Source organism: Eleutherodactylus coqui, chromosome 4, assembly GCF_035609145.1.
Source record: "Eleutherodactylus coqui strain aEleCoq1 chromosome 4, aEleCoq1.hap1, whole genome shotgun sequence".
Classification (NCBI taxonomy): domain Eukaryota; kingdom Metazoa; phylum Chordata; class Amphibia; order Anura; family Eleutherodactylidae; genus Eleutherodactylus; species Eleutherodactylus coqui.
Window position 1 is genome coordinate 186,501,187 of NC_089840.1, and position 1,153,433 is coordinate 187,654,619.

A 1,153,433-nucleotide genomic window follows, 5' to 3' on the forward strand; every position below is an offset into this window, starting at 1 on the left:
TGGCCAATTTGTTCATGCACACCATTTTGTTCCGGACCCTTGTTCCAAATAATTATTATGTCATCAATGTATCTCGCATACCACACCATGCGGCCAGCAAAAGGATTGTTGTGATTAAATATAAAGGAATCTTCCCACCAACTCATAAAGAGGTTGGCTATAACCGGAGAAAATTTAGACCCCATCGGGGCTCCAGAAACTTGTAAGAAAAATTGTTGGTCAAAGGAGAAAAAATTATGTGTCAACAAAAATTCCGTAGATAACAAAATAAACTCCTTTAATTCATTGCTATAATTGCTAAAATTTTGTAAATGAAAACGCACTGCTTCTAATGCCGCATGGTGTGGTATGCAAGAATACAAATCTTTGACGTCACACAGGATCCAACATAAATTATCACTCCACTTCATATACTGCAATTTCTGTATTACATGCTTGCTATCCCTTAAAAAACCAGGAGTTCTATATACCAACGGTTGCAGGGATCGGTCCACCCACGAGCTCAATTGCTCACAGGGTGAGCCGATCCCTGCAACTATCGGTCGCAGTGGAGGTGGAAATATTCCCTTATGAATTTTAGGGAGGCCATGGAATAAAGCCATAGTAGGATTTGTGGGAGACAGATATGAAATAATTTTATCATCCAATATGCCAAACTCTTTTCCCCTATGCAATAATCTGTTAAGTTCTTTTAGACAGCCTTGTAGCGGATTAGTATCAATTTTTTTATATATATCAGTATTATTTAATATATTTTTAACAAGATTTGCATAAAGGTCAGAGTCTAGCAGAACTATGTTACCCCCTTTATCAGATTTGCGTATGACTAAGTTCTTGTTATCCATAAATTCTTTCAAGCCAATTTTTTCTTTAGTAGTAAGATTGTCTTTTTTCTTTTTTCTATGCACATTGATTTCTTTTATTTTGAAAAGTTCTTTTTCTATGGCCAGTTGAAAGTCATCCATATATTTTGTTCTGGCATTCAGGGGGTAGAAACTTGGGTTGGGGATATGGAAATTGATCTTATTTACGTTTTTCGTATCACCCGATTCACTTCCACCTTCCTTTTCCAACTCTATTAGATCTTTGGTTGCCAGAATTTCCTTAAAGGTACAGTCCTCAAATTCATTTGTGTATTGATAATTAGACGAGATATCATGTGGACCCGTGTTTATACTCCAATTTTTATCAAAAAAATATCTTTTAACTGTCAAAGATCTGATAAACCTGTTTACATCCAATAGTGTATCAAATAGAGAAAAGTCATTTTCCGGAGAAAAACTCAAACCTTTGTTTAGGAGACATATTTGTTGTTCTGAAATAATAAATGGTGTTAGAACAATAACATTTTTGTTCACATTCTCCGATTCCTGCTGGGATATCTTTTGTTTAAAGTTGCCTCGTTTTTTTGTATTTTCTTTCTCATACTTAAACCGGATACACCTGGTTCTGGACTTGACATGCTACAGCTGGACGAATCTCTTTCTGTAGTGTGTCCTTCAGTGTCGGTTGTGGAAAAAGTGACTTTGTTATATTTTCTTTTTCTATCTCTATTATTGGGTTTTAGTATAGGTCTGAATTCTCCTCTATACATGCGTTTGTTGGTCCAGTTATAAACACTATTTGTATCATAATCTTGTCTGTCCCTTTCCAATTTGTTTCTTTTTATATACATAATATTCTCTTCCATCTTTGTGATGTTATTTTTTAATTTTTTATCCATATGGCACCATTCCTCCGTTTCAACCATTTTCATCAAAGATTCTTCTATACTTTTTATATCAATTTCCAGTTGCTTCAATTTTTCTGCTTCGTATTTTACTATTAATTGCATTAATTTGATGGAACATTCAGATAATATATCATGCCATTTCTCTTTAAACTCGGTGGAATATTCAAATGTAGGTTCTTTTTTCAACCTTAAACCTCTTGGTATCATATTAAGTTGTATATATTTATCCAAACTTTTCATATCCCACCAAATTTTGGTTTCTTTTTTTCTTGCCTTCTCCAACTCAAATAGAAGCTGTTCCACATTACTATTTCTAGGAACATTGCCTGTTGTAGAGCCAAATAGTTCAGCTAATTTGGCCAGTCTTTGGTCTGCTTCTAAATTCATGTTGGTTGGAGAAAAAAAGGGGTTTTCAAAGCACCTCGCTGGAATTTACACAGCGGTATATTAAGCGGAATAATGAAAATAATTTCAAAACTTTGAGGGTAAATAGCACTTCAATGTAAGGTAGAATTAGCCGGTTTATCCATAGGAAAATAAAAAACAAAAGTCCCACCTTATCTTCATGTGCTGCAAGCCTCAGTTCCGCAAGCAAGTATACTCACAAGCTGTTGCCATCCGGCTACTTCTGGCTCTGAATAAACGTAAAACAATCCAATTGCAGGAATACAGCTTATTGTGGAAAAAACTTGCTTTTTATTTTCTTTATGGTGCTTGAATAATACAGAGAACGCGTTTCGGTTATGAAACCTTGTTCACCTCTGACTTACAAAGCCATTATGCAAACCTTAAAAAGGTTTAGTGAAAATAAGTGAATTAAAAACATATGTGCAATTAACCCATGGCAATCTGCTATTTCAATTACCAAAACCTGTCCCTCCTGCAGGAACTTGTCTTGGTTTCTACATATATGCATAGTATATCCAACAATACATAAACACGAACATTTATCTATAATATGCTCCACTTAATAACATGAGATATGAATCAATATGACATCGTTACAGAAGCAAGAAAAAATAATGAATAAAAATAAAAATAAAACAATGAAAAAATGAAAAGGACTTTCCAGCAGCAACACAGAAATTAGACACAGATTGTTAATATGAGGCAATGCGAGTAGCAACATATTGTAATTGAATAACAGTACATTATATGTTATTGGCCAAGTAGGATTATGTTGGGATTAATAACTATTTTTTAATGAACAGTATCCACTGTAACTAATAAATGTATAAAAGGTCTGTTTTATAATTCATTCCTTTCGGGAATCTTCGGGAGGCAAGGGCAGCAGCAGGGCAGGTTGCAAGAGGCAGTGCGGTGGCCAGGGGTAGCGGCAGGGCCAGACCGAATAATCCACCAACTGTTTCCCAAAGCGCACCCTCGCGCCATGCCACCCTGCAGAGGCCAAGGTGCTCTAAGGTCTGGCAGTTTTTCACAGAGACGCCTGACGACCGACGAACAGTGGTGTGCAACCTTTGTCGTGCCAAGATCAGCCGGGGAGCCACCACCACCAGCCTCACCACCACCAGCATGCGCAGACATATGATGGCCAAGCACCCCACAAGGTGGGACGAAGGCCGTTCACCGCCTCCGGTTTGCACCGCTGCCTCTCCCCCTGTGCCCCAACCTGCCACTGAGATACAACCCCCCTCTCAGGACACAGGCACTACCGTCTCCTGGCCTGCACCCACACCCTCACCTCCGCTGTCCTCGGCCCCATCCACCAATGTCTGTCAGCGCACCGTCCAGCCGTCGCTAGCGCAACTGTTGGAGCGCAAGCGCAAGTACGCCACCACGCACCCGCACGCTCAAGCGTTAACCGTCCACATAGCCAAATTTATCAGCCTTGAGATGCTGCCGTATAGGGTTGTGGAAACGGAGTCCTTCAAAACTATGATGGAGGCGGCGGCCCCATGCTACTCAGTTCCCAGTCGCCACTACTTTTCCCGATGTGCCGTCCCAGCCCTGCACGACCACGTCTCCCGCAACATTGTACGCGCCCTCACCAACGCGGTTACTGCCAAGGTCCACTTAACAACGGACACGTGGACAAGCACAGGCGGGCAGGGCCACTACATCTCCCTGACTGCACATTGGGTAAATTTTGTGGAGGCTGGGACAGAGTCAGAGCCTGGGACCGCTCACGTCCTACCCACCCCCAGAATTGCGGGCCCCAGCTCGGTGGTGGTATCTGTGGCGGTGTATGCTTCCTCCACTAAACCACCCTCCTCCTCCTCCTCCGCAACCTCTGTCTCGCAATCAAGATGTGTCAGCAGCAGCAGCACGTTGCCAGCAGTCGGTGTCGAGCGGCGTGGCAGCACAGCGGTGGGCAAGCGTCAGCAGGCCGTGCTGAAACTACTCAGCTTAGGAGATAAGAGGCCCACGAACTGCTGCAGGGTCTGACAGAGCAGACCGACCGCTGGCTTGCGCTGCTGAGCCTCCAACCGGGCATGGTCGTGTGTGACAACGGCCGTAACCTGGTGGCGGCTCTGCAGCTCGGCAGCCTCACGCACGTGCCATGCCTGGCCCACGTCTTTAATTTGGTGGTTCAGCGCTTTCTGAAAAGCTACCCACGCTTGTCAGACCTGCTCGTAAAGGTGCGCCGGCTCTGCGCACATTTCCGCAAGTCCCACACGGACGCTGCCACCCTGCGCACCCTGCAACATCGGTTTAATCTGCCAGTGCACCGACTACTGTGCGACGTGCCCACACGGTGGAACTCTACGCTCCACATGTTGGCCAGGCTCTATGAGCAGCGTAAAGCTATAGTGGAATACTAACTCCAACATGGGCGGCGCAGTGGGAGTCAGCCTCCTCAATTCTTTTCAGAAGAGTGGGCCTGGTTGGCAGACATCTGCCAGGTCCTTGGAAACTTGGAGCAGTCTACCCAGGTGGTGAGCGGCGATGCTGCAATCATTAGCGTCACCATTCCTCTGCTATGCATCTTGAGAAGTTCCCCGCAAAGCATAAAGGCAGATGCTTTGCGCTCGGAAACGGAGGCGGGGGAAGACAGTATAGTCAGTGCACCCTCCTGTCTATATCTCAGCGCGTTCAGGAGGAGGAGGAGGAGCATGAGGAGGATGAGGAGGAGGGGGAAGAGACAGCTTGGCCCACTGCTGACGGTACCCATGCTGCTTGCCTGTCATCCTTTCAGCGTGTATGGCCTGAGGAGGAGGAGGAGGAGGAGGAGGATCCTGAAAGTGATCTTCCTAGTGAAGACAGCCATGTGTTGCGTACAGGTACCCTGGCACACATGGCTGACTTCATGTTAGGATGCCTTTCTCGTGAGCCTCGCGTTACACGCATTCTGGCCACTACGGATTACTGGGTGTACACACTGCTCGACCCACGCTATAAGGAGAACCTTCCCACTCCCATTCCCGAAGAGGAAAGGGGTTCGAGAGTGTTGCTATACCACAGGACCCTGGCGGACAAGCTGATGGTAAAATTCCCATCCGACAGCGCTAGTGGCAGAAGGCGCAGTTCCGAGGGCCAGGTAGCAGGGGAGGTGCGGAGATCGAGCAGCATGTACAGCACAGGCAGTGCAACAGTCTTTAAGGGCCTGGACAGCTTTATGGCTCCACAGCAAGACTGTGTCACCGCTCCCCAGTCAAGGCTGAGTCGGCGGGAGCACTGTAAAAGGATGGTGAGGGAGTACGTAGCCGATCGCACGACCGTCCTCCGTGACGCCTCTGCCACCTACAACTACTGGGTGTCGAAGCTGGACACGTGGCCTGAACTAGCGCTGTATGCCCTGGAGGTGCTTGCTTGTCCTGCGGCTAGCGTCTTGTCGGAGAGGGTGTTTAGTGCGGCTGGGGGAATCATCACAGATAAGCGTACCCGCCTGTCAACCGACAGTGCCGACAGGCTAACACTCATCAAGATGAACAAAGCCTGGATTTCCCCAGACTTCTCTTCTCCACCAGCGGACAGCAGCGATACCTAAGCAATACGTAAGCTGCACCCACGGATGGAAGCATCGTTCTCTCTCACCATCCAAAACGGGGACATTTCTGCTTCATCAATCTGTGTATAATATTCCTCCTCCTCCTCCTGCTCCTCCTCCTGAAACCTCACGTAATCACGCTGAACGGGCAATTTTTCTTAGGCCCACAAGGCTCACTCATATAATTTTTCTAAAAATTTTTTATACGTTTCAATGCTCTTAAAAGCGTTGGAACTTTAACTTGAACCAATTTTTCGTTAAACTGGGCTGCCTGCAGGCCTAGTTACCACTTAAGCCACATTAACCAAAGCAATTAATGGGTTTCACCTGCCATCTTGGTTGGGCATGGCCAATTTTTACTGAGGTACATTAGTACTGTTGGTACACCAATTTTTTTGGGCACTCACCTACAGTGTAATCATAGCAATTTCTATGTTCTTCGCCTGCACTCATGGTACAGAAAGGTGTGTGGGGTTGGCCTACACTTTAGCTACATAAATGTAACTTGGGCCTTGTCTATACTGCAGCTACTGAAATGGAACGAAGACTGCGCTCCCACTATACTGCTGCTTCGGAATTGTTACTGGGGCCTGTCTTGAGTGCTACTATTACTGAAATGGAACGAAGACTGCACTCCCACTATACTGCTGCTTCGGAATTGTTACTGGGGCCTGTCTTGAGTGCTACTATTACTGAAATGGAACTAATACTGTGCTCCCCCTATAATGCTGCTAGTGATATGTTAGTGGGGCCTGTCCTAATGCTACGGCTGAAATGTTACTAATTATGGGCTCTGCCTATACCGCTGCTAATGGTATGTCTCTGGGGTGTGGAAACAGAGGCTTCCCAAAGACATGATGGCGGCGAGGCCATTTCCCACCAACGCTGTTACTGTTAAGGTGCATATAACCACGGACACGTGGAGAGGACCCGTAGTGCCTCAAAAACATCCCCCGCCACGGCCCACTTAATCCTGGCCACATTCCGAAAACCAACAAAATAAAACCGCGCTACTAGGTCCGCAGTCACCACCACATTACCACCAACGCGGTTACTGTTAAGGTACATATTACCAGTCTGACTGGGGCATGCAGTGTGGGCCGAAGCCCACCTGCATTAAGCATGACATTACTACCTCAGCTGTGTTGGGCAATGCAATGGGATATTTTTATGTACCGCCGTTGGCTTCCTGGCACCCACCCATGCTGTGGGTCCACAGGGAATTATAAATGCATCTGTTTCCACTTGTAAAGAACCCCAGTCTGACTGGGGCATGCAGTGTGGGCCGAAGCCCACCTGCATTAAGCACGACATTACTACCTCAGCTGTGTTGGGCAATGCAATGGGATATTTTTATGTACCGCCGGTGGGTTCCAGGGAGCCACCCATGCTGTAGGTGCACATGGAGTTTAACCTACATGTGTCCACTTGTAAAGAACCCCAGTCTGACTGGGGCATGCAGTGTGGGCCGAAGCCCACCTGCATTAAGCACGACATTACTACCTCAGCTGTGTTGGGCAATGCAATGGGATATTTTTATGTACCGCCGGTGGCTTCCTGGCACCCACCCATGCTGTGGGTCCACAGGGACTTCACAATAGGGAGTTGTACCTGCCTGTGTCTATGAATTTAAAAGCCCGGTCTGACTGGGGCATGCAGACACCTTGACAGAATGAATAGTGTGTGGCACATAGGTTCCCCATTGCTATGCCCACGTGTGCAGCTCCTGATGGCGGTGGCACAGGATTATATTTCTCATTGCTTCTGTACAGCATTGTGGGCTATCGCCCCACCCCTTTTAAAGAGGGTCGCTGCCTAGCCGTGCCAACCCTCTGCAGTGTGTGCCTGCAGTTCCTCCTCATGGCAGACGCACTTATAAATAGACATGAGGGTGGTGTGGCATGAGGGCAGCTGAAGGCTGCGCAGGGATAGTTTGGTGTGCGCTGTGGACACTGCGTCGTGCAGGGGGGAGGGGGGTTGGGCAGCATGTAACCCAGGAGAAGTGGCAGCAGAGTGTCATGCAGGCAGTGATTGTGCTTTGTTGTAGGTAGTGTGGTGCTTAGCTAAGGTATGGCATGCTAATGAGGGCTTTTCAGAAGTAAAAATTGTTGGGGGGGGGGGGCCCACTCTTGCCGGTATTGTGGCTTAATAGTGGGACCTGTGAACTTGAGATGCAGCCCAACATGTAGCCCCTCGCCTGCCCTATCCGTTGCTGTGTCGTTCCCATCACTTTCTTGAATTGCCCAGATATTCACACATGGAAACCTTAGCGAGCATCGGCGAAATACAAAAATGCTCGGGTCGCCCATTGACTTCAATGGGGTTCGTTATTCGAAATGAACCCTCGAGCATCGCGAAAATTTTGTCCCGAGTAACGAGCACCCGAGCATTTTGGTGCTCGCTCATCTCTAGTGATTATGTTTTCCGCTTCAGCTGTAACAAATTTAAGGGGTTGAACAAGTTGCACAAAGTTAGATGGAAATGAAAGTTATAATATCTTTAGCATTCTTTTCAAGGAAGTGTCAGTGAACAAGATATCATTGACGGCAATAGTATCAAAAATGTCTGCTGCAACAGATGATGTAGTATTAGTGGCAAGTAAGTCACTCACTACTTCCTTGGACTGCTCCTCTTGTGGAGCCATTCTTTGTCTCTTCTTTGCTGAACTGGCAGAGGGAGAAGAAGCAATGTTTGCCATATGGTTAGAAAGATCATGATGACTTGTATATTGTGAGAATTCCAGCTCCAACTTTGTGGAACTTTCCCTTGGAGTTGTGAGTGTATTCACAAGACTTGGAGAAGAAGTTGAAATACTGGAAGGTTCAGAGCGGTTCCTTCATTTTATACCCTCATAGAATCATAGAATGGTAGAGTTGGAAGGAACCTCCAGGGTCATCGGGTCCAACCCCCTGCTAAGTGCAGGATTCACTAAATTATCCCATACAGATATTTGTTCAACCCATTGTATGAAGAATTCCATTGAAGGAGAACTCACCACCTCCCTTAGTAACCTGTTCCACTCATTGATTACCCTCACTGTCAGAAAGTTTTTTCTAATATCTAATCTGTGTCTCCTCCCTTTCAGTTCCATCCAATTGCTTCTAGTCTTTCCTTGTGCAAATGAGAGTAGGGATGATCCCTCTGCACTGTGAAAGCCCTTTAAATATTTGTAGACCACCTTTAAGTCTCCTCTCAGCCTTCTTTTTTGCAAGCTAAACATTCCCAGATTCTTTAACTGTTCCTCATAGGACATGATTTGCAGACCGACCCCTCACCATCTTGGTAACTCTTCTCTGAACTTGCTCCAGTTTGTCTATGTGCCCAGAACTGGACACAGTATTCCAGATGAGGTCTGACTAAGGAAGAGTAGAGGGGAATAATTACCTAACATGATCTAGACTCTATGCTTCTATTAGATCACGTGAGATAATTATTTTATTTACTTGTTATTTGATGACTCAAATGCGCACTCTGTCGGTTTGGATAGAGCGGAGCTTTCCTGAGAGCTTTTGGCCATTCCATCTTAGTCCCATGCTAGGGACTATGAAAAGTAAAGATTTATAACTTTCTCCTGTCTGGATGTTATCATCTTTACCTTCCATGTCTCTCTGGGCCTCTAGGCAAGTAGGTGAAACATTTGTTTTGCAAGAATTATGAATAGGAGTTGCTGTAATATCCCGGTGTGACAGAAGCTCTGCAGTTATGCAGACATCTGCTTCAGCAGCCAAGCAACACCCAACATTTTTTTTTAACTTTTACATTTTTTGTCATTAAACTTTTTTTTAACTTTTTAGTCCCTCTAGGAGAGCTGAACTTGTGATCATTTGATTACTTCAGTGTTGTCTAATAACTCCTGCCACAGAAAGGGCTTAATTGGCATTCATGCATGGTAGCCCTGAAAGCTTTTACTAGTTGCCAGGTTGAAATGCTAACCCATTTGCACCCTGTGATTGTATCTATCGGGCTAGTTGTTTAGATGGACGATTCCATTTGATCATGGCATCTTAAGAGTTAACAGTCATGATTTGAGCTAACTTCCATCACAGCCACTGCCAGAGGCTGTGAGCTTTTCAAAATATCTGACACCCACCAGGTTTGGAATGGACTCGGATCACAAGTGTTCTTCATTCATCTCTCATGGCTGCATAATGTGTATTTATATTATGTGGTTTGGAAGGAGTTAAGCATAATAAAAAGAATTTGTAGAAAAATGCTTAAATTTAGACACATCAGCAAATTTTTCCTAACTTCAGGGCATCTCACATCATATCAAATAGGTGAATATATTACAAAACTTTCTTTAATTTAGATCTATAATATTCTTATCTGTATTTTAAATTGTTTTTCATACAAAATGAAATTATTGTAAAGGCCATACCTCTCTAGGCTCCTGTGACGGTCCGTTGAATTTGCAATTTCTAGACAGGCTATACCTATGACATTTACATGGCAAAATCGTTGCTCTTAGACTACCAGTCAAACACTTCATTTTTTCCAGCTTTTAATTGATATTTACACAGTTTAATATCTCAAATGAAAGGATATAATAAATAAACTAATTAAGATTAATAAAAATAGGGGATTAACTTTGTTTCACCTTTAGCTGATGTAACAGCTTTACACAATCAAGAGATTATTTGTACAATTGCATTCAAATATTGTTCAAAGATTTCTTCTCAACATTGTTACAGTTGTTCCCACAAATGTGCTGCACTTGTAAGTTGCTTTCCTTTTTAGCTTTCTATGCAGTTCATCCCAAACAAGCTTAATAGGGTTTAAGTCTAGAGACTGTGCAGGCAGTCCCATTTTTGAAGCCTATCAGCTTCTTTTTGTCCTATTAAGTAGCTCTCACATAACCTAAATGTAGCTTTTGAATCATTGTCTTGCTGTAATATGTACTTCTGACTAACTAGGCCGACACCAGAGGGTATTGCATGGTTTATTAAAATGTTGTTGTAGCCCTTTATGCACAATGTGCTAGACACCCTGTGCAAGTTAGCAACACTTGACTCAGCAAAAGAGCCCCAGACATCACATTTCCTCCTCCATGTTTGACAGTTGATGTCACACACTCAGGAACCATCCTTTCACCTACTTGCTGGCATCTAAAAACCTTGTATAATGTACCAAAGATGTCAAATTGTAATTCAGCAGTCCATAAGACCTTCTTCCACTCTTCAGTACTTCATTTGAGGTGCTGCTTGGCCTAGGCAAGTCTTTTTTTTTTATTGTGTAATCATAACAATGGCTTTCTTACTGATACTCTACCTTCAGACCTGCAGATTAATGTGTTCTCTTTACAGTTGAGTTGAAAACATTTTTATTTATTTCTACATTAAGATTTAATGCTATGAGGTGCAGATCATTCAAACTGTAGACTCTCAAAAATGTGTCATCTGATTTTGTAGTGGCCTTTGGTGTGCTAGACCTCTTTCTGTCAGAGTATATTCTAGTTTACAATTGCCCTTTGATAGTATTGGAAACTGTACTGATTGTTACCTTAACAATTTTTCGATACTTCTAAGGATTTTAATTGTCTGTCTTCTTTGGTTTAATTACCCTTTTTTACCATTATAATAGCAATGTGCTCTGTCTCAAAGAGCAAAACTGTCCAAATCCTGCTCTAGGGCATGTTGCAATGTGAGCTGTCCCACCACTGGTTATATGCAAATGCTGAGACACCTGCAGGAATACTTTGCATTCAATTTCAAACCATAATTTGCTTTCTGTGCTAAGAAGCAGCTGTCCTTGCTGTATTCCCTGAAAAAGCGTTTTAGTTAAAAATCATAAGTTCAGACCATTGTTGTGGTTTAGGTTAAAATGCCATAATATTTTAAGGTTTTGAACTTACTTTTGGACCTTTAAACTATTTTATGCTATTTGCTGGACTTGAACTGCGTTAATGTAAAAAACTAGAAAAATCAAGGTGTTCTACTTTTGACCAGTACTGTATATCCCATCTACAGGATAGAGGATAAGCATCTGCTCAGTGGTGGTCAAATAACTGGGATTCCACTGATCCCAAGTGTCCCTGAATGAATGGGGTAATAGTCACATCTATGACCCATCACTCTATTTATTTAAATAGGATTGCAGGAGATAGCCAAGAACTTGTACTCGCCTATCTCCAGCATTCCCACACAGATAAATGGCATGGTAGTATGTATTCATTCATTTAGGGATACTTCGGGACCCCCATGATCATGATCATGGGGGAAGGTACCACTCCATTATTGGTAAACAAGAATAGAAATTGTCATATTTTCAGTGACTAGGGTGCTACAGTATGTGTTCTGTGGGGGTGTGACCACTGGGACCCCACCAATCACAAGAACAGAGGTTCTAGAGTATAAATATTTTTATAGTCCAGTTTGTGTTTCTACAGTGCAATTATTTAAAACATCAGAAAAATTAACAGTACGGAATTTACAGTCCCACTTCCATGTCATTTTCGTTTTTTTTTCTCCCTAACCTTATCAGGAATTTCAACAATGCTTTTTTAAAACATTCAGTACAAACTACCACTTAGGCTACCACTATTGTCGCTGGAAAAAATCTTTATTAATGAAAATCTGACACAACACTTTAAATCCCATGAAGTTCAGTGGAAATTTGCTCTAATTATAATACAGATGTAAAAAAAAATGTAATCCAGCACTGCCCATTTGCTGCAACAAGTTATCTGTACCCCACAAAATCAATTGAAAAGCTATTAAAAAAGATAATTATGCGCCAGTTTGACATGTCAACTTTCAAGTTTAATTTTGCTACATCTGTGCACAGATTAAATTCAAATAGATTACAACAAAAAAATTATAAAGAAAGTGATCAGCATATAAAATATATTTTATTTCTATACTTAAAGGGGTTGTCTCGCGAAATCAAGTGGGGTTATACACTTCTGTATGGCCATATTAATGCACTTTGTAATGTACATCGTGCATTAAATATGAGCCATACAGAAGTTATTCACTTACCTGCTCCGTTGCTAGCATCCACGTCTCCATGGATCCGTCTAAAATCGCCGGCGGCTTGCTTTTTTAGACGCGCTTGCGCAGTCCGTTCTTCTGCTCTGAGCACGAGCCGCTTCAGCGTGCTCGCCGCTACAGCTCTTCTGCGCATGCGCAGTCGAGCTGTAACTTCTCGGGAGCGTGCTGGAGCGGCCACTCTGCTACCATCCTCTGTTAGAGAATGGTGCAGAAACTTGAGCAGCCCAGCAGCCCAGCCGAGAAGCCCAGCCCAGCAGCCCAGCCGAGAAGCCCAGCCCAGCCCTGCCGTGAAGCCGCCCATGTAAGTGAGGGGTCGGGGGTGATGTGTGCGCTGGGGGGCCTGCCGCCGGGCCCCGGAGCCTGCTGCCAGGCCCTGGAGCCTGCCGCCGGGCCCCAGAGCCTTCGTCTGTTTCAGGGGCCTGCCGCCGGGCCCCGGAGCCTGCCGCCGGGCCCCAGAGCCTGCCGCCGGGCCCTGGAGCCTGCCGCCGGGCCCCGGAGCCTTCGTCTGTTGTCAGGGGCCTGCCGCTGGGCCCCGGGGCCTAGCGCGGGGGAGCCGGGGCCTAGCGTCGGTTACCTGCTGCCTGGCGGTGGGTGACTGTGGCCCAAGAGCGTGTGCCGTGGTCGGCGGCCGCGGTGGGTCCGGTCGGCGGCTGCGGGGCGTCTGGTTGTCAGGGAGACAGCTGGTAGCGTCTCGGGAGCGCGCACGTCAGGCTACAGCAAACGACGGGAAAAGAGCCGGCGGCCATCTTTGGGAAACTTTTTATAAGTTGCTGAAACGCTGGAACTGTAAGTAGAAACCGGCTAGAAAAGTCATTTACACGGGTGCTTAGTAATGTATGCTTAATAAGGGGGACTGGGCAAAAAAAAATTTCACTGCTTCCTCGAGACAACCCCTTTAAATTTTAAGCAAACTTGTAAAGAAATGCATGTTATGTCACAGATGTACTTTAAGGGGGTTGTTTAGTGAAGACAACCTTTTTTCAGATGAAGTTGCATGGTAATTGCTGCAAGTTCTGCTTCTCACACCTCCACCAATTTCTTCTGTCTATACCTTTTCCCTACAGTGGCCATTGCTGTGGAAATGTAGTACAACAGGAAGTCATTCATGGTATTAGTGTATCTTGATGCCACCGGAAGCTAGGGGTTTGACAGGGAGAATGCCCCTGTCACACCCCTAGCTCCCGATTGTCTGTCTTAATATAGGTCCTAGCAGCAGCGTGTTCCTTTCATTTAGGCTGGGGTCAGATTCCTGTAGCTGGGAAACATACAGTTCATCGCCCCCAGAGCTTCCAAAGGGCTTGAATGATGAAACAGCATCTCCCCGGACAGCTCTCCACCACTGCCTGCTCCTGCACGCCCATCCCAGCCATCTGCCACAAACTGCTGAGCTCATGAGACTTGCGGTGCCTCCCCGGCGCTCACCGGTCCTGCATGGCCAGTGATTCCATGTCAGCTCTGCAGTGCCACAACAGCCGACCCCCGCCTCTGACCTCATTATTGGCCCTGAATGCACCTGTGAGCCTCAGGACCGGGGAAGAGAGAGATGGATAGCCCTCAAAGTTTTCAGTGCTGCTGAGAGGCCGACGCCGCGGCCGAGGATGGGGGAGAGAGGCGGAGAACCCCACAGCTTGTTGTGCCCTCCTGCCACGTTGACGACCGGGGGAGACAGCCGCACACCCCTGAGCTTCCTCTGCACTGCTGGGAGGCCGACGCCGCACGTGAGCACGAGGTATAGAGAGAGCTGCAGACAGTCCTGTTTCTTCAGCCGTGCTGGGAGGACCTGCAAGGCTGAGGATGGGTATGAGCCAATCACAAACAGGGTGCATGAACCCCCTGTCAAATAGCTGGTATCTTAAATCCACCACTACTTTTGGTGGTGTCAAGATACACTAATACCATCATTCACATACTATAACATGCTGTTCGCTCTGATCTGGTTCCCACAGGGTTGTTCTGAGTAGAGATACCCCTTCTATGACTCCTATATGACCTTTAAAAGTAGTTTCTCGGGCTTCACGTTCTTTGTTTAAATTGTACGATTAAAGGGGTTCTGACACGAATCAGATTCTTATTAGAGATGAGCGAACGTACTTGTTTCGAGTACTTACGCACCCGAGTACCGCCATTTTCGAGTACTTCAGTACTCGGGTGAAAAGAGTCGGGGGGCGCCGGGGGGCGGGGAGAGGTGTGGCGGTGCGGGGGGTAGCAGCGGGGAACAGGGGGGAGCCCTCTCTCTCTCCCTCTCCCCCCCACTCCCCACTGCTACCCCCGTGCCGCCACGGCGCCCCCCGAATTTTTTCGCCCGAGTACGGAAGTACTCGGAAATCGCGGTATTCGGGCGAAAAAGGGGCGTGGCCGAGCACGTTCGCTCATCTCTAATTCTTATGCTTTAGCAGCCATTGTTCCCTGGTCTGCCTAATGGACACAGGGAACCCACGATTAATGGCATGCTAAAGCATAAAAATCTTATACTTACCTTTTTTCCTGTTGTTGTTCTGCAGCAGGATTATCTCCCTGCAGGCTCTTCTTCTTCCTCCGACGATCCGCCCCCCCTTTGGGAATCCAAACATGCGCAGAAAGCAGGTGCCCTCCGACAGGAGTCAGGATAGGCTGCCTCTCCGCTGCGCAAGTGCAGCACTCGGGAGTTCAGCCAGGACGGACGGGCCGCCCACAGCAAGCACTGCTTGTGACGTGCTTGCTGTGGGCGGCCCATCCGTTCACTTTGGAAGTGGCTGACGTACAGAGCAGAGCAGGAAGTCATTTTGACTGCTCCAGCTTTGCTTCTAGAAGCCACAGAAGAAGATGCCCGACGGAGGGGACATGCCTGGCGATTGGTCCTGGCCAGACAAGGTAAGTAAAAAAATTTTTTTTTTTCATTTCAGAACCCCTTTAATGTCCACATAAGCTTTACTGAAAAATATCATGTTAGTATTTATGTACTGACTTCAAAGGGTAGTGTTGTAGGTCATTGCAAGCTATTCCTCTTTATAATATGTTTTTAATAAGAGTTTGTAAAATAAACAAGTCATTAAGTCTGTTAAAGCATGAAGGAGCAAAGTATTTTGTATATGCAAATGTTAATAAGTTTTTTTTTTCTCATAGGAACTACTTGTTTTGTGTTTTAGCTATAATTTAATTTTAATATTAGTTGCCCAGAAAATTCTTAACAAAGTAATAAGAGTTGTGTTAATCAGAATAAGCCTTTTTTTTTTCTCATTAGTTTTTTTTCTTTATTTCTTATTTTGAACAGATTTCCTTGTTTAATAAAACAGCCTATACATTCACATAATTCATGCCACTGGTGATGGATTCATGTTCATGCATTATTTATGCAAATATACAGGAAAGTAAGCCAGGGCCTGTAAATTCACATTCTTTTGTGCTTAATCCTTGAGCCATCTGGTGTTCTGTACTTTGTATTACTTTTTCATATCTATGTGATAAATAATATCATAAAGTCATGATTACTTTCAGTAAACAGCATGGCAGACGCTACTCTACATTCTTTAAATAAAGTTGTATCTAAAAAAGAGTGATTACTCCAATTTAACATGAAGTATAAGCATTTTATTCACCAAATTTAAAATTACATTTAATCAAAATCGGGTTAAACCAATCAACTGTAAGATTTTACCATTGTTAAAGCTCCTTTCTCCCCTTAGAGTTTCTTCATGCTTCAGATCATTGCATAGGTTTTTTGCTCTTGTCTCTCAATTGTACTCAAATGTAAAGTATCTTTAACATTTCTAGAGTATGATTTTTTTGTATTTCTATTATTTCTTACTTCCAGGCAAAGAAAGGAAATTATGCATTCTTATGGGATGTGACAGTAGTTGAGTATGCAGCCCTGACGGATGATGAATGTTCAGTGACTGTTATTGGAAACAGTATTAGTAGCAAAGGCTATGGAATAGCTCTCCAACATGGCAGCCCATACAGAGATATTTTCTCCCAAAGGTAATCGCAGTCTAATAACATTTGTTTTTGGGTCAACTTCTGCTAACCTGTTTCTGACATTAGCATGCATGTTGCACACACTATTTACTAAAGTAAAAGTTGAAGGTCAGTGATTGGAAAAAGTCAGTAAGAATAATGTAGCATCAATATCTGTTCTCAAATAATAAGCAAAGTTTATTAAGAGTGGGACATATATGAAGTGAATAATATGAGCCATGACACTACTGTATATTGAGTTTACTGTTATTCTGCAAAATGTAAAAAATTTTCTTATTCTGTTGAGGGTGGCTTTACACGAGTGTGTGCAGTACATAGGTGCGCAGAAACGTGTGCACCCACATACGTGCACAAACACGTGTGAATGCAGGTCCGTGTGCATTGCCCTCAATGGGGCCGCAGCTGCTGCAGTCTGCACTTCTGCAATCCCATTGAAAGCAATGGGCTGCTGGCAAACACTGCAGGGATTTTCAAGGAAGGGTTTTAAAAAAAGCCCTTCCCTGAAAATCATCCCTAGAATGTGTTAAAAATAAAAAAAAAATTATACTCACCTCTCCTCAGCTGCCGGGGCTCAGGCGTGTCTAGCCTGTCTTCTCCCTGCACTGCTCTGAAGCTCTTTCAACAGGTGGGTATTTAAAATTCCTGCCTGTTGAAAGGGCTGTATCTGATTGGCTGAGTGCTCAGCCAATCACAGGCAGCTCTCAGCCATTCATTAAATGATAGCTGCGTGCTGCCTGTGATTTGTCACAGCACTCAGCCAATCACAGGCAGTGCTTGGTCATTCATTAAATTCTATTCATCATCATTGTTTCATATAGGAAACAAAAAGGCCAGAATACCTTGCAATCTTAACTTTCAAATGTGTAGACTTTGGACACCTGCCGCATATACATAATGTAAGAGATATTTTTTTGCAACCATTAATGGAAGAGCTTTAAGGGTACCTTCACACACTGCAAAATTTGTGCACATAATCCACATAAAAAAAAACACATCAATTATGCTGGAAAACCATAGTGGCCAAATCCACATCTAAATAGTGTGGATTTGGCTGCAGTTTTTGCAGCGGATCTGCTGTGGGACTTAATCCTTTTATTTCAAGGTTTAAATTCCGTAGAATAAATTCACAGCATAGTCATCCATACCATTTTAAAAAATGCTTTGGATTCATTGAGGAAATTTTCTACGTCAAGTGAAGGAAATTTTTGAAATCTCCTCCATTTGCCTTGAGCTGTAAATATTGCTGAATTTCCATTTTGAATCCTTCATGGAAATTCAGTAATATTTCCATCTTGTCTGAAGCTACCCTTAAATTTCTTACTTTTTACTTCTTATAATATCAAGTTTCCAAGTGGAAACTGAATATATTAGGTCTCGTTCAGACGAGCGTGTTTTTAGTGCAATAGGTTTCTATTGAAGCGTTCACATGAGAAAATGTTAGGCTCGCTGAATCAGCACATCTAACAAAGATAGGACATGTGACTGCAAACTTTCATGTCAGATCCGAGATGCGGGCAAAGATAGGACATGTCCTATCTTTGTTGCCTGCTTTCCACAGGCTCCAATGGGAGCCTTGAAAGCACACAGCATGCGCCTCTGATAGTGTGAATGGGCTGCTTTATGGAGCTTGGAGTAGCCCATTCACACAATCTTTCCCGGACTATAGCAGCACTGTTTTCTCCCTGTTTAGGCCTCTTTCAGACAAGCGTGTTTTTAGCGCATAATAGGCGCGCAAAAAGATTGGTTCTATAAGAATAAATGCTTTCCTGTAGAAGCGTTCACATGAACGATTTTTAGATGCACAAAATACTTGCACCTGACAAAAATAGGACATGCAATTGCAACGTGCATCTAAAGGTCCATGCTGAGTGAAAAGATAGGCTCCGAACTATCTTTGGTGCATGTTTTCCATAGACTCCTATGGGAGCTGGAAAACATGTACCATGCACTTCGGATCGTGTGAATGGGCTACTTCACGGAGATTGAATTCACCAGTTCACATGATCTTTAGAGCAGCATAGAAGCAAGCTTTTTGTGCACCTAATCTGTGCTTGACTCAACTAGGCTTTAGCAGCAGAGGAAACAGCACTCATTTGAACGAGGCCTCATGTTGTAATATATTTACTTTGTTTTAATGCATTGTGAAAGTAAGTTTTATGCGGTAACATAATTAAAGTAAATTCAAGAAGTTACATTGGCAAACTGTAGTGGAAACCCAATATTTCTATATTTTGGACTGTGGGCCTTTGGTAGTGGACATTCTGTATAACAAAATGTCATGTTTGTTTTCTATTCGGATACATAGATATATGTTCTTACATCTATGCAATATCTCTACTTCCTGTAATGAAACATCCTTTTCTCAAACTCTGCTGACAAGATGAAATTTAACAGAGACACGCTATATTTTTCCATCTGTTTTGCAACTTTAGAAGTAGGATCAGACAGAGATAACCGCACTTGAGACAAGTACTGCTTTTAGATACCGCAATAATTACCCAAGCAAGTTTACTGGAAACTTATGCAAATAACATGGGAGGTTTGTGTAATTACTAATTCATGATGTAACATCCAATCATATCGAAGGAACCACACGTGGGTCCAAGACAACCCACTCATCTCGTCTACCACTTGATGGTCAATCACAGATGACCGGAGGATGGAAGAATTGCAAGATGCTTATCCAATAATTAAACAATACGTTGTATCTATGTAATCTTTGACCTGCCCAGATGGGCAGATATGTTAAACTCTTTTAAAAGAGGTGCGCGCCCAACATTAAAGCAGAATTGAGGAAGCTTATACATGCTGAACCTGTGTCAGTGTGAAAACTTCTTATGCGCATTATCAATTCAGAATTAATGTGGAAGGGTGTAAACATTCCAAATTGATTAAGTCGTTGGACGCAAAAGGAAATCCACGACAGTTGGTGGCCCGTACGGGGAGTGATCGATAGGTTCCATAGAGCTCGGACAGAAGACACGGACATAGGCAACCTTGGACTTGGCGGGGCCAACAAATCATCACAACACGGTAAGATAAATTAATTATGTATACCTGTGTGGCTGACTCCAGGCTCGCCTATGTGCCGTGTCAAGGCCGATCGATTTGCATTCGCACGACAGGTATTTTTAAGTCTCGATCACTCGATAAGAACCTGTCATAAGATATAAAAGGAATGTTTGCATGCCTGTTGTCTTGAGAGTACTAGTTAATTGGTGACATCAATAGCTGCCTCTAGGGAGGGCCTGTATGGGGTGTTTCCACTCCTGAGGGAGGAGGGAGCCGTCCAGGTGGCCTGTTGCAGAGACTCAGCAGTCCTAAGGCCTGTTTGGAGGGCCCAGGAAAGGGAGAGACTGCCAGAGAAAAGTCTGATATGGGATTTTCGCTCCTGCTAGGTCTGCTTGTAGGGTCCGGGAGAAGGGAGCTGTCAGACACGTATCCTGAGGGGCAGTGAGACTAAGCCAGCCGTACTGGTGCTCTGTCTATTTGTGTGTGTCCACAAATATTTGTTTATCGTTTGAACGTTCATGAGTAGATCCCTCTGTCTGAGGGTAGATTAATAAACTGTGTAGCGACAGAAATGCTAGAGACTCTAGGGCAGGACATACTGTGTCCAGCGTCTGAGGAGACTTCTATAATCAAGAGGCTGCGCGCCCAACATTAAAGCAGAATTGAGGAAGCTTATACATGCTGAACCTGTGTCAGTGTGAAAACTTCTTATGCGCATTATCAATTCAGAATTAATGTGGAAGGGTGTAAACATTCCAAATTGATTAAGTCGTTGGACGCAAAAGGAAATCCACGACAAAACATCTAAGACTGTTTAAGAGGAAAACATGCTTAAGATTTGCAATAATCCATATATATAATAAGTGATAAATGTTTTAGAACAAGTTAATCTTGCTGAGGCCTAATTAGGGTTGCCAAATGATCTAAATGCTAAGAATCAGTGTATGATAACAAACAAATTGACTTTTTATTTCTTATTAACACATTTTTAAATTTTTCTGTATAATAAAAACAAAGGTTTGGTACCGTGTTAGCCAGTAGAGCAAAATGTGATTGTTCCCAGCAAGAGAAACCATGTAATCTTGTAAATATGATACCTTTTAATGGCTATCAAAAATACATGATGTAATAGCGAGCTTGCGAACCTCTCGGGCTCTTCGTCAGGATAAAAAATGGATTAGATCTGAAGAGGTGTGAATATTTATACACACTTATAACATACATACTTATGACAAGGCACACACATGGATGTGATTGGTTTGGTTTGCACTTAAAAGGAATTCTGCAACATAAAACAAACTTTTTTTTGTCTAGGCACTGATAACAGAGTGAACGTTTTATGGTCCCTGAATTACTGTTGGGGGGTGGGGGTTTTCAGGCCAGGAATGCTACAAGAGGTACACAAACATTTTTAACTAGACACTTATAAGGCATTATACGTTTATAGTCCCTGAATTACTGTGGATGTGGGTTTTCACCAGGCCAGCAGTCTTATCTGTGCAATAAATGTCTCACACTTCCCATTCACGCATAAATCCTGGGGAATAATTTAACCCATTGTTCAGCGTGTCAAAGTTGTTATCAATTTATATTCCCAAATTTTACTATGGTTTTGTGACTTAAAACCACCATTCAATATCAAAATTATCATATCCCCTATGTCATGTCCATGGTTAGAAAAGTGCTCGGCCACAGGTAATTCTCTCTTTCTGTGTTTAATCGTGTGGCAATGAGATCTCATCCTCACTTTCAGTCTTTGCCCTCTGACATAAAGACCCCCAACAGGACATTTACTGCACATGATCAGGTACACAACATTGGACATGGAACATGTGAATGTCCCTGGGATCTTATAGTCCTGCTGTGTGTTGGGGATCCGTATTCTGTCCGCAGTCAGTATATGTGAGCAGGTCTTGCAGCTCCTTATATTACAGGGATAAGTTCCTTTTTGTGTGTCAGAGGGTAATGCACTCCTGATTATAAAGTTCCTCAAGTTAGGAGGTTGAGAAACTTTATAATCAGGAGTACATTACCGTCTGACACACAAAAAGGAACTCGTACAGATTTGCATAAACAAGATTAACAGGAATAAACATCTTCCTACAGTAAGTGCCAGGACCATTAACGCTCTCTGCCATACTGTTGCATAAAGAACAACAAAAAAACAAAAACATTACGTGTTGTAATGACTCCGGGGTGGTAATCCCTGGTACATCGTATATAGTTCCATATTTCTGATACCAAACCCTCTAACATATCGTACTTTACATAAAGACAGGTCACAGACAGGAGACAGACTTACAACCCACAAAAGGGAGGGAGAGGAAGCAAAAAGGAGGGGGTCAGGGGAGAGGGGTGTATGATAACTAAATTATGGAGTAATTACCGGTGTTCCTCCGAACTCTGAAACGCTATCTAGTGGTACCAAGTCTTCCTGAATTTCTCATGTAGGCCTTTAAGGGATGCCGTAAGGTCCTCCATCTCCATGATCCGGTTTACTGTATTAAGCCACAGGCCCAAAGTGGGCGGGGCAGCCTGCCTTCAGAGTCTAGGGATACAAGATCTCACCGTGCCCACCAAATTGCACACCACAAATCTTTTTGTACACCCCTAGAGGTATGTCGCTATGATGCAAAAGAAAGCTTTTGAAAGTGAGTGGTCCGTGAACTTTGACGTAATCCACCAGACTTCAGACCAAAAGCTTGCCAATGCCAGACACTCCCAGAACACATGCAACAATGTACCCTGCTCCGTGCCACGTCTCCAGCACAAATGCGAGACTGACGGGAAAATTGTATGTAGGAAGGAGGGCACCCTGTACCACTGCAAGAGGGTCTTAAATCCCAACTCCTAAATCTTGCTAGATATTGATGAGGAGTGCGTGACAGTAATTATTCTTTCCCTTTCTTCAGGAGAAAACGTAATCCCGAGTTCCGTTTCCCCCTTCTGCATATATCCCGGTGGTGGAGCCTTAGATTGTGAATTGAGTATGTTGTATATTCTGGATAATGTGTGCCTTGAGGGTCCCTCTTCATTACAAATGAATTTAAACTGCTGCGGAATAAGTTGGCGCTATACAAATAAAGATTATTATTATTATTATTAATATTATAAACTGTGTTTTAGAGCGCATGAAAGTACTGGGTCGGGCGAATGAGGTGAGAGTGCCATAATTGGATCATCTGCCAAAATGTCAGCGGCGCCCTGTCCATCACCTCTAGTAGTGCATCCGTTGATAGCCATTGGCATCCTGCAGAAAGTGTTCTGCTCGGAACATACCCTCAGAGAACCAGATGCGAAAAGCCCTGTCTTCAATGCCCGGAGGAAAAGCAGGGCTGCCCAAGATTGAGAACATTGGGGATGGCCTCGGGGAGATGTCTATCCTAGGATATATTTTAGCTGCCACTGACAATGTAGGACCGATCGTAGGGTGCCGGACTATCTCCAGGGGTACCTTATCTTGCGTCCAGGGTAGAACTATGAGTGGCACAGGCGTAAGATATTGTTTGATAATAATCCACTGTTTAATTGCTGAGTGTCTGTGCCAGTCTACAACTCGCATTGTGAGCTGCCTGGTAATATCGCGTAAAGTTGGGAAGGCCCATACCCCCTTCGTTTTTTGGTCTAGAGAGTGTGTTCCGTGCAATACGGGTAAGCCTATATGCCCAAATGAATTTGGTCATAAGAGAGTTTAGATGTTGTAAAAACTGATTGGGGATGTGAATGGGAAGAGCCTGGAACAAATACAGCACTCTTGGAAGAATGTTCATCTTAATAATCGCCCCTCTACCAAACCATGTGAATAAACCTTTTGTCCAGGAGCTGAGATCCTGCCTCACCTTGCTCAGACCTGGGAAGTTAGCTGTGTATAAGCCCTCGACCTCTGGTGTCAGTTTGGTGCCTGGGTACTGTACATGGTCCCCTGCCCACAAAAAAGAGAAAGAATCCCTACGCTCGGACACTAGGGCCTGGGGTAGTGATATGTTAAGCACGGCTGATTTGTTATAATTAATTTTTAAGTTCTATAGGGCAGAGAATTGGTTTATTTCTGCTAACAGGTTGGGTAAGAATATTCACAGGTTCAAGATAAAGAACAGAAGATCGTCCGCGTAAGCCGCGATCTTGTGCTCCGTGTCCGCCAGTATGATTCCCTTAACATCTGGATTAGAGCAAATATGTCCGAACAACGGCTCCAAACATAAAACAAAGATCAAGGGTGACAACGGACAGCACTGTCCTGTGTCATTGTTAATCGTAAATGGGGTGGAGAGCTGGCCATTCACCATTACAGAAGCCGTAGGATTAGAGTAAAGGCTTGCGAGCCATGAGAGCATATTCAGCCCCACTCCCATGTGGGTCACAGTGGCAAATATGAAGTCCCAGTCCACTCTGTCAAAAGCTTTGTCTGCGTCTGTGGATAATAAACGAATGGGTATTGAGCTTTTTTTCGCTATGCTAATCAGATTTATGGCTTTTCTTGTATTGTCCCTGGCCTCCCTAAGTGGAACAAAGCCAACCTGATCTTTGTTAATCATTCATTGCAGAAATGGGGAAATTCTATTGGCTAATATTTTGGATAACAATTTCAAATCTGCATCCAGCAAGCAAATAGGGCGGTAACTCTGACATTGCGCTGGGTCCTTCCCTTCTTTTGGGATAACCGTAATGTGAGCTTTTAAGGTGTCTCTAGGCAGTTTGTTCCGGGACGTCATAGCGTTAAAGGCCTGAATGAAGTGGGGAGAGAGAGTCTCTGCATATTTTTTGTAATACTTGAGAGTGAGCCCATCAGGCCCTAGTGCTTTCCCTGTGTTGGAATCTGATATAGCTCCTGCTAACTCCGCCGGTGGGATTGGAGCCTCCATCGCACTTATGGCCTCCTGTGGAAATTTACCTAAATTTGAGTGCTGAAGATAATCCTCCATCGCCGCCTTTCTGGCTATCCTTTCCCGGTCTGGCATGAAGGGGGCCAAGTTGTATAGAGCATGATAGTAGTCACTAAACGCTTCTGCTATCTGTTGGGGAATATATCGCACCTCGCCATTGGCATTTGTTATGTGTGGTACGTATGTCCTGGATCTAGTGGCATGGAGTGCACGGGAAACCGTGCGGCTGGGTTTGTCCCTGAATACCAAAAAGTGACACCTGCATTTTGCCAAATTCGCCTTTACCTGACCTTGACAAAGCGAACAGACTTTCTCCCTGAGCTTGTTCAGCTCCGCCTCCCTATCACTGCCTTGAGAAGTTTTCTGAATAAGTTCTAATCTCTGAAACTGGAAAAGCAGCTCCCGAAGTTGCATGTTATGTTCTTTCTTGATACATGATCCGAGGCTGACACAAAATCCCCAAATGACACAATTGTGAGTTTCCCATATTGTTAGTGGGTCTACATCTGGGGTGTTTTTATGTTCAAAATATTCTTATAGCACCTTGCTTATTTTCTTAGAGGTGTTCGGGTTGCTAATAATGGATTCATTTAAGCGCCAATGCCCTACTCTGCTGTGAATAGATGAGAGCTCTAGGGATATAGTAATCATGGTGTGGTCTGAGAATGTAATGTTGTCTATGTCTGCCAAAGTTAGGATAGACAGAGTCAAATTATGTAGAAGAAAATAATCTATTCTGGAGTATGTGTTATGTGGTGTGGAGAAGAATGTATAGTCATTGGTGGAGGGGTGTAAAATCCTCCATGCATCAACAAGTTGGTATTTGTGAACTGCGGTGCGCAGCTATTGGTAGACTGCTGCTTCCCTTGGAGGTGTCTGTGTGTGGGTCTAATGGGATGTTGAAATCTCCCCCCAGCATCAGGGTGCCCCCTTTGAATTCATCCAAGTCCTCCAGGGTCCTCTCTAAGAAAGTTGCCTGGTTGGAGTTAGGGAGATAAATAGAGATGAGCGAACGCGTTCGTCCGAGCTTGATATTCGTGCGAATATTAGGGTGTTCGGGATGTTCGTTATTCGTAACGAACACCATGCGGTGTTCTGGTTAATTTAACTTTCTTCCCTGAGACGTTAGCGCTTTTTTTTGGCCAATATAAAGACAGGGAAGGCATTACAACTTCCCCCTGCAACGTTTAAGCCCTATACCACCCCCCTGCTGTGAGTGGCTGGGGAGATAAGGTGTCACCCGAGTATTGAAATCTGCCCCTCCCGCGGCTCGCTATGGATGCATTCTGACATGAGTTTAGGGAAAGCGCTATCGTGTTGGAGCTGCTATAGGGAGAGTGTTAGGAGTATTTTAGGTGTCAAGAACCCCAACGGTCCTTCTTAGGGCCATAAATCTTCTCTATATGCGCTCAATGGGGCCGGCGGCAGCAGCGCTGACCCCATTGAGAACATATAGAAGAGAAATCCTTCTTCTCTGGCACAGCTGTAACAGCTGTAGCAGAGAAGAACGATGTTTGCCCATTGAATTCAATGGAGCCGGCAATACAGCAGGTTCCACTGAATGCAATGGGCTGCCGGCGATCGCAGGATGAATGGTCGGAAAGGGGTTAAATATATAACTCCTTTCCTGCAATTCATCCAGAAATGTGTTACACTAAAAATATATACCGGCGTATAAGGCGACCGGGCGTATAAGACGACCCCCCAACTGTCACCTTATACGCCGGTAATACAGTGGAGCAAAGAATAAAAATCATTACTCACTTTTTCAGATGATCTGCGGCGCTCCTGCAGGCTGTCGCTCCTTCCTGGTTCCCGGCAGACTATTCCTTTCTCCACGAAAGGCTTTAAATCCACGCCTCCAGAAACACATGTGCCTTCAGCCAATCACAGCCAATGACAATGATGTCATTGAATGGCTGTGATTGGCTGTGTTTCTGGAGGCGGGGATTTCAAGCCAATCACAGCCATTCAATGACATCATTGTCATTGGCTGTGATTGGCTGTGTTTCTGGAGGCGGGGATTTCAAGCCTTTCGTGCAGAAAGGAATACTCTGCCATGGATTAGGAGGGAGCGACAGCCTGCAGGAGCGCCGCAGATCATCTGAAAAAGTGAGTAATGCTTTTTATTCTTTGCTCCACTGTATTACCGGCGTATAAGGTGACAGTTGGGGGGTCGTCTTATACGCCCCGTCGCCTTATACGCCGGTATATATTTTTAGTGTAACACATTTCTGGATGAATTGCAGGAAAGGGGTTATATATTTAACCCCTTTCCGACCATTCATCGTGCGATCGCGGGCAGCCCATTGCATTCAGTGGAACCTGTTGTTTTTCTGGCTCCATTGAATTCAATGGGCAAACATCGTTCTTCTCTGCTACAGCTGTTACAGCTGTGGCAGAGGAGAACGATCTTTATGCTGACAGTGGGGGGGGGGGCACTCTTGCCGCTATTGTGGCTTAATAGTGGGACCTGTGAACTTGAGATGCAGCCCACCATGTAGCCCCTCGCCTGCCCTATCCGTCACTGTGTCGTTCCCATCACTTTCCTGAATTGCCCAGATTTTCACACATGAAAACCTTAGCGAGCATCGGCGAAATACAAAAATGTTCTGGTCGCCCATTGACTTCAATGGGGTTCGTTGTTCGAAACGAACCCTCGAGCATCACGGGAAGTTCGTTCCGAATAACGAACACCCGAACATTTTGGTGTTCGCTCATCTCTAGAGATAAACCATTGCGAGTGTGACTGGTGTGTCAGCAAGCTTACCCTTAAGGAAGAGATATCTACCTCCTGGACCACTGCACGTCTCCACATGTTCCCACGGTACTGAGTTGGCGATGAGACTAGAGACTCCCTTAGATTTGGATTCGTGGTTTGTGCTGTGGTAGGCGTTTGGGAACATGGCATCTGAGAACCTGGGGTACGCATCTGTATCGAAGTGTGTCTCCTGAACAAAGGCCACCTGAGCTTTTCTTTTCCACTGAAGATGGAGTATGGAGGACCTTTTCTCTGGGATATTCAATCCCTGTGTATTAAGGGAAGTAACCATAATATTGGCAGAGCCAGGTAACCTGTTCAACAAGACTTATTCTAATAGTCGGAAAAAGTGAAGTTATGATACTCCCTGAGTACAAAAAATATACACAGAAAGGGAAGGTGGGAAAGGAGGGGGGGGGGGAGAAAAAAGAGGAGGGAATGGAAGACTCACAGGGACAATGACAGACACTGAAAGCTACCGCTTAAGCACGAACGGAGTCTATGCTAGCTTGACACCAGCAACTATAACCTAATCAGACGGCCTGTTCCCCTAAAACTTGGGGATAAACCAGAGCCCCTGATAGCCTACTTGGGGAAACGTGGAAATGCGTAGGGTCAGCAAGGACACCAACGAACTCGTAGAGTGTGTAGTGAGAGGAAAGAAAAGAGGCGTCTTCTCTTATTCTAAAAATATTAAACAAATAGCTGCATATTTGTTCAGGATATGCGCTTGGCCGCAACTTGCAGGGCCTATTCTGGGAAAAAGGAAAGTGCTTATAACAAAGAGCAATTGCCCGCTTTCTCCCTTGTGAGATAGAGAGGGCAAACAAGTAAGATCCTGCGAGATTAGTCAGTGTCCCGTGCTCATGAAACATTCCAGATGTATCGAAGTCTGAACTGTGGCTGGAGGACTGAAGTCCAACTATGCCCTAGCCCATCATATATTTGGTGGGACCTTGTCCATTGGGACAGTCCAGTCCAGGACCAGAACGGCTGGGACCTCCAGGAATGAAAACGCCCCCTCAAGGTCCACTAGGGATCTGACCGTAAAAAGGTGGCCGCGTCTGGGGAGGATCTGGTAGAAAGGGTGCCCTCTTCTATATGTCGCATCTGCTCTGTGTGCTGCATCCAATAGTGGGCGGATTAGTCTCCAGCTATTGAGGGTCAGCCTTGAGACATAAGGCAGGATTTTAATTTCCACTCCTTTAAAGCTGACTGGGCCCCGTACCCATGCTAGCCACTGGATTTCCTCTTTCTGCCTATAAAAGTGTACGCGGCAAATGACATCCCTCGGGACGTTAGGGTTCCGTGTTCTCCCGCCCATCTAATGATGGACTCTGTCCATTTCTATAGCTCTGTCCTTGGGGCATTGCATCAGCTTGTTAAAGATGGCCGCAACAAACTCATGTAGCGCATCTGGGGGAACATCCTCTGGAATACCTCTTAATTCGAGGTTGTTATCCCTTCCTCTGTTCTCAATGTCATCTAGGTGAAAAGTTAGGTCTCTAAGCTGTTTCTGTTGCCTTTCCACCATAAGGGTTAGTTGTTAAAAGTCCATAGACAACACACACGGGGTCTGTTCTAGTGTGGTAACCCGGTCTGACAGAGTCTGCATAGAGTGATTAACTGCAGAAATAGTCCGCTCATGTTTCTCCTCTATACATTGGAGTTGTGATTCTGAATCCACTTTTTTTTGGCAGTGCACAGACCATGACCCACAGTGCTTGCAGGGTCTGAGAGTCGTCTAATGGCGGTTCTGGCAGCTTGTGATTTAGGGCTTTGCCAGCAGGTGATGGAGCACTGGAGCCTGGAGAAAGTGGCATGTAACTCAGGCTCAAGCTGCAGGGTGGAGGGTAGGAATCATAGTGCCCCCATTTGGTGTACTTATGGGGCCTGGGGGGGACCCTGGTTGGCTGCTGTTCTGCACCCTCCTGCCTGTAATTGCTGCCTTCTTCCAGGCAGCTATTGACCTGGTCTGAAGCCATGTAAGTGCCTTTTCTGGCTGTGCTGCATGCTGGTGTGGTAGGAGAGCCTGGTGCTGCCTCCAGTATATGTGCCTTGTCCCCCGCACTGACCTTGTCAGGGAAGCGTGGAGTCCTGCGCAGGCGTGAGCCCCCCACTTCTCCTCTACTCTGCTGCGCCAGCTCCACGTGGTTCCCTGGCGCCATGTTTGTGGGGAGCTTCTCTGCTGCAGCAGCGACAGCGGCGGCCACGCCGTGAAGATATCGGCACAGCGGGTCCCATTGGCTGGCGGGGGGTCTACCCCCATTTTCCTCCTTTCGTCATTGTCGGGCGGTGAGTAGTGACTGGATGCCAGTGTACTGAGAGATAGCGGCTGCGGAGCCCAGAGCCATGCGTCTTCACTCTCCCATAGCTAGACTACGCCACCCGGTCACACGTTTTTTATACATGCATTCTGGATTTTTTTCCGCATCAGTAGACTCATCTGACTGAGCCCTTATTCTGTGGATCACTATAATTACAGTGATTTCCAACTTATATAATGTAGTTTTTTTATTTTATTTTTTACTATTTTCAAAGACTAAAAACCCATTTAAAAACTTTTTTCTCACCATATTCCTATTCATAACTTTTTAATTTTTCTATAGATGGTGCTGAGTCAGAGCTTTTTTGGCAGGATGACCTGTAGTTTTCATTAATACCATTATGAGCATACTTCTTGATCACTTTTTAATCAATTTTTTTTAAGGCTGTGTGACCAAGAAAACATAATTCTGGCATTGTGTATATTTTAAGGTATTTCATGTTCAGGATAATTAATGGAATAAGTAAATCTAGAATAAATAGAACAAATCCAGAATAAACAGTTCAGAAAAAGACCTCGATCACACGAGCGATTTTTAAGCGCCTTAATGGGTGCTAAAAAAAAAATTGCTGGTCGCATGTCTAAAAATCGTGTGAATGGGCAAAATTTGTAAGTGCAGAAGAGCTTATCTTCATGTGCCTGAAATTCGTCAATTCACTGGAGCAGCTGTGCTTGGAGATTTCCCCAGAGCAGGGAGAGATGTAGTGGACCTATGGGGGATTTCCCCAGAGCAGGGAGAGATGAAGCAGGGCTATGGGTTACTCCCACATAGCTCCACTCTCTCTCTCCCTTGCTATGGGGAAATCCCTCATAGCTCCCCTCTATCTCCCTGCTATGGGGAAATCCTGAGGTATATCCCCAGAGTGCAGAGAGAATAGGCAGGGCTTGGAAGAGTGGGCGGGGCTATATGGATTCTCACAGAGATTCCCTATAGTAAACCATAAAGGGGGCGTTGCACACTCTCAGGGGAAGCCCTAGGGGGAAGCCCTGTAACTCTGCCCCTCTCTCCCTGATATAGGGAATTCCTTTGGGAAGAGAGATGAAGGGAGTCCCCTACTGTCCCCACTGCTAGGCAATTGCTAAGCAGCAGGGCAGGAGGAATACCATGCTGATTACAGCAGGGCATTTAAAAGGTGCTGCCCAGAAGCACTTTTTAAATGTCCAATTGCAAATTCCTGTTAGTCCCCGCGGGGATTAACAGAACCTTTGGGGAGATTCCTTAACCCCGCGGGGCACTAACAGGAGTTTACAGCGGGACATTTAAAATGTGCTTTCTGGGCAGCACCTTTTAAATACCCTGCTGTAAGCAGCGAGGACTCTATTTCCAGCACAGGAGTTTCCATTAACTCTTGCTCCCATAGGAGTCAATGGAAACTCCTGAACTGAGTGCAGCACGGACCTGCGTTTTGGCATTGTAGCCATGCTGTCCTATCTTTGTTAGGTGCGCTACGTTTAGTGCACCTAACTTCTCTCATGTGAGCGCTTCTACAGTAACCCATTGGTTCTTTTTGAAGTGCTCTTTTTGAGCGTGCTTAAAAATCGCTCATGTGACCAAGCCATGAATAATTTTTTATGTTTCTTTTTCTTAATTTTTATTGTTTTGTTATTTTTAATATTTCAAAAATGTATTAAACCTATTTTTTCAAATGCTATTAGTCCCTATAAGTGACTTAAATTTGCAATAGTTTGCCTAACGCCTAATATTTAACATAGCTAACACCCACTGGGTATAGATTGAGTTCGCCTTCTAAGCCTGTGCCATACACGCCCTAGCAAAAGAAGCTGTCCATGTATGCCTTTTGGCAAGAATGGGTTAAAGAGGACATTGTCTTAGCCATTCCACAACCCTCCATTCTCTTTTTTTTCTCCATTCCTTGGTGAATTTACTACCATTTTTGGGTTATTGGCAGTGTCTACTTTCTGTTGAGCTTCAGAATTTTCTTCAATAATGCTCCAGTATAATGAAAAATTATTGTTTTCAATTTAATGATAGTGATGTCCTCAGGACCTTATACAGCAAGGTAGCCCTAAACCATAAACATTTCCTCCATTATTTTTATAGTTGTGTATTTTTCTTTGTCTGTTCAGATTTCTTTGAGGGAGATTAAATATTGTTATGCCAAATTTTTGCCACAAAGAATTTTGGACACATGTATTAATGAAGTGTGCCAAAAATTGTTTGCACAATGCTTGACACCTTTCAAGATTATCTAGAAAAGGGGGCATGATTTTAACAAGTAGTAAAATGAACCAGATTTGTGCAAAATAATGGCAAAATAAAGGTAAACCAATGAATAGAGGTTATAAAGTTTAACAAAGGTGGTTAAAGAAATGCCAGAACTATCACACAACATGAGCTGCACTTATAATTTTGGGCATATTCTGACCACTTGGTTTTAAAATCACAGAGGTGAGAGAAAAAATGTACACAGACGTAACTCACAGCAAAAAAAGCCAAAAGTGCACCATCTAATTAACTGCAGGGCAGGCTCAATCATCATTAGACCCTGATAGAATGCATAGCGCCAAATTGCGATATGAGCAAGCTAAATGTTCAATGCCGACAAGTAAACAGCCACCCAGCTCAACCCAGACCAGATTAGGGGAGGGGTGACTGCTAACGAACATAGTCTGCACATGTGAACTGATACCAAGGATGTCAGCCATAGATAAGTGGGACACAACATACAAGATTACAACCCCTACTGGCAAAGCAATGGATTGCCCTGTATCAACAAAGTGCGCCACACTGGCATTACACCCCAGGCTCACTCAGCATCTATAGCAAACTGCATAAAAAATAAAACACACACTGATAGATGCAGGTGTTAGTCTGCATTTTGGCCAAGGCATATAAGCTGACAGGCCACGGCAAGGTCACCATGCGTCCGTCAGAACCTATGCTATCTCACTATCAATTAATGACAAATGAGAAAGTTATTTTTAAAATCATAAAATCTAATCTTTATTCCAGCCTTTATACATGAGAACTCTACAAAGAACTGGTGACAAGCTGTAGAACATTTTGATAACATCTTATATCCAGTGGTGTTCCCTTAATGTAGGCAGACCTGATGACTACTATAGAGAATGCAGGGTAGGAGGGCTGGGGCCAAATGACTAAACCCTCATTCCCATCACCATAACCAATTTGCTGCAACCTGCTTCAGCTTGTCCACTCATAGATCTCTCACTTAGAATACTGTCAGACCATTCTCAATGCTGAGCAGTCTATGCAGAGGATATCCTGACTCCTGCACAACATGTTCTAGCATGCAGTATGTTCAGAAGATGGAGGATTAGTTAAGATATTCTCTGCATAGAACACCTGGCATCCAGAACGCTCTGACAGTACTGTGAGAGTAGTGATATTACTACTGAGGTCCTTAGGGCATACAATTACTGCTGAGAGCCATAGGGGGCACTATTCCTATATGTGGCAAGAAAGGGAACAGTATTACTGTATGGGGCCATTATGGGGGGCACTCTTGCTAAATAGGGACACAAAGGGAGCATTATTATTAAATGTTGCCACAGAGAGTGCCATTACCAAATCTAAAGAAAAATGAAACAGACATCTCCAATCATAGCAGATATCAATTGTCATCTCTGAAGTAACTGCGCTGTAATCAATTTCACTGTGTAAAGCTTGTATTTACGTATTATGTAGCGGCTATGTTATATAGTGGAATACTAAGGGCTCAGTCAGACCAGTATTTTTTTCCGCATCTATAGATGCGAAAACCCCCAGCTCTATTAGAACCAATGCTTTCCAATGAAAGTGGTCACATGTCTGTTTTTTACAAGAAAATAAAATTCACACCTGCAAAAAATAGGACAGTGTTTTGCGATTCGCACATCACATCACACTGAAGGAATTCCCTGCCACAGCTGTGGCAGGAGATTCCTGCATCCCAATGGGGAGTCCCCTCATCACTTAGCACTGTGACAGTGCTGTCACAGTGTGCATTGATGAGGGGAGAGGAGCACAATGCTATCCCATTGCTCTTAATGGGATGAAGGCAACCTCCACAGTGATGATTTTCGAGGGGGGGGGGGGCTTGAAATATAAGCCCTACCTCAAAAATCATCCCTAGTTGTACAAAAAAAAGTTAATTCACCTAGAAGCGCTGTCCAGCTCTTTTCTCATCCCCACAGTCTTCATTGAAGACAATGCGTGCATAATTTTTTTTTTTTACACTAAAATTCTGTTTTTTCAGGGAAGGGCTTATATGTAAAGCCCTTCCCTGAAAAACAATTCAGGGGTGTCAGCAGACCATTGCCTTCAATGGAGCCGCCAGCAGCAGCCGTGGCTTCATTAAAGGTAATGCACGGACCTGCATTCACCCGTTTTTGCACGTACATGGGTGCACACTTATGTACGCACCTACGGTATGGGCGCACAAAAAGCAGAGCTAAGCTGTATGTAAAGCAGTGGCATTATAACAGTTGTCTTACAGAATGTATATATGTATGTGCATGTGTGTATATATATATATATATATATATATATATATATATATATATATAAAAATATTCAGCAAATATCATACTTAATTCTGAAAATAATAACATATATATATTATTTCCACAATTAGGGTGACTGCCCACTACAGTTCTTTTTCCCTGCAAAATTCGCAGCGTTTTTTTTTTCTCCAGGGGTCTATGGGACTTGTTAATATTAAAATCACATCGCGCAAAATCGTGATTTCGCGGAAAATTGCGTTTTTGCCGCGATGCGTTTTTAACATTAGAAAGCCCCATAGACACCTGGAAAAAAACGCAGCAAATTCGCAAACGCTAGTGGGTAGTCACCCTTAAGTATATTTGCTGAATCTTTTTTGGTTCCACTATGTATTTTTTTTTGCTTAACATTGCTATCTACATAAATGCAGACATTTCAATTTGAAATGTTATCATATCCACTTTTTAAACATTTTTCAAGAAAGCTCTGACCCTGTGCGGCATGCAATAAATTATGTGTATTATATTAAAAGGACATGCAATATTACTATGTCGTTAAGTACTAGGAAAGATCTTAAAAATTAGTCATGGTTTATTTCTGTAGCACAGTCAATTTCATGGTCCACTTATGGAAAGAATTTGCCAATTGTTTGTTTTTTCAATTCACCACTTGTTAAAGTTCTGTTTTTTAACATTTGCATTTTTATTCTGCCTTGGACACATTCTTTTTGGAAATATATTTAAAATGATATTGAAATCCTTAATATTAGTACATATCTGATGTAGTAGTGGAAGATGTTTAAGCAGTGAGAAAAGTACATTGTTGGAACTTTTATAGTAAAGGGTAAGATGAATACACAACCTGATTGATTGAAGGAATATAAAAGAATGCCAAATTGCAGTTTATTATTGCAGGATTGCTTACTAAAAATCCCTTGATCTATATGATTACACATTTCTCCTGCGTCAATGCAAAATGATGATTAACCATTAGAGATGAGCGAGCACCAAAATGCTCGGGTGCTCGTTACTCGGGACGAAATTATCGCGATGCTCGAGGGTTCGTTTCGAGTAACGAACCCCATTGAAGTCAATGGGCGACCAGAGCATTTTTGTATATCACCGATGCTCGCTAAGGTTTTCATTTGTGAAAATCTGGGCAATTCAAGAAAGTGATGGGAACGACACAGCAATGGATAGGGCAGGCGAGGGGCTGCATGTTGGGCTGCATCTCAAGTTCCCAGGTCCCACTATTAAGCCACAATAGCAGCAAGAGTGGGCCCCGCCCCTCCCAACAATTTTTACTTCTGAAAAACCCTCATTAGCAAGGCATACCTTAGCTAAGCACCACACTACCTCCAACCAAGCACAATCACTGCCTGCATGACACTCCGCTGCCACTTCTCCTGGGTTACATGCTGCCCAACCCCCCCCCCCCCGCACGACGCAGTGTCCACAGCGCAGACCAAAGTGTCCCTGCGCAGCCTTCAGCTGCACTCATGCCACACCACCCTCATGTCTATTTATAAGTGCGTCTGCCATGAGGAGGAACCGCAGGCACACACTGCAGAGGGTTGGCACGGCTAGGCAGCGACCCTCTTTAAAAGGGGCGGGGCGATAGCCCACAATGCTGTACAGAAGCAATGAGAAATATAATCCTGTGCCACCGCCATCAGGAGCTGCACACATGGGCATAGCAATGGGGAACCTATGTGCCACACACTATTCATTCTGTCAAGGTGTTTGCATGCCCCAGTCAGACCGCGGTTTTTTATAAATAGTCACAGGCAGGTACAACTCCGCAATGGGAATTCCGTGTGCACCCACAGCATGGGTGGCTCCCTGGAACCCACCGGCTGTACATAAATGTATCCCATTGCAGTGCCCATCGCAGCTGAGGTAACGTCCGATTAAATGCAGGTGGGCTTCGGCCCACACTACATGCCCCAGTCAGACTGGGGTTCTTTAGAAGTAGACACATGCAGTTACAACTCCCTGTGGACCCACAGCATGGGTGGCTCCCTGGAACCCACCGGCGGTACATAAATATATCCCATTGCATTGCCCAACACAGCTGATGTAACGTCAGCTTTAATGCAGGTGGGCAAAAAATTTATTGGATTACACTGTAGGCGAGGGCCCCAAAAAATTGGTGTACCAACAGTACTAATGTACCTCATAAAAATTGCCCATGCCCAACCAAGAGGGCAGGTGAAACCCATTAATCGCTTTGGTTAATGTGGCTTAATTTGTAACTAGGCCTGGAGGCAGCCCAGTTAAAATAAAAATTGGTTCAGGTGAAAGTTTCAACGCTTTAATGAGCATTGAAAGGTATAAAAATTGTTTATAAAAATTATATGACTGAGCCTTGTGGGCCTAAGAAAAATTGCCCGTTCGGCGTGATTACGTCAGATTTCAGGAGGAGGAGCAGGAGGAGGAGGATGAATATTATACACAGATTGATGAAGCTAAAAGGTCCCCGTTTTTGATGGTGATAGAGAACAATGCTTCCATCCGCGGGTGCAGCCTACGTATTGTTTAGGTATCGCTGCTGTCCGCTGATGGAGAAGAGAAGTCTGGGGAAATCCAGGCTTTGTTCATCTTGATGAGTGTAAGCCTGTCGGCACTGTCGGTTGACAGGCGGGTACGCTTATCTGTGATGATTCCCCCAGCCGCACTAAACACCCTCTCTGACAAGACGCTAGCCGCAGGACAAGCAAGCACCTCCAGGGCATACAGCGCGAGTTCAGGCCACGTGTCCAGCTTCGACACCCAGTAGTTGTAGGGGGCAGAGGCGTCACGGAGGACGGTCGTGCGATCGGCTACGTACTCCCTCACCATCCTTTTACAGTGCTCCCGCCGACTCAGCATTGACTGGGGAGCCGTGACACAGTCTTGCTGGGGAGCCAGAAAGCTGTCAAAGGCCTTAGAGAGTGTTCCCCTGCCTGTGCTGTACATGCTGCCTGATCTCTGCGCCTCCCCTGCTACCTGGCCCTCTGAACTGCGCCTTCGGCCACTAGCGCTGTCGGATGGGAATTTTACCATCAGTTTGTCCGCCAGGGTCCTGTGGTATAGCATCACTCTCGAACCCCTTTCCTCTTCGGGTATGAGAGTGGAAAGGTTCTCCTTATACCGTGGGTCGAGCAGTGTGTACACCCAGTAATCCGTAGTGGCCAGAATGCGTGTAACGCGAGGGTCACGAGAAAGGTATCCTAACATGAAGTCAGCCATGTGTGCCAGGGTACCTGTACGCAACACATGGCTGTCCTCACTAGGAAGATCACTTTCAGGATCCTCCTCCTCCTCCTCAGGCCATACACGCTGAAAGGATGACAGGCAAGCAGCATGGGTACCCTCAGCAGTGGGCCAAGCTGTCTCTTCCCCCTCCTCCTCATCCTCCTCATGCTCCTCCTCCTCCTCCTCAACGCGCTGAGATATAGACAGGAGGGTGCTCTGACTATCCAGCGACATACTGTCTTCCCCCGCCTCTGTTTCCGAGCGCAAAGCGTCTGCCTTTATGCTTTGCAGGGAACTTCTCAAGAGACATAGCAGAGGAATGGTGACGTTAATGACTGCAGCATCGCCGCTCACCATCTGGGTAGACTCCTCAAAGTTTCCAAGGACCTGGCAGATGTCTGCCAACCAGGCCCACTCTTCTGTAAAGAATTGAGGAGGCTGACTCCCACTGCGCCGCCCATGTTGGAGTTGGTATTCCACTATAGCTCTACGCTGCTCATAGAGCCTGACCAACAAGTGGAGCGTAGAGTTCCACCATGTGTGCACGTCGCACAGCAGTCGGTGCACTGGCAGATGAAACCGATGTTGCAGGGAGCGCAGGGTGGCAGCGTCCGTGTGGGACTTGCGGAAATGTGCGCAGAGTCGGTGCACCTTTCCGAGCAGGTCTGACAAGCGTGGGTAGCTTTTCAGAAAGCGCTGAACCACCAAATTAAAGACGTGGGCCAGGCATCGGCATGTGCGTGAGGCTGCCGAGCTGCAGAGCCGCCACCAGGTTACGGCCGTTGTCACACACTACCATGCCCGGTTGGAGGCTCAGCGGCGCAAGCCAGCGGTCGGTCTGCTCTGTCAGACCCTGCAGCAGTTCGTGGGCTGTGTGCCTCTTATCTCCTAAGCTGAGTAGTTTCAGCACGGCCTGCTGACGCTTGCCCACCGCTGTGCTGCCACGCCGCTCGACACCGACTGCTGCCGACGTGCTGCTGCTGACACATCTTGATTGCGAGACAGAGGTTGCGGAGGAGGAGGAGGGTGGTTTAGTGGAGGAAGCATACACCGCCGCAGATACCAGCACCGAGCTGGGGCCCGCAATTCTGGGGGTGGGTAGGACGTGAGCGGTCCCAGGCTCTGACTCTGTCCCAGCCTCCGCTAAATTCACCCAATGTGCCATCAGGGAGATATAGTGGCCCTGCCCGCCTGTGCTTGTCCACGTGTCTGTTGTTAAGTGGACCTTGCCAGTAACCGCGTTGGTGAGGGCGCGTACAATGTTGCGGGAGACGTGGTCATGCAGGGCTGGGACGGCACATCGGGAAAAGTAGTGGCGACTGGGAACTGAGTAGCGCGGGGCCGCCGCCGCCATCATACTTTTGAAAGCCTCCGTTTCCACAACCCTATACGGCAGCATCTCCAGGCTGATAAATTTGGCTATGTGCACGTTTAACGCTTGAGAGTGCGGGTGCGCGGCAGCGTACTTGCGCTTGCGCTCCAACACTTGCGCTAGCGACGGCTGGACGGTGCGCTGACAGACATTGGTGGATGGGGCCGAGGACAGCGGAGGTGAGGGTGTGGGTGCAGGCCAGGAGACGGTAGTGCCTGTGCCCTGAGAGGGGGGTTGGATCTCAGTGGCAGGTTGGGGCACAGGGGAAGAGGCAGCGGTGCAAACCGGAGGCGGTGAACGGCCTTCGTCCCACCTTATGGGGTGCTTGGCCATCATATGTCTGCGCATGCTGGTGGTGGTGAGGCTGGTGGTGGTGGCTCCCCGGCTGATCTTGGCGCGACACAGGTTGCACACCACTGTCCGTCGGTCATCTGCACTCTCAGTGAAAAACTGCCAGACCTTTGAGCACCTCGGCCTCTGCAGGGTGGCATGGCGCGAGGGGGCGCTTTGGGAAACAGTTGGTGGATTATTCGGTCTGGCCCTGCCTCTAACCCTGGACACCGCACTGCCTCTTGCAACCTGCCCTGCTGCTGCCCTTGCCTCCCCCTCTGAAGACCTGTCCTCAGTAGGCGTAGCAAACCAGGTGGGGTCAGTCACCTCATCGTCCTGCTGCTCTTCCTCCGAATCCTCTGTGCGCTCCTCCCTCGGACTTACTGCCCTTACTACTACCTCACTGATAGACAACTGTGTCTCATCGTCATCGTCCTCCTCACCCACTGAAAGGTCTTGAGACAGTTGCCGGAAGTCCCCAGCCTCATCCCCAGCATCCCCCGGACCCCGGGAGCTTTCAAAAGTTTGGGCATCGGTCACGACAAACTCCTCCAGTGGGAGAGGATTCGGAACCCCTGCTGCCCATTCTGGGCAGGGGCCCGGGAACAGTTCCTGGGAGTCTGCCTGCTCCTCAGAATGTGTCATTGTAATGAAGTGAGGAGGCTTTGAGGAAGGAGGAGCAGCAGCCAGAGGATTCAGAGTTGCAGCAATGGACGGCGCAGAACTCTGGGTGTATTACCAGTAGTGCAGAAACAGAACGCTGTAATTAAATGTGCCGCTTATTGGCCTGTGGTTGGAGGCTGACTTTGCTTATGGAACGCACAGCAGAGCCAGGAAATAATTTTGCGCAGCCTGCTGTAACACTTGGCTGGCTGCGTATGAATTAGGACAACTACCCCCAGCACAGACCCAGTACACTGAGGATGGTCACAGGCAGCCCAAATAGATTTTTTTTCCCAAATGTTTTTGGAAAGGCCCACTGCCTATATTCAATAAATATGTCTTCTGTCCCTGCCTCACCACTACTGGCCCTGGAGTATGTAAAATAACTGCAGACTGTTGCACTGTGGACTGGAATACAGCGGTGATGTAACAGCCAACACAGAGCCAGGAAATAATTTTGTGCAAGCCTGCTGTAACACTTAGCTGGCTGCGTATGAATTAGGACAACTACCCCCAGCACAGACCCAGTACACTGAGGACGGTCACAGGCAGCCCGAATAGTTTTTTTTCCCAAATGTTTTTGGAAAGGCCCACTGCCTATATTCAATAAATATGTCTTCTGTCCCTGCCTCACCACTACTGGTCCTGGAGTATGTAAAATAACTGCAGACTGTTGCACTGTGGACTGGAATACAGCGGTGATGTAACAGCCAACACAGAGCCAGGAAATAATTTTGCGCAAGCCTGCTGTAACACTTAGCTGGCTGCGTATGAATTAGGACAACTACCCCCAGCACAGACCCAGTACACTGAGGACAGTCACAGGCAGCCCAAGTAGATTTTTTTTCCCAAATGTTTTTGGAAAGGCCCACTGCCTATATTCAATAAATATGTCTTCTGTCCCTGCCTCACCACCACTACTGGCCCTGGACTATGTATAATTACTGCAGGGCGCAATGCTCTGCTCGGCCGATATACAAAAAAAAAAAAAAGTGCAACACTGCAAAAAGCAGCCTCCACACTACTGCACACGGTTAGATGTGGCCCTAAGAAGGACCGTTGGGGTTCTTGAAGCCTAAAATACTCCTAACACTCTCCCTATAGCAACTCCAGCAAGACAGCACTTTCCCTGATCTCTGTCAGAACGCATCTGTGGCGAGCCGCGGGAGGGGCCGATTTATATACTCGGGTGACACCTGATCTCGCCAGCCACTCACTGCAGGGGGGTGGTATAGGGCTTGAACGTCGCAGGGGGAAGTTGTAATGCCTTCCCTGTCTTTCTATTGGCCAGAAAAGCGCGCTAACGTCTCAGAGATGAAAGTGAAAGTAACTCGAACATCGCGTGGTACTCGTCTCGAGTAACGAGCATCTCGAACACGCTAATACTCGAATGAGTATCAAGCTCGGACGAGTACGTTTGCTCATCTCTATTAACCATGCAATACATCATTATGCTGAGTTTTCCAGAGACAGTCTTTCTAGTAGTTTTCTCCTGTAAGGCGAGTTTCACCTGAGTATATTGTAACATATCCATATTACAGATTCACAATACAGTTGTGTTAGAGATGGTATTACAATCGTATAGCCTCAGTGTTTCATTATCTTTTCATCTGTATTTGCCACCATATGTGGTGTGATTGGTTTAATTTTCTACTGGGGAAATGCTGATCTATATATGGAATCAAAAGATCTGCAGATTATTTTTTCTTAACAAAGTATAAATCAGTGATCAATCTAGAAGCTCTATAGTGAAGGAGGAATACATCTGATTAATAAAGTATTGTGACTAAATAAAATATCTATCTTTCAAATTTCCACTTTTAATTAAAATTGAGGATTGATCATAGCAACATAGTGCATGTAGTTCAACCAGTTTCAACCCCCCCTCCCCCCCTGTTAATCTAAAGAAGAGTAAAAAGCCCCAAAAGAGGCAAAAGTCAAAGTCCTGCCTGTGTGCATAACCTTACATTTATCAACATTGAACTTCATGTGCCATTTTTCCACCCAAGCCCTCAGCTTATCTAGCTCCATTTGCAGCCATATATTGTCCTCCTTCTAATTAATTATCTTGTATAATTTTGTATCATCTGCAAATATTGATATTTTACTGTGCAGTCCCTCTATCAGGTCATATATATATATATATATATATATATATATATATATATAGAGAGAGAGAGAGAGAGAGAGAGAGAGAGAGAGCAGAATGGGGCTTAAAACCAAACCCTGTGGTACCCTACTAGCAATTGTGGCCCAATCAGAGTACAAATCATTTATTACCACCGTCTGCTTTCTATCTCAGAAACAGGTTTTTACCCAGTTACACAAGTTTTCACCTAAGTCTTTTAACAAACAAAATGTATACTAGCTTAACATAAATAGACATGCAAATGGTGTATCCTCAATGTCAATACAATTAAACATTTCCATGCCCCGTTACCTGTGGTGACGGTAATGGACTGGCAGCACCCAACTAATTATTCTACGAAACACTATTTTGAATATTTGGATCACATCCTTCATAGTAGTCGCTCCACCCTTCTCTACTCTTCAATAATTATAGGGCACATAGACTTCCTCACTCCAAACATCTGGCAGACCATATATGGAGGGATGTTTTGGCCTGTGTCCATTTCTTTCACATGAAATAGAAATTACTGTAGGCCACAAGGAAAACAAACCCTTTATATTTGCCATATTAATCACGGTCTTTGTACACAGACTTGTCTGTGGCAGCCCTGGCTCAAAGGCGACTACTACTCCTTGTTACTACAACACTTTGGGATCACAAAATCCCATGCAAATGGGAATTCTCTGTATGTCTTCTGATCACCAAAAGCAACACTAACTTTGTTGTCAAATCTTTGAAAGATGGGTCAACCTCCTATGACAATATAATCAAACACCAACATATTTATGGCGAAGTAAAAACAACTTTTTGCTATCTCACCAGGACACAAGAACACTCTTGCAAGAGACCTAAGGGAATATTTTAATCTTAACACATCCCCAGAAGTAAATTACCATGTCTTATGGAATGCACACAAAGTGTATATCAGTGCCCCTTGTTCATAAAGCTGGGATATTATGTGAAAAAAAAAAAATGTTTTTAGAAGAGATGCCTGATAAAATGTAAGTCCTTGAAACGCAAAACAAGCTATCACAAACAAGTAGAACTATTTCAATGTAGACAGACAGTCCAAGCAGATAGTCCAAGCATGCTACTCCAACACAGAGAGAAATTTAAAGAGAATTAAAGCCCAATATTACTCACAAAATAATAAATCTGGGAAACTGTTGGCCTCGCATCTCAAGGTTTAACATCTTAAATCTTGGATCCCATAGCTACTAGGTTAAAATAACAGGAAAACTATAAAACCTAATAGACATAGCAAACAGCTTGAGGAATTACCATTCAACTTAATATAATTGGAAAGATGACCATTCTGTGTTTCCAAGTGCAGTCCATCATATTCAAATGTTCTTAGAAAATATTAATATACCCACCCTTTTTGTATCCCAGAGGGAATCTCTTGACTTTCCAATTATAGTAGTAGAAGTGCTTGAACATATTAAGTCCTTATCCATGGGTAAATCACCAGGCTCAGATGGACTTACAAATGCTTACTATAAAACCTTCAGAGAAATTTGATCTCCATATATGTGTAAAGCCTTTCAGTTAGTGGTCACAGAGGGTACTTTTCCAAAATAAAATTAGCAGGCTTTAATAGTTACCCTTCTAAAAAATTTTCGACCCATCTCATTATTGAACACAGATATAAAAATCTAGACAAAAATATTAGCCCCAGGATTGACATCTTTTTTGCTATAGTTAATCAGGGAAGATCAAGTAGAATTTCTGAAAGGCCGCCAAGCACTGGATAATACAAGAATGATTCTAAACATCACACACTTTATAAAATCTTGGAAAATTCCCAGAGTTCTACTATTTCTAGATACTGAATAGGCGTTTGACTGCATACATTGGTCATATGCATTTGTGGCATTGGACAAAATTGGGCTTTGGTGGGTTCTTTCCTTCAAGCTATATCTGCACTGTATTCAAATCCCTCAGCCTCAATCTTTTTAAATGGAGCCCTGTCAAGGGAACTTAATATCAAGAATGGCACCAGACAAGGCAGTTCATTGTCTCCATTAATATTTATATTATTATTAGAAGCATTAGCCCAGACTTTTAGAGAAAATCCTTCAATTAATTGAATCCAGATAAGAGACCACATACAATAAATATCACTTTACACAGATGATGATATATTGACTTTAAGAGATTCCATACAATATATAGATACTCCATTGCAAGTTATTAAAGTATATGGTAACATCTCTTATTATAAATTAAATGCATAAAATCCTAGCCATTGCCTATGAATATCTCAAAAGATATCTTACACTATCTACAAAATAAGTATTCTTTTGGCTAGTAATGTAAGGGTATTATATATCTGTGCACAACAGTAACAGCTTTACCCACAAATCTACACTAACATAGTTTTGGGCTCTTGCTGAAAGCACTGCAGGAGGAATCTCAAAGACTAAATTTGAGTTATCATGGTTGGGAAGAATGGCTACTTTTAAAATGTTCTTATTGCTGAAACTCCTTTATTTATTTTTCACTCTTCCCATTGCCATGTCAAAATGTTTCTTTATAGCTATGAACAGACTAGTCTCACATTTTGTTTGAGTGCAGTGTAAATCTCACGTAGCTAATAAAATGTTTATAAAAGACAGATGGGTAGGAAGGCTAGACCTCCCAGATATACATGACTAATATCAAGCTATACACGTTTCCCAACTAACTCCATAGTGGAGGTCTGAGATACGGAAGAACTGGGTCCACATAGAGAATTATTTTGCATCTTCTGTCTCAATTAAATTTATATTTGTAATTCCCCTGCGGAACTTGCCCTAACCTTCCTACCTCCCTGCACTGACCCATATATCTTTAAAAGTGTGGAAAATGTTTAACGGCTAAACCCCAGGATGTCCGTCAAAAGGAATACATGTCTTTGAATTTGCTAAAGCATGCTGCTCCCTATTTGAATATTTCCAAATGGCCCTTATCAGGTAACTTTACTTCCGCACAATTAATGCAGGGAAGTCATTCATGCCATATGAAAAGTTAGCATCCCAGCACCAAAATACATAATTTCCTATATACCTATAAACTCTCACTGTTTTAATATGTTTATTTTCCTTTAAAAAAAATCTTAATTTAATCTTAATTTATAAAGGAGTCCAAATTCAAGCAGTCTGTCATCCAGATCATTGTTGTACAAACTCAGTCCACCTTGCTTTTAAAAAATCTGGTTACTCAGCATGTACTGGTTAATTCACGGAAAATCAATAAAGTAAACTTTATTTATGGTTAGTACATACAGTGCAGCAAAGCAAAACAAGTGCAGCAACCTGTCCTTTCCATTAGCATTTTTGTAACCACTATTGCGTACTTGTTTCTTAAACATGTTGCATGGCTTCACTGCATTTAATAAATAATCAAGTTTGACATTTGTATTGTGAAAACAATGAGCATACACTCGGAAGCTGAGCTAGTTCACTAGACAATGACATAACATATGATTTCCCATATGTTGATTTGCCTGACAGAAAGCATGGATTTCTCCTGTCAAATAACATTGACCTTGATGCACTGATAACTTTGAACTTGTACATTGGAATGCATAGATAAGTGGAGTTATATATGATCAAAACTCAATTTGTCATTTTGACTTTCTTTATTTTTATAGTCCTTTGACAATGCATCATTCATATTTCCCATAACACATGTTTAAAAACCCACCTAGCTGTGACATCATGAAAATGATTGAATGAAGAAATATTACAACGATCGGCAAATGAATTATCATACCTACAGAATAACACTTCTTGCATTTCTGTAGCCCTACTTTCTCAAACTGTGGAACAAAAACCCTAAATGGTTTACCATTTAGTACCAACTCCTTCCTGGATTCTGGCACTGTCCTCAAACTGCACTTTAAGGCCTTAGTCACACGGGCGTTTTTTCGCGCGATTTGCGGATCGCATGACGGATGCGCATCCGCAAATCGCGTGACCGGGGCCAAAAAAATCGCCCGAAAAATCTGCTCCTAGCCGCGTTTCATTAGAAACGGGCTGGAGCTGTCCAGCGCATTGAATTCAATGGAGCCGGCAATACAGCCGGCTCTATTGAAAGCAATGCACTGTGGGCGAGCGCAGGATGAATTGTTGGGAAGGGCTTAAATATATAAGCCCTTCCCTGCAATTCATCCAGAAAAGTGTAAAAATAAAAAAAATCTATATACTCACCTTGTCCCGGCAGATGGAGTTCAGAGCGGCCGGCCTGCAGTGGGTGTGAAGGGGGTGTGAGTCAGACTTGCCCTCAATGGGCAAACATCGTTCTTCTCTGCCACAGCTGTTAGAGCTGTGGCAGAGAAGAATGATTTGTCTACTACATGTTCTCAATGGGGTCGGCGCTGCTGCCGCCAGCCCTATTGAGTGCATATAGAGAAGAGAACAGGAATCGCAGATCGCAGATAGGTGCGATCTGCGATTTCTGTTCTATAATTTATCGGACGAGCGCATAAAAAGTGCTCATGTGTCTGATACCATTGCAAAGCAATGGTTTTAAAAAATCGCCGGACGCATGCGCATGCGCAAATCGCCCGAAAAAACGCCCATCTGACTAAGGCCTAAATAAGTGTAGGATAACAGATAATCATAGGCTTAGGGGTACTTTTTTATCCAAATTATTTTTCAGAACATAAATGTAAGCATCACAATGTTGCATACATCGTTATAACTGTAAATATTCTTATAATAAAAGTTGATCAGACATTAGCACAGATGACATAAAGAAAGATTGGAATAAATCAATCAGTATGCAATGTTACATAGAATCATATTACATATTGCCTTTACATTTATATTGAATTATATTTAGTTGTTCTGGATTAAATCTGTTACTGCATAAATTAGCAAATATAAAACAAAATTTGAGTCAACATATAACAATATCAAACTGATACCATAAATTGCTGCCATGGATTCCACTAGGAATTAAAACTATTCAGACTGTTGTTAGATTTTGCATGTATTTTTTCATATGTATAGTAGTCATCTAGTGTCTAGTAAATCTTTGATGTAGGGGGAGAGCATGATTTCCATTTTCTAGCTATGATACGTTTCGCTCTGAACAAGAAATGACATATCTACCTTCGATACCGTCTAGGAATAAGGTTACTTTCCACTAACAAGAGTGCTAACTGTGGGTTAATTTTTATGTAAATCCCCATTATTTTCTGAATGTACCAAAATACATCTTTCCAGAATGTTTGAACATGTGGTCACTCACAGAAAATGTGGTAAAGAGTGCCTTCCTGGCTACAATTTCTCCAGCACTCTCTGCTTATTGCAGGGAAGCTTCTCGCTAGTTGTGGCAGATGTAGCAAAAGGAATTCTTAAATTCTCAACCGCAGCTGTCACACATGACAGCTGCGGTAGAGAATCCTGCTGCCGGCATCCTGTCAATGGCTTTTCAGGGAAGGGCTTCATAAGCCCTTCCCGGAAAAGCCATTTAAAATAGTGCAAAAAATAAAAAAAAAACAATTCTCACCTCTGTTCAGCTGCCGGGGCTCAGCCGCGACTTATAGCGCTGTCCCAGGCTCTGTAGTTCTGAGCTATCAGCAGCCAGGGATTTAAAATCCCCGCCTGCTGATAGCTCAGCAGCGCTACAGAGCCGGGGACAGCGGCAGAAGTCCCCGCTGAGCCCCGGCAGCTGTTAGTGGCTTTGCAGGGAAGGGCTTCATAAGCCCTTCCCTGAAAAGCCTTTTAAAATAGTAAATAAAATAAAAAAGAATAGGTACTCACCTCCCTTCAGCTGCCGGGGCACAGCCGCGTCTTCTCCTGCTGTCCCCTGCACTGTGTCGCTGAACTGCTGATCTATCAGCAGCCGGGGATTTAATAAATGAATGACAGGTGAGAGCTGCCTGTGATTGGCTGAGCACCTCAGCCAATTACATTCAGCTCTTTCAGCAGGCGGGGATTTTAAATGTTTTTAAAATCACTTTTAATTGATTTCCAGGGAAGGGCTTATATGTAAATCCCTTCCCTGAAAAACAATTCAGGTGTGCCACAGACCATTGTCTTCAATGGAGCCGCCGCCAGCAGCAGCGGCTCCATTGAAGTGAATGGCTGCATTTTTTTTTCTTCACCAAAATTTTTCCTTTTCAGTTAAGAGCCTATATGTTAAGCTCTTCCCTGAAAAAGAATTCAGGTGTGCCAGCAGACCATTGTCTTCAATGAAGTCGCCGCCAGCAGCAGCGGCTCCATTGAAGTGCATGGCTGCATTTTTTTTTTTGCACCAAAATTTTTCCTTTTCAGTTAAGAGCCTATATGTTAAGCTCTTCCCTGAAAAACAATTTGGTGGTGCCAGCAGACCGTTGTCTTCAATGGAGCCGCCGGCAGCAGAAGCGGCTCCATTGAAGAGAATGCCTGCATTTTTATTTTTTTTTACACTAAAATCTTTCTTTTTCAGGGAACAGCTTATATGTAAAGTCCTTCCCTGAAAAGGAAATCAGGGAGCCAGCAGGTCATTGTTTTCAATGGAGCCGCCGGCAGCAGCCGTGGCTCCATTGAAAACAATGCGTGCATTCCCTATGGTGCACGCATGTCCTATCTTTGCAGGAACGCACCTGCAAAGTACGGACATGTGCACACACCATAGGGAATGCAGTGTTGTAAACACAAGCGTGTGTTTGTGTGTGCGTATGCACGCACCAAAACACGCTCGTCTGAACGCACCCTTAGGCCTTAGTCACACGGGCGTTTTTTGCCGCGATTTGCGCATGCGCATGCGTCGGCCGATTTTATAAAACCATTGCTTGGCAATGGTATCGGACACATGAGCACTTTTTATACGCTCGTCCGATAAATTATAGAACAGAAATCGCAGATCGCACCTATCTGCGATCTGCGATTCCTGTTCTCTTCTCTATATGCGCTCAATGGGGCCGGCGGCAGCAGCGCCGACCCCATTGAGAACATATAGTAGAAAAATCATTCTTCTCTGCCACAGCTCTAACAGCTGTGACAGAGAAGAACGATGTTTGCCCATTGAATTCAATGGAGCCGGAAATACAGCGCTGAGCCAATCAGAGGCAGCACTCACTCACCCATTCATGAATTCATGAATGGGTGTGAGTGAGAGCTGCCTCTGATTGGTCAGGCTGTGACCAATCAGAGGCAGCTCATTCAGCAGGCGTGGATTTTAAATCCCCAGCTGCTGAATACTAGAGAGAGCAGTTCAGGAGAACTGCCGCCTGCCGCGGCTGAACTCCGTCTGCCGGGACAAGGTGAGTATATATATATTTTTTTATTTTTACACATTTCTGGATGAATTGCAGGGAAGGGCTTATATATTTAAGCCCTTCCCGACAATTCATCCCGCGATCGCCCGCAGTGCATTGCTTTCAATGGAGCCGGCTATATTGCCGGCTCCATTGAATTCAATGCGTTGGACAGCTCCGGCCCGTTTCTATTGAAACGCGGCTATGAGCAGTATTTTCGGGCGTTTTTTCGGCCCCGGTCACGCGATTTGCGGATGCGCATCCGTCATGCGATCCGCAAATCACGGGAAAAAATGCCCTTGTGACTAAGGCCTTAGACAAAGTATGCATTTGATTGGAAAAAGAAATGTAAAGTTAGAGTGTATTTTATAATTCATATATCATAAAGTGCATCCCACTGCATCATTTAGTGGTGCCTACTGATCCTAGCTATGCCTACAAGTCACAGATTGCAATTTCTTATATTGATTGTCAACTATGCAATCAAGGTCAAAATAGGTAAGAAACACAACTGACAAATAATTAGGCTGATTTTTATAGGTCAAACACACAAAAGGGAGAAACAAAAGCAAAATACTCTCTTTGAATGTGGCTCAGTTGCTATTATTGTTGGACAATCCATAAGAAAAAAAGCTTGACTTGACTTTAGGGAAAAAATGTGTTACTGCTTTATTTAGAAGAGTGCCATAAAATCAGGATTACAGAGAACGCGTTTCGAACACTAAACTGAGTTCTTGCTCACCTCAATGTTCCTTATCAGCATTGTTGCTTAAGTAGACAAACTTAACATATCAATTAAAAACAACACCTGGTAGATTAACCACCTCAGCCCTGCTGATTACCGTTTTACAAGCATATGTTCTATAAGAACTACTTTAAAATCTCACATGAACAACATTACACTTATTCCCAATAAAGATAAAAAATGCAGAGCCATACAAAATATTAAAAAATAATTATCAATATATGTATGATAACAAAATGTTAGTTAACGTTTTCCATTATGTTATTTATATTATGTTGTCATTTTATATTTATGTATGATTTTATTAGTCCTAAATTACTGTTGTCCTGTCTTAAAAACCATTTATTTTTTATCAAAATCATGACTCATTTAGTTTCTTTGTTTCATTATTTTATATAACTATTATTGCAAATTATAAGTTGAGCAAAACAACTGTTGTTACAAATAAATAAACCCAAGAAGAACTAGAATCCAATTTGGTTAAAATTACTATATCAATTAATAATTACAATGATATCAAATGGACATTTGATTTTTGGATGCTGCTATCATACTTTATTAGGCCTCGGTCAGATGGGCGATTTTTGGTGCGATCTGCGCATGTGCATGCGATCGCCGTTTTTATAGAACCATTGCTTTGCAATGGTATCGGACACATGAGCGCTTTTTATGCGCTCTTCCGATTTATTATAGAACAGAAATCGCAGATCGCGCCTATCTGCGATCTGTGATTCCTGTTCTTCTCTATATGCGCTCAATGGGGCCGGTGGCAGCAGCGCCGACCCCATTGAGAACATATAGTAGACAAATCATTCTCCTCTGCCACAGCTGTAACAGCTGTGGCAGAGAAGAATGATGTTTGCCCATTGAATTCAATGGAGCCGGCAATACAGCCGGCTCCATTGAAAGCAATGGGCTGCCGGCGATCTCAGGATGAATTTTCGGGAAGGGCTTAAAAATATAAGCCCTTCCCTGAAAATCATCCAAAACTGTGTAAAAAGTTTTTAAAAAAAAATATACTCACCTTGTCCCGGCAGACAGAGTTCAGCCGCGGCCGGCAGTTCTCCTGAACTGCTCTGCATAGTATTCAGCATCCGGGGATTTAAAATCCCCGCCTGCTGAATGAGCTGCCTCTGATTGGTCACAGCCCTCACCAATCAGAGGCAGCTCTCACTCACCCATTCATGAATTCATGAATGACAGCTGAGAACTGCCCCTGATTGGTCCCTGTGCTGAGCCAATCAGAGGCAGCTCATTCAGCAGGCGGGGATTTTAAATCCCCGGCTGCTGAATACTACTCACAGCAGTTCAGGAGAACTGCCGGCCGGACGCGGCTGAACTCCGTCTGCCGGGACAAGGTGAGTATATATATTTTTTTTACTTTTTACACAGTTTTGGATGATTTTAAGGGAAAAGCTTATATTTTTAAGCCCTTCCCGAAAATTCATCCTGAGATCGCCCGCAGCCCATTGCTTTCAATGGAGCCGGCTGTATTGCTGGCTCCCTTGAATTCAATGCGCTGGACAGCGCTGCACTGCTCCGGCCCGTTTCTAATGAAACACGGCTAGGAGCAGATTTTTCGGGCGATTTCTTGGCCCCGGTCACACGATTTGCGGATGCGCATCCGTCATGTGATCCGCAAATCGCGGGAAAAAACGCCCGTGTGACCGAGGCCTTACCGTGCAAAAGATAAAAGTTTTCAATGCGCCTCTCATGCTTTATAAAATTACCTATTAAGGTAGTATTTTGAATAGGACTTACCTGGTGCATGAAGGGTTAATCCGTAGTGTAAGGAGTTAACCCTTCGGCACCTGTTGTCCTGGTCTGCAGTGTCAAGGTTTCTTTTTCTACTTTGGCTGTGTATCCCAGGAGCGGCGTCTCGGGAGCTCCAAGGCTCGTGCTTGCAAGCACGGTTGGCAGGATAAATGTTGTAGTTTCGAATGAAAAAAGATTCCCGCTCAAAGGCACGTGGATCTTTTTTCATTTGAAACTACAACTTTATTACCGTGAATATGGTCAGAAACATAATGAGAGGGGAAAAAAAACCTATTTAATAAATATAAAACAAATCTGTTCTAGTATTAATACCTAATGGTGGTCTGCTTTTTGCCTACTATGTAATCAAGGTCAAAACAGGGAAGAAACACAACGGATAAATTATTAGTCTGATTTATATAGGTCAAACACACAAAAAGGGAGAAACAGAAGCAAAATACTCTCTTTGAATGTGGCTCAGGTGTTATTACTATTGTCTTTAAGTATTGGGTTCCTAGGCTCAAATCCCATGAAAAATAACCTCCACATGGACGTTAAAAAAACTCCATCAAGACATTGCCATTGGATAGGTTTGAACACGCAAATCCAGCACTGAAAAACAGCAGGGCTAACCACTGAGTCACCATATTTGTTGGTTCTGTTCTAGAGAAGGGGAAGAACAAGAATAAGTGGAAATAGAACAGAAACATAAAGATGTTTCTCTAGGTTATCTTTAAACCTTCAACTCCATTACTACAAAATTACAGAGCTAACAACTAAGTCATCACACTAGTATGTTCTGCTCTAGAGGAGGGGAAGAACAAGAATATACACAAAGAAACTAAAAAGACACATCTAGGTGTTGCCCTTGGTAAGTTTCAAACCTACATCTCCAGCACAGCTAACACCTGAGCCACCACATCTGTCCTTTCTGATAAAGAAGAGCAGAAAAGCCAGAAGAATAAAAATAGAAAACATAAAAACAACATCCAGATGTTGCTTTTGAACAGATTTTAACCCAGAACTACAAAACTCCAAGTCAACAGTACTAACAACTGAGCCACCAAACCTTTCCAAACTATTCCAGGAGAGGAGAGGAACAGGAAGAATAAACGCAAAGTAAATATTCAAAATCCAGATGTTGCCCTTGGACTTATTGCTAACAACTGAACCAGCAAACTTCTTCCTTCTGCCTTCTCCAAAGTAGGACAACATTGAGAAGAACAATATTAATAGGCACAGAGAGAGCACACAAACTCCATGCAGATAATAATAATATAATAATAATAATCTTTATTTGTATAGCGCCAACTTATTCCGCAGCGCTTTCAGGCATGGATAAATGCAAAACAATACAACAATTACAATATAAGGTACATTGGGTTAGACACAAATGGGTTGAGGGTGGTACAGGAGGTGCAGGGGTTGGGGAACATAGGCAATAGGAAATTTTATGTACAGATCATTTATCAGAAGGCAAACAGGGTGGAGCACCATAGGGAGGGGCGAGGGACTAGGTCAGGAGATTTGGTATTCTTCCCTGAAGAGGTGCGTTTTTAAGGCACGTCTGAAATTTCGTGCATCGGGAATTGTCCGGATGCCTTGGGGTAGAGCGTTCCAGAGGATGGGTGCTGCTCTGGTGAAGTCCTGTAGGCGAGCATGAGAGGTTCGTATTACAGGGGTGTTTAGTCTGAGTGTGTTAGCCGATCGGAGTGAGCGGGCTGGGTGGTGTACTGACAGGAGGGAGGCAATGTATGGTGGCGCAGCGCCATGCAGAGCTTTGTGAGTGAGGCAGAGGAGTTTAAATTTAGTTCTGCAGTGGATGGGCAGCCAATGCAGCGACTGGCATAATGCAGAGGCGTCTGAATAACGACTGGATAGAAAAATGAGTCTAGCTGCTGCATTTAGTATGGATTGGAGCGGAGCGAGTCTAGTGCGGGGGAGGCCAATGAGTAGCGAGTTGCAGTAGTCAAGCCGGGAGTGGATGAGCGCAACCACGAGCGTCTTTAGCGTGTCCGTGGTTAGGAACGGACGTATTTTAGCAATATTTCTGAGGTGCATGTGGCATGTTTGGGCCAGAGATTGGATATGGGGGGTAAAGGAGAGGTCAGAGTCCAGTGTGACCCTAAGGCATCGGGCATGCCGTCGGGGGGTTATGATGGTGCCAGACAGTGGAATGGAGATGTTGAGGGGAGGTCGGTTAGAAGGTGGAAAGACAAGGAGGTCAGTTTTAGAGAGGTTTAGTTTGAGAAAAAGGGAGGACATAGTGTTAGAGACAGCGGACAGACAGTCGGTGATATTTTGGAGGAATGGTCCAGAGATCTCACGAGAGGAGGTGTATAGTTGGGTGTCGTCAGCATAGAGATGGTATTGGAGGCCGAATCTGTGGATTGTTTGTCCGATTGGGGCAGTATAGATAGAGAAAATAAGGGGACCAAGGACCGAGCCCTGGGGTACCCCGACAGCGAGAGGAAGTGGAGCAGAGATAGAACCAGCAAAGGAAACACTGAAAGAGCGGTCAGAGAGGTAGGAGGAGAACCAGGAGAGAGCAGTATCCTTTAGACCAATAGAGTGGAGCATAGTGAGAAGGAGATTATGGTCGACAGTGTCAAATGCAGCAGACAGGTCAAGGAGGATTAGTAGAGAGTAATCACCTCTCGACTTTGCAGTCATCAGGTCATTTGTTACTTTTGTAAGGGCAGTTTCGGTCGAGTGTAGAGAGCGGAAACCAGACTGGAGGGGGTCGAGGAGTGAGTTGTCAGAGAGAAAGCGAGTAAGCCGAGAGTAGACCAGGCGTTCCAGTAATTTGGAGATAAAGGGGAGGTTTGAGACGGGTCGGTAGTTAGCAGCATTAGTCGGGTCCAGAGTTGGTTTTTTAAGCAGAGGGGATATAATGGAGTGTTTGAATGAGGAGGGAAAAGTGCCAGAGGTTAGGGAGAGGTTGCAGATTGTGGTAAGGTGAGTAATGAGAGCTGGGGAAAGGGAGCGGAGGAGGTGAGAGGGGAGAGGGTCGCTGGCGCAGGTGGTAGGGCGGGCAGTGGAAAGGAGCCTGGAGACTTCTTCCTCTGTCGTTGGTTCTAGCGTAGATAGTGAGTAGGTGCTGGGAGCAGTGCTGATGGAGCTGGGATCAGGGCTAACCATGCAGCTTTCAGAGATTTCTTTTCGAATGTGGTCGATTTTTTCTTTGAAATAGGCAGCTAGTTCTCCAGCAGTCAGGTCTGTCGCAGGGGCCTGTTCCTTGGGGCTGAGGAGGGAGTGAAGGGTCTCAAAGAGTTGTTTGGGGTTGTGGGATAGTGAGGAGACAAGGGAGGTGAAATAGACTTGTTTGGCATGGTGAAGGGCTAGGTTATACATTTTAAGCATGAATTTGAAGTGGAGGAAGTCAGCTGGCAGCTTTGACTTTCTCCACAGCTGCTCGGCGCACCTAGAGCACCGCCGGATGAAGCGCGTTTGGGACGTGAGCCAGGGTTGCCGTGGTCTGCGTTTGACAACTCGCGTCACGGGCGGTGCCACTTCATCCAGGGCACGGCTGAGGGTGGTGTGGTAGTATTCGGCTGCCAGGTTAGGGCAGGGGAGGCGAGAGATGGGCGATAGGGAGGACTGAATAGTTTCAGAAAACTGTTTAGTGTGGACAGACTGGAGGTTCCTAGAGGTTCGATAGATAGGAGGGTCAGGAGAGATGCTAGGGTGCCTGATGGAGAAAGAGAGAAGGTTGTGATCCGAGAGTGGAAGGGGGGAGTTAGTAAAGTGAGAAGCAGAGCAGAGACAGAGGAAAACTAAATCGAGAGTGTTACCATCTCTATGAGTGGGGGAGTCAGAGATTAGCGATAGGCCAAGGGAGGAGGTAAGTGTTAAGAGCCGGGAGGCAGATGAGGAGCTAGAGTCGTTAGTAGGAATGTTGAAATCACCAAGGATGAGGGTTGGGATTTCACAGGATAGGAAGTGGGGGAGCCAGGCAGCAAAGTGGTCTAGGAACAGGCGGGTAGGACCTGGGGGGCGGTAAATAACTGCGACACGCAGAGGCAGTGGGCGGAAGAGTCGCAGGGTGTGGACTTCGAAGGAGTGAAAGGTAAGCGAGGGAGCTGCGGGAATGACCTGGAAGGTACAGTTTGGGGAGAGGATGATGCCTACTCCTCCACCGCGTCTGTCATCCGATCTGGGGGTGTGGGAGAACTGCAGGCCATCATAGGACAATGCAGCGGGGGAGGTAGAATCGGACTGCTGTATCCAGGTTTCCGTGAGGGCGAGCAAGTTCAAGTGTTTAGTGGTGAAAAGGTCATGGATAGTTGGGAGTTTGTTACACGCAGATTGGGAGTTCCATAGGGCGCATTTGAATGGGGCAGGGGGGGGCATTTTGGTAGAGAACAGTACGGGGTGGGCCTGGGTTGGGAGAGATGTCCCCTGCAGTTAGGAGTAGCAGAGTAGCAAGGGTGAGCACGTGGCTAGGGGATTTGTGTGGGTGTCTAAGGTGTTTCTTTGCAGTATTAGGGGGTTGAAGGCGTCTTAGGAAGTTGAACAGTGCATGGGAGCCATACATAGGTGAGGAGAGGAGGGAAGGGCTGATGTGGATGGAGTGTGTTGGGGCTGGGCATTGGAAGAAAGTGTGCAGGCTTGAAAAGAGGATAGTGATGGAGATCAATGCAAAGAGGAGAGCATTTTGCTCCAGGCTTTGGGCAGTTGTGCATGTTACCTGGCTCCTGCACTGTCGAACTGCGCTGTATAACTGCATCATTCTACAGCATCAAACACTTGTTGCTGGACACTTAGTGCTGGGGACATCAGGTGAGGCTGCCTCGGGTGAGGCATGGAGGGTAGAACTGACTTTAAAGTTCTGGCTCCAGGACTTCAGCTGGGAGTGGCTTGTTACATATCACTAGTCAACCAGCTGACCCCACCTTTAGATGGCTAATGAACAAGATGGGGGGGGGGGCTTTATTGCCCTCTTACAAAAACAAACTGTGTCCAGCAACACTAAGATGAGACAGGGAGAAAACTATTTGGGGGAGGTGATGAGGAAAATACATATAGTACAAATAGAGTCAATTCAATTTATATGAAGCAATGGGACATACCATTGCGCACAGCTTATGACAAATTTTAAGGTATCACAGCAGATTCAGTGGAGGGAAGGCGGAGCAATCAAATTCAGATGGAGTGGAGCAATGGATGAGTGAAACATACCATTGCGCACAGCTTATGACAAATTTTAAGGTATCACAGCAGATTCAGTGGAGGGAAGGCGGAGCAATCAAATTCAGATGGAGTGGAGCAATGGATGAGTGAAACATACCATTGCGCACAGCTTATGACAAATTTTAAGGTATCACAGCAGATTCAGTGGAGGGAAGGCGGAGCAATCAAATTCAGATGGAGTGGAGCAATGGATGAGTGAAACATACCATTGCGCACAGCTTATGACAAATTTTAAGGTATCACAGCAGATTCAGTGGAGGGAAGGCGGAGCAATCAAATTCAGATGGAGTGGAGCAATGGATGAGTGAAACATACCATTGCGCACAGCTTATGACAAATTTTAAGGTATTACAGCAGATTCAGTGGAGGGAAGGCGGAGCAATCAAATTCAGATGGAGTGGAGCAATGGATGAGTGAAACATACCATTGCGCACAGCTTATGACAAATTTTAAGGTATCACAGCAGATTCAGTGGAGGGAAGGCGGAGCAATCAAATTCAGATGGAGTGGAGCAATGGATGAGTGAAACATACCATTGCGCACAGCTTATGACAAATTTTAAGGTATCACAGCAGATTCAGTGGAGGGAAGGCGGAGCAATCAAATTCAGATGGAGTGGAGCAATGGATGAGTGAAACATACCATTGCGCACAGCTTATGACAAATTTTAAGGTATCACAGCAGATTCAGTGGAGGGAAGGCGGAGCAATCAAATTCAGATGGAGTGGAGCAATGGATGAGTGAAACATACCATTGCGCACAGATTATGACAAATTTTAAGGTATCACAGCAGATTCAGTGGAGGGAAGGCAGAGCAATCAAATTCAGATGGAGTGGAGCAATGGATGAGTGAAACATACCATTGCGCACAGCTTATGACAAATTTTAAGGTATCACAGCAGATTCAGTGGAGGGAAGGCGGAGCAATCAAATTCAGATGGAGTGGAGCAATGGATGAGTGAAACATACCTGTTGGTGAAAGAGATAATCTGATGTGAACCTAGAACCCCAGTGATACAAGGCAACAGTGCTAGCCACTGAGCTTCTACCTTCTTACCACTTCTGCTTTTGGCTTCTTCAGGAGAACAAGGAGAAAAAAAAGAGAGGGAGAAGGAATGAATATCTATTTTAATTCATCTCTTTCTTCGCTTTCTCCTTCATCTTCTCTTCCTCCTTTGTATACTCTTTTTCTTAATTTTTTTTCCTTTTTTTCTTATCCTTCTTCACTGGAGGAGGAAGAACAGGAAGAACAAGAAACATATTTGTAATACTTCTGCAACTCCTCTGTTTGGAAAGGATCATAGCTTCAAATTTGTCCAGGCGAAATACCTGCATGGACTTTGTATGTTCTCTTTGTGTTTTTCTGTCATTTCCCCCTCCTCCATAGAAAGAAAACCAATCATGCTGGATCAGTTGCTGGCACTTTTACCTAGGTTTAAATAAGTTTAAGAGCAAAAGGTGAATGATTTTTTTTGTTTGCTTTGTGTTTATCCTTCCCATTCTTCTCCTCCTCTAAAGCAGAAAGGCTGTGTTTGGTGGCTCAGTTGACAGGTCTGCTGCCTTGTAGTGTTGAAGTTCTAGCTTCACATCTGTGTAAGGGCAATAACTGGATGGTGCTTTTATGTTTTCTTTGTGTTTATTCTTGTTGTTCTTCTCTGGCATAGCATAGGCAACAGTAGTGGCTCAGTTTTTATTACTGCTGCCTTGCAGTGTTATAGTTGTAGTTTCAAATCTGTCGAAGGGTAACTTGAGGATGTTTTTATTTAACATTCTCTCTGTGTTTATTACTGTTGTTCTTCTCATTTTCTAGAGCAGAGCAAAATAAACTAGTGTAATAGCTCAGTTTTTAGCACCACTGCTTTGCAGTACTGAAATTATAGGTTCAAATCTGACCAAAGTCTCCAGAGCCAAACAGACAAGTGTGGTGCCTCAGTTCTTAGCATTACTGCTTTGCAGTGCTGGACTTGTAGGTTCAAACCTGACCAAGGGTAACATCTGGATGGAGTTTTCCTTGATGGGATTTGAACCTAGGACCAGGGCACAAAAAGGAAACAGTGCTAACAACTGAGCTACATTCATAGAACACTCATTTCTAAAACAAATTTTTAGCAAACTTTCCAACACTTGGTTTTGATAACCGAATCTGATTTTGTAAAAATCAACAAAATGTTATTGCCCAGCCGATCATGATGAGCAACACTAATTATGAATCTAATTATTATCATTTCACAGCTCAGAGTAGATATTGGTAATGAGTTCATATCAGTATTTGACCTATAGACATGCATTTTTTATTAGGGTTTTCCAGTGTGTTGATAAAAAAATGTTTGCTGTCCATGATTTTTGTATAAGTTGTTTAGAAAAAAAGAAAAATTCAGTTTCGTAAACCCTGATGCTACATATGCCAAAATTTTTTTTAAAAAAACCTTACTGCAAACAGCAACACAGCCCATAAGATATCACACCCAAAGATAATAAATAACTGGAAACAATGTAATTAAGTATTCATAAATAAAGTACAGATGAATTTGAAAAGTATTCCATGAAACACGTATCCCATGTATTTCTTATATGATGAAATGGTATTCAATATGGTATTTAGGTTACTTGAACACAAATACTTTCTTCTGTCCAATTTTCAGAAAAAATCGCATCCATTAGAATCAGTGTATACACAAGATTTGTTTTACTCTGAAAGAAATCCCAGCTTGTCCTTTTTCTTGTCTGATTCTCTGACGTGAATAGCACATGTCAATGTGTGTTGTGCAGCACATCGGACAACACATGGACTTTTAGATCACTTGAGTGCAAGAAGGGATCACTTTTAGATCACCTGTTATTTGTACAGCGCCAACTCATTCCGCAGTGCTTTCAGTTGGGTACTCATTTTACTGACCTCAGAAGGATGGAAGGCTGAGTCAAACTTGAACTATGCGGGGATTAAACTTGCAACCTTCAGGTCGTGAGTGAGAGCTTAGGACTGCATACTATTGCCTTAACACTCTGCACCACACAAGAAGCCTTAAAGAGAATACAATAAAGTGTAATAGAAGTTTTAGCAAGTATAAAGTGTTCTTAATAGAGATGAGCGAACGCGTTCGTCCGAGCTTGATATTCGTGCGAATATTAGGGTGTTCGGGATGTTCGTTATTCGTAACGAACACCATGCGGTGTTCTGGTTACTTTCACTTCCTTCCCTGAGACGTTAGCGCGCTTTTCTGGCCAATTGAAAGACAGGGAAGGCATTACAACTTCCCCCTGCAACGTTTAAGCCCTATACCACCCCCCTGCTGTGAGTGGCTGGCGAGATCAGGTGTTCGCCTAATATAAAAGTCGGCCCCTCCCGCGGCTCGCCTCAGATGCGGTGTGAGTTAGATGAGGGACAGTGCTGTTTATACCGGAGCTGCTGTAGGGAAAGAATTGGTAGTTAGTGTAGGCTTCAAGACCCCCCAAAGGTCCTTATTAGGGCCACTGATAGCTGTGTGTTGGCTGCTGTTAGCAGTGGGATTTTTTTTTTTCTCAAAATCGCCTCTGCAGACCGTTGCACCTGGCATTAGGGACAGAAGTGCTGCATAGGCAGGGAGAGTGTTAGGAGTGAGTGTAGCCTTCAAGAACCTCAACGGTCCTTTCTAGGGCCATATTTATCCGTGTGCAGTACTGTCCAGGCTGCTGTTAGCTGTGCTGCATTTTTTTTGGGCTTCTCAAAATCGCCTCTGCAGAGCATTCCACCCTCCATTGATACTGCAGGGAAAGAATTGTATAGGCAGGGCCACAACACAGTTATTATTCATAGAATATACGCAGTGCTGCCTTTTGGTGGGAAAAAACTGAAAACAAATCTATTTGTCCAGCCTCTGTCCGTCCTTACGGGCGGTGGACACGTGTGAGCTGCGTGAAAAACAGTGCTAAATCATACGCACCCAGCTACGCTTTACTGCTGGCTTCGCCATTTGCTTTCCTTAATTGGGAAAAAAAATACCTGCTCTGCCACAGTTATAATAACTCTGCTACCCTCACGTTCTGTGACACATAAGCAGGGACACAGCACAGTTATTAAACTTCTCATGTTCATAGAATATACGCAGTGCTGCCTTTTGGTGGGAAAAAACTGAAAACAAATCTATTTGTCCAGCCTCTGTCCGTCCTTACGGGCGGTGGAGACGTGTGAGCTGCGTGAAGAACAGTGCTAAATCATACGCACCCAGCTACGCTTTACTGCTGGCTTCGCCATTTGCTTTCCTTAATTGGGAAAAAAAATACCTGCTCTGCCACAGTTATAATAACTCTGCTACCCTCACGTTCTGTGACACATAAGCAGGGACACAGCACAGTTATTAAACTTCTCATGTTCATAGAATATACGCAGTGCTGCCTTTTGGTGGGAAAAAACTGAAAACAAATCTATTTGTCCAGCCTCTGTCCGTCCTTACGGGCTGTGGACACGTGTGAGCTGCGTGAAAAACATTGCTAAATCATACGCACCCAGCTACGCTTTACTGCTGGCTTCGCCATTTGCTTTCCTTAATTGGGAAAAAAAATACCTGCTCTGCCACAGTTATAATAACTCTGCTACCCTCACGTTCTGTGACACATAAGCAGGGACACAGCACAGTTATTAAACTTCTCATGTTCATAGAATATACGCAGTGCTGCCTTTTGGTGGGAAAAAACTGAAAACAAATCTATTTGTCCAGCCTCTGTCCGTCCTTACGGGCGGTGGAGACGTGTGAGCTGCGTGAAGAACAGTGCTAAATCATACGCACCCAGCTACGCTTTACTGCTGGCTTCGCCATTTGCTTTCCTTAATTGGGAAAAAAAATACCTGCTCTGCCACAGTTATAATAACTCTGCTACCCTCACGTTCTGTGACACATAAGCAGGGACACAGCACAGTTATTAAACTTCTCATGTTCATAGAATATACGCAGTGCTGCCTTTTGGTGGGAAAAAACTGAAAACAAATCTATTTGTCCAGCCTCTGTCCGTCCTTACGGGCTGTGGACACGTGTGAGCTGCGTGAAAAACATTGCTAAATCATACGCACCCAGCTACGCTTTACTGCTGGCTTCGCCATTTGCTTTCCTTAATTGGGAAAAAAAATACCTGCTCTGCCACAGTTATAATAACTCTGCTACCCTCACGTTCTGTGACACATAAGCAGGGACACAGCACAGTTATTAAACTTCTCATGTTCATAGAATATACGCAGTGCTGCCTTTTGGTGGGAAAAAACTGAAAACAAATCTATTTGTCCAGCCTCTGTCCGTCCTTACGGGCGGTGGAGACGTGTGAGCTGCGTGAAGAACAGTGCTAAATCATACGCACCCAGCTACGCTTTACTGCTGGCTTCGCCATTTGCTTTCCTTAATTGGGAAAAAAATACCTGCTCTGCCACAGTTATAATAACTCTGCTACCCTCACGTTCTGTGACACATAAGCAGGGACACAGCACAGTTATTAAACTTCTCATGTTCATAGAATATACGCAGTGCTGCCTTTTGGTGGGAAAAAACTGAAAACAAATCTATTTGTCCAGCCTCTGTCCGTCCTTACGGGCTGTGGACACGTGTGAGCTGCGTGAAAAACATTGCTAAATCATACGCACCCAGCTACGCTTTACTGCTGGCTTCGCCATTTGCTTTCCTTAATTGGGAAAAAAAATACCTGCTCTGCCACAGTTATAATAACTCTGCTACCCTCACGTTCCGTGACACATAAGCAGGGACACAGCACAGTTATTAAACTTAGATTATTCATTCACTAGAGACAGTGGGGCCTTTCGTTTTCCCAAAAGGGCAAAAATTATATTTGGCCTGCAGTCTTGCGCCAATTTATTTCCTGCCTGTTAAATCAAATCACTGGTAATACAGCATGCTGAGGGGTAGGGGTAGGCCTAGAGGACGTGGACGCGGCCGAGGACGCGGAGGGCCAAGTCAGGGTGTGGGCACAGGCCAAGCTCCTGATCCAGGTGTGTCGCAGCCGACTGCTGCGCGATTAGGAGAGAGGCACGTTTCTGGCGTCCCCACATTCATCGCCCAATTAATGGGTCCACGCGGGAGACGGTTATTAGAAAATGAGCAGTGTGAGCAGGTCCTGTCCTGGATGGCAGAAAGTGCTTCGAGCAACCTATCGTCTACCCGCAGTTCTGCGCCGTCCACTGCTGCCAATCCGAATCCTCTGTCTGCTGCTCCTCCTTCCTCCCAGCCTCCTCACTCCACTACAATAACACCTGCTCAGGAGCGGGAGCACTCCCAGGAACTGTTCTCGGGCCCCTGCTTAGATTGGGCAGCAGCGGTTCCTCTCCCACCAGAGGAGTTTATCGTCACTGATGCCCAACCATTCGAAAGTTCCCGGGGTCCGGGGGAAGAGGCTGGGGACTTCCGCCAACTGTCTCAACAACTTTCTGTGGGTGAGGAGGACGATGACGATCAGACACAGTTGTCTTGCAGTGAGGTAGTAGTAAGGGCAGTAAGTCCCAGGGAGCAGCGCACAGAGGATTCGGAGGAAGAGCAGCAGGACGATGAGGTGACTGACCCCACCTGGTGTGCAACGCTTACTCAGGAGGACAGGTCTTCAGAGGGGGAGTCAAGGGCATCAGCAGGGCAGGTTGCAAGAGGCAGTGCAGTGGCCAGGGGTAGAGGCAGGGCCAGACCGAATAATCCACCAAGTGTTTCCCAAAGCGCCCCCTCGCGCCATGCCACCCTGCGGAGGCCGAGGTGCTCTAAGGTCTGGCAGTTTTTCACAGAGACGCCTGACGACCGACGAACAGTGGTGTGCAACCTTTGTCGCGCAAAGCTCAGCCGGGGAGCCAACACCAACAGCCTCACCACCACCACCATGCGCAGACATATGATGGCCAAGCACCCCGCAAGGTGGGACAAAGGCCGTTCACCGCCTCCGGTTTGCACCCCTGCCTCTCCCCCTGTGCCCCAACCTGCCACTGAGATGCAACCCCCCTCTCAGGACACAGGCACTACCGCCTCATGGCCTGCACCCACACCCTCATCTCCGCTGTCCTCGGCCCCATCCAGCAGTGTAGTTCAGCGCACCGTTCAGCCGTCGCTAGCGCAAGTGTTCGAGCGCAAGCGCAAGTACGCCGCCACGCACCCGCACGCTCAAACGTTAACCATCCGCATCGCAAAATTCATCAGCCTTGAGATGCTGCCGTATAGGGTTGTGGAAACGGAGTCCTTCAAAAGTATCATGGAGGCGGCGGCCCCGCGCTACTCAGTTCCCAGTCGCCACTACTTTTCCCGATGTGCCGTCCCAGCCCTGCACGACCACGTCTCCCGCAACATTGTGCGCACCCTCACCAACTCGGTTACTGCCACGGTCCACTTAACTACGGACACGTGGACAAGCACAGGCGGGCAGGGCCACTACATCTCCCTGACGGCACATTGGGTGAATTTAGTGGAGGCTGGGACAGAGTCAGAGCCTGGGACCGCTCACGTCCTACCCACCCCCAGAATTGCGGGCCCCAGCTCGGTGCTGGTATCTGCGGAGGTGTATGCTTCCTCCACTAAAGCACCCTCCTCCTCCTCCTCCTCCTCTGTCTCACAATCAAGATGTGTTAGCAGCAGCATGTCGCCAGCAGTCGGTGTCGCGCGGTGTGGCAGCACAGCGGTGGGCAAGCGTCAGCAGGCCGTGCTGAAACTACTCAGCTTAGGCGATAAGAGGCACACGGCCCACGAACTGCTGCAGGGTCTGACACAGCAGACCGACCGCTGGCTGGCGCCGCTGAGCCTCCAACCGGGCATGGTCGTGTGTGACAACGGGCGTAACCTGGTGGCGGCTCTGCAGCTCGGCAGCCTCACGCACGTGCCATGCCTGGCCCACGTCTTTAATTTGGTGGTTCAGCGCTTTCTGAAAAGCTACCCACGCTTGTCAGACCTGCTCGTAAAGGCGCGCCGGCTCTGCGCACATTTCCGCAAGTCCCACACGGACGCTGCCACCCTGCGCACCCTGCAACATCACTTTAAGCTGCCAGTGCACCGACTGCTGTGCGACGTGCCCACACGGTGGAACTCTACGCTCCACATGTTGGCCAGGCTCTATGAACAACGTAGAGCTATAGTCGAATACCAACTCCAACATGGGCGGCGCAGTGGGAGTCAGCCTCCTCAATTCCTTTCAGAAGAGTGGGCCTGGTTGGCAGACATCTGCCATGTCCTTGGTAATTTTGAGGAGTCTACCCAGGTGGTGAGCGGCGATGCTACAATCATTAGCGTCACCATTCCTCTGCTATGCATCTTGAGAAATTCCCTGCAAACCATAAAGGCAGCTGCTTTGCGCTCGGAAACGGGGGCGGGGGAAGACAGTATGCCGCTGGATAGTCAGGGCACCCTCCTGTCTATTTCTCAGCGCGTACAGGAGGAGGAGGAGGAGCATGAGGAGGATGAGGAGGAGGGGGAAGAGACAGCTTGGGCCGCTGCTGACGGTACACCGGCTGATTGCCTGTCATCCTTTCAGCGTGTATGGCCTGAGGAGGAGGAGGAGGAGGAGGAGGAGGATCCTGATAGTGATCTTCCTAGTGAAGACAGCCATGTGTTGCGTACAGGTACCCTGGCACACATGGCTGACTTCATGTTAGAATGCCTTTCTCGTGACCCTCGCGTTGCACGCATTCTGGCCACGACGGATTACTGGGTGTACACACTGCTCGATCCACGGTATAAGGAGAACCTGCCCACTCTGATTCCCGAAGAGGAAAGGGGTTCGAGAGTGTTGCTATACCACAGGACCCTTGCGGACAAGCTGATGGTAAAATTCCCAGCCGACAGCGCTAGTGGCAGAAGGCGCAGTTCCGAGGGCCATGTTGCAGGGGATGTGCGTAGATCGAGCAGCATGTACATCCCAGGCAGTGCAACAGTCTTTAAGGGCCTGGCCAGCTTTATGGCTCCCCACCAAGACTGTGTCACCGCTCCCCAGTCACGGCTGAGTCGGCGGGAGCACTGCAAAAGGATGGTGAGGGAGTACGTAGCGGATCGCACGACCATCCTTGGTGACGCCTCTGCCCCCTACAACTACTGGGTGTCGAAGCTGGACACGTGGCCTGAACTAGCCCTGTATGCCCTTGAGGTGCTTGCTTGTCCTGCGGCTAGCGTCTTGTCGGAAAGGGTGTTTAGTGCGGCTGGGGGAATCATCACAGATAAGCGTAGCCGCTTGTCAACCGACAGTGCCGACAGGCTAACACTCATCAAGATGAACAAAGGCTGGATTTCCCCAGACTTCTGTTCTCCACCAGCGGACAGCAGCGATACGTAAGCAATACGTAGGCTGCACCCGCGGATGGAAGCTACGTTCTCTCTCACCATCCAAAACGGGGACATTTCTGCTTCATCAATCTGTGTCTAATGTTCCTCCTCCTCCTCCTCCTGCTCCTCCTCCTGAAACCTCACGTAATCACGCTGAACGGGCAATTTTTCTTAGGGCCACAAGGCTCACTCAAATAATTTTTCAGAACAATTTTTATAAGTTTCAATTAGCTTAAAAGCGTTGGAACTTTAACTTGAACCAATTTTTCGTTACACTGGGCTGCCTCCAGGCCTAGTTACCACTTAAGCCACATTAACCAAAGCGATTCACCTGCCATCTTGGTTGGGCATGGCCAATTTTTACTGAGGTACATTAGTACTGTTGGTACACCAATTTTTTGGGGCCCTCACCTACAGTGTAATCATAGTAATTTCTATGTTCTTCGCCTGCACTCATGGTACAGAAAGGTGTGTGGGGTTGGCCTACACTTTAGCTACATAAATGTCACTTGTGCCTTGGCTATACTAAGGCTACTGAAATGGAACTAAGACTGCGCTCCCGCTATACTGCTGCTTCAGAATTGTTACTGGGGCCTGTCTTGAGTGCTACTATTGCTTACATGGAACGAAGACTGCGCTCCCGCTATACTGCTGCTTCAGAATTGTTACTGGGGCCTGTCTTGAGTGCTACTATTGCTTACATGGAACGAAGACTGCGCTCCCGCTATACTGCTGCTTCAGAATTGTTACTGGGGCCTGTCTTGAGTGCTACTATTGCTTACATGGAACGAAGACTGCGCTCCCGCTATACTGCTGCTTCAGAATTGTTACTGGGGCCTGTCTTGAGTGCTACTATTGCTTACATGGAACGAAGACTGCGCTCCCGCTATACTGCTGCTTCAGAATTGTTACTGGGGCCTGTCTTGAGTGCTACTATTGCTTACATGGAACGAAGACTGCGCTCCCGCTATACTGCTGCTTCAGAATTGTTACTGGGGCCTGTCTTGAGTGCTACTATTGCTTACATGGAACGATGACTGCGCTCCCGCTATACTGCTGCTTCAGAATTGTTACTGGGGCCTGTCTTGAGTGCTACTATTGCTTACATGGAACGAAGACTGCGCTCCCGCTATACTGCTGCTTCAGAATTGTTACTGGGGCCTGTCTTGAGTGCTACTATTGCTTACATGGAACGAAGACTGCGCTCCCGCTATACTGCTGCTTCAGAATTGTTACTGGGGCCTGTCTTGAGTGCTACTATTGCTTACATGGAACGAAGACTGCGCTCCCGCTATACTGCTGCTTCAGAATTGTTACTGGGGCCTGTCTTGAGTGCTACTATTGCTTACATGGAACAGACACGTGGAGAGGACACGTAGTGCCTCAAAAACATCCCCCTCCTCCTCCAACAGGGAAAACATTGTTGGCAAATGCCTTTGCATTGGTTCGTCTGGTGGCAGTCCAAGAATTTCACCTTTACCGACACTACAAGAGAGCCCCCCCACCATCCCCCCGCCACGGCCCACTTAATCCTGGCCACATTCCGAAAACCAACAAAATACAACCGTGGTACTAGGTCCGCAGTCACCACCACATTACCACCAACGCGGTTACTGTTAAGGTGCATATAACCAGTCTGACTGGGGCATGCAGACACCTTGACAGAATGAATAGTGTGTGGCACATAGGTTCCCCATTGCTATGCCCACGTGTGCAGCTCCTGATGGCGGTGGCACAGGATTGTATTTCTCATTGCTTCTGTACAGCATTGTGGGCTATCGCCCCGCCCCTATTAAAGAGGGTCGCTACCTAGCCGTGCCAACCCTGTGCAGTGTGTGCCTGCGGTCCCTCGTCGTGGCAGACGCACTTCTAAATAGACATGAGGGTGGTGTGGCATGAGGGCAGCTGAAGGCTGCGCAGGGACAGTTTGGTGTGCGCTGTGGGGGGGAGGGGGTGCGGTTGGGCAGCATGTAACTCAGGAGAAGTGGCAGTGGAGTGTCATGCAGGCAGTGATTGTGCTTTGTTGGAGGTAGTGTGGTGCTTAGCAAAGGTATGCCATGCTAATGAGCGCTTTTCAGAAGTAAAAGTTGTTGGGAGGGGGGGGGCCCACTCTTGCCGCTATTGTGGCTTAATAGTGGGACCTGTGAACTTAGGATGCAGCCCAACATGTAGCCCCTCGCCTGCCCTATCCGTCACTGTGTCATTCCCATCACTTTCCTGAATTGCCCAGATTTTCACACATGAAAACCTTAGCGAGCATCGGCGAAATACAAAAATGTTCTGGTCGCCCATTGACTTCAATGGGGTTCGTTGTTCGAAACGAACCCTCGAGCATCACGGGAAGTTCGTTACGAATGACGAACACCCGAACATTTTGGTGTTCGCTCATCTCTAGTTCTTAACCATTACACCACACCATGAAACTCATTGTGCTGGCTGAAATGGAATCAATGCAATTTTGAAGACTGGGATAGTAAGATTTCAGTATTATTAGACAGACTATTTGTTTATGGCAACTGCAGTTGTTTTTTTTCTGCATGGCTTTCCTGCCAGTTTTTTGCCTCATGTCTCTTTATTGTGTCATGTAAAAGTTCAAAATATCTCTTAGGTATTGGATTTAACAGTTACAATATGTGTTTATTTCCCCCTTTTGATGTGTCATACATAGGTCAATACCTTCATACTGTATACTTAGGGAATAGCTGTTTTATTCCAAATAAAGATAACGTTTTATTTCCAAAACACAACTAATTAACCAAGTCTCCTAAGGAACATCTGTTATTCTTATCTAATTTACTGTAAATGTATTCTGAACAGTATTTTGTCTCCTTGTTTTATAACATCCTGTATATCATCTATTTGTATTTTTTTTCCAGAATCCTTGAATTTCAAGACACTGGTTATTTAGACGTTTTAAAACAAAAATGGTGGCCACGGATGGGACGATGTGATTTGAACAGTCACAACAATGCACAAACAGATGGCAAAGCATTGAAATTACATAGTTTTGCTGGAGTCTTCTGCATCCTAGCAATTGGATTACTGCTCGCTTGCTTGGTAGCTGCATTGGAGTTATGGTGGAACAGCAACCGTTGTCGACAGGAGTCACCAAAAGAGGTCCATAACTACTATTCTTATTATATAAAAGGTACCTTAGGGACATGCATCATTGGAAGCAATAATCCAATTAGTAGATTTAGTTATGCGATGACAACCTACAGCACTTTCTAATGGGTCACTTGAATAGATATGCAAATATCCCATTACATATATGCACCAATAATGCATATCCCTTCATAGCAAATAGGGCTGTGCGGTGACAGTGACAAATGAAAAGGTATTTGTTTCATGCTTATAACTATAAGCATATTAACATTTCTTTTCCTTGTCTTCAAAATAATAGTGTTTAACACTTTCTGGACTAGTGATTTTCAAATACTCAATTACTCTATGAAGTGCAAAATGAATAATAGAGGCCAAATAGTCATCTAGAGAATCATGTATGACACCAACTCATGGTAATTCTTGTTTTGACTGTAATATGCAGATTTATTAGTTTAATATACACTACAATTGAAATAACCAAAATCTATTATCAGTAGAATCCTAATACCATCATTGCAGATGTTTTGATTTAAAAAAATGTGTTATAATTGAGACTCTAAAGGATTCGACAAAGAAGCAGAGCAAAGCAAAAACTAACAAACTGAAAAAGCAAAGCAATGCTGAATGTTGTCATGCATAAAGCAAACATCAATTTCCATCAATTAAACTTCTTAACAAGCTAACCTTTCAGAGATTTTCTTCGTTCAGCAGCTGTCTCTAAACAAAATACTAACATTCAAATAGAGATAGTGTTTGAGAAGCTTTAACATGTAAAACTACTGTATTGTTTCCCTTTTTATCTAGTGCTCAGAAAATTGTCTATGGTAAGAAAAGGCATAAGTTACGAAAATAACCCTTTCTTACCTATTAAATTCTCCTTGCATCTTCAACACCACCCCTGTGTTTCCTACTAAACCTCCAGAATTGATGCCGTGTACATCATTTGCTGACCGCTCTAGCCAATTGCTGGACTCAGTGGTCATTTGCTGTTCATTTAAGCCCCACTGCTGAGACCAGTAATTGAATGCAGCAGTAATGTGAATTAAGTGGGTGATGTCATAGCAGCAGGGCTATCAGGGATCACCAGAGTGGTAGTGCCTTAGTAGCAGTAGGGATTTAACTGTAAAGTAAGGGTTATATTTTATTTTATGCTCTTTCCTGCTGTAACCAATTTTTAGAAAATTACACAAAACCCATTTAATAATAACTCTTAGAAAATATGTACAAACATCTTTCATACACAATTGCCAGGATGTAAAGTTTTGGATTAAACCCAAACCATTTTGATGATTCAAACTGAATTTCCAATTTATTCCATATTCAACCAATGTTTTTATGACTTGTTGTTATCAGCAACTTCCTATGGCTATTAATGTTGACTGCGTATTATAACAGCATTGTACTAGCAGGTCAAACTGTATAATGACAATGTGGCAGAATAATGATGACTGATATCCGTGACAGCAGATATCACTGCTCATCACTGAGGGATCTATCTCTGTGGTCAGTCAATACTGACATAGTTTTTGAGTAGCTCAGAGAAGGGTTTGTTGCTGGCTTGGACTACAGATTGCCAATGGACTGATCACAGTGGTTTCCCAGACAATTGAAATAAATGGTCTACCTATTGTAACATAATAGACTAACAAATCACAGAGCCTAGGGGGCCCTCTTAGGTTTGTGATCCCCTCTGCCTGTCTCATTTTGATTGGAGAGACAAGTAGAGAAGTTGTGTCAGAGACTTGTTCAACATATTGTTACACAAGAAGGCATTTTTTATATTCTGTATATGAAAATTCTATTCCCATCCTTTCTTGATCACCCTAATGATCACATTGTTATAGAACCATGCTTTGTGCCTTATCTCCATGGCTGATCAGTGACTGATAAGCCAGTAATGTCCTTTGGCCTCAGTCGGGCTGTTGTATGCTGGTATACTTTTTTTGCTGTATAGAATAGTGTAATAAAATACACTAATCTATGTAGAGACATCCAGTAAAAAATGTAAACCACATTTTATATGTTTTTCCCCAATGGGAGTCAATGAGTGATATATGTCCCTATAGGCCAATTCAGTGGCATACTGTATGTTGGAGCCTTTTGTCAGGTGTATGTAGGGCAATAGTATTAATGTATCTGTCTGACTGAAGGCTCACATGATGTGAAGAGAGCCTTAATAAGAGTGGACAGCCAACATTAGCAACGAACAACCTCTTCTTCTTGGAATCACACCAGGAGACCCCACATCCATTAGAAGCTCCTATTACTGCCCGGTTCCAGAATACAACAGAGGCATTTCCAGAATATGTAGCAGCATCATCGTTCAGCAGAGTTACTGTACTCTGAGTGCCTTCCTTCCCTCCACGTCTGGTGAGCACAGGTAACTTTTGGGCCCTCAAATCCTTTTCTTTCTTGCCAATCTCATTAGGAGTATCAGAATGCCTTTCTCTTCAGAATCTGTTTCTCAACAGTCCCCCCAAAACAGAATTTAGTTTAACCTATGTATATTTCTAAGACATATCAAGAGACTCAACAACCTGACCTTTCTCCAGTGGCACATACAGCATTTTGCACTAACACTATATATCTTTTTTAAAAGTTATGGGTCCAAAAACCAATGTACCCCTATATGAATGCCTTGAGGTGTGTAATTTTTTAAATGAGGTCATGCCTCAGGGACTTATAACACCTTGACACTTTAGAGTCTCTGTAATTATGGCATAATGCAGTACATATCACTAAAATAGGCCACAAAGTTTGCATAGTGCTATTTCACTTCTGAGCCCTGCTGGGTCCCAGACAAGAGATGGACAAATGGGAGTTCTTTCTGCAGCTAGTAGAACCCACACAACCATTAAGTGTGACACAATCATTGCAAAACATATTGGCCTTTGAATTGCATAACTAGAAAGTTAGGATTTTTTACTCTACACTATTCACTGTCCATTAATTTCTATTAAACTCGTGTTGGCTTAAAATGCCCACTACACATCTAGATGAATGCCTTGAGGAGTATAGTTTGCAAATGGGATTACTTCTTGGGCTTTTCAAACATGACATGGTGCTCTGTAACATTCCAGCAAAATATGTGCTCCAATGGTGCCCAAAATCCATTCTAAGCCTTACTGCAATTCCAGGTAGCAAATGATGGCCACTTGTTAATTATTGCTGTGATTGTGAGAATGTGCATAACAATATATGGGTTATTTGACTTTGGAGGCACAAGTTCAGTTTTTTAGGCACTGAAGAAGGAGAACTCTAGAAAAATAAAGTTTTTGTTTTGTACCTTTCACAGCACGTTAATTTATGGCAAATGCCCATGAGGTCAAAATACTCACTAAACTACTTCACTAAACTCCTAGATAAATGTCTTGAATGGTGTAGTTTTTCAAAATGAGGTCACTTGTCAGGAGTTTCCATTGCAATATAACTTCTGGGGTTTTATAAATGTGACAAAGTGCATTAAAACCATTTCAGCAATATCTGTGCTCCAAAAGGCAAATGACCCTCTTTTCTTTCTAAATGTTTCCATTGGCTCAGATAGCTGCTTTTGCCCACATATGGAATATTGCTGTGCGTAGATGAAATTGTGAAACAACTTGCAGGGAGCTTTTTTTCCTATGTGCTTTTGTAAAATGAAGAATTTGCAGCTAAAACAATGAATCATAGGAAAAAAGCTTTTGGGGTGTTTCTTATGTTTTGGCTCGTTATTGCCTCTGCACACCTGAGCCGTACCTTAAAAATGTCCTAATATAAAGGGGGGCCCAAAATTCACAAGGCGCTCCTTCAATTCTGTGACCTGTGATTGTGTCAAGAAGAATACTAGGGCCACAGATGGGATCATTCTAAAAGCTACTATGATAATAGACTACAAAAAAGAGTATAATAAATATAGAGCTCTCTTTCTAAGGTAATATCTGCTGAATTACAGAAAAGAATGGATTAAAATTGGAAATTTGCGAAGTGATGTTATTAAATGTTGCTTCCATTTTGCTTCCATTCCTGTGAAGCCTTATGGGTTAGAAAAATTACTAAATGAAGACGACTGTAGTGTTTAAAATGTGGTTATTTGGGGGGGTTGACTATACAGTATGCGTCCCAAAATTACTATGAAATAGATATGATTTCTATTTTTCCTATTTTAAAATATCTATTTTCTGTACAGCATTGACAGAGACATCCCATACAAATACATTTTAACATGACAGAAATTCACACACAAGCCCTTAAATAATTAATAAGAAAAATAATAAAAAAGGAGGGAGAGGCTTTGGAGAGGTAGAAACTAAGGGCCAGTCTGAGAGTCTGTAACCAGTTTGGGTGGGCACAAAATTCTCATCCAGGGAAGAATCCGTGGTCCATGACTTTCACCTAGATTGGTATCTTTTCCTTTCAGAGTATTTCATTCCTAGCCAATTGGAGGTAGGTGTTCACTTTATTCAACACTTTTGATACCTTTAGGCAGGACTTTGATTTCCAATTTGAAAGGATTGAGCATAGAGATGAGCGAGCATACTCGGTAAGGCAATATAGTCGAGAGAGCATCACCTTTTTCGAGTACCTGCTGGCTCGTCCCTGAAGATTTGGGGGGGCTGCGGGGGCGGCGCGGGGCAGTGAGGGGGAGCGGGGAGGAGAGTGAGAGATCCCTCTCTCCCTCCGGATCCCCTCTGCAACCCCCGCCCCCCCCCCCCCCGAATCTTAAGGGACGAGCCAGCAGGTACTCGCAAAAGGCGATGCTCTCTCGAGTATATCGCCTTACCGAGTATGCTCGCTCATCTCTAATTGAGAATCATGTTTCATTTAAGAATTGGCTCAGCAACAGGCTTTCTCTTCCAGGAATTTGTTTAATTTATAGATTCAGAGGGGCAAGTTTTTTAGTTGGTGTCTGACTAAATTGGCCCACAGTTGAGATTAGAATAAATATATCTTGCCACCAGAGCTGTTTAATCCTCTCACATTTCCATAACATTTGGAGCAGATCTCTTCCAAGAAATTGACGAACTCTGTGAATTAATTTGGCACATCCTGGATGACACAAAATAAATAAGTATGTACTCCTGTTTATAGTAGTGAAATTATAAAGGCAACAGGTATTCTGGCATGTCTATATAATGGCTTGGTCTATTTTATTCTGGCAGGTCTATATCATAGCATGACCCCTTTTATTCTTGGAGGGTAGCCCTTGTCTGCCTTTCAAATAAAATAAAATAAAAAAAAACAAATGAAAAGTGAATATTACACACTGATATGGGGATACTAAACAGCCTGATCATCCATTATACTACTCACTCCAATGAGGGAAGCATGCATACACCCTCCTAATTCCTTGTTGACAATGGCAGCAGATAATCCCGTATTGGGGCTTTAGTTTAATATGAAGTACTGTAGTAGATCACATTCACTCACAACTGTTGGTGTGTTGCTTGCCAATATTTGCCAGTATGAGTTGTGCTAGGTGTGATCTGCTGCACACTTCATTATATAGTGTTTTTTTCCTGTCTGTCACCCAGGAATGAAACCAAATAAATCATGAGAAGCAGTGTTTGATTATACTATTTATCTTTTTCACTGAAGTGCTAGCAAAAATTTTGATTTCATCAATTAATGACAAATTTAATGAAAGACTTACATTTTTACCCACTTAGGGCTCGGTCAAACGAGTGTTGTTTACACGCTTCTAAGCAACGTGTAAACCATGCTGCTGTCATCCTTAAAAAGATTGCATGACCGAGCTGTTTCTAGCTCCGTGCAGCAGCCCGGTCACGCATCCGTGGTGCAGGCTGTATGCTTTCACGGCTCCCATAGGAGCTTATGGAAAGCACACTACACCTCTGCGCACCACGGAGCTGACAGGCGAGCCGGCACTCTCTGTCCATTCTTTTTTATAAGCGCAGATTCTACACATCTAAAAAAGGTCTGCGCGAGCACTTTCACAGCAACCTATTGGTTGCTATAGCAGCATGGTTTACACGCTACTGTAGCAACGTGCAACCATGCTCGTCTGACCGAGCCCTGAAAGAACCTATTGGAAACCATGAGCTTCACATACATGCATTTCATAGTGATATTTTTTAAACAAGATTCTGTAGCCCGTGTGAAACAGGCCTAAGGCTACTGAGTTCTGTGTGAGACATAAATTCAAAATCTGCAATAAATTAAACAGTGAAATTTTGGGAGTTTTTTTTTTCAATTTTAGCATGACTGTTAGGGGTTAACAATCCACTGGTCTATTTTATCAAGAAAATACATAATAAAAGCTGTGTTTGATCATTATGCTTCAACATCTTCCTTGAGATTGTATAGCCCTTGATAATACCTCACAAATGTATTAGCTATATCCGGAGGCAATACACTTTCCTGCTATTTTTATTGGTTAAATATTCTATGTGGCTTTTAACTTACTTCTGTTATGCTCTGTCACATAGAGTTTTTTCTACCCTGTCACCCAATTCATATTTTTAACTCGATATTTAAGCCTAGTTTCAGTATATGCTTCTTACGTTTTCATTTGGACATGGACTGAATTCAGATGTCATTTGGGAACCAAATGTTTGCTAAACACCATCGGCTCCTAAAAGCAAGCCTATTTCTTTTCTTTTTTAGGCCAAAAATTATATGTATACAATAGCACCTTATGAGAGCCTTATTAAAAAAAAAATAATGAAAATTGCTTTTAAACTTCTCAGCCTTATAATAGGCTAAATTAACAAGCAAATAAAATATATATGCCTACAAAAAGAAGACAAAGAAAACATTTGATAAACATTATTTGGGTGAACCTAAATTTTCAGCAAATTTCATTTTTTAATGAATAAATAGAAAACATCAAGCAATGTTTACCACTATGATAAAGTACAGGGTATCATTAAAAACGAATCCTTAAAAAATTTAAGTAGAAGAATTCCAAAGCTATTAACACATAAAGTGATACCTGGCCGATGTGAAAATGAGGCTGCGTCTTGAAAAGGAAATGTATCACTTATATATACTGTGTTTCTCCGATAATAAGACCTATCCTGATTTTTGGGGGAGCATTTAAAATATAAGCCATACCCCGAAAATAAGCCCTAGCTACACCACATGAAAAAGAAAAAAACAATACTCATCTAGCAGGCGACGTTCAGGTTCCTTCTGCTAGGCTGCGGGGCTCCTGCACACTTCTGTGCAGTCCTCAATGCCAATGGAGCATCTCTTGCTAGTGACAGGGCTTGAATACCCCGCCTCCAGCAAGCGATTGCTCTGAGTGGTTCAGGAGCACCGCATCAGATCAGAGCTGGCGCTTGATGAACTAATCACAGCCATTTATTGAATGACATCATTGAATCACTGACCACCAGGTGAAAGATTGTCCAAACAAGAAGTATGAACAGCACAATAAGGAGCAATAGTAAAAGTTTACATCCGCATGGATATCACTTTATTTTTCATTGCATAAGCAACAGGCGACGTTTCGACTGCACAGCCACAGTCTTTGTCAAGCTCTTTGACTACGGCTGTGCAGTTGAAACGTCGCCTGTTGGATCCAACCCCGCTTTTTGAACCTGCACACGTTTTTGCCAATATTGGCATACCCTGCCTGAAATCAGGTGCTGCTGTGGAACCCTTTATCTACAGGTGAAAGATTGTGGCTAGCCGCGGAGCCGCCATACACCGCTACAACCGTAAAACTCGGCTGCACGGCATGGATCACTATTGCTTCAGCAAGAGTGCTTCACTGCAGCTTCCAACCTCCTTACCTTTGATCCACAGACCCCTGGAAATACTTGGCTGAGACTGGAATCTTATTAGCCTACTGGGCCCTAGCAGCCAAGCAGCAGTGAACATCCTCTTTAGTCTGCTGTATGGGCTCGGTTACCTGCTCCAGGTGGCTCATCAAGCCCTTAGGTGCTCCGGTGCTAAAAAGAAGCAGCCTGCATGGCCCAGAGGCATTTGTGGTCATTCCATGATGTGAATGCCTTTGCAGCCAAGTGAGGCCTATGAAGCCAAGGCCTACATTTACATTTAGACCTACACAAGTTGCTGCAACAGCACAATCGCATCAGTGAAAGTAGACTCACCACAAGAGGCTGCTGGTTCCTGCCAGGGTACCTGAAGAACAAGGTGAGGGGCCTACTTCAAGAGCTCTGAAGTGTCTCTCTGCTCCAATACCTGTGTCTGAGAGGCAGGGAGGATAGCTTGGGCAGAGAAGCCCTGAGGGGGAGCTTAAGACCTTAAATTACACCCAAGACAAAAGGACCAAGGGCCTTCCTTCCTTCATTTCTTAACAGCAAAGTCTACTTATCCCCATACTGGGTAACAATAGCAAGAAGGGACACCCCGCACACTCATACTGAAATTTCAGACCATTCACACAGACAGTACGATTCTGCAAGTTTAATAGAGTCGACACAGAGCATCCCTGGTTGTGACAAGATAGGATGAAAAAATGATTAAGTAACATTTAAGCAAGCAAACCAAAGACTTCATATGTTAGCTATCAGACCTCACGCATGATGATAATTGGAAGGGACATTAGCAGCGAGCCCACGGACACACCAAAAGCAGGCAAAAGTAAAGCAGAAACGGACAGATATCTAAAAAAAAACATGACTCTACTGCTGCACAAAAAAAAACCAAATTTACACACAAAACCCTCCCAGATCAAGACTTGGAAGACTCAGACATGGAATGTTCCTCGGTCACCTCCAAGCAAAACAAATATCTAGACAGAGGCCCAATTTCATGCTCTTTTATTTAAAAATACTGTCCCACACTTTCTCTCTGGTTTTGAAAGAACTGGCAGACATTAAGACAAATGTCAAACATATTGGTCGCAGAGTCAAAGATCTGGAGAATTCTCATCCAACATCACAGCGCAAACATCCAGACCAATTTACTGGCCCAACAGGCACATCTAAACCAACCGCTGTTAATATTGGAAAACCATGAAAACAGAAGTAGACAGAAAAATATCTGCTTTAGAGATCTTCCAGAAATCACATCAACTAAGGCTCTTAAATCCTCTGCCTCATAAATTTTCCAATCCTTACTAGGGAAGGAGAGAGACAACAAAATAAAAATAGAGTGCATTCATAGAGCTCTTTGGCCAAAACCTTTGCCATTAGATCCATCCCGAGATGTCATCTGTGGCTTGCTAAGCTACATAAACACCATAGCTTTCCCACAAAAGGCTAAGGCCTCATGTCCACGGGGAAAATAATAATTAAAATCCGCAGCGGATCACCCGCGCGCGGATCCGCGCCCCATAGGAATGCATTGACCACCCGCGGGTAGCTAAATACCCGCGGATGGTCAATAAATGTGAATTAGAAAAATCATGGAGCATGAAAAAAAATGGACATGCTCCATTTAGGTGCGGATCACGCTCCGGATGGCCCCATTGATCTCTATGGGGTGCGGGAAATCCGCTGCGGGTGTTAAATGCCATTTATTTGGGTGCGTGAAATCTGCATGCGGATTACAAGTTTGGCTTCTTTTTCAGTGGCCTTGCATTTTTTTTCACGCGCAGATGCAAAAATGCCATCCGCGTGCATACACGCGTGAAAAAAAACGCATCCGCGTGTCATCCGCATGCAATAAAATACTATTTTAAGCTCATCCGCACTGCATCCGCGGCCCAAATCCGCGTTACAAATCCGGAGCAGATTTGATTTTCCCCGTGGACATGAGGCCTAAGGAATATTACTATTCCAGGACATCACCATAGGTACACTTGCCAAAAGGTGCATACCCAAATCCCTGACAGGATTTGTAATCAATGAGGTCTCCCATGAAATGGCTATTCTCATTTGGCTTAGCCACATTTAAGAACAGGTGTAGGTCATCAGATATCCATCAGATCCCAGAAGAACTTAAAAATACTGGGAAGAAGCTAGGAATCCCTCTAATTGATATCCCTTTGTGGATGCAAGTCCAAATCCAACACCAGATCCCACAACTGGAGAGGTCGAAGGACTGGAAACTTAACACCAAATCCAAGACCCCAAAAACATAAATAGATTACTAACTGGAAACTCATTTTTATTTTTCTGTCTAATAATTTGTTTGCCCTCAGCTGGGGCTTCCTCCTGACTGTTTTCCCCCCATAGATCTCAGAGAGGACATTAGACCTTCTCTGGTGACATCCCTACGAACCAAGAGTAGAATGAGACCTCAGCTGATGCAACAACACCGGGGTATGTAAGTTAGGAAAATTCTCTACAGTATGGTCCTGCAGTGTCCTGCTGGGGGGCAACGAATGATTCTAGGCTTACTGGGCTGTCTTACTTCCCATCCACAGTGCACCCACACTCTCAGACCCATCGTCTCATGGGGGGGGGGGGGGGCAGAGGTGATGCAGGTGACAAGACGCAACCATACCTTCAGGACTACTTGCCTTTATATAATTAAGATCTAAATCTATTGTCTTATGGGCTTTGCTATAAGTGCTTATAATCAGTTAGAAAATGTTTACTAAGTTGCTTAGAATGTACACAAAGAAATATACCAAACACTCCTAAAGTCTTGGAGGGCTTGCCAACTCACAATGGTGCGCATCCAACCACCCCCTACATACACAGGTAGGGGGAGAAGCTCTGGGGACTCTTTCAGGTTATTTGGCCTCCTGCTTGGGTATTTCTAATTTCCTCACTCCATCAAAACAAATGGCATATTCTGTAAATACGTTTCTACACAGCGAGAGATACTACCTTACACTCAGGATGACACTGATAGATATCCTGTATAAAAGCAATTCTCATTACATATACCATGGCCACCATTAAATTTACCTTCTTTAATATGAGAGGGATGAGCAGCAGTTGAAAAACGAACCAAACCTTTTCACTTCTGAAGAAGTTCAACTCAGAGGTGTTGTTTCTTCAGGAACCAATTTTCATCATAGCCAGATTCCCAAATTCCCTGCCTTTAATTACAATCAGTGGTTTCACAGCACCCATTCCTCAGCCTCTGGAGGAGTTTCAATAGCTATAGGAGAGAATATCCCTTTCGTCTCTATCAAAAATTGACCCCAATGACATATTTTTCTGAAGGGCTTGATTGCCCATAATAAGGTTTCCTTTGCTAACCTCCTATGCCCCAAGAAAAAACCAGATACATTGGTTATTATGTGTTCTTACCAAATTCATGGATTGTGCAGAGGGCCTGATGGTGGTTAGAGGAGATTTTACTTGATGATTGATCCTTCAAGTGACACCAACTCAGATATTCATTTGATTTCCCAAAAACAGATATGTAGACTTAAAAGATGCATGGAGGATTTTGAATCCAGAAGCAAAAGAGTACATCTACTTCTCGCATAGCCATTCCACTTTCCACAAAATTGAAAACGTATTCATTTCAGGTAAATTTAATCAATCCATCACCAGCAGATGTTGAATCGATTGCAATATCAGATCAGGCGCCGACATCTATGGCAGTGGATTTCATTAGAGCCTTCATTTGAGGTGAATTAATAGCCTTAAGCACCAGGATTAAAAAGCTAAGAGACAAAGAAGTTAACTCCCTTGTAGTAGTGATCTCTAGCTCAGAAATTCTACTTAAAGGAGATGTCTCACGCCGAAACGGGTTTTTTTTTTTTCAATAGCCCCCCCGTTCGGCGCGAGACAAACCCGATGCAGGGATCAAAAAAAAAAAAACGCATAGTACTTACCCGAATCCCCGCGGTCCGGCGTCTTCATACTTACCTTGTGAAGATGGCCGCCGGCATCTTCACCCTCGGTGGACCGCAGGGCTTCTGTGCGGTCCATTGCCGATTCCAGCCTCCTGATTGGCTGGAATCGGCACGTGACGGGGCGGAGCTACACGGAAGCGCTCTCCTGCACGAGCGGCTCCATTGAGGAAAGAAGAAGACCGGACTGCGCAAGCGATTTTAGACGGAACCATGGAGACCAGGACGCTAGCAACGGAGCAGGTAAGTGAAATAACTTCTGTATGGCTCATAATTAATGCACAATGTATATTACAAAGTGCATTAATATGGCCATACAGAAGTATATAACCCCACTTGCTTTCATGAGACATCTCCTTTAAAGATATACTTAGTAGCGAAACCCTCAAAATTTGAAAATTCTGAGAGACAAACTTAAAAACACCCTTAACATAAAAGAATATTTAAAAGCATATTTACCCACCATTACCCCTGTTCACAAACATGCCACACAGTTTACATTATTACTTTTATCTAAGATTTAAGGAATGCCAAAAAGAAGGCAGAAGAGGGTGTGTGTGTGTGTGGGGGGGGGGGTTTAGTGAGTCAAATCTTTTCTGCACAATTGAGCAATAGGGCCTAGGATTTATTCAGTTGTGCCCTAAAATACAATGGGTGTTCCCTCCATTACAGGCCTAGCCTTGCGTCCAGTAAGCAGAGTGTGGATAAAGCATATGTTTGTGAACACAGGACAAACGTGTATTCATTTTGGAGTGAAATTCTACATTTAGATGTCTGCTGTACAAAAAACAGTTTTTAAAATGACACAATTGCCAAAAAAATGAAAATTATAATTTTTTCCTTCCGCTTTGCTTAGATTTATTTAAAAACTGTGGGGTCAAAATATGCAGTACACCTCTAGATGAATTCATTAAGCGGTATAGTTTTTAAAATGGGGTCATTTGTGGAGGTTTCTAGAGATGAGCGAGCACCAAAATGCTCGGGTGCTCGTTACTCGGGACGAAATTATCGCGATGCTCGAGGGTTCGTTTCGAGTAACGAACCCCATTGAAGTCAATGGGCGACCCGAGCATTTTTGTATATCGCCGATGCTCGCTAAGGTTTTCATTTGTGAAAATTTGGGCAATTCAAGAAAGTGATGGGAACGACACAGCAACGGATAGGGCAGGCGAGGGGCTACATGTTGGGCTGCATCTTAAGTTCCCAGGTCCCACTATTAAGCCACAATAGCGGCAAGAGTGGCCCCCCCCCCTCCCAACAACTTTTACTTCTGAAAAGCCCTCATTAGCAATGCATACCTTAGCTAAGCACCACACTACCTCCAACAAAGCACAATCTCTGCCTGCATGACACTCCGCTGCCACTTCTCCTGGGTTACATGCTGCCCACCCCCCCCCCCCCCCCCGCACGACGCCGTGTCCACGGCGCACACCAAAGTGTCCCTGCGCAGCCTTCAGCTGCACTCATGCCACACCACCCTCATGTCTATTTATAAGGGCGTCTGCCATGAGGAGGAACCGCAGGCACACACTGCAGAGGGTTGGCACGGCTAGGCAGCGACCCTCTTTAAAAGGGGCGGGGAGATAGCCCACAATGCTGTACAGAGGCAATGAGAAAGATAATCCTGTTCCACCACCATCAGGAGCTGCACATGTGGGCATAGCAATGGGGAACCTATGTGCCACACACTATTCATTCTGTCAAGGTGTCTGCATGCCCCAGTCAGACCGCGGTTTTTTATAAATAGTCACAGGCAGGTACAACTCCGCAATGGGAATTCCGTGTGCACCCACAGCATGGGTGGCTCCCTGGAACCCACCGGCTGTACATAAATGTATCCCATTGCAGTGCCCATCACAGCTGAGGTATTGTCCGATTAAATGCAGGTGGTCTTCGGCCCACACTGCATGCCCCAGTCAGACTGGGGTTCTTTAGAAGTGTACACATGGAGTTACAACTCCGTGTGGACCCACAGCATGGGTGGGTGCCAGGAACCCACCGGCGGTACATAAATATATCCCATTGCATTGCCCATCACAGCTGAGGTAATGTCATGTTTAATGCAGGTGGTCTTCGGCCCACACTGCATGCCCCAGTCAGACTGGGGTTCTTTAGAAGTGTACACATGGAGTTACAACTCCGTGTGGACCCACAGCATGGGTGGGTGCCAGGAAGCCACCGGCGGTACATAAATATATCCCATTGCATTGCCCATCACAGCTGATGTAACGTCAGCTTTAATGTAGGTGGGCAAAAAATTAATTGGATTACACTGTAGGCGAGGGCCCCAAAAAATTGGTGTACCAACAGTACTAATGTACCTCAGAAAAATTGCCCATGCCCAACCAAGAGGGCAGGTGAAACCCATTAATCGCTTTGGTTAATGTGGCTTAATTGGTAACTAGGCCTGGAGGCAGCCCAGTTAAAATAAAAATTGGTTCAGGTGAAAGTTTCAACGCTTTAATGAGCATTGAAACGTATAAAAATTGTTTACAAAAATTATATGACTGAGCCTTGTGGGCCTAAGAAAAATTGCCCGTTCGGCGTGATTACGTGAGGTTTCAGGAGGAGGAGCAGGAGGAGGAGGATGAATAGAATACACAGATTGATGAAGCAAAAAGGTCCCCGTTTTTGATGGTGACAGAGAACGATGCTTCCATCCGCGGGTGCAGCCTATGTATTGCTTAGGTATCGCTGCTGTCCGCTGGTGGAGAAGAGAAGTCTGGGGAAATCCAGGCTTTGTTAATCTTGATGAGTGTAAGCCTGTCGGCACTGTCGGTTGACAGGCGGGTACGCTTATCCGTGATGATTCCCCCAGCCGCACTAAACACCCTCTCTGACAAGACGCTAGCCGCAGGACAAGCAAGCACCTCCAGGGCATACAGCGCGCGTTCAGGCCACGTGTCCAGCTTCGACACCCAGTAGTTGTAGGCGGCAGAGGCGTCACCGAGGACGGTCGTGCGATCGGCTACGTACTCCCTCACCATCCTTTTACAGTGCTCCCGCCAACTCAGCCTTGACTGGGGAGCGGTGACACAGTCTTGCTGGGGAGCCATAAAGCTGGCAAAGGCCTTGGAGAATGTTCCCCTGACTGCGCTGTACATGCTGCCTGATCTCTGCGCCTCCCCTGCTACCTGGCCCTCGGAACTGCATCTTCTGCCACTAGCGCTGTCGGATGGGAATGTTACCATCAGTTTGTCCGCCAGGGTCCTGTGGTATAGCATCACTCTCGAACCCCTTTCCTCTTCGGGTATGAGAGTGGAAAGGTTCTCCTTATACCGTGGATCGAGCAGTGTGTACACCCAGTAATCCGTAGTGGCCAGAATGCGTGTAACGCGAGGGTCTCGAGAAAGGCATCCTAACATGAAGTCAGCCATGTGTGCCAGGGTACCTGTATGCAACACATGGCTGTCCTCACTAGGAAGATCACTTTCAGGATCCTCCTCCTCCTCCTCCGGCCATACACTCTGAAAGGATGACAGGCAAGCAGCATGGGTACCCTCAGCAGTAGGCCAAGCTGTCTCTTCCCCCTCCTCCTCATGCTCCTCCCCCTCCTCCTCAACGCGCTGAGATATAGACATGAGGGTGCTATGACTATCCAGCAACATACTGTCTTCCCCCGCCTCCGTTTCCGAACGCAAAGCGTCTGCCTTTATGCTTTGCAGGGAACTTCTCAAGAGGCATAGCAGAGGAATGGTGACGCTAATGATTGCAGCATCCCCGCTCACCATCTGGGTAGACTCCTCAAAGTTTCCAAGGACCTGGCAGATGGCTGCCAACCAGGCCCACTCTTCTGTAAAGAATTGAGGAGGCTGACTCCCACTACGCCGCCCATGTTGGAGTTTGTATTCCACTATAGCTCTATGCTGCTCATAGAGTCTGGCCAACATGTGGAGCGTAGAGTTCCACCGTGTGGGCACGTCGCACAGCAGTCGGTGCACTGGCAGATTAAACCGATGTTGCAGGGTCCGCAGGGTGGCAGCGTCCGTCTTGGACTTGCGGAAATGTGCGCTGACCCGGCGCACCTTTCCGAGCAGGTATGACAAGTGTGGGTAGCTTTTCAGAAAGCGCTGAACCACCAAATTAAAGACATGGGCCATGCATGGCACGTGCGTGAGGCTGCCGAGCTGCAGAGCCGCCACCAGGTTACGGCCGTTGTCACACACGACCATGCCCGGTTGGAGGCTCAGAGGCGAAAGCCAGTGGTCGGTCTGCTCTGTCAGACCCTGCAGCAGTTCGTGGGCCGTGTGCCTCTTCTCTCCTAAGCTGAGTAGTTTCAGCACGGCCTGCTGACAATTGCCCACCGCTGTGCTGCCACGCCGCGCGACACCGACTGCTGGCGATGTGCTGCTGCTGCTGACACATCTTGATTGCGAGACAGAGGTTGCGTTGGAGGAGGAGGAGGAGGGTGGTTTAGTGGAGGAAGCATACACCGCCGCAGATACCAGCACCGAGCTGGGGCCCGCAATTCTGGGGGTGGGTAGGACGTGAGCGGTCCCAGGCTCTGACTCTGTCCCAGCCTCCACTAAATTCACCCAATGTGCCGTCAGGGAGATATAGTGGCCCTGCTGGCTGTGCTTGTCCACGTGTCCATTGTTAAGTGGACCTTGGCAGTAACCGCGTTGGTGAGGGCGCGTACAATGTTGCGGGAGACGTGGTCGTGCAGGGCTGGGACGGCACATCGGGAAAAGTAGTGGCGACTGGGAACCGAGTAGCGCGGGGCCGCCGCCGCCATCATGCTTTTGAAAGCCTCCATTTCCACAAGCCTATACGGCAGCATCTCCAGGCTGATCAATTTGGCTATGTGCACGTTTAACGCTTGAGCGTGCGGGTCATGGCGGCGTACTTGCGCTTGCGCTCAAACAGTTGCGCTAGCGACGTCTGGACGCTGCGCTGAGAGACATTGCTGGATGGGGCCGAGGACAGCGGAGGTGAGGGTGTGGGTGCAGGCCGGTAGGCACTTGTGCCTGTGACCTCAGAGGGGGGTTGGATCTCAGTGGCAGGTTGGGGCACAGGGGGAGAGGCAGTGGTGCAAACCGGAGGCGGTGAACGGCCTTCGTCCCACCTTGTGGGGTGCTTGGCCATCATATGCCTGCGCATGCTGGTGGTGGTGGCTCCCCAGCTGATCTTGGAGCGACAAAGGTTGCACACCACTGTTCGTCGGTCGTCAGGCGTCTCTGTGAAAAACTGCCACACCTTAGAGCACCTTGGCCTCTGCAGGGTGGCATGGCACGAGGGGGCGCTTTGGGAAACAGTTGGTGGATTATTCGGTCTGGCCCTGCCTCTACCCCTGGCCACCGCACTGGCTAGGCCTGTGCCCACACCCTGACTTGGGCCTCCGCGTCCTTGCCTGCGTCCACGTCCTCTAGGCCTACCCCTACCCCTCAGCATGCTGTATTACCAGTAGTGCAGAAACAGAACGCTTTAATTAAATGTGCCGCTTATTGGCCTGTGGTTGGAGGCTGACTTCGCTTACGGAACGCACAGCAGAGGCAGGAAAGAATTTTGCGCAAGCCTGCTGTAACACTTAGCTGGCTGCGTATGAATTAGGACAACTACCCCCAGCAGATACCCAGTACACTTGTGGACAGGAATACAGCGGTGATGTAAGAGGCAACACAGAAGCAGGAAAGAATTTTGCGCAAGCCTGCTGTAACAGTTAGCTGGCTGCGTATGAATTAGGACAACTACCCCCAGCAGAGACCCAGTACACTTGTGGACAGGAATACAGCGGTGATGTAAGAGGCAACACAGAGGCAGGAAAGAATTTTGCGCAAGCCTGCTGTAACACTTAGCTGGCTGCGTATGAATTAGGACAACTACCCCCAGCACAGACCCAGTACACTGAGGACGGTCACAGGCAGCCCAAATAGATTTTTTTTCCCAAATGTTTTTGGAAAGGCCCACTGCCCATATACACTAAATATGTCTTCTGTCCCTGCCTCACCACTACTAGCCCTGGACAATGTAAAATTACTGCAGGACGCAATGCTCTGCACGGCCGATATACAAAAAAAAAAAATGTGCAACACTGCAAAAATCAGCCTCCACACTACTACACACGGTTAGATGTGGCCCTAAGAAGGACCGTTGGGGTTCTTGAAGCCTAAAATAACTCCTAACGCTCTCCCTATAGCAGCTCCGGCACCAGCAGCACTGTCCCTGATCTCTGTCAGAATGCATCTGTGGCGAGCCGCGGGAGGGGCCGATTTATATACTCGGGTGACACCTGATCTCGCCAGCCACTCACTGCAGGGGGGTGGTATAGGGCTTGAACGTCGCAGGGGGAAGTTGTAATGCCTTCCCTGTCTTTCTATTGGCCAGAAAAGCGCACTAACGTCTCAGAGATGAAAGTGAAAGTAACTCGAACATCGCGTGGTACTCGTCTCGAGTAACGAGCATCTCGAACACGCTAATACTCGAACGAGTATCAAGCTCGGACGAGTACGTTCGCTCATCTCTAGAGGTTTCCCATTGTTTTAGCTTTTTAAGGGCCTAAAACACCTTCAAGTAAAATTTCTATTCTGAAAGCCACAGGCTGCTCCTTTTAATTTGGGCCCCGTTGTGCATCCAGACATAAGATTAGGGCCATAATGAGTATGTTTCTAAACACAGGACAAACAGGGGTATCCATTTTGGGGTGCTAATCTTCATTTTGATGTACACTGTAGAAAAAAACCTGTCTCTAAAATGGCGTATTTGCAAAAATATGACATTTTATTTGTTCTCCTCTAAATTGCATTAACTCCTGAAAGGAAAATGTGAAGCCAAATTAGTTATGACACCCCTCAGTGAATACATTAAGATATGTATTTTTTTAAAATATGGTCATTTGTGGGGGTATCTATCATTCTGATACCTATAAACCTTTGCAATCTTGGGCTGGTGTTCTTCAAAATGTTAATAATTCATGTTAAATTTTTATGTCTCTTAAATTGTTAAAAAAACTAAAGTTTTTTCAATGTGCTTCTAAAGTAAAGTAAACCGATGCAAATATATATACCATCAAAAATGTGTTCATTATATTTGCACATATTTGATATATTGCAGTGGAAAATTCTCATTCTAATTCTCTTTGAATTTTTCTTTTCTGCTCTTCCACAGTATATTCTCCATTTTTTTTCCACATCTGACACTTGTGCCTGAAGTGTTCAAATCTACTTTGACTGGTTCCTTTTAGTTTCTGCATCTTCCTCTAACTGCTTGAGCAACACATTTCTCACACCTTCAATTTTCTTCAGGTGTGCACTAAGGCCAAGCCTCTGGAATGTCTCTTCTTGCACCAGCTTCTGAGACTCTTGAACCTGGTCTTCCAATTCTACCTGCAGTCTGTTCAGCTTCTCAGGCAGCTTTCCCTGTAATGTTACCTTCAGTAATTTTACTTGTAGTTTTTGAGGTTGCATCTCTACTACATTTCTCTTGCATTCAGACTCATGATTGTCTTCCAATAGTTCTTTCACCTCATAGGTCAGCTCAGTACACTCACTTTTCAAAGTTTCTTTCACCTTTTCAGCTTGCTCTGTTTGGAGAGTTCCCCCATAACTAGAGCATGATTCTGTTTAAGCTTCTGGATTTGAGCTTAATTTTCTTCAACTTCCTCATCCAAACTGATCTGTAGCTGGGACAGCAGTATCTCATGCAGGTCTTCTTGGGCTTCTTTGAAGAACAGTATGTCTTTCAAGACCTTTGCTTGCTTCTTTGCCTGACTACAAGCTGCTTTCTTGATTTCCAGTTTTTCTTTGAGCTCAGTTGTTTGCAACTCCAGTTCAAAATTTCTCTTTCCTAACTGTATTTCCAACTCTGCAACTTGATCCTTCAAACCTGGAGTTTGATTACGTGCATCTGTAGACACTCTCTGTAACTTTCAACATGTCATCTCTAACTCTTGGGTTTTCATTTGCAGTTTCTTAGAGTCCTGTTCATACTGTGCAATCAGCTTCATCTCTAGCTACATTTCTGAGGTCTTATATCTCTTGATAGGCTTTTGAAAAATATCTCTGAAATTTATTTTTCTCACTTCTCAATTCCTTTAAGCCTTGTTCACACTGAATGCTTTTCTGTTCCAGCAACAACTTTTGAAAAGCTTCAGTTTTAGCTACTCTTTTAAGGCGTTCATTCTCCTTTAGGGCAGTTGCACTTTCTGCTTTCACCTGAGATACTTCTTTGAGAGCATCTCTTTCTCTCTGGAGTCTTTCTGTCTACTCCCCTTGAACATTTTATCAGCTTGCCTGATCAAATTTCCACTTTCTTTTACATTCTGGAGCTTAGGGACAACACTAACTACATCGTTTGTCTTATTATAAGCAGCCTTCCTTGCACTTATAGTATTACCTCCCACATGGGCATTGACTGAACGCTCTAGATAAACCTGTTCTGACACTGCCTTCCTTTTGGGAACAGCTCTACACTTTCTAGGTACATCATATATGGAAAAGATTTCACAATCCCCCCACACATATTTCAGGGTTAACTGAAACATTTTTCTGTACCATATAACCATCACTAAAGTCCTTAGACATTTCTGCATTAAATGTCCATTCATATGGGACAGTTTTCAGTAGGATATCCTGCACATAACCCACAGTCTTTTTCATGGTCTGGTTTTTCTCTTTTATTTGAGAAGTCAACCGCCCCATCTGCCTGAAGAACTCCTCCATAGTTCACTCCTCCACAGCAAAGTCAATCTCACAAAAAACAAATATATATGAACAGCAACAAGTCCACCAACTTGCTTTGACAATGTCCTTATCTGGACTTTTTGCTGCTCTCTGTGGCAACTGCACATTCAGCCTCCTGGATCTTTATATGCCTCTGACAGCACTGCTCACAGCTGGCATCCAGTCTACACGCATTGCTCTCTGCAACACTTTGTGCGCTAGTCTGTATTGTGGCAAGGGAGGGTGTTCTTGCCTGCAGATCGCCGACTTCTCTGTCAGTAAATGGGCACCACACATGCAGAAAATGCTCAGGTGATGTGAATTCTCTTTTAATCTGGCACCTGCCAGTATTTATTGCACACCACACAGAAATCTTGTACAGCATACACAGCATACCAATATCCACATTAACTGCACCCCACCTGGATGTGAGTTTAGGGTCACCTTCCTTGTTAAACTCGAGACTTTACAATACAGAATATGAGTCAAAGGTTGCCGTACCTGTCTGACTTTGGCCTTTGCTGGTCCGCCTTTGACCTCCAGCTTGTAGCACCTCAACTCTGCTACACTGTCACTTTCCCTGAGTATGACAGGAACCCAAACTTTTATGTAGCTTCCTACCACACCCATAAGCATTAATCCTCTCATTGCAGTACTGGAAGTCCTGTCTTCAGCCCTCTGCAGGCCCTTCCGTGTACTGCACTCCCACTATATATATATATATATATATATATATATATATATATATATATATCAGTGAGTCTCAAGCCATTGTAGCGCATACAGGCTTGCACTCTGTTTATTACAACTATTACAATTACAAGCATGTATATTGTGACCTGTAATACAGTGCAAAACACGGAACCATGTTATGCACCTCATTGCAGCTCAAAAAGGACTGTTTGAGGTTTCATTTTAATGCTTCTAGGGGAAAACTTAGTTCAAATTGTGAGCATCCTATATGAAAGAAACCTGCATATAGCACCATATTTTAATACAGTGAAATACATGACACATTGGAATGTAATATTATCATATTAATATCAATTTGGTATGGATTCCAAACATGCCCATGCACATACGGTCTTAGAATATTGCAAAACTGTGTTCCTCATTCACATCTAAATATTAAAAAATATACACAAATTTAATTAATTTGAAAAACCTTTACATTTCTAAAAACATTTTGTACTAGAAAATTTACAGAAAGTACATAATATGATATATGTTTAAATGAAGATTGTTCTTAGTGAAACAAACATGAAGTTAACTTCTGAGAAGTGAAAGAGATGTAGAGAGAGAGCAATCACTACTAAAACTAATATAGAGTGGATGGTTAAAAATAGTATTTTTTTCTGACCACAATCATGTACACTATACTTGGGTAGGTTCACAATATTAAAAATAAATTAGTATATTTCATACACGCTCAAGGGGTTAATAGTTAGAAATGATTTGCAGTACTTACTAGGAAGGAGGAGAATAAGGCCTTCCTCTACTTCTCCTTCACCCTCTTATTTTCGTCTTTGCCTCATTTCGATTAGAAGTAGCGGGAGGAGGGAGAAAAAAAAGCTTAGTAGCTCAGTGGCTAACACTATTGCTTTGTAGTACTGGGTTTCTAGGTGCACAGCTAATTATGAACCACATCTGCACAAAGTTTGTATGTTCTCTTTAAGTTTTTTATAATGCTTATTCTTCTCCATATTATCCTCCTCTGGAGAAGGGTGAAGAAAACAGTGGCTCATTTGTCAGCAGTGCTGTTTTGCGGTGCTGGAATACTAGGTTCACCTCTGACCAAGGGCAATATCTGGATGTTGGTTTTATGTTCTCTTATGTTTTTCTTCCTGTCCTCATTCTGTGAAGTCAAAAGGACAAGTGTGGTGATGCAGTTGTTGACACTACTACTTCACGGTGCTGCAGTTGTAGATTTAAATCTGACCATGGAAAAGAGGGATCTTTTTTATGTTCTCTTTATGTTTATCCATCCTGCTCTCCTCCTCCTCTGGAGCAGAACAGACATGTAGGTTGAAATCTGACTAAGTACCTCAGCACTAAAAGGCAAGAGAGCCAAGAACTGAGCCACATTCATGGAAAAGTGAACATACACACACTTTATTGAAGCTGATTTTTACTCCCATTGATTTCAATGGGAGTCACAATCTACCATTCTGATTCACAATAATGTTTATAAAATTGGGTCAAGTACCCAAATATTTCATTAGCACTCAACACTATTTGCCACCAATCAAATTATATTGTTCACTTAATGGTCACTTTTTTAGCATCAACTGTTTTTTGACAATTGGAGGTTCCCTGTATGGAAATTATCCATCTCAAGTCAAGTGAGCAAGGTTTTTGTGGATGACTTTCCTTGAGAATGCACATTATAATGAGAAAACTGAGTAATCTAAGTGACTTCATGAGATTAACTGGGCCAGTTTTTAAATAATTGCTAACCTTGTGGGGTATTCCTTTAAGACAATGTTAAGAGTATATCAAGAATGGTGTGATGAAGAAAAAAAAACATCCAGTGAAAGGGGATCCTGTGATCTAAAAAACTGGTTGGTGAAAGGGGTCAGAGCAGGATGTCAAGTATCATTCTGACAAACAGGAGGTGCATTGTTAAAGGGGTTGTCTCGCGAAAGCAAGTGGGGTTAAGCACTTCTGTATGGCCATATTAATGCACTTTGTAATATACATCGTGCATTAAATATGAGCCATACAGAAGTTATTTGCTTACCTTCCCTGCGCTGGCGTCCCCGTCTCCATGGCTCCGTCTAAGTTCAGCGTCTAATCGCCCGATTAGACGCGCTTGCGCAGAAGGGTCTTCTGCCTTCGGCTCGGTTCGGCAGCAGCGGCGTTCTGGCTCCGCCCCCTTGTACGCATCATCGCGTAGCTCCGCCCCATCACGTGTGCCGATTCCAGCCAATTAATATGGCCATACAGGAGTGCTTAACCCCACTTGCTTTCGCGAGACAACCCATTTAAGGCAATTTCAGTCACATATAATGCTGATGTTCTAACTAATACATCTGAAAACACAGCTCATATTTAATAACCACAATGACACTGAAACTAGTTATCTGTTGTTATAGCCTATCTGTGGTTCAGAGAAGAAGAAAGGCAAGACTTCGGTGGGCAAAAAAATACAAAAACATTGCCTGGTCATATGAATCCAAATTTTGGTTGCACCATGCTTATAGAAGCGGCAGTACGTATTTTGAGCAAGCAGCATAAATCTATGGACCCTTCCTGTCAGTTGTCAACAGTTCAGGCTAGTGGAGGTAGAATAATGGTGTGCGTAATGCTTTCCTGGCATACCTAGAGTCCTCTGATACTTGTGAATTTGCAACTTTTTGCTATTGTATGGTTTGTATTCAGCTTGTATAGTAATAAGTGTCTAGTAAAGGACCAGGGTCCAAGTGAAGTGGGGCTTTTCGAAATCACAGGCAAAATGAACCCTGGACAGGTGTGCATAGTGCTCTCATTTATGCAGCATTTCAGAATAAACAGAATAAAGTTTGACTCAGAACGAAGCTCGAAGTCAAAAAGGTAGCCCATCCTGGCCTTTCCCGACCTGGAGCATGTTGACTGACAGGTATCTCCACTTTTGCGTATAGAGAGATAGAGTGCTGTCAGTCAACAAGCTGTAAATACTGCACATTATTTACAATGCCAAGTATAAGAAATGTAAAAGTATAAGAAATGGGGTTGACATGAGCTACAGCAGTATATCTGAGATTGTTCATAATATAGAGGAGAAAAAAATTATCTCTAACTACAACCAAAACTCTCAGTCCACTAACTAAACTTTCAACGCTGAAGCTCTATTTGCATACCATATTACAACTGTTTGCTTTGATTTAGTGATAATGGCTTTCCTGACCCTTCCCTGTACAACAATGCTACTATCAGACTTGGCAAGAATCTAGCCACATTGCACCATTAACTGAACAATAACATCCTACTGTAGCATCTGGATCCCAGCTTTTCATCCAGCTGGCTCGTGTATCAGCCTTTGCAGCTCACAGTCATCATTAATGATTACTGACAATGTATTTTCCTCTCTACAGTAAGACAGGGTATAACAAATTGGGTTTCACATTTACTAGGTTGAGCACAGTCAGCTGGTAGAGACCTTGTAGGACTTGCTATAAATATAAACAACTGATTTCCGTAGATGACAATGCAAGCTGCTATAAAGTGGACATTTTATATGAAGTGAAAGCTGATATTTTATGTATTTTTAACAGCACAAATGTTTTATGCGGGTGTCATGGCCAATATCAGTGAAGCAGTAATTTTCTGAGTTGATTTCTGCTCTAGCTGAGAAAGCAGCCAGTGGTAACTCGCAATGCTGCTGTTTTACACATACAAGGAAAATGGATCTATCAGAATTATATTAACCAATGTCTATTATAGCATTTAATAACAAATATGTTAACTTTTTACAAAATGTTTTAAACAACGAGGGAAAGTCATTGAAAACATTGCAATATACAAAATTTAGCCAACAGTGTCCTTTTAACTCCTTGATTATGAATTTCTTTGGGCCTTACAGAAGCACAGATAATTATTTTCGCTTTTGTCATCCTCCCATTTCAAAAGCCATAACTTTTATTTTTCAATTAACATAGCCATATGAGGGTTTGTAATTTATATTGTATAAGTTACATTTTATAAACTCTTTCTAAAAGTTTTCTGAAAATTAAAGAACTGTTGTTATTTTCTTTTTACATTTCCATGTATTGTCATTTTATATATTTTTTTAATCTTTTTTCAGTCCTTTTATATCTCTTATTTTCCATGCCTTTTAAGGGCTCGGGCAGACGTGCGTTTTTTGAACGCATTTAGGTTCGTGAAAAAAAATGCAAAACGCATGCATCAAAAATTCATGTGACTGAAGTGGACGGTGCATTTTAAGGCCTCAGTCACACGGGCGCATCAGCACCCGTACACCAGCGCCGATGCGCCCGTGTGACTGACAGAAGACGGCCGTACCTGAAGACGGCCGTCTCTCTCCAGCGATGATCATAGAACATATGACCGGCAATGAAGCCGGTCACATGTTCTTCCTCCAGGGGCTGCAGAGAGACGGCCGTCTTCAGGTACGTCCATCTGCTGGTGTCAGTCACACGGCGCATCGGCACCGGAGCACGGATGCCGATGCGCTCGTGTGACTGAGCCATAAATGTGCACTTGTTGTGCGATCCCACAATGGAAAATTTGCACATAAAGTGAATAAAATTTGCACCTGCAAAACATGCAAATAAAATTCGCATCTGCAAAAAATCGGATAGCATTTTGCAATTTGCACACAATCCTAAAGTTTGCGCATATAGTGCGGCCCCATTGAAAGCAATGGGAGAGGATTGCTATCTGTAAAAGTTGTAGCAGGGGATTCCTTGGATGTGAAACCCCTGGACGCCATCACATCTAGGGGTTTCACCTTGTTGTCAATGGGGCCGGCGGCAGCATCGCTATCTCCTGCTGGGGCTGTGACAGCTGTAGCAGGGGATTCCTTGGAAGTGAAACCCTTGGATGCTGTAACACCCAGGGGTTTCACCTTGTGGTTAATTGGGCCAGCGACAGCAGCGCCGACTCCATTGAAAACATACAGAGAAGATTGCGATCCTTTGGCACAGCTGCGACAGCTGTGGCCAATTATTTTTTTCATTTCCACGGGGAGTTCCCTCATCGCTGAACACTGTGACAGTGCTGTCACAGTGTTCAGCGACAAGGGAACTCCCCACGAGATAAAGAATTCCCCTGCCACAGCTGTCACAACTGTGGCAAACGATTGCAGTATTCTCTGTATGTTGTCAATGGAGTCGGCGCTGCTGCCGCCGGCCGAATTAACCACAAGGTGAAACCCCTGGGTGTTACAGCATCCAAGGGTTTTCCATTCAGGAATCCCCTGTTGCAGTTGTCACAGCCGCAGCAAGGAAAAGCGATGGTACCACACTTTATGTGCAAATTTTGCTATCGTGTGACCGCACAACAAGTGTAAATTTAAAATGCGCTGGGCGATTCGGTCACGCAAAGTTTTGATGCATGCTTTTTTTGTTTTTTTCACACACCTAAATGCGTTAAACGCTTGTCTGACTGAGCCCTTACATTGCATTGCTTAACTTCTTCAAGTGAATCTGTCATCTTGTACGACATTGTTTACAGATAGCATTGTATATACATAGAGCTACTCTACTATTCTAGAGACAACAGCACAATATATATATATATATATATATATATATATATATATATATATATATTACTTTGTCATTTGACTAGTAGCAGCTATCTCAGAATATATACTCAGCAGCACCCTCAAAAGTCCAGCTAGCACTTATTACTTAGGATTCTTCATCAAGTGATAATGGGAATATATATTAAAAAATTTACGGTGTTTCCAAGAAGTTGATTCCTGTATTTGAGTAGCTCAATGTCAGGTTTATGGTGGCGTGAAATGAATTGAATCTTCCACTGAATTTTAATGGTTCATATTGGGAGCTAGTCAAGATGATTGCGATATCACCAATATAGTGGAAGTAGGCCAGTGATCTGATGGAGCAGGAAGCCAATATATAGATATATATAATTTATATATGTATATATTTAGCTGTAAAAGCTATTACATGTTCAGGGCTTAGTCACACGGGCGTTTTTTTGCCCGACTTGCAGATGCGCTTGCTATCTGCATAAATATATACCCAATGCTTTGCAATGGGATCAGTCACATGTCCGTTTTTTATGTGGATGTGCCGAAAATTATGTGACACAATGATTCGCAGAACGCATGTAATTGCGTTCTGCACAAATTGGTGTTCTTGTATGTGCGCTTAATGGGGCCGGTGGCAGCAGCGTCGTCCCCATTGAGAACATATACTAAAGATCGTTCTCCTCTGCCACAGCTGATATGAATGGGTGAGTGAGTGCTGCCTCTGATTGGCTGAGCACTGTGACCAATCAGAGGCAGCCCATTCAGCAGGTGGGGATTTTAAATCCCCACCTGCTGAATACTACAGAAAGCTGGACACGGCTGATCTCTGGCAGCTTCAAAAAGGTGAGTCTATATTTTTTAAAAAAATTTTTGGATGGTTTTCAGGGAAGGGCTTATATTTGAAGCCCTTCCGCGAAAATTAATACATCAATTGCCGGCAGCCCATTGCTTTCAATGGAGCCGACTGTATTGCCGGCTCCATTGAATTCAATGGGAGAACATCGTTCTCCTCTGCCACAGCTGTGGCACAGCTGTGGCAGAGGATAGCGGGCAGCGCTCTTTTTGAGGGTGAAACACCCGTGTGACTGAGCCCTTCGGGCTGATAAACGCTGCTAGCAGCGTTTTTTCAGCCATGACGCTGGCTTCGGTCACGTGATTTTTTCTGTGCATCAGCTTTGCGCACAAAAAAATTGCGCAAAAAAAACACCCGTGTGACTGAGCCCTCAAGATTACTTTATTTCTCTTACTGAGAAAGTCACATTCTGGAGATTGTGGCATGTTTGCCATTATACAGAAAATCCATTAGTTTAGAAAGAGTGTAAGGGCTCTTTTACAATGAACAATAATCATTTTGATTCTCACTGGCTTGTGGGAATTTGAACGATAGTTGACAGTGTAAATATCGGCAGCAACCTAATATCGAAGGATAACTCTTTCATCATTGTTCAGTTTCCGCAGGCATAAAAGTCTGACAATAATCCACCTGTGCAAATAAACGAGCATCACTGTAGGGAACCTACTGAGATAGTTAAAATTTAACTTTTATTAGGTATACTGTATACTTAAAATAATGACCCACTAAAAAAACACACACTAAACAAATAAAATTATTTCATAGAAGACTACCAGTTATATGTTGTTCTATCTATGATGATATAATTGTCCTTTGTTGGACTCTAGTGTAAAGGGGCCGTGTCGAGCTGTTTTTTGGTGATGATGATATATCAGTAACCTGTCATATCAAGCTACGACAGCTCCCCGCACCTGTACTGTGCAGGTCTATCTATTAAAGTGGCTCCAACCCACGAGCAAAAGCACTTGGAGATTGGTATTAGGGATATCTGTGCCAGTATTACAGATATAGGAGGGATCTGAATAAATCAGGTGTTCCCCGAAGGGTGCCTCCTAATAATCTTGTACACTGTACTAATACCTTAGTCAAAGACCAAATTAATTTCTCCAAATTCTGTGCACATATAGCTGGTGAGAAGAATTACAGCGCAGTATTAACTTGATATTTATTTAGGATCTGATGCCAGAAGTTAGCGCTGAAACTATGCTGAAAGGACTATGCTAACTGCAGTTGCACACTTGGTAAATGTGCCCCCCCCCCCCCAGGTGTCACTATCGGTGGGCCAAACAAACAAAGGAATTGCTGTCAAATATAAGGGCAACTATATGATCAGTTGTCTCTATATGACTAATCACAGTTATATCCGTGGTTAGTACATTACTGTCTACCGTGGACGCGTTTCTGCAGCGTTTTTAAAAATGGCTGCTTTATCAGGACAGTATATCAGAAAGAGCAACCTTTATTTTCGGTGCTCACTGATAGTGCTTAGCCAAGCAACCTTGATTTTTTTGTGCTTAGTGATAGTGCAATGATTGGGGCATAAAGCCCGGTATGACCGCTGGGCTCGCCGGCCCAGATAAAACTGACAGACCTGTGCAAATAAGCAGTCATTCCTCTATGAACAACTGCCTGTTTACTGGTAATAGAGGCAAGTGGCCAACACAATCCCTGGCTGCACCTCAATTTACTGAGCAATTATCGCTGGGAGGACTGTCAGCCATTAAAGCTCCCAACAGTAGTACTCAGTCACACGAGCATTTTTTTTGGCACAAATAGCCACACAACAGGATCGCTGCAGACATGTATTAAAATAGCATAAACAGGCAATGTTTCATGTGCAGAAGACCCAAGCTTCATGCGCATGAAAATTGACCATGCCATGGAGCAGCTGTGGTTTTAAAAGCGCAGCTGCTCCAGAAGGGGAGAGAGCAGAAGCCACACAGGGCTGCAGTATTTCCCCATAGCAAGGAGATAGAGGGGAGCTATAGGTTAATCCCCCATAGCTCCGCTCTCTCTCCCGGCTCTGGGGGATTAATCCATAGTCCCGTTCTCTCTCTCCCTGCTCTGGGGACCCCAGAGGGAAAACCCTATAGCACAGAAAGAGTGGGCAGGGCTATAGGGCTTCTCACATAGATTCCCAATAGCAAATATAGAGAGGGTGGGGCTAGAGAGGCATTGCTAAAGAGCGGATCCCTCTAGACCCACTCTTTCCTCACACACTCTAGGGGAAAGCCCTCTAATCCCGCCCCCTTTCTTTCCCCACTATACGGAAATTCCTTTGGGAGAGAGGTAAAAGGAGTAGCCTACTGCCCATCGCTCCTGGGGAATTGCCCACCAGTGTGGCTAGAGGAATTCCCCACTGCTTACAGCAAGACATTTAAATCATGCTGCCCAGAAGCACATTTTCATGTCCCACTGTAAATTCCTGTTAGTCCCAGAAGGAATTAAGGGAACCCACGGGAAGTACCCTCATCCCCACAGGGAATAGCAGGAGTCTAGGCAGCACATTTTAAATGTCCTGCTGTAAGCAGCGAGGAATCTTCGCTTCCTGCACAGGAGTTTTCATAGACTCCTGCTCCTATAGGAGTCAATGGAACCTCCTGCGCAGCTGGCACCAAAGGTAGGACATGTCCTATCTTTGGTGCACATCACAGAGCTACATATGACCTGCAGCATGTCCTATCTTTGTTAGGTGCGCACTGCTTCGCACGCCTAACATTTTCTCATGTGAGCGCCTCTATCTGAACCTATTGGTTCCTATTAGAAGTGCGTTCTAACAATTGCTCTTCTGACCGAGGCCTAAGAATTCATTTAATCTTCAGTGTTGCTGCAAGGAAATGAACCCATGCTGCAGGATTTTGCCACAGATCTATGAACAATAGTCGCAGCAGGACACCCTGAGATTAGTATTTTATTAAGGGACAGAGAATTTGTCCAAAGAAAATATTCCCTTTAATGTTTGATTCATGTTTATTTAATTGCATACTAATATTTTAATTTCATAGAAAAGTACAATAATATATTAATATTTATAATAATTACTTTTATAATGCATTTGTACCTATTGTTCTTATTAGTTTCTCTATTTTACTTAGGATAAGGAAGTCAATTTGGAGCAAGTACACAGACGTATGAACAGCCTTATTGATGAAGATATGGCTCATAAGCAAATCTCTACTGCATCGATTGAAATATCAGCATTGGAGATTGGTGGCATGGCATCAAGTCAAACCTTGGAGTCAGTACGGGAATACCAGAATACACAGCTTTCAGTCACTACCTTTTTACCTGAACAATCTGGTCATGGTGGTGGTAGGACACTTACTTCTGTTTCAAGCAGTAACTTACCCTTGCCCCTTAGCAGCTCAGCCACCATGCCCTCTATACAATGTAAACACAGATCACCAAATGGAGGACTATTTCGTCAAAGCCCTGTGAAAACACCCATGCCAATGTCATTCCAGACCATGCCAGGGGGACCCATTCCAGAAGCCATTGAGCCTTCTCATGGAACATCTATATAGTTAAACAAAACAAAAAAACCTGCAAAGCTTTTTAATACAACTAAAAACTCTTACATTTTTCTTGTATATATCTGTAAATAACAGCAGAATGAAGTGGGTTAAAAGTGTATTTTGAATATTCCCATTTTTTGAAGTCAGTAAAACAAACAAAAATGTATGAATGGCTTTGTAAATTTTGTTCTATCTGAATAAATCAGCAACTTACTTGTGACCCTTCTCAAGTGCCAAAGAAGACCTGTGACTGGGACAGAAGGCCGCCAGCCCTTCAACAAGTGTTTCATTTTGAGTTGAGTTCATTACTTGCTTAGACTATCACATTTTTTCAAATACGGTAGATCTCTATAGTCACTGCGTGGCATTTCATTTTAATATAGGCTGAAAAAAGTTTAGACCAAGCATTAATATACAAAAATACAGATTGTAGCTATGTTTTAAAAAAAATCAAAATGGAAAGTCAGTTAAATTATACCTGAAATATTTCTTCTAACAAGAAGCATCTGGGATTGAATCTCCACAAAAATTTCTAGGTTAAAGCACTGGTTTATTAAATTGTATTTTATGTGTATTGTGCTGTGTGGCCTTTTGATTTAACCTTTACAATTGGCAGGATCTATGATATCTTTGGTGGGAAATGGAGAGGTTAGAGGTGAGAAGAAAAATCTGTTGAGCGAAACCTGTAATCATCTTTTTGTGACACGTACAATAAAAGGTTGGTTTGTACCAATGATTTATAAATGGGAAAAAGTTAGTTGATGGAAAACAGTCTGTACTTCTATGTCTTGAGTCTAAAAGAATTTCCCCAATAGTAAAGAAATCCTGAGTTACTGCATATATTATCTCTGAAAATATAAAGTGTCTATTAATTATTTCCCGTTCTACTGCAGATCTAATAGGCTGTAGTAAAAATAGCTATAATTTGAGGACACTATAAAGAAAAATATGTTTCTAAAAAAATATTTAGTATTTACATTCATTGTGCATTTTTGGATATAACTATTTTACTATACAGTTACAAATTATTTTTTTAATATTTAGAAGCTGACAAACAAATCATAGTTTTGGACTTAGTGATGACCAAGGATGAAATTCTACTAAGATTTTGAGTAGTTATTGTCAAAATTGTAATGATCAATGAAATAATAATGTTATGTTTAACATTAGACTCTTACATTTAAAATATAATGTATCTTCTTTTCAATTATGTCAGTGAGGCATGTAGGTGGAAAAATCAACATTTGGCAAAAATACATTGGTACAATATTGAACAGTGTGAAATGCCAATACTGGCAATTAAAGCAATGTCAATGTTGGCTTTTTACCTATTATTATACTATTATCATCCTAAGAACACAAAATTCTAATGGTCCCTTACACAGTAGACTTTAGTTGTCCAAAATACAAAGTGTATGGACATCTTTAGATTTTTTTATTTTGTTTCGCAGGGAGAAAGACTGTTTTATGGACAATTTACTAGACATGTATTGTGGCCAGTGCCCTAAACTGTATCAGAATAGTCCTAACTGACTACATTATTTAGACTAATCACTCAGCATATGGAGGTATGTCTAGTGTTGGAGTCAATAGACATCAGAAAGCAAAATTATTTATCAATGAGTATTTGGAGGAGAGTTAGTAACAAGGGATGTATATGCCATAACTGGAGTAGATGTCGCTTTCAATTCTAAAAAAGGTTCCTATTATACAGAATTCATCCTATTACTTAAATGTGATTGCTCTAAGGGATTTTTCCTCTTCAACATGTGTGCGTCCTAAGGGCTCAGTCACACGGGTGCATCGGCGCCCGTGTTACTGCAGGAAGGAGACGGTCGTAACTCAAGACGGACGTCTCTCTGCAGGGCCGGGAGAAAGAACATGTGACCGGCTTCATTGCCGGTCATGTGTTCTATCTTCAGCGCTGCAGAGAGACGTCCGTCCTGAGGTACGACCGTCTTCCTCCTGAGGTGAGGGCTCAGTCACACGGGCGCATCGGCGCTTGTGTACGGGTGCCGATGCGCCCGTGTGACTGAGCCCTCAGGGTATTTTTTTGCATTGTACATCTGCATACTTAACACTATTGATGGTATGATACTCATGGAGCTACAGCTACAGTTATACAAAAATGTTTTTGAAAAACAAAATATTTTTTATATAATTAAAATAAGATCCAGTTGCTGACATATCTTCTGCTTAAATATAGGTGCTGTTTAGGGCAATGTTCACTGACAATATACCCCTTACGTCATAAATAAAATAGTTTTCTTCTCAATCTCCAATAAAAAAAGCGGTAACTGTCTATGGAAATGCAATAAGAAATGTATGTAGGGAAGACTGTTTAGCCTTTTTCAGGTAAACTACCCAGTTTCATGACAGGGAGTCAGTGGAAGGGCAATCTTAGGCTATAAATGGGTCACTAGCTAACACATTTTTTTAATACCTAAAATTTTAACTACTTTTTGCTTAATTTGATATCTTTGTTACCCTGTATGCAGCACATTACCGACTGTGAAATTTGCTTTCAGAAATCATGGTACCATAGTATATCACAGTTAAAAGGGGCCTACAGGGTTATCCTTTCCAACCCCCTGCTCAATGCAGGATCACTAAATCATCCTAGAAAGATGCCTGTCCAGCCTCTGCTTGAAGACTTACATTTAAGGAGAACTCACCGCGTCCTGTGGCAACCTGTCCTACGCATTGAGCACCATAACTATCAAAATTTGTTTTTTTTTTCTAATATCTAATCTGTGTTTCCTTCCGTTCAGTTTCATTCCATTACTTTTAGTCCTTACTTGTGCAAATATGATTAGGACTGATCCCTCTGCACTGTGACAGCCCATCAGATATTTGTAGACAGCTATTAAGTCTCTTCTCAGCTTTCTTTTATGCAAGTTAAACATTCCCAGATTATTTAACTGTTCCTCATAGGCAATTATTTGTAGACTACTCACCCTTCTGGTAACTCTACTTTGAACTTGTCCAATTTGTGGTGTACAGAACTAGACACAAAAGTCCAGATGATGTCTGATCAGAAAAGAGTAGATGAGGAAAACTGCTTCACGTGATATAGAACCTATGCCTCTCTTAATGCATACCAGAATTGTTTTTGCCTTTTTTGCTGTAGCATTACACTGTTGACTCAAGCTTATTTAGATCTTTTGGATTCTCTCTCTCTTCTCTAGTGTTAGTGATGATTCCTTTCAGCTTTGTGTCATCAGCAAATTTGATCAGTTTCCCCTCAATTCCCTCATCTAGATCATGTATGCTAAAAAATGCTGAACAATACTGGGCTGGGGCATAGCCTTGTAGTACTACACTTGAGACAATTGGTTGTACAGCCATTTATGACTATTCTTTGCAAACAATCACTAAGCTAGTTGTGAAGCCACCTAACAATCGCCTCATAGATCCCATATGTGGTCATTTATTTTCATAAGGATGTTATGAAATACTTTGTAGAATGATTTGCTGAAGTCAAGATGTACTGTATGTACTGCATTTCCCAGATTAACCCTTTCCAATCCACTGTTTGACCTCTGAAGACATTATGATTTAAGGCTGTACAGCACCGATGTTGGAAGATATCCGTCGGGGCTCTCTTACTGCATATTGCCAGCCTCTTTGCTGTCGGAGCCTATCCAACGTGTCACCTCATGCAGTACTGGCTTTAGCCAGCATAAAACGCCATTGTATAACAGCAGAACAAGAGTAAGCCTCTTAGGAAAACCAGAATACAAATTGGATTGGAAAGGGTAAACACAGTCAGTAATTCTGTCGTAGAAAGAAATTAGTTTAGTCTGGCATGACTTGTTTGTTACAAACCCATACTGGCTCTGGTTAATTGCTCCATTTTCATTCAAGTACTTACATACTTGCTGTTTAATAATTTGCTAAAAGTCAGGCTCACAGACCTGTAATTTCCAGGTTCTACCTTCTTCCCTTCTTTAAAGATAGGGACAAAATTTGCCCTTCACTAATTTTCTGGGACTTCTCCTGGGGTTGTTCCAGAATCTCCAGGAATTTTCCAAAAGATTACAGCAAGTGGTTCAGCAATTTCCTTTGCTATCTCCTTCAGTACATCTTAATTCATCTAGACATGAAGACTTGAATTAATTTATGTTAACTAAGTATTCCTTCACCATCTCTCTATTTGAAGATTGCTTGGATTTGTTTATACCTTCAAGAGCACAATTAAGTAACTTACTGAGAGAAAACACAATGCAAAATTGGAATTTAAAATTTTAGCTTTCTCAACATCATTTTTTGACCAAGTCACCATTTTCTTTCTGTAAAAATCCTAGAGCATCTTTGACTTTTCTTTTGCTTTTGGCATACTCTCAAATCTTTTTATTGTTACTTTTGACCTGTCTTGCAAGCCTGAATTCATTATTAGCTTTAGCTAATCAAAGGATTTGTGTCACACACAAGCAGTTAAATGTAGCCTTTGACAACAGAGGGCTCATCCTTGATTGGTTTCATTCTTTTATCAATAAGGTTTAGAGAACCTGTAAAAGATTTCCAATGCACAAAGGAACTGAATTGTGAGGTATTTGCCCAATCTTCATGAAAAGAGCATTTAGTTGGAAAATACACAACAAACTCTTCTGTTTTGAGAGTCAAACTACAGCACCAGTGATAAGAGACAAGATTGATCCTTAGCATGCTTACGTCTTTTATTATGACATTTAATTTATTAATAGAAATCAAAACTTGTACAGTTTGGATGCTATTGTATCAGTCATTATGAGTTTCTTTGCGGTCATCTACCTTTAATTTTTGTTTTCCATTCTGTATTGAAAAGAGAAAAATAACCTACTCAGACAACATACCTCAAAAAGTTAAATGAACAATTAATTCAGAGGAGTAATTTGAAGTTCCCGGGGCCCGAAGCAAAATCTGAGCCATGTACATTTTACAATACCTGGGTCTACTTTTGGTAACTAAGCTCCTGGTTAAAATAAATACAGTTAGAAACTGGTTTAATCTCCTGTTGTCAGTTGTAGAGTATTTTTTTTATTTGCAATAAGGACTCTCTTTGAAAATCTTGTGTGAAACAGTTAAGGTGTGGCCACACACACAGTTTTTTTCAGGTTTCTTTTTTGTAACCAAAGCCATACGTGGATCCAGCAGGAAGACACGTCACTCCTGTATATTTCCATCTCCTGCATTTCTCCTAAAAAGCTACAAGATAAACTACCACAAAAACAGTAATGTTAAAAAATGCTGGGCATGTGGAATCACCCTCAGCAAACGAAAAAAGAAATTGAAAGGTAATGATCTCAATATATATATATATATATATATATACTTTATTGGAGAGTAATTTTTTGATTATTTATTCAACTAATATTTAATTTTCTTTACTGCTTGTATTGTGCTTTTTAAGGCCTCATTCAGACATGCGTTTCGTTTTTATGTGCGTATGTCACCTGCGTTTGTGATCCGCATCTATATAAAACCAATGCTTTTCAATGGCAGCGGTCATATGACCGATATTTACCTGCACTCGAAAATGTGCAGCGGTAAATATAGGACAGCGGATTTTAAAATGCAGGTAACTGCGGCATCCATCTTTTTTGGATGTGAGGCAGAGGCGATTGATTGAATTAAATAAATGGGTGTGTGCTGCTTCTGATTGGCTGAGCGCAGGGACCAATCACAGGCAGCTCTCAGCTGTCATTCAATAGCTGAGAGCTGCCTCTGATTGGTCACAGTGCTCAGCCAATCACAGGCAGCCCTTTCAGCAGGCGGGGATCTAAAATCCCTGCCTGCTGAAAGCACCTTTAGAGCAGTGCAGGAAGAAGACCCGGCTGGATGCGCCTGAGCCCCGGCAGCTGCAAAGAGGTGAGTGTATATATATATTTTTTAATTTTTACGCATTTTAGAGATGATTTTTAGGGAAGGGCTTATATTTAAAGCCCTTCCCCAAAAATCACTGCAGGGCTTGCCGGCAGCCCATTGCTTTCTTCTGTAGTGCCGGTTCCATTGCATTTAATGGGAGAACATCTCGCTCCTCTGCCACAGCTGTGATAGCTGTGGCAGAGGGTTTCTTCATCTCTGCAGGTAGTCGCATTGTTACTGGACACTGTGACAATGCTGTCACAGTGTTCAGTGACAAGGGTACTCCCTGCGGAGATGAAGAAATCCTCTGTCACAGCTGCAGCAAAGGATCATGATGTTCTCTGTATGTCAATGGAGCCACTGCTATTGCCGCCAGCCCCATTGACCAAAGGTAAAAACCCCTGGATGTGACAGCCGCACACTTTATGTGCACAAAAACGCAGCCAAGTGTGGTTTTTTTTGTATGACGTTCACTTCTGTCATGCAAATTTTTTAATCATGTGTTTTTGTGCACATTAATTAGCATGTTAAAGCGCCCGTCTGACTGAACCCTGAAAAAGCATTCATGCATTTTAGACGTATTTTTCCTGGTGATTTTTAAGTTCCATGAATAAGATTAGAGATGAATGAGCATACTCGCTAAGGATAACTGCTCGATCGAGCATTGTCCTTAGCGAGCATCTCCCCGCTCGGCAGAGAAGGTTCGGGTGCCGGCGGGGGTGACAGGTGAGTTGCGTCAGTGAGCAGGAGGGAGCGGGGGGGAGAGAGAGAGATCTCCCCTCCGTTCCTCCCCGCTCTCCCCCGCCACTCCCCGCCCGCCGCCGACAGCTGAATCTTTGCTCCCGAGCAGGCAGGTACTAGCTAAAGGCAATGCTCGATCGAGCAATTGCCCTTAGCGAGTATGTTCGCTCATCTCTAGATGAGATATATTATGCTAGAGTATATACTAGATTTGCAGTATAAAATTTTCTGAACACATTTCTAGGAAATCAAAGATCATTTTTCTGTATAAGGCCTCAGTCAGAGGAGCGTTGTTCTCGTGCTGCTATAGCAGGCAATAGGTTGCTATGGAAACACTCACATGGATGCTTTGTAGAAGCACAGAATCTACACTTCCAACAAAGTTAGGACAGCGAGTGCTGACTCACATGTGAGCTTTGTGGTGCGCAGAACCATGGAAGCACGCAGCCCGCACCATGGATGTGTGACCGGGCTGCTTTACAGAGCTAGTGGCAGCCCATACACGCAATCTTTTTTAAGCATGTCAGTAGCATTGTTTACACGTTGTTTCGCAGTGCATAAACAATGCTCGACTGACCAAGGCCTTAGGGAAAACACTTACTAATGGGACCGCTTAAAGAAGTTATAATTAACTTGGTATTCTATTATTCATTGACATTCTTACATTTCAAGACACAGTTAACACTCATTAGACTTCATGAATTTTTTGTTTTAATTATGCTTTTAAAAATTTCAGATTGGTTTAGCATTTTTTAATGACTCTTTGTAAATAACTGTTGTAAAAAAAAAAAAGACTTTCCCAAATTTTGTAAAAGGCCCCTGGTGGAAAAGACATATTTTGGTCCACCGCCTAACCACCAATGATTACACACAACATAATATGAGTCTGTATATGACCTTCAATATGGGTGGAAAAGAAAAAACTAAAATTATATTTATTGTGTACTCACTGTAAACATATAATATAATGACGCAAGCACAGAAAAAGCACTGCAAGAAATCCTCATTGGACTATTGTATATTCAGTAAACTGTGCTCTACATCTCCTATTATTAGATGGAAGGAAGAATAATATTCTTATAATGATACTGCTCAGTTGTTAATTCAGGCAGAATTACAGAAGAACAGCAAAATACAGAACTTTAAAAAAACAGGGGTGTACAGGATTGTTATTTTATGAAAAATACAGGTAGTTACTAAAACAAACATGCTAGAAATAGGTACAAGTCCTTTTTAGGATTGGTGAACACTTACAAAGCGCAACTCACATTGGACAGAGCTTATAGACATGCATTAGTGTGTCCTAATTCTCGTCTGTGAAATGGACAGGAACATGGCATGCAATTCGTTTTTTCACATGGACCACCAGTCCACACAAAAAAATGTCAATCTTCATAGTCCCATAGGCTATAATAGGGCCATGTACTGGCTATAAATAAACACCAGCACATGAACCCAAATATGCTAGTTTGCTGGAGGTCTTATGCCCAATGCACATGGATAGATTTTTGCTCTGGAGTTCGCAGCCAGACACCCGCCGCGAATTCCACAGCAATATCTGTCCATAGCATGCAATGTAAAATGATTCTTCCACACACATGATTGAAAATCACTTGCATTTTTCACTCGCAGAGAAAGAAATACAGCATGCTCTATTTTTGTGCGAGACTTGAATGGACGGCTTCCATTGCAGTCAGTGGAAGCCGTCTGTCGTGCAGCAATTCCGAAATGTCAATTTCAAAATCACTGCAGATCCCTGTTCTTGCCAGTGTGACAGCACGTCATTCTCTGCACTACACATGTGCTGTGGTGCACCAGCTATCACATACACATACACATCACATACACATCACATACACATCTGAGACAGGCATGCCAGGGTCATAGACCAGCACAGTGTGCATGCAGCCTTAAGTGCATGTTTTTGTTGGATGGATCCTGATGTTTTTAACAGGATGCTATAACAATATAGTATGCAGCAATTGGTTTATAATCTTTGGTGTCTGTTTTACATCAAGAGAAGTGCATTTTGCTCATATTTTTGGAGAAATCTCAATCTGTTGTTACCCTTTCCAATCCACTGTCTGACGTCTTCCTACATTCTGATTAAAGCTTGTACAGCTCCAAGTCAGAAGACATCGGACAGGGTATTCTTACTGTCTATTGCCAGCCACTCTGCTGTTGGAGCCTCTCTGGTGCACACACAGTGGCTTTAGCCAGCAGATGGCACCGTTGTATAACAGAAAAAAGAGAAAGCCTTTTAGGAAAACTCTCAAATTCTCTTGAAAGCTATTGAATGGAAATGGTTGCAATCTAGTTCAGCTGCTTTCTTGAATGCTAGAAACCCTATAAGCTTCTTCAAGAATAAGGTAGGTGCCTGAAAAAATTATGACCACAGCAATTGCTATTTATACTATTATCCAAACCAAATCAGAAAAATACATTTATTAAGCAATTTGGATACAAGCATTATCAGAAACTAAATTATACATTGCAGAATTACTATCTCTTTGGTATAAATGTAGTACTTCCTAGCAAATGGCCTTTTTGAAAAACTGTGTTTCTTTCCACTAGTGACTTCAGATGTTGACATATATAACCACAGCTACTAGCACAACATGCTCTTATTAGTATGACCTCACTGGCTTGCATAAAGTAACAAGACAAAGGCAATGTTCCACAGATATCAACATATGCTGAATAGAAACTTGGCACATTTTACAATTCAGAGCATTTCTCAAGGGATATAACGTTTACAGATATACTCAATTTTGAACTTAATGCCTATAGGTTCTAGGTACAATTATTGTCAACAGCATGGAAATGCTTTTCGAATCAGTAATAAAAATATTATTCAATATCGATGAAAGAGTAGCTTGGTAATATTTTTACTGGCGCTACCTATTTAAAACAAATGAAAAGTTTTCTTAAAGACTGCATAAAGTATTAAAACTTAACATTATTTGTTTAGGAATGTGTATACTTATTTCCTTGGGCTCCATGGATGATGACCTGAAACAAAGCACTTTCACTGTGACATAAACCAAGTATCAGCAGGTCTAAATTCCACAAGATTGGATATGAGCAAGGGACTTGCATTATACATGAGATAAATGAGTAAAAGAAATTCAGCATACTGATGCAACAATAAGAAATAATACTGTCTTTACATACAGATCATAAGTCAATCTTGTTTGATTAGCATGCTATGTGTTTAATTAAAAGGGTTCTCTAGATTCATATTATGTTTATAAGGCTCCAAATATGGGAAAATATGTGGCTTATCTTGGTTGGTATTCTGTGTGTTTATTGTATAAACCTTGTATTGCTTCAGCTTATCTATACAATGGATCTTTATGGTTGAAATACATGGGATGTTATCTGTGCTTTAAAAAGCTATCTATGGATGGGCACGATTTATGGAGTCACATAAAGTGAACCTTAACTGTCAAATGACTTTCGAAATAAGCTGACATGTATGTACATAACACATAATAGTATTTGTGATCACTACATGACTTCTATCATGCATTTTTTTCTGTGGTTTTGCCCCTTTTGAAGGCTCTATTTCTAATTTGCAGTTTCCTGTGAGCCAAGCATCAGAATGAGCGAAGACTAGCTCGTATAATGTCTCCTATATGCAGCACACATAGAAACAAGGAGATCCTTCTTGCCTAACTTTCTTTGACATATACTCAAAGCAGCAGAAAAAGCATGGAGGACATTATACAGCAGCAATGAGCAATGTAGCAGGGAATCCAACTCTGAGGTAATAAAACACTTACTAGACACTGCAGACGTATCTCTATGTGTCTTTTCATCTCTGTCACTCCCTACCTGCATCCTTCTCCTCCTCTCCATAGATTTCTATATGTTGGAGCTATCACCCAATATCTTGGTGTATAGACTTCTGTGTGCAGTAAATTCAGAGTGAGCGATCAGGAGGGAGGAGGAGAAGAAGTGGCTGATGCAGTATATGGACCGAGGCTTTATTTTCCATTAAAAAAATACAAGCCTTATTATCTTTACTCTTACTATAGATTCATGGAAAAAATAAAGTTTTAAATGCACACTTGCAAATTATACCTACCATAGCAGAGATCCCTGTCATCTCTTGGAGGAACGTGTTATTATAGTTCATGTCATCAAGTGCACTCAGGGTCACTTTATCCATAGAGCAAATGTTGCAGCTGCACCAGGCCCTCCATAATATTGGAGCAGTGAAGAACAGCAGCCAGTCCAGAAGGTAAGAACTCTAAACTACCAGCACTCTTGAAATCATCTGAAAGGGAGAGGTAATTTTACCACTTTACCATTTTCTAATAGAAAAATGGAGAATATGAAAATGTACAAAAAAGGGTAAGATTCACCTGTGATTTCTTTACATGAAAATCTAAACCCTTTTTAAATTTGGAGATCATGTATGCTACCTCATTGTCTAAAAATATTACAGATGGAGCAGAGCAGTTTGGCAGTGTAGCATAAATAAGCATGTCATTTTGTGCAATTTATTTAATCCAACATACATAATACTTCAGGTAAACAAACTGCATAATCTAAATAAATGCAACGTTTGAACAATTTTTTATTGATTTATCATGATACTATCAACGGATAGACCAAACTAATTTGTTTACTATTCAGTACTTAAAAAACCCTTCATGATAGTTTCATTAATGGAAAAATAATCGTCCTGAATCACAAACTGAAATAGTAAGACTGTCTTTGTTGCCTATAGCAGCCAATCACATCTTCATTTTTATTTCTTAAACTGCTCTGGAAAAATGAAAGTTGAGCTCTGATTGGTTGCCATGGGCAACTAGGACAACCTTAGTTTTAGACAGTTTTCATGAATGAGGCCCAATATGCATGATTCACTGAACTGAGATTACTGCTCAATTCACTACATTTTTCCCAGTGTACGAACTTTTGAGAAGGCAATTGGGAAGGCATAAACCCAAACTTTCAATTGGTTATTGCTAAGTTACACTTTGCATGTAAATAATCAAATTTATTGCATGTAAATATTAGAATAATAAGAATGTTTTCGATACAATGCTTATTTTACCAAAATATATGATTTGCAAGTATCTGTCTAATATGAACAGATAATGAGGTTACTATTACTATTAGCTTTAGGTGACCAGAATTGCACAATATCATCAAATGGAAAAGGTGTATTGTATTGCAGGTTAGTATTTTTTTCTATAAATTCAAAATTTCTTTTAAGCATTGTCAATTTTTAGGTACATCTGTAGTATTTCAGGATATTTAAGATCTAAGTAAATTAGGCAGGCAACAATTTTATGTTTTTTAATAATTGATCTTACTAACTACATATTTTCCATATTAAGGTAAAAGATGAGGGCAAACAGATAATATGGGCATGGTGCCTACATGTATACAAACCGTAACTACAGTCTCATGTATATGACACAACTTTAGTTGTATTACACAACAATTTCTGTAACATCTACTATTCTACCAAGAAAAAAAGTTAATTCTCTTTTTTTACTGTAAGGCACAAGAATAGATTGACATAAATTGCTGTACTTACTTGAACTTGTAGGTATTGTATCTCATTATTAACAATTCATGCCTATTTTAGTAAACACTTGGTATAGAAATATTCTTAAAAGCTAAAAGATATAATTGTAAAGATCAAATATTTAAATTGATCTGACAAACTTTAAGAATTCATTTCATTTTAGGAAAAATATTGAAGGATCTTTCTTATAATGATTTAAATGGTTTCACTATTCTATATAAAGGTTATAGGGAAGATGTAAAACTTGAATTTCAAAAGTTGTAATCTGCAGCTGCTATTTGAAGACTTGTAAGGATAGTTTACACAATTAGCTTTTGAATAGAGATTAACATGGATTATGATTTGTAATACATTTCCTTTTGATAAGCATGCAGTAAATGTTATCCCATGATTGATGACCTAGAATAGCTTTTTAAAATACAACAAAACTTTTAAGATGACCACCAAAAATGACATAAAAATGTTTTTCTATTGGAGATATTTTCTCAAAGAAGATGGCCAGTGTTCATAACACATAATGAGACTGAAAATGAGTTCTGTCAGAGGAGATCTTGTCTTGACAAAGGGGGGATTGTCACAAAGAGTTAGTCTTTTGAAGATGTCAAACTGTAACAACACATTATCACAATGTTGAATAGAAGTTTTTGTTTTCTTATTTTTAATTATTGACCAACCTGCAGAAAAAATGTACTTAGGTTTTATTAAACTTTCTTATGTTTTATTTTGTCTGATAGTGCCTTAAAGGGAATGTATCAACTATTTATTTTTTTACTAATTAAAACCTGATAGTGAAACATATTCCATTTTTCTTATCTATTTTTTTTTCTGACTGTATAATTTCTTTATTTTATTGTCTGCACGTGACTGTGGGACTGACATTTTGCCTTTGTTGCAAAGATATGCTTTAAAGTAGCTTGTTAAAATATGGTTTACAACAGCTTCTTTGGACATTCACACAATAAATAGGAGCTGACCCATTGACTTCTGTGGGAAACTATACTAGTCACGATTTGCAACCTGTGCAAAGGTCGTGGTGCAGGAAGAGGGAGTATATAAGCTGTAACCATTACCTATTGTAAATGGTGGATCCTATGTTATCTGTATATAGGTGTTGTCTTTCATTGTAATTCTGCCTGTGATGATAATGAAATGACTGCTAAAAAATTGTCTACAGACAATTATTAGGCTTAGTGATCAGTGTGAAAACTGTACGATATTAGAATTTTTCTAAAATATAGATTTGTGATATTGACAATTTAAAAAAATATGAAAAATGTGTAAAATTATGTTTAATATAACAACTTGATTTATACAGCAGGACATTTTCTGATGACACATTCCCTTTAATGTTATATTGTATCTATTGATTGTCAATGATGTAAATTCTTACCCATTATCATACTCTAGAAAGAAGTATGGATATGATTGTTCTGTTCTATTAATGCAGTTGTCATTGATTGTTTTCAAACTACTTGATATCATTTAAAATAGATCTAGCCAATCAAATCAAATTTATTATATTGGCTTTGCCTTAATTAATTTCAGTTGTATGTTAACTGGTTGTATGTTAATCATCGGATACTATTGACAAATATGTTGGGCTTTTGTAGTGCCAAATTTTAAATGAGATTAGCATGAACAATTCACCATATCATATAGAAAGGTATTTTGTCAAATTAGGTCATTATTATTTAAATATCAGCCAAAAAGTAAAAAACAAAAATAGACCATTCTAAGGTGCAGATGTGTCCACCCTTACCTTAGCTATGATTTGGTTACAGACTGCAATTTATCTGGAAACCAGTTCAACACAATATCACAATATGCTACCAAACCCATCTGCAATTCACATCACAGCCACTGTGTGGCATGAATATAGGAGTGAGATCTCAAGACAGAGTATTAAAAAACCATGTTATTTTGAAAAGTCAGTTATTCGGGTACACACATCTGAATATATTCAGACAAGAGGAAAGGCAAGGCAAGACACATCTGTAAAAAAAAAAAAAAACATGTCCTCCCTGCCAGAAAATAATTAAGCTTATACTCACTTTTACCTACGTTGGGAGCTTCTGTTCTCCCCTGTGACACAATATTTACATGCTGCAGCAGCGTGTGTACAGAATGTTACAGGCTGCTGCAAGCAGTCACAGAGCATATTGCTGAAAAGCTGTGGTCTTTGATAGGCTGCAGCAGCCTGTGACAACTGCAGCTGTAAACACAAACCTAGCACAGAAGACTGAGCTGTGTCATGGGAGATGACGGGACACTAGTAATAAGCTTGTTTATTATTTTTCTAGCATGACAAATGTGTTTTTTTATAATTACAACCCCTTAAACTTGAATGTTTCTTGAATTCTGATTAAATTCTAAAATATTAGTTGATACTTTAGATTGCAGTTTTGTGATGAATAATAAATGTCAGAATTTTCCCTTTATTCAAACTATTATCATATGGTGTCGTCTATTTCCCAGTAAATTAAATTAGGTTTTTATTTGTGGTGACATGAAGAAATATAAAAAAAAATAGATAGGATATATTGTTTTATACATGTTAATAACTTTTACCTACTACATAACTTGTGTTCTATAGAACAGTATATTGTAATATAATTTCCTAGCATGGTTGGACAACTTTGTTTGCTTCCGCTAGTGACTTCAGACATTAATATGGATGTAACTGCAATTAAAGACACAATATGTTCTTATTAGTATAGCCTCACTTGTTTACAGACAGTGACAAGACAAAGAGTTGTTTCAAAGATGTCAACATATGCTATATATAAACTTGGCACAATATGCAAATTCAGAGCACTTTTGCAGCACAAAAAAGTTTACAGATTCAGACAGCTTTGAAGCTATAGTGTCCAAAAGCCATCTTTTCCAAAGCACTGTATGTAAAATCAACATTTTAAGGTTTTATTAATCTGTTAAAGAAAAATATTATATTACATCAATGAAAGTAGTTGAGCTATTTGTTTACTGGATCTTTTTATTTATGTCTATGGACACATTTGAAGACATTTTTGCATTGCCTATAAATTTTGTAGATATTTTCAATAAGTCTTAAAAAAAACCTCTAGTTTGCTTGTCTTGTATAACGTGCATGTCATTCAGTGTCAAATTGTCATACAGCTCTCTGATGTCTCAACCTGCATTCCTTCCACTGGCGTACGGTGAGGGGAAGCAGGGGTCACAACCAGCTGTATATATACTGTATATATATATATAATTATATACAGGATATACACAGGTTACACCAGCATGGGACATACCACTATATATAGGGATATAGGGGGATATACATCCTGTATATAGTGATATGTACCATGTTGGTGTAACCTGTGTATCTCCTGTATATAATTATATATGTGCAGCTGGTATAAGTTATACCAGCTGTTTATATAATTATATACAGGAGATACACAGATTACACCAGCATGGGACATACCACTATATACAGGGACATAGGGGGTATACATCCTGTATATAGTGATATGTACCATGCTGGTGTAGCCTGGAGATCTCCTGTATATAATTATATATGTACAGCTGGTATAAGTTATACTTCTCCTGTATATAATTATATGTACAGCTGGTATAGCCTGGATATATACTGTATATAATTATATATGTACATATAATTATATACATATATATGTATATAATTATATATGTATATAAATATATACCTCTCCTGTATATAATTATATATATATACAGCTGGTATAACCTGGGTATCTCCTGTATATAGTTATATATGTACAGCTGGTGTAACCTGGGTATATACCGTATATGATTATATATGTACAGCTGGTATAACCTGGGTATCTCCTGTATATAATTATCTATGGACAGCTAGTATAAGTTATACCTCTCCTGTATATAATTATATATGTACAGCTGGTATAACCTGGGTATATACTGTATATTTGAACACTTTACACACAACTGAAAAACGCATCAGAAACCTGCATGCAGTTTAAAAAACGCAGGTATTGTTTGAATCCACATGCGTTTTTTAATGGTGCATGCAGTTATAAATGTGGTTTTAATTGTGGTTCAAAAATGCAACAAAATACATGAATACAGTCTTAGGCCGGCTGCACACTACTGGGTCGGATTCTGCATGCGTGAGCCTGCAGCGGAATCCAACGCTGTGCCCCGCTGGCATCCGTGTGTACCTGTAATTTCTTTCTTTTTTCTGTACTGCGGATGGTCCACAAGGCGAGCCATCGGAGGTGCACAGTACAGTTTTTTTTCTTTTAATCACTGACTTTCCAGCACCGTCGCTAGGAGATGACACGGGTGCCTGCGATTTTTCCGCAATTCAGGGCGGGTGGTCACACGGCTTACATTGAGTTCAACGGAGGCCGTCCGTGCAGAATCTGCACTAAAATAGAGCATGCCGTGATTTTTCCTCCGTGAGCGGAAAACCACAATTGCTTTCCGCTCGTGTAGAGGAAAAAAAGCTTTTCCATAGCATGCTACGGGCGGTACATGCTGCGGAATCCGTAGGCGGATGCCTGCTCCATATTCTGCAATGCAAATCCAGCCGTGTGCAGCTGACCTGAGGCTAATTTTACCCGAGTGAGTCTGATATTGGGCCGTGAAACTATGCCCCATATTACACTCGCCAATGTGTGCTGTGCACACGGATGTGAGGGGTTGTTCTGTTAAAACAAGCTCACATCACATCATCATATTGTCGTGTGATGCAGAGAAACAACAAAAAAAATCGCTCGTGTGTATGATCGTATTCAAAAGAATGGGGTTCATATTCATGTGCGATTTGTGCGTCTTGCAATGCACAAATCTCACACAATTTTCGCGGCCATGTGAAAGCCACCTAAGACATTACCAACAGGTTTTTACATTGTCAAGGAAAGGAGTCATGATGAGAAGGCTTACGCCAAGGGGCTAGATCATGTTTGTAAATTAGCACAGTTTAGGTATGGGTACGGGTACAGATGGAGGGGGGGGGGGCAGCTGAACTTTTTCACCCGGGACCCTTAGCCTTTAGGTACGCCCCTGATTCCTTCTCTCTCCTGTCCTGAGCTTAAACCTATTTGATTTGAGCTTTGATAAGTATTTAAGAGAGGAGAGAGAGAAGTTCTATTTAGATGGGCTGACAGCTATGTAAAAATGATTGCACAAATGCTGACGTCACCGCTAAGGTAGTTAGAACTTGTGAAGAGCATTTAGGGTGCCTTTACACGAGTGTGTTTTTGTGCATGCATATGCATGCACAAAAACATGCGTCTATTACATCCAATGCATTCCCTATAGTATGTTCACAAGTCCATGTTTTACAGGCGTGCGTGCATCATAGATATTGCACACATTGCCTTCAATGGAACCACGGCTGCTGCCGGCGACGCCATTGAAGGCAATGGTCTGCCGGCAGCCCTTAATTGTTTTTCAGGGAAGAACCTTTAATATTAGCTCTTCCCTGAAAAACAACCATTTTAGTGTAAATAAAATATATATACTTACCTGTCCGCCATTGCTGTGTCTTACACGTGGATGAAAAACACATCTGCAACATGCAGCAGATGTTTACTTCATCCCCGCGGGGAATAAATAATTCCCTACCGCAGCTGTCACAGATGACAGCTGCAGTAGGGGATCCAGCTGCCAGCACCCTGTAATTGTTTTTCAGGGAAGGGCTTTAAATATAAGCCCTTCTCTGAAAAACAGGCCAAAGTAGTGTTAAAAATAATAAAAACCACATACCCACCTTCCTTCAGCTGCCGGGGCTCAGCCCATCCTCTCTGCGCTGTCCTGACTCTGCAATGCAGTTTTTTCAGCAGGTTGGGAATTAAAATCCCCAGCTGCTGAAAGAGCTGCCTGTGATTGGCTGAGTGTCTCAGCCAATCACAAGCAGTTCTTTTAGCAGACGGGGATTTTAATTCCCCGCCTGCTGAAAGAACTGCATTGCAAAGTCGGGGACAGAGGCTTATATTTAAAGCTCTTCCCTGAAAAACAATTAAGGGGTGCCAGCAGACCGTTGCCTTCAATGGAGCCATCTGCAGCAGCCACGGCTCCATTGAAGCAATGGGCACGGACCTGCATTCACGCGTGCTTGGGCACGTACGTGGGTGCACACTTTTGTGTGCACCTATGTACGGCACATGCACACACTTATGGGAAGCCACCCTCAGACAGGCAGAGTTCACTGCTGAATCGTGGGCTTCTTGCTGGCTTCTCGCTCAGCGCTTCACATTCTATGTGAAGTGCTGAGTAGGAATCATTTACTCTCAGCGAGAATTCCAAGATCCAGTGATGAAGAGTCAATGATAACGATAAGTGAACGAATAATAAAGAATTTCTTTTTGCACTTACATGGGACAATAATTGCTCAATTTCATTCGGTTGAACAAATTTGGAGCAATACGCGTCCCATGTAAATGGCTCTACAGAGGCAGGCTGCCTCTCTGAAGGATGTTCACTCCTGGGAAGATTATCAAATATCTTGGACGTTTTCCACTTGTGAAAAATCTTTCTCACTGTAGAATGATGGATTCTAAATGGTTTGGAAATGGTTTTAGAACCCTTCCTAGATTAATGGGCAGTAACAATTACTTATCTATGATCATTTATTATGTCTTTCTTCCTTGCATTGAAAGAGTTCCATAAACCTTGCAGTAGCTCGGCATGGTATTGCAGGTACAGCTCCTATTGAAGCGAGGAGGAGTTGTGCATTCAATAACATTCAAGGTCACTGGACAATGTATGGGGCTGCCTAATTTTTGCTCCCTACATCTAAACAGTGGCCCAGCAAAAAACGGATTGGTCGAGTTTCCAGATGACTGACCCCCACTGATCAGCTAAGGTGACCTATCCTGAGGATAGAATCCAAGTAAAGAATTAACTTGACATCAGCATCTTCAAGCTTCAATTTGTTAAATACCCAGTACTATACGCCGTGCAATGTTTTGGCTTATCGTAAGTTTTGTTTTTAAAAAAAAGGCTTATAATAAGGTGAAACATTGCAGCATTATACCATTCTATCTATCTATCTATCTATCTATCTATCTATCTATCTATCTATCTATCTATCTATCTATCTATCTATCTATCTAATGTATCTATTTTGGACAGACTTGGGGGGTGGAGGCTGCTGCACAACAGTAGTAACAGTAGGCTTATGCCTATTCAAATGTGCATCCAAATGTAATCATTTCCCCAAAATAGACTCTAATTAAAGCTAAAATAGTTTTTTTTTCAATTTATGTGCTTACCTGTAAAACTTTATGTTGCTATTCTAAGCTGTGAAGTGTGACTCAAAACATATTTTTGTTGCCATTCAAAAGAAATTACTTGTGAATTGTTTTTACACTGGAACCAAGAAAACAATGCTAATTTATATGTTATACATTCAAAACTCCAACAATATGGCTACTATTGAATATATAAATCAAAAGTGTTTCTTGAAGTTTTATATTTGAATAATTATGATTACTTTCTGAAATATCAGTTGATATCTAGATTTTATTTTTGTGATGGATAATAAACAGAGATGAGCGAACGTGTTCTTCCGAGCTTGATATTCGTGCGAATATTAGGGTGTTCGGGATGTTCGTTATTCGTAACGAACACCATGCGGTGTTCTGGTTACTTTCACTTCCTTCCCTGAGACGTTAGCGCGCTTTTCTGGCCAATTGAAAGACAGGGAAGGCATTACAACTTTCCCCTGCGTCGTTTAAGCCCTATACCACCCCCCTGCTGTGAGTGGCTGGGAAGATCAGGTGTCACCCGAACATAAAAGTCGGCCCCTCCCGCGGTTCGCCTCAGATGCCGTGTGAGTTAGATGAGGGACAGTGCTGTTTGTACCGGAGCTGCTGTAGGGAAAGAATTGGTAGTTAGTGTAGGCTTCAAGACCCCCCAAAGGTCCTTATTAGGGCAACTGATAGCTGTGTGTTGGCTGCTGTTAGCAGTGTCAAAAATTTTTTTCCTCAAAATCGGCTCTGCAGAGCGTTGCACCCGGCATTAGGGACAGAAGTGCTGCATAGGCAGGGAGAGTGTTAGGAGTGAGTGTAGCCTTCAAGAACCTCAACGGTCCTTTCTAGGGCCATATTTAACCGTGTGCAGTACTGTCCAGGCTGCTGTTAGCTGTGCTGCATTTTTTTTTGCTTCTCAAAATCGCCTCTGCAGAGCATTGCACCCTCCATTGATACTGCAGGGAAAGAATTGTATAGGCAGGGCCACAACACAGTTATTATTCATTGAATATACGCAGTGCTGCCTTTTGGTGCAAAAAAACGGAAAATAATTCTATTTGTCCTGCCTCTGTCCGTCCTAACGCCGGTGGACACGTGTCGGCTGCGTGTGCAACCTGTAAAAATCAGACGCACCCAGCTACGTTTTACTCCTGGCTTTGCCATTTGCTTTCCTTAATTGGGAAAAAAAATACCTGCTCTGCCACAGTTAATAACTCTGCTACCCTCACGTTCTGTGACACATTAGCAGGAAAACAGCACAGTTATTAAACTTCTCATGTTCATAGAATATACGCAGTGCTGCCTTTTGGTGCCAAAAAACGGAAAATAATTCTATTTGTCCTGCCTCTGTCCGTCCTAACGCCGGTGGACACGTGTCGGCTGCGTGTGCAACCTGTAAAAATCAGACGCACCCAGCTACGTTTTACTCCTGGCTTTGCCATTTGCTTTCCTTAATTGGGAAAAAAAATACCTGCTCTGCCACAGTTAATAACTCTGCTACCCTCACGTTCTGTGACACATTAGCAGGAAAACAGCACAGTTATTAAACTTCTCATGTTCATAGAATATACGCAGTGCTGCCTTTTGGTGCCAAAAAACGGAAAATAATTCTATTTGTCCTGCCTCTGTCCGTCCTAACGCCGGTGGACACGTGTCGGCTGCGTGTGCAACCTGTAAAAATCAGACGCACCCAGCTACGTTTTACTCCTGGCTTTGCCATTTGCTTTCCTTAATTGGGAAAAAAAATACCTGCTCTGCCACAGTTAATAACTCTGCTACCCTCACGTTCTGTGACACATTAGCAGGAAAACAGCACAGTTATTAAACTTCTCATGTTCATAGAATATACGCAGTGCTGCCTTTTGGTGCCAAAAAACGGAAAATAATTCTATTTGTCCTGCCTCTGTCCGTCCTAACGCCGGTGGACACGTGTCGGCTGCGTGTGCAACCTGTAAAAATCAGACGCACCCAGCTACGTTTTACTCCTGGCTTTGCCATTTGCTTTCCTTAATTGGGAAAAAAAATACCTGCTCTGCCACAGTTAATAACTCTGCTACCCTCACGTTCTGTGACACATTAGCAGGAAAACAGCACAGTTATTAAACTTCTCATGTTCATAGAATATACGCAGTGCTGCCTTTTGGTGCCAAAAAACGGAAAATAATTCTATTTGTCCTGCCTCTGTCCGTCCTAACGCCGGTGGACACGTGTCGGCTGCGTGTGCAACCTGTAAAAATCAGACGCACCCAGCTACGTTTTACTCCTGGCTTTGCCATTTGCTTTCCTTAATTGGGAAAAAAAATACCTGCTCTGCCACAGTTAATAACTCTGCTACCCTCACGTTCTGTGACACATTAGCAGGAAAACAGCACAGTTATTAAACTTCTCATGTTCATAGAATATACGCAGTGCTGCCTTTTGGTGCCAAAAAACGGAAAATAATTCTATTTGTCCTGCCTCTGTCCGTCCTAACGCCGGTGGACACGTGTCGGCTGCGTGTGCAACCTGTAAAAATCAGACGCACCCAGCTACGTTTTACTCCTGGCTTTGCCATTTGCTTTCCTTAATTGGGAAAAAAAATACCTGCTCTGCCACAGTTAATAACTCTGCTACCCTCACGTTCTGTGACACATTAGCAGGAAAACAGCACAGTTATTAAACTTCTCATGTTCATAGAATATACGCAGTGCTGCCTTTTGGTGCCAAAAAACGGAAAATAATTCTATTTGTCCTGCCTCTGTCCGTCCTAACGCCGGTGGACACGTGTCGGCTGCGTGTGCAACCTGTAAAAATCAGACACACCCAGCTACGTTTTACTCCTGGCTTTGCCATTTGCTTTCCTTAATTGGGAAAAAAAATACCTGCTCTGCCACAGTTAATAACTCTGCTACCCTCACGTTCTGTGACACATTAGCAGGAAAACAGCACAGTTATTAAACTTCTCATGTTCATAGAATATACGCAGTGCTGCCTTTTGGTGCCAAAAAACGGAAAATAATTCTATTTGTCCTGCCTCTGTCCGTCCTAACGCCGGTGGACACGTGTCGGCTGCGTGTGCAACCTGTAAAAATCAGACGCACCCAGCTACGTTTTACTCCTGGCTTTGCCATTTGCTTTCCTTAATTGGGAAAAAAAATACCTGCTCTGCCACAGTTAATAACTCTGCTACCCTCACGTTCTGTGACACATTAGCAGGAAAACAGCACAGTTATTAAACTTAGATTATACATTCACTAGAGGCAGTGGGGCCTTTCCTTTTCAAAAAAGGGAAAAAATTATATTTGGCCTGCAGTCTTGCGCCAATTTATTAGCTGCCTGTGAAATCAAATCACTGGTAATACAGCATGCTGAGGGGTAGGGGTAGGCCTAGAGGACGTGGACGCGGCCGAGGACGCGGAGGGCCAAGTCAGGGTGTGGGCACAGGCCGAGCTCCTGATCCAGGTGTGTCGCAGCCGACTGCTGCGCGATTAGGAGAGAGGCACGCTTCTGGTGTCCCCACATTCATCGCCCAATTAATGGGTCCACGCGGGAGACGGTTATTAGAAAATGAGCAGTGTGAGCAGGTCCTGTCCTGGATGGCAGAAAGTGCTTCGAGCAACCTATCGTCTACCCGCAGTTCTGCGCCGTCCACTGCTGCAAATCCGAATCCTCTGTCTGCTGCTCCTCCTTCCTCCCAGCCTCCTCACTCCACTACAATGACACCTGCTCAGGAGCGGTAACACTCCCAGGAACTGTTCTCGGGCCCCTGCTTAGATTGGGCAGCAGCGGTTCCTCTCCCACCAGAGGAGTTTATCGTCACTGATGCCCAACCATTCGAAAGTTCCCGGGGTCCGGGGGAAGAGGCTGGGGACTTCCGCCAACTGTCTCAACAACTTTCTGTGGGTGAGGAGGACGATGACGATCAGACACAGTTGTCTTGCAGTGAGGTAGTAGTAAGGGCAGTAAGTCCGAGGGAGCAGCGCACAGAGAATTCGGAGGAAGAGCAGCAGGACGATGAGGTGACTGACCCCACCTGGTGTGCAACGCTTACTCAGGAGGACAGGTCTTCAGAGGGGGAGTCAAGGGCATCAGCAGGGCAGGTTGCAAGAGGCAGTGCGGTGGCCAGGGGTAGAGGCAGGGCCAGACCGAATAATCCACCAAGTGTTTCCCAAAGCGCCCCCTCGCGCCATGCCACCCTGCAGAGGCCGAGGTGCTCTAAGGTCTGGCAGTTTTTCACAGAGACGCCTAACGACCGACGAACAGTGGTGTGCAACCTTTGTTGCGCAAAGCTCAGCCGGGGAGCCAACACCAACAGCCTCACCACCACCACCATGCGCAGACATATGATGGCCAAGCACCCCACAAGGTGGGACGAAGGCCGTTCAGCGCCTCCGGTTTGCACCCCTGCCTCTCCCCCTGTGCCCCAACCTGCCACTGAGATGCAACCCCCCTCTCAGGACACAGGCACTACCGCCTCATGGCCTGCACCCACACCCTCATCTCCGCTGTCCTCGGCCCCATCCAGCAGTGTAGTTCAGCGCACCGTCCAGCCGCCGCTTGCGCAAGTGTTCGAGCGCAAGCGCAAGTACGCCGCCACGCACCCGCACGCTCAAACGTTAACTGTCCGCATCGCAAAATTCATCAGCCTTGAGATGCTGCCGTATAGGGTTGTGGAAACGGAGTCCTTCAAAAGTATCATGGAGGCGGCGGCCCCGCGCTACTCAGTTCCCAGTCGCCACTACTTTTCCCGATGTGCCGTCCCAGCCCTGCACGACCACGTTTCCCGCAACATTGTACGCGCCCTCACCAACGCGGTTACTGCCACGGTCCACTTAACTACGGACACGTGGACAAGCACAGGCGGGCAGGGCCACTACATCTCCCTGACGGCACATTGGGTGAATTTAGTGGAGGCTGGGACAGAGTCAGAGCCTGGGACCGCTCACGTCCTACCGACCCCCAGAATTGCGGGCCCCAGCTCGGTGCTGGTATCTGCGGAGGTGTATGCTTCCTCCACTAAAGCACCCTCCTCCTCCTCCTCCTCCTCCTCTGTCTCGCAATCAAGATGTGTTAGCAGCAGCATGTCGCCAGCAGTCGGTGTCGCGCGGTGTGGCAGCACAGCGGTGGGCAAGCGTCAGCAGGCCGTGCTGAAACTACTCAGCTTAGGCGATAAGAGGCACACAGCCCACGAACTGCTGCAGGGTCTGACACAGCAGACCGACCGCTGGCTTGCGCCGCTGAGCCTCCAACCGGGCATGGTCGTGTGTGACAACGGCCGTAACCTGGTGGCGGCTCTGCAGCTCGGCAGCCTCACGCACGTGCCATGCCTGGCCCACGTCTTTAATTTGGTGGTTCAGCGCTTTCTGAAAAGCTACCCACGTTTGTCAGACCTGCTCGTAAAGGCGCGCCGGCTCTGCGCACATTTCCGCAAGTCCCACACGGAGGCTGCCACCCTGCGCACCCTGCAACATCACTTTAAGCTGCCAGTGCACCGACTGCTGTGCGACGTGCCCACACGGTGGAACTCTACGCTCCACATGTTGGCCAGGCTCTATGAACAGCGTAGAGCTATAGTCGAATACCAACTCCAACATGGGCGACGCAGTGGGAGTCAGCCTCCTCAATTCCTTTCAGAAGAGTGGGCCTGGTTGGCAGACATCTGCCAAGTCCTTGGTAATTTTGAGGAGTCTACCCAGGTGGTGAGCGGCGATGCTACAATCATTAGCGTCACCATTCCTCTGCTATGCATCTTGAGAAATTCCCTGCAAACCATAAAGGCAGCTGCTTTGCGCTCGGAAACGGGGGCGGTGGAAGACAGTATGCTGCTGGATAGTCAGGGCACCCTCCTGTCTATTTCTCAGCGCGTACAGGAGGAGGAGCATGAGGAGGATGAGGAGGAGGGGGAAGAGACAGCTTGGGCCGCTGCTGACGGTACACCGGCTGATTTCCTGTCATCCTTTCAGCGTGTATGGCCTGAGGAGGAGGAGGAGGAGGATCCTGAAAGTGATCTTCCTAGTGAGGACAGCCATGTGTTGCGTACAGGTACCCTGGCACACATGGCTGACTTCATGTTAGGATGCCTTTCTCGTGACCCTCGCGTTGCACGCATTCTGGCCACGACGGATTACTGGGTGTACACACTGCTCGATCCACGGTATAAGGAGAACCTGCCCACTCTGATTCCCGAAGAGGAAAGGGGTTCGAGAGTGTTGCTATACCACAGGACCCTTGCGGACAAGCTGATGGTAAAATTCCCAGCCGACAGCGCTAGTGGCAGAAGGCGCAGTACCGAGGGCAAGGTAGCAGGGGATGTGCGTAGATCGAGCAGCATGTACATCCCAGGCAGTGCAACAGTCTTTAAGGGCCTGGCCAGCTTTATGGCTCCCCACCAAGACTGTGTCACCGCTCCCCAGTCACGGCTGAGTCGGCGGGAGCACTGTAAAAGGATGGTGAGGGAGTACGTAGCGGATCGCACGACCATCCTTGGTGACGCCTCTGCCCCCTACAACTACTGGGTGTCGAAGCTGGACACGTGGCCTGAACTAGCGCTGTATGCCCTGGAGGTGCTTGCTTGTCCTGCGGCTAGCGTCTTGTCGGAAAGGGTGTTTAGTGCGGCTGGGGGAATCATCACAGATAAGCGTAGCCGCTTGTCAACCGACAGTGCCGACAGGCTAACACTCATCAAGATGAACAAAGGCTGGATTTCCCCAGACTTCTGTTCTCCACCAGCGGACAGCAGCGATACGTAAGCAATACGTAGGCTGCACCCGCGGATGGAAGCTACGTTCTCTCTCACCATCCAAAACGGGGACATTTCTGCTTCATCAATCTGTGTCTAATATTCCTCCTCCTCCTCCTGCTCCTCCTCCTGAAACCTCACGTAATCACGCTGAACGGGCAATTTTTCTTAGGGCCACAAGGCTCACTCAAATAATTTTTCTGAACAATTTTTATAAGTTTCAATGCGCTTAAAAGCATTGGAACTTTAACTTGAACCAATTTTTCGTTACACTGGGCTGCCTCCAGGCCTAGTTACCACTTAAGCCACATTAACCAAAGCGATTAATGGGTTTCACCTGCCCTCTTGGCTGGCCATGGCCAATTTTTGGGATGTACATTAGTACTGTTGATACAGCAATTTTTGTGGGCCCTCGCCTACAGTGTAATCAAATTAATTTTTAGCCCACCTGCATTACAGCTGACGTTACCTCAGCTGTGTTGGGCAATGCAATGGGATATTATTTTGTACCGCCGGTGGCTTCCTGGCACCCACCCAGGCAGTGGGTCCACAGGGAGTGTAACCTACATGTGTCCACTTCTAAAGAACCCCAGTCTGACTGGGGCATGCAGTGTGGGCCGAAGCCCACCTGCATTATGCACGACATTACTACCTCAGCTGTGTTGGGCAATGCAATGGGATATTTCTATGTACCGCCGGTGGCTTCCTGGCACCCACCCATGCTGTGGGTCCACAGGGACTTCACAATAGGGAGTTGTACCTGCCTGTGTCTATGAATTAAAAAGCCCGGTCTAACTGGGGCATGCAGACACCTTGACAGAATGAATAGTGTGTGGCACATAGGTTCCCCATTGCTATGCCTACGTGTGCAGCTCCTGATGGCGGTGGCACAGGATTCTATTTCTCATTGCTTCTGTACAGCATTGTGGGCTATCGCCCCGCCCCTTTTAAAGAGGGTTGCTGCCTAGCCGTGCCAACCCTCTGCAGTGTGTGCCTGCGGTTCCTCCTCATGGCAGACGCACTTCTAAATAGACATGAGTGTGGCGTGGCATGAGGGCAGCTGAAGGCTGCGCAGGGACACTTTGGTGTGCGCTGTGGGGGGGAGGGGGGGCGGTTGGTCAGCATGTAACCCAGGAGAAGTGGCAGCGGAGTGTCATCCAGGCAGTGATTGTGCTTTGTTGTAGCTAGTGTGGTGCTTAGCAAAGGTATGCCATGCTAATGAGGGCTTTTCAGAAGTAAAAGTTGTTGGGAGGGGGGGGGGGGCACTCTTGCCGCTATTGTGGCTTAATAGTGGGACCTGTGAACTTGAGATGCAGCCCAACATGTAGCCCCTCGCCTGCCCTATCCGTTTCTGTGTCATTCCCATCACTTTCTTGAATTGCCCAGATTTTCACACATGAAAACCTTAGCGAGCATCGGCGAAATACAAAAATGCTCTGGTCGCCCATTGACTTCAATGGGGTTCGTTGTTCGAAACGAACCCTCGAACATCGCGGGAAGTTCGTTCCGAATAACGAACACCCGAACATTTTGGTGTTCGCTCATCTCTAATAATAAAGGTTTGAATTTTGTAATCTATTAAAAATATTGTTACATGCTTGCATTCTATTTCAATTCTATTTCCAAGTAAATTAGACATTTTTTCTTTCTAACTATCTATATATACAAAGATGAAAGTCCTCACTGACTCATTCACTCGCCACTAATTCTCTAACTTGCCCATTTCATACAAACATGAAATTTGTCAGGAGCACTCTTTAGGTCCTAAATAATAAAAGTACAGGGGTCACAACTCGATTATTCACTGCTAAGTGCCAAAATATTGTCACCCCTATGTAATGTACCTAATCTAATTCTCTAACTTCCCAGCGTCGTACAAGCATGAAATGGCAGGACCATTCTTTAGGTCCTACATAGGAAAAGTAAAGGGGTCACAACTTCATTATTCAATGCGAATTGCAAGAGTATTGGCACCCCTATGTAATGTATCTAATCTAATGCTCTAACTTCCTGGTGTCATACAAAATTATATTTGGCATGAGCATTCTTTAGGTCCTAAATAGGAAAAGTAAAGGGGTTGCAACTCGATTATTCAATGCTAATTGCAAAAGTAAGTGCACCCCTATGTAATGTAACTTCCCAGTGTTGTACACACGTGAAATTTGGCGTGAGCATTCTTTAGGTCCTAAGTGAGGAGAATGGGAGGGATGGTATATTCTGCATAGGGACATCGGCACATACAATCTGGGGAGAATCTAACGGTCCTCTATGTGTATACATATTTTATTCCTCAGGTTCTCAGAAGTAACCACAACTTCATAACATTTTCCATGCCAACAACACGTAAACCGGGTAAAGCCGGGTATATCAGCTAATATATTATAAATGCATTAATTTTTATCTTCTACATAATTTGTGTTTCATAATATATTTATTTTTCATTTTGGGATCCTTTCGTGTCAAAAATATGCCCTACCGACATGTCACATCTATGTATGACAGTATTAAAAATTTGAAAAAGTTATACCTTAAAAATAGTTAAAAACTCTAAAAATATGCTACACTTCCTTATACAAAAAAAAAATTATACCACGGAGTAAGAGAAACTCAGGTGTGTTGTACTTTCTATAGGGAGATGTCTATTCTGTATTGTGAATTAAATAAATCCAAATGCTTTGTCTTAAGAGGGCCAGTTCCTCTGTCATGTGTGGATGACAGTGTTTTCTTAAATTACAGAATTGCACATGCTATAGGACTGTTTAAATTAGTATAATAGTATATTATATCATAGTATGTTATATTAATGTAAAAAAGATACGTAACAAAACTGTCAAACACCTATTTACTATGCCTGATGGTTTGGACATCTGGGCAGACCCTTCTATTCTGTCCAATATCACCTTTCTGTTGTTTCCAGTACTGGAGCTAACTTTGGTGGAACGTGCAAGGTTTAATATGTTCTAGAAGGACATGTGCAGTACTACCTCAATTCTAAAAAAAACCTCCCTCTAACCTCACCTGACATCTAATCCAATTGCACATCTTATATAAACCTCCTTTTGAGCACCAACAGATGCCAGAGTATGAGGCTCCATTCTAGCTGCAGCATTTTTGTAATTTTTTCCTGTGATTGTCTATTCGTATACCTGAGCTTGGCATAAGACTTTGCTTATGAATCTTCACCTTTATTCCAGACCTGGGTCTGTATATTGGCTTTGGAATTTGAGCTTGTGACCTTTTACTAAGGCATTGCTTGACTATTCTTTTGGATTTCAACTCAGCATAGCCTCTTTTATCAGTCTCAAACATGCCACTTGATGTCAGCAATTAGAAGGACATATCCTGTAAGTCGACCAGCAGTTTTGTCCATACTGCCTTGCTGCAGTCCTTTCCAGGCACTAAATATGTATGAATAGGAATCCACTATATCCTACTCGATTTGTAATATCATGACAGGTATATTGGATCCATTCTCATACAAATACTGGTGAATCCCCTATTAACTTAAATGGGATTCTTTAGGGTTGCATCAAAGGCCTAGTTTTTTGATGGCAAGATTACTGCTACAGATTATATTATTTTTACCTTGAAAATGTTGCAAAGTCAGACAGAAAAACCAATGGACTGTGAAACAGCTTGTGCAAATGGAACAAGCTGACTTGATGAGAACCGTCTGGTACTGCTTGAATCCATCAAATGAATGTAAGTTATGAAGTCACAATGCAGATGAGAACAGGGTCTCAGTTAAAGTAAAGAAGTATGGATATACAATACTAAAAGTGTATATTTGCTCTCATTAGCTAGTTTCATTGTTTAGCTTTTACAAGTAGATCTAAACATGGCACATTGAATGAAACACATAACTATGTTATTTTAAATGCATAGAAAAATTGTACGAGTATAAAACTATTTGAAATAATGCAATATATATTTACCCATTATCTTCTCTACTGTTGAAAGCCTCAACCCTACTATATATATAGATAATGATAGCTCTGGTATTTGATAATTTATGGCAATATAGTATACAAATAGTCTAAAAGAATTTTTGAAGAAATTCTGCATATTTTGCAGAGTATTATCTTTGCATTCACACACTTGAGAAAATAGTGCAAGTTTTGTGCGTTGTGAGATGCACAAGACTTATTGAAATTGGTGTATTTACACAGACAACTTTTCTCTCGCAGCGATGCTACTACATTTAAGAATTGTGGCATGTTCTATTTTCGTGCGAGTCTTGTACGAGAATAGAACATGCAATTGTGCGGTCTTCTACATATCTCACAGCACACAAATGTCTGGGTGCTGTGTGACGCAAATCACACCCATGTAAATTTCGGGTGCAACTCACTCACTGTTATTCGACTCTTTGGCCTTACTCACATGACCGTATACGCTTCGCTATTTAGCGGAATCAAAAAAGCACCCAAAAATCGAAACCATTTGAAACACTTCATTCCAATGTATTCTTTCAAATGTACGATTTTTGGGCATGCAAAAAAATTTGTGCCAGAAAAAAAAGCACATCGGGACCGTTTTCAGTCGTTGAATTTATAGGCAGCGTATGTCTTGCCCTATCAACATATGTCTTGCCCTATCTTTTACTGAAATATGCAGGAAGCTCCCATTGACTCCAATGGAAGTGGAAAAAAGGTAGGGGAAGATAATTACAAAGGTACAAAGTTGGGAAAAGAAACAGCTGCCTCTATTTACCCCTTAGTGACCAAGCCTGTTTGCACCTTAATGAGTTTTGGAAATCTGCCCTGTGTCTCTGGCATGGAATAACACCGTAAAGGTTTTGCATATCCCAGTGATTCTGACATTGTTTTTTCGCCACATATTGTACTTCATGTAGGCGCTAAAAATAGACTGATAGAATTTGTGTATATATTTAGTAAATTTGAAAAATTTGAAAAAAACTTCATTTTTTTTTCACATTTTCAACTGCAATATCTCAAATATGTGCAAACATAATCTACATATGTTTGATAAGATATATATTTCCATCTGTTTATTTTATTCTGCATGCACATTGGAAAAACTTTCATTTTTTTAAACCATTTAGGAGATGTACAAATTTAACACTAAGGGCTCGTTCAGATGAGCGTGTTTTGGTGCGTACTTAGGTGCGTACATACGTCCGCACCTAGGTACGAGCAAAAACACGCGGGAACACAGCTGCGTGCTTGTTGTCAATGGAGCCGCGGCTGCTGCCGGCGGCTCCATTGAAAACAATGCTCTGCGGGTCCCCTGCATTCTTTTTCAGGGAAGGGCTTTACATATAAGCCCTTCCCTGAAAAAGAAACCTTTTAATGCAAAACAAAAAAAAACTTACCTATCCGCCGCTGCTGTGACCCCCGTGGGCATGAAGAACACATCTGTCGCATGTGGCAGATGTATCCTTCACCCCCACTAGTTAAAAGAATTTCCTGCTGCTACATCTGCCTCATCTGTGGCAGATGCAGCAAAAGGAATTCTTCAGTTCTCAACCGCAGCTTTCACACATAACAGCTGTGGTAGAGAATCCTGCTGCCGGCATCCTGTCAATGGCTTTTCAGGGAAGGGCATAAGCCCTTCCCTGAAAAGCCATTTAAAATAGTGCAAAAATTAAAAAAAAACAATTCTCATCTCCCTTCAGTTGCCGAGGCTCAGCCGCGACTTCTAGCGCTGTCCCAGGCTCTGTAGTTCTGAGCTATCAGCAGCCAGGGATTTCAAATCCCCAGCTGCTGATAGCTCAGCAGCGCTACAGAGTCGGGGACAGCGGCAGAAGTCCCCGCTGAGCCCCGACAGCTGTTAGTGGCTTTGCAGAGAAGGGCTTCATAAAAAATTACAAAAATAAAAAAAAAATAGGTACTCACTTCCCTTCAGCTGCCAGGGCACAGCCGCGTCTTCTCCTGCTGTCCCCTGCACTGTGTTGCTGAACTGCTGATCTATCACCAGCCGGGGATTTAAAATCCCCGCCTGCTGAAAGAGCTGAATGTAATTGGCTGAGGTGCTCAGCCAATCACAGGCAGCTCTCACCTGTCATTCATTCGGGGAGAGCTGCCTGTGATTGGCTGAGCACCTCAGCCAATCACATTCAACTCCTTCAGCAGGCGGGGATTTTAAATCCCCGGCTGCTGATAGATCAGCAGTTCAGCACCACAGTGCAGGGGACAGCAGGAGAAGACACGGCTGTGCCCCGGCAGCTGAAGGGAGGTGAGTATCTATTTTTTTGTTTTTTAAATCACTTTTAATTCATTTCCAGGGAATGGCTTATATGTAAAGCCCTTCCCTGAAAAAGAATTCAGGTGTGCCAGCAGACCATTGTCTTCAATGGAGCCGCCGGCAGCAGCAGCGGCTCTATTGAAGAGAATGCCTGCATTTTTATTCTTTTTTACACTAAAATCTTTCTTTTTCAGGGAACAGCTTATGTGTAAAGTCCTTCCTTGAAAAGGAATGCAGGGAGGCAGCAGCCCATTGTTTTCAATGGAGCCGCCGGCAGCAGCCGCAGCTCCATTGAAGACAATGCGTGCATTCCCTATGGTGCACGCATGTCCTATCTTTGCAGGCACGCACCTGCAAAATACAGACATGTGCACACACCATAGGGAATGCAGTGTTGTAAATACAAGCGTGTTTTTGTGCGTGCATATGCACGCACCAAAACACGCTCATCTGAACGCACCCTAAGGGCGCCCACCCACTGGCGTTTTTTTTTCCTTTGCGTTTTGCATTTTTTCTCAAGAGCAATTAGTTTTGAATGTGTTCCTGTCCACTGGCGTTTTTTTTTCGGTCCGTTGCGTTTTTTAACATAGGAACTGTCAGTTGCATATGTGTCCTTATTTTTCTCGTAATGCACCCATGAATGTCAATGGAAATGGCGCGAAAAAGCCGCGAAAATGCCGCAAAAAGACCGCAAAAAACGCACGGAAAACGCGCCAAAAACGCGCCGAAAACGCTGCGTTTTTCACGCACGGAAATCGCAAACGCCAGTGGGTGGGCGCCCTAAGGGATATAATTAAAAATATAATTAATAACATTTTGAGGAACACTTTATTTTTCTACACCAAGCCAAGATTGCAATATATTTACTGAGGGGTGTCTGGGGTATTTTGACCACACAGTTTCTTTTCAGAAATTAATGTAATTTAGACAAGAAAAAATAAAATTTCATATTTTTGCAAATATGTAATTTTAAAGACAGGATTTTTTTCTATAATGCACATGAAAATGAGGATTTGCACCTCAAAATGGATACCCCCGTTTGCCCTGTGTTCGTAAACATACCCATTGTGGTCCTAATCTTCTATCCGTACGTACAATGGGGCCCAAACCGAAAGGAGCAGCTGGTGGCTTTCCGAACAGAAACTTTACTTGAAGGCATTTTAGGCCCTATTGCCCCCTTGTAGAGCCCTTGAGCGGCCAAAATGACAGAGAACCCATACAAATGACCCCATTCTGAATACTAGGCTCCTTATCAAATTCATCTAGGGGTGTACTGCGCATTTTGACCCCACAGTTTTTCAATGAGTCAAAGCAAAGCAGAAGTAAAAAAATATGATTTTTGTTTTTTGGCAATTGTGTCATTTTAAAAATATTTTTTTTGTAAGCACATATATGAATAAAGACTTTTACCCCTAAATGCATCCCCCCATTTGTCCCGTGTTCAGAAACATACCCATTATGGCCCTAATCTTCTGTCTGAATGCACAACATGGCCCATACCGAAGGGAGCAACAAACTTTAACTTCTACCTTCAGTAGCCAGGAACAAGGAGATTTTAAATTTCCCAGGCCCTCCACAGTTTCTGTGCTTGTGTTTGCCATTTTGGCAATGGGCACATGTGCCAAAGCTGGAAAAAGGTCCACAGATAGGGATCCTGTCAGGGGACATCGCTGCGGGCCTTAGGTAAGTAATTTCATCTCCCCTCACGGTTCAGATCCATGACGGGAGGTGAAACTTTAGCTTTTTTTTTACTTTTACATGATCACCATTATCCATTAGATAGCTGTGATCATGTGACCAATAACTGCTTACTGTGGCCCCCCATGAGATCTCCAGGCTTTCGGCTACATTTAGCAGCTAGGTGCAGGGAGATTTTAAATTACCCGTCAATCTGCAGCTTTTGCGCATGCACCCGACATTTTGGCAACGTGCTCAGAAGCCGGGGTAAAATCGGCGGATAAATCTGGGGGCCTTAGGTACGTAATTTCATCTCCCCTCATGGATATAATCCATGAGGGGAGATGTAACAAACTTTTTTCTTTTACACTGTTTAAAATTTTTAAATGATTGCTGTTATCCATTGGATAATAGTGATCATGTGACTGGGAACCGCAAACAGCTCACTGCTCTCCGCTACTCATACCAGCAGGGAGCAAGGAGTTTTTAAATTTCTCGGCCTCCCTGGCCTCTGCATGTCCGTGTAACGTAATGACGTCTGGCGCACATGCGCAGACACCGGCGTCAGGTCCTGCAGGACTAGAACACCGGGGGACATCAGAGAAAGATGAGTGTGAGTAGCTCCCCTTATGGATCCGATCCGTACGGGGAGCTGAAACTTTAAATTTTATTTACTTTGTATTGACTTTAATGCGGTCATCGATATCTGGTGGATCGTGTATCCGTGGGAAGAGGGGGGTTCTGCGGCCCGGGATGACAGCTCCAGGATGTCTGCTACCTCTGGTAACCGACAGCATGGAGCTGTCACATCCAGAGCCTGCAGAGTTTTAATCCCCAGAAGAAGCATGTTTTTACGTCCTCGGGGATTAAAGCCTAGCACGTCATAATGTAAAAATGCAATGGGGTGGTCACTAAGGGGTTAAGTATTAGTAGTCATTCTAAAAATTTCTGCCCATCGATGGATTTCCACGATGCAGCATTTTTTTATTTTTTTTTTGCTGATATGCAGAAGCAGCCCGTGTGAATGGCAGGAAATATGCAGCTAAAGTTTGGGACTTGATAACAGCAATTCTTCATTCATGCTATTTGACGGCGCATACGGGCAAATGTAAAAACACATACGGTCGTGTGAAAGAGGCTTTATGCTTATTTTTCCACAACATGTTAGAAATTTGTACAATTGTAAGTGGAATTTTAAATAAACTTGATTGAGCTTTAAAAAGAAGGCAGAGACAATTGAATTGTGTGAAAAGAAATTAAATTGCACATTGACATTTTACAAAGTAAGGCCTTAGTCAGACGGGCGTTTTTTCGCCCGATTTGCGCATGCGTCCGGCGATTTTTTAAAACCATTGCTTTGCAATGGTATCAGACACATGAGCGCTTTTTATGCGCTCGTCCGATAAATTATAGAACAGAAATCGCAGATCGCACCTATCTGCGATTCATGTTCTCTTCTCTATATGCGCTCAATGGGGCCGGTGGCAGCAGCGCCATTGAGCGCATATAGAGAGTCAGACAGAGCCAATCAGAGGCAAGTCTGACTCACACCCCCTTCACACCCACTGCAGGCCGGCCGCTCTGAACTCCGGCTGCCGGGACAAGGTGAGTATATATATATTTTTTATTTTAACACATTTCTGGATGAATTGCAGGGAAGGGCTTATATAGTTAAGCCCTTCCCGACAATTCATCCCACACTCGCCCGCAGCGCATTGCTTTCAATGGAGCCAGCTGTGTTGCCGGCTCAATTGAATGCAATGCGCTGGACAGCTCCGCAGATTTTCGGGCGATTTTCGTGCCCCGGTCACGCGATTTGCGTATGCGCATCCGTCATGCGATCCGCAAATCGCGTGAAAAAACGCCCATCTGACTAAGGCCTAAAACAGAGAACACAGAAAGCTAACATTTTCTATTTTTTATTAGTTTTACTAACCAAAGGAAAACCATTACAATCCTGAAAATTAATATACAAAATATAATATGAGAAAAAACATTCCAGTTAATAAATAAAACTTTTGTAATACTATTTATTGATACTTAACATAAAAAAATATTAACATCATGTTTCTCCTGTGTCCATAAATTCATGTTGTGGCATGGATCTAAAACATATTTTACTCTATTGGTTAGCATGGTCATACATAAAAGGACCAGATACTTCCTTATTGCAGACGAAAAGTAACTATGTGTGGGATAAGCTGCTATTTGGCTTGGTAAAATAGAAACCACATAGTGATTCGTGCAAAAGTGTTGTGCAATTAATAGCATTATACCAAAAATTGGAAGCAAGACACCACACAACTGTAACGTTCTACATGTTACTGCAGTGTTAGAAACAGTAAATACCATAAAACAAAACGTGTTATTATAAATAACAAGTTGACACAATAGCAGAATAGAGATGAGCAAACGTACTCGTCCGAGCTTGATACTCGTTCGAGTATTAGCGTGTTCGAGATGCTCGTTACTCGTGATGAGTACCACGCGATGTTCGAGTTACTTTCACTTTCATCTCTGAGACGTTAGCGCGCTTTTCTGGCCAATAGAAAGACAGGGAAGGCATTACAACTTCCCCTGCGACGTTCAAGCCCTATACCACCCCCCTGCAGTGAGTGGCTGGCGAGATCAGGTGTCACCCGGGTATAAAAATCGGCCCCTCCCGCGGCTCGCCACAGATTTGTTCTGACATAGAGGAGGGAAAGTACTGTTGGTGCCGGAGCTGCTATAGGGAGAGTGTTAGGAGTATTTTTGGCTTCAAGAACCCCAACAGTCCTTCTTAGGGCCACATCTAACCGTGTGCAGTACTGTGGAGGCTGCTTTTTGCAGCGTTGCCCTTTTTTTTTTTGTATATCGGCCGTGCAGAGCATTGCGCCCTGCAGTAATTATACATACTCCAGGGCCAGTAGTGGTGGTGAGGCAGGGACAGAAGACATATATTGTGAGGCAGGGACAGAAGACATATATTGTGAGGCAGGGACAGAAGACATATATTTATTGAATATAGGCAGTAGGCCTTTCCAAAAACATTTGGGAAAAAAAATCTATTTGGGCTGCCTGTGACTATCCTCAGTGTACTGGGTCTGTGCTGGGTGTAGTTGTCCTCCTAATTCATACGCAGCCAGCTAAGTGTTACAGCAGGCTTGCGCAAAATTATTTCCTGGCTCTGTGTTGGCTGTTAAATCACCGCTGTATTCCAGTCCACAGTGCAACAGTCTGCAGTTATTTTACATACTCCAGGGCCAGTAGTGGTGATGCAGGGACAGAAGACATTTATTGAATATAGGCAGTGGGCCTTTGCAAAAACATTTGGGAAAAAAATCTATTTGGGCTGCCTGTGACTGTCCTCAGTGTTCTGGGTCTGTGCTGGGTGTAGTTGTCCTCCTAATCCATACGCAGCCAGCTAAGTGTTACAGCAGGCTTGCGCAAAATTATTTCCTGGCGTTCCGTAAGCGAAGTCAGCCTCCAACCACAGGCCAATAAGCGGCACATTTAATTACAGCGTTCTGTTTCTGCACTACTGGTAATACACCATGCTGAGGGGAAGGGGTAGGCCTAGAGTACGTGGACGCGGGCGAGGACGCGGAGGCCCAAGTCAGGGTGTGGGCACAGGCCGAGCCAGTGCGGTGGCCAGGGGTAGAGGCAGGGCCAGACCGAATAATCCACCAACTGTTTCCCAAAGCGCCCCCTGCGCCATGCCACCCTGCAGAGGTCAAGGTGCTCTACGGTGTGGCAGTTTTTCACAGAGACGCCTGACGACCGACGAACAGTGGTGTGCAACCTTTGTCGCGCCAAGATCAGCTGGGGAGCCACCACCACCAGCATGCGCAGGCATATGATGGCCAAGCACCCCACAAGGTGGGACGAAGGCCGTTCACCGCCTCCGGTTTGCACCACTGCCTCTCCCCCTGTGCCCCAACCTGCCACTGAGATCCAACCTCCCTCTGAGGACACAGGCACTACCGTCTCCTAGCCTGCACCCACACCCTCACCTCCGCTGTCCTCGGCCCCATCCAGCAATGTCTCTCAGCGCAGCGTCCAGACATCGCTAGTGCCACTGTTTGAGCGCGAGCGCAAGTACGCCGCCACGCACCCGCACGCTCAAGCGTTAAACGTGCACATTGCCAAATTGATCAGCCTGGAGATGCTGCCGTATAGGCTTGTGGAAACGGAGGCTTTCAAAAGCATGATGGCGGTTTCTGCCCCGCGCTACTCGGTTCCCAGTCGCCACTACTTTTCCCGATGTGCTGTCCCAGCCCTGCACGACCACGTCTCCCGAAACATTGTACGCACCCTCACCAACGCGGTTACTGCCAAGGTCCACTTAACAACGGACACGTGGACAAGCACAGGCAGGCAGGGCCACTATATCTCCCTGACTGCACATTGGGTGAATTTAGTGGAGGCTGGGACAGAGTCAGAGCCTGTGACCACTCACGTCCTACCCACCCCCAGAATTGCGGGCCCCAGCTCGGTGCTGGTATCTGCGGCGGTGTATGCTTCCTCCACTAAACCACCCTCCTCCTCCTATGCAACCTCTGTCTCGCAATCAAGATGTGTCAGCAGCAGCACGTCGCCAGCAGTCGGTGTCGCGCGGCACGGCAGCACAGCGGTGGGCAAGCGTCAGCAGGCCGTGCTGAAACTACTCAGCTTAGGAGAGAAGAAGCACATGGCCCACGAACTGCTGCAGGGTCTGACAGAGCAGACCGACCGCTGGCTTGCGCCGCTGAGCCTCCAACCGGGCATGGTCGTGTGTGAAAACGGCCGTAACCTGGTGGCGGCTCTGCAGCTCGGCAGCCTCACGCACGTGCCATGCCTGGCCCATGTCTTTAATTTGGTGGTTCAGCGCTTTCTAAAAAGCTACCCATGCTTGTCATACCTGCTCGGAAAGGTGCGCCGGGTCAGCGCACATTTCCGCAACTCCAAGACGGACGCTGCCACCCTGCGGACCCTGCAACATCGGTTTAATCTGCCAGTGCACCGATTGCTGTGCGACGTGCCCACACGGTGGAACTCTACGCTCCACATGTTGGCCAGGCTCTATGAGCAGCATAGAGCTATTGTGAAATACCAACTCCAACATGGGCGGCGTAGTGGGAGTCAGCCTCCTCAATTCTTTACAGAAGAGTGGGCCTGGTTGGCAGACATCTGCCAGGTCCTTGGAGACTTGGAGGAGTCTACCCAGATGGTGAGCGGGGATGCTGCAATCATTAGCGTCACCATTCCTCTGCTATGCCTCTTGAGAAGTTCCCTGCAAAGCATAAAGGCACACGCTTTGCACTCGGAAACGGAGGCATGGGAAGACAGTATGTCGCTGGATAGTAAGAGCACCCTCATGTCTATATCTCAGCGCGTTGAGGAGGAGGAGGAGGGGGAGGAGCATGAGGAGGAGGGGGAAGAGACAGCTTGGCCCACTGCTGACGGTACCCATGCTGCTTGCCTGTCATCCTTTCAGCGTGTATGGCCAGAGGAGGAGGAGGAGGAGGATCCTGAAAGTGATCTTCCTAGTGAGGACAGCCATGTGTTGCGTACAGGTACCCTGGCACACATGGCTGACTTCATGTTAGGATGCTTTTCTCATGACCCTCGCGTTACACGCATTCTGGCCACTACGGATTACTGGGTGTACACACTGCTCGACCCACGGTGTAAGGAGAACCTTTCCACTCTCATTCCCGAAGAGGAAAGGGGTTCCAGAATGATGCTATACCACAGGGCGCTGGTGGACAAACTGATAGTAAACTTCCCATCCGACAGCGCTAGTGTCAGAAGGCGCAGTTCCGAGGGCCAGGTAGCAGGGGAGGCGCAGAGATCAGGCAGCATGTACAGCGCAGGCAGGGGAACATTCTCCAAGGCCTTTGCCAGCTTTCTGGCTCCCCAGCAAGACTGTGTCACCGCTCCCCAGTCAAGGCTGAGTTGGCGGGAGCACTGTAAAAGGATGGTGAGGGAGTACGTAGCCGATCGCACGACCGTCCTCGGTGACGCCTCTGCCCCCTACAACTACTGGGTGTCAAAGCTGGACACGTGGCCTGAACTCACGCTGTATGCCCTGGAGGTGCTTGCTTGTCCTGCGGCTAGTGTCTTGTCAGAGAGGGTGTTTAGTGCGGCTGGGGGAATCATCACGGATAAGCGTACCCGCCTGTCAACCGACAGTGCCGACAGGCTTACACTCATCAAGATGAACAAAGCCTGGATTTCCCCAGACTTCTCTTCTTCACCAGCGGACAGCAGCGATACCTAAGCAATACGTAGGCTGCACCCACGGATGGAAGCATCGTTCTCTATCACCATCAAAAACGGGGACATTTTTGCTTCATCAATCTGTGTATAATATTCATCCTCCTCCTCCTGCTCCTCCTCCTGAAACCTCACATAATCACGCCGAACGGGCAATTTTTCTTAGGCCCACAAGGCTCAGTCATATAATTTTTGTAAACAATTTTTATACGTTTCAATGCTCATTAAAGCGTTGAAACTTTCACCTGAACCAATTTTTATTTTAACTGGGCTGCCTCCTGGCCTAGTTACCAATTAAGCCACATTAACCAAAGCGATTAATGGGTTTCACCTGCCCTCTTGGTTGGGCATGGGCAATTTTTCTGAGGTACATTAGTACTGTTGGTACACCAATTTTTGGGGGCCCTCGCCTACAGTGTAATCCAATTAATTTTTAGCCCACCTGCATTACAGCTGACGTTACATCAGCTGTGTTGGGCACTGCAATGGGATATATTTATGTACCGCCGGTGGGTTCCAGGGAGCCACCCATGCCGTGGGTCCACACGGAGTTGTAACTGCATGTGTTCACTTCTAAAGAACCCCAGTCTGACTGGGGCATGCAGTGTGGGCCAAAGCCCACTTGCATTAAACATGACATTACCTCAGCTGTGCTGGGCAATGCAATGGGATATATTTATGTACCGCCGGTGGCTTCCTGGCACCCACCCATGCTGTGGGTCCACAGGGAGTTGTAAATGCATCTGTGTCCACTTCTAAAGAACCCCAGTCTGACTGGGGCATGCAGTGTGGGCCGAAGCCCACCTGCATTAAACATGACATTACTACCTCAGCTGTGATGGGCAATGCAATGGGATATATTTATGTACCGCCGGTGGCTTCCTGGCACCCACCCATGCTGTGGGTGCACACGGAATTCCCATTGCGGAGTTGTACCTGCCTGTGACTATTTATAAAAAACCGCAGTCTGACTGGGGCATGCAGACACCTTGACAGAATGAATAGTGTGTGGCACATAGGTTCCCCATTGCTATGCCCACGTGTGCAGCTCCTGATGGCAGTGGCACAGGATTATATTTCTCATTGCTTCTGTACAGCATTGTGGGCTATCGCCCCGCTCCTTTTAAAGAGGGTCGCTGCCTAGCCGTGCCAACCCTCTGCAGTGTGTGCCTGCGGTTCCTCCTCATGGCAGATGCACTTATAAATAGACATGAGGGTGGTGTGGCATGAGTGCAGCTGAAAACTGCGCAGAGACACTTTGGTGTGCGCTGTGGACACTGCGTCGTTCGGGGGGGGGGGGGGGGGGGCTGGGCAGCATGTAACCCAGGAGAAGTGGCAGCGGAGTGTCATGCAGGCAGTGATTGTGTTTTGTTGGAGGTAGTGTGGTGCTTAGCTAAGGTATGCATTGCTAATGAGGGCTTTTCAGAAGTAAAAGTTGTTGGGGGGGGCCCACTCTTGCCGCTATTGTGGCTTAATAGTGGGACCTGGGAACTTGAGATGCAGCCCAACATGTAGCCCCTCGCCTGCCCTATCCGTTGCTGTGTCGTTCCCATCACTTTCTTGAATTGCCCAGATTTTCACAAATGAAAACCTTAGCGAGCATCGGCGATATACAAAAATGCTCGGGTCGCCCATTGACTTCAATGGGGTTCGTTACTCGAAACGAACCCTCGAGCATCGCGATAACTTCGTCCCGAGTAACGAGCACCCGAGCATTTTGGTGCTCGCTCATCTCTGTAGCAGAACAATTACGAGTGACTGTATGTTTAGAATTTGTTACATGACATTTTCTTGTGCCTTTTTTGGGCCTCATGGGGAGCAGAGTGCTAAGGCAGTAGAATGCAGTCCTAAGCTCTTGCTCATGACCTGCAGGTTGTGGGTTCAATCCCCACATAGGATGAAAGGTTCACTCAGCCTTATATCCTTCCGAGGTCGGTAAAGTAAGGACCCAGCTTGCTGGGGGGTAATAAACAAATTACCTGAAGGTACTGCGGAATAAGTTGGCGCTATATGAATAACAAGTCCCTTCTCTTCATGTGGGCATTAACATTATTTGAGAATATTGCTAACAATTGCTATGAAGACTTATATGCTGTTTCACACCTATAGACTCTGTTCTTCAAATATTTTGGATATATAACAATGTTTGAGGTTGGATTTGGACGGAGTTTGGATATAAATTGTTAGGAGTGCATTTCTTTCTGTTTGCTTTATGCTGGTATCTGTTATGTCTTATGTTAGGAATGAATGAGCATCTGAATAAAGTTGCAAAAATATGCCTGTCATGTAAAATCACCCTTAGGCCTTAGTCACACGGGCGTTTTTTCCCGCGATTTGCGGATCGCATGACAGATGCGCATCTGTAAATCGCGTGACCGGGCTGAAAAATCGCCCGAAAAAACTGCTTCTAGCCGCGTTTCAATAGAAACGGGCCGGAGCTGTCCAGCGCATTGAATTCAATGGAGCCGGCAATACAGCTGGCTCCATTGAAAGCAATGCGCTGCGGGCGATCTCACGATGAATTTTCAGGAAGGGCTTAAATATATAAGCCCTTCCCTGCAATTCATCCAGAAATGTGTAAAAATAAAAAAAATATATACTCACCTGGTCCTGGCTGACGGAGTTCAGCCGCAGCCGGCGGCAGTTCTCCTGAACTGCTCTGAGTAGTATTCAGCAGCTGGGGATTTAAAATCCCCGCCTGCTGAATTAGCTGCCTCTGATTGGTCACAGCCTCACCAATCAGAGGCAGCTCTCCTTTACCCATTCATGAATTCATGAATGGGTGAGTGAGTGCTGCCTCTGATTGGCTCAGTGCAGGGACCAATCAGGGGCAGCTCTCAGTTGTCATTCAGCTGAATTCATGAATGGGTAAGTGAGAGCTGCCTCTGATTGATCAGGCTGTGATTTTAAATCCCCGGCTGCTGAATACTACTCAGAGCAGTTCAGGAGAACTGCCGCTGGCCGCGGCTGAACTCCGTCTGCCGGGACCAGGTGAGTATATATTTTTTTGTTTTTACACATTTCTGGATGAATTGCAGGGAAGGGCTTATATTTTTAAGCCCTTCCCGAAAATTCATCCCGCGCTCGCCGGCAGCCTATTGCTTTCAATGGAGCCGGCTGTATTGCCGGCTCCATTGAATTCAATGGGCAAACATCATTCTTCTCTGCCACAGCTGTTTCTGCTGTGGCAGAGGAGAATGATTTGTCTACTATGTGTTCTCAATGGGGTCAGCGCTGCTGCCGCCGGCCCCATTGAGCGCATATAGAGAAGAGAACAGGAATCGCAGATCGCAGATAGGTGCGATCTGCGATTTCTGTTCTATAATTTATCGGACGAGCGCATAAAAAGCGCTCATGTGTCCGATACCATTGCAAAGCAATGGTTTTATAAAATCGCTGGACGCATGCGCAAATCGCGCGAAAAATGCCCGTCTGACTGAGCCCTTAATATGTAAAATACATATAGACAGCTGCTCTAGTAATTTAAACTTGAGATTTTTTTTTTTGCAGGCTTCAATGGAACAAAAATTCTGGTTACAGTTTTCTGTCTGGATCCTGTTCTTAATCAGTGCAGAAAACTTTTTGCCCATATCATAAAACATTTTTTGTGTATGAAAGAGCATGGTATGGTATCGTATGGTATGAAAATAATGTAAGGCTTTATTCAAATAGGGGAATTATACACATGTATATGGATGCCGATAGTGAACACAGGTATAATATTACCATCTGAGACCTTAATATCAAGTTTCTTTATTTCAGGAGAAAAAAGGCACAGAGCATTTATAATGACAGTCTTCACCGCTGGATCATGGGCTTCTTGCTCAGCGCTTCACCTTATATGTAAAGTACTGAGCAGGAGGTATTTACATAGTGGTGAGAAGCCCGTGATCCAGCAATGGTTTTTAAGCAAACAAAAATGCCCCTTTTTACACAGGTGAACAGTCGGATAAATGACTGCACGAGCGCTGACGTCATCGCTAAGGTCATAAGCGCTTGTGCAGAGCATTTACACTGACAGACTTCACCGCTAGATCACGAGCTTTTCCCTAACTCTTTGCTTAATGCTTGACATTCTAAGAGAAGCGCTGTGTGGGAAGCATTTACATAGAATGACAAGCCTGCAATCCGGGGATGGTTCTTTAAGTCAGCTTTAAAAACCTATGAACAAAAATTATCGCTCAAATTTGTTAGTTTGAATGAATTTTGAGCAATAATCGTCCCATGTAAAGAGCCCATACATTAAGCGACACCCCTGCAAAGCAATCACAGAAATCCAATAGATTCCCATTGCAGCTAGGGACTAATGGCTCTTGTAAACGTGTGGACAGTCGTTTAGACGACTGCACAAGTGTGATGTCGCCACTAAGGTCGTCAGCACTTGTACAGTGTGTTCAGACAGAAATACTGGATCACTGGGTTCTTGCTGGCTTTTCATTCAGCACTACTTCTGCTATGTGAGGCCCTGAGTGGGGAGCGTTTACATATAATGAGAAGCCAGTGAACCAGCGGTAGTTTTTTTGCTGACTGAACAATTATCACTCAAATTTGTTTGTTTAAATGAATTTTGAGCGATAATCGGTATGTGTACATGTGCCACCTACTGTAGGTCTGCAATCTTTGTAATCCTTTAATCTCTGACAGGTATATATAATAATACACTGCATTGCATGCTTGCTACAGCTTATTTTTAGTTAATCAATCACATCCTAAATTCCCTGTTTGGGACTAATAAATATTTTTTTAAAAAGCTCAATAAAGTGTTCCTAAAAAAAGCAAGTAAAAAAAATTAATTTTCCCATGCAAAACGCTTTTTTAGGCCTTAGTCAGACGGGCGTTTTTTGCCGCGATTTGCGCATGCGCATGCGTCCGGCGATTTTATAAAACCATTGCTTTACAATGGTATCGGACACATGAGCGCTTTTTATGCGCTCGTCCGATAAATTATAGAACAGAAATCGCAGATCGCACCTATCTGCGATCTGCGATTCCTGTTCTCTTCTCTATACGCGCTCAATGGGGCCGGCGGCAGCAGCGACAAATCCTTCTTCTCTGCCACAACTGTAACAGCTGTGGCAGAGAAGAACGATGTTTGCCCCTTGAATTCAATGGAGCCGGCAATACAGCCGCCTCCATTGAAAGCAATGGGCTGCCGGCCAGCGCACGATGAATTGTCGGGAAGGGCTTAAATATATAAGCCCTTCCCTGCAATTCATCCAGAAAAGTGTTAAAATAAAAAATACATACATACTCACCTGCTCCCGGCAGCCAGAGTTCCGTGCGGCCGTACTGCAGTGGGTGTAAAGGGGGTGTGAGTCAGACCTGTCCCCTGATTGGCTCAGCGCTGAGCCAATCAGGGGGCAGGTCTGACTCACACCCTCTTCACACCCACTGCAGGCCGGCCGCGCGGAACTCCGGCTGCCGGGAGCAGGTAAGTATATATATATTCTTTATTTTAACACTTTTCTGGATGAATTGCAGGGAAGGGCTTATATATTTAAGCCCTTCCCGACAATTCATCCCACACTCGCCCGCAGCGCATTGCTTTCAATGAAGCGGGCTGTATTGCCGCTCCATTGAATGCAATGCGCTGGACAGCTCCGGCCCGTTTCTAATGAAACGCGGCTAGGAGCAGATTTTCTGGCGATTTTCGGGCACCGGTCACGCGATTTGCGGATGCGCATCCGTCATGCGATCCGCAAATCGCGCGAAAAAACGCCCGTCTGACTAAGGCCTTATGGAAACAAAATAAAAATATTGAAAAAAATAGTTATGCTGTACAGAAAATTATAGCATAGCATTCACAGTGGTCAAAATTGTAAAATTATCCTATTATTTTTTTCATGATACATGACTGAAAAAAAATCTGTGCCAGTATTGCTGTGTTTTGTTTATCCTCTCAAAAGTAAAATAATGAGTGATAAACTAATTATATTTACCCCATGGTGCCAATGACAACTACAACTCTCCCCAAAAAGCAGGCCCTAATAAAACTCTTAGACCAGTGTCACACGCAGAGAATAGAACCTTTTGATTTCAATGGGTTAGTTCACATGTCTGTATTTTTTCTGCACATTTCAGTCATGCAAAAAAAAACGCAGCATGTTGTATTTTCCTGCATTTTCGCACACTAAAGATCCCCATAGAAGCCAATGGTGGGTATGCAAACACGTGTGCAATATTTTACAAGATGCATTATGCACCATATAATTCCACTGACAAAAGAACACATCTGGAACTCGTTAGAATACTTAGCTATTTAAAACTGTGAATTTTTGTTTACTGTACACAAATGAACATGCTTTGTGGACGCAAAAAGAACACTAAAACATGCTTACGTACATGCAAAAAGGCCTTGTTAATTCCAAAAAAATGCTGCACTCATGAGTGCACATATGTACATGTGACATGCTTCATTGATTGAAAAATAAAAAGTAATGTGACACAATTAAAAAAATTTTTTTAAATGCAAAGGCTGCAAAGCCTTTAGGCATCACAATGGTTGTATCAAGCTAGAGAAAAAGTTTTTATGTTAATATGGTAAATGTGATTAAAGAAGATGAAAAAATGTCACAATTGCTGTTTTTTTATCCTGACTTCCAAAAAAATCTATCTATCTATCTACCTACCTACCTATCTATCTATCTATCTATCTATCTATCTATCTATCTATCTATCTATCTATCTGTGTATATATATATATATGTATATATATGTATGTATATTAGAGATGAGCGAGATGTGCTCGTTGCTCGAGTCGAGCTTTCCGCGATGCTCGATCGTTCGTTTCGAGTAACGAACCCCATTGAAGTCAATGGCCGACTCGAGCATTTTTGTATATGACCGATGCTCGCTAAGGTTTTCATTTGTGCAAATCTGCAAAACCTACGAAAGTGATGAAAACAACACAGAAACGTTTAGGGCAGGTGAGTGGCAACATGCAGGGCTGCATCTCAGGTTCCCAGGTCTCACTATTAAGCCACAATAGCGGCAAGAGTGGGCCCCCCCTAACAATTTTTACTTCGGACAAACCCTCATTAGCAAGGCACACCTTAGCTAAGCACCACACTACCTCCAACCAAGCACAATCACTGCCTGCGGGACACACCGCTGCCTCTGCTCCTGGGTTACATGCTGTCCAACCCGACCCGCGCACGACCCTGCGTCCGCAGCACACACAAAAGTGCCCCTGCGCAGCCCTCAGCTGCCCTCATGCCACACGCTGGCCTCATAGCCACACCACCCTCATGTCTATTTATAAGTGCGTCTGCCATGAGAAGGAACCAGAGGCACACACTGCAGAGGGTTGGCAGGGCCAGGCAGCGACCCTCTTTGAAAGTGTGGGCGATAGCCCACAATGCTCTCGAGAATTGATAATAGATTGACGTTCCATCTTCATTCCAATCCTTTGCCACCTCTGTCAGGAGCTGCAAACGTGGGCATAAAGGGGACTCCGCTGCCAGCCCAGCACTTCTACACATCTCCACAATGCAGCAATACTCGGTGTGGGAAGTATGTGAACGGGCCCTGGGTCAGCCTCTGTCCCAGCAAACACCTTGTATGGCCCAGGGTGCTGTGAGTGACATAGCAATGGGGACTCCATGTGTCCACACACTACTCATTCTGTTTGGGTGTCGGATACCTCATCGACAACGCAAGGGGTAAACCATCTGCACCCTACCCAAGTCTGTCAGTGTTTTGGGGACAGACAGGTACAACTTCGCTATGGCAAGTCTGTGTGCACCCACAGCATGGGTGGCTAGCAGGAACACACAGACGGTACATAAAGAAATCCCATTGCAGTGCCACGGATAGCTGAGGTTACGTGAGAGGGAATACATGTTGGCTGCGGCCCACACGCCATGCCCTAGACATTCTGTTTTTTTTTAGAAGTGCCAGGCAGGTCAACTCCGCTATGGCAAGTCTGTGTGCACCCGCAGCATGAGTGGCTAGCAGGAACACACAGACGGTACAGAAAGAAATCCCATTGCAGTGCCCCAGATAGCTGAGTTTACGGGAGAGGAAATACATGTTGGCTGCGGCCCACACGCCATGCCCGAGGACAGCGGAGGTGAGGGTGTGGGTGCAGGCCGGGAGGCGCTCGTGCCTGTGTCCTGAGAGGGGGGTTGGATCAGAGTGGCAGGTTGGGGCACAGGGAAAGAGGCAATGCTGCGACCTGGAGGCAGTGAACGACCTTTGTCCCACCTCGTGGGGTGCTTGACCATCATATGCCTGCGCATGCTGGTGGTGGTGAGGCTGGTACTGGTGGCTCCCCGGCTGATCTTGGCGCGACACAGTTTGCACACCACTATTCGTCGGTCGTCCGCGCTCTCACTGAAAAACATCCACACCTTTGAAGACCTAGGCCTCTGCAGGGTGGCTTGGCGCGAGGGGGTGGTTTGGGAAAAAGTTTGGGGAGTCTTCGCTCTGGCCCAGCCTCTACCCCTGGCCACCGCACTGCCTCTTCCAACCTGTCCTGCTGCTGCACTTGCCTCCCCCACTGAAGACCAGTCCTCAGTTGGCTTAGCAAACCAGGTGGGGTCAGTCACCTCATCGTCCAGCGGCTCTTCCTTTGAATCCTCTGTGCACTCCTCCCTCGGACTTACTGCCCTTACTACTACCTCACTGATAGACAACTGTGTCTCATCATCATCGACCTCCTCACCCACTGAAAGCTCTTGAGAAAGTTACCAGAAGTCCACAGCCTCATCACCCGGACCCCGGGAACTTTCCAATGGTTGGGCATTGGTCACGACAAACTCCTCAGGTGGGGGAGGAACCATTTTTTCCCAATCAAGGCAGGGGCCTGAGAAGAGTTCCTGACAGTCTGTCTGCTCATCAGAATGTGTCATTTTCATGGAGTGAGAAGGCTGGAAGGAAGGAGGAGCAGCAGCAAGAGGATTCAGAGTTGCAGGAGTGGACGGCGTAGAAGACTGGGTGGTCGATACATTGCTGGATGCATTTTCTGCTATCCACGACAGGACCTGCTCACACTGCTCATTTTGTAAGAAAGGTCTACCACGTGGACCCATAAATTGTGATATGAAGCTGGGAACCCCAGAAACTTGCCTCTCTCCTAATGCCGCAGCAGCCGGCTGCGATTCACCTGGACCAGGAACTCGGCCTGTGCCCACACCCTCACTTGGACCTCACCCGCATCCACGTCCTCTAGGCCTACCCCTACCCCTCACCATGGTGTATTACGAATAGAGCAGACAGAAAACGGTCTGAATAATTATGCAATTAGTAGCGTGCAGTTGGAGGCTGACAGCGGTTATGTTACGCACACTGCAGTCTGCAAAAAATTATACGCTAGGCTGCAAAAAGGCCTAGCTGGGTAATAGTGAGCCACTGCAACTCCCAGCGGCCACGCAGTAAAATGCACACGGTCACAGGTAGCCCTAAGAAGGAGCTTTTTTTCATTTTTTTTTTGAAAAAGCAAACAGCCTAGATAGCATGTATATGTCCTTCCATCTATCAGCGGCTGTGGGCGAACGCTGCGTGTGAAGTTGAGGGGACGCACAGAGCGCTGTAAAAAATTAGGCAATTATTAGCCTGCACTTGGAGGGTCACAGCGGTTATGTAACGCACACTGTAGGCCAAAATGATTATACGCTGGGCTGCAGAAAGTCCTAGCTGGCTAATAGTGAGCCACTGCAACAGTAATGCACACGCTCACAGGTAGCCCTAAGGAGGAGTTTTTTTTCAGATTTTTTAGAAAAAAACAGCAGCCTAGATAGCGTGTATATGTTTTTCCCTCTATCAGCGGCTGTGGGCAAAGGCTGCACGTGAAGTTGACGGGATGCACAGAGCGATGTAAAAAATTAGGCAATTATTGGCCTGCACTTGGAGGGTCACAGCGGTTATGTAAAGCACACTGTAGGCCGAAAAAAATATACGCTGGGCTGCAGAAAGGCCTAGCTGGCTAATAGTGAGCCACTACAACAGTAATGCACACGCTCACAGGTAGCCCAAAGGAGGAGCTTTTATGGGGTACTTGTTGACAGGATTCTACACTACCACTATCCCTGTCTGACCAGTACTGCCCCTATACTCTGTATAATAGACTGCAGGCTGAGAACGCTATAGCTGTAATAGCTTGCACAGCCCGAGATGAAAAAAAAAAAAAAAATTGTGCAAAACTGCTCCCAGCAGCCACAACAGTAATGCACACGGTCAGATGTGGCCCTAAGAAGTACCGTTGGGGTTCTTGCAGACGTAAACAGTAGCCTAACACTCTCCCTATAGCAGAAACAGCACTCTCCCTAATCTCTGCCAGCGCGTGTCTGAGGCGAGCAGTGGGCGGGACTGCTTTATATACTTGGCGGTCACTCGATCTCGCCAGCCACTCACTGCAGGGGGGTGGGATAGGGCTGGAACATTACAGGAGGAAGTTGTAATGCCTTCCCTGCATGTCGATTGGCTAGAAAATGGTGCAAAACATGCAGGGAAGGAAATGGAATTGACTCGAGTACCGCGTGGTACCCTAATACTCGAGCGAGCATCAAGCTCGGACGAGTACATTCGCTCATTTCTAATGTATATATATATTTCCCTCCTCCAAAAACAGATACAGTAAAAATGTGATATAATTTTTAAACTACAGTAATAACATTGCTATTGCTTCTTTTTGTTTTCTTAAAGTTAATTAATTTGTTTAAATATTTGGTTTATAGTTTTGGTGTTTTTGAATGAATCAGAAGTTTCAAAATAGTTTACAAATACTTTGCAATTATATTATTCCATATTTCTGTTGACTGAATCAGATGTAGAGATAGATTATTGTGGGGTTGAAGAAGTAATTCAAATTATGCCGTGAAATATCAGGACCTTTGGTGAATAGGGAGCAAAGTTTTGTGTAATCATTGTTGCAACATTTTCCCTGCAGAACTTTGTCAAGTAAAAATAATTGCAATAGTTAATCTTTTGAGTTGGCCGTTGGTGGTATTTTGCTGAGCTAACCACCACTGAGCTCAGAGTGCATGTGGTGATAAACATTGACTAGTAGGCGCATTGTGTGCTTGTTAAGTAACACGTTGTACACAAATGGTACAACCACAGTCCACTGCTGCATTTTTCTGCATGATACAGTAGAAGTGTTCCCCCCTGAGACCCACAGAAGAACAAAGGCATCAACTGAATATTTGTCTACCTGCATGCAGATTTGGGTGAGAACGTCACGTTGGTCATTGACTTGGCCAAGTCATTCTGCTAAATAAAATTAAAATTGTTCTTGTCATACAGTTGGGTTGAAGAAAGTTCACATTTAAAAGATTGTGCCTTTTTTCTCTACAAGCTCCAGTCCCTGCACTTGCTGTCACAGTATCTTCCACTATTAGATGCTGGGGTAGAGCATCCCATAGTTTGACTACTCTAACTATAAAGAATCATTTACTGTATTGATATATAAAACTACTCTCTTCCATATGGGATGAATATCCCCTATTCAATTGTACTTGTGCCCTTTCTTTCCATTGATCATGCAAATATTTACATGTAATTAAGATAACTTCTAAGGCTCCCTTCTTCAAAGCAAAATGAGCTAGGTTTTTCTAGCCTTTGGTTCTAAAAGATACAACCCAACTAGAGATGAGTGAGCATGCTCATTTAAGCTGATGCTCGAGCGAGCATCGGTCTTTTCAAGTAACTGATTACTCGTCCGAGTACAACGTGGTCACCCCCCCCCCCCCCGCGGACCCTCCCCTCCCCCCCGCATGCTGCTCGGACGAGTAATCAGTTACTCGAAAAGTCCAATGCTTGCTCAAGCATCAGCCTTAAACGAGCGTGCTCGCTCATCTCTAACCCCAACCCATTTAATAATCTAGTAATTAGAGGAACCTCCAGTAAATATATATTTATCATCTATGCTGTACATAAATGACATATGCTTGAAAACTCTTGTATGGGGTTAAACTAACATAGACATATTAATCTATTCATGTACAATATAATTCAAAACATTATTATACACTCGTAAAATGTGATATTGCTTTTTAAAATATACAATTAACATCTTTATGTGCTGTGTTCTAAGAGAAATTTCCCTGTAGTAAAACCTGGTTATTATCCATAAAATTGAGCCAAATGAGTGTATAAAATGGACACGTATAAAATGCCAATTAAAAGAGGTAATCAGAAGAAAGCTAGAAAAAAAAAAACAATTATTAAATAACGGAACGTATCATAATGAAAATTGCAATTTTTCCAGTTCTTTTCATATGACATATTCCTAAAGTTTAACTGTATTAATTAAGTTTATTCACACTGCAAAAAGTGGATTACAATTCATTAATTATTGCTAAATGATGCTAACTTTCTCTTTAGAAATGTAAACTTTTGCATGAACTACATCATGAAAGTCTGATTTTGCTATTGCAAATGGATTTAAACATAAGTATTATTATGAATATTTTTTTTCATTATTCAATGAAGCAAAATAATTTTCCAATTCTATCCGTTTAGTCATATCTGACTCTTTGATACTCTGTATGGCAGTCCTCTCCCTGCTTCCCTATTTTCTATGGCTGCTTTCAGTTGCCTGATGTCCATTCCAGCGTCCTTCCTGATAGGATGTTTTCTTTGTTTCCTTTTACCATTGACCATTGCAAGTAGCATCTCTCTTTCAGTAGGTTTCAGTTTCCCAGTTTATATCTGGATACTTTAATTCCCCCCATAATAATAAACTTAATGTGATTTGCTGCTGTATTTTTATGTCTTAGTAATAGATTTTCAGTAAATTTTATTATTATTGGTGGACTATAGCAAAACCTTATGAGGATATTATTTTTTTCCCTCCATGTATTTCTACCTATAGAAACTCCACATGTTCATCTCCCTCACATATACTGTATTTTCACTTTATATGGGCTTTAAACAGAACTTTACATAAAGTCAAACCCCTCCCTCATTTCGGTTTCTATGATCCCTTCTTTTTTTTTTTTTTAATCATTAACTTTTTATTGAAAATGTGCTTAGGTACATACAATAATATCAATCAAATGCATTTCCGATATGGTGGATTGAGTACATACAGATTTGTGGTTTGAGATAGAAGTATGGAATATACAATAACATCAATCAAATGCATTTCCGATAAGGTGGATTGATTACGTATAGATTTGTGGTTTGAGATAGAAGTATGGAATATACCAGTTAACTAAAGCGCATATCATAATTTTTGTTAACATTAAACAGAACATAGTGGAAAATGGGATATGGATGGGTATGAAGGGAAGGGAAGGGGGGGAGGGTTGATAAGGAGTGGGGGGGGGGGGGTTAGGAGAAAAATCAGGTAGGCGGGGGAGGGGGAGAGGAGAGTGGGGTGTACATTTATTTTAAAGGAAAATCCAAAATGTCAGACCCAAACGGAGTCTCATATTTTTTTTTTTTTATATATAATTGTTAATCAAACGGTTAACATGGGAACATATTTAACCACGGGCTCCACACATCGTAATATAGATGGATATCGTTGTTTCGAAGTGCCAGAATCTTTTCAAACATACTGTGTTCTGTTATTAGTTGGGTCAAATCCGTTAAATTCGGGATTGTAGCTGTTTTCCATCTTCTAGCTATTAGATTTTTGGCTCCCAACAGTATGTGGCCTATGAGCTTTTTAAGAGGCGGATATATTTCTCCTGGGTCCAGCAATAATAAGGCTAGTTTTGGTGTAAATGGAAATTTGATACCTGATAGTTTGTAAATAAGGTTATATGTGTCTGTCCAGAATGAGCTTACCCGAAAAATTATCATAGAATAGTCTGGTTGGGAATTTTTTGTTGGAAGGATTTAGGAATGAGTGTATCAGTTCAGGAAGTTTAAAATTCAAGAGATTTTGAGTACGTAGGAAAGAGGTCACTTGGGTGAACTTATAAAGCTCGCTTTTTGATAGGTGGAATTTCGTTGCGAATGAGTTAAAGGTGTGAAGATCTTTTTCTGAGTATAGGTCAGAGATATATTTTATGTTGCTTTTATTCCATGAATTTAAGTTTAAATTCGGGATAAAATATTCTAAGGTCTCCAAGGGGATGTTTAATAGGTTGTTTCGTGGTTCTTGATTTACACTACGTATTAGGTCTATCCATGCTTCTACCGAGGCTTTCATAGGAGGTGATATAGACAAGGCTTTCAGAGGCTTTGATAAGGAGGGTATATAGGTACCTATTGTGGCTGCTATCAGGAGTGAGCGTAATGTTTTTTGTTTATTTATTTCCTTTTCCATTGAAAACCAGCTGAGATTAGGATTTTGAGTCGTCCATGGAAGTAAGTGGCTTAGTGTGGTGGATTTGTAGTAGGATTCTATATTGGGAAGTCCCAATCCTCCTTGGTTTCTGTTTAAAGTCAGTATAGATAGTGCCATTCTCGGTCTTTTGTTTTGCCAAACAAATTTTGACAATTGTTTTTGGAAGTTATGTAGAGTTTTCTTTGGTATGGGTATAGGGAGTGTACGAAAGTAGTGTAGGATCTTTGGTAGAGTTATCATCTTATATATTGCGACCCTTCCCAGCCAGGATAGTGAGTGAGATTGGTAGTGGTCTAAATCTTTTTGAATTTCAGCTATGAGTTGGGGGAAGTTAGCTTGTATCAGATTTGAAATTAGAAAGGAGAGGTGGATTCCTAGATACGGAATGGTTTTTTGTTGCCATTGGAATGAAAATTCTGTTTGTATAGCTTTTTTTAGATGTTCGTTCAGGTGCATTCCCAGAATTTGGGACTTGCTCGTATTTAGTTTGTAGTATGATATTTGTGCGAATTTGGTTAGAATGTTATAGGTATGTCTGAGTGAATGGAGGGGCTTGGCTAGTATGAGTAAGACATCATCAGCAAACAGACTGATCTTATGTTGTCTATATGCTGCTGGAATACCATGAATGTTTGTTTCGGTTCTTATTTTTTCCGCTAGGGGTTCCATTATCAGTGTGAATAGTAAGGGAGAAAGCGGACACCCTTGTCGGGTGCCATTTGTTATTGGGAAGGAGTTGGAGAGCGTGCCATCTACCAGGACCCTTGCTGATGGTTTGGTATAAAGCGCTTTATTTGCGTTAAAGATGTTGCCTGAAAAACCGAACTTACGGAGGGTAGCAAATGCATATTCCCAATGCAGGCGGTCAAATGCTTTTTCAGCATCAAGAGTGACCAACACTGCCGGGTTTCTGTCTTGTTCAAGTTTGTATAGAAGATTTAGGATTCTTCTAGTTGCATCAGAAGCTTGCCTCCCCTTCGTAAATCCGACTTGGTCGGAGTGAATCAATTCCGGCAGGATTTCTAAGAGTCTTTGTGCTAGGGTTTTGGCGTAGATTTTAATATCGCAATTTAATAGAGAGATGGGTCTAAAGTTGGATGGGGTAGTGGGGTCCTTCCCTGGTTTGGGGATTGTTACAATTGTTGCTTCCAGTGTTTCTTTAGGGAAGGAGCCTTCCATAATTCCCTGATTGAATGCTTGGGCCATATGGGGTGAGAGTAAGGTAGAGAATATCTTATAATAATCATTTGAAAACCCATCGGGTCCGGGGGCTTTGTGTGTCTTGAGAGTTTTAATAGTTTTCATAACTTCAGGGTAGAGTATTGGGGAATTTAAGGAATTCAGGTGGGTTTGAGAAAGAGATGGAAGCTCCATATCTTTCAAGAAGTTTTCAATAGAAGTTGTGGATGGTTGAGGAGTTGACACGTCATTTTTCAAATTGTATAAACTTTCGTAGTATTGTCTAAATGAGTCTACAATCTGAGTGGGGTGGGATATTTTAGATGTTGGTTTCTGAGGGTCTGAGATATAGGGAATTTTGGATTTTTGTATCTTTTTCTTTGTCAATTTGGCTAACATACGGGATGGTTTATTGTTAGAGGCGTAGTATGTGGCTCTAGAGGATCTTAGCTCTTTTTCGTAGTTGTCTATCAAAGTGTTTCTCAAAGATTGTCTCAGATTAAATAGTTGCTTGTGTAGGGAATCGGAAGGGTTTACCCTAATCTGGGATTCTAAGGCAGTTATTTGATTTAACAGTTTGTTAATGAGTTGGGTTTTTTCTTTTTTATGTTGGGCACTTATTTTAATTAAGATTCCCCTAATCACTGCCTTGTGGGCGTTCCAGATAGTTAAGGGAGAAACATCAGTAGTGCAATTGTTTTTAAAATATTCCTTTAGAGCTAATGATATGGTGTTAGCGTATTTGGGGTTTTTCAGTAGGAAAACATTATTTTTCCATCTTATGGGTTGTTGTGGGCTTTCTGATAATGAGATGGTAATCTCAACTGGTGCATGATCAGACCATGTAATTTTTCCTATCTTGACTGCCTTAACCAAGGGAATTGTAGGTTTGTTAACCAGAATTAAGCCTATTCTGGAGAATGACCTGAATCTATGCGAATAAAAGGAAAATTCCTTAGAGGAAGCATTCAGACATCTAAAGGTGTCCAACAGCGATTCTCTATGTAGCCATGGAGCAAGGGGGGGGAGTTGATCTCCGGGGTCCCCTCGTGGAATCTAGTATATTGTCAGGAGTACTGTTAAAGTCACCACATACAATAAGGTTACCCACCTCGCATCTTCTAATCTTTTTGATTATCTTGTTCAGGAAACCTATTTGGCCCTTGTTGGGGGTGTAGAGGTTTACCAACGTAATTGGTTTTTGGTTCAAGAGACCAGTTAATATCAGGTATCTACCTTTTGGGTCTGCCTCCTGATATTTGATGTCAAATTGCACTGTGTCTTTAAAGGCAATCAGTACGCCTGCTTGTTTTTTTGTTGAGGAAGCTAGAAAAATTTTTGGAAATTTTTGTGCATTAATTTTGGGGTAGCTGAAGATGCGAAGTGGGTTTCCTGAATACAGATAATGTCTGCTTTGGAACTCAAGGCTTCTTTCCACAAGGACGACCTCTTGTATGATGAATTTAGTCTGTTGGTATTCAAGGACAGTATTGAAATCGACATTTCGGTGGTTTTGTCAAAATACGAATCTGTGGGGGTTTCCGGGCCAATGAAAGTTGACTTGTTCCGGTTTCCGAAGGTTTTGGTTCAGGACCAGAGACAAGCTTAGGTTAGTTTCTTGCTGTAGATTTGACTTTTTCGAAGGTCTCGGTCTTGTAGCGGGGAGCAGGGTGGGGTGGGGTGGGGGGGGAAATGGGTAAAAACAGTTAAAGTGTTGAAACTGTTGGACGGTTGTGAGTAGGACTGTGAGATAGAGAAACAATAGGAGTGACAAGTTGTCAGACCTGTTTCGTCTAATAAAGGAGGGGGGAACGAAAAGTTCGCCTGTGAGGAAGTCCTCTTTTTCACCCATGTAAATTGAGCCTTAAAAGTAATTCCGGGGTATATTCTTCCCTGCGATCATTCTTTGGTGTATTTTCTTGGGGTTTTGAGATTTCTTTGCATGCGAGGAATGAGAGGTACACCGACTCCCCAAGTTTTTAGAAGTTGGGTCGCATCTTCTGGTTTAAACAAAACATGGGTAGAGCCGTCTTTGTGGATTAGTAGTTTGATGGGAAATCCCCATCTGTAGGAGATATTGGCTTGTCTCAAAGCGGATGTGATCTCTGAGAATTTTCTTCTTTCGGACATGGTGGTTTGAGACAGGTCTGCATATAGACGTATGTCTGAGTAGGGCGACGGGAGTTGTTTTAATTTTCTGGCAGCGGTCATGAGCGCGTCTTTAGTATGGTAAAAATGGATTCGGGCTATTATGTCCCGAGGAGACGTCTCAGCAATATGTTTAGGTCTCGGGAGTCTGTGCGCTCTATCGGTGATAAGATCTTGCAAAGGGGCCTCCGGCAGGAGTGTACGCATTAGTTGGTTTAGATATTTAGGGATTTCTGGCGTTGTTATGGACTCTGGGATGCCGCGAAACTTTATATTATTACGCCTGCTTCTATCTTCTAGGTCTGCCAGTTTTGATCTGAGTTGGGTTACTTCATTCGCCAAGTCATAGTGGGCATCTATGAGGGAATTATGAGATTGGGTGAGTTCGCCCATTTTATTCTCTGTGCGAGCCACTCTTTCTCCAATAGATTCTATTGTGGTTGTGAGAGAAGAGTTGAGGGTGGTAAAGCTAGTGTAAATTGATTCGCTTAAAGCCATCATCATTTTCTTTATAAAGGCTTCAGATGCTGGTTGGCCTGAGGACGGTAGAGCTTTAATATAGTCCTTCATAAATGGAGTGTGAGGTGGTGATTGATTCATATCCTCCTTTCTGGACTTTTGTTTAAGAGGGCTTTCTGATGGTGAGGGAGTGTCATTCTCGAACCCCTTTCCTCTTCGGGAATGAGAGTGCAAAGGCTCTCCTTATACCGTGGATCGAGCAGTGTGTACACCCAGTAATCCGTAGTGGCCAGAATGCGTGTAACGCGAGGGTCACGAGAAAGGCATCCTAACATGAAGTCAGCCATGTGTGCCAGGGTACCTGTACGCAACACATGGCTGTCTTCACTAGGGAGATCACTTTCAGGATCCTCCTCCTCCTCCTCCTCCTCAGGCCATACACGCTGAAAGGATGACAGGCAAGCAGCATGGGTACCGTCAGCAGTGGGCCAAGCTGTCTCTTCCCCCTCCTCCTCATCCTCCTCATGCTCCTCCTCCTCCTCCTGAACGCGCTGAGATATAGACAGGAGGGTGCTCTGACTATCCAGCGACATACTGTCTTCCCCCGGCTCTGTTTCCGAGCGCAAAGCGTCTGCCTTTATGCTTTGCAGGGAACTTCTCAAGATGCATAGCAGAGGAATGGTGACACTAATGATTGCAGCATCGCCGCTCACGATCTGGGTAGACTCCTCAAATTTTCCAAGGACCTGGCAGATGGCTGCCAACCAGGCCCACTCTTCTGTAAATAATTGAGGAGGCTGACTCCCACTGCGCCGCGCAAGTTGGAGTTGGTATTCCACTATAGCCCTACGCTGCTCATAGAGTCTGGCCAACATGTGGAGCGTAGAGTTCCACTGTGTGGGCACGTCGCACAGCAGTCGGTGCACTGGCAGATTAAACCGATGTTGCAGGGTCCGCAGGGTGGCAGCGTGCGTGTGTGATTTGCGGAAATGTGCGCAGAGCTGGCGCACCTTTCCGAGCAGGTATGACAAGTGGGGGTAGCTTTTCAGAAAGCGCTGAACCACCAAATTAAACACATGGGCCAGGCATGGCACGTGCGTGAGGCTGCCGAGCTGCAGAGCCGTCACCAGCTTACGGCCGTTGTCACACATGACCATGCCCAGTTGGAGGCTCAGCGGCGCAAGCCAGCGGTCGGTCTGCTCTGTCAGACCCTGCAGCAGTTCGTGGGCCGTGTGCCTCTTATCTCCTAAGCTGAGTAGTTTCAGCACGGCCTGCTGACGCTTGCCCACCGCTGTGCTGCCACGCCGCGTGACACCGACTGCTGGCGACGTGCTGCTGCTGACACATCTTGATTGCGAGACAGAGGTTGTGTAGGAGGAGGAGCAGGGTGGTTTAGTGGAGGAAGCATACACCACACACGTACCCAGAACGCTGAGGACTGTCAGAGGCAGGCCAAATAGAATGTTTCCCTTTTTTTGGTAAAGAAAAGGCCCACTGCGTATATTCAATCAATAATATATGTCTTCTGGCCCTGCAAATGTGTCACAGAACTGCAGGGTTGCAGAGTTATTAACTACAGCAGAGCGGTGATTTTTCCCAGGCAGGAAAGAAATTGGCGAAAGCCTGCTTTAAACGTAGCTGGCTGCGTATGTTTTTTGTTTACGTTCTGCACCCACCACACACGCACCCAGAACGCTGAGGACTGTCAGAGGCAGGCCAAATAGAATGTTTCCCTTTTTTTTGGTAAAGAAAAGGCCCACTGCGTATATTCAATCAATAATATATGTCTTCTGGCCCTGCAAATGTGTCACAGAACTGCAGGGTTGCAGAGTTATTAACTACAGCAGAGCGGTGATTTTTCCCAGGCAGGAAAGAAATTGGCGCAAGCCTGCTGTTAAACGTAGCTGGCTGCGTATGATTTGTTTACGTTCTGCACCCACCACACACGTACCCAGAACGCTGAGGACTGTCAGAGGCAGGCCAAATAGAATGTTTCCCTTTTTTTTGGTAAAGAAAAGGCCCACTGCGTATATTCAATCAATAATATATGTCTTCTGGCCCTGCCTACACAATTCTGTCCCTGTAGTATTACTGCAGGGCGCAATGCTCTGCACAGCCGATTTAAAAAAAAATAAAAAATGCAACACTGCTAAAAGCAGCCTGCACAGTACTGCACACGGTTAAATGTGTCCCTAAGAAGGACCGTTGGGGTTCTTGAAGCCTACACTCACTCCTAACACTCTCCCTGCCTAACCACCACTTCTGTCCCTGTAGTAATACTGCAGGGCGCAATGCTCTGCACAGCCGATTTTGAAAAAAAAAAAAAAAGGGCAACACTGCTAACAGCAGCCTCCACACGGATAGATGTGGCCCTAAGAAGGACCGTTGGGGTTCTTGAAGCCTACACTCACTACTAACACTCTCCCTACAGCAGCTCCGGCACCAGCAGCACTGTCCCTCAGCTAACTCACAAGGCATCTGAGGCGAGCCGCGGGAGGGGCCGACTTTTATACTCGGGTGACATCTGATCTCCCCAGCCACTCACAGCAGGGGGGTGGTATAGGGCTTGAACGTCACAGGGGGAAGTTGTAATGCCTTCCCTGTCTTTCAATTGGCCAGAAAAGCGCGCTAACGTCTCAGAGAGGAAACTGAAAGTAACCCGAACATCGTGTGGTACTCGTTAAGAGTAACGAGCATCCCGAACACGCTAATATTCGCCCGAGCATCAAGCTCGGACGAGTACGTTCGCTCATCTCTACTCCTAGCTATAGAGATAAGACGATTTAACAATGCAGAGTGAACTGAAGTGATTATTGAGTTATAGCCCATTTAGACGTAACGATTATCGCTAAAAATTCATTCAAACAAATGAATTACAGTGAGAATCGTTTAACGTGAATGCAAAAAAATCGCTCCCTTGTCATTCGCGATTCTTGCAGTGTACATGCAAAAATCGCTCACTTTTCGTTCACAAGTTGTTATTGCTAATTCTCAGTCAACATAAAAAAAGCATTGATGGATCGCTGGCTTCTCATTCTGTGTAAACGCTCCCCTCTCAATGCTTCCAATAAAAGGTGAAGTGCTGAGCAACAAGCCAGCGAGTAGCCCATGATCCAACAGAGAAGTCTGTTAGTTTAAACACTTTGCATAAACGCCCACGACTTTAGCAGCGACGTCACTGCTCGTGCAGTTGTTTAGCTGACCGTTGTTCCATGTAAAAAGGCCATTAAAAGACTAAAAAGGCATACTTACCCCTTTCACTGTGACCTGAAGCTGTAGAAGACTGTAGACATATATGTTCACCTGTATGTTCAATATTAAGAGAAAAAGTGGTCCTATTCAGCTTGAGGCCTTAGTCAGACGGGCGTTTTTTCGTGCGATTTGCGCATGCACATGCGTCCGGCGATTTTATAAAACCATTGCTTTACAATGGTATTGAACACATGAGCGCTTTTTATACGCTCGTCCGATAAATTATAGAACAGAAATCGCAGGTCGCACCTATCTGCGATCTGCGATTCCTGTTCTCTTCTCTATACGCGCTCAATGGGGCCGGCGGCAGCAGCGCCGACCCCATTGAGAACATATAGAAGACAAAGCATTCTCCTCTGCCACAGCTGTAACAGAATGATGTTTGCCCATTGAATTCAATGGAGCCGCCAATACAGCCGGCTCCATTGAAAGCAAGCGTGGGATGAATTGTTGGGAAGGGCTTAAATATATAAGCCCTTCCCTGCAATTCATCCAGAAATGTGTAAAAATAAAAAATATATATATACTCTCCTTGTCTCGGCAGACGGAGTTCAGCGCGGCCGGCTGGCAGTTCTCCTGAACTGCTCTCTGTAGTATTCAGCAGCCGGGGATTTAAAATCCCCGCCTGCTGAATGAACTGCCTCTGATTGGTCACAGCCTGACCAATCAGAGGCAGCTCTCACTCACACCCATTCATGAATTCATGAATGGGTGAGTGAGTGCTGCCTCTGATTGGCTCAGTGCCAATTTAAAAAAAAAAAAAAAAATGCAACACTGCTAACAGCAGCCTGCACAGTACTGCACACGGTTAAATGTGTCCCTAAGAAGGACCGTTGGGGTTCTTCTTTAAATCCCCGGCTGCTGAATACTACAGAGAGCAGTTCAGGAGAACTGCCGGCCGGCCACGCTGAACTCCGTCTGCCGGGACAAGGTGAGTATATATATTTTTTTTATTTTTACACATTTCTGGATGAATTGCAGGGAAGGGCTTATATATTTAACCCCTTCCCGACAATTCATCCCGCGCTCGCCGGCAGCCCATTGCTTTCAATAGAGCCGGCTGTATTGCCGGCTCCATTGAATTCAATGCGCTGGACAGCTCCGGCCCGTTTCTATTGAAACGTGGCTAGGAGCAGTTTTTTCGAGCGATTTTTTGGCCCCGGTCACGCGATTTGCGGATGCGCATCCGTCATGCGATCCGCAAATCACGGCAAAAAACGCCCGTGTGACTAAGGCCTAAAGCTTATTTTCATTGATACTAGCAATAACTAACCCATGAACCCATGTTTTATTTATGCCTCACTTATAACAAATACATGTTCTTTTTTTCTCTAGGACGTGCAGATTTTCTGCAGTAAACATGGCTCAGGAGCCAAGCTCTTTACTTGGTGGTGGGCTAGCAGTCTTTAACTGCTAATGCTGACAACAGGAATGTTCAGAGCTATTGTAGTTTCAATTTCAGGCAGTTAAGCAGTGCTGACAATTAAGGTTAATCATTGCATCTAAGTCCTTACCTGTGGAGGCATCCTTCATTTTGCATCATTCCATCAGTGAACCAAAAATAATTGGAATAAAAAGTTGTTTGCACCTTAAATGGTTTCAATAAAACTACAGCTTGCCATGCAAAAGTAAGTTGTCATAGCGGATAAACCATAGGATTTTCTACTGCCATGCAAGATTACTCCTGCTCAGTTCTCCAATACACAGGTTCTCAACCTAGAGTACATTAACCCTTGGGGGACATATGTCTCAAGTAGGTACTTGTAGTGCTCTTCTAATGGATTGTAATAAACTAAGTAAAATGCCTATTGCGAATATGTGCTTTTTCTACTAACACACGCTGCCTCTTTAAATGCTGACTAACTACTTGGTACCCCCTCCCACCTTGTTCCTAACAGTTTACCCAAGATGGCACATTCTTCATCCAGCAATTACGAGATAAGACCTCAGCTCCTGGAGGAAGAGACCCATATAAGGGCAATAACCAATCAGCTACAGATTTGTACTTCATGACATATTAACTATGAACACTTTCTATAAAATCCAATGCAGCTTGTTTAGAATAAAGAAATTTCATTTAGCTGAACAGCAGGTTTCAGTGTGATTCTTCTGTGCGTGCACAGGCCTTACGCCTTCTAATCAGAAAGGGGGCAGATATTCATCATTCGGTATATTAGTACCAATCTATAACGTTCTCATCCTGTGACTTTTAAAATGTTCAGTACATTGAAATCTCATAACTAGGGGTACTTTAATGTAATTCATTCCAGATTGTTTTTTTCACGATTTTGCATAGTAGCGTGAATGTGTTCTCATTACAAGCAAGCACATTGTATGCTTCTTCATTATTACAGTAAACACCAACTTGTTTTTTTTTTAATGCTGCGATATCGCTGCGTTTTTTTAACGAGATTGTCAATGGGACTTTCTAATGTTAAAAACTAGAGATGAGCGAGCACCAAAATGCTCGGGTGCTCGTTACTCGAGTCAAACTTTCAGTGATGCTCGAGAGTTCGTTTCGAGTAATGAACCCCATTGAAGTCAATGGGCAACTCGAGCATTTTTGTATATCGCCGATGCTCGCTAAGGTTTTCATTTGTGAAAACCTGGGAAATTCAAGAAAGTGATGGGAACGACACAGAAACGGATAGGGCAGGCGAGGGGCTACATGTTGGGCTGCATCTCAAGTTCCCAGGTCCCACTATTAAGCCACAATAGTGGCAAGAGTGAGACCCCCCCCCCCCCCCCCGCACTGTCAGCATAAAGATCATTCTCCTCTGCCACAGCTGTAACAGCTGTGGCAGAGAAGAACGATGTTAGCCCATTGAATTCAATGGAGCCGGCAATACAGCCGGCACCATTGAAAGCAATGGGCTGCCGGCGATCCCGGGATGAATTGTCGGGAAGGGCTTAAATATATAAGCCCTTCCCTGCAATTCATCCAGAAATGTGTAAAAATAAAAAAATATATATACTCACCTGGTCCCGGCAGACGGAGTTCAGTGCGGCCGGCTGCAGTCCTCTTGAACTGCTCTGAACAGCTGTGAGTAGTATTCAGCAGCCGGGGATTTAAAATCCCCGCCTGCTGAATGAGCTGCCTCTGATTGGTCACAGCCTGACCAATCAGAGGCAGATCTCACTCACACACCCATACATGAATTTATGAATGGGTGAGTGACTGCTGCCTCTCATTGGCTCAGCGGGACCAATCAGATTGGTCCCTGCGCTGAGCCAATGAGAGGCAGCAGTCACTCACCCATTCATGAATTCGTGAATGGGTGTGTGAGTGAGATCTGCCTCTGATTGGTCAGGCTGTGACCAATTAGAGGCAGCTCATTCAGCAGGCGGGGATTTTAAATCCCCGGCTGCTGAATACTACTCACAGCTGTTCAGAGCAGTTCAGGAGGACTGCCGCCGGCCGCGCTGATCTCCGTCTGCCGGGACCAGGTGAGTATACATTTTTTTTTATTTTTACACATTTCTGGATGAATTGCAGGGAAGGGCTTATATATTTAAGCCCTTCCCGACAATTCATCCCGCGCTCGCCGGCAGCCCATTGCTTTCAATGGAGCCGGCTGTATTGCCGGCTCCATTGAATTCAGTGGTCAGTGCTCGTTTAATCGAGACGAGTAGCGCGTGGTGCTCGTCTCGAGTAACGAGCATCTCGAGCACCCTAATACTCGAACGAGCATCAAGCTCGGACGAGTATGCTCGCTCATCTCTATTAAAAACGCATTGCAAGTTGGTGCTTTGCAATTTTTGTGCGATGCGCTTTTAACATCAGAAAGTCCCACTGGCAATCACATAAAAAAAAGCAAGTGAGTGTTTACCCTTAATTCGAGTTCAGCAACACAGTTTTGCTGATATATAAAGCACAATGCTGTTACTATTTTGTGAAGAACTGATGCATGATTCCAATAGATATTAGCATTTTAGGGAGTGGGGCTTAGCACCCAGGGAGAGAGGACACAGGACTCTATTGCTCCTGCTATCAGCAAAAGAATTCAAAGCTTTGCTGTCTTGTTTGACCTCAAAAGGCTCCACACTGGGACACCCCAACTCTATGCAACCCAAGTGAGTGTCCTGAGGGCTGCCAAGCTGTGGCGCTAATTTAGGGTTGCCACCTGGTAATCCACCAGCCTGGCCGATATTTTTTCTGCCAGGCCGGTGCCGGTATTTTTTTTTATCGGCCCTATTACAGGCAGGTATTTTCAGAGCCTGCACTGCCCCCTAGTGCCAGTTAACTCTACTCCGGCAGTCCTGACATGAGGGGAAACGCAGACCTGCAGAGCCGACAGCTTCCAGGGCCTCCGATGATGTCATGTCATGTGATACCCTGTGTATCACATGACATGACGGGGGGGGGGGGTAAGTAAATATAGGACTCTGCAGCATTGTGTGTGTGTGTTGCAGCTGTGGTAGTCTGGATAGATGGATGGAGTGAGTGAGTGGAGCTGTGTGTGTTGTGTGGGGGGGTCAGGATAGATGTAGTGGAACTGTGTTTGTGTGATATGTGGGGGTCAGGATGGATGTAGCAGAGCTGAAAGTGTGATGTCTGGGAGTCAGGATTGATGTAGTACAACTGTGTGTGATGTGTGGGGGTCAGGATGGATGTAGTAGGGCTGCGTGTGTGATGTCTGGTGATCAGGATGGATGTAGCAGAGCTGCATGTGTAATGTCTGGGGATCAGGATGGATGTAGTGAAGATGTGTGTGTGTGATGTCTGGGGATCCGGCTGGATGTAGCGAAGCTGTGTATGTGATGTCTGGGGATCAGGATGGATGTAGCGGAACTATGTGTGTGATGTCTGGGGATCAGGATGGATGTAGCAGAGCTGTGTGTGTGATGTCTGGGGATCAGGATGGATGTAGCAAAGCTGTGTGTGATGTGTGGGGATCAGGTTTGATGTAGTAGAGCTCTGTGTGATGTGTGGGGGTCAGGATGGATGTAGTGGAGCTGTGTGTTTGTGTGTTGGAGATGTGTGGTTCTGGATGTATGTAGCGGAGCTGTGAGTGTGTTGCCTGGGTGTCAGGATTGATGTAGTACAGCTGTGTGATGTGTCGGGATCAGGTTGGATGTAGTAGAGCTATGTGTGTGTGATGCCTGGGGATCAGGATGGATGAAGTAGAGTTGTGTTTGTTATGTGTGGGGATCAGGATGGATATAGCGGAGCTGTGTGTGTGTGATGTCTGGGGTTCAGGTTGGATGTAGTGGAACTGTGTGTGTGATGTGTGGGGATCAGGGTGGATGTAGTGGAGCTGTATGTGTAATGTCTGGGGATCAGGATGGATGCAGTGCAGCTGTATGTGTGATGTCTGGGAATCAGCATGGATGTAGCAGGGCTATGTGTGTGATGCCTGGGGATAAGGATGGATGTAGCAGAGCTGCATGTGTGATGTCTGGGGATCAGGATGGATGGAGTAGAGTTGTGTATGTGATGTGTGGGGATCAGGATGGATGTAGCATAGCTGTGTGTGTAATGTGTAGGGATCAGGATGGATGTAGTGAAGCTGTATGTGTGATGTCTGGGGATCAGGATGGATGTAGCAGGTCTGTGCATGTGATGTCTGGGGATCAGGATGGATGTAGTGGAGTTGTGTATGTGATGTCTGGGGATCAGCATGGATGTAGCAGTGCTCTGTGTGTGATGTCTGGGGATCAGTATGGATGTAGCAGTGCTGCATTTGTGATGTCTGGGGATCAGGATGGATGTAGCAGAGCTGTGTGTGTGATGTCTGGGGATCAGCATGGATGTAGCAGAGCTGTGTGTGTGATTTCTGGGGATCAGGATGGATGTAGCAGAGCTGTGTGTGTGTGTGATGTATGGGGATCAGGATGAATGTAGTGGAGCTGTATGTGTGATGTCTACAGATCAGGATGGATGTAGTGAAGCTGTTTGTGTGATGTCTGGAGATCAGGATAGATGTAGCAAAGCTGTGTGTGATGTCTGGGGATCAGGATGGATGTAGTGGAGTTGTGTATGTGATGTCTGGGGATCAGGATGGATGTAGCGGAGTTGTGTGTGTGCGATTTGTGGGGGTCAGGATGGATGCACTCTCAGCATAGAGTCTTTGTTCAGGGGGATAAAAAATGGTCGACTATTAGGCAATCTCACCAGCAAGGACAATGTTATTCCCCCAATTGTAGGAATCTGGGATGCATCCAGGGCTATGGTCACTGACCCTGAGCTCATCAATAATGTATTTGTTGCCTTATATTGCAAATCTGTATACCTCCCAGCTTGTCTACCCTGATGAAGCCCTGAAATCCTACCTTGACACTACTATTTTCCCAACATTACCCCAGCCTAGTGTGACAATGCTGGATGGTGATTTGGAGCAGGAAGAAATTGTGGAGGCTATCCAATCTTTCCCAAATAGGAAATTCCCTGGATCCCAACAGGCTCCTCATGGAATGGTACAAAAAACCCCGTAGAATTTATAGCCGTGAAACTGCCTATGTTATCCAACAGTATCCTTTGGGAGGGGATTCTGCCACCGACTATGTGTGAAGCTTTGATAGTCTTGATTCCCAAACCAGGGAAGGACCCAGGAGACAGTGGCTCCTACCAGCCTATCTCTCTACTCAATAACGATATTAAAATCCTGGCAAAGGTTCTGGCAATGCATATTAATAGGGCCCTTAGTCACATCATACACGCTGATCAGTGAGGATTTATCCCAGGCAAGAGTACAACTATGAATGTCACAAGACTCTTCACTAACCTTGCGCAATCTCATTCCAACCTGGTCTTTATTGATCAGGCTAGGGCCTTTGACTTGGTGGAGTGGAGATATGGAAGTACTGGCTCTTTTTGGGTTTGGGACAACTTTTATTAGATGGTGCAAGTGCTGTATCATTTTCCGGTGGCTCGGTTGTGGATGAACACCAATATATCTAAGCAGTTTTTCCTTGGTAGATGAATGTGTCAGGGCTGTTCTCTGTTTCTAGCCCTCTTCGCTATCGCAATTGAGCCATTTGCAATACAGATTCGAGTGTCAAAGACGGTCACAGGGTTTCAATTGAGAACTTATGAAGAGCAAGTGACATTGTATGCAAATGATACTCTTCTGTTCCTACAAGACCCAGAATCCTCTTTAGCCTCCGTGCTCTCAATTTTTAACATTTACAGAGAGTACTATGGGGAAAGGGTTTGATACCCCTGTGGCATAACTAGCCCTCACTGTCCCTCTGGAGTGGACAGATAGTGTCACCTATTTGGGAATAGTGGTGCAGAGATCTACTGATCATTTTTACTCAGATAATCTTGCTCCACTTTTGGGCAAGAGTCATGGCAATGTGATGGCCTTCCCTCCCATTGACCCTAGTTGGTCGTATAAACCTAATTAAAATGAAGTTATTAACCAAATGTTTGTATATATTTCAGAACACCCCTATCCTGATCCCTAAAACATTCTTTACTATTCTCCGTAAAATACTGCTTTGCATATTATGGTGGGGCTCTACCCCAATCATCAAGTTGGAAACTCTCTGTCTGCCGATGGATGGAGGGGGGTTGGCCCTTCCCCACTTCGACTGGTACTACCTGGCTAGTCAACTGATATGTGTGGAGTGGTGGTTGTCATCTACCGATTATAATCCAGTGGCGGGACTCGAGCCCAAAGTGGTGGGCTCAGAGCACAGTTTGAGAGGCTTATTACTAAGGGGTCTGACTTCGCATGTGGATGCTCTACCTCCGCCCATGTGAGTGACTCTCAAAATCTGGAATGACACCCTTCATTTAATACCTGATGAGGCAACCAAATGGTCTCCTTATACCCCTCTATGGTTTAACCCCAACCTCCCACACTTGCAATGCATGCCTGATATAGTCTTCTGTAAACACAATGGGCTAACTACCCTCTCAGATGTTGTCGAATGTGGCATTTTCTGTATCTGCAACTGCAGGCACATTTCAGCCTCCCTAGTAGCTCCCTTTTTAGGTATTTCCAACTTTTGCACGCCCCCAGAGACCAATTTGAGGGCCTGAGTATCCCCACTGTCTTGACTCGGCTGGAGGAGTTGGCACACATGGCTAATATCCTGAAGCCTCTCTCCTGTTTCTATAGACAACTAACCTGTAGCCTTGCTTCACTGGGAGAAAGGGCTCTTGAAAAATGGGGCTTAGATACACTGGACCTGGACTCCGATGACTGGAGAGACCTTTTGGCAGGCACTGGGCCTCCCTTAATAAGTATTAGAGACAGGCTAATACTATGGGCTTATCTGCTAGTTCAGACTGCGCAAGGTGCTTGATGGATACAGGCACAATTATGCACATGTTCTGGGAGTGTCATGTTTTACAAGCTTATTGGAGGGATGTTCTTGAGTTCATGGAGATGCATCTGGAGCACTACGTATCCTACACCCTGGGGTCTATGTCTGGCCTTGTGGAAGACATTCCGGTCGATGTGGCAACATGCACCCTATACAAACTGCTTTTTTTCTATGCTAAAAAGGTAATATTACTTAATTGGAAACATCCCCCAAAAAACCCTAGGGCTGCCTGGCTACATAGGTTAATAGTGTTGCCCCTCTATATAAATTGACATATATGGCTAGGGGATGCCCTGGCCCTTGCCCTTGGCTAATTTCACCAAGATATGGGGTCAGTGGGTTGACTGCCCCAATACTGCACTGGGCATGTTTGGCTAACTCCTCTTTTACTTTGGGAAACTGAAGGTTTTTTTTCTCTATTGGTTGTTGTGACTCGCAAGGACAATATGTATACATAATATTGATAATGAAGCTGTGGATTTAGTTTGTAATTGTATGTTCTATTTGTTACGATACCCCAGGTTAGGAGTTTTGGTCTCCGTTGTTACAACAGCCAAAGATGTTTAAAATAAAAAAGGGGTATTATATAACATACCCAATAAACGGCCCTTTAAAAAAAAAAAAATTAGCATTTTATGTAAAACAGTAATGACAACTGTTTATAGGCAGTGTATATGCATCAAAGTACTGATTGATTTGTTTTGTAATCAGGTTTATTCCTCAGAAGCCATGAAATTAAGGTAGGTTTTTGTCCTTTATTGCAACTTTCTGATAGTAGCTCAGTCAATATGTTGTACTAGCTAACATTTTCTGAATAGCTAAAGTAGAATGAGAATAGAATGATTGATCAATAACCAAGAAAATAATGTATTCTAAAATATTGCTCATCTATATTACTTTTTTCTAAAATCAATAGTTTTAGCCTTGCACTATTTCCTGATTTTGAGATATAAAAGCTTGCCTTAAGCCTAAATAAATTATAAATACCTAACATATCCAGCACTCATGTTCAGTATGATACACTTCTCTCATGTGCAGAGACTGACAATTGAATTAAGCAAAAGACTATGTTTAGACTAGCTGATATACCCGGCTTTGCCCGAGTTAATTTGGTACTGGTGTTTATCGGGTGTTCACACGGAAAATCTTATGAAGTCGTGGTTACTTTAGAGATAAAGAGGAAAAAAAAATATGTTCACCATTTTGCATGGTACTTTGCGTTACCCAGGAAACACCACGTGGAGGTAACCATGCGACATTTCCTTTATATAAAATATTGAATAATCGAGTTGGGACCCATTAGCTTTTCCTATCTATGACATAATCAATGCTCTTGCGAAATTTCAAGTTTCTATGACATCAGAAAGTGAGAGAATTAGACTACGTATGTAAAATTTGGATGCTAATTCTTTTGCGCTTAGAATTGAATAATCGAGTTGGGACCCCTTAGCTTTTCCTATTTATGACATAACCAATGCTCATGCCTAATTTCAAGTTTCTATGACATTGGGAAGTGAGAGAATTAGATTACGTATGTAAAATTTGGACGCTAATTCTTTTGTGCTTAGAATTGAATAATCGAGTTAGGAATAGAGATGAGCGAGCACCAAAATGCTCGGGTGCTCGTTACTCGAGTCGAACTTTCAGTGATGCTCGAGAGTTCGTTTCGAGTAACGAACCCCATTGAAGTCAATGGGCGACTCGAGCATTTTTGTATATCGGCGATGCTCGCTAAGGTTTTCATTTGTGAAAACCTGGGAAATTCAAGAAAGTGATGGGAACGACACAGAAACGGATAGGGCAGGCGAGGGGCTACATGTTGGGCTGCATCTCAAGTTCCCAGGTCCCACTATTAAGCCACAATAGTGGCAAGAGTGAGACCCCCCCGCTTTGTCAGCATAAAGATCGTTCTCCTCTGCCACAGCTGTAACAGCTGTGGCAGAGAAGAACGATGTTAGCCCATTGAATTTAATGGAGCCGGCCATACAGCCAGCTCCATTGAAAGCAATGTGCTGCCGGCGATCGCGGGATGAATTGTCGGGAAGGGCTTAAATATATAAGTCCTTCCCTGCAATTCATCCAGAAATGTGTAAAAATAAAAAAATATACTCTCCTTGTCCCGGCAGAATGATGTTAGCCCATTGAATTCAATGGAGCCGGCAATACAGCTGGCTCCATTGAAAGAAATGGGCTGCCGGTGATCGCGGGATGAATTGTCGGGAAAGGCTTAAATATATAAGCCCTTCCCTGTAATTCATCCAGAAATGTGTAAAAATAAAAAAAATATATATACTCACCTGGTCCCGGCAATCTGATTCCTGGTCCCGCTGAGCCAATGAGAGGCAGCAGTCACTCACCCATTCATAAATTCATGAATGGGTGTGTGAGTGAGATCTGCCTCTGATTGGTCAGGTTGTGACCAATTAGAGGCAGCTCATTCAGCAGGCGGGGATTTTAAATCCCCGGCTGCTGAATACTACTCACAGCTGTTTAGAGCAGTTCAGGAGGACTGACGCCGGCCGCGCTGAACTCCGTCTGCCGGGACCAGGTGAGTATATATATTTTTTTAATTTTTACACATTTCTGGATGAATTGCAGGGAAGGGCTTATATATTTAAGCCCTTCCTGACAATTCATCCCGCGATCGCCGGCAGCCCATTGCTTTCAATGGAGCCGGCTGTATTGCCGGCTCCATTGAATTGAATGGGCTAACATCGTTCTGCAGGGACAAGCTGAGTATATAGTTTTTTTATTTTTACACATTTCTGGATGAATTGCAGGGAATGGCTTATATATTTAAGCCCTTCCCGACAATTCATCCCGCGATCGCCGGCAGCCCATTGCTTTCAATGGAGCTGGCTGTATTGCCGACTCCATTGAATTCAATGGTCAGTGCTCGTTTAATCGAGACGAGTACCGCGTGGTGCTCGTCTCGAGTAACGAGCATCTCGAGCACCCTAATACTCGAACGAGCATCAAGCTCGGACGAGTATGCTCGCTCATCTTTTTTTTTTTTTTTTTATAATTTATTGGCATTTTTAAATTTTTTAACATACATGTCTTACAGCAGAAGATCGAGTTTTTCCTCGTCCAGACAAGACTTGGAGCATTATTTATACGTTAAAACCATAGAACAGTAAATAGAACATGAAAACAAAACACACAGACTCCCCACCCCTAAGTGTGTTCTCAAGTCTTCCTTTTTAGGCACCTATAAGGTGCTCGAGGGGGGAGGGAGAAGGGGAGACAGATAGGGGAAGAGGGGGGAGGGCAAGGAGTGAGGGAAATATGGGGTGGGGGAACGTAGGATGGGGATTTTAGAGTATGCTTAACTGTAACTCCACTAAATATCTCAGAGTCCTCAGGGTTAATCCTGGGCTCCAGGGTCCGAGTTGGGTACCTTGTCCGGGTTCTCAAGAGCACCAGGCAAAAATATGTCACACCCGGTTATGTCATCGCGGGTGCGACAGACGCCCATTTTGACGAGATATAATTAAAGTTACGGCACATATTCTTCTGCGTTATCGCTAATTAAGTTCTTTATTTATTTAAGAGCTCGCCAGGGGGTCCACATCTGGACATATCCGTCATGCCTTCCTTTCGTCCAGCTTGAGAATTCTTCTAGATTGCAAATCAAATCTACCTTCTCCATCCACTGATAGGGGATTTACAGATAGGGGAGTCTCCTGGAGCCAGAGAAGAGGAATCAGGGCCTTAGTGGCATCTATCATAATAGTAATTAGTTTATTCCTCAGCGGGTGAAAAACTGTGGAAGGCCTCCATAGGAAGACCATGTCTGCTGTAAGTTTCAGGCCTGGAGAGAGGCGTAGCAGTTCACCCTCTACTTCTTTCCAGAAAGGGGGAATGGTAGGGCATTCCTACCAGATGTGCAGATACGAGCCAACTTCTGATTTACATCTCCAGCATCTGTCATGTGGGGCAAGTTTATAGGTGAAGAGCCATTGAGGGGTCTTGTACCAACGTACTAGGAGTTTGTAATGGCTCTCCTGCATTAAAATACAGGTGGAGAGTCCAAAAGCAGTTTTTAGAATTAACTTCACCTCCCTGGGAAAAAGCGATGTGTCTAGCTCTCTTTCCCATGAGACTGGAAACGAGGTTTTGGACACGATTAGGGGGGAAATAAAATTCCTCCGCAAATTAGATATCTAGGCCCGGAAGCTCTTTCTCCTAACATTCTTTCATAGTGGGTTTTGGGTCTTGTGGATTTAAAGGTTTTGAAAAATTTACTTAGGGCGCCAGTTACATGTATTGCTTGCAGAAAAGAGAGCTTATGATTGGGTAGCAGAATCTGGAGAATCTCATCAGGTTTCTTGTGAGCCTGGGCTTGGAGATCACCTACTGTTTCTTTAGGGAATCTTCTCCATATACTTATTGTCGATGGGTCGGGAGTAGAGATGAGCGAGTATACTCGCTAAGGCTACCTACTCGAGCAAGTAGTACCTTAGCTGAGTATCCTCCCACTCGTCTCTAAAGATTCGGGGGCCGGCACGTGTGACAGGTGAGTTGCGGCGGTGAGCAGGGGCAAGCAGGGGGGAGAGAGGGAGAGAGAGATCGCTTACCACTGCCGCTCCTAGGCCGCCGCCGGCCCCCGAATCTTTAGAGACGAGCGGGAGAATACTCGGCTAAGGCACTACTCGCTTGAGTAGTTAGCCTTAGCGAGTATACTTGCTCATCTCTAGTCGAGAGGTATCCCAAGTACACCACAGAAGGCCCGCAGTGGGACTATTGGGGAGGAATCAGGTGCCAGAGAGCTCCTTAGGTCATCGCAGGTCTACTAGGGGCCCCTAAGCAGCAGATTGAAATAAGTTGCTTTGTATTTGAGTTTATCTTGAAACCATAGATCATCTAAGAGATTGACACCATATGATCTCTTCACTAAATGAAACAGCAGAGGGTCTCTAATTGGGTCGATCAACTCCATCCAGTAACTCAATTGTGTAGATTTATAGTAGTCTCTGATGCAGGGTAGGTCTATTCCTGCTTCTGAGCGCCGTTTTATCAATAGGCTGTAGGCCAGCCGAGGTCTCTTTTGTCTCCATACATAGCCGGTAAAGACTCTACGAAGGCTCTCAAAAAATGCTTGGGGCAGTGCGAACAGGATCATACGGATTTTGTATAGGATTGTCGGGAGTACATATGATTTAATTATGTTTTTCCTGCCAAACCAAGATATAAATTGTAGTTCGTATGTATGGAGCATGTCCTTGACTTGTGTTATCAGGGGCCCAAAGTTGAGGGAATACAGGTCTTCTGCTTTTTTGGTGAATTTATTCCCTAGGTAATCCATTACTGAATTAGACCAAGTAAAGGGAGAGCTAGATCTCAGGTGGCTACAGTGGGAGTCCGGCACCAAGATATTAAGGATGATGAATTTGGAGAAATTGATTTTAAAGTTAGACAAGGTGCCAAATTCTTTGAGCAGTGAGGTCAGCTTGGGAATGCTCTTATCTGGGTCGGTAATGACAAATACAATGTCGTCTGCAAAGGCAGCTGTTGAAAGGTCATCTTGGCCAAACTTTGGGCCTTGTATATTTGGGTCTTGTCTGGTGCTCTGTAGAAGGGGTTCTAGTGCGAGAATGAAGAGGGTTGGGGATAATGGACAGCCCTGACGGGTCCCATTACAGATGTTAAATGGGGCAGATAGGACTTCGTTGACTTTCAGCCTGGCATAGGGCTTAGTGTAGAGAGAGAAAATTGCTGCAATAAAGGGTGGAGGGAAGCCAGACATGCGCAGGACCGACTCTATATAGTTCAAGCACACTCTATCGAAGGCTTTCTCGGCGTCAGTACCCACTAGGACCATTGGAACATCATGGGTCTGCGGGTATCTCGCAGCATGTAGTAGTCGAAAACAGTTATCCCGTCCCTCCCTTCACGAAGCCCGATTGCTCACTATTAATTAAAGATGGGATTTATTCTTCTAAGCATTTAGTTAGTAACTTGGCCCACATCTTAACATTGAGATTTATTAATGAAATTGGTCTATAGCTACTACATAATTCTGGATTCTTCCCTTCTTTGTAAATTAGTGTGATGTGTGCTTCTTGTGATTGTTTGGGAAGAGATCCTCCCTGTAGAAGCGCATTGAATAGACCTTTTAGGTGTGGGATCAGGGTTGACTTGAACACCTTATAGTAAGTTAATGACTGGCCATCTGGGCCGGGACTTTTTCCTTGAGCGCAAGAATCAATTATGTTTTCAATTTCTTGGGGAAGATATTGGAGCCATCAGTGAGTTAGCTTCGTCCACTCCTAATTTGGGGAGATTTAGTTTGTTCAGGAATAGGTCAGTCTGGGTCGCAATTAGTTTGGGATCCGTGTGTGGGCTCAGACCCTGAAGATCGTAGAGGGCAGAATAGAACCGATGACATTCCTTTGCAATTTCTGTGGAGTTGAATGTTGTTTCACCTGACTGTGTTTTTATTGAATTAATATGGTTTCTACTGCTGGATTTTTTAATTAGAGCCGATATGAACTTGCTCCCTCTATTTCCGTGGGCATATATCATATGTTTAAGGAATAAATGTTTTTTATTAAATTTGGATTCAAGGCAGTTTCGTAGATCCTGTCTCAGAGAGGTCAGCTTTTTCAGGTTGCTTTTGTTTTGGGAGCATTTAACTACTTGCTCTAGAATTGCTATTTGAAAAATTTTCTTATCAATTTCTTTTTGTAGTTGTTTTTTAATTCTGGTCCTCAGATCAATTAAAAGGCCCCTCACAAATGCCTTATGGGCCTCCTATACCGTCGGGATCTCTATGTCTTCCGTGGTGTTTAATAGGAAATATTCTTGTATTAGCTCGGTGATGCGGGCTCTCTCTTCTTCTGAATCTAGTAGGGAGTCATTAAGGTGCCATATCCATTCCTTTGGTGTTTCCCTGATAGTGGCGGATATCAATGTGTAAGGGGGCATGGTCTGAGATTGTCATAAAGTCTATATCAGCCCTGGTCAGATAGGTCAGGAGGTTCGAGGAGACAAAGAGGTAATCGAGTCTCTGGTAAGTGGAATGGACATTGGAGTAGTAGGTGAAATCTTTGGTGGATGGGTGTACGGACCGCCAGGCATCTACTACATTTAATTTATGGAGGAGGTGACTCAACGCCTTCAATTTCCTCAGCGAGACCTGGGAGCAACCCCCGGAGGAGTCTAGCAAGGGGTTAAGAGTAAAATTCCAATCTCCGCCCACAATAATCTGACCTGTTGCGAACTGCCTAAGCACCTCTAGTTGTTTGATTATCCATGTGACCTGATCGGTATTAGGAGTATAGAGGTTCGCAAGGGTCAATTTGGTATTATTGATAGAGCCTCTAGTTGTTTGATTATCCATGTGACCTGATCGGTATTAGGAGTATAGAGGTTCGCAAGGGTCAATTTGGTATTATTGATAGAGCCTCTGAGGAAAAGAACCCTACCCTCTCCATCTGCATATTGTGCTTCGCATTTGAAGGCGACGGACTTGTTGATCAAGATGGAGACCCCCTTTGAAGCCGACGATGGGTGTGAGTTGTGACACGCTAGGGGAAAGAGTTTACCCGGTAGGGTAAAACACTTGCTCCCTTTAAAGTGTGTTTCTTGTAGGAGAAGAATTTTTGTGCCGTACCTTTTAAGTAGCAGAGAGAGGTTGTGTCTCTTGAGTGGCGAGTTGAGGCCCCAGACATTGAAGGTGGTGATATGTAAGTCTGTCATTGCGGTTCACGGAGAATCAATAGAAGTAGGTCTTTTCTCAGGAGAGAGACGGCTAGTGAAGGAAAAGATAATGCAGTGAAATATGGTTAGAAAGATGTCTGTATGAAGGACTATATGAGGTACCTTTCTATGCTTTAGAAAAGAGGTATAAGGTAGGGAAGGGAGGGAGGGTTAAGGGAAGGAACAAATAGGGAATGAGACAAAATAGGGTACAAAATGGGGCTAAGGTGCACTAATACGTAACCCCAGATGACCTACAGGCCAATAGGCTGTGGGTTAGAATGCCTTGGTCTGGTGAGGTCACGGATAGGCACCAGGGGTTGAAACAAATATAACACTGTCAATAAGGTATTGATTGGAGCAACAAAATAAGCCTCATTGGTATAGGCGCAACCGGAATAATAACGGAATAAACAGTAATCCTTCTATAAGAAAAAGAAGAATAACATCAGTAAAGTTACATCAGCAACTCGTTCGTTTGTTTCAATTAGGTAGGAGTTCACAGTAGGGCATTTACTCTGACTCCAGGGGCCACTTCTTGTTACTTCTTCCCTGTTCTTCTTTTTCTTGCTCTTGGGGGATTTTGCTATGCCTGCTAGTTGCCAGGTTTCAATTGCTGGCAAGTGAGGAAGGCAGGGGGGGCTCTGGGAGAGGCATCCAACAGGGGAGGTCGATTAGATCTGTGCCGAGGTGTTGCCAGCAGCTCTTCATGTCATCAGGCGAGCATATATTGTATCTTTTTTCCTTGTAAGTGAAGCTTATACCAAAAAGGAAAAGCCAGGCATATCTTATGTCCTTCTTTCTCAATGCATCAAGAAAAGGACATAGAAGGCAGCGTTTGGTCAGGGTAGAGGGTGCAAGGTCCTGGAATATTTGAATTGGCGTTCCTCCATAATGCAAGTTCTGGCAGTTTCTAGCTGCACCGAGGATAGCTAAAGAGTCCTGAAAAGAAAGCAGCTTGCAAATAATATCTCTTGGAGGATCAGCGCTTGCTGGAGTAGGACGTAGCGCTCTATGAATTCGCTCGACAGTTATGGTCTCTGCTCTGTCAGGGCTCAGGTTTGAGGCAAAGATTTGCATTGCGACCTTAGGAAGGACGTCTGACGCCAAGGACTCAGGTAATCCCATTATACGAATGTTGCTGCGCCTATTTCTATTTTCAAGGACCTCTTGAAACAAGAGAGCTCTGTTTAAATAGGAGTGATGGTCTTTTAAGGTCTGCGCCATCTCCAATGAGTGGGTGGTAATTGTGGAAGCAGATGTCTCCAGCTCCTCTACTCTTCTCCCCATGCTTCTTACCTCCTCCTTTATTTCCATGAGCTCTGCCAGCACCGGACGCATAGCCCTAGAGAGCAGCTCCTTCATAAACCCTCTGGAGATCCTCTCATTATCTTCTCCTTCTGAGGAAGTCTCATCCTCCCGCTCACCTCCGGTAGCTGCTGCTGTATCTGGCTTGGCACTCTCTTGCCGAACGTATGGGGAGAGCGGGCCACCCGTTCTTTCAGGTATCTCTGCATGTCTGCCTGATTTCTTTTTTGCTGATTTCGCTGTTCTCCGCATCTGCTTGTTGCTGTGATCGGTTCGTGTAAGCGCCGCTGCTCGGGAGCTCTGCTCTCAGACAGCCATTAGTCTCCGCGGTCAGGCTCCGCCCCCAGCTTTTCCTATTTATGACATAATCAATGCCCGTGCCAAATTTCAAGTTTCTATGACATCGGGAAGTGAGAGAATAAGATTATGTACGTAAAATTATGACATTGGAAAGTGAGAGAATTAGATTACGTACATAAAATTTGGACGCTAATTCTTTTGTGCTTAGAATTGAATAATCGAGTTTGGACCCATTATTTTTTCCTATTTATGACATAATCAATGCTCGTGCCAAATTTCAAATTTCTATGACATCGTGAAGTGAGAGAATTAGATAACATATGTAAAATTTGGATGCTAATTCTTTTCCTATTAAATTTTCCTATTTCCTAATTCTTTTGCACTTCAAATTTAATAATTGAGTTGGGACCCATTAACTTTTCCTATTTATGACATAATCAATGCTTGTGCCAAATTTCAAGTTTCTATGACATCCCGAAGTGAGAGAATTAGATTAAATACATAAAATTATGACACCGGGAAGTGAGAGAATTAGATTACATACGTAAAATTTGGACGCTAATTCTTTTGCGCGGATCGGCACATTTCACTGTACTTTTTGCGCATGCAAGACATGTTAATTTGTGTGTGGCAGATGAGCACTCCTCAATTTAAATGGCTATTTAGCCTGCGGAGTTCAAGATGTGTTTTTCATGGAAATGAGCAGGGCATTTCACGCACATTTTCACACCTACCATAGACTTCCCTGGGGACTCTAGGTGTGCAAATGCTCACAAAAATAGAAAGGGCCTTATTTTTTTAAAAAGGAAATGAGAACAAATCCATTAAAATCAGCATGCTTTATTTTTGTGTGCACTGAAGACCCTATAGGAGTCTATGGTGAGGGGGAGTGCAAATGCTCACCCAATAACTGTTTAATTGCACAATACTAGAGATGAGCGAGCACCAAAATGCTCGGGTGCTCGTTACTCAGGACGAAATTTTCGCGATGCTCGAGGGTTCGTTTCGAGTAACGAACCCCATTGAAGTCAATGGGCGACCTGAGCATTTTTGTATATCGCCGATGCTCGCTAAGGTTTTCATTTGTGAAAATCTGGGCAATTCAAGAAAGTGATGGGAACGACACAGCAACGGATAGGGCAGGCGAGGGGCTACATGTTGGGCTGCATCTCATGTTCACAGGTCCCACTATTAAGCCACAATAGCGGCAAGAGTGCCCCCCCTCCCCCGCACTGTCAGCATAAAGATCATTCTCCTCTGTCACAGCTGTAACAGCTGTGGCAGAGAAGAACGATGTTAGCCCATTGAATTCAATGGAGCCGGCAATACAGCCATTCAATGACATCATTGTCATTGACTGTGATTGGCTGAAGGCACGTGTGTTTTCTGGAGGCGGGGATTTAAAGCCCTGCGTCCAGAAAGCAATGCTCTGCCGGGGACCAGGAGGGAGCGACAGCCTGCAGCAGCACCGCAGAACGCCGGGGGAAGTGAGTAATGATTTTTATTCTTTGCTCCGCTGTATTCCCGGCGTATAAGGTGACAGTTGGGGGGTCGTCTTATACGCCCCGTCGCCTTATACGCCGGTATATACGGTATATATTTTTATTGTAACATATTTCTGGATGAATTGCAGGGAAGGGCTTATATATTTAAGCCCTTCCCGACAATTCATCCCGCGCACGCCGGCAGCCCATTGCTTTCAGTGGAACCTGCTGTATTGCCGGCTCCATTGAATTCAATGGGCGAACATCGTTCTTGTCTGCCACAGCTGTTACAGCTGTGGCAGAGAAGAATGATTTGTCTTCTATATGTTCTCAATGGGGTCGGCGCTGCTGCCGCCGGCCCCATTGAGCGCATATAGAGAAGAGAACAGGAATCGCAGATCGCAGATAGGTGCGATCTGCGATTTCTATGGCCTGAGAAGGACCGTTGGGGTTCTTGAAGCCTAAAATCACTCCTAACGCTCTCCCTATAGCAGCTCCGGCACCAACAGCACTTTCCCTGAACTATGTCAGAATGCATCTGAGGCGAGCCGCGGGCCGGCAGATTTTAATACTCGGGTGACACCTAATCTCGCCAGCCACTCACTGCAGGGGGGGTGGTATAGGGCTTGAACGTCGCAGGGGGAAGTTGTAATGCCTTCCCTGTCTTTCTATTGGCCAGAAAAGCGCGCTAACGTCTCAGAGATGAAAGTGAAAGTGACTCGAACATCACGTGGTACTCGTCTCGAGTAACGAGCATCTCGAACACCCTAATACTCGAACGAGTATCAAGCTCGGACGAGTATGCTCGCTCATCTCTACACAATACACTGCGACAATTTCACAGGAATTTGAACATATCTGGTACTAATTAGGCTGCACCTTTTAAATCATACACTTGTGTGATTTCGCTCTGAGGTCTCTTTCATACGACCCTGTGAATTTTTACGTTCAGCCATGTGCACTAAAAAAATTGCAAGAATGAAGAATCTTAAGCCGCATATTTTTTGAATGATAATCATTCAGTGTAAAAGGGCCTTGAAGTGTTTTTATATGAATTTTGTGGAAAAAAATTGGTTTTAAAATATGATGGAAATAGCAGCTATTCATCTGAATGGATGTATTCGCATGGACTTTTTTACTTTGAAGAACAGTTTGAGAATAAAACATTACAGCATGTTCTATTTTTGTCCGATTTTCGGACAGAAATAGTACATGTCAATGTGTGGTGTCTTCCACATTGGAAGCACATGGATGAGATGCCCATGTGCCAGTCTATGCATGCACACGGACTGATAAAAATTTCCACTCGAGTTTTTCTGGCGCAACCATTTACAAGTCTGTGTGCATTTAACCTAACAGCACATTTCATGTTGAAAAAGAGTTTTTATGTTGCTGCACTGAGAGCACCATACCGTTTTTAAAATTTCCAATGTAGCCACATGTGAGCTTGTATTTTGTATTCAGAGAAAACCTCCAGAGGTATGACAGATAATCAGGGGAGGGGTTCAGCAATGTAAAAATGTGTTTTTGCTAAAGTGGCCCTTTAACCAGTTTCTTTTAATATTGTTATAAACAGATTTTGCGGGAAAAAAGTCTGACTTTTGGTAACCAGTCTTTACAAATATACTACATTATCAAAGTAGTTCAGTTCACATCCAGCAAAAAAAGTTAATATTTATAAATAAATAGAGATGAGCGAGCATACTCGTCCGAGCTTGATGCTTGTTTGAGCATTAGGGTGCTCGAGATGCTCGTTACTCGAGACAAGCACCACGTGGTACTCAAGTCAATTCCATTTCCTTCCCCACATGTTTAGCGCCATTTTCTAGCCAATAGACATGTAGGGAAGGCTTTACCACTTCCTCCTGTGATGTGCCAGCCCTATCCCACACCCCTGCAGTGAGTGGCTGGTAAGATCAAGTGACCGCCGAGTAGTTAAAGCGGTCCCGCCTGCGGCTCGCATCAGACACACACTTGGAGAGTATAGAGTCCTCAGTCTGCAGTCTATTTTCAGAGAATATGGAAAGTGCTGCTGAGATAGGGAAAGTGTTAGTGTAGGATCTTGTCTTCAAGAACCCCAACAGTCCTTCTTAGGGCCACATCTGACCGTGTGCATTACTGTTGTGGCTGGCTGGGAGCAGTTTTGCACAATTTTTTTTTTTCATCTCGGGCTGTGCAGTCCATTACAGCTATAGAGTTCTCAGTCTGCAGTCTATTCACAGAGTATAGAAAAAGTGCTGCTGAGATAGGGAAAGTGTTAGTGTAGGATCCTGTCTTCAAGAATCCCAAATGTCCTTCTTAGGGCTACATCTGACCGTGTGCATTTTACTGTGTGGCTGCTGGGAGTTGTAGTGCTTCCATTATACTACTGCGCAGCTTGGCCTGTTTGCAGCCTTCTGTAAAAAAAATTTCTGGCTGGAGTGCGCATTAAAATACCGCTCTCAGCATGAAAGTGTACACAAATAATACCATACTTATTTATACCGGTCTGTGTCTGCAGTGAATTAGACGCACAGCGTAGGGCCACCACGGCCACTTCTACAGGGAAAGTGATATACACTATATAGCCTCTGTCCAAAAAAACCCAAAAGCTCCTTCGTTGGGCTACATCTGACCGTGTGCATTTTACTGGGTGTCTGCTGGGAGTTGTAGTGCTTCCATTATACTACTGCGCAGCTAGGCCTGTTTGCAGCCTTCCGTAAAAAAATATTTCTGGCTGGAGTTTGCGTTAAAATACCGCTCTCAGCGTGAAAGTGTATGCAAATAATTCCATGCTTATTTATACTGGTCTCTGTCTGTAGTGAATTAGATGCACAGCGTAGGGGTCACCACAGCCACTTCTACAGGTAAAAGTGATATACACTATACAGCCTCTGTCCAAAAAAACCCAAAAGCTCCTTCGTTGGGCTACATCTGACCGTGTGCATTTAACTGGGTGGCTGCTGGGAGTTGTAGTGCTTTCATTATGCTACTGCGCAGCTAGGCCTGTTTCCTGCCTTCTGTAATTTTTTTTTTCTGGCTGTAGTTTGCGTTAAAATACCGCTCTCAGCGTGAAAGTCTAGGCAAATAATTCTATATTCATTTATACTGGTCTGTGTCTGCAGTGAATTAGACGCACCACTTCTAGAGGGGAAGTGATATACACTATACAGCCTTTATCCTCTGTCCAAAAAAAACAAAAGCTCCTTCGTTGGCCTAAATCTAACCATGTGCATTTTACTGGATGGCTTCTGGGAATTGTAGTGCTTCCATTATACTACTGCGCAGCTAGGCCTGTTTGAAGCCTTCCGTTATTTTTTTTTTCTGGCTGGAGTTTGCGTTAAAATACCGCTCTCAGCGTGAAAGTGTATGCAAATAATTCCATACTTATTTATACTGGTCTCTGTCTGCAGTGAATTAGACACACAGCGTAGGGTCACCACAGCCACTTCTACAGGGAAAGTGATATACACTATACAGCCTCTGTCCAAAAAAAACAAAAGCTCCTTCGTTGGGCTACATCTGACCGTATGCATTTTACTGGGTGGCTGCTGGGAGTTGCAGTGCTTCCATTATACTACTGCGTAGCTAGGCCTGTTTGCAGCCTTCCATTAAAAAAATTTTCCTCTCTGCAGTTTGCTTTAAAATACCGCTCTCAGCGTGAAAGTGTCCGCAAATAATTCCATACTTATTTATACCAATCTGTATCTGCAGTGAATTAGACGCACAGCGTAGGGCCACCACAGCCACTTCTACAGGGAAAGTGATATACACTATACAGCCTTTGTCCTCTGTCCAAAAAAACAAAAGCTCCTTTGTTGGGCTACATCTGACCGTGTGCATTTTACTGGGTGGCTGCTGGGAGTTGTAGTGCTTCCATTATACTACTGCGCAGCTAGGCCTGTTTGCAGCCTTCCGTTTTTTGTTTTTTTTCTGGCTGGAGTTTGCGTTATAATACCGCTCTCAGCGTGAAAGTGGACGCAAATAAGTCCATACTTATTTATACCGTTCTCTGTCTGCAGTGAGTTAGACAGCGGTATCACCGCTAAACAGTACTGTAATAATACCGGGGCTGCTGCAAAGTATTTCAGCTCAGCCGCTGTGCAGAGCGTCTCACAATACCATTTCCGTTGGTGGGGTTGATATCGCCGCAGTTACCAGCAATATCCACTGGCTTTACAGTGTTCTCCCACTCCACGCAGCCTCTGTAATATACAAGTCTCTGCAAGCAGTAAATTACCCCTAGGTATCAGCGCAAGACATCGGGTTACTTTTTTCCTACTCACAGCATAGAGCCTCCGCTATCTACAAGTCTCTGTGTGCGGTGAATTAAGGCCCAGTTGTCAGTGCTGTACAGTGGGGTAATTTATTTGTCCCCTGCTCTATTCGCCATGATGAGGAGTAGGGGTAAGGGTCAAGGACGTGGACGCAGACGCGGACGTCCAAGTGAGGGTGTGGGCACAGGCCGAGTTCCTGGTCCAGGTAAACCAGAGCTGGCTGCTGCGGGATTAGGAGAGAGGCAAGTTTCTGGAGTCCCCAGCTTCATATCACAATTTATGGGTCCAAGTGATAGACCTTTATTACAAACAGAGCAGTGTGAGCAGGTCCTGTCGTGGATAGCAGAAAATGCATCCAGCAATGTATCGGCCACCCAGTCTTCTACGCAGTCCACTACTCCCGGCTTAGGGACTGCAACTCTGAATCCTCTGGCTGCTGCTCCTCCTTCCTCCCAGCCTCCTCACTCCATGAAAATGACATATTCTGATGAGCAGGCAGACTCCCAGGAACGGTTCTCGGGTCCCTGCCATGAGTGGGAAAAAATGGTTCCTCTCTCACCTGAGGAGTTTGTCGTGACCGATGCCCAACCTTTGGAAATCTCCAGGGGTCCGGGTGATGAGGCTGGGGACTTCCGGCAACTGTCTTATTGGAATGAGGAGGATGATGATGATGAGACACAGTTGCCAATCAGTGAGGTAGTAGTAAGGGCAGTAAGTCCGAGGGGGGAGCGCACAGAGGATTCGGAGGAAGAGCAGCTGGATGCTGAGGTGACTGACCCCACCTGGTTTGCTGAGCCTACTGAGGACAGGGCTTCAGAGGGGGAGGCAAGTGCAGCAGCAGGACAAGTTGGAAGAGGCAGTGGAGTGGCCAGAGGTAGAGGCAGGGCCAGAGCGAAGAATCCCCCAACTGTTTCCCAAAGCACCCCCTCGCGCCAAGCCACCGTGCAGAGGCCTAGGTGTTCAAAGGTGTAGATGTTTTTCAGTGAGAGCGGGGACGACCAACGAACAGTGGTGTGCAACCTATGTAGCACCAAGATCAGCCGGGGAGCGCTCCCACGCTACACGATCCTCAGTCGCCATTTTTTTTCCCGGTGTGCCATCCCAGCCCTACACCAGCACGTCTCCCGCAACATAAATCGTACCCTCACCAACGCGGTTACTGTGAAGGTCCACTTAACCACTAACACGTGGACAAGTACTGGCGAGCAGGGCCACTATATCTCCCTGACGGCACATTGGGTGAATTTGGTGGAGGCTGGGACCGAGTCAGAGCCTGGGACCGCTCACGTCCTACCCACACCCAGAATAGCGGGTCCTACCTCGGAGCGGGTATCTACAGCAGTTTATGCCACCTCCTCTAAACCCTCCCCTCCTACGCAACCTCTACCTCTCAATTAAAAAGTGTGAGCAGCACATCGCCAGCAGTTGGTGTGGTGCGGCAGCACAGCGGTGGGCAAGCGTTAGCAGGCCGTGCTGAAACTACTCAGCTTAGGTGACAAGAGGCACACGGCCCCCAAACTGTTGCAGGGTCTGACAAAGCAGACCAACCTCTGGCTTTCGCCGCTGAGCCTCCAACCACGCATGGTCATGTGTGACAATGGCAATAACCTAGTGGCGACTCTCCAGCTCGGCAGCCTCACACACGTGCCATGCCTGGCCCGCGTCTTCAATCTGGTGGCTCAGCGTTTTTTTAAAAACTACCCTCACTTGTCTGACCTGCTCGCCAAGGTGCGAGTCCACCACGGACGCTGCCACCCTGAGGAAGCTGCAACATCGGTTTAATCTGCCAGAGCACCGGCTGCTGTGCGACGTGCCCACACACTGGAATTCTACGCTGCACATGCTGGCCAGGATCTATGAGCAGCGTAGAGCAATAGTGGAATACCAACTCCAACATGGGCGGCGTAGTGGGAGTCAGCCTCCCCAATTCTTTACCGAGGAGTGGGCCTGGATGGCAGATATCTGCCAGGTCCTCGGAAACTTCGAGGAGTCTACCCAGATGGTGAGTGGCGATGATGCAATCATTAGCATTACCATCCTGCTGCTATGTCTGCTGAGAAGTTCACTGCAAAGCATAAAGGCCGACACTTTGTGGTTGGAACAGGAAACAGGTGATGACAGTATGTCACTTGATAGCCAGACCACCCTCATATCTATATCTCAGCTCGTTTTGGAGGAGGGGGAGGAGCAGGAGGAGGAGGGGGAGGGGGAAGAGACAGCTGGGCCCACTGCAGAGGGTACCCATGCTGCTTGCCTCTCATCTGTTCAGCGTGTATGGGCTGTGGAGGAGGAGGAGGATCCTGAAAGTGATCTTCCTAGTGAGGACAGCCATATCTTGCATACTGGTACCCTGGCACACATAGCTGACTTCATGTTAGGCTGCCTTTTTCCTGACCCTCGAGTTAGACGCATTCTGGCCAACATGGATTACTGTGTGTACACCCTTCTCGACCCACGGTATAAGGAGAACCTTTCCACTCTCATTCCCGAAGAGGAAAGGGGTACGAGAGTGATGCTATACAACAGGGCCCTGGTGGAAAAAGTGATGCTAATCTTCCTATCTGACAGTGCTAGTGGCAGAAGGCACACTTCCGAGGGCTAAGTAGCAGGGAAGGCGCGGAGATCAGGCAGCATGTACAGCGCAGGCAGGGGAACACTCTCCAAGGCCTTTACCAGCTTTATGGCTCCCCAGCAAGACTGTGTCACCACTTCCCAGTCGAGGCTGAGTCGGAAGGAGCACTGTAAAAAGATGGTGAGGGAGTACGTAGCCGATCGTACCACTGTCCTCCATGATGAATCTACTCCATACAACTATTGGGTGTCAAAGCTGGACACGTGGCACGAACTTGCGCTGTATGCCCTGGAGGTGCTGGTTTGCCCTGCCGCTAGCGTCTTGTCAGAGAGGGTGTTTAGTGCAGCTGGGGGAATCATTATGGATAAGCGTACCTGCCTGTCAACTGCCAGTGCCGACATGCTTACACTCATAAAGATGAACAAAGCCTGGATTTCCCTAGACTTCTCTTCTCCACCGGCGGAGAGCAGCAGAACCTAAAGATTCTTTTCAGTGCAACCGTAGAAAAAAGCATTCTCTATCACCGGAAAAAAAGGGGGAATTAGCATTGACAATCTCTCTCGGATATTAGTCCTTCTCCTCCTACTCCTCATCCTGAAACAGCATGTCATCACGCTGAATGACCAATTTTTCTGCTGCCCAAAAGGCTCTGCTTACAATTTTTTTTACAATTTTTCAAAGTTTCAAAAGTATTGATACTTTAACATAAACCAATTTTTTTCACAGGGCTCCCTCCAGGCTCTGTTACAAATTAAGCAACAGCGAGCTGTATCTTTAAAAAATATTTATGGGTTTCACCTGCCCTCTCGGTTGAGCAAATTTTCAGGGGTAGACTTGTACTCTTGGTACACTAATTTTTCTGGCCCTCGCCTATACTGTTATCCTACTAATTTTTCCGGCCTTCGCCTACACTAATGGTACACCAATGTTTCAGGGGTTCACCTATACTCTTGCTACAGAAATTTTACTGGGGTCTGCCTATACTTCTGCTACATAAATATTACTGGGGTCTGCCTATACTTCTGCTACAGAATTGTTACTGGGGTCTGTCTATACTTCTGCCACATAAATGTTACTGGCGTCTGCCTATACTTCTGCTACAGAAATGTTACTGGGGTCTGCCTATACTTCTGCTATGTACAAATGTTGATGAAGTAGTGGAAACAGCAGATCCAGGTGCAAAGCAATGAAGTTTCTTTATTTATTTCTTTCCTTCCAGACAGAAAAACTGATCTCTATGTCAAACCAACTGACCGAAATAATCTTCTTGAGTACACAAGTTTCCATCCTAAAACCACAATTGACTCGCTTCCGTGGAGTCAATTCCTACGGGTTAGGCGAGTCACCAATGATGCATATGTGGAGACACGCCAAACAGAGATGTGTAAAAAATTTCTTGATCGTGGTTATCCCACAAAGCTAGTGACTGAGAAAATGGAACGAGCAAGAGTACTCACGCAGGATGAACTATTAATCTCTAAAGGTAGAAGTAATAAAAATGAACGCATTCCTTTTGTTTCTACTTTTACCACCATAAGTAGACAGGTATCTTCCATTCTACGTAAACATTGGCCATTATTGCAGCTAGCTCCGCAGGCGAATGCATTCCGTGAACGGCCAATCATGTCATATAAACGCTGCACTAGTCTGCTCGACAAATTGGTACGGTCAACTTATGAAAAAACTATCTCTCGGACATCTAGAACCTTTTTATCGGTTGGGACAGGCAGTTATCCATGTTTGGTTTGTTCCAGTTGCTCAAACATGATCAAGGGTAGTCAATTTTTTCATTCACAGACCGGTAAAAGTTTTCATATCAAGGGACGTCACACATGTTCATCGACATATGTCATCTACTTACTCACCTGCCCGTGTGGCCTACAATATGTCGGCCAAACAACACAGGAGGTGAGGAGTAGAATTTCGAGCCACAAGAGCGCGATACGCACCAAAAAATTAGATCAGCCAGTACCACGCCATTTTTATGACAGTGGACACTCGGTATGCCAATTAAAATTCCGCATCATTGATTCTGTACCCGAAACATCTAAGGGGGGTGATAGAACACGAATGTTACTAAGGAAAGAACTATATTGGATTTTTACACTTGATACAATGACCCCAAAGGGTCTAAATCACGAATACGATACCCATATGTTCCTGTAGTTACTCTGCTTTTTCTGCATTGGTTATGCCATTTATATGGATTTTAATTCACTCACTTATTTGTATTTTTATGTCTTCACAGTGCATTTATGATGTCGTTATGGCACTAAAGAAATCTATACTGCATCAGAGTGTTATGCGAACAAATAGCCAATTTTTGTGTATTCTTTATATGCGATTACTGGTGGTAGTCTTGTATGGAGGTTATAGTATCATTTGAATATTGATGAATGCATAATGAGCCACTTTGACATCCATGTGTATTATGAATATCATTACTGGCCTATTAACATGATTATATATGCACGATATGCTATATCTGATTTTTTACCTGATTATCTCATGCCAATTCATGATGCCCTCCAAATATCTATTCTTTTTTCTGGATATTGATATTTAAAAGTTAAAGAATATGCTGTGGTATTTTTTCACATGGAGACCACACCCCTTGGGGAGGAGCCCACACGTGCGGTTATGACACTGCAACTATACAATATATTCTGATGTACAGATATGCGGTATTCTTTTCTGTGCGTTAAAAGTTAAAGAATATGCAATGGTATTTTTCATGTGGAGGCCACACCCCTTGGGGAGGAGCCCACACGTGCGGCTATGACACTGCAACTATACAATATATTCTGATGTATAGATATGCGGTACTCTTTTCTGTGCGTTAAAAGTTAAAGAATATGCTATGGTATTTTTCACGTGGAGGCCACACCCCTTGGGGAGGAGCCCACACATGCGGCTATGACATTGCAACTATATAATGTATTCCGATGTACAGATATGCGGTATTCCTTTTTGTGCGTTATGCACGCAGCAATGCCTCATATACTTGTCTTTGTGTCCACTATAGATGTTGATTTATCTATGTAGGATCACATAGTGGGACTTGGCTGCGCGTCTATGACGCGCCCGATGATGCGGCTCATCTCGGACACGTGACCACGTCTCACTGGCGCGGCTTGATTGCGTCATGGTGATTACTAAGAAACACTGACATTTATGTCTAGTAGTAGCTCTATGGAGCAGGGCGTGAACAGGATATGTGCCCAATGACGCTGCACGCTCCAGTCATGTGACCACGCTATACAGACGGGATGTGATGATGTCACGGTGGACGGGAGGAGACTCATACAGATTCCAGCGAGTAGGAGCCTTGCATAACACGTCTCCATGGCGACATAGCCAAAAGAGGAAGTGGAAGGTTGCTACAACGCTCCACCATAGCTACAAACTCCGCAGCATGTGTGTGCCATAATGACATCAATGAATGCAGGTGAATTTTATCATGTGATCTACTGTGATTGGTTTAATGTGATACCAGACACACTATATATTTGTATGTTGTTCACTTGTTGTCCATACTTGACAAAGACTCTTGTAGTCGAAACGGTGTGTTTTTCTGTCTGGGAGGAAAGAAATAAAGAAACTTCATTGCTTTGCACCTTGATCTGCTGTTTCCACTACTTCATCAACATTTGTACTAAAGAGCGGCTTGGCTTGGATCCCAAGCCCAGTGGGCGTGCAGGATACCTGTTCAAACCATATGGTACTCATATTGTGCTGCTGACAACTTTTTTGCCTTTGTATACTTCTGCTATGGAAATGTTACTGGGGTCTGCTTATACCTTTGCTACAGGAATGTTACAGGGGACTGTCTATACTATGGGTGCACAAAGTCTTCCCATCGCGGTATTTTACCTATCTGGCACAAATACACTGCCTGACTAGGGCATGAATTGTGGACTGAGGCCAACATGTATTTTCTCTCCTGTACCACAGTTATCCGCGGCACTGGTTTGGGCCAAACCAGAGGAGCGATACTGCACTAATGAGACGTTCACAGCTGCACTGGCATCGGAGTCCGCTTCATGCCCGCGATTGCTGAGGGTTTGTGCAGAGGCCTATGTCTTCGGCATAGTGAAAGTCTGCCATGTTTGGGCAATCTGATTTCTTCATGGTTCATGTCTTGGGGTTCCCTGGATTCACCTATGCTGTGGGTGCACACAGACTTCCCAGAGCGGTATTTTACCGTCTGGCACAAAGACACTGACTAACTTGGTTAGGGTGCAGAGTGCAGATGGCTTTCCCCTTTCGTTGTCGATGAGGTATCCGGCACCCAAACAAAATGAGTAGTGTGTGGACACATGCATTCCCCATTGCTATGCACTCGCAGCACCTTGGGCCACACAAGGTGTTTGCTGGGACCGAGCCTGACCCAAGGCCCGCTCACATACTTCCCACACAGACAATAGCGGGTCCTGGTCATGGTTTCTTGGCTTTGTAATGCCACCTCCTCCTCCAGCTTGGGGTCATGGGATCAGCACTGGGCAACATGTATTTTCTCTCGTGTTACCATAGTTATCCACGGCACTGGTTTGAGCCAAACAAGAACAGCGATACTGCACTAATGAGACGTTCCAGCTGCACTAGCATCGGTGTCCGCTTCATGCCCGAGATTGCTGAGGGTTTGTGCAGAGGCCTATGTCCTCGGCGCAGTGAAAGTCTGCAATGTTTGGGCACTCTGATTTCTTCATGGTTCATGTCTTGGGGTTCCTTGGACTCACCTATGCTGTGGGTGCACACTGACTACCCATAGCAGTGTTTTACCTGTCTGGCACAAAGACACTGGCTGACTTGGGTAGGGTGCAGAGTGCAGATGGCTTTCCCCTTGCGTTGTCGATGAGGTATCCGGCACCCAAACAGAATGAGTAGTGTGTGGACACATGGATTCCCCATTGCTATGTCACTCGCGGCACCTTGGGTCACACAAGGTGGAGGCTGGGACCGAGATTGACCCTGGGCCCATTCACGTGCTTCCCACACAGAGTATTGCTGCATTGTGGAGATGTGTAGAAGTGCTGGGCTGGCACCTGAGTCCCCTTTATGCCCACGTTTGCGGCTCCTGACAATTTTGTGACGGAGGTGGCACGAGATTGGAATGATGATCAAATGTCAATTTATCATGGATTCTCAACAGTATTGTGGGCTATCTCCCCCCCCCCTTTTCAAAGAGGGTCGCTGCCTGGCCCTGCCAACCCTCTGCAGTGTGTGCCACCGGTTCCTCTTCATCGCAGACGTACTTAGAAATAGACATGAGGGTGGTGTAGCTATGAAGCGAGCGTGTGGCATGAGGGCAGCTGAAGGCTGCACAGGGACATTTTTGTGTGTGCTGTGGATGCAGGGTCGTGCGGGGGGTTGGGCAGCATGTAACCCAGGAGAAGAGGCAGCGGTGTGACCCGCAGGCAGTGATTGTCCTTGGTTGCAGGTAGTGTGATGCTTAGCTAAGGTGTGCCTTGCTAATAAGGGTTTGTCCGAAGTAAAATATTGTTGGGGGGGCAGACTCTTGTCACCATTGTGGCTTAATAGTGGGACCTGGGAGCCTGAGATGCAGCCCTGCATGCTGCCCCTGCCCTTCCCTATCTGTTTCTGTGGTGTTTCCATGACTTTCAGATGTTTTCCAGAGGTTCACAAGTGAAGACCTATGCAGAGCATCGGTCATATACAAAAATGCTCGAGTCGCCCATTGAATTTAATGGGGTTCGTTACTCGAAATGAGCTTTCGAGCATCGTGGAAAGTTTGACTCGAGCAACAAGCAACCAAGCATTTTGGTGCTCGCTCATCTCTAATGATCACTTTAAGGTCTCAGTCACACGGGCATTTTTTCCCGCGATTTGCGGATCGCATGACGGATGCGCATCCGCAAATCGTGTGACCAGGGTCGCAGCTGTTACAGCTGTGGCAGAGGAGAATGATTTGTCTAGTATATGTTCTCAATGGGGTCGGCGCTGCTGCCGCCGGCCCCGTTGAGCGCATATAGAGAAGAGAACAGGAATCGCAGATCGCAGATAGGTGCGATCTGCGATTTCTGTTCTATAATTTATCGGATGAGCGCATAAAAAGCGCTCGTGTCCGATACCATTGCAAAGCAATGGTTTTATAAAATCGCACATCGCATGCGCATATCGCACGGAAAATCGCCCGTGTGACCGAGGCCTAACAATACAATTACAAAAATAATCTACATAGAATGTTTAACCTAGCGATGAGATCATGTTAAAAATTTTAAACGTACTTTAAAGAGATTATATCAACATGTTTTTTGCAGTCCTCACTGAGAGCACTGTAAGGTAGATACCTGTTACACTTATGACAGTGATATGTAGATCTGTGCAGTAATTTTGAAGAAACTTGAATTTATTTAGTAGCAACCAGACACAGAACTAGTCCTGCATATTCATGAGCTGCAGCCTAGCCACGCCCATCCTACCCCTAGGCAAAGATTGACAGCTCTCTCTTTGCACAGTAAAAGACAGACAGCTATCAATCAATGGCTATAAGGTGTGGTGGATGTAACTTGTTTGCAGCTCATGAATATCCAGGTCAACTTTAAGTAGTCACCTATGAATTTGCTGCTACTGATAAAATGCAAGTTCCTCCAAAACTACTGCACATATACACACACAACAGAGGTATCCCTGTATTCAGTGTGATTGACTCTACTTTATGCTACCATCAGAGAGGGATGCAAAAACATGGTGAACAAATCTCTTTAAGTATCCCTTATAAAAATGTTGTATTGTCTCAGAGGAGACACATGACTCAGGGCGTGTTTTGGTGCGTACTTAGGTGCGGATACGTCCGCACCTAGGTACGAGCAAAAACACGCGTGAACACAGCTGAGTGCTTGTTGTCAATGGAGCCGTGGCTGCTGCCGGCGAGTCCATTGAAAACAATACTCTGCCGGTCTCCTGCATTCTTTTCCAGGGAAGGGCTTTACATATAAGCCCTTCCCTGAAAAAGAAACATTTTAGTGCAAAACAAAAAAAGAATTTAAAAAAACGTACCTCTCCGCCGCTGCTGTGACCCCCGCGGGCATGAAGAACACATCTGCCACATGCGGCAGATGTATCCTTCACCCCCGCTAGTTAAAAGAATTTCCTGCTGCTACAGCTGCCACATCTGTGGCAGATGCAGCAAAAGGAATTCTTCAATTCTCAACCGCAGCTGTCACACATGACAGCTGCGGTCGAGAATCCTGCTGCCGGCATCCTGTCAATGGCTTTTCATCGAAGGGCTTCATAAGCCCTTTCCTGAAAAGCCATTTAAAATAGTGCAAAAAATTTAAAAAAACCAATTCTCACCTCCCTTCAGCTGCCGGGGCTCAGCCGCGACTTCTAGCACTGTCCCAGTGTGAGGGTATATGTATATATTGCCATATGTTTTTTATGCTTTATACCTATATGCAAGTTCTATTCAATTCCAAATAAGAAAAAACTTAATCTGTCACCTTAACATCAGATATTCCAAGGCTTTGCAAGGCTGAGAGAGATGTTTCTAGAAATTCAGAGATGATACCGAACCAGACACGAAGGCCGCGTGTACTTGGCTGTTTTCCCGGAGGCGCCAGTATCAAGATAATGACTGTTATATGATTTTCAGTGTCTCAGGCCGGAAATCCGGACTTCCCATATATGGAGAATGCATGCTTGGCCGTTTTCTTAGAATTGAGTGGGTGATTCTTTGCACTGGAGTTAATTGAATACATGATTTTCTGTACATAAGCCAGAGGCGCCGTAGCAAGATAACGACTGTTTTCACTGTCTCAGGCCGGAAATCCGGACTTCCCATATATGGTTATGAACCCATCACCCATTCCTGGTGATGAGACAAAGGGTATAAGATCTCATGTTATCTGTAATAAAGCAGAGCCATGTCCCGTGTGAGAAACTATACCAGACCTCCGTGTAGTGTCTCTTCTTACCGCCGGCAGCGGGGCAAGTGGGGTGGGCCTGATTGGTGCTGTACTTAGAATTTTACCCTGACAAAATGGCGCCCGAACGTGGGGCGGTAAAACACCGCATTCCACCCGGATCCACGCCGCGGAGAAGCCGTCCTGCTGCAAACCGAGCCTGATCAACTCACAAGAACTCCAGGTAAGACCAGCATATATTTATGTTGTGTTTTACGCTGAGAGTCTTGCAGCAGGACTGACTATCTGTGGTTTGTGACCGGACGGGTTGGGTTAAGAGTTCTACACGGTAACTCGTGTGGGCTCCGGGTTTGCCGTCATGGACCACTGACCGTGATATGCGCACCAATAGGTCACCCAGAAACTAGTCTGTAGTTTATTTGTACTTTGAAGTCCATGGTGTTTTAACGATAGTGAAAGTTGTTTGTTGTATTTAGTCTCACAAGAGAAGGGACCCTCGGTTGTTTTTCCAGTATATAAGGGACTAACAATTTGAAAATTAAGAAGGATGCATGCTGAGAGGGATGCATTTTGTGAGACAGGTTTCATAAGAGAAGGGACCCTCGGTTGTTTTGCCATATATATATATCCCAGGCTGACGATTTGATTTAAGAGGGATGCATTTTGTGAGACAGGTTTCATAAGAGAAGGGACCCTCGGTTGTTTTGCCATATATATATATATATATATCCCAGGCTGACGATTTGATTTAAGAGGGATGCATTTTATGAGACAGGCTTCATAGGGGAAGGGACTCTCGGTTGTTTTGCCTTATATATGGGGCTAACGATTTGATTTCAGAGAGATGCATTTTATGAGGCTGGTTCCATAGAAAAAGGGACCCTCGGTTGTTTTGCCGGTATATAAGGGGCTGACAATTTGAAAATTAAGAGGGATGCATTCTATGGAGCGTGTTATTATTATTGTTGTTGCTGTTCTAATATGCGTAAGATCTTATTAAAGAAGACAGAGCCCCTCAAGGGCTGCCGCCGTGTGGATGAATTTGTAGAATGTAAGAAAACTTATGAAAATGTGTGACATCGACCCGCACGGTAGATTACAAAAATGGTGTCTGGGAGGAGGTCTTTAGGACCAAGAGGTGCCTTGGAAGACCAAGGGTTGCTAGAAAGTGCTGAAGTAACAAGCAAAGGCGAGCAGAAGGTTATAAAACATGTGATTTGTTGGCAAAGAGAGAGTAAAAGGTGTATAATATGTATAATCCATACCAGGTGGATATATATGTGTGTGTGTAATATATATATAATATATATATATATATACTGTATGTGCAAATAGTTAACTGAGCTTGCTTTTAGGGGAGAAGAGTTTTGTTGACATGTAGCTGTAGAGTCTGTGTAAGCTTTTCAAGGTCAAGAAGATAACAAAGCGAGAGAAAATGCAATAACAACCCTGGATAATATCTCTGCTTGCTGTAAAGGAATGAAGGCTTGAAATGAATTTAATTAATTATACTGTCTTAGTAGGCAGGAAATATAGCAATTTCTAAGGTATATTCTTACTTATACAGGGGTTGAAAATGAATGTTGCAAGGTCCCAGCATATGTGTTATTTATGAGTTCAAATGCAGGCAATAGTTAAGCTAAAACAACTTATTCAGTCTGTGTTTCATATTCGTAGAGAGATAACAGTTTGTTTTACAAAGGTGGGGGCTTTCAGACTTGACTCTCAGCTCAGGGTCAAATACAGAGAAAGAGAGACAAGGGGGGGCAGAAAAATACCCACAGATTCTAAAACACTTCAGCGTTTAATATAACATATAATAGCTTCAGTAGATAAGAAAGATAGAATGTCTCAGTCACTCAGCAAACTTTTTTCACATAATTTGTCATAAATAGCGCTCATTCACAATCTCATCTCAATAGAATCATGTACATTATAGCACTCACCTCAATGTTTTTCAACTGATGTATGTATGTTTGTCACACTTTTTTGTCTGTGCATCTGTATGTACTGGTACACCTCCAAGGGGGGTGACGGAGCAGACTTGAGAGCATGGATGGATGAGAGTTAGTGACCCGTGTTCGGGCTGTGGGGAATGTGTGATGCAGGTAATGACTGGGGATAAAAGTCCTCCCCATGCATGGGACTTTGCTTGGTTGAGATGTGGACGTGTAGACTGTACAGCTGAAAATGAGCTGAGAAGAAAGACGCACGGAGCCAATATCGAAGGGGTGGAGCTAGATGATGTAATAGTATGTAATGTTTCATCCCTCTTGCACAAGGGAGGGGTGAGGAGCTTGAGCAGCTAGTAAAGGTTTTTTTTTTTTTTTTTTTTCCTCTCTCAAATTTGATAAGACATTGCAGGCAGGAACAGACTAATAATGAATTTTCTTAAAGGAATATCACATTTCAAATAATAATAGATGTTTTGTAGGTTATTCTGCCCCGATGTAACTCATGTTTCTGTTATTGGTGCTAACATCTTACAGGCCTTATCTGCATCCATCAAATCTTTTTACAATGTTGTACTAACTTGAACCCGGCTACTATTTCTTCCAATTGCGTACCCGGGTTCAAAGGGGGGAGGAGAAGGCATAGGTGATCCAGGTATTGCAAGACAGCCATTTTTTAATTTTTTTTTTTGGAAGCCATTTTTAAATTTTTAAATTTTTTGCAACAAGATTCTGATCTATTTGAAATAGAATACCAGCCTGATTGTCTAGCAGTGATGCAACAAGAAAATTTAAGTTTTAAAAAGTAACTGAAAGCCCTTGTTAATAATGCATATTTTGAGTTGTTTTTTATAGATGGTCCCAGGGTGATTGACGACTCCACACTGGATATGCAGTGGTTACACAACAAGATGTCCTAAAAGCAGAATGCCTCCACATGTCGCAGCACAAGAAGCGGAATTAAAAGCACTCACGGAGGCGTGTAGAGTGGAGAAAGGTAAGACGGCAAACATTTACACTGACTCCCGGTATGCATTTGGCATAGCTCATGATTACGGCCCAACATGGAAGGCCAGACAGTTTTTTACCTCAGCAGGACAGCCAATTGAGAATGATGCAGCGGTGCAGAGTCTCACGGAGGCCCTACTTCTACCTGACAAGGTGGAAAGCTCACACCAATTCCTACACCGGAGAAGCAAGAGGCAATGCCATCACAGGCCACACAGCAAAAGCAGCGGCCCTCAAGCCGTGGAAGAAAAGAAGAATTTGATATGAACTTGGAATTTGACAATAACTTTGGACTTTGATATGAACTTGGACTTTGATAAAAACTTGGACTTTGATAATAACTTTGGACTTTGATATACTAAAGACTTTACAGTTACAAGCCAGCAAGGAAGAAAAGGAAAAATGGACTAAAAAGGGATGGCATATGGTGAACAGTCAACAGCACTTGCCCACCACGGTCCCTGTGCCCCATGATGGCCCAGCTGACGCACGGAAAGACGCACCTCTCAAAGCAGTAATGATGTTGACGCTTGAACGAGGACGGGTGGCTCCTTGGTTTTCTGTAGCTGCTGCATCATTTGTCCAATTTTGCATGATCTTTGCCGTAAGCAACAGGGCAGAAGTAAAATTTGCCACACAACACTTGCCTAGACCACTCTGACCATTTCAGGGATTGCAAATTGGCTACACTCAGCTCCCACTTGTTGGGAAGCATGAATATGTGCTTGTTGTTGTTGATGTCTTTTCAGGTTGGAGAGACCTACTCTGTTACCAAAGTAAATAAGCAGGTAACCGCACAGAAGCTCATGAATGAGGTAATCTGCAGATACGGGGTACCGGAAGTGATTGAGTCAACAAAGGTACACACTTCACAGGTGAAAGAATGCAACACATCATGTCTGCTTTGGGTATATTTCAGGCTTTTCACACACCCTACCATCCGCGGAGTAGTGGGAAAGTAGATACAAAAGGCAATGAAGAAAATGGGTAAATCTTGAATTGAGTGTCTTCCATTAGTTTTTCTTTTTCTTAGGAGGATACATGCCACAGTAGCTGAGCTTGGGGGATGATTTTCTTGTTAATTTTGTCATAGGCCTCCCCAAGGAATTGTCAATAATGCATTGTGCAGTCTCTGCTTTTCTCCCAGGTCCTACAGATGAGTGTCACAATCTGAAACCAGGTGACAGGGTCTATGTAAAAAAGTTTGAGAGAAACCCGGTTTAAAGGTCCCTACCAGATGTTGCTTACCACCCCAAACTTCAGTCAAGCTCGAAGGAAAGCCCACTTGGATCCACACTTCGCACTGAAAGAACTCATGATCCTGCATATCCTTTACATGCTATAATGTGGTACAATTGCTCTAACACACACCTTTGACTACTGTACACTAGCCCCCTGTTTCAGGGATCAGAACAAATTAATACAATCAATAAGACTACACTGAGGGTGAGAATCCAACACCGCATCGTACTAAGAGAGAAGTTGATGCTCCAGGTGGTAACTTTGATCCACACGTATACATAGATGTAATAGGAGTGCCAAGGGGGGTGTGAGATGAATTTAATTCTAGAGATAAGGTTAAAGCAGGTTTTGATTTCTTATTTGCTTTTGTCACTGTTAATAATAATGTAGATTGGATGAATTATATCTATTACAATCAGCAGAGGTTTGTAAACTACACCAGGCATGCTTTACAAGGGTTAGCTGACCAGCTAGGGCCCACTGCATCCATGGCGTTCCAAAATAGAGTGGCCCTGGATATGATTTTAGCAGGAAAAGGTGGAGTATGTAATTTCCTGTATGTGTATTATCCCTTTGATCAAAGAGAGTATGAGTAAGGGACTGGATAATGTGACCAAAATTTCCCTTGTTTGAAAAAGATGAAGAGCCAGTTCCGATAATGCCAACCACGTACGTTACCAGAAGAATAGAGAAATGTACTAGTACTGCACCTGCCCCGGTCTTATAAGATGGACTGTCAGTGGAATTCCCATTTGCCTAGGGATAGTGCAGAAGACCTTAGGTTCCGGCGAGGGCACACCCTGTGGGGTGTTAACTCGTACAGATAGAGGGTATGGATGCCCGGAAATAAGCCCAGGGAATCCATGGCCTCCTTCTGAGGTGAGGTAGGGAATCCCCCCTTTAGGAGTAGGGACTTAAGGGCGCCCACCCACTTGCGATTTTTTTTTCTTTGCGTTTTGCGTTTTTCCTGCAGAGCAATTAGAATTGCATGTACTCCTGTCCACTGGCGTTTTGCGTTGCGCTTTTTAACATAGGAACTGTCAGTTGCATATGGCTCCTTATTTTTCTCCTAATGCACCCATGAAAGTCAATGGAAATTGATGGAAAAGCCGCGAAAACGCGGCAAAAAACGCCGCGGAAAACGCGGGGAAAACGCGGCGTTTTTCACGCACGAAAATCGCAAACGCCAGTGGGTGGGCGCTCTTACGGGCAAGTGGAGAAACCCTGACGCAAGGGAGAGGCGACCGAGGAAGAGTGCAAGGTCTGGTACTTGATCTCCATATTAAGTTTTTTAGGGGGGTTTGTGAGGGTATATGTATATATTGCCATATGTTTTTTATGCTTTATACCTATATGCAAGTTCTATTCAATTCCAAATAAGAAAAACTTAATCTGTCGCCTTAACATCAGATATTCCAAGGCTTTGCAAGGCTGAGAGAGATGTTTCTAGAAATTCAGAGATGATACCGAACCAGACACGAAGGCCGCGTGTACTTGGCTGTTTTCCCGGAGGCGCCAGTATCAAGATAATGACTGTTATATGATTTTCAGTGTCTCAGGCCGGAAATCCGGACTTCCCATATATGGAGAATGCATGCTTGGCCGTTTTCTTAGAATTGAGTGGGTGATTCTTTGCACTGGAGTTAATTGAATACGTGATTTTCTGTACATAAGCCAGAGGCGCCGTAGCAAGATAACGACTGTTTTCACTGTCTCAGGCCGGAAATCCGGACTTCCCATATATGGTTATGAACCCATCACCCATTCCTGGTGATGAGACAAAGGGTATAAGATCTCATGTAATCTGTAATAAAGCAGAGCCATGTCCCGTGTGAGAAACTATACCAGACCTCCGTGTGGTGTCTCTTCTTACCGCCGGCAGCGGGGCAAGTGGGGTGGGCCTGATTGGTGCTGTACTTAGAATTTTACCCTGACACCAGGCTCTGTAGTTCTGAGCTATCAGCAGCCGGGGATTTAAAATCCCTGCCTGCTGGTAGCTCTGATTGTGGTTGGCTGAATTGCTTCAGCCAATCACAATCAGAGCTACCAGCTTGAGGGGATTTTAAATCCCCAGCTGCTGACAGCTCAGCAGCGCTACAGAGCTGGGGACAGCGGCAGAAGTCCCCGCTGAGCCCCGGCAGCTGTTAGTGGCTTTGCAGGGAAGGGCTTCATAAGCCCTTCCCTGAAAAGCCTTTTAAAATAGTAAAAAATAAAAAAAAGGTACTCACCTTCCTTCAGAAAGAGCTGAATGTAATTGGCTGAGGTGCTCAGCCAATCACAGGCAGCTCTCACCTGTCATTCATTCGGGGAGAGCTGCCTGTGATTGGCTGAGCACCTCAGCCAATCACATTCAGCTCTTTCAGCAGGTGGGGATTTTAAATCCCCGGCTGCTGATAGATCAGCAGTTCAGCACCACAGTGCAGGGGACAGCAGGAGAAGACGTGGCTGTGCCCCGGAAGCTGAAAGGAGGTGAGTATCTATTTTTTTTGTTTTTTAAATCACTTTTAATTGATTTCCAGGGAAGGGCTTATATGTAAAGCCCTTCCCTGAAAAACAATTGAGGTGTGCCACAGACCATTGTCTTCAATGGAGCCGCTGCCAGCAGCAGCGGCTCCATTGAAGTAAATGGCTGCATTTTTTTTTTTTTCACCAAAATTTTTCCTTTTCAGTTAAGAGCCTATATGTTAAGCTCTTCCCTGAAAAAGAATTCAGGTGTGCCAGCAGACCATTGTCTTCAATGGAGTCGCCGCCAGCAGCAGCGGCTCCATTGAAGTGAATGGCTGTATTTTTTTTTTACACAAATTTTTCCTTTTCAGTTAAGAGCCTATATGTAAAGCTCTTCCTTGAAAAACAATTTGGTGGTGCCAGCAGACCGTTGTCTTCAATGGAGCCGCCGGCAGCAGAAGTGGCTCCATTGAAGAAAATGCCTGCATTTTTATATTTTTTTACACTAAAATCTTTCTTTTTCAGGGAAGGGCTTATATGTAAAGTCCTTCCCTGAAAAGGAATGCAGGGAGCCAGCAGGTCATTGTTTTCAATAGAGCCGCCGGCAGCAGCCGCGGCTCCATTGAAAACAATGTGTGCATTCCCTATGGTGCACGCATGTCCTATCTTTGCAGGCACGCACCTGCAAAGTACGGACATGTGCACACACCATAGGGTGTACGTATGCACGCACCAAAACACGCTCGTGTGAACCCACCCTGAGATAGTATAAGAGAACAAATGTTGGCTTATTTTAATAATAATCCTTGTAATATTGTTTTCTGTCAAATATCATCATTCTAAAATTGTTTTATGGTAGAAAGAGATAATATACAACATATAATCTGTTAGGGAAATTCAATGTTCCTCAATATGCTGTGAGGCTCCAAATCAGAGGTGGTTATGGAGGCCGCCATGAAAAAGCAGTGACACAGACTGATCTATGTGCAAAGTAATCTACCTTTATTACATATGACACAACTTATATAGTAACATGATGCAGGGCGGGCTTTATGCCTGATAAACTTGTTTTCACATAAACATACATTGTTGCTTGGAGATGTTATCTTAGATTGTACAACTTTTCACATTCCAATATTACATTCCATTGGCAAATTCAGTTAAACAAGATATGCGATTAGTAAATTTTGCTGAGTTGTACAATATGCCCAGAAAATCCTGTTTAGCTGTGTCAAGAAGTAGTAGACAAAATCATATTTAGGCCTGAGACCTTCATCTATACAAAATAAAATCATATTCAGGCCTGAAACCTTCACAAATCCCCATATAAAATTGTTCATCGAAAAAGAGTCCATAAGATGATGGTATGTTTGAGGGTTCTTTTCCACCCATGATAGACTTATCCATTATATTCTTCAATTCTTCCTGCCGGATTAACATCAAGAAGGCTCTTTAAGATGGCTATTTTAACTATATCCTAGGGGCTGCATTTCCAAATTATTGCCTTGTCTTCTCATATTGCAGAACATCTGGAAATTGCAAACACTCAAAATAACAAACATAGTAAAAAGTAATAATAAAGGATGTAATACAAAATTCATAACTTTTCCTGCTGTGGGCGACCAACCTGTAAATACCTCATACCAATGGTGCCCTGTATCCACCCGTATCTTTGTACCTATGCTGATAAGTTCATATGCCACCCAAACCGCCTGTTTCTCCAAATCTACCAATGTAAGATTAATGACTTCTAAATGCTTTTTCATGTGCCCAGTGTTTCTCAAAACACTAATTACCTTCTGAAGTGATATTGTTATATTAGACATCGGTAATATGTCTGGATGCCAATAATATCTGAACATTATTTCAGCATCAGGAAGGAAAGTATATACTTCTGCAAACTAATATAACAGGGACACATTCTGTAAACATCCTGAGAAGGGTGTAGTCAAATTGTACAATGAAGTAGTTTTTTTCTTATTTGTTGCCATACATATATATTGTGGTCCTATTTCTATCATCATGTGATAAGTAATTGGCAACATGGTCCAGTCGCATATACTGACTGAATGTTGTAACAAACATGGCTCATATTGTGCTGTCCCCTGACCACAAACTAAACCATCTAAGGTCTTTTCACAGGTGTCTATTTTATGTGTCTTATCCACCATTACACCTTCAAATTTAGGTAACCAGTATTGTGCTGGGTATAGCGGTGGATCAAATATCACAGGTAAAACTATAAATTTGCACATCAGATCTGTGTTTTTTACCTGGAAATATATCATAGAGCCTGTACTGTCAGGGAAATTCTGTGTGCAGCACCAATCAGGCCCACCCCAAGGCCCCGTTGCCGGCAGTAAAGAAGAAACACCACACACGGAGGTCTGGTATAGTTCCTCACACGGGGAGTAGTTGCGCACTTTATTACAGATTACTTGGGGCTTTATACCCTTGGTCACGTCACTAGGAATGTGTAATGGTCTCATTGGCTCAAATCCACCGTATACCATATATGTGATGTCCGCAGTTCCGCCTGAGGCAGTGTTAGTCATATAGTTAAACAGTTAAACAGTCGTTATCTTGATAAGGCATCTCTGGGAAAACAGCCAAGCACACGATCTTCTCTTGACCTTGCAAAGCCTTGGCATAATATCTGATATGATTTTTAAGGCTACATATTACGTTTTTTGCATTATAGCATTGCATGGAACTTGCATACAGGTATAAAAGCATAAAAAACATATGGCAATATATACATATACCCTCACAACCCCCCCTAAAAACTCAATATGGAGATCAAGCACCAGGCCTCGCACTCTCCCTCGGTCACCTCTCCCTTGCGTCAAAGTTTCTCCACTTCCCTCATGGCCCTACTCCTCAAGGGGGGGGGGGGATCCCTGCCTCAACTCAGAAGGAGGCCATGGATTCCCTGGGCTCATTTTCCGGGCATCCATACCCTCTATCTGTACAAGTTAACACCCCACAGAGTGCGCCCTTGCTGGAACCTATGGTCTTCTGCACTATCCCTGGGCAAATGGGAATTCCACTGACAATCCATCTAAGGAGACCGAGGGAGGTGTAGTACTAGTCCATCTCTCCATGTCTTTGGTAACCTACAGTGGTTGGCATTATCGGAACTGGCTCATCATATTTTTCAAGCAAGGGAAATGTTGGTGTTACATTGTCCAGTCCCTTACTCATACTCTTTTTGATCAAAGGGAAAATACACATACAGGAAATCAGCAGAACTAACAAAACAATGCCCAGGATTATACCAACTTAAATCTGGACTTTCTGCCATCCCCTCAGCCATGAAAAATATTTGTCCCAGGGCTCTGTAACCCCTGAATTCCTTTTAAGTTCTTCCGACAGACTGGTTAATTTTTTAATAGCGACAGTCACTTTACCTCTAGGGCCGGTGTTATTGGGAATGTAGGAGCAGCAAGTTTCACCAATCATCTTACACACTCCACCTTTTTCTGCTAAAACCATATCCAGGGCCCTTTTTGTTTTGGAACCCCATGGATGCAGTGGGCCCTTACTGGTCAGCTAACCCTTGGAAAGCATTCCTGGTGTAGTTTGCAAACCTCTGCTGATTGTAATAGATATAATTTATCCAGTCTACATTCTTGTTAACAGTGACAATAGCAAATAAGGACTCAAAGCCCACCTTAACCTTATCCCCGGCCTTGAATTCATCTGGCACCCCCCCCCCCCCTTGTCACTCCTATTGCATCTATATATACATATGGATCAAAGCTACCACCTGGAACATCAACTTCTCTCTTAGTACGATGCGGTCTTGGATTCTCCCCCTCAGTGTAGTCTTCATATTGCACATTTGATTGTATTAATTTGTTCTGATCCCTGAAACAGGGGGCTAGTGTACAGTAGTCAAAGGTGTATGTGGCTATGTGTGTGTTAAAAGGAACTGTATGACAATGTCAATTCCCCTTCAAATTCCTTGGACCAGGGGTTCCAGTTTCCCTCCCTTCCTGCCCCTGAATGTGGGATGGCCACCTCCACCCAGGCCCCCCACCCTGCCCATAGCATGGAACGGATATGCAGGATCATGAGTTCTGTGCTCCCGGGACCCAGGGCCTTATTGCAGTGTGAAACACCTAGTAGGGACCTTCAAACCGTGTTTCTAGTCCTTCTCTCTCAAACTTTTTCACATACATTTCAGATCATGACCTTCCTCTGTGGGACCTGGGAGAGAAGCAGAGACTGCAGAATGTATTACTGACAATTCCTTGTAGAGGCCTATGACAAAATTAACAAGAGAATCATTCCCCAAGCTCATCTACTGTGGCATGTAACCTCCTGAGGAAAAAAAAAACTAATGGAAGGCACTCAATCCAAGATTTGCCCGTTTCCTCCATTGCCTTTTATATCTTAAATTTCAGGGTACTGTTCATCCTTTCTACTTCCCCCCCTACTCCGTGGACGGTAGGGTGTGTGAAAGGCCTGGGATATACCCAAAACAGACATGATGTGTTGCATTATTGCACCTGTGAAGTGTGTACCTTTGTTTGACTCATCCACTTCCAGTATCCCGTATCTGCAGATTACCTCATTTATGAGCTTCTGTGTGGTTACCTGCTTATTTACTTTGGTAACTGGGTAGGTCTCCAACCTGAAAAGACATCAAGAACAACAAGCACATATTCATACTTCCCAACAAGTGGGAGCTGAATGTAGTCAATTTGCAATCCCTAAATTGGGTATAGTGGCCCCTGCAAGTATTATGTGGCAAATTTACTTCTGCCCTGTTGCCTACGGCATAGATCATGCAAGATTGGACAAATGATGCAGCAGCTACAGAGAACCCAGGAGCCACCCATCCTTGTCCAAGCACCGACATCATTGCTGCTTTGATAGGTGTGTCTTTCCATGCATCAGCTGGGCCAACATGGGGCACAGGGACCGTGGTAGGCAAGTTCTGTTGACTGTTCGCCATATGTCGTCCTGTTCTGTTGCTCCCATTTTTAACCCATTTTTCCTTTTCTTCCTCGCTGGCTTGTAACTGTAAAGTCCTCAGCATATCAAAGTCCAATGTTTTGTCAATGTCTTCTTTTCTTCCACGCCTTGAGGGCCATTACCTTTGATGTGCTTTCTACGATGGCATTGCCTCTGGCTTCTCCAGTGTAGGAATTAGTGTGAGCTCTCCACTTTTTCAGGTAGAAGTAGGGCCTCTATGAGACTCTGCACCGCTGCACCATTCTTAATTGGCTGTCCTGCTGAGGTAATAAACTGTCTGGCTTTCCATATTGGGCCGTAATCATGAGCTATGCCAAATGCTATGTAAATGTTTGCCGTCTTACCTTCTGCCACTGTACACGCCTCAGTGAGGGCCTTCAGTTCCACTTCTTGTGCTGAGACATGCAGAGGCATTCTGCATTTAGGACATCTTGTTGTGTGACCACTGCATATCCGGTGTGGAGTCATCAATCCTCACCCTGGTACCATCTTCAGAAAGCTCACAATATGCATTGTTAACAGGGGGTTTCAGTAACTGTTTTTAAAATTTAATTTTTCTTGTTTCATCAATGCTAGACAATCATGCTGATATTCTATTTCACATAGATCAGAATCTTGTTGCAAAAAAAAATTAAAAATAGCTGATCTGCAATACCTAGATCACTTATGCCTTCCCCTCCCCCCTTTGAACCAGGATACTCAATTAAAAGAAGAGCAGCCGGGTTCAAAGTAGTACAACATTGGAAAAAGATGCTATGACGCATGAAGAGGGCTGAATCTGACAGGCCAGAGATTTAGTGCTTGGGTTGCACTTGTGTGTGTATATTCTGGATCTCATGAGGGGTGAGAACCACTAGGGGGTAGTCCAGAACCATAACCTTGTTCCCTTCGCAGAAGTCATGGACCATGCAGTAGGTGTCCACATGGACACCTCTTTGTGTTTTTTCTTGACTGGAAAAGAAAGGTGTTTGCTGGATGACATATCTTGCGCTAAAACCCATTGAAACCAAGTCTCCCACTTGTCCCCTAACAACATTTCTTGTGGGAAACTAAATGGATACTGTTCGACCCAGGGGTGTGTACCCTGATTTCAAACACATCATTATAGGGGGTACATTCAATTTTCCTATGTCTGTCTTGGAGGTGGCCAACAATTTGTCAGGACCAGCGGAAAACTGAGTTTCTGCAGTGGCTGTCAGGGCAAACACATGAGCTGGATCCACCAAGAGAGCAGTTAGTTTACAAAATTCTTCTGAACTGGCACCTGAGGTCTCAACCTGTACCATCTCACCATCCGGTGAGAATTTGATGGATGCAGATAAGGCTTGTAAGATGCCAGTGCCAATAACAGAGACATAAGTTACATCAGGGCAGAATAATCTACAAACATCTATCCATATTTGAAATGTGATATCCTTTAAGCAAATTCATTATTAATCTGTTCCTGGCTGCAATGTCTCATCAAATTTGAGAAGAAAAAAACTTTTCCTGGCTGCCCAAGATTCTCACCCCTTCTTTGTGGACAAGAGGGATGACCCATTACGTACTTTTACATCATCTAGCTCTTCCCCTTCGATTGTGGCCGTTTGCGTGTTTCTTCATACTTTCATTTAAACTTTACAATCTGCACATCCACATCACAAACAAGTAAAGTCTTATGCAAAGGGGGCAGGAAATTTTTTTATCCCCAGTCAATTTACATTAATCACAGTCTGAACACTGGTCATTAACTCTCATCCATCCATGCAGTCAAGTCTGCCCCATCACCCCATCAAGTCTGCCCCATCAAAAAAAATATGGCAATATATACATATACCCTTGCAGTACAATACTCAGTTGTGCATTCTACACCGTCTATTTTAGGCTGTATCCATGCTCCTTTAGGTATCATATCTTTGAATATATTTCTCCGTAATCTTTTATTATTGGTCATGAGGTCCGACTGCGCTTCGTCTCTCTCATGTAGCATATACATATATTGCAGATTACATTGTGTGTATTTTGTAAAATCACTTACATTTGCAAATAAATTATATTGTAATGCAAAGCTCAAATTAAAAAGAGTTAATACATTTTTATCATAACCGAGCATAAGGTGTTGGTGAAGGAACAAGCAAGGCATCCATTGTGCCTGAACATTTACCAGCTTAGAAACATCCTGTCCTACCCCAGCCATTTATTCTTCATCACCTCTAAATCTATAGAGTTCAAAACCCCTACACGTGTACCATTTCCCCCTAATAGGGTATTATACCATTCTCGTTTTACTTTGGTGCAGGGTTTCATTGCCGGAAAACAAATATTAAAATGCAGAATGGTTTTCTGTCTCTTTGTGGACACATTCATACAGGTATGTGGTATTCTTACCATATTATCATTGCGTACTTTCGGTCTCATATCTAACACTGTTAGATAGTGTCCCCAGACTGTACGATTTGTTATGCTGGTAGCATTTATACATAGTACTGTATATTTATCTGTCAAGTCTATGGTGAAATTAATGGCACCTGTTATGTTTCTTTTACATTCTAGTGACTTCATTACTGTATAATAATCATATTCATGATCTAATTCAGCCATACATCCTTGATCTAGGGAAAAACATTCTATTTTTACCAGACTGTGTACATGTAAACTCATGTTTCTCCCTTCTGCAGTTTGATAGTAGGATCATCCTGTAAACCCTACTATGGGGCTATATAGTGCTCTAATCCCCTTTATAGTACAATTTGCAAGTGCACATTGGGAGTTAGCTGCACACGTAAAGTTATCCTGTGTACGTATTTTTGTGTGAGACTTCCATCCCCAACTACAAGTCATCTGCCCATCTTCCTCTGCCCTCTTTACTATTCTTAACAGTCTTCCAGGGGTTACCGCATAGACTCTTATGTACAGTATCAGTATACCTGATAACACACAAGCTAACCACTTCATTTTTTCTCTGAGTTTTGCACTTTCTTACAATCAGAGACGTGTACCCAGTTAGTTTTGCCTTCCAATTTGACAGAAGTGCTTGCTGTCAATAGCACCTGATATGGACCATCAAACCTGGGCTCCAAAGCCCTCCTTATGTGTCTCTTTGTCACTACCCAATCTCTGGGCTTCAGATCATGCATTCCTTTAAGAGAATTTGGATCTGGAATGGAAGAAAACACTTGGTTGTGTATTGCTTTTAGGTGTGCATTTAATGATATAACATAGTCAGTTAGAGTACCATACTGGGCCCGCAGCAGCTGTGGAAAGTACAGACTCAACCTGGGTGCACACCCAAACAAGATTTTACATGGTGATAACCCAGTCTTTCTGTTAGGCACATATCTGACTGAGAAAAGGGCCAATAGGAGGCACTCAGTCCATGGTTTGCCTGTTTATTTAATTGCTTTCTGTATTTTTAGCTTTAGGGTACCATTCATCCTTTCTACCTTCCCACTACTTTGTGGATGATAAGGGTGTGAAATGCCTGGGAGACACCCAGGGCAGACATGATATGTTGCATTATTTCACCTGTGAAATGTGTACCCCTGTCTGACTCGATTACCTCTGGTACCCCATACCTGCAGATTACCTAATTCATGAGCTTCTTTGCAGTTACCTGTGCGGTTGCCTTGGTAACAGGGTAGGTCTCAACCCAACCTGAAAATATATCAACAACAACAAGCACATATTCATACTTCCCAACATGTGGTTGCTGAATGTAGTCAATTTGCAATCTCTGAAATGGGTAGAGTGGTCTAGGCAAGTGTTTTTGCGGGACCTTTACCTTCTGTCCTGGATTGCTTATGGCACAGATCATGCAAGATTGGAAAAATGATGTAGCAACTACAGAGAACCCAGGGGCCACCCATACTCTCTCAAGCGTCAGTAGCATAGCTGCCTTCGATAGGTCAGTCTTTCCATGGATCAGCTGGGCCATTATGGGGTACAGGGATTGTGGTAGGCAAGTTCTGCTGACTGGTCACCATACGCCATCCTGCTCTGCTGCTCCCATATTAGTCCATTTATCCTTTTCTTCTTTGCTGGCTTGTGAGTGTAATGTCTTTAGTACATCAATGTCCAAAGGTTTATCAATGTCCAAATTATAGTCTCTGACTTGTGCGGTCAGTATCTTCTTTTTTTCTTTCTTCCATGGCTTGAGGGCCGCTGCCTTTGCTGTAAAGTCTGCTAGGGCGTTGCCTTTTGCTTCTGCAGTGTCTGCTATGCTATGAGCTTTCACCTTTAGGATTGCTACTTTGTCTGGTAGGAGTAGGGCTTTCATGAGGTTCGGTACTGCTACACCATTCTTAATGGGTTGTCCTACAGAAGTAAAAAATTGTCTGGCCTTCCATATTGGGCCGTAACCATGAGCTATGCCAAATGCATACTTGGAATCAGTGTAAACATTTGCCGCCTTACCTTCTGCCACTCTACATGCCTCAGTGAGGGTCTTCAGTTCCGCTTCTTGTGCTGAGATATACGGAGGCAGAGCTTCTGCTTTTCGGACTTCATGTTGTGTGACTACTGCATACCCGGTATGGAATCAGCCATCCTCACCTTGGTACTGTGAACCATCTACAAAAAGCTCAAAATGTGCATTGTCAATAGGTGTTTCAGTAACTGATTCAAAACCTGCTGCATCAATTCTAGACAATCATGTTGGTGTTCTGCATCAAATAAATCAGAATCATGCTGTAAAGAATTTAAAAATAACTGATCTGAAGTAACCAGATCCCCCACTCCCCCATTTGAATCGGGATACTCAATTGAAAGAAGAGTAACCGGGTTCAAGGTAGTTCACCGTTGGAAAGAGATGTTAGGGGGCATGAGCAAGGCACATTGCAACCTTATTTGACGAGCTAGAGACAGATGTTTAGGTTGTACTTGAGTGAGTATACTCTGGATGTCATGAGGGGTGAAAACCACTAGGGGGTAGTCCAGGACCAACTCAGAAGACTTGTCAACCATTGCTTGTACTGCTGCCACCGCACGGACACAGGAGGGAACTCCTCGGGCCATCGAATCCAATCTTATGGAGTAATACCCCAGTGGCCGTGGATGTCCTCCATGTTTTTGCGTCAAGACTGCCATTGCATGACCGGAAAGTTCAGTGCAGAAAAGAGTGAAAGGTTAATTGTAATTAGGAATTCCCAGTGCTGGAGAACTGAGAATAAAGAGTTTTAGTGTATGAAAGTTGTCAGTTGCTTCAGGAGTGAGAGAGAAAGGAACACTTGGAAGACAGTCATAGAGTGCTTTCATCAGGGATGAGGCAGAACGGATCCAAGGACGGCAGTATGAGACAAGTCCCACAAAAGGTGCAGAGTTTGGTAGCAGAAGAAGGTACAGAAATGGCTTGAACTGCAGCTTTGCGTTCTTCGGTGAGATGTTTGGTTCCTTGAGCTAGGTAATGGCCTAGAAACGCAACCTTTTGTTTACAAAGCGGTAATTTTTCCTTTGAAGTCTTGCAGCCATTTTCTGCTAAAAATTTTTGAAAAAAAATGAATGCAGATTGACATGTTTTCAGAACAAAGCAGAAGGTCATCAACATATTGCAACAGCACAGTCCCTTCAGGCGGAGTCCAGGCCTGCAAGATAGACTGGAACGCCTAGGTGTACATGTTTGGAGAATTCTACGCACCTTGTGGCAGGACAGTCCAAGCATCATTTTGTTGTCTGTAAAAGGACCAGAGATTCAGACTGTCTCCACTCTGGCTTATTGTCTATGAACTTAGACTTCAGGGGTTCCCATAAACCTTCTGCAAAGGCCATACTAAGTACAGTTTCGCCCATTTCTTCTATGCCCCTATAACCTAGATCTGACCAATGTTGTTGAAGGCAGGCATAGAATTGTTTTACACTCTCATTCTTCTCTTGTATGATATCTGAAAGAGACAAGAAGGATTCTCTCAATTTTTCTTCAGCCCAACGTTCTAGACCAATTATCAATATCTTACCACTTCTTAATTCTCTATGTTTAATTTTATCCCAATCTGTGCCACAATAGTCTTTCACATAATTTAAGATGATATTTCCCACTGCCTCCCCTGTTTTCAACATAATAAGAGGATCCAGATCAGCTGATGTTGCAGAGTATGTGCCTTGTATTTGTGCTATCTGTCTAAAGAAAGGCAAAGGTCTGGTCATGGGGTTTGGGAATTGCTGTATGAGCAACATATGCTCTTGTGACGTCCATGGTCTATATTGGACTTTCTGTGATGTTGCATCATATTGGCTCCTTCCCCCTGTATTACATCTGCTCCTATACCACCCTCTGCTCCCTGCGTTTCCTCCTTGTCCTACTTCTCATGCTTCCACTCACTAGCCTTGGATCTAGTTAGCATAGGCATAACCGGTCTGTGCCGAGGAGCTCCGCAAGCAGTGCAGCTCTCTCTCCACTCCGGGTTTTGTTGTCCACAATGCCAACAGGTCCATCCCTCCTGTCCAATGTTTGACCTTTGAGTGGATGGCTTGGCATAGGGGGAGGAGGAGATGGTTGGAAGTGAGATGAAGGGGGGGATGAAGGTGGAAAAGGGAACTGACCCAGCATCCTGCATCTTCTATATCTCTACTTGCCTTTTTCCAATTATTCAACATTTTCTGTAGTCCACTATCTTTAACCCATCCAGCATGACTTTCTGAAAATCTATCCCAATGCTAGGGGTCTAGTGCCCCTGTTTCCCAATATCCCGCCTGCTTTAACAATTTGTTACAACCTTTACTTACTGCATCCCTGCCTTCTCTTTGTTTCACTATTTCCCTTGCAGTCTTCCATATCTTATCCTCTTTGCCAGCAATATTCCCCATGGATGGGGGTTTATGTATACCAAGAGGCTTATTATTTTTATTCGTTCACATGTAGAGATGAGCGAACATACTCGTCCGAGCTTGATACTCGTTCGAGTATTAGCGTGTTCGAGATGCTCGTTACTAAAGGCGAGCACCACGCGATGTTCGAGTTCCTTTCACTTTCATCTCTGAGACGGTAGCGCGCTTTTCTGGGCAATAGAAAGACAGGGAAGGCATTACAACTTCCCCCTGCAACGTTCAAGCCCTATACCACCCACCTGCAGTGAGTGGCTGGCGAGATCAGGTGTCAGCCGAGTATATAAATATGCCCCTCCCACGGCTTGCCACAGATGCATTCTGACAGAGATCAGGGAAAGTGCTGCTGATGCCGGAGCTGCTATAGGGAGAGCGTTAGGAGTGATTTTAGGCTTCAAGAACCCCAACAGTCCTTCTTAGGGCCACATCTGACCGTGTGCAGTACTGTTGAGGCTGCTTTTTGTATACCGGCCGTGCAGAGCATTGCGTCCAGAGCATTGCGTCCTGCAGTAATTTTACATAGTCCACGGCCAGTAGTGGTGTTGAGGCAGGGACAGTGAAAGACATATTTAGTCTATATACGCAGTGGGCTTTTCCAAAACAATTTGGGAAAAAAAATCTATTTGGGCTGCCTGTGACCGTCCTGACTGTACTGCATCTCTGCTGGGGGTAGTTGTCCTAATTCATACGCAGCCAGCTAAGTGTTACAGCAGGCTTGCGCAAAATTCTTTCCTGCCTCTGCGTTGCCTCTTACATCACCGCTGTCATCCTGTCCAGAGTGAAACAGTCTGCAGTAATTTTACATAGTCCACGGCCAGTAGTGGTGGTGAGGCAGGGACAGTGAAAGACATATCCAGTCTATATACGCAGTGGGCTTTTCCAAAACAATTTGGGAAAAAAAATCTGTTTGGGCTGCCTGTGACCGTCCTGACTGTACTGCGTCTCTGCTGGGGGTAGTTGTCCTAATTCATACGCAGCCAGCTAAGTGTTACAGCAGGCTTGCGCAAAATTCTTTCCTGCCTCTGCTGTGCGTTCCGTAAGCCAAGTCAGCCTCCAACCACAGGCCAATAAGCGGCACATTTAATTACAGCGTTCTGTTTCTGCACTACTGGTAATACAGCATGCTGAGGGGTAGGGGTAGGCCTAGAGGACGTGGACGCGGGCGAGGACGCGGAGGCCCAAGTCAGGGTGTGGGCACAGGCCGAGCTCCTGATCCAGGTGTATCGCAGCTGACTGCTGCGGGATTAGGAGAGAGGCACGTTTCTGGCGTCCCCACATTCATCTCACAATTAATGGGTCCACGCGGTAGACCTTTATTAGAAAATGAGCAGTGTGAGCAGGTCCTGTCGTGGATGGCAGAAAGTGCATCCAGCAATCTATCGACCACCCAGAATTCTGCGCCGTCCACTGCTGCAACTCTGAATCCTCTGGCTGCTGCTCCTCCTTCCTCCCAGCCTCCTCACTCCATTACAATGATACATTCTGAGGAGCAGGCAGACTCCCAGGAACTGTTCCCGGGCCCCTGCCCAGAATGGCCAGCAATGATTCCTCTCCCACCGGAGGAGTTTGTCGTGACCGATGCCCAACCTTTGGAAAGTTCCCGGGGTCTGGGGGATGAGGCTGGGGACTTCCGGCAACTGTCTCAAGAGCTTTCAGTGGGTGAGGAGGACGATGACGATGAGACACAGTTGTCTATCACTCAGGTAGTAGTAATTGGAGTAGGTCCGAGGGAGGAGCGCACAGAGGATTCGGAGGAAGAGCAGCAGGACAATGAGGTGACTGACCCCACCTGGTTTGCTACGCCTAATGAGGACAGGTCTTCAGAGGGGGAGGCAAGTGCAGCAGCAGGGCAGGTTGGAAGAGGCAGTGCGGTGGCCAAGGGTAGAGGCAGGGCCAGACCGAATAATCCACCAACTGTTTCCCAAAGCGCCCCCTAGCGCCATGCCACCCTGCAGAGGCCGAGGTGCTCAAAGGTCTGGCAGTTTTTCACTGAGAGTGCAGACGACCGACGAACAGTGGTGTGCAACCTTTGTCGCGCCAAGATCAGCCGGGGAGCCACCACCACCAGCCTCACCACCACCAGCATGCGCAGACATATGATGGCCAAGCACCCCACAAGGTGGGACGAAGGCCGTTCACCGCCTCCGGTTTGCACCGCTGCCTCTCCCACTGTGCCCCAACCTTCCACTGAGATCCAACCCCCCTCTCAGGACACAGGCACTACCGTCTCCTGCCCTGCACCCACACCCTCACCTCCGCTGTCCTCGGCCCCATTCACCAATGTCTCTCAGCGCACCGTCCAGCCGTCGCTAGCACAAGTGTTGGAGCGCAAGCGCAAGTACGCCGCCACGCACCCGCACGCTCAAGCGTTAAACATGCACATAGCCAAATTTATCAGCCTTGAGATGCTGCCGTATAGGGTTGTGGAAACGGAGGCTTTCAAAGGTATGATGGCGGCTGTGGCCCCGCGCTACTCAGTTCCCGGTCGCCACTACTTTTCCCGATGTGCCGTCCCAGCCCTGCACGACCACGTCTCCCGCAACATTGTACGCGCCCTCACCAATGCGGTTACTGCCAAGGTCCACTTAACAACGGACACGTGGACAAGCACAGGCGGGCAAGGCCACTATATCTCCCTGACGGCACATTGGGTGAATTTAGTGGAGGCTGGGACAGAGTCAGAGCCCCCCCAGAATTGCGGGCCCCAGCTCGGTGGTGGTATCTGCGGGGGTGTATGCTTCCTCCACTAAACCAGCCTCCTCCTCCTCCTACGCAACCTGTGTCTCGCAATCAAGATGTGTCAGCAGCAGCACGTCGCCAGCAGTCGGTGTCGCGCGGCACGGCAGCACAGCGGTGGGCAAGCGTCAGCAGGCCGTGCTGAAACTACTCAGCTTAGGAGAGAAGAGGCACACGGCCCACGAACTGCTGCAGGGTCTGACCGGGCATGACCGACCGCTGGCTTGCGCCGCTGAGCCTCCAACGGGGCATGGTCGTGTGTGACAACGGCCGTAACCTGGTGGCGGCTCGGCAGCTCGGCAGCCTCACGCACGTGCCATGCCTGGCCCACGTCTTTAATTTGGTGGTTCAGCGCTTTCTGAAAAGCTACCCACGCTTGTCAGACCTGCTCGGAAAGGTGCGCCGACTCTGCGCACAATTCCGCAAGTCCCACACGGATGCTGCCACCCTGCGCACCCTGCAACATCGGTTTCATCTGCCAGTGCACCAACTGCTGTGCGACGTGCCCACACGGTGGAACTCTACGCTCCACATGTTGGCCAGGCTCTATGAGCAGCGTAGAGCTATAGTGGAATACCAACTCCAACATGGGCGGCGCAGTGGGAGTCAGCCTCCTCAATTCTTTACAGAAGAGTGGGCCTGGTTGGCAGACATCTGCCAGGTCCTTGGAAACTTTGAGGAGTCTACCCAGATGGTGAGCGGCGATGCTGCAATCATTAGCGTCACTATTCCTCTGCTATGCCTCTTGAGAAGTTCCCTGCAAAGCATAAAGGCAGACGCTTTGCGCTCGGAAACAGAGGCGGGGGAAGACAGTATGTCACTGGATAGTCAGAGCACCCTTCTGTCTATATCTCAGCGCGTTGAGGAGGAGGAGGGGGAGGAGGATGAGGAGGAGGGGGAAGAGAAAGCTTGGCCCACTGCTGAGGGTACCCATGCTGCTTGCCTGTCATCCTTTCAGCGTGTATGGCCTGAGGAGGAGGAGGAGGAGGAGGATCCTGAAAGTGATCTTCCTAGTGAGGACAGCCATGTGTTGCGTACAGGTACCCTGGCACACATGGCTGACTTCACGTTAGGATGCCTTTCTCGTGACCCTCGCGTTACACGCATTCTGGCCATTACTTATTACTGGGTGTACACACCGCTCGACCCACGGTATAAGGAGAACCTTTCCACTTTCATGCCCGAAGAGGAAAGGGGTTCGAGAGTGATGCTATACCACAGGACCCTGGCGGACAAACTGATGGTAAAATTCCCATCCGACAGCGCTAGTGGCCGAAGGCGCAGTTCCGAGGGCCAGGTAGCAGGGGAGGCGTGGAGATCAGGCAGCATGTACAGCACAGGCAGGGGAACACTCTCTAAGGCCTTTGACAGCTTTCTGGCTTCCCAGCAAGACTGTGTCACCGCTCCCCAGTCAAGGCTGAGTCGGCGGGAGCACTGTAAAAGGATGGTGAGCGAGTACGTAGCCGATCGCACGACCATCCTCGGTGACGCCTCTGCCCCTACAACTACTGGGTGTCGAAGCTGGACACGTGGCCTGAACTCGCGCTGTATGCCCTGGAGGTGCTTGCTTGTCCTGCGGCTAGCATCCTGTAAGAGAGGGTGTTTAGTGCGGCTGGGGGAATCATCACAGATAAGCGTACCCGCCTGTCAACCGACAGTGCTGACAGGCTTACACTCATCAGGATGAACAAAGCCTGGATTTCCCCAGACTTCTCTTCTCCACCAGCGGACAGCAGTGATACCTAAACAATACGTAGGCTGCACCCGCGGATGGAAGCATTGTTCTCTATCACCATCAAAAACGTGGACCTTTTAGCTTCATCAATCTGTGTATAATATTCATCCTCCTCCTCCTGCTCCTCCTCCTCCTGAAACCTGACGTAATCACGCCGAATGGGCAATTTTTCTTAGGCCCACAAGGCTCAGTCATATAATTTTTGTAAACAATTTTTATACGTTTCAATGCTCATTAAAGTGTTGAAACTTGCACCTGAACCAATTTTTATTTTAACTAGGCTGCCTCCAGGCCTAGTTACCAATTAAGCCACATTAACCAAAGCGATTAATAGGTTTCACCTGCCCTGTTGGTTGGGCATGGGCAATTATTCTGACGTACATTAGTACTGTTGGTACACCAATTTTTTGGGGCCCTCGCCTACAGTGTAATCCAATTAATTTTTTGCTCACCTGCATTAAAGCTGACATTACATCAGCTGTGCTGGGCACTGCAATGGGATATATTTATGTACCGCCGGTGGGTTCCAGGGAGCCACCCATGCTGTGGGTCCACAGGGAGTTGTAACTGCATGTGTCTACTTCTAAAGAACCCCAGTCTGACTGGGGCATGCAGTGTGGGCCGAAGCCCACCTGCATTAAACATGACATTACCTCAGCTGTGATGGGCAATGCAATGGGATATATTTATGTACCGCCAGTGGCTTCCTGGCACCCACCCATGCTGTGGGTCCACAGGGAGTTGTAACTGCATGTGTCCACTTCTAAAGAACCCCAGTCTGACTGGGGCATGCAGTGTGGGCCGAAGCCCACCTGCATTAAACATGACATTACCTCAGCTGTGCTGGGCACTGCAATGGGATATATTTATGTACCGTCGGTGGGTTCCAGGGAGCTACCCATGCTGTCGGTCCACACGGAGTTGTAACTGCATGTGTCCACTTCTAAAGAACCCCAGTCTGACTGGGGCATGCAGTGTGGGCCGAAGCCCACCTGCATTAAACATGACATTACCTCAGCTGTGATGGGCACTGCAATGGGATATATTTATGTACCGCCGGTGGGTTCCAGGGAGCCACCCATGCTGTGGGTCCACAGGGACTTCACAATAGGGAGTTGTACCTGCCTGTTTCTATGAATTAAAAACCCTGCTCAGGTTGGGGCATGCAGTGTGGGCCGAAGCCCACCTGCATTTAATCTGATGTTAGCTCTGCTGTCCAGGGCACTGCAATGGGATACATTTATGTACAGCCGGTGGGTTCCAGGGAGCCACCCATGCTGTGGGTGCACACGGAATTCCCATTGCGGAGTTGTACCTGCCTGTGACTATTTATAAAAAAACGCGGTCTGACTGGGGCATGCAGACACCTTGACAGAATGAATAGTGTGTGGCACATAGGTTCCCCATTGCTATGCCCACGTGTGCAGCTCCTGATGGCGGTGGCACAGGATTATATTTCTCATTGCTTCTGTACAGCATTGTGGGCTATCGCCTCGCCCCTTTTAAAGAGAGTCGCTGCCTAGCCGTGCCAACCCTCTCCAGTGTGTGCCTGCGGTTCCTCCTCATGGCAGACGCACTTATAAATAGACATGAGGGTGGTGTGGCATGAGGGCAGCTGAAGGCTGCGCAGGGACACTTTGGTGTGCGCTGTGGACACTGGGTCGTGCGGGGGGGGGGGGGTTGGGCAGCATGTAACCCAGGAGAAGTGGCAGCGGAGTGTCATGCAGGCAGTGATAGTGCTTTGTTGGAGGTAGTGTGGTGCTTAGCTAAGGTATGCATTGCTAATGAGGGCTTTTCAGAAGTAAAAATTGTTGGGAGGGGGGGCACTCTTGCCGCTATTGTGGCTTAATAGTGGGACCTGGGAACTTGAGATGCAGCCCAACATGTAGCCCCTTGCCTGCCCTATCCGTTGCTGTGTCGTTCCCATCACTTTCTTGAATTGCCCAGATTTTCACAAATGGAAACCTTAGCGAGCATCGGCGATATACAAAAATGCTCGGGTCGCCCATTGACTTCAATGGGGTTCGTTACTCGAAACGAACCCTCGAGCATCGCGAAAATTTCATCCCGAGTAACGAGCACCCGAGCATTTTGGTGCTCGCTCATCTCTATTCACATGCATAAAACAATCTCCTGGCCATTGAAATATACAAACGGAAACACAGAGGGCCCTGTCCAGAATCGTGGCCTTGTTAGGGACTCCTTTCAGCGTCACTGATCAGGTTCCTGTTAACACGGGACACAGAGATTTATATTTGCACCCCGGAGGTCAGGTTCCGTCAATCAGGTCAGCTCATCTCAATCACTCACTCATGCATAAACAGGCACACATAAAGACAAAAACATTTGCATGTCAGTTCCTTCTTTTAAGTGTCAGTACTTCCTCACCCTGTCTGTAAGTGCCAGTACTTCCCCACCCTGCTTATTTTCCCCCATTTCTACTACTTCTATTATACCTATAAGAGGCTCCCATCAGGGATTTTATCCCCTGAATACTTTAGGCTTCCCTGGTACAACTTATACCATGCCTTTCAGAGATCGGCAAGAGGGTTTCATATTCTGTAAACTGACCATGCAAAGTAACAAATAAAGACAATAACAGTTAAAGAACACCCGCACAGCATATTCAGCCCACCATATGGATTCTTAAAAAGTTTGAAGATTTATAAGAGGCATGCACTTCTTACCCCTCGGACAGGAAAGGAGCAGCCAAGAAGCATGGATAGATTGTGGCAAGATAAAATCTTACCTTACTGTGCAGTTTTTGTCAATCCGTGGTTCCGAGTGGCTCCTTATCCTACCTGGGTCCGGGGGGGGGGGGGGGGGGGCAAGGTGCAGGTGGTCCTCTTGTTCTTTCAAGTCCCACCTTCAGCGCCAATTGTTAGGGAAAATCAATGTTCCGTCAATATGCTGTGAGGCTCCAAATCAGAGGTGGTTATGGCGGCCACCGTGAGAAAGCAGTGACACAGACTGGTCTATGTGCAAAGCAATCTACCTTTATTACATATGTCACAACTTATATAGTAACATGAGACAGGGCAGGCTTTATGCCTGATAAACTTGTTTTCACATAAACATATATTGTTGCTTGGAGATGTTATCTTAGATTGTACAACTTTTCACATTCCAATATTACATTCCATTGGCAATTCCAGTTAAACAAGATATGCGATTAGTAAATTTTGCTGAGTTGTACTGTGTTGTACAATATGCCCAGAAGCTCCTGTTTATCTGTGTCAAGAAGTGGTAGACAATATCATATTTAGGCCTGAGACCTTCACATATACAAAATAAAATCATATTCAGGCCTGAAACCTTCACAAGTCTATACATCATTATACTATAATCTACAGTCCAGAAATGTGGTTCTTAGTACATACAGCAGCCAACCCTAGCCATATCTTTAACCCTTTCCAATCCATTTATTTTTTCTCACTCATTCTCCCCAGCTCCAAATAAATTGGAGCTGGGAGAATGGGTGAGAAAAAATACATTTTCCCTGCACCCTCCTGATCTGACAGAGTTCAGGAGGGTGCAGGGAGGGACCTGCTTACCTGACCGGCGTCTTGTGCATTCTCCTTCTGCCTCCCGGCTCGGCGATCATGTGACCGCTGGGGTCAGGTGACACCTGGCGGTCACATGATCGCCGGGTCGGGAGACAGAAGGAGAATGCACAAGACGCCGGTCAGGTAAGCAGGTCCTTGCACGGTGCAGGCTCCCGGCTCGGCGTTCATGTGACCGCCGGGGGTCAGGTAACACCGGCGGTCACATGATCGCCGGCCGGAATCTATGCATTGCATAGCGCTAATTGAGCGCTATGTAATGTGTAAAGCAGTGGGCAGAAAGGGTTAAAAACCCTTTCTGCCTTCTCCTCGGGGGTCCTCGATGACGACCAGTAAAGGAGTGCATCTGCACCCGATGTGCCTGACGATCGGGTGCAGATCCACTCCTGCACTGCAGTGTCGGGCCTGCCCCGACATCGGAGCTGTGGAGGAAAATGATGATGTCGGGGCAGGCCCGACATTGGACTGGAAAGGGTTAAGGCAATTCCCATTCAGGAATTGACCCAGGACAAACAAACATGTACTCTTCCAACAGATTATGGTGCACAGTGTGATGACTTTAATAGTCAGTTTTTAATAGGCTACAATAAATGGATGTTAGAGCAATTCAGCATTCTGGAAGTAGTACAAAAGTAGTTTTGCTTTTTACTAATAGTAGTGAAACTATAAAGTGAAGTCAATTGATGCATATAAGAAAGCTGGTTTAGTTTTCTCAACTCTGTATGGCTTCATTCAAATTAACATAATTTTCACGCTGCTAGCACTACAAAAAGATTGTGGCTGTAGGAGCTGTAAAGACTGCATGAACAGGCTGCTTCCAGCTACTTGAAGTAGCCCATTCACACAATCCTAGGTGTGAGCTGCATGCTTTTAAAGCTCCCATAGGAGCCTATGAAAAGCACGCAGCAAAAGATTAGACATGTCCTATCTTTTGTGCGCACCACAGAGCTACATGCGACCTGCACTAGCATGTCCTATCTTTGTTAGCTTTTGCACGCCTAATATTCTCTCCTGTGAACGCTTCTATAGGAACCTACTGGTTCCTAATAGAAGCGCATTCTGTGCGTTACTAGCAGTGCAAGATATTACATTCGTGAGAGCTTTGAAGACATATAAAAGTAGATATCTTCTGGTTCATTCACAGGACCACATCTCGAAAAACATTATGGAGAAGGGCATTAGGTGTGTTGCAAGCAGAGGTAAAGCTATTGGTAATATGTTGTCTCCTAGTGAATTTGTAACTCCAACTATATCATGCATGACATGTCTTTCATAAAACATTTGTTTTTGTATGTGGTACAACTCAATTAAATATCTGCAAATTTAGTCATAAAAGTTATGGCTTCCATAGAATTAATGAAAGCAAAGCTTCTGCCATATATAGTTTCATCAATTGTGATTCCCATCAGGTGATGCATTGTGTAGAATTCATTTTGTGTGAATTAATGTATGTGGGTTGTATAGTCAGAAAGTTGAAAACAAGAATTGCAGAGCACATCTCTGGTTTAGAAAAATTACAATCCTATTAGAGATGAGCGAGCATACTCGTCCGAGCTTGATACTTGTTCGAGCATTAGGGTGTTCGAGATGCTCGTTACTCGTAACGAGCACCACACGGTGTTCGGGTTACTTTCATTTTCTTCCCTGAGAAATTTGCACGCTTTTCTGGCCAATAGAAAGACAGGGAAGGCATTACAACTTCCCCCTGCAACGTTCAAGCCCTATACCACCCCCCTGCAGTGAGTGGCTGGTGAGATTAGGTGTCACCCGAGTATTAAAATCTGCCCCTCCCGTGGCTCACCACAGATGCATTCTGACATTAGTTCAGGGAAAGTGGTATCTTGATGGAGCTGCTATAGGGAGAGTGTTAGGAGTATTTTAGGTTTCAAGAACCCCAACGGTCCTTCTTAGGCCATATAAATCGCAGATCGCACCTATGTGCGATCTGCGATTTCTGTTCTCTTCTCTATATGCGCTCAATGGGGCCGGCGGCAGCAGCGCCGACCCCATTGAGAACATATAGAAGGCAAATCATTCTTCTCTGCCACAGCTGTAACAGCTGTGGCAGAGAAGAACGATGTTTGCCCATTGAATTCAATGGAGCCAGCAATACAGCAGGTTCCACTGAAAGCAATGGGCTGCCGGCGTGCGCGGGGATGAATTGTCGGGAAGGGCTTAAATATATAAGCCCTTCCCTGCAATTCATCCAGAAATGTGTTACAATAAAAATATATACCGGCGTATAAGGCGACGGGGCGTATAAGACGACCCCCCAACTGTCACCTTATACGCCGGCAATACAGTGGAGCAAAGAATAAAAATCATTACTCACTTCTTCTGGTGTTCTGCGCCGCTGCTGCAGGCTGTCGCTCCCTCCTGGTTCCCGGCAGAGCATTGCTTTCTCTACGAAGGGCTTTAAATCCCCGCCTCCAGAAACACACGTGCCTTCAGCCAATCACAGCCAATGACAATGATGTCATTGAATGGCTGTGATTGGCTGTGTTTCTGGAGGCGGGGATTTCAAGCCCTGCGTCCAGAAAGCAATGCTCTGCCGTGGACCAGGAGGGAGCGACAGCCTGCAGGAGCACCGCAGAACGTCAGAAGAAGTGAGTAATGATTTTTATTCTTTGCTCCACTGTATTGCCGGCGTATAAGGTGACAGTTGGGGGGTCGTCTTATACGCCCCGTCGCCTTATACGCCGGTATATATTTTTATTGTAACACATTTCTGGATGAACTGCAGGGAAGGGCTTATATATTTAAGACACACATATTCCATATGCAGAAGTCCGGCTATCGTAAAAAAACCTTGCTTTTATTTCAATAACTTTGTGCTCATAACAGACAGAGTACGCGTTTCGGCTCACAGAACCTTGCTCACCTCTAACTAACAAACATTACATAGACCTTTAAAAAGCTTAACATATAATTGGTAAATTAAAAACACATGTAATTAACCCCTGCATTGATTATCTCAAATTGATTACCATGGTCCGTTCCTCCTGCAAGAACTGACACATGTCTATTTGCATATAGAGTATAAAGCATACATTGTAGGACAATAGAAATGAATATCTTAATAAGCATGGTGGAAACTGTAATGAAATGATTGTAATGTAGTTTCCACCATGCTTATTAAGATATTCATTTCTATTGTCCTACAATGTATGCTTTATACTCTATATGCAAATAGACATGTGTCAGTTCTTGCAGGAGGAACGGACCATGGTAATCAATTTGAGATAATCAATGCAGGGGTTAATTACATGTGTTTTTAATTTACCAATTATATGTTAAGCTTTTTAAAGGTCTATGTAATGTTTGTTAGTTAGAGGTGAGCAAGGTTCTGTGAACCGAAACGCGTACTCTGTCTGTTATGAGCACAAAGTTATTGAAATAAAAGCAAGGTTTTTTCACGATAGCCGGACTCCTGAATATGGAATATGTGTGTCTTACTAAAGCCAAAGTAGCCGGATGGCAATGTGAAGGCGTGTGAGTATACCTGCTTACGGGACTAAAGCTGCAGCACAAGGAAGCAAGGTGGGACAGTTTATTTTTTGCTTCTTATATATTTAAGCCCTTCCCGACTATTCATCCAGCGCTGTCCGGCAGCCCATTGCTTTCAGTGGAACCTGCTGTATTGCTGGCTCCATTGAATTCAATGGGCTAACATCGTTCTTCTCTGCCACAGCTGTTACAGCTATGGCAGAGGAGAACGATCTTTACGCTGACAGTGCGGGGGAGGGGCCCACTCTTGCCACTATTGTGGCTTAATAGTGGGACCTGGGAACTTGAGATGCAGCCCAACATGTAGCCCCTCGCCTGCCCTATCCGTTGCTGTGTCGTTCCCATCACTTTCTTGAATTGCCCAGATTTTCACAAACGAAAACCTTAGCGAGCATCGGCGATATACAAAAATGCTCGGGTCGCCCATTGACTTCAATGGGGTTCGTTACTCGAAACGAACCCTCGAGCATTGCGAAAATTTCGTCCCGAGTAACGAGCACCCGAGCATTTTGCTGCTCGCTCATCTCTAAATCCTATACATTAGGAACAGCTAAGCAGTTTGTAAAAAAAATATGCAGGTTCTTGTTTGGGTTACAAGTTTAAGGATATAGAAGGAGTTAATAAACCCAAAAGAGGGGGAGACCTGAAATGTGTGTCAAATTGTGAGGCATTCTGGATTCTGTGTTTCGGTACAAGCTTTTCATCTTGCATGAATCATAAAACTGATCTGTTTTTCGTTTATTAAAAGGAAAATATACTTACATAATTATTTTGGTGGTATATGGTTAAAAAAGAAAAAGAAAGGAAAGAAAAAAAAGAAGGAAAAAGATAATTTACTGGGAGCATTTTTTACTGCTTTCTGATAAAGTTTATTTTTACCCTGTATATTCATTGTTCTTTCCTAAAATGTGAAACCTTACTTTAAAGATCAGGTATAAAAATCTTGTATATACTGAGCACACTATTTTTTTAAATTATCATTATGTATTAGTTTTAGAATTATTGCAGGAAAACATGTCTATTTCCAATATACCGATGCTTAATATTTTAAATATTTCATATTTAAATGCTTAAAATATTAAAATAATTCTGTGATGGCAATGCGTTTATGCATATTATTGGGACAACACAACAAAGAACATTCAAAATGCATTTAACTTGTGCTTCTTGGGGCAGACATGTTTCAATTAGAGTTCACAATAAGACTATCTCTACGGTTTGGCTCAGCAGCTGTGTTGTTCCTCCTTTACAACAATGAGCATATAGTAATTTGGAGAGCTAGGTCTGTGCTACAAGATGTGTAGGCTTGTTGTTGCATGATATTCTAGTGCTTTGTTATTAAATGCAAATGAAATTGATACAGACCAAATATTATGTTAATTGGTAAACACAATATTCATGCTGGCACCTAATTTGTCTATTAGTGTAAATAGTCTGCATTTTGGACTTCTGCCATATCATTTACTCAAAGTTTTTTTTTCTTGGCATATATTAGCTGTATAGAATGTAATCTAATTTACAGTTTCAAAGCTGATATTTTATATTCTCTAAAGCCCTGTTTTCCCAAGTGCATGTTAACTCAGAAGAACTTACAGTGAACAAAGTTTAACTTGGATCATGAATAATAGTACAGAGTAGAGATGAGCGAGCACACTCGTCCGAGCTTGATGCTCGTTCGAGTATTAGGGTACTCGAGATGCTCGTTACTCGAGATGAACACCACTCGATACTCGAGTCAATTGCATTTCCTTCCCCGCATGTTTAGCGCCATTTTCCAATGAATAAACATGCGGGGAAGGCATTACCACTTCCTGCTGTGACGTGCCAGCCCCCCCCCCCCCTCCCCAGTAGTGAGTGGCTGTCGTTGGAGCAAATGCGCAAATACGCCGTTACCCACCCGCATCCACAAGCTGTAAACATGCACATTGTCAAATTAATCAGCCTGGAGATGCTGCCGCACAGCCTTGTGGAAATGGAGGCTTTCAAAAACATGATAGTGGCAGCAATCCCACACTATTCGATCCACAGTCACCACTATTTTTCCCAGTGTGCTGTTCCTGCCCTACACCAGCACGTCTCCCTCAACATAAATCATGCCCTCACCAACGCGGTTACTGAGAAGGTCCACTTAACCATGGACACGTGGACAAGTACTGGTGGGCAGGGCCACTATATCTCCCTGATGGCACATTGGGTGAACTTGGTGGAGGCTGGGACCGAGTCAGAGCCTGGGACCGCTCACAACCTACCCACACCCTGAATAGCGGGTCCTACCTCAGTGCTGGTATCTGTGGCGTTTTATGCCACCTCCTCCAAATCCTCCCTCTCCTCCTCCGCCACCTCTACCTTACAATTAAAAAGTGTGAGCACGTCGTTAGCAGTCAGTAGCGCGCGGCAGCACAGTGGTGGGCAAGCGTCAGCAAGCCGTGCTGAAACTAATCAGCTTAGGTGACAAAAGGCACGTGGCTCCTGAGCTCCTGCAGGGTCAGACAGAGCAGACCGACCTCTGGCTTTCGCCGCTGAGCCTCCAACCGGGCATGGTCATGTGAGACAACGGCCGTAACCTGGTGGCGGTTCTGCAGCCTCACACACTGCCATGCCTGGCCTATGTCCTCAATCTGCTGGTTCAGCTGTTTCTGAAAAACTACCCCTACTTGTCTGACCTTCTTGGCAAGGTGTGCCGCGTCTGCATCTCCACCACGGATGCTGCCACCCTGAGGACCCTGCAATATCTGTTTCAGCTGCCAGAGCACCGACTGCTGTGCGACGTGCCCACACACTGGAATTCTATGCTGCACATGTTGGCCAGGCTGTACGAGCAGCGTAGAGTAATAGTGGAATACCAGCTGCAACATGGGCGGCGGAGTGGTAGTCAGCCTCCGCAATTCTTAACTGAGGAATGGGCATGGATGGCAGATATCTGCCAGGTCCTCGAAAACTTTGAGGAGTCTACCCAGATGGTGGGCGGCGATGCTGCAATCATTAGCGTTACCATCCCGCTGCTTTGCCTGCTGAGAAGTTCGCTGCTAAGCATAAAGGCCGACGCTTTGCGGTTGGAATAGGAGATGGGGGTTGACAGTATGTCGCTTGATAGCCAGTCCACCCTCATGTCTATATCTCAGTGCGTTTTGGAGAAGGAGGAAGAGGGGGAGGGGGTGGAGCAGGAGGGGGAAGAGACAGCTGGCCACACTGCAGAGGGTACCCATGCTGCTTGCCTTTCATCTGTTCAGCGTGTATGGGCTAAAGAGGAAGAGGAGGAGGAGGAGGAGGAAGAGAATCCTGAAAGTCATCTTCCTAGTGAGGACAGCGATCTGGCACACATGGCTGACTACATGTTTAGGCTGCTTTTCCCGTGACCCTCGCGTTAGATGCATTCTGGCCAACACGGATTACTGGGTGTACACCCTTCTCGACCCACGGTATAAGGAGAACCTTTTCACTCTCATTCCGAAGAGAAAAGGGGTTCGAGAGTGATGCAATACCACAGGGCCCTGGTGGACAAACTGATGGTAAACTTCCCATCTGATAGCGCTAGCGGCAGAAGGCACACTTCCGAGGGCCAAGTAGCAGGGGAGGCGCGGAGATTAGGCAGCATGTCCAGCGCAGATAGGGGAACACTCTTCAAGGCCTTTGCCAGCTTTATGGCTCCCCAGCAAGACTGCATCACCACTCCCCAGTCAAGGCTGAGTCGGAGGGAGCACTGTAAAAAGATGGTGAGGGAGTACATAGCCGATTGTACAACCATCCCCCATGATACCTCAGCTCCATACAATTATTGGGTGTCAAAGCTGGACACGTGGCACGAACTTGTGCTGTATGCCCTGGAGGTGCTGGCCTTCCCTGCCGCTAGCGTCTTGTCAGAGATGGTGTTTAGTGCAGCTGGGGGAATCATCACGGACAAGCGTACCTGCCTGTCAACTGCCAGTGCCGACATGCTTACACTCATAAAGATTAACAAAGCCTGGATTTCCCCAGACTTCTCTTCTCCACCAGCAGAGAGCAGCGGAACCTAAAGAATCTTTTCGCTGCAACCGCAGATAAAAGCACTCTTCTGTATCACTAGGATAACGGGGTATTTCTCTTTGTCAATCTGTCTCTGACATTAATCCTCCTCCTGCTACTCCTCCTCCAGAAACAACATGTCATCGAGCTGAACGGCCAATTTTTCTGCGGCCCAAAAGGCTCATCTACATCTACCAAAGATTTTACAATTTCTCTAAGTTTCAAAAGTATTGAGACTGTTACATTAACTAATTGTTTCAACAGGGCAGCCTTCAGGCTGTGTTGCAAATTAAGCTACAGTGAGATGTATTTTTAAAAAAATGTTTGTGGGTTTCACCTGCCCTCTCGGTTGATACATTTTTCAGAGGTACACTTGTACTCTTGGTACACTAATTTTTGGGGCCCACGCCTACACTCTTATCCAAATAATTTTTCCGGTCTTCCTCATCGACGCTCATGGATCCCAATGTTTCTGAGGTTGGCCTATACTATAACTACAGAAATTTTACTGGGGTCAGTCTGTCTGCTTATACTTCTGCTACGAGAAAGTTACATGGGTCTGCCTATACTGCTGCCACTTACATGTTACAGGGGTCTGCCTATACTGCTGAAACTTGAATGTTACAGGGGTCTGCCTATACTTCTGCTACAGAAATGTTACAGGGGTCTGCCTATACTGCTGCTACAGAAATTATACTGAGGTCTGCCTATACTGCTGCTACATAACTGTTACTTGGGTCTTCCTATACTTCTGCCACGTAAATGTTACAGGGGGTCTGCGTATACTTCTGCTACAAAAATGTTACAGGGGTCTGCTTATACTGCAGCAACAGACATGTTACTGGGGTCTGCCTTTACTTTTAGAGAAATGGTACTCTGGTCTGCCTAAACTGGTGCTACAAAAATCTTACAGGGGTCTGCCTATGCTTCTGCTACATAAATGTTTCAGGGGTCTGCTTATACTGCTGCTACAGAAACGTTACTGGGGTCTGCCTATACTGTTACTACAGAAATGTTACTTGGCTCTGTCTATACTGTTACAACAGAAATGTTACTGGGGTCTATCTATACTGTTACTACTAAAATGTTACAAATACTGGGCTCTGCCTGTACTGCTGCTACTGAAATGTTACAGGGGCCTGCATATACTGCTGCTACTGAAATGTTACAGGGGTCTGCCAATACTGCTGCTACAGAAATGTTACAGGGGTCTGCTTATACTGCTGCTACAGAAATGTTATAGGGGTCTGCCTATACTGCTGCTACAGAAACGTTACTGGGGTCTGCCTATACTGTTACTACAGAATTGTTACTCGGCTCTGTATATACTGTTACAACAGAAATGTTACTGGGGTCTGCCTATACTTCTGTTAATGAAATGTTACTGGGGTCTGTCTATACTGTTACTACAGAAATTTTACCGAGGTCTCCCTAGACTTCTTCAACATAACTGTTACTGGGGTCAGCTTATACCTTTGCTACAGGAATATTACAGAGGTCTGTGTATACTATGGGTGCACTAAGTCTTCCCATTGCGGTGTTCTACCTATCTGGCGCGAAAAAAAACCCAGACTGACTAGGGCATGGCGTGTGGGCCGCAGCCAACATGTATTTCCTCTCACGTAACCTCAGCTATCCGGGGCACTGCAATGGAATTTCTTTCTGTACCATCTGTGTGTTTCTGCTAGCCACCCATGCTGCGGGTGCACACAGACTTGCCATAGCGGAGTTGTACCTGCCTGGCATGTTTTAAAGAAACCCAGAATGTCTAGGGCATGTCGTGTGGGCCGCAGCCAACATGTATTTCCTCTCACGTAACCTCAGCTATCCGGGGCACTGCAATGGAATTTCTTTCTGTACCATCTGTGTGTTTCTGCTAGCCACCCATGCTGCGGGTGCACACAGACTTGCCATAGCGGAGTTGTACCTGCCTGGCATGTTTTAAAGAAACCCAGAATGTCTAGGGCATGTCGTGTGGGCCGCAGCCAACATGTATTTCCTCTCACGTAACCTCAGCTATCCGGGGCACTGCAATGGGATTTCTTTCTGTACTGTCTGTGTGTTCCTGCTAGCCACCCATGCTGTGGGTGCACACAGACTTGCCATAGCAGAGTTGTACATGCCTGGCACTTTTTAAAAAACCCAGAATGTCTAGGGCATGTTGTGTGGGCCGCAGCCAACATGTATTTCCTCTCACGTAACCTCAGCTATCCGGGGCACTGCAATGGGATTTCTTTCTGTACCATCTGTGTGTTCCTGCTAGCCACCCATGCTGCGGGTGCACACAGACTTGCCATAGCGAAGTTGTACCTGCCTGGCACTTTTTAAAAACCCCAGAATGTCTAGGGCATGGCGTGTGGGCCGCAGCCAACATGTATTTCCTCTCACGTAATCTCAGCTATCCGAGGCACTGCAATGGGATTTCTTTCTGTACCGTCTGTGTGTTCCTGCTAGCCACCAATGCTGCGGGTGCACACAGACTTGCCATAGCGGAGTTGTACCTGCCTGGCACTTTTAAAGAAACCCAGAATGTCTAGGGCATATCGTGTGGGCCGCAGCCAACATGTATTTCCTCTCACGTAACCTCAGCTATATGGGGCACTGCAATGGGATTTCTTTCTGTACCGTCTGTGTGTTCCTGCTAGCCACCCATGCTGCGGGTGCACACAGACTTGCCATAGCAAAGTTGTACCTGCCTGGCACTTTAAAAAAAAAAAAACAATGTCTAGGGCATGGCGTGTGGGCCGCAGCCAACATGTATTTCCTCTCACGTAATCTCAGCTATCCGAGGCACTGCAATGGGATTTCTTTCTGTACCGTCTGTGTGTTCCTGCTAGCCACCCATGCTGCGTGTGCACACAGACTTGCCATACCGGAGATGTACCTGTCTGTCCCCAAAACACTGACAGACTTGGGTTGGGTGCAGAGTGCAGATGGTTTACCCCTTGCGTTGTTGATGACGTATCCGACACCCAAACAGAATGAGTAGTGTGTGGACATATGGAGTCCCCATTGCTATGTCACTCGCAGCACGTTGAGCCACACAAGGTGTTTGCTGGGACAGAGGCTGACCCAGGGCCCGCTCACATACTTCCCACACCGAGTATTGCTGCATTGTGCAGATGTGTAGAAGTGCTGGGCTGGCAGCGGAGTCCCCTTTATGCTTACGTTTGCAGCTCTTGATGGAGGTGGCAAAGGATTGGAATGAAGATGGAACGTCAATCTATTATCAATTCTCAACAGCATTGTGGGCTATTGCCCCGCCCCCCCTTTCAAAGAGGGTCGCTGCCTGGCCCTGCCAACCCTCTGCAGTGTGTACCTGCGGTTCCTCCTCATTGCAGACGCACTTATAAATAGACATGAGGGTGGTGTGGCTAGTAGGCCAGCGTGTGGCATGAGGGCAGCTGAAGGCTGCGCAGGGGCACTTTTGTGTGCGCTGCGGATGCATGGTCGTGCGGGTGGTTGGGCAGCATGTAACCCAGGAGAAGAGGCAGCGGTGTGTCCCGCAGTCAGTGATTGTGCTTGGTTGGAGCTAGTGAGGTGCTAAGCTAAGGTGTGCCTTGCTAATGAGGGTTTGTCCGAAGTAAAAATTGTTAGGGGGGGGCACTCTTGCTGCTATTGTGGCTTAATAGTGAGACCTGGGAACCTGAGATGCAGCCCTGCATGTTGCCCCTCGCCTGTTCTATCTGTTTCTGTGTCGTTTTCATCACTTTCGTAGGTTTTGCAGATTTGCACAAATGAAAACTTTAGCGAGCATCGGTCATATACAAAAATGCTTGAGTCGCCCATTGACTTCAATGGGGTTCGTCACTCGAAACAAACTCTCGAGCATCGCGGAAAGCTCGACTCGAATAACGAGCCCCCGAGCATTTTGGTGCTCGCTCATCTCTATTTATTATGAGTCTTAAATATTGCAATAAAAAATGGCCTGAAACAGAATTAAAATTAGAGTCAGTTTAAAAAAACAGGAGATAATATACAACATTTATACAACAGAAATTTTGTATATTGGCTAAATAATTTCTGATATGGGAATTAAAACAGAGACAGTTAAATGGATTATATCACCATTTTTATAATCAATTAAAACCAGATAAAGAAACATTTCACTTTTCTAACCTTTTTTTATTTTCTAATTGTAGATTTTTTGTTATTCTATTGTCTATACATGACTATGTGGGCTTTTATCTTGCCTGAGTTACATTTAACAGCATTTAGAGTATTTCGATATATGCTTTCCAGCAGCCTCAATGGGCATTCACACAATGGACAGGAGCTGACTCATTGACTTGTATGGCAGACTGATCTAGGCATGCTCTGTGACGAGTGCAGACGTCATTTTGCAGGGAGGAGAAATAGATAGTCACAGCTTATCACTTATTGTGAATAGTGAACCCTGTGTTGTCTACATATGTGTTACTTTTCAGTGTAATCCTGAATGTGGTGTGAGGCCTTAGTCACACGGGCGCATCGGCACCCGTACACCGGCGCCGATGCGCCTGTCTGACTGTCAGTGAGAAGACGGACGTACCTGCAGACGGCCGTCTCTCTGAAGCGCTGGAGGAAAGAACACATGACCGGCAATGGAGCCGGTCACATGTTCTTTCCTCCAGCGCTGCAGAGAGACGGCCGTCTGCAGGTACGTCCGTCTTCTCACTGACAGTCAGACGGGCGCATCGGCGCCGGTGTACGGGTGCCGATGCGCCCGTGTGACTAAGGCCTCAAGCTGTGTTTGCATTAATCGATTATTGTTCAGAAAATCATTCAAACTAGTGAAACAACGATAATCATTCAGTTAAACACAGGCAATGACACAATGACAAACGAGAATCATTAGGACCTCACTTGTCATTCAGTTTCAGCCAGCGTAAAAATGAGCTTTTTTACTTTTCAGGCAGTTTAAACACTGCTTGTTCAGTGTTTGACATAGGAATGTGAAACACTGAATGACAAGTGAGCAGGAACTGGGTGATTCTCAACATGATTGTGCAGCCAAAAAAGGTAGCCCGAGTACGGGTAAGCTGTTGATGACGCCACTAGCTCATTCACTCAGGCAAATGAGAATAGTTACATGTAAGAGAAGCATAAGGCCTCGGTCACACGGACGTTCTATCCCGTGATTTGCGCATGCGATCCGCGTAGATATAGACCCAATGCTTCGCAATGGGATCGGTCACATGTCCGCTTTTTATGCGGATATGCGATAAATAATAGGACACAACGATACGCAGAACGCACCTATCTGCATTCTGCGATTCGTTGTGTTCTATACATGCGCTCAATGGGGCCGGCGGCAGCAGCTCCGACCCCATTGAGAACATATACTAAAGATCCTTCTCCTCTGCCACAGCTGTAACAGCTGTGGCAGAGAAGAACGATGTTCGCCCATTGAATTCAATGGAGCCGGCAATACAGCCGGCTCCATTGAAAGCAATGGGCTGCCGGCGAGCTCGGGATGAATTTTCGGGAAGGGCTTAAAAATATAAGCCCTTCCCTGAAAACCATCCTAAAATGTGTAAATAAAAAAAAAAGTATACTCACCTTTTTCCTGCAGCCGGAGTTCAGCCGCGTCCGGCCGGCAGTTTTCCTGAACTGCTCTGTGAAGTATTCAGCAGGCGGGGATTTTACAGTGTTAGTGTAGCTTTGTAAGGTATGAGAGACAGAGAGCCTCGGTCACTGCCTCTCAGGGCTTGCTTAGGGGGTACTGGCTGGGATGTAGCAGGCATGTGCTTCGGCTCCATTTGTGGCACACATAGCAGAGCTAGAGAGCTTTCTCACTCACCCCTTCTTGGTAGGAGTCCTCCATTGTGTGATTTGGCATGGATCCTGCGATGTCAGCTATGCTTTCTGTCTGGCTGAAGCGGCTGGGACAGGTATGTTCTGCCTCCTTGCTTGTAGAGGAGATGGCCGGGAAGAAAACTGCACATGATCCTGCAGTCAGAAGGTGTCTGGCACTGCACACCAAGAAGAAGTCAGAGAGCACCTACGGTGGTGCTCTCGAGGTCTTTATTTTTATAAAACTGGTATATAAAGGTCATGGCAGTCACTTAAAGGGGTTGTCCCGCGCCGAAACGGGTTTTTTTTTTTTCAACCCCCCCCCCCGTTCGGCGCGAGACAACCCCGATGCAGGGAAGTAAAGAAAGTTTACCGGAGCGCTTACCTTAATCCCCGCGCTCCGGTGACTTCAATACTTACCGCTGAAGATGGCCGCCGGGATCCTCTGTCTCCGTGGACCGCAGCTCTTCTGTGCGGTCCATTGCCGATTCCAGCCTCCTGATTGGCTGGAATCGGCACGTGACGGGGCGGAGCTACACGGAGCCGCTCTCTGGCACGAGCGGCTCCATAGAAGACAGGAGAAGACCCGGACTGCGCAAGCGCAGCTAATTTGGCCATCGGAGGGCGAAAATTAGTCGGCTCCATGGGAACGAGGACGCTAGCAACGGAGCAGGTAAGTAAAAAACTTTTTATAACTTCTGTATGGCTCATAATTAATGCACAATGTATATTACAAAGTGCATTATTATGGCCATACAGAAGTGTATAGACCCACTTGCTGCCGCGGGACAACCCCTTTAAGCTCCAAATTTCGCTGCTAAGCTGGTGTTTTGTTGCTTAGAAGGCTTGTATAAAGCAGAGCTCAATGTGAGGCTTCTATCTCAGTCTGTAGTAATTCTATGTCTCTGAAGTCTAGCAATGTTTTGAGCTTAAGTCGAATCTGTAATATCTAGAAAGTCTATGTCAAACTCTGCATGTGGCAGAAGAAGAACTAGTTTGGCCCTTATAATAATTTTCTGGCCATGAATGTAAATTAAGAGTCCAAATAGGTGCAGCCAGCAGTAAGTTACAATTTTTTCCTCTGAGTATGTCAAGTAGAGGTTTCAATATGTGTTGTTTCTTAAGAGTCAAATTCTTTTCCTACCTCAAATTTTCCCATATCAGTGGTAAATTGGTTTGTAAACTTGCCAGATAGTTTTTATCATCTTGTTTGGCTGAAGTAGTGTTAGATTTTTTGCTAAACTTATTAATGTAACTTTGTCTGGCTAAAATCTTGAAAAGACTGGCTGTCTCTTTAAAACTAAAGCCCCATTTACACGGGATGAATGCTGTCATACAGGAGTGAGTATCACTGACTCGCCCACAGAGCGGCCAGCAGGGGGCCGGGGTGGCTGGAGGAGATTTCACTCCTTGCTCTCTCCCGCAACTCTTGATACACTTAACATAGCGGCCATTCAGTATTGAATGGCTACTATTTACACTGAATGATCATTGTTCGGGATCATCACTCATCGTTTAGGCTGCATAAAATCCTAAGGTCCGAACTAGGTTTAAAATTGGCAGATTGTTCAAATGTACTAGTGACCAGTGGTATTTAACATTTCCTTAAATCATTGTATGATAGGCTTAGTAGCACATTCTATTTTATATGGAGAAACAGAACTATGTTAGGTTTTTAATGTCTACTAGGTGGAATAGCTAAATAGACTATTTAAGGTGTCAAGTGACTAATCTCCACACAACACCCGCTAACAGCATTCACCATTTGGAACTCCGTGATCGTTCTCTGCTATTGGCTCAAATCTGCAACATATGCAATGTGGAATTCCATTGTCTAGGAATGTCACAGATGAGGCACTTGGGAGGTAGCCCTGAATGTAGCTGCACCTCGACGAGAGTGTGTACACAGTTTCCTGGCCTTTTCCAGCACTGAATGTAAACATGGGTAATTGTTTAGAAATCATTGCACTAACAGATTTATTACATGGGTCAAGCAAGGTATTTTTGTGATATTGCTGAGACAGATTGCTGCCAGCAGGTTGGCCTCATTGTCAGACATAACCTTCCCTGGCTTCAGATTGTGCGAGGTCAGCCACATGTCAGCCTGGGCTTGCAGAGCCATCAACAGCTCTTTGGTCACGTGGCTGCAGGACAATGACTCAGTGTTCTGTTAAGGATATGCAATGCTACTGGCCATGTATGTTAGAGCACTTATGCGTGATCAAGTGCACCCTACCACTGACAGCATTCTACAACATCAGGGACACATTATCATTCAAACATCTCACAAATGTAAATAGAAAGTATGTGAAAATTGTTGGAAGGTGCAGTAATTATTTGAAACATCATATTGTACCACTAGGCCTTAGAATCAACATTTTGACCCTAGTTAAGTTGTGAACCTCAGAGTTCATGAATAAATGGGAGAAAGAATCTACGGATAGTTCATTATGATTTATGTCTCTGCTGCTAGAAGAAGAGAATATAAATCTAGAGCAAAACTTCTGTACTTTAAAAGAATGCATTTATAAAACCTATAAAATCATAGATGAACCAGACTATGACAATGGGGAAAGACCACTTCAAATTAATATTGAAAAATTCACTGCATTTATTAGGGATCACAAGGGAATAAAATTACAAGAGATTATACAGTACTGAGAGAGAAACTACAAGAGACTATACAATATTTATAAAAAAGTGCAACAGTGCCTATATCAAAAATCTTAAATAATTAAATGTTCAAGGGCTGTTTAAACAGTCCCCTGAAGGAGAAAAAGTGTGTCCATTGACATATATACTGGACCCACAACTTTCCTTTTCCCTTTCTGTTTCATCTGCCAGTGCACCGACTGCTGCGCGACGTGCCCACACGGTGGAACTCTACGCTCCACATGTTGGCCAGGCTCTATGAGCAGCATAGAGCTATAGTGGAATACCAACTCCAACATGGGCGGCGCAGTGGGAGTCAGCCTCCTCAATTCTTTACAGAAGAGTGGGCCTGGTTGGCAGACATCTGCCAGGTCCTTGGAAACTTTGAGGAGTCTACCCAGATGGTGAGCGGCGATGCTGCAATCATTAGCGTCACCATTCCTCTGCTATGCCTCTTGAGAAGTTCCCTGCAAAGTATAAAGGCAGACGATTTGCGCTCGGAAACAGAGGCGGGGAAGACAGTATGTCGCTGGATAGTCAGAGCACCCTCCTGTCTATATCTCAGCGCGTTGAAGAGGAGGAGGAGGAGCATGAGGAGGATGAGGAGGAGGGGGAAGAGACAGCTTGGCCCACTGCTGAGGGTACCCATGCTGCTTGCCTGTCATCCTTTCAGCGTGTATGGCCTGAGGAGGAGGAGGATCCTGTAAGTGATCTTCCTAGTGAGGACAGCCATGTGTTGCGTACAGGTACCCTGGCACACATGGCTGACTTCATGTTAGGATGCCTTTCTCGTGACCCTCGCGTTACACGCATTCTGGCCACTACGGATTACTGGGTGTACACATTGCTCGACCCACGGTATAAGGAGAACCTTTCCACTCTCATACCCGAAGAGGAAAGGGGTTCGAGACTGATGCTATACCACAGGACCCTGGCGGACAAACTAATGGTAAAATTGCCATCCGACAGCGCTAGTGGCCGAAGGTGCAGTTCCGAGTGCCAGGTAGCAGGGGAGGCGCAGAGATCAGGCAGCATGTACAGCACAGGCAGGGGAACACTTTCTAAGGCCTTTGACAGCTTTCTGGCTCCCCAGCAAGACTGTGTCACCGCTCCCCAGTCAAGGCTGAGTTGGCGGGAGCACTGTAAAAGGATGGTGAGGGAGTACGTAGCCGATCGCACGACCGTCCTCCGTGACGCCTCTGCCCCCTACAACTACTGGGTGTCGAAGCTGGACACGTGGCCTGAACTCACGCTGTATGCTCTGGAGGTGCTTGCTTGTCCTGTGGCTAGCGTCTTGTCAGAGAGGGTGTTTAGTGCGGCTGGGAGAATCATCACAGATAAGCGTACCCGCCTGTCAACCGACAGTGCCGACAGGCTTACACTCATCAAGATGAACAAAGCCTGGATTTCCCCAAACTTCTCTTCTCCACCAGCGGACAGCAGCGATACCTAAGCAATACGTAGCCTGCACCCGCGGATGGAAGCATTGTTCTCTATCACCATCAAAAATGTGGACCTTTTAGCTTCATCAATCTGTGTATAATATTCATCCTCCTCCTCCTGCTCCTCCTCCTAAAACCTGACGTAATCATGCCGAACGGGCAATTTTTCTGAGGCCCACAAGGCTCAGTCATATAATTTTTGTAAACAATTTTTATACTTTTCAATGCTCATTAAAGCGTTGAAACTTGCACCTGAACCAATTTTTATTTTAACTGGGCTGCCTCCAAGCCTAGTTACAAATTAAGCCACATTAACCAAAGCGATTAATGGGTTTCACCTGCCCTCTTGGTTGGGCATGGGCAATTTTTCTGACGTACATTAGTACTGTTGGTACACCAATTTTTGGGGCCCTCACTTACAGTGTAATCCAATTAATTTTTTGCCCACCTGCATTAAAGCTGACGTTACATCAGCTGTGCTGGGCAGTGCAATGGGATATATTTATGTACCGCCGGTGGCTTCCTCGCACCCACCCATGCTGTCGGTCCACACGGAGTTGTAACTGCATGTGTCCACTTCTAAAGAACCCCAGTCTGACTGGGGCATGCAGTGTGGGCCGAAGCCCACCTGCATTTAATTGGACGTTACCTCAGCTGTGATGGGCACTGCAATGGGATACATTTATGTACAGCCGGTGGGTTCCAGGGAGCCACCCATGCTGTGGGTGCACACGGAATTCCCATTGCGGATTTGTACCTGCCTGTGACTATTTATAAAAAAACACGGTCTGACTGGGGCATGCAGACACCTTGACAGAATGAATAGTGTGTGGCACATAGGTTCCCCATTGCTATGCCCACGTGTGCAGCTCCTGATGGAGGTGGCACAGGATTATATTTCTCATTGCTTCTGTACAGCATTGTGGGCTATCGCCCCACCCCTTTTAAAGAGGGTCGCTGCCTAGCCGTGCCAACCCTCTGCAGTGTGTGCCTGCGGTTCCTCCTCATGGCAGATGCACTTATAAATAGACATGAGGGTGGTGTGGCATGAGTGCAGCTGAAGGCTGCACAGGGACACTTTGGTGTGCGCTGTGGACACTGCGTCGTGCGGGGGGTGGGGGGGGGGGGGGTTGGCAGCATGTAACCCAGGAGAAGTGGCAGCGGAGTGTCATGCAGGCAGTGATTGTGCTTTGTTGGAGGTAGTGTGGTGCTTAGCTAAGGTATGCATTGCTAATGAGGGCTTTTCAGAAGTAAAAGTTGTTGGGAGGGGGGGGGGGGCACTCTTGCCGCTATTGTGGCTTAATAGTGGGACCTGTGAACTTGAGATGCAGCCCAACATGTAGCCCCTCGCCTGCCCTATCCGTTGCTGTGTCGTTCCCATCACTTTCTTGAATTGCCCCGATTTTCACAAATGAAAACCTTAGCGAGCATCGGCGATATACAAAAATGCTCGGGTCGCCCATTGACTTCAATGGGGTTCGTTACTCGAAATGAACCCTCGAGCATCGCAATAATTTCGTCCCGAGTAACGAGCACCCGAGCATTTTGGTGCTCACTCATCTCTAGTCACTACCTATGATTTTATGCTTAATAAAGTCACCTAATTGCGTCGAAATGCATTGCTTTTATCGGTTTACTGGAGGAGGTTTTTCACTCTCTTCCATCCAGATATGTAGTATCCTTTTACTTTGGGTCAATAAATCCTCCTGCAATAATAAGTCAGGCTGAACGTCAATGGGACTTTCTAATGTTAAAAACGCATCGCAAGTTGGTGCTTTGCAATTTTTGCGCGATGTGTTTTTTAACATTGGAAAGTCCCATTGACAATCGCGTGAAAAAAGCGCGCAACAAAAACGCAAGTGGGCGTCCACCCTCAAGAGTGCAGAGGTTTTTTTGGCTGCTGTGGCATTTTTTATTTACATGTAGGTTATTGGATTCAATTGTGTATATTTTCTGTGACTGTGCCTGATTACTCATGTATTTTCCTGTATGTTCTGCAACTCTGAATTTAATTCAATATCTATTCATGTGCAGTTAATCAATTTTACCTAGGCCTAGCATGTTAAATTTGTCTTTGGTGGGACAGGCAAAAGAATTTGGTACATATGCCTTAGAGATTGGGTCATTGATCTTTATAGATTCAAGCAATGCTCCTAGATAAGATGACATATTTTTTTTAAAATAGGGAATTACTAACTGTTTGTGTTTAAATAGAGGGAATTTGTTGGCTAATAAGGTCCCGAGATGACAACACTGATTCAAGCAGGTAGTCTCTTTACTTGCCACTCCTTCCCTTAAGCCTCTCAGGAAAATTCGAGCTATCATGATTCTAAAAACAGTGGTAATCTAAAAGTACATTCATTGTACCTCTATGATGACAGTCCATGAGAAAACTTCAAGTCTGTTCTGAAGACCTCTCCTTCCACTTAATTCAGAGGCTGCACATGAAAATTTGAGTACCCTAGACTTATTTTTTTTGCCTGAAGGTACACATTAATGCTCACCTTTTATTTGTCATTTTCTTTTTCAGTTTACATATCATAACCTTGAAAACCATTTAACACATGATAAATATAAACTGCCTTTAAGAATAATTCCATAAGCAGTACATTATGGTACATTACGATGCATGGAATTTCAAATGTAAATTTTAATTTGCACTTTTGCAATTACAATTTTTCTTTACATTCCAGAAAAAAATGTTAGCGTTACCCAAGACTGAATTTTTTTTTTCAACTTTGACAATTTTTGAAGAACAAATATAGTGAATTTTAGAAGAGTATGCAAGCAGGTATGCATATAAATGATAAAAATACATAAATTACTTCTTTCTGACATAAGAATTGCAGTGCAAGGATGACAATACTTCTAGAAAGACACTTTATTAAAATGTATATTTTAGCCTTACAATATAATGTAATGTAAGGTTGCAGTCAGTAGATTTGTGAGGAAAGTGTGGGTTTTCACTTAGTTTTGCCCTTTCTAAAAATTAGGTTATAAAAAAAATCAAACAATAAATAAACTAATCTTAATAGCTTGCTATGGTAATCTGTCTGCTTTTTTATAATTTGTTTTATTGAAAGATGAATCCAAGGGTGCTAGACAAATTGCACAACCAGTAACACATACCACTGTTCATATGACACAAATGCACAGAAAGAAGTAAAAATAAAAAATAGCATCATATAAAGCGTACAGAGTGCTGCAATCTGAGATAATCATCAAAAACACAAAACTGAAAATGCTCTGGTCTTGAAGGGTTAAATAAAAAGTAACCATCCAGATCAGACTGCTTCACCAGATGTTCAAAGCTGTTTTGCTTATTTATAACAATGCTAAGTCCTGGAGGCTCTATGGAAGCAACTATGGTACAAGAATTTAAAATATGTAGGTGGCAAAGTTGGAAGCTTACTCAGATTAAAGTGGGTTTCTTGAAGGAAACATATGTCTGTGTTTAATTTATGCATTAGAAAGAATAATTGGGACCACATACAGAGATGGAAATCTTAAGTTTAAGTAGGTTAGTAGATGGTGGAAATACAAGAGATTTAGTTGTTCTAATATTCAGTTTCAGAAAGATGATATAATGTTAGAAACAGTGAATAATCACTGTTGTTTGGCAGTAGTGAATGGGTAATGTCTTGGGAAGAGGGCTATAACTGTGTGTCATCAGCATAAACAAGCAACTGAAATACAAATCTGCTGATAGTTTAATCAATGGGGGCTGTGTAGGTTGAAAAAAGTAAAAGTGCTAGTACTGAACCTTGAGGAACCTGGACAGCAAAGAGAACAGGAGAAGAGGTAGAGTTGAATGTACAGTCAGAGAGGTGAGAATAAAACTAAGAGAAGAGTGCCCTTAAGCTTCAACAGAGTGGACTATACTGAGGAGTCAGTTATCTACAGTGTCAAAGGCTGCAGAGAAATACAGAAGAATCAGTAGCGAGCAGTCACTATTGGATTTAGAAGTGATGAGATCATTTGAAGCTTTAGTAAGGGCGGTTTTTGTAGAATGTAGAGTACAACAATTAGATTGTAAGGAGTCAAGAAAAGAGTTTACAAGGAAATACTTAATTATGCAAAAGTAGGCCAAGCATTCCAAGACTATGGGGATGAGTAAAGTGGATATGACAGCGTGTTTGAAAGAAAATGAAAAATATTCCAAAAGGAAGAGAATGAATATTGCAGTGAGGTGGCCATGGAGAGAGACTGGATGAGATGTGAGGGAATAAGGTAACTAATTCAGAGATAGAAGGATGAGAAGAAGAGAGAAGCCCAGAGATTTATTTTGTTATTTGGTCAGATGCTGAGACTAAAGGCCCATTTACATGCTGAGATAATCTTTCAAATGATTGAAAGATTAGCAATCATTTTGCATAAAGTGCTAATGGGGACTAATGTTCATTAGTCCTTTATCAGCTTCGTTTGTGTGCAAACGAGCCTCTGGGAGCTGTTGCAGAACTCAGCAGGTGGTCTGAGCTCTGCAATTAACTCCATTGTTCCGGCATGGGGTGCTAAGAGAATACAATGTAATCTCTAGCTCCTGTGTAAATAACAGCCTGCGGTCTGTTTTCTCTCATGGACTGCAGAGAGAATGCAATGTAATCTCCTGCTCCTGTGGAGAACACAGCATGCAGTCTGAACTATGGATTTTAAGCTCACCTAAAAATCAAGGTTCAGACAAAAAGTGTATGATGGTAGCATTTACACACAACGATTATCACTCAAAAGCCATCATCTTAACAAATTTTGAGCGATAATCTTTATGTGTAAATGGGCCTTAAATCAAAGGAAGTGTGAGAGGGATGAGGATCAAAACAATTTGCAGTCTGTAAAATTTTTAGGTGTGGGATGTTGTCAATTTATCTTTGAAGGAGGTGGCCGGGAATTCAGCCCTGAGATCTGTCATTGGTGGCTGCAATATAGGGCCGAGAAGGGAGTGAAATGCATCAGCAGTCATTTGGAATTATTGGATAGTGAGAAGTGAGTGGGAAAATTTGTTTGTTTGGCATGATGAAGGACAGAGTTGTAAATTCTGAGCATGAACTTGAAATGGAGGAAATATTCGGACATACGTGATTTTCAACGCAGGCATTCAGAACATCTAGGTAATGCTGAAGAAAATATGTTTCAGGTATGTACCAAAGTTGACATGGACTGTGTCAAGAGTGTAGGAGTGTAGAGAGAGCTGCTGTCCAGGAGACTTTTGAGAGGAGACTGTAACGTGATGAGTGTTAATGGCCTGTATTGCCTGTGTGTGCAATAGTTGGGGGGTTTTGCGAAAGATAAAAAATCTTTATAGTAGAGGAAAAGAGGTTGTGGTCAAGAAGCGGGAGACAAGTTTAAGAAGTCAGAGTTTGAACAAAGTCGGAAGAAGACCAAATCGAGTCTATTTTCACATTTGTGTGCAGGACTACTAAATGTGCGTTCACACAAGCATGTTTTTGTGCGTACTTAGGTGCGGATGTATAGGTACAAGCAAAAACACGTGTGAACACAGCTGCGTTCTTGTTGTCAATGGAGATGCGGCTGCTGCCGGCGGCTCCATTGAAAACAATGCTCTATCGGCCCTCTGCATTCTTTTCCAGGGAAGGGCTTTATATATAAGCCCTTCCCTGAAAAAGAAACATTTTAGTGCAAAAAAAAAAGCTTACCTCTCCGCCGCAGATGTTTCCTTCACCCCCGCTAGTTAAAAGAATTTCCTGCTGCTACATCTGCCACATCTGTGGCAGATGCAGCAGAGGAATTCTTCAATTCTCAACCGCAGCTGTCACATATGACAGCTACGGTAGAGAATCCTGCTGCCGGCATCCCGTCAATGGCTTTTCAGGGAAGGGCTTTATTAGCCCTTCCCTGAAAAGCCATTAAAAAGTGTATTAAAAAAATAAATAAATAAATACTCACCTCCCTTCAACTGCCGGGGCTCAGCCGCAACTTCTGGCGCTGTCCCTGGCTCTGTAGTTATGATCACTTCAGCCAATCACAATCAGAACTACTAGCAGGCAGGGATTTTAAATCCCCGGCTGCTGATAGCTCAAAACAGCAGTGCAGAGTCGGGGACAGTGTCAGAAGTCGCCGCTGAGCCCCGGCAGCCGTCAATGGCTTTTTAGGGAAGGGCTTCATAAGCCCTTCCCTGAAAAGCCTTTTAATATGGTGTGACAAAAATAAATCTATACTTACCTGCCGGGGCTCAGACGAGACTTCTGCTGCTGTCCCCGGCTCTGTAGTACTGAGCTATCAGCAGCAGGGCATTTAAAATCCCCTCTCGTACGTCAGTCATTCGGGGAGAGCTGCCTGAGATTGGCTGAGCACCTCAGCCAATCACATTCAGCTCTTTCAGCAGGCGGGGATTTTAAATCCCCGCCTGCTGATAGATCGGCACCACAGTACAGGGGACAGCAGGAGAAGACGCGGCTGTGCCCCGGCAGCTGAAGGGAGCTGAGTATCTATTTTTTTGTTTTTTAAATCACTTTTAATTCATTTGCAGGGAATAGCTTATATGTAAAGCCCTTCCCTGAAAAAGAATTCAAGTGTGCCTGCGGACCATTGTCTTCAATGGAGTCGCCGGCAGCAGCAGCGGCTCCATTGAAGAGAATGCCTGCATTTTTATTCTTTTTTACACTAAAATGTTTCTTTTTCAGGTAAGGGCTTATATTTTTAAGCCCTTCCCGAAAATTCATCCCGCGCTCGCCGGCAGCCCATTGCTTTCAATGGAGCCGGCTGTATTGCCGACTCCATTGAATTCAATGGGCTAACATCGTTCTTCTCTGCACTATTTTAAATGGCTTTTCAGGGAAAGGCTTATGAAGCCCTTCCCTGAAAAGCCATAGACACGATGCCGGCAGCAGGATCCTTTACCGCAGCTGACATGTGTGACAGCTGCGGTGGAGAATTGAAGAATTCCCTTTGCTGCATCTGCCACAGAGTGCAGAGAAAAAAGCAGGTGCAGTTTATTGTATGCATCGTTACGGACGCGACAATACCAAATATGTGGGGTTTTAATTTTTTTTACCTCTTTTTATGCTAATATAAGAAAGAGCACCTAAAAAGGTTTTTTTTTTTTTACATTTTTATTTTTTGTACATTATTTTGTTCTTTCTTTTACACCATTTGGGTCCCTCTGGGGGACTTTTACCATAGCACTGATGATCGCTGTGATAATGCATTGCAGGACTTCTCTTCTGCAATGCCTTAGGGTGCATTCACACGAGCGTATGCGTTAATTCGCACGTACATTCGCGCGTGTGAACGTGCACGCAAAAGTGTGCATGAACAAAGGTCCGTGCTTGTGATGTGCGTGTTCTAAATTGTGAATTTGGCTGTGTGGAGCGCACATAGATGCTCTCCATACCTTGAGCTGTATCAGCATCCCAGCAAATATACACGGCGCCAGTATTTTAGGCATTGATAGTTGTGAGCCACAGGTTTTTTTTGGTGCCCTAGCGAACTTTTGATTACTACGTTTCTTCATTTATACTCCTTTTTTTTTCCTATTCTAAACCTTTGTTTTTTAGCTTTATATAACAGAAAACTTATACAATATATTTGTGGACAAAGTTAAAACAAATTTAAAAAAACAAAAAAAGGAATAATTACAAAAATCCACCTACACTTTATAAAGAAAAAATGCTAGGGAACACCCGCACGCACAATGCACAGTTTTGACCCAGACACTTATAACAGGCTGCACATAAGTTCGCAGATGCACATAGTTTATTTGTGCTTACAACAATACACATCCGGAACACAACATGGAGTGCTTAATGCAAAGGGAAAGACACAAAAGCATTTAGCTTTAGCATAAAAAAAAAAAAAGTTTACATTGCTGTCTATTGGGTCGTTCACTTGGCCGGACTCCCGTGTTGCGTGTCCCATAGAAGCCAATGTAAAGAGCAGCGCAGTACGGACCAAACAGCCACGCATGTCCTTTTTTCATTGCTGCGCGCGTTCGCACGCAGTAAAAACACGCCCATGTGAACACTTTATAGGAACTCCATGGTTTAAATAGGCGCGCAGTTTTCTTCGCGCGTATGTATGCGCGAAAATACGCTCATCTGAACATAGCCTAAGGGTGGGTTCACATGAGCGTGTTTTGGTGCGTACTTAGGTGCGTACATACATTCGCACCTAGGTACGAGCAAAAACACGCGTGAACACAGCTGCGTGCTTGTTGTCAATGAAGCCGTGGCTGGTGCCAATGGCTCCCTTGAAAACAATGCTCTGCCGGCCCCTGCATTCTTTTTCAGGTAAGGGCGGTGACCCACGCGGGCATGAAGAACACATCTGCAGCATGCGGCAGATGTCTCCTTCAACACCGCTAGTTAAAAGAATTCCCTGCTGCTATATCTGCCACATCTGTGGCAGATGCAGCAAAGGGAATTCTTCAATTCTCCACCGCAGCTGTCACACATGTCAGCTGCGGTAAAGGATCCTGCTGCCGGCATCGTGTCTATGGCTTTTCAGGGAAGGGCTTCATAAGCCCTTCCCTGAAAAGCCATTTAAAATAGTGCAGAGAAGAACGATGTTAGCCCATTGAATTCAATGGAGTCGGCAATACAGCCGGCTCCATTGAAAGCAATGGGCTGCCAGCGAGCGCGGGATGAATTTTCGGGAAGGGCTTAAAAATATAAGCCCTTACCTGAAAAAGAAACATTTTAGTGTAAAAAAGAATAAAAATGCAGGCATTCTCTTCAATGGAGCCGCTGCTGCTGCCGGCGACTCCATTGAAGACAATGGTCCGCAGGCACACCTGAATTCTTTTTCAGGGAAGGGCTTTACATATAAGCTATTCCCTGCAAATGAATTAAAAGTGATTTAAAAAACAAAAAAATAGATACTCAGTTCCCTTCAGCTGCCGGGGCACAGCCGCATCTTCTCCTGCTGTCCCCTGCACTGTGGTGCTGAGCTGCTGTCATTCAGCTGAGAGCTGCGCTAAGCCAATCAGAGGCAACACTCACTCACCCATTCATGAATTCATGAATGGGTGTGAGTGAGATCTGCCTCTGATTGGCTCAGCGCTGAGCCAATCAGGGGCATGTCTGACTCACACCCCCTTCACACCCACTGCAGGCCGGCCGCGCTGAACTCTGTCTGCCGGGACAAGGTGAGTATATATATTTTTTTTATTTTTACACACTTCTGGATGAATTGCAGGGAAGGGCTTATATATTTAAGCCCTTCCCGACAATTCATCCCGCGATCGCCGGCAGCCCATTGCTTTCAATGGAGCTGGCTGTATTGCCGGCTCCATTGAATTCAATGGTCAGTGCTTGTTTAATCGAGACGAGTACCGCGTGGTGCTCGTCTCGAGTAACGAGCATCTCGAGCACCCTAATACTCAAACGAGCATCAAGCTCGGACGAGTATGCTCGCTCATCTCTACTCACCTCCCTTCAGCTGCCGGGGCTCAGCCGTGACTTCTGGCGCTGTCCCTGGCTCTGTAGTTCTGAGCTATCAGCAGCAGGGCATTCATTTAAAATCCCCGCCTGCTGGTAGCTCTGATTGTGGTTGGCGGAAGTGCTTCAGGCAATCACAATCAGAGCTACCAGCAGGCGGGGATTTTTAAATCCCCAGCTGCCGATAGCTCAGAAGCGCTGCAGAGCCGGGGACAGCGGCAGAATTCAACGCTGAGCCCCAGCAGCTGTCAATGGCTTTTCAGGGAAGGGCTTCATAAGCCCCTCCCTGAAAAGTAATTAAAAGTAGTGTAAAAAAAAAATTACTTACCTGTCCGCCGCTGCTGTGTCCCCCTCTACCGCAGTTGTCACACATATCAGCTGTGGTAGAGGATTCTGCTGCCGGCAATTGATTTCAGGAAGGGCTTTGAATATAAGCCCTTCACTGAAAATCAAGTAAAAGTGGTTTAAAAAAACAGAAAAATAGATACTCACCTCCCTTCAGCTGCCGGGGCACAGCCGCGTCTTTTCCTGCTGTCCCCTGCACTGTAGTGCTGATCTATCAGCAGACGGGGATTTAAAATCCCCGCTTGCTGAAAGAGCTGACTGTGATTGGCTGAGGTGCTCAGCCAATCTCAGGCAGCTCTCACCTGTCATTTATTCGGCTCCATTGAAGTGAATGGCTGCATTTTTTTTTTTCACACCAAAATTTTTCTTTTTCAGGGAAGAGCCTATATGTAAAGCTCTTCCCTGAAAAACAATTCAGTTGTGCCAGCAGAGCATTGTTTTCAATGGAGCCGCTGGCAGCAGCCGTGGCTCCATTGAGAACAATGCGTGCATTCCCTATGGTGCACGCATGTCCTATCTTTGCAGGCACGCACCTATAAAACACAGACATGTGCACACACCATAGGGAATGCATTGTTGTTAAAACAAGCGTGTTTTTGTGCGTGCGTATGCACGCACAAAAACACGCTCGTGTGAACCCACCCTTATTGCTTATTGCAGCGATCACTGGCAATACAGAACGCCGGTATCTGGCGTCCTGTTGCCATGGCAACCTGCTGGGCTCTCTGCGATTATATTGCAAGAACCCGACAACGTCATGCGCACCCTCTGTGAACCCTTTCCATGCCGGGATTTCCATAGGTCGCGGCAGGGAAGGGGTTAACAGCAGGGGGCGCTGTTGCTGCCGGATAGTGCGAGATCCCTTATGATATCGCGCTATCCCCCAGACGTAAGTTTGCGCCCTTGATCGGGAAAAAACTAGCCCTTATAGAGATATGTTAAAAAAAAATATGATCCAAAAAGGATAAATTAGTGCTGTTGTCTCAATGCTCAAAATAGCTGTGCCACAGAGGAGTTATTAAATTGAAGAATACATATGCTGATGTTCTTCTGTCAAAACCAGCATCTGTTTCATATAATCTATTTTATCTTGGTTTACTACACATTTTAAATGGATTATACAGAATAGAAAAAGGGGTGCAGGTGTCTTTGCAACATGAAGGTAAATAAAAAAAAATGTTTGAAATAATACATTCACAGATGAGACCTTTAGTGCCATGAAATTTGTTCCAGTTATGCTTTGTTTAGCAGCATGAAACACTGAATGTCAGTACCATACAATAGACCAGAGATGTTTCAGCTTGTGAAAAGACACTACAGGAAAGTGAAACACAGGATATTTAAAGGTAGGTTGCCAAGTGCATTGGTTCCTACAGTGGAAAATACTCGTCTTCGCCTGCTACCACAATAGAGTCTATAGACTGTCTAGGAATTTACAGATGATTACAACTCTGGTTACCATCTAATGCTACTGCTAGTATGGGATGATTAAAGGGTCATTAGAAGTATCATTGGAGCAGTAATACAGGCACACAAAAGCACTTATATTATACTGTGTGAAATTAGCCCAAGGGCTCGTTCAGACAAGCGTAGTTTTTGTGCACAAATAGCCATGCAAAACAATCGCCTCTCGCTCCTGCGCAAATTGTGTGAACAGTGTAGAAGGCATGCACTTCATTCGCGCATATTTTGCCTGTTCACAATCGCAGGTGCATGCTGTGTACTATCTAGCTCCCAATAGGAATCAATGGAAGTCCAGCGTAGCACGCACCAAGGATAAGTAATCTTTTCCTAGCAGCACGTACCTTTAGATGCGTGCATAGCACTCGCATGTCCTATCTTTGTTAGGTGCATGCAGTTTCACACCTAACGATCATCCACGTGAACTCTTCGATAGGAATCTGTTGATTTCTTATGTAGAAGCACATTCTGTTCACTGCAAGCAGTGTGGAAATTATGCTCGTTTGAATGAGCCCTTAGGTTGACATGCTACAATTTATTTTTTGCCTGCTGCCACCTATAGGGGGAGTTTATTGCATATGAATGCCACATTATGTTCCTGGGACCTGCGGTTCTGTTGGGTTTGCAGGAGCACAGTGCTGAAGGTATGGTTGATTTGGCTGGCTGATGGTGTGGAGTTCTCAAGTCAGCCAATATGCTGAAGGGTGCCGGTCATTTATTCATTTGCCATTTGTCTTATTTCCTATCAGAACCCTGGTGCTTGGAGTGTTCATTTATGCATGTTCTGCTTTGCTGTTGCTTGCATGCATGAGGTTCTGGGTGGGATTCCCTCATAAGTTTATTGGTAGGAACAGCAACGTATTTAGTGTCTGTTGTATGTGACCATACATTAGATGTGAACTGCCTATTTCAGTTTGCATGTTATAATTCCCTTGGTTTGTGTTTCTGCCAGTTTCCATCTAGGGTCAAGCCAGGCCTCTAGGTTCCAGCGTAGGGCCGTCCTTATTGGGACGATCACCCCACGCGCAGGTTTCCTTTTGGGTTAGTTGCCTTGTTAGAGTAGACCTCAGTTGATTATTTTGCACAGGTGTAGTTTACTTAATTTGTTGCTAGTTTCCTGCTCTGCCTCTCCCCTATCATTTAAAAGCAATGGGTGGGGTGCAATGTGCTTTAGTGTGCTTCCAGAAACTGACTAAAGTGGTTGCTTTTTGTAGGTATACTTTATGTCTTCTGAGAATTAATCACTTGTTTCTGTTTGTTTCTTCAATATTTTTATCTATGCAGTAGATACTGTTAGAGATGAGCGAGCAAGCTCCAATACAGCAGTTACTGGAGCGAGCATCACTCTTCTCGAGTAACTGCTTATTGGTCCAAATGTGCTCGGGGGGAACGTCGGGGGTGAGCGGCAGGCGGAGGAGGGTAGCGTGGGGGGAGAGAGAGAGTTCTCTCTTAATTCCCCCCCACCCTCGCCACCTACCCTGAGCATGCTCACTCGAGTAACTGCTCTATCCGAGTGTGCTCGCTCATCCCTAGATACTGTCCACATGCTTTGTAGCTATTTGATCATATATGTTTCTTTAAGTATATCCTATATTGTTTGGCAGTTAAGTGCTGTTCACCCATGGTAGGTGGTTCACTCAATATACCTATACTGCAGTTTGTTCCTTTAATAGTAAATTCTCATTATATCATGCAATGTTGTTGCGGTTTGCCGGAGTTTGATATCCCTAAGATTTAGATCATGATGTTGTAATGTTTGCTATTTGCATCTTCTTGGCGATTTGTACTATGTGGATTTTCAGGTAATTTTATCAGATTACTGTGTTTTAATATTTATATCATAGGGTTCTTTATGGGGTTGTCAACTTTTATATATGGAGTTTCCACACACCCCCACTCCCCTCTCTGAATGAGAAGTTTATGAGCATATGGTCTTGCCTAGGTGGGTAAAAAGTGGCAACTTTTTAACTATTTCGTTTTTGTTGTTTTTTTCATTCTAGGTCTTCATCAACTGTGTATTTATATTGGATGGAATATGTGTAATTTTCATATTTTGAATATCAAATAACTAGGCTTTTGATGTATGGGTTGTTTAATTTAAATTATATATTGCATGCATATATTTGAACAGTTTACAACTGTTTGTTTCATTGTCTTTTTCATTCTTATTTGTCATTTCTCACTATAATTATTAGATGTCAGTTTTTTACCTTTTGTTTTTTTTCTGTTTTTAATAGCTTGAAAAAGTATATATGAGTCTGAAATGTAAGGTATAATAGAAAAAATCACCCTCTGCTCTGAACTATTACTGAACTGCACACCATTAATGAATAGAGATGAGCGAGCACCAAAATGCTCGGGTGCTCGTTACTCGGGACAAAATTTTCGCGATGCTCGAGGGTTCGTTTCGAGTAACGAACCCCATTGAAGTCAATGGGCGACCCGAGCATTTTTGTATTTCGCCGATGCACGCTAAGGTTTTCATGTGTGAAAATCTGGGCAATTCAAGAAAGTGATGGGAACGACACAGCAACGGATAGGGCAGGCGAGGGGCTACATGTTGGGCTGCATCTCAAGTTCACAGGTCCCACTATTAAGCCACAATACCGGCAAGAGTGCCCCCCCCCCCTCCCAACAACTTTTACTTCTGAAAAGCCCTAATTAGCAATGGATACCTTAGCTAAGCACCACACTACCTCCAACAAAGCACAATCACTGCCTGCATGACACTCCGCTGCCACTTCTCCTGGGTTACATGCTGCCCAACCCCCCCGCACGACCCAGTGTCCACAGCGCACACAAAAGTGTCCCTGCGCAGCCTTCAGCTGCCCTCATGCCACACCACCCTCATGTCTATTTATAAGTGCGTCTGCCATGACGAGGAACCGCAGGCACACACTGCAGAGGGTTGGCACGGCTAGGCAGCGACCCTCTTTAAAAGGGGCGGGGCGATAGCCCACAATTCTGTACAGAAGCAATGAGAAATATAATCCTGTGCCACCGCCATCAGGAGCTGCACACGTGGGCATAGCAATGGGGAACCTATGTGCCACACACTATTCATTCTGTCAAGGTGTCTGCATGCCCCAGTCAGACCGCAGTTTTTAATTCATAGACACAGGCAGGTACAACTCCCTATTGTGAAGTCCCTGTGGACCGACAGCATGGGTGGCTCCCTGGAACCCACCGGCGGTACATAAAAATATCCCATTGCATTGCCCAACACAGCTGAGGTAGTAATGTCGTGCTTAATGCAGGTGGGCTTCGGCCCACACTGCATGCCCCAGTCAGACTGGGGCTCTTTAGAAGTGGAAACAGATGCATTTATAATTCCCTGTGGACCCACAGCATGGGTGGCTCCCTGGAACCCACCAGCGGTACATAAAAATATCCCATTGTATTGCCCAACACAGCTGAGGTAGTAATGTCGTGCTTAATGCAGGTGGGCTTCGGCCCACACTGCATGCCCCAGTCTGACTGGGGTTCTTTAGAAGTGGAAACAGATGCATTTATAATTCTCTGTGGACCCACAGCATGGGTGGGTGCCAGGAAGCCACCGGCGGTACATAAATATATCCCATTGCATTGCCCAACACAGCGGATGTAACGTCAGCTGTAATGCAGGTGGGCTAAAAATTCATTTGATTACACTGTAGGCGAGGGCCCACAAAAATTGCTGTATCAACAGTACTAATGTACATCCAAAAAATTGGCCATGGCCAACCAAGAGGGCAGGTGAAACCCATTAATCGCTTTGGTTAATGTGGCTTAAGTGGTAACTAGGCCTGGAGGCAGCCCAGTTGAACGAAAAATTGGTTCAAGTTAAAGTTCCAACGCTTTTAAGAGCATTGAAACGTATAAAAATTGTTTACAAAAATTATATGACTGAGCCTTGTGGCCCTAAGAAAAATTGCCCGTTCGGCGTGATTACGTGAGGTTTCAGGAGGAGGAGGAATATTATACACAGATTGATGAAGCAGAAATGTCCCCATTTTGGATGGTGAGAGAGAACGATGCTTCCATCCGCGGGTGCAGCCTACGTATTGCTTAGGTATCGCTGCTGTCCGCTGGTGGAGAAGAGAAGTCTGGGGAAATCCAGGCTTTGTTCATCTTGATGAGTGTAAGCCTGTCGGCACTGTCGGTTGACAGGTGGGTACGCTTATCCGTGATGATTCCCCCAGCCACACTAAACACACTCTCTGACAAGACGCTAGCCGCAGGACAAGCAAGCACCTCCAGAGCATACAGCGCGAGTTCAGGCCACGTGTCCAGCTTCGACACCCAGTAGTTGTAGGGGGCAGAGGCGTCACCGAGGACGGTGCTGCAATCGGCTACGTACTCCCTCACCATCCTTTTACAGTGCTCCCGCCAACTCAGCCTTGCTGGGGACCGGTGACACAGTCTTGCTGGGGAGCCATAAAGCTGGCAAAGGCCTTGGAGAATGTTCCCCTGCCTGCGCTGTTCATGCTGCCTGATCTCTGCGCCTCCCCTGCTACCTGGCCCTCGGAACTGCGCCTTCTGCCACTAGCGCTGTCGGATGGGAAGTTTACCATCAGTTTGTCCACCAGCGCCCTGTGGTATAGCATCATTCTCGAACCCCTTTCCTCTTCGGGAATGAGAGTGCAAAGGCTCTCCTTATACCGTGGGTCGAGCAGTGTGTACACCCAGTAATCCGTAGTGGCCAGAATGCGTGTAACGTGAGGGTCACGAGAAAGGCATCCTAACATGAAGTCAGCCATGTGTGCCAGGGTACCTGTACGCAACACATGGCTGTCTTCACTAGGAAGATCACTTTCAGGATCTTCCTCCTCCTCCTCCTCCTCCTCCTCAGGCCATACACGCTGAAAGGATGACAGGCAAGCAGCATGGGTACCGTCAGCAGTGGGCCAAGCTGTCTCTTCCCCCTCCTCCTCATCCTCCTCATGCTCCTCCTCCTCCACCTGAACGCGCTGAGATATAGACAGGAGGGTGCTCTGACTATCCAGCGACATACTGTCTTCCCCCGGCTCTGTTTCCGAGCGCAAAGCGTCTGCCTTTATACTTTGCAGGGAACTTCTCAAGATGCATAGCAGAAGAATGGTGACGCTAATGATTGCAGCATCGCCGCTCACCATCTGGGTAGACTCCTCAAACTTTCCAAGGACCTGGCAGATGGCTGCCAACCAGGGCCACTCTTCTGTAAATAATTGAGGAGGCTGACTCCCACTGCGCCGCGCAAGTTGGAGTTGGTATTCCACTATAGCTCTACTCTGCTCATAGAGTCTGGCCAACATGTGGAGCGTAGAGTTCCACTGTGTGGGCACGTCGCACAGCAGTCGGTGCACTGGCAGATTAAACCGATGTTGCAGGGTCCGCAGGGTGGCAGCGTGCGTGTGTGATTTGCGGAAATGTGCGCAGAGCTGGCGCACCTTTCCGAGCAGGTATGACAAGTGGGGGTAGCTTTTCAGAAAGCGCTGAACCACCAAATTAAACACATGGGCCAGGCATGGCACGTGCGTGAGGCTGCCGAGCTGCAGAGCCGACACCAGCTTACGGCCGTTGTCACACATGACCATGCCCGGTTGGAGGCTCAGCGGCGCAAGCCAGCGGTCGGTCTGCTCTGTCAGACCCTGCAGCAGTTCGTGGGCCGTGTGCCTCTTATCTCCTAAGCTGAGTAGTTTCAGCACGGCCTGTTGACGCTTGCCCACCGCTGTGCTGCCACGCCGCGTGACACCGACTGCTGGCGACGTGCTGCTGCTGACACATCTTGATTGTGAGACAGAGGTTGCGTAGGGGGAGGAGGAGGGTGGTTTAGTGAAGGAAGCATACACCCCCGCAGAACATACCACCACCGAGCTGGGGCACGCAATTCGGGGGGTGGGTAGGACGTGAGCGGTCCCAGGCTCTGACTCTGTCCCAGCCTCCACTAAATTCACCCAATGTGCCGTCAGGGAGATATAGTGGCCCTGCCCGCCTGTGCTTGTCCACGTGTTTATTGTTAAGTGGACCTTGGCAGTAACCGCGTTGGTGAGGGCGCGTACAATGTTGCGGGAGACGTGGTTGTGCAGGCCTGGGACGGCACATCGGGAAAAGTAGTGGCGACTGGGAACCGAGTAGCGCGGGGCCGCCGCCGCCATCATGCTTTTGAAAGCCTCCGTTTCCACAAGCCTATACGGCAGCATCTCTAGGCTGATCAATTTTGCAATGTGCACGTTTAACGCTTGAGCGTGCGTGTGCGTGGCGTCGTACTTGCGCTTGCGCTCAAACTGTGGCGCAAGCGACGTCTGGACGCTACGCTGAGAGACATTGCTGGATGGGGCTGAGGACAGCGGAGGTGAGGGTGTGGGTGCAGGCCAGGAGACGGTAGTGCCTGTGTCCTCAGAGGGGGGTTGGATCTCAGTGGCAGGTTGGGGCACAGGGGGAGAGGCAGTGGTGCAAACCGGAGGCGGTGAACGGGCATCGTCCCACCTTGTGGGGTGCTTGGCCATCATATGCCTGCGCATGCTGTTGGTGGTGCCTCCCCAGCTGATCTTGGCGCAACAAAGGTTGCACACCACTGTTCGTCGGTCGTCAGGCGTCTCTGTGAAAAACTGCCACACCGTAGAGCACCTTGACCTGTGCAGGGTGGCATGGCGCGAGGGGGCGCTTTGGGAAACAGTTGGTGGATTATTCGGTCTGGCCCTGCCTCTACCCCTGACCACCGCACTGGCTCGGCCTGTGCCCACACCTTAACTTGGGCCTCCGCGTCCTTGCCTGCGTCCACGTCCTATAGGCCTACCCCTACCCCTCAGCATGGTGTATTACCAGTGATTTGATTTTCCAGGCAGGAAAGAAATTGGCGCAAGCCTGCTACTAAACGTAGCTGGCTGCGTATGATTTCTGTTTACGTTCTGCACCCACCACACACGCACCCAGAACGCTGAGGACTGTCAGAGGCAGGCCAAATAGAATGTTTCCCTTTTTTGGTAAAGAAAAGGCCCACTGCGTATATTCAATCAATAATATATGTCTTCTGGCCCTGCAAATGTGTCACAGAACTGCAGGGTTGCAGAGTTATTAACTACAGCAGAGCGGTGATTTTTCCCAGGCAGGAAAGAAATTGGCGCAAGCCTGCTGTTAAACGTAGCTGGCTGCGTATGATTTCTGTTTACGTTCTGCACCCACCACACACGCACCCAGAACGCTGAGGACTGTCAGAGGCAGGCCAAATAGAATGTTTCCCTTTTTTTGGTAAAGAAAAGGCCCACTGCGTATATTCAATCAATAATATATGTCTTCTGGCCCTGCCTACACAATTCTGTCCCTGTAGTATTACTGCAGGGCGCAATGCTCTGCACAGCCGATTTAAAAAAAAAAAAAAAAAGCAACACTGCTAACAGCGGCCTGCACAGTACTGCACACGGTTAAATGTGGCCCTAAGAAGGACCGTTGGGGTTCTTGAAGCCTACACTCACTCCTAACACTCTCCCTGCCTAAACACCACTTCTGTCCCTGTAGTATTACTGCAGGGCGCAATGCTCTGCACAGCCGATTTTGAAAAAAAAAAAATGGGCAACACTGCTAACAGCAGCCTCCACACGGATAGATGTGGCCCTAAGAAGGACCGTTGGGGTTCTTGAAGCTTACACTAACTCCTAACACTCTCCCTACAGCAGCTCCGGCACCAGCATCACTGTCCCTCAGCTAACTCACAAGGCATCTGAGGCGAGCCGCGGGAGGGGCCGACTTTTATACTCGGGTGACATCTGATCTCCCCAGCCACTCACAGCAGGGGGGTGGTATAGGGCTTGAACGTCACAGGGGGAAGTTGTAATGCCTTCCCTGTCTTTCAATTGGCCAGAAAAGCGCGCTAACGTCTCAGAGAGGAAACTGAAAGTAACCCGACCATCGCGTGGTACTCGTTAAGAGTAACGAGCATCCCGAACACGCTAATATTCGCCCGAGCATCAAGCTCGGACGAGTACGTTCGCTCATCTCTATTAATGAACTATTTATTTGAAACAAAAAAAAGCTGTTTATAAGTGCACGTAAAATAAGTTAGTGGTGCAACTTATTCCTTGTATAAAATTTCTAAATAGAACCCCCTAGGGCAGTAAGTGTTTAATAGGCTGCACGCAGCAGCTGATATATTTTCTATTTCCAGGTGCAACCTTAAAATAAAATAAAAACATTACAAAAGAATAAGGACTAGAGATGAGCGAACGTACTCGTCCGAGCTTGATATTCGTGCGAATATTAGGGTGTTCGGGATGCTCGTTACTCGTAACGAGTACCACGCGGTGTTCTGGTTACTTTCAGTTTCCTCTCTGAGACGTTAGCGCGCTTTTCTGGCCAATTGAAAGACAGGGAAGGCATTACAACTTCCCCCTGTGACGTTCAAGCCCTATACCACCCCCCTGCTGTGAGTGGCTGGGGCGATCAGATGTCACCCGAGTATAAAAGTCGGCCCCTCCCGCGGCTCGGCTCAGATGCCGTGTGAGTTAGTGAGGGAAAGTGCTGTTCTATTGGAGTTGCTGTAGGGAGAGTGTTTGTAGTGAGTGTAGGCTTCAAGAACCCCAACGGTCCTTCTTAGGGCCACATCTACGTGTGTGCAGGCTGCTGTTAGCAGTGGAAATTTTTTTTTTTTTTCTCAAAATCGGCAGTGCAGAGCATTGCACCCGGTATTAGGGACAGAAGTGGTGCTTAGGCAGGGAGAGTGTTAGGAGTGAGTGTAGCCTTCAAGAACCTCAACGGTCCTTTCTAGGGCCAAATTTAACCGTGTGCAGTACTGTGCTGGCTGCTGTTAGCAGTGTTGCATATTTTTTTTTTTTCAAAAAATCGTCTGTGCAGAGCATTGCACCCTCCATTGATACTACAGGGACAGAATTGTGTAGGCAGGGCCACAACACAGTTATTGTTCATTGAATATCCGCAGTGGGGCCCTCCCTTTGCAAATTTGCGAATTATATTTGGCCTGCCTGTGTCAGTCCTAAGGTCTCCGTGTACGTGTGTGCTGCGTGGAGAACGTACAAAAATCAAACGCAACCAGCTACGGTTTACTGCAGGCTTGCGCCATTGTCTTTCCTGACTGGCAAATACCTGCTCTGCCAGAGTTAATAACTCTGCTACACTAAAGTTGTGTGACACTTTTTCAGGGCCACACCACAGTTATTAAACGTATTGTTCATTGAATATTCGCAGTGGGGCCCCCCCTTTGCAAATTTGCGAAAAAATTATATTTGGCCTGCCTGTGTCAGTCCTAAGGTCTCCGTGTACGTGTGTGCTGCGTGGAGAACGTACAAAAATCAAACGCAACCAGCTACGGTTTACTGCAGGCTTGCGCCATTGTCTTTCCTGACTGGCAAATACCTGCTCTGCCAGAGTTAATAACTCTGCTACACTAAAGTTGTGTGACACTTTTTCAGGGCCACACCACAGTTATTAAACGTATTGTTCATTGAATATCTGCAGTGGGGCCCTTCCTTTGCAAATTTGCGAAAAAATTATATTTGGCCTGCCTGTGTCAGTCCTAAGGTCTCCGTGTACGTGTGTGCTGCGTGGAGAACGTACAAAAATCAAACACAACCAGCTACGGTTTACTGCAGGCTTGCGCCATTGTCTTTCCTGACTGGCAAATACCTGCTCTGCCAGAGTTAATAACTCTGCTACACTAAAGTTGTGTGACACTTTTTCAGGGCCACACCACAGTTATTAAACGTATTGTTCATTGAATATCCGCAGTGGGGCCCTCCCTTTGCAAATTTGCGAAAAAATTATATTTGGCCTGCCTGTGTCAGTCCTAAGGTCTCCGTGTACGTGTGTGCTGCGTGGAGAACGTACAAAAATCAAACGCAACCAGCTACGGTTTACTGCAGGCTTGCGCCATTGTCTTTCCTGACTGGCAAATACCTGCTCTGCCAGAGCTAATAACTCTGCTACACTAAAGTTGTGTGACACTTTTTCAGGGCCACACCACAGTTATTAAACGTATTGTTCATTGAATATCCGCAGTGGGGCCCTCCCTTTGCAAATTTGCGAAAAAATTATATTTGGCCTGCCTGTGTCAGTCCTAAGGTCTCCGTGTACGTGTGTGCTGCGTGGAGAACGTACAAAAATCAAACGCAACCAGCTACGGTTTACTGCAGGCTTGCGCCATTGTCTTTCCTGACTGGCAAATACCTGCTCTGCCAGAGTTAATAACTCTGCTACACTAAAGTTGTGTGACACTTTTTCAGGGCCACACCACAGTTATTAAACGTATTGTTCATTGAATATCCGCAGTGGGGCCTTCCCTTTGCAAAAAAGCGAAAAAATTATATTTGGCCTGCAGGCTTGCGCCAATTTATTTCCTGCCTGGGAAATCAAATCACTGGTAATACAGCATGCTGAGGGGTAGGGGTAGGCCTAGAGGACGTGGACGCAGCCGAGGACGCGGAGGGCCAATTGAGGGTGTGGGCACAGGCCGAGCTCCTGATCCAGGTGTGTCGCAGCCGACTGCTGCGCGATTAGGAGAGAGGCACGTTTCTGGCGTCCCCACATTCATCGACAAATTAATGGGTCCACGCGGGAGACCTTTATTAGAAAATGAGCAGTGTGAGCAGGTCCTGTCCTGGATGGCAGAAAGTGCTTCGAGCAAGCTATCATCCACCCAGAGTTCTGCGCCGTCCAGTGCTGCAAATCCGAATCCTCTGTCTGCTGCTCCTCCTTCCTCCCAGCCTCCTCACTCCACTACAATGACACATGCTCAGGAGCGGGAACACTCCCAGGAACTTTTCTCGGGGCCCTGCTCAGATTGGGCAGCAGTGGTTCCTCTACCACCAGAGGAGTTTATCGTCACTGATGCCCAACCATTGGAAAGTTCCCGGGGTCCGGGGGATGAGGCTGGGGACTTCCGGCAACTGTCTCAAGACCTTTCAGTGGGTGAGGAGGACGATGACGATGAGACACAGTTGTCTTGCAGTGAGGTAGTAGTAAGGGCAGTAAGTCCGAGGGAGCAGCGCACAGAGGATTCGGAGGAAGAGCAGCAGGACGATGAGGTGACTGACCCCACCTGGTGTGCAACGCCTACACAGGACAGGTCTTCAGAGGGGGAGGCACGGGCAGCAGCAGGGCAGGTTGCAAGAGGCAGTGCGGTGGCCAGGGGTAGAGGCAGGGCCAGACCGAATAATCCACCAAGTGTTTCCCAAAGCGCCCCCTCGCGCCATGCCACCCTGCAGAGGCCGAGGTGCTCTAAGGTCTGGCAGCTTTTCACAGAGACGCCTGCCGACCGACGAACAGTGGTGTGCAACCTTTGTCGCGCCAAGATCAGCCGGGGAGCCACCACCAACAGCCTGACCACCACCAGCATGCGCAGACATATGATGGCCAAGCACCCCACAAGGTGGGACGAAGGCCGTTCACCGCCTCCGGTTTGCACCGCTGCCTCTCCCCCTGTGCCCCAACCTGCCACTGAGATACAACCCCCCTCTCAGGACACAGGCACGACCGTCTCATGGCCTGCACCCACACCCTCACCTCCGCTGTCCTCGGCCCAATCCAGCAATGTCTCGCACCGCACCGTCGCTAGCGCAAGTCTTTGAGCGGAAGCGCAAGTACGCCGCCACGCACCCGCACGCTCAATCGTTAACCGTCCACATAGCCAAATTTATCAGCCTTGAGATGCTGCCGTATAGGGTTGTGGAAACGGAGTCCTTCAAAGCTATGATGGCGGCGGCGGCCCCGCGCTACTCAGTTCCCAGTCACCACTACTTTTCCCGATGTGCCGTCCCAGCCCTGCACGACCACGTCTCCCGCAACATTGTACGCGCCCTCACCAATGCGGTTAGTGGCAAGGTCCACTTAACTACGGACACGTGGACAAGCACAGGCGGGCAGGGCCACTACATCTCCCTGACGGCACATTGGGTGAATTTAGTGGAGGCTGGGACAGAGTCAGAGCCTGGGACCGCTCACGTCCTACCCACCCCCAGAATTGCGGGCCCCAGCTCGGTGGTGGTATGTTCGGCGGTGTATGCTTCTTCCACTAAAGCACCCTCCTCCTCCTCCTCCTCAACCTCTGTCTCGCAATCTAGATGTGTCAGCAGCAGCAGGACGTCGCCAGCAGTCGGTGTCGCGCGGCGTGGCAGCACAGCGGTGGGCAAGCGTCAGCAGGCTGTGCTGAAACTACTCAGCTTAGGAGATAGGAGGCACACGGCCCACGAACTGCTGCAGGGTCTGACAGAGCAGACCGACCGTTGGCTTGCGCCGCTGAGCCTCCAACCGGGCATGGTCGTGTGTGACAACGGCCGTAACCTGGTGGCGGCTCTGCAGCTCGGCAGCCTCACGCACGTGCCATGCCTGGCCCACGTCTTTAATTTGGTGGTTCAGTGCTTTCTGAAAAGCTACCCACGCTTGTCAGACCTGCTCGTAAAGGTGCGCCGGCTCTGCGCACATTTCCGCAAGTCCCACACGGACGCTGCCACCCTGCGCACCCTGCAATATCGCTTTAATCTGCCAGTGCACCGACTGCTGTGCGACGTGCCCACACGGTGGAACTCTACGCTCCACATGTTGGCTAGGATCTATGAGCAGCGTAGAGCAATAGTGGAATACCAACTCCAACATGGGCGGCGCAGTGGGAGTCAGCCTCCTCAATTCTTTTCAGAAGAGTGGGCCTGGTTGGCAGACATCTGCCAGGTCCTTCGAAACTTTGAGCAGTCTACCCAGGTGGTGAGCGGCGATGCTGCAATCATTAGCGTCACCATTCCTCTGCTATGCATCTTGAGAACTTCCCTGCAAACCATAAAGGCAGCCGCTTTGCGCTCGGAAACCGAGCCGGGGGAAGACAGTATGTCGCTGGATAGTCAGAGCACCCTCCTGTCTATATCTCAGCGCGTTCAGGAGGAGGAGGAGGAGCATGAGGAGGATGAGGAGGAGGGGGAAGAGACAGCTTGGCCCACTGCTGACCGTACCCATGCTGCTTGCCTGTCATCATTTCAGCGTGTATGGCCTGAGGAGGAGGAGGATCCTGAAAGTGATCTTCCTAGTGCGGACAGCCATGTGTTGCGTACAGGTACCCTGGCACACATGGCTGACTTCATGTTAGGATGCCTTTCTCGTGACCCTCGCATTCAACGCATTCTGGCCACTACGGATTACTGGGTGTACACCCTGCTCGACCCACGCTATAAGGAGAACCTTCCCACTCTCATTCCCGAAGAGGAAAGGGGTTCGAGAGTGTTGCTATACCACAGGACCCTGGCGGACAAGCTGATGGTAAAATTCCCATCCGACAGCGGTAGTGGCAGAAGGCGCAGTTCCGAGGGCCAGGTAGCAGGGGAGGTGCATAGATCGAGCAGCATGTACAGCCCAGGCAGTGCAACAGTCTTTAAGGGCCTGGCCAGCTTTATGGCTCCCCAGCAAGACTGTGTCACAGCTCCCCAGTCAAGGCTGAGTCGGCGGGAGCACTGTAAAAGGATGGTGAGGGAGTACGTAGCCGATCGCACGACCATCCTCGGTGACGCCTCTGCCCCCTACAACTACTGGGTGTCGAAGCTGGACACGTGGCCTGAACTAGCGCTGTATGCCCTGGAGGTGCTTGCTTGTCCTGCGGCTAGCGTCTTGTCGGAGAGGGTGTTTAGTGCGGCTGGGGGAATCATCACAGATAAGCGTACCCGCCTGTCAACCGACAGTGCCGACAGGCTAACACTCATCAAGATGAACAAAGCCTGGATTTCCCCAGACTTCTCTTCTCCACCAGCGGACAGCAGCGATACGTAAGCAATACGTAGGCTGCACCCGCGGATGGAAGCTACGTTCTCTCTCACCATCCAAAATGGGGACATTTCTTCTTCATCAATCTGTGTCTAATATTCCTCCTCCTCCTCCTGCTCCTCCTCCTGAAACCTCACGTAATCACGCTGAACGGGCAATTTTTCTTAGGGCCACAAGGCTCACTCATCTAATTTTTCTAAACAATTTTTATATGTTTCAATGCTCTTAAAAGCGTTGAAACTTTAACTTGAACCAATTTTTCGTTAAACTGGGCTGCCTCCAGGCCTAGTTACCACTTAAGCCACATTAACCAAAGCGATTAATGGGTTTCACCTGCCATCTTGGTTGGGCATGGCCAATTTTTACTGAGGTACATTAGTACTGTTGGTACACCAATTTTTTGGGGCCCTCACCTACAGTGTAATCATAGCAATTTGTATGTTCTTCGCCTGCACTCATGGTACAGAAGTGTGTGTGGGGTTGGCCTACACTTTAGCTACATAAATGTAACTTGGGCCTTGGCTATACTGCAGCTACTGAAATGGAACTAAGACTGCGTGCCCACTATACTGCTGCTTCAGAATTGTTACTGGGGCCTGTCTTGAGTGCTACTATTGCTGACATGGAACGAAGACTGCGCTCCCGCTATACTGCTGCTTCGGAATTGTTACTGGGGCCTGTCTTGAGTGCTACTATTGCTGACATGGAACGAAGACTGCGCTCCCGCTATACTGCTGCTTCGGAATTGTTACTGGGGCCTGTCTTGAGTGCTACTATTGCTGACATGGAACGAAGACTGCGCTCCCGCTATACTGCTGCTTCGGAATTGTTACTGGGGCCTGTCTTGAGTGCTACTATTGCTGACATGGAACGAAGACTGCGCTCCCGCTATAATGCTGCTAGTGATATGTTAGTGGGGCCTGTCCTAATGCTACGGCTGAAATGTTACGAATTATGGGCTCTGCCTATACCGCTGCTAATGGTATGTCTCTGGGGTGTGGAAACAGAGGCTTCCCAAAGACATGATGGCGGCGAGGCCATTTCCCACCAACGCGGTTACTGTTAAGGTGCATATAACCACGGACACGTGGAGAGGACACGTAGTGCCTCAAAAACATCCCCCTCCTCCTCCAACAGGGAAAACATTCTTGGCAAATGCCTTTGCATTGGTTCGTCTGGTGGCAGTCCAAGAATTTCACCTTTACCGACACTACAAGAGAGCCCCCCACCATCCCCCCGCCACGGCCCACTTAATCCTGGCCACATTCCGAAAACCAACAAAATAAAACCGTGCTACTAGGTCCGCAGTCACCACCACATTACCACCAACGCGGTTACTGTTAAGGTGCATATTACCAGTCTGACTGGGGCATGCAGACACCTTGACAGAATGAATAGTGTGTGGTACATAGGTTCCCCATTGCTATGCCCACGTGTGCAGCTCCTGATGGCGGTGGCACAGGATTGGATTTCTCATTGCTTCTGTACAGCATTGTGGGCTATCACCCCGCCCCTTTTAAAGAGGGTCGCTGCCTAGCCGTGCCAACCCCTCTGCAGTGTGTGCCTGCGGTTCCTCCTCATGGCAGACACACTTATAAATAGACATGAGGGTGGTGTGGCATGAGGGCAGCTGAAGGCTGCGCAGGGACACTTTGGTGTGCGCTGTGGGGGGGAGGGGGGGCGGTTGGTCAGCATGTAACCCAGGAGAAGTGGCAGCGGAGTGTCATCCAGGCAGTGATTGTGCTTTGTTGTAGCTAGTGTGGTGCTTAGCAAAGGTATGCCATGCTAATGAGGGCTTTTCAGAAGTAAAAGTTTTTGGGAGGGGGGGGGCCCACTCTTGCCGCTATTGTGGCTTAATAGTGGGACCTGTGAACTTGAGATGCAGCCCAACACGTAGCCCCTCGCCTGCCCTATCCGTTGCTGTGTCGTTCCCATCACTTTCTTGAATTGCCCAGATTTTCACACATGAAAACCTTAGCGAGCATCGACGAAATACAAAAATGCTCGGGTCGCCCATTGACTTCAATGGGGTTCGTTATTCGAAACGAACCCTCGAGCATCGCGAAAAGTTCGTTCCGAGTAACGAGCACCCGAGCATTTTGGTGCTCGCTCATCTCTAATAAGGACCCTTGAAGGGGGCTTGTGAGCTGTTGTACTTTGGCCAAAACACTAACTGGTGCTTCATATGTATTAGTTATTCCATCTGCTGATGTGTGTTGGTGTTACTGACAAATGTTTTGACATTTGTCAGTCATTGTTGGATGTCTGCTAACTTGTCCGTTTATCTGTCTTAGCATTACAGTTCTGTTGTTGTTGGTTGTTTGCACACATGGTCAGTTTATATTGTTAGTGTCCTGCATGTATGAACTTTCCTATCCTCTCTCTTTCCTTTTCCTCCAGCTTTTGGTTGGGTTGCATCTGTCCCCACGGCCTTCACAGATATAGCAATGAATTCATATAGCTCCTTGTGAACTGTATACAGTTGCAAGAAAGAGTAAGTGAATTTTTTGGAATTATTGGAATTTTTGTATTGATTGCTATAAATGTAATCTGCTATCTATGTCAAAGGTATTGACAAATACAATTTAACTAAACTAATAACAAAAACAGTTGTATCGTTCATATTTACTATTGAACACATTGAATAAACATTGACAGAAAATGCAGAAAAGTGAATTACACCTCCATGTTAATGAATAAGGCCAGATTCACACAGCTGCATGCAACCGGCATTAATCTCCACAGACCCTACATATTGCATGTCTTATTTAAGAATAGGATATGCAGCATTTTTTTCCATGGACCATCTGTTCATGTGAAAAAAAACAATTCACATTAATAAACATAAGCTACAATGGGTTCATGTTCAGTTTGTGAGGTACAAAGACAGTGCACAGCCCACAAATATGGCAGATGGAATGGGCCCTTAGGCCAATTGACAGAAGAGGTTTCAATTGAAAAGATGAGATTGAAAGCATGAGATTCACAAGTGCACATACAAAGCCTGATTACTGACAAATCTTCTCAAGAAATATTGGTTAGGTATGAGTCTCTGCCACAATGCAGTTTTTACTGAGGTTTCAAAAATTGTGAGAATTCAGCCTAAAGCCAGTTGCTATTGGGCCTATTACAGGTGCTTTATTGAACTATATTATGGACTGGTGCGCTGGCAAACTCACAGCATCCTAGTGACCATCGGAATGGAGGCATATACAGCTGGAAAGACTACAAAATCATTACTAAAGTCCTGGGTGTACATCAAATTATGGTTAGATAAATGATCTACAAATAGAGAAAATTGGGCTGTTACTATACTTTCCCTAGGAGTGGGTGTCCTGTTACTATCACTCCAAGACAAATGGTCAATTTTGAAAGAGAAAACTCTACAATCTGCTAAAATCTGAGATGATCTGAATATTCCATAGAACCACAGAGCTTTTTGGAAAATGCTAAAGTTATTTACAGACAGAAAAGACAAAATGAAACTTTTTAGTATGACCTCAAGCTGAAGAGACATTGGGTGATGCAACAAGAGAATGACACAAGGCACACAAATAAATCAACTAAAAAATGATTGATAAAGAAGATGATTTATGTTTTAGAATTATCAAGTTAGAGCACTGACCATAACTCTGTTTAGATGCTATTGTATAACTTTCAGAGGGCTATACCAACAGGACACCCCAGAAATAGTGTTGAACTCAAGCACATTTGCAGAAGGAATAGTCCAAATTGTCTTCTGAACATTGTGCAAATCGTATTTGCAGTTACAAGAAACTTTCATTGAGGTAATTGCTGCTAAATGGGATATACAGATTATTAAATTCAAGGTTTTACTTTTTTCACTTGTACTGTCGATTTTTACTTAATGTTCTCAATAAAACATATTAGTGATACAACAGTTTTTGTGCTATTAACTTAGTTTAGTTAGGTTGTATTTGTTTATAATTGTGGCTAAGATAACGATCAGACCACATTTTGTTAGTAATCATTGGAGAAATCCAGGAATCTTCAAAACTTCACTTATTTTTTCTTGCTTTTGTGAAAAATCCATATGCAGAAAGTGTTTCCTAGTGGTACCCAAATTTTGTCCTTTTCTGCTTGACTTCTCATGAATAGCTCAGTGGGAGTTTTCCTTTTGCCCTGCACTTGTCTAGCTTGTCTGGCTACAGCAAAACTACTGTGTAAAAAATCTTCTCATTTTTCCACTGTTCTGCATGTAGTCTAAATGAAACTGCAGGGCCATCTCACACGGAAAAACTTTTCCACATGCCACACTGCATGCTGCTGTAATTTCCGCACCAAAATCCACATGGCTTCTTGCAGACTTTGATGCAATAGCAAATTCTACCGCATCAAAATCCAAACTTGCAGATTTTGGCACAGAATTCACAGCAGATTAAGGGTGCTTTCAGACAAGTGTGTGCGTGTGTGTACATAGGTGCGAACAAAACCATACATCTATTCAAACCATTGGTCCCCTATAGTGTCTTCACATATCCATGAATGGATGAGTGTTGCCTCTGATTGGCTGAGCGCAGGGACCAATCAGAGGCAGCTCTCAGCTGTCATTCAATAGCTGAGAGCTGCCTCTGATTGGTCACAGTGCTCAGACAATCAGAGGCAGTCCATTCAGCAGACGGGGACTTTAAATGACCGAGCCCTTTTGAGCGGATAAACACTGCTAGCAGTGTTTTTCCGTCGTGATGCCCACTTAAGTCACGCAAATTTTTTAACCCATCAGTTATGCGTTCAAAATTTCGTGCATCAAAATGCCTGTGTGACTGAGCCCTAATACAACAAACCTGCACTGCGTAGCACAGACAGAGTGACCTGAATATTCATCATTCTCGGTTTCCAACTTGGGGAAGTACAAGAAGAAGGTGAGCTCTGCCAGGCTCATGGAGCTCATCCCCTCCATTAGGTCCCAAAATGGCACTGGCGGGCAGCTTACTGCGTCAATAGGAAGAAGCCCGACACTTTCTCCAGCTTCTCCCAAGGGGTCCTTATCTCTGTCTTAACCATGAAGCTGAGTGAAACCTATTTCTGAAGACTCCCTCAAAAGCATGTTCTCAGAACTCAGATCTATGTTACAAAAATACATTAATACTGCTTTTCAAACAATACAAGCTGAATTCTCAACATTGGGAGAATGCACCTCACATATTGGAAAAAAGGCAGAATTTTAAACAGCACATAATGAACAATGCTTTGGAAGAGGCCGTTTATGCATTATTTTTAAAAGTGGCAGATCTGGATGATCCATCACATTACAATAATGCGCATTTTCGTGGTATACCAGACACAGTTAAAACTGTGTCTTACTGATTACTGATTATTTTGCTACAGTTTGACTTGTTGCACACCAAATTGACCTCTTAATTAGAGATGAGCGAGCACCAAAATGCTCGGGTGCTCGTTACTCGGGACGAAATTTTCGCGATGCTCGAGGGTTCGTTTCGAGTAACGAACCCCATTGAAGTCAATGGGCGACCCGAGCATTTTTGTATTTCGCCGATGCTCGCTAAGGTTTTCTGGGCAATTCAAGAAAGTGATGGGAACGACACAGCAACGGATAGGGCAGGCGAGGGGCTACATGTTGGGCTGCATCTCAAGTTCACAGGTCCCACTATTAAGCCACAATACCGGCAAGAGTGGGCCCCCCCCCTCCCAACAACTTTTACTTCTGAAAAGCCCTCATTAGCATGGCATACCTTAGCTAAGCACCACACTACCTCCAACAAAGCACAATCACTGCCTGCATGACACTCCGCTGCCACTTCTCCTGGGTTACATGCTGCCCAACCCCCCCCCCCCCCGCACGACAGTGTCCTAAGCGTACACCAAATTGTCCCTGCCGAGCCTTCAACTGCCCTCATGCCACACCACCCTCATGTCTATTTATAAGTGCGTCTGCCACAGGAAAAGCAGGCACACACTGCAGAGGGTTGGCATGGCTAGGCAGCGACCCCCCCATAAAAGGGGCGGGCCGATAGTCCACAATGCTGTACAGAAGCAATGAGAAATCCAATCCTGTGCCACCTCCATCTGGAGCTGCACACGTGGGCATAGCAATGGGGAACCTATGTGCCACACACTATTCATTCTGTCAAGGTGTCTGCATGCCCCAGTCAGACCGCGGTTTTTTAAAAATAGTCACAGGCAGGTACAACTCCGCAATGGGAATTCCGTGTGCACCCACAGCATGGGTGGCTCCCTGGAACCCACCCGCTGTACATAAATGTATCCCATTGCAGTGCCCTGGACAACAGAGCTAACGTCAGATGAAATGCAGGTGGGCTTCGGCCCACACTGCATGCCCCAGTCGGACTGGGGTTCTTTACAAGTGGACAGATGTAGTAACAACTCCCTGTGGACCCACAGCATGGGTAGGTGCCAGGAAGCCACCGGCGGTACATAAAAATATCCCATTGCATTGCCCAACACAGCTGAGGTAGTAATGTCGTGCTTAATGCAGGTGGGCTTCGGCCCACACTGCATGCCCCAGTCAGACTGGTAATATGTACCTTAACAGTAACCTCGTTGGTGGTAATGTGGTGGTGACTGCGGACCTGGTAGCGCGGTTTTATGTAGTTGGTTTTCGGAATGTGGTCAGGATTAAGTGGGCCGTGGCGGGGGGATGGTGGTGGTGCTCTCTTGTTGTGTCGTTAAAGGTGAAATTCTTGGACTGCCACCAGACGGACCAATGCAAAGGTATTTGCCAAGAATGTTTTCATTGTTGGAGGAGGAGGGCGATGTTTTGGAGGCACTATGTGTCCTCTACACGTGTCCGTGGTTATATGCACCTTAACAGTAACAGCGTTGGTGGGAAATGGCCTCGCCGCCATCATGTCTTTGTGAAGCCTTTGTTTCCACACCCCAGTGACATACCATTAGCAGCGGTATAGGCAGAGCCCAGAATTACTAACATTTCAGCGGTAGCATTAGGGACAGGCCCCACTAACATATCACTAGCAGCAGTATAGGGGGAGCGCAGTCTTAGTTCCATTTCAGTAATAGTAGCACTCAAGACAGGCCCCAGTAACATTCCCATAGCAGCAGTTTAGGGAGATAACAGTCTCTTTCACATTTCAGTAGCTGCAGTATAGACAAGGCCCCAGTTACATTTATGTAGCTAAAGTGTAGGCCAACCCCACACACCTTTCTGTACCATGAGTGCAGGCGAAGAACATAGAAATTACTATGATTACACTGTAGGTGAGGGCCCCAAAAAATTGGTGTACCAACAGTAGTAATGTACCTCAGAAAAAATTGGCCATGCCCAACCAAGATGGCAGGTGAATCCCATTAATCGCTTTGGTTAATGTGGCTTAAGTGGTAACTAGGCGTGGAGGCAGCCCAGTTTAACGAAAAATTGGGTCAAGTTAAAGTTTCAACGCTTTTAAGAGCATTGAAACGTATAAAAATTGTTTAGAAAAATTATATGAGTGAGCCTTGTGGCTCTAAGAAAAATTGCCCGTTCTGCGTGATTACGTGAGGTTTCAGGAGGAGGAGCAGGAGGAGGAGGAGGAATATTATACACAGATTGATGAAGCAGAAATGTCCCCGTTTTGGATGGTGAGAGAGAACGATGCTTCCAACCGCGGGTGCAGCCTACGTATTGCTTAGGTATTGCTGCTGTCCGCTGGTGGAGAAGAGAAGTCTGGGGAAATCCAGGCTTTGTTCATCTTGATGAGTGTTAGCCTGTCGGCACTGTCGGTTGACAGGCGGGTACGCTTATCTGTGATGATTCCCCCAGCCGCACTAAACACCCTCTCTGACAAGACGCTAGCCGCAGGACAAGCAAGCACCTCCAGGGCATACAGCGCGAGTTCAGGCCACGTGTCCAGCTTCGACACCCAGTAGTTGTAGGTGGCAGAGGCGTCACGGAGGACGGTCGTGCGATCGGCTACGTACTCCCTCACCATCCTTTTACAGTGCTCCCGCCAACTCAGCCTTGACTGGGGACCGGTGACACAGTCTTGCTGGGGAGCCATAAAGCTGGCAAAGGCCTTGGAGAATGTTCCCCTGCCTGCGTGTACATGCTGCCTGATCTCTGCGCCTCCCCTGCTACCTGGCCCTCGGAACTGCGCCTTCTGCCACTAGCGCTGTCGGATGGGAATTTTACAGAGCTGGCGCACCTTTCCGAGCAGGTATGACAAGTGGGGGTAGCTTTTCAGAAAGCGCTGAACCACCAAATTAAAGACCTGGGCCAGGCATGGCACGTGCGTGAGGCTGCCGAGCTGCAGAGCCGCCACCAGGTTACGGCCGTTGTCACACACGACCATGCCCGGTTGGAGGCTCAGCGTGGGCAAGCCAGCGGTCGGTCTGCTCTGTCAGACCCTGCAGCAGTTCGTGGGCCGTGTGGCTCCTCTCTCCTAAGCTGAGTAGTTTCAGCACGGCCTGCTGACGCTTGCCCACCGCTGTGCTGCCACGCCGCGTGACACCGACTGCTGGCGACGTGCTGCTGCTGCTGACACATCTAGATTGCGAGACAGAGGTTGCGTAGGAGGAGGAGGAGCGTGGTTTAGTGGAGGAAGCATACACCGCTGCAGATACCAGCACCGAGCTGGGGCACGCAATTCTGCGGGTGGGTAGGACGTGAGCGGTCCCAGGCTCTGACTCTGTCCCAGCCTCCACTAAATTCACCCAATGTGCCGTCAGGGAGATATAGTGGCCCTGCCCGCCTGTGCTTGTCCACGTGTCTGTTGTTAAGTGGACCTTGGCAGTAACCGCGTTGGTGAGGGCGCGTACAATGTTGCGGGAGACGTGGTCGTGCAGGCCTGGGACGGCACATTGGGAAAAGTAGTGGCGACTGGGAACCGAGTAGCGCGGGGCCGCCGCCGCCATCATGCTTTTGAAAGCCTCCGTTTCCACAAGCCTATACGGCAGCATCTCTAGGCTGATCAATTTTGCAATGTGCACGTTTAACGCTTGAGCGTGCGGGTGCGTGGCGTCGTACTTGCGCTTGCGCTCAAACTGTGGCGCTAGCGACGTCTGGACGCTACGCTGAGAGACATTGCTGGATGGGGCCGAGGACAGCGGAGGTGAAGGTGTGGGTGCAGGCCAGGAGACGGTACTGCCTGTGTTCTCAGAGGGGGGTTGGATCTCAGTGGCAGGTTGGGGCACAGGGGATAGGCAGTGGTGCAAACCGGAGGCGGTGAACGGGCATCGTCCCACCTTGTGGGGTGCTTGGCCATCATATGCCTGCGCATGCTGTTGGTGGTGCCTCCCCAGCTGATCTTGGCGCGACAAAGGTTGCACACCACTGTTCGTCGGTCGTCAGGCGTCTCTGTGAAAAACTGCCACACCGTAGAGCACCTTGACCTCTGCAGGGTGGCATGGTGCGAGGGGGCGCTTTGGGAACCAGTTGGTGGATTATTCGGTCTGGCCCTGCCTCTACCCCTGGCCACCGCACTGGCTCGGCCTGTGCCCACACCCTGACTTGGGCCTCCACGTCCTCGCCCGCGTCCACGTCCTATAGGCCTACCCCTACCCCTCAGCATGGTGTATTACCAGTGATTTGATTTCCCAGGCAGGAAATACATTGGCGCAAGCCTGCAGGCCAAATAGATTTTTTTCCCTTTTTTTAAAAGGAAAGGCCCACTGCGTATATTCAATCAATAATAAATGTGTTGTGGCCCTGCAAATGTGTCACAGAACTGCAGTGTTGCAGAGTTATTAACTACAGCAGAGCGGTGATTTCCCAGGCAGGAAATAAATTGGCGCAAGCCTGCTGTTAAACGTAGCTGGCTGCGTATGATTTCTTTACGTTCTGCTCCCACCACACACGTACCCAGAACGCTGAGGACTGTCAGAGGCAGGCCAAATACAATGTTTCCCTTTTTTTTTTAAAGGGAAGGCCCACTGACTATATTCAATCAGATAAGAAATGTGTTCCACAAAACTGCAGTGTTATATAAAGTGCAGCAGAGCAGTGATTTTTCCCAGGCAGGAAATAAATTGGCGCAAGCCTGCTGTTAAACGTAGCTGGCTGCGTATGATTTATTTACGTTCTGCACCCACCACACACGTACCCAGAACGCTGAGGACTGTCAGAGGCAGGCCAAATAGAATGTTTCCCTTTTTTTTTTTAAAGGGAAGGCCCACTGACTATATTCAATCAGATAAGAAATGTGTTCCACAGAACTGCAGTGTTATATGAAGTGCAGCAGAGCGGTGATTTTTCCCAGGCAGGAAATAAATTGGCGCAAGCCTGCTGTTAAACGTAGCTGGCTGCGTATGATTTCTTTACGTTCTCCACCCACCACACACGTACCCAGAATGCTGAGGACTGTCAGAGGCAGGCCAAATACAATGTTTCCCTTTTTTTTTTAAAGGGAAGGCCCACTGACTATATTCAATCAGATAAGAAATGTGTTCCACAGAACTGCAGTGTTATATAAAGTGCAGCAGAGCGGTGATTTTTCCCAGGCAGGAAATAAATTGGCGCAAGCCTGCTGTTAAACGTACCTGGCTGCGTATGATTTATTTACGTTCTGCACCCACCACACACGTACCCAGAACGCTGAGGACTGTCAGAGGCAGGCCAAATACAATGTTTCCCTTTTTTTTTTAAAGGGAAGGCCCACTGACTATATTCAATCAGATAAGAAATGTGTTCCACAGAACTGCAGTGTTATATAAAGTGCAGCAGAGCGGTGATTTTTCCCAGGCAGGAAATAAATTGGCGCAAGCCTGCTGTTAAACGTAGCTGGCAGCGTATGATTTATTTACGTTCTGCACCCACCACACACGTTCCCAGAACGCTGAGGACTGTCAGAGGCAGGCCAAATAGAATGTTTCCCTTTTTTTTTAAAGGGAAGGCCCACTGACTATATTCAATCAGATAAGAAATGTGTTCCACAGAACTGCAGTGTTATATAAAGTGCAGCAGAGCGGTGATTTTTCCCAGGCAGGAAATAAATTGGCGCAAGCCTGCTGTTAAACGTAGCTGGCTGCGTATGATTTCTTTACGTTCTCCACCCACCTCACACGTACCCAGAACGCTGAGGACTGTCAGAGGCAGGCCAAATAGAATGTTTCCCTTTTTTTTAAAGAAAAGGCCCACTGACTATATTCAATCAATAATATATGTCTTCTGGCCCTGCCTACACAATTCTGTCCCTGTAGTATTACTGCAGGGCGCAATGCTCTGCACAGCCGATTTTGAAAAAAAAAAAATGCAACACTGCTAACAGCAGCCTGCACAGTACTGCACACGGTTAAATATGGCCCTAAGAAGGACCGTTGGGGTTCTTGAAGCCTACACTCACTCCTAACACTCTCCCTGCCTAACCACCACTTCTGTCCCTGTATAATTACTGCAGGGCGCAATGCTCTGCACGGCCGACATACAAAAAAAAAAAAATGTGCACCACTGCAAAAGGCAGCCTCCACAGTACTGCACACTGTTAGATGTGGCCCTAAGAAGGACCGTTGGGGTTCTTGAAGCCTACACTAACTCCTAACGCTCTCCCTACAGCAGCTCCGGCACCAGCAGCACTGTCCCTCAGTTATCTCACAAGGCATCTGTGGCGAGCCGCGGGAGGGGCCGACTTTTATACTCGGGTGACATCTGATCTCCCCAGCCACTCACAGCAGGGGGGTGGTATAGGGCTGGAACATCACAGGGGGAAGTTGTAATGCCTTCCCTGTCTTTCAATTGGCCTGAAAAGCGCGCTAACGTCTCAGCCAGGAAACTGAAAGTAACCTGAACATCGCGTGGTACTCGTTAAGAGTAACGAGCATCCCGAACACGCTAATATTCGCCCGAGCATCAAGCTCGGACGAGTACGTTCGCTCATCTCTACTCTTAATTGCTAGAGCACACTGCATTCCTAAGCCTAAATCTTTATTTGTGGCAACCCCAAGGGATATCATTGCTTGCTTCCATTTTTACTACTTCAAAGAAAAGTTCCGCCTAACAGCTATTAATGTGAAGGTTGTACCAAGTAAGTTTAAAGATATTGCTCTCTTCACTGAATTATTTACAGCTACTTTAGCAAAATGCCACACATTTGCTAATACTACTTCAAGAATGGGGATTAACCTCATCTCGGAAAGGAGACTAAAGTAACTCATCTTTGAGGCTACAGAAAGAATGGATACAGAAGTGACTATCTTGTTCATACATTTTTGTTTCACTATTTGCAGCTACTCTCACAGAATGCAATTATCTTAAGGTACAGGTCTACAATCTTTGTTACAAGTCATGGATATATTTCCTTCAACCCTTACTATATCTGTGGACATTAGACTGCCTTCCATATAGAACTTAAAGTTAAAACTAGAAATGGCTCAAGTGTTATGTCTGATTTATTGATGTTCCCTCACAACCTCCGCTCCCCCTTCCCCATGCTTTGACATGGTGTTTCAAAGCAATATGTCTAATAATTGTTTGGTAATCTTTTTTGTTATATCTTACTTCTTTGAGTCCATGTTCTTTGCTTACAGTGTACCTGATAACCATGAACTCTGACTTACTAATTATACAAACTACATTTCTAAAACTAATAATGGTGTTCCAAGTTGTATCCCTTAATGTCAAAAGACTTAACAGTCCATTTAAACAATCTATGCTTTGGAAAGAAGCAATTAACTCTCAGGCAGATAGTCTGTGTATTCAATAATTCCATCTTAATCAAGCAGATCTCTTTTGGGTAAAACATACATTTTCCCACACATTCATGCGGTGCCCGCAGTCAATAAGATGAGGGCTGTTATTATTGCTATTAAAAATACTCTAGCATTTATTTTAATCCAATCTCATATTGTTACTCTGGGATTTACGTTATTCTAATCTGAAACATAACTAATGTTATGTACTCCATTAGAGTAATTTATGCCCCTAATAAAAAAACAACTCAATTTTTACTGGGCTTTCTTTAAGAAGTGCACTCTTACTAGCAGGAGATTGTAATGGTATTATGTGGCCAACCTTGAACTTCTCCGCTCCGCACGGAGCAGATGATCCTATGGATCTTTAGCACTTAACTCACAAAGGGCTTTTTGATGTATGGAGAGTACAGCTTCTTCGAGAGAGGAACTATACATTTTTCTTGTACCCCCATAAAACCTTCTCCTGTATAGCAACGTTCCTTACGGATAATATGCTTTATTGTCTTACAGTATCCTCTAAAATTGGAAAAATACATGGTCTGACCTATTTCCCTAACTATTGCCGAAGTATGTAATAAACCACAACTTACTCCCACTCAGATTGAATAATTACTATTTATGGGGAAATATGCACAGCAAAGAACTACAAAGCAGGGAATTATGGTAAATATAGTTTCAAGCTACAAGTCAACAGGGACGTGGTGGCTATCTTGAAAAATAGTAATATGTGTAAACATCAGAAATGGAGGACAGGATGGAAAGGTAATGGCTGCACGATTTTTACCCATAAACAGCTAAGCATAAACATGGTGCAAATAGCTTTCATATTTGGAATTTTTGAAATTTTCTTCAAACCAGAATACCCCTTGAAGTCCTGTAAAATCATGATATGTTCTCGAATATCTAATAGCAAATGGAAGCACTGAGCTGCACAAGCAAAGAGAATAAGACAATGAAGAGCAAATAAAAGTTAAGAACAGCGAGCTCTAAGGCTACTGCAAGTGGCTTCAGAGCATATGTATGTATATATATATATATATATATATATATATATATATATATATATATATACTGCAGCCTTGTAGCTTGCTGTTCTTAACTTCCGTTGTCTCGTTATTGTCAGTGTATAAAGACAAAAATATGGAAACACCGTACAAAATGTATTGTATTTTAATCATTAGCAGTGAGCTGCCCTTTTGACCCCTGCTTGGCTGAGAACTTTCCTGATACATTTGTGTTGACTTCACTTCTTGCCCTGCTCTGGGTGATTTTGGAAGCCAGCTGGTAACAGTAGCTGAGTGTCTCAAAACCCTGACCAATGGAACCTTGTTGCTCAGGCAGATGTTCACTTCTGCCCAGCAGCATATGTCTCATATTACCTCCACTTAAAAATGGTCTCTTACTAATCATAAGTCTGTTCTCTAAATATTAAAGGGCTTGTTCCACATATATCTCCAAAAGAAGCTTCTACCCTCCTCCACCCACAAACACACACTACCTGAGATATTCAGGATTATGGAAACACCAAAACTGTCTGCTTCCATAACTTTCATTCACATTGAGGGGTCCTTAATGTTGTGACTCCCTGGATTTGCACCACATCAAGTATCAACTAGGGAGTGCTAGCACCTGTATGTACTGGCCCCTAATATCAAACAGATCTCTATGGGATTTCACACCAAAAAACTGCATATTTTGCATGCAGTGTGTCACAGATTTAGGGTGGCTTCAGACGAGCGTGTATTTTGTGCATGCATACCCATGCACAAAAACATGCGTCTATTAGCCCCAATGCATTTCCTATGGTGTGTGCATATGTCCATGCTTTACAGATGTGTGCCTGCAAAAATAGGACATGTGTGCACCATAGTAAATGCACGCATTATTTTTAGAGATGAGCGAACACGTTCGGCCCCGCCCCTTTTTCGCCCGAACACCGAACTTTGCGAACACTTCAGTGTTCGGGCGAAAAAGTTCGGGGGCCGCCGTGGCAGCGCGGGGGGGTGCGGCGGGGAGTGGGGGGGAGAGGGAGAGAGAGAGGGCTCCCCCCTGTTCCCCGCTACTGCCGCCCGCGCCGCCGCGCATCTCCCCGCCCCCCGGCGGCACCCGGACCTTTACGCGCGAACACTGCAGTGTTCGGCAAAGCCGGTGTCCGGGTGCGGATGTGTCCGTAATGGACATGTTCGCTCATCTCTAATTATTTTCAATTGAGCCGCGGCTGCTGCCAGTGGCTCCACTGAAAACAATGGTCTGTCGTCACCCCTGCATTGTTTTTCAGGAAAGGGCTTTACATATAAGCTCTTCCCAGAAAAACAAAAATTTTAGTGTAAAAAAAATAAAAAATATAAACTTACCTGACCGCCGCTGCCGTGTAACCCACGAGGATGAAGAACACATCTGCCGCATGCGGCAGATGTTACCTTCGTCCCCGCTAGTAAAACAAATTCCTTGCTGCTACATCTGGCGCATCTGAGCCAATCACATTCAGCTCTTTCAGCAGGCAGGGATTTTAAATTCCCGTCTGCTGATAAATCAGCTCTACAGAGCAGGGGATAGCAGGAGAAGACACGGCTGAGCCCCGGCAGCTGAAGCAAGATGAGTATCTAATTTTTTTTTTTGCTTTTTTACAGCACTTTTACTGGATTTTCAGGGAAGGGCTTATATTTAAAGCCCTTCCCTGAAATCAATTGACGGGGTGCCAGCAGCAGAATCCTCTACTGCAGCTGTAATGTATGACAGCTCCGGTAGAGAGATGTGGCAGATGTAGCAGCAGGGAATTCTTTTTACTAGCGGGGATGAAGGAGACATCTGCTGCATGCGGCAGATGAGTTCTTCATCTTCGGGGGGTAAACACGGCAGCAACAGACAGGTTATTATTTTTTTTTTTTTTTTACAGTAAAATTTTTGTTTTTCAGGGAAGGGCTTATATGTAAAGCCCTTCCCTGAAAAACAATGCAGGGGTGCCCACAGACCATTGTTTTCAATGAAGCCGCCGGCAGCAGCCGCGGCTCCATTGAAAACAATGCACGGACCTGCATTCACGCGTGTTTTTGCATGTACATGGGTGCGCACTTATGTACGAACCCATGTACGCACAAAAACACGCTCGTGTGAAGCCACCCTTGGGGTGCTTTCAGATGAGCGTGTGTGTACATATGTGTGCGCAAAATCACATGTCTATTAAAACCACTGGTTCCCTCTGGTGTGTTCACATATCCGTGTTTTACAGGCATGCAAACGCACTTACCTGCAAAACATAGGACATGCGTACACGATAGGTCCGTGGTGCATGTCAATTTTCCCCAGCGGGTAGTCCCCTTGTCAGTGAACACTGTGACAGCACTGTCACAGTGTTAAGTGACAAGTGGACTCCCCGCGGGGAGTAAAGAATCCTCTGCTACAGCTGTCACAGCTGTCACAGCTGTGGCAGAGGATTTCTTAATCTCCGCGGTGAGTAAAGAACCCCCTGCCACAGCTATCACAGCTGTGGCAGAGCATCGCAATGTTTTCCCATTGCTTTCAATGAGACCGGCGCTTTTGCAGCCCCATTGAAAGCAATAGGCTACTAGCAAGCCCTACAGCGATTTTTGGGGAAGGGCTTTAAATATAAGCCGTTCCTTAAAATTATCTCTAGAATGTCTTAGAAATAAAAAAAATATATACTGACCTCTCTGCAGCTGCTGGGGCTCAGACGCGTTCAGCTGTGTCTTCTCCCTGCACTGCTCTGCATGTCTTTCTAGCCTTCACTCTTTAACAAATGCTGTAGATATTTCACTGATGGAGTAGCATTAAAACACTTGTACTAGGACTGTCCTATCATTAACAGCTACTGGAAAAAAAAATGGAGGTCTCCTTGAGTAAGTTTTGGAGATTCCCCTAGATAGGCACTGTTTCATGCTGCTTCTTCATGTAGAACTATCCAAATTATAGACAGTTGATGAAGCTTTAACTTTTCACATTTTAGTCATTGTAAAATCCCTACTAGCAAAAAATCTGAAGAAAAAAGGTAAATAAAGTAACATCTTGTATAAGTAATAATTGTAAGCTGGAGGGCATACTAGCAAGCATCCATGGGAATTACAAAAAATATCTGGTGGTTTGGGAAAAAAATGGATCAAATCCTTGTTTTATAATTTTTTATAGTTTTAAATACCCGCCTGCTGAATACTTCTCACAGCAGTGCAGGAGAAGAGCCGGTTGGAGTATAGATTTTTTTTTTTTTCAGGGAAGGGCTTATGTTTAAAGCCCTTCCCTGAAAAACATTTACTGGGTGCAAGCTGCATCAGGGAATTCTTTATTCCCCGCAGGGATGAAGAATTCGTTCACTGCATCTGTCACAGATGTGACAGCTGCGGTAGGGAATACTTTATTCCCCACAGGGAAGAAGAATTCCTTTGCTGCATCTGTCACAGATGTGGCAGGTGCTGCAGGGAATTCTTTATTCCCCGTGGGGATAAAGAAAACATCTGCTGCATGAGGCAGATGTGTTTTTCCTCCCCGCGGGGATTTAGAATTTCTTGCTGCATCTGTCACAGATGTGGCAGGTGCAGCATGGAATTCCTTTTCTATGCAGGGATGAAGGAAAGCATGCAGCAGATGTCTTGTTCATCCCAGCGGGGACACGTAGCGGCCACCAGGTAAGTTTTTTTTTGTTTGTTTGTTTGGTTTTTTTTACACTAAAATTGTTGTTTTTTTATATTTTATATTTAAAGCTCTTCCCTGAAAAACAATTACGGGGTGCCGGCAGACCATTGCCTTGTTATAGATGCGTGATTCTGTGTACTCATATGCACACAAAAAAACACGCTAGTCTGAAGCCACCCTTATATTGTGCTTATGTTAACCTTCATTTATTTTATTACATATTTGATTATATATTGATATTTTGCTCAATTAAAATGTGTTTCTAAAAAACTAGCACAAAAATTATATATATACATTTGATATCATAGTAATCGTACTAAGCAATAGAATAAAGTTATCATGTTATTTTTGATGCAGTGTGTATACCTTAGAAACAAGACCTCTCCAAAGTTGATGGAATTGCATTTTTATCATTTCACTCCACTTAGAATTTTCTAAACATTTTCCAGTGCATTAAATAGTACCATTGAAAAATACAACTCGCTCCACAAAAAACAAGCCCTCAGACAGATTTGTTGATGGATAAATAAAAGAGTTATAATGTTTTGAAAGTTGGGAGGAAAAAGTGAAAAGTAAATAAGAGGTTAAGGTATATACCATGGGGAATCTGTTCTTTTGTCTGTCGTAGATGGGTGCACTCCTCTCAAAGCTAATGCTTTGGTACACTAAATAGCAGCATCACACATCATACTACATATTATCCAAGAAAAAATGTAAAGTACTGTATTTTGTACTGTCAGAATTACCAGACTAATGGACACTTGCTCAAAGAAGTTAAAAGAAAAAGAATAAAACTTTGAAAATTAAAATTTCATCTTACAGGGCATTGTATATGCGAGAAAAGAAGAAAAAAAGTTAAAAGTTGTATTAACTGCATGTTTCAACCACTATCTTCTTATAAATAGCATAGCACAGCTCAGTAATATCAAATTCACCCATATGTAAAACTAGTAAATCAGAATTTCAGTTATCTCATAGAGCATTGCACAGTGTCATGAATTATTTTAAATTTTAACACATTGACAATATTTGCTTAAGAGGAATTGAAACAGATTCACTGTTCACTGAAAGATTTTGAAATGGAAAGCTTATGTTAAAGGGGTTGTGACACTATAGCTATAGATGCTGTTACTGGTGCAATGAATTAATAAAGCAAAAGGAACATATCTTTCACCTGACAACATTTTTCTCTTGAGTATTGTATAAACTATAGTTATTTCACCCCAATTTATTTGTCAGCTGAGCTCCCTTGACTTCAATGACAATTCCCCATAGAAAGCAGAGGAAAAATGATGTAGGATGCAGCATACAGTAGGCATACACATATTTTAACTGAATGCTAATATTATGAAAAAGCTGTTCAAATCGTATTTTAAAATGTTCAAAAAACATCTTGACAAGAAAATACTTCAACAGCATTGTGTTAATATGAAAGATGCATATACCTGTCAGTTTAACATTTGCCTTCTGCGTTCTTCAGCAGAGCACTGTCACTTTATTAAACAGCAATATTTCTTTCTTTAAGAAATTTCCTGTATAAACTTTTTCATATCCCACTGCTGTTCCTAAGCAGTCAAGTTCAAAAAGATCAATGGTGTGGTGGTTGCTAAAAGTCTCCAAAAAGTTTATATTTTCTTAATTAGCACTGTTAGGCTATGTTCACATGGGTGAGTGTGATTTTGGTCACTAAAAAACTGACCGATTTCACTGCGGGTGTATGTGTGTTTAACATCAACTTGTAATGGTACCATTTCTACATAACCTACCCCACAAATAACACCCAGAAAAAGGTTACATGACCATCTAGACTCTATTTTATGTTGCTAATTTTGAACAAATTCTTAGAACGCCGACATGTAATGGAGAGAGATTGAAGAAGGAAGAGGAGACTATAGATTTATCCTGTAGTCTTCAAAGGCAATCCATTTTCACAGCCTCTACACAGATTTGAGGAAGCATTCTAACAAATTTGTTGCCTTTGATCACCTGTGCATAACAACTTTCGACAGGCTGCTGGTGGAGTGCCTCCCTGGGCTGACACACCAAAACACTAACATTCACTGATGTATTTCCCCTGATAAATGACTCATTGCTACTCTGAGTTAGTGAACAATGGTCAGACCATGCAAATAGCCTCAGCTCTCCAGGAATAAATCAATCAAACAAAGAAGTAGAAGTGAAGTATTTACTTCACAAGGGTGTCTCCAAAGAGTGTACCCCTAAATCCATGTAGACAGTTAAATCCCCTCAGAAGGTACAAATCCCAGGAAGGAATCCAGCAGAGCGCCCAATAGGCAGCAGACAAAGGTGATTACTGAATATTATTTATTTTATCAATATGACAGAGACAGCTTCAGCCATATAACATGACGCCGTAAAACAATATACATAAAGTTAAGATGCTTGAAAAAGGGTCCTTATGGGGCAGAAATGCATTGCCCATTAACTTTATGTATATTGTTTTATGGCCATACCTCATATTATATGGCCATCGCTGTCTATGCCATATTGATAAAATAAAGGATATTCAATAATCATTAGAGATGAGTGAGTGTACTCGCTAAGGCAAATTACTCGAGCGACTATTGCCATTTTCAAGTACATGCCCGCTCGTGCCAAAAGAATCGGGAGCCGGCGGGATTGAGCGGTGAGTTGCGGGAGTGAGCATGGGGGAGCAGGGGGGAGAGAGAGAGATCCCCCCCATTCCTCCCCACTCTCCCCCAACCCCCCCCACCCCCGACGGCCCCCAAATTTTTTGGCACGAGCAGGCATGTATTCGAAATGATTTGTATGATATTTCATAAATGTCTACCTTGGTAAAAGAAAAAAAAACGCATGGAATAGTACTCAAAACAGCTATGGGCCAGCCAAAAAGATTGTGATTTAAAGGTACACTCACCCAGTACTACAGGAGGGCCAAATTAATGAAATGACCCTTGCATAGCTGGAGGGCAAGAGGATTATTAGAATATCCACAGTACAGATGCAGTTTCTCCTGCTATCAAAGATACCGATCAATAGAGAGGCGGCTGATCACACAAGGGTCTAAAAAGGTTTTGGTATAATTAAAAGGTAAAAAAAACAAACATTAAATCCTATTTCCTTAAAAGTTTGCTGGTTCATTTTGTATTTGATTATAATGGGTTGTAAATAAACTCCTTTAGACTTCACCATGTGTTTGGAATTCTCTGTGAAATGTCCACAACCTTATACCCCAGTCTGGCAAGCTTTCCTGGGAAATAGGGGTGTAGTGTAATGAATTCACTTCCCTGTGAAGTAAATAATGTTCTACTTATCCATCATACAGTTATGAGCTCTGCCTGTTTTTTATTTTTTCTTCTACCCAAATAAAAGGAGCGGATGCTGGAATTTACAGCAGTGCCATGCTGTCCATTTTCTCCTTTCATCATTGAAGCAGGAAAATGCAATAAACGATGCATGCAGTGATATATCATCTTTATTGACTATGTTGAGGTTACTCTGTTCTCCTCCAATTTCTTAGTCACTATTGTGAAAGTTGCTGCACTATTATGACTAGGAGGGTATCCTGTCTTTCTCCCATTAAAAAAAATGCCTGCACAAAGGCTATTTTTTCAATGTAAACAATTTTACTTAAGAAATAAAAAAAAAAAGTAAAACAAACATATATGTATGTAAAAAATTAATAACAAATGGGCAGCCTAGGTTGGAGATCAGGGGGACATGAGTCCCCTGGACCAGTCCCTCAGTGAGCGTTAAGGTCTGTCGGGCTACACGACTTGCTCTGTCTCCACCAATGCTTTTCTCAGACTTTGCAATGCCTTCAGTGACAAACTCATTGCATTGCTTAGCTTTCCAGACTCCCATAGATGAATGTCACAGGCAGAGGCTAGAGGCAGCAGCTGTGACTGCAGCGTGAGTCAGCCATCTCACTCAGTATGCGGGATACAGCATGCTCTATCAAGAGCACCTCACTCCTTGCCTGTTTCTTCTCTTACAGTGTGTACAGGAAACTGGGGAGGGGTCAAGTGCTCTTGATAGAGCGTGCTGCGTTCAGTACACTGAATGTGTTAAAAAAAGATGGAGGTGCTGACATGGAAGTGTGGAAGGCCACGGTTATGTATAGGGGAAACAGAGAAGGTTCACTATTAACTATAGGGAGCCAAAAAGGAGGAAGCCATTTTTATCTAGAGATACTAAAGAGGATGGTTTAGTAGTAACTATAGGGTCCACAGAGAAAGGGTCACTATTACCAAGAGGGGGCCAAAGAGTGTCATTATTACTTAAACAGGGCTATCGGTGCTATACTTACAGTATGAGCTTTTTTTTTTTTTCATGCAAAAGTGTGCAATGGGGCCTGGAATTTATTCAGTTGTGCCCTGAAAACCAGTGGGTGCTTTCTTCATTGTAGGCCTAGCCATAAGTCCTGTAAGCAGAGTTGGGCTACAATGGGGGGTTTTGAACACTGAAGAACTAGTATTATAAAAGTTGGGGTGCATATACCCAGTTTTACCTGCTTAAAACAAAGAAAACTGACAAAAAAGTGACATATTTGTGAAAAAAAAAGAAATGTTATTTCTTTTTCACCTGCTTAATAATAATTTTTGCTAAGAACTTTGAGCTTGATGGCTCTATAATTGTGCAAAGGGGCCTGGGATTTATTCAGTTGTGTCCTAAAAGCCAAAGGGTGTTCCCTTCATTACAAGCCTAGCCATGTGTCCGTTAAGCAGATTTGGGCTGCAATGAGTAATTTTCTAAAAACAGGACAAACAGGGGTATCATTTTGGGGCAAAAGTCTTCATTCATATGTGTGCTGTACAAAAAAACTGTTTTTATAATGCCACAATTGCTAAAAAAATGAAAATTGAAATATTTTCCTTCTGCTTTGCTTAGATTCATTCAAAAACTGTGGGGTAAAAATATGCAATACAACCCTAGATGAATTCATTTCAATTTCTAGTTTTCAAAATGGTGTCATTTGTGGGGGGTTCTCTATCGATTTGTCAGATCTACGTGTGTGCAATTGGGCCTGAAACACCGCCAAGCAAACTTTATGCTCTGAAAGCTGCGCCTTTTGTTTTGGGCCCCATTGTGCATACAGACATAATATTAGGGCCACAATGGGTATGTTTCTAAACACAAGACAAACACTTTGGGGTGCAAGTCTTCATTCATATGTGTACTGTTAAAAAAAATCTGTTTTTAAAATTGCCAAAATTATTTTTTCTGATTTGCTTCATTCAAAACTGTGCGGTCAAAACACTCAGTATACCCCTAGAGAAATTTGTTAAGGGGTCTCGTTTTCAAATTGCAGTCATTTGTGGGGTTCTCTATTGTTTTGGCACCTCAAGGGCTCTACAAGTGTGTTATGGGGCCCAAAACACATTCAAGCAAAATTTCTGTTTAGAAAGCTAGCAGCTGCTCCATTGTGGCCCGAACATTACGTCTGTATGCACAATGGGGCCAAAAATGAAAGGTGGCTTTCAGAACAGAAATTTCACTTGAAGGAGATTTAGGCCCTATTGCACACTTGAGTGACCAAAACAATGGAGAACCCCCACAAAGGACCCCATTTTGAAAACTAGACCCCTTAACAAATTTATCTAGGAGTACGATGACTTTTTTGACTTCACAGTTTTTGAATGAATCTAAGCAAAGCAGAGGGAAAAAAATACGAATTTCATTTTTTTGGTAATTCTGTCATTTTAAAAACAGTTATTTTTGTACAGCACACATATGAATGAAGACTTGCACCACAAAATGGATACCCCTGTTTGTCCTGTGCTCAGAAACATACCCATTGTGGCACTAATATTACGTCTGTATGCACAATGGGGCCCAAAATGAAAGGAGCAACCAGTGGCTTTCAGAACAGAAGTTTCGCTTGAGCGCTCAGTCACACGGGCGTTTTTTCATGCGATTTGCAGATGCGTATACGATCCGCGTGTATATAGACCCAATGCTTTGCAATGGGAGCGGTCATATGCCCGTTTTTTAATCATATGAGCGGAAAATTATATGACACAACGACTCGCAGAATGCGCCTGTCTGCGTTTAAATTGTGCGCACAAACGAATGTACTGCAAATGGCTGTGATTTTTCTTTGGCGAGCACGCCGTACTGTACTCCTCTGCGCGAGTGCATAGTCTTCTAGGAAGTGAATACTTGAATGAAATGGCAAAGGCTGTCGAGGTGGTCGTAATATGGGGGCAACAGGTTTTCTTAACAATTCTGGGCAAATGTGTATTTGAAATGTATAAAATGTTAGCGCCGCTACTTTAGCGCGCAATAGAAGATAAATAGCGTGTCAAAACCTGGCCAAACTGACCTGAGTGTAATTGCTTGAGGATAGTGTTTTAAATTTTTTTGGGGGGGGGGGCTTTTTGAGGGGGAGGGGGGGTATTTAAGAAGTTAAAATGCTCACCGTGCATGTAATCATGCTGCAGCCCACTACAAGGTGTTATAAATTGCTACTGTGATAAGTAAAAATGCTTATTTGTCCCTTTTGCCCCATTTGTTTAACCCAGCAAAAATACATTTACCTCCAACAACATCTTAAGGATAAAAATCACTTATTCATGTTTAAACATACTGGGGTTTCAAAAGGAGAATGGAAGTTCACCTGCAATAGTCGATTAATGTGTTTTTCACCTGATGATGACACTCCCCTTTGGTCAGGATTATGTAAATGCAGTCGATAGCATTCGCCAAAAGATCTGTCCTTCTAAGTTTACACAACTGTTGGCGATTAATTAGGGGTGTATCTTCCCCGCCTCTAGCCCTTATAAAAATCTGCTTGTGGCGTGGGTGAAGTACGGCTGACATTTATTCCACAATGGATAAGCAAGCCTTAATTGCCACAGTTGCGACGCACCCCGCGCTGTGGGACACGCGCACCAGTGCCTATAAGCGCCGCATAGGCAAACACAGGTTATGGTGCGAAATTGCACGGGAGACATTTCACCGGATCTGGCGCGTTTCGAGGGAATGAATTGGCGAAGTGATTAACGGCCTTTAAAACTCATGAGCGACTCGTCCACGGCCAAATTGTTTTTGGGGGTATAAATGTTTTTAAAGGCATCTTTTAGTAGCGATATAAGGGGCCTTAATTTGCACAGTCTATCATACACCGGGTCATTTCTAGGGGGATTTGGGCATTATTGTTGAAATGAAAAACGCATATTTTCATATCTGTGTCGGAGCATTAGTGACGCAAATACGGCGTCGCGTGAACAGCGCTTGTGGACCAATAGGACCGTATTGATGACTTTTTTACAAGTCCCCTTATCAGGACAAGTCCCAAAAATGTTTTTAACTTGGGGACATCTATGGCAGTCCACATTGCTGAATATACCGAAGTGGGGTGCGCAGTAATGTATTGTCCAGCATAGGTATTAGTTTGCTGGACAATTAACTCCAGGACACCATCGGTAATGAATAAATTAAAAAAGTTAAATGGGGTAAACTTTGCAACGTCTAGATTGACGCCTGGAGTCGCTTTAAATTCTGGGATGCGGGGTGAAAATAAACTTGCGGAACTCCACGCTGTGACAGGCGCTACATTACTTGGCCATGCTGCCCCAACTGCTTCCTCAACCTCCATGGCGCTAGAGACAGAGTTGTCACTCTCAAAAAAAACCTCCTCTTCCGACTCACTGGTGGCATCGCTACCAGAATTTGAAGCGAAGAGAAGCGCATACGCTTGCTCAGCGCTGTTGCGCCAACGCTCCATTTTATAAAAAAATGTTTTAATGGAGGTAGACAAAAAAAAATATAACCCCCCAAAAAGCAGACAGGGATATAATGGGGTAGTTAGGGTATGAGGGACGATGATGGCAGGGTGATGACGGGTAATAACGGGGTGGGGGTTTTCTGTTTTTCACTCTATATGGCACACGTTTTTTCTCAGCTATCTTTCTCCTGCCACATATCTCTCTCACTGACAGGAGAGAGATACGCTGGACTAATCGTGTGCCAAACAAATGACATGGGTGGCTGTGATAGGTGTATCACAGCCACCCATGTCAGCAGGGACCAATCACTTTGGTCCCTGCAGGTTACTATGCCAAATGCCACTTTGGCATCGGCTTCTACTGTGCATGCGCTGCCATTTTTTCCAGCACATGCACAGATCAGTGTATTGCCTTGTACTTTAGGGGGGCTTTGGGGGACGTTAGGGGAGCATTTTCATCTCTTCTCATGGATCCAATCCATGAGGGCAGATGAAAATTTCACTTTATTAACTTTTTAAAAACTTTTTTGTGATCGCCGGTATCCACTGGATACCGGCAATCACAGGCCCGGGGAGCGCACTCCGCAGTCCCCGGTGGCATCTCCTTTTAAATTTCCCGGGTGATCCGGGCTTCTGCGCATGCGCCGCCATTTTCACTTTGGTGCGCATGCACAGAACATGGCAGAAGGTCCACTCCAGACCGAATGAGCGGGGAGCAGCGAGCCGTAAGCATTTTCAACCCACCTCCTAGAAGCGTTCCGTGAGGGGAGCTGAAAGTTTAACTTTTATTTACTTTAATGCAATCGCCGGTATCCAGTGGATACCGGCGATTGCGTTATTGGAGGGGGCTCCCAGCAGCCCGGGATGACAGCTCCATGCTGTCGGCTACCCGCGGGCACTGCGGGCATGGAGCTGTCACATCCAGTGCCCACATGGCTTTAATCCCTGCAGGACACATGTTTTTATGTACTAAGGGAATAAAGCCCACTTGGGCAGAACGTAAAAAGGCTATTGACTGGTCACTAAAAGGTTAAAGAAAATTTCTGGGTCATGATAAAAATGGAAAAATTCTAAGATACAAAAAGCAAAATAAGGCTTCATTCAAACAAGCAATTTTTTCACGCTGCTAGCAGCACACAGAATGAGCTTTTAATAGGAACTAATAGGTTCCCATAGAAGCATTCACATGAAAGAATGTTAGGCATGCGAAACGACATGCACCTAACAAAGATAGGACATGCGAGTGCAGGTCACATGTAGCTACTTGGAACGCACAAAAAATAGGACCTGTCCTATCTTTGGTGCGAGCTGCACAGGGCCTTCCATTGACTCCTATGGGAGCTAGAGTTTATGGAAACTCCAGTGCAGGAAAAGAAGATTACTGCCAACCAAGGGAATACCTCGCTGCTTACAGTGGCAAATTTAAAACCTGCTTGTCAGGACAGTGTCCGGGATATGGGGGTCCCTGAGATATCCCGCAACCCCTGTCCCTGCCTACTTGCCCCCCTGGGCTAACCCCCAGGGCGACAACTGGGCGACGGTCCCTACCCTCACTAGGGAAGCGGGACACGGGAGACAAACAGACACTGAGACAAACAACGGTAGAATGGTCAGACAATCCGGGTAGGCAACAAGAGGGTACGCAGTACAGAGGGGTCAGGCAAAAACGTAGTCAAGTCCAAAAGCAGGTGTCAGAAAAGCCGAGGTCACAAGAGCAGTCAGGATAAACGCGGGTGCAGCTGGAGAACCAAACTAACACTGGCAACGCCTGACAGGAAAACACACATATTTAAATGCTGTCAGTGCTCCCGCCCCAGAAGCTGATTGGGGCGGGGAGCCTGACAGCAGCAGGGCTAATCAGGGAGGTGCTGGGGGCACGCCCCCAGTCTTGCAGCACAGACCGTTACTAGGGAAGCCAGCCTGGTAGTCAAGTGACTAGAAGCACCAGCTGCCTCCCTAGCAACCCGGCGGCGACCAGTCTTACAGCGGCCCGGGGAGATCACCAGAACCGGGGCTCCCCTACGCCGCACTCCTGTAGCCCGGGTGGCAGGACCGGTGGTGCGGGCACGGCGGCCCCGAGAGTTACAGGTTCTGACAGTACCCCCCCTTCTACGGGGGGACACCGGACCCCCATGGCCCGGTGCGGGCTTAAGCGGGAAAGCCCTGTGGAATGCCTGGACTAGGCGTGGCGCATGAACGTCCCTGGCAGGGACCCACGTCCTATCCTCAGGGCCAAATCCTCTCCAGTGGACCAGGTACTGCAGCCCACCTCTAACCCGTCGGGCATCCACAAGCCTTTCTACTTCCTACTCCAGTTCCCCCTGTACCAGAGAGGGAGGAGGCGGGTTCTGGGTGGGGAGAACTGGAGTCACATACTTCTTAAGCAAGTTCTTGTGAAAAACCTTGTGGACCTTCCAGGGGTCAGGAAGTGCCAACTTATATGACACCGGGTTGATAACCTGAGAAACCGTAAATGGGCCAATGAACCGGGGAGCAAGTTTCAGGGAGGGAACCTTAAGTCTCAGATTCTTGGATGATAATAAAACCTGCTCCCCGACCACAAAAGGTGCAGAGATAGTACGTCTTTTATTTGCGTATTTACGCAGTTTCTCTTGGGAACCCTGAAGGTTCTTACGAACCTGGGCCCAAACTGTGCACAGTTCTTCAGCGGATATGTCAGCGGCCGGATTGTTCGAGACAAAAGGAGTGGAAAGCGAGAACCGGGGATGAAACCCATAGTTACAAAAAAAAGGTGATAGTTGGGTCGACGAGTTACCATGGTTGTTAATAGCAAATTCGGCGAGAGGTAAGTAGTTGGCCCACTGATACTGGTTATCAGAGACAAACAGTCGCAGATACTGGATAAGTTCTTGATTCATCCGTTCCGTTTGTCCGTTACTCTCGGGATGGAAAGCGGAGGAAAAGGACAAATTAACGTTTAGATTTTTACAGAAGGCTCGCCAGAAGCGAGCGACGAACTGAACCCCTCTATCTGACACAATATCCTCGGGGATCCCATGTAACCGAACAATCTCCTTGATGAACATCTCAGACAAAAGTTTGGCGTTAGGCAACTTGCCAAGCGGAACAAAATGAGACATTTTAGAGAAACGGTCAACTATTACCCAAATGACCGTATTCCCCAGCGAGGATGGCAGATCAGTAATAAAATCCATGGACAAATGGGACCATGGCCTGGACGGAATGGGCAAGGGCAGAAGAGGCCCCTCAGGACGTCTCCTGAGATTCTTCCCCCTTGCGCAAACCGGGCACGCGGACACAAATACCCGTACATCCTTGGCCATGTGCGGCCACCAATAGAGTCTGGCCGCTAACTCCAGAGTACCCCTGATGCCGGGGTGTCCAGCTAGGACTGAAGCATGTGTCTCCTCTAACACTTTCAATCTCAGTGACAACGGGACAAATAATTTACCTTCCGGAAGGGCTTCAGGAGCAGATTGTTGAGCGGCGTGAATGAGAGGTGAAAGGTCGGAGGAGACAGCAGCGAGGACCACCCCAGGGGAGAGAATGTTCTCAGGCTCCGGCTCGGAAGGTTCCGGAGAACCAAAACTCCTAGACAGGGCATCAGCCTTGACATTCTTAGAACCGGGTCTATAGGTAACAATAAAATTGAACCGAGAGAAGAACAAGGCCCAGCGGGCTTGCCGAGCATTTAACCTCTTAGCGGAATCTAGATAGGTGAGGTTTTTATGGTCTGTGAGTACCGTGATCTGGTGATGGGCTCCTTCCAAAAAATGCCTCCACTCTTCGAAAGCCCACTTAATCGCCAGCAATTCCCGGTTGCCTATATCATAGTTCCGTTCGGTGGAAGAAAACTTCCTAGAAAAATAGGCACACGGTCTAAGGTTGGTGAGAGTGGAGGGACCTTGGGACAGTACCGCTCCCACACCAAACTCAGAGGCATCTACCTCCACCACAAAAGGGCTGGACAGATCCGGTTGTACTAGGACAGGTGCAGAAGAGAACGCCGCCTTTAGGGTATCGAAGGCCCTCAGAGCCTCAGAAGACCAGGTCCTCACATCTGCCCCCTTTCTGGTGAGGTCCGTTAGAGGTTTAGCCACCACGGAGAAGTCTTTAATGAATTTGCGATAGTAGTTGGCGAAGCCGAGGAAGCGTTGAAGGGCTTTCAACGACCCTGGCTGGGCCCACTCCGTGATGGCCTTCACCTTTTCAGGATCCATCTGGAAGTCGCATGGCGTGATGATATACCCCAAAAATGATATCTTTTGTACCCCGAAAACACATTTCTCGAGTTTAGCAAACAGCTTGTTATGTCTGAGTCGAGCTAGCACAGTCTGAACGTGAGTATGGTGACTCGGCAAGTCGGAGGAAAAAATCAAAATGTCGTCTAGATATACAACCACGAACACCCCCATGATATCCTGAAACACTGAGTTCATGTACCCCTGAAAAATGGCGGGGGCGTTACACAATCCAAAAGGCATAACTAGGTATTCAAAATGCCCGAGGGGCGTATTGAAGGCGGTTTTCCACTCATCCCCTTCCCGAATGCGGATGAGGTTGTATGCTCCCCTGAGATCAAGTTTGGAAAACCATCGGGCACCAGCGACCTGGTTGAGGAGGTCAGGAATGAGTGGAAGAGCATACTGGTTTCGGACTGTGATTTTATTTAGCTCTCTATAGTCAATACAGGGCCGGAGACCCCCATCCTTCTTCTCAACGAAGAAAAACCCGGCACCCACCGGGGATTCTGAGGGCCGGATGTGCCCCTTGGCCAGACTGTCGTGGATGTAGTCCCTCATGGATTCTCTCTCTGGGACCGTAACGTTATAAATGCGGCCCTTAGGAAGTTTGGCCCCAGGAATCAAGTCTATTTTACAGTCCCATTCCCTATGAGGGGGCAGAGCTTCAGATAATTGTTTGGAGAACACGTCAGAAAACTCGGAGAGGTATTCTGGTAGGGGGCTCCCCTCGCAGGTGGAGATTCCCACCTTCACCGCACAAAGGTGGTTGACACAGCGGGGACCCCACCTTACCAGTTCCAACGTGTCCCAATTTACTACCGGGTTGTGCTCCCGGAGCCAGGGGAGGCCTAGGACGACGTCCACAGACAAATCTCTCATCACTAGAAAGGTGCAGGTTTCCACGTGTAAGGCTCCTATCGTAAACCTTACTTCAGGGGTAACCAGATTAACCACCCCTGCTTGCAATGGAGTGGAGTCCACTCCTGAAACCAGAATCGGAGTCTCTAAACGTAACAAAACTCCGGACAGTTGAGCAACGAAATTAAAGTTAACGAAATTAGCCGCAGCCCCAGAATCAACAAAGGCTTGCCCCGTACGGTGGAAAGCATGAAATTCTAGGGTGCAAGGCACTAACATCTTGGACAACACAGGGAGTACCTTGGCTCCTAGACAGTCCCCCCGACAACTGCCTAGGAGCGGGAGTTCTTCCTGCCGTGGCTTCTTCGCGCAGGTAGCAATGCGGTGACCCGGCTCCCCACAGTAGAAGCAGAGGTTCTTCTTCAGGCGGTGTTCCCGTCGTTGCTTGGGGGTCATGGCTCCCAGCTCCATGGCCTCGGTGGTGGGAGGGTGAAAGGTCGGGTCAGTCGAAGAAGTAGACGTGGGGAGTGGGGTGGTCCGAGCGGCGTGTCTGGCCCTCAAACGTCGGTCGGCTCGAATAGCCAGCGACATGGCTTGCTCCAGAGTTCTAGGCTCTGGGTGGGCCACAAGTAGGTCCTTGAGACCCTCAGACAGGCCGGTCAAAAATAAGTCTTTTAGGGCGGCATCGTTCCACCGGGATTCCGTACAATGTTGACGAAATTGGGAACAGTAGTCCTCCGCCATCTTACAACCCTGGCGCAGGGCCAGAAGTTTGGAGACTGCGTAGCCCGCCCGGTCGGGTTCGTCATAAATTTGACCCAGGGCGGAAAAAAAGGCGTCAAGGGATAGTCGGGCTGGAGAGCCAGCTGGTAGCGAGAAAGCCCAATTTTGGGGCTCTCCCCTCAGGCGGGTAATTACGATTCCCACTTTCTGGTATTCAGTACCAGAGGAGTGGGGGCGGAGATCAAAGTAGAGCTTGCAGCTCTCCCTAAATGCAAAAAACTGATCTCTCTCTCCGGAGAAGCAATCCGGAAGCGTGGCTCGAGGTTCTGACATTGTTCCTGGAGCGGACGGGGGCTGCATGGGGCCTGCAGCTGCCACTTGCTCCCGTGGCTGCAAGCGGGCGGTTAGGTCCTGGGCAAGGGTCGTAAGGACCTGGACCTGGTTCGCTACAGCCGCCACGGCCTCCATCGAGGGGCTCAAAGTCGCCGGGCGGATGCAAGGGTCTGACCTTCGTTCGGCCAGTGTTACTGTCAGGACAGTGTCCGGGATATGGGGGTCCCTGAGATATCCCGCAACCCCTGTCCCTGCCTACTTGCCCCCCTGGGCTAACCCCCAGGGCGACAACTGGGCGACGGTCCCTACCCTCACTAGGGAAGCGGGACACGGGAGACAAACAGACACTGAGACAAACAACGGTAGAATGGTCAGACAATCCGGGTAGGCAACAAGAGGGTACGCAGTACAGAGGGGTCAGGCAAAAACGTAGTCAAGTCCAAAAGCAGGTGTCAGAAAAGCCGAGGTCACAAGAGCAGTCAGGATAAACGCGGGTGCAGCTGGAGAACCAAACTAACACTGGCAACGCCTGACAGGAAAACACACATATTTAAATGCTGTCAGTGCTCCCGCCCCAGAAGCTGATTGGGGCGGGGAGCCTGACAGCAGCAGGGCTAATCAGGGAGGTGCTGGGGGCACGCCCCCAGTCTTGCAGCACAGACCGTTACTAGGGAAGCCAGCCTGGTAGTCAAGTGACTAGAAGCACCAGCTGCCTCCCTAGCAACCCGGCGGCGACCAGTCTTACAGCGGCCCGGGGAGATCACCAGAACCGGGGCTCCCCTACGCCGCACTCCTGTAGCCCGGGTGGCAGGACCGGTGGTGCGGGCACGGCGGCCCCGAGAGTTACAGGTTCTGACACTGCTGTCTAGAATCACATTTTAAATGTCCTATTGTAAACGGCTGTTAGTCCCCGCAGGGATGAGGGGAAGCCCTGAGAGTTCCCTTAATCCCAACAGTGACTAACAGGAATTTAAAACAAGACATTTAAAATGTGCTTCTAGGCAGCATGTTTTAAATACCCTGCTGTATGTAGCAGGATATTCCTCCTCCTCTTTCCCCAAGGGATTTCCCTATAGCAAGGAGAGAATGGCTGTGGGTCTAGAGGGATCTGCCCTCTAGCAACATTCCTCTAGCCCTGCCCCCTCTATATTTGATATGGGGAATCTCTGTAAGAAGCCCTATAGCCCCACCCTCTCTCTCTAGCGCCTCACCTTCTATATTTGGTATGGGAATCTCTATGCTTAGCCTTTTAGCCCTGCCCCTCTCTCTAGCCCCGTCCCCTCTTTGAGCTATGGGGGATTAACCCATAGCAGGGGAAGAGAGAGCGTAGCTATGGGGGATTAGCTCTGCTTTCTCTCTCTACTATGGGAAAATCCCGAAGCCCTGCCGGGCCTCTTCTCTCTCCTCCTGAAACAGCTGAGCTTTTTAAAGCACAGCTGCTCCAGTGAATGGGCAATTTTCATGCGCATGAAGCTTGGGTCTTCTGGGCATGAAACATTGCTTATTCGCGCAATTTTTCCATATGCGAGAAGCAATCTTTTTGTGTGGCTATTTGTGTGTAAAAAATACGTTCGTCTGAATGAGGCCTAAGTCTGTGATAAGATATTTTAGATAAATAGTCTAGTATTGAAGTTTGGCCCATTCGCTTTAATGGAGATGAGCTGCAATCCCAATTTATGGACATGTGTTGCAGTGTATGCGAAAAAAATCAGCTACAATATTTTTAAAGGTGTTGTTTGGGAATATACAGTATTTATTTTAGCTACCTCTCTTATTCATTTAGACAAAGGATGCTTTTTATGTGATGTCTTTTAAAAATATTGAATATTAGACCATTCAACATTGCATAATGTTGTGAGCATACCATATACTACAATTTTATAAAAACTATGTAGTGATAAGGTATAGAATATTCTGTGACAGAAGCATACATTGAATATTCTAGACCTCGATACAAAATCTGTTATATTTCCCCTCAACTACGGAAAATGTACTTTTGCACTGATCTCCTAATTTGAGCAGAGGGATCTTTTGGGCCTAATCAAACACAAGAAACCACGTGCAACTGAAACTTCGGATTTAGCTATAAATTCACCTTTGTTATCAGGGATATTTGGATAGCACACCTGGAGCAAAATAAAAATGGCAGAAAAAGCCCACATTAGCCAGTGAATAACCAAGGGCCCTTTTACAAGGAACAATTATCATTCAGATTCTCGCAGGATTGTTTGAATCTGAATGATATTTGTACAGCGTAAGTGGTGGCAGTGACTGAATTATGAATAATAATTCATTAGATTAAGGGTCATCTTTGAGTTTGAGTAGACATAAAAATCAAAGCACAATCAGCCTGTGTAATCAGGCAATTATTCACCTATGAAAGTCTGCCTGTTTAGGCCTTAGACGGGCGTTGTTAGCCGCGATTTGCGCATGCGTCCGGCGATTTTATAAAACCATTGCTTTGCAATGGTATCGGACACATGAGCGCTTTTTATGCGCTCGTCCGATAAATTATAGAACAGAAATCGCAGATCGCACCTATCTGCGATCTGCGATTCCTGTTCTCTTCTCTGTATGCACACAATGGGGCCGGCGGCAGCAGCGCCGACCCCATTGAGAACATATAGAAGACAAATCATTCTTCTCTGCCACAGCTGTAACAGCTGTGACAGAGAAGAACGATGTTTGCCCATTGAATTCAATGGAGCCGGCAATACAGCCGCTCCGTTGAAAGCAATGGGCTGCCGGCGTGCGCGGGGTGAATTGTCGGGAAGGGCTTAAATATATAAGCCCTTCCCGGCAATTCATCCTAAAATGTGTTAAAATAAAAAAAAATTGTATACTCACCTTTCCGCTGCAGCCGGACTCCAGCCGCGGCCGCTGTCAGTTCTCCTGAACTGCTTCTCGGCACTATTCAGCCGGCGGGGCTTTAAAATCCCCACCTGCTGAATGATCTGCCTCTGATTGGTCACAGCCCTGACCAATCAGAGGCAGGTTTCACTCACACACCCATTCATGAATTCATGAATGGGTGAGTGACTGCTGCCTCTCAGCGCTGAGCCAATCAGGGGCAGGTCTGACTCACATCCATTCATGAATTCATGAATGGGTGTGAGTGAGACATGCCTCTGATTGGCTCAGCGCTGAGCCAATCAGGGGGCAGGTCTGACTCACACCCCCTTCACACCCACTGCAGGACGGCCGCGCGGAGCACCGGCTGCCGGGAGAAGGTGAGTATATATATATTTTTTATTTTTACACATTTTAGGATGAATTGCAGGGAAGGGCTTATATATTTAAGCCCTTCCCGACAATTCATCCCGGGCTCGCCCGCAGCGCATTGCTTTAAATGGAGCCAGCTCTATTGCCGTCTCCATTGAATGCAATGCGCTGGACAGCTCCGGCCCGTTTCTAATGAAACGCGGCTAGGAGCAGATTTTCGGGCGACTTGCGCGCACCGGTCACGCGATTTGCGGATGCGCATCCGTCATGCGATCCGCAAATCGCGTGAAAAAACGCCCGTGTGACTAAGGCCTTACTGTGAATGGAGATTGTCAGCCTTAAGCAATCTCTAGCTCGCTTCACATTCACTGATCAAGCATTGCTCTCCAGTGAAATCACAGGAGCGATAATCTCTGGGACAACAGCTTAAGCACCCAACAATTGTCCTACTTAAAAGAACCCTAAGACCACTTAGGCCTCATACGCATGCAGAATCTGGCCCAGCCAGCAGTGGCATCCGCACATGACTGCTTCTCTTTTCTTCAATCTGTACTGCGAATGGTCTGCATGGCTCACTGTCAGCCATGCACAGTACAGATTTTTTAACTCCTCCTTTTCCTGCGTCATCGCCTAGAGGTGACACAGAATCCGCAAACTTTCCGCTATGTAAGGTCCGGAAGGGCTGCAGATCGGATGGCTTCCGTTGACTTAAATGGAAACTGTGTGCACGGAATCTGTGCAAAAATGGAGAATGCTGTAATTTTTCCTTTGTTAGCAGAAACCGCAATTGGTTTCCTCTTGTGTGCATGAAAAAATCACTTTTCGTTAGCATGCTGTGGACGGTATTTGCTTCAGAATCCGGAGACGGACACAATGCAAATCCGCCGGTGTGCGTGAGGCCTTACTCTGATTTAAAACATTGAAATCTGATTTCTTACTTTAATGTGTGTTTTCACCTAATAAACTGATTAATCTGAAGGTCAAGACAATTTCATAGCCTCTGTCCCTGTGTACCCTACTATCTGTTTTGTGATTACCTAGAAATCAAATATTGTGTAAGTAAATATATAAAAAATACCTTTTGGACTCTTAATTTGAGTTTATAACCTTTAAAAATGGTCTTTGATCTCTTGCTCTACAGTTTTCAACTCTTTGTGGATGGCAGTTGATAGACAAGACCTTATACAAATCCAGTAGGAAATGAAAAAGCGTTTCTGCTAGAAGCTATAAAATAGAGATATTGATAAAGCCTTAACAAAAGACTAGGGATATTAAAGAGAGGTTCATTTCAGGATAGAACTGATGATAAATGGATTCTGGCAAACTATCTCTATGCTATGAGTGGTTGAAGTATGTTTATTGTTTGTTCACATTGATCCCTCAATTTGAGATCATGGACTGTAATTACTCTGAATCATTTACACAATATCGGACATATTCTTCTTTTCTGCATTGCTACATTTTAGGATATTATTTCTTACCAGGCAAAGGTAATATGCTACAAAATCTTTAAATGTCTACATGAAAATCACTTTATAAAAATATGTACAATACATACAGTTGGTTTCAGAAGTATTTCAATAGTGTAACAATTTTCTTAATTAAGGCTATATATATCACCACAATAGTGTTGAAAAAAAACATAAATGTGTAGTTGCTTTAATTCAAGAAGTTACAAAAATTATGCATTAACTGTTTATGAATTACAATTATTTTATACAGTCCCTCCGTTTTCACAAGTTAAAAGAAATTGGACAAATTAAAATAATTATGAAGTTAAATTAGTTAGATGCAGATACTTTGTGGTCAATGGCGTCTTGAAGTATGGAACACATGGAAATTATTAAATGCTGAGCTTCCTCCCTTGAAATGCTCTGCCGGGCCTTTACTACAGTGAGGGGCATCACTAAAGAATCAGGAGCATTGGTGCAAAAGTTTAGCTTGGCGCGCCCAAACCTGTACCTGTAGCCGTACCCATACCTAAACGATGCTGCATGCAACTGAAAATGAATTTACATACATGATCTAGTCCCTAGGCATAAGCTTTCCAAATGATAGCCAAATGACGCTTCAGGTATATTTTGTATGTTTCAAATCTTAAAAATAAAAGTAAATTAAACAGTTAATTCCATTAACAAGCAGAAGTATACAATATATACAAAAATATTTGCAACAAGGCTAGAACACATTTCACTTGTTGGGGTCCCCCAGGGCTCAGTCCTTGGCTCCTTCCTCTTCTCTATCTACACAGGCCCGATAGGACAAACCATCCACAGATTTGGCCTTCAATATCACATCTACAATGACGACACCAACTATACACCTCTTCCTGCTACATCTCAGCACCATTCCTCCAAAATATCACAAGATATTTAGTGGTGCTGTGCCACTGTACATTACTTTGCTCCTGTCCATATAACGCCCAGCTCACACACTCCGATTTGCTAACACATTCAGACTTAATGCCCTTCTAATACAAACCTCACATGCTTGCCTCCAGGACCTCGGACTGGGCGAAAACGTGTGTACGTGGGTAAAAAATTGGCTCAATGATAGAAAGCAGAGGGTGGTAATAAATGGTGCGTACTCTGATTGGACCACAGTCGCTAGTGGGGTTCCACAGGGTTCAGTATTGGGCCCCACTCTGTTCAACATATTTATCAATGACCTGATAGAGGGGCTGCACAGCAAAATATCAATATTTGCAGATGACACAAAATTATACAATATAATTAATGCAACGGAGGACAATGTGCGGCTACAAACGGACCTGGACAAGCTGGGGGCTTGGGCAGAAAAATGGCAAATGAAGTTCAATGTTGAAAAATGTAAGACTATGCACATGGGCAGGAGAAACGGATGTCACCAATATTCACTTAATGGGGTACCACTAGGGAAAAGTGATATGGAAAAGGATCTGGGGGTACTAGTGGATAATAGACTAAACTGGAGTAACCAATGCCAGTCAACTGCTGCAAAGGCAAATAAAGTCTTGGGGTGCATTAAAAGAGGTATAGGGGCAAAGGACGAGAACATCATCCTTCCATTATATAAGGCACTTGTCAGGCCTCACATGGAATACTGCGTACAATTCTGGTCACCGGTGCTCAGGAAAGATGTCACAGTGCTTGAGGGGGTTCAAAGAAGGGCAACCAAACTAATACATGGAATGACGGGACTGGAATACCCAGAGCGGCTATCCAAATTGGGACTATTTACTCTTGAAAAAAGAAGGTTAAGAGGCGACCAAATAACCATGTATAAGTACATGAGGGGACAACACATGGATCTCTCCCGCGATCTGTTTACACCAAGGACCACGACGGTAACAAGAGGACACCCGCTACGATTGGAGGAAAGTAGGTTTCATCACCAACATAGAAGGGGATTCTTTACTGTAAGAGCAGTTAGACTGTGGAACTCTATACCGGAGGAAGTGGTGATGGCAAAATCCATAGAGGAGTTTAAAAGGGGACTTGATGTCTTTCTGGAGAAGAAGAATATTACAGGATATAAATATTAGGTTAAGTGTCAATCCGGGTTTACAGGCAGGTAGGAACTATTAGGGGTTGATCCAGGGAACAGTCTGATTGCCATTAGGGAGTCGGGAAGGAATTTTTTCCCCAAAAGGGCTAATTGGCTTCTGGCCTTGGGGGTTTTTGCCTTCCTCTGGATCAACACAGGAGGATAGACAGGCTGGACTAGATGGACATTGTCTTCATTCAGCCTTACATACTATGTTACTATGTTACCTTTTTAGAGCAACAATGGTCCTCTGGAACGCACTACCCCAATGCACGTAACTTCAGACGCGCTTTAAAAACACACCTCTTCAAAAAAGCATACCAAATATCCTGGTCTAATCCCCCACTCTCTACAACATGCTTCCTGACCCTCCAAATGGCTCCCTAAACTTTTCACTTTGCCTATTGTGTACATCTCCTGCCCTGTACCTCCTTATCACCCCCTCCCTATTTGCAAATACCACATGTAATTGTCATATTGTTTGTGTTTTCCCATGCTTCATCTCCTGCCCCTGTATCTCCTGTATCATCCCGTTTGTTTCCAATTAATTGAATACCATATGAAATTGTCGTATTGTTTGTGTTCCTCCATGCTTTGAAACCGCTGCAGAATAAGTGGCTGCTATAACAAATAAAGATTATTATAATTATCATTTTTTAGAATTAATTTATTAGCATTGCTTATTAAAACTGAACAAGAACAGTGACATCTTAGATGTCAGGCAGACTTCTCTCAGGCCGAGTGGTACTATTTCTCATGAGAATTCTGTAAAATGGCCTTCTCATGGAGAACAGGCGCTGATAGCATCAAGGTTGTATAGTCTTTTTTTATCTCTGCAGTAATGTATGTCTTAGGTCTCAGTCAGACGGGCGTTTTTTCGTGCAATTTGCGCATGCGCATGCGATCTGCGCATATATAGAACCATTGCTTCGCAATGGGATCGGTCACATGGCCGCTTTTTATGCGGATGTCCGATGAATTATAGGACACGAGGAATCGCAGATCTATTGAATGACAGCTGAGAGCTGTCCCTGATTGGTCCCTGCGCTGAACCAATCAGAGGCAGCACTCACTCACCCATTCATGAATTCATGAATGGGTGAGTGAGAGCTGCCTCTGATTGGTGAAGGCTGTGACCAATCAGAGGCAGCCCATTCAGCAGGCGGGGATTTTAAATCCTCGCCTGCTGAATACTACACAGTGCAGTTCAGGAGAACTGCCGACCGGCCGCGGCAGATCTCCGGCTGCAGGGACAAGGTGAGTATATATATATATATTTCTATTTTTATACATTTTAGGATGATTTTCAGGGAAGGGCCTATATTTTTAAGCCCTTCCTGAAAATTCATCCCGTGCTCGCCGGCAGCCCATTGCTTTCAATGGAACTGGCTGTATTGCCGGCTCCATTGAATTTCAATGGGTTGGACAGCACTCCTTTGATCGGGCCCGTTTCGCCGAAAACGCTGCTAGCTGCTGATTTTTCGGCGAATTGTCGGCCCCGGTCAGGCGATTTGCGGATGTGCATCCGTCATGCGATCCACAAATCGTGGCAAAAAACGGTCGTCTGACCGAGGCCTTAAACAATCAAGGCTTTAGAACTAGGTGCACATCTACAAAATTCTTGTTAAAGGAAAGTGACAATAATATGATATGACAGGCAAAAGCATACAAGATGGAAGTTGAATACAAAATGGAAACATGACAAAAAATGGATACCTATTAGAGATGAACGAACCTACTCGTTTCGAGTAATTACTCGATCGAGCACCGCGATTTTCAAGTACTTCCGTACTCGGGTGCAAAGATTTGGGGGGCGCCGGGGGGTGGGGGGAGGCGTGGCGGAGCAGGGGGGGGGGTAGCAGCGGGGAGCCCTCTCTCACTCCCTCTCCCTCCCACTCACCCACGGCACCCCCCGAATCTTTTCGCCCAAGTACGGAAGTACTCGAAAATCGCGGCGCTCGGGCGAAAAAGGGGCGTGGCCGAGTACGCTCGCTCATCTCTAATACCTATTCACTGTTCTAACACAAGCATGACTCATTGCCTGGTCTATGTGAAAATTTATTTGTAGCCCTTAGGGTGTGTTCACACAAGCGTGTTTTGTATCTATATACGCACGCACAAAGACACGCTTCTATTTGCAACAATGCATTCCCTATGATGTGTGCACATGTCCGTACTTTTTAGGTGCGTGCCTGGAAAGATAGGACATGCGTGCACCATAGGGAATGCCCACATTGTGTTCAATGGAGCCACTGCTTTAAAAAAAAAAAAATAGATACTCACCTCCCTTCAGCTGCCGGGGCTCAGCCGTGTCTTCTCCTGCTGTCCCCTGCACTGTGGTGCTGATCTATCAGCAGGCGGGGATTTAAAATCCCCGCCTGCTGAAAAAACTGAATGTTATTGGCTGAGGTTCTCAGCCAATCGCAGGCAGCTCTCCCCGAATGAATGACAGACGAGAGCTGCATGTGATTGGCTGAGCACCTTAGCCAATCACATTCAGCTCTTTCAGCAGGCGGGGATTTTAAATTCAAACCCCTTCCCTAAAATCAATTGCTGGCAGCAGAATCCTCTACCGCAGCTGTCATTTGTGACAGCTGTGGTTGAGAATTGAAGAATTCTCTTTGCTGCATCTAATTACCGGGGGTGAAGGAAACATCTGCCGCATGCGGCAGATGTGTTCTTCATGCCTGCGTGGGTCATGGCAGAGGCAGAGAAGTAAGTTTCTTTTTTGTTTTGCACTAAAATGTTTCTTTTTCAGGGGCTTATATGTAAAGCCATTCCCTGAAAAAGAATGCAGGGGGCCGGCAGAGCATTGTTTTCAATGGAGCCGCCAGCAGCAGCCGTGGCTCCATTGACAACAAGCACGCAGCTGTGTTCATGCGTGTTTTTGCTCGTACCTAGGTGCAGACGTATGTACGCACCTAAGTACGCACAAAAACATGCTCGTGTGAACGCACATGCGCATGCGTCCGGCGATTTTATAAAACCATTGCTTTGCAATGGTATCGGACACATGAGCGTTTTTTATGCGCTCGTCCAATAAATTATAGAACCTATCTGCGATTCCTGTTCTCTTCTCTATATGCGCTCAATGGGGCAGGCGGCAGCAGCGCCGACCCCATTGAGAACATAGAGTAGACAAAATCATTCTCCTCTGCCACAGCTGTAACAGCTGTGGCAGAGAAGAATGATGTTTGCCCATTGAATTCAATGGAGCCGGCAATACAGCCGGCTCCATTGAAAGCAATGGGGTGCTGGCAATCGCACAATGAATTTTCGGGAAGGGCTTAAAAATATAAGCCCTTGCCGAAAAATTCATCCAGAAATGTGTAAAAAAAAAAAAAAAAAGTATACTCACCTTTTTACCTGCAGACGGAGTTCAGCCGCGTCCGGCCGGCAGTTCTCCTGAACTGCTCTGAGTAATATTCAGCAGCCGGGGATTTAAAATCCACACCTGCTGAATCAGCTGCCTCTGATTAGTCACAGCCTCACCAATCAGAGGCAGCTCTCACTTACCCATTCATGAATTCATGAATGGGTGAGTGAGTGCTGCCTCTGATTGGCTCAGCGCAGGGATCAATCAGGGGCAGCTCTCAGCTGTCATTCAGCTGAGAGCTGCCCCTGATTGGTGAGGCTGTGACCAATCAGAGGCAGCTCAATCAGCAGGTGGGGATTTGAAATCCCCGGCTGCTCAATATTACTCAGAGCAGTTTAGGAGAACTGCCGGCCGGTGCGGCTGAACTCCGTCTGCCGGGACAAGGTGAGTATATATATATTTTTTGTTTTTACACATTTCTGGATGAATTTCCGGCAAGGGCTTATATTTTTAAGCCCTTCCCGAAAATTCATTGTGAGATCGCCGGCAGCCTATTGCTTTCAATGGAGCCGGCTGTATTGCCGGCTCCATTGAATTCAATGCGCTGGACAGCTTCGGCCCGTTTCTATTCAAAAGCGGCAAGGAGCATTTTTTTCCGGGCGATTTTTCGTCCCGGTCACGCGATTTGCGGATGCGCATCCATCATGCGATCCGCAAATCGCGGGAAAAAACGCCCGTGTGACTAAAGCCTTAGGCTGTGTTTATGTTTTTGTTGCATTTTTGAACCACAGTTAAAAAACAAAAAAAATCTGCATGCTGTATTCAAAAACCATATGCATTTTTTTAAAAACTGCATACACTATTAAATACCACATGTGCACTAAAACAATACATGCATTTTTAAAGGTTTTCGATGCATTTCTTGAATGTGTAAAAAGTGTGGTCTATATCATGATATACATAACATATACCAGCTGTACATATATAATTATATACAAGAGATACCCAGCTTTTACCAGCATGCTCCGTATTATTATATACATGTTATATAACTTATACCAGCTGAGTGTAATTGTTCTTAGTAAGAGAAACCAAGTAATCTTGTAGATATGATACCTTTTAATGGCTAACAAAAATACATGATGTTATAGTGAGCTTTCAAACCTACGCAGGGTACTTCCTTAGTCATGATGGAATAAATCTACAGACATATTTATATAAAAACATACACACTTGATGATCACATGGGAGGGCACAAACATGGTGAACTTAATTTACACTAAGATAAATACCAGAGACAGAATAACAGGGCACATACATGCTGTGAATAATAGAACTTATATAAGTACCCGGGAAGGATGAGCATAACAGTAAATAATTAGTCCAGTGACAAGGAATGTGGAAGTTTATAGCCTCTAACTTGATGTAAGAGAATCAACAGGTCAGCGTATTAAATCTGCTCTGGGTTTCTCATATCTCATAATCTCCACTGATGGAAACCACCCCTCTGAGATTCATGCCATTTCTGATGGTACCAAAGGCGGTTATAAACTCATGTTCCCAAATTCTTCTGTGACTTTGGAGCTTAAAATTACATTTTTCGTTACACCAGCTGTAAATATATAGTAATATACAGGAGATACACAATTTATATCAGCATGGTCCAAATCGCTATATACAGGGAGAGGCATAACTTATACCAGCTGTGCATATATTACTATATACAGGCGATACCCAGGGTATACCAGCATGGTCCATATTACTATATACTGTACAGGAGATGTACATACATCTCTTGTACATTCGTGGTATATACATCTCCTGTATACAGTGATATGGACCACGCTGGTATACCCCGGGTATCTACTGTATATAATTATATTTGTACAGGTGATATAAATTATAAAATATAACTTATACCAGCTGTACATATATAATTAAATACAGAGGTTAGCCAGGGTATAGCAGCATGGTCAACATCACTATATAGATTTATAACTTATACCAGCTGTATATTTATTATTATATACAGGAGATGCCCAGGTTATACCAGCATGATCCATATCACTATATACATAATTTATTACTTAAACCAGCTGCATATACATAATTATATGCATATACCAATTACACCAGCATGCTTTCCTCTCTCACTATTAGACACTGCTGGCTGGATCAATCCTGTGGCCAGCAGTGCATTGACAGACTGTAGTTGTGTCGAATCGCTACTGCAGTTTCTCCGTAGTTGGAGGACCACAAGCCAGGAAAGACTGCAGTGTTAAATTGGCTGCTGTCTGTCCCAGATAACAATCCCTCACCTTCCTGAGCGCCGTCACCTCCCACAGTATATGGTGGGAGCCTGTGGGCCCCCTAGCTGTGGGGATATATTGCAATTGTGACTGCTAACGGTACACCAGTAAATGCAGCCTTCTCTAGTTGCTGCTTTTTTGTGAATTCTTCTCAGTTTTCAGTTCAGCAAGTAAAAAACATGATCAATTATGTTGAGGTTAGATATCCAGCTTGGCCATAGTAGCAGATTATAATGTAGGTGGCTGCCTGCGGCTTTTGGCAGACTCAGAGCCACCCAAAATGCCTATATTATAATCCAACACAGAGATTGGAAGAGAGCAAAGCCAGCCAAGAAACCATCTTTGAAAGCGCAAGTCATGGATTTAACACCCCTCTCCCTTTCTTTATTTGATTCCCTGGTGCTCTGCTTCTATTTGTGCTGAGTTGCTCTGCTTACAGACTCCTTCTCTCTGATGTTGGGAGGAGTGCTGCCTTTTCCATCTACTGCATGACATTTAGCTCTATGATGCAGGGCCATCAAAGAGTGCCATCATAATGAAAGCCAGAATGCCTTCATCCCTCACATAAATGGACATGAAAGGAAGGCCTGGGATACTAGAAGGCCAAAGCGTTAGGTGCTCCTAGGCAGCTGGGAGAGAGCATGATGTCACTGCCCATATGCTTCTGAATCCAACTGTATATATTGTCATTAAGGTCCTGTATAGAATTATTTTCCCCACCTCTCTTTTTAACCCCTTAATACCACAGAACATACAGTTACATCCTGCAGCTTCAGGGTATGTATGGAGGGGGATCGAGGGTTGATCCCGCTCCATACAATGCAGGTGCCAGCTGTTTCTTACAGCCGACACCAACCGTCAAGGACTCCGATAATCTATGCTGCTCATTGGAGCTGTTAACCTTTTAAATGCCACTGTCATTTGGTGACAGAAAAAAATGTAAAAAAATAAAAATAAAAGCAGCACAGAAAAAAAAACTATAGAAATTTGGTATCGCAGTAATCATACTGACCCATAGAATAAAGTTATCAGGTCATTTTTGTTAAAGTATCTACACCAAAGAAACAAGACGCAACCAAAGATGGCGTATGTTTATTTTTTTCCATTTCACTCGACTTTGAATTTTTTAAACTTCGACTTTATAACTTTTGATGACCATATGGAAATAGTTCATTATTTTTCTTGGCATGCATCTCTGTACATATACTTTTTCATTATTCCAAGTATTTCTTCAGCTATTTTAGAAGCCATATAATACAATTTTCCTGTGCAATATGTAACACAGCTAGAAGAAACAAACTCAAAGTCTGTCACTACATACAATAGCAGCAGTAGCCACACACTGTGAAAAAAGGAGATAACACTGTAAGTGACATGATTTACTTTTCTTGTATATTTTCTGCTTTAGTAACAGACTATTCAGACTAATGGGATATCCCCCTTATGATAAAATTATGATTGGTGGGGATCCAACTTCCTGGACACCTGCCGATCATAAAATGAAGGGACGAAGAGACCTTTAGCTCATTCTCTGCTTATGTAAATAAGAATGGCAGGCAGTTCTGTTGATACTACATAGTGTGTGAATGTGCCAAACATTTTTACTTTATTATAATGACGGACAGATGTTGTAATTTAAACTCTCACTTGTACTGTGCACCACAGAGCTAGTACTAGAAACACTGTGGCTTTGATAATTTTCCAGAACTCGGAGTGCTTGTAATCCACCAGAAAACCAAATAATTGTAATCCAATAATAGTAATCAAATAAGTTGTATCCACCAGGAACATGGATAACTAACTACACTCGGTAACAACTATTTTTTCTTTGTTTTTTTTTGTTTTGTTCTTGGGAATTAAACAATATTTTGCTGTTGCCTAGATGACATATAACTGGCAGTATACTTTTATTGATTCATAACTTTTGCTTTGTACCAAATGAACCAGTATTTTTGCTGGCTTATACTATGCAACATATTACTGCACACATAACACTTACTAGTGATTGATTGCACACAGATGTGTCATAGTTCACGACATATGCATCTGGGCTTTTTTTGCAAACCTGGAGCTGCCTGGAAATCTGAAATACAAATGCAACTAATAACTGCAAAAAGAGGTGCCCTTATGCAGTTATAACTGCTTTCTTGTTGGTCCCTGCCATTATACATCATTATTGCAGTGATATTGGTTCTTACAAAGGCAACAAAGTTTAACTTGATATTTAACACATTATGATAAATTTCTGTGCCACCGTTTTTCTCTTACCATTTCAATTACTTTAAAATGGGTTTATTTGTGTTAAGGTAAGTGAACAATAGCTTTTTAATGACTTATGGCTAGAGATGAGCGAACACCAAAATGTTCGGGTGTTCGTTATTCGTAACGAACTTCCCGTGATGCTCGAGGGTTCGTTTCGAACAACGAACCCCATTGAAGTCAATGGGCGACCAGAACATTTTTGTATTTCGCCGATGCTCGCTAAGGTTTTCATGTGTGAAAATCTGGGCAATTCAGGAAAGTGATGGGAATGGCACAGTGACGGATAGGGCAGGCGAGGGGCTACATGTTGGGCTGCATCTCAAGTTCACAGGTCCCACTATTAAGCCACAATACCGGCAAGAGTGGCCCCCCCCCCCCCTCCCAACAACTTTTACTTCTGAAAAGCCCTCATTAGCATGGCATACCTTTGCTAAGCACCACACTACCTCCAACAAAGCACAATCACTGCCTGCATGACACTCCACTGACACTTCTCCTGGGTTACATGCTGACCAACCGCCCCCCTCCCCCCCACAGCGCACACCAAAGTGTCCCTGGGCAGCCTTCAGCTGCCCTCATGCCACACCACGCTCATGTCTATTTAGAAGTGCGTCTGCCATGACGAGGGACCGCAGGCACACACTGCAGAGGTTGGCACGGCTAGGCAGCGACCCTCTTTAAAAGTGGCGGAGCGATAGCCCACAATGCTGTACAGAAGCAATGAGAAATAGAATCCTGTGCCACCGCCATCAGGAGCTGCACACGTGGGCATAGCAATGGGGAACCTATGTGCCACACACTATTCATTCTGTCAAGGTGTCTGCATGCCCCAGTCAGACCGGGCTTTTTAATTCATAGACACAGGCAGGTACAACTCCCTATTGTGAAGTCCCTGTCGACCCACAGCATGGGTGGCTCCCTGGAACCCACCGGCGGTACACAGAAATATCCCATTGCATTGCCCAACACAGCTGAGGTAGTAATGTCGTGCTTAATGCAGGTGGGCTTCGGCCCACACTGCATGCCCCAGTCAGACTGGGGTTCTTTAGAAGTGTACAGATGTAGTAAAAACTCTGTGTGCACCTACAGCATGGGTGGGTGCCAGGAAGCCACCGGCGGTACATAGAAATATCCCATTGCATTGCCCAACACAGCTGAGGTAGTAATGTTGTGCTTAACCCTTTCCAATCCAATTTGTATATGGTTTTCCTAGGGGGCTTACTCTTTTTCTGCCGTTATACAACGGCGCTATATGCTGGCTAAAGCCAGTACTGCATGAGCTGACACGTAGGATAGGCTCCGACAGCAGAGAGGCTGGCAATATACAGTAAGAGAACCCCGACGGACGTCTACCAACAACGGAGCTGTACAGCCTTAAAACCCTAATGTCTTCACAGGTCACACAGTGGACTGGAAAGGGTTAATGCAGGTGGGTTTCGGCCCACACTGCATGCCCCAGTCAGACTGGGTTTCTTTATAAGTGGAAACAGATGCATTTATAATTCCCTGTGGACCCACTGCCTGGGTGGGTGCCAGGAAGCCAGCGGCGGTACACAGAAATATCCCATTGCATTGCCCAACACAGCTGAGGTAGTAATGTCGTGCGTAATACAGGTGGGCTTCGGCCCACACTGCATGCCCCAGTCAGACTGGGGTTCTTTAGAAGTGTACAGATGTATTAAAAACTCCGTGTGCACCTACAGCATGGGTGGCTCCCTGGAACCCACCGGCGGTACATAAAAATATCCCATTGCATTGCCCAACACAGCTGAGGTAGTAATGTCGTGCGTAATACAGGTGGGCTTCGGCCCACACTGCATGCCCCAGTCAGACTGGGGTTCTTTACAAGTGGACACATGTAGGTTAAACTCCCTGTGGACCCACTGCCTGGGTGGGTGCCAGGAAGCCAGCGGCGGTACACAGAAATATCCCATTGCATTGCCCAACACAGCTGAGGTAGTAATGTCGTGCGTAATACAGGTGGGCTTCGGCCCACACTGCATGCCCCAGTCAGACTGGGGTTCTTTAGAAGTGTACAGATGTATTAAAAACTCCGTGTGCACCTACAGCATGGGTGGCTCCCTGGAACCCACCGGCGGTACATAAAAATATCCCATTGCATTGCCCAACACAGCTGAGGTAACGTCAGCTGTAATGCAGGTGGGCTAAAAATTAATTTGATTACACTGTAGGCGAGGGCCCACAAAAATTGCTGTATCAACAGTACTAATGTACATCCAAAAAATTGGCCATGGCCAGCCAAGAGGGCAGGTGAAACCCATTAATCGCTTTGGTTAATGTGGCTTAAGTGGTAACTAGGCCTGGAGGCAGCCCAGTGTAACGAAAAATTGGTTCAAGTTAAAGTTCCAATGCTTTTAAGCGCATTGAAACTTATAAAAATTGTTCAGAAAAATTATTTGACTGAGCCTTGTGGCCCTAAGAAAAATTGCCCGTTCAGCGTGATTACGTGAGGTTTCAGGAGGAGGAGCAGGAGGAGGAGGAGGAATATTAGACACAGATTGATGAAGCAGAAATGTCCCCGTTTTGGATGGTGAGAGAGAACGTAGCTTCCATCCGCGGGTGCAGCCTACGTATTGCTTACGTATCGCTGCTGTCCGCTGGTGGAGAACAGAAGTCTGGGGAAATCCAGCCTTTGTTCATCTTGATGAGTGTTAGCCTGTCGGCACTGTCGGTTGACAAGCGGCTACGCTTATCTGTGATGATTCCCCCAGCCGCACTAAACACCCTTTCCGACAAGACGCTAGCCGCAGGACAAGCAAGCACCTCCAGGGCATACAGGGCTAGTTCAGGCCACGTGTCCAGCTTCGACACCCAGTAGTTGTAGGGGGCAGAGGCGTCACCAAGGATGGTCGTGCGATCCGCTACGTACTCCCTCACCATCCTTTTACAGTGCTCCCGCCGACTCAGCCGTGACTGGGGAGCGGTGACACAGTCTTGGTGGGGAGCCATAAAGCTGGCCAGGCCCTTAAAGACTGTTGCACTGCCTGGGATGTACATGCTGCTCGATCTACGCACATCCCCTGCTACCTTGCCCTCGGTACTGCGCCTTCTGCCACTAGCGCTGTCGGCTGGGAATTTTACCATCAGCTTGTCCGCAAGGGTCCTGTGGTATAGCAACACTCTCGAACCCCTTTCCTCTTCGGGAATCAGAGTGGGCAGGTTCTCCTTATACCGTGGATCGAGCAGTGTGTACACCCAGTAATCCGTCGTGGCCAGAATGCGTGCAACGCGAGGGTCACGAGAAAGGCATCCTAACATGAAGTCAGCCATGTGTGCCAGGGTACCTGTACGCAACACATGGCTGTCCTCACTAGGAAGATCACTTTCAGGATCCTCCTCCTCCTCCTCCTCCTCCTCCTCCTCAGGCCATACACGCTGAAAGGATGACAGGCAATCAGCCGGTGTACCGTCAGCAGCGGCCCAAGCTGTCTCTTCCCCCTCCTCCTCATCCTCCTCATGCTCCTCCTCCTCCTCCTGTACGCGCTGAGAAATAGACAGGAGGGTGCCCTGACTATCCAGCGGCATACTGTCTTCCCCCGCCCCCGTTTCCGAGCGCAAAGCAGCTGCCTTTATGGTTTGCAGGGAATTTCTCAAGATGCATAGCAGAGGAATGGTGACGCTAATGATTGTAGCATCGCCGCTCACCACCTGGGTAGACTCCTCAAAATTACCAAGGACATGGCAGATGTCTGCCAACCAGGCCCACTCTTCTGAAAGGAATTGAGGAGGCTGACTCCCACTGCGCCGCCCATGTTGGAGTTGGTATTCGACTATAGCTCTCCGTTGTTCATAGAGCCTGGCCAACATGTGGAGCGTAGAGTTCCACCGTGTGGGCACGTCGCACAGCAGTCGGTGCACTGGCAGCTTAAAGTGATGTTGCAGGGTGCGCAGGGTGGCAGCGTCCGTGTGGGACTTGCGGAAATGTGCGCAGAGCCGGCGCGCCTTTACGAGCAGGTCTGACAAGCGTGGGTAGCTTTTCAGAAAGCGCTGAACCACCAAATTAAAGACGTGGGCCAGGCATGGCACGTGCGTGAGGCTGCCGAGCTGCAGAGCCGCCACCAGGTTACGGCCGTTGTCACACACGACCATGCCCGGTTGGAGGCTCAGCGGCGCAAGCCAGCGGTCGGTCTGCTCTGTCAGACCCTGCAGCAGTTCGTGGGCCGTGTGCCTCTTATCGCCTAAGCTGAGTAGTTTCAGCACGGCCTGCTGACGCTTGCCCACCGCTGTGCTGCCACACCGCGCGACACCGACTGCTGGCGACATGCTGCTGCTAACACATCTTGATTGCGAGACAGAGGAGGAGGAGGAGGGTGCTTTAGTGGAGGAAGCATACACCTCCGCAGATACCAGCACCGAGCTGGGGCCCGCAATTCTGGGGGTGGGTGGGACGTGAGCGGTCCCAGGCTCTGACTCTGTCCCAGCCTCCACTAAATTCACCCAATGTGCCGTCAGGGAGATGTAGTGGCCCTGCCCGCCTGTGCTTGTCCACGTGTCCGTAGTTAAGTGGACCGTGGCAGTAACCGCGTTGGTGAGGGCGCGTACAATGTTGCGGGAGACGTGGTCGTGCAGGGCTGGGACGGCACATCGGGAAAAGTAGTGGCGACTGGGAACTGAGTAGCGCGGGGCCGCCGCCTCCATGATACTTTTGAAGGACTCCGTTTCCACAACCCTATACGGCAGCATCTCAAGGCTGATTAATTTTGCGATGCGGACGGTTAACGTTTGAGCGTGCGGGTGCGTGGCGGCGTACTTGCGCTTGCGCTCCAACAGTTGCGCTAGCGACGGCTGGACTGTGCGGTGCGAGACATTGGTGGATGGGGCCGAGGACAGCGGAGGTGAGGGTGTGGGTGCAGGCCATGAGACGGTCGTGCCTGTGTCCTGAGAGGGGGGTTGCATCTCAGTGGCAGGTTGGGGCACAGGGGGAGAGGCAGGGGTGCAAACCGGAGGCGGTGAACGGCCTTCGTCCCACCTTGTGGGGTGCTTGGCCATCATATGCCTGCACATGGTGGTGGTGGTGAGGCTGTTGGTGTTGGCTCCCCGGCTGAGCTTTGCGCAACAAAGGTTGCACACCACTGTTCGTCGGTCGTCAGGCGTCTCTGTGAAAAACTGCCAGACCTTAAGGCACCTTGGCCTCTGCAGGGTGGCATGGCGCGAGGGGGCGCTTTGGGAAACACTTGGTGGATTATTCGGTCTGGCCCTGCCTCTACCCCTGGCCCTGGCCACCGCACTGCCTCTTGCAACCTGCCCTGCTGATGCCCTTGACTCCCCCTCTGAAGACCTGTCCTCCTGAGTAAGCGTTGCACACCAGGTGGGGTCAGTCACCTCATCGTCCTGCTGCTCTTCCTCCGAATCCTCTGTGCGCTGCTCCCTCGGACTTACTGCCCTTACTACTACCTCACTGCAAGACAACTGTGTATGATCGTCATCGTCCTCCTCACCCACAGAAAGTTGTTGAGACAGTTGGCGGAAGTCCCCAGCCTCATCCCCCGGACCCCGGGAACTTTCGAATGGTTGGGCATCAGTGACTATAAACTCCTCTGGTGGGAGAGGAACCGCTGCTGCCCAATCTGAGCAGGGGCCCGAGAACAGTTCCTGGGAGTGTTCCCGCTCCTGAGCAGGTGTCATTGTAGTGGAGTGAGGAGGCTGGGAGGAAGGAGGAGCAGCAGACAGAGGATTTGGATTTGCAGCAGTGGACGGCGCAGAACTGCGTGTTGACGATAGGTTGCTCGAAGCACTTTCTGCCATCCAGGACAGGACCTGCTCACACTGCTCATTTTCTAATAACTGTCTCCCGCGTGGACCCATTAATTGGGCGATGAATGTGGGGACGCCAGAAACGTGCCTCTCTCCTAATCGCGCAGCAGTCGGCTGCGACACACCGGGATCAGGAGCTCGGCCTGTGCCCACACCCTGACTTGGCCCTCCGCGTCCTCGGCCGCGTCCACGTCCTCTAGGCCTACCCCTACCCCTCAGCATGCTGTATTACCAGTGATTTGATTTCACAGGCAGGAAATAAATTGGCGCAAGACTGCAGGCCAAATATAATTTTTTCCCTTTTTGGAAAACGAAAGGCCCCACTGCCTCTAGTGAATGAATAATCTAAGTTTAATAACTGTGCTGTGTCCCTGCTAATGTGTCACAGAACGTGAGGGTAGCAGAGTTATTATAACTCTGGCAGAGCAGGTATTTTTTTTCCCAATTAAGGAAAGCAAATGGCGAAGCCAGCAGTAAAGCGTAGCTGGGTGCGTCTGATTTAGCAATGTTTTTCACGCAGCTCACACGTGTCCACAGGCGTTAGGACGGACAGAGGCTGGACAAATAGATTTGTTTTCAGTTTTTTTCCACCAAAAGGCAGCACTGCGTATATTCAATGAACATGAGAAGTTTAATAACTGTGCTGTGTCCCTGCTTATGTGTCACAGAACGTGAGGGTAGCAGAGTTATTATAACTCTGGCAGAGCAGGTATTTTTTTCCCAATTAAGGAAAGCAAATGGCGAAGCCAGCAGTAAAGCGTAGCTGGGTGCGTATGATTTAGCAATGTTTTTCACGCAGCTCACACGTGTCCACAGGCGTTAGGACGGACAGAGGCTGGACAAATAGATTTGTTTTCAGTTTTTTTCCACCAAAAGGCAGCACTGCGTATATTCAATGAACATGAGAAGTTTAATAACTGTGCTGTGTCCCTGCTTATGTGTCACAGAACGTGAGGGTAGCAGAGTTATTATAACTCTGGCAGAGCAGGTATTTTTTTCCCAATTAAGGAAAGCAAATGGCGAAGCCAGCAGTAAAGCGTAGCTGGGTGCGTATGATTTAGCAATGTTTTTCACGCAGCTCACACGTGTCCACAGGCATTAGGACGGACAGAGGCTGGACAAATAGATTTGTTTTCAGTTTTTTCCCACCAAAAGGCAGCACTGCGTATATTCAATGAACATGAGAAGTTTAATAACTGTGCTGTGTCCCTGCTTATGTGTCACAGAACGTGAGGGTAGCAGAGTTATTATAACTCTGGCAGAGCAGGTATTTTTTTCCCAATTAAGGAAAGCAAATGGCGAAGCCAGCAGTAAAGCGTAGCTGGGTGCGTATGATTTAGCAATGTTTTTCACGCAGCTCACACGTGTCCACAGGCGTTAGGACGGACAGAGGCTGGACAAATAGATTTGTTTTCAGTTTTTTCCCACCAAAAGGCAGCACTGCGTATATTCAATGAACATGAGAAGTTTAATAACTGTGCTGTGTCCCTGCTTATGTGTCACAGAACGTGAGGGTAGCAGAGTTATTATAACTCTGGCAGAGCAGGTATTTTTTTCCCAATTAAGGAAAGCAAATGGCGAAGCCAGCAGTAAAGCGTAGCTGGGTGCGTATGATTTAGCAATGTTTTTCACGCAGCTCACACGTGTCCACCGGCGTTAGGACGGACAGAGGCAGGACAAATAGAATTATTTTCACTTGTTTTACAAGCAAAAGGCAGCACTGCGTATATTCAATGAATAATAACTGTGTTGTGGCCCTGCCTATACAATTCTTTCCCTGCAGTATCAATGGAGGGTGGAATGCTCTGCAGAGGCGATTTTGAGAAGCCCAAAAAAAATGCAGCACAGCTAACAGCAGCCAGCACAGTACTGCACACGGATAAATATGGCCCTAGAAAGGACCGTTGAGGTTCATGAAGGCTACACTCACTCCTAACACTCTCCCTGCCTATGCAGCACTTCTGTCCCTAATGCCAGGTGCAACGCTCTGCAGAGCCGATTTTGAGAAAAAAAAATGCCACTGCTAACAGCAGCCAACACACAGCTATCAGTGGCCCTAATAAGGACCTTTGGGGGGTCTTGAAGCCTACACTAACTACCAATTCTTTCCCTACAGCAGCTCCGGTATAAACAGCACTGTCCCTCATCTAACTCACACCGCATCTGAGGCGAGCCGCGGGAGGGGCCGACTTTTATATTAGGCGAACACCTGATCTCGCCAGCCACTCACAGCAGGGGGGTGGTATAGGGCTTAAACGTTGCAGGGGGAAGTTGTAATGCCTTCCCTGTCTTTCAATTGGCCAGAAAAGCGCGCTAACGTCTCAGGGAAGGAAGTGAAAGTAACCAGAACACCGCATGGTGTTCGTTACGAATAACGAACATCCCGAACACCCTAATATTCGCACGAATATCAAGCTCGGACGAACGCGTTCGCTCATCTCTACTTATGACCCAATTACACATAAAAACTATCGCTCAAAATTGGTTCAAATGAATGAATTTGAGCAATAATTGTTCACTGTGAATGCTATGTGTTTATGGTTGTTTTTTGATGACTTTTAGTCAGCAAAATAAAACTCTTACTAGATTGCTGTTTTTTCTTTATGTGTAAATGCCAGCAGTGACCCAGTGATCCAACGAGAAGCCTTTCAGTCTAAACGCTCTTCATGAACGTTAACGACCTTATCAGTGACATCAGTGCTCATACAATCGTTTTAACGACTGTCGACCCATATAAAAGGCCCACAAGGGATCCTTCATATGGGCATATTTGAATGCGTTTTTGTAATCCCATTGTAAGCTACATGATACTCAAGAATTTTTTGTTTTGTGAATAGCAATACCCATCCCCCAGACACTATTAGTTCTTTCAACTTGGAGTTATACAATGTTATAGAATAGTCCAAATTTTGTCTAAACACATGGCAAAGCTCATTCAGTGGAGAGCCAGAACTTTTTTTTTTTTTTTAAAGGGATTTTATTTAGCCAGGAATTAACAAGCATATAAACACAAATAGCTGGCACCACAGGTGTCAGGTTCAGCAGACAGTACATTGCATGAAAAACAGGGTAGAGGCAATCTTCGCCTGCGTACATACGTATATTTCTTCTTGGCAAGCTATACCTGGCTAGTACTTTTTTATTTCTTTCGTCCCCCCCCCCCTTTAAACTCTAACTTTATCAGTTATTACTGAACAACAGTTTAACCTTTGAATAGATCAATTATGGTCAATCAGGAAAAAAAAGCAAAGACTTAAACTTAGACCCCCCCCCCCCCCCAAAAACCCCTGGCGCGACTCTCTTAAGAAAATTTGTGGGAATAGAGGAGAAAAAAAGAACAGTTTTCTGAGCATTGGGTTTTAACGTAGAAAGCAGATTGAGCAGGTGTCTCTCTTTTTATCCTTCTCTCTCCCTCACTCCCCCCCTACCACAGGCTTGGCTCTCCCGACGCCGTCGCGGGGCAACTCACCCAGCTAAACCAGATCTTGTCGAATTTTTCAGGGCACCCCCTAGCCATGTACGTCAGTTTGTACATTGGGATTTCGGCATTAACGACCGGACCCATGCGCTCCTAGTCGGCCTCCCGGGGTGTTTCCAATTAAGTAGAATCACTTTTTTTGCATAAAAGAGAAGCAGCTTGTACAGTATACGTGTTGCTGCGGACACCGGCAGGTCTCCCACGAGCCCAAAGAGGCACGTTCCAGGATGCATGATCCTCGGTGCCCCTAGATGAATTTCCATGAAGACAAGCACTTCTCTCCAGTATTCCTGTAGGACTGCGCACTCCCAAAACACATGCATGACCGTCCCATCCGCCACCAAACATCGCGGGCACGTTGCAGTAGGGAGCAGGCCCATTGTGCACAACCTGGAGGGGGTATAATATATGCGGTGCAGAAACTTAACTTGGATGAGCTTGTCTCTAGCGCTAACCAGGGGGGGACCAGATCCACCCAATATATCCTCATCCTCCCCTGAAGTCAGGTCAGGGATGTCCTCCTCCCATCTCTGTACGGCCCTCTCGCCTAGCGGGGCCAGGTGTTGCGCTGTATGGGCATAAAAACTCGACAGCGGTTTGACGAGATTGCACATCTGCGCCAGGCTCTCCAGTCGCGTCATGGATAGCGGGATAGACAAACCTCTAAACTGAGCCCTGGCTACTTCTCGCAATTGGTAGTACCTAAAGTAGGAGTTATCGGGCAGGCCGTGGGCAACCCGTAGCTGCATAAAGGTGCAGAACTTGCCCTCGCTGACTATGTCAGAGAGGACATTGACGCCCCGCCGTCTCCAGAAGGCGGACTCTGGGAAGCGCTGGAAGTGTGGCAGTTTGGGGTTATTCCAGAGGGGAGTGTGTGGAGATTGCGCAGTCTCCTCTGCAGTGGACAGTCTAGTGACCCGTTGCCAGACCTCCAGCGTCACCAGCATTAGAGTGGGTAGAGGGCCGACCGAGGATGGTGGGCCGCTCAGTAGCAGCCCCCATAGGTTCTATGCAGGGTCCACCATTCTACATTCCAGGCCCACTGCTGGGTTGCAATTTGACGAACATAGCCACCATCCCGCGTATACCAGTTGGCTGGCCAGATAGTAGTAATAAAAGTGCGGTAGGGCCAGTCCCCCTCCGTTCGACGGGAGGCACAGGGTCTCCAATTTAATCCTGGGTGTAGTGCCCCTCCACAGTATGCGCAGCACAATCCCGCGGAGCTCGGTAAAGAATTTTTTTGGGACTAACATAGGGGAATTATGCAGTATGTACAGGAATTTTGGTAGTAGTTTCATTTTTAGCAGGTTTATTCTGCCCACCAGCATGAGTGGGAGAGAGGCCCAGCGTGTCGCCGCCTCCCCGGCCCAGCCCAGAAGAGGGACCAGGTTGGAGTTGTAAAAGGCGGATAGTTCCGCTGAGACTTTTACTCCCAAGTAGGTGGTCTGGGTTGTCCAACTCAGCGGGGCGGGCAGAGGGAGCTCGGCGGCCGCAGGGTCCACCACCAGTAAATGGGTCTTGTCCCAGTTGACCTTAATGCGAGAGTGTGCGCCGAATGTGCCAAATATAGCCAGAGCTGCATCTAGAGACGCCTCTGGGTCTTGAAGGAAGAGGAGGGTGTCATCTGCATAGAGCGCTATGCGCTCTTCGTAGTTGTTCAGTTTAAATCTAGAGATGAGCGAATGTACTCGTCCGAGCTTGATACTCGTTCGAGTATTAGCGTGTTCGAGATGCTAGTTACTCGTAACGAGTACCACGCGATGTTCGGGTTACTTTCACTTTCCTCTCTGAGACGTTAGCGCGCTTTTCTGGCCAATTGAAAGACAGGGAAGGCATTACAACTTCCCCCTGCGACGTTCAAGCCCTATACCACCCCCCTGCAGTGAGTGGCTGGGGAGATCAGGTGTCACCCGAGTATAAAAATCAGCCCCTCCCGCGGCTCGCCTCAGATGCGTTGTGAGATAGCTGAGGGACAGTGGTATCGTGTTGGAGCTGCTGTAGGGAGAGTGTTAGGAGTTAGTGTAGGCTTCAAGAACCCCAACGGTCCTTCTTAGGGCCACATCTAACCGTGTGCAGTAGTGTGGAGGCTGCTTTTATCAGTGTTGCACTTCTTTTTTTTTTTGGTATATCGGCCGTGCAGAGCATTGCGCCCTGCAGTAATACTCCAGGGAGAGAATTGTGTAGGCAGGGACAGAAGACATATATTATAGATTGAATATACGCAGTGGTCCTTTGGAAAAAAATCTTGAAAAAAAATCTATTTGGCCTGCCTGTCACTGTGCTCAGTGTTCTGGGTCCGTGTGTGCTGGGGGTAGTAGTTCTCCAAATAAATACGCAGCCAGCTAAGTGTTACAGCAGGCTTGCGCCAAATTATTTCCTGGCTCTGAAATCACCGGTCTGTTGCAGTTAATAACAGTGCAACACTGCGGTTCCGTCACACAGTCCAGGGACAGAATTGTGTAGGCAGGGACAGAAGACATATATTATACATTGAATATACGCAGTGGTCCTTTGGAAAAAATCTTGAAAAAAAATCTATTTGGCCTGCCTGTCACTGTGCTCAGTGTTCTGGGTCTGTGTCTGCTGGGGGTAGTAGTTCTCCAAATAAATACGCAGCCAGCTAAGTGTTACAGCAGGCTTGCGCCAAATTATTTCCTGGGGTTCCGTAAACGAAGTCAGCCTCCAACCACAGGCCAATAAGCGGCACATTTAATTACAGCGTTCTGTTTCTGCACTACTGCTAATACACCATGCTGAGGGGTAGGGGTAGGCCTATAGGACGTGGACGCGGGCGAGGACGCGGAGGCCCAAGTCAGGGTGTGGACACAGGCCGAGCCACTGCGGTGGCCAGGGGTAGAGGCAGGCCCAGACCGAATAATCCACCAACTGGTTCCCAAAGTGCCCCCTCGCGCCATGCCACCCTGCAGAGGTCAAGGTGCTCTACGGTGTGGCAGTTTTTCACAGAGACGCCTGACGACCGAAGAACAGTGGTGTGCAACCTTTGTCGCGCCAAGATCAGCTGGGGAGGCACCACCACCAGCATGCGCAGGCATATGATGGCCAAGCACCCCACAAGGTGGGACGATGCCCGTTCACCGCCTCCGGTTTGCACCACTGCCTCTCCCCCTGTGCCCCAACCTGCCACTGAGACCTGCCAACCCCCCTCTGAGGACACAGGCAGTACGGTCTCCTGGCCTGCACCCACACCCTCACCTCCGCTGTCCTCGGCCCCATCCAGCAATGTCTCTCAGCGTAGCGTCCAGACGTCGCTAGCGCCGCAGTTTGAGCGCAAGTACGACGCCACGCACCCGCACGCTCAAGCTTTAAACGTGCACATTGCAAAATTGATCAGCCTAGAGATGCTGCCGTATAGGCTTGTGGAAACGGAGGCTTTCAAAAGCATGATGGCGGCGGCGGCCCCACGCTACTCGGTTCTCAGTCGCCACTACTTTTCCCGATGTGCCGTCCCAGGCCTGCACGACCACGTCTCCCGCAACATTGTACGCGCCCTCACCAACGCGGTTACTGCCAAGGTCCACTTAACAACAGACACGTGGACAAGCACAGGCGGGCAGGGCCACTATATCTCCCTGACGGCACATTGGGTGAATTTAGTGGAGGCTGGGACAGAGTCAGAGCCTGGGACCGCTCACGTCCTACCCACCCCCCGAATTGCGTGCCCCAGCTCGGTGGTGGTATCTGCAGGGGTGTATGCTTCCTCCACTAAACCCTCCTCCTCCTACGCAACCTCTGTCTCGCAATCAAGATGTGTCAGCAGCAGCAGCACGTCGCCAGCAGTCGGTGTCACGCGGCGTGGCAGCACAGCGGTGGGCAAGCGTCAGCAGGCCGTGCTGAAACTACTCAGCTTAGGAGAGAAGAGCCACACGGCCCACGAACTGCTGCAGAGTCTGACAGAGCAGACCGACCGCTGGCTTGCGCTGCTGAGCCTCCAACCGGGCATGGTCGTGTGTGACAACGGCCGTAACCTGGTGGCGGCTCTGCAGCTCGGCAGCCTCACGCACGTGCCCTGCCTGGCCCATGTCTTTAATTTGGTGGTTCAGCGCTTTCTGAAAAGCTACCCCCACTTGTCAGACCTGCTCGGAAAGGTGCGCCAGCTCTGCGCACATTTCCGCAAATCCCACACGCACGCTGCCACCCTGCGGATCCTGCAACATCGGTTTAATCTGCCAGTGCACCGACTGCTGTGCGACGTGCCCACACAGTGGAACTCTACGCTCCACATGTTGGCCAGACTCTATGAGCAGCGTAGAGCTATAGTGGAATACCAACTCCAACTTGCGCGGCGCAGTGGGAGTCAGCCTCCTCAATTATTTACAGAAGAGTGGGCCTGGTTGGCAGCCATCTGCCAGGTCCTTGGAAAATTTGAGGAGTCTACCCAGATGGTGAGTGGGGATGCTGCAATCATTAGCGTCACCATTCCTCTGCTATGCCTCTTGAGAAGTTCCCTGCAAAGCATAAAGGCAGACGCTTTGGAATCAGAAACGGAGGCGGGGGAAGACAGTATGTTGCTGGATAGTCAGAGCAACCTCATGTCTATATCTCAGCGCGTTGAGGAGGAGGGGGAGGAGCATGAAGAGGAGGGGGAAGAGACAGCTTGGCCCACTGCTGAGGGGACAGATGCTGCTTGCCTGTCATCCTTTCAGCGTGTATGGCCAGAGGAGGAGGAGGAGGGGGAGGAGCATGAGGAGGAGGGGGAAGAGACAGCTTGGCCCACTGCTGAGGGTACAGATGCAGCTTGCCTGTCATCCTTTCAGCGTGTATGGCCAGAGGAGGAGGAGGAGGAGGAGGATCCTGAAAGTGATCTTCCGAGTGAGGACAGCCATGTGTTGCGTACAGGTACCCTGGCACACATGGCTGACTTCATGTTAGGATGCCTTTCTCGTGACCCTCGCGTTACACGCATTCTGGCCACTATGGATTACTGGGTGTACACACTGCTCGATCCACGGTATAAGGAGAGCCTTTGCACTCTCATTCCCGAAGAGGAAAGGGGTTCGAGAATGATGCTATACCACAGGGCGCTGGTGGACAAACTGATGGTAAACTTCCCATCCGACAGCGCTAGTGGCAGAAGGCGCATTTCCGCGGCCCAGGTAGCAGGGGAGGCGCAGAGATCAGGCAGCATGTACAGCGCAGGCAGGGGAACACTCTCTAAGGCCTTTGACAGCTTTATGGCTCCCCAGCAAGACTGTGTCACCGGTCCCCAGTCAAGGCTGAGTTGGCGGGAGCACTGTAAAAGGATGGTGAGGGAGTACGTAGCCGATTGCAGCACCGTCCTCGGTGACGCCTCTGCCCCCTACAACTACTGGGTGTTGAAGCTGGACACGTGGCCTGAACTCGCGCTGTATGCCCTGGAGGTGCTTGCTTGTCCTGCGGCTAGCGTCTTGTCAGAGAGGGTGTTTAGTGTGGCTGGGGTAATCATCACGGATAAGCGTACCCACCTGTCAACCGACAGTGCCGACAGGCTTACCCTCATCAAGATGAACAAAGCCTGGATTTCCCCAGACTTCTCTTCTCCACCAGCGGACAGCAGCGATACCTAAGCAATACGTAGGCTGCACCCGCGGATGGAAGCATCGTTCTCTATCACCATCCAAAACAGGGACCTTTTCGCTTCATCTATCTGTGTATAATATTCCTCCTCCTCCTCCTGCTCCTCCTCCTGAAACCTCACATAATCACGCTGAACGGGCAATTTTTCTTAGGCCCACAAGGCTCAGTCATATAATTTTTCTAAACAATTTTTATACGTTTCAATGCTCATTAAAGCGTTGAAACTTTCACCTGAACCAATTTTTATTTTAACTGGGCTGCCTCCAGGCCTAGTTACAAATAAAGCCACATTAACCAAAGCGATTAATGGGTTTCACCTGCCCTCTTGGTTGGGCATGGGCAATTTTTCAGAGGTACATTAGTACTGTTGATACAGCAATTTTTGTGGGCCCTCGCCTACAGTGTAATCAAATTAATTTTTAGCCCACCTGCATTAAAGCTGACAGTACCTCAGCTGTGCTGGGCACTGCAATGGGATATATTTATGTACCGCCAGTGGGTTCCAGGGAGCCACCCATGCTGTCGGTCCACACGAAGTTGTAACTGCATGTGTCCACTTCTAAAGAACCCCAGTCTGACTGGGGCATGCAGTGTGGGCCGAAGCCCACCTGCATTAAGCATGACATTACTACCTCAGCTGTGTTGGGCAATGCAATGGGATATTTTTATGTACCACCGGTGGGTTCCAGGGAGCCACCCATGCTGTGGGTCCACAGGGAATTATAAATGCATCTGTTTCCACTTCTAAAGAACCCCAGCCTGACTGGGGCATGCAGTGTGGGCCGAAGCCCACCTGCATTAAGCATGACATTACTACCTCAGCTGTGTTGGGCAATGCAATGGGATATTTTTATGTACCGCCGGTGGGTTCCAAGGAGCCATCCATGCTGTGGGTGCACACGGAATTCCCATTGCGGAGTTGTACCTGCCTGTGACTATATATAAAAAACCGCGGTCTGACTGGGGCATGCAGACACCTTGACAGAATGAATAGTGTGTGGCACATAGGTTCCCCATTGCTAACTTGGATTTCTCATTGCTTCTGTACAGCATTGTGGGCTATCGCCCCGCCACTTTTAAAGAGGGTCGCTGCCTAGCCGTGCCAACCCTCTGCAGTGTGTGCCTGCTTTTCCTGTGGCAGACGCACTTATAAATAGACATGAGGGTGGCGTGGCATGAGGGCAGCTGAAGGCTGGGCAGGGACAGTTTGGTGTGCGCTGTGGACACTGCGTTGTGCGCGGGGGGGGGGGGGGGGGGTGTATGTAACCCAGGAGAAGTGGCAGCGGAGTGTCATGCAGGCAGTGATTGTGCTTTGTTGGAGGTAGTGTGGTGCTTAGCTAAGGTATGCATTGCTAATGAGGGCTTTTCAGAAGTAAAAGTTGTTGGGGGGGGGGCACTCTTGCTGCTATTGTGGCTTAATAGTGGGACCTGGGAACTTGAGATGCAGCCCAACATGTAGCCCCTCGCCTGCCCTATCCGTTGCTGTGTCGTTCCCATCACTTTGTTGAATTGCCCCGATTTTCACAAATGAAAACCTTAGCGAGCATCGGCGTCGGGTCGCCCATTGACTTCAATGGGGTTCGTTACTCGAAACGAACCCTCGAGCATCGCGGAAAATTCGTCTCGAGTAACGAGCACCCGAGCATTTTGGTGCTCGCTCATCTCTATTTAAATCCCTTCACTGTTGGTGACGTTTGGATTTGGATCGCAAGGGGCTCTATGGTGAGCGCAAACAAGGCGGGGGACAGAGGGCAGCCCTGGCTTGTGCCTCTGCTCAAGGAAAACTGGGCAGAAACATGTATATTAGTTTTAATGTTGGCCACCGGGGAGTCGTATAGGATCTCGATCCATTTATTAAAGATTGGCCCGAATCCGAACCGCCGCATCACCGCCCATAAGTACTTCCACTCTACTGAGTTGAAGGCTTTTGCCTGATCTATAAATACCAAAGTATGCTTCCCGCAATTAGTGTGCTTGTACGACAAGTGATTAAAGAGCCTCCTCAGGTTCATGTCCGTGCTCTTGCCAGGCATGAAGCTGGACTGGTCCGCGTGTATGATCTCTTTCAGTACTGAGTTTATACGCGTCGCCAGAATTTTTGCAATTATTTTTACGTCGTTGTTGAGAAGGGAAATAGGGTGGTAAGAGCCACAGTCCGTGGGGTCTTTCCCGGTTTTGGGGATCATTATTATAAGGGCTTTATGCATTGTGTCCGGTAATGTCCCCTCTCGCAGAATAGAATTATATAGTGTGAGGAGTCGTGGGGCCAGGGTTTCCACATTTTTTTTGTACCATTCCCCGGGGAGCCCGTCCACACCTGGTGATTTCCTATTGGGAAGTGCCTTAATGGCCTCCGTTATTTCTTCTATACTTAGATCGCTATCCAGGTGGGCCGCGCTGTCTCCACTCAGTGTGGGGAAGGGAATGTCCTCTAGGTACGCCAGGAGCTGCGTTTCAGTGCAGCTCAGTCTGGAGGTATACAAGTCACCATAGAATTGGACAAACGTTTGGTTAATTCGTTTGGGATCGTTTACTAGGGTACCCGTGCCATCTCGCACCGCCGTAATCGGTGGCAGTGTCTGATCCTCTCTAGCCAGGTAGGCCAGTAAGTGGCCATTCTTGTCTCCCTGATCAAAGATCCGGTGACGGGAATACAGGAGTTTCTTCTTGGTGTATTCAATAAGCAGTAGTCTATATTCCCGTCGCACGGCACCCAGAGTTGTAGTAGTTTCCGGGGGGGGGGGGGTGTCTGCTATGTGTCTAGTCTCTACTAAGTCAAGGTGCCGTTCCAAGTCCAAGCGGCGGGCTCCTAGGGATCTTCTATACCACTAGCTCCGAGGCCGTCCCCTCATTGACTTCCCAGTACAGTTCAGCCTCTTGTTCTGCGTACTCGTGCGGAGAGCCAGAACTTTTATCACTGAATTGTTAAATAAATTATATCTTTTTCATATTTGAGAGAGGTAACAAAATTCTAAACTTCATGAGGCTGCTCAATAAGTAATAGGTCCTCTTAAAATCAACACACATTTTTCTTTAGTCATCACATAATTTGTATTCATTGTTTTTATGTTTGGCTATTTTGCTGGAAGGGGGTGGCTGAGATGAATTGCCTGCAATTGTGAACCGCATACCCTTACCAAGTATATGTCTGAAATTATTACTTATGTTATGTTATGTTAAGCCCTGTTATATTATACATATTGATATGTGCTATCTGACACATCTGTACATGAATGGTACAGATTTTAAAAGATTTTTTATGCAAAAATGCTGCAGAATTTGATCCCTCTCTTTATCTAAACAGCACTGTACTTTTTATAACAATAGAGATAAAGTTGTGGTGGAGGTAAAATTGTGATAAGCCTTGCCCCCTGACCACACCCCTTTGTCCTGCTTTCAAGGTAAAGTTGTGATAAGCCCTGCCCCCTGGCCACATCCATTTGTCCTGCTTTGACCCTGGTAAAATCTATTCAACTTACCTAACATCAGTGCAAGGGGTCTCTAAATGCTACTGCGGAATAAAAAGTCTGAGTACAAGTAGTCAGGGTTTTCCACATGATGCAACCGGGAAAAGCCTTCAGGAAGCCCAACTGCTGATGCACCTCATGATGAAAGGAAAGGACTTTGCTGTACCAAAGCTCACATACTAGCAACATGGAATGCGCATCGCATGAGAATAGGGAAATTGGACATTGTGAAATGCAAAATGACAAGACTTAACATTGATATTCTTGGAATTAGCAAATTGCACTGGATAGGTAATGGATATTTTCAGTCCAATGACTTCCCATTGCACTATAGCGGAAACAAGGAAAACAAGAGGAATGGAAAAACCTTTATTACAAACAAGCAGACCTTAAAGGTCAGTGACAATATCATTGCTATTCAGATACATGGTAAGCCAGTGAACATCTCAATATTACAGGTCTATGTCCCAACGACTGATGCTGATGAGGAAACCATTGAAGATTTCTATGCCGACATCCAGAAAACTCTAAATGAAGTGCCAAAGAAGGAAATAATTTACATTGTTGGCGGCTTCAAAGTCGACAGCAAGCCAGAAGCAACCATTATGGAAAGATTTGGGCTTGGTGAAAGAAATGAAGCCAGTCATCGCTAGGAGAGCTGCCAAGAAAATTAGCTCGGGATAGCAAATGCATAGTTTATACAACCCAAACGCTGACTGTACATAAGGATTTCTCCCAATGGCCTACACCGAAATCATATTAATTACATCCTGTGTAATCGTCGTTGGTGAAGTTATGCAATTGCAATAAAAATCTTTACTGGCACTGACTCTGGCACTAAACATTAACTCCTTACAGCTAAGATCAAGATCAAATTCTGTATTAAGATAGGTGCGCCATTAAGAAAATTCAACACCTCTAAAGTCTTCCAATCATACACTATTAAGGTAGCAGACCAATTCAAACTGCTTGACTCATCAGAAAAACATCCAGAGTAACTATTGCACAATATACAGTCCACAGTTATGGAAACAGCTAGTAAGCATCTCACCAAAAGAAGCAGAAAAAATGACGCTATTAATTTTCCAAGCAAACCTTCAGAATAGCTGATAAAAGAAGAGCAGTAAAGGTGGCCTGCAACAAAGACGAAGTTCGATTTTCAGCGAGCGACAAGGAAAGATAGGGAAATGGACTGGAATGAGCATTGCAAACAACTCGAAGCAGAAGCCATGAAAGGCTTTTCACAAGAGAAAAATGTGAAGGAACTGAATAACCAACAGAGTATCAAGGACAGGTGGAGGGAATACTCAGAGGAACTATATGCCTGCAACCACATACCTGGACATTGCATGAGGTGGAGCCTGTGGACTTATAGCCTCCATTATGGAGTCAGAAGTGGTTATGGCAATGAAACAACTAGCCAAAAATAAAGCACCAGGCATAGATAATATACCGGCAGAGCTATTGCTGCCAGTACCAGGGAAAACCAACACAGCGCTGTGCCAGGCAGTATGTGCATCCACACAATAGCCACATGACTGGAAAAGATCTGTCAACTCCCAGAATTGCTCCAACTACCAAAGAATAGCCCTCATTCTGCATGCAGGCAAGATCCTTCTCATAATTATACAGGAAAAACTGAGATCAGTAGTTGAAACGGCACTCCCTGATGCACAGGCAGGATTCCAGTAAGAATGTGGCACCCACGACCATATTGCAAACCTGTGATGGACCATGGAAAAAGCTCGAGAATAACAAAAGCATATCTAAATGTGCTTCATCGACTATATGCATAGCCATGTATGGATGTGAAAGCTGGACTGCAAAAAAAGCTGATAGAAGAAAGATTGATGTGTTTGAGCTGTGGTGCTGGCAAAAGCTGCTGTGTATGCCCTGGACAGCGAGAGCAACAAACAGAGAAGCCTTGAATCATATAAAATCCAATATATGACTGGAGGTCAAGATGACCAGACTCAGACTTTGGCCATGTAATGCTAGCAGAGTTGCTAGAAAAATCTGTAATGCTTGGACAGATCAATGGCAAAAGAAGACCTGGCTGCCAAAGGACATGATGGCTGATACTGTCAAAGCTGATACTGGCATGGATATCACACAACTCAAAGAAGCAGTGCAAAACCAAAAAACATGGAGAGAGATCGCCTTTAGGATCGTCGAGTGTCATGAACAACAAAATGGCTAACAACAACAAAAACAAAATGTGTCAGGTTTATCAAAGTGGCTCTGCTGAATTATAAATCTGTCAAGTCTGTAGACTGCACAGTCTAAATGTATACTACTTATTAGTTGGATGAGTTTACACAAAAAATTGCATTAAGATTCCCAGTGCTCAGACTTAGTTTTATTTTTGCATTTAAATACACAATCAATTTTTAGGGATTTGTTTTGCTTTATTTGGTTTACTTTATTTGGCCACCTGCTTTTCATTTGATATTTTAGCCACGTTTTTCTTTTAAGCGTTTTGCAATATTCAAAGAGAAAATCTGAATTCACAGATTTATATTTTTAAATATTCTTTTTATTTTATAATATTACTTCTGTTTGGCTTGCTAGACTTCTGTTAGGAATTTTTCATAGGAGCGGAGAAGAAGGAAGACATCATACCTCTATATTTATTAAAGAAACGTTTATTGGGTATTCTCATACAATATAATACAAGTAAGCATAGGAAGAGACTTCAGCAGCATTTTGTAAATTTCAATAATTAGAACTCTTGTACGCTTTCCGTCCTTTGTAGTTACATACACCCTTTTATTTATTTCCCCCCAAAAACGAACCCAAGATTCCCAACCTGGGAAATTGTAGCAAATAAAACAATAAAACAAAAGTTTTACAAACGAAATGACTGTCATTACAGCAGGCATTTAATATCCTTGCGCATAGTGAGGAGTAGAATAAGAGAAACCTCCAAATTTCCCCCTGGCCAAGAAGTTATTCAGATAAGCCTAATGCAGTATTAGGGCAGTCAACTCACCGGCCTCATATCTTAGCAGTCTTGGGCCATATATATCAATTTGCTGAAATGAATGCCTGCTTAACTACAGATCTCCTGATGCACCAAAGCGGTAAAACCAATGCTAACCTACTTCTTTAGTGTACAGGTCCAGGATGTCATTGAGAGTGAAGTGCTAACTGACCAAACTTGAGATACTTTTCTTAGTTCCTGGTGCGGGAACAAAATGGTGCAGACGGAAGTTTCTATAGAGGCTCCATTGCATATGAAGCTGTGGACTGCTCACCAGAGTGAGCACCTTCCAAAGGAGCAAGGTGAAGGAACAACTCTTAGCTATTAGGTAGTGGGGCTTCTCATTCCAGCTATGCTCCTTCAGAAAAAAAGGTGTTTTTTTCTTTTTCTTTACCTTTTTTTTGCATCAGTGCAATGGACAATTGCTGTGTATCATCACTGTATTTTATTCATAAAGTCCAGTATCCTAAATGACTGATCCCATACTTGTTAGGACAAAATAGTACAGGAAAGCTTCCAAATCCCATAGACGTTGGAACTATTAGGGTGGATGCACAAAAAAGTATTTGCATTGGCAAGTGCACACAAAACTCTTTGCACACACAGTGTGCAGAAAAAGGTACCCATTGATTTCAATGGGTTCATTCACATACACGTATTTGGCGTGCACAATTTGGTGGGGCATAAAATTATGCAACATGCTCAATTTGCACCGGGACAGAGAACATTTTGAACTAATCAAATTAATTGGCCATTTCAATGGCTGAGAGCATCAGTGCATGGTTTTCTGTGCACGTAATTGCGCTTGACTTGGACAAACAAGCTCTGAGCAGGGGGTTGGAACCAATTACCCTGGAGGTCCCTTCTAACTCTATGATTCTATTAAAAAGTACAGTAAAATACACCAATGCATGCGCATATATACAGTATGCAATTAGGGTCCAAATTCTATATTTGTTAGAGGTAAACTGAGCTCAGGAGACTAACATCAAATCACACAGCAGAGAATGTGATCCAAAGTAATCTGTTTACTTGACCCCTTTTATAGGGTCACATGTTCAATTAAAATAATTCAAATCTATTATAATTCATTTGTTACCATTGGTCAAAGAACATAAACAAAATATAGTATATACAAGATAAAGGATTTAACATCTAAAATGCCAACCGAATGCATGCAGGTGCAGAGTTGACCATACATGATTAACTTCTTTGAACAGTAAATCTAAACAATAAGTTGCTTACATAGAATGTTTATGAATATATGTGAACAGCTAGTAACATGTCAGTTTGACCCTTCGGCCAGTCTAAAGGCCATATAACTATCTTCGCGAACAAAAGCCTTAGTGATTATATAAATATAAGGTTTATATTTAAAAAAACATTTAATATCCATAAAGCCTCCAGAAGAAAACAAATGAATTCAGTAAAAAGAGACACAGAAGATGGCTACAGGCTTATAAAATGGCTACAAATAAGAGAACATGGAGTCATATTCATTTCACTTACGCGCAAAAACACGGGTAAATAAATATGCTTACACTTGTGTGAATTCGACATTACTCACTATTATCATTTCAAAGACGTTCCTTTAACATTTTCAAGTGTAACACTGCATACTCTCTCTTTCTGAGGATTCGAAGGAAATCAGGTTGAAGTCTGGAGTATTTGAGGACTGTAATTTAATTTTTTAATACATTGTATGCATGCAAACATATTTGTGTATATGAAATATGATTACAGCTATCAATAGTATGATTCAGAGCAGATTTATTCTATTTTACTTTGGCTTGTATACTGTTTCCTCTAGATTGCATGCTAAGTTTCTAAATGATAAAGCATGTTCTCGTTTGGAATAATTTTAATAAAATATTCAGTGCAATTTCATTCTTGTACAAGTTATGTATGCTGTCACTAGAGATGAGCGAGCACCAAAATGCTCGGGTGCTCGTTACTCGAGTCGAACTCTCAGTGATGCTCGAGAGTTCGTTTCGAGTAACGAACCCCATTGAAGTCAATGGGTGACTTGAGCATTTTTGTATATCGCCGATGCTCGCTAAGGTTTTCATTTGTGAAAATCTGCAAAACACAAGAAAGTGATGGAAACGACACAGAAACGAATAGGGCAGGCGAGGAGCTACATTTTGGGCTGCATCTCAAGTTCCCAGGTCCCACTATTAAGCCACAATAGCGGCAAGAGTGAGACCCCCCCCCCCCACTGTCAGCGTAAAGATCGTTCTCCTCTGCCACAGCTGTAACAGCTGTGGCAGAGAAGAACGATGTTAGCCCATTGAATTCAATGGAGCCGGCAATACAGCCGGCTCTATTGAAAGCAATGGGTTGCCGGCGTACGCGGGATGAATTGTCGGGAAGGGCTTAAATATATAAGCCCTTCCCTACAATTCATCCAGAAATGTGTAAAAATAAAAAATATATATATACTTACCTGGTCCCGGCAGAACGATGTTAGCCCATTGAATTCAATGGAGCCGGCAATACAGACGACTCCATTGAAAGCAATGGGCTGCCGGCGATCGCGGGATGAATTGTCGGGAAGGGGTTAAATATATAAGCCCTTCCCTGCAATTCATCCAGAAATGTGTAAAAATAAAAAATATATATATACTTACCTGGTCCCGGCAGACGGAGTTCAGCGCGGCAGGCTGCAGTTCTCCTGAACTGCTCTGAACAGCTGTGAGTAGTATTCAGCAGCCGGGGATTTAAAATCCCCGCCTGCTGAATGAGATGCCTCTGATTGGTCACAGCCTGACCAATCAGAGGCATCCCTCACTCACACCCATTCATGAATTCATGAATGGGTGAGTGAGGGATGCCTCTGATTGGTCAGGCTGTGACCAATCAGAGGCATCTCATTCAGCAGGCGGGGATTTTAAATCCCCGGCTGCTGAATACTACTCACAGCTGTTTAGAGCAGTTCAGGAGAACTGCAGCCTGCCGCGCTGAACTCCGTCTGCCGGGACCAGGTAAGTATATATATATTTTTTATTTTTACACATTTCTGGATGAATTGCAGGGAAGGGCTTATATATTTAACCCCTTCCCGACAATTCATCCAGCGATCGCCGGAAGCCCATTGCTTTCAATGGAGTCGGCTGTATTGCCGGCTCCATTGAATTCAATGGGCTAACATCGTTCTGCCGGGACCAGGTGAGTATATATATATTTTTTATTTTTACACATTTCTAGATGAATTGCAGGGAAGGGCTTATATATTTAAGCTCTTCCCGACAATTCATCCCGCGTACGCCGGCAGCCCATTGCTTTCAATAGAGCCGGCTGTATTGCCGGCTCCATTGAATTCAATGGTCAGTGCTCGTTTAATCGAGACGAGTACCGCGTGGTGCTCGTCTCGAGTAACGAGCATCTCGAGCACCCTAATACTCGAACGAGCATCAAGCTCGGACGAGTATGCTCGCTCATCTCTAGCTGTCACTCAAGATTTATTCTAAGATCCAGATCTAAAATAGATTAAAAAATAGTAATAGGAATAAAATAATGTGTAGCCCACAGTAAGTTTAGGCCTGCTATCATGTGTAATCCATTTAAAGGTGTACTATACAATTTCATAAACAGTACCAATAAAATGTACAGTAACAGTTACATAGCCTAAAAAAAGACTCTTGCATCATGTTCAACTGTTTTTGATCAAGTATGCATCATTTATTGCTAGATTAATTATAATTCTCAATGCCATTTGTTATCTGATAAACATCCAGGAATTTTAGAATGCTGACAAAGTGCATGCCATTGCCACTTCTTATGATAAGGCATTCCATAGTTTAACCACTGTTACTGTAAATAATTTTTCCTACATTGATAAGTAAATTGTCTTCTTCCCCACACAGGAAATATCCTATGGTACTTTCAAAGAACTTAAAAATAAAATTGGTAAAAACATTTTCAATAGGGGGCTTGCAACCCACAACAATCAACCTTATGAGCCAAAATGTCACCATGCATTCACAGACAGTATACCCCCTATTAGAATATATTAAAAATTAACATTTAATACATTTTCTAAAAAATAGAACAGATACCCAAATATATCCCTAATGAATAACTACCTATCAAAAGTGTACCAGCCCTGAGAAGGAATACCCCTATCACCAACCTTTCGCCATGACCCCATTGTCTTTGTTCAAAAGAAAATAGGTAAACAGAGATGGAAAAAAAACAATAATGAATAACAGGAGGTATGAACAGCTTTGTGTTCCTCCTAATACTAGAGTCACATTAGATACTAATTTCAAAATGTCTGGAGGTTATGCAGCTAACAAATGAAACCATTCATTATTGGAGAAACATGTTAGAATTCTGTTTTTCAGTGTGTGTTGAACTATTACTATTTTGATTTATATAATTTGCACTGTTGGCTGTATAACTTCCAGATATTTTGAAATTGTTATCTATTAGTGGGAAATTACAGCTATTTATACCTACTCTTATATATTTTAGTTTTTACTCTGATTGTTTATTTTCCCAAAGAACAAAGAAAGGGGATTTATATGGAGATGTTGGATATTGGAGGTCATCCTTGTCAAGTGGTACCCTGCTGATAAGTAGCTATTTATTTGTGACATTTAAGGGTTATTTTTAATAAATGTACTGAATAGTAATTTTTAATATACCGTATATACTCAAGTATAAGCCAAGTCAGTAAGTTTTTTTCCACAAAAAACTGGTAAAACTTATTGACTCGAGTGTAAGCCTAGCTGTACTCGAGTATATACTAGGTAAAAAAACCGCAATACTCAGCTCCCAGGCGGCATCTGTGTCCCCGGCGCGATGGTCTCCCCGGCAGTGTGACAAGCTGCTTGAGATTTCTCCATGCTGTCATCTCCCTGCTCGTCCTTGAATTCTCCCATTGTCAGCGCTGTGATTGGGTCGAGAGCCAGCCAATCACAGCCGGCGCTTGATCATTCATAGCCAATCAGTGAAGACATCACTGAATGGCTGTGATTGGTCTATTGAGTCTATTTCACCAATAGAAAAAAAATTCAAAGGGATTCTGCCATCAGGTTCATGCCTGAACAAAGGGCAGTGTGAACTCGAGACAGGAAAACATGTTGCCACGATGGGTGTTTTAATATTAAATGCTGTGGCATTTCAGAATAAATACACTTTGAAGTTTGGCCCTGCAAAAGATTCTCCATTGGGGAACATGGCTAGCAGGGACACCAAGCATATGCAGATTTCCACAGCTCGGCTGACAAAAATATAATTATCTAGTATCGCTGTACGATATTTGTGTCATTACCCAAATTAAATCACAATTGGAGGATCAAATAGCACATTACATTCAAAATCAAAGCTTCAAGAACCACCCAAGGATATTATGCGCCATCTGGTTAGCTCAGGGGTATGAGAAAATATCCTCCATACAAATAGAGAATCTAATTCACTACTGTTTAAGGGTATCTATATTTTAGAACCTCACCATAATCAACATTCTAAAATCCATCACAGGCAGTCTCAGGAATAAGGGCATTGCATATAGATGGATTTTCCCCTTTGGCCTCTCTTTCTCAAGGTAAATAGATTGATGATATACCAGCATGTCGATCTTACAAATGTCTATTCTACCTTGAGTAATATTGATTTGAAGGTCTCTAATTGGGCTGCAGTTCAAAATATTACTGGCCTACTAACAATCACCTCCTGACTCCATTTGAAGTAGTCCAGGAAGAACACCAAGGTCCATAAATGTTTGGTATTTGACATTATGGAATAAAAATGACACCATTTTTTGCTGCAGACTCAAGCCTGTTAGGTCCTCTGTGAGTTTGTAGGCTTCCCTTCAATTTGCGACCTCAACCCTATGTTCGATATCCTGTCCATTAGGCGTATTGCCAATTATACATATATCAGGAGTGCGCCAAGTGTAATGTACCAAAGAGATAAAATTACCGCTAATTAGCCGGTATAACAATTAGTATTGACTCATCTGGTGCAGCGGTGGGATGACCCTGGTCGGGGAAACTCACTGGCACCTGTTATCCTGGTAGGCATGTAAATATGTCTTTAATCCATGATCCAGAAGTCTGGAGAGATGCTGGAGGACCAAGCAATCCAATGTCAGGCACTTAAAAAGTGAACTAGCCAAATGGAGGAAAAGACTGACTTGACAGAATCCTCTAGGTGTCCGGTAGCATCAAGCTTTTTATTATTAATACAATGAGCAACGCGTTTCGGTTGATATGCCTTTCTCAAGCTCACAATTGCAATAAAGTTAACATAACACAGATATATATGCACTTACATATTCCATGATCTTGATGTTAGAGGATGCCATGCATTCTCCTTTGATGTCACAGTGTGGAGGGGGGGGGGGCATATCGATATATTAGGTATAGTTGTAAATAACAGAACTGTATATATGTAAATAGGCATATCAATTTATCTAATTAAATTACTTTCTTTTTTATAGTTATTTTATATGATTTTTTTTTTTATTTTAATTAGTATCCTTTATAGATACTATGCTTATGAATGATGGAGGTTTTATGTGTTTTTTCTAATTGTGCATTACGCATTCCAAGGTAAAAGGGAAACAGGTTAGGTTCTCTTGGTACGGTATTTTCCCAGACTCTCTGTCTTCTAGACAAAGTACAATAAAGTTCTGTTAAAATATGGAACGCAACATGCGTTCCATGCGACAGACGATCACATGACAGCAGTATACCCCCCCCCCCCTCCCCATTGTGACGTCAGAGGAGAATGCACGGCGTCCTCTAACATCCAGATCATGGAATATGTAATTGCCATTTATACGATTTCAACCTTTGATACATTATAATTTTTAAAAAGGAATTCCCCCGCTTCCTTTCATTACTACCCTGTAACCGCTTTATAAATGTGTCATTTAAAAATAAAACTCTAGAATAGACGTTGGAAGAAAGCCCATTCCTAGAAACACTTCATAGTGTTCAAACAGGCTGTCCTCAGTTATGGAAGAACTGAACACCTTAGCATCAGCTGTATTTCCATAGGCAATGATGTCTACGGCTGTAAAACAATAGTTACAATCAGCTGAAGCTAAACGTACTGCAGGTAAATGTTGATTATAATGGTAGTACCAGTGCCCAAAGTTAGGCAGATTTTTTACATAGATATATTTCTTATTCAAGACTCCAATACAACTAGGATTGAATTAAATATTCTGTAACTGGGAAGAAGTCTGTAACCACCTTTCCAATATTAGGCCTTAGTCAGACGGGCGTTTTTAGCCGCGATTTGCGCATGCGCATGCGTCCGGCGATTTTATAAAACCATTGCTTTGCAATGGTATCGGACACATGAGCGCTTTTTATGCGCTCGTCCGATAAATTATAGAACAGAAATCGCAGATCGCACCTATGTGCGATCTGCGATTCCCGTTCTCTTCTCTATATGCGCTCAATGGGGCCGGCGGCAGCAGCACCGACCCCATTGAGAACATATAGAAGACAAATCATTCTTCTCTGCCACAGCTGTAACAGCTGTGACAGAGAAGAACGATGTTTGCCCATTGAATTCAATGGAGCCGGCAATACAGCCGCTCCATTGAAAGCAATGGGCTGCCGGCGTGCGCGGGGTGAATTGTCGGGAAGGGCTTAAATATATAAGCCCTTCCCTGCAATTCATCCTAAAATGTGTTAAAATAAAAAAACATTGTATACTCACCTTTCCGCTGCAGCCGGAGTCCAGCCGCGGCCGCTGTCAGTTCTCCTGAACTGCTTCTCGGCACTATTCAGCCGGCGGGGCTTTAAAATCCCCGCATGCTGAATGATCTGCCTCTGATTGGTCACAGCCCTGACCAATCAGAGGCAGGTTTCACTCACACACCCATTCATGAATTCATGAATGGGTGAGTGACTGCTTCCTCTCAGCACTGAGCCAATCAGGGGCAGGTCTGACTCACATCCATTCATGAATTCATGAATGGGTGTGAGTGAGACATGCCTCTGATTGGCTCAGCGCTGAGCCAATCAGGGGGCAGGTCTGACTCACACCCCCTTCACACCCACTGCAGGACGGCCGCACGGAGCTCCGGCTGCCGGGAGAAGGTAAGTATATATATATTTTTTTATTTTTACACATTTTAGGATGAATTGCAGGGAAGGGCTTATATATTTAAGCCCGTCCTGACAATTCATCCCGGGCTCGCCCGCAGCGCATTGCTTTAAATGGAGCCGGCTCTATTGCCGTCTCCATTGAATGCAATGCGCTGGACAGCTCCAGCCCGTTTCTAATGAAACGCGGCTAGGAGCAGATTTTTGGGCGATTTGCGGGCGACTTGCGTGCAACGGTCACGCGATTTGCAGATGCGCATCCGTCATGCGATCCGCAAATCGCGTGAAAAAACGCCCGTGTGACTAAGGCCTTAGAGCAAGCATGACAGATGGCTAAAGGTGGAATGAAAATATGGCATAATTGACCAAATGGTGAAAGGAGAGTGGTGGAGCAATTCCGGGGGTGGATATATAAACTACGTTGATGAATAGTGGTACAAGTGTACATAGCAGATGCTACCAGCCAGACATGTACCTGTACAAAACAGGTCAAGAAGTACACAGTGGAAGTGAAAGAAAAATATTTCAAGGCGCACCAACGGAAAAAGATCATGATAATGGTACAATAAGATTTTAGTAAGAGTATAACCAGCAGAACAAACATGTTTCAAGGAAAAGCCTCTTCTTCAGTAAATACTGAGGCATAATATGCTAGATTACATAGAAAAACATATAAGTTAAAAATACTGATAAAATGGAATATAAGTAGAAAATCAGAAGGGAGAGGTAGGGAGAAAACATATACAATATAATCAAGAGATATTCATAATAGTAAAAGTAATCATAATCATACAATCACAAGTAAAAGTCATAATAGCAATAATAATAATCTTAATACCAATAAATCTTGTGATTGTATGATTACGATTACTTTTGCTATTACGACTATCTTGATTATATTTTATATGTTTTCTCCCTACCTTTCTTCTGGTTTTCTAATTCTATTCCTTTTTATCAATATTTTTAACTTATACGTTTTTCTATGTGCTCTAGCATGTTATGCCCCAGCAGTTACTGAAGAAGAGGCTCTGTAACGAAATGTGTTTGTCTGCTGGTTATACTCCAAATAAAATCTTCCTATCATGCCATCATCACCATTTTTTTGAGATGTTGTGCCTTGAGCCATTTTTCTTTCACTTTCACTGTGTACAATTGTGCAGCAATGCAAAAGAGTTTCCAGTAGCCAAATATATGTGGGAAAAAATTACACAAACAGATATCAATCAATAGTTGTACTTTGAAAAGAGAGGTCAAAATGCAGCTCTTAAGGTAGCATGTAGAGATGAGCGAGCACCCTCAGTAAGGTCAGTTACTCGAGCGAGCCTCGCTCATCTCGAGTAACTGCCTTCTCCTCCAAGCGTGCTCGGGAAGGGGGGGGGGGGGGGGGGGAGACCATTGGAAAGCCCCAATGTAAAGAAGAGGGAGAAATGGCACAGAAGAAGTTATCACTATTATTAAGTGATACCATTTTTAGAGCTTAGCAGAATCCTTAAAAAAATGAAATCTCCAAAAACAAACATACATGGAACAGCAATAAATGACATTTACATAGTCATGTAAGCAGTATTATATGGTTATATTACTATTATGGAACTTTGGGATAAAAACACAGTTTTTATGTGTGTAAGCTATTATAAGTTCTTGGTGGTATGGGGATACCAAATCACCTTGGATGCCTCCTGAGGAATCTGTATAACGACCAAGTAGCAACGGTAAGAACAGATCATGGAACAACAGATTGGTTTAGGATTGGGAAAGGAGTACGGTAGGGATGTATACTCTCACCTTACCTTTTCAACTTGTATGCAGAACACATCATGTGATGAGCAAGGCTTGATAAATCCAAGGCTGGAGTTAAAATCGCTTGAAGAATCATTAACAATCTTAGCTATGCAGATGAAACAACTTTGATGGCTAAAAGCGAAAAGGAGGAGCTGAGGAACCTTATTACCAAGGTGAAAGAAGAAAGTTCAAAAGCTGGGTTGCAGTTAAACATAAAAAAACAAGATTATGGCAACCAGATTGATTGACAACTGGCAAATAGAAGGAGAAAACGTGGAGGCAATGACAGACTTTATATTTCTAGGTGCAAAGATTACTGCTGATGTGGACTGCAGCCAGGAAATCAGAAGATGTTTACTTCTTGGGAGGAGAGCAATGACCAATCTCAATAAAATAGTTAAGAGCACAGACATCACACTGACAACAAAGGTCCGCATAGTTACCATGGTATCCCCCAGAGTAACCTATGAATGTGAGAGCTGGACCATAAGGAAGGCTGAGCAAAGAAAAATAGACGCTTTTGAACTGTGGCGTTAGATGAAAATGCTGAGAGTGCCTTGAGCCGCAGGAAAATCAAACCAGTCCATACTCCAGGAAATAAAGCCAGACTGCTCACTGGAAGGAATAATATTAACCCTTTCCAATCCAATTTATATGCTGGTTTTCCCAGGGGGCTTACTCTTTTTCTGCTGTTTCACAATGGCACTATATGCTGGCTAAAACCAGTACTGCATGAGGTTACATGTTGGATAGGCTCCGACAGCAGAGAGGCTGGCAATATACAGTAAGAGAACCCCGACGGGCGTCCTTTTACATCGGAGCTGTACAGCCTTAAATCATAATGTCTTTAGACGGCAGACAGTGGATTGGAAAGGATTAAAGGCAAAACTGAAGTACTTTGGCCACATAATAAGAAGACAGGATACCTTGGAGAAGATGCTGATGTTAAGGAAAGTGGAAGGTAAAAAGAAGAGGGGCTGAACAAGGGCAAGATGGATAGATGATATCCTTTAGGTGATAGGATGGACCTTTATGGAGTTGGGAGTGGTGACAGCCGACATGAAGCTCTGGCGTGGGCTGGTAAACGAGGTCACGAAGAGTCAGAAGTGACTGAACGAATAAACAACTACAAGCTATTAAAATTACTGAAGAAAATACTGGTTAAATACTGACATTAACATGATTTGTATATAGGCCAGAAGTGGACTGTATATAGACAAGAACTGCACTGTTTTGAATACATATTTCAAAAAACACATCTGAATGAGCCCCTGTACTTTATTCATCCTTTTCTAATATTTAATGGGAAAATGCCTTATTTTTCTTACCTAAATTGGTCAGCCTTATTTAGATGCTTACTAGGATTAAACTTTGAAGGGCATAATTTTGGCACAATAATTCACTATCTCTTCCAGGCACTAAACAATAATGTTTTGAGTGAACTGACCTTCCAAATGACAGGGAAGCTGCAATTAAATTAGTTATGAGATGCCTTATCAGCTGTTGTTTTAATTTTTAAAATATAATGTTTGTTTGTTATTATTATTAAAAATTTCTTTCACTAATCATGTACGCCTTGTTTGCCTGTTTGGGATATTGCCAAAAGGGTAAATGGATTTTTAATGTAATTAATACATTTTCTAGTGCACTTCTGTCCACCAGAACAGAATTTCATTTAAACTACTTTATGAGTAGTAATTGATAGAAAAGAGTAATGAAAACTTAAAGTTTGGAGAAGAAAGCAAACATTTTAGCTGTATTATATAATTATTTAACCCTGCTTATTATTTTAAATGAACTATGATACATTTTGTATGTACAGCAGTTTTAACTAATTTTGAATCCTTGTAAGGTATCCTTGAAAATTTTATGATTGTTTGGGTTGGGTTCTCCAATCTGCTGTGTTGTTATCAGTTCTATGCTTGCTTTGTTACCAAGGTTTTACTTAGTTTGTAATGTACAGTAATAGTAAAATGAATAATGTAATTTAATGAAAGTACAGTAATTTTAACACATTTTGAATCTTCACAAAGATGTCCTTTAACCCCTTAGTGACGGAGCTTTTTTGCTTTTTTCCATTTTTGTTTTTTCCTACTCCCTTTTAAAAAATCGTAGCTCCTTTATTTATCCATCGACGTCGCTGTATGTGGGCTTGTTTTTTGCGGGACAAGTTGTATTTTTCAATGGCACTATTTATTGTACCATATAATGTACTGAAAAACTTTTTAAAAATTCTTAGCGGAGAGAAATGGAAAAAAAACGACATTCCACCATCTTTCGGTGCGTCCTGTTTCTACGGCGCACAAACTGCAACAAAAACGACCTGATATTTTTATTCTATGAGTCAGTATGATTACTACGATACCAAACTTATATAGTTTTTTTTTTTTTGCTGTAGTACGTGTATTTTTTTTTTAAGATATTTAAATTTTTTCAATTATTTTCTGCGGTCATTTTTGTGCGCGCAATAACTTTTTTATTTTTCTGTCGACGTAGTTGTGCAAGGGCTCAATTTTTGCGGGATGTCCTGTAGTTTCCGATAGTATCAATTTGGAATACATACAACTTTTGATTGCTTTTTATTGCAGTTTTTCTGGAAGACAGGGTAACTAAAAAAGTGTATTTCTGGCATTCTTTATTTTTTTTTTTCGGACGACGTTCACCGTGCAGGAAAAATAATGCACTACTTTGATAGATCGGACTTTTACGGACGCAGCGATACCAAATACATACTTTTATTTTATGATTTAGATTTTTTAGTAATTGATATGGCAAAAGGGGGGGTGATTTAAACTTTTATAACTTTTTTTTTTTACAATTTAAAAAACTTTATTGATCTTTTTTCTTACTTTACTTTGAAGTCCCCCTGGGGGACTTTAACATGCGATGCTTTGATCGCTCCTGCAGTATGACGTAATGCTATAGCATTACGTCATACTGCTTTTTGACAGGCAGTCTATCAAGCCACCCTGTGTGGATGCTAAGGCCATTCATTAGGCCCCCAGCTGCCATGACACCTGCACGGCTCCCCCGATCTCACCACGGGGGTGCCGTGTGGGACCCCCAAACAGCGTTCGGGGGATTTAAATGCCGCTGTCAGAATTGACAGCGGCATTTAAAGGGTTAATAGCCGCGATCGGCCGAACGGCCGAGCGCGGCTATTGCCCGCGGGTGTCAGCTGTAATAAACAGCTGACACCCGCGCTGTATGAAGGGAGATAGCGGCGCTACCTCCCTCCATACACGTCCTGCAACAGCAGGACGTAGTTTTACGATAGCGCCATCACTAAGGGGTTAAGATTATATGATTGTTTGGGTTAGGCCGTCTCTTCTGCTGTTTATTTGTCATTGCTATAGTTGCTTACTTTGTTACTGAATGTCACAGACCGAGTCTTCATAGCATGTTATATGAGCATGAGTGCATTACTTCCCCTGCCTTAAACCTGTGCTCATTGTAAGATGAAGCTTAAGCCACACCCCAACACAGTTCTATGTGCCCCCGAAATACTTGCTACTATCAATGATAGTTTTACTATAAGACCTAATGCACCCAGCCGTATTTACATTGCGGGGTCTGGAGCTCCGGATCCCGCAGCAAATACAGTCCATAGGTTATGCATTGAAAAATGCATTTCGATGCCCACGAGCAGCAATCAACTGCAATATTCTGATCGCAGGGTGGAAATCGCGGCGCCTATTTCAGTGTGAGCCTTGCTGATGCGCCGGTTCTGTACCACGCATGTGTGGCTGTGAGCCAAGTGGCACATCCACAGCACAGAATGAAGACAGGTAAGCCGAAGGTCAGTGCAGGAGCACAGCGTCGCCTCCAGCTGCGAGAATCTTACAGTCGAAATCTGAACCATCTGTCTGCATCCAGCTTACAAGAAGTAATCAGCCTAAACTTTGGTAGTGTACTCACTTAACTCTAGCAGTCAAAGTTATACTCTTATCAGGGTCTATAGGTTTTATAGAACAGCAAGAACTGAACTTAATAAAGTTTAAAGCTTTATTACAAAAGGTTGCAATGCTTATAAAAAGTTATGAAAAGATAATAGAAAGACATACAGCACACAATACAGTTAAAAAAATTGAAGGAAAAGGTAGGGGAAGTAAGCTGTCTAAAAGTGTCTAGAAAAAGATTATAAATTTTGCGCAAGCATGTAAGATAGTTTTCTAGTGAAATTTGCTCAAGAGAACTGTCATATTTTGAATGGTTAATAAGCCCCTATTTGTTTTACATCTGCTCCTGTGTCTGGTCAATGCCCAGCATCCTATTTTAGTATCTGCATTCATGGTGCCCTTGAAGCCCATAACATTGTGATTTGTCATAGTAACAAAATCAGAATGCATGAATATACCCTATTTCTCCCATTCTATCCCCTTTTCCTTCTAGATAACTAAATGCATTTGAAGATAATACACATGCAGCTATTACTATGTAAATAATGTATACATAAGGAATGCAAAGTGGAAAACTGAAATATCAAAAAGCATAAATATAGAACACCCTTGTACTATATCTACATGCCAAATTAATAGTGAAAATGAAACCATGTACTTATTAAGAAACAAGCTTCTCATACCATGTCACCTTGGGATCTCTTTTCATTGTTACTATGCTTAACAACAGCCCTACTGCTTAAAGGAATATGCCTTGACAGAGATTCAAATTGTTCAGGGGTTTCACAAAGCAACATTCTATCATTTTTAGCTATATTGACTAAATCCATAACTTACATCATTCTTATCCAAATTGATAGTTCTGGTTTTGTGATTGCCTTTAAGCAAATGCTAAATGATTTCAATAGTAAAATTAGACGACCATTTTACAAACTGTCCAACCAATAAAACATTAACAAGCTGCTGAATGAACTGACCCACTAAAGGTGTTATATAAATGTGAGCTGTTGCACATTTTGCGAGCACTGTATCCCTGCTTGGCTAGAATCAATTGATACACCTCATTTAAGGTGACGTCTAGCGTAGACAAGAGGAGAATGAGAGGCAGGCATATTGAATTAACTCTTGCATAAGAGAATTACTAATGAAAATTGTAATATGTAGCACCAATTGTCAAGGCTTAACACAGATGATTTCAATGTTCATTGAAAATAATATTTTTCAAACTTAAATTGATGAGATAATGATTACTCTGTATTTTCTGCCAGAGCAAGTGCCAAAAGTGAATTATTTGATAGTTAGAAGTGAAATAAAAGATTGAATATTTTGTTTCCTTTTTGCTTGAACACATTTTTTGCACTATTGTAAATACCTGGGACATTTTCATTCTAATTTGTTTATATTATTAATCAAGAACATCAATTGCTAACATAATTTTTTAATCTATCTTAATTATATAATTATCATATTCTGCCTTTTCTAGGCGTACACTTTATTGACAGACTGATTATGGTTCTCATGACAATTTTGTTGATTGGAAAGCTGTACTATTGTATCCCTTCACATAGTTTGCTATTACTGTCTGTCTGGGAAAGTGGGGATTCTAATGATTAGCATTTGTTTGAAAAGTCAGATTAAAATGATATTCGATCTCTTAAAAAGTGTGGGTCAACTATTCCATTTGAAATATCAACTGATTTAGAGATGGAGTCAAATATGTATACCATTGGTCCATTGGTTCTTTTGGAGGACTTCAATAAAACTCTGTGGCCTTCAATAGACTTGTCATCTATTAAAATTACAAATCAACCAACTTCTATTGCTTCCCTACTAAACAACAATATTCTCTTTGATATCTGGTAACTATAGCATCCAACTGAGCACGGTTATACCTTTTTTTCAATTCCCCATAAGATATATAGTAGAATTGATTTTATTCTAATACACCAAACCTTATAAAAATGTTACCTCTATGACAATAGGCACTATAACCTGGTCAGACCGTGCCCCAGTAGCAATGTCACTTCAATAACACTTCAATCAGCCACCCACTGCAACTTGGCACCTTAATAACTACATATTACAGCATCCAAAATACGCATTCCAGTCATCGCAAACTTTCCTAGTTTACTTCAAACTTAAAGGGGTCAGCAAAAAATAAAAATCCATACTCACTTGTGCTTTACCGGGCCATTTACCAGGAACCTGCTGCTCTACTCCTGTCCCTCCTGCAGCCTTTCTATCACAGTGCAGAAGCACAAGTAAAAATGACGCGTTGGCCACTGACTGGCCTGGCCGCGTCTAACCTGTGACATCCTGGAGAGTTGACAGAGAGAGCGCATGCGTCCCCCTTTCCCGGCGTGCTTGCGCACTCACTGTGGACTCTGCTTCATATTACAGGGCAGTCCCAGCATCAGCGCGCAGGTGCCAATGAGAGATGACCCCTCACACGCCAGGTAAACAAGGAAGGGAAGAAATGCAATGGGATTAGGTAAGTTTACTTTGTTTATTTAAATGTTTTCTTTGCACAGGTTAGAATGTACAGGGATGCAGGGCACAGCTAAAAAATGGGGTTTGCTGACAAAACCCCTTTAATGACAATGGTGAGGTTTCTGAGCCAACTCTGTGGTGCATGCATAAAGCTATTATTAGGGGTAACTTTATCAAACAGGCATCCCATAATTAAAAAATGTAGAAACACCTTACTGCTTTCCTTGCAAAAACAAATATGCACATTACATCGACTAAACAAAGCATTTTATTTCTCATATAGAGATAGAGAGATATCTGCCTTACATCAGCAACTTCAAGATCTCCATATCTCTGAACACGACCTAGCTTTAATGAAATTAAAACTAATTATACCAAACAATATGCTTGGAAACATGGGACTGTAAGGCCAGCATAACAAATATTGAGCCAAATAGTACATGTACTTCCATAGTTCTAGTGGGTGACTGGGTTTACTGGTTACCAGAAATTTGCATGGCAGGTATGCTAGCTGTAAGAAAAAGACAATTCGAGTAAGGGGAGTTCTCAACTTTGCAAGTATTGTTATGCAAAGAGCTGTGCTAATTAGCCAGAGAAAGTTCTTTAGAGCTCAGTCTCACGGACGGCAATCCGCCCGTATTTCCGTGCGGACAAAAATCCGCATGACCCCCTCCGTTGCCACCCATATATTCTTATTTTGACAGGTACAGACGTCTGTGGTGCGGACGTTTTTACGTGCGGAAACACGCACGAATCGCCACTGATACGCACATACCTCCGCTCGTGTGACTGAGCCCTTAGTTTGTATTGTGTCATAGGAGACTGTGGACCATTCTTCTTAAAGAGATGGGGCATTCCTCCTTACATTAGAGCCACGTGGTCCAGGAGAGTCCTCTGGGAGAATTTCCATTTTTTTTCAAAATTGTAGAGCTTCTTCCAAGGTTTGTGCATAGAATTTTGTGCCATTCTTGATGGTGATGAGTTTCACCGGGAAGCCCCTTTTTGATATGAGGCCTTGTTCTCAAAGAATTTCTGTGCTCATGGCGTAAGCTCTGCTTCTTAAAAGTGCTGCAGCTAATAGGTCTGTGAAGATTAAGGTATTCTTAAAGTGGTCAGTAAGAGTAGGTGAGAATCTAATGGTTCCCATCAATTTTTTTCTTACAAGAAAAAAGTGTATGCACACAACGACAACCCTTGGTGCAGAAGCTGGTAAGGATTTACGTTTAAGAAGCCGGTGTGCCTGATCAATTGCTAGGGCATATTGAGTGTCATCAGGGAGGAGGACAGTGATGAATTCAGAATGGAATTCCCTGGGACCCTCCGTTTTGACTGTTTCAGATATCCCCCTAAACCTAATATTGTTCCCTCTGGACCTGTTTTCAATGATGGTGAGTTTTAGTTTCAAAGCTTATAAGTCATCGCCCAGAGTATTAGTAGTATCAACAAGTTTGTTGTGGGCTGATATCAAGTGAGCCATTTTATTCTCAATATGATATGCACGGTCACTAAGCAATGTAATATCAGCTTGTGTGGATAAAATTGCTTGCTGTACATATTTTTGAATGGAAAGCTTAAAGGGGTTGTCTCACGCCGAAACAGGTTTTTTTTTTATTCAATAGGCCCCCCCGTTCGGCGCGAGACAAACCCAAGGGATGGGTTAAAAAAAAAAAAAGTTTATTACTTACCCGAATCCCCGCGCTGCGGCGACTTCTTTCTTCCTTTACCAAGATGGCCGCCGGGATCTTCACCCACGATGCACCGCGGGTCTTCTCCCATGGTGCACTGTGGGCTCTGTGCGGTCCATTGCCGATTCCAGCCTCCTGATTGGCTGGAATCGGCACACGTGACGGGGCGGAGCTACGAGGACCAGCTCTCCGGCACGAGCGGTCCCATTCACCAGGGAGAAGACCGGACTGCACAAGCGCGTCTAAAAACGCCAGAAGACAGCGAATTTAGACGGATCCATGGCGACGGGGACGCTATCAACGGAGTGGGTAAGTGAATAACTTCTGTATGGCTCATAATTAATGCACGATGTATATTACAAAGTGCATTAATATGGCCATACAGAAGTGTATAACCCCACTTGATTTCACGAGACAACCCCTTTAATGTATGTGAGTAGTAGACACATTGTTGCTTCAGTTAAAGGCTTTCCTGCACTTTGAGTGATCATGTGCTGTGGTTAAGTGCTTTTAATGTGATTAATATTCTGCCTTCCCCAAGAGCTTGGAGTGGTAGGGAAGGAGGGGGCTAATGCAGTTATGGAGTTTTCTGCTGTCTCAGACCTCTTCCACCCCCCACCCTACTCCCACACCATTGCATCTCTACTGCTGGATTAAGTAATGCAGCTACAAGAGAGGGTTTCCTCACTGTGGCATTAACTGCTGTCACAACTTCAGCTGCTAGCCGCATGTCACTCACTGCCAGTGAGTAACTGCCTGAGGTAGTGTTGGGTGAAGGAGCCCTGCTTCTCTGCTGCTGGTTGGAGCCATCTTGCAAGTTCCCGCTAGCCGGGAAAAACATAGTATGTTTTATGGTGCTTTTCTTACCTCTGCCACGAACCATTGTTCTTTCCCGTATCAGTGCTGACAGCGGACCTGGAAACAGGTGAGTAGGTTCCCAGAACGTGTGCCTCAATTTTTATCAGTGCTGCTGACGTGGCAGAGAGTATGAGTCCTCCGCCATGCGCCATTGGCCATGCCCCTTGCCTCATTCACTTTATTTTATTGCAGCCTTATTATGCAACATTGCATGTGCGACATGTCAAACGAATGTTTGTGTCAAGATGAATGGTCATTTAATGAAAGTGACATTAATGCATTCCCACTATTTTGTTGTTTATAAACTTACGTTAATCTTAAAATGTTTCTCCTCTGTATATTTTCATGAGCTAGCGAATTTCTCAGTCCTTCATAATTTTAACTTTTATTTATTGCCCTGAGACGCCTGAAAGCTTAAAACTCTGCTTAAACTGCATACATTTTTCTCTACTGTTCTTTAAAAAAAATGAATTCAGAAGGTACTCCAATGGGAATCGCATAGCAATTTGCTGTACACCCATGTCTGAATTTAGGGTATAGAAAGAGAAAATTAAATTGCAAGGAATGAGTTACAGTGTAATTACCTTCTATAATATTACAATTTTGTAACTACTTCACTTTTTACTCTATAGAACAAGCAGCCTAGTCTTAATAAATTAATGTACATGAATAGTTGCCACATATTAGCATATGTATTGCTTCTTAAGTTATTTCATAAATTTTAATTATAGTTCCACCATTAATGTGCACAAAGGTTCTTCACATTGTTAAATTCAGTAATTGTAGAAAAATAAGCAAAACATATATATATATATATATATATATATATATATAAATTTATAAATATATAAATTTCAACATTTTGCTTAATGGGAGTTAACTATGAGGCCTCAGTCAGACGGGCGTTTTTTCGCCCGATTTGCGCATGCGCATGCGTCCGGCGATTTTTTAAAACCATTGCTTTGCAATGGTATCGGACACATGAGCGCTTTTTATGCGCTCGTCCGATAAATTATAGAACAGAAATCACAGATTGCACCTATCTGCGATCTGCGATTCCTGTTCTCTTCTCTATATGCGCTCAATGGGGCCGGCGGCAGCAGCGCCGACCCCATTGAGAACATATAGAAGACAAATCATTCTTTTCTGCCACAGCTGTAACAGCTGTGGCAGAGAAGAACGATGTTTGCCCATTGAATTCAATGGAGCCGGCAATACAGCTGGCTCCATTGAAAGCAATGGGCTGCCGGTGAGCGCGGGATGAATTGTCGGGAAGGGCTTAAATATATAAGCCCTTCCCTGCAATTCATCCAGAAATGTGTAAAAATAAAAAAAATATATATACTCACCTTGTCCCGGCAGACGGACTTCAGCGCCTCCGGCTGGCAGTGGGTGTGAGTGAGACCTGCCCCCTGACTGGCTCAGCGCTGAGCCAATCAGAGGCAGGTCTCACTCACACCCATTCATGAATTCATGAATGGGTGTGAGTGAGAGCTGCCTCTGATTGGCTCAGCGCTGAGCCAATCAGGGGGCAGGTCTGACTCACACCCCCTTTACACCCACTGCAGGCCGGCCGCGCTGAACTCCAGCTGCCGGGACAAGGTGAGTATATATATATATTTTTTATTTTAACACATTTCTGGATGAATTGCAGGGAAGGGCTTATATATTTAAGCCCTTCCCGACAATTCATCCCACACTCGCCTGCAGCGCATTGCTTTCAATGGAGCCGGCTGTATTGCCGGCCCCATTGAATGCAATGCGCTGGACAGCTCCGGCCTGTTTCTAATGAAACGCGGCTGGGAGCAGATTTTCGGGCGATTTTCGGGCCCCGGTCACGCGATTTTCGGATGTGCATCCGTCGTGCGATCCGCAAATCGCGCGAAAAAACGCCCGTCTAACTAAGGCCTGAACTAGCATATTGGTGAGTGTTGTAATTATTGTACAGCCATAGTGAAAACTCTTTTTATAAGGTCAAATCGATGTTCTAAGTGAGAATTTAGTCAACATCTTTGGTACCAATTAGTCATGGATTCACCCTATGCATTGCAAATTCACATTCTGCAGAGTACAAAACCCATGTCATTCCCTGATTTTGTGCAGATTTTTTTCTTCTACATTAGGATAAAGTTTTTAAAGTCCTATCCATATGTATTGTAGTTTAACCCCTTAGTGACCGGGCTTTTTTGCTTTTTTCCATTTTTGTTTTTTCCTACTCCCTTTTAAAAAATCGTAGCTCCTTTATTTATCCATCGATGTCGCTGTATGAGGGCTTGTTTTTTGCGGAACGAGTTTTATTTTTGTTAGCGCAAAATTCGCTATTTCGATATACTGTGCGTTTCCAAATTATGATAAGATGTGTACAGGCCTGGAGAGCCTTTCAAAGACCACACGTCTACATCATGTGCCCCCGAAGCAAACTCTGTCTTTATTCAGCGCGCGTAAACTTAAATAAGTTTAACACAGGAAATGAAGTAATTTACAGTTACAGTATATAGCGAGCCGATTGGTCATTCTCAGAGGGAGGTGTTTGTGAGGTAGCTTGTGATGTCATCCATCTGGGAGGAACTTCAGTGAGCACGCTCAGTTCATTCTTGAATTTAGCTTCATGAGAGAAACATCCTGTATCTCATCTCTGTTTGCCAAGGACAGAGACATTCCTATGCCATGTGCTTTCAATTGGACCCCCCCCACCATCTGAAGTAGCCAGTTTCTTTAATCAAAGGTTCAGAATCAACAACTCAATTCCCTAGACAATGCTGATGGTATCACAGGATTAACAAGACTCAACAGATTCATGGCCATACAATGTATATGGACAGAGCTCAAACAAACCTATACAAATGGAATTGTAGTAAAAGCAGGTAGCATTGTTCTGTATAAGTAAGACCAATATACATATGTTAGACCTCTATCTTATACAAAGAACTAACAAGTCGCATACACATTTCACAGTTACATCAAAGCTTCCTACACCAAACAGGTTTGAAGTCCACATGAATGTTCATAGCTATTCGTATGTAAAATACAGAATGGAGAATAAAGGAAAATACAAAATGGAGGATGAAGGACAAAATGGAGGGCTACAAATAGTTAATTATATTGGCACCACAATCCACTCTTTGGCTATTTGTAGCCATCATATCACTATTTCATAATGTGATCAAGAAACATAAAATAAACATACGATTTAGGGCTGGAATATGCATTTTGACATATCATGGTTTGATCTTCAAGTTCTATTAATGAACAATTAGCAGCTTCCAAATGTTTCCTTCAAATGTTCCATATTTTATATTCGTTCAATACGTCAAATACTAAAACATGCATATATATATATATACACATCAGACAATAATATCATGGAACTTTTCATTCCGCTCACATTTTTCAATGGCATTATTTAGTGTACCATATAATGTACTGAAAAACTTTTTAAAAATTCTTAGCGGAGAGAAATGGAAAAAAAACCGACATTCCACCATTTTTCGGTGCGTCCTGTTTCTACGACGCACAAACTGCAACAAAAACGACCTGATATTTTTATTCTATGGGTAAGTACGATTACTACGATACCAAACTTATATAGTATGGTTTTTGCTGTAGTACCTGTATTTTTTTTTTAAGATATAAAATTTTTTTAAATTATTTTCTGCGGTCATTTTGTGCGCGCGATAACTTTTTTATTTTTCTGTCGACATAGTTGAGCAAGGGCTCATTTTTTCCGGGATGTCCTGTAGTTTCCGATAGTATCAATTTGGAATACATACAACTTTTTGATCGCTTTTTATTGCATTTTTTCTGGGAGACAGGGTAACTAAAAAAATGCACTTCTGGCGTTCTTTATTTTTTTTTTGGACGATATTCACCGTGCAGAAAAAATAATGCACTACTTTGATAGATCGGACTTTTATGGACGCGGCGATATCAAATACATATTTTTATTTTATGATTTAGATTTTTTAATAATAGATATGGCAAAAGGGGGGTGATTTAAACTTTTATAACTTTTTTTTTTTTTTTACAATTTAAAAAACTTGCCCGCGGGTGTCAGCTGTAATAAACAGCTGATGCCCGCGCTGTATGGAGGGAGATAGCGGCGCTACCTCCCTCCATACACGTCCTGCAGCTGCAGGACGTAAAAACACTATGGTCTGGTCATTAAGGGGTTAAATTACTTTGGATTTTCAGTGCTGAGCAATGTGTAAACCATGCTGCTGTTGTGTAGGGATTATGTGTGTGAACAGGGCTGCACCTAGCTACGCAGAGCAGCCCATTCACACGTCCATGGTGCAGGCAGCCTGCTTCCATGGCTCCCATAGGAACCTATGGAAAGCAAGCTAGACAGCACGCACCAGGTAGCTGACAGGTGAGTTGGCACTTGCTGTCCTTTCTTTTTTTTAGAAGCACAGATCCTGTGCTTCTAAAAAGGGTCCATGTGAGTGCTTCCATAGCAGCCTATTGGTTGCTATAGAAGCGTAGTTTACACGCTGCTGTAACAGCATGTAAACCACACCCATCTAATCAAGCCCTAAGAGTGCAATTGTGGCTCGCAAAAGATATGTGTGACCGATGCAGAGGCATAGGGCACCAGCATCCAGCCAGTAGGGGGCTTCATCAAATTTATGGTAGAGAAGATTACCTCCCCACCTGGCTAGATGGTCTTCTTCTATGCAGTATGCAACAGCATCTCGTGGAGCTTCCCAATTGATCTTCCCCTCCATTCTGTCTCCTAACCTCTGCTGCATGGGCTAAGTGAATGTATTAAATTAATAAATATAAACACTGCACTAAGAAGGGATTACTTGGGCACAAAAGGGTACTATTATATTATGGGCATAAAGGGAACTCTATTAACTTATAAGGAGACAAAGAGGGTACTATTGTATTGCAGGGGCACAAGGCAGATAACATTATTGTGGGGGGCAAAAAGGGACACTATTGCATTATTATGGGTTCATTATTAGAGATGAGCGAACACCAAAATGCTCGGGTGTTCGTTATTCGAAACGAACTTCCCGCGATGTTCGAGGGTTCGTTTCGAATAACGAACCCCATTGAAGTCAATGGGCGACCAGAGCATTTTTGGATTTCGCCGATGCTCGCTAAGGTTTTCATGTGTGAAAATCTGGGCAATTCAACAAAGTGATGGGAACGACACAGCAACGGATAGGGCAGGCGAGGGGCTACGTGTTGGGCTGCATCTCAAGTTCACAGGTCCCACTATTAAGCCACAATAGCGGCAAGAGTGGGCCCCCCCCCTCCCAAAAACTTTTACTTCTGAAAAGCCCTCATTAGCATGGCATACCTTTGCTAAGCACCACACTAGCTACAACAAAGCACAATCACTGCCTGGATGACACTCCGCTGCCACTTCTCCTGGGTTACATGCTGACCAACCGTCCCCCCCTCCCCCCACAGCGCACACCAAAGTGTCCCTGCGCAGCCTTCAGCTGCCCTAATGCCACACCACCCTCATGTCTATTTAGAAGTGCGTCTGCCATGAGGAGGAACCGCAGGCACACACTGCAGAGGGTTGGCACGGCTAGGCAGCGACCCTCTTTAAAAGGGGCGGGGCGATAGCCCACAATGCTGTACAGAAGCAATGAGAAATATAATCCTGTGCCACCGCCATCAGGAGCTGCACACGTGGGCATAGCAATGGGGAACCTATGTGCCACACACTATTCATTCTGTCAAGGTGTCTGCATGCCCCAGTCAGACTGGTAATATGTACCTTAACAGTAACCGCGTTGGTGGTAATGTGGTGGTGACTGCGGACCTAGTAGCGCGGTTGTATTTTGTTGGTTTTCGGAATGTGGCCAGGATTAAGTTGGCCGTGGCGGGGGATGTTTTTGAGGCACTACGTGTCCTCTCCACGTGTCCGTGGTTATATGCACCTTATCAGTAACCGCGTTGGTGGTAATGTGGTGGTGACTGGGGACCTAGTAGCGCGGTTTTATTTTGTTGGTTTTCGGAATGTGGCCAGGATTAAGTGGGCCGTGGCGGGGGAATGGTGGGGGGGCTCTCTTGTAGTGTCGGTAAAGGTGAAATTCTTGGACTGCCACCAGACGAACCAATGCAAAGGCATTTGCCAAGAATGTTTTCCCTGTTGGAGGAGGAGAAGGATGTTTTTGAGGCACTACGTGTCCTCTCCACGTGTCCGTGGTTATATGCACCTTAACAGTAACCGCGTTGGTGGTAATGTGGTGGTGACTGCGGACCTAGTAGCGCGGTTTTATTTTGTTGGTTTTCGGAATGTGGCCAGGATTAAGTGGGCCGTGGCGGGGGGATGGTGGGGGGGCTCTCTTGTAGTGTCGGTAAAGGTGAAATTCTTGGACTGCCACCAGACGAACCAATGCAAAGACATTTGCCAAGAATGTTTTCCCTGTTGGAGGAGGAGGGGGATGTTTTTAAGGCACTACGTGTCCTCTCCACGTGTCCGTGGTTATATGCACCTTAACAGTAACAGCGTTGGTGGGAAATGGCCTCGCCGCCATCATGTCTTTGGGAAGCCTCTGTTTCCACACCCCAGAGACATACCATTAGCAGCGGTATAGGCAGAGCCCATAATTCGTAACATTTCAGCCGTAGCATTAGGCAAGGCCCCACTAACATATCACTAGCAGCATTATAGGAGGAGCGCAGTCTTCGTTCCATGTCAGCAATAGTAGCACTCAAGACAGGCCCCAGTAACAATTCCGAAGCAGCAGTATAGCGGGAGCGCAGTCTTCGTTCCATGTCAGCAATAGTAGCACTCAAGACAGGCCCCAGTAACAATTCCGAAGCAGCAGTATAGCGGGAGCGCAGTCTTCGTTCCATGTCAGCAATAGTAGCACTCAAGACAGGCCCCAGTAACAATTCCGAAGCAGCAGTATAGCGGGAGCGCAGTCTTCGTTCCATGTCAGCAATAGTAGCACTCAAGACAGGCCCCAGTAACAATTCCGAAGCAGCAGTATAGCGGGAGCGCAGTCTTCGTTCCATGTCAGCAATAGTAGCACTCAAGACAGGCCCCAGTAACAATTCCGAAGCAGCAGTATAGCGGGAGCGCAGTCTTCGTTCCATGTCAGCAATAGTAGCACTCAAGACAGGCCCCAGTAACAATTCTGAAGCAGCAGTATAGTGGGAGCGCAGTCTTAGTTCCATTTCAGTAGCCTTAGTATAGCCAAGGCCCAAGTTACATTTATGTAGCTAAAGTGTAGGCCAACCCCACACACACTTCTGTACCATGAGTGCAGGCGAAGAACATACAAATTGCTATGATTACACTGTAGGTGAGGGCCCCAAAAAATTGGTGTACCAACAGTACTAATGTACCTCAGTAAACATTGGCCATGCCCAACCAAGATGGCAGGTGAAACCCATTAATCGCTTTGGTTAATGTGGCTTAAGTGGTAACTAGGCCTGGAGGCAGCCCAGTTTAACGAAAAATTGGTTCAAGTTAAAGTTTCAACGCTTTTAAGAGCATTGAAACATATAAAAATTGTTTCGAAAAATTAGATGAGTGAGCCTTGTGGCCCTAAGAAAAATTGCCCGTTCAGCGTGATTACGTGAGGTTTCAGGAGGAGGAGCAGGAGGAGGAGGAGGAATATTAGACACAGATTGATGAAGCAGAAATGTCCCCGTTTTGGATGGTGAGAGAGAACGTAGCTTCCATCCGCGGGTGCAGCCTACGTATTGCTTACGTATCGCTGCTGTCCGCTGGTGGAGAACAGAAGTCTGGGGAAATCCAGGCTTTGTTCATCTTGATGAGTGTTAGCCTGTCGGCACTGTCGGTTGACAGGCGGGTACGCTTATCTGTGATGATTCCCCCAGCCGCACTAAACACCCTCTCCGACAAGACGCTAGCCGCAGGACAAGCAAGCACCTCCAGGACATACAGCGCTAGTTCAGGCCACGTGTCCAGCTTCGACACCCAGTAGTTGTAGGGGGCAGAGGCGTCACGGAGGATGGTCGTGAGATCGGCTACGTACTCCCTCACCATCCTTTTACAGTGCTCCCGCCGACTCAGCCTTGACTGGGGAGCGGTGACACAGTCTTGGTGGGGAGCCATAAAGCTGTCCAGGCCCTTAAAGACTGTTGCACTGCCTGGGATGTACATGCTGCTCGATCTCCGCACCTCCCCTGCTACCTTGCCCTCGGTACTGCGCCTTCTGCCACTAGCGCTGTCGGCTGGGAATTTTACCATCAGCTTGTCCGCAAGGGTCCTGTGGTATAGCAACACTCTCGAACCCCTTTCCTCTTCGGGAATGAGAGTGGGCAGGTTCTCCTTATAGCGTGGTTCGAGCAGTGTGTACACCCAGTAATCCGTTGTGGCCAGAATGCGTGCAACGCGAGGGTCACGAGAAAGGCATCCTAACATGAAGTCAGCCATGTGTGCCAGGGTACCTGTACGCAACACATGGCTGTCTTCACTAGGAAGATCACTTTCAGGATCCTCCTCCTCCTCCTCCTCCTCCTCCTCAGGCCATACACGCTGAAAGGATGACAGGCAATCAGCCGGTGTACCGTCAGCAGCGGGCCAAGCTGTCTCTTCCCCCTCCTCCTCATCCTCCTCATGCTCCTCCTCCTCCTCCTCTACGCGCTGAGAAATAGACAGGAGGGTGCTCTGACTATCCAGCGACATACTGTCTTCCACCGCCCCCGTTTCCGAGCGCAAAGCAGCTGCCTTTATGCTTTGCAGGGAATTTCTCAAGATGCATAGCAGAGGAATGGTGACGCTAATGATTGCAGCATCGCCGCTCACCACCTGGGTAGACTCCTCAAAATTACCAAGGACATGGCAGATGTCTGCCAACCAGGCCCACTCTTCTGAAAAGAATTGAGGAGGCTGACTCCCACTGCGCCGCCCATGTTGGAGTTGGAATTCGACTATAGCTCTACGCTGTTCATAGAGCCTGGCCAACATGTGGAGCGTAGAGTTCCACCGTGTGGGCACGTCGCACAGCAGTCGCTGCACTGGCAGCTTAAAGTGATGTTGCAGGGTGCGCAGGGTGGCAGCGTGCCTGTGGGACTTGCGGAAATGTGCGCAGAGCCGGCGCGCCTTTACGAGCAGGTCTGACAAGCGTGGGTAGCTTTTCAGAAAGCGCTGAACCACCAAATTAAAGACGTGGGCCAGGCATGGCACGTGCGTGAGGCTGCCGAGCTGCAGAGCCGCCACCAGGTTACGGCCGTTGTCACACACGACCATGCCCGGTTGGAGGCTCAGCGGCGAAAGCCAGCGGTCGGTCTGCTGTGTCAGACCCTGCAGCAGTTCGTGGGCCGTGTGCCTCTTATCTCCTAAGCTGAGTAGTTTCAGCACGACCTGCTGACGCTTGCCCACCGCTGTGCTGCCACACCGCGCGACACTGACTGCTGGCGACATGCTGCTGCTAACACATCTTGATTGCGAGACAGAGGTTGCGGAGGAGGAGGAGGAGGAGGAGGAGGGTGCTTTAGTGGAGGAAGCATACACCTCCGCAGATACCACCACCGAGCTGGGGCCCGCAATTCTGGGGGTGGGTAGGACGTGAGCGGTCCCAGGCTCTGACTCTGTCCCAGCCTCCACTAAATTCACCCAATGTGCCGTCAGGGAGATGTAGTGGCCCTGCCCGCCTGTGCTTGTCCACGTGTCCGATGTTAAGTGGACCGTGGCAGTAACCGCGTTGGTGAGGGCGCGTACAATGTTGCGGGAGACGTGGTCGTGCAGGGCTGGGACGGCACATCGGGAAAAGTAGTGGCGACTGGGAACTGAGTAGCGCGGGGCCGCCGCCTCCATGATACTTTTGAAGGACTCCGTTTCCACAACCCTATACGGCAGCATCTCAAGGCTGATGAATTTTGCTATGCGGACGGTTAACGTTTGAGCGTGCGGGTGCGTGGCGGCGTACTTGCGCTTGCGCTCCAACAGTTGCGCAAGCGACGGCTGGACGGTGCGCTGAACTACACTGCTGGATGGGGCCGAGGACAGCGGAGGTGAGGGTGTGGGTGCAGGCCAGGAGACGGTATTGCCTGTGTCCTGAGAGGGGGGTTGCATCTCAGTGGCAGGTTGGGGCACAGGGGGAGAGGCAGGGGTGCAAACCGGAGGCGGTGAACGGCCTTCGTCCCACCTTGTGGGGTGCTTGGCCATCATATGTCTGCGCATGGTGGTGGTGGTGAGGCTGTTGGTGTTGGCTCCCCGGCTGAGCTTTGCGCGACAAAGGTTGCACACCACTGTTCGTCGGTCGTCAGGCGTATCTGTGAAAAACTGCCAGACCTTAGAGCACCTCGGCCTCTGCAGGGTGGCATGGCGCGAGGGTGCGCTTTGGGAAACAGTTGGTGGATTATTCGGTCTGGCCCTGCCTCTACCCCTGGCCACCGCACTGCTTCTTGCAACCTGCCCTGCTGCTACCCGTGCCTCCCCCTCTGAAGACCTGTCCTGTGTAGGCGTTGCACACCAGGTGGGGTCAGTCACCTCATCGTCCTGCTGCTCTTCCTCCGAATCCTCTGTGCGCTGCTCCCTCGGACTTACTGCCCTTACTACTACCTCACTGCAAGACAACTGTGTCTCATCGTCATCGTCCTCCTCACACACAGAAAGTTCTTGAGACAGTTGGCGGAAGTCCCCAGCCTCTTCCCCCGGACCCCGGGAACTTTCGAATGGTTGGGCATCAGTGACGATAAACTCCTCTGGTGGGAGAGGAACCACTCCTGCCCAATCTAAGCAGGGGCCCGAGAACAGTTCCTGGGAGTGTTCCCGCTCCTGAGCAGGTGTCATTGTAGTGGAGTGAGGAGGCTGGGAGGAAGGAGGAGCAGCAGTCAGAGGATTCTGATTTGCAGCAGTGGACGGCGCAGAACTGCGGGTGGACGATAGGTTGCTCGAAGCACTTTCTGCCATCCAGGACAGGACCTGCTCACACTGCTCATTTTCTAATAACCGTCTCCCGCGTGGACCCATTAATTGGGCGATGAATATGGGGACGCCAGAAACGTGCCTCTCTCCTAATCGCGCAGCAGTCGGCTGCGACACACCTGGATCAGGAGCTCGGCCTGTGCCCACACCCTGACTTGGCCCTCCGCGTCCTCGGCCGCGTCCACGTCCTCTAGGCCTACCCCTACCCCTCAGCATGCTGTATTACCAGTGATTTGATTTCACAGGCAGGAAATAAATTGGCGCAAGACTGCAGGCCAAATATAATTTTTTCCCTTTTTTGAAAACGAAAGGCCCCACTGCCTCTATTGAATGAATAATCTAAGTTTAATAACTGTGCTGTGTCCCTGCTAATGTGTCACAGAACTTGAGGGTAGCAGAGTTATTAACTCTGGCAGAGCAGGTATTTTTTTCCCAATTAAGGAAAGCAAATGGCGAAGCCAGCAGTAAACCGTAGCTGGGTGCGTCTGATTTTTTAACGTTGTACACGCAGCTCACACGTGTCCACAGCCCTTAGGACGGACAGAGGCAGGACAAATAGATTTCGTTTCCCTTTTTTTACACCAAAAGGACCCACTGCGTATATTCAATGAATAATCTAAGTTTAATAACTGTGCTGTGTCCCTGCTAATGTGTCACAGAACTTGAGGGTAGCAGAGTTATTAACTCTGGCAGAGCAGGTATTTTTTTCCCAATTAAGGAAAGCAAATGGCGAAGCCAGCAGTAAACCGTAGCTGGGTGCGTCTGATTTTTTAACGTTGTACACGCAGCTCACACGTGTCCACAGCCCTTAGGACGGACAGAGGCAGGACAAATAGATTTTGTTTCCCTTTTTTTACACCAAAAGGACCCACTGCATATATTCAATGAATAATAACTGTGTTGTGGCCCTGCCTACACAATTCTTTCCCTGTAGTATCAATGGAGGGTGCAATGCTCTGCAGAGGCGATTTTGAGAAGAAAAAAAATGCAGCACAGCTAACAGCAGCCTGGACAGTACTGCACACGGTTAAATATGGCCCTAGAAAGGACCGTTGAGGTTCTTGAAGGCTACACTCACTCCTAACACTCTCCCTGCCTATCCAACACTTCTGTCCCTAATGCCGGGTGCAACGCTCTGCAGAGGCGATTTTGAGAAAGAAAAAAAAAAGGCACTGCTAACAGTAGCCAACACACAGGTATTACTGGCCCTAATAAGGACCTTTGGGGTTCTTGAAGCCTACACTAACTGCTATTTCTCTCCCTACAGCAGCTCCGGTACCAGCAGCACTGTCCCTCATCTAACTCACAAGGCATCTGAGGCGAGCCGCGGGAGGGGCCGACTTTTATATTCGGGTGACATCTGATCTTCCCAGCCACTCACAGCAGGGGGGTGGTATAGGGCTTGAACGTCACAGGGGGAAGTTGTAATGCCTTCCCTGTCTTTCAATTGGCCAGAAAAGCGCGCTAACGTCTCAGGGAAGGAAGTGAAAGTAACCCGAATACCGCATGGTGTTCGTTACGAATAACGAACATCCCGAACACCCTAATATTCGCACGAATATCAAGCTCGGACGAATACGTTCGCTCATCTCTATTCATTATTAATTAAATGGGTACCAAGCCAATGCAAGTATCCTATCGGGGCCCAGAATCATCTTATAAGGGTACAAAGGATCATTTATTGTAATGTGAGGGGTGATATTACCTGTGGTGACAAAAAGGAGGACATTACTATCTAAATAGTGCAGTATTTTCCTATGGCAGCCAAAAATGAGTCATTATTATTTTATAGGGGACAAAAGTGGAATTACCTTCTGAGGGAGCACAAAATATGCGTCATTACATTATGGGGGCACAAAAGAGACATTATTAACTTATAAGGGTACACAAAGGGATCACCATTGCTTTATGGGGCACACATGCTGCACTATTACCTTATGGAAGCAGAATAACCATGGGTCACAAAATGGTTATAAAGGGGCAAAACATGGAGAAATGGACACCAAGGAGGAATTGCAAACAAGTGCACGAAAGAGCAACGAGTGGCAATTCACTGAAAGGATGTACTGAACAGAAGCACAAGAACAATAAATGTCAATTGGCAATTCAAATAAGTGCCTCCATATTGTCACTTGCTGTTTACTGTCTTTTTATGACCAGTTTATATCACATTAGTAATCTCTCCTTAGCATTTACACCAGAAAAAGCTCCTGATGTACATGCTAAGTATATTCATAGGTCTCCATTCACTTAATGGAGACAAAAAGAGTGTCCTTCTGGCCCCTGTTTGGCCAGTATGATTTTTTTATTGTATGGAATAACATACAGGGCTCTCTGTTTCGGTAGTTCTGCAACTGTAGATATCTATTGAGCTTGTTTCTGGTACTGTATTTATGCCATAAGCTTGGTTCTGCTACCCATTTACTCATTGAACTGCTCAGATGTGGGTATACCACTGTCTTGCTGCTTTCAGCACAAGCAGAAAGCAAGCAGGCTGTTGATTAGTGCAATATGTACACTATATGAACAAATGTATTTGGACACTGCATGATTTTCAGAAGAAGTGCTTTATTATTTATTTAGTAATGCATAGACCCTCATTTTACTTGTATTACAGTGGCAACACATTAAGGCATACTTTCCACAAGTTCTTTGTAAGTCCGGGCTGGAATAGCTCACCATTCCTCATGCAAGGCTGTGAGAAGAGATTGTTGTAAAGATGGGTGTGGGTGGCTGTGTCGTACCCGTCGCTCCAGTCCAGCCCACAAGTCCTCGATCGAATGAATGAATAGTTATACAAAAATGAGCAGTTTTTTTATTTTACCCATGCCCCTTCCAGCATACCATTCGGCAAACTCCGTATTTGCATATTTGATGATTTTCTGCAGTATCCAAATACTTCTATCCATATAGTGTTTGATACAGGTGCTTAAGTGTTGTTCGCACGGAAAATGTTCAGAAGTCGTGGTTACTTTAGGGGAACCAAGGAATAAAATAAGTATACAGATAGGGGAGCATTAGATAATTCTCAGACGGCATGTACCGATGTCCTTCTGCAGAATATGGGAAATGCCCCTTTTTATTTAAATTTACCACCAGACTGGAGGTTGCAGCCCCTTCTTAGCCTTAAAAGCATGCTCAATCCCTGCAGTTCATGGCCACTTTTTTCTGCTTAGTAAATGCACACAGAGGTGACCTAGATTCTTTTTACTATATAGACATAGAGGAGCATTAGATTGTCCTCAGTAAATACACATAGTGGTGAGGTAGATTCTTTTCACTATTCAAATCATTTCCCTAGGTTTCCAAGGTTTCTGAGAAAAGAACTGTCTCATGTATCACAGATTTTTTTCATGCTTAAAATTGATTATTGAAGTTGCGACCCCTTTACTTTTCTTATTCAGAGCTTAAAGAATGGATGTGACAAATTTCTTCTTTCTGAGGTTCAGATGTGTGTTATTAGTTACATTACATAGGGGTCACTTACTTTTGCACTTAGAATTGAATAATTAAGTTGTGACCCCTTTACTTTTCCTATTCAGGACCTAAATTTATATGACACTAGGAAGTAACCTAACATAAGGATTTACTTGCTTTTGTACTTAGAATTGAATTATCAAGTTGCGACCACTTTACTTTTTCTGTGTAGGACCTAAAGAACGCTTGTGCCAAATTTCACACTTGTACATACTGGGAAGTTACATAACATAGTGGCTAACTTACTTTTGCACTTAGAATTGAATTATTAAGTTGTGACCCCTTTACTTTTCCTATGTAGCACCGATAGAATAGTCGTGTCAAATTTCAAGTTTGTACGACACCAGAAAGTTAGAAAGTTTGATTAGGTACATTACACAGGGGGGCACTTCCTGTTGCACTTAGCATTGAATAATTGAGTTGTGACCCCTTTACTTTTCCCATTTAGGACCTAAAGAATAGTCGTGCCAAATTTCAAGTTTGTACGACATTGGGAAGTTAAAGAATTAGATTAGGTAGTATACATAAGGGTGCACTTACTTGTGTACTTAGGATTGAATGATCAAGTTGCAACTTCTTTACTTTTCCTATGTAGGACCTAAAGAATGATCATGCCAGGGGGTTACTTACTTTTGCACTTAGAATTGAATAATCAAGTTGTGATTAGAGATGAGCGAGCACCAAAATGCTCGGGTGCTCGTTACTCGAGTCGAACGTTCAGTGATGCTCGAGAGTTCGTTTCGAGTAACGAACTCCATTGAAGTCAATGGGCGACTCGAGCATTTTTGTATATCGCCGATGCTCGCTAAGGTTTTCATTTGTGAAAACCTGGGAAATTCAAGAAAGTGATGGGAACAACACAGAAACGGATAGGGCAGGCGAGGGGCTACATGTTGGGCTGCATCTCAAGTTCCCAGGTCCGACTATTAAGCCACAATAGTGGCAAGAGTGAGACTCCCCACTGTTAGCATAAAGATCGTTCTCTGCCACAGCTGTAACAGCTGTGGCAGAGAAGAACGATGTTAGCCCATTGAATTCAATGGAGCCGGCAATACAGCTGGCTCCATTGAAAGCAATGGGATACCGGCGATTGCGGGATGAATTGTCGGGAAGGGGTTAAATATATAAGCCCTTCCCTGCAATTCATCCAGAAATGTGTAAAAAAAAAAATATATATACTCACCTGGTCCCGGCAGACGGAGTTCAGCGCGGCCAGCGGCAGTCCTCCTGAACTGCTCTGAACAGCTGTGAGTAGTATTCAGCAGCCGGGGATTTAAAATCCCCGCCTGCTGAATGAGCTACCTCTAATTGGTCACAGCCTGACCAATCAGAGGCAGATTCCACTCACACACCCATTCATGAATTTATTTAATGGGTGAGTGACTGCTACCTCTCATCTGATTGGTCCCGCTGAGCCAATCAGAGGCAGCAGTCACACACCCATTCATAAATTCATGAATGGGTGTGTGAGTGAAATCTGCCTCTGATTGGTCAGGCTGTGACCAATATATATTTTTTTTTTACACATTTCTGGATGAATTGCAGGGAAGGGCTTATATATTTAACCCCTTCCGGACAATTCATCCCGCGATCGCCGGCAGCCCATTGCTTTTAATGGAGCCGGCTGTATTGCCGGCTCCATTGAATTCAATGGGCTAACATCCTTCTGCCGGGACAAGGTGAGTATATATATATATATTTTTTTTACACATTTCTGGATGAATTGCAGGGAAGGGCTTATATATTTAAGCCCTTCCCGACAATTCATCCCGCACTCGCCGGCAGGCCATTGCTTTCAATGGAGCTGGCTGTATTGCCGGTTCCATTGAATTCAATGGTCAGTGCTCATTTAATAGAGACGAGTACCGCGTGGTGCTCGTCTCGAGTAACGAGCATCTCGAGCACCCTAATACTCGAACGAGCATCAAGCTCGGACGAGTATGCTCGCTCATCTCTAGTTGTGATCCCTTTACTTTTCCTATTTAGCACTGATAGAATGGCCATGCCAAATTTCAAGCTTCTACAACACCAGAAAGTTAGAGAATCAAATTAGGTATATTACATAGGGGTGCACTTACTTTTGCACTAACTCATTTAATTTAGCATTGAATAATCAAGTTTTGACCGCTTTATTTTTTTATGTAGGACCTAAAGAATGCTCGTGCAAATTTCAAGTTTGTACGATCCAGGGAAGTTATGTAACATAGGAGTGCACTTACTTTTCAAAAAAAGTGAAGACCTGCGCACAATATTATAAAAAAATACTCACACCTTCAAAAGATAGGACATACGTGGCTACAATACTCGCATCTAAGATCTGGACGGCAAAAAAAGATAGGACCTGTCCTATTTTTGGTGCGAGGTGCACAGGAGTTTCCATTGACTCCTATGGGAGCAGGAGTCTATGGAAACTCCAGTGCAGGAAAAGAAGATTTCTGTTGACTGAGGAAATTACAAGCTGCATACAGCAGGACATTTAAAACATGCTGCCCTGAAGCACATTTTAAATCTCCCACTGTAAACTCCTGTTAGTCCCCGTGGGGATGAGTGGACTACCCGAGGGCTCCATTAATCCCCGTGGGGACCAACAGGAATTTACAATGGGATATTTAAAATATGCTTCTGGGCAGCATATTTAAATATCCTGCTGTAAGCAGTGGGGTATTCCTCCAGCCTTGCTTCTTGGCAATTACCCAACAGCAAGGGGCAGTAGAGGACTCCCTCAACCTCTCTTCCCAAGAGATTTCCCCATGGCAGGGAGAGAGAGGGGGTGAGGTTACAGGGATTCCCTAAGAGCATGCGGTGAGGTGGGGTGGCTAGATGGACCCAACCTCTAGCCCCACCTCTTTAACACTGCCAAATCTATATCTTCTATGGGGAATCCTGTGAGAATTCTTGTAGCCATGCCCCTTCTCTCTATCCTCAGCTCCTCTCTCTGCACTATTGGGATATCCCTTGGGGATCCCCAGAGCAGGGAGAGACAGAGCAGGGCTATGGGTTAATCCACCATAGCAGGGAGAAAAGCAGGGTTATAAGGGATCAACTTAAAACAGGAAGAGAGGGAGCAGGGCTATAGGTTAATTCCCCTGCAGTGCTTCTCTCACTCCCCCTGGGTGTTCTAATACACAAAAGCAAGCCAGCCCAGATTGCAAGAGAATGATACTAAGTATTGTATTGTTTTTAGCTATAATATTTGTATATTTTAATATTTTTTTGTATCTTTTAATATCTATAGAAGTCTTGTGTAACTTTTGAAAATCTGTTTTTATGCTTCCTTTTCTATGTTTTTGCTTAAATCGCTTTTACGTGAACTGTGCTAGTTAACTTAGATATAGTGTGAACCATGTTTAGGTCACATTGCAGTATTTTGGTCAATATTTTACATCAGTGGGGGGCGGAGCCTGACCGCTGAGCCTGATGCCCGCATAAGCAGAGAGCTCCGTTAGTGTAGCACCCTTACCGGACCTTCCAGCGCCTAATAATCAGCGGACATGCGAAAGAGCAGCAGGGACAGGGGCAGCAAACAACTGGGAACCCCTCGGCCACACAAAAGCCAGACGGAGATGCAGAGATTCTTCAAAGAGAGCGGCACCCGCTCTCCCCAGCCGACACCCAAGATGGCGCCAGCACACGAGGCTGCATCTTCACACAGTAAGGAGAGGGAGGAGGAGGCTTCCTCTGATGGAGAGGACAGGGAGCAGATTTCAAGAGGCTTTATGAGAGAGCTCATAAAAAAATGCCCTGCACTCAGTAATTTCTGACCTAGCAGAAATAAAAGACGATCTCAAACATATGGGACGCAGGGTAGAGGATCTTGAAACCTCATCTGCATCTATCACTCATCACACCATAGCTATGGCCCAAGTCCTGAAAGACCAGCATGACCATCTAAATCGAGCACTAATTATGCAAGAAGATCTAGAGAATCGCAATAGGCGTTCCAACATTCGCATAAAGGGCCTTCCTGAGTCCTGGGCTACAGATATCTTGCGTAAAGTGGCTGGTGAAATTTTTGATCTCTTGCTGGGGGCTGACAGAGCTAATTTCATCTCCATTGAGCATATTCACAGGGCGCTCAGCCCCCCCCCCCCTCCTCTGCTACTGAAACTCCCAGAGACGTGATATGTAAACTGCTATCATTCCAGGACGCCTTTGCAATTCTGAAAGCAGCAAGATCCTATAAAGATCTCAGATATTTGTCTATCTCCTACCTTGTGTGTATTTCCTATTTACCTTGTGTACCACCCCCACCCCCCAAATTTCACTCAGGTCTTTACAACTCTTTCAGAGTTTCTGTAATCCCTCTCCTCAGCTAACATTTTCTCTTCTCTCAGCCCTATTAGCAGGTGCCCTACCATATTTACTGCTGGACGATCATGATTGACTCTCTACGTCTCACCTCGTTTAATATAAGAGGCCTGAACTCACCCTCCAAGAGACATCATTTAAGTCTCCTACTAAAAAGGTATGGCTCTAAGATTGTTTTTTCTACAGGAGACACACTTTAAGGGGAATAGATGTTCATCCCTACCAGGTAAAAAATTCCCGCCAGGGCTCCATAGTTGTCACCCAACGTCATCCTCTAAGGGAGTATCGATCCTGTTCCATAGATCCATCACCTTTTCCTGCGAGGCCCAGTACGCAGATGAGGAAGGCAAAGTCTTATTTGTGAGGGGCACAATGAATAACACTAAACTGACTGTAGCGAACCTCTATGCCCCGAATACTGATGAAGTGCATTGGTTGATTAAGCAACTGGAGGTCCTTAAGCACTTTGCTACGAGTCCTATTCTCCTGGGAGGGGACTTAAATGTCACTCTCTGCCCCTTAGTGGACTCGTCAGTCGGGAAATCACAGGTCTCATAAATTAGATTGAGGAGATTGGCCCGCGGTCTGGCCGAGCTGGGAGTCGTGGACGCATGGCAATACTTATCCCCCTCTACAAAAGACTACACATACTATTCCACAGTCCACTCGTCTTTCCAGCAATTAGACTACATCTTTGTGTCCTCCAATCTCCTATCATCTGTACTAAAAGCTAGCATTGGCTCCATAACCATTTCCGACCACGCCCCAGTGCATATCGACCGCCGTCCATCTCTGATGGAGACTTAACCCCTCCCTTCTGGACTCAGAGAGCGACAGAGTGCAAATAAATTCTCTTATAGAGGAATATTTCCAACTCAACAAAACAGCTGATTTGACAACTCTGATGGTGTGGAAGGCCCATAAGGCGTTCTCTAGAGGCTTATTGATCGCCCTAGGCTCTAGAGTCAAGAGAAAACAACAGGAGATTGATGAAAAACTGCTACAAATTGCTAAGCTAGAACAAGCTGCAAAATCCTCAAAAAATAAAATCACGCTTGATAAATTAATCTCTCTTAGAAAAGATCTCAGACTATGCTTAGATACCAAATATCATAGGAAACACCTTCATCTCAAACACATAGTCTATGCCCAAGGAAATAAAGGAAGTAAATATATGTCTACGCTTATCAAAAAGGCCAGCTCCAGAAATTTTATTAAATCTATAAAAACACACTCGGGTTCTACAGTCACCACGACACAGGACATAGCTAAAGAATTCCATAGCTTCTATTACCGCTTGTATAACATTAAAGAGGAAACGACCCCAGAGGTTATCTCTAGCGCTAGGAATCAGATTGATGTTTTCTTAAAAGAGCTGAATCTCTCCAGGTTTGGTGACGGAGAAGCTGCCGCATTGTTGACCCCTGCCACTAAACGAGAGGTTGAAGATCTATTAGCTTCATGCCCGACAGGAAAGAGCCCTGGCCCAGACGGCTTCCCGCTAATCTACTATAAATTATTTAAACATAACTTAATCCCCCATCTTACAGAGCTCTTCAATTCCTTACTGCAAGGTGTCCCACTCCCAAAGCAGGCCCAAGAGGCTCATATAACCCTAGTTTAGAAAGAAAATAAGGACCCGGAGATGTGCGGTAGCTACAGGCCAATCCCGTTAATCGATTTTGACATGAAGCTCTGGGCTAAACTCCTGGCTAAAAGGTTGGAATTACACCTCCCTAACTATATTAATCTCGAACAAACTGGCTTCGTAAAAGGAAGGGAGGGTAAAGACAACTGTATTAGATTACTGCACGCATCGAGATACGTCCAGACTCATAATATCCCCCTAGCTTTAGTAAGCACAGACGCTGAAAAAGCATTTGACAGGGTGGATTGGCTATACATGGAATTGGTCCTGCTGCACTTTGGCATCCCTCCGAGGTTCATATCAGCCATATTCTTCCTGTATGCTATGCCCTTCGCTAGACTTAAAATTAATGAATCTTTCTCCCCTCCCTTCAACATCAATAACGGCACTCGCCAGGGCTGCCCACTTTCGCCATCTCTTTTTATCCTAACATTAGAACCCTTCTTACAAATGATTAGGGCAGACCCTATGATCCAGGGACTGAGAATAAACAGAGAAGAACTATCTTTAGCTGCCTTTGCCGACGATATTGTCTTTTTGATAACAAATCCAGAGACGGGTCTACTCAGACTAGTCAAACTCTTGGAAGAATTTGGCGTCTTGTCTAATCTTAAAACCAATTTCACTAAGTCCACTGTCCTCAACATTTCTATACCATCATCCCACCGTAGGGATATAAGAAACCGCACCCCCTTTGCCTGGTCCGAATATGATATAGACTTCTTAGGGGTAAAAATCACAAAAAAAACCTGAAGATCTTTACTCCGCAAATTTCGTACCTCTCCTGACTAAAGTTAAGAACCTCTTGCGAGCATATGACCTGCCCTTTATTTCCTGGCTGGGCAGAAAAAATGCTCTAAAATCTTATGTGCTCCCTGTGATCCTCTATCAGATTCACCTTCTCCCAATACACCTCTCCGGTAGTTTTTTTAAAGCTCTCCATGTTACTTTCTCAGGTTATGTATGGAGAAGGAGAAGACCTAAATTAGCTAATTGCCTTTTGGTGAAAAGGGTCAGTGAGGGTGGTATTGGTATGCCGTGTGTCCATGACTTTTACCTAGCCTCCCAACTGAATTATTGGATGGAATTAGCCCTCCCAAGCAGAGACAGTCTCATCTTCTCTCTGGCTGAGGGGACCTACTGCCCAACCCTCAGAGAAGACCTGTGGTACCCCGATAAGAGTAGTTCCAGGAGGGCTCGTGTTGACCCTCTGCTCGGAGGCCCATTCGAGGCCTGGAACGATCTTAGAGAGACTCTAGCCCCTTCACCATCCCCCTGCACCCCTCTCTGTACACTTTATAGAATCCTGGACCTGCCTTTAGACTCGTGTTCAGCCAGTATCTGGAAAATCCTCAAGGATAAAAAAATCAGTGATATCCAGGAACTAGCACATAGATCTCCCTCTGAACTAGTCCAGGAGCTCCTCCCTAACCAGGCAATTCCTCTACTCCAATCCACTCACATGACAATAGTGCTTCGTGATTTTCCTCCCCAATATAAATCCACTAGACCTAAGACCGCTTTTGAGACAGCTTTAACGGGGAGTAACTTAACCAATAAGAAAATAGCATACTTACGCAAATACATCATCTCGCCCCCCTCATCCTCTACGCCTGCCTTTTTAACCTCATGGGAAAAGAAACTTCACATATCCCTATCGCTGAGTGACACTAAATTAAAGGGGTTGTCCCGCGCCGAAACGGGTTTGTTTTTTTTTCAACCCCCCCCCGTTCGGCGCGAGACAACCCCGATGCAGGGACGTACAGAAAGCTTACCGGAGCGCTTACCTTAATCCCCGCGCTCCGGTGACTTCTATACTTACCTGTGAAGATGGCCGCCGGAATCCTCTTCCTCCGTGGACCGCAGCTCTTCTGTGCGGTCCATTGCCGATTCCAGCCTCCTGATTGGCTGGAATCGGCACGTGACGGGGCGGAGCTACACGGAGCCTGCATTCTGCACGAGCGGCTCCATTGAAGAGAGCAGAAGACCAGGACTGCGCAAGCGCGGCTAATTTGGCCATCGGAGGGCGAAAATTAGTCGGCTCCATGGGAACGAGGACGCCAGCAACGGAGCAGGTAAGTAAAAAACTTTTTATAACTTCTGTATGGCTCATAATTAATGCACAATGTACATTACAAAGTGCATTAATATGGCCATACAGAAGTGTATAGACCCACTTGCTGCCGCGGGACAACCCCTTTAATTTTGAAGACGGTCTTTGGCCTATCTTCCTGTGTCACCTCTCAGGAGTGTCATTACAAACTTCTGATGAGATGGTATGGGACTCCGCAGTGGATGTTTGACCATAAACTGGCTTTGCATGGCATGTGTTGGAGATGTGATGCAGAGATCGGCTCCTTCCTGCACTTGTGGTGGAAATGCTCACTTATATCTTCCTTCTGGCTTGACGTTGAGGGAGTTCTGAGGAAGATGTCTCCAAACCTAAAGCTCTCCCCCGAACTGGTTCTCCTGTGGAAGCCTTCTTCCGCCTTTCACCCTCTCAAACACAAGCTTTTGGCCTTCCTTATAGATGCGGCCAAAGTGCTTATCCCATCACTCTGGCGTCAACAAAATCCTCCGTCCCTGTCTGAATGGAGAGATAAAGCTGACCTTCTTGTAAATCTTGAAGACCTAGTCAGTTGGTCTAATGGTACCCATGACAACTATCTAAAAATCTGGAGCCTGTGGCACTCTCTAAGAAACAAATTTTAATTGAACCGGTTATAGCAAGACCCCACTTATTGGACAAACTAAGACAAAAACCTACTTAAACGAGGGACATTCTCCCTTAACTATCTGCATAGGACTGGACAGTCCCACACCTCCTACATGTCAGGCTAACATTCTAACAAAAACTTCCAGACTACGACCCCCCTCTTTTCCCACCCTCAACCCCTCCTAATTCCTTACCTCTACCCAGCTCTCCCCCCCCCCCTTGTCTGTTAGGTTTGTATTGTTTGTCTGAATTCCTGTTTATGTTTTCTGCCCTTCGGAAGGGCCCTGGTTGAGTAGTCAGTCGTGACAGGAGCCGATCGGGACCATCCCGAACTAGGTAACTTCAGAATGTAATGAATACACTTTATGTAACCTAGTTATCCTGCTTCAATATTTTGACTTTATCTGTATGTCTTGCTACGACTAAAAAAAATCTCAATAAACATTGATTTATAAAAAAAAAAAAAGATATTTTACATCAGTATTTGCAAGCCAAACCCAGGTGTGAATTGAAAATACAAAGGGGGTGCAAATCATTCCCTTATACTATTTCTGAGTGTTTGTTCCACTCCTTGTTTTGACTTATATACAAAATACTGACCACAAAATTGCTGTGTGAGAGTAGCCATATCCTCAAATCTTTGAATTCACTGTAAAATACTTGTCAGCAGACTCCAAATAAAATATGAATGTTGCCTTATTTAAGTATTACCAAATAAAATCATCCTTTAATTTAAATTATTGGTGTGGATCCTTAAAATCGTTTAATAACTCCTAACTTCACTGATTCTACTTGCATAAATGTATGGTACTGGTAATAAGGAAAAGGACAAATGTTTATTTTTCAAATAGTCTCAAATAAAACATATATATTGTGCCAGTATAAATACTCCATATGATACATGGAAGGGCAGTACATACAATTCCAGGAATTATTTGGCACCAAGATAAATGGAGAGTATTTACAGTTCTTAGATAAGCAATGAGTAGAGTGCAGGAATTAAAATGTAACTCGAACTTCAAATCCCATAATTCTCATCACACAATCATATTGTAAAAATATTACATTTGGGCTTTTCCCTAGTTAGCTTTGTGAAGACAGATTTATTATTGTGTTTACGTGGAGATGTATGAATCTGTATAAAGTAAGTTTCCACCTAGTAAGGCTGTAAGAAGCCAGAATTTTGTACAGATATATAATGATTTTCATCACAGTTATGGACCTGAAAACAAAATGAATTTGAACCTATACTTCAATAGTTATTGTGCTCAGTACATGCAGTGCTCAGCTGAAAGGTGCATTCGGTGCCCAGACATTTCAAAACAATGGCTAGTACCCAATAATGCTGCCACAAGATCTTTGTTTACCTCCTGGTACTAGAAGTCTCATCCTGCGATTTCATCCAGCTCTTTTAGCTATTGTCTACCATTTGCTGGTAAAGACTGTGAAATGAAACTCAATGAGATATTATAAATTTCCTGGTGTTAAAATGCCCGGATTACTCATTGGCTCTTCAAGCTGTTAGTACTGAGAGGAACAGTTGCCGGACACTGAATCCAAGATGCTTAGGGGCTTGTGACAATTTGCGTTATCACATAAACCATAATAACTAGTTTTAATAAAAAAAAATGTTTTAAGATTAATCTAGCTACAGAAATATGAAAGTCAAGTAAATCAGATATAGCAAATCTGAGTTCGTCATTTGGCATATCATATTGTTCTTAACTTTACTGTAATGGCAGATAAAACTGCTGGATTGCAATTAAAAAATAATGCCACTACAAAGAGCTAAATGACCAGTATAGCTATAAATTAACAGGAATGTAGCACAAAACAAACTTTTTTCAGAAGCCAGAACTTTTAAAAAAAAGATTTTATGTGATCAGGAATCTCAGTTTAATTTGTGATGTGAAATAAGCATCATATTTTAATATAAAGTTAATCAGTAGATATGTGGCCTTCTACTGACATTGGTAAATGATTTATGAAACATCTATGGGTTCTATATCAAGTGTGCGAGTTCAAGCAACCAAGTTTGACCAAGAGCAACATCTTGGTGGAGTCCATACAGATGCTTTCTTTGTTGGATTTAAACCTATTACCCCAGCACTAAAAGACAGCAGTGCTAACAACTGACCCTCATTCATAAAATAGCACACCCGCCCACCCATTTTGCTTTTATTTGTAAGACAATTTACTGTCAATATTTTTTAAAAATCATGTCAGAATGACCCAATTCAATTCTTCTAAAACCAGGATGATCACGCTAATCACGATGAATAACTCTAGTGGCCGTTATGTTGGCCAAACCTCTCTATCATCTAGTGTGTAAAGGCCCATTTAGACCCGCACAATGATTATTGCTGAAAATTCACTCAAAAGCAATTTTTTGAGCAGTAATCATTGTGCACATTTAGACGGTAATGTGATGGCTCAAATGGCAGTTTGAGTGACAGTTTTGAATGTTCACTTTGCATAAGCCCTTAAGTAGCTAATTAGCTACTTAAGAGCTTATTAGTGTGTAAATGAAGGCTCCCACTGTATATTAGAGGCCTCAGTCAGATGAGCAGAGGTTCACTCGTTTTTCTGCATGGAAAAAAAACGAAATGTGGGCGAAAATCTGCATGACCACATTCATTGCCACCCATATGTTCTTTCTTTGGTAGGTGTGTATTTTTATCCGCACCTGTTGTGTGTTTTTTTTTCCCCAGTGGATCTCCGCTCATTTGACTGAGCCCTAAGGGTACCTTCACATAGGGTATGTTAGCTGCAAACTTTACACAACAAAACTACAGTGGCCAAACGTAACCTAAATGGTACATCTTTTGCAATGTGATTTGAATTTGCAGTTGTATTTAACTTTTGCTTTTTAAACGTTGAAATCCACAGTCAAAATCTGTAGCATAAAGTGACATGCTGTGGATTTACACTCTACTACACCTTTCAAATATGTTAGGGATTTTGCGCAGAACTTTGCTACTCCATGTGGATGAGATTTTTTAAATCTTGTCCACACAGCTTGTACTGCAAATGCTATAGATTTTTCACAGAAAAATCTGCAGCAGATATTTCACGTAATTTACAGCTTGTATGAAAACACCCTAAGATAAAAAAACAACATAATGTACACTATATATTGTACAAAGTGAATACAATTTTAAAAGGAATCTGTCACCTTGGAATAGTACCATAAACTTGGTTATCATGCTGTTAGGGAAAGTGGTGAGTGCCAGGGTATGTGCTTTTCCTCAGTAAGATGACCAACCTTGGTGAATTTCAGCACCATAAAACAATACGTTTTTTTTTTATACAAATCAAGTTTCTTCACTTGTATTATGAATTGCCATATATCTTATTGTATATCTAATTGTTTCTATCATTTGCGTTCTCCATAATTGTCAATTGTATCTCCCATAAGTCAAAACTCTGCATAGTACAAAAATAATAAATATAAAATATAACTTTTATTTCAAATATTAAAATGGTGGGACCCACTAAATGAACATAGACGAACAAACATAAAGGTTGTCTGGCATAAATAGTGCCTGGATTAATGGTTAATAACTAGAGATGAGCGAGTGTACTCGGAAAAGCACTACTCGCTCGAGTAATTTGCTTTATCCGAGTATCGCTGTGCTCGGGTCTGAAGATTCGGGTGCCGGCACGGAGCGGGGAGCTGCAGGGGAGAGCGGGGAGGAACGGAGGTAAGATCTTTCTCTCCCTCTCTCCCGCCCGCTCTCCCCTGCTCCCCGCTGCGACTCACCTGTCAGCCACAGCGGCACCCGAATCTTCAGACCCGAGCACAGCGATACTCGGATAAAGCACATTACTCGAGCGAGTAGTGCTTTTCCGAGTACGCTCGCTCATCTCTATTAATAACACCTCCTAATGAAAACCAGATCAATAACCAGTAAAAAGATATACGTTAAGCAGTGGGGCGCAATGAATTATATTCCCCCAATGCTCATATCTTTCAAACATTCCTGTAAAGTTTATAATAGCACCCCAAAGGAGAAAATACTGTAGCAGGTTTTATCTGAGTTATTTTCATAGATAATACTCTGGATAAAATAACCACATATAGCCTTTATTTCTAAAGATAATTAAGGTTACTAAAGAAAAATTTGTATCTGGTGCTATTATAATAATGATGGAGTCACTACGGAAAGAAAAGACTGTCTTTGGTAGATCTAAACTCCTAATGGGACTATAAATTCCCTCCTCAGACTACTAGATGAAGTTAATATTGTGCTTCATGTTATTAGTGTTCCTGCCTGCTCAGATATCAAATAGAGCCAGGACTCGCTAATACGACTATTATCCTGCATCAACGCGTTTCCTCAGCTATAACCACACTGTTATGCTGATTCATCAGGATATAATTATAGATATGATGATATGGAGCCTAGATGATTAGCTCACACACACTACATTGATAATGAGCCGTCGTCATGCATAGCCCTGATATATGGCTATACACAGTTTTACGTCCCAGATTGCACATGTAACATCTGGACACAGAGTGTACTGACAGTCCTGGTAAGTGGGTATTTCGTCCACGTTTAAATAGTGTAAACTCCACCTTCTCACATCAGGGGCCTCCAAGCCAGCCTATTAGACACCCCTACCAGACGCGGGCCACTCCCTGTCATCTTCTTGCGATGACTGCTTGCATCATTCTAATCTCACACATGCGCGTTGCTGCTGGTAGTTTTGTTCGTCTATGTTCATTTAGTGGGTCCCACCATTTTAATATTTGAAATAAAAGTTCTATTTTATATTTATTATTTTTGTAGGTTCTCTACAGTGATTTGTTTCTCTTGGAGGACCGATCTGTCTCTGTGATTAAAACTCTGCATAGTGGAGTATATATCCTCTATTTCTACTTCTGATACAAGCAAGTGTTCCCTTGCTAGGTGCGACACGGCATTTTTATTTTTATTTATGGAGGTGATGTCTCTGGTTTTTGGCTCATCAGCATTGAAAGGTTTACCCACCTAGCATGAGACAGAAACCGATTCCATAAAATATTGTCAAGAGCGGCCCATTGGATTTTAAAACTTAACACTCACTGTTCGGCACACTTTAATTATACAACAGATTTGATGCTAAACTGATATAGTCTAAATGTTGGATATTGTCAGAGGGCTAGCTCGTTATGCACATTATTATGCACATAATTGTTAAGTTAGCCTTTATGTCATTTCCTTTACAAGTATTTGTACTATCTACCTTCATGCTATGAATAAGGTTATTCAAGCTGAAATATAAAGGAGTTGTTTTTAATAGTTGCACATACACTTTTTAATATGTTGCATATTTGCGGCTTTAGTAACCAAATGTGTCACTTGTGTCAGGGGACTCGCAGTCAGGCCAGGAGTCACTTCTGTATTACAGATGTGAAATGGCAGCTAAAATATAGCAGTGTTGCACCAGCCTACCAACTTAAAAAAATAAATGTGGCATTCTCCATTGATGTTGTGCATATATAGCTTTTTTCTGTCTACACTGCACCCAACAGAAAATGTTCAGCAGCACACAGGAACTTTACCAATTGATACTGAACATTTGAGTGTTTCTTTTTTTGCAAATTATATTAAACTGTATAGTGTAATTAAAGGGGTTGTACCAAGATATAAAGTTATACTGTGGATTTAGGATAACTTTATATCTTGGCACATACAGTACATTACCTCTTTAAATCCATTTAATATGTTCAGCAGTTTCATGGTGAGCTAAACGCAATATGGTCTCATCTATTTTAAAAAATCTATTTTGTATATTCATAGAATGAATACAAATCTATACCCAAATCTTGCCAACAAGTCATTTATTGAGGTAAAAGACATAAAACATTGCAATAAAGGGCAGCAATAACATGCAAAGCTATGAAATAAATGTTCCAGAAACTACAATATGAAAGGTATGTTTAAATATTTCTATTAAACAGGCCAGATAGATCAAGGTATAGTTAGTAGCGTATATTTGGCGCAACATACAAAAAATACTGCATAGCAAAAACAGACTATAAACTGCATATGGATCTAATATTAAATCAAGAACCAAATTACTTTGCATCCAACTGGAGCCTCACATAAAAAAAAAAAAAAAAACATAAATAATATAACCCAAAAGTTAAATATAGTAGCAAACTGTAACGGAAAGTACAAAATATCAGAAAACCTGATGATTAGAGATGAGCGAGTATACTCGCTAAGGCACATTACTCGAGCGAGTAGTGCCTTAGCCGAGTATCTCCCCGCTCGTCTCTAAAGATTCGGGAGCCGCCGCGGGTGACAGGTGAGTTGCGACGGGGAGCGGAGGGAAGAGAGGGAGAGATCTCCCCTCCATTCCTCCCCGCTCTCCCCCGCCGCTCCCCGCCCCCCGCCGGCCCCGAATCTTTAGAGGTGAGTAGGGAGATACTCGGCTAAGGCACTACTCGCTCGAGTAATGTGCCTTAGCGAGTATACTCGCTCATCTCTACTGATGATGTGTGAACAAAGCCAAGCAATAAAAAATATTACAATGATACAACTTAGATAAAATGGCAAACATGAGTAAATCAAAAATCCTTTAGGAAATAGCGTTTCCTCATCCATTCACAGGAACGCATCGCGTGAATGGACTCTGCAGCTGGGGTCAGCAGAATGGTTTCTACAACCAGCTGTCTTCTGCAACGAACGCCGGAGTAGGTAAATTTCCTCCACCTCCATTTTTTTCAGCTTCCATGGAAATGTATGGGAGCTCCCTGCAATGTAAGCCAAAATATAGGACATGGTCTATATTTTGATGCTCTGAGGAAAAATCGCAGCTGAAAATTGCAGCGATTCAGCGATTTTCAGTCGAAAGTTTGACACCACAAGAAAAAAAAATGCCCGTGTAAATGAATGCATTGGAATCTAATGATTTAGCTGGTAGCAATTTTTCGGGCAATGTTTTCTCACTGCTAATAATGGTAAGAAAACATTTGTCTGAATAAGGCTTATAGGTTGCTATAAAAAAAAGTGCTTGCACAGGCCCTTTTTGGAAGTGCAGAATCTGCGCTTCTAAAAAAGAACGGACAGCGAGTGCAGACTTACCTGTCAGCTCTGTGGTGCGCGCTGTCTAGGGTGCTTACCATAGGCTCCTATGGGAACCATTGAAACAGGCTGCCTTCACAATGGAAGTGTGAATGGGCTGCTCTGTGGAGGCGAGTTCATGTGCATGATCCCTGCATGTCAGCAGCTTGGTTTACTCATTGCTTAGCAGCATGTAAACCACGCCCATCTGACCAAGCCCTAAAGGTGACTAATAGTACCTAATTAAGTCTCAACACTTTTTCTCTAGTAGTTGGTTAGTGTGTGACTGCGCGGCATAGCCTGTATATAATATATTTAAAGGTTGTCTCGCGCCGAAACGTTTTTTGTTTTTTTTTGCATAGGCCCCCCGTTCGGCGCAGGACAAACCCAAGGGATGTGTTAAAATAAAAAAAAAATATTACTTACCCGAATCCCCGCTCTGCGACTTCTTCCTTCTTCCTACTTCTTCCTTCTCCAAGATGGCCGCCGGGATCTTCACCCACGATGCACCGCGGGTCTTCTCCCATGGTGCACCATGGGCTCTGTGCGGTCCATTGCCGATTCCAGCCTCCTGATTGACTGGAATCGGCACAAGTGACGGGCGGAGCTACGCGATGATGCGTAGAAGGGGGCGGAGCCAGAACATGGTTCGTGCCCGGGCCGACCAGAAGGGAGAAGACCCTTCTGCGCAAGCGCGTCTAAAAAAGCAAGAAGACCCTGAAATTAGACGGAGCCATGGAGACGGGGACGCTAGCAACGGAGCAGGTAAGTGAATAACTTCTGTATGGCTCATACAGTATTTAATGCATGATGTATATTACAAAGTGCATTAATATGGCCATACAGAAGTGCTGAACCCCACTTGCTTTTGCGAGACAACCCCTTTAAGTCTTATTGTATATGGGACATTTATATTTTTCCTTCATATTAACATCCATGTAATATTATCTAGTTTTATGACTTGCTTTCTCTTTATAACTTGTATATTTATGTTACAGTCTCCATTTGTTAAATACATCTAAAATTTAGCATATACAAATAAACTATACATCTACAAAGACATGTGCAGTATTTCATTTCTATTCAACTCTACCCTGATCACTGAGGCATAAAAAGAAAATAGAATATTAGATGTAGCAATGAAAGGAAGTGCCATATATTATATCTTAAGTACAGAGAGTGAAGACACCAAAGGGGAGATCAGTAAATTGTCTATGGAGTTTATATTTAATTTTTATTGAAGAATTTATCAATATTGTTAAAATGTATTACTGCCTAAAAGAACAACATAAATAACTTATTTTGTATTTTATTTATAAATATTAACATTTTTTTTGCTGGATGTGAACTGAACTGTTTTGATAAAGTCGTATATTTGTAAAGACTGGTTACCAAAAGTCAGACTTTTTTCCCGCAAAATTTGTTTATAACAATATTAAAAGAAACTGGTTAAAGGGCCACTTTAGCAAAAACACATTTTTACATTGCTGAACCCCTCCCCTGATTATCTGTCATACCTCTGGAGGTTTTCTCTGTATACAAAATACAAGCTCACAAGAGGCTACATTGGAAAGTTTAAAAACGGTATGGTGTTCACAGTGCAGCAACATAAAAACTCTTTTTCAACATAAAATGTGCTGTTAGGTTAAATGCACACAGACTTGTAAATGGTTGCGCCAGAGAAACTCGGGTGGAAATTTTTATCAGTCCGTGTGCATGCATAGACTGGCACATGGACATCTCATCCATGTGCTTCCAATGTGGGAGACACCTCACATTGACATGCACTATTTTTGTCCGAAAATTGGACAAAAATAGAACATGCTGCAATGTTTTATTCTCAAACTGTTCTTCAAAGTAAAAAAGCCCATGCGAATACATCCATTCAGATGAATAGGTACTATTTCTATCAGATTTTAGAGCCAACACTGTGTAAATGTACCCTCAAGGCCCTTTTACACTGAATCATTATCATTCAAAAAATACACAGCTTAAGACTTTTCATTCTTGCGATTTTTTTAGTGAACATGGCTGAACATAAAAATTCATACGGTCGTATGGAAGAGACCTCAGAGCGAAATCACACAAGTGTATGATTTAAAAGGTGCAGCCTAATTAGTACCAGATATGTTCAAATTCCTGCGAAATTGTTGTAGTGTATTGTGCAATTACACAGTTATTGGGTGAGCATTTGCATTCCCCCTCATCCTAGACTCCTATAGGGTCTTCAGTGCACACAAAAATAAAGCATGCTGATTTTAATGGATTTGTTCTCATTTCCTTTTTAAAAAATAAGGTGCTTTCTATTTTTGTGAGCATTTGCACACCTAGAGTCCCCAGGGAAGTCTATGGCAGGTGTGCAAATGTGCGTGGAATGCCCTGCTCATTTCCATGAAAAACACATCTTGAACTCCGCAGGCTAAATAGCCATTTAAATTGGAGCGTGCTCATCTGCCACACACAAATTAACATGTCTTGCATGCGCAAAAAGTACAGTGAAATATGCCAATCCGCGCATAAAATACGGTTGCGCTGAGGTGTGTGCAAAAATGCATAAAACAAAAAAAGTATGGTACTGTATTAGCCAGTAGAGCAAAATGTGTTTGTTCTCAGTAAGAGAAGCCAAGCAATCTTGTACATATGATACCTTTTAATGGCTAACAAAAATACATGATCGTATTGCAAACTTTCGGACCTATTAGGATTCTTCCTCGGGCATAATGATGTGAAGGGGCTGGTGACCCCCTCACAACAATTAAAAGAGATCATAAAACTGTCACATTCCATAACAGTGGACTAATTAAGTATTTACTTCTCTGCTCATCTTGTCTGGTATTGTTTTAAGTGCAAAATACTCTTGCTATGTCTGTGCTTTTTCATGTGTCTACATTTGTATTTATATATGCCCCATCCAGATCTGTTTCATTGTGCCTGAGGAAAGATCCTGAGAGGTCCGAGAGCCTGAAATAAGATCATGTATTTTTTAGTTAAAAAAAAAGGTATCATATCTACAAGATTACATTTTTTTTACTGAGAACAATCACAAAAATGCACATGCCCATGTGAATGAGCCATTAGTTTGTGCAAAAGTAATTAAACATAAAAAACTGTACATATTTGGTATCCCTGTAATTTTAGCAACTTATAGAATACAATATCTATATTTTATAACTACAGAATTGATTAGGTATTTTCTGGTGGTATTGTTTTATACATGCACCTGCCTAGAAGAAGATACATGGGTTCTTTACTTATTCACTGTGAGAGAAGGGTTCTTATTTTTACTTACTCTTTCACTGAAAAGGATCCACTATAGAAAGATTTAGAATTCAAAAAAATAACTTTTATTTATTCTGCTAAAAAATGGAGCCCACTAATAAACACTTAAAACAAACAACCTTTGTAATACCTCTTATAATTTTCATAAACACTAGAGGCTCAAACCTTGAGTCCTCATATTGTGTATAGACTTTGCTTAATGGAGGTATTGATTGGCCAAACCATCAAATGGTCTGCTATAATGCCAAAACAGTCTCAATCAGATTATTATTCTTTGAATGACCGCGTTACTCCAAACGATTGTGCAGCAAAATTGATATTACTGCTTAGACATAACGATGGAATTTTTTCCATATAGTATCTGGATTCAAGTATGAGTGTTCCTAAGTCCACATAGTGTATAGTTTATCAAGTGCACTCAAAACTGATTGTTATGATTTGTGCACATACACATCAATCTCCCAAAGTCGACGCGTTTCCTCAGCCACTTATAAATGTGGCTGATTCATCAGGATAAAGGAGTGAAAGATTTTTTTAGAAGATATGTAGGTCCACTCTAAACAAAAAGCGAGGTTGGAATCAGTCAAGAAAATAGATCTCCCTATGGTAGGAGATTCTCTTCAAGAGTCTTCAATTAGATCCCTGATTCGATAATACTCTTTTGATAATATAGCGAGTATGATCTTATTTATAATAGTATGTTTTCGATGATGGTATGTGAGTCAGGGACGGGACACTGATGATTCACCCTGTGTGTGATGGAAGTATTTGAGGCCAACTAAGAAGTTTTTTTTAGAGAAGCCAAGCCTTATTCAACACTGGATAACATGTGATAATAGATTGTATCCTTTGTGCAGAAATATTATTGCTTATTTTGAGCCTAAGATGTTTATGCGCTTAACGTGGCTACAGACTAGGATACAAAAATTAGCACGCTTCTCCTGTCATTAATATGCACAAACATGCATACACTGCAGGCATAATATCCTGTAGTATGTCTTGTTGTAAATGTGACAATACCAGTATTTAAGCCACTGAACTATCAAATATAGATGCCAAATTGAATAGTTCAATTAGAGTGTCTCAGCTTAAAAAATACTGCTTCTTTTAAACTGAAGTGTCACTAAAGGTAGAAGATGGCTAGATATTCAAATATGTGGCTTTACAGGATTAACAGCCGCTAATATAGATCCACTTCAGGCCTTAAGCACAGTAGTATGCTATATTGCCCTCTACTTCTCCTTCTGTTCGGGAGCATGCCGTCTATACCTTAGCCGCAGATGGTCCCTTTCATTATCGCGAGACTTCGCCTGCGCATGCGCTCTACTTCTCCTTCTGTTCGGGAGCGCGCTGTCTATACCACAGATGAACTATGTTAACACTTCTCTTGCTGGACATATTTGCAGGATAGTCCACGCATGCACTCTGCATTATGATAATTAAAGAGGGCTATCCTAGTTTTTTCAATTTAAATTTTTAAAGAAAACGTAGCTGCAAAATTAGAACCAGACCAAGTGTTAAAGATACATTATTCTTGCATTATGCGGTATAATGATATAGCCATTTATGCAAAATATTATACCAAAGTATTCATTGTGTGACAGTTCTTGAAATGATTAACACGGTGCCGGTCAGGCTGTTTTTGAAATTAACAGAAACTAAAGATGTTTAATTTTTTTGATAAAGGTAAATATCAAGTGTCTCAGAAGTCCTTTATCACCCGATAATTCTGTTAGTTGTCATGACAGATTTTATGGGGCTTGTTTGTAAGTTTGTCTACTGTCAATAGTAGGAAAGACAAAACTCAATGAGGGGATCCTCCAATTATGTTTTTGTATGGATTTCTGTCTAAATAAAGGAAGAAAATGACAAACACTCATTTAGACCATTTGGGGCAACAGAATTTAAGCGATGAATTCATGTTGATTCTTTTTGCAGTAGTTTACGATCCAGATTTCCCCTGCGCGCTGTCGGTTGTGGGGCTTCAATTCCTCTGAATTTCAGCATATGGGGGTCATTTCCATGTACATCTCGAATATGATTCACCAGACTTGTACTCTCACTGCGATTTATGTTTCCTATATGAGATAACACCCTCCTTCTCAATTGTTGCATCGTCTTTCCGACATAGTCCTTTGGACATGGACAAGTCGCGACGTAGACCACAGCCGTAGTTCTACAGTTTATGAAACTTCTTATTGTATAGGCCTTTCCTGTTGCTGCACTGGTGAAGGAATTCATTCTTTGCATGAATAGACATGCCTTACAGCCTGTACTTCGAAATGAACCCGATATTGGATGATGATCTAGCCAATTACATGTATCTGGTGGTGGAACATAGTGGATGTGGACCAGTCTATACCTCAAACTTCTCCCCTTCTGATATGTTATAGAGGGTTGTTCAGATAAATATCCTACGAGATTGGTATCTCGTCTTAAGATGTTCCAATATTTTTGAAAAATCCCTCTAACCTTGATAGATTTCTCATCATACGTTGCTATCAGTCGTATCAGGCCTTTTTCTTCTTTTTTGCTCGTCCTTGTCAGAAGCTCAGTTCTGATTTTGCCTGACGCTGCTGTTTGTGCCTCTCTGATGACCTCATCTGGGTACCCTCTTCTCAGAAATCTATCAGCCATATCTACAGCTCTTGCTTCAAATTCCTGGGGTTCTGAGCAGTTTCTTTTTGTCCTCAGAAACTGCCCCTTTGGAATACCCTTTTTAAGGGCCCATGGGTGATGACTCTGATAGTGTAGCAGGCTATTGGTGGCCATTGGTTCTCAATAGATTGTCGTTTCAAGAGTACCATTTGTGGTTTTCGAGATTCTGAGGTCTAAGAACGTAATTGACTGGGGGTTGATTTCAGAGGTAAAACTTAGTCCAAGATCATTTTTGTTCAGATTATTAACAAAATCTTTAAATGAATCGATGTCTTCCGACCACAATATCAGTACATCGTCGATGTATCTCAACCAAATATCCACTTTTGATGTCCATTGTGTATTTGATTCGTCAAAGACAAACTTTTCCTCCCACCAGCCCAGGTACAGATTCGCATAGGGGGGGCACAGGGACTCCCCATCGCGGTACCCCTGAGCTGGTGGGAGAATTTGTCGTTAAACAGAAAATAACTGTGCTCAAGGACGAACTGCAAAAGTCTGAGTACAAACTCATTATGTGGGCTAAAATGCCTTCCTCTTCGGCTGAGAAAATGCTTTGTTGCCCTAAGGCCGCCTTGATGGGGGATGGATGTATATAAGGATTCTACATCTAAATTTGCAAGATAAACAGTTTCAGGGACATGTATGCCATCCAATTTTCTAAGTATGTCCGTGGTGTCTTGGATATATGAAGGCAAAGGCTCTACAAAGCTCTGAAGGACCCTATCGATGTAGAGGCTTGGATTTTGCGTAACACTATCAATCCCTGAAACGATAGGGTGGCCTTTAAGTGGGGACAGGCGCTTGTGGACTTTGGGTATCGCGTAAAAAGTCGCCACCTGTGGATGCCTCATGTTCAGGAACTCGAACTCTTGATCAATCAGGCAATTTTCTAAAGCTTTAGTCAATATCTCTCTTAGTTCCAACAAAAATTCATCAGTGGGGTCCTTATGTAATCTCCTGTAGCTCGAATGATCTCCTAAAAGTTGAAAACACATTTCCTGATAATGTGAATTCTCCATTATGACAATGTCCCCCCCCCCCCCCCCTTGTCTGATTGTTTTATTATAATGTTTTGATCTTGTTCTAATGATATCAGGGCTTTCTTCTCAGCCACTGAGAGCTTTTGATGATAGAAATACTTTTCTTGAGATAATGACTGTAGTTCTTGCTTTACTAGAGTTTCGAAGATGTCAATATAAGGGTTATCGCCCACAGGGGGCATGCTTGTACTTTTATTCTTCAAACAGGTGAAGGGGCCTTCCCCTAGGGGTCTCTGAGCTTCCTGTGAGAGCTGTTCCAGATCATGGAGAGCAGTGATGTTGCTGGGGTCTAGCTTTAATTCAGCACTTTTCTTTCGCTCTTGAATCGCATAAAATTTTCACCAACGTAATTTTCTTAAGAATAGTGCTAGGTCTTTTTCCCAGGTGAATAGGTCAAATTTATGTGTGGGTAAGAATGAAATGCCATTTTCTAGGACTGTGATTTCGTCCCTGGATAACGTTTTATTTGACAAATTTATGATGCTCAGATCTTTCTCAGAGTTCCAAAATACTCCTATTGGAGGCTCCCTCATCTGCTAGATAGTTTGTCCTTTCAGTGCTTGTCATAGTCATTGGGGTGGTCCCCTGTGTTCCCGCAATAGGTTTTGTATCCTGGTCTGTAGCCACTTTATGCGCATAAACATCTTATGTGGCTCTCTAGGCTCAAAATAAGCAATAATATTTCTGCACAAAGGATACAATCTATTATCACATGTTATCCAGTGTTGAATAAGGCTTGGCTTCTCTGAAAAAAAACTTCTTAGTTGGCCTCAAATACTTCCATCACACACAGGGTGAATCATCAGTGTCCCGTCCCTGACTCACATACCATCATCAAAAACATACTATTATAAATAAGATCATACTCGCTATATTATCAAAAGAGTATTATCAAATCAGGGATCTAATTGAAGACTCTTGAAGAGAATATCCTAACATAGGGAGATCTATTTTCTTGACTGATTCCAACCTCGCTTTTTGTTTAGAGTGGACCTACATATCTTCTAAAAAAATCTTTCACTCCTTTATCCTGATGAATCAGCCACATTTATAAGTGGCTGAGGAAACGCGTCGACTTTGGGAGATTGATGTGTATGTGCACAAATCATAACAATCAGTTTTGAGTGCACTTGATAAACTATACACTATGTGGACTTAGGAACACTCATACTTGAATCCAGATACTATATGGAAAAAATTCCATCGTTATGTCTAAGCAGTAATATCAATTTTGCTGCACATTCGAGCACATTGCTCGGTCATTCAAAGAATAATAATCTGATTGAGACTGTTTTGGAATTATAGCAGACCATTTGATGGTTTGGCCAATCAATACCTCCATGAAGCCTATTAAGTCTATACACAATATGAGGACTCAAGGTTTGAGCCTCTAGTGTTTATGAAAATTATAAGAGGTATTACAAAGGTTGTTTGTTTTAAGTGTTTATTAGTGGGCTCCATTTTTTAAAAGAATAAATAAAAGTTATTTTTTAAGTTCTAAATCTTTCTATAGTGGGTCCTTTTCAGTGAAAGAAAAAAAAAATGGGTGCTTTACTTAGTTTATTGTACAGGGTTCCATTTAAAAAAAAATAAAATTGGGTGTGTGTACATGATTAATATAGCAGCCCCTTCAGTATCACAATGTCTCCAATTTCATAGAAACAACATACAGAGTTTTTTTCTGTTATATTTTGTAAATGTAAATAGTGGCACACTCCATTAAATGCTACCCTACAGAATAATTCTTGCATATAATTACTTCTAGCAGAAGTACCTCCGTAATATGAGGTTGTATGCAGACACTATATGACAGCACAAAGTTTGCATACAGCTCCTCAGTAAACAGCCTTAAGGACTCCATATGGTGCCAAACTTTGTTCCCACGTGATTTGACTTCTGTTGTGAATGACAGATGTTCCAGTTTAATGAATGGAGTTGTTTGAATGCAGTTTTCCTTATTTTTTTTTACATTTTGTTTCCTTTAAGACAGTGGAGAAACATTTGGTGCATTACAACTAGTGCATGTAAATACTATAAGTAGTATGGCACTTAATATATCTCTGTTAATTTGTACAGACAATCACATTGAAATACATTTTTTCTTTGATGATCACCTGTATGGCTGGGTTTCCATTCTGTGCTAGTAACATACGGCTGAAACCACAATCATGTGTCATGGTGAATGGCCAAAACATTTTATCTGCAATATTGTCCAGCCATTGGCCACCTCCTTTGGTGTTTTTAGTTTTTTATTAGGCCAGCTTCAAATGAGTGCATTGCCACAAGCCTGTAATAGACATGTTACCGATAACATTGCAACTGCATGTCATCAATATTTCATCAGTATTTGATCTGTATTTGCCTTTGTATTCTCTGTCATTGGTTTTATTTCAGAAAATAAAATCACAAAAATTACTCAAAGACATAACTCACAGAGAAAGAAGCCAGATACAGGATATCTACTACAGGGGAAGGCTTAATCCCCGTTTAACTTGGTAGCATGTAGTAAGCCAGATTGCAACATAGAGGAGCAAAAATGTTCATGTGCAGACTGATTGAGCAGCCACTCAACTCAACCCAGGGTAGGGGAGGAGTGACTGCTAACAAACCTAGTCTGCACAATATGAACTGATACCTGTATCTTGCTTCTTTTTCTGTGAGTTATTTTAGAAAATACTATCAATGAATGCTAGTAAAGATGCAAAATGGTCAAAATTAGCACATTCTGCATTTTTAAAACAGAACCGTGAAAAAATGGCCATGTGAATAGAAACATAGATTCAAGATCATAGAATCATAGAGTTGGAAGGGACCTCCAGGGTCCTTGGATATAACCCTCTGCACAATCCACTAAATCAACCCAGGCAGATGTCTGGCCAGCCTGTGTTTGAAGACATCCATTAAAAGAAAATTCAACACCTCCTGTGACAACATGTTCCACTCATTGATTAACCTCACCGTCAAAACGTTTCTTCTAATATTTATTCTGTCTCCTCCCTTTCAGTTTCATTTCATTGCTTCTAGTCTTTTATTGTGCAAATGAGAAAAAGGCTGATCCCTCTGGACTATGACGACGCTTCGGATATTTGTAGACAGCTATTAAGTCTCCACTTAGTTTTTTTTGCAAAGTAAATATTTCCAGATCTTTTAACCATTCCTCCTAGGACATGGCTTGCAGACTGCTCACTAACCTGCTAACTCTTCTTTGAATTTTCTTCAGTTTGGGTGTCCAGAACTAGATGCAGTACTCCAGATGAGGAAGAGTAAGGGAGGATAATTACTAGAGATGAGCGAACGTACTCGTACGAGCTTGATACTCGTTCGAGTATTGGCGTGTTCGAGATGCTCGTTACTCGAGACGAGTACCACGCGATGTTCGAGTAACTTTCACTTTCATCTCTGAGACAGTAGCGCGCTTTTCTGGCCAATAGAAAGACAGGGAAGGCATTACAACGTCCCCCTGCGACGTTCAAGCCCTATACCACCCCCTGCAGTGAGTGGCTGGCGAGATCAGGTGTCACCCGAGTATATAAATCGGCCCCTCCCGCGGCTCGCCACAGATGCGTTCTGACAGAGATCAGGGAAAGTGCTGTCTTGCTGGAGTTGGTATAGGGAGAGTGTTAGGAGTATTTTAGGCTTCAAGAACCCCAACGGTCCTTCTTAGGGCCACATTTAACCGTGTGCAGTAGTGTGGAGGCTGCTTTTTGCAGTGTTGCACATTTATTTTTTTTTGTATATCGGCCGTGCAGAGCATTGCGCCCTGCAGTAATTATACATAGTCCAGGGCCAGTAGTGGTGGTGAGGCAGGGACAGAAGACATATTTATTGAATATAGGCAGTGGGCCTTTCCAAAAACATTTGGGAAAAAAAAATCTAATTGGGCTGCCTGTGACTGTCCTCAGTGTACTGGGTCTGTGCTGGGGGTAGTTGTCCTAATTCATACGCAGCCAGCTAAGTGTTACAGCAGGCTTGCGCAAAATTATTTCCTGGCTCTGCTGTGTGTTCCGTAAGCGAAGTCAGCCTCCAACCACAGGCCAAAAAGTGGCACATTTAATTACAGCGTTCTGTTTCTGAACTACTGGTAATACAGCATGCCGAGGGGTAGGGGTAGGCCTAGAGGACGTGGACGCGGGCGAGGACGCGGAGGCCCAAGTCAGGGTGTGGGCACAGGCCGAGCCAGTGCAGTGGCCAGGGGTAGAGGCAGGGCCAGACCGAATAATCCACCAACTGTTTCCCAAAGCGCCCCCTCGCGCCATGCCACCCTGCAGAGGTCAAGGTGCTCTACGGTGTGGCAGTTTTTCACAGAGACGCCTAACGACCGACAAACAGTGGTGTGCAACCTTTGTCGCGCCAAGATCAGCTGGGGAGCCACCACCACCAGCATGCGCAGGCATATGATGGCCAAGCACCCCACAAGGTGGGACGAAGGCCATTCACCGCCTCCGGTTTGCACTGCTGCCTCTCCCCCTGTGCTCCAACCTGCCACTGAGATCCAACCCCCCTCTGAGGACACAGGCACTACCGTCTCCTGGCCTGCACCCCCACCCTCACCTCCGCTGTCCTCGGCCCCATCCAGCAATGTCTCTCAGCGTAGCGTCCAGACGTCGCTAGCGCCACTGTTTGAGCGCAAGCGCAAGTACGCCGCTACGCACACGCACGCTCAAGCGTTAAACGTGCACATTGCCAAATTGATCAGCCTGGAGATGCTGCCATATAGGCTTGTGGAAACGGAGGCTTTCAAAAGCATGATGGCGGCGGCGGCCCCGCGCTACTCGGTTCCCAGTTGCCACTACTTTTCCCGATGTGCCGTCCCAGCCCCGCACGACCACGTCTCAGCAAAATTGTACGCGCCCTCACCAACGCGGTTACTGCCAAGGTCCACTTAACAACGGACACGTGGACAAGCACAGGCGGGCAGGGCCACTATATCTCCCTGACGGCACATTGGGTGAATTTAGTGGAGGCTGGGACCGAGTCAGAGCCTGGGACCGCTCACGTCCTACCCACCCCCAGAATTGCGGGCCCCAGCTCGGTGGTGGTATCTGCGGCGGTGTATGCTTCCTCCACTAAACCACCCTCCTCCTCCTCCTCCTCCAACGCAACCTCTGTCTCGCAATCAAGATGTGTCAGCAGCAGCAGCACGTCGCCAGCAGTCGCTGTCTCGCAACGTGGCAGCACAGCGGTGGGCAAGCGTCAGCAGGCCGTGCTGAAACTACTCAGCTTAGGAGAGAAGAGGCACACGGCCCACGAACTGCTGCAGGGTCTGACAGAGCAGACCGACCGCTGGCTTTCGCCGCTGAGCCTCCAACCGGGCATGGTCGTGTGTGACAACGGCCGTAACCTGGTGGCGGCTCTGCAGCTCGGCAGCCTCACGCACGTGCCATGCCTGGCTTATGTCTTTAATTTGGTGGTTCAGCGCTTTCTGAAAAGCTACCCATACTTGTCATACCTGCTCGGAAAGGTGCGCCGGGTCAGCGCACATTTCCGCAACTCCAAGACGGACGCTGCCACCCTACGGACCCTGCAACATTGGTTTAATCTGCCAGTGCACCGACTGCTGTGCGACGTGCCCACACGGTGGAACTCTACGCTCCACATGTTGGCCAGACTCTATGAGCAGCGTAGAGCTATAGTGGAATACCAACTCCAACATGGGCGGCGTAGTGGGAGTCAGCCTCCTCAATTATTTACAGAACAGTGAGCCTGGTTCGCAGCCATCTGCCAGGTCCTTGGAAACTTTGAGGAGTCTACCCAGATGCTGAGCGGGGATGCTGCAATCATTAGTGTCACCATTCCTCTGCTATGCCTCTTGAGAAGTTCCCTGCAAAGCATAAAGGCAGACGCTTTGCACTTGGAAACGGAGGCGGGGGAAGACAGTATGTCGCTGGATAGTCAGAGCACCCTCATGTCTATATCTCAGCGCGTTGAGGAGGAGGAGGGGGAGGAGCATGAGGAGGAGGGGGAAGAGACAGCTTGGCCCACTGCTGAGGGTACCCATGCTGCTTGCCTGTCATCCTTTCAGCGTGTATGGCCAGAGAAGGAGGAGGAGGATCCTGAAAGTGATCTTCCTAGTGAGGACAGCCATGTGTTGCGTACAGGTACCCTGGCACACATGGCTGACTCCATGTTAGGATGCCTTTCTCGTGACCCTCGCGTTACATGCATTCTGGCCACTACGGATTACTGGGTGTACACACTGCTCGACCCACGGTATAAGGAGAACCTTTCCACTCTCATTCCCGAAGAGGAAAGGGGTTCGAGAATGATGCTATACCACAAACTGATGGTAAACTTCCTATCCGACAGCGCTAGTGGCAGAAGGCGCAGTTCCGAGGGCCAGGTAGCAGGGGAGGCAGTGCTGACAGGCTTACACTCATCAAGATGAACAAAGCCTGGATTTCCCCAGACTTCTCTTCTCCACCAGCGGACAGCAGCGATACCTAAACAATACGTAGGCTGCACCCGCGGATGGAAGCATTCTCCTCTATCACCATCCAAAACGTGGACCTTTTAGCTTCATCAATCTGTGTATAATATTCCTCCTCCTCCTCCTGCTCCTCCTCCTGAAACCTGACGTAATCACGCCGAACGGGCAATTTTTCTTAGGCCCACAAGGCTCAGTCATATAATTTTTGTAAACAATTTTTATACGTTTCAATGCTCATTAAAGCGTTGAAACTTTCACCTGAACCAATTTTTATTTTAACTGGGCTGCCTCCAGGCCTAGTTACAAATTAAGCCACATTAACCAAAGCGATTCATGGGTTTCACCTGCCCTCTTGGTTGGGCATGGGCAATTTTTCTGACGTACATTGTACTGTTGGTACACCAATTTTTTGGGGCCCTCGCCTACAGTGTAATCCAATTAATTTTTTGCCCACCTGCATTAAAGCTGACGTTACATCAGCTGTGCTGGGCACTGCAATGGGATATATTTATGTACCGCCGGTGGGTTCCAGGGAGCCACCCATGCTGTGGGTCCACAGGGAGTTGTAACTGCATGTGTGTACTTCTAAAGAACCCCAGTCTGACTGGGGCATGCAGTGTGGGCCGAAGCCCACCTGCATTAAACATGACATTACCTCAGCTGTGATGGGCAATGCAATGGGATATATTTATGTACCGCCGGTTGCTTCCTGGCACCCACCCATGCTGTGGGTCCACAGGGAGTTGTAACTGCATGTGTCCACTTCTAAAGAACCCCAGTCTGACTGGGGCATGCAGTGTGGGCCGAAGCCCACCTGCATTTAATCGGACGTTACCTCAGCTGTGATGGGCACTGCAATGGGATACATTTATGTACAGCGGGTGGGTTCCAGGGAGCCACCCATGCTGTGGGTGCACACGGAATTCCCATTGCGGAGCTGTACCTGCCTGTGACTATTTATAAAAAACCGCGGTCTGACTGGGGCATGCAGACACCTTGACAGAATGAATAGTGTGTGGCACATAGGTTCCCCATTGCTATGCCCACGTGTGCAGCTCCTGATGGCGGTGGCACAGGATTATATTTCTCATTGCTTCTGTACAGCATTGTGGGCCATCGCCCCGCCCCTTTTAAAGAGGGTCGCTGCCTAGCCGTGCCAACCCTCTGCAGTGTGTGCCTGCGGTTCCTCCTCATGGCAGACGCACTTATAAATAGACATGAGGGTGGTGTGGCATGAGTGCAGCTCAAGGCTGCGCAGTGACACTTTGGTGTGCGCTGTGGACACTGCGTCGTGCGCGGGGGGGGGGGTGTTCAGCATACAACCCAGGAGAAGTGGCAGCGGAGTGTCATGCAGGCAGTGATTGTGCTTTGTTGGAGGTAGTGTGGTGCTTAGCTAAGGTATGCATTGCTAATGAGGGCTTTTCAGAAGTAAAAGTTGTTGGGAGGGGGGGGCCCACTCTTGCCGCTATTGTGGCTTAATAGTGGGACCTGGGAACTTGAGATGCAGCCCAACATGTAGCCCCCTCGCCTGCCCTATCCGTTGCTGTGTCGTTCCCATCACTTTCTTGAATTGCCCAGATTTTCACAAATGAAAACCTTAGCGGAGCATAGGTTCCTAACAAAAATGCTCGGGTCGCCCATTGACTTCAATGGGGTTCGTTACTCGAAACGAACCCTTGAGCATCGCGATAATTTCGTCCTGAGTAACGAGCACCCGAGCATTTTGGTGCTCGCTCATCTCTAATAAGTATTAATCAACTGTCCTATTGACTGTAAGATGAAAACATGAATTTGAGATTGCTTATTACATCTATATGGAAATATAAAAAGATATGCCTACACAACAGTTATATACTCCATGAATTAAAACATTACTGCTTTCTTTAAGATTAGTGGGGAGAAAGTGGGGATGTGTGGAATAAGGTAACTCTCCAGTCAGCATATGGGGTATACATGAACTATTATGGGACCACTGCAGATTAGTAGGTCTGCAGATATATCCAATATATTATATCAAATATAAAGTTATAATGTAAAAGTCTTGACCATTAGTAATAAACAATATAAAATCATATCTTTTCTAAAATTTCATTAAGGGCTGTGGGGTACTAGGGTGTTTAGACAAAAGATAAAAAAACCTCTCCTCTGCCTTTAGGTATGAAAATTCTACCTGGGGGATTTTCTCTATTGGCGTAATTTTCATTCCAGAGGGGTCCATATGATAATGGAGAAAAAAATGTTTGGCTACACTGATTTAAAAAGACTCGTTTATATTAGACCTATGTTGATTGGCTCTTATTCAGAGTTTTAGTTGTTCGGCCCATATATTTTAATTTACATTGACATTCAATCATATATATTATATAGCTTGACCCACAATTTAAAAAAATTGCTTTAAAATTATGGGGACGTTTTCATTCCCTAGTTCGATTTCTTTACATCTGTGACAAATGTTGTAACAACACTTACATCCAATTTTTCCACACCTATAGGAACCTTGAATTGGAGGTCCCAACTGATTAATAGTAGAGAGGTTGTGGGTGAGAAGGGCCAACAAATTTCTGAGGGTCTTGTTTTTCTTGAAGATAATATTCAGGGTCTCTGCGAATTCCCCTGAAAGAAATGGGTCCCCACTGAGAATACACCAATGTTTCTTAATAATACTCTTCAATTCATCCTGTCTCATGTTGTAACAGGTCACGAAGTGCATTCCAGTGTTTTGATCCTGATGTTCCTGGTGGGATATTTCTCTACCTTCCAACTTGGCTTGCTTATAAGAAAATTGAATCAGAGTTTCCGTATATTTCTTTTGGCTAAGGGCTCAGTCACACGGGTGTTTTTACGCGCATATAAACGCGCATAAAAATGTTTGTACTGCGTTCGTCAAAAAAGAAAAATTGCACCTACAAAAGATAGAACATATGGGTGGCAATGGACATGGTCACGCGGTTTTTTTACAAGCATATATGCGCACGTAAAAACGCCCGTGCGACTGAGCCCTCAACCTGTTAATTAAAATCTCTGATTGTTCTTTGAAAACCTGGGTGGAAGAACAATTCCGTCTACTTCTTTTGAATTGTCCTAAGGGGATATTCATATTTTATTTCTTTGCATGGCAGCTACGGAAATCGAGATAACTATTAGAATCGACTGGTTTAAAATGTGTCTTGGTATGTATAGTCCCATCTATCAGGTATATGTCTAGATCTAAAAACGTAATATGAGAGGAACTAACAGATCCTGTAAATTCTAGGCCCCAGGAGTGTGTATTCAGACTTTGGCTAAAACTTTTTGCTTCTTCTGGTGTCCCGTCCTATATAAAAAGGATGTAATCTATATATTATTTATAAAATTTCATATGGGGATCATTTGTCTGCTCCTCAAATGCTCCCATATATAAATTAGCATAGCAAGGGTTGAATTTGGTCCCCACTGCTGTCCCCCTTGTTTGGATGTAAACCTGACTCTAAAGATAAAATAATTATTATTTAAAATAAACTAATACCCTCTAAAATAAAATTCCTCTGGCACTCGGTCATTAACAGATCATGATCTAAAAATATTTAATTGCTTGTATTTCTAGATCATGCAGAATATTTGAATAAAGTGAGATCCAGGCTCACCCATATACAGGATTCCCCCCAGGGAATATACGGTAGTAAGGATAAAAGATAACTAGTATCCCTCAAGTAGGCAGTTAAATCATTTACAAATCTTTGAAGTTGTCTGTTGATATTTTCAGACAGGCAACTCGTTAGTGATCCTGTACTTGCCACGATTGGTCTACTCGGAGGTCTAGTCAAGGATTTATGAATGTTTGGCAAAAAATAGAAGCACGCCATCTCCAGGTGCTTAGGGTATAAAAAGTCTTTTTCATCTTTAGAATGCATAACTAAAGATGAAAGAGACTCTTGTTTTTAAAACCCCATTGAAATCAATTGGGGGGAAAAAAACGGATCCATTTTTTTCAGTTTTGTATCAATTTCTGTCCTGAAGAAATAGAGCAGAGAGATGGAAACCCTAAACTGAGCTCCAACTAAGGTGTGAAAACAGCATTAGATGTATTTATTTCTATGTAATTCATTGGAGACTTGATTCCTCCAGCTTTTGTTGCTACTTTGTAAAAGATTTTTTTTTTTAAATATACGTTATAGGCACTTATCTATAGCAAAATTATTGTCACAAGAAAATTAAAAAAGGGCTTTTTAGTACTGCTCTATGGCAGTTTGCATCTCCTCCAGCAGTGAAGAACATAAATGCAGTAATCTTGCTTTCTAAATATAGTGTTAGGTATAGCAGCGTCTGTCAATAAAACGTTCCTGTAGATTTCCTTTCTGTGTCTTGGAAGTAAATTAGTGGATTCTCACACATACCAAGACTGTATCAGTTTTTCTCAGCTGAACTTCTACTCCCTGGAGCAGATAATTTAGCACTAGTACATTTTCTGTATAAGCAATCAACAATTACAAGTATTGCTTACAGTTCTCTTCCCACCATCACCACCTTAACAAACAATTAAACTTCCCTGGGAAATCTGCACTAAAGTTAAACTGCTGTGCTTTTCAAATGAAGCAAAATAGCAAACACCTTGTATTGAAAATAAATAGCCCATATGGCGTGATAATGTAGCTGGTTGGCACTGATGCAAAATTATTAACCATTTCTGAGCCATGCAAGTGACAGCTATTTATTATAACTTTGATGATAACTGAAACCTGTACAAGCAGCGTAAATGCTGCAGACATTCTGCAGGATTGACAGTTCAAGGCATGGAGTGGTGATTTCTAAAATCTCCTTCAGATAGGGAAAAGATTTTCTGCAACCAATTTCTCAATATGGGCTTCAGCAGATGATCGTAGGTGAATATACACTCACAAGAGCGAGACGTGATTGCGCTGTGAAGGGAGCACTATCACGTGCCTTCGCACATGTGTGCACACATTCTATTGTACTTTTCCCCTGTGTTGTGCCCGTTCAGATCCGTGTGGAACACACCTGTGCTGTGATTAAACTTGGTGAGCAGCATTATTAGTTCCCTGTTATAAATTAACTGCAAAATAACGCAGTTCCATGTGCAATTTTCTGCATTTGGTGTGTGAATTTGCGCAACAACATAGACTACTATGGTGCATTGGATGCGCAAATGTGCCAAAAAACAAAGCATGTATCATATATTTTCATATGCAAAAATATAACACAATAACGCTGAATGTGTTGGATTCCATTAAAAGAAATGGCTCTATTGTCTACGATTTATGCAAGCGATTTTTGCATGCGTGAAATTGCGTGCAAAATTGCCCATCCGCAGGAACCGTAATACTGCAACTTCTAAATCCGCAGTATGTATATTTGTGCTGCATATTTTTGTTGCAGAATTCAACCCTTAAAATACAAGGGTTAATCTCTGTAGTAGATGCACTATAGGTGTGAATTTGGTCTCTGTGGATCTGCTACAGGTTTTCCGCAACAGACACGGTCTCTGAAAAGATAGCCTTACTGATACACTATGGGAAAATTTCTAAGCAATATGCGCCAAAATATCTAACTACAGCAAAAAGCGTTTACCATAGTCTGAACTCATTAAATAGTTTAGGGTACATTGATATGATTTATCTGCAGATCCTCTGCAAAATCTGCATCATATCTATGGCAATATCCACATGTGTTATATTTAGATTTGCTACAGACTTGGTAAACCTATTAAAAAAAATTGCTACGGACTTGTTAAACTTGTTAAAACTTATAGTTACCTGGAAGTTATTTGGTGTTACAATGTGTGGCTGGAATTAACTTCCAGATAACTAAAAGGTGTAACCCTACATATAGATAAATGTATGTTGTGTCTAGGTATGCTTGAGAAAGGTGCATTTTCAGCGCAGAAACGCATTGCACTCGTACTTTATTGCCGAATAGCAGGTGGGATTTTTTCTCTGTCCACACTCTGGCTTTTTTATGTGAGTTTGGCTTTGTTTGTGTATTGTTCTAGAATAAATTATTTGTATTGTCAAGAAGTGGTTTTTACTGCTTAGGCAGTTCCCTTCTTTCTTTGGATTACTACTCCTCCATTTATCAGTGTTGAGGTCCCCCCTGCTGCCACCTGAACCCTTGGACTTCCTTGGAACCAGGAGTGACTTCTACTGCCTTACAAGTGCACCTGGACTACAGGTGCTGAGTGGACAAAACCATAATTGGAGGGTTCCCTGCTTAGTGCCAGGTGAGTTCTTACCTCCTAATGGAGTGATTTATTTACATATATTATTTTAAAGATCTGGTGCTTTCCTGCATATTCTATAATCTATACTGATGATGATCCCCACCAAATTTAGCAGCAGTGTCATGTAGAGTGATGTAAATCCAGAAAGTTGCCTCTGTAAACTGATTATTTTCTTTTGTTGATCTAGCAATTGTACCTGTAATCCAGCAAACTTCTCCTAATGGGAGGCACAAAATTCCTGGAGCTCTGTAACTTGCTTCTGCAGGGTGGTCACCATGCACTCCATATTTTGGGTGTAAATATTTTGTAAGTGTTTGACCAGTGTGGTTTGACCAGTGTTGGATAAGAGTTTTAGGTTTAGCAGCTGTGCAAGCCTGGAGAGGTAATGTGCAATGAGCCAGGAGTCAGCAACAGGTGGTCTTGAACAGAAGGCAGTACAGAAGAATAAGCCTGGTAGATAGTCGGATGGGAACCCAGAAGTTAGCAATGGGTAGTCTTGGCATGCAGTACAGAAGGATGAGGTGGGTACGTAGTCAGATAGGAACCCAGAAAGAGGTATTATTAAGATGGCAGAAGTGTAGCTGATTAAATGCTGAGGAGTAGAATAATCACATAAGGAGTGGGTGGTAGGGCCAGGCTTATATAGGAAGTGATATTTAGCAGCAGGGCGGAGCCAGATCAGAGAGGCAGGAGCAAGATCCGGAGCCAACACAATGCTAAGATCATCAGAGGAGCTTGTCCAGAAAGCTGAAAACTAAAGATGAGCGAACACCAAAATGTTCGGGTTCGCGTTATTCGAAACGAACTTCCCGCGATGTTCGGGTGTTCGTTTCGAATAACGAACCCCATTGAAGTCAATGGGCGACCGGAACATTTTTGTATTTCGCCGATGCTCGCTAAGGTTTTCATGTGTGAAAATCTTGGCAATTCAAGAAAATGATGGGAACGACACAGCAAGTTCTCCTCTGCCACAGCTGTAACAGCTGTGGCAGAGAACAAACGATGTTAGCCCATTGAATTCAATGGAGCCGTCAATACAGCCGACTCCACTGAATGCAATGGGCTGCCGGCGATCGCGGGATGAATTGTCGGAAAGGGGTTAAATATATAAGCCCTTTCCTGCAATTCATCCAGAAATGTGTAAAAATAAAAAATATATATATACTCACCTGGTGCCGACAGACGGAGTTCAGCGCGGCAGGCTGCAGTTCTCCTGAACTGCTCTGAACAGCTGTGAGTAGTATTCAGCAGCCGGGGATTTAAAATCCCCGCCTGCTGAATAAGATGCCTCTGAATGGTCACAGCCTGACCAATCAGAGGCCAGCCCTCACTCACACCCATTCATGAATTCATGAATGGGTGAGTGAGGGCTGCCTCTGATTGGCTCAGGGGCAGGAGAGCAGGAGGGGCAGGAGAGCTGCCCCTGAACCAATCAGAGGCAGCCCTCACTCACCCATTCATGAATTCATTTCAAATGATTTCTCAGGGAAGAAAGTTAAAGTAACCCGAACATCCGAACATCGTGTGGTGTTCGTTACGAATAACGAACATCCCGAACACCCTAATATTCGCCCGAGCATCAAGCTCGGACGAGTACGTTCGCTCATCTCTACTGAAAACCTCTCTAGGGAGAGAAACTGTTTTGAGCACAGGAGGCCTAGGTTCGATACATGACACATTAGCCAATTGGTTGGCCAATTAAAGTTTACATCTTTATGGGGAAGTCCGGGAAGTTAGCTATTGGAAACAACCATAAGAGCTATATAAGAAAGAATAAGTAGAGCATAATTTGTGATAACAAATTCCAGAGGAAGAGAGTTACCCCTGCAAAGTCTGGGATGTGAAAGTCCGAGGTGAACATGAGGGAAGAATTCTGAGGCACAGAGCAATAGAAAGATTAATAGTGTAAACATGCATCTTTGCTCATAATATTAGAGATGAGCAAGCATGCTCGTTTGAGGCTGATGCTCGATCGAGCATCGATCTTGTCAAGTAACTGATTACTCGACCAAGCACCATGCGGGGGGAGGGAAGGGGGGTGGCGGGGGGGAGAGTGAAAGAGATCCCCCCCCCCGCACTCTCCCCCAACCCCCGCATGGTGCTCGGTCGAGTAATCAGTTACTCGACAAGGCCGATGCTCGGTCGAGCATCAGCCTTAAATGAGTGTGCTCATCGAGCATCAGCCTTAAATCAGCATGCTAATCTCTACATAATAACTTTGAGTGATCTGTCAATAATTGGCAGTATACCAGCTTATAATTTACTATACAAGGTTAGCTGAAGAAGAAGAAAAAGTTTATAGATATATAATATTGTTTTTGGATCTTAACGTATATTTTGTTGGTTGTAGGTAGCCAGTGACAGAGTAAATGTAGTAGAGGAATAAATGGAAAAGGGGACGAATGGGATGAATCAAAGAAGAAAAGAATGCATAGTATTTTAGACGTTAGGCCTCAGAGAAGGGTGCTACAGTGGTTCAACTGGGATATGGTGGGGACATGAGTGACCATTATGAATATACGAGTGTGTTTTTGTGCGTACATAGGTGTGTACATAAGTACGCACCCATGTACATGCAAAAACACGTGTGAATGCTCGTGCGTGCATTGCCTTCAATGGAGGCGCGGTTGAATGGAGGCGCGGTCCTTTGAAGGCAATAGTCTGCTGGCACCCCTGAATTGTTTTTCAGGGAAGGGCTTTACATACAAGCCCTTCCCTGAAAAACAAGAATTTTAGTGTAAAAAAAAAATAAAATCATGCACGCATTGTCTTCAACCGTGGCTGCTGGAGGCGACTCTATTGAAGACAATGGTCTGCTGGCACCCCTGAATTGTTTTTTCAGGGAAGGGCTTTACATATAAGCCCTTCCCTGAAAAACAAGAATTTTAGTGTAAAAAACCCAACAAAACATGCTTGTCAACCGCTGCCGTGTCCCTGTGGGGATAAAGAATACATCTGCCGCATGCAGCAGATGTTTCCTTCATCCCTGCGGGGAATAAAGAATTCCTTACCACAGCTATCACAGATAACAGCTGCGGTAGGGAATCCAGCTGCCAGCATCCTGCAATCACAGGCAGCCAATCACAGGCAGCTCTCGCTGAATGACTAACAGCCAAGAGCTGCCTGTAATTGGCAGAGCGCCTCAGCCAATCAGAAGCAGCTCTTTCAGCTGGCGGGGATTTTAAATCCCCGGCTGCTTGAAGAACTGCATTGTAGAGCCGGGGACAGCGCTGAGAGGACGCTGCTGAGCCCCGGCAGCTGAAGGAAGGTGAGTATGTGGTGTTTATAATTTTTTTCACCACGTTTCCTTGTTTTTCATCCAAGGGCTTATATTTAAAGCCCTTCCCTGAAAAACAATTGAAGGATGCTGGCAGCTGAATCCTCTACCACAGTTGTCATCTGTTGCAGCTGTGATAGGGAATTTGTTATTCCCCGCAGGGATGAAGAATTCCTTTGCTGCATTTGTCACAGATGTGGCAGGTGCAGCAGGGAATTATTTTTCCTTGTGGAAATAAAGGAAACATCGGCCGCACGCGGCAGATGTATTCTTCATCCCCGTGGGGACACGGCAGTGGAGGACGGGTAAGTATTTTTTTTTACACTAAAACTCTTGTTTTTCAGGGAAGGGCTTGTATGTAAAGCCCTTCCCTGAAAAACAATTCAGGGGTGCCGGCAGGCCATCGTCTTCAATGGAGCCGTCGGCAGCAGCTGTGCCTCCACTGAAGACAATGCGTGCATTCCTTATGGTGCACGCATGTCCTATCTTTGGAGGCACACACCTGTAAAGCCCAGCCATGTGCACACACCATAGGGAATGTATTGGTTCTAATAGAAGCATGTTTTTTGCACGCGTATGCATGCACAAAAACACGCTCCAGTGAAGCCACCCTTCAGAGAAAATAAAAACCTGTTGCTTCCGAAACAACAAGCAGGTTTGCTACTGATGAAAGATCTTATCAGTACTTTATTTTTCTACACATTGCAGTTTTCTTGAATAGCATAGACAGCTTGGCAAATTTAGGCTGGCTATACATATGAGATTTAAACTAGTCAACAGATGGATTATTGGTCATCCTGTGACTGTATTTTTGCAGAATGCACCACAAGCATACATAAATAGAAATCTAAATATTTGGCCGATGCCACTAGACAAAAGACCACCACATTCTGTAGAGAGTATAATTTTATGGCTACTTAGCTCAGAACATTTTAAATTGGCAACTGTAGCTGGCAGTTATCTCATGAGTATAGCAAACTGTATGAATATATACCCGTTTTTTATTAATGACTTCTGTTGTTGTGCCTTAATAATATGTTGTGGTGAATGAGTAGTATAGAAGCACACTGTACTATTACAACATGAGGGTGGAGCAGACATAAGCTGTGCCCACACTATCTGCAAAAGGTATCAGTTTAATATACGCCTAACAGACTGCTGCTATAGCTAGGATTGAAATAAACTCAAATCACAACAGTTTAACCCCTCAGATATAGCAGTCAATGTTGGAAGTCTCCTTCTGTAGATTCATTGGTACTCTAACAATTGCTGGTTTTTAGTGGGATGCTATGGAAATTGTAGCCTAAAGCAGCGTTTAATATTCTGTCTTTCAGTGAAACACTGATTGACATAATACATTTTTTTTTCAAGCGATTTGCGGATCGCATGACGGATGCGCATCCGCAAATCGCGTGACCGGGGCCGAAAAATCGCCCGAAAATACTGCTCCTAGCCGCGTTTCAATAGAAATGGGCCGGAGCTGTCCAGCGCATTGAATTCAATGGAGCCGGCAATACAGCCGAAAGCAATGCGCTGCGGGCGATCGCGGGATGAATTTTCGGGAAGGGCTTAAATATATAAGCCCTTCCTTGAAATTCATCCAGAAATGTATAAAAACAAAAAAAATATATATACTCACCTTGTCCCGGCAGACGGAGTTCAGCCGGCGGCAGTTCTCCTGAACTACTGAGAGAATGAGCTGCCTTTGATTGTTCACAGCCTGACCAATCAGAGGCAGCTCTCACTCACACCCATTCATGAGTTCATGAATGGGTGTGAGTGAGAGCTGCCCCTGATTGGTCCCTGCGCTGAGCCAATCAGAGGCAGCACTCACTCACCCATTCATGAATTCATGAATGGGTGTGAGTGAGAGCTGCCTCTGATTGGTCAGGCTGTGACCAATCAGAGGCAGCTCATTCAGCAGGCGGGGATTTTAAATCCCCGGCTGCTGAATACTACTTAGAGCAGTTCAGGAGAACTGCCGCCGGCCGCGGCTGAACTCCGTCTGCCGGGACAAGGTGAGTATATATTTTTTTTTTGTTTTTACACATTTCTGGATGAATTTCAGGGAAGGGCTTATATATTTAAGCCCTTCCCGAAAATTCATCACGCGATCGCTGGCAGCCCATTGCTTTTAATGAAGCCGGCTGTATTGCCGGCTCCATTGAATTCAATGGGCAAACATCATTCTTCTCTGCCACAGCTGTTACAGCTGTGGCAGAGGAGAATGATTTGTCTACTATATGTTCTCAATAGGGTCGGCGCTGCCGCCGGCCCCATTGAGCACATATAGAGAAGAGAACAGGAATCGCAGATAGGTGCGATCTGCGATTTCTGTTCTATAATTTATCGAACGAGCGCACAAAAAGCGCTCATGTGTCCGATACCATTGCAAAGCAATGGTTTTATAAAATCGCCGGACGCATGCGCATGCGCAAATCACTCGAAAAAACGCCCGTCTGACTGAGCCCTAAAAGTAAAATACTCTACAGCAATGCCAGAATAGTCACTTTTTGTTCATCCCGCTGTCTAAAAAACAGGAATTAAAAAGGAATCAAAAAGTCTTATGTAGCCCAAAATGGTACCAATGAAAATTACAAGCTGTTCCACAAAAAAACATCCATATGGCTGCATCACTAAGCATAAATATTATGGCTTTTTTAATGCAGTGTCAGAACAAGGAAAATATTTAGTTCAAAAGGGGGCTTTTAATATGCAAAAATAGTATAACATGATAAAGAAAATAAATGTTGTAGTTTCTGTAATCGTGACAACCCATAGAATAAAGTTAATATATTAGTTATATCACATAAATGATTAAAAAACCCATCCCCACCAAAATGCTAATAATTCATACACTTTATGCACTTGTAAATGGTACCATTAAAAAAATACAGCTCATTCCACAAAAACATGCCCTCATATAGCTACGTTAACAAAAAATGAAACTGCAATCTTTTCAGAATATGTGGTAAAAAACAAAAAGTACCTGTGCGGTACTTTTTGTTTTTTACCACGTAATCTATCTTCCGACCATGCTTGCAAGCACAAGTTAAGGAATTCCCTGGACGCCGCTCCCAGAGTATACAGCCGACGGAGAAAAAAGAAACCCCTATACCGCAGACGTGGACAACAGGTGCCGGAGGGTTGATTCCTACACCTATGGATTAACCCTTCGTGCACCAGGTGAGTCCATCACAAAATGCCATATTAGCAATTGTTTTAAAAGCATGCGAGGTGCATCAAAAAGCTCTATCTATAATTTGCCTTTCAGAATATGGGGATAAAAAAAACTAAGGTACTAATAAAAAAGTTTTTAATATTTCATTTTTATTTGTTCATCTCTGATTTCAAAGCACTATAATTATTGGGGGCGTGGCCAAGCACAGGACTGTGATGAAAGCTTATTTCAGAGCTCCATCCAGGCTTTCACTTAGCATAGCAGCTAAAAGCATTACCCAGAGACATGGTGAAAGGTCATTTTTACTCACCAGAGCCCAGTCATGACCAGCAGCCAGCAGTGTCTTCCTCTCCCTTAGAACACAGAGTGTGGAGAGCAGGACTCCTCCCCAAACATCAGTCTGCAATTAGGAGGTAAGAGAGGGGGAATTAAGATGTCCCCCCCCCCCCCAAACATCAGCCTGCAATTAGGAGGTAAGAGAGTGGGGAAAGGTGATGCCCCCCCCCCCCCCTGCATTGTTCATCCATAAAACACTCAGCAGCAGTGCAGTCCTTAGTAGCACAAGTCAGACCCATGAGGCCAAGTTGGCACTGAGAATTAACCCTGTAAAGGCCTTGGATAAGTCTCCACTATCAAGCCCTGAAAAGGAGAGGTAAAGAATGATGGCTCCAGAAGAGGCTAATATATCAGATGCAAGCCTTACAGAGGATTGTATGGACAGTTTAACTCCAACAAACCAGCCGGCCACAGAAGCTTTTATCAAAGATATACTGATGGCACTGGGAAGCTGAATCCAAGCAGAATTTAAAAGCCTATCAGCCACACTCAGTTCCTCTATTCAAGAACTAGGAGGCAGAGTTGATCATGCTGAAAATAAAATTGGGGAAATTGCTGGCTTGTACAACGATTTAATAGCTATACATTATGCACCGCAAGAAGAGGTTGAGAAACTGAAGGTGAAAATGTCATAGATTGCCCAAGTCAAGATTTTTACCTGACTCTTTCCCACATGACACAATCACCAGAGTTCACTTCTACTATACTAAAGAGGCGATGATGCAGGCGGCACACAAAACCAACTGACTTCCAAGCCCCTTCACACATATACAGCTCTTTGCAGACCTCTCCCAAACGACTATTCAAGCAAGACGCCAATTCTCCCACATCTCAGCATCCCTTCGTCAAGCCAGAATTCCTTACAAATGGGGCTTCCCCACAAAAATTATTCTCCAATGCAATGGAGAAACACATGCATTTCACAAGCCACCAGAAGCAAAGGCAAATCTAGAAGCATGGAAAATACTGATCGCTGCTCCATACGATGGTCTTCCTGAATACAAGCCTCAGAAACAACATCAGGACTGGTCCCGCAAATCAACCACACACTGAGGTAATACCATCATACCTACTGTTGCTGAAGGAGAGCCCACTGCACACAAACTTTGTACCCCCCAGATATGCAGGCCTGTAGTCCTGCTATAACTTTTGACTTTTATGTTTGTCTCTATGCTGCGTCCCATTCACGTCAGGGGCGATATGACTACTGCTATGCGCCTCTCGGATGTGATGGGATGTAATGTCATACACTATATTTTTATTTGTCTGTTATGGTTCCTTATGGTTATGTTCCCAGAAAATGCACACCTCCACCTAAGCGATATACAGCTTCTCTTCTATAAGCGACAATGACCCTAAATGTCCTTTCACTTAATGTAAATGGGCTAAATTCTACACAAAGAAGCAACTTAGCATGTAAGGAGGCACTGCTTCGTAACGTGGATATTTTCTGTTTGTAGGAGACTCACTTTGCCACCTCTGCGACTCCCAAGATGACACACAAAAAATTCCCAGTTGCTTTTTGTCTGCCCATGCAGATATTACAGGCAGGGGTGTTGATCACCATCAAAGAGGCAATACATAATATTGGTGTGCACTATAAATACATCACCTATCACCATAGTGAACATTTACGTGCCTAATAAAGATGAGCGAGCGTACTCGCTAAGGGCAAATACTCGAGCGAGTATTGCCTTTTGCGACTACCTGCCCGCTCGTCTCAAAAGATTCAGGTGCCGGCGAGGGTGAGCGGTGAGTTGCGGGAGTGAGCAGGGGGAGGGGGGGGGGGGGAGAGACCTTGCCTGTCCATGTCCCAAAAAGAATACTACAAAAATGTCAGAGACAGCTATCCATGTTAGTTTAGAGTGGGTAAAAATCTAGGATAGCACTGTTTATTCTAGCCTTGTACCAAAGACGAGGGGGAGTGGGACTGCCAAAACTTGAGTATTATAGAGTTTGTATCCTAGGCCAAACCAGGCTATGAATGCAAAGAAATGTTAACTTGGGATGCTGGGGTATAGAAAAAGATGTAAGTCAATCTAGGCCTCTTGATCTCCTACTTCTAGCAACCACTATAGTGTGTGTCATTAATAATCCATCGCTAACAGTTAAGTCTGACTTCATGTCTCCTCTCATGGTGGTTACATTGGAGGCATGGTGCACCATTATCAAGACTTCCAGTGACTTTGACACTTTAACCACATTACAGATCCCCCATTGAAGTCTTAGATCATTTCATTGAAGACTTGGGAATATGCAGAAGGAAGATTAAATGTGTGTGTTGAGTGGGGGACCTTTTGACGGAGAGTGGTATCAAACCCTTCGAAGTATTGGTGAGTGAGTTTAGTCTTCCCACCATTGAAAGGTTTAGATATATGCAGGTTAGTTCTTTTTTACACATATCTAAATTAAGGCTAATCAATGTGCCTGTAGAAGAACAATACTTGTTGCAACCTGCGATATCAGCCAAATCACCAGTGACATCCTCATGGGTAACTCCTACCCAAGGAAAAAAGTGCATATCCTCAACTGCGAAAAAGAAATAGGTGACAGTTTTCCAATGGAGGAATGGATCTCAGCATCTTCAATCACGGCACATGCCATATTAGGGACCCATGCCAAAGTGTTAATGCGATGGTACCTAGCCCCATCTGTCTTGGCAAGTAAAGGGGTGGAAAGTAGCGACAGGTGCTGGAAGGAATGCGGCCAGGTAAGCTTACTGATACATATTTTTTTGGGCTTGCCCACAGATTAAATTATTCTGGGAAGCATTACTTAACATCCTAAAAAAAGTCATGAGAGTCTCACTCCACGATACACCTAAAATTAGAGATGATCGAGCATACTCGCTAAGACAAACTACTCGAGCGAGTAGTGCCTTATGCGAGTACCTGCCTGCTCGTCTCTAAAGATTCAGGTGCCGGCGGGGGAGAGCGGTGAGTTGCGGTGAATATCACTTTTACTCATTGGTCTGAAAAGCCTGCCCCATAATGTAAGAAACTGGATTGCTCATGCCCTTATGACTGTGAAAAATTTGGTGGCGAGACACTGGAGGTCTGCAGAGACACCCAAGGGAAAAGATTCTGTTAACAAAATGGTAGAACATGCCACTTATGAGAAACTCCCTCCAAAATAAAACAATAATGAAATACAAGGATATGTGGAAATGCTGGCTTACAGGCTCCCCGATCTAAATTTCCTCTTTGTATGAACCTGGTGCGAGTTTATCGCTGGAATTATGGGGGGGGGGGGGGGGGTGATATTGTGTCGGCAATATCATCACAATAACAGTTTTTATAAATGTGATTATTATTCTGCTATTGTTTGATTTAAAAAAATTACTTTGTTTTTGCTGAACAAATGCTCAGATGTACTATTTTGATGTACCAATAAATATTAATTTTATAAAAAACATTACAATTATTCATATTTTTCAGTTAACATGTCCAAATGAGGGTCTATTTTTTGTAGGAAAAGTTGTATTTTTCAGTTGTACTATTTAATGCACCACATAATATATTAAAAAAACTTTTCTAAATTTCTAATTAGGATGAAATGGGAAAAATGCAACTATCACTTCTTGTAATTTTTACAGTGTTTTCATTGCTGTAAGGGCTTAGTTACACGGGCGCATCGTGTTACTGCAGGATAAGACGGCCACACTGCAGGTGCGAACGACTCTCCGCACCACCGGAAGAAAGAACACATGACCTGCTCCATTGCTGGTTATGTGTTCCTTCTTCCGGCGGTGCGGAGAGTCGTCTGCACCTGCAGTGCGGCCGTGTTCTTTGTGCAGTAACACGGGTGCATCAGTGCCCGGATGCGCCCGTGTAACTGAGCCCTAAAATTGACATGTTAACTGTATTCTGTGGGTGAGTATGATTATGGTAATATCAAATGTCTATGGGTTTTTCTTTTTATTGTTTTAAAAATATATTGTTATTAAAATAACTTTTTAGTACAAAATTGTGACACCCAAAACTTGTTTAATTTTTGAAGAGGTTAGTTTTTTGAGATTAGCTGTAGTTGTGCATGCAAAAGTGCATGCAACTTTGAGATTTTGTTATAGCTTTTTTGAGAGTGGTGGTAATAAAAAGAATGTAATTCTGGAATTGCATGTTTTTTCTTATAGTGCTTACCGTGTAGGAAGAATAAAACAATATTTATATATTTTAGAATTTTATGAAACTGGCAGAACCAGTTATGTTTAATTTTTTAAATTGTCTATATTTGTCATGCTAAAAATAGGAACAGGGTTTTTCTTTAGTTTTTCATTATATTTTATTAAAATATATTTTATTAAGGGCTCAGTCAGACGGGCGTTTTTTCGCGCGATTTGTGCATGCGCATGCGTCCGGCGATTTTATAAAACCATTGTTTTGCAATGGTATCGGACACATTAGTGCTTTTTATGCACTCGTCCGATAAATTATAGAACAGAAATCGCAGATCGCACCTATCTGCGATCTGCGATTCCTGTTCTCTTCTCTATATGTGCTCAATGGGGCAGGCGGCAGCAGCGCCGACCCCATTGAGAAAATATAGTAGACAAATCATTCTCCTCTGCCACAGCTGTAACAGCTGTGGCAGAGAAGAATGATGTTTGCTCATTGAATTCAATGGAGCTGGCAATACAGCTGGCTCCATTGAAAGCAATGGGCTGCCGGCAATCGCGGGATGAATTGTCGGGAAGGGCTTAAATATATAAGCCCTTCCCTGCAATTCATCCAGAAATGTGTAAAAATAAAAAATATATATATACTCACCTTGTCCCGGCAGAACGATGTTAGCCCATTGAATTCAATGGAGCCGGCAATACAGCCGGCTCCATTAAAAGCAATGGGCTGCCGGCGATCGTGGGATGAATTGTCGGGAAGGGGTTAAATATATAAGCCCTTCCCTGCAATTCATCCAGAAATGTGTAAAAATAAAAAATATATATATACTCACCTGGTCCCGGCAGCCGGAGTTCAGTGCGGCCAGCGGCAGTCCTCCTGAACTGCTCTGAACAGCTGTGAGTAGTATTCAGCAGCCGGGGATTTAAAATCCCCGCCTGCTGAATGAGCTGCCTCTAATTGGTCACAGCCTGACCAATCAGAGGCAGATTCCACTCACACACCCATTCATGACTTTGACCAATCAGAGGCAGCTCATTCAACAGGCTGCTGAATACTACTCAGAGCAGTTCAGGAGAACTGCCGGCCAGCCGCGCTGAACTCCGTCTGCCGGGACCAGGTGAGTATATATATATTTTTTTGTTTTTACACATTTCTGGATGAATTTCCGGCAAGGGCTTATAGTTTTAAGCCCTTCCCGAAAATTCATCGTGAGATCGCCCGCAGCCCATTGCTTTCAATGGAGCCGGCTGTATTGCCGGCTCCATTGAATTCAATGCGCTGGACAGCTCCGGCCTGTTTCTATTGAAACGCGGCTAGGAGCAGATTTTTGGGGCGATCTTTCGATCACGCGATTTGCGGATGCGCATCCGTCATGCGATCCGAAAATGGCGGCAAAAAAACGCCCGTGTGACTAAGGCCTAAGAAAGGAAACTTTTTTTACTTTTTATTTCTTGTTAGGGCTCAGTCAGACTGGCATTTTAATGTGCTAATGTTACCTGTGTTTGTGATCCGCATGTATTTAGAATCAATGCTTTTCAATGGTAGCAGTCATATGCCTGATATTTACCTGTGCACAAAAATGCGCAGTGGATTTTATAACGCTTTATTAATCTTTTTTGGATGTGAAATCCCTGGATGCTGTCATATCCAGGGGTTTCACCCTGAGCTCAATGGGGCCCGCGGCAACAGCGCTGATCCCATTGAGAACATACTGAGAAGATCAAGATCCTTTGCCACAGCTGTGACAGCTGTGATAGGAGCACAATGTTCTCCCATTGAATGCAATGGAGCCGGCGCTACAGCCAGCTCCATTGAAAGCAACAAGCTGCCGGCAAGCCCTGCAGTGATTCCCTGAAAATTATCCCTAAAATGTGTAAATTATGAAAATATATATATATATATACTCACCTCTCTGCAGATGCCGGGGCTCAGGTGCATCCAGCCGGATCTTCTCCCTGCACTGCTCTGAAGTGCTTTCAGCAGGCCGGGATTTAAAATCTGCCTGAGGACCAAGATCGGGGCCCAATATCTGGCTTTTTTTTCCAAAAAGATTCTGTCACTGTCTCTCTCTCCAGTACTTAAAGGCCTGCTGATATCAAAGCAAATAGGCCGCAGGGTTGAAGACCTTGAAACTTCCCACCAGGAATTAGCCCAGCATAGTGAGGCAGTTCAGAAAAACTTACTAGCCTTATACTGATCACCTAAATCAGGCCCTTTTGATGATGGAGGATCAATAAAATAGAAGCAGGAGGAATAATATCAGATTAAGAGGTCTCTCTGAATCTATGGCAACTGAAGCCCTTAAATCGACAACCTTACAGATTTTCGAATCCCTGCTAGGAAAAGAGAAGGCAGAAAATATAGTAATTGAACACATCCACAGAGCTCTTCACCCAAGGCTTGCACCATCAGCCCCTCCCCGAGATGTCATCTATGGACTACTAAATTTTGTGGACACGGCAGCCATCCTTCAAAAAGCAAGGGAGACTCCTAAAATTATTTTTGAAAACAACAAAATCCTGCTCTTTAAAAACTTGGCATCAAGCACACTGGTCAAAAGGCGTATCCTGACACCTCTCACGGATACCATGAGAGTGAAGAAACTTCCAGTCAAATGGCTTTATGGGAAATGGCAAATAGAATCTCTCAGCTCAAAGAATGGGTAATATTCCCATTTAGATCTCGGGTCCACTTGACCTTTTTCTGGCTGGGTCCCCTGGTTCCTCTCGGGGGTCCCACCCCCGAGAGGGCTACTGGGGGGAGGCCCTGACCACAGAGATGCAAATGTTTTGGCAACTGTTTGCCACCTCTACTTGTGCTGGGAAAATACTAAGGGTCTTGGCACTGAACTGATGGTTTTTCACAGCTAAAGTTGAAATTAAGATCAGTTTAAAGAATTTACCAAACACAAGGTAAATAACAAACACAAATAATACATTTAAATGTTAGTATTGAAGTTTTACTAGAAAATAGAGGGACTCAACACTAGGTAACTTTTTTTTCCCACAACCATACTCTAAACTAAGGTCTGTTTAAGATTTTACTTTATCAACCAAGAAATAAATAACAGGCACGATTTTCACAATTTCAAAATACTATTGAAGTTTTATTATGAAAATATTTATTAAGTCTCAGTGATCTACTCAAAGTCTATGGAGTATGTCCACCCACCCCCTGTTCACATGGGCAGGAGTTGGAGGCTTGGCCGGATTTTCTGAAGAAGCGCGCAAGTTAAGGCGCTGAGGAGACCGTCTCCCCCAATTAGGCCCTTTTCCTGTCCGGGTACCTTTAAACTGTTTTACTCACAGATTTTCAAGATGAGTCTTGTATATAGGTTTTTATTGTCAACGAGACAGGCTGTCAACTAACCTCAACATCAAAGATTGATTTAAAGCACATTAAATAACTGAAATACACTTACCATGGCCAATATTTAATACACGTGTTTTAATGTTAGAGGAATGAACACTCCTCAAAAGAGGAGCCAAATTTTTTCCCTACTAAAAAAACTAAAATCAGAAGTAGCGTTTTTACAGGAGACTCATCTAAGACAGAATCATATACCTAAACTCCCTTTCTACGCTTTTAATCGATTGTTCCTTAGCACATATTTCTCAGCCTCAAGAGGGGTTTCAATTGCAATTTCTTTCACTTCAAAAAATTGACCCTAGTGGCAGATATATCTTCTTAAAGGGCACAATAGCTAATAGCAGGGTTTCCTTTGCTAACCTCTATGCACCAAACCAAAATCAGATCCCGTGGTTAATTCGCACCCTGGAGAGATTTGCAGAATTCGCGGAGGGCTTAGTCATTGTGGGTGGAGATTTTAATTTAGCAATAGGCCCCTCCAGAGACACTACCTCAAATGTACAATCAATTCCACATAGACAAATTCGCAAACTAAAAAGTACTTTATCTGAACTGAACCTCCAAAACGCATGGAGGATTTTACATCTTGAAGACTAAGAATATACCTTTTTCTCTCCCATACACTCAACCTTCATAGAATGGATTGTCTGCTAATATCTGGGAAATACATTCAGTCTGTCAAGGATGCGGACATTAGTCCAATAACAATTTCAGATCATGCACCAACATCTATGTTAGCCCCAATACATAATTTCCCTTTCAGAGAGTGGACTTGGCACCAAAATTGCACATTAATAAGTAATGAAAAACATTGCTCCGCACTCTAGGAAATTAGAAGAATTTTTCAAAATTAATAGCACCCCAGACATCTCTAACCAGATTATCTGGGAATCGCACAAAGCATTTATTAGAGGAGAATTGATAGCCCTAGGGTAAAGGGTTAAGAAACAAAGAGAAAAGGAAATATATTTCATGCTAGCACAGATCTCAAGCGTAGAACAAAAACACAAAAACTCTTTAAATAAAGACACCCTCCAAGAATTGAAGAGTCTCATAGAGAAACTTAAAAATAATCTCAACATAAAGGCTGCAAAAACTCTTTTTTCCTCCAAATATAAGATATATATGCATGGAGACATGGGTTTAAAAACCACGTCAAAATTAATTAAAAAACAAAAAGAAAAAGCCTTCATCTTCAAAATTAAAAAACAACATCAGGCAGCATAGCAACATCTAGAAATTACATAGCCACAGAATTTGAACAATTCTATAAAAACCTCTACAACCTCTCTACAGACACCCTGATGGAGGACTACAGCCACACTGCTTCTACAACGCTAGCTTTCTTAGAAACTCTCAAACTTCCTACATTATCTAACGAGGTTAAATCTTACCTACTCAGTCCATTCACCACTTCTGCAATGGAGAAAGTGCTTAAGTCTATCCCCAATGGGAAGAGCTCAGGACCAGATTGTATTAGTAATGGAGACTTTAAAACAACAAATTAGACAAAACCCCAACATACAGGGACTGAAGGTTGGAAACCTTACACATACTGCAGCTGCATTCAGAGATGACCTTCTTAAACTAATCACTAGAGATGAGCGAGCACCAAAATGCTCGGGTGCTCGTTACTCGGGACGAAATTTTCGCGATGCTCGAGGGTTCGTTTCGAGTAACGAACCCCATTGAAGTCAATGGGCGACCCGAGCATTTTTGTATATCGCCGATGCTCGCTAAGGTTTTCATTTGTGAAAATCGGGGCAATTCAAGAAAGTGATGGGAACGACATAGCAACGGATAGGGCAGGCGAGGGGCTACATGTTGGGCTGCATCTCAAGTTCCCAGGTCCCACTATTAAGCCACAATAGCGGCAAGAGTGCCCCCCCCCCCGCACTGTCAGCATAAAGATCGTTCTCCTCTGCCAAGCAGTAACAGCTGTGGCAGAGAAGAACGATGTTAGCCCATTGAATTCAATGGAGCCGGCAATACAGCAGGTTCCACTGAAAGCAATGGGCTGCCGGTGTGCGCGGGATGAATTGTCGGGAAGGGCTTAAATATAGAAGCCCTTCCCTGCAATTCATCCAGAAATGTGTAAAAATAAAAAAAAGTATATACTTACCTTGTCCCGGCAGACGGAGTTCAGCGCGGCCGGCCTACAGTGGGTGTGAAGGGGGTGTGAGTCAGACCTGCCCCCTGATTGGCTCAGCACTGAGTCTGACTCACACCCCCTTCACACCCACTGCCGGCCGCCGCGGCTGAACTCCGTCTGCCGGGACAAGGTAAGTAATAGTATATATATATATTTTTTTTTTTAATTTTTTATTTTAACACATTTCTGTAAAAATTGCAGGGAAGGGCTTATATATTTAAGCCCTTCCCGACAATTCATCCCGCGCACGCCGGCAGCCCATTGCTTTCAGTGGAACCTGCTGTATTGCCGCTGTATTGCTGCTGTTACAGCTGTGGCAGAGAAGAATGATTTGTCTTCTATATGTTCTCAGTGGGGTCGGCGCTGCTGCCGCCGGCCCCATTGAGCGCATATAGAGAAGAGAACAAGAATCGCAGATCGCAGATAGGTGCGATCTGCGATTTCTATGGCCTAAGAAGGACCGTTGGGGTTCTTGAAGCCTAAAATCACTCCTAACGCTCTCCCTATAGCAGCTCCGGCATCAACAGCACTTTCCCTGAACTATGTCAGAATGCATCTGTGGCGAGCCGCGGGCGGGCAGATTTATATACTCGGGTGACACCTGATCTCGCCAGCCACTCACTGCAGGGGGGTGGTATAGGGCTTGAACGTCGCAGGGGGAAGTTGTAATGCCTTCCCTGTCTTTTTATTGGCCAGAAAAGCGCGCTAACGTCTCAGAGATGAAAGTGAAAGTAACTCGAACATCGCGTGGTACTCGTTTCGAGTAACGAGCATCTCGAACACCCTAATACTCAAACGAGTATCAAGCTCGGACGAGTACGCTCGCTCATCTCTACTAATGACCAACCCAAAACACAATTAACCACCTAACATAGTAGTGACTATACAAATACAATACCCCTTGAAAAGCGCTCATCAAAAATTAAATATTTAAGTACTTTCTTAACCTTTGATCCCTCTCAACTCTTTAAAGCAAATTATATTACCCTTTTCAAAAAAGTGCAGTCAATTGCAACATCTAAATATTCCCTTTTTATCATGGATGGGAAGGAAAAACTTAATATCTACCTACATATTGCCATACATCTTCTACACATTACAAACAGTCCCAATAGAGATCCCTCACCACTTCTTTTCTACAATGCAGTAACTCTTCACAGAATTCATCTGGAATAAACACAAACCTCGTTTGGCATTCTCATTCTTAACCCCAAAAAACACAGGGTGACTTTGGTCTATACATTTTTTTACAACAAATCATTACACATAGATAGATGGATCTAATTATAAGATCACAAACTGAATTCACCCTCAATTAGCATATCTTCTTTGGTCCAACCATCTTTCTCTGTACAAATCTCAAACACTCAGCTCTATTACAAAAGGCACAATGTGCTACCTTAGGACAGAAAATGGCGAGCACTCCAATTTCTTACCAATGACACCTGCCTCCCTAACTCCCTCAATTCTAGTTAACAAAGCACTAAGAACATTAAGTCCATGGACAAAGCTGGACTCCTTGACAATTTACGATATTATCAAAGGGGCTAGAAATACAAACCTAGATCATATTACTACAGCCATAACAAGTAGCCCTTTAAACTTTTTACAAATATTAAGTATATATACCTCACTAAAAAAATTACAAATGCAGTTTTGTGACAGACTGAGAGACCTACTTTGGTTCGAAACATATTTATCTCTACCTGAACGACCTCGAAAGCTCATGAGACAACTTTATAAGGGTCTGTTACTGAGTACTTCACCCGAAAAACCGTGGTTTCTTAGAGCCTGGGAAAAGGAACTAGGTGTCACTTTAAATAAAGAAGACACCAGGAGAGTTCTAAACAATTCTCGTGGCTTCTCTCAGTGTGTCCGAATACAGGAGAACTCATACAAAATCCTCACTCATTGGTACAAAACTCCGGATACATTATTCAAAACTAACCTCTCACAGACATACACATGCTGGAGGTGTAACTCACACAAGGGAAGCCTGTTGCACTTTTGGTGGCATTAAACCATTTTGGCAACAGATTCTGAAACACATAAACAAAATATGCAAAACCTCACTTGCTCTCTCACCTGAGGAGGTGCTACTGTAGATACCCTCTAAACAGTTAAATCTCTCAAAAAACACTTACCTATAAAGATGAGCGAACACCAAAATGTTCGGGTTCGCGTTATTCGAAACGAACTTCCCGCGATGTTCGGGTGTTCGTTTCGAATAACGAACCCCATTGAAGTCAATGGGCGACCGGAACATTTTTGTATTTCGCCGATGCTCGCTAAGGTTTTCATGTGTGAAAATCTTGGCAATTCAAGAAAATGATGGGAACGACACAGCAAGTTCTCCTCTGCCACAGCTGTAACAGCTGTGGCAGAGAAGAACGATGTTAGCCCATTGAATTCAATGGAGCCGTCAATACAGCCGACTCCACTGAATGCAATGGGCTGCCGGCGATCGCGGGATGAATTGTCGGAAAGGGGTTAAATATATAAGCCCTTTCCTGCAATTCATCCAGAAATGTGTAAAAATAAAAAATATATATATACTCACCTGGTGCCCGCAGATGGAGTTCAGCGCGGCAGGCTGCAGTTCTCCTGAACTGCTCTGAACAGCTGTGAGTAGTATTCAGCAGCCGGGGATTTAAAATCCCCGCCTGCTGAATGAGAGGCCTCTGATTGGTCACAGCCTGACCAATCAGAGGCCAGCCCTCACTCACACCCATTCATGAATTCATGAATGGGTGAGTGAGGGCTGCCTCTGATTGGCTCAGGGGCAGGAGAGCTGAATACTACTCACAGCTGTTCAGAGCAGTTCAGGAGAACTGCAGCCTGCCGCGCTGAACTCCGTCTGCCGGCACCAGGTGAGTATATATATATTTTTTATTTTTACACATTTCTAGATGAATTGCAGGAAAGGGCTTATATATTTAACCCCTTCCCGACAATTCATCCCGCGATCGCCGGCAGCCCATTGCATTCAGTGGAGTCGGCTGTATTGCCGGTTCCATTGAATTCAATGGGCAAACATCGTTCTTCTCTGTCACAGCTGTTACAGCTGTGGCAGAGAAGAAGGATTTGTCTTCTATATGTTCTCAATGGGGTTGGCGCTGCTGCCGCCGGCCCCATTGAGCGCATATAGAAAAGATTTCTCAGGGAAGAAAGTTAAAGTAACCCGAACATCCGAACATCGTGTGGTGTTCGTTACGAATAACGAACATCCCGAACACCCTAATATTCGCCCGAGCATCAAGCTCGGACGAGTACGTTCGCTCATCTCTACTTACCTACCATTCTGATTTCTGCAGCAAAACTACTCATACCGTTCTTCTGGAAAAACAATACCTACATTGCCCCATTTGAGGGATAAGGTTTCTAAGATATACCATTTGAGGAGATTGCTGCATGGGAATCTGCTTCAAGATCTAAATTTTTAACAACTTGAACACCATGAATACTATATCTAGAGAAACAATCCTCATAATATATCTAACACACCTACACAAAACTGGAGCTTTAAGATTCATACACCAATAAACGTTCAATATGACGACCTCTCGTTGACATTTTGTTTTGTTCTATTTGTCCACACTTGATACTTGCGAGAATGTTTTCGAGCCACGATACTGCGCCTTGGTTATTCCAGTGCTCATTAGCAAGGAGTTATATACACGTATAAAGTATGTAGTGAATTAGTTAGACATTCCTTTTACTTGACTCTTGAGTTGGATTGGAATACATCTTGTAAACAAAAACTACTCAAGAGTCTGATTCATATAAGCAGAAAGGTAGACTAGAAGAACACTAAGCCTATTTATGTTATGCACAATTGATTATATTATTTTCTATTTTATCGAGGGCTGACAAAATAAGTTACCTAAACTCACAGTCTTGCTATTAGTTTGCTAAATAAAAACCATAGCTGCTTTTATTTTTTTCAGAATATAAGTAGATTTTGTATAGGACCTGCAAGTCCAAACTCTTGCTAAACTGATTGTGATACGTAATTTTGCTGCAATCCATTCTAATTGTCTTTTATATATCTTTTAATAAGATATTGTTTAAAAAAACCTTCCCTGAAAATCACTGCAGAGCTTGAATTCAATGGGAGAACATTGCGCTCCTCTTCCACAGCTGTGACAGGTGTTGCAGAGGATTTCTTCATTTCCGCAGGGAGTCTTCTTGTCACTGGACACTGTGACAATGCTGTCACAGTGCTCAGTGATGAGGGGACTCCCCGCGGAGATGAAGAAATCCTCTGCAACACCTGTCACAGCTGTGGAAGAGGAGCGCAATGTTCTCCCATTGAATTCAAGCCCTTCAGTGATTTTCGGGGAGCCCGATGGTCTCTGTATCTCAATGGGGCCGCCGCTGCTGCCCCCAGCCCCATTAACAACACGGTGAAGCCCCTGGATGTGACAGCATCTAGGGAGTTCACGTCCAAGGAATGCCCTGCTGGAGCTGTCACAGCCGCAGCAGGAAATAGCGGGCAGCACACTTTATGTGCGTGAAAACACTGCCAGGTGCTTTTTTTTTTTCAGTGTGATGCCCTATTTGGTCATGCAATTTTTTTAGGCATGCATTTTAGGCATAAATTTGCACATACAAGCGCCAGTCTGACTGAGCCCTAAGAGGGCTTTAGGTTGCCCAAATAGCTGTAAGTTAATGGGGTGCAATAGTACCCAATTAACACCCACCTCAAATCTTCAGCTCAAGGCTTGACTCTAGAAATGATACACTGCTGGTAATATGCTATATTAAAGGCTGTACTATATCCATCAAACACTGCATCCCCACCAATCTTTTTTTATGAAATGTCGCAATGGTTTTTAGTACACGTACAGGGAAAATATAGAAAGGTAGCTTAGCTGCTGTCAAACAATATTATTTCATGCCCAGAATACATTGTTATTTTGATTTATCTAAAAATAAACTGAATTGAGGAAATACAATAATATACAATTCTATGCATGCTAATGGAGGGATCGTCTTAAAAAATGGACAATAAAAATGTGACATACAGCAAAAATTGCAGTAACTGCTTCCTTTTTAAAAATGTTAATTCATTTGTCAATAATACCAATAAACTCTTTGCTGAGGAATTTGACATATAAGGCTGAGGGAGAAATTGCTTGTCTTTCAGTGTGCAAGTACTGTCGGAAGAGACTCTAAAAATACATTGATAATTATACAAGTAATATTATATTGCCAGAGGGGAAGAAAAAAAATTCAATTCAAGGCTGACAGTACACAGACAGATTTCCACCAAATCATAATGTAATCAATAACAGTGTCTTAATGCATGCAATTAGAGGAGTTTAAGAAATGGTGTTTTTTACTTGACCTTTCTTTCCCCTGAAATCCTAGCACCAGAATTTTTAGCTACCAAGTGACTGTGTTTTAAACACTGAATAAGGAGAACAGGGCAATTAGCAAGACTAAGGTTTCGTTCACACGCTGCTGACATGCAGGAATTCTGCGGTGAATGAGCTCCTTTATGGAGTAGCCTGTTGACATGTCGGTGCTGTAAGAAGAGTGCTGCTGCAGCTCCCATAGGAGTCTGTAGTCATCACCATGGACAGCGCCGCAGCACATAGCTGATAGCACTCGCTGTCCTACCTTTTTTACCAGCGCAGATTCTGCGCTGGTAAAAAAACTCAGTGTGAGCGCTTCCGTAGCAACCTATTGGTTGCTATAGAAGCGTGGTTTACACTTTGCTGTAGCAGCGTGTAAACTACACTCGTGTGAATGAGGCCTGAGGCCTCTATCACATAGGCATTTGCAGTAAACACAGTGTTTACAGCTGATAATGCAGACAAGGAAGATGAAAATAAAATAAAAAATACTCACCTAGTAGGTGCTGTCTGCAATCCTTGCAGGCTTTCAGGCACTTGTCTGTTGACTGAGTTTCAAGACCACGCCTCCAGCAAGAGATTGCCCGGATTGACTGTACTGCGAGCCATTCATTCATTGAATGGCTGTGATTGGTGCATTTAGTGCTGGCTGTGATTGCCGCTGGAGTAGCCAAACAGAGCAATATGTTGCTGTAGGCAGGGTCTTCAAACTCCATCACTAGCAAAAGATCCTCTGACAAGTGCCTGGAGCCCCAGAGAGGAGCACCAGGGACCTGATGGTGGCAGCATCGTGAGCATAACTTATTTTTTTGGTAATGCAGCATTTAGCGCTGCCCAAAGCACAGCACCAAGTTCTGAAACACTTTCAGCAGTGCTACTAATACTGCCCAATTATTTTTAATGAGTGACGCAGGACTGAAAATGGCCAAAGATAGGACATGCATTGCTGTCAGAGCGCAGCATTAAAAACGCTACGTTTTGACGCTTCTGTGAACAGCGCCATTGAAATGAATGGGAGCCTTGTGCAGTATTTAGCACTTTGCTGAAAAGGGCAGCGCTAAATGCTGTAAAAAAAGGTCTGTTGGAGGGAAGCCTTAAAGGGGTAGTCCCGCAGAAGCAAGTGCAGTTATGCACTTCTGTATGGCCATATTAATGCACTTTGTAATATACATCGTGCATTATATATTGGCCATACAGAAGTTATACACTTACCCCCTCCGGTGCTGGCGTCCCTGTCTCCTTGGCGACGACTGAAGCCTTCTTCTCTGGTCGCCGCAACAGTCGTGCTTGCGCAGATAAGAATCCTCTTCTGGAGACTCCGGGCTCACGAGCTGCGTCCTGGCTCCTCCCCCTTTTCAGCGTCATCGCGTAGCTCCGTCCCCGTCACGTGGTGCCGATCAGCCAATGAGGTGGCTGTAATCGGCAGTGGAGCTCTGACTGGAGTAGAACATCCCCGATGCAATATGGGAGAAGACCCGCAGTGCACCATGGGAGAAGACCAGCGGTGCACCTTGGGAAATGACGGCGGCCATCTTGGAAGAAGATTTTTATAACTTCATGAAACAGCTTCATGGTGAGTAGAAACGCTCTTAAAAAACAATTTACATGGGTAGTTTGTAATGCTTGCTTAACATGGGGGACTGGGGTGTGAAAATTTTTTCGTTTTGGCCGCGGGACAACCCCTTTAAATGACACTGAGTGTGCTATATTAAGCATATGTTAGAAACATCTTTGCAGTTTCAGGTGAAAATTGTGTTTCATTTTTCCTACTTTCTCTATTCATATTCAGAAGATATTAAGCAGTTCATGCAAATGATTAATGGGAAAATCATTTATTATTTTATGTTTCTTTGGATTTGTCCCTTGCATTAAGAGGCCAAGATAAAGTGAAATGTTTTTACAGGTGATCATTAGTTTTAGTATAAATTATACCTAAGGGCTCTGTCACATAGGCTTGGTTTCTGTGCAGTATAGGTGCGGAAAAAATTTGTGGCTAAACTGCACTAGAAATCACGGGCAATTGTTCATGTGCAGAAGACCAGAGCTTCATGCGCGTGAAAATCATGCATTCACTGGAGCAGTGTGTTGCTTAAAAAAAGTGCTGCTGCTCCAGGAGGATAGAGAGATGAAGCCTCACAGGGCTTCAGGATTTCCCCATAGCAGGGAGAGAGAGGGGGGGGGGGGCTATGGTGATCCTCGAGGAATATCCCTATAGCAATGAGAGAGAGAACAGGCTGCAGAGAATCCCCAAAGGATATTCCCATAGCACTGAGAGAGAGGGGGCAAGGCTAGAGGGTTTCTCCCAGGGATTCCCCTATAGCAAGCAGAGAGACGGGCAAGTGTGGCAGGACTAGGGGAAGATCCCTCTAGCTCTGCCCCGCTCTCATGGAAACCCTCTCTCTCCCCACTAAGGAAAAATCCCTAGGGGAACCCACAGCTGGGGACAGAGGTGGAGAGAATCCCTTGCTGCCCCATGCTGCTGCAAAATTGGCCAGCAGTAGGACTAGAGAAATTTCATGCTGCTTACAGCTGGGCACTTAAAACTTGCTGCTCAGAAGCACATTTTAAGTGTCCTGCTGTAAAGTCTTGCTAATCCCCGCGGGGATGAAGGGAACCCTTGGGAAGATGAATGGAACCCTCAGGGCTTCCCTTCATTCCTGCAGGGACTAACAGGAGTTTACAGCAGGACATTTACAATGTACTTCTGGGTGAAGCGGCGCCGCTGCTTTTTGGAATTCCCTCCATCAGCAGAAATCCTCGTAATAACTTGTAATGTAATCTTCTTTTTGTAGTTGTTGCACACTTCTTCTTATAGACCCAGAATATGGCTGGATTTGAACAGATAAGCAACTTTCCGTAATACTACTGGTATGTGTGATTGATCAAGATATGTAATAAATATGTTTTAGGGCGCCCACCCACTGGCGTTTTTTTACCTGCGTTTTGCGTTTTTCCTGCACAGGCATAGAGATAACATGTGTTCCTGTCCACTGGCGTTTTTTTTGCGTTGCGTTTGCGTTTTTAACATAGGAACTGTCAGTTGCATATGTGTCCTTATTTTTCTCCTAATGCATCCATGAATGTCAATGGAAATTAACGGAAAAATCGCGGAAAACGCCGCGAAAACGCTGCGTTTTTTCCCACGGAAAACGCAAACGCCAGTGGGTGGGCGCCCTTATTGTGCCACAGGACTGCACACTGGTTCATTAATCAGATGATGAACATACAGTGAGTATGTATCAGCTTTCTTTGCAGACATAGAAGGGGATAAAGTTTAGCATCCAGGCATGTGTGACATAATTTTCATGTTTAGTTGTACATATTATATTTTCAGGCATGTTTTTATTTTCATGATTTCTATATGAGCAAATGTATAACAGGCATGTCATGGTTGGTTTTGTAGGAACTACTAACTAGGTTCACACTAGCACTATGGGGGTCAATTGTTTGCCTATGGCCTAGTAGCTGAACAAAAGAAAAAAACAGAAGTGACAGATTAAGCATGTATCAGATTCAAATGGCACCAAACTCCATTTACTATAATGCCTTCCAGGATGTAACCCAATTTTTTTCCTGGATCTTATATGAGGCTCAGAATCCATTAATGATGGTCAATAAATGCCCCTTTTTTTCTAAAAAGTTCATTAAAAAATTGTAACTATGGCTTCTGACATTCTAATTATTATCATATTCCTTTTTATAAAACAAGATACTATTTCAGTCATAACATGTAATTCTGAAAATCATTTTTTTATAAAGTAGACATCTCCATAAGACCTCGTTCACGCAGGTGACATGGCATTACCATGAGAAAATTGCAGTGATATTGCATCGCTGGTCCGTGCGATATCGATATTCTCGCAGGATTATGGCGATTTTGTAGCACTACAAAGTTGCATGTAGCACCACATGCAAGGATTTTCGGGGGTGGAGCTTAAAATATAAGCCCTACCCCAAAAATCAATTATAGCTGAAAAAAAAAATAACAAAAAAAGTAGACATCATCTCTCCCACGTTGTCCGGGGCCCCACCGCATTTTCTCCCTTCGAGTCCTAGCACTAATCATCTTCTTCTTCTCAGGACAGGGATTGAAAATTCCCTGCCTCCTGGAAGCGCTGATTGTGATTGGTTCAATCACAGCCACTCATCGAGCGCCGGCTATGATTGGCTAAGCATTAGCCAATCACAGCCAGCACTTCCATGAGGTGGAGATTTTTCAATCCCTAGCCAGAAGATGATGAAGAGAAACAGTGCCGGGACCTGGGGAGAACACTTGGCCGGGCTGACAGCGCTTCTATGTGATGTATACTTTTTTTCAATTTTTGCCTGCAACTGGGGCTTAGATTAGAGCTTTCACAGTAGGATTTCCTACTTTCAAAGTTGCATCACACCGTACGAAAACCCCGTTTTCGTGTGATGCAACAGAGAGGAAGGCTCAATAGGGAAACATGGGCTACAAAACCCCACGAGTCGCAGGCATATCACCAGACCTGCAAGGTTTTTTTTTGTCAGGTTGTGCATGCTACAAAACATCGTGCATCTGTGAAGCAACCCCTAGGAAACCATGGGCTTCTCATACATGTGATTTATAGCATTGTAGCAATGCTACAAAATCATGCGACTTTGTCGCCAGCGTGAAGGAGGCCTAAGTATCACTGGTGTACTTGTCATAGAGACATACAATAATGAAGTGGTCTGTCAAGAGGCATAGATATTTTACACGTTTAGTGATTTTGCTAAAGTTTCCTTTCCCATTATTTGCCCCAAATGAAAATAGAACACCCTGCAACAGTGAAAAAGAGATATTCTTTCCAGCTTACATTACAAGTTATCACCATGTTTTGGGAATTCCAAAGTTTCTTTATCTGCTGGGGTAGCAGTAAAGTGCAAAATAGGTTAAACAGTTGCCTTTCTTTGTTAGAAATAAATATCTTAGAAACATAAAAAAAATGTGAAGCATGGGTTAACTATCTTCATTTTAAGCCTTGAAAATAGTATGATCAATAATTTGAACTCTATTAAACTGTCTCATCTCAGGTGATAACATCATATCAGGTTCTTGGTAATAAAAGATTAATTTGTAACAAGGTTACAAATGATTATATAGGATGTATATAGGAAATCAATAACAAAAGGTTGATAAGTTATATCCTATATTTAAGAGATGTCAAATTGTATGATCACTGGTTCATTGAGTTCTCTCAAGAGACTATAAAAAGTGCAGTGCGATTGCACTCCTACTGCTGCCATTGTAACACAACAATGTGTGTTTCTAAAGCAATACATGTATTTGTAAGCTTAAAAAGCTCTAAGGTACAATATAAAAAAGAAAGCAAAGAAAAAGGTTGTAATTGACAGAAATTTGTTCACAAAGCAAATTAATATTATCTTCAACAATTTGTGTCCATTGTATGTGTTACATTTGGTATGCATTTCTTAAATTGGCATACAAAGTAATAGATCTAAAATTTAAATGCAAATTGAATAAAAACAATTGTGATAAATTTGAAACTGCTCTACCAACATTTTTACAAAGCAAGCAAAACTGGCCACCCACAGAATTTATTGTTCTGTTTCACTAGTTTATGATTTTCTGCGTAGTTAGAAAAATGCTTTTTTTTTCAAAATATGACAAATAGTGTTTTTCATTTAATGGAGTAATTATTTATTTTATATCTGCTTAAAAGGTCTCATTTCTCACAAACAGCAGAACCAACTAAAATAAAAATTATAGGTATTAGGGGATTTCCAATAACCTATTTTAAGCATTTGGAAGGGGGTGGGTGGAGGGTGGGGGTGTTTTAATGGTCACATATTTTAAAACGACCTGTGCTCATATGATAGTCAATGTGATAACTAGCAAAAGTGCAAAACACTTTATTTATCAAATTTCATATTTTTGTGCAGAAAACACAAGCTTGAAAGTGCCGACTACTTCCTTTTAATTAGCTATACACTGCCTTTTGTCAAGTGCTCCATCTCTCTGGGGACCAGGGAGGAGAAAACTCCCGCAGAGGGAGAGACGCACTCATATGCTACTGCTACAATTAATAGTTATTAATTTACAGCTAGGGAAATCAAATCTGCATTGCTCAGTACTGCTGTATACTCTTTTCTATGGGACTATTTTTTTATAGGGACAAGGAGCTGTCATAATGGCTAAACTATATCCATCAATATAAAGTGTTGCAGCTTGCCAGCAACAATCATGTCACTTCAGAGGGTTCTTTAGGTGCCATTTGTTAATACTCCTTTAGGGTTACAGCAAAAGGTGCCTTAAATGTTGTATGTTGTAAAATCCTCAGTGTGCTGCTCTTTTTTCTCTGCTTCTATAGCTCCTATGGTGTGTGTGTGTGATCTGATTTAATAAGCAGTAAGGCATTTCCACTAGCTGGCCAAATGGCTATTACATAAGTGTATATATTATGACCCCAAACTGATTTGATTTCATCTACCTTTTCTGTGTGAATAGGTGTGCAGGCTCAGTTGGTTGTCTGCTTTCAGATGGGTGATGTCTGATGTCTTTGTCCTCTGTTGGTCCATATGGTGGTTGATAAGTGCATGCTGTCTAGAGCTATGGATGTTTGAGTTAAGCCTAGTTTGAGTCATTTTCCCACACTCCCTGAAGATGGTCGAGATACCCGATTTCCCATGTCTGCATGGTCTGCAGGCCCCTGATTCCTTACCCTTTTGCCAGGTGTGCTTCCAGACATCAGATGTGCTTACTCCATCAGATGAGTGATGTCTGATGCCTTGGTCCCTTATGTCCGTAAGTAGGGATGCTTAAATTATGTCTTAACTGTAGTGCATGTGTTATGTGGTGTGGCTGTGAACTTCTGCCTGCTATGAACCTAAGCCTGGTTCTGTTAGCATTACCATCTGCTATATATCCTTCCCTATATTCCATCTAAGCGCAGATTTGGTCCTTAGACAGGAGATGTAAGGCCATCCTTATCAGAGCAATCACCATGCTTATAGACAGGGTTCACCAATCCCAGATTTTTAGTGATAGTTATCCCATTCTGGTATTTGTCCTTTATTGACATTTTAGCATGTTTTAGTGTTACTTATTTATGTTGGTCCTTTATGGACATCATTGTATCTCTTTAGACGTGTTAGTAATGCCAATGCAGGGTTTCATAGTTGCACTCTGAATGACCAAAACAAGTCATAAATAGTATTATTCATCATGAACATATGCATAGTGGCTTAGTTTGAAAAGTCATTTAAAAGGATGGGTACACTTTAAGAATACATTTGACCTGTGCTACATCTGTAACTTGCTTCAATAAGTTCTGTATGTGTTTGGGTTTCTTAGACTCTGATCAATACATTTAATGACTGTTCTGGTCATTGCTAACTTTTCTCATGCACATGGTCAAGTTGTATAGTGCCATAATAAAGCACCCATAGACCTATTCTACACCTATTTGTTTCTTGTTTTAGCTTAAAAAAAGAGAAAAGATATTGATCATTCTTTTTAAAAAATCCTAAAAACATCTTAACAAAACTTATGTTTGTGAAACTTATAGTTTTCACATTTTAGTTTTAAACAATATTGTCTATCACTGGTCCCGTGGCACTGTGTATCATTTTAGACTTAATAGAGATGCTATTTCTTTTTAACTTCACATTTTAAAGCTTTTGTTATGAAGGACATTGTTTTGTCATTCACTAAATAGTGTATGAATATTAGCAAGCTAGCTTTAATTTTTGTTTGTGGCCTTTATTGTATTGGTTTTGCTATTACCCTGGCACAGATATCGTAGTCTTTGGCTTTGTTGAGTATAACAGTAGGATACTGGCTTAATTTGGCAACTACTTTTTGTTAACCTCTTGGACCTGAGACCTGCCAAGGAGTGAACAAAGCCAAGCTGCTTTAGTAATATGTGAAATCATGCAGAATAAGCCATTTATAAACAGTGGTGCTATGAATGCTAAATAGTTGATGTAACATTGTCCACATTTGTCACTTCACAGTACCGGAGTCATATTGTGGCTTTGTTGCTCAAAATAGCAGCTTATTAGTAATGTGTATATTTGGCTTCTTAAGTACAAAACCATTTTTGGCCAGTTTTTTTTACACTTTTCTATTTCTTCATTTATTATAATTGATTTTGAACACATAAACCTTATTTAATTTTATTTCTATACAGTTGGGGGGAAAAGTGGAGCAGACAACACTTAATAACGACTTAAAAATTCATATAAGTATGCAATAATTAGTACTATAGCATTTCCTGTAATAGACATATACATTTCTATTACTTTCCCCATTAAAGGGACACAGTCATCACCTTTGAGTCTCATAAACTAAGGTATGGGGCTCAAGAGTAAGGGAATGGGAAGTCCGAGGAGGTATCTTTCATAACCACTGGGTCCCCTATTCTATTGCTGTGTCCCCTATGAAATCTGCACACGGCAAAAGATTTATTCTTTCTGCACGTGCACCTCCCATAGAGATGAATGGGAGAGGCATGCACAAAAATAGTTAAGCTGCTGCCACACGCAGAATTTGTGGGGACACAGTGCTAGAGCAGAGTACACAGTTAGTATGAAAGATACCTCCCCAGACTCCCTGTTTCTTCAGCTTTGAGCCCCATAGCTTAGTTTATGGGTCTCACATGTAATTATTGTGTCCTTTTAAACATTAGCATTTTACATTACGTTCCCAACTGAGCATTAACCCTGTAACATTTCTTAAAGAAATGTTTATTAGGCAAAATGCTTAGAGAGACATATTTATACCATATTGTATAAAGTAAAAGACAAAAATAATTAAAACAATACATTGAAAAAACTTGTACTAGATTTTTTGGCTACCAGTTTAATCTAAGAATGAAACCTCCAAATGTGCCAATGACCTTGAGGTATCCAAGATACTGCTAAATAGTTAGTACTAGAGATGAGCGAACGTACTCGTCCGAGCTTGATACTCGTTCGAGTATTAGCGTGTTCGAGATGCTCGTTACTAGAGGTGAGTACCACGCGATGTTCAAGTTACTTTCACTTTCATCTCTGAGACGTTAGCGCGCTTTTCTGGCCAATAGAAAGACAGGGAAGGCATTACAACTTCCCCCTGCGACGTTCAAGCCCTATACCACTCCCCTGCAGTGAGTGGCTGGCGAGATCAGGTATCACCCGAGTATATAAATCGGCCCCTCCCGCGGCTCGCCACAGATGCATTCTGACAGAGATCAGGGACAGTGCTGCTGGTGCCGGAGCTGCTATAGGGAGAGCGTTAGGAGTTATTTTAGGCTTCAAGAACCCCAACGGTCCTTCTTAGGGCCACATCTGACTGTGTGCAGTACTGTTGAGGCTGCTTTTAGCAGTGTTGCACAATTTTTGTTTTTTTGTATATCGGCCGTGCAGAGCATTGAGTCCGCAGTCTGCAGTCATTGTACAGAGTATAGGGCCAGTACTGGTGAGGCAGGGAAAGAGATATTCAGGCTATATAGGCAGTGGGCTTTTTCCAAAAAATTGGGGAAAAATACTATATTTGGGCTGCCTGTGACCATCTTCAGTTTACTGCGTGTCTGCTGCGGGTAGTAGTCCTAATTAATACGCAGCTAAGCGTTACAGCAGGCTTGCGCAAAATTGTTTCCTGGATCTGCTGTCTCTGTTACATCAGCGCTGTCATCCCGCCAGAGGGAAAGAGTATACATAATATTATACGCTGCCTACAGTATCTATCTGCTGGGGGTAGTAGTCCTAATTAATACGCAGCTAAGCGTTACAGCAGGCTTGCGCAAAATTGTTTCCTGGATCTGCTGTCTCTGTTACATGATCGCCGTCATCCCGCCAGAGAGAAACAGTATACATAATATTATACGCTGCCTACAGTATCTGTCTGCTGTGTCAGCTCAGCATTTAAAAAAAATAAAAGCAAAATACTTAAGGCCTACTACTGGCCTTTGGCCACTTGACTGCTTCTGCGCTGTGAATTCCACTAGCTCAGTCATACGCACCTACGTCTCACTACAGGCATGCGCAAAATTGTTTCCTGGCTCTGCTGTGCGTTCCGTAAGAGAAGTCAGCCTCCAACCACAGGCCAATAAGCGGCACATTTAATTACAGCGTTCTGTTTCTTCACTACTGGTAATACAGCATGCTGAGGGGTAGGGGTAGGCCTAGAGGACGTGGATGCGGGCGAGGACACGGAGGCCCAAGTCAGGGTGTGGGAACAGGCCGAGCGCCTGATCCAGGTATATCGCAGCCGACTGCTGCGGGATTAGGAGAGAGGCACGTTTCTGGCGTCCCCACATTCATCTCACAATTAATGGGTCCATGCGGTAGACCTTTATTAGAAAATGAGCAGTGTGAGCAGGTCCTGTCGTAGATGGCAGAAAGTGCATCCAGCAATCTATCGACCACCCAGAGTTCTGCGCCGTCCACTGCTGCAACTCTGAATCCTCTGGCTGCTGCTCCTCCTTCCTCCCAGCCTCCTCACTCCGTTACAATGACACATTCTGAGGAGCAGGCAGACTCCCAGGAACTGTTCTCAGGCCCCTGCCCAGAATGGGCAGCAATGGTTCTGAATCCTCTCCCACTGTGGAGTTTGTCGCGACCGATGCCCAACCTTTGGAAAGTTCCCGGGGTCCGGGGGATGAGGCTGGGAACTTCCGGCAACTGTCTCAAGAGCTTTCAGTGGGTGAGGAGGACGATGACGATGAGACACAGTTGTCTATCACTCAGGTAGTAGTAATTGGAGTAAGTACGAGGGAGGAGCGCACAGAGGATTCAGAGGAAGAGCAGCAGGACGATGAGGTGACTGACCCCACCTGGTTTGCTACGCCTACTGAGGACAGGTCTTCAGAGGGGGAGGCAAGTGCAGCAGCAGGGCAGGTTGGAAGAGGCAGTGTGGTGGCCAGGGGTAGAGGCAGGGCCAGACCGAATAATCCACCAACTGTTTCCCAAAGCGCCCCCTCGCGCCATGCCACCCTGCAGAGGCCGAGGTGCTCAAAGGTCTGGCAGTTTTTCACTGAGAGTGCAGACGACCGACGAACAGTGGTGTGCAACCTTTGTCGCGCCAAGATCAGCCGGGGAGCCACCACCACCAGCCTCACCACCACCAGCATGCGCAGACATATGATGGCCAAGCACCCCACAAGGTAGGACGAAGGCCGTTCGCCGCCTCCGGTTCGCACCGCTGCCTCTCCCCCTGTGCCCCAACCTGCCACTGAGATCCAACCCCCCTCTCAGGACACAGGCACTACCGTCTCCTGGCCTGCACCCACACCCTCACCTCCGCTGTCCTCGGCCCCATCCGCCAATGTCTCTCAGCGCACCATCCAGCCGTCGCTAGCGCAGGTGTTGGAGTGCAAGCGCAAGTACGCCGTCACACACCCGCATGCTCAAGCGTTAAACGTGCACATAGCCAAATTTATCAGCCTGGAGATGCTGCCGTATAGGGTTGTGGAAACGGAGGCTTTCAAAGGTATGATGGCGGCGGCGGCCCCGCGCTACTCAGTTCCCAGTCACCACTACTTTTCCCAATGTGCCGTCCCAGCCCTGCACGACCACGTCTCCCGCAACATTGTACGCGCCCTCACCAACGCGGATACTGCCAAGGTCCACTTAACAACGAACACGTGGACAAGCACAGGCGGGCAGGGCCACTATATCTCCTTGACGGCACATTGGGTGAATTTAGTGGAGGCTGGGACAGAGTCAGAGCCTGGGACTGCTCACGTCCTACCCACCCCCAGAATTGCGGGCCCCAGCTCGGTGGTGGTATCTGCGGCGGTGTATGCTTCCTCCACTAAACCACACTCCTCCTCCTCCTACGCAACCTCTGTCTCGCAATCAAGATGTGTTAGCAGCAGCACGTTGCCAGTAGTCGATGTCGCGCGTTGTGGCAGCACAGCAGTTGGCAAGCGTCAGCAGGCTGTGCTGAAACTACTCAGCTTAGGAGAGAAGAGGCACACGGCCCACGAACTGCTGCAGGGTCTGACAGAGCAGACCGACCGCTGGCTTGCGCCGCTGAGCCTCCAACCGGGCATGGTCGTGTGTGACAACGGCCGTAACCTGGTGGCGGCTCTGCAGCTCGGCAGCCTCACGCACGTGCCATGCCTGGCCCACGTCTTTAATTTGGTGGTTCAGTGCTTTCTGAAAAGCTACCCACGCTTGTCAGACCTGCTCGGAAAGGTGCGCCGGCTCTGCGCACATTTCCGCAAGTCCCACACGGACGCTGCCACCCTGCGCACTCTGCAACATCGGTTTCATCTGCCAGTGCACCGACTGCTGTGCGACATGCCCACACGGTGGAACTCTACGCTCCACATGTTGGCCAGGCTCTATGAGCAGCGTAGAGCTATAGTGGAATACCAACTCCAACATGGGCGGCGCAGTGGGAGTCAGCCTCCTCAATTCTATACAGAAGAGTGGGCCTGGTTGGCAGACATCTGCCAGGTCCTTGGAAACTTTGAGGAGTCTACCCAGATGGTGAGCGGCGATGCTGCAATCATTATCCTCACCAATCCTCTGCTATGCCTCTTGAGAAGTTCCCTGCAAAGCATAAAGGCAGACGCTTTGCGCTCGGAAACAGAGGCGGGGGAAGACAGTATCCCACTGGATAGTCAGAGCATCCTCCTGTCTATATCTCAGCACGTTGAGGAGGAGGAGGAGGAGCATGAGGAGGATGAGGAGGAGGGGGAAGAGACAGCTTGGCCCACTGCTGAGAGTACCCATGCTGCTTGCCTGTCATCCTTTCAGCGTGTATGGCCTGGGGAGGAGGAGGAGGAGGATCCTGAAAGTGATCTTCCTAGTGAGGACAGCCATGTGTTGCGTACAGATACCCTGGCACACATGGCTGACTTCATGTTAGGATGCCTTTCTTGTGACCCTCGCGTTACACGCATTCTGGCCACTACGGATTACTGGGTGTACACACTGCTCGACCCACGGTATAAGGAGAACCCTTCCACTCTCATACCCGAAGAGGAAAGCGGTTCGAGAGTGATGCTATACCACAGGACCCTGGCGGACAAACTGATGGTAAAATTCCCAACCGACAGCGCTAGTGGCCGAAGGCGCAGTTCCGAGGGCCAGGTAGCAGGGGAGGCGCAGAGATCAGGCAGCATGTACAGCACAGGCAGGGGAACACTCTCTAAGGCCTTTGACAGCTTTCTGGCTCCCCAGCAAGACTGTGTCACCGCTCCCCAGTCAAGGCTGAGTCGGCGGGAGCACTATAAAAGGATGGTGAGGGAGTACGTAGCCGATCGCACGACCGTCCTCCGTGACGCCTCTGCCCCCTACAACTACTGGGCGTCGAAGCTGGACACGTGGCCTGAACTCGCGCTGTATGCCCTGGAGGTGCTTGCTTGTCCTGCGGCTAGTGTCTTGTCAGAGGGGCTGGGGGAATCATCACAGATAAGCGTACCCGCCTGTCAACCGACAGTGCCGACAGGCTTACACTCATCAAGATGAACAAAGCCTGGATTTCCCCAGACTTCTCTTCTCCACCAGCGGACAGCAGTGATACCTAAACAATACGTAGGCTGCACCCGCGGATGGATGCATTGTTCTCTATCACCATCAAAAACGTGGACCTTTTAGCTTCATCAATCTGTGTTTATTGCCGAACGGGCAATTTTTCTTAGGGCCACAAGGCTCAGTCATATAATTTTTGTAAACAATTTTTATACGTTTCAATGCTCATTAAAGCGTTGAAACTTTCACCTGAACCCATTTTTATTTTAACTGGGCTGCCTCCAGGCCTAGTTACAAATTAAGCCACATTAACCAAAGCGATTAATGGGTTTCACCTGCCCTCTTGGTTGGGCATGGGCAATTTTTCTGACGTACATTAGTACTGTTGGTACACCAATTTTTTGGGGCCCTCGCCTACAGTGTAATCCAATTAATTTTTTGCCCACCTGCATTAAAGCTGATGTTACATCAGCTGTGCTGGGCACTGAAATGGGATATATTTATGTACTGCCGGTGGGTTCCAGGGAGCCACCCATGCTGTACGTCCACAGGGAGTTGTAACTGCATGTGTCCACTTCTAAAGAACCCCAGTCTGACTGGGGCATGCAGTGTGGGCCGAAGCCCACCTGCATTTAATCGGACGTTACCTCAGCTGTGATGGGCACTGCAATGGGATACATTTATGTACAGCCAGTTGGTTTCAGGGAGCCACCCATGCTGTGGGTCCACAGGGAGTTGTTACTGCATGTGTCCACTTATAAAGAACCCCAGTCTGACTGGGCCATGCAGTGTGGGCCGAAGCCCACCTGCATTAAACATGACAATACCTCAGCTGTGATGGGCAATGCAATGGGATATATTTATGTACCGCCGGTGGCTTCCTGGCACCCACCCATGCTGTGGGTCCACACGGACTTCACAATAGGGAGTTGTACCTGCCTGTGTCTATGAATTAAAAACCCCGGTCAGGTTGGGGCATGCAGTGTGGGCCGAAGCCCACCTGCATTTAATCGGACGTTACCTCAGCTGTGATGGGCACTGTAATGGGATACATTAATGTACAGCCGGTGGGTTCCAGGGAGCCACCCATGCTGTGGGTGCACACGGAATTCCCATTGCGGAGTTGTACCTGCCTGTGACTATTTATAAAAAAACGCGGTCTGACTGGGGCATGCAGACACCTTGACAGAATGAATAGTGTGTGGCACATAGGTTCCCCATTGCTATGCCCACGTGTGCAGCTCCTGATGGCGATGGCACAGGATTATATTTCTCATTGCTTCTGTACAGCATTGTGGGCTATCGCCCCGCCCCTTTTAAAGAGGGTCACTGCCTAGCCGTGCCCACCCTCTGCAGTGTGTGCCTGCGGTTCCTCCTCATGGCAGACGCACTTATAAATAGACATGAGGGTGGTGTGGCATGAGGGCAGCTGAAGGCTGCGCAGGGACACTTTGGTGTGCGCTGTGGACACTGCGTCGTGCTGGGGGGGGGGGGGGTTGGGCAGCATGTAACCCAGGAGAAGTGGCAGCGGAGTGTCATGCAGGCAGTGATTGTGCTTTGTTGGAGGTAGTGTGGTGCTTAGCTAAGGTATGCATTGCTAATGAGGGCTTTTCAGAAGTAAAAGTTGTTGGGGGGGGGGCGCACTCTTGCCGCTATTGTGGCTTAATAGTGGGACCTGGGAACTTGAGATGCAGCCCAACATGTAGCCCCTCGCCTGCCCTATCCGTTGCTGTGTCATTCCCATCACTTTCTTGAATTGCCCAGATTTTCACAAATGGAAACCTTAGCGAGCATCGGCGATATACAAAAATGCTCGAGTCGCCCATTGACTTCAATGGGGTTCATTACTCGAAACGAACCCTCGAGCATTGCGATAATTTCGTCCCGAGTAACGAGCACCCGAGCATTTTGGTGCTCGCTCATCTCTAGTTAGTACCTCATAACCATCCAATCGAACAAAATTTATCACAGTCTATCCCATATATAATATAGTATGCAAGGCTGAAAAAAGACTAATATTCAACCAGTGCAGCCTTTTTCCACCTCCCCTTGTTGATCCAGAAGAAGGCAAAAAAAACAAAAAAAACAAATGAGGGAGATGCTAATTTAATCCATTTGGTGGAAAAAAATAATTCCTGACACCGTAATGGCAGTCAGAATAATCCCTGGATCAACATTTGAAAGTTCCTACCTGACTGTAAGACCCAGATCCACCCCTCTGGTTATTTAATGTCTATATCCTGCAATGTTGTAGCACTCCAAAAAGACATGTAATCCCCTCTTAAAGCCCTCCATTGATTTTGCCATCACCACTTCCACAGGCAAAGAGTTTCTTAATCTCACAGCTCTTACAGTAAAGAACCCCCTTCTGTGTTGGTGATGAAACATTCAAAATGTAGAGGATGTTCTCTTGTTACCATCAAATTCCTGGGTATAAACAGATCATGGAAGAGATCCTTGTATTGTCATGTATGTATTTATAAGGGTGGTCCTTAACTATAGGTAATTTTCTGAAATCTAAACTTTTGCTGCTCCCACCCTGTAATCCTGTTCCAATCAGCAAAAAAACAGGCTGTGCAAAAATTCAGCTCAATCAGACAACTGCTCGTCAACCCTCAAACGCCTTGAAGTTGGAAAATAGTACTCATTACGCAATGAAAAATTCAATTCAAAAGCGCTATATTCTTCCCTATCTGAACCATTTTCTTATTTCTTCTTAGAGAAATTTATGTGGACACATCCAGGCAACCCCAGCAATTGTTTAAAAACATACCGAATCAAATTTCCCAAAACAAAATTCCAAAAAGTTCCTGAAAGAAGATAAAACATGTAAAAAATATTAGTTTTCTTTTTATAATGCACACAACTTCTATAAGAGAAATGCATTTTTTTACAGCGATAATTTCTATAAAATCAAAACTTTTTTGCAGCAGCCTTACTGATTTCTGGATCAACATCCTGATAATTTATCAGTTGACTCATGAATAGGAAATCATGATAAGGTGCTCTAATTGTTTCTGATGACAGAAACCAAGCTGAACATACACTCAAGCAAGAAAAATGTGAGAGGTCAAATGTGCGAATATTACATACGGAAAACCTCCTGTGGCGAAAATCATAAGACACCGGTTCGCAGAAATAATGTAACTGCGATAAACCAGTGTTTTGTGTATGTAAAACCCCTGGATGCTTACCCCACCTGCTGAAAGGGCTGCCTTTGATTAGCTGAGCACTGTGACCAATTAGAGGCAGCTCTCAGCTATTGAATGACAGCTGAGAGCTGCCTCTGATTGGTCCCTGCACTCAGCCAGTCAGAGGCAGCACTCACCCATTCGTGAATTCATCACAGACAGCTGCTTCTGATTCTCGTTGAATGAATGACAGGCGAGAATCTGCACCTGGACACCGGATGGCATTCAGGTTATACTTAAAGGGGTTGTCCCGCGCCGAAACGGGTTTTTTTTTTTTTAACCCCCGCCCCCCGTTCGGTGCGAGACAACCCCGATGCAGGGGTTAAAAAAACAAACCGGAGAGTGCTTACCTGAATCCCGGCGGTCCGGCGTCTTCATACTCACCTGCTGAAGATGGCCGCCGGGGTCTGCTCCCTCCGTGGACCGCAGCTCTTCTGTGCGGTCCATTGCCGATTCCAGCCTCCTGATTGGCTGGAATCGGCACGTGACGGGGCGGAGCTACACGGAGCCGGCATCCTGCACGAGCGATCCCATTCATAAAAGAAGAAGACCTGGACTGCGCAAGCGCGGCTAATTTGGCCGTCGGAGGCCGAAAATTAGTCGGCACCATGGAGACGAGGACGCCAGCAACGGAGCAGGTAAGTATGAAACTTTTGATAACTTCTGTATGGCTCATAATTAATGCACAATGTACATTACAAAGTGCATTAATATGGCCATACAGAAGTGTATACCCCCACTTGCTGCCACGGGACAACCCCTTTAATAGTATACATGTATAGATTATGCACAGCTGTGATGAAGGTGGAGGTGATTTGAATGATGGATTTGCTAATGATTTGATTGGCTACATTGAGACATGTCTTAGTATTTAAGGGGAGTAGGTTTTTACTGTGATTCATGCTTGAAAAAGACGAGTTAATGGTTGAAACATCGCGTGGTCATTTTTATTCTGTAATGGAAGAATAAAGCTTGGAATATTTCTTTTTGCACCAAAGGAGTCTGCTGCTGTTTATATTTATAAGGACTTAAAATTTATTAGAGCCCACAATACAGAGCTCCATTAAAGCTACAGTCAAAGTCCCTGACATAGCAAAGCCCACAATGCAAGGCACTGCAAGAAATGCTGCCAAAAACTATGACATAGCAGAGCCCACAACGCCACCAATACTGTCAGAGCCCATGACATAGCACAGCCTGCAAAACAAATTATTGGGGGAGCTGCTGTTGCAACCTCCATTACAGCGGATCTCACAGTGCACAGCGCTGCGGGAGCTACTCCTGCAACCCCTGATGCAGTGGAGCCCACAATACATGAGATCTTGGGAGCTATTACCAAGTGTTTCAATACGGTGCAGGCCTTGTATTAGCAATTTGGCACTTTACAAGAGCTGAGACAGGACGTGCAGAAAATCTCAGAAAAGATGATTGCGGCAGAGGGCAGAATAAGCGAGTTAGAGGATAAGGTGCTACCTAAACAATGTGAAGTGATTAAGAATGCGCAGAACATAGCATCTTTGCTCGCTAAAGTCGACGACTTAGAGAGCCGCTCCCGCAGGAATAATGTGCGCATTGTTGGGATGCCAGAGAAAATAGAGGGCAATAACCCATGTGATTTCTTTGAAAGCTGGATACTGGACTTGTTCGGTAGAAACAGTTTAACACCAATGTTAAACGCAATGTAACGCAATAGAAAGGGCCCACCGAATCCCTGCACAGCCTCCCCCTCCAGGGTCCCCTCCCAGACCAGTTCTAATAAAACTTCTGCATTTTAAAGATAGGGACGCCATCCTGCACGGCGCCAGAGAAAAAGGCGATATAAGAGTCAATGGTGCCAGGATCTCCTTTTTTCCTGACTTCTCTGCAGAGATTCAAAAGAAAAGGGGAACTTTTATGGATATCAAAAGGCGACTGCATGATCTTCGCACACCATATGCCATGCTGTACCCTGCCAGACTACGCATAGTAGCAATAGGAGAGGCACAGTTTTTCGACAAACCAAGCTCAGCGTCAATCTGGATAGAAATGAATCTGCACTACGAAATGCCTCACGCTCACCGCACCAATCTGCAGAACCCATCCATAGAGCATGACAGGGGAAGAGTCTTCTACAAGATGCTGATTAACACCTGGAAAAATATTATCGGAGTGAAGAGTCGATGGTATAGGGAATAAAGAATGACGAAAAGGCTTTTTGAGGAAGCGAGTTTCATCTCTTGCTTCTACTGTTTGCTTCACATCCTTATCTTTTTAAGTTCAGATTGTTTTGATATCACACTTCTGAGCAAGCCGCCATTTTTTGCTGTTTGGTGGACTGATGCCCTGGTCTGTGGACATTTACACAGATCAATAAGGTTTATGTGGAGAATGTCTAAAATCTGTTCTATGTGAGCAGTGTTTTTGAGGGAAATGTTTGAGTTTGTTGTTTTTTGTCTCTCTTGTACTGCTGCTGACTGCTGTGTAGATGTAATGCTCCGCTGTGGGGGAATGCTGGAACTCTGGGGTGCCGCTGGACTCTTGACTGGAAAGAAGCCTTTTGTTCATACCCACATAACGAAATATGGCTGATACATTTACGGTCATATCCTGGAATATCCGAGGTATGGGAGATCCGGTGAAGCGTTTAGCAGTGCTTCAGACAATTAAGGAATATCACCCTGTGATTCTTTGTCTGCAGGAGACACACCTTTCACAGGATACGCTCTCCTCCTTTAAAGTTGGGTGGGCGGGCATGGCTTCCACTCAGTGTATTCCACGTGTTCCAGGGGATTTAGTGTCCTCGTTCACAGATCAATCCCGTTTGTGACTTTTGCACAGAGGATATACGCAGAGGGTCAATTTGTCTGTCTCCACTGCAAAATATTTAACTATGTCTGTCTATTAATTTCAGTTTATCTTCCACCTTCCTATAGCAGCGTGGTGATGCGGCAACGTCTGGGCTTCATAGCGGAAATACTGGATGTCCCCGTTTTGATGATAGGAAACTTCAATTCGGTAATCGACCCCTACTGGGATAGAGTGAGAACACAGGAACCACTAGATGGGTAGGAGATCATCAGCGTATAACGTCAATGTCGCAGATCAAGCAATTTGGTGAGTTCTCGGGCCTTACTATAAATTGGAGTAAATCTGACATATTACCAATAATTCACCTCACTGGATTACACAGGCCCTCTTTTACAGGGTCAACCGCATATTCAGAGACTTGATCTGGAGAGATAAAGGACCTAGAGTTAAGTTGGAGACATTGTGTAATCCTAAGGGAGATGGATGACTCGCACTACCTAACCCTGTATAATTTTTCCTAGCGTCACAGATGCAACATTTTAGGGGGTGGGAGACGGAGGACATGCAGGATGGGACCTTTCGTCTCCGGAAAACACATTTTCATAATGCACACTTATTTGAAGTTCCGCAGTAGCCCCCAGAGTTTCCCAACTTTAACCCTCATGCATAGTGTTTGGTGGAAGATTGGAGACATAATGGGAATCAAGAATTTTACACAATATACTCCTATCTGGGATAACCCGAGGCTACAAGAGTTAGAGAAGTTAGAGGGTTTTCAAGGGTGGAAGACTAGGGAGATTAGCCGACTAACTCAGATAGTATCAGGGGATAATATAAAATCTTTTGAGCAGTTGAGGGATGAATATGGTTTGCTGCACACTCCATTTTTCAAATATCTACAGCTCCGACATGCATTCCAGGCAGAGAGCTGCCTTGAGAATCTTGAATTCCGAAAATTGCTACCAGCAGAAATTAACACCAGGGGGAAGATATCTTGTGTGTACTCTTGTATACAGGGTCAGATAAACCTGCGCTACCCTCTGGCAACAAGGAGTAAATGGGAGAAGGATATTGGCCCGATTGAGGAATCACTGTGGATGGAAGTATTACAAATGACTCCTAAATTGTCTCTGAGTGAATCTCATAGGATATCACAAATATATCTGCTACACAGGGTATATCGCACTCCTGCGTTTCTGTAGAATATTGGTGTGAGAGATACCCCTTTATGTAATAGATGTAAGATTCATTCAGCCGATCTTATACACATGATGTGGCGTTGTCCTAAGTTGCAGAGATACTGGAGTGAGGTGTGCAGCCTGATCCATGACATGTATGAAATACAATTGTAATTTACCCCATTGGTATGTGTTCTGGGCTATGTGAACGATGTGCCCCTAGACAAAAATGAAAAGATAGCAGTGGCCAGGATTTTATACCTTGCCAGAAAATTGATAGCACAACATTGGTTGGATGAGTGTCCCCCTGACTTGGCTGAACTTAAAAAAAAAGTCACTCAAATTCTAATTTGCGACAAAAGTATTTATTGCAAAAGAAAGACATTACAGAAATATTACGGTATATGGTTCAAATGGCTGCATACCTTCGGTATACTTGAGAATGCCCGACTTAGAAGATAATGCTAACGTCTACTGGAATGCATATATTGTGGAAGGGAAAGAGAATGGAGAGAGAAGGGAAGGAAGTAGTTGCGCTAACCTTTGCATTACAGGTAACATCGAATTACAAGGACTGTGCCTAATCTATCTGGAAATATGGACAATCAAAGGACTCTGCAGCGATGTGCTTAAATAGTATGGGAGAGACTATTGAAATACGTTTCTTGCGGGGAGGGGTATTTGGGGTTTTATGTATTTGTATTGTATGTATGTTGAAGGTGTCTTTGGACGCCAGTAAAATAATATCTTTCAATAAAAAAGATTTGAATTAAAAAAGGTATTCAAAATGTCCTAACGGGGTGTTGAACGCGGTCTTCCACTCATCTCCCTCTCAGATGCAAATTAAATTGTAAGCCCTTCTTAAGTCCAATTTGGAAAACCAATGGGCGCCTACCACCTGATTTAATAAGTCAGGAATCAGGGGCAAGGAGCATTTTATTCAAAGTCTGATAGTCCACACAAGGCCTCAATGTCCTATCCTTCTTCTCTACGAAAAAGAGACCTGCCCTGGCAGGGGCCGGGATGGCCTGATATGACGTTTGGCCAGAGACTCTGAGATGTAGGACTTAAGGGCTTCATGCTCACGCCTAGACAAATTGAAAATGGCTCCCTTAGGAATGGGACTGTCGGGGATCAAATCAATACCACAGTCCCACTCCCTATGGGGAGGGAAAGTCTTAGACAGTTTCTTGGAAAATACGTAATGAAAATCAGACAAATACTCTGGGATAAATATGGTATCTGCTGAAAACATGGATATAGTAGCTAAGTGACTATGACAGGACAACCCCTAATGTGTCAATTTCCGAGTGGACCAATCAAATCGGGGATTGTGCAGTGCCAACCAGGGCATGCCAAGCACTACATCAATAGATATCCTTTCCATTAACAAGAACGACAGAATCTCAGAATGGAGAACACCCACAGTGAACTGTAAAATGGGAGTCCTCCATTGTACAACACCTGCAGACAGAGGGGTAGAATCAATACTAGTGAAGCGTATGGGAATCTTTAACGCTGAGAATTCAGTCATCAGAGGCCTGACAAGACTTAAATTAATCAAATTGGCGGCAGCACCCGAATCAATAAAAGCTTGACTGGACCAAGTGAAATTCCAGAAGCCAATCTGACAAGGCACCAACAACTTAGGAAGTACCTGTGATCCTAGGCGATCCTCCCGAAAATCACCTAGGATCTGAAGTTTTCCGCCGGTCCAGACTGATTTTGCAGATTCTTCTGAAGACAGGTTCCTGCATGATATCCGGCTTTTCCACAATAGGGGCAGAGCCGATGAGTCAAGAACCATCGCCATTCCTCGGGACTTAGCTGGTTCACTTCCATAGGCTCGGCACCAATAGTTGGCATGGGAGAAGTGGGAGTGGGTCTGCTGGATTCCCTAGCTTTACGGGCCTGACGTTCCTCCTTTCTAGATCTCAGCCTTTTGTCAGCTTTTACTGCCAATTCCAGCGCATCATTGAGTGTCACGGGAGCGGGATGAGAAATAAGTAGATCTTTGACAGCGTCAGAAAGACCCAACAAAAACACGTCTTTAAGGGCGCTATCATTCCAAGAGGTTTCACCTGCATACTGTCTAAATTTTTAGAGCAATAGTCCTCTACCCACTGCTGTCTCTGATGTATAGGCATGAGATGAGATACCGCCAACCCCGCACGGTCCGGCTCATCAAAAATACTTCCAAGTTCCCCAAAAAACAAATCAACTGACTGCAGGCAAGCCGAACTGTCGGGTAAGGAGTAGGCCCACGTCTGGGGGGACTCCGAAGTAAGGACATAATCAATCCAACTTTCTGGGATTCTGAGCTGGATGAGCGGGACCGCATTCGAAAAAACAATCTACATGCCTGCTGAAAAACAAAAAACTTGCTCCTCTCCCCTGAAAACACCTCAGGAAGAGGACACTTGGGCTCAGGAATAGAAGGGGCGGCAGAAACATGCACTAACTCCCGCTGCTCCTGGGCCATCCTACGACCGGACAGGTCTTGGATTACGACCACCAAATCCTGCAACTGACTTGCGAGGGTACTCATGGCCTCCATTGGAGAGCAAAAAACCTGCTGAGATAAAGAAAAGGAAAAAATAGGGCTCCTGCGCTACTTTATATGGAACAGGGACCGATTCTTTTTTTAAAAGAATTGCAGCGGTCAGTAATGATTAATAATAAAAACATTTATTAAACATAACAATTTAAGGTCACAGCCTTATAAAAAGTATATAAATACTTGCAATGCGAAATATGCGACGCGTTTCGACGTGCTAGACGTCTTTCTCAAGCATACATGAATACCAATCAGGCCGGGTATATATAGCACAATGATTAATTACATACCTATATGCCTGCCTGGATACTAGGTGCTGACATGCTCACCCTAGGGTGTCATGTCTGGCACCAGGTGAGTTGATATAAATTACCAACAAACATCTGGAAAAGTGTTTGGCGCTCTCCTTGACTTCCTTTCCTTAAAAAACCTGCTGAGCAATTTTTAAGGGCCAGTTATTATGTTACGATATACTACCCCTGATACAGCAGCCCCGGTTTCCCTGGATCTCACCCACAACCCCTGTCCCTACCTGCTTGCCTCCACTCCTGGCTAACCCCAGGCAGGCAACTGGGTGGCGGTCCCTACTCTCACTAGGGACCAAGAAGGGACATTGGCGTACCCCATGGAAGCGTAGACTACTGACAGTAAAGTCAGATGAAAAGCAACCAGCACAAACTAATCAGAACCGAGGCAGATGGAAAAACCTGGCAGGTGGTAGCAACCAAAGCAGACAAGCTAATAGAGGCAGGAGACCTACAGAGGCAGACTAGCTTGCACACTGAGGGAAACCCATAACTGGCAGTGACTGCAAATCCCTGCCAGACCTTTAAACAAAAGCCTCCGCCCAGGGGCAGAGAGAGGGAGACAGCCAACTCCAAACAGATAGTAATGAAAGGGAGCTTGTGCATGGCAGCTGCACTCACAGGTGTGCGTGTGCCAACAGCACCACGCTGGCCAGGCACCCGCGCCCCCGGCAACCAGACAACAAGCTGGGGGGATGCGCCCCGGCCGCAGGACCCCACACACCGCCGCCCCGGGAGGACCAGCAACCACCGCATGGTAACACCTCCATACACTTCCTCCAGATGCAGGACATAAAACATGGTAGGCTATTTAATAAGGGATTAACAAAGATTGGGAATTGAAAACCAAGCCAGAATCCATACACAGACAGCTGTTTATGGGTGTTTTCCCCTCATCATTGTGCGACTCATGTCATAGGTCTCTCAGTAGCCAAGCCAGAATCCTACTGCACACTGATGAGGGGCAAACACTCAGAAACAGCTGCCTGTATGTGGATTCTGGCTTGGTTTTCAATTCCCAATCTTTGTTAAGATCTGTATAAAGGTTCGGACATTGGTTTGCAGGAATGCTGCCATCCAATAGGTGGCGTTGCAGAGGTATTATTCCATATTTTTCATTTGTATATTACCCAGAGGACGATTCATGGCCTTATAAGTCTCCTCACTCACCTTCTAGGTGCCCTCCTGACTCAATTTAGGGCTCATACACATGAACATATATTCAGTCCATGTACTGTACATATATTACATGGATGGCACATGAATCCATTATAGCCAATTGGGCTATAAACATGGGTACTTTGATCCATATGAAAAAAAAACAACACAGCCTTTCCTGTTTTTGTCCAAATCATGGACCGCAATTGGACATGCAATGCTCACTGGCCACATGTCTCGCACAGCACACAGACATGTGTTTATGTTCTGTGCGATGTGAATTGCATCAAAAAATTACGGGTGTAACACGCATACGCCTCTGTGCATGAGCCTTTAGCCTGAGAGACAAATTACAAAGTACTTATTGCTAGTAATGTAACTCCATATTGCATGAGGATGCATTATACTGCTCCTTGTTCTGAGATTCATTGTGCAACTAATTGTTTAAAGCATCACAAGCCACTGATCTTGGAGCAACACGATCTTTTAGGTAAAAGGGCCAGCTTCCATGTATATTTTCTTGACCTTTCTAGCAATTTTTTTAATGATCTTTGGACATCATATTTGTCCTCTAAAAAAATTAAAGATGACGTCATGGGAAACTGTGCAGTGAGTACAAAAAAAATAAAAAATCTAAAATGCACAAAAAAGGATATTTCTAGCAGGACATTGACTTCGTGTAAAATGTAAATTCTCTGAAACAATCATAGTGTCTTTTTTATAATTTTCATGGTTTTTAAACAGCAAGGCTTATATTGATTAGATGTTCCAGTGTGTTGCTATGAATATTCATAACCTGTTTTTTTTATATGTTGTTTGAAAATGCTAATCTAATTCTGATGGCAAATGTGTCATTTTAAGATTGAAATTACCTCAGATTAATGTCTTCTTTGACAATAAACAATTCTTTCTGATCAAGGAAACCTGAAGTCTGGTAAGAAAACAATCACTTTTTTAAATTTGCTGCTTTTACTTTTTATTTCTAAAAGGTCAAATCATTGTACAGAAAATGCCTTCTGTAACAGTAATAAAAAGACAAAGCTCGCTTAATAGGATGTGACAAAATATTGCTTACCTTTTACATCCTTTATAAATATGTTTTTGAAATAACTGGTCTTGAGGCAATCAATCTCATTTTATGTTTCCATGAGCTTGCAAGTTAAGACTTTGATGTGCATTGAAAGTATGATGTGTGAATTTAAATAGAATTGGATCACTAAGGTATTGTTGTTTTTTTTCTTCTTTATTTCAGGTTGAGCTCTGTAATGGAAAAATTATAGAATTATAGGGATTTATAATGGTAAGAAATGACAATCAAAATGGAGTATGAACTAACTACTTTTAGCTGTTTTCCTTCCTGGCAACATATAGTTTAGAATCAAACTGCTGGTATGGAAATTATTAATGATCAAGCAGAACTGATGATATAAAAGGTACATGGATCACTGATAAATATATTATGTGTCAACAACATATTTTAGAAACATCCTTTTTTTGTCGTAATAAAAGTTGGCACGTGTCATATTAATAATTAATGGTTAGATGACTGAAACACTATTTAATAATTGGCTTGTAATTTGAACTGCTTCTGTAAGAGATACACTTCTTATAAATACGGATGCAATTGTAACTAATTTAGTTCTCACCTATTAACAATTAGAGCTCTGTAGTTCTACAATAAATTTTTTGCTGCTGCATTTCCTGAGAAAGCGAGATGTTTTAAGGAAAATTCTACTTCAATTGAGTGTTTTCGCCTGGTTCATCTGTCAGCAGATGAATTTGAATGTCTCCCCCAGTGCCAGTTTCAATTCATCTGGTAACACGAGAGTAGCTAAATAATGCTGGTGTATAGGTACAAAACCAATATGTTAGGGTTGTGCTGTGCCAGAATCTGTTTCCCTCAGTGATTCTAGCAGCACAGTTCCACAAATGGCTGATATGACTAGCTGGGTGTGGTTTGCTTAGGTCAGCCATTCCCCATGGTCTGTGCTCATATATATGCCCGCTCCTTTCAGTGTCTGCTGGGTTTCCAGGGTGAGCAGTCATGTTTTCTTGTCTGTGTAGCTTGCTGTGTGATTTGTGTCTTGCTGCCTTTGTGGTGCAGCTTGCTGTGTGAATTGTGTCTTGTTGCCTTTTCAGTATAGCTTTCAGTGTGATTGGTGACTTGTTGTATCATGTGTGTGCAAGTCTGGCTTTAGTTGTCTTGGTAGTGTAAGGACCCACAAGACAACAAGGAGCCTTGAAGTGGCTTACAGGCTTGAGTATTTTGGCCAATATACAAACCACACCAACGTAACACAATAATTATGCTGCCAAAATAAATTGATGTTAATTGCCAAGCTCATACCACTGGGCATGATCCCATAACTGAAGGTTATCACAGAATGGTCGTTGCTGCAAGTGCAGCTGCACAAAAAAATAGGGTGGAACAAATACAGTGGTGCCTTCGTTTAACAGCTTAATTTGTTCCGTGACGGAGCTTTTAACCCAAAACACTAGAGATGAGCGAGCACCAAAATGCTCGGGTGCTCGTTACTCGGGACGAAATTTTCGCAATGCTCGAGGGTTCGTTTCGAGTAACGAACCCCATTGAAGTCAATGGGCGACCCGAGCATTTTTGTATATCGCCGATGCTCGCTAAGGTTTCCATTTGTGAAAATCTGGGCAATTCGAGAAAGTGATGAGAACGACACAGCAACGGATAGGGCAGGCGAGGGGCTACATGTTGGGCTGCATCTCAAGTTCCCAGGTCCCACTATTAAGCCACAATAGCGGCAAGAGTGCCCCCCCCCCCACCCAACAACTTTTACTTCTGAAAAGCCCTCATTAGCAATGCATACCTTAGCTAAGCACCACACTACCTCCAACAAAGCACAATCACTGCCTGCATGACACTCCGCTGCCACTTCTCCTGGTTTACATGCTGCCCACCCCCCCCACCCCCGCACGACCCAGTGTCCACAGCGCACACCAAAGTGTCCCTGCGCAGCCTTCAGCTGCCCTCATGCCACACCACCCTCATGTCTATTTATAAGTGCGTCTGCCATGAGGAGGAACCGCAGGCACACACTGCAGAGGGTTGGCACGGCTAGAAAGCGACCCTCTTTAAAAGGGGCGGGGCGATAGCCCACAATGCTGTACAGAAGCAATGAGAAATATAATCCTGTGCCACCGCCATCAGGAGCTGCACACGTGGGCATAGCAATGGGGAACCTATGTGCCACACACTATTCATTCTGTCAAGGTGTCTGCATGCCCCAGTCAGACCGCGGTTTTTTATAAATAGTCACAAGCAGGTACAACTCCGCAATGGGAATTCCGTGTGCACCCACAGCATGGGTAGCTCCCTGGAACCCACCGGCTGTACATAAATATATCCCATTACAGTGCCCTGGACAGCAGAGCTAACGTCAGATTAAATGCAGGTGGGCTTCGGCCCACACTGCATGCCCCAACCTGACCGGGGTTTTTAATTCATGGACACAGGCAGGTACAACTCCCTATTGTGAAGTCCCTGTGGACCGACAGCATGGGTGGGTGCCAGGAAGCCACCGGCGGTACATAAATATATCCCATTGCATTGCCCATCACAGCTGAGGTAATGTCATGTTTAATGCAGGTGGGCTTCGGCCCACACTGCATGGCCCAGTCAGACTGGGGTTCTTTATAAGTAGACACAGGCAGGTACAACTCCCTATTGTGAAGTCCGTGTGGACCGACAGCATGGGAGGGTCCCAGGAAGCCACAGGCGGTACATAAATAAATCCCATTGCATTGCCCAGCACAGCTGAGGTAATGTCATGTTTAATGCAGGTGGGCTTCGGCCCACACTGCATGCCCCAGTCAGACTGGGGTTCTTTAGAAGTGGACACATGCAGTTACAACTCCGTGTGGACCGACAGCATGGGTGGGTGCCAGGAAGCCACCGGCGGTACATAAATATATCCCATTGCAGTGCCCAGCACAGCTGATGTAACGTCAGCTTTAATGCAGGTGGGCAAAAAATTAATTGGATTACACTGTAGGCGAGGGCCCCAAAAAATTGGTGTACTAACAGTACTAATGTACGTCAGAAAAATTGCCCATGCCCAACCAAGAGGGCAGGTGAAACCCATTAATCGCTTTGGTTAATGTGGCTAAATTTGTAACTAGGCCTGGAGGCAACCCAGTTAAAATAAAAATTGGTTCAGGTGCAAGTTTCAACGCTTTAATGAGCATTAAAACGTATAAAAATTGTTTACAAAAATTATATGACTGAGCCTTGTGGGCCTAAGAAAAATTGCCCGTTCGGCGTGATTACGTCAGGTTTCAGGAGGAGGAGCAGGAGGAGGAGGATGAATATTATACACAGATTGATGAAGCTAAAAGATCCACGTTTTTGATGGTGATAGAGAACAATGCTTCCATCCGCGGGTGCAGCCTACGTATTGTTTAGGTATCGCTGCTGTCAGCTGGTGGAGAAGAGAAATCTGGGGAAATCCAGGCTTTGTTCATCTTTATGAGTGTAAGCCTGTCGGCACTGTTGGTTGACAGGCGGGTACGCTTATCTATGATGATTCCCCCAGCCGCACTAAACACCCTCTCTGACAAGACGCTAGCCGCAGGACAAGCAAGCACCTCCAGGGCATACAGCGCGAGTTCAGGCCACGTGTCCAGCTTCGACACCCAGTAATTGTAGGGGGCAGAGGCGTCACGGAGGACGGTCGTGCGATCGGCTACGTACTCCTTCACCATCCTTTTACAGTGCTCCTGCCGACTCAGCCTTGACTGGGCAGCGGTGACACAGTCTTGCTGGGGAGCCAGAAAGCTGTCAAAGGCCTTAGAGAGTGTTCCCCTGCCTGTGCTGTACATGCTGCCTGATCTCCGCGCCTCCCCTGCTACCTGGCCCTCGGAACTGCGCCTTCGGCCACTAGCGCTGTCGGATGGGAATTTTACCATCAGCTTGTCCGCCAGGGTCCTGTGGTATAGCATCCCTCTCGAACCCCATTCCTCTTCAGGTATGAGAGTGGAAAGGTTCTCCTTATACCGTGGGTCGAGCAGTGTGTACACCCAGTAATCCGTAGTGGCCAGAATGCGTGTAACGCAAGGGTCACGAGAAAGGCATCCTAACATGAAGTCAGCCATGTGTGCCAGGGTACTTGTATGCAACACATGGCTGTCCTCACTAGGAAGATCACTTTCAGGATCCTCCTCCTCCTCCTCCTCAGACCATACACGCTGAAAGGATGACAGGCAAGCAGCATGGGTACCCTCAGCAGTGGGCCAAGCTGTATCTTCCCCCTCCTCCTCATCCTCCTCATGCTCCTCCTCCTCAACGCGCTGAGATATAGACAGGAGGGTGCTCTGACTATCCAGCGACATACTGTCTTCCCCCGCCTCTGTTTCCGAGCGCAAAGCGTCTGCCTTTATGCTTTGCAGGGAACTTCTCAAGAGGCATAGCAGAGGAATGGTGATGCTAATGATTGCAGCATCGCCGCTCACCATCTGGGTAGACTCCTCAAAGTTTCCAAGGACCTGGCAGATGTCTGCCAACCAGGCCCACTCTTCTGTATAGAATTGAGGAGGCTGACTCCCACTGCGCTGCCCATGTTGGAGTTGGTATTCCACTATAGCTCTACGCTGCTCATAGAGCCTGGCCAACATGTGGAGCGTAGAGTTCCACCGTGTGGGCACGTCGCACAGCAGTCGGTGCACTGGCAGATGAAACCAAAGTTGCAGGGTGCGCAGGGTGGCAGCGTCCGTGTGGGACTTGCGAAAATGTACGCAGAGTCGGCGCACCTTTCCGAGCAGGTCTGACAAGCGTGGGTAGCTTTTCAGAAAGCACTGAACCACCAAATTAAAGACGTGGGCCAGGCATGGCACGTGCGTGAGGCTGCCGAGTTGCAGAGCCGCCACCAGGTTACGGCCATTGTCACACACAACCATGCCCGGTTGGAGGCTCAGCGGCGAAAGCCAGCGGTCTGTCTGCTCTGTCAGACCCTGCAGCAGTTCGTGGGCCATGGGCCTCTTCTCTCCTAAGCTGAGTAGTTTCAGCACGGCCTGCTGACGCTTGCCCACCGCTGTGCTGCCGTGCCGCGCGACACCAACTGCTGGCGACGTGCTGCTGCTGACACATCTTGATTGTCAGACAGAGGTTGCGTAGGAGGAGGAGGAGGAGGGTGGTTTAGTGGAGGTAGCATACACCGCCGCAGATACCACCACCGAGCTGGGGCTCGCAATTCTGGGGGTGGGTAGGACGTGAGCGGTCCGAGGCTCTGACTCTGTCCCAGCCTCCACTAAATTCACCCAATGTGTCGTCAGGGAGATATAGTGGCCCTGCCCACCTGTGCTTGTCCACGTGTCCGTTGTTAAGTGGACCTTGGCAGTAACCGCGTTGGTGAGGGCACGTACAATGTTGCGGGAGACGTGGTCATGCAGGGCTGGGACGGCACATCGGGAAAAGTAGTGGCGACTGGGAACTGAGTAGCGCGGGGCCGCCGCCGCCATCATACCTTTGAAAGCCTCCGTTTCCATAACCCTATACGGCAGCATCTCCAGGCTGATAAATTTGGCTATGTGCACGTTTAACGCTTGAGCGTGCGGGTGCGTGGCGGCGTACTTGCGCTTGCGCTCCAACACTTGCGCTAGCGACGGCTGGACGGTGCGCTGAGAGACATTGGTGGATGGGGCCGAGGACAGCGGAGGTGAGGGTGTGGGTGCAGGCCAGGAGACGGTAGTGCCTGTGTCCTGAGAGGGGGGTTGGATCTCAGTGGCAGGTTGGGGCACAGGGGGAGAGGCAGCAGTGCAAACCGGAGGCGGTGAACGGCCTTCGTCCCACCTTGTGGGGTGCTTGGCCATCATATGTCTGCGCATGCTGGTGGTGGTGAGGCTGATGGTGGTGGCTCCCCGGCTGATCTTGGCGCGACAAAGGTTGCACACCACTGTTCGTCGGTCGTCTGCACTCTCAGTGAAAAACTGCCAGACCTTTGAGCACCTCGGCCTCTGCAGTGTGGCATGGCGCGAGGGGGTGCTTTGGGAAACAGTTGGTGGATTATTCGGTCTGGCCCTGCCTCTACCCCTGGCCACCGCACTGCCTCTTCCAACCTGCCCTGCTGCTGCACTTGCCTCCCCCTCTGAAGACCTGTCCTCAGTAGGCGTAGCAAACCAGGTGGGGTCAGTCACCTCATCGTCCTGCTGCTCTTCCTCCGAATCCTCTGTGCGCTCCTCCCTCGGACTTACTCCAATTACTACTACCTGAGTGATAGACAACAGTGTCTCATCGTCATCGTCCTCCTCACCCACTGAAAGCTCTTGAGACAGTTGCCGGAAGTCCCCAGCCTCATCCCCCGGACCCCGGGAACTTTCCAAAGGTTGGGCATCGGTCACGACAAACTCCTCCAGTGGGAGAGGATTCGGAACCATTGCTACCCATTCTGGGCAGGGGCCCGAGAACAGTTCCTGGGAGTCTGCCTGCTCCTCAGAATGTGTCATTGTAATGGAGTGAGGAGGCTGGGAGGAAGGAGGAGCAGCAGCCAGAGGATTCAGAGTTGCAGCAGTGGACGGCGCAGAATTCTGGGTGGTCGATAGATTGCTGGATGCACTTTCTGCTATCCATGACAGGACCTGCTCACACTGCTCATTTTCTAATAAAGGTCTACCGCGTAGACCCATTCATTGTGAGATGAATGTGGGGACGCCAGAAACGTGCCTCTCTCCTAATCCCGCAGCAGTCGGCTGCGATACACCTGGATCAGGAGCTCGACCTGTGCCCACACCCTGACTTGGGCCTCCGCGTCCTCGCCCGCGTCCACATCCTCTAGGCCTACCCCTACCCCTCAGCATGCTGTATTACCAGTAGTGCAGAAACAGAACGCTGTAATTAAATGTGCCGCTTATTGGCCTGTGGTTAGAGGCTGACTTCGCTTACGGAATGCACAGCAGAGGCAGGAAAGAATTTTGCGCAAGCCTGCTGTAACACTTAGCTGGCTGCGTATGAATTAGGACAACTACCCCCAGCAGAGACGCAGTACAGTCAGGACGGTTACAGGCAGCCCAAATAGATTTTTTTTCCCAAATTTTTTTGGAAAAGCCCACTGCCTATATAGACTGGATATGTATTTCACTGTCCCTGCCTCACCACCACTACTGGCCCTGGACTATGTAAAATTACTGCAGACTGTTTCACTCTGGACAGGATGACAGCGGTGATGTAAGAGACAACGCAGAGCCAGGAAAGAACTTTGCGCAAGCCTGCTGTAACACTTAGCTGGCTGCGTATGAATTAGGACAACTACCCCCGCAGAGACGCAGTACAGTCAGGACGGTCACAGGCAGCCCAAATAGATTTTTTTTCCCAAATTTTTTGGGAAAAGCCCACTGCCTATATAGACTGGATATGTCTTTCACTGTCCCTGCCTCACCACCACTACTGGCCCTGGACTATGTAAAATTACTGCAGACTGTTTCACTCTGGACAGGATGACAGCGGTGATGTAAGAGGCAACGCAGAGCCAGGAAAGAATTTTGCGCAAGCCCGCTGTAACACTTAGCTGGCTGGGTATGAATTAGGACAACTACCCCCAGCAGAGACGCAGTACAGTTAGGACGGTCACAGGCAGCCCAAATAGATTTTTTTTCCAAAATTTTTTTGGAAAAGCCCACTGCCTATATAGACTGGATATGTCTTTCACTGTCCCTGCCTCACCACTACTACTGGCCCTGGACTATGTAAATTACTGCAGGACACAATGCTCTGGACGCAATGCTCTGCACGGCCGATATACAAAAAAAAAAAATGTGCAACACTGCAAAAAGCAGCCTCAACAGTACTGCACACGGTCAGATGTGGCCCTAAGAAGGACCGTTGGGGTTCTTGAAGCCTAAAATCAATCCTAACACTCTCCCTATAGCAGCTCCGGCATCAGCAGCACTTTCCCTGATCTCTGTCAGAATGCATCTGTGGCGAGCCGCGGGAGGGGACGATTTATATACTCGGGTGACACCTGATCTCGCCAGCCACTCACTGCAGGGGGGTGGTATAGGGCTTGAACGTCGCAGGGGGAAGTTGTAATGCCTTCCCTGTCTTTCTATTGGCCAGAAAAGCGCGCTAACGTCTCAGAGATGAAAGTGAAAGTAACTCGAACATCACGTGGTGCTTGCCTCTAGTAACGAGCATCTCGAACACCCTAATACTCGAACGAGTATCAAGCTCGGACGAGTACGTTCGCTCATCTCTACAAAACACTCTTACCAGAAAACACTTTTCTCCATTGAAATTAATTGAAACGCTATTAATCCTTTCTGGACCTTCCAAAAATTAGCCCTAACTACACTACATGTAAAAAAACAAACATCAATACTCACCTACCGCCGGCATTCCAGTCCCCGCATGGACTGCTGCTGCGTCTTCCTGCTGCAGGCTGCTGCTACTGTGTCCTCCTGCTGCGGGCTGCTGCTTCCCCATCCAGTACTGTTGTATTTTGTCTTCACTATAAGTATGGCTGAAGACAAGCTTGATGGCGAGGTGACACCCATAGGATCTGTGAGTGTCTGGCTCACTGTGTGCTCTCGACAAACTGCGCACTGTCCCCAGCACACTCAGCACTGTGCCTGTGGCAGAGCTGTGATTGTGCTCCCCCTGCAGCTGGATTACCACCTCAGCTCTCATTGCATGTTCAGTAGCTCAAACAATCTGCTCCCCATGCCCTAGAAATTGCAATGTGTTTCGGGGCTGTAAATCACCCCTTTCTCAAGCATACTTATTGATGGGAGAAGACTCTCTTTTGGGGCTCTCTCACATGAGCTCGCAGCTATACTGCTCTAAAGATTGTGTGAATAGGCTAATTTCAGCTGCTTGAAAGTAGCCTGTTCACATGATCCGAGGTGCGTGCTGCATGCTTTCCAGCTCCCGTAGGAGTGTATGGAAAGGACGCAGCATAGATAGGACAGGTCCTATCTTTGCATGCACCACAGAGCTGACATGCGAGTTTGCACTTGCATGTCCTATCTTTGTTAGATGTGCAAATTCAGCGTATCTAACAATTGTTTATGTGAACTCTTCTATAGGAACCAATTGGTTCCTATATAAGCATGCCCTGTGTTTGCCTCTAATGCACACGGATAACGCTCATCTGAACAAGCCCTTATAATGACTAACATACTAATCATTGTATAGGGTTATTGTCGTTTAACCGGGACTGCCCATCCAGATGAAGTCACACGAGTATAAATTGATAGTTTGGGTCAATTTAAACTTTTAATTATGATGTGTGCCTATGCTGCTCCCCAAGTTGGGTCACTCGGGACACTACAATTATCACCCTTCGAAGTTTTGATTGGGTAACTATCTAATCATCTAATTGCACCCTGAGAAGTAGACAAACTATACAAAATATTCAAAATGTTGTCTATGTCTTGAGATTACAGGAATAACTGGAAGATTTATATCACCATGTGAGCATGCAATAACCTCAAGCTATTACCTTGTATCACAATGTTTGACTTGGTGATTATATACTTATGTATATGTTTTTGAGAACTGGTTCGTAATGTCTTACCAGAACTGGATAGGAGTCATGGATGTAGTAACCTTGTAAGTCAGTAGGCAGGATAGCCAGGAAATCTCAGTTGCAGTACAAATGGATGCGGCAGATAATGTAGTCAGAGAGGAAGCCATAAGTCATCAATGGGAGGTCTCGGTTCGCAGTACAAAGGGATGAGGTGGGTAACGTAGACAGAGAGGAAGTCAGAAGTCAATATCAGGAAGTCTTGCAAAAATAGCAGAGAAGCAAGCAATTCGGAGCCTGATTAAACCATGCTGTGAAGCAAATTAATCATGCTCTGGTGCAGTGGCAGGGCCAGGTTTTTATAGGAAGTTTAATCAAAAGCTGGGGAGACCTAGGACATGGGCTGGCTAAACAGGATTGAGAACAAGGCAACAGGTATGCAAGGCAACTGTTCAAAGAGCTGATGGCTCATTAAGAGGGGCTACTACTTGGAGTACAGGAGGTTCTAAGTTTGTGCTGAAAGCAATACAATTCTATTTCAGAGGCATGATATGAAAAACAGAAGGTCACAGAGTATAGCTTGTATATTTGTCAACTATCACTGCCGCAGTGTAATTTAATCCCCCCAAATCCACTGCTAGTTACGTAATGCCTGTAAATAAAATAAGATGAATAAATCAAGGGGTAGGGTATGTGTCGGTGGTGGAGGTAGAGTACGGGCCAAACTCGCACTTCAAGTGGCTCTCATTGCTCCACATTCTGTCACGCATTTGGCTGCCAAGAGAAACATATATAGAAAAGATGGTAATTTCTGTTTGTCTGGAGTGTCCATTGTCTGTTGTAGTTCAGCATGAAATATCTGGATTGTATATCTATTGATATTTTTATCTTCCATCTATTCAAGATATGTTGTGCTATGGTTGTCCAAAACGCATTTACATATGTGCATGACCATATGCCATGTTCAAAGTCGGTAGTGCGTGTGCCACACTTTGGGCATTCAACCAATTGGTTAGTCCTATGTGGTGCTGCCGGTATGTTGAAGCCATATATGGCGTAGTGCATCACCTTGAAAAACGTTTCCTTCCATACCTCACTTTGAACATGTTTTTGGATCCCATTCCAGCCTTTCAATATTTTGCTTTCTAGATGAGCATCATTCATAATTCCTTTCCATTGTGAGAAAAGCTTGCTCTTACCTTTTTTATTGAATTTGTGTCTTACTGTTTTTTGTATGTCGGCTAGTTGAAGGTGTTCGCTGTGTCTGTGCAATCAACCTGTCAAAATCATTGGTCGAGGCTTCTCTAGTTAACTATATTTGTTTGTCTCTACAAAAAGAAAGCTTTTGTTTGATTTGTAGAAATTGTGCGCTGGAATCTTATATTTGTCATGGATCTCCTTTTATGTATGCCATCTCTGGTCTTCCTCATGCATGAACTGCCCTGCTGTTATCAGGCTACTTATAATGCAATCTTTGAAAATCTTCTTATCTAGCCCCCTGTGAAATTCAGGGTGTCTTATCAATGGCATGAGCTCGCGTATTAGAAAAGGTAGGTTAAACGCCTTCCTCAACTCTTTCCAAGTAAGTATGGTGTCTCTTAGCAGCTGCGATCTTTTAATATCTCCTGGGGGTTTAGAAATCAGCATGTGTAGACACGCACCTAGACTCCGAGGAGTGGCTAGGTTTGATTCTAGTTTTCTACAGAAATATGCATTTGTTTGTTTTATCTAAACCACTATATATCTTGTAAGATGCTATGTTATAGCTATGTATGTTTGGAAAACTTATTCCCCCTTTCTCTTTATCTAGCATCATGTTTTGTAATATCTGTGCTCTCTTGACCACGCATAAGAAACAGGTGAATTTTGAGTTTAGAAGTTTCACATCTTTATGTTTTAGCAGCAAGGGGATTGTCTGCATTGGGTATTGAAGTTTTGCAAAACTCCTCATTTTGATGAGATGACATCTTCCCAACAGGGACAATGGAAGATGGATCCAACTCTCAAGTTATTTCTGTATTTTGTCAAATAATGGGATATCATTTAACGTGTATAAAGAGCTTGGGACTTTTTTCTATTTTAACACCCATATATGTGATGTATGGTTTTACTATAGTTTTTGGTCAGCCTCAACTCTGGTGGGCAGGGGAAGCCTAGCTCTAGTATTTTGCTCTTATCATTTAACGTGTATAAAGAGCTTGGGACTTTTTCTATTTTAACACCCATATATGTGATGTATGGTTTTACTATAGTTTTTGGTCAGCCTCAGCTCTGGTGGGCAGGGGAAGCCTAGCTCTAGTATTTTGCTCTTTAGGGAGTTATTGTGATACCTTGAGAGTTCTCCAAAATCATTTATGGTTTTCAACACCATCTTTAGGTGTTGTTTTGGTTTTTCCTGAAATAACAGTATGTTGTCTACGAATAGGGTCATTTTAAGCTCTTGGTTGCCAATTTTTATGCCTTCATATTTGGTAGGGTCATTGAAGTTTTGCACAAGTGGTTCTAGTGCTAAATCATATAGCAAGGGCCTGCCTGGTGCCCTTATGAAGCTCAAAGGGTGTTGATATGAAGCCTGGCGTGTGGATTCTAGCTTTGGGGTTCTGGTATAGACTGTCAATGTATTTTCTGATAGGGCCATTAATATTTGCCCTGTTCAGCACTAGGTTTAACCATACACAATTTACATTATCAAAGGCTTTTTCAGGCTCTAGTGATAGCAGTATTGAGTTTTGCTTTGTGCTATGTATCAGGGGCTGCATATTACGATGCTGTGCAATGTCTAGTATTGTCATAACTTTGCAAATATTTGTGACTGCTGAATGGCCCTTTATGAACCCTACCTGTGCAGGTCCAACCAATGATGTCATACAGTTACTGAGTCTGTCATTCAGGATTTTAGATAGTATTTTGATGCCCTGGTTTATACGTGATCCTGTTGATATGTCCCCAGGCTGCTTCTGATGATGCTGGTGACCTGAATATCTTGTAGATGCAGTCATCCTGGAAAACTTTGAGGAACGCTGGGTATCGTAATTGAAAACATTTTTTTTTGCATAATCTGGAGCAGATATTGCTGAAGGCCCATCTATTGTTTTTTGCTATTTCTGCAAAGAAGTCCTCAAATTGCATGATTTCATGATTTCTGTTGTAGATCAGGTGTTCTCTGTTTCAAATGGCTTTTAGGAGAGCTGTTTTATCATTGAAGTCCAGTAGTCTCATTATTATTTGCCGTGGCCTTTGTTGTGCTGCTTTCTCTTTCAGAGGCCCTCTATTCATTTGCTATTCCGGTCCCACTCTGTGCACCCGTTGTATCCCGCAGTAATGTTCAATGCCCAATGCTTCCGGGAGTTCCTTCTTGCATATTTTGAAGAAATCTGATTGTTGGATATTATTTCTGCGCGGTCTGTTTTCCAGGTCATCAATTTTCTTGGCCATGGTCTGCATATTATTAGACTGCTCCTGGATCGTTTGTTGTAGTGTTTCCACCTTGCTTTGCTGCTGTTTAAAAGATTGCTCCATCTGGTCCATGCGCTTGGAGTGTGATGTCAGCTCAGAATGGATGTGTATGGGAGATGCTTGCAGTGCCTGTTCAAGAGTTTTCTGTATATCTGACACTATGTGGTGAGCTACTTCTAATGCAATTTGATGGACATCCACAGAAGAGCACATGGGCAGTTTGTCCGTTATTGTTTGTGCTGCTGGCATGTTAGGGTCATGTGCTTGTGTTTCCTGCGTCAGTAATTCTTCAGTAGGACTTTGGAGTGATGGCATTTTGGGTATATTTTCAGAAGTCAGGAGTTGTGGCACAGATGAAGAGGGTTTCTGGGCACGCGACAATAAATGCTGTTCCACATAGTGCTCCGTTATGTTTTGAGTTTGTGATGTACTTTATGTCTTTACTGCAATATTCCTACTCTATCTGTTGGCAGTAGGGCTCTTTGCAGATTTTTAATGTCTGTGAGTTTATTCTGGTATGGGGTGGTAGTTATCAGTCTCTCTGTCTCTAACAATGATGGGTGTTACAGGGCTAACTTTTTACTGTTCCCTGCTTATTGCAATATATTGTTCAGTGCTACTTTCAGCAGTAGTTTCAGTGACCCAGTGAGTTCTCAGTCACTCTTGCTGTTCACACAAGCTTTATTGCTTCCCTGCACTGTAGTCTGCCTTTCGGGCAGAGCCTGTGTGCTCCCGTCCCTCACTCAGGCAAGGGGGCATCGATTCACCTCATGCTGTGGCTGATCTCATGGCAGAAGCTGGAGATGCAGGGGCTTGATGCAGAGAGCAGAGTTAGATGTCAGCTTTTCAACCCCCTGTCAGTTAGCCCTTCCGCTGACAGAAATGCCTATCAAGGTAGGTTGCTGCGTAGTTTACTGGCAGCTAACGGTGCCATCAGCAGTGCTCAGTGTGACCACACAGGCACTTGTAAGTTAACCCCTGGCTTTTGTGCCTAAGTGGAGCTGGAGTGAGGAGGCTCCCGATGACTTCACAAAAGCTTATAGCAGGGCTGGGGCAAGCCAGGCGGGCGCCTGCTGTGTTACTCGTCTGTCCCTGGTATGTTTGCTGGATGTTGCTCCCTGAGGCCTGGTGTACAGCAGGAGCTCACCTATCTGTGACTCTCCAAGTTACCGCCAGAACGGGAACTCTAAATCACCTCTGCAGCTTTTACTTGCAGAAAGCCCGTGCTTGGCTGTTCTGTTCACCTGGTAGAATTTTTCCTTTGCAAAATGTATGACATTGCTTTTAAAACAAACAGAACACCTGTTGTCTCTCTTGGCTTAACTTTTTGTTATTTGCTGCTTTTCCTTGAAGGAGGGGAAGTTGTAGGTTCACCCGGAAGAATTTTTCTTGTAAAATCTATGACATTGTTTTTAAAACAAGCAGCACACCTGTTGTTTTGCCTAGCTAAATTTTTGGTAGTTCTACAGTTGTTCCTTGGAGGATGACCATGCTTGAGTGTTGTCTTCACCTGGCAGAATGTCTCCTCTTACAATTTCCTTTTTAAAACAAGCAGCACACCTGCTGTCTTCAATCTAGGAGACCTTATGTGGGCCTTCTTTTGTTTTCAGTGACATCCTTGCACTATGATCGACCCCCTACACCACTGTACAATGTTTTAACCAATTTTTGGAAGGAGCAAAGTTTTTCCTAGATGCATGACTGTATTCCCATGCAATATGGGGCACTTTGGCTGCATTGGGAACCTACTGAGAGGAACAGAGGCAGCTGTCTGCAGACCTGACACCTCACTAGAGGTGTGCTGTTTTCCAGGTGCAAAAATCAAAGATGTGTCTGATAGGCTGTCAGGACTTCTCAGTCCTGCAGAACACCACCCATTCCTACTAATACATGTAGGGACAAATGACACTGCAAAAAAGGACCTTGCAACTATCTGCAGAGACTTTGAAGACCTCGTAAAGAAGGTGAAGGAAATAGGAGCACAGGTGCTGTTCTCATCCATCCTCCCAGAGGATGGCAATGGAATAAGAAGATGGAATAGGATTCTAGAGGTGAACAACTGGCTACAGCTATGGTGCCATTAGCAAATATTTGGATTTCTAGACCATGGAGTGAATTATCTATATGATAGACTGCTTGCTAGAGACGGGTTGCACCTTACAAAAACAAGTAAGCATATATTTGGTGGGCGCCTTGCTTCACTCATTAGGAGAGATTTAAACTGGAACAATAGGGGATCGAAAGTGAAAAGCTAGGTAAAAATTTACAGCTCATTAATACATTTGAGACCCTCACTATTAGAAGTGGAAAAAAAGAACCGAGACAAAAAGATCAGAAGGAAAGTAAGGGAGTAAGAGACACCAATCGCAAACTAAAATGTTTCTACACAAATGCACATAGTATGGGAAACAAACAAGGAGAATTGAAGCTCCTAACACAGGAAGATAAATATGATGTCATAGGCATCACGGAAACTTAGTGGAATGATACACATGATTGGAATACAAGGCTTGAAGGATACAACTTATTTATAAGAAACAGACCTAAAAAAGGGGAGGAGGTATTGTGTTGTATGTTAGGAAAAATTAATCTCCACAGAGATTCAAGCTTTAGAGCATGGTAGCTCTGTAGAAACTGTTTGGCTAAGAATACAAGCAGAGAACAACAGAAAGGACACTGTTGTAGGCATTTACTATAGGCTACCTGGACAAGCAGAAGATATGGATGAACTCTTTCTACATCAGATGGCCAAGCTCTCAAAAAAGCATGACAGTGATTATGGGAGATTTTAACTATTGTGAGGGATTAGCATTTAGGATCGGTAGCAACCTGGGCATAAGCAGTCAGAGACAGTGACACATAGGATAAAGTCTTTAGTCCAGGCTTTGCCTGGGTTTATTTCCAAGCAAACAAAAGCAAAATACAGACCTTAACATCAGGCAAACATAACGTAAATCCTGCTCGTCTGAGCACTTACTATACATGTAGCGTCCCTGTCTACACACTGGTAACCAAATAGCTCCTGCACACAGCCAGCCAGGACTCTCAGACCTGCAAAGGTCTCAGCTCTCCTCCTGGCCCTGTAGGCCCAGGCTTTATAAGGCCTGGTACCAGCCCCACCTGGTACGTGGGAGTGACCATCCCACCCTTCGCTTTGGTCACTCCAGGAAAAGCCGGCCCGGATTATGCGGCTTGGAGCCACTTACTTGCTACAACGTGTCAGTAACTTAATGTTACTGACACCATACTGCCGGCTTCCTCCACCGAGCCCAGGCTGCTCGGTGGCACGTACCTGGCCAAGTGCTCCCCAAAGTCTCATAGGAGAGCATCCTAGGCGAAATATATATGCCCTCCAGCACTTTGCCGGTCACCCTCTCACACTATCCAGACATTTGTTGGGATATCTCTCTCAGGTAAAAGGAATAGATCCAAAACATTCTTATCCGCTCTTGCTGGCAACTTTATCTTCGAAAAGGTAGAAGAGAAAACAAGGGGATCTGCTATATTGGACATAATTCTTACCAACAGGAAGGAAATGGTTGAGGAAGTAAGGGTGGCTGGGGATCATGCTATCCTTGCATTTTACATAAAAAGGGGAGGAAGACCTAAGAAAACTCAGACTTCAAGGTTGGATTTCAGAAAGGCAGATTTTAATGGACTCAGAAAGAGGATAGGAAGATTCCAATGTCTGGATATTCTTAAGGACAGAAATGTCCAAGAAGGTTGGTACATATTGTGAAATGAGATTCTCAAAGCACAATCGTTAAAAATCCCTAAAAGAAGGATAAATGGGAAGCATTTAAAGTGACCAGGATGGATGAACACAGAACTTGCACACATGCTAAAAACAAAGAAAAACATATTTATCAAATGGAAGAGGGGGAAATATCTAAACAAGAAGTGTCAGAAAAGCTAAAGCTAATAATGAATTGAGGCTTGCAACAGAAGGTGAAAGCAATAAAAAATTATTTTGAGGGTATGTTAAAAGCAAATGAAAAGTCAAAGATGCTATTGGATGCTTACAAGATGAAAATGGTGAATTAATTAAGAATTGTGTTGAGAAGGCCGAACTTTTAAATTCCTATTTTCTATCTGTTTTCTCTCAGACAGTAGATGGAACATCAACTGATCTTCTCTGTGCTATTGGAGGAATAAAATAATGCAGGCTATCTATAAGCCAAGAGATGGTGAGGGAACACTTAACTAACTTAAATTAATTAAAGTCCCAAGGCCCAGATGAATTACATCCTAGGATAATAAAGGAAGCAGCAGAAGTAATTGCTGAGCCATTCTCCATAATCTTTGAAAATTGTGGATTCACAACTGGCTGAGTGAACATACTCAAAGAGTGGTCATTAATGGCTGCACGTCGAAGTGGAAGAATGTATCAAGTGGGGTAACAGAAGGCTCTGTCCTAGGCCCAGTGTTGTTCGACATTTTTATAAATGATTTGGAGGAGGGAATTGATGGGAAACTGATCAAATTTGCTGATGACACAAAGCTAGGATGGATAGCTAACACTAGAGAAGAGAAAGAAAGAGTATTCAAAAATATATAGGAAAGCTTGAATAATGGGTGGTGACTAACAGAATGGTATTTAACAAGCAGAAAAGCAAAATCCTACATCTGGTCAAGAAAAATGAAAAGAAAAAAACTTACAGAATGGGAGGAATTGGGATAAGCAGCAGCACATGTGAAAATACTTGGGTATACTAATAGAACATAGACTGAACATGAGTCAACAATGTGATGCAGCAGCCAAAAAGGCAAACACAATTCTGGAATGTATTAAGAGAAGCATAGAGTCTAGATCACGTGAGGTGATCCCCCTCTACTCTTCCTTAGTCATACCTCAGCTGGAACACTGTGTCCAGTTCTGGGCACCCCACTTAAAAAATGACATAGACAAACCAGAGTAAGTTCAGAGAAGAGTTACCAAGATGGTGAGCAGTCTGCAAATCATGTCCTATGAGGAACGGTTAAATAATCTTGAAATGTTTAGCTTGCAAAGAAGAAGGCTGATAGGAGACTTACTAGCTGTCTACAAAAATTTGAAGGGCTGTCACAGTGCAGAAGGATCAACCCTATTCTTTTTTGCACAAGAAAAGATCGGAAGCAATGGGGTGAAACTGAAAGGGAGGAGACACAAATTAGATATTAGAAAAAACTTTCTGACAGTGAAGGGGATCAATGAGTGGAACAAGCTACCACGGGAGGTGGTGAGTTCAAATAAAGGCTGGACTAAAATCTCTCTGGGATGATTTAGTGAATCTTGCACTGAGCAGGAGGTGGACCAGATGACCCTGGAAGTCCTTTCCAACTCTACCATTCTATGATTCTACTGGAGGGCTAATTAGTTAACCCATTTTTTTCTCCCATTGACATTCATCGGAGTCAGATTAAACCATCCCAATTCACAATGATTTTCATGAAATCATCCCCATACGGACATACACTTATTATTCCACTAATTGCTCATCACTATTGCTGTTGTTCTATTTGCCAAAAGAGCCATTGCTTCCCTCACACACTAGGGTCCAAGTGTATCTGAAATCTCTGATCCTTAACTGTTTCCTTGCTTGGAAAAGCACACATTTAGGCTGGTTTTACACAGAATCTCGAGTGAGTTTTGTGTATTGTGAGATGTACAAATCTCTTGTGAATATGAACTCCATTCTGAATGGAGTCATACACGGGTGATGTTTTCCCTCACAGCAATGTTGCTAGGGAAAAAATAGTTGTATGCTCTACTTTTTCACGTTCTTCAGAACCCATCACCCATTGAATTCAGTGAGACCTTAAATCCATTGCCTCACTCTCGTATGCCGTGCATGAAAGTGCAATGCAAGGTTTCCCACTGAAATCAATGCAAAACACTTCTGATCCTCTTTCACTCGTGAAAGTTGCGCTAGAGGATCGGAATTTCGCAGAAGTGATCTGAGGTATTTTTGCCTGAAAGTCACCTCACATCCACGCGTAAAATGCACATTGCCAAGCGCAATATAGACCGAGTTTCTCTGCCCAATATCGAGCTCACCCATGTACAGCTAGCCTTACTACAAAAATCTTTAGTCTCTCTTTCTCATTCGCATTCATTCATACTGTAGTAAGCACAGCATAAACTTAATGAATTCAATAACTTCCTGATAGAAAACTATGTGAAAAATCATGGCTCCCATGATCAAAAATTGAAAGAAAAATATTTCACAAATGATTGGATTTTATTAGAACAAGTTCACATGGCAGATTCATGGCAGACATTTCTGTGACTAATAAATCTGTTCCATACATCTGAATAAAGTTGTTTCTGCAGCATGTACATGTAGTATTTTCAAACCTCATCCAGATATATAAGACAGATTTTTTTTTCATTTGCAGGAATGTCTTCAACAAAAGTGTCATATGTGAGCATGCCATTATACATAGGAAAATTTTTCAGTATATCGACATAAAACCGTCAAGTGTACGGACAGTAAGTTTCCCTGCAGTTATACATAAAGTCGTATTGTCATATGTCAATAAGCTGTACTAGGAGTTTAGGTTAGCAGACAGTCCTTTTTGATTGAGTTGAATGCAATCACTGTTATATTTGCATAGTGAACTCAAGTTCTTTTTTATATGTAAAGACATTACAAAGTATAATGTTTGATTTACTTTTTGCTTCATACATAAATAAATGGGAAAATAACTAGGCAGGGCACTTCAGAATCTTAGGGTGCCTTCACACTTGTGAGAAAATCGTGAAAAATTATGAAACCAATGATTTTCAATGGTTTCATTCACATTTGCAATGTTTTCATTCATGCGATGTTGAGAGAAAAAAAATTGTAGCATGCACTGTTTTTCTGCGTTTTGTGCTTTTAATCTTCGATTTTGCCGCAATTTTCTTGCAGTGCTATTGCAATCACCTGTGTAAAGGAACCGTTAGGTCTGCTTTAGATGACCGTATGCACAATAGTGCACGCTTCAGCACAACATATTTACGCAGTGAATGAGATTTAATGAGGTAGATTTGTGTGCATGTCTGCGCATAGTACTGTATTCATATGTGCACGTAGCACGTCTGTGGTTTAAAAGGCTATTTAGCCTAATGAGGTCCAGATGTTTTCTGCAAAATTGCACAGCGTTTATGCACATTTTTAGTGCTTTCTATGGGGCTTTTGTTGCAGAAATACTCAGGAAAATAGAGCAGAACCTACTATTTTTTAAAATAATGGGCTTTATTATCTGCATTATGCGTATATTTTATATGCACAAAAACATGTTTAAATACGATCATCTGAAGACACCCATAGACTGGGCTCACATGGCCATAAGCATAAAACGCTACAGGGGTCCCACAGCATTTTACAGCATTTTTACTACTTTTGTAGAGCCGGCCGTAAACCTGCATACTGCCGCATGTGGCAGCAAAATTGTACTGCACATGACCACATATTCACACATGCTGTCATGCACAGTACACCTGTTTATGTAACTGTTTATATTTCTCGTTCCAACGCTTAGCAATGACATTGTCGCATTTTGTTGGTCGCAACAACATCGTGGCATGGTGGCTTTAACACAGGCTAAGACCTGTTGCCTTGTTAAGCAGGTCAAGGGTTAATGCACCATGTGCAGAATCTGCTAGTGCTGTCTGCCTTTGCTGCATTGTTACATGCTGGATTAGACATGCCTGGGAGTAGGGTTGAGGTGTGGTTTTCCATTCACTCTTCCAGTTTTTCAAGTGCAGAGTGGCTATATATTCTCACCCCTTCTGGTGTTTAGTGCTGCTTATTCCATTCCATAGTGGAGAAGTTGAAGTTTGGAGCTCTGCTGTGCTGGGTGTTTTTTTCTTCTTGCAGATAAGCTGCGGGAAATTCTTTTTCAGTTGTATTGTTGCTTTTCATTTCTGTTTTTGTTTTGCATGTCGGTTCATCTCTCCAGGGGCTTCTATAGTGATAATCAAGGCCCAGAAAGAAGACCGTGGGGCCGCCTTTTATCGAGGCGATGACTCTGCTTTAGGCAGGGACCTGTCACTTCCCTGCTAGGTTAGGGCCCGGCTTCCTTCCCTCTCCCTGAAGTGGTGCTACCGTTCCGCATAGCATGGTGTGTATCTTTTTCCAACTGTGTGTACGTTCCATGATGCCATGCTGAGCGTAGTACTTTTTGTGTCGCATCTACTAAAGTAGTCGTGTACCCCACCCTGCGTTCGTGCTAAGCGTGGTGCTTGTGAGCCACACGGATATCACAGATGTGTATACTCGCTGCCAACGTCCCTTTTGCGGTTCCTAGTCAGAGTAGGGACCACCGTCCAATTGCCTGTCTGGGGTTAGCCAGGAGTGGAGGCAAGCAGGCAGGGACAGGGGTTGTGGGTGAGATCTAGGGCCCCCCGGGCTGGCATATCAAGGGTAGTACACTGTAACATAATAACTGGCCCTTAAAATTTCTCTCCAATGGAGGCTATGAGTACCCTCGCAAGCCAGTTGCAGGATTTAGTGGTCGTGATCCAAGACCTGTCTGGTCATACAGTGGCCCAGGAGCAGTGGGAGTTAGTGCATGTTTCTACCGCAACTTATGTTCCTGAGCCCAAGTGTCCTCTTCCTGAGGTATTTTCATGGGAGAAGAGCAAGTTTTTTGTTTTTCAGCAAGCATGTAGATTATATTTTCGGATGCGGCCCTGCTCTTCCCGCTCAGAATCCCAGAAAGTTGAATTGATTATGTCCTTACTTCGGGGTCCCCCCAGACATGGATCTACTCCTTACTTCTTTACCCGAGAGTTCGGCTTGCCTGCAGTCAGTTGATTTGTTTTTTCAGGAACTTGGGGGTATTTTTGATGAGCCAGACCATGCAGGGTTGGTGGTATCTCATCAACGTCAGGGGCAGCAGTGGGTAGAGGACTATTGCTCTAAATTTAGAATGTATGCAGGTGAAACCTCTTGGAACGATAGCGCTCTCAAAGATGTGTTTCTGTTGGGTCTTTCTGATGCTGTCAAGGATCTACTCATTAATTATCCCGCTCCCGTGACACTCAATGATGCTATGGAATTGGCGGTCGAAACTGACAGGAGGCTGAGATTTAGAAAGGAGGAATGTCAGGCCTGTAAAGCTAGGGAATTCTCCCACTTCTCCCATGCCAACTTCTGGAGCCAAGCCTAAGGAAATGAACCAGCTAAGTCCCGAGGAATGGCGACGGTTCTGGATGACTCATCGACTCTGCCTCTATTGTGGGAAAGCCGGACATTGTGCAGCGACCTGTCCTCAGAAACATCAGCAACATCAGTCTGGACCGACGGAAAACTTCAGATCCTAGGCGATTTTTGGGAGGATCGTGTAGGATCACAGGTACTCCCTAAGTTGTTGGTGCCTTGTCAGATTGGCTTCCAGAATTTTACTCGGTCCGGTCAAACTTTTATTGATTCGGGTGCTGCCAATTTGATTAGTTTACGTTTTGTCAGACCTCTGATGACTGAATTCTTGGCGTTAAAGATTCCCATACACTTCACTAGTATTGATTCTACCCCTCTGTCTGCAAGTGTTGTACAATGGAGGACTCCCATGTTACAGTACACTGTGGGTGTTCTCCATTCTGAGATTCTGTCGTTCTTGTTAATGGAAAGGATGTCCTCTGATGTAGTGCTTGGTATGCCCTGGTTGGCACTGCACAATCCCCGATTTGATTGGTCTACTCAGGAATTGACACATTGGGGGTTGTCCTGTCATAGTCACTTAGCTACTATATCCATGTGTTCAGTGGATACCATACTTATCCCTGAGTATTTGTCTGATTTTCATGACGTATTCTTCAAGAAACTGTCTGAGACGTTGCCTCCCCATAGGGAGTGGGACTGTGGTATTGATTTGATCTCCGACAGTCCCATCCCTAAGGGAGCCATTTTCAATTTGTCTGGGCGTGAGCACGAAGCCCTTAAGTCCTGTATTTCAGAGTCTCTGGCCAAACGGCATATCAGGCCGTCCAGTTTCCCTGCCGGGGCAGGTCTCTTCTTCGTAGAGAAGAAGGATGGAACATTGAGGCCTTGTGTGGATTATCGGGCTTTGAATAAAATTACAGTGAAGAACCAGTGCTCCTTGCCCCTCATCCCTGATTTATTGAATCAGGTGGTGGGGGCCCACTGGTTTTCCAAATTGGACTTAAGGGGGGCTTACACTTTAATTCGCATCCGAAAGGGAAATGAGTGGAAGACCGCGTTCAACACCTCGTTCGGAATTTTTGAATGTCTAGTCATGCCTTTCGGACTTTGTAATGCCCCCGCTGTGTTCCAGGAATTTATAAATGCTGTCTTCCACGACTTCCTAGGGGTATTTTTGGTCATATATCTCGATGAAATTCTGGTGTACTCCCCAGACTGGGATTCACATGTGCGGCACCTGAGGCTCGTTCTGACCCGTTTGCGTGAGTACCAACTTTTTGTCAAGTTGGAGAAATGCATTTTTGGTACTAAACAAGTGTCCATCCTTAGTTATGTGATTTCACCCATGGAGATTCAAATGGAGTTTGATAAAGTGGCAGCAATCTCAAAAGGGCATTTACTGCTGCCCCGGTGCTAGTACAGCCTGACGCGCGGCGACCGTTCTTCATTGAAGTCGATGCGTCTGAGGTAGGGGCGGGGGCTGTATTGTCTCAGGAAGTCAGCGCGAGACCTGGGTATAGTCATTGTGCATTCTTCTCGCGGAAGTTCAGTTTGGCGAACGTAACTATGACATGGGTAATCGTGAGTTACTGGCGATTAGGTGGTCTCTAGAAGAGTGGCATCACCATCATGAGGGGCAAGGCATCCCATTACCATGTATACCGATCATAAAAACGTGGTATATCTCGCCAATGCGAGAGACTCACAGGTTGTCAGGCCAGGTGGGCGTTGTTTTTCACCAGGTTTAACCTCGTCGTTACATATATTCCAGGGGAGAAGAACATGAAGGCAGACGCCCTCTCACGGAGTTTCGGTTTGCTGGAAAGTGAGACAGTGGCTTCCAAAAATATCTTGGCACCTGGGGTGGTGGCGGCAGCTATAGAGTGTGATCTCGTTCCTCATCTCCGTGATTGTCAGCAGGACGCTCCCTCGGGGGTGTTGGAGGGCAGATGGTTTGTGCCAGAGACCTTGCATCTCAGAGTCATTGAAGAGTCTCACTCATCTGTTCTCGCGGGCCATATGGGGGTTCAGGGGACTCTGGATCTGTGTACTAGGCACTACTGGTGGCCAGCCATGTCTCGGGAGATCCGCGACTTTGTTAAGTGATGTTCTGTCTGTGCATGCAGTAAAAGTCGTCGTCGGCGTCCGGAGGGGCCTCTGAGACCGTTACCAGTGCCTTCTCATCCGTGGTCGCATTTATCGGTAGATTTTATCACCGATCTACCTGAGTCTCAAAAGTTCACCTCTATCCTAGTTGTTGTAGACCGTTTCTCAAAGATGGCACATTTTGTGGCGGTAAAGAAGCTACCCTCTGCGATAGAATTTTCCAAGATTTTTGTAAAAGAAATCATTTGTCTACATGGGGTTCCCAAGAACATTGTATCTGATTGGGGTGTTCAGTTTGTTGCGCAATTTTGGTGAACCTTCTGTAGAAACCTGGGAACATCGCTTTCCTTCTCGTCAGCATTCCACCCGCAAATTAATGGTCAGACTGAGCGGAAGAACCAGGATTTAGTGCAATATTTATGGTTGTTTGCTAGCGAGAAGGCTCATCAGTGGGCAGAATTCCTGCCATTGGCAGAGTTTGCACTAAACAACCGTACCTGTTCTTCCACTGGGGTATCCCCATTCCTTTGCGTCCAAATTGAAGGTCCCGTCTTTGAAACTGGTGCCGCGTTACATGGGTCCCTTTGTCATCACGAGTGTAGTAAATCCACTTGCTCCTGAATTTGATTTGCCAGCTACATGGAGGGTTCATAGGGTTTTTCATAAGTCATTATTGAAACCTTTTGTCCCTTCGGATTGAACCAATCACAGCCAGCACTCGATGAATGGCTGTGATTGGTTCAATCACTGCCATTCATTGAGCGCTGGCTGTGATTGGCTAAGCATCAGCCAATCACAGCCAGCACATATATGAGGCAGGGATTTTTGAATCCCCGGCCAGAAGAGGGGAAGATCACTGCCGGGGACCCGGGGAGACGATGCGGCCAGGCTGACAGCGCAGGACAGGTGATGTATGTGTATTTTATTTTCTTTCTGAAGCCAGGGCTTAAATTGTAGCTTTGACAGTAGGATTTCCTACTGTCAAAGTTGCATCGCACCGCGAAAATCACGTTTTTGTGCGATGTGATGCAACAGAGAGGAAGGCTCCATATGGAAACATGGACTACAAAACCTCACGAGTTGCGTGCATATTGCGGGACCCGTGAGGTTTTTGTGTCGTTTTGTAGCATGATACAAAACATTACATGTGTGAAGTAACTTTGTCGCCTGTGTGAATGAGGCCTAAGTAGTAACAGTTTGTAGCATGGGTGAGATTGTAGTCAGAAGCAATGTAAGTTCAGCACATAAATAGGCAACAGCAGTTTATAGAATAAGGTAATGGTAGCAACAAACTAAATTATAGGCAAGAAACAGAATAATCTGGCAAGAAGAAAATACTGGGGCTTGGATAATATAGGGAGTCGAGAGGTAGAGCTAATTAGATAATCAAGGCAAACAATTTAAAGAGGCAAGGAACTAGGGGAATAGGTTCAACAGCTGTCCATTATCACAAGTAGATCAGTGAGAAGAGTTGCTGCTTGTAACACAGGAGCTTCTGGGCTCAAACCCTGCAGCCGTATTTACACAGCTGAAATTCTTGTGCAATTTTGTGTATTGCAAGACACACAAAAGTCACACAAAAATAGACCCTTTTGTCTGCAATGTGTCTATTTACATGGGTGATTTTTGTCTGAAAGCAATGCTGTGAGTCAGAAAAAATGGCACCATGTCCTAATTTTGTGCGAGTCTCGCAAGGGAGTAAAACATGGAAGTGTGTGGGGTCCTACATGTTGCATAGCAGACAGATGGCCTTACAAGATGAGAGCTGCTTTATCTCTAGCTATGTTTTCTAATACGGCACTGTTAAACATGCTGAAGTCATATACTTCAAAGAACCCAGAAGCCAAGGGAAAGGAGCTGCAAGCACAGGCAGCCTCTTGAATTTCAATATATTTCTAAAAAAAGACTGCAACTAGAGATGAGCGAGCACACTCGTCCGAGCTTGATGCTTGTTCGAACATTAGGGTGCTCGAGATGCTCGTTACTCGAGACGAGCACCACGTGGTGCTCGAGTCAATTCCATTTCCTTCCCTGCATGTTTAGCACCATTTTCTAGCCAATGGACATGCAGGGAAGGCATTACCACTTCCTCCTGTCACGTGCCAGCCCTATCCCACCCCACTGCAGTGAGTGGCTGGCGAGATCAAGTGACCGCTGAGTATTTAAAGCAGTCCCGCCGGCGGCTCGCCTCAGACACACACTGGGAGAGATTAGGGAAAGTGCTGCTGTGATAGGGAAAGTGGTAGTGTAGGATTCCTGTCTTCAAGTACCCAAACGGTCCTTCTTAGGGCCACATCTGACCGTGTGCATTACTGTTGTAGTTGCTGGGAGCAGTTGTGCACAAAAAATTTTTTTTTTTTTATCTCGGGCTGTGCAAGCTATTACAGCTATAGCGTTCTCAGTCTGCAGTCAATTATACAGAGTATAAGAAAAGTGCTGCTGAGATAGCGACAGTGGTAGTGTAGGATCCTGTCTACAAGAACCCCAGCAGTCCTTCTTAGGGCTACCTTTGACCGTGTGCATTTTACTGGGTGGCTGCTGGGAGTTGTAGTGCTTTCCTATTACGCAGCTAGGCCTGTTTGCAGCCTTCCGTATAATTTTTTTCTGGCTGCAGTTTGCGTTACAATACCGCTGTCAGCGTGAAAGTGTACGCAAATAATTCCATAGTTATTTATACAGTTCTCTGTCTGCAGTGAATTAGACCACGGTCTCACCGCTAAACAGTACTGTAATATTACCCAGGCCACTGCAAAGTATTTCAGCTCAGCCGCTGTGCAGAGCGTCCCACAATACCATTTCCGTTGGTGGGGTTGAGATCGCCGCAGTTATCAGCACTATCCACTGGCTTTACAGTCTTCTCCCACTCCACACTGCCTCTATAATCTACAAGTTTCTGCGAGCAGTAAATTACCCCTAGGTATCAGCGCGAGACAGCGGGTTACTTTTTCCTAGTCACAGCATAGAGCCTCCGCTATCTACAAGTCTCTGTGTGCGGTGAATTAAAGCCCAGTTGTCAGTGCTGTAGAGTGGGGTAATTTATTTGGCCCCTGCTTTATTTGTAATCCGCCATGATGAGGGGTAGGGGTCGAGGACGTGGACGAGGATGCGGAGGTCCAAGTGAGGGTGTGGGCACAGGCCGAGTTCCTGGTCCAGGTGAATCACAGCCGGCTGCTGCGGGATTAGGAGAGAGGCAAACTTCTGTCGTCCCAAGCTTCATATCACAATTTATGGGTCCACGTGGTAGACCTTTATTACAGACAGAGCAGTGTGAGCAGGTCCTGTCGTGGATGGCAGAAAATGCATCCAGCAATGTATCGGCACACAGACTTCTACGCCGTCCACTGCTGCAACTCTGAATCCTCTCGCTGCTGCTCCTCCTTCCTCCCAGCCTCCTCACTCCATGAAAGTGGCATATTCTGAGGAGCAGGCAGACTGGAACTGTTCTTGGGTCCCTGCCTTGAGTGGGAAAAAATGGTTCCTCTCTCACCTGAGGAGTTTGTTGTGACCGATGCCCAACCTTTGGAAAGTTCCCGGGGTCCGGGTGATGAGGCTGGAGACTTCCGGAAACTGTCTCAAGAGCTTTCAGTGGGTGAGGAGGATGATGATGATGAGACACAGTTGTCTATCAGTAAGGTAGTAGTAAGGGCAGTAAGTCCGAGCAGGAAGCGCACAGAGGATTCGGAGGAAGAGCAGCTGGACGATGAGGTGACTGACCCCACCTGGTTTGCTAAGCCTACTGAGAACAGGGCTTCAGAGGGGGAGGCAAGTGCAGCAGCAGGACAGGTTAGAAGAGGCAGTGGGGTGGCCAGGGGTAGAGGCAGGGCCAGAGCAAAGAGACCCCCAACTGTTTCCTAAAGCACACCCTTGCGCGTCTCTCGGCCTGCACCCACACCCTCACCTCCACTGTCCTCGACCCCATCCAGAAATGGTGGAGGCTGGGACCGAGTCAGAGCCTGGGACCGTTCACGTCCTACCCACACCCAGAATAGCGGGTCTTAACTCGATGCTGGTATCTGCGGCGGTCTATGCCACCTCCTCTAAACCAAGATCAGACGGGGAGCCACCACTACCTGCCTCACCACCACCAGCATGCGCAGGCATATGATGGCCAAGCACCCCACAAGGTGGGAAGAAGGCCGTTCACCGCCTCCAGGTCACACCACTGCCTCTTCCCCTGTGCCCCAACCTGCCACTCAGATCCAACCCCCCTCTCAGGACACAGGCACGAGCGTCTCTCGGCCTGCACCCACACCCTCACCTCCACTGTCCTCGACCCCATCCAGAAATGTCTCTCAACGCAGCGTTCAGCTGTCGCTAGCGCAAACGTTGGAGCGAAAGCACAAATACGCCGCCACGCACAAGCTTTAAACGTGCACATTGCCAAATAAATCAGCCTGGAGATGCTGCCGTACAGGCTTGTAGAAACGGAGGCTTTCAAAAACATGATGGCGGTGGCGGTCCCGCGCTACTCGGTCCCCAGTCGCCACTATTTTCCCCGGTGTGCCGTCCCAGCCCTACACATCCCCCGCAACATAAATCGTGCCCTCACCAACGCGGTTTCTGGGAAGGTCCACTTAACCACGGACACGTGGACAAGTACTGGCAGGCAGGGCCACTATATCTCCCTGACGGCACATTGGGTGAATTTGGTGGAGGCTGGGACCGAGTCAGACCATGGGACCGCTCACGTCCTACCCACACCCAGAATAGCGGATCTTAACTCGGTGCTGGTATCTGCGGTGGTCTATGCCACCTCCTCTAAACCCTCCCCCTCCTCCTCCTCCTACGCAACCTCTACCTCGCAATTAAGAAGTGTGAGCAGCACGTCGCCAGCAGTCGGTGTGGCGCGGCGCGGCAACACAGCAGTGGGCAAGCTACAGCAGGCCGTGCTGAAACTACTCAGCTTAGGTGACAAGAGACACATAGCCCCCAAAGTGTTGCAAGGTCTGACAGAGCAGACCGACCTCTGGCTTTCGCCGCTGAGCCTCCAACCGGGCATGGTCGTGTGTGACAACGGCCGTAACCTGGTGGAGCTTCTGCAGCTCGGCAGCCTACCCGCACTTATCTGACCTGCTCGGCAAGGTGCTCCGCATCTCCGCACATTTCTGCAAGTCCACCACGGACGCTGCCACCATGAGGACCCTGCAACATCGGTTTAATCTGCCAGAGCACCGACTGCTGTGCGACGTGCCCACACGGTGGAACTCTACGCTGCACATGTTGGCCAGGCTCTATGAGCAGCGTAGAGCAATAGTGAAATACCAACTCCAACATTAGCGGCATAGTGGTAGTCAGCCTCCCCAATTCTTTACCGAGGAGTGGGCCTGGATGGCAGGTCCTCGGAAACTTTGAGGAGTCTACCCAAATGCTGAGCGGCGACGCTGCAATCATTAGCGTTACCATCCCGCTGCTATGCCTGCTGAGAAGTTCGCTGCAAGGCATAAAGGCCGACGCTTTGTGGTTGGAACAGCAGACGGGGGATGACAGTATGTCGCTTGATATCCAGACCACCCTCATGTCTATATCTCAGCGCGTTTTGGAGGATGAGGAGGAGGGGGAGGAGCAGGAGGAGAAGCAGGAGGAGGAGGAAGAGACAGCTGAGCACACTGCAGAGGGTACCCATGCTGCTTGCCTCCCATTTGTTCAGCGTGTATGGGCTGTGGAGGAAGAGGAGGAGGAGGAGCATCCTGAAAGTCATCTTCCTAGCGAGGACAGCCATGTCTTGTGTACTGGCACCCTGGCACACATGGCTGACTTCATGTTAGGCTGCCTTTCTCGTGACCCTCGCGTTAGATGCATTCTGGCCAACACAGATTACTGGGTTTACACCTTTCTCGACCCACGATACAAGGAGAACCTTTCCACTCTCATTTCCGAAGAGGAAAGGGGTACGAGAGTGATGCAATACCACAGGGCCCTGGTGGACAAAGTGATGCTAAACTTCCCATCTGACAGCGCTAGCGGCAGAAGCTGCAGTTCCGAGGGCCAAGTAGCAGGGAAGGCGCGGAGATCAGGCAGCATGTTCAGCGCAGCAGGGGAACAGTCTCCAAGGCCTTTGCCAGCTTTATGGCTCCCCAGCAAGACTGCGTCACCGCTCCCGGAAAAACGGGGCATTTAGCTTTGTCAATCTGTCTCTTATATTAGTCCTCCTCCTGAAACAACATGTCATCACGCTGAACTGCCAATTTTTCTGCGGCCCAAAAGGCTCATCTAACAATTCTTTTACAATTTTTCAAAGTTTCAAAAGTATTGATACTTTAACATGAACCATTTTTTTTAAACAGGGCTGCCTCCAGGCTCTGTTACAAATTAAGCCACAGCGAGCTGTATCTTTCAAAAATTATTTATGGGTTTCACCTGCTCTCTCGGTTGATACATTTTTCAGAGGTACACTTGTACTGTTGGTACACTAATATTTCTGGCCCTCGCCTATGCTTGTATCCAACTAATTTTTTGGGCCTTCGCCGACACTCATGGTACCCCAATGTTTCAGAGGTTGGCCTATACTCTGGCTACAGAAATTTTACTGGGGTCTGCCTGCCTATACTTCTGCCACATTAATGTTACAGGGGTCTGCCTATACTTCTGCCATGTAAATGTTACAGGGGTCTGCCTATACTTCTGCCACGTAAATGTTACAGGGGTCTGCCTACACTTCTGCCACATAAAGGTTACAGGGGTCTGCCTATACTTCTGCTACAAAAATGTTACAGGTGTCTGCCTATACTTTTGCCACGTAAATGTTACAGGGGTCTGCCTATACTGCTGCTACAAAAATGTTACAGGCATCTGCCTATACTTCTGCCACATAAATGTTACAGCGGTCTGCCTATACTGCTGCTACAAAAATGTTACAGGGGTCTGCCTATACTGCTGCCACTTAAATGTTACAGGGGTCTGCGTATACTTCTGCCACGTAAATGTTACAGGGGTCTGCCTATACTTCTGCTACAAAAATGTTACTGCGGTCTGCCTATACTTATGCCACGTAAATGTTACAGGGGTCTGCCTATACTGCTACCACTTAAATGTTACGTGGTTTGCCTATACTTCTGCTACAAGAATGTTCCTGGGGTCTGCCTATACTTCTGCCATGTAAATGTTACAGGGGTCTGCCTATACTGCTGCTCCATAAATGTTACAGGGGTATGCCTCTACTGCTGCCACTTAAATGTTACAGGGGTCTGCCAATACTTCTGCCACGTAAATGTTACAGGGGTCTGCCTATACGTCTTCCACATAAATGTTACAGGGGTCTGCCTATACTTCTACAGAAATGGTACTGGCGTCTGCCTATACTCCTGCTACCGAAATGTTACAGGGGTCTGCCTATACGTCTACTACAGAAATGGTACTGGGGTCTGCCTATACTACTGCTACCGAAATGTTACTGGGGTCTGCTTATACCTTTTCTGCTGGAATGTTACAGGGGTCTGTTTATACTATGGGTGCACACAGACTTCCCATTGTGGTGTTTTACTTATCTGGCCCAAAAACACTCACTGACTAGGGCATGAATTGTGGGCCGAGGCCAATATGTATTTTCTCTCGTGTTACCACAGTTATCAGAGAAACTCTTTTGGGACAAACAAGAGGAGCGAAACAGCGCTAATGAGACATTCACAGCTGCTCTAGCATCGGAGTCCGCTCTATGCCCGTGATTGCTGAGGATTTGTGCAGAGGCCCATGTCTTCGGTGCAGTGAAAGTCTGCCATGTTTGGGCACTCTGATTTCTTCATGGTTCATTTCTTGGGTTGCCTAGGACCCACCTATGCTGTGGGTGCACACAGACTTCCCATGGCGGTGATTTACCTGTCTGGCACAAAGTCACTGACTGACTTGGTCAGGGGGCAGAGTGCAGATGGCTTTCCCCTTGCGTTGTAGATTGAGCTATCCGACACCAACACAGAATGAATAGTGTGAGGGGACCCGGATTGCCCATTGCTATGTAACTCGCAGAACCTTGGGTCACACAGTGTGTTTGCTGGGACCGAGCCTGACCAAGGGCCCGCTCACATACTTCCCACACAGGCTACAGCGGGTCCTTGTCATGGTTTCTTGGCCTTGTAAGGATCACAGAAAATGGCCGTTACTTACTGACTGAGGAGTGCATATAGATGCATCCTCCTCTCACCATGCAGGTAGCTGACTACCAAATGGAGGAGCCAATAACATGAGGGGGGTGGATGCTTGGCGTACACTCCCACACATAGTGGATACAAGGTGCCAGACTATTCTGATATATGTAGTTCACAATGCAGACCAGCAACCTATTAATGACGCCATGATAATTCGGCGGGTTGCCCTGCATTTCCTTCAGTGAACCACATTGGTACTGCCACCCTGGGCTCCCCCTGGAGTCTTAATGCCACACTGCATGTGAATGATAGATAATAAATGCAAGGCATTGGTTGGATGTTGGCCAAGATACATGAGCCCACTGAAGGAAATGCAGGGCAACCCGCCGAATTATCATGGCGTCATTAATAGGTTGCTGGTCTGCATGGTGAACTACATATATCAGAATGGTCTGGCACCTTGTATCCACTATGTGTGGGAGTGTACGCCAAGCATCCACCCCCATCATTATCAGGAGGCAGTGTGAGTGGGTGTTTTATCAGTGTCCTGCACAGGTGTTATTGGCTCCTCCATTTGGTAGTCAGCTACCTGCATGGTGAGAGGAGGATGCATCTATATGTACTCCTCAGTCAGTAAGTAACGGCCATTTTCTGTGATTGTTTTTAATTCTTGATTTCCCCTTCTGTGATGCTTTGCCTTGTAAGGCCACCTCCTCCTCCTGCTTGGGGTCAGGGGATCAGCACTGGGCATCATGTATTTTCTCTCGTATTACCACAGTTATCAGAGAAACTCGTTGGGACAAACAAGAGCAGCGATACAGCGCTAATAAGACGTTCATAGCTGCGCTAGCATCGAAGTCCGCTTCATGCCTGCGATTGCTGAGGGTGTGGGCCGAGGCCTATGTCCCGGGGGAACTGCAACTGCGCCAGGTTGGGCCTGTGGAACTTTTTCTTGGCTAATCCAGTCATTGGTGCAGTGAAAGAAATGGTAACTGATTTAATGAGCCCGTCGCAAATGAACTAGCATCGAAGTTCGCTTTAAGTATAAGCTCTTCCCTGAAAAAACAATGAAAACCACATACTAACCTATCTTCTGCTGCCGGGGCTCAGGCACGTCCTCTCTGCACTGTCCCCGACTCTGCAATGCAGTTCTTTCAGCAGGTGAGGAATTAAAATCCTCACCTGCTGAAAGAGCTGCTTGTGATTGGCTGAGTGCCTCAGCCAATCACAGGCAGCTCTCGCCTGTGATTTATTCAACAAGAGCAGCTGGATCCCCTACCGCAGCTGTCATCTGTGACAGCTGTTGTAGGGAATTCTTTATTCCACGTGGGAATTTAGAATTTCTTTGCTACATCTGTCACAGATGTGACAGGTGCAGCAGGGAATTCTTTAATCCCGCAGTGGACACGGCAGCGGTGGACAGGTAAATATTAGAGATGAGCGAGCTCGCTCGGAAAAGCCAGTTACTTGAGCGAGCCTCGCTCTTCTCGAGTAACTGCATTCTTGTCTGCGCATGCTCTGGGGGCGGCGGGAGATTGTGGGGAGTAGCAGGGAAGAGAGTGAGAGAGATCTCTCCCCCCAGCTACCCCCCGACGCTCACCCCCGCCGCTGCCCTGAGCACGTTCGGACAAGAATGCAGTTACTCGAGAAGAGCAAGGCTCGCTTGAGTAACTGGCTCATCCGAGCATGCTCGCTCATCTCTAGTATGTATATTTTTATTTATTTTTTTACACTAATATGGTTGTTTTTCAGGGAAAATTTTATATTTAAAGCTTTTCCCTGAAAAATAATTAAGGGTGCCTGCAGACCATTGCCTTTTTTAGGGAAATTCAATGTTCCGTCAATATGCTGTGAGGCTTCAAATCAGAGGTGGTTATGGCGGCCGCCGTGAGAAAGCAATGGATGCAGTCAACATGACCGTGTCTTAAAGCAATCTACCCTTATTACAAAACATCTTTCTTTATATAGTATTTTAAAGGAGAGTGGTCTGTTGTCAATATGTGTACATTTTAGTCAGTCATATGTTTTACATAGATAGCAGTTAAGCATTAAGGCCTTGTCTTTACTGGACACTATTGCACACTGACCTTTGAACAGTGTAACAGAAGATAAAGAAGAATGTAAGTTATATAATTTTGCTAAGTACTATTCTCTATTTCTAATTCCTGTAACAATGCAATCTTGCCATGCAAACAACACATAAATGTACAAGTGTATATCAAAGATGTTCATAGGAGACAGAATGAAATATATATGTATATATGTTTTATGCACATAGCCTTCACACCTTCAATGAAGCCACCGGCAGCAGCCACGGTTCCATTGAAAGCAATGCACGCACCTGCTTTCATGCATGTTTGTGCAAGTACGTGGCTGCGCACTTTTGTGCGCACCTATGTACGGCACACACACACGCTTGTGTGAAGCCACCCTAAAGCATTGCCATAGACTCCTAAGTGAGAGTCAATATAACAGCTTTGTGATCTAATTGGCGGATTTCTCAACTATTAATGCACTGTAGCAATACTAGGTAAGGTAAGAAAAACATCTAACCTGAAGTACAAGAGGCACAATTCACTGTTTATTAGAATATTGCTGCCAGCACTTTGGCTAAAAGATTCTTAAGTGATTACTCAATAAATTGAATGGTTATTGCCCTTCCTGGTTGGTTCAGACATGCTCTGTTTCTGTATTCTCAATGCACTTGTACCTTTGTGAGCATAACGATTAAAACTGATTTCTTTTAAATTACTCTCTGCAGTGTTAGGGCCTACTTACGCACAAAGATCATAGCTCAAAAGATGGCTTTTAAGTGATCATTTTGCATAAACTACTAATTTGTACTAATGCCAAATAGTAGCTTATTAATGTGTGTGAGCCGCTCAGAGCTATATTCAAAAAACAGTGGGTGGTCTGTTCTCTGTATACATTCCCTTTGTTCTGCTGTGGGGCTGACAGTTGAGACAATGTTATCAGCGCTCCTCACAGAGAACACAGTGTGAAGTCCATGCTATCAGCTCTTCTGCCAAACGATTGATTTTATGCCAAACATAAAATCATAATTCGGCAGAAAAGTGAAAGATGGACACATTTACACGCAATGTTTATAACTCAATACATTGCTTTTTCAGCAAATTCCAAGCAATCATGATTGTGTGTAAAAGGGCCTTGACACTTTGTTATGCCCCCCCCCCCCATCTCTATCAGCAAAAGTGATTCCAGCTAGGATCATATTACCTACACTCAATGTCTTTGCCCTCTGAGGTAGAAAGAGAAGTAGAGAGTTGCCAGCAAGCACAGAATATTACATATGGGAGAAGCACGTAAACTCTTGTGTATTTCTGCTGCATTTTCTTTAGGGTGAAAGTTTGAGTATGGGGACATGGGGTTACAGGCTGCACTTACACTCATACAACATATTTACACTTAATTAAATACCATGACTACCAGTCGGCAAAGAAAATGGCTGAGACATTTTATTTTCTGTTGTAAATAAACAACATCTTTATTTCAGACGTTATTATTATCAAATAAAATAAGAATATATAATGATCAACAAAAAAACCCACTCAGCCAATTTGCTCATGCCTTTAACTATCTTCAGCACAGCTCATCCCCCCCCCCCCCCCAATTATTGGGTAACAACTCCCCGTCCCCATAGTCATCATTACTCTTCAACACAACCCATCCTTCCCCGATTACTGGGTGAAACCCCCCTGTCCCAATAGCCAGCATTGCACTGTAATTCTGGCACCAGGCACACTATTTATATCATTTTTTTTGAAAAAGTCTCAAACATAGAAAGGTCAGCCTTAAGTGTGGCACAATCTTTGAAAATGTAATTGTGCACTTAGTAAATTTCAATTGTGCTAGATCCTTTTTCATTTTATGAACTAAATCTAATGTATTAACTGTTTCTACATTGTTACCACCACAGTGAATGTTTAAATTATCTGGTGCAGGCTGTTTCTTAAGCATTTTGAGCAATACTTTGTTAAGCCCACTCCATTTATGTCATCTGAAATCTTTCCAAAGAACATGAAACTTGCTGATATCCAATAAAAGATTCTTTGTAAAAACTATGTTAACTACTCTACTGTGGGCTCAGAAGATAAAAAAGTGGCCTATAATCCATGTTGTATAACAAAAAAATAAAGAAATTATACTCTTAAACTTGGGCAAACATTTAAGTTAAATCTAGAGTACTCTCATTGCCCAATTCTTTTAATTATCTTGTCACTGAAATCTAAACCAGAAGCCTATATTGTGGTGCCAATTCGGAAAGAGTGAGGCATAAATCTCAAATGGCTCAGACATAACTTCAAGAAACATTTTTTTAGAACAGCTTTAAATTGTAACTTATACAAAGGAGATTTGTCCTTGTGAACTAGAAAGGACTCAACTTCTGACCTTATTTTCAAAAGCTCCTATATCAATTTAACAGGGCACGTCTTCTTTTAATCCATTTAAAGTCACCCATCTACTGTTTCCTAGCTGGTCGGTGTTTGAACATTTAAACAAAAAACAAATTGCACTGCTATTTTCAACAACGTCCTGAAATAATAGATTAGAGTTGCATTTTTTTATTCACAGCAACTAATTCAGATAATCTTACAGCTGCAAAGAAAGCCAGCACAAATGCAGCATAAAATAATCTTTTTCGTTATCACTTAAACAGACCATATTTGTTGCAGATATTAAATAATTTAATGTAATTGGACTACTGTTGTCCACTCCGTCTTATATCCTTTCAGGGCTTGCTTAACTGAAAAGTAACTACTGATGAGTTTAATGTTAAACAGTTTACAGAAAAAATAAATTCGACCACAATTTTATTGACACTTGAATATGAAATGTCTCCTTGAAACTGTCCACACAGAAAAGCTGAGATTGTAACTTCTCACCAAATTGTGCATTAAATTTGCCCCAACTCTTTCATGCTGAGCAGTAAGCATTCCAAGTTCTAAGGGCTCATGTCCACGGGCAAAATATGATTTAAGATCCGCAGCGGATCTCCCGCATGCGGATCCGCATCCCATAGGGATGCATTGACCACCCGCGGGTAGATAAATACCCGCGGATCGTCAATAAAAGGGATTTAAAAAAAAATGGAGCATGGAAAAATCCGGACCATGCTCCATTTTCGTGCGGGTCTCCCGCGGGGACGGCTCCCGCGGGCTTCTATTGAAGCCTATGGAAGCCGTCCGGATCCGCGGGAGACCTAAAATAGGAATTTAAAGTATTTACCATCCGGCGCGGGCGGGGAAGGTCAGCTGTTCCTCACGGCCGCATCTTCCTTGCTTCGGCTCGGCGGATGTGCCCGGCGCATGCGCGCGGCACGTCGGCGACGTGCCGCCGGCGTCAGGAATTCATCCGCCGGCCGAAAATGAAGATCCGGCCGCGAGAAACAGCTGATCTTCTCCGCCCGCGCCGGATGGTAAATACTTTTAAATTCTTATTTTCGGCGCTCATGTCCGCGGGGCAGGAGGGACCCGCTGCAGATTCTACATGTAGAATCTGCAGCGGATCTGATTTTCCCCGTGGACATGAGGCCTAAGTGTTAATACATTTCTTATTAGCTTGCTGATGAGGACAAATTACATACCATAAGTGTTCTGGGCAGGTAGTTGCTACCATATCCGCCTGTGGGGCCAATGTTTTGAATCGATCCAACTGCAATCGTGTTAATGAATCTGCAATTTCATTTTTGCTTCCAGGAATGTATTTGACTTTAATCCATATGTTAAATTTAAGTCAATATAGAACAAGATGCTTTAACAACTTTTCCACATAATTTGATTTGGTATTAAGACAGTTGATAGTAAAAACCACCCTTCTATTGTCCCTTCTAATCAAAATTTGTTTGTTCCTAAATGTATTACCTCAAGCTACTATGGCAGTCACTACTGGAAATAATTCCAAAACCAGGATATGCTTTTGCAATGCCTTATTCTTCCAAGAATCAGGCCAATACCTCACCATACAACATCATTTCCAATAAGCTCTGTAGCCTTCATCACCTGCACATCAATGAAATCTTCCTTGAAACATTGACCTACCATTATAATTGTCTAGATACTTGGCCCAAACTAATAAATCATCTCTTATGTCTCTATCTAATCTAACATGTGTGAAAGGGGATTTAAGACCACAAATTGCTTTCAGTTTTCTCAAGAATATTCACACAAGGGGAACTTTATAGGTAGAAAAAGTCAAAACCCCCAATACAGATTTCACTTATTTTAACGTTGCATAGTTCTTCCTTAATATAACACCTAAAAGAGCTCTCAGTTTATCAACTTTTGCTTCCAACAACCAGAAATCTATCAAATCAGAATTGGTTGTAAATCCAAAAATTCAGTGCAAGACACTGGACCAACTACCTTCCCTACTGCTAACGGTATGCCCAAATAATTTGCTAGTTTACAAAATTTACTCAAATTAGTGCCTGCAGAACCAACACATACAAGGTCATCCAAGTAATGTAGGATGCTCCCTTTCTGACATTACTAGACAAAATTCATTTTAAAAATGATTTAAAAAGTTTTAAAATATGCACAAGACAGGAAGCATCTCATGGATAAACCCATTAATGCATGCTTCTGAAAATGTTTAATTGTTGTTAACGCTTACTCGAACGTTGCATAAGAAACTGATGTTAAGCTTCATTCAAAGATCTGCCTTTTGGAAATAAAATATGGCGAATCAATCGCAAAGTATTATGTTCCTTCTTGGCGACTAAATCCAGTTTAGACACTTTATAGTTCTTAAAAGTAGGTGATACAAATGGGTCCTGCCATTATACCTTCCTTCATCACCTTTAAAATCTTATCCCATACAATATTCAAATTAGCATTTGCAGACTTCATATTTGCATGCATAATGCAAGCAGCACCATCAAAATCCAGAATTCTAAAACCAAACTTAAAACCTTCAGTAGTTACCTGGGCCTGCCTGTCTGAGCAGACCTTGAGCAATGGGAGCATTCTTTCCAGATTCACTGGACTCCAACCTTTTGAGAAAAAGCTCTCTGGCTGTGGGATGAATACATGTACAATGAGCACATATGTGGTTATATCGATGGTTAAAAAACCGCACTGAGTGTCATTATATGCAAGCAAAACCCTTCCAAATGCTAGAAAAATTTGTTTGTCTTCTAGATTGAAGTTTTTAGTTAAATTGAATGGTTGTTATGGATCCCTTGAGCACCCAAACTTACAGTTCAGGTGCCCAACATTATATTTATTTCTTTATTGCCTGTTTTCACCAAATGTAGTTGACAAATGAAAGCACCAGAGGACATGGAAATGACATGATGCTGTATCAACATACTTTTAGTTGTAATTCAGACTTGGGTTCAAGTGAACAATAAGATGTTTCTCCCAACATTGCAAGACAAAATCCATAACAGCTCACAGGAAAGCCTAAGTTTTTAAAAGCATATAAGTAGATGTCTAGTACATGCCATCTGAAAGATTCGGTGAGAAATAGACTCTGATTGTGCAGGTAAGAGATTACCTGCCATGACTGACCCTTCTGGCAATATGCTAGTTTATTCATATACAGAAATACTCAGAAAAACAGGTCTAAGACCACTTAGGATTCTCTGTAGTTAGTATTTTTTTTTTAGATGTAGATAAAGAGTTCAGTTAGCTTAAGGGCTCCCACCCACTTGCATTAGCGATTTGCGTTTTTTAGCGCTGCGATAGAGCGCTAAAACTTTGTAGTTTGAAACTAATGAATTGTAATGTGGCTATGCACATTTGCGTTTTTTTCTCGCAGCGCGGTTGCGTTTGTTTATCGCTTGCGACTGCCCTATATTAGTGCGATGTCCTATTTTTTCCTCGCCCATGCAAGTCTATGGTTGGTGTAAAAACGCATCGCACATCGCAGAATCGCATGCGTGACTGCGTTGCGATGCTTTGCTCTATAATTAAGTTTAAAGTGTCAAAAGCGCTGCGATAAAAAAATGCAGGACAGTCACAATACATAGAGCTTTGCGATGCGAGTTTAGGGGGGAAAAATCGCAGCGCAATCGCACAAAAATCGCATGTTGGCAACTGCCATATCGCAGCGATTTTAAAAATCGCCCTCGCAAGTGTTTGTAACTATCACAGATTCCTGAGATATATGGAAGAAAAGAAATTACAGGATACCTATTTCTATTAAAGAATGGTGTAACCTCGCATAAGCACTTAAAAGCCTTGTATCAGAAATGAAAGAGAAAATAAATAATTATTCCACGGACCTCAGCTAATTGAAATCTAATAATTTTCAGTATGATAATAAAAAGTTGGTGTGGTTATTATGATTGTTATTATTAATCCTATAAATGCCACTGTAAAACTTTTCTTTATTTTAATTTTTTTTTATTCCAGTTTACCAAACTTAAATTATTTTTCTTTGTAAGTTTTAAAACTTATGTGATTTTCAAAACTGTTATTGTTCTGTTGCATTTTGCAATTTGATTTGGGGTCACTATATGTAGTTAATAGCAAACATTCAAAGCAATTTTATCACAGCTAGCTACGTCTAAAAATGTATTCTTTATTTTGCACCTGATGTGTGTACGTTTGTTTCATGGTATTCAGGAAATCTGTTTCCCCAGCTGCTTTGAAATATTTTGACTTGCAAAAAGGCATATCTACATAAACATGGTTTGGCAGCAAGTTCTGTTCTCTTCATAAGTGTGATCCAGTTAAATAACATTTTGTTCATCGTGCTTTTGTTCGTCTTTCATAAGAAAATGCAAATAGAGAATATGTATCTACACCAATTTTTAACAGTGTATTTTGAACATTGATTAGGTATCTGTTGTTTCAGACAAAATAGTATCAATTATATTTCGTGTTTTGTTGTTGTTGTTGTTGTTGTATATGCATTTATAACTAGTGTATGTTATATTCTTGATTACCAAGTCTTCAATAGAACATGTTACTAAACAAATGTTATGGTAAACAAGGAGCTACTCTGCAATATCCAGGGGCAAACACTGAAAGTGGAGGGCAGGGAATTTGTACAAGAAATGTATATGGAATTCAATCATTTAAGGGCGGCCACACAAGGGCGTAAGTGCTAACATTCTCGCTATCACATGATATAAATGCACTATGCAGGACTTATGATCTCGTCCCATAGCACCTATATGCTTTTAACTGTATGTTTTTGCACTGCTGGGACCGCTCACATTGGCATGGTCCTGGCTGCACCATGTTTGAGTGGTCAGGTCAGCTGACTTAGTAGGCAGGCCAGCCTACGTAGTCCCAGGTGTTATTTTTAACACCACAAAATTGCACAGTTCAGTGCATGATTTCAGGCAGATGGGGGCTTTTTGTGCACATATCATGTGTGAAGGTTCTAATTGCTGTGCCTTCAGCATGCTGATTTTACGGCTGTATATGTTCATGCAAATGGCGCCTGTGTGTGGCTGTCCTTAGTGTGATATTCATCATAAAACAAGTATACATTGTAAACACATGTGACATATAAAGCACATGCATCAAACAAGTACGAACACATTGAACACGCACATCATTGACCATAGACAAATACCGCAAACACATCAGGTAAGCACAGAACACACATCAGACATGCATCCAACAGTCTAGCACAGCATGTGCATATATAAGACAAGTGCATTTCTGCCTAAGGTGGCCAAGATTCTACACTGTTTCCATACCTTCTATACAGTTAATCAGAGTTGTTCAGTGTATTATATCTAGCTATGCTGTTATCCCATTCCAGAAGTTACAGAATGGCAATTTTGTCTGCATTCGTAATCTGGGCCACAAATGGCTATGAATTGAGAAGGCTATTCCCATTACAGCCATAACTTGCTGAGATGGGATTATCGCTTTAACCCCTTAGTGACGAAGCCTGTGTGTGCCTTAGTAACAAAGCCAAATTTTGCAAATCTGACATGTGTCTCTTTAACATAGAATAACTCCGTAAAGGTTTTGCAAATCCAAGTGATTCTGACACAGTTTTTTTTGCAACATATTGTACTTTATTTAGGTGGTAAAAACAGACCAAGAGAATTTGTGAATATTTATTAGAAGTGCCAAAATTGGGAAAATTTTGGAACATTTTTTATTTGTTCCCATTTTCAACTGTAATATCTCAAATAGGTGCAGACATACTGTACACATTTTTGCTAAGTTATATATTTCCATCTGTTTACTTTATTGTGGATGCACATTTAAAAAACTTTTTTAAACCATTTAGGAGATGTACAAATTTAACATTGCATACCAAGTCTTCCCGAAAATAAGACAGGGTCTTATATTAATTTTTGCTCCAAAATATTTTTTTTACATGTATAGCTGCCGGGGAACTATTTAAAAATCATGCTAGGGCTTATTTTCAGAGTACGTCTTATTTTCAGGGAAACAGGGTATTAACATTTTGAGGAACACTTTGTTTTCCTACACCAAGCCAAGATTTCAAAGGCTCATAGGTGTCAGAATGATAGATACCCCAACAAATGACCCTATTTTAAAAACTACACCCCTAAATATATTCACAATTAGTATTTTGACCCCACAGTTTTTTCAGGAATTAATGCAATTTAGAGAAGAAAAAATAACATTTAATATTTTTGCAAATATGTCATTTCAAAGACATATCTTTTTTCTATAGTGCACATGAAAATTAGAATTTACACCCCAAAATAGATACCCTTGTTTGTCCTGTGTTCAGAAACATATCTGTTGTGGCCCTAATCTTAAACTCCATCATACCCTACACAGTGATGACCGTCAGAAAACCATACTCCCGAACCCTCCGCTTCTGTGTTACAGGCAACCTCAAAATTTGAGGAACCTTATAATCAGGAGTGCATTGCCCTCTGACACACAAAAAAGAATGTATCCCTGTAATGTTAGGAGCTGTAAGACCTGCTCACATGTACTGACCACAGACAGGATACAAAATCCCCAACACACAGCAGGATTATAAGATCCCAGGGACATTCACATGTTCCACGTCTGATGTTGTGTACCTGATCCTGTGCAGTAAATGTCCTGTTGGCGGCCTTTATGTTGGAGAAACAGGGCAAAAAATGAAAGCCAGGATGAGATCTCATTGCCATACAAACAGAAAAAAACAGAATTACCTGTGGTCAACCACTAGTCTAGTCATGGACATGACATAGGAGATATGAGAGTTATGATATTGAAGGGTGGTTTCAAGTCACAAAGCCATAGAAGAATTTGGAAATATAAATTGATAACAACTTTCTGTCAGGGATCTTGGGTCCGGGTACGGGATTCCCTGAAAACAACCCACTACCCCTGTCCCTACCTACTTGCCCCCCTGGGCTAAGCCCCAGGGCGACAACTGGGCGACGGTCCCTACACTCACTAGGGAAGCGGGGCACCGGGACCGATACAGACAAACACTGGAAACAAACGAACACAGAGGAGAGTCAGACAGTCCGAGTCGGCAACTGGAGGGTACGAGGTACAAAGGGGTCAGGCAAAGCAAAGTCAGGTCCGAAGTCCGAGGGTCAAAAGCCGGGAGCACAATCCAAGTATGCGGGTGTAGCCTAGAGATAAACATACACTGGCAATGCTGGGAGGAAGCAGGCACGTTTAAATGCTGTCAGAACTCCCATTCCAGCAGCTAATTAGGGCGGGGCCCTGCCAGCAACCAGACCCAGACATAAGACAACGAGTACGGAGATCCAGACATCCAGCAGCAAGTGCAGATCATGCTAGTCAGGATGTCATGGCAATGGGGACGGCATCCCCAGCAACTCGATTACCCAGGCGATGCCCCCTGAGCACAGGAGCATGCGCCCGGAGCCAGTGTCCGGGACCCCGATGGCCAGGGGAGGTCACCAAGACCGGAGCTCCCCTGCGCCGCACCTGATCAGCTCGGGTGATGGGACCGGTGGTGCGGACACGGAGACCCCGAGAGCCGCCGGTCCTAACACTTTTGACACGTTCAATAGAGGGTTAAATTATTTATGAGGATTTATGTGTGAATGGGAGGTATGAGAATTGTATGACACAGATAACACTTCTGGCCTGGTGAACCCCCCCCCCCCCCCAACAGTAATTCAGGGACCATAAACTTTCACTGCTTTATTAGTGTCTAGTTAAAAATGTATGTGTTTCTGTTGAAGTATTCCTGGCCTGGCAACCCCCCCAACAGTAATTCAAGGACCATAAAACTTTTACTCCCTTATCAGTGTCTAGTTAAAAATGTTTCTGTTTCTGTTGCAGTATTCCTTTAAGTGCAAACCAATCACATCCATGTCTGTGCCTTGTCATAAGTATGTGTGTCATAAGTGGGTATAAATATGCATGCCTCTTCAGATTTATTTTCTTTAAGCCTGAAGAAGAACCCTGCATTGGTTCGGAAGCTCACTATAACATCATGTATTTTTGTTAGCCATTAAAAGGTATCATATCTACAAGATTATGTAGTTTCTCTTCCTGGGAACAATCACATTTTATTCATCAGAGTGTCATAAACCATTGCTGTTTGCCCTTTTAATCAATTTCTGAAAATGGTTGGATTATCTTTACTCCATTGAAATTCTGTTTCCAGTGGTAGTGCCAGCAAGTAGTGTTTATAAGGATGACAATTACTATGTGAGTCATTTGACATTGTTGCACAAGAGCACTGGGGATTGTGGGAGAAAACAGCACGACAGGGACAGTGGACAATTGGCTTACAATTTGTAGAAACAATATGGAAGTGAGCAGTGTGAATAGGGACATAGGGACTAAGGAAAGATAAATATTTTTACAAAACAAATGTGCCATTTGTATTTAAATGTAGTCTCCTTGTGGTAACAGGGATATCTAAGCAATTTTAATTTGTGGGAAAAGTCTTAAAATTATCATTGCATTGTAAAGATTTTGAATTACTTATTTCCAGTCACTGCACTTTTAATACATTGCACCACCAAGTGTTTCCATGACAAAAGCTCAGATATAAAGTTCAAATAAATGTCAATTACTTTTAATTTCCTAGGAGTTATTTAACAGGTGAACACAGTCATGGGAACATTAAGCTCCTCCCAATACGGGAAAGGCTTAAAAAAGCTAATTGGAAATCATACATCATGAGGGCTAAGTAAAACAAAAAAGATGCTTTGTTAACTTTTCAAGTCCAAATATCTCTTTTAGAAATATACAGCACTCCATAGTGTGACTGGATTAAAACCAGTACAGTAAAGGCAATGATAGGAGTAATGGTACCTCAGCTGGCCATGCAAAAAAAATAAGACATATGACAGGAGTCACAAGGCAGAAGCTGACCCAATTAGAAGCATTTTCTTTCATAATACATGTAATGGGGAAGCCATAAACAACTGGAACCAGCATGCTATGCTGAGGTTCAGGATCCAGGATTTAGTGGGGAAGACTATTATTTAGCCACGTGTTTCTGTGCCATATACATTTTTAGCCTTCATTTGGATTCAAAAAGTTGGATAAAGAATAAAGTATTAACTTTAAACTTTTTTGGCTTTTAGAATACCATTTTATAAACATCCAACACCAACTACCTTGTCTGGCTGAATTTGTTGCAGTTTTCCATACATTATTTATATTACCATATAATTCAAAATTGATCATCTCTCCTTAGAGTGATATTTGCAAAGTAGAGCATAGAAAACAATAAAAGGCTCCTGCACTACAAGACGTGCCTGTTAAGGTATGTTCACAAGTCAATGTTTTCTTACCCCAGAGAGGAGTCCTTTGGAACTATCAATGAATGGTATAAGTTGCTTCTAAAGGCTTTATTCCAAAAGTAGGATGAGCAATAATTGTACCAAATATGCAAAAATGAAAAACATAAAACGCATTTCAAAGGCTAACCACATGCCTTCTTTTTCAAGCAACTGATCTATTCACATCAAAGGCATTTATAGATCACAGTAATGCAAATAACATGGTACTTGATTGGCTTTCAGCTACTCACAAATCAGATGTGGCCACTTGGATAGGCATCCATATTGTGATACTTGTCCAATGAAACCATGTCCTATCAGCTGTAGTATAAGTAAATGCTAACTGCTATATTTATAAATAACACCGGTGGAAGTGGGCCACTGAACACCATTAAATGGTTGGCAGGGCAGAAGAAAATGGTCATCGCTGGGAAATCACATGATAGGCAGCTGATATAAAATGGCCGACATTAATGAAACACCCAGGGGCAGCGGGCAACTGTGCACATGGGCGCGTCATTGCGTGAGTGAGTGAAGGGGAGACAAGAAACAGTGGGAATCAATGCATTGAGCTGGGGACCAGAAGACAGGATTTAGTGGAGAAGACCTTTATTCAGCAACATGTTTCCATGCCAGACTGGCACTTTAATCTGTCTGTTTATGAATGTACAATTAGAAAGCAGGAAATTTAAAACTGGTGGAGAATTCAGAACAGTGATGTAATTGGGCCATGTGACTGTTATCACATGACCTGATTAAAAAGGAGAGATAAGCAGTTTATAATGATATGGTAATATAGATAATCTATGGAAAACTGCTACAAACTTCATTCAAACATAGTAATTTGCTGTAGATATTTATTAAGTTGGATTTAAAAAAGTTTAAAGCAAATACTTTTTTTCTTCTCTAGCATATTGTATCCAAATAAAGGCTAAAAATGTGCAAAATCTACATTGCATGAGTTTGACCTAAATGAACCCATATGCCTTTAGATTAAAAAAGGTGCCTCCTAACCATTCTGTGTGAAAGCTCCTCAAGCATTGTAAAGCAAACAAAAGTAGTCTCTTTGTAACACAAAATATCCCAAGACCTATCACTATCCTCTCTACCCCCTCCAAACTCTAACCTGTCACCACCCATGCACCTCAACTATATGCTATCGCTCTCACCCAAAATTCAGTGACCCATCATTACCTCCCATTATTTCAACAATGCCCCTCTTACTCTCCAACTATTCCCTAACATACCTTTACCATATTCCAAAAGTTTTACCCAATATTTTTGAGATCCTTTACCACATTATTAAATGACATTAACTTTTCAGCAATTTGTATTTATATAATAGCAGTTCTTTTCTGCTTTCCTTCTTCTTAACTTGCTGTCCACTGTCTGATCTCAAATGATTACAGGGGACATTAGTATGACAGAGCAGAGGAATGAGTCATTGTGCTAATTAAACTCCATGCAAAGAGGAGAGGGGAGGGAAGGAGACACAAACAGATGTGTCTGTTAGAGCTAATGGTAAGATAACTGCTGCTAAATCTCGCTTTATACTTCTTCATGATAATGTTATGTATGTGTGTTACAGATATTTAGAGAGCAGGATCTACAGTTCCCTGTGCACAGTGTAAAGAACACAACACACACAGCACAGCAGCTCCACTCACCAGTGATGAGAGGACTAAAAATTAGAGTATGCCCAGAGAAGAAAATGGTGTAAAATATAGAATACAATTTAAATAATGGCCAGAAATGTGGTTATTTATTATGTACACTGAAAAGTCAATGGAAAAGTTAAATATGCTTATAAAGGGGTTTCCCAGGGTTTCCCCCACTGAAAACTCTATAAAAGTAATATTCTGACGGTGAAGCCAGACCACCGGAATCTGACAGGTGATGTTGTATATCATCAAGGGACATTACCAGGCTTCTGATGTAAAAGCCCTGAGGCAGGTTTGAGGGACATCAATGAGGATATCCATGCTATTCTCCTATTCACAAGACTGCTGCAGTCCAAAGCAAACAGAGATAGAGTAGAGGCCAGCATCAGCGGGAGAAGAGTGCGCAGACTGAGGTACGCACTGTTCTCTTGCTGATGCTGGACTCTACTCTGTCTGCCTAATTGGAAAGCGCCTTTAAGCATCTTTGTCATTGCATACTGTACAGTAGGATGGAAGGCTGAGTCAATCTTGAGCCAGCTACCTGAACCATGCAGGGATTGAACTTGCAACCTTCAGGTTGTGAGTGAAAGCTTAGGACTGCATTCTGTTGCCTTAACACTCCACAGCCACACAAAGCTGCACAGTAAGGGTCAAGTCAATGTAATTTAGATGAAAGAGGAATAGAAGAATACAGTACATACATTAACTTCAGGTTGTGGTTACTACATCCTGTTTGTGCAAGAAAGTTCAATTTTACAATTACTTGGCAAACATTGTATTTAGAGATTAATCTTGGCAGTAGCATAGACTAATAATCTATCCAAAGGTTGCAGCGCGTCTAGTTTCAGACTTTGTTTATATACGCTGCTCAAAAAAATTGGTACACTTAAGTATAACAGTATAACCCCAGGTCGCTTAAACTTCAGGGATATCAATCTGTCCTGCTAAAAAGCATAACCAATTGTGAATCAGTTTCACCTTCTTTGGTGTAAACAAAAGTGACAATAGGCACAGCAAGGCAAAAAGAGAATGGTTTTGCAGGTGGTAGCCTCAGACAATTATTCTCTCCTTTTCCTTCCTGATTCTTTTCTAGTATTGTGTTTTGCTAGTGTCCTTATTACTACTCATAGCAGAAGGTAATAACTTCAGCCCAATCGGGTGGCACAGATAGTCTTTGGGCATTTATGACATATATTGTAATAGTAATTGACTATTTTTTTTTTAAATATTGGGCCCAAATTTTCACTTTTTTGTATATGGTCTTTCTTTTAATAATAAATCAAATGTTTAACCAGATTTTGAAATAATCACCCATTAGTTAGTGGAAGCTAAAGCTTTTATGTTTAATTTAAATGGTTCTAATTAAATGGTACATACTCAAACTATGCACATACTGTAGGAACATTGCAACTAGTATAATTTGCTCAATCAAAGCATATGGACAAGCACAGTGTGCTGCTCTAGTGTGTCAGTAAGAAGACAGTTTAGGAAATTACTGTTTTTGTAACAGCTTTCAGTGCCCATTTAACCCTATTTCACTTTGAGCCATTTTGTATAAATGACTCTAATGACACTAAAGTTTCATTTGTCAACAAATGTGTAATTCTAGAATGGAAAATAAACTTGTGAAATTTTAGTAATCTTGAAATGAATTACAACATATTAATAGAAGTACAACAGATGGCTTAGTAATATGTGAACCTCCACTGTCTCATTAAGGATGGGCAATAACATACGAATGGTTATAAAATATTAGAGGATAAACCTTATGTCTAGAACTTGTTGTTTTTTTTGTAATAGACCATTTTTTGTGTACCTAAATACTGTAGGTATCGTGTGCATCAGATAAAGTAGAGGTGTGCTAACTTGAGGGCCGGCTCAATCTTTATCAACCATAGAAGTCCAATATGCAAGAAGTGTTTAAGATACCACCAGATATGTTTTGCCCAAATTAATACTATAACAAGGATGTTTCAGCACAAAACCTTTGGCTGTATGCATGTATACAGCTTGAAGAAAGCCTGCATGCTGAAACATCTCTGTTATGTGCTTTTGTGCTGCACACACAACAAAGCATTGAAAATGTATAAGGCACTACCTGATACATAGGAATCTATAATGTTTCCAGTTTTGGCTAGTAAAACTGCTCTTGGAGCCAGGTCATCCATAGGTATTGCGGATGTATAAAAATCATTAGAGCTAGATATCATGCTAGGAAAATTATACTGAAATCTTGAACCTTGGAGGAAGTACTTACAGTTTCTTTCTGGTTATCTTACCTTTTGATAACTATCAAAATAGATAACACCAACTATTTCTCTTTAAACATGGAAAAAAGATTAATAGTATCTGGAATATATGGGTAAAAAATATTTGCATGAACTCTTTCCTTGCCTTTTTTGCGTTTTTCATTTCCTGCTCTCATGGGCTGCTTGGGCCAGAGTGGGTAAAAAGGCTAAAAGCGGGTCCTTGTTACTATTTAATATGAGTATGTTATTATTTTAGTTTTTTACTTTTTATATTTAACTTAAAAATATACATTTAATGAAAAATAGGTTCAAATAAAGAATTGATTTGTAAATTATATATTGCACAGCTGGTACAAATCAATGCGATCCTATATTATAGCTCATTTATTATTTGAAAAAATATCCTTTATCACTCCAATAACAATTACCAGAGCAATGCAAACTACAAACTTTATTTGTACTTATCTTCATTCCATCACCTAGCTAGAGGGCCCAGGCATGATTGAGCCCATCTAATATGCTGCTAGCTGTTAAAATTCTATTCAGGACTCCTTTCTGTCTTGAGGGGCAAAACCTATTGCAGTATCTTCTTTTAGGTCCTGTTTTGATCTTTCTTATGGGGCCCCTCTTTTTTTATACCACTGCCTTAGTTTAAGCCTACATCCTATGACAGCTGTTATATACTTTAAAAAGGCTATTGCAAATGACAAGAAAAGTTCTAAAATAGCTCAAATCGTTTGCCTTACTTGAGCAAAAAGAGTAGCAGGGATTTATTTATAGATGCCAATTCCATCATGTAAGCGTAGGCCTGTTCTACAAAAACAAAAGAATTTCTAGTGTACAAAGCCAAAAAAGTGACAGGGCATGAATTATAAATTAAGTAATGTTAAGCACAAGCAGATGACAAAATAGTTGTTTTGGGACCTTCACAAATGATCAGGAGCCACTAATTATACAAAATGTAGCCAAATTGCTTTGATCTGAAATTAAATTGCACAGAAACCTATATAATATGATACAGGATCTTCTTCCATGAAAATGTCAGCTCTGTTGTGGTCAGTTTTAGTCAAACTCAATATAAAGAACAATCAGAAGTAATCTGTCATTCTCTTTCAGAATTTATTATTGCTAGAAAACAATACTGGAACCTAGGGATATTTAGGCATTTGGAAACAATAATCATGATGAGGTCTCTACACTGCCTTTTTATTAGCAGCTGTACATCTGCAGCAGATAACTCAACTGTGCATATGCAGTTGTATAGAAACACATAGATTCCTTAAGAATCTATGCTATAGAGCTGTAGGCACTCTTGTCACTTTATGATCCCTCTGTAACAATGGTACTAGGACAGAAAATCTCTGAATGGGGGGCGTGGCCTGACTGAGAGAGAAGACGGACACCTCTGGCTGAGCTCCATCTTTATCCAGCCTAAAAAAACAACAAAATAGCCTACCAGCAGCAAAGAACAAGCTACTACTCACCTCCTAAAGCTTGGGACAACATGCCTAAAAGGAAGGTTTTCAAGCCGCCGCTGCAGAGGGTCTCGGACTTCTTCCCTGTAAGACCCGGAGACCGGGAGTGGGGTCCGCACTCCCTATGAAGCCACCTTCCCCCACTGTATCTGCATTGAGCACAGAAACAAGAAGAAGGCCTTTCACGGCCGCTGCAGACTCCGGAGCGCCAGACACAGAAAACAGGAGACAGAGCAGAAGACCTCGCCGAACGGAGCTGTAAGCAAGGGGAGAGGGGAAGGAACTGACATATCACAGTGCCTGTCTAACATGGCGTCTAGGCGCCCTCCGACCCCCCCCCCCCCCATCCCCAGTAACACAGCACAGAGCGCAAATGAATTGCTCAGACAAGAACAATAAGAATAAAGTAAAACCCAGGCAAAGATTAACAATGCAAAGCACGGAGGATGAGGAAGAAAATTCACCTAGAAATGCATTAGCTGTAACTGAGCACATGCAAGCCTCACAGATCGACAAAATGGCTGCTCCACCATTTTCCTCTATCTCGCCTCAGCCCCAGTCAGTGTTTAACAGCCCAGAAAAACAAAAACCAAGGCTGTCCACACCTCAATCTTCACAAGTAAGCTCCGAAGAAGAAGACCCTATTATAAACATCCCCACATCCAATACTCCTGCCTCAGAGGACTTTATTAAAAATATGATTATAGCGCTAAGGGATACACTACAAAACTATATGAAACAGATATCTTGTACATTTTGCCAATCCCTTTCAGAGCTAGGAGACCGTACAGAACATATGGAAAGCAAAATGGCAGAATTCACAGCCTCGCACAATAACCTAATTGATGCGCATTATGCGCTGGAGGAAGAAGTATCATCTATTAGGCACAAACTAGCAGATTTGGAAGACAGGAACAGAAGAAACAATATCAAACTTAGAGGTGTTCCTGAAAATATTGGACAATCTGAACTAAAAGCTTACCTCTCTAAACTTATGGCAACTCTTCTACCCAATACGACCGAAAACGACCGTATAATTGATAAAATCCATAGATTGCCTAAACCAAAATTCATATCGGCAACGTCTCCCCGAGACGTAATAGCAAGAATACATTTCTTCCATATTAAGGAGGTTCTCATGCACGCAGCAAGAAAATTGAACACTATTTCCAGCCCATACTCTGAAGTCCATCTGTTTGCGGATCTCTCTGCTTTCACAGTTCAAAGCCGAAAAAACTTCGCAAAAATCAAAACCTCTTTGAGAGCGACAAATATCCCGTATAGATGGGGATTTCCCACCAAACTGCTAATATACAAGGACAACTCATTTCATGTAATTTCATCGCCCAAAATGGGTGAGTCCACCCTCCAAAAATGGGAAATCCAGATAATAGAGAAATCTCTACCTACAAATCAAAAAAGACACAGAACCCATCGGCACACATGCCCCGTCCTCCTCCGGATAATCAAATCAAAGCTCCCTAATGATTACGCAACTTATTTCTGAATAAACTGCTGCTGGTGACAACCTGAAGCAACAGAAAAATCGGGCTGGAAAATCTCCAGGCGAACTTTTGCTTACCCCCAAACCCATGCAGGTGTTAAGACCTGTTCTCCTACTTGTTTGTTGCTATACTTTTTTGTTCTCTCTCTGGTTTCTCTAATATTCTACAGGTACAAAGAGTATCGCCATTTTAGAACGAAGTCAGCAAGAGAAAAACAAGCCATTAAGTACCTACTATTTGTTGTGTACATGTTATACACGTTGTTTTTAAAAAAGTGTGTCACCACCCCACTAATTCAAACTACTAGCAAAAACACTTTTATACTAAATGAGTATTAAAATACTTTCACAAAACGCTAAGGGTCTAAACTCCCCTTTCAAAAGAGCGATGGTTTGGAGGGATGCTCGAGAAGCAAATGCTTATATATAATGTGTACAAGAAACTCATCTCACTGAACTAACAGGTCCAAAACTCTCTAACAAAAAATTTCCACAAATTTATATGGCAAATTCAAAAAAGAAAAAAGCTGGAGTCCTTGTAGCGTTCAGAGATGATGCTGACTTCACACTTTACACACAAACGCTAGATTCACAGGGTAGATTCATCATTTTGGTGGGTACTCTCTCTGGACAAAAAATCACTTTAGTCAACATATACGCCCCCAATAGAGCACAAATATCTTTTTTAAACAAAACATTCAGAAAAATAAACAAAATGAGGCAGGGAAAATTGCTGATATGTGGAGACTTCAATATTATTCCTGACAAAACCAATGACTCCACGGCTCATAATAGAACTACTCCTACCTTAAATCCTTGGCTCCACAAACAAAATTTGTACGACATATTTCGTTGTCTAAACATCTCATCCCGCGAATATACATACTACTTCCCACGCCACAAAACATTTTCAAGGATAGACCTTTTCCTGACAGATAGATGGACACTCCCCCACATCCAAACATCAGATATAGATACTGCCTCCTGGTCAGACCACTCACCTATCTTATTGAAACTAGATCTTGGAACCCCGCACAACAACCTAAGAATATGGGGAAATGATGTAAATCTACTCAAATCCCCAGAAAAGCTAAAAATAATCAGCAACGCAATTGACGAGTATTTTACCTTAAACTCAAACCCAGAAATAAAAAACTCTACGATCTGGAACGTGCATAAAGCTGTCATAAGAGGAATATTATTAAAAATCAGCAGCCAACACAAAAAAAGAGGAGAAAACAGATGGAAGAATTTCTAGACAAAATAAAAGCAGTAGAAAGAATAATTCAAGCTTCTTCAAAAAAGGAAAAATACACAAATGAGCTAATAACACTTAGAAGGGATCGTATATCAATTCTCCTTGAAAACTTTGAGAAAGACTCCACATATTACAAAGCCAACTTCTATTCCAACATAGACAAACCCTCAAAATTAATGGCTAACCACGCAAAACCGAAAAGAATTAAAATCAAAATCCCGTATTTGACTGAGAGCAACAACCCCGATATCAAAATTTCCCACCCCCAGAAAATTGCTGAAACATTCAAAGTTTATTATTCTAAACTTTACAATTTGGGAGAAGATCCTGACATCCATCAACCCAACTCCGCCATTATCGATAGATTCCTAAACAAAATGTCTCTTCCTTCATTAGGTACTAAGACACAGGAATTAGACAATCCCATATCCATTTCGGAAATTACTAAAACTATAAACCAATTAAAAAATTTCAAATCCCCTGGGCCAGACGGTTTCTCAAACGAATACTATAAACTATTTGCTTCCCATCTAACTGCCCACCTAGGAAAAACACTTAACGACGCAATGATAAATGTTTTTTTTACCACCAGAAATGTTACAAGCAACAATCACCACAATTCCTAAACCAGGTAAATCTCCCACTGTTCCTTTTCATTTTAGACCAATCTCCCTATTAAACTCAGATACAAAAACCTATTCCAAAATTCTAGCCACAAGACTATTAGAGGTCCTCCCTGAGGTAATACGTAAAGACCAGGTGGGATTCACAAAAGGGAGACAAGCGGCGGATGGCACGAGAAGGGCTTTGAACCTGATCTCAAGGGTGGGGTCGAGTCGGGTGCCTTCTCTTCTCCTTGCCCTGGACGCGGAGAAGGCGTTCGATAGACTCCATTGGGGATTCGCCTTTGCGGTTCTCCAGAAGTTTGGAATTGAGGGCAGATTTCTGCAGGCCGTCCGCGCCTTGTACTCATCACCATCCGCAAGGGTATTGGTGGGAGGGACCCTATCTTCACCATTTAAAATCACAAATGGAACTCGTCAAGGATGCCCCCTCTCACCTCTGCTTTTTATTATGATAATGGAGCCCTTAGCAGAACTATTAAGAATATCCCCTGAAATTAGAGGAGCATACTTAAGTGACAGGCAGCATAAAATAGAGCTGTTTGCCGATGACGTCCTCTTATTCCTATCAGATCCCCTAAACTCCCTGAGAAAAACAATGGAGTGCATAGAGATGCTTAGCAAAGACTCATACTATAAATTAAACGTAGATAAGTCGCAAATATTAAGTATCAATATAGACAGACAGTTGAAATTGGATGCCTAGAGAGAGTTCCCCTTCCAATGGCATTCTGAGATGCCATGCTTGGGCATTAAACTGTGCTACCCCCTATCAAACATTGTATCAATAAACTTGGGCCCACTTCATCTAGCGCTTCAAAACGAGCTCAACCGCTTGGGGAAAATGGAGCACTCCTGGTTGGGGAAAATAGTTCTCTACAAGATGCTACTTCTGCCAAAAATATTATATCTGTTTCACACATTAAACTACCCAATCCCATCAGCAACTATATCGAAATTTCAAACCCAACTCATGAGCTTTATTTGGAATAAAAAGAAACCAAGAGTTGCCGCTCAGATTTTATATCAACAACGTAAGCAAGGAGGAATGGGAGTTCCCAACCTGCACGCCTACTATCAAGCGACTATCCTAAGCCAATCTATGACTTGGTTACAAATCTCTGATCTCCCAACGTTGAGTCTTATAGAAAAACAAGCAAACAAAAACAGATCCTTGAGATCTCTTTTAGAGGTATGCATGGTGGAAACTCTATACCCGAGATATCACCCTTTGATAGATGTCCATGACTTCTCTCCTATGTTAGCAACACTGCATGCCTGGAATACATATATCCACAAATTTAACAACCTACCAAAAAGTCTGAAGCTCGAGCTACCAATAGAGATCCTTCCCTTCTATATTCAAAACCTACACATAGAAAGATGGAAGAGAAGAGGTATCAAACTCATCTCAAATTGCGTAGAGGGGGAGAGGATTCTCTCGTTTGATGCCCTTCAAGAGCGCTATGGACTAGAGTCAGAACATATCTTTACTTATTATCAAGTTCAATCCTTCCTAAAAAAAAAATCAATTGTGGTCCTTGAGCATCCCAGAGGATCTAAACTCCCTCTTTACTGCCCGTGGCGGTTCTGGTGGAGCTAAAACAAGAGGTTTCTACAATGCCCTGGCAGGGAATACGGGAAAGTCTAAAAGAGCCCACTTAATAAACTGGGAAACAGACTTGAAGTGTAAAAAGACACAACCCCAATGGTTGAAAGCCTTTGAGTGAGCTAATAAATCCACCCTATCAACAAACATATTACAAACCCATTATAAAGTATTAATACGGTGGTATTACACCCCAACCAAACTAGCCAGAAGCTTTCCCTCCCAAAGCAGCGAATGTTGGAGAAAATGTGGTAACAATGGTACACTCCTACACATCCTATGGGAATGCCCATTAGTTAAAGATTTCTGGGAGGAGGTATTCGCCCTTATTCCTAAAATCACAGGCACCCAGATAAAAATGAATCCACAACTCGCTCTATTACTCCTGGACTGTGACCATATTCCCAGAAACCATCGTAAATGGATATGTCACTACTTAATGACAGCTAAACTAATAATCACCAGGAAGTGGAAATCAGACTCCTCTCCTAATGCGAAAGACCTACTAGATACCTTGGCAGATCATTACATGTTCGAAATTTTTTTTGCTAAAGCCAACAATAGCCTGAAAAGTTTTAATGCTTTGTGGAAACCGTGGCGACGGTTTATGTTAATTGTTTGACAATGTTCGAATTTAATACAAAATAAGATTGTTTAACACTATAGACACATATATTTCAGACGTGAAAACAGAGCATAGACTAGGTAATACAAAACCATGTACCTAACCAAGAGGCTCCCATAAAAATCATTGTTTGAAATTTTCACGTTTTATCCTTGTCGTTAAGGCAATACATTTATTTGGCTTTGACTATTGTCTATTGAGAATTGTAAAATGCTCTTTCATACTGCCAACGCAATTGTAAAATGCATCTATTCATTCTTGAATACCATGTACTGCCTTAAAACCAAATAAAAAATATTTTGGAAAAAAAAAAAGAAAATCTCTGAATGGGTGGTTTCAGCATCAGACTCTGAGTGGGCCCACACTGCTAGTCAATGGAACTTCCTCCTTCTGGATTGATACCTGGAGGTGTCGTTTCAAACAGCACTGAAATGTTGGGTGGCATCGCTGCTAGAGCTGCAGCCTGAAGGGCAGGGCATTGGCAGAACAATGTGGGTACAAAGCGGGCAGATAGATGCATACTGTATACATCATATCCAGTTAAATGTAAGTTAAGCACAGTACCATACTTGTAATCTTGACAGCCATATTTGTGTATATATATATATATATATATATATATATATATATATATATATATATATATCTTTTTTATAAAGGTGAAAGCCTTGACTGACTCTGCACTAATTCTCTAACTTCCCGATGTCATATAAACATGAAATTTGACAGGAGCATTCTTTAGGTCCAAAATAAGAAAAGTAAAGGGGTCACGACTCAAAAATTCAATGCTAACCGCAAAAATATTGGCGCCCCTGTGTACTGTACCAAATCTGATTCTCTAACTTCCCAATGTCATACAAACATGATTTTAAGATGATCATTCTTTAGGTCCTAAATAGGAAAAATAAAGGGGTCACAAATGGAAATTCAATGCTAAGTGCAAAAGTATTGGTGCCCCTGTGTAATGTACCAAATCTAATTTTTTAACTTCTCGATGTCGTACGAGCATGAAATTTGGGATTATCATTCTTTAGGTCTTAAATAGGAAAAGTAAAGGGGTCACAACTCGAAAATTCAATGCTAAGTGCAAAAGCTTTGGCACCCCTGTGTAATGTTTTAATTCTGATTCTCTAACTTCCCAATGTTGTACAAACATGAAATATGGGATGATCATTCTTTAGGTCCTAAATAGGAAAAGTAAAGAAGCCACAACTCGAAAATGTAATGCTTAGCACAAAAGTATTGGTGCCCTGTGTAATGTACCAAATCTGATTCTCTAACTTCTCAATGTTGTACAAACATGAAATTTGGGATGATCATTCTTTATGTCCAAAGTAAGAAAAGTAAAGGGGTCACAACTCGAAAATTCAATGCTAAGTGCAAAAGCTTTGGCATCCCTGTGTAATGTATTAATTCTGATTCTCTAACTTCCCAATGTCGTACAAACCTGAAATATGGGATGGTCATTCTTTAGGTCCTAAATAGGAAAAGTAAAGAGGTCAGAACTCGAAAATGTAATGCTTAGCACAAAAGTATTGGTGCCCTGTGTAATGTACCAAATCTGATTCTCTAACTTCTCAATGTCGTACAAACATGAAATTTGGGATGATCATTCTTTATGTCCAAAGTAAGAAAAGTAAAGGGGTCACAACTAGAAAATTCAATGCTAAGTGCAAAAGTATTGCCGCCCCTGTGTAAGGTATGAAATCTGATTCTCTAGCTTCCCAATGTCGTACAAACAAGGAACTTAGGATGATCATTCTGTAGATCCTAAGTAGAAAAAATAAAGGGGTCAAAACTCGAAAATTCAATGCTAAGTGCAAAAGTATTGCGCTGCTGTGTAATATACGAAATCTAAGTCTCTAACTTCCCGATGTCGTACAAACATGAAATTTGGGATGATCATCCTTTAGGTCCTAAATAGGAAAAGTAAAGGGGTCACAACTCGAAAATTCAATGCTAAGTGCAAAAGTATTGGCGCCCCTATGTAATGTACCAAATCTAATTCTCTAACTTCTTTAGGTCCTAAATAGGAAAAGTAAAAGGGGTCACAACTTGATTATTTGATGCTAGGTGCAAAAGTATTGGCACCCCTATGTAACAAAACTTCCTGGTGTCGCACAAACATGAAATTTGGCATAACTATTCTTTAGGTCCTACATAGGAAAAGTAAAGGGGTCACAACTTGATTATTCAATATTTAGTTCAAAAGTAAGTGTACCCCTAGTGGGAGAGTGGGAGGGGTGGCATATTCTGCAGAGGTATATCCGTACACATGCAGCCTGAGGAGAATCTAACGCTCATCTATGTCTATGCATATTTTGTTTCTCTATACATATTTTGTTTCTCGGTTACTCTAAAATTTTCCGTGCAAACAACACATAAACACCTGTATCAAATTAACTCGGGCTAGGCCAGGTAAATCAGCTAGTAAATACATATATTTTTAAATTTAGAGTGTACCTAATTTACAGATGACTTATCAAACTAGGCTGCAAATACTGTGCATGTACATGAGGATTAGAACTATTTCTAATCACTAATATGTGTGTGTGTGTGTGTGTGTGTGTGTGTATATATATATATATATATATATATATATATATATATATATATATATATATATATATATGTGTGTAATTTAATGTGTACCTATATGCAGTCATAAAAAAACCTGAGTGCATGCTCTTTGAATTCTATAGTTTTATGTATCAGGACATAATTAAAAAAATTGATCCTTAAAATGTCAAAAAATAAGGTAACTACATCCTAAGATGAACAGCCAACAATACCTTATAATTTAACAGAAAATAGACCCCAATACAGAAGCAGTGTGGGAAAAATTGAGTACACCTCACGATGTAGAACCACCTTTAGGCCGAGGTCAGATGAGCATATTTTTTGCACACTTATAGGTGCACCAAAAAAGTGCCACTCGCATTTCTGCAAATCGTGTGAACAGGCAGATTTTCTAAGCGCAGAAGACCCAAGCACATCCCTCTAGCCCTGCCCCCTCGTCCTGTACTCTCGGGAGAAACCCTGTAACTCTGCCCCCCTCTCTCTCCCCACTATAGGGAATTTCCTTGGGGAGAAACAGGGAGGGAGTCCTCTACCACTGCTGCTGCTGAGCAATTGCCCAGCAGTGGGGCAGGAGGAATATCACGCTGCTTACAGCAGGGCATTTAAAAGCTGTTGCCCAGAAACACATTTTAAATGTCCCATTGTAAATTCCTGTTAGTCTTTGCAGGGATTAACAGAACCCTCGGGGTCCTACACAGTGCACAGCACGGACATGTGTTTTGGCATTGTAGCCACGCATGTCCTATCTTTGTTATGTGCTCTCCATTTAGCGCACTTACATTCTCTCATTTGAGAACTTCTACAGAAACTCATTGGTTCTTTTAGAAGCGCTCTTTTTGCGGACCCAAAAACAACACTCATCTGACCGAGCCCTTAGCAGCAATAACTTGAATTATTTGTTTTCTGAATGACTTTAGCTGTCTCTTACATCATTCTGGAGGAATTTTGGTCTACTCTTCTCTACAATGTTGCTTCAGTTCATTAAGATTTGTGGGTATTTGTTTATGTACTCATACAGCTTTCTTAACCATACCAAACTTGTATAGGTTTTTTTTTTACTATGCTACTCTTTTTTTTTTAAAGACATTTAATTTTTTTCAATTATTTTCTGCGGTCATTTTGTGCGCGCGATAACTTTTTTATTTTTCTGTCGACGTAGTTGTGCAAGGGCTCATTTTTTGCATGATGTCCTGTAGTTTCTGATAGTATCAATTTGGAATACAGACGACTTTTTGATCGCTTTTTATTGCGTTTTTTCTGGGAGACAAGGTAACTAAAAAAATGAATTTCTGGCGTTCTTTATTTTTTTTTTTCGGACGACGTTCACCGTGCCGGAAAAATAATAGACTACTTTGATAATTTACAATTAAAAAAACTTTATTGATTTTTTTTACTTTACTTTAAAGTCCCCCTGGGGGACTACAAGCAGCGATGCTTTGATCGCTCCTGCAGTATGACGTAATGCTATAGCATTACGTCATGCTGCATTCTGACAGGCAGTCTTTCAAGCCAGCCCACGGAGATGGCTTGATAGGCAGTCTGCTAAGGCAGCCCTGGGGCCTTTCAGAAGGCCCCCAGCTGCCATGACACCTGCACGGCTCCCCCGATCTCACCGCGGGGGCCGTACGGGATACCCGAACATCGTTCGGGGGATTTACATGCCGCTGTCAGAGTTGACAGCGGCATTTAAATGGTTAATAGCCGCGATCGCAGCTATTGCCCGTGGGTGTCAGCTGTATTAAACAGCTAACGCCCGTGCTGTATGCAGAGAGATCGTCCCGCGACCTCTCTGCATACATACCCCGCCGCTCCATGACGTACCTAAACATCATGGAGCGGGAAGGGGTTAAAATTGAAAGTAGCATCTCACCTTTAGCCGCTGTTAGTTGTTTCATGTAATAGAATGTTGGTTTGCATTAATGTATACTCACGTCCTGCTACTCAGTCCCCGGGGTTACACTTGACTTAAGAAGTTAATGTTGAGGGAAAAGGACGTATTGTGAGTATAAACTGTGACTGCTTTATTAACCCTTACCAATCCACTGTCTGACGTCTAAAGACATTATGATTTAAGGCTGTACAGCTCTGATGTTGGTAGATGTCCATCGGGGTTCTCTTACTTTATATTGCCAGCCTCTCTGCTGTCGGAGCTTATCCAATGTGTCACCTCATGCAGTACTGGGTTTAGCCAGCAGATAGCACCATTGTATAATGGCAGAAAAAGTGTAAGCCCCCTAGGAAAACTAGGATACAAATTGGATTGGAAAGGGTTAAATTATTGTGCCAATGAAACAACAAAAAAATACCCATTTCGATTCACAGAATCCTGATCACTTCTCATTGTGTCTTCATTTCCCGTTCATTTAAATAGTGAACCCATTAAAACTGATTAAAAACACGTTTCATTAACTCCTTGTATATACCTCCAAGGAAAATATACCCACATGTATACATTGCATATTGTTACCATTATAATATGTATTAATAGTGTTACCTAGCTGTATGAATTCTGCATTTTATCTTTATAAAATAAACCGCATATTTATAATTAATATTATGATGTTACATATATTGCATAATATTGCCGTTATGATATATATTATTAATAGTATCAAAAGTATTAACTGGCCGTACAAATTCTACATATTAAATCCATAAGGAAAACGACTAGAGATGAGCGAGCATACTCGTCCGAGCTTGATGCTCGTTCGAGTATGAGGCCTTAGTCACACAGGCGTAAATACGCGCGTATATACGCGCATAAAAACGCACGGGCGTAAATACGCGCGTATATACGCGCGTAAAAACGCACCTACAAAAGATAAAACATATTGGTGGCAATGGACATGGTTACGCGTTTTTTTTACGCGCGTATATACGCGAGTATATAAGCGCGTATATACGCGCGTATTTACGCCCGTGTGACTAAGGCCTTAGGGTGTTCGAGATGCTCGTTACTCGAGACGAGCACCACGCGGTACTCGTCTCGATTAAACGAGCACTGACCATTGAATTCAATGGAGCCGGCAATACAGAGAACATATAGAAGACAAATCATTCTTCTCTTCCACAGCTATAACAGCTGCGGCAGAGAAGAACGATGTTTGCCCATTGAATTCAATGGAGCCGGTAATACAGCCAGCTCCATTGAAAGCAATGGGCTGCCGGCGAGCGCGGGATGAATTGTCGGGAAGGGCTTAAATATATAAGCCCTTCCCTGCAATTCATCCAGAAATGTGTAAAAATAAAAAAAATATATACTCACCTTGTCCCGGCAGAACGATGTTAGCCCATTGAATTCAATGGAGCCGGCAATACAGCCGGCTACATTGAAAGCAATGGGCTGCCGGCGATCGCGGGATGAATTGTCAGGAAGGGGTTAAATATATAAGCCCTTCCCTGCAATTCATCCAGAAATGTGTAAAAATAAAAAAAATATATATACTCACCTGGTCCCGGCAGACGGATTTCAGCGCGGCCGGCGGCAGTCCTCCTGAACTGCTCTGAATAGCTGTGAGTAATATTCAGCAGCCGGGTATTTAAAATCCCTGCCTGCTGAATGAGCTGCCTCTAATTGGTCACAGCCTGACCAATCAGAGGCAGATCTCACTCACACACCCATTCATGATTTCATGAATGGGTGAGTGACTGCTGCCTCTCATTGGCTCAGTGCGGGACCAATCTGCAGTTATTGCATCTGAGTCAGACTCAGATAGTGGGGATAACCTCACTTTTCTGGCATTATCCTCCTCGACATCATCATCAAGCGAGTCTGAACTTCCTGTACCCCCGAGAAGGTGTCCAAGGACTGCCACTACTGTGGACCCCAATGCATCGGATGTTCACTGCAGTATCCCTGAAAATTTCAGACCCCAGATCCCTGACTTTATTGGGAACTCAGTGGTACAATTTAATACCGAAGGGCTCAGAGGGGTGGACTCAGAGGGTTCCTCTACAAAGTAAGTTTTGCCTATCATTGGATTTATATCACTCACATTATCCTAAATGCATATTATCGCAGGGTCCTTTTCTACTTTGTCTACATGCTATATCATGGTGCAGACAAGAGTGGCACCTTCTTTGAATTTCAGGAGAAAGTCATCAAGCCCCTAATATTTGGGGACCAGGAGGTGGGGAGCAGCCCAGTACCTCTAGAAGCAAGGCCACACATATTGTACCAGGGTAACACTTTCCTAGTGAAATTCCCTCCACTGGGAAGAAGGGAAGGACCCAAAAGAGGTGCAGAGTCTGCTACAGAAGAGGGATAAAGAAGAACACCATATATCATTGTGAAACATGCCTCACACAACCTGCCTGTGCATAAAAGATTGTTTCAAGACCTACCACATGTCCCTAGAATTTTAATTTTATTATTGCTTTGAACCTTTATTATATGTTGTACCCTGATGTACTACACACAGCTTGTACATAAAGCCACATGCCAAGTCCTTCCCTTCTGAGCGCTGTCATGTGCCAAAACAGTTTACGTCCACATATTGGACATTTCCATGCTCGGGAGCAATTGGGTAACACATCATGGGATACTTTTTCTTCTTTAGCCCCTGGTAAAAAATAACAGTCTTGGGCAAAAGCTAAATATTACTGGAGTAATTGGAATTTTTCATTTTCAACTCAAATTAATAAAAAAATTCCTTAAACACCTGTGGGATCAAAAGGCTCACTCCACCCCTTGATAAATTCCATGTGGGGTCTATTTTTGAAAATGGGGTCAGTTCTTGGGGGTTTCAAATGTACTTGTACTAGAGATGAGCGAACGTACTCGTCCGAGCTTGATATTCGTGCGAATATTAGGGTGTTCGGGATGCTCGTTACTCGTAACGAGTACCACGCGGTGTTCCAGTTACTTTCAGTTTCCTCTCTGAGACGTTAGCGCGCTTTTCTGGCCAATTGAAAGACAGGGAAGGCATTACAACTTCCCCCTGTGACGTTCAAGCCCTACACCACCCCCCTGCTGTGAGTGGCTGGGGAGATCTGATGTCACCCGAGTATAAAAATCGGCCCCTCCCGCGGCTCGGCTCAGATGCCTTGTGAGTTAGCTGAGGGAAAGTGGTATCGTGCTGGAGCTGCTGTAGGGAGAGCGTTAGGAGTTAGTGTAGGCTTCAAGAACCCCAACGGTCCTTCTCAGGGCCACATCTAATAGTGTGCAGTACTGTGGTAGCACTGTATTTTTTTTTTTTTTTCAAAATTGGATCTGCAGAGCATTGCGCCCTGCAATAGGGACAGAAGTGGTGGTTAGGCAGGGAGAGTGTTAGCAGTGAGTGTAGGCTTCAAGAACCCCAACGGTCCTTTCTAGGGCCACATCTATCCGTGTGCAGTACTGTCCAGGCTGCTGTTAGCAGTGTTGCATTTTTTATTTTTTTTCTCAAAACCGGCTGTGCAGACCATTGCACCCGGCATTAATACTACAGGGATAGAATTGTGTAGGCAGGGCCAGAAGACATACATTATTCATTGAATAGACGCAGTATGGCTTTTCCTTTGAAAAACAAGGGAAAAAATTGTATTTCGCCTGCCTTTGACAGTCCTCAGGGCTCTGGGTACGTGTGTGCTGCGTGCAGAACGTTAAAAAAAATCAGACGCAGCCAGCTACGTTTTACTGCAGGCTTGCGACAATTTTTTTCCTGCATGGGAAATCCCTGATCTGCTGTAGCGAATAACTTTGCATCACTGCAGTTCTCTGACACATTTGCAGGGCCACAACACAGTTATTAAACTTAGTAGTATTCATTGAATACATGCAGTGTGGCTTGTCCTTTGAAAAACAAGGGAAAAAATTCTGTTTTGGCTGCAGGCTTGCGCCAATTTTTTTCCTGCATGGGAAATCCCTGATCTGCTGTAGCGAATAACTTTGCATCACTGCAGTTCTCTGACACATTTGCAGGGCCACAACACAGTTATTAAACTTAGTAGTATTCATTAAATACACGCAGTGTGGCTTGTCCTTTGAAAAACAAGGGAAAAAATTCTATTTTGGCTGCAGGCTTGCGCCAATTTTTTTCCTGCATGGGAAATCCCTGATCTGCTGTAGCGAATAACTTTGCATCACTGCAGTTCTCTGACACATTTGCAGGGCCACAACACAGTTATTAAACTTAATAGTATTCATTGAATACACGCAGTGTGGCTTGTCCTTTGAAAAACAAGGGAAAAAATTCTATTTTGGCTGCAGGCTTGCGCCAATTTCTTTCCTGGCTTGGAAATCACTGGTAATACAGCATGCTGAGGGGTAGGGGTAGGACTAGAGGACGTGGGCGCGGCCGAGGACGCGTAGGCCCAAGTGAGGGTGTGGGCACAGGCGGAGCTCCTGATCCAGGTGTGTCGCAGCCGACTGCTGCGCGATTAGGAGAAAGGCACGTTTCTGGCGTCCCCACATTCATCGCCCAATTAATGGGTCCACGCGGGAGACCTTTATTAGAAAATGAGCAGTGTGAGCAGGACCTGTCGTGGATGGCAGAAAGTGCTTCGAGCAAGCTATCGACCACCCACAGTTCTGCGCCGTCCAGTGCTGCAAATCCGAATCCTCTGTCTGCTGCTCCTCCTTCCTCCCAGCCTCCTCACTCCACTACAATGACACATGCTCAGGAGCGGGAAGACTCCCAGGAACTGTTCTCGGGCCCCTGCCTTGATTGGGCAGCAGTGGTTCCTCTCCCACCAGAGGAGTTTATCGTCACTGATGCACAACCATTGGAAAGTTCCCGGGGTCCGGGGGATGAGGCTGGGGACTTCCGGCAACTGTCTCAAGACCTTTCAGTGGGTGAGGAGGACGATGACGATGAGACACAGTTGTCTTGCAGAGAGGTAGTAGTAAGGGCAGTAGGTCCGAGGGAGGAGCGCACAGAGGATTCGGAGGAAGAGCAGCAGGACGATGAGGTGACTGACCCCACCTGGTGTGCAACGCCTACACAGGACAGGTCTTCAGAGGGGCAGGCAAGGGCAGCAGCAGGGCAGGTTGCAAGAGGCAGTGCGGTGGCCAGGGGTGGAGGCAGGGCCAGACCGAATAATCCATCAACTGTTTCCCTAAAGCGCACCCTTGCGCCATGCCACCCTGCAGAGGCCGAGGTGCTCTAAGGTCTGGCAGTTTTTCACAGAGACGCCTGACGACCGACGAACAGTGGTGTGCAACCTTTGTCGCGCCAAGATCAGCCGGGGAGCCACCACCAACAGCCTCACCACCAGCATGCGCAGACATATGATGGCCAAGCACCCCACAAGGTGGGACGAAGGCCGTTCACCGCCTCCGGTTTGCACCGCTGCCTCTCCCCCTGTGCCCCAACCTGCCACTGAGATCCAACCCCGCTCTGAGGACACAGGCACTACCGTCTCCTGGCCTGCACCCACACCCTCACCTCCGCTGTCCTCGGCCCCATCCACCAATGTCTCGCACCGCACCGTCCAGCCGTCGCTAGCGCAAGTGTTTGAGCGCAAGCGCAAGTACGCTGCCATGCACCCGCACGCTCAAGCGTTAACCGTCCACAAAGCCAAATTTATCAGCCTGGAGATGCTGCCGTATAGGCTTGTGGAAACGGAGTCCTTCAAAAGTATGATGGAGGCGGCGGCCCCGCGCTACTCAGTTCCCAGTCGCCACTACTTTTCCCGATGTGCCGTCCCAGACCTGCACGACCACGTCTCCCGCAACATTGTACGCGCCCTCACCAACGCGGTTACTGCCAAGGTCCACTTAACAACGGACACGTGGACAAGCACAGGCGGGCAGGGCCACTACATCTCCCTGACGGCACATTGGGTGAATTTAGTGGAGGCTGGGACAGAGTCAGAGCCTGGGACCGCTCACGTCCTACCCACCCCCAGAATTGCGGGCCCCAGCTCGGTGCTGGTATCTGCGGCGGTGTATGCTTCCTCCACTAAAGCACCCTCCTCCTCCTCCGCAACCTCTGTCTCGCAATCAAGATGTGTCAGCAGCAGCAGCACTTCGCCAGCAGTCGGTGTCGCGCGGCGTGGCAGCACAGCGGTGGGCAAGCGTCAGCAGGCCGTGCTGAAACTACTCAGCTTAGGAGATAAGAGGCACACGGCCCACGAACTGCTGCAGGGTCTGACAGAGCAGACCGACCGCTGGCTTGCGCCGCTGAGCCTCCAACCGGGCATGGTCGTGTGTGACAACGGCCGTAACCTGGTGGTGGCTCTGCAGCTCGGCAGCCTCACGCACGTGCCATGCCTGGCCCACATCTTTAATTTGGTGGTTCAGCGCTTTCTGAAAAGCTACCCACGCTTGTCAGACCTGCTCGTAAAGGTGCGCCGGCTCTGCGCACATTTCCGCAAGTCCCACACGGACGCTGCCACCCTGCGGACACTGCAACATCGGTTTAATCTGCCAGTGCACCGACTGCTGTGCGACGTGCCCACACGGTGGAACTCTACGCTCCACATGTTGGCCAGGCTCTATGAGCAGCGTAGAGCTATAGTGGAATACCAACTCCAACATGGACGGCGCAGTGGGAGTCAGCCTCCTCAATTCTTTTCAGAAGAGTGGGCCTGGTTGGCAGACATCTGCCAGGTCCTTCGAAACTTTGAGCAGTCTACCCAGGTGGTGAGCGGCGATGCTGCAATCATTAGCGTCACCATTCCTCTGCTATGCATCTTGAGAAGTTCCCTGCAAACCATAGAGGCAGCCGCTTTGCGCTCGGAAACAGAGCCGGGGGAAGACAGTATGTCGCTGGATAGTCAGAGCACCCTCCTGTCTATATCTCAGCGCGTTCAGGAGGAGGAGGAGGAGCATGAGGAGGATGAGGAGGAGGGGGAAGAGACAGCTTGGCCCACTGCTGATGGTACCCGTGCTGCTTGCCTGTCATCATTTCAGCGTGTATGGCCTGAGGAGGAGGAGGAGAAGGAGGATCCTGAAAGTGATCTTCCTTGTGCGGACAGCCATGTGTTGCGTACAGGTACCCTGGCACACATGGCTGACTTCATGTTAGGATGCCTTTCTCGTGACCCTCGCGTTACACGCATTCTGGCCACTACAGATTACTGGGTGTACACACTGCTCGACCCACGCTATAAGGAGAACCTTCCCACTCTCATTCCCGAAGAGGAAAGGGGTTCGAGAGTGTTGCTATACCACAGGACCCTGGCGGACAAGCTGATGGTAAAATTCCCATCCGACAGCGCTAGTGGCAGAAGGCGCAGTTCCGAGGGCCAGGTAGCAGGGGAGGTGCGGAGATCGAGCAGCATGTACAGCCCAGGCAGTGCAACAGTCTTTAAGGGCCTGGACAGCTTTATGGCTCCCCACCAAGACTGTGTCACCGCTCCCCAGTCAAGGCTGAGTCGGCGGGAGCACTGTAAAAGGATGGTGAGGGAGTACGTAGCCGATCACACGACCGTCCTCTGTGACGCCTCTGCCACCTACAACTACTGGGTGTCGAAGCTGGACACGTGGCCTGAACTAGCGCTGTATGCCCTGGAGGTGCTTGCTTGTCCTGCGGCTAGCGTCTTGTCGGAGAGGGTGTTTAGTGCGGCTGGGGGAATCATCACAGATAAGCGTACCCGCCTGTCAACCGACAGTGCCGACAAGCTAACACTCATCAAGATGAACAAAGCCTGGATTTCCCCAGACTTCTCTTCTCCACCAGCGGACAGCAGCGATACCTAAGCAATACGTAGGCTGCACCCGCGGATGGAAGCATCGTTCTCTCTCACCATCCAAAACGGGGACATTTCTGCTTCATCAATCTGTGTATAATATTCCTCCTCCTCCTCCTGCTCCTCCTCCTGAAACCTCACGTAATCACGCTGAACGAGCAATTTTTCTTAGGGCCACAAGGCTCACTCATATAATTTTTCTAAAATTTTTTTATACGTTTCAATGCTCTTAAAAGCGTTGGAACTTTAACTTGAAACAATTTTTCGTTAAACTGGGCTGCCTCCAGGCCTAGTTACCACTTAAGCCACATTAACCAAAGCGATTAATGGGTTTCACCTGCCATCTTGGTTGGGCATGGCCAATTTTTACTGAGGTACATTAGTACTGTTGGTACACCAATTCTTTTGGGCCCTCACCTACAGTGTAATCATAGCAATTTCTATGTTCTTCGCCTGCACTCATGGTACAGAAAGGTGTGTGGGGTTGGCCTACACTTTAGCTACATAAATGTAACTTGGGCCTTGGCTATACTGCAGCTACTGAAATGGAACTAAGACTGCGCTCCCACTATACTGCTGCTTCGGAATTGTTCCTGGGGCCTGTGTAGGCTGCTACTATTACTTAAATGGAACTTAGACTATGCTCCTCCTATACTGCTGCTTCGGAATTGTTACTGGGGCCTGTCTTGAGTGCTACTATTACTGAAATGGAACTAATACTGTGCTCCCCCTATAATGCTGCTAGTGATATGTTAGTGGGGCCTGTCCTAATGCTACGGCTGAAATGTTACGAATTATGGGCTCTGCCTATACCGCTGCTAATGGTATGTCTCTGGGGTGTGGAAACAGAGGCTTCACAAAGACATGATAGCGGCGAGGCCATTTCCCACCAACGCGGTTACTGTTAAGGTGCATATAACCACGGACACGTGGAGAGGACACGTAGTGCCTCAAAAACATCCCCCTCCTCCTCCAACAATGAAAACATTCTTGGCAAATGCCTTTGCATTGGTTCATCTGGTGGCAGTCCAAGAATTTCACCTTTACCGACACAACAAGAGAGCCCCCCCACCATCCCCCCGCCACGGCCCACTTAATCCTGGCCACATTCCGAAAACCAACAAAATAAAACCGCGCTACTAGGTCCGCAGTCACCACCACATTACCACCAACGCGGTTACTGTTAAGGTGCATATAACCACGGACACGTGGAGAGGACACGTAGTGCCTCAAAAACATCCCCCTCCTCCTCCAACAATGAAAACATTCTTGGCAAATGCCTTTGCATTGGTTCGTGTGGTGGCAGTCCAAGAATTTCACCTTTACCGACACAACAAGAGAGCCCCCCCCCCCCCCCAACATCCCCCCGCCACGGCCCACTTAATCCTGGCCACATTCCGAAAACCAACAAAATAAAACCGCGCTACAAGGTCCGCAGTCACCACCACATTACCACCAATGCGGTTACTGTTAAGGTACATATAACCACAGACACGTGGAGAGGACACGTAGTGCCTCAAAAACATCCCCCTCCTCCTCCAACAATGAAAACATTCTTGGCAAATGCCTTTGCATTGGTTCGTCTGATGGCAGTCCAAGAATTTCACCTTTACCGACACAACAAGAGAGCCCCCCCACCATCCCCCTGCCACGGCCCACTTAATCCTGGCCACATTCCGAAAACCAACAAAATACAACCGCGCTACTAGGTCCGCAGTCACCACCACATTACCACCAACGCGGTTACTGTTAAGGTACATATTACCAGTCTGACTGGGGCATGCAGACACCTTGACAGAATGAATAGTGTGTGGCACATAGGTTCCCCATTGCTATGCCCACCTGTGCAGCTCCTGATGGCGGTGGCACAGGATTATATTTCTCATTGCTTCTGTACAGCATTGTGGGCTACCGCCCCACCACTTTTAAAGAGGATCGCTGCCTAGCCGTGCCAACCCTCTGCAGTGTGTGCCTGCAGTTCCTCCTCATGGCAGACGCACTTATAAATAGACATGAGGGTGGTGTGGCATGAGGGCAGCTGAAGGCTGCGCAGGGACAGTTTGGTGTGCGCTGTGGACACTGCGTCGTGCAGGGGGGAGGGGGGTTGGGCAGCATGTAACCCAGGAGAAGTGGCAGCAGAGTGTCATGCAGGCAGTGATTGTGCTTTGTTGTAGGTAGTGTGGTGCTTAGCTAAGGTATGCCATGCTAATGAGGGCTTTTCAGAAGTAAAAGTTGTTGGGAGGGGGGGGGGCACTCTTGCCGGTATTGTGGCTTAATAGTGGGACCTGTGAACTTGAGATGCAGCCCAACATGTAGCCCCTCGCCTGCCCTATCCGTTGCTGTGTCGTTCCCATCACTTTCTTGAATTGCCCAGATTTTCACACATGGAAACCTTAGCGAGCATCGGCGAAATACAAAAATGCTCGGGTCGCCCATTGACTTCAATGGGGTTCGTTACTCGAAACGAACACTCTAACATTGTGAAAATTTCGTCCCGAGTAACGAGCACCCGAGCATTTTGGTGCTCGCTCATCTCTATTTTTAACTCAAATTGTTAAAAAGGTCCTCAAGCAACTATGAGTTCAAAAAGCTCAATACAACCCTTGATAAATTCTTTGAGGGGTCTAGTTTCCAAAATGGGATCAGTTCTTGGGGATTTCAAATGTACTGGTACCTCTAGGGCACTGGAAACAGTACATAGGGTCTGAATGTTATTCGAGCAAAATCTGCATTCAAAAAGCCAAATAGAGCTCCTTCCCTTCTGAGCCCTGCCATGTGCTCAAGCAACACACATGCTGGGGGGGGGGGGGGGGGCATTTCTAAAGACTGCAGAATCCAGGTAATACATCCTGAGTTTTTTTCTCAGCTAAATTCTGCTGTGTAAAACATCTAAAGGGTTAATAAACTTCCTAAATGCCATTTTGAATACTTTGAAGGGTGCAGTTTTAAAAATGTGGTGATTCATGGGGTTTTTCTACAGGCTCTTAAAATCCACGTCAGAGCAGAATTGGTCCTTAAAAACTTCAGTTTTGAAATCTGCTAGCAAATTTGAAAAATGACTGCTAAATGTAAATACATTGTGGAGTCCTAAAAAAACTACACCTAAAAAATTATTGCAGTATAAAGTAGGACTATGGGAAATGTTAATTATTAACTATTTTGTGGTGTTTGACTATCTGTCTTATAAAGAGAAAAGCTCACAGTTTGAACATTGCAAATTTTTCCAGATTTTCAGTAAATTTGGATTTTTTTCTTAATAAATACAAAATTTATTGATGCAATTTTTCCACTACCATAAAGTACAATATGTCATGAAAGAACAATCTCAGAATCAAATCGATAAGTAAAATCCTTCAAAAGTGACAGATGTTAGATTTGAAAAATAAGGCTTGATCCAAAATAGGCCATGTCCTTTAGGGTGGCTACACACGAGCGTGTGTTTGTGTGTACACAGGTGCATACATATGTGCACACCCCTGTATGCACAAAAACACGCATGTATGCAGATGTTCGAATTGCCTTTAATGGAGCTGCGGCTGCTGCCAGCGGCTCCATTGAATGCAATAGTCTGCTTGCACCCTTTAATTGTTTTTCAGGGAAAAGCTTTAAATATAAGTTCTTTTCCTGAAAAAAAAAACATTTTAGTGTAAAAAAAAAATATATATATATATCTACACTTACCTGTCCGCCGCTGCCGTGTCCCCCGCAGGGAGGAAGAACACATCTGCCACATGTGGCAGATGTTTTCTTTATTTCCGTGGGGAATAAAGAATTCCCTACTGCAGCTGTCAAGGATGACAGCTGCAGTAGGGGATCCAGCTGACGGCACCCCTGACAAGGCAAACTAGTGTAAAAAATAAAAAAAAAACACACACTCACCTTTCTTCAGCTGCCGGTGCTCAGCCGCGTCGTGTCTGCGCTGTCCCCATATCTGCAATGAAGTTCTTTGAGCAGGCAGGGAATTAAAATCCCCGCCTGCTCAATGAGCTGCTTCTGATTGGCTGAGGTGCTCAGCCAATCACAGGAAGCTCTTGCCTGTCATTCATTCAGCGAGAGCTGCCTGTGATTGGCTGAGGTGCTCAGCCAATCAGAAGCAGCTCTTTCACCATGCAGGGATTTTATATTATATCTTATATTTAAAGCCCTTCCCTGCAAAACAATGAAGGGGTGCCAGCTGTGACAGCTGCGGTAGTGAATTCTTTATTCCCAGTGGGGATGAAGAATTCCTTTGCTGCATCTGTCACATCTGTGGCAGGGGCAGCAGAGAATTCTTTATTCCCCACAGGGATGAGGAAAACATCTACTGATGTGGTAGATGTGTTCATCATCCCTGCGGGGGGGGGGAGGGGGGGAGCACAGCAGTGGCGGATAGGTAAGTGTATATATATATATATATATATATATATATATATATATATATATATATATATATATATATACAGTGGGGGAAAAAAAGTATTTAGTCAGATACCAATTGTACAAGTTCTCCCACTTAAAAAGATGAGAGAGGCCTGTAATTGACATCATAGGTAGACCTTAACTATGAGAGACAACATGAGAAAATACATCCAGAAAATCACATTGACTGATTTTTAACGTTGTCTCTCATAGTTGAGGTCTACCTATGATGTCAATTACAGGCCTCTCTCATATTTGTAAGTGGGAGAACTTGTACAATTGGTATCTGACTAAATTATTTTTCCCCCCACTGTATATATATACACTACCGTTCAAAAGTTTGGGGTCACATTGAAATGTCCTTATTTTTGAAGGAAAAGCACTGTACTTTTCAATGAAGATAACTTTAAACTAGTCCTAACTTTAAACAAATGCACTCTATACATTGCTAATGTGGTAAATGACTATTCTAGCTGCAAATGTCTGTTTTTTGTGCAATATCTACAAAGGTGTATAGAGGCCCATTTCCAGCAACTATCACTCCAGTGTTCTAATGGTACAATGTGTTTGCTCATTGGCTCAGAAGGCTAATTGATGATTAGAAAACCCTTGTGCAATCATGTTCACACATCTGAAAACAGTCTAGCTCGTTACAGAAGCTACAAAACTGACCTTCCTGTGAGCAGATTGAGTTTCTGGAGCATCACATTTGTGGGGTCAATTAAACGCTCAAAATGGCCAGAAAAAGAGAACTTTCATCTGAAACTCGACAGTCTATTCTTGTTCTTAGAAATGAAGGCTATTCCATGCGAGAAATTGCTAAGAAATTGAAGATTTCCTACAACGGTGTGTACTACTCCCTTCAGAGGACAGCACAAACAGGCTCTAACCAGAGTAGAAAAAGAAGTGGGAGGCCGCGTTGCACAACTAAGCAAGAAGATAAGCACATTAGAGTCTCTAGTTTGAGAAACAGACGCCTCACAGGTACCCAACTGGCATCTTCATTAAATAGTACCCGCAAAACACCAGTGTCAACATCTACAGTGAAGAGGCGGCTGCGGGATTTTGGGCTTCAGGGCAGAGTGGCAAAGAAAAAGCCATATCTGAGACTGGCCAATAAAAGAAAAAGATTAAGATGGGCAAAAGAACACAGACATTGGACAGAGGAAGACTGGAAAAAAGTGTTGTGGACAGATGAATCCAAGTTTGAGGTGTTTGGATCACAAAGAAGAACGTTTGTGAGACGCAGAACAAATGAAAAGATGCTGGAAGAATGCCTGACGCCATCTGTTAAGCATGGTGGAGGTAATGTGATGGTCTGGGGTTGCTTTGGTGCTGGTAAGGTGGGAGATTTGTACAGGGTAAAAGGGATTCTGAATAAGGAAGGCTATCACTCCATTTTGCAACGCCATGCCATACCCAGTGGACAGCGCTTCATTGGAACCAATTTCATCCTACAACAGGACAATCACCCTAAACACACCTCCAAATTGTGCAAGAACTATTTACAGCAGAAGCAGGCAGCTGGTATTCTATCGGTAATGGAGTGGCCAGCGCAGTCACCAGATCTGAACCCCATTGAGCTGTTGTGGGAGCAGCTTGACCGTATGGTACGCCAGAAGTGCCCATCCAACCAATCCAACTTGTGGGAGATGCTTCTAGAAGCGTGGGGTGCAATTTCTCAAGCTTACCTCAACAAATTAACAGCTAGAATGTCAAAGGTGTGCAATGCTGTAATTGCTGCAAAAGGAGGATTCTTTGACGAAAGCAAAGTTTAATGTAAAAACAATGTTATTTCAAATACAAATCATTATTTCTAACCTTGTCAATGTCTTGACTCTATTTTCTATTCATTTCACAACGCATGGTGGTGAATAAGTGTGACTTTTCATGGAAAACACAAAATTGTTTGGGTGACCCCAAACTTTTGAACGGTAGTGTATATATATATATATTTATTTTATTTTTATTTTTTTCTTTACACTAAATAGTTGTTTTTCAGGGAGGAGCTTATATGTAAAGCTCTTCCCTGAAAAACAATTAAGGGGTGCCAGCAGACCGTTGCCTTTAATTGAGCCGCAGGCAGCAGCTGTGGCTCCATTGAAGGCAATGCGTGCATTCCCTTTTGTGCACGCATGTCCTATGTTTACAGGCGCATGCCTGTAAAACACGGACATGTGAACATACCATAGGGAAGTTATTGGTCGTAATAGATGTGTGTTTTTGTGCGCGCGTATGCACGCACAAAAACATGCCCATGTGAAGCCACCCTAAGGCCTTAGTCAGACGGGTGTTTTTTCGCGCGATTTGCGCATGCGCATGCGTTTCGCGCATATATAGAACCAATGGTTCGCTATGGTATCGGTCACATGTCCGCTTTTTATGCGGATATGCGATAAATTATAGGACACGACGATTCGCAGATCGCGCCTATCTGCGTTCGGCGTTTTATGTGCGCACCAAAATCATTTTTTTCGCCGGTCAGTCTAAGTTTCATGCGCATTTTGATGCGCAGGGCGATTTTTCTCCGGTCAGACGGGCGTTTTCCTGCGACGATTAACGCGGCTAGGTGCAGATTTTTCCCGCGATTTTTCGCCTCCGGTCACGTGATTTGCGCATGCGACATGCGATGCGCAAATCGCGCGAAAAAACGCCCGTCTGACTAAGGCCTAAGGGGTTAAAATATAACAGCACACAAGTAAATAATTTCCATCTATATTATCCATCCAACTGAAGCAAGTGTTTTTAAAGATACAACTTGTCTGCAAAAAGCTTGCTCTCATTCAGATACTGTACTTTAACAGAAAAATAAAAAAGGTTACTTGAGGAAGCATACATGTGAAATGCACATTGAGGAACTAGGCAGTGAGGACTGTAGATGTTTATAACATGAGTGATATATCACAAGAGTATCCTTGCATATGTTGATGTGTAACTTCTTCCATGCATGTTTATGTATTTGTACTTAGGCACTTTCCGGCAGATTTATGAAAACTGCCAAAAAGAAAGACTTTCTTTACTGCCAATAGCAATCAATCAACAATCAAAGCACAACATTAATTTCATGTACTGCTCGGGAAACATGAAAGCTGCTCTGTGATTGGTTGCTATAGGCAACAAAAACAGCGTTTCTTTTACATAGTTTCATATATCTCCCTTTTTTTTCTTGTAAAGAAAACAACTTTACATGTATACCATAATCTTTATATGAATATAGATATATTCATTTGGGCTTTACCGTACGTATGAATTTTCCCATTATGTGCTTCTTCTGATTAGATAGTAACCACCCACTGTTTTTCCAATATTGAATCTTGATATCCCTATATATGTTAATTAATAAAGTATATATGTTTTTGATATATGGTGGTGTATAACTCTTGTGCTATTGTACTATTCCGCTGATGGAAGATGTATTTACATTTATTTATTTTTGTAATTTTCTACACTGGATTAAGAAAAAAAACATGAAATAACCTTGTTATAATGTACAAGATAGTAAGATATTTTAAATTTCATTCTGAAACATGTATTCCAAATACAATTTTTCAGATGCATGAAATATCAGTCAGCTAAACACAATTACAACGAATAGATAATTTGCTGTTCTCTTTATTATCGTAACCTTCAAATGTTAATGTAATCATAGCTAACCTGTTGTCTTTAGAAGGCCTCCAGTTTTGGCTGTACACAACAGCATCAGTGGGGTTAATTAGACATGACAGTTTGACAAAAGGAGCATCAAGGTGTGAAATGCATATTGCTACAGGGTAGCTTTCTATGCAAAGAGGGACAAAAATGGAAGTCACAAACTGCGACCTTTGATGTGGCTTTTAGAACAGCTGGAGCTCAGGGGCATGACCATCAATTGTGCATTGTCCCTAAAACTGACACATTGTATTTAACATTGCTTGACTTGGAAGATCACAGGCAGATATACCATCTCTTTGTTTTCTTACATACAGGTTGCTGGAGAGCTAGTCTTGTGTTCAAAAAATCACACCCCCCATTGCTAGAACTTACTTTATCTTACATCTCAGCATGCAGATGATTCTAAGTGATTTTAAAAAAATAATGTCATTGAATAAAGACCTTCAAATTTACATTTGCATTTAAAATTACTAGATTTAGGCAGATAATCTAATTCTCCCCAGGGACAAGATGTAGTTGTAGCATAAAATACTCATCTCTGTTTTAGGGCTTAGTCACACGGGCGTTTATTGCCGCGATTTGCGCATGCGCATGCGTCCGGCGACTTTTTAAAACCATTGCTTTGCAATGGTATCGGACACATGAGCGCTTTTTATGCGCTCGTCCGATAAATTAGAGAACAGAAATCGCAGATCGCACCTATCTGCGATCTGCGATTCCTGTTCTCTTCTCTATATGCGCTCAACGGGGCCGGCGGCAGCAGCGCCGACCCCATTGAGAACATATAGAAGACAAATCATTCTTCTCTGCCACAGCTGGAACAGCTGTGGCAGAGAAGAACGATGTTTTCCCATTGAATTCAATGGAGCGGCAATACAGCCGCTCCATTGAAAGCAATGGGCTGCCGGCGTGCGCGGGGTTAATTGTCGGGAAGGGGTTAAATATATAACCCCTTACCTGCAATGCATCCTTAAATGTGAAAAAATAAAAAAAAAGGATGTACTCACCTGCTCCCGGCAGCTGGAGATCCCGGCGGTCGGCCTGCAGTGGGTGTGAAGGAGGTGTGACTCAGGCTTGCCCCTGATTGGCTCAGCCTGAGCCAATCAGAGGCTGAGCTCAGTCACACCCATTCATGAATTCATGAATGGGTGTGACTGAGACTTGCTTCTGATTGGCTCAGCGCTGAGCCAATCAGGGGCAAGCCTGAGTCACACCTCCTTCACACCCACTGCAGGCCGACCGCCGGGATCTCCAGCTGCCGGGAGCAGGTGAGTACATCCTTTTTTTTTATTTTTTCACATTTAAGGATGCATTGCAGGTAAGGGGTTATATATTTAACCCCTTCCCGACAATTAACCCCGCGCACGCCCGCAGCGCTTGCATTCAATGGAGCCGCTGTATTGCCGGCTCCATTGAATGCAATGCGCTGGACAGCTCCGGCCCGTTTCTAATGAAACGCGGCTAGGAGCAGATTTTCGGGCGATTTTTGGGCCGATTTTTCGGCGCCGGTCACGCGATTTGCGCATGCGCATCCGTCATGCGATGCGCAAATCGCGTGAAAAAACGCCCGTGTGACTAAGGCCTTAAAAGAACACACATTTGCAGTTTTACTTTTAAGTAACTCTTTATAATACATGGTGTTGATGTTGGAAATGCATATTAGGCATCTAAATGTACAACTCAGTCAAAATTTCTCAGACCAGCACTTACAGCTTTTATGCCAAAGTTGGAAGAAAGTAATTAAAAATGTAATTGTTTGCTGTTACAGCAAATACATAATTCAGAAATAGTATATGAAAACCCTCCATTTGATTTCCATATTGAAATTCATGCAAGATCTTTTCTGATATAAGTAATTATTGGTATGGATCATTAGTAACGCATGTTTAAAATGTTTAATTTTCTATACCATTAGTAGAACCCCCAAAAGTTTGGAAACCAATGGTTACACATTTCTCAGGCTGGTACCTCAAAAGTGCACATGGGCATGGCTGCATCATAGGGATCTTTCCCAAGAGCGTAGGGCTTCGTAGGTGCGCCCGTCGGTGGCATAAAACACATGAACAGACACACAAATCTAATTTTTGTGCTCCCATTCAGACGGCATGGGCCCACCACATATACACTGAGGCCGCAATGCCGTTGCCTTCCCTTCCCTCCCCCTCACCAGCTCACCTCACCTCTCCTTCCCTCCAGATGTTTACAATGGGAGAGGGTGGGATGGGGGTAGAGCTAAGCACACACCCCCCCCGCCCCTTGTCCGCTGACCACAATGGGAGAGGGTGGAACAGGATGGAGCACGGTTCTGCCCCGTCCCACCCCTCCCATTGTAAACAGCCAGAGGGGAGGAGAGAGGAGGAGAGAAAGAGAAGGGAGTTTAGCAGGACTATCTTTGCTGCCTGGCGTAAAAGCGGCCAGCGGTATGTTTGCTGGCTGGGTGCTTTTACGCCACGGAAATACGCCTGTATGATCTGATGCATTGGAATCCAATGCATCAGATGGTAGCATATATTGGCCAGCCGTTAAAAACCAGTGTAAATAAGCCCTTATACTGAGATTTACAGGTCAGTAATATAGCAGCCCAGTCACCATCAATAAAAGGAAAAATTGAGCAGTTGTCCATTCCATTATAAGTCTGACAACCAAGTGAAAGGAATTGAAAGTATAACTTTTCTATTCCCCACTAAGCATAAGCCAATAAGCATATATACATTATATGGACAAAAGTATTTGGACACTGCATGTTTTTCAGAAAAAGTTCTTTATTATTCTTTTTAGTAACGTGTCGGCCCTCCTTTTGCTTGTATTACAGCTGCAACACGTCGAGGCACACTTTCCACAAGTTCTATGTAAATCTGGGCAGGAATAGCTTGCCATTCCTCGTGCAAGGCTGTGAGAAGAGATTGTTGTGAAGATGGGCGTGAGTGGCGGTGTCATACCCGTCGCTCCAGTTCATCCCACAAGTGTTCAGTCTGATGAATGAATAGTTATTACAAAATGAACAGATTTTTATTTTACCATTGCCCTTTCCAACATATTCCATAGAGGATATATTTCTGCTGGCATGAAAGCTTGTGTACAGGGGTTGTATTGTATATGCCTTTATAGAAAGTGGTCTGCTTTTAATAGGGGCAGATATTCTGCAAATTATATACTGCTGCTAGTGTTAAAGCTTGCATACCTGGGCTATGTTAGAAGGAACAGAGAAATGAACTGTATCATGTTTTTATGCATATTAAAATGTGGTCTGTTGTTAGGGACAGATATTCTACAGGGGATATATTCCTGCTGGGTGTGGAAGCTTATATAGAAGAAGAGAACCTGGATTGGGTGTCATTGGAGGAAGGGGAGAAATTGAGTTGCATCACATTTATATACCTAAACAAAATGTGGTCTGTACATTAGGAAAGGGTATATTTCTACAACTGTCAATGTATATATAGTAGAAAAGCAGACAGACAAACTATGCTTTGGAGTGGGGAATATTGTAGTTCTATGTCTGTGACTTCAGAAATCATTCAAAGTCACCAGTTTGGCAATTATGATTTATTTGTAGATCTTACACAGCTAGCAGTGGCATTTATGGAATTAAATTATGCTGTACCAAGCAGGTACAGCTCACAAAGATACAAGCTGTGGCCTTCTTACATATTGTGCCTACCAGGGATTGTGGTTTATTTAATTGGTGTTTTTTGGTACATAACAATTTTGTTATCAATATAAAACAAAAAGAAAACCAAACAAGGAATCAGTCACACCAAAAAAAAAAAACCCGAAATAAAAAAAAAATTAAAAAAGGAAACATGATTAAAGCAAGTGGTAGTGGTTCTGTTTTTACATATGGTGCCTCCCAGGGATTGTGGCTTATTTAGCTGGTGGTGATTTCTTTGTTAATATAAAATAAAAAGAAAACCAATACGGGAAACAGTGCATGTCAGTTGCCTCAGATATTGTTCAACACAGCTAGCAGGGGTTTTCTGAAAAAAAAAAAAAAAGTTAGCTGATAAGGGTACTTTCAAATGAGCGTGTGTGTGTGCATACATAGGTGCGCACAAAACCACACGTCAATATTCTCCGCGGAGAGTTCTCTTGTCACTGAACACTGTGACAGCACTAAAGAATCCCCTACTACAGCTGTCACAGCTGTTACAGCTGTGGCAGAGGATTTCTTTATCCCTGCAAGGAGTAAAGAATCCCCTGCCTCATTTATTGAATAAAAGCTGAGCGCTGCCTGTGATTGGTCACAGTGCTCAGCCAATCATCGGCTGTGACACCTGTGGCAGGGGATCCTTTACTCCCCATGGCAAGTCCCCTTGTCACTGAACACTGTGACAAGGGGACTCCCTGTGGGGAATATTTACGTCACAGCAGTGGAGAGGTGAGTATATATATATATATATATATATATATATATATATATATATATATATATATATTGTAACCGACTTCTCTAGGTGGTGGGGGCGGCAACAACACTCAGGACTCGAAGATGCATAAACTTACTTCAGTTTATTATTTGAAGGTATGCTTCAGGCAAAATCAATAAAAAAAAGTCCATACAACATAACCTCTACAAGTTCTGCACCACGCAGGGTGCACAGAGGTTTCTTTTGGGTCCTGCTTGTAAAGAGGTATTCCCTCCTCAGGCTGTCAGAAACTGACTCACTGGAACTGCAGTCTTTTATGCTCCAGTAATGGGGTCAGTGCCTACAGCTGAGCTACCTGGGAACTAGGGTAAAGTTGTGGACTGGACTGCCACCCTGTCCAGACTAAGAGCCTTGGAGGCAGATATACTCCATCCACAGCTTCACCCTTTAACCGCCTATAACACACATATAATTTTTTTTACACAAACCAGGGATGAATTTCATGGGAGGGCTTATATTTCAAGACCTTCCCTAAAAATCACTGCAGGGGTTGCCGGCATCCTATTGCTTTCAGTTGGCGCTGCTGGCAGCAGCCGTGGCCCCATTGAAAGCAATGCTGCATGGACCTGCATTCAGGCATGTTCATGCACATGGGTGCAAAGTTTTGTGTGGATTAATGTACGCACATGCACACGCTTGTTTGAATGCACCCTAAGTTACATAAAACTACACTAAAAAGTAAACTGAAAAAAAAAATAATAAGGGAAACCTGAAGAAAGCAAAGGGTGGGAATGAGCCAGTGGCAGTGCTGAAGGTGGAGTTGGTAGAGCACATGCTCTTTTGGGACTTCGAACAGTTTCCACTGAAGCAATTGCTCCACATTCTGCAGGAGGCAAGCAAGCCCACTATCATTCTTCAGTAGTTGTTTGCATCTGCAGCAAGCAAAACAGGTCATCTAGTGGATGACACATCATGACTCAAGTATCGCCACCTCCTCTTCCTCCCAGTCACAGGCACACAGCAATTCGTCTGCACCAGTTAGCCATGAGCATTCTTCCTCCTCTTCATGCCATGCAAAATCCCTGACAACCTTCAAACCAGTTAACATGGATCAGTCTGAGAAGCTGTTTGATCATTCAGTGTCATGGATTTAAATCAGGCTGTACAAACCTTGAGCCAAAAATACATTTTTGTCAAGATATATATATATATATATATATATATAATATATTTTTTGTGTGTATACTGCAATTGTGCTTCCTCACTCTTACTTCAGGGCTCAGTCACACGGGCGCATCGGTGCCCTTGTTACTGCAGGTAGCAGACGGCCGTACCTGAAGATGGATGTCTCTCAGCAGCGCCGGAGGAAAGAACATGTGACCGGTTTCATTGCCGGTCATGTGTTCTTTCATCAGCGCTGCAGAGAGATGTCCGTCTTCAGGTACGGCCGTCTACTTTCTGCAGTAACGGCTCAGTCACACGGGCGCATCGGCGCCGGTGTACGGGTGCCGATGCGCCTGTGTGACTGAGCCCTCATATTGTTAATATGCAATTTTAGAATTAAACAAAATTTTAGGCATATATATTCTGATGTGCCAACAGTTAGGGCAAACAGACTAACGTTTTTTTTAATGGATGTATATGTCCATGAAAACAAAACACAAAATGCATGTATAACAATCGCGTGACCAAAGTAGCAGATGCATTTTTTATTCGCACTTTTTCTGCAGTCACACAGTGGTCTCACAAAAAATAGCACTCCCATTGCTATGCCCTTTTCGTGGAAGGGAAACCCCTGAATGTTGTCACATCCAGGGGTCGGTAGCAGTAGTGCTGTCACAGTGTTCAGTGATGAGCGGAATGCCTGTAGGGATGAAGGATTCCCCTGCCACAGTTGTCACAGTTGTGGCAGAGAACCACACTGCTTTCCTATTGCTTTCAATGGGTCCAGCGCTGCTGCCTCCCCATTGAAAGCAATGGGATAAGACAACCCCTGCATTGATGATTTTCAGTGGGGTGGGGCTTGAAATATAACTCCTAACCCAAAAAGAAGCCCTAGCTGCAGGAAGAAAAAATATAAATATACATCACCTAGAAGCACTGTCCCAGTCCCTGGTTCTTCTTCATATTCCACTGGCCCGGGGATTGAAAATCCCTGCCTCCTGGAAGTCCTGCCTCTGATTGGCTGAGTGCTTTAACTAATCATAGCCATTCGGTCAAAGGCTCAGCCAATCAGAGGCAGCGCTTCCAGGAGGCAGGGATTTTTCAATCCACGGCCAAAACATGATCGAGAAGAGTGTTGGGGACCTGGGGAGAACACATGCCGGAGCCCGACAACGGTTCTAGGTGGTGTATAAATACTTTTTAGCTGCAGCTAGGGCTTATTTAATGGCTTTGACAATAGGATTTCCTACTGTCAAAGTTACATCGATTCACACGAAAAATGTGTTTCTGTGCAAATCAAAAAACACCATCCTATTTTTTCCTGGAGCAAATTTTTTCCACATGTAAAAAATGGACATGTAACCGCTTTCATTGAAAAGCATTAGTTCTAATAGATGCATTTTGACAATGCTCCTATACATGCAAGAAAAATTTGCTTGTCTGACTGAGCCTATTACATATGCCTGTGTACTGCAAAATTCAGGTAATTTTGAGTTCTTATGCATTTTGTAGCTAATTACAGCTGTATTTAGCTTCACAATTGCTACTGAAAGAACTTTGAAATGTGCTGAAAAATATCATTTTCATTCTTGGCAGAGACTTTGCTAAGTAATGGAAATTAGCAGATAAAATTTTAGTACTGTTTTTATGCAATATCAAAAAGAAACCTTATCTTGTATTGCTGTAATAATAGCCAAATAATATGAAATGAAAGCTTAATGTGTATAGGTGACTCATATGAAGTTTATCTCTTCTCTTCTTTTCTTTAGAAAAAGATAGAGCTTTCTGTTTTTCATGATGCTTGAATATTTATGATACATTTTCTTCCATTCCAGCTATTTGCTTTACTGAGACTGATGGCATGATTAGTCTGCAAGCAGAGATGGGCTCTTGTGGGTCTTGTGATAAGAAGACATGCTTTGTTTCAGTATACTGCAATAGGTTGATGAATGTAATGTCTTAGAAAAACTGTAATTCGGTGTCTTTGACATTCTGCTTTTGTCAATGTTTTTCTTTAGCTGTGGTAATTTATTATTGTTTTGCTAAAACATTTTTTATTTCCCTTTTATTAATGTTTTTTTAAATGACACTAAACTGCATGTTATACAAAATTCTTTTATCTTCAGGGTAAAGCTTTGTTTACATCTACTTTGGAGGCTTTTGACATATTTGTTGGAAAAAATAGTGCTGCATGCAGCACTATTTTTTCTTGCAAAATCAAAAACGTATAAGCAGAAACTGACAGACACCATTAAAAGTGAATATGGTCCATTAACTGGTGCCAGTGTCCATTGTGTCATGAATCTACCACTGCCATTATAAACAGAAACCATACAATGGATATGTGAAGAAAAAGAAGGAATGATGCTTCTGTCCTTGAGTGGATCCAGAGTGGTAAGATAGTAACATAATATGTAAGGCCAAATGAAGACAATGTCCAGCTAGTTCAGCCTGTTTATCCAGAGGAAGGCAAAAAAAACCCCAAGAGGCAGGAGCCAATTAGCCCATTTGGGGAAAATTCCTTCCCGACTCCCTAATGGCAATTAGACTAATCCCTGGATCAACCTCTAATAGTTCCTACCTGTCTGTATACCCGGATTAACAATTGACCTAAGATTTATAATCTGTTATATCCTTCCCCTCCAGAAAAACATCAAGTCCCCTTTTAAACTCCTCTATGGATTTTGCCATTACCACATCCTCAGGCAGAGAGTTCCACAGTCTCACTGCTCTTACAATAAAGAACCCTTTTCTGTGCTGGCGATGAAACCTGCTTTCTTCTAGACGTAGAGGTGCCCTCTTGTTACCATCACAGTCCTGGGTATAAACGGATCATGGGAGAGATCCTAGTATTGTCCCCTTATGTTTTTATGCATAGTTATTTGGTCGCCCCTTAGCCGTCTTTTTTCTAGAGTAAATAATCCCAATTTGTATAGCCTCTCTGGGTATTCCAGTCCCTTCATTCCATGTATTAGTTTAGTTGCCCTTCTTTGAACCCACTTAAGTACTGTAACATCTTTCCTGAGCACCGGTGACCAGAACTGTACGCAGTATTCCATGTGGGGCCTAACAAGTGCCTTATATAGTGGTAAAATAATGTTCTTGTCCCTTGCCCTATACCATTTTTAATGCACTCCAAGACTTTATTAGCTTTTGCAGCAGCTGACTGGCATTGGTTACTCCAGTTTAATCTACAATCCACTAGTACCCCCAGGTCTTTTTCCATATCATTTTTCCCTAGCAATACCCCATTAAGTGTATATTGGTGACATCCGTTTCTCCTGCCCATGTGCATAACCTTTCATTTATCAACATTAAACTTCATTTGCCATTTTTCTGCCAAGCCCCCAGCTTATCTAGGTCCGTTTGTAGCCGCACATTGTCCTCCGTTGCATTGATTATATTGTATAATTTTGTGTCATCTGCAAATATTGATATTTTACTGTGCAGCCCCTCTATCAGGTCGTTGATAAATATATTGAACAGAATGGGGCCTAATACTGAGCCCTGTGATAGGCTGAGCGCGGGACAAATCACAGGCAGCGCTCAGCTGTCATTCAATGAGGGGATGAGGGCTGCCTGTGATTGGCTGAGTGCTCAGCCAAGCAGATATAGTCCTTTCGGCAGGCGTGGATCTTTAGATCCCTGCTTGCTGAAAGAACTTCACTACACTGCCGGGGACCAAGCAAAGAAGACGTGCCTAAGCCCCAACAGTGGCGGAGAGGTGAGTATATATTTTTTTTAATTTTTTACACAAGTGAGGGATGTTTTTTAGGGAAGGGCTTATATTTAAAGCCTCCCCAGAAAATCCTTGCAGTGGTTGCCTGCATCCCACTGCTTTCAATGGGGCCACTGGCAGCAGCGGTGGCTCCATTGAAAGCAATGGAAGAACATCGCGATCATCTGTCACAACTGTCACAGTGGCACGGACCTATGCGTGCACGCATGTCCTATGTTTTACAGGTACGCGCTTTTGCATGCTTGTAAAACACGGACATGTGAACAGAGCAAAGGGAACCAATGGTACTAACAGACACGTGGTTATGTGCGCACAATTGTATGCACATAAACATGTTTTTCTGAATGATCCCTAAGGCAAGATTCACACAGGTATAATATGGGCACACTTGTACATCTACTGAATATTATGGTATCATAGGATTTAAATGTTTCCTTTAAAAAAGTATACAGTTGGCTTCTGCTTACCAAATAGTGGAAAACAAACCCATAAATTGAAAAAAAGTTAATAATCAAATTAATTAAAGTTCTAAATTAATGTAACAGACACATTAAATAGATAACATAACCCCTAAAAAAAAAGGTTGCACAAATCCAGAGAATTCAAAAATAGAGAACATTTTTTTTATTTGTGGCATAAAATATGAATTTAAAAAAACTCCCATAACACAAACACAAAAATCGAAAATTTAACTCATGTGATATGGATAATATAGAGAATTATTAAAAACAGTTCCCCAACAGGATCGTTATGCTGTATATTCTATAATGACGTGTTCAGATCTGAATTGTGTTTTCCAAAGTAATGAAACTATTTATTTGAATGGAACCATATGATAAAAGTGTAATGGATTGTAGAGCTCCATTTAAAAAAAAACCAAACAAACTGAATCTTTACTTTCGATTTGTTTCTGTTTCTGATCATTTATGTTCCATTAATAGTGAATATAATTTTTTAAGGCGTGTAAGGGGAATTGGAAGTTGAGGAGACCTCATTTCAAAGGCGAACCATTGAGAGAGAGAGTCATCATTGCTATTAATTCTTTTGTCTTATAGTATATTTTGCAGTATTCTTCCACCACATGTTTCTTTTGGATTTAACACAATGCATTATGAAAATGCATGAATAACCACTGACAAAGGAGAAAAGCTGGCAACAATTTTGGGGCCACCCTTTTACTTCAGACAGGATGATGCCACCCATAACCAGAGCTTCATGGATATGTTAATTATATGACTGCCTGCACATGACTGTGGACATCTTTGATGAGCTGCTTCAGAGTGTTTCGGTATAACTTCACATACTATAGACAAAGTATAGACAGCGGAAGAATCGTTACAATAAGGTAGTGTGTTTTTTCTTGATTTTTCTGTGAAGTCAATTTGCTGGAATTTGAATTAATTGAGTACACACTATTTATTGCTGATGTTGCTGCACAGCATTATTTTTGGAATTTTTAAATCATAAGCATCAACCAAAATTAGTGCATCATATTTATCACAGCAGCTCTGCTAAATGATAAATCTATTTAATTAAGACTAGTTTGAGTTTAGACTACATATTAGTTGTCAAATCTTACATTCAAAATTTGTCAACATTTTGGTGCAATTTGACGCAATTCTTTAGGCAATTTAGGACTTGCCCCTTTTTTCAGACAAGTGGAAAAACTGTCTGAATGTGTCTAAAATCACAGTAAACATTATAAATGTGGTGCAAGGCATGTGAGTCAGGTTTCTGGTATACTTTGCCAATGTTTTCAAGTGCTACAAATAATTGACTCTAAGCTTTATTTAATTGACAGGATATATGTCAATGTTTTATTTCACCATATTTTTCATAACAGATCCATAATCAAAGTTCAACTTTTTTATATAAATGTAGCCATGGCATTATTAAAATGAAAACTAGTGAACTGAGTAAGCAGTTTGTAGTACTTGAGCACAATCATACTACAAAATTTTGGCAAAGGTTTCCATCTGACATATTTTGTTTGAGCCAGATCCCAAGAGTCATGTAATGAATTTTAGTGCCTGAACCCTGTGTCAAAGATGATGCACTTTGAAAATAATCCTTGAATTCCTGCCAGTCCCTAAGCATGATCTTAGTAGCTTTTAGCACACTTGACAGTTATTATTTTTACTTACCTTCAGTCTGCAGCTGTCAAGACTCAAGTCAAAGTAGCAGAGGAGATAGCAATTTTGAATGTCTGATATAAACTACAACACATGTTTAGATTTCCCAGTGACTGTTTTTTGATTTCTGTAGTTGGCATTTTCTCTAAAACTGGCCATGCATATTACATGTATAGTGGCCAATTGCCAAACCCACTGATTGTGGCTGGCCTCCCAAATCTCTGTTGATGGCAGATGTTGGAAGAAATAAGGATGTGATTTCAACTTGCCCAATCATTTTGTCTTCAGGAACATAAACCGAAGAGGTGCCTGGCAGTGGCTTACCTTCTCTCCTCATTCAGAACACATGTATACTATACTGCTTGGCTCAAAAAACTTTAACAAGAACTGGTAGGAAAACTGTATATGTTAACACAGTCTAACTTTACTGTTTTTTGTTTTTTTTAATGACTAAAAAAACATAACTAAAAGTTCATGGTCCTGGGTTCAAAAGTTTGGTTTGACTCCTCCCATACCCCTGCTTCCCTGATACTTCATAGTTCATGACCATGGCCCTTGAGTATCTTTCAATTATATTACAGAATTTCTAAAGTGAGCCAGTGTCATTGATAGGGTCTTAAAAAAGATATATGTTTTACCCCCTCACCATCACAACCTGAAAAAAATGCATCAGAGTCTGCAGGTGTATGAGAGTCTGCAGGTGTAAGAGACAACCACTGTATTATAATACAACAGAGATTAATACAGTTGTTTAGCTCAGTCTCCCTACACAGTAATAATTCTTCCATTTTTATGCCCACAAAATAATGACTCCTTTGAAAAATCCCCACCTCCTTGAAGCACTGCCTCTGATTGGCTGAGTGCTTTGACCAATCGCAGCCTTTCTGTCAAAGCGCTCACCCATTCACCCATTTCTATGCCCACAAAATAATGACTTCTTTGTGCATCAAACTACTAATGACCACTTGTCCGTGAGTATGTATGTAAGTGCTTCTCATGCCCTACCCCTGGTTAAGTCATTGTTCTGCCACCAGGTGACGTCATCGAAGCTCCTACAACATATATAAAACAGAAGAGTCTGACTGACAGAAGAACAACAAAGTTAGGGCTCTTGAAAAAAGGGAAGACAAAAATAACTAAATGAGAATACAACTAAGTTGTTATCATCTCAGACACAACCCAGTGGTCCTGGCAGAAGACACCGACCTACCACCACCACAGAGATTCGGTGAGCTAAAGGATCTGTGGTGACATCACTGCTGTGGGAGGAGCTAATCTGTGTTTGTCTTGTGTGGGAATCAAGAAGGATGTAGTAGAGCTGTGTGTGTGATGTTTGGGGATCATAATGGATGTACCATGTAGCACAGCTGTGTGGTACATTGTGCCACCAGAAACACTAGTACTATAATTTCCTAATAATTACTAGTCATTGTAATAGTGTCTTATTTATGAGCTCATCCAGTAATACCCCCTTTTTGTCCCAAAGTAATATGTCCCCTCTTACAAGTTGCTATTGTTTCCTCTTTACCCCCACAATGTAACAGTTTTGTCCTTGTGCATACCCCCAAAGTAATAGTGGTCCCTCTGTGTCCCCTTTCAAAAAGTAACAGTGGCCCCTCTATGTATACCCCTCCCAGGAATAATTATGGCTCTCTATGCATCTCTCCCCCAAGAACAATAGTGCACATTTGTGTTTATCCCAGGAGAAAATAGTGTTTATCTCCACAGGAATAATAGTGGCTCCTCTTTGCATGGCCCCTCCAGGATTAATAGTGGCCCCTCTGCGCCTCCCAAGGTCCCCGGACCCTAGGGTAACTCATACATCATTTTTTCTCCTCATTACACAGTGCACTGATATTGTATAGCAGTGTGTGCAGTTTGCACCAGGATGGCACTCTGCAAGGAGAAGATAAAATGAGTGATATATGCAACAACATATTTGCCAAAAACACAAAGATTGTAGGCTGAATTCTGCCTGATGCCTCAATTTATGTGGTCTGCTGGCCATGCATTAAACCTTAACCAGGGGTTATCCAGGCAGTGTCAGGATACACCAGGGTCCGAGCAGAAGTGCTGCTGCAACTCCTGTGTAGTGGTCGTCCATCATATTTGCTCTGATTAAAATCAATGGGAGCTGTGCTTGTAATTGCAGGCTGGGTCCCCTTGATTTCAATGAGAGCTGTGCCTGCAATTATGAGCACCAGCCACTACACAGGGGTCGGCCCTGCTGTAACCCAGTGGTGCTCCCTGGATAACACCTTTAAAAGATTTATACTCACCCTGCATGCAGCTCCAGTCTGGTGGCACAGTGCAGAGTCTGTGACCACTGACCTCTGTGGCAAGGTGAGAAGTCAGCAGCACAGACTCAGCAGTGGCTGCTACCATCAGAATGAAACTGAAGGTGGAGTGAGTGTAAAAAAGCCTGTAGGGATGCTGCCTGGTCAGAGGTCAACATGGGGCTTGCTATTGGCCTCTGGTCAGGCAGCATCCCTGGGACCATACTTTTGGGACCACTGTGGGAGCACTATTACTACTAAGACCATTATGGGGGCACTATTACTACTAAGACCATTATGGGGGCACTATTACTACTGCAGCCACTATGGGGGTCATTAGTACTACTACAGCCACTATGTAGGTCACTATTAGGGCTTGTTCACACAGGCATAAGCTCATTTCAGTTTAAAAAATACACTGCAGATTTTCGTAACAAAAATCGATTATGCACGCATTTTTCGGCTGCTCCAGTGTGTTATGTGCACAAATACACTACATACTTGCAAAAATTAGTGTGATGTTAGAATGAAGCATAGAGGAGGAAATAGCAAATCCATCAAGAAAAGAGTTAAATAATGGGAGTATTCTAAGGCCTTGTTCGCATGAGCATTGTTTTAGAGCATTATAGGCGCGTGAAAAGATTGCATCTATTAGAAACAATGGTTTCCTAGAGAAGTGTTCACAAGAAGGAATCTTAGATGTACAAAATACTAACAAGTGTGCAAATCTAACAAAAATAGAACATGTGACTTCAAAGCTTGCATCTAAGGTCTGTGGTATGAGAAAATATAGGACCTGACCTATCTTTGGTGCGTGATACATGGGAGTTTCCATAGACTCCTATTGTAGCTGAATAACACGCACCATGCACCTCTAAATAGCTGTAAATGACTCGTTCACGCGATCTTTAGTGCAGTATAGCCACAAACCTGTTAGGGACATGAGACTTGCCATTAGGTAGGTTCTTAAAAACCTCAAGCAACATTTCTTCCGATGTTGTGATGTTAAGAGAAGAAATTGCATTACAAGAGGAAGAAATAGCTTTTTAGGCATACTGAAGAAACATTGGGGTCAGCTGTCAGCTCACTAGGGAGATCCTAAAGCTTATCTATATTGATTTCTAATAAAATGTGATTTGATTGTTATCTAAGTCACAGTTATTGACACTCTAATCAATCTAACTAAGCTAATAACAGACACATTGCTGCACCTTTCATGTTTTATATTTACCTCATTGAGTAAAAATCCACATGTAGGGAGGAAAATTACTGGCCCTTTTACATGGGCCAACAGTCATTTAAACAACTGCACGAGCTCAGATGACACTGCTAAGGTCGTGTTTGGTCATGCAGAGCGTTTAGACTGAAAGGCATTGCTGGCTTCTGGCACAGGGCTTCACCTTCTATGTTAAGCGCTGAGTGGGAAGCCTCTACACTTTATGAGAATCCAGGGACTCAGCGATAGTTTTTTTGCTGACTGAGAGTCAGTGATAAACAACGGAGAAAGAATAGTGAGTGATTTTTTCGCATTTACACTGAACGATAATCACTCAAATTAGTTTGTTTGAACACATTTGGAGCCATAATTGTTAAGTGTAAATGGACAATAAGTCAACTTCTATACTAAAGAGGTAATCCCATCTGGGTAATCATACTTCATTTTACTCACCATATCTTCTACGATAAAAAAAGCCTACAAGATTTTTCTTGCACCACTCTCTGATCACGTTGCCTGAGCTTTCATGTCATTCGATTCGTTAGATCCTCACCTCCACCGTAAAACCCTAAAATTTGTGTTGGGTAAATTGAGTGACCTTTCGGGCCACATCAAAGTTTTCATGTTAAGTATAGAGGCGAGCGCTGTTATAGAGATTGAAGCATTGTTAAGTGATGTTCATAGTTTTGTGACATCTCTTTCCCTCACCATCTCAAGACTATGAATGTCGCTGATGGCTGAAGCCCTGGTGAGGGAGAGAAGTGCCAGAGAGAAACATATTCAAACATACACAAACACATAGAGAAGCAGCACGGAGAGAGAGGGAGAAAGATGCAGCATGGAGACATAAAGAGAAGTGGCATAGAGAGAAAGAGGGGGAGATTCACAACAAATATTTTTCCAAACATTTTATGTTTGCAGAGCAACCATCGGCTCAATCTAGTCAAATAAATCTTTTTACCAAATGACTTTCAAGACATTGGCATCTTCATTTCCAAAGACATTTGGAACTAATGGGGAATACTGTATACATGTTTGAACTGCTAGCTTCCTGACTGGTAGCATACTGTCAATGGTGAAACCTGGTGCCAATTCTATTTAAATCTCAAGATCAAACTTACCTTAATGCATCTTATTGAAGAGAGTTACAACAGTGAATATCATTATTTGTAGTTTAAAGTACACATAAATAATTTAACTAGGTAATTTTAAAATTTAGAACCTGCTGAAAATTGTCAAAATAAATAAAGTTATCCAGGCTTTCATAATCAATAGCCTATCCTTAGAATTGGACATCAATATCTGATCATGAGTAGAGATGAGCGAGCACCAAAATGCTTGGGTGCTCATTGCTCGAGTCGAGCTTTCCGTGATGCTCGAGAGTTCTTTTCGAGCAACAAACCCCATTGAAGTCAATGGGCGACTCGAGCATTTTTGTATATGACCGATGCTCGCCAAGGTTTTCATTTGTGAAAATCTGCAAAACCTGCGAAAGTGATGGAAATGACACAGAAACGGATAGGGCAGGCGAGGGGCAACATGCAAGGCTGCATCTCAGGTTCCCAGGTCTCACTATTAAGCCACAATAGCGGCAAGAGTGCCCCGACTTAACAATTTTTACTTCGGACAAACCCTCATTAGCAAGGCACACCTTAGCTAAGCACCACACTACCTCCAACCAAGCACAATCACTGCCTACGGGACACACCGCTGACTCTTCTCCTGGGGTTACATGCTGCCCAACCCCCCGCACGACCCTGCGTCCGCAGTGCTCACAAACGTGCCCGTCCGCAGCCTTCAGCTGCCCTCATGCCACACGCTGGCTTCATAGCCACACCACCCTCATGTCTATTTATAAGTGCGTCTGCCATGAGGAGGAACCGGAGGCACACACTGCAGAGGGTTGGCAGAGCCAGGCAGCGACCCTCTTTGAAAGTGTGGGTGATAGCCCACAATGCTGTAGAGAATTGATAATAGATTGACGTTCGATCTTCATTCCAATCCTGTGCCACCTCCGTCAGGAGCTGCAAACGTGGGCATAAAGGGGATTTCTACATATCTCCACAATGCAGCAATACTCGGTGTGGAAAGTATGTGAGCGGGCCCTGGGTCAGCCTCTGTCCAAGCAAACACCTTGTGTGGCCCAAGGTGCTGCGAGTGACATAGCAATGGGGAATCCATGTATCCACACACTACTCATTCTGTTTGGGTGTCGTATACCTCATTGACAACGCAAGGGGTAAACCATCTGCACTCTGCACCCTACCCAAGTCTGTCAGTGTTTTGGGGACAGACAGGCACAACTCCGTATGGCAGGTCTGTGTGCACCCACAGCATGGGTGGTTAGCAGGAACACACAGACGGTACAGAAAGAAATCCTATTGCAGTGTCCCAGATAGCTGAGGTTACGTGAGAGGATATACATGTTGGCTGCGGCCCACACTCCATGCCATAGACATTCTGTTGTTTTTTTTTTAAAGTGCCAGGCAGGTACAACTCCGCTATGGCAAGTCTGTGTGCACCCGCAGCATGGGTGGCTAGCAGGAACACACAGACGGTACAGAAAGAAATCCCATTGCAGTGCCCCGGATAGCTGATGTTACATGAGAGGAAATACATGTTGGCTGCGGTCCACACGACATGCCCTAGACATTCCGTTTTTTTTTAAAAAGTGCCAGGCAGGTACAACTCCACTATGGACCCCCTGTAACATTTACGTGGCAGAAGTATAGGCAGACCCCTGTAACATTATTGTAGTAGAAGTATAGGCAGACTCCTGTAACATTTAAGTGGCAGCAGTATAGGCAGACCCCTGTAACATTTATGTGGCAGAAGTATAGGCTTAGCGAACCAGGTGGGGTAAGTCACCTCATCGCCCAGCGGCTCTTCCTCCAAATCCTCTGTGCGCTCCTCCCTCTGACTTACTGCCCTTACTACTACCTCACAGATAGACAACTGTGTCTCATCATCATCGAACTCCTCACTCACTGAAGGCTCTTGAGACAGTTGCCGGAAGTCCCCAGCATCATCACCCGGACCCCGGGAACTTTCCAAAGGTTGGGCATCGGTCACGACAAACTCCTCAGCTGAGAAAGGAACCATTTTTTTCCTAATCAAGGCAGGGGCCCGAGAACAGTTCCAGGGAGCCTGTCTGCTCCTCAGAATGTGTCATTTTCATGGAGTGAGGAGGCTGGGAGGAAGGAGGAGCAGCAGCGAGAGGATTCAGAGTTGCAGCAGTGGACGGCGTAGAAGACTGGGTGGTTGATACATTGCTGGATGCATTTTCTGCCATCCACGACAGGACCTGCTCACACTGCTCAGTTTGTAATAAAGGTCTACCATGTGGACGCAAAAATTGTGATATGAAGCTGGGGACCCCAGAAACTTGCCTCTCTCCTAATCCCGCAGCAGCAGGCTGCGATTCTCCTGGACCAGGAACTCGGCCTGTGCCCACACCCTCACGTGGACCTCTGTGTCCTCGCCCGCGTCTATGTCCACATCCTCTAGACCTACCCCTACCCCTCAGCATGGTGGATTACAAATAGAGCAGACACAGAGCGGTCTGAATAATTATGCAATTATTGGCGTGCAGTTGGAGGCTGACAACGGTTATGTAACGCACACTGCAGTCCCAAAAAATAATACGCAAGGCTGCAAAAAGGCCTAGCTGGGTAATAGTGAGGCAACTCCAAGCAGCCACACATTATAATGCACACGGTCACAGGTAGCCCTAAGAAGGAGCTTTTTTTCAAATTCTTTTGAAAAAGCTAACAGCCTAGAGAGCGCGTATATGTCTTTCCCTCTATCAGGAGCTGTCGCCGCAAGCTGTGCGTGAATTTGCAGGCACACACAGAGCGGTATAAAAAAATATGCAATTATTGGCCTGCAGTTGGAGGCTGACAGCGGTTATGTAATGCACACTGCAGTCCCAAAAAAATTGTATGCAAGGCTGCAAAAAGGCCTAGCTGGGTAATAGTGAGGCAATTTCCAGCAGCCACGCAGTAAAATGCACACGGTCACAGGTAGCCCTAAGAAGGAGCTTTTTTGGGGTACTTGTTGACAGGATTCTACACTACCACTGTCCCTGCCTCACCAGTACTGCTCCTATACTCTGTATAACTGACTGCAGACAGAGAACGCAATAGTCTGCACAGCCCAAGGTGAAAAAAAATGTGTGCAAAACTGCTCCCAGCAGCCACAACAGTCATGCACATGCTCACAGGTAGCCCTAAGAAGCTTTTTTGGGATACTTGTTGACAGGATTCTACACTACCACTGTCTCTGCCTCACCAGAACAGCCCCTATACTCTGTATAATTGACTGCAGACTGAGAACGCAATAGTCTGCACAGCCCAAGATGAAAAAAGAAATTTGTGCAAAACTGCTCCCAGCATCCACAACAGCAATGCACACAGTCACAGGTAGCCCTAAGAAGGAGCTTTTTTGGGGTACTTGTTGACAGGATTCTACACTACCACTGTCCCTGCCTCACCAGTACTGCCCCTATACTCTGTATAATTGACTGCAGACTGAGAACGCAATAGTCTGCACAGCCCAAGATGAAAAAAAAAATTGTGCAAAACTGCTCCCAGCAGCCACAACAGTAATGCACACGGTCAAATGTGGTCCTAAGAAGGACCGTTGGGGTTCTTGAAGACGCAAACAGTAGCCTAACACTCTCCCCATAGCAGGAACAGCACTCTCCCTAATCTCTGCCAGCGTGTGTCTGAGGCGAGCGGCGGGCGGGACCGCTTTAAGTACTCGGCGGTCACTTGATCTCACCAGCCACTCACTGCAGGGGGGTGGGATAGGGCTGGAATGTCACAGGAGGAAGTTGTAATGTCTTCCCTGCATGTCTATTGGCCAGAAAATGGCGCAAAACATGCAAGGAAGGAAATGGAATTGACTCGAGTACCACATGGTGCTCATCTCGAGTAACGAGCATCTCAAGTACCCTAATACTCAAGCGAGCATCAAGCTCGGACAAGAACGTTCGCTCTTCTCTAATCGTGAGTATATGTCTCTTGACAACCTCATTGATAAGCTGTTCACATGAGTGCCAAAGCCTCTTCAATATTTAGAGTAGGTTACAGTCTGGTCCTTTTTCAGAATACCATACTTTTCATAGCAGTTATTCTGAGTGTTACAAAGCCGTCCCATTCATTTCACTAGTCTATCAATTTTAAAAAACCAAATGACCCTTTTAGTACACATCCTTAGATAAAAATCCCAACCACTTTGAGAATATGGCTGTAGCAATTGTTTATTGTCCCCAAAATTTATTTTAATCACAGCTCTGGGTGAATAAAGGATACTGGGTCTTCAAATCTCTCCCTCTTCTTTAAACAAGCAAAGAGATCCCAGTAAGTTATTTTAAACCTTATAGTCACATGTCATCCTTAAGAGTTGTAAGCTAGATCCTTTCCTTCAACATTTTAGCTAATGAGGTTAAGGACATGTCCACTGTTAACTTAGCTCAAATTTTGTTAAGGATTCCAATTTCTCACTATACAAATTCACAACATGATAAGAACATGTTTTGAAAAACCTTTAAAAGGGTACAATAGACACCACAACCAAATCAATTGCTTTTTTAGACAGTTTATAATGTCAGGGCTAAATGCCCTTTTACACACACAACGATTATTGCTCAAAATTCACTCAAAAGCCATCTTTTGAGTGATAATCTTTGCGTGTAAATGTGTGCATCTTTCACTTCTCTGCCGAACGATGATTTTATGTCTGGCATAAAATCCATCGTTCGTCAGAAGAGCTGATAGCAGGGACTTTATGCTGTCTTCTCCATGGGGAGCATTCATAATATTGTCCCAGCTGTCAGCCCTGCGGTAGAACAAAGGGAATGTACTCAGAGAACAAACCACCTGCTTTTCTCTGAATATAGCTTTAGTACCAATTAGTAGTTCTTTCAAAATGATCGCTCAAAACCCATCTTTTGAGTGATCATGTTTGTGTGTATATGGAGCCTTAGAAAGTCTACATCTGTATACATTTACAAAATTTAGATATTTGTTTTTTCTCTGCTTTCTGCTATAAAAAAATAGAAAATATTGAGTAAATTTGTACATAGTTTAAATACAAATATTCTTCCGTATTATGCATGAGTTCTTATACAGAAGTATGTGTCTCTGTCATTTCAAACTACACACAAAATTGTATAAGCAGTGTGATCCTAGTCTTCAAAGCTCTCATTAAAATGGTTCCACTACAGTTGTGGTGGATGCATTTCTAAATGGATTTCCATGATTCCTGATTGGGGCCTCACTGACCTATGATTGGGCCTGGCCGGTTTCTGATATTTTTGATGGTAAGAAAAGTGCAACAGAATGCACAAGTCTTCATATTAAAAACAGAAGAATGCCTAATGGGAAGCAAATAACACAAATGTGAACATAATCTTACTATCTTTAATCAACACCCTCTTCTTACTATCCTATAGACATTAAAAAGGGGTTTATAGACAAATATGTTTACAATAATAATTTAGCAACACTACTCTGTTGGTCTGTGACAATTTAATTGTGCTAACATTTCAGCCACTAAATTCTGACTACATTTCTTATCAACTGTTAAATATTTCTGCACAATCCTAAATTCTAGAATTTTATTAAGAGCTCCGTGTGAAATGCTTTGAGAAAGACCTAGGGAATTACTACAGGAAGACAGAGAAGTGTCAGAAAAATATTTCTGGATTCCCAGTGTGGAATAATATTTCTGCATATACGAAAGCAAATGAAAGTAATTTATTGCTTTCATTTCTATTATGTATTATGGTGCAAAAGATATGGATTAAAAACAAAGATAAAGCATATGTGGAATCTTGAATCACAAGGTACTAAATTTCACATAATTTAACAATAACATCATGAATTTATATAGATTGTTAATTTGATTAATATTACTCCTAATTTTCAGCTGTGAATACTGTATGAATAATGTATAGTTACTACTACAACTACTGAAACCGTTTCTTTTTTCCGGCTCTGAATTTGACAGAAAACACAGTAAATTCTTGATGACTGGCAAAAACCAAATGTCTGCAGACAATCAAAAAACTCAATGTTGTGTGACACAATTTCTAACCATAAGCAACTTCTTTCGTGTCTTCCACTATGCTCCCTCTCACCTCCCCCACAAAATGGTCTTAGAGATACTGTGCTGTTTCCAGAGGCGTAGCTAGGTTTTCCTGCACCCAGGACAAAGCATGCAAAGCTTATGGCTAAGGCCATATATTCCTGCTAACCACATATGGCCAGGCCACGTGTCACCTATAAAATTACGTGACCATTGACGGTGGGCACAGCTTGGCCACATGCGACCAGTCAGATCATGTGGCCTCCTCCACCAATTAATGGGTTATTAAAGGCACAACATCCCCTTCTGTAATATCTGAAAAAGAGCACTGTATCCTAGCAATATACCATAAAAACACCCGTTTAACTGATTTTAATCCCCAATTTCAAAAAATCATAACTCTTTATCTTTCCATAAACACAGCTGTCTTGGGGCTTCTTTTTAGATGAGTTATATTTTTTAGTGGTATTGTTTATTGTGTCATATTATGTACTGAGAAGCTCTGTGTACAAACTGCGGCAAAAATGAAATGATAACTTTATTCTGTAGGTCAGTATGATTATGACTATGCTAAATTTCTATAATTTTCTTTTTTGCTGTACTACTTTAAAAAACAAAATATCTTTTGGAGAAGATTAAATTATTTTCTTCTGACATTTTTAAAATAATAATAATAAAAAAAATCTTGTTATTTGTATAGTGCAAAATTATTCTGCTGCGCTTTCAGGTAATTTATTTATTACCCCTCCCCACCAAGCTGGGTACTCATTTTACTGACCTCGAAGAATGAAAGGCTGATTCAACCTTAAGCCGGCTACCTGAACCATGCATGTATGCATGCATGCATAAAACTTGCAGCCTTTAGAGTGGGTTCACACGAGCGTGTTTTGGTGTGTACTTAGGTGCGAACATACGTCCGCACCTAGGTACGAGCAAAAACACACGTGAACACAGCTGCGTGCTTGCTGTCAATGGAGCCGTGGCTGCTGCCGGTGGCTCCATTGAAAGCAATGCTCTGCCGGCCCCCTGCATTCTTTTTCAGGGAAGGGCTTTACATATAAGCCCTTCCCTGAAAAAGAAACATTTTAGTGCAAAACAAAAAAAAAGAAAAAAAAACAACTTACCCCTCCGCCACTGCTGTGACCCCCGCGGGCATGATGAACACATCTGCCGCATGCGGGAGATGTTTCCTTCACCCCCGCTAGTTAAAAGAATTCCTTGCTGCTACATCTGCCACATTTGTGGCAGATGCAGCAAAGGGAATTCTTCAATTCTCCACCACAGCTGTCACACATGACAGCTGCAGTAGAGAATCCTGCTGCCAGAATCCCGTCTATGGCTTTTCAGGGAAGGGCTTCATAAGCCCTTCCCTGAAAAGCCATTTAAAATAGTGCAAAAAGTAAAAAAAAAACAATACTCACCTCCCTTCAGCTGCCGGGGCTCAGCTGCGACTTCTGCCGCTGTCCCCGGCTCTGTAGCTCTCAAATACAGAAGTGCTTCAGCCAATCACAATCAGAGTTACCAGCAGGCGGGGATTTTAAATCCCCGGTTGCTGATAGCTCAGCAGCGCTACAGAGTCGGGGACAGCGACAGAATTCAACGCTGACCCCCATCAGCTGTCAATAGCTTTTCAGGGAAGGACTTCATAAGCCCTTCCCTGAAAAGCCAATTAAAAGTAAAGAAAAACTTACCTGTCTGCCGCTGCTGTGTCCCCCGTAGAGGAATTCTTTAATTCTCTACCGCAGCTGTCACAAATGTCAGCTGCGGTAGAGGATTCTGCTGCCGACAGTTGATTTCAGGGAAGGGCTTTGAAAATCAAGTAAAAGTGGTTTAAAAAAAACAAAAAAATAGATATTCACCTCCCTTCAGCTGCTGGGGCACAGCCGCGTCTTCTCCTGCTGTCCCCTCACTGTGGTGCTGATCTATCAGCAGCGGGGATTTGAAATCCCTGCCTGCTAAAAGAGCTGAATGTGATTGGCTGAGGTGCTCAGCCAATCACAGGCAGCTCTCACCTGTCATTCATTCGAGGAGAGCTGCCTGTTATTGGCTGAGCACCTCAGCCAATCATATTCAGCTCTTTCAGCAGGCGGGGATTTTAAATCCCCGCCTGCTGATAGATCAGCACCACAGTGCAGGGGACAGCAGGAGAAGACACAGCTGAGCCCCGGCAGCTGAAGGGAGGTGAGTATCTATTTTTTTGTTTTTTTAAATCACTTTTACTTGATTTTCAGGGAAGAGCTTATATGTAAAGCTCTTCCCTGAAAAACAATTCAGGTCTGCCAGCAGACCACTGTCTTCAATGGAGCCGCAGGCAGCAGCAGCAGCTCCATTGAAGTGAATGGCTGCATTTTTTTTTTACACCAAAATTTTTCTTTTTCAGGGAAGAGCCTATATGTAAAGCTTTTCCCTGAAAAACAATTCAGGTGTGTCAGCAGACCATTGTCTTTAATGGAGCCGCTGGCAGCAGCAGCGCTCCATTAAAGGGGTTGTCTCGCGGCAGCAAGTGGGGTTATACACTTCTGTATGGCCATATTAATGCACTTTGTAATATACATCGTGCATTAAATATGAGCCATACAGAAGTTATTCACTTACCTGCTCCGTTGCTAGCGTCCCCGTTGCCATGGTTCCGTCTAACTTCGGTGTCTTCTTGCTTTTTTAGACGCGCTTGCGCAGATGCATCTTCTCCCTTCGGCTGGTCTTGGAAGCATCGGCGTTTTGGCTCCGCCCCCTTGTACGCGTCATCGCGTAGCTCCGCCCCCGTCACGTGCCGATTCCAGCCAATCAGGAGGCTGGAACCGCCACACGTCATGGGGCGGAGCTACGCGATGATGCGTACAAGGGGGCGGAGCCAAAACGCCGATGCTTCCAAGACCAGCCGAAGGGAGAAGATGCATCTGCGCAAGCGCGTCTAAAAAAGCAAGAAGACACCGAAGTTAGACGGAACCATGGCAACGGGGACGCTAGCAACGGAGCAGGTAAGTGAATAACTTCTGTATGGCTCATATTTAATGCACGATGTATATTACAAAGTGCATTAATATGGCCATACAGAAGTGTATAACCCCACTTGCTGCCGCGAGACAACCCCTTTAAAGAGAATGCCTGCATTTTTTTTTCTTTTACACTAAAATCTTTCTTTTTCAGGGAAGGGCTTATATGTAAGGCCCTTCCCTGAAATAGAATGCAGGGAGCCTGCAGACCATTGTTTTCAATGGAGCCACCGGCAGCAGCCGCGGCTCCATTGAGAACAATATGTGCATTCCCAATGGTGCACGCATGTCCTATCTTTGCAGGCACGCACCTGTAAAACACGGACATGTGCACACACCATAGGGAATGCAGTGTTGTAAATACAAGTGTGTTTTGGTGCGTGCATGTGCACGCACCAAAACACGCTCGTGTGAACCCACCCTTAGGTCCTGAGTGAGAGCTTAGGACTGCATTTCTGCTGCCTTAACACTCTGCGCCACACACCATCAACATAGTTTTGTGTGGGATCATTTTTTTTATTCTTTATTTTTTCTTAACAAACTTGAGAGGTAACAAATTAAGTCCAGAAAACATATTCAGCAAGTAAGCTTTAATATTCAATCCGATAAGCATTTTTAAAAAGTATTCATACAAAATAGATATGCATGTATACAAAAAAAAAAAATAGGTAAGCATTAAAAGTTAAATAAAATTAAGTGTCCACCACTCCCAATCCCACTCCATACAAACTTCACAAGCCCAGGAGTTAAATGTACACCCTGGGGCGTGAAGAGGTTAGTGACATACACTATATACTCTATATATACATACACACATTACATGTACACATCAAACACAAATTATTACACATATGTACACATTATATACACATGCTAGATTACACATAAAAATATGCACATTGAATGCTCACATGCTCAGCAGCGCCTCTCTGTGTACTGAACTAAATGGCTGAGTGATTTCTCCTGGCAAAGGCAGTCAGCCATTTACTTCAGTACAGAGAGAGGCACTGTGTTGGCTTCCAGCAGTTGCTGTTTGTCATCTGCTAGGACTACTGAACTCTGGAAATCATCTAGTAAGTTTTAGGCCTCTTTCACACCACCGTATGCATTTTATGTTTGCCTATACGCACCGTATAATCTCATGAATGAAGATGTGCCATGATTTTATGGCATTCAAACAGGGCGCTGCGATGACCAATAAGTAGAGATGAACGAGCATACTTGTCCGAGCTTGATGCTCGTTCGAGTATTAGGGTGTTCGAGATACTCGTTATTCGAGACGAGCACCACGCGGTACTCGAGTCAATTCCATTTCCTTCCCTGAAAGTTTTGCGCCATTTTCTGGCCAATAGACATGCAGGGAAGGCATTACAACTTCCTCCTGTGATGTTCTAGCCCTATCCCACCCCCCCTGCAGTGAGTGGCTGGCGAGATCAAGTATATAAGGCAGCCCTACCCGCTGCTCGCCTCAGACACACGCTGGCAGAGATTAGGGAGAGTGCTGCTGCTATAGGGAGAGTGTTAGCGTCTTCAAGAACCCCAACGGCCCATCTTAGGGCCACATCTGACCGTGTGCATTACTGTTGTGGCTGCTGGGAGCAGTTTTGCAAATTTTTTTTTTTTTTTTTTTATATCTGGTGTGCAGGCTATAGCGTTCTCAGGCTGCGGTCTGTTCTACGTAGTATAGGGGAAGTATTGGTGAGGCAGGGACAGTGGTAGTATGGAATCCTGCCTAGAAGAACCCCAACAGTCCTTCTTAGGGCCACATCTTACCGTGTGCATTACTGTTGTGGCTGCTAGGGGCAGTTTTGCAACAAATTTTTTTTTCATCTTGGGCTCTGCAGACTATTGCATTCTCAGTCTGCAGCCAATTATACAGAGTAAATCCTGTCAACAAGTATCCCAAAAAAGCTCCTGTTTAGGGCTATCTGTGACCGTGTGCATTTAACTCCGTGGCTGCTGGCAGTTGTAGTACCTCACTATTGCACAGCTAGGCCTGCTCGCAGGCTTCTGTATAATTTTTTTTCCTGGGTGCAGTTTGTGTAACATAAGCGCTGTTTCCCTCCAACTGCACGCCAATAATTCAAAAATTATTTACACTGCTGTGTGTCAGCCATCAACTGCAGGCACAGCGGACGGCGACAGCCCCCGATAGAGGGAAACTCATATAGACGCTATATAGCCTGCATTGCATTTCCCAAAAATTAAAAAAAAAAAAATACTTCTTACGGCTAGCTAATCTTCAAAGTGGAAAAAACTCTTTCCGCGCTCCTACTGTAGCTCCTCTTAGAATAAAATGAACTGTCGTAGCAGACAGTCTTTATATAAATTGATAAATTTATTTCCAAATAAAAAGATTGCATGCAAGTGGAAGTCTTGCAGCAATGATTATACAACGCGTTTCGGCGTTCTAAGACGCCTTTCTCAAGTATACAGATAGATTAGAGTACAACCTTTAAATAGCATGTCTTACCTTTTTGGTAAGAGCTGTGACTCTCTGCATTTCACTGCGTGGCTGCTGTCAGTTCAGGTGTATCAGTATTGCATATTGCACAGCTAGGCCTGCTCGCAGGCTTCTGTATAATTTTTTTCCTGGGTGCAGTTTGCATAACATAAGCGCTGCACACCAATAATTCAAAAAATTTTTACACCGCCAATTTTTCTGCGGCCCAAAAGGCTCATATAACTTTTGTCAAACAATATTTCTACATTTATAACTAAAGCATTGAAACTTCAACATGAACCAATTTTTTTTAACAGGGCTGCTTCCAGGCTCTGTTACAAATTAAGCCACAGTAAGCTAAATATTAATGGGTTTCACCTGCCTTCTGGGTTGAGCAATTTTTTGGGGGTACATTTGTACTGTTGGTACAGCAATTTTTTGGGTCCTCGCCTACACTGTAATCCAAGTAATTTTTCTGGCCTTCGCCTACACTCATGGTACACCAATGTGTCCGGGGTTGGCCTACACTCTTGCTACAGAAATGTCACCCGGGTCTGCCTGCCTATACTTCTGCCACAGTAATGCTCCAGGGGTCTGCCTATACTTCTGTGACAGAAATGTTACTTCAGTCTGCCTATACTTCTGCTCCTAAAAAATGTTACTGGGCTCATCCTACACTGCTGCAAATGAAATGTTACCGAGGTCTGTCTATACTGTTACTACTGAAATGTTACTGGGCTCTGCCTACACTGCTGCTACTGAAATATTACTGCGGTCTGACTATGCTGTTGAAACTGAAATGTTTTTGGGGTCTGTCTATACTGTTACTACTGAAATGTTACAGGGCTCTGCCTACACTGCTGCTACTGAAATGTTACTGGGGTCTGTCTATACTGCTGCAACTGAAATGTTTTTTGGGTCTGTCTATACTGTTACTACTGAAATGTTTTTGGGGTCTGTCTATGCTGTTACTACTGAAATGTTACAGGGCTCTGCCTACACTGCTGCTACTGAAATGTTACTGGGGTCTGTCTATACTGCTGCAAATGAAATGTTTTGGGGGTCTGTCTATACTGTTACTACTGAAATGTTAATGGAGTCTGTCTATACTGCTGCAATTGAAATGTTACTGGGGTCTGTCTATACTGCTGCAAGTGAAATGTTACCAGGGTCTGTCTATACTGCTGCAAATGAAATGTTACTGGGGTCTGTCTATACTGTTACTACTGAAATGTTACTGGGCTCTGCCTACACTGCTGCTACTGAAATGTAACTGGGGTCTGTCTATACTGCTGCAACTGAAATGTTACTGGGGTCTGTCTATACTGCTGCAAATGAAATGTTACTGGGCTCTGCTTACACTGCTGCTACTGAAATGTTACTGGGTCTGTCTATACTGCTGCAACTGAAATGCTACTGGGGTCTGCCTATAATGCTGCAAATGAAATGTTACTGGGCTCTGCCTACACTGCTGCTACTGAAATTTTACTGGGGTCTGTCTATACTACTGTAAATGAAATGTTACTGGGGTCTGTCCATAATGCTGCAAATGAAATGTTACTGGGGTCAGTCTATACTGCTGCAACTGAAATGTTACTGGGGTCTACCTAGACTTCTGCAACATAACTGTTAGTGGGGTCAGCTTATACCTTTGCTACAGGAGTACTACTGGGGTCTGTGGATAGTATGGCTGCACTAAGCTTTCACATCGTGGTGTTCTACGTATCTGGCCCAAGAAAAAAAAAACAGTCTGACTTGGGCATGCAGTGTGGGCCGAAGCCCACCTGTATTTTATCTGACGTTAGCTCAGCTATGCGGGGCACTGCAATGGGATTTATTTATGTACCGTCGGTGGGTTTCAGGGAGCCACCCATGCTGTGAGTGCACGCAGACTTCCCAGAGCGGAGTTTTACCTGCCCGTGACTATGAAAAAAGGCCATCCAATCATCAATAGTCGCGGCAGCACTCCGCTGGATTCAACCACAAAAGCGGGAGATGGCAAAGAAAAATGCGCAAAAAGCTCACGTAGGAGGACCCGACTCCCTTGAGCCCTCAAAGACCATCAATACAAAAGAATAAAGTAGCGAGCAGCGCCAGAGATGGTTATTTGTTGCTAAAAATGCATCAATGGATGCTTCTTTATTGCATTACTGGATTTCTTAAATGCAATAAAGAAGCATCCATTGATGCATTTTTAGCAACAAATAACCATCTCTGGCGCTGCTCGCTACTTTATTCTTTTGTATGAAAAAAGGCCAGACTGACTAGGGCCTGGAGTGTGGGCCGAGCCAGCCTGTACTTTATCTCACGTTAGCTCAGCTATCCGGGGCACTGCATTGGGACAAACTAGAGGAGCAATACAGCGCTAATGAGACGTTCACAGCTACGCTAGCATTGGAGTCCGCAGTAGGCCTGCGATTGCTTAGGTTTGTGCAGAGGCCTATGTCCTGGGTGCAGTGAAAGTCCGCTTCCTGCCTAGGATTGCTGAAGCTGTGGGCCGAGGCCTATGTCGTGAGCATGGTGCAAGTCTGCCATGTTTGGCCGCTCAGATCAATTTTCTGACGTTACCTCAGCTGTGCAGGGCAATGCAATGGGATTTATTTATGTACCGCCGGTGGCTTCCTGGGACACATCCATGCTGTCGGTCCACACGGAGTTGTAACTGCATGTGTCTACTTATAAAGAACCCTAGTCTGACTGGGGCATGAAGTGTAGGCCGAAGCCCACCTGCATTAAACCTGACGTTACCTCAGCTGTGCTGGGCACTGCAATGGGATTTATATATGTACCGCCCCACCCCTTTTGAAGAGGGTCGCTACCTGGCTCTGCCAACCCTCTGCAGTGTGTGCCTCTGGTTCCTCCTCATGGCAGATGCATTTATAAATAGACATGAGGGTGGTGTGGCTATGAGGCCAGCGTGTGGCATGAGGGCAGCTGAAGGCTGCACAGGGACACTTTTGTGAGCACTGCGGACGCAGGGTTGTGCAGGGGGGGGCGGGGGGTTGGGCAGCATGTAACCCAGGAGAAGAGGCAGCAGTGTGTCCCGCAGGCAGTGATTGTGCTTAGTTGGAGGTAGTGTGGTGCTTAGCTAAGGTGTACCTTGCTAATGAGGGTTTATCCGAAGTAAAAATTGTTAGGGGGGGGCTCACTCTTGCCGCTATTGTGGCTTAATAGTGGGACCTGGGAACCTGATATGCAGCCCAGCATGTTGCCCCTCGCCTGCTCTATCCGTATCTGTGTTGTTTCCATCACTTTCTTAGGTTTTGAAGATTTGCACAAATGAAAACCTTAGCGAGCATCGGCGATATACAAAAATGCTCGAGTCGCCCATTGACTTCAATAGGGTTCGTTACTCGAAACGAACCCTCGAGCATCGTGGAAAGCTCAACTCGAGCAACGAGCACCCGAGCATTTTGGTGCTCGCCCATGTCTACCAATAATGCTTAAATTTGGCCAGCTGTCCTATTTTCCCAGGGTTGTATGATGGGAAACTCCCCCTCCCTTTTTTCCAGCTTCCATAGAAGTTAATGGGAACTTGCTATGTATTTCAGGAAAAGCTATGGCAAGACCTATCTTTTAAAATCATTAACCAAAAACAGTCGCCCATGTGCTATTTTTCCCTGTGCGACTATTTTACTTGTTACAAAAAAATGTTCATCTGAATGAATTGATTGGAATCCATAGTCGCATAATTTCAGCGATTTTTTTTCATGTGGCTAAATACCTCCGTAAATACAGTCGTCTGAATTAGCCCTTCATGTGTGTGGAGGATGGACAGTACAGAGCAATTTTCTATCTCTTGATTATGCCACATCTAGGGCTGCAGGTCAGAAAAGAGGCAGAACATAGACTAACTTTGTTTTCTTTTACAGTAGGTAGTGTGCGCTACCCTGGCTTCCCTTTTTGCTGCGCCCAAGCACAATTCCAGGCTGCCCCCCAGCTGCACCCCTGGTTGTTGCATAAGAAAAGGGTGAAATCCACAGTAGAAATTAACAAACTTTTCAGAACACATTCTGTATGCAGTGACGTTGAAATTCTGCAGAATACTCTGAATTCAGTGTAGATTTTTTTCTGCTTTGTGTGGATAGTTTTGTGCCTTACCCCCATGCATTGTACTGTAAACTATAAATTCCACCACATCACCCTTTGCCTATTTTTAGATAGGTGATTTAATTATTATTTTGCATCAATATTTGTGAGCCAAAGCTAGAAAGGGATCTTTTTATTAACCTTTTTATTTTTGTTTATGCTCCACTGCTTGTTTTGAGTTATTGATGAAAAATTCTGACCAAAATGCGCCATATGAAAATGACCTTAAAGAAATTTAGACAACTCCTTCCTATTAAGCTATTAGAGAAGGGTTCTGGATAGGTTACTCTCTTTCATTTATAAAGTCCTCAGAAAAGAGTTGCAATATAGAGTAGCTGTCAGGATGTACTGTAGGAATTAGTATTTCTATACTCTGTGTACAGATTATCTTTTGGTACTATGATTCATGTAGGAATGACGCTATGCTTTTACTAGCTAGAAAAATTATACATAAATCCAATAGGGCAAATGTGTGATTTTTTTTCTCTTGCCCTGGAAAACAAAACAGTAGAATACAGTTGTCAAAGAAGTATATATTTTGCTAATACACACTGGACATAATCAATATCTGCTGATGACACACTTCTGCAGGGTTATTGCCGGATTACTATGATTTGTGAAGGCAATAATTCTGATAATAACATTGCAACAGGGAATTGCTAGCCATGCAATTCACCATGACACTGGGTCTTAATGTTAATATAGCCCCCCTTTCCACTTCCTAAAAAAAAGAAAATTAAATAAGTAAAACATCTTGACACACATATGATTTTTAAAAATTTGTTTGATATAATCACAATTCTATTCAATCTGTGAAAGCATTTATAATGTTACTTCGCAGTGGTTTTATTTTCTGCATTATATTTTGGATTCATCTGAAAGCACAATTTAATAAGAAGTGAACGTTAAGATGTCTACTATACTATCACAGTGGAGACCACTAATTTGTCACTTCGGCTGTATACAGCAGATGGAGAAAGTCAACATGTTAAGTGGCTGCATGTATACAATTGGGCTCTGCGGAGGCCATAAAGATCTGGATGTAATCCAGACTTTCAAGGCAAAAGGCAATAAACTTAAATTGGAAATTGCTACAGCCACCTAGTCTCGTACACAGTTGCCTTATGCATATTGTTATAGAATAAGAAAATGAATCAATACACTTTAAGATTTTCCTAAAATCTTTGTGTACCTGAAAGGAAGACATGGTTAAAATCAGATTGTAATGTGAACATTAACCCATTAACTTCAGAGCCAACTTTGGCCCACAAAACAAAATAATGTTTGCTGTTTCCTCATATTCCACAAGCCATAGCTTTTCATTTTCATTTTAATAGCTTTACGAGGCTTTGGTATTTGCAGTACATTTTTGAGTACACACACATTAGCCCTGATAACTTCTTAATTGCGAAACCAATAAATGGAAAGTTGGGCATAAAGAACGAAGTTTTCTATGATTTTTTTAGGCTGGAATATTTCTAATATCTAGTAAATCAGTATTTACTTTTACAATTATTTAAGAAATTATGCAACATGTATCCCTTTTCATTACATGTACATATAGATTAAGTACACAAAGCTGTTCTGGAACCTAGGTTGCTCTGGATTTGGCAGCTGTGAGGGAGCAATGGTTGTAAAAGTTGATTTGGTTGAGATTTACAGCTATTATCAATAGTTGTGCATGCTAAAGACCAATGAAAACCTTTTAAACTGTATATTACTAGACTTGAGCTTCAATTTAATATGCAAACATTAGCCCTCAAAGCTGCGAGTTTAAAAATACGGATTTCTTTGCAATATTTGCGTAAACTGACACAGAAAGAAAAATGACTCTAAATTATAATGGTTATATTGTTGTTTCAATTTTCTTTAGTGTTTAGTTGCTACACTACCTGATGTGGCAGAGAAAGGAAACTATCTCCAGCTGCTAACAGATTCCTGAGGAGGCAGGTAGTCAAAAACACTTGAGTGACTGCAAAACACCTGCGGCAAGATTTGGTGGCAGAAGGCACTGGAGTTTCCATTTTCACAGTAAGGCGCACATTAAATGCAGAAAGACTTGATGTCCAAACTCCAAGGCATAAACCTCTACTGACCCAAAAGCATAAGAAAATCTGGTTCCAATATGTTGTAAATCATATAGATAAGCCACAGAAGTTTAGGGATTCTGTTTTGTGAAGAGATAAACGGACATAGACCTATTTGGACCTATCGAACAGTGGTATGGCTGGAGGAGTAAAATTAATTATACACTGAAAAGAACACCTTGCCAACAGTGAAGCATGATGGTGGCTCAGTTATCCTCTAACACTGCAAACCTGCAGCATGTAGAGGGGAAGATGGATTCAATCAAGCATCAGGAAATCCTACAAGAAAAAGTCATGACTTCTATGAGGAATTTGAAGTTTTGGTGTTATTGGATCTTCCAGCAAGGCGATGATCCCAAGCATATCTCAAAACCACCCAGACTTGGTTTCAGAAGATGATCTCAAAGCTTCTGGAGTGGCCATCACAGTCAATTGAATTGAACTACAAAGAAAATCTCTGGCGGAATTTGAAAAAGGCTGTTGCAGCAACAAACCAATGATATTAGTGAACTGGAGGCCATTGCCCATGACAAATGAGCAAAGATTACTCAGGAAGGTTGTCAGAAGATGGTGTCTAGCTATGTATCATTTTTGCAGCAGGTCATAACAGCAAAAAGGTGCTGTATTTAGTACTAATGTGTACTAAATGTATTTATTATGTGTGGCATGTTCTGTTGATTATGCAGAAAACATTTGTTATATTAGTTGATTAGTATTTGTTAAGCTATTTAAATCGTTCTTGTGTAATTGCTTTTTTGCAAACAGCCTAAAGTTTGAAAATGTGGTGAATAAATCTAATCTGCACTGAGGATTGAATTGTTTGCAACTGTATAAAGTTATCCATTATCCACAGAATAAGTAATGACATTATATAATCTAAGATAAAATGGGGCAGCATAAGTGGTGAAAAAAGGTTTCTTTGAGCAAAAATGTTTATTGTTCCATAGTCAAATTTATAGGCAACGTTTCAACCTTTCAGGTCGTATTTTAAGTCACTATCTGACAGCACAGAACAGCAGGTCCATGCCAACATTATAATCTGTGAGATCAAACTCCTGGGATATAATCTGCAAGCTCCTTTACTGCAAAAACAAAAACCTCAGACAATTCTAGAGAACTTGGCCTATTTACTCTAGAGGAATATGATATCACTATTTTCAAGATTTGTCACCAGCTACACTAAACAAAAGAAGAATCCTCAAGCCACTAACCAACCTCCTGTACTCAAAAAAAATTCATACCAATGGCTTTTCCTTTTGGCTCATCACACTAGAAGCCAACAGATTTACATTCCAAGCACACAACAACCTCAATATTCTTCTGAGAGCTTTAGATACCAAACGTCTCCTAATTGAAGACGGGGCAGCTTTTAGAAATTATTCTGTGTGCTGACAATCTTATGCAATGGTAACTTCATCTCTTTGGTGACAACTATACAGATTATGATTTCACATTGCAGAAGTAATAAAGAGGTTTGGATGCTAGACATTTTCTTGCAAGTCTCACAGTGAATTGTAGAACTGTATAATGACACGGGGTCTGGAGTAAAGATAAACATATGCTGCTCATAAAAATGACAAATCATATAAATTGCAGCAATGGACTTGGGATCATTACCTTCTTTCACCATAGTGATGATAAAGAGAAGCCAAATGTCTACTGCAACTGGAAATTGAATGTGAAATGCCAGAAAGTATCATTTCTAAAATACATCTGTGTGAAATAAACAGATGAACTTATTTAAATTAAATCTTCTAATTCTTGTTTATATTGTTCAAATTTTAAGACAATTGCTAGAAATAGATGAACATTTCTAGTTAAAAAAATAAAATGTTTTTACAGTTTGCAAAATATACACATCATGATTGAAAATCAGAAATGTCATGGTCCAATACAGTGACCTTTTTTTTTACAGTATTTTTAACTTTTCCTCTGCTATTGTAGATTGAGAATACATCTAAATTACAATGTTACGGGCGACATTGTTTAAGCCTTTCCAATCCAATTTGTATCCTGGTTTAACTAGGGGTCTTGCTCTTTTTCTATCGTTATACAATAGCACTATCTGCTGGCTAAAGCCAGTACTGCATGAGCTGACATGTTGGATAGGCTCCAACAGCAGAGAGGCTGGCAATATACAGTAAGAGAACCCCGACGGATGTCTTCTAACATTGGAGCTGTACAGCCTTAAATCATAAGGTCTTCAGAGGTCAGACAGAGGATTGGAAAGGGTTAATGGTGCATGTTATGACTGGCCATTGACTAGCGAATCAATGTATTACATTGTGCACAAGTAGAGATATATAGATTTTTTCTCTTTATTACTGAAATGCATGTGCTGAATGGGCGTCTAATAGGTGTTATATAACTATACTGTACTGCTAGGTAACTATAGTTCATGCAGTATACCACTAAAATTTCAATGAATAATATTCTTTTCTACTCCATCAAACCTCTGTGGGGCAGAACAGGTTGTGCTTTGAATAAATTAACTATTATCTAGTTTGCAGCTGTGTTGCTATACCATTGTGTTATGGCCCTTTTACACGGGCCAACAATCGTTTAAACAACTGCCTGAGCACTGAACATCAATGCTAAGGTCATCAGCACTTGTGCACAGCATTTAGACTGAAAGAGTTGTCCCTGGATTGCTGGGTTTTCGCTCAGTGCTTCACCTTCTATGTTAAGCAATGAGAGGTGAACATTTACACATAACAAGACAGTGATCCAGAGATAGTTTTTATGCTGACTTAAAGTCAGTAATAATGACAAGTAAATGAATAATGAGTGATTTTTTTCGCATTAAGGCCGCAGTCAGATGAGCATTCTTTTTTGCACACCAATAGGCACGCAAAAAAAAAATCACGACTCACATGTGTCAAAATCACGTGAACTGGCAAAATTTCATGTGCAGAAGACCCGAGCTACATGCGCATGAAAATTGCCCATTCACTGGAGCAGCTGCACTTTAAAAAGCACAGCTGCTCCAAGAGGAGAGAGTGAAGAAGTCCCACAGGGCTTCGAGATTTCCCCATAGCAGGAAGAGCGAGCAGAGCTGTGGGGAATTAACTCATAGCAGGGAGAGACAGAGCGGGCTATGGGTTAATGCCACATATCTCCGTTTTCTCTTCCTGCTATGGGACATTAACCCATAGCCCCGCACTGTCTCTTTCTGCTATGGGTTAATCCCTTACAAGGGAAAAAAAAATGGAGTCTGTAATTGCAGTAGATGCTCAACTTTTTTTTTCAGCTGAAGAGGAAAATATATGAGGGGAATTTTTAAGCTTCAGTCTACTGCAAGTCTCTGCAACACATTTCAAACACAAGGCATGCAAGCTCAATCTAGCCCACCACCTCACTTTATGTGGCCCTTCAGTTATGCAGCAACTTAACAGGTATTTCAATCACCCAACCTGCAGCTCTGGTCCAGTGGCAGTAGTGCAGAATCTGTGTGCGCTGTTCTGTACTCAGCACAGGTGCAAGGAAAGAAGTTAATGGTCACAGACTATGCACTGCCAGACCAGACTGGGTGAGATGAATAATAGGGGGATCACTAATACTACTGGGACTACTATGGGGATCACTTATTACTACTGGGGCTACTATGTGGGTCAATATTATTACAGCGACCACTTCTAAGGCCACTATGTGGGTAACTATTATTACTCGACCCCAATGGAGGGTCACTATTACTATAAACTCTTATAATTACAATTAGGCCTTTGAAGGCAACCATAGGGCTAATGTAACCCTCGGTGAAAATGATTTTGACACCCCTGCTCTACAGTATGGACTTTTTGGAAGGAGAATCCAGGCCTTTGGCATTAAGTGCTAGTACATGAAATGCCATTATGATATAGTATAGTAAGATCTGAAGTAGCTATCTAACTGACAAAAAAATTAAGGCAGTCTCAATTGCATGCAAGTTTGATATGTAATGAAATAATAGACAATATTGCACATGACTTCTGTTGTGTTACAGGAAAAAAAATATTTAAACTGAAAATATGCAAGGAAAATGACAGTTTTAAATTTATCCTCCACATTGCTTCAGTTTCTGGGAAGTGCCCAAAGAATTGATATAGTTTTTAAGTGATGTTTTGAAAACTTTGAGAGGTTCACTTTTTAAAATGGTGTTATTTATGGGAGTGGGCAGTAATACATAGACCTCTCAAAGTCACTTCAGAACTGAATCGGTCTATTAAAAAATTGATTTTAGATATTAGAAAATGAGAAAAAAAATACTCCCCTAACTATACACTTTCTGACATCTAGAATAAATAAAAAGACACTGGGGGGGGGGGGGGGCGTGGCCTGGCCGTGAGGGAAGATGGTGGTGTGAACCCGGAGCTTCGTGCCGTTACTCACCTTAACCAAATGTAAAGCAACCCGTCGGGACCTTTCAGGCTTGAAGTGTCTTCCTCTTCTCCCTTCTTGCAGAAATGTCACGCCGCAGAGCCTCCCGATCCCAGTCGCGGCGCCTAGATGTATACTTAGGCGCTCCTGAAAACCTGCACGTTCGTGTGGAGAACTCCCCGACCCACTGTGCTACACTAACGGAAGATGGAGCCGCTGAAATGACAGCTTCAGATGCAGTCCCTAGATCCTCACCAGAGAGAAACTCAGAAGAGAGGGTGAGTGCTCATTCTTCCTCCCCACCACATATCCAGACTGGAGATAAGAGACAGAGCCCCCTCTCACACCATTCAAGATGGCGCCGACTACATCTTCCCAGAATCAAAAAAGCCTCTCCCCTTCAGCAAGCCCGCTAAAACAGAGACCCAGAAAGGAGGACTCTAAAACCCCATTTAGCCAGTCTTCTTCCCTAAGGGATTATATTAAATCTCTGCCGTCCTCTGCTCAACCAGCTTCAGAATCTTTCATAAAAGATATGATGGTGGCACTGAGTGACTCATTCCAGTCTAGCTTCATGGCTCTTAATTCTTCACTCACCACTACTATAGAAGCCATAGGAGAGAGAGTGGTGCACACAGAAAGCAAGATGGGCAAATTTGCGCAGTCCCATAATGCATTAATCGATGCCTACTATGAGCTGGCTGATGAAGCACACCAACTCAAATTTAAACTCACTGATCTAGAAGATAGGAATAGACACAACAATATCAAATTTTGCGGAATTCCAGAGTCAATTACAACATCTGAAATACCAAAGTACATAAATCAACTTATGAGCTCTCTTCTTCCAGAGGCGTATCTGCAAGATCTAATCATCGATAGAGCTCACAGGCTTCCCAGACCTAAATTTATCACAGATAATACTCCAAGAGACATAATAGCCAGAATCCACTTTTATCATATTAAAGATACACTAATGTCGTCTGCCTGCAAATTAAACCAATCACCATCTCCATACTCCAACATCCGTCTATATGCAGATTTATCCCAAGCTACTATGATCGAGAGGAAAAAAATTTCTGAAATTACTTCAGCCTTACGACAAGCAAATATCCTCTACAGATGGGGATTTCCAACTAAAATCCTGATCCGTAAAGACGACACAACCCACATCATATCCAAATCAGAAGATGCTATCCAACTCTTAAAAATGTGGAATATTGATTTACCAACCTCACTGCACTCCCATCCAACCCCAAGAATCCCAAGAAAACAACCTGATGAATGGATCCAGAAATGGCTCTCGCTCTAAGACAATTTGGTCCCAATAGCACCTAGCTTAGGTGAACCTGGAGGCTCATTTCCAGGCGAACTCTTTATATGTGGCGACTTCAACGCCATACCTGACAAACTATTGGATTCTACAAGAGGGGCCCTAAGATCAACACCTTCCATAGCACCTTGGATGCACAGAGAGGCACTTTTGTGATACTTTTAGATGCTTATACGCCTCTTCTAAGGAATTTTCTTTCTACTCACCAAGACACAAGTCTTTCTCGAGAATCAACTTGATCCTGGTAAATAGAACTGCTTTATCCCAGGTTATCTCAGCACAGATTGGTACCACAACATGGTCCGATCACACACCGGTCACAATCTGTATCCGTCTGAAAGGATTGTATGGGAGACCCAAAAATTGGAGAAACAATGTGTTCCTTCTAAAACTTCCCAAATATAAACCCATTATTTTGGCTGCCCTGGAGGAGTACTTTACACAGAACATTACACCTGAAGTATCTCCACTAACTATCTGGAATGCCCACAAAGCATTTATTAGAGGGATACTTATTAAAATCAGTAATTTATACAATATAAGAAAGAGAAAAACCAACAAGTTAATAGTTTATTAAAACAAATTTCTTCTATCGAAGTTCAGATTTCAAGGGACCCCTCAGAAACTCTTCATAAAGAATTATTTAATCTGAGACAAAAGCTTAGAGTCTACCTGATGGACAATTATGATAGAGAAATGCGATCCTCAAGGGCTTCTTTCTATGCATCTAATAATAAACCCTCTCGCTTGCTAGCTAAACTAGTTAAAAAACAAATACAAAAATCAAGGATACCGTTTATCTTTGTTCCAAGCATTAAACAGTCAAATTGCATCACCCCTCACAGATCTTGGAGTCTTTCCACTAATACTACAAAAAACTCTAAAACTTAAAAGACGAAACCAACATTCTCCACCCATCAGCGACGTCTATTGAGAAATTTTTAAGCAACCTAAATCTCTCAACGATATCGGAAACCCAATTAAATTTCCTGAACACACCACTGCTTCCTTCAGAAATCATGAACACTATCAAAACTCTCGAATCTCAAAAAGCCCTAGGGCCTGACAGTTTTTCTAACGAATACTTTAAAACATTCTCAACCTTACTTATCCCCCACATGTCCTGAGCCTTTAATCAAAGGATTGAAGATGGCTTCTTCCCTAAAGAAACCCTGGAAGCAATAATTGTAAGTATACCCAAACCAGGCAAAGATCCCACTTCTCCTTCCAACTTTAGACCTATTTCCCTCCTAAATTGGGACATTAAGATATATGAAAAACTTTGGCACAAAGGCTGTTAGATATTTTGCCTGACATTATACATTCTGATCAGGTGGGATTCACTAAAGGAAGACAAGCTCTTGACGGAACTAGAAGAATTTTAAATCTGCCCCACAAACTTGAAAAAATGCGCTCCCCAACTGTATTGGTAACTCTCGACGCTGAAAAAGCGTTTGACAGATTACACTGGGAGTACGCTTTTGCTACCCTCAACAAATTTGGATTTTTAGGCAATATATGTAACGCTATCCGAGCTCTATACACAAATCCCTCAGCAAAAGTTTTATTGGATGGTTTGCTTTCCAACTCATTCTCCATATTTAATGGCACCCGCCAGGGATGTCCCCTTTCGCCTTTATTATTTACCCAATCATGGAACCTCTGGCTGAAACCATAACGACTAGTCCAGACAAATGTGGAGTCCCGGCCGGATTTCGACAGCACAAAATTAGTTTATTTGCCAATGACATCCTACTCATCCTAACAAACCCTCTCCAGTCCTTGAGAGTGATTCAATCAACTCTTTCTAGGTTCTACTATAAACTATAATTCCAATAAATCTCAAATCTTGGGAATAAACCTTTAAAAAAAAATTTAAACAAAACATACAAGTAGAATTCCCATTCCAATGGCAGGATAAGTCCATACCCTACCTTGGAGTAAACCTCTCCTTTCCCTTATCTGATCTGGTCCCAGTTAATTTTCCTCAGCTACCCATAGAGATCCAGAAAGAAATAGATAATTTCTTAACATGTCCCTTATCTTGGCTGAGTCGAGTCTCTATATATAAAATGCTCATTTTACCAAAAATTCTCCATTATTTCCGCTCACTCCCTGTACTAATTCCAAAACATACCATAGCCAACTTTCAAAAAGAGCTATCCAAATTTATATGGCAAAACAAAAAGCCCAGAATAACTTTATCAAGCCTATCTTTAAATAGGTACCAGGGAGGCTTCGGTCTCCCTAATCTAGATTCCTATTATAAATCTACTTTGTTGAGCCATCTAGAACCTTGGAGGTGATATAACCCTAAACCGGCTTTCAATGGAATGAGAATACAATAAACAAAAATCATTGGAATCAGTATTATTTGCAACAACAATGTGTGGTGTTACTCCTGCCTTTGCGAAATGCCTAGACGCCCTATATATATATCTCCTCCAATGAAGGCTTTTATTGAGGCCTGGATGGATTTAATTCAGCATAGTGATAAAAATTCTTTTAGACAACTGTCTAACATACCTCTAGAAATTTAGCAGTATTTTATCCCCAATATACTTCTTAAAATATGGTACAAAAATGGTTCCAAGAACGGCCTTCTTTCATTCAAAGAATTGATGTCTAAATTTCAATTGCCGTTGTCATAGTCCTTCAGGTATATCCAGGTATCATCCTTTTTGCATATCCATAATTTTCAAAACCCTATGGTCCCAGGCATAATATATTCCTTCTTAAACACTTCTCACAAAAAATTCTCCACTAGACTATTTTATGATGCTTTTTCGGGAGACCTGAGAACCTCCGGGAAATGCCATCTTCTTAACTGGGAAAAAGACCTAGGTCTAAAATCTCCTACTCCTGAATGGCTGAAAGCCTTTAGATGGGCAGGACAGTCCTCACAAGGAGCTAGCTTGATTGAAACTCACCTAAAACTTCTGATGCGATGGTATTACACTCCATCATTACTGGCTAGAAGAAGACTAATTTCTAATGACCGATGCTGGAGAGGTTGTGGACGGTCAGGCTCCTTGCTTCACATATTCTGGTCGTGTCCACTCCTTCTCCCTTTTTGGAACGATGTTAATGCTCTTATCAACAAGATCACAGGCCTCAGAGTCCTATTTTCCTCAGAGATAGCTTTATTGCTACTGGATCCCGGAGGAATACCTTTTCCTGTAAAAAAGCTTATAGGCCATATTCTTTTGGGTGCCAAATCTTTAATTACTAGAAAATGGAAATCAGATATATTGCCCACACTGAAAGACCTGACCCAGCTTATATCCGAACATAGTATCTATGAAAGGATTCTGGCCCTCCGAAACAATAATATTTCACAGTATTTTGACATGTGGAATTCTTGGTTGACCTATTATCCATGTTAAAACAAAAAACTATCTGGTAGACCCTGTTAAGGTCCAAGGTACAACTTTGTTACTTTTCTAACCTTCTTCCCTATTATTATATTCCCAACATCCCTCCTTCCCACCTTTTCCTATCTTCCCTGCCCTTAGATTCCCCTCCTCCTTCCCCCTCATACCTAAACAAGTTAAACTGATATGTGCTTCTCTTAATTTACAGATGTGTGGTGTTATCAAAATAATTGTAAAGTCTGGACAATAAATGTGTACTGGAAATGTAAATTTATACAAATGTTCTGTATAACAACTGGCATAATATCAATAAAAAATATTGTTGGAAAAAAATAAATAAAAGGACACCAACATACAGTGCACAAACAGTAAATGTAATTTATTAGCTATTGTGCGTGGTATAATTAACTGACTTAGGGTACGTTCAGACGAGCATATTAAAACCATGTAGCTCCTATGAAGTGTTCATATGTCCGTGTTTTTACTGCGTTCGAACGCGCGCAGCAACGAAAAAAGGACATGCGTGGCTGTTTGGTCCGTACTGCGCTGCTCTTAACATTGGCTCCTATGGGACACGCAGCACGGGAGTCCGGTCGTGTGAACGACCCAATAGAGAGCAATGTAATTTTTTTTTTTTATGCTAAAGCTAAATGCTTTTGTGTCTTTCCCTTTGCATTAAGCACTCCATGTCGTGTTCCGGATGTGTCTTGTTGTAAACACAAATAAACGATGTGCATCCGCAAACTTTGTGCAGCCTGTTATAAGTGTCTGGGTCAAAACTGTGCATTGTGCGTGCGGGTGTACACTAGCTTTTTCTCTTTATTAATGTAGGTGTTTTTTTTAATTTTTTTGTTTTTAAAATTAGTTTTAACTTTGTCCACAAATATATTGTATGATTTTTCTGTTATCTCTTAGACATTTTCATACCATTCTCAGATAAATATTTCTGTTATTGTATTTTTTTTTGCTCACAGGCAAAAATGCGCTCAAGGAAATGCCTCTGTCTATAGCTTGCTATCCTTCTGGTTTGCATTCATGACTAGGTCCCTACTTGATGTGCCCACACATTTTTAGGCTATGGCAGCCTTCTTCAAGGCTCTCATTAAAGAATGTCTGATCCAAAACTCTGTCAGAGGTAGCATTCCTTTTTTTACTTTTTCTAAAGTAAAGCTGGTGGGACGTGTTCACTAAAGCTTTCATGATAATTCAATTGACCAGAGGGTTTTGGGCGCACAAAGTATTGTCTTTCGCTACACAAGGCCATGGCTTTCATAGAGAGACTAATTTAGACCTGCGTCTTTGCACTTTGCCTTGCAGGAGTCCTACTCAGTGCCATTGCATACCCGTCAGAGGGGTTCACAAGGCCTTGTGAAAAGTGACACATATTTCCTAATACCCCCTCCATCAATCATGATTGAAGAAGTGGTGTTTGGCAGCATGAGACATAAGTCCCTGTATTTGGGCGTTACAAAAACATGCAAGTAGAAGTTATGTTGGCCAAGCTGCCCTTGCCTATGTAGTTTGGATGCATCATCCTAAGCACACACCATTGTTTATATAGTGCTGTGTATATCACCTTATCTTGGTCTGCAATATATATTCCTTCCTTCAAGATATCTATTAGTGCTGTTTAGAAAAATCGCCCATCATAGCACGTCTCACAAGTTAGGATGAAGCAGCATAAATGCTGCTGCTGTTGTTACAAAGTTTGGATAGATCTGGGCCGTTCTCAATTTGTCAGTAAGTATCAGCATTCCCCAAAGTGCCCACACGGGCGCTTGCAACACTCCTTTTAGTTGTTGTTCATAGCACATCTTCAGCACACCGTCACAATATTGCTTCGCAACAACCGCATGGTGTTCGGAATTTGGGTTACTTAATGGGAGCGGATATGGCCCTTCGGACACGGTCCGTAGCGCTAAAGAGTTCGCGTTGGATTTTAAAAGTTGTAAAAGATCGCCCAAATGCGCGGTCTTTGCTCTTAAGTCGATCCTCATTACTAGCTTTCTGAAATTATTATGATATCCATTTTGTAGCATGTTCAGAGCGTACAGTTGAAGTTTAAAAGACGAGTATGAGAAGACAAGTGTTGTAGGCCGCAGATAGGCGTTCATCTCAGTTTATGTAAGTGTCGCCCCTAAAATGCTTTTGCCGCCCAAAGTAACGCTTGGGTGTGCGCCTCAGCGCACTAAAAAACCAAGCGTAGCAGCACTGCGTCGCCCAAAACATATGTAGAAGACCCCATGGGAGGAGTCAGGGGTGCGTGTGGCGTCATTATTGTATGCCCCACCCCGCGTAAAAGGCGCGCGAAAGAGGCGCGAAAGCCACACCCGGGCGCCATTTTGAGATTCCTTTTTGAAACAAGCAGACATGCCAGGAAGAGCATCACCTCTTGGTCGGCGCAAAACTCGCCTTCTGGTCCAGATGATGGACCAGATGGATTATAAAGGGAGGCTAGGGCCCTATACACATCCCAACAGTCATAAGACTGAAGTGCTGCGACAGATTTCACGGGCCATGGCAGCACGCTGCAATACCATGCGGAGCCGGCAGCAACTCAAGAAGCGCTGGAGTGACCTAAAGACAAAAGATCCGATCCGGCTGTGGAGTATCAGGTGCGAACTTCGGAGGCGGGAAGAAAGTAAGTTTTTGCGTGTGTTTAAGAATGTAGTCTGATTGGCGCATGTGACTTGTGGGCGTGACTTACTGTTGTGAAAGTGTCCTGCCTTTTGTTAGCGAAGTTTTGGCGCGTGAATTATGTGCACAAACGCACGCTTACAAATGCACATTCGCAACATGGGCAGGAACGTCAACATTATACTGAAAGTTCCATACAACACACACAAGAAACAATTGATGTTTGACGTCAGCCTCCACAAATTACAAGCGGTAATTGGCTAATTAATGCTGTAGAGCTTTTACATTGACTTTTTACATCCAGATTTTTGCTATTCCGTGTATATAAGGAAGACACTTTTAACAACTGTGCTAGACAAAGGTTATGCAAAGGTATGCATTTAGATGTTAAAGTCACACCTTTTTTAATTTGTTAAAAAATGAAAAGCCACAACCAAACTCCCCCCCCCCCCCCCAAAAAAAAAAAAATATATTGATTGTGTACTTGCTTTTTTTCCACCCAGGCGAAACATCACAAAGAAGGGCTGGGCGACGCCCTGCAAGGGCAACAGCGCAGAGGCAAGAACCCCAGCCCTCAAATCCACCACCAAGTGCCGTGGAGGGACCCTCTTGTAAGTTTGAAGGAGGATCAGATTTAAATGAATAATCCAAAAATGTTTGCTGTTATAGTTTGCTTATAGGATTTTGCCTTTTTTGCAGCTTGGGAAAGCCCGGCTCGCTTCTCTCCCGAGCCCCACGTTTCCCAAGAGGAGGTCCCTCGTGTGAGATCTCCACAGTCGGTGGTGGATTTGGCTGCCCACCTCCTTTTCGGAGTACCGCCCTGCTACAGGTAATTGAATAACACTGTCGCTTAAAAGTAATAAAGTGGAGCTGCACTTTGTACCTGTGTGCGCATATTTCTGATGATTGCACTAGTTATAAATATGCACTTAGAAGTTGCAGATATATGTAACTGCAAATGGGTTGGCTACACACGTTCCCTGGTAGTATCTTAACAAATTGTCCTCCACAAACAACTTCACAAGATGCTCTACTGCCTTTGAAACGTCTATGTCAAAATATATAGAGAGATACAACGCCAAACTTGGCAACAGCAAACACATTGTTGGTCGTTTTAAATCACCAATTCTAAACCAACATCACATAGGCACGGTAGATTTTAGATCTCACGTGTAACTTGCATATACAACCAAAAGCATCACAAAAAACACATAAAAGCGTGATAAAGCAAGCAGGGTGCAAGCTCAGTAATGTTTTAGCATTCTCAGTATATTCATCACGGTATACGTTAACCAGCAACCTTACCGTGATGAATAAGCAAGATACAGCTATTTGTCCTACAAACATGTGTATCATCACAACATGCATCCTTCACATCTGCATGAATGAAACATTACTGTGTGCCCCATCATTTGCCTCATGATAAGGCACACAATTGTGATTGTTACAGATTGTAATGATGCATATTGTGATGTAAACAATGTTTGGAGGACATGCATAATGCTGCAGGATATGCCTTAAGGTAGCTCTCCTTTAGCAAATGGTATACCTATCTGGGTGATCCTATTATTGTATTGTGAACTGTTATGTGCTTTATCATGCAAGTAACCGAGCATTTATAATCTGCCTTGACTACATGCCATGTCATTGGTGAACACCTTTCAAGTATGCCAACCAAATATTTGTAATCCCTTATACACACAACTACATAAGGCTTGTGGTATATGAGCAGTCATGAAGAGTCTGCACATAAACACATTACAGTTAGTGTCAAAAATGACAATCTTTGTACTGGAGGCACAGGCCCCAGGAAGATACAATAACATAACCTTATCATGTTGTGTACATTTTGCCACACAACACACTACCCAACTGTGCAATAGTTGCAATATGAAATATACCCAACGGTTAGATTTCCGCAGTCTGTAGGTGTGACACTTAAACGTCACTCCAGCAGTGTCACGCGCTAAAGCTCAACGTATATATAAGCTGTATTGTTCTATTGGCTCCAGCTGTTTAGCCTTTTATTGACCCGTAATCTAATATGTTCCTTTTGTTTGTCCCTCACAGCCTGGCCAGATGTCCTCCCTGAAGAACGTATTTGGTGGTTCTTTGCGGAGATGCGTCAATGCCAGATGCACTTAGAGGCAGTGCAGATGGCTGTTACTCATCTCCGCAATAGAATCACCAATGTGATTCGTTGGGGGGAGCACCACTTTGGCCAGCCAGATCGTGGGTCACTCCAGCCAGCTGCCAGCTCCGCCAAAGATATGCCATCGCCGGTGGATCTGTCCATGCCTACATCTAGGCAATGACTGTTGAGATGTCGATTGGGCCCGGTGTTCCCATTCAAAGGCTCCTGGTCCATCATCTGGATCTCACGTTGAGTTTCGCACCATCCATGTTGGACAATGTTCTTCCCTTGTTATAGAGGTGATGCGTTCTGGCATGTCTAACTTGTCAGCATTTGTTACTGATGTCAAATGTTTAAAAACTTAGTAAAGTTTATTTTTCAAGCAAAAAACTCCTGTGTTTACTGCGTCGCCATCACACACCACACAATAAGATAATTTGGGTGTATTTTGGCAAACATTGGAAAACACTTTCTACATTTTACACATACAATTGCCTAACAATGGGTCAAGGGTGCATTAACACCAGCCAGTGCATGTGGCTGCATAGCTGCGCTTTGCATGCTCTTCAGTTGCAGAGGCAGAAGTCGGCACCATTGAAGGCAATGTTTTGGCAGCAATGGTAAAATGAAGTGCATTCAACATATTTCTCAGAAATGCCTTTAATGTGTTCTAAATTATAGCAAACAGGTTTGTTACTTACATAACATTTCTCTCTGTTAAAGGCCATAACGTGTCCCATGCATAAATTAATAACATATCTTGAACAAGTGACATTTCTTATTTTGTTAACTCCGTGGAATGAGTCACAGGAGTAGCTGCCCCACTAACAGATGTTAGTGATGCAGGCTATTCACTGCTAATGGCCGTGTTTGCTAAAATGATATTACACCCTTTGAAGTCATTTTAGAAGCCAGTGACTATTGTGCTGCTGCCACACTGTCATTTCTCCTTCTATTACACAAAGTTGCAACTACAGTAAGATGGCTTGACACAAAAACACTTACTTCAATCCAGCTAACAGCAACATCTGCGCCTATATTGAAGACAATGTGTGCACTCACTATGCTGCATGGCTTAACTGTATGTTAGCTGGTTAACGATGCTTGTAGGACAATGTGTGCACAACATAAGGCTTTTGTGCTAGTGAAAAGGGTAATAAATTTGATGTCTCAGGTACATGACGACAACTACACTGTTGTAAATACACACTGTCTTTCACCAAAGGCGAGAGCCAGGCTGTGGGTACATCATTTCACCATTGTGCATTACAGACACACCTCACAAACATTGTTGTCGATTGGAGACAATCTCCTGACAACGTCTGCAGGATGTACACTGACACAGTATTCACAGTAATGTGTTGCTCGATGCGCACAAAACACATTTCTATAATTCCAGTTAATGGCCTTAAAGAAAACTATGTAAACAAACAAACAAGTTCAGATGTTAGCAGCGGCCCATCCAAGGCATGTGTTTGTTCAAGCTGAGAAAGTAAACTTCTTAAGACACTAAACTGTGTCTTCTATCCATGTGTATGTGTTGAGTTAAGGCACAAGCAGAAATGTAACACTTAACCCGCACATCCATGTGGGCCTATTAGGGCACATTTTTGACCTTACGCTAAGAAGATCTTTACATGCCGAGGTAATGTATGTGGCGGTGTGAACACTAGCACGCAGCAGACAATACCAACATTCCGCAGGAAACTGTTTACCAACCAATAAAAAGTACAAACTCATATGTGTGAGCAATGTATAGTGTAATTCAATGGAGAATGCCAATATGGCAAGGGTACATGACCCTGTGCAATACTTAGGTTAAGGTGTCCTCTGCTGACCCCCAAAACGAGGTATTAGTCTACCACTTTGTGCACCTACAACCACGGTTAGCCAACAGCTTGGAAAACCATAAGCAATGTTCTTAAATTCTATCAACATGTGGTAGGTGTGCAAGATGGTACAAGCTCGCAACCCAGCGTCAAGGGTCCTTGTTTCCTTGTGAGTCCCTAACTAAAAGCATTAAAGGGCACAGCCATGCTTTAAAAAAAAAATGCTTTTGAGAGACCAGCTAGTTTCTGCCTCCTTGCACATGGTCCAGCTGCCACGGCACTGCTCCCTGAGGTGTCTGGAAGTAGTCTGCAAAGATGTTCCTTGTTTGGATAGCAGAAAGTGTTGGTCTACCATGCTGTGCACGTTCATCCACTACTTCCTGATTGAAAGCAGTTGGCTGAGCCGCTTCAGCATTCAAAAGCATATTATGTTGCTGGCAGAAATTATGTAGAACCACGCAGGCGCGAATTACTGCCTGCACATTGTCTGGAGCCAGTTGAATGGCACTGTGAAACACTCTCTATCGGTTGGATAGTATCCCAAAAGCGCACTCAACATAACGCCGGGCACGTGTCAGGCGGTAATTAAACACCTGCCTCCTGGGGTCCATGTCTCTGCGAACAAAGGGACGCATTACATGATTGGCCAGGCCAATGCCCTCATCCACCACTAGGACAAATGAGCCTCAGTGCCAGCCATACCAGGAAGGTTCCGGGGCTCCAGCAAAGATAGTTGGCGAGCCATCAGTCGCCTACCCATAATGGAAGAGGAGAAAATCCGTGCATCCGCAGCACTACCAAAGGCCCCTATGTCCACAAGGCGGAAGCAATATTGGGTATCAGCCGCTGCCAACAGTACCACAGAAAAGAAAAGGCAGTAATTGAAGTACCGTGAGCCAGAGTTGGGTGGCTTTCGAACAGGGATATGCGGCAATGTCCAGCCAACCTTGCATGGAGGGCGGTGCCATGACTACAGGCACCAGGCGCTGCCAGATTACGTCGCAGGTAGCCCGGACCAGTCCACTAATGGTGGATTTGCCCACCAAAAAACCCAGTTGCAATGAAGCATAGGAATTCCCAGTGGCCAGGAATCTAAGAGAGAAGAGAGAAAATGCAAGTGTTCTAAAAACCAATGACAAACAAACAATATAGCAATTGTTTGTGTGAGTGGACTAGGTGTCTGTAATAATGTTAGCCACACATGCTGTATGTTAGGGCTTATGCAAATGGCTGTATATGGGCCGCATATTAACCACGGACGATATATGGTGTCCCTCTCACCAGGGGGAGGATGCTGCAAGAGCCTTGAGCAGTACTCTGTGTTGCCGACACGTCTCCGACAACTCTCCATGGCCTATACGTCCATCAGCACTATGAGCAATGACAGGATGCGGGATGGGTGCAGAGCTAATTCCTGTGACTTAGTCCCGCCCCTTACCCAAATACTCCCTTTGCAAATCGTGCAGAGGGGTGGAGAGGAGGCAGAGAGGGGGCGGCAGCTCTGAAGATAGCTCCTGCCACTTAAAACATCCTCCCCCTACAGAGAGAGAGAGGCTGTGTATCGGCCAGCGTTAATACACAGCACATATACGGTAGTCTGAATAAGCCCTTAAAGGGGTTGTCCCGCGAAACAAAGTGGGGGTATACACTTCTGTATGGCCATATTAATGCACGCTGTAATGTACATTGTGCATTAATTATGAGCCATACAGAAGTTATTCACTTACCTGTTCCGTTGCTAGCGTCCTCGTCTCCATGGTGCCGTCTAATTTTCAGCGTCTAATCGCCCGATTAGACGCGCTTGCGCAGTCCGGCCTTCTTCCTTTCTGAATGGGGCCGCTCGTGCCGGAGAGCGGCTCCTCGTAGCTCCGCCCCATCACGTGTGCCGATTCCAGCCAATCAGGAGGCTGGAATCGGCAATGGACCGCACGGTGCACCGCATGGTGCACCGTGGGTGAAGATCCCGGCGGCCATCTTACTTAGGTAAGTAAGAAGTCGCCGGAGCGCGGGGATTCGGGTAAGTACTGGCCGTTTTTTTCTTTTTATTTCTGCATCGGGTTTGTCTCGCGCCGAACGGGGGGGCTATTGAAAAAAAAAAAAAACGTTTCGGCGCGGGACAACCCCTTTAAGCTAACACTCAATACAAACGTCTGGGGTTTTCAAGTTTCACGCAAAAAAGGGGCAGAGCATTAGGCCACTGCCCCCCAAAAATGACATGGGTTTTAATAAAGTAACATGGGTGTCTGCCTTGGTGCATCCAGCTCTCTGACAGACATTCCATCTTTTTCCTCTTATTACCCTGCATGCATGTAAAAAGGCTGTATGAGGTCTGTATTAAAGTGCACATAGCAACACTACATCAAAGCGCACCAGGGTCAACGCGGGTGCTCTAACTCCATTTAAATCTTGATCTAAATAACAAACAGGGAAAACGTTGTGTCCTTAATGAAATGCAAGCTCCCAAACAGCCTTATGGAAAACAGCGCTAACATGATCCCCGGAACATGCAGTGCAACAAGAATATCACTAAAACTGGATAGTTCTATAACTTGAAACAATTAGAATGCTACACTAACATTATGACATATACAGTATGGTGTATTGTGGGCAAATCATACACTTACCGCAGAGTTAACAGAAGTCTTTGTTCTGCACACAGACTCTCACGCATGTTGGTATCCCTGTGTGTAATACCATCACGCACCAGTTCAAGGAGTTCGTCAAACATAGGCACAGTTAAGCGACAGAAAGATACCATTTTTTCAGGATATCGCCGCAAATCCGCATAAAGTGTGTGGAACTGGCCCACACTAGCACACTGAGCCAACATAGGATGCACCCAGAACCTCCTAGTCCTCCTACTTTTCCTCAGCGGCCCATCACTATTGCTATTAGTAGGCTCACCACTTGGAAGGTCACTTGGCACACCCTCTGAAGTTTCAGGCAACTTACCAGTAGCAAGCAAGAGCAACAAGCCAAAAAGAAGATCATCCACAGACGACATATCTCTGAAGGCACAAAGTAGCTCTGAGATGCCGGTATAATCAGAGCAATATATAACCCCACCCAAAATGGATAGAAGTGAAAAGGAAGAAGCAACTAGGCCTGGTCCAATGTGCCCCTCACAGCCAAGAACATCACACCTGTTTCTGACTCATGTGCAGCTCGTCAGTCCCTAAGGAGATGTGAATGTGCTTCAATAATGTTATGTGTGCCAATAAGTAACGATTAAACCACCATACAGTACTATTGTACAAATCATATGTTGGGCAGTAATGCACTGTAAAACCACACTGATAAACATAACAAGGACGTGTGCTAAAATATCAGCACACAACAGTTAAATGTGCACCTCTTAGCCGAGAAACATGGCAATAACCATGCCCCTCAAACGCCGAAAGGCATATGCGACAATTTATTATAACTTTAAAGAGAGGGGCGCATGTATTTAACGAACCTGCATCGTCATTTCCCAAGTCTGTTAAAAGCACGACAATTATGGTGTTAGGTATGTTTGTTAAATGCACCTTCCACACGAGCAGAGAAATATACAGTATGCTAGGGCTTATTCACAGGGGCGTACGTTTGAACAGTATTTTGTGAGCCGTAACCAGCAGGGGAATATAAAAAGAAAAACTGCAATGGAACAATCCCCATTTCATCTGTATTTCCGACACAATCATGGTTTTAGCACACACAATGCGGAGGTAAAAGAAGCCCATGTGAATAAGCCCTTAACAACGTGCAACTTCATACCAATAATACCTACGCAAGAGCGACTATGTAATCGCTAATAACTATTCTGTTTTTTCTATGCTCTCCAAACATGTATCTGTCTTTTGTCGGATATTTGGTGTAATGTGGCCACTAGTGAGGCATGAACTTTATTTTCGCGTATGTTGCGCCGTTTTTGCGAGCGATATACCGGCGTGTTTTATACAAATATAATCCTTGCCCAGTATTAAGGGGCTCCTGTCATTTATGCCAAAATGGTGTTACATTGGATATTAGAATTTATAGTGTGTTAGCTACTCAAGGGCCACAAAACTCAGTTTCTTTTCGCATTATGCAAATCGACATAGTGGGGCTATTCAGCTTTGGGGGATTGTGGCCTAATTAAGCAAGCTACAGAATGAGAATCACATTGTTAACACGTGTGCATGGGCAATTAGCATTCTCATTGTCAAGGAATTATGCGCACACCTGCGACATTTCGGACGCCCCTATATAACATGCATAGTGTATGGGGGAGGTGCGGCTGACATTTATCGTGTCTTTTGTGCTGTACTATCGTACTATCTGCAAGATGAACAAATGGGTCATGATCGGAGCCATTGACGCTCTGGGACGTACGTTGCGAAGCCTATAAGAACCGCGGCCAAAAAACCCAGCTCTGGGTTCAAGTGGCGGAGAGGGCATACCCGCATTGGGTGACTTATAATGAGAGCGTCCAGAGGAACAAATGTAAGTGTTTAATGCTTTTTACATTCTATCCTTTTGCAAGCAAATTCTTTTTTTTGACCAAAAGTGCTAATATGCTTTGTTTTGCAAGTGTGCATTGTTACACTCTTTTTGGCTGGTTTCTGATGTGCATTCTGTGCTTACGTTCACACAAAGCTGCCTTTAAACACTAACATATGTGACCTCAGAATACTGACACACACTATAGCTATACGTGTCCATTTAAGATGCCATTTAGTACACTTGTATGATGATTAGTAATATGTGAGATGCATAGGCTAGGCTAGCACTTCTGCTCACTCCTAAAAGTACTCATTTTCACGAACTGCATGTGCCATAAGGTGTTATGTTTATGTGTACTAATTGCATTCTTGGGTTTTCTGTCTCCCAAATATTCTCCCATTTTAGTAAGAGCCCTTAGGACTTCCTGGCACTCCATTAGAGATCAATTTACACGAGTCTTGCGAAAACAAGTGACAACTGGAATGTCACCAAATGACCCGGTGCAATAAAAATTTGGGCATCTGCTGGGTTTTCTTAGACCTGTCCTCAAGCTAAATGTGTAAGTATATTATTTCCTTTTTGAAGTTATAATATACAGATATGTGTAACATATATTTAGGACTAGCTGATATACCCGGCTTCGCCCGAGTTAATTTGGTACTGGTGTTTATCTGGTGTTCACATGGAAAATCTTATGAAGTCTTGGTTACTTTGGAGATACCAGGAAAAAAATATGTTCACCATTTTGCATGGTTCTTTGCGTTACCCAAGAAACACCATGTGGAGGTAATCATGCGACGTTTCCTTTATATAAAATGGCATCGGGAAGTGAGAGAATTAGATTATGTACGTAAAATTTGGACGCTAATTCTTTTGCGCTTAGAATTGAATAATCGAGTTGGCACCCATTAACTTTTCCAATTTATGACATAATCAACGCCTGTGCCGAATTTCAAGTTTCTAATACTGGGAAGTGAAAGAATTAGATTCCATAGGTAAAATTTGGACGCTAATTGTTTTGCGCTTAGAATTGAATACTCGAGTTGGAACCCATTAGCTTTTCCTGTTTATGACATAATCAATGCCTGTGCCAAATTTCAAGTTTCTATGACACCAGAAAGTGAGAGAATTAGATTCCGTACGTAAAATGTGGACGCTAATTCTTTTGCACTTAGAATTAAACAATCGAGTTGGGACCCATTAGCTTTTCCTATTTATGACATAATAATCAATGTTCGTGCCAAATTTCAAGTGAGAGAATTAGATTACGTATGTAAAATTTGGACGCTAATTCTTTTGCACATAGAATTGAATAATCGAGTTGGCACTCATTAACTTTTCCTATTTATGACATAATCAATGCCCGCTCCAAATTTCACGTTTCTATGACATGGGAAAGTGAGAGAATTACATTCCGTATGTAAAATTGGGATGCTAATTCTTTTGCGCTTAGATTTGAATAATCGAGTTGGGACCCATTAGCTTTTCATATTTATGACACAATCAACGCCTGTCCCAAATCTCAAGTTTCTATTACACCAAGAGGTGAGAGAATTAGATTTCGTACGTAAAATGTGGATGCTAATTCTTTTGCACTTAGAATTAAACAATCGAGTTGGGACCAATTAACTTTTCCTATTTATGATATAATCAATGCTCGTGCCAAATTTTAAGATTTTATGACATCGGGAAGTGAGAGAATTAGATTATGTACGTAAAATTTGGACGCTAATTCTTTTGCGCATAGAATTGAATAATCGAGTTGGGACCCATTAGCTTTTTCTATTTATGACATAATAATCAATGCTCGTACCAAATTTCAAGTGAGAGAATTAGATTACGTTCGTAAAATTTGGACGCTAATTCTTTTGTGCTTAGAATTGAACTATCAAGTTGGGACCCATTAACTTTTCCTATTTATGACATAGTCAATGCTCGTGCAAAATTTCAAATTTTTATGACATTGAGAAGTTGGAGAATTAGATTCCGAACATAAAATTTAGACGCTAATTCTTTTGTGCTTAGAATTGAATTATCGAGTTAGGACCCATTAACTTTTCCTATTTATGACATTCAATGCTTGTGCCAAATTTTAAGTTTCTATGACATGGGAAGTGAGAGATTTAGATTATGTACATAAAATTTTGACGCTAATTCTTTTGCGCTAGAATTAAAAAAATCGAGTTGGGACCTCTTTACTTTTCCTATTTTGGACATAATCTATTCTCTTACCAAATTTAATGTTTCTACGACATCGGGAAGTTGGAGAATTAGTGGCGAGTCAGTCAGTGAATCAGTGAGTGAGTCGGCGAGTCAGTGAGGGCTTTCGTCTTTATATATATAGATAAATGTTACAAACAGCTGAGGCCCTGGGAAAGTTGTGTTTCAATACTGTGTAGCAACGGCACTTCTTGCAAGTGTATCTGTAATTTGCACTGCTCCATGTTTACAACTTGAGCTGTAGAATTTAGAAGAATGTGGCCAAATGCTGTAATACATACTCTTTAGTGCGCATGTAGCATGTCTAGCATGTTTGAGGCTTGCCACCTGCTCCTTCAGCAAAGCTGTAGAGTTTACTATATTGGGCATTACAATGTAGGCAAGCAACATATTTAGTCTAATTGCATGGCACTTATATTAAAACACAATCTCGCTTGCAGGGCTGTGTGTAAGCCTTTGGGTGCCTTTCCACTAGCCTTTTTTTATTGCTGCTTTATTTTTTCACGCTATTGTCAATGGTAATTTCTAATGTTAAAAACGCCACGCAACACAGCACAGCGTTTTGGTTGCACTGCGTTGTGTTGCGTTTTTAACATTAGAAAGTCACATTGATAATCGCGTGAAAAAAAAAAAAGCAATAAAAAAAGCCTAGTGGAAAGGCACCCTTTGAGTGTTTAACCTTGAATTTAACAAAGTATGTATATGTCCTGTCCCCTTTCATTTTGGAGGATCACTATGCATGACTAACCAATACACAAAGTGCCTTTGAGTTGCAGGTTGCTTAGATTAATAGGGCAGCCTCTAAACTAAATTGCAAACATTATCATTATGAGGGTGACTACCCACTACAGTTGTTTTTTTCGCAGCGGAAATCGCAATTTTTTTTTTCCTGCAGGGATCGATGGGACTTGTAATGTTCAAATCGCTATCGCGCAAAATCACAATTTCGTGGGAAATTCCGATTTTGCGCAATTGCGATTTGAACATTACAAGTCCCATAGACCCCTGCAGGAAAAAAAAAATCAATATTCGCAGTGAAAAAACTACAGTAGTGGGTAGTCACCTTATAGTTTAATTGTTTTGCACACAATGTATATTTGAACATAATGTTTGATATTTTCTATCTCTTGAAACAGACGTTAGAGTAATCTGAAGGAGATGCGGGAGGAGGAGGAGGAGGAGGAGCAGGAAGAGGAGGAGCAGCCAGACAGCCAGAGAAGACAAGAGTTGCCCTCGGGATCAGAGGCAACACAGGAGAGTGGGCGGCAGGAGCAGAGCCCTGTGTTGGACAGGCCACCTCAGCGGGGTGCATTGCATCGCGGAGCCAGCATTCCCCCTCAGCCTCCCCCGGCAGCTCCACCCAATCCTCCTTCGTCCACGCTACAGGTTGAGATGGGGGTTTTACAATACCTGCGCCTTCGGACGGATGAGGTTTGGGCAGACCAGTTCTGCTGGGGGCTTGCCGCTCGCTGTCGACAGGTCCCACAAGTAATGCAGGGGACAGGGAGAAGGTCCATTGAAAGCGTCCTTGAAGCAGCCCTGCAGCCAGAACCAGCACGCGAAGTGTTCTGGATGCTGGACCTGTGGTGCCTCAATGGCATGGGAAGGCACCGCCAAAGGCGGGCCCATGCACGCTGGCTCTGCAATGCACTGGCTAGAAGGGAAGATTTTTCACCTGACCTATATGCTCCAGATTCGGAGGAGGAGGCATATACCCCACCACCCTTTTTTTCTAGTCCCTCCGAATCTGCCCCACGAGGCCCATAGGTCAGGGTCCTGGCTCTTTGAGTGAGGAGAGTGATATGCACACTCTCCCCTCTCAAGAGCCACCCGCTGGGGCAGCACCTCCAACAGAGGACTCTGCTCTCCCTTCTCCTCCAGTGGAAAGCCCCTGTCCCTCCCCCATTCCTGGCCCTTCAGGGGTTGTGCCCCCGCCTGCCCCCCCCCCCAAATCTCGGGCCGAGAGCCAGCCAGGAGAAGCATGCCCACCACAGGTGCCAGAACATCAGAGTCCTGGTGGTGAAGGCCAATCCTAGGAGGTGTCAGGGGAGGGCAGCCCTCCTCCCAGAAGGCCACGTGGGCGGCCACGATAAAGGGGGCCTTCACAATGCCCATCCAAAGCTCCAGCCAGACAGAGCTGGGGCTGGAGTAATTAATTTGTATATATAGGTGATTTCTATTTCTGTTAGCCTTTATGTTTTGTCTTAACTAAAAAAAAATTGGCCAAAGAAGGTAGTGTTTGTTCTCATTTCATTTTTTTATATAAAAATTCTTGCACAAAACTTGGTTGTGTACATTTTCATTGCTGAACAGTAATGCAATTCACTTTACATTTATTACATTGGGCCATGATGCTATGTCAAATGAAACATCTAATTGTATTATGGAAGGGCATGTAGTAGCAATGCCATTACAACTGGTTGAGGGTTTCTTCAGATGGGCCTGGGATTGTTGGCTGCCGCTAGATGGCGTGTCTCTCTGCAGGGGGAGGCGGGTACAAGAGTCATGAGCATTGCAACGACTGCCACCTCTCCACTCCTCGGCACTATTTGCAATGTCAGCAGGTTACAGGGGCCTGGAGCGAAGTCGCGGGATTCATCTTCGTCCCCGGCCCGCCCACTCCCATAGCAAAGAGTACCAAGGGGCGGAGAGGGGGCATGAGCTCAGCGCACTGCTCTCGACTCTTTGAGCCTCCTCCCCCTGCAGAGATGGATGCCATATATGTAAGGATAGGGGCAAAGGGGCTGTTCAAATCAAAAGACTGATACCAAACAAAAAAAACCTGTGCATGTGATCACAATTACCAATAGTCTCTGTAGTGAGAAATGAGTTTCAATAAACCCTAGATGGGAAAAAAAAGAGAAAAGCAACTGGGGTGAAAAACCACAACAAAACACACATAAAAGCCAACAAAAAAAAAGGTTTAGAATAGGGAAAAAAAGGAGTATAAAGGAAGAAACGTAGTAATCAAACGGTCGCTGGGGTGCCAAAGAAATCGTGTGGCTCACAACTATCAATGCATAAAATACTGGCGCCGTGCATATATGCTGGGATGTTGATACAGCTCAACGTATGGAGAGCATCTACAGCCAAATTCCAAATTTCGAACACGCATATCACAATCACAAACCTTCGTTCACACGCATTTTTGCGTGCACGTTCACACGCGCGCATGTACGCGCGGATTAACGCATATGCATACGTTCATCTGAACGTACCCTTACAAGCAAGAAAATTATACACTTTTTAAAAACTTCTATAAATGTATGAAAAATGTATCAAACAAAATTCACCGCTAACATAAAATACAATGTGCCATGGGAAAAAAACATTCTCATAATCACTTCCATAGGTAATAGCATTAAAAAGTATACCATTTAAAGTGAAATGTCAGATTTGAAAAATGGGCCTGGTCAGGAAGGCCAAAATTGATCTGTAAGGTATGAATTTGCATTCTAGTTGAATGTATGATGCTGATAATTTTCGTTTCTTTATTTGTTATATCTTTGTAATTTACATTATGTGTTCAGAAGTAACATGAAATGTGCCACCAGGTACTTAAGGGCATTTCAATAGAAGAATTTTAGTCCTTACCTAGAGTCTATTATATTGCAAAGCTTGAAGAGAATAAAAACATATGGACTGCAGACGCAACACTTCTAGTCAAGAAAGATATTACAACTAGGATATTACCTAGTTCATCTTTTTCAATCCTGCTAAAAGTAGCCATAATGAGTTGCCAGGACACAGACCCTTCTTCAGCAATTGCTGTTGAAATGCAGCAGATGTAAGCAACTGCACCATGTAGAGGAATCGCATGGCCTTTAAATGTAAAACATGTTGTAAAGGCTTATATTTTTTATAATAGTTCATCTGATATAGGAATGTAGTACCGTAGCATCTCCTAAGCTAGTCATACCTGTTTTAAAATAATTGCAGTTATACAAACACTAGTAATTATTAAGAAATTATAGTACCAGTGTTTCTGGTGGCGTAATGTGCCACACAGCTGTGCTACATACATGTCACACACACAGCACCGCTACATACATTGTTCATCTCAAACAACAGGGATCAGAAGCAGCACAGCAGTTGAGATGAAGGACCTATGATGACGTCACCGTCATGCTCTGACCCTGATCACATGATGGTGATGTCATCAAAGGTCTTGCATACTTGTGCAGATTACAGGCAGACTACAAACCCCCTATGGCCTCAGTTGCTATGGAGTGCTAATGAACACCTAGCCAGACAGGACCTGTGATGATGTCACTGTCATGCGATCAGCTTGCAAGTCCCTCACTGGGGATGAAGAACCTTTGATGATGTCACTATCATGTGATCAAGGGTTTAGCATCTAAGTCACTCACAAACCCACTCACTCACCTATGCACGGACAGACATGTCATCGATAGCAGTTTGATGTTTAAATAGACTGAGAAATTCATAGTATTTATTCTATTCATTTTTACACATATTTATATTTTTTCTTACAAACTAAGGAGATTCCAGTGCACATTTTTTCTTCTGCACATTGAAGTTGCTTCCTATTTAAGATAGGCAAGCATGTAGCTGAGCAGTTTCTTATTGGCATGTGGTTGGGCTGTTGACTAGGTGGAAGTGTATGAGCAGAAACTAGGTAGGGGGGCATGCTGCTTTTTTTTTTAGCTCTCTTTTGGTAAAATGTGACTGTGCTATTTTTGGGGAACATAAGTTATATAATTTCTTTGGGGGCTTGGGGATATAGCAGGGGTGCTCAGCTTAATTCCTCAATGGAGCCCAATGGGTCCTGTATTCTGGATTCCCTCAGTATTACATGGGTAATGTACAGTGGGGGGAAAAAGTATTTAGTCAGATACCAATTGTACAAGTTCTCCCACTTAAAAAGATGAGAGAGGCCTGTAATTGCCATCATAGGTAGACCTCAACTATGAGAGACAACTGAGAAAACACATCAGAAAATCACATTGTCTCATTTTTAACAAATTTATTTGCAAATTATGGTGGAAAATAAGTATTTGGTCAATAACAAAAGTTCATCTCAATACTTTGTTATATATCCTTTATTGGCAATGACAGAGGCCAAACGTTTTTTGTAAGTCCTTACAAGGTTGGCACACACTGTTGCTGGTATGTTGGTCCATTCCTCCATGCAGATCTCCTCAAGAGCAGTGATGTTTTGGGGCTGTCGCTGGGCAACACGGACTTTCAACTGCCTCCAAAGGTTTTCTATAGGGTTGAGATCTGGAGACTGGCTAGGCCACTCCAGGACCTTGAAATGCTTCTTACGAAGCCACTCCTTCGTTGCCCTGGCGGTATGCTTGGGATCGTTGTCATGCTGAAAGACCCAGCCACGTTTCATCTTCAGTGCCCTTGCTAATGGAAGGAGGTTTGCACTCAAAATCTCACGATACATGGCCCCATTCATTCTTTCATGTATACGGATCAGTCGTCCTGGTCCCTTTGCAGAGAAACAGCCCAAAAGCATGATGCTGCCAGCCCCATGCTTCACAGTAGGTATGGTGTTCTTTGGATGTAACTCAGCATTCTTTCTTCTCCAAACACGACGCGTTGTGTTTTTGCCAAACAGTTCTACTTTAGTTTCATCTGACCATATGACATTCTCCCAATACTTTTCTGGATCATCCAAATGCTCTCTAGCAAACTTCAGTCAGCCCCGGACATATACTGGCTTAAGCAGGGGGACACGTCTGGCATTGCAGGATCTGAGTCCCTGGTGGCGTAGTGTTTTACTTACGGTAGCCTTTGTTACGTTGGTCCCAGCTCTCTGCAGGTCATTCACTAGGTTCCCCCGTGCGGTTCTGGGATTTTGGTTAACCGTTCTTGTGATCATTTTGACCCCACAGGGAGAGATCTTGCGTGGAGCCCCAGATCAAGGGAGATTATCAGTGGTCTTGTATCTCTTCCATTTTCTAATTATTGCTCCCACAGTTGATTTCTTCACACCTAGCTGCTTGCCTATTGCAGATTCAGTCTTCCCAGTCTGGTGCAGGGCTACAATTATGTTTCTGGGTGTCCTTTGACAGCTCTTTGGTCTTCATCATAGTGGAGTTTGGAGTGTGACTGCTTGAGGTTGTGGACACGTGTATTTTATTCTGATAACAAGCTTAAACGGGTGCCATTACTACAGGTAATGAGTGGCGGACAGAGGAGCCTCTTAAAGAAGAAGTTACAGGTCTGTGAGACCCAGAAATCTTGCTTGTTTGTAGGTGACCAAATACTTATTTTCCACCATAATTTGCAAATAAATTTGTTAAAAATCAGACAATGTGATTTTCTGGATGTGTTTTCTCATGTTGTCTCTCATAGTTGAGGTCTACCTATGATGTCAATTACAGGCACCTCTCATCTTTTTAAGTGGGAGAACTTGTACAATTGGTATCTGACTAAATACTTTTTTTCTCCACTGTAATTATTCTCATTGCCTCAGACATTTCTACAGGTGTTCTTACTATACAATATCCTGAAAACATGACCTGTTGAGGCCCTTGAGGGCTGGAGCTGTGCAACCCTGGGCTACAGCATTACTTGTGAACATAAGAATGCACCAGTTCTGGAAGGTATAGAAATGCTTTCTCTCTGGATGACTGGCAGCTGTGCCATTTCTTGATGGCATCTGACTGTAACACTAACTGTGATTTTTATAACTCCTAAATTGCAATCAATGATCACATATGAAGCCTACGTGAGTTTTTGGATTGCCCCCCCCCCCCCCCCATGAAGTAAAACATAACTTCATTATTTAAATATTTTTGTATTAATTTCAGAATAAGAGATAAAATGGTAAAGAGATTTTAACATGTTATAATCAATAGTATATCTGTGCACAACAAAAATAAATTTAAAGTAATCTGTAGATTTATGCACTGAATCATCAGAAGAAAGGAAAACTATAAACACATGGGCATATTTTCCATCAGTATTTTGTGAGCCAAAACCAGAAGTGGAATGTAGAGAGAGAAAGTATAATGTAAAGATTTGCATTTCTTCCTTATTTTGGATCCACTCTTGGTTTTGATACACAAAATACTTATGAAACATATGCCTTTGTGAAGGACTCCTAAAAATGTGAAAAAGAGCAATGGAGTAAATTTAAGTTACTATGAATAGCCTTTTTCAGCTTATTCCATGCAATTGCATTTACAGAGGGTATGAGAATGTAGAAATCTCCTTTCTGCCCTCTTCTGCAAGTATTTTTTATACAGACAGAAATCATGACATTTTTTAAAATCTCAATCTTGCCAAACTAAGGCTGCATTCACACGAACGTATATCGGCTTGGTTTTCACGCCGAGCCGATATACGTCGTCCTCATCTGCAGGGGGGGGGATGGAAGAGCCAGGAGCACTATTTTCAATGAAAGGAGGCAGGATGGGGGCGGGGCTAATTCATGGAGTTCCGAGAATTAGCCCCGCCCCGTCCCACCTCTCCCCATTGCAAATAGTGCAGAGGGGCGGAGAGGAGGCAGAGAGGGGGCGGGAGCTCAGTTCCTGCTCCTGGCTCTTCCACCCCCCCCCCCAGCAGATGAGGACAACGTATATCGGCTCGGCGTGAAAACCGAGCCGATATACGTTCGTGTGAATGCAGCCTAAAAGAGAATAGCTGTATTTCCTTTAATTTTTCCAATTAACTACCAACAAGTTCACTAAGGCCTTAGTCACACGGGCGTTTTTTGCCGCGATTTGCGGATCACATGACGGATGCGCATCCGCAAATCGCGTGACCGGGGCCGAAAAATAGAAACGGGCCGGAGCTGTCCAGCGCATTGAATTCAATTGAGCCGGCAATACAGCCAGCTCCATTGAAAGCAATGCGCTGCGGGCGATCGCGGGATGAATTGTCGGGAAGGGCTTAAATATATAAGCCCTTCCCTGCAATTCATCCAGAAATGTGTAAAAAAAAAATAAAAATATATATATATATATATATATATATATATATATACTCACCTTGTCCCGGCAGACGGAGTTCAGTGTGGCCGGCCTGCAGTGGGTGTGAGTGGGTGTGAGTGAGAGCTATCCCTGATTGGCTCACCGCTGAGCCAATCAGGGGCAGCTCTCACTCACACGCACTCACACCCACTGCAGGCCGGCCGTGCTGAACTCCGTCTGCCGGGACAAGGTGAATATATATATTTTTTTTATTTTTACACATTTCTGGATGAATTGTAGGGAAGGGCTTATATATTTAAGTCCTTCCCGACAATTCATCCTGCGATCGCCAGCAGCCCATTGCTTTCAATGGAGCCGGCTGTATTGCCGGCTCCATTGAATTCAATGGGCAAACATCATTCTTCTCTGCCACAGCTGTTACAGCTGTGGCAGAGAAGAATGATTTGTCTTCTATATGTTCTCAATGGGGTCGGCGCTGCTGCCGCCGGCCCCATTGAGCGCATATAGAGAAGAGAACAGGAATTGCAGATCGCAGATAGGTGCGATCTGCGATTTCTGTTCTATAATTTATCGGACGAGCGCATAAAAAGCGCTCTTGTGTCCGATACCATTGCAAAGCAATGGTTTTAAAAAATCGCCGGACGCATGCGCATGCGCAAATCACGCGAAAAAACGCCCGTCTGACTAAGGCCTAAAAATGATTTCTGTATTTAATTGTGGTTACTGTTTTGACTTTATTTTCATTTCTCTGATGTATTTTTTTGTTTGGTTTATTAATGTATATACTACGTAGGAAATATTGGACTGGTGAGTTATATTTTCATGTTCAGCTGTTCATATTTTTTTGCTGGTAAGTGTTAATACAGAGCCTACTTGTGTAGATTGTGTGTTCTGTATAGTGAGTTATTCAGTGATACTTTAGCAAAAGTATTAAAACTGCAAGCTTTTCAGAAAATAATATATTACATCCATTATTTGTCTAAGAGCAGAAAATTGCCGGAAGTGTATAATCAAACTCTTTTATCTGTAAAGCAGAGGAGTAGGTAAAGTTACTTAACTGTCGTGATTGCAGTTGTGTAACTGTCAAACTTAACTCCATCGTTTTATATGTAATATTTTATATAAAATGTGCTGGAATACATTAACTGTTATACTGTTCCATTCTTAAAATATAATCAGTTGAACTATCTAGATAATAACAGTTTTAAAGATCTATAGGCCAATGGGCAGTAATAACATATGGCCCTTTTCTCATTTATTTGAGTGATTTACACTCCTTCACAACTATTCTGAACAAAGGTGGATTGGAAAGTTACACAAGGTACAAATTTTAGGGAACATTATAACTTAGTCATCTGAGATTTGAGATGAATTGTGGAAAGCTTGTAGAATTTCTGAGTAAATCCCCAGCAACTTCAGAGATAAATCAATTTTGACCTTAAATCAGTTGTACTGTTGCTGTTGTTGGTCGGTGACCCTAAATGCAAACTCCCTCCATGTTTTTGGTTTTACACTGCTTATTTCAGTTGCGTGATATCCATGTCAGTATCAGCTTTGACAGTATCAAGCCATCATGTCTTCTTTTGCCAATGATCAGCCAGGTGTTCTTTTGCCACTGATCTGTCTAAGAATTATAGATTTTACTAGTGACTCTGCTAGCATTACATGTCCAAAATACGTGAGTCTGAGTCTGGTCATCTTGCCCTCCAGTGATATATCAGGTTTTATATGATTCAGGACTTCTTTGTTTGTTATTCTCGCCGTCCAGGGCATACATAGCAGCTTTCACAGCTCAAATGCATCAATACTCCTTCTATCAGCTTTTTTCACAGTTGAGCTTTCACATCAATATATGGCTGTGGAGAAAACAGTGGGTTGCACTATCCTGCTTTAAGTTGCTATAGTGATATCCCTACTTTTCCAGATTCGCCCAATGCTATTCTACATTTTATCTCTGGAAGAGATTCTCCAGCCTGGTCAATATTTGAGCCAAGGATGATGAAGTCAGGGGGCGTGGTCTAGCCTGCAGAGAGGATGGTCGCACTGCTCCAGAGCTCCGGAGCCAGAGCGGAAATTATATAATCTTAAGACCTTTCCCGACACTTTAAGACCCCCAGAGACACGTCCGAGCTACATCTACTACTCCTGCAGGCTGGGATAACTTCGGGAGAGACCCGACACCGGACTGAACAGCACCTGAATATCGGGGCCGAGCACCGGAGACAAGCCACGGCCATCGGCGTGCTGAGAAGGAGCGTGCTGTTCGGAGGAGCGCAGTGCCCAGCGGAGGCTTACAAGAAACAAAACGAGGCAGCGGTCTCGTTCTCCGAGGTGAGCAGGGGAGAGTGAGAGCAGGACAGGCGGCGCTCACCAGCTCAGCGGGCACCCAGCTCCACCGGAGCTATCGGAGGAGACGTCCGGACGGGAGAGCGAGACAGCAGAGGAGGGAGACGGACTAAAGCGGGGCAGCCAGTAAGAGGAGCAGAGTTCCTTGTCAGTTCCGAGGCAGCCCCCTGTTAGGGCGAAAGGCTAAAGTCGCCATCACACGTGTCCCCCTCCTCCTCTTCATATTCCCCCCCCCTTCTTCCTCGCAGGGGCGAGTTTCCCGCCTGAGCCTCACCACCATTTAACCCCCCACTGGAGGGAGATAGAGGAAAAGACAACTAAAGGGGAGTCCATCAACCCTGGAACATTCACTACCAACTCCTCCAAGTTACTCAGAGGTGTATGCAAGAGCCTTGCTCTAATTTTTGTGGAACCTACAGTGTAAGTTCTAAATTATAACAATTTTTTATGCTATAGACTCTCATATAGAAAGTCAGTTCCCGGGGGCGGAGCCTAACCGCTGAGCGGAATGGAGTTCTGAGAGAGGAGCTCCGTGACAGCGGCACTTACCGGGACCTTCTGCAGCCTTCAAACAGCTTTAATATGGGAAAGATCGGAAGGGACAGGAGTGGTGAACCTCAGGAAACACCTCGGAAGAGCAAGGGGCAAGTAGACATGCAGCGCTACCTGAAAGACAGGAGCGCTCGGCCCCCGCATGAAGCAGCCAAGATGGCGCCCGCTCTCGAGCCGAGCGGAGCAGGGGGGAGAGACAAAGAAGAAGAGGTTTCATCTGAGGGAGAAGAGAACGAGCACATCTCCAAGGGGTTTATGAAAGACCTTCTGATGCGCACAATGAGACCTATTCTCTCAGAACTTACTGAGATTAAAGAAGAAATGAAACACCTGGGAAGGAGGACGGAAGATCTAGAAACCTCCACAGCAGCTATCTCATCACATGCCTTGGACGTAGAGAAAGTTCTAAAAGAACAACATGCGCAAATTAACAAAACTCTCCTAATGCAAGAGGATATAGAAAACAGGAGCAGGCGCAACAATGTGCGCATAAAGGGCCTCCCGGAGTCCTGGGCGGCCGAAGCCCTGGAAAAAGTGGTAAAAGAAATATTTACATTACTTTTGGGAGAAAATAGAGCCCCATCCATCGCAATAGAGAGAGTCCATAGGGCATTGAGGCCACCCCTATCTGCCTCCGACCCGCCAAGGGACATTATTTGCAAGATGCTTACGTTCCCTGATGCTGCTTCCATCCTTAAAGCCCCAAGGAACCACAGTGATCTCAAATATGGAGGCGCTACCCTCCAAATATTCCAGGATTTGGCTCCCTCTACCTTGGCGAAACACCGTCTTCTGCGACCCTTGCTGGATGCGTTAAGGGAAAAAGACATTCGATATGCGTGGCTGTTCCCCTTCGGGCTTGGCATAACGCACAAGGGTCGCAGATTAAACATCCGGACGCCAGACGATCTGGAAAAATGTTGGCAGATGTTGGACTTGGAACCAATTGAACTACCTTGTTGGCAGCCGACCCCAGATCTACCCAACTTCACAACGATAGAAACACCTGAAAGATGGCAACTGGCAGGAAGTACAAAATCACCCAAGGGAAAGAGAAAGAAATCCCGAGAGGAAGTCACTGACCCCGACACTTGAAGATCATCAAGGTCCAAGGAACTTCTAATCCACAGGACTATGAAAAAAACCTAGTGGGTTGCACCCCCCCCCCCACATTCCGTGAATCCTCCGTGACTCTGTAGCCACGTATTCCGCGTGGTGGGATGGCGAGAAGAGAGACGGGGGCGTGTGGTGTAGTATGACCTTCGACTCACTAAGTTTTGTGTTCTGTGTTTTGTGCTTGTTATCTCCCTTCCTGAGCCTCCAATTCGGTTGGAGGCGGTTCACCGTTAGGGCGCCCACCCACTGGCGATTTTTTTTCCCTGCGAAATTCGCAGCATTTTTTTCTCTGCAGGGGTCTATGGGACTTGTAATGTTAAAATCGCGATCGCGCAAAATCGCAATTTACCGCGAAATCGCGATTTTGCGCAATCGCGATTTTAACATTACAAGTCCCATAGACCCCTGCAGAGAAAAAAATGCTGCGAATTTCGCAGGGAAAAAAAATCCCCAGTGGGTGGGCGCCCTTAAGCTGAGTTAACCATGTTTTTATTATAACCCGCGGACCCTCGGTCCTTACCCATATATCTGGTCCCTTTTTGTGCCGGCCAAGTTGGGCCGAAATCAATATTCTAAAAAGCGACTGTGTAAAACAGCCGCACCTTTCTTTCGCCCACATTCTAAGGGCGGTTCCGGCCGACTAGTTAGGCCGAACCGTACTGTTATATTATCACTTTTCTATAACATTACTACCTGTCTGAATTTGATAGACAGATTAGATACTTGTCTCCCCTTATTTTTCCCTTCCTTACGTGTCCTTGTCTTAAACCACTCCTCTATCTTTTCTCCCAATACTGCTTGCTTTTACTCACTGCATATTTAATTGATTCACAGCGGAAGTTTGATCTTTGTACTCCTGAGATTGTCTGCACAACAAATACCTTGAGATGAAGGACCTGCGAGTAACGTCTTTTAACGTGGGGGGCCTCAACTCGCCATCAAAAAGGCACAGCATCTCTCTACTAGCTAAAAGGTATGGCACGAGTGTTCTCCTTCTGCAGGAAACACATTACAAAAAAAGTAAATGCCTTGCATTGCCGGGTAGATACTTTGAACAAGATTTCCATAGCGCACATTCTACCTCTGCCTCAAAGGGGGTCTCGATTTTTCTCCATAAGTCAGCAAACTTCGTATGCCAGGCACGCTTTGAGGATGGGGAGGGAAGGGCCCTGTTTTTGAAGGGAACATGCAACAATGTCAAAACAACCATAGCCAACCTTTACGCCCCTAACATTGATCAAGTACCCTGGCTGATCAAAAATCTAACAATATTAAAACACTTTGCAGAAGGCCAAATAATAATGGGAGGGGATCTAAATGTTACTCTACACCCATTAAGCGATTCCTCAAAAGGCCGCTCCCATACTTCACAAATCAAAATCAGGAGACTCATTCGCTGCCTTCATGATCTAAATTTGACAGACGCATGGCGTCTCCTAAATCCAACTACGAGGGATTATACATTCTTTTCCAAAGTACATCAATCCCACCAGAGATTGGATTATATATTTCTCTCTACGGGACTCCTCACACAACTAGAAGGAGCTAAAATTGATGTCACCACAGTTTCAGACCACGCCCCCGTCCACGTGGACCTCCGCCTACTCCAACCTAAACCTAAGGAATGGAGATGGAGGCTTAATGCATCCTTGCTTGACTCTCTCGAGGAAAGAGAACGCCTCTCTGCCCTCTTAGAAGAATATTTCTCCATCAACACAAACAATGGTTCGGAGGTCCCCGTGGTCTGGGAAGCCCATAAGGCATTTATGAGGGGCTTACTGATAGCACTTGGCACCAGGACTAAAAAATTGCTCCAAAAAGATATAGATGATAGATTAAAGAAAATCGCAAAACTAGAACAAATAACGAAACTTTCCCTATCATAATTGGCTCTGGAAGAACTAGAGGAATTGAGAAGAGATCTTAAACAACGCCTTGACTCCCGCTATAATAAAAAACATCTTTATCTAAAACACATAGCCTATGCCCAGGGTAATAGAGGCAGTAGATTTATGTAAGCATTAATTATAAAAGCGCGTGCGAAAAACCACATCCACTCTATCAAAACATCTAATGGATCCCAAGTATTCTCATCCGAAGAAATTGCAAAAACCTTCCACCAATTTTATTCCAAACTCTATAATATTAGACAACAAAACCCTCGCACTATCGAGGAAGAAAGGGATATAGAGAAACGGATCGGCTCATTCCTACAACAAGCCCACCTTCCTAGACTTAGTGGTGAGCAGGCGGAATCCCTGACTGTCCTGGTCTCTCTGGCGGAAGTCGAACTCCTCCTGAAATCCTGTCCCCACGGCAAGAGCCCAGGCCCTGATGGCCTAAACTTAGTATATTATAATTCCTTCAAGCAAATATTAGTACCTAGACTTAAAGAGTTATTTAATACTCTCTTACAAGGCGCCCACTTTCCCAAACAATCCTTGGAAGCCCACATAACCCTCCTGCATAAAGATAACAAAGACCCCGAATTATGTGGTAGCTACCGTCCTATTTCTCTTCTTAATCTTGACTTAAAATTATGGGCTAAACTTCTAGCCAAAAGACTAGAGAGCTTCCTGCCATCTCTGATTAATGAGGAACAGACAGGGTTTGTAAAGGGAAGAGAGGGTAAAGATAACAGCAGAAGAATTCTCCACGCGATACGTTATGCCCACAAATTTAACATACCTCTACTATTAATTGGAACAGATGCCGAAAAGGCTTTCGATCGAGTGGACTGGAGCTACATGGAGAAAGCATTACTTCACTATAATATCTCCCCGGCCTTTGTCACTGCCATTTTCTCCCTCTATTCATCTCCATACGCCAGACTTAAAATTAATGAGATTCTGTCCCCCGCCTTTGACATTAAAAATGGAACACGTCAGGGATGCCCCCTATCACCTTCCTTATTTGTTTTGGCAGTAGAACCCTTCCTCCAGACAATTAGACAAGATCAGGAAATCCGGGGCCTTAATTGGGGGAAACACTCTCTCTCATCTGCTGCGTTCGCAGATGACATAGTGTTTCTCGTGACGAACCCTGAGAGAGGATTGACCAAACTCGAAACCCTATTAAACAATTTTGGCCTAATTTCTAACTTTAAAATCAACTTCTCTAAGTCCACCGTATTAAATATATCAATCCTGGAAGCTCGCTGCAAAGCGATTAAAGAAAACTCCCCGTTTAACTGGGCCGAGAGGTCGATGGATTTTTTGGGAATTAAGCTAACCAAGAAAATAGAGGATCTCTACCAAACCAATTTTCCCCCCTTAATTGGCCAAATTAAAAACCTCTTACGAAATTATGATATACCCTTTATTTCTTGGTTTGGTAGGAAAAATATCCTAAAGACATATATTCTGCCCATAATCTTATATAAAATTAGAATGCTCCCTATACATCTCCCAAAAAGTTTTTTCAAAACATTACGAACAATCTTCACCGGGTTCGTATGGAGGAACAAAAGACCTAGACTTGCATACAGTCTCATGATAAAAAGAGGCCCAGAAGGCGGAATAGATCTCCCCAATGTATCCGACTTTTATTATGCATCCCAACTAGGATACTGGATGGACTTAGTCCTCCCAATCGGAGATAAAATCCTGCCCTCCCTAGTGGAGGCCTCAGAAGGGAGATCATTCCTGGATGACCTATGGTCTCCCTCCAATAACAGAAACAGATCAAGGGGCTTCAACCCCCTCATTAGGGGCCCATGTGAATTATGGTCAAACATAAAAGAAACTTTGGCCCCAGACCCATCACCATGCGCTCCTATAAGAGTAATTCCCAACCTGCTTGATACGCCCGGTGATCCGGCATTACACTCAATTTGGGAGAAATTCAAAGATCTTAATATAGGAACCTTACAATCAGTAGCTCATAAAAATACTGATGAAATTTTAAAAGAACTCCTCCCACTACACAATTTCTCTTTTTTACAACAGATCTATATCAAAAATACACTTAGCAACTTTCTTAAGAAATTCACCTCTACAAGGCCCCTAACGGACTTTGAAAAGAACTTGAAAGACAAAAACCCTAAGTCTAGGAAGATATCCCTCCTGCGTAAACAATTTATCATTAGGCCATCTTACACAAAACCCAATTTTCTTGTCTCTTGGGAAAAGGAATTGGGTATCTCACTTTCTCCAACAGATATTAAATCCATCTTGAACACTTCGTTTGGCATCTCACATTGTATCCTGGCCCAAGAAAGCCACTATAAGCTGCTCGTGAGGTGGTACAAAACCCCCCAGTGGTTGGCCGCCTACAACTTAGCATCACATGGGAAGTGTTGGAGATGCGAGAACAACGTGGGCTCATATATACATATTTGGTGGAGCTGCCCGGTCCTGACCCCCTTTTGGGCAGAGGTGGAGGTGACATTAAAAAAGCTTGTACCTAATATATCTATCACTCCGGAAATGATCTTTCTATGGAAGCCCTCAAAAGATTTCCATCCTAAGAGGAATCCACTTATCGCCTTCCTTCTGGATGCTGCTAAAGCCCTGATCCCACTTTTGTGGTTCCAAAAAACCCCACCTACATTGGCCCAATGGATGGATAAAGTTGACACCATTGCTAATCTAGAAGAGTTATCCAGCTGGGCCTCAGAATCCCATGAAAAATTCTGGACCACATGGGGACCATGGAGACAATTGAGAACAACATAGTGCAGGATTGGCGGGGTTGGGACCCTTCACGTTGGGGGACCTATAGCCTCCTCTTCTCTTTCTCTCTTTCTCTTTTCGCCTCTCTACCCCCCCCCCCCCCCCACCCACCCCCAGTACTCCACTGAGTGTGTATCTCTCGTTTGGGTTTCAGAACATTATCGATTAGCCTAGCTACCAAGACAAGGTCAGATAACCACTACAACCAATCTTCCTCGTCAGCTGGATGTAGACATCTCATACAATTCCAGACATATACATGTGAAAAATCACATAACCATAGCTAAATCTTCTCCGGGAATCATTAGGATAACAGTTAAACTAGCAAGCTAGTGTCTCTTTGCATATTTCTTCCACAACCCCCACCCCCTTATCTACCCTGCCTCCCTCTCCCCCTGTCTGATACCCCCCCCCCCTCCAACCCCATAATGTTGTGTTATTATAAGTTAAGGAGTATTAGACAGTCATGTCATTCTTACTTTCTTAGTCTCATAAGATCAGGCTCAGTTTTGAGGAACAGCATTTAATAAAGCGATAGTATGGAGATTGTTAGATAGACTTATATGAAGACCTCTCTAACATCATTTAGTTTACACTACTTCCTTTCTAGGCTCTAATCTCTAATGGTACCATCTCCTAGTGATGGATTTATGTGCAAATGTGTATATAGCGACTGTCTATTCCTCAATTGTTATTCCCCTCATGTTATTTGTGAATAAAATTGCCAATAAAACTTGATTTAAAAAAAAAAAAAAGGATGATGAAGTCTCACACGCATTCTATCACCCCATTGTCGATTTTGATTTGAATTTGGCCATTTTTTGCAAATTTCATAATTTTAGTTTTCTTTAAATTCAGGTAGAGGGCAATTTTTTCACTTTCAATTTTAATCTTACATATCAGCTGCTTCAGACCTGCTTCTGTTTCTTCAAGCAGAATTGTATCATCCGCATAATGAAGATTGTTGATGTTTCTTCCACCTGTTTTCACCCCGATTTTCAATTTGTCTAGGTTGTTGTAGAGTTGTACAGTTGTTTTCACATCCACTAATAGAGTACTTTGAGATGGGATCCTAATTGATTAGGCAAAGCTAAGAGACCATAAAGAACATTTCTATGTTTGTAGAATTCAGTATGTCTTTGGATTATGCCAACATCCAATTGCACATAGATATACCTCAATCTAGACACCTAAGGACAATGGTAATACTTTGTCTTCCTAGTCCCTTCCCACTACAAGCTCATATGAGAAGCCATATATATTTTTTAAAAAAGCACACAAGCATACTGTGTATTGACTGCAGGGAGTAAAAAGATGTTTACCAAAAAGTTTTATACTTTATAGAAGACATGAGTCCTTTGTATGAGGGCATAAGGAGAGCTGTAATAAAATATATAAAATGGAAGCTAATTAAAAAAAAATAAAATATATATATATATATATATATATATATATCCCTCTTTCCAACAAAGTACCCTGGTAAAAAAAATCAACCAGTAAGAAAGGAGGTATAAGTAAAATAACATAACAGTGATAAAGGAAAGTGTGATTGTTCTCAGTAAGAGCAACCAAGAAACCAAAGAATCTTGTAGATATGGTACTTTTTAATGGCTAACAAAAATACATGATGTTGTAGCAAGCTTTCGGATCTTCTATGAACTCTTCATCAGGCTTAAAGGAAAATGGGTCAATAGAATAGACAGCAAAATATATAGATAGTACAGACAGGTGTCAGTGCAAAAAAATGCACTATGAGGAGTAAGGGAAAGAGGGAGTGCAAAATTACAGCTGACATATAGCAACTGGAGGCCCCATTCGCATTCCAGACCTGTGATGTATCATGAGACACACTGTGAATATAGCATTTATCATGATAATAAGCCTTTATTATAATTATAGTCTGACTTGATGTTACGTACCATTTAAGTGCCCTTATGAGTATATGGGTTTATGTGTAGCATGTATCCCCAGCCCTAATAAGGCTTGATGTATAGCCTGACATGATCAGCATTATATCTGTTTGAGATCACACAGTAGACAAAATGCAGTTTTAAAAAGCTTTATTGAGCGCACGTATGAATACATAAAGGACGTGCGCTAGAAAATATGGTTAATAGAGTTATTACATAAATGAATACATAAACAATGTACTATAAAAATATGGGTTTTAGAATTACTACCGTACATAGATATGTATAACGATGTATAATGTTAACAAATATATAATTACATTTTTACAAACATTTACAAACCTAATCATGCAGTTTGAAGCAGCGGTAGAGTCCTCTTTTTAGCCAGAAAGCTGCCGTGTGTTATTCCTGGAGGTATAGGGGTGAAAGTTTGTAGGCATTTTCATTTTGCCGGGTAACTGGTACAATAGCGGTGTTCAAGTCCATTTTCAAAGTCTGGAGAATTTCTCTTGCTCTGTGTGGTATGACGGATCAAGTCCAATATGTTGGAGCCTTGGATGCTGACCCCTCTATAAATGAACTCAGGTTTACCGTTCCAGGATGTAATATTGCCATTCTGTGACAGCATGTTTAGCAAAAGCTTTGCTTTTTTTAACAGGGGATTGACATGACTTACATTTTTATGAACAGCATTTCTATTATCTGGTTTGGTACTTGACAATTGCTGATGACCAGTTTCACTTGAAATTCCAAAAATGACTTTGGATTCACAAGTTAAAGTGTACTGCCCACGTAACTTGTTTTTTTTTTATTAATCATAAATTGCTGTTTCCCCTCTGCTACACATGTGCTCCAAATTTGCGGCCAGATCCATGTGCACATACCGATGAGCAGAGATCTTTCATTGGTACCTGGTGTACTATAGAGTTGGAGATGGCAGTGGAGAAAGGCTACAGGATAGCACACACCTATGAAATGTGGCATGTTCTGGGAAAAATCAGATGACCTGTTTGCATCCTGCATTAGGGCTCAGTCACACGGGCGCATCCAGGCGCCGATGCGCCCATGTTACTGCAGGATAAGATGGCCGCACTGCAGGTGCGAACGACTCTCCCCACTGCCGGTCATGTGTTCTTTCTTCCGACGGTGTGGACAGTCATCTGCACCTGCAATGCAGCCGTCTTCTTCATGCAGTAACACGGGCGCATCGGCACCCGGATGCGCCCATGTGAGTGAGCTCTCAAGCTGCATCTTAGGAATAAACAAGAGGCTTCAGGGTACCCTAGCTGGTGCACGGATGATGTCAAGAAAAATGAATACATTGATTTCTTTCCTGAAAAAGGTGTGAAATTGCGTAAGGGGTGAAATACGTGCAAATCCTGCTGAATGACCAATCTTCAAGCTTTTTTTGTGAGGAAAGTTTGCGCAGAAACTAAACCTTCTGTGTACCAGTATTGTGAGTCACCCTGGTGAACTCTTTGAGTATGTGTTTATATCATGCTATGCCTCACCAAACAGCCAACATCACGTTGAAATATGCAAAAGAGCACCACATGAGCATGCTGAAAGTATACAGCATACCTGTGGGAACGCGAATTACCAACCATGAAAATTTGTTCCTGGGACAGATTCCTACAACCGTGATATTAGGGTTTGCCGATAATGAAGCCTCTAGCGGTAGCTTCCAAAAAGATCCTCTCTGCTTTTATCATTATTCTGTAAACCATGCTGCTTTTTATCTTGACAGACAACAAATCACAGCCAGGCCTTTTCAGCCTAATTTTGACTTCGACATAGCCATTAGAGAATACATGGCTATCATGCATATATGTGGAAAACAGAGGTCTGATAATGCCTTATCGATCAACAGGAACTAATTCGTACAGGGGTATACATTTTTTTCTTTTGACCTTTCTCTGGATCTGGAGCCCAGTATGCAGTTCTTCCATCTTAAAATGGGGAACCTGTGTGTAAAAATAAGATTCGCCGTACTGACGCCACATACAGTAAATATGATAGTATAAGCCGTCAACCCCGCTATTCTTGAAAGAAACCATAGGAGAGAAGTCCTGTACAATTACAACTAATTGTATATGCGCTACAGCTTACAAATCTTTTGAAATCGGATCCTTATACCAAGTGTTTATTCGCGAGTGTATTTCCCTGTGATTCTTGCCGATCTAAAATGTACCTAAAAAAAGTGTGCTTATGTAGTCAATACCAATGAATCCAGCCAGCGAGGATGCCATTGGGTATTAATCGTGCTATGTATGTAATGATAAGAGAGCCATCAAAACATTTCTTACAGCATTTATAGACTTAAAAAAAAATTGTCACAAATACAGGATACAGAGTAGGTAGGTAGTGTCAGCAGCAGTCACCAGGAATAATCAACTTCTAAAGCAGGGATGCACACTAGAAAGGAAACTAGATTCTAGTTCATCAAAATGCAGATATGAAAAGGTGTAGGTATCAGACAGCATCCAAAGTACGTGTTAATCCAAGAAGAACATTCTTTAATTTTCCTCAGTCAAACAAGAAAATGCAATGTTTCGATCCCTGTGACAGAAATCTTTCTCAAGCTTGAGGAAGATTAAGGAAGATGAGAGTTAAATATTATGAATTACATTGATACTTCTGGCTTAACCGAAAAAGAATGAAACAAAGACACCAAACAACTTTGACCAGTAGCTTTATGGCTGAGGCCCATGCATAGCTATGAGCGTCCGCCACCAGTCGCTTAGTGAATGGGAGAGTAAAGCACTTCACACCATTTATAGATCCAAATAGACCCAAGTACAACCCTCGTCTGTTTTAATAGATGAAGATTTTAAGAACATAGCTTCCATGGCAACCAGATAGATTCAAATTTTTTATGAGATCTATTAACCAACTTGATAGTTCCTCAAACCTGCAAATTTCATTGACTTTTGCTACCCATTTATCAAAAGAAGGAGCTACAGGTTGTAGCCATATTAGTGGAATTAAGGACTTAGCTGTTGTAATCAGTTGTGTGATGAGATTAGTCCTAGATGGCTTATAATCCACGGAGGATTTGGAAGGGATCACATATTTAGGGTATAGAGTTTGAAAGAACTCTCAGCAATATCACATTGTTTTTTCAATCTGCTTTCAATATTGTTTTATCACTGAACAGGACCACCAGATATGTGTTAAAGAGCCCACTTGTTCATTGCAGCACCAGCATTGATTACATTTAGATGAGTTATTTGCAAAAAGCTACTCAGGTGACTTGCACCATCTTATCAGAAGCTTGAAGTGGTTTTCCCGTTAACTAATGCATTTAGAGTGGCCATGTGAACTACCTAGGATAGACACAACTTTCTTGTCTGATAACCTAACACCAAGTTCCTTTTCCCAGGATATAATGAAAATCGGTTTGGCGCCGACTCGACAGATAATAAATTTCCTTTTAAGGAGTGCAAGCCTCCTACTAGCGCTACATTGTGCTACTATAATACGTTCATGCTCCATGAGTGGACGAGAGGATGAGAACTCAGAGTTGAATCTGCCCAGGGTTTTACATAGATGTATTTTTTGTAGGGGTTAAATGAGGGTATTGAATGTACATTGCGACCAAGGATCTGTGATTGAGAGTTCATTTGAAAGAGACTATAATTGTTGTGTAAAGCCCTTCAGAGATATAGACTAAAATTTAAACTTTATTGAGATCCTTATAATATATGGGCCGACAGACAAACAAACATTTAGGACACGGGACGTATATAAATTGGTATAGACAGTCACGGTAGTTAGATGATATATATTTTGTAGATTAATGTATTGTGACTGTAGGGTCTCTATATAGATCTTCTTCAAATATTGGCTGGAATCTCAGGACACAGAATCTAGTGATGGTGGATCTATGTGTGGACTCAAGCCAATGATGACTAGATCAGGGACAGCGCATAATAGTCCAGAAATTATTGGATTTGTAAATATGCGTGATATCCAGGCTTGAAGCGAGCCCGAAGATAGATCAACTCAAGATTTACAAATATGCGTTATTGTGCAATAGACAGGCTTAAATTAAGCACGAAGATATATCAATTCTTCTCAACGCATTTCCCTGCTGTATTGGCCAGCAGTTCATCAAGAGCTATAGATAATGTTTAGAGATGAGCGAACGTACTTGGTAAGGCCGATTTCGCAATCGAGCACCGCAATTTTCGAGTACTTCACTACTCAGGTGAAAAGTACTCGGAGGCACTGTGGGTGAGCGGGGGGTTGCAGCGGGGAGTGGGGAGGAGAGGGAGAGAGAGATCCCACCTGTTCCGCGCTGCTACCCCAGCTCCACCACGCCTCCCCCTGCCCCCCGGCGAATCTTTTCACCCGAGTACTGAAGTACTCGAAAATCGCGGTGCTCGATTGCGAAATCGGCCTTACCGAGTACGTTCACTCATCTCTAATAATGTTCTATGCCCAGATAGTTCATTATTAAGCTTAAATGAGTAATTGGGGATGGGCTAGGAGCTGATTCCCCTCAGAGAGACTCCCAGATCTCGCACGCACCCCTCAACAGGGGGTTAAAGGAGGACTTCCTATAGATTTTCTGTGAAGGGAGACACATATCTGCAAGAAATTATGTTCTTAGGAAGATTGAGCTATGAGACTCAAAACTCGTTTTTTTGAAGGCTTTGTCAATTCCATTCATCTATTGAGTTGGATTGATTTATAGTAATGGAGCATGTCTGGTAGGTTTATTCCACCCCGCTCCTTCCTCTGAACCAGTATATGGTGAGCCAGACGAGGTCTTTTATGTTTCCATATAAATCTAGAGAAGCTTTGTTTGATTTGCTTAAAAAAGGAGACGGGTAAATAGATCGGGAGCATCTGTAACTTGTATAATATTTTGGGGACTATGTACGTTTGCAAGAGATTTTTGCATCCAAACCAGGAGATTACTGGCAAATTGTAAGTCTTTGGTGATCTTTATCCCCAAATATTCAACATAGATTTCGGCCCAAGAATATTGAGAGGAGGATTGTAAGTTTTTTGCTGTGACTGGGGGTGTGTGATATTTAACACTGTAGACTTTGACATGTTGACTTTAATATAAAAAGTAGAGGCGTAAGATTTTATTGAGTGTCGACTGGCCTTGCTCTGGATTGGATAATACAAATAAAATGTTATCTGCAAATGCTATAGCTTTAGATGAAAGATGCTTGATTCTGATTCCCTCAATCTCTTTATTCTGCCTTACTAATTGTAAAAGGACTTCTAGCGAAAGGATAAAAAGAGTAGAGGACAAAGGATAGCCCTGCCTAGTTCCATTTGTAATAGAGGAGGAAGGAGAGAAAGACTTATTGACCTTAATCTTGGCATAGGGATTTAAACATAGTGAGAAAATGGCATTGATGTAAGAAAGGGGAAAATTTAATTTATTTAAGACTGCTCGTATGAAGCTATAAACTACTCGATCAAACATTTTTCGGCATCAATTCCCAAGAAAAATAATGGGATCTTCTTTTTGGGGCGCATCTTATAGCATGCAACAGCTGTATTGAGTTGTCTTTTCCTTCTCTACCAGTTACAAACCCTGATTGTTCTTCATTTATTAAATTGGGGATATATTTATTGATTCTTCTGGAGAGGAGTTTTGCCCATATTTTGATGTCAAGATTTAAAAGGGAGACGGGTCTGTAGCTACAGCACAGGAGGGTATCTTTCCCTTCTTTATGAATAAGTGTAATAAAGGCTTATTGTGTCTGTTTCGGTAGCAGAGCCCATTCCAGCACCGTGTTAAGAGACAAAGTTAAATGTGGTAAAATTATTTCCTGAAATTTTTTGTAATAGATTAAGGGAAGACCGCCTGGGCTTTTATACTGATGATAGTTCTTCAAAAGAAACTGGGTCGGTCAAAGCAGCAGCCTCTTCTTGATTCAAAGAGGAGAGTGCAAGAGATGTGAGCAGGTCCTCTAATTTTTTTGTTTTTAACTTCTTCTAGGTGCCTTTCATTCAAATTATATAACTTTGAGAAGAAATCCTGAAAGACTTGGGCCATTTTTTTTTTTTGTTTCACTATGGGTTGTCCCCACTGAGTCATTTATTTCTGATATGTGCATTTTTCCCCTAGCTTTTTTTAAATCAAAGATTACATTAATTGGCCACCTTTATCACCATGGGAGAAAAGTTGGTGTTTAAAATTAAAATGGGATTTTGCAAATCTGTTATTTAAGATATCTTTTAGGTTTCTTTTAGTTTGGTTAATTTTGTTTGGGCCTCCTTAAGCATTTTTTGTTTGGATAGTTGTTCTAATTTAGCGATTTGTTAGTATATCCTCTATCTCCTTCTGTTTTTGTTTTTTCTGTGCAGCTCCCATAGTAATAAATATGCCTATAATATATGCCTTGTGAGTCTCTCAAACTAGAGGGTGCTTGTCCGGAGATAGAATGTTTTCTCTAAAAAATGTTTCTAAATGCAAGGATGTTTTTGACTGCTTCTTGATTCTCCAAAAGAGACTTATTTAATCTCTAGCTCCACGTGCCACAAGATGGGGAGGTGGAGCTAACTGAAATGGAGACCAGGGCATGATCAGAAACAGTTATATTGCTCCTAATTTGATGAATAATAGAGGAGGAGACAAGTATATAGTCTATTCCTTGGTATGAACCATGCACTGGAGAATAAAAAGAGTAGTCCTTCTTTGCTGGATTTAGCATTTTCCGAGCATTTGCAGGTTCTGTAACATTTTATGGATTTTCTTTGCGAGCTTGCTGAGAGATATGAGACCTCCCTGAGGAGGAATCGAGTAAGGGGTTTAGTGTGAGGTTTATGTCTGAGCTTATGACTATTTTACCCTGTGTGAAAAGTGAAAGTTTATTCATGGCGTCCATGAACCAGGATATCTGGTGTTTGTTAGGTGCATATAAATTAATTAGGGTGCAATTTTCTGTGAAAATTTGCCTTTTAGGAAAAGTATATGCCCCTTCGCATCAGGCAAGCTGTTTTCCATGACAAAAGGGACTAATGAGTGCAGCACTATGGCCACTCCTCTAGAGTGCTAGTGGGGTGAATTGTAAAATACCACCTATCAAAAGGTTTCTTTGGAAGCTTGGGTGCTCCCTTTCCTTTAAAGTAGGTTTCTTGTTAGAATACTATGGATGTTGTCATCTTCTTTAAGAGCCATAGCACTCTACTACTCTTTTGTGGTGAATTTAAACCTTTGTGTTCAGAGATGTGAGGGTGAATTCATCCATTATTTGAAGATGATTTGAAGGTACTAGTGTGGTTGTGTGGTAATACCAGTAGGTGTGCTTCACTGATACTTTCCAGCAGAAATAACTCTTATTGGTAGAGGTTAGTGTAATGGGAAAGGGGTGAGTAACAAGGTTTAAAAATGAATAGAATGTTACGCAGCAGATCAAGCATGAAGAGCTTGAAATGTCTGCAACGTTTAGCAACAACAAAAATGTCAGAGGATTAACGTAAAGTTTAACCAAAATAAAACGTGCACCTACTATTCAGTAAGCAATGTCTTTGAATAGATAAATTTTCCTATCCTAATTCGTGTCTTTGATAATAAAATTTACTTGCTCTCCCCTCTTTTAGATAAACAATAAACCAGTCCGCTCAGAGACAAGGAGGCATCAATAATAACCATATAAATCGAGGGACTCCAGTGCTTCCAAGTTAGAGAGCCAAGCGGGATCTTATTCTCACACTCTCCAGTGCCCTTCACCTGCAGCATGGCAGATATGATCAGGACAACTGAGGGGGAGCAAGAAGATACTCCCTGAGCTCACCTGAGCCACCCCAGAACTGGAGGCAGAAAGGGGGGCAGATTCAGCCATCCACCCCTACACCAGCCAAGTCCGGAGAACTACGAGCAAATAGTAAGACAAACCTCGGATAAAGATATTATAGTGGGTTCTACTACAAGCCAAACAAAGAGAACAATACTTATCAATAGAAACAGTCCATACACCAGCTCTACTAGTGTCGACCCAACAACCCTCCAATAGGTAGAAATGCTGTTTAGGATAAATATAACCTGGGTTCTTTAACTGAGAGAGAAACAACACAAGCATAAAAATAAAAAAGAGGAAGATAACCCACATGGTCATCTCCCAGCATCAGCTTCTACCATGAAGTTTACCATGGCAATGGGATATGGCACAATAAGGGCTTTTGTGATGGTGTCGCCATTGCATTTTCACTTTGTGAAAATTGAACCTACTACGTGGCCTTCTATTTCTCAGGGACTTGGAGCGTGGTACTTCCTACCATGCCATCTGCTTCATAGCCCTGTGAGGCACCTCCCTCTTTCCTAGCGTCATCCAGTAGGGAATCTGTATCGGAGACATCTCCAGGATGGGACAGGCTCTCTCCAAGTCCGCTTGAGTACGTATATAAATGCACCTGCCATTTTATGCACCGCTAATCCAAAAGGGAAAAGCCATGCATACTATAAATTTTTGGCCTTTAGGGCTTCTAGAAGAGATTTCATAAGGCTTCTCTTAGATAGAGTAGAGGGAGCTAAGTCTGAATTGTTAATCCTTGATTACTCAGTTGGTCCCTGTCTCTAGAAGAAAATAGAATTGCTTGTGTGTCGAGGAAGGAAAACAGCCCACATATTATGTCCCGTAGTGGGTCTCCCAACTTTGGTTTATGGCGTAGTGCCCTGTGAATTCTCCCAATGATAACAGCACCACCCCTCTTCTCCCCCATGAGATCAACAAATATGGATGCCGCCATCATCCTCAGCTCATCTGAAGCATGTGACTCAGAGAAACCCTTCATCCTGATGTTACGTCTCCTACTCCTCTTGTCTTGGTCCTTTATTAAGGTGTCTCTGCATCTTCACGTGGTCAGTGAGATCATTGGTTTGTGTAATGATGGCAGCATGGAAGTTCTTTAGCTCCTCGACTCTATTGCCTATGTGTAGGATTTCTGTATTCATGTCATTCAGCTCTGAGGGAACCGGTTGAATAGCTTGAGCAAGAGCTTTTTTTGAGGACATTTTTTGATATATTTGATCTCTGTGGATAGTTTTGTTCCCTCTCATTCTCGCTCTCCATATCTCCTCTGGGACTTCCTCTTCGTTTGGGATTGGTGGGTTCTTTTTGAAGGTGCTAGCCGGGGAATGAGCGTTTCTCTTCTTTAAGTAGCGTTGTAAATGCCCTTGATTTTTTTATGTCGGCTGCTGCCCAGAAGCCAGGCTGGTCCTTTTCTTTTCCATCTTTCCCATCTTACTTCTTGGTAGAGCAATTGCAACTGTATAAGGTATGTAAGAGGACGTTGGATGGAAGCCTTATTAATGTGTTACACTGTTATGAAGTAGGTAGGGAACAAAGATGTCCACCGGTTCTCTATAGAGTAACAAGTTAGATAGTAGTTAAAGAGTCACTTAATGTAATAGGGCATAATGGGGCCCCAAGAGCCATTGCCTTCCATAGAGGGATCTCTATTATCTGGATCTGCTGTATAAGGTCACAGGTGGATAGATTTGTTTATAGGCTACTATAATGCTGTTTGGGTATAATGTATGAGGATAAGAATCTTGATCTATGATATTACTGCTGCTTAGGGCACAATATGGTGGATATCCTAGAACATTTCTCCTCATTACCTAGGTGCTGTTCAGAAGTGGTTCCTCAATACTTCATCCTGTAGCAGCTAGGGTGTTTCAATTTTTTTTGCTTTTAAAGGACAATAATGTTCCAGAATAAACAGGTTCTGGATTACTTTGAAAGCCTTTATGTATATCTGCTCTATGTGTCTTATGTTGCATGTCACTGGTCTGGGGGAAAAGGGTGCGGGTGCTGTAACTGCCATCCTGTGCAGGGGAGGGGGCTGTCACTGCTCCTGCGGGTGGGCTGCCGGGCTGTCACTGGTCCTGCGGATGGTGGGGAGGGGGATGCTGTCACATAGACTTGTTGCCGTGGGTCCAGTCATATAGACTTTTTGCAGTGGAGGTGCAGTCACATAGACTTTTTACAGTGGGGGTGCTGTCACATACACTTTTGACCGTGGGGTGCTGTCACATAGACTTGTCGCCGGGGGTGCAGTCACATAGACTTTTTACACTGGGGGTACTGTCACATAGACTTTTGTCCGTGGGGTGCTGTCACATAGACTTGTCGCCGTGGGGTGTTGTCACTTAGACTTTTTACAGTGGGGGTACTGTCACAGAGACTTTTGTCCGTGGGGTGCTGTCACATAGACTTGTTGCCGGGGGTGCTGTCACATAGACTTTTTGCAGTGAGGGTGTTGTCACATAGACTTTTGGCCGTGGGCTGCTGTCACGTAGACTTTTGCCTGTGGGGTGCTGTCTAGAGACGAGCGAGCACCAAAATACTCGGGTGCTCGTTACTCGAGTCGAACTTTCAGTGCTGCTCGAGAGTTCGTTTCGCGTAACGAACCCCATTGAAGTCAATGGGCGACTCGAGCATTTTTGTATATCGCCGATGCTCGCTAAGGTTTTCATTTGTGAAAACCTGGGAAATTCAAGAAAGTGATGGGAACGACACAGAAACAGATAGGGCAGGCGAGGGGCTACATGTTGGGCTGCATCTCAAGTTCCCAGGTCCCACTATTAAGCCACAATAGTGGCAAGAGTGCCCCCGCCTGCACTGTCAGCATAAACATCGTTCTCCTCTGCCACAGCTGTAACAGCTGTGGCAGAGAAGAATGGTGTTAGCCCATTAAATTCAATGGAGCCGGCAATACAGCCGGCTCCATTGAAAGCAATGGGCTGTCGGCGATCGCGGGATGAATTGTCGGGAAGGGCTTAAATATATAAGCCCTTCCCTGCACTTCATCCAGAAATGTGTAAAAATAAAAAAAATATATACTCACCTTGTCCCGGCAGAACGATGTTAGCCCATTGAATTCAATAGAGCCGGCAATACAGCCGGCTCCATTGAAAGCAATGGGCTGCCGGCGATCGCGGGATGAATTGTCGGGAAGGGGTTAAATATATAAGCCCTTCCCTGCAATTCATTCAGAAATGTGTAAAAATAAAAAAATATATATATACTCACCTAGTCCCGGCAGACGGAATTCAGCACGGCCAGTGGCAGTCCTACTGAACTGCTCTGAACAGCTGTGAGTAGTATTCAGCCGGGGATTTAAAATCCCCGCCTGCTGAATGAGCTGCCTCTAATTGGTCACAGCCTGACCAATCAGAGGCAGATCTCACACACCCATTCATGAATTTATGAATGGGTGAGTGACTGCTGCCTCTCATTGGCTCAGCGGGACCAATCAGATAAGAGGCATTAATCACTCACCCATTCATGAATTCATGAATGGGTGTGTGAGTGAAATCTGCCTCTGATTGGTCAGGCTGTGACCAATTAGAGGCAGGTCATTCAGCAGGCGGGGATTTTAAATCCCCGGCTGCTGAATACTACTCACAGCTGTTCAGAGCAGTTCAGGAGGACTGCCGCTGGCCGCGCTGAACTCCATCTAACGGGACCAGGTGAGTATATATTTTTTATTATTTTTACACATTTCTGGATGAATTGCAGGGAAGGGCTTATATATTTAACCCCTTCCCGACAATTCATCCCGCGATCGCCGGCAGCCCATTGCTTTCAATGGAGCTGGCTGTATTGCCGGCTCAATTAAATTCAATGGGCTAACATCGTTCTGCCGGGACAAGGTGAGTATATTTATTTTTTATTTTTACACATTCTGGATGAATTGCAGGGAAGGGCTTATATATTTAAGCCCTTCCCGACAATTCATCCCGCGATCGCCGGCAGTCCATTGCTTTCAATGGAGCCGGCTGTATTGCCGGCTCCATTGAATTCAATGGTCAGTGCTCGTTTAATCCAGACGAGTACCGCGTGGTGCTCATCTCGAGTAACGAGCATCTTGAGCACCCTAATACTCGAACGAGCATCAAGCTCGGACGAGTATGCTCGCTCATCTCTAGTGCTGTCACATCGACTTTTGGCCGTGGAGTGTTGTCACATAAACTTTTGGCCGTGGGGTTCTGTCACATAGACTTTTGGCCGTGGGCTGCTGTCACATAGACTTTTGTCCGTGGGGTGCTGTCACATAGACTTGTCGCCGTGGGATGTTGTCATATAGACTTTTGGACATGGCCTGCTGTCACATAGACTTTTGGCATCCACGTCCTCGACCCTTAGCCCTACTCCTCATCATGCCGGATTACGGATAGAACAGGGCCCAAATAAATTACCCCACCATATAGCACAGAGATCTGTGGCTAATTCACCGCACACAGAGACTTGTGGATACTGGAGGCTCTATGCTGTGACTTGAAAAAATGTAACCCGCTGTCTTGCGCTTATACCTAGGGGTCATTTACTGCTCACAGAGACTTGTAGATAAGGGAGGCTGTATGGAGTGGGAGAAAACTCTAAAGCCAGTGGATAGTGCTAGTTACTGTGGCTACCTCAAACCCCCCCCCCCCCCCAAGGAAAGGGTATTTTAAGACGCTCTGCACTGGGGCAGAAAGCTATACAGCCAGAGGATAGCGCGAATAACTGCGACTACTTCACCGCACCCAAGGAAAGGGTATTGTAAGACGCTCTGCACAGGGGCAGAAAACTCTAAAGCCAGGGGATAGGGCTGATAACTGTGGCTACTTCACCGCACCCAAGGAAAGGGTATTGTGAGACGCTCTTCACAGGGGCAGAAAACTCTAAAGCCAGTGGATAGAGCTAATAACTGCAGCTACTTCACCCAACACAGAGAATAGTGTCCGTTAAATGCTGTTCTGCCGTGGCCTAGGAAATATTAGCATACTATTTAGCGATGAGACCTCTGCCTAATGCACTGCACACATAGAACGGTATAGCTGTAATGCTCTGCAGTCGCCCAGGAAATATTAGCGTACTATTTAGCGATGAGAAATCTGCCTAATGCACTGCACACATAGAACGGTATAGCTGAAATGCTCTGCCGTGGCCCAGGAAATATTAGCGTACTATTTAGCGATGAGAAATCTGCCTAATGCACTGCACACATAGAACGGTATAGCTGAAATGCTCTGCAGTCGCTTAGAAAATATTAGCGTACTATTTAGCGATGAGAAATCTGCCTAATGCACTGCACACATAGAATGGTATAGCTGAAAAGCTCTGCAGTGGCCCAGGAAATATTGACGTACTATTTAGCGATGAGAGCTCTGCCTAATGCACTGCACGCACAGAACAGTATTGCTAAAATGCTCTGCACAGCCCAGATGCTTAAAAAAATTGATGCACTACTACTCCCAGCCAGCCCCAACAGCAATGCACACAATGAGGAGTAGCCCTAAGTTTGTGCATTTCCGATTTTTGTGCAATGCGATTTTAACATTAGAAAGTCCCATAAAAAACAGCAATATTGCAGCGTTACAAAAAAAGCTAGTGGGGAAAAGCCCTAAGGACTAAGAGCTGTAGATATATGGCATTTGGTCTTGGTCTTTAATTTCATCCAATAGCAGAAATAAGGCGTGGGATTAAAGTCTCTGATCCTGCAATCAAGCAGGAGCAGGTCGGGTTGTCAGCTTTTAGTCACAGCTGAGAACCTGTAGGAGAAGGGAGAAGCATTTTTTAACCGCTTCTCCTTCCCCGGGTACAAAGCACTCAATGAGCGCTATCTACAAAGAAGTGAAAGTGGAAGTATAAGATGATTACGTGACAGGTTTACAGCAGAGCTGCAGGGTCCTGCCAGACCCTGATCAGCTCTGCCAGTGACAATTGCCACTACAGCGGGGTCTGTTCCCATGTAACTGGTGTTCCTGCAAATGTCCCAGCTACAGGGGAAAAGTGTCAAATAAAAAAAAAAAACATGTGATTGATCCCCAGAGGTCTTATATGTGGTCATAGATGGTAAAAAAAATAGTTACGAAAATAAGTAAGGGAGCACTACCGCTCTTCGTGAATATATCACAAATTCTCACAGCAAGTGACATCCTAAATTACTCTTATATATACAACATGCTAAACTGTAGTGACATATTTATTTCTTTTTTTTATTTTCTTCCTTTCAACTAGGGTGTCTGCACTCAACTTGATTTTCTGGCACTTCCAGTTCCTTGTTTGAACTGTTGCAAAATTTGTACCATTTACTATGTTAATTTTCACTTTTGTTTTATTATTTCTCTTGGCCTGAGTTATAAGGCCTACTGTTTATGCTACTGACTCCACAATAATGTTTGATTCTATGCTGTGGTCTGGGGTGCGTACTCATCTGTCTGCAGTGTTTTGGTTGAAGAGAGCCTGGGAAACGTACTCCACTAAATACAATTTTCCTGGTTCAGGTTTCCTGGCCTTTCTCCCAGTCTAAACAGTCTCCCCTATTCTTTTACAATAGTTCTTAAAATGATTTCTTTTAATATTTATGGTCTTTACTCACCTTTCAAAAGATCATTGCTGTGGAAGGAAGCATGTTTGACAGAAGCGTGATATTGTCTATGTTCAGGAAACATGTTTAAATAAAGATGACACTTTTAGACTTTCCCACAGACAATTCCTTGCATCTTTTCTTCTCCAGCAATACACAAGAGGGGTGGAGCATCTATAGCCCTTAAAACACAATAGCTTTCTCTTTCCAAAAAGAAATTATTGCTGTCAATGGCCGTTATGTTATTCTGATCTGCTCCATTAATAATGCCCATTATTCCATAGCCTCAGTATATGCCCCAAACTGTAAGCAGCACTTATTTGTCTGCAAAAGTTTTACTATTGTGAATTGCCATAAAGTGGGTTTTGTGTTACTAATAGACAACTTCAACAAAATTTTCTGGCAATTTATAGACCCTTTGTGCAGTAAACTCTCTACCCAGCCAATGTTCACTGTTTCATTCTTTAATGATAATAATCTATTTGATGTATTTCGGCTGTAACATCCAACAGACCGTGATTATACCTTTTTTTTCCCATCCCCCAAAAATTTATAGCAGAATTTACCTCCTGCTGGTAGATAAAAACCTCCTTGTTAATAGTGCATTGTTCAAGATAGGCAACATTACATGGTCTTAATATGTGCCCATAGAAATCTCAATCCAAGAGTAGTATTGCCACTCAGCTGCCAGAATCTGGTACTGTAAAAACTATATGCTTGAATACTCAAAATATGCTCCCCACTCAATGCAATCATTTCTTGACTTCTTCAATCAAAATGATAATAGTGAAGTCTCTGACTCCACTTTGTGGTGCACTCATAAAACGTTCATAAGAGAGTATATTTTTAAACAAACATCATATGACAAAAAACAATCTCAATTATGTAATTATTAGAGATGAGCGAACGCGTTCGTCCGAGCTTGATATTCGTGCGAATATTAGGGTGTTCGGGATGTTCGTTATTCGTAACGAACACCATGCGGTGTTCTGGTTAATTTAACTTTCTTCCCTGAGACGTTAGCGCTTTTTTTTGGCCAATATAAAGACAGGGAAGGCATTACAACTTCCCCCTGCAACGTTTAAGCCCTATACCACCCCCCTGCTGTGAGTGGCTGGGGAGATAAGGTGTCACCCGAGTACTGAAATCTGCCCCTCCCGCGGCTCGCTATGGATGCATTCTGACATGAGTTTAGGGAAAGCGCTATCGTGTTGGAGCTGCTATAGGGAGAGTGTTAGGAGTATTTTAGGTGTCAAGAACCCCAACGGTCCTTCTTAGGGCCATAAATCTTCTCTATATGCGCTCAATGGGGCCGGCGGCAGCAGCGCTGACCCCATTGAGAACATATAGAAGAGAAATCCTTCTTCTCTGGCACAGCTGTAACAGCTGTAGCAGAGAAGAACGATGTTTGCCCATTGAATTCAATGGAGCCAGCAATACAGCATGTTCCACTGAATGCAATGGGCTGCCGGCGATCGCAGGATGAATGGTCGGAAAGGGGTTAAATATATAACCCCTTTCCTGCAATTCATCCAGAAATGTGTTACACTAAAAATATATACCGGCGTATAAGGCGACGGGGCGTATAAGACGACCCCCCAACTGTCACCTTATACGCCGGTAATACAGTGGAGCAAAGAATAAAAATCATTACTCACTTTTTCAGATGATCTGCGGCGCTCCTGCAGGCTGTCGCTCCTTCCTGGTTCCCGGCAGACTATTCCTTTCTCCACGAAAGGCTTTAAATCCCTGCCTCCAGAAACACATGTGCCTTCAGCCAATCACAGCCAATGACAATGATGTCATTGAATGGCTGTGATTGGCTGTGTTTCTGGAGGCGGGGATTTCAAGCCAATCACAGCCATTCAATGACATCATTGTCATTGGCTGTGATTGGCTGTGTTTCTGGAGGCGGGGATTTCAAGCCTTTCGTGCAGAAAGGAATACTCTGCCGTGGATTAGGAGGGAGCGACAGCCTGCAGGAGCGCCGCAGATCATCTGAAAAAGTGAGTAATGCTTTTTATTCTTTGCTCCACTGTATTACCGGCGTATAAGGTGACAGTTGGGGGGTCGTCTTATACGCCCCGTCGCCTTATACGCCGGTATATATTTTTAGTGTAACACATTTCTGGATGAATTGCAGGAAAGGGGTTATATATTTAACCCCTTTCCAACCATTCATCCTGCGATTGCGGGCAGCCCATTGCATTCAGTGGAACCTGTTGTTTTGCTGGCTCCATTGAATTCAATGGGCAAACATCGTTCTTCTCTGCTACAGCTGTTACAGCTGTGGCAGAGGAGAACGATCTTTATGCTGACAGTGGGGGGGGGGGCACTCTTGCCGCTATTGTGGCTTAATAGTGGGGCCTGTGAACTTGAGATGCAGCCCACCATGTAGCCCCTCGCCTGCCCTATCCGTCACTGTGTCATTCCCATCACTTTCCTGAATTGCCCAGATTTTCACACATGAAAACCTTAGCGAGCATCGGCGAAATACAAAAATGTTCTGGTCGCCCATTGACTTCAATGGGGTTCGTTGTTCGAAACGAACCCTCGAGCATCACGGGAAGTTCGTTCCGAATAACGAACACCCGAACATTTTGGTGTTCGCTCATCTCTAGTAATTATGTAATTACGTAACAATTTCAATTATGTAATTTACATAGATTAAACAAATCATCCTATTCCCCAGATACAGCCAAGGAGATCTCTAACATTCTAACATTCATCAACCACTCCAGGAGTTGCGGGCTTATGATCATGACCTATCTTTGAGAAAACTCAAATTGACTTATCACTGGCATGGAAATAGACCTGGAGCTACATTGGCTAGACAGGTTAAATCTCACGGATTAAGATCCCATATGCCTTTTATTTTTGACTCCCAAAATAATACGGTTTTTGACCCCCCAGGTATAGTTACCACCTTAGCAAGCTATTATAGGTCACGGTACAACCTACTGATGATGAATCCACTAACCAACCTGCTGATATATTCATGTTTCTAAATAAAATCAATCTACCCACATTATCTTTCTCAGAATTGCATGCACTGTCTCAACCACTTAATGCAGCTTAAGTTCTGACAGCCATCCAAACCCTTAAGTCCAACAAGTCCCCAGGACCCAATGGCTCCACTAACAAATATTATAAAATTCATAGACTTATTCTAGACCCTTATTTGACTAAAGTGTTCAATGAAATAGCTGCCTGGGAAGTTGCTTCACCAAAATGCTGAAAGCTCTCATTATTACTTTACCTAAACCTGGGAAATCCCCTGACAACCCTCCTAATTTCAGGCCTATTTATCTTCTTAACTAGGACATAAAATCGTATGAAAAAATTCTGGCCAAAAGATTATCCAAATGTATACCCAATCTAAACCATAAAGATCAAGTGGGATTTATTAAAGGACATAAAACAATAGATGATATGATATATTGATATAGCATCTGTAGTGTCTAGACTGGAAATGCCTTCTCAGCTCCAAGCCCTGGATGCAAAGAAGGCATTCAACTGAATTCCTTGGGGTTATCTTGGAGGCAGAGGCATAACTTGAAGCTTCTAGGCCCCAATGCAAAATCTGTAATAGGATCCCCAAATATAATGCTTTATTCATAGTACTGGGATCCCTACATGGAAAAGAGTGGCCTCATGGGCCCCCTAAGGTTCCTGGGCATGGATGCAACTGCATCCTCTGCATCCCCTATTGTTATGCCACTGCTTGGAGGAGTTCTCTCAAAATTTGGTTTCAAGGGACTCAAACTCTTTGCTATACTAGCCTTATATCCCCACCCCTCACTGCAGGCGTACAACACAGGCTCCCTTTTTACTTTATTTAATATTACCAATGGAACTCGTCAAGGCTAACAATATCAGCTTTAGTAATGGAGCCCTATGCTCAACTAATCTGCTCATCTCCAGATATATTAGGTATTAATATAGGAAACACAGAACACCACATTGGCCTCTTTACGGATGATGTTATTTTGAGTTTGTACACTACCTGAAGTTTCTCTTGTAGCAGTCTCGGACATCCTCACAAAGTTTGGTATGGTTAGTTATTATAAAGTTAATGCATCCAAATCTTCAATTCTTAATATTCTTAGTTCCTGAGATCATTAACCCCTTAAGGACTGTCCACCTTTTTTTCCCATTTTCGTATGGACTAGCAAAAATCTCTCCACAGAATTCTGATGTATGTTGGAGATGTAACAATCTCACAGACACATTGTTGCATATATGGTGGTTATGTAACCACCTTTTGGGAACAAATTTATAATGCATTAAACATAATACTCCAAACCAAAATACCATGGGGTTCAAAAGGTTGCCCTCCTATGGTTGGGATTGGAGAACCTCAATGTCTCAGATCTTCTCGTCACCTCTCAAATAATAACAGCAAACAAAGCATCTATAGTCAGGAGCTGGATAGGTCCTCAATTACCTTCAATAACTGAATTGTTTCTGATAATTCAGCATAACTCTCTAATGGAGCATCTGATTGTATCTAGACTTGATCAACTATCCAAATTAAATTAAAAAAAAAAAAACAATGGTCAAAATGCTTGAAATTCTTGGATTGCCCTTTTATTATTACTTAAATTATATGTCTTTTGTATTAAAAAAATATCTGGGAAGAATGTTTTATAGCTGTCCACATAAATGCCAATTTTTGAGGGCTGTGTAATCCTTTAATATTAAGTGATACTACTTCAAAGTTGTATGGAGTTGTCATCTTAGGTGTGTTTTCCATGTGTCAAGTAGGCCAATAGATACACCTCATTTACAACAAGAAAAAAAATAGAAAAAAGAAACAGAAAAATAGAATAGTAACAGCAAACAGTCCTTCACATAACTATGAGAGAAGAAGTAGTTGTGTTGGGGGTGTAAGTTCTCAGGTGTTTCCAAATTTTTTAGTGTTCCATTGGTACACCCCAGTAGGACAGTTTTCTCATTGAACAATAAACTTATTTACGAGTTTTCACTACTTACCATTCTTCTGACATTTGTTGAGCAGACTGTGTTGGTAAGGAAATGTTTAAGTTTCATAGAATCATAGAATGGTAGAGATGGAAGGGACCTCCAGGATCATCTGGGCCAACCCCTGCTCCATGCAGGATTCACTAAATCATCCCAGACAGATATTTGTCCAGCCTTTGTTTGAACACTTCCATTGAAGGAGAACTTACCACCTCCCATGGCAACCTTTTCCACTCATTATTCACTCTCATTGTCAGACAGTTTTTTCTAATATCTAATTTGTGTCTCCTCCCTTTTAGTTTCATCCCATTGCTTCTAGTCTTTCCTTGCGCAAATAAGAATAGGGCCCATCCCTCCGCATTGTGACAGCCCTTCAGATATTTGTAGACAGCTATTAAGTCTCCTCTCAGTCTTTTTTTTGCAAGCTAAACATTCCCAGATCCTTTAACGGTTCCTCATAGGACATGATTTGCAGACTGCTCACCGTCTTGGTAACTCTTCTTAGAACTTGCTCCAGTTTGTCGATGTCTTTTTAAAAGTGGGGTGCCCAGAACTGGACACAGTATTCAAGATGAGGTCGGACTAAGAAAGAGTAGAGTTTGATATAATGACAAACTGAAGGTGATCAGAAGACATACAGGAAATCCATATTTAATTTTGCTATTCCAGAGTGTTGTAGGGAGCAGTTGTCACCTTTGTACTAAAGTTGCCACGGATATGTCTGCATATGAAAACAGTGATTGGTATGGCACAGATAATGGGCCTGTTTTCCTGGCAGCTTCATCAGCTTCTCCTTTACAGGAAAGAAGTGGACATGTAACAAAACATCTCTTGGTATATGATCTCTGGCTCCTTTGGCGTAACTCAGTGAAATATGCATGCTTTGATGAGTGTCCATGGGTTCTGATGCTGGAGATTTTCTCCACAAAATTCCAGCTGCACCATCTTGGTCCTGCTCTGGGGACCGAGAAAATTAGAAATTGATTAGCTGCTCTGGTTTGGTAGTCGACCGCTTACCTCTCCACTGCATCTTGGTTGAGAAGGCAGCAGATGAAGCATGAACAGCTATAGATTTACCATTGTGGAGTTGCCATCGGGCTCTGGTAGCTCAGGAGCTATGTACTCAGACAGACATTAACTTCAGTAGCCAAACCATGCTATAAAATGATCATTTTTTGCTTTGAGGAGTTTCACAATTATTATGCACACCATAGAGCCACATTTATGATGCATTTATGGAAGCACATTAAGTTTCTCTGCTTCCATGTTTCACCATATGATGCTTTTAAATGACACAGCACTTCTAGGGGAAAAAAAAGTTGTATATTATCATTTAATGGGTCCTACCACAATGTCTTAGCCTGGTCAAGGAACAGCTGCATTTGAGTCTGAGACTGCTCAGTTACTGTCTTGTATAGGAGGATTTTTGTGTGGTTATTCAATATTCTGATTAACCAATGTCAATTCACAAGTTACTCTACATTTGTTGCGAATCCCAAGTCAAACAAAAAGCTCATATCTAATGATTATACCTAATAAATATTTTGTATGAAGTGTGCTCCATACTGTATTACTGCATAATCCATATATTTACTGTTTTTTGAGCCCTTGACAGATTTCTTAATTTAATTAACCAGGATTACTATGTGTGTTCTAATATAAATGTCCTCGCTGGAGGTAACTGGATGTGTCATTTAAATAAAATGAACACCCACTTCTTTTTATCCCTCTTGATTATAATGCCTTGCAAACTCAACCAAGCTGATGAAGCCAACAGTTTAAGAAACCAAAAACCATATACATAGTTAAATCTTGTTGAATCACTAGAGTTTATATTTCCTCTATGCAGTGGGTAAGGCTTGTAGAATTAATTATGTATCACTGACCTCATGTTGACTGCGAGCTTAGTAGTTATGAAATGACATCTATGGGATTTTTGTGATGTATATGGTATTTATCTATACCCTTAAGACCATCCTTTAATGACAGTCATGCCTACACTAATGGTTTTAAACACTATTAAAAAGAAATAATGACATCCTTTTACAATAAAAAATATGTATTGCTAGATTTAGCAAAGTGTTTGACATGATTAAAATCTGTCATGCTAAATGCTAAACACAAATTTGAAAGCATTCAGACATTTAAATAGGCACTGTCATTTCAACAAACTTTGCATAAATGTGAATACAAGAAACTTATTACAGACAAAATGCCTCTTTCTCCATATATCAATCACTTCATCTTCTCCCTACCACCTCCATTGATCATTCATCCTGAAATACAGCTAAAATCAATGTTGAGATAGATCAAGTTACGTATTACCCAAAGAAGTCTATAGAAAAAAAGAGGGGAAATAGGAAGCTACTGCAGAATGGTAGAGAGACAGAGAGATACACAATAGGCTCTAGTAAGTCTTATATCCCACACCAGTGCTGGAATCACAGATGTACTGTTTAGCACTGGGTGTGTCAGGGCTCCCACACACTTGTGTTTTTGTAATGCTGTGTTTTTTGTTAACGCGATTGTCAATGGGACTTTCTAATCTTAAAAACGCAACGCAACTTGCATTTTTGGTGCATTGCATTGCGTTTTTAACATTAGAAAGTCCCATTGACAATCGCGTTAACAAAAAACGCAAGTGTGTGGAAGCCTTCAGTGAGTTAGGGGAGCAAGATCACTTCTTTTTCCTATGTGCTGTGTATGAGACTGTCACGTCTCTGTCAGCACATGGTTAATTATTTGCCAGCACACCTAGTTTCTGTAGGTTCTATCCAGACTAGCCAGGGTTAGCAGCTCCTGTTTTCTAGTCTAGGTTAATTTGTCCTGCTAGTGTCTGAGAGGTGTGGCTGGTGATTGACATGTCTGTCAGCTAATCGGCTTCTCCCTCCTCCCTATAAGATCCTGCTCTTTCTGCCTGGGAGTTGCCAATTAATTTCCAGTGATCCCTGAGCAGTCAGCCTGCTCAGAGCTGCTGTGTGTCTGGTTCCGATGTTTTGGTTTGTTCCCTGTTTGTATCTACTGTTTGTCTGTACTTATTCTGTTTGTTTCCGTGCACTGTACCCCATGGGCTCCCAGGTAGGGATTGGTAGTGGCCTAGGTACGAGTGTGGGTCTGTACCTGTCAGAAGCGATTGGCCCGCCGATAAGGCACTGCTCCCTCCCGGGGTAGGGGTTTGCAGGGAAAGGATTTCCCTTAGTTATTTTGCCTTTTCATTGCATGGCTGAGATATACAGATCCTCACCTTCCTGCAGAGGTGCGCTCTGTCTGTTCTGCAGCTATCCACCTGTACCAGCACTTCCCCGCGTCCATCTTAGCTGCCCCCCATACCCTGTTTGTGTTGGCAGTCCAGGACGAACATGACAGAGACATCATAATTTATAATCTCCACCCACCATCTCAACGAAAACTGACAAAGATGAAGCCTACAGAAGGTGAAAGTGGTGAACAATTTCATATAAAATGCATATAATTGCTAGAAATAGTGTTATCTCTCAGTTTATTGTGAAAATATCTACACAGAACAGAGAAACGTAACAGCATTTAAGAGTGTGGAAGCTGCTGCTCCTTCCACTGTAGTTCTGAGTGTCCAAGCTGCTCTGGCCACAAGCCATCTGCCAGAGACACAACAGGAGGAGAGTTTGACATTAGCTCTAAGCGTTGAGTTAAGGAAACACTACCCCCTGACCACATCAGAGCACATTATAAGCTTCAAATGGGTGCCTTATTTGTTTTAGTGTGGTGCAGTGCAGCTAGATCAAAAAGTGGTGGAGGCCACCTAAGAAAACAGTAGTCACAGTAGCCATATCCTCCTGCTAGGGAGGGGCTGCAGAAAATGTAAATGGGGACAATGCCTGAAAAGCCCAGCAGTGACTTAAAGGGGTTGTCCCGCGGCAGCAAGTGGGTCTATACACTTCTGTATGGCCATATTAATGCACTTTGTAATATACATTGTGCATTAATTATGAGCCATACAGAAGTTATAAAAAGTTTTTTACTTACCTGCTCCGTTGCTAGCGTCCTCGTTCCCATGGAGCCGACTAATTTTCGCCCTCCGATGGCCAAATTAGCCGCGCTTGCGCAGTCCGGGTCTTCTGCTGTTCTCTATGGGGCTCCGTGTAGCTCTGCCCCGTCACGTGCCGATTCCAGCCAATCAGGAGGCTGGAATCGGCAATGGACCGCACAGAAGAGCTGCGGTCCACGGAGGTAGAGGATCCCGGCGGCCATCTTCACCGGTAAGTATAGAAGTCACCGGAGCGCCGGGATTCAGGTAAGCGCTGTGCTGTTCTTTTTTTCAGTCCCTGCATCGGGGTTGTCTCGCGCCGAAAGGGGGGGGGGGGGGTTTGAAAAAAAAAAACCCGTTTCAGCGCGGGACAACCCCTTTAAGGCCCATTTACATGCAATGATTGTCATTTGAATAATTGAACAAACAACTCAATGACTTTTTTGCTTTTAAATGATGAGTGTTTACACATAAAGATAAGCGGGGGTAGCAGTGGGGAACAGGGGGGAGCTTTCTCGCCCCCCCCCCCCACTACCCCCTGCAACCCCCTGTTCACCCCAGGCGCCCCCGAATCTTTTTGCCCGATTAGGCAATTACTCTAAAAGAGCGACGCTCGATCGAGTAATTGCCCTAAATGAGTACATTCGCTCATCTCTAGTGACTACCCACTACAGTTTTTTTTCACTGCGAATTTCGCAGCGTTTTTTTTTTTTTTCTGCAGGGGTCTATTGGACTTGTAAAATCACGATTTTGCGGTAAATTGCGATTTTGCGCGATCGCGATTTTCACATTACAGGTCCCATAGACCCCTGCAGAAAAAAAAACCGCTGTGACTTTTGCAGTGAAAAAAAACTGTAGTGGGTAGTCACCCTAAGGATAGAGATGAGCGAGCACACTCGTCCGAGCTTGATGCTCGTTCAAGTATTAACAGTGGGCTAATTTTTCTGGGGCTGTGCAGAGCATCTCCCATTCGCTCTGTGCGGTGAATTAGCCGTAATTCTCATCGCTAAACATTGGGCTAATTTCTTCTGGGGCTGTGCAGAGCATCTCACATCTCCCATTCACTGTGTGCAGTGAATTAGCTGAAGTTAGTTCCCATCGCTAGTCAGTGGGTTAATTTTTTGTGGGCCAGTGCAGAGCATCTCACATCTCCTATTCGCTGTGTGTGGTGAATTAGCTGAAGCTCTCATCGCTAAACAGTCGGTTCATTTTTTATTGAACTGCATACAGCCTCTTATCTACAAGTCTCTGTGAGCAGTAAATTACCCATTGGTATCAGCGCAATACAGTGCTTTAATTTATTCTGTCACAGCATAGAGCCTCTAGTATCTACAAGTCTCTGTGTGCGGTGAATTAGCCGCAGTTCTCAGCGCTATACAGTGGGTTAATTTATTTGGGCCCTGCTTTATCCTTTTATCCTACATGATGAAGACTAGAGGTAAGGGTCGAGGACGTGGACGTCCAGGTGAGGGTGTGGGCAGAGGCCGAGGTCCTGGGTGGGGGGAATCAGAGCCTGCTGCTGAGGGATTTGAAGATCGCCGCGGATCTCCGCTCCCAGCTTCATCTCACATTTTGCAGGTTCGCGTGGTAGACATTTATTACAAGCACAACAGTGCAATCAGGTGCTGGTGTAGATAGGGAAGTAAGTCCGAGGGAGGAGCGGACAGAGGATTCAGAGGAAGAGCTGCTGGATAATGAGGTGACTGACCCCCCTGGCTTGCTAAGCCTACTGAAGACAGGGCTTCAGAGGGTGAGGCAAGTGCAACAGCAGGACAGGTTGGAAGAGGCAGTGGAGTGGCCAGGGGTAGAGGCAGAGCCAGAGCAAATAATCCCCCAACTGTTTCCGTTCAGAGGGCTAGGTGTTCAAAGGTGTGGATGTTTTTTAGTGAGAGCACGGACAACCAACCAACAAACAGTGGTGTGCAACCTGTGTCGCACCAAGATCAGCCGGGGAGCCACCACTACCAGCCTCACCACCACCAGCATGTGCAGGCATATGATGGCCAAGCACCCCGCAAGATCGGACGAAGGCCATTCACTGCCTCTGGGTCACACCACTGCCTCTTCCCCTGTGCCATGACCTGGTACACAGATCCAATCTCCCTCCCAGGACGCAGGCACAAGCATCTCCCAGCCTGCACCCACACCCTCACCTCCACGGTTCTGCACTGCCTCCAGCAATGTCTCCTAGCACAGCTTTCAGCTGTCACTAACACGCACATTAAAGCGAAAGCGGAAATACACCACCACCCACCCGCATGAACAATCTTTAAATGTGCACATTGCAAAATTACTCAGCCTGGAGATGCTGCTATGCAGGCTAGTGGAAATGGAGGCTTTCCACAGCATGATGGCGGCAGCAGTCCCTTGGTACTTGGTCCCCAGTCGCCACTATTTTTCCCAGTGTGCTGTCCCTGCCCTACACCAGCACGTTTCCCGCAGCATAAACCATGCCCTCACCAACACGGTTACTGGGAAGGTCCACTTAACGACGGACACGTGGACAAGTGCTGGCGGGTAGGGACACTACACCTCCCTGACAGCACATTGGGTGAACTTGGTGGAGGCTGGGACCAAGTCAGAGCCTGGGACCACTCACGTGCTACCCACACCGAGGATAGCGGGTCCTACCTCAATGATGGTTTCTCCGGCGTATTATGCTACCTCCTCCAACCCCCCCCCCCCTCCTTCTCCGCCACCTCCACCTCTCAATTAAGAAGTGTGAGCACATTGCCAGAAGTCAGTAGCACGCGATGCGGCGGTACAGCAGTGGGGAAGTGTCAGCAAGCCATGCTGAAACTAATCAGCTTAGGTGACAAGAGGCACACCGCCCCAGAGCTGTTACAGGGTTTGACAGAGCAGACCGATCTCTGGCTTTCGCCGCTGAGCCTCCAACCAGGCATGGTCGTGTGTGACAATGGCCGTAACCCGGTGTCGGCTCTGCAGCTTGGCAGCCACACACACGTGCCATGCCTGGCCCACTTGTTCAATCTTTTGGTTCAGCGGTTTCTGAAAAACTACCCCCACTTGTCTGACCTGCACGGTAAGGTGGGCTGCGCGTGCGCACATTTCTGCAAGTCCACCACAGATGCTGCCACCCTCAGGACACTGCAACATCGCTTCCAGCTGCCAGAGCACCGACTGCTGTGTGACGTGCCCACCTGCTGGATTTCTATGCTGCACATGTTGGCCAGGCTTTACGAGCAGCGTAGAGCAATTGTAGAATAGCAGCTGCAACATGGCCAGCAAAGTGGTAGTCAGCCTCCGCAGTTCTTCAGAGAGGAGTGGGCATGGATGGCAGACACATGTCAAGTCCTCAGAAACTTTGAGGAGTCTACACAAATGGTGAACGGCGATGCGGCCGTTATTAGCGTTACACCCGGCTGCTTTGCCTGCTGAGAGGTTCGCTGCTAAGCATAAAGGCAGACGCTTTGCGGTTGGAACAGGAGATGGGGGGTGACAGTATGTCGCTTGATAGCCAGACCACCCTCTCGTCTGTATCTCAGCGCATTTTGGAGGAGGAGGAGGGGAAGGAGACTGCTGACCACACTGCAGAGGGTACCCATGCTGCTTCCCTCATCTGTTCAGCGTGTATGGGCTGAAGAGGAGGAGGAGGTGGATCATAAAAGTCATCCTTCTAGTGAGGACAGCGATGTGTTGCATACTGGGACTCTGGCACACATGGCTGACTTCATGTTAGGCTGCCTTTCCTGTGACCCGCGCGTTAGACGCATTTTGGCCAACACGAATTATTGGGTGTACACCCTTCTCGACCCATGGTATAAGAAGAACCTTCTTCACTGTCATTATCAAAGAGGAAAGGAGTACGAGAGTGATGCAATACCACAGGGCCCTGGTGGAAGAACTGATGCTAAAGTTCCCATCTGACAGTGCTAGCTGTAGAAGACGTAGTTCAGAGGGCCAACTAGCAGGGGAGGCCTGGGGATCAGGCAGCATGTCCAGTGCAGGCAGGGGGACACTAATCAAGGCCTTTGCCAGTTTTATGGCTCACCAGCCAGACTATGTAACTACTCCCCAGTCAAGGCTGAGTCGGAGGGAGCACTGAAAAAAGATGGTGAGGGAATACATAGCTGATTGTACCACCGTCCTCCGTGATCCCTCTGCTCCTTACAACTATTGGGTGTCAATGCTGGACACATGGCAGGAACTTGTGCTGTACACATTCGAGGTGCTGGCCTGCCCTGCCACTAGCATCTTATCAGAGAGGCTGTTTAGTGCTGCTGGGGGGATCATCACGGATAAGTGTGCCCGCCTGTCAACTGACAGCGCTGACATGCTTACACTCATTAAGATGAACAAATGCTGGATTTCCCCAGACTTCTCTTCTCCACCGGTGCAAAGCAGCGGATCATAAAGATTCTATCGCTGCAAGAGGAGAAATATGCATCCTCTATTACCCCAAAAAATGGGAGACGTAGCTTGGTCTACCCCTTTCGAATCTTACTCCACCTCCTCCTTAAACAGCATGTCATCACGCTGAACTGCCAATTTTTCAGAGGGCCTAAAGGCTCTGTTAAAACCAATTTTTTTCAGAGGGCTGCCTCCAGGCTCTGTTACAAATTAAGCAACAACGAGCTCTATCTTTAAAAAATGTTTATGGGTTTCACCTGTCCTTGGGATAAACCAATTCTTCAGGAGTACACTTGTACTCTTGGAACACAAATTTTTCAGGCCTTCGCCTATACTCTTAGCAAACTAATTTTTCTTGGCTTCGCCTATACTCTTGGTAAACAAATTTTTCAGGTGTTCGCCTATACTCTTGGTACACCAATGTTTCAGGGGTTTGCCTATACTTTTGGTATACCAATGTTTCAGGGGTTCGCCTATACTCTGGTACACCAATGTTTTAGGGGTTCGCCTATACTCTTGGTACACAAATGTTTCAGAGGTTCGTCTATACTCTTGCTGCAGAAATGTTTCACGGCTTCGCCTATACAATTGCTACAGAAAGGTTTGATGGGTTTGCCTATACTCTTGCTACAGAAATGTTTCAGGGGTTCGCCTATACACTTGCTACGGAAAGGTTTAAGGTGTTCACCTCTACTCTTGCTACAGAATTGTTTCAGAGGTTTGCCTAAACGCTTTCTACATAAAGGTTTAAGGGGTTCGCCTATATGCTTGCTACATAAAGGTTTAAGGGGTTCGCCTATATGCTTGCTACAGAAATGTTTCAGGGCTTCGCCTATACACTTGCTATGGAAAGTTTTGAGGCTGTCGCCTATACTCTTGCTACAGAATTGTTTTAGGGGTTCGCCTATAATCTTGCCACAGAAAGGTTTGAGGGGTTCGCCTATACACTTGCTTCAGAAAAGTTTCAGGGGTTTGCCTATACTGTGGGTACATAAGGGTTTCCCAGCGCGGTGTTTAGCTCTCTGACACATACACAGAAAGAATTGTGTGTGGACACATGGATTTCCCATAGCTATGTAACTGGTGGAGGCTGGGACCAAGTCTGACTCTGGGCCCGCTCACGTGCTTCCCACACAGAGGATTGCGGGTCCTACCTCAGTCATGACTTCTCGGGCTTATTATGCCATCACCCCCTCCTGCTTGGGGTCTGGTGATCAACGCTGGTCGAGATCTATTTGCTCTTGTGTTACCACAGTTATCTGAGACACTGGTTTGGACCAATCAAAAGAAGCATAACTGAATTAATGAGCCATTCACAGCACTACTAGCATCCGAGTCTGCTTTATGCCGTCCATTGTTGAGGGTGTGGGCAGAGGCCGTGGTCCCGGGTGGGAGGTGCAACTCTGCCATGTTTGGGCACTCTAATTTCTTCATGTTTAATACTGTGAATGGGTTTCATGGGTTCACCTATGCTGTGGGTGCACAAAGGTTTCCCAGAGCGGTGCGCAAATGTGCCAGGTTTGGCCTGTGGAACTTCTTCGTGGCTCATCCAGTCTTTGGAGCGCTGAAAGGAACCATAACTGATTTAATGAGCCATTCACAGCACTAATAGCATCCGAGTCTGCTTTATGCCCAACATTGTTGAGGGTGTGGGCAGAGGCCGAGGTCCTGGGCGGGAGGTGCAACTCTGCCATGTTTGGGCACTCTATTTTCTTCATGTTTAATACTGTCTATGGGTTTCATGGGTTTGCCTATGTTGTGGGTGCACAAAGGTTTCCCATAGCAGTGTTCAGCTATCTGACACATACAGAGAATCAATAGTGTGGGTTCACATGCGTTTTCCATAGCAATGTAACTGATGGCACATTGGCTCAACCAGATGGAGGCTGGGACTGAGCCTGACCCTGGGCCCGCTCACGTTCTTCCCACACAGAGGATTGCGGGTCCTACCTCGGTCACGGTTTCTGGGGCTAAATATACCACCTCTTCCTCTTGCCTGGGGTCTGGGGATCAGCGCTGGTCAACATATATTTGCTCTCATTTTTTAACACAGTCATCTGAGACACTGGTTTGGACCGATCAAAGGAAGCGTAACTGATTTAATGAGACGTTCACAGTAGTACTAGCATCCAAGTCTGCTTTAGGTCCACGTTTGTTGTGCCTAGTAGTGCACACAAGCCTTTCGCAAGCATCCCGGCTGTATAACAGGTCAACTCATTGTGCACTGCCTGTTATTGGGTGTCTGCTGACGTATAATGCCCTGAGTGGTAAAGAGCTGGATTGGTTTAGGTGTGATAAACGCACACACCCATGGGGGTCAGCTCTGGTGGGCATGTATTATTTCTCATGTTTCATGTTGCCACAGTTATCCAAGATACTGGATTGGAGCATTCACAGCAAGCATAACTGATTTAATGGACTTTCACAGGATCACAATATACTGTACCTGTGGTGGCTACTTTTGCGACACCTCCTGCTTCAATCCAATCTTTGGTGTTAGTATGCGCTGCTGTATTGTGGAGATGTGTAGAACTACTGGCATCTGAGTCCCCCGTTTGCGGCTCCTGACAATTTGGTGACGGAGGTGGCACGGGATTGGAATTATGATCGTAAGCTAATTTATCAGCAATTCTCATGAGTATTGTGGGGTATCACCCCATAATTTCAAAGAGGGTCGCTGCCAGGCCCTGCCAAACCTCTGCATTGTGTGTCTCCGGATCCTCCTCATCGCAGATACACTTAAAAATAGACATGAGGGTGGTGTGGCTATCAAGCAAGTGTGTGGCATGAAGGCAGCTGAACAGTGCACAGGGAAAATTTTGTGTGTGCTGTGTACGCAGGCTCGTGCGGGGGATTGGACAGCAATGCCAGCATGTAACCCAGGAGAAGAGGCAGCGTTGTCACCCGCAGGTGGTGCTTGTCCTTCGTTGCACCTAGTGTGGTGCTTAGCTAAGATGTGCAAGTGCATGTGCCTTGCTGCTTATGGTCTGTCCAAAATAAATTGTTAGGGAGGTAACCATCAGGCTCTTGCCCCCAATTTGGCTTAATAGTGTGACCTGGGAGCCTCTGATGCACCCATGCATGCTGCCCCTGCATTCCCTATCAGTTTCTGTGGTGTTTCCGTGACTTTCTTATGTTTTCAGGTGATTCACACAACCTCCCCTATGCGGAGCATGGGTCACCCTGAAAAATGCTCGAGTCTCCCATTTAGTTCAATGGGGTTCATTACTCGAAACTAGCTCTCGAGCATTATGAAAAGTTTGACTCAAGTAACGAGCACCCAATCATTTTGCTGCTCGCTCATCTCTACTTAAGGTCCATTTAGACAGGACGAATGTTGGGCAAACGATGCCTAACACTCGTCCCTGCTGTTGCACGGGGGCTAGTATCACAGAGCGGCCAGAATGGGGGTGGGGAGGATGCAGGAGATTTCACTCCTCACTCTCCCCCACCCCTCTCCTTTGACTTAACATAGTGGCCGTTCACTACTGAACGGCTGCTATTTACACTGAACAGTCAGCGTTCAGCTCATCGTCCATTTTTTATGCAACTGTGGCAGAGGATCACAATTTTCTCCATATGTTTTCAATGGGGCCAGAGCTGCTGCCGCTGGCCCCATTGGCAACAAGGTGAAACCCTTGGATGTGACAGCATCCAGGGGTTTTACATCCAAGGAATCCCCTGCTGCAGCTGTGACAGCTGTAGCAAGGAATAGCGGTCCTTTCCCATTGCTTTCAATGGGACCACACTATATGTGTGAATTTTAGGATTGCGTGACCGCGCAACAAGTGTTAATAGTAAAATGCTTTCCTATAATTTGCAGGTGCAAATTTTATTCACATATAAAAAAACAGACGTGTGACTGCTTTCATTGGAAAGCATTGGTTCTAATAGATGTGATTTGCAAACGCGCCTAACATGCCTACACAAAAACGCTCGTCTGACTGAACGCTAAGGAAAACATACATAAATACATACAAAATACATGCAAAAATATAAATATATCTAAAAGCAAAACTAATATATATGAATAATAATGTAATCAAAAAGCTGTCAGTAAATTCAAATTGCAGTATATACAGATAGATAACTTCAAAGCTTAATTCAGTTTTTAATTTCCATTTCTCTGTTCCTCAAACACAAAAGAGAAATGCAAATGGTTTACTGAGCTTAATGGCAATGTGAGCACGGTTTTTCACTGCAAGAAAATGATATAGAATATGGCATGTAACCAAAACTATATACGTACAATTAACATAGCAGAACAATAAGATAATAAAATGTCATATGCAATGATGATCCCTAGAGACACAATGAATGAAATATTTTCAACATACAATGGTCTTACCTGAGCAATTTTAACTTGAAACCCAATTTAACATACAATGTCACAGTCTGGATTTACGGCACATGGGGGAAAATCCCTCTGATCAACAGTCATTTAATTGGTATACTAAAGTGCATGCAGCGATTGGATGTTTATTGGCACCTCTTTACAGTACAGTACATTGTGGCACTACATGTTCTATGCTACCTTCTACCTATGCCAAGATGAGCTGCTATTGTAATTTGGATACCAAGTAAGGGAATTCCACGTTACTTTTCTAGTCCACTGCGTGTCCTGTACAGGATCCTGAAGAAGTTCTTGTGTACTATATAGAAAGTGATTTGCAGATTTCAGAAGCTAAATCTAAAGGATGATTTACTTGCAACGATTATTGCTCAACATTCATCCAAACAACGGCTTTTGTGTGATAGTCATTGCGTGTGAATGCGTGCCCATCGCACACTTAGCGTACACTCTTCGTTTATCATTGACTTCTAGTCAGCATAAAATCTTCATCCCTGATAACAGGCATGGCATGCAGTGTTCTCCGTGGAAGGCATTGAATGCAGCAGTCGATGTATTTAGAGAACAGACCATCTGCTGTTCGATAAATACGTGCAAATAAAACTAGTTAGTTGTTAATGGGTGACAAATTCTGACAAATTTTGAGCGATCATCTTTGCATGTAAATGGGGCTTAATCTTTATAGGTGAGTTTTTGCTTTATCTGGCTAAGTTACCTCAGGTTTTTTTTTTTTTTATCTTCTTCTGGTATTACTTTTGCTTGACATTTTGGAAGCTTCGAAACAACCACTTTTCCATTGAGTTATGTCTTGAACATATAATATTTTCAACATAAAATGGTCATCGCAGAACCAATTAATATTGTATGTAGAGTGACCACTGCATAACATGAAAAGGCTGCCTGGACTATTGAGAAAAGACGTTAAAAAGAAGAAAAGACATATAACATGAAAAAATAACTAATCAACGACTAATGAAGATGTAACAAGTAACTCTACTCAAAAGAGAAATAAGTAGGAGAGATACAATGTCAAGCAGAAGATATCTGAAAATCAACCAAGCAGCTTGAAACTAATCTAATAACTACTGTAGATATTCTCTAAGGAAAGATATATGCAAACAGACAGAAAATGCTGCTTCAAAGAAAAGAGATAAACAGAGATGTGTAGCAAAATCAAGATGCCTATCTAGATTTTGCAGCCATGCACGCAGTGGAAAAACATACTGTTCAACTGAGACCCTGACTTTAAAGGAGATGTCCCGCGCCGAAACGGGTTTTTTTTTTTTTAAACCCCCCCCCGTTCGGCGCGAGACAACCCCGATGCAGGGGTTAAAAAAACCACCCGCACAGCGCTTACCTGAATCCCGGCGGTCCGGTGACTTCAATACTTACCGCTGAAGATGGCCGCCGGGATCCTCTATCTTCGTGGACCGCAGCTCTTCTGTGCGGTCCACTGCCGATTCCAGCCTCCTGATTGGCTGGAATCGGCACGTGACGGGGCGGAGCTACACGGAGCTACACGGAGCCCCATAGAGAACAGCAGAAGACCCGGACTGCGCAAGCGCGGCTAATTTGGCCATCGGAGGCCAAAAATTAGTCGGCACCATGGAGACCAGGACGCTAGCAACGGAGCAGGTAAGTAAAAAACTTTTTATAACTTCTGTATGGCTCATAATTAATGCACAATGTATATTACAAAGTGCATTATTATGGCCATACAGAAGTGTATAACCCCACTTGCTGCCTCGGGACATCTCCTTTAAGGCCCAATGTCCATGGGCGTATCTGATTTGCGGAATCTGCACAGGTGACCTGTACGGAAGATCCACAAATCAAGTTGCCTCTGGGGATACATGGGTGTCCACAAGTGAAATAAAGTATGCAGATTTGATTTGCGAACCTTTTGGTCCGAAAATAAAATCACAGCATGCTCTATTTCACTGTGGATCCCACACAGACGGCTTCAGGTACAAGTGGGTCAATCCTCTTCAAACAGGGATTCCCGCTTGGAGCCAGGTAAGTCTCATCTCCAGAAAGAAGTATTTTTATTTCTATTTTTTACAGATTTTCCAGGAGCTTTCCCATTCACTGTGTGTATTTCTCACTATTGGCTTTATGCCCCACCTATAGGACATTGACCTCGTATGCTGTTAAGGATATGTAACACCCTAACCAAGCTGTGTGGACCAGATATCCATGGTTAGGTGCACGCTGCCACTGACAGCGTTCTTCCTCACCAGGGACACATTATTACTCACATGGTGGTGCGGGGCAGGGACAGCTTTTTGAGCAAAAAAAGTCTTCTGGTATCTTGTACTGTGGGTTTGCATGAAGCATCACATTGCAGAAGGTGTATGTGTCAACTAGCCTGAAGGGAAGCATTTATATTGCAAGCAGCTGTGCAATTTTTACGTTGAAGCTATGTGTTCGTGGATGATCGGGGTGGTATTTTTTTTGTTCTTATAGCTGGGGAATGGAGAGCTGGCTGCTGACCTGGGACATGCTGGAATGTGTGATAGATGTCAATGTCAGTGAAAGAGGGTGGTGATTGTGGCAGCTCAATTTCTGCTTTCCTTTTCCCACTCCTGGCTCAGAAGCCTACAGCCAAATCATTAATTGCAGAGGATAGGCCTAAAGGAGGCGTGCTTCTACCCCTACACAAAACTGACACTCTCTGCTCCAAGGCTACTGCATGAAGCGGGAGGGACATTAAGAAAGAGGTAGCAGAGGAGGGAACAAGATGAGGCTGACTCTGCTCTCTGGCCCAGGTGGGCTTTGCAAGGCAGTGGGAGATATAGCTGTTCATACATGTTGTGCTGATTTCATTTACATTTTTGCTACATTTTAAATGCTTACCGCAGATCCTACAGATGACTACTATTCTGTCATGAAGTGCAGTTTTTAAAGAATATGCATGCTGCACAAGTCGTGTGAGCACACCTAGCTGTGGGTTTGATTTTGCTGCTGCAGCAACAAATAGTAGGGTGCTGCCCCACTGCATCTGCCTTTTCCTTCTGTCCCCTGCGAGATGTTATTGTGGATTACCACAAAGAAAATTGCTGTATAACCTGATATCAGCATGGGTTTATGAGGGGTCGCTCCTGTCAAACCAATCTGATTAGCTTCTAAAAGGGATCAAGTTTTAGAATGGACAGAAGAGAATGATTGGATCTTGCATATACTCACTTTCCCATAGCATTTGATATTGTGAAACATAAAAGGTTGGTATATAAAATGAGAATACTTGGTCTTTGTGATAATATGTGTAAGTGGGTGAGTAACTGGCTTAATGATAGAAAGCAAAGACTTGTTATAAATGATCCATACTCTTATTTGGTCATCATAACTAGTGGGGGAACCACAGGGTTGAGTTTTGGGCTCCTTTCTTTTTTGATATATTTATTAATGACCTGATACAAGGATTTCACAGTAAAATATCCATATTTACAGATGACAAAAAAAATCTGTGAAGAAATTATCACAAGACAGGACACAAGGCGGTTGCAAGAAGATCTCGACAAGTTGGGGGCTTGGGCAGAAAAGTAGCAAGTGAGGTTTAACATTGATAAGTGTAAAATTATGCACATGGGCAAAGGAAATGCATGTCACCATTACACACTAAATTGGAAACTACTGAAAAACACTGACATGGAAAAGGACTTGGGGATTTTAGTTAACTATAAGCTTAACTGGAGTAACCAGTGTCAGGCAGCTGCCAAGGCAAATAGGATCATGGGGTACATTAAAGAGGTATAGGAGCACATAACAAGAACATTGTTCTTCCTCTTTACAAATCACTACTCAGACCACACATGGAATATTGTGTACAGTTTTGAGCACCAGTACTCAAGGACATATACAACTTGAGCGGGTACAAAGGTGGGCAACTAAAGTAATAAATTGAATGAGTGGACTACAATACCCAGAGAGATTATCAGAATTGGGGTTATTCACTTTAGAAAAAAGATGGCCAAGGGGCAATGTAATAACTGCGCATAAATACATCAGGGGTAAATACAGAGATCTCTCCCATCATCTATTTATAACCAGGACTGTGACTGTAACAAAGGAGCATCCTCTACGTCTAGAGTAAAAATGTTTGTATAACAACACAAAAGGGGATTATTTACTGTAAGCGCAGTGAGACTATGGAACTCTCTGCCTGAGGACGTGGTGATAATGAATTCGATAAGAGTTTAAGAGGGGCTAGATGCCTTTCTTGAGTGTAATAATATTACATGTTATAGTCAGAAAGCTTGTTGATCCAGGGATTATTCCAATTCCCAAACTTGGAGTCAGGAAGGAATTTTTACCATAAATTGGGAAAATGGACTTTTTCCTCATTGGGGTTTTCTTGCCTTCCTCTAGATCAAAATTGGGGATGTTAATAGGCTAGACTAGATGGATATATGTAGTTTTTGGCCTACTATGTAACTATGACTCTCCTTGTCTGTCCATTTTGGGTCAAGCACCTCATCATCTTCCACCTCCTTTTTCTCGTCATTGTCCTTTTCCTCCTGAGTGGCCTTTTTGTCACAGTGAGCACTGGAAGCTGGCATCTGTTTACACCCCACCCCGCCTGAATACACATTGCCTGTGGTGGGCTGGCCACTCATACTTACCAACCCTCACCTTCCTCTTTGGAGGAAAAAAGTAGTCGGGCATCAGCACATACAGTGCCTTGGTCTTTTCTCACTGGTCAGTCATCAGCACATGCAGTGCCTTGCTCTTTTCTCTCTGCTTGTTTGGAATACCCAGTTGACATCCATGACAAATGATCAAACAGCTCCTTCTACTGATTCATGTGATCTGCTTCAGAGAGTTTGGGAAATTTGGCACAGGGTGATGTAGAGGGGTGATGCTCATTCCTGTCCGCTGCAGACTGACTGCTGTGTGCACATGACTGAGAGCAAGAGAATGTAGTGGTACTTGAGACAAGCTGTTTCATCTACTCTATGACCTATTCTGCATGCTACAAATGTAACACAGAGGCAGAACCACTTCTACGGAATGGCAGTGAGCTTGCCTTATCTGCATAATATGAAGCTGTTGCTTCACTGGGAGCAGCTTGAAGTGCTAACTTGGGCCATCCTCTTTCATCTCCACCACTAATGGATCCCTTGCCACTTGCTTTCTTCATGTTATATTTTTATTCATTTTTTATTTATTTATTTTTTCTTCACCTTTTGAGTGTAGTATTACATAATTTAACGTAATTTCCAAAAAAACACTGCTAATGCATAGTCTGTAAATAAAACCAAAGTGACCAGACTGGCAATTTTGCACAACATCTGACGCTATTGACACACACTATGTATATTTTTTGTTTCCCTCTTTGTTTTTTTATTAACAAAAAGCATTGCCAGCTATATAAGCTGCAATGCCTGAGAGGCACGATATGTTAGAACAAAAGGCCACAGAGTATAGCTTGTATCTTTGCGAGCTGTCCTTGTTTAGAGCAGCTTATCTCTATTAACAACAGACAACATTTTACATAGTGTAGCAGGATAGTATCAGAATGGCTTACAGAGGGTGCTAAAGAGGCATTCTGATACCTGCAAAAAGGAGTAAAGAAGGTTAACACCAGATGGGTGTAGCAGGAATTTGTTGCATATAAGTCATTTCCTGCCAGAAGCAAAAGAGGAAGTGACAGCACAGCAGAGCTGAGGTGCTGCAGGCTGGTGGTCCAAGGTGGACGAGCAAAGGCCGAGGTTGACAGCCACGAGAACCCTAACCTCACACCCAGGTGGGGGTGCTTATATGGACTTTATGATTTGCTAAAGAATGTTATATGGACTATGTTTACGTTGGTGCTGTGAATAAATGCTGGCAGGCGCCAGATTATAAAAGAAAATTCACATCTCAAGAGTGTTTCTACATGGTTGGTGCCCATTCTGGTCTGAAAGTTGGTGATCCATAGGCAAGTGAACCCCGCTAGTTTACAATAGGCATGTAAATGTGATGCCGCTTCTTTCTCTGTTCCCTCCAATAGAACCCTGGTATACAAGCTTTCACACCCAGCAACAATATATCCTCTGTAGAATGTGTTCCTATTAGCAGCATATCACATGTTATGTAGACATATAATTTTGATGCAACATCTCTGTCCTGTGCTGGACTGTAAAATAACTGCTGGTTACACTGTGCCTAGTTTATATATGACTAGGTAATGTGATGCAGGCGTCGAATGAAACTGCATCCCCTATGCAAGAGGGAGGACAAATTTAATTACATCAGCAAGATACCAAACTTGCTGATTAGCTGCATGCTGATCTCTGCAGCGGGCATTATGGGAAATTCTATTTTGCAGTGATATACGCCACAAATCGCCTTGGACTGTGAAAGTATAAAAATACTCTGTGTTAAGGCCCTTTTACATGCAAAGAAAATCTTTCAATCTATCTGCATGAAGTGTAAATGGACATTAATGCTTGTCCATCATTATTGGATATTATTAGAGATGAGCGAACGTACTCGTCTGAGCTTGATGCTCGCTTAAGTATTAGGGTACTCGAAATGCTCGTTACTCGAGAAGAGCACCACGTGGTACTTGAGTCAATTCCATTTCCTTCCCTACATATTTTGTGCCATTTTCTGGCCAATAGACATGCAGGGAAGGCATTACAACTTCCTCCTGTGACGTTCCAGCCCTATCCCACCCTCCTGCAGTGAGTGGCTGGTGAGATCAATACCGCCGAGTATTTAAAGCGGTCCCTCAGACACACGCTGGCAGAGATTAGGGAGAGTGCTGTTTCTGCTATAGGGAGAGTGTTAGGCTACTGTTAGCATCCTCAAGAACCCCAACGGTCCCTCTTAGGGCCACATCTGACCGTGTGCATTACTGTTGTGGCTGCTGGGAGCAGTTTTGCACAAATTTGTTTTTTTTAATCTTGGGCTGTGCAGACTATTGCGTTCTCAGTCTGCAGTCAATTATACATAGTATAGGGGCAGTACTGGTCAGGCAGGGACAGTGGTAGTGTAGAATCCTGTCAACAAGTACTCCAAAAAAGCTCCTTCTTAGGGCTACCTGTGACCGTCGCTGCTGGGAGTTGCTTCACTATAACTCAGCTAGGCCTTTTTGCAGCCTTGCGTATAATTTTTTGGGGACTGCAGTGTGCGTTACATAACCACTGTGAGCCTCCAACTGCAAGCCAATAATTGCATATTTTTTTCACCGCTCTGTGTGTGCCTGCAAATTCACGCACAGCGTGCGGCGACAGCCCCTGATAGAGGGAAAGACATATACGCGCTCTCTAGGCTGTTAGATTTTTTAAAAAATTTTGAAAAAACGCTCCTTCTTTGGGCTACCTGTGACCGTGTGCATTATACTGCATCGCTGCTGGGAGTTGCCACACTATTACCCAGCTAGGCCTTTTTGCAGCCTTGCGTATTATTTTTTTGGGACTGCAGTGTGCGTTACATAACCGCTGTCAGCCTCGAACTGCACACCAATAATTGCATAATTATTCAGACTGCTCTGTGTCTGCTCTATTCGTAATCCACCATTCTGAGGGGTAGGTGTAGGCCTAGAGGACGTGGACGCGGGCGAGGACGCGGAGGTTGAGATCCAACCCCCCTCTCAGGACACAGGCACTACCATCTCCTGGCCTGCACCCACACCCTCACCTCCACAGTCCTCGACCCCATCCAGCAATGTCTCTCAGCGCAGCGTTCAGCTGTCGCTAGCGCAAGCATTGGAGCGAAAGCGCAAGTACGCCGCCACGCACCCGCACGCACAAGCTTTAAAAGTGACCATTGCCAAATTGATCAGCCTGGAGATGCTGCAGTACAGGCTTGTGGAAACGGAGGCTTTCAAAAACATGATAGCGGCGGTCCCACGCTACTCGGTCCCCAGTCGCCACTATTTTTCCCGGTGTGCCGTCCCAGCCCTACACCAGTACGTCTCCCACAACATCAATCGTGCCCTTACCAACGCGGTTACTGGGAAGGTCCACTTAACCAAGGACACGTGGACAAGTACTGGTGGGCAGGGCCACTATATCTCCCTGACGGCACATTGGGTGAATTTGGTGGAGGCTGGGACCGAGTCAGAGCCTGGGACCGCACACGTCCTACCCACACCAAGAATTGCGGGTCCTTCCTCAGTTCGGGTATCTGCGGCGGTCTATGCCACCTCCTCTAAACCCTCCCCCTCCTCCTACGCAACCTCTACCTTTCAATTAAGAAATGTGAGCAGCACGTTGCCAGCAGTCGGTGTGGTGCGGCAGCACAGCAGTGGGCAAGCGTCAGGCCGTGCTGAAACTACTCAGCCTAGGTGACAAGAGGCACATGGCCCAGCTGTTGCAGGGTCTGACAGAGCATACCGACCTCTGGCTTTCACCGCTAAGCCTCCAAACGGGCATGGTCGCGTGTGACAACGACCGTAACCTGGTGGCGGCTCTGCAGCTCGGCAGCCTCACAAACGTGCCATGCCTGGCCCACGTCTTCAATCTGGTGGTTCAGCGGTTTCTGAAAAACTACCCGCACTTGTCAGACCTGCTCGGCAAGGTGCGCCGCATCTGCGCACATTTCCGCAAGTCCACCACGGACGCTGCCACCCTGTGGACCCTGCAATATCAGTTTAATCTGCCAGAGCAGCGGCTGCTGTGCGACGTGCCCACATGGTGGAATTCTGAGCTCCACATGTTTGCCAGGCTCTATGAGCAGCGTAGAGCAATAGTGGAATACCAACTCCAACATGGGCGGCGTATTGGGAGTCAGCCCCGCCAATTCTTTACCAAGGAGTGGGCCTGGATGGCAGACATCTGCCAGGTCCTCGGAAACTTTGAGGAGTCTACCCAGATGGTGAGCTGCGATGCTGCAATCATTAGCGTCACCATTCCTCTGCTATGCCTGCTGAGAAGTTCACTGCAAAGCATAAAGGCTGATGCTTTGCGGTCGAAACAGGAGACGGGGGAAGAGAGTATGTTGCTTGATAGTCAGAGCACTCTCATGTCTATATCTCAGCGCATTTTGGAGGAGGGGAAGGAGGAGGAGGGGGAGGAGCAGAAGGAGGAGGGGGAAGAGACAGCTGGGATTACTGCAGAGAGTACCCATGCTGCTTGCCTCCCATCTGTTCAGCGTGTATGGCCTGTGGACGAGGGGGAGGATCCTGAAAGTGATCTTCCTAGTGAGGACAGCAATGTCTTGCGTAATGGCACCCTGGCATACATGGCTGACTTCATGTTAGGCTGCCTTTCTCGTGATCCTCGCGTTAGACACATTCTGGCCACTACGGATTACTGGGTGTACACCCTTCTCGACCCCCGGTATAAGGACAACCTTTCCACTCTCATTCCCGAAGAGGAAAGGGGTTTGAGAGTGATGCAATACCACAGAGCCCTTTGGACAAACTGATGGTAAACTTCCCATCTGACAGCGCTAGCGGCCGAAGGCGCACTTCCGAGGGCCAAGTAGCAGGGGAGGCGCGGAGATTAGGCAGCATGTTAAGCGCAGGCAGGGGAACACTCCCAGGCCTTTGCCAGCTTTATGGCTCCCCAGCAAGACTGTGTCACCACTCCCCAGTCAAGGCTGAGTCGGAGAGAGCACTGTAAAAAGATGGTGAGGGAGTAAGTAGCCGATCATACCACCGTCCTCCGTGATGTCTCAGCTCCATACAACTATTGGGTGTCAAAGCTGGACACGTGGCACAAACTTGCGCTGTATGCCCTAGAGGTGCTTGTTTGCCCTGCCGCTAGCATCTTGTCAGAGAGGGTGTTTAGTGCTGCTGGGGAGAATTATCATGGACAAGCATACCCACCTGTCAACTGCCAGTGCCGACATGCTTACACTCATAAAGATGAACAAAGCCTGGATTTCCCCAGACTTCTCTTCTCCACCAGCGGAGAGCAGCGGGACCTAAAGAATCTTTTTGCTGCAATTGCAGATAAAAGCACTCTTCTGTATCAGTGGGAAAACAGGGCATTTCTCTTTGTCAATCTGTCTCTGACATTAGTTCTCCTCCTGCTACTCCTCCTCCAGAAACAACATGTCATGGCGCTGAACGGCCAATTTTTCTGCGGTCCAAAATGCTCATCTACATCTACCAATGTTTTTACAATTTTTCTAAGTTTCAAAAGTATTGAGACTGTTACATGAACCAATTTTTTCAACAGGGCTGCCTCTAGGCTCTGTTACATATTAAGCAACAGTGGGCTGTATCTTTAAAAAATGTTTTATGGGTTTCACCTGCCCTCTCGGTTGATAAATTTTTTAGAGGTACACTTGTACTCTTGGTACACTAATTTTTGGGGCCCACGCCTACACTCTTATTCAACTAATTTTTCCGGCCTTCACCTACGCTCATGGTAGCTCAATGTTTCTGAGGTTGGCCTATACTATTACTGGGGTCTGCGTGCCTGCCTATACTTCTGCTACAAGAAAGTTACAGGGGTCTGCCTATACTGCTGCCACTTACATGTTACAGGGGTCTGCCTATACTTCTGCTACAAAATCGCACTGGGGTCTGCCTATGCTTCTGCTACAGAAATGTTACAAGGGTCTGCTTATACTGCTGCTACAGAAATGTTACAGGGCTCTGCCTATACTGCTGCTACATAACTGTTACTGGGGTCTGCCTATACTTCTGCCACATAAATGTTACAGGGTTCTGCCTATACTGCTGCCACTTAAATGTCACAGGAGTCTGCCTATACTTCTGCTACAAGAATGTTACTGGGGTCTGCGTATACTGCTGCCACTTAAATGTTACAGGAGTCTGCCTATACTTCTGCTATAATAATGTTACTGGGGTCTGCCTATACTTCAGCCACGTAAATGTTACAGGGGGTCGGCGTACACTTCTGCTACAAAATTGGCACTGGGGTCTGCCTATGCTTCTGCTACAGAAATGTTACAGGGGTCTGCTTATACTGCGGCGACAGCCATGTTACTGGGGTCTGCCTTTACTTCTACAGAAATGGTACTGGGGTCTGCCTATACTGCTGCTACAAAAATGTTACAGGGGTCTGCCTATGCTTCTGCTACATTAATGTTTCAGGGGTCTGCTTATACTGCTGCTACAGAAATATTACAGGGATCTGCCTATACTGTTACTACAGAAATGTCTCTCGGCTCTGTCTTTATTGTTACAACAGAAATGTTACTGGGGTATGTCTAGATTGTTGCTACTGAAATGTTACAAATACTGGGCTCTGCCTGTACTGCTGCTACTGAAATGTTACAAGGGTCTGCATATACTGCTGCTACTGAAATGTTACAGGGGTCTGCCAATACTGCTGCTACTAAAATGTTACTGTGGTTCTGCCTATACTTCTGGCACGTAAATGTTACAGGGGTCTGCCTATACTTCTGCTGCAGAACTGTTACAGGTGTCAGCTTATACCTTTGCTACTGGAATATTACAGGGGTCTGTGTATACTATGGGTGCACTAAGTCTTCTCATCACGGTGTTCCAACTATCTGGCCCCTTAAAAAACCCAGAATATCTAGGGCATGGCGTGTGGGCCGCAGCCAACATGTATTTCCTCTCACGTAACCTCAGTTATCTAGGGCACTGCAATGGGATTTCTTTCTGTACCGTCTGTGTGTTCCTGCTAGCCACCCATGCTGCGGGTGCACACAGACTTGCCATAGCGGAGTTGTATCTGTCTGTCCCCAAAACACTGACAGACTTGGGTAGGGTGCAGAGTGCAGATGGTTTACCCCTTGTGTTGTCGATGAGGTATCCGACATCCAAACAGAATGAGTAGCGTGTGGACACATGGAGTCCCCATTGCTATGTCACTCGTAGCACCTTGGGCCACACAAGGTGTTTGCTGGGACAGAGGCTGACCCAGGGCCCGCTCACATACTTCCCACACCGAGTATTGCTGCATTGTGGAGATGTGTAGAAGTGCTGGGTTGGCAGCGGAGTTCCCTTTATGCCCACGTTTGCAGCTCCTGACGGAGGTGGCACAGAATTGGAATGAAGATCAAACGTCAATCTATTATTAATTCTCAACAGCATTGTGGGCTATCACCCACACTTTCAAAGAGGGTTGCTGCCTGGCCCTGAAAAACCCTCTGCAGTGTGTGCCTCCCGTTCTTCCTCATGGCAGACGCACTTATAAATAGACATGAGGGTGGTGTGGCTATGAGGCCAGCGTGTGGCATGAGGGCAGCTGAAGGCTGTGCAGGGGCACTTTTGTGAGCGCTGCGGACGCAGGGTCATGCGGGGAGTTGGGCAGCATGTAACCCAGGAGAAGAGACAGTGGTGTGTCCCACAGGCAGCGATTGTGCTTAGTTGGAGGTAGTGTGGTGCTTAGCTAAGGTGTGCCTTGCTAATAAGGGTTTGTACGAAGTAAAAATTGTTAGGGGGGGGGGGCACTCTTGCCGCTATTGTGGCTTAATAGTGAGACATGGGAACCTGAGATTCAGCCCTGCATGTTGCCCCTTGCCTGCCCTATCCGTTTCTTTGTCGTTTCCACCACTTTCGTAGGTTTTGCAGATTTTCACAAATGAAAACCTTAGGGAGCATCGGTCATATACAAAAATGCATTAGTCGCCCATTGACTTCAATGGGGTTCGTTACTCGAAACGAACTCTCGAGCATCGCGGAAAGCTCGACTCGAGCAACGAGCACCTGAGCATTTTGGTGCTCGCTCATCTCTAGTGCTAGTGACTCGCCAGAAGTCACTCAACTGTGTGACAATTCACCCAATAGAGATAGTGAATTGGCTTAGTAGATTATGGCATCCTTGTCCCAGAAAAAGGTGTATTCTGCATATAATGTCTCTGGGATGGTTGAAATCTGTTACTCTGGGACCCAGTGCTCTATTGATCTTACCAATTTCAACTGGGTGTTTGGGCGGATGGCCCAAGAGGTGCATAAAGAGGGCTTGCACCCATGATTCCAGCTGGTTCCCCTCTATCTCCTCCAGAAGGCCTCTAATGTGAAAAAAAAAAATTCTATGTCTATTCTTTCGATCATCTAGATGCATAGTGAGGCTAGTGATTTGATTCGCCTGCGACCGTATAGCTTGTTTTTAAGACTCCAATATGGCCGCTGTCTCCTCCTGGGACTCCTCTGCTTGATGAAGCCTGTGACCAATTTTGGTATACCTCACTGTGAATAGACTTGTTAGATGCCTCAAATTTGGTAAATTGGGTGTTCAACTCATTCCTTGTAGGGATCACCATTATGTGGGTTTTCCATGCTTCTTCCCCCAAATTATGTGAGACCACAGGGCTGCTTTCTTCACCGTGTTTGCAGCCACAGTAGTGCTGCCTGGCAGGGATTGTGCTTTATCCCATGAGGGACCAATACCCCTCTCAGGCGTCTAGCTCTGTCTTTGAAGGAGGGGAAGGAGTGAACATCTCTGATGTGTGGTGTGGCTGCTGCCAGTGTTAAGCCTGGTTTAGACACAGCGATTATCGACTTCTGAGCGATAATTGTTGTGTACCTTTACAGTGCAAGGCGATAGCTCAAACGCTGAGCGATTACTTTGCATTACGAGCGTGGGGTTGTCTTCTGCATCCAGCTGTTTTCTGCTCGGAGCGCCCAGCTGTCATACAGCTAAGCGCTACAAGTGGGAGATGCTGGACAGCTGTGTTCTTGATACCCTGCCTGTCTTCAGCTGTATCCCGCTGTGAATTCCTAATAAGGCAGATCGTTGTCTTTCAGCATGCTGAAAGACAATGATCAACGACTGTTTAACAAAAACTGCACGATGTCAGTGCAGTTAGACACAACGCTTATCACTTAAAAGATGGCTTTGAGCAATTTTTGAGCAAAAATTGTTGTGTCTAAATCAGCCTTTACGCACAGTTGCCCAGCCTTGGGCATTGGGAGAGACTCTGGGGCCGCTGGAGCCAGTAAGATTCTGACCAGGAGATCTTCTCTCCCCATCCCTGCTGTCATCTCCTGTCGGGGAGCACTCCGCTTTCATCCTCTCCACAGGAGCCACCAGCCCACTCTGCCATGAGGGATCCAGTGCCATCTTGGATCCACCGGGTGCAGAACGCAGGGTGCTGAAAAAGTGCTCTAACACCCGGTGTCGCTCTCCTCTGCTGCCGCATCAGTCCTGTCCGTCTTTTCCTGTACCATCTCGGCTGTTAGGGATCTCTGGAGATAATTTCTGCCAATGCCCGATACGTTTCAATGAGTAGGTGCAGCAGGAGCTCTCAACAGCCCCTTCCTACTTCGCCATGCGCTAGCTTCACCCTCGAAATGTGCGTTTTATGTTTGTGAAAAAAATTGCGGCATGTCCTATTGCTGTCAATGGCATTGCGTAAATACGTATGTAGTGAATAGTCATGATACATCTATAGGACTTTCTTGCCTTTCTTTATACACATAAAAAGTAAGTGAATACACTGTCTAAAAAAACGCAAGAAGGACCAAGTACGTAGTAAATACATGCAGTTAAGGTTTGTGAAAACGCTGTGTATTTCATTGACTGAAACTGTATATGCCTGTGTGAATGAACCTTTAGGCCTCTTACACACGATAATTCACATGGGAGACCATATGGACACCTTTCTGTGTGCTGTGTAATATATGGATGGCCCACATATTGAAATGCATTAGCATCTCATAATTTTTGTCCAAGATAAGAACAAGAAGAAGACACGTAATTAATTTTTTCATGCAGACTATTGGTTCGTATGAAAAACCTGCACTGTGCGTAGCCCCATGAGCTATAATGTGATTGTGTGCTGTCCATAAATTTAAAGGAAAAGCACACAGAGCCCAACACATTAGGTGTGCTGGAGGCCTAAGGGCTTCTTCAGACGAGCATATGCACAAATATGCTTACATCAGCATATTTGTGCAGTGAATGATGCTTGTTTGCGCATGTGTCTGTGCATAGAACTGTACTTTTTTGTGCTTGCAGGGCATGTTCATGTTTATATGCGAGTATAACACTCCCACCCTGATTTAAAAGGCTATTTAGCCAAATGTAGTCCAGATGTGTTAAATTTTTCAGGGAAATGTGCAGTGTATTGCAGACTTTTACACGCATGGGACTTTTGCTGTGAAAATACGCACAAAGATAGAGCAGGTGCTATTTTTTCATCGGCATGAAATATGCGCAAAAAATAGTTTGTGTGAGAGAACCATTGTCATAAAAGGGGTTCTATGAATATTGCAAATACATTCATCAATAGTTGTAAAAATCCACAGTATAACTTTTGCTGTCCTGGGATATTTAATTTTTTTTTTTTTTTTTTTGGGGGGGGGGGGGGTATTTTGGTTTTTCAATATTGCTTTAATAAAAATATCAGTAATGTATTGACTAGAGATGAGCGAACGTACTCGTCCGAGCTTGATACTCGTTCGAGTATTAGCGTGTTCGAGATGCTCGTTACCAGAGGCGAGCACCACGCGATGTTCGAGTTACTTTCACTTTCATCTCTGAGACGTTAGCGCGCTTTTCTGGCCAATAGAAAGACAGGGAAGGCATTACAACTTCCCCCTGCGACGTTCAAGCCCTATACCACCCCCCTGCAGTGAGTGGCTGGCGAGATCAGGTGTCACCCGAGTATATAAATCGGCCCCTCCCACGGCTCACCACAGATGCATTCTGACATAGCTCAGGGAAAGTGCTGCTGATGCCGGAGCTGCTATAGGGAGAGTGTTAGGATTGATTTTAGGCTTCAAGAACCCCAACGGTCCTTCTTAGGGCCAAATGTGACCGTGTGCAGTACTGTTGAGGCTGCTTTTTGCAGTGCTGCACGTTTTTTTTTTTTTTGTATATCGGCCGTGCAGAGCATTGCGTCCAGAGCATTGCGTCCTGCAGTAATTTTACATAGTCCACGGCCAGTAGTGGTGGTGAGGCAGGGACAGTGAAAGACATATCCAGTCTATATAGGCAGTGGGCTTTTCCAAAAAAATTTGGGAAAAAAAATCTATTTGGGCTGCCTGTGACCGTCCTGACTGTACTGCGTCTCTGCTGGGGGTAGTTGTCCTAATTCATACGCAGCCAGCTAAGTGTTACAGCAGGCTTGCGCAAAATTCTTTCCTGCCTCTGCTGTGCGTTCCGTAAGCGAAGTCAGCCTCCAACCACTGGCCAATAAGCGGCACATTTAATTGCAGCGTTCTGTTTCTGCACTACTGGTAATATAGCATGCTGAGGGGTAGGGGTAGGCCTAGAGGACGTGGACGCGGGCGAGGATGCGGAGGCCCAAGTCAGGGTGTGGGCACAGGCCGAGCTCCTGATCCAGGTGTATCGCAGCCGACTGCTACGGGATTAGGAGAGAGGCACGTTTCTGGCGTCCCCACATTCATCTCACAATTAATGGGTCCACGCGGTAGACCTTTATTAGAAAATGAGCAGTGTGAGCAGGTCCTGTCGTGGATGGCAGAAAGTGCATCCAGCAATCTATCGACCACCCAGAATTCTGCGCCGTCCACTGCTGCAACTCTGAATCCTCTGGCTGCTGCTCCTCCTTCCTCCCAGCCTCCTCACTCCATTACAATGACACATTCTGAGGAGCAGGCAGACTCCCAGGAACTGTTCTCGGGCCCCTGCCCAGAATGGGCAGCAATGGTTCCGAATCCTCTCCCACTGGAGGAGTTTTTCATGACCGATGCCCAACCTTTGGAAAGTTCCCGGGGTCCGGGGGATGAGGCTGGGGACTTCCGGCAACTGTCTCAAGAGCTTTCAGTGGGTGAGGAGGACGATGACGATGAGGCACAGTTGTCTATCACTCAGATAGTAGTAATTGGAGTAAGTCCGAGGGAGGAGCGCACAGAGGATTCGGAGGAAGAGTAGCAGGCCGATGAGGTGACTGACCCCACCTGGTTTGCTACGCCTACTGAGGACAGGTCTTCAGAGTGGGAGGCAAGTGCAGCAGCAAGGCAGGTTTGAAGAGGCAGTGCGGTGGCCAGGGGTAGAGGCAGGGCCAGACCGAATAATCCACCAACTGTTTCCCAAAGCGCCCCCTCGCGCCATGCCACCCTGCAGAGGCCGAGGTGCTCAAAGGTCTGGCAGTTTTTCACTGAGAGTGCAGACGACCGACGAACAGTGGTGTGCAACCTTTGTCGCGCCAAGATCAGCCGGGGAGCCACCACCACCAGCCTCACCACCACCAGCATGCGCAGACATATGATGGCCAAGCACCCCACAAGGTGGGACGAAGGCCGTTCACCGCCTCCGGTTTGCACCGCTGCCTCTCCCCCTGTGCCCCAACCTGCCACTGAGTTCTAACCCCCCTCTCAGGACACAGGCACTACCGTCTCCTGGCCTGCACCCACACCCTCAACTCCGCTGACCTCGGCCCCATCCACCAATTTCTCTCAGTGCACCGTCCAGCCGTCGCTAGCGCAAGTGTTGGAGCGCAAGCGCAAGTACAAGAGTTAAATGTGCACATAGCCAAATTTATCAGCCTAGAGATGCTGCCGTATAGGATTGTGGAAACGGAGGCTTTCAAAGGTATGATGGCGGCGGCGGCTCCGCGCTACTCAGTTCCCAGTCGCCACTACTTTTCCCGATGTCCCAGCCCTGCACGACCACGTCTCCCGCAACATTGTACGCGCCCTCACCAACGCGGTTACTGCCAAGGTCCACTTAACAACGGACACGTGGACAAGCACAGGCGGGCAGGGCCACTATATCTCCCTGACGGCACATTGGGTGAATTTAGTGGAGGCTTGGACAGAGTCAGAGCCTGGGACCGCTCACGTCCTACCCACCCCCAGAATTGCGGGCCCCAGCTCGGTGGTGGTATCTGCGGCGGTGTATGCTTCCTCCATTAACCAACCTCCTCCTCCTCCTACGCAACCTCTGTCTCGCAATCAAGATGTGTCAGCAGCAGCACGTTGCCAGCAGTCGGTGTCGCACGGCAGCACAGCGGTGGGCAAGCGTCAGCAGGCCGTGCTGAAACTACTCAGCTTAGGAGATAAGAGGCACACGGCCCACGAACTGCTGCAGGGTCTTACAGAGCAGACCGACCGCTGGCTTGCGCCGCTGAGCCTCCAACCGGGCATGGTCGTGTGTGACACATGTTGGCCAGGCTCTATGAGCAGCATAGAACTATAGTGAAATACCAACTCCAACATGGGCGACGCAGTGAGAGTCAGCCTCCTCAATTCTTTACAGAAGAGTGGGCCTGGTTGGCAGACATCTGCCAGGTCCTTGGAAACTTTGAGGAGTCTACCCAGATGGTGAGCGGCGATGCTGCAATCATTAGCATCACCATTCCTCTGTTATGCCTCTTGAGAAGTTCCCTGCAAAGCATAAAGGCAGACGCTTTGCGCTCGGAAACAGAGGCGGGGGAAGACAGTATGTCGCTGGATAGTCAGAGCACCCTCCTGTCTATATCTCAGCACTTTGAGGAGGAGCATGAGGAGGATGAGGAGGAGGGGGAAGAGACAGCTTGGCCCACTGCTGAGGGTACCCATGCTGCTTGCCTGTCATCCTTTCAGCATGTATGGCCTGAGGAGGAGGAGGATCCTGAAAGTGATCTTCCTAGTGAGGACAGCCATGTGTTGCGTACAGGTACCCTGGCACACATGGCTGACTTCATGTTAGGATGCCTTTCTCGTGACCCTCGCGTTACACGCATTCTGCCCACTACGGATTACTGGGTGTACACACTGCTCGACCCACGGTATAAGGAGAACCTTTCCACTCTCATACCCGAAGAGGAAAGGGGTTCGAGAGTGATGCTATACCACAGGGCCCTGGCGGACAAACTGATGGTAAAATTCCCATCCGACAGCGCTAGTGGCCGAAGGTGCAGTTCCGAGGGCCAGGTAGCAGGGGAGGCGCGGAGATCAGGCAGCATGTACAGCACAGGCAGGGGAACACTCTCTAAGGCCTTTGACAGCTTTCTGGCTCCCCAGCAAGATTGTGTCACCGCTCCCCAGTCAAGGCTGAGTCGGCGGGAGCACTGTAAAAGGATTTTCAGGGAGTACGTAGCCGATCGCACAACCGTCCTCCGTGACGCCTCTGCCCCCTACAACTACTGGGTGTTGAAGCTGGACACGTGGCCTGGACTCGCGCTGTATGCCCTGGAGGTGCTTGCTTGTCCTGCGGCTAGCGTCTTGTCAGAGAGGGTGTTTAGTGCGGCTGGGGGAATCATCACAGATAAGCGTACCCGCCTGTCAACCGACAGTGCCGACAGGCTTACACTCATCAAGATGAACAAAGCCTGGATTTCCCCAGACTTCTCTTCTCCACCAGCGGACAGCAGTGATACCTAAACAATGTGTAGGCTGCACCCGCGGATGGAAGCATTGTTCTCTATCACCATCAAAACGTGGACCTTTTAGCTTCATCAATCTGTGTATAATATTCATCCTCCTCCTCCTGCTCCTCCTCCTGAAACCTGACGTAATCACGCCGAATGGGCAATTTTTCTGAGGTACATTAGTACTGTTGGTACACCAATTTTTTGGGGCCCTCGCCTACAGTGTAATCCAATTAATTTTTTGCCCATCTGCATTAAAGCTGACGTTACATCAGCTGTGCTGGGCACTGCAATGGGATATATTCATGTACCGCCGGTGGCTTCCTGGCACCCACCCATGCTATCGGTCCACACGGAGTTGTAACTGCATGTGTCCACTTCTAAAGAACCCCAGTCTGACTGGGGCATGCAGTGTGGGCCGAAGCCCACCTGCATTAAACATGACATTACCTCAGCTGTGATGGGCAATGCAATGGGATATATTTATGTACCGCCGGTGGGTTCCAGGGAGCCACCCATGCTGTCGGTCCACACAGACTTCACAATAGGGAGTTGTACCTGCCTGTGTCTACTTATAAAGAACCCCAGTCTGACTGGGGCATGCAGTGTGGGCCGAAGCCCACCTGCATTAAACATGACATTACCTCAGCTGTGATGGGCAATGCAATGGAATATATTTATGTACCGCCGGTGGCTTCCTGGCACCCACCAATGCTGTCGGTCCACAGGGACTTCACAATAGGGAGTTGTACCTGCCTGTGTCTATGAATTAAAAACCCCGGTCAGGTTCGGGCATGCAGTGTGGGCCGAAGCCCACCTGCATTTAATCTGACGTTAGCTCTGCTGTCCAGGGCACTGCAATGGGATACATTTATGTACAGCCGGTGGGTTCCAGGGAGCCACCCATGCTGTGGGTGCACACGAAATTCCCATTGCGGAGTTGTACCTGCCTGTGACTATTTATAAAAAAACGCGGTCTGACTGGGGCATACAGACACCTTGACAGAATGAATAGTGTGTGGCACATAGGTTCCCCATTGCTATGCCCACGTGTGCAGCTCCTGATGGCGGTGGCACAGGATTATATTTCTCATTGCTTCAGTACAGCATTGTGGGCTATCGCCCCGCCCCTTTTAAAGAGGGTCGCTGCCTAGCCGTGCCAACCCTCTGCAGTGTATGCCTGCGGTTCCTCCTCTTGGCAGACGCACTTATAAATAGACATGAGGGTGGTGTGGCATGAGGGCAGCTGAAGGCTGCGCAGGGACACTTTGGTGTGCGCTGTGGACACTGGGTCGTGCGGGGGGGGGGGGGGGGGGGGGGTTGGGCAGCATGTAACCCAGGAGAAGTGGCAGCGGAGTGTCATGCAGGCAGTGATTGTGCTTTGTTGGAGGTAGTGTGGTGCTTAGCTAAGGTATGCATTGCTAATGAGGGCTTTTCAGAAGTAATAATTGTTGGGGGGGGCACTCTTGCCGCTATTGTGGCTTAATAGTGGGACCTGGGAACTTGAGATGCAGCCCAACATGTAGCCCCTCGCCTGCCCTATCCGTTTCTGTGTCGTTCCCATCACTTTCTTGAATTGCCCAGATTTTCACAAATGGAAACCTTAGCGAGCATCGGCGATATACAAAAATGCTCGGGTCGCCCATTGACTTCAATGGGGTTCGTTACTCGAAACGAACCCTCGAGCATCGCGAAAATTTCCTCCCGAGTAACGAGCACCCGAGTATTTTGGTGCTCGCTCATCTCTAGTATTGACATATATTTTCTAGCATTGTCTTGCATTAAAAATTGAACCCCAAATCATAGTAAATGGTTTGGCTTTGCCATAACTATTTCACCTGCACTCTGCAAGTAAAATGTGAATGTTTATGACTTACTTTGAGCATAATTGTGGACATCAGTGCAATTTTAAGTAAGTAAGCCATAATGTGCCTGCATAAAGTGCATTTTGTTCTCTCTGCTACATTTTGAATTTTAAGAGGAATGAATAAAAAGGAGCTGTTCTGCATAAAGAGATTGAATCAAATATTTATGTACATCACACATCCGCTCTGTAAATATTTTCAAATCTTGTACAAGCCGTGAAGGTTCCTTGTAGTGCTTCAGCTGTGAATTCTATGCATTAATAGATTATTAATAATCAGTTACAGACCATTGTAACACTGGAGGGAGCCCTTGAATGATGTATTATTTGAATGTTTCTTTGCAAGCTCATGATGAGGAATCATCTAAATACACATACTGAAAATTCAGCAAAATACTTGAAGTATTATTTATACTTGTTGCATGATTTTTTTGCACTATTAGGGTGCCTACCCACTTGCGATTTTTTTTTTTCCTGTGATGTTTTGCGTTTTTTCTCAAGAGCAATTAGTATAGAATGTGTTCTTGTCCATCTGGTTTTTTTTTTTCCATTTCGTGGGGTTTTTTCACATAGGAACTGTCAGTTGCATATGTGTCCTTATTTTTCTCTTAATGCACCCATGATTGTCAATGGTGGGCTGCAAAAAACGCGCAAAAAGTGCCGCGAAAAACGCGCGGAAAACACGCGAAAACGCCCCGTTTTTCACGCACGAAAATCGGCAACGCAATTGGGTAGGCGCCCTAAGAGCGGCTGCACATGGGCATAGGCGCATATACACTCATGATATCATGACGGATATGTGCTATGCAAGGTGCACATTCATTTTCTATTGCGCTTTTTACTGTACTTTTTAGCACTGCCGGGACCACTCGCATTGCTATGTTTAAGTAGGTGGGCCAGCTGACTTAGTTGGTGCGCCTGACAACTATGTAGGCGGAACAGCCTCCTTAGTCCCAGTTTTTTGTTTTGTTTTTTCGCAAAATTGCACATTACAGTGCGCAATTTTGTGTAGACAGGAGCCTTTGGTGCACAAAAAACACAGTGTGAAGGAACCCATTTAACCCCTTGAGTGGCACGCCCGGAAAAGTTCCGGGACGAGCTCCACTGCTCATAGCAACATAGCCCGGAAGATTTCCGGGCTATGTATCACTATGGGAGCTGCAGAGCACAATGCCACAAGCTGTGACAGTGTGCTCTGCCTGCACAGACCCACACAGAGCAGTGCAAGGGCTTTGAAAAAACAGCAGAAGATATTGCCGACATGTCGGCAACCTCCTGCTTTGTTTACAGGTTGCCATAGAGACCATCGGCTTGTCAGAAGCAAGCCGATGGTCTCTGTGGCAGGGAGAGCTGGTTGTTAGCTGTCAGAGGACAGCTAGGTACTAGCTCTTACAGCAGAGATCAGAGAAAACCTCCGATCTCTGCTGTGTTAACCCTTTACATGCTGCAGAATATGTGACTGCAGCATGTAAAAGGGGTGTCACTGCAGCATGTAAAGGGCTGTCACCATCGGACCCCTGGAATGTGATCAGGGGTCCTGATGGGTCCCTGTGGAAGTCCCCTAAAGGGACAAAAAAAAATAAAAAATTTTTAAAAAATTAAAAAAAAAAAAAGTAAAAAAATTATTAAAAAAATAAAAAAAACACTTGTCTCCCTTTACTTTGTAAAAAATCAAAAATACAATCACACATGTGGTATCCATGTGCGTCGTAATGACCCAGAGAAGGAAGTTAATACATTATTTAACCCCTTAATGACATGGCCCCTTTTTTCTTTTTTCCCCATTTCTTTTTTTCCTCCCCCCTGTTTAAAAAATCACAACTTGTCCCGCAAAAAACAAGCCCTTATATGGCCATGTCAATGGAAAAATGAAAAAGTTATGGCTCTTGAGACGCAACTGCAAAACTAGTTGAAATTCAATGATTAGACCATTTTAAAAAACCTGCCCTGGTGGGCACGACAGGGTGATAGGAAACCTGCCACTCAAGGGGTTAAGTCAATGGGATCTATTCACTGCGTATTCCGAGCATAGATTTTGTGGCCACAAATATACACACGCAAATGCGCTTTGTGCGGAAGCCCTTGAGCCATGTTCACACAGTGTGGTTTATTAGCTAATGCTGTTTAAATGTTTAACTGTGCAAACTTAGACTTGACAGTCTGGAGGCCCATTTACACGTAATGATTATCGCTCAAAATTCATTCAAATGAACAAATTTGAGCAATAATCGTCCAGTGTAAATGCACAAAAATCACTCACTTGTCATTTGCGGTTTGTTAAGCTGACTTTTCAGCCAACTTAAACATTGTAGGGCCCTGGCTTTTTGTCCTGTGTAAATGCTCCCTGCTCAGATCTTCACATAGGAGGTGAAGCACTGAGCAAGAAGTGGACAAGAAGCCTGCGATTGTCAATGGGACTTTCTAATGTTAAAATCGCACCAACTTGCAAAGCTTTTTTAACATTAGAAAGTCCCATTGACAATTGCGTGAAAAAAAAGCAGCGATATCGCGTGAAAAAAAAGCCAGCTATAACGCGTGAAAAAAATGCAAGTGTGCAGAAACCCTAACACTTTAGCTCCCAACACCCTATCTTATTTCTATCAGCAAAAAAAAAACATCCGTGTAAAATTTTAGCTCAATCGGACAACTGTTAGGCAACCCTCATCGACCAGGAAGTTTTGACATTTTCGCCCCAAAAATATATTTTTTTCAGATACAAATTTTTAGTTTTCTATTTATAATCACTTGTAAGCACTAGTAGTGGAAATTAATGCGAGTTTTCATTAATTTAATTAGCATTGCTATGTTAAGCCAGCGCTATTTTTGATTTAACATACAATTATGTTGTGTGTGAATTATGTTACACGATTTGCACATTGCACAATAATGTTGCACGCAGTACTTTTCCTGCATTAAAAGTAATGTCACTGCTAATGGCAGCGTTACTTTAAACATGCTTCCATATGTATAACGCTGTGCACATTTGGTCTGCGTTATACATAGGGAACGTTATCGGGCTTTACCATTCCACTTAATGGAAGGATGATTCTGTTTACAAAATCATTCAGGATTACAATAACATTCGCACAAAACATGAAACTAAGAAACAATTTGTTTTACAGATTATTGCCGGAGACCGTAAAAAATACTCAACTGCTACTAGATCCTTTCTTAAGCAAAAATAATGTTCAATGTTCGTTCATTCACATTATGTTTTGATTCTATGGAATTTACTGTTGTAAATAAAAATGCATTACTCTTATGGAAGTTGCGTGCATTATTAAAAGGAAACTAATATTTTTTTTACATTTTTTCATGTTATTTCAGGAACTTTTTAGAATTACTGTTTTGGAAATTTGATTCAGTATGTTTTTAGTGTTCAAAATTTTTTATTAGGTTTGCATTTGACATGTCAAGAAATGGAGATATACAGTTCCATAATAACAAGTAGAATGGTATAGTCTGACATGTTAGGAATTTACAACTATACGATATCAACATGGAAGAATCGCAATGAGTAAGTCTGACATGTTGGGATTTTACAACTATAAAGTATTAACATAGAAGAATTGCGGTGAATAAATTCTTAATATAAATCCCTTCGCTTAAAGTATGCAAAGATTTAGTATGTGTGTGGGTATGATGGGAGGGGTGGATGATAGGTTGGGAAGGTAGGAAGAAGAGGGGGGGGGGGGTAGGTAGGTAAAGGTGGATTAGGAGAGAAGACTTGATGGATCCAATTCATCATCACTTAAATTTTGAGTTTCAGAGAACCTTATAAAGCACTCACACAGAGGAAGCTTAGAAATGTGTCATGAGTTTGAGTTTTTTGGATAGGACTGATCCAGCCAGGGTCCCCACGTCTCAAAATAGTGTTCAAGTTTATCATTAATATATGCAAATATTTTTTCGTAGTGTCAGGGAAATTTCTGCGTACAGCACCAATCAGGCCCACCCCAATGCCCCGCTGCCGGCGGTAAAGAAGAGACACCACACACGGAGGTCTGGTATAGTTCCTCACACGGGGACATGACTGCGCACTTTATTACAGATTACATGGGATCTTATACCCTTTGGTTTCATCACTAGGAATGGGTGATGGTCTCATTGGCTCAAATTCACCGCATAACCATATATGGGAAGTCCGGATTTCCGGCTGAGACACTGATAATCATATACGTAGTTAAACAGTCGTTATCTTGACACGGCGCCTCTGGGAAAACAGACAAGCACACGGCCTTTGTGTTCGGTTCTGTATCATCTCTGAATTTCTGGACACATCTCTCTCAGCCTTGCAAACTTTTGGAATATCTGATGTAAGGCGACATATACGTTTTTCTCATTTTAACTTTGAATAGAACTTGCATACAGGTATAAAAGCATACAAAACATATGGCAATATATACATATACCCTCACAAACCCCCCTAAAAACTTAATATGGAGATCAAGCACCAGACCTTGCACTCTTCCTCGGTCGCCTCTCCCTTGCGTCAGGATTTCCCCACTGCCCGTAAGTCCCTACTCCTAGGAGGGGGGATCCCTACCTGACCTCAGAAGGAGGCCATGGATTCCCTGGGCTCATTTCCAGGCATCCATACCCTCTATCTGTACAAGTTAACACCCCGCAGAGTGTGCCCTCGCTCGAACCTAAGGTCTTCTGCACTAACCCTAGGCAAATGGGAATTCCACTGACAGTCCATCTTATGAGACCGGTACAGGCGCAGTACTAGTACATTTCTCCATTCTTCTGGTAACATACGTGGTTGGCATTATCAGAACTGGCTCTTCATCTTTTTCAAACAAGGGAAATGTTGGTGTCACATTGTCCAGTCCCTTACTTATACTCTTTTTGATCAAAGGGATAATACACGTACAGGAAGTTACATACCCCACCTCTTTCTGCTAAAATCATATCCAGGGCCACTCTATTTTGGAACGCCATGGATGCAGTGGGACCTAACTGGTCAACTAACCCTTGCAAAGCATCCCTGGTGTAGTTTACAAACCTCTGCTGATTGTAATAGATATAGTTCATCCAATCTACATTATTATTAACAGTGACAATAGCAAATAAGGACTCAAAACCTGCTTTAACCTGATCTCTAGAATTAAATTCATCTGGCACCCCCCTTGGCACTCCTATTGCATCTATGCATACATGGGGATTAAAGTTACCACCTGGAGCGTCAACTTCTCTCTTAGCACGATGCGATGTTAGATTCTCACCCTCAGTGTAGTCTTCATATTGCACATTTGATTGTATTAATTTGTTCTGATCCCTGAAACAGGGGGCTAGCGTACAGTAGTCAAAGGTGTGTGTTAGAGGAATTGTACCACATTATAGCATGTAAAGGATATGCAGGATCATGAGTTCTGTGCTCCGGGACCCAGGGCCTTTTTGCAGTGGGAGGTGTGGAACCAAGTGGGCTTTCTTTCGAGCTTGACTGCAGTTGGGGTGGTGAGCAACATCTGTTAGGGACCTTCAAACCGTGTTTCTCTCAAACTTTTTTACATAGACCCTGTCACCTGGTTTCAGATTGTGACCTGGGAGAAAAGCAGGGACTGCAGAATGCGTTATTGACAATTCCTTGGAGAGGCCTATGACAAAATTAACAAGAAAATCATTCCCCAAACTCTGATACTGTGGCATGTACCCTCCGGAGAAAAAGAAAAAACTAATGAAAGACACTCAATTCAAGATTTGCCCATTTCCTCCATTGCCTTTTGGATCTACTTTCCCACTACTCCATGGATGGTAGGGTGTGTGAAAAGCCTGGAATATACCCAAAGCAGACATGATGTGTTGCATTATTTCACCTGTGAAGTGTGTACCTTTGTTTGACTCAATCACTTCCGGTGCCCCGTATCTGCAGATTACCTCATTCATGAGCTTCTGAGCGGTTACCTGCTTATTTACTTTGGTAACAGGGTAGGTCTTTCCAACCTGAAAAGAAATCAACAACAACAAGCACATATTCATACTTCCCAACAAGTGGGAGCTGAATGTAGCCAATTTGCAATCCTTGAAATGGGTAGAGTGGCCCCGGCAAGTGTTATGTGGCAAATTTTACTTCTGCCCTGTTGCTTACGGCAAAGATCATGCAAAATTGGACAAATGATGCAGCAGCTACAGAAAACCCAGGAGCCACCCGTCCTTGTTCAAGCGTTGACTTTATTGCTGCTTTGAGAGGTGTGTCTTTCCGTGCATCAGCTGGGCCATCATGGGGCACAGGGACCGTGGTAGGCAAGTTCTGTTGACTGTTCGCCATACACCGCCCCTTTTTAGTCCATTTTTCCTTTTCTTTCTTGCTGGCTTGTAACTGTAAAGTCTTTAGCATATCAAAGTCCAAGTTTTTATCAAAGTCCAAAGTTTTTAGTCAAAGTCCAAAGTTATTGTCAAATTCTTCTTTTCTTCTTTTCTTTCACGGCTTCAGGGCCGCTGCCCTTGCTGTGTGGTCTGTGATGGCGTTGCCTCTTGTTTCTCCGGTGTAGGAATTGGTGTGAGCTCTCCACTTTGTTAGGTAGAAGTAGGGCCTCCATGAGACTCTGCACCGCTGCACCATTCTCAATTGGCTGTCCTGCTGAGGTAAAAAACTGTCTGGCCTTCCCTGTTGGGCCGTAATCATGAGCTATGCCAAATGCATACCGGGAGTCAGTGTAAATGTTTGCCGTCTTACCTTCTGCCACTCTACACGCCTCAGTGAGGGCCTTTAGTTCCGCTTCTTGTGCTGAGACATGCGGAGGCATTCTGCTTTTAGGACATCTTGTTGTGTGACCACTGCCTATCCAGTGTGGAGTCGTCAATCACCCTGGTACCATCTATAAAAAACAACTCAAAATATGCATTGTTAACAAGGGCTTTCAGTAACTTTTTAAAACTTAAATTTTCTTGTTGCATCAATGCTTGACAATCAGGCTGATATTCTATTTCAAAAAGATCAGAACCTTGTTGCAAAAATTTTTAAAAATGGCTGATTTGCAATACCTAGATCACCTATGCCTTCTCCTCCCCCCCCCCCCCTTTGAACCAGGGTACTCAATTGTAAGAAGAGTAGCCGGGTTTAAGGTAGTACAACATTGTAAAAAGATTTGATGGATGCAGATAAGGCCTGTAAGATGTTGGCGCCAATAACAGAGACATGAGTTACATCGGGGCAGAATAATCTACAAACATCTATTAATATTTGAAATGTGATATCCTTTAAGCAAATTCATTATTAATCTGATCCTGCCTGCAATGTCTTATCAAATTTGAGAGAGAAAAAAAAAAAAAAAACTTTTACTAGCTGCTCAAGATCCTCACCCCCTCCCTTGTGGACAAGACTTTTACATCATCTAGCTCCACCCCCTCGATACTGGTCGCTTGCGTCTTTTTTCACACCTTCATTTAAGCTCCACAGTCTAAGCCTCCACATCTCAAACAAGTAAAGTCTTATGCATGCATGGGGGGGGGGGGGGGATAATGTTATCCCCAGTCAATATCCGCATCACACTTTTTACATTAATCACAGCCTGAACACTGGTCATTAACTCTCATCGATCCATGCGCTCAAGTCTGCCCCGTCACCCCCCATTGAAGGTGTACCAGTACATACAGATGCACAGATAAAAAGTTTGACAAACAAACATACACCAGTTTAAAAAACATTGAGGTGAGTGCTATAATGTTATAAAGTACATGATTCTATTGAGATGAGATTGTGAATGAGCGCTATTTATGACAAATTATGTGAAAAAGTTTGAGTGACTGAGACATTCTATCTTTCTTATCTACTGAAGCTATTATATGCTGTATTAAACGCTAAAGTATTTTAGAATGCGTGGGTATCTTTCAGCCCCCCTTGTGACCCTGAGCTTAGAGTGAATCTGAAAGCCCCCACCTTTGCAAAATAACTGTTATCTCTCTATGAATATGCATTCACTGACTGAACAGAGTTGTTTTAGTTTAACTATTCCCTGCATTTGAACTCATAAATAACACATATGCTGGGACCTTCTGACAGCGCAACATGTTCTGCACTTTCAACCCCTGTATTCTTAAAAGCCCCCACAGGATGTGAGTGGGGTATAACTTTCTTACTATAACTTTCTTACACCTGTATGAAAGAGACCAAGACGTGTCCATTTGTGACCTCAGAACCCAGTAAGAATATACCTTAGAAATTGCTATATTTCCTGCCTTCTAAGACGGTATAATTTATTAGATTATTTTCAAGCTTTCATTCTATTTAAGCAAGCAAGGCTACTTTCCAGGGTTAGTATTGCATTCTCTCTGCTTTGTTATCTCTTGACCTTGGAACCTAGACACAGGCTGCAGCTTCAAGTAAACAATCCTTCTCCCACTAAAAGCAAGCTCAGTTAACCATTTGCACACACACACATATATACATATATATCTACCTAGTATTATACACCTTTTCCTCTCTCTCTCTGCCAACAAATCACATGCTAGTAATCTTTCTTTCAACTTTGCTTGTTCCCCATATTTCTCTCCCTACCTAACTGCCAATGTAACCTTCAGTAGACACTCTCCCGACACCCTCTTGATCACTTACTGTACTTTCCAACATTTCACTTACTGATACTTTCTTAAACAAATAATGTGTACATACTTAACTTTCTCTGACTGTCTCCTCCTCACTTCAGCACTTTCTAGCAAACCTTGGTCTTTCAAGGCGCCCTTCTTGGTCCTAAAGACCTCCTCCCAGTCACCATACTGTAATCTACCGTGAGGCTCCTTGTTACACATTTTCATAAGAGTTTTCTTAAATTTTACAGATTGGGACCCTTGTCTCTCCTCCACCAATTCATCCGCACGGCGGCAGCCCTTGAGGGGCTCCGTCTTCTTTAATAAGGTCTTACGCATATTAGAACAACAACAACAATATAATAATAACACGCTCCATAGAGTGCATCCTTCTGACCCGAATTGTTAGCCCCTTATATACGGCAAAACAACCGAAGGTATCTCCTTCTATGGAACCAGTCCCATAGAGTGCATCCCTCTCAGCTAAACCATCAACAACTAACTAAACTAAAATGGAGGGTTCCTTCGTCTATGGGACCTATCTCACAGAGTGCATCCCTCTCAGCTAAACCATCAACAACTAAAACAACCGAGGGTTCCTTCGTCTGTGAGACCAAATGAAAAGAAAAAGAGAAAAAAAAATTCTGCAGATACAACAAACAACCTTCACTATCGTTAAAACGCTACGGACTTCAAAGTACAAATAGACTACAGACTAGTTCCTGGGTGAGCGATTGGTGCGCTTATCATGGTCAGTGGTCCGTGACGGCAAACCCGAAGCCCACGAGTTACCGTGTAGAACTCTTAACCCAACCCGTCCGGTCACAAAACACAGATAGTCCCTCCTGCTGCAAGACTCTCAGCGTAAAACACAACATAAATATATGCCGGTCTTACCTGGAGTTCTGTGAGTTGATCAGGCTCTGTTTGCAGCAGGACGGCTTCCCCGTGGCGTGGATCCGGGTGGACTGCACTGCACGGCTCCGGTTTTACCGCCCCACGTTGGGCGCCATTTGTCAGGGAAATTTCTGCGTACAGCACCAATCAGGCCCACCCCAATGCCCCGCTGCCGGCGGTAAAGAAGAGACACCACACACGGAGGTCTGGTATAGTTCCTCACACGGGGATATGACTGCGCACTTTATTACAGATTACATGGGATCTTATACCCTTTGGTCTCATCACTAGGAATGGGTGATGGTCTCATTGGCTCAAATTCACCGCATAACCATATATGTTAAGTCCGGATTTCCGGCTGAGACACTGATAATCATATACGTAGTTAAACAGTCGTTATCTTGATACGGCGCCTCTGGGAAAACAGCCAAGCATACGGCCTTTGTGTTCGGTTCTGTATCATCTCTGAATTTCTGGACACATCTCTCTCAGCCTTGCAAACTTTTGGAATATCTGATGTAAGGCGACATATAAGTTTTTCTCATTTTAACTTTGAATAGAACTTGCATACAGGTATAAAAGCATACAAAACATATGGCAATATATACATATACCCTCACAGTAGGTGCAGTGTTCCGAGAGTATATGTGTTATGTCTGAAATTGTGGGTATGTTTTTCGATCTCCAGTTCCTCGCTATTAATAGTTTTATGGACAGGAGTCCATGGGAGACCCATTTTCTGTGGTTAATAGGAATAACCTCAGAACCCACGAGGAAAATTGCTAATTCTGGACTTAAGGGGAGTTTGCAACCAGTTAATTTCCTTAGGAGAAGAAAGAACTCCTACCAAACATGTTTTATTAATGGGCAGCTCCAGAAAATATGCAATAATGTGCCTCTTCCCCCTCAATCCCTCCAACATTTGTCGGAGTATTCTGGTAGAAAGTCCGACAGCCGAACTGGGGATTTGTACCATCTAGTGATAACTTTGCTGTGAACCTCCATTAGTGAGGCGCAGGCGGAGGCCTTAGCAGCCCATTTGTGTGCTGAGTTCCACTGTTCGGTTGAGAAGGATCGCCCCAATTCTCTCTCCCAGTTTAGGATGTGAGCCCTCTTATGTGGGTTGTTGTTATATATGCTTTCTCCACAGAAGATCTCGTATAGAGTCTTGAGATCTACCTTAGTATGGAAGCTAAATAAAAGGTTGTATAAGCATAGTGGTAGTGAAATTTCCCAGGTTGGGAGGGAAGCCCATATGGTGGAAATTTGTATATATAGAAGGAAATCTTTTTTTGAGAGATCGAATTCTGCTTTGAGGATTTCAGATTATTTCAGTTTTCCCCTTGTTATGTCTGAGATTGAATTGATGCCTTTGTTTTTACAGGTGTGTGTATATAAATTAGTGGTTCAGAATTCTAACATTTTTATGGGTAGAGTGACAAGTTTTCTCGGGTGAAGGTTTCTGGATTTTTGTAATAGGGAATTCCATATAGTAATTGCCGAGATTACCATACAGTTCCTTGGAAACTCGATTTTGGGGTCTTGACTGGTCGCTAGTATTAGGTCGCGTAGTGATTTTTTGTTTGAAGAGCTTTGTTCTATATTTGGCCAGCTGATTTCTGGCTGGGGAGCTGTAATACGCTTCTGTGTTAGGGACTCCCATTCCTCCAGATCTTCTAGGTCCGTACATTATGAAGGCAGCCATTCTTGGTTTTTTGTTACCCCATATAAATGATAGTGATTGTTTTTGAATTTCCTGAGTATTCTTGTAGGACATAGAGATGGGATAGAGCGAAACCTGTATAATATTTTGGGGAGGATCATCATTTTATAGATTATTATTCTCCCCAACCAGGAGAATTCAACTTTGCCGTATCCTACCAGGCATTTCTCTATTTCCTCTATTAAAGATTCCATGTTGCTAGTCATTGTTTGTTCTATGGAATGTGCTATGGTTATGCCTAAGTATTGGACGCCTGTGGGCTCCCATTCGTATGGGAATTCGTTCTTGATTTGGGACTGTAACTTAACTGATATGTTAAACGCTAGGATTTTTGATTTTGACGAGTTTATTTTGTAGTGTGATATCTCCCCAAAGTTATGTAGAAGTCTAGATGCCGCTTTAAGAGATTCTAGGGGGGAAGTCAGCATCAATACCACATCCCAAAGTTAGGAGCAGACAAGGCGTTCGAGAGGCCTCCACTTCTTCAAGCACGTCTAATAATCTTTTAGTTGCATCAGATGTTTGTCTTCCTTTTATGAATCCAGCTTGATCGCTGTGTATAAGTTCGGGAGTTACCTCTAGAAGTCTTAAGCCTAAAATTTTGGCATAAATTTTTGTATCGTTATTAAGTAGGGATATTGGTCGGAAGTTAGCTGGCGAGGATGTGTCTTTACCTGGTTTGGGTATCGTAGCTATGTTGGCTTGTAACAGTTCGGGGGAGAGATGTCCCTCCAACATGGTCTGATTAAAAACTTTAGTTAAATGCGGGACTAGCTGTGTTTTGAATAGTTTGTAATACTCATTGGAAAATCCGTCAGGCCCAGGTGCTTTATCTTTTTTGGACTGATTGATTACTTTAAATGTTTCTTGTATGGAGATTTGAGCGTTTAATTTTTTGAGTTAAGACCTGTTTAGTTTAGGTAATTGGATTGATGCTATGAATTGGTTTATTTTCCCTTCAGTGGGTTGCGGAAGAGAGGGATCTTTACCGAGGTTGTAGAGTCATTCGTAAAATTTTCTGAATACCTCAGTAATCTCTATCGGGTTGGAGGTCTTTACACCTGAGCTTGGGTCTGTTATTACCGGTATTTTTGCTTTGCTTCTTTTTTGTTTTACTCTATTGGCCATCATACAAGTAAATTTGTTGTTGCTTATATAAAAGGATTTTAAGTTTTTTAAAAATTTTTTTGTGTTTATCTATGAGAATGTTTCTAACTGTAGTTCTTAGTTCTGCTAGGGTCTCGTGAAGTGCTGTAGAGGGTTTGTTTTGTAGTTCTGTTTCTGTTTCTGCTAATCGTAAAAGGGTATTTTTGAGTAGCTTGTCTCTCTCTCTTTTGTAAATGGAGCCCTGCTGGATTATTATCCCTCTAACAACCGATTTATGAGCATTCCAAAGGGTAAAACGGCATGTTTCTGGGGAGTCGTTAAATTTGAAATATTGTTCTATTGCTTTTTTAACTTTCATTTGATGATGTGGTTCCCTCATTAGGAAAACATTGTTCCTCCAATTTCCATATCAAGGGATTTTCAATTTGAGAGCAATTGGAGCATGGTCCGACCATGATGTTATTTTTATTTTTGCTTGAGTTCTCTTGAGAATAGGGAAGTCCACCAGAAACATGTCGATTCTAGAGAATGATTTGTGGCGAAAAGAGTGGAAGGTGTATTCTCTAGAATTGACATTTAAGCATCTAAAAGAATCGTATAGGTTTGCTCCATGGATCCAGGCAGATACAGATGGGTTTCTACTAGAGATGAGCGAACGTACTCGTCCGAGCTTGATACTCGTAAGAGTATTAGCGTGTTCGAGATGCTCGTTACTCGTGACGAGTACCACGCGATGTTTGAGTTACTTTCACTTTCATCTCTGAGACGTTAGCGCGCTTTTCTGCCAATAGAAAGACAGGGAGGGCATTACAACTTCCCCCTGCGACGTTCAAGCCCTATACCACCCCCCTGCAGTGAGTGGCTGGCGAGATCAGGTGTCACCCGAGTATATTAATCGGCCCCTCCCGCGGCTCGCCACAGATGCATTCTGACATAGTTCAGGGAAAGTGCTGTCTTGCTGGAGTTGCTATAGAGAGAGTGTTAGGAGTTATTTTAGGCTTCAAGAACCCCAACGGTCCTTCTTAGGGCCACATCTAACCGTGTGCAGTAGTGTGGAGGCTGCTTTTTGCAGTGTTGCACATTTTTTTTTTTTTTTGTATATCGGCCGTGCAGAGCATTGCGTCCTGCAGTAATTTTACATTGTCCAGGGCCAGTAGTGGTGAGGCAGGGACAGAAGACATATTTAGTGTATATAGGCAGTGGGCCTTTCCAAAAATATTTTGGAAAAAAAATCTATTTGGGCTGCCTGTGACCGTCCTTAGTGTACTGGGTCTCTGCTGGGGGTAGTTGTCCTAATTCATACGCAGCCAGCTAAGTGTTACAGCAGGCTTGCGCAAAATTCTTTCCTGGCTCTGTGTTGCCTGTTACATCACCACTGTATTCCTGTCCACAGTGAAACAGTCTGCAGTAATTTTACATTGTCCAGGGCCAGTAGTAGTGAGGCAGGGACAGAAGACATATTTAGTGTACATAGGCAGTGGGCCTTTCCAAAAACATTTGGGAAAAAAAATCTATTTGGGCTGCCTGTGACCGTCCTCAGAGTACTGTGTCTCTGCTGGGGGTAGTTGTCCTAATTCATACGCAGCCAGCTAAGTGTTACAGCAGGCTTGCGCAAAATTCTTTCCTGGCTCTGTGTTGCCTGTTACATGACCGCTGTATTCATGTCCACAGTGAAACAGTCTGCAGTAATTTTACATTGTCCAGGGCCAGTAGTGGTGAGGCAGGGACAGAAGACATATTTAGTGTATATAGCCAGTGGGCCTTTCCTAAAACATTTGGGAAAAAAAATCTCTTTGGGCTGCCTGTGAACGTCCTCAGTGTACTGGGTCTCTGCTGGGGGTAGTTGTCCTAATTCATAGGCAGCCAGCTAAGTGTTACAGCAGGCTTGCGCAAAATTCTTTCCTGGCTCTGCTGTGCGTTCCGTAAGCGGTCAGCCTCCAACCACAGGCCAATAAGCGGCACATTTAATTACAGCGTTCTGTTTCTGCACTACTGGTAATACATCATGCTGAGGGGTAGGGGTAGGCCTAGAGGATGTGGACGCGGCCGAGGACGCGGAGGCCCAAGTCAGGGTGTGGGCACAGGCCGAGCTCCTGATCCAGGTGTATCGCAGCCGACTGCTGCGGGATTAGGAGAGAGGCACGTTTCTGGCGTCCCAAGATTAATCTCACAATTAATGGGTCCACGCGGTAGACCTTTATTAGAAAATGAGCAGTGTGAGCAGGTCCTGTCGTGGATGGCAGAAAGTGCATCCAGCAATCTATCGACCACCCAGACTTCTGCGCCGTCCACTGCTGCAACTCTGAATCCTCTGGCTGCTGCTCCGCCTTCCTCCCAGCCTCCTCACTCCATTACAATGACACATTCTGAGGAGCAGGCAGACTCCCAGGAACAGTTCTCGGGCCCCTGCCCAGAATGGGCAGCAATGGTTCCGAATCCTCTCCCACCGGAGGAGTTTGTCGTGACCGATGCCCAACCTTTGGAAAGTTCCCGGGGTCCGGGGGATGAGGCTGGGGACTTCCGGCAACTGTCTCAAGAGCTTTCAGTGGGTAAGGAGGACGATGACGACGAGACACAGTTGTCTATCAGTGAGGTAGTAGTAAGGGCAGTAAGTCCGAGGGAGCAGCGCACAGAGGATTTGGAGGAAGAGCAGCAGGACGATGAGGTGACTGACCCCACCTGGTTTGCTACGCCTACTGAGGACAGGTCTTCAGAGGGGGAGGCAAGGGTAGGTTGGAAGAGGCAGTGCGGTGGCCAGGGGTAGAGGCAGGGCCAGACCGAATAATCCACCAACTGTTTCCCAAAGCGCCCTCTCGCGCCATGCCACCCTGCAGAGGTCAAGGTGTTCTACGGTGTGGCAGTTTTTCACAGAGATGCCTGACGACCGACGAACAGTGGTGTGCAACCTTTGTCGCGCCAAGATCAGCTGGGGAGCCACCACCACCAGCATGCGCAGGCATATGATGGCCAAGCACCCCACAAGGTGGGACGAAGGCCGTTCACCGCCTCCGGTTTGCACCGCTGCCTCTCCCCCTGTGCCCCAACCTGCCACTGAGATCCAACCCCGCTCTGAGGACACAGGCACTACCGTCTCCTGGCCTGCACCCACACCCTCACCTCCGCTGTCCTCGGCCCCATCCACCAATGACTTTCAGCGCAGCATCCAGTCGTCGCTAGCGCAAGTGTTTGAGCGCAAGTACGCCGCCACGCACCTGCACGCTCAAGCGTTAAACGTGCACATAGCCAAATTGATCAGCCTGGAGATGCTGCCGTATAGGCTTGCGGAAACGGAGGCTTTCAAAAACATGATGGCGGCGGCCCTGCGCTACTCGGTTCCCAGTCGCCACTACTTTTCCCGATGTGCCGTCCCAGCCCTGCACGACCACGTCTCCCGCAACATTGTACGCGCCCTCATCAACGCGGTTACTGCCAAGGTCCACTTAACAACAGACACGTGGACAAGCACAGGCTCGCAGGGCCACTATATCACCCTGAGGGCACATTGGGTGAATTTAGTGGAGGCTGGGACCGAGTCAGAGCCTGGGACCGCTCACGTCCTACCCACCCCCAGAATTGCGGGCCCCAGCTCGGTGGTGGTATCTGCGGCGGTGTATGCTTCGTCCACTAAACCACCCTCCTCCTCCGCAACCTCTGTCTCACAATCTAGATGTGTCAGCAGCAGCAGGACGTCGCCAGCAGTCGGTGTCGCGCTGCGTGGCAGCACAGCGGTGGGCAAGCGTCAGCAGGCCGTGCTGAAACTACTCAGCTTAGGAGCGAAGAGGCACACGGCCCACGAACTGCTGCAGGGTCTGACAGAGCAGACCAACCGCTGGCTTGCACTGCTGAGCCTCCAACTGGGCATGGTCGTGTGTGACAACGGCCGTAACCTGGTGGCGGCTCTGCAGCTCGGCAGCCTCACGCACGTGCCATGCCTGGCCCACGTCTTTAATTTGGTGGTTCAGCGCTTTCTGAAAAGCTACCCACACTTGTCATACCTGCTCGGAAAGGTGCGCCGGGTCAGCGCACATTTCCGCCACTCCAAGACGGATGCTGCCACCCTGCGGACCCTGTAACATCGGTTTCTTCTGCCAGTGCACCGATTGCTGTGCGACGTGCCCACACAGTGGAACTCTACGCTCCACATGTTGGCCAGGCTCTATGAGCAGCATAGAGCTATTGCGGAATACAAACTCCAACATGGGCGGCGTAGTTGGAGTCAGCCTCCTCAATTATTTACAGAAGAGTGGGCCTGGTTGGCAGACATCTGCCAGGTCCTTGGAAACTTTGAGGAGTCTACCCAGATGCTGAGCGGGGATGCTGCAATCATTAGCGTCACCATTCCTCTGCTATGTCTCTTGAGAAGTTCCCTGCGAAGCATAAAGGCAGACGCTTTGCACTCGGAAACGGAGGCGAGGGAAGACAGTATGTCGCTGGATAGTCAGAGCACCCTCATGTCTATATCTCAGCGCGTTGAGGAGGAGAAGGAGGGGGAGGAGCATGAGGAGGAGGAAGAAGAGACAGCTTGGCCCACTGCTGAGGGTACACATGCTGCTTGCCTGTCATCCTTTCAGCTTGTATGGCCAGAGGAGGAGAAGGAGGAGGAGGAGGGGGAGGAGCATGAGGAGGAGGGGGAAGAGACAGCTTGGCCCACTGCTGAGGGTACACATGCTGCTTGCCTGTCATCCTTTCAGTGTGTATGGCCAGAGGAGGAGGAGGATCCTGAAAGTGATCTTCCTAGTGAGGACAGCCATGTGTTGCGTACAGGTACCCTGGCACACATGGCTGACTTCATGTTAGGATGCCTTTCTCGTGACCCTCGCGTTACACGCATTCTGGGCACTACGGATTACTGGGTGTACACACTGCTCGACCCATGGTATAAGGAGAACCTTTCCACTCTCATTCCCGAAGAGGAAAGGGGTTCGAGAATGATGCTATACCACAGGGCGCTGGTGGACAAACTGATGGTAAACTTCCCATCCGACAGCGCTAGTGGCCGAAGGCGCAGTTCCGAGGGCCAGGTAGCAGGGGAGGCGCAGAGATCAGGCAGCATGTACAGCGCAGGCAGGGGACCATTATCCAAGGCCTTTGCCAGCTTTCTGGCTCCCCAGCAAGACTGTGTCACCGGTCCCCAGTCAAGGCTGAGTTGGCGGGAGCACTGTAAAAGGATGGTGAGGGAGTACGTAGCCGATCGCACGACCGTCCTCGGTGACGCCTCTGCCCCCTACAACTACTGGGTGTCGAAGCTGGACACGTGGCCTGAACTCGCGCTGTATGCCCTGGAGGTGCTTGCTTGTCCTGCGGCTAGCGTCTTGTCAGAGAGTGTGTTTAGTGCGGCTGGGGGAATCATCACGGATAAGCGTACCCACCTGTCAACCGACAGTGCCGACAGGCTTACACTCATCAAGATGAACAAAGCCTGGATTTCCCCAGACTTCTCTTCTCCACCAGCGGACAGCAGGGATACCTAAACAATACGTAGGCTGCACCCACGGATGGAAGCATCGTTCTCTATCACCCTCCAAAACGGGGACCTTTTTGCTTCATCTATCTGTGTATAATATTCCTCCTCCTCCGCCTGCTCCTCCTCCTGAAACCTCACATAATCACGCCGAACGGGCAATTTTTCTTAGGCCCACAAGGCTCAGTCATATAATTTTTGCAAACAATTTTTATATGTTTCAATGCTCATTAAAGCGTTGAAACTTTCACCTCAACCAATTTTTATTTTAACTGGGCTGCCTCCAAGCCTAGTTACAAATTAAGCCACATTAATCAAAGCGATTAATGGGTTTCACCTGCCCTCTTGGTGGGGCATGGGCAATTTTTCTGATGTACATTAGTACTGTTGGTACACCAATTTTTTGGGGCCCTCGCCTACAGTGTAATCTAATTAATTTTTTACCCACTTGCATTAAAGCTGACGTTACATCAGCTGTGTTGGGCACTGCAATGGGATATATTTATGTACCGCCGGTGGCTTCCTGGCACCCACCCATGCTGTCGGTCCACACGGAGTTGTAACTGCATGTGTCCACTTCTAAAGAACCCCAGTCTGACTGGGGCATGCAGTGTGGGCCGAAGCTCACCTGCATTATGCACGACATTACCTCAGCTGTGATGGGCACTGCAATGGGATATATTTATGTACCGCCGGTGGGTTCCAGGGAGCCACCCATGCCATGGGTCCACAGGGAGCTGTAACTGCATGTGTCCACTTCTAAAGAACCCCAGTCTGACTGGGGCATGGTGTGGGCCGAAGCCCACCTGCATTAAGCACGACATTACCTCAGCTGTGATGGGCACTGTAATGGGATATATTTATGTACCGCCGGTGGGTTCCAAGGAGCCACCCATGCCGTGGGTCCACAGGGAGTAGTAACTGCATGTGTCCACTTCTAAAGAACCCCAGTCTGACTGGGGCATGCAGTGTGGGCCAAAGCCCACCTGCATTAAGCACGACATTACCTCAGCTGTGATGGGCAATGCAATGGGATAAATTTATGTACCGCCGGTGGCTTCCTGGCACCCACCCATGCTGTCGGTCCACACGGAGTTGTAACTGCATGTGTCCACTTCTAAAGAACCCCAGTCTGACTGGGGCATGCAGTGTGGGCCGAAGCCCACCTGCATTAAGCACGACATTACCTCAGCTGTGATGGGCAATGCAATGGGATAAATTTATGTACCGCCGGTGGCTTCTTGGCACCCACCCATGCTGTCGGTCCACACGGAGTTGTAACTGCATGTGTCCACTTCTAAAGAACCCCAGTCTGACTGGGGCATGCAGTGTGGGCCGAAGCCAACCTGCATTAAGCACGACATTACCTCAGCTGTGATGGGCAATGCAATGGGATATATTTATGTACCGCCGGTGGGTTCCAGGAAGCCACCCATGTTGTGGGTGCACACGGAATTCCCATTGCGGAGTTGTACCTGCCTGTGACTATTTATAAAAAACCGCGGTCTGACTGGGGCATGCAGACACCTTGACAGAATGAATAGTGTGTGGCACATAGGTTCCCCATTGCTATGCCCATGTGTGCAGCTCCAGATGGAGGTGGCACAGGATTGGATTTCTCATTGCTTCTGTACAGCATTGTGGGCTATCGCCCTGCCCCTTTTAAAGAGGGTCGCTGACTAGCCGTGCCAACCCTCTGCAGTGTGTGCCTGCGGTTCCTCCTCATGGCAGACGCACTTATAAATAGACATGAGTGTGGCGTGGCATGAGGGCAGCTGAAGGCTGGGCAGGGACAGTTTGGTGTGCGCTGTGGACACTGCGTCGTGGGGGGGGGGGTTGGTCAGCATGTAACCCAGGAGAAGTGGCAGCGGAGTGTAATGCAGGCAGTAATTGTGCTTTGCTGGAGGTAGTGTGGTGCTTAGCTAAGGTATGCATTGCTAATGAGGGCTTTTCAGAAGTAAAAATTGTTGGGAGGGGGGGGGGGCACTCTTGCCGCTATTGTGGCTTAATAGTGGGACCTGGGAACTTGAGATGCAGCCCAACATGTAGCTCCTCGCCTGCCCTATCCGTTGCTGAGTCGTTCCCATCACTTTCTTGAATTGCCCAGATTTTCACAAATGAAAACCTTAGCGAGCATCGGCGATATACAAAAATGCTGGGGTCGCCCATTGACTTCAATGGGGTTCGTTACTCGAAACAAACCCTCGAGCATTGCGATAATTTCGTCCCGAGTAACGAGCACCCGAGCATTTTGGTGCTCGCTCATCTCTATTACTGCTTCATCTACTATGGCAGCGTATATCCTGCTATAGTAAAGAATGTTTTTTATGGATGAAATTGTAAATAGTACGCAAGGTGCGTTCCACTAAGAAAGAAGTGACGTACTAGGTCACATGAGCAGGAAGCCCTTCCAATCTCATGACGCCATGATTGTTTCCACACCGGCGTTCACCACGAGCAAAAGGAACGTAAGTGGATCATAATCTCCCTATATATAGATGTATTTTATGTATTTATGTATTGTAAGCTTGAGAAAGGAAAAACTGTAATTACCGAAACGTGTCACATAATAAAATAGAATTTACGGACTAGGAAGTCTATAACGGATCCCTCTGTGTTCCGGAGTGTGGCGATTTTTTCCTCACAAACTGTGCTTATACCTAAACCTTACAGCCTTGGTTGGGCTGTATTCCCCAGGATGACTCTCCAGGAGACTGGATTGAGAACCAGAGGTGGTTGATAAGACATCGTTCATACTAGGTGCCAGTGGATTCTCCATTCAGAGAAATCCACTGAGCACCAGGTGAGTACACACCTATATTTTTTCATTTCTATTACCCTGTGTACTATGAGGCTGACAGACATATCTACACATTTGGTATTGATATATTTGTCCTGGCTTGGAGAATTAATTTAACATATTATTTATACTGAACGCTGTTAAAAATAAAAATAAAAAAACATCCCAGATTTCTTTAAATCTTGCCTCTAGAGAAAATGGAATAAAAAGCAATCAAAATGTTACTTGTTCCAAAAAATTGGATAAATGAAGACTATAGTTCGTCCTTCAAAAAACAACCCCTCATAGAGCTCCATTGATGGAAAAATTAAAATACTATTGCACTTGGAATGCGGCAACACAAAAGCACATCTTAAAACATAAAAAGACTGTATAAGCTTGGTATCATTGGTATCATTTTGACCCAGAGAATAAAGTTCACATTATTTATTTTGCACACTGAATGCCGTAAACATGAAATCCAAAATACAAATGACAGAATTTATTTTTCCCCAATCACCCTAAAAAAATAAACAAGCCCTCATGTGGCTACACTAACAGAAAAATTTTAAAGCAATGGCACATGAAAAGTGATACTGAAAATAAAGTAAGGAATTAGTTGGTCATTGAGTAGCAAACAGGTTTAGTCACTATGGTCGGCTTCAAACGGATGAGAAAATCGTGCAAGATTTGTGTGTTGCAAAACATGCAAATCTCGCACAAATATGAATTCTATTCTTTTGAATGGGGTCATACACAAATGATTTTTTTTTCCTGCACGATATTGCAATGCAGGAATCAAATTGTGGAATGCCCTAACTTGTGCATCCTCTCGCATTGCACCGCCTATTGTCTTCAATGGGGCCGGTGGTAGCATCACACCAAGTGGAAGGTGTACGTGATGCGAGGTCTTCATATGAAAATGCCTCGCATCCTCAGGGACTTCACATGGATGGTGAGTGCAATATGGGGGCATGATTCACGGTCCCATGTTGCACTCACCAGTGTGTAGTTAATCTTGGGGTTAAGGGTTTATTCAAGTAGGTAGAAAGTTTACTTTATACCATTGTATACATTTAAGGGAAAAAAATTCCATCACGACTCCAATCTGGTAATCAGAATATTCCCTGAATCAACAACCCTTCTGAAGTAATAAGTGGGTACAACATGTAATATTGTAATGCCCAACAAAGGCGTCAACATGTTTAATACATGCAGAATAAACCAAGGGATATACTATTAGGAGTACAATAGTCTTCTAGTTGTAACATAGTAACATAATTTTGTAGAAATATCATGTAGTGTCACCCATGGTTTGTAAGTTTATTCCAGACAAAGGCAGGAGAAATCCACCATGGAATAGTATTGGTGAAGTCTACTCTCGACCTCTGAGGCTGATGAACATTGACTCCCATCTCCCGCAGATTGATTTTCCAGGTACCATAAATGTTATAATACTGTTTTGCTTTCCCATATTTTGTTGATACACTTGTGAGGGAAACTATAGGATTTTATGCTTTGTCACTCACTGTCTTTCTTTACCTCATGTTACTATTCCTTTATAAGAATGCAAGGCCGTCTTCAAGGCCATTTTACAGAAGTCTTGTGAGAAATAGTTCCAATGAGCCTGAGAGAAGTCCTGCCTCTAACATAAGAGCTGTTCACCTGCATACGGTATGCTAAACAGACTGTTAAAGAGATAACTATCTCTGAGAAAAGAATTGTGCCATAAGGGCAGGTAGCAGAACACTCCACGATTATGAGTATGGGAAGCTCACAGGGAAATGGTGGTGGGCATGATGTTGTTCAGAAAATTGCCAGATAGGTTGTGGAAGAACATGAAGGCAGAGAGACTGTTGATGATATCCGTTCAGTCGCATCCGACCTTCGGTCACTCTATGGATCAATGTTCTCCACGCATTCCTGTCTTTTACCGCTTCTGGCCCTAATTGTATCTAATGATCTTGTTTTTGTCGTCCTGATCATCTCTTTCCTCTGACTTTGCCAACCATCAATACTGTTTCCAGTGAGTTAGCGGGCATCACGTGTCCAAAAAAAGAAAGCCGCTGTTTGATGATTTTGCCCTCTAGTGATATTTTTGGTTTGATGCGATCTAACCTTACCTTGTTCGTTGTCATGGCAGTCCAAGGTATCTGTAGCATTCTTCTCCAGCACCACAGTTCAAATGCATCAATTTTTCTTCTGTCTGTTTTCCAGAGCTTCCAGCTTTCGCAACCATACGTCGTTATGGGAAAGGCGATTGCATTGACTAGTCTGGTTTTTGTTTCAATGCTAATGTCCTTGCTTTTCCAGTTCTTTTCCATTACTCGCATTGCAATCCTACCAAGTGTAATCTGTCTATTGATTTCAGGTCAAGATTGCCCATTGCAATCAATTTTGGATCCAAGAAAGATTAAATCTTGGACCAACTTGACTTCTTTGTTAATTTTTTAATATTCACTGTACTGTTGCCCTCTACTTAGTGAGACCTGTGCCTAATCATAATATTAAGTTGAGTCCCTATAAAGGTTTGTTAAGTAGAGTCCCTGTAACAGGCCTATGTTTTCTCCATTCCCAGCATAAGGATCTCACTTCCCATGTGAGTGCTTTATGTCAAGAATTAATTTTCACTCATAAATGTGTATTTTCCTTGATTCTACATCCAGACTAAAAAGAGGAGTCGCATAGGTTTGCCTTCAGGTGACTGGGTTGTCCTTAAAAGGACATAACAGGAAGAAAAAGTTTTGGACCAAGATTTGATGGAGCATGCCAGATCCAGTTGATGACTGCAACTTAAGTCAAACTGGAGGGAAGAGACAACTGGATACACTCTACCCACTGCTAGAGACTCCTAGCTCCTGAACTCAATAATGCGTTCAAAGATGATTGGGAAAATAGGTTTGTTAAAAATCATGAAGTACTTGTAGGAGCATTTGATGGTGCAAAAAACTAAATAATTGTTGAATGTTTACTCATTTCCCTACAGCATCCTCTTGGCTTTCCGTTTCCTGGTTGAGAGCATTTGGCTTCATCTACTTTTCACTATACCTCATGGTGTAATGGTAAGTTGTATACTTCTTTGCTGTTGCATTCAGTGCATTCCAAATCTAGTGGGTTTTATATAAAAATTGGTTCACGCATCCACAAATAATTTCGCAACTTAAATTGTTAAAGGAAATGTAACCCAGACATAACTATATAGTTCCTCATGCTATATCTATTCCAGTACACAAAACACAAGAGTCTCCTACCTTCAGACCCAAGTTAGAATAGAGCTCTTAGGGATGGGCTGGAGCCACCCTATGTGGGTGTAAACAGAGGAGCATGGACAGTTCTTAGGAACATCCATCTTCCTAGACATTAGATACAGCAACAAGTTCCTTATTGGTTAGGTCAAGTTTCTTGGAAGAGAATGGAAATCATACTAACTGTGGACAGCTATGTAACATGAAGAAACAGTCACAGAAGGGGGAATATGTGAGGAAAACTATAAGATTTCCTGTCCTCCATTTTATGTCTTGTAACCTGCTCTTCTTACACTTCTATTCACTGTTTTTCTTTATTTCATATTATTGTTCTGTCTTCAAGGCCATTTTACAGAAGTCCTGCCTCTAACTAAGACATCACTGTTCTTGTTTACTTTTAATAACCAATGATAATAAATAGAGATGAGCGAACGTACTCGTCCGAGCTTGATACTCGTTCGAGTATTAGCGTGTTCGAGATGCTCATTACTCGTGACGAGCACCACGCGATGTTCGAGTTACTTTCAGTTTCCTCTCTGAGACGTTAGCGCGCTTTTCTGGCCAATTGAAAGACAGGGAAGGCATTACAACTTCCCCCTGCGTCGTTCAAGCCCTATACCACCCCCCTGCTGTGAGTGGCTGGCGAGATCAGGTGTCACCCGAGTATAAAAATCGGCCCCTCCCGCGGCTCGCCTCAGATGCGTTGTGAGATAGCTGAGGGACAGTGCTATAGTGTTGGAGCTGCTGTAGGGAGAGCGTTAGGAGTTAGTGTAGGCTTCAAGAACCCCAACGGTGCTTCTTAGGGCCACATCTAACAGTGTGCAGTAGTGTGGAGGCTGCTTTTAGCAGTGTTGCACATTTTTTTTTTTGCTATATCGGCCGTGCAGAGCATTGCGCCCTGCAGTAATACTACAGGGATAGAATTGTGTAGGCAGGGCCAGAAGACATATATTATCGATTGAATATACGCAGTGGTCCTTTAGAAAAAAATATTTGAAAAAAACTATTTGGCCTGCCTGTCACTCTGCTCAGTGTTCTGGGTCTGTGTCTGCTGCGGGTTGTAGTTCTCAAAATAAATACGCAGCCAGCTAAGTGTTACAGCTGCTCAGTGTTCTGGGTCTGTGTCTGCTGCGGGTTGTAGTTCTCAAAATAAATACGCAGCCAGCTAAGTGTTACAGCTGCTCAGTGTTCTGGGTCTGTGTCTGCTGCGGGTTGTAGTTCTCAAAATAAATACGCAGCCAGCTAAGTGTTACAGCAGGCTTGCGCAAAATTATTTCCTGGCGTTCCGTAAGCGAACTCAGCCTACAACCACAGGGCAATAAGCGGCACATTAAATTACAGTGTTGTGTTTCTGCATTCCTGGTAATACAGCATGCTGAGGGGTAGGGGTAGGCCTAGAGGATGTGGGCGCGGCCGAGGACGCGGAGGCCCTAGTCCGGGTGTGGGCACAGGCCGAGCTCCTGATCCAGGTGTATTGCAGCTGACTGCTGCGGGATTAGGAGAGAGGCACGTTTCTGGCGTCCCCACATTCATAGCACATTTAATGGGTCCACGCGGTAGACCCTTATTAGAAAATGAGCACTGTGAGCAGGTCCTGTCGTGGATGGCAGAAAGTGCTTCCAGCAACCTATCGTCCAACCCAGAGTTCTGCGCCGTCCACTGCTGCAACTCAGAATCCTCTGGCTGCTGCTCCTCCTTCCTCCCAGCCTCCTCACTCCATGAAAATGAGACATTCTGAGGAGCGGGCAGACTCCGAGGAACTGTTCTCGGGCCCCTGCTCAGATTGGGCAGCAATGGTTCTTCTCCCACTGGAGGAGTTTATCGTGACTGATGCCCAAACATTGCAAAGTTCCCGGGGTCCGGTGGATGAGGCTGGGGACTTCCGGCAACTGTCTCAAGACCTTTCAGAGGGTGAGGAGGCCGATGACGATGAGACACAGTTGTCTATCAGTGAGGTAGTAGTAAGGGCATTAAGTCCGAGGGAGCAGCGCACCGAGGATTCTGAGGAAGAGCAGCAGGACGATGAGGTGACTGACCCCACCTGGTTTGCTACGCCTACTGAGGACAGGTCTTCAGAGGGGGAGGCAAGGGCAGCAGCAGGGCAAGTTGCAAGAGGCAGTGCGGTGGCCAGGGGTAGAGGCAGGGCCAGACCGAATAATCCACCAACTGTTTCCCAAAGCGTCCCCTCGCGCCATGCCACCCTGCAGAGGCCGAGGTGCTCAAAGGTCTGGCAGTTTTTCACTGAGAGTGCAGACGACCGACGAACAGTGGTGTGCAACCTTTGTCGCGCCAAGATCAGCCGGGGAGCCATCACCAGCAGCCTCACTACCACCAGCATGCGCAGACATATGATGGCCAAGCACCCCACAAGGTGGGACGAAGGCCGTTCACCGCCTCCGGTTTCCACCGCTGCCTCTCCCCCTGTGCCCCAACCTGCCACTGAGATCCAACCCCGCTCTGAGGACACAGGCACTACCGTCTCCTGGCCTGCACCCACACCCTCACCTCCGCTGTCCTCGGCCCCATCCACCAATGTCTCTCAGTGCACCGTCCAGCCGTCGCTAGTGCAAGTGTTTGAGCGCAAGCGCAAGTACGCCGCCACGCACCCGCACGCTCAAGCGTTAAACGTGCACATAGCAAAATTTATCAGCCTGGAGATGCTGCCGTATAGGGTTTTGGAAACGGAGTCCTTCAAAAATATGATGGCGGCGGCGGCCCCGCGCTAATCAGTTCCCAGTCGCCACTACTTTTCCCGATGTGCCGTCCCAGCCCTGCACGACCACGTCTCCCGCAACATTGTACGCGCCCTCACCAACGCGGTTACTGGCAAGGTCCACTTAACAACAGACACGTGGACAAGCACAGGCGGGCAGGGCCACTATATCTCCCTGACGGCACATTGGGTGAATTTAGTGGAGGCTGGGACAGAGTCAGAGCCTGGGACCGCTCACGTCCTACCCACCCCCAGAATTGCGGGCCACAGCTCGGTGGTGGTATCTGCGGCGGTGTATGCTTCCTCCACTAAACCACCCTCCTCCTCCTCCTCCTCAACCTCTGTCTCGCAATCAAGATGTGTCAGCAGCAGCACGTCGCCAGCAGTCGGTGTCGCGCGTCGTGGCAGCACAGCGGTGGGCAAGCGTCAGCAGGCCGTGCTGAAACTACTCAGCTTAGGAGATAAGAGGCACACGGCCCACGAACTGCTGCAGGGTCTGACAGCTTGCGCCGCTGAGCCTCCAACCGGGCATGGTCGTGTGTGACAACGGCCGTAACCTGGTGGCGGCTCTGCAGCTCGGCAGCCTCACGCACGTGCCATGCCTGGCCCATGTCTTTAATTTGGTGGTTCAGCGCTTTCTGAAAAGCTACCCTCGCTTGTCAGACCTGCTCGGAAAGGTGCACCGGCTCTGCGTACATTTCCGCAAGTCCCACACGGACGCAGCCACCCTGCGCACCCTGCAACATCGGTTTAATCTGCCAGTGCACCGACTGCTGTGCGACGTGCCCACACGGTGGAACTCTACGCTCCACATGTTGGCCAGGCTCTATGAGCAGCGTAGAGCTATAGTGGAATACCAACTCCAACATGGGCGGCGCAGTGGGAGTCAGCCTCCTCAATTATTTTCAGAAGAGTGGGCCTGGTTGGCAGACATCTGCCAGGTCCTTAGAAACTTTGAGGAGTCTACCCAGGTGGTGAGTGGCGATGCTGCAATCATTAGCGTCACCATTCCTCTGCTATGCCTCTTGAGAAGTTCCCTGCAAAGCATAAAGGCAGACGCTTTGCACTCGGAAACAGAACCGGGGGAAGACAGTATGTCGCTGGATAGTCAGAGCACCCTCCTGTCTATATATCAGCGCGGTGAGGAGGAGGAGGAGGAGGAGGAGGAGGAAGATGAGGAGGAGGGGGAAGACACAGCTTGGCCCACTGGTGAGGGTAGACATGCTGCTGGCCTGTCATCCTTTCAGCGTGTATGGCCTGAGGAGGAGGAGGAGGATCCTGAAAGTGATCTTCCTAGTGAGGACAGCCATGTGTTGCGTACAGGTACCCTGGCACACATGGCTGACTTCATGTTAGGATGCCTTTCTCGTGACCCTCGCGTTACACGCATTCTGGCCACTACGGATTACTGGTCGGGTGTACACACTGCTCGACCCACGGTATAAGGAGAACCTTTCCACTCTCATACCCGAAGAGGAAAGGGGTTCGAGAGTGTTGCTATACCACAGGACCCTGGCGGACAAACTGATGGTAAAATTCCCATACGACAGCGCTAGTGGGCGAAGGCGCAGTTTCGCGGCCCAGGTAGCAGGGGAGGCGCGGAGATCAGGCAGCATGTACAGCACAAGCAGGCCAACACTCTTTAAGGCCCTTGACAGCTTTATGGCTCCCCAGCAAGACTGTGTCACCGCTCCCCAGTCACGGCTGAGTCGGCGGGAGCACTGTAAAAGGATGGTGAGGGAGTACGTAGCCGATCGCATGACCGTCCTCCGTGACGCCTCTGCCCCCTACAACTACTGGGTGTCGAAGCTGGACACGTGGCCTGAACTCGCGCTGTATGCCCTGGAGGTGCTTGCTTGTCCTGCGGCTAGCGTCTTGTCAGAGAGGGTGTTTAGTGCGGCTGGGGGAATCATCACAGATAAGCGTACCCGCCTGTCAACCGACAGTGCCGACAGGCTAACACTCATCAAGATGAACAAAGCCTGGATTTCCCCAGACTTCTCTTCTCCACCAGCCAACAGCAGCGATACCTAAGCAATACGTAGGCTGCACCCGCGGATGGAAGCATCGTTCTCTATCCCCATCAAAAACGGGGACCTTTTCGCTTCATCAATCTGTGTATAATATTCCTCCTCCTCCTGCTCCTCCTCCTGAAACCTCACATAATTCCGCCGAACGGGCAATTTTTCTTAGGCCCACAAGGCTCAGTCATATAATTTTTCTAAACAATTTTTATACGTTTCAATGCTCATTAAAGCGTTGAAAATTTCACCTGAACCAATTTTTATTTTAACTGGGCTGCCTCCTGGCCTAGTTACCAATTAAGCCACATTAACCAAAGCGATTAATGGGTTTCACCTGCCCTCTTGGTTGGCCATGGCCAATTTTTCTGATGTACATTAGTACTGTTGATACAGCAATTTTTGTGGTCCCTCGCCTACAGTGTAATCAAATGAATTTTTAGCCCACCTGCATTACAGCTGACGTTACATCCGCTGTGTTGGGCAATGCAATGGGATATTTTTATGTACCGCCGGTGGGTTCCAGGGAGCCACCTATGCTGTCGGTCCACAGGGAGTTGTAAATGCATCTGTTTCCACTTCTAAAGAACCCCAGTCTGACTGGGGTATGCAGTTTGGGCCGAAGCCCACCTGCATTAAGCACGACATTACTACCTCAGCTGTGTTGGGCAATGCAATGGGATATTTTTATGCACCGCCGATGGGTTCCAGGGAGCCACCCTTGCTGTCGGTCCACAGGGAGTTGTAAATGCATCTGTTTCCACTTGTAAAGAACCCCAGTCTGACTGGGGCATGCAGTGCGGGCCGAAGCCCACCTGTTGGCCAGGCTCTATGAGCAAAGTAGAGCTATTGCGGAATACCAACTCCAACATGGGCGGCGTAGTGGGAGTCAGCCTCCTCAATTATTTACAGAAGAGTGGGCCTGGTTGGCAGCCATCTGCCAGGTCCTTGGAAACTTTGAGGAGTCTACCCAGATGCTGAGCGGGGATGCTGCAATCATTAGCGTCACCATTCCTCTGCTATGCCTCTTCAGAAGTTCCCTGCAAAGCATAAAGGCAGACGCTTTGGAATCGGAAATGGAGGCGGGGCAAGACAGTATGTCGCTGGATAGTCAGAGCACCCTCATGTCTATATCTCAGCGCGTTGAGCCCTCACTGCAGGAGGAAGATGGCCGTACCTCAAGACGGACATCTCTCTGCAGCGCTGAAGAAAGAACACATGACCGGCAATGAAGCCGGTCACATGTTCTTTCTCCTGGCGCTGCAGAGAGACGTCCATCTTGAGGTACGGCCGTCTTCTTACTGCAGAAACACTGGCGCTCTGTGACTGAGCCCTCATTCTGCACTCAATTCCCTATAATTACAATGTGAAAACAGAATGTTAGAAATCTTTGAGCATTTTTTATAAAATGAAAAATTAACATTTCACATTGACAAAAGTATTCACACTGTGTACTTAGTTGAAGTTATCAATATGTCTCTATACAAGAATTAGATTGGTCTTGATGTAATGATTATCATCTCATCAAATTTGCGATCAAGAGTCCACATAACTTCATATTTTTAAATGTATCAATCACTGTCTTATTTTAGGGAGATGGGTGGTTTAAATCATAGTATCATAATGCTTAATAGATTAAAATATTTAGGTAATATTTAAATGATATTTGTGAATATCTATCTTATTACAATTTATTTTGGTGTCACAATTTATGGGACATGTGTCACATTTTAGAGGAAGACTGAAAAAGAGAAACCTTCACTTAATGCTTTTGGATTTAGGCAGTATAAGCAGAAAATTAACTTTGCCTCAGATTGTAAATGAAGTTTATTTAAATCACCTTTCTGAGGGCCTAATTTCACTTGGGAAACACCAAAGTATTTGTGAACTGTTGTTGTTCCCCCATGAGCAGAATTAAAATATCAGGGTATCTCCTCGTGTGCGTATTTAACTCAAATGTTTACTAATCCATCTCTGCAGTTCTTGAATAGTTTTACCTTCATATACAGATTGGCGGGGACATACAAGCATAAACGACACTCCGGGAACATCAGTTCAAAAAATGTTTGATGTCATACTTCTTGCCAAGTAATGGGAAAAAAAATCTCTATATCCACTCATAAAGGGACAAAAGAAACATAATCTGCAAAGCTATGTACTCTTAACATTGTTACTCGAACAACTGTTACGACTGGAGGGATTTGAACTAAAATGGCTGTGTAGCAATATATCCTTTAAGTTTCATCCTCTATGGTAGGCAATATTAGGATTTTTTGTGATCACTCCTGCCAGGGCTGTATTTGTTATCGTTTAACAAAGGCCATAACCTCTTCAACATTTTAAAGACATAGATAAAAGGACATCACAAGTTCCTATACAACATATAGCTTTTGTACTAGTATTGGGCAGAGTACAGCTTCAAAGATTATTATGATCACTCCTTTTGCCTCTTTTGTAAGCAGTCCTCAAATGTTTAGTTTGATATCCTCACAATTTAGAATATTTTTACAATTTCCTACACTCCTGTTCAAAAATGTATTTTCTCTGAGAAGTTTGAAGTGCTTCTAAGATATTGTCCTATCGGAATCTCTTTCCTTAGGGAAATTGAATGACAACTATCCCACGAGATTAATGAGCTTGTTGATCCGCACAATCCTGTCTCTGAGCTCTACAGGCAGTTATTTCCTCCTCAAGGTTTGGTCGTGTGCTGTGAGACCTGATATAGACTTTGGTCTGTCTTTTAAAATAATGCCTCAACAAGGTGTAGAAACATCTCAAAGATGATGAAGAGAAATTGGAGGCCCCCAAAAGCTAAATATCAATTGCCATACCAAAGAGTCTAAATACTTAAAGGGGTTGTCCCGCGAAAGCAAGTGGGGTTATACACTTCTGTATGGCCATATTAATGCACTTTGTAATGTACATCGTGCATTAATTATGAGCCATACAGAAGTTATTCACTTACCTGTTCCGTTGCTAGCGTCCCCGTCGCCATGGTGCCGTCTAATTTCAGCGTCTAATCGCCCGATTAGACGCGCTTGCGCAGTCCGGTCTTCTCCCTGGTGAATGGGGCCGCTCGTGCCGGAGAGCTGGTCCTCGTAGCTCCGCCCCGTCACGTGTGTCGATTCCAGCCAATCAGGAGGCTGGAATCGGCAATGGACCGCACAGAGCCCACGGTACACCATGGGAGAAGACCCGCGGTGCATCGTGGGTGAAGATCCCGGCTGCCATCTTGCTAAGGTAAGGAAGAAGTCACCGCAGCGCGGGGATTCGGGTAAGTACTAAACGTTTTTTTTTTTTAACACATGCATTGGGTTTGTCTCGCGCCGAGTGGGGGGGCCTATTGAATTAAAAAAAAAACTGTTTCGGCGCGGGACAACCCCTTTAAGTCAATGCAAAATATTAGTTTTTCATCATAAAAAAATACAAAGATTTCTAACATTCTGTTTTCCTTCTGTCATTATTGGGTATTGAGGACTGAATGATGGAGAAAAATATATATTTTTTTATTGTGCACAAGGCCAAAATAAACCAAAACATATAAAAAAGTGAAAGGGTCTGTAGATTTTCATAGTGCACTGTATATGTATAGATAGGATAAGCACAGGTTGTTGTATGCTGTACACAACAGTGACATAGGTTCCCATAGATTACAAGGTGGTTAAATATGTAGTTTCTTAAGACTGGTAAGATATTTTCTTAACAAATGCTACAGGTTAAAAGAAAAGTATGCTATAGTCGAAATGCTTTTAGGTAATTAGCATTTTTAACTATGTATAGCACTATTGTAGTCGTCAGCTATTAACCCATTAAGGAGCAGGCAAAGTAAATATACGGCGTCTGGTCCTGGGCTTAAAACCCCGCCGTTAATAAAATTATGGCGGTGCTTTAAGCCTGCTGGCTCTGCAATCAATAAGAGGCAGGCCAGGTTATCAGCTGTTAGTAACAGCTGATAAACCAGAGGAGAAGGCAGGCGGGGTATTTAACCCTTTCTGCCTTTTTCTTAGCAGAGTACACAGCTCTCATTGAGCACTTTGTACTGAAAGTGAAAGTGGAAGGGAGTCTCCCACTCTGGGAACCGGGGGGAGGGGGCATGTGACATGTTTCCCTGCTACAGCAGAGCTGGAGGGTCATACTAGACATAGGCCAGCTCTGCCAGTGACTAATGTCACTGCTGGGGATGTTTTTCCCTGTAACTGGGGCTCCTATGGATGCCCCAGGTGCAGTGGAAATGTGTCAAATAAAAAAAAACATAATTACATACATCTATATATATATATATAGAACTAGCTGATATACCCGGCTTCGCCCGAGTAAATTTGGTACTGGTGTTTATCTGCTATTCACACGGAAAATCTTATGAAGTCATGGTTACTTTAGAGATACCGGGAAAAACATATGTTAACCATTTTGCATAGTTCTCTGCGTTACCCAGGAAACATCACGGGGAGGTAACCATGCGATGTTTCCTTTATATAAAATGACATCAGGAAGTGACAGAATTAGATTCCATACATAAAATTTGGACGCTAATTCTTTTGCACTTAGAATTGAATAATCGAGTTGGGACCCAATAACTTTTCCTATTTATGACATAATCAATGTCCATGCCAAATTTCAAGTTTCTATGACATCGGGAAGTGAGAGAATTAGATTCCGTACATAAAATTTGGACGCTAGTACTTTTGCTCTAGAATTGAATAATCGAGTTGGGATCCATTAACGTTTCCTATTTATGACATATTCAATGGTTATGGCAAATTTTATGTTTCTATGACATTGGGAAGTGAGAGATTTAGATTATGTACGTAAAATTTCGATGCTAATTCTTTTGCGCTAGAATTAAATAATCGAGTTGGGACCCATTAACTTTTCCTATTTATGACATAATCAATGCTCGTGCCAAATTTCATGTTTCTATGACACCGGAAAGTGAGAAAATTACATTCCGTACGTAAAATTTGGACGCTAATTCTTTTGCGCATAAAATTGAATAATTGAGTTGGGACTCATTAACTTTTCCTATTTATGACATAATCAATGCTCGTGCCAAATTTCACATTTCTATGACACCGGAAAGTGAGAAAATTACATATCGTGCGTAAAATTTGGACGCTAATTCTTTTGCGCATAGAATTGAATAATCGAGTTGGGACCCATTAGCTTTTCCTATTTATGACATAATTAATGCTCGTGCCAAATTTCACGTTTCTATGACACCGGAAAGTGAGAAAATTACATTCCGTGCGTAAAATTTGGACGCTAACTCTTTTGCGCATAGAATTGAATAATTGAGTTGGTACGTATTAGCTTTTCCTATTTATGACATAATCAATGCTCGGGCCAAATTTGACGTTTCTATGACACCGGAGAGTGAGAAAATTACATTCCGTATGTAAAATTTCGATGCTAATTCTTTTGCCCATAGAATTGAATAATCGAATTGGGACCCATTAAGCTTTTCCTATTTATGACATATTCAATGCTTGTGCCAAATTTCACGTTTCTATGACACCGAAAAGTGAGAAAATTACATTTCGTACTTAAAATTTGGACGCTATTTCTTTTGCGCATAGAAGTGAATAATGGAGTTGGGACCCATTAGCTTTTCCTATTTATGACATAATCAATGCTCATGCCAAATTTCACGTTTCTATGACACCGGAAAGTGAGAAAATTACATTCCATACGTAAAATCTGGACGCTAATTCTTTTGCACATAGAATTGAATAATGGAGTTGGGACACATTAACTTTTCCTATTTATGACATAATCAATGTTCATGCCAAATTTCACATTTCTATGACACAGGAAAGTGAGAAAATTACATTCCGTACGTAAAATTTGGATGCTAATTCTTTTGTGCATAGAATTGAATAATCGAGTTGGGACCCATTAGCTTTTTCTATTTATGACATAATCAATGCTCGTGCCAAATTTCACGTTTCTATGACACTGGAATGTGAGAAAATTACATTCCGTACGTAAAATTTGGATGCTAATTCTTTTGCGCATAGAATTGAATAATCGAGTTGGTACCCATTAGTTTTTCCTATTTATGACATAATCAATGCTCGGGCCAAATTTCACGTTTCTATGACACCGGAAAGTGAGAAAATTACATTCTGTACGTAAAATTTCGATGCTAATTCTTTTGCCCATAGAATTGAATAATCGAGTTGGGACCCATTAAGCTTTTCCTATTTATGACATAATCAATGCTTGTGCCAAATTTCACGTTTCTATGACACCGGAAAGTGAGAAAATTACATTTTGTACGTAAAATTTTGGACGCTATTTCTTTTGTGCATAGAAGTGAATAATGGAGTTGGGACCCATTAGCTTTTCCTATTTATGACATAATCAATGCTCATGCCAAATTTCACATTTCTATGACACCGGAAAGTGAGAAAATTACATTCCGCACGTAAAATTTGGATGCTAATTCTTTTGCGCTAGAATTAAATAATCGAGTTGGGACCCATTAACTTTTCCTATTTATGACATAATCAATGCTCGTGCCAAATTTCATGTTTCTATGACACCGGAAAGTGAGAAAATTACATTCCGTACGTAAAATTTGGACGCTAATTCTTTTGCGCATAAAATTGAATAATTGAGTTGGGACTCATTAACTTTTCGTATTTATGACATAATCAATGCTCGTGCCAAATTTCACATTTCTATGACACCGGAAAGTGAGAAAATTACATATCGTGCGTAAAATTTGGACGCTAATTCTTTTGCGCATAGAATTGAATAATCGAGTTGGGACCCATTAGCTTTTCCTATTTATGACATAATTAATGCTCGTGCCAAATTTCACGCTTCTATGACACCGGAAAGTGAGAAAATTACATTCCGTGCATAAAATTTGGACGCTAACTCTTTTGCGCATAGAATTGAATAATTGAGTTGGTACGTATTAGCTTTTCCTATTTATGACATAATCAATGCTCGGGCCAAATTTGACGTTTCTATGACACCGGAGAGTGAGAAAATTACATTCCGTACGTAAAATTTCGATGCTAATTCTTTTGCCCATAGAATTGAATAATCAAATTGGGACCCATTAAGCTTTTCCTATTTATGACATAATCAATGCTTGTGCCAAATTTCACGTTTCTATGACACCGAAAAGTGAGAAAATTACATTTCGTACTTAAAATTTGGACGCTATTTCTTTTGCGCATAGAAGTGAATAATGGAGTTGGGACCCATTAGCTTTTCCTATTTATGACATAATCAATGCTCATGCCAAATTTCACGTTTCTATGACACCGGAAAGTGAGAAAATTACATTCCATACGTAAAATCTGGACGCTAATTCTTTTGCACATAGAATTGAATAATGGAGTTGGGACACATTAACTTTTCCTATTTATGACATAATCAATGTTCATGCCAAATTTCACATTTCTATGACACAGGAAAGTGAGAAAATTACATTCCGTACGTAAAATTTGGATGCTAATTCTTTTGTGCATAGAATTGAATAATCGAGTTGGGACCCATTAGCTTTTTCTATTTGACATAATCAATGCTCGTGCCAAATTTCACGTTTCTATGACACTGGAATGTGAGAAAATTACATTCCGTACGTAAAATTTGGATGCTAATTCTTTTGCGCATAGAATTGAATAATCGAGTTGGTACCCATTAGTTTTTCCTATTTATGACATAATCAATGCTCGGGCCAAATTTCACGTTTCTATGACACAGGAAAGTGAGAAAATTACATTCTGTACGTAAAATTTCGATGCTAATTCTTTTGCCCATAGAATTGAATAATCGAGTTGGGACCCATTAAGCTTTTCCTATTTATGACATAATCAATGCTTGTGCCAAATTTCACGTTTCTATGACACCGGAAAGTGAGAAAATTACATTTTGTACGTAAAATTTTGGACGCTATTTCTTTTGTGCATAGAAGTGAATAATGGAGTTGGGACCCATTAGCTTTTCCTATTTATGACATAATCAATGCTCATGCCAAATTTCACATTTCTATGACACCGGAAAGTGAGAAAATTACATTCCGTACGTAAAATTTGGATGCTAATTCTTTTGTGCATAGAATTGAATAATCGAGTTGGGACTCATTAGCTTTTTCTATTTATGACATAATCAATGCTCGTGCCAAATTTCACGTTTCTATGACACTGGAATGTGAGAAAATTACATTCCGTACGTAAAATTTGGATGCTAATTCTTTTGCGCATAGAATTGAATAATCGAGTTGGGACCCATTAGCTTTTCCTATTTATGACATAATCAATGCTCATACCAAATTTCACGTTTCTATGACACAGGAAAGTGAGAAAATCACATTCCGTGCGTAAAATTTAGACGCTAGTTCTTTTGCGCATAGAATTGAATAATCGAGTTAGTACCCATTAGCTTTTCCTATTTATGACATAATCAATGCTCGGACCAAATTTCACGTTTCTATGACACAGGAAAGTGAGAAAATTACATTTCATACGTAAAATTTGGACGCTAATTCTTTTGCGCATAGAATTGAATAATGGAGTTGGGACTCATTAACTTTTCCTATTTATGACATAATCAATGTTCGAGCCAAATTTCACATTTCTATGACATCGGAAAGTGAGAAAATTACATTCCGTACGAAAAATTTGGACGCTAATTCTTTTGCGCATAGAATTGAATAATGGAGTTGGTACCCATTAGCTTTTCCTATTTATGACATAATCAATGCTCATGCCAAATTTCCCGTTTCTATGACACCGGAAAGTGAGAAAATTACATTCCGTACATAAAATTTGGACGCTAATTCTTTTGCGCATAGAATAGAATAATCGAGCTGGGACCCATCAGCTTTTTCTATTTTTGACATAATCAATGTTCGTGCCAATTTTCACGTTTCTATGACCCCGGAAAGTGAGAAAATTACATTCCGTACGTAAAATTTGGATGCTAATTCTTTTGCGCATAGAATTCAATAATCGAGTTGGGACCCATTAACTTTTCCAATTTATGACATAATCAATGCGCATGCCAAATTGTAAGTTTCTATGACATTGGGAAGTGAGAGATTTATATTCCGTACGCAAAATTTTGTCGACAATTCTTTTGCCCTAGAATTGAATAATCGAGTTGGGACCCAATTACTTTTCCTATTTTGGAGATAATCTATGCTTGTGCCAAATTTCATGTTTCTTTGACATCGGGAAGTTGGAGAACTTTTGGCGAGTCAGTCAGTGAGTCAGTCAGTGAATGAGTCAGTGAGGGCTTTCCTCTTTATATATATAGATGATGAAAAAAGTTGGAAAAAGTGAGCATCCCTGCGTGTTCCATTAGTGATAGAAAAGAGTAGTGAAAAGGAGTCATTTACCTTAACTTTGGCATAGGGTTTTAAAACATACCGTGAAAATCACTTTAATTAAAGTTGAAGGAAAGCTAAATTTCTCCAGGACTGCCCGCATAAAGTTCCAATCTACTCTATTGAATGCCTTTTAGGTGTCAATTTAAATAAGATCAGTAGGATTTTTTGGCTTTGAGCATTTATATGTAGGAGTGTGTTGAGTTATCTCTTCCTTCTCTATCTGTAACAAAGCCTGATTGTTCATTGTTAATCAAGTTAGGCATAAATTTGTTGTTCTGTCTGGAAAGGAGTTTGGCCCATATTTTGACGTCTAGATTTAAAAGGTAGGTGGGTCTGTAGCTACCGCAAAGGAGAAGATCCTTCCCCTCTTTGTGAATAAAGGTGATAAAGGCTTCCTGCACCTGTTTTGCCTATTGGGCACCTTCTATTTAGGCATTAAAGGGGTTGTCCCGCGAAAGCAAGTGGGGTTCAGCACTTCTGTATGGCCATATTAATGCACTTTGTAATGCACATCGTGCATTAATTATGAGCCATACAGAAGTTATTCACTTACCTGTTCCGTTGCTAGCGTCCCCGTCGCCATGGTGCCGTCTAATTTCAGCGTCTAATCGCCCGATTAGACTCGCTTGCGCAGTCCGGTCTTCTCCCTGGTGAATGGGGCCGCTCGTGCCGGAGAGCTGGTCCTCGTAGCTCCGCCCCATCACGTGTGTCGATTCCAGCCAATCAGGAGGCTGGAATCGGCAATGGACCGCACAGAGCCCACGGTACACCATGGGAGAAGACCCGCGGTGCATCGTGGGTGAAGATCCCGGCTGCCATCTTGCTAAGGTAAGAAGAGCTCTACAGGCAGTTATTTCCTCCTCAAGGTTTGGTCGTGTGCTGCGAGACCTGATATAGACTTTGGTCTGTCTTTTAAAATAATGCCTCAACAAGGTGTAGAAACATCTCAAAGATGATGAAGAGAAATTGGAGGCCCCCAAAAGCTAAATATCAATTGCCATACCAAAGAGTCTAAATACTTAAAGGGGTTGTCCCGCGAAAGCAAGTGGGGTTATACACTTCTGTATGGCCATATTAATGCACTTTGTAATGTACATCGTGCATTAATTATGAGCCATACAGAAGTTATTCACTTACCTGTTCCGTTGCTGGCGTCCTCGTCTCCATGGTGCCGTCTAATTTCAGCGTCCGGTCTTCTCCCTGGTGAATGGGGCCGCTCGTGCCGGAGAGCTGGTCCTCGTAGCTCCGCCCCGTCACGTGTGCCGATTCCAGCCAATCAGGAGGCTGGAATCGGCAATGGACCGCACAGAGCCCACGGTGCACCATGGGAGAAGACCCGCGGTGCATCGTGGGTGAAGATCCCGGCGGCCATCTTGCTAAGGTAAGGAAGAAGTCGCCGCAGCGCGGGGATTCGGGTAAGTACTAAACGTTTTTTTTTTTTAACACATGCATTGGGTTTGTCTCGCGCCGAACGGGGGGCCTATTGAAAAAAAAAACAACCCGTTTCGGCGCGGGACAACCCCTTTATGTGACAGGGCCAGGTTTGGTAGGATTATTTCCTGACATTTTTTTTATAGTGAGCTAAAGGAAGTCCTTCTGGCCCTGGGTTTTTGTGTAGTGGGAGGCTATTTAGAACTGAGGTTACAGAGCGATTGGAGAGGTCAAAGTAACCGTCTCCTCCTGGCTCAGAGAGAAAAGATCAAGCGATGCCAATACTTCCTCCAATTTTTTGCTTTTGATTTCATCTAAGCATCTATCCGGTGTATCAAAATTGTACAGCTTTATATAAAAATCTTTGAAAATTTGAGCTATTTTAGCTGTTTCCTTATATGTTTTCATCAATAGATCATTGATTCCTGAGATATATGATTCTCTTCTTGCTTTTTTTATTAGAGAGGACATGAGTCTGCCCCCTTTGTTGCCATGAATATGCAGCTGATGTTTATAGTACAAAAGGGATTTTGCAAATCTGTTATTTTCTCTCAGTTCAGTCAGTTTAGGTTGAGCTTCTTTTGTATATTTTTTCTTTAGAATGCTGCTCTAAGTTAGAGATCTGAGTCAAGATTGCTTCTATTTCGTTCTTTTTTTTTTTATGTGCAGAGCCAGCAGCTATGAAAATGCCCCTTAGATAAGCTTAGTGTGTTTCCCACACAGACACATGTTTATCTGGAGATTGTAAGTTTTCCTTAAAAAAATCTTTAAGCAGTTGGATATGCTTTTAATTGCTTCTTGATTATCTAGGATAGACTTGTTCAGTCTACAGCTCCATGCCTTATGGCCGTGATGGCGAACCTATGACACGCGTGCCAGCACTGACACGCGTAGCCATAGTCGCTGACACACGGACGCTGTTGGCCGTTCACCCTGTTAATGAATACTAGCAGGGGCCGCAGCTCCCCTGCTGGTATTCACTAACCAGCACTGATCCCGGCGCACACTGTAATGTCAGTGTGCAGCCGGGATCCTTCTTCCCCCATCCCCCGACGTCTCTTACCACTTGGTTCCACGAGAGTGTCCAGAGGAGGAAGTGTCTGGCAGCACACTAACGTCAGTGTGCGCCAGAGATCATCTCTGCTGGCAGCATGGAGGGCAGTGGAGGAGGAGAGCTTCCAGGACGTGGATGGCGTGAGTACATGGGTCTCGGGGGGCCACTGTCACATCTGTGGGGCCGCTGTCGCTGCTAAGGGGGCCACTGTTGCTGCTGGGGTGGGGCACTGTCACTGCTGGGGGGTCGCTGTCACTGCTGGGGGCTGCTGTGGGGGGCACTGTCACTACTGCGGGGCCGCTGTGCAGGGCACTGTCACTGCCGGGGGGCCACTGTGAGGGGCGCTGTCGCTGCTGGAGGTCCTCTGTCGCTGGTGGGGGGCCACTGTGGGGGCACTGTGGCTGCTGAGGGCCCACTGTGGGGGGTACTGTCGCTGCTGGGGGGCGCTGTCACTGCTGGGGGCTGCTGTGGGGGGCACTGTCACTGCTAGGGGCTCATCATTACTAAGATAAGTGAGGGGGAGGCTGGGAGAGGCGAGGGCCTATGCTATGGGTGTTTTGGGTTTACTAAATACACTTATACGTTATAATTATACATTTTTGTTATTGAAACTATAAATATTCTGAATTTATGGATTTTTTTCTCGAAGGGACACACCACCCGAGTTATGCTAATTTTTTTGGCGAATTTTGGCACACTGAGCTCAAAAGGTTGCCCATCACTGCCTTATGGGATGAGGTAATTAAGTTGATTACAACTTTGACCGGGGCATGGTCAGATACTGATACTGATTTCCTATACTAGCATTGTTTATTTGGTGAATCAGTGAGAAGGAGGTGAGAATGTAATCTAATCTTTGGTTGGGTCTGTGTACTGGGAAATAGTAAGCGTAGTGCATTGTTAAGAGGTTTAATGTTCTCTAAGCGGCCAAAACCTGTAAATTCTGTAGTATTTTACAAAGTTTTTTTGTGTGCCTGCTGTGAGATCTGGGATTTTACTGAGGAGGAGTCTAATATTGGGTATAGGATAAGATTTAGATCAGAGCCCATAATTATTTTGCCCTCCACAAAAAGTGAGAGATTATTCAATGTGCCTGTAAGCCAGGACACCTGGTTTTTGTTAAGGGCATGCAAATTTACCAATGTGAAAGTTTCTGCTAAAATTTTGCCTTTTAGAAAAAGCATTTGTCCCTCCGAATCAGAAAGACTGCCTTCCAGAATAAACAGGACAGAGGAGACTTGGCGCTGCCTTTCCCTTAAAATTGGTTTTCTGAAGAAATGCAACAGATATTTTTAATTTCTTTAGGATCCACAGCACCCTACTCCTCTTTTGTGGTGAGTTTAGGCCTTAAGTGTTGATGTAAAAATTAGTTCACTCGTCATTCTAGTTTTCAAATTTGCAGTAGCGTAGATTGAGGGTAAAGCTGGTAGATTCACTGGGTAAATACCACCCAACAGAGACACCTCTTATCAGTGAAACTGAGGATTGAGTTCGGAGTTGACTAGGGTTAATGTGTGGATACGTTCCACACTCTAGTCGGGGTTGAGGGCCTCGGATTGTCTGCAACGTTTTCCAACAGTGGAAATTGAAGTGTTGGATTAAAGTTCAGTCCAACATGGTGTGCACCTATTTGATGCAACATTCAACTTACACAACCATAGGAATTTTCTTTAACTTTTGTTGGTAGAGAATATGATATTTCTTTTTAAACTATTAAGTTACACAAGTCAAGAAACTGTAAACTAAACACTTGATATGGGGAAAAAGGTACAGATAGTTCCCAACCACATGAGCAAGACACGCGAGCAAAGACCGGGGAGCACAGGAGAAGAGGGCAATTGTGCCATGCTCCCCCTACCCCCCATCCACCCCTATAGATGATGTGCTCGATTTAGGATCCTGCATCTGCAAATTACGACCAAATTATTATAGCAATATTGGCAGGTAGATCCAATGGCATATAAAGTACAAATAACCAAATGTTTTTCAGAGCCTTAAGCTAAAATCATCTTAGCATGGGAACCTGTGCTCTTCCACCGCTGCCCCACCCACGGCACAGCAGATACGGTCAAGCCCACGCACTACTCATGAGTCTTTTTTTTTATTTTTAAATCAAAGATTTTTATTCATTTTTCAGACATAACATGTGATATAAGTTACAAATTGCCATAGTCTAGGAAATTAGTAGCATCAGTTGTGAGTCTTTCATTAATAAAAGCTAAACATATAGAAACATGACATTAAACAACATTTTGAACACACACACAAGGTTGGCCGTGTTTCATTGAACTTCCATATAGTTTGCATGTGGCGAACCTAATGTGCCTATACAACCTGTTTAAAACAAATTGGGGGGGGGGGGGGAGGGGAAGGGGTAGATGAAAAAAGAGGGAACGGAAGGGAGGGGGTTGTAAGAGGACGGGTGGGGGAGGGGGGTATTATTTCAGCTTCCAACCAATCTTCTGTCCTCCCTTATCTCTCCCACTCTGATCGGGGCCCCTCTATCACACTCTCAACTAGGGCCCTCATGATCTCTCTCAGATGGAATTTATTAAGCTATGGACTGGTATAGTAAGGTAGTGGTACTAGGTCCTCCTTTCTTTTTGTGTTATCAGCCAAGGTATCTCCAGGGGGTCCACATTTGCACTAATCCATCATGATCTCCTTTAGACCAACTGGATAGTTCCTCAAGGTTACAGATCATGTCAACTTTTTCTTTCCATTGGGCCAATGTGGGAGGAATTTTCTGAAGCCAGAGTATAGGGATCAAAGTTTTTGCTGCGTCTAATAAGAACGCAATCATTTTGTTTTATAATGGGTGAAAATTTGCTGACGGCCTCCAAAGAAAGACCGTGTCGGCCGATAGTTCTAGGTTCGGGGAAAGTTTTTGTAGGGCTTTCTCCACTTCTTTCCAGAAAGGTGCAATAATTGGGCATTCCCACCAGATGTGTAAGTAAATGCCTATAGAGGAGTCGCATCTCCAGCACTTACTGTGAGGGGCTAATTTATATGCGTAAAGCCATTGCGGGGTTTTATACCATCTTACTAGAAGCTTATAGCCAAAAGCTGTTTTCATAATAACTTTGGTTTCTTCTGGGGAGAGCGAGATGTTTAGTTCACTTTCCCACGAGATTAGAAAGGCTGTTTTTGTAGGGATGGTTGGAGAAATGAATCGTCTTTTTAGGTATGCTAGTTTCCTTTGTCCCAAAGCCCTCTCGCCTAAGGCCCCCTCAAATAATGTCTTAGGTCTAGTTCACTTGAATGCTTTCTGAAACTTCTCAATAATTTTAATAACGTGAGCTTTTTGTAAGACTGAGAAAGTATGCTGAGGAAAGAGGGCCAGAAGTACTTCGGAGGGGGGTTTATGTGCTTGGGCCTGGAGATCTCCAACTGAAAACTCATTGAATTTTTTCCATATACTAGCAGTTGTCAGGTCAGAAGAGGTGTCCACTAACTTACATATTGCACGTAAAGGCATTGCTGGGGATGGATTCGGGGCCAGGGAATTTCCACGTTCGCCCCAGGTCTCGCAGGGGCCACGAAGAAGGGGTTCAAATTTGCCCCTCTCGAACCTAAACCTAGGGGGAAACCATAGGTCCTCCACCAAGGACTCCCCATACACACCCTCCGCCAATAGAGATAAAGTCGGTCCCTTATGGGCTGGGTGAGTTCCATCCAGTAGTTTAGTTGTACTGCTTTGTGGAAGTCTTCTATACATGGTAAGTCCATTCCGCCTTCATGTCTTTTTTTATCATTAAGCCACATAAGACACACTTTTATGTCGCCATACATAATCTGTGAAGGCTCTCCTAAGAACTTTGAAAAAGGATCTTGGGAGGGAAATTGGGAGCATGCGAAGTTTATATAGTTTTGTTGGGAGAACATAAGATTTTAGGATATTTTTCCTGCCAAACCATGAAATAGTAGGCAGGTCATAAGAGTGCAGCATTTCTTTCACTTTAGCTATCAGGGGATGAAAGTTATACATATAAATATCCTCTGCTTTTTTGGTAAGTTTGATCCCAAGGTACTCAATATGGGAATTAGACCAAGTGAAGGGTGAGCTGGACTTTAGGAGGCGATATTTTGAGTCTAGAATAGAAATGTTCAGGGTTATGGATTTCGAGAAATTAACTTTAAAATTCGATAAAGCTCCGAATTCTTCCAGAAGTAGGGTAAGTCTAGGGATCCCCTTTTTGGGATCCGTGACAACGAACATGATGTCATCAGCAAAAGCCACAGCGGATATAAAGTGGGGGCCTATTTTAAGACCCTTTATTTCTGGGTCCTGCCTCACTTTCTGAAGAAAAGGTTCTAGCGCAAGAATAAAAAGGGAGGGGGAGAGTGGGCATCCCTGGCGGGTTCCTTTGTGTATTTCGAGTGGTGGAGATAGTATTTCATTAATTTTTAATCTTTCATACGGTTTAGAGTATAATGAAAAAAATTGACGCAATGAAGAGAGAGGGCAAATTAAATCGCCTGAGGGCTGCTTTCAGATAAGTCCAGCTCACCCTATCAAATGCCTTCTTGGCGTCCGTTCCCAAGAAAGCTGAAGGGATATTCCGAGACTGGGCATATCTAGCTATATGTAGCAGACGGAGACAATTGTCCCTGCCCTCCCTTCTCTTGAGAAATCCTGTTTGTTCTTTATTAATTAATACAGGGATAAGATCTTCTAGCCGTTTAGCCAGGAGCTTGGCCCAGATCTTAACTTCTAGATTTACTAACGAAATTGGCCTGCAGTTGCCACATAATTCAGGGTTTTTCCCCTCCTTACGTAGTAGTGCGCTTCCAGAGATTGTTTAGGTAGGGATTTTCCTTGTTAAAGTCTTTAAGGCTTATAATAGGCTACCGATAGGCCATCCGGGCCAGGACTTTTCCCTGACGGGCAAGACTCGAGCACGCTCTCTATTTCTGTGTCTGTGACCGGAGCCATCAGATTGCTAGCTTCCGTCACGTCTAATTTAGGGAGATTAAGAGAATTTAAGACGTTGTCTAGTTCAACTTTTGTTTTTTTGTGGAGTGGGATTTTCCCCTCTGCCGTTTAAGTCATACAGTTCTGCGTAGAATTTCTGGAATTCGTTAGCTATTTCTGCCGTTGAAGATATTAGTTTACCTGCTTTTGTCTTTATTGCTGAGATATGATTTCTTGCGTGCGCTTTTTTAATGAGGGCAGTCATAAACCTACTACCTTTGTTGCCGTGTGCGTAGACTGTATGTTTAAAGAATAAACATTTTTTGTTAAATCTAGACAATTTTTGAGATCGCGTCTTAAGGCTGTTGTGAGTTATTTTTTTAATGAAAATTGCTAAGTCATATGGATGCTTCTCATATCTTTTGATCTCCTCTTATAACATCTTGTGTTTCCTTTTTTCTCCCCTTTTCCATCTTCACGCTTGATGTTTTTATCTTAGCTTAATGAGAGTAGGTCGTGTGGGCCTAGCCCGCTCCCCCCCTGTAACTGCCTTTGCTTCCGGGAAGGCTCGGGCCCACCAGAAGGGTCACCTCAGGTTACCTTAGGTTACCATCAACTGCAAGTAAAGAAAAAACAAAAACAACAGCACAACAACAAAAAAAGAAATTAGAAAGGATCAGCGTCTCTCTCTAGCCTTGATGCCGGTAGTCCCACAAAAAAAAAAAACATCTAACCAGTAGGGATGGCAATCAAGATAGCCTGTCTCTTGTAAGAACATCAGAGTGAGGAAACATTAAAGGGGTTGTCCCGCGCCGAAACGGGTTTTTTTTTTTTTCAACAGCCCCCCCGTTCGGCGCGAGACAAACCCGATGCAGGGACTTAAAAAAAAAACCGCACAGCGCTTACCTTAATCCCCGCACTCCGGTGACTTCTTACTTACCGGTTGAAGATGGCCGCCGGGATCTTCTCCCTCGGTGGACCGCAGGGCTTCTGTGCGGTCCATTGCCGATTCCAGCCTCCTGATTGGCTGGAATCGGCACGTGACGGGGCGGAGCTACACGGAGCTGATCTCCGGCACGAGCGGCCCCATTGAGAAAAGAAGAAGACCGGGACTGCGCAAGCGCGTCTAATCTGGTGATTAGACGCTGAAAATTAGACGGCTCCATGGAAACGAGGACGCTAGCAACGGAGCAGGTAAGTGAAAAACTTCTGATAACTTCTGTATGGCTCATAATTAATGCACAATGTATATTACAAAGTGCATTAATATGGCCATACAGAAGTGTATAGACCCACTTGCTTTCGCGGGACAACCCCTTTAAGCACTCCTTTGACAAGGGGGATGGAAAAGTAGCAAGCACAACATAGTCCACTAAAGTAAATAACATTGACCCTCTATTTCTTTAGACCACCAAGATGATAGAATTTGTATGAAATATTTTATTTCTACTGTAAAATTAAAAGTGCACATGTTATGTATAGATGAAAAGAAATGCTTTCTAATGGGCCCAAGGAATCCCATTTTGATGTTGATTCTGATTTTTGTCATGTTATCCCATGTACATGTACATCCATAAAGCTTGTATATACTGAAGATATAGACTTCATAAGTCTTCTTCTTTCACAGATTTCACAGCTAACTCTTTCCCCGATTTATTTTTTGTAATACATCCTGAAGATTGACAAGGCTGTTTACAGTATGTTCTTATGATGCGGCTACATTAAAGATTATCCATATGCAATTCTCCAGCATTTGTGGTAGCAGTGAAGTGGAGTTAAACACATTTTATCGACACACTGTTGAAAATGCTCAGAAATTGACATATACAGTAGTGTGGATTTTAAATCTCTATGCCAGTTTATTCTATGCATCTTTGCAGTGTACTTTTTTCCCTTTGCAATGCAAAAGTTGAAATCTGAGACAAATCTGTAGCATTTCCGTAAAGAAGTTTTCAATAAAAAATGCAGCATATTTGGTGCAGCTTTTCCTACTGCATTCTCCAGCAGTGGAAAACCTACAGCACATTTGCCTTATGAGATCATACCCCCAAATTTTGTATTAAAAATTTCTATCTTACTCCTCCGAAAACAAATTTTAGGCCACAATGTTTATGTATGTCAAAGTAATATTTTTTCTCTTTTGTGGAAAACACATTACAGCAGTAAAATAAACTCAGTGATTATATTTATATGACTGCAGTAGCAGCCGTTAAAATGGCCTTCAGTCCTTGATGAATGAAATGGAAGAATAAAAGGCTTTGTTTGTTTCCAGAATATTTTAGCTTTATGACTCCCCTTAGATGATTGTACAGATATTTCTTTCCATCCTATGGTTAGTAACTCATTTTACTGCAAATAAAGGATCCAGGATTATTTTGAGAATTTGCATGGGTCGGTACAAGCCATTATGAAAAAGCAATGATTACATTTTTAAATTTCTTTTTCAATATTTTTACAAATCTTTTCAATGACAATATGTATTGTTAAAGATTGTAACAAAGAAAAATCTGTATGGCTGTGCTCCGAAGAAAATATCTCTTTTTAAATGAATAAAATCAAGGGTGGACTAATGGCAGGCTCCCACACCGCTTGTCTAGGAATGCCTCCAATAGGGACTGCTACATACACCTATTTCCTGTCCTGTCACAAGGGTTCAGGGAGAGCATCACTAGAATATATACTAAAAATGTCACATATGATGATCTAGGTGGTGCTTTTAATATTTTATGAGTAAAATAATATGTAATAAAAAATTGTGTCTGTCCTATCTATCTGTAGAGGTCTGAAGACAGGACTTCTGGCACTAAAACAAAGGGTTATCACCTGCTGGGTGTGGCAGGAAGCAATAAAAGTTTGCCCTTGTCACACACAGGAGGGAAGTTACAGCTCAGGTGAGCTGGAAGTTGGCTCAGAGAGCAAGAGAGGCAGTAAAGGAGCTACGTCAAGAACTAGGAGCCTACGGTTTGGCACAGAATAGTGAAAGTAAAGTGATAGCTCAGTGGAGCTAGGAGGGCTGCTAGTCCGAGGTCCAGCTGGGACCAGCAAAGGCCTTGAGCCAGACAGGGACAACAACCCTTGACTCTTACACCCAGGTGGGGTGCTTATGGACATTATAAGGCCTTGAGTTTGACAGGGGAGGACAATACTAAACTCACACTCAGGTGGGGTGCTTAGATGGACATTGTTTGCTGTTAAGGGTGCCTACCCACTGGAGTTTGCGATTTTCGTGCATGAAAAACGCAGCGTTTTCCGCGCGTTTTTGGTGCGTTTTCCGCACATTTTTCGCGGCTTTTTCGCGCCTTTTCTGTTAATTTCCATTGACATTCATGGGTGCATTAAGAGAAAAATAAGGACACATATGCAACTGACAGTTCCTATGTTAAAAATTGCAACGGACCGAAAAAAAAACGCAAGTGGACAAGAACACATTCTATCCTAATTGCTCTTCAGAAAAAACGCAAAACGCAAAGGAAAAAAAAATCGCAAGTGGGTAGGCGCCCATAGTTGCTTATGATATGCTGGACTGTATTTGTATACTGAATATCTTTGCTGTGCTAATGTGAAGTAAAGAGGCGAGTGACCTCATATATATACACATGCATGTAAGGTGCTGTATTAATGGTACTAAATAGCTTTATATAGGAAATTGGGGAATGTTTTTTTAATAAAAATTGGGAAATAAAATACAATAAAAAAGAATTAACAATAGTAACTAGAAGGGTGGTTACTCATGGAGGTAATTACACATAGAGCATAGAACCCATTGATTTCAATGGGTGTGTTCTCATTACTAGTTTTTGTGTGTGCATTTTGCAAGCATTCAAAACATGCAGCATGCTCTATCTTGGTACGCAAGAAGTCTATAGGGTTGCACAAATGTGCACGCAATACACAAATACACACATACATGCGTAACAAAAGCATAATCACTTGTACAATGTACCTGTATACAGGTATTTTGGTGCTGGCCTCATGCTAAACTTTCACAACAACCGACAACCATTTTATAATAACATAGCTTACAGTGTTCATATTGCTTGCACTCATTTTTCTAAGGGGTCTACTTTCTGAAACCAGTGGTAGATATGAAACTCATAAGTTTTTTTTACACATTTGTATTTATTTTCTTGATTTGGATAGTTATTTCGATACTGTGCTTCAGTGATTCATCACTGTGTCATAATTTTTTATTTGCTGCAAAATAGGTGACATTTGCCATATTTATATATATTGTGCCAATTGGTATGGTCGGCCCTTTGCAGTTGTAAAATATGTAAAATATTGATGGCCAAGTGACAGTATGCTGGGCCATCATGGACCTTCATGTCTTCTATAAATTATCACAGAATACTGATGTAAAAGGCCTCAAAAATATTTGATAATTCAAAAGACTACTGGTGCTCTCTAGTCACAAGGTTTTCTCCATGAATGGCAGACGGATGCTTCCCTGTGTTTAATTACTTAATAGAAGTATATGTTTCCCACATTTTGTTAGCTTTATAAAGACCATAAACCCTATAAGAACCTGTTTGATTACAGTCTTTTTTTTCTTCTATTAGGGCTCAGTCAGACGAGCGTATTTTGCTGCACATGTTACTTGCGTTTGCGATCCACATCTATTAGAACCAATGCTTTTCAATGGCAGCAGTTACATGTTCGATTTTTACTTGCGCGCAAAAATGCGCAGTGATAAATATATGGCAGTGGATTTTAAAATGTAAATAACTGCGACATTCTGCATTATTTGGATGTGCAACCCCTGGATGCTGTCACATCCAGAGGTTTCACCTTGTGGTCAATGGGGCTGGCAGCGGCGGTGGTGGCCCCATTGACATACAGAGAAGATTGTGATCCTCTGCCACAGCTGTGACTGCTGTGGCCGAGGATTTCTTCATCTATGCGGGGAGTCCAGTTACAAGAGCATTAATTAATTTCTATAAAAATATATCTACATCATATATGTACATATTATATTATATTCATAGAAAACTAAATATCTTGTCTTTTTAATATGTAGTAGCATAATTGTATTATAGCAAACGATATAAGACAAATATCACTTGATTTTTATATGCTTCAACCATTTCTCAATGTGTCCTGACCATTTTGCATTATAGAGATATTTATAAGAGATCAGTCTGCCAAGGGTTAAAATCCAGCTGAAGTTTGTGATTTTAATTACACTTCCTATTTTAGGAGGATATGGGTATATTTCATTTAGGTGATCAAGGCTCTGTGTAAAGAGCTGAAACGTGTCCTCCAGCTTTTTTTATGTGGGATATGTAATGGCATAGTTTAAACAATAAAGAAAAGCATATCCTTTTTAGAGAACCACCAGCTTTGTTCTCCTTTCCTGGAGATAATGTACGCTATTATTGTGCCGCCGCTTGGGTCTGGGCGGTGAAGTCGGTCTCTCACCTGGCTGAGGTAAAAGGATTTATGCAGGAGCAGATATCCATGTGGGAATCAGCCACAACAGCAAGTATGCAAACTCTTTTCAGAAGAAAGGTAGACTAGGCAGATGTATACTGCCGCAGCTTAACCCATTTATTCTGCATGCAACTACCTCATAAAGTGCACACAATGCAGGCCATTATATCCACACTCTTTGAAGCCCATCTACTCCCTGTGGAGTACGAGGAGCACTTTCTCACCTTGGACAAGTGGCACATTAGCCACCCCCCACCCTCCCCAACCCTAAATACATGCCCTATGAAACTGGCTACAGTTCTCTAAGTTCATCAGATAGAGCCCATGGTCAGTTTCATAGCTATGATTGCTATTATACTCCCCCCTCTGCCCACCCCCTAAATAGCCCCTCCTTTACTGCCCCCACTCCCCCTAGGCTATCCCTAGCAGTATCAACAGAAGCCAGAGCATTTCCTGTTTCATTTTTTAGTTGTTTTTGTTTTAACATGAAAAAAAATGTAGTATTTATGTTTTTCTGCCTAAAAAGAATTATTGGGTCATCAAGTTGCGTTGTGCTACTTTATTCATTTCACATGAAAAACAGGTGCATCTATACTGTTATGCTATTGTGAAATGTTGTATTTTGTGACCCCCTCAAATGAGCCACTGTATATTTGCTGACATGATAGACACACCAACACTTGGTTATACCAGGCTTTTATGTTGCTTTCATACATTGTACTCCCATTTAGATTCCCACAATGTTTGAAAGCAATGGAGCACATGATAATAGTTGTGCAGCAATATTGCACTACTGTTCCTGTCAGCAATTAATGGCACTGTCACCATTATCCAATACACTTGTAAGGAAACATTTCAACAAATAACACATGAGTTTTGTTTATACAAGGACGGACAGCTTTTTTGTTAGAATTGCTAATTTTTCTTTGTTGTTGCAGACGTTAACAAGGTTATTAATTTTGCCAAAATTAACACATAGTACAACTGAGAAAAATGAAAATGTTAGATGAAAGATATAATGTGTTTTTATTTGGCAAACTTATTTTGAGCTCACAACCCATGTTAAGGGTCCTCGTTGTCTTGTCAGTCCCTAACTAAACATGTGCCAATATGGATTTAGCTAAACCAAAAAATGAAAACACAGCCGACTAGAAAAATAAAATAAAAATGATGCTGTTCAATTACCTCCTCGAACATAGTCCATCTGCCATGGAACTGCTCAGAAAGTATTGCATGAAGATGCCCCTGACTCGGAGACCAGATGCTGCTGGTCTGCGATGCAGCCTAGGGTCATCCCCAACTTCCGCAAGGAGAGTTGTAGGTTTGGCCTCTTCTACATTCCAACCAGCATCGTTGTCTTGGCAAAAATTATTCAAAACCACGTAGGCTCTAATTATGGCACACACATTGTCAGGTTTCAGCTGAAGTTCACTTGTTGATGAAAATTTCAAAGGCACATTCCATGAAACATCTGGCACATGTGAGTTGGTTATTAAACACCCACCTATGTCCCTGACTTAAAAAAAAAAAAGCAGAACGTAAGTCATCAGGCCAAATCCCTCATCAGCCATAATCCTGATAAACATCATTTTTTAGAATATAAGTGTTTTATGTTTATATTATACATGTATGGCTATTTTACCCATATATTAGAAAAGCAAACCCAATTTACGGTCTGAATTTAAATTGCCATAAGCAAAAGTAACCCTTTGGTATAAATTCTAAATAAAATATAAACCTTTATTATACCGTAGAGGGAGAAACACCTAAATTTAAAAACCCAGTCTGCAAAGGTCCGTCCATAAATATGGCAGTATCAAGACTGCTCGTATATAATAGTTTGGTAACCGATGTAATCCATGGAGGATGGCCAATCCTATATTCTTAGTAGAGATAAACTTTCTATAAGACTGATATGTAAAAAATATCTATATGACTCCTAATAGTAAAGCTCCAACAGTTGTCTAAACAGCATCATCAGGGAGACAAGGGGTTAGCTGTAGTGAACCGGGCACTCACAGAAAGAACTTATATAGTAAAGTGGTGGACTAAATGAGAGGACAACCTATCCAGACAAGAGAAACAATTGAGCCAATCATTGTGAAGCAATGCAGATAGGGCAGATGATTGACAGTGATCTCCTCCATACACATGACAGGAGGCTAAGTCCAATGGGAAACAAATGCTTGCACATGTGCTGTCCTGTTGAAATGGCATAGAAAGATAGGTGCTAAAAAGTCTAACACCACACATAAAAAGGGACTTAGAAAAAATCAGTCCAAAATGTTCTAAACATGGTGCACTTGTCTATAGACTTGAAAATGGCAAAATTACAGAGAGGACATGATTTCCACATTTAGAAAACAGGCATACCTGATTATAAGTCCAATAAACGTAAAATTAATAATGGAACCTATAAAAGTCAATAAAGACCAATTCCATCTTGTGTGAGTAGGGACTTGGAAGAAAAATGCAGGTGGAATATTAAAATGGGTGCTGAGTATGACAAACACCATACATAGCAAAGAACATAGAAAAATTCAGTCCCAATTATTCTAAAAGTGGTACGTATGCCTATAGACTTAGAAATTTCAGAATTGCAGAGTGGACATGTACTGATTCCCACATTTAGAAAGTAGGTATTGCCTACTGTAGATACGATAAACTTAAAGAATGTAATGAAGCCAATAAAAAACATTGAAATATTGTGTATGTAGAGACTGGTGTAAGTAGGTACTAGAAAAACAAACACCGCATATAAAAAGGGACTTGGAGAGAATTTTCTAAAATTGGTGCCCATACCTATAGACTTAAAAATGGCAGAGTTGCAAAGTAGACATGTACTGATTTCCATATTTAGGTAGGCAGTGTATAATGCAGCCTATATGAGCCAATAAGAACCAATTCCGTCTTGTGTGAGTAGGGACTGAAAAAAACACATAAGAGGGGTCTTAGAAAAAATAATTTCCAAACAATCTTAAAAGTTGTGCGCTTACCTATGGACTATGAAGTCTGCAAAGAGTCACGCAATACTTTCTGAGCAGTTCCATGGCAGATGGACTATGTTCGAGGAGGTAACTGTACTGATCTCTCCAAACAACATAATTTTTATTTTTTTCTCCAGTGAGCTGTGTTTTCATTTTTTGGTTTAGCTAAATCCTTATTGGCACATGTTTAGTTAGGGACTGGCAAGACAACGAGGACCATTTAACATGGGTTGTGAGCTTAAAATAAAAACACATTATATCTTTCATCCAACATTTTCATTTTTCTCAGTTTTACTACGTGTATTAATTTTGGCAAAATTAATAACCTTGTTAATGTCTGCAACAACAAAGAAAAATTAGCAATTCTAACAAAAAAGCTGTCTGTCCTTGTATCAACAAAGCCCATGTGTTGTGTGTCCAAATGTTTCCTTACAAGTGTCTGGGATAATGGTGACAGTGCCATTAATTGCTGACAGGAACAGTAGTGCAATACTGCCGCACAACTGTTATTATGTACTCTATTACTTTCAAACATTGTGGGAATCTAGATGGTTATGGCAATTCAAATTCAGTATCTTTAAACCCGGATTATTTCTAGGCATTCAGTATGATTAGTTCAGTGTATGGTCTGGACAGCGCCTATGTTGGTTGTAGCCAGGAAGTAAGTGGAGTAAACCTGATTTAGTTTACAATGTGGGAGAGTAGAGCGTGCAGAGTATTAAAACTGTCATAGGTGGAGGAAACCCTGTCCCAAAGGGGACATCAAAAGAGAGCATACACGGAAGAGATCTGGGGTGCTGTGGCACTTGAATTAATAAATAGTTAAGGTGAAAAAAGAAGAATAAATCCAGTGTGGAGCATTACAGACCAGGTTTTTGTGCTTGAGAAAGGAGCATTTGAAGCTCCAAATGCATTTCACCCCTCTTTACTGTCAAATAAACTTATTTCTGTTTGACCTTATCACAGAGGTGTCTTCATTGTAGACCATGTCTCACCGATTACATAAGATTCCCTCTTATTGTTGTATTTTCCTGTGTCTATCTAGGTGGTGTCGTTTGGTGTTCTGGTAGGTCTCCCTGAGCGCAGGAGTTATTCTTCTTTTTTCTCCTTAACTATTTACCCATATATTAAAGTTTTTTTTACAGTTAGTATCTTCATCCTATGTTTCTTAATGTTTACAAATATTTGTATCAATATTGTATTTCTAATTAAATCACAGAAGCAGCAGTCTATAATTAATATGAAAAGCTCTTCACTGTCTAGACTAAACTCTAAAATTGTATTTATTAATGTTTATTTAAAAACATAGCACAATAGTGCACACCTAACAACTTAGGTGTGCCCAATTGTGCTATATGTTTTTTGAATAAACATTAATAAATATAATCTTAAAGTTTAGTCTAGACTGTGAAGGGCTTTTATTGTATTTATAGATCTATGTGATTAATTCTGAAATTTTGTGATATGAATCATTCTTCTTTTTTTCTCTAATCAGCTCTTATCTCTCTTTAGTGTTTCCTAGAGATGAGCGAGCACCAAAATGCTCGGGTGCTCGTTACTCGGGACGAAATTATCGCGATGCTCGAGGGTTCGTTTCGAATAACGAACCCCATTGAAGTCAATGGGCGACTCGAGCATTTTTGTATATCGCCGATGCTCACTAAGGTTTCCATTTGTGAAAATCTGGGCAATTCAAGAAAGTGATGGGAACGACACAGCAACGGATAGGGCAGGCGAGGGGCTACATGTTGGGCTGCATCTCAAGTTCCCAGGTCCCACTATTAAGCCACAACAGCGGCAAGAGTGCCCCCCCCTCCCAACAACTTTTACTTCTGAAAAGCCCTCATTAGCAATGCATACCTTAACTAAGCACCACACTACCTCCAACAAAGCACAATCACTGCCTGCATGACACTCCGCTGCCACTTCTCCTGGGTTACATGCTGCCAACCCCCCCCCCCCCCGCACGGCGCAGTGTCCACAGCGCACACCAAAGTGTCCCTGCGCAGCCTTCAGCTGCCCTCATGACACACCACCCTCATGTCTATTTAGAAGTGCGTCTGCCATGAGGAGGAACCGCAGGCACACACTGCAGAGGGTTGGCACGGCTAGGCAGCGACCCTCTTTAAAAGGGGCAGGGCGATAGCCCACAATGCTGTACAGAAGCAATGAGAAATATAATCCTGTGCCACCGCCATCAGGAGCTGCACACGTGGGCATAGCAATGGGGAACCTATGTGCCACACACTATTCATTCTGTCAAGGTGTCTGCATGCCTCAGTCAGACCGCGTTTTTTTATAAATAGTCACAGGCAGGTAAAACTCCGCAATGGGAATTCCGTGTGCACCCACAGCATGGGTGGCTCCCTGGAACCCACCGGCGGTACATAAATATATCCCATTGCATTGCCCATCACAGCTGAGGTAATGTCATGTTTAATGCAGGTGGGCTTCGGCCCACACTGCATGCCCCAATCAGACTGGGGTTCTTTAGAAGTGGACACATGCAGTTATAACTCCGTGTGGACCGACAGCATGGGTGGGTGCCAGGAAGCGACCGGCGGTATATAAATTTATCCCATTGCATTGCCCATCACAGCTGAGGTAACGTCCGATTAAATGCAGGTGGGCTTCGGCCCACACTGCATGCCCCAGTCAGACTGGGGTTCTTTAGAAGTAGACACATGCAGTTACAACTCCCTGTGGACCCACAGCATGGGTGGCTCCCTGGAACCCACTGGTGGTACATAAATATATCCCATTGCAGTGCCCAGCACAGCTGATGTAACGTCAGCTTTAATGCAGGTGGGCAAAAAATTAATTGGATTACACTGTAGGCGAGGGCCCCCAAAAATTGGTGTACCAACAGTACTAATGTATGTCAGAAAAATTGCCCATGCCCAACCAAGAGGGCAGGTGAAAATCATTAATCGCTTTGGTTAATGTGGCTTAATTTGTAACTAGGCCTGGAGGCAGCCCAGTTTAAAATAAAAATTGGTTCAGGTGAAAGTTTCAACGCTTTAATGAGCATTGAAACTACTAAAAATTGTTTACAAAAATTATATGACTGAGCCTTGTGGGCCTAAGAAAAATTGCCCGTTCGGCGTGATTACGTCAGGTTTCAGGAGGAGGAGCAGGAGGAGAAGGATGAATATTATACACAGATTGATGAAGCTAAAAGGTCCACGTTTTTGATGGTGATAGAGAACAATGCTTCCATCCGCGGGTGCAGCCTACGTATTGTTTAGGTATCGCTGCTGTCCGCTGGTGGAGAAGAGAAGTCTGGGGAAATCCAGGCTTTGTTCATCTTGATGAGTGTAAGCCTGTCAGCACTGTTGGTTGACAGGCGTGTACGCTTATCTGTGATGATTCCCCCAGCCGCACTAAACACCCTCTCTGACAATACGCTAGCCGCAGGACAAGCAAGCACCTCCAGGGCATACAGTGCGAGTTCGGGCCACGTGTCCACCTTCGACACCCAGTAGTTGTAGGGGGCAGAGGCGTCACGGAGGACGGTCGTGCGATCGGCTACGTACTCCCTCACCATCCTTTTACAGTGCTCCCGCCGACTCAGCCTTGACTGGGGAGCCGTGGCACAGTCTTGCTGGGGAGCCAGAAAGCTGTCAAAGGCCTTAGAGAGTGTTCCTCTGCCTGTGCTGTACATGCTGCCTGATCTCTGCGCCTCCCCTGCTACCTGGCCCTCGGAACTGCGCCTTCGGCCACTAGCGCTGTCGGATGGGAATTTTACCATCAGTTTGTCCGCCAGGGTCCTGTGGTATAGCATCACTCTTGAACCCCTTTCCTCTTCGGGCATGAGAGTGGAAAGGTTCTCCTTATACCGTGGGCCGAGCAGTGTGTACACCCAGTAATCCGTAGTGGCCAGAATGCGTGTAACGCGAGGGTCACGAGAAAGGCATCCTAACATGAAGTCAGCCATGTGTGCCAGGGTACCTGTACGCAACACATGGCTGTCCTCACTAGGAAGATCACTTTCAGGATCCTCCTCCTCCTCCTCCTCCTCCTCAGGCCATACACGCTGAAAGGATGACAGGCAAGCAGCATGGGTACCCTCAGCATTGGGCCAAGCTGTCTCTTCCCCCTCCTCCTCATGCTCCTCATGCTCCTCCTCCTCCTCAACACGCTGAGATATAGACAGGAGGGTGCTCTGACTATCCAGCGACATACTGTCTTCCCCTGCCTCTGTTTCCGAGCGCAAAGCGTCTGCCTTTATGCTTTGCAGGGAACTTCTCAAGAGGCATAGCAGAGGAATGGTGACGCTAATGATTGCAGTATCCCCGCTCACTATCTGGGTAGACTCCTCAAAGTTTCCAAGGGCCTGGCAGATGTCCGCCAACCAGGCCCACTCTTCTGTAAAGAATTGAGGAGGCTGACTCCCACTGTGCCGCCCATGTTGGAGTTGGTATTCCACTATAGCTCTATGCTGCTCATAGAGCCTGGCCAACATGTGGAGCGTAGAGTTCCACCGTGTGGGCACGTCGCACAGCAGTTGGTGCACTGGCAGATGAAACCGATGTTGCAGGGTACGCAGGGTGGCAGCGTCCGTGTGGGACTTGCGGAAATGTGCGCAGAGCCGGCGCACCTTTCTGAGCAGGTCTGACAAGCGTGGGTAGCTTTTCAGAAAGCGCTGAACCACCAAATTAAAGACGTGGGCCAGGCATGGCACGTGCGTGAGACTGCCGAGCTGCAGAACCGCCACCAGGTTACGGCCGTTGTCACACACGACCATGCCCGGTTGGAGGCTCAGCGGCGCAAGCCAGCGGTCGGTCTGCTCTGTCAGACCCTGCAGCAGTTCGTGGGCCGTGTGCCTCTTCTCTCCTAAGCTGAGTAGTTTCAGCACGGCCTGCTGACGCTTGCCCACCGCTGTGCTACCACGGCGCGCGACACCGACTGCTGGCGACGTGCTGCTGCTGACACATCTTGATTGCGAGACAGAGGTTGCGTAGGAGGAGGGTGGTTTAGTGGAGGAAGCATACACCGCCGCAGATACCACCACCGAGCTGGGGCCCGCAATTCTGGGGGTGGGTAGGACGTGAGCGGTCCCAGGCTCTGACTCTGTCCCAGCCTCCACTAAATTCACCCAATGTGCCGTCAGGGAGATATAGTGGCCCTGCCCGCCTGTGCTTGTCTACGTGTCCGTTGTTAAGTGGACCTTTGCAGTAACCGCGTTGGTGAGGGCGCGTACAATGTTGCGGGAGACGTGATCGTGCAGGGCTGGGACGGCACATCGGGAAAAGTAGTGGCGACTGGGAACTGAGTAGCGCGGGGCCACCGCCGCCATCATACCTTTGGAAGCTTCCGTTTCCACAACCCTATACGGCAGCATCTCCAGGCTGATAAATTTGGCTATGTGCACGTTTAACGCTTGAGCGTGCGGGTGCGTGGCGGCGTACTTGCGCTTGCGCTCCAACACTTGCGCTAGCGACGGCTGGACGGTGCGCTAAGACACATTGGTGGATGGGCCGAGCACAGTGGAGGTGAGGGTGTGGGTGCAGGCCAGGAGATGGTAGTGCCTGTGTCCTGAGAGGGGGGTTGGATCTCAGTGGCAGGTTGGGGCACAGGCGGTGAACGGCCTGCGTCCCACCTTGTGGGGTGCTTGGCCATCATATGTCTGCGCATGCTGGTGGTGGTGAGGCTGGTGGTGGTGGCTCCCCGGCTGATCTTGGCACGACAAAGGTTGCACACTAGAGATGAGCGAGCATACTCGTCCGAGCTTGATACTCGTTCGAGTATTAGGGTGTTTGAGATGCTCGTTACTCGTAACGAGTACCACGCGATGTTCGGGTTACTTTCATTTTCTTCCCTGAGAAATTTGCGCGCTTTTCTGGCCAATAGAAAGACAGGGAAGGGATTACAACTTCCCCCCGCAACGTTCAAGCCCTATACCACCCCCCTGTAGTGAGTGGCTGGCGAGATTAGGTGTCACCCGAGTATTAAAATCTGCCCTTCTCTATATGTGCTCAATGGGGCCGGCGGCAGCAGCGCCGACCCCATTGAGAACATATAGAAGACAAATCATTCTTCTCTGCCAGCTGTGGCAGAGAAGAACGATGTTTGCCCATTGAATTCAATGGAGCCGGCAATACAGCAGGTTCCACTGAAAGCAATGGGCTGCCGGCGATCGCGGGATGAATTGTCGGGAAGGGCCTTCAGCCAATCACAGCCAATGACAATGATGTCATTGAATGGCTGTGATTGGCTGAAGGCACGTGTATTTCTGGAGGCGGGGATTTCAAGCCCTGCGTCCAGAAAGCAATGCTCTGCCAGGGACCAGGAGGGAGTGACAGCCTGCAGGAGCACCGCAGAACGCCAGGAGAAGTGAGTAATGATTTTTATTCTTTGCTCCACTGTATTCCCGGCGTATAAGGTGACAGTTGGGGGGTCGTCTTATACGCCCCGTCGCCTTATACGCCGGTATATATTTTTATTGTAACACATTTCTGGATGAATTGCAGGGAAGGGCTTATATATTTAAGCACTTCCCGACAATTCATCCTGCGATCGCCAGCAGCCCATTGCTTTCAGTGGAACCTGCTGTATTGCTGGCTCCATTGAATTCAATGGGCAAACATCGTTCTTCTCTGCCACAGCTGTTACAGCTATGGCAGAGGAGAACGATCTTTATGCTGACAGTGCGGGGGGGGGGGCACTCTTGCCGCTATTGTGGCTTAATAGTGGGACATGGGAACTTGAGATGCAGCCCAACATGTAGACCCTCGCCTGCCCTATCCGTTGCTGTGTCGTTCCCATCACTTTCTTGAATTGCCCAGATTTTCACAAACGAAAACCTTAGCGAGCATCGGCGATATAGAAAAATGCTCGGGTCGCCCATTGACTTCAATGGGGTTCGTTACTCGAAACGAACCCTTGAGCATTGCGAAAAGTTCGTCCCGAGTAGCGAGCACCCGAGCATTTTGGTGCTCGCTCATCTCTATTGCACACCACTGTTCGTCGGTCGTCTGCACTCTCAGTGAAAAACTGCCAGACCTTTGAGCACCTCGGCCTCTGCAGGGTGGCATGGCGCGAGGGGGCGCTTTGGGAAACAGTTGGTGGATTATTCGGTCTGGCCCTGCCTCTACCCCTGGCCACCGCACTGCCTCTTCCAACCTGCCCTGCTGCTGCACTTGCCTCCCCCTCTGAAGACCTGTCCTCAGTAGGCGTAGCAAACCAGGTGGGGTCAGTCACCTCATCGTCCTGCTGCTCTTCCTCCAAATCCTTTGTGCGCTCCTCCCTCGGACTTACTTCAATTACTGCTACCTGAGTGATAGACAACTGTGTCTCATCGTCATCGTCCTCCCCACTGAAAGCTCTTGAGACAGTTGCCGGAAGTCTCCAGCCTCATACCCCGGACCCCGGGAACTTTCCAAAGGTTGGGCATCGGTCACGACAAATTCCTCCGGTGGGAGAGGAACCATTGCTGGCCATTCTGGGCAGGGGCCCGGGAACAGTTCCTGGGAGTCTGCCTGCTCCTCAAAATGTGTCATTGTAATGGAGTGAGGAGGCTGGGAGAAAGGAGAAGCAGCAGCCAGAGGATTCAGAGTTGCAGCAGTGGACGGCGTAGAACTCTGGGTGGTCGATAGATTGCTGGATGCACTTTCTGCCATCCACGACAGGACCTGCTCACACTGCTCATTTTCTAATAAAGGTCTACCGCATGGACCCATTAATTGTGAGATGAATGTGGGGACGCCAGAAACGTGCCTCTCTCCTAATGCTGCAGCAGTCGGCTGCGATACACCTGGATCAGGAGCTCGGCCTGTGCCCACACCCTGACTAAGGCCTCCGCGACCTCGCCCGCGTCCACGTCCTCTAGGCCTACCCCTACCCCTCAGCATGGTGTATTACCAGTAGTGCAGAAACAGAACGCTGTAATTAAATGTGCCGCTTATTGGCCTGTGGTTGGAGGCTGACTTCCCTTACGGAACGCACAGCAGAGCCAGGAAACAATTTTGCGCACGCCTGTAGTGAGATGTAGGTGCGTATGACTGAGCTAGTGGAATTCACAGCGCAGAAGCAGTCAAGTGGCCAAAGGCCAGTAGTAGGCCTTAAGTATTTTGCTTCTATTTTTTTAAAATGCTGAGCTGATACAGCAGATAGATACTGTAGGCAGCGTATAATATTATGTATACTGTTTCCCTCTGGCGGGATGACGGCGATCATGTAACAGAGACAGCAGATCCAGGAAACAATTTTGCGCAAGCCTGCTGTAACGCTTAGCTGCGTATTAATTAGGACTACTACCCCCAGCAGATAGATACTGTAGGCAGCGTATAATATTATGTATACTGTTTCCCTCTGGCAGGATGACGGCGATCATGTAACAGAGACAGCAGATCCAGGAAACAATTTAGCGCAAGCCTGCTGTAACACTTAGCTGCGTATTAATTAGGACTACTACCCCCAGCAGATAGATACTGTAGGTAGCGTATAATATTATGTATACTGTTTCCCTCTGGCGGGATGACGGCGATCATGTAACAGAGACAGCAGATCCAGGAAACAATTTTGCGCAACCCTGCTGTAACGCTTAGCTGCGTATTAATTACGACTACTACCCCCAGCAGATAGATACTGTAGGCAGCGTATAATATTATGTGTACTGTTTCCCTCTGGTGGGATGACGGCGATCATGTAATAGAGACAGCAGATCCAGGAAACAATTTTGCGCAAGCCTTCTGTAACGCTTAGCTGCGTATTAATTAGGACTACTACCCCCAGCAGATAGATACTGTAGGCAGCGTATAATATTATGTATACTGTTTCCCTCTGGCGGGATGACGGCGATCATGTAACAGAGACAGCAGATCCAGGAAACAATTTTGCGCAAGCCTGCTGTAACGCTTAGCTGCGTATTAATTAGGACTACTACCCCCAGCAGATAGATACTGTAGGCAGCGTATAATATTATGTATACTGTTTCCCTCTGGCGGGATGACGGCGATCATTTTTTTGGAAAAAGCCCACTGCCTATATAGCCTGAATATCTCTTTCCCTGCCTCACGAGTACTGGCCCTATACTCTGTACAATGACTGCAGACTGCGGACGCAATGCTCTGCACGGCCGATATACAAAAAAAAAAAAATTGTGCAACACTGCTAAAAGCAGCCTCAACAGTACTGCACACGGTCAGATGTGGCCCTAAGAAGGGCCGTTGGGGTTCTTGAAGCCTAAAATAACTCCTAACGCTCTCCCTATAGCAGCTCCGGCACCAGCAGCACTTTCCCTGATCTCTGTCAGAATGCATCTGTGGCGAGCCGCGGGAGGGGCCGATTTATATACTCGGGTGACACCTGATCTCGCCAGCCACTCACTGCAGAGGGGTGGTATAGGGCTTGAACGTCGCAGGGGGAAGTTGTAATGCCTTCCCTGTCTTTCTATTGGCCAGAAAAGCGCGGTAACGTCTCAGAGATTAAAGTGAAAGTAAGTCGAACATCGCATGGTACTCACCTCTAGTAACGAGCATCTCGAACACGCTAATACTCGAACGAGTATCAAGCTCGGACGAGTACGTTCGCTCATCTCTAGTGTTTACCTATTTTCCCCTGTTGTAACACCTCCTCCCTCTTTGTTTACATCTTTTATTTATATATATATATATATATATATACTGTATATATATATATATATATATATATATATATATATATATATATATATATATGTCTGTCTGTCCTTTATCCATTACTACACCATTCATCCGATCGCCATGAAACTTTGGGAAGTTGCTGAGTACACTTCTGGGAAGATTACTGGCATAGAACATCTATCCTACGATAGGTGGCGCGCGTGCGAGCATCGTCGACAGTTATGCCTCCTAAATATAGATCGTTCGATTTCCATCTCAAGCACGAAAGAAAAAGGCATTACGAGTAAAGGGATGCGTGTTCAACTACAAAATGTTGCATCCACTGAACGTTTCGCAAACACAATTGCTGGATATTGGTTGCTACTTACACTACTGAGGTTACATGAAAGCTGTGCTGTGATTGGTTGCTATTCCTTATATTGCTGAGGTAACATGAAAGCTGCACTGTGATTGGTTGTTATATATTATACTGCTGAGGTAACATGAAAGCTGCGCTGTGATTGGTTGCTATTTCTTATACTACTGAGGTATAATGAAAGCTGTGCTGTGATTGGTTGCTATTTCTTTACTGCTGAAGTAAAATAAAAATCTGCGCTGTGATCGGTTGCTATTCCTTAAACTGCTAAGGGAGCAAAAAACTGTGAAGTTATTGGTTGCTTTATATTATACTGCTGAGGTAACATGAAAGCTGTGCTGTGATTGGTTGCTATATATTATACTGCTGAGGTAACATGAAAGCTGTGCTGTGATTGGTTGCTACTTATACTACTAAGGTTACATGAAAGCTGTGCTGTGATTGGTTGCTATATATTGTATTGCTGAGGTAACATAAAAGCTGTGCTTGGTTGTTACTTTCTAAACCGCTGAGGTAGCATAAAAGCTTTGCTGTGATTGGCTGCTCTTTCTTATACTGCTGAGTTAACATGAAAGCTGTGCTGTGATTGGTTGCTATTTCTTATACCGCTGAGGTAACATAAAGGGTGTGCTGTGATTGGTTGCTATATATTATACTGCTGAGGCTACATGAAAGCTGTGCTGTGATTGGTTGCTATATACTGTACTGCTGAGGTAAAATGAATGCTGCGCTGTGATTGGTTGCTATTTCTTATATTGCTGAGGCAGAATAAGAGCTGCGCTGTGATTGGTTGCTATTTTTTTTATACTGCTGAGGTACAATTAAAGCTGTGCTGTGATTGGTTGTTATATATTATGCTGCTGGGGTAACATGAAAGCTGCGCTGTGATTGGGTTTATATATATATATATATATATATATATATATATAAAGATGAAAGCCCTGCCTGACTCACTTACTGATACACTGACTGACTCGCCACTAATTCTCCAACTTCCCGATGTCGTAAATTTGGTAAGAGCATAGATTATGTCCAAAATAGGAAAAGTAAGGAGTTCCTAACTCGATTATTTAATTCTAGCGCAAAAGAATTAGCGTCGAAATTTTACATACATAATCTGAATCTCTCACTTCCCAATGTCATAGAAACTTAAAATTTGGCACGAGCATTGAATATGTCATAAATAGGAAAAGTTAATGGGTCCTAACTCGATAATTCAATTCTAAGCGCAAAACACATAGCGTCTAAATTTTACGTACGGAATCTAATTCTCCAACTTCTCAATGTCATAGAAATTTGAAATATTGCACAAGCATTGATTGTGTCATTAATAGGAAAAGTTAATGGGTCCCAACGCGATTATTCATTCTAACGCAAAAGAACTAGCGTCCAAATTTTATGTGCGGAATCTAATTCTCTCACTTCTTGGTGTAATAGAAAGTTGAAATTTGCCACGAGCATTGATTATGTCATAAATAGGAAAAGCTAATGGGTCCCAACTCGATTATTCAATTCTAAATGCAAAAGAATTAGCGTCCAAATTTTATGTACGGAATGTAATTCTCTCACTTTCCGGTGTCATAGAAACGTGAAATTTGGAACGGGCATGGCTTATGTCATAAAGAAGAAAAGCTAATGGGTCCCAACTCGATTGCTCAATTCTAAATGCAAAAGAATTAGCGTCCAAATTTTACGTACATAATCTAATTCTCTCACTTGAAATTTGGCACGAGCATTGATTATTATGTCATACATAGGAAAAGTTAATGGGTCCCAACTCGATTATTCAATTCTATGCGCAAAAGAATTAGCGCCCAAATTTTACGTATGCAATCTAATTCTCTCACTTCCCGATGTCATAAAAACTTGAAATTTGGCACGAGCATTGATTATATCATGAATAGGAAAAGTTAATGGGTCCCAACTCGATTGTTTAATTCTAAGCGCAAAAGAATTAGCGTCCACATTTTACGTACAAAATCTAATTCTCTCACTTATTGGTGTAATAGAAACTTGAGATTTGGCACGGGCATTGATTGTGTCATAAATATGAAAAGCTAATGGGTCCCAACTCGATTATTCAATTCTAAGCGCAAAAGAATTAGCGTCCAAATTTTACATACAGAATCTAATTCTCTCACTTCCCATTGTCATAGAAACTTGAAATTTGGCACAAGCATTGATTATGTCATAAATAGGAAAAGTTGATGGGTCCCAATTCAATTATTCAATTCAAGCGCAAAAGAACTAGCGTCCAAATTTTACATACGAAATCTAATTCTCTTACTTCCCGGTGTCAAAGAAATGTGAAATTTTGCACAGACATTGATTATGTCCAAATAAGGAAAAGTAAAGGGGTCCCAACTCGATTATTCAATTCTAAGCGCAAAAGAATTAGTGTCCAAATTTTACGTACGGAATCTAATTCTCTTACTTCCCCGTGTCATAGAAACTCGAAATTTGGCACGAGCATTGATTGTTTCATAAATAGGAAAAGCTATTGGGTCCTAACTTAATTATTCATTTCTATGCGCAAAAGAATTAGCATCCACATTTTATGTACGTAATCTAATTCGCTCACTTGAAATTTGGCACGAGCATTGACTATTATGTCATAAATAGGAAAAGCTAATGGGACCCTACTCGATTATTCAATTCTATGCGCAAAAGAATTAGCGTCCAAATTTTACATACGTAATCTAACTCTCTCACTTGAAATTTGGTACGAGAATTGATTATTATGTCATAAATAGGAAAAGCTAATGGGAACCAACTCGATTGTTTAATTCTAAGCGCAAAAGAATTAGCGTCCACATTTTACGTACAAAATCTAATTCTCTCACTTCTTGGTGTAATAGAAACTTGAGATTTGGCACGGGCATTGATTGTGTCATAAATATGTAAAACTTATGGGTCCCAACTCGATTATTCAATTCTAAGTGCAAAAGAATTAGCGTCCAAATTTTACGTACAGAATCTAATTCTCTTACTTCCCGGTGTCATAGAAATGTGAAATTTTGCACAGAGATTGATTATGTCATACATAGGAAAAGCTAATGGGTCCCAACTCGATTGTTCAATTTTAAGCGCAAAAGAATTAGCGTCCAAATTTTATGTACGGAATCAAATTCTCTCACTTTCTGGTGTCATAGAAACTTGAAATTTGGCACGGGCATTGATTATGTCATAAATAGGAAAAGCTAATGAGTCCCAACTCGATTATTCAATTCTAAGCGCAAAACAATTGGCGTCCAAATTTTACATACGTAATCTAATTCTCTTACTTCCCGATGTCATTTTATATAAAGGAAACGTCGCATGGTTACCTCCACATGGTATTTCCTGGATAACGCAAAGAACCATGCAAAATGGTGAACATATTTTCACAAGACAAAAGCACTCACTGACTGACTGACTGACTCGCCTCTAATTCTCCAACTTCCTGATGTCGTAGAAGCATGACATTTGGCACGAGCATAGATTATGTCCAAAATAGGAAAAGTAAAGGGGTCCCAATTCGATTATTCAATTCTAGCGTCCAAATTTTATGCATGTAATCTAATTCTCTCACTTCCCGATGTTATAAAAACTTGAAATTTGGCACGAGCATTAATTATCTATATATGTAAAGACAAAAGCCCTGACTGACTGACTCGCCACTAATTCTCCAACTTCCCAATATCGCAGAAACATGAAATTTGGCACAAGCATTGATTATGTCCAAAATAGGAAAAGTAAAGGGGTCCCAACTCGATTATTCAATTCTAGCACAAAAGAACTAGGGTCCAAATTTTATGTACATAATCTTATTCTCTCACTTCCCAATGTCATAAAAACTTGAAATTCGGCACGAGCATTGATTATGTCATAAATAGGAAAAGCTAATGGGTCCCAACTCAATTATTTAATTCTAAGCACAAAAGAATTAGCGTCCAAATTTTACGTGCAGAATCTAATTCTCTCACTTTCAGATGCCATAGAAAATTGAAATTTGGCACAAGCATAGATTATGTCCGGAATAGGAAAAGTAAAGAGGTCCCAACTCGATTATTCAATTCAAGCTCAAAAGAATTAGCGTCCACATTTTACGTACGTAATCTGAGGCCTTAGTCAGACGGGCGATTTTTCGCGCGATTTGCGGATCGCATGACGGATGCGCATCCGCAAATCGCGTGACTGGTGCGCGCAAGTCGCCCGCAAATCACCCGAAAATCTGCTCCTAGCCGCGTTTCATTAGAAACGGGCCGGAGCTGTCCAGCGCATTGCATTCAATGGAGACGGCAATACAGCCGTCTCCATTGAAAGCAATGCGCTGCGGGCGAGCCCGGGATGAATTGTCGGTAAGGGCTTAAATATATAAGCCCTTCCCTGCAATCTATCCTAAAATGTGTTAAAATAAAAAAAAATTGTATACTCACCTTCTCCCGGCAGCCGGAGCTCCGCATGGCCGTCCTGCAGTGGGTGTGAAGGGGGTGTGAGTCAGACCTGCCCCCTGATTGGCACAGCGCTCAGCCAATCAGAGGCATGCCTCACTCACACCCATTCATGAATTCATGAATGGATGTGAGTCAGACCTGCCCCTGATTGGCTCAGCGCTGAGAGGCAGCAGTCACTCACCCATTCATGAATTCATGAATGGGTGTGTGAGTGTTTTCAGCCTCTGATTGGTCAGGGCTGTGACCAATCAGAGGCAGATCATTCAGCAGGCGGGGATTTTAAAGCCCCGCCGGCTGAATAGTGCCAAGAAGCAGTTCAGGAGAACTGACAGCGGCCGCGGCTGGACTCCGGCTGCAGCGGAAAGGTGAGTATACAATTTTTTTTTATTTTAACACATTTTAGAATGAATTGCAGGGAAGGGTTTATATATTTAACCCCTTCCCAACAATTCACCCCGCGCACGCCGGCAGCCCATTGCTTTTAATGGAGCGCCTGTATTGCCGCTCCATTGAATTCAGTGGGCAAACATCGTTCTTCTCTGCCACAGCTGTTACAGCTGTGGCAGAGAAGAATGATTTGTCTTCTATATGTTCTCAATGGGGTCGGCGCTGCTGCCGCCGGCCCCATTGAGCGCATATAGAGAAGAGAACAGGAATCGCAGATCGCAGATGGGTGCGATCTGCGATTTTTTGTTCTATAATTTATCGGACGAGCGCATAAAAAGCGCTCATCTGTCTGATACTATTGCAAAGCAATGGTTTTATAAAATCGCCGGACGCATGCGCATGCGCAAATCGCGCAAAAAATCGCCCATCTGACTAAGGCCTAATTCTCTCACTTCCTGATGTCATAGAAACTTGAAATTTGGCACAAGCATAGTTTATGTCCAAAATAGAAAAATTAAAGAGGTCCCAACTTGATTATTCAATTTTGGTGCAATAGAATTAGCGTCCAAATTTTACGCACATAATCTAAATCTCTCACTTAAAATTTGGCATGATCATTGATTATTATGTCATACATAGGCAAGTTAATGGGTCCCAACTTGATTATTTAATTGTAAGCGCAAAAGAATTAGCGTCCAAATTTTACATATGGAATCTAATTCTTTCACTTCCCGATGTCATAGAAACTTGAAATTTGGCACAAGCATTGTTTATGTCATATATAGGAAAAGCTAATGGGTTCCAACTCCATTATTCAATTCAAAGAGCAAAAGAATTAGCGTTCAAATTTTACGCATGTAATCTAATTCTCTTACTTCCCGATGTCATAAAAACTTGAAACTTGGCACGAGCATTGATTATCTATATATGTAAAGACAAAAGCCCTGACTGACTGACTGACTCGCCACTAATTTCCAAACTTCCCAATGTCGTAGTAACATGAAATTTGGCATGAGCATAGATTATGTCCAAAATAGGAAAAGTAAAGGGGTCCCAACTCGATTATTCAATTCTAGTGCTAAAGAACTAGGGTCCAAATTTTACATACATAGTCATATTCTCTCACTTCCCAATGTCATAGAAACTTGAAATTTGGCACGAGCATTGATTATATCATAAATAGGAAAATCTAATGGGTCCCAAGTCAATTATTCAATTCTAAGCGCAAAAAAATAACGTCCAAATTTTACATACAGAATCTAATTTTCTCACTTCCCAATGTCATAGAAAAGTGAAATTTTGCACAACCATAGATTATGTCCGAAATAGGAAAAGTAAAAAGGTCCCAACTTGATTATTCAATTCTAGTGCAAAAGAATTAGCCTTCAAATTTTACGTACGTAATCTAATTCTCTCACTTAAAATTTGGCACGAGCATTGATTAATATGTCATACATAGGAAAGTTAATGGGTCCCAACTCGATTATTCAATTGTAAGCGCAAAAGAATTAGCGTCCAAATTTTACATATGGAATCTAATTTTCTCACTTCCTGATGTCACAGAAACTTGAAATTTGGCACGAGCATTGATTATGTCATAAATAGGAAAAGTAAAGAGGTCCCAACTGGATTATTCAATTCTAGCGCAAAAGAATTAGCATCCAAATTTTACATACGTAATCTAATTCTCTCACTTCCTGATGTCATTTTATATAAAGGAATTGTCGCATGGTTACCTCCACGTGGTGTTTCCTGGGTAACACAAAGAACCATGCAAAATGGTGAACATATTTTTTTCCTCAGCATCTCTAAAGTAACCATGACTTCATAAGATTTTCCGTGTGAACACCAGATAAACACCAGTACCAAATTAACTCGGGCGAAGCCGGGTATATCAGCTAGTATATTATAAAGCTGAGGTAACATGTAAGTTGTGCTGCGATTGGTTGTTATATATTATACTGCTGAGTTAACATGAAAGCTGTGCTGTGATTGGTTGCTATATATTATACTGAGGTTACATGAAAGCTGTGCTGTGATTGGTTGCTATATCTTATACTACTGAGGTTACATGAAAGCTGTGCTGTGATTGGTTGTTATTAGAGATGAGCGAACGTACTCGTCCGAGCTTGATATTCGTGCGAATATTAGGGTGTTCAGGATGCTCGTTACTCTTAACGAGCACCACGCGGTGTTCTGGTTACTTTCAGGTTCCTCTCTGAGACGTTAGCGCGCTTTTCTGGCCAATTGAAAGACAGGGAAGGCATTACAACTTCCCCCTGTGACGTTCAAGCCCTATACCACCCCCCTGCTGTGAGTGGCTGGGGAGATCTGATGTCACCCGAGTATAAAAGTCGGCCCCTCCCGCGGCTCGCCACACATGCCTTGTGAGTTAGCTGAGGGAAAGTACTATCGTGCTGGTGCTGCTGTAGGGAGAGCGTTAGGAGTCAGTGTAGGCTTCAAGAACCCCAACGGTCCTTCTCAGGGCCACATCTACCTGTGTGCAGGCTGCTGCTAGCAGTGTTTTTTTTTTTCTCAAAATCGGCAGTGCAGAGCATTGCACCCGGTATTAGGGACAGAAGTGGTGTATAGGCAGGGAGAGTGTTAGGAGTGAGTGTAGCCTTCAAGAACCTCAACGGTCCTTTCTAAGGCCAAATTTAAGCGTGTGCAGTACTGTGCTGGCTGCTGTTAGCAGTGTTGCATTTTTTTTTCTTCTAAAAATCGTCTGTGCAGAGCATTGCACCCTCCATTGATACTACAGGGACAGAATTGTGTAGGCAGGGCCACAACACAGTTATTGTTCATTGAATATACACAGTGGGTCCTTCCCTTTGCTAAAAAGGACAAAAAATTATATTTGGCCAGCCTGTGTCAGTCCTAAGGTCTCCGTGTACGTGTGTGCTGCGTGGACAACGTACAAAAATCAGACGCAACCAGCTACGGTTTACTGCAGGCTTGCGCCATTGTCTTTCCTGACTGGCAAATACCTGCTCTGCTAGAGTTAATAACTCTGCTACACTATAGTTGTGTGACACTTTTTGAGGGCCACACCACAGATATTAAACTTCTTGTTCATTGAATATACGCAGTGGGTGCTTCCCTTTGCAAAAAAGGAAAAGAAATTATATTTGGCCTGCCTGTGTCAGTCCTAAGGTCTCCGTGTACGTGTGTGCTGCGTGGACAACGTACAAAAATCAGATGCAACCAGCTACGGTTTACTGCAGGCTTGCGCCATTGTCTTTCCTGACTGGCAAATACCTGCTCTGCTAGAGTTAATAACTCTGCTACACTAAAGTTGTGTGTCACTTTTTCAGGGCCACACTACAGTTCTAAAAGTTATTGTTCATTGAATATACGCAGTGGGTCCTTCCCTTTGCAATAAAGGAAAAGAAATTATATTTGGCCTGCCTGTGTCAGTCCTAAGGTCTCCGTGTACGTGTGTGCTGCGTGGACAACGTACAAAAATCAGACGCAACCAGCTACGGTTTACTGCAGGCTTGCGCCATTGTCTTTCCTGACTGGCAAATACCTGCTCTGCTAGAGTTAATAACTCTGCTACACTATAGTTGTGTGACACTTTTTGAGGGCCACACCACAGATATTAAACTTCTTGTTCATTGAATATACGCAGTGGGTGCTTCCCTTTGCAAAAAAGGAAAAGAAATTATATTTGGCCTGCCTGTGTCAGTCCTAAGGTCTCCGTGTACGTGTGTGCTGCGTGGACAACGTACAAAAATCAGACGCAACCAGCTACGGTTTACTGCAGGCTTGCGCCATTGTCTTTCCTGACTGGCAAATACCTGCTCTGCTAGAGTTAATAACTCTGCTACACTAAAGTTGTGTGTCACTTTTTCAGGGCCACACTACAGTTCTAAAAGTTATTGTTCATTGAATATACGCAGTGGGTCCTTCCCTTTGCAAAAAAGGACCAAAAATTATATTTGGCCTGCCTGTGTCAGTCCTAAGGTCTCCGTGTACGTGTGTGCTGCGTGGACAACGTACAAAAATCAGACGCAACCAGCTACGGTTGAGTGCAGCCTTGCGCCAATTTCTTTCCTGCCTAGGAAATCAAATCACTGGTAATACAGCATGCTGAGGGGTAGGGGTAGGCATAGAGGATGTGGACGCGGCCGAGGACGCGGAGGGTCAAGTGAGGGTGTGGGCACAGGCCGAGCCAGTGCGGTGGCCAGGGGTAGAGGCAGGGCCAGACTGAATAATCCACCAACTGGTTCCCAAAGCGCCCCCTCGCGCCATGCCACCCTGCAGAGGTCAAGGTGCTCTACGGTGTGGAAGTTTTTCACAGAGACGCCTGACGACCGACGAACAGTGGTGTGCAACCTTTGTCGCGCCAAGATCAGCTGGGGAGGCACCACCAACAGCATGCGCAGGCATATGATGGCCAAGCACCCCACAAGGTGGGACGATGCCCGTTCACCGCCTCCGGTTTGCACCACTGCCCCTCCCCCTGTGCCCCAAACTGCCACTGAGATCCAACCCCCCTCTGAGGACACAGGCACTACCGTCTCCTGGCCTGCACCCACACCCTCACCTCCGCTGTCCTCGGCCCCATCCAGCAATGTCTCTCAGCGCAGCGTCCAGACGTCGCTAGTGCCACAGTTTGAGCGCAAGCGCAACTACGACGCCACGCACCCGCACGCTCAAGCGTTAAACGTGCACATTGCAAAATTGATCAGCCTAGAGATGCTGCCGTATAGGCTTGTGGAAACTGAGGCTTTCAAAAGCATGATGGCGGCGGCTGCCCCGCGCTACTTGGTTCCCAGTCGCCACTACTTTTCCCGATGTGCCGTCCCAGCCCTGCACGACCACGTCTCCCGCAACATTGTACGCGCCCTCACCAACGCGGTTACTGCCAAGGTCCACTTAACAACGGACACGTGGACAAGCACAGGCGGGCAGGGCCACTATATCTCCCTGACGGCACATTGGGTGAATTTAGTGGAGGCTGGGACAGAGTCAGAGCCTGGGACCGCTCACGTCCTACCCACCCCCAGAATTGCGGGCCACAGCTCGGTGGTGGTATCTGCGGCGGTGTATGCTTCCTCCACTAAAGCACCTTCCTCCTCCTCCTCCTCCAACGCAACCTCTGTCTCGCAATCAAGATGTGTCAGCAGCACGTCGCCAGCAGTCGGTGTCACGCGGCGTGGCAGCACAGCGGTAGGCAAGCGTCAGCAGGCCGTGCTGAAACTACTCAGCTTCGGAGAGAAGAGGCACACGGCCCACGAACTGCTGCAGGGTCTGACAGAGCAGACCGACCACTGGCTTGCGCCGCTGAGCCTCCAACCGGGCATGGTCGTGTGTGACAACGGCCGTAAGCTGGTGGCGGCTCTGCAGCTCGGCAGCTTCACGCACGTGCCATGCCTGGCCCATGTGTTTAATTTGGTGGTTCAGCGCTTTCTGAAAAGCTACCCCCACTTGTCATACCTGCTCGGAAAGGTGCGCCAGCTCTGCGCACATTTACGCAAATCCCACACGCACGCTGCCACCCTGCGGACACTGCAACATAGGTTTAATCTGCCAGTGCACCGACTGCTGTGCGACGTGCCCACACAGTGGAACTCTACGCTCCACATGTTGGCCAGACTCTATGAGCAGCGTAGAGCTATAGTGGAATACCAACTCCAACTTGCGCGGCGCAGTGGGAGTCAGCCTCCTCAATTATTTACAGAAGAGTGGCCCTGGTTGGCAGCCATCTGCCAGGTCCTTGGAAAATTTGAGGAGTCTACCCAGGTGGTGAGCGGCGATGCTGCAATCATTAGCGTCACCATTCCTCTGCTATGCATCTTGAGAAGTTCCCTGCAAAGCATAAAGGCAGACGCTTTGCGCTCGGAAACAGAGCCGGGGGAAGACAGTATGTCGCTGGATAGTCAGAGCACCCGCCTGTCTATATCTCAGCGCGTTGAGGAGGAGGAGGAGGAGCATGAGGAGGATGAGGAGGAGGGGGAAGAGACAGCTTGGCCCACTAGTGAGGGTACACATGCTGCTGGGCTGTCATCCTTTAAGCGTGTATGGCCTGAGGAGGAGGAAGAGGAGGAGGAGGAGGATCCTGAAAGTGATCTTCCTAGTGAAGACAGCCATGTGTTGCGTACAGGTACCCTGGCACACATGGCTGACTTCATGTTAGGATGCCTTTCTCGTGACCCTCGCATTACACGCATTCTGGCCACTACGGATTACTGGGTGTACACACTGCTCGACCCACGCTATAAGGAGAACCTTCCCACTCTCATTCCCGAAGAGGAAAGGGGTTCGAGAGTGTTGCTATACCACAGGGCGCTGGTGGACAAACTGATGGTAAACTTCCCATCCGACAGCGCTAGTGGCAGAAGGCGCAGTTCCGAGGGCCAGGTAGCAGGGGAGGCGCTGAGATCAGGCAGCATGTACAGCGCAGGCAGGGGAACATTCTCCAAGGCCTTTACCAGCTTTATGGCTCCCCAGCAAGGCTGTGTCACCGCTCCCCAGTCAAGGCTGAGTCGGCGGGAGCACTGTAAAAGGATGGTGAGGGAGTACGTAGCCGATCGCACGACCGTCTTCCGTGACGCCTCTGCCCCCTACAACTACTGGGTGTCGAAGCTGGACACGTGGCCTGAACTCGCGCTGTATGCCCTGGAGGTGCTTGCTTGTCCTGCGGCTAGCGTCTTGTCAGAGAGTGTGTTTAGTGTGGCTGGGGGAATCATCACGGATAAGCGTACTCACCTGTCAAACGACAGTGCCGACAGGCTTACACTCATCAAGATGAACAAAGCCTGGATTTCCCCATACTTCTCTTCTCCACCAGCGGACAGCAGCGATACGTAAGCAATACGTAGGCTGCACCCGCGGATGGCAGCTACGTTCTCTCTCACCATCCAAAACGGGGACATTTCTGCTTCATCAATCTGTGTCTAATATTCCTCCTCCTCCTCCTGCTCCTCCTCCTGAAACCTCACGTAATCACGCTGAACGGGCAATTTTTCTTAGAGCCACAAGGCTCACTCATAATTTTTCTAAACAATTTTTATATGTTTCAATGCTCTTAAAAACGTTGAAACTTTAACTTTGCAATGGGATATTTCTATGTACCGCCGGTGGCTTCCTGGCACCCACCCATGCTGTGGGTCCACAGGGAATTATAAATGCATCTGTTTCCACTTGTAAAGAACCCCAGTCTGACTGGGGCATGCAGTGTGGGCCGAAGCCCACCTGCATTAAGCACGACATTACTACCTCAGCTGTGTTGGGCAATGCAATGGGATATTTCTATGTACCGCCGGTGGCTTCCTGGCACCCACCCATGCTGTGGGTCCACAGGGAATTATAAATGCATCTGTTTCCACTTGTAAAGAACCCCAGTCTGACTGGGGCATGCAGTGTGGGCCGAAGCCCACCTGCATTAAGCACGACATTACTACCTCAGCTGTGTTGGGCAATGCAATGGGATATTTTTATGTACCGCCGGTGGGTTCCAGGGAGCCACCCATGCTGTGGGTCCACAGGGACTTCACAATAGGGAGTTGTACCTGCCTGTGTCTATGAATTAAAAACCGCGGTCTGACTGGGGCATGCAGACACCTTGACAGAATGAACAGTGTGTGGCACATAGGTTCCCCATTGCTATGCCCACGTGTGCAGCTCCTGATGGCGGTGGCACAGGATTCTATTTCTCATTGCTTCTGTACAGCATTGTGGGCTATCGCCTCGCCCCTTTTAAAGAGGGTCGCTGCCTAGCCGTGCCAACCCTCTGCAGTGTGTGCCTGCGGTTCCTCGTCATGGCAGACGCACTTCTAAATAGACATGAGGGTGGTGTGGCATGAGGGCAGCTGAAGGCTGCGCAGGGACACTTTGGTGTGCGCTGTGGGGGGGAGGGGGGGTTGGGCAGCATGTAACCCAGGAGAAGTGGCAGTGGAGTGTCATGCAGGCAGTGATTGTGCTTTGTTGGAGGTAGTGTGGTGCTTAGCTAAGGTATGCATTGCTAATGAGGGCTTTTCAGAAGTAAAAGGTTTTGGGAGGGGGGGGGGCCCACTCTTGCCGCTATTGTGGCTTAATAGTGGGACCTGTGAACTTGAGATGCAGCCCAACATGTAGCCCCTCGCCTGCCCTATCCGTTGCTGTGTCGTTCCCATCACTTTCTTGAATTGCCCAGATTTTCACACAAGGAAACCTTAGCGAGCATCGGCGAAATACAAAAATGCTCGGGTCGCCCATTGACTTCAATGGGGTTCGTTACTCGAAACGAACCCTCGAGCATCGCGAAAAGTTCGTCCCGAATAACGAGCACCCGAGCATTTTGGTGCTCGCTCATCTCTAGTTGTTATATATTATACTGCTAAGGTAACATGAAAGCTGCGCTGTGATTGGTTGCTACTTATACTGCTGAGTTAACATGAAAGCTGCGCTGTGATTGGTTGTTATTTCTTATACTGCTGAGATAACATGAAAGCTGTGCTGTAATTGGTTGCTATTCCTTATACTGCTGAGGTAACATGAAAGCGGCGCTGTGATTTGCTGTTATTTCTTATACTGCTTAGATAACATGAAAGCTGCACTGTGATTGGGTGTTATATATTATAAAGCTGAGGTAACAAGTAAGCTGCACTGTGATTGGTTGTTATATATTATACCGCTGAGGTAACATGAAAGCTGCGCTGTGATTGGTTGTTATCTATTTATATAAAAACGAATGTCTGTCTAAGCTAGTGTACGTGTGTGTATGTATGTGTATATATATATATATATATATATATATATAATTAAAAAAACACTGGTTGCCTTTTATAATATCTGTCTATAATGAATAGTTATATACTTCTGTGACTAATGAAACTAAAACATAATTGAATAGGAACAAAAACAAGGATAACTTTATAAGTTGACTTTATAACACCCTTATTATCCCTCAAGTGGGCCCACGTATTACACACTGTGGCATTCACACTGGAGGACTTTGAGGCTTGCAGATGATTCCTTTGGTGGCTCCCCGATGTTTCAATCTCTGTATGCAATCACTGGCATGACCATCATCTGCTGGTCACCTGTCATGTAATCTGATACAGCGGTCATCTTCTTCTGATTGTATCAAGTGACGTGATGGCCATCGATATCTTGTTTTCAGGTAGTGCATCACTGTAAGGAACCTTCTGAGACCGGTCTGTCAGTTTTATCTGGGCCAGCAAGCTCAGTGGTCATATCGGGCTTCATGTCCTAAACTATTGCACTATCACTGAGCACCAAAAAACTAAGGTTGCTTGGTCATGCATTATTTTTGAGCACCAAAAGTAAAGGTGGCACATTTTGACATACTGTCCTGATGAAGCAGCCAAAAAATGCGGAAACACGTCGACAGTAATGCGACAGTAACGCACTAACCACGGATTCAACCGTGATTAGTCATGGAGACAACTGACTATAACACTTGCCCTTATAGTTGACAGCAACTCTCTCGCCTGTTTTTGGCTCACACACAGTGACACCCAGGGGCAGCTTTGTCTCCTAACGTGTAACTGTAGTTAGTATAGCCTTATGAGAACACAGCACAGCTCAAAGCGTCAATTTTTGGTGTTGGTTTTCAAATAACTACCAAATCAACACTGTGTTGCCATCTTCTCATTAGCTATAAGCGCATATAAATTGGAGTAATCAATCTGGTCTCTGGCTAGGACACTAGTATGGCACATAAGAGCATTAGGAGGCATCTCTTTGGGAATAGACCTACCTAGCCAGTTTTGTAATACGGGCAGAGACTTCATTAATCTCCATGGCCCTATGTTTGCAGTTTGGAGCCATTGCATTAGATAGACCTGTTTAATACAGGTGGGATCCGTCGTAGCTTGATATCATAGGTTACCAATATCATCAATACCTCAATAATAACAGCTCAATACGGCCCCCTACATTAGAGTCTTACAAAGGACAACTATTTTATCATAGAAAGTACTATACACAATTGGTAGTCCTCTATGAAATTATTTTGTTTTGTCTGTTTAGTGTGTGTTTGTATTGGTGGGGTATTACTTTAAAATTGATATTTAATAAAAGTTAAATTTAATTATCTCAGAAGGTTCCTTACAGTGAAGCACTTTTAAGTTAATTGGGATCCTCTGCCTCAGTGATTAAATTGTTTTCAGGTAGAGTGCAGCAATTGAATGTGCTCTAAGCCCCCCCCCCCCCCCCTTTTTTTCTCTCATTTTTATAAATTGCTGACACTGATCAACACATGCTTTCCTGGTTCTCTACTTTGTACTTGAAAAAAAAAGAGGTTTTAAATTTCAGAAATGCATTGTATGTTTATTATTTTATATTGTGTATGGAATAAAAGTTTTCAAAATGATGTATCATCCAGCATTCTACTTGAGATTACTTCAGTAGAGTGAACTTGGATATCTGAGGAGACCGGTTGGCTAGTGGTCTCATCTGAAGTAAATAACTTGCTTTATCTAAATACAGCTAACAACATCACTGCAGCACAGAAACTATTTTTACATCTGTTTATTTCACAAACTGTAAGTGCTCCTTCACACAAGCAATTTTTGGCACGTGAATAAGTATGCAAAAGCAATTTGCACAACACATGTGTAAAAAAACACGTGACTGAAGCTAAAAATCACACATAAATAGTATGTCCCCATTGAAAGCTATGGGAGAGAATTGCTATCACCTGCTGTGGCTGTGACAGCTGCAGCAGGCCATTCCTTGCATGTGAAACCCCTGGATGATGTCACATCCAGGGGTTTCACCTTGTTGTCAATAGGGCCGGCGGGGATGAAGGAATCCCCTGCCACAGCTGTTACAGCAGTGGCAGAGGAGCAAGATCTATGACAGCTGTGGCAGAAGATTCCTTCATTTCTGCGGGGAGTCCCCATCACTGAACACTGTGACAGCACTGGCTCATGTTTTACAGGATGCCCTGTAGTTTCTATTGGTTCCACTAGAGTATATATGACTTTTTGATCGCTTTTTAAAAAAAAAAAAAAAACATTTTTGGAGATGGGGGGACCACAAAATTGCAATTCCATTGTGATTTTTTTTTTCTGATGACATTCATCGCCTGATTAATGTATTACTTTGATAGATCAGGCCTTTATAAATGCAATGATATCAAATATGTGTCTGACTTTTTTAGAATTATTATTATAAATATGGCAAAAGATTTTTTTTTAAACTCCTATTTCTTTTTATTTTTTAAAAATGAATAAAGCTTTTTAAAACTGATTTTTGCATATTTTTTTAGTCCCTATAACGAACAAGAACTTGGTTTGATCCCTCCTGTAGTATGATGTAATAGTGTAGTAGTACATTATACCGCAATTTGACAGGCAATCTACCAAGCTATGCCACAGGGATTAGATAATTGAGCTGGCTGGGTGTGGAGTTTCTCCAGCCAGCCAATCACATACCATGTACCATATCTATTCCATCTGTTTATGCATGCAGGTATGCTAGAAGGTGAGTGTTTTGGGTCCTTGTGTATGTGTGCCCGTAAGTCCCATTTATTAGTTCACTTTCTGTTGGTGCTTAGTGTTTGTGCATTTAGGTGAAGATTTCAGGTTACGGATCCAGTGTGTCCTGCGTGGCTGTGACAGCTTCTCTGACCGCTTATTCAAACATTTTAGAATAATAATCTAGAGATGCTTAACCTTTTCTAGGATCTAATTTAGTTATTTCTTCTAAATTAGTTTTACTTAATCTAGATCTATCAGGTAATCTAAATAATTTCTCCACAGTTCCATGCTTTAATTAATTCATAGACACTAGAAAGATAATGAATAAAGATGAGCGAGCACCAAAATGCTCAGGTGCTCGTTGCTCGAGTCGAACTTTTCGCAATGCTCGAGAGCTCGTTTCGAGTAACGAACCCCATTGAAGTCAATGGGTGACTCAAGCATTTTTGTATGGGACCGATGCTCCGCATAGGTCATGACTTGTGAAACTCTGGAAAACCTCAGAAAGTCATGGAAACACCACAGAACCGGAAAGGGCAGGGGCAGCATGCATGGCTGCATCTCAGGCTCCCAGGTCCCACTATTGAGCCAAAATGGGGGCAAGAGTCTAGCGTCACCCCCCTAACAATTTTTCCTTACACGCCTGTATTTGTCTGTGGAGTATGGAGCAATATAATTTGATATTTTAACTTAAAACCCCCAACGGATGCTGCCACCACCTTCTTTTTTGCACTGGACATGCTGCCTGATCTCCGCGCCTCCCCTGCTGCTTGGCCCTCGGAACTGCGCCTTCTGCCACTAGCGCTGTCAGATGGGAAGTTTAGCATCACTTTTTCCACCAGGGCCCTGTGGTATTGCATCACTCTTGTACCCCTTTCCTCTTCGGAATGAGAGTGGAAAGGTTCTCCTTATACTGTGGGTCGAAAAGGGTGTGCACCCAGTAATCCGTGTTGGCCAGAATGCGTCTAACGCGAGGGTCACGAGAAAGGCAGCCTAACATATTGCTCTACGCTGCTCCTACAGCCGGGCCAACATGTGTAGTGTAGAATTCCAGCGTGTGGGAACGTCGCACAGCAGTCGGTGCTCTGGCAGATTAAACCGATGTTGCAGGGTCCTCAGGGTGGCAGCGTCCGTGGTGGACTTGTGGAAATGTGCGCATACGCGGCGCACCTTGCCGAGCAGGTCAGAGAAGTGCGCATAGTTTTTCAGAAAGCGCTGAACCACCAGATTGAAGATTTGAGCCAGGCATGGCACGTGTGTGAGGCTGCCGTGCTGCAGAGCCACCACCAGGTTACGGCCGTTATCACACATGACCATGCCCAGTTGGAGGCTCAGCAGCGAAAGCTAAAGGTCGGTCTGCTCTGTCAGACCCTGCAATAGTTTGGGGGCCGTGAGTCTCTTGTCACCTAAGCTGATTAGTTTCAGCACGGCCTGCTGACGCTTGCCCACCGCTGTGCTGCCGCACTGCGCGATACCGACTGCTGGTGATGTGCTGCTCACACTTCTTAATTGAGAGGTAGAGGCTGCGTAGGTGGAAGGGGAAGATTTACAGGAGGTGGCATAAAACGCCACAGATACCAGCACCAAGGTAGGACCCGCTATTCTGGGTGTGGGTAGGACGTGTGCGGTCCCAGGCTCTGACTCGGTCCCAGCCTCCACCAAATTCACCCAATGTGCCGTGAGGGAGATATAGTAGCCCTGCCCGCCAGTACTTGTCCATGTGTCCGTGGTTAAGTGGACCGTCCCAGTAACCGCGTTGGTAAGGGCACGATTAATGTTGCGGGAGACGTGCTGGTGTAGGGCTGGGATGGCACACCGAGAAAAATAGTGGTGTCTGGGGACCGAGTAGCGCGGGACCGCCGCCGCCATCATGTTTTTGAAAGCCTCCGTTTCCAGAAGCCTTTATGGCAGCATCTCCAGGCTGATTAATTTGGCAAAGTGCACATTTAAAGCTTGTGCGTGCGGGTGCGTGCGGGTGCGTGGCGGCATATTTGCGTTTTGGCTCCAACGCTTGTGTTAGCGACAGCTGGACGCTGCGCTGAGAGACATTGCTGGATAGGGTGGAGAACAATGGAGGTGAGGGTGTGGGTGCAGGCCCGGAGGCACTTGTGCCTGTGTCCTGAGAGGGGTATTGGATCTGTGTGGCAGGTTGGGGCACAGGGGAAGAAGCAGTGGTGTGACCCCGGAGGCGGTAAACGGCCTTCGTCCCACCTTGTGGGGTGCTTGGCCATCATATGCCTGCGCATGCTGGCGGTGGTGAGGCTGGTAGTGGTGGCGCCCCAGCTGATCTTGGTGCGACACAGGTTGCACACCACTGTTCGTTGGTTGTCCGCGTTCTCACTGAAAACATCCACACCTTTGAACACCTAGCCCTCTGCACGAAGGCTTGGCGTGAGGGGGTGCTTTGGGAAACAGTTGGGGGAGTCTACGCTCTGGCCCTGCCTCTACCCCTGGCCACTCCACTGCCTCTTCCAACCTGTCCTGCTGCTGCACTTGCCTCCCCGTCTGAAGCCCTGTCCTCAGTAGGTTTAGCAAACCAGGTGGGGTCAGTCACCTCATCGTCCAGCTGCTCTTCACCCGAATCCTCTGTGTGCTCCTCCCTCGGACTTATTCCCCTTCTACTACCTCACTGACAGACAACTGTGTCTCACCATCATCATCCTCCTCACCCACTGAAAGCTCTTGAGACAGTTGCCGTAAGTCCCCAGCCTCATCACCCAGACTCCGGAAACTTTCCGAAGGTTGAGCAACGGTCACGACAAACTCCTCAGGTTAGAGAGGAACCAGTTTTTCCCACTCATGGCAGGGACCCGAGAACAGTTCCTGGGAGTCTGCCTGCTCATTTGAATATGTCATTTTCATGGAGTGAGGAGGCTGGGAGGAAGGAGGAGCAGCAGCCAGAGGATTCAGAGTTGCAGTACCTAAGCTGGGAGTAGTGGACTGTGTAGAAGACTGGGTGGTCGATACATTGCTGGATGCATTTTCTGCCATCCACGACAGGACCTGCTCACACTGCTCTGTTTGTAATAAAGGTTTACCATGCAGCCCCTTAAATTGTGATATAAAGCTGGGAACCCCAGAAACTTGCCCCTCTCCTAATCCCGCAGCAGCCGGCTGTGATTCACCTGGACCAGGAACTCGGCCGGTGCCCACACCCTCACTTGGACGTCCGCGTCCACGTCCACATCCTCGACCCTTACCCCTACTCCTCATCATGGCGGATTAAGAATGGAGCAGGGCCCAAATAAATTACCCCCCTGTACAGCACTGACAACTGGGCCTTAATTCACCGCACACAGAGACTTGTGGATAGCAGAGGCTCTATGCTGTGACTTGAAAAAAGTAACTCGCTGTCTTGTGCTGATACCTAGGGGTAATTTACTGCTTACAGAGACTTGTAGATAATAGAGGCTGTGTGGAGTGGGAGAAGACTCTAAAGGCAGTGGATAGTGCTGGTAACTGCGGCAATCTCAACCCAACCAACGGAAATGGTATTGTGAGATGTTCTGCACAGCGGCTGAGCTGAAATACTTTGCAGTGGCCCCGATAATATTACAGTACTGTTTAGCGGTGAGATCGCTGTCTAATTCACTGCAGACATAGAATAGTATAAATGAGGTAGTTCGCAGCAGGCTAGGAATAATTTGAGTGCACTTTCACAATGAGAGAGGTATTGTACGGCACTGCAGCCAGAAAAAAGTCTAACTGGCAGGCTGCAAACAGGCCTAGCTATGTTATATAAAAATGGAAGCACTACAACTCCCAGCAGGCACCAAGTAAAATGTACACTGTTAGATGTAACCCTAAGAAGGAGCTTTGGGTTTTTTCCATGGAGGATACGGACTGTGTTGTTTATATTACTTTCCCTATAGAAGTAGCTGTTGCCCCAACACTCTGCGTCTAATTTACTGCAGACAAAGAATGGTATAAATGAGGTAGTTTGCAGCAGGCTAGGAATAATTTGAGTGCACTTTCATGATGAGAGCGGTATTGTACGTCACTGCAGCCAGAAAAAAGTCTAACTGAAAGGCTGCAAATAGGCCTAGCTGCGTTATACAAAAATGGAAGCACTACTACTCCCAGCAGGCACCAAGTAAAATGCAGCCCTAACATGTAGCCCTAGGAAGGACCGTTGGGTTTCTTGAAGACAGGACCTATGCTATCACTTTGCCTATATCAGCAGCAGCACTTTCCCTATACTCTGTATAATAGACTGCAGACTGAGAACGCTATAGCTGAAATGGCCTGCACAGCCCGAGATGAAAAAAAAAAAAGTGCACTACTGCTCCCAGCCAGCCACAACAGTAATGCACACGGTCAGATGTAGCCCTAAGAAGGACCGTTGGGGTTCTTGAAGACAGGATCCTACACTAACACTTTCCCTATATCAGCAGCAGCACTTTTCCTAATCTCTGCCAGCGTGTGTCTGAGGCGAGCCGCGGGCGGGACCGCTTTAAGTACTCAGCGGTAACTTGATTTCACCAGCCACTCACTGCAGAGGGGTGGGATAGGGCTGGCACATCACAGGAGGAAGTGGTAATGCGTTCCCCGCATGTCTATTGGCTAGAAAATGGCACTAAACATGTGGGGGAGTAAATGGAATTGACTCGAGTACCGCGTGGTGCTCGTCTCGAGTAATGAGCATCTCGAGTAACCTAATGCTCGAACGAGCATCAAGCTCGGACGAGTGTGCTCACTCATCTCTAATAATGACACTCCCTAAATCCTGGAATGATCAAGGAAGTAAACATTATAAGTGGTTTTGAGAAAACCAGAAGCTTGTGAGAGGGAAGTTTTAAAATGCCAAATTATCTGGAAAATACCAAATTATCTGGAAAATTTCAAAACAAATACCAGTTACCCACACACTAAATACTCTTTGTAAATTCACTAGTATATCTATGCTGAGACTATTAGGCACATAACCTCTCTTGCTATTAAGACTTTTAGCTATGAAACTGTTATTTTTTTCTTAAAAAAAAAAGATTGGTACAGCATTATTGTCTATTGTTATCCTTTTTCCATCTTCCCATATTAATCTATATTTTCCCAATCCTTAATCCCCCTCCTCTTTTGTTCACTTCCAAAATTTATATATATAATATATATATATATATATATTATATGTAGAAAAAAATATGTAGAGGAATTTGGAATAAGACTAGCACCGGAGAGATATTTTATATTTCCTTGTGTCACGCTGTGACCAGGTGAGTGCATTGTGATTCCCAGAGTTTTTGTTGTTTTTTTTGCTATTTTTCTTTACTTCAGTGTCAAGTAAGTATTACTAACTCCTTGAGAAGGCAGGGTCATGGGGACATTAGCTGCTTGCAAAGCAAATTGAGAAATATAGCAGAAGATAAACAATTTATCTGTAAGCCTGATATCTGATGATTACATCATACTGCACTTAAAGCCATGTTGTAGATTTTGTCTGGATTTTGGTGCAGATTTTATGCCCCATTCATATGCACAGAAAGTATGCATGGAAAAATTAATATGTTGTGGATTTTAAATTATGTAGCATGTTTATTATTGATGCAGATTTTGTGTAAAAAAAACAAACAAAAAAAACAAACATATGGATTAGTACTATTGGGATATAATGGAGCTAATAGGCATGTGGATCCCCTTGCTTATATGTGGCAGAAATCTGAGTTTCTCGTGCAGATTTTTGTCAAGGATTATTTTCAGATTCCACAATTGAATTGCTTAAAATGAATCTCGACTATGAGAAAATGACCAATTATAGTAAATACTGGCTCTTGTTTTCAATTCCTTCTCTGCTCTAGGGAATATCTATTCTTGAAAATGCATATATGGGATGTGTTTTTATCTCATCTGAAAATAATTAATCAAAAAGTGATCAAAATGTCATTTGCATGACAAAGTAGTACCAAAGAAAAAAAAGTTGTCCAGCAAAACCAAGGCCTCATAAAGCTCTTTTGATGGAAAAATCTAATTATTATAGGTTTTTGAATGTAGCGAAATGAAAACAAAATACTTTATGCAAAAATAGAAAAACATAGAATAAGATATATATTTGGAATTGACTTAATCTTAATTATCTGCAGAATAAAAATTGTCATGTCGTTTCTAACAAATAATGAATGTGCTAAAAAGATAATTCAAAAACAATGGTGAAATTTTATACCTCTAAATAAATATATAATAATGATAATACAAAAGTTGCGCAATATATTATACTAGCTGATATACCCGGCTTCGCCCGAGTTAATTTGGTACTGGTGTTTATCTGGTGTTCACATGGAAAATCTTCTGAAGTCGTGGTTACTTTAGAGATACCGGAAAAACATATGTTCACCATTTTGCATAGTTCTCTGCGTTACCCAGGAAACACCACGGGGAGGTGACCATGCGACGTTTCCATTATATAAAATGACATCAGGAAGTGAGAGAATTAGATTCCATACGTAAAATTTGGACACTAATTCTTTTGCACTTAGAATTGAATCATCGAGTTGGGACCCATTAACTTTTCCTATTTATGACATAATGAATGCCCGTGCCAAATTTCAAGTTTCTATGACCTCGGGAAGTGAGAGAATTAGATTTCGTACGTAAAATGTGGACGCTAATTCTTTTGCGCTTAGAATTGAACAATCGAGGTGGGACCCATTAACTTTTCCTATTTATGACATAATCAATGCCCGTTCCAAATTTCATGTTTCTATGACACCAAGAAGTGAGAGAATTAGATTCCGTACGTAAAATTTGGACGCTAGTTCTTTTGCGCTAGAATTGAATAATCGAGTTGGGACCAATTAGCTTTTCCTATTTATGACATAATCAATGCTCGTGCCAAATTTCACGTTTCTTTGACACCGGAAAGTGAGAAAATTACATTCCGCACTTAAAATTTGGACGCTAATTCTTTCGCGCACAGAATTGAATAATCAAGTTGGAACCCATTAACTTTTCCTATTTATGACATATTCAATGCCCGTGCCAAATTTTAAGTTTCTATGTGAGAAAATTAGATTCCGTACGTAAAATTTGGACGCTAATCTTTTGCGCATAGAATTAAATAATTGAGTTGGGACTCATTAACTTTTCCTATTTATGACATAATCAATGCTCATGCCAAATTTCGAGTTTCTATGACACCGGGAAGTGAGAGAATTAGATTTTGTACGTAAAATTTGGACGCTAATTCTTTTGCGCATAGAATTGAATAATCGAGTTGGGACCTATTAACTTTTCCTATTTATGACATTTTCAATGCCTGTGCCAAATTTTAAGTTTCTATGACATTGGGAAGTGAGAGATTTAGGTTATGTATGTTAAATTTCGACGCTAATTCTTTTGCGCTAGAATTGAATAATCGAGTTGGGACCCAATTACTTTTCCTATTTTGGAGATAATCTATGCTTGTGCCAAAATTCATGTTTCTACGACATCGGGAAGTTGGAGAACTTTTGGCGAGTCAGTCAGTCAGTGAGTCAGTCAGTCAGTCAGTGAATGAGTGAGTGAGTCAGTGAGGGCTTTCGTCTTTATATATATAGATGTATTCCAAAATATTGCCAGAAAAAATAGAATATAGTTAATAAACCTTCACACAGCTAAGGGCTCATTCAGATGAATGTAGTTTCTGCGCTGCCAATAGCGCACAGAACACACTAATAATTGGAACCAATAGATTCCTATAGAAGCGTTCAAATGGAGGATTGTTAGGTGCATTTAACTTTAAGCACCAAACAAAGATAGGACATGCGATTGCAAGCTCTCATGTCGGCTCTGAGGTGCAGACAAAGATAGGACATATCCTATCTTTGCTGCATGCTTTCCATAGGCAGCCCGCACCTCGGAACATGTGAATAGGTTGCTTCATGAAGCTTGAAGCAGCTCATTAATGTGATCCTCAGGGCTCGTTTAGACGAGCGTTATTTTCACGCTGTTAAGCAGCACACAGAACGCGCTTCTATACGTACTAATAGATTCCTATAGAAGCGTTCACATAGACGATTGTTAGACCCACTAAATTAGCGCATCTAACAAGGATAGGACATGCATGGCTACAATGCATCACAGGTCCGTGCTGCGCGAAAAGATTGGACCTAACCTATCTTTGGTGTGCGATGTGCAGGAGTTTCCATTGACTCCTATGAGAACAGGAGTTTATAGAAACTGTTGCACGAGGGTTGTAGATTCCCTGCTGCTTATAGAAGGACATTTAAAACCTGCTACTTAGAAGCACATTTTAAATGTTCTGCTGTAAACTCCAGTTAGTCCCCGTGGGGATGAGGGGACTCCCTGAGGTTTCCTTTAATCCCCGCGGGGATTAACAGGAATTTACAATGGGATGTTTAAAATGTGCTTCTAGGCAGAACCTCTTAAATGCCGTGCTGTAAGCAGTGGGGTATTCCCCCTGCCCCCTGCTGGGCAATTCCCCAGGAATGGGGGGGGAAGTAGGGGACTCCCTCCACCTCTCTCCCCAAGGGATTTCCCTATAGCAGGTAGAGAGAGAGTAGCGGGGTTACAGGGCTTCCCCTGAAGACCTCTGAAAGCTTGGAAAGCGGGTGCGGGGCTAGATCGATCCACCCCGTCTATCTTTAATATGGGGGATCTCTGGAGAAGGCATATAGCCCCACCCCTCTCTCTAACCCAGCACATTATCTCTGTGCCCTGGGGATATCCCTTAGGGATCCCCAGAGCAGGATGAGAGAGAGACAGGCTATGGGCTAGTCCCCAATAGCAGAGAAAGTGGGTCAATAGGGGATTAACCCATAGCAGGGAGAGACAGAGTGGGGCTATGGGTTAATCCCCTGTAGCCCCGCTCTCTCTCCCTGCAATGGGAAAGTCCCAAAGCCTTGTGGGGCTTCCTCTCTCTCGCCTCCTGGAGCAGCTGCGCCTCTTCAAGCGCAGTTGCTCCAGTGAGCTTCCCATTCACGTGCTTTTTAGCACAGGATAGGTGCACTTTTTTCACGCACCTATACTGGACTAAAATAGCGCTCATCTGAACGAGGCCTGATAGCACTGTTAGCAGCAAGCTTTTTATCGGTGCTTGGAGTGGTGAGAACTACACTCATCTGTATGAGCCCTAAGGCTGCAGTCACACTTTTGTTAGGGCTGTCAGTTATTAATTTATCTCTTTGCTACAATTCCATTTTTTGAGCAGAGAAATGGAATTAAAATGGAAATAAACAAATCTGTTTTTTTCTCCATTGATTTAAATCGATTTAGAAAAAAACTGGAAGCAAACTGAGAGCTTTGAGTCTACTTCCGTTCCTCTAGTTTCAGTTTTTTTTAATTAAACAAATTGAGCTGCATATTGTGCTATTTGTTCAGTTAAAAAAAAAACAGAAGTGAAACGAAAGCCTCCTAATTGCTGTTAAAAAAAACCAAACATTAAAATCAATGGGAACAAACAAATCTGTTTATTTCTGTTTAATTTCCGTTTCTCCACTCAAAAAATGTAACAAGGAAACAGAATTATAATTAACAGCCCCAATGAAAGTGTGAATACAGCCTTAGGCCTCTTTCACATGGCCGTAGGCATTTTACGTGTGCACGCCGGCATTGTACAAAATGTGTAAACGGGCACACAAATCTATTGTTTGTGCGCCTGTTGAGATGGCACAGGCCCTGAGGCATATACACAGAGGCCGCAATGCAGTTGCCCCCACTTCCCTTCCCATCGCCGTCTCACCTCCTCTCTCTTCTTTCCTCAAGCTGTTTGCAATGGGAGGGGGCGGGAGGGGGCAGAGCTAAGCACCTGCATGTTCCCCATCCCTTGTCTGCAGCCAGCAATGGGAGAGGTGGGGTGGAGCAGAGCTTAGCTCCACCCTGTCCCGCCCATCTTCCTTCTCCAGCCGCTGTCATTGGCTCCCATAGGAGTGGCCGATAGTTCCAGTACTATTTTTTTGGCCCGACGTGAAGGCGCCCGGCGCTATATTGGACTGGACGGGCACTTTTACACCTCGAGAATACGGCTATGTGATCTTGTGGTGGAAGTCCAGTATTCCTATATTTTGGGCCTTGGCAGTAGACAGTTATCAATTTAACATTCTGTATACATACTTCTATCTTGCTACAAATATAGTTCATGACAGTTGTGCAATAAGTACTTCCTACATATGAAAGTATCTGTTTTTCATAACTCTGCTGACAAAGATGGAATTTAGCCCGTAACCAACATGTATAAATATATTTGACTGTCCAGCTGCATGCACTAATACGGAACTAGGAATCAGACATGGACAACCGCAGAAATTACCCAAGCAATTTTACTGGAAACGTATGCAAATAACATGGGAGGTTTGTGCAATTTATAGTTCATGATGTAACATCCAATCATATCGAAGGAACCCCACGTGGCTCCAAGACAACCCACTCATTTCATCCTGACCCTGATGGCCAATCACAGATGACCGGAGGATGGAAGAATTGCAAGATGCTTATCCAATAATTAAACAATACGTTGTATGCATGTAATCTTTGGACTGCCCAGATGGGCGGATTTGTTAAACTCTTAAAATAGGCTACACGCCGATCATTAAAGTTAGAATTGAGGAAGCTAGGCATGCTGAACCCCGTGTCAGTGTGAAAAACTTCTTATGCGCATTATCAATTCAGAATTAATATGGAGGGCTGTAAACATTCCAAATTGAGTAAGCCGTAATTCCGCAAAGGAAAGCTACGACAGTGGCACCCCAGATGGGACTGTGATCGACAGGTTCCATAGAATTCGGACAGAAGACACGGACATATGCGACCTTGGACTTGGTGGGCCCAAAATATCATCAGAACACGGTGAGATAAATTAATTATCTATACCTGTGTGGCTAAGTTCAGGCTCGCCCATGTGCCGTGCCAGGCCGAATGATTTGGACCCGATCGACAGGTACTTCTTTAAGTCTCGATCACATGATAAGAACCTGTCATAAGATATAAAGGAATGTTTACATGCCTGTCGTTTTGAGAGTACTGGTTGGTTGGCAAGGTCAGTGAATTGCTTTAAGGGAGAGGAAGTCCCCGCGGGGGCCCCCTGCTCGGGTCAGGTTTGGAGATAAAGCCTCAGAGTCAGGGGGGCCTGTCGGGGTAGTTTGACTAGGTGGTCCTGCTCTAGTCAGGTTTGCAGTCTACAGCCTTAGAGACAGGAAACGGTCAAACGTCTGGACAGGCAACGCTGCTCCGTTAGAGTCTGGTAATAGACCTAGGAGGGGGGCCTGCCAGACAGTATCCCGAGGGGCAGTTTAGACCAAACCAGCCGTACTGGTGCTCCGTCTAATTGTCTGTCTACTTGTGTGTGTCCACAAATATTTGTTTATTGTTTAAATGTCCACGAGTAGATCCCTCCGTCTGAGGGTAGATTGATAAACTGTGTAGCGACAGAAATGCTAGAGACTCTAGGGCGGGGCATACTGTGTCCGGCGTCTGAGGAGACTTCTATAATCATGAATTTGGCAGCCATGATTGAAATTACAAGGCAGCAAACAATGAGCCAAGGTTAATTCTTACACCCTCCAAAAAAGTGTGGAAGGGGTGGAGAGTCAAGTTATCATTGATTAATCAAGCAATCTTTCTGTGTGTCCTACCTATATAAAGTTAGTGTGCTTGTTTGTTGTGTAGAGCTAATCCTGCTGAGTTGCTATATAGGAATAGTTTGTTTGTTGGTCATATTTCAGGTAAACTCTGCATAACTTGTATAGAACCCCGCCTTCTTGACGTTACCTCGATTCATCAACAAGAGTGCAAAGTCAGGACTATCTAATGACTGATCAACATGACTGAACCCCTGTCTTATTAGTAAGTGTATTATCATATATATTAGTCTCGAAGGAAAGAGCTACAAGCTGATTATTCCCACTTCCCTTTTCCAGAGGCGGCAAGGTAACAGGACCAGGGGCGTTGTAACACCGGCATGTTGCGTGGACATAAGCAGAGTGCACTGCAGATAAAATAAAGCAAAATCTTAGCGAAAACCTATCACAGTGTTCTAAATACACAATGTTCCAAAACCTATTTTTCTATATTTTTTCCTTCTCCTGTTAGGTACCTAACTGAGGAAAACAGACTAAGGTTAGCTCTTTTTAGTTAGTGCGGTCAGCTTCTTAATGGCAACTGCGTTTCTACCTGTGGGTCACGTTTTGTCTGGAATGTAGGTACAAGTCTCCCCTATCATCTTACAGACACTCCCTTTTTTGGCTAAAATCGTACCTAGTGCCATTCTATTTTGAAAAGTCGTAGTCGAGGTAGGTTCTATTGGTCGACTAGTCCCTATAAGGCGTCTCTAGTATAATTTATAAACCGCTGTTAATTATAATAAACCTAATTAATCCAGTCAACATTTATTTACCCTAATGATCGGAAAAATGGACTCGAATCTAGTTTTAACTTGGTCTCTAATTTTTAAAACTTGTCAGGTACCCCCCTTGGCTATCCTATGATGTCAATGTATACGTGTAAATCAAAACTATCACCAGGAGCCTCTCTTCTCGCTCTAGCATAATGTTACAATACTAATAGCGTGCACAGGTACGCACGGCGTGGGACTCCTTAATCTTCACCCACACCAATGTCCCTCCTGGAGATAGTCCTAATGGTGAACACGTCCAGTTCCCCTCACCCTTGCGTCAGGGTTTTCCCACTGCCCGTAAGTCCCTACTCCTAAAAGGGGAGGGATCCCTACCTCACCTCAGAAGGAGGCCATGGATTCCCTGGGCTTATTTCCGGGCATCCATACCCTCTATCTGTACGAGTTAACACCCCACAGGGTGTGCCCTCGCCGGAACCTAAGGTCTTCTGCACTTTCCCTAGGCAAATGGGAAGTCCACTGACAGTCCATCTTATGAGACTGAGGCAGGCGCAGTACTGGTACATTTCTCCATTCTTCTGGTAACGTACCTGGTTGGCATTATCGGAACTGGCTCTTCATCTTTTTCAAACAAGGGAAACATTGGTCACATTAAAGGGAGAATACACGTACAGGAAATTACATACCCCACCTCTTCCTGCGAAAATCATATCCACGGCCACTCTATTTTGGAACGCCATGGATGCAGTGGGCCCTAACTGGTTAGCTAACCCTTGCAAAGCATCTCTGGTGTAGTTTACAAACCTCTGCTCATTGTAAGAGATATAATTCATCCAATCTACATTATTATTAACAGTGACAAAAGCAAATGAGGAATCAAAACCTGCTTTAACCTGATCTCTAGAATTAAATTAATTTCGCTCCCCCCTTGGCACTCCTATTACATCTATGTGTACATGTGGATCAAAGTTACCACCTGGAGCGTCAACGTCTCTCTTAGCACGATGCAGTGTTAGATTCTCACCCTCAGTGTAGGCTTCATATTGCACATTTGATTGTATTAATTTGTTCTGAAACAGGGGGCTAGTGTACAGTAGTCAAAGGTGTGTGTTAGAGGAATTGTACCACATTATAGCATGTAAGGATCATTAGTTTTTTCAGTGCGAAGTGTGGATCCAAGTGGGTTTTCCTTTGAGCTTGACTGCAGTTGGGGTGGTGAACAACATCTGGTAGGGACCTTCAAACAGGGTTTCTCTCTTAAACTTTTCCACATAGACCCTGTCACCTGGTTTTAGATTGTGACACTCATCTGTAGGACCTGGGGAAAAGCAGAGACTGCAGAATGCATTACTAACAATTCCTTGGAGAGGCCTATGACAAAATTAACAAGAAAATCATTCCCCAAATTCAGCTACTGTGGCATGTATCCTCCTAAGAAAAAGAAAAACTAATGAAAGACACTCAATTTCAAAATTTACCCATTTTCTCTATTGCCTTTCGTATCTACTTTCCCCCTACTCCGTGGATGGTAGGGTGTGTGAAAAGCCTGAAATATACCCAAAACAGACATGATGTGTTGCATTATTTCACCTGTAAAGTGTGTACCTTTGTTCGACTCAATTACTTCTGGTACCCCATATCTGCAGATTACCTCATTCATGAATTTCTGTGTGGTTATCTGCTCATTTACCTTAGTATCCGGGTGGGCCTCCAACCTGAAAAAGACTCGAGCAACAACAAGCACATGTTCATACTCCCCAACAGGTGTGAGCTGAATGTGGTCAAATTGGCAATCTCTGAAATGGGTAGAGTGGTCAAGGCAAGTGTTATATGGCCACCTTACTTCTGTCCGGACTCGCATATGGCAAAGATCATGCTAACTGGACAAATGATGCAGCAGCTACAGAGAACCCAGGTGTCACCCATTCTTGTTCAGTGTCGCCGTCATCGCTGCTTTCGATTCTGTATACCAGCTGGGCCATCATGGGGAACAGGGACCTCTGTAGGCAAGTTCTGTTGATTGTTCGCCATACGCCGTCCTGTGCTGTCGCTCCCGTATTTTAGCCCATCTGCTTTCTTTCCTCGTTGACTTGTAACTGTAAAGTCCTTGACATATCAAAGTCCAAAGTTTTTATCAAAGTTCAAAGTTTTTATCAAAGTCCAAAGGTTTTATCAAAGTCCAAAGTCTTATCACTGACTCATGCTGTCAGTATCTATTCTTCTTTCTTCCACGGCTTGAGGGCCGCTGCCTTTGCTGTGTTGTCGGCGAGGGTGTCATCTCTCGCTTCTCCGTTGTAGAAATCGGTGTGGATTCTCCATTGCCAGGTAGTAGTAGTAGGGTTTCCATGAGACTCTGCACCGCTGCACCATTCTTAATTGGCTGTCCTACTGAGATAACAAGCTGTCTGGCCTTCCATATTGGGCCATAATCATGAGCTATGCCAAATGCATTCCAGGAGTCAGTGTAAAAAGTTGCCGACTTACCTTCTACCACTCCACACGCCCCAGTGAGGGCCTCCGGTTCCGCTTCTTGCCCTGAGACATGCGGAGGCAGAGCTTCTGCGTTTAGGACATCTTGTTGTGTGACCTCTGCATATCTGGTTCGGAATCATCAATCCTCACCCTGATACCATCTACAAAAGAAAACTCAAAATATGCATCATTAACAGTGTGTACATCACTACAATAATGCTATTTAAAAAATAGCTGATCCGCCATACTCAAATCACCTATGCCTCCCCTCCCCCCAGGAATACCTGATTAAAAGAAGAGTAGCCGGATTCAAGGTATTACAACATTGGGAAGCTCAGAGCAATATTGGGGGAGGCATGGAAAGAGCACATTGTAGCCGGATCTAATAGGCCAGAGCTAAGTGCTTGGGTTACACTTGCATGAGTATGTTCTGGGTGTCCTTTGGCGTGTGGACCACTAGGGGGTAGTCCAATACCAACTTAGAAGATTTGTCAACCATTGCCTGTACTGCTGCCACCGCAAAAGCAGATGAGGGAGCTCCTCAAGTCACTGGATCCACCCTCATGGCTGTGGTTGTCCTCCGTGCTTTTGTATCAATACTGTCCTATGGCCGGCAGTATGAAACAAGGTCCAGAAAGGTGCGGAATTTGGCAACGGGTGTATGTACAGGTATGGCCTGCAGAACTTGGTTAGTCTTTGGAGGCCTCCAGGCCTTACAGCCTTCTGCAAGAGAAATTAACAGTGAAATTGTGGCCGGTTGGCAATTTTTTCCAAAGCATCAGCACACAGCACCTAACATGTGTGGCTGACCCTTCACCCCTTTTTTTTTTTTTTTTTTTTTTTTTATTATCTAGGGGGATACTGTTTGACCCAGGGGTGTGTATCTGGGTCTCGTAAATATTATCATGGTCGATACATTCAATTTCCCTATGCCTGTCTTGCAGGTGTCCCATAATTTGTCAGGAACCGTGGAAAGCTGAGTTTGGGACAGGAGAAAAAACAAAACTTTTTCTTCTGGCTATCTATGATTCTTACCCCCTCCTTGGATAAGAGACGTGTTCTTGCATCATCTAGCTCCACCCCTCTGAGTGTGGCTAATCACTTACTTCCTTACTCCCTCATTCAATGTTTGGCAGTCCATGGGTACACATCACAACTCAATAAAGATAAAGTCTTATGCACCACACAATTTACATTTTACAAATTACGGGTCAATCCTGTGGATACCTGGCCTTATCGTTACCTGCTTGTTTCCTATTCTTTGGCTTCTCTACTGTAGTTTATTTATTTATTTTATATTGTCTGTGAATATACGTTACTTGTGCTGGGACTACAGGGCAAGTAACTTCCTCTTTTTAGGTCTCTTACTCATGTGACAGCCCAGCGACAGGATTATAAGGGAGATAACGGGAGTACGTGGCTAATTTTTATCTTCTACAACAGTAGACAGTTGTTGTCCCAGACTTCCGGCGACCGGGCAGATGCAGTCTTAGATGCCGGGCATCTCCATCTGATTGGTAATGTACTGCAATTCTCTCTATTCACTAAGCTGGTGTCTTTGTATATTAATACAGACGCCATTGCAGCCCACCTTCACTTCCTCTTTTCTGACACTTAGAGAAATTCTAACGTCTAATGCATAAATCACATAGATTATGTTGTAACTTCTGTCACAGCGGTGGTTACAATTGAATTGGGGACTAAACACCTATTGGGGACTTGGCAAACATAGACGTATTTTCTTGTGGGCACGGTGTATTGGGATTTGGTGGGCTACGCAGTCTGTATTCTTAAGAGCCCCCTCAGGATGTGAGTGGCATACAACTTTTTACATTTGTATGACGGATGTATTTGTCTGAAGGATTAGGTTACATAACAAGCCATCCGCAGTAGTTTTAACATCCAACAGTAGTTATTTATTACAGCACAGGAATTGCTCCGCTTCTATTAAGAGTTCCACTTCCTCTTTTTAAATGTAGTTAGCAGCTTTTTTTTCTTTCTTTCTCCAAACACACTTACGGGCATAAGCCTATACTTCTATGCTATTATTAACGTTTAACAATTCAAAGACAACACAGTTTAGTAGTCTGTCTTTTACTAGAAGGGATCCAATAACGCAACCTAACCTATAAAGTCCAAACCCACAGCGCGCCGCTGTGTACGGTGCATTATCTTGGCTATAACCCAGCCAATGCATTCTCATTGCTAACACTCCCTTCTTACAGTTTAGCAGGACTGATACTGGTTCTATGCTTTGAAATCCAATGCATCAGATTGTAGCGTATATCGGCTGGGCGTGAAAACGGCAGCCGATATATGCTCATATGAAAGAGCCCTCAGCTATATGGAAATATATTTTCTCTGTTGCATTTTACTGTCACTATTTTGGGATACATATAATGTATTACAGAACTTTTATTATCATTATTATATACATTTTTAAAGATGGGAAAAATAGAATGGATAGACAGAATTATAACTGATAGCTTTAACGGAAGTGCAAATGCAGCCTAAGGGCTATGCACAAATACACCCGCCTCAGTGCAATGTATTTGCACAGTGAACAAGCTTATTGAGGTAGATTTGCATGCCTGTTTGTGCATAGTACTGAATTTTTGCACACGCAGAGCCAGTTCACAGACACATGCGCCACACCCCTTCCGTAGGTTAAAAGGCTATTTAGCTTAATGGGGTACAGATGTATTCTTTTCTCCATGGTTTTGTGCAGTATTTCACGTATCTCTGCATATTCAAGCACCTTTGCTATGCAATATGCAGAAAGATAGAGCAGGTCCTAATCCATTGACATTAATAGGTTATATTCTCTTCACATTGGACATTGCACGCATAAAACATGTTAAGATACAGTTGTGTGAAGAAGCCCTAAGTCGATGGCAAAAAAGGTACGACTTTTGTAGATAGTAGATGAAAAATGTTTTAAAAAATTGCTGCATCCTTCAATACCTAATAAGGCTGTATCCTTAACTAGTTAAAAACATTATTTAGATTTGGTGTTGTTTTAATTAGTGTTTTTTTTTTTTAATCAGTTTTTATTCAAATTTTGTATACATACAGGGTATGGGAATGCATCAGAGAAAAAGGAAAAAATACAACAGTCTTTACACAAGTAACATTGGCCCTGAAGTGACAGCGTTAAATATAACAAATATCCAGGCGTCAGGGCACCAAAAAACAATGTACATCCATTGCCCGAGTGGTCCTTATGGGCCCCGGGGAACCAGTGGATCTTATGAACCTGTTTTACAACTCTTAACGGGAGAGGGGGGGGGCGGGAAGGAAGGGAGGGGTAGGAGAGGGGGGGAAAGTTTATGATAACTGCACCTACTATTGGGAAGAAACGTCTAGGAGCCTCAAATCACGCCACGGGTGCCAGATTATAATAAATTTGTCATGTGTGTTGTTCTGCCAGCTCGCCAGCTCTTCAAGATTGTAGATCCAATCTACCTTCTCTTTCCAGTTTGAAAGTAGGGGGGGGTGCTTCAGCCCGCCAGAACAGCGGAATCAAGGCTTTAGCCGCATCTATCAGATGGGCCACCAACCTGTCCCTCCACGGATGAAACGCTTGGGAGGGTCTCCACAAAAAGACCATCTCCGGCGTTAGGACAAAGTTTTGTTTGATTTTGCACAACACAGCGCCCACTCCCCTCCAGAAGGTCACAAGTCCCTTGCAGGACCACCATATATGCAGATAGGACCCCACTTTGGCGTCACACCTCCAACATCTGTTATGAGGTGCCAACTTGTATGCAGCCAACCACTGTGGTGTTTTGTACCAGCGTACGAGTAATTTATAATGAGATTCCTGGGCTAGGATACAAGGAGACAGGCCGCAAGAGGTGAACAGTATTAAATTGATGTCTGAAGGTGACAACGAAATGCCCAGTTCCCTTTCCCAGGAAATAATGAATGCAGGTTTGATTGTAGCATGTGGAACAATGAAATGACAGCGTAGCTGAGAGATTCTTCTTGCCCTGGGGTTGGGATCAATTAAGGCGCGTTCAAATGGGGTTTTGGGCCTGGTGGATCTATAGGTCTCAAGAAAGTCCTCCATAACCTTTGTCACCGTGGCTCTCACCAAAAAGGAGGGGGACCAATCCGACTAGAGTGTTTGGAAAATATCTGCGGCCGGCAGGTGGGCCAGCACCTGAAGGTCCCCTACTGTCAGGTGATTGAATTTTCTCCAGACAGAGATGGTGGCGGGGTCCTCTGATAACTTCAGGTAATTGTGTATTAAGCTTAGTGGGGCCACCGTGGAGGGCCCTGGTGTCGGAGTCTCCCTCAGTTTATCCCACACTTCACAGGGCCTTTCAGGAGAAGAGAGAATCCCTTTGCAAGGTATCTTTTCCTCTCTGGGAACCACAGGTCCCTCTGAGAACCACTGTTGGTGTGGGCCAATGTCAGTTTAGGGAGAATCTTGTCTCCTGCCGGGCACGTCAGGTCCATCCAGTAGTTCAAATGGGCTGCTCGGTAATAATCCAGAATATTTGGAAGACCTATACCTCCCTCCGATCTCCTTTTGATCATTAAGCTATATGCCAATCTGGGTCTTCTTTGCCTCCATACGTAGGCAGCAAAGACCGTGCGGATCATTTTAAAGAAGCTAGGAGGTATGTAGATCGGTAGCATTCTAATCTTGTAAAGGATGATCGGTAGGATATAGGATTTAAGGATATTACGTCTACCAAACCAAGATATGCAAGGTAGATCATAATCTTTTACAAGCTTTTTAACTTGGTCTAGCAGTGGGATGAAATTGGTTGCATAGATATCCTCTATTTTTGGGGGGATTTTGACTCCCAGATAGTCCATGGCTGTCTCCGACCACGCGAACAGTGAGGAGCTAGATAGGTTTTTACTGACTGCATATGGGACGGAGATGTTCAAGACCGTAGACTTGTCGAAGTTAATTTTAAAATTTGATATCTCACCATAGGCATTCAACGTCTCGACCAGTCTGCGGAGACCCTCTTTGGGGTTAGTGACGATAAAGACAATGTTGTCCGCAAAAGCCGCAGAAGACAGACGGGTGTTTCCAACAGTTAGGCCCGCTATATTTGGATCCTGTCTGATCTGCACTAAGAGGGGCTCCAGAGCCAAGATGAATAGAGAGGGCGAAAGTGGGAACCCTTGACGCGTGCCATTATTAATTTCGAAGGGGAGGGGGGGGACAAAATGTCATTAACCTTAATTCTGGCATGCGGAGCGGTGTATAGAGAAAAGATAGCTGCAACAAAACTGACCGGGATGTTGTAATTTAGAAGAGTACTTTTCCTATACTGCCAATTAACCCGGTCAAACGCCTTTTCAGCGTCGGTTCCGACAAATACTAGAGGAATATTCTGTGACTGCGCGTAACGGGATGCATGCAGGAGTCTCCGACAATTGTCCTTGCCCTCCCTTCTTTTTACGAAGCCCGCCTGTTCCTCGTTGATGAGGTCAGGTATAAATTTGTCTAGTCTTTTGGCCAATAGCTTGGCCCAAAGCTTGACATCTAAATTAATAAGGGAGATAGGTCTATAGTTACTACACAGAGCAGGATCTCTTTTTTCTTTGGAAATTAAAGTAATGTGGGCTTCTTGAGCCTGTCTGGGAAGAGGGGCCCCCTCGAGCAACGAGTTAAATAGATCCGTCAGCTTGGGCACCAGGATGTCCTGGAAGGCTTTATAATAAGGCATAGAAAGCCCGTCCGGGCCAGGGCTTTTATTAGGAGGAGAGGAGGCTATTAGTTCCTTGACTTCGGATTGTGTGACCGGGATTAACAGGGAATTAGCATCTATTTCGCTCAGTCTCGGAATGGGAATCTGACGGAGGAAAGATTCAATCCTATTTTTCGCTGTCAGGGCTTCTTCAGGGAGGATTTGTTTGCTCAGATTATAAAGGCCTGAATAATAATGTTGGAACTCTTTAGCTATTTCATTAGTGTCCATAGATATTTTCCCCGTGTGTGTTTTAATGGCGGTTATTGTGTTTCTGGTCTTTGCTTTTTTGATTAATGAGGACGTGAATTTACTTCCTTTATTGCCCTGTATATAAATTATATGTTTCCAAAACAAATGTTTCTTGTTGAATTTGGAATTAAGACAAAGCTGAAGATCTTTCCTTAATTCCGTCAATTTTCCCAGAGCAGTTTTCGTTTGGGAGAGTTTTACTTTTTGTTCAAGGATGGCAATTTGGGTTAATTTTTCGTCTATTTCTTTTTGTGATATTTTCTTGGCTCTGGAGCCCATAGCAATCAGCAGGCCCCTAACATAGGCCTTGTGGGTTTACCACAGTGTCGGCTCACTCCCCCCCCCCCCCCCCCTCAGAGTTTATATGAAAGAATTCTTCCAATTGAGCGGATAAGGCGGAGACATTTTCCAAAGAGTCTAGCAATGAAGCGTTCAATCTCCAACGCCACTCTCTAGGCGGCTGTCTGAAGGGAAGAAACGCTGCGTGGACCGGTGCGTGGTCGGAGACAGTCATTACATCTATGTGTGCCCCTTGAAGAGCTTTTAACAGCCCTGGGGAGACGAAAATATAGTCCAGTCTTTGATGTGTTAGGTGGACCTGTGAAAGGAACGTATAGTCTCTATCTGCGGGGTATAGGAGGCGCCATACATCCACCAGGCCCAGCTCCTGTAGGCTTTTGTTCAGTTTTCTTAGTTTCGTTTGAGGTATATGGGAGCGGCCGGTGGAGGAGTCTAAAAGGGGGTTAAGGGTTAGATTCAGATCTCCACCAAGAATAATTTGGCCTGCAGCGAAATTTTTCAATATGTCCAGTTGGGCTATCAACCATGGGACCTGATCTGTGTTAGGTGCATACAAGTTGGCAATGGTGATCTGCATGTTGTCTATCTTCCCCTTCAGGAGCAGAACTCTTCCCTCACCATCCGTGTACTGCGAGTCACATACAAAATTAACAGATCGGTGGAAGAGAGTTGAGACTCCCCTGGAGGCGGAGATCGCGCGTGTGCTGTGGAAGTGTTGTGGAAATTGCTTACCAGGCAGCGTGAAGCATCTGATCCCCTTGAAGTGGGTTTCTTGTAGGACTAAAATTTTTGTCCCGTATTTCTTGATCATACAGGCAGTGTTGTGGCGTTTGACTGGCGTGTTGAGGCCCCGGACGTTGAATGACGTAACCTTAATATCGTTCATCGTGTCTACTTGAGGCGGAAAGTAAGACAAGAATGAGTACAATGTGAGATAAACGTTACCTTGCTTACACAGTTACCAGAGTCAAAGGAATGGGGGTAGGGATAAGAAGGGGGAGGAGAGACGGGAAAGGGAAGACTTAAGGGTAAAGTGTAGAGCACCCCTCGGTGCTTACTGAGAGCACAACGGGAGTTGCCTCTCAGAGATATGTATCAAAAGGTTTCTAAAGATCTCAATAAATGGAGGACGGACTGCGTCTAGGTGTTACAACGCAGTACTCAGTAACTATAAGAGAACTAAGTCGGCCTGACCTGACAGGCACGGTCGGGGATCCCCTCTAATAAGGGGAAGGTATTCCAAAAGAAAGCTTAACAAATTGCAGGGGTTTTAGGAGAAAAGAGAGGTCTTAACGATATAGACCATTTTTAGCCTATATAACCGGGGAGGCAAATAAACTCCCAAGGGGAGGCAGAGAGGGAAGAGGCGTCTGTCCCTCCAAAGGCAGCAGAGCCGCCCATAGAAAGTCCTGCGGCTTCTTCTTCATCTCACTTGCATCAACCAGGTAACCTTGAACAGAGATTGACCTCAACCTTAGGAAGGAGGGTTGGCGTGTTCCAGGGCACACGCAATATGAGTGGACTGTCCAGAAACATTCCAGCTAGCCCTTCAGGTGTCCATTGCTTCAGATTCTTCTCTGGTTTTCTTTTTTTTCCCTTTTGGGGACTTGTGGTTGACAACCGGCTGCCAGATCCCTGCTGCTGTTAAGGTAGGCAGTCGCACCGGGTCGGGCAGGGGGAGCCAGCTAGGGATATCTAGAGGTTCAATGTCCAGCAGTTGCCAGCAAAGATGCAGATCTTCAGGGGACCATATATTTAGCTTGCGGCCCTTGTGGGTTATCCCCAGGCCAAAGGGGAATAACCATGCATATTTGATCCCCTTGTTTTTAGGACATCCAGAAGAGGGCGCATCAGCCTGCATTTGGCCAGAGTAGATGGAGACAAATCCTGGAAGATGCGTATAGAGGCGTCACCATAACGGATGTCATTTGCTAGCCTTGCAGCTTTCAGAATTTCCAAAGCATCTGGGAATGCTAGAATCTTGCAAATAATGTCTCTTGGTGGATCCGAGGGTGGGGGAGGGGGTCTAAGAGCCCTGTGGACTCGCTCGATACAAATCGTCGCTGTTCTCTCTTCTCCTAGCGGCTGGCTGAAGACCTCCTTGGTGACTTTCTGTAAGCACTCCGCCGCCCAGGTCTCAGGGAGCCCTTTGATGCGCACATTATTGCGCCTGTTTCTATTTTCAATGTCCTCTTGCATCAGGAGGGCTTTGTTAATTTGTAGATGGTGCTCTTGCAGGGTTTTTTCCACCTCGAGGGAATGAGATGTGATCGCAGCAGTAGTGTTCTCTAACTCTTCCACTCTGCGCCCCAGCTGCTTCAGCTCCTCTTTAATCTCAGTCAGGTCTGTTTTGACTGGGTGCAGGGCTTGTGAGAGGAGCTCTCTCATGAAGCTCTTCGATATGCCTTCTCCCTCTTCACCATCCGAAGAAGCCCCGTCCTCCCCCTCCTTACTGTTTGTGGCAGACATTTCTGCAGCCGGCGCCATCTTGGAGGGAGCGCGGGGAGAGCGGGTGCTCCGTTCTTTGAGGTACCGCTGCATGTCCGCTTGTCCCTTGTAAGCTCTGGGGGTGCTCTGGGCTTCTCCCCCCTTCTCTCTGCCGATTTTCCCCATCAAATCTTCTTCTAGCTGCTGTATAGGGTCCCCGCAGGTGCCGGTGTGACGGAACTCCGGGCTCAGCACTCCATCTTCTTCAGTGGTCAGGCTCCGCCCCCAATTAGTGTTTTTTTTTATTGCAGATCTAGTCTTTGGTCATATATAACATACTAAGAGCTTAAACAGATGAACATGTTTAAGCACATTTTTGTGTGCATGAACCTGATGCTCTCAGAATGTGACAAGTCAAACCCATTGATCTCAATGGGTTTGTTCTCAGGAGTGTGTTTCTTGTGCGCAATTTCTGCGTGTGAGAAAAGATAGGGCTTGCCTTCTCAAACATGTCCTGGATGAAGCGGCACTCCTCGTGACCAAATCCATCCGATACAGACCTCATCAACCGTGGCTCATGCCTTAAACGCCCTTTATTCAGCAGTGCTCTAGGTGTGCTGAATCGCTGTGTAAAAGTCACAAACGTCCGCTGATTTTCTCCACTTTAAATTCATGCTCAGAACCTACAACCTAGCCCACCACCTTGCTAAAGAGGTCTACTTCACCTCTCTCATCTCCTCACTATCTCACAACCCTAAATGACTCTTTGACACTTTTCACTCCTTTCGCAGCCCTAAACTGCAGTCCCCAGTGACAGATCTCAGTGCTGAAGAGCTGGCTGCTTACTTCAAGAAGAAAATCGACAACATCCAACAGGAAATAACCTCCCAATCTCAGACTATCCCCGACCCTAGTCTTGTCAGTACTGCATCTAGCTCCTGATCACTCTCTGTACTCAGACCAACAGGGGAAGAAGTTTCCAGATTGCTGTTCTCTGCTCACCCCACCACCTGCACTAGTGACCCCCTTCCCTAACACCTTCTCCAGTCCCTTTCCCAAGTGGTTATCTCCCACCTCATGCACTATATTTAACCTCTCTCTGATCTCTGGCATTTTCCCCTCCTCATTCAAACATGCTGTCATATCCCCACTGCTAAAGAAACCGACTCTTGATTCGACCGATGCTGCCAACTACTGACCCATGTCAAATTTCCCCTTCATCTCAAAACTACTAGAATACCTGGTTTACTCCCACCTTATAAACTATCTATCAGAAAACTCTCGTCTTGAACCCCTATAGTTCAGCTTCTGCCCTTTATACTCGACAGAAACTTACAAAGGTATCAAATGACCTACTAACGGGCAAATCGAGGGGCAACTACTCCCTACTGATCCTCCTTGATCTCTCTGCAGCATTTGACACTATTGACCAAAAATTCCTCTTCAGTATGCTTTGCCTCATTGGACTAAAAGACACTGATTTCATCAGGTTCTCCTCCTACCTATCTGACCACTCCTTTAGTGCCTCCTTTGCTGGGTCAAATTCCTTTCCTCTTCCTCTCGCTGTTGGGGTCCCCCAGGGCTCGGTCTTTGCCCCCCTCCATCCATACAGCCCCTATTGAACAAACCATGAGGAGTTTTGGCGTTCAGTATCATCTCTATGCTGATGACACCCAGTTATACACCTCTTCCCATGACATCACAGCAACATTCCTCCAGAATGCCACTGACTGCTGTCTCTAACACTATGTCCTCTCTCTACCTAAAACTGAACCTCTCAAAAACTGACCTACTAGTGTTTCTGCCCTCTGCTAACTGACCTGTACCTGACATATCCATCTCAGTGTGTGGCACCATCATAACTCTCAGACAACACAGATGCCTTGGGGTTAACATTCGATTTCGATCTCTCCTTTAGCCCGTATATCCAATGTCTTGCCCAAACATCTCAGCTGCACCTCAAGAACATTGCAAGAGTGCGCCCCTTTCTCACAATGGACATGCTATAAAAGGGTAACTTTTTCCCTCATCCACTCTTGGCTCAATTATTGCAACTCGCTGCTGATCGGCCTCCTCTGCACCAGACTTGCTCCCCTCCAATTTATCCTAAATGCAGCAGCCAGGCTCATCTAGCTGTCCAGTCACTACTCAGACACCTCTGCTCTGTGCCAGTCACTGCACTGACTGCTGATCAAATAAAGAATTCAATTCAAACTCACTGCCTTCATCCATAAAGCTCTCCATAGCACGACGCCACCCTACATTGCCTCCTTCATCTCAATCCACCACCCAGATTGCACCCTCCGCTAATAAAATCAGATTAAGTGCCCCAATAATTTTAATCTCTCTTTGCCACCTCCAAGACTTCTCCAGAGCAGCACCAGTCCTCTGGAACACTCTACACAAAACTATCCGGGCAATCCCCAGCACACAAACCTTTAGGCATGCTCTAAAAACAAACCTCTTCAGGTAGGTGTACCATATCCCCTAAATCAAATCCCTCTTTACTCCGCCTGATAACATGCTTCCTGTCCTACTGACTGCAATCCCTGCTATCCGCAATCAACCACCCCCTGCAGTCATACTGATTCAGCCACCACACAGCTTAAGTCTGACCATTGTCTATGCGTATAGCATCCTACACTCTCCACCTCAGCATACTGTGCACATCTCCAGCCCCTTTACCTTCTGTATCACCCCATTATCTGTACTATGCAAGTTCCTTGGAGCAGGTCCTTCATCCCTACTGTTTCCATCAATCGATGTAACAGTGTTTTTTATATATTTGTTTTTGTATCTGTATTACCCCGTTTTGTAAGTGCTGCGGAATATGTTGGCGCTATATACATAAAGATTATTATTATCTTTTGCGTTTTATGCAGAAAACTGCGGTAGAAGTTTATTCAGGTTAAAAAAAAGCAAGAGGAAGGGTGTGACCCAGCGGACAACGCAGGGAAAAGAAGACAGCCCATATTAGGCTTTAAATAGTCATTTTATTCCAATGAAACAGAGTATGATGCACACGGGGAACTGGCATTGCAAGCACAAAAGTTACATATATAACATGATATGTGCGTTTCAGATTATTGCCATCTCAAAAACTTTTTAATGCACAAATACGCTCCATTGCAGCGAGTGTATTTGCTCATATGCTCGTCTGTCGAAGCCCTAAGCCAAAATATACTGAGGTAAAAAGATAATAAATTACACCATTAACCTGGGTATGGTGTTGACATTAGTTTCAGTTTAGATTCTCTGAACAGTTTTATTTTTGCCCTTCTCAGAAGTTAGAAATAACTCAGTCAGGGGTCAGATTTGTGATGTGGGTAGACTAAATACTTATTGAGAGAAAGCAAGAAACTAAAAAAAAATATAGTATTCACATTTGTGTAAAGCATAGATTTAGAATGTATAATTGGTCTGTGCACTAATTTATAAGTACTTTGGCTACAGATGCAATTATGATTAAGCACAAGTCACAGCTTTTAACAATGTCAGAAACTTAGATATGACTGGTCTTATTCAGAAATATGAAAAAGTAGTTTATAATAACGATTTCATCAGCTATTGGTTTGTCTACAATCAATTAAGTTGACATTTCTCCAGCACTAAAAACATATTTACAGGGAAAAAAAAGATGGATCTGGAAGCTTATTTTATGTTGCTGAAGGCAATAACTTGTGCAATATCAGTTCAACATATGGGTGTTTTTAAAGTTTAACTGTCTAGACAACTTGCGACATGGTCTTTTTAGCCTCATCTCATTACCTATCTGAAAATAGTTTTCTTACTTTGAGAATATCTGTTGGATACTGATAGAATGAAACCCATCACAACCACATGCCTGGGGCCCTTAAATTTATTATCAAAAGGCCAGAGCCACTATGTTTTATATTCCCTTTAGCAAATGTGTTTGCAAGTTTTAACTGTTGTGTCATCTGACACACATCAAGTTGCCTGATTCCCTTTTCTGTCATCTCATTTGGCGAGGACGTGCTGTGACTCATGACACAAAGTGACATGCTGTGTACAACACAACTTTTTGGTGACAAATCATAAATAAGAAGTGACACATTTCAAAAAAATGTGACCCACAATTGGAGGACAGCTGCTTTCTCCAAACGCTTGGATGCTGTATCCAGGATAGGTTTATTATTTGATGGACATACATTCAGCCTATGTACCACGAAGAAGGGAGCAAGATATCTGTTTACATTAAATATTAAATTTTAGCAGGACATTTCCGCCTTATCTTGTAGCTCTTGTTTGATGTTTCATTTTATCTTTTCATAATCATAGGACAATATTCTGTTTGTTTCCGGTGACTTTGAAAAAGTCATTACATTCCCTGCAGATCAATCTGATTTAATAATTTATTTCCATCAAGTTGTTTTTAAGCCTCTTCATTCTTTTAAATTGAAATATTGTTTTAGTTTTGGACATAGTGTGAAAATTATATGAGATGCTTAGAATTGGCAGGATTAATTAACATATACAATCCTGTATCAAGAAGACACGAATCATATGATGCTTAAAATATGTTCCGTCTTCTGTAATCATCATATCATTTTCTTTAAAGTGAAATCAAACATACAACTGTACACATTTCAATCAGAATTCACTCTTGATCTCTTCATTTACTGACAAGTAACATATTATCCAGTATTTAACAGGAAAATGTAATTAACAGTTAGGGATGAGTAACTGCTTCGTGAGTAGTGATGAATAAGGACATTTTCATGAATGCTAAAATGGTTCTGAGCATAATACGTGTTCACAGAAGAATTTGTGGATCATATTAGAGAAGTGCTAATTAATATTATCAGCTTTCAAAGATTCAGAAGTAAATGATGTAAATTGTCATGTGTTTGTATGAGAAAAGCATTATATCATATTAAATTTTAGATTATATTTAGTTTATAGTTTATATTTTATTCAGTTTTACACAATCCAGTGATTAACTAAATGATAACCATTCTGAATAAAAAGGCCCTTACATAGGTGGACATTAGAGATGAGCGAGCATACTCGCTAAGGCAAACTACTCGAGTGAGTAGTGCCTTATGCGAGTACCTGCCTGCTCGTCTCTAAAGATTGGGTGCCGGCGGGGGGCGGGAAGCGGTGGGGGAGATCAGGGAGGAACGGGGGGAGATCTCTCTCTCATTCTCTCCCCCCCCCCCCCGCTCCTCCCTGCTCACTCCCGCAACTCACTGCTCTCCCCCGCTGGCACCCGAATCTTTAGAGACGAGCGGGAAGGAACTCGCATAAGGCACTACTCGCTCGAGTAGTTTGCCTTAGCAAGTATGCTCGCTCATCTCTAGTGTACATCAATACTGTAAATATTTACATGCGCTGCTTTTTTTGTTTAGTTTGGTAAGGTAAAGGCCCATTTACACCAGCAGATGATCGCTAAAAGATCGCTCAAATGACAGTTTGAGTGACAGCTTTGAGCGATCATTTTGCATAAAGTATTAAGTAGCTACTCAGCTACTTAAGTACCTATTAGGTGTGCAAATGCAGCCTTCACTGAATACAGTTAATAGCCCAAGGGCTATTATTTGCGCCCAGATCCAGTGTTCTCCATGGGGAAACAATGCTATCAGCACTCCCCGTGGAGAACTGCTGATAAGAGTGAAGGACAATTTTTAGGTTGGACTGAATTTAATGATTAGCTAGCAGTGCCCGAAAAGCACACAATGGGCGCACATTTACGCGTACCGATTATTGCTAAAACGATCGCTGATTAGGGTTTTTTTTTAGGGATCATCGGCTGGTGTAAATGGGCCTTAAAGGGGTTGTCCCGCGCCGAAACGGGTTTTTTTTTTTTTTTCAACCCCCCCCCCGTTCGGCGCGAGACAACCCCGATGCAGGGGTTAAAAAAGAACACCGGACAGCGCTTACCTGAATCCCCACGCTCCGGTGACTTCTTACTTACCTGCTGAAGATGGCCGCCGGCATCTTCTCCCTCGGTGGACCACAGGGCTTCTGTGCAGTCCATTGCCGATTCCAGCCTCCTGATTGGCTGGAATCGGCACGTGACGGGGCGGAGCTACACGGAGCCCTATTGAGAAAAGGAGAAGACCCGGACTGCACAAGCGCGTCTAATTTGGCCATTAGACGGCGAAAATTAGACGGCAACCATGGAGACGAGGACGCCAGCAACGGAACAGGTAAGTGAATAACTTTTGATAACTTCTGTATGGCTCATAATTAATGCACAATGTACATTACGAAGTGCATTAATATGGCCATACAGAAGTGTATAGACCCACTTGCTGCCGCGGGACAACCCCTTTAAGCCACAGTGTATTTTTTAGAGCGTAATGACCAGGCCTGTGTGTTATCTCGTAGATTTCTCATAATCTTCAAAAATGCATGAATCCATTTCCAATGCTGATTCCGGTCTATAAATAGTTTAGTACATGCTGAATCTTCTCACCCTAAACACTTTGTGGTAAGTATTCCAACTGATGAATTTTTACATTTAAGATCTACTCTGATACAGGCTCCTTTAAAATCAAGGCAAAAGACCTGAGAGTGAGATTGAATTTCACATCACACATACAACTACATGTGTGACAGACATAGTGATATATTTGGCCAGCTGTCCATGTAACCACATACGCAGCTGGCTAAATATATATGCTTTATGTATGCTTTATATACTTATTAAATATATCTGCTTTATGTCAGAATTACATCCTGACAACTGTACCGCTGGGTAAGGGAATATACGTATCCTGGGCATTGAAATGGTAAAAAATGAGATAGATGTGTCTATATTGAAACCAATACCCCAACATTTCAAAGTACATGACAATTATGATAGTAAAAAATTACGAATGAGAGGCATTTTTTTACAGGGTATATAAGAACATTTTTGTTTGCTTTATTTAGTGTATGTGTACTTGTCTGTGTGCTTTATGTGGGGCGCACTCCGATGCATTAAATATGATAACTTTGTTGTATTTCTCTTTTTTTTTTATGTCTGTACGATACGATAGCCCCTCTGGGTTTGAAGTGTGTGTCGCAGCATGTGCTTTGGCATTGTCTGCCATTGTAGGTGGGCACAATTTTGTGTGTTTTCTGCCATGGTGGTCCATCCTGTGACGTACATATATATTCACGTTCTAGTGGGGTTTTTTTTTGCATCCTCCTTTGTGTAATCAGTTTATATGGGGTTGAGATATTTGTTTTGAATTCATGAATGGGTGTGAGTGAGGGCTGGCCTCTGATTGGTCAGGCTGTGACCATTCAGAGGCATCTTATTCAGCAGGCGGGGATTTTAAATCCCCGGCTGCTGAATACTACTCACAGCTGTTCAGAGCAGTTCAGGAGAACTGCAGCCTGCTGCGCTGAACTCCGTCTGCCGGCACCAGGTGAGTATATATATATTTTTTATTTTTACACATTTCTGGATGAATTGCAGGAAAGGGCTTATATATTTAACCCCTTTCCGACAATTCATCCCGCGATCGCCGGCAGCCCATTGCATTCAGTGGAGTCGGCTGTATTGCCGGTTCCATTGAATTCAATGGGCAAACATCGTTCTTCTCTGTCACAGCTGTTACAGCTGTGGCAGAGAAGAAGGATTTGTCTTCTATATGTTCTCAATGGGGTTGGCGCTGCTGCCGCCGGCCCCATTGAGCGCATATAGAAAAGATTTCTCAGGGAAGAAAGTTAAAGTAACCCGAACATCCGAACATCGTGTGGTGTTCGTTACGAATAACGAACATCCCGAACACCCTAATATTCGCCCGAGCATCAAGCTCGGACGAGTACGTTCGCTCATCTCTAATGGTGATCTCTGGGTTAGTATTGGCTGCTATTCATTTACTCTACTATGCATATATGTTTGTTGGACTATGTAACTTTATTGGGATATGTGGTACTTTTTATATCCAGTAGTGCTTAGCACATAGGATTTGAGTTAGTATTCATTTATATGCATTGTTTACAGGGTAGTCAACCACTTTTTTGAGTGTCTTATGTGCTTTTTATTATTTTTTGCTAATAAAAATATTGAATTTACTGATTTGGAATGGTGTTTACTTTTAGAAATTTAAATACTTATTATGTTTGTGTAAACTTAGACCTGCTGACCATCCCTCTCTAAAGTAGTTCAGCAGCAATACAAGGATCACACATCTGTCTGTGTGCTGATAACAACCAGAGCAGCTCTACAGAGCTCCTATCACAGAAGAGTTTATGACCTCCTCACTCTCTGGCTTTTCTTGGACTCTGTTTAACTAATTAAAATGTATAGCTCTATCTGTTTGAATCTTGTCTGCAGTGATTGAGATGGAACCCCGGAATGGAACAGCTGAACGCACAGTAAAACGCATTGTTAACCCCGCCTTATATGGGGCACATTTAAATTATGTGCCTATAGCAGCATCACCTTTAAAACATCTCTTCTAACTATAGAGCCTATACGTAGGTTGCATATACTTTGATGTGTTTAAAAACCGCTAAAAGTGCAATCAAAACTGCATAAAGGACAGATTATATTTGTGTGGCATACTGAGACACTTCAAGAGATACTGTGGCAAAAAATTGCCATATATGGCACGTGCCAAATTTACTATATGTTCAAAATTCTTTTGATGTCTCTATTGTCAGTTTTGCTAAGGCCTCCTTCCCACGAACGGATTTACGCCGCGTAAATTCGCGGCAAAAATCCGCTGCGTTGCACCCTGCTATTAGGTTCTATTGAACCTAATAGCACAATGCTCACGATGCGTAATTCCACCGCGGAATTACGCACCGCGATTTCTCCCGTCCTCACCCGCAGCATGCTCTATTTTCTGCGGGTGAGGACGGGCTGTACGCGCTGACGGCTTCCATTGCAGTCAATGGAAGCCGTCCGTTCACGCTATCTCCCGCTGCAACCAGCGGAAGATAGCGTGAAAAAACGCTTTCCCGCCCACCGCCGCGCGTCATATGACGCCATATGACGCGGCCGGCCGCGTCACGTGACACGGCCGGCCGTGCACGTGACACGGCCGGTGACGCGGCGGCGGTGGGCGGTGACGGGCGGTGACGCGGCGGCGGTGGGCGGGGAAGAGATTTCACGCTATCTCCCGCAGGTAAGTATAGGGGCTCTGGGGGGCGCCGTGACGGGCTTCACAGCGTAATATTACGCGGCGGAGCCCGTCACGCTCGTGGGAAGGAGGCCTATGTGTATAGAAATTGGGCTGTTGCTAGGAGGAGTGTTAAAATGATTAAGATTTACTAACATCAAACAACATTTTATGTCATACAATATTGGTAATGAAGAGATAGCCATAAAGAAGAAAAAGATGTCTTATATGTCTATCAAATGTCACCAAATGTATCATTCATCATGTGTCATTGTGATATATTTGGTGCAGTTCCTACTGTCTAGTCTAGTTTTATCTTTTCTAGGTTTAGAAAATTATTAATACATCTGCTGAATTAAAATACAAATTCCATTCCATGCATTAAATTCTACGGTGTCTCATGAGTTCTGCAGTTTTCAAGCGGTAAGAAAAGAAACCACATGATGCCGGTATTTTATCAATGTTTTTGTATGCATGATAATTGCACATACCCATGAGAATGCATTGCTGTATTCCTATGACATGATATTGTAATGTTCAATTTTTCTAGTGTAATCATATAAAAGGAATGTGTTCATACACTGCAGTAGTGTGCTACACCAATAAAAACTGTGGGACAAATCTATTTGTGTTTTACTGCAAACTGCTAGAGTTTTGTGAGAAAGTTATTGTGTTTTACAGGTAAAACATGATAAAGTTGTCTACTATATGCCCAAAAAAACCATGCAGCCAATAACACCATATATACAGCTTGTGGACATGGCCACCGACTTACCTGTCCTGGTTGCCCCATCATGCATTCACAACCTCCTTCCTCAAGGCATCCCCTCCCTGCCTCTGTACTAGCACTGTCTGTAGTCCAAAAAGTGCATGTGCACTCCCAGCTATGCTCCTAAAAGGGGTTGTCTGTTGAGATGAGCGAGCATACTCGTCCGAGCTTGATACTCGTTCGAGTATTAGGGTGTTCGAAATGCTCGTTACTCGTAATGAGTACCACGCGATGTTCGAGTTACTTTCATTTTCTTCCCTGAGAAATTTGTGCGCTTTTCTGGCCAATAGAAAGACAGGGAAGGCACTACAACTTCCCCCTGCGACGTTCAAGCCCTATACCACCCCCCTGCAGTGAGTGGCTGGCGAGATTAGGTGTCACCCGAGTATTAAAATCTGCCGGCCCGCGGCTCGCCACAGATGCGTTCTCACTTAGCTGAGGGAAAGTGCTGTTGATGCCGGGGCTGCTATAGGGAGAGTGTTAGGAGTGATTTTAGGCTTCAAGAACCCCAACGGTCCTTCTTCTCTATATGCGCTCAATGGGGCCGGCGGCAGCAGCGCCGACCCCAGTGAGAACATATAGAAGACAAATCATTCTTCTCTGCCACAGCTGTAACAGCTGTGGCAGAGAAGAACGATGTTTGCCCATTGAATTCAATGGAGGCGGCAATACAGCAGGTTCCACTGAAAGCAATGGGCTGCCAGCATGCGCGGGATGAATTGTCGGGAAGGGCTTAAATATAGAAGCCCTTCCCTGCAATTCATCCAGAAATGTGTTAAAATAAAAAAAATATATATACTTACCTTGTCCCGGCAGACGGAGTTCAGCCGGGGCGGCCGGCAGTGGGTGTGAAGAGGGTGTGAGTCAGACTCAGCGCTGAGCCAATCAGGGGGCAGGTCTGACTCACACCCCCTTCACACCCACTGCAGGACGGACGCGCGGAACTCCGGCTGCCGGGAGCAGGTCAGTATATATATATTTTTTAGTTTAACACTTTTCTGGATGAATTGCAGGGAAGGGCTTATATATTTAAGCCCTTCCCGACAATTCATCCCACACTCGCCCGCAGCGCATTGCTTTCAATGGAGCGGGCTGTATTGCCGGCTCCATTGAATGCAATGCGCTGGACAGCTCCGCCCGATTTTCGGGCACCGGTCACGCGATTTGCGGATGCGCATCCGTCATGCGATCCACAAATCGCGCGAATTGCGCTTGCGTCCGGCGAATTTTTATCGGACACATGAGCGCTTTTTATGCGCTCGTCCGATAAATTATAGAACAGAAATCGCAGATCGCACCTATCTGCGATCTGTGATTCCTGTTCTCTTCTCTATATGCGCTCAATGGGGCCGGCGGCAGCAGCGCCGACCCCATTGAGAACATATAGAAGAGAAATCATTCTTCTCTGCCACAGCTGTAACAGCTGTGGCAGAGAAGAACGATGTTAGCCCATTGAATTCAATGGAGTCGGCTGTATTGCTGGCTCCATTGAATTCAATGGGCTAACATCGTTCTTCTCTGCCACAGCTGTTACTGCTGTGGCAGAGAAGAACGATCTTTATGCTGACAGTGCGGGGGGGGGGGGCACTCTTGCCGCTATTGTGGCTTAATAGTGGGACCTGTGAACTTGAGATGCAGCCCAACATGTAGCCCCTCGCCTGCCCTATCCGTTGCTGTGTCGTTCCCATCACTTTCTTGAATTGCCCCGATTTTCACAAATGAAAACCTTAGCAAGCATCGGCAATATACAAAAATGCTCGGGTCGCCCATTGACTTCAATGGGGTTCGTTAATCGAAACGAACCCTCGAGCATCGCGAAAATTTCCTCCCGAGTAACGAGCACCCGAGCATTTTGGTGCTCGCTCATCTCTAGTTGTCTGACATTAAATTTTTATCTAAGAAGGCTCCTGCTGTATAAAAATAACAAGCAAGTTTATATTCACTTCTCCCACAACATTACATTAGAGTGGAGATTAAGAGTAGTGGTGTTGGACCGACTAGGGAGCTGGGAGAGGTATCAGCTTGTTTGTTATTTTCCGCAGGAGGAGACTGTTTATATAAAAATAAAGTCAGAGAACCCCTTCAGCACATCTCATACAAAGTCTTCCCCCTCCAATGAGCTGTATCCCTTTGGTACATCAGGCATCCTCCCAGATGGAGGATGCTTGAGTATTAAAGTCTTTTTACTCTGTCTTGAGATGCACTCTTCAGTTTGGTGTGTCTCCCTGGTTTCCTGACATTTGGCTATTCTCTGACTTCAATCCTGTTTTCACTCTTAGGCGAAATTGAAAAAAGAACCCCTTGCTACTGTGCACTTCACAAAAGCAAGCTTCTTTTTCAAACACAAATCTATCGGGTTGTAAGAAGGGGGGGTGAGGAGAAAATGGGGGTGGGACGAAACATGTATGTGTGTGTGTATATATATATATATATATATATATATATATATATATATATATATATATATATATATATATATATATATATATGTGTGTGTATATGTATATATTTATGTGGATAATATAAACTGCTGATTAGCAGCAAATCAGATACACACTGCTAGTAGCCTGAAACTGAGACACCCAAGTAAGACTCAAGAAAAATAGTTTTGTCCCACCTTGGCTGCTTCTCTGCTCCCTGTTGCTCTCAGCAGGCGTTTTCTGCAAGACTTGATCAGCCACCGGTTTCCTTGGCTTCCTTATACAGGTAAAATTCAAAGTTGGGATATTGCTTGCATTTCATTTTCCTGCTTTATTGATAAAATGTGCATCTCACAAATATGAAGAACGCGTTTCGATTTCTTTACAAAACAAGGTGAACAAGGTTTTGTAAAGAAACCGAAACGCGTTCTCCATATTTGTGAGATGCACATTTTAACAATAAAGCAGGAAAATTAAATGCAAGCAATATCCCGACTTTGAATTAAATGCAAGCACTATCCCGACTTTGAATTTTCCCCAGCTAAGACCCCAGGCTTCACACAAAGGGCTATACCCTCTACAACTCCCAGACTACTCTCTAGATACATACAAGCAATAAGTTTATGCACTTATTGAGTTTCCCCCTCTTTCCGCCCCTCCTCATGTGGGGAGTGTGTTTTCCAGCATAAACCTAAACCTATAACTTACATATGTAAGATAAGATATATATTCATGGACCCATGTATCCATTCATTCATATTCCTTGCAGCTCTTTCTAATTATTTATTGTGAAGTCTTCCTATTGTTCTTTATTCAAATATGCACTTTACCACAGCACTATACTTTAGCTTTTTGGATGCGTATTTATCTCACTCAGTCTCTGTGTTTTACTGGCTACTTATCCTAATATAATATATTTTTATATATATATATATATATATATATATATATATATATATATATATATATAGTAGTAGTAGTAGTGCAGTACACAGGAGGGCCTGTAGAGGGCCAGAGACAGGACATCTATTGCAAGGGTTAACTAAGGGGTGGAGCAGGAACAAGATAAAAAGCCAGTTCCTACCAAGGAAAGACGGAGAGTGTCTAGCTGAGGGCCAGGTAGACAGCTCAGTTGAAATGCAAGGCTGTTAGCCCGAGTGTGTGGCTGAATAGGCCAGAGGTGGACAGGGAGACGCCCCTCCCCTCAACACCCAGCGAGGTGTGTGTCTGGGAGGACTAGACTTCGCTAAGATGGCTGATGGACCCTGGCAGCGTGTGTAACCGGCTTGGAGATAGAAGCCCTGCTGTGTGCTGCACCTGCAACGTGTGACCTGATCCTGGGCAGCCTGTGTGACCAGCTTGGAGGTTGAAGCCCTGCTGTGCGCTGCACCAGCTAAGTGCAACCAGAGCTCTGGACTCTGGACTATTGTCTGTTTGCCGGATATCTGGATGGTGGACTATTATTTTATTTGCCTGAAGTAAGGTTGGACTTTTTATGTTGCTGTGATATAAATAAACGCAGGCCACGCCTGTTCTTGGACTGCATCCTCTGGTGTTCCGTCTCTGTGTATCAATAAACCTGCACGCCTACCTAGCTATATCCCCACATATGGTGTTTCGGATGCGGGCAGGTTCCAGAATGGTGCACAAAGGGCCAGGAGGCTGAATCAGCAGTCTAAAGGGCCAGGAGGCCGAGGCTGCGTTTCAAAGGCCAGGAGGCCGAGTGTGGGTGTCCAGTGGCAAAGTGGCCAGAAAACCCCACTGGTCATGTCTATTTATAAGTGCGTACTGGATGAGAAGGAACCGGAGGCACACACTGCAGAGGGTTGGCAGTGGCCTGGCAGCGACCCTCTTTGAAAGTGTGGGCGATAAGGCTGTTAAGAATTGATGATAAATTGACGTACGATCATCATTCCAATCCCGTGCCACCTCCCTCACAAAATTGTCAGAAGCCACAAACGTGGGCATAAAGGGGACTCAGGTGCCAGCACTTCTACACATCTCCACAATGCAGCAATACTCTGTGTGGGAAGCACGTGAGCGGGCCCAGGGTCAGGCTCGGTCCCAGCCTCCACCTTGTGTGAGCCAAGGTGCCGTGAGTTACATAGCAATGGGGAATCTATGTGTCCCCACACAATTCATTTTGTGTAGGTGTCAGATAGCTCAACACCACAATGGGAAGTCTTTGAGTTCCTTGGGCTCGCCTATGGCAGAGTTTCACCCCGCCAAGGACCTCGGCCCACATTTCTACCCTAGTCAGTCAGTGTATTTGTGCCAGACAGGTAAAACACCGCAATGGGAAGTCTTTGTGCACCCACAGCATAGGCGAGCCCAAGGAACTTAAAGATGGTATTACACATAAAGAAATCAAATCGCCCAAACATGGCAGTTTCACCCTGCCAAGGACCTTGGCCTCGGCTCACACCCTCATTAATCGTGGGCATAAAGCGGACTCGGATGCTTGTGTAGCTGTGAACGTTCCATTAATGCAGAAACGCTCCTTTTGTTTGGCCCAAACCAGTGTCTCAGATAACTGTGGTAACACGAGAGAAAATACATGTTGCCCAGTGCTGATCCCCAGACTCCAAGCATAATAAGGCCGAGAAACCATGACTGAGGTAGGACCCGCAATACTCTGTGTGGGAAGTACGTGAGCGGGCCTGGGTCATGCTCAAACCCAGCCTCCACCTTGTGTGACCCAAGGTGCCGTGAGTTAAATAGCTATGGGAAATCCATGGGTCCCCACACACTTTATTCTGTGTAGGTGTTAGATAACTCAACACCACAATGGGAAGTCTGCGAGTTCCTTGGGCTCGGCTATGCTGTGGGTACACAAAGATGGTATTACACAGGAAGAATCCAAAGTGCCCAAACGTGGCACAGTTTCAGCCCGCCAAGGACCTCAGCCTTGACTCACATTTCTGCCCAAGTCAGTCGGTGTATTTGTGCCAGATAGGTAAAACACCACGATGGGAATTCTTTGTGCACCCACAGCATAGGCAGACCCCAGTAACATTTCTGTAGCAAAAGTATAGGCAGACCCAGGAACATTTCTGTAGCAAGAGTATAGGCGGACCCCAGTAACATTTCCATAGCAAAAGTATAGGTGAACCCCTCAAACCACTCAGTAGAAAAGCTATAGGCAGACCCCTGTAACATTTCTGTAGCAAGAGTGTAGGCGAACCCCTGAAACATTGGTGTACCAAGAGTATAGGCAGACCCCAGTAACATTTCTGTAGCAAAAGTATAGGTGAACCCCTCAAACCATTCAGTAGAAACTGCATAGGTGGACCCCAGTAACATTTCTGTAGCAAAAGTATAGGCGGCCCCCTGTAACATTTCTGTAGCAAGAGTGTAGGCAAACCCCTGAAACATTGGTGTAGCAAGAGTATAGGCGAACCCCTGAAAAAAATTTGGTTACCAAGAGTGTAGGTGAAGGCCGGAAAAATTAGTTAGATAACAGTATAGACGAGGGCCAGAAAAATTGGTGTACCAAGAGTACAAGTGCACCCCTGAAAAACTGCTCAACCGCGAGGGCAGGTGAAACCCATAAACATTTTTTAAAGATACAGCTCGCTGTTGCTTAATTTGTAACAGAGCTTGGAGGCAGCCCTGTGAAAAAAATTGGTTTCTGTTAAAGTATCAATACTTTTGAAACGTTGAAAAATTGTAAAAAACTTTTAAACCGAGCCTTTTCGGATGCAGAAAAATTGGCAGCTCAGCGTGATGACAAGCTGTTTTAGGAGGAGCAGTTGGAGGAGTAATAATATCCGAGAGGGATTAACAAAGCTAATTCCCCCTTTTTTGTGGTGATAGAGAGTGCATTTTTCTCCTGTTCCAGCGAAAAGATTCTTTAGGTTCCGCTGCTTTCTGCTGGTGGAGAAGAGAAGTTTGGGGTAATCCAGCTTTTGTTCATCTTTATGAGTGTAAGCATTTTGGCACTGGCAGTTGACAGGCGGGTATGCTTAGTTGTGATGATTCCCCCAGATGCACTAAACACCCTCTCTGACAAGACGCTAGCGGCAGGGCAGGCCAGCACCTCCAGGGTGTACAGCGCAACTTCGTGCCACGTGTCCAGCTTTAACACCCAATAGTTGTATGGTGCAGAGGCATCACGGAGGATGGTGGTACGATCGGCTACATACTCCCTCACCATCTTTTTACGGTGCTCCCTCCAACTCAGCCTTGACTGGGGAGTGGTGTCACAGTCTTGCTGGGGAGCCATAAAGCTGGCAAAGGCCTTGGAGAGTGTTCCCCTGCTTGTGCTGGACATGCTGCCTGATCTCCATGCCTCCCCTGCTATTTGGCCCTCGGAACTGCACCTTCTGCCACTAGCGCTGTCAGATGGGAAGTTTAGCATCATTTTTTCTACCAAGACCCTGTGGTATGGCATCACTCTTGAACCCCTTTCCTCTTCGGGAATGAGAGTGGAAAGGTTCTCCTTATACCGTGGGTCCAGAAGGGTGTACACCCAGTAATCCGTGTTGGCCAGAATGTGTCTGACGTGAGGGTCACGGGAAAGGCAGCCTCACATGAAGTCAGCCATGTGTGCCAGGGTCCCAGTACGCAACACATCGCTGTCCTCACTAGGAAGATGACTTTCAGGATCCTCCTCCTCCTCCTCTACAGCCCATACACGCTGAACAGATGAGAGGCAAGCAGCATGGGTACCCTCTGCAGTGTGCCCAGCTGTCTCTTCCCCTCCTCCTCCAAAATGCGCTGATATATAGACATGAGGGTGGTCTGGCTATCAAATGACATACTGTCATCCCCGTCTCCTGTTCCAACTGCAAAGTGTCGGCCTTTATGCTTATCAGCGAACTTCTCAGCAGGCAAAGTAGCGGGATGGTAACGCTAATGATTGCAGCATCGCAGCTCACCATCTGGGTAGACTCCTCAATGTTTCCGAGGACCTGGCAGATATCTGCCATCCATGCCCACTTCTCAGTAAAGAATTGCGGAGGCTGACTACCACTCCGCCGCCCATGTTGCAGCTGGTATTCCACTATTGCTCTACGCTGCTCATACAGCCTGGCCAACATGTGCAGCGTATAATTCCAGCATGTGGGCACGTTGCACAGCAGTCTGTGCTCTGGCAGCTGAAACCGGCGTTTCAGGGTCCTCAGGGTGGCAGCATCTATGGTGGACTTGCGGAAATGTACTCAGACGCGGTGCAGCTTGCCGAGCAGGTCAGACAAGTGGGGGTAGTTTTTCTGAAACTGCTGAACCACCAGATTGAAGACGTGGGCCAGGCTTGGCACGTGCGTGAGGCTGCCGAGCTGCAGAGCCGCCACCAGGTTACGGCCGTTGTCACACACGACCATGCCCGGTTGGAGGCTCAGCGGCGAAAGCCAGAGGTCAGTCTGCTCTGTCAGACCTTGCAGCAGCTCAGGGGCCGTGTGCCTCTTGTCACCTAAGCTGCTAATCTTGGTGCGACACAGTTGGCACATCACTGTTCATCGGTTGTCCGCGCTCTCACTAAAAAGCATCCACACCTTTGAACACCTAGCCCTCTGCACAGAGGCTTGGCACAAGGGGGTGCTTTGGGAAACAGTTGGGGGATTTTTCGCTCTGGCCCTGCCTCTACCCCTGGACACTCCACTGCCTCTTCCAACCTGTCCTGCTGCTGCATTTACCTCCCACTCTGAAGCCCTGTCCTCAGTAGGCTTAGCAAACCAGGTGGGGTCAGTCACCTCATCGTCCAGCTGCTCTTCCTTCGAATCCTCTGTGCACTCCTCCCTCGGACTTACTGCCCTTACTACTACTTCACTGACAGACAGCTGTGTCTCATCATCCTCATCCACAAAAAGCCCTTGAGCCAGTTGCCGGAAGACTCAAGCCTCATCACCCGGACTCCAGGAACTTTTCAAAGGTTGGGCATCGGTCACGACAAACTCCTAAGGTGAGAGAGGAACCGTTTTTTCCACTCATGGCAGGGACCCGAGAACAGTTCCTGGGAGTCTGCCTGCTCAGAATATGTCATTTTCATGGAGTGAGGAGGCTGGGAGGAAGGAGGAGCAGCAGCCAGAGGATTCAGAGTTGCAGTCCCTAGGCCGGGAGTAGTGGACTGCGTAGAAGACTGGGTGGTCGATACATTGCTGGACGCGTTTTCTGCCATCCACGACAGGACCTGCTCAAACTGTTCTGTTTGTTATAAGGGTTTACCATGCGGACCCGTAAATTGTGATATGAATCTGGGGAGCCCAGAAACTTGCCTCTCTCCTAATCCCGCAGAAGCCGGCTGTGATTCACCACGCCCAGGAACTCGGCCTGTGCCCACACCCTCACTTGGGCGTCCGCGTCCACGTCCTCGACCCTTACTACTACCTCACTGACAGACAACTGTGTCTCATCATCATCATCCTCCTCACCCACTGAAAGCTCTTGAGAGAGTTGTTGTAAGTCCCCAGACTCATCACCCAGACTCCGGAAACTTTTCAAAGGTTGGGCATCGGTCACGACAAACTCCTCAGGTAAGAGAGGAACCAGTTTTTCCCATTCATGGCAGGGACACGAGAACAGTTCCTGGGAGTCTGCCTGCTCATCTGAATATGTCATTTTCATGGAGTGAGGAGGCTGGGAGGAAGGAGGAGCAGCAGCCAGAGGATTCAGAGTTGCAGTACCTAAGACGGGAGTAGTGGACTGTGTAGAAGACTGGGTGGTCGATACATTGCTGGATGCATTTTCTGCCATCCACGACAGGACCTGCTCACACGGCTGTTTGCAATAAAGGTCTACCATGCGGACCCATAAAATGTGATTTGAAGCTGGGAACCCCAGAAACTTGCCCCTCTCCTAATCCCGCAGCAGCCGGCTGTGATTCACCTGGACCAGGAACTCGGCCTGTGCCCACACCCTCACTTGGACGTCCGCGCCCACGTCCACATCCATGTCCTCGACCCTTACATCTACTCCTCGTCATGGCGGATTAAGAATAGAGCAGGGCCCAAATAAATTACCCCACTGTACAGCACTGACAACTGTGGCTTAATTCACCGCACACAGACTTGTAGATAGCGGGGGCTGTATGGAGTGGTAAAAGACTCTAAAGCCAGTGGATAATGCTGGTAACTGCGGCTATCTCAAGCCCACCAAGGAAAGGGTATTGTGAGACGCTCTGCATAGCAGCAGAGCTGAAATACTTTGCAGTGGCCAAGGAAATATTACAGTACTGTTTAGCGGTGAGACCTCTGTCTAATGTACTGCAGACACAGAACAGTATAAATGAAGTAGTTTGCAGTATGCTAGGAAATGTTAGAGTGCAGTTTCACGGTGAGAGCTGGTTGTACGGCACTGCAGGCTGAGAACACTATTGCTGAAAGTCTGGAAACAGGCCTAGATGTGTAATACAAAAATTGATGCACTACAACTCCCAGCCAGCCACAACTATAATGCACAAGATCAGATGTAGCCCTAAGAAGGACCGTTGGGGTTCTTGAAGACAGGATGCTACTCTAACACTTTCCCTATATAAGCAGCTCTTTCCCTTAACTCTGCATACGGCACTGCAGACACAGAACAGTATAGCTGAAATGGCCTCCACAGCCCGAGATGCTTAAAAAAAAATTGGTGCACTACTGCTCCCAGCCAGCAACAACAGTAATGCACACTATGAAGAGTAGCCTTAAGAAGGACCATTGAGGTTCTTGAAGAAAGGATCCTACTCTAACACTTTCCCTATATCAGCAGCAGCACTTTCCCTTACCTCTGCCAGCATGCGTCTGAGGCGAGACACCTGATCTCGCCAGCCACTCACTACTGTGGGGGAAGAGAGGGCTGGCACGTCACAGCAGGAAGTGGTAATGCCTTCCCCGCATGTCTATTGGCTAGAAAATGGCGCTAAACATGCAGGGAAGGAAATGCAATTGACTTGAATACCGCGTGGTGTTCGTCTCGAGTAACGAGCATCTCGAGTACCCTAATGCTCGAACAAGCATCAATCTCGGACGAGTGTGCTCGTCATCTCTACTCATATCCATTTGTGCGTAAATTTTCCTGAAGTATTAGTATTATACTCTATTATTAACTTTGGATGTATTCTTTATAACCTGAAACTGACATAGATATATATGTTTCATTCTCCCCCACCCCACCCTCCGCCCTCTTTCTTACAATTCAGTAAATTTGTGCTTGAAAAAAGCACTTGCTTTTTCTCCAAAACGCGTTTCCCTCCACTGGGTTTTCCTCCACTGTTGCCTGTGCCTACACATGTTTTTCCTGCAATAAAAAGTTATAATCTCCTAGGACTCTCTCTGGCTCCTTAGGACGATCCTGGATTGAAAGGAGTCCTTTATACATATAGGTCTCCTCAATGAAGTAAGTCATATTCCTCCCCAGACTCTTATCATCTACACCATCCAGAGTGCACAGTAGCAAGGGGTTCTTTTCTTTTTTTCCATTTTGTCCACTGTGTTCCTGACCGGGGTTCTGCCACCTACGGGTTACTCTCCAGACGCCATCCCTATAGACTAGGAATTTTGCCCTTCTGGGTATTTTATCCAGAAAGTTTATTTTAGGAAAGGCTAGATTTGAAATGCATGTAGCATATAATTTTCTATAAATGTTTCCCTTTGTCTGTCTTGTAATCTTTTTTTTTCCAGTTCAAAGTGAACATGGCAGCATCTCCAAAGACATTCAGTGTGGAAAAGCATAGAACCATAATCAAGGTCCTGTTTCTCCAAGGGAAAGGTGCAAAGCAGATCCTTGATGAAATGTTACAAACTTTGGGTGACAGTAACCCTTCATATGCAACAGTTAAATGTGAGGTTGTAAATTTTTTAAACTGGCCATTTCACTATTGAAAGTGAGAAGCCCAGTGGAAGGCCTGTCTCCGTCTCCATACTTGCAAATGTGTAAGTCACTAATGACATGATTATGGAGAACTGCCAAATATCAGCCAAAGGTATTGCTACATATCTAGGGCTATCATGTGAGAGAGTTGGTGCCATTATCCACAACGGCATGGGAATGAGAACGCTTATAGCCAAGTGGATGCTGAAATTTTGTAAGAAATTAGTCAGATTTCCTGGACAAACTGGTAACTGGTGATGAGACACGAATCTACTGTTATAATCCAGAGACAAAGGAACAGTCTAAGGAATGGAGGCACAGTGGTTTCCCCAGGGCCAAAGATGTTCTGTGTGCAAAGTTCAGATCAGAAGCAAATGCCAACCATTTTTTGGGATAAGAAGGGAGTTCTGATCGTGAACTACATCCCAAAGGGTTTAACCATCAATGCAACATACTACTGTTCATTATTGACAGAGCCCCGTCACACACTGATGGTGTCAGCATTGAAAAAATGACCTCCTTAGGCTTTCAACTAATGCTCCATGAACTCTATTCGCCCGATCTGGCTCTGTCTGACTACTATCTGTTCCCTAATTCTCCAAAAAACACCTACAGGGACAACGGTTTGGGAGTGTTTTGGAGGCAACTAATGCTGCAAATGAGTGATTTGACTAGCAGTCGGAAGAATTCTATTTGCAGGGACTTAAAAAGTTGCAGAGAGATGTTGCAAGAATATGTATCCTAGCTCAATTTTTTCTGGGCTCAATACTTATCAGCACGTCCTCGTAAGTGTAGTAATCGAATACTAGGAAAAGGTTGATATTCTCTGCTATGTCTAGATCCCAATTTTTATTATTTATACACAATTTTATATATGTCAGTGGGAAATGCATTAAAACTATTGTAAGAGGTAGAGGAGGAATTGCTCATAGCAACCCATCAATTTCCAGCTTTCATTTTTCAGATGCCTTGTGATTGCTTTGATAAGTTGATTACTTTGGGGAACTAATCTAATATTCCTTTGTAATATATTTTATAAAACTAGTTAAAAAATTAATGATGCAAGCAAATGCACGTTCTGCATATAACAAGTAATATAGACATTAGATCACTTTTGATTATTTTAAAGGGATATTATGAGCATGTTACCCCTTGCAGTATTGATGACCTATCAATACTATCAATAGTTGATCAGCAGGTGCCAGCCACTCATGACCCTGACAATCCGCTGAACTCAGCCCCCATATACACTGCAAGGGGTTCGAAAGCTTGCATTAAGGTCAAGGTGCAATATAAGGTATTGTACCAATTGATTTCAATTAAAGCAAAGCCAAGAAAAAATACGTAACATAAATTCTAGTGATAACAATATAGTTATGTAAATGCAGTTACATTCAGTTACACGTAAGGTTTTATAGGCAAATTGTACTTAATAGTATTGTTGAGTATACTTGCGTTCGGTTTGGCAGTTTCACCAAACTTCAGCAAAAGGTTCAGTTCAAGTCTGAATTAGTTCAAACTGGACTAGAACTTCATCAATACCCATACAATTAGTGTTGGTGGTTCTAACTGAAAGGGACCTTTCACATGATACGAAATTGGTCCACACGGACATTTCTGCATCACATTGTTATCCCTATGGTTTGATTTCCACGGCTGTAAAAATCTGTACATCTTAAAAACCTCAAGAATAAATACTGCAGTGCAAAACGACATCTTGTGGAATTGTTGTTGTTGATTTCTAACAGAGGAGATGTAATTCAGCTATTAACCCCTTAATGCCCAAGCTGTTTTACACCTTAAGGACCAGACAGTTTTAGCGATTTTACCCATGTGGTGGTTTTACTGCCCTACTTTGTTAACTTTAGATACTAAAATTATTTTTGCTGCGTTATTTTTTCCGTGACATATAGGGCAATTTTTTTAAAAATATCTTTTTCACTGACTTTTTTTTAGTTTTTCAGTTTTTTAACATTTATAGCTATTTTTTTTTATTAGTATATTTATGCTAAAATGAAGTATGGGAATGGGTTCCTCTATTTGTTTTGGATGTTTTGATATATAATATGTATGGTTTTGGTTTACAGGGCACATACGGCAGCGGTTTTGGTTGGCATTGGCTTTGGTTTTTTTTCTTTCTTATGTATATATTATTGTTTTATTCTGTAATTTTGTTTGACTCATGTATGTAATTATGTTTTTTTTTACTATGTCCCCTATGACGTCATATAAGACCTCTGGGGGACATTCACATGTTTTTTGTTTTTTTTTATTTGACACCTTTCCACTGTAGCTGGGGCATCCATAGGAGCCCTAGTTACAGGCGAAATCATCCCCCGTAGTGACATTAGTCACTGGCAGAGCTGGTCAGGGTCTAGTATGACCCTCCAGCTCTGCTGTAGCAAGGAACCCCGGTGGTCACATAACTCCCCCTTCCCCAGCTCCTGCAGTGGAAGAAACTCTTCCCTTTCACTTTTTAGTACACAGTGCTCATTGAGCGCTGTGTACTTGGAAAAGGAAAAGGCAGAGAGGGTTAAAACCACCTCCTGCCTTCTCTTCTGCGTTATCAGCTGTAACTAACAGCTGACAACCCGTCCTGCCACTGATTGATTGCAGAGGCACGAGGCTTAAAGCGCCACCATAATTTTACTATTGACGGGGTTTTAAGCCCAGGACCAGGTGCTGTAAATTTACTGTGCTTAATCCTTAATGGGTTAAAGTCTGAGTGAAAAAAAGACATCCCCCAAGACGTTCTGCAGAACGCATTCCGCAGTTAAAAAAGTAACAAAGTCTACACTAAGGGCTCCTGCAGATGGATGTATTTGTGTGTGTTTATGCATATGCCTAAATTTCCTATGCAATATGCAGAGAACTCATTGATATCAATGGGTTCATTCTCATTTCTTTTTTTACTTGCACATTTCCAGAACATGCAAAAAATAGAATCTGCTCTGTTTTCCTGCATATTTGCAAACCAAGTGTCCACATAGAAGTCTATGAGAGGTGTGTAAACGTGCGCATAATACACAAAACGATGTGCAATACACTGCATAATTCCATGAAAAAAAAACAACACATCTGGACCTCATTAGGCTAAATAGTCCTTTAAATTAGAATGGGAATGTGTTGCACGGGCATATGATCAGCCCCTCTGTGTGTAAAAAAAAGTACAGTACAATCTGCCAATACATTCTCAAATCAACCACATTCACTGCACAAATATGTTGTTTTGAAACATGCGTGTTTGCGCATATGCTTGTTTGAAGCCACCCTAATGGATAAAATCTGCATCTGCACTGTTTCCTGTGGACAATTCCGTCCTGTGTAAAAGGTCCCAAAAGAAAGAGGGTTCGACTGGTCCAGTTTGCTCAACACTGCTCGGGAATTCTGCTTTCACTCTTTCTGGTAGATGTCTATGTTGAACTTGATCGACCTGTGTCTTTTTACAACATCATGAATTGTTTAAGTATGTAACTTATTAAATAACAATTGAAAACCAGAAAGCAAGTTAGAAAAGAAATGTAGACCAAAAAATAAAATTGGAATATTTTGTTTTTCTCCTCTGACCTGGGTTTTGAAAGCATGTACTGTGTGCATAAAGCCTTGATGTGATTGTTCTCAGTAAAAGAAACAAAGTAATCTTGTAGATGATACATTTTAATGGGTAATACAAAGAAATTATGTTATTGCAAGCTTTCAAACCCACTTAGGGTTTTTCCTCAGGCTTAATAAAATAAATCAGAGGAAATAAATAGGCACAGACCTGGTGCGATTAATTTTCACTTAAAATAATATCAGAATAGGATTGTTACGTTCGTGTGGGCGAACAAGCACCAGGCCCAAACAAATGTGACCTAAAGACATGGTTTAGGGGAAACTGACCCAGTGTTGCAGAAAAGATGACAAGGCCCTACCTACAAAGCAGGGCAATCACCCCAATAAAGGCGGCCCCATGCTGGAACATTGGCACTGCTCTCCCTGAAAGAGTGATACTCGCAATCAGATGAAACCGACACATTAAATGCACGAACCCATTTACACACAACCTCGCACACTAAAGCAGATGAGAAAACTGGATATAAAAGCGAGGGATTAGTTCGTACATTGGCTCATGAACCTAAGCTGCAATCCCTACTCTCTCTCTCTCTCTCTCTCTCTCTCTCTCTCTCTCTCTCTCTCTCTCTCTCTCTCTCTCTATATATATATATATATATATATATATATATATATATATATATATATATATATATACACCCAGTCCCAGGGGATTGGCTGACCTGAACAACTACACCCAGCCAGCTCAATTAATCCTCACCTGTGCAGGTGTGCTCCTGGAATCCAGGAGAACAACAAACTCCAGGAGGAACATAAGAGACTTTATCCAACTCTTTTTTAAGAAGGATTAGATTTGGTAATATGAGTAGTAATCGTTATGTCCCAAATATAAGTAATTCTCCCCCCTCCAGCATATCCAAAATGTGTTTGATTGCCCATTTCCCCAACCAACTAACATTCAAATCATGAATAAAGTAAGTCAAAATTTCTAGTGGTTTGCTTCCCGGTGCATCTTTAAATTTGTATACGTATGTATTCGATGCCTGGAGACATGTCCTGAACACTTAACAGAGGCAATATTTACAGGTAAAGAGCTCCAATAATGCATGCATTAAGGAGTGAGTTCAGTGACCTATTCTTAGTCAAATGTTTTTCCATAATACTTCATGTTGGTACCCCAGAGTCATGAAACCAACTCATAGTTTGGTTTAATATAGTCGCTTGATAATATGAATGCAAATTTGGGACTCCCACCCCAACTTGTTTACTATGTTGGTATAAAATCTGGGCTGCTACTCTAGGCCTCCTGTTACTCCAGATAGACTTCATTAGTTGTTTTTGTAACCTTGATTTAGTCCTTTGTGGAATTGGGTAGGTTAGGGTGAGGAAAAATATAAAAGTTTTGGTAGTATTAACATCTTATATAGAAAGATTTTCCCTAACCAAGAGTGTTCCCTTTCCCCCATATGTTCCAAGTCTTTTTGTATAATGAGATGCAGAGGGTCCAAATTTACTGACTCTAATTTAGACAGTGGATAGCATAATTTTATGCCCAAGTATGGAATCTCAGATTGCCACTGGAAGGGTCCAATTTTATATTGCCTAAACCTGAGAGAGTCTCCCCTTATCTCTAGTGTGGTTCTGATTAATTCCACTAGGGATTCCATGATCATAATAAACAGTAGTAGTGAGAGATGACAACCTTGAGTCCCATTCATTATTTTAAATGGTGAAGATAAGACTCCATCAACTAGGCTCTAACAGCTTGTAGAAATATGCTCTTTATTCCAAACTTCTCGAGAGTAGCAAATGCAAACTCCCAATGTAATCTGTTGAGCACCTTCTCCACATCCAAGGCATGAAGGAGAGAAGGCGTCTGACTCGACCCAACACTAAAATCAGTGTTACATTCGTGTGAGCAAATAAGCACCTGGCCCACACAAACATGACCTGAAAACACGGGTTAGGGAAAATGACCCTCTGCTGAAAGGAAGATGGTAAGACACTACCTATCAAGCAGAGCGATCGTCTGAATAAAGACAGCCAGACCGCGACAAGGCTCCATGGGTCTTACAGTCCCTACTATAGCAAGACATAAAAAAAGCAGCACAGGACACAAAACATCCAGCTAGCTGCAAGCTGACCAGACACTACACACACAGCAAGCTGCAAGCTGACATGACACAAGCACATGCAGACAAGACTGATGAAATACAGCTTCTTCTTGCAGAGGGGCAGGAGTACATATCTACCCCCAACCCCAGGGAATTGGCTGACCAGAACAACCACACCCAGCCAGCTCAATTAACCCTCACCTGTGCAGATGTTCACCTGGAACGGAGTAGAACAACAGACTCCAGCAGCACAACCTAACAATCAGGTTCAAAGTTATCTTCATACCATACGCTGTCTGTCTCCCTTTAGTGAAACTGACTTGGTCTTTGTGGATCAAAACCGGAAAGAGTTCTAGGAGTCTTGTGGCCAGGATTTTGGAATAGATTTTTGTGTCAGAATTAAGGAGGGATATTGGAATAAAATTAGACAAGTTGGTAGGATGTTTACCGGGTTTGGGGAGCGTAGCAATAGTCGCCTGCAACATTTCTGCTGGCAAGCACCCATTCACCATTGCATCATTAAATAACAAGATATGGTGTAAAATGCGTGGAAAATTTTTTATAGTATTTTAGTGAAATGGACTTGTCTAGTTCTCCCGATTTAGTGCCCAGAGTAGGTAGGGTCATTCTGTCTAAAAATTCATTAATTATTTAAGAATTGGGCCATGAAACAGTGGAGTCATGCTTTAAATTATATAGCTTAGCATAGACATTCCTAAATTCTTCTGCTATTTGTTGGGGGTGCAAACCTTTTGTTGATGAGTCATTCATTTTAACCATGTATGGAATTTTAGCTTTCACAAGCTTAGGTTTTGTGAGATTATCCATTAATTTTAAGGGTTTATCCATGTTTGAATAGAAATTGGCCCGCCAGTAGATGGAATCTTTTTTATAATCTTCTATTAGCGTTGATCTCAGATTGCGTCTAAGTGCCATAAAGTCTACCTTATGGGAGTTTGCAGAGGGGTCTTACATATCCTGTTCCAACCTTTTTATTTTGACCTGGAGTTCTTTAATTTTTCGTATGTTGAACACTAAGTTTTATCATTACCCCCCTGATGACTGCTTTGTGCGCGTTCCATAAAGTATAATTCCCCATTTCTGGGTCTGAGCTTATATCAAAATACTTTTATAGCATCACAAATTGTCTTTTGATTTTTGAGGGACTTAGGAGCTTTATATCGTTATGCCAGATTTTTGTATTATTGAGGGGAGTGCCTAGATTAAGTTTTATTAGTATATGTGAGTGATCCAACCAAGTACTCAAGCCTGTATTGGATTCGTGGATTAGCGGGAGGGTCCATCTGTCAACCAGAAAGAGGCCTATCCATGAGAACGTTTGTGGCATAGGGAGTAGTAAGTATACTTCTTAGATGGGGGATTAAGACCTCTAAATGTATCATATAAATTTTCCTTTTGAAGCTATGGGTTTAGTGTAGGCGATGTTCTAGTACTAGCTGTGGAATTGATTGTCTTGTCAGGTAGAATGTTTAAGTCTCCACAAATTAGCAACTTTCCTTTCTGAATTTTCACGATTTTCCTTATTATTCTGTTCAGAAATAAAATCTGTGCACTGTTGGGGGCATAAATATTTACTAGGGTGATTAAGTGCACATTTAAATTGCCTACTAAAATTATGTATCTATTAGAGATGAGCGAACGCGTTCGTCCGAGCTTGATATTCGTGCGAATATTAGGGTGTTCGGGATGTTCGTTATTCGTAACGAACACCATGCGGTGTTCTGGTTACTTTCACTTCCTTCCCTGAGACGTTAGCGCGCTTTTCTGGCCAATTGAAAGACAGGGAAGGCATTACAACTTCCCCCTGCAACGTTTAAGCCCTATACCACCCCCCTGCTGTGAGTGGCTGGCGAGATCAGGTGTTCGCCTAATATAAAAGTCGGCCCCTCCCGCGGCTCGCCTCAGATGCGGTGTGAGTTAGATGAGGGACAGTGCTGTTTATACCGGAGCTGCTGTAGGGAAAGAATTGGTAGTTAGTGTAGGCTTCAAGACCCCCCAAAGGTCCTTATTAGGGCCACTGATAGCTGTGTGTTGGCTGCTGTTAGCAGTGGGATTTTTTTTTTTCTCAAAATCGCCTCTGCAGACCGTTGCACCTGGCATTAGGGACAGAAGTGCTGCATAGGCAGGGAGAGTGTTAGGAGTGAGTGTAGCCTTCAAGAACCTCAACGGTCCTTTCTAGGGCCATATTTATCCGTGTGCAGTACTGTCCAGGCTGCTGTTAGCTGTGCTGCATTTTTTTTGGGCTTCTCAAAATCGCCTCTGCAGAGCATTCCACCCTCCATTGATACTGCAGGGAAAGAATTGTATAGGCAGGGCCACAACACAGTTATTATTCATAGAATATACGCAGTGCTGCCTGTTGGTGGGAAAAAACTGAAAACAAATCTATTTGTCCAGCCTCTGTCCGTCCTAACGCCTGTGGACACGTGTGAGCTGCGTGAAAAACATTGCTAAATCATACGCACCCAGCTACGCTTTACTGCTGGCTTCGCCATTTGCTTTCCTTAATTGGGAAAAAAATACCTGCTCTGCCAGAGTTATAATAACTCTGCTACCCTCACGTTCTGTGACACATAAGCAGGGACACAGCACAGTTATTAAACTTCTCATGTTCATTGAATATACGCAGTGCTGCCTGTTGGTGGGAAAAAAACTGAAAACAAATCTATTTGTCCAGCCTCTGTCCGTCCTTACGCCTGTGGAGACGTGTGAGCTGCGTGAAAAACATTGCTAAATCATACGCACCCAGCTACGCTTTACTGCTGGCTTCGCCATTTGCTTTCCTTAATTGGGAAAAAAATACCTGCTCTGCCAGAGTTATAATAACTCTGCTACCCTCACGTTCTGTGACACATAAGCAGGGACACAGCACAGTTATTAAACTTCTCATGTTCATTGAATATACGCAGTGCTGCCTGTTGGTGGGAAAAAACTGAAAACAAATCTATTTGTCCAGCCTCTGTCCGTCCTTACGCCTGTGGAGACGTGTGAGCTGCGTGAAAAACATTGCTAAATCATACGCACCCAGCTACGCTTTACTGCTGGCTTCGCCATTTGCTTTCCTTAATTGGGAAAAAAATACCTGCTCTGCCAGAGTTATAATAACTCTGCTACCCTCACGTTCTGTGACACATAAGCAGGGACACAGCACAGTTATTAAACTTCTCATGTTCATTGAATATACGCAGTGCTGCCTGTTGGTGGGAAAAAACTGAAAACAAATCTATTTGTCCAGCCTCTGTCCGTCCTAACGCCTGTGGACACGTGTGAGCTGCGTGAAAAACATTGCTAAATCATACGCACCCAGCTACGCTTTACTGCTGGCTTCGCCATTTGCTTTCCTTAATTGGGAAAAAAAATACCTGCTCTGCCAGAGTTATAATAACTCTGCTACCCTCACGTTCTGTGACACATAAGCAGGGACACAGCACAGTTATTAAACTTCTCATGTTCATTGAATATACGCAGTGCTGCCTGTTGGTGGGAAAAAACTGAAAACAAATCTATTTGTCCAGCCTCTGTCCGTCCTTACGGGCGGTGGAGACGTGTGAGCTGCGTGAAGAACAGTGCTAAATCATACGCACCCAGCTACGCTTTACTGCTGGCTTCGCCATTTGCTTTCCTTAATTGGGAAAAAAAATACCTGCTCTGCCAGAGTTATAATAACTCTGCTACCCTCACGTTCTGTGACACATAAGCAGGGACACAGCACAGTTATTAAACTTCTCATGTTCATTGAATATACGCAGTGCTGCCTGTTGGTGGGAAAAAACTGAAAACAAATCTATTTGTCCAGCCTCTGTCCGTCCTTACGCCTGTGGAGACGTGTGAGCTGCGTGAAAAACATTGCTAAATCATACGCACCCAGCTACGCTTTACTGCTGGCTTCGCCATTTGCTTTCCTTAATTGGGAAAAAAATACCTGCTCTGCCAGAGTTATAATAACTCTGCTACCCTCACGTTCTGTGACACATAAGCAGGGACACAGCACAGTTATTAAACTTCTCATGTTCATTGAATATACGCAGTGCTGCCTGTTGGTGGGAAAAAACTGAAAACAAATCTATTTGTCCAGCCTCTGTCCGTCCTAACGCCTGTGGACACGTGTGAGCTGCGTGAAAAACATTGCTAAATCATACGCACCCAGCTACGCTTTACTGCTGGCTTCGCCATTTGCTTTCCTTAATTGGGAAAAAAAATACCTGCTCTGCCAGAGTTATAATAACTCTGCTACCCTCACGTTCTGTGACACATAAGCAGGGACACAGCACAGTTATTAAACTTCTCATGTTCATTGAATATACGCAGTGCTGCCTGTTGGTGGGAAAAAACTGAAAACAAATCTATTTGTCCAGCCTCTGTCCGTCCTTACGGGCGGTGGAGACGTGTGAGCTGCGTGAAGAACAGTGCTAAATCATACGCACCCAGCTACGCTTTACTGCTGGCTTCGCCATTTGCTTTCCTTAATTGGGAAAAAAAATACCTGCTCTGCCAGAGTTATAATAACTCTGCTACCCTCACGTTCTGTGACACATAAGCAGGGACACAGCACAGTTATTAAACTTCTCATGTTCATTGAATATACGCAGTGCTGCCTGTTGGTGGGAAAAAACTGAAAACAAATCTATTTGTCCAGCCTCTGTCCGTCCTTACGCCTGTGGAGACGTGTGAGCTGCGTGAAAAACATTGCTAAATCATACGCACCCAGCTACGCTTTACTGCTGGCTTCGCCATTTGCTTTCCTTAATTGGGAAAAAAAATACCTGCTCTGCCAGAGTTATAATAACTCTGCTACCCTCACGTTCTGTGACACATAAGCAGGGACACAGCACAGTTATTAAACTTCTCATGTTCATTGAATATACGCAGTGCTGCCTGTTGGTGGGAAAAAACTGAAAACAAATCTATTTGTCCAGCCTCTGTCCGTCCTTACGGGCGGTGGAGACGTGTGAGCTGCGTGAAGAACAGTGCTAAATCATACGCACCCAGCTACGCTTTACTGCTGGCTTCGCCATTTGCTTTCCTTAATTGGGAAAAAAAATACCTGCTCTGCCAGAGTTATAATAACTCTGCTACCCTCACGTTCTGTGACACATAAGCAGGGACACAGCACAGTTATTAAACTTCTCATGTTCATTGAATATACGCAGTGCTGCCTGTTGGTGGGAAAAAACTGAAAACAAATCTATTTGTCCAGCCTCTGTCCGTCCTTACGGGCGGTGGAGACGTGTGAGCTGCGTGAAGAACAGTGCTAAATCATACGCACCCAGCTACGCTTTACTGCTGGCTTCGCCATTTGCTTTCCTTAATTGGGAAAAAAATACCTGCTCTCCAAGAGTTATAATAACTCTGCTACCCTCACGTTCTGTGACACATAAGCAGGGACACAGCACAGTTATTAAACTTAGATAATTCATTCACTAGAGGCAGTGGGGCCTTTCGTTTTCCAAAAAGGGCAAAAATTATATTTGGCCTGCAGTCTTGCGCCAATTTATTTCCTGCCTGTGAAATCAAATCACTGGTAATACAGCATGCTGAGGGGTAGGGGTAGGCCTAGAGGACGTGGACGCGGCCGAGGACGCGGAGGGCCAAGTCAGGGTGTGGGCACAGGCCAAGCTCCTGATCCAGGTGTGTTGCAGCCGACTACTGCGCGATTAGGAGAGAGGCACGTTTCTGGCGTCCCCACATTCATCGCCCAATTAATGGGTCCACGCGGGAGACGGTTATTAGAAAATGAGCAGTGTGAGCAGGTCCTGTCCTGGATGGCAGAAAGTGCTTCGAGCAACCTATCGTCTACCCGCAGTTCTGCGCCGTCCACTGCTGCCAATCCGAATCCTCTGTCTGCTGCTCCTCCTTCCTCCCAGCCTCCTCACTCCACTACAATAACACCTGCTCAGGAGCGGGAGCACTCCCAGGAACTGTTCTCGGGCCCCTGCTTAGATTGGGCAGCAGCGGTTCCTCTCCCACCAGAGGAGTTTATCGTCACTGATGCCCAACCATTCGAAAGTTCCCGGGGTCCGGGGGAAGAGGCTGGGGACTTCCGCCAACTGTCTCAACAACTTTCTGTGGGTCAGGAGGACGATGACGATCAGACACAGTTGTCTTGCAGTGAGGTAGTAGTAAGGGCAGTAAGTCCCAGGGAGCAGCGCACAGAGGATTCGGAGGAAGAGCAGCAGGACGATGAGGTGACTGACCCCACCTGGTGTGCAACGCTTACTCAGGAGGACAGGTCTTCAGAGGGGGAGTCAAGGGCATCAGCAGGGCAGGTTGCAAGAGGCAGTGCGGTGTCCAGGGCCAGGGGTAGAGGCAGGGCCAGACCGAATAATCCACCAAGTGTTTCCCAAAGCGCCCCCTCGCGCCATGCCACCCTGCGGAGGCCGAGGTGCTCTAAGGTCTGGCAGTTTTTCACAGAGACGCCTGACGACCGACGAACAGTGGTGTGCAACCTTTGTCGCGCAAAGCTCAGCCGGGGAGCCAACACCAACAGCCTCACCACCACCACCATGCGCAGACATATGATGGCCAAGCACCCCGCAAGGTGGGACAAAGGCCGTTCACCGCCTCCGGTTTGCACCCCTGCCTCTCCCCCTGTGCCCCAACCTGCCACTGAGATGCAACCCCCCTCTCAGGACACAGGCACTACCGCCTCATGGCCTGCACCCACACCCTCATCTCCGCTGTCCTCGGCCCCATCCAGCAGTGTAGTTCAGCGCACCGTTCAGCCGTCGCTTGCGCAAGTGTTCGAGCGCAAGCGCAAGTACGCCGCCACGCACCCGCACGCTCAAACGTTAACCGTCCGCATCGCAAAATTCATCAGCCTTGAGATGCTGCCTTATAGGGTTGTGGAAACGGAGTCCTTCAAAAGTATCATGGAGGCGGCGGCCCCGCGCTACTCAGTTCCCAGTCGCCACTACTTTTCCCGATGTGCCGTCCCAGCCCTGCACGACCACGTCTCCCGCAACATTGTGCGCGCCCTCACCAACGCGGTTACTGCCACGGTCCACTTAACTACGGACACGTGGACAAGCACAGGCGGGCAGGGCCACTACATCTCCCTGACGGCACATTGGGTGAATTTAGTGGAGGCTGGGACAGAGTCAGAGCCTGGGACCGCTCACGTCCTACCCACCCCCAGAATTGCGGGCCCCAGCTCGGTGCTGGTATCTGCGGAGGTGTATGCTTCCTCCACTAAAGCACCCTCCTCCTCCTCCTCCTCCTCTGTCTCACAATCAAGATGTGTTAGCAGCAGCATGTCGCCAGCAGTCGGTGTCGCGCGGTGTGGCAGCACAGCGGTGGGCAAGCGTCAGCAGGCCGTGCTGAAACTACTCAGCTTAGGCGATAAGAGGCACACGGCCCACGAACTGCTGCAGGGTCTGACACAGCAGACCGACCGCTGGCTTGCGCCGCTGAGCCTCCAACCGGGCATGGTCGTGTGTGACAACGGCCGTAACCTGGTGGCGGCTCTGCAGCTCGGCAGCCTCACGCACGTGCCATGCCTGGCCCACGTCTTTAATTTGGTGGTTCAGCGCTTTCTGAAAAGCTACCCACGCTTGTCAGACCTGCTCGTAAAGGCGCGCCGGCTCTGCGCACATTTCCGCAAGTCCCACACGGACGCTGCCACCCTGCGCACCCTGCAACATCACTTTAAGCTGCCAGTGCACCGACTGCTGTGCGACGTGCCCACACGGTGGAACTCTACGCTCCACATGTTGGCCAGGCTCTATGAACAGCGTAGAGCTATAGTCGAATACCAACTCCAACATGGGCGGCGCAGTGGGAGTCAGCCTCCTCAATTCCTTTCAGAAGAGTGGGCCTGGTTGGCAGACATCTGCCATGTCCTTGGTAATTTTGAGGAGTCTACCCAGGTGGTGAGCGGCGATGCTACAATCATTAGCGTCACCATTCCTCTGCTATGCATCTTGAGAAATTCCCTGCAAACCATAAAGGCAGCTGCTTTGCGCTCGGAAACGGGGGCGGGGGAAGACAGTATGCCGCTGGATAGTCAGGGCACCCTCCTGTCTATTTCTCAGCGCGTACAGGAGGAGGAGGAGGAGGATGAGGAGGATGAGGAGGAGGGGGAAGAGACAGCTTGGCCCACTGCTGACGGTACCCATGCTGCTTGCCTGTCATCATTTCAGCGTGTATGGCCTGAGGAGGAGGAGGAGGAGGATCCTGAAAGTGATCTTCCTAGTGCGGACAGCCATGTGTTGCGTACAGGTACCCTGGCACACATGGCTGACTTCATGTTAGGATGCCTTTCTCGTGACCCTCGCATTCAACGCATTCTGGCCACTACGGATTACTGGGTGTACACACTGCTCGACCCACGCTATAAGGAGAACCTTCCCAGTCTCATTCCCGAAGAGGAAAGGGGTTCGAGAGTATTGCTATACCACAGGACCCTGGCGGACAAGCTGATGGTAAAATTCCCAGCCGACAGCGCTAGTGGCAGAAGGCGCAGTACCGAGGGCAAGGTAGCAGGGGATGTGCGTAGATCGAGCAGCATGTAAATCCCAGGCAGTGCAACAGTCTTTAAGGGCCTGGCCAGCTTTATGGCTCCCCACCAAGACTGTGTCACCGCTCCCCAGTCACGGCTGAGTCAGCGGGAGCACTGTAAAAGGATGGTGAGGGAGTACGTAGCGGATCGCACGACCATCCTTGGTGACGCCTCTGCCCCCTACAACTACTGGGTGTCAAAGCTGGACACGTGGCCTGAACTCGCGCTGTATGCCCTGGAGGTGCTTGCTTGTCCTGCGGCTAGCGTCTTGTCGGAAAGGGTGTTTAGTGCGGCTGGGGGAATCATCACAGATAAGCGTAGCCGCTTGTCAACCGACAGTGCCGACAGGCTAACACTCATCAAGATGAACAAAGGCTGGATTTCCCCAGACTTCTGTTCTCCACCAGCGGACAGCAGCGATACGTAAGCAATACGTAGGCTGCACCCGCGGATGGAAGCTACGTTCTCTCTCACCATCCAAAACGGGGACATTTCTGCTTCATCAATCTGTGTCTAATATTCCTCCTCCTCCTCCTGCTCCTCCTCCTGAAACCTCACGTAATCACGCTGAACGGGCAATTTTTCTTAGGGCCACAAGGCTCACTCAAATGATTTTTCTGAACAATTTTTATAAGTTTCAATGCGCTTAAAAGCGTTGGAACTTTAACTTGAACCAATTTTTCGTTACACTGGGCTGCCTACAGGCCTAGTTACCACTTAAGCCACATTAACCATTGCTTACATGGAACGAAGACTGCGCTCCCGCTATACTGCTGCTTCAGAATTGTTACTGGGGCCTGTCTTGAGTGCTACTATTGCTTACATGGAACGAAGACTGCGCTCCCGCTATACTGCTGCTTCAGAATTGTTACTGGGGCCTGTCTTGAGTGCTACTATTGCTTACATGGAACGAAGACTGCGCTCCCGCTATACTGCTGCTTCAGAATTGTTACTGGGGCCTGTCTTGAGTGTTACTATTGCTTACATGGAACGAAGACTGCGCTCCCGCTATACTGCTGCTTCAGAATTGTTACTGGGGCCTGTCTTGAGTGCTACTATTGCTTACATGGAACGAAGACTGCGCTCCCGCTATACTGCTGCTTCAGAATTGTTACTGGGGCCTGTCTTGAGTGCTACTATTGCTGACATGGAACGGACACGTGGAGAGGACACGTAGTGCCTCAAAAACATCCCCCTCCTCCTCCAACAGGGAAAACATTGTTGGCAAATGCCTTTGCATTGGTTCGTCTGGTGGCAGTCCAAGAATTTCACCTTTACCGACACTACAAGAGAGCCCCCCCACCATCCCCCCGCCACGGCCTACTTAATCCTGGCCACATTCCGAAAACCAACAAAATACAACCGTGCTACTAGGTCCGCAGTCACCACCACATTACCACCAACGCGGTTACTGTTAAGGTGCATATAACCACGGACACGTGGAGAGGACACGTAGTGCCTCAAAAACATCCCCCTCCTCCTCCAACAGGGAAAACATTGTTGGCAAATGCCTTTGCATTGGTTCGTCTGGTGGCAGTCCAAGAATTTCACCTTTACCGACACTACAAGAGAGCCCCCCACCATCCCCCCGCCACGGCCTACTTAATCCTGGCCACATTCCGAAAACCAACAAAATACAACCGTGCTACTAGGTCCGCAGTCACCACCACATTACCACCAACGCGGTTACTGTTAAGGTGCATATTACCAGTCTGACTGGGGCATGCAGACACCTTGACAGAATGAATAGTGTGTGGCACATAGGTTCCCCATTGCTATGCCCACGTGTGCAGCTCCTGATGGCGGTGGCACAGGATTCTATTTCTCATTGCTTCTGTACAGCATTGTGGGCTATCGCTCCGCCACTTTTAAAGAGGGTCGCTGCCTAGCCGTGCCAACCTCTGCAGTGTGTGCCTGCGGTCCCTCGTCATGGCAGACGCAATTCTAAATAGACATGAGCGTGGTGTGGCATGAGGGCAGCTGAAGGCTGCCCAGGGACACTTTGGTGTGCGCTGTGGGGGGGAGGGGGGGCGGTTGGTCAGCATGTAACCCAGGAGAAGTGTCAGTGGAGTGTCATGCAGGCAGTGATTGTGCTTTGTTGGAGGTAGTGTGGTGCTTAGCAAAGGTATGCCATGCTAATGAGCGCTTTTCAGAAGTAAAAGTTGTTGGGAGGGGGGGGGCCCACTCTTGCCGCTATTGTGGCTTAATAGTGGGACCTGTGAACTTAGGATGCAGCCCAACATGTAGCCCCTCGCCTGCCCTATCCATCACTGTGTCATTCCCATCACTTTCCTGAATTGCCCAGATTTTCACACATGAAAACCTTAGCGAGCATCGACGAAATACAAAAATGTTCTGGTCGCCCATTGACTTCAATGGGGTTCGTTGTTCGAAACGAACCCTCGAGCATCACGGGAAGTTCGTTACGAATAACGAACACCCGAACATTTTGGTGTTCGCTCATCTCTAGTATCTATCCTTATGTACAGATCCAAAGCTGTTCAATCAGCGTAAAGTTGATGCTGTCCTTAAGAACGATTAAGACCCCCGATTGCTTCTTCTTGGGGCATGCCTTAAATATTTGTGGGAATTTTTTGTTGGAAAATTTAGGGCATGCTGACTCTGCAAAATGCGTCTCCTGAACACACAGCACATCAATATTTGACTCCTTTGTTTTCCTCCAAAGCATTGCACTTTTAGAAGGGGAATTCAGTCCCTTAGCATTTTGCTGTAAAATCCTAACCGTCATGGTATCTACAGAAATATACAATTTTATCCTGAATTGCTATTTTAGCGACACCTGACACAACAGTTATAACAAACAGTGAATACCAGGTAGCAGGCTTCTTTTCCAAAGTCCTTTTTGTTGGACGTAGCTGTACACTGTACTTGTAAAACATGAGCACAAAAAAACAGAACAAAACAGTTAGCAGAGCAGGAATTAACACCTGCATAATTGTGGGGGGGAAGGGGGGACGGACGTTCACCTGAAAGCCTCCAGCCTCTTGTATCAGCTGGTTTGAAGATGTACCAGCAGCAATGGATCGAGAATTAGTTGAAAATAAGCAAAAGTTAGGAAGATGGAACGCAAGACCAGGATCTAGGTTGCTTTCTTGGTTGTGACAGATTTTGTTGAAAACCCCCTAAAAATACATTTACTGCACAGGATCAGGTACACAACATTGGACATACAGCATGTGAATGTCCCCGGGATCTTATAGTCCTGCTGTGTGTTGGGGATTTGTATCCTGTCCGTTGTCAGTACATCTGAGTAGATTTTGTAGTTACTTATATTGCAGGGATAAGTTTCTTTTTGTGTGTCGGAGGCAATGTATTCCTGATTTCAAAGTTCTTCAAACTTGGAGGTTGCCTGTAACACAGAAGCAGTGGATCCGGGAATTTGGTCTTCAGACAGGCATCCCTGTGTTAGGAGTTTCTTTGCAGTTTTCCTGAGTACCTCTAGCTGTGAATTGTAGGTCACTAATAGAGGTACACAAATTGTTTTCTTCTATCTCTGTGTATTGGAGTAGTAGACTTCTGGGTTTCCTGGTGGCTCTTGTAATTTAATCATTAATTGAGATGGGATGCTAGTCCTGATTTAAAAATGTCCTTTTAAGATGGAACTAATGTCCATTCTTGTCTGCTGGGCTACAGCAGATGCAGTTGTATCTGATGGCCTGGCTGTACCTGATGGACTTTTCAATGTGTTTGTGGTGGAAACTCTCCCATCTGAGGTAAGTGAGCTAATCAATAGGTTTTCAGTACAGAGATGTCGTTTTGAAGTTGTTTAAAATTTTTATATGGTGGTGTCCAAAAAGTTGATTTCTGTATACGAGTAGCACAATGTCAGGTTTATGGTGGGATGAAATGCATTGAATTGCTCATGGAATTTTTTTTTCCAGATGATTATGATGAAAAAGGCCAATGGTTTAATGGAACAGGAGGCCAGGAAGTCATTCTCCAGTTTTGCAATGAAAAGATTGTCATATTACGGCACAATTTTACTGCCTATGGCAGTTCCAGTGAGTTGGAGGTATATCTCTATCTCTTTGCCAAAGGAGAAATAGTTGTGTGTGAGGATGAAGGGTCATCAGAAGTCTGCCTGTGGATTCCACAAAATATTTGGATTTGATACTTGAGAACCCCAGGGTTGAAATATGCTATATGCTTCCCAAACTACACAAAGCTGGCAATCCAGGGAAGCCAATTAATTCAGGTGTGGGAACCCTCACTGAAAGAAGGTCTGCGAGATCTCATTGGTATCAATGAGAGGGTTGCACCGCAATTAATGAGGCGCTCAGGACACTGCGCTAATCGTAGTAAAAAGCATCTGGTGTGAGAGCAGCCTTACTGAGAACAGTCATATTTTGCTTTACTGGCTAACATGGTACCATTTTTTTTTTCTTTTTGCATGAAACCTTGTATACAATGTGCAAGAAAACACATATACATGGTGCAGAAAATTTCTTAGTGGATTTTAGTTCCTGCTGCAGATTTCAATAGTGAGAAATGTTCTACTGTAAACCTGGCTGTATTTTTTATTTTTCAAAGCTCAACACATGTTTTCTTTGTTAGCCATGTAGGGACAGAAACAAGACCACACTGATAAGCCCCTTGAGCATTAGTAATCATAAAATGAATCAAGCAAGCAGAACCTTTACTATTTTCCAGTTCATTACATTGCACTTCTGCTACTTTAATTTACTTGTAAAACTTCCTCTTTATAGTTAGTATATTAATTATGCCAGTTTTCAAAGATTTTTTCTTTCATGTAGCTAATAGAACTACGGTATTTTATCTGGATGATTCTCCACTTGAAATGCTGAAGTTAATGCAGATTAGAATGGTTGAAATCAATCAGCGATCCAATTGATCTCATTAACTGAAAGCCCTCAAGTACTTTGTAAAACTCAGAACATAATTATTAAACTAATCACTTCTTTATGTCCTTGAGTTTTTTATTCTTTGGACATGTTTTAATGTTTTTTTTCTGAAATAATATATCAAAGAAAAAACTACAATAGGGTTTGTCAAAGGGCATTGTCTAATAAAATTGGCACACTTGTTAAAGCACATAAAATATCAACAGTAAGTGTAGCTTTACACAGTGTGTGTTCGCTGCAGGCTTTACGTAGGAGAAAACTCACAGCATATACACAATAAATTCAGGGTGGCGAAATCTGGACCTAAACTATGTGGATTTTGCCACAGTTTTTGCTGTGGATCTGACGTGAATTTTAACCCCACTATTAAAAAGTTTTAAATCTGCAGTAAATATAGGCATACTATGCATTTAGAATCCACAGTATTTTTCAAAAATGCTGCCGATGCATTTCCAAAAATTTCCTCACAAGGTGAAGATTTTTGAAATCTCCTCCACATGGCTTATACTGTAAATTCTGCAGATTTTCTATATGAAGGGCCCATTTACATGGCCATAGGTGTTTTACGTGTGCCCACTAGTGCCCTAAAAATGCCTGAATGGCAAAGGGCCCAGTGCATATACACCGAGGCCTCAATGCCGTGGGGCCTGGGAAGACATTCTCCCTTCCCTCCCCCTTGCCGACTCACCTCCTCTCTCCTCGCCTCCTTCCATTTGCAATGGAAGGGGGTGGGTCAGGGAGGAGCTAAGCTCCTGCCCCTTGTCTGCAGCCAGCAATGGGAGAGGGCAGAGCTTAACTCTGCCCCATCCCAACACCTCCCATTGCAAACAGCGGCAAGGAGTGGAGAGAAGAAGGGGGGGGGGAGTTTAGCAGTCACCCTGCTAAACTCCCACTCACATTCCTTCTCTGGCAGCTGGCATAGGCTCCCATTGGGATCTATGCAGCTGCCACTGCCAGCATGAGAGCGCCCAACCACTTTTACGCCACAGAAATATGCCCCTGTGCATTGCTGCATTGTAAGACAATGTATCAGGGGGGCAGCGTATATCGTCCGGGCATGAAAACCCCGACCGATATACGCTCGAGTGAATAAACCCTAAAATCCACTGTGAAAATTCTGCAGCATCTATGCTGTGTGTGAAGACAGCTGTAGAACTCGTTCACATTGATGTGAAAAGTGCACAGAAATAGCCACGCAAAAAAATTGCTGCAAAATTCTGCAAAAATCATATGAATGGATGATTTACCGTGATAAAGCCCCAAGCCTCATTAGCGTGAAAATCACCCATTCACATAATTGTGAGTGGCTTGTTGCAGAAAAAGTACACTTCGGTTTGGAATTCACTCAGTAGAAATCCTCCTAATGAATTCTATTGTATAAAATACAGCACCTGCACTTAACGCATCAAAGTTAAGTCAAGATCTATTTTTTGAGCAGCAGGGAATTTCAGTTGCAAAATTTCAGTCGCTATTTTTTTTTTGCTGCAATTTTTTCATGCTGCTAAAATTCCTTTTGGCTTAAAAAACTGCATTAAAAAACGTAAGTGTGTTTTGGTATGGATTCCCCACCCCCCATATTTAAATTGTTGGGTTTTGCAACAAAAATCTTGTACAATGGATTCAAATTCTACATCACATATCCGTTTTCACAGCAGATTTGTTCTGCAGCTCAATTACGAGGCTTTGGGAATTTTATCCACTTTGCTGCTACTGTAATTGTCTGTGAAAATCTGCAAGGAAAATCCTCAGCAAATCTGCTCTGTATGTGGTGCCTTCACACAGCATGTATTCACTGCTGATTTTTCGAATAGGAAAACCAGCAGCAAATCTGCACCTATATTGCCCATTTTGCCATGGATTTTGATGCAGATTTTCTGTGGGATTCAACTTTGCATTTAAAAGTTGACATTATAATTTTCATGTACTGCTCTAACACTAGAAAATTTCCGACATTTTTTCAAAGCCTGTCCAATGGCTCATCGGAGCCTCTCTGATGCTTTTCCTGATATAGTACTGACTTTAGCCAGCAGACAGGAGATAGCGCAGTTATTTCTCGGCAGGCCATGTGACTGCATGTTATATTCTCATGGTTGAGCTTGTAGGAGAATGGCAGGGATGGTAGGGATGAAGCGTGTAAATTCTGTAGATATTGTTAGGTGGATTTTGGAGGACAGTGAAGGTGAAGGAGCGTTTAATGATGAAAGTAACCATGAAAAAAACTGTTGCTGTATACAGTGATATTGGTTCCAGTGAATCTGAATCTAATGATGAAGAAGAAAGTGATGATAATATGCAACGGGTAAGAAGTAGCTGGAGAGTTTATCATGATGGTGATCTTATAAAGTTCCCGTACTCTGTTACACAATAGGGATTGACCCTTCCTCAAACAGCCTGTCCAAATACTGAACTTGCATATTTTCTGCTTTTTTTCTGCTCTTTTTCTCAGATGATCTTATTGGCGAAATTGTGACTGTGATAAGTGTGTAAGTGGGGCCTATATATTTTTTCTGTGTGATTCAGAAAATGGTTATGTGTTCTCTCACACTCCCTACTATGGCAGGATAACAACAGAGAGTCTTATATGTCCTGATTTGCCTGATATTTCACAAGTTGGGTCCAGGCAGGCATTCAGCATATTGCACACATATTCTATGATTCAAATATTAGGCCCATCTCTGACCTGGTTGCCTAGTTTAATCTTCCTGAAAGGAACATGTGTTTGTATTTGGAAATGAAACATTTTGAGAAATTTCTCTTCCGGGAAAAATGCTATTCCCTAACTAATTTACGACTAAGAATGCTCAACACACGTATTTATAAATACCACATGATTATATGACTCTGTAAATGGAGATGTCAAAATTTGCAAAAGGGCCCTCCTAATCTATTGGGAAACAGACCTTGGTAGATCCTTTTACCCTAGATCAATGGCATAGAGTTTTTGGTTGGTGTTTTAGAGCTACTGTTTGTGCTAATCTTATGTAGGTCTAGCATAAACTGTTGCTACAATAGTATTATTACTAGTGCTGAGTGATTAGTGGAATAATCGTTTCATGTTAGTATCTGGCTGATTACATGAAAATCATTGTGAATTGGGAGAGTCAATGCCCATTCTTATTAAAGTGAATGGGATAAAAAATTAGGTTCGCTAATTTACACTCCAGAAGGTCCCCAATGCAGCCAAAGCCTCCCCCCATACCCATCCATCTGGGGAGCACTATGTTTCTGTCACATTTGTGCTCCTGGGACCTGTGGTTCTGTAGGCTTTCAGGAGCACACTGCTGCAGGTGTGGATTTCTCCAGCCAGCCAATCAGCACTGGTCTGTTGCATATAAACACCATCCCATTTTTCTAGAGGGTGCTGGTCATTTCTCCTAATTCCCTCTCTGAACCCAGGTGTTTGGAGTCATGCATGTTGTGCTTTGGTGAGAGTTGCATGCATGAGTTTCTGTATGGGATTCCCTGTTTGTTGGTGTGAACAGCGATGGGTTTAGTATCTGTGTAGGTGACCAGACATGAGTTTTGAACATTCCCATTAAGTGTGTATGTATTTCCCTGTTTGTTGGTGTGAAAAGTTACCTGTTCGGGGTGTATGATCCCTTGTCTATTTGTGCATGTGATTGGTGTCCTGTTCAGCATATATGTTGTATTCCAGGCCCCTAGGAATTCCAGATTGGCGCGTCTTTATCGGGATGATTGCTCCGCTTGTTGGCAGGACTCCTGGGATTAAGGTGTCTTGTTAGAATAGGGACTTACAAGACAACGAGGATGCTTGATGTGGGCTTATGAGATTTTGTAACTTGGTCAAAGAACTAACTAGTACATTGTATTTATTAGCTATTTCACCTGCTTATGCATGTGGGTATTATGTTTTGGCTTTTGTTAGTCATTGTTTGGATGTCTCCTCACAAATCTGGTTTACTGTTCAGTTTGTTATGGTGTTCAGAATATGCCCGTTCTGGTTTACGTTGCTTCGGTGTCCGTTCATGTACATACCCTTTCCAGTTTCCCTCCAGGTCATATTCTGGCTGCATCAGTGTAGGTCATTTCCCCACAGCCTGCACCATATGTGACAGCTTCTCCTGAAAATTCAAATAGTGAATTCAAAAACTAAAATACTGTACCGTGGCAATAGTCAAAAAAATACTTTTCAGCAGCACTTTTTAGAATCACCAACCTTGGTCGAGCGATGTGTGCATGCTGGTGCAGAAGGTCCCGATCCAGAAAGACCAACAACGGAGAAGTAAACCCAAAGATAGATGCCAGCAGCAAAGGAGGTGTTGTTTCACATTCCCAAAGGAACCATCTTTATTCCACTTCAAGCAAGTAAAATTGTCAAATAGCTGCGACGTTTCAACCCAGCAGGTCTTTGTCAAGCTAATGCTGCCAGTGTACAAAACATAGTATATATGTATAAAATATCCCCCCATGAAACCAATCAAATCACTAAAAAAACAATTACTTACACTTGTGGTGATGTGGTCCTCCATGACCTCCATTACCATGCCCTGCTCAATCAGCGTTTATTCATAGCTACTACGCATGTCCCAGATAAGGCTGCGCCTGTCTAATGGGTGCCCAAACATGTCATGTCTCTTTCAGATTGACCTAATATCACAGCATCCCCTTTATCAACCTAGCCCTGTATGGGGAGCTCCTCAGTAGGTCAAGTGTGTATCCAGATGTTTATAACTAGAGATGAGTGAGCATACTCGTCCAAGCGTGATGCTCGTTTGAGTATTAGGATGTTCGAGATGCTCGTTACTCGAGACGAGCACCACACGGTACTCGAGTCAATTCCATTTCCTTCCCTGCATGTTTAGCGCCATTTTCTGGCCAAAAGACATGCAGGGAAGGCATTACAACTTCCTCCTGTGATGTTCCAGCCCTATCCCACCCCCCTGCAGTGAGTGGCTGGTGAGATCAAATGACCGCCAAGTACTTAAAGCGGTCCCGCCCGCGGATCGCCTCAGACACACGCTGGCAGAGATAAGGGAAGGTGCTGTTGCTCATTCAGGCATAGTGTTAGCGTCTTCAAGAACCCCAACGGTCCTTCTTAGGGCCACATCTGACCGTGTGCAATACTGTTGTGGCTGCTGGGAGCAGTTTTGCACCAAAACAATTTTTTTTCATCTCGGGCTCTGCAGGCTATTACAGCTATAGCATTCTCAGTCTGCAGTCAATTATACAGAGTATAGGGGCAATACTGGTGAGGCAGGGACAGTGGTAGTGTAGAATCCTGTCTACAAGAACCCCAACAGTCCTTCTTGGGCTACCTGTGACCGTCTGCATTTTACTGCGTGGCTGCTGGGAGTTGTAGTGCTTCACTATTACGCAGCTAGTGAAGCCTTTTTGCAGCCTTGCATATAATTTTTTTCTGGCTGCAGTTTGCGTTACATAACCGCTGTCAGACTCTAACTGTACGCCAATAATTCCCTAATTTTTTACACCACTCTGTGTCTGCCTTCAGCTTCACGCACAGCGTACGGCGACAGCCACTTATAGAGGGAAAGTCATATACACGCTATATAGCCTGCATTCATGTTCAAAAAAATTACAAGAAAAGCTCCTTCGTTGGGCTACCCCTGACCGTCTGAAATTTACTGTGTGTCTGGTGGGAGTTGTAGTGAATCACTATTGCATGGCTAGGCCTGTTTGCAGCCTTCCGTATAATTTTTTCTGGCTGCAGTTTACGTTACATAACCGCTGTCAGCCACCAACTGTACGCCAATAATTCCATAATTATTTACACCGCTCTGTGTCTGCAATCAACTTCACGCACAGCGTACGGCGACAGCCCCTGATAGAGGGAAAGTCATATACACGCTATATAGCCTGCATTCTTGTTCAAAAAAATTACAAGAAAAGCTCCTTCGTTGGGCTACCCCTGACTGTCTGAAATTGACTGGGTGTCTGGTGGGAGTTGCAGTGCATCAGTATTGCACAGCTAGGCCTCTTTGCAGCCTTCCGTATTCTTTGCTTCTGCCTGGAGTTAGCGTTACAATACCGCTGTCAGCCACCAACTGTACGCCAGTAATTCCATAATTATTTACACCGCTCTGTGCCTGCCATCAACTTCACGCACCGCGTATGGTTACAGCCACTGATAGAGGGAAAGTTATATACAGGCTGTATAGCCTGTATTCGTTTTCAAAAAAACTACAAGAAAAGCTCCTTCGTTGGGCTACCCCTGACCGTCTGAAATTGAGTGGGTGTCTGGTGGGAGTTGTAGTGAATCACTATTGCATGGCTAGGCCTGTTTGCAGCCTTCTGTATTCTTTGTTTCTGCCTGGAGTTAGCGTTACAATATCGCTGTCATCCTCCAACGGTACGCCAATAATTCCATAATTATTTACACTGTTCTGTGCCTGCCGTTAACTTCACGCACAGCGTACGGCCACAGCCACTGATAGAGGGAAAGTCATATACAGGCTATATAGCCTGTATTCTTTTTCAAAAAAATTACAAGAAAAGCTCCTTCGTTGGACTACCCCTGACCATGTGCATTTTACAGGTTGTCTGGTGGGAGTTGTAGTCCATCAGTATTGCACGGCTAGGCCTGTTTGCAGCCTTCTGTATTCTTTGTTTCTGCCTGGAGTTAGCGTTACAATACAATTGTCAGCCTCAAACTGTACGCCAATAATTCCATAATTATTTACACCGCTCTGTGTCTGCTCTATTCATAATCCACCATGCTAAGGGGTAAGGGTAAGGGTCGAGGACATGGACGTGGACGCGGGCGGGGACGCAGATGTCTAAGTGAGGGTGTGGGCGCAGGCCAAGTTCCTGGTCCAGGTGAATCGCAGCCGGCTGCTGCGGGATTAGGAGAGAGGCAAGTTTCTGGGGTCCCCAGCTTCATATCACAATTTTTGGGTCCACGTGGTAGACAGTTATTACAAACAGAGCAGTGTGAGCAGGTCCTGTCGTGGATGGCAGAAAATGCATCCAGCAATGTATCGACCACCCTGTCTTCTATGCCATCCACTGCTGCAACTCTGAATCCTCTCGCTGCTGCTCCTCCTTTCTCCCAGTCTCCTCACTCCATGAAAATGACACATTCTGATGAGCAGACAGACTCCCAGGAACTGTTCTCGGGCCCCTGCCTTGATTGCGAAAAAAAGGTTCCTCTCTCACCTGAGGAGTTTGTCGTGACCGATACCCAACCTTTGGAAAGTTCCCGGGGTCCGAGTGATGAGGCTGGGGACTTCCGGCAACTATCTCAAGAGCTTTCAGTGAGTGAGGAGGATGATGATGATGAGACACAGTTGTCTATCAGTCAGGTAGTAGTAAGGGCAGTAAGTCCGAGGGAAGAGCGCACAGAGGATTCGAAGGAAGAGCCGTTGGACGATGAGGTGACTGACCCCACCTGGTTTGCTAAGCCAACTGAGGACAGGTCTTCAGAGGGGTAGGCAAGTGCAGCAGCAGGACAGGTTGGAAGAGGCAGTGGAGTGGCCAGGGATAGAGGCAGGGCCAGAGCAAAGAATCCCCAACTGCTTCCCAAAGCACCCCGTCGTGCCAAGCCTCCATGCAGAGGCCAAGGTGTTCAAAGGTGTGGATGTTTTTCAGTGAGAGCGTGGACGACCGACGAACAGTGGTGTGCAACCTGTGTCGCACCAAGATCAGCCGGGGAGCCACCACTACCAGCCTCACCACCACCAGCATGCGCAGGCATATGATGGCCAAGCACCCCACAAGGTGGGACGAAGGCCTTCACCGCCTCCGGGTTGCTCCATTGCCTCTCCCCCTGTGCCCCAACCTGACACTCAGATCCAACCCCCCTCTCAGGACACAGGCACGAGCGCCTCCCAGCCTGCACCCACACTCTCACCTCCGCTGTCCTCTGCCCCATCCAGCAATGTCTCTCAGCGCAGCGTCCAGCTGTCGCTAGCGGAAGCGTTAGAGTGAAAGTGCAAATACGCTGCCACACACCCGCACGCTCAAGCTTTAAACGTGCACATTGCCAAATTGATCAGCCTGGAGATGCTGCCGTACAGGCTTGTGGAAACGGAGGCTTTCAAAAACATGATGGCGGTGGCGGTCCCACGCTACTCGGTCCCGAGTCGCCAATATTTTTCCCAGTGTGCCGTCTAAACCCTACACAAGCACGTCTCCCGCAACATCAATCGTGCCCTCACCAACGCGGTTATTGGAAAGGTCCACTTAACCACGGACACGAGGACAAGTACTGGTGGACGGGACCACTATATCTCCCTGACGACACACTGGGTGAATTTGGTGGAGGCTGGGACCGAGTCAGAGCCTGGGACCGCACACGTCCTACCCACATCCAGAATAGCGGGTCCTTCCTCGATTCAGCTATCTGCGGCGGTCTATGCCACCTCCTCTAAACCCTCCCCCTCCTCCTCCTCCTCCTACGCAACCTCTCAATTAAGAAATGTGAGCAGCACGTCGCCAGCAGTCGCTGTGGCGCGGTGCGGCAGCAAAGCGGTGGGCAAGCGCCAGCAGGCCGTGCTGAAACTCCTCAGCCTAGGTGACAAGAGGCACATGGCCCCCAAACTGTTGCAGGGTCTGACAGAGCAGACCGTCCTCTGGCTTTTGCTGCTGAGCCTCCAACCGGGCATGGTTGTGTGTGACAACGGCTGTAACCTGGTGGCGGCTCTGCAGCTCGCCAGCCTCACACACGTGCCATGCCTGGCCCACGTCTTCAATTTGGTGGTTCAGCGGTTTCTGAAAAACTACCCGCACTTGTCAGACCTGCTCGGCAAGGTGAGCCGCGTCTGCGCACATTTCCGCAAGTCCACCACGGACGCTGCCACCCTGAAGACCCTGCAACATCTGTTTACTCTGCCAGAGCACCGACTGCTGTGCAACGTGCCCACACGGTGGAATTCTACGCTGCACATGTTGGCCAGGCTGTATGAGCAGCGTAGAGCAATAGTAGAACACTAGAGATGAGCGAACGTGTTCGTCCGAGCTTGATATTCGTGCGAATATTAGGGTGTTCGGGATGTTCGTTATTCGTAACGAACACCATGCGGTATTCGGGTTACTTTCACTTCCTTCCCTGAGACGTTAGCGCGCTTTTCTGGCCAATTGAAAGACAGGGAAGGCATTACAACTTCCCCCTGTGACGTTCAAGCCCTATACCACCCCCCTGCTGTGAGTGGCTGGGAAGATCAGATGTCACCCGAATATAAAAGTCGGCCCCTCCCGCGGCTCGCCTCAGATGCCTTGTGAGTTAGATGAGGGACAGTGCTGCTGGTACCGGAGCTGCTGTAGGGAGAGAAATAGCAGTTAGTGTAGGCTTCAAGAACCCCAAAGGTCCTTATTAGGGCCAGTAATACCTGTGTGTTGGCTGCTGTTAGCAGTGCCTTTTTTTTTCTTTTCTCAAAATCGCCTCTGCAGAGCGTTGCACCCGGCATTAGGAACAGAAGTGTTGGATAGGCAGGGAGAGTGTTAGGAGTGAGTGTAGCCTTCAAGAACCTCAACGGTCCTTTCTGGGCCATATTTAACCGTGTGCAGTACTGTCCAGGCTGCTGTTAGCTGTGCTGCATATTTTTTTTTTTCTCAAAATCGCCTCTGCAGAGCATTGCACCCTCCATTGATACTACAGGGAAAGAATTGTGTAGGCAGGGCCACAACACAGTTATTATTCATTGAATATACGCAGTGGGTCCTTTTGGTGTAAAAAAAGGGAAACGAAATCTATTTGTCCTGCCTCTGTTCGTCCTAAGGGCTGTGGACACGTGTGAGCTGCGTGTACAACGTTAAAAAATCAGACGCACCCAGCTACGGTTTACTGCTGGCTTTGCCATTTGTTTTCCTTAATTGGGAAAAAAAATACCTGCTCTGCCAGAGTTAATAACTCTGCTACCCTCAAGTTCTGTGACACATTAGCAGGGACACAGCACAGTTATTAAACTTAGATTATTCATTGAATATACGCAGTGGGTCCTTTTGGTGTAAAAAAAGGGAAACGAAATCTATTTGTCCTGCCTCTGTCCGTCCTAAGGGCTGTGGACACGTGTGAGCTGCGTGTACAACGTTAAAAAATCAGACGCACCCAGCTACGGTTTACTGCTGGCTTTGCCATTTGCTTTCCTTAATTGGGAAAAAAATACCTGCTCTGCCAGAGTTAATAACTCTGCTACCCTCAAGTTCTGTGACACATTAGCAGGGACACAGCACAGTTATTAAACTTAGATTATTCATTGAATATACGCAGTGGGTCCTTTGGTGTAAAAAAAGGGAAACGAAATCTATTTGTCCTGCCTCTGTCCGTCCTAAGGGCTGTGGACACGTGTGAGCTGTGTGTACAACGTTAAAAAATCAGACGCACCCAGCAGCGGTTTACTGCTGGCTTTGCCATTTGCTTTCCTTAATTAGGAAAAAAATACCTGCTCTGCCAGAGTTAATAACTCTGCTACCCTCAAGTTCTGTGACACATTAGCAGGGACACAGCACAGTTATTAAACTTAGATTATTCATTGAATATACGCAGTGGGTCCTTTTGGTGTAAAAAAAGGGAAACGAAACCTATTTGTCCTACCTCTGTCCGTCCTAAGGGCTGTGGACACGTGTGAGCTGCGTGTACAACGTTAAAAAATCAGACGCACCCAGCTACGGTTTACTGCTGGCTTTGCCATTTGCTTTCCTTAATTGGGAAAAAAATACCTGCTCTGCCAGAGTTAAGAACTCTGCTACCCTCAAGTTCTGTGACACATTAGCAGGGACACAGCACAGTTATTAAACTTAGATTATTCATTCAATAGAGGCAGTGGGGCCTTTCGTTTTCAAAAAAGGGAAAAAATTATATTTGGCCTGCAGTCTTGCGCCAATTTATTTCCTGCCTGTGAAATCAAATCACTGGTAATACAGCATGCTGAGGGGTAGGGGTAGGCCTAGAGGACGTGGACGCGGCCGAGGACGCGGAGGGCCAAGTCAGGGTGTGGGCACAGGCCGAGCTCCTGATCCAGGTGTGTCGCAGCCGACTGCTGCGCGATTAGGAGAGAGGCACGTTTCTGGCGTCCCCACATTCATCGCCCAATTAATGGGTCCACGCGGGAGACGGTTATTAGAAAATGAGCAGTGTGAGCAGGTCCTGTCCTGGATGGCAGAAAGTGCTTCGAGCAACCTATCGTCCACCCGCAGTTCTGCGCCGTCCACTGCTGCAAATCCGAATCCTCTTTCTGCTGCTCCTCCTTCCTCCCAGCCTCCTCACTCCACTACAATGACACCTGCTCATCAGCGGGAACACTCCCAGGAACTGTTCTCAGGCCCCTGCTTAGATTGGGCAGGAGTGGTTCCTCTCCCACCAGAGGAGTTTATCGTCACTGATGCCCAACCATTCGAAAGTTCCCGGGGTCCGGGGGAAGAGGCTGGGGACTTCCGCCAACTGTCTCAAGAACTTTCTGTGTGTGAGGAGGACGATGACGATGAGACACAGTTGTCTTGCAGTGAGGTAGTAGTAAGGGCAGTAAGTCCGAGGGAGCAGCGCACAGAGGATTCGGAGGAAGAGCAGCAGGACGATGAGGTGACTGACCCCACCTGGTGTGCAACGCCTACACAGGACAGGTCTTCAGAGGGGGAGGCACGGGCAGCAGCAGGGCAGGTTGCAAGAGGCAGTGCGGTGGCCAGGGGTAGAGGCAGGGCCAGACCGAATAATCCACCAACTGTTTCCCAAAGCGCACCCTCGCGCCATGCCACCCTGCAGAGGCCGAGGTGCTCTAAGGTCTGGCAGTTTTTCACAGAGACGCCTGACGACCGACGAACAGTGGTGTGCAACCTTTGTCGCGCAAAGCTCAGCCGGGGAGCCAACACCAACAGCCTCACCACCACCAGCATGCGCAGACATATGATGGCCAAGCACCCCACAAGGTGGGACGAAGGCCGTTCACCGCCTCCGGTTTGCACCCCTGCCTCTCCCCCTGTGCCCCAACCTGCCACTGAAATGCAACCCCCTCTCAGGACACAGGCACTACCGTCTCCTGGCTTGCACCCACACCCTCACCTCCGCTGTCCTCGGCCCCATCCACCAGTGTAGTTCAGCGCACCGTCCAGCCGTCGCTTGCGCAACTGTTGGAGCGCAAGCGCAAGTACGCCGCCACGCACCCGCACGCTCAAACGTTAACCGTCCGCATAGCAAAATTCATCAGCCTTGAGATGCTGCCGTATAGGGTTGTGGAAACGGAGTCCTTCAAAAGTATCATGGAGGCGGCGGCCCCGCGCTACTCAGTTCCCAGTCGCCACTACTTTTCCCGATGTGCCGTCCCAGCCCTGCACGACCACGTCTCCCGCAACATTGTACGCGCCCTCACCAACGCGGTTACTGCCACGGTCCACTTAACAACGGACACGTGGACAAGCACAGGCGGGCAGGGCCACTACATCTCCCTGACGGCACATTGGGTGAATTTAGTGGAGGCTGGGACAGAGTCAGAGCCCGGGACCGCTCACGTCCTACCCACCCCCAGAATTGCGGGCCCCAGCTCGGTGGTGGTATCTGCGGAGGTGTATGCTTCCTCCACTAAAGCACCTTCCTCCTCCTCCTCCTCCGCAACCTCTGTCTCGCAATCAAGATGTGTTAGCAGCAGCATGTCGCCAGCAGTCGGTGTCGCGCGGTGTGGCAGCACAGCGGTGGGCAAGCGTCAGCAGGCCGTGCTGAAACTACTCAGCTTAGGAGATAAGAGGCACACGGCCCACGAACTGCTGCAGGGTCTGACACAGCAGACCGACCGCTGGCTTGCGCCGCTGAGCCTCCAACCGGGCATGGTCGTGTGTGACAACGGCCGTAACCTGGTGGCGGCTCTGCAGCTCGGCAGCCTCACGCACGTGCCATGCCTGGCCCACGTCTTTAATTTGGTGGTTCAGCGCTTTCTGAAAAGCTACCCACGCTTGTCAGACCTGCTCGTAAAGGCGCGCCGGCTCTGCGCACATTTCCGCAAGTCCCACACGGACGCTGCCACCCTGCGCACCCTGCAACATCGCTTTAATCTGCCAGTGCACCGACTGCTGTGCGACGTGCCCACACGGTGGAACTCTACGCTCCACATGTTGGCCAGGCTCTATGAACAGCTCGAATTCCAACTCCAACATGGGCGGCGCAGTGGGAGTCAGCCTCCTCAATTCTTTTCAGAAGAGTGGGCCTGGTTGGCAGACATCTGCCATGTCCTTGGTAATTTTGAGGAGTCTACCCAGGTGGTGAGCGGCGATGCTGCAATCATTAGCGTCACCATTCCTCTGCTATGCATCTTGAGAACTTCCCTGCAAAGCATAAAGACAGCTGCTTTGCGCTCGGAAACGGGGGCGGTGGAAGACAGTATGTCGCTGGATAGTCAGAGCACCCTCCTGTCTATTTCTCAGCGCGTAGAGGAGGAGGAGGAGGAGCATGAGGAGGATGAGGAGGAGGGGGAAGAGACAGCTTGGCCCGCTGCTGACGGTACACCGGCTGATTGCCTGTCATCCTTTCAGCGTGTATGGCCTGAGGAGGAGGAGGAGGAGGAGGATCCTGAAAGTGATCTTCCTAGTGAAGACAGCCATGTGTTGCGTACAGGTACCCTGGCACACATGGCTGACTTCATGTTAGGATGCCTTTCTCGTGACCCTCGCGTTGCACGCATTCTGGCCACAACGGATTACTGGGTGTACACACTGCTCGACCCACGCTATAAGGAGAACCTGCCCACTCTCATTCCCGAAGAGGAAAGGGGTTCGAGAGTGTTGCTATACCACAGGACCCTTGCGGACAAGCTGATGGTAAAATTCCCAGCCGACAGCGCTAGTGGCAGAAGGCGCAGTACCGAGGGCAAGGTAGCAGGGGAGGTGCGGAGATCGAGCAGCATGTACATCCCAGGCAGTGCAACAGTCTTTAAGGGCCTGGACAGCTTTATGGCTCCCCACCAAGACTGTGTCACCGCTCCCCAGTCAAGGCTGAGTCAGCGGGAGCACTGTAATAGGATGGTGAGGGAGTACGTAGCCGATCGCACGACCGTCCTCCGTGACGCCTCTGCCACCTACAACTACTGGGTGTCGAAGCTGGACACGTGGCCTGAACTAGCGCTGTATGCCCTGGAGGTGCTTGCTTGTCCTGCGGCTAGCGTCTTGTCGGAGAGGGTGTTTAGTGCGGCTGGGGGAATCATCACAGATAAGCGTACCCGCCTGTCAACCGACAGTGCCGACAGGCTAACACTCATCAAGATGAACAAAGGCTGGATTTCCCCAGACTTCTGTTCTCCACCAGCGGACAGCAGCGATACGTAAGCAATACGTAGGCTGCACCCGCGGATGGAAGCTACGTTCTCTCTCACCATCCAAAACGGGGACATTTCTGCTTCATCAATCTGTGTCTAATATTCCTCCTCCTCCTCCTGCTCCTCCTCCTGAAACCTCACATAATCACGCTGAACGGGCAATTTTTCTTAGGGCCACAAGGCTCACTCATCTAATTTTTCGAAACAATTTTTATATGTTTCAATGCTCTTAAAAGCGTTGAAACTTTAACTTGAACCAATTTTTCGTTAAACTGGGCTGCCTCCAGGCCTAGTTACCACTTAAGCCACATTAACCAAAGCGATTAATGGGTTTCACCTGCCATCTTGGTTGGGCATGGCCAATGTTTACTGAGGTACATTAGTACTGTTGGTACACCAATTTTTTGGGGCCCTCACCTACAGTGTAATCATAGCAATTTGTATGTTCTTCGCCTGCACTCATGGTACAGAAGTGTGTGTGGGGTTGGCCTACACTTTAGCTACATAAATGTAACTTGGGCCTTGGCTATACTAAGGCTACTGAAATGGAACTAAGACTGCGCTCCCACTATACTGCTGCTTCAGAATTGTTACTGGGGCCTGTCTTGAGTGCTACTATTGCTGACATGGAACGAAGACTGCGCTCCCGCTATACTGCTGCTTCGGAATTGTTACTGGGGTCTGTCTTGAGTGCTACTATTGCTGACATGGAACGAAGACTGCGCTCCCGCTATACTGCTGCTTCGGAATTGTTACTGGGGCCTGTCTTGAGTGCTACTATTGCTGACATGGAACGAAGACTGCGCTCCCGCTATACTGCTGCTTCGGAATTGTTACTGGGGCCTGTCTTGAGTGCTACTATTGCTGACATGGAACGAAGACTGCGCTCCCGCTATACTGCTGCTTCGGAATTGTTACTGGGGCCTGTCTTAAGTGCTACTATTGCTGACATGGAACGAAGACTGCGCTCTCGCTATACTGCTGCTTCGGAATTGTTACTGGGGCCTGTCTCGAGTGCTACTATTGCTGACATGGAACGAAGACTGCGCTCCCGCTATACTGCTGCTTCGGAATTGTTACTGGGGCCTGTCTTGAGTGCTACTATTCCTGACATGGAACGAAGACTGCGCTCCTCCTATAATGCTGCTAGTGATATGTTAGTGGGGCCTGTCCTAATGCTACGGCTGAAATGTTACGAATTATGGGCTCTGCCTATACCGCTGCTAATGGTATGTCTCTGGGGTGTGGAAACAGAGGCTTCCCAAAGACATGATGGCGGCGAGGCCATTTCCCACCAACGCGGTTACTGTTAAGGTGCATATAACCACGGACACGTGGAGAGGACACGTAGTGCCTCAAAAACATCCCCCTCCTCCTCCAACAGGGAAAACATTCTTGGCAAATGCCTTTGCATTGGTTCGTCTGGTGGCAGTCCAAGAATTTCACCTTTACCGACACTACAAGAGAGCCCCCCCACCATCCCCCCGCCACGGCCCACTTAATCCTGGCCACATTCCGAAAACCAACAAAATAAAACCGTGCTACTAGGTCCGCAGTCACCACCACATTACCACCAACGCGGTTACTGATAAGGTGCATATAACCACGGACACGTGGAGAGGACACGTAGTGTCTCAAAAACATCCCCCGCCACGGCCAACTTAATCCTGGCCACATTCCGAAAACCAACAAAATACAACCGCGCTACTAGGTCCGCAGTCACCACCACATTACCACCAACGCGGTTACTGTTAAGGTACATATTACCAGTCTGACTGGGGCATGCAGACACCTTGACAGAATGAATAGTGTGTGGCACATAGGTTCCCCATTGCTATGCCCACGTGTGCAGCTCCTGATGGCGGTGGCACAGGATTATATTTCTCATTGCTTCTGTACAGCATTGTGGGCTATCGCCCCGCCCCTTTTAAAGAGGGTCGCTGCCTAGCCGTGCCAACCCTCTGCAGTGTGTGCCTGCGGTTCCTCCTCATGGCAGACGCACTTCTAAATAGACATGAGGGTGGTGTGGCATTAGGGCAGCTGAAGGCTGTGCAGGGACACTTTGGTGTGCGCTGTGGGGGGAGGGGGGGCGGTTGGTCAGCATGTAACCCAGGAGAAGTGGCAGCGGAGTGTCATCCAGGCAGTGATTGTGCTTTGTTGTAGCTAGTGTGGTGCTTAGCAAAGGTATGCCATGCTAATGAGGGCTTTTCAGAAGTAAAAATTTTTGGGAGGGGGGGGGCCCACTCTTGCCGCTATTGTGGCTTAATAGTGGGACCTGTGAACTTGAGATGCAGCCAAACACGTAGCCCCTCGCCTGCCCTATCCGTTGCTGTGTCGTTCCCATCACTTTGTTGAATTGCCCAGATTTTCACACATGAAAACCTTAGCAAGCATCGGCGAAATACAAAAATGCTCTGGTCGCCCATTGACTTCAATGGGGTTCGTTATTCGAAACGAACCCTCGAACATCGCGGGAAGTACGTTTCGAATAACGAACACCCAAGCATTTTGGTGTTCGCTCATCTCTATAGAACACCAACTCCAACATGGGCGGCGTAGTGGGAGTCAGCCTCCTCAATTCTTTACCGAGGAGTGGGCCTGGATGGCAGATATCTGCCAGGTCCTTGGAAACTTTGAGGAGTCTACCCAGATGGTGAGCTGCGATGCTGCAATCATTAGCGTCACCATTCCTCTGCTATGCTTGCTGAGAAGTTCGCTGCAAAGCATAAAGGCTGACGCTTTGCAGTTGGAACAGGAGACGGGGGAAGAGAGTATGTCGCTTGATAGTCAGAGCACCCTCATGTCTATATCTCAGCACTTTTTGGAGGAGGAGGAGGAGGGGGAGGAACAGGAGGAGGAGGGGGAACAGACAGCTGGGCCCACTGCAGAGGGTACCCATGCTGCTTGCCTCTCATCTTTTCAGCGTGTATGGCCTGTGGAGGAGGAGGGGGAGGAGCATCCTGAAAAGGATCTTCCTAGTGAGGACAGCGATGTGTTGCGTACTGGTACCCTGGCACACATGGCTGACTTCATGTTAGGCAGCCATTCTCGTGATCCTTGTGTTTGACACATTCTGGCCACTAAGGATTACTGGGTGTACACCCTTCTCGACCCACGGTATAAGGAGAACCTTTCCACTCTCATTCCCGAAGAGGAAAGGGGTTCGAGAGTGATGTAATACCACAGGGCCTTGGTGGAAAAAGTGATGCTAAACTTCGCATCTGACAGCGCTAGCGGCAGAAGGCGCACTTCCGAGGGCCAAGTAGCAGAGGAGGCACTGAGATCAGGCAGCATGTTCAGCGCAGGCAGGGGAACACTCTCCAAGGCCTTTGGCAGCTTTATGGCTCCCCAGCAAGACTGCGTCACCACTCCCCAGTCCAGGCTGAGTCGGAGGGAGAACTGTAAAAAGATGGTGAGGGAGTACGTAGCCGATCGTACCACCGTCCTCTGTGATGCCTCAGCTCCATACAACTATTGGGTGTCAAAGCTGGACACGTGGCACAAACTTGCGCTGTATGCCCTAGAGGTGCTGGCTTGCCCTGCCTCTAGCGTCTTGTTAGAGAGGGTGTTTATTGCAGCTGTGGTAATCCTCACGGACAAGCGTACCCGCCTGTCAACTGCCAGTGCCGACATGCTTACACTCATAAAGATGAACAAAGCCTGGATTTCCCCAGACTTCTCTTCTCCACCAGCGGAGAGCAGCGGAACCAAAAGAATCTTTTCACTGCAACCGCAGATAAAAGCACTCCTCTCTATCACCGGGAAAACGGGGCATTTCTCTTAGTCAATCTGTCTCTGACATTAGTCCTCCTCCTGCTACTCCTCCTCCAGAAACAACATGTCATCGCGCTGAATGGCCAATTTTTCTGCGGCCCAAAAGGCTCATCTACATCTACAAATGTTTTTACAATTTTTCAAAGTTTCCAAAGTATTGATACTTTAACATGAACCAATTTTTTCAACAGGGCTGCCTACAGGCACTGTTATAAATTAAGCAACAGTTAGCTGTATTTTTCAAAAAATATGTATGGGTTTCACCTGCCCTCTCGGTTGATAAATTTTTCAGAGGTACACTTGTACTCTTGGTACACTTATTTTTCGGGCCCATGCCTACACTCTTATCCAACCAAATTTTCCGGCCTTCGCCTACGCTCATGGTTCCCCAATGTTTCAGAGGTTGGCCTATACGATTACTACAGAAATTTTACTGGGGTCTGCCTGCCTATACTTCTGCTACAAGAAAGATACAGGGGTCTGCCTATACTGCTGCCAATTAAATGTTACTGGGGTCTGCCTATACTGCTGCCACTTGAATGTTAAAGGGGTCTGCCTATACTTCTGCAACGTAAATGTTACAGGGGTCTGCCTATACTGCTGCCACAAGGATGTTACTAGGGTCTGCCTATACTGCTGCCACTTAAATGTTTGAGGGATCTGCCTATACTTCTGCCACGTAAATGTTACAGGGGTCTTCCTATACTGCTGCCACAAGGATGTTACTGGGGTCTGCCTATACTGCTGCCATGTAAATTTTACAGGGGTTTGCCTATACTGCTGCCACAAGGATGTTACAGGGGTCTGCCGATACTGCTGCGACTTAAATGTTACAGGGGTCTGCCTATACTTCTGCAACAGAAATGTTACTGGGATCTGTCTATACTGTTACTACAGAAATGTTACAGGGGTCTGTGTATACTTCTGCTACACAAATGTTACTGAAGTCTGCCTATACTGCTGCAACGTAAATTTTACAGGGGTTTGCCTATATTGCTGCCACAAGGATGTTACTGGGGTCTGCCTATACTGCTGCCACGTAAATTTTACAGGGGTTTGCCTATACTGCTGCCACAAGGATGTTACTGGGGTCTGCCTATACTGCTGCCACTTAAATATTACAGGGGTCTGCCTATACTTCTGCAACAGAAAGGCTACTGGGATCTGTCTATACTGTTACTACAGAAATGTTACAGGGGTCCGCCAATACTGCTGCTACATAAATGTTACTGGGGTCTGCCTTTACTTCTGCAGAAATGTTACTGCGGTCTGCCTATACTTCTGCTACAGACATGTTACAGAGTTCTGCCTATGATTGTGCTACATAAATATTACAGGGGTCTGCTTATATTGCTGCTACAGAAATGTTACAGGGGTCTGCCTATACTGGTACTACAGAAATGTTACTCGGCTCTGTCTATACTGTTACTACAGAAATGTTACTGGGGTCTGTCTATACTGTTACTACTGAAATGTTACTAATACTGGGCTCTGCCTATACTCCTGCTACTGAAATGTTACAGGGGTCTGCCTATAATGCTGCTACATAAATGTTACAGGGGTCTACCAATACTGTTACTACAGAAATGTTACTCGGCTCTGTCTATACTGTTACTACAGAAATGTTACTGGGGTCTTTCTATACTGTCACTACTGAAATGTTACTAATACTGGGCTCTGCCTGTACTACTGCTACTGAAATGTTACAGGGGTCTGCCTATACTGCTGCTACAGAAATGTTACTGTGGTCTGCCTTTACTGTTACTACAGAAATGTTACTCGGCTCTGTCTATACTGTTACTACAGAAATGTTGCTGGAGTCTGTCTATACTGTTACTACTGAAATGTTACTGGGGTCAAATAAAAAAATCTAAACACAGATAGCAAGAAGCAAGCAAACACATGCCAGCACTCAAAAAATGACAATAATTCCACTTTTTATATAAGCACAATATTAAACCTGAATGGAGGAGTCACTGTTCAGCCTGTCTCATGGTACCAAGGTCCCCAGCCCCTCAACCTTACGCTTTACAATAGTGTGAACATAGCTTCATCTGAGGTCGGACTGGTAACTTTTAACAATGTCTAAGGCCACAAAAAGAGGACTAGAATATTCCCAAAGCCAAAGTGTATTTTGTCTATCTGCTTTGCTGCTATAAACATTGACAGCAGCAGAAATATACCATCTTTCAATGTAGAGACTACATTTTGTATAGGCATATAAATGTGATGCAAAGCTTTCTCTGCTCCCTCTAATAGAACGCTGTTTTAAGTTCTTTGTTATACAATCTTTCACACTCTGCAGCAATATATCTTATGTAGAATATCTATCACTGTTAACAACAAACCAAGTGTTTTATAAGCATATAAATGTGAAGCAGCTTCTTTTTTTGCTCCTTCCAATATAACCCAGGTATACAAATTTTAACATCAGCAGCAATATATCATCTGTGGAATTTCTGTCCCTATTAACAGATGTAATGGAAAATATTTGATTATGGATAATTTATATTAATATATTATATGAATTTAAACTGCGCAATAACAGACGCCATCGAGTGTACCAGAGAAGCAGCTTCACGGACTGGGTTGTGTAACTGTACCAAAAGAGACATATGTCTAGATAAGATAAGGATATCAAGGAGCTTCCACATGTTGGCTCAAGGGGCCATACCAAGAATATCAAGATATAACTAACCTATATGTATATAAATATATGTATATAAGTGATATTTGAAATATTACGCCACAGAATCATCCTGAAATGTATTACACAATTCGCGTGACCATATTCTTAGCTAAGTACAGGGACACTTATGCTGAGATAAGATAAGAACTTTGAGCTACTTGGGCCTCCCAGCACTCCGCCAAGAGGTTATTCACTGCGATTTGGAAGTTTCTGGAAGGTATGCAAATAAAGGATGAGAATATGACCAATGAGTGCAAACTAAATTGACCAATTATGTTGTGACATTCCAATGTAAGGGGACTATAAATAAAAGCTGCCTAGCCAGCCTAGGTGGGAATTCTTTGATGAATCCATAACTGTGTGGGCTCTGTCATTTCGTTCCTCCGTCATATGACGTACTGAAGTCTTGGTGTGGGCAGCCCTACTGCACGGGTCACCTAGACTTCAGTCGCAGGGTATACTCTGCTGTCCCTCAGCAGGCTATCGCCGCAGCATGGGTCATATGACGTCATTCACAAGGTACACTCAGCTTTCCCTAAACGGCCATATATTTTTTGCCGTAACACAACAGACCCTATATTGTAAAGGCATGTAAACATGATGCAGTTTCTCTATTCTGTGCTCAACTGTAAAATGACTGCTGTTTACACTGTGCCTATGTTATATATGGCTAGGTCACATGGTGTAGGTGTTCAATGAAACTGCTACCAATATGCAAGATGGAGGACACGATTGGCGATATCAGCAAGACACCCTGGCTGTTGATTGGCTGCACACTGACCTCTGCAGCAGGTATTATGGGAAATTTGATTTTCCCATGATTTTTTCCAAATATCTGTTTGGATTAACCAAATAGGTTTTTTTAAACATTGGGAGATTTTATCACACAGCTGATCAAGATGAATGTTGGTAAATTATCAACCAGCTTTCTATGTCAACCTGCCATCGTCCTAGTCTAGGGAAAGCTAGGTTGAACTCCTCAATATTCATTTATCCTCTCCCTCACATCTGCAGAGACAATACAAACAATACGTCAGGGAGGCGCTACCTGTGTTGGCTTGGAGCTGTAAAGCCTCTGTATAATCAAACTCTATGCGAGTTTGAATGCTAAAGAAATAAATCAATAAATTTGACTCACCCGGTGTCTGGCGAGTACCCCTTTAAAGAGGTCTCACCAGCACCTCCACTTCCTCGTCGGCTTATAAATCCTCTGGTATGTCGGTTCGGCTGCTGGGCTTCTGTGTCCTGCTGACTAGCAGGACCCACTCGAAGTATATTCGTATATAAACTTTAAAAATGGAAATGCCCGCGCTCTTAGGGACCTAAACACCAGAGTCGGGCTACAGGCACCACTTGCTTCAAAGTTTTATTCTTAATGTCCTCTGGGCACAGAGGACATTAAGAATAAAAGTTTGAAGCAAGTGGTGCCTGTAGCCCGACTCTGGTGTTTAGGTCCCTAAGAGCGCGGGCATTTCCATTTTTAAAGTTTATATACGAATTCACATCTGCAGAGGTCTTGGATGTACATGTGTCGCTGAAAGCAGCAAGGAAGTCCTTTATTCTTATGGTAAGGAAATTACCAGGTGACAGAGGATGTTAATTACCCCTTCCACACCAAGCATTTGTCCAATTCTGTTCCCTGTGTATTCCAAACAGACATTTCAACACCTTGCTGTGATACTGTATTAATCAAAGGAGAAATTTATAATGGCAATTATGGGTCACCCAAAGGTCCCAGACAGGCATTGGTTACATTTTTGGAAGCATGAGGATACTGCAGATCTGGTACAGTTACTCTTATTGCTGTGTGACTCCCAGAACTCACAGAATTGCCTATGTGCATAGCTGATCATATGTCACCTTATATGGGGTTAGAACCCAAAGTGGTACGTAATTGCGGTCTGTCTGTCCCTTTTCCATGATGGCTCTGTGCCCAGGAATATCCAAAACAATATAAACTGGTATTTTCTCTTATTTTATCCCTTTACATCTAGGCACCGCTTACTCATTTTTGTAGAATCCTTGAATGCTGAGGGATCTATAAACCTGAAGTGCAGTGATTGTGTGTGCAGTGGCTGACCTACCTATCAGAAATGGTCAATGATGGCAGCAAGGTGTGTTTAGGTGTGTTAGGCCTTGCAGAGTGAGAATTCAAATCCATCTTACTTGAGTGCAGGATTCTGAGAGCTAGAACTAAGTTGAACTTGCAGGTCTGCCCCGGGTGTCGACATCACAAGTTGGGACTGTCCGACCTGTAAACCGCCCTCCGATCTATGACAATTGGTCGTAATGGTAGTGTGTTTTCATGACAATGATACCCCTCCAAAATAGCTAAACTTTTCTCAGGACAGGTGAGTTAATTATTTTATATTTTCATGCCTTACAGGATGGTGGTCAGAGATTTTCAGTTTGATTCACAGAGTTACTGTTTTTTCTATATAGCATAAAGGCCATGGCTTTGTTCTCCCTAGGTATAGAAGACATTTCTCCAGATAATAGTAGATTAATCTCCCACTATTTCGTACCTGTGATTCTTCTAATAGCATGTAGTTGGAAATCTCCTACATCTCGGTACTTAGGTATGCTAATTAACACAATTTCTACATTTTTTTATAGAAGCGTCGTTTCTTGTTGAGAAACAACAGAATACAAACTTTTCACCCATAGTGGAATGCTTGGATTCAGCTGTTCCCCCTTCCATGATGTTTATTGAACATTCTCAACACCCATCAATATAACGAGGTACATCTCCCGTTTTCTTTTTTCTTTCTCTCTCCCACCCCATTGTTATTGCTTACTATGGTTTACAGCGGGACTTATCTTTTCAATCTGTTTTGACTTGCATGTACCTATGCACATTTCTAATTATTTTTTTTAAAAACTTCAAATTTTTAAAATAAATAGAATTAGGAAAGAAAAAATAGTTTTTGGCATTGCTCTATTGAAAGACCCATAACATTTTTAATTCTTCCATCAACAGAACTGTGTAAGGACTTATTTATTGCATAACAAGTAGCAATGAGTGATTATTGGAATAATCGGGTCAGAAGTAATGAGACTGATTTTCCAAAAATAATTGGGATTAATGTCAATGGGAATATAAATTGGGTTCACTAATTTGGCCTCCAGAAGGTCCTTAATGCAGCCGAATTCCACTAAATTGCATGGGAATACAGCCATACATCTTGGTGGTACTTCCTCAATCAATGTAGCTCAGTGATTAGCAGTGTTGACTAGCAGTGCAGGGGTCCTAAGTTCAAATCTCAAATAGGAGATGAAAAAGAAGCCCACGGAGAAGGACTTCTTCTCCTTCTTATCATCATTCTTATTCTTTTTTTTTTTTGCTTTCTTTTTCAATTTCTGTGGAAGAGGAAAAAGAAGAAGGAGGAGAAAGAAAGAAGGTGGTTCAGTCGTTAGCGCTGCTGCCTTGCGGTGTTGCAGTTCTAGGTTCAAATCTGTCCAAAGACAACATGTGTATAGAGTTTTTATGTTCTATTTATGTTTATTTTGCTCCTTAGTCTCCTCTGAAGAAGAAGAAAGAACAAGTATAGCAGTTCAGTTGTTAGCACTGATTTGACTGAGGGTAACATATATGTAACTCCATTATATTGAGTTTTTTAAAGTCCATACATAAGTTGACTTTGATGAATTTTGAACCTACGACTGCAGCACTGCAAGGCAGCAGTGCTAAATATTGCATTCATTGAAGAGGTGCTGACTGGAGTACAGAGAGAGCATGTTATAGAGCAACAGATAAGGACCAGAGATAATATTGAATCATTTTTTGGCCATACATTGTAAGTGAGGCCAACCTCGGGAAGAGCCACTAGGTGAATGCACAGCAGGAGAATTAAAATGTTAGTCAGCAGCCTGCTACCATTAGGGACAGAGACATTAGTGGATGTCCAGACCTCTGTTATGAACTTTTGGATTGAGTACTAGAGTATGAACTAAGATAGTTGTATTAAAAATAATTGAGCCTGATCCTTACTAAATGAACTATATCATACATTGAATGGTTTAGATTTTTGACCAACAGGACTGATCTAGTTACAGCATTATTGATACTGTTTTTTGTTGGAGGTGTTATTATTTTGTGGTAAGTGCAAAGTATTATTGTTTATAACGTATTAATCTTAGGATTGTGCTAGCCATAGTTAGTGCCAGGTTAATCTATGGTAAAGACTATTTGTTTACTCGTTAATAGACTATTTATTTGCATTTCTTTATTTATAAATAAATATTGCAGATTTTTGTAACTCATTCTACAGCATTGTACCCTGAATCTGTGTTGTGATATCACCACCTGAGACATTTTGCTGGTGTAGTCAGCAGGATACAATAACAGAGATGGAGGTCCACAGTGAAAGTGATGGGATTGCAGCAGCTGCATGAGTTAGTGGTGAAACCCTAACCAGGATACTACTAATGGGAGCCATGTTAAGCTACCTCACTAAATTTTATGGGTGCAATATAAATATCCAGCACACTATGATGGGACTGAACAATAAAACATTGACTAATAAGTCATGGAGAATACACAGAATCATTGATCATAGGAAAATCAAGTTGCATAATAGGTATATACACATTCCGATAACCTCATGTATTGTACAATACCAACTAGCCATTGTTAATAATAATTGATCAATTCATGTATGAAAAAATATATGTATCCCATTACAACATGCTTTCCCATCAAGATTCATCAGGGAATTAACTAAATATATAGTCATCCACTAGATTAAATGATAGAGGTGGCGCAGTAGACCTATAAAACCTATAAATTAACATATACTGTATGTCTGACAAAAATAGGATGGGGACATAAGAAGATACAACTTTACTTTTAGCATACTTTGTCATGACAGCTACAGAAAATGGTGGTTATGGTTATTCAGTGTAATTTATTTAATAGAAAAACATTTAAATGCTGGTCTTTAAGGTACTTGTGTATAGTACCTTCATATCAAAAGTATAGTTTAGCAGTAAAAGTTTTCTTTAACTATAATAGTACTCTTTTACAATAACCTAAAGATATTACAAATAAGGTTTGATTTATTGTAGGTTTACAATTTAGCATGGTAAGCTTACAGTGATTTAATCTCCCTATTTAAAGTAATAATTTTGTTGGCACTTGACAGCGTTTGCAGACTGAAATGGTGAAAATAAAACAGTCTTGCAAATGGATTTGACACAAGGCATGGAAGCATTCGTTCAGAAATAAGTAATTTCCGAGAGTTCCCAGAGTACGTGTTAGTATTGTAAACCTTTGTTACATTATCACATCTCCCTTACTGACAATCATAGTTATGAAGCTGAGGAGTGCTAGAACATGTGAACATTCTCACTCATTAATGGTGTGTTCAGTAGTTATAGGGCTGCTGGGAAAGATTTGGAAGATTAAAGCATCTTGTCTTTTTTGCAGTTACTGTAAATGAAAGCAATTTCATTGTGTACTGTATTAGATTGTGTTTTCTTTAGTGTCATGAAGAAAAATATATGGCTATAAGATTTACAGTTCATTTTTCTTCATTACTGCTGTTAAATCTATGATAAAAATAAAGGGAGACCATGTAATTGAAATCCAAAAATAAACTAATGTTATCAGAATGAAATCATAATGTAAAATTATTTTTTATTGATGGCGCTATCACAAAATCAAATTTTTTCATCTATCCATATCATAAGTATGAGACCCTTACTGGTTCCAAGACTAGATGACCAGTGTTTCCTTCTCCTCATCATTAAGTTGGGTTCATATGGGGTTGATTTCCAGCGGAATCTCCACAGTGGACATCCCAGCTGCAGAATGCTGAGATGGTGCAGGTTTGATAGCAAATTCCAGTGCAAAATTCACCCCCTCATTGAGAGGGCATGAGTTCCACAGCGAGGACGGCAACATAACTGACATGTTGCAGATTTGAATTTCGTGCCGCAAGGATGTATCTGCATGGAATTTGTGAGAATTATTTCAGCAGTATGTGGACGAGATTTTCAAAATCTCATCCACTTTGCTGCTACTGTAAATGCAGCGAAATTTCAAGGCAATTCTGCCCTTTGTGAACCCAGCCTTATAAGCCCACTGCACCCTCTATAGTGAGGAGGGAAATGAATAGAGCGGTAATTGTACATGCACAATGCCCCTCTATTCATCTTCAACAGAACTGCCAAAGATAGCCAAGTGCTTGTACTTGGTGCTTTCCGTTAGCCCAGATGGAATGAATGTAGCCGTGCTACTCATGTGCAACCTCATATATATTTAATCTCCAAGTTACTGCGGGTGCAGCACGCCTGCAGTGAGGAAAAGAGGAAGACACATGACCCTCATTCTCTGAATCAGTGGGGGCCTCAGCGGTTAGACCTCAACTGTTTAGACTTTTGTCACCTGTCCTATGGATAAGTGATAAAAGTCAATTTTGGATAACTGTAAACATTTGCAATGGTCTCAGTATTTTAGGTTTGCATGCTCTGGGCCCCAGTGCAAAACCTGTAACAGGGCCCCCAACTATAATGCTTTATTCATTGTACTGGGCTCTCTTCTACTCATAGAAGAGAGGCCTTATATGCCCCCTAAGGCTCCCGGGCCTGGGTGCAACCAGATGCTCTGCATCCCCTATAGTTACGCCCCTGCATGCATAATGCGCATTCTCTACAAGATCCAGATTAATATTAGTTGAGATTTTTGTCAAAATATTAGGTGAGCTGCCTTCATTTTACTCTACTTAAAAAAAGTAATACTCTATAAGCTATAGAAAAATAAAATATGATAAAATACTACAAACAGTAGCGCAATCTTTACAAAACAATGTGTTTTCAGAGGGTTTTTATTGGTCTTTTGCAGCTTTACTCTCATTTTTCTGTGTCATGGATTCAATGGCTTGTTCTTCTAAAGATGCTATATAGTAGAGAACAGGATTTAGAAAAAATTATATTCACAATCTGTGGAATAAAGCTGGTAAATCTTGTTGCACTTTCTAGAACGCTGTTCAATCACTAGCTAGGTATTATTGCATTTTTCACATTTTGACTTAAACAGGGAAAATATAAATAAATAATGTGATAGCAATTTTGCATAGCGACAGTTCTAGAAACATTTCCTGAAGCTTCTTCATTTAAAAACACCCACAAATCATGTATACTTGATGCATAACATTTTAGAACTGTAATTTTACTTTTTGCAATGTCATACATGGCCCAACTAGATTCTTACTGGTTAGAATAGTAGTAATTTAACAAGTATTACAGTGTGCATAGCAGATCCAAATTTCAAATAATAGCATACAATATTTACATAACAGTGCAAGCAAATACTGGGGTGCAATGTGCAAATAAGATTGCCAGAGAAAGGTGTCATATAATAAATATCTAAAATATGAAAACTATTTAAGCTGGCTAAGACATTAAAGAATATAGTGATATCAAGAAATTGAGTTAGAAAACTTTTATTGTATTTCTGTATGGAAAACGCCAGTACATAAAAGAAAAGAAATTGGTAAAACTTCAGCTTCTTTACACAAAAGGATACAAATAATGGTATCAAGTAGAGATGAGCGAGCACGCTCATTGGGTGTGAGTGAGAGCTGCCTCTGATTGGTGAGGCTGTGACCAATCAGAGGCAACTCATTCAGCAGGCGGGGATTTTAAAGCCCCGGCTGCTGAATACTACGCAGAGCAGTTCAGGAGAACTGCCGGCCGCCGCGGCTGAACTCCATCTACCGGGACCAGGTGAGTATATATATATATATATTTTTTTTTATACATTTCTGGATGAATTTCCGGGAAGGGTTTATATTTTTAAGCCCTTCCCAAAAATTGATCCCGCGCTCACCGGCAGCCCATTGCTTTCAATGGAGCCGGCTGTATTGCCGGCTCCATTGAATTCAATGGTCAGTGCTCGTTTAATCGAGACGAGTACCGCGTGGTGCTCGTCTCGAGTAACGAGCATCTCGAGCACCCTAATACTCGAACGAGCATCAAGCTCGGACGAGTATGCTCGCTCATCTCTAATAACCTTCATTAATTTTTCAAAGATAAAAAATCCCGGGACATATAAACACCAAACAAACTAGAATAAAAATCCACCACCAAAGTCACACTTAACCCAACTGTTCTTTATACATCTGGCTGGTACGTCTATCTAGAGACTTACTCTTATTTCGACCTCTGCCTCACGTATGTCAATATTCTACACATCTGGCCTATACATCTATCCTATCAGAGACGTATTCCTGTTTAGATCTCTGTCTCAGGTATGTCAGTATTATACCCACTGGACAGCTACATTAGTATCTTATTTCATGCATTATTTTGGGGATCCCTGATTATATGTGCCCCCAACTCAGTCGGGGTGTTCAGTATGCAATATTATCAGAAAACTGTTTTTTTTTTCTTTTAATAATTAATAAAGGTTATGTTTTAAATTATCATTTTCTCTAAAGAAATCAGAACAGTGAAAATATTTGTAAATATTAGAATTTAAACTATATACACGCACACGTTATACATTTTTATTGTACCCTCATTCTCACTTTTGTTCATTATATAGTGAGATGCAGTCATAGATTTTGCTTGATGGAAGTCACAACTCATATACGATACAAACCTTCTTGATTCCAAGCATATGGAACTGTGATTCTTTTATTTATCATTCTGCGCACAGAACCTCTTTAGAACAATGTTTACTTCCTTTACAAAGCTAAGACATCTAAAACAACTTTTGAACATCTGTGTTCGACGTGAGAGAATTATGATTTTCTGTTATTACCTTTTAAAGCTGAATCAGTTACATTGCTGTGTAAAGCCTACTGTACTTGAAATTCCTGGCTAGGATATGGCATGCTGTTCTTCCAGCACACTATTGTCTACCTAATTGTCTGAGTGATATAATGTGATTAGACTAAGCAACTGTCACTTTCCTTTTATTTTTTAATTATGTTCTCTTGGATGCCAGCATAAGCCTTGCCATGATGTCAATGTAACTTTAAATGGAAGTGTTTTCTTAAGAAATATCAGAGGTGTGTTCCGGGAAAACATTTCTACCTCAATAAAGTATAAACGCTTGAGTTAGGTTCTCGACCTGACATGGCTCTGTGCTTGTTCCCCCAGGCTGGGCCTTAGTGAACCTTTCATACCTCGGAATACATTTGATCTTTCATCCGATAAACGCTTTGTGAAGGGGGGCATGATCAGAGGAATCTGTCTCTGTCAACACTTGGGGGAGCCAAGGAAAGGCTGTTTTAGGCACTAGATGAAGCAATCATCACAAGAAATCAGCATCTAAGTCAGCGAGGGGCTGTTGATAGTTTGTGAATTCTCTTTTTGTACTTTATTTAAAAAGATAGACAATCTGATGATGCTAGGGACCTTAATCTGCCCTATAAAACTATTGTCTCCTCCACAAGGGAATATGGAATTCACAGCAGTGTGTAATTCATCTAAGACCTGAAATGAAACCATAAAGTCACCTTACCATTTTTTTCTGTATTCAACAAAATACAGAGGCTGGGAAAACATGCAGGAATGCATTCTCTGTAATGAACAATATTAAATATGTCCCTTCAAATTCATTAGGCTATGAGGAGGGGTTATATATTAGATAATTATCATCCATGTTTATTTTACTATAGGATAGATGATAAAATGAATGTAAAATGCTTGTTTGATTGGCACTTGGAAAATAAAATAAAAAAGTAATTCTTATACACGCAGACTACCTGATAAGTAAAAACCATTAAAACATAGTTATTTACTATTACAATATTTTCTTTTTTTAAAGTCACACGGGCGTTTGTAACGGGCATTTTTCCACACGTCAAAAAATTTGCACTAGATAGAGACAATGCTTTTCAATAGAGATGAGCGAGCATACTCGTCCGAGCTTGATGCTCGTTCGAGTATTAGGGTGCTCGAGATGCTCGTTACTCGAGACGAGCACCACGCGGTACTCGTCTCGATTAAACGAGCACTGACCATTGAATTCAATGGAGCCCGCAATACAGCCGTCTCCATTGAAAGCAATGGCCTGCTGGCGAGCGCAGGATGAATTGTCGGGAAGGGCTAAAATATATAAGCCCTTCCCTGCAATTCATCCAGAAATGTGTAAAAAAAAAATATATATATATACTCACCTTGTCCCGGCAGAACGATGTTAACCCATTGAATTCAATGGAGCCGGCAATACAGCCGGCTCCATTAAAAGCAATGGGCTGCTGACGATCGCGGGATGAATTGTCGGGGAGGGGTTAAATATATAAGCCCTTCCCTGCAATTCATCCAGAAATGTGTAAAAAAAAATATATATATATACTCACCTGATCCCGGCAGACGGAGTTCAGCGCGGCCAGCGGCAGTCCTCCTGAACTGCTCTGAACAGCTGTGAGTAGTATTCAGCAGCCGGGGATTTAAAATCCCCACCTGCTGAATGAGCTGCCTCTAATTGGTCACAGCCTGACCAATCAGAGGCAGATTCCACTCACACACCCATTCATGAATTTATGAATGGGTGTGTGACTGCTGCCTCTGATTGGCTCAGCAGGACCAATCAGATGAGAGGCAGCAGTCACTCACCCATTCATAAATTCATGAATGGGTGTGTGAGTGGAATCTGCCTCTGATTGGTCAGGATGTGACCAATTAGAGGCAGCTCATTCAGCAGGCGGGGATTTTAAATCCCCGGCTGCTGAATACTACTCACAACTGTTCAGAGCAGTTCAGGAGGACTGCCGCTGGCCGTGCTGCACTCCGTCTGCCGGGACTAGATGAGTATATATATATTTTTTATTTTTACACATTTCTGGATGAATTGCAGGGAAGGGCTTATATATTTAACCCCTTCCCGACAATTCATCCCGCGATCGCCGGCAGCCCATTGCTTTCAATGGAGCCAGCTGTATTGCCGGCTCCATTGAATTCAATGGGCTAACATCGTTCTTCTCTGCCACAGCTGTTACAGCTGTGGCAGAGGAGAACGATCTTTATGCTGACAGTGCGGGGGGGGGGGTCTCACTCTTGCCGCTATTGTGGCTTCATAGTCAGACCTGGGAACTTGAGATGCAGCCCAACATGTAGCCCCTCGCCTGCCCTATCCGTTTCTGTGTCGTTCCCATCACTTTCTTGAATTTCCCAGGTTTTCACAAATGAAAACCTTAGCGAGCATCGGCGATATACAAAAATGCTCGAGTCGCCCATTGACTTCAATGGGGTTCGTTACTCGAAACGAACTCTCGAGCATCACTGAAAGTTTGACTCGAGTAACGAGCACTCGAGCATTTTGGTGCTCGCTCATCTCTACTTTTCAATGTATTTTACATGCAGAAAAACGCCTGTGGTGAAAATTATAGGGAACTGGTTCACAGAACGCATATAACTGCATTCTATGGCAAACCGGTGTTCTGTGTATGTGTTAGCCCTGGATGCTGTCGCATAAAGGGGTTTCACCTTGCGCTAAACGGGGCCAGCGGCAGCAGCGTCGACCCCCGTTGAGGACATATAGTGAAGATCGTGATCCTCTGACACTGCTGTCACAGCTGTAGCAGAGAAGAACGATGTTCTCCCATTGAATTCAATGGAGTCGGCATACAGGTGGCTCCATTGAAAGCAATGGGCTGCTGGCCAGTGCTGTAGTGATTTTCAGGGAAGGGCCTAAAATATAAGCCCTTCCCTGAAAACCATCCTAAAAATGTGTAAAAAATGTAAAAAAAAATCTATACTCACTTCTCTGCAGCTGCCGGGGCTCAGCCGCGTCCAGCCGGCTCTTCTCCTGCACTGCTCTGAGGAGTATTTAGTAGGCGGGGATTTAAAATCCCTGCCTTCTGAGTGGGCTGCCTCTGATTGGCTGAGCACTGTGACCAATCAGAGGCAGCTCTCAGCTGTCATTCAATTGGTCCCTGCACTCAGCCAATCAGAGACAGTAGTCATCTATTCATGAATTCATGAATGGGTGAGTGAGTGCTGCCTCTGATTGCTGAGTGCAGCTGAGCCCCGACAGCTGAAGAAAGGTGAGTAAAGATTTTTTTTTTTATTTCTATCACCATTTTTTCTTTTTTTTTCAGGAAAGGGCTTACATTTAAAGCCCTTTCCTATAAAACAACTAGAGGATGATGGCAGTTGGATCCCATACCACAGCTGTCATCTGTTACAGCTGGGGTAGGGAATTCTTTATTCCCTGGAGGGATGAAGAATCCCTTTGCTGCATCTGTCACATATGTGGCAGGTGCAGCAGGGAATTATTTTTCCTTGAGGGGATGAAGGAAACATCTGCCGCATGCGGCAGACAGGTTTTTTTTTTTTTCTTTAAATTAAAACTCTTGTTTTTCAGGGAAGAACTTATATGTAAAGCTCTTCCCTGAAAAACAATTCAGGGGTGCCGGCAGACCATTATCTTTAATGGAGCCACTGGCAGCAGCTGTGGCTCCATTAAAGGCAATGCCTGCATTTATTTATTTTATTTTATTTTTTTTTTACACTAAAACTCTTGTTTTTCAGGGAAGAGCTTATATGTAAAGCTCTTCCCTGAAAAACAATTCAGGGGTGTCGGCAAACCATTGCCTTCAATGGAGCCGCCGGCAGCAGCCGCGGCTCCATTAAGGGGCAATGTACGGAGCGGCATTCACACGTGTTTTTGCACGTACATGGGTGCGCACTTATGTACGCACCTATGTACGCACAAAAACATGCTCGTGTCAAGCCACCCTTAGGCCTCTTTCACACGAGTTTTAATCTGACACTAAGTAAGGCACCTCAAATAATCGTGACCATCGGAGCAGTAAATCACATGAACGAAGAATAGCTGCGACTTATACGTCCATTCAACAACTGTCTGCAGTGACATAATGCTGCAGCCCTGAAACCTCTTGGTTGGCAGTACTACTATTTAATTACTTTGCATACCTCACTAAAGGCACCTGTCATTGTTTAGCAGTGCTAGTCTCTGCTATACTCTCTCCTTCTCCCTTTTTTAGACAGTTCCCATAGACTCCAGTGCTTTGCAATCCAAAGATAGGACAAAACCTATCTTTTGACACGAAAATAAATTTTGGGCATTTAATTAATGCGCTTATGTCCTATCTTTTGCAGTCTGATTTTTTGGCGAGTCAAAAAGATCGTTCATCTGATGGAATCCATAGGAAACCATTGGTTCTAATGGTCGCACTTTCTTGACGCTCTTACTTAGCCACAATATAAAGCTCAGTGTAAAAGAGGCCCCACTGCAGTGCATTTCAAATTTTATCCTCCGCTCTCCTCAGCTTGGCAGCTCTGTCTGTTACTTCCACCATGGCTGAGGTGAACTGTTATCTAGATGACCTGTTGCTTACCTTTGCTCTTACTACACAGCATATTGAGGAGCTTTCAGCCAGGATACATGACCTAAAAAAACCTCCTTGTAAATGTAAAACATTTACTAACCACATGATTAGAATTGAAAGTGTTGTGAAGCCATTCTGTGGAATTATAACATATCTTCAGAGCACATAAGCAAACAGTGCAAAATCAAGACATTGTGGCAAGTTGGGGTACACTTGCCTGCAGACCGCCCACCTTTCTAGCTGGAGTGGCAACCACGCGCACAGAGACAGCTCAGGAGCAGTGCATTTCTTTATCTGGCTCCTGTCAGCCTTCATTTACAGTACAAACAATGTAAACAGAGTCCATATACACACCCCACCTGGGTGTTGAGGTTAGGGTGGTCAGGTCACCCCTGTCAACCTCTGGCCCTTGCTAGGCCACCAGCTTGCAGCACATCAGCTCTGCTGCACTGGTCCTCTGTGGCTCTCTCAGCCAACACCTCCCTGGCTGTAGCAGGAATGCACCCTTATATCCAACTTCCTGACCACACCTCTGGGCGTTTTCCCTTTTCCAGGCACTAGAATGCCTGTCTGTTGCCCCCTACAGGCCATTCTCTGTAGTGCACCTCTACAACATATTCAAACATTAAAGGGGTTTTCCGATAATTACATGCATTGTTGGAAGTGAGTTGGGGAGGCACACGTAGAATAACAACACTAATACCCATATCCCTGCTGCATACTGCTTCCCGCTGCCAACTCCAATGCTCTGGTCTTCTAGTTGCATTGGCTGCAATGGTGACATAACTTGTTTACTCCATGACTACTGCAGCCAATAGAAGGCCTGACAGGGATGTCATCACTGACATCCCGCAAACCTGCCCAAGCTTCTGAATGAGGAGCCCATATGACAGGTTTATTTGAAATCAGCAGGCCTTCTTGCTAAGTGATGTCACTTGTCAGATGCCATGTGACCGGACCACCGCCATGGTGAATACATTTCTTTTATATAGTTAGGGACATGGGGAGGGGGCCCTATTAAAGAAATATCTCAGAAAAACTCTTTAAGTTATACAAATATCACAAAGTTAACCCCTTAAATGACACGTTATAGCTTTTTGGTTATCCTATAAAGTGATTAAATTAATGAAATTACCAAAGCTAATTGCTCATGCATTCTCTCACTGCACACAGTTTTTTTGGTGCAAAGAAGCTGTTGCAATTAACTCACACACAGCATACTAGATCAACACTTTACGGCAATATTTGTAAGCCAAAACTACAGCTCAAACCTAAATACAGGGACATAAGGTAAATCCACACATGGCATAATTTTACATCACTGAAAAATCCATGTGTATTGTGATGTGCATTAGCCACAAAATGTCTGCAGTTTAATAAGAGTAAGCTGCAGTATGATCAGTTGCTACAGGCAACAAAGTTAGTTTTTCTTTTAGACCATTTTGAGGAATGAGGCATAAAGAGTTTTCTCAAAGAGTTGTGTTAAGAGGAATTTTTCACCATTCTCCTATTTGATAAAGCACTGTTCAACTGTCTGACCTGTAATTGTTTTTATAGCGTAATCATCTATTTTCATGTCCTGCAACATGCCATAAATCCTTCTAGATTCCTATACTTGTGTACATTTCTGGATTATTCATGCACAGTATAGTGTATGCAATGTAAATATATATTTGAATTAAAATATACTTTCAACAACACAAGCATAAAAAGAGAACTAGATTGTGGGAGCATACTGATTTCCAAAATAGTCTCCTTTATTTAAGTTGAACTAAAAATCTAAATTCTGAAAAGCTATAGTGCTAGAAAGCTAAGATCATGGGAACTGTTGGAACAGCTCTATTTAAGAAAAAAAATCAATAATGTATAAGATTGTTTTGACTGTAGGTTTGAGGTATTCAAATAAAAATATGTAGTGAAAAATACATCGACTGCCATGAATATTTAAAGCAAATGGTTTTAATTCATTTTATATACAATGTGTTTTGTTCTATATTGGCAGGTTTTCATGTACACTAAATGATTTCAAATTTACCATAATATTATTGAATCCTAAATATTTAATTATAATGAACCCTGTAGCTTGAGATTTATTCTTAAGAGAACCTGTTACAGGGTTTGTGTTGAACAAAAGACTGGCGGCAAGAATGCAGTTCAGATCTGCACAGTACACCTTTGTATGCTCTATTCTGAAATGCTGCAACGTTTCAGAGTAAACACACTTTAGAGTTTACCTGTTTGATTTGAGAATTAAGTTCTTCAGTCAAAGAGGCGGGCCACGCTAGGATTTCCTCCCCCGCAGCATGAAGACTGACAGCTCTGATTGTGTAAAGAAAGAGAATTGTCAGTCTTCATGCGGTTCGCAAGTGCAGTTCGTCTCTTTGACTTGAGAACTCAGTTTCTGAATCAAACAGGCAAATTCTAAAGTGTTTTTATTCTGAAACAACACAGCATTTCATAATAACACTTACATGGGGGCACTGTACATATATGTTCTGGGTTCATGGTGTCCCTTTAATTCTAACAGGTAATATTGCTCATTGTGAGTCAAGCATAAAATATTTACCTTTCTAAATGTGTACAAATGCCCCACAATGTATCAATCAACCATTAACTGCTATCCTTATTCCCAATTTAAAGGGGTTCTGCCAGAATAACAAGTTATCTCCTATCCACAGGTTAGGAGTAGAGATGAGCGAGCACCAAAATGCTCGGGTGCTCGATGCTCGAGAAGAAATTTTCGCGATGCTCGAGGGTTCGTTTAGAGTAACGAACCCCATTGAAGTCAATGGGCGACTCGAGCATTTTTGTATATCGCCGATGCTCGCTAAGGTTTCCATTTGTGAAAATCTGGGCAATTCAAGAAAGTGATGGGAATGACACAGCAACGGATAGGGCAGGCGAGGGGCTACATGTTGGGCTGCATCTCAAGTTCCCAGGTCCCACTATTAAGCCACAATAGCGGCAAGAGTGCCCCCCCCCCAACAATTTTTACTTCTGAAAAGCCCTCATTACACAATGCATACCTTAACTAAGCACCACACTACCTCCAACAAAGCACAATCACTGCCTGCATGACACTCCGCTGCCACTTCTCCTGGGTTCCATGCTGCCCACCCCCCCCCCCACCCCCGCACGACCCAGTGTCCATAGCGCACACCAAAGTGTCCCTGCGGAGCCTTCAGCTGCCCTCATGCCACACCACCCTCATGTCTATTTATAAGCGCGTCTGCCATGAGGAGGAACCGCAGGCACACACTGCAGACTGTTGGCATGGCCAGGCAGCGACCCTCTTTAAAAGGGGCGGGGCGATAGCCCATAATGCTGTACAGAAGCAATGAGAAATCCAATCCTGTGCCACCTCCATTAGGAGCTGCACACGTGGGCATAGCAATGGGGAACCCATGTGCCACACACTATTCATTCTGTCAAGGTGTCTGCATGAACCAGTCAGACCGGGGTTTTTTATAAATAGTCACAGGCAGGTACAACTCCGCAATGGGAATTCCGTGTGCACCCACAGCATGGGTGGCTCCCTAGAACCCACCGGCTGTACATAAATAAATCCCATTGTATTGCCCATCACAGCTGAGGTAACGTCAGGTTTAATGCAGGTGGGCTTCGGCCCACACTGCATGTCCCAGTCAGACTGGGGTTCTTTAGAAGTGGACACATGCAGTTACAACTCCGTGTGGACCGACAGCATGGGTGGGTCCCAGGAAGCCACCGGCGGTACATAAATATATCCCATTGCAGTGCCCAGCACAGCTGATGTAACATCAGGTTTAATGCAGGTGGTCTTTGGCCCACAGTGCATGCCCCAGTCTGACTGGGGTTTTTAATACATAGACACTGGCAGGTACAAATCCCTAATGTGAAGTCCCTGTGGACCCACAGCATGGGTGGCTCCCTGGAACCCACTGGCGGTACATAAATAAATCCCATTGCAGTGCCCATCACAGCTGAGGTAACGTCAGGTTTAATGCAGGTGGTCTTCGGCCCACACTGCATGCCCCAGTCAGACTGGGGTTCTTTAGAAGTGGACACATGCAGTTACAACTCCGTGTGGACCGACAGCATGGGTGGCTCCCTGGAACCCACGGGCGGTACATAGATTAATCCCATTGCAGTGCCCATCACAGCTGAGGAAACATCAGGTTTAATGCAGGTGGTCTTCGGCCCACACCGCATGCCCCAGTCAGACTGGGGTTCTTTAGAAGTGGACACATGCAGTTACAACTCCGTGTGGACCGACAGCATGGGTGGGTCCCTAGAACCCACCGACGGTACATAAATATATCCCATTGCAGTGCCCAGCACAGCTGAGGTAACGTCAGCTTTAATGCAGGTGGGCTAAAAATTACTAGGATTACAATGTGGGCGAGGGCCCAAAAAAATTGGTGTACCAACAGTACAAATGTACTTCAGAAAAATTGCCCATGCCCAACCAAGAGGGCAGGTGAAACCCATTAATCGCTTTGGTTAATGTGGCTTAATTTGTAACTAGGCCTGTAGGCGGCCCAGTTAAAATAAAAATTGGTTCAGGTGCAAGTTTCAACGCTTTATTGAATTGAGAATTGAAACGTATAAACATTGTTTACAAAAGTTATATGACTGAGCCTTGTGGGCCTCTGAAAAATTGCCCGTTCGGCGTGATTACGTGAGGTTTCAGGAGGTGGAGCAGGAGGAGGAGGATGAATATAATACACAGATTGATGAAGCTAAAAGGTCCCCGTTTTTTATGGTGATAGAGAATGATGCTTCCATCCGCGGGTGCAGCCTACGTATTGCTTAGGTACCGCTGCTGTCCGCTGGTGGAGAAGAGAAGTCTGGGGAAATCCAGGCTTTGTTCATCTTTATGATTGTACGCCTGTCGGCACTGTCGGTTGACAGGCGGGTACGCTTATCAGTGATGATTCCCCCAGCCGCTCGAAACACCCTCTCTGACAAGACGCTAGCCGCAGGACAAGCAAGCACCTCCAGGGCATACAGCGCGAGTTCAGGCCACTTGTCCAGCTTCGACACCCAGTAGTTGTAGGGGGCAGAGGCGTCACGGAGGACGGTCGTGCGATCGGCTACGTACTCCCTCACCATCCTTTTACAGTGCTCCCGCTGACTTAGCCTTGACTGGGGAGCGGTGACACAGTCTTGCTGGGGAGCCATAAAGCTGTCAAAGGCCTTGGAGAGTGTTCCCCTGCCTGTGCTGTACATGCTGCCTGATCTCCGCGCCTCCCCTGCTACGTGGCCCTCGGAACTGCGACTTCTGCCACTAGCACTGTCGGATGGGAATTTTACCATCAGTTTGTCCGCCAAGGTCCTGTGGTATAGCATCACTCTCGAACCCCTTTCCTCTTCGGGTATGAGAGTGGAAAGCTTCTCCTTATACCGTGGGTCGAGCAGTGTGTACACCCAGTAATCCGTAGTGGCCAGAATACGTGTAACGCGAGGGTCACGAGAAAGGCATCCTAACATAAAGTCAGCCATGTGTGCCAGGGTACCTGTACGCAACAAATGGCTGTCCTCACTAGGAAGATCACTTTCAGGATCCTCCTCCTCCTCCTCCTCAGGCCATACACGCTGATAGGATGACAGGCAAGCAGCATGGGTACCCTCAGCAGTGGGCCAAGCTGTCTCTTCCTCCTCCTCCTCAACGCGCTGAGATATAGACAGGAGGGTGTTCTGACTATCCAGTGACATACTGTCTTCCCCCGCCTCTGTTTCAGAGCGCAAAGCGTCTGCCTTTATGCTTTGCAGGGAACTTCTCAAGAGACATAGCAGAGGAATGGTGACGCTAATGATTGCAGCATCGCTGCTCACCATCTGGGTAGACTCCTCAAAGTTTCCAAGGACCTGGCAGATGTCTGCCAACCAGGCCCACTCTTCTGTAAAGAATTGAGGAGGCTGACTCCCACTGCGCCGCCCATGTTGGAGTTGGTATTCCACTATAGCTCTACGCTGCTCATAGAGCCTGGCCAACATGTGAAGCGTAGAGTTCCACCGTGTGGGCACGTCGCACAGCAGTCGGTGCACTGGCAGATGAAACCGATGTTTCAGGGTGCGCAGGGTGGCAGCGTCCATGTTGGACTTGCGGAAATGTGCGCTGAGCCGACGCACCTTTCCGAGCAGGTCTGACAAGCGTGGGTAGCTTTTCAGAAAGCGCTGAACCACCAAATTAAAGACGTGGGCCAGGCATGGCACATGCGTGAGGCTGCAGAGCTGCAGAGCCGCCACCAGGTTACGGCCGTTGTCACACACGACCATGCCCGGTTGGAGGCTCAGCGGCGCAAGCCAGCGGTCGGTCTGCTCTGTCAGACCCTGCAGCAGTTCGTGGGCCGTGTGCCTCTTTTTTCCTAAGCTGAGTAGTTTCAGCACGGCCTGCTGATTCTTGGCCACCGCTGTGCTGCCACGCCGCGCGACACTGACTGCTGGCGACGTGCTGCTGCTGACACATCTTGATTGCGAGACAGAGGTTGCGTAGGAGGAGGAGGGTGGTTTAGTGGAGGAAGCATACACCGCCGCAGATACCACCACCGAGCTGGGGCCCGCAATTCTGGGGTTGGGTAGGACGTGAGCAGTCCCAGGCTCTGACTCTGTCCCAGCCTCCACTAAATTCACCCAATATGCTGTCAGGGAGATATAGTGGCCCTGCCCGCCTGTGCTTGTCCACGTGTCCGTTGTTAAGTGGACCTTGGCAGAAACCGCGTTGGTGAGGGAGCGTACAATGTTGCGGGAGACGTGGTCGTGCAGGGCTGGGACGGCATAACGGGAAAAGTAGTGGCGACTGGGAACCGAATAGCGCGGGGCCGCCGCCACCATCATGTTTTTGAAAGCCTCCGTTTCCACAAGCCTATACGGCAGCATCTCCAGGCTGATCAATTTGGCTATGTGCACGTTTAACGCTTGAGCATGCGGGTGCGTGGCAGCGTACTTGCACTTGCACTCAAACACTTGCGCTAGCGACGGCTGGACGGTACGCTGAGAGACATTGGTGGATGGGGCCGAGGACAGCGTAGGTGAGGGTCTGGGTACAGGCCGGGAGACGGTCGTGTCTGTGTCATGCGAGGGGGGTTGGATCTCAGTGGGGCACAGGGGGAGAGGCAGTGGTGCAAACCGGAGGCGGTGAACGGCCTTCGTCCCACCTTGTGGGGTGCTTGGCCATCATATGCCTGCGCATGCTGGTGGTGGTGAGGCTGGTGGTGGTGGCTGCCCGGCTGATCTTGGCGCGACAAAGGTTGCACACCACTGTTCGTTGGTCGTCTGCTCTCTCAGTGAAAAACTGCCAGACCTTTGAGCACCTCGGCCTCTGCAGGGTGGCATGGCGCGAGGGGGCGCTTTGGGAAACAGTTGGTGGATTATTCGGTCTGGCCCTGCCTCTACCCCTGGCCACCGCACTGCCTCTTCCAACCTGTCCTGCTGCTGCACTTGCCTCCCCCTCTGAAAACTTGTCCTCAGTAGGCTTAGCAAACCAGATGGGGTCAGTCAACTCATCGTCCTGCTGCTCTTCCTCCGAATCCTCTGTGCGCTCCCCCCTCGGACTTACTGCAATTACTACTACCTGAGTGATAGACAGCTATGTCTCATCGTCGTCGTCCTCCTCACCCACTGAAAGCTCTTGAGACAGTTGCCGGAAGTCCCCAGCCTCATCTTCCGGACCCCGGGAACTTTCCAAAGGTTGGGCATCGGTCGCGACAAACTCCTCCGGTGGGAGAGGAACCATTGCTGCCCCTTCTGCGCAGGGGCCCGAGAACAGTTCCTGGGAGTCTGCCTGCTCCTCAGAATGTGTCATTGTAATAGTGTGAGGAGGCTGGGAGGAAGGAGGAGCAGCAGCCAGAGGATTCAGAGTTGCAGCAGTGGACGGCGCAGAACTCTGGGTGGTCGATAGATTGCTGGATGCACTTTCTGCCATCCACGACAGGACCTGCTCACACTGCTCATTTTCTAATAAAGGTCTACCGCGTGGACCCATTAATTGTGAGATTAATCTGGGGACGCCAGAAACGTGCCTCTCTCCTAATCCCGCAGCAGTCGGCTGCGATACACCTGGATCAGGAGCTCAGCCTGTGCCCACACCCTGACTTGGGCCTCCGCGTCCTCGCCCGTGTCCACGTCCTCTAGGCCTACCCCTACCCCTCAGCATGGTGTATTACCAGTAGTGCAGAAACAGAACGCTGTAATTAAATGTGCCGCTTATTGGCCTGTGGTTGGAGGCTGACTTCACTTACGGAACACACAGCAGAGCCAGGAAAGAATTTTGCGCAAGCCTGTAGTGAGACATAGGTGCGTATGACTGAGCTAGTGGAATTCACAGCGCAGAAGCAGTCAAGTGTCCAAAGGCCACTAGTAGGCCTTAAATGTTTTGGTTCTATTTTTTTAAAGGCTGAGCTGAGACAGCAGACAGATACTGTAGGCAACGTATATATGTATACTGTTTCCCTCTGGACGGGATGACGGCGGTGATGTAACGGGCAACGCAGAGCCAGGAAAGAATTTTGCGCAAGCCTGCTGTAACACTTAGCTGCGTATTAATTAGGACTACTACCCCCAGCAGAGACACAGTACACTCAAGACGGTCACAGGCAGCCCAAAGATAGTATTTTTCCCAATTTTTTTTGAAAAAGCCCACTGCCTATATAGACAGTATATCTCTTTCACCTTTCCTACTCTCCCTGCCTCACCAGTACTGGCCCTATACTATGTAAAATTACTGCAGACTGTTTCCCTCTGGACGGGATGACAGCGGTGATGTAACAGGCAACGCAGAGCCAGGAAACAATTTTGCGCAAGCCTGCTGTAACACTTAGCTGAGTATTAATTAGGACTACTACCCCCAGCAGAGACGAAGTACACTGAGGACGGTCACAGGCAGCCCAAATATATTTTTTTTCCCAAATTTGTTTAAAAAAGCCCACTGCCTATATAGACAGTATATCTCTTTCACCTTTCCCACTGTCCCTGCCTCACCAGTACTGGCCCTATACTATGTACAATGACTGCAAACTGAGGACGCAATGCTCTGCACGGCCGATATACAAAAAAAAAAAAAAACGTGCAACACTGCTAAAAGCAGCCTCAACAGTACTGCACACGGTCAGATGTGGCCCTAAGAAGGACCGTTGGGGTTCTTGAAGCCTAAAATCACTCCTAACACTCTCCCTATAGCAGCTCCAGCATCAGCAGCACTTTCCCTGATCTCTGTCAGAATGCATCTGTGGCGAGCCGCGGGAGGGGCCGATTTAAATACTCGGGTGACACCTGATCTCGTCAGCCACTCACTGCACGGGGGTGGTATAGGGCTTGAACGTCGCAGGGGGAAGTTGTAATGCCTTCCCTGTCTTTCTATTGGCCAGAAAAGCGCGCTAACGTCTCAGAGATGAAAGTGAAAGTAACTCGAACATCGCGTGGTGCTCACCTCGAGTAACGAGCATCTCGAACACGCTAATACTCGAACGAGTATCAAGCTCGGACGAGTACGTTCGCTCATCTCTAGTTAGGAGATAATTTGCTGATCGGTGGTGGTCTCACTACTCAGACCTCTGTTGATCTTGAGAACATGATTCCGGAGACCTGTTCTCCTGCAACTATAGGGGTTGCTTCTTCCCCAGCAGTGACATCACTCTGAATGGAACAATGGTTGAGCAGTCAGCTCTCTCTTACTTTCCATGGGACTGCCAAGATTTCCGAACTAAATTCGCTCAGCTGCTGCTCTCAGACACTGTTGCTAATCTGCAGTTTGCTAAAGATCACCTAAATAAGCCAGAAGGCTAGTGGAGCAATGCTTTGTGGATGAATGTGACCAAATTTGAGCTTTTTGGCTTAAATGAGAAGCATTGTATTTGGAGAAAGAAAGATACTGCATTACAGCATGAAAACCTCATGTCATTTGTGAAACATGGTGGTGGTAGTAGCACAGTATGGGTTATTTTTCTGCATCTGGGCAGGACAGCTGGCCATCATGAATGGAACAATGAATTCTAAATTACACCAGCAAATTCTGGTAAATTCAGGAAAATCTCAGAACATCTATCTGTGAGCTGAACCTCAAGAAAACGTGAGTCATGCAGGAAAATAACAAGCAAAAGCACACAAGTCATTCTACAAAATTTTTGAATGGTGAAGTCAGAGTCCTTTTTTTTTATCCCTTTAGAAATGTTGTGGAAGGACCTGAAGTGAGCAGTTCATGGGAGGAAACCAACCAACCTAACAGAGTTGAAGCTGTTTTATAAGAAGAAATTCCTTCAAACCGATGTGTAGGACTAATCAACAGTTACAGGAAATGGTTAAAAGCAGTTATTGCTGTAAAAGGTGTGTTGTGGCAAGTCGGGAATTACTCACCTCTGGATCGTCCACCTTTCTACCCAGAGTGGCAACCACACGCACAGAAACTGCTCAGGAGATGTGTAAATTTCTTTATCTCTGGCTCCTGCCAGCCTTTATTTTAACAGCACATCACAAAACGGAAACACAGTCCAAATAAACATTCATCAGTAAAACAAAGTCCATACAAGCACCCCACCTGGGTATGGAGTTTAGGGTCGTCTTCCCGGTCCATCTCCTGGTTTGCACCAGACCCTGGGCTAGCAGCCCTACCAGCTCCACGAAGCTGGCTCTCTCTCTTAGCCAACGTCTCTCCCAATTTGGGTGTGATTCCAGGGTTGTCGGATCTGTCGGACTCTGGCCTTTGCTAGGCCACCAGCCTGCAGCACCTCAGCTCTGCTGCACTGGTCCTCTCTCTCTGCTTCCTGCACAGCAGCCTCTTTTGTAGCTAACTATTGCTACAACTAGGGTATTGATCCTCTCTTCCCCCCTTGCAGGTATTAGAATGCCTGACTAGCACACTCTGCAGGTCATTCTGTGTAATGCACCGCTACAGTGTGTAGGGGTGGGGAGGGGCAAGAAGGTCAAGCCAGTTACTAAAAGAAAAGGTTCACATACTTTTGTTACTCACAGGCATGTGATATTGGATAATTTTCCTCAATAAATAAATGTACAAGTCTAATTTTTAGTTCTTTAATTACTTTTAGGACTTGTGTGATAATTAGAGATGAGCGAACGTACTCGTCCGAGCTTGATACTCGTTCGAGTATTAGCGTGTTCGAGATGCTCGATACTAGAGGCGAGAACCATGCGATGTTCGAGTTACTTTCACTTTCATCTCTGAGACGTTAGCGCGCTTTTCTGGCCAATAGAAAGACAGGGAAGGCATTACAACTTCCCCCTGCGACGTTCAAGCCCTATACCACCCCCCTGCAGTGAGTGGCTGGCGAGATCAGGTGTCACCCGAGTATATAAATCGGCCCCTCCCGCGGCTCACCACAGATGCATTCTGACAGAGATCAGGGAAAGTGCTGCTGGTGCCGGAGCTGCTATAGGGAGAGCGTTAGGAGTTATTTTAGGCTTCAAGAACCCCAACGGTCCTTCTTAGGGCCACATCTGACCGTGTGCAGTACTGTTGAGGCTGCTTTTAGCAGTGTTGCACAATTTTTTTTTTTATATATCGGAGGGGAAGAGCATTGCGTCCGCAGTCTGCAGTCATTGTACAGAGTATAGGGCCAGTACTGGTGAGGCAGGGAAAGAGATATTCAGGCTATATAGGCAGTGGGCTTTTTCCAAAAAATTGGGGAAAAATACTATATTTGGGCTGCCTGTGACCGTCTTCAGTTTACTGCGTGTCTGCTGGGGGTAGTAGTCCTAATTAATACGCAGCTAAGCGTTACAGCAAGCTTGCGCAAAATTGTTTCCTGAATCTGCTGTCTCTGTTACATGATCGCCGTCATCCCGCCAGAGGGAAAGAGTATACATAATATTATACGCTGCCTACAGTATCTATCTGCTGGGGGTAGTAGTCCTAATTAATACGCAGCTAAGCGTTACAGCAGGCTTGCGCAAAATTGTTTCCTGGATCTGCTGTCTCTGTTACATGATCGCCGTCATCCCGCCAGAGGGAAAGAGTATACATAATATTATACGCTGCCTACAGTATCTATCTGCTGGGGGTAGTAGTCCTAATTAATACGCAGCTAAGCGTTACAGCAGGCTTGCGCAAAATTGTTTCCTGGATCTGCTGTCTCTGTTACATGATCGCCGTCATCCCGCCAGAGGGAAAGAGTATACATAATATTATACGCTGCCTACAGTATCTATCTGCTGGGGGTAGTAGTCCTAATTAATACGCAGCTAAGCGTTACAGCAGGCTTGCGCAAAATTGTTTCCTGGATCTGCTGTCTCTGTTACATGATCGCCGTCATCCCGCCAGAGGGAAAGAGTATACATAATATTATACGCTGCCTACAGTATCTATCTGCTGGGGGTAGTAGTTCTAATTAATACGCAGCTAAGCTTTACAGCAGGCTTGCGCAAAATTGTTTCCTGGATCTGCTGTCTCTGTTACATGATCGCCGTCATCCCGCCAGAGGGAAAGAGTATACATAATATTATACGCTGCCTACAGTATCTATCTGCTGGTGGTAGTAGTCGTAATTAATACGCAGCTAAGAGTTACAGCAGGCTTGCGCAAAATTGTTTCCTGGATCTGCTGTCTCTGTTACATGATCGCCGTCATCCCGCCAGAGGGAAACAGTATACATAATATTATACGCTGCCTACAGTATCTATCTGCTGGGGGTAGTAGTCCTAATTAATACGCAGCTAAGCGTTACAGCAGGCTTGCGCAAAATAGTTTCCTGGATCTGCTGCCTCTGTTACATCAGCGCTGTCATCCCGCCAGAGGGAAAGAGTATACATAATATTATACGCCGCCTACAGTATCTATCTGCTGGGGGTAGTAGTCCTAATTAATACGCAGCTAAGCGTTACAGCAGGCTTGCGCAAAATTGTTTCCTGGATCTGCTGTCTCTGTTACATGATCGCCGTCATCCCGCCAGAGGGAAACATTATACATAATATTATACGCTGCCTACAGTATCTATCTGCTGGGGGGAGTAGTCCTAATTAATACGCAGCTAAGCGTTACAGCAGGCTTGCGCAAAATTGTTTCCTGGCTCTGCTGTGCGTTCCGTAAGCGAAGTCAGCCTCCAACCACAGACCAATAAGCGGCACATTTAATTACAGCGTTCTGTTTCTGCACTACTGGTAATACAGCATGCTGAGGGGTAGGGGTAGGCCTAGAGGACGTGGACACGGGCGAGGACGCGGAGGCCTAAGTCAGGGTGTGGGCACAGGCTGAGCTCCTGATCCAGGTGTATCGCAGCCGACTGCTGCGGGATTAGGAGAGAGGCACGTTTCTGGCATCGCCACATTCATCTCACAATTAATGGGTCCACGCGGTAGACCTTTATTAGAAAATGAGCAGTGTTAGCAGGTCCTGTCGTGGATGGCAGAAAGTGCATCCAGCAATCTATCGACCACCCAGAGTTCTACGCCGTCCACTGCTGCAACTCTGAATCCTCTGGCTGCTGCTCCTCCTTCCTCCCAGCCTCCTCACTCCATTACAATGACACATTCTGAGTAGCAGGCAGACTCCCAGGAACTGTTCTCGGGCCCCTGCCCAGAATAGGCAGCAATGGTTCCGAATCCTCTCCCACTGGAGGAGTTTGTCGCGACCGATGCCCAACCTTTGGAAAGTTCCCGGGGTCCGGGGGATGAGGCTGGGGACTTCGGGCAACTGTCTCAAGAGCTTTCAGTGGTTGAGGAGGACGATGACGATGAGACACAGTTGTCTGTCACTCAGGTAGTAGTAATTGGAGTAAGTACGAGGGAGGAGCGCACAGAGGATTCGGAGGAAGAGCAGCAGGACGATGAGGTCACTGACCCCACCTGGTTTGCTACGCCTACTGAGGACAGGTCTTCAGAGGGGGAGGAAAGTGCAGCAGCAGGGCAGGTTGGAAGAGGCAGTGCGGTGGCCAGAGGGAAGAGGCAGGGCCAGACCGAATAATCCACCAACTGTTTCCCAAAGCGCCCCCTCGCGCCATGCCACCCTGCAGACGACCGACGAACAGTGGTGTGCAACCTTTGTCGCGCCAAGATCAGCCGGGGAGCCACCACCACCAGCCTCACCACCACCAGCATGCGCAGACATATGATGGCCAAGCACCCCACAAGGTGGGACGAAGGCCGTTCACTGCCTCCGGTTTGCACCGCTGCCTCTCCCCCTGTGCCCCAACCTGCCACTGAGATCCAACCCCCCTCTCAGGACACAGGCACTACCGTCTCCTGGCCTGCACCCACACTCTCACCTCCGCTGTGCTCGGCCCCATCCAACAATGTCTCTCAGCGCACCGTCCAGCCGTCACTAGCGTAAGTGTTGGAGCGCAAACGCAAGTACGCCACCACGCACCCGCAAGCTCAAGCGTTAAACGTGCACATAGACAAATTTATCAGCCTGGAGATGCTGCCGTATAGGCTTGTGGAAACGGAGGCTTTCAAAGGTATGATGGCGGTGGCGGCCCCGCGCTACTCAGTTCCCAGTCGCCACTACTTTTCCCGATGTGCCGTCCCAGCCCTGCACGACCACGTCTCCCGCAACATTGTACGCGCCCTCACCAACGCGGTTTCTGCCAAGGTCCACTTAACAACGGACACGTGGACAAGCACAGGCGGGCAGGGCCACTATATCTCCCTGACGGCACATTGGGTGAATTTAGTGGAGGCTGCGACAGAGTCAGAGCCTGGGACCGCTCACGTCCTACCCAACCCCAGAATTGCGGGCCCCAGCTCAGTGGTGGTATCTGCGGTGGTGTATGCTTCCTCCACTAAACCACCCTCCTCCTCCTCCTACACAACCTCTGTCTCGCAATCAAGAGGTGTCAGCAGCGTGTCGCCAGCAGTCGGTGTCGCGCGGCACGGCAGCACAGCACTGGGCAAGCGTCAGCAGGCCGTGCTGAAACTACTCAGCTTAGGAGAGAAGAGGCACACGGCCCACGAACTGCTGCAGGGTCTGACAGAGCAGACCGACCGCTGGCTTGCGCCACTGAGCCTCCAACCGGGCATGGTCGTGTGTGACAACGGCCGTAACCTGGTGGCGGCTCTGCAGCTCGGCAGCCTCACGCACGTGCCATGCCTGGCCCACGTCTTTAATTTGGTGGTTCAGCGCTTTCTGAAAAGCTACCCACGCTTGTCAGACCTGCTCGGAAAGGTGCGCCGGCTCTGCACACATTTCCACAAGTCCCACACGGACGCTGCCACCCTGCGCACCCTGCAACATCGGTTTCATCTGCCAGTGCACCGACTGCTGTGCGACGTGCCCACACGGTGGAACTCTACGCTCCACATGTTGGCCAGGCTCTATGAGCAGCGTAGAGCTATAGTGGAATACCAACTCCAACATGGGCGGCGCAGTGGGAGTCAGCCTCCTCAATTCTTTACAGAAGAGTGGGCCTGGTTGGCAGACATCTGCCAGGTCCTTGGAAACTTTGAGGAGTCTACCCAGATGGTGAGCAGCGATGCTGCAATCATTAGCGTCACCATTCCTCTGCTATGTCTCTTGAGAAGTTCCCTGCAAAGCATAAAGGCAGACGCTTTGCGCTCTGAAACAGAGGCGGGGGAAGACAGTATGTCACTGGATAGTCAGAACACCCTCCTGTCTATATCTCAGCGCGTTGAGGAGGAGGAGCATGAGGAGGATGAGGAGGAGGGGGAAGAGACAGCTTGGCCCACTGCTGAGGGTACCCATGCTGCTTGCCTGTCATCCTTTCAGCGTGTATGGCCTGAGGAGGAGGAGGAGGAGGATCCTGAAAGTGATCTTCCTAGTGAGGACAGCCATGTGTTGCGTACAGGTACCCTGGCACACATGGCTGACTTCATGTTAGGATGCCTTTCTCGTGACCCTCGCGTTACACGCATTCTGGCCACTACGGATTACTGGGTGTACACACTGCTCGACCCACGGTATAAGGAGAACCTTTCCACTCTCATACCTGAAGAGGAAAGGGTTTCGAGAGTGATGCTATACCACAGGACCCTGGCGGACGAACTGATGGTAAAATTCCCATCCGACAGCGCTAGTGGCCGAAGGCGCAGTTCCGAGGGCCAGGTAGCAGGGGAGGCGCAGAGATCAGGCAGCATGTACAGCACAGGCAGGGGAACACTCTCTAAGGCCTTTGACAGCTTTCTGGCTCCCCAGCAAGACTGTGTCACCGCTCCCCAGTCAAGGCTGAGTCGGCGGGAGCACTGGAAAAGGATGGTGAGGGAGTACGTAACCGATCGCACGACCGTCCTCTGTGACGCCTCTGCCCCCTGCAACTACTGGGTGTCAAAGCTGGACACGTGGCCTGAACTCGCGCTGTATGCCCTGGAGGTGCTTGCTTGTCCTGCGGCTAGCGTCTTGTCAGAGAGGGTGTTTAGTGCGGCTGGGGGAATCATCACGGATAAGCGTACCCGCCTGTCAACCGACAGTGCCGACAGGCTTACACTCATCAAGATGAACAAAGCCTGGATTTCCCCAGACTTCTCTTCTTCACCAGCGGACAGCAGCGATACCTAAACAATATGTAGGCTGCACCTGCGGATGGAAGCATTATTCTCTATAACCATCAAAAACGTGGACCTTTTAGCTTCATCAATCTGTGTATAATATTCATCCTCCTCCTCCTGCTTCTCCTCCTGAAACCTGACGTAATCACGCCGAACGGGCAATTTTTCTTAGGCCCACAAGGCTCAGTCATATAATTTTTGTAAACAATTTTTATACGTTTCACTGCTCATTAAAGCGTTGAAACTTTCACCTGAACCAATTTTTATTTTAACTGGGCTGCCTCCAGGCCTAGTTACCAATTAAGCCACATTAACCAAAGCGATTAATGGGTTTCACCTGCCCTCTTGGTTGGGCATGGGCAATTTTTCTGACGTACATTAGTACTGCTGGTACATCAATTTTTTGGGGCCCTCGCCTACAGTGTAATCCAATTAATTTTTTGCCCACCTACATTAAAGCTGACGATACAGGGAGTTGTAACTGCATGTGTCCACTTCTAAAGAACCCCAGTCTGACTGGGGCATGCAGTGTGGGCCGAAGCCCAACTGCATTAAACATGACATTACCTCAGCTGTGATGGGCAATGCAATGGGATATATTTATGTTCCGCCGGTGGCTTCCTGGCACCCACCCATGCTGTCGGTCCACACGGAGTTGTAACTGCATGTGTCCACTTCTAAAGAACCCCAGTCTGACTGGGGCATGCAGTGTGGGCCGAAGCGCACCTGTATTTAATCGGACGTTACCTCAGCTGTGATGGGCACTGCAATGGGATACATTTATGTACAGCCGGTGGGTTCCAGGGAGCCACCCATGCTGTAGGTCCACAGGGAGTTGTAACTGCATGTGTCCACTTCTAAAGAACCCCAGTCTGACTGGGGCATGCAGTGTGGGCCGAAGCCCACCTGCATTAAACATGACATTACCTCAGCTGTGATGGGCAATGCAGTGGGATATATTTATGTACCGCCGGTGGCTTCCTGGCACCCACCCATGCTGTGGGTCCACACGGAGTTGTAACTGCATGTGTCCACTTCTAAAGAACCCCAGTCTGACTGGGGCATGCAGTGTGGGCCGAAGCCCACCTGCATTAAACATGACATTACCTCAGCTGTGATGGGCAATGCAATGGGATATATTTATGTACCGCCGGTGGCTTCCTGGCACCCACCCATGCTGTGGGTCCACACGGACTTCACAATAGGGAGTTGTACCTGCCTGTGTCTATGAATTAAAAACCCCGGTCAGGTTGGGGCATGCAGTGTGGGCCGAAGCCCACCTGCATTTAATCGGACGTTACCTCAGCTGTGATGGGCACTGCAATGGGATACATTAATGTACAGCCGGTGGGTTCCAGGGAGCCACCCATGCTGTGGGTGCACACGGAATTCCCATTGCGGAGTTGTACCTGCCTGTGACTATTTATAAAAAAATGCGGTCTGACTGGGGCATGCAGACACCTTGACAGAATGAATAGTGTGTGGCACATAGGTTCCCCATTGCTATGCCCACGTGTGCAGCTCCTGATGGCTTTGGCACAGGATTATATTTCTCATTGCTTCTGTACAGCATTGTGGGCTATCGCCCCGCCCCTTTTAAAGAAAGTCGCTGCCTAACCGTGCCAACCCTCTGCAGCGTGTGCCTGCGGTTCCTCCTCATGGCAGACGCACTTATAAATAGACATGAGGGTGGTGTGGCATGAGTGCAACTGAAGGCTGCGCGGGGACACTTTGGTGTGCGCTGTGGACACTGCGTCGTGCGGGGGGGGGGGGGGGGGGGGTTGGGCAGCATGTAACCCAGGAGAAGTGGCAGCGGAGTGTCATGCAGGCAGTGATTGTGCTTTGTTGGAGGTAGTGTGGTGCTTAGCTAAGGTATGCATTGCTAATGAGGGCTTTTCAGAAGTAAAAGTTGTTTGGAGGGGGGGGGGCACTCTTGCCGCTCTTGTGGCTTAATAGTGGGACCTGGGAACTTGAGATGCAGCCCAACATGTAGCGCCTTGCCTGCCCTATCCGTTGCTGTGTCTTTCCCACCACTTTCTAGAATTGCCCAGATTTTCACAAATGGAAACCTTAGCGAGCATCGGCGATATACAAAAATGCTCGAGTCGCCTATTGACTTCAATGGGGTTCGTTACTCGAAACGAATCCTCGAGCATCGCGATAATTTCATCCCGAGTAACGAGCACCCGAGCATTTTGGTGCTCGCTCATCTCTAGTGATAATCTGATGTAGTTTTAGATCAAGTCTAAGCAGAATCATGGAATATTCTGAAGGGTTCACAAACCTTCAAGCTTCGCTGTATATGATTAACCCTCTTTTTAGTATATATATTTTTTGTCTTTGCAATGTCTTTAATTGACTGAAATTGAACTCACAAGCTTGACATCTTATTGCAGTGGATTTATGGCTAATTTAAGACCTTATACATTGATATTCAAACTCAGTCTTTTTTTTCCAGAAATTTGACTTTGATGCATTAACCATGCAGGCATTTTGTTTTTTGTGATCGGTGATGTATGTCTAGCTGAGTACAGTGCACAGGCACATAGTTTATTTTTTGTTTGTCAGCAGAGTCAATGGTTTTAATTACTGTAACCTTTTACACAGTAATGTAAGACCTTTCATTATAAATATTGAAAAAAAAAACAAGTTGGGATTATTCTGACAGTTTATTTTCCAAATATAAGTATACATTGCGGTATCTCAGAAACTTCCTAGTTTATATGTCACATATTACTGTTATTGGAGGTTTTACTACAGGGGATCAAATGTTACAATAATTTCTGGAACCTGAGGCAAACTCAAACATTAAGCAGAATAAATAGTATTATAGTCTTCAGTATTATAAATGACAGCTGATAGTTGTGAAACTTTACTAGATATTTTGCTCTGAAGCCAAGGAACTCGATGTTAATGGAGACTCATGGTGATGCAGGATTTGCAGTGATTACAGTCTTCATAACTGATTTTGCCACAGATTGTGTGGTGCATCTGCAACAGATTTCAGCCCTTCAATTTCATTTCAATTGAATGGGAGACATCTGCCTCAGATTGGCTTCAAAATCTGCAAAAAACTCTGCACTAAGGCCTCATGTCCGCGGGGAAAATCAGATCCGCTGCAGATTCTCCATGGAGAATCTGCAGCTGGTCCCTCCTGCCCCGCGGACATGAGCGCTGAAAATAAGAATAAATAAGAATAAACTCACCTCCCATCCGCTCCGTTTCTTCTCTTCGCTGCGGCGTCATCTTCTCTCGTCGCGGCCGGATCTTCTTTCTTCAGCTCGGCGGATGTGCATGATGACGTCGGTGACGTGCCCCGCACATGCGCCGGGCCGAAGCAAAATGATCCGGCCGCGACTGAGAGAAGATGGCGCCGCGCCGAAGAGAAGAACCGGAGCGTGAAAATGGAGCATGGTCCAGATTTTTCCATGCTCCATTTTTTTTAAAATCACTTTTATTGACCATCCGCGGGTATTTATCTACCCCGCGGGTGGTCAATGCATCCCTATGGGGTGCGGATCCGCGGGCAGGAGAAGAGTTAAAATCCGCTGCGGATTTTAATTCTTATTTTGCCCGTGGACATGAGCCCTTAAGGTTTGCTTTCATGGCTCCTTCACACGGGTGCTGCGATTGTTGGTTTGCCACATCACAGCTACAGCTTGGCAAGAAATTGCATGAGCGAGAGGCAGCCATAATCAAGTCATGGCTGCATCTCCTATTTATGCACCCCTTCAGTCTTCCTGGGTGCAGTGAGTATACACTGCACCTGGAAAATATCGTTGTGCGGGGAGAGAGAGTTGAGCTCTGCTAAACTCACGACCCCTCTCTGCCCCATGCTGGCTGCCAGCAAGGGAGGGGGCAGGACGGGGCGGGAGCTAGTGTGCTAATCTCCCACTGGCAGCTGGCAATGAGGGGGGGAAAGGGGTAGAAAAGAGCTTCTGCTAAACTCCCTCCCACCTCCCTTTTTTTATGCAGCTCCCATAGGCTCCCATGGGAGTCTATGGGACTGGACGCCGTATTCTGGCCAGAAGGTAGTTCTAGATCTATCTTTTCCTGCCAGCGTAAAAATGGCCGACCGGAATGTGCACTGTATGTGCTATCTTTTCCGGTCAGACGTTTTTATGCACAGGAAAATAACCCATGTGAACTGATACATTGGAATCCAATGCATCACGTACAATAAGCGGGTACAGCAGCACACAGAAGAAGCTTCCAAAAGGGTGAGGTGGATAAACTGCAAGCCACAGTGAGAGCCCGAACCACAAGACTCCAATAGCAATTTGAGTGTAATTGAGTATAGTGGCCGCATGAGCAGAAAATCAATTTTTTGATTAAAAAAAGATGCAAAAAGCTTTATTAATAGAGATGAGCTTGATGCTCGTCCGAGCTTGATGCTCGTTCGAGTATTAGGGTGCTCGAGATGCTCGTTACTCGAGATGAGCACCACACGGTGCTCGTCTTGATTAAACGAGCACTGACCATTGAATTCAATAGAGCCGGCAATACAGCCGGCTCCATTGAAAGCAATGGGCTGCCGGCTAGCGTGGGATGAATTTTCGGGAGGGGCTTAAAAGTATAAGCCCTTACCTGAAAATCATCCTAAAATGTGTAAAAAGTAAAAAAAAATATATACTCACCTTGTCCTGGCAGAACGATGTTAGCCCATTGAATTCAATGGAGCCGGCAATTAATTTTCGGGAAGGGCTTAAATATATAAGCCCTTCCCTGCAATTCATCCAGAAATGTGTAAAAATAAAAAATATATACATACTCACCTGGTCCCGGCAGACGGAGTTCAGCTGCGGCCAGCTGGCAGTTCTCCCGAACTGCTCTCTGTAGTATTTAGCAGCCGGGGATTTAAAATCCCCGCCTGCTGAATGAGCTGCCTCTGATTGGTCACAGCCTGACCAATCAGAGGCAGATCTCACTCACACCCATTCATGAATTCATGAATGGGTGAGTGAATGCTGCCTCTGATTGGCTCAGCGCAGCTCTCAGCTGAATGACAGCAGTTCAGCACCATAGTGCAGGGGACAGCAGGAGAAGATGCGGCTGTGCCCTGGCAAATGAAGGGAGGTGAGTATCTATTTTTTTTTGTTTTTTAAATCACTTTTAATTCATTTCCAGGGAATGGCTTATATGTAAAGCCCTTCCCTGAAAAAGAATTCAGGTGTGCCAGCGGACCATTGTCTTCAATGGAGTCGCCGGCAGCAGCAGCGGCTCCATTGAAAAGAATGCCTGCATTTTTATTCTTTTTTACACTAAAATCTTTCTTTTTCAAGTAAGGGCTTATATTTTTAAGCCCTTCCCGAAAATTCATCCCGCGCTCGCCGGAAGCCCATTGCTTTCAATGGAGCGGGCTGTATTGCCGGCTCCATTGAATTTAATGGGCTAACATCGTTCTTCTCTGCCACAGCTGTTACAGCTGTGGCAGAGGAGAACGATCTTAATGCTGACATAATTTTTATTTTTTTATTTTTACACATTTTGGATGATTTTCAGGTAAGGGCTTATATTTTTAAGCCCTTCCCGAAAATTTATCCCGCGCTCGCCGACAGCCCATTGCTTTCAATGGAGCCGGCTGTATTGCCGGCTCCATTGAATTCAATGGGCTAACATCGTTCTTCTCTGCCACAGCTGTTACAGCTGTGGCAGAGGAGAACGATCGTTATGCTGACAGTGGTGGTGGGGGGTCTCACTCTTGCCACTATTGTGGCTTAATAGTGAGACCCCGGAGCCCGAAATGCAGCCCTGCATGTTGCTCCTCGCTTGCCCTATCCATTTCTGTGTTTTTTACATGACTTTGGTGATTTGCTAAGATTTTCACAAATGAAAACCTTAGCGAGCATCGGCGATATACAAAAATGCTCGAGTCGCCCATTGACTTCAATGGGGTTCGTTACTCGAAACGAACTCTCGAGCATCACTGAAAGTTCGACTCGAGTAACGAGCACTTGAGCATTTTGGTGCTCGCTCATCTCTATTTATTAATCCATGGTCAATAAAAAGTAAGCAAGCTACGTTTCCGAAACGTAGCTTGCTTACTTTTTATTGACCATGGATTAATAAAGCTTTTTGCATCTTTTTTTCTAAAAATTGATTTTCTGCTCATGCTGCCACTATACTCAATTACACTCGGAATCCAATGCATTAGATGGTCGCGATTTTCAGCCAGCGTTTTAATGCGGCAAAATTGCTGCGATAAAAAGTTCGTGTGAAACCAGCCTCATACAGTAGCACTATTTTACATAAACTAAAAGAGAACAGATATAACAGTTTATCTCTACTCTTAACCCCTTAAGGGCCAGGGTGTTTTGGTCCTTAACTCCTTAGTGACGAAGCCTGTTTGCGCCTTAGTGACACTTTGACATAGAATAACTCCATAAAGGTTTTGCATATCCAAGTGATTCTGACATTGGTTTTTTTGCCACATATTGTACTTCACTTAAAGGGGTTGTCCCGCGCCGAAACGGGTTTTTTTTTTTTCAACCCCCCCCCCCGTTCGGCGCGAGACAACCCCGATGCAGGGAAGTAAAGAAAGTTTACCGGAGCGCTTACCTTAATCCCCGCGCTCCGGTGACTTCAATACTTACCGCTGAAGATGGCCGCCGGGATCCTCTGTCTTCGTGGACCGCAGCTCTTCTGTGCGGTCCACTGCCGATTCCAGCCTCCTGATTGGCTGGAATCGGCACGTGACGGGGCGGAGCTACACGGAGCCGCTCTCTGGCACGAGCGGCTCCATAGAAGACTGCTGAAGACCCGGACTGCGCAAGCGCGGCTAATTTGGCCATCGGAGGCCAAAAATTAGTCGGCACCATGGAGACGAGGACGCTAGCAACGGAGCAGGTAAGTAAAAAACTTTTTATAACTTCTGTATGGCTCATAATTAATGCACAATGTATATTACAAAGTGCATTATTATGGCCATACAGAAGTGTATAGACCCACTTGCTGCCTCGGGACAACCCCTTTAAGTGTTAAAAATAGACCAATAGAATTTGTGTATATTAATTAAAAGTGCCAAAATTGGGAATATTATCGAAGATTTTTTTTTTTTTTCATTTTCAACTGCAGTATCTCAAAAAAGGGCAAATATACTGTACACATTTTTGCTAAGATATATATTTCCATCTGTTTCTTTTATTCTGGGTGCACATTTGAAAAACTTTTTTTAACCATTTAGGAGATGTACAAATTTAGCATTATTTAGCAACATTCTGAGGAACACTTTGTTTTCCTACACCAAGCCTAAATTGCAAAGGCTCATAGATGTCAGAAAGATTGATACCCTTCATATATTTACTGAGGCATGTCATGAGTATTTTGGCACAGGTTTTTTTTCGGGAATTAATGTAATTTAGAGGAGAAAAAATACAATTTCACATTTTTGCAAATATGTAATTTTAAAGACAAGATTTTTTTCTATAGTGCACATGGAAATGAGGATTTACACCCCCAAATAGATACCCCTGTTTGTCCTGTGTTCAGAATCATACATACTGTGGTCCTAATCATATGTCCGTATGCACAACGGGGCCCAAACCGAAAGGAGCAGTCGGTGGCTTTCAGAACAGGTAATTTGCTTGAAGGTGACTTAAGCCCCATTGCCCACTTATAGAGCCCTTAAGCGGCAAAAACGACAGAGAACCCCCACAAATGACCCCATTTTGAAAACTAGACCCCTTAACGAATTCATCTGAGGGTGTACTACATATTTGGCCCCTCTGTTTTCAAATATGGAGACATTGATAGGTTTCAAGTAGGGATGAGCGAGTATACTCGCTAAAGCACTACTCGCTCGAGTAATGTGCCTTAGCCGAGTATTTCCCTGCTCGTCCCTGAAGATTCGGGAGCCGCCGCAGCTGACAGGTGAGTCGCAGCGGGGAACGGGGGGGGAGCGGGCGGGAGAGAGGGAGAGAGAGAGATCTCCCCTCCGTCCCCCCCCCCGTCCCCCCGCTCTCCCCCGCAGCTCCCCGCCCCGCGCCGGCCCCCAAATCTTCAGGGACGAGCAGGGAGATACTCGTCTAAAGCACATTACTTTCTGGTCCAGGAAATGACACTAAGCAACCCCCCTCATTATAAAGAGGTTTGTAAGTGGTTTTTTCATCAGTTTTCTCGCGTGACTGTTTTTGGCTCCACCATATAGCAGTCTGACCTCTGCATGTTTGAGGGATATGTGGTTTACATGCCCGCCCTCTTGCATCAATATATGAGTGAGTATAGCCGCATTCTGTGATTTTTACCTTCTCCTCTGGGTCCTCAGCTGTCAGACACAGCTTGATTGCAAGAGCAGATGCTATAATCCCGTATTGTATTTTTGTTATCATCTAGGATTAAAGCCTAAGGCCTAGAGCTGTAAATTACAGTGATTGGTCCTTAAGGAGTTAATATAACTTTCTGTGCCACAGTTGCTTTGCCCTTGCAATTGCTTTACAATCACTTTTCTTGCATTAGGATAGCAATCACTTTTGAATGACTTTTAAGAGTTATCCAGTGATTTAAATTTACTTACTGGAATACTCAGAGTTGAACCTTTCACTTCCTGTTGTGTTCTGACAAGAAGTCATGTGGTATCACAGCCTCCACTGTTGGTGACATCATAAGAGCAATGGGTTGTCAACTTAATAAAATAGAGTAGACAGTCCATTGATCTCCTATGACAGTGGTGGCGAACCTATGGCACGCGTGCCAGAGGTGGCACACAGAGCCCTCCCTGCTGGCACGTGCCGCAATCGGCTGCTCCCCACTAGTGAATACTGGCAGAGGCCGCGGCTCCCCTGTATTCTTTTAGTGTGTCGCCACCAGAAGTTAGGGGTGGATACATAATACAGGGGTTTTACATCTTCTAAAAGGCTGGGGGCGTATGTGGCCTTACCAGCGGAAGCGTCAGCGGTGAAGGAATCAAGAGTAGAGGGGGCAGCAAAGGAGCAGCGGCGGACCGAGGCAGAGAGATCAGGGCAGCAGCAGGGACACTAGAGGGAGCGCTGGCGGCAGCAGGAGATGGAGCGCCGGCAGATTGAGCACAGCCACTGTCAGCGGAGGCTGGAGGGAGCGGCAGCAGCTGGAGAGCAGGGCACGGAGCGGCTGCAGCACAGACTGTGGGGCTGCTGGGGCGGTGTGTCACTAGTACCCGGGGGAGCTGCTAGGGGCGGTGTCACTGGTACGCGCGGGGGCGCTGGGGGGTGTCACTGGTATGTGGGGGGCCGCTGGGGGGGTGTCACAGGTACGCGGGGGGGCCGCTGTGGTTTGCCACTGGTACACGGGGGGCTGCTGTGGTTTGTCACTGGTACGCGGGGAGCCGCTGGGGGGGTGTCACTGATACACTGGGGGATGTCACTGGTACGCTGGGGGCTGCTAGAGGGGTGTCACTGCTACGCGGGGGGTGGCACCAGTATGCTGGGGGGTGTCGCTGGTACGTTGGGGGCGGTTGTGGGGTGTCCTTATTACGCTAGGGGCCGCTGTGGTGTGTTGCTATTACACGGGGGGCTGCTGTGGGATGGCAGGGCTGTTTCAAAATATACAGCGTGCAGATTCTGACTGCTTTTTGGATGTAGAAATGCTGCAGAATTTTCCACAGAAATTTCCGCTGAGGACATTCTGCAGTATTTCCGCATCCAAAAAGCAGTTAAAATCTGCACGCTGTCTATTTTGAAGCGGCCCTGTCCTTCTTAGAATGACGGAGGTAAAACCATACATCATGATAAACCACGCCCCCCAATGTGTTGGCACTTTGCAGTGAATAAGTGGGTTTTGGGTAGCAGTTTGGGCACTCTGTCTCTAAAAGGTTCGCCATCACTGTCCTATGACATCTCCAGCAATAGAGGTTGTGGTACCATGTGTCCTCTTGCAGAATGCAATCGGTCATGGCGGGTACAAGTCTGCATGTTCCAGTTCGAAATTGTTGGATAACAATCTAAGATGAGTGTTGCCTGTCTTCCTCGACCGGGTGATAAAATTGTACTGATTTTCATCAAAGGAGATTTGGTAAGTCTGAGTCAATTGTTGGCAAAAATAGAGGGAAAATCAAATTTCCCATAATTCCTTATACAGAGGTCAATGTGCAGCCGATCAGCAGACAGAGCACCTTGCTGATTTTACCAAATGTATCCTCCATATGGCATATAGCAGCAGTTTCACTTGACGTCTGTATCCCATGATCTAGCTATATATATGATAAGCACAGTGTACCCAGCAGCCATTTTACATTTGAGCACGGGACAGAAAAGCTGCATCACATTTATATTCCTATATTAAATGTGGTCTGTTGTTAAGGACAGATATTCGATAGAAGATATAGTACAATTATTCTTTTGCATATCTGTCTGAGATGTAACTGCATGAAAACTTTCGCAGCAAAACGACAAATACTATTAGATGCTTGATTTTTTTTTTCTTTTACAGTGGGGTGAGGGGAAATCAAACAGCGACAGCTAAAAAATATACAAGGCATGTTTTGTGGTCTTCTTTTCTCACATATAGTGCCTCCCGCAGACAGTGACCTATTTAGTTGGCAGTCTATTTTTGGCTGATAGAAAACAAAAATAAATCCAAAAAGAGAAACAGCAAACACCAAAGAACATATCAGCAGTCGCAGGCTGTTTAAAATTGCTAGTTTGGCCACTAGACATTATTTGATGTCAACCGATTTAGTCCAAACAACCAGAGAGAGAAGACCAAGTTGTTGAATGAACTGAGGACTAGAGATGAGCGAACGTACTCGGTAAGGCCGATTTCGCAATCGAGCACCGCGATTTTCGAGTACTTCACTACTCGGGTGAAAAGATTCGGGGGGCGCCGTGGGTGAGCGGGGGGTTGCAGAGGGGAGTGGGGGGGAGAGGGAGAGAGAGAGTTCCCCCCTGTTCCGCGCTGCTACCCCCCGCTCCACCACGCCACGCCCCCCAGCGACCCCCGAATCTTTTCACCCGAGTAGTAAAGTACTCGAAAATCGCGGTGCTCGATCGAGTAATTACTCGAAACGAGTACGTTCGCTCATCTCTACTGAGGACCAACCTTTTTTTTTCTCCAAAGAGGAAGATGAGGGTGGGTCACAGCACACGGTCAGCCATCCACAGACAATATGTACTCGAGGGATGTGGAAACAGAGGTGCCAGCTCCCAGTTCTCACTGTGACAAAGAGTTCACTCAGGAGGAGAAGGACGATGAAGAGGAAGATGAGATAAAGTGGATGAGGTGCTTGAACCAACATGAACGAACAGGAAGAGTCATGATAACAGCTCGTGGGGGTAGGGAGGGAGTAGGCAGACATTGCTGGGCAGCATCATGATAAGATGTAAGCACCTAGATAGACATCTATGAATCTAGACCCCTCTATATGAGCCAGAGTGGACTTTAGCTACTGCTGCCACATTGGACTCAGGTTGAACTGTATTACCTAGATGGCTATTCCTATAAATAATTGGATGCAATAATATATTTATTCTTTCACCAACAAAATCAGTCATTTGCTGGGATTTGGGGCACTGGACTTGAGCAAACAGCAGATTGCTGTGGCATCACTCATGCAACCCTTTTAATTTTACTAGGTAGATTGAAGGGATCTATTCAATAAACTTTATTTATTGGTAAGTAATTAAAGGGGTTGTCCCGCGCCAAAACGTTTTTTTTTTTTTTTCAATAGCCCCCCCGTTCGGCGTGAGACAAACCCGATGCAGGCATAAAAAAAACAAACCATCCAGTACTTACCTGAATCCCCGCGCTCCGGCGACTTCTGACTTACCTTGTGAAGATGGCCGCCGGGATCTTCACCCTCGGTGGACCGCAGGCGGAGCTACGAGGAGCTGCTCTCCGGCACGAGCGGCCCCATTCAGAAGGGAGAAGACCAAGACTTACCTTGTGAAGATGGCCGCCGGGATCATCACCCTCGGTGGACCGCAGGCGGAGCTACGAGGAGCTGCTCTCCGGCACGAGCGGCCCCATTCAGAAGGGAGAAGACCGGACTGCGCAAGCACGTCTAATCGGGCGATTAGACGCTGAAGATTAGACGGCACCATGGAGACAGGGACGCTAGCAACGGAACAGGTAAGTGAATAACTTCTGTATGGCTCATAATTAATGCACGATGTACATTACAAAGTGCATTAATATGGCCATACAGAAGTGTATACCCCCACTTTGTTTCGCGGGACAACCCCTTTAATAATTACTATTTGGATTCCATCTTTCCTCTACTTATGAACAGTGAAAAAAATAATGCAACAAAAATAAAGAAAGAAAAATGAGAAAGATTGTTTCTTGAAAGTACATCAGAAAAACTGAATGTATGACTTAGATTCATGTTTTTTCAATGCGGCAATAACAGATGGCAGTTGATTATGTAGGTGCTAATCTGGCATTTAGAGAGAGCTTGCAGCAATATTCATGTCTTCCTGTATTGCCATTTGGGGAATATTGTTGGTAATCTAATGGGCTTGGCTTATATTTGTGCAAATGTATGCAGATAGGGAACTGAAAAAGTGTCAATATATGATCTCCACATTATAAATTGTTCATATGCTACACACAAAGAAGAGGTTAGTGTATAGAAACTTGCATGTATTAAAAAGATTTATTTATATTAGCATAAGAGTTGATCAAACTGCAGTACATTTTATTTAGAGAAAAAAGTTTATGAATTAAAAAGACTCAAAATGACACATTACATTTTGTAACAGTACTGTAAGTGAAGACAGGTTTAGCATCAGAGTTCTCTCAGAATGTAAGTCACGATGCTTGTAATGTTTGTGTGAGACGTGAGCAATTTTTTAAATGGACAAAACATAGCTCCAGTAAATTCTCAACTGCAGAGATATCTCTGTACTTATAATAATAGGATTTTTTGGCATTGAGAATACAGAACATTTTTGGCAATACATTTAACAGTTATTGGGTTTTGGTGTATGTGCTCTGATTACCACAAAATAATAAAAAAAAGTTAATTCCAACCTAATGATCATCCTTGATTACTGTACACATTTACTAATCAGTCAACATGTTGTTAATAGGCGTAAAACAATAGTGTTCGGTTTGCTAAATATCATGTGCCTGCTGTATTGTTTGGCAAACGTCTCACTGGCCCATCTAACCCATTCCTCCCACAGTCATCTTGGATTGTACTGTAGCAGTCACATCTATGAATTGCAATTAAACTGAGGTGTTGCAAGCATTTCAGAACATACTGTGTTACTGAATTTAGCTTGCTTGAAATTCCTTTTCTGGGATTTTCTATTGACCAATTTAGGGTTGAGACTTCATGATCATGGATGTTAATAGAAGGGTTTCGACATACGAGCGTATGTGCAAATATGCTTGCAACAGCCTAGCGTATTTGTGCATGAATAAGATTTGAAGAGGACAATAATCAGGCTGTTATATGCGTATCAGCGTACAGTACTGTAATTTTTGTGCTCGCTAGGCCAAGCCTTATAAGATCCAAGTGTCTTTGTGAAAATTGCACGATTTTTCTCATCCATCTGAAACTACCTTAAGGCCTGTTTCATACGGGCTACAAAATCGCAAAATACATGTATGAAATCTCATGGTTTCCACTGGGTTCCTTCAGGCTACAAAACATCACTCAAGTGAAAGAACCCACATACATGCATTTGGAGCGATGTTGCATAGCCAAAAAGTTGTGCAATTTTGTATCCCGTGTGAAACAAGTCTAAGGCCGCGTTCACATGGGTGACGAATAGAGATGAGCGAGTATACTCGCTAAGGCACATTACTCGAGCGAGTAGTGCCTTAGCCGAGTATCTCTCCGCTCGTCTCTAAAGATTCAGGGGCCGGCGGGGGGGTGGTGACAGGTGAGTTCCTCCCCGCTCTCCCCCGCCACTTTCCGCCCCCCGCCGGCCCCCGAATCTTTAGAGACGAGCGGGGAGATACTCGACTAAGGCACTACTCGCTCGAGTAATGTGCATTAGCGAGTATACTCGCTCATCTCTAGTGACGAAGTCATGTGATTTTTGCTGCTACAATACCATGCTTCTACAATACCACAAATCGCATGTATGTGAAGGCCATGCTTTACTATGTGTTAATTCACATGTGTGATGTTTTGTAGCATGCGACATCCTGACACAAACACCATGCGTGTCCTGTGAGATGAAAGTGATTTGTGATGTTTTGTAGGCCATTTTTTCCCTACGAAGCCTTCCTCTCTGTTGCATCGCATGAAAACGTGCGAATTTGACCGTAGGAAATCCTACTGTCAAAGCTATAACCTAAGCCCTAGCTGCAGGAAAAAAAAAAAAACATACATCACCTAGAAGCACTGTCATCTCCGGCACATCTTCTCTCCGGTACTATTCTCCTTCATCTCTTCTGGCCGGGAAATGAAAAACTCCCACCTCCTGGAAGTGCTGCCTCTGATTGGCTAACGCCTAGCTAATCACAGCCATTCATTGAGAGCTGGCTCTGATTGGCTAAGCGTCAGCCAATCAAAGGCAGCGCGTCCAATAGGCAGGGATTCTTCAATCCCCGGCAATAAGTTATGAAAAACAGTGCTGGGGACCGCGGAGATGATGCAGCTGAGCCACAGACAGCGCTTCTAAGGTGATGTATACTTTTTAAAAATGTTTTTCTTCAGCTAGGGATTATTCTCAGGGGAGGTTTATATTTCAAGCCTACCCCTGAAAATCCTTGTATGTGGTGCTACAAAGTGGCGTAACTTTGTAGCACCACATGGGACTTGGTAGTGCTACAAAATCGTGGCATCACCGATATCGCAAGGCCCAGTAAATGACATATTTTATAGCAGCGATGCCGTGTCGCCCTGTGAAGAGGCTTAAAACTCAAAAAGATAGGCCAGTTCCTGTCTTTTCTCATGTGCAGTAATTGTGCGAGAGAAATCTGCTCATGAGAACTAACCCATTGAAATCAATGGGCTCTATTTGTCACGTTTTGTGGGCCTGCTTTTCAGATGCACAAAAATGTGCACAAAAGCGTTTGTGTGTTTAGGGCTTCGACAGACTAACCTATGCACAAATACGCTTGCCGTAACAGAACATGTTTGCACATGAACAAAGTTTGGAAATGGCAATAATCATGGCTTAAACAGATGACCGTGATTTAGTCACATTTGGCAGGTGTGAATATCATGCCTGCAAAAACATCATAAAGTGAAGCCATTGATTTCAATGGTTTCCTTTTCATTGCAGCGTCTTGGTGCAATATTACTATGCACGAGAAAAAATAGGCCTTGCTCCATCTTTCTCACACATAGTTTTTCCTACATGTGAGAAAATATAGGGCGAGACCTATCTTTCTGCTTTTTTCTCTGCTTGCACGCAATAGAGTGACGTTTGAACAGTAAAAAAAAGACACGACAAGTTCATGCTTTAATATGCTCCGTACTATTAAGCGTATTTGTGCATACGTGCATCTGAAGAAGCCCTCCGGCTGTTACATGTGTCTGCACATAGTAATGCATTTTTGCGCTTGCGATACCAGTTCACACGCACATGTAATACATTCTTTCCTTGGAATAGAATGGCTATTCAAATCCTAATAATGGCCAGGTGTCTTCTTTTCCTGCGCTTTCTGCAGTGTGACACCCTTTCCCGTGATTTTCTTTAACCTGCCATAGACTTCTATGGCAGCTAACTGCATAAAACGCAGAAAGATAGGGCAAGTCCTATCTTTTCTTCTGTGCAGGAATTGTGCATGCAAAACGTGCTCAGTTTAGAAATCCTTTTTACGGTACAAACATTTGGAGGCATGGGCTAATACACTCGCCACTACCGAGCATATTAGAGCATAAACCAGAGAATTTTTTTGGACAATTTTAATTCCGCGCCATTGTGCGCAAGATTGAAAAAAAAAGCAGGAAAATAGGTCCTGCCCTTTCTTTCTCATACGCAGTAAGTACTATCTTTTCTCACATGTAGTTAGAGCATACGAGAATCCCGATAGCGAAAATAAAATGGTTTTGTTTTGGCCCGTTATGCGGCCGTATTATCACACCCTCATAACAGGACTAAATCACACTCATCTGTTTAAGCCCTTACAGCAAGCATTGAAAGCTGGGGTTAAAGGGGTTGTCCCGCGCCGAAACGGGTTTTTTTTTTTCAATAGCCCCCCCGTTCGGCGCGAGACAAACCCGATGCAGGGGTTAAAAAAGAAAACCAGATAGTGCTTACCTGAATCCCCGCGCTCCGGTGACTTCTTACTTACCTGGTGAAGATGGCCGCCGGGATCTTCACCCTCGGTGGACCGCAGGTCTTCTGTGCGGTCCATTGCCGATTCCAGCCTCCTGATTGGCTGGAATCGGCCCGTGACGGGGCGGAGCTACGAGGACCCGCTCTCCGGCACGAGCGGCCCCATTCAGAAAAGAAGAAGACCGGACTGCGCAAGCGCGTCTAATCCGGCGATTAGACGCTGAAAATTAGACGGCACCATGGAGACGAGGACGCTAGCAACGGAACAGGTAAGTGAATAACTTCTGTATGGCTCATAATTAATGCACAATGTACATTACAAAGTGCATTAATATGGCCATACAGAAGTGTATACCCCCACTTTGTTTCGCGGGACAACCCCTTTAAGTGAGTCATTTACTTCTATGGCAGATTTTTTAAGGCATGCTCTGTGATATGTTCAGAGGTTGCTCTGCAAGTTGGGGGAGGATGGTGAAACTTGTGATATTGGACTTCATTATTATAAATAGAGGTGTTACCTTTCTTTGTAATGTTGCCTGTGAGGATACTGAGCTGACTGCTGAGAAGTGCTCTATCCAGAACAGGAACTGTAAGCCTATTCTGGCTGCTCTCGTGGCCAATGTAAAAACTACACAATTTCTATTTTTTAATCATTAATGTCCTAGAAAATAAAAACACTTAAAAAAATTAAATTAATATAGAAATCTGATTTAAAAACAATATTTTTCATGAGAAATTACCTTTACATAAAGTATTTAAATTGGGTCCTTAAAGGGGTTGTCCCGCGAAAGCAAGTGGGGTTAAGCACTTCTGTATGGCCATATAAATGCACTTTGTAATATACATCGTGCATTAAATATTGGCCATACAGAAGTTATATACTTACCCCCTCCGGTGTTGGCGTCCCCGTCTCCATGGCGCCGACCGAAGCCTTCTTCTGCCTGGTTTAGACTGCCCTCTTCTGTCCTGCTCCAGCGTGCTCTCGCAGAAGACCTGTGCGGCGCAGGCACGCCGGAGCGGCCCCTTCAGCAGGACAGAAGAAGCAGGCTGCACAAGCGCGTCTAATCCAGGCAGATGAAGGCTTCGGTCGGCGCCATGGAGGCGGGGACGCCAACACCGGAGGGGGTAAGTATATAACTTCTGTATGGTCAATATTTAATGCACGATGTATATTACAAAGTGCATTTATATGGCCATACAGAAGTGCTTAACCCCACTTGCTTTCGCGGGACAACCCCTTTAACCTCTTAAGGACATGGTCTATTTTAGCCACAACATTGCAACGATCTTTTTTGATTCTCATTGCCGCTTTTCAAAAGCCATAACTTTTTAATGTTTCTGTCGCCATAGTCATATAAGGGCTTGTTTTTTTGTGTGTGGATAGTCATATAAGGGCTTGTTTTTTTGTGTGTGGCAAACTGTAGTTTTAATTAGCACTATTTTAGGGTACATATGAGGGCAGGGAGAGAAAACACATCAATTCTGCCATTTTTTTTTCTTTACAGTATTAAAGATGCAGCATAAATGACATTATTTTTTTTTTCTTGCGGCTGGTTATGATTACAATTATAACAATGTTTTTATGGTTTTTCCATTTTTGCACATTAAAACCTTTTTGGGGGGGAAATTATTGTTTTTACATTGCTGCATTCACAGCCCCATAATTTTCTTATTTTTCCAAGGACAGAGCTCTGTGAAAGCATTTTTTGCGTTACAAGATGTAGGTTTTATTGGCACCCTTGTGGGGTACATGTGGCTTTTTGATCACTTTGATTGCTTTTTTGGGAGGCAAAAAGAACAAAATAAGCATTTCTCCCAGGTTTTTTAGGGTTTTTTTTAATGGTTTTTGCCATGCAGAATAAATAGTGTATTCATTTAATAGACAGATTGTTACGGATATGATGATACCAAATATGTGGGTTCTTAATTTTTTTTTATACAAATGGGGAAGGCCACACCATGCACAGGATATAAGTTGCATTAACTTTCTGTTTCGTTTACTACGACCTTGCAAGGATGCAAACTTACGTCATGTGTCTTTAAAGAGTCAATGCTTAAGTATCATACCATATGTCCTTGGTGCTGCTTTTAAAGTGCTGTTTTTTAAGCTAGTTCTGACCCATTATTGAAACTTTTTTACTCTTCTCAATTTACAAGAGATCATCATATTGATTAACAATACATTTGCCTATGAAAAAAACAACCTTTATAATTTTCCTCTTTATTTATTTTTGTTTTTTGTTTAATTGTTTTCCTAAAATAGATTACATTTAAAATGAATCCAAAGTCTTGTATTACATGTATGCTATTGCAATGCTTTGGCTGAATTTATCAATTGTTTGTCCACATTTATAAATTTAAAACTCAGTAAAAAGAATTGAAGAAAAAAACATTACTCCATGCTCCTCCTCCTAGAACAGTCCTCTATCTTTGACACAGCCAACCACTCCCTCCTGCTACAAACTCTCTTGTCCCTTGACATCACAAACTTGTCAGTTTCCTGAATCTCCTTGTATCTCACTGACTGAATGTTTAGTGTCTCACACTTTCACACCACATCCTCACCCCACCATCTCTGTCAGTGTATCCCAAGGCTCCATATTAGGATCCCTACTTTTTTCCATCTACACCTATGGTATAGGACAGCTTGTACAATCCTATGGCTTTTAGTACCACATTTACGTTGATAACATTCAAATCTATCACTCTATCTCATATAGACAAAATATGAAGGTCTGCGCCCAAATATATGAACCCAAATGATAAGTAAGGGTGAACTCACCTGGTGCTGAGCTGGACTCCCCAAAGGTAGGTACCTGCTCGCACCAGAGGTCCTGGCAGGCTTATTAGTGGTGTTTTGTGGGTCCTCCAACGATCCTCATAGCAAGGAGAGCAGCAGGCAGAGGTACCCCATATTGGATAACCAAATGGGGAAAATATACTATAGTAAAGGGAGAAAAATCTCTTTCTGCGCTCGTGTTGTAGTCCTTAAAGGTGGTATACAGGGAATAATTTTCAGGGAACACACTATTTGGTTCCAACGGATAGTTTATTCCATAAAATCGAATGTTACAACAAGTACCAAGTAATGTCCAATAAGTAATTACTAATAAAGTACAATGGGTGCAATGCGTTTCGACGTCTAACTGACACCCTTATCAAGCATAACTCAAAAATCAAACAGTGTGTTTATAGAAAACATGCCTCATATAAATCTGTAAAGCAGGTAGCCATTTCTATGGCGCCAGACATTAGCTGACATCGTCCTGACCTCTTCAGTTCATGCACATTTGGTCTCGTCATCACCAAGTGCAGGGGGGCGCGCACATGTGTGCTCATCTCGGGAGCACATCCGTGCTCCACCCTGGCGTCCATCAAGCGCATGCAAAAAGCTCAATGGAGCGCATCTGTGGTCCAAATCGATATAGCTTGGCGCATGCATGTAAGTCTCTGGAACGGAAAACTGCACTCCATTCCATCCTCCCTTTGGCGCATGCGTACTTACTCTTGGAATGCAGCTTGCGCTACATACCTGGAGAGGCTGATATTGCCTTATTGCACTGAGTAAGAAGGCTAAATCCTATAATTATTTTAAAACAACAACCTTCTTTACCTCTCATTCACAATTAATATAAGCATAAAAATTTATGAAAAAATCAATTAACTAAATATACAAAAATATAAAATCACCTATATTTACAGATCTATGGTTTAATATAATTATAATCAATTTTATGAAATTCATAAAAAATACATATGTATAGAATCTCAAATATACATAACTCTATATATGGATATAATCATAATCACTTCAATAAAATCCTATTTTTACTTTTACAATGTTTTATGGCCATATCATTCTAAATACATATCCCATCATATATGGGAAGCCTTATCAGATACAATCAAAACAAAGATCTTCATATTATCAATTTCTTGAAATCTATATTTTCGAACCAAGCTGTATATTATTTTGTTATATTTAAAGCGCACACTATAGATACAATTCATTTATTAAAATTATGCCAATATTTTGATAAAATTTATAGAGAAAGAAATCATATTATATCTAAAAATGATATATTTTCCAAAATTTCGTTAAGACCATAAGGGAGCAGGTATTCATTCTGTAGATCCAGAACATCTCCCTTGTATGCAGTTGAGAAAAGGAACGTGAAGTGATACATTCTAAAGGGGTAACTTTCATTGTCATGAAGTCTTTATGGTGTTCATCTGAAATATGGCGTGAAACACTATGTTTAGTATATCCAGTTGAAATGTTGAATCCATGTTGGTTCATACGAGAGGTTAAAGCGTTAGTGGTGTGCCCAATATATTGCAGTCCACAGGGGTATTCAACTAGATAGATCACGTATTGATAGCTACAATTCAAAAACTGTTTGCTCTTGATTGTTCTTTAGTCCTGACTAATAAAAACTTATTTTTTCTGCTGTGTTATTATTGGGCAACACCTACAGCATTTCTGACCACATCTATAGACATCTGCATAGGAATTTTGTTCCCAAACATTCCTTCTGAAATTCTTTTATACGGTTAGATGGTGCAAGGGTGTTCTGTAAGGTCTTATTTCTACGATAAATTATTCTTTGCTTTTCCTGAATTTCCTTCTGTAAAAAAGTCCCTTTTTAAAATATCCCAATTTTTCTTCAAAATTTACCCAATTTGGCTAAACTGGGAATTGTTATGGTATACTACCTGTGATACGCCAGCCTGGGTACCCTAGATCTCACCCACAACCCCTGTCCCTGCCTATTTGCCTCCACTCCTGGCTAACCAGTCCCTACTCTAACTAGGGACCGAAAAGGGACGCTGGCGTACCTGGATGGAAAGGGTAGAATACCGACAGAAAAGGCAGATGTAAATAACCAACACGAAAAATGCTAAGTAGAACTGAGGCAAATGGAAAAACCTGGCGGATAATAGCAAGGTATAGCAGACAAGCTGACAGAAGCAGGAGACCATCAGAGGCAGACTAGCTAGCACACTGAGGGAAACCAATAACTGGCAGTGATTGCAAGTCTCTGCCCGACTTTTAAACAAAAACCTACGCCCAGGGGTGGAGAGAGGGAGACAGCCAACTCCCAACAGAAATAAATAAAAGGGAGCTTGTGCACGGCAGCTGCGCTCACAGGTGCGCGTGCGCCACCCGCACCACGCCGCCCGGGCACCCACGCTCCCGGCTGCTGTACAACAAGCTGGGGGCATGCGCCCCGAACGCGGGACCCCGCACACCACCGCCCCGGGAAGACCAGTAACCGCCGCATGGTAACAGGAATTATATTTAGTTAAAAAAAGGATATTTTTATTAAAATCATTATTGGTCTTTTTTTGTTTGATGTGCATCTCTGTGCTGTTTTGGCTTGGGTTGATAAGGGCACCCAAGCCTTCAGTCTCGAGCGAGCATTGCCTTTAGCGAGTACCTGCCCGCTCGAGACTGAAGGTTCGGGTGCCGACAGCGGGCAGGGAGCTGCGGAGGAGACCGGGGAGGAACGGAGGGGAGATCTCTCTCTCCCTCTCTCTCCCCCGCTCCCTCCTGCTGACAGCCGCTACTCACCGCTCCCCCACGCCGGCACCCGAATCTTCAGTCTCGAGCGGGCAGGTACTCGCTAAAGGCAATGCTTGCTCGAGCAATTGCCTTTAGCGAGTATACTCGCTCATCTCTAGTCACAATCAATGGCTTCACACTTTCACCAGTTCCGCAAGTCTGTTGTTTTGGTGTTACATTAGACTCCACCCTCACTTTCCAACCACACATACAAGCTTTTGCTATTATCTGCTGTCTGTAGCTGGAAATCATCTCCAGGTTACGATCTTTCCTTAACACAAAGTCACCAAACATGTTAGTGCGTGCCCTCATCATCTCCTGTCTGGACAACTGCCAAAATTACCTCCATAATCTCCCTTTCAATGTCTTTGCACTCCTCTAATGCATCCTCAACTCTGCTGCCTAGCTTATCCACCTCTCACCCCATTACTCTCATGCCTTTTCCCTCTACTAATCCCTTCACTGGCTGCCTATCACCCAGAGAATCTAGTTCAAGTTATCATCAATGATATACAAGGCTGTCCACAACATGTCCCCTCATACATCCCTGATCTAATCTCCCGATACTGACCCACTCACAAGACCGCCTGCTCTCCTCTTCTCTAGTGCGTTCCCCGCATAATAATTTCCAGAACTTTTCTAGTGAATCACCTATACTCTGGAACCCGCTACCTCAACCCATCAGACACTTAACCATCTAGGGAAGCTTCAAAAGGAACCTGAAAACGCACCTCTACAGACAAGCTTACAGCCTATAATAACCCTGCTGTCAACACAAGATGAGCACTTTCTATCCCCACTGATTGTCTCATCCCCCTTCCCCTGGACATTATCAAGTCCTTGAGAGCAGGGTTTTCTCTCCCTCTGCATCAATTTGTTAGTTATTTAGTGAATGTTTACGCTCCTGTTTTACATATGCGATATGGTTATATATGTAGTACTCTTTGCTGGTAATTTTTTGTGCAATACACTTTAATCCTATTCTCCAGCGTTACAGCACCTTGGAATTAATGGCACTTTAAAAACATACATTTGTTTTATTATAATTGTAAATATATTAGTTTATCTATATATTTACTTTTCATTTCCATGATTTGCATGGCTATTTAAACGTTAATATGATATAATCTCTCATATATTTGCACTTTGGGCTTGTCTATATTTATTGCAATGCTCTATTTCTTTAAAAAGTTATATTATTTTGCAAAATATTTTATTTTGAGCACCGTTGATATATTTTTTTTCAGAATAAATTCAAGTCAACGTCAGTAAATGTTTACATATTTATATAACAGAACCAAATGTATCCTGTGAGTAAAAACATCAGTAGCACAGATCTGCCTTCTTCACACATGACATGTTACAGTGTATCAGAGCAGATAAAAAGTATCAGGCTAAAGTTCAGGGTATTCAGTTCAAAATCACTGATTAAAATTAAGGCCAAATGACTCAAAATAATAAAACAAAGGGTATTTGACCATTCTTAGCTCAGGCGATCCAGTGCTGCAGTCACATGATTCTCCCAGTCTCTGTGGACAATGGAAGTCAGGTGACAGCTGCCTGCCAATCAGAAGCCACAGCATCTCCTTTCCATTCTCCTGGTATCAGCACTCACATTCTGGGAGCCTCGATGCCAGGAGTTTGGAGCGGTTACGCTGCGGCCTCTGATTGGCAGATAGCGGTCACCAGACTTTCACTGCCCAGACTGATCCATCTTATTATGGTACGGAACAGCACTGAAGGGACCCCATTGACTGTTATGGGTGTTTAAAAAAAAACAGGGAGGAACGCTGGCCACTGGATGGGCTTTTGATATATATTATATTTCAAATTAACATGCTGCGGAATTAAATCTTGCAACACCTGCAATATCTGCACAGGTTTCGTGCATATTTCTTCCACGGGATGTGGATGAATTTTTCAAAATCTCATGTATTTTGCAGCTACAGCTACTGTAAATTCCACAGCAAATCCAGCCCATGTGATAATAGTGACCCCTATATTGGTGGCCCCAGTAGTAATAGTGTCCCCTATATTGGTCCCAGTAGTAATAGCGTCCCCTATATTGGTGGACCCAGTAGTAATAGGCTACCCCATTGTGGCCCAAGTAGTAATAGTGCCCCCTATATTGACCGCAGTAGTAATAGTGACTCCTATTACAGCCCCATTAGTAATAGACTCTCTCATTGCAGCCCCAGTAGCGAGAGTGGCCCCATTGCCACTCGAGTAGTAATAGGGTCCTTGATTACTGCTATGCTCTTCAGATGCAGGGAGAGATTTAGCAGTGCAGATTACAATACGGGCAATTGGGATGACCGTGAGCCCCCTTGGAGTCTTGGGCCTGTGGCGGTCACCCCAATCACCCCTATTATAATCCACCATTGGACCCCAGTCTACTTACCCCTGTAATGGTGTCTGGAAGGCCTGTACTGAGGAAATAATCATGTAGAACCTGTGGTCAGCATAACAACGTGGATCACATGACTGGAGCCTGCTCATGTGATCTACATTGCTATGCCGACCACAGGTCCTGCACGTTCATTTCCTCATTATAGGCTGTCCAAACACCATTACAGCGCTGAGTAGAGTGTGGATCTAGGCTCTCATTCGGAGCACCTGACAATCACTCACATAGTCCCAGGGGCTCCGCAGAGCACACTTTGGGAAACCCTGCTCTAGAGGCATCTGCAGACATTCTGAACATTAAATTTAAACTCTATAGATATACTGTACAATGGATTTGCAACTCTGTTTCCAAAAAAACAGATCTATGTGGCTTCAAAAAATTTAACATTTTGAGACATTTGTGTTATGTCCTGAACATGCTGAAATGGCAACATTTAGGGCTGTTATGCTCACCACATTTTCAGAGTGGCTTCACATGAGCATGAGCATGTGCGTGTGCGTACATAGGTGCATACATAGGTACGCACCCCTGTACGCACAAAAACATGCGTGTGTGAAGGTCCGTTCATTGCCTTCAATGGAGCCGCGGCTGCTGCCGATGGCTCCATTAAAGGCAATGGTCTGCCGACATCCTGAAGTGATTTTCAGGGAAGAGCTTTAAATATAAGCTCTTCCCTGAAAAATCATCCCTTTTAGTGTAAATCAATAAATATACTTACCTGTCTGCCACTGCCATGTCCCCTGCAGGGAGGAAGAACACATCTGCCACACGCGGCAGATGTTTTCTTCATTCCCACGGGGAATAAAGAATTCCCTGCTGCACTTGTCACAGATGTGGCAAAGGAGTTCTTCATCCCTGCAGAGAATAAAGAATTCCCTAGTGCAGCTGTCACAGCCGCATCCTGTAAATGCTGTCCCCGACTCTGCACTGAATCCCTTTCAGCAGGCGGGGAATTAAAATCCCCGCCTGCTGAAAGACCTGCTTCTGATTGGCTGAGGCACTCAGCCAATCACAGGCATCTTTTGCTGAATAAATAACAGGCGAACGACGGAAAGAACTTCAGTGCAGAGCCGGGGACAGCGGAGACAGGACGCCGCTAAGCCCCAGAAGCTGAAGAAAGGTGATTTTTTTTTTTACACCAGTTTAGCTTGTTTTTCAGGGAAGGGTTTATATGTAAAGCCCTTCCCTGAAAAATAATTAAGGGGTGCCAGCAGTTGGATCCTCTAGTGCAGCTATGATCTCTGACAGCTGCACTAGGTAATTATTTTTTCCCCACAGGGAATAAACAGGCTGAACTGCAGGCCTTTACACACGCATGTGCACTGGCACAAGACAGCTAACATTTACATGGACTCTAGATATGCTTTTGGCATTGCACATGACTATGGTCCAATCTGGAAAGCTAGATCCTTCCTTATGTCCATGGGCCAGCTAATAAGATGCCAGAGACAAGTTCAAGCACTAATGTCTGCTCTTCTCTTACCCGAACAGGTGGCCAACCTTAAAGTCAAGCACATACCTCAGCCAAGTCTCCAGAAGCTACGAGTAATGCCATGGCAGACTAGGAACAGCCAAAAAAGCTGCCTTGCTGCCCCTCACACCGGCAGTTCTGGCCACCTGCCAAGAAGAAGACATGTCACCATTGCTTAATGTCTCACAACATCTTCTTTTGTCTTTTCAGAAATAAGCATCTTCCCATGAAGTTTCAGGTTGGTAGGCAAAAGGAGCCACTTCAGATTCTAGTGGCATGTGGACACTTCACTTTCAAGAGCCTTGTTTCTGGTGCTAGCCTCCATAACACAAGGCCTCACATATGTCTCTAAAACTGCAATGTCTGATCTTGCTTCCAGGTATCGGTATGCATCCGATTTTTCAGCATTTGCTGCCTCTTATACTCAGGGAAGTATGACTTGTTCACTATACAACCCAGGTAGCACTGTCAAAACACCTTCAAAACACACTCCTAGACCCTCCTACCCCTTCCAAAGGTTGCAGATCGACTACATATAACTTCCTCAATCTGGACCGTTTCAATACGTCCTTGTATGTATTGATCTCTTCTCTGTCTGGATTCTTAAACCGTTTCTGCAGCTAATGCCAAAAATACAGCCAAAAAGCTTCTTTCTGAAGAGGTCTGTAAGTTTGGTGTCCCAGAAACCATTGAGAGTGACCGTGGTACCAACTTTACTGAGATGGCAGGGATGTTAGGCATAGAACAGGCATTCCACACACCCTACCATTCTCAAAGTAGTGGGAGAATATAGAGGCTGAATGGGACCATAAAAAAACAAAATTTTGAAATCAATGACTGAATTGAATAAATCTTGGCCTGAGTGTCCTTCCTTGGTTCTCTTTTCAAAAAGACACACGCCCACCAAACAGATAGATCTCAGTCCTTATGAGATTCTGTTGGGTTCACCACCTCGTTTAGGCCTATTTCCTTTCCTCAGCAATTACAGGTTCAATTTGAAAATATGTTAACTCCACTGCAGGATATCAGGTGGATTTGTGGTGATGGTAGGATGCATGCAACCCTGCCCAAAATTTGGAAAGGTAAGTACGCACCTACAAAAGTGCTCATCCCTTTTCAGCTGTGTCCAGCTGGATGGACAGGACACACAATCACACCCCTACCAGGACATAAAGAATCTGTGCATAGAATATGACGTAGTCTACCAGGTGGATCTTTTGCTGTAGGTATTTATATTGATGAAATAGGGGTATCCAGGGGAGTGCCAAATGAGTTTAAAGTCAGAAACCAGATTGCAGGAGGAATTGAATCATTAGTTTGTCCTTGGATAAAAATATTGATTGGATTAATATTATATATATATATATATATATATATATATATATATATATATATATATTATAATTAGAGATGAGCGAACGTACTCAGCCACGCCCCTTTTTCACTCGAGCACCACGATTTTCAAGTACTTCTCTACTCGGGTGAAAAGATTCGGGGGGGCGGGGGGTTGCAGAGGGGAGTGGGGGGGAGTGTTAGAGAGAGAGAGAGACCCTCCCTGTTCCCCACTGCTACCCCCTGCTCCACCACACCATCCCCCGCTCCCGGCGCCCCCCGAATCTTTGCACCCGAGTAGCCAGGTACTCGAAAATAGCGATGCTCGATCGAGTAATTACTCGAAACGAGTACGTTCGCTCATCTCTAATTATAATCAACAGAGATTTGTACACTACACCAAAGATGCTATACAAAGATTAGCGGAGCAACTAGGACCAGCCTCCAATATGGCCTTCCAGAACTATCTTGCCTTTGACATACTCCTAGCAGAAAAAGGCGGAGTCTGCAAGATGATTGGCGATTCATGCTGCACCAAATCCCAAACAACACAGCTCTAGACCGATCAGTGACTAAAACTTTGTACAGACTACAAATTCTATCTCTCAAACTTACAGAAAATTCTGCTGTTTATGATCCATTTACATCATGGTCAGAGGATATTTTTGGACAATTGAGTGCTTTGCTCACATCTCTTCTTACCAATTTGATCATAGTAATTGCTTTTGTAGTAGTAGGTTGTTGCGTAGAACCTTGTATACGCCGCATATTGGCAAAATCTGCTGAAAAGGTGATACCCACTATGATAGCACAAAGTGGTATCTATGCCCAGTTCTTAAGCTCACCCGGCTTTGATCATTCTTATATTGGTCGGAACAATAGTGATCTGGAGGAATCTAATGAAGAAATAAATAAATAAAAAGTGGCTTGCAGACATCATTAGGACTGAAGTACTTCAAATATTTACTGTTGTTCTGGGCCAAGATAAGGAACAAAAGGTGGAAATGGTATTGCATATAAACTGTTAAAGGGGTTGTCCCGCGGCAGCAAGTGGGTCTATACACTTCTGTATGGCCATAATAATGCACTTTGTAATGTACATTGTGCATTAATTATGAGCCATACAGAAGTTATAAAAAGTTTTTCACTTACCTGCTCCGTTGCTGGCGTCCTCGTCTCCATGGTTGCCGTCTAATTTTCGCCGTCTAATGGCCAAATTAGACACGCTTGCGCAGTCCGGGTCTTCTTCTCTTCTCAATGGGGCTCCGTGTAGCTCCGTGTAGCTCCGCCCCGTCACGTGCCGATTCCAGCCAATCAGGAGGCTGGAATCGGCAATGGACCGCACAGAAGAGCTGCGGTCCACGGAGGAAGAAGATCCCGGCGGCCATCTTCAACCGGTAAGTATAGAAGTCATCGGAGCGCGGGGATTCAGGTAAGCGCTGTGCTGTTTTTTTTTAAGTCCCTGCATCGGGGTTGTCTCACGCCGAACGGGGGGGGGGGGGTTTGAAAAAAAAAAAACCGTTTCGGCGCGGGACAACCCCTTTAAGTTTCAGGATGCAATAAGTGTATGTTTCTTATCTTGTATTAGACTATTGGCCCTTAAGTAGAAGACTAAAACCTATGGTTTGTAGTGCTGGTAACTCGGATTCTAAGATAAGAAGTCAACAGAAAAGTTAAATAAGGTTGAGCTGTGTTAACTTAGAAGACACACAAAACTAGCAGAAAATAGTGTATAATGCGATAATAATACATTGACTGCAAATATGTCTTTGACTAGATGAGCCTTAAGAGCTTTGAGACTATTTGATAAATGTCAATAAGCCTTATGATCAAAACGCTTTGTAACCTATGTAACAGTAACCTTTGTTTAACACCTCTTTCTTGGTGTATAAGGGCGCCCACCCACGGGCGATATTTTCTTTCTTGCGCTGCGAGAGCACGAGAAAAATCTCGCATCGCAGCGCAAGAAAGAGGCCGGTATAGAACCGGCATATCGCAAGTGCTATCAATGGGGCTAGCGACAGCAGCGCTAGCCCCATTGAAAGCATAGGGAGAATGCCGCGGACTTCTGCCACAGCTGTGACAGCTGTGACAGCTGTGGCAAAAGTCTGCGGCATTCTATTCTATTGCTTTCAATGGGATCGGCACTGCTCCCGATCCTATTGAAATCAATGGTTTCAGCCAAGCCCCGCAGAATGATTATCGGGGAAGGGCTTGAAATATAAGCCCTTCCCCGATAATCATCAATAAAGCTCTATGAAGCTCTCTCAGCAGTTGGGGATTTAAAAATCCCCGCCTCCTGAAAGAGCTGTGCAGATTGGCTGAGGGCTCAGCCAATAGCAGCTACTGCTTAGCTATTGGCTGAGCGCTCAGCCAAACACACATAGCTCTTAGCTTTTCATTCATGAATAGCTAAGGTATAGCTATTTATGAATGAATAGCTAAGGGCTATGTGTGATTGGCTGAGCGCTCAGCCAATAGCTAAGCAGTAGCTGTTATTGGCTGAGCCCTCAGCCAATCTGCACAGCCCTTTCAGGAGGCGGGGATTTTTAAATCCCCGACTGCTGAAAGAGCTTCATAGCAGTGCCGGGAGCTAGCAGGAGGACGCGGCTGAGCGCAGGAGAGGTGAGTATGATTTTTTTTTAAAATTTTTCACACTTTGGCAGATTATCGGGGAAGGGCTTATATTTCAAGCCCTTCCCCGATAATCATTCCACGGGGTTTGCCAAAGCAGTGCTTTCAATGGGATTGGCAGCAGTGCCGATCCCATTGAAAGCAATGGAATAGAATGCCGGGGACTTCTGCCACAGCTGTGACAGCTGTGGCAGAGGATTCCTTCATCCCCTCAGTCCCTGCGGGGAAGAAGGAAACTTCTGCCACAGCTGACACAGCTGTTACAGCTGTGGCAGAAGTCCCCGGCATTCTCCATCTCTTTTCACTGGGGCTAGCGCTGCTGCCGCTGGCCCCATTGAAAGGACTGGCGGTATGTTGGCGTGATGCCGATTTTTTTTCTCACACTACGATGCGAGACTTTAACTTTAGAATCACATCGCAGTGGAGAAAATCTCACCAGTGGGTGGGAGCCCTAAGAGTTGGCGATGTTCTTAATTAAACAGAATTCATTGAGTTCTCATTGGAGAAGTGTCTTGACTAAAGATGAGCGAACACCAAAATGTTCGGGTTCGCGTTATTCGAAACGAACTTCCCGCGATGTTCGGGTGTTCGTTTCGAATAACGAACCCCATTGAAGTCAATGGGCGACCGGAACATTTTTGTATTTCGCCGATGCTCGCTAAGGTTTTCATGTGTGAAAATCTTGGCAATTCAAGAAAATGATGGGAACGACACAGCAAGTTCTCCTCTGCCACAGCTGTAACAGCTGTGGCAGAGAAGAACGATGTTAGCCCATTGAATTCAATGGAGCCGTCAATACAGCCGACTCCACTGAATGCAATGGGCTGCCGGCGATCGCGGGATGAATTGTCGGAAAGGGGTTAAATATATAAGCCCTTTCCTGCAATTCATCCAGAAATGTGTAAAAATAAAAAATATATATATACTCACCTGGTGCCGACAGACGGAGTTCAGCGCGGCAGGCTGCAGTTCTCCTGAACTGCTCTGAACAGCTGTTAGTAGTATTCAGCAGCCGGGGATTTAAAATCCCCGCCTGCTGAATAAGATGCTTCTGAATGGTCACAGCCTGACCAATCAGAGGCCAGCCCTCACTCACACCCATTCATGAATTCATGAATGGGTGAGTGAGGGCTGCCTCTGATTGGCTCAGGGGCAGGAGAGCTGCCCCTGAGCCAATCAGAGGCAGCCCTCACTCACCCATTCATGAATTCATGAATGGGTGTGAGTGAGGGCTGGCCTCTGATTGGTCAGGCTGTGACCATTCAGAGGCATCTTATTCAGCAGGCGGGGATTTTAAATCCCCGGCTGCTGAATACTACTCACAGCTGTTCAGAGCAGTTCAGGAGAACTGCAGCCTGCCGCGCTGAACTCCGTCTGTCGGCACCAGGTGAGTATATATATATTTTTTATTTTTACACATTTCTGGATGAATTGCAGGAAAGGGCTTATATATTTAACCCCTTTCCGACAATTCATCCCGCGATCGCCGGCAGCCCATTGCATTCAGTGGAGTCGGCTGTATTGCCGGTTCCATTGAATTCAATGGGCAAACATCGTTCTTCTCTGTCACAGCTGTTACAGCTGTGGCAGAGAAGAAGGATTTGTCTTCTATATGTTCTCAATGGGGTTGGCGCTGCTGCCGCCGGCCCCATTGAGCGCATATAGAAATGATTTCTCAGGGAAGAAAGTTAAAGTAACCCGAACATCCGAACATCGTGTGGTGTTCGTTACGAATAACGAACATCCCGAACACCCTAATATTCGCCCGAGCATCAAGCTCGGACGAGTACGTTCGCTCATCTCTAGTCTTGACATAACATGGAGTCATTTCATGCTATTGATAGATAATTGCTAGCAAAATCTTCTCATTGTGGGTTTCCATATCTACCAATTTGGCACCTGGCAATGAGGTCATTATATCAGTAGCAGTTGTATCTAAAATTATCACTAATAATCAGGATTTAGGCTTTCTTTTATATTACTGAAATAATTTAACACCATAAAAAATAGCAGTAGGACAAGCCCTCATGTACAGGACAAGGATAGATTTTTTGGAAGGCATAGGGTAAGTATTGCACTCATCTATTGAGGTTATCTGTTACACAACTTTCAATAAAATGCAAATAAGAAAGATGAAAAAATACCCCTACAGCGCCATCTATTGGATGGCAGCATGCCTTCAATTCAAAGTGACCTTAAAACAAGTCATCAATAATTGGGAATATTAAACCAAGCCAGAAACCATGCACAGACAGACTGTTTCAGGGTGCTTGCACCTCATCAGTGTGCAGTAGGATTCTGGCTTAGTCTGTGAGTAGCCTATAAGGTAGGTCAGAAGTGGTGCCGTGTCTCCTTAAGGAGAGCACCCAAAAAGGGTGTGGAAACACTTAGGGGGTGAGTGGATCAGGGGATGGTATTGTCTCTCCACAAGGAGAGCACCCAGAAGGGGTGTGGGGATACCTAAAAGCTTAGTAAGGAGACTTATAAGGCAACAACAATTCAATAACTTAGCGAATAAGGTTAAAAAAATAGTGATTAAATGGTAGAAAATGCAGACTTATTAGTTTATATCACACCTAAAAGTTCTTTTTTTTAAAGATTGCTATTAGAGGATTACTTACTTGATGCCAAGCTCTTCACTATAATCCTCTTGGGAATTATTCAATTTTCGTTTGCATAGGAATGTTAAACTATGTATCTAAAATGGATCACTGTCTCTTTCTTAGAGAGGATGAAATTATTAGCCTGCACTTGTTCAAATGAAGTGAAAGAAGAAAACCTTATGACTTGTGAAATAAATTACACATTGCCATGTTATGGCCAAACCTTACCATTACACCTAGACCTGTACCTAAATAGAAGTAGCTAAAAGTATAACAGCAGGACTTCTAAATGTCAGCCAAAGATAATCAATTAACTTTTAGATCAAATATCCGTTGTTTGGATATCAAATAAGGCTTTATAGGTGAAAACAATCCAAACACATCCATCAATAAAGGGGAAATTCCAACAAGAGGATTATAGTAAATAACTTGACAATACGTGGCTAATCCCCTAGAAGCAATCTTTAAAACATTACAACTTGTGTTGCCCCCCCCCCTTCCCCCATCCCCCACACAAGGTTTTACGAGAGTAGTTTTCGTGCATTTATTTCAAAGGAGCTCCATGGTTAAGTATGGTGCTGTTTCTGAAACTTTCATAGAACAGGCATTGATCATCAGCTAATCAGTACAACTTTTCATTCTGGAGTTGCTTTTTTATGTCTGTATGGGTGCTTATACACATTGTGGATGATTGGGGGTAGTGGCATGTGGACCACTGCTTTGAAACAATAGCAAGTATATGTGCAGCCTAGCAAATACTTTTCGGGGTATATGGGCACCCTGATTTCTTTTTACCTTACAGCTTATATTTAAAGTTAAAAACTTAAGTTCTATACTATCATTTACTAATTTATTACCATTAATTCTTTACAGGCATCTGCACCTGCTTAAGACACCTAATTAAAATAAATTGCATCATTTCATTACACATTAGAACTTGCATTGTTTATTGGGCAGATATAATGTACAAAAGTATCATTTTATGAATAGTGACTGAACTGTGCATTGCTTGCAGAAGCAATGCACTTTAATGGCATTATTCTCAATTTGAACTAATGGTTAATGTTCACTTTTCAGTTTTGTAGTGGTAGTTTATAGTCTTGTAAAAGTTAAAAGTCTTGCATTCAACTTTCTTTATTGGAAAAGCCCCCATTCTTGATTTATTCAGAATTGAACAACTCTGCACAAAGTTAAGTGTTGAGCTAGAAGGAGCCAATAAATAAGCTTTCTTGTTGCTTCTGGCTAAATAAAAAAGCTGAAGGTCCTTCATTTACATACAGTCTGTGAAATGCATATGCAGCCCAAGACTAGATGATTGAAAGGCTAGTTCAGGGGTATACTCCAATAGAATAAACTTAAATAGTTAATCTAAAATTAAAGGGTTCTTCTGCTAGTGGATACTTTTTAGCATGTTTAAATGCTCTGCCATGATTCTTTTTATTTTCTCCTTTGTTTTTGAGTAGCTAATTCTAAAATTTGATTATCAATTCATTATTTTACTAATTCATTATAAAGCTAGAGATTGAATTATGTAACTTCACATCATCTGTGTTTTAATTAATTTCTAAATATTCCTTTATGTGTTTTCCTATCCAACCTCCAGCAGTATTACCTGGTTAGGTATATTAATTGCTTCCCACATACCCTGGTCAAATATAGTAGAACCAATATGAATTAAGTTATTAAGTTGAAAACTGCATTAGCAAATGATTTTAAGGAGTTCTCTAGACAAAAACGGCTATAGACAGTGCTATGCATAGTGCAGTGTCTGAGAAGGTGGTGCATAACAGGGATATAAAGAGCATCAGAGAAAAAATCTGTGTCATTCGCTATTTTTTAGACACTATAATTCCTAGTGCAGAGTATAAATTTTGCATTAAAAACAAAAAAGTTTAGTGCCATGTTAGGCCTCGGTCACACGACTGTTTTTTGGTCCTATCTGCAGACGCGCTTACGATCTGCAGATCTATAGACTAAATGCATCCCAATGGGATCGGTCACATGTCTGCTTTTTATGCGGATGTGTGATCGATTATAGGACATAACGATTCGCAGAACGCGCCTATCTGCGTTCTGCGCATCGCTGTGTTCTATATATGCGCTCAATGGGGCCGGCGGCAGCAGCGCCGACCCCATTGAGAACATATACTAAGAATCATTCTCCTCTGCCACAGCTGTAACAGCTGTGGCAGAGGAGAACGATGTTCGCCCATTGATTTCAATGGAGCCGGCAATACAGCCGGCTCCATTGAAAGCAAGGGGCTGCAGGTGAGCGCGGGATGAATTTTCGGGAAGGACTTAAAAATATAAGCCCTTCCCTGAAAATCATCCTGAAATGTGTAAAAATAAAAAAAAAATGTATACTCACCTTTTCCCTGCAGCCGGAATTCAGCCGCGTCCGGCCGGCAGTTCTCCTGAACTGCTCTGTGTAGTATTCAGCAGCCGGGGATTTAAAATCCCCGCCCGCTGAATGGGCTGCCTCTGGTTGGTCACAGCCCTCACCAATCAGAGGCAGCTCTCACTCACCCATTCATGAATTCATGAATGGGTGAGTGAGTGCTGCCTCTGATTGGCTGAGCGCAGGGACCAATCAGTGGCAGCTCTCAGCTATTGAATGACAGCTGAGAGCTGCCTCTGATTGGTCCCTGTGCTCAGCCAATCAGAAATGTGGAAAAATTCCGCCCATGTAAAAGGCCCCTAAAAGGTATCATATATATATATATATATATATATATATATATATACATATAAGATTATGTCATTTCTTTTAAAGAGAGCAACAGCATGACCTTTAACCCTTTGCAATCCAATTTTGGATTCAGGGTTTCCTAGGGGGCTTTCTCTTTCTACCATTATACAATGGCGCCATCTGCTGGCTAGATCAAATACTACAGTATGAGACATTCTGGAGAGGCCCCCCGACAACAGAGCGGCCCATAATCTACAGTAAGAATACGCTGCCGGACGTCTTCTGATATCGGAGCTGTACAGCCTTCAATCATAATGTCTTTAGATGTCAGACAGTGGATTGGAAAGGGTTAAAGTCTAATTATGGGTTGTACACATTTTTTAGAGTGGCCTCACACACATTTATTTGTAGAACGTATTTGTAGATTTTGATACCATCTTTTGAGAGAAAGTCAGAAGTAGATTTGGAATTTGAATTCTAGAATTAGAACTCTAAAGGATGCACAAAATCTTCAAGTGTGTTATCCAAAAAATGCTGTGTGAATCCACCCTTAAAGTTTTTTCACATAGCCGTAAACACAACTACAATTATCGCTATGGAGCGTAGTTGCGCATGAATGTTTTTAAAGAAAACAAATTTGAATAAAACAGCAGGAAGATAGGTCCTGCCCTAGTATTAACTATGTGCAAGAAAGATAGGGCAAGTCCTATGTTTTCTCGCCCATACTATTAATGGGAACAAGAAACCATTGAAATCAATGATTTTCACAGCCGCATAACAGATCAAAATTACACGCATGTGAAGAAGCCCTTAGGCTGCCTTCATATGGCCATATTTCCCCATGCAAAATTTGTATGCGCTATATGCAGTGAATAGAACTCATTGATTTTATTTGGGGTCATTAACATGCATGTATTTCTACTGCACATTTGGGTCACACACAAAAAACTCAGCATGCTGTACTTTCCTGCGCATTTGCACACCAAAAGCCCCACATAGAAGCAAATATGCGCAAATAACAATGCATTGCGGGCAGAAAACGTTCAGTCCACAAATACGCTGAGCTCAGGAGCACACAAATTTGCATATGCTCGTCTAAAGGGGGCCACTGTGGACTACGTTTTTTTAGTAGTTCATTATCACAGTTCAGATGACAACAAATTTAATAGACATGAAGTTGTTTTAGTGATACATATTACCATATTTGCAATGTAACAAGTGCTATATAACAAAATGCTATTTTTTAAATATTTTTATGGTAAGGTCATGTGGTGTCGTCAAGGAACAGCAATATCGACCTTTTGTACATGTGCTTCCTGCTGTAACCAGTTTGTATCATATAACTTTTAAGGCCTCATGTCCACAGGCATGCGCGGATTCCAAATGCAGAATCCCACAGTAAATTTCCCCTGTGCCTGCAGCCATGGACATTTTCTCACCTTCTTTTTTTCTACACTGTGGATTACGCAGGCATGCCGGCCAGCGTGCTGTGCGCATGTGCAGTGCGTTTTTTTCAAATGTCCTGGTTTCTCGTGGATCTACGGCATGTCTGCAGTGTCGGCTGTGAGTGTGCCATGGAGCGGACAGCTTCAATTGGCTTCAATGGAAGCCATTCATGCGGAAATCCACAAAAAATGGAGCATGCTGCGATTTTTAGCCCGTGCATGCAATCCGCATGTCGGGATAAAATGACTTCCTTAGGTATTTAATTACCTGCAGATGCCCAATAATTATCTATGGGCATATTGAACTGTGAATCATCCGCACAGGTGACCCATGGGAATTCCGCAATTCAATTTGCCTGTGGACATGAGGCCTAAGTTGTACATAATTATATTTGCAGCCCCTATAAATATAGTGTTAAATATTTTTTGTTGCATCTTATAAATTGGTAATTTGAGAACACATTTTATGTTTGGATCCATTTATTCTCAGCTCGTTCATTCAAGAGTTATATAAAGAAAACCATTACATCTTTTCCAAAGTTTCATCTTTACACACATTACAACTTTGGAAAAAAAATGTCAACATTGATTTAAGTGAAAACTTGGTAAATTTTCGTTGCACAGAGTACTTAATCATTTTAGTAAGTTGATGATTCTAAAAAGAGATAAATTGCAGGTAGTAAGTGTTGGAAAATGGAATATCCTGCTCGATAACATTTTTAGGAGCCAACATAGCTCATACTGAACAAAAAGGTCTTCAATATATCAAGGTAATTGTGAAGCAGAATAGGTAGATACATAAAGGTGCCGTGTTGCTGGAAAATGCTTCCATTTCATTTAGGTGCATTATTTATTTATTACATATCTGGTGAATTATCTTAATTTACCTGTTTCTTGTTTAAATAAAAATCAAATATTAATTAGGTGTATTTTATTTATGTGTTTATGCATACATTGTTCTAAAGTGTTCTCCAAGGTAAAGGCAAAAAAAAGGGTCTGCTTTTCTTGAGAAATAGCACCATGTCAGTCCATGGGGTATTTGCTATTGCAGTTCAGAAACTTTCACTTCTATGGTAATCAGTTGCAACATTAGACACAGCCCAGGGACAGATGTGGCACTGCTTCTGACAATAAGGGCGGATTCACACTGCCATACACGCAACTATACTTAGCAGTATGAAGCCTAGCTGTGCCTGAAGAAGGGAGATTTCTTTTCCCTTGACAGCAATTCAAACTCAGCACCAAAACACAGGAGTTTGAAAGAAGAGGTGGGAAAGATAAGGCACGTCCTGTCTTTTCCCGACCATACAAATCACAACTGGGAAACGAGCTAGCAAACAGGAAACCAGTGAAATCCCATAGAGATGAGTGGTTTCATTTTGCCCTGTTATACAGATGTGATTATAACAACCACATAAGGTGATAAAATAAAGATGTCTTGCATATTTGATTGCTGCAACAAAAAAATAATTCATTTTTTACCTGCTTTTCTTGTACAAAAGTAGTAAAACATAAAGCTGTCTAAAATGGGTATTGTTGTAACCATATTACCTCAAGCAATAAATGTATCCTGTTATTTACAACTAATCTTTTAAGCTGTTAAAAATAATAGCAAAATCGCTGTAATTGACGCCCCCCCCCCCCCCACACACACAAACATGCACAAAAAAACATAATATAAGTTAACAAAATTATATATATATATATATATATATATATATATATATATATATATATATATATGAAAATGGTTTGATTAAAAAATACAACTTACGTCACTAAAAAAAAGCCCTAGTTTGGCTACGATGATGGAAAAAGAAAAAACCTATGGTTCGTAGGCCTTATTCAGACGACTGTTGATACGCAGCTATTTAGCTACATCCAAAAATTGTTAAAATATGAGGCATTAGATTCCAATGTATTAATTCAGATGCTTGATTTTTTTAGTCGCAGATTTTTGGTCGGCCATTTTTGGTCGCCAATTTTATATACTGTATCCAAAGATGCAGTAGGTCTTGCCCTATCTTTGGTCGAGATATGCTGGAAGAAAAAGACAGGGAGGGATTTTAGCTGTGTCCAACACTGGGGAGGAAGACAGTTGGCTCTATTTAAACACTACCAGTCATTCCGAGAATTTCTGCTGATTGAAGGCTTTCTGCGCTGCAGCATATTTTTTTGCCAATATGCAGCAACCACCCATGTGAACGACAGAAAATACACGGCTGAAGCTCGGGACTTGATTGTGGCTATTCTTTATTCATGAGATTTTATGGCATGTGCAGGTAACCCTAAAAACGCATAGGGTCATGTGAAAGAGAGCTTAGAATGCAAAGATGAAGAAATGAAAAAAATTGCTCACTTATTAAAGTCCATCATAGGTAGGTCACTGAGAGGTTAAAGTAACTGCTTTTGTAAATCTGAGGTACAGTGAATGCAAAAAGTCTACACACTTTTGTTAAATTGCCATGTTTTTGTCATGTTAAAAATATCCAACAATGATGAATCATTTCAGATTTATTTCCACCTTCAATGACCCGTTACCTGTACAATTTAATTGAAAAACAAACTAAAATCTTGTGGTTGCATAAATGTGCACACCCTAAAACTAATGCTTTGTTGATGTACCCTTTGACTGTATGACAGCATTCAGTCTTTTTGGGAAAGTGTCTATAAGCATGGCACATTTTGACTTGGCAAACAAGAATTCCCTCTAGATGTTACATATTAGTACATGAAAATGTGAAGATGGAACACCCTGGAGGTCTTTTCCAACTTTAACCTATGGTTCTAACATACAGCAACCTATTATAGGTATGTCACCCAGACAACAAAGCAACCTATCATAGACCTCTCACCCAGCCAGGAGGGGCATACACGGCCTTATAAGTCTCCTTACACATACTAGATGATCTCCCTTATGAGAAACTGTACCCCTCCTGATATTAGTACATGGAAACACATAGATTAGTAGTGTACTATGCTGCCTTTGCAATATAATTTTTTAAATGCAACCTGTTCTCTCAGCTTCACTTGTCTTATAAGCATAATTTAAAATCATTTAGGAAATGTTAGGGTAAATTTACAGGGTGCTGAAGGGCTTCTTCAGAAGACTGAATGTGCAGATGCTTGCTACAGCACAACATATTTGCATATAAACAAGGTTAGATGAAGTTGATTGGTGCTTGTCTGTGCATAGTGCTGTAGTTTTTGTGCACTTAGGGACAGTTCACATACACACATGTGAAACACCTTAAAAGGCTCTTTAGGCTAATGAGGTACATATGTGTTTTACGCAGTGTTCCATGCTTCCACTTGCGTATTTGCAAATCTCCCATAGACTTCTATGGGGTCTTTGCTACAGAAAACGGAGAAAGGGAAAGCAGGCCCTACTTTTTTCCATGTGCAAAAACATGCTCATGAGAGCTAACCCATGAAAATCAATGTGTTCTATTTTCTGTCTTTCCATTGTGTATATGTTACACATGTAAAAACATGCACGAATATGGCTGTGTGAACAAACCCTAAGGCTATGTCTCAAGCTTTCGTTCCAGGTTTCCATCTGAATCTCATTTTCAAATACTCAAATTAAACAAAAGCTCCAGTGTAACCTTGAATGCGTTATGAATGCACACTTTACCAACAAAATTAGGCTGAATACTTTTACTATTTTGCCATGAGTATCAGTTGAAATTCTATATTAATGAGATGTAAATTAATCATGTATATAACTGATTTATCAAGTGATTTGGGTGAAATATTGAGTGTTTCCTTATCTGAAATTTTTAATTACTGATGAAGTATCCTAAACGCTTATTATGAATTAACATATTTAACATGTGTGATAATTATTAGATGACACAACAGTTCTGTTTGGAATTATCATCCTTTAGATTACTGATCTTTAAAAAGCTGTACATATAGAAGCGAGATCTGCAATCAATCACTTTGTATTTTATGGAGCCGGTTTTACACCTTTTCGGTTTTAATCAAGGACGAGTGCCTTTGTGTGTGTTTTTTTTAAATAATAGTGTATTCTATAAGAATCCTGCTTTTGTTAAGCTGCCAAACTCATAATTATATGAATAGCATAAATATTTGTACATATTCATACATTTTAAATAATAAACAAACACAGAGTAGTTATCCATGCCAAAATGCATAAGGGGACACTAACAAAGTACAAGATGTGCACTAACTTTCTGAAATACTATTGTTAAATGCAACCCTTGAGTACTGATCTTGGCAAGCACTGCTGCAGGAGGGCATTACTTGCTTACAGTACACACTGTACATCTTGTCAATGGATGAGGAATGCGTACAATGTGGCTTCAATGACTAACAACAGATCCTTTTCCTTCTCAGACACACACTGTTCTCATTTAGCTTACTGTACCTGCATTCAACTTCTGTCAGAAATAAACATAGGATAGAGAAGGAAGAAAAAACATGAAAAAAGCACCTGATATTCTTTGAACTGGCAAGAAAGCATCATTTGATCATTCTTGATAAATGAGATTTAAAGTCAGAAGGGGCTTTGTTCTTTGTAGAGCTGCTGATCTGTTCACAAGTTGACAAATTTAGCTTTGGCCATAAGGCCATCAATCAGATCCTTAAACTTCCATCAGCATTCTTTAAAACAAGTGATTATGGTTTAATATTTTCAAGACTCGTGTAATTGTTCACTATCATATGTTATATTTAAATTGGTCCATCACAGAATATGATTTAGAGGAAAGAGCATGACTATAGATGGCAGTATTGATTTGCTAGTTAACAGATTTAAAAAGTAGGGCTTAGTATTTTGAAAAATCAAAATAACAAAAAAATAAGAGTGAAAAAAAAAGAATGCCAAAAATGTGATTGAAGAAAAAGTGGCCAACAGATGGAAAGTAGATACACTGCATTAATAATGAATTTTACTTAGAGATTGATTGTTGAGTGGAATCTTAGGGATTATCAATTTTTCACATTGAAAAGCCGTAGCAGAGTTATGGACTTTATACAGGTTTTTCTGAAGTATTCCTCATGTCTCTAGCCCAGAATAATCATGAGCAACAGACATATAGTCATATAAAAACTGAGGCCATGGGTTCAGGGCAATCAATGCACTCATCAATTAAGCCAAGGTGAACCAAGTGAATAAATAGATAATACTTCCACAGAGTATAGGAGCCAAAACTACCTATTGCTCAGAAAAAGTAATGTTACAAGCAGATTTAAAGCTGAAACTTAGGAGTTCCTAACAACCCCAGCATAATCTGAGATCATGCAGATTGTAGAGTGAATTTGATCCTGATAATAATTTATGTATGATCATATACCTCTAAATAATACAGTCATACAGTTTACCAATAGCATTTTAGAAATAACAAATAGTATCATCATACTTTTACTGAATAAAACCTAGTATGCCAAGGCCAATATCACCGATCATTTCACTATAATAGGGAGAAATAATAAAACACACACACACACACATATATATATATATATACACACACAAATATTGTCACCATACAGTGACCATATAATGCTATATACCAGTTCTACACAGGCACTCTACACACCAAATAAATTATTACAGTACAGGTATCCATCAGGCAAGCTGAAAGGATACGATACAAAAGTGTGAGTTAATAGAGGTACAATGCAAGCAGCCAGATTATAAATTTCCTAGGTAAACTGAAAGGCCTACCTAAACTCTTTTGAAAAAGCCTTGTGGAGAAACATGTTGGGAGGGCATATGTTATATATTTTTAGATTAGGTTTAGGGATGGCTCCACTATACAATATATATTTATAGATAGCTATGGCTAGGCATCTAGGCAGTCTCTTTATGGCTTAATAGAGACTTCTCTGACTGCCAAACATCCCACTATTTCCCAAATGTGATTGTTCCCACCAAGAGAAACTAAGTAATCTTACAGATTTGATACCTTTTAATGGCTAACAAAAATACATGATGTTAATGCAAGCTTTCGGACTTATGGCCCATTTACACCAGCAGGTGATTGCTCAAATGACAGTTTGAGTGACAGCTTTGAGAGATCATGTTGCATAAAGTATTAAGTAGCTACTCAGCTACTAAAGTACCAATTAGGTGTGCAAATGAAGCCTTCACTGAATGCAGTTAATAGCCCATGCGGAAACAATGCTATCAGCACTCCCCTTGGAGAACTTCTGATAAGAGTGAAGGACAAATTTAATAGGTTAGCTTGAATTTAATGACCAGCTAACAGTGCCCGAAAAGCACACGATGGGTGCGCATTTATATGCAGCGATTATCACTAAAAGGATCGCCGATTAGCGATTTTTTTAGCGATCATCAGCAGATGTAAATGGGCCTTAACTCAGCAAGCAGTGTTATCTATGCTATAGATTTCTCATACTTTCCACTCACACATAAATCAATGAATAATTTAACTCTCTATTAAAAGTGTCAAAAGCTGTTATGAATTTATATTCCCAAATTCTTTTATGGCTTTGTGACTTGAAATTGCCTTTCAGTATCATAACTTTCATATCTTCTATGTCATGTCTGTGACTTGAGAAATGCTCACCCACAGGTAATTCTGTTTTTCTCTGTTTAATCGTGTGAGACCTCATCTTCGCTTTAAGTTTTTGTCAGGTTTCTCCAACATAAAGGCCACCAACAGGACATTTACTACACAGGATTAGGTACACAACATCAGATGTGGAACATGTGAATGTCCCCCGGATCTTATAGTCCCATTGTGTGTTGGGGATTTGTATCCTGTCTGTAGTCAGCATATGTAAGCAAGTCTTGCAGCTCCTTACATTGCAGGGATAAGTTCTTTTTTATGTGTCAAATGCCAATTCACTCCTAACATAGTAACATACTATGTTAGGCTAAATGAAGACAATGCCCATCTAGTTCAGCCTGTTTCAACCCGCTTGTTGATCCAGAGGAAGGCAAAAAAAAAAGGCAGAAGCCAATTAGCGTATTCGGGGAACAAAATCTTTCCCAACTCCATAATGCCAGTCAGAATAATACCTGGATCAACCTTTGATAGTTCCTATTTAAATGTAACACCTGGATCAACAACCTGCTGGTCACCTAATGCCTATATCCTGTAATATCATAGTACTCTAGAAAGACATCCAGTGCCCTCTTAAAGTCCTCTATGGATTTTGCCATCACCACACCCCCAGACAGAGAGTTCCACAGTCTCACTGGTCTTACGGTGAAGAACCTCCTTCTGTGCAGGCGAGGAAACATGTTTCTTCTAGACATAGAGGATGCCCTTTTTTTACCGCCGCAGTCCTGGGTATAAACAGATCATGGAAGAGATCCTTGTATTGTCCCCTAATGTATTTATACACAGTTATTTCATCGCACCTTATCTGTCTTAACTCCTGACTATAAAGTTCCTCAAATTTGGAGGTTGCCTGTAACACAGAAGTGGAAGGTCTGGGAATATGATTTTCAGGTGGTCATCCTTGTGTAGGGTATGATGAAGTTTCTTTGCGGTTTTCCTTAGTACCTCTAGCTGTGGATTGTAGGTCTCTACTAAAGGTGAACATTTTTTTTCCTTTCTTTTTAGTGTATTGGAGCATACTTCCACTTTGGCTTTTTAGTACATAGCACACATTGAGCGCTGCATACTACAGAAAGGAGAAGGCAAAACGGGTTAAAAACCCCTCCTGCCTTCCCCTCTGGGTTATCAGCTGTGACTAACAGCTGACAACCAGACATGCTTCTGATTGATTACAGAAGCAGGGGCTTTAACCCTGCACCATATTTCTACTATTGGCTGGGATTAAAGCCTAGGACCAAGCATTTTGGTGTGAAATACATATGCTGCATATTTTTTTCATGTAACTAAACATTGAAAAAATATGCATATATCAATAAACCCATTGAAATAAATGGGTTCTATTCACTGCATATTATGTGCGTAAATTCACAGGAAATCAGGAAACTCATTTGTAATAACCCGATATAACAGTTTTTTCTCTCTCCAAAGATAGTTGGGTTCTTTTAAGCTGTTAAAATAAAGCCCCACACAGTGAAAATAGTATTATAACTCATATACTCCTCCTATTTGTCCCTGCATAACCAAAATCTGTCTGCCTGTTTGCATGAGCTTTAAGTTGAAAGCACCTCTAGAATAAAAGGTATGACTTAAATCCTTTTCATTAACATCTTTTATATGAAATTATGAACCAGCTACTGTACAGCACGTCTACATAATGGATATTTGTTTTGCATAAGACTTCATAATTAGTTTCCAGAATGCTGATGTTTGTGAGGAATTACTTGTATTTTTTATTTGTTAATAAACAAATGTGGTGAAAAAATTCCATTGTATTTATAGAATTGGACTTTACCGCCATTACAATTGGTATTAACTATCATCAAGAAAACACAAGAACTATTCAATAAAATTGTTTAATGTGTTCATTGCCTGGGAACTACATTGCATCACTTCTGGAAATTGCTGATGATTAGCTCATTACAACATGATTTTACCATGACTACACTAAACCTTGGGAACAAAGAAATCTAAATGAAAGGAACAATAGCTTTTATGTCAGTGAAAGTAATAATACACTTCTAGTCCTTAAACTAGTGACAAACTGCGTGTTTGCATTAGTAATATGGTTCAATGCACAAAGATGTGTGAACAATAGTCTAGCTATACCTTAAAGGGATGATAGATAGATAGATAAATCCGGCTGCGGGTAATGCAGTGTACGTTGCTATGGAAAGTTCAGCCCCGATGTCCACAAGCGGAGAATCATAGCGATTCTCTGCTTGTGGGACTCAAATTGTGGCATGCTGCGATTTGCCACAATTCTCCACGGTGAACCTATCTGTCAGCTCTCCCCCCTGCTCCCCCGCAGCAGAATATCGCTAGTGATATTCCGTCACGGTCGTGTACAGAGGGCCTTAGATAGATAGACAGAGAGAGAGATATATAGATAGATAGGTAGATGGATAGATAGAATCTAAGACTCAGGATATCTATTTTAAACATCCAGTGCAATGTTTCAGCTTGCTCACTGAGGATTTTTTTTGAAGCACCTTCCTAAAAAATGCCTCAAGGAGCTGGCTGAAACATTGCATTGAGTTAATAATAAAGTTGCCTTTAAAGATATCCTAAGAGTGCTGCAAAGTTCTTACAATATAAGTAATGTACCCCGGATCAGGGATTAATCATTAGCAACTACATAATTGATGTAACGAGGACATTGTGCCGCCTGCATTTGTGAACATACAGTTAAAATCAAAACTATATAGCTCCCGTTACAAAATAGTTTTTTTTTTTGCAATCAAATAACAACAATGTAAATAGCTCAACAAAAAATATAAGTGGTTCTACAAATTCAAGACGAAACTCCACTTCTTTTCAAATGAATCATATCAAATACTAGGACTGGCTAGGCCTTTGTTGACTCTAATGTTTGATTGCATGTTTGTGATATAGTTAATTCCAGAGAGTGGTTCAAAAAGTTGTGGGCTGTTGCTGAATTAGGCCAGAACAATGGTTGCTGATGCTTCATCAGTAATGGCTTTGGTCACCCAAATTTTGGTTTATTAGGGACAGAACCTGTTTCTTGGAATTTGGAAAGAACTTTGGCAACTGCATTTTGGTTAATGGGAGGTCTGCTTGGGTGACGTTGATTGAAACCTGTGGCAATGGCACGTGTAATTCGTTCACGTGACAAAAGGACGATCTCAGCACGTTTTACTCGAGATAACACCATTACTCAAATTGCTTGTAATGAAGAAAAATCTGTGTTAACACAAGAATGAAAAAGCAGACCATTGGTTTTATGAAGTAATTCTCTGCCAGTTTGATATATCACACACCAACCTTCCCATTAGAGTTGAATCTAAAATTCAAAAACTAAGTTGAATCCAAGATGTCGGCATTCAAAATGGACATCATGTTAGTGACATGGTCCAACAGATTTCCCCCTTTCTACACAGCTTGTATGCAAACATGATCATTTCCCCAATTGTTTTCATTCTATATGGGTGTTTCCACACTTTTTAGACACCCTGTAGTGAACACAGGAGGTGTGAATGACAGGAGGTGTGAATGCTCCAATTTCAATATGTGCACCTGTCCTGACCTAAAAGCACAAGAAATATCAGCTACAGTATGCTCAAAACCATAGAAAGAAGGTTTGGAATTCTGTTGTGTAGAGCGACAAATCAAAATTGGAAATTCTCTTTGTGCTCCTTTTTCTTGTTCTTCTTCTTTTCCTCCTGCAGAGAAGAAAGAAGGGAAAAAAAGCACTTCCTTGAAGTATTGGAGTCCAAGGTGCAAATCTGACAGAGGACACCATCTGTATGAAGATTATATGTTCTCTTTGTGTTTGTTCTTCTCCTCCAGAGAAGGCAAAAGAAGGCAGAACTGGGGTGATATCTGGTCCTCAGTTAGAACCTCTCTATAGAGTTTTACAAAGTTGTTGTTTTGGTAAGATTTCAATTTAGGACCCCAGCACTGCAAGGCAGCAGTGCTCGCCACTAAACGCAAAAAAGAAAAGAGCAAAGCTCACCTAGCCGCCAGCGTCTGTGTCCATCATGCTCGTCTCCAGTGCTGTGGCAGGCTGCAGTCCTCAGTGCTGACAGGATTCTCTTCTGGTGATAGGGCTTTGAATTCCTCCACCTCCAGTAAGAAAGCACTGTGATTGGATCGAGCGCCAGCCAATCAAAGCCATCACTTGATCATTCACAGCCATTCAGTGAATGACATCACTGAAAGGCTATGATTGGTTCATCGATCGCTAGCTCTGATTGGCTGATGCTCGATCCAATCACAGGGCTTAATAGAGGTGGGGTATTTAAAGCTCCATCACCAAAAGAAAATCCTGTCAGTGCTGAGAACTGCAGCAGCATGGGGACCAGCGCGAGGGACACAGACTCCAGTGGCTACGTGATTATTGCTTTTTTTTACCTTATTGCTTATACTCAACTAGCTGCTGGCATCTGTGTCCCTCGCACTGGTCCCCATGCTGCTGTACGCTGCAGTTCTCAGCACTGACAGGATTCTCTTCTCCTGGTAACTGGGCTTTGAATACCCTGCCTCCGGTAAGTGATGTGAGTGTATCGAGGCCAGCCAATCAGAGCTGGCGATCGATGAAAGCTCAGTTACCAAGAGAAGAGAATCCTGTCAGCACTGATGACTGCAGCAGTGTGGGGACCAGAGTGATGGACACAGATGCCGGCGGCTGGATAAGTATAAGATACCCCCCGAAAACAAGACACTGTGTCTCTTTGAGCAAAATATATATAAGACAGTATCTTTTGGGGGGGGGCAAAAACAGTGTTCTAAATCATGGCCGGGAAAACATAGGACCTGCCCAATCTTCCCCGCACATAGTGAATACCATGTAGGGGGGGGGGGGGGATTTGAGCAGTACCTATCTTCCCGCCTCTTTTTTTAAACTGCTGCGCTCTGACCCAGAGTTTGAACTGCTGGCGAGGGAAAAGAAATCTCCTTCATTCAGGTGCAGCTACACACTATACTGCTGAGCATAGTTGCACCTATGGCGCTGTGAATAAGCCCATAGACAATGTTCAGGACTTGCTTTAGGGATTTTCATGAACTTACAATTGTTGCTGTGATCTTAGTGTAGTCTGCATTCCTACCATGTATATATAGTACTTTTCTTGTAGAGTTGATGTTTGAGAGAGGTCAAGGATTGGACCAAAGCATCACATTAGGCCTTATTCAATGGAACGTATATATGCAGTTATTTAGCCATATTAAAAAATCATGACAATCTGAAGCATTGGATTCCAATGTATTCACTCAGATGAATGATTTTTGGAAAAAAATAGCACATTAGTGACCGAAAACAGTGACCAATTTAATATGCAGTGTCAAAAGATAGGTCTTGCCCTACCTTTTACCGAGATATGCTGGAGGCTCCCATAGGCTTCTATGAGAGCTGAGATAAAATGGAGGGAGTTTAGCTGCTTCCAATGCTGGAAACCAAAGACAGCTGGCTCTATTTATGCATTAACCCCTTAGTGACGGAGCTTTTTTGCTTTTTTCCATTTTTGTTTTTTCCTACTCCCTTTTAAAAAAACGTAGTTCCTTTATTTATCCATCAACGTTGCTGTATGTAGGCTTGTTTTATGCGGGATGAGTTGTATTTTTCAATGGCACTATTTATTGTGCCATATAATTTACTGAAAAACTTTTAAGAAATTCTAAGCGGAGAGAAATGGAAAGAAAATGACATTCCACCATCTTTCGGTGTGTCCTGTTTCTACGGCGCACAAACTGCAACAAAAACGACCTGATATTTTTATTCTATGGGTCAGTACGATTACTATGATACCAAAGTTATATAGTATTTTTTTTTGCTGTAGTACTCGTATTTTTTTTTAAGATATTTAATTTTTTTCAATTATTTTCTGCGGTCATTTTGTGCGCGCAATACCTTTTTTATTTTTTCATCGACATAGTTGAGCAAGGGTTAATTTTTTGCGGGATGTCCTGTAGTTTCCGATAGTATCAATTTGGAATATATACGACTTTTTGATCGCTTTTTATTGTGTTTTTTCTGGGAGACAGGGTAACTAAAGAAGTGTATTTCTGGCGTTCTTTATTTTTTTTTCCGGACGACTTTCACTGTGCCGGAAAAATAATGCACTACTTTAATAGATCGGACTTTTATGGACACGGCGATATGAAATACATATTTTTATTTTATGATTTAGATTTTTTAATAATAGATATGGCAAAAGGCGGGTGATTTAAACTTTTATAACTTTTTTTTTTTTTTAACAATTAAAAAAACTTAATTGATTTTTTTTTTTACTTTACTTTGAAATCCCCCTAGGGGACTTTAACATGCGATGCTTTGATCGCTCCTGCAGTATGACGTAACTGCTTTTTGACAGGCAGTCTATCAAGCCACCCTGTGTGGATGGCTTAATAGGCAGTCTGTTAAGGCAGCCCTGGGGCCATTCACCGTGTTGGGGCCGTGCGGGACTATTGCCCGCGGGTGTCAGCTGTAATAAACAGCTGACGCCCGCGCTGTATGGAGAGAGATAGTGCCGCTACCTCCCTCCATACACGTCCTGCGACAGCAGGACGTAGTTTTACTATAGCCCCATCACTAAGGGGTTAATGCTCATTCCAAAAATTACTACAGACCGGGGTATTTTCGCGTTGCAGCATACTTTTTCGCCAAAACACCACAGCCGCCCGTAAAGCTCGGAACTTGATTGCGGCTATTCTTTATTTGTGTGATTTTTAAGCTGTATTCTGCCGAGCATAAAACCGCATGCAGTTGTGTGAAAGAGGCCTAAGACTGTCTGTAATTTCACACTGCGGGATTAATATATTTGCATATATTTGAATGCTGCATTCATTTTCTTATATTGCAACAAATATGACATGTGGAATTTCACCTACTGCAAATGCTTAATTAAATCATGAGATTATCTAAAGCAGATTATCTAAAATGTAATAAATTGAACTTTCTAAATTAGCTCCAGACAGTCTTACCACCCCATTAGAAAATATGGAGACAGGCTGTAAAACCTTTTATGTTTTACTTCAAAACTGCAACAGATAATGCTATATTTCTTTTCAATTTATGAGATATATTACACTCTTTTTCGTAGGGAATTTCAAAACTTAACAAAATAGATTTGGTTTCTGGTTTCTTATTAAGGTTTAGCTACTGAAGACAAGGCAACTTCTCCAGGAAAACAAACGGATTTGAATTGGCAGTTATACTCTCATATTTCAGCACCAGCCTTGTTCTCACTTCAAAGGCTTTAACCTGTGTGGCGGATTAATCCTGCCTCCATCTGTGATTTAATAAATCTAATAACATTATCTTTTATTTATGCCATGTTTTCAGTTGCTAAGTATATCTCTCTGGCAGTTTTGAGGATGACACAGGAGTATATTCCGGATGCTAAGCTTTGGGATGGCTGCCACAATATTAAAAACTAGCAGCCAAACAAATATGACAAGAGAATCATGGGAACTAATTTTAAATAAAGCAAAATACTCTGTCATGTAACACAATTTGTCTTCTCCCATTTACATAAAGACATAATTTAGTCATAGGTGCCTAAATGCAATTTATTTAAGTTCTTCTTTAAGTGTGACTTTCCACGGCGTATACATAAAACACACGCATTAGCGCAATTTGCATACGTTTTTGCACATTTTTCTGTACATTCTACACTGACAGAGACATTTAACATGGGTGTGTGAGCCACCTGCACGATAATTTAAAAGGTTAAGTAGCCTATTTAGTTCTCAGAGTGTTCTTTTTCCCATGGAATTGTACAGCATAATGGGGGTTTTCTATGGGACCATAGGTGCGCGAATGTGCACTAAAATAGAGTATGCTGCATTTTATTTTACGCTAATGCATGCATTTTTTTAACATACTTGCGTGTGAAGCCATCCTTAGAGATGATGGAGCAATTCTGGTATTGTGTGTACATATATATGTGTCTATCTATCTATCTATCTATCTATCTATCTATCTATCTCTATCCACACTACCAGAACTACTATTTTTTGTAACCTCTAAGTGCTCAGTCAAATTGGCGTTTTATGTGCGCATGTTACTTGCGTTTTCGATCTGCATCTATGAAGAACTAATGCTTTTCAATGGCAGCGGTCATATGCCCGAGATTTACCTGCGCACAAAAATGTGCATTTTAAAACACAAGTAACTGCGGCATCCTTCTTTTTTGGATGTGAAACCCCTTGTGCTCAGTAAGGGCCGGTGGCAGCAGCACTGACCCCATTGGGAACATACAGTGAAGATCGCGATCCTCTGGCACAGCTGGGACAGCTGTGGCACAGGAGCACTATGTTCTCCCCTTGAGAACATCTGTCACCCAAAAGGACAAGGACAGACATCACCCATCCATCCACTTTATGATCCCTATCAAGATAATTATGGGGAGCCGCAAAATCTTAGGCACTGCCATGTTGGATTCTGCATCAGGAGGGAATTTCATGGACTGTCAATACACTCTGGATAACCATATTGTAACCAAGGCTAAAGGTGAACCCATTGTTGTGTAAATGGTGGACAGGCCTGTCAATTAGGAGACAAGTTAACTGGAGGTTCACATGGAGCCAAATCATCAGGAGACGATCGGTTTTCATCTCCTCTCTTCACCAAAATGTCCAGCCATCCTAGGAATCCCTTGGTTCTCTATTCACAAATAGGACATCGACTGGGAATCAAGAACCATCACCTTTTCCTCAGAGCATTGTAAGGTAAATTGCTAATCCAAGCTGCCCACGCCCAGTCAAGGGCAGAGTACAGATGCTGAAAGCAGCCATACGACAAGGCACTTGGTTTCATGCCTTGCTTCTAGTATGTCTTCCATCTTCTTCTCCAGGTGATCTAGCCAAAAGTCCCTAAGCGGAAGGTCAACAGAAGCAGAAGAAGAACATTCAAGTTTACATAACTCTTCTTAGCCAGTAGCTACAACACCCGCTAATACAAAGACACCAGAAAAAAGGCCTTCAGAACAATCTCAGGAATTTGCATTTCTTAGACAGCGGCAATTCTGATGCTGAAAGCTATAGATCTAAAGATTCAGAGATCAGGACTTCTGGGTCATAGCTGCCTTCATCCTTAAGGAATAGATGCACGTCTCTCTTTTCCAGGAGAAAATTAAAGGACATACTGCAGAAGACTCAGGTGAACTATTAACAAGCTGCAGATTGCCAGTGCAGGGTCTCTCCTGCCTTCCAGGTAGGGGACAAGATATGGCTATCTGCCAGGTACCCAGAAAAGCCAGCCCCTGGGACATCTGGAGGATGTCCTGGAAGGAGGGGACTACTGTCAGGACTCAAACTGAAAACCTCCTGCCCTCAAAGCAGTAGCCCTTCTTATTGAGCCATATCCTGCTAACCCAGCCCATGTCCTAGTTATGCCAGATTAGGCTCTCTATAAAAGCCTGACCCTGCCACTCCCTCAGTGCTTGTTTATTGTGCTCTGAGCCCTCAGCTAGTAAACCTGGTCCCCTCCTACACCTGCGCCTTACAACAGAAGATTGTTATCTTGTGTACCAGACCTGGGCTATACCTCCTGACTACCTTAATGCTTCAACCCTCTGTACTGCACCACCATCTTGTAAACCAGACCCTGGCTACTCCTGGATGACGCTACTACCCTCCTGTAAGTTGCTACAGCATGAGACTTCAGTCCCGTGCTAGACTCATAACACTGTTGCTTCCCTGAGTGCCGCAACAACTACAGTTACCACACCAAAAAAGGGCTGAACAGATGCATCAGACTCAACACAGCAATAGTGCCTCTCTTTTTGCTTCACATAGTAAAAGCCTACCACAGTAGCAATGCTCTTTTTTGTTCTCCCTTTGTGTCCAACACAGTAATAGTGCACCCCCTTAGTGACATCAACACAGTCGCAGTACCATCTCAGTGTCTGTATCCAGTAACAGTACCCCCTTTCTGTTCACACAAAAATAAGAATATCTCCAACACAGTAATTGTGTCTTCAGTTTTGCCCTAACATAGCAATAACACCCCCTTGGTGTTCTCTATACAGTAATAGTGCCCTGTTAGTACCGGACGTACAGTCAAAAGAATCCCCGTTAGTGCTTTCCATGCAGTTGAAATGTCCCCTTAGTGCCCCCAATGCAGAAGAAGTACCCTGTTCATCCCGCTAGGCACCCATCCAATAATGGTGATTCAGCATTACGCTACATCAGCACTGGACTCAGAACAAGCTCACATTGATGCTGTGCTCCTCTTCTTTCTGCCCTAGCCACCAGACAAGTTAATTTCCTGGCAATTAAGAATGCCTTTCTGAAGAAGACCGGTGTGCATTCTAGTGACACTGCTCCGGCTCTAAAGAGGAGCAACACAGCAGTCATATGGCAGGGCAAGGAGCTGATGTTTCCTTGCTCCACCATTGTATTCCACTGTAATTGCATACTGAGGATGCAGATTCAGTTTAAAGTGGTGCAGAGAGGTGGCTTTAACCATGTAACACCTCTTACGTATGCCCCTGCATATAACTTGTGAATAGGTTTGGAACTGTTTTGGGAAGAAATAAGTCATGCTTTTAATCCGCATTTAGTTTAATGAATATTAATCATATTAGTTTAACCGACATTCTGTGTAGCTGTCAAGTACAAGAAATGATTAAAAGAATTGTAACATCTATATTTCCAATATACAGTAATCTATTTTTGAAATAAAAATTCTTGAAACTATTTGAAATTGGCTTTATTCCAAAAAAAAAGTTCTGATGCACAATGACATCTCACAGGTTACCTGAAATTTATTTCATGAACACCCACAAGGCACACTTGAGACAGGAGCCTTTTCTTTTGACACAAGAGAAGTAAAAGTAAAATGTCACACACTGTGTTTTAGCTAGAACCAAAAGTCACAGTAGGAAAATTGGAAATATTCATAACACAACTTTACAAAAGTGAAATGAGAATCTATTTCTTTCAAAGAAAAGTAATTCATTAATCGTCATTAAAAACTTAAATGTATCACTGGTTGTCTTGTTTCTTGCCACAATATATGACTTTGGCTCTGTTCACAACTGCATTGCTGTCACTGATCTGGACAAAACACGGACAGAAATATCACAGCATATTCGCTACTTTGGTAAAATGCTTAGCAGTATGACGGAAACTCAACAAAACCCTATATAGCCAATACAGGGGGGTACCTAAGGACTCAGGGGCCCCGGTGCAAAAGTTCAGCTCGGGCCTGCCCCCTCCCCTTGGGCCTCCACCCCACACTCCCCCGTACCCATATCTAGATCATGCTGCAAACATGATCTAGCCCCTTGATGTAATCTTTCCAAACATGACAAATTTCCTGCACATGAAAATTTGTTTGTAGCCCGCAGGTCACTCTCACACACACCGCTTTTTACTGCTATTAGCACAGCGCTCCAAGTGCCGTACTAGCCGCGGTACAGAACTCCCATAGATTTTAACGAGCTTACTCAAATCTGCGCTGGAACGCAGTGTCCCTATCGCTGTGATTTTCGAGAGCTGTCTGTTCTATTTTTGCATTTCCGTGGTTTTTAACACATGTCATAATCCATCACGATGATGGGGTGCATTAAAAAGCGCTGTCAAAATGCTGTAACCTGTGTTCAAAAACGCTGCTCAAAATTCCGGTAAAAATGCCATGATTAAAAGCTGCGTTTTCTGAACACGTGTGTGAGAGCGGCCTCAGGGTAGGTCATGTTTTTGTTGTACTTTAGAACCACAATAAAGAAAAACACATAAAAACCCTGCATGCAGAATTTAAAGACCACGTATGGTATTAAGGAGCTGCAGACACTATTAATAACCACATGGGATTTAGATGCATTTTTTTTATTGTGTGTAAAGTGTGAATACAGTAAATCCAGGGAGATGTGTAACGTATAGAGACAGATAGATAGATAAATAAATAGATAGATAGATATGAGATAGATAGATGGTAGATAGATAGATAGACAGATAGATAGGTAGATAGATAGATGATAGATATATATAGATAGATAGATGATAGATATATAGATAGATGTCAGATAGATAGATAGATATGAGATAGATAGATAGATATGAGATAGATAGATAGATGGATAGATAGATAGGAATTGAGATACATAGATAGATATGAGATAGATAGATGTGAGATATATAGATAGATAGATATGAGATAGATAGATTGATAGATAGATAGATATGAGATAGATAGATAGATAGATAGATAGATAGGAGATAGATAGATGATAGATAGATAGATATGAGATAGATAGATTGAGAGATAGATAGGAAATAGATAAATAGGAGATAGATAGATAGATAGATAGATAGATAGAGAGATAGACAGATATGAGATAGATAGATATTAGATAGATAGATAGATAGATGTAAGATAGATAGATAGAAAAATAGATATGAGATAGATAGATTGTGAGATAGATAGATAGACATGAGATAGATAGATAGATAGATAGATAGATAGATAGATAGATAGATAGATATGAGATCATGATCATGTGACTTCCTCCCTCCTCCTCCTCCTCTCCCCTTCTCTGCCAGGCTCTCACTCAGGCTGGCCGTTTTGCATGCAGCCTGATTGGAATCATGCTGCACACAGAACGGCCAGCCATTAATGCACTGAATGTGCAGATTGGTATGGCGGAGGGCAGCCTCGGGACCCCCTGAGCGCAGGGGTCGGGTCGCCATGGCGACCCCAGCAACCCCTGAAGCTACGCATATGAGCGAATGGGACATGTTAGACGCCATTTGTATCCAAGATTTGGTTGGCAGATCAAGCACTTTTGTGATTTTCGTTATTTGGCTCCTATGACAAAACTAAGCATGACCTAGAAATATCTTTGTTCAGAATGCATGTCCTTAAATAGGCCCTGCACTTTGAACAGGCTTGTGATTATGTGATAACTAGACTAGCAAAAGTGCAAATAATTTTATTTTCCTAGAATAATGTGTTTTTGTTGAAATATTACTCTGAAAAGCTGGCCACTATGGGTCTCCTTTTTAAATTGCTGTCCACTGCCTGTTGTCAACTAACTGGGGGTGGGTCACGGTCCCCTTAAAAGTCTTTCAAGAGGAGGAAGAAAGAGGAAGCTGCAGGAGATATACATAAGCAGAGAAACTGCTGCTGCAACTTATGGTAAGGCCTCTCTCACACAGACTTTTTTTTACAGAGTTTAGCACTGCCTTTTCAGTGCAGCGCTAAATGCTGTACAAGGCTAATCTAGCACCAATCACAGCCATTCAATAAATAAATGGCTTGCGGCTCAGCCAATCAGAGCAATCTCTTGCTGGAGGTGTGGTCTTGAAACTCCATTGCCAGCAAGAGATGCTCTGCAAGCCCAGACAAGTGCCTGGGAGCCTGCTGGGACAGCAGACGGCGCCTACCAGGTGAGTATTTTTATTTTTTTAAGCTTCTTAGCCTGCATTATCAGCTTTGCTGAAAACACAGCCAAAATGCTGGTGTAACGCATGTCAGCGCTGCTGAAAGCGCAGTAAATGCGGTGTTGAAAAACGCTACATTATCTGCAAATGCCTGTGTGAGGGAGGCCTACGTGCTTAATGTCACAGCAAACGAAATACATCTACACTAGTTAGTATTGCTTTTATACGGAAGCATACAGAGATTTTTTACAACTTCCTCCTGTGAAGTTCCAGCCCTATCCCACCCCCCTGCAGTGAGTGGCTGGGGAGATCAGGTGCCACCGGAGTATATAAACTGGGCCCGCCCGCGGCTCGCCACAGATGCACGCTGAGAGACATTAGGGAAAGTGCCGTCTTGCTGTAGCTGCTATAGGGAGAGTGTTAGGCTGTTATTCTTCGTCTTCAAGAACCCCAACGGTCCTTCTTAGGGCCACATCTGACCATGTGCAGTACTGATGAGGCTGCTTTTAGTAGTTTTGCAATTTTTTTTTTTTGGTATATCGGGCGTGCAGACCATAGCGTCCTCAGTCTGCAGTCATTTTACTCAGTATAGGGTCAGTACTGGTGAGGCAGGGACAGTGGTACAGGGAAAGAGGTATACTGGCTATATAGGCAGTGGGCTTTTTCCCCAAAATTGGGAAAAAATACAATATTTGGGCTGCCTGTGACCGTCTTCAGTTTACTGTGTGTCTGCTGGGGGTAGTAGTCGCTCATTAATACCCAGCCTTGCGCATAATTTTGTTTTGGCTGCACTGTGCTTTCAATAACCACAGTCATCCTCCAACAGGGAAATCCATATACAGGCTATATAGGCAGTGGGCTTTTCCCCCAAAATTGGGAAAAAATACTATATTTGGGCTGCCTGTGACCGTTTTCAGTTTACTGCGTGTCTGCTGGGGGTAGTAGTCGCTAATTAATACCCAGCTAAGCGTTACAGCAGGCTTGCGCATAATTGTTTCCTGGCTCTGCTGTGTCCATTACATGATCGCCGTCATCCCGCCAGAGGGAAAGAGTATACAATATATACGCTGCATATGGTGTCTGTCTGGTTTTTCACCACACCATTTTAAAAATTGAAGCAAAATACTTAAGGCCTACCACTGGCCTTTGGCCACTTGACTGGTTCTGCTCTGTGAATTCCAGTAGCTCAGTCATGCGCACCTAGGTCTCACTACAGGCTTGCACATAATTGTTTCCTGGCTCTGCTGTGTCCGTTACATGATCGCTGTCATCCCGCCAGAGGGAAAGAGTATACAATATATACGCTGCATACGGTGTCTGTCTGGTTTTTCACCTCACCATTTTAAAAAATTGAAGCAAAATACTTAAGGCCTACCACTGGCCTTTGGCCACTTGACTGGTTCTGCGCTGTGAATTCCAGTAGCTCAGTCATACACACCTAGGTCTCACTACAGGCTTGCGCATAATTGTTTCCTGGCTCTGCTGTGCGCTCCGTAAGCGAAGTTAGCCTCCAACCACAGGCCAATAAGCGGCACATTTAATTACAGCATTCTGTTTCTGCTCTACTCATAATACACCATGCTGAGGGGTAGGCCTAGAGGACGTGGACGCGGGCGAGGACGCGGAGGCCCAAGTCAGGGTGTGGGCACAGGCCGAGCTCCTGGTCCGGGGATTGCTGCGGGATTAGGAGAGAGGCAAGTTTCTGGGGTCCCCAGATTCATCTCACAATTATTGGGTCCACACGGTAGACCTTTATTAGAAACTGAGCACTGTGAGCAGGTCCTGTCGTGGATGGCAGAAAGTGCATCCAGCAATCTATCGACCACCCAGTCTTCTACGCCGTCCACAGCTGCAACTCTGAATCCTCTGGCTGCTGCTCCTCCTTCCTCCCAGCCTCCTCACTCCATGAAAATGACACATTCTGAGGAGCAGGCAGACTCCCAGGAACTGTTCTCGGGCCCCTGCCCAGATTGGGCAGCAATCGTTCCTCTCCCACTGGAGTAGTTTGTCGTGACCGATGCCCAACCTTTGGAAAGTTCCCGGGGTCCGGGGCATGAGGCTGGGGACTTCCGGCAACTGTCTCAAGAGCTTTCAGTGGGTGAGGAGGACGATGACGATGAGACACAGTTGTCTATCACTCAGGTAGTAGTAATTGCAGTAAGTCCGAGGGAGGAGCGCACAGAGGATTCGGAGGAAGAGCAGCTGGACGATGAGGTGACTGACCCCACCTGGTTTGCTAAGCCTACTGAGGATAGGTCTTCAGAGGGGGAGGCAAGTGCAGCAGCTGGGCAGGTTGGAAGAGGCAGTGCGGTGTCCAGGGGTAGAGGCAGGGCCAGACCGAATAATCCACCAACTGTTTCCCAAAGCGCCCCCTCGCGCCATGTCACCCTGCAGAGGCCAAGGTGCTCAAAGGTGTGGCAGTTTTTCACTGAGAGTGCAGATGACCGACGAACTGTGGTGTGCAAGGTTTGTCACGCCAAGATCAGCCGGGGACCACCACCACCAGCCCCACCACCACCAGCATGCGCAGGCATATGATGGCCAAGCACCCCACAAGGTGGGACGATGGCCGTTCACTGCCTCTGGTTTGCACCACTGCCTCTCCCCCTGTGCCCCCACCTGCCACTGAGATCCAACCCCCCCTCTCAGGACACAGGCACGACAGTCTCCCGGCCTGCACCCACACCCTCACCTCCGCTGTCCTCGGCCCCATCCACCAATGTCTCTCAGCGCAGCGTCCAGACGTCGCTAGCGCAACTGTTTGAGCGCAAGCACAAGTACGCCGCCACGTACCTGCACGCTCAAGCGTTAAACGTGCACATAGCCAAATTGATCAGCCTGGAGATGCTACCATATAGGCTTGTGGAACTGGAGCCTTTCAAAAACATGAGGCAGCAGCGGCCCCGCGCTACTCGATTCCCAGTCACCACTAATTTTCCCGATGTGCCGTCCCAGCCCTGCACGACCACGTCTCCCGCAACATTGTACGTGCCCTCACAACACGGTTACTGGCAAGGTCCACTTAACAACGGACACGTGGACAAGCACAGGCGAGCAGGGCCACTATATCTCCCTGACGGCACATTGGGTGAATTTAGTGGGGGCTGGGACCGAGTCAGAGCCTGGGACCGCTCACGTCCTACCCACCCCCAGAATTGCAGGCCCCAGCTCAGTGCTGGTATTTGCGGCGGTGTATGCTTCCTCCACTAAACCACCCTCCTCCTCCTCCTACGCAACCTCTGTCTCGCAATCAAAATGTGTCAGCAGCAGCATGTCGCCAGCAGTTGGTGTCGCGCGGCGTGGCAGCACAGCAGTGGGCAAGTGTCAGCAGGCCGTGCTGAAACTACTCAGCTTAGGAAAGAAGAGGCACACGGCCCACGAACTGCTGCAGGGTCTGACAGAGCAGACCGACCGCTGGCTTTCGCCGCTGAGCCTCCAACCGGGCATGGTCGTGTGTGACAACAGCCGTAACCTGGTGGCGGCTCGGCAGCCTCACGCACGTGCCATGCCTGGCCCACGTCTTTAATTTGGTGGTTCAGCGCTTTCTGAAAAGCTACCCACGCTTGTCAGACCTGCTTGGAAAGGTGCGCCGGCTCTGCGCACATTTCCGCAAGTCCAACATGGACGCTGCCACCCTGCGCACCCTGCAACATCGGTTTAATCTGCCAGTGCACCGACTGCTGTGCGCCGTGCCCACACAGTGGAACTCTACGCTCCACATGTTGGCTAGGCTCTATGAGCAGCGTAGAGCTATTGCGGAATACCAACTCCAACATGGGCGGCGTAGTGGGAGTCAGCCTCCTCAATTCTTTACAAAAGAGTGGGCATGGTTGGCAGACATCTGCCAGGTCCTTGGAAACTTTGAGGAGTCTACCCAGATTGTGAGCGGTGATGCTGCAATCATTAGCGTCACCATTCCTCTGCTATGCCTCTTGAGAAGTTCCCTGCAAAGCATAAAGGCAGATGCTTTGCGCTCGGAAACGGAGGCGGGGGAAGACAGTATGTCGCTGGATAGTCAGAGCACCCTCATGTCTATATCTCAGCGCGTTTTGGAGGAGGAGGAGGAGGGGGAAGAGACAGCTTAGCCCACTGCTGAGGGTACCAATGCTGCTTGCCTGTCATCCTTTCAGCGTGTATGGCCTGAGGAGGAGGTTCCTGAAAGGGATCTTCCTAGTGAGGACAGCCATGTGTTGCGTACAGGTACCCTGGCACACATGGCTGACTTCATGTTAGGATGCCTTTCTCGTGTCCCTCGCGTTACACGCATTCTGGCCACTACGGATTACTGGGTATACACACTGCTCGACCCACAGTATAAGGAGAACCTTTCCACTCTCATACCCGAAGAGGAAAGGGGTTCGACAGTGATGCTATACCACAGGACCCTGGCGGACAAACTGATGGTAAAATTCCCATCCGACAGCGCTAGTGGCAGAAGGCCCAGTTCCGAGGCCCAGGTAGCAGGGGAGGCGCGGAGATCAGGCAGTATTTACAGCGCAGGAAGGGGAACACTCTCCAAGGCCTTTGCCAGCTTTATGGCTCTGTACAACTACTGGGTGTCGAAGCTGGACACGTGGCCTGAACTCGCGCTGTATGCCCTGGAAGTGCTTGCTTGCCCTGCGGTTAGTGTCTTGTCAGAGAGGGTGTTTAGTGCGGCTGGGGGAATAATCATGGATAAGCGTACCCGCCTGTCAACCGACAGTGCCGACAGGCTTACACTCATAAAGATGTACAAAGCCTGGATTTCCCCAGACTACTCTTCTCCACCAGCGGACAGCAGCGGTACCTAAACAATACGTAGGCTGCACCCGCGGATGGAAGCATCGTTCTCTATCACCATAAAAAGCGGGGACCTTTTAGCTTTATCAATCTGTGTATTATATTCATCCTCCTCCTCCTGCTCCTCCTCCTGCTCCTCCTCCTGAAACCTCACATAATCACACTGAACGGGCAATTTTTCTTAGGCCCACAAGGCTCAGTCATATTACTTTTGTAAACAATGTTTATACGTTTCAATTCTCATTAAAGCGTTGAAACTTACACCTGAACCAATTCTTATTTCAACTGGGCTTCCTCCAGGCCTAGTTACAAATTAAGCCACAGTAACCAAAGCGATTAATGGGTTTCACCTGCCCTCTTGGTTGGGCATGGGCAATTTTTCTGACGTACATTAGTACTGTTGGTACACCAATTTTTTTGGGCCCTCGCCTACAGTGTAATCCTAGTAATTTTTATGGGCTTCGCCTGCACTCATGGTACAGCAAGGTGTGTGGGGTTGGCCTACACTTTTGCTACATAAATGTAACTGGGGCCTTGTCTATACTGCAACTACTGAAATGTGAAAGAGACTGTTATCTCCCTAAACTGCTGCAACGGGCATGTTACTGTGGCCTGTCTTGACTGCTACTACTACTGAAATAGAACTAATACTGTGCTCCCCCTATACTGCTGCTAGTGATATGTTACTGGGGCCTGTCTAGACTGCTACTACTACTGAAATAGAACTAATACTGTGCTCCCCCTATAGTGCTGCTAGTGATATGTTACTGGGCCTGTCCAGACTGCTACTACTACTCAAATTGAACTAATACTGTGCTCCCCCTATAGTGCTGCTAGTGATATGTTACTGGGGCCTTTCCAGACTGCTACTACTACTCAAATGGAACTAATACTGTGCTCCCCCTATACTGCTGCTTCGGAATTGTTACTGTGGCCTGTCTTGACTGCTACTACTACTGAAATGGAACTAATACTGTGCTCTCCCTATACTGCTGCTTCGGAATTGTTACTGGGGCCTGTCTAGACTGCTACTACTACTGAAATGGAACTAATACTGTGCTCCCCGTATACTGCTGCTTCGGAATTGTTACTGGGGCCTGTCTCGAGTGCTACTACTACTGAAATGGAACTAATACTGTGCTCCCCCTATACTGCTGCTAGTGATATGTTACTGGGGCCTGTCTTGACTGCTACTACTACTGAAATGGAACTAATACTGTGCTCCCCCTATACTGCTGCTAGTGATATGCTACTGGGGCCTGCCCCTAATGCTACCGCTGAAATGTTACTAATTCTGGGCTCTGCCTATACCGCTGCTAATGCTATGTCACTGGGGTGTGGAAACGGAGGCTTCCCAAAGATATGATGGCGGCGAGGCCATTTCCCACCAACGCGGTTACTGTTAAGGTGCATATAACCACGTACACGGGGAGAGGACACGTAGTGCCTCAAAAACATCCCCCTCCTCCTCCAACAATGAAAACATTCTTGGCAAATACCTTTGCATTGGTCCCTCTGGTGGCAGTCCAAGAATTTCACCTTTAACGACACAACAAGAGAGCCCCCCCACCATCCCCCCGCCACGGCCCACTTAATCCTGGCCACATTCCGAAAACCAACTAAATAAAACAGCGCTACTAGGTCCGCAGTCGCGACCACATTCCCACCGACGCGGTTACTGTTAAGGTACATATTACCAGTCTGACTGGGGCATGCACTGTGGGCCGAAACCCACCTGTATTGTATCTGACGTTAGCTCTGCTGAGCAGGGCACTGCAATGGGATACATTTATGCACCGCCGATGGGTTCCAGGGAGCCACCCATGCTTTGGGTCCACACGGACTTCACATTAGGGATTTGTACCTGCCTGTGTCTATGTATTAAAAACGCCGGTCAGACTGGGGCATGCAGTGTGGGCCGAAGCCCACCTGCATTTAATCTGACGTTACCTCAGCTGTGCTGGGCAATGCAATGGGATTTATTTATGTAACGCCGGTGGCTTCCTGGGACCCACCCATGCTGTCGGTCCACACTGAGTTGTACCTGCCTGTGTCTACTTATAAAAAAACCCAGTCTGACTGGGGCATGCAGTGTGGGCCGAAGCCCACCTGTATTTAATTTGACGTTAGCTCTACTATCCGGGGAACTGCATTGGGACAAACTACAGGAGCAATACAGCGCTAATGAGACGTGCACAGCTACGCTAGCATTGGAGTCCGCTGTAGGCACGCGATTGCTGAGGGTTTCTGCAGAGGCCTATGTCCTGGGTGCAGTGAAAGTCCGCTTCCAGCCTAGGATTGCTGAATCTGTGGGCCGAGGCCTATGCCGTGGGCGCAATGCAAGTCTGCCATGTTTGGCTGCTCAGATCAATTTTTTGTTCATGTCTTGGGTTTCCTAGGACCCACCTATGCTGTTGGTGCAAACTTAGTTCCCATTGCGGTGTTTGACCTGTCTGGCACAAAGGCACTGACTGACTTGGGTAGGGGGCAGAGCGCTGACGGCTTTCCCCTTGCAGTGTGGATTGAGCTATGCAACACCTTGACAGAATGAATACTGTGTGGCACATGGATTCCCCATTGTTATGCCCACGTTTTCAGCTCCTGACGGAGGTGGCACAGGATTGTAGTTCTCATTGCTTCTGTACAGCATTGTGGGCTATCGCCCCACCCCTTTTAAAGAGGGTCGCTGCCTGGCCCTGCCAACCCTCTGCAGTGTGTGCCTCCGGTTCCTCCTCATGGCAGATGCACTTATAAATAGACATGAGGGTGGTGTGGCTATGGGGCCAGCGTGTGGCATGAGGGCAGCTGAAGGCTGCGCAGGGGCACTTTGGTGTGCGCTGTGGACACTGGGTCGTGCGGGGGAGTTGGGCAGCATGTATCCCAGGAGAAGTGGCAGCGGAGTGTCATGCAGGCAGTGATTGTGCTTTGTTGGAGGTAGTGTGGTGCTTAGCTAAAGTATGCCTTGCTAATGAGGGTTTTTCAGAAGTAAAAATTGTTGGGGGGGGGGGCCACTCTTGCTGCTATTGTGGCTTAATAGTGGGACCTGGGAACTTGAGATGCAGCCCAACATGTAGCCCCTCGCCTGCCCTATCCGTTTCTGTGTTGTTCCCATCACTTTCTTGAATTTCCCAGATTTTCACAAATGAAAACCTTAGCGAGGATCGGCGATATACAAAAATGCTCGAGTCGCCCATTGACTTCAATGGGGTTCGTAACGAGCACCCGAGCATTTTGGTGCTCGCTCATCTCTAATTAACAGCGATTAAAATGCAAAATGCATGTGAGCTTTTTAAAAAACATGCAGTTTTCAAATGTGTTTTGCAAGAAATAAATGCACTAACATGTTATAGCCACTTAAAGTGAAGTCTTAGTTTGGGTGATGATTGCTAATAAAAGCAGAGCAAGAAGTTGACCACCCGCTCTTATAGATATAGACATTTTACCAGTAATAATTTTAAAAAAGTGTATGATAAGTGGTGTTAGATAATGTAAAGCATGCCCTTTCTATTTTATTTGCAAAGATTGTCAAGGCTTCTAAAAAGTACAAGAAAATCCCTGGTGGTGTCAATTCTGAAGTATTTCATTGTTAACTTGATTAAAGGCTCCTGTTTCCAGCAGAACTTCAACTTTAATTGCTCTATAGTCCAAGCACATAGCAAAGTGACTGCCAGAAACTGACATTGGTAAAAACAGGCCTAAATTATGTATCCCAATAGCCACAAATCAAGTTCTATTCTTAAATTAAACAGATAATCAATTAAAGATAAACAACAGCCTGCTTGAAAGTGCAAGTGCAACAAAAAAGCAGCGCAGCTCAAGTTATGCTGTTCATTGGAAGTATTGGTTTTCCATATCAAATGCAACTTGTAATAGTTCATTTGCAGTATCAGCATATTATACAGTAGCACTTGGACAGTCCATCAGTTTATTGCTTTCATGCATATATATTAAAATGTTGTTCACAAAATTGTAGTAATTGGGATATAAGTAGATAAAGTCATAGAATGGAAGAGAGTTGGAAGGGACCTCCAAGGTCATCGGGTCCAACCCCCTGCTCAGTGCAGGATTCACTAAGTCATCCCAGACAGATGTCTGTCCAGCCTCTGTTTGAAGACTTCCATAGATCATAGAATCATAGAGTTGGAAGGAACATCCAGGGTCATTGAAAAATATTTTATAATGCAGCTGAATGAATAAAATGTGATAAATTATATCTGCGAAGCATGTTACGCAGTGATATAAACAAAATATTTTTAGGATGAACAAAAGCATTACAGATAAGAACTATATGGATCAAAACCTAAATGAGTATGTGAGGTGAGTGAGTGTGTGTGGCTGTCTTGTACTGTGCTCTAAGTTTATTGTGTATTAAGTGCGTGTTTTGGGATTAGTGATTTTGGATTAGGGGAATTTAGAAGAATAATTTATTTTAATTACTGATTATTTTTGCATATATATTTTTATCTAATCTATCTGTATGATCCACATTTAGTATGTGTTCCATGATTGACAATGCCATCCAGCGAACATCTTGTGCCATGTATGCTGTACTTGAACAGCCGTTCAAGAGTGTAGACTGATGTGCGAAGTGTGAGTGTGTCACACATTTGGAGGCCCAGATCATGCATCTAAATGAGCAGCTTGCAACACTGGAATCCATTGCCACCACAGAAAAGAGTTTGCTGCTCACTGAGCATTCATTCACTGGGATAGAAAAGAAGGTGGATGGTAGTATGGGAGAGCAGGATGAGCAGGCAGCTAGCTGGGTGACAGAAGGGGTAGAGGGAAGAGATCTGAAGAAGGCTAGTGCTGAACTGGCACATCACATGTTTGTAAAGCTGGCAGATGAGGGTGATGCCATTACAGGATTAGCACTGCTGCAGCATGCCATTCCCTCTTACCACAGGAGGGTGTCTGCTTCAGTAAGAATGGGAATAGAAGTGCAGGGCAGGCTAGATAGGTCCAGGTATTGGGAGACACAATTTTTAGGGTGACAGACAGGCAATCTGCTACAAAGACCGGGATCATTGAAGGGTGTGTTGTGTTTCTGGTGCCTGAGTTTGACACATCTTGGATTAAGTTGATAGATTGAGGGAGGGGCTGGTGAGAAACCAATGGTCATGGTACACATTTCCACCAATGATGAAGTTATAGGTAGGTGAAAGGTCCTTAAAAACGATTTCAACGAACTAGGATGCAAGCTTAGAGCAAGGACCTCCAGAGAAGTATTTTCTGAAATACTACCTGTACCATGTGTCACATAAGAAAGGCAGTGGGAGATAACGGAGGTAAACAAGTAGTTCAAGAGTTGGTGTAGGAAGTAGGGATTTGGGTTCCTGCAGAACTGGACTGACTTTTCTGTAGGCTACAGATTCTACCATAGGGATGGGTGCATCTCAATGGGGAGAGTACAGCTGTGCTGGAGCAGAAGATGGCTAGAAGGTTGGAGGAGTGTTTAAACTAGGACTGGGGGTGAGGGCAACCAGAAAGATAGAGGAGAGGATAGTGTAGATAGTGACCTGGGACTAAGTATTGGAAATGGGGGTGTAGTGGCATGAGGGGTTAGTATAACTGGCAGAAAACTTACTAGGAAAACACTTAAAATAAATAATAATCAAAACATTCTAAAATGTATGGTGACTGATGCTAGAAGTCTGACCAATGAAGTAGTCGAACTGGATGTAATAATTGTCCTCAAAAATAGGAATGCAGACAATAATAGGAAAATGTTTAAAAGCATCCTACTGTAAGCAGTTCATACTTTACAGAAATAAAAGGGTTAGGAATAGGAGAAAACCAGTGTGGCTCAATAAAGATGTAAAGGGGGCAAATTAACAGCAAAAAGAAAACATTTAAAGTACCGTATATACCGGCGTATAAGACGACTTTTGAACCCCGAAAAATCTGCTCTGCAGTCGGGGGTCGTCTTATGCGCCGGTAATACAAAAAAAAAGTGTAAAAAAAAAATTTATTACTCACCTCCCACGGCGTTCTGTCGCGCTCCGGCAGGATGTCGCTCGCTCCGGCAGGCTGTCGCTCGCTCCTCGCCGCCGCCGCAGCATAGCTTTCTGAATGCGGGGCTTGAAATCCCCGCTTCCAGAAAGCTAATACACACGCCGGCAGCCATGACAGCATTGAATGGCTGTGATTGGCTGAAGGCGCACGTGTTAGCAATCACACCCATTCAATGATGTCATTGAATAGTGTGATTGGCTGAAGCCACGTGCGCTTTAGCCAATCACAGCCATTCAATGATGTCATGGCTGCCGGCGTGTGTATTAGCTTTCTGGAAGCGGGGATTTCAAGCCCCGCATTCAGAAAGCTATGCTGCGCCGGGGACGAGGAGCGAGCGACAGCCTGCCGGAGCGAGCGACATCCTGCCGGAGCGAGCGACAGAACGCCGTGGGAGGTGAGTAATGAATTTTTTTTTTTTCACCACTGTATACCGGCGTATAAGGTGACAGTTGGGGGGGTCGTCTTATACGCCCCGTCGCCTTATACGCCGGTATATACGGTACTAAAACAAGAATGCAGTGGAGCATTAAAAACCTATAAGGGAAAAAATAAATTATGTAACAATCAGAATAAAACAGCAAAGATGGAGATACAGAGACTTATTGCCAAAGAGAGTAAAACTAACCCTAAACTGTTCTTAAATGATATAAATAACAAAAAGATAATTCTGAAAGTGTTGGACCTTTAAAAAATAATGTAGGTAAAATTTAGAGGATGATGAAGAAAAAACAAATCTATTAAATAGCTTTTTCTCCAGTGTATTCACAGAGGAAAATTAAATGTCAGATGAGATGCAGAATGATAAAGTAAATTCTCCACTGAATGTCAGCAGTCTATCCCACAAAGAAGAACAAAACCATCTTAAAAAGATTAAGTTTAAGATTTAGTTTAGAAAAATGACGGCTGAGGCATGACCTAACAATGATGTATAAATATATCAGCGGACAATACAGAGATCTCTCCAATCATTTATTTACACCCAGACAGCGACTGTAACAAGGGGGCATCCTCTACATCTATGGGAAAGAAGGTTTATACACCGACATAGAAAGGGCCTCTTTACTGTAAGAGCAGTGACACTATGGAACACTCATCATGAAGATGTGGTGGTGGTGAATTCACTAAAAGAGTTCAAAAGAGACCTAGATGCTTGCACTAGCAGCTGTTCAGTCACAAGCTCAATAGGGTTATAACAGTACCTATATTGGATATATTGAACCTGCTATTGATTTCCTTCTATACAAAATTGTGATTGGTGATTACAGCCTATCTACAATGTCTTAGGTAGTCTGATACATACCTTCTGTCTAGAGATGAATGAGCATGCTCAGATACAGCAGTTACTCGAGCGAGCATCGCTCTTCTCGAGTAACTGCTTACTGGTCTGGGCATGCTCGGGGGGGGGGGGGCGGCGGGGGTGAACGGCGGGCAGCGGGGGGTAGCGGGGGAGAGAGATATCTCTCTCACGCTACACCCTCCCTGCCCCTCACCCCTCCCCCCCCCCCCCCCCCGCCGCCCCCCGAACATGCTCGGACCACTAAGCAGTTACTCGAGTAACTGCTGTATCTGGGCGTGCTCGCTCATCTTCCTTTTCCAGCTCAGCTCTTCCTTTTCCAATTGCCTGCTGTGTATATCACAAGTCTATCACAAGCTCAGTAGGAAAAGTAAAATTTAAAAGCAGAAAAACTCACTTAATGCGCTCCATCCAGCTGTATCAACAGAATGAAAAAAAGTCTTACTTGGTGTGGGGTGCCTTGGACTCCTGGCACCCCAATATCCAAAGAAGCAGGGAAACTCCAACGGTGCAGGGGTATATTTCATAAAACGATTTATTATATACATACAAGGGTAAGTGGATAAGTATCGCAACGCGTTTCGGCTTTTTGTAAGCCTTTTTCAAGCAATAATGTCAGGTAATTGCTACATATATTGTATACTGACGGAAATAAGCCTTAGCCCCTTAACAACCTGGCCTGTTTTGGGTTTAAGGATGTGACGATCTTTTGGGATTTTCATTGCCACTTTTCACAAGCATAACTTTTTATCTTTTCATCAACATGCCCATGTGATGAGCTGTAGTTTTTGTGGGTACATTGTAGAACTTTTATTAAATTTTTAGGAGGGGAGGCAAAAAACACCCCAATTCTGCCATTGTTTTTATTGCTTTTTTTCACAGTATTAATCTTGCAGCATGAATGACATGCTAAATTTTTTCTGCATGTTGGGACAATTACAACAATACTGAAATTATGTATATATTTTTTAGGATTTTCCACTTTTGCACAATAAAAACTCTTTTTTAGAAATTATTTTTTCTTGGCATTGCTGCATTCAAAATTCCATAACATTTTTTTCTCCATTGACAGAGGTCTATAAGGGCTTGTTTTTTACATGACAAGCTGTAGTATGCTTCTATATTGGGGACATCCGCCCTTTCATTTTTTTCTGTGCAGAGAAAGAATTGATAAAGATATTCTGGGTTTTTTACCTCCCCAAATGAAACTAGATAATTGTTTCTGCAATTTATTCAGAGTGAGTTGGGATATCGGTACAGGAAGGGCTCAGAAAACATATAGTATTTTAGGAAGAATTTTCATTTTGTATGTCATGGCTTTCCTCAGTAATGCAAGGGGGTTATTTACTGTCAGAATTACATAATCTGCGAATAGCCCTATCTTGTGTTGACATTACCCCATCGAGACTCCCCTTATCTCCATGTTCGATCTTATGGCCCCTGGTAATGGTTTAATGATAGGAACAAACAATAATCGGAACAATGGGCACCCCTGCCTTGTTCCATTTGATATGTTAAAGAAAATCACAGAGGTGAGGAAAAAGAAAAAAACACATTCACTGAAAAAGCCAAAAATACCTGAAAGTCTGCAAAGCAGACACGGTCGCCATAGGCACGATCGCCATAAGGCAGGCACAATCGCCACCGGCACAATCGCCGTAGGGCAGGCGCAATGGCCTTAAGCCCTGAAGATATGTAGTCAGCCAGACAATAATGTGTGGAGGAGCAGCTTGTTCCTGGCAGGCTAATATGCAGTCACCCACTCAACCCAGCCCAGTTTGGGGAGGAGTGACTGCATATACTAATAGCCTGCACATGTGAACGATACCAAAGATGTCAGCCATAGATGGGTGGTGACCCACCATACAGGAAATCAACCCTGGCTGATATGACAGCGGGTTGCCCTGTATCTCCAAGGTGGGCCACACTGGCTGACATCTTGGGCTCCCCCACCAACTAGCAAACTACATACAAAGATACTAATGCATACTAATAAAATGCGGGTGTTAGTACTGCATTTTGGCCAAAACGCATAGGCTGACGGACCGCGTCGAGGTCACACCGCTTCCGTCAGTACCTACGCTAACTCACAATAAATTACATAAAATCACAGAGGTGAGGAAAAAGAAAAAAACACATTCACTGAAAAAGCCAAAAATACCTGAAAGTCTGCAAAGCAGACACGGTCGCCATAGGCACGATCGCCATAAGGCAGGCACAATCGCCACCGGCACAATCGCCGTAGGGCAGGCGCAATGGCCTTAAGCCCTGAAGATATGTAGTCAGCCAGACAATAATGTGTGGAGGAGCAGCTTGTTCCTGGCAGGCTAATATGCAGTCACCCACTCAACCCAGCCCAGTTTGGGGAGGAGTGACTGCATATACTAATAGCCTGCACATGTGAACGATACCAAAGATGTCAGCCATAGATGGGTGGTGACCCACCATACAGGAAATCAACCCTGGCTGATATGACAGCGGGTTGCCCTGTATCTCCAAGGTGGGCCACACTGGCTGACATCTTGGGCTCCCCCACCAACTAGCAAACTACATACAAAGATACTAATGCATACTAATAAAATGCGGGTGTTAGTACTGCATTTTGGCCAAAACGCATAGGCTGACGGACCGCGTCAAGGTCACACCGCTTCCGTCAGTACCTACGCTAACTCACAATAAATTACATAAAATCACAGAGGTGAGGAAAAAGAAAAAAACACATTCACTGAAAAAGCCAAAAATACCTGAAAGTCTGCAAAGCAGACACGGTCGCCATAGGCACGATCGCCATAAGGCAGGCACAATCGCCACCGGCACAATCGCCGTAGGGCAGGCGCAATGGCCTTAAGCCCTGAAGATATGTAGTCAGCCAGACAATAATGTGTGGAGGAGCAGCTTGTTCCTGGCAGGCTAATATGCAGTCACCCACTCAACCCAGCCCAGTTTGGGGAGGAGTGACTGCATATACTAATAGCCTGCACATGTGATTCAGACAATGTTCCATCCACCAACAATGTGCCATCTACCAACAATGTGCCGGCCACCAACACCCTCAGCTTTTTTGATATAACTTTTTTAACATCCGTGTACATGTATACTTATTGTGTTTTTTGGAAGGTGAAATTAACAAAATAAGCATTCTGGCTCCATTTTTATTTCCTTTTTTAATGGTTTTTGCTGTTCAGGATAAATATTGTGCTCAATTTAGTGTACAGATGTAGGAATGCCAAAGGAAAGTGGACAAAAAATATTTTTTTATACTGTTTTCTTACACTTTTTTTGTTTTACTACTTTTAATTTTTTTAATGTCTCTGTAAGTGACTTGAACTCACAATTGCATGATCATTATGACAATTTCATTATGGCTATTGCTAGCAATCATATGCCATGGCAACCCATCAGCATTCTGTGATGACATTGTGGAGGACCATGTCACATAGGCCTCTCACTAGCTAGGCCAGAAACCTGATGCACACTGATGAGGGACAATGATGAGCTGTCTGTGCGTGGTTATCTTCTCCTGGAAAAGATTCTGGCTTTGGCTCACAATTCCGAGTCATTGTCATAAGGCTTGTTAAAAATGTATAATAAACAGGTAATCAGCAGCACAAACCTTTCAAGCTGAAATCAGCAAGGCAGATATGCAAAGCCCCCCAAAAAGTGAACCAGCAATCCTTATAAAGTCCAATGTAGAGAAGTAAATGCAGCAGATTTTGGTGCAATATTCAATTTTCTTGTATTCCTCTGCGCCAAGCAGTATTGTTTCAACTCACTAGGAGTCTTTGTCAAACAGTTTGACAAAGACTCCCAGTGAGTCGAAATGTTACTGATTTTACTTGTCGCAGAGGAATAAAAGACCTGTTAAAAAGTCTGACATTGACATGCAGGAATGCTCCCTTCAATAGGTGGTGATGTAGAGGTATCGTTCCATCTCTACATTTGCGTATTTTCCAGAGGAGCATGGATTAGCCTTATAGGTCTCCTTACACCTTCAAGGTGCTCTTACTAAGGAGAAATGATATCCTTCCTGACCCCCATCTGTAGGTCACTAGCCAAGCCAAAAACCTGCTGCACACCGATGAGGGGCAATCCCCCCGAAGCAGCTGTTTGTGTATGGTTATCTTCTTCAGGAGAAAATTCTGGCTTTCGCTCACAATTGTCAGTCATTGTAACAAGGCTTTTGAAAAATATGACATTGGCTTGCAGGAATCCTGCCTTCTTTCGCTTGAAAGGAGCAAGGTAAACTATCAGGGCTAGCTCCACCCAACACACATGGTGGGTAGTAATAATTTACAACTTGGAGTGTCAGCATATTGATACATTCTCTTTCAAATTTCTGCCTCCAGCATTTGACAGACAAAAATTTCACAGCAGCTTGCAGTTCTCACTATGCCTCTCTTACTATTTATTATGCTGTACACTCACACTACTGCTACAGAAAATTATATATAAGTATTTAGTTACCTAAAAAAATTGCAAAAAAAAATCTAATACCTTTAAAATCAAATATAATAAACATGTCATTGGGAGAACATAAGAAACGTAATCCATGCAAATACAGGCCAGTTCATGGAAAAGCATAAATACATAACAACATAACCCTATCCATACAGGTCTAAATCCAAGGGAAAACATATACTTCAATATATGGAAAGAGGCATAACCTAGATCCTTGAATACACAGGGTGGTCCATATCTCATTTCTTAATGTATGTTGGTTTATATCAAGTAAGCGAAGTTTTATAGCTTTTTTTCCCCTAGAAATGAGCAACCAAAAGCCATTACTGATGAAACATCAGCAACTGCTGTACAGAGCTTATTCTGTAGATTTAGATTTATCAGCAACATAACCTGTTTATCTGAATCTGGAAAGAAGTTTGACAAGTGCATTGTGGGTAATCGGAGAGCTGGTTGAGTAATTTTGATTGAAATCTGCAGCAACAACACATGTGCTTCATTCACCTGACATAAGAATTATCTCAACACATTCTGCTTGAGCTAGTACTGTCATTCATATTGCTTGTAATGAAGAAAAAAAAATTCCCATGCTAACATGATAACAAATAAAGTTATGTTAAAATGAAGTTAAAATTGGTTTTCAATTGTAATTCTCTGCCAGTTTGATATATCCCACACCTACCTTCCCATTTGCAAAATTAGAGTTGAATCCAAGAAGTGGCATTAAAAATGTCCGTAATATTGGTGACAAACCTTAACAGGTTTACCCCTTCCCCTGCAGCTTGTATGCCAAACTGTTTTCATTCTGTATGGGTGTTTCTACACTTTTGAGACATCCTGTACATGAAATATAAAAGGAAAATATCTGCAAATTGAATAATACGTATAGTACAATGTTAGCCATTTTAAGAATATGCCACAAAAAACCCCCAATGTATAATTAAAGAATATGTCAATGTGAATGCAGTTAACTCTTTTCCTTTGGAAGGATCAGTCTTTTATACAGACAGTTTGATACTATGACTGAGAAATGAACATATACTGTATTTTCCGGCGTATATGATGACTTTTTAATACAGGAAAATCTTCTCCAAAGTCGGGGGTCGTCTTATACTCCGGGAATACACTGTAGAAAAAAAAAATCAATACTCACCTCCCGTGGCGCTGCTGCAGGCTGTTACTCCCTTCTCCACACTAACATAGCATTGCTTTCTGGAGGCGGAGCTTGAATGCCCCACCTCCAGAAAGCTAATGCTCTGATTGGCTAACTAAGCGCAGCGTCAGCCAATGAAAGTCGGCGCTGAGTTAACCAATCACAGCCATTCAATGACATCATTGGTCTTGCCCTATCTCTTGTCAAGATATGCTGGAGACTCTCATAGGCTTCTATGGAGCTAAAAAAAGGAGGGGGGGGGTTTACCTGCGTCTAATGCTCTATTTATGCATTAATAGTCATTCCAAGGATTTTTGTAGACCAAGGATTTCCATGCTGCAGCGTATTTTTATGGCAATATACCGCAGCTGCCCATGCAAATGAAAGAGAAAACATGGCTGAAGCTCGGGATTTGATCTTGGCTATTCTTCATTCATGCGACTTCTAGCAGCGATTGGCTGAGCGTAAAAGCGCATATGGTCATGTGAAGGAGGCCTAAGTGATAACAAATCCTAATACTATTCTTTTACTTTCTGAAATGGGAAAACCTGTTTAAGTGTGTCCAGAGAATATAAATGTAATATATATTTTTAATTTAGTTGCCCATAAATAAATATTAATTTCTCAGTTAGATTAGGAAAAGTTCAAAACATTTGGCATTTCAATAATTAAGTAATAATTAAAATCAATATCCCTTTGTCTGGATATTGCTGTTGCATATTATTGCATCACCTACTGTTCTCTTGATTCCCTCTCAGGATGTCCACCTAATGTGTTAACTGTTGGTTGTTACACAGGCTCAGTACAGGCTGGATCCTCTTGTGTATGACTATAGGACCGATCCCTATTATTGTGCAGGCCAAGCAATAAGAATTAGTGCTCTAAAAGTTGTTTCTTCTCACTGGTAGCAGACTCTTTAGATAGATGTTCTGAAATGTAAGTCCATACATAACATTTTGAAATCTGCTTTGTTCCTGGCATCTGCCTTGTGCTCTTTTTGCCACTCTATTATAACATACAAGATCTTATTATACAATAATTAGTAGCACACAAAGAATGTCTTCTGAATGTACTCCACTTACATATTTGACCTTGCTGCTTATCTTCTGGAGAATAACACCTTTTTTTAGAACGAGGACCTTTTTCTTGCCTTGCAAAGCCTTACAAGTATCATTTAGCTGTCTTTCATAATTATGAGCTAATTTTGCATATTTAAAAATGAAGAAAATGTTGCAGCTGGGGAAAGCTAATAACGGAAAATTCTGTCTGATTTTACATCTATACACTTGTCAGATCTATATAAAACTTTCTGTAACATTAGACCAAGTACTTGTCATTATGCTAATTTCCACATTTATACTGATTACCAAAAATTAGTGGACCTTGTAAGAAGAGTTTTAAGACTTTATCATCCATTCAATGGCTATGACATATTCTATTTTGCTCTGCTTAGTTAGGTACAACTATTACTATCCTAACACTTGGTATGAATACATGGCCAAGTTCAGAATTGGCTCAGATTTGTTTAGATTATGGGGTCACCTCATCAAAATATTGACTTTTGCAAGAGTGTCTACATGAATAACCAGCTCCCAGTCAGTCAATTCAAACCTTTGGAAATCAAGTTACAGTGAGCTCTTTATGCTAATTTTTAAGCACATGCTAGCTATGTCCATGTGCAGTGCCTGCATTAGCAGTCCTTAAGGGCCTTATGTACAGTACATGCAGGTTTCATTTAGAAGTAGAATACCCGAATGCAGTTGTGTAAAAGTAATCTTCAGTGGTCTTAGGCCTCCCTCACACAGGTGTTTGTACAGCTTTTATTGGTGCTTTTTCAATGTAGCGCTAAACGCTGTACAATGCTCCCATTCATTTCAATAGGACTGTTCACACAAGCATTAAACTGCAGCGTTTCCAATGCTGCACTTTGACAGCGATGTATGTTCTATCTTTGGCCGTTTTTGGCCCTGCATCACCGATTGAAATAAATGGTCAGCGGTTTCAGTGCTGCGGAAAACACGGCCCAACTTGGTACAGTGTTTTTGGCAGCACTACCTGAGGGGGGGAAAAATCAATACTCACCTTGCAGGTGCCATCGGGGTCCCTGGTGCCACTCTCCTGATCTCTGTGCAGGCTGCTGGGGACTTTTCAAGCCGTCAAAAGGATCTTTTGCTATTGACGAGGATTGGAAATCCCCCCTCCAGCAGGAGATTACTCTGATTGGCTGAATCTGCTGAGTGACAGCCCGCTCAGCCAATCACAGCCAGCACTGGATGTTCTAATCACAGCCATTGATTGGAGCATCCAGCGCTGGCTGTGATTGGAGCATCCAGTGCTGGCTTTGATTGGTTGAGCAGGCTGTCACTCAGTCGACTCAGCCAATCAGAGCAATCTCTTGCTGGAGGCAGGGATTTCCAATCCCTGTCACTAGCAAAATATTCTCTGCCAGCTTGACAAGTGCCCAGCAGCCTACATGGAAGTTCAGAGAGCAGTGGAGGGGACGCCGGCGGCACCTGCAAGGTGAATATTATCCTTTTTTTTGTTTCCACATTCCTGGCTGCGGTTTCAGCTGTGCTGAAAACGCAGTGAAAATGCTGGCATAATATATCCCAGCACTGCTGAAACTGGGATGAATCTGCAATAAATGCAGTGTTAAAAAAGGCTGTGTTTCTGCAAATGCCTGTGTGAGGGAGGCCTTACTCTAAAGCAATTTTCACACATCAGTGTTTTGGTCAGTATTTTGCAACAGTATTTTTGAAACAAAACCAGGTGTGAATCCAAAATAACAGAAAAGATGCAAATCTTTCTATTATAGTTCTTCTGTGTAGGCTCTGTTTGTTAGTTTTGGCTTACAAATAAATAAACAAATTACTGACCAGAATACTGCCTTTTGAAAGTAGCTTAACTGTGCATGTAATGACTGTTTCATATAAAGTCCTAAGTTGGCTGGGGCTTCCCTTCAGTTTAAGTCCTGAGTGAGGTGGGGCTTCCTCTCAGGTGACATCCTGATAGGGGTGTGGCTTACATTTTTATTTAGGTGCTGTTTAATGGCGAGTTCCATGGCGAGAAGAAATGGGTTCACATACACACATTCTAAATATCAATAAAGTTTATTTAAAGTAATAAAAAGTAGATAGACATATATACATGTAAGATATCAAAAGACATCCAAGATGTCAAGAAAGATATCATCACAAGAGTCATGTAAGATCAAAAGATATAAACAGGATATATATATATATATATATATATATATATATATATATATAGTACATCAGCAAGAAATGGAAAAGCTAAACAATGTATACTCAGCATCCCATCAATGTTCATCAGCCCCAGAGGTCAAGAGTAGACTTTACCAACATTATTCCATTGGGGACTCCCCCTGTCTTTGTCTGCAGTGAACATCATATACCATGTAAGACACTACATGGTATTTTGATAAAGTTATCCAATATAATATTTTACACCCATTCTGTCAATTGCTGTAAAGAATACTTTTCTTTTAACTATGAGAGGCACTGTACAGGTCAGAATTTTATGATTAAGGAATGTTTTTATCAGTTAGCCTGTGTTGGATGTAAGACAGAGTCTACTGGTCTGCTTCTGGGTTGAAGTCTCTTGTATTGTAACCTATGCGGCAGAGCATGGTCAGCAGAAGCCAGAGGTTGGTGCACGATTAGTATCAGTTCAGTTGCAGAGGAACAGGCAGGTGGTGAAGCTTGGCTGTGAGGCACAGTAATGGTGCAGTAGAAGAGCCAGGCTTATATAGGAAGTTCAATCAAGAGCAGGGTGGAGCCAAGACAGGAAACTGGATCAGGGAGCAGGGAGAGAGCTGCCACTTGGGGCACAGATGCTCCTGGATTCAAGCCCTGACATCAGGGCTTTCCAAGCTAAGGGTGTATGTTGAATACTTCTAAATATCTGTTCATGGATTAAATGTCTAGAGTCAAAAATACTACTTCCAAACACAGGCTAAAACAAATGCCCCTTTACCAAGTTCCCTAAAATAGAACTTTTATTAGATATGAATTTAAATTCTCTTACTAAAAGTTAAAAATCCAGATTGCAGGCTGCCTGAAACAAATAAACACTCATAAGGTAAATCTCTTATTTGAGAGCACAGATTTGCCCTATTTCCCAGGGACATGAGTGGAGGTATTAGCCTTGATATCTCCTGAGGATACCACGGAGCTGGTAAACATGCTAGGAGGCTTAGAGCAACATTTTAGCACAATTTGCTTTCTCTGTTTTGCCTTCTGCCACGAGTGCTTGTTTAATGATTCCCTTTGATACTGGGGAGGGAGTTTGAGTTGGTTCACAAGGAGCTTAGGGCAGTTTTCCACCTGCATTTGGGTGCAACATCTGATGATTTTTCCTCTTTTTCTTATATGTGATCCTTTGCTCCTGATTGTGATCATATATTTCAAGCAGTTCTCTATACTGAGGGGGGAGTTTGAGTCTTCCACTCATGTCTCTTGGAAATTGGACAAATCTGTTCTCTTAAACGGGGGATTTACGTAATCAGTGTTTATTTTTTTAAGACAGTCTGCAATCGGGATTTCTAACTTTTAGTAAGGGAATTTAAATTGATATCTAATAAAATGTATATTTTAGGGAACTTGGTATACGGGGTTAATGCCTTTAGAATTAGTTTTAACTTTTAGTAATTTATGACACCTGCCAAGCTTGTAAGCTACTTTTTTTCTGATCAGTTGTTCCATACACAGGCGGACTCACATTCAGATATGTTGCCAGGTAAAGCAACAAATTCTGTGGATTTTTATCACAAAATTGTGCTATATTTCGCCCAAACTGATACACGTTGTTAGTAAGTAAGACGGATTGTGTATTTCTTGCCATTACTTTTCTAATATCCTGGGAGAAGAGTATTTCTAGTCACACAGCAATCTTGCTGAGAGATTTTCTTGTGTGTCGATGACTAGGGACCTTTTCTTCTGACTAATATAGTATATACCAATATTCAGTTTTATCTGTGTTATCAGTAATATACTGCATAACTCTATGAACTGTCATGTACCAGGGATATACTGCTACTGATATACATGTGTCTTCAGATTATTATACAGATCAAGCTTCTGTGATAAATCATAACCTGGATGGTGGTTGTTCATCATGGAACAGATATACAGATATGCTGTATTTATCGCTCCATAAGACGCACTTTTCTTCCCCCAAAGTAGGGGGGAAAGTCAGTGTGTCTTATAGAGCGAATGTACCAAAATTTAATGTTTCCGGGGCAATCACGAGTTTAACACGAACTAAATCGCAGATCGCAAACAAACTCACGATCGTGAGAACAAACGCATGATTGATTACTTGTACCGCTGATTGGTTGTGAATGCTGGCGGGAACTGCTGCTGCTCACCTGCTTCCACCAATTGGATTCTTCCCTTCCTCGGCCTGTACACAAGTATCGCTGTCATGGAGCTCCAGTGATTCAGAGCTCTGCTGCTCCTTCTGCTCCATTGCCTGGTTCAATCCCCTGCACTGCCCCTAGGTGAGTTAAAAATATTTTTTCCCTGTTTTCCACCTCTAGAACATGGGTGCGTCTTATAGAGCGAAACATATGGTAGCAAGTGTGAAAGAACAGTTGTGACAGCCATGCTGTTTATGCATATCTAATTTTAAAAAAAGCCTACAGGCTTTTTCCTGCACCACACTTTAACCCCTTTGCGTGACCTTTAGTGTATGATTTTGGTGTCATTAGATTTGTTACAAGACCAAGCCATGGATGCCGAACAGTTCATGCCGAATCCTTGGCTTGACAGTCCTTAAAACATATACAATCATTTTCCCAAACATTTAGTGTTCCCGTAATGAACATCGGGTCAATCTAGTTATTAGAACAAGGCTACATTAATAGTCTAAAGCTTCGTAGTGCAATATGTTAATAACATAGCATGCTCACTATTTATTTGGCGCATGTTAGATCTATATATATTGTATGGTACAGTATTGCCTGACTGATGATACTGTAATAGGCCGGTATGCATAAAATCTAAAGTCAGATGACAATCCTGAGTTATCTTTTTAAAAAGATCAATTATTTTATATGGTTCCAAGAGAAAACTGAACACATTCTTGTGTTGAAATACACCAATAAATAACAAATTTTATACATTTATATTACTGTCTACCCAGTATAGAGTGAATCATTAAATTATATATATATAAATGAATGTTTGCACATTCAGTATTCTAAGCTCTATAGCTGTGAATTGTTTTTTAGCTTAAGATACATGAAACAAGAGTTTACACACCCTTGATGCATAAGCAATAGACCCATAGTAGATAGGCAGCTTTTATGTTTCTCGGGTGCTTTATCTAGTTCTTCATACTGAATTGCATCCTAATGCATTATAGTTGACCTCTATTTCCATTACTTTTTCTATTTCCACTGTTGATTCAATTCCACATTGCTTACTAATAAGCAGGTGAACACAAAAATGCTGCCAGTACACTTTGAATCTACATGATGGAATTATTAGGTGATGCCCGGCCTCAGTCTTTACTGTTTGGTCTTTTGAATGTATTGTGTCCATGTTTGATCTACATTATTTACTGAAAATCTTGCTGTGTGCTTATGTATTGCAATGTACGCTATACTAAAGTTCAATAATAATAAGAATAATAAAAGGTCATCTTTCTTCCCAGAATTCAAACTGCATTTTTGAAAGTGATAATGAAAAAAGTTTGGTACAGTGCTAGCCAGTAGAGCAAAATGTGATTGTTCCCAGCAAGGGAGACTGAGTAATCTTGTAGATATAATACCTTTTAATGGCTAACAAAAATACATGATGTTGAAGTGAGCTTTCGAACCAACACAGGATTCTGTTCAGGCAAAAATGAAATAGATCCGAAGAGGCATGCATATTTATACACACATACTTATGACAAGACACATACACGGATGGGCTAAATTCTTCATGAGGATTCATGCATGAATGGAAGTATGAGAAATCTACAGCACAGATAAAACTACTGACCTGGTGATCCCCTGCCAATACTAATTCAAGGACCATAAAACCTTCACTCCCCTTATTAGTGACTATTCAAAGATGCTTGTATTTCTGTGGTAGTATTCTTTTAAGTGCAAATTATTTACATCCATATCTGTGCCTTATCATGAATATGTGTGTATAAATATGCATGCCTCTTTGGATCTATTTCACTTTAAGCTGAAGCAGAACCCTGCGTTGATCGGAAAGCTCGCAATAACATCCTGTATTTTTGTGAACCATTAAAAGGTATCATATCTACAAGATAACTTGGTTTCTCTTACTGAAAGTGATACGAACTTTTCAAAATTGAGTTCACTCTTCTAATTTGCAGCATGTATATACAATAAATTGTGCTTGTATGATTATATAAAAAAGATAAACAATCTGATTTATTTTTGATAAGAAACTACTGAAATTTGCCCAATTTTTTGAGGTTAAAGCACAAGCTTTCACACATAAACTTTAATTAACCCCTTAGTGACCAGCCCATCGTGTTTTTACGTCCCAGCCTGCTGTACTTTAATCCCCAAGGACGTAAAAACATGCATCCTCTGGGGATTAACGCCCTGCAGGCTCTGGACGTGACAGTTCCATGCTGTCAGTTACCTGAGGTAGCCGACATCCTGGAGCTGTCATCCCAGGCAGTTGGACCCCCATCCTGGTCACCCGATTGCAGGTATCCACCGGATACTGACAATCGCATTAAAGTGAATGTAAAGTAAATAAAAGTTAAAGTTTCAGGTCCCCTTATGGATCAGATCCGTAAGGGGAGCTAAGAATACTCAGCCCCATCCTCTGGGATGTCCCCTGTCATTTCGATCCTACAGGACCTGACACCGGCATCTGCGCATGCGCGGCAGACATCATTACGTCACGCGCATGCGCAGAGGGCCGGGAGGCCCATGAAATTTGAAAACTCACTGCTCATGGCTAGTATAAGTAGCCGAGAGCAGGGAGCTGTCAGTGGGAGCTGCTGTTTGCGGTTCCCGGTCACATCATCGCTGTTATCCAATGGATAATAGCAATCATGTAAAAGTTTAAAAAAAAGTTGAAAAAAGTGTAAAAAAAAAAGGGAGGGAAGATAAAATTAGATACCTACGAACCCCAGATTTATCGGCGGACCTTACCCCAGCTTCTGTGCACGCGCACATCGCCAAAATGGCAGACGCATGCGCAAAAGCTGTAAATTGCAGAGGTAATTTAAAATCTCCCCACACTTGGCTACTAAATGTAGCCAAGTGCCTGGAGATCTCATGGGGGCCACATTTAAAAATCTCCTTGCTCCTGGCTACTAAAGGTAACCGAGAGCTTAGAGCAGTAACCAAGGGCGGCGACGATCACGTAAAAGTTAAAAGACAGTTAAAGTTTGATGCTTCATTCGGTTTGGGCCCCTCTGTGCATCCAGACAGAGGATTAGGGCCACAGTGAGTATGCTTCTGAACATGGGACAAACGGGGTATCCATTTTTGGCTGAAAGTCTTCATTTGTATGTGTGCTATACAAAAAAACATATTTTTAAAATGACACAATTGCCAAAAAAAGGAAAATCATAATTTTTTCCTTTTGCTTTGCTTTGATTCATTCAAAAACTGTGGTGTCAAAATATACAGTACACCCCTAGATGAATTTGATAAGGTGTCTAGTTTCCAAAATGGATCATTTGAGGGAGTTTCCTGTCGCTTTTGCCGCTCAAGTATGCAATGGGGCCTAAAATGCCTTCAATCAAAATGTCTGTTCTGAAAGTCACTGGCTGTTCCTTTCGGTTTGGGCCCCATTGTACATACGGACAGAAGATTAGGGACACAACAGGTATGTTTCTGAACACAGGACAAACAGGGGTATCCATTTTGGGGTGTAAATCCTCATTTTCATGTGCATTAGAGAAATATAAATTATAGAAATTGTATTTCTTCTCCTCCAAATTGCATTAATTCCTGAAAAGAAACTGTGGGGTCAAAATAATCATGACACCCCTTAGTGAATATATTAACCCCTTAGTGACCAAGCCTGTTTGCGCCTTAATGACCAGGCCAAATTTTGTAAATCTGACATGTGTCACTTTAACATAGAAAAGCTCCGTAAAGGTTTTGCACATCCAAGTGATTCTGACATTGTTTTTTCGCCACATGTTGTACTTCATTTAGGTAGTAAAAATAGTCTGATACAATTTGCAAAGCAGAAGGAAAAAATTACAATTCCCTTTTTTTTTTGACAATTTTGTCAATTTAAAAACAGTTTTTTTGTACAGTGTACATAGGAATGAAGATGTTCACCCCAAAATGGATACCCCCATTTCTCCTGTGTTCAGAAACATACCCATTATGGCCCTAATCTATTTACAGGACCCATGGCAAGGCCTATAATGGAGGGAACACCCGTTGGATTGCAGGGCACAACTGAATAAATTCCAGGCCCCATTGCTCACTTGTACGGAATAAAAATTGACTCCCTAAAAATATCCCCCCCTCCGCGCCCTTTTCTGCATTCTCCAAATCTTAGATAAAAATAATAATGTTAACTGTGTGGAATTTCCGAAGACAGGGGTAATTACAGAGGCTGGGTGGGATGGGTACATGGGGCAATAAAACCCGGTATCCCCCCTCCTCTCATCCTTTTTGGGGGGTATTTTTTGACCACAGTGGCAGGTATGGGGTGGAAAAAGTGGCGCTCTGTGAGTCTTCATAAGCTTGCTGAGGTGCGGCGGTCTCACACAGAAGGCGCTCAACAAGCTGCTCCTGGAACTGCAGGAAGGCGAACGTTCCCGAGGCTTCTTGTAAATTACATATTACAGGTAGCGGTCTGAATAACACCAGGCTCACGCAGCCGTAGGTGGAATCTGATTGCAGAGGCCCGCAGCGGATCCCAGCTGTGAGCCCTGCGTACGGCCACGTAATGTACTGAGCATAACTGCCTACTCACACAGGCGGTCAAGCGCAGTACACCTTTTTTCTGTTTGTATTTCCCACACTGTCGCTTAGCGATGACACGGGTACCCGCAGCCCGTACACGATGTAGTTGCGTATGGGCTGCGGGTATATCCATGACCATGGAGCACAATGAGCTCTATGTTGCGGATATCTGCAGTAAAATAGAACCTGCTGCATTCTCTTTTCTGCGAGTGGATTATGCAATTCTGAGCCTCTAATGTTAGCGGAATTGTGTAATCCAATGCGATTGATCTGCGTATTATCGCAGATCAGACGTATGCGGGATTCGTAATTCCTATCCGGTCATGTGAGACTGGCCTAAGGTAGATCGCTACCGGGGATCACTGCTCCAGGCTCACAGCAACCGTTGGTCGCTGGGAGCAAGGAGATTTTAAGTTTCCTGAGCTCCCCGACTCCTGCACATGTGTCCAGCATTTTGCCGGCGGTCGCATGTGCAGAATCCGGAAAGATTCACGGAGGAGGATCGCCTCGGGGTTCAAATACGGAGGCCTCCGGTAAAAAGTTTCATCTCCTTTCACCGATCGCAGTGGCCGCCGTGAAATCTCCAGGCTCTTGGCTCAGTTTTGTAGCCAGGAGCAGGAAGAATTTAAATTATCCTGGCAATCCATAGCTTTTGCACATGCGTCCACCATTTTGGCGACGGGTGTATGCGTAGACGCTGGGGGTAAGGTCCTCGGATAAATCCAGGGGCCTTATGTATGTACTTTCATCCTCCCTCACTGATATGATCCGTGAGGGGAGATGAAACGTAAGCTTTTTAAACTTTTTTTTAACTTTTTAAAACTTTTTTTAACTTTTTTAAAAAAAACTTTTTTACACTCTTTTTTTTTTACTTTAAATGATCACTGTTATCCATTGGATAACAGTGATCATGTCCCCAGTGACATCTCTCTGCTCCTGGCTACACATGGTAGCCAGAAGCAGAAGGATTTTGAATTTCCTGGGGCCTGAGCTCCTCTGTGCATGCACCCGATTATTGACGTCGGGTGCGCATGCGCAGAAGGGGACTTCTGGTCCCAGAACACTGGGACATCGCAGAGCACCCGAGGTGAGTATTTTCACCTCCCCTCATGGATCCAATCCATGAGGGGAAGTGAAACTTGCACTTTTTTTTACTTTTTGAAACTTTTTCATGATCGCCACTATCCATCGGATAGCGGCCAGTGATCACGGGCCTGGGCTACCTTCAGGAGCCGGGATCCAGGAGATTTTAAATTTTCCGGGGTTCCCAGCCTTCTGCGCATGACGTAATTCGTCTGCTTGAAAAAGACTTAGATTAAGTCAAAACGTCGCCATTTTATGGAGCAATAAAACCTTTTTCTACAATTTCCACACCGTGGATGCTGCCGCCTCCTTGGACACCATTGCATTTATTTGGGGTTGGGTTCATGACCCCACAGGTGGCTTGGCATACACAGATTGGAAACCTCTGCACTTAAGTGCATGTGTTAGGTGTGCTGCGGGAATTTCCTATTTCTACTGACGTAATTCGTCTGGCGCGCATGCGCAAAAGAGCGGCGGCAGGTCCGGGAGGACCAGATCAGCGGGGGAAACCTCAGAGAAGATGGGTGAGTAATTTCAGCTGCACTGATGGATCCGATCCATCAGGGCAGCTGAATCTTTAACTTTTTAAAACTTTTTTTTCACTTTATTACGATTGCATTGCCGGGGGGACTGCCCACAGCCCAGAATGACAGATCCATACTGTCGGCTACCTGCGGGCACCAACAGCATGGAGCTGTCACGTCCATAGTCCACGTGGCTTTATTACCTGCAGGACACATGTTTCTACGTCCTCAGGGAATAAAGCCCACTTGGACAAGATGTAAAAACACTATGGGCTGGTCACTAAGGGGTTAAGAGGTGTAGTTTTTAAAATGGAGTCATTTGTCGGGGTATCTATTAAGGACTCAGTCACACAGGCACCGATGCACTTGTGTTATTGCATGAAGAAGACAACCGCACTGCAGGTGCGGACGACTCTCCACTCCACCGGAAGAAAGAATACATGACCAGCAAAGGAGCCGGCCATGTGTTCTTTCTTCTGGCGGTGCGGAGAGTCATCCACACCTGCAGTGCTGCCGTCATATCGTACAGGAACACGGGTGCATCGGCGCCCGTGTGACTGAGCCCTTATTCTGACACCTATGAACCTTTGCAATCTTGGCTTCTTGTAGGAAAACAAAGTGTTCCTCAAAATGTTAATAATTAATGTTAAATTTGTAAGTCTCCTAAATGGTTAAAAAAGCCTAAAGTTTTTCCAATGTGCACCAAAAATAAAGTAAACAGATGGAAATATATATCTTATCAAAAATTTATTTGTTATGTTTGCACATATTTCAGATATTGTAGTTGAAAATGTGAAAAAATTACAATTTTGTTTAAAAATGTTCCCAATTTGATTTTTTACCACCTAAATGAAGTACAATATGTATCGAAAAAACAATGTCAGAATCACTTGGATATTCAAAATCTTTATGGTGTTATTACATGTTAAAGTGACACATGTCAGATTTCCAAAATTTGGCCTGTCATTATGGCGCAAACAGGCTTCGTCATTAAGGAGTTAAATAAGATGCTGAGTGTTTTTCTTCCAAGGGAAAAATTAAATGTGCAACTGTCTAGATGCATAATAGATGTGTGAAATCATTGCTGTTGTTTTATGTAATGATTTAGGATTTCTTCCAACCGCTGAAAAAATTAAAACCTCATTGCCCAGTAAAAAATGCCTTTACAGATCGGTGACAGAAAAACTAATTTCACTACACAGGGATTTTTAAAAAATGCCATTCATTTGAGGGATTTTATTTGTTATCACAGACACTTGGAGACATACATGGTAGTAACTTTTTTTTTCTTTAATTTTCACAAGGTAGATATGATTTAAATTTTAATCTCTACTTCCAACCCAACTGGGTCATTTGGTATGACTTTTTTGTTACTTGTGACATCACAGCAGGGGGCCGGCTATTCAGTTCACCTCAATAACTAAGTTAATGCAGACACATTTTCAAAATAGAAGAGGGATGGCTTAGTTATTCAAATGAGCAGAACAGTGAACACCCTGCAATGACATAATGGGCTAACGGAAGTACCATACCATGTGACCTGATGTCAGAACTGGGCTGTGGAGGTTCAGATAGTGCTGGGCTCAGTATTTTACCTCCCTTAGGCCGCGGTCACACGGGCGTTTTTTGCCGCGATTTGCGGATCGCATGACGGATGCGCATTCGCAAATCGCGTGACCGGGGCCGAAAAATCTGCTCCTGATTGGTCCCTGCACTGAGCCAAATCAGAGACAGCACTCACTCACCCATTCATGAATTCATGAATGGGGGAGTGAGAGCTGCCTCTGATTGTTGAGGCTGTGACCAATCAGAGGCAGCTCATTCAGCAGGCGGGGATTTTAAATCCCCGGCTGCTGAATACTACTCACAGCAGTTCAGGAGAACTGCTGGCCGGCCGCGGCTGAACTCCGTCTGCCGGGACAAGGTGAGTATATATATTTTTTTACTTTTTACACAGTTTTGGATGATTTTCAGGGAAGGGCTTATATTTTTAAGCCCTTCCCGAAAATTCATCCCGCACTCGCCGGCAGCCTATTGCTTTCAATGGAGCCGGCTGTATTGCCGGCTCCATTAAATTCAATGGGCAAACATCATTCTTCTCTGCCACAGCTGTTACAGCTGTGGCAGAGGAGAATGCTTTGTCTAGTATATGTCCTCAATGGGGTCGGCGCTGCTGCCGCCGGCCCCATTGAGCGCATATAGAGAAGAACAGGAATCGCAGATAGGTGCGATCTGCGATTTCTGTTCTATAATTAATCGGACGAGCGCATAAAAAGCCCTCATGTGTCCGATACCATTGCAAAGCAATGATTCTATAAAATCGCCAGACGCATGCGCAAATCGCGTGAAAAAATGCCCGTCTGACCGAGGCCTAAGCAATGGTTTTCAAGCTCAAGTGTCCTTGAGGGTAGGTGCAGATGAAATATTTTTTTTTGCTGGCCAATCGGACAGTAGATTTTGCTGCAAGTTTGCTGCATATTTCACTAATCTACATTGAATAGGGTAAAATCCATGGTGAAAATCCACAACTGGAGTGAACATGCTGCAGATTGAAAAATATGCACCATAGGTCAATTTCTGTATGAAAAATTTCTGCAGCATGTGAATGAATCTTTTCCATATGCCTAGTAATCTGCTCTGGATTTTACACGTACAAATTAGAACAGAAAATCTGCAGCATTTCCGGTACATGTGGACATACTGTTGTAGTGATTTTACTTGCAGCAGATTTGTTGTAGAAATTTCTGCAACAGAAACTAATTACATGCACCTTAGGCTTCATTCCCACAAGCGCATATATACGCCAGGGGGTATATATGCTACCCATGTGAAGCATTGGTTCCAAATGCATTCGATTACATGGGCGATTATACGGCACGTAAATACTTCAGCACCGTGAAAGATGGAACATAAGCGACCAAAATACGCCTGGCGTATATCGGGTGGCCAAAATGATCTTTTGGCCAATATACGCCGGCGAGTCCCATAGACTCCTGTGGGAGCAGGGAAAAGAAGGGAGGGGGAGGCATTTTTGTAGCATCCAACGCTGCAAAAAGCTTACAGGTGCCTCTATATAGGAACTGGAAGGCATCCCAAGGATTTTGGAAATGCGAGGGTTTTCCGGGCGGGGGTGTATTTTTTCGCTTAAAAGCAACGCTCTCGGTTTTGTAAATGGATGAGAAAACACCAGCCGTGATCGCGGATAAACACCAATTAAGGCGCTTATACAGAGCAGGCATGAAAACACCATTGCCGTATATCCCCTATATATGTGAAAGAGCCCTTAATGTGGTTGTGCAGAATTAAGCTATTTTCAATTTATAGAAATATTTCACCTGTGTGAAATGTCCCTCAGAATGATGTCACAAATAGTTTTATTTTGCAAAAATGCTTTGATTTAACCCCTTGAGTGGTAGGTTTTTTACCACCCTGTCAGACCCACCAGGGCAGGTTTTTTAAATGGTCTAATTATTTAATTTCAACTAATTTTGCAGTCGCGTTCTAAGGGCCATAACTTTTTCATTTTTCCATTGACACAGCCATATGAGGGCTTGTTTTTTTGTGGGACAATTTGTACTTTTTGATGGCATCATTTTTGGGTATGTATAATGTATTGCATATCTTTTGTAAAACAAATTGTAGGGAGATTGGGGAAAAAAAGGAATTCTGCAATTTGTTTTTTAGATTTCATTTTTACGGCGTTCAGTGTGCAGAATAATGAATGTGATAACATTATTCTCTGAGTCAGCACAATTCCAGCGATACCAAGTTTATACAGTTTTTTTATGTTTTGCTATTTTTGTACATTTGAAAAACATTTTTTTTCTTAAAGGTTTGCTTTTGTGTCGCCACATTCCAAGAGCCGTATTAATTTTATTTTTCCATTGCCAGAGCTCTATAAGGGCCTGTTTTTTTTGCGGGATTAACTCCAGTCTTCATTTATCAAATTTTTTGGAACATGTAAAATTTTGATAGCTTTTTATTCCATTTTTTCTAGTGGCAAGATTAACAAAAGCTGCAATTCTAGCATGTTTATTTTTATTTTTCACTGCATTCTCTGAGCAGTTTAAATAAGGTATTAAAATAATTCTACAGGCCAGTATGATTATGCAAATACCAAATTGTAATAGTTTTTTTCTTTTTCACGACTTTTTCACACTTTAAAAAAAAGTAAAAAAAGCTTATATCACCCTCCTTTTGCCATATCTATAATAAAAACAAGTACGTCAATGAAAAAAAAAAACATACAAGTTTGGTATCGTAGTAATCCCACTGACCCATAGAATAAAGTCATCATGTCATTTTTGTTGCAGTTTGTGTGCCGTAGAAACAAAACGCACTGAAGATGGCAGAATGTCATTTTTTTTTTTCATTTTACTCCACTTAGAATTTTGTAAAAGCTTTTCAGTACATTATATGGTACATTAAATAGCACCATTGAAAAATACAACTTATACCGCAAAAAAAACAAGCCCTCATACAGCGACGTCGATGAATAAATAAAGGAGTTATGATTTTTTAAACAGGGGGAGGAAAAAAAGAAAAAAGGAAAAAAGAAAAAAAGGGGCCGTGTCATTAAGGGGTTAAACAATGTACTACTTTCCTTCTCTGTGTCATTATGATGCATGAATACCACATGTGTAATTTTATTTTTAATTTTTTACAAAGTAAAGGGAGACAACAGACAAGTGTTTTTGTTTTTAATTTTTTTATAATTTTTTAAACTTTTAAAACATTTTTTTTTTCTTTTTTTTTTTTTGTCCCTTTAGGGGACTTTCAAAGAGACCCATCAGGACCCCCTGATCACATTCCGGGGGTCCAATGGTGACAGCCCTTTACATGCTGCAGTCACATAGACTGCAGCATTTAAAGGGTTAACACATCAGAGATCAGAGGTTTTCTCTGATCTCTACTGTAAGAGCTGGTGCCTGGCTGTCCGCTGACAGCCAAGCACCAGCTCTCCCTGCCACAGAGACCATCAGCTTGCTTCTGACAAGCTGATGGTCTCTATGGCAACCTGTAAACAAACTAGTGCAGGAGTTTGAAATTAAAAGCGTGAGATTGCCGGCAGATCGGCAGTGTCTCCCTGCTTCTTATTTCAAAGTCCTGAACTGCTCTGTGTGGGTCTGTGCAGGCAGAGCACAATGCCACAGTTTGTGGCATTGTGCTCTGCAGCTCCCATAGTGATACATAGCCTGGAAATTTTCCGGGCTATATCGCTATGGCAGGGGAGCTCCTCCCGGAAAATTTCCAGGCATGCCACTCAAGGGGTTAAAGGGTTTTGTCATTAGAAAAAAAAAAATTATACTTACCTATTCCTCCCGAGCAGCCATCTTACCGCATCTTTTACTCACCTATCTTCTCCTGGCATCTCCAGTGCCCCGGGTCACATCACCTCAAGTAGGCTAGATCCACTTCTTCTTGTTTTGGAACAGCTGTAGTTCACTTCCTGCAGGGCAGTGAAGTCTACGAGTGATGTAGCTTTTCTTCTTTAGCGCGTATTCACAATATCTCACCGCAAGTATTTAATATAGCATATTAAACACTAGTGGTAAAACACTGTGCATGCACAGGCTGCTGAGAATAAGCGTACATTGTCCTCCAGGAAGCAGATTGCTGGCAATGTATGCTTTGTCACAGGAAGAAAAGCATCTGGCCGTCTGGAGGTTATGTGACCCGGAGGAGTGGAGGAGCCAGGAGAAGATTGGTGAGGTAAAGATCTGGTAAGGAGACTGCCTGGGGAGGAATGAGTAAGTATAGATTTTTTTTTTCTAATGACAGAACCCCTTTAAGCATATAGTAGGAAAAGTATTGGAGTGGATGTATACAGTTTCTCACCTAATCTTAGAGTGGATTCACACTAGCATTTTATCTCCGTTTTGTCATTCCATCTCTCTGTTCCATCTTTGGAGCAGACATACAGAATTAAAACAGAATTAAAGGGCTCTGTTCTTACCACCAACAGGGTTTTTAAAAATGGAAGCAAACAGAAAACTTTACCTTTGCTTCCCTTCCCTAAAGGTCCTTTTACACGGCACATTTATCATCTGCTTGTTAAATTAAGCAGTTTACAGAATAATTTTTAGGTGTAATTGCATGCAGTGAAAGAATGATTAGTGATAAATTGTTAGATTATTGTCGAATCTGGTCATGTAGACCCCAATATCATTGTTGGTCTGCTGCTGCATTGTGTGGTCCAAGGCCTCAGTCAGATGAGCTGTTTTTTTTTTTTGCTTGCCTATGTGCGCAAAAAAAAATGCGCTCCTCACATAAGCAGAAAATGCGTGAACGGTCAGAGTTTCATACGCGCAGCTGCTCCAACAAGGCCCCGTCATCACTGAACACTGTGAAAGCACTGTCACAGTGTTCAGTGATGAGGGGACTCCCTGCAGGGATGAAAGAATCCCCTGCCACAGCCTTGGCAGAAGACTGCAATTGCTTTTAATGGGACCTGCACTGCTGCAATAAAATCCAAGGTTGCAAGTTTAGGACACAGACGAGCATTGTTTTTTGCACAGCCGGCCCCATTGAAAGCAATGGGATGAAGGCAACCACCACAGAAATTTTTGGGGAAGGACTTGAAATATAAGCTGCTGGAAAAAAAATAAAATACATCCCCTAGCAGTGCTGTCGGGGTTACAGGACTCCCCACGGGGATAAATGTAACCCTCGGGGAGTCCCCTCATCACTGCGGGGACTAATGGGTTAACAGCAGGCCATTTAAAAGGTGCTTCTGTCCAGTAGCGGGGAAGCTATTCCTTGCACAGGAGTTTCCAATAACTCTTGATCCCATAGGAGTCAATGGAAACTCTGGCAAAACGCACCCCTTGTCCAATCTTTTTTAGGTGCATGCTGTTTTGATGGTGCTAATTTTGTGCATATGAACGCTTCTATAAGAACCCATTGGTTCTTTTAGAAGCGTGTAGTATGCGTTCATAAAACACACGCTCGTCTGACTGAGCCCTAAACCGACAATTGTTTATCTATGACTAATGGTCTCTTTACTGTGAATGAAGGTGGACAGCCCAGAGTAATCTCATTCCATTCACTGAGCTATTATCACTGGGATAGCTTAAACGCCCGACAATCTTCTTGTGTAAAAGGGTTTTAGTTTTCTGTTTTTTTTTAAAAAATAGAACAAATAGAGCAGTCTACTGCCGCAACTGCCTTTACAAACTGCATGACTGTGTGCCTGCTTGTAAGTACCTGCTTACAATGGGTATGACTGAAACAGGGAAACTCTATTATTAGGAGCGATGCTTACATACTTTTGGTCGATATTATGTATGATATGTACATATATATACATATATATATTACCCACAACTCACACACTGAGCTGTTGACTTTGCAGAAAGTAATTAAATTCTATTCATTCTACACCAGCTGGTATTTACTTCATACTCCATCAGGCATCAACAGAGCATGGGGCTTCAAGACAGAAATATTACTTTGGCAAGCATAAATATTTCATTTTTCACACCACAAATGTGTTGATGATTTATTAATTAGCCTAAAGGCCTGCTGCTTCTGCAGGCTGAGGAGCAAAATATAGTAATTTAGTACCGATCAGTAAAAACATGTAAAACTTACATGCACACTAAACTAACACAAGAATTTACTCTGCATTTTACGGCAAAATACTTTGTTTTAGTATGGAGCAAGGCTTAAAATAGCATAAACCATCCATATATTTACATGCATATATACATAAACACTGGAAAGAAGAAAGCATCCCTAAAACATGTCTTTTATTATAACAAAACCATGCAAAATCAATCCTACTCACATTGATTATGTATCACAATTAACAGACTGCAAAACTAAGTAACTAGGTAAATAGTACAAGTCAGTAACATAAAACACTGCAGTACCCTATGATACCTCGCCTCCAGAACAATGTCTGTTAATCCATGCTGAGGAGTTACTCAGTGGCTAATATGGCCCAGATTGGAAACTTAGGCAATTAACTCTGTGTTCTTATTTCTCAATATCTTTTTGAACCCCTGGTTTAACTAGTTCCTTGAGTGGATGATCTGTAAAGAGACATTGTAGAACTGTACATATTCTCCATATTATATTGATTACTGCCACTGTGGACTAGACTGCACTACTAACTAATGAATATTGGAATATTGTCCACTTCCATACAGTATATCGTTCTTTGATGGATTTGTGTGACTTAAAGGGGTTGTCCCGAGAAAGCAAGTGGGGTTAAGCACTTCTGTATGGCCATATTAATGCACTTTGTAATATACATCATGCATTAAATATGAGCCATACAGAAGTTATTCACTCACTTGTCTCCGTCCTCGCGCTGTCTCTGCGTCCCCGTCGCCATGGAGCCGTCTAATTTCTTCCTCAGCAGTCTGTTTTAGACGCGCTTGCGCAGTCTGTACTCTCCCCGCTGTGAACGAGCCGCTCCAGCGTGCCTGCGCGATACAGCTCGTCTGCGCATGCGCAGATGAGCTATCACTGCACGGGAGCGTGCAGGGGCGGCCATTCAGCTCCCTTTAAATACTGGTGAAGGCGCAGTCAAGGCTTTCACCCAGGACCAGCAGCAGCCAGCCGGGACCATCAGCCAGCAGCCGCCAGCCATACGGGACCAGCAGCCACCAGCCATATGGGACCAGAAGCCGCCAGCCATACGGGACCAGCAGCCGCCAGCCATACGGGACCAGCAGCCAGCCGGGACAAACACAATCCAAGCCAGAAAGGTGCGCTTACCTGCGCTTCTGTGTGGTCAAGAGAAGGGAGAAACAGCTGTTTGCTGTATTCTCCGGCAGACTCCACCTCCTGCTGTGATGCGTTCTGCCGACCAGCCAATGGGATGGCTGGATCGGCGTTTCATTCATTACAAGTGCACGCCTCCACCGATGACGTCAGTCACCTGCTCACGTGACCGGCGTCTCGGGAGTGCGCATGAAAGCCCCCTGGAAGCGCGGTGCACCGTGGGACGCACCCTGGGACATCACAGGCGCCATCTTGGAAGAAGAACTTTATAAGTTATTATTTCTTCAAAACGGTAAGTAGGAAGCGGTTTATAACCGCTTTAATGGGCTGCTTTATGCCGCGGGGTGACAGGGGGAATGGGCTAATTGAAAATTTTGAGGTTTTGGCTCGGGACAACCCCTTTAAGGACATGAACTCTGTGGTGAGTTAACATACTTTATTGTTGTTTTCTATCACTGTGTGATACCAAAATGATGTGAATTAAAAGGCTGGAAGAATCCATGGATTTCTATAAGATCTAGTCAGATGAATGGGGCAGTCGCAAAAATACCTACTACAAATGTACTATGTGCAAGTTCATCCCAATGCAACTAAATAATGAGATGCAATGGAATGTAGTAACTTGCAACTTGCAACAATGCAACTAAGTAAAAGATGCAATGGAATGTGGCACATAAGCATAGAAGTGGACCTAATTCTTCCAGCCTTTTACTTCACGTCATCTTGGATTAGGATGGGGGGAGGAATGTCTGGGACCCTCCCTCAAAGTAAGTGAACATATACATAGCAGGATCTACTCTTGGAGCGTGGAAGCCTTTATATTAACTACTATTGTGCATATTTCTTCTTCTGAGACTCTGTCTGTGTTTCTTAGACCCTTCCTGTTACCTTCTCCTTCAGTGGCTGTCTAGTTGACGGAGTACTGACCTGCAACACCTATTGGATGTACAGGGATTTGGGGCGTGATGGCCTACCTATATGAGTCTGGCCAGGTAGGTCCCCCAGTTGCCCACTCACCCTGTTTTTCAGATTGTTACGTTTTGGTTCACAGCCATTGTGAATAGGAACCTTTTTATATGGTTTTAATTGCTATGCTGAAAATTATATTTTAGGCTCATTTCCTTCTTTCTAGTAATTTGTAGTTATTCCAACTGACTAATGTAAAGGTTGTTATTATATAGATGTATGTAAAGTTTAAGTTTACTTGCATATCTAGACTGTTTTTTTTCCAATAATCTGACTTTACTATATTATGTAGCCTTGTTGATAGTTGCTTAATAGAGATGAGCGAGCATACTCGTCCGAGCTTGATGCTCGTTCGAGTATTAGGGTGCTCGAGATGCTCGTTACTCGAGACAAGCACCACGCGGTGCTCGTCTCGATTAAACGAGCACTGACCTTTGAATTCAATGGAGCCGGCAATACAGCCGGCTCCATTGAAAGCAATGGGCTGCCGGCGATCTCAGGATGAATTTTCGGGAAGGGCTTAAAAATATAAGCCCTTACCTGAAAATCATCCTAAAATGTGTAAAAAGTTAAAAAAAAAATATACTCACCTTGTCCCGGCAGAACGATGTTAGCCCATTGAATTCAATGGAGCCGGCAATGCAGCCAGCTCCATTGAAAGCAATGGGCTGCCGGCGATCGCACAATGAATTTTCGGGAAGGGCTTAAATATATAAGCCCTTCCCTGCAATTCATCCAGAAATGTGTAAAAATAAAAAATATATATATACTCACCTGCTCCTGGCAGACGGAGTTCAGCTGCGGCCAGCTGGCAGTTCTCCTGAACTGCTCTCTGTAGTATTCAGCAGCCGGGGATTTAAAATCCCCGCCTGCTGAATGAGCTGCCTCTGATTGGTCACAGCCTGACCAATCAGAGGCAGATCTCACTCACTCATGAATTCATGAATGGGTGAGTGAATGCTGCCTCTGATTGGCTCAGCGCAGCTCTTAGCTGAATGACAGCAGTTCAGCACCACAGTGCAGGGGACAGCAGGAGAAGACGCGGCTGTGCCCCGCAGCTGAAGGGAGGTGAGTATCTATTTTTTTTGTTTTTTTAAATCACTTTTAATTCATTTCCAGCGAATGGCTTATATGTAAAGCCCTTCCCTGAAAAAGAATTGAGGTGTGCCAGCGGACCATTGTCTTCAATGGAGTCGCCAGCAGCAGCAGCGGCTCCATTGAAGAGAATGCCTGCATTTTTATTCTTTTTTACACTAAAATCTTTCTTTTTCAGGTAAGGGCTTATATTTTTAAGTCCTTCCCGAAAAATCATCCCGCGCTCGCCGACAGCCCATTGCTTTCAATGGAGCCGGCTGTATTGCCGGCTCCATTGAATTCAATGGGCTAACATCGTTCTTCTCTGCCACAGCTGATCTTAATGCTGACAGTTGGGGGGGGGGAGACTCTCACTCTTGCCACTATTGTGGCTTAATAGTGAGACCTCGGAGCCCGAAATGCAGCCCTGCATGTTGCTCCTCGCCTGCCCTATCCATTTCTGTGTTTTTTACATGACTTTGGTGATTTGCTAAGATTTTCACAAATGAAAACCTTAGCGGAGCACCTGTCCTATACAAAAATGCTCGAGTCGCCCATTGACTTCAATGGGGTTCGTTACTCGAAACGAACTCTCGAGCATCACTAAAAGTTCGACTCGAGTAACGAGCACTGGAGCATTTTGGTGCTGTGTAACAGCTGTGGCAGAGAAGAACGATGTTTGCCCATTGAATTCAATGGAGCCGGCAATACAGCCGCTCCATTGAAAGCAATGGGCTGCCGGCGTGCACGGGGTGAATTGTCGGGAAGGGCTTAAATATATAAGCCCTTCCCTGCAATTCATCCTAAAATGTGTTAAAATAAAAAAAAATTGTATACTCACCTTTCCGCTGCAGCCGGAGTCCAGCCGCGGCCGCTGTCAGTTCTCCTGAACTGCTTCTCGGCACTATTCAGCCGGCGGGCCTTTGAAATCCCCGCCTGCTGAATGATCTGCCTCTGAATGGTCACAGCCCTGACCAATCAGAGGCAGGTTTCACTCACACACCCATTCATGAATTCATGAATGGGTGAGTGACTGCTGCCTCTCAGCGCTGAGCCAATCAGGGGCAGGTCTGACTCACATCCATTCATGAATTCATGAATGGGTGTGAGTGAGACATGCCTCTGATTGGCTCAGCGCTGAGCCAATCAGGGGGCAGGTCTGACTCACACCCCCTTCACACCCACTGCAGGACGGCCGCGCGGAGCTCCGGCTGCCGGGAGAAGGTGAGTATATATATATTTTTTATTTTTACACATTTTAGGATGAATTGCAGGGAAGGGCTTATATATTTAAGCCCTTCCCGACAATTCATCCCGGGCTCGCCCGCAGCGCATTGCTTTAAATGGAGCCGGCTCTATTGCCGTCTCCATTGAATGCAATGTGCTGGACAGCTCCGGCTCGTTTCTAATGAAACGCGGCTAGGAGCAGATTTTCGGGCGATTTGCGGGCAACTTGCACGCACCGGTCACGCGATTTGCAGATGCGCATCCGTCATGCGATCCGCAAATCGCGTGAAAAAACGCCCGTGTGACTAAGGCCTCACAATGCATAACATCAACAACATAGTTTATTTCTCTGTACCCCACCAGGGTAATTGATTCTAGGGTCATCCTCCCTGTCTGACCGCCTTCACTGGTCCACGCTGGACCTCAGACTTGCAGCCCTTTCAGCTCTGCTATGCTGTCAACTTCCCCTTGAGTGTGGTAGGAACTGATCCTTTTTTGTCTTAGTTCCTGCCACAACCACGGGTGTTTTTCCTCCCTTCTGATACCAGAATGCCTGTCTATAGCTCTCTGGGTGCTGCACTACAATACATAAAAAATGAATTTTGTGTTGCCTGTTCTTTATGCAAATGACCAGACCAATCTGCACCAAATTTGCCATTTAGATCAATTAAGCACTTCCAAATGTTTTAGACTAGGTTTCGGCTCTCTAGGACTTACTGTTCTCTACGTATTCACAGCCTTTTTTTTTTAAAATAGTGCTATTATTATACTAAACCTGATGAAGAGATCAGAGTGGTGTCAACAGCTTGTTGTATAGCAAAACTTTTGTTATTTCATTATTAAATGTATCATATTTGCAAATACATTTTCCTTGAGCTTATTTTGAAAAGTCACATGAAATGACAGGTATGCTTTAAGTACACATATGCTGTAAAAAAAAGATTGGTAACACATCAGTTTCAGGTAAATATACTATATATATATATATATATATATATATATATATATATATATATATATATATATTTCCTTTTATTGGCAGGAATACAGGAATACCACTTTCAAAAAATATTCATATTATAAAAATGTACTGCTTAAATCTAAGAAATTTATGTATTGTAGCTTGCAAAACTATTTTAATGCATTAAAAAAAGAAACAATATTGAGTCAGCAATGTCATATTACAAGATTCCATTGTACAGGCAGATGTAGGTAAAAATTGCTCTGCAGATGACAGCTGCAAATACACACACTGCACAATGGATAAACATATTGTGTAACATTTCTGCATCTGATTTCTTCCAAAATGATAGACGCCTGCTGCTTGGCAAGTACAAATAATCATGACTGTACAATTTTCTCCTGCAGTTAATATGAATTTCTTCTTTGCAAGGCTGGTACTGTCAAACTTATAACAAAATGCTTTTATTAACACTTTGTAGAACTCTTTTATTTTCTTGAAGATGATTTGCAGCACAATAATGATGCAAACATTTTGGCTGCACACTGACTTAGAAAGCAAGCAACCAAGTCACAAAGCAGGATGGGAATTACCTACATAAATACAATGTTCTAGTTCTTGTTCTGATATGAATGCAGGAAAGTACATTATATGTATGTCTTGACAAATATGAAATAACAATCATTATGTACTGTAGTTACCATACTGTTTTTAAGAAATATTCCTTAAGTATAATGTTTCCTATATCAAAGAACTTGCTAATTTACTGTATATTCAAAAAAAGCAGGTGAAATGAACAGCTCTGCAGTGGAGTAAGCATTTTTAAAATTGCATAGAAAAGCCTAAGGGAAAAATGGCAGAAAAATGTCATACCCAGAATTTGCTGCATTGTGAAGAAATAAAAAGTTGTACATGACAAAAATATTGCAAAAGGGCCAAAGTAAAAAAAAAATTCTTATATAGTAAAGATAAAAAAAAACTGATCTTGGGTCTATCAGTATTGTATGCATATGTATACACATGTCACAAGCGGCAACATACTTTTTCACATCGCCCTTGCAATTAGGCCACCAGAAGGAACGAAGCAGGAGTTCCAAGGTTTTTGTTATTCCGAGATGGCTAGAAACTTTGGAATCATGGACTAGTCTAGGGATTTCGAGTCGACCGACATCCGGAACATACAGTTGGTCTACCTTCATCCAAGACCCCTTTTTGAAAGAGAGGTCCATGTCATCAGAGGGATGATTGAGTAAACAGTCATTTTCATACCCTTTTGAACCTTGTTAGTAGTTCTTTTGAGTTAAGAATACCCAGGAAATTTGATGGGGGGGGGGGGTACAAAATAGTACAGCCTGTGTTAGACCTTTCCTTAGATTCAGCAAGAACTCAGGACAAGGCATCGGCCTTGCAATTTCTGGAACCAAGCGGGTAGGACATGATAAAGTTGAATCTGTAGAAGAACAAGGCCCATTGTGCTTGTCTTGCCAATAGTCTCTTCCTGTATGGATAAATTTTAGATTCTTATGGTCCATAAGAACTGTTACCAGATGATGAGCTCCTTCCAGGAGGTGTCTCCATTCAGAGAAAGCAATTCTAATAGCTAAAAGTTCTTTATCTCCAATAAGAAGTTTTTATTAAAATGTTTGATTTGCATGAGAAAAGAATCAATACAGACTATTCAAACACACTTTGTCCCAGATGGGTTTCACCTGGTCACAGCTCCATCAAACATAGATCATAGAGCCCCTGCCAGTCCCACAGCACCAACACCGGTCCTACACCAAAGGCAAAATGTGATGCAATCTCAGTGGGTAGCGATACCACCTTGACAGGATCTCATAGCTTTTTTCTTGGGCAGCACATACAATGGACAGTTTGTATGTGAACAAGTATGCCTTCTGCTATTCCCTGGTGGATATCGCATCCCCAGGTCATCTTCCCAAGCCTGCTTAAAACCAGGGTCCACTTTGCAGGATTCCATTATCAATAGGCTGTATATCAGGGAAACTATGTGTGCCTGGGAAAACTGCAAAGAGAACAACCTCTCAAATGCTGTTAGCACCCTCTCAAAGGAACCGCCTGCTCCATGCTTTGTGAGGAATGAACGCAACTGGAAATATTCAAACCAGGAGAGGTCAAGTTCCCAGAGTTTATCCCCAAGTTCCTGATAAGTTGGCAATGGTGCCCCATTGAGAATATGATGTACCCATGTGCACTCCTACGCCTCGCAACCCATAAATCTGTCTCTACTCTGGCCCAGTGGAAAAGCTGGATTGTGCAATAGGGGGGTGAGAGGGCCATCCTCCCCTGACAAACTTTGTTTTCTGGTTATCCGATTCTACATTCTCAATGTCCCCTGCAGTAGAAAGTTGGAAGAGATGACTGAAGCCCTATCATCGGGCTCTGATCCATGGGACCAGATTTATAGGGATTGAACAATCTTCTTGCTTCAGGGCCACCCATTGTTTACTTGTAGCATGGTATTGTTAGTCTACCAGATGTGTCAATACTGCTTCTCTGTGGTATTGCCTGAAATTAGGTAACCCTACCCCTCCCCTAGTTTTGGGAAGTGATAAGTACTGACCTCCCAGTCGGGGTCTATGTCTGCCCCATATGAATTTGATTATGGCTGATCTTAGTCTATTAAAGAATTGTATTGGAGGTGTGAATGGGATCACCTAAAAAAGGTATAAAAATCTTGGGAGCACGACCATTTTAATGACGTAATTTGTCCAAACCAGGACAAGTCTCATGTTGCGTATATGGGGAATTATCTCAGCGTTTGTTCCAGAAGCGTCCTATAATTCAGTGGAAACAGTTTAGTTTGGTCGGTAGGGATACGTACTCCCAGATATTGTATAGCCTTTTTGTTCCATTTAAACAGGAAGTGCTCTGCGATATGTGTCTTCTCTACCAATGGCAAAAAATATTCAGGTCCTCTGATTTTGAATAATTAACTTTGAAGTTAGACAGATGCCCAAAACTGCTCAAATTCCCGCAGCAGGGATGACAGAGTAGTACGTGGCTTAGTAATATACAGCAAAAGATCGTCTGCGTATAACGCGGCCTTGAATTGTGCACTGCCTATTTACATTCCCTTAATGGGAGAGTTGTTCCTAATTGCCACCAGCAGATGCTCCATAACTAGCATATATAGCAATGGCGACAGCGGACAACACTGTCTGGTACCATTTTTGATACTAATAGAGGACGACAGTCTGCCATTGACTCTGACCCTAGCTGTGGGATAAGTAAACAGAGCAAGCATCCTGGCCAAAAATTTGGGACCCAACCCAATCTGCTTCAAAGTCTCAGTCAGGAATCCTCAATGCACCCTGTCGAAGACTTTTTCAGCGTTGATGGATAATATATCCATAAAGGGTCCGGTCCATTTCTTGCCCTAGATACTACCAGTATGGTTTTAATAATAATGTCTCTGGCTTCCCTACCCCTGATAAAGCCCACCAGATCTATATGAATAATGGAGGGCATATGGGGAGTTAGCCTTTTAGCCAAGATTGTGGAAAAGAGTTTTACATCTACATTTATTAGTGATATTTGTCTATAATTGGTGGAGACTTTGTGATCTTTGCCCAGGTTTGGTATGACGCTAATATGCGCCTCCAGAGATTGGTGTGAAAAGGGGGATTCTGAGGAGATTGCAGAGAAGACCCCTGCTAAGAAAGGAGAGAGTTTTTGTCACAGGAGCTTATAAAAAGCAGGTGTGAGGCCATCTGGTCCTGGGCTCTTTCCTGCCGGGGTAGTCTTAATGACCTTCTCAATTTCCTCCGTGGTGATGTCGGACTCTAGTGTTTCCAGATCATCAGTGTCTATTAATGGCAGAGCTGTTTCTGTTAGGTATTTTTTTATGTGGTCTTGTAGGGCGCTCAGTTCCATATCTGCAAATTGACCCTGCAACCTATGGAGTTTTGTGTATTAACCCTGGAATTTCTACAGTATCTCTGCAGGGTTGTGAGTGTTAATTCTCGCCACGTTCTTGATGTGTGGGACAAAAGTACCCACCGCCTTCGGGTGAAGCAAGCATGACAAGGGTCTGCCCGTTTTATTAAAGTATTCATAGTAAAAACGTCTACACTTGTCTCTGGAGTGTAAATATCTTTGGTCCAATTTGGCTTTGAGCTCAGTTTTGGTATTCACCAGGTCTGCCAGTGTCAATAGGGCTAATGTTTGTTTGTGTGTGGTTTCTAGAACATGTATCTGCTGTAGTAAAGCAGATATCTTGGCTACACCTTCCCTCTTAAGTCATGCTCCATGTTTAATAAACAGGCCCCTTAAGACGTATTTCAACGCCTCCCATTTAGTAGGTTCTGGTTTATCATCTGTGGTATGTACCGCCGTAAACATGTTAATATGTTCCTTTATTTTGGCAATGCACACACTGTCGCTTAATAAATTGTCATTTAGGCACCAGGTCGAATGATGGTCGACCTGGTCTGGTAAGGAGAGGCTCAGAAAAATTGAGGCATGGTCTGACCAAATCATGTCGCCAATGCTAGCTGAAGGGTGCCATGACAGTGCATGGTGGCCCAACAAAAAGAAATCAATCCTGCTGTAGGAGTTGTGCGGGTGCGAGAAGAAGGTATAGTCCCGGTCTTGTGGATGTAAAATGCATCAAATGTCTACTACCTGTAGTACATGTAATGCACTCTTTAGTGATTTCAGTTGGCTAGTGGAGACGCCGTGTCAATATTAGGGCTTAGGGTCAAATTGAAATCTCCCCCGGCAACCAGATTCCCCCCTTCCTCTGCAAAATCAGCCAGGACATTCAGAAAAGGGATGCAATGTCTTTGGTTTGGCTATGGTGAACTTGGTAGCCCCCACTGATATCTTAATGATTGTGTATCTGCCCTGTGGATCAAGTCATTGGCCAGTGAGCTATGCAGAGCGAAAGACACCCCCCTCCCTGGATTGGCTTTCCGGTTGGTGCCATGGAACCAGTGGGTGAAATAACGATCTCTAATGTCCGGGACATGTCCAACCTTGAAATGTGTTTCCTGTAACAATAACACCTGAACCCGTTGTTTGTGTATGTGGTATAAGATCTGTGCTATTTTTTGAGGAGTGTTGAAACCCCTGACATTAAGGGAACTGAATTGAAGTGCTGCTATGGGTGACTATAGGGGATAAGTGGGAGGAACTAAAGACACGTAGACTGACCAGTAGATATACACAGGGTGGGGGGGGGGTTAAAGAAAAGGACAAGCAGACAGAACAATATAAATCAGTACAAATTTAGCATCTGTACTAGAGATGAGCGAGCACCAAAATGCTCGGGTGCTCGTTACTCGGGACGAAATTTTCGCAATGCTCGAGGGTTCGTTTTGAGTAACGAACCCCACTGAAGTCAATGGGCGACCCGAGCATTTTTGTATATCGCCGATGCTCGCTAAGGTTTTCGTTTGTGAAAATCTGGGCAATTCAAGAAAGTGATGGGAACGACACAGCAACGGATAGGGCAGGCGAGGGGCTACATGTTGGGCTGCATCTCAAGTTCCCAGGTCCCACTATTAAGCCACAATAGCGGCAAGAGTGCCCCCCCCCCGCACTGTCAGCGTAAAGATCGTTCTCCTCTGCCATAGCTGTAACAGCTGTGGCAGAGAAGAACGATGTTTGCCCATTGAATTCAATGGAGCCAGCAATACAGCAGATTCCACTGAAAGCAATGGGCTGCCGGCGATCGCAGGATGAATTGTCGGGAAGGGCTTAAATATATAAGCCCTTCCCTGCTATTCCTCCAGAAATGTGTTACAATAAAAATATATACCGGCGTATAAGGCGACGGGGCGTATAAGACGACCCCCCAACTGTCACCTTATACGCCGGCAATACAGTGGAGCAAAGAATAAAAATCATTACTCACTTCTTCTGACGTTCTGCGGTGCTCCTGCAGGCTGTCGCTCCCTCCTGGTCCACGGCAGAGCATTGCTTTCTGGACGCAGGGCTTGAAATCCCCGCCTCCAGAAACACAGCCAATCACAGCCATTCAATGACATCATTGTCATTGGCTGTGATTGGCTGAAGGCACGTGTGTTTCTGGAGGCGGGGATTTAAAGCCCTTCGTAGAGAAAGCAATGCTCTGCCGGAACCAGGAGGGAGCGACAGCCTGCAGCAGCACCGCAGAACGTCAGAAGAAGTGAGTAATGTTTTTTAATCTTTGCTCCACTGTATTGCCGGCGTATAAGGTGACAGTTGGGGGGTCGTCTTATACGCCCCGTCGCCTTATACGCCGGTATATATTTTTATTGTAACACATTTCTGGATGAATTGCAGGGAAGGGCTTATATATTTAAGCCCTTCCCGGCAATTCATCCCCGCGCACGCCGGCAGCCCATTGCTTTCAGTGGAACCTGCTGTATTGCTGGCTCCATTGAATTCAATGGGCAAACATCGTTCTTCTCTGCCACAGCTGTTACAGCTGTGGCAGAGAAGAATGTTTTGTCTTCTATATGTTCTCAATGGGGTCGGCGCTGCTGCCGCCGGCCCCATTGAGCGCATATAGAGAAGAGAACAGAAATCGCAGATCGCACATAGGTGCGATCTGCGATTTCTATGGCCTTAAGAAGGACCGTTGGGGTTCTTGAAACCTAAAATACTCCTAACACTCTCCCTATAGCAGATCCACCAAGATACCACTTTCCCTGAACTAATGTCAGAATGCATCTGTGGCGAGCCGCGGGCGGGCAGATTTTAATACTCGGGTGACACCTAATCTCGCCAGCCACTCACTGCAGGGGGGTGGTATAGGGCTTGAACGTTGCAGGGGGAAGTTGTAATGCCTTCCCTGTCTTTCTATTGGACAGAAAAGCGCGCAAATTTCTCAGGGAAGAAAATGAAAGTAACCCGAACACCGCGTGGTACTCGTTACGAGTAACGAGCATCTCGAACACCCTAATACTCGAACGAGTATCAAGCTCGGACGAGTATGCTCTCTCATCTCTAATCTGTACCCTAATTCAGAATTCCAGCTGGATAGCGGGCTTGCAAACAAAGGAGCCTCCCATATATAATAACTAGAACATTTAAAGGGGTTGTCCCGAGGCAGCAAGTGGGTCTATACACTTCTGCATGGCCATAATAATGCACTTTGTAATGTACATTGTGCATTAATTATGAGCCATACAGAAGTTATAAAAAGTTTTATACTTACCTGCTCCGTTGCTGGCGTCCTCGTCTCCATGGTGCCGACTAATTTTCTCCCTCCGATGGCCAAATTAGCCGCGCTTGCGCAGTCCGGGTCTTCTTCTTTTCTGAATGGGGCTCCGTGTAGCTCCGTGTAGCTCCGCCCCGTCACGTGCCGATTCCAGCCAATCAGGAGGCTGGAATCGGCAATGGACCGCACAGAAGCCCTGCGGTCCATGAAGACAGAGGATCCCGGCGGCCATCTTCAGCAGGTGAGTATGAAGACGCCGGACCGCCGGGATTCAGGTAAGCGCTGTGCGGGTGTTTTTTTTAACCCCTGCATCGGGGTTGTCTCGCGCCGAACGGGGGGGGGGGGGGTTAAAAAAAAAAAAAACCCGTTTCGGCGCGGGACAACCCCTTTAACTAAGGCAGTAGTTGTGAAATTATCATAATGCAACTTTAAAAGGGCAATATTGGAGAATGCATAATGCACCCCAGAACCTCCACCCCGCTCCCACACCATGTGTTGTGAGCATTCTTGTCTCTCTGATGATCTGTCCCACACAGGGACTAACTCACGCGTCTTTAGCAAAGTTCTATGTACCTCCGGACCCCAAGACTGGTCTTCCTTTAGGTCAAGTTGCCCGTTACTCAGCTTTAATGTCCTAAGGAGGAGGGAACAGAGAAAGGCCCCACTGACAAGCAAACAGAAAGAAAAGGGGAATGAAAAAAAGAAAACGAAGGTGGGAGGAGTGGTGAGGGGAAGATGACACATCTTGCTGTTTTATTGGGATCCTTGGGTATGGGACCAAGCTCAGTCCATGCACATGTGCACTTGCAGTCTCAGGCTCTGGGGCATCAGGATTAGACTGAGTCTTAGAGATAACAGGAGCGGGGTGGTCCAGTGTACATAACATGAATCCCAAGGGTAAGAGCATAGTGTCAGCAGGGCGTGGGGCAGTGGAAATGTCGCTTGCATTCTGTCTTTGCCTGGGTCTCTCTCCTGTCGTCCTGTCATTCTTTGGGGCCGTGGAGGGGCTCCCACCGGTGGTGCCGTGGGTAAGCTGGGCCAATGGTGGATTGACATTGCAGAAAGACCAAGTTGGAGGTAAAGGCGAGCATATCTTCTGGGCCACTGGGAATGTATGTACGACCCCTGTGCCATACCTGTAGACAAAATGGAAACCCCCAAGTGTATAAGAGGTTGTGTTGTCCAATAGGGGTTTAAGAGCTTTCTGTTTTTTCAGGGTAGTGCGGAGAGATCAGAAAGCAGCTGTATATGTTTTCCCTGATGATATATAAGGAGGCGCTCCCACGCTTTCCTCATAATCGCCTCCTTTATTTGATACCTATGGACTCTACAGATAGTGTCTCTAGGGTACTCCGGGTCTGAAGATTTTGAGGCCAAGGCTCGGTGAGCACGATCTAACTTTAAGGCAGAGTCTCGGGGAACCTCCAGAATAGAGTTAAAGATATGACGCAGTGTTACCTTTATATTTTGTTGTTCCACATCCTCTGGTATTTCTTGCACCCTGATGTTATTTCTCTATTCCCTATTCTCTACATCATCCAGAGAATTTGCTAAGTACTGCATTTGATAGGTGTGTGAAGATAATAGCTGATCCTGTGCGTTCACATGGTTAATAAGCTTGGCAATGGACGTCTCATTAGTAGCGACTTTCGAGACGACTTGCGCTAACTCGGTGCGGACCAATGCCAGCTCTGTTTTGTAGGAGTTTTCCAACCTGGTCATATATGCCTTCATGTCAGCTTTAGGGGGCATTGCTTGGGGGTGGGCACTCAATGCTCAGATCTCTGCATGCGCAGCTGTGAATTGGCTAAAATCCTGAGCACCAAGAGCTGATATATCTGTTTTATTACAGTTGGGGGGGGGGGGGGGGGGTCAGCCTCTGTCCCTGTATGTGTAGGTCCTCTGGTTTTTGAGAATGATGGAGGTGATGGTGGGGTCTCTGGTGTGGGTGCTTCACACCTGTCTAGTTGGGGCTTCTGAGCCATGGGGGCCTTTATAGTCCAGGGGCTCATTACTTCTTCTCCTGCATGGTTCCCTCCTATATCATCTCCCTGCTTCTTTCTCCCCTCTGCTACCATGTTATCGTTTGTGGGGGATATGCTTCAATTACTCACTGTGTCCCTCATAGCCTCTGGCAGTGGGTGCTGCCGTCTCTCCCCAGTAGGCATCATCCACTGCATTTCTGGTGGCAAGGCCTCGATCCTGCTTTTTCTCAGAGTGGAGGATTCCCCTGTTAGGTGCGCTTTGCCCAGTGCATGGTGAATTGCTGCAGCTGCCACCATGCCACGTGGTGTAGTGGCTGTGCCGCTCACCTTCACAGCCCCTGCCTGTGTTTCTGGTGTTAAAGGCTGTTGTGGCTCCTTTTGTAGAGCCATCCCAGCACCCTTGGTGGTGAGTTTCTGGCTTTGCGCTGGCCCCGACCTGGGGATTCCCTATTGCCTTCGGCCGGGGATGTCCTCTCCCGTGAGCGGTCGGTTATAGCCGGCATTGCCATGTTGCCCATTGCTTGTTCTGTCTCCTCATGCTGGAAGTCTGCAAGGTATATCTAGATGCTGCGGGGAACTGGAGCTGCAGCTGGGGATGGTGCCTGAGAGGGGATCTTTCTCCTCTTGTTACCCATGGAGATCAGGGTGTGTGCCTTAAGTCCTTTGTTGGCCAATTTCCTCTCCTAGAGAGTGGGAGCAGAAGAACTCAGTGTCTTCTCTCCTCTATCACCAGGCCACGAACCTCTTTGAATCAAGTTATTATAAAGGGTATGTTTTTTTTCATGAACACTGTGTTCAGTAGGTACTGAGCTTTACTCTCTAATAGTCGGGACCCTGGGTAATCTCCAAGATCTTGTTAGGAAATTTTTTTCTGTTAGACAGATATGACAAACCAGTTTTCTGTAAGAAGTTGGAATACGATATTCTAGAAATAAAAGGACCATGGTGGGATTCTTTGGCATGTTTGTCCCCAAGATCTTGGTAAACAAAGTAAATATTTCACTCCAAAAGGGGGCAATAGAGCGACATTCCCAAAATATGTGTAGCAAGTAGAGATGAGCGAACGTACTCGTCCGAGCTTGATACTCGTTCGAGTATTAGCGTGTTCGAGATGCTCGTTACTCGTAACGAGTACCACGCGATGTTCGGGTTACTTTCACTTTCATCTCTGAGACGTTAGCGCGCTTTTCTGGCCAATAGAAAGACAGGGAAGGCATTACAACTTCCCCCTGCGACGTTCAAGCCCTATACCACCCCTCTGCAGTGAGTGGCTAGCGAGATCAGGTGTCACCCGAGTATATAAATCGGCCCCTCCCGCGGCTCGCCACAGATGCATTCTGACAGAGATCAGGGAAAGTGCTGCTGGTGCCGGAGCTGCTATAGGGAGAGCGTTAGGAGTTATTTTAGGCTTCAAGAACCCCAACGGTCCTTCTTAGGGCCACATCTGACCGTGTGCAGTACTGTTGAGGCTGCTTTTAGCAGTGTTGCACAATTTTTTTTTTTGTATATCGGGCGTGCAGAGCATTGCGTCCGCAGTCTGCAGTCATTGTACAGAGTATAGGGCCAGTACTGGTGAGGCAGGGAAAGAGATATTCAGGCTATATAGGCAGTGGGCTTTTCCCAAAAAAATACTATATTTGGGCTGCCTGTGACCGTCTTCAGTTTACTACGTGTCTGCTGGGGGTAGTAGTCCTAATTAATACGCAGCTAAGCGTTACAGCAGGCTTGCGCAAAATTGTTTCCTGGATCTACTGTCTCTGTTACATCAGCGCCGTCATCCCGCCAGAGGGAAACAGTATACATAATATTATACGCTGCCTACAGTATCTATCTGCTGGGGGTAGTAGTCCTAATTAATATGCAGCTAAGCGTTACAGCAGGCTTGCGCAAAATTGTTTCCTGGATCTGCTGTCTCTGTTACATGATCACCGTCATCCCGCCAGAGGGAAAGAGTATACATAATATTATACGCTGCCTACAGTATCTGTCTGCTGTATCAGCTCAGCATTTAAAAAAAAATAGAAGCAAAATACATAATGCCTACTACTGGCCTTTGGCCACTTGACTGCTTCTGCGCTGTGAATTCCACTAGCTCAGTCATACGCACCTACGTCTCACTACAGGCGTGCGCAAAATTGTTTCCTGGCTCTGTTGTGCGTTCCGTAAGGGAAGTCAGCCTCCAACCACAGGCCAATAAGCGGCACATTTAATTACAGTGTTCTGTTTCTGCACTACTGGTAATACAGCATGCTGAGGGGTAGGGGTAGGCCTAGAGGACGTGGACGCGGGCGAGGACGCGGAGGCCCAAGTCAGGGTGTGGGCACAGGCCGAGCTCCTGATCCAGGTGTATCGCAGCCGACTGCTGCGGGATTAGGAGAGAGGCACGTTTCTGGCGTCCCCAGATTAATCTCACAATTAATGGGTCCACGCGGTAGACCTTTATTAGAAAATGAGCAGTGTGAGCAGGTCCTGTCGTGGATGGCAGAAAGTGCATCCAGCAATCTATCGACCACCCAGAATTCTGCGCCATCCACTGTTGCAACTCTGAATCCTCTGGCTGCTGCTCCTCCATCCTCCCAGCCTCCTCACTCCATTACAATGACACATTCTGAGGAGCAGGCAGCCTCCCAGGAACTGTTCTCGGGCCCCTGCCAAGATTGGGCAGCAATGGTTCCTCTCCCACCGGAGGAGTTTGTCGTGACCGATGCCCAACGTTTGGAAAGTTCCCGGGGTCCAGGGGATGAGGCTGGGGACTTCCGGCAACTGTCTCAGGAGCTTTCAGTGGGTGAGGAGGACGATGACGATGAGACACAGTTGTTTATCACTCAGGTAGTAGTAATTGGAGTAAGTCCGAGGGAGGAGCGCACAGAGGATTCGGAGGAAGAGCAGCAGGACGATGAGGTGACTGACCCCACCTGGTTTGCTACGACTACTGAGGACAGGTCTTCAGAGGGGGAGGCAAGTGCAGCAGCAGGGCAGGTTGGAAGAGGCAGTGCGGTGGCCAGGGGTAGAGGCAGGGCCAGACCGAATAATCCACCAACTGTTTCCCAAAGCGCCCCCTCGCGCCATGCCACCCTGCAGAGGCCGAGGTGCTCAAAGGTCTGGCAGTTTTTCACTGAGAGTGCAGACGACCGACGAACAGTGGTGTGCAACATTTGTCGCGCCAAGATCAGCCGGGGAGCCACCACCACCAGCCTCACCACCACCAGCATGCGCAGACATATGATGACCAAGCACCCCACAAGGTGGGACGAAGGCCATTCACCGCCTCCGGTTTGCACCGCTGCCTCTCCCCCTGTGCCCCAACCTGCCACTGAGATCCAACCCCCCTCTCAGGACACAGGCACTACCGTCTCCTGGCCTGCACCCACACCCTCACCTCCGCTGTGCTCGGCCCCATCCACCAATGTCTCTCAGCGCACCAGCCATCGCTAGCGCAAGTGTTGGAGCGCAAGCGCAAGTATGCCGCCACGCACCCGCACGCTCAAGCGTTAAAAGTGCACATAGCCAAATTTATCACCCTGGAGATGCTGCCGTATAGGGTTGTGGAAACGGAGGCTTTCAAAGGTATGATGGCAGCGGCCCCGCGCTACTCAGTTCCCAGTCGCCACTACTTTTCCCGATGTGCCGTCCCAGCCCTGCACGACCACGTCTCCCGTAACATTGTACGCGCCCTCACCAACGCGGTTACTGGCAAGGTCCACTTAACAACGGACACGTGGACAAGCACAGGCGGGCAGGGCCACTACATCTCCCTGACGGCACATTGGGTGAATTTAGTGGAGGCTGGGACCGAGTCAGAGCCTGGGACCGCTCACGTCCTACCCACCACCAGAATTGCGGGCCCCAGCTCGGTGGTGGTATGTGCGGCAGTGGATGCTTCCTCCACTCAACCACCCTCCTCCTCCTCCTACGCAACCTCTGTCTCACAATCAAGATGTGTCAGCAGCAGCACGTCGCCAGCAGTCGGTGTCGCGCGTCGTGGCAGCACAGCGGTGGGCAAGCGTCAGCAGGCCGTGCTGAAACTACTCAGCTTAGGAGAGAAGAGGCACACGGCCCACGAACTGCTGCAGGGTCTGACAGAGCAGACCGACCGCTGCCTTGCGCCGCTGAGCCTCCAACCGGGCATGGTCATGTGTGACAACGGCCGTAACCTGGTGGCGGCTCTGCAGCTCGGCAGCCTCACGCACGTGCCATGCGTGGCCCACGTCTTTAATTTGGTGGTTCAGCGCTTTCTGAAAAGCTACCCACGCTTGTCAGACCTGCTCGGAAAGGTGCGCCGGCTCTGCGCACATTTTCGCAAGTCCCACACGGACGCTGCCACCCTGCAACATCGGTTTAATCTGGCAGTGCACCAACTGCTGTGCGACGTGCCCACACGGTGGAACTCTACGCTCCACATGTCGGCCAGGCTCTATGAGCAGCGTAGAGCTATAGTGGAATACCAACTCCAACATGGGCGGCCCAGTGGGAGTCAGCCTCCTCAATTCTTTACAGAAGAGTGGGCCTGGTTGGCAGACATCTGCCAGGTCCTTGGAAACTTTGAGGAGTCTACCCAGATGGTGAGCGGCGATGCTGCAATCATTAGCGTCACCATTCCTCTTTTATGCCTCTTGAGAAGTTCCCTGCAAAGCATAAAGGCAGACGCTTTGCACTCGGAAACAGAGGCGGGGGAAGACAGTATGTCGCTGGATAGTCAGAGCACCCTCCTGTCTATATCTCAGCGCGTTGAGGAGGAGGAGGAGGAGGAGCATGAGGAGGATGAGGAGGAGGGGGAAGAGACAGCTTGGCCCACTGCTGAGGGTACCCATGCTGCTTGCCTGTCATCGTTTCAGCGTGTATGGCCTGAGGAGGAGGAGGAGGATCCTGAAAGTGATCTTCCTAGTGAGGATAGCCATGTGTTGCATACAGGTACCCTGGCACACATGGCTGACTTCATGTTAGGATGCCTTTCTCGTGACCCTCGCGTTACACGCATTCTGGCCACTACGGATTACTGGGTGTACACACTGCTCGACCCACGGTATAAGGAGAACCTTTCCACTCCCCTACCCGAAGAGGAAAGGGGTTCGAGAGTGATGCTATACCACAGGACCCTGGCGGACAAACTGATGGTAAAATTCCCATCCGACAGCGCTAGTGGCCAAAGGCGCAGTTCCGAGGGCCAGCTAGCAGGGGAGGCGCAGAGATCAGGCAGCATGTACAGCACAGGCAGCGGAACACTCTCTAAGGCCTTTGACAGCTTTCTGGCTCCCCAGCAAGACTGTGTCACCGCTCCCCAGTCAAGGCTGAGTCGGCGGAAGCACTGTAAAAGGATGGTGAGGGAGTACGTAGCCGATCGCACGACCGTCCTCCGTGACGCCTCTGCCCCCTACAACTACTGGGTGTCGAAGCTGGACACGTGGCCTGAACTCGCGTTGTATGCCCTGGAGGTGCTTGCTTGTCCTGCGGCTAGAGTCTTGTCAGAGAGGGTGTTTAGTGCGGCTGGGGGAATCATCACAGATAAGCGTACCCGCCTGTCAACCGACAGTGCCGACAGGCTTACACTCATCAAGATGAACAAAACCTGGATTTCACCAGACTTCTCTTCTCCACCAGCGGACAGCAGCGATACCTAAACAATACGTAGGCTGCACCCGCGGATGGAAGCATTGTTCTCTATCACCATCAAAAATGTGGACCTTTTAGCTTCATCAATCTGTGTATAATATTCATCCTCCTCCTCCTGCTCCTCCTCCTGAAACCTGACGTAATCACGCCGAACGGGCAATTTTTCTTAGGCCCACAAGGCTCAGTCATATAATTTTTGTAAACAATTTTTATACGTTTCAATGATCATTAAAGCGTTGAAACTTTCACCTGAACCAATTTTTATTTTAACTGGGCTGCCTCCAGGCCTAGTTACCACTTAAGCCACATTAACCCAAGCGATTAATGGGTTTCACCTGCCCTCTTGGTTGGGCATGGGCAATTTTTCTGACGTACATTAGTACTGTTGGTACACCAATTTTTTGGGGCCCTCGCCTACAGTGTAATCCAATTAATTTTTTGCCCACCTGCATTAAAGCTGACGTTACATCAGCTGTGCTGGGCAATGCAATGGGATATATTTATGTACCGCCGGTGGCTTCCTGGCATCCACCCATGCTGTGGGTCCACAGGCACTTGTAACTGCATGTGTCCACTTCTAAAGAACCCCAGTGTGACTTGGGCATGCAGTGTGGGCCGAAGACCACCTGCATTTAATCGGACGTTACCTCAGCTGTGATGGGCACTGCAATGGGATACATTTATGTACAGCCGGTAGGTTCCAGGGAGCCACCCATGCTGTGGGTGCACACGGAATTCCCATTGCAGAGTTGTACCTGCCTGTGACTATTTATAAAAAAACGCGGTCTGACTGGGGCATGCAGACACCTTGACAGAATGAATAGTGTGTGGCACATAGGTTCCCCATTGCTATGCCCACGTGTGCAGCTCCTGATGGCGGTGGCACAGGATTATATTTTTCATTGCTTCTGTACAGCATTGTGGGCTATCGCCCCGCCCCTTTTAAAGAGGGTCGCTGCCTAGCCGTGCCAACCCTCTGCAGTGTGTGCCTGCAGTTCCTCCTCATGGCAGACGCACTTATAAATAGACATGAGCGTGGTGTGGCATGAGGGCAGCTAAAGGCTGCGCAGGGACACTTTGGTGTGTGCTGTGGACACTGGGTCGTGCAGGGGGAGGGTTGGGCAGCATGTAACCCAGGAGAAGTGGCAGCGGAGTGTCATGCAGGCAGTGATTGTGCTTTGTTGGAGGTAGTGTGGTGCTTAGCTAAGGTATGCATTGCTAATGAGGGCCTTTCAGAAGTAAAAGTTGTTGGGGGGGGGGGGCCCACTCTTGCCACTATTGTGGCTTAATAGTGGGACCTGGGAACTTGAGATGCAGCCCAACATGTAGCCCCTCGCCTGCCCTATCCGTTGCTGTGTCGTTCCCATCACTTTCTTAAATTGCCCAGATTTTCACAAATGAAAACCTTAGCGAGCATCGGCGATATATAAAAATGCTCGGGTCACCCATAGACTTCAATGGGGTTCGTTACTCGAAACGAACCTTCGAGCATCGCGATAATTTCGTCCCGAGTAACGAGCACCTGAGCCTTTTGGTGCTCGCTCATCTCTACTGCACGCCCGATATAAAAAAAAAATGTGCAAAACTGCTACCAGCAGCCACAACAGTAATGCACACGGTCAGATGTGGCCCTAAGAAGGACCGTTGGGGTTCTTGTACACAGGATCCTACACTAACACCTTCCCTATCTCGTCAGCAGCACTGTCCCTGATCTCTCCCAGTGTGTATCTGTGGCGTGCCGCGGGCGGTTCCACTTTAAATACTCGACGGTCACTTGATCTCGCCAGCCACTCACTGCAGGGGGTGGGATAGGGCTAAAACGTTACAGAAGAAAGTTGTAATGCCTTCCCTGCATGTCTATTGGCCAGAAAATGGCGCTAAACATTCAGGGAAGGAAATGGAATTGACTCGAATAACGGGTGGTGCTCGCCTCGAGTAACAAGCATCTCGAGTACCCTAATACTCGAACGAGCATCAAGCTCGGACAAGTACGTTCGCTCATCTCTACTAGTGACTTATAAAGACGAAAAACAATGTTCTCGTCATGTGCCCCTAGACCTCTTTTGATGCCCCCCGTTATCCTATTCACCTTGGCCGCAGCTGCCTGACAATGGTTGCTCCAGTTAAGCTAATGGTTAACTAAAATCCCCAAGTCCTTTTCCATGTCAGTATTTCGTAGTGGCTTCTCATTTAGTGTGTAATGGTGACATGTATTTCCTCTTTTCATGTGCATAACCTTACATTTATGAGTGCTAAAGTTCATTTGTCACTTTTCTGCCCAAGCCCCCAGCTTATCCTGATCCTCTTGAAACCACCTTGCATCCTCTCTTGTGTTAATTTCTTTACATAGTTTTGTGTCACCTGCAAATATTGAGATTTTACTGTGCAATTCTTCTACTGGGACAGTAATAAATATATTATAAAGAATAGGGCCCAAAACTGCCCCCTGTCCTACCCCACTAGTAACGGTCATCCAATCAGAGAAGTTACAATTTATAACCACCTTCTGCTTTCTATCACTGAGACATTTACTTACCCACTTATACACATTCTTCCCCAGATCAATCATTCTCATTTTATATACCAACTATGGCACAGTATCAAATGCTTAGGAAAAGTCCAGATATACAGGATCCAGTAAGTCTCCCTGGGCCAGTCTAGAACTTACCTTCTCGTAGAAGCTGATCAGGTTAGTTTGACAGGAGTGATCTCTCATAAACCCATGCTGACACAGAGTTATATAGCTATTTTCCTTGAGGTTCTCCAGGATAGCATCTCTTAGGAACCCTTCAAACATTTTACCCACAATAGAAGTAAGGCTTACTAGCCTGTAATTTCCAGATTCACATTCTGACACCTTTTTGAATATACACACAACTTTGTCTATGCACCAATCCAAGGGAACAGGCCCTGTCACTATAGAGTCCTTAAATATAAGAAACAATGATTTGTCTATTACATTACCTAATTCCCATGGAACCCGGGGGTATATGCCATTGGGACCCAGTGATTTGTCTATTTGTAATCTTAAAACTATTCTGATCTTCTTAATGGGTTAGACTAGTGACATTTAGTGGAGAGTTTATATTATCACCCTGCAGTTCATCTGACGTTTCATTTTCTTCTGTGAATACATTGGAGAAAAACTATTTAAGGCCTTGTTCAGACAAGCATTTTTTTTTTACACAAATAGCCTCGCAAAAAGAGTGCATCCTATAGAACCAATGGTTTCCTATTGAAGCGTTCACATGAACGATTTTTAAATGCGCAAAATTCTCACAGCTGTAAAAGATAGGACATGCGTGGCTACAATGCATGCATCTAAGTGCGTGCTGAGTGAAAACATAGGACCTGACCTATCTTTGGCGCGTGTTGCGCTTGAGTTCCCATTGACTCTTATGGAAGCTGGATTAACATGCAGCACGCACCATGGATCGTGTGAACGAGCAAATTATGCATAAATGTAGATTGCACCTTCAGCTTTGTTGACATGATTTTTCTACACACGAACGGCGATCTTTTTGTGTGGTTATTTGTGCGCAACAAAAAAAAACGCTCATCTTAACGAGGCCTAATAGGTTTGCTTTCTCCTCATTACCCTCTACAATTTTTCCTACATTATTTATTAAACGGCCAACACTTTCAGTATTACTATTTTTACAATTTATATAGTTGAAGAATAGTTTAGGATTAGTTTTACTCTCTTTGGTAATAAGTCACTTTGTCTCCATATTTACTGCTTTTATCTGATTTTTACATAATTTATTTTTTTCCCCATAGGTTTTTAGTGCTCCTTCACTGCCTTCTTGTTTTAGTACTTTAAACACGTTCTTTTTGCTGTTTAATGCCCACTTTACATTTTTAAGTCACAATAGTTTTCTCCTATTCCTAACCCTTTTATTTCTGTAAGGGCGCCTACCCACTTGCGTTGACGATTTTCGCGCGTGAAAAACGCGGCGTTTTTGCGCGTTTTTTGCGCGTTTTCCGTGATGTTTTTTGCAGCCCTCCATTGACAATCATGGGTGCATTAAGAGAAAAATAAGGAGACATATGCAACTGCAGTTCCTATGTGAAAAACCCCACGAAACGGAAAAAAAAACCCAGATGGACAAGAACACATTCTATACTTTTCTTGAGAAAAAACGCAAAACATCACAGGAAAAAAATCGCAAGTGTGTAGGCACCCTAAGGTATGAATTGCTTACAATAAGTATTTAGGAAGATTTTAAACATTTTCCTATTATTGTTCGTATTCGTATTTTTGAGGACATTGTCCCAGTCAATATGGTTTAGGACATGTCTGAGCTGGTCAAACTTTGCCCTCCTAAAGTTTTGTATTTTTGTAGCTCTGCTATAAAACTCTCTCTTGAAAGACAAGTTGGAATGTATTTTATTACCTTTGTTATTCTGTCAAGTCTGTTGTTTAATTATGACATAGTAGAAATAACTGAAACATGATGATAAGTGTGATTGGGTAATGCATTTACAGGGTTACAATCTCTTCAGAAGAGATCATGGGAAACAGAAAGGGGGAGGGGTATGTCTGCACGTTAAATCCTACTTAATGCCGAGGTTACATTAAGATATACGTGTAGGAGATGAAAACATGGAATTATGTGGGTAGAAATGCAGGGAGGGAAGAATAAAAAAATCCTGATAGAGGTTTTCTATTGGTCACAAAAGATAAAAAAAGAAACTGAAAACTTATTAATAAGACAAATAGAAGAGATGTCAAACCGCAATGAAGTAATTATTATGGGAGACTTTAATTATCTGGATATATTATGGGAAGATGAAATCTGCAAATCGCAGAAGGGTGATATGTTTTTGAGATCAATTAAAGATAACTTTACCTAACTTGTATGAGAGCCAACTAGTGGGAGGGCCATTCTGGACTTATTATTAACTAACAAACCAGACAGAATCATGGGGGTGCCTGTTCAGGGACACTTGAGAAATAGTGACCACAATAAAGTTAATTTCTAGCTGGCATTCAATAGGAAGCCTTATCAGGGAGCAAAATTTGATCAGCTCAGAACTACTTTCAGCAACATTAACTGGGATACCGTCCTCAAAAATAATAGTACAGGTGACAAATGGGAAAAGTTTAAAAACATCCTAATTACCTCATGTGAGCAGTTCATACCCTTTAAAAATAAAAGAACCACAAGTGTGGCTCGACAAGACGGTAAGGGGAGCAATAGGTGAAAAAAAGAAAGCGTTTTAATTATTAAAACAAGAAAGCAGCGAAGAAGAGCTAATTACATACAGGGAAAAGAACAAATTATGTAAGGAAAAGATAAAAACTGCAAAGGAGGAGGCAGAAAGACTGATTTCCAAAGAAAGCAAAAATAACCTTAAACTATTTTTCAATTATATAAATGGTAAAAGGATTTGCAATGAGAGCACTGCCCTTTAACAAATAATGCAGGAGAAATCCTAAAAGATGATGGGGGAAAGGTGAATCTATTAAATAGCTTTTTCTCAAGTGTATTCGCGAAGGAAAAAGAAATGTAACAGCAGGGGGATAAAAAGAACCTCCCACAAAATATCACCTGCCTAACCCAGGAAGAAGTACAGAGCCAGTTAAAAAATATTAAAATCGACAAATCATGGGGCCCAGATGGAATACACCCAAGGGTTCTAAGAAAACTAAGTGGCGTGATAGACAGACCGCTATTTTTTTATATTTAGGGACACTATTGAGACCGGAGTTGTAACACTGAATTGGAGTATTGCTAATGTGGTTCCAATATACAAAAGGGGGTTAAGAAGGGAGCCTGATAACTACAGGCTAGTAAGTCTCACTTCAATAATCGAAAAAATATTCAAGGGTAGAGATGAGCGAGCACCAAAATGCTCGGGTGCTCGTTACTCGAGACAAAATTTTCGCGATGCTCAAGGGTTCGTTTCGAGTAACGAACCCCATTGAAGTCAATGGGCGACTCGAGCATTTTTGTATATCGCCGATGCTCGCTAAGGTTTTCATTTGTGAAAATCTGGGCAATTCAAGAAAGTGATGGGAATGACACAGCAACGGATAGGGCAGGCGAGGGGCTACATGTTGGGCTGCATCTCAAGTTCCCAGGTCCCACTATTAAGCCACAATAGCGGCAAGAGTGCCCCCCCCTCCCAACAATTTTTACTTCTGAAAAACCCTCATTAGCAAGGCATACCTTAGCTAAGCACCACACTACCTCCAACAAAGCACAATCACTGCCTGCATGACCCTCCGCTGCCACTTCTCCTGGGTTGCATGCTGCCAACCCCCCCCGCACGACCCAGTGTCCACAGCGCACACCAAAGTGTCCCTGCGCAGCCTTCAGCTGCCCTCATGCCACACGCTGGCCTCATAGCCACACCACCCTCATGTCTATTTATAAGTGCGTCTGCCATGAGGAGGAACCGCAGGCACACACTGCAGAGGGTTGGCACAGCCAGGCAGCGACACTCTTTAAAAGGGGCGGGGCGATAGCCCATAATGCTGTACAGAAGCAATGAGAAATCCAATCCTGTGCCACCTCCATCAGGAGCTGCAAACGTGGGCATAGCAATGGGGAACCCATGTGCCACACACTATTTATTCTGTCAAGGTGTCTGCATGCCCCAGTCAGACCGGGGTTTTTTATAAATAGTCACAGACAGGCACAAATCCCTAATGTGAAGTCCCTGTGGACCCACAGCATGGGTGGCTCCCTGGAACCCACCGGTGGTACATAAATATATCCCATTGCAGTGCCCATCACAGCTGAGGTAACGTCAGGTTTAATGCAGGTGGGCTTCGGCCCACACTGCATGCCCCAGTCTGACCGGGGTTTTTAATACATAGACACTGGCAGGTACAAATCCCTAATGTGAAGTCCCTGTGGACACACAGCGTGGGTGGCTCCCTGGAACCCACCGGCGGTACATAAATATATCCCATTGCATTGCCCATCACAACTGAGGTAACATCAGGTTTAATGCAGGTGGGCTTCGGCCCACACTGCATGCCCCAGTCAGACTGGGGTTCTTTAGAAGTGGACACATGGAGTTACAACTCCCTGTGGACCGACAGCATGGGTGGCTCCCAGGAAGCCACCGGCGGTAAATAAATATATCCCATTGCAGTGCCCAGCACAGCTGAGGTAACGTCAGCTTTAATGCAGGTGGGCTAAAAATTACTAGGATTACAATGTAGGCGAGGGCCCCAAAAAATTGGTGTACCAACAGTACAAATGTACTTCAGAAAAATTGCCCATGCCCAACCAAGAGGGCAGGTGAATCCCATTAATCGCTTTGGTTAATGTGGCTTAATTTGTAACTAGGCCTGTAGGCAGCCCAGTTAAAATAAAAATTGGTTCAGGTGCAAGTTTCAACGCTTTATTGAATTGAGAATTGAAACGTATAAAAATTGTTTACAAAAATTATATGACTGAGCCTTGTGGGCCTAAGAAAAATTGCCCGTTCGGCGTGATTACGTGAGGTTTCAGGAGGAGGAGGATGAATATAATACACAGATTGATGAAGCAAAAAGGTCCCCGTTTTTTATGGTGATAGAGAACGATGCTTCCATCCGTGGGTGCAGCCTACGTATTGTTTAGGTATCGCTGCTGTCCACTGGTGGAGAAGAGAACTCTGGGGAAATCCAGGCTTTGTTCATCTTTATGATTGTAAGCCTGTCGGCACTGTCGGTTGACAGGCGGGTACGCTTATCCGTGATGATTCCCCCAGCCGCACTAAACACCCTCTCTGACAAGACTCTAGCCGCAGGACAAGCAAGCACCTCCAGGGCATACAGCGCGAGTTCAGGCCATGTGTCCAACTTCGACACCCAGTAGTTGTAGGGGGCAGAGGCGTCATGGAGGACGGTCGTGCGATCGGCTACGTACTCCCTCACCATCCTATTACAGTGCTTCCGCCGACTCAGCCTTGACTGGGGAGCGGTGACACAGTCTTGCTGGGGAGCCAGAAAGCTGTCAAAGGCCTTGGATAGTGTTTCCCTGCCGGTGCTGTATATGCTGCCTGATCTCCGCGCCTCCCCTGCTACCTGGCCCTCGGAACTGCGCCTTCTGCCACTAGCGCTGTCGGATGGGAATTTTACCATCAGTTTGTCTGCCAGGGTCCTGTGGTATAGCATCACTCTCGAACCCCTTTCCTCATCGGGTATGAGAGTGGAAAGGTTCTCCTTATACCGTGGGTCGAGCAGTGTGTACACCCAGTAATCCGTAGTGGCCAGAATGCGTGTAACGCGAGGGTCACGAGAAAGGCATCCTAACATGAAGTCAGCCATGTGTGCCAGGGGACCTGTACGCAACACATGGCTGTCCTCACTCGAAAGATCACTTTCAGGATCCTCCTCCTCCTCCTCCTCTGGCCATACACGCTGAAAGGATGACAGGCAAGCAGCATGGGTACCCTCAGCAGTGGGCCAAGCTGTCTCTTCCCCCTTCTCCTCATGCTGCTCCCCCTCCTCCTCCTCAACGCGCTGATATATAGACATGAGGGTGCTCTGACTATCCAGCGACATACTGTCTTCCCCCGCCTCCGTTTCCGAGCGCAAAGCGTCTGCCTTTATGCTTTGCAGGGAACTTCTCAAGAGGAATGGTGACGCTAATGATTGCAGCATCGCCGCTCCCCATCTGGGTAGACTCCTCAAAGTTTCCAAGGACCTGGCAGATGTCTGCCAACCAGGCCCACTCTTCTGTAAAGAATTGAAGAGCCTGACTCCCACTACGCCGCCCATGTTGGAGTTGGTATTCCACTATAGCTCCACGCTGCTCATAGAGCCTGGCCAACATGTGGAGCGTAGAGTTCCACCGTGTGCGCACGGTGGCACAGCAGTCGGTGCACTGGCAGATTAAACCGATGTTCCAGGGTCCGCAGGGTGGCAGCGTCCGTGTTGGACTTGCGGAAATGTGCGCAGAGCCGGCGCACCTTTCCGAGCAGGTCTGACAAGCGTGGGTAGCTTTTCAGAAAGCGCTGAACCACCAAATTAAAGACGTGGGCCAGGCATGGCACGTGCGTGAGGCTGCCGAGCTGCAGAGCCGCCACCAGGTTACGGCCGTTGTCACACACGACCATGCCCGGTTGGAGGCTCAGCGGCGAAAGCCAGCGCTCGGTCTGCTCTGTCAGACCCTGCAGCAGTTCGTGGGCCATGTGCCTCTTCTCTCCTAAGCTGAATAGTTTCAGCACGGCCTGCTGACGCTTGGCCACCGCTGTGCTGCCACGCCACGCGACACCGACTGCTGGCGACGTGCTGCTGCTGACACATCTTGATTGCGAGACAGAGGTTGCGTAGGAGGAGGAGGAGGAGGGTGGTTTAGTGGAGGAAGCATACACCGCCGCAGATACCACCACCGAGTTGGGGCCCGCAATTCTGGGGGTGGGTAGGACGTGAGCGGTCCCAGGCTCTGACTCGGTCCTAACCTCCACTAAATTCACCCAATGTGCCGTCAGGGAGATATAGTGGCCCTGCCGGCCTGTGCTTGTCCACGTGTCCGTTGTTAAGTGGACCTTGGCAGTAACCGCGTTGGTGAGGGCGCGTACAATGTTTCGGGAGACGTGGTCGTGCAGGGCTGAAACGGCACATCGGGAAAAGTAGTGGCGACTGGGAACCGAGTAGCGCGGGGCCGCCGCCGCCATCATGCTTTTGAAAGCCTCCGTTTCCACAAGCCTATACGGCAGCATCTCTAGGCTGTTCAATTTGGCTATGTGAACGTTTAACGCTTGAGCGCGTGGGGCTGCGTACTTGCGCTTGCGCTGAAACACTTGCGCTAGCGACGGCTGGACGGTGCGCTGAGAGACATTGCTGGATGGGGCCGAGGACAGCGGAGGTGAGGGTGTGGGTGCAGGCCAGGAGACGGTAGTGCCTGTGTCCTGAGAGGGGGGTTGGATCTCAGTGGCAGGTTGGGGCACAGGGGGTGAGGCAGTGGTGCAAACCGGAGGCGGTGAACGGCCTTCGTCTCACCTCGTGGGGTGCTTGGCCATCATATGTCTGCGCATGCTGGTGGTGGTGAGGCTGGTGGTGGTGGCTCCACGGCTGATCATGGCACGACAAACCTTGCACACCACAGTACGTCGGTCGTCTGCACTCTCAGTGAAAAACTGCCACACCTTTGAGCACCTCGGCCTCTGCAGGTTGGCATGGCCCGAGGGGGCGCTTTGGGAAACAGTTGGTGGATTACTTGGTCTGGCCCTGCCTCTACCCCTGGCCACCGCACTGCCTCTTCCAACCTGCCCTTCTGCTGCACTTTCCTCCCCCTCTGAAGACCTGTCCTCAGTAGGCTTAGCAAACCAGGTGGGGTCAGTCACCTCATCGTCCTGCTGCTCTTCCTCCGAATCCTCTGTGCGCTCCTCCCTCGGACTTACTGCAATTACTACTACCTGACTGATAGACAACTGTGTCTCATCGTCGTCGTCCTCCCCACCCACTGAAATCTCTTGAGACAGTTGCCGGAAGTCCCCAGCCTCATCCCCCGGACCCCAGGAACTTTCCAAAGGTTGGGCATCGGTCACGATAAACTCCTCCGGTGGGAGAGGAACCATTGCTGCCCATTCTGGGCAGGGGCCCGAGAACAGTTCCTGGGATTCTGCCTGCTCCTCAGAATGTGTCATTGTAATGGAGTGAGGAGGCTGGGAGGAAGGAGGAGCAGCAGCCAGAGGATTCAAAGTTGCAGCAGTGGACGGCGTAGAACTCTGGGTGGTCGATAGATTGCTGGATGCACTTTCTGCCATCCACGACAGGACCTGCTCACACTGCTCATTTTCTAATAAAGGTCTACCGCGTGGACCCATTAATTGTGAGATTAATCTGGGGACGCCAGAAACGTGCCTCTCTCCTAATCCCGCAGCAGTCGGCTGCGATACACCTGGATCAGGAGCTCGGCCTGTGCGCACACCCTGACTTGGGCCTCCGCGTCCTCGCCCGCGTCCACGTCCTCTAGGCCTACCCCTACCCCTCAGCATGGTGTAATACCAGTAGTGCAGAAACAGAACGCTGTAATTAAATGTGCCGCTTATTAGCCTGTGGTTGGAGGCGGACTTCGCTTACGGAATGCACAGCAGAGCCAGGAATGAATTTTGCGCAAGCCTGTAGTGAGACGTAGGTGCGTATGACTGAGCTAGTGGAATTCACAGCGCAGAAGCAGTCAAGTGTCCAAAGGCCACTAGTAGGCCTTAAGTATTTTGCTTCTATTTTTTTAAAGGCTGAGCTGAGACAGCAGACAGATACTGTAGGCAGCGTATATATGTATACTGTTTCCCTCTGGACGGGATGACAGCGGTGACGTAAGCCCACTGCCTATATAGACAGTATATCTCTTTCACCTTTCCCACTGTCCCTGCCTCACCAGTACTGGCCCTATACTATGTAAAATTACTGCAGACTGTTTCCCTCTTGACGGGATGACGGCGCTGATGTAACGGGCAACGCAGAGCCAGGAAACAATTTTGCGCAAGCCTGCTGTAACACTTAGCTGCGTATTAATTAGGACTACTACTCCCAGCAGACACGCAATACACTGAAGACTTTCACAGGCAGCCCAAATATAGTATTTTTCCCAAATTTGTTTGAAAAAGCCCACTGCCTATATAGACAGTATATCTCTTTCACCTTTCCCACTGTCCCTGCCTCACCAGTACTGGCCCTATACTATGTAAAATTACTGCAGACTGTTTCCCTCTGGACGGGATGACGGCGGTGATGTAACGGGCAACGCAGAGCCAGGAAACAATTTTGCGCAAGCCTGCTGTAACACTTAGCTGCGTAATAATTAGGACTACTACCCCCAGCAGAGACGCAGTACACTCAAGATGGTCACAGGCAGCCCAAAGATAATATTTTTCCCAAATTTGTTTGAAAAAGCCCACTGCCTATATAGACAGTATATCTCTTTCACCTTTCCCACTGTCCCTGCCTCACCAGTACTGGCCCTATACTATGTACAATGACTGCAGACTGAGGACGCAATGCTCTGCACGCATACAAAAAAACAAAAAAAGTGCAACACTGCTAAAAGCAGCCTCAACAGTACTGCACACGGTCAGATGTGGCCCTAAGAAGGACCGTTGGGGTTCTTGAAGCCTAATATTACACCTAACACTCTCCCTATAGCAGCATCAGCAGCACTTTCCCTGATCTATGTCAGAATGCATCTGTGGCGAGCCACGGGCGGGGCTGATTTAAATACTCGGGTGACACCTGATCTCCCCAGCCACTCACTGCAGGGGGGTGGTATAGGGCTGGAACATCCCAGGAGGAAGTTGTAATGCCTTCCCTGTCTTTCTATTGGCCAGAAAAGTGTGCTAACGTCTCAGAGATGAAAGTGAAAGTAACTCGAACATCGCGTGGTGCTCGTCTCGAGTAACGAGCATCTCGAACACCCTAATACTCGAATGAGCATCAAGCTTGGACAAGTACGTTCGCTCATCTCCATTCAAGGGTTTTCTGAGAGATGGAATACCTCAAGGAAAACAATAGTATAAATCCTCATCAGCAAGGCTTCATGAGCGGTCGATCATCTCAGACCAATTTGATCAGCTTCTATAATGAAGTAAATTCTACGCTAGATCTGGGAGAGTCTATTGATGTTGTATATCTGGATTTTTCTAAAGCATTTGACACTGTGCCACATAATAGGCTAATATATAAAATGAGACAGCTTGAACTGGGCGAAAACGTGCGTAGTTGGGTAAAGAACCGGCTCGGAGATAGAAAGCAGAGGGTAGTAATAAATGGATTGCACTCTGATTGGGCCACCGTTGCTAGTGGGGTACCGCAGGGTTCAGTACTAGGCCCCATTTTGTTCAATATATTTATTAATGACTTGATAGAGGGACTGCACAGTAAAATATCGATATTTGCAGATGATACAAAATTATACAAGATAATTAATACAAAGGGGAACAATGTATGGCTGCAAATGGACCTAGGTAAACTGGGGGCTTTGGTAGATTAATGGCAAACGAGGTTCAACATTGATAAATGTATAGCTATGCACACGTGCAGGAGAAATGGATGTCACCAATATACACTAAATGGGGTACTGCTAGGGAAAAGTGATATGGAAAAGACCTGGAGCTACTAGTGGACTGTAGACTGCAAAAGCAAATAAAGTATTGGGTGCATTAAAAGAGGTATAGGGGTGAAGGGCAAGAACATTATTCTTCCACTATATAAGGCAGTTTTCAGACCTCATATTGTCAGGGTAAAATTCTAAGTACAGCACCAATCAGGCCCACCCCACTTGCCCCGCTGCCGGCGGTAAGAAGAGACACCACACAGAGGTCTGGTATAGTTTCTCACACGGGGACATGACTGCGCTTCGCCCTTTATTACAGATTACATGAGATCTTATACCCTTTGTCTCATCACCAGGAATGGGTGATGGGCTCATAACCATATATGGGAAGTCCGGATTTCCGGCCTGAGACAGTGAAAGTTCAGATGCATAGTTGAACATCTTGATATGGCATACTTGGTCTCTAGCTTATGTACAGAAAATCACGTACTTAATTAACTCCAGTGCAAAGAATCACCCACTCAATTCTAAGAAAGCGGCTTAAGCATGCATTCTTCGTATCTCTTTCCTCCTCCACTTTAACCTTCATCCTTCGTCTGGTTCCTTTGGACATTCTTTCTCTGTTTGCCTTGCAAAGCATCTTGGCATATCTGATGTAAGGCGACATATAAGTTTTTTCTCATTTTAACTTTGAATAGAACTTGCATACAGGTATAAAAGCATAAAGAACATATGGCAATATATACATATACCCTCACAAACCCCCCTAAAAACTTATATGGAGATCAAGCATCAGACCTTGCACTCTTCCTCGGTCGTCTCTCCCTTGCGTCAGGGTTTCTCCACTGCCCGTAAGGCCCTACTCCTAGGAGGGGGGATCCCTACCTCACCTCAGAAGGAGGCCATGGATTCCCTGCGCTTCTTTCCGGGCATCCATACCCTCTATCTGTACGAGTTAACACCCCACAGGGTGTGCCCTTGCCGGAACCTAAGGTCTTCTGCACTATCCCTAGGCAAATGGGAATTCCACTGACAGTCCATCTTATGAGACCGGGGCAGACACAGTACTAGTCCATCTCTCCATTCTTCTGGTAACGTACGTGGTTGGCATTATCGGAACTGGCTCTTCATCTTTTTTTCAAACAAGGGAAACGTTGGTGTCACATTATCCAGTCCCTTACTCATACTCTTTTTGATCAAAGGGATAATACACATACAGGAAATTACATACCCCACCTCTTTCTGCTAAAATCATATCCAGGGCCACTCTATTTTGGAACGCCATGGATGCAGTGGGCCCTAACTGGTCAGCTAACCCTTTCAAAGCATCTCTGGTGTAGTTTACAAACCTCTGCTGATTGTAATAGATATAATTCATCCAATCTACATTATTATTAACAGTGACAATAGCAAATAAGGACTCAAAACCTGCTTTAACCTGATCTCTAGAATTTAACTCATCTGGCACCCCCCTTGGCACTCCTATTGCATCTATGTATACATGTGGATTAAAGTTACCACCTGGAGCGTCAACTTCTCTCTTAGCACGATGCGGTGTTGGATTCTTACCCTCAGTGTAGTCTTCATATTGCACATTTGATTGTATTAATTTGTTCTGAAACAGGGGGCTAGTGTACAGTAGTCAAAGGTGTGTGTTAGAGGAATTGTACCACATTATAGCATGTAAAGGATATGCAGGATCATGAGTTTTTTCAGTGCGAGGTGTGGATCCCAGTGGGCTTTCCTTCGAGCTTGACCGCAGTTGGGGTGGTGAACAACATCTGGTAGGGACATTCAAACCGGGTTTCTCGCTCAAACTTTTTCACATAGACCCTGTCACCTGGTTTCAGATTGTGACACTCATCTGTAGGACCTGGGAGAAAAGCAGAGACTGCAGAATGCATTATTGACAATTCCTTGGAGAAACCTATGACAACATTAACAAGAGAATCATTCCCCAAACTCTGCTACTGTGACATGTATCCTCCAGAGAAAAAGAAAAACTAATGGAAGACACTCAATTCAAGATTTGCCCATTTTCTCTATTGCCTTTTGTATCTACTTTCCCACAACTCCGCGGATGGTAGGGTGTGTGAAAAATCTGGAATATACCCAAAGCAGACATGATGTGTTGCATTATTTCACCTGTGAAGTGTGTACCTTTGTTTGACTCAATCACTTCCGGTACCCCATATCTGCGGATTACCTCATTCATGAGCTTCTGTGCGGTTACCTGCTTATTTACTTTGGAAACAGAGTAGGTCTCCAACCTGAAAAGACATCAACAACAACAAGCACATATTCATGCTTCCCAACAAGTAGGAGCTGAGTGTAGCCAATTTGCAATCCCTGAAATGGGTAGAGTGGTCTTAGGCAAGTGTTATGTGGCAAATTTACTTCTGCCCTGTTGCTTTACGGCAAAGATCATGCAAAATTGGACAAATGATGCAGCAGCTACAGAAAACCCAGGAGCCACCCATCCTCGTTCAAGCACCGACATCATTACTGCTTTAAGAGGTGCGTCTTTCTGTGCATCGGCTGGGCCATCATGGGGCACAGGGACCGTGGTGGGCAAGTGCTGTTGACTGTTCACCATATGCCGTCCTTTTTTAGTTCATTTTTCCTTTTCTTCCTTGCTGGCTTGTAACTGTAAAGTCTTTAGCATATCAAAGTCCAAGTTTTTATCAAAGTCCAAGTTTTTATCAAAGTCCAAGTTTTTATCAAAATCCAAATTTTTATCAAAGTCCAAAGTTTTTATCAAATTCTTCTGTTCTTCCACGGCTTGAGGGCCACTGCCTTTGCTGTGTGGTCTGTGATGGCGTTGCCTCTCGCTTCTCCGGTGTAGGAATTGGTGCGAGCTTTCCACCTTGTCAGGTAGAAATAGGGTCTCCATGAGACTGCACCGCTGCAACATTCTTAATTGGCTGTCCTGCTGAGGTAAAAAGCTGTCTGGCCTTCCATGTTGGGCCGTAATCATGTGCTATGCCAAATGCATACCGGGAGTCAGTGTAAATGTTTGCCGTCTTACCTTCCTCCACTCTACACGCCTCAGCGAGGGCTTTTAGTTCCGCTTCTTGTGCTGCGACATGCGGAGGCAGAGATTCTGCTTTTACCGTGTCATGTTGTGTTACGACTGCATAACCGGAGTGGAGTCATCAATCACCCTGGGTACCATCTATAAAAAACAACTCAAAATATGCATTGTTAACAAGGGCTTTCAGTAACTTTTTAAAACTTAAATTTTCTTGTTGCATCAATGCTAGACAATCAGGCTGATATTCTATTTCAAAAAGATTAGAACCTTGTTGCAAAAAATTTTAAAATTTTAAAAATGGCTTGCAAAAAAAAAAAAAAATTAAAAATGGCTGACTTGCAATACCTAGATCACCTATGCCTTCTTCTCCCCCCCTTTGAACCCGGGTACGCAATTGGAAGAAATAGTAGCCGGGTTCAAGTTAGTATAACATTGTAAAAAGATTTGCTGGATGCAGATAAGGCCTGTAAGATGTTAGCACCAATAACAGAGACATGAGTTACATCGGAGCAGAATAATCTACAAACACCTATTAATATTTGAAATGTGAGATCCTTTAAGCAAATTCATTATTAGTCTGTTCCTGCCTGCAATGTCTTATCAAATTTGAGACAGGAGAAAAAACAAAACAAAAACTTTTACTAGCTGCTCAAGATTCTCACCCCCTCCCTTGTGGAGAAGAGGGATGAAACATTACGTACTATTACATCATCTAGCTCCACCCCCTCGATATTGGCTCCGTGCGTCTTTTTTCACAGCTCATTTCAGCTTAACAGTCTACACGTCCACATCTCAACCAAGCAAAGTCCCATGCATGGGGGGGACTTTTATCCCCAGTCATTACCTGCATCACACACTCACCACAGCCCGAACACGGGTCACTAACTCTCATCCATCCATTCACTCAAGTTTGCTCCGTCACCCCCTATTGAAGGTGTACCAGTACATACAGATGCACAGACAAAAAAAGTTTGACAAACATACATACATCAGTTGAAAAACATTGAGGTGAGTGCTATAATGTTATAAAGTACATGATTCTATTGAGATGAGATTGTGAATGAGCGCTATCTTTGACAAATTATGTGAAAAAAATTTGCTGAGTGACTGAGACATTCTATATTTCTTATCTACTGAAGCTATTATATGTTATATTAAACGCTGAAGTATTTTAGAATGCGTGACCCTGAGTTTAGAGTGAATCTGAAAGCCCCCACCTTTGTCCTTGAAAACGAGACACAGACTCTACAGCTTTAGGTAAACAAACCCTTCTCTTCTAAAAGCAAGCTCAGTTAACTATTTGCACATACAGTATATACATATATACACACATATATCCACCTAGTATAGATTATACATATTATACACCTTTTCCTCTCTCTTTGCCAACAAATCACATGCATTGTAACCTTCTCCTCGACTTTGCTTGTTCCTTCAGCACTTTCTCCCTACCTAACTGCCAATGTAACCTTTAATAGACACTCTCCCGACACCCTCTTGATCACTTACTGTACTTTTCAACATTTCACTTACGGATACTTTCTTAAACAAATAATGTGTACATATCTAACTTTCTCTGACTGTCTCTCTCTTTCTCTCTCTCTCTCTCACTTCAGCACTTTCTAGCAAACCTTGGTCTTTCAAGGCGCCTCTTGGTCCTAAAGACCTCCTCCCAGACACCATGCTGTAATCTACCGTGCGGGTCGGTGTCACACATTTTCATTAGAGTTTTCTTACAGTTTACAAATTCATCCGCACGGCGGCAGCCCATAAGGGGCTCTGTCTTCTTTAATAAGATCTTACGCATATTACAACAACAACAACAATAATAATAATAACACGCTCCATAGAGTGCATCCTTCTGACCCGAATTGTCAGCCCCTTATATATGGCAAAACAACCGAAGGCATCTTCTTCTATGGAACCAGTCCCAAAGAGTGCATCCCTCTCCTCAGCTAAACCATCAACAACTAAACTAAACTAAAACCGAGGGTCTCTTCTTCTATGGGACCTGTCTCACAGAGTGCTTCCCTCTCCTTAGCTAAACCATCAACAACTAAAATAACCGAGGGTTCCTTCTTCTGTGAGACCAAATGAAAAGAAAAAGAGGAAAAAAAATTCTGCAGATACAACAAACAACCTTCACTATTGCTAAAACACTACGGACTTCAAAGTACAAATAGACTACAGACTAGTTCCTGGGTGAGCGATTTGTGCGCATATCACGGTCAGTGGTCCATGACGGCAAACCCGAAGCCCACACGAGTTACCGTGTAGAACTCTTAACCCAACCCGTCCGGTCACAAACCACAGATAGTCAGTCCCGCTGCAAGACTCTCAGCGTAAAACACAACATAAATATATGCTGGTCTTACCTGGAGTTCTGTGAGTTGATCAGGCTCGGTTTGCAGCAGGACGGCTTCTCCGTGGCGTGGATCCGGGTGGAATGCGTTGTAAGCCCCGGTGTTTTACCGCCCCACGTTCGGGCGCCAAATTGTCAGGGTAAAATTCTAAGTACAGCACCAATCAGGCCCACCCCACTTGCCCCGCTGCCGGCGGTAAGAAGAGACACCACACATTGGTCTGGTATAGTTTCTCACACGGGGACATGACTGCGCTTCGCCCTTTATTACAGATTACATGAGATCTTATACCCTTTGTCTCATCACCAGGAATGGGTGATGGGCTCATAACCATATATGGGAAGTCCGGATTTCCGGCCTGAGACAGTGAAAGTTCAGATGCATAGTTGAACATCTTGATATGGCATACTTGGTCTCTAGCTTATGTACAGAAAATCACTTATTTAATTAACTCCAGTGCAAAGAATCACCCACTCAATTCTAAGAAAGCGGCTTAAGCATGCATTCTTCGTATCTCTTTCCTCCTCCACTTTAACCTTCATCCTTCGTCTGGTTCCTTTGGACATTCTTTCTCTGTTTGCCTTGCAAAGCATCTTGGCATATCTGATGTAAAGCGACATATAAGTTTTTTCTCATTTTAACTTTGAATAGAACTTGCATACAGGTATAAAAGCATAAAGAACATATGGCAATATATACATATACCCTCACAAAATGGAATACTGTGTACAGTTCTGGACACCAGTGCTCAGGAAAGATGTTGCAGTGCTGGAGGGTGTTCTAAGAAGGGCAACAATATTAATAAATGGAAAGGGAGAACTGGAATATCCAAAGAGGCTATCAAAATTGGGATTATTCCCCCTGGAAAAAAGGCGGTCAAGGGGTGACCAAAGAACTATGTATAAATACATTAGGGGACAATACAATGACTTCTCCCATGATCAGTTTAGGATATAGACATTAAATAACAATTGGAGTTGTTGATCTGTTTATTCCCAGGATTGCGACGGTAACCAGTGGGCATCCTCTATGTTAAGAGAAACAAAGGTTTCATCACCAACATAGAACCGGGTTTTCTACTATAAGAGCAGTGAGACCGTGGAACTCTCTGCCTGAGGACGTAGTGATAGCAAAACCGATAGAGGAGTTTAAGAGGGGACTAGATGCCTTTCTAGAGCACTATGATATTACAGGATATAGACATTAACTAAGAAGCAGGGTTTTTAATCCAGGTTTTGCTGTCAGGTAGAAGCTTTTAAACTTTAATTCAGAGATTATTCTGACTGGAAGGACATTATGAAGTTAAGAAGGAATTTGTTTTCCCCAAATGGGTTAATTGGCTTCTACCTCATTGGGTTTTTTTTTGCCTTCCTCTGGATCAGCAAGAGTGTGGAAGCAGACTGAACTAGATGGACATTGTCTCTCTTCAGCCTAGCATACTATGTTATTATGACTTGAAATGCCTCACTAGAGGCAACTGTCATTGTTGAACAGTGCTAGCCACTTTAAAACTTCCTCCCCCTCCCTATGCCTGCCGGATCACATAGACTCCCATAGGAGTCTATGGAGCGGCCAATGTTTTGCCGTCAAAAGATAGGACAAGACCTATCTTTTGATGCAATAGGAATATCAACATTAAAATAACGTGCCTATGTCCTATTTTCTGAGGCAAATTTTTTTGGGAGCATCAAAAAATCGTTCATCTGAAGGAGCTCATAGAAAACCATGGGTTTCAATTTACAATATTTTTTTACGTGCCTACTTGTCATTAAACTGACACCCGTGTGAATGAGGCTTAACATAACTAAAATCCTCAGAAAAAGGGAATCTTGCCTAAGCGAGCCCAACAAGAACAGCCCAACACAGGAACCAAGGGTAAACCTGACTCGCCCTAGATGGAAATACGGAAAGAGGTAGAGACAGGGTTAGAGCAAATGCAAAGACAGCAACTGCAAACAGGACATAGTTCATCAGGCATCTACACACATACAAACAGAGAGAAATTGTCTTTAATGGGTTCATTCTTACTTTCACTTTTGCGGACGTATGTTACAGGCGCAAAAAAAGTCACATGCTCTATTTTGGTGTGCATTTGTGCACAAGTCTATGGAGGTGTGCAAATGCACACTTTCTCAGGGAAATCGAAAACACCAGAGACTGTTAAGGCATGCAAAGCCTTTTAAATCATGATGCAGGCATTTCCCAGTCATTGTGGCACTCCTTAACACACCTCATCACCCATCACATTAAAAAGCGCTTTCAAACACTGCAACATACATTCGAGAATGCCACACAAAAAGAAACAGCGGTAAATGCTGTGGTTTCAGACGCAGCATTTTGTGAACGCATGCGTGAGAGTGGCTTGAATACGTATTTTTTTCAGTTGCCTCATCCCGAACAAGGGTTACAGCTTAGTTTTAGGAAACCAAAAAAAAAAAAAAAGATTTCTAGATACTGCAGTATACATGTCTGGCTTTAAATTACTGACAGATATATATTGAAAACCCATGGACTACAATAATTTGGTCATCATCCAAGGTTTATGATGGAGTCATTTCCATACAGCTAAATGCTCAGAGTTAAAAGAATTGTTCAAGATTCTCTTCATCTACAGAATAGAACAGATGATATGTTTAAAGAATTTCTTCAAAGACATTACTTGCGACATTAAACAAATTGCCAGCGGGAAAGAATACATAGGAAAGAGAGGGAAGCAAATCTATCTGGTATTTTATTACAGAAATACAATCCTTGTATAACTTTTGTGGTCACATATTGAAAAGGTAGTGGAGATGTTACAAGTAATATTAGACCTGAATGGGGCATACTGAGTCACACATTTCCATCTATTGTAGAATTTGTTACCCTCACATATCGCATATAGAAAGTCAAGATATTTTAAGAGCAGCAGAGTTGTTAAAACTGATTTAATCCTGGTACAAAATATACAACTATCTTTTTTTGTTTCCCTAAACTAGTTTGTTACCTTAAATACTAATAGTGACGAGTATGCCCAAGTGTGCCACAGCACCAAACTGATAAATATACATAGAAGAAAAAGACTTCTATGAGTAGTTAATAAACCAAGATATTCAAAGGAATAGTGAAATCTTAGCATACATAGAAAGTGATTATTTATTGACACAAATATTGTTTGCTAAGAGTGCACTATTTCTTCAAATATCTTGGTTGACCACTGATAGAAGTCTTTTTCATATATATTTGGTGCTGTGGCACACTTGGGCGCCCTGAGCGCAGGAGTCTTTTTACTTGTCACCATTAGTATTTATCTTCACCTGGGGTACTTTTATCCCCCGGAACTTCTCCTTGCTTTAGCTCTCTTTGGATATCCTTTGGGACAGGCTTTCACCCATATAGAGCAACTTTTCTAAATGCACCTCTCAGTAGGCATTTTCCACCCAAGGAACTGGCTGCAATCAAGCTGGCCTCATCTTCAGAGGCACTGTCCTAACAAACTTGAAGTTTGTTACCTTTGTTTGGGATGTGGCAATTGTAAAAATGTATTAAACTAAATCAGCCTGAGGTTAGCTATGCAAACATAAAATGTTCAGGGAAATGGTTGTAAATGTTTTAAGAACCAAGGAAATGGCTTGAACTGTTCACCGCCCACGTGTTGGTTTTCTACATTTTGGGGACATGACAGCAGTCAAACTGGTAAGCACAAGATATGAATGTCGCTTAACAGCGCTTGACTCTTCCTAGCGGCACTGTTGGCTGAAGCGCAACAGAGCCGCTAGACTTAACATAGCAACTCTGACCTTGCCTGACATGTCACTCAATGTATCAAACTCAAATTTTATGATTTTACGATGGTGGTGCGGGTGTAAAAAATCTAATAACAACAAAAATAATCCACCAAAGGTCACGTAAAGGGTCAAAGTGTGGTGCAAGAAAAAGCCTACAGACTTTTTTATATTAGAAGTGGACTGGTTCACACACCCAGGCATAGATGTTCAATATAGGACTAAACATCATTTTACATGTTAAATGGATTTTGTTATTTAAGTTATACAGAGTCCTTGTAAAAAACATTGTATGTTGGGAAAACAGCACTAAATTGTTGTATACATATAAATAACCATACATCTACAATTAGAAGTAAAAAAATAAATGATTTGCCTGTACCCAAACATTTTTTGGAATATTCATATGCTGTAGTAGAATTAAGATTCACCATCTTGAAAAATGTAGTGCTCTCGTTGAACTCTATTATTACTCCTGCATGTTTCTTAGGTGCACAGGCAGTGATTATCTGGCGAAACTTCTTATGTGTCATTCTTATGCAATCAGATTCAATAAGTTGTGTCTCTTGTGTGTCTCTTGCATACATACAATGTTGGCCCCACATGTCACAACCTCTTTTCATACTGAGCTCATCTTAAAGGGGTTGTCTCGCGAAATCAAGTGGGATTATACACTTCTGTATGGCCATATTAATACACTTTGTAATATACATTGTGCATTAAATATGAGCCATACAGAAGTTATTCACTTACCTGCTCCGTTGCTAGCGTCCCCGTCGCCATGGTTCCGTCTAATTTCGGTGTCTTCTTGCTTTTTTAGACGCGCTTGCGCAGATGGGTCTTCTCCCTTCGGCTCCGCTCGGCAGCATCGGCGTTTTGGCTCCGCCCCCTTGTACGCGTCATCGCGTAGCTCCGCCCCATGACGTGTGCCGGTTCCAGCCTCCTGATTGGCTGGAATCGGCATGTGACGGGGGCAGAGCTACACGATGACGCGTACAAGGGGGCGGAGCCAAAACGCTGATGCTGCCGAGCGGAGCCGAAGGGAGAAGACCCATCTGCGCAAGCGCGTCTAAAAAAGCAAGAAGACACCGAGATTAGACGGAACCATGGCGACGGGGACGCTAGCAACAGAGCAGGTAAGTGAATAACTTCTGTATGGCTCATATTTAATGCACGATGTACATTACAAAGTGCATTAATATGGCCATACAGAAGTGTATAACCCCACTTGATTTCGCAAGACAACCCCTTTAAAGGGGGAGTTTAAACCATTGGCTTCACAGACAGTGTTTTCATAGCCATCCTGTTGTCGAGTAATAGCTAATTGGACAGCAGGGTTGGTAGATCTGGATACAGATGCCTATAAAGAAATAACACAGAAAACAAACAGAATATACGCCCGCGATGGGTTATATTTTAAGGTATGCAATGCCTATTCTAATAAGAAGGAAATACGGCAGCTTTGTTCTGAGATGAACAAACAGTGAGCATGACCTTCATGTGGTAGACAACATAAAAAAAACAAAAGTAAAAAAACAGAAAAAACAGCAGAACACTCAAAGCAAGCTCTCTCTACTTGCGTCATCATGGGGAGTGTTAAGTTCGGCAAAAGAAGGAGGACATTCCTAAAAACTGTTCCTTCAGAAATGTGCTGACAGTGATTTATTGGGTTTGAGAGTCACCACATCAGATTTATCAGCAATCGTTCCTTATTCTGGGCCGTTTGCTCTATGGGACCTGAGTGAGTGTTGACGCTTTGGTCTAGCATCCATATATGGCTGATTCAGGGCCTGACTGGATATCCCTCAATTTTTCAATGCTTTCTTAGTTTCAGCTGGTTTGTGGAAGACATGTGTGGTGTTATCTCTTGTGACTATAATTTTTGTGGGGAATCCCCATTTGTACGGGTTACTAGCATTCCTCATTGCTGCTGTGGCCCCTGCAAAGCCTCTTTCTGGCTTTCAACGTGGCTTGAGATAAGTCTATATGAGGTGTATTTCCAAATATTGGCTTGGGAGAGATTGAAGTTTCCTCGCCACATTAATTAATGCTTCTTTTGTACTGTAATAATAAATTCTAGCCATAATGTCTCTAAGGCTTGACTCATGCAGGAACTTCGGTCGGTGGAGCCTATGGGCTCTGTCAATTTTTAAATCTTGATCAGGGATTCCAGGTAAGGGTTTGTGCATAATTCGTCTGATAAACCCTGGTATTTCCGTGGCTATATTTTCCGGCACCCCCCCCCCCCCCCAACCCCCTTAGTTTCACATTATTCTGTTTATTTCCATCTTCTAAGTCTGTAAGCTTGCTTTGCAGCTTTGTAACCACTCCCTCGAATTCATAATGGACATCTAGCAGTTCATTGTGGGACTTAACTACTTCCTCCATTTTATTCTCTGTGTGGTCCATTCTGTTGTTAAGCTCCTGTAAGGAGACATTAATACCAGATGCTAAGCCTCTAAACCCAGCCTGTATAGTAGCACTTAAAGCCTTAATAGCCACTGTAATGAAAGATTGAAGAAGGGAGATTGCAAAACATTCTGCTCTCTCCTTCTCTAATGTGTTTAGACTCACAGACCCCTCCATATCCGACATTCTGGGTCTCTGTTTATCTGGACTGCCAGAGGGGGAGCCTGCATCTTGCAATTGTGGTGCCGACACCATCTTGGCTTTGGGGAGCTGATGACTCATGCCTGACTCCCTTGCATCTTCCTCCTCTCCCATTTCTGCAGCACTTGTATGACCTCTGGGGCTTATATGGATTGCCCTGCCTGGTTCATCACTTACTCTGCCAGGTGATGTGGTCTCCCTCATGAAGGTGTGCAATGTCTCCGCCAGGAAGCCGGAAGTGAGCGTGTCCATGTTTGCCATAGCTGGAGGTGACTCCCATGCAACAAAAAAACTCCTCCAGCCACCGTGGATTTGCTTTACTTGGGTTTCTGCGGGACACAACTGTGCTCTGGGGCTCTAGGTGAGTCTCTCCCCCAATTTTTCCTCTATCAGCTGCTGTGATGTAGCTCATGGAGTGTCGGCTCTGCCGAACTCACTCTGCTGCCTCCACCCTGCATGCAGTTAGGCCACGCCCCCCAAGATTCACCATCATACTCTATAGATGAGAAGTGAGGGCAATAGAGTGCAAAAAATTGAATGCGAGCTGCAGCTGCAATACCGACCCAGGCTGCTGTAAAACAAACAGAGCTGTTTGCTTCCATCCCTGTCTGCAATGACAGCAGGCCAGGCAATTCTTTTTTTTTTCATTTTGCAATCTTTGCAGTGACTTTCTTACTGATACTCTACCTGTTAAATGTGCAGATAGAAGTCTTCTCCTCACAATTAAAAAGGAAACTTGTTTTATTTTTTGCTACATTAAACTATGCTTGGAGATTTGTGCTATGATGCTCCTATCATGCATACTGTTGACTCTCAAAAACGTATCGTCTAATATTGCAGTGGCATTTGTTCTGCCATACCGCTTCCTGTCAGAGTTTTCTCCAGTTTTCAAGTGCCTTTTGATGGTATAGGAAACTTTACTGACTGGAACCTTGGTTTTATATGCAATTTCTCTGTAGGAAACACCTACACTTATAAGGGTTATAATTGTCTGTATATCTTCTTTGGTTAATTGCCTTTTTATTGCCACTACACATGACATTGAACAGGCTAGAAAGCTGAATGAGCTATACCGTAAGGCCTTATCGGATGAGAAAATAGCATGGCCAGAATGGTTATCATATTTGAACCTGGTCAATTGGTTCATGGTGTTGGGAGGTATGGTGTCTGGAATTGTGCATATGTTCTTGCAAATCATACTCCTAATCCTAGTTGTTGTAATCATTGCTAAGGTTCTTATTACATTATTTTGTAAAATTATGAGCACTAATTGCAAATGTTTTCCAGGAAAATCTTCAGTGAAATTTGTGGAGAAAACTATCCCCGAAGTGCATGTTATGACTGTTATTACAACTGCTAAGATGCCATGTACTCTATGTGGAAAGCATACTCTGCAAGAATTTGACAACTGCATGTATTGCGGACATCAACTCTCATCATAAGCAACCAAAGAATTTATATATATTGGACTATAAACAATGGACTGTTATTGGTCCTATATTCTCTGTGGACTAACAGTTTAACTATATAATATCAGTTTTATATGTATCTTCCTATGGCCTAGTTCTTGTTATAACATCTGTAGTAGTGATTTTAGGGATAGAAGAGAGATAAATGAGGCCTGCACCAGTTGGGGGTAACTGGGGTTAACGAGTCAGAGGAAGATATTTCTACAATCCTCTAGGTGGGCCTCATTAGGCAGGCCGAGCAAAGGCAGCAGTACTACTTTGCTAGTGTAGGAAGACTGTTATCCGGAGTGTTATTTTTGATGATAAAAGGAGGGGGCTGTTAAAGAAATTTAGTTGTCCTTAAGGGTGGGTGCCTTTAATGCACCAGAAAATATTTAGTATTGCCCTTTCCTTCAACCTTTAGATAATTATAAACACATGCTTTTTTTTAAGAACTTTGGTGAACATAGAGGTAGCCAAGACATTATCATCAGAAATAGCTCACGAAATGCTGGACATGTGGGAAACATGTCCCGTGATTTTCCAAGATATCCCAAGAATTATGTAACTTGGACTGTGTCAGGGATCTGGGGTCCGGGTATGGCATTCCCTGAAAACAACCCACTACCCCTGTCCCTACCTACTTGCCCCCCTGGGTTAAGCCCCAGGGTGACAACTGGGCGACGGTCCCTACACTCACTAGGGAAGCGGGGCACAGGGACCGATACAGACAAACACTGGAAACAAATGAACACAGAGGAGAGTCAGAAAGTCCGAGTCAGCAACTGGAGGTTACAAGGTACAAAGGGGTCAGGCAAAGCAAAGTCGGGTCCGAAGTCCGAGGGTCAAAAGCCGGGAGCACAATCCAAATATGCGGGTGTAGCCTAGAGACAAACATACACTGGCAATGCTGGGAGGAAACAGGCATGTTTAAATGCTGTCAGAACTCCCGCCCCAGCAGCTAATTAGGGCGGGGCCCTGCCAGCAACCAGACCCAGACATAAGACAACGAGTACGGAGATCCAGACATCCAGCAGCAAGTGCAGATCATGCTAGTCAGGATGTCATGGCAACGGGGACGGCATCCCCAGCAACTCCGTTACCCAGGCGCGGCCCCCTGAGCACAGGAGCATGCGCCCGTAGCCAGTGTCCGGGACCCCGAAGGCCAGGGGAGGTCACCAAGACCGGAGCTCCCCTGCGCCGCACCTGATCACCTCAGGTGATGGGACCGGTGGTGCGGACACGCAGACCCCGAGAGCCGCCGGTCCTAACAGACTGTTCACCTTGCAGATGTTATTTGTTTGCACCAAATACGGTTTCACCAACGTAGAGCATTCTTTAGCCTGGGAAGATTATTTTATTGCCAAATATGTATATAGCCATGTACATTGATTATGTAATTTGTTTTATCCTTCCCATTTCTATATGTTTTTGTAACACCTCCTTTAACCCATTATAAAAATGACAGAGAGTAGTTCGCTTTAGTGACTGCTGCTCTACATTCTATTCAGATCTGTGTCTCTGAGTTCATTGCAAAAGGACGTGGTTGCATACAACTCTTAAGTATTAATTGTACCTGATCTTTTCAAATCCTGCCTTAGAGGATGTTGTCATGCAGTCTGTCCCAACACTAGTTATATAGAATCAGAGGGTTTGAAAGTAATCTACAAAAGTTGAAGTATTGTTTGCATCCAATTTCAAACCATAATTTCCTAAATGTGTTCCTTGAAAAAAATGATTTGATTAAAGTCATAAAATTCAGGCTATTGTTGCTTTTCAGGTTAAAATTTCTGGTTAAGAAGTTTATGTTTTTAACTTACTTTTAAACCGTTGAAGGATTTCACAGTATTTGCTGCACTTGAACTGTGTTCGTTTTAAAAATAATGGGAAAATTGAGCTGTTCTAAAACTTTTGACCATTAGTGCATATTCACTTTAAGGGCGCCCACCCACTGGCGATTTTTTTTCCTTTGCATTTTGCGTTTTTTCTCAAGAGCAATTAGTTTTGAATGTACTCCTGTCCACTGGCGTTTTTTTTTTCAGTCCGTTGCAATTTTTAACATAGGAACTGTCAGTTGCATATGTGTCCTTATTTTTCTCTTAATGCACCCATGAATGTCAATGTAAATTAATGGAAAAAGCCGCGAAAATGCCGCGAAAAAGCCGCGAAAAACGCGCCAAAAACGCGCCGAAAACGCTGCGTTTTTCACGCACGAAAATCGCAAACGCCAGTGGGTGGGCGCCCTAAGTGAGATAACAATTAGAAATGTGGTATATTTATTGTCATGAAAACAGTATAGCCTTGATATTGTACATTGAATGGTTTATTGTGCAAATAACATGCCTCTAGACACTTGATAATATCATCAGAATATCTTTTTTATTCAACACAATAATAAGACTGGCTGTTTTTAGATTTGCCATAATTCAGCTTTTAAATTTGAACATTTCATTTAGCCTTGAGAAACGGTTTTACATCTGAACACTATTAAGATCGACATATGATCGACATTCTAGCATGAAGTGAACAGTTGCTTAGTTAATAGTTGGACCTAATTAAGTGAAGTGTATTATTATGTGTCATTGTTTTCTTAGAAACAAACAAACTAAATCTGCATGGCAGTAAATGGTAGGAATATAAAGGGCTGTCTTGATTCGTAGGCCTATGGTGAATTGACTGGCATATTTCCGACGCAGGTAGAAATTTGGATGTCAAAATACGTTGTCTAGTACATTTTTCACATACATAATATTAGTTATCTGATATAAAATTGCAGAGTTACAAAATACAGCAAAGGGGACAATTCTATTGAAAAAAAAAATAGCAAACGGTCATGCTTACTGATATGATGTTATATACAAGGGCAGGTGAAGGCAGCAATTCCCAGCAGCATGAAAGAAAGGCAAAATACATATGGAGGAGCTAGCCCATGTGCACAGTACTTATGAACAACCACTCATACCTACCACAAATTGGGGAGCTGCTCAGTATTGTCTTTGCACATAGATAACACACGTAAAGGTTGTCAGCCACACATATACATATAGTGCACCATGCAGACTAATAGCCTTTTAGTAACCCTATGGGCCGACACAAAAGACAATCTTTTAAAGATTGAAAGATTGACAGTTCTAGTCATCATTTTGCTTAAACTGCTAATGGACACTAATGTCCATTAGCAGTTTATTACCTTAATTTGTATGTAAGTGAGCCTCCAGCAGCTGTTTGCAAATCCCAGCATATGGTCAGGACTTTGCACTTAGCTGCATTGTCTTTGCAAGGGCTGCCATGGGTTGTCAGCTAATTACAGCGTAATCAGCAGCTCCTGTGGAGAACACAGCGTGTAGTCGCTGCTTAAAAATCATCATTCAGCTGAAGAGTGAAAAATGGAAGCATTTACACGCAACGATTATTGCTCAGAAGCCATCATTTGGATGAACTCTGAGCGATAATCATTGTGTGTAAATGGGGCTTATTTGATTGAGCAAGCTGTCTTTCACATTACAAGATGACTACAATAGTATAGACACCCTGAGCACTTCCAGCTTTTTCAATTCAGACTGCTTAAAATTAATAGGAGGAATTAGTTAATATTTTGGCCAAAATATGTAAGTTTGCGAACCACATCAAGGGTCCTCATTATCTTATTCCTACATTAACACTGTTCCCTATACCAACATTATAAACAAAATATAGCAAAGGGGACAGTTATATTCAAGAAAAACCTTTCAAATGACCATACTTAATGATATAATGGTATACAAAGGCAAGCAAAAGCATCACTTCCCAGCAGCATGCCAAAAAAGCATTTGTTGTTGGAAATCATCAAAAAGACGCATAAAGATGCATAATTTACATCAGCAATATCTTTTAGAGGAAAATGTATTTTAACACATAGGTATGGGATACTATTTTTCTTCCAGACAAACAGAAATTCCTTTGCAATATCAAATTTTAGGTCTTCATTGATATGAATGCCCATAATGAATGACTTAGTGGTATTAAATTTATAACATGAGACTTGCTGGAAGGTGTTTATGATTTTACATGCAGCTCTAAGGGAGGACAGGGTGTTGGTAATCACCAATAGAATATCATCTGCAAAATGTCCTATTTCATATTGGCGTAGCCCAGCCTGTAAACCGCAAATATCAAGTGAGTACCTAAGGAGTTCTGCCAGAGATTCAATAACTAAAGTGAAGAGGAGGAGAATAGCGGGCATCCCTGTCTAGTCTCATTAGTGGTCTGAGAGAGTGCCGTCTACCAAAACTCTGGCTGAAAGGAAAGTGTAGAGGGCTCTGATAGCCTTTAGAATATTTGCTCAAAAAACAAAGTTTTCCAGAGTGGAAAAGGCAAAACCCCAATGTTAACTATCAAATGCCTTTTCGGTGTCTAAGGCTACCAGGATTGCAGGTGATTGTGAAGTGTTGATTTTTGCTAAAAGGTTAAGGATTAGAGATGAGCGAGCACCAAAATGCTCGCGTGCTCGTTACTCGGGACGAAATTATCGCGATGCCCGAGGGTTCGTTTCGAGTAACGAACCCCATTGAAGTCAATGGGCGACCCGAGCATTTTTGTATATCGCCGATGCTCGCTAAGGTTTTCATTTGTGAAAATCTGGGCAATTCAAGAAAGTGATGGGAACGACACAGCAACGGATAGGGCAGGCGAGGGGCTACATGTTGGGCTGCATCTCAAGTTCCCAGGTCCCACTATTAAGCCACAATAGCGGCAAGAGTGCCCCCCCCCCTCCCAACAACGTTTACTTCTGAAAAGCCCTCATTAGCAATGCATACCTTAGCTAAGCACCACACTACCTCCAACAAAGCACAATCACTGCCTGCATGACACTCCGCTGCCACTTCTCCTGGGTTACATGCTGCCCAACCCCCCCGCACGACCCAGTGTCCACAGCGCACACCAAAGTGTCCCTGCGCAGCCTTCAGCTGCACTCATGCCACACCACCCTCATGTCTATTTATAAGTGCGTCTGCCATGAGGAGGAACCGCAGGCACACACTGCAGAGGGTTGGCACGGCTAGGCAGCGACCCTTTTTAAAAGGGGCGGGGCGATAGCCCACAATGCTGTACAGAAGCAATGAGAAATATAATCCTGTGCCACCGCCATCAGGAGCTGCACACGTGGGCATAGCAATGGGGAACCTATGTGCCATACACTATTCTTTCTGTCAAGGTGTCTCCATGCCCCAGTCAGACCGCGTTTTTTTATAAATAGTCACAGGCAGGTACAACTCCGCAATGGGAATTCCGTGTGCACCCACAGCATGGGTGGCTCCCTGGAACCCACTGGCTGTACATAAATGTATCCCATTGCATTGCCCATCACAGCTGAGGTAACGTCCGATTAAATGCAGGTGGGCTTTGGCCCACACTGCATGCCCCAGTCAGACTGGGGTTCTTTAGAAGTGGACACATGCAGTTACAACTCCCTGTGGACCCACAGCATGGGTGGGTGCCAGGAAGCCACCGGCGGTACATAAATAAATCCCATTGCAGCGCCCAGCACAGTTGATGTAGCGTCAGCTTTAATGCAGGTGGGCAAAAAATTAATTGGATTACACTGTAGGCGAGGGCCCCAAAAAATTGGTGTACCAACAGTACTAATGTACCTCAGAAACATTGCCCATGCCCAACCAAGAGGGCAGGTGAAACCCATTAATCGCTTTGGTTAATGTGGCTTAATTTGTAACTAGGCCTGGAGGCAGCCCAGTTAAAATAAAAATTGGTACAGGTGAAAGTTTCAACGCTTTAATGAGCATTGAAACGTATAAAAATTGTTTACAAAAGTTATATGACTGAGCCTTGTGGGCCTAAGAAAAATTGCCCGTTCGGCGTGATTACGTCAGGTTTCAGGAGGAGGAGCAGGAGGAGGAGGATGAATATTATACACAGATTGATGAAGCTAAAAGGTCCACATTTTTGATGGTGATAGAGAACAATGCTTCCATCCGCGGGTGCAGCCTACGTATTGTTTAGGTATCGCTGCTGTCCGCTGGTGGAGAAGAGAAGTCTGGGGAAATCCAGGCTTTGTTCATCTTGATGAGTGTAAGCCTGTCGGCACTGTCGGTTGACAGGCGGGTACGCTTATCTGTGATGATTCCCCCAGCCGCACTAAACACCCTCTCTGACAAGACGCTAGCCGCAGGACAAGCAAACACCTCCAGGGCATACAGCGCGAGTTCAGGCCACGTGTCCAGCTTCGACACCCAGTAGTTGTAGGGGGCAGAGGCGTCACGGAGGACGGTCGTGCGATCGGCTACGTACTCCCTCACCATCCTTTTACAGTGCTCCCGCCGACTCAGCCTTGACTGGGGAGCGGTGACACAGTCTTGCTGGGGAGCCAGAAAGCTGTCAAAGGCCTTAGAGAGTGTTCCCCTGCCTGTGCTGTACATGCTGCCTGATCTCTGCGCCTCCCCTGCTACCTGGCCCTCGGAACTGCGCCTTCGGCCACTAGCGCTGTCGGATGGGAATTTTACCATCAGTTTGTCCGCCAGGGTCCTGTGGTATAGCATCACTCTCGAACCACTTTCCTCTTTGGGTATGAGAGTGGAAAGGTTCTCCTTATACCGTGGGTCGAGCAGTGTGTACACCCAGTAATCCGTAGTGGCCAGAATGCGTGTAACGCGAGGGTCACGAGAAAGGCATCCTAACATGAAGTCAGCCATGTGTGCCAGGGTACCTGTACGCAACACATGGCTGTCCTCACTAGGAAGATCACTTTCAGGATCCTCCTCCTCCTCCTCAGGCCATACACGCTGAAAAGATGACAGGCAAGCAGCATGGGTACCCTCAGCAGTGGGCCAAGCTGTCTCTTCCCCCTCCTGCTCATCCTCCTCATGCTCCTCCTCCTCCACCTCAACGCGCTGAGATATAGACAGGAGGGTTTTCTGACTATCCTGCGACATACTGTCTTCCCCCGCCTCTGTTTCCGAGCGCAAAGCGTCTGCCTTTATGCTTTGCAGGGAACTTCTCAAGAGGCATAGCAGAGGAATGGTGACGCTAATGGTTGTAGCATCGCCGCTCACCATCTGGGTAGACTCCTCAACTTTTCCAAGGACCTGGCAGATGTCTGCCAACCAGGCCCACTTTTCTGTAAAGAATTGAGGAGGCTGATTCCCACTGCGCCGCCCATGTTGGAGTTGGTATTCCACTATAGCTCTACGCTGCTCATAGAGCCTGGCCAACATGTGGAGCGTAGAGTTCCACCGTGTGGGCACGTCGCACAGCAGTCGGTGCACTGGCAGATTAAACTGATGTTGCAGGGTGCGCAGGGTGGCAGCGTCCGTGTTGGACTTGCGGAAATGTGCGCAGAGCCGGCGCACCTTTACGAGCAGGTCTGACAAGCGTGGGTAGCTTTTCAGAAAGCGCTGAACCACCAAATTAAAGACGTGGGCCAGGCATGGCACGTGCGTGAGGCTGCCGAGCTGCAGAGCTGCCACCAGGTTACGGCCGTTGTCACACACGACCATGCCCGGTTGGAGGCTCAGCGGCGCAAGCCAGCGGTCGGTCTGCTCTGTCAGACCCTGCAGCAGTTCGTGGGCCGTGTGCCTCTTATCTCCTAAGCTGAGTAGTTTCAGCACGGCCTGCTGACGCTTGCCCACCGCTGTGCTGCCACGCCGCGCGACACCGACTGCTGGCGACGTGCTGCTGCTGACATATCTTGATTGCGAGACAGAGGTGGCGGAGGAGGAGGAGGGTGGTTTAGTGGAGGAAGCATACACCGCCGCAGATACCACCACCGAGCTGGGGCCCGCATTTCTGGGGGTGGGTAGGACGTGAGCGGTCCCAGGCTCTGACTCTGTCCCAGCCTCCACTAAATTCACCCAATGTGCCGTCAGGGAGATATAGTGGCCCTGCCCGCCTGTGCTGCTCCACGTGTCTGTTGTTAAGTCGACCTTGGCAGTAACCGCGTTGGTGAGGGCGCGTACAATGTTGCGGGAGACGTGGTCGTGCAGGGCTGGGACGGCACATCGGGAAAAGGAGTGGCGACTGGGAACTGAGTAGCGCGTGGCCGCCGCTGCCATCATACTTTTGAAAGCCTCCGTTTCCACAACCCTATGTGGCAGCATCAACAGGCTGATAAATTTGGCTATGTGCACGTTTAACGCTTGAGGGTGCGGGTGCGTGGCGGCGTACTTGCGCTTGCGCTCCAACACTTGCGCTAGCGACGGCTGGACGGTGCGCTGACAGACATTGGTGGATGGGGCCGAGGACAGCGGAGGTTCGGGTGTGGGTGCAGGCCAGGAGACGGTAGTGCCTGTGTCCTGAGAGGGGGGTTGGATCTCAGTGGCAGGTTGGGGCACAGGGGGAGAGGCAGTGGTGCAAACCGGAGGCGGTGAACGGCCTTCGTCCCACCTTGTGGGGTGCTTGGCCATCATATATCTGCACATGCTGGTGGTGGTGAGGCTGGTGGTGGTGGCTCCCCGGCTGATCTTGGCGCGACACAGGTTGCACACCACTGTTCGTCGGTTGTCTGCACTCTCAGTGAAAAACTGCCAGACCTTTGAGCACCTCGGCCTCTGCAGGGTGGCATGGCGCGAGGGGGCGCTTTGGGAAACAGTTGGTGGATTATTCGGTCTGGCCCATTTTCTAATAAAGGTCTACCGCGTGGACTCATTAATTGTGAGATTAATATGGGGACGCCAGAAACGTGCCTCTCTCCTAATCCCGCAGCAGTCGGCTGCGATACACCTGGATCAGGAGCTCGGCCTGTGTCCACACCCTGACTTGGGCCTCCGCGTCCTCGCCCGCGTCCACGTCCTCTAGGCCTACCCCTACCCCTCAGCATGGTGTATTACCAGTAGTGCAGAAACAGAACGCTGTAATTAAATGTGCTGCTTATTGGCCTGTGGTTGGAGGCTGACTTCGCGTACGGAACGCAAAGCAGAGCCAGGAAATAATTTTGCGCAAGCCTGCTGTAACACTTAGCTGGCTGCGTATGAATTAGGACAACTACCCCCAGCACAGACGCAGTACACTGAGGACAGTCACAGGCAGCCCAAATAGATTTTTTTTCCCAAATGTTTTTGGAAAGGCCCACTGCCTATATACACTGTATATGTCTTCTCTCTCTGCGTCACCACTACTGGCCCTGGAGTATGTAAAATAACTGCAGACTGTTGCACTGTGGACTGGAATACAGCGGTGATGTAACAGCCAACACAGAGCCAGGAAATAATTTTGCGCAAGCCTGCTATAACACTTAGCTGGCTGCGTATGAATTAGGACAACTACCTCCAGCAGAGACCCAGTACACTGAGGACAGTCACAGGCAGCCCAAATAGATTTTTTTCCCCAAATGTTTTTGGAAAGGCCCACTGCCTATATTCAATAAATATGTCTTCTTTCCCTGCCTCACATCCACTACTGGCCCTGGACTATGTATAATTACTGCAGGGCGCAATGCTCTGCACGGCCGATATACAAAAAAAAAAAAATGTGCAACACTGCAAAAAGCAGCCTCCACACTACTGCACACGGTTAGATGTGGCCCTAAGAAGGACCGTTGGGGTTCTTGAAGCCTAAAATACTCCTAACACTCTCCCTATAGCAACTCCACCAAGACAGCACTTTCCCTGATCTCTGTCAGAACGCATCTGTGGCGAGCCGCGGGAGGGGCCGATTTATATACTCGGGTGACACCTGATCTCGCCAGCCACTCACTGCAGGGGGGTGGTATAGGGCTTGAACGTCGCAGGGGGAAGTTGTAATGCCTTCCCTGTCTTTCTATTGGCCAGAAAAGCGCGCTAACGTCTCAGAGATGAAAGTGAAAGTAACTCGAACATCGCATGGTACTCGTCTCGAGTAACGAGCATCTCGAACACGCTAATACTCGCACGAGTATCAAGCTCGGACGAGTACGATCGCTCATCTCTATTAAGGATTCTTCTTGTGCCATCAAGGGCCTGACATTCTTTAGAGAAGCCCATTTGATCAGCATGGATGATGGATGGTAGAATCTTAAAGAGTTTTTGGGAAAGAAGTTTTGCGCAAATCTTAGTGTCACAATTTAAGAGTGAAATAGGGCGAAAATTAGCTGTGGTCGATGGGTCTTTTCCTGGTTTGGGGTAGTGACAATTGTAGTTTCAAGCATTTCAGAGGGAAGTTTGCCCAATTTTTTACCTTGAGAAAAAGCTTGAGTCATCTGGGCAGCCAGAGTGCAGAAAAATAATTTGTAGTAATCATTAGAGAGGCTGTTGGGGCCTGAAGATTTCTGGACCTTCAGCGCAATAAATGTGTCTAGAATTCCTAGTGTTGTTATAGCGGCGTTTAAGTCATCTATTTGGAGATCCAAAAGATGGGGAAGGTTAAGGTTTGGAAAGAATTTAGCTATTATTTGTGAGTTTGGCTGAGGAATGGAAATATCATCTTTAAGATTGTATGGATGGCTTTAGAATTTTTCAAACTCATCTGCAATAAATTTGGGGTGGAAAATTTTTCTATCAGAACCATCTGTTGAAATTATGTGGAGAATTTCTGTCTTTATTATCCATTTTTTATCTACATTTGCCATCCATCTTGAGGGTTTATTGACCGAGACGTAGAGGGTGGTACAAGAATTTTGCATCTCATATTTATAATCCTCCATCAAAATGAATCTGAGGTTCTGTCGGAGATAGGATAGGCGATTGTGAAGGTCTTGTGTCTGGGATTCCGAAAGGCAGTGTTAGCAAAACTAGCTAAAACTTTGTTGATTTTTGCATTTTTTCTTATTTTATGTTGGGCACTTATTGTAATAAGAATCCCCCTTATAAAGGTCTTATGGCCATTCCAAACAGTGAGATGGCTTGCTTCTGGAGTGACATTATTTGTTGAGGGCAGAGAGAATAATTTCTTTGTTTTGGGGGATTTTCAACAGGAATATATTATCCCTCCAGGATCTAGCAGCTCTCTTATCATGCCCGAGACACAAGGAAATGTCAGTTGGCACATGATCTGGCCAGGTCACAACCCCTATGCGGGAAGAAGATACGTGGGGGATGGTCCATCTACCTACTAAGGCCAGATCTATTCGGGAGAATGATCTATGAATAAAAAGTAAATTCCTTGGCTGAGGCATTTAAGCATCTGAATGTATCAAGTTGGGGAAACAAGACAGTGGCATATCTAGCAGTATACCCTATTGAGTCCATGCTGTTATCTGGTACAATGCTAAAATCCCCACATATGATCAGTTTTCCCACCTTGTGTCTCCTTGCCTTTTTGAAAATTTTGTTTAAAAATCTGACTTGAGCTGAGTTGGGGGCATAAATATTAGCCAGGGTAAAAGAGGTGGAATTTATCAGGCCTGATAATATGATGAATCTACCTTTTTGATCAATGTCTTGGAATTTAATTTTTAGATGAATTAAATCTCTAAATGTCCCAAGAACTCCTGCATGTTTTTAGCATAGAAAAAAGAAAAAAACCTTTATCCAGCCGCGCTCTTATCACAGGACCTCAAGGATGTATAGGGAATAAGCTTATACAATGGCCGTTAATCATAAGCCAATTTTTAATCCCATAAGAATCAAACAGCATAAAAACAGGTTTAAAGTACCTCTACTAATGGGTAAGCAACGCGTTTCTGCGTCATCTGACGCCTTTATCAAGCATATAATACTTATACCCCATGACATATATATATATATATATATATATATATATATATATATATATATATATATATATATATATATATATATATATATATATATAAATAGAAATACCTTAATCAAGGATCCATATGTGGGACATCTGATTTTCATCCCTTAGCCACACTGAACGCCATCAAAGTGTGCATGGATAGGGAGCGGAAACACGAACAGTTCCGCTTTCGTCATCCGATAGATGCTGGAACGGACCTGCGTTCCACAAAGATTGGCTACCATGCACTATATGACGAAAGCCGAACTGTTCGTGTTTCCGCTCCCTATCCATGCACACTTTGATGGCGTTCAGTGTGGCTAAGGGATGAAAATCAGATGTCCCACATATGGATCCTTGATTAAGGTATTTCTAATAATATATATATATATGTCATGGGGTATAAGTATTACATGCTTGATAAAGGAGTTAGATGACGCAGAAACACGTTGCTTACCCGTTAGTAGAGGTACTTTAAACCTGTTTTTATGCTGTTTGATTTTTACGGGATTAAAACGTGGTTTATGATTAACGGCCATTGTATAAGCTTATTCCCTATACATCCTTGAGGTCCTGTGATAAGAGCGCGGCTGGATAAAGGTTTTTTTTCTTTTTTCTATGTTGCATTGTCCCCATTTTTTCTGATAGAGAATTGGGGTTTTCCTTTAAAGCTGCTGCTCTCCAAAAAAAAGGGTATATTGTGTAGGATATCAGACACACATATATTTTTTTGGATGATACGGAGGATCCCGATTAAAGACACCTATTGAAGGTTTACTTGGATTCCAGGTGTAGGCGGGACACAAGAATCTTTTTTGTTTTTCCGCCTCACACCGGGTAAGTGGAGTGGATTGAATACAGATTATTATATCCATGTGCAAAGGCGCTCTCCCTAATTTGTGTTTCTGCATGTTTTTAGGGGAACAAGCCAAGAAAACTGTGTGGAATTTTTTATGAGTAATAATTGGACAAGTGGAGGCAGCGAAGTGGGTTTCCTGAAAACATGCAATATCATTGTTAGCCCTCAAAGAACCCTTTTGAGGGTTAATTCAGCTTGGGGAACCTTTGAGCTCTGTTGATGATTAGGTCATGTGGCATTGCATTAGGAAGCACTGTTTGAAGCAGTTTCTTTAAGTGATTCGAAATTTCTGATGCTGATATATTCTCAGACACTTCATGAAATTTGATATTGTGGCACCAATTATGGTCTTCCAAGTCAGCCATTTTGGGCTTCAGGAATTCTACCTCTTCTGAAAGGGTGTAGTAGGAATTGATCAGCTCATTATGCGAGTTAGTAATTTCTCCCAATTTATTTTCTGTATGATCCAATCTATCTCCTATTTCTGTTTCTGCTTTAAGGGAGAAAGATGAGGGGTTAAAATTAACTTGCATAGTGTCCCTCAAAGCCATCACCATCTCTTTGATATAGGTTTCTGATACAGGCTGTGAAGATGAAGGAATAGATGAGAGGTTATCATCCCTGCATGACAGAGAAGACTCATTAACCCTATGATGGTCTCTTTTAGGGCACTGTTTAGCAGAGCTGGCTGTGGGAGAACTGTCCCGCTGTACATGTGGCTCATATGTGTTGGCCATTTTAAGTGACTGCATGGAGAGAGGGGACTGAAAGCTATTGGAGTGCACAAACAGGAAACTCATCTGATCTGCCGTCATGTTAGTGTATGGGGGAGCTGGCAGACTTTCATTTTGAATTTTGCCACCATCTGAGCTCTCTCCTCTGCTGTCACTCGGTGATGCAAGGGAAGCAGAGGATGCTGGCAGGGACATACCAGGGCCGCTTGCGCACCACATTGGTGAAAAAATCCTCCAGCCTGCCAAGCTGGGCAGGGAGGGATGCCGCCTGCTCTATTTTTAAAAAGTGAGACCAGTAGATATTGGGTCTTGCCATAGGTAGCTGTGACAGTCACTTTGGGAGTGAATCCTCACAGAGCTGCTGAACTAAACGTCCATTTCATAGCTCATCGAGGCCATGCCCCTATTTTTAGTATATTTTTGATATTTGACTAAAGAGCTATATCCAGTGATGGACAACATTAGAGATGAGCGAGCATACTCGTCCGAGCTTGATGCTCGTTCGAGTATTAGGGTGCTCGAGATGCTCGTTACTCGAGATGAGCACCACGCGGTACTCGTCTCGATTAAACGAGCACTGACCATTGAATTCAATGGAGCCGGCAATACAGCCGGCTCTATTGAAAGCAATGGGCTGCCAGCGATTGCGTGATGAATTGTCGGGAAGAGCTTAAATATAAAAGCCCTTCCCTGCAATTCATCTAGAAATGTGTAAAAATAAAAAATATATATATACTCACCTGGTCCCGGCTGAACGATGTTAGCCCATTGAATTCAATGGAGCCGGCAATACAGCCGACTCCATTGAAAGCAATGGGCTGCCAGCGATCGCGGGATGAATTGTCGGGAAGGGGTTAAATATATAAGCCCTTCCCTGCAATTCATCCAGAAATGTGTAAAAATAAAAAATATATACATTCTCACCTGGTCCCGGCAGACGGAGTTCAGCGCGGCAGGCTGCAGTTCTCCTGAACTGCTCTGAACAGTTGTGAGTAGTATTCAGCAGCCGGGGATTTAAAATCCCCGCCTGCTGAATGAGATGCCTCTGATTGGTCACAGCCTGACCAATCAGAGGCATCCCTCACTCACACCCATTCATGAATTCATGAATGGGTGAGTGAGGGCTGCCTCTGATTGGCTCAGCGCAGGGACAGCTGAGAGCTCATCTCTAGACAACATTTAACCCCTTACAATGAAACTAATTTAAAAAATATAACTTTGGACACTTTCACACAGCAGTGTTTTGATCAGTATCTTGTATTAGTTTTTGCAAACCAAAACTAGTTGCGGACCAACATACAGAAAAACTTTTTCCCTATATAGGTTGTTTTCCTGGTTTTGGTATACAAATGCTGATTTAAAATATAATCTTAGGAGAGTAACTGAAAGCAAGACTCCAGTTCACAGTAAAGATTTCACTACACATGTAGAATGTACAGTTAACATAGCTGGTGCTTTCGTTTCTTAAGATTGTTTTCAAGGTTCATCAGACTGACAGTTCCCTTCTGTATCTGTAAAATTGCCACCAGATACTGACTTTCCTATGCATAGCATGCTTCGGTATCCTACGAAATTTCCTCCTGCTCTTGACAGCCATCCATCCTTAGTGTTCTCCTGCAGACCTTTTGCAATAAGTGTGTGTGTGTGTGTGTGTGTGTGTGTAAACAGTAATATTTTATTTGGGGTGCCGTTTTACATGCATGAAAAGGGGACTAAGAATGGGATGAACCGTACAGTAGCAATGAAAATTAATGCACTAGTAATATTACTATATATTTTACATACTTATTTACACACTAAAGTTTTACTGTGAACTTTAAGATCATTGTAAGTATCAGAACTGTCAGTATAGCTCACTGGTTTAATAAAGGTTTGGTAATTACTTATTCCAACAAACTATAAGAATATTTTATTAAAAAGTTAATCTTCGCCAATTTTAATATGTTTGATTTATTTAACCAGTGAACTTCAAGTCTATAAATCCTAGGAGAATTCATAAGTGTTCTGTTGATCATTTACAAGTTGAATATTCTGAAATAAATAGAACAGCTCTAGCAGTTTATTCAGTGAAGCTTGGACATTTTATGTGTAAAATCAAAACATAACCTTCGCTTCAATCCCTTCACTGAGGAGTTCTTAATAAAGAGCCTTTTCCACCTCAGTTGATAACTTTCTCACAGTTGATGAATGGTTCACACTGTGAAAGGTTATATATTTGTTCATCTTCTATAGTATGTCATTTATCATATAGAGGTGGTCTCATGAAAGTTAAGATATTATGAAACTTTGTTCCGTATATGCTAGCAATTTAAATTTTTCTCTAAGAAGTTGGATATAGATGTGTGTATGCATAACAATGCATGGCAGGGAACAGGCCACTGTGACTTATGGCACATTTTCCATGACACAGTGTTACAGTCAGGCATGGAAATGAGGGAAAGGTTTAAAGAACAGTGGGGTCCACAGACCTTTTCATAGTGCAGACTGGATACTTGTGTTTGCTTTGGTTGTTTTGACTGTATTTCTTATTTTCTTTCTACAGTATGTGTGCTTTGAAGTGTAACATGTTCTTTGCTTGAACAAGAAAGCAATGACACATAAAAGACATTCAGACGTTTGTCCCCTCAATACTCAGAATTGTTTAATCACAGTGAAACTGTCTAACACTTTAGAACATCCCTACAGACTTCACTCTACTGTCTACTAGGACATTTTAAAACTTTATTAAATATGGTCCTAAATTGAGAGGTACTTGAAGGTGCCGGGGTTTGCACCCTTATATGAGTTTAACTAGTTCACAACGTCCGACAGCAAATTTACATCTCTGCTTGCTGGGTTCTGTGCAGCAACAATGTAAATTTATCTTCTGTCTTCCAACAGTGATTACGTCCCCCAGAAAGGCTGAAGCACCCAAAGATGGCTGTTACTAACAGCCTCTAGTTCAGATGCAGTCATTGGGATCTGATTGGTTCAGGTCCTGATGATTTAATCACAGTTACAGCCACTCCTAGCAGTCAGCGGGAAAATTTGTTGCAGTAGCAAACTTTTCCTGGCATTTGAGCTCTGTACAAGGTTTTCTCCTGTCAGTGTGAGATTAGAGGAGAGATAAGCAGAGCATAGAAGCTAGCTGAAAAAAACATATTTAAAACACCTTCTGTTACTTATCCTGAAGTGATGCACACAGGACTCTGAAAGAACTCTTGTGCCTAGTTTTGAGCAATTAGTGAAATATTTGGGTTGAGACTACCCAATCCAATTAATAAAAAAATATCATGAATCAGAACAGCCAGATCCAACTCTCATTAAAATCAATGGGAAGCACAACAAAAACAAGACTGAGTGAGGGAGCATGCATTTAATATTGTTGGGGTCCTGCTTTCAAATCTCAACAAAGATAACAGCTACATGGACTTTGAAAAACTATATTTAGATATTGCCCTTGATCAGATTTGAACCTACAACTGAACCCCTACACTTTTCTGTTCTGATCCTGCAAAGGTAATGAACAATACAAACAGAAGAGAACATAAAAGAACTCATCTAGATGTTGCCCTTGATCAGATTTATACCTATAACTTCAGCACTGCAAAGCTGCAGTGCTAATAATTGAGCCACCACAGGTATCTGTTCTGACTCAGGAAAGGGGAAGAACAACACAAATAATTACAAAAAAAGCATAAAAAACCCATGCAGATGTTGCCCTTGGTCCAATGTGAACTTACAACTCCAACACTGCAGCACTTAGAATTGAGGCACCACACTTGTTGGTTCTGCTATAGAGGGCGGGAAGAATAAGAAAAATAAACACAAAAGAGAATGTAAAAAAACCCATCTAAATATTGCCCTTGAACAGATATAGAGATGAGCGAACGTACTCGGTAAGGCTGATTTCGCAATCGAGCACCGCGATTTTGGAGTACTTCACTACTCGGGTGAAAAGTACTCGGGGGCGCTGTGGATGAGCGGGGGGTTGCAGAGGGGAGTGGGGGGGAGAGGGAGAGAGAGAGAGAGAGCTCCCACCTGTTCTGCGCTGCTACCCCCCACTCCACCACGCCTCCCCCCGCCCCACAGCGCCCCCGAGTACTTTTCACCCGAGTAGTGAAGTACTCGAAAATCGCAGTGCTCGATTGCGAAATCGGCCTTACCGAGTACGTTCGCTCATCTCTAAACATATATGAGCACTCAACTCTTGCACTGCAAGGCAGCAGTGTTAACTCAACCACAACAAACAGCTTTTCTGCTCCAGAGGAGGAGAAAAACAGAAAGAATAAACACAGAGTGAACATAAAATCACCATCCAGCTGTTGCTCTAGGAAATATTTTTTTAATTAAATCACTTTTTATTGAGAATCTTTTCATTTGATATTTTCAACAGAGTTCCGTACATTTAGAATTTGAAGTAGATTTCAACAATATTGCATATATATCAATAGACTTTTCGAGAATTTGACTTATACATCAGTATCTTCAATGCAAAATTAGGATCCATATTTCACCTTGACCTTCTAATAAAACAATTAGCGATTACCAATATGAACAAACAAGAGATCTTGATGATCATGAAATAATTTAATTCTGCAAATTGAATAAGTAAATAAATAATGTTGAGATGAGTGATGAATATGAGATGGGAGTTGAGTGGGTAAGGAATGGAATAGGGGGAGGTGAGAGAGACACATCCTTTGTTGCTAATGTTAGTGAAATAGATATCAATCCATTTCTATCCTGTTTGGAATCCTTTTGTATCAGGTAGCCATCTTATATGTCTCTTTCATACATTGTCATTTTCCTTTAAAGTAAGGATCTACAGATTTTAAATAGTTGCTCAAAAAGGACCTTGATGGGGGTGTGGCCTGATGGCAGAGAGAACGGTTGCATAGCCATGCACTCCGCTAAGAAAGCTGACAAGCAACTACATCCTGCTTCATTGGAGGGACCCAGTGAGCAGAGTTGGAGACTTTCCCTGCCGGGACAACAAGGAGGTGAGCGGCGGAGCCGGCACTCAAGCGACTAACTGATTTCTTCCCCGCATAGGAGCCGAAGGAGGAGGAAGCATAAGCCACACTCGTGGCGGCGCCAAGCGCTGCTGTCAGCGATATGGAGCAAGAGAATGGGGGCAGCAGGAGGACGCCAGAAAAAAAAGTAAGGGATCTTCTTCCTGTCCCTCACCCGCCCAGCTTACCACCGCCAGCGTATATCTAGGGAGCCCTGCAGCATCTCCCACAAGCAGGGAAGAGGACTCACAATCCTCAATGGAGGAATTAAAGGGGTTGTCCCGCGCCGAAACGGTTTTTTTTTGTTTTTTTTTTAACCCCCCCCCGTTCGGCGCGAGACAACCCCGATGCAGGGGTTAAAAAAACAAACCGCTCAGCGCTTACCTGAATCCCGGCGGTCCGGCGTCTTCATACTTACCTGCTGAAGATGGCCGCCGGGGTCTGCTCCCTCCGTGGACCGCAGCTCTTCTGTGCGGTCCATTGCCGATTCCAGCCTCCTGATTGGCTGGAATCGGCACGTGATGGGGCGGAGCTACACGGAGCCGGCATTCTGCACGAGCGGCTCCATTGAAGAGAGCAGAAGACCCGGACTGCGCAAGCGCGGCTAATTTGGCCATCGGAGGGCGAAAATTAGTCGGCTTCATGGGAACGAGGACGCTAGCAACGGAGCAGGTAAGTAAAAAACTTTTTATAACTTCTGTATGGCTCATAATTAATGCACAATGTACATTACAAAGTGCATTAATATGGCCATACAGAAGTGTATAGACCCACTTGCTGCCGCGGGACAACCCCTTTAACACTTACTAGGCAGTAAACTAAGCCCCAGAGTGGGAGCCCTGAAAAAAGCAGATCCAGGATAGTGAGCAGTGCCAGGGAAATGCAGAAACTGCAGAGGCAGAATGAGGAGCAATGTAAAGACCCCTTATCCTTACAAAATAACCATGAGGCTGCTGAGGATCCCCTTTTAAACAATAGAGTATAGCAATCAATCAGCTTCAGAGCATCTTATTAAGGAAATGATCCTTGCTTTGAGAGTCTATACAGAATGACTAGACCAAATGTAATGCATCAGTTAACTCCAACATTACAGAGCTGGGAGTAAACCAATTGGAACACAAAATAGGGGAGGTGACTGGTTCACATAATGAACTAATAGATGCCCACCTCTCACAAGCTGAAGATCTTGAAGCTATCAAATATAAATTGGTGGACCTAGAAGATAGGAATCACTGCAATAATGTTAAAATCAGAGCAGTAGCAGAATCGATCCCTCAGGGCTCAGTCACACGGATGTTTTTAACATGCGTTTTTTCACACGTCAAAAAATTTGCACTAGATAGAACCAATGCTTTTCAATTGCAGCGGTCACATGTGCGAATTTTACATGAATTCATGAGTGGGTGAGTGCTGCCTTTGATTAGCTGAGCGCAGGGACCAATCAGAGGCAGCTCTCAGCTGTCATTCAATGGCTGAGAGCTGCCTCTGATTGATCACAGTGCTCAGCCAATCAGAGGCAGCCCATTCAGCAGGTGGGGATTTTAAATCCCCGCCTGCTGAATACTACTCAGAGCAGTGCAGGAGAAGAGCTGGCTGGACGCGGCTGAGCCCCGGCAGCTGCAGAGAGGTGAGTATAGATTTTTATTTTTACACATTTTTGGATTGATTTTCAGGAAAGGGCTTATATTTGAAGCCCTTCCCCAAAAATTCCCGCAGTGCTTGCCGGCAGCCCATTGCTTTCAATGGAGCCGGCTGTATTGCCGGCTCTATTGAATTCAAAGGGAGAACATTGCGCTCCTCTGCCACAGCTATAACAGCTGTGGCAGAGGATTTCTTCATCTCCGCAGGGAGTCCCATGGTCACTGGACACTGTGACAATGCTGTCACAGTGTCCAGTGACCATGGGACTCCCCGCGGAGATAAAGAAATCCTCTGCCACAGCTGTCACAGCCGCAGCAGGGGATAGCGGGAAACAACCATGTGACTGAGCCTTTTTGAATGGATAAACGCTGCTAGCAGCGTTTTGTTTCCGCTGTGACGCTCTCTTAGGTCACGCAAATTTTTGAACGCATCCGTTGTGCGTTCAAAAATTCGTGCATCAACACGCCCATGTGACTGAGCCCTCAGGTGGAAATGACCAGGTATGTCCAGCACCTAATTTCAGCTCTCCTCCCAAACTCCACAGCAGAGGAAAAAACTATTGACAGAGCACATAGGTTACACTATCCAAAAACAATCTCCGAGAATCTTCCCAGATATATCATACTGTGAACATATTATTACCATATCAAAGAGGCAGCCAATAGTTGATATGTGGGGATTTTAATATTATAACTGATCCAGCATTTGACACAAGCAGCCGTTGTAAGTCCTCTGCTCCTTCCCTTTCCCCCTGGCTTACCAAGGAAGAATTATACGATGCATTCAGATGCATAAATGCGAGATCAAGAGAATTTTCTTTCTATTCCCCAAGGCACAAGACCTTTTCCAGGATTGACATGTTCTTGACCGATTTCTTTCTCCTCCCTAAAATTCAAAAAGCCTCAATAGGGACATCATCTTGGTCAGACCATGCTCCTGTGTTCCTGACATTGGTGACCTCCTCCAACCCCTCCCCCTCCAGAATTTGGTATAACAATTAGCTTCTGATGAAACTCCCCATATATAAAGACATTTTTCACACAGCCACCCGAGAATATTTCTCTCTTGACGACTCCCCAGATATTAGCGCCTTCACTTTATGGAACGCCAATAAATCTGTAATCAGAGAAATTATGATCAGCAATGTACCCGATACAAAATAAAAAGAAGGAAGGGAACTTCATTGCCTTCTCTTATCAATAAAAGAATTAGAACATAAGCTAAGCTTGGGCCCCTGTACGTCTTTACATTCGGAACTGCTCAGAGCAAGGCTCAAACTTAGAGATATGATGTTGGCAGAACACGACAAACACAATAAACATTTAAAAGCAACAACAAATTTAGTAAGCTAATGGCAAACAGAATCAAACAAAGGTGCATCAAATCCATAATCCATTTTCTCCTAGACCCAACAACAAGCCACTAAATTTTCCACCCCAAAGAAAATGTAGAAAAGTTTAAACAATAATACGAAAGTCTCTACAACCTTAGGGATGACTCCTCAATCCCCCAACCTTCCGAAGAGAAGACTGAGTAATTTCTATCTAGCATAAACCTTCCCTCCCTGAGTAAAGACCAATTAGATAGTTTAAATAAACCCACCACGGTAAAGGAACTCACAGATATGATCCAGAAATCAAAGATGGTTACTCTAATGAATATTATCAAATTTTTTGGCAAACCTTAGCCCCACAAATAGGGAGGGTTTTTGATGCAGTGATGTCCCAACGGTACCTTCCAGCTGAAATGTTAGTGATGATTCCTAAGCCAGGGAAACCCATCAACGCACCAGCAAAATTCTGCCCTATATCTCTATTAAACAGTGGCACCAAAATCTATGCAATGATCCTGGCTTAATGCCTGTTCACAATAATCCCTTCATTAATCCATGGCGATTGGGTTGGTTTCGTGGGGGGCCGTCAGACTTCAGGCGGTACCAGAAGGGTCATAGATCTGATTTACCATGCTAAAGGACTTGGAACATCTTCTCTGCTCCTGACTTTGGATGTGGAGAAGGCATTCAATAGGATCCATTGGTATTATGCCTTCTCTGCACTACACAAATTTGGATTTTCTGGCAATATTTTGAATGCTATCCAGGCCCTGTACTCCTCACCCTCAGCTAAAGTTCTAGTAAACGAAACACTCTCCAATACCTTTAACATCACCAACGTCACCGGTCTTAACTATGGAACCCTTGGCTGAGTCTGTTCACATATATATGAATATTAGGGGCATCCCCCTTGCTATTCCAATAGCATGTATTGGGTCTCTTCACTGACGGCATAATTTTCCTACTCTCCCATTCCCATAGCTCCCTTTGTGCAGTATAAAATTTGGTAGAAGTTATTGGCCAGCCGTCTTATTATAAACTCAACTTTACTAAGTCCCAAAGCCTAAACATTACCATTCCCTCTCAGCTCGAGGAGGCTATAAGACTGGAGTTCCCCTTTTCATGGGAAAGAATAATATCCCCTATATGGGAATCAGTATTTCCTACCGTATTAATAGAATCCCATCTCTTAATTTTAAACCATTGTATGCAGAACTTGGAGACAACCTAAGTAATTATGCTAGGGCGGAACCATCATGGTTGGGCAAAATGGTTGTTTATAAAATGATGATTCTGCCTAAAATCCTGTATGTCTTTCGCACAATGATTATGCCCGTCCTGATAAAATACCTCACCAAACTACAGAGGCAAATGATGGTGTTCATATGGAATATGAAAAGACCAAGGGTAGCAGCTTCTATTTTGTACTCAACGAGGGAGAGGGGGGGGGACTGGGAGTCCCAAACCTAACCACTTACTATAGAGTAAATTTACTATGCCAAGTTCGCTCCTGGTGTTTCACCTCACATCCAATGAGCTGGCTGCCCATAGAAAACCAAATACTGAGAGGCTGCTCCCCATATCACCTGCTAGTGGCAATCTCCTTTGATCTGTCCCTTGAAGTCTTGGACTGCCCTGCCATAAATGCCTCAGTTTCAGCTTGGCTTCACCTGTTACACCTCTCTAAAGTGCACTCCCCTAGAAGAAAGTTCCCCTTACCCTTAGAATCCCTGGAATTCTTTATCCTATAGCTGTCCAGAGCTAATTGGAGGGAGAGAGGAGTGTCTACCATTTATGACTTAATGATAAACAATAAGCTAACAGCTTTGGAATTATTCATAGATAGTCACGGATTACCAGAGTTGAATTTCCTGAAATATCTCCAGATCAAAAACTATGTGGAAAACCATAGAATCCTAGAATGGTAGAGTTGGAAGAGACCTCCAGGGTCATCTGGTACAACCCCCTGCTTAGTGCAGGATTCACTAAATCATCCCAGACAGATATTTGTCCAGCCTTTGTTTGAACACATCCATTGAAGGAAAACTCACCCCCTCCCATGGAAACCTCTTCCACTCATTGAGCACCCTCACTGTCAGAAAGTTTTTTCTAATATCTAATCTGTGTCTCCTCCCTTTCAGTTTCATCCCATTGCTTCTAGTCTTTCCTCGGGCAAATGAGAATAATGATGATCCCTATGCACTGTGACAGCCCTTCAAATATTTGTAGACAGCTATTAAGTCCCCTCTCAACCTTCTTTTTTCCAAGCTAAACATTCCCAGATCCTTTAACCGTTCCTCATAGGACATGGTTTGCAGACCTCTTTGTAACTCTTCTCTGAATTTGCTCTAGTTTGTTGATGTATTTTTTTAAGTGGGGTGCCCAGAACTGGACACAGTATTCCAGATGAGATCTGACTAAGGAAAAGTAGAGGGGGATAATTACCTCATGTGATCTAGATTCTATGCTTTGAATTTATCCTTATTAAATACCATTCTGTTAGTCGTTGCCCACTGTTCAAGCTTTTCTAGATCTTTTTGAATACTCTTTCTCTCTTCTCTAGTGTTAGCTATCCCTCTAGCTTTGTGTCATCTGCAAATTTGATCACTTTCCCATCAATTCCCTCTTCCAGATAATTTATAAAAATGTTGAACAGCACTGGGCCTTGGACAGAACCTTGTGGTATCCCACTTGATACATTCTTCCACTTGGATGTGCAGCCATTTATGATCACTCTTTGAGTACAATCACTCTGCCAGTTGTGAATCCACCTAACAGCTGCCTTATCAATCCCATATTTGGTCATTTTTTCAATAAGTATGTCATGAGATACTTTGTCAAATGTTTTACTAAGGTCAAGATATACTATATCCACTGCATTTCCATGATCAAAACAGTCGGTGATTCTGTCATAGAAGGAAATTAGGTTCATCTGGCATGACTTATTTGTTACAAACACATGCTAGCTCTGGTTAATTACTCCATTTTTATCCAAGTACTAGCATACATGCTGTTTAATAATTTATTCAAAGATCTTTCCCGGTATAGAAGTCAGGCTCACAGGCCTTTAGTTTCCGAGATCCACCTTCTTCCCATTCTTAAAGATAGGTTCAACATTTGCACTTTTCCAATCTACTGGGACTTCTCCTGTTCTCCTGTGCTTAAGAGATTTAAGCAGAGTATTGTTGCCAAGGTGACCATATTTTAATAAATGATACATGTAATTGATTTGACCAGCTGATTAGTTCTGCAAATCTAAAAATCTGGTTGAGTTTCTCCTTCCATAAAGTTACCGACGGGTTTGGATTTTCCCAGTAAAGAGGAATAAAAGCTTTAACTATTTTAGATAAGAGGCCAACCTGTCTTACAGTGAGTTGAAGTAGCTATTGGGTCTTCTAAGGATCATTATATCTGGTGAGAGCTGAACTTTCTTTTGTAGTATAAGTTCCATTTCTTTTTCTTTATCTAACCAGAATTAGAGATGAGCGAGCACCAAAATGCTCGGGAACTCGTTGCTCGAGTCAAACTTTTCGTAATGCTCGAGAGTTTGTTTTGAGTAACAAACCCCATTGAAGTCAATGGGAGACTCGAGCATTTTTGTATGGGACGGATGCTCTGCATAGCTGATGACTTCTCAAACACCAGAAAACACCAGAAAGTCATGGAAATACCACAGAAACGGATAGGAAAGGGCAGGGGCAGCATGCATGGTTGCATCTGAGGCTCCCAGGTCCTACTATTAAGCCAAAATGGGGGCAAGAGTCTGACCTCACCCTCCTAACAATTTACTTGGGACAAACCCTTATTAGTAAGGCATCTTAGTCAAGCACCACACTACCTGCAACCAAGGACAATCACTACCTGCGGGTGACACCGCTGCCTCTTCTCCTGGGTTACATGCTGGCATTGCTGTCTACCAACCCCCCCCCCCCCCCCCCCCGCACGACCCTGCATCTACAGCGCACACAAAATTTTCCCTGCGCAGCCTTCAGCTGCCCTCATGCCACACGCTCACTTCATAGCCACACCACCCTCATGTCTATTTATAAGTGCGTACTGGATGAGGAGGAACCACAGGCACACACTGCAGAGGGTTGGCAAGGCCAGGCAGCGACCGTCTTTGAAAATGTGGGCGATAGCCCACAATGCTGTTGAGAATTGATGATAAATTGATGTACGATCATCATTCCAATCCCGTGCCACCTCCTTCACAAAATTGTCAGGAGCTGCAAACGTGGGCATAAAGGATACTCAGGTGCCAGCACTTCTACACATCTCCACAATGCAGCAATACTCTGTGTGGGAAGCACATGAGCGCGCCCAGGGTTAGGTTCATTTCTACCTAGTCAATGTATTTGTGCCAGACAGATAAAACACTGCAATGGGAAATCTTTGTGCACCCACAGCATAGGCGAGCCCAAGGAACTTAAAGATGGTATTACACATAAAAAAATTAGAGCACCCAAACATGGCAGATTTTCACCCCGCCAAGGACCTCAGCCCCCATTTTTACCCTAGTCAGTCAGTGTATTTGTGCCAGACAGGTAAAACACCACAGTGGGAAGTCTTTGTGCACCCACAGCATAGGCGAGCCCAAGGAACTTAGAGATGGTATTGCACATAAAGAAATCAGAGTCCCCAAACATGGCAGTTTCACCCTGCCAAGGACCTTGGCCTCGGCTCACACCTTCATTAATCATGGGCATAAAGTGGACTCGGATGCTTGTGCACCTGTGAACATTCCATTAATGCAGTAACGCTCCTTTTGTTTGGCCCAAACCACTAACTCAGATAACTGTGGTAACACGAGAGGAAATACATGTTGCCCAGCACTGATCCTCAGACCCCAAGCAGGAGGAGGAGGTGGCATAATAAGGCCGAGAAACAATGACAAAGGTAGGACCCGCAATACTCTGTGTGGGAAGTACGTGAGCGGGCCCTGGGTCAGGCTCGTTCCCAGCCTCCACCTTGTGTGACCCAAGGTGCCGTGAGTTAAATAGCTATGGAAAATCCATGGGTCCCCACACACTTCATTCTGTGTAGGTGTCAGAGAGCTCAATACCGCAATGGGAAGTCTTTGAGTTTCTTGGGCTCGCCTATGCTGTGGGTGCACAAAGATGGTATTACACAGGAAGAAATGAAAGTGCCCAAACATGGCAGAGTTTCACCCAGCCAAAGACCTCGGCCTTGGACCACATTTCTGCCCAAGTCAGTCAGGGTATTTGTGCCAGATAGGTAAAGCACCCCGATGGGAATTCTTTGTGGACCCACAGCATAGGCAGACCCCAGTAACATTTCTGTAGCAAAAGTATAGGCAGACCCTAGTAACATTTCTGTAGCAAGAGTATAGGCAAATAGATCCCAGTAACATTTCCGTAGCAAAAGTATAGGTGAACTCCTCAAACCATTCAGTTGAAACTGCATAGGCGGACCCCAGTAACATTTCTGTAGCAAAAGTGTAGGCAGACCCCAGTAATATTTCCGCAGCAAGAGTATAGGTCGAACCCCTCAAACCATTCAGTAGAAAAGGTCTAGGCAGACCCCTGTAACATTTCTGTAGCAAGAGTGTAGGCGAACCCCTGAAACATTAGTGTGCCAAGAGTATAGGCGAACCCCTGAAAAAATTTGGTTACCAAGAGTGTAGGCGAAGGCCAGAAATAATTAGATAACAGTATATGCGAGAGCCAGAAAAATTGGTGTACCAAGAGTACAAGTGCACCCCTGAAAAATTGCTCAACGGCGAGGGCAGGTGAAACCCATAAACATTTTTTTAAGATATAGCTCGCTGTTACTTAATTTGTAACAGAGCCTTGAGGCAGCCCTGTGAAAAAAATTTTGTTTCTGTTAAAGTATCAATACTTTTGAAGCATTGAAAAATTGTAAAAAACTTTTAAACAGAGCCTTTTGGGCCACAGAAAAATTGGCAGTTCAGCATGATGACATGCTGTTTTAGGAGGAGGAGGAGTAATAATATCTGAGAGTGATTGGCAAAGCTAATTCCCCCTTTTTTTGTGGTGATAGAGGATGCATTTTTCTCCTTTTGCAACGAAAAGAATCATTAGGTTCCGCTGCTCTCCGCCGATGGAGAAGAGAAGTCTGGGGAAATCCAGCCTTTGTTCATCTTTATGAGTGTAAGCATGTAGGCACTGGCAGTTGACAGGCAGGTACGCTTATCCGTGATGATTCCCCGAGCTGCACTAAACACCCTCTCTGACAAGACACTAGCGGCAGGGCAGGCCAGCACCCCCAGGGTGTACAGCGCAAGTTTGTGCCACGTGTCCAGCTTTGGCACCCAATAGTTTTCCCACCAGGGCCCTGTGGTATTGCATCACTCTTGTACCCCTTTCTTCTTCGGGAATGAGAGTGGAAAGGTTCTCCTTATACTGTGGGTCGAGAAAGGTGTACACTCAGTAAACTGTGTTTGCCAGAATGCATCTAACATGAGGGTCACGGGAACGGCAGCCTAACATGAAGTCAGTCATGTGTGCCAGGGTCCCAGTACACAACACATCACTGTCCTCGCTAGGAAGATGACTTTTAGGATCCTCCTCCTCTACAGCCCATACACGCTGAACAAATGAGAGGCAAGAAGCATGGGTAACCTCTGCAGTGTGCCCAGCTGTCTCTTCCCCCTCCTCCCCCTCCCCCGCCTCCTCCTTCTCCAAAACGCGCTGAGATATAGACATGAGGGTGGTCTGGCTATCAAGTGACATACTGTCATCCCCCGTCTCCTGTTCCAACCGCAAAGCATCGGCCTTTATGCTGTGCAACGAACCTCTCAGCAGGCAAAGCAGCGGGATGTTAACGCTAATGATCGCCGCATCACCGCTCACCATCTGGGTAGATTCGTCATAGTTTCCGAGGACCTGGCAGATATCTGCCATCTATGCCCACTCCTCAGTAAAGAATTGCGGAGGCTGACTACCACTATGCTGCCCATGTTGCAGCTGGTATTCCATTATTGCTCTACGCTGCTCGTACAGCCTGACCAACATGAGCAGCGTAGAATTTCAGCATGTGGGCACGTTGCATAGCAGTTGGTGCTCTGGCAGCTGAAACCAACGTTGCAGGGTCCTCAGGGTGGCAGCGTCTGTGGTGGACTTGCGGAAATGTGCGCAGACGCGGCGCACCTTGCCGAGCAGGTCAGACAAGTGCGGGTAGAAACCGCTGAACCAGCACATTGAATACGTGGGCCAGGCATGGCACGTGTGTGAGGCTGCCAAGCTGCAGAGCTGCCACCAGGTTACGGTCATTGTCACACATGGCCATGCCCGGTTGGAGGCTCAGCGGCGAAAGCCAGAGGTCGATCTGCTCTGTCAAACCCTCCAGCAGCTCGGGGGCCGTGTGCCTCTTGTTACCTAAACTGATTAGTTTCAGCACGGCTTGCTGACGCTTGCCCACCGCTGTGCTGCCGTGCCGCCCGCTACCGACTGCTGGTGACGTGCTCACACTTCTTAATTGAGGGGTAGGGTGGCGGAGGAGAAGGAGGGGGAGGGTTTGGAGGAGGTGGCATAAAACGCCGCAGATATCAGCACCGAAGTAGAACCTGCTATTCTGGGTGTGGGTAGGACGTGAGCGGTCCCAGGCTCTGACTCGGTCCCAGCCTGCACCAAATTCACCCAATGTGCCGTCAGGGAGATATAGGGGCCCTGCCCACCAGTACTTGTCCACGTGTCCTTGGTTAAGTGGACCTTCCCTGTAGCCGCGTTGGTGAGGGCACGATTTATGTTGCGGGAGACGTGCTGGTGTAGGGCTGGGATGGCACACTGGGAAAAATAGTGGCAACTGGGGACCGAGTAGCGCGGGACCGCTGCCGCCATCATGTTTTTGAAAGCCTCCGTTTCCACAAGCCTGTGCAATTTGGCAATGTGCACGCTTAAAGCTTGTGCGTGCGGGTGCGTGGTGGCGTATTTGCACTTTCGCTCCAACGCTTGTGTTAGCGACAGCTGAACGCTGCGCTGAGAGACATTGCTGGATGGAGTGAAGGACGGTGGAGGTCAGGGTGTGGGTGCAGGCTGGGAGGTGCTCGTGCCTGTGTCCTGAGAGGGGGATTGGATCTGTGTGCCCGACTGTGATACAGGGGAAGAGGCAGTGGTCTAACCCGGAGGCGGTGAATGGCCTTTATCCCACCTTGTGGGGTGCTTGGCCATCATATGCCTGCGCATGCTGGTGGTGTTGAGCCTGGTAGTGTTGGCTCCCCAGCTGATCTTGGTGCGACACAGGTTGCACACCACTGTTCGTCGGTTGTCCGCGCTCTCACTAAAAAAACATCCACACCTTTGAACACCTAGGCCTCTGCACAGAGGCTTGCCGCAAGGGGTGCTTTGGGAAACAGTTGGGGGATTCTTCGCTCTGGCCCTGCCTTTATCCCTGGCCACTCCACTGCCTCTTACAACCTGTCCTGCTGCTGCGTTTGCCTCCCCCTCTGAAGCCCTGTTCTCAGTAGGTTTAGCAAACTAGGTGGGGTCAGTCACCTCATCGTGCAGCTGCTCTTCCTCCAAATCCTCTGTGCACTCCTCCCTAGGACTTACTGCCCTTACTACTACCTCACTGAAATACTTTGCAGTGGCCCAGGAAATATTACAGTACTGTTTAGCGGTGAGACCTCTGTCTAATGCACTGCAGACACAGAACGGTATAACTGAAGTAATTTGCAGTAGGCTAGGAAATATTAGAGAGCAATTTCACGGTGAGAGCTGGTTGTACGACACTGCATGCTGAGAACGCTATTACTGAATGGCTGGGAACAGGCCTAGATGCGCAATACAAAAATTGATGCACTACTACTCCCAGCCATCCACAACTATAATGCACACGGTCAGATGTAGCCCTAAGAAGGACCGTTGGGGTTCTTGAAGACAGTATCCGACTCTAACACTTTCCCTATATAAGCAGCTCTTTCCCTTAACTCTGCCTACGGCACTGCAAACACAGAACAGTATAGCTGAAATGGCCTCCACAGCCCGCGATGCTTAAAAAAAAAATGGTGCACTACTGCTCCCAGCCAGCCACAACTGTAATGCACACTATGAAGAGTAGCCCTAAGAAGGACTGTTGGGGTTCTTGAAGACAGGATCCTACTCTAACACTTTCCTATATCAACAGCAGCACTTTCCCCAGGACTATTAGGTAAAATGTTTAATATTACACATACTGCAGCATGGTCTGAGATCATAATAGTGTCAATCTGCGTTTGTAGCAGAGATTTGAACAGGTTAGCGGATATGAAAAAATAATCTATTCTTTGAAAAACGGAGTGCACAGATGAGTAAAAGGTGTAGTCAATCTCTCACTGTGCGGTTAATATAGCGCCAGGAATCTATTAATTTAAGGTCTTGTATGATTATGTGTATCCCCCTCAAAGCTGCCTGCAAGACCTTGGACCTGCCTTTTAAAAAATCTTGTATTGGGTTAAGTGTTGCATTGAAGTTGGTTTCTAAAATTATATGGCCTATTTACAATTATGCAATATGGGCATCCACACAATGGCCACAGGACTGGAAAAGATCTGTCTTCATACCTATAACAAAGAAAGGTGACTCCCAGAATTGCTCCAACTACCAAGCATTAGACCTCATTCTGCATGCAAGATCTTTCTCAAAATTATACAGGGAAAACTGAGATCTCTAGTTTAAGCCACACTCCCTCATGCGCAGGCGGGATTTCGGCGAGGATGTGGCACCCTCAACAATTTTGCAAACCTGTGATGGACAAAGGAAAAAGCTCGCAAATACCAAAAGAATATCTACAGTACATGCGCTTCATCGACTACATCAAGGCCTTTGACTGCGTCGACCATGACAAGCTATGGCAGGCCCTAAAAGAGCTAGGTGTATCGGCACATCTAGTCAAGCTAATAAAATCCCTTTATACCAATCAAGAAGCCATTGTGAGAACACAGTATAGTGACACAGTTTGGTTTGGGATCGGCAAAGGTGTCCAGCAGGGCTGCATTCTCTCAGCCTTCTTGTTTAACTTATATGCTGAAGTGATCATGCATAAAATGGGCCTAGACAAATTGGAAATCAGGGTGAAAATAGGTGGAAGAAACACCAACAATCTCCATTATGTGGATGTCAGTGAGTAGTTGAATTGTTGTTCACCCTTAGGTTCACCCCATACAAAGTCCCCTTCAAGACTGTGTGGTAAAGATGAACACTGAAAATCTTTCAAATCCATATGAGTCTTTTTCAAAGTATTAATCAGTCTTAGAGGGAGAGTCCACCGTTCCTCTTTCAATAGATTCATGGTTTTAGTTGCTTAATCCAAAAGAGAAACCGGATACCGCTATGGACCCGCACAGTAAAATACAGTGAGTAGATGCCTTGGAACCAAAGAAGACACATAATATTCCCCGTGAAGAACTTCACAATCCTTGCATGATCCACCTCGGTGGAGAGCCGCATATGAAGGAAAAAATTAACCCCCCCCCCCCCCATCAAGGAAATGTAGGTAAAAACAATCAGTGAATACTATTAATGCGCTCGGACACTAGGTCAGGAGGATAGAAATGAACTCACCCGGCAGATGGGAGGCAGATCAGCTGGGTGCTGAAACCTCTCTCCCCTCTGGATGTCCAGGAACACCTTGTACATACAAATGACTCTGGTTCCACGTCCAGGGTGTTGATACAGAAGTTCCACTTTATTTATTAAAAAACAGGGTAGGTTTCTAGCAAAAAGACCCACTGGGTGGTGTGCAAAAAAATGACAAAGTACTGAAGTGCAACGCATTTCGGCTATCCGCTGTAGCTCTTGTCAAGCACATACAAAATATAATTTAAAAAAAAGCCATATATAGAGAACTTACATAACTAGGAGAGTACGTGTAACAATAATTGTCCCGCTGGGACTCGTGGGTGAAGTGCGTGGCCTCAGCAGTGACGTGCATGGCCTTACGTATGCCACCACCTCACAAGTGGTGGAACGCACCATGCGTTCCAGATGACGTAATGTGCATGGTATTTGAGACGGTCCGCGCCAGTAGATGACGTGTGATATGACACATGATCTCGCACACAATATTGTAAAGTATGGGGGTTATATCACATGATGAATTGTAGAACGCTGTTGCATTCCATATGGTATATGGTGCCGTTCAATGACGTGTATAATATCATATGACACCTTCCAGTTTATCCCAGCGGGAGATGGTTTGTCATCAGATGTTTCATAAAAATTGAACAAATGAGGAAAAATGAAAAAATGATATAATAAAATGAATAAATATATAAATATCTAATGAGATGCTAATATGTTCCTAATACTATTATGTATTTATTTGAGTGCCCATAGGGTATATCATGCGGCTATGTCTCAGATCGTGATGGGACCCCGCATGAGTTCCACAATACAGGGACACTATTATTGTCATTTAACAACAAATAATAATAATAAAAAAAAACATTTCATACATAAACACACACATATGAATAATTAAATCAATGAATAAATGGATAAATTATGAGACGCTGTTGTGTTTCTATTAACATTAATGTGTGTGTTGTGGATATCCCTAACGTATGTGGCGTGTGTGACATAATTGTGTCACACTGGATGTGTTCAATGCTGCAGGGATATAAAATCAGCAGTTTTAACAGGTAATCGTTTATATATACACACACACACATGTAACACAGTATATATAGTGTTGGTTCCTGTAGAAATGATAGCAAAAGTATATCCCACATCTTAGGGAGAAACTATCTGTGTTCATAAATATAAGAACGTATATTGTCACAATTTAAACGGGTGAACATTTCATATATGTATAAATATAAGTATAAATTAGGGGAGGATCTACTCAATTAAGGGCAGATTCTTTACTTTGAGGCCTTAGTCACACGGGCATTTTTTCCCACGATTTGCGGATCGCATGATGGATGCGCATCCGCAAATCGCGTGACCGGGGCCGAAAAATCGCCCGAAAATACTGCTCCTAGCCGCGTTTCAATAGAAACGGGCCGGAGCTGTCCAGTGCATTGAATTCAATGGAGCCGGCAATACAGCCGACTCCATTGAAAGCAATGCGCTGCGGGCGATCGTGGGATTAATTTTCGGGAAGGGCTTAAATATATAAGCCCTTCCCTGAAATTCATCCAGAAATGTGTAAAAAAAAATATATATATATACTCACCTTGTCCCGGCAGACGGAGTCCAGCCGCGGCCGGCGGCAGTTTTCCTGAACTGCTCAGAGAATGAGCTGTCTCTGATTGGTCACAGCCTGACCAATCAGAGGCAGCTCTCACTCACACCCATTCATGATGAAGTGTGACCAATCAAAGGCAGCTCATTCAGCAGGCGGGGATTTTAAATCCCCGGCTGCTGAATACTACTCTGAGCAGCTCAGGAGAACTGCTGGCCGGCCGCGCTGAACTCCGTCTGCCGGGACAAGGTGAGTATATATATCTTTTTTGTTTTTACACATTTCTGGATGAATTTCCGGGAAGGGCTTATATTTTTAAGCCCTTCCCGAAAATTCATCCCGCGATCGCCCGCAGCCCATTGCTTTCAATGGAGCCGGCTGTATTGCTGGCTCCATTGAATTCAATGGGCAAACATCATTCTTCTCTGCCACAGCTGTTACAGCTGTGGCAGAGGAGAATGATTTGTCTACTATATGTTCTCAATGGGGTCAGCGCTGCTGCCGCCGGCCCCATTGAGCGCATATAGAGAAGAGAACAGGAATCGCAGATCGCAGATAGGTGCGATCTGCGATTTCTGTTCTATAATTTATCGGACGATACCATTGCAAAGCAATGGTTTTATAAAATCGCCGGACGCATGCGCAAATCGCGCAAAAAAACGCCCGTCTGACTGAGCCCTTAATGTGTTACTTCAGAGAACAAGGGGAGAAAGAAAAAAAAAGGGAAAGATATGGATCAACAGAATGTATACTGTTATGGTGTTTAGATTTTTTCCAACATGTCATTAAGGCCACAAGGCATTAGAGTGTTCAATCTGTAAATCAAAAACATCTCACGTTTTTTGAGGTGAGAAAAAGATTTGGAGAAGACACGTTATGTGGATGTCATAATTCTGCTTACAGAATTACAGAAATATAGAAGGTTGCTGCAGCAGCACCAATATAAACCCAATCCTGGGTGGGGCTAAAAGATGCAACAGCCGAAGTACTCAGGAGACTGAATCCAACTCCTGAACAAAGTCCATGGATATAAGAAAAACCTCGGCAGCATGCAGGGGTGCAAATCCATAGAAAAATTTATTCTCCCATCACATACAAAATGGCGACTTTTCGGCCATATTGGCCTTTCTCAAGCTTAATTACAACATGTAATACCCAGCATATAGGTAGTCATGCATAAAATCCATAGACAAATAGAAACAACACACATGGTAAATACCAGCCCATCTGCAGGTGTTATCAACCATATTTACATACACGAATCCATGATATCTAGTGTTCCACTTACTCCTGCACTCCTCCGTAACTTGGCATCCAGATAGAAGTACTGAGCATGTGCGGAATCAAATTCTCAGTGCAGATGCAAGAGGATACCTGATCCCACGAGAGCCATCGGTCGCGTCACCACCCACAGCCATATTGGACATACTGCACATGCGTTAGGGCTATACCAGCCCCTCCGCAGTGTGTCATCTCTATTGACACGATATCGCATGTACATTGTGCATGTGCACAAGAGCACCGCGATCAAGTAGCAAAAACAGTATATATCACCATTGCCAGGGCATCGGGGGTGAAACAAGAGGTGGCCATCTCGCATCTCTAAATCAAGATGCATGATAGCTTGAAAATAATTATAGAATCTTGTAAGAACACATAATTAGAGATGAGCGAGCACCAAAATGCTCGGGTGCTCGTTACTCGGGACGAACTTTTCGCGATGCTCGAGGGTTCGTTTCGAGTAACGAACCCCATTGAAGTCAATGGGCGACCCGAGCATTTTTGTATATCGCCGATGCTCGCTAAGGTTTTCATTTGTGAAAATCTGGGCAATTCAAGAAAGGGATGGGAACGACACAGAAACGGATAGGGCAGGCGAGGGGCTACATGTTGGGCTGCATCTCAAGTTCCCAGGTCCCACTATTAAGCCACAATAGTGGCAAGAGTGCCCCCCCCCTCCCAACAACTTTTACTTCTGAAAAGCCCTCATTAGCAATGCATACCTTAGCTAAGCACCACACTACCTCCAACAAAGCACAATCACTGCCTGCATGACACTCCGCTGCCACTTCCCCTGGGTTACATGCTGCCCAACCCCCCCCCCACGACCCAGTGTCCACAGCACACACCAAAGTGTCCCTGCGCAGCCTTCAGCTGCCCTCATGCCACGTCACCCTCATGTCTATTTATAAGTGCGCCTGCCATGAGGAGGAACCGCAGGCACACACTGCAGAGGGTTGGCACGGCTAGGCAGCGACCCTCTTTAAAAGGGGCGGGCAATAGCCCACAATGCTGTACAGAAGCAATGAGAAATCCAATCCTCCATCAGGAACTGCACACGTGGGCATAGCAATGGGGAACCTATGTGCCACACACTATTCATTCTGTCAAGGTGTCTGCATGCCCCAGTCAGACCGCGGTTTTTTATAAATAGTCACAGGCAGGTACAACTCCGCAATGGGAATTCCGTGTGCACCCACAGCATGGGTGTCTCTCTGGAACCCACCGGCTGTACATTAATGTATGCCATTGCAGTGCCCATCACAGCTGAGGTAACGTCCGATTAAATGCAGGTGGGCTTCGGTCCACACTGCATGCCCCAGTCAGACTGGGGTTCTTTAGAAGTGGACACATGCAGTTACAACTCCCTGTGGACCCACGGCATGGGTGGCTCCCTGGAACCCACCGGCTGTACATTAATGTATCCCATTGCAGTGCCCATCACAGCTGAGGTAACGTCCGATTAAATGCAGGTGGGCTTCGGTCCACACTGCATGCCCCAGTCAGACTGGGGTTCTTTAGAAGTGGACACATGCAGTTACAACTCCCTGTGGACCCACGGCATGGGTGGCTCCCTGGAACCCACCGGCGGTACATAAATATATCCCATTGCAGTGCCCATCACAGCTGAGGTAACGTCCGATTAAATGCAGGTGGGCTTCGGTCCACACTGCATGCCCCAGTCAGACTGGGGTTCTTTAGAAGTGGACACATGCAGTTACAACTCCCTGTGGACCCACGGCATGGGTGGCTCCCTGGAACCCACCGGCGGTACATAAATATATCCCATTGCAGTGCCCAACACAGCTGATGTAACGTCAGCTGTAATGCAGGTGGGCTAAAAATTAATTTGATTACACTGTAGGCGAGGGCCCCCAAAAATTGGTGTACCAACAGTACTAATGTACCTGAGAAAAATTGCCCATGCCCAACCAAGAGGGCAGGTGAAATCTATTAATCGCTTTGGTTAATGTGGCTTAATTGGTAACTAGGTTGAGGTGAAAGTTTCAACGCTTTAAAGAGCATTGAAACGTATAAAAATTGTTTACAAAAATTATATGACTGAGCCTTGTGGGCCTAAGAAAAATTGCCCGCTCGGCGTGATTATGAGAGGTTTCAGGAGGAGGAGGAGGAATATTATACACAGATTGATGAAGCAAAAAGGTCCCCGTTTTTGATGGTGATAGAGAACGATGCTTCCATCCGCGGGTGCAGCCTACGTATTGCTTAGGTATCGCTGCTGTCCGCTGGTGAAGAAGAGAAGTCTGGGGAAATCCAGGCTTTGTTCATCTTGATGAGTGTAAGCCTGTCGGCACTGTCGGTTGACAGGTGGGTACGCTTATCCGTGATGATTCCCCCAGCCACACTAAACACACTCTCTGACAAGACGCTAGCCGCAGGACAAGCAAGCACCTCCAGGGCATACAGCGCGAGTTCAGGCCACGTGTCCAGCTTTGACACCCAGTAGTTGTAGGGGGCAGAGGCGTCACGGAGGACGGTCGTGCGATCGGCTACGTACTCCCTCACCATCCTTTTACAGTGCTCCCGCCAACTCAGCCTTGACTGGGGAGCGGTGACACAGTCTTGCTGGGGAGCCATAAAGCTGGCAAAGGCCTTGGAGAATGTTCCCCTGCCTGCGCTGTACATGCTGCCTGATCTTTGCGCCTCCCTTGCTACCTGGCCCTCGGAACTGCGCCTTCGGCCACTAGCACTGTCGGATGGGAAGTTTACCATCAGTTTGTCCACCAGTGCCCTGTGGTATAGCATCATTCTCGAACCCCTTTCCTCTTCGGGAATGAGAGTGGAAAGGTTCTCCTTATACCGTGGGTCGAGCAGTGTGTACACCCAGTAATCCGTAGTGGCCAGAATGCGTGTAATGCGAGGGTCACGAGAAAGGCATCCTAACATGAAGTCAGCCGTGTGTGCCAGGGTACCTGTACGCAACACATGGCTGTCCTCACTAGGAAGATCACTTTCAGGATCCTCCTCCTCCTCCTCTGGCCATACACGCTGAAAGGATGACAGGCAAGCAGCATGTGTACCCTCAGCAGTGGGCCAAGCTGTCTCTTCCCCCTCCTCCTCATGCTCCTCCCCCTCCTCCTCCTCCTCTGGCCATACACGCTGAAAATATGACAGGCAAGCAGCATGTGTACCCTCAGCAGTGGGCCAAGCTGTCTCTTCCCCTTCCTCCTCATGCTCCTCCCCCTCCTCCTCAACGCGCTGAGATATAGACATGAGGGTGCTCTGACTATCCAGCGACATACTGTCTTCCCCCGCCTGCGTTTCCGAGTGCAAAGCGTCTGCCTTTATGCTTTGCAGGGAACTTCTCAAGAGGCATAGCAGAGGAATGGTGACGCTAATGATTGCAGCATCCCCGCTCAGCATCTGGGTAGACTCCTCAAAGTTTCCAAGGACCTGGCAGATGGCTGCCAATCAGGCCCACTCTTCTGTAAATAATTGAGGAGGCTGACTCCCACTACGCCGCCCATGTTGGAGTTGGTATTCCGCAATAGCTTTACGCTGCTCATAGAGTCTGGCCAACATGTGGAGCGTAGAGTTCCACTGTGTGGGCACGTCGCACAGCAATCGGTGCACTGGCAGATGAAACCGATGTTGCAGGGTCCGCAGGGTGGCAGCGTCCGTCTTGGAGTTGCGGAAATGTGCGCTGACCCGGCGCACCTTTCCGAGCAGGTATGACAAGTGTGGGTAGCTTTTCAGAAAGCGCTGAACCACCAAATTAAACACATGGGCCAGGCATGGCACGTGCGTGAGGCTGCCGAGCTGCAGAGCCGGCACCAGGTTACGGCCGTTGTCACACACGACCATGCCCGGTTGGAGGCTCAGCGGCGCAAGCCAGCGGTCGGTCTGCTCTGTCAGACCCTGCAGCAGTTCGTGGGCCATCTGCCTCTTCTCTACTAAGCTGAGTAGTTTCAGCACGGCCTGCTGACGCGTGCCCACCGCTGTGCTGCCATGCCGCGCGACACCGACTGCTGGCGACGTGCTGCTGCTGACACATCTTGATTGCGAGACAGAGGTTGCGTAGGAGGAGGAGGAGGAGCGTGGTTTAGTGGAGGAAGCATACACCGCCGCAGATACCACCACCGAGCTGGGGCCCGCAATTCTGGGGGTGGGTAGGACGTGAGCGGTCCCAGGCTCTGACTCTGTCCCAGCCTCCACTAAATTCACCCAATGTGCCGTCAGGGAGATATAGTGGCCCTGCCCGCCTGTGCTTGTCCACGTGTCTGTTGTTAAGTGGACCTTGGCAGTAACCGTGTTGGTGAGGGCGCGTACAATGTTGCGGGAGACGTGGTCGTGCAGGGCTGGGATGGCACATAAGGGAAAAGTAGTGGCGACTGGGAACTGAGTAGCGCGGGGCCGCCGCCGCCATCATGCTTTTGAAAGCCTCCGTTTCCACAACCCTATACGGCAGCATCTCCAGGCTGATCAATTTGGCAATGTGCATGTTTAACGCTTGAGCGTGCGGGTGCGTAGCGGTGTACTTGCGCTCGCGCTCAAACAGTGGCGCTAGCGACATCTGGACGCTGCGCTGAGAGACATTGCTGGATGGGGCCGAGGACAGCGGAGGTGAGGGTGTGGGTGCAGGATGGTAGGCACTCGTGCCTGTGTCCTCTGAGGGGGGTTGGATCTCAGTGGCAGGTTGGGGCACAGGCGGAGAGGCAGTGGTGCAAACCGGAGGCGGTGAACGGCCTTCGTCCCCCCTTGTGGGGTGCTTGGCCATCATATGCCTGCGCATGCTGGTGGTGGTGGCTCCCCAGCTGATCTTGGCGCGACAACGGTTGCACACCACTGTTCGTCGGTCGTTAGGCGTCTCTGTGAAAAACTGCCACACCGTTGAGCACCTTGACCTCTGCAGGGTGGCATGGCGCGAGGGGGCGCTTAGGGAAACAGTTGGTGGATTATTCGGTCTGGCCCTGCCTCTACCCCTGGCCACCGCACTGGCTCGGCCTGTGCCCACACCCTGACTTGGGCCTCCGCGTCCTCGCCCGCGTCCACGTCCTCTAGGCCTACCCCTACCCCTCAGCATGGTGTATTACCAGTAGTGCAGAAACAGAACGCTGTAATTAAATGTGCCGCTTATTGGCCTGTGGTTGGAGGCTGACTTCGCTTACGGAACGCCAGGAAATAATTTGGAGGACTACTACACCCAGCAGAGACCCAGAACACAGGACAATCACAGGCAGCCCAAATAGATTTTTTTCTCCAAATGTTTTTGCAAAGGCCCACTGCCTATATTCAATCAATATATCTCTTCTCTCTCTGCGTCACCACTTCTGGCCCTGGAGTGTCAAAGAACAGCAGAGTGTTGCACTGTGGACTGCAATACAGCGGTGATTTAACAGCCCAGACAGAGCCAGGAAATAATTTTGCGCAAGCCTGCTGTAACACTTAGCTGGCTGCGTATGAATTAGGAGGACTACTACACCCAGCACAGACCCAGAACACTGAGGACAGTCACAGGCAGCCCAAATAGATTTTTTTCCCCAAATATTTTTGCAAAGACCCACTGCCTATATTCAATCAATATGTCTTCTGTCCCTGCCTCACAATATATGTGTTCTGTCCCTGCCTCACAATATATGTCTTCTGTCCCTGCCTCACCACCACTTCTGGCCCTGGAGTATGTAAAATTACTGCAGGACGCAATGCTCTGCACGGCCGATATACAAAAAAAAAAAAATGTGCAACACTGCAAAAAGCAGCCTCCACAGTACTGCACACGGTCAGATGTGGCCCTAAGAAGGACCGTTGGGGTTCTTGAAGCCTAAAATTCTCCTAACACTCTCCCTATAGCAGCTCCACCAAGACAGCACTTTCCCTCCTCTATGTCAGAACGCATCTGTGGTGAGCCGCGGGAGGGGCCGATTTTTATACTCGGGTGACACCTGATCTCGCCAGCCACTCACTGCAGGGGGGTGGTATAGGGCTTGAACGTCGCAGGGGGAAGTTGTAATGCCTTCCCTGTCTTTCTATTGGCCAGAAAAGCGCGCTAATGTCTCAGAGATGAAAGTGAAAGTAACCCGGACATCGCATGGTACTCGTCACGAGTAACGAGCATCTCGAACACGCTAATACTCGAACGAGTATCAAGCTCGGACGAGTACGTTCGCTCATCTCTACACATAATTCAAAACACATAGTCAAACACTCGACCATATAGTCCTCTGTATGTACGTATTAGTTTCAAACCGGACAAATAATATCACAATATTCTTTGTGCATCCACCATAAACATAGATATGGAATAACAACACGGCCATTAATGCATGACAGAAAAATGACATATACAATGGCTTTTATTTCTTTTTTAGGAGGTTACTTCAAGTTAATGTGTAGATCATGAAACACCACTATTCTTGTCAAGGTTATCCAAGGAGAGAGAGAGAGCACTGGAAACACCGGTTACGTGCACCTAAAAACAAACAAAAACAGAAGACTGAGCAAATATATATATATATATATATATATATATATATATATATATATATATATATATATATATATATATATATATATATATTTATATATATATATATATATATATATATATATATATATATATATATATATATATATATATATATAAATTAAAAAATACGTATGTACAAACAATGTGTAACCAATTATTCTGACTGAGATCCAGGAAAAAACTTAAATATGTAGCATAAAGTCAGATTCTAGGTTTAATCACCTGGGGGATATCGTGTCCAGCTCATAAATCCATCTAAGTTTGCGTCTCTTCAACTGCAAACCACAATCCCCCTGCCCCATAGGCAAATGAAGGACATGGTCAATTACACTATATTTGAACTGGGCAATAGAGTGCCCACACTCCACAAAATGTTGTGACACCGGCAATTCAAGAATTCTAGTTCTGATCGTATGCTTTTGCTTCACCGTTCATGATCTGACCTCCATAGTTGTTACACCTATGTACCCAAGACCGCATTGGCACATGATGAGGTAGACCATGAATGATGAAGCTTGCAGAAACAGAAGTAAGTCTGAAGCAACTGAAATGGAAGATTACAACTGCAAGTGAAAAAATGGGCCTCTACCTGAATTTAAAATGGCCAAATTCAAATAAAAATCGACAATGAGGTCATAGAATGTGTCCAAGACTTCACCTTTCTAGGCTCAAAAATTGACCAGGCTGGAGAATCTATACCACAGATAAAATGTAGGATAGCATTGGGAGACTCAGACTCACTTCTTTTGGCCATGTAATGCTAGCAGAGTCGCTAGAAAAAAGACCTTGCCGCCAAAGGACACAGTGGCGTGATACTGTCAAAGCTGATACTGGCATGGATATCACACAACTGAAAGAAGCATTGCAAAATCAAAAAACATGGAGGGCGCTTGCCTTTAGGGTTCCCAAGGGTCGTGAACGACTAAATGGCTAACAATAATAATAATGATTGCAAATTATTTTAGTCTACTGAGTGTTTCAATTAACCATTTGGTTTGGTGTATGTTGGGGTATATTTACAAAAGTGTAAGAAGCTCCATAAACTGTGGCCCTTATAAAAATACATATGCCTTCTGTGTTAGTATATTGCTGCTCGCAGCTAAAGGGAAGTCACTTATGAAGGGCTATTGAGACTGCTTTAGATGCTGATGTTGGCTTACAGCTATGGTACTGTTGAGGATTTTTTTTTTTTTTTAAATGGGGAAACACGTCCTGTAAGAACGCAACTCAGGTACCTGACATTTTCAGGAGTCGGATCGCATGATGATGTTTGTGTGGTGAGCTAAGTGTTTTGACATTGAAAGTAAAAACATTGATGGGGGCGTGGCCTGGAAGGAGACCTAGATGGACACATCCTAGCTCAGCTCTCCCTTTAACCTTCTAAGCGACTCCCAAGCGACAGGGAATTAAACTAAAAATACCTCCTCTAACTGTTGGAAACTCTCCCCAACACCAGCAGCATGCCCAAGAAAGGGAAAAATCTCCCCCCCCCCCCCCCCCAGGAGACTCACGGACTTCTACGCCACACGTAGTCGGGGCGAGGAGAAAGAAGATGGCGGCCAAGATCTCCCGCGCTCTACGAGAGAAGAGGAGCAGTTGAGCACTTCACCCAGCTCTGCCGGAGAGGACCCATACCGCCACGGAGGGAGAAGCCTGCCTAAACTCCCTCAAGGTAGGATAAGTTACCTCCCTGCTGCCTCCGGAGACTTCGTACAGACTTCAGGTGCTGGCGGTATGTCAGACAGCCGCGCGCGCCGGAGCTCCGAAGTTCCCCCTGCAGCTGACATAGCCGACTCCTCCGCTATCTTCCCTGCTGCACCCCCGGCCAGCCCTGACAGAGCCCGGTCGGCACACAGCAGCGGCGCTTCTCCTGCTGCTTACAGCTCTCCTCCAAAACTCCCGAGGGAGATCCCCCCCCCCTGCAGTGGTCGGCAGTAGCTTGGCTGAAGCAGGGGAAGCACCCTCTATCCGCTTTGACAGCAACTTGAGACCCCCGACCCTGTCACCTCCCGGGTCCGCTGTAACTACAATAAAAACAGGGACAAGCCTTCCCAAATGTCAGAGAAGCACACGCAGAGGCTCTTATGGGTCCGGGACTCCAGAGCACTACAAGTGACATGGACTCTCACAGGCACTCTGGCTCTGCCTTAAATCCTACTACAAGTGCACTGCTACACCCTGGAAAACCTCACTCAAATACACCCCAACCTGCATATTCAGAGGCAACAATAAACAACTGTAATAAACAGCCAACAATAATCTCCATTAATACAGAATCCAAAACAAGAAACAACTTATGCGCTAACCCCCAAAAAACATGCAAATTACTGGAAGACGACCCGCCTTCCACAATCAACAACTCCCCCTCAAGCTGGGCATGCATAAATCCCACTGATCTATCTCCTGCTACTCACATGGGATTAAACAACAAGAGGGGACCGGAGCGCTCGCCACCTAACACAACTACTACAAAAAAATAACAAATCAAATTCTTCCAGCCCGCTAAAACAGAAAGCCAGCTACTCTTCTAACCCGGACCTTTCGCAAGAAATGACCTTACAAGATATCCCAGCTATTAACCAAGCAGCCTCCGAACTGTTCATGAAGAAAGCTATGTTGGCTTTACAGACCTCAATACAAAAAGAGATTGCCAAAAGCCTGGCCGGTATAAATGCGACGGTGGAAGAGCTGGGAGGCCGAGTAGACCACACAGAACGCAAAATGGGAAAATTCGCATCAGCCCACAACTCACTGGTAGACTCACATAACAACTTGGAAGACGAAGTTGAAACCTTGCGCAACAAACTGGCAGATATCGAAGACAGAAATCGCCGAAATAACATCAAATTTAGAGGCATTCCAGAATCGATTCTACCTGCTGAGCTTGCTGAGTTTCTCCAGGGCCTGATATGAGCGGTTATCCCGCAATGTTCTCCAACAGACCTCATTATTGACCGGGCACACAGACTTCCAAGAGCCCAGAACATTCCGTCTTCTTACCCACGAGATTCAATTGCCCGAATCCACTTCTTCCACATTAAAGACCAACTAATGCGGGCATCAAGACAATTGACGGCCTTACCAACGCCTTATCAGAATATCACACTCTTCGCTGACCTCTCTCAAGCCACAATAACAGCCAGGAAGAAGCTTGCCCCTGTAACTTCTGCCTTACGAAACCACAACATAAGATATAAATGGGGCTTTCCAACAAAAATTATCATCACAAAGAGCGGGAAAACTCACGTAATCGTTACACCCGAAGAAGGTATAGAGCTCCTGCAAAAATGGAACATGCCTTGCCCAACACGACTGGACCAAAACAAGACCCAAGAGAATAAATCCTCTCCCAAGATCCCGCAAGAGTGGAGGGACACAAGCTAAAGAGACTCTTCCGTTGATTCCCATTCGACAACTACAGGTTTGCCACACTTTTTCCGCAAACTCTTCCCCCAAGTTTGCGCAGTATGACTCAATTGTACATTCTTCTTAAGAGTGCCTACCCACTTGCGATTTTTTTTCCTGTGATGTTTTGCATTTTTTCTCAAGAGCAATTAGTATAAAATGTGTTCTTGTCCATCTGGGTTTTTTTTTCCGTTTTGTGGGGTTTTTTCACATAGGAACTGTCAGTTGCATATGTCTCCTTATTTTTCTCTTAATGCACCCATGATTGTCAATGGAGGGCTGCAAAAAACGCCATGAAAAACGCGCAAAAAACGCACCGGAAAACGCGCAAAAAACACGTGAAAACGCCGCGTTTTTCACGCGTGAAAATCGGCAACGCAAGTGGGTAGGCGCCCTTAAGTTCACTTTAAATGTTTAAATTTCTCACAAAGGTATCTTATAGTTTACTTTTATGCTATCCTAAGCTGCATCCTAGACGAGTACACTGTCGTTTCATAGCACTACTAACGCATTACTATTATATGTTAAATGGCTCTAAAGATACTATCACTTAATGTAAAGGCCTGAACAGCCCTTACAAAAGATCTCTCCTCTGGAGGGAAATCAAAAGATCTAAGGCTGAAATAATCTGTACACAAGAATCCCACCTCCAGAAAACAGACACCACTAGACTATCAAACAAAGAATTCCACCAAATTGTCTACGCTAATGGTCCTAAGAAAAAAGCGGGAGTTTATATTGCAATTAAAAAAAAGGTCGCTTTCCAGCTGATGCAGGAGCTGCAGGATGAGAAAGGAAGATTTGTTGCTTTGTCATGCAAAATTAACAATACAACATTTACCATAGTAAATGTCTATGCCCCCAACACCGGACAATGCGCCTCCCTAAACGGTGTCCTCAAAAAAAATTCCCACCTGATAGAAGGGAAACTCATAATATGTGGGGACTTTAATATTATTCAAAAACCAGATCTAGACTCCACATCAAAAAGCAACAGACCTCCCCCACACCTGTCTGATTGGTTTCAAAGAGAAGACCTGTATGATGTGTGGCGATGCAAACATGCCTCAGAAAGAGACTACACATTTTACTCGCATAGACACAATACTTACTCCCGCATCAACATGTTCTTAACGACTAAATGGCTACTACCGATGACAGTAAAGTGTGAAATAGGGGACATCACTTGGTCGGACCATGCCCCGATCACTCTGTCCATCCAGCTGACCCACAGCCCTCTGTCCACCTTTACTTGGAGGAATAATATACATGTGATGTCCCTAAAAAACAACATCGCCTACAACGAAAAAGTGCTTAAAGAATATTTTGTCTTTAACTCTCTCCCATCCACCAACCCTGCTACCCTATGGAATGCGCATAAAGCATTCATAAGAGGCCTTCTTATCCAGCAAACAGCAAACTATAAAAAACAACGTAATGCAACCCTGACAGACCTCCTATCTAAAATTACTGCTTTAGCTACAGCCCACAAGGCAGACTCTTCTTTAACAAACTTACTGGCGTTAAAAAAAAGCAAGAACAGATCTACAAGCACACCTAGCAATAGATCATGAGAAATATTTAAAAAGGCTTAAAATACTACACTATCACTCATATAATAAAGCAAGCAAACTAATGGCTAATAGAGTTAAAGCAGAAAGAGCAAAGACCAAGATCCCCTATCTAGTCTCGCAGACCTCAAAACACAAAATCTATGCCCCACAGGAAATCGCTGAAGAGTTCAGTAAATATTACAATTCGCTCTACAACTTAAAACAAGATAAAGACACCTCTCAACCCAATGAGGAAGCAATCAGTGCGTTCCTATCAACATTATCTTTGCCACGCCTATCACAGACACAACACCAAAACCTATGCCTGCCTATCACAACACAAGAGATAGAACAAACCATCCGATCACTTAAAACAGGCAAATCTCCCGGCCCGGACGGCTTCGCAAACGAATACCTCAAAACATTTGCACCAACTTTGCTCCCTTATATATGTAACTTCTTCAACTACATTATGACAACGGGTAAAGCACCTTTAGAAAACCTAAAAGCAACTATAGTCACTATACCCAAGGAAGGCAAAACCCCCGAAGTTCCAGGCAACTTCCGACCCATATCCCTTCTTAATTCAGACATTAAACTATACGCAAAAATTATAGCAAATCGTCTGTTCCCTATCCTACTCCAACTAATTAAAAACGACCAAGTGGGCTTCACGAGAGGGCGCCAGGCCCCAGATGGAACGAGACGGCTAATAAACTTGATAGCCAAAGCGGACACAACACGAACGCCTTCTCTGCTCCTTGCTCTGGATGCAGAGAAGGCGTTCGATAGAGTGCACTGGGGATTTATGCGGTAAACACTGGAGAAGTTTGGGCTCTCTGGACCAATTCTCTCAGCTATAACGGCACTCTACACTACTCCATCGGCATCCGTTCTGTCAAACAGCATTTTATCCAAACCTTTCCAAATCACCAATGGCACGCGCCAAGGATGCCCGTTATCGCCTCTGATTTTTTCAATGATGATGGAACCTTTAGCGGAGATAATAAGATCCAACCCACTTATCCAAGGTATCCCTATAGGTCTAAACAAGCATAAAATAAATCTATTTGCAGACGATGTAATTCTAACTTTAATTAACCCCAGGACCTCTCTTCCCCAAGTGGTCTCCTCTCTACTACAATTGGGAGCTGTCTCCTACTACAAAATGAACCCCACGAAATCACAAATGATGGGGGTCCACTTAACAAAAATAGACAAAAAATACCTGAGAACTGCGTTCCCATTTCAGTGGTGCCCATCATCTTTACCCTACTTGGGAATCATGTTGACCCCCTCAATTGGAGATCTCCCGTCTACTAACTTTACAAAGCTGGAGACCACGATACAAAAAGAGTTGGACCGCTTGGCCAAATATGAACACAGCTGGATGGGCAGAGTGATCCTATACAAAATGCTTATACTCCCCCTCATACTATACATTTTTAGAACTCTCCCTGTGACTATCCCTGAACCTATCTTTACGTCTCTCCACCAACAGATGAACAGATTCATCTGGGGAGGAGCCAAACCCAGAGTGGCATTCTCCATACTAAATAGACCACTCAAATTCGGAGGAATGGGCCTTCCCAACCTCCGCAACTACCATAAAGCATTTTTGATAGATCAAAGTAGACACTGGTGTAAAATGGATACGGACAAAACATGGGCCCCGATGGAGTCTCTACTAACAGGCATAACTGAATGGAGAGCATATCTTCTGGCATCCTCAGTCCAGGGCCAAAAGGACTCCCACTATCCCCCGCCTGTCCAGGCTACTGTTCAAGGATGGAGAGCACTGCAGGTTAGACCCAACTCGGAATTAACCACTTCAACAAAAACCCCACTTCCACTCCTGAGCTTAAAATATATAATTTCCGACATATCTCTGAGTAACTGGCCACACAGAGCAACTATGAAAATCTCCGACTTATATAGTGGAGACTCCATCATGCCCTTCTCCCAGCTACAAACGAAATATACAATACCACAATCAGAATACTACACGTATTTACGAATTCGTAACTTCTTGGGAGGCTCTAAACCCCTCCATGTAGTACTTCCACACCCGTTAAACGACCTACTAGAGGGGAGTCTGGCACCACAGAAAAAACTCTCAAAATTGATCTACACCAACTTATCTGGTATTCAAAACTTCAAAAAAAACAGTTAACTTCCTAAACTGGGAGAAAGATTTAAACAAAAAATTCTCTTCCAGAATATGGTGCGAGGCCTTAGCATGGGCCCATAGGTCCACCTCTTGTGCCTCTCATTGGGAACAATACCAGAAACTCCTTACAAGGTGGTATTACACGCCACTAAGGCTGTCGCAGATGAAAAAGGACGTGTCTCCCCTGTGTTGGAGAGGTTGCGGCGGAGTTGGATCCCTGTTGCATATATTCTGGGCATGCCCCCAGTTATCCTGTTTCTGGAAAGAGATCTCGCACTACACAACTAACCTCTTACCATCTTTGAAAGCAATGGAGCCAGAACTAGCTCTTCTTCTCATAGGTATAGGGAACATTCCTAGAAGTCATAGAGTAATAATATCTCACATACTCCACTCTGCGCATATACTAATAGCGAGAAAATGGAGATCTAAACATATCCCCACTATAGATGAAATACAGGAATCTGTTAATCTAAATTGTATCTATGAGAAATCAATAGCTCACCAAAAGAACACTATAGCCCAATTCAGGAAAGACTGGGCAATATGGCTCTAGATAACAAAAATGTCGACGGGATTCGATTAACTTAACGCAAACAATCCCCTATCCAACACTCCGCCCCTCTCTTCTGTTCAATCTTCTCCACTGGAGGAGATAAAACGGCGCTAAGACCTACGTGCATGGGGTGGGGTCTGGGATGAAGGGTTGATATATGATGTTATAAACTCCAACGGTCTATGATATCGGCCTATCCGAATGCAACTTTGTTTCCAGGAAACCCTATGCAAAGGACAGTATGAAAGAACTTCAACAATTACCGCTTATATGCAATTGCAAATGTTTATGATACCTTTGAAATTTAAGGTTATAACTTATAAACTCTCCTATTTTCCCTATCTATTTCCCTTCCTTCCTCCCCCTCCTTATCGTCCCTCCCCACAAAAGATGTAATAGGCAATGACCTAGAAATAACAAGAAAACTACTGCATCTCAATTCAATTGTTGTAAATTTGGAAATGCCAATAAAAATTCAATGTTTAAAAAAAAAAAAAAGAAAGTAAAAACATTGTTCTCTCTATAGGAAAGGGTGGGATGTATGTAGGGGAGTTGTCATGTATGAGGTGAGAGTATTGTTTTCTACCTTAATAATTGGTAAATCTAGCTAGGCTGTCGGTAAAAACTGTCACCCAAGTCACCAAGTAGAAAAGAAGGAAAACCAGTGAGGTGGCAATGGCATGGCATGTCCTACAAAAGGCTTTGGAGGGCTGACACCCTGTTTGGCTGCCCCAAAGCCCTACAATGCAGGGCACAATGCCCGCTACTCGATCCCCATGGCGAGCAGGAGCTCAAACAGTATCAATCTAGTGGGACACTCCATTCAATAAAAATGTAATTCTGCTAATCGCATAAAAGCAACCATGGAGGACCAACATGTTTACATTTGATTTGGACGATGCACCACAAAATGGGGGGAAGAAGTATCAATTTAACAATGAAGTTTGTGGAGACTCACTCATCATGTTCTAAGATGTGCATTAAAAAGGATCTACCCCTAGGAATTATTCTAAGTATCAATTTTCCTCAAGTTGTTAAAGTAGACGTTTTTGCAATATGCTTCCTACTTTTAGGTGATTTAGACCTCTGAGCTATCTTCCAGGGTTTCAGCTCGGGCAATGCAGGAATGGTGAGACTGTATTGTGAAGACAACCATGATGGAAGAGATACATAAAAGTGAAAAAAGAAAAAAGAGCTCACCACCTCACTCTGTCTGGCACTTTTATGTTCCCCAGGCTGAACTGCCCGGTTAGAAGTCTTGCTATGCAGTCCTCCCCGGCATTCCAAGGAATATATACGAAAAAGCAAAAATTGTCTGCTGTTCCATGAAGAAATTCAAAGCCTTCATTGACAAGTGGAACACATAGAGTTCAGTGCACAGGGAGACGTTTTGATTCAAGAACAGCAGCCAATTCTTGGTTTTTCATATACATTCCATGATGGAAGAGATATAAGACTAGGGTCCAAAAGCTGCCATGCTTTAACCAGATCTTCAGGTGTCCAAATTGTGATCCTATTTCCATTTTTGTTAATTGCCAGTGCAGTGGGCCAGACTGAAGAGATGGGCAGCAAAAACTAAGGTAATCACGGCGGCAGAGCTGCTCCTCTCTAATGGAAAAAAACACAGCCTGGCTCAGCACTGCACAGTGGTAAAGGGCAGTTCCTATTGCGTGCTACCTGTGAGGTCATGCAGGGTAAGATAGTGATACCCCAGCGGAGTGCTACACACCGATTCAGGTAGGGGAGAATGTTGTTTTGTCATGATGCCAAACTTGTATGGGTAGAGACTAGAGATGAGCGAGCACCAAAATGCTCGGGTGCTCATTACTCAAGTCGTACTTTTTGTAATGCTCGAGAGCTCGTTTCGAGTAACGAACCACATTGAAGTCAATGGGAGACTCGAACATTTTTCAAGGTGACGCATGCTCTGCATAGCGGAGGATGTGTGATTCACCTGATCACATCAGAAAGTGATGGAAACACCGCAGAAATGGATAGGGAACAGCAGGGGCAGCATGCATGGATGCAGCTGAGGCTCCCAGGTCGCACTATTAAGCCAAATTGTAGGCAAGAGCCTGGTGGTCACCCCCCTAACAATTTAAGTGGGCCAGACCATAATCAGCAAGGCACACATGCTGGCACATCTTAGCTAAGCACCACACTAGGTGGAGCAAAGGCCAATCACCACCTGTGGGTGACACCACTGCCTCTTCTCCTGTGTTACATTCTGGCATTGCTGTCCAATTCCCCTCAGGATGCAGGCACGACCCTGCATCCACAGCGTACTGAAATTTTTCTCAGCGCAACATCCAGCTTTCCCCATCCCAGACGGTGTAAGGCGCACCCCTTCGCCTACTCAGTAGTCCACAGCATACTGAAATTTTTCCCAGCACAGCGTTCAGCTGTCCTTATGCCACGCAGTCACCCCCATGTCTATTTATAAGTGCATATTAGATGAGGAGGAATAGGAGACACACACTGCAGAGGGTTGACAGGGCCTGGCAGCGACCCTCTTTGAAATTGTGGGCGATAGTCCACAATGCTGATGAGAATTGCTGATAAATTAACGTATGATCATAATTCCAATCCCATGCCACCCCCATCACAAAATTTCATGAGCCACAATCATAGGCATAAAGGGGACTCAGATGCCAGTACTTCTACACATCTCCACAATTCAACAGCCCATTCTAAAACAAAAGATTTTTTTTAGCCAGAGTATAGGTGAACCCCTAAAACATTTGTTTACCAAGAGTATAGGTAAACCCGTGAAAAATTTGTGTACCAAGAGTATAAGCGAACCCCTAAAAGATTTGTGTACCAAGAATATAGGTGTACCCTTGAACGATTTGTTTACCCAGAGTGCAGGTGAACCCCTGAAATATTTTTTTTAACATAGAGCTCGTACTTGCTCAATGGGATCCAGGTGGCAGTCCACCGACAGGCAAGCTACCGCCTGACCCAGCCCCTGCCTCTCCCCGAGGGGCTTTTTAACCAGTGCCCAAGGAAAAAACAGCATGTACTATGAAGAAATTAGAGTGGCCAAACCAGGACATCGCCCCAGCAGCACTAAACACCCTCTCTGATAACATGCTAGAGGCAGGACAGGCCAGCACCTCCAGGGCGTACAGCGTAAGTTCGTGCCACGTGTCCAGCTTTGACACCTAATAGTTGTATGGAGCAGAGGGATCATGGAGGACGCTGGTACAGTCAGCTAAGTAGTCCCTCACCATCTTTTTACACTGTTACTTCCTACTCAGCCTAGACTGGGGAGTGGTGACACAGTCTGGCTGGGGAGCCATAAAACTGGCAAAGACCTTGGAGAGTGTTCCCCTGCCTGTGCTGGACATGCTGCCTGTTCCCCTTGTCTTCCCTGCTATTTGGCCCTCGGAACTGCGCCTTCTGCCACTAGCGCTGTCAGATGGGAAGTTTAGCATCACTTTTTCTACCAAGGCCCTGTGGTATGGCATCACTCTCGAACCCCTTTCCTCTTCGGGAATGAGAGTGTAAAGGTTCTCCTTATACCGTGGGTCGAGAGGGGTGTACACCCAGTAATCCGTGTTGGCCAGAATGTGTCTGACGTGAGGGTCACGGGAAAGGCAGCCTCACATGAAGTCAGCCATGTGTGCCAGAGTCCCAGTACGCAACACATCTCTGTCTTCACTAGGAGGATGACTCTTAGCCTCCTCCTCTTCAGCCCATACCCGCTGAACAGATGTGAAGGAAGTACCATGGGCACTCTCTGCAGTGTGGGCAGCAGTTTCTTCCCCCTCCTTCTCCTCCTCCAATAAGCACTTAGAAACAGACCTGAGGGTGGTCTGGCTATCAAGCAACGTATTGTTATCCCCCATCTTCTGTTCTATCCGCAAAGCATCGGTCTTAATGCTTAGCAGCGACCTTCTGAGCAGGCAAAGCAGCTGGATGGTTACGCTAATAATGGCAGCATAGCCGCTCACCATTTGTGTTGACTCCTCAAAGTTTCCTAACACCTGACAGATGTCAGACGTCCATGCCCACTCCTCTGTGAAGAACTGCGGAGGCTGACTACCACTCCGATGGGCATGTTGCAGCTGGTATTCAACAATGGCTCTACGCTGCTCGTAAACCCTAGCCAACATGTGCAAAGTTGAATTCCAGCGCTTGAGCATGTCGCACAACAGTCGGTGAACTGGCAGCTGGAAGCACTGTTGCAGTGTCCTGAGGGTGGTAGCATCTGTGGTAGACTTTCTCAAATGTGCGCACACACGACGCACCTTGCTGAGCAGCTCAGACAAACTGGGGTAGTTTTTAAGAAAGTGCTGAACCACCAGATTGAACACGTGGGCCAGGCATGGCACGTGTGTTAGTCTGCCAAGCTGCAGAGCCGCCACCAGGTTACGCCCATTGTCACACACGACCATGTTTGGTTGGAGGTTCAGTGGCGAAAGCCACAGATCTGTCTGCTCCGTCAAACCCTGTAACAGCTCTTGGGCAGTGTGCATCTTGTCACCTAAGCTTAGGAGTTTCAGCACGGTCTGTTGACGCTTCCCCACGGCAGTGCTGCAGCGCCTCGAGCTACCGACTAAAGGCGACGTGCTCACAGGTGGTAATTGAGAGGTGGAGGAGGGGGGTTGGAGGAGGTGGCATAATAAGCCGGAGAAACCATTACCGAGGTAGGACCCACAATCCTCGGTGTGGATAGCACGTGAGCGGACCCAGGATCAGACTAATTCCCAGCCTCCACCAGGTTAACAAAATGTGCCATCAGGGAGATGTAGTGTCCCTGCTCGCCAGCAATTGTCCACGTGTTAGTGGTTAAGTGGACCTTCCCAGTAACCATGTTGGTGAGGGCACGGTTGATATTCCGTGACACGTGCTGGTGTAGGGCGGGGATGGCACAGCGGGAAAAATAGTGGTAACTGGGGACAGAGTAGTAAGGGATGGCCACTGCCATGAGGTTGCAGACAGCCTCAGTTTCTACCAGCCCATATGGCAGCATCTCTAGGCTCAGCAGTTTGGAGATATGCATATTTAGCGATTGCGCATGCGGGTGGGGTAGGTGGCTGCATATTTGCACTTGCGTTATGGACACTTGTGTTATGGACAGCTGAACGCTGTGCTAGGACACATTAGTGGAGGCAGTGGAGGACCGTGCAGGTGAAGGGGTGGGTGCAGGGCGGGAGACGCTCGTGTCTGCATTCTGGGAGGGGGATTGCATCTCAGTGCCAGCATGTGACACAGGGAAAGAGGCAGAGGTGTGACCCACAGGCGGTGAATGGCCTTAGTTCCACCTTATCGGGTGCTTAGCTATCATATGCCTGCGCATGCTGATGGTGCACAGGCTGGTAGTGGTGGCTCCCCTGCTTATCTTGGTGCGGCACAGTTTGCACACCACTGTTCGTCAGTCGTCGCTCTCATTAAAAAACCTCCAGACCTTCGAACACCTAACCCTCTGCATGGGAGCTTGCCACGAGGAAGTGCTGTGGAGAACAGTTGGGGGAATACTTGCTCTGGTTCTGCTGCTCCCTCTGGCGACCCCACTGCGTCTTCCAACCTGTTCTGCTGCTGCACTTACCTCCCCCTTTGAAGCACTGTCTTCAGTAGGCTTACCAACCCAGGTCGGGTCAGTCACCTCATCATCCACCAGCTCTTCCTCTGAATTCTCAGTCTGCTCCTCCCTCAGACTTACTGCCCTAATAACAGCCTAACTAACAGACAACTGTGTCTCATCATCATCATCATCCACAAATACCTCTTAAGACACTACTTGGAAGTACCCCCCTCATCACCCTGAGACTGTGAAAAGTCCAAATTTTGGGCATCGGTCACGACAAATTCCTCAGGTGGCTCATGAACCATTGTTTGTGACTCAGGGAGGGGATCTGAGAACAGTTCCTGTGAGTATGCCTGTACTGAATCTCTCCTTTTCATGGAGTGACTAGGCTGGGAGGAAAGAGAATCAGCGTGAGGATTCACAGGTCCAGTGCCTTGGCTAACATGAGTGGACTGCGTGGAAGACTGGGTGGTGGATAAATTACTGGACGCATTATCCGCTATTCACATCATCACCTGATCGCACTGTTGTGGTTTTACTAATGGTGTACCATGCAGACTTGCAAACTAAGAGATGAAGCTAGGGAACGTAGATACGCAGCATTCTACTTTAATCCAAAAATAGACAGTGTAAAATGTGTACAGTATTGTAATATAGTGCGGATTGACAGGGCACAGACTAAGGGTATTTTACGTACTCTTTAAGCCAAAAATAGACAGTGTAAAACATGTACAGTCTTGTTATATAGTGCGGATAAAGAGGACAAACACTAAGGGTATTTCACGTATGCTTTAAGCCAAAAATAGACAGTGTAAAATGTGTACAGTCTTGTTATATAGTGCGGATTGAGAGGACACAGACTAAGGGTATTTTACATAAGCTTTAATCCAAAAATAGACAGTGTAAAATATGTACAGCCTTGTTATATAGTGTGGATCGAGAGGACACACACTAAGGGTATTTTATGTACGCTTTAAGCCAAAAATAGACACAATCACAGAAAACAGCCATATACTTACTGACTAAGGAATGCATATAGCTGCATCCTCTCAGCATGCAGGTATCAGACTACCAAATGAGGGAGCCAATTGCATCTGTGAGGGACACCGATGAGACAGCCACTCACACAGCCTCTTAATATAGAGGGGGGTAACTGCTTGGTGTATAATCCCACACAGAGTGGATACAATTGGCTCCCTCATTTGGTAGTTTGCTACCTGCATGGTGAGAGGATGCAGCTATATGCATTCCTTAGTCAGTAAGTATATGGCTGTTTTCTGTGATTGCTTTTATGTTTTTATATTTCCCCTTCTGTGATGTAAGCCAAAAATAGACAGTGTAAAATGAGTACAGTCTTGTTATATAGTGTGGATCAACAGGACACACACTTGGGCCTATGATGCAAATGCTTTCAGCCAAAAACAAATACAAAAATGAAAAATGAGAGGAGTTTTGTTAGTTCCTATATAGTCTGTGTACACCAGTATCAGTATACTATATAGAACCGGTAACAGTATGCAGTACACAGCCGAGATGCTTGTGAATGCTTTGTGCGCACTACTGGTCCCATGCAGCCAAACTGATGATGCACAAAAGTGGAGTTGTAGTCCTAAAAAGGACTGTTGGTTTCTTTGAAGATGGATCAGTTATGGTATACTACCCTTGATACGCCAGCCTGGGTGCCCTAGATCTTACCCAAAACCCCTGTCCCTGCCTACTTGCTTCCACTTCTGGCTAACCCCAGGCGGGCAACTGGGTGGCAGTCCCTACTCTCACTAGGGACCGAAAAAGGGACGCTGGCGTACCTAAATGGAAAGGGTAGAATACCGACAGAAAAGGCAGATGTAAATAACCAACACAAACAATACTAAGCAGAACTGAGGCAGATGGAAAAACCTGGCAGATAATAGCAAAGTATAGCAGACAAGATGACAGGAGCAGGAGACCAACAGAGGCAGACTAACTAGCACACTGAGGGAAATCAATAACTGGCAGTGATTGCAAGTCTCTGCCCGACCTTTAAACAAAAGCCTCCACCCAGGGGCGGAGAGAGGGAGACAGCCAACTCCCAACAGAACATAACAAAAGGGAGCTTGTGCATAGCAGCTGCACTCACAGATGCGCTCGCACACGGCGCCGCGCGCCACCAGCACTACACTGCACACGCCGGCCAGGCACCGGTGCCCCTGGCAGCCGGACAACCAGCCGGGGGGCGTGCCCCGACCGCGGGACCCCGCACACCGCCGCCCCGGAAGGACCAGCAACGGCCGCATGGTAACAGGATCCGTGCCTAAACGCTCCTTCTAACCTATACTAACGCTCTCCCTCATTCACAGCAGCTCTGTCCCTCAGCTAATTCAGCTTCTGCATGAGGCGAGCATCAGGTGACCTAGGTCACCTGATCCGGCCAGCCAATCACTGCTATAGATGTGCACAGGGTTGGCACATCATAGCAGGAGGTGCCAAAGCCTTCCCTGCATGTTTATTGGCTAAAAAAGCCGCTAAGCATGTGGGAAGGAGAGGGTAAAATTTTCTTGAACAATTAGTGGTGCTCGCTCGAGTAACGAGTACTTTCGAGCATGCTAATGCTCGAACGAGCATCAAGCTCGGACAAGCATGCTCGCTCATCTCTAGTAGGGACCCATTTTGAACAAAAATAATCATTCCAAAAGTGTAGAAATAAATATAACGGGGGCAGAACCTCTATTCCCCGAAAGCATATAGAGTAGTTCCTCAGTGCAAGTGTTAAATTGGTGGAAAGGAACTCCAGAAGTCAGGTTGTAAAGTAAGCCAAAAACAGATTTATTTCCCAAGAGCAGATGGAAGTTTAGATTGGTGTGCTTCACACAGTTCACATGTGATGACTTTTAAATAAACAGTTACATTTGCAGGCATTAATCACTTCTGCATTTTCCTCAGGAAAATGATACAAGAAACTACATTTGCACACTTTGTTTCCTTCCAGCTTTTCTTCCTGGCTGTGCCTATGACTGGCAGACTTATTTTCCTTCCTCTTCTTAGCTTCTCCTCTTGCTATTTAGATCTACTTTCATTTTTCCTCTGATGTTCTCAACTAACCAGTTTTTGCTCTTGAGTACTCATACTTTAGATGCTTTTTCCTTCCCAACACACTGGCTACACTGCGATGGCACAGGCTTTCTTCTTCTCCGTGGTCTCTATCTCAGGCTTCTCTGGATCAGACTCCTGGATTAGACTAACTTTGGCTTTGACCACTCCTCCCTTTAGGCTGCCACTCTAGCTCCACCCTGCAAAAGGGATTCTATTCTACCAACCACAAGCCCTCTTTTCTGGATAGTCATTCCCCCGGCAGTTGCTAGGTGACCTACATTCACTAAGGGCTGTAGAACATTGCCAGTAAACATCATACAATGAGGCATGAAACTCCACATTTATAACACATAACAATAAACATGATTTAACCTTTTGATCAGTACAGAAGTGTGGTAGTACCCAATTTTGGGGTACTACACAAATGGAAATAGCCATGTATATTGGATGCCTTTTGCTCTTAAGGTTTCCAAAAAAAGTTTCATGAGTCGTCGCTTTGCTAGAGTTGAAGGTGCTATACCCTGATAAAGCTGAATAGGAACATTTTCATATTTTAGTGGTTGCTGTACTCTGGAAGCTGTGAGTACTGTTTTGTGTCAATGAAAGGCAATAAGCTGCATATTAAATCTCGTGGGGGATCATCAGCTTTAGGTTAGGGCCTGACAGCTCTGTGGATTTGTTCTGTTTTGCTAGTAGCAGTTCTTTCCTCTCCAAGCATGTTGGTGAACAGTCCACCTGCTACTGTACAAAACAATTCAGAGCACACGATTCTGGAAGGCCTTGAATGCGAACACTGCAATGACGACTCCTATTTTCTTGGTCCTCCAGGAGTACAAGCTTCCAGTTCAGATATGATTGTTGGGTCTCTATCACCTGTGTAATAACACTGGCATGGTTAACATAGTTAACCATGGTTCTCCACTACTTGGGTTTCTAATTTGGCATATGGAAAAGTTGGTTCCCAGAGAAAAACTGAAATTTTGTATTATATGCAGACCTCTTAAAAGAAAGTTCTTATAAAAATGGTTGACTATATGTCTATCACCTAACCTGGAGATCCTATGAAAAATTGTTGATTATATGCAAACCACCTAAGTGGCAGCCCTTGTAAAAATTGTTAACTATATATAGATCTCCATATGTTGATTACATGCTGACTGCTTAAGTGGAGGGCCCTGTAAAAAATGTTGGTTGGGTGTAGAGCATAAAATTTGAAAAAAACTATAATTGAAGCTCAGGCTATTCTCTCCATGTTAAGCAGCATTGAGATAATATTTGCTGTAGCTTCCTCTGACCACTGGTTGGCAACAGAGTACAAGTAAGTGGATGAATGGAGGAGCTGTTATGTGCTGACTTCTTTTTCAAGAATGAAGAGGTGAAGACACAGCTGTAACTTACCTGGAGCTCCGTTTCCATTACCTGTCTTCCAGTAAGATCTCACCTGTCTCCCTCTAACCTTGTAGGGGTCTTTAAGCTGGACAGAATAGAGGATACCATGGCTAACATCACTGGCTTGCTCCTGGTCTGTGAATATGTTCAGGGCCTCCTGCTAGCAGGCTCTCTCTCCCTTCTCCCAGCTCTAATTGCCCCCAGATCCTGGTCCCAGCTCTGTATCTAATGGCCCAAATCGCAATTGTCGCCTATCTCAGCCATGGGTATGCAGCATGCAATCCCGAAATCTTGGTTGTGTCTTCGGCCCTACTCTGTCTGTCCCTCCAGCCATCAGTGGTGGCTCTGCTGGCTGCTCCTAAAGGTCAGAGGGCCACTGATCAGAGTCCTTCTCCTGCTGGGTCTACCTCCAACAGACCTCCAGAGATATTCAAGGGAAGGAACAGCAGCAGGTTCTTCGGACGTGAGCTCCATGGTAGGCTGAAATAAATTTAACTCGGGGATTATCAGTCCCTACTAGGCCTCATGTAGCTTTTGTCCCAGATGACATAGCAGAGGGACAATATACTCCTCAGTCACCTTCTAATGTCTAGGAGAAGGTGATGAGATTCACAGCTGATGTTTTTCTCAGCTCTAAATAGCTGGATGTATATGATTTCCTCAGAGTATAATGGAGCTCCTAGATAATGTGTCCTCTTCCATGGAAAGTCAGCCCCCCCACACACACACCCTCCCGCTCTTGGAAATATTTGAACATAGAACTCCAGCATAATAAGACAGACATGCCAGCAACTAAGCTACCACAATGGATATTCCACCGCTGGAGTAGGGAGAGCAGACAGAGAAATACAAAGAGAACATAGATAGGACTAGGACTCCAGCACTGCAACGAAACAGTGCTAAAGATTGAGCCATAATGCTTTTCCTTCTTTCTTCTATGTTCATCATGGATAGCCCTGTTGCTATGTAGTGGTGGGGTTTTAGGTTCATATCTGATTATGGACAGCATCTGCATGGCATTTGTATGTTCTGTTTAATCAATCTTCTTCTCCATGTTCTCCTCCTCTGGAAAAGGAAAAGGGAAGAAGTGTGCTGGCTCAGTTATTAGCACTGCTGCTTTGCAGTGCTAGAGTTGTAGGTATAAATCTAACCAAGGGCAACATCTGCATGAGTTGTTTATGTTCTCTTTGTGTTTATTCGTGTTGTTCCTCCCCTTCTCAGGATCAGACCAATTAAATTTGGTGTCTCAGCTGTTAGCACTGCTGCTTTGCAGTGCTGGAATTGTAGGTACAAATGTGACCAAGGGCAACATCTGGATGTTTTTTTTTTATCTTCTCTGTGTTTGTTCTTGTCGTTCCCCGCCTCTAAAGCGGAGCCAACAGATTTTGCTTGCTCAGTTGTTAGCACTGCTGTTTTGCAGTACTGGAGTTGTAGGTTCAAATCTTAGCAACATCTGGATGGTGTTTTTCAAAATGTATGCAAGTGATATGTGGCCTTTTATTGCCATCCTCAGCAATTAGTAGACTGGTAGGATCCAGAGGGCAAGTGTTATCTCAATAGGAGAAAAAGACATGTGTTAGAGGGTAACTCTCCTCCTGAGTTAATAGGGGTTTATGTGTAGCATGTGACATTGTACTTTGAAGTTAGAGGGGTATTTCCATCTCAAAAATATGAGTCCCACCTCCAAGACCCATAACTATCTCAAGTACTAACCCCCACTTCCCCTGGTCCAGCTGTATGAACTCCCCAGTTACGATCTTGAGTTGTACTCCTGAGCTATGGAAACAGTGTAACCCATTGTGCTATGCTGTTTCAATATCCCTCATTGACTTCTATAGCACTTACAGAAACAATGTACTTATACTCGCTCAGCTATTTTTATAAATCCCAACAACCCCAAACAACCACATTCAAGTAGATTGGAGCTGGTGGGACCCAAACTAAAGACTTATGAGGGTCCTAGAGATTGGACCTACATCTGTCTAACTTTTATGGCATGTCCTCTAGATATCCCATATAAAGTCCAAGATGAGAATGTCTGTTTAACTTGTGACAAACAGAAGTCTCATACTGTTGACTTGTGACACATTATGTTTATAAATTTGCTGACGAGTGTGGTTGGTAGAAATTCCATAGTTGGTAGTTAGTTTGCAATCACAAGATTCTTCGGTTTTGTCTTATTTTTTTCTTTCTCTTCCTCTTTGCTTCTTTTGAAAAGAAGGAAAAATAAGAAGGAAAAAACATTTCAGCTGGTTTGGCTTAGACAAACCATTCAAGGTTTGGGCTGTGCCAAACCAAAACTTTTAGCAAAGTTTGACCTAAAATAGGCTTCCACTGTTTTGGTTGGCTCAATGCTCAATAAAAATATATAAATTATGTTATTGTATAAAGCAAACAGAGACTTAACATTTTTCTCTGTTGGAAATGTCAATGAATATATTTGAAAAGCTTTAGATATTACATCTTAAGAAGATTTAGGTCTGTATAAACTTTTAACATTCTGGCTTGTATTATAATACAAGCTTATTCTTTCAGACACTGTCATGCCAAATGCCACTAATTGGCCTTCAATAAAACTAAGAACTAGCAGACAAATGATAGACAAAGAATAAAAGTCACATTTGTTACAAAGAACAAACCAAGAAGCAGAACACAAGAGAAAGTGTCATACTATACATCACCTTTCACTAAGTTACAGTCATTAAGTCTTTAAGCTAAATTGTCATGGATGTTGAAGAATTTCTGTTACCCAATTCTTACATTTTATTAGGATGATGTCTCCCAATATTGATTTGATTCTAGGATACTTATGTGTTTAGGTAAGAACTTTGAGAGTAACTGCACTTTTTAATGCACAGAATAGTCAATTCTAAGCATGTATACACTTGGTTTTATTAGCCTGAAATATTCACAGGGGCAGAAATAAAGTTTATGAGTTAGGGTGCCTACCCACTAGCGATATGTTTTCTTGTGATGCGAAAGCGAGTGAAAATGCATGATTATGAAACCAATGATTTTCAATGGTTTCATACTCATTAGCGATTTTTACATTCAAGCCTTGTAGCACAAAAAAAAATTTGCAATATAGCTCATTGTTCTCAATAGGCCCGGCGGCAGCTGCGGGACTTCTGCCACAGCTGTGAAAGCTATAACAGGGGATTCCTTCATCCCCGGGGGGACCGTGTATGCCAATGCTATCCAAATGCTTTCAATGGGGCCAGCGCTGCTGCAGCCCCATTGAAAGCAGTGGGTTGCAGGCAACCCCCACAGTGATGATTTTTCAGGAAGGGATTAAAATATAACCCCTTCCCTGAAAACCATCCCTAGCTGAAAAAAAAAAGAAAAAAAAATGTACTCACCTAGAAGAGCAGTCCAGCTCTTCTCTCCAGCCCCGGCAGTCATCTTCTGTCTTCCAATCACAGGCAGCATTCAGCTGTCATTCAAAGGCTGAGCATTGCCTGTAATTGGCTGAGCACTCAGCCAATCAAACCAGCGCTTTCTGGGGGCAGAGATTTTTCAATCCCCATCCTCCAGAAGATGACTGCCGGGCTGGAGGGAAGAGGCGGACTGCTCTTCTAGGTGTTTTTTTTTTTTTTTAATTTTGTTTTCAGCTAGGAATGATTTTCAGGGAAAGGCTTATATTTCAAGCCCTTCCCCAAAAATTATTACTGCATGGGTTGCCTGCAACCCACTGCTTTCAATGGGGATATATTTCTATTTAAAATTTACAAGTTTCAGAAGAGAATGCAGCCCTCACACAAAAACCGTACATCATCAGTCAAATTTGCATTAGTATATGTGTGTTACAATGTAAAACAAACATCATATCAAAATACATTAATAGCATCCACATGTTACAACGCAAAATAAATGAACACGCTTAGGGCTCATGTCCACGGGGAAAATAGGATTTAGGATCCGCAGCGGATTTCCTGCATGCGGATCCGCATCCCATAGGGATGCATTGACCACCCGCGGGTACATAAATACCCGCGGATCATCAATAAAAGTGATTTTAAAAAAAATGGAGCATGAAAAAATCTGGACCATGCTCCATTTTCATGCGGGTCTCCCGCGGGGACGGCTCCCGCGGGCTTCTATTGAAGCCTATGGAAGCCGTCCGGATCCGCGGGAGACCTAAAATAGGAATTTAAAGCATTTACTCACCCGCAGCGGACCGCGAAGCTCTGCTCTTCCTCACGGCCGCATCTCCCTTGCTTCGGCTCGGCGGATGTGCCCGGCGCATGCGCGCGGCACGTCGACGACGTGCCGGCGACGTGCCGCCGGCGTCAGGAATTCATCCGCCGGCCGAAAATGAAGATCCGGCCGTGAGGAACAGCTGATCTTCGTCGCCCGCGCCGGAAAGGTAAATGCTTTAAATTGCTATTTTCGGCGCTCATGTCCGCGGGGCAGGAGGGACCCGCTGCAGATTCTCCATGGAGAATCTGCAGCGGATCTGATTTTCCCCGTGGACATGAGGCCTTATACCCTATATAGTACCAACCTAGATGCACACCCCGACACAGTGTTTTGCCCAAAAGATCGCTTTTTCTGGCGGATCATTTCAGGTATACCAGGTTGCTCTTTTAAAGTGTGGTAATAATGTAATTATCATTAGCAGGTATTGTTTTGCCCCAGTAGTGCATTTTTGCAGCCAGCACCTCACACATGAGAACTGATTAGCTGTTTGTCTTGCCCTTACAGGAAGTGGGGGAGATATTACTAAATTGTAAGATGGAAAATTGTGTTCCCTCCAAGCAGTCCCTACAGAAAACAAATTCATGAGCAAGTATTCTTACTCAGACATATATGTTCCTATAGGACTGCAGTATCATCTTGAGATCGGCTCTCATCTGTCTATCATAGTGTGAGAGCTGCACTCTCTTGTTAAACTTGTAAATTTTAAATAAAAATATTTTAATATGATTGGTAAATAAAGATCTATTTATATATTCCTAATCTGTGTATTGAAACTATCTGTTGGGGGTTGATATAACTATATACACAGCTGTATACATATATATATATATATATATATATATATATATATATATATATATATATATATATATATATATATATATATATATATATATATATATATATATATATATATATATATGCCCATTGTTATTTTGCACTCTGCCTTGAAGTCAAAATTGCTAACCTAATAATAGTTCTGAAGAGGAAAGCAACAGAATCTACCTGCCACAAGTTCAAGAATAATAAGTGCCAAAATAATAAAAGTGCTGCGATAAGACCTGTGGCCCTGATGGTGGACCACAGGTTAGTGAGGATCTGAGATGTCAGCCGTACTTATATATCCACCTGAGTCCCTCCGTAAGGGTGTGTATTATTTCAATCAGCCAATAACATAGGGGTGGGTGCAAACAAAAATGGAAGTCACATCTCCCTGGTTGTTAGTGGAACTCGACATCAATAATGCCTGGATTTAAGTGCTAGGTGACAATCACTAGGATATGCCAGACCAACATGTCTTTGCCAGGGCACTCATCGATTACAAAGTGTCCAGATCTCTCATGCAAGCGAACAGCATGGATCACAGCACCAGCCATCGTTCATTGCTCCCCATTGGCTACCACTGGAAGTATGTCTGTGCATTATAGAATGTGTGGTTATCAGCCACGCCCGCTGTCATTCAATATGGGTCCCTGATTGGCAGAACTGTAGTGACACATCATAGAGGGTGTAGTGAGGGGCTTGTAAGCTCAGCATCGCCAGGGATACAATCAGCCGGTCTATCACTATACACCAGGGGGCGTAATAACTGGACACCAGAAGGAACGTGATCAGTGTGTAAATTGCTGTACTGTAGAGTAAGGACACCGGTCATTTCTCTGTAGCTAGCAAAGATATAATGAATGTATCAAATTCATCATCTTGCTCAGATTTAGACAAGATGAATGCATAACTAGGCTGTCAATAAAAACTGATGGAAGAACCCCAGGGGTGGAACAAAACATAAGCAGAGTATGAGAAAAAGAGAGACATGTAAGCTAAGGATAGTAGATATTTAAAGCACCCAGAGAAAATCAGAATTCAGGGTAAAATAAAATCAAGTATAGACATGTTCGCATAATCCAAAAAGGCAGCTGTGAATGCCAAACATGAGAAAAGGAGATAGTTCAGGAGAGTCTAAACTGAACACAATGACTCTAATCTGTTAAAGGGGTGGTCTCGCGAAACCAAGTGGGGTTATACACTTCTGTATGGCCATATTAATGCACTTTGTAATATACATCGTGCATTAAATATGAGCCATACAGAAGTTATTCACTTACCTGCTCCGTTGCTAGCGTCCTCGTCTCCATGGTTCCGTCTAAATTCGCTGGCAGCTTGCTTTTTTAGACGCGCTTGCGCAGTCCGGTCTTCTCCATTCAGCACGAGCCGCTTCAGTGTGCTCCCCGCTACAGCTCTTCTGCGCATGCGCAGACGAGCTGTCACTGCTCGGGAGCGCGCTGCAGCGGCCATTCTGTACCTTCCTCTGTTAGAGGAAGGTGCAGAAACTGGAGCTGCCCAGCGGAGAAGCCCAGCCCAGCCCAGCAGCCCCTAGAAGCCTCCCAGGTAAGTGATTTGTCGGGGGGGGGGGGCTGCCGCTGCGCCGGGCTGCGCCGGGGGGGGCTGTCGCTGCGCCGGGGGGGGGCTGTCGCTGCGCCGGGCTGCCGCTGCACCGGGGGGGCTGTCGCTGCGCCGGGGGGGCTGTCGCTGCGCCGGGCTGCCGCTGCGCCGGGGGGGCTGTCGCTGCGCCGGGCTGCCGCTGCGCCGGGGGGGGCTGTCGCTGCGCCGGGGGGGGCTGCCGCTGTGATGGGGGGGCTGTCGCTAGGCCGGGGGGGGGCTGCCGCTGCGATGGGGGGGCTGTCGCTAGGCCGGGGGGGGGCTGTCGCTGCGATGGGGGGGCTGACGCTAGGCCGGGGGGGGCTGCCGCTAGGCCGGGGGAACTAGCGCTGGGCTCCGGAACCTAGCGCTGGGCTCCGGGGCCTTCACCTGGGCTGAGGGTCTAGCGCTGGGGAGCCGGGGGCTAGCGCCGGTTACCTGCTGCCTGGCGGTGGGCGTCTGGTCGGCGGCTGCGGGGCGTCTGGTCGGCGGCTGCGATGCGTCCGGTTGCCATGGAGACACAGCTGGCGGCGTCTCGGGAGCGCGCACGTCGGGCTGCAGCGAGCAACGGGGAAAGAGCCGGCGGCCATCTTGAGGAAACTTTTATAAGTTGCTGAAACGCTGGAACGGTAAGTACGAACCAGCTAGAAATGTCATTTACAGGGGGGCTTAGTAATGTGTACTTAATGGGAGGGACTGGGCAAAAAAAAAATTTAACTGCTTCCTCGAGACATCTCCTTTAAGTCAGACATAGAGCATCCCTAACTAACAAATTGGTTTAATTTGTATACTAATGTAAAACAGTCCTTAAATCAATAGGAATGAACTGCCATAGATTGTATCAAGGGGAGTCCGGACATAACCTCAGTCTTACGATAGCAGCAGAGGGGGAAAACGAAGGGGAAACAGATCACCCCAGCCACATAATGTTGGACATGCTGAAAAAAAACACACTCCAATGACTTATAGACTGATTTAGTGACTTGAAAGTTGTCTGAGAACCTATGTTAGCTAGATCCACTATTTCAGCCCAGCAGTTGATGAACGAGGTGGAGCTGAAGGGGAACCCTAGAATATAAATGAGTACAGTACTCACAGTGCTAAGAGTAGAATTTAAAATGAGATGCTCAAGTAATATATGATAATACCGTAGGATACAGAAGAGGTACCAGGAACGTGTGTCCTTCAAGAAGAGAGGACCGGAATGAACCCTTATAGTAGCAAGTCCCTAAAGAGGGTTTTAAAGTACACAAATCACATATTAATACTGAAAGTTTCCAGGCGTCAATAAACCACAAACAAGATAGAAGGCAGATGAAAGAGTATATCATTACTGCCAGTAGATGGATTCTACAAAAAGCAATTGAATGTCAGATTCTCATTCAGCCCTCACGGGCTCAGGGAGTTCAAACAAAAAGTCCAGGTTGCTTCTTTTTGAAGCAATCTTTTATTAATGTCGTCCCTGTGGTTGTGTGTCCTGAGAAGCTCAATCCCTTGAAATCTTAGTTGTTCTAGATTGCCACCATGGACAGACCACATATGGTTAGCCAGTGGTGTGGCCTCAGGTCTATAAATGTTGCCTACATGTGCCAATATTCTTCATCAAAACTGCTGAACAGTCTTTCCGACGTAGTTATGGGAACGGGAACGTGTGGCGAGGTACACTATGTTTTGAGTCCGACAACTGATAAAATCCCGGTTTGGGTACATTTTATTGGTTGATGCACTTTTGGTTAGAAAAAATGAAAACTAAACTTTATCAGCTCAAAACAGCATTTCGTTATCTTAACATTTTTAAAACATTGCTAAGGGATGGTGCATTTAAGATGAACAGATACATGAAAGATAGTTGATGTAAGTGGAGGCCCAGGAAGTGTTGACTATTAACCCTTTGCAATCCAATTTTGATTCAGGGTTTCCTAGGGGTCTTTCTCTTTCTGCCATTATACAGTAGCGCCATCTGCTGACTAGAGCCAATACTGCGGTATGTGACATGCTGGAGAGGCCCCTGACAACAGAGCGGCCAGTAATCTACAGTAAGAATACCCTACCGGATATCTTCCGACATCAGAGCTGTACAGCTTTCAATCAGATTGTCTTCAGACGTCAGACAGTGGATTGGAAAGGGTTAAACTATGTTTTTAAATGGTGATAGCAAAAAAAAACAACTTTAACAGAGACTGTGTTTTGTCAAAGGAAGATTGCTTACAGGCATTGCAAATGGTCCTTATAGTCTTTTGGAGAATTTGATCTCCTTAGAACATCTCTTCATTAACAGCTTGCACTCATAACAGTTAAATGTTGGTATTTGACATATGTTAAAAGTTTATTCCCTTTTAAAGGCATATTACTAGGCTATCCTTTCAGTTCATCATAGGTGGGAACAATCTTTTAAAGGGAACCTGTCATGTCATTTATGCTGCCCTCACTGATCACAGAATAAGGTAGTGATAAATACGCTGAGTTCAGTGTCAGTTATGGGGCAATGTAGAGTGTTTTTTAAGAACGTACAGCTTTTTCTTGCAGTTTTTGGAAAAAGATGAATCCATGTTCTCCATGAGATGCTGTTAGCCCCTCCCACCCTTTATGGTTGGCAGTTTTCTCAGTATGCAATGTAATAGCTCAAATATTGGGTTGCGGAGAGCTCATGAAGAAGCAGGGATCTTCTCTTGCTGAAGCTGCAGGAATGACCAGTAAGTTTCTAAAAAACACTGCACATTACCCCATAAGTGACAGATCACTGAAATTAGCATGTCTGTCACTGCTTTATGCTGCCCTTAGAGAGAGCAGCATAAAATACATGGCAGGTTCCTTTTAAGGATCCCAAGAACAATGTGCATCCTCATGGGCAGATACTGCTGGCATAAGAAAAAGAAAAGTGTTTACCATGTTTAGGAAGTTGCATCACATTTACCATACCATGTGTAGTTTGTATCTGTCTTGACTACAGATGTAGTGATCATGAACATGACAAGTGACACATTAACTTAAAGGGGTTATCCAGTCACTTACAAACAAACTTTTTAAAATTTCAGCGAAATGATTTAAAATAATAAAACAAACTGTACTTACATGATGTCAGCCCCAGCAATCTAGTGTTGTATCCCCATGATTCTTCTAGTGTGCTGATAGCAGAAATCAAAGGCTGCAGCATAACTTTTCCTGGCATGAGCACTCATATTCTGGGCGCCATGATGCCAGGAGTTTGGAATGGTGATGCTGCGTCTTCTGATAGGCAGTGGTCATATGACTTTCACTGTCAACACACACTGGGAGAATTGTTGGGCTGCAGAGCTGGACCGTCGCAGCTGATGACATTTAAAGGGGTTGTCCCGCGCCGAAACGGGTTTTTTTTTTTTTTAAACCCCCCCCCCGTTCGGCGCGAGACAACCCCGATGCAGGGGTTAAAAAAACCACCCGCACAGCGCTTACCTGAATCCCGGCGGTCCGGCGTCTTCATACTCACCTGCTGAAGATGGCCGCCGGGATCCTCTGTCTTCATGGACCGCAGGGCTTCTGTGCGGTCCATTGCCGATTCCAGCCTCCTGATTGGCTGGAATCGGCACGTGATGGGGCGGAGCTACACGGAGCTACACGGAGCCCCATTCAGAAAAGAAGAAGACCCGGACTGCGCAAGCGCGGCTAATTTGGCCATCGGAGGGCGAAAATTAGTCGGCACCATGGAGACGAGGACGCCAGCAACGGAGCAGGTAAGTATAAAACTTTTTATAACTTCTGTATGGCTCATAATTAATGCACAATGTACATTACAAAGTGCATTATTATGGCCATGCAGAAGTGTATAGACCCACTTGCTGCCTCGGGACAACCCCTTTAAGTACAGTTTGTTTATTTGTTTTAACTCATTTGGCTATAATTTAAAAAAGAAGGTGTCTAAATTTAGGACAAACTTAGTAAATCTCTTGCAATATTTTGTGTGCAGACTGACTAATCCTTTAGGATTCGTTCAGACGAGTGCTGTGCGCATGTAGTATAGCCACGTGCAAAAATTGTGCCTATACTGCACTAAAGATCACATGAACGGGTTAATTCCAGCTCCTTGAATTAACCTGTTCACAAGATCTGAAGTGCATGGTGCATGCTTTCCAGCTCCCTTAGGAGTCTATGGAAAGAATGCGCCAAAGATAGGTCAGGTTCTATCCTTGTGTGCACCACAGAGCTTAGATACAACTTTACAGTCACATGTACTATGTTAGGTACACGAATTTAGCGCATCTAGCATTCTTTCATGTGAACACTTCTATACAAAACCATTGGTTCCTATAGAAGTGCTTACTTGTGCACGGCTATATTGCACGCCCACAATGCTCGTATGAACAAGCCCTTATAGAGACAAAACTATGCTCTTGCTATTTGTACCGATACCTCTTGATTCTTCAAACCCAGTTCCTCCAAATGTTTCACTATTTTATATATCAATGTAAAAACGTTTTCTCAGTAGCATATAACACTATAGTTATCTTCATTGAACATAATTAGCATGTTTTTGTGATATGATATTATTCTTGCAATATGATGTTATTCTTGTGATATGATTTTTTCTGTACAACTATATTTATTTTAATGGATGACACAGATGTTTTGTTGCAATTTAGCAAAAAGAAATGTGAGAGTAAATGATGTTTGGATCACACAGGAGCCATATGTATGTTAGATCCTAGAGATGAGCGAGCACCAAAATGCTCAGGTACTCGTTGCTCGAGTCGAACTTTCCGCGATGCTGCCCCCTAACAATTTTTACTTCGGACAAACCCTCATTAGCAAGGCACACCTTAACAAACCACCACACTACCTGCAACCAAGCACAATCACTGCCTGGGGGTCACACCGCTGCCTCTTCTCCTGGGTTATATGCTGCCCAACCCCCCGCATAACCCTGCGTCCACAGCGCACACAAAAGTTTCCCTGCGCAGCCTTCAGCTGCCCTCATGCCACACGCTCGCTTCATAGCTACACCACCCTCATGTTTATTTCCAAGTGCGTCTGCGATGAGGAGGAACCGGAGGCACACACTGCAGAGGGTTGGCAGGGCCAGGCAGGGACCCTCTTTGAAAGGAGGGGGGGGGGGGGGCGATAGCCCACAATGCTGTTGAGAATAAATGATAAATTGACGTACGATCATCATTCCAATCCTATGCCACCTCCGTCGCAAAAGGGACTTAGGTGCCAGCACTTCCACACATCTCCACAATGCAGCAATATTCTGTGTGGGAAGCACGTAAGCGGGCCCAGGGTCAGGCTTGGCCCCAGCCTTCATCTTGTGTGACCCAGGGTGCCGCGAGTTGCAGAGCAATGGGAAATCTATGTGTCCCCGCACAATTCATTCTGTGTAGGTGTTAGATAGCTAAACACCGCAATGGAAAGTCTTTGAGTTCCTTGGGCTTGCCTATGCTGTTGGTGCACAAAGATGGTATTACACAAGAAGAAATCAGAGCTCCCAAACATGGCAGAGGTTCACCCCGCCAAGGATCTCGGCCCACATTTCTACCCTAGTCAGTCAGTGTATTTGTGCCAGACAAGTAAAGCAACGCAATGGGAACTCATTGTGCACTCACAGCATAGGCTAGCCCAAGAAACTCAAGCATGGTATTACACATGAGGAAATAAGAGTACCCAAACATGGCAGAGTTTCACCCTGCGAAGGGCCTCGGCCTACTTCTCTGCCCTAGTCAGTCAGTGGGTTTGTGTCAGACAGGTAAAACACCGCAATGGGAAGTCTTTGTGCACTGACAGCATAGGAGAGCCCGAGGAACTTAAAGATGGTATTATGCATAAAAAAATCACAGCGCCCGAACATGGCAAAATTACACTCCGCCAAGGACCTCAGCCCACACCCTCAGCAATCGTGAGCATAAAGTGGACTTCGATGCTAGTACAGCTGTGAACGTCTCATTAAATTAGTTGCGGTTGCTTTCACTGCTCCAAAGACTGCATTAACCAGGAACATGTTCCACAGACCCAACCTGGCGCAGTTGCATTTCCTCCAGGACATAGGCCTCAGCACACACCTTCAACAATCGCGGGCATGAAGCGGACTCTGATGCTAGTCCAGCTGTGAAGGTCTCATTAAATCAGTTACGTTTTCTTTCACCGCTCCAAAGACTGGATTAACCAGGAACAAGTTCCACAGGCCTAACCTGGCACTGTTGGAGTTCCTCCAGGACATAGGCCTCAGCCCACACCCTCAGCAATCGCGGGCATGAAGCAGACTCTGATGCTAGTCCAGCTGTGAAGGTCTCAGAAAACGTAACTGATTTAATTTCACCGCTCCAAAGACTGCATTAACGAGGAAGAAGTTCCATAGGCCCAACCTGGCGCAGTTACAGTTCCCCTAGGACATAGGCCTCAGCCCACACCCTCAGCAAACGCGGACATGAAGCGGACTCCGATACTAGTCTAGCTGTGAAGGTCTCATTAAATCAGTTACGTTTTCTTTTACCGCTCCAAAGACTGCATTAATGAGGAAGAAGTGCCACAGGCCCAACCTGGTGCTGTTGCAGTTCCCCCAGGACATAGGCCTCAGCCCACACCCTCAGCAAACGTGGGCATGAAGCGGACTCCAATGCTAGTCCAGCTGTGAAGGTCTAATTAAATCAGTTACATTTTCTTTCACCGCTCCAAAGACTGCATTAACGAGGAAGAAGTTCCACAGGCCCAACCTGGCGTAGTTGCAGTTCCCCCAGGACATAGGCCTCAGCTCACACCCTCAGCAATCGGGGGCATGAAGCGGACTCTGAGGCTAGTACAGCAGTGAACGTCTCATGAATGCAGCAACGCTCCTCTTCTTTGGCCCAAACCAGTGTCTCAGATAACTGCGGTAACACGAAAGAAAATACATGATGCCCAGTGCTGAAACCCTGACCCCAAGCAGGAGGAGGAGGTGGCCTTACAAGGCCAAGCAACCATGACCAGGACCCGCTGTAGCCTGTGTGGGAAGTATGTGAGCAGGCCCTTGGTCAGGTTTGGTCCCAGCAAACACCAAGTTGCCGCGAGTGACATAGCAATGGGGAATCCATGTGTCCACACACTAGTCATTCTGTTTGGGTGCCGGATACCTCATCAGCAACGCAAAGGGAAAGCCATCTGCACCCTACCCAAGTCAGTCAGTGACTTTGTGCCAGACAGGTAAATCACCGCTATGGGAAGTCAGTGTGCACCCACAACATAGGTGGGTCTTGGGCAACCCAAGACATGAACCATGAAGAAATCAGAGTGCCCAAACAAGGCAGACTTTCATTGCGCCGAGGACATAGGCCTCTGCCCACATCTTCAGCAATTGCGAGCATGAAGCGGACTCCGATGCTAGTACAGCTGTGAACGTCTCATTAATGCAGTAACGCTCCTCTCCTTTGGCTCAAATGAGTTTCTCAGATAACTGTGGTAACACGAGAGAAAATACATGATGCCCACTGCTGATCCCCTGACCCCAAGCAGGAGGAGGAGGTGGCCTTACAAGGCCAAGGAACCAGGACCCGCTATAGTCTGTGTGGGAAGCACGTTAGCGGGCCCAGGGTCAGGCTCGGTCCCATCCTCCACCTTGTGTAACCCAAGATGCATTACATAGCAATGGGAAATCCATGTGTCCCAACACAGATAGCTCAACACTGCAAGGGGAAGTCTTTGAGTTCCTTGGGCTCACCTATGCTGTAAGTGCACAAAGATGATATTACACAGGAAGAAATCAGAGTGCCTAACCATGGGAGAGTTTCACCCCGCCTAGCAACTTGGCCTCGGCCCACAATTCTGGCCTAGTCAGTCACTGTATTATTTGCGCCAGATAGGTAAGACACCGCGATGGGAAGACTTAGTGCACCCACAGTATAGACAGACCCCTGTAACATTCCTGTAGCAAAGGTATAAACAGACCCCAGTAACATTTCTGTTGCACAAGTATAGGCAGACCCCTGTAGCATTTCTGTAGTAAACGTATAGACAGACCCCAGTAACATTTCTGTAGCAGCAGTATAGGCAGACCCCTGTAACATATCTGTAGCAGAAGTATAGGCAGACCCCATCAGCATTTCTGTAGTAACAGTATAGACAGACCCCAGTAACATTTCTGTAGCAGAAGTATAGGCAGACCCCTGTAACATTTATGTGGCAGAAGTATAGGCAGACCCCTGTAACATTTATGTGGCAGAAGTATAGGCAGACCCCTGTAACATTTCTGTAGCAGAAGTATAGGCAGACCCCTGTAACATTTCTGTAGCAGAAGTATAGGCAGACCCCTGTAACATTTCTGTAGCAGAAGTATAGGCAGACAGCTATAACATTTATGTGGCAGCAGTATAGGCAGACCCCTGTAACATTTCTGTAGCAGAAGTATAGGCAGACAGCTATAACATTTATGTGGCAGCAGTATAGGCAGACCCCTGTAACATTTTTGCAGCAGAAGTATAGGCAGACCCCTGTAACATTTATGTATCAGAAGTTTAGACAGACCCCAGTAACATGTATGTAGCAGAAGTTTAGGCAGACCCCAGTAACATTTATGTAGCAGAAGTATAGTCAGACCCCAGTAAAATTTCTGTAGCAAGAGTATAGGCGAAACCCCTGAAAATTGGGGTACCATTACTGTAGGCGAAGGCCGGAAAAATTAGTAAATTAACAGTATAGGCGAGGGCCAGAACAATTAGTGTACCAAGAGTACAAATGTACCCCTGAAAAATTGCTCAACCGAGAGGGCAGGTGAAACACATAAATATTTGTTTAAAGATACAGCTCGCTGTTGCTTAATTTGTAACACAGCCTGGAGGTAGCCCTGTTCAAAAAATTGGTTCATGTTAAAGTATCAATATTTTTGAAAATTTGAAAAATTGGAAAAAAATTGTTAGATGAGCCTTTTGGGCTGCAGAAAAATTGGCAGTTCAGCGTGATGACAAGATGTTTCAGGAGCAGGAGTAGGAGCAGGAGGACTAAAATCAGAGACAGATTGACAAAGCTAAATGCCCCATTTTCCGGTGATAGAGAAGAGTGCTTTTATCTGCGGTGGCAGCAAAAAGAATCTTTACGTTCCGCTGCTCTCCGCTGGTGGAGAAGAGAAGTCTGGGGAAATCCAGGCTTTGTTCATCTTTATGAGTGTAAGCATGTCGGCATTGGCAGTTGACAGGCGGGTACGCTTATACGTGATCATTCCCCCGGCTGCAGTAAACACCCTCTCTGACAAGACGCTAGCGGCAGGGCAAGGCAGCACCTCCAGGGCATACAGCGCAAGTTCGTACCACGTGTCCAGCTTTGACACCCAATAGTTGTATGGAGCAGAGGCATCATGGAGGATGGTGGTATGATCGGCTACGTACTCCCTCACCATCTTTTTACAGTACTCCCTCCGACTCAGCCTTGATTGGGGAGTGGTGACGCAGTCTTGCTGGGAGCCATAAAGCTGGCAAAGACCTTGGAGAGTGTTCCCCTGCCTGCACTGAACATGCTGGCTGATCTCCGCACCTCCCCTGCTACTTGGCCCTCGGAACTGCGCCTTCTGCCGCTAGCGCTGTCAGATGGGAAGTTTAGCATCACTTTGTCCACCAGGGCCCTGTGGTATTGCATCACTCTCGTACCCCTTACCTCTCCGGGAATGAGAGTGGAAAGGTTCTCCTTGTACCGTGGGTCGAGAAGGGCATACACCCAGTAATCCGTGTTGGCCAGAATACGTCTAACGCGAGGGTAACGAGAAAGGCAGCCTAACATGAAGTCAGCCATGTGTGTGAGGGTGCCAGTACGCAAGACGTGGCTGTCCTCGCTAGGAAGATGACTTTCAGGATCCTCCTTCTCCTCCACAGCCCATAGACGCTGAACAGTTGAGAGGCAAGCAGCATGGGTACCCTCTGCAGTGTGCCCAGCTGTCTCTTCCCCCTCCTCCTGCTCCTCCTCCTTCTCCAAAACGCAATGAGATATAGACATGAGGGTGGTCTGGCTGTCAAGCGACATATTGTCATCCTCCGTCTCCTGTTCCAACCGCAAAGCGTCAGCCTTTATGCCTTGCAGCAAACTTCTCAGCAGGCATAGCAGCGAGATGGTAACACTAATGATTGCAGCGTCGCCGCTCACCATCTGGGTAGACTCCTCAAAGTTTCCAAGGACCTGGCAGATGTCTGCCATCCAGGTCCACTCCTCAGTAAAGAATTGGGAAGGCTGACTACCACTATGCCGCCCATGTTGGAGTTGGTATTCCACTATTGCTCTACGCTGCTCATAGAGCCTGGCCAACATGTGCAGTGTTGAATTCCACCACATGGGCACGTCACACAGCAGTCGGTGCTCTGGCAGATTAAACCGATGTTGCAGGGTCCTCAGGGTGGCAGCGTCTGTGGTGGACTTGCGGAAATGTGCGCAGACGCGGCGCACCTTGCCGAGCGGGTCAGATAAGTGCAGGTAGTTTTTCAGAAACCGCTGAACCACCAGATTGAAGACGTGGGCCAGGCATGGCACGTGTGGGAGGCTGCCGAGCTGCAGAGCCGCCACCAGGTTACGGCCGTTATCGCACACATCCATGCCCGGTTGCAGGCTCAGCGGCGAAAGCCAGAGGTCGGTCTGCTCTGTTTGACCCTGCAACAGCTCGGGGGCCATGTGTCTCTTCTCACCTAAGCTGAGTAGTTTCAGCACGGCCTGCTGACGCTTGCCCACCGCTGTGCTGCCGCGTCACGCCACACCGACTGCTGGCGACGTGCTGCTCACACTTCTTAATTGAGAGGAAGAGGTTGCGTAGGAGAAGGAGGAGGGGGAGGGTTTAGAGGAAGTGGCATAGACCGCCGCAGATACCAGCATCGAGGAAGGACCCGCTATTCTGGGTGTGGGTAGGACGTGAGCGGTCCCAGGCTCTGACTTGGTCCCAGCTTCCACCAAATTTACCCAATGTGCCGTCAGGAAGATATAGTGGCCCTGCCCGCCAATACTTGTCCACGTGTCCATGGTTAAGCGGACCTTCCCAGTACCCGCGTTGGTGAGGGCACAATTTATACGGGAGACGTGCTGATGTAGGGCTGGGACGGCACACCGGGAAAAATAGTGGCAACTGGGGACCGAGTAGCGCGGGACCACTGCCGCCATCATGTTTTTGAAAACCCCCATTTCCACAAGCCTGTGCAATTTGGCAATGTGGTAAGCAAAAGACCACGGCACTCACTCTACCCCACCAGAGTAAAATACTAGGGGGGAGGCAAATTAGAGAAAAATAGTATTTTTAAATAGAGGAGAATCTTAGTTCTCTGTAGCGAAAAAAATCTAGTTAGATAGATGCAAAGCCACCAACAGGGCTATGGACATAAGCCCCTTGGGGAAACATGTATAGCAGAAAAGGTGGCAGCATATAGTGATGCACAAAAAAAAAACTCCTTGTCTAAAGGAACATGCTTTATTGTTTCATAGTTTAAAAATAGGCGATGTTTCGACCTGTAAAGGTCTTTTTCAAGCCTATAAAGACAATAACAAAAGTGTGTAAACACTAAACAAATATCTCAACGTACATACATATCATAAAATATTTACATAGATAAAAACCAAAGAGAACATACTAAAAAACAAGATGAAACAAGGTATGGAGTCCATGTTCCGCATGTCCACAGGGTGCAGCAGCTAGCTCTTAAATAGCATAGTGATAAGGAAGTAGTGAACAGAGCTCCACCCTTGTGATGTCACATCCAGCTTGCAGTAAATAGGGAGTTGCCTAGTAACCAATCAACCAAGAAAAAAAACCTATCCCTAGTGCAGTCAGTGTGTGTATAGAGAAATGTACTAATGATGCAGTATTGCATAATAAAGTAACCGCAAATGATTATATGGTGCCAAAATATCTATATATACACATATATAAGAAGCTACTGGGTAAGATGAAGGGTCACATGTACATATCATCACGTACCAGCCGGGATAAACGGCGCACAATAGCATAGATATGTATATGGAAGCCTCATGGTGACGTATGTGGGGGCGATGACACATAGGAGGTAACCCTGGTACGGGATGCCGCATGGGGGCATGTCAACCAGTGACAGCTTATAGTAAATGCGGTCAGCGTGACAGCGGACATCGGAAAAATGACGTCACCGCGTGCGCCGCATGAGAGCGTGCCACCACATGACAGCCGACGTAGGTGCGTTCCACAAGACAGCGAGCGTCAGGAAATGACGTCACCGCGTCCGGCGCAAGGTCCATGTAGAAACAACATAAGAGGCTATTCCGTTTAACAGTGGCCGTACCATACTATGCATAGCAAAAGGACTTCAATAGTAACATGTCACCGTAGTGAGGCGCTGCATATAGCAAATGCCAGACTGCAGAAGGGCAATTAGGTACTCAGAGTTTCAATACACAACGCACCATGTTGAAGGTAAAGTCAAGAAAATGTGAACAACAATTAAAATTAATATTTATTGTATGGTCATAATATATAAGGACACAATCATGTACCAAAATAAAAAAATTTTAGACAGTGCAAGGGGGTCAAAAAGAAGGTCCTAGGTGCTGTGTGACGGGTGTATGGGTGGGCATAACCGGAACATGGAAGGTGCGCATCATCTAAAAAGGAGAAAAAAACAAGTTAGTTGACTTGAAGAGAAACAAATGCTTGTATATTGTCAATATCACCTTCAACACATTAGATGAACAGGAGAGAGGATATTAAATAAATGGCATAAAATGATAATCCGCATTGAGGCCTTTGGGGGTCAGTGTGTCGAGGTCATGGATCCATTTCAATTCCCTTTTTTTTAATAATAATTGACGATCACCTCCTCTTACCAGAGGTGGGATATGGTCAATAACCTGAAAACGCAATTGGCTCACGCTATGTTTTTTATCAACGAAGTGTTTAGAGACTGGTAGATCCATATACTTATTGCAAATAGTGCTTTTGTGGCTAGTGATTCTACTTCTCACTTCTTGTATCGTCTCGCCAACATAACCCAAGCCGCATGGGCAGGTTATAAGATAGACGGCATAGCTGGTGGTGCAAGTGAAGCGTTGTTGGATTCTAAACTTCTGTCCTGTGTAAGGGTGACGGAAGCTTGAGCCCTTAACCAAATTGCCGCAGCAAGAGCAGTTAAGACAAGGGAAATTGACATTTTTTAGGGGTGCGAGTAGTGTTTGTGATGTCAACGGAGTTGGTTTAAATAGGGGTTTCACCAATTTGTCCCTAATATTAGGGGGGCGTCTGTACGCCATAAGTGGACGTTCCTTGAATTCCACCACTTTCACACAGCCATTCAGAAGTAAAGGCCAATGTTTGTTGATGATTCCAGACAGTTTTCTACTAGTGACCCCATACGTAGACACAAAGGGAATTCTATTCATGTTCTTTATGGTTTTAGAAGTCAGTAGGCTACTACACTCGACCTCCTGTACTTTCCGTTTGGTTTTGTCAATCAATGAGGGGGGGTAACCTCTTGTGATGAATTTGCGGCACATCTCACTAAGTCTCAAGTCAAAATGGGAGTCATCAGTGACACGGCGTACCCGTAGCATCTGGCTAAATGGTAGCGACTCGATCATCCGTGTAGGATGAAAGCTGTCAAAATGTAGTACACTGTTTCTGTCAGTTTTTTTCGTGAACAAATCAGTGGATAGTCGCGACGAGTCTTTGTACACTAATACATCCAAAAATGTCTTAGGCTTAGCAAACCAGGTGGGGTCGGTCACCTCATTGTCCAGCTGCTCTTCCTCCAAATCCTCTGCGCGCTCCTCCCTTGGACTTACTGCCCTTACTACTATCTCACTGATAGACAACTGTGTCTCATCATCATCATCCTCCTCACCCACTGAAAGCTCTTGAGACAGTTGCTGGAAGTCCCCAGCCTCATCACCCAGACCCCGGAAACTTTCCAAAGGTTAGGCATCGGTCACGACAAACTCCTCCGGTGAGAGAGGAAGGATTTTTTTCCACTCAAGGCAGGGATCCGAGAACAGTTCCTGGCAGTCTGCCTGCTCCTCAGAATATGTCATTTTCATGGAATGAGGAGGCTGGGAGGAAGAAGGAGCAGCAGCCAGAGGATTCAGAGTTGCAGCAGTGAACTGCATAGAAGACTGGGTGGCCGATGCATTGCTGGATGCATTTTCTGCCATCCACGACAGGACCTGCTCACACTGCTCTGTTTGTAATAAAGGTCTACTACGTGGACCCATAAATTGTGATATGAAGCTGGGGACCCCAGAAGCTTGCCTCTCTCCTAATCCCGCAGCAGCCGGCTGTGATTCACCTGGAACAGGAACTCGGCCTGTGCCCACACCCTCACTTGGACCTCCGCGTCGTCGTCCGCGTCCACGTCCACAACCCCTACCCCTCATCATGGCGGATAATGAATAAAGCAGGGGCCAAATAAATTACCCCACTCTACAGCACTGACAACTGGGCCTTAATTCACTGCACACAGAGACTTGTAGATAGTGGAGGCTCTATGCTGTGACTAGGAAAAAGTAACCCGCTGTCTCGCGCTGATACCTTGGGGTAATTTACTGCTCGCAGAAACTTGTAGATTATAGAGGCTGTGTGGAGTGGGAGAAGACTGTAAAGCCAGTGGATAGTGCTGGTAACTGCGGCGATCTTAACACCCCCAACGGAAATGGTAGTGTGGGACGCTCTGAATAGTGGCTGAGCTGAAATACTTAGCAGTGGCCCCGGTAATATTACAGTACTGTTTAGCGGTGAGAGCACGATCTAATTCACTGCAATCAGAGAACTGTACAAATAATTATGGAATTATTTGCGTACACTTTCACGCTGACAGCGGTATTGTAACGCTAACTCCAGACAGAAAAGAAATTATATGGAAGGCTGCAAACAGGCCTAGCTGTGAACTAGTGAAGCAGTACAACTCCCAGCAGGCACCCAGCAAAATGGAGAGAGTGAGATGCAGCCCAACGAAGGAGCTGTTTTTCTTTTGTTTGAAAAAGAATACAGGCTGTATACTGTCTATATCACTTTCCCTCTAAAAGTGTCTGTGTTGGGCCTTGGCTGTGCGTATAATTCACTGCAGACACAGACCGGTGTAAATAATTATGGAATTATTTGCATACACTTTCACGCTGACAGCGGTATTGTAACGCTAACTCCAGACAAAAAAAAAATTATACGGAAGGCTGCAAACAGGCCTAGCTGTGAAATAGTGAAGCAGTACAACTCCCAGCAGCCACCCAGTAAAATGGAGACGGTGAGATGCAGGCCTACGAAGGAGCTTTTTTTTTTGTGTGTTTAAAAAGGAATACAGGCTGTATACTGTCTATATCACTTTCCCTCTAAAAGTGTCTGTGTTGGCCCTGGGCTGTGCGTATAATTCACTGCAGACACAGACCTGTGTAAATAATTATGGAATTTTTTGCGTACACGTTCACGCCGACAGGGGTATTGTAACGAAACTGCAGCCAGAAAAAAAATATACGGAAGGCTGCAAACAGGCCTAGCTGCGTAATAGTGAGGCACTACAACCCCCAGCAGCCACCCAGTAAAATGCAGATGGTCAGAGGTAGCCCTAAGAAGGACCGTTGGGGTTCTTGTAGACAGGATCCTACACTACCACTGTCTCTATCTCAGGAGCACTTTCCCTATACTCTGTATAATAGACTGCAGACTGAGAAGGCTATAGCCTGCACAGCCCGAGAGGAAAAAAAAATTTTGGTGCAAAACTGCTCCCAGCAGCCCCAACAGTAATGCACATGGTCAGATGTGGCCCTAAGAAGGACCATTGGGGTTCTTGAGGACAGGATCCCAAGCTAACACTTTCCCTATCTCAGCAGCAGCACTTTCCCTAATCTCTCCCAGTGTGTGTCTGAGGCGAGCCGCGGGCGGGACCGCTTTAAGTACTGGGCGGTCACTTGATCTTGCCAGCCACTCACTGCAGGGGAGTGGGATAGGGCTGGCACGTCACAGGAGGAAGTGGTAATGCCTTCCCTGCATGTCTATTGGCTAGAAAATGGTGCTAAACATGCAGGGAAGGAAATGGAATTGACTCGAGTACCGCGAGGTGCTCGTCTCGAGTAACGAGCATCTCGAGCACCCTAATACTCAAACAAGCATCAAGCTCGGACGAGTATACTCGCTCATCTCTATTAGATGCCAATGGATCAAACTGTATTTTCTATGTACTTTGATTTAAAGTGTAGTGTACTGAGTTAAAGAAAATTCTCATTTTGTTATTTTGTATTGACCTTAATGACTTTCTACTGTAGAAACAAACAACACGGAGAGAGAACAAGTGAATTTAAACATGTTCATCCACATGGGATGTATACGTAGGAAATTCTATAAACTGAAAAGACAGCTGAAGTAAAAGGAAATGTCATGAGTTCCAAATATCTATCCTCAAAGTGACTTGCGTTCAGTAAAGAACTGGAGTACATGAAGGGCTGAGAACTTTGAGATGAAAGAGACAGGAAAAATCACCTGCAGCGAAGGAAACCAGGTAGAGGAGTTATTTGCATTGCTTCCATTTGTTCAGTGGTAACTTTCTTGGAATGGATCAGTTAGATTTACTGCTCAGTTGAGGTTAGGACTTGTTAGTTAAGTGAAAATGTAGGAAGAAAAATTACTAAAAGAAGTCTATCCTTGCAATTAATCACCAAAGTAACATAAACCAGAATGAGTAATGCTTAGGGATATCCTAGTGTCTCCTTTACAGGAATATTGACACAAGATCGCTTTGTCAGGGCAATTACCTCGCTTTCTCCATGTACAGGTTATAATAGCATATAGGGCACAACAGAGTGAGTTTTTACATAGCCCATGCTGCCCTTTACAGATGCATTTGCTGCATCTATATATGACTATTATTCACTGATCTATTTGCACCTATGCTATGGATTGTGAGCAGAAAAATAAACAAAAATCATGGATGGTAACAACCTATAACTCACTAATTTATTGGGGAAGATAAATCAACAGAAAACTGGATTAGTGGCCCATATCAATCAATCAGATTCCATCTTTGGAAAATGAAAGGTGTCACTTGATTGGTTGCTATGGGCAATAAAGCCAGTTTCCTTGCACCTGTGTCGATTTACCTACCACTACTTAATTTTCACTCATTTTCAGATGTAACTGATAAGAAATAATAAGTGAAGCGAGACTCAACTTTGAACAAAGGGCATTCATCCTAAAGTTCCTTGTGTGGAGCAGAGTGCTAAGGCAGCAGAAATGCAGTCCTAAGCTCTTCCTCACAACCTAAAGGTTGCTAGTTCAATCCCGCATGGTTCAGGTAGCTGGCTCAAGGTTGACTCAGCTTTCCTTCCAAGGTCAGTAAAATTAGTACCCAGCTAGCTGGGGGGTAATAAATAAATTATTTGAAAGTGCTGTGGAATACGTTGGCACTATACAAATAACAACATTTATTTTATTTTTTTTATTTAAGTGCTACTACAAGTTTTAAAATGCAGTGAAAGTGCAAAGACAGTTTTGGACAGAGTTTCAAACAAATCCACCTCACTATCACTTGAACTAGATATGTTTGGAGCAGATGGAACTGTTTAGATTGTCCACAAGAAATGTTACGGAAGGCTGTGCACATGGATGAGCCACACAAAGTAAGAAAGGTTGATCGAAAAATATCTCCAAAGTCCAAGAAAATCTGTGCTGCAAAATGGTGGTAAGACAGGAGTTTCAAAGTCAAGTGCCCATTGCATTTTGAAAGACTGTCATTACAAAATTTGCATTCCAAGAATAATCCATGCTCTCAGTGAAGGTGATCTAGATTGGAGATTACAGAGAATGCACAGTTTCCTAAAACGATTATTTGAAACAACGAGGCTACATTTATATGGTTCGTTGTTATGGTAGTTACATGGTTCAATTACCTACCATAATTACACCTACTGGGGACCAGAGAATCCACATATTATGGAGGATCATTACATTAATTTTCCAGAAGTTACAGTGTGGTACAATTTATCAACAAAAGTGTTCATTGGACTATTCTTTTTTACACTACTGTGACTGGTGCAGTTAATTTTAACTTGCTACAGCAATCTGTCAGGCCACACATTCAAGAGAACTTCGAGGATGGTGAGGTTAATTTCTAACAAGATAAGCATCACCACACTAACATTGTGATGTAAGGGCCTACCTTGATGATAATCTGCCAAACAGATGGATTGGACGAAGAGGTTCAGTAGAATATTGCCTGTGTGTTATCTCAGTATGAGCTGCTTTGTTTGGGTTGTTGGTTTAGCTCACCTGTGTGGTTCTTAATCCCTCCTCACATTCAGAGCTGTGCTGTTCAATTGTTCTACTCAGTCTCCTTTTGGAAGCAAGAGAGATCAGCACTGGGAGCAGTTGTTCCTCCTGAGTTTGGAGTCAGAGCTCTTCCTGCAGCATACAGATAAGTTCTGTGGTTTTGGCTATTTGTTGAGTGGGATCTTTTAGTTAGTCTATGTTTATTTTCAGAGATCATGGTAGGAGAGTACCCTAGGTTGCTGCATGAGTGTGTCTTTATCGAGACAGTCCATTTACTTTATAGGTAGGGACGTTCACATGGTAGAGTCCCTTAGGGAGAGTTCCTGTTTACTTTATTTTTCTCTTTTTCCCATTAACCATTTGCTTTCCGGGGATCTGTGGTGTTGACAGTTCCCAGGTGTTAATTACAGTTACCGCTCACTCGCAGCAGGCGTGACAGATTGAACAGCCTTACCGTTTTTCTCTCTCCTGTGGAATTTTTGTAGGGTGTAGTCATGGGTCTCATAGAAGCTCTCTCTAACCAGCTCAGAATGAAGGCGATTGAGGTCAATGATGTCAAACAGCAACTATCGGTTCACGGGAGTTCGGAGCAGAAATCAAAGATTTATTTGCCTGGCCGTTTTTCGGGGAAAAGGTAAGAATTTGCTACTTTTAAAGAATCAGGTAAACTTTATTTTAGGTTGAGCCCTACATCTTCATGGGATGAGAGTAAGAAGGTGGGGATAGGGATATCTTTGCTGCGGGGAGACACACGTCTGAGGCACTGTCATCAATTGATAATTTTTTTTTTCCACTTTAGGGTTAATTTATGATGACCTGGATAGGATGTCACTTGCACAGGGGAAAATCATGCCACTGCGCTAGGGTGTTTTACCTATTGAGGCATTTTCTGCGGAATTCCATCGTTAGGTAACTGAAACGCGATGGAATGACCCTGCGTTTTGTTTTTCCCTGAAGGATAAAATAAAGGACTTGATGGTTTCACATCCTGTGCCTGACAGTTTTGATGCCACCATGTCACTGGCCATCCGCATTGGATGTCGTGGGAAAGAATGACATGGAGAACAAACACTTGGGTTCTCTATGAAATTGGCAGATGCAAAAGAGCACATGCAATTAGGATTGGTGTCCGGTGCTTCTAGGAGAGGGGTCAAGTCCCTGGTTAGAGGACATTGTTTTTTGTGCGGTCGACCAAAACACTTTGTTCAAATAAGTTCACATCGCGAATCTTGGTTGGAAATACTATGTGGTCTGGAGATTGAAGGTAAGGTTCCTCTGAATCCACAGAACACCTGGATGTCCTCATCCAGGCTGGATCTTCTTGCTGAGATCCTTTCAACTGAGGGAAAAAATTTTGTTACAGTGTTTCTGGATTGTGGTGCGGATGTTAACTTGATTCATTGTGTAGTGGTCAAATACTTGGGTTTAGGTGTAATAGCACTGGAGCACCTGATTCCAGTGACTTCTATTGATGCTGTACCCTTATCATAGAAATTACTGGAATATGTGGTCTCAGATGTATGTCTGAAAATTGGTTTGTTTCATACCGAGACCATTATGCTATATATCATGGAGACCCTCCCAGCACAAGTGGTATTGGCCTTGCCTTGGTTGCAGGTGCATAACCCTGTAGTTGATTGGGTAAAAGGGGATATAATCAAATGTAATCCTTCTTGTAGTCGAGACTGTATCTCCATAAAGGTGTCTGCAGTTCAGGTGGTTGAATTACCTGACTTCATTTAGGAGTTTACGGACATCTTTTCTGAGGAGGGGACAGACAGGTTACCCCCTCAAAGGGTTGGGGATTGTTCCATTGAGCTTATCTCAGGATGAAAGTTATCTAAAAGTTGTATGTACAATGTGACAGTTCCTGAAACACAGGCCATTAAGGATTACATCCAAGACAGTCTGAAAAAAGGGCATATTTGTCAGGGAGATAAATAAAATTATGAAGCGAGACCCGTGCCCCTTGCCACTTATCCCTGAGCTTTCTAGTCAGTTAAGGGGTGCCAGTTGGTTTACTAAGTTAGATTTATGGGGTGCGTATAATGTAATTCGGGTCAGGGAGGGGGATGAATGGAAAACTGCTTTTTACACCACCGAGAGGCATTATGAGAGTTTGGTTATGCCATTTGGTTTGATGAATGTTCCTGCGACATTTCAGTCCTTAATAAATGAGGTTTTGGTCATTTAATTCTGGTGGATCTGGATGATATTCTAATTTTTTCTCCTGACAAAGAATCTCATACTTTGCATGTTTGGCAGGTACTTCAGACATTGTGAGAAAATAACTTATTTGCTAAAAAAAGAGAAATGCGGGGGGCAGGGCCTGACTGAGAAGGAAGACGGACGTCTCTGCCTGAGCTCCGTCTCTAAATAGCCTAAAAGCGACAAAAAACGGTTCCAGCAGCAAGATCTTCTTACCTCAGGTACACCGATCCTCTTCCCTGACATGCTGAAGAGAAAGGTGTTTAAACTCCTGCTGCAGAGAGTCTCTGACTTATTCCCGCTGCTGTCGGAGACCCAGGAGCGGACCACACGTGTGCAGCAGCCGCCATCACCTTCTCTCTCACTGCCGGAGAGAGAAGAGAATAGAGCACCGACCGCGATCCCCACGGCAATAGAAACTCTAACGACCGACTCCTGCACCTATCTGCTGGCAAGACAGAAAAGCCCAGTGAGCGGAGAGGTAAGCGAGGGAATGGAGAGGGATACAGGCTCACAGCAGAGCTCACTTAAGATGGCATCTGAGAGCTCCCAGACACCTTCACCTCCTTCACTGCAACAAGCAAAACAGGCAAAGAACCCACAAAAAAACCCCCAAAAGATACACGCTTACCACAGATAATTAATGCCCAGAGCCATGCAGGGGAGAATAGAGAATTCTCTCGAGGAGGGGGAACCCTCTCTACCGCTTACTTACTAAGCAGCCAGCAACATAAAATGGCTGTGTTTCTGAGCTCAAGTCCCTGTTCTCAACCTTCATCTCCCTCTAACAACCCTGAAAAACAAAAACCCAGGCTCTCTGCCCCACAATACTTGCAACAGCTCTCGGAAACAGAAAATGACTTTCTGATCAAAGTCCCCTCCTTCAATACCCCTGCCTCAGAGGACTTTATCAAAAATATGATCATCGCACTAAGAGGCACACTGCAAAACGATAATAAACAAATCTCTTCCACATTCCACCATTCGCTTCAAGAGCTAGAAGAGCATACAGACCACATTGAAAACAAAATGGAACAATTCTCGTCTTCACATAACAACCTGATAGATTTGCACTATGCTCTAGAAGAAGAGGTAATAGCGATCAAATACAAAATGGCAAATTTAGAAGATAGAAATAGGAGGAATAATATTAAACTAAGAGGCGTCCCTGAAAATGTTGGACAATCTGAGCTAAAAAATTATCTTTCCAAATTTATGGCGACTCTTCTGCCAAACTCCTTCGAACAGAACCGTATAATTGACAGAGTGCATAGACTGTCCAAACCGAAATTCCTACCAGAAGCTACGCCTGGCGACATAATTGCAAGAATTGATTTTTTTCATATCAAAGAAGCTCTCATGTTCCCAGCAAGAAAATCTAAAGTTCTACCTACTCCATACTCTAATATTCACTTATTTGCCGTCCTCTCTGCATTTAATGTCCAAAACAGAAAGACCTTTACGCGAATCACCTCTTCCTTGAGAGCAGCTGGTATACCATACAAATGGGGTTTTCCCACAAAGATCCTGGTCCACAACGACAACTCGCTACACATAATATCTTCCCCAAAAGAGGGAGAATCCATATTGGCGAAATGGGGAATACAGATGATCGAACAAGCACTACCCACTAATCCACCACAACGCAAAAATTTACAGAGGTCAAAGACAGATACTCCACCTAAATGAGGAATCAAGAGTCTCTGTGGACCAAACATGTTATCACCAGATAAACTGCTGCTGGTACTTATCCAAACCGAAGATGTAAACAGGCTGACCTAGTTCAGGCGAACTTTTCTTCCACCACAAAACAAGCAGACAGGTGGCACAACCTGTTCTGATGCTCATCAGTTATTGTTTCCTTGCTTTTTTTTTATGTTTCTGTTCTCACTTTGCAAGTACGAGCCTCAACAAAGCCCAACAACAAGAATCTCAGACAAGTCATGAACTGTTGAATGTGCATTGTTTGACGTACCTGGTAAATTTGTTTTTCTACTTTGTCGCTAGGATTTTAAGTCAAGATATTAGCATATGTTGGTATAAATATAATGATACTTAAAATGCTATCACAAAATGCCAATGGTCTAAATTCCCCATTTAAAAGAAGTATGATGTGGAGAGAGGCAAGGGAAACAAACGCCGACATATTTTGTGTCCAAGAGATACATTTTGCAGAAAAATCACGCCCTAAATTTGATAATAAAAAATTTCCCCAGATCTTCATGGCATGCGCAATTGAAAAACAAGCGGGAGTCCTCGTGGCATTTAAAGAAAACTGCGATTTCGTGCTTCATGATCAAACTACAGACAGAAATGGTAGATATATAATTTTGGTAGGTACTCTACAGGGACATTTAATTACATTAGTCAATATATACGCTCCCAACAAGTCACTGCTATCATTTCTGAATAAAGTAAATAAGAAAATTGAAAAAATCCAGAAAGGAAAACTACTAATCTGTGAAGATTTTAATACCATTCCAGACAAAACTATCGATACCACCGCAAAAAAAAAGAACAGCACCCACACTAAATCCATGGCTTCATAAACAAAACCTATATGATACATTCCGCTGTCCAAATTCATCTTCTAAAGAGTTCTCCTATTTCACTCCTCGCCACAAGACTTTCTAGAAAATAGACCTTTTTATATCAGACAGATGGATGCTCCCCCACATTCGTACATCAGAAATAGGAACTTCAACATGGTCAGATCACTCTCCCATCCTGCTAAAGCTCGATCTAGGAACCCCCCATAGAAATCCTAAGATTTGGCGAAATGATATAAACCTCCTCAAATCTCCTGAAAACCAAACAATAATTCGAGATGCTATAAAAGAATACTTTCATCTCAATTATGACCCAAATTTAAGCAACTTTACGATATGGAATGCACACAAGGCAGTCATAAGAGGTGTTATGATTAAAATCAATAGTCAGCAAAAAATAAATAAACAGAAACTTATAAGTGAAATGCTCGATAAACTAGTACCAAAGCTACAAAACTCTCCGGGAAATAACTCACTTGCGGAAAACCTGATGATGCTTAGACGTAAACTCAAATCAATCCTCATAAATAATTTTAAAGTAGACTCTACATACTATAAGGCCAATTTCTATTCCAACATAGATAAGCCCTCAAAATTAATGACAAACCATACAAAACCAAAAAGAATAAAATCTAAAATTCCCTATCTAGTAGACTGTAACAATCCCCTCTACAAGATTTCCCATCCACAGCAAATTGCAGAAGAATTTAGGTCATATTATTCTCAACTATACAATTTAAAAGAAGACACTTTCGTTCCCCAGCCCAACTCCATCATTATTGATAAATTTCTCTCCAAAATGTCCCTCCCCACATTGGGGAAAAAAAGCTCAGGAACTAGACAGACCCATTTCAGCCCTAGAATTAACTAAGGCCATTGGAGAATTAAAAAACTTTAAGTCCTTGGGCCCAGACGGCTTTTCTAATGAATATTACAAACTATTTGTGCCACTACTTTCTCCCCATCTCGTTCGAACCTTTAACGAAGCAATGGCGGAGGGTTCCTTACCAGAGGAAATGCTTCAGGCAACAATCACTACGATTCCTAAACCAGGCAAATCCCCCATCAACCTATCCAACTTTAGACCGAATTCCCTTCTAAACTCGGATGCAAAGCTTTACTCCAAAATTCTAGCGACAAGACTCCTAGAAGTCTTACCAACAGTGATTCACAATTACCAAGTCGGATTCACCAAAGGGAGGCAGGCTGATGATGGTACGAGGAGGGCTTTGGATCTAATCTCAAAGGTGGGTTCGAGTCGGGCGCCTTCTCTCCTCCTTGCCCTGGATGAGGAGAAGGCGTTCGATAGACTCCACTAGGAGTTTGCCTTTGCAACTCTCAAAAATTTTGGGGTAGAAGACGGATTCCTACAAGCTATCCGAGCCTTACACTCCTCTCCATCGGCAAGGGTTTTGGTGGATGGGACCCTATCCTCTCCATTCAAAATTACTAATGGAACCCAACAGGGGTGCCCCTTATCACCCCTTCTGTTCATTATGATTATGGAGCCCTTAGCAGAGCTAATTAGAACTTCACCCGAAATTAGGGGCATACCTTTGGGACACAGACAACATAAAATAGGACTATTTGCGGACGATGTCCTCCTGTTCTTGACAGACCCCCTAAACTCGTTGAGAAAAACCAACGAGTGTGTAAAAATGTTTGACGAAGCCTCCTACTATAAACTAAACGTTGATAAATCCCAGATTCTGGGTATCAACATAGACAAACACTTAAAAGTAGACCTACAAAAAGAGTTCCCCTTCCAGTGGCAATCTGAAATCCCATACTTAGGTATAAAGCTGTGTTTCCCATTGGCAAAAATTATTTCACTAAATTTTGCCCCTTTTCTCCTCTCCCTCCAAAAAGAATTGGAACACCTAGGTAAGAGGGAGCATTCTTGGATTGGAAAGATTATTCTATATAAAATGTTGCTACTACCAAAAATTTTATACTATTTTTCACTTTGGTGTACCCCCTGCCAAAAATAATTATAGATAAATTTCAAAGACAGCTCATGAACCATATTTGGGGCAACAAAAGACCTAGGGTAGCTGCCCAAATTGCCTTCCTACATCGCAAACAAGGAGGGATGGGGGTTCCTAACCTCCATTCATACTATCAAGCAACTATCCTCAACCAATCCATGGCTTGAATGCGGATCTCGGAAGGTTCAGCGGGGAGTCTAATGGAAAACTACCTAAACAAAAATAGGTCCCTTGACTCCCTTCTAAAAGCATATATGATAGGGGCTTTATACCCTGAGATCCAATCCCTAGTGGGCATCCAAGTCATGTCCCCACCTATGCTAGCAACCCTACAAGCCTGGAACACACACATATATATATATATATATATATATATATATATACAAATTTTAAAAAGATTCAAGAAAAGACCTAACGATCAAACTTCCAATAGAAGTTCTTACATTCTTTATCCAAGGCTTAAATATCAACTGTTGGAGGAGAAAGGGCATCAGATATATTTCAGATTTACTAAAGGGAGAGGAGATGCTATCTTTCTCTACCTTTTCTACTCGCTTTGGATTAAACACTAACAAATGTTTTGCCTTCTATCAGATCCAGTCTTTCCTAAAAGAAAATCGTTTGTGGTCCCTACGCTTCCCAGAAGGTCTTAGGTCCCTTTTTATTGCCAAAGGCGCCCCAAAGGTATTTAAAACTAGAAAGTTCTATAACATACTATCAGGAGATATGAGTACTTAAAAAAAAATCCATCTAATAAACTGGGAATCAGACATAAAAAAAAAAATGTCCAACCACCAGTGGTTGAAAGCTTTTGAATGGGCTAACAAATCTACATTGTCAGCAAGTATACTTCAAACTCACTACAAAATACTAACAAGATGGTATTACACTCCCGTCAAACTAGCTAGAAGTTTCCCCCATCAAGACAAACAACGTTGGAGGGGATGTGGGCGCGAAGGCACACTATTCCACATTCTGTGGGATTGCCCAAAACAGGTGACTTTTGGATGGAGGTGTTTGACCTTATCCCAAAAATAACGGGCATCAGGGTGAGAAGTAGCCCCCATCTTGCGTTATTATTACTAGAATGTGACCACATTCCTAGATCCCAGTGAAAATGGATATGCCATTACCTATTAACCACCAAACTTGTAATCACCAGAAGGTGGAGATCGGAAAGCGCTCCAAATATTAAAGATCTATTGGATACCTTGGCAGACCACTATGAATATGAAAAAATCCATGCTAAATCTAACAATAATCTGAAAAGTTTCAATAACATGTGGAAATCCTGGTGACAGTTCATGTTGTTAGTTTGACCTATGTTACCAGTTTGATATATCTCATAAACGATATACAAAACAAAAAGATTTGAATAAATGAAGTTTGGAATGCAAAGAATTGATGAGAGTTAAACACAATTCAAAAAAAAGAGCAAGAAATACCCTTGCGTACATTTTTTGGAATACTTACTCTCAATGTTGTAATATTACTTGATGTTTGTACAATTGTACACTAGACTTGTTCTTTCACTACTGAAACCAATGTTATAAAATAAGAGATTTTCCTTTTTGTATGCACTACAAAATTCTAATAAAAAGTATATGAAAAAAAAAAGAGAGAAATGCATCCTCACAGTGCAGGAGGTTCCTTTCTTTGGTCATATTATCACTCTGAAAGGATGGACCCAGAGAAGGTTCAGGCAGTACTGGACTGGGTAAGGCCAGAGAATGTCAAAGCCCTTCAAAGCTTTTTAAGTTTTTCTAATTATTATCAAAAGTTTATCCTGAGGATTTTCTGAGGTGGTGAAGTAGAATATTTCCTGTGCGTTAAGTCAGTCTGAGCTGCTTTGTTTGGGTTGCTGGTTTAGCTCACCTGTGGGTTGATAGGGAGGGTTCTTAATTAGAGAGGAGGAAGCACACTCGTCCGAGCTTGATGCTCGATCGAGTATTAGGCTACTCGAGTTGAGCACCACGTGGTACTCGAGTAAATTTCATTTCCCCTCCCCGCATATTTAGCGCCATTTTTAGCCACTAAACATACAGGGAAGGCATTACCATTTCCTGCTGTGATATGCCAACCTTTAGGGCAACTCCTCATTGTGCATTAATTTTTGGCTGGCTGGGAGCAGTAGTGCGCCAATTTTTCATTCTCTGTGTGCGGTGAATTAGCCGTAGTTCTCATCGCTAAACAGTCGGTTAATTTTTTGAGGGGCTGTGCAGAGAATCTCAGATCTCCCATTCGCCGTGTTTGGTGAATTTGTCGTAGTTCCCATCGCTGCAGAGTGGGCTAATTTTTTCTGGGGCTGTGCAGAGCATCTCATATCTCCCATTCGCTGTGTGCGGTGAATTTGCCATAGTTCTGATCGCTAAACAGTCGGTTAATTTTTCCTGGGGCTGTGCAGATCATCTCACATCTCCCATTCGCTGCGTGGGGTGTAGTAGCCCCAGTTATCAGCACTATCCCCTGGGTACATTTTTTGTGCCCCTGTGCAGAGTATCTCACATCTCCCATTCTCTGTGTGGGGTAAAGTAGCCGCAGTCGTCAGCACTATCCACAGGGTTAATTAATTGTGCCCCTGTGCAGAGGATCTCACATCTACCATTCTCTGTGAGGGGTGAAGTAGCCGCAGTTATCAGCACTATCCACCTGGTTAATTATTTGTGCCCTTATGCAGAGTATCTCACATCTACCATTCTCTGTGTGGGGTGAAGTAGCCGCAGTTATCAGCACTATTCACCGGGGTAATTTTTTTTTGCCACTGTGCAGAGCATCTCACATCTATCATTCTCCGTGTGGGGTGAAGTAGCTGCAGTTATCCGCACTATCCACAGGGTTAATTTTTTCTGCCCCTGTGCAGAGCATCTCACATCTACCATTCTCTGTGTGGGGTGAAGTAGCCGTAGTTATCAGCACTATCCACTGGGTTATGTTTTTCTGCCCCTGTGCAGAGCAACTCACATCTACCATTCTCTGTGTGGGGTGAAGTAGCCACAGTTATCAGCACTATCCACTGACTAATTTTTTCTGCCCCTGTGCAAAGCATCTCACATCTTCCATTCTCTGTGTGGGGGGAAGTAGCCGCAGTTATCGGCACTATACACTGCGTAAATTGTTTCTACGCCTGTGCAAAGCATTTCACATCTATCATTCTCTGTGTGGGGTGAAGTAGCCGTCATTCTCATTGTTAAACAGTGGGCTAATTTTTTCTAGGCCTGTGCAGAGCATCTCACATTTATCATTCGCTGTATGCGGTGAATTAGCCGTAGGTAGTTCCCATCGCTAAACAGTGGGTTAATTTTTTTGTTGGCCAGTGCAGAGCATTTCACAACTTCCATTCGCTGTATGCGGTGAATTAGCCATAGGTAGTTCCCATCACTAAACAGTGGGTTACCTTTTTGTGGCCCAGTGCAGAGTATCTCACATTTCCCATTCTCTGTGTGCGGTGAATTAGCCCCAGTTGTCAGTACTATAGAGTGGGTTAATTATTTCTGCCACTCCAAACAGCCTCTCTTATCTACAAGTCTCTGTGAGCAGTAAATTACCCATCGGTATCAGCGCAAGACGGCGGTTTAATTTTTTCTGTCACAGCCTAGAGCCTCTGATAACTACAAGTCTCTGTGTGCGGTGAATTAGCCCCAGTTCTCAGCGCTATACAGTGGGTTAATTTATTTGGGCCCTGCTCTATCCTTTATCCGACATGATGAAGACTAGTGGTAAGGGTTAAAGTCGAGAACATGGACACGGGCGTCCAAGTGGGGGTGTGGGCCAAGAGCGAGGTCCTTGGAAGGGTGAATCACAGCCTGCGGCTGAGGGATTAGGAGAGCGCCAAGTCTCTACGCTCCCCACCTTAATGTCACATTTTGCGGGTCCACGTGGTAGACCTTTATTGCGAGCACAAAAGTGCGATCAGGTTCTGTCCTTGATCGCGGATAACGCGCCCTGCAGTTTATCCAACACACAGTCTTCCACGCAGTCTACTCCTACCGGCCAAGGGACTGCACTTCTGAATCCTCAAACTGCTCCTCTTTCCTCCCAGCCTGGTCACTCCAGGAAAATGAGAGATTCTGAACAGGCATACTCCCAAGAACTGTTCTTGGGTCCCTGCCCTGATTCGGAAAAACTGTCATCAGCCACCTGAGGAGTTTGTCGTGGCCGATGCCCAACATTTGGAAATTTCCCAGAGTCTGGGTGATGAGGCTGGGGACTTCCGGCTTTTTGTCGATGAGGATGATGAGACACAGCTGTCTATCAGTGAGGTTGTTGTAGGGGCAGTAAGTCCGAGGGAGGAGCAGACAGAGGATTCAGAGGAAGATCTGCTAGACGATGAGGTAATTAACCCCACCTGGCTTGCTAAGTCTACTGAAGACAGGGCTTCAGAGGGGGAGGCAAGTGCAGCAGCAGAACAGGTTGGAAGAGGCAGTGGGGTGGCCAGGGGAGAGGCAGGGCCAGAGCGAAGAATCCCCCAACTGTTCCCCACAGCAACCCCTTGCGGCAAGCCTCCGTGCAGAGGGCTAGGTGTTCTAAGGTCTGGAGGTTTTTTAGTGAGAACGCGGACGACCGATGAACAGTGGTGTGCAACCTGTGCCGCACCAAGATCAGCAGGGGAGCCACCACTACCAGCCTGACCACCACCAGCATGCGCAGGCATATGATGGCCAAGCACTCCTCGAGGTGAAACGAAGGCCATGCACCACCTACGGGTCACACCACTGCCTCATCCCCTGTGCCACAACCTGCCACACAGATCCAATCCCACTCCCAGGACACAGGCACGAGCGCCTCCCAGCCTGCACCCACGCCCTCACCTCCACAGTCCTCCACTGCCTTCAGCAATGTCTCCCTAACACAAGCGTTGGCGCAAAAGCGCAAATACGTGACCACCCACCTGCATGCACAATCTTTAAATGTGCATATTGCAAAATTACTCAGCCTGGAGATGCTGCCATACAGGCTAGTCGAAAAGGAGGCTTTTCAAAACATGATGGCGGCGGTGGTCCCTCGGTACTCGGTCCCCAGTCGCCACTATTTTTCCTGGTGCGCCGGCCCCGCCCTACACCAGCACGTCTCTTGCAACATAAACCGTCCCCTCACCTGGGAAGGTCCACTTCGGACATGTGTTACGTCTGTCAGCACATGGTTAATCTTTTGCCAGCACACCTAGTTTCTTTAAGTTCTTCCTGTTTTGCCAGGGTTAACTGCTCCTGTGCTTTCTAGTCTAGGTTAATTAAACTGCTAGTGTCTGAGACGTGTGGCTGGTGATTGACTTGTCTGGCAGCCAACCAGCTTCTCCCGCCTCCCTATAAGGTCCAGCTCTTGCTGCCTGGGAGTTGCCGATTATTTTCTAGTCATCCCTGAGCAGTCCTCCTGCTCAGACCTGCTGTGTACTATGATTCCGCTCCCTGTGTGTCTGACTTCGGTGCTACTCTAGTGAAAGTTACCTTGTCTTGATCCAGCTCTGCCTATGTTCTGGGGTTTTTCTGTCATGTTAGTTTATGCTATCGGCCTAGCCTGTTGGTACTAGTAAGTTCTCTTCAGCATAGGTTCGGCGGTTCCTTCCTGTCCTGCCACTAGGCAGCGTAGGGTCAGTGTTGGTGGCCTGGACCTGTCCACCTTTGGGGCTACCTCCAGGAAGGGACATTGGCGTGGGTGAGGGTCAGGGAGTTCCACACTGTGCGTATGTGTGCACACTACTAGTGCTGTAACAACACATGGACAAGTGCTGGCGGGCAAGGACACTAAATCTCCCTGATGGGACATTGGGTGAACTTGGTGGAGGCTGGGACCGAGTCAGACCCTGGGACCGTTCACATGCTACCCACACCAAGGATTATGCCACCTCCTCCAACCCCACCCTCCTCCTCCTCCAACTCCAACTCTCTATTAAGAAGCGTAAGCACGTCGCCAGCAGTCGGTAGCGCGAGGCGTAGCAGCACTGCGGTGGGGAAGTGTCAGCAGGCCATGCTGAAACTACTTAGCTTAGGGGACAAAAGGCACACTGCCCAAGAGCTGTTACAGGGATTGACGGAGCTTTTGCTGCTGAGCCTCCAACCAGGCACAGGTCCACCAACTGCTGCAGGGTCTGACAGAGCAGACCGACCGCTGGCTTGCGCCGCTGAGCCTCCAACCGGGCATGGTCGTGTGTGACAATGGGCGTAACCTGGTGGCGGCTCTGCAGCTTGGCAGCCTCACACATTTGCCATGCCTGGCCCACATGTTCAATCTGGTGCTTCAGCGCTTTCTGAAAAACTATCCCCATTTGTCTGACCTGCTCGGCAAGGTGCGCGGCGTCTGCGCACATTTCCGCAAGTCCGCCACGGATGCTGCCACCCTCAGGAGACTGCAACATCGCTTCTAGCTGCCAGAGCACCGACTGCTGTGTGACGTGCCCACGCATAGAATTCTACGCTGCACATGTTGGCCAGGCTTTACGAGCAGCGTAGAGCCATTGTAGAATACCAGCTGCAACATGGCGGCAGAGTTGTAGTTAGCCACCCCAGTTCTTCACTGAGGAGTGGGCATGGATGGCAGACATCTGTCAGGTCCTAGGAAATTTTAAGGAGTCTACCTAAAAGGAGAGCGGCGATGCAGCCATCATCAGCATAACCATCCCGCTGCTAAGCATAAAGGCCGACGCTTTGCGGTTAGAACAGGAGAAGAGGGATGACAGTATGTCGCTTGATAGCCAGATCACCCTCACGTCTGTATATCAGCGCATTTTGGAGGAGGAGGAGGGGGAGGAGGAGGAAGAGGAGGGGGAAGAGACTGCTGGCCACACTGCAGAGGGTACCCATGCTGCTTCCCTCTCATCTGTTCAGCGAGTATGGGCTAAAGTGGAGAAGGAGGATCATGAGAATCATCTTGCTAGTGAGGACAGAGGTGTGTTGCGTACTTAGACTCTGACACACATGGCTGACTTCATGTTAGGCTGCCTTTCCCGTGACCCTCGCGTTAGACGTATTTTGACCAACCAGGATTACTGAGTGTTCACCCTTCTTGACCCACGGTATAAGGAGAACCTTTCCACTCACATTCCTGAAGAGGAAAGGAGTACGAGACTAATGCAATACTACAAGGCCCTGGTGGAAAAACTGATGCTAAAGTTCCCATCTGACAGCGCTAGCGGTAGAAGACGTAGTTCAGAGGGCCAACTAGCAGGGGAGGCGCAGGGAACAGGCAGCTTGTCCAGCACAGGCAGGGGAACACTCTCCAAGGCCTTTGCCAGTTTTATGGCTCCCCAGCAAGACTTTGTCACCACTCCCCAGTCTAGGCTGAGTCAGAGGGAACACTGTAAAAAGATGGTGAGGGAGTACATAGCTGACCATACCACTGTCCTCCTTGATCCCTCTGCTCCATACAACTATTGGGTGTCAAAGCTGGACACATGGCATGAACTTGCGCTGTACGCCCTGGAGTTGCTGGCCTGCCCTGCTGCTAGTGTGTTATCAGAGAGTGTGTTTAGTGCTGCTGGGGGGATCATCACGGATAAGCATACCCGCCTGTCAACTGACAGCGCCGACAGGCTTCTACACCTGTGAAAAGCAGCGGAACATAAATATTATTTCAGCTGGAACAGAAGAACCATGCATCCTCTATCACACCAAAAAAGGGGAGAAGTAGCTTGGTCTATCCCTCTTGGATCTTACTCCTCCTCCTCCTCCTAAACAGCATGTCATCATGCTGAACTGCCAATTTTTCTGTGGGCCATAAGGCTCTGTTAAAACTAATTTTTTGGAGGGCTGCCTCCAGGTTCTGTTAGCAAATTAAGCAACTAGTAACTACGAGCTTTATCTTTAAAAAATGTTTCTGGGTTTCTCCATGCACAATGGGTAAACCAATTTTTCAGGGCTACACCTGTACTCTTGGTACACACATTTTTCTGCACTTCGCCTATACTCAGAGCAAACCAATTTTTCCGGCTTTCGTCCAAACAAATAGGAAACCAATTTTTCTGGCCTTCGTCCAAACTCATAGGAAACCAATTTTTCAGGCCTTCGTCTATACTCATAGCAAACCAATTTTTCCGGGCTTCACCTGTACTCTTAGTAAGTAAATTTTTCAGGTGTTCGCCTATACTCTTGCTACAGAAATGTTTCAGGGGTTCACCCATACTCTTGCTACAGAAATGTTTCAGGGGTTCGCCTATACACTTGCTACAGAAATGTTTCAGGGTTTCGCCTTAACTCTTGCTACAGAAAGGTTTCAGGGGTTCGCCTATACTATTGCTACAGAAATGTTTGAGGGGTTTGCCTATACTCTTGCTACAGAAATGTTTGAAAGGTTCGCCTATACACTTGCTACAGAAAGGTTTCAGGATTTTGCCTATATGCTTGCTACAAGAAGGTTTCAGGAGTTCGCCTATACTATTGCTACAGAAAGGTTTGATGGGTTTGCCTATACTCTTGCTACAGAAATGTTTCAGTGGTCCACCTATACACTTGCAACAGAAATGTTTCACGGGTTCGCCTATACTCTTGCTACAGAAATGTTTCAGGGGTGCGCTTATACTTTTCCTACAGAAATGTTTCAGGGGTTTGCCTATACACTTGCTACAGAACGGTTTGAGGAGTTCGCCTATACACTTGCTACAGAAAGGTTTGAGGGGTTCGCCTATACTATTGCTACAGAAATGTTTCAGGCGTTCGCCTATACTCTTGCTACAGAAATGTTTCAGGGGTTCGCCTATACACTTGCTACAGAAAGGTTTCAGGGTTTCGCCTATAGTCTTGCTACAGAAAGGTGTCAGGGGTTTGCCTATGCTGTGGGTTCACAAAGGTTTCCCATTGCGGTGTTCAGCTATCTGGCACAAATACACTGAATGACTTGGGTAGTTTACAGAAGGCTTTCCCATTGTGGTGTTCAGCTATCTGACACATACACAGAATGAATTGGGCAAAAGTGTGGGCAGAGGCCGAGGTCCTAGGGACGGGGGGTGCAACTGTGCCAGGTTTGGCCTTTGGTTTATCCAGTCTTTGGAGCGATGAAAGGAACCATAACTGATGGCACATTGGGTCAACCAGGTGGAGGATGGGACTGAGTTTGACCCTGGGTCCGCTCATGTGCTTCCCACACAGAGTATTGCGGGTCTTACCTCGGTCAAGGTTTCTCGGGCTTGTTATGCCACCTCCTCCTTGGGGTCTGGGGATCAGCGCTGGTCGGCATGTATTATCTCTCGTGTTTCGTGTTACCACAGTTATCCGAGATACTGGATTGGAGCGTTCACAGGAAGTGTAACTGATTTAATGAGACTGTGGTGGCTACTTTTGCGACACCTCCTGCTTCAAACCAATCTTTGGTGTTAGTATGTGCTGCATTGTGGAGATGTGTAGAAGAACTGGCATCTGAGTCCCCTTTATGCCCACGTTTGCGGCTCCTGACAATTTTGTGACGGAGGTGACATGGGATTGGAATTATGATCGTACGTCAATTTATCAACAATTCTCATCAGCATTGTGGGCTATCGCTCAAACTCTCTAAGGGCCCTGCAAAACCCTCTGCTGTGTGTGTCTCCGGTTCCTCCTCATCCAATACGCACTTATTAATAGACATGAGGGTGGTGTGACTATGAAGCCAGCGTGTGGCATGAGGGCAGCTGGACGCTGCGCAGGGAAACTTTTGTGTGCGCTCTGGACGCAGGCTCATGCAGGGGGGTTGGACAGCAATGCCAGCATGTAACCCAGGAGAAGAGGCAGCGGTGTTACCCGCAGGCAGTGATTGGCCTTAGTTGCACCTAGTGTGGTGCTTAGCTAAGATGTGCCAGCACGTGTGCCTTGCTGCTTATGGTTGGTCCCAAGTAAATTGGTAGGGGGGTGACCGCCAGGCTCTTGCCCCCAATTTGGCTTAATAGTGCAACATGGGAGCCTAAGATGCATGCTGCCCCTGCTGTTCCCTATCAGTTTCTGTGGTGTTTCCATGACTTTTTGATGTTTTCAGGTGATTCACACACCCTCCCCTATGTGGAGAATGGGTCACCTTGAAAAATGCTCGAGTCTCTCATTGACTTCAATGGGGTTCGTTACTCGAAACGAGCCCTTGGCATTACGAAAAGTTTGACTCGAGTAACGAGCACCCGAGCATTTTTGTACTCGTTCATCTCTATTCTTAACCCCTTAGTGACCACACTTTTTTTTTTTTCATTTTCGTTTTTTCCTCCCCCCTTTTAAAAAATCGTAACTCCTTTATTTATCCATCGATGTACCCATATGAGGGCTTGTTTTTTGCGGGATGAGTTGTATTTTTCAATGGTACTATTTAATGTACCATATAATGTACTGAAAAACTTTTTAAAAATTGTAAGTAGAGAGAAATGGAAAAAAAAACAACAGTCCGACATTTTTCAGTGTGTCTTGTTTCTACGGCGCACAAACTGCAACAAAAATGACATGATAACTTGGTCAGTACGATTACTACGATACCAAACTTGCATCGTTTTTTTTTTTTGCTTTACTACTTATATATCTTTTTAAAGATATTTAATTTTGTTAAATTATTTTCTGTCTCTCTGATTTTTTTATTGTAAATATGGCAAAAGGGGGAGGGGTTGAACTTTTTTTTTTTAAATAATTAATAAAACTTTATTGTTCTTATTTTTACTTTTTCTTTTAGTCCTCCAAGGGGACCACAACTAGCGATATATAGATCGCTTATGCAATATGATGTAATGCTATAGCATTACATCATACTGCATTCTGACAGGCAGCCTGCCAAGCCACCCTACGGGGATCGCTTGATAGGCATTCTGCCATGATGGCCCTGGGGTCTTTCAGAAGGACCCCGGCTGCCATGACAACCACATCTCCCTGCGGTTGTGTGGATTTAAATGCCCCTGTCAAATTTGACAGTGGCATTTAAAGGGTTAACAGTCCCGATCACCCACATGGCCGAACGGATCTGTTGCCTGCAGGCGTCAGCTGTAATAAACAGCTGACACCTCCGATGTATGGAAGGAGATAGCAGCGCTATCTCCCTCCATAGACGTCCTGCAATGGATTTAAAAACACGATAGAGTGGTCACTAAGGGGTTAATCCCACCTCACACTCCGAGATGTGCTGTTCAATTGACTAAAAGAAGTAATCATTTCTGTTTGAATGAATGACCTGTAGGTTGATAAAGACTGAATTTATAATAATTTAAAAGTGTGTATACATATTTTGGGACACCCTGTGGAAAATTCATGGCAGAGACATCGTTAAAGCTCTTGGACTCTTGGATCCAACATCTGTAATGCTGCTCTCCAATTATTACATGTTTACATGCATTCTATATGTCTGATAGAAAGCATTCCATTAAGCAAAATTCAGCCATGCAGTTTTTGATGCAATTTTGGAACAAAAATGCATTTTATAGGTGGAGAAATATAGATTAAATATTGTTTCTATATTTATAACCTATCAGTGCCTTTGCAAAAAAAAAACAACAAAATAAATAAATAAAAAAGCCTGGTACTATCATAATCATGCATTCTAGTAGTGGGCCTAGCACTTCTACAAATGTTTCTTCTAGAATATCCTCAATGAAAGCAATTTTTTAAGGATGTCAGGATGTATACTAGAGACATGGAGTATGATACAACATCATTTACCACTACAAAGTTGTGAGAACAGCTGCCTTAGGGTTTTCTCACACAAGCATTTGTTCCTGTGGGTTTTGTGTGTGGTAACAAACTTTACATTACTTCCAAATGTGCCTCTCACACACAGCAAAATGCATGTGCAAAAAAGAATCACAGCATGCACTATCTTGGTGTGATTTACACGCGCATGCATGCAAAGGTACAGTATGGGGATTGCTGACACGCAACAAGCACGCAATGCATTGCATACTACTGCGAGCTCACACGGCGAGCAGGAAAAAAAAACGCTCGTGTGAGAGAGCTCTCTGTAAATCGTCTTCTGATATACAGCTCGTAGGGTATCCATGAATGTTGTTAAATTATAGTATTTGCAGCATGTAAATGATATATACATTGGCTTAAATCTGCTTTCCCTTCGCACTATTTGCTTTTTACACTGGATGCCACTTTCTATAAATTATAAGGTAATTTAATTCTCTGTTTGATAATGCAACTATAAATCTGTCATGAACAGTATGACACTAGAAGAATCTAGACTTAACACAAGGAAAGAAGATAAGTTATACTCAGATTTCCAATACACTTTTCATAAGCATCTACTTTTAAGTGATTTTCATAGCCTTCCTCTCAGTGACATGACAGGGGGAAAAAAGAAATCACTGAGGTGTAAATGAACTAGCTGTCATTACAATTACACACAAAGAATGCTTTTATGGATATACTTCCACATGAATTCTACCTCTCTCAGATATTACCAAAATTGCATTGACTTATGCCCTTGTAAGTTATATGACTAAATATAAGATTGCAAAAGGCACTTCTGTGAAGGTGAGCATCTTCTTTGAAATAAAAAGTATAGCCTAACTATAAGGTTCTGCCTTGTTACTGTAAGGGGGAATCTCTGCCTCTCAGTCCTGCTTACAGCAGCTCAGCCACTTTCACAAGCAGCCCAGTGGCTGCATTGACTTCATCCCCTCTGGCCTGAGACTTAACCAGGCACAGAAAATACAAATGAAAGGGTGCTTCAGTCGCCACCAAGAAGAGTCTCTTTAGCCCACCAGTACTGTGGCCGGGAAAATGCAGAGGTGCTTTTGGCATCTGATAGAGTGCTCAGAATGCTGTAAAGGAAGCTCCACTCCCTATGTAATGTCAAGGAAGATATGACTAGTGCAGCCTTCAATCCTGAAAGCTTGAAATGTCATAGGCACCTTGCAAATGCTCTATGACATTTCAAAAATTTTAGAGCTGTGTCACAGCTCAGAGAGACACAGCATCTGGAAGCCCAGTAGCTGTTTCTGTGACACGGGAGAGAGATGCATAACAGAAGTTGAGGCTGTGTAAGGGAGACTGCAGAAGCTGTGTCCCCATGCTAGGGAGTAGTCAAATATCTGCCTGAAGAGGCGGAGAGCAGCACAAACCAAAGTGCTCTGATCATCAGGGGACCAAATATGCAGATTCAAGAGGGCTCTGATGACCTGGAGCAAAATATAGAATAGCCTAATAGAAGTTAGCTGAAGTTGTGGAGGAGCTGTTTTTGAGGGACCAAGGATTACACTAAAACTGCCACCCTGGATGAGGAAAAGTGTGTCCGTAGCTGTGCAAGGATGTTAGTACTGTCTTCTGGATTGCAGAAGAGTTATGGTCAAGGAATGCACCTGATTTTGGATTAGCCAGCACTGGTAATTGCTAATATAACCACGGAACATTCGTAAGGGATTCCTGCCTCATTAAAAACCAATTGGTGTGCACATCATGTTAGTCAGTAGGCTTGCTGTAGGGTAGTAATGATTTGAGTGCTATGCATGGGAACAGTTGTGAATTAACAAATGCTTGGCAGTAGTAGCAGACTAACATTGAGAATTCGATTAGGATCGAACCTGGACATTTATGGATAGTGTCAATGCAACCTAAGTTACAGCATCTGCAGGGCACAAAATGGTGTTTCTTTAGAAACAAACTTGAGAATTACACTAGGTTAAAGTTTAAACTGTAATATGTATGCTGTGAGATCTCCCTCCCGTTCCTCCCCGCTCTCCCCCGCCGCTCCCTGCCCCCCGCCGGCACCCGAATCTTTTGAGACGAGCGGGCAGGTACTCGCAAAAGGCAATACGCGCTCGAGTATTTGCCCTTAGCGAGTACACTTGCTCATCTCTAATACTGTGTGTTGCTGGAATGGTGATTACTATATACTAGTGGGAAGTTTCCGAGTGGGTGTAAAGTCATAGCCCTTCACCATGCCAAATAAGTCTATTTCACCTTTCTCATCTCCTCACTATCTCACAACCCTATGGATCTTAGTGCCGAAGAGGTGGCTGATCTTAGTGACGGATCTTAGTGCCGAAGAGGTGGCTGCTTATTTTAAAAAGAAAATTGATGACATCTGTCAGAAAAAAAAACTTCCCAATCACAGACTAGTCTGAACCCTAGTATTGTCAGTCCTGCCTCTAGCTCCTGCTCACTCTCTGTACTCAGATGACACACAAAGAGGTTTCCAGATTGCTCCCCTCTGCTCGCCCCACCACCTGCGCTAGCAACCCTTTTCCCTCACACCTTCTCCAGTCCCTCTCCCTAGTGGTGATCTCCCATCTCACCACTACATGAAACCTTTTTCTGACCTCTGTCATCTTCCCCTCCTCATGAAAACATGCTATCATATCCCTACTGCTAAAGAAACAGACTCGTGACTCGACCGATGCTGTCAACTACTGACCCATCTCAAATCTCCCCTTCATCTCCAAACTATTAGAACACCTGGTTTACTCCTGCCTTATAAGCTATCTATCAGAAAACTCTTCTCTTGACACCCTACAGTATGGCTTCAGCGCTCTACATTTGACTGAAACTGCCCTTACAAAAGTGTCAAACAACCTCCTGATGGCCAAATCGAGGTGCAACTACTCCCTAGTGATCCTCCTTGACCTCTCGGCAGCATTTGCAGACCACTGTTGACCACAAACTCCTCCTCAATATGCTTCGCTCCAGTGGACTAAAGGACACTGCTCTCTCCTGGTTCTCCTCCTACCTGTCTGACAACTCCTTCAGTGTCTCCTTTTCTGGCTTTACCTCCCTTCCTTTCCCCCTTTCTGTTGGGGTCCCCCAGGGCTCGGTCTTCGGCCTCTTCCTCTTCTCCATCTACACAGCCCCTTTTGGACAAACCATCAGGAGTTTTGGCTTTCAGTACCATCTCTCTGCTGATGGCACCCAGTTATACACCTCTTCCCATGACATAACAACAACATTCCTTCAGAATGCCACCGACTGTATGTCCACTGTCTCTAACACTATGTCCTCTCTCTTCCTAAAACTGAACCTCTCAAAAACTGACCTACTGGTGTTTCCGCCCTCTACTAACCAACCTCATCCTGACATCTCCATCTCAGTGTGTGGCACCACCATAACTCCCAGACAACACATCTGCTGTCTTGGGGTTATATTCGACCCTGATATACCTTTAACCCCCTATATCCATTCTCTCGCCCGAACGTGTCAGCTGCATCTCAAGAACATCGGAAGAATACGCCCATTTCTCGCCATGAACACACTAAAAATGCTTACTGTTGCCCTCACCCACTCTCGGCTCGATTATTGGCCTCCCCTGCACCAGGTTGTCCCGCCTCCAATCCATCCTGAATGCGGCAGCCAGGCTCATCTTCCTGTCCAGCCGCTACTTGGATGCTTCTGCCCTGTGCCAGTCACTGCACTAGCTGCCAGTTAAATATAAAATTCAATTCAAAATCACTGCCTTCATCCATAAAAGTCTCCATAGCACTGCACCACCCTACATTGCCTCCTTCATCTCAGCCTGCGCCCTGCACTCTGCTAATGAAATCAGATAAAGTGTCTTTTTATTCAAACCTCTCTCTCCCTCCTCCAAGACTTCTTCAGAGCATCACCAGTCCTCTGGAATGTGCTACCCCAAACTATCTGGGCAATCCCCGACACACATAAACTACAGGCATGCTCTAAAAACACACCTCTTCAGGGAGTCATACCATATCCCCTGAACTAAGCCCCTTTTTAGTCTGTCTTATAACATGCTCCCTGTCCTAGTGACTGCAATCTCTGCCAGCCACCATCAACTGCCCCCTGCAGTCATAACGATTCAGCCACCACACGGCTTAAGTCTGACGATTGTCTATGAGTATAGCACACACTATCCATTTCGCCATAAAATGCGCATTTCCAGACCCTTTACTTTCTGTATCACCCCATTATTTGTAGTATGTAAGCATGTTGGAGTAGGTCTCTCACCCTTACTGTCTTCATCAATTGATTACATGTAACAGTGGTTTCTGTATCTTTGTTTTTTGAATCTGTTCCCCCCCCCCCTGTTTTGTAAGCGCGGTGGAATATGTTGGTGCTATATAAATAAAGATTATTATATATATCTACACTAATGTGTTGAGATTCAATATTATTGATCCACTTAAACATACTTCTTTATGTTTAGTTCAGAAACAAGAACATTTATGTGTTTCAAGGAGAGACTTAATTATAGCATGTCAAGTATCAAAATGAATGGATATATAAAAACATCTTGAACAGAACCTAGTGAGCAGATTTGTTAGGTTTTTCACTTACATCTGTTTTTCTGCATGTAGTAGTGACTCTTCAATAAATGTGGCATGGTTTCTCTGCAATGCTGAGATCCTAGGTCTAAATCTCAACAAGTGCAACATCAACTTGGAAAAACGACACTTAGAGCGCTTTCATATGTCAGTTTTTATGTTCAGTTTTTTGTGAGCCAAAACCAGGAGTGGACAGAAAGTCTAATGGAAAGATTTGCATGCCTTCCGTATTTTGGACCTACTCCTAGTTTTGGCTCATGAAAACCTCAACATAAAAACTGTGGTGTGCAGGAGCCTTTAGTCTTCACCTTTGGTCAGATTTAAACATACAACTCCAGTACTGGCAGACAACAGTGCTACGAACGAAGCCACCATGCTTGCTTTTCTTTCTTTCTTCTCTGGTGGAATAGGAGAACAAGAAACACAAAGAGGACAGAGTCCATGCGGATGTTGTCTGTGGTTAAATTTAAACCTAGAATTTCCTCTTTTTCATTCTTCCTCCTCCTCCTCCAGAGGCAAAAAAGTAGACGAATGTGAAGGAGAAGGTGGTAATATGAAAATATCTTCTACTCAGTAGAAGAGGAAGGAAGAAGCAGGAGGAGGAAGGTGGAGGAAGGAAGATGCTTGAAGAGGCTAGCACTGTTGTCTTATAACACTGGGGTTCTATGTCAATGTCTGACTATGGGAAGCATCTGCATGGAGGTTAGATGCATCGGATCACATGGCCATATTCTCACAATGTAAAAGTGTTGGGCGTTTTTCATGTCAGGCCCAAACGATAGTCCTGGAACCATCATCTTTCAGGCTGGAATATGTCAGCTGCTGCATGGGTTCCTATGGGAGCCAATGACAGCGGCCAGAGAAGGGAGGTGGGAGGGAGTTTAGCAGCATGACTGCTAAACTCCCTCCCTCTTCTCTCCTCCCCTCAGGCTGTTTCCAATGGCAGGGAGCAGGACAGAGGGCAGAGCTCAGCTCCCACCCCCGCCCCTTGTCCGCAGCCAGCGATAGGAGGATGCGGGATGGGGTGGTGCTTAGCTCCGCCCCATTCAACCCCCTCCCATTGTAATCAGTCGATAGGGAGGAGAGAGGAGGTGAGTCAGCGAGGGGGAGGGAAGGGGAAGGTTCAACAGCATTGCAGCCTTGGCGTATATGCACCAAAACATCAGATTTGTGTGCCCGTTCACAAGTTTTTACTGCTAATATCATAGCGTATATCGGCCAACCGTGAAAGAGCTCTAAGAGGGATTGTTTAGCAGAAAAACACATTTTCGGTAAATAAATTGATTTGCATTTTTGTCTTTGCACGGTATCATTGGTCATTAAGGTGTTATATAAAGATTTTGTTGTTTGTGGATTTGATTTTCAAATCATTATATTTGACAGTATCTGTCCATTATTAGAATTATTATTTTTTGTATCATAGTATTTAACATGTTATTGTCAATGATTTCCCACTGATCAACAATATGAGTTGCCACAAAAAGACTGCAACTCAAAGCTTTTATTTTACATGAATTTCATAAAATTATTTTACTGGAAAAGAAACAAGTTTTCATATATAAAATAATATTTCACTTTCCAGTGCTTTTACCGATGCATAAGAGGCACTTTACAGGTTTACCTGCTGTTATGCATTAGTTGATAGCAAGATAAGGGAAGATATAAATGCACAATTGTAAGCAGTGATGCCTAACGTAATGTGATAAATTCCAGCAATGTAATAAGATCTGTAGTTATTTTCAGAAGTCTGGAAAAAGATGAAACTAGCATTAAATTGATATGCTGATTCTGACTTTTTGTCTCTGACAGGACAATCTGTAAAATGTGTACTCTGATCATTTCAGTAGTAATGCAATATAACTATAATTTTCTGAAATATGAGTCTAAGGCTGCCTTCACACTGGCATAAAAATTGAGTGTGATTTGTGCGTTGTGAGACGCACAAACCTTGCACAAATAAGACCTCTATTCTTTTGAATGGGGGCATTCACATGAGCGATGTTTTTTTGCATGGCACTGCGATGCTATGCGGGAAACATATCGCACTATGTCCTATCTTTCAGTGAGATTGCCTATTGTTTTCAATGGGGCCGACAGCAGCAGCTCCGGCCCCATTGAGACGAATGGCAAAACTCCATGATCCTCTGCGGCAGAGGATCATGGAGTTTTCCCATTTCTTTCATTCTGACCGCCACGATGGGGATTCCCTTCATTCCCTCAGTGATTCAAGGCTGTTTTATATGGTGGCTAGTGGTGAATCAAGGGCCTATATCACACTTGCCAGTGTGAAGGAGCCCTTAGGCCTTAGTCACACGGGCGTTTTTTGCCGCGATTTGCGGATCGCATGATGGATGCGCATCCGCAAATCGCGTGACCGCGCCCGAAAAAAATGCTCCTAGCAGCGTTTCAATAGAAACGGGCCGGAGCTGTCCAGCGCATTGAATTCAATGGAGCCGGCAATACAGCAGGCTCCATTGAAAGCAATGCGCTGCAGGTGATCTCGCGATGAATTGTCGGGAAGGACTTAAATATATAAGCCCTTCCCGGCAATTCATCCATAAATGCGTAAAAATAAAAAAATATATACACTCACCTTGTCCCGGCAGCCGGAGTTCAGCACTGCCGGCCGGCAGTAACTGCTCTCTGTAGTATTCAGCAGCCGGGGAAATAAAATCCCCGCCTGCTGAATGAGCTGCCTCTGATTGGTCACAGCCTGACCAATCAGAGGCAGCTCTCACTCACACCCATTCATGAATTCATGAATGGGTGTGAGTGAGAGCTGCCTCTGATTGGTCCCTGCGCTGAGCCAATTCATCCCGCGCTCGCCGGCAGCCCATTGCTTTCAATGGAGCCGGCTGTATTGCCGGCTCCATTGAATTCAATGGGCAAACATCGTTCTTCTCTGCCACAGCTGTTACAGCTGTGGCAGAGAAGAATGATTTGTCTTCTATATGTTCTCAATGGGGTCGGCCCCATTGAGCGCATATAGAGAAGAGAACAGGAATCGCAGATCGCAGATAGGTGCGATCTGCGATTTCTGTTCTATAATTTATCGGACGAGCGCATAAAAAGCGCTCATGTGTCCGATACCATTGCAAAGCAATAGTTTTATAAAATCGCCGGACGCATGCGCATGCGCAAATCGCGCGAAAAAACGCCCGTCTGACTAAGGCCTTGGAGATACTCTTATGCTGAATTCACACATGCAAAAAAAAACATTCTGTAGTTCTTATAACAAGTTTTAACTTTGCAACATAGTTTATTAGTCCTCTTTGTTTCTTATTAACTGCAGCAGAGATTCCCTTGCTGCACACTCTTTTAGCTGACAGTAAGGCCTCTCTCACACAGAAACGCCGAAAAGCAAGGCGATTTTAATCACAATGCTCTGCCGTGCACTACTTTACTTGTCGGCCACAGCATTGCATACACGATACTGATTGATGACTGTTGGTCACACTATATTGCTACCACCATTCGCCCCCTTATTTTATAATAGATTCTTTGATATTTTCCTTGTCTATTTTTGAATAATAAAGCATTTATATTTTAGGGGATATTACCAACGGGTATTTTTTGCCTTTGGCAATTACAATTATGTTGCCATAGTTTCAGGCGCAGCTCTGCATATGGAATTTGCACTGTCAAACCACATGCAGAATTCCGACACAGAATCCATGCCCCCGTGCATTTCTGCATCAAGAAGTGACATGTTACTTTTTGATGTAGAAACACAATTTTCCACATTGGAATTCCCCATGTGGATTTTGCCCAATAATAGGGCAGATTCTTCGTGCAAATGCGCTTCAAAAGCAGAAGCAAAAACCAGAAGATTTTGACACAGGTCTTGAGGTGGAATTTGCTGAGCAATATCCACAGCAAATTCTGCCTTGTGAACATAACTTAAATTTACAGCATCCAAAAAAGCCCTGAACGTGGTTTCAGAGTCAAATCTAGCATAAAGTCGCAATTCTTTTTATTGTAATAATAAGAATGGTACTACACAGTGTTTTGGAAAAATACCACTGCAAATTTTCATGCAGTTTTTTGAGTTGAAACCAGAAATAGAGCCACCAGAAAGAGGTGTTTCCTATATATTTTACATTCTTTCTGAATCTGCTACTAGCTTTGACTCAAAATATTGCATGAAACACTGCCACAAAAACTACAGCATTTGAAGGAAAGAGTAGAATGGATGTGGACAGGGGCATACACTTACCTCATGTAGTCCCATAGCAAAACTCAGAATGGGCCCTCCCTGTAACTCCCACTCCATAATAGTACACCTCTGCCCCTGCAACCTTTATTCCCCGAACCACTAACTGACGGTAAAAATGTGATTACATAAATACTTTCACTGTCATGCGGACACAAGCAAGAGCACTCAGTGCACCATCCAACTACTCCCTTTCCTGCTGTCAAAGTATAGTCTGCAGGAGACTGGCAGAGGAGTTGTATGTGCACTGAGTGGCTCTTTCACACGAATGTAGCGATTTTTGGTCAGCTGTGTCACGGCCACAGCGCAACCAAAAATCGTGTGAACAGGCACACAAATCTGCCATTTGTGCACCTATTCCGATTGCCAAGGTCCAGCGCATATACGCTAAGCCTGGATTGCCGTTGGGCGGGGGGAGACAGTTTAGTTTTGCTAAACTGTCTCTCCCTTCCCCCCCTCACCGGCTCTTGGCAAGTGAAGGTGGTGGAACGGGGCAGGAGCTAGTGTGCTAAGCTCCTGCCCCCTCTCCTCCCCTTGCTGGCTGTTTGCAATGGGAGGGGGGGAGCTTATCAACTAGCTCCCGCCCCATCCCATTGCAAACAGCCGGCAGACATGCTGCTAAACTCTCTCCCATCTCTCTTCTCCAGCAGCTAGTAAAGACTCCCATAGGAGTTTATGGAAGCCACCACCGTATTCGAGCCAGGGAGATAATTTCTGAACTGTCTTTCCTGGCAGAAGTAAAAGCGTCTGGCCGAAATGTGCTATCTAGGCAGGCCGGGCACTTTAACGCTGCGGGAATACGTCCATTTGAACTGATGCATTGTAAACCAATGCATTCAGATGGGCAGCGTATATCGGCCAGGCATCAAAGTGCGGCTGATATACGCTCATGTAAATGAAGCCTAAGTACGTAATCACATAGTCTGTCCCTTTTAGCAACACACCACTGGATGTGGTTTGGCACAGATTGTGCTGTGCATTAACTGTAGATTTTATCTCCTCATATAAAGAGGCAAATCTGTGGTAAAAATTATTTGGATAAATTGACACTATGCAGGTGAAAATCCCCAGCATGTGGATGAGTTTTTGTTTTTTTTAAAATCTCATCCACAGTGTTTGTTCTGTAAAATTGCAGACTATTTTCCGCATACAAATCCTGGATGGAAACCATTCAGTTTAAATGCCATGTGTGATCATATCATAAAGTAGCTATTAAGCAGAGAATCCCTGCTGGTTACTGATGCCCAAGGCTCTATCTGCTGCTGAAGAATTACTGACCAATGCAAGCGTGTGCAGAACAGGTGTATGTGTTGCTGGAGCTTAGAAAGGAACAGGTATAATTGGAGTTACACTTTAAGGAAGATTTAAAGGCTGTGGAAACCTTTGGCCATGAAAAATCAATACGCAAATATCTTACCAAGTTCTTGCAGAAACTAAATATGATGCACTTATCTGTTTTTTGATTAAGCATTCATTTTCATGCATTTAAAAAGCCGCATACTTGCTGTATCTTTTTTCAAAGTCCATGCAAATGTTATCCTTCATGGGATTTGAACCTTGGACCCCAGCGCTAAAAGACAATAGTGCTAACAACTGACCAACATTCATAGAGGGAAAAAAAACACACACTGACTGTTACTTTTTTTTTTTTTTATCCTAACTGCTTTCTTTGGGACTTGGACTTGACTGTTCTGATGCCCAATGAGTTTTTTAAAAATTGTATTGGGCAGTCCTGACCCCAAATTTTTACTAATCTTTTAACTGTAGTCGCTACTATAGTACAATAGATTTTCCATCACAAGTCTGAGGCAATAGATTACTTCAACAGAAAAATGTTGCCAAGTGAGAGAATACTTTTGATGTAGTTCTTTTTCATAGACACAGGAGTGGATACAAGAGAAGAGATACACACCAAATTTGCATTTATGAAGTAAGCTTTTTGTTGCTTGGACATTTTTTTAATTATATTAAGTGTGGTGCAGAGTGTTAAAGCAGCATTATGTTGTCCTAAGCTCTTGCTCACAACCTGAAGATTGCAGGTTCAATCTCCACATGGCTCAGGTGGCCAGCTCAAGGTCAACTTAGCCTTCCATCCTTCTAAGGTTGGTAAAATGAGTACCCAGCTTGGTGGGGGCTAATAAATAAATTACCTGAAAGCACTGACGAATAAGTTGGTGCTGTGCAAATTATGAGATTTATTTATACAGGATGAAAAAATTTTAATTTTTTTTCTTCTACAAATTTCATGCTATATTTTTTTCAGTTGATTCTAAAAATATAGTGTATTCCTCTGTATTCAGGTCTCCAGCAGGGCTCTAAAATACATATCATAGGATGGGTGTAACGGCTGTATGCAACAAGAAAAAAATATGTAACAGGCATATTGCATTTTCCATAACAATTTTTCATCAAAGAATAAATGGACGTATATTTTTTTTACCCTTACAAACAATATGGCTATGTTACTTTGTACACCATAATAGCCTTGTACTTCTGACTCTTCACAAAGGCACATTGAAAAGACGAAATGGATTCCCCACATCCCTTCCCATTTCAAGGAGGATATTGATTAATTCACTTGCTAGCATCAAGATGTAAACATTCATTCAAGGAGTTTAAAAGACAACTGGGTTTAAAAGTCCTAAGGGCCTTGATTAAAACAAACTTATTCAGAGAGGCAAGAACACTGCGTTCCTTGTGAAAAATAATTCAGGGATTTTGTATGGAAACATTAGGTTGTCTTAAACTATATTATTTTCCTGATATGTCTCAAGATCAGATAACGGAGAACTTTTTCATGAACCATAATCCTTGCATTAAGAAAACTTTCTCAATGCAAGGAATCAGAATCAAAGCAGTTCTGGAAATGTAAAACACTTTTATTATATTGGAAGTGTCTCTGTCTGTTTGTCTAATCTCTCTTGATAGCTGTTTTCGTCTACTATAAATCTTTTTTTTTTTAATTGGAGGGGTAACTTGAAGCTCTTAAAATCCAATTAAAAATCTAAAACCGCGCCCCTCACCTAGAATGTACCATTTGTAATACTGATGTCCCATGTGACAGAAAGGCCCTTGGCAGGGGTGGATTAAGGTTACAATAGGCCCTGGGCTGTAAGAAGATTGCGGGCCCCCATCAGGATACATTTTTTAAATGATCTGGCACAACATATATACAGTACCACCACTAAGATTGCTACATAGATACAGTACTAGAACCAAGCTTACTTCTTAAAAACAATACCTAGAACCAAGCTTACTACATAGATACAGTTCCAGACCCAAGCTTACTACATAGATATGGTATCAAAATTGAGCTTACGTTTGCCTCTGTCAAAGAAATAATACAACCACTGCCAGTGTAAAAAAAAAAACAACAAAAGAAAAGATTAGTCCATCACAAACAGCACATAATAGACATACAGAAGGAGATTTATCAAACTGTGGGGGAGGGGCATGGCTAGGCTGCTGAGTCAGATGGCTGCATAACTGCAGTGCTACTGCTGCACCAGGGTACTACATTGAGTCTGACACATAATTTTTGCAAAAAAGGTGTCACCTACCATTTTAAAGGCTCAGGATGCTGCAAACGGGAAAGTGGACTACAAATCTTTGCTTTTCTCGGCCCATCCCAGGACCAAGACTGGTGTGAATGGAAGCTTTCAGGGAAGCTCCCCAGGCTCCGAACCAACAGGGTGTTTGTTTGAGCAAATGAATAATGAGAGAATAAGATGAAGGAACAGCTCCGAAAGTTAACTGACTTCAACTTCTTCATCTATCCTTGTGAATATGCTAATAGCTCCGAAGAGAAGTGCTGCAAAGTTTGAGTGGGAATCCTCATAATATACAAGTCATTATCTTTCTGGCCACATGGCAGTCTCTGTTTCTTTTCACTCTGCCAGTCCAGCAAAGCAAGGAGAAAGAAAGGATCTACAGGAGGAGCAGTCCGAGGAAGGGGTGGCTGACTTATTTGCTACTAATGCTACATCATCTGTTGAAGCAGAAATGTTTGGTTCTATTCCTATTAATTATATCTCAGTCACTGACATTTTCTTGAAAGTATTGCTGAAGTCATTACAGTTTAACCTGCATAACGTTTTTAACCCCTTATTGATGCACATAATAACCTGGAGATGGAACTTGACCGACTCATAAGCAAAGTGTTGGAACTGGTAGACTGGTCTTGCTGCAATAATGTCAAATTTCAAGGGATCCCAGAAATGGTATCAGCCTCTGTTCTGATGCCATATTTACAAGGTCTACTGAAAATACTGCTACCGGACTGCCCTTTGCATATAGACATACCTGCCATAAACATTTGGTAGAACACATTCCTAGAGATGTTCTAGCAGACATCCACTTCTTCCACTTAAAAGGAAACCTATTGGTGTCCGCCAGAAAACTGAAACTTCTATCTATCAAACGCTATCCTTATTCATAAATAGATGAGATGAGCGAACGTACTCGTTTCGAGTAATTACGATTTTCGAGTACTACCGTACTCGGGTGAAAAGACTTATGAATAAGGATAGCATTTGATAGGTAGAAGTTTCAGTTTTCTGGCGGACACCAATAGGTTTCCTTTTAAGTGGAAGAAGTGGATGTCTGCTAGAACATCTCTAGAAAAAGGGGCGTGGCCGAGTAGGTTTGCTCATCTCTATTCATAAACTTATCCGCAGCAACATTGGTGCAGAGGCAACAATTGCTCCCTATCACCTTGGCACTTCGAGAAAATAAAATTGCATACAAAAGGGGATTTCCTATGCATCTTCTGATTAGTTATTACAGTTTTGTTGTAAAAAACATTGTGCATTACTGGAACTTAAATATCATGCTACCTCTTAAAAATCCTAAACAACTCATCAGACAACTGACAGATGGTCAAATGATAAAATCTTACAAGCAACCTCATCGCAAAATGACAAAATCTGCATGTCACAGTGAATCTAAGGATTATAATGACATTTGGGAACCACAAAAGAACTTTTACCACCACATTATGTTAGACACAGGCATGGATATCACGTCCAGCTTGCGTAGTCAAGCCAAATCCCTCAATGTTATATGATGGAAAAAAGAGCTATTCGATAAATAGTTACTCATGAATAGATATGTTCATTAGGGTGATGACTTTTATACAACCTTGTTTCTCTGTATCATAATTTGATGAGGTTTCATTAAAGATTAGGTAAAATCATATTTTCAAAATGATTTGATAAACAAAATCTCACGCACAAAATGATTTGAAAAAGTTTATTTATTGTCTTTTTTGCCCATTTTTTGAAGTCACTGTAAGCTTTAGAGTCACATTATACAATATTATATAGGGTCATCAAACACAAAAGGAAGTCAATTATTCACAATAATGTCATTGGACAGGATGAATCTCAGTGGGAGATTGTCCTTGTTGTGGCAGGATTAATGCAAGTCTTGCATAACTTTGATCACACGCTCAAAGCACTGGTTGCTTCGGGGAATATTGATTAGAGATTCATCTGTTTTCTAGTGGGTTTTCAAGCATTTGAGACCTGTTGGGTAGTCATTCAAAGCTGCAGATAGTTCATCAAAATCTTCAGTGCGGAACAATTGACTGCTGAACCAATGGTCCGCCCATGAGTAAGAAATGAATTAACAGATTTTACGCAGCCTGTTCCGGGTTTCAGGCATCAGAATAAACACAAGAAGGGCTAGAATGGCACAAGAGTTCCAGCGTACATTGCTGATGTTTGTGATCTGTTGAAACTTCACGAAGGGGATCTCATTCCTCTCAGTGAAGTGACGGAAAACACGAGTGAGGTGGTAGACAAACTTCATGCCGTCCCTCCAGCCGCTTGTTTCCTTGATCTTGGTTTTATCATTGCTGAAAGCTGCTTTCAATTTATCATAGTTGCTCATCAAATCCTGCACAAAGAAGTACTCGATGTTTGGTGATTTAGTCTACCCATGGAGCTCATCGTCCATGACAATGCGAAGAACGCAACTGATGAACTTGGGTTTGGGTTGACCTTTCCCTTCGAACATTTGCTGCAGCTGATCATCAACGCCTATCTTCCTGCCAGTATTCACGCTTGTTGTGTCAGCAACAATCATCACAATTGATCTCCACAGGTTGAACTCCTCTAACACATCCTAGAGTCCTTCTGCAATTGTTTGAGCTTTCCCATTTTTCAATGTGAGCGCAGTCAACCTAATTTCTTTTGCTTCATTCATGAGGACCACGGCCTGATATTCAATGTTCTCAATGTGTTGGCCGCCAAAGTGTATGCTCCACTTCTCCAGATGCAGCGTGCTGATCAAGTGCTTCTTCTCCTGAGCAGCTCTAGTGTAGATAGCCTTGTGGATTGCTAAATGTCATTGTGTTGGGATTTCAGGGTGGCACACCTTTGCTGCTCGGTGGGACGACAGCTTTGAACTTGTAACAAGGTGTCTTGCAATGCCTGTTTGGTTATGCTTCATTGTACTTGTTGATGCTGCTGTCTCATCCTCCCACAGACTGTCTTGACTGTTATTGGATGAGTCTGTGGTACTTTCGGAACAATCTGGTGGCGCTACGCTGGTCAGTGTGGACACAATCACTTCCATTGCCTTCTTTCGCTTGGATAGGTGAATGGTTTTGACACAAGCAGGTTTGACAGTGGAATAACCAACGTGATCTTTGCTCTCAATTTGAAGTTTGTAGAGGTTCTTATCCTCTTTACACATTCATTCGCCATTCACCTTGGTCATGTCAAACAGTTCATTTAATGAATCAAATTTTTGTTTTTTTTTCCACAGTGCTCATATTCTTTTAGAAGGTTTGCTAGTTTTGCACAAATGGCTTGATTATATCCATGTGGGAAGTTCAATTTTTTGTTCCTTGGTACTTTAAGCTCCACAGCAATTAGACCAATCCTCTTTCTCCGTTCTTTGGCAGTAGATTCAAGAAATTTAAAGCGTCCAATGACGTGCTTTTTCAGGGACATGCGAGTCCGTTCATAAATACATAAATTATTGCACAAGTCGGTTTGATGACTTATATTATATCGTTAATACAATTAAATAAAATGATTAAATGGCCTACATAACATTTCAAAGTGGTTTGTGCATGACCTTTTTCAATATTTTAATGGAATAAATGTAATTTTATTCATTAAGAGGAAAAAGTTCATTCACTTGTCCTACAGGAAATAATTTTTGAGAAAAAAGTCAAAAAGTCATCACCCTAATGTTAATAGTACATGAAAACAGATTATTACTTTCAAGAATCAAAGGTTGATATGATCACCCGGTCTGAATCTGCCACAATTTCTTTGACTTTAACAGAACAATGCAATCAAATACCAACGTACACATGGCAAAACATTGACGTTTTACTGTCACAAACAGATCACAAGACTAACTTGGTAAGGAATTTAAAAGAATTCTTTGCATATAATGCTTCTCCTAACATAATTCCTCATGTTATATGGAATGCTTATAAGGGCTTGGTCACATGAGCGCTGTGCAAAGATCGTGGCTATACTGCACTAAAAATCACATGATTAGGTTAATGTCTGCTACTTGAAGTAGCCCGTTCACATGATCTGAGGAGTCTATGGAAAGCACGCACCAAGGATAGGTCACATCCTTTCTTTGCACGCACCACGGAGCTTAGATGCGGCCTTGCAGTTGCATGTCCTATCTTTGTTAGGTGCACAAATTTAGCATGCCTAACATTCTTTCATGTGAACACTTCTATAGGAGTCCATTAGTTCCTATAGAAGCGCATTCTTTGCTTGCCTCTAATGCGCGGACAGTGCTCCTATGAATAAGGCCTTAAGCATATATTTGAGGTTTAGTTATCAAAATAGAATACTACTTAAAAAAACAAACACAAATTTTAAATAAATTATTTGATAGACTTAAAAACCTTGAATTACAAAACAAACACAAATTAACTCCCTAACAGGCGTCAGAACGTTTTAAATGCAGGCATAAACTTCAAAGCATTTTACTTCCTAAATATGAATGGAAGGTTCAAGGTTCAATATTATTCACAAAATATAAAGTCTGGGAAGCCAGGTTCTCACCTCAAAGCCCAAAACTCTAAATTGTGGATTACATATCTGTTAGGTCAAAACAATATAGGAAAGATCACAAACCCCCAAAGATATAGACAAAAGATTTAGGGACTAATATTTCGCATTATGCAATTTAAAAGAAAACCACTACACGGTCCTGAGTACAAAATTACAGATTCAAAACTTTTTACAGTTTTTTTCCAGATCAGTTTACCCTTTCTTTCCAAAACTCAGAGACAGAGAGACTCTAAATGCCTCAGTTGTAGAAGTGCTCAAAAACATTGAATCTATACGTTTTGACCAATCAGTCCAGACAGATTTACAAACACTTTAAAACTCTTCAAAATCTTTCCGTTAGTTTTAATGGAAGGTGCTTTCCCAAAGCAAACCAACAAGCATTGTCACATTTCTTAAACCACGGAAACATCCAGATGTCCCCCAAAACTTTCAACCAATATTGCTAAAAGAGAAAATAATTTGACTGAAGGAATACAGTTAGGAGACCACTACCACGTAATATCACTGAGAAAATCATTCAGACACACACCTTATGTCTCCCTTGAAAAATGCAATAAAGATCATCTAATAGCTCATTGAGCGCTATGTAGCCTGGAAAGGATGCAATATCAACTCCACAAACTCCTTGCAAGATGTGAGCACTGATCCCAGAAGTTTAAGCGGTGACACTGCAGTCTCTGATTGGCTACAGCTGTCACCTGACTTCTGCTGGACATACACCCGGAAGCTAGCACCAGGGCCTTCAAATCCACTTAGCTGTGTACCAGGGGGTTGAAGAAAGGTGAGTATAGTCTGTTGTTTTATTATAAGCTGAGCCCAGCTCCTTGAAACTTTTTTTCTGATAGTAATAAAACTCCTTTAAGTCTTTTGAGCACTGAATGCACTTGTTAGATTTTCATAATATCCAAGTTTGTTGTTTTTCCTTTTTAACTTTGAATCACTCCCCCTTATATTCAACTGATAATAGTAGTTTAAAATCTCAGTTTGTTTTTAGGTTATATCAGGGCCTTATACCTGGAAGAACTAAAAAAAAGGGACATTGGAATCATGTGTTTTTTTTATACTTACTGTATAGCACCTAACCATAATTAAAAATGAATATATTGATCTCACAATTGATATATAAGATGGGACTATATATTTTACCTGTATAGGTTTAATAAAGTATCATGTGCATTGTGTTGATTGCTCAAAATGGACTTTGATCAATAATTGTGGTTCATTTATAGTGTTCCTGATTTTGTTTAACTGTATCAGTAGTTTTCACTTTTGCAGATTTTATTAAGAGATTTTTGTATAAGTGTGAAAGCTACCTAATGAATGCTCATGTCTTACAAAAAGATACCTGTTATCAATGCCGCACATTTATGTAACCTTCTACATTTTTCTCTCTTGTTACATGTTGTTAATTGGATACATGTGTGATTAATTACATAATGGTCTTTGGTTTATAAAAGGTAACATTGTCAATAAAATATTGAAATAAAATAAATATTCTATCAAGTTTGAATATACTTTTTGTTAAATATTCCAAAGGAGATATTTTACCTTTTGACTGCGTCCCTTGTTCCTGGCATGCTGAATCTCATGGGAAGTCTTCATTTTTAGCCCACTGCAGGGATAGTGCTAACAAGTAAAACCCAATAGAATACATCTACTAGAGCTTTTCACTGTTGGGAAGCTGTCTCAAAGATGTAATTCTGTATACAGTTCTGTTATCCTTGAATCAAATGTGGTTATGATGCCAAGAGTCAAATAACAATGCCCTCAAAAATTGTTTGAATTGTACTGAAAAATATTATTTCTCCACTTGTTTTTCTTCTTTGGAGACATTTTCCTTCTCCAAACATTGTTATTATTTATTAAAACACTATACACCGTTGCTAAAAAGAGGAGAAAATATAAGAAAATGTAAAAATAATGTCAAAGGATGCTCAAATAAAATCGCAGTCCGAAATTTCCCTTTCATTATAAGAAAATGAACTACATGCTGATATAAACTACATATGCCAGTTGATGGTTTTATAAAGATATAAAGCCAATTATTTTTATTTTAAATTAGTACTAACCCCCTAACACCACAAAATGTAAGTTTGAAGTCCCATCCCGCAACTGGGACCGGCTGTGGCTGATAGCTGGGTTCCCACAGCAATAGTGGGGTCAATAAGAACAGTGATCCCCACTGTTAAACCCCTACATGCCATGATTAATGTACACTGCACCTCTGTTATGTCATTGGCCCTCTGCAATGTAATTGTGGAGCACCAATGGGTTGCCATAGCAACCGGACATGCCATACACTGGTGTTTGATAGCTATTGTAGCGATAAGGCACTAATGTACTGCAAGACATTTTCATAGCAGTCATAGTTATTATGGTTCAAGTGCCCTACAGGGACATAAAATATGTGAAAAAAAAAACTGTCTAAAAACATGCAAAATATAAAAAAAGCATTTTGCGCTCTTGCCCTTTTATATAATTTTTTTTTTTAAATCCCACATATTTGGTATCATCATATCCGTAATGACCTGTTGAATAAATTGAACACACTTTTTATATCGCAGGATAAAAACCATAAAATACGGAAGCAAAATGTTTATTATATTCATTTTGCCTCCCCAAAATCGCAATAAAATTGTGATAAAAAAGCCCCATGTACCCCAAAAGGTTACTAATATAAACTACAGCTCATCACAAAGCCCTCACAAAGCTCTGTCAATGGAAAAAAAAACTTTATGGGAATGCAACGATTTAAAAAAAATATGATTTCCTAAAAAAAAGGGGTTTTATTATGAAAAAGTGTAAAACCTAAAAAATAATAGTACTTTTTGTATAATCGTAACTGTACTGACCTACATAAAATGATGTATCATGCTAAGCAGGCTACCTACACATGGGCGAGCACGATTTCAGGCCAAAGACTTATCCTGAAATCTCGTTTACCAATTTTAACGTGGAGGCGTGGAGTTTTTCTGGTCAGACCACAAATGGAATATTGTATACAGTTTTTAGTATCGCATATCAGAGCTTGAGTGGGTTCATAGGCGGATAACTAAAGTAATTAACCGAATGGGCGGACTACATCTATTTAAACGCTGCAGAATAAGTTGGCACTATACAAATAAAGATTATTATTATTATATTATTATTATTTATACCCAGGACTGTGACTTTAACAAGGAAGGGGGGCTCTACGTCTAGAGGAAAGAAGGTTTCTACACCGATATAGAAGGGGATTCTTTACTGTAAGAACAGTGAGACTATGGAACTCTCTGCCTGAGGATGTGGTGATAAACAATTCAATAAAAGAGTTTGAAAGGGGCCGGGATGCCTTTCTTGAGCAATATTGCATTTTATAGTCACTTTTACTTCAGAAGGGTTGTTAATCCAGGGATTATTCCGATTGCCAGACATGGAGTAAGCAAGATATTTTTTTCCTTTAAATGTGAAAAATTGGCTTCTAGCTCATTGGTTTTTATTTTGCCTTTCTCTGGAACAACATTGGAGGAGTAACAGGCTGAACTAGATAGGTTGGGCTGAAAAAATACACGTCTACTATATTAAATGACACACAAATTCAACAACCTTTAAGTTGTGCTATGCTTTTAACATAACTTGCTATGCCTCTTATTTCTATTTGACTATCATGGTCATTCTTATACAAAGTGAATAAATGATGTGCTGCTCTACAGTATAATGTGCAATGCAGGCATGTTAAGGATTGCTACTAGAGATGAGCGAACACGTTCGGCCCCGCCCCTTTTTCGCCCGAACACCGAACTTTGCGAACACCTCGGTGTTCGGGCGAAAAAGTTCGGGGGCCGCCGTGGCAGCGCGGGGGGGTGCGGCGGGGAGTGGGGGGGAGAGGGAGAGAGAGAGGGCTCCCCCCTGTTCCCCGCTACTGCCGCCCGCGCCGCCGCGCATCTCCCCGCCCCCCGGCGGCACCCGGACACTTACGCGCGAACACTGCAGTGTTCGCTAAAGCCGGTGTCCGGGTGCGGATGTGTCCGTAACGGACACGTTCGCTCATCTCTAATTGCTACATCTTGTGACAATGATGGAGCAAATTTTCATCCCATTACACTGTTAATCCTCTTGCATGTGTGAATTAATCGACAACTGGCTGTTACCATTCCCCTTTTCAAAAGGGTGTGCCTCTACACAGTTTAATGCTGCCAGCTTTAGGTATTGTCTCAGTGCATAAGGGTACCAGTATATATTTTTTAAGAGAAATAGTCCATAGACGTTAACAGATTTCTGAGTACCCTTACATAATGGAGAGGACTAGTCTGCTCCACTATATGCATGCACCCAATAGTCTTGTCTACGCAGCTAGCAACCATTTTCGTGGTGAACAGGAAAATGGGTGGGAGTGTAAGTATGTAAATCACACCTTTAATTTCAGTGGCCCTTCAATTATGTAGCCATTACTTTAGGTTATGAGGCTTGTTGGAGGTGACAGATTCCTTTTAAAGGAGAGAATACATTTTATATACTCTTACAGTATAAACAAAATAATTGAGGTGAATGGGCCTGAACTGCAATATCAGACACAGCGCATGGACAGCGATAGCACTCTTTCCTTGTATTCTAATTCTCGACAACCCCTTTAAGGTAGACCTGTCATGTTGTCATGTCAGTAGAGCTGGTAATATAGCTTAGAAGCCGTGACTCACTGTCTTTACCAATGTCTCTCTTTCGTTTATGGCCTTTTCTTAGATTTAGCTCTAGGAGCCGTGAATATGTCAAGTGGCCGGTCCCTACCACTCTCTGTGAATCAAGTCTGCTAGTGCCCATTGACAGTGATTGGTGGGGACTGCTCACTTGACACATTCACAATGCTGGTAGCTGAATCTAAGAACAGCCTGTATGGGGGAATAGAGGTGAGTATAATTAAAAGGAAGACATTGTTGGATTCAGTGGGACTGTAGCTGCAAAGATATTCAACTGGCCCTCTTAACATGAGGACACAACAAGTTGAACAGAATTTCTTTTACTTGTCCAAAAACATAACATGGGCTTTCTGCATAAAATGTATGTATGCTAAGAAGAAAAAAAACAGATAAAGAATTAAAGGGGTGGTCTTGCGAAACCAAGTTGGGGTATACACTTCCGTATGGCCATATTAATGCACTTTGTAATGTACATCGTGCATTAAATATGAGCCATACAGAAGTTATTCCACTTACCTGCTCCGTTGCTAGCGTCCTCGTCTCCATGGTTCCGTCTAAATTCGCTGGCAGCTTGCTTTTTTAGACGCGCTTGCGCAGTCCGGTCTTCTCCTTCCAGCACGAGCCGCTTCAGTGTGCTCCCCGATACAGCTCTTCTGCGCATGCGCAGATGAGCTGTCACTGCTCGGGAGCGCGCTGGAGCGGCCATTCTGTACCTTCCTCTGTTAGAGGAAGGTGCAGAGCTGCCGAGCTGTCCGGAGAAGCCGCCCAGCTGTCCCGCCGTCCAGCTGTCCTGGTAAGTGATGGGCCGGGGGGGCTGCCGCTGCGATGGGGGGGCTGTCGCTGCGATGGGGGGGGCTGTCGCTGCACCGGGGGAACTAGCGCTGGGCCGGGGGGGGGCTGTCGCTAGGCCGGGGGGGCTGTCGCTGCGCCGGGGGAACTAGCGCTGGGCCGGGGGGGGGCTGTCGCTGGGCCGGGGGGGCTGTCGCTAGGCCGGGGGGGCTGTCGCTGCGCCGGGGGAACTAGCGCTGGGCCGGGGGGGGCTTTCGCTGGGCCGGGGGGGGGGCTGTCGCTAGGCCGGGGGGGCTGTCGCTGCGCCGGGGGAACTAGCGCTGGGCCGGGGGGGGGCTGTCGCTGGGCCGGGGGGGCTGCCGCTGTGATGGGGGGGGGGGCTGCGCCGGTTACCTTCTGCCTGGCGGTGGGTGACTGGTCGGCCGTGTTCACTCCAGGGGTCCGGTCGGCGGCTGCGGGGCGTCTGGTTGCCATGGAGACACAGCTGGTAGCGTCTCGGGAGCGCGCACGTCGGGCTACAGCAAGCGATGCAAAAAGAGCTGGCGGCCATCTTGGGAAAAAGTTTTATAAGTTGCTGAAACGCTGGAACGGTAAGTAGAAACCAGCTAGGAAAGTCATTTACAGGGGTAATTAGTAATGTATGTTTAATTAGGGGGACTGGGCAAAAAAAAAAAATCACTGCTTCCTCGAGACATCTCCTTTAAGGAATTAATTAATTTCTATGGGGCTAAAATGAATACCAAAGGAACATTTTTATTATCAATTTGAATCTGTTTCCGAGTTATCCATTTTCACAGTTTGAAGTATCAACCAAGTCTAACAAAGCTTCATCAATGATGCGTCTTACCCTTGAGGAAGAATTGATTGATCAGCTGACCGGGGGTGAATAGAGCCTTGTATTTCCTCTGTAATTTGTACATCTTTTGTTGTAAGATTTTAAAATTGAATGGGCCATAACTAACAGACCCAAGTGTCAGTTCACTAACTACATTTACTAGCGGTAAAATTAAATAATTACTTATGGGCCATGGCCTTCAGAACATAATCTACAAAAGTGACATCTAAAGTATTCACATGGAAAGAAGTATTATGCTTCTTTGGATAATAACATTGCAAAGAATTATGGTTCTTGGTTCCTTTTGTTTGTTACTGAAAGAACTCTTATACAGCTTGGTGACAGTTCATTAAATAAACCTTTTTCACAAGATCCCACTACATATTTTATGCAATGAATCCTTTCAAAGAGAGCCTAATGTTTGAGCTGCATACAACTGCCTTTTCATAAATAATCCCATTTAATGATTCATCAGTTAATATCTAATGGACATCATCTCATATCCCATTTCTATTTGCACACTGAGGCTTTTTCTTCCCCTTTCTTTGTGCTATGTTGTTAAGAGTCCCACAGATATGCTCTTTAACAATGCAGGCACCATTCCAAACATACGCTGTACTGTTTCTGTTTGGCTTTTTACAAAGAAGTTGTGAAATTAAAAGATATAAATGCTTTGTCTTGTATATAAAGCTGAAGCCTGTTGACACAATTGCAAGAAGAAGTAAGTGAACACTTTGGAATTACCTGCATTTCTGTGCTGATTACAATTACAAACGCAATCTATGTAAATTGATAATACACAAACTTTTACAGGTACAGTCACAATCTTGTATATAATTTGCCTTAGTGCTATTTCAAATCAGTAACTATCACATAAGGTGTCCAAAAAGTATTGTACCATGTTACAATAGCAATTATTCTTTGTCATAGAAAACGTATGTAGCAGTTTTAACATTGTATGGCTTTGGACTTTGTCCCACTGGGGGTAAAACAGTTGTACATTTATAAAAGAATATTAAAATTATATTTACTGTGTCATCAATATGCATCTATAATGTTGTCCATTTAATTTGTCATAACTCACCAAAAAGAAATATTCACTATTCAGCCACCCTCACCCGTCCACTGCCTAATTTTGTAGAAGCATAATCAGTAAGGTTGTATGGGTTTTTAGAAGTGCTATACTAGAGAATCTCAGGGTGTCAATCCAGTGCCCCAAGATAGATTCAAATTTCAGTATGCAGTTCCTCTTCACATGAATTCTTTTTTCCAGTCTAATTATATCATTAATTCTAGAGATATATTCCCTAATGGTTAGAGTGAATCTAATGAACAACTGTAATTTACCTTGGCCAATACAACATTCTATGTATCCCCAGGGTTGTATAATCATCCATATTTACAGGATCTAATAACCCCAAAAGATATGCCCTTGCATCTACAATTAACATCACCTTTTTGGTAACTAATACTTCCACCCAGGAGAGTCCCAGTACAGCACATTCCTATACAATGCGTAATATAAATGGGACTTTGTTCTGCCACATATACGGCATTGAAAAAATTTGACTAATTTATTAGGAGTGGCACATAAGTTTCTTGATATGAACTCTTTGCTTTTTATGGATTTTGAAAAGACATTTAGACCAGAGGGTAATAGGGATTAGCTGTACCTCCTATATGCATGAAAGGCGTATTGAATACAGTTTGGTACATAACACTCCAATGAAACCGATTGAAAAAATGATCTTTATTTTCACTAAATAGATCTATACAAAGAGCTCACTTTCCTTTGTTTGGTCAGGCAGTGGTTAAATTAGAGGTGTGTCTGGATCTGCATCATGCAGTCATGATTGGTCTATTGGATTTTGTATAGGGGACAATTCCCATAGTTATGTATTTCATGAGGAAGAAACATTGTTGTTCAAAACTTGAAGGCTAAGTTGGGACCGATGATCTGTTGTATGGTTTTATCAAATCTTTAAATTCAATAATTTATCTTGCATTTTAACTTTCCAGTGCTGGAAACTTAAATTTTGCATTTCTTGATATTGCTGAAGCTGGCACTGCATCAGTACAGAGTTGGTTGGGATAACTGCCTGCATACTGTGAGGTAAGCACACTCTAGGTTTTCTACATTGGGGATTTTAAACAATCACTTATTGTATTGTAGTTGGCATTTGAGAATACATGGTTTTGTATGATGCATGGTGAGACTATGATTTTACTAGAAAAGACTCTTATAATTAAGAGTAGCAATAATCTGCTGTGACAATAGATTACCATTGTTTGTAGAAAAGCCCTGAGGTCTACATACATGAGTGTAGAGTATGGTATTAATCATTTTCCCATGATAGGAAACCAGTATTTCTGAAATGTGTAGATAAGTGTGCATATTTTGATATCATATTACTACCCATGGAGGTCTGATGGAATTAAACGTTGTGCACATTACCAATGATGGATCTCCACACCACAGAGAAATGTAGGAAACTCAAGACCATTATTACCCTCTCCAGGAGTGGTCAACCAACAAAGACCATGCCCAGAGCAAGACATAGATCACAAATGTACCCAAGCTAACCTTTAAGGAAATATAGACCCTTCCTTCATTAGCTAGTGTTAATGTTAATTATAAGTGTGACACTGAATGACAATGGAATGCATAGCAGGATTGCAAGGGGAAAGTCTCTGCTCTAAAAAGAATGTTGCTGCCCATCTGTAGTTTGCTAAAGGTCCCTTGGACAAGCCAAAAGACTATTGCAACTATGCTTTGTGGACAGGTAAAACCAAAATAGAGCTTTTTGGTTTAAATGAGAAACAATATGTTTTAAAAAAAGAAAAACACTCCATTACAGCATAAAAACTCACACCATCCATGAAATACGGTGGTGGTAGTTTCATGGTTTGGGCTTGTTTTGCTGGATCTTGGTCAGGACAGCTTGCCATCATTGATGGAATGATGAATTCTGAATTGAACCTGCAAATTCTAAAGGCAAATATCACGACATCTATCTGTGTACTGTGTCTCAAAAGAGTGTGGGTCATGCAGCTAGTCAACCCAAAGCACCCAAGTCACTCTACAAAAGAACGGCTAAAGAAGAATAAGGTTAAAGTTTTGGAATGACCAAGTCCTGACCTTAATCCTATAAAAATGTTGTGGAAGGACCTGAAGGGAATAGTTTACAGGAGAAAACCCGCCAACATTAATAAGTTAGAATTGTTTTGTATAGAGGAAAGGGCTAAAATTTCTCCAAGCCCATGTGCCTGACTAGTCAACAATTACCAGAAACATTTAGATGTAGTTATTGCTGCACAAGTGGGTCCCACCATACTTTTCACATACTTTTGCCAATCACAGGCTTATGATATTGGATCATTTTTCTAAATATGTACATGACCAGATCTAATTGTTTTGACTCATTTGTTTGATTTAGTTCTCTTTGTCTACTTTTAAGACTTATGTGTTAAAATCTGATGTATTTTAAGATCAATTGCAAGCAGAAATACGAAAAATTCTGAGGTGTTGACAAACTTTTAAGCACCACTATAACTAGTGAGTAGTGTTGAGTGAACTAAACCAGTTGAATGCTATTTCAAGATAAACTTTGCTAAAAGTTTAGCTCACTGCAACAGAAGCATCCTTTGTGACTCATCAGTTAGCATGCTTGCCTTGTGATGCTGAAGTCCTCGGTTCAAATCTGATAAAATCTACATGGAGTTTGTACGTTCTCCTCATGTTTTATAATAACCACCTTTATTTAATGCAGATGCTGGCCCCAGTCAGCTTTAAACCTGGAACCACAGCACTGCAAGAGCCACCACTTATCTTCTCCTGGTATGCTCAGTTTTAGAAGTTCATATGTAAAGATCTGAGCGACTCTGAAAACGACAAATTGTGATTGCTAGATGACTGGGTCAAAGCATCTCTAAAACCATCTTGTGTTCTTGGTATGCTGTGTTTAGTACTCATCAAAAGTTGTCAGAGAAAAGACAACTGGTGATCCAGTGGTAAGGTCATGGACTTCCAAGGTTCACCAATGTGTATTGAGGCAGAGGCTAGCCTGACTGGTCTAATATCACAAAATGCCTACTGTAACACAAATTGCTGATAAAGTATATATTGGCTGTGATTAAATAAATGTAGCAGAATACACATTGGGGCTTACTTACTAATACTATCTAATAGTTAAACAGTACAAACTTGGACAAGACAATCTTAAAATGTGCCAGATATATCACAGTAAGGCCTTATTCACACGAGCATTTTTACGTGGTTATAAAGCCGCATTTGTACGTCAGTCGAAAATCGGGACCATCTAAAACATTGGTTTGTAATGTATTCATTCCAATTTTTAGCAATGTAAAAATATTGAGCCAAATATTATAGGAAATCGGCAACCGAATACGGTGGCTTGTTTTATACGCTGCCGGAAAAGATGGGTCTTGCTTTATCTTCCAGCTGAGATATGTTGGTGGCTCCAATAGACTTCTATGGGAATGGAAAAAAAGGAGGGGAAGGAAGTTTAGTAGTGTCCAGCACTGCAAAAAGCTTATAGGTGCCTGTACTTAGACATTAGAAGTCATTCCGAGAATTTATGCTGACCGACGAACTACCAGGCTGCAATGTATTTTTTCTCTAATATGCCACACAGGCCGTGTGAATAGACGAGAAAACACTAATTTGGGCCATGACTCGATTGCAGCTTTTTCCTTTTCACGTGAGTTTCGGTTGCAGTGTGGCCAGTGTGTAAATGCAATGCTCATGTGAAACAGCCCTCACTCTCTTGAATGTTAAAGTTGGAGGAAAAGAAAAATGCTATACCCCTATGCGCTGTCAAATACACCTACAAATGGTGAAGAGAAGTAAGGTAATTGTAACTTACTTCACTAGGGGGAGATGGATAACACCATTTTCTCCCATTCCACGTTCACTCCAAAAGTTGTGGTAGCCACAATATCAATTTATTGTGTCCATCCAAAGTATAACATTAGTATCCAGGCAACGTGTGTCAGGGTCAGTACATACCCTTTTCTCAGGCAGATTGAGGAAGGGGTATGTACTGACACCAAAATGCGTTGCCTAGATACTGATGTTATACTTTGGACAGACACAATAAAAAGAATTGATATTATTGTGGCTCCCACGACTTTTGTTCGGCTCAGCACTTGGAACCCGTATTACCTTAGTTAAACATTTACCACAAAAATAATTAAAATAAAAGTGGTGGATCAGTAGTTAGCACTATTGGTAGCAGTGCAGGGATCCAAGGTTCAAATCTGACCAAGGGCAAACTCTGCATGGAGTTAAATTAAGGTGATTATTAAAAAGGACAGGGAGAATATGCAAACTCCATGAGGATCTTGCTAGTATTGAACCTATCCTCACAGCACCAGTAGGCATTAGTTCTAGCTACTGAGCCGCAGGAAAAGAGGACCTCCAACACCCCTCATTTAGCCAGGATCGTTATTATTGATGAAGGTTTGGTTTAAACTAATCAGGACCAAATCAAACCTTTTTTTCCACATTTGGTGAACTGTCCAAACTGAACTTTTCAAAAGTTAGCTAATTTCTACTAGTCATTACTGCTTAGTGTGCTATTTTGACTCATTTTCTTCACATTTTTTTTTTAGTCTTTAAAGGGGTTGTCCCGCGCCGAAACAGTTTTTTTTTTTTTTCTATAGCCCCCCCGTTCGGCGCGAGACAAACCCGATGCAGGGATAAAAAAAAAAAAACGGGTAGTACTTACCCGAATCCCCGCGCTCCGGTGACTTCTTACTTACCTTGTGAAGATGGCCGCCGGGATCTTCACCCTCGGTGGACCGCAGGCCTTCTGTGCGGTCCATTGCCGATTCCAGCCTCCTGATTGGCTGGAATCGGCACACGTGACGGGGCGGAGCTACGAGGAGCCGCTCTCTGGCACGAACGGCCCCATTCAGAAGGGAGAAGACCGGACTGCGCAAGCGCGTCTAATCGGGCGATTAGACGCTGAAGATTAGACGGCACCATGGAGACGGGGACGCCAGCAACGGAACAGGTAAATGAATAACTTCTGTATGGCTCATAATTAATGCACAATGTACATTACAAAGTCCATTAATATGGCCATACAGAAGTGTATAACCCCACTTTGTTTCGCGGGACAACCCCTTTAAGGTCATTTTACAACACAAATTATGATGGCTATCATTTGTTTTCTCTCATGTGTGCTTTTTAATTTAGAATGGGTAAACCTCACATTTCTTCCATCTCAATAACTTCCTTTATCTAAACTGTTCTTTTTAAGCCTGCTGCTAAGGAATAGTGTTGTGTGATTAATAATACACAACTTAAATTTTTAAAAATAATCTAGTGAAATAAAAATGGCTTGAGTAATGTGTGTGTGTGTTTTTGTTTTTTTTTTTCTAATGAATTTGGCTCAGTTTCTTGAATTCTTAAATCATTGAAATCCTAAGGATAACATTGGCATGGGCTTTGAACTCCCCACTTCTCCAGATGTTGTCCTTGATCAGACTTGAACCTACAACTCTTATTCTGTAATGTAGCACTGCTAACAACTAAGTCGTCACACCTGTGCTTTTCACTTTAGAGGAGGAGAAGAACAGGAAGACTAAACACAAAGAGAATATAAAAACACCATTCAATTGGGCAGATTTGAGCCTAGAACTCCAGCAAGGCAACAGTGCAAATGACTGAGCCACTATGCTTGTTCTTCTTTCTCCTTCTTCCTTTTTATCTTCCTCCTCCGCTGGCGGAGAAGAAGAAGAAAGTGTAGGAGAAGGAGAGAGAAAAGGAAGAAGGTGATGAATAGAATAAGACCGTCATCTACTTTTCTTTCTACTCCTTCTTATTCTCCCTTTCTTCCTCCAGAAAAGAAGAAGCAGGAGGAGAAAGAAGGACAAAACAAGGTGGGTCATTTTGCTAGCACTATTGTCTTGCAACACTGAGGTTCTAGGTTTACAGCTGATTATTGACAACATCTGCATGGAATTAATATGTTTTTTTGTGTTTATTATTCTAATTGTTCTATATCTTCTTCTATTCTGGAAACGTTAGAAGAAAGAATTGTGGTGTAGGTTGGCACTGCTGCTTTCCAGTGCTGCAGTTGTAGGTTGAAATCTGACCAAAGGCAATTCCTCAATGTTGTTTTTTTAAGTTATCTTTGTGCTTATTTTTGTTCTTGTTCACCTTCTCTGGGGCTAAACAAATAGGTATGGTTGCTTACTTGTTAGCACTGCTTTGGAGTTCTGGGTCCAAATCTGACAAAGGACAAAACCTGTATGCCTTTTTTTATGTTCCATTTGTGTTTATTCTTATTGGCAGTCTTCTCTTCCAGAGCAAATGCTGTAGTTCAGTTTATAGTGCTGGTGTTGTAGATTCAAATCTAACCAAGATCAACATCTGGATATGTTCTTCAAAGTCCATGCAGAAGTCATCCTTAGTGGAATTTGACCCTTTAACCCCAGCAGTAAAGGCAACACTACTAATAACTGAGCAATATTCATAGAAAATCAGGACACTTTTACTCACTCACATTTGTAAAATGATTTTCAGTCAATTTTTGTTAAACATAAGGTCAGGATAACCGAATGCAATTTAGCAAAGATTGGCTCCATTTTATACCCCAGCTCAAAACTACTTAGTAGTTATAATTGACACAGTCCATTAATAAATAAGAATACAGATGTATTTTACTTTAACTTCACTCATAATGCTATGTGATAACATGGTTTGCTGTGTTATCGGGTGGTTTATTTATGCTTTGCATTGCTTTCCAATATGTTTTCTTGTGAGTTATGGGTTAAGATAAGATAACTTTCTGTGCAGTGTTATCACAATCAAGCTAAAATATGCTGTATCTGTACATCTCCAATTATTTCTAGCTTCTGCTTCACAACTCTATACTTCCATTTTTATCATATCCAACTACTCATTCTTTCACTTGCCTGTCTGTTACACAGGAAATACAATTGAAAATTCTAACCATCAATTTCAAAGGTTCTTTCTAATCTACAAATGCTACTCATTCATAACATCCACTCTGCCTATGAATTTCTTTTTTTCTACCACTATTATTCCTTTCTCATGTTTTTAAAGAAAAGAAAAATGTCTCTGGGCAAGGCCTCCTCTCCTGATGTATTAGGTTTACATTGTATTCATATTAGTCTTAACAATTGAATCATAAGGTGAATTATTTTAAGTATGTGTTAGCTTGAAATACCATACATTGCAATATAATTGTAGTATATTTTGTGTTTAACATTTCATTTTGGGCCTTTTAGTGACCAACATGTTGTACTAAATTTTCTGGAATATCTGATAGTCTACTATTTACCAGGTCATATTAAACCCTTTGCAATCCAATTTTAGATTCAGGACAAAACCTGGGTTTTTTTCTCTTTATGCCATTATACAATGGCACCATCTGCTGGCTAGAGCCAGTACTTTGGTTTGGGAAATGCTGGAGAGGCCCCCACCAACAAAGCGGCCAGTAATATACAATAAGAATACCCTGCCAGATGTCTTCTGGCATCGGAGCTGTACAGCCTTCAGTCAGAATGTCTTTATACGTCAGACAGTGGATTGGAAAGGGTTAAGACCAAATTAAAGCAATGTACTTTACTTATATACCGGCAATATTTTACTGTAATCCACCCATATTGAAAGTGTTATCATATTGTTCATATTGTAAGCTACATTTCCACAAGATGTTTATACTAGCCTTCTAGTTTTTATCGGTTTGCACATGCAGTGCTCTCCTTTGATAACAGTTTCCAGCATTTCTGGTGGGCATATATCCTTTAATTTACAGCTGAGATAGATAAGGGGCAGCAATAAACATGTCATTTTCGTCCTTTACAGCTACCATTTCATTAGCACCATCTATAATCAAGTGCACCTTGCACAGTAATCTTTCAATTAGGAGATTAACTGAGGCATGGGTGTATATTTCCACTACCAGCAGCTGCACAGAGATTCTGCTGAAGCAGTAAACAGTAAATGATAGGAAATATTTCACTTTTATCTCACATGGCTCTGTGCTATATACTGAGCACATTTTCTTATGAGGCGATGAGGAGAAAAATGCCATTAGATTTCAGTTATGAAGAAGAAGTCTAAATGCAACTTGTATCTATATTTCTATACCAATGTATCAGTTGATCAATCTTTATAGTTCCAGGAGCTGAATGCTATTATTACTGCAGATGTTCAGGAACTGAAGGTAAAAGTGTTTGGTTTCAGCTTTTTCACAGCACTTCACTGCTTAGAATGCTGTAAAATCAGAGCAATGTCATGTACATGCCATGCCGATGGGCTAGCATGGCAATCCAGAGCCTACTGAAGGCTCCCAGGGCTGCCATGCATAAACATCCATCAAGTCCTGCCAGTGGCATGGCTTGATAAGCAAAATCAAAACTTGTTGAATACTTGTATATTAGAAGTAATCGCAAGTTCAAGTCCCTTGTGGGGAGGAAATGAAAGTGTAAAAAAATTGTAAAGTTTTTATTTAAACAGTAAGAAATATTTTAAAAAATTTAAAGCAAAAAAAAAAAAACCAACACATTTTCTCCATAAAAATGTACACAATAAAAATTCCATGTTTGGTATTGTCATGTACATAAAAGTCTGAACTATTAAGATAACAGAATATTTATTCTGCACGGTGGAGGATATTAAAAAAAAGGACACAATGCCAGAATTGCAATATTTTTTTGTATCCCCACTCCGAAAAAATTCCCAAAATGGTACGAATAAAGACTATTATGCAAAAAAAAAGCCCTAAACATGGAATGAGATGTGTAGCTAAAATGGCTCGTACACTGGCGCAAAAGTTGACTCCAAGTTTGTTTTCTGAAAACCTAAGAAAATAAACAATGGTCATCAGTAAAAGGATGATATGTATGGTCAAAAATTTCTAAAAACATATGTGGGATATGTAAGATACAATATGCGGATTGCACAGCATGTCCCCTCGAGGTTCAAATCCATGAATATCTGTGCGGACAATGTTCACACTGGTGCAGTTATGAATCAGCAGTTCCCAAGCATTTTCAGGAGGTGCACAAGGAAGACACATCAGCTTGCCAAGTAATTGGTGAACTCACCAGAGAGAGGTGGAGATAGGAGAAGACTTTTACTGAAACAAGAGGCCTTTAGGATATTCACTTTGCAAAATGAATGTCCAATGGGTTTCAGTCAAAGGTATTATTTATCATATCAGTATTAATCTGGTGACTTGATTCTTTCTCGAATATCTTTTGGATTTTAGATGCCTTGCTGCTCTCAGTTACATAGTAACATAGTATGTAAGGCTGAATGAAGACAATGTCCATCTAGTCCAGCCTGTTTATCCTCCTATGTTGTTAATCCAGAGGAAGGCAAAAAACCCCAAGAGGCAGGAGCCAATTAGCCCTTTTGGGGGGAAAAATTCCTTCCCGACTCCCTAATGGCAATCAGACTAATCCCTGGATCAACCCCTAACAGTTCCTACCTACCTGTATACCCAAATTAACAATTAACCTAAGATTTATATCCTGTAATATCCTTCCCCTCCAGAAAGACATCAAGTCCCCTTTTAAACTCCTCTATGGATTTTGCCATCACCCCATCCTCAGGCAGAGAGTTCCATACTCTCACTGCTCTTACAGTAAAGAACCCTTTTCTGTGTTGGCAATGAAACCTGCTTTCTTCTAGACGTAGCGGATGCCCTCTCGTTACCGTCGCAGTTTTGGGTATTCAGTTGTACCTCAATGTATTTTATTTTGTTATTGGCTGTGATTTTATTCTCTCATTGGTTCTTTTTGGTATTTAAGGAATGGTCATTCTGCCAAAGAATATGCTAGAATAAGAACTGTGTTTGAAACATGTGAGCACAATTTTGGGATATGTTTTTTATTCATAAAATTTAAATAAAATGCTGTTTTTATTCTGGGATCAACAGAAGTGCCAGAGCTTTGTTCCCAATGAACTGTTTTCATAATGCGGAACAGGGCAGGTTCTCCCCATTCTAGAAAAGAGATAAGGATCTTAACTGTGGTAGGATATTCCCCCCCACCCCCACCCCCACCCCCGTGCCCCCAATTAACTCAGAGTAGGATAATAAGAACATAAAATACATTTTGTAAACTGGACAACCCTTGAAGTCAAAGTAAACCTTGTTGCTATACAGCTTGACAGTTCGTGTAACAATGTCTACAGGCAGAAAAGTGATTGATGTCTGTGCTTGATGAAGTGTCCACCAACCAATTTATATCACAAAATATAAGATCTTGTTCTACAGTAGAATTAATTTGCAAGGTTCTAGCTAGAGATGAGCGAGCATACTCGTCCGAGCTTGATGCTCGTTCGAGTATTAGGGTGCTCGAGATGCTCGTTACTCGAGACGAGCACCACGCGGTACTCGTCTCGATTAAACGAGCACTGACCATTGAATTCAATGGAGCCGGCAATACAGACGGCTCCATTGAAAGCAATGGGATGCTGGCGAGCGCGGGATGAATTGTCGGGAAGGGCTTAAATATATAAGCTCTTCCCTGCAATTCATCCAGAAATGTGTAAAAATAAAAAAAATATACTCACCTTGTCCCAGCAGAACGATGTTAGCCCATTGAATTCAATGAAGCCGGCAATACAGCCGGCTCCATTGGAAGCAATGGGCTGCCGACGGTCGCGGGATGAATTGTCAGGAAGGGCTTAAATATAAGCCCTTCCCTGCAATTCATCCAGAAATGTGTAAAAAAAAAATATATATACTCACCTGGTCCCGGCAGACGGAGTTCAGCGCAGCCGGCGGCAGTCCTCCTGAACTGCTCTGAACAGCTGTGAGTAGTATTCAGCAGCCGGGGATTTAAAATGCCCGCCTGCTGAATGAGCTGCCTCTAATTGGTCACAGCCTGACCAATCAGAGGCAGATCTCACTCACACACCCAATCATGAATTCATGAATGGGTGAGTGACCGCTGCCTCTCATTGGCTCAGCGACGGGGACCAATCTGGTTCCGGCGCTGAACTCCGTCTGCCGGGACCAGGTGAGTATATTTTTTATTTTTTTATTTTTACACATTTCTGGATGAATTGTAGGGATGGGCTTATATATTTAAGCCCTTCCCGACAATTCATCCCGCGATCGCCGGCAGCCCATTGCTTTCAATGGAGCCGGCTGTATTGCTGGCTCCATTGAATTCAATGGGCTAACATCGTTCTGCCGGGACAAGGTGAGTATATTTTTTTTTTATTTTTACACATTTCTGGATGAATTGCAGGGAAGGGCTTATATATTTAAGCCCTTCCCAAAAATTCATCCCGCTCTCGCCGGCAGCCCATTGCTTTCAATGGAGCCGGCTGTATTGCCGGCTGTATTGAATTTAATGGGCTAACATCGTTCTTCTCTGCCACAGCTGTTACAGCTGTGGCAGAGGAGAACGATCTTTATGCTGACAGTGCGGGGGGGGGGGGGGGGGTTCTCACTCTTGCCGCTATTGTGGCTTAATAGTGGGACCTGGGAACTTGAGATGCAGCCCAACATGTAGCCCCTCGCCTGCCCTATCCATTTCTGTGTCGTTCCCATCACTTTCTTGAATTTCTCAGGTTTTCACAAATGAAAATCTTAGCGAGCATCGGCGATATACAAAAATGCTCGAGTCACCCATGGACTTCAATGGGGTTCGTACTCGAAACGAACTCTCGAGCATCACTGAAAGTTCGACTCGAGTAACGAGCACTCGAGCATTTTGGTGCTCGCTCATCTCTAGTTCTAGCTTTACGACATACCAAAGAAATTTGCATTATGTAGAATCAATGAAAACTTTTGTTTTAAAGATAAACGCTGAGATATGTCATCTGCAACAGTTTAATTCATGACCAGATATCTAAATCAAAATGACTACTCATTATATCCACGTGACAGGAAGGAACCTGTGTATACTTTCATATCAAAGGGAACAATATTTGGAGGGACTTTAATACATTTCAGTGATTTTCATTTAATGATAAAAACACTATTAAATAACAAGGGAAGTAAATTTTCCAACATATATCATCAAAGATTACTTCAATTTATTTCAGTTAAAAAAGACCACACATGCAGAATGATCTTTCATGATTATGTGTGCAGGGATCTGTCAACAACATGAAATAATATTAAGAGAGAAACCTGTAGTGTTTCAATGCTATTTCAATTTTACAGTGAAACTTCTAATTTAAACTGCTACCTATAAGAATTCCTATAACAAGGGGCATCCTCTACATCTAGAACAAAGAAGGTTTCTATACCAAAATATTGAATCATGGAGTTCTTTAGTATAAGAGCAGTGAGACAATGGAACTTTCTGCCTGATGATGTTGTGATGGTGAATTTCCTAAAAGTGTTTAGAAGGGGCCTGGACACCTTTTGTTTTTTCTGCCTTACCCTGGATGAACATTGCAGGATAATAGGCTGAACTGGATGAACATATGCCTATTTTCAGCCTTACAAACTATACTTCTATTATATTCAATGCATGTACTGGTATTTTTATGTTAGCCAGGTTATGGGCTGTTTAGGACTCTATTTGTATATATCAATATATACATTATGTATGTGTGCGTAAGGGAAGCTTCACACAAGGCTATGCACAAAAACGCTCGCCGCAACACAGCATGTTTGCACATGAATGAGGTTTGAGGAGGTAGATTTGAGCGTGAGTCAATGCATATTACTAATTCTTGCGTATGTAGGGCCAGTCCACGAGCGCGTAACACACCCACTCGTAGATGTAATAGCTATTTAAGTCTAATGAGGTCCAGATTTGTTCTTTTCTCCATGTTTTACACAGTGTCATACCCTTCCCCCTTGCATATTTGTGCACCTCCCATAAACTTCTATGGGACTTTTGCTGTGTAAAATGCAGGAAAATAGAGATGGTTCTACTTTTGACCATGCACATGTAATGACAATTCAAAACATGTTGATGAGAACAAAACCATTGAAATCAATGGATCTCTTCTCTGTATTTGGGGCTCAGTCAGACGAGCGTGCGTTTTGCGCGTGCATAATGCACGCTTCTAAAACAACAAGTGAGTTCCTATAAAAGCGTTCATATGCGCGGAAATTGAAGCGTAGACTCTGAAGTGCAAAACAGCGCACACCTAAAAAAGATAGGACATATTTGCGCATTTTGCAGGAGTTTCTATTGACTCCTATGGGAGCAGGAGTTAATGAAAACTCCTGTGCTGCCAATAGCTTCCCCGCTGCTTACAGCAGGACATTTCAAAGGTGCTTATGGCCAGAAGCACCTTTTAGATGCACTGCTGTGAACCCCTTAGTCCTAGCGGGGATGAGGGGACTCCCCAAGGGTTCCGTTAATACCCGTGGGAGTCCCCTCATCACTCAACATTCTGACAGCACTGTCACACAATTCAGTAATGAGGGGACTACCCACAGCTGTGACAGAGGAGCGTGAGGAAATGGGATGAAGGCAACCCCCGCAGGGATTTTCGGGGAAGGGTTTGAAATATAAGCCCTTCCATGAAAATAAGCTCTAGTTGCTTGAAAAAAAAAACAAAAAACATAATACATTGACTCTCCGACACTGTCCAGCTCCAGCGCATTTTCTCTCCGGCTCCCCTACACTGTTCTAAAGCATTTTCTTCTAGCTGGGGATTTAAAAATCCCTGCCTCTGATTGGTCACAGTGCTCAGCCAATCAGAGGCAGCACTTTCAGGAGGCAGGGATTTTTAAATCCCCGGGCAGAAGAAAATATTTTAGAACAATGCAGGGGAGCTGGGGAGAAGACGCGCTGGAGCTGGACAGTGCTACTAGGTGATGTATTATTTTTTTTCCCAGCATGTAAGGGTTATTTTTAAGGGAAAGGCTTATATTTCAAGCCCTTCCCTGAAAATCCCTGTGAGGACTGCCTTCATCCCATTGCTAGGAGAAGATCACGCTCCTCTGTCACAGCTGTGACAGCTGTGGCAGGGAATTCTTTCATCCCCGTGGGTAATCCCCTCATCACTTAACAGTTTGACAGTCCTGAGGGGACCTTCGTGAAGCAGCTGCGCTTCTCCAAGTGCAGCTGCTCCAGTGAACGGGCAAAGTCTCATGCGCTGCGCATGTGAAACTTTGCTCGTTCACACATTTTGCACTAATGCATGGAGAGCATTTTTTTGTGCACATAGGTGTGCAAAAAATAGGCTTGTCTGATCGAGCAATATTTTCTGCGACCAAATAACCGTGCAAAAACGGTCTGGTGAAGAACCCCTAAGAATGTGTAATGTACAATAATGCATTATTTAATTGTCTTTTCCAGATGCTCCTTACTACAGATCTGAATTCTTCAGAATTCAAAGATAGTACTTTTAGTCTGGCATTGGACAAAAACAACAAGATCTTAAGAATATCCCAATAGTTCAGACGTTCAAATTTATTTCATAAAAATGTGCATCTATTTCCCTTAACGTGCATTGATTAAATGGAAAGTATGATTTCTGAGTTCTAAGTTAGTTAGGCTGTATGACTAATGAATGAGAGTATGCAGAAAGTTTGGACTTTGTCCTTAATTACAAGTTTCTGCAGTCCAGCAAACTATCTGTAGAATTCTGAAAGTAGAAGTCAAGGAAATAGTTCATGTTTTGCTAGATAATGAACAGATTTTTTAGCATATGCAATTTAATGTTTTAGTTTATACTAGAAAGTTTATTAGGTAAAGTTTATGAAACTAAAGTAGATCTAAATGTACACTCTAAAAAACAGTCACAAAAGCAAAGGGCATACAAATAATTATTATTGAAACACGTAGATGCAAGTGCACCCTACAAGTGCTAAAATATGTATACAATATTCCCATATGGCAGATTAAATGCAAAAAAAATTGTGACTGAAAATCAGTTCCATTTAAATTGGGTTGTTTCTCCACCATATATGTATGGATTTCTGCAAGCGTTATTCAGATAAAAATGACAGTTGCAGGGATTTCTTCATCAAATCTGCCATTTTCTAACATAAAGTTGCTAGAAAAGTTTGTGAATAGAGATGAGCGAGCACCAAAATGCTCGGGTGCTCGTTACTGGAGTCGAACTTCCCGCGATGCTCGAGGGTTCGTTTCGAGTAACGAACCCCTTTGAAGTCAATGGGCGACTCGAGCATTTTTGTATATCGCCAATGCTCGCTAAGGTTTTCATTTGTGAAAATCTGGGAAATTCAAGAAAGTGATGGGAACGACACAGAAACGGATAGGGCAGGCGAGGGGCTACATGTTGCGCTGCATCTCAAGTTCCCAGGTCCCACTATTAAGCCACAATAGCGGCAAGAGTGCCCCCCCCCAACAATTTTTACTTCTGAAAAACCCTCATTAGCAAGGCATACCTTAGCTAAGCACTACATTACCTCCAACAAAGCACAATCACTGCCTGCATGACACTCCGCTGCCACTTCTCCTGGGTAACATGCTGCCCAACCGCCCCACAAGACCCAGCGTCTGCTGCACAAACAAAAGTGTCACTGCGCTCCCTTCAGCTGCCCTCATGCCAAACGCTCACTTCATAGCCACACCACCCTCATGTCAATTTATAATTGCCTCTGTGATGAGGAGGAACCGGAGGCACACACTGCAGAGGGTTGGCAGGGCCAGGTAGCGACCCTCTTTAAAAGGGGCGGGACGATAGCCCACAATGCAGTTGAGAATCACTGACAAATCGACGTTCGATCTTCATTCCAATCCTGTGCCACCTCTGTCAGCGATGGGGAATCCATGTGCCCACACAGTGTTCATTCTGTCTAGGTGTCAGGTGGCTCAATCCACACTGCAAGGGGAAAGCCATGTGCACTATGCCCCCTTTCCAAGTCACTCAGTGTCTTACTGGCAGACAGTTAAAGCACCGCGATGGGAACTAAACTAAAACTAAACCAGCAGTATAGGGGGAGCACAGTCTTAGTTCCATTTCAGTAATAGTAGCAGTCAAGACAGGCCCCAGTAACAATTCCGAAGCAGCAGTATAGGGGGAGCACAGTCTTAGTTCCATTTCAGTAGTAGTAGCAGTCTAGACAGGCCCCAGTAACATATCACTAGCAGCAGTATAGGGGGAGCACAGTCTTAGTTCCATTTCAGTAATAGTAGCAGTCAAGACAGGCCCCAGTATCAATTCCGAAGCAGCAGTATAGGGGGAGCACAGTCTTAGTTCCATTTCAGTAATAGTAGCAGTCAAGACAGGCCCCAGTAACAATTCCGAAGCAGCAGTATAGGGGGAGCACAGTATTAGTTCCATTTCAGTAGTAGTAGCATTCAAGACAGGCCATAGTAACATTCCCGTTGCAGCAGTTTAGGGAGATAACAGTCTCTTTCACATTTCAGTAGCTGCAGTATAGACAAGGCCCCAGTTACATTTATGTACCATGAGTGCAGGCGAAGCCCATAAAAATTACTAGGATTACACGGTAGGCGAGGGCCCAAAAAAATTGGTGTACCAACAGTACTAATGTACCTCAGAAAAATTGCCCATGCCCAACCAAGAGGGCAGGTGAAACCCATTAATCGCTTTGGTTACTGTGGCTTAATTTGTAACTAGGCCTGGAGGCAGCCCAGTTAAAATAAAACTTGGTTCAGGTGCAAGTTTCAACGCTTTAATGAGAATTGAAACGTATAAACATTGTTTACAAAAGTAATATGACTGAGCCTTGTGGGCCTAAGAAAAATTGCCCGTTCGGCATGATTACGTGAGGTTTCAGGAGGAGGAGCAGGAGGAGGATGATGAATATAATACATAGATTGATGAAGCTAAAAGGTCCCCGTTTTTTATGGTGATAGAGAACGATGCTTCCATCCGCGGGTGCAGCCTATGTATTAGTTAGGTACCGCTGCTGTCCGCTGGTGGAGAAGAGAAGTCTGGGGAAATCCAGGCTTTGTTCATCTTTATGAGTGTAAGCCTGTCAGCACTGTCAGTTGGCAGGTGGGTACGCTTATCCGTGATGATTCCCCCAGCCGCACTAAACACCCTCTCTGACAAGACGCTAGCTGCAGGGCAAGCAAGCTCCTCCAGGGCATACAGCGCGAGTTTAGGCCACGTGTCCAGCTTCGACACCTAGTAGTTGTACGGAGCAGAGGTGTCACGGAGGACGGTCTTGCGATCGGCTACATACTCCCTCACCATCCATTTACAGTGCTCCCGCCGACTCAGCCTTGACTGGGCAGCGGTGACACAGTCTTGCTGGGGAGCCATAAAGCTGGCAAAGGCCTTGGAGAGTGTTCCCCTGCCTGCGCTGTACATGCTGCCTGATCTCCGCGCCTCCCCTGCTACCTGGCCCTCAGAACTGCGCTTTCTGCCACTAGCGCTGTCGTATGGGAATTTTACCATCAGTTTGTCCGCCAGGGTCCTGTGGTATAGCATCACTCTCGAACCCCTTTCCTCTTCGGGTATGAGAGTGGAAAGGTTCTCCTTATACCATGGGTCGAGCAGTGTGTACACCCAGTAATCCGTAGTGGCCAGAATGCGTGTAAGGGAGGGTCACGAGAAAGGCATCCTAACATGAAGTCAGCCATGTGTGCCAGGGTACCTGTACGCAACACATGGCTGTCCTCACTAGGAAGATCACTTTCAGGATCCTCCTCCTCCTCAGGTCATACATGCTGAAAGGATGACAGGCAAGCAGCATGGGTACCCTCAGCAGGGGGCCAAGCTGTCTCTTCTCCCTCCTCCTCATGCTCCTTCCCCCCTCCTCCTCCTCTAAAACACGCTGAGATATAGACATGAGGGTGCTCTGACTATCCAGTGACATACTGTCTTCCCCCGCCTCCGTTTCTGAGCGCAAAGCGTCTGCCTTTATGCTTTTGCAGGGAACTTCTCAAGAGGCATAGCAGAGGAATGGTGACGCTAATGATTGCAGCATCGCCGTTTACCATCTGGGTAGACTCCTCAAAGTTTCCAAGGACCTGGCAGATGTCTGCCAACCAGGCCCACTCTTCTGTAAAGAATTGAGGAGGCTGACTCCCACTGCGCCGCCCATGTTGGAGTTGGTATTCCACTATAGCTCTACGCTGCTCATAGAGCCTGGCCAACACGTGGAGCGTAGAGTTCCACCGTGTGGGCACGTCGCACAACAGTCAGTGCACTGGCAGATTAAACCGATGTTGCAGGGTCCACAGGATGGCAGTCCGTGTTGGAGTTGCGGAAATGTGCGCTGACCCGGCGCACCTTTCCGAGCAGGTCTGACAAGCAAGGGCAGTTTTTCAGAAACCGCTGAACCACCAAATTAAAGACATGGGCCAGGCATGGCACATGCGCAAGGCTGCCGAGCTGCAGAGCTGCCACCAGGTTACGGCCGTTGTCACACACAACCATATCCGGTTGGAGGCTCAGCGGCGAAAGCCAGCGGTCGGTCTGCTCTGTCAGACCCTGCAGCAGTTCGTGGGCCACGTGTCTCTTCTCTCCTAAGCTGAGTAGTTTCAGCACGGCCTGCTGACGCTTGGCCACCGCTGTGCTGCCACACCGCGCGACACTGACTGCTGGCGACGTGCTGCTGCTGACACATCTTGATTGCGAGACAGAGTTTGCGTAGGAGGAGGAGGAGGGTGGTTTAGTGGAGGAAGCATACACCGCCGCAGATACCAGCACCGAGCTGTGGCCCGCAATTCTGGGGGTGGGTAGGACGTGAGCGGTCCCAGGCTCTGACTCGGTCCCAGCCTCCACTGAATTCACCCAATGTGCCGTCAGGGAGATATAGTGGCCCTGCCCGCCAGTGCTTGTCCACGTGTCCGTTGTTAAGTGGACCTTGGCAGTAACCGTGTTGGTGAGGGCACGTACAATGTTGCGGGAGACGTGGTCGTGCAGGGCTGGGACGGCACATCGGGAAAAGTAGTGGCGACTGGGAACCGAGTGGCGTGGGGCCGTCGCCGCCACCATGTTTTTGAAAGCCTCCGTTTCCACAAGCCTATATGGCAGCATCTCCAGGCTGATCAATTTGGCTATGTGCACGTTTAACGCTTGAGTGTGCGGGTGCGTGGCGGCGTACTTGTGCTTACGCTCAAACAGTTGCGCTAGCGACGGCTGGACGCTGCACTGAGAGACATTGCTGGATGGGGCCGAGGACAGCGGAGGTGAGGGTGTGGGTGCAGGCCGGGAGACGGTCGTGCCTGTGTCCTGAGAGGAGGGTTGGATCTCAGTGGCAGGTTGGGGCACAGGGGGAGAGGCAGTGGTGCAAACCGGAGGTGGTGAACGGCCTTCGTCCCACCTTGTGGGGTGCTTGGCCATCATATGCCTGCGCATGCTGGTGGTGGTGGCTCCCCGGCTGATCTTGGCGCGACAAACCTTGCACACCACAGTTCATCGGTCGTCTGCACTCTCAGTGAAAAACTGCCACACCTTTGAGCACCTCGGCCTCTGCAGGGTGGCATGGCGCGAGGGGGCGCTTTGGGAAACAGTTGGTGGATTATTCGGTCTGGCCCTGCCTCTACCCCTGGCTACCGCACTGCCTCTTCCAACCTGCCCTGCTGCTGCACTTGCTTCCCCCTCTGAAGACCTGTCCTCAGTAGGCTTAGAAAACCAGGTGGGGTCAGTCACCTCATCGTCCAGCTGCTCTTCCTCCGAATCCTCTGTGCGCTCCTCCCTCGGACTTACTGCCCTTACTACTACCTCACTGATAGACAACTGTGTCTCATCGTCATCGTCCTCCTCACCCACTGAAATCTCTTGAGACAGTTGCCGGAAGTCCCCAAGCCTCATCCCCCGGACCCCGGGAACTTTGCAAAGGTTGGGCATCAGTCATGACAAACTCCTCCGGTGGGAGAGGAACGATTGCTGCCCAATCTGGGCAGGGGCCCGAGAACAGTTCCTGGGAGTCTGCCTGCTCCTCAGAATGTGTCATTTTCATGGAGTAAGGAGGCTGGGAGGAAGGAGGAGCAGCAGCCAGAGGATTCAGAGTTGCAGCTGTGGATGGCGTAGAAGACTGGGTGGTCGATAGATTGCTGGATGCACTTTCTGCCATCCACGACAGGACCTGCTCACACTGCTCAGTTTCTAATAAAGGTCTACCGCGTGGACCCATTAATTGTGAGATGAATCTGGGGACCCCAGAAACTTGCCTCTCTCCTAATCCCGCAGCAGTCGGCTGCGATACACCTGGACCAGGAGCTCGGCCTGTGCCCACACCCTGACTTGGGCCTCCGCGTCCTCGCCCGCGTCCACGTCCTCTAGGCCTACCCCTACCCCTCAGCATGGTGTATTACGAGTAGAGCAGAAACAGAACGCTGTAATAAAATGTGCCGCTAATTGGCCTGTGGTTGGAGGCTGACTTCGCTTACGGAGCGCACAGCAGAGCCTGGAAACAATTATGCACAAGCCTGTAGTGAGACCTAGGTGCGTATGACTGAGCTACTGGAATTCACAGCGCAGAACCAGTCAAGTGGCCAAAGGCCAGTGGTAGGTCTTAAGTATTTTGCTTCAATTTTTTAAAATGGTGAGGTGAAAAACCAGACAGACACCGTATGCAGCGTATATATTGTATACTCTTTCCCTCTGGCGGGATGACGGCGATCATGTAACGGACACAGCAGAGCCAGGAAACAATTATGCGCAAGCCTGTAGTGAGACCTAGGTGCGTATGACTGAGCTACTGGAAACAATTTTGCGCAAGCCTGTAGTGAGACCTAGGTGCGTATGACTGAGCTACTGGAATTCACAGCGCAGAACCAGTCAAGTGGCCAAAGGCCAGTGGTAGGTCTTAAGTATTTTACTTCAATTTTTTAAAATGGTGAGGTGAAAAACCAGACAGACACCCTATGCAGCGTATATATTGTATACTCTTTCCCTCTGGCGGGATGACGGCGATCATGTAACGGACACAGCAGAGCCAGGAAACAATTATGCGCAAGCCTGTAGTGAGAGCTAGGTGCGTAATACTGAGCTACTGGAATTCACAGCACAGAACCAGTCAAGTGGCCAAAGGCCAGTGGTAGGCCTTAAAGGGGCTGTCTCGCGAAAGCAAGTGGGGTTATACACTTCTGTATGGCCATATTAATGCACATTGTAATATACATCGTGCATTAAATATGAGCCATACAGAAGTTATTCACTTACCTTCCCTGCACTGGCGTCCCCGTCTCCATGGCTCCGTCTAACTTCAGCGTCTAATCGCCCAATTAGACGCGCTTGCGCAGAAGGGTCTTCTGCCTTCGGGTCTGTTTGGCAGCAGCGGCGTTTTGGCCCCGCCCCCTTTTACGCGTCATCGCGTAGCTCCGCCCCGTCATGTGTGCCGATTCCAGCCTCCATAGGGATGCATTGACCAGCCGCGGGTAGATAAATACCCGCGGATGGTCAATAAAAGGGATTTAAAAAAAAATGGAGCATGAAAAAATCTGGACCATGCTCCATTTTTGTGCGGGTCTCCCGCGGGCTTCTATTGAAACCTATGGAAGCCGTCCGGATCCGCCAGAGACCTAAAATCGGAATTTAAAAGAATTAACTCACCCGCAGCTGACCGGGAAGGTCTTCTCTTCCTCACGGCCGGATCTTTCTTGCTTCGGCTCGGCGGATGTGCCCAGCGCATGCGCGCGGCACGTCGGCGACGTGCCGGTGACATGCCGCCGGGGTGACGAGTTCATCCGCCGGCCGAAAAAGAAGATCCGGCCGTGAGGAAGAGAAGACCTTCCCGGCCCGCTGCGGGTGAGTTAATTCTTTTAATTCCTATTTTCAGCGCTCATGTCCGCGGGGCAGAAGGGACCCGCTGCAGATTCTCCATGGAGAATCCGTAGCGGGCCTGAGTTTCCCCGTGGGCATGAGGCCTTAAACATTTACATTTTACAATTATTAAGAAATGTGTATGTATTTTAGGGTTATAACTTTTTTTTATAACCTCATATTCCTATAGAGTCTACATACATCCATTTATCTAATGATATGATTTTGAGATGACCTTTTATGAAAAAAATATTCTAATAACAATTACGAGTAAAGTCTTTATTTTTAGACGAAAGTGCATTAAATTAGAATACACGAATATGAGGTGGTAAAAATACTTATAACCCTAGTGTGTATATATATATATATATGTTTACAACCTTCTTTTTACTTTTTTTTTTAAGTCCCCTATTGGGCTTTGTATATTCATATCTTAATCACTTGTACAATGCACAGTAATACATAAATATTGCAGTGCACTATGCCTCAATGTTCTCATAGTAAGCCTTGCCCCTTATAAGGTTTAATAGAAGTATTACAATAGCAGTTTTTCAATTGTCATGACAATCATGTGACAATTGTGTCCATGGAGGGTTGTTTAGGGATATTGGGAGCCCGTCTTTATGTCTAACTACTTAAATGCCATAGTCAGCCCTTTAAGGGATTGTCAGAGTTGTATATTTTTACTAAAAAGCCTTTGCAATGTAGTAAAATAACAAACTGGGATATACTCACTTTTCCTGTCTCCTGTGTTCCGAGGTGCTACTTGGTTCTTCGCTGCTTTGTTCATTTATAAGTGGCAGTCCCGCCTTGTTTACAGGACATCATAGGCATTGAAGCCAGTAACAGAATTTAGCAATTGAGCTCTTTTCTTGGCTGCAGTGTCTGTGACATCCTGTAAACAGCCTGGGGCAGCTTGCAAATGTGATGTCATTGGAAAGATTCGAGTAGAGGCATGGGGCACAGTAGCAGCGGAGAGCTGTGAGAATATCCCAATTACTACATGGAAAAGGCTTTAGTAAAAACCTACAACTTAGACTACCCCTTTAACACAGTTGTCAGCCCCATTGTATGAGACGTACCTAGCTCTCTGACCTGCTCCATACAGGTCACACATCTGCCATGCATGTACATTGGATGCTGCAAAAGGGTTAATATTTTTTCTTTATCAAAATAAAATTATAAATTAAATTCTAGCAGTATTTTATAATATTAATGTGTGACCAGTTGTTCTGAAAGCAGCCAACTATTCCGTTGAACAATTCTGTTGTGCTGTACTTCTTTAGTCACATAACAGCTATATAACTTTATTTATTTTGACAATCTATACTTGTGAAATAGAAAAGTTCAACACAATTTTGTCAATGTAACATTCCACGTAAATGATAACCTTTATACATTATATTTTCAAACACCAGGTATAAAATTTGCAATGAGTTTTCTCCTTTAGTCAGCTAAGTGCTGATTTAAATAGCCTGCAACGTGTAATTTTGCTTGAAACAGCTACATAAGGACATTTTTCATGAAGTTCAGCTTATCGTTTGCTGGAGTAATATGAACTTTAGAACAGAAATACTGTATTCTTCTTGTTCATCCCACTTCATGCAGAATTTAGAGAAACTGGCAGATATCACTGAACAGAGTCATTGATAACTATTAGTGATCCCATGACTATTGGTAATACAGAAGGCTCTGAACTCTATTTTGAGATCTGGCTTCATCCTTTAACCCCTTGAGTGGCGGGTTTCCTACCACCCTGTCGTGCCCACCAGGGCAGGTTTTTTTTTCTAATCATTGAATTTCAACTAATTTTGCAGTTGCGTCTCAAGAGCCATAACTTTTTCATTTTTCCATTGACATGTCCATATAACGGCTTGTTTTTTGCGGGACAAGTTGTGATTTTTTTAAACAGGGGGGAGGAAAAAAAGAAATGGGGAAAAAAGAAAAAAAAGGGGCCATGTCATTAAGGGGTTAAATAACGTATTAACTTCCTTCTCTGGGTCATTACGATGCATGGATACCACATGTGTGATTGTATTTTTGATTTTTTACAAAATAAAGGGAGACAAGTGTTTTTATAATTTTTTAAATAATTTTTTAACTTTTTATTTTTTATTTTTTTTATTTTTATTTATTTATTTATTTTGTCCCTTTAGCGGACTTCCACAGGGACCCATCAGGACCCCCTGATCACATTCCGGGGGTCCGATGGTGACAGCCCTTTACATGCTGCAGTGACAGCCCTTTACATGCTGCAGTCACATAGACTGCAGCATGTAAAGGGTTAACCCAGCAGAGATCGGAGGTTTTCTCTGATCTCTGCTGTAGGAGCAGGTACCAAGCTGTCCTCTCACAGCCAAGCACCAAGCTCTCCCTGCCACAGAGACCATCGGCTTGCTTCTGACAAGCCGATGGTCTCTATGGCAACCTGTAAACAAAGCAGGAGACTTAGAAGCAGGAGATTGCCGGCAGATCGGCAATATCTTCTGCTGGTTTTTTAAAGCCCTTGCTTTGTTCTCTGTGGGTCTGTGCAGGCAGAGCACAATGTCACAGCTTGTGGCAGTGTGCTCTGCAGCTCCCATAGTGATACATAGCCTGAAAATCTTCCGGGCTATGTTGCTATGAGCAGTGGAGCTCGTCCCGGAAAATTTCCGGGGCGTGCCACTCAAGGGGTTAATGTATTTCAATATATCATCATGTCACGTCCCATATAAATTAAAAAAAAAAAGTCATATCTATTTTTTTTGCATGATAACTTTTTGTCACTGAACTTCTTGGCATAAACAGAAATAGAACAAGCATGGCACAATTGCCACTTACAGTGCCTCACAGGGCATTAATGGCAAAAGAACATAATATAGCCACAATTACAACATGTCTCAAATACAAGAATTTAGAATAGTTTTTACACTGATTATTAAGAAACAGACAAAAATGGGAGCAAAATAAAATATGACCATTCAGGGCAGAAAGATAGAAAGGTTTTAATGTAATTGCTCAAATTATCAGGGCAAAATAACGAAGAGAGAAAAGCAACCAAAAGAAAAAATGAAAAATGTAAAATTCTGAAATGGAAAGAGGCAAACAAACAAATATTTATATACAACCTGAGTAGAGGCCATTGTCAAATCATTAAAACAAGCATATCCCGTTAGGGTTCTTCATATCTAATTTTAACCCCTTAGTGACCGGGCTTTTTTGCTTTTTTCCATTTTTGTTTTTTCCTACTCCCTTTTAAAAAATCGTAGCTCCTTAATTTATCCATCGACGTCACTGTATGAGGGTTTGTTTTTTGCGGGATGAGTTGTATTTTTCAATGGCACTATTTATTGTGCCATATAATGTACTGAAAAACTTTTTAAAAATTCTTAGCGGAGAGAAATGGAAAAAAAAATGACATTCCACCATCTTCCGGTGCGTCCTGTTTCTATGACGCACAAACTGCAACAAAAACGACCTGATATTTTTATTCTATGGGTCAGTACAATTACTACGATACCAAACGTATATAGTATTGTTTTTGCTGTAGTACTTGTATTTTTTTTTTAAGATATTAAATTTTTTTCAATTATTTTCTGCGGTCATTTTGTGCACGCGATAACTTTTTTAGTTTTCCATAGACGTAGTTGAGCAAGGGCTCATTTTTTGCGGGATGTCCTGTAGTTTCCGATAGTATTAATTTGGAATACATACGACGTTTTGATCGCTTTTTATTGCGTTTTTTTCTGGGAGACAGGATAACTAAAAAAATGCATTTCTGGCGTTCTTTATTTTTTTTTTTCAGACGACGTTCACCATGCAGAAAAAATAATGCACTACTTTGATAGATCGGACTTTTACGGACACGGCGATATCAAATACATATTTTTATTTTATGATTTAGATTTTTTTAATAATAGATATGGCAAAAGGGGGGTGATTTAAACTTTTATAACTTTTTTTTTTTTTACAATTTAAAAAACTTTAGTGATCTTTTTTTTTACTTTACTTTGAAGTCCCCCTGGGGGACTTTAACATGCGATGCTTTGATCGCTCCTGCAGTATGACGTAATGCTATAGCATTACGTCATACTGCTTTTTTACAGGCAGTCTTTCAAACCACCCTGTGTGGATGGCTTGATAGGCAGTCTGCTAAGGCAGCCCTGGGGCCATTCATTAGGCCCCCGGCTGCCATGACACCTGCACGGATCCCCCGATCTCACCGCGGGGGGGGCCGTGCGGGACCCCCAAACAGCATTTGGGGGATTTAAATGCCGCTGTCAGAATTGACAGCGGCATTTAAAGGGTTTATAGCCGCGATCGGGCGAACGGCCGAGCGCGGCTATTGCCCGCGGGTGTCAGCTGTAATAAACAGCTGACGCCCGCGCTGTATGGAGGAAGATAGCGGAGCTACCTCCCTTCATACACGTCCTGCAGCTGCAGGACATAAAAACACTATGGCCCGGTCGTTAAGGGGTTAAGCCCTTATTATCTTCAAAATTGAGGTCCCTGTTGTATTGAATGAGGAAACTTCCCTTCTTATCATGAATATAATTTCAAGCATTTAATAATGGGATGATGCTACAAATACAACAATTTAAGTACAGAATAAACACAGGACTACCTGACAAATGGGCTAGGCCCATTATCAAGTTCACTGTCCTCCCATATTACAACACTTTACAAGATACTAGAGCAACTCTGAAATGCACATAAGAAAACAAAGGAAATTTCAGAGCATAACACTATCAGGGCAAAGTCAGACAAACGTTTTTTCGCACGTGCCTATGAGCGTCTGATAGAACCATTAGTTTCCTGTTTTATGTTCTCATGTCCATCTTTTACAGGCGCTAAATACACTTGCAAAAGATAGGACATCTGTGCTCCTGGAAGGTCCATGCTGGGTGGAAAAAATCCATGTGGGAAGTCTCCTCATCACTGGACACTGTGACAGCACTAAACGCAAGATAGTTCAGGCTGGGCAGCATCCAATATTAAAACTCTTCTTTATTGGTCCATTTAAAATAGAGGGTGAACAAGCCACGTATCGACCTTACAACCGGGTCTTTTTCAAGCTGACAGCACTGTCACTGTGTTCAGTGAAAAGGTGACTCTCCATGGGAATGAAGGAACCCCTTGCCACAGCTGTGACAGCTGTGGCAGAGGAACGCGATGTTCTCCCATTGCTTTCAATTGGGTCAGCGCTGCCGCCAGCCCCATTGAAAACATTGAGATGTTGGCAACCCCCACAGTGATTTTCTGGGAATGGCTCTAAATACAAGCCCTTCCCTGTAAATCATCCCTAGGTGTAGAAAAAACCCCAAAAACATTACTTACCTAGCAGCGCTATCCGGGCTCCGGGGTATCTTATCTCTGCAATCCTGACACTGATCCAAAGAACTTTCAATAGGCGTGGATTTAAAAATTCCTGCCTCTTGAAAGTGCTTATCTGATTGGCTGAGTGCTAAGCCAATTACAGGCAGCGCTCAGACATTTATTGAATGACAGCTGAGTGCTGCCTGTGATTGGTCACAGCCCTCAGCCAATCAGAGGCAGCGCTTAGCCATTCATTGAATTGAGTTTATAATATTTTTAAATCTCCGTCTCTTGAATTACAGTTATAGAAATTTGACAAAAATCACACCTTAGATGAAAAGACTCTGTGGGTCACGTTGGGGAAAAGTACAACAGAGAAAAGAGTGGAGAGCTTCTCACATACAAGCACACACATACACAACTACTTAAACAGAAACATACAGTGGGTTGCAATCCCACACCCCACTCTATCAACATCACACACCAGTTCCTTTCAAACACAAAGCAAGCATTGACCCCACATAATCAAGGTTACTACTTAAACAACTGTCGTAGTTGAGTTGATCCATTTGGACCATATTTTCTCACATTTTTTAAGACATTTCCTGCTCATATATAGAATATTGTAGAATGGGATATAAAATCTAACAAAGCAGAGCCAATGGAGTAAAACAGGAGAATATGTAGATTTCCAGCTAATAGTTATCACTTTATGGGCACAAAAAAGAATAACTCTTAAAAAAGAGCTTTTTATGCATGTTCTGTATTCCCTCACCCAAAATCCCCAGACACACCTGCAGTGCAAGTAGAGGGAAATCGAATTGCACTTCTAGAAAACTAAGGACATCCAAACAAAAGGAATTAGTTTAGGGCAGGACCAAACTGAGTGGAGGAAGGAACCACATGTCACATGAAAGAGATGTTGAATGAGGAAAGCGCAAGGCGTTTCAACTTAACAGGTGTGTAGTAAATATGATGTAGAAATTTTATCTGAATCAGAAGAGGAAAAGAAAGTATCTTCAATCTCTTTCCACTCCTCCTCAGATAGATCTGAAAAATCTACTTTCCATTTGTCATAAGCCGTATTAGGCCTCGGTCACACGGGCGATTTTTCGCATGATTTGCGCGTGCGATCTGCGATCAGCTGTAAAAGCTGTGGCAGAAAAGAATGATGTTTGCCCATTGAATTCAATGGTGCCGGCAATACAGCCTACTCCATTGAAAGCAATGGGCTGTCGGCGAGCGCAGGGTGAATTTTCGGGAAGCGCTTAAAAATATAAGCCCTTCCCTGAAAATCATCCAAAAATGTGTAAAAATAAAAAAAAATATATACTCACCTTGTCCGTGCAGCCGTAGTTCAGCTGCGGCCGGCCGGCAGTTCTCCTGAACTGCTCTGAGTAGTATTCAGCAGGCGCCTGCTGAATGGGCTGCCTCTGATTGGTCACAGCCCTCACCAATCAGAGGCAGCTCTCACTCACCCATTCATGAATGGTTGAGTGAGTGCTGCCTCTGATTGGCTCAGCACAGGGACCAATCAGGGGCAGCTCTCAGCTATTGAATGACAGCTGAGAGCTGCCCCTGATTGGTCCTTGCGCTGAGCCAATCAGAGGCAGCACTCACTCACCCATTCATGAATTCATGAATGGGTGAGTGAGAGCTTCCTCTGATTGGTGAGGGCTGTGACCAATCAGAGGCAGCCCATTCAGCAGGCGGGGATTTTAAATCCCCACCTGCTGAATACTACTCAGAGCAGTTCAGGAGAACTGCCGGCCGGCCGCGGCTGAACTCCAACTACATGGACAAGGTGAGTATATATATTGTGCTTGAGAAAGGCTCTATAGGGGCCGAAACGCATTGCACTGCACACATTTTTATTTTATTATTTCGTTTCTTTGTGTTATGTTTGTTGCGTGATATGTGCATAGTGTATCTGCACATAACTGTGCTCATTTGATGCTATATGCAATTAAACTTACTTAAACCTCCCAAGTGGATCGTGGCTCTCTAGGAATGATTGCTGTGGTCGTTGTTAGAGGAGTCTTTACTAGTTGTTAAGACTCCCCTTATCATGTGAGTTTGTTATTCTCTTTTTTCACTCTCATGTTTTAACGTAAGCGCACACCTGTATATATATATATATATATATATATATATATATATATATATATATACATATATACATAATTTTATGTTCTCACAGCAGTTTGTGGCTGGAGACTATCGTTTTTATTGTGAGATCCCTGGATCCTTTTCATAGTTTCCAGTGTTTTAATCAGCTATGCTGCTCTTCACCTACCAGTGGATTAACAACATGCGTCTATATTTTGTATATAAAATTGTGATATTTATTTTTGACATTACCAAAGCACGCTCCCGCTTTCTCCTTTTCTACATTAAGGAGGGAAATAGGTTTGTAATGTCCCTTTTACATGGTGCGACAGTCGTCTAAGTGACTGCACGAGTGCTGACATCACTGCCAAGGTTGTTAGTGCTCATACCAGGGGTGTAACTATAGAGGATGCAGAGGATGTGGTTTCACTCAGGCCCAGGAGCCTTAGGGGGCCTATAAGGCCACTCATCTCTATATAGGGAGCCCAGTACTATGAATAAAGCATTATATTTTGCGGCCCGTTAAAGATTTTACATTGGGGCCCAAAAGCATCAACATACGCCTCTGGCTCATACAGAGTGTTTACACTGACAGAATTCAACTTTGGATCGCTGGATGCTCGCTCAGCATTTCAGCTTCGATGTGAAGCACTGAGCGGGTAGCATTTACTCTGAACGAAAAGCCTGTGATCCAGCAATTGTTTTTATGCTGACTGAAAATCAGCAATAATGAGTAGTGAATGAGTAATAAACGTTTTTGCATTTGCACTGAACGATTATCGCTCTAATTCATTTGTTTGAATGAATTTTGATCGATAATCATCCTGTGGAAATGGCCCATAAGACTCAGGCAGGGTCCTTCCCTGGCTTCAGCAAGACTACAATAATAGACTTCCTCATAGACTTAGAGAGCATCTCTCTGTCAAAAGCAGCCTTGTGCACCTCTTTCAATCTAGGAAGACATTACATCAAAGACACTCCTACTGTCTATTGCTGGGTTATGGACATTATTGAAATCCCCAACACAAATCACCACTGCAGGTGGAAAATTAGCCAGTAATTTAGATATAGATTCCAAGAGGGCTGGGTCAAAGTGGGGAGTCATATAAATGTTGACAATAATGCATACAAAATTACAAATTGCACAATGCAATAGCACATACTAGCCAAAATTATCAGCAACTACTACAATGGTCTCCAATGGGAGAAACTTGGATATAAGTATTGAAACTCCTCTAGAATAGTTTGAGTGAGTAGCCTGAAAACCTTTAAATATCCAGGCATTTTTTTTTTAATTCCCATTCGAAAACTTGAACTTTTAATACTTAAATTGCTTGTACAACATACTGCAATACTTTTGCATTGCGGTATACTATACCTTAAATTGCCAAAGGCAGGGCTTTATGGTTATCCTTACATGGCAGCCAAGGGAGTTTTCACTAGGTCCTGGACTGCCATGGTAATCCATCAGCATCCTGAGTTTGTGTTACAGGGCAATGGATGTCTTCCACCCACTAATTGCTTAGATGTCTTTGTTGACATTAACTACTGCAACCAAGCAGTTAAACAGCTGTAATCGGGGGTTGCCATCGGGTCTTGATTGTTGCCCCCTGAGTCCGTTTCATAACCCCTCTCAGTATTGCATGATGTGTATTACATCAAGCTGTGTCATGAAGACATTAAAGTTAGTCACTGGGGCATCTGCAAACTTGCTGCAGCATAGAAAAGTTAGCAAACTGCAGCTTTTCAGGACTGTATAGCAAGAGGCAAAATAGCTAACTTTTGCATCTTTACAGACTATTCACTGAAGAAAATTTTATGACGCTTCTTTAGTCAAAGCCCATGCAAGCTGAATATAGAAAGCTAGGAATATATACAGTACTAATAATAGATCCAATAGTAATAATGTGACACTAGATGTACAAGCAACATGTCAAATATATTTTACATACTTTGTTAAACAATCTTTTTGTCAGTCTGATAATGTTTTTGGAGGTAAATAAACACCATGTTCCATTCTGTTTATGCAAATTACCTTTCTATTCAAAATAGATTTTTACCAGTAAAACCTAAACAAACCATTTGTAATGGACCAGTTTCTCACTAACCATGACACAAAGATACAATATTTTCCAGCTAAGTAAGCTTAGGTTATCATAATAGTTCTCATTCAGGATAATTTTCATGAGTCATCTCAATAAGAAGATAAGACTTGTTCTTTTTCATACATATTAATGTCTCAAATAAAAGTTGAGATTAATATTTTGAGCAGTTTGCCTGGCTGCAGTTCTGAATTCTATCTAAATTAGAATTCAAGTAAGTTAGCTGACTATATTTCAAATTATAACGCTAATATGAAATAAAATCAATTTACTGAATAATTTGACATTTATATCACAATTTGAGAAATACATGTTCTGTCTGGAGCTGTGTCATCAGAAGCAGCAAGGCTATGTTTGGTACAAAAATGAACTGCGTTGTGGTACACACAGGTTTTAAAGAGTGCTGTAACTGAGCAACTATTAGCCATAGAAGTTATATTTTACATTTTTAATTATGTGTTTTTGAGTTTTGTGGTTTGACGTGTTATGTTGGTTTATAGTGTAATGTTTGAAGTCTTGAAAGTTTCTTTTTCTTTATTTTTTATGGTCTATGTTCACCCCCTATTTGTGGTGTTCACCTAGTATATACGCCAGGAAATCTCCCAAAATACACAGAATATGTCTTCAGGCAATAATGGGTGTTACATAGACAACAGCATGTACTGTGCACATACTGACAGTGTGCAATGGTGTGCTTTTTTCACAATGTGAAAAAAATTATACTCTGTGAAAGGATTTATCTTCTTACTGGGTCAAGGGCCATTTTGAAATCATCTTATATGTAAAATTCTAAATCTGTTTGTTTGTGTCATATACAAATCCACAATTCTGGTGCAATTTGAGTGAAATTTTGCATTAGCATTCTTCAGCACCAGACAACGAATACTGGTGTAATTAAAAATCAAAAACTCACCAACTCTTCCCATAATTTTTGTTGCTAATAGTAACCAATCACAGCTCAGCTTTTATTTCTTATACTGATGAGGTAAAATGAAAGCTGCACTGTGATTGGTTGCTATGGGCAACACAGATTTCTTCTTCTTTTGGACAGCTTTCATATAAGTGTGGTGCTCATTTTTATGTCTCACTTTGTATATTCAATATACTGCTATTCATTAAATCGCAACTTTTATTAAATCTTTGTAAAAAAAAAAACTTGATAAACAAGTCTCGAGAAAGACGCCAGCCTACCACAGGGGCTGGTGCTGCTACCTCTTCTCGTTCTCATTGCTACAGGGGGGAATCTCTGGGGTATATCTAACCCTTTGAATGCTAGTATCGTCTACCTCTCCTCTCAACCTTACAACTTCCGCTACAACTTATTATTTTTTTTGTTGAGCAGTTAAGGACTTTCTGTACTGAACTTTTGACGTCCAGATATGGAATTAGGTTCCTGATGACGCTACTTTAACTGTAGTAGAAGCGCGTCGAACCGCGTAACTTTTTTTAAAAGCGACGTCTTAAAATTAGTCCATATAATTGACGGATTACCCATTCCCTCCTTGTTTGGAGTGGAACTAATCAATTTTGGAATACGTTCTGGGTCATCGATGGTTCATTCTTTATCAGATATAGCCACATAGGGATTCATCTATATCCAGTGGACTAAATCTGAGAGGACTGGATCTTCTTTTTTCTGCTGAGAGTACCCTTCAGTCTTTATTAGAGTGCAACCTTTAGGGTTTTATTTATACCCCTGTGCACTAAACCAGGCTGGGGTAACGTGTGAAGTTCCTTAATCTCTGAACACAATCACCGAGTTAACCCCTTATTTGGAGGGCTACGGGGACTTCTCTAGGTGGTCGGTGTTCTGAAAACATCTGAACGTAATAGCTAGGTTGACCCTTTAAGTAAACGGCTACAGCTATACTACGTAATTCTGTAGCAAATCGTTGATTGTTTGAACCATTCATGGTCTACTCCTTTTAAAGCTCTGGACAAGAATCCATAGCTTTAAACCTTCTTTCCCGGAATACAGTCATTCTATACACTAATTCTGGGAACCCTGTCAAAGGAGTATTTTCTTTTAGTTCTGTGTGTGTCTTTCTCGAGACTTGTTTATCAAGTTCTGTTTTACAAAGATTTAATAAAAGTTATGTTTTAGTTCCGAACCCTACAGTGACAAATTCAATTGACCATCTGGTGTTCGTCCTGCTCCAGTGATTTTTATTCATTAAATCGCCATGTAACACACGGGTATATTACCTGATATAACATAAAATTACATAGCAAATTTTAAGCCAACCATCAGTGTGCTACATAAATAAGCTAGCATGCCACAATACTCTATGCTATATGTGTAGCACAGTCATTCTTATTCATTCTTATTCATTTAGAATGACTGACATGCTACAGAAATAGCATAGATGTGCTATACTGTCGCTGTAACATGCCATGGCAGTTATCAGGCTCAAGCTGGTCTACCAAGGAGCCAGCTGATGCCACTATGGGCCCTTAGCATCCATTAGCTCTACATCCCCTTACTGCAGACCTTACAAACTGATGGTCTGGAAAGCTTTCCGTCTCTGATATCATTTCCGCAGGTATAAGTGACAGCACTAATAATTATCTCTCCTGTATTTAAAAGGCAAGATCATTAGGATGTTTAGTAGGTAGCAGAATTATATAATGCCTCCTGCAGCACTTTTCCAGGCTGCTGTCTGTGAAGGGGGAAAGGAGTGAGGAAGAGTGTTTGGCATTTATCCATCTCTCTCTTACCAGGAGCCATGGCTGTAGTAATGAGAACTCTTCTGTGATGCTAAACTGTCTTCAGAGTTCAGTATGTTAATCTGTGTGGTTTTCTTTAAATTTCTGCTTATTGTTTGCCCTTGCTTCAGCCAGTTGCCCATCTCTAGTCCTCCTGCTATAGGTGCTCTCTTAGTGAATCTCCTCCAGTTCCTCCTTAGTGCCTGTGCCAGGTATTTACTCTTTTAGTGCCTCAACTCCAGGTATCCTTCCCTCCCTTAACACTCCTGTTCCAGATATCCCTCCCTTTGCACTGCTGCTCCAGGCCTTTAGTTCTTCTGCTCCAAGTATCCCTTCCTCCCTTAGCACTCATGCTTCAGATATCCCTCTGTCCCTTAGCGCTTTTGCTCCAGGTATCTCTCTCTCTCTTAGGGATCCTGCTCTCTTAGGCATCCTGCTCCAGCTATCACTTAGAGCCTTAGTACTCCTACTCCATGTATCCATTATGTCTTTAGTGTTCCTTCTCCAGGTATTCCCCCTTCCCTTTGCATTCCAGCTCCAGACATCCTTCCCATCCTTAGGGATCTGCTCCAGGTATACCTCCCTCTGCTAGCACTCCTGTTGCAGGTAACCCTCTTACTCTCACTGCTTCTGCTCCAGGCATCTCTTCTGCCCTTAATGCTCTTGCACCAGGAATCCCCTTCACTTTCAGAGCTAATTCTTAAGGTATCTCTCTGTCTCCTTAGTGCCCTTGATCTATGTATCCTCAATGTTAATTCCTGTGTTAATTCCACAGTAAATGTCCTGTTTGGGGGCCTTTATGTTGGAGAAACAGGACAAAAACTGAAAGCGAGGATGAGGTCTCACCGCCACACAATTAAAGATAGAAAGACAGAATTACCTGTGGTTGAGCATTTTTCTAGTCACAGACATGACATAGACCATTTTAAAGTTACTATATTAAATAGCAACTTCAAATCTCAAAGTCAAAGAAGAATTTGGGAATAGAAGTTTATAACCATCTTTGACACTCTTAAGACTGGAATTAACATCAGAAGTGGTTTCATGCATTACTGGAGATTATGCGAAATCTATAGCAGAGATAACACACAGGCCTGATAACCCCTTAATGCCAATTTTAGAGACTATAAAACTTTCACATCCCTTATCAGTGGACTAATTAAATATTTACTTCTCTGATCATTGTGTTCTGGTATTCTTTAAGTGCAAATATATATGCCTCTTTGAATCAACTCCATTAAGCCTGAAGAAGAATCCTATGTAAGCTCACTATAAGATCATGTAAATTTGTTAGCCATTAAAAGGTATCATATCTACAAGATTACTTGTTTTTTCTTGCTGAGAACATTTTGCTTTTTGTAAGATTCCCATATAGCACCTCTGCTTGAACCTTGCAAAGAGAAGGTATGATTTGAAAAATATGGCATAATTTAACCCCAAGAAAATGCTGAAGAAAACTGCCGGGGAGCCAAAGCGAAGAAGTGCCATAAACTCGACAGCGCTGGTACGTGGTGTAATAATTTATTTACGTTTTTTCCATTCATCTAGTGCTTATTTTCAGGGAAGGGCTTATATTTCAAGCCCCTCCTTGAAAAATCACTGTGTGGGTTGCCTGCATCTCATTGCTTTCAATAGGGGTCAGCAATGCTGGCCCCATTGAAAGCAATAAGAGAACATCGTGATCCTCTGCCACAGATGTGACAGGGATTCTTTTGTCCCTGCTGCAGTCCCTTCATCACTAAACACTGTGAAAATGCTGTCACAGTGTTCAGTGATGAGGGGACTCCCTGTAACATCACATGATGTTACGAGCAGCACAGACCTTACCGGTGCAAGCAAGTCCTATGTTTTGCAGATGCGAGTATTTTGCACGTGTAAAAAATGGACACGTGAACACTTCATAGAAAACTGATGGTTCTAATAGTTGCACTTTTTTTCACACATAGGTGCGCAAAAAAAAAAACGCTTGTCTGACCGAGCCCTAAAAATGCACACAAAAAAACATACGTACAAAATATTCATATATGCATTCAGCAAAAATGTTGCTTATTTCATGGACCAAAACTTGTTTACACCCATGTTAATGAGCCTTAATGATGTATACTGTTGGGGGTCCTTCAAGGGAGACCAAATGCTAATGTCGCCTGGGTCCAAATTAGTATAAGCAATCAACGAGCGCTCGGAGAAGTCACGCTGACCAGGCAGACAGAGTGTGATCAAAATGGCTTCTAGTTTATTGAAAGAAATACATTGGATTATAAAGACCATAGACCACCGCCCAGACAGGAGGGGCTTTATCTTGTGGTCAGCAAATAACTGCAAGGATACATTCCTTCTTAATGAGCTATTGTAAAGAAAAAGAAAACTCAGAGACGGTACATCTTGTTACTCTACCACAAATCTCCTTGGTACACTAAGTCCGGGGAGAGAAGGATAGATAAGCGAACCTTGGATGTCTGAGACAAACTATTTCCTGACCACCTGGTTCCCGCTTTCACTATCTAAGGCATACATTTATTTTTCTTACTATTTTGGTAGCTTAGAAACAAGATTAACCCCTTACATACTCCCCCATTTTGGACATGGAGTCAAGACAAGTACGACTCCTAGTCCATAAACACGTAATTCATATCGGCGCAGAGAAAACTTTTTCAGTATATTTAGAAATACATGAGATTATAACCTTAATTGCTCTATAAATGCATAATAAAATCATCACAACTTGTAATATACTTTGTAGAATCCCCATGAACCAACCTCCTAAACCAGAAAACCAATTGGCAGGGTTCAAAGAACTAAATGTGTTACCCCACCAGCTATCTCTGGTTTCTGAGTTTTTTATTTGTCCATGCAAACAGTTCTTTTGACGGAACAGGAACAGCCAAGAAAGGAAAACTAGGAAAACTAGTGGCACCAGGTGTGTGTACAAGTCCAACAGTCTTTCACCTGTGAGGTGTTTAGTCCATCTACCAGTATTTGGTGGTGTCTAACAAGGTGGTTCTGGGCATTGTCTTTTTGCACCCTCTCATAAGGGTGAAGCATGGAGTGAGGAGTCCAAAAGTCCATCAATAAACAAAATGTCCTTCATTTTTCCTTCTCATGGGGGGGCAAAGTAGGGCATGAAAAGTCCCATTAGTCTCAAGACAAGCAACAGTTCCTTCAACTTTACTGAAGTAGGTGTGGTCAGCAGGACTTGATAGGGCCCCTTGAGTCTGGGCCCTAGGGATTTCCGGACACGCCTCTTTACGACCACCCAATCTCCAGGTTGTAGAGAGTGAGATCCCCCTAGGTTGTCTGGGTCTGGAATGGGAGAAAAAGACTAGATTCTGGGTTACTGTTAGTTGGTCACACTGGTGCTTTACATCTCCGGCCACTGTGTCATAGCCCTGCTGTAGGGCCTGTGGATGATACAGCCCCAATCTTGGCATAGAGCCAAACAACACTTCTTTTAACTTAAGCATACCATTTAGTCTTTTAACTTTGTCTAAACTCTGCGGGTGGTATGGGGTGTGAAACGCTTGTTCCACTCCAAGGGCTGACATCACCTCTCACATCACTTTACCTGTAAATGTGTACCTCTGTCACTCTCAATTGTCTCTAGTACCCCGTCTCTGTGGATTACCTCATTCATGAGTTTCTGTGCGGTTACCTGCTTATTTACTTTAGTAACGGGGTAGGTCTCCGACCTGAAAAGACATCAACAACAACAAGCACATATTCATACTTCCCAACAAGTGGGAGCTGAGTGTAGCCAATTTGCAATCCCTGAAATGGGTAGAGTGGTCTAGGCAAGTGTTATGTGGCAAATTTACTTCTGCCCTGTTGCTTACGGCAAAGATCATGCAAAATTGGACAAATGATGATGCAGCAGCTACAGAAAACCCAGGAGCCACCCGTCCTCGTTCAAGCGTCGACATCATTGCTGCTTTGATAGGTGTGTCTTTCCGTGCATCAGCTGGGCCATCATGGGGCACAGGGACCGTGGTGGGCAAGTGCTGTTGACTGTTCGCCATACGTCGTCCCATTTCTGCTGCTCCCATATTTAGTCCATTTATTCTTTCCTTCCTTGCTGGCTTGTAACTGTAAAAGTCTTTAGCATATCAAAGTCCAAAGTTTATATCAAAGTCCAAAGTTTGTTAAATTCTTCTTTTCTTCTTTTCTTCCATGGCTTGAGGGCCGCTGCCTTTGCTGTGTGGTCTGTGATGGCGTTGCCTCTTGTTTCTCTGGTGTAGGAATTGGTGTGAGCTTTCCACTTTGTCAGGTAGACGTAAGTAGGGCCTCTGTGAGACTCTGCACCGCTGCATCATTCTTAATTGGCTGTCCTGCTGAGGTAACAAGCTGTCTGGCCTTCCATGTTGGGCCGTAATCATGAGCTATGCCAAATGCATACCGGGAGTCAGTGTAAATGTTTGCCGTCTTGCCTTTTGCCACTCTACACGCCTCAGTGAGGGCCTGCAATTCCGCTTCCTGTCCTGAGACATGCGGAGGCATTCTGCTTTTAGGACATCTTGTTGCGTGACCACTGTAAAACCTGTTACAAACCTTCCCTCGTCATTTAGGTATCTAGATCCATCCACAAACAGCTCAAACTAGGGGTTCTGCAGGGGCTTGTCTGTGACATGCGCAAACCCAGCCGTTTCCTGGGCCATGAGGGCCACACAGTCATGCTGGTTTGCGATGTCAAATGCCTCCTGTTCGTCAGTCAGGGAGTTGTAAAACAACTGATCCCCTGTACTTACTCCCCCATTTTGAATCTACGTCACCTAATGGAAGTAAGGTGGCTAGATTCAAGGTGGTGCACCTTTGGCTTGAGATGTTCGAGGAGGAATGCACTGGGAGTTTCATTGTATCTGTCTGGCAAGAGACAGATGTCTACGGCTTACCTGAGTCGGGATACCATGTATGTCATGTGGGGTGTAGATCACCATGGTGTGATCTAGGACAACGTCAGAATTTTTGTCCAGTAGTGCCTGGACTGCTAGAACCGCTCGGACACATGATAGAGACCCTCTAGCCACCGCGTCAAGATGGGCACTGTAGTATGCTACAGGTCGCTTTTTTGTCACCATGCATTTGTGTCAGTACAGTGGCGGCGTGTCCCGCCATCTTAGTGACGTACATCTGGAAAGGTTTGTCATAGTCTGGCAGCTCCAGTGCAGGTGCACTGGTTATCTGTACTTTCCCTGCGGGGTCAGGGCAAATGGCCGTGAACCCAAACAGTCGTACAGAGGCTGCATGGTCATGGAGGCAGAGCGTGTCCACGACCACCAGTATGAGTCCAGTCCCAAAAAGGTACGCAACTGAGCATGGGAGGTGGGAAGTTGCATGTCACTTACCACCTTCGTGCGTCCGGCGTCAGGTGTCTAGTACCTGGACCTAGGCAGTGGCCCAGGAAAACTATGTGAGATTTGCAGAACTGAAATTTGTCTTGCTAGCTTTGCAGCCATTCTACTCTGATGGAGGAAACACAAAAGGCTTAGTGATGCATTGAGGCAACTATTTGGGTCAGAAACACACAAAAAGTAAGTCATCAACATATTACAAGAGGGTGGTGCCCTCGGGAATTGGCCAGGCGTCTAATACCAGCTTCATGCATCTGGTAAACTGGTTGTGGGCTATTCTGTGCCCCTTATGGCAGCACTGTCCAACAGTACTGCTTTCCTCTGAAAATAAATGCAAACAATTACTGACAGTCTGGCTGGCCCTTTAAACTCTTTCTGTTAATGGGGAACAAAAGGGGTATTGGCTGGGAAGACACATTCCTTTAAGGGCTTTAAATTAACATAAAGAAGAGACAGTGTCTGCAATTGCATCTTCCTGGACATGTACCAGGGGGTACTGACTGACCAAGGGGCTAAGAGCTTGTTCCTCTGCGTGCGTAAGTTCTCAATATGCTTTCAGGACCTTCCAGCACAAGGAAGCGCGTGAGGCATTGTGGCCCTTTAAACATTACCTCAAGCGGTTCAGTTTCTGCCAGCTGAATTAGCACTTCTGAAACCCCTTGCACCGATTACCGCTAGACAATCAGGCTGGTATTCTATTTCAAATAGATCATAACCTTGTTGCAAGAAGGAAAAGAAAGAAATTTTTTTTTTTTTTTTTTTTAGCAACAACTACATTTGTGGGCAGTTTTAAGCACAAACCTACTTGGGATGGGGGTGCTAAACACAGACTGCAGAACAGATAATCGGGAGAAGGCTGTTTGCAGGCGCGATGCAGGGGATTTGAATATCCCTATGCAAAATTCAGAAAAGGCACTCATCATTGCAGTGCAAAGAATTGGTATGCTGGGTAAAAACATACATAGATGGGAGATGAGAAGCCAGCTCATTTCTGCTGCGGAGCTAAGATGACGTCTGAGTGGTAACTGAAGGTATTATTGCAACAGATGCTAAAATGGCCGCTGGGCCATGGCTGGCACTGAAATGGCCACCGAAGTTGTGGCCTGACTGGGCGATGGTGATGGGAGGGTCCAGGAATACTACATACTAGACACGTATCAAGATATATCGACTGGTATTGGCCCCAATAACAACACGGCCATCTAGGGGCAGGGCAAAGGGGAGAAAAACATCATCCATGACACGGCCGGGGTGGTGCCCTTAGATGGTGAAGAAGGGCTGCCTTCCTTTGTCTTCAACTCAAAGCATATGAATAATCGCCATCTTGAAACTGCAATTATCTTACTTCAACTTTACATTACTTATTGACTCTACATACTACCAACTGGGTATGCCTAGCCCTATGCTCAATGACACATTGGGAAGTATATCTCTAAGTGCCTGAGCCTTTTGCTCAATGACTATACCAACAGTTTCACATAACTTCTTGACTTTCTTCACATACTTTTAACCTTTACTATCTCTATCCCAAACTTGCTAGTTGAAGACTCCCAGAATTCTAAAACACCTGCTTTTCTCAACAATTCGCTACATTCTTTCCCCACGGCTAAATTGCTTTGTCTGACCTTTGCTATTTCTCTAACTGTTCCCATATAGGCATACTCCTTGCCTTGGACGTTTCTCATAACCGGCGTCTCTGATATTGTATAAGCTTACCTACCGATATCCTCCCCTTCCCTCACTCTTATTATCTCAATGGGGGTAAAATCTTCCAGCAATCACACAGATTACTTCGGAGGGTTGAGGGGAGACCACATTTACTGATATCTTCCCCTTCCCTCTCTCTAATTCCTGCCCCCATCTCAATATGCCCACTATTCTTCACTAAGTATACAGGACACTATATCACGAAGTACTTTTATAGGAAGACACACCCCGTCTTCCTTGTCCTGGAATAGTTTTACAGCGTCTTCCAGTAATCCCACAGACTACTTCGGAGGGTAAGGGGAGCCCCCACTTGCCTCTTAGGGAACCTTTGGTGATATTATAACAAAGCCAACAAAAACAGATAATTGCCAACGTGATACAAACAATCAGTACAGAAACTTCAAGAATTTCCTCAGGTCACCTGGCATAAAACAATGGGGTATGAGTTCTTCCGTCTATTACAGTTTTATGAACACATACGTTAAAACATGGCGGAGTATTCTTATAAATACATCCAGCAACTAACCTTCTGTCAACGATGAGCCCAAAAATCAGGGGAACCCAGAATCGAAGTGGCAAGACAAGGGCCTACCTTTCACCGGTGATTTTTGGAATCTGGGGTCCCGTGATCCTGGTCCAGTGGTGTTGGCAGTTGGCGTCGTCAGATATCGGCTGCAGGTAAAGAATAAACTCCGCCCCACGTTTCTGGCGCCAAGTAACTGAAGGGGGTCCTTCAAGGGAGACCAAATGCTAATGTCGCCTGGGTCCAAATTAGTATAAGCAATCAACGAGCGCTCGGAGAAGTCACGCTGACCAGGCAGACAGAGTGTGATCAAAATGGCATCTAGTTTATTGAAAGAAATACATTGGATTATAAAGACCATAGACCACCGCCCAGACAGGAGGGACTTTATCTTGTGGTCAGCAAATAACTGCAAGGATACATTCCTTCTTAATGAGCTATTGTAAAGAAAAAGAAAACTCAGAGATGGTACATCTTGTTACTCTACCACAAATTTCCTTGGTACACTAAGTCCAGGGAGAGAAGGATAGATAAGCGAACCTTGGATGTCTGAGACAAACTATTTCCTGACCACCTGGTTCCCGCTTTCACTATCTAAGGCATACATTTATTTTTCTTACTATTTTGGTAGCTTAGAAACAAGATTAACCCCTTACAATACCAATGAAAAGTGTGTATCAGTTAGACAGTGAAATGCTGTGGCCATATTTGTTGGTCAAGGACCACAGGGTTGATTTAAGACTTCATGCACACAGCTTTATTATAGCTTCAGGGCTGCTTCACGTGGGTGCATGCACAACTACGCTCGCTGCTATGGAGCATAGCTATGCATTAACAAGGTAAAAATATTTTTGGGTTTTATCTTTCAAACTCTGCACAAGTTTGAAAAACAAGTGGGAAGATAGGTCCTGCCCTATCTTTCTCACACGTACTATTAATGGGCGAGAATCCTGAAAATCAATGGTTTTGTTTCGGCCTGGTACCACGGCCATATTACAGAACAAAATCACCCCCATCTGTTTAAGTCATCATTTTGTATGAAACTGTAATTCAAGTGCATGGAATTGTTACTATGTTTCGATATGCCTCTGATTTCTTAAGTGTCATATTAAATTTCATGCCCTATGTATGC

The 1,153,433-nt window shown here is 44.4% G+C and overlaps 1 protein-coding gene across 1 annotated transcript in view; it reads left to right on the plus strand.

Moving 5' to 3' along the window:
- The window catches only part of GRID1 (glutamate ionotropic receptor delta type subunit 1), a 1,141,753-nt gene extending 1,041,354 nt beyond the window's left edge, over positions 1 to 100,399 (plus strand). The window contains exons 14-16 of the mRNA XM_066598745.1: positions 16,461 to 16,627; positions 68,861 to 69,101; positions 99,583 to 100,399. Coding sequence (XP_066454842.1) covers positions 16,461 to 16,627; positions 68,861 to 69,101; positions 99,583 to 100,011 — 837 coding nt within the window. The 3' untranslated portion in view covers positions 100,012 to 100,399. The remainder of the gene's footprint in view (positions 1 to 16,460; positions 16,628 to 68,860; positions 69,102 to 99,582) is intronic.
- Positions 100,400 to 1,153,433: the final 1,053,034 nt, after the last annotated feature.